Below are 1,126,459 nucleotides of genomic sequence, written 5' to 3'. Positions count from 1 at the left end.
AGCCCAAAGTGACGACACAGAGAAGGGCCTCTTTGGCTTGGTAACTGGCTTAATTAGCAAGAATTAAACTTTTGTTCAACCATATGTTTTAAAGTCAAATAGTTACATTAGTTAGCCTACTCTGACTAATACAAGGGAGTTGAATTGGATAGGTGAGAGGTTGACCAACTGTCAGTTTGTTAGGACCACATGATGCCAAAGCTTTGTTGAAATCAATAAGATACTTCAGGCACCTCAGATAAATAATTTTTTAGTGTGTGCCCTATGTAATACCTGAAATTTAAATTTAACTGGGCATCCTGTAGTTTTATTTGCTAAATCTGGCAGTTCTATTCCTGGTCTCCCCTTTAGAGAAATGCTGCTGCAGGGCTGCTGCTCTTTCCTCCACGGGAATTGAATTCTTCTGAAGGAAAAACAATCCAAACCAGGACAGCTAGGGCCAACCCGCTCATTCCGTAGCTCACATTCTTGTCATCTTTGCTAATTGCCCCAAGTGTAAATCCCCCTAGTCACCTCTCATTTTTGTCACTGGCATCCTCAAGCTGTACTGGGTCTTCTCTTCTGTCCCCCATTTTTGTACTTTACTCCATCTTTGAAGCTTTTGCCAACCTGTTAGGCTCCCTACCACTTTACTGTCGCCAATCAAATTTCTCCTCATTTATTAAAGATTTTTGACGTCTGGCCCACGGTGTTTCTTCTTGCCAAGGTCTGCTGTCTTCTGGGGTTACCCATCCATCAACTAGCTTTTCACTTTTTTGACCACCTCAAATCCATTATCTTGTACTGTTATATCCCCGGAATCTTAAACATCTTACTCCCTGACCACTACTTTCTAGCCTTCCAGTTCTCTCACTGTCTTCCCAAAGCCTTTGCTCTTCCATTTCAAGGCACCTTCTAGTTCCTAAACTCTTCAACTATCAGCCATCTACTATCCTTTTTCTTTTTCGTTAGATAATGAAGAAATATATATAAAATATTGTCAGGTCTCAGATATATCCAACTGCCCACTGGACACCTTTTGGATATCTTGAAGGCACCTCAAACTCAGTATATTCCAAACTGGATTCATCATCCCTTCCTTATCTGCCCCTCATACACATTCCCTGTCTCAATGTCTATCACCAATTGGCTAAGCCAAAAACCTGGGGACTATCTTTTATTCCTTCCTCTCGAGAGTTCATCACCCCATTTCTAGTCATTTACCAAGTGCTAACTCCTGAGCATCTAAAATCAGTTTACTTACCTCCATCCCCACTGCTGCTACCTTCGTTCAAACTGCCAATGTTTCTCATCTGGATCACCTCAAAAGCCACCTGGGTGCCTTTAGTTTTGTTCCCCCCAATCCCTTTGTTATATTGCAGCCTTGGTGAGCTTTCTATAATTTATATTACATTAGATTATATTCTCCTTCAGCAGATATCTAAGCTCCCTGCAAAGGGATACAGAGCTCTTTATGTTCTAGTTCCTGCTCCTCTCTACAGCCTCCCCTCTCGTCACTTTCTCTGCTGTACTCTGGGCTCTAGCCATACTGAGCTTGTGTACTTTTTTACCTGACCCACCTGCTCACCCTTCCAGGCTTTTATTTTTATTTTTTATTTTTTATTTTTTTTATTTTTTTTTTTAGAAATTCACGTTCTTTCATTTATTTATTTATGACTGTGTTGAGTCTTCGTTTCTGTGCGAGGGCTTTCTCTAGTTGCGGCAAGTGGGGACCACTCTTCATCGCGGTGCGCGGGCCTCTCACCATCGCGGCCTCTCTTGTTGCAGAGCACAGGCTCCAGACACGCAGGCTCAGTAATTGTGGCTCACGGGCCCAGTTGCTCCGTGGCATGTGGGATCTTCCCAGACCAGGGCTCGAACCCGTGTGCCCTGCATTGGCAGGCAGATTCTCAACCACTGCACCACCAGGGAAGCCCCCCTTCCAGGCTTTTGTACAGTCTGTACCTCTATATGGCTCACCTTCGATTACTAGTCTTATCAGACACTCTGATTTGGGTTATGTATCTGTTCCATGTCCTCTCTTGGCAATATGTGCTTACAGTTGTCACACTGAACTGAAATTGCCTGTGCATGTGTCTGTCACAAGACCAAGACTTCTCATTGTATTTCCAACACCCAGCCCTGCTTGACACACAGCAGATACCCAGGGTATGTATTTTGAACAAAAGAATGAAAAACAGGATAGGTGGGCTAGAGGGCATCAAAAGCCAGGTGGGAGCAGTGGGTAGTATTACTCCTAGGGACTTAAAGTTAGTGTCAGTTAGCTTTTGCGGCAAAATAAACCACATCAATACTTAATGGCTTAAAACAACAATCATTTATCTTAACAATTCTACAGCTCAGCAGTTTGTGTTGGGTTGGGTTCTGCTGGACGGTTCTTCTGGTCTGGTCTAGTCTCACTGACATATCTGAGGTCAGCTTCCGGTTGGCTGGGGGCTGGCTGGTCTTGGATGGCCCTTAGCTGACCGAGTTTAGTCTCTGCTTCCTGTGATCTTCCATCCTCCAACAGAGCAGCCCAGACTGGTTCTCATGGCTATTGACAGGGTTCCAAGAGAACAGATGGAATCATACAAGGCTTCATAAGGCCTAGCCTTAGAACTGACACAGTGTCAATTCCACTGCATTCTATTGCTTAAAGCAAGTCATAAGGCCAGCTCAGATTCAAGGAGTGAAAAAATAGATTTCACCTCTTGATGGGAGAAGCTATATAGTCATACTGCAAAGGGGTGTGGATATAGGAAGAGTGAAGGATTGTGGCCACTTTTGGAATCTACACAGCTACCCCAAAGAAACTATTTGACTAAAATGTGTGAAGAAGCACAGATTCCTAGGAAGCATCATCACTGGGTGAGTCAATACCCAAATGTTCATAGTTTTTCTTCATTTTATTTTGTAACTTGAACATTTTGCATGTGTAATCATGATTTTTAGTACCTGCTAAAATAGGTGTTTGGAACTGGACCATGGGGACTGTATGAGAAGAAAGGCGCTTGCAGAAATGTCACTGAGAATGAAGACTCTGACAGGAAGCTTCACAAGGGAAGGGGCTGTGTCCACTTTATTAACTTTTATCTGTAGCATCTCACATGATTAGCACATGGAAAGCACTCAGCAAATATTTGTTGAATGGTTAATAGTAAACCTCTATTTACTGTTGTAAAGGAGAGCTGAATGTCTAGTCTTATTAGCAGTATGGCTGCGTGTGGACGTGCAGGTGATGCCCTTTCCAAGGACATGCCGAGCAAGGAGGAGTGAAGCCGAAATCCAACCTGCACTGGGCTAACCAAGAAGCAGGCCTGGTCCCTGGCTTCATCTACCTGCAGGAGGCATCATTTTAAATTCAGAAGCACATTTTGCTTGCTAAGCAGTGAGCCCCTAGGGCTGCATATATGTGGAAAGGGCACCTATATTATAAGTCTCATAAAAGTGCCCTGTGGGCTAGCAGGGCCCTGATACTCAACCGAAGGTAGCAGAGAAATGGTTTCTGAGGAACATGAGATGGCACAAAATGCACAAAGCAAGAAAATTAAGTAAGCACAAAACACTGTTCTTACAAGTGGATCAAGATAAATGAATGAGGGATTGAGAGAAACAGGAGCAAGAAAAAAACAAAGACTTAGGTTAATATGTCTGAATCGAATTCAGAAACCAACTGAAAGTTAACAGACCAGAACATTGAAGCACCCAAAATATGATTTGTTTCTATAAAAGGCAAATCTATAGAGACAGAAAATAGATTAATGGTTGCCTGGGGCTGAGAGCAGGAATGGGGATTGACTGTAAATGCGCTCACAGTTTCATTTTAAGGTGATGGAAGTGTTCTAAAATTAGATTGTGGCCGTAGTTGTACAATTCTGTAAATGTACTAATGGTATATTGAATGGTATGCTTAAAATGGGTGGATTGTATGGTATGTAAATTATATCTCAATAAAGCCATTTTAAAAACATTGCCCCTTCAGTGTTAACGTCACTAAAAGCGAACAAGACATTGTTTCTGTTGTGATACAACAGGAAGCTCACAGCAAGCATCACCTCTGAGGCATTCAAACCCCCCAAAATTGACCCTGACTCTAATCCAGCTATTAGTTTACAGGAAATGTGAGGAATAGGGGAACAAGTTAAGTAACACCATAAGAAGTTGAAGAAACAAATCCAGGATGGGAGATATTCTATAAAACAAATGGCCCAGTTTCTTCTGAAATCCGTGACATGAAAAAGGACAGGAAGAGATATCTGTTATGGATAAAGAGACTTCACAGACCTATCAACTGACGCTCTCTGTGAATTTAGTTTGTATCCTGACTCAGGTAAACCAACCGGAAAAAAACACCAGACAAACATGGGGAAGTGAACATGGGTTGGATATTAGATGATGTTAAGAAATGTTAATCTTCTGGGGTGTAATAATGTTATTGTGATTATATTAACAAAATCTGTTAGTGATACTGGGGGAGACAAAATAATAGTCCCCCAAAGAGGTCTATATCCTGATCCCTGGAACTTGTTACCTTACATGACAAAGGGGGTTTTGCAGTTGTGATTAAGTTAAAGACCTTGACCTGAGGAAATTACCCTGGATTATCTTGGTGGGCCCAATGCAATCACAAGTGTCTTTATAAGAGGGATACAAGAGGAGTCCATGAGAAAAAGGAGATGTGACAGTGGAACCAGAGGTTGCAATGAGGCACTTTGAAGATGGAGGAAGGGGCAGTCAGTCATGGAACGCAGGCAGACTAAGTTGGAAATGGCAAGGAAATGGAGACCCTTTTAGAGCCTCCAGAAGGAACACAGTCCTGTTGACACCTTGATTTTCTTATCCACCGGAAGCATAAAATAATATATTTGTGTGTAAACCACAAAACTTGTAATTTGCTGTAGTAGTTATAGGAAAGTATTACAGTTATCTTCATGAATATAGCCTTTTGGTTCAACTGAATTATTTTTAGCACAAATTCCCAGGAGTAGGACTACTGGGTCATGGCTGTAACCACCATGATTATATTGCTCTCCAAAGGATGTTTACCAATCGTCAACACTGATAACAGAATAACCTAGAAAGTGTGGACCACCATTAAACTTTTAGAAGATAAGTTAGTGGACTTCCCTGGTGGTGCAGTGCTTAAGAATCCGCCTGCCAAGGCAGCGGTCATGGGTTCGATCTCTGGTCCGGAAAGATCCCACATGCCGCGGAGCAACTAAGCCCGTGCACCACAACTACTGAGCCTGCGCTCTAGAGACCGAGAGCCACAACTGCTGGGCCTGTGTGCCACAACTACTGAAGCCCGTGTGCCTAGAGCCCGTGCTCTGCAACAGGAGAAGCCACCGCAATGAGAAGCTTGCGCACCGCAACGAAGAGTAGCCGCCCCCAACTTGACACAACTAGAGAAAGCCCGCATGCAGCAACGAAGACCCAATGCAGCCAAAAATAAAAAATAAATAATTTTAAAAAATAAATAAATAAAAGATTATTTAGTATGCTTATAAGTATGCCTCCTATAGCAATGTGAACGTACTTAACACTACTGAACTCTATACTTAGAATTGGTTAAGATGATAACTTTGTTATGTGTATTTTACCACAATTAAATTTTTTATTTTAATTTTTAAAAAGAATTAAAACATTTAAAAAAATATTTAGTCGGTTGCACCAGGTCTTCGTTGCGGCTCGCAGGCTCCTTCATTGTGGCATGCAAACTCTTAGTTGCAGCATGTATGTGGGATCTAGTTCCCCAACCAGGGATTGAACCCAGGCCCCCTGCGTTGGGAGCGCGGAGTCCCATCCACTGTGCCACCAGCGAAGTCCCTAAGAATTTAAAAAAGTATATCTCAGCCACTTTATTTTTATATATATATATATATATATATATATATATTTTTTTTTTTTTTTTATGTGATATGTGGTCTGTGGTATCTCCAACACAGTTCTTTTCTAGGGAGATTTGATTTTGATTGGGTGGCAGTTTGGAATAGTGAAAAAGCACATTGATCTGCCTTCCAGAGGTATGGATTCTCATCTGCTTTTTTTTTTTTTTTTTTAAGAAATTCACGTTCTTTATTTATTTATTTATTTATTTATGACTGTGTTGAGTCCTCGTTTCTGTGTGAGGGCTTTCTCTAGTTGCGGCAAGTGGGGACCACCCTTCATCGCGGTGCGCGGGCCTCTCACCATCGCAGCCTCTCTTGTTGTGGAGCACAGGTTCCAGATGCGCAGGCTCAGCAATTGTGGCTCACGGGCCCAGTTGCTCCGTGGCATGTGGGATCTTCCCAGACCAGGGCTCGAACCTGTGTCCCCTGCATTGGCAGGCAGACTCTCAACCACTGCGCCACCAGGGAAGCCCTGTATATTTTTATTACCAGTGAAAATGAATCTATTTCCATTTATTTACTCCTTGAATTTCCTTATATATGAATTACCAGGTTATATCCTGTGCATATGTTATTTATTGGACTTACTGTTTATTCAAATAGTCGATTGTTACTTTTTTAAAAATAAATTTATTATTTATTTATTTATTTATTTTAGGCTGCGTTGGGTCTTCGTTGCTGCGCGCGGGCTTTTTCTCTAGTTGCGACGAGCCGGGGCTACTCTTTTCGTTGTGGTGCGCGGGCTTCTCATCGTGGTGGCTTCTCTTGTTGCGGAGCACGGGCTCTAGGCGCGTGGGCTTCAGCAGTTGCAGCACACAGGCCCTAGAGCACACGTGCTTCAGTAGTTGTGGCTCACAGGCTCTAGAGCGCAGGCTCAGTAGTTGTGGCGCACAGGTTTAGTTGCTCCGTGGCATGTGGCATCTTCCTGGAGCAGGGCTTGAACCCATGTCCCCTGCATTGGCAGGCGGATTCTTAACCACTGTGCCACCAGAGAAGTCCAAAGACACAATAACCTTTTAAAAAAATAAGCCCTAAACTGCAAGATCCTGTAGGCAATGAGTAATCATATTTTTTAACATCTTATTTCCTTCTTGCAGTGGTTAGTACACTGCCGTGTGTCGGCGATTATTTCCTCAAGACAGGTCAAATGAGTTATTTCTATTAAAGGAGATTCTTAAATAAAGTTGAAAGACTCCTATTTAGGGGTGTGACCTATTGACCTGGTGATGTTGGTGACATATCCATCAACACAGCAGCATGAGAAGTGCAGTACCATACTGCGGGAGCCACCCTCAGTTCAGCACCATGATTTTTTTTTATCAGTTTATAATCCCAGATGCTATATCATAAATGTTTCTCTTTATATTTTTGTTGCCCTGTCCACAATTTCTGCCCCTTTTAGTTCTGTTGGTTGAGAGAACAGGCAGTGCGGTCAGAGGATCAATCTAAGGTTTCAGATTTCTGCCTTTTCAGCAGTTTCTGAAAAGGCACCTTGAGATAGACTTTAGCCAGTCTTGGGAGACTATTCAGGAGAGAAGACCCAGTGGTTAAAAAGGTGTTACTCCTAATCTCTGCATATCCTGTGGTCAATATGGCAGCAGGGCCAGCTTTGTAAGGTGGGGTGGGTTTTGCGAACATGTGGACCAACTCTATGATTTGGCCACCCCTATTGGGGGATCACCCCTATTAAATGATCACCCTCTACCTTTTCACTGCTACTCTTCTCAAGAGAACCCTACACTTACCAATTCCACGTTCTCGCCTTCTTTGTGCTTCAACCAAATGCAGTCTGGCTTCCAACACCCTTTTGAAACTGATCTTGAATGAAGGTCACTAATGACCTAATTGCTATATCCAGTGGCTTTTCCTCGGTGCTAATCTTGATGTCTCTGGAGAATTTAATTCGACCATCCCCTTATTTTTGAACTCTTCTTACTTGTATTTTATGACACTAACTTCTCCTGGTTCTTGCTCAAGCTTGAACCATACAAACATTAATAAACATAGCTAGGGCTTCCCTGGTGGCGCAGTGGTTGAGAATCTGCCTGCTAATGCAGAGGACACGGGTTCGAGACCTGGTCTGGGGAGATCCCACATGCCACGGAGCAACTAGGCCCGTGAGCCACAACTACTGAGCCTGCGCGTCTGGAGCCTGTGCTCTGCAACAAGAGAGGCCGCGATAGTGAGAGGCCCGCGCACCGCGATGAAGAGTGGCCCCCGCTTGCCACAACTAGAGAAAGCCCTCGCACAGAAACGAAGACCCAACACAGCCAAATAAATAAATAAATAAATAAATAAATAAACCTTAAAAAAAAAAAAAACATAGCTAACATTCATTGAGTATCAGGTTCTTTTCTTGCAATCTACCACTTACAAGGAAAATTCCATTCTCATTTTATAGGTGAGAAAACTGAGGTGTAAAGAAGTTGAGTAATAGGCTTCCATTGCACAGGTGATAAGGAGCCTTTGAACCCAGGGATTCCAAGAGCAGAGCCCATCACCTTTGCTGTGATGTGTCTGGGAGGGATTTCTAGAGGCCAGCAAATTCAGCTGTTTCACTTCATTTCTGCAAAAAATGCCATTGGGATTTTGATAGAGATTGCATTGAATCTGTAGATCACTTTGTGTAATAATGTTATCTTAACAATACTGAATCTTCTGATCTGAGAACACAGAGTGTCTTTCAATTCATTTAGGTTTCCTTTAATTTCTTTCAGCAATGTTTTGTAGTTTTTCCAGGACGTCTTTCACCTTCTTGATCAGTTTATTCCTATTTTATTATTTTTGATACTGTTATGAATAGAATTGTTTTTCTTAATTTCCTCTTTGTATTGTTCATTTGCTACTGTATAAAAATACAACCGACTTGTGTGTTGCTTTTTGTATCCTCCAACTTTGCTGAATTTGTTTATTTTCTTACCATTTTTTTTTTTTTGTAGAACCTTTAGAGTTTTCTACGTACAAGGTCATGTCTGTGAACAGAGATAATTTTGCTTCTTCCTTTACAATTTGGATGCCTTCTATTTCTTTTTATTCCCCAACTGCTCTGGCTAGAATTTCTAGAACTATGCTGAATATAAGTGGCAAAAGGGCGCATCTTATCTTGTTCATGATCTTAGGGTGAAGCTTTTGGTCTTTCACCATTGAGTATGATGTTAGCTGTGAGTTTCAAATATGGCCTTCATTATGTTGAGGAAGTTCCCTTCTATTCCTATCTTATTATTTTTATCATGAAAGGATGTTGGATTTCGTCAAATTATTTTTTTTGCATCAATTGAGCTGATGATTTTTTTGTTCCCCTTCATTCTGTTAATGTAGGGTATCAATTACATGGATTGAATTTCTTGAAATAGCCTTCCATTCCTTGGTTAAATCCTACTTGGTCTTTTAATATGCTGCTGAATTTAGTTTGCTATTATTTTGTTGAAGATTTTTGCATCTGTATTCATAAAGGTTGTTGGCTTGTAGTTTTCTTTTCTTGTAGTGTCTTTGTCTGGCTTTGGTATTAGAGGCCAGGTAATGCTGGTCTAACTAAATGAAATAGAAAGTATTCTATTTTTTTGGAAGAGTTTAAGAAGGATTAGTGTTAATTGTTTAAAGTGTTCCCCCCCCCAAAATATTTATTTATTTATTTATTTTGGCTGCGTTGGGTTTTCGTTGCTGCACACAGGCTTTCTCTAGTTGCGGCGAGTGGGGGCTACTCTTCAATGTGGTGCACGGGCTTCTCATTGTGTTGGCTTCTCTTTGTTGCAGAGCCCGTGCTCTGCGCATGCGGGCTTCAGTAGTTGTGGCATGCAGGCTCAGTAGTTGTAGCTCACAGGCTCTAGAGCGCAGGCTCAGTAGTTGTGGCGCACGGGCTTAGTTGCTCTGTGGCATGTGGGATCTTCCTGGACCAGGGCTTGAACCTGTGTCCCCTGCATTGACAGGTGGATTCTTAACCACTGCGCCACCAGGGAAGTCCCTGTTTAACGTGTTTTGTAGACACATTCACCAGTGAAGCCATCTAGTCCTGAGATTTTCTTTGTTGGAAGATTTTTTTTTCTTTGATTGTGGTAAAGCATGCATAACATAAAATTTACTATTTTAATAATTTTTTAGTGTACAGTTTAGTGGCATAAGTACATACATTCACATTGTTGTGCTGTTGGGAAGTTTTTGATTACTGATTCAATCTCCTTATTTGTTATACATCAGTTCAGATTTTCTATTTCTTCTTGAGTCAGTTTTGGTAGTTTGTGTGTATAATCTGTTTGTACACACAACATTTCTGATACCAAGTGTGTGTGTTTTCCACATCAAGCAGTTTTCCAATTCTCTGTGGATACCAACTGGGTGTTCTATAATTTAATTCATTTTTGACACTACCTGGAGTTAATACAACCAATTATACATTCAAATTAGGGGGAATAAAAAGTGCTGCTGGAAAATGGCACCGGTAGACTTGCTTGACCCAGGGTTGCCACAAACCTTCAATTTGTAAAAAAAAAACACAGTGTCCGCAAAGTGCAATAAAGTGAAGTGCAACAAGACGAAGTATGCCCGTACAAGAGTTTTAGGAGCTCTCTGGTAAGAACCAAGGACAAAGACCAAATATATATTTCTTATTGTATCATGATATCACAGTGTGTTTCTAGGAATTTGTTCATTTCATTTGTTATCCAATTTATAAAACTCTTACACTCCTTATTTCGGTAAGGTTGGTGGTAACGTCCTCACTTTCATTTCTAATTTTAGTAATTTGAGTCTTCTTTTTTTCGTAGTCAGTCCAACTACAGGTTTTTCAGTTTTGTTGACCTTTTCAAAGAACCAACTCAGTTTGTTGATTTTCTTTTTTTTTTCTGTTTTCTATTTTACTTATCTCCACTTTAATATTTTTTATTTCCTAATGTTGTACTTCTTGTAGTTCCTTAAGTTGTACAGTTAGGTTATCAATGTGAGAGCCTTCTTTTTTTTAATCTGTTTAACACATATATATTTTAATTGAAGTATAGTTGATTTACAATATTTCAGGTGTACAGCAAAGTGAATCAGTTATGTGTATATATATATATATATATATATACATATATATATATGTATTCAGATTCTTTTCCATTACAGGTTATTACAAGGTATTAAATATAGTTCCTTGTGCTATATAGCAGGTCCTTGTTGTTTATCTGTTGTTTTTTTTTGGCTGCGCCACGCGGCTTCTGGGATCTTAGTTCCCTGACCAGGGATTGAACCGGGCCCTCGGCAGTGAAAGCGATGAGTCCTAACCACTGGACTGCCATATAGTAGTCTGTATCTGTTAATTCCAAACCGAAATTCCCAATTTATTCCCCCCCCCTTAACAAATATTTATTGAACACCGGAAGTGTGAGTGCTTAGATCTGATCCCCAACTCCTACGTGCTAATCGAGGTATTTACTCCTCACTCCCTCAGGTTTCCTAAGGATGAGACTGCTCAGAGACTCTGACTGTACCCGCTGCATCACAGAGATCTACGCAGAGCACGATGGGCATGGGGGCTGAGGGAGGAACACCCATGTAGGCAGTGTGGATCTCACCAGGTACATTTATTCATGCCAGCAGGTCAGTGGCAGGTTCCCATCTGACACAGCTTGCTGAAATCTACAGCCAGACTGACGTTCCAAGTAAAGCTGGTTAATGATGACCATGAGCAGGCGCAGGACTTGAAGCTTTCAAAGCTTTACTTCTTTTATCAGTACTCCTGATTTTATAAATGAAGCCCATCAACCCCATTCCTACCCAAACCTCTTGGTAAGTTTGTGTATAGTAGGGCTTCACGGGGATCCAAATATTTTTTTTTTTTTTTTTTGAAATTCACGTTCTTTTATTTATTTATTTATGACTGTGTTGAGTCTTCGTTTCTGTGTGAGGGCTTTCTCTAGTTGCGGCAAGTGGGGACCACTCTTCATCGCGGTGCGCGGGCCTCTCACCATCGCGGCCTCTCTTGTTGCGGAGCACAGGCTCCAGACGCGCAGGCTCAGTAATTGTGGCTCATGGGCCCAGTTGCTCCGTGGCATGTGGGACCTTCCCAGACCAGGGCTCGAACCCGTGTCCCCTGCATTGGCAGGCAGATTCTCAACCACTGCGCCACCAGGGAAGCCCGATCCAAATATTTTTAATAAAGCTTTGAAACATATGGGTGTAGGACCAAAGACTCAGGCTGCCCCAACCTGCAAGATCCTTCTGCTTTTTAAAAAAATTTTTTTTAACATTTTTTTGTTTGTTTGCATTGGGTCTTTATTGCTGTGCGTGGGCTTCCTCTAGTTGTGGCGAGCGGGGGCTACTCTTCGTTGCGGTGCGCGGTCTTTTTGTTGCTGTGGCTTCTCTTGTTGCGGAGCAGGGACTCTAAGTGCATGGGCTTCAGTAGTTGCAGCATGTGGGCTCAATAGTTGCGGCACACGGGCTCAGTAGTTGTGGCTTGTGGGCTCTAGAGTGCAGGCTCAGTAGTTGCGGTGCACAGGCTTAGTTGCTCTGCAGCATGTGGGATTTTCCCGGACCAGGGATCGAACCCATGTCCCCTGTGTTGGTAGGTGGGTTCCTAACCACTGTGCCACCAGGGAAGTCCCCTTCTTTTTTAATGTAGACATTTACAGCTATAAATTTCCCTTAGCAGGATTTTTGCTGCATCTCATAATTTTTGGTATAGTATATTTTCATTTTTATTCATTTCAAGGTATTTTCTAATTTCCCTTGTGATTTCTTCTTTGACCCATCAGTTAGTTAAGAGTGTTATTTAATTTCCACATATCTTCAGATTTTCCTAGTTCTCCTTCTCTTATTGATTTCCAACTTCATTCCATTGTGACAAGAAAAGACACTTTGTATGATTTCAATCTTTTAAGATTAAGACTTGTTTTGTGGCCTAACATATGGTCTCCAGTTAACTTTACAGATGAACATGAAGCTCAGAGGTGAAATGATTTTCTGAAGGTCACACATTTGTTTAGTTATAGAATTAGGGCTAGAACCCAGATCTTTTGATTCTTAGTCATTCATCATTGACATTTGATAAGATGTATTAAAAGTGTGAAGGGGCTTAAGGAGCCAAACTTTGCTGGCTCTTCTGCTTTCTCCTATCACTTGAAAGTAAGTATTCTCCAAGGTTTTGTTTGTCCTCCTACCTCCACACATTCTCTAGCTGCTTCCATTGCAGCCTCCCTCCAGCTTGGAATGCCAGTCCCCTTTTCCAATTCCATGCCTGTTATTTCTACTTTAGTGATATGTGAGAACCTTAGAACCAACATGTGATAAAAGGAACTCACGTTTTTCTCTGCATTCCGTCAGCAAATTTTCCTAGCATTCCTTTTTTTGTTGTTGTTAATGGTACTGCCACTCATTATCCCAGTGACTCAGGGTGGGAAGATTGAAGGTCAATTTTAATTTTTTTCCCTTCACAAGGTCTTCAAATCTGATTAGCTGCAAACTGTTGTGGTTTCCCTCTGTAATACTATTCCTATTTGTCCTTTCTTTCACATTTTCACTGCTATTCTATTACCTTTTGCCTGTATTATTGTAATAACCTGATAATTCGTGCTGCTCTTTAATTACTGCTATACAATATTTATAATCTTTTTAAAGAATAACTATGATGGTGTCATCCTCCTCGCAAAATCATCAAACAATAGCTTCCTTGCGCCCACTGAGTAAGGTGCAAACTTCTCAGCTTGCCATCCAGGGCTCCTCATAATTTTGTTCCAAGCTTTTTATTCCACATTTATTGCAGACTTTACCACACGGCATATGCTTTAATTACCTGAGCTTTAGTCTTGCAACACATACTGTATTGAGTACAAGGTGCTGCGAATCCATTGCGAAGCAAAACAGACCAGGTCCTTTCCCATTCCTGCCTCCTGGATCTCAGTCTGATCTTGGACCTACTCTTCTGCACCTTGCACTCCAGACCAGGCTCCTCTAAGAACTTCCCTGTTCCTACCCATGGTGGGCCTAAAGGGGAAAAGGAGGCTGCGGGAGAGGAACAGGAAAAGATTGCAAAGTGCGAAGGTGAAGTGTGAAAACTGCAGCCTTCCTTCCCCTATGAACTACAGCAGGGCCCAACTCTTTATCCCGGAGTTAAACGGGTCTGAATAAGGGCCAAGACTGGGCTTGGCTGAGAAAACGGGGCAATGGGAGAGAAGGTGGTTTCAGAGAGGAAGGCTTGCCATTTCAAAAACCGTTACAGCCTCTCGTTTCTCAGTCCGCAGTCCAGGCTCTCCTGCTCACTCTCTCCTGGAGCGGTCCAAGCTGGCCTCACCCGGCCTCCCTCGCTCCCTCGTGGCGCTCTCCCTCCCCGCAGTCGCAGTTCCCGCCTAGAGCAGCCGCTGAGCCCACGGAGGAGGGGCGTCTTGCTGGTTACAGCCTCTTCGGGCGCTTAGCTCGCGGACCCGCCCCCCGCGCCAGTTGCCAGGGAGCGGTTGCCATAGAGCTGAGCAGTTGTCCGCGTGCGCAGGCGGAAGTCCCGGATTGAAGCGCCGCCATTTTTGCTGCCCGGGCGCGGAGCGAGAGGCTGAGAGTTGGAGACGCTATCCGCTTCCATCCGTCGCGCAGACCCTGCCGGAGCCGCTGCCGCTATGGATGATCGGGAGGATCTGGTGTACCAGGCGAAGCTGGCCGAGCAGGCTGAGCGATACGACGGTGAGTTGGCGGGGCAACGGGGGGCTGGAATTCTCGGACCCTATGCCGCCGCCCACAGAGGCCGGGAGCGGGAGACAAAATGGCGGCATCATCTCCAAGCCTGGCCCGGGGACGTGGATTCGGGAAGCAGGAAATGGCCTCTGGGCTCCCGGAGCGGTAGGAGGCTCAAGGCTCAGGAATTTGACCCTTTCGGAGTCCTCAGCTGCAGACATTCGCGAGCCGAGGAGACCAAGGCCATAGGGTGGAGGAGTTGGTTGTAAAATGGCGGCTGGGGGGAGGGCGAGTCCCGGGGCGGGGGCGGGGGAGGAGATGGCGGGTGCTGTCTCCGGGCGAGGAATCCCCAGGGGAGTTTCTGGGCCGGTTTTGGGACGTGGTGAACAATTTGGTGGCGTGATGAGGGAAGAAACACCCGCCACATGGGGGAGAGTGGCGACTGGGCGCTGTAGCGCGGGCGCCTTTCAGGGAAATATGGCGGGTGGGGGCGGTGGCTTTTCCCCGGAGGCCCAAAGTGGGGCGGCGGCTGTGGAGTCTCACAAAGGAGAACCCTTGCGGGCGGAGGGCTTCTCTGGGCTTGTGGTGGGGGGCCGTCTTGGATGAGGGTGGGGGAAGGGGGGAGAGAGTGGGAATCACTGCAGTTCATCCTTGGGCGGAGGCCAGCTGAGATGCTATGGTCGGATTTCCTTCTCGTAGGCCGGCACACCTTGTAGCGGGGTTTTTTAGGCTTTCCGTTCAACCTCGCCTTTTTCTATGGAGGTCTAGAAAAATCTCTTTCACGCTCCCTGTCCTCAGACTTATCCCAGAGAGCTCGAAGTTTCTGTAATCATTTTCTGGCTCCATAAGTTGTGGGTTCTGCTGGATAGAACATTGAACAGGAAACAAGGAGATCATGACTCTGAGTCTCTTTTCCATGCCTGTGCTTCAATCTACCGGTATTTAAAAATGATGACTTTCCTGTTTACACGCAGCGTTATGACAGATGGAAGGACCTGTTGAAAAATAAAGTTTTTTCATATAACGTGTAGTAACTATTTTGGTTGACTCCCCTGGCTTGGAATGCGTGTTCGTACTTCACTGGGGATATTCACTTATCCCAAAGCACTCAGCAGAGACTTGGGTTTTTGTATTAAGAACATAAGGGATCCCAGCAGATCCTGTTTTCTTTTCTCCAATTTTAATAGACGGCTTTATGTACAGATTCGAACAGTTCTTCTTTGTTCATTGCTCCTTTGTCCCTAAAGGTGCTATAGTCATTTTTCAGAACTTTATCGAAGTGGCCATTGTGTCTGTTTGCTCATTCCCAAACTGCTGCTTTTTTAAATTGCCCCTCCCGGCCTGGGTCCCTCCCTCCCCCCATTTTGGACCTAGGTATTTGAATTACCCCCACATCCGTTAAACTAGTATTAATCAAAACAAAAAATCATATGTATGCTTTTTGTGTTTTTAATGCTGTTGTGGGGTGAGACATGGTTGGAATCAAGTGTCAGTGATCTTTAGATTTTTCTTCATTAAACCATTTATTTTTCAACATGCTGTGTGGGAACCTTGCTTTCCTTGAATGCCTGTTTAGTCATGTGAATAGCCTCAGGGCTAGTCCCAGTGTGTCATCATACATTAGGATTCAGGAATTTGAAAATTAGGAGAAAAGACCTCGAACTCAAATTCAGGAAAGATCACTAAATTTCGTTTTGTAAATCCTTAAATTGCCGTTTGTATTGAACAAGATTTCTGTTGGGAGGGGGAGGGGAATAAGATGGGGAAATACAGCTCAAGGTCAGACTTGTCTTTATTTCAGCGTTTAAAAGTCAAACAAATGTAGGTGTGCTTGTAATGGAAGTTTTTTTCTTCTTCCCCTCTCCTGCCCCAAATAGGTTCCCCTCTTAATCTACCAGTGCCCTTGGGAAGAAACTCTAAATTGTATTTGAATGTTTTTTGTTCTGTAGGGATTTAGGCTTTGAGTAAACCTGCTGTGATCACCAAAAAGGACATGGAGGAAGGTTTTTTTAAGAACTTGTTTTAAAAACTGATTTGGAAGCTTGTGATTGTAGCTTCCAAGTAAGTGACAGTTTAGTGTGAAAATCATATTTTTGGAATTGGGTGTTGAGGATTTTTGACCAAAGGCTTAATTGGTTATTCAACACAGGACTATAGAGCCACATCCTTACCGTTGTTTAAACATTAGGGTTGTCCTTCAGGATCTAAGGGTGGGGGGTATATAGGATCTCCCAGGTGGAGAGGATCTCTTGTGACCTTTGGGCACAAAATTGGGAGGGATTCATTGGAAAGGAAGAAGAGGAAAATAGTCATTAGGAATCATCCTCTACCTTTGTCCACTCCTTTATTGGGTGCAATAATTCAGTTTTGTTTGTGGTCACAAAAAAATGACCCCATCGTTATAGTTGCCAAACAATTTATCGGGTATGGGGAAGGTGAAGAGTGCTTTTGATGATTTGGTTTGGTGTAGTTGGATATACATATTGGCTTTTTTCCTTGTTCTTGCAGTACCTTTAGCTTTTATCTTGCATGTTATGTTGAACCTAGTACTTAAACTTTTTTGTGGCATCATTTAACTTTGTCCTGGGGAATTGGAATCAGTTGATGCAGATTATTTAATGGTACTGGAGGACGAGCTAAGCTGTGTTCAGGAAAAGGACAGTTTGGTGTTGCAGATGGGAAATATTGAAGTTTGGGGCTAGGACTGTTCACTTTGAAGATCAAATCTAGCATCTTATCATGTAACAACAGTAGTCTAAGGGATGGTTTTTATATTATTCATAACCATATTAAGCAAGCCCATCATCTCTTAGCATTTCTGAAGTCTTAACTTCTCATGTATATGAACCATATTAGTATGGGAAAGTGGGGAATATAGAGGGGGGAAAATGAGTAGTTTCTACATTTTTTGAGAATAGAGCGGTCAGCATAAGCTACATTTGGGTTGTGGGGTAGTGCTGGTTTTGGCCTTTTTTCACTTTTCTTCTCCATGTGATGATTAGCTCCACATGAGGTAGGGGGAACATTTTGATGGTCGTGTTTGATTCAGTCTGTGAACGCAACACCAGGAATGCATCTGTTCTGTGTCACTTGAGAGCTGTCCTTTTAAGACACCAGAGTCTCATCTCTGGCTTATTTTGGTAGTCAGTGAGGGGTGGGGGGCACCCACCCCCACACGGAGTTTTGAATTAGCTCCTTAATATACATCTTGTTAGGAAAAAAAAATGGATGAGAGTAAATTGACTTTAGTAATGAGTTTAAAAGCACAGGTTAATTATCAGTTCTTTGACTATATGCCAGTAATAATTTTTATTGTTGCTATTTCACTTAATGCTGAAATTAATTGCTATTTCAGTTAATGGAGTTAACTTTATTGAATACATTTCTTTTCTCCTACCTAAACATAAGCAGAGTTGGATAATGCAATTAAAAAATTCCTCCTACAAGTAGCTTTTGGTCTTTGTATTTAAGGTAGATGCTCTTTTGTGTATACTTTTGTGCATATACACAATGTATTATTCAGTGTATTTTGTTGGCTTACAAAACTATAGAATATAATGAAATCATGAATCATTGCAATTTGAGGTGGTGATGGGGTAAATTCTTACTGTGGACATTTCTAGGCACCCTTTTCACCTTTGAATTCTAGTATGGGGAAGAACACAGATACTAAACTGAGCAAATTTTGGATTCATTAAGTACAAGCTAACCCACTGAAAGTCCATACGAATAAGCAGGCTTTTCATAATTGTTTTATAGCTTGGTCAAGGGAATATGAAATATCTTAAAAATTTCTTGACTTTAACCTGGTATAGCAAGTGAAATTTCAGCACAGTGAATTAATGTATCTAATTTTACAAATGAGTTTCAAATACTTTAAGAAGCTGATCTGAAAGCATGATTTTATTTTTTTTTAAAGGGCTGTAAGGCTGATTTTCCAGCAATTTTTTAGCCTTATATTTAAGTAAAGTGTATTTAAACAGTAATGACAGGCATAGGATAAAGGTTAAAATTTTAAACTTTATGTTATATAATTTCATATTTATATAGAACTTCACATTTCACAGACCAGTTTCAGAAAATTTTTTACTTATTTCATGTGATATTGAAGTAGGTAATGTTAATTACATTTTATGGTTCAGGAAAGTGAATTTGAGAAGATTTAGTGATTTTTTTTTTTTTAAATTTTCCTGTATCACATGATTAGTTGGCAAGTATATGGCAAAGCCAGAACTTGTCTGTCTGATGACCTTTAGACTGGTACTCTTATTTCTCCTGAGCCACTCACAAAAGACCCATGTGTAACTAAATCAGATGGTGCCTTGTGGGAGGAGGGGCATACTTATTTTTTTAGCAGTTACTTCACATAATATGTTTTGGTATTTATGACTTGACTCATATCCATTGTAAATAGGTAAGATATCTTCATACTTGTCTAAAGAAACCTCTTGTTTTCTTTCAAAAACAAGGCACAGTGAATGAAGTTAGAGTGATGAATTTTAGGTAGTCTCAGAGTGTGTTTGTATTTAGGTTTTTTGCTTTATCACAATTTCTATATTGGGATATAACTTAATGCCATAAATTTCTGTAAAGTACTTGTAAAACGTTTCTGCCCCTTACCTTAGTCTTAATGAATGCAGCCCTTAATGATATAGTTATAAAAATTTGAGGGGCAGGGAGGTTGGCAAATGATTCTCAAGTGTTCCAAATAGTAGCCTAGCTAGCTGTCAAGCAGAATCTATTAAGGGGTAGTGGGGAACAGAAACAAGATTGTTTTCACGGTTTTTGAAATGGTCAGTTAACAGTTTGATACAGTTAAATACAGATACATCCCAGTTGACAAATTGGTTTGCCAAGATAACATTACTTTGAGCTCATTAACTAAATATTCATGCAAGTCACTTTCCTAGGAACAATTTCAGAAGCTCGTTTAAGTTTACTAAGTTGTAATAACAGCTGCCATAATAATAGAAGGGTCATCATAATTTATTCAAGTCAGGATACCTTGAAATGAAGGGGTGCCAATTCATAATGGTGCTGAAACTACAAACTTGCCCTATGGTCGTCCTACTTAAGCTACTAGTTGTCTCATTTAGAAAGTTTCCTAGGCTCTGTCCATCCCTCTACCACCAAGATATCTTAGATCTGAATCCCCAGAATATTGATTTTTTTCTTTCAAATGAAGTTATTATTTGGCAGAACATAAGACAGATCAAAGGCAAAGTGAAAGCTTTCCTCCTCTCACTCCCCTTTCCCCCAAATGGGAGCTGGAAACGTCAAGAATACAGTAGTTGCTGAAAATAGAGCTTACTGGCATACTAACTAGTCAATCAAACTGATAGTGTCAAAGCCAAGTATGTTGGTTTTATGTATGTTTACCTTGAGCTAGATCTGTGTTTAAAAATACTTGACTTAGGTGCAGACCCTTAGCAGCAGGGTCTGTCTTAAGTTTAGAACTTTCCAAATAATATTTTTAAAGTCTCACCCACGTCTTGTTATGATCATTATGTTTAGAACACTGAATCCTGAATAGTTTAGAAAACGTATGATCATGATGCTGGTTTATCTTTTTGAAATTTAATCTTGAATTTATTGCCCTGCTTCCAGTGATCGATCCATCATAGTAGCTGGGCAGATCTGTCATTGGTAGACTTCATTTGTGATCAGGACAGGATTTTATCTAGCTAAAGCAATATAAAATGTATTAAGCCCTTTTCTTCACATATAAAAATTTGGAGGAGACACGTTACTATGAATAAGAATTAATGACTTTTGGACTTCCCTGGTGGCGCAGTGGTTAAGAATCCGCCTGCCAGTGCAGGGGGCACAGGTTCGAGCCCTGGTCCGGGAAGATCCCACATGCCGCGGAGCAGCTAAGCCCGTGCGCCACAACTACTGAGCCTGCGTTCTAGAGCCTGCGAGCCACCACTACTGAGCCCGTGTGCCATAACCACTGAAGCCCGCGCGTCTAGAGCCCGTGCTCCGCAAGGAGAAGCCACCGCAATGAGAAACCTGGGCACCTCAATGAAGAGTAGCCCCCGCTCACCGCACCTAGAGAAAGCTGGCACGCGCAACGAAGACCCAGTACAGCCAAAAATAGTTACCTTGTTAAATTTGCTTGTTAGGAAGTCAGAATACTTAAAAAAAAAATGACTCATACTTTGGTGGATGTAATGTAGTGCAAAGGCCTTGGAATCATCTGTATTCCTCATCTGTAGATTGGGGATTAATGAGATCTACCTTGCTTGCTAATTTCAAGGGTGGTTATGAAGTTGTGGGGTTTTGTAAACTGCAGAGTATAATTATCAGGTAGTAGTATTAATTGTGAAAACTTCCTCTTACCCATTGTCGGAGATGAAGTAAATGTTTTTGCTGTTGATATACATTCATATTAGAGGATAACGTACCTTTTTTGAGTTATTCTGAGCAAGTGTATTCTCATGGGTTTAGTGTGCAAGTTACATTTGCATAAAGGTTAGTTCTCAAAACAAAATCCTTAATCTTAACTCATCTGTAAAATTGCATATCCAGAGGATGAAGGTTGTCCAAATTTATTCCCAAGCAGTATAACCTATACTTTGGCCACGTTGAGGTATGTAGTACTTGATTTTTTGGCTGCACCTCGTGGCATACAGGATCTTAGTTCCCTGACCAAGGATGGAACTTGCGCCCCCTGAAGTGGAAGCGCGGAGTCCTAACCATTGGACTGCCAGGGAAGTCCCTGGTATGTAGTTCTTCCTTTTTTCTTTTTAAATTTATTTATTTATTTTTCGTTGCATTGGGTTTTCGTTGCTGCATGCGGGCTTTCTCTAGTTGTGGCGAGCAGGGGCTACTCTTCGTTGCACTGCATGGGCTTCTCATTGCAGTGGCTTCTCTTGTTGCAGAGCATGGGCTCTAGGCACGTGGGCTTCAGTAGTTCTGGCACTCGGGCTCAGTAGTTGTGGCTCTCGGGCTCTAGAGCGCAGGCTCAGTAGTTGCGGCACACGGGCTTAGTTGCTCCGCGGCATGCGGGATCTTCCTGGACCAGGGCTTGAACCCATGTCCCCTGCATTGGCAGGCGGATTCTTAACCACTGCCCCACCAGGGAAGCCCTAAAATTTTTTTAAGGCTAGACTTTTTTTTTTTTTTGGCCGGCTGTGCAGCTTGTGCTATCTTAGTTCCCCAACTATGGATCGAACCTGGGCCCTCAGCAGTGAAAGCGTGGAGTCCGAACCACTGGACCACCAGGGAATTCCCAAGGCTAAAAATTGTTTTACTCTTTTTTAAGGGAAAGTATGAGTTAATTTTAGAGTGAGAGGCTCCTCTGTTTAGGCTGGTGCATGAAGAAGAAAAATGGTACATATTTGAGTGTCAAGATTATTGTGTTTTGAAAAGCCTTAGTATTCAGAGTATGTACCAGGCACTGTTCTAGACAACTTGGGATGCACCAGTAAACAAAACAGACAAAAGGTCTGTTCAAGGGGCTTATTTTGCAGTGAATGTGTAAATGCTTTTAGAATTACTTTTCTGTTAGTATGTGTAATTAAGAGTTAATTTGAATTAGTAACAACAGTGGTGTTTGGTACAATGTAAGGCATTATACCTGGTGCTGGTCCCTGTCCCATATCAAATTCTTTCTTTATTGACTACTAGTGTTAAGTGGTATTAACAAACAAAAGTTTTCTCAAAAAATTATTTTCATTGACTCTGTGATAATAAAACCCTGTAACAGTACCGTCTGCTATTTATTAAAAACTATTCCAGGTGCTTAACATTCTCTCAATCCTCAAAAACAACCCTACAGAGTAGGTACTTTATTTATTTATTTTTATTTATTTATGGCTGTGTTGGGTCTTCGTTTCTGTGCGAGCGCTTTCTCTAGTTGCGGCAAGTGGGGGCCACTCTTCATTGCGGCGCGCGGGCCTCTCACTGTCGGCCTCTCTTATTGCGGAGCACAGGCTCCAGACGCGCAGGCTCAGTAGTTGTGGCTCACGGGCCCAGTTGCTCCGCGGCATGTGGGATCTTCCCAGACCAGGGCTCGAACCCGTGTCCCCTGCACTGGTAGGCAGATTCTCAACCACTGCACCACCAGGGAAGCCCTCAGCCATTTTTGACCTACAAAAATGATCATTTTATATGATTTAACGTAATGTTAAGTTGTGGTTGGAAGGCCTGGAAGATGAGGTTTCAGTATACCCCAAAAGGCATCAAGCTTTTAAGGAAGCACCAGGATTAATGAGGGACTGTGCACGAACACTTTCCCTCAGAGGCTGGTTTAGCTTTTTTACTTACCTTACTTGAGTTGACCTATTTTCACTTTGTAGGTCTGTTCTCTGCTTTTTTTTTTTCTTTTCTCATAATAATGGATTCAAATTTGCTGTATTTGCAATTCTTTTAATGCAGCACTTTCAGGGTCACTTTGGCATGATAAACTTCTCTTGGAACTGTGTGACATAGGGACCCCAGATACTTTGATCATTTTGGAGAAAAGGTGCTGCGTAAAATACTGTTTTTTTCTCCCGAATAACATGAATGGAATTTCATCCTTTTTTGCTAGTTGTCAGGATAAAGAGAATGTACAAGGCTGCTACCCTCATTGTTCTTTCCAGAGGAGAGTTGGTCTCAGTATTATACTTTACAGTTGGTAAAATGCAGTTGTAAGAAAATGTTTGGATTTATTAGATTATGTAGTATTAATATGGTTCCTTAAGTGTAACCAGTAGAATCCCATTTATTAATGTGGAATTTTTCTTACTGTTTTATATTTTAAATTACTGTTGTCTTTCTGCTTTCCCCTTATGCATTGTGAGATTCTTTGTTTCTAGCTTTGAAATCTTAACTAGTGCTTATTCCTAACCCCCCTGGCTTTTTCACATGGCCATTGAAGATGTTCACATGTTATTTTATTTAATCAAGGAATAGAGAGATTATGGGACTTCCCTGGGGGCACAGTGGTTAAGAATCCTCCTGCCAATGCAGGGGACACGGGTTTGAGCCCTGGTCTGGGAAGATCCCACATGGCATGGAGCAACTAAGCCCGTGTGCTACAACTACTGAGCCCGCGCTCTAGAGCCCGCGAGCCATGACCACTGAGCTCGCGTGCTGCATCTACTGAAGCCTGCGCGCCTAGGCCCCGTGATCCACAACAAGAGAAGCAACCGCAATAAGAAGCCCGCGCACCACAACAAAGAGTAGCCCCTGCTCCCCGCAAGTAGAGAAAGCCCACATGCAGCAATGAAGACCCAACACAGCCATAAATAAATAAATAAATAAATAAATAAATTTATAGAAAAAAGGAATAGATTAAACAGTATTGAGTAGAAGGAAAATACCACTTTGTAATTTCTTATTTATTTATTTTTGGCTGCATTGGGTCTTCGTTGCTGCTTGTGGGCTTTCTCTAGTTGCGGCGAGCAGGGGCTACTCTTCGTTGTGGTGCGCAGGTTTCTCATTGCGGTGGCTTCTCTTGTTGCGGAGCACGGGCTCTAGGCGCACGGACTTCAGTAGTTGTGGCACATGGGCTCAGTAGTTGTGGCTCGTGAGCTCTAGAGCACAGGCTCAGTAGCTGTGGCACACGGGCTTAGTTGCTCCGAGGCATGTGGTATCTTCCCGGACCAAGGCTCAAACCCGTGTCCCCTGCGTTGGCAGGAGGATTCCTAACCACTGTGCCACCAGGGAAGCCCTCCCACTTTTCTAAAAAATATATTTATTTTATATTTGGCTGCGTCAGGTCTTAGTTGTGGCATGTGGGATCTTTCGTTGCAGTGTACGGGCTTCTCTCTAGTTGTGGCGCGCACGGGCTCTGTAGTTGCCCTGCGGCATGTGAGATCTTAGTTCCCCCGAACAGGGATCGAATCTGCATCCCCTGCATTGGAAGGCGGATTCTTAACCACTGGACCACCAGGAAAGTCCACAATTTTCCCGATTCTTTTTTTTAACTACAGAAGCTAAAATTAAATATAAAAAAGTTAAACAAGTACAGCCCTATCAAGTAAAAAATATTGACAGCTACTCCAACCTGCCGGATGTAACTGTTGTTGACAGTTTGAATATACTTTTAGAACTTTGCTCAAGTGCCAATGCATGTATTCACAAACATACCTTGTTTTACTGACTCTAATGTTATTGATATAACATGCATCACACTAATACAGAAGAATGCTAAATGCATCATGTCATGCCACTGACTAAGAGAAATCTGGGTTTCAGAGATGTTAATGTAAAAAAAAAAGTGTCCTAAAGATAGATACATATTTATAGTATATACACATAATGTACTGCATTCTTTCATAGAAATCACATTATATATGTTATTCAGCCACATGCCTTTTTCCTTCAACAAAACATTGTGAATATAAAAAAGGTTTTTTAAAACAAAAATTGGGGACTTCCCTGGTGGTGCAGTGGTTAAAAATCTGCCTGCCAATGCAGGAGACACGGGTTCGATCCCTGGTCTGGGAAGATCCCACATGCTGTGGAGCAGCTAAGCCCATGAGCCACAACTACTGAGCCCACGAGCCACAACTACTGAGCCCGCATACCACAACTACTGAAGCCTGCATACTTAGAGCCTGTGCTCCGCAACGAAGACCCAACGCAGCCAAAAATAAATAAATTTATTTTCAAAAAAATTGGACCATTTCAACCAGACTAACATAAAAACTTTTAAAATGTCTGGTTTGTTCACCTATGTCAGTCTACCTTTAAAGAAGAAAACCTTCCCAAGGGATTTTACTGTGCAGCCAGGGTTGAGAAACACGGGAATAGATCGTTTCTCAAAGCCCTGACTAAGTCACTGAGGGTGCTTATTAAAAATTAAGGCATTTGATCAGTACTCAAATTTAATACATATCTCCGGGTAAACAGCTAGATTTGACTAGATGACCTTGTAGAGCTCCCTTCTTGGAGGCTGTCTTAGCTGTTTTTTCAGCAGTGAATTGCCAGAGACCCTGAGTTGGAGAATATGGGAAATTCTGTGGCAATATTGCGTAGTTTTTTGTTCAGTTTTTTAAAAAAAGGATCAATTAACTCATTTTTGAGTGGTGCTGCATACTTTGAGTGTGGACCTCTTACTATTTTTTCCCTTCATTTACGTAGTTTATTGATTTCTGTCGCTTTTCCCTGTATCTGCCTCTGTATTTTCATATTATGTTTTTTAAAAAAATATATTTATGGTGCATTGGGTCTTTGTTGCTGCATGCGGGCTTTCTCTAGTTGCGGCGAACGGGGTCTACTCTTCGTTGAGGTGTGCAGGCTTCTCATTGCGGTGTCTTCTCTTGTTGCAGAGCACGGGCTATAGGTGTGTGGGCTTCAGTAGCTGTGGTGCGTGGGCTCAGTAGTTGTGGCTCGCAGGCTCAGTAGCTGTGACGCATGGGCATAGTTGCTCCGCAGCATGTGGGATCTTCCTAGACCAGGGCTCGAACCCGTGTCCCCTGCATTGGCAGGCGGATTCTTAACCACTGCCCCACCAGGGAAGCCCCCAGAGGTCTTCTTTAAGTAGAGATTATAACAGGAGGGTTGTGATGGTGCCTTGGATTTCTCCTTTTTCATTAAGCCCCCAGGTGATGTCTGATGTTCCTGGTCTGTAGACTACACTTCCTGTAGCAAGGATTATAGACTATGTTCTTCAACTGCAACTTTGTCTTAGTTTGAATTTCCCTGGAAGTGGACCCTAAAGCAAAGATTCAGGAGCCAATGATTTACTTTGTTGGGGAAGTAAACATCAGCTGGGGAGTGAGGGCCAGCAGATTGTCAATAAAGGTGTATTATCAGGCTAACTACCGCTGTGGGCAACTGTAACTGAATGACCCTGGAGGAACTTTGAGAGCCATTGTCAAGCATATGTTTCATAGCCTTCTACTGGAAAAAGATCCCATCTGTGACTTTCATAGCTAGAGAGAAGTCAGGGCCTGGCTTAAAAGCTTCAAAGGACAGGCTGACATTCTTATTAGGTGCTAATGCAGCTGGTGATTTGAAGTTGAAGCCAATGCTCATTTATTGATTTTTTTTCTTAAATTTATTTTATTTATTTATTTATTTTTGGCTGCGTTGGGTCTTTGTTGGTGCGTGTGGGCTTTCTGTAGTTGCGACGAGTGGGGGCTACTCTTTGTTGCGGTGCACGGGCTTCTCATTGCAGCGGCTTCTCTTGTTGCGGAGCACGGGCTGTAGGCGTGTGGTCTCAGTAGTTGTGGTGCTTGGGCTTAGTTGCTCTGTGGCATGTGGGATCTTCCCAGACCAGGGCTCGAACCCATGTCCACTGCACTGGCAGACGAATTCTTAACCACTGCGCCCCCAGGGAAGCCCCACATTTATTGATTTCTGAAAATCCTAGGGCCCTTAAAAATTATGCTAAATTTACTCTGAGCTCTGTAAATGGAACAACAAAGCCTGGATGACAGCACATCTGTTTACAACATGGTTTATTGAATATTTTAAGCCCACTGTTGAGATCTACTGCTCAGAAAAAAAGATTCCTTTCAAAATATTGCTGCTCATTGACAATGCACCTGGTCACCCAAGAGCTCTGATAAGAGATGTACAATGAGATTAATGCTGTTTTCATGCCTGCTAACACAACATCCATTCTGCAGCCCATGGATCAAGGAGTAATTTCAACTTTCAAGTCTTACTATTTATGAAACATATTTTGTAAGGCTGTAGTTTCCATAGTTAGTGATTCCTGTGGTGGATCTGAGCAAAGTGAATTGAAAACCATTTGGAAAGGATTCAACATTGTAAATGCCATTAAGACCAAGTTCACTGTTCTTTATTTAGCTTATTACTGCTTCAAGCACAGTGTTAACACTTCTCTAAGTGCTTACATCTTCCTGGATTCCTGTTTGTTTGTTAAGTCTTAAAAGAGGCAAGCAAAGAAAAGGATTTTAACATATTGTTGAGTTCCTATTATGTGCCAGGGAGTTTACCGATGCAATCTCATTTTAACTCTCGTGTGATGGGTATCTTCCAAGTTGTAGGTGAGTAAACAAGTTCATAGAGGTTAAGTGACATAGGTCAAATAGCATGTAAGTGAATATCTAAGCCAGAATGAAAATCTAATCTGCATCATTCTGGCTATAAATGTGGTTTCCTACCATGCCGTTTCCCAAAGTGTGTGTGTCTTTTGGTCCACCTAGTAACAGTACAAGTGATATGTAGATATGACAAGAATAGTAAAAATGTTACTGGAATAAAATATAAGACCTCTTTAGAGAGGCTTCCCAGATCTCCTGTTTTGTGTCAGCATCCTGTTCATTTCATATAGTACTCAACACAAAGTGTATTTAGATGTCAGATTTATTCTGTCAACTTTAAGCCATTTAAACTTTTGCTTAAAGAAGAATCCCAGGGACTTCCCTGGTGGCACAGTGGTTAAGAATCCGCTTGCCAATGCAGGCAATACGGGTTCAATCCCTGGTCTGGGAAGATCCCACGTGCTGTGGGGCAGCTAAGCCTGTGCACCACAACTACTGAAGCCCGCGCATCCTAGAGCCTGTGCACTGCAACTACTGAGCCCCATGCACCGCAACTACTGAGCCCACGTGCTTAGGGCCCATGCTCCACAACAGGAGAAGCCACTGCAATGAGAAGCCCGCACACTGCAACTAGAGAAAGCCTGCATGTGCCGCAACAAAGACCCAGCACAGCCAAAAATAAGTAAAAAATAAAAAACAAAACAAAACAAAACCCAGGAGTGGCTTCCAAATCTTGGCCAAACTGTTTACTCAGATTGCGTTTTAAAATAAGTCTTCTTGGGGGCTTCCCTGGTGACGCAGTGGTTGAGAATCTGCCTGCTGATGAAGGGGACACGGGTTAGAGCCCTGGTCTGGGAAGATCCCACATGCCGCAGAGCAGCTAGGCCCGTGAGCCACAATTACTGAGCCTGCGCGTCTGGAGCCTGTGCTCCGCAACAAGAGAGGCCACGATAGAGGCCCGCGCACCGCGATGAAGAGTGGCCCCCGCTTGCCACAACTAGAGAGAGCCCTCGCACAGAAACGAAGACTCAACACAGCCATAAATAAATAAATAAATAAAAATTAAAAAAAAAAGTCTTATTAATATATGTAAGATATATCTCAATATTTTGTTGGTTTTAACAAAGTATAACTAGTGATTACTATAGCTTTTTATCTCTCGAGGAAAATATGTGATATAAGTCTCCTAAAGCTACAAACATCAGCTTTTAACTGTATTTTTAGATCCTTTCCACATTATTTACTGTTGGAATTAAAGTAGTTAAGAATTTTTTTTATTTATTTTTTTTGGCTGCGCCGCATGGCTTGTGGGATCTTAGTTCCCCAGCCAGGATTGAACGTGGGCCCTCGGCAGTGAAAGCACTGACTCTTAACCACTGGACCACCAGGGGATTTCCCAGTTAAGAATTTTTTAATAGATTGACTCACAATTTTGAGTAATGTAAAATCTTAAATTGTGTTGTCGCACTCAGTGATTTGGAAGCACACTCATACAAGTGCAAAAAACATTTTAAAGTGATGGCATCACAAACTTTGTGCAGACTTAGGCAGGTGAATTATTAGTGATGAAACTAAATTGTCGAATTTGGCAGGGATTTAATGTTCAACAGCCAATTTAAGTCACGTTAGTTTTCTGAGAATGTTTTGTAACCAGCTTAATCTGATGGGCTTATGAGAGTATAGCTCTGTCAAAAATCATGTTTCGTAGGGATCATATTGAATTTCTTTTATTAGCTGACAATACCTGCCCTTAAAATTGTCCAAATCAAATTTCTTTTCCATGCTTTATGGTACAGAATTATTGGTGCCAGTGGAGTATTCGTCAGTGTGACAGAGAAAATGCATAGTTTTAGAAAAAATTTGGTTCTTACCTGTATATTCCTAAATATTAAGTCATTGCTACCAAGAGATACGACTCTTTTAGAAATCTGTAAGACAGGATGGTGATTGTCATTGGGTTATCCATATGAATTGATTGTTTAGTGGTTGTATAAATTTTGCTTAGCTGATAATTTCACTCATTTTTTGGAGGTTGTCTAAGTCCATCAGATCATCTGAAAGCAGCATAACACCTGGACATTCACATAGGTAACTTCCTGTAGAAATGCTCTCATTGATTTCATGAGATCAGAAGTATCTGAGTGAAGACTGCTTCTCTTGTGTAAATCTAGTCAAACATTTTCTGTGACTTCCTTTTTACGTGAAGATTCATATGGTAAATTCCTCTTAGGTTTAGTACCTTGGAAATATTTTCTCCAACAAACTTGCATATTTCTTGTTATCAAATACAGGAACAAAATTTAGCTTGGGACTTTTTTTTTTTTTTTATATTATTATCAGGGGTCCCAAGTGAACACTTGAAGTCTTTTTTTTTTTTTTTTTAATTTTTATTTATTTATTTATTTATTTATGGCTGTGTTTGGTCTTCGTTTCTGTGCGAGGGCTTTCTCCAGTTGCGGCAAGTGGGGGCCACTCTTCATCGCGGTGCGCGCGCCTCATTATCGCGGCCTCTCTTGTTGCGGAGCGCAGGCTCCAGACGCGCAGGCTCAGTAATTGTGGCTCACGGGCCCAGCTGCTCTGCGGCATGTGGGATCTTCCCAGACCAGGGCTCAAACCCGTGTCCCCTGCGTTGGCAGGCAGATTCTCAACCACTGCGCCACCAGGGAAGCCCGAGCTTGGGACATTTTATTTATTTTTTTTTATTTCTTTTTTTTTGGAGTTTTTAAAAATTAATTTATTTTTGGCTGCATTGGGTCTTTGTTGCTGCGTGCGGGCTTTCTCTAGTTGCGGCGAGTGGGGGCTACTCTTTGTTGCGGTGGGCGGGCTTGTCATTGTGGTGGCTTGTTGTGAAGCACGGGCTCTAGGCATGTGGGCTTCAATAGTTGTGGCACATGGGCTTAGTTGCTCCGCGGCATGTGGGATCTTCCTGGACCAGGGCTCGAACCCGTGTCCCCTGCGTTGGCAGGTGGATTCTTAACCACTGTGCCACCAGGAAAGTCCAGCTTGGGACATTTTAAGTTGTTGCTTCAATTGTCATTAACCATAGACAAAATTCGTGGTCTGTGTTAATTAATTGCCCATAATTCCTATGCGTATCTGTGATCTTACAAGTAATGTCTGGTTTGATAGCCTTTTTTTTTTTTTTTTTAATCTTAGTGTGGTTTCATTGGGGTTTTTTTTTTTTTTTTAAGCTATATTGAGACACTATAGTGCGCCCTCCCCCCTTCTTCCAACTTCTTGTACTTGGGCAACAGCAGGGTCATGTGAGCTGTTTGGCCAGTGAAATGTGAGCAGAAATTGTATGTGTAACTGTGTACACGTAAGTCCCTTACATACGAACTTGTTCTGTTCCGAGAGCGCGTTTGTGAGTCCAATTTGTTACTAAGCCCAACAAAGTTAGCCTAGGCACCCAACTAACACAATTTGCTGTATAGTACTGTATTGTAGTAGGTTTATAATACTTTTCACAGAAATAATACATAAAACAAACAGTACCTTGAAAAGCACAGTAGTGCAGTACAACAGCTGGCATACAAGGGCTGGCATCGAGTGAACAGGCAAGAAGAGTTACTGAGTGGAGGAGGGAGAGGAGGTGGGAGATGGTAGAGCTGAAGGATCATCAGCAATAGGAGACAGAGGGCAAGCTGCAATTTCACTCACACCTGACGTTGATGGCACAGGTTCTGGTTCCTTGATGGATTCAATTCTACCTACCCTCTTGAAAAAACTGAAAAAACGATCCAGTCATGTCTGGGTAGTAGCTCTTTTTTTCTCGTCGTAAATGACACGGTAGGACTGGATTGCAATCTGAACGGCTGCTGCAGTACCGTTCTACGTTTAGGTCCTGTGCCTCAAAAAACTAAAAGTGCCTCCTCAAGTAAAATCTCCTTGCCATTTCCCACATTGTGAGTCTCTTTGATTCTTCAGTTACTACTTCTTTTGTCTCTCTTCGTCCTTTCTGTGGGTCTCCGATTCCATCAGGTCTTCATTAGTAAGCTCCTCATGTTGCACGCAAGGAGTTCAATGAAGTCATCCTCTTGCAGATCTAGCTTGAAATAAAGACACTATACTATTGTACTCTATACAGTACTGTAAAGTACACAAAAGCACAACCACTTGTAAAGGTTGCATGCACGTGGCAGTGTACTCCAGAAAGGTGAACTGACTTAGGTGATTGGACATGCTAACGCATGTTCGTATCTTTGAAAGTTCACAACTTGAAGGTTCGTATGTAGGGGACTTAACAGAGACAGTGACCAACCCTTTCCTGATTCTTCTGTTTCTTCCCTTGCTTCCTTGACTAGAGAAGCCTCAAGTACCGAACTGTACAGCCCCAAGATGGTGAACTCTCACAAACTTTTGAGTGAGAAAGAAACCTTTGTTGTGTCAAGGCTCTGAAATTTGGTGAATAATTTGGTTCCCAAGCTCACCTGTCCTATCCTTTGGGAATACAGAATTATCAATCACAATTCAGAAAAGGTTGAAAACGTGTTTACTGTTTCTTGTACTTTCAATTGTGAGATATTAAGTAGATTACATCCAGGCCTCTCTGCTTTCCAGAATCTTAGGGGAGGCAGAGCTGTCTCAAAATTATATGCCAGCTTTTCTAAAGATCATCCTTTGGCTGGTATGTTAAATATGTGCATGCTATATGAAGGACATTTTGCTTTCATGGCATGCCTCAATATGAATGAATCATTAAAGGGCATAACACTTCCCCCTTCTGTGCACACTAAGTCTCTGGTGGATGTCCTTCTTTTCATTCCTTAATTTCTAAACCATATCTCTTCAGAACTAAGTATTGAGATTTTAAGGGAGATATTCATCACATTAAGCTCTCTGGCCAGCCTGAGCTCTTTCATCTTAAGCCTTTTAGTTCTCCCTTTGGTCCTCAATCTAGTTATTCTCTACTGTTGCTGGCACAAGTCTGGTTTTCTGCTTTTTATTCATTTGGGAACTCCCCCACCCCCCTACCCCAACCCATGCAAACATCAGGTTTTCCTTTGCTGCTGTACTTATCTTCCCCACTTTTGACCCAGAAAACACAAATATTTTTTCTGTGTATGGTACAAGAGACATTCACCTTCATACATCCCAGCTTTCAGTGTTTGGAAATGTTCCCAAAATTTAAACTTTTGACACTGGGGCATTTCCTGGTGGTCCAGTGGTTAGGCCTCCACGCTTTCACTGCAGGGGGTGCGGGGTTGATCCCTGGTCGGAGATCCCGCATGTGGTGCGGTGCGACCGAAAGAAAAAAAAAAAAACAAGTTTTTTCTTCAGCAACTGGGAAAATACTTCAAGATGTTTGTTCTCTTCCTTTTGCTGTTCTCTTCTAGTGCAGAATGGCTTTCTGTGACGGTGATTCTTTTCTCTTTATTATTATCCTTATTTGAGGTTTTTAGTTATTTTGTAAAGTGTCTCTAAGATAATAGTCATGTGATAAAGTGAAAAACTCAGTGTGAGGGGAAAATGGTGGTGTTATATTGAAAAGTATAGTTTTTACACTTCTATTTTAACAATAGATCTTTCTCTTTTGAAGAAGTACTCTCATTTAATATAAATACTAATATATCTTGGGGGAGGGGTAAAGACTTCTCTATATGTCAGTCCAGATGTATGCATATAAAATATATTCTGGGGCTTCCCTGGTGGCGCAGTGGTTAAGAATCTGCCTGCCAATGCAGGGGACACGGGTTTGATCCCTGGTCCCAGAAGATCCCACATGCTGCGGAGTAGCTAAGCCCGTGTGCCACAACTATGGAGCCTGTGCTCTACAGCCTGCGAGCCACAACTACTGAAGCATGTGCACTCTAGGGCCCGCGTGCTGCAACTGCTGAGCCCGTGTGCTGCAACTGCGGAAGCACGCACGCCTAGAGCCTGTGCTCCACAATAAGAGAAGCCACTGCAATGAGGAGCCTGTGCACCGCAACGAAGAGTAGCCCCTGCTCAACACAACTAGAGAAAGCCCGCGGACAGCAATGAAGACCCAATGCAAACAATACACACACACACACACCCCCCACACATATGTATGTATGTATGTACTGGGACTTCCCTGGTGGCACACTGGATAAGACTCTGCACTCCCAACGCAGGGGGCCTGGGTTTGATCCCTGGTCAGGGAACTAAATCCCACATGCATGCCACAACTAAGGAGCCCACATGCTGCAACTGTGGAGCTCATGAGTCGCAACTAAGGAGCCTGCCTGCTGCAACTAGGACGTGGTGTAACCAAATAAATAAATAAATATTAAAAGAAATACTGTAACAAATTCAATAAAGACTTTAAAAATGGTCCCCATCCAAAAGAAATTAAAAAATATATATATATTCTGATAGATCCCAAACTAACAATTTCAAACAACCATGCCTGATAACTAATAATTGGTCTAGAGAGATTTTTACTGAGGTGATTTTTATCATTTCAACAAGGTGAATTTTACAGAGAGTTCTACAATTTACAGAGGTACCTTGGTTTTTTCCCCCTGGCTTTTCCCATGATAGTTCTGCATCACCCCTGAGATAACTTTGCATTGTTTCCATTTGACATAATGATTTGGGAAGCTTGCCTTCATGCAAGCCAGAAATAAATTTATTGTCTTAAGTTTCTTCTCATGTTGGGTCTTTGGAGGAGTTTCTTTTCAACAGTCCCTACTTAACTGAAGATTTTATCAATACTATCATCATCATGTCTGTCATCTGGATTACTTTTCATTGAGAAGGGGGGACTACAGAGTTTGGGACAGAGCTACTTAGTTCATCGTGTGTGTGTGAGAAAATACACATAACAAAATTTACCACGTTGATCATTTTTTTTAAACAGTGATACATATTTTTTAAAAATTATTTATTTATTTGGCTGCGCCAGATGTTGGCTGTGTTATGCGGGATCTTTGTTGCGGCATGTGAAATCTAGTTCACTGACCAGGGATTGAACCCTGGTCCCCTGCATTGGGAGCTCAGAGTCTTTTTTTTTTAATTTATTTTTATTTATTTATTTATTTTAGCTGTGTTGTGTCTTCGTTTCATGCGAGGGCTTTCTCTAGTTGCGGCAAGCGGGGGCCACTCTTCATCGTGGTGCGCGGGCCTCTCACTATCGCGGCCCCTCCCGTTGCGGGGCACAGGCTCCAGATGCACAGGCTCAGTAATTGTGACTCACGGGCCCAGTTGCTCCGCGGCATGTGGGATCTTCCCAGACCAGGGCTCGAACCCGTGTCCCCTGCATTAGCAGGCAGACTCTCAACCACTGCGCCACCAGGGAAGCCCAGCTCAGAGTCTTAACCACTGGAGCACCAGGGAAGTCCCACCACGTTGATCATTTTTTAGTGTATAGTTAAGTGGTGTTAAATACATTCACATTTTTGTGAAGCCATTACCATCCATCCCCATGATTCTTTCCATCTTGTAAAACCGAAACTGTATCCATTAAACAGTAACTTCCCATTGTCCCCTTAGCACCTGGAAACTAACATTATACTTTCTTTATGACTTATTTAAGTATCTCATATAAGTGGAATCATGCAATGCTTGTGTTTTTGTGACTGGTTTCTTTCACTTAGTATAATGTCCTTACGGTTCGTCTATGTCGTAGCATATTGCAGAATTTCCTTTTTAATATTCCATTGCATGTATATACCTACCTTTTGCTTATCTCTTCACCTGTCAGTGGACACTTGATTGCGTCCATGTTGTAGCTATCATGAATAATGCTGCTATGAAAATATCCAGATATATCTGTTCAAGATCCTGCTTTCAGTTCTTTTTGGTATATACTCAGAAGTGGAATTGCTGGGTCATATGGTAATTCTGTTTTCAGAATTTTTCAAGGAACTACCATACTGGTTTACGCAGCAAATGTACCATTTTACATGCCCACCAACAGGGCATGGGGTCCAATTTCTCCACATTCTTGCCAACACCTGTTTTCTGGTTTCTTGATAGTGGCCATCCTAATGGGTGTGAAGTGGTAGATGATCTTAGTCTTTTAAATAAAGGATAGAGCTAGATTTTTTTCCCCCTTGATTGTCTTGCTCTAAATGCACCCTAGGAGGCTCTTGATTGGGAATCAAATCTGGTTATTATTTAAAATGGCACTTTTGTATTCTCTGTTGTAGATTGCTTTGATGGGCTTATTTCCTACCCTCTCCTTTTTTTTTTTTTTTTTAAACATCAACCAGCCACTTTTCCATATGAAAGACAAGTTATAACCCTTCACATTCTTTGTGCCTTTTCTTGATAATGTATAGCAGATGAATTGGTAAGCCTTCTAGACTACAGTATACCCAGTTCTCAGAATATCCCCAAATGCCTTGACTTTTGTAGTATGAAAGAGTTTTGGTCTTCTTTAGTCATTTCATGTACAGAATTCAAGATCAGATCATATAATACTAGATACTTCGTAAGTCCCTAAGATGCCATAGTCTTGTTAATTGGGTATATTATTTGAATGTACTATAGGCATTTAACTGAAGTTTGATAACATAGGACACCTACACTAAATTCCCCTTTATGTATTTAATGAACAGAATTCAGACCTTCAGGATGATTCTTTGGGTCTCAGAAACTTCTTTAGGGACAGATATAGCTAAATTTTCTACAAAATAAAATGGGCTGCAGAAAAAGGGCATATTGAAATTGCTGAGAAGGGACTATAGAATCTCTTGTTCTATCTGGGGGGGGGGGATCCTTAAATAGGTTTCATTTATCTGTGATATAGTCAGGCCCACCAAAATATATTTCTCAATCTCTATTAACATAGTTCAGTTTGCGTTCTTCATTCTTTCATCAAATGTTTGTGTGCCATTTATATCATTAGATACTGTGCTTTTCTGGGAATAGAGAGATAAAGACACAGTTAATGCCCTTTTAGGATGGTAGTATTTGATGGGAAGAAAAACACTGATCCTCAACACAGAGAAAGGAGTATGAACATGGGTTGGAGAGCACAGTAAGGCTTTGCAGAATAAGAACTTGATCCAGAGGAATGAATAGTGTCCTAGACAAAGAGGAAAGGTCATGGGTCAACTGATCAATCTTTACATAAAGCAAACCCAAGACCTCTCCAGAACCTTGAGTGACAGAACCTTTTTAAGGCAGTGTTTGATTCTGTGGCCCTTTTCTGTCCTTGGGGTGTTTGCCGTTAGTGTTTTTGGACTTAAGAATTTGTTTCTGTGAGCACACTACTTGGAAAGTTAGTTGAATGTGGTGGTTAAGAGGGAGCTCAGGCACTTAAGTTAGATTGTCTGGGTTCGAATTCTGGTTTTACCACTTAATAGCTGTGTGACTTTAGGCAAGTTACTTTTTCAGTTTTTTGTCTTTAAAGTCAGAATTATGTGTTCTGACAGCCGGCAGACAGTTTTTTCCATGTTCAGAGAAATTATGGTTATGACCCTGTATACTTTGGTAGGAGGTACATGAGTCCTATCATCCAGTATAGAGCCCGCTTGTTTTCCTGTGACTGATTCTGAACAGTTTGCCTCCATCCTGAGTCTGGCTCTTACTAGAAACTGTAGGCCCCCCTTTAGATTTTGTACTCTGTCTTTATAAAATTAAGACTATTGGACCTCAGCAGAGACCTGTTTTACCATCTGGCAGGGACAGTCTTGGGAGAATCAAGTTTACTGGGATGTTGTTTACTGTTAGTGGCATGGGAGCATCTGCTCTCTACTAGGCATTGGCAGTTAAGGTTTTTGAAGATAATGTTCTGGGAGGTTAACTTGTAGGGGGAAGAAGATGTAAGCAGGAATAAACCACATTTTAATGTATTAAGCGTGTATGTCTGTTGTCATTGAAATCATTTATCTTGCATCTATTCTTATAAAAGCAAACGAAAGGATCCCCATACAGATGAATTCAAATGTTCAAATCTGAGATAATATGATTAAATCAAAGCATGACTGTGGAGTCAGAGTGCCTGTTGTAATCCACTGAATTTGTGATTTTGAGCAAGTTTCACCCTCACAGTTTTTAGTTTCCTTTTATAAAATGGGGATAATACTGGTACCTACCTCAAAGGTCTGTTCAGATTCAGTGTCTGTTCCGGTGCAAAGCATTTGGAACAGTGCCTACCGTGAGGTGTTTTATTTGTGAATGAGTTTATCGAAGCAATGTGTAAATAGTTCAAAGAGCAAAAACCAAGAACTAAAGCTAAATTAAAGTTGGAGTGCAAAACATTTGACTCTCCTGGCAGGATAGTCAGTAACAAAAAGAAGCAAGCTGGTTTAATGTAATGGATGTCTAACTAGGCTATTAGCACTCAATGAAGGAGAAATGACCTGGAATGAAAAACAAGCTTAGTATTTGGTTAAGATGTCCTTTGAGTTGTGAGGATTATGTTTCAGAGTTTCTGTAACAGTGGTGATTTTCAGTCAGCTACCTGTTGTCCCCAAACTATCAAGAGTCCCAGAAATTATATTTTATTGCCCAAAACTCATGTACCAAACTGCGCATCCACAAGTAGTGATTTGACCATGAGTTGCAGTTCTCTGGTTCATAAATTGTGATCATATCTGCTGCAGATAGATTTGACAGCCTTCCGCCATCTGAGAAATGCTGAGATTGCATTGATAAAATAGTTGCTGCAATAATGATTTCATGAAATACTAGTGTTTGAGAAGGTTATGTGAATATAACTGGTGTTAGTCCTCTGCTGATGGAGGTTTTAAGGGTGTGGCTGGTCTAGAGTTTTGGATAAATTAGGGTTTTCACATACTTTTGGGGTATATTATAGTTAGGATTGTGTTTCTGTTGCTGGTGTTAAAAAAAGGATAAGGATGACACCAGTGTTATGAGAATTTCTTTATAGTCATAATTTGTACAGATTGGTACAAAGCACTGGTTGTAGAACTTTTAGCTCTTTTCTCTTCTGCTTCAGGCTACTGCTATCCCTTAATCTAGTTCCTTCAGGAATGAAGAAATTCTGAAGATAAAGGGCTATGAGGAGTAGTTTGGCTTTTAAAAGTAACTACTACAACTCCGTAATAAAAAGGCAGATAACTCAAAAATTGTCATAACATCTGAATGGTATTTTCCAGAGAGCATACACAAATGGCCAGTTAGCATATGAAAAGATGCTCAACATCATTAGCCGTCAAGGAAATGCGAATCAAAATCAGAGATAACCACTTCACGCCCACTAGGATGATTATTAAAAAAAAAAAAAAAAGGAAACGTGTTGGTGAGAGTATGGAGGAATTAGAATCCTCCTCTATTGCTGGTGGAATGTAAAAATGGTGCAGCCCCTGTTAAAAAGTTCAACAGCTCCTTGCTCAGAAAGTTATCATATGACCCCACAGTTCCACTTCTTAAGTATATATTCAAGAGATTTGAATGCATACTTACATGAATGTTCATAGTAGCATTTTTCATAATAGCCAAAAAGTGGAAAGTCAACTCAAATGTCCATTAACTGATGAATGGATAAGTAAAATGTGGTTAACACTTATATACATTCAGTAAATGAAGTATCGATAGATGCTGCACTATGGCTGAACCTTGAAACATGCTAAGTGAAAGAAGCCAGTTACAGAAGACAACATACTATATAGTTCCATTTATATGAAATGTCCAAATAGGTAAATCCATAGAGATGGAAAGTGGATTGGTAGTTGCCTAGGGCTGAGGGATTTGGGGATAAATGGGGAATGACTGCTAATGTGTATGGAGCTTTTCTTTTTCGAATGATGAAAAATCGATTATAGTAATGGTTGCGCAAATTCTGTGAGTATACTAACAACCATTGAATTGTATGCTTTAAATAGGTGAGTTGTATGTGCATTATAGAGCAGTAAAGCTGTTATTTAATAATAACAGATAACTGCTACTTTTCTATTTGTACCACAGTCTTTTGTGCATTGTTTCGTGGCTTTTTCAGTGAAGGGAATTATATACTTAATTGAAGCTGCGATAGTAGAATATCATTGAGTATTTAAAATATATTTCTCCCCTCACATTGTAAAACTATTATATGATCATTGCTGAAAACTTCTAGAGCACAGAAAAATGAAAAAAATCTGTCATCTGGAATAGTACCCAGAGACATACCATTGTTAAACTTTTAGTGGTATTAGATATTTGGGTAAAGTTTTTCCATATGTAATGTTGCAGAGCTCTACAATTTAAAAGAATTATGGTCTTTTTTTGGTGTAGCTAGGTTACTTTTTAAATTGCTTTGTTGTTGGAACAACTTAGATGAATTACTGGTTCACTTCTGAGGCATGTTTAATTTGTTGTTAGTTTTTGAGAACTAGTATGGCAGTGAGCTTGAAATGATACCCTCTTTACTCCACTGCCACTAAATTTAGCCTTTTTTTCATGGCTGTGGTTAGAAAAAAAAAAAGGATGTTTCAAATGAATGTGCTCAGGCTCCCACAGATGGTCTTATATATGCCTTAATATTTGTTTTTTTAATGCTTCAGAATTGCGTTAAATTCAGCTGTATTGAGGTAAAATTTATAATACACTACTTATACACATAAAATTCATTGTTTTTTTAAAAATTTATTTTTGGCTGAGTTGGGTCTCCGTTGCTGCGTGTGGGCTTTCTCTAGTTGCGGCGAGCAGGGCCTACTCCTCGTTGCAGTGCGTGGGCTTCTCATTGCGGTGGCCTCTCTTGTTGCAGAGCACAGGCTCTAGGTGCGTGGGCTTCAGTAGTTGTGGCTCACGGTCTCTAGAGCGCAGGCTCCGTAGTTGTGGCGTGCGTGCTTAGTCGCTCCATGGCATGTGGGATCCTCCTGGACCAGGACTCGAACCCATGTCCCCTGCATTGGCAGGCGGATTCTTAACCACTGCGCCACCAGCGAAGTACCAATTTCATTGTTTTGATAAATGTATTCAGTTGTGTAACCACCACGGTAGAACAATTCTGTTACCCCCCAAATTTCCCTTGTACTCCTTTGCTCACAAGCCTCTCACTTCACCCCCATATCTTGGTAACCACTTACTTGCTTTCTGCCTTTATAGTTTTGCATTTTCTATAACTTGATTTAAATGGAATTATAGTCCTTTTTGGTCTGGCTTTTTTCCTTTTTTTTTTTTTAATGTCTTTATGGGAGTATAATTGCTTTACAATGTTGTGTTAGTTTCTGTTGTACAACAAAGTGAATCAGCTATAAGTATACATATGTCCCCATATCCCCTCACTCTTGAGCCTCCCTCCCTGGTTTGGCTTTTTTCAGTTAGCATCATGTTGTTTGAAATTCATCCATGTTGTTACTTGCATCAGTAGTTCATTCTTTTTTATTCTTGAGTAGTATTCCATTGTATGGATGGACATTTGGGTTGTTTTCACCTTTTGGCTATTATGAATAAAGTTGCTGTGGACATGTATGTAAAAAAGTCTTTGTGAAGATATATATTTGTATCTCTTGGGTGATACCTAGGAGTGGGCTTGCTTAGTCTTACAGTGTTGAACTCTAAGAAACTACTGAATTGTTTTCTAAAGATCATACCATCTTAATATTTCTATTTAACTTCTATTTTTAAAAAAATATTTATTTATTTATTTGGCTGGGTCAGGTCTTGGTTGCAGAATGCGGGATCTTCATTGTGGCATGTGGGATCTTTTGTTGCGGCACGTGGGCTGTTCGTTGCGGCACACTTGCTTTTCTTTAGTTGAGGTGCGTGGGCTCCAGAGTGCATGGGCTCAGTAGTTGTGGCATGTAGGTTCTCTAGTTGTGGCTTGCCGGCTCAGTAGTTGTGGCACTCGGGCTTAGTTGCCCCCGCAGCATGTGGGATCTTAGTTCCCCGACCAGGGGCTGAACCTGAGTCCCCTGCATTGGAAGGTGGATTCTTAACCACTGCACCACCAGGGAACTCCCCCCACTATGTAATTTCTTGATATTCCTGAAGGGCTAATTTTTGGAAACATATCATTTCCTGGGATTACACATAATTTATCATATCATTAAGCAGTGTTTCATAAAGTCACCATCTGCATCGTACTTTAAGGTATGCTTATGCTTAGAATGTATGCTAAGGGTGCTTGTTAAAACGCAGATCCTTGGGTCTCATCACCAAAAATTCTGACTTAGTAAAAGTTGGAGAGCCACGTGCTAATATGGCATTTAGTTTTTTCTAAAGGCATAGTTTTCATTAATATATTTATTCAGTTAGTGTTTATTGAGCTGTTTTTGGCTCTTCCTTTGCGTTCACGTGCGTTTTATTAACTATTTTTTCCTGTACTTGGGATCTCCCAAGGTTTATCTGGGCCCCTTTCTTTGCTCGCCACCTAGTGGTGACAAATGAGAACCATACAAAACTTTGCTGATGAATGAATTCATAGGTGGTGGACAGTGCCCTTCTAAAGGAGGAAGGATTGCAAATACGCAGAGATAAGTTTGTGTTTGTGACTAACCAGATGCTCAGTATATGTTTGCTATATGAATGAATTCCCTTTTCTCCAGTGACTACTTTTTGGGGAAGTTCAGTTTATTTGTATTTAATTGGGGAATAATTTGTTTGAGAGAAAATGCATTTTAGAGCCTGTAAATTTAAAACTTTTGTTTTAAACTGCTAGCTGAATTATTTTTACTGGGAAACGGATAGGTGTGCACTCCTAGTTCTCTTAATATGGGAGAGATGCCTCCAAGCCATACTGAATTATACTTGATACTGTATGAAGTCATTTTGGTTCCATACAATTTATATTCTAGATCCTGTTTTTTCTGGGCTCTTAATTTACTTTATCTTTTACATGGTTTTAGTTTTTTACTCATACTAGTTTTGATGATTGTGAAGTTATTTTGTTAAAAAATTTGTTTTTTGTTTTACATTAGCTTGACAGAAAAAGATCTACTGTGATAGGGATGTTTCAACAAAACATAGTTTGTACGGTCTCATTTTACTTTTCACTTATAGAAATGGTGGAATCAATGAAGAAAGTAGCAGGGATGGATGTGGAGTTGACAGTTGAAGAAAGAAATCTCCTATCTGTTGCATATAAAAATGTGATTGGAGCTAGAAGAGCTTCCTGGAGAATAATCAGCAGCATTGAACAGAAAGAAGAAAACAAGGGAGGAGAAGACAAACTAAAAATGATTCGGGAATATCGGCAAATGGTGAGATTGTCATATCCTAGACAAGTTTAAAGAATGATGTCTTAGGTGGTGGACTGTTTAGAACATAGCCTAGTACACACATTGTTGTATACCTGTGTAATGTATATTTTACATTTTAATGGATTTACATCTTTCACTCACCTGGATTGGGAATTACAGGCTATACAGTATTTCGGGACAGAGGAGAAGAACTTTTTTTTCTTGGAAGCTGCAGAGAGTAGTGTTGAGCACCACACAAGTAAAGAACTAATTTAATCTTTGTTTTTATTGTGGTAACTACAAAATACTTCATTGAGTGACTTGAAATTACCATTCAGGACAATTTAACAAATATTTGTGTGCCTATTATATGCCACACCAGTTGCTAGGTGTTATGTGCAAAGGTGAGACAGTTACAGTTACAGTTGAGACAGTTACAGTTAATATCAGTCTAGTCATTGTTTTTTTAATAGAATAGAAAGTATCAGAGGGCATTGGACATTATTTCATAAAGTTATTGTTTCACATATTACATGTGGGTATATACAGATATGTAATGTTTTTATTGTGGGTTTTGGTCAAGAAAGTTTGATCTAGTTCTCAACCAGAGGTGACTTTGCTCCTCAGAGGACATTTGGCAATGTCTAGAGACATTTTTGGTTGTCACAACTTGACAGTTCTGCTGGTATTTTAGTGGGTAGAAATGGGGATACTGCTGAGCATCCTGTTATGCATAGAATAGCCCCCCACTGTTGAGAAACTGATTCTAAACACACTCTTAAGAGTACAGTGAGGGAAATAACAGAAGCAGTCACAAAGTTAGCATGGGGAGTAGTAAACTTGGTAGGGGGAGGGAAAAGGGAAACGTTTATTGACTAACACGGGGAGATATTTGTAATATATATAATTGTGTAAGATACTGTATTTAATCTTTAAATGACCGTGTAAAGGGTAGGTATTACTCTGGTTCATAGATGGGAAAACAAGTGTTCTGAGTGATTAAGTAACATACCTGGGGTTACAGAGAAGGTGGTTAGCTGGTACCAGTGTGACCATTACTTTCAAATATGTTGAAACAAACAATATGGATTGTCGGTAGACAAGTTTGGTGTCTCAGAGGGATGAGGAAATGAGAAAGTGCTAAAGCGGTAAGTCTGTGAACTAGATTGTGGGATTTGGGATAAGTAGGAAAGGAAACAGGAAACAAAGAGAGGAACTGATAAATTGGGAGAAGATGAAAGAGTCAAGAGGCTGGAATTTAAGACTTCCAGGATAGAACAGCATAGTTACGAGTATGGACAAGTGAAGGTCATGGAGTTGAGATGAAGGAACTGTGTTGAAAGGAACATGATAATACCTTGGTGTGTGATACCCGGAATTGGAGAGGTAAGCTGTAGATACTCAGTGAATGTGGGTGAAGAGCCTGCGGAGATCTACTGATAACAGAAATTGAGAAATTAAAACATAGTGGATGAGCTTCCAAGGAGGAAGGGTTTGGAGTATTAGGAGAGCAGTCATACTGAGTCAGTGAGGAGTTAAAGAGATTCAGAAATCATCCTTCTCTTAGAGCAGTCTATCTTTACTTGAAAAGCCATAAAGAAGGTAGTTCATTCAGGAGAGAGCTGGTTTTACTTAGAATCAGAATGAGATTATAGGAGAAGAGAGAGTGGGCGAATTATTTACAGTGGGAAGGAGGAGGTTCCAGAGGGCATGAAATGAATTTGGAAAGGTTGAACAATGTCACTGTAGTAATAGAAAATGGAAAGCAGACTGTGTATATATGTTTAGGAGTAGTGTGCGTTTTTGGCATGATAAACGAATTGGGACGAGTGGCAATATTTCCTTTAGTTTACAGATTTTTGGTGTTGTAACTGGCTATGGATCTACCACTCAGGTGGTTGGCTGTTGAGCATAGTAGTGGTTAGAAATGTGAGCCTTGGAAGCAGAATACCTTGGTTTGAATTTTTATTCCATCCCTTACAAACTGTGACTCCAACCATGCAACCTTACCTGGGTTCAAGTTCTCACTCTGCCTCTAAGTTCTTTAAGTTAGTGATCTTTGGGCAAATATAGTAATCTTTGTTTTCCCATGTAAGTGGAGATAATAGTTGCTACCTCATTAAAGAAGCTACTTAATATAAATGTGCTGCACTTAGTAAGTAGTAATCACTGTTAGTTCTGTAGCTGAACCGTGAGGTTTTTTTTAAGCACTTAAGTAATGGCACATAGGAAGAAAGACTTTCCATAAACCGGAGACAGCTTTTCTCTGCTTTTGTGTCAAGAGAGGGAAGGGCGGTTTGGAGAAGGGTATGCATGTTCTCTTCTCCAAAACAAGAGATAGAATGTGATAATTTATATATAATTTCTTAAACAATTTTTCTGACTTTTTTTTCAGGTTGAGACTGAGCTAAAGTTAATCTGTTGTGACATTCTGGATGTACTGGACAAACACCTCATTCCAGCAGCTAACACTGGCGAGTCCAAGGTTTTCTATTATAAAATGTAGGTTCTATACTAGAAGGGAAAATGTCAGATTAAATGTTGACTCTCTTAGAATCATCACTTTTTTATGTAGGTTTACAACATTTTATTTAATGTTGGAAAGATAGTTACGGGAGGAGTGAGTCTCAAGAATTAAATTAATTTTTGAATACTCATTTGCAGATTCACTGCTAAGAAGAATCAATATTACTGCATTTAAGGTGGTCAGACTATTACTGTAAAAATGTACTAGGTTTCGCTTTACCTATTTATATTCATTTGCTTGTGTGGGGCTGCCCCCCTAGCTACAAGCAGTGCATTACACAGTTCAGTCTTAACAATTTATATGGAAGTTTTATTTCATGATTAACAAACTGTTGTGCCATTCTTTGGAACCACTTTTTATATTTAATTCTTGTCTATCAAGTGATAAATTTGTTGATTTTTGAGACTTTTCAGTTAATTTCTCTAGGATTTTGCTTATATTTGGCAATGTGAAATCTCTGAGGAGGAAAACTAAATAGATGAGTCAGTCATTCCTGAAAGAGACTTTTTGAAATTATTGAAGTATACCTGTTTCATGTTTTTGTCACATACTTGATCTTATGTAATATAGAAAATTTTTAACAACTTATTTAAAAAGCATTATTCCTAATTCTGTTCTTTTATTTTTGTTTTGTTTTAGGAAAGGGGACTACCACAGGTATCTGGCTGAATTTGCCACAGGAAATGACAGGAAGGAAGCTGCGGAGAACAGCCTAGTGGCTTATAAAGCTGCTAGTGATATTGCAATGACAGAACTTCCACCAACACATCCCATTCGCTTAGGTCTTGCTCTCAATTTCTCCGTATTCTACTATGAAATTCTTAATTCCCCTGACCGTGCCTGCAGGTAGGTCATGAAAGAGAACAAACGCTCTCACTATGAAAGTAAAAAAGGTTACAAAGGAGAATAGCTACTTGTTTTTTGTCTGGTTCCTTGGGACTGCCTTCGTTGGCTTGGCCCTGTAATAAAGAATTATTTTGGCTTTTAATGCAGCTGTTTTGGATGATATGAAGACAGACCTATCTCATTTCACTAGGATAGCAGTTAGGATAATTATGTTGATGGGGAAAAATTTGATTGGTAGATTGAAAAGAATCTTGTTACAGAGTAAGAGGAAGGAATGAGGAATTTTCATAGTAGAATTATCTTCATTTCTGTATATTAGCTTTCAGTCTTTATAGCATGTGTTTAATATAGTTATGCTCTTAGTGTACATGTCATTTTGTATTTTCTGTCATAAAATTTGGCATTTTATTGACATATGTAAAAGTACTCCACCATTTATACTTCAGATTGTTCCCAATTTTTGATACACATATAAATTTGAGGAATATTTTCATGTGCATAGCTTTTTACTTTTTAAATATACATAACATGAAGTTTAGCATTCTGTTTTTTTTTAAAATTTAATTAATTAATTAATTTGTTTATTGGCTGCATTGGGTCTTCGTTGCGGTGCGTGGGCTTCTCGTTGCGGTGGCTTCTTTTGTTGCGGAGCACGGGCTCTAGGCGCGCGGACTTCAGTAGTTGTGGCTTGCGGGCTCTAGAGCACAGGCTCAGTAGTTGTAGCACACAGGCTTAGTTGCTCCGCGGCATGTGGGATCTTCCTGGACCAGGGCTCAAACCCCTGTCCCCTGCATTGGCAGGCGGATTCTTAACCACTGCGCCATCAGGGAAGCCCTAGCATTTTGTTTTTAAATGTGCAATTCAGTGTCATTAAGTACACCCACAATATTGTCTGTCACCACTATTTCTAAAACTTTTTCATCACCTGAAACGAACTAATCACTAAACAATAACTCCATATTTCCCTCTGCCCCAGTCCCTGGTAATCTCTACTTTCTGTCTTTATGAGTTTGCCTATTTTAGATACCTCATATAATAGGAATAATGTATTTGTTCTTTGTAACTTCAGTGTTCTTGAGTATGTAGGAATCAGATATTCCATGAAAGGATTTTCCTGATGTAAGGTGGATTCATTTGAATGCAAATAAATATTAATTTATCTAAAAACATTCTAAATGTTGCTAGTCGAGTTTGTCCAAACAGGTAATATGTCTTAACTAATAAAGAAGCTATAGCTGTTTAGCTGATAGTACTGGTCTTTCATTGCCATTCTCCAGGCTAGCTGTCCCACACGTAGCTTCAACTTAGTCCTTTCCATGCTTTTGCTTTAATCTGAGTGTGCCATTTGTGCTCTTTTCCTACCCATTAATTAGTTCAAATATGACTTCCCCATTTGTTCCTCCTCTTGGGTCCCTAAAGTACTTTCTCCAGGATAGCACTTCATCCTCCTTTTATAGTAGTTATTTATGTGTCAGTCCCTCTATTCTTAGATGTTTTAAAAAGTTCATTGTGGACCCAGGTTATGTCTCTCTTTCCTCTTTTCTTTTCCCCACCCCGTGCCCATCGTCACTTGGTGTACATAGTACACAGTACTCAATAAGTGAATGTGAATTTTGTTTCGTTTTAACTGTAGTAATTGGCTTATATGATCACATTTTTGTGAGTTCTAGATTGCCTGTTATTCTTCCTTGCTCCATTAACATTAAATTCTATTGGATTAAACTGTGAGATACTGTCCCAGAATTTTCTCTTTTTGCATTAAAACTTTGTTAAATAAGTGAACTGTTGACTAGAATTTGGAGATACCTTTAATATGCATGTATTTTGGTGATGGATTAGAATGGGATTTGGTCTGCTTGTCAAAAGCATAGTCATAAGTGGAACTCCAAAAGTTCCACTAGTTCCAAAGTTAATGGATTACAAAATTAAAAAGGGAGTTAATAGGAAGTTAATTTTCATCAGTTACATCTGCTTTTCCTTTATTTCAGTGCCTAAACCCAAGCATTCAGTGTCGCTATTACTGTGTGATAACTGAAGAAAAGACTGAAATTTAACTTAACGTCATTTCCAATTCTGGTTTTGGACTTTTTTAGTTTATTTTTGTAATACATTTATGTAAACACTTGTAGGTTGGCAAAAGCAGCTTTTGATGATGCAATTGCAGAACTGGATACGCTGAGTGAAGAAAGCTATAAGGACTCTACGCTTATCATGCAGTTATTACGTGATAATCTGACACTATGGACTTCAGACATGCAGGGTGATGGTAAGGAGACTGAAGTTAAAGTGTTGTCTCTTTCAGTTGTTGGACCTGTTTACTCTTAGAAGTTGGGATTTCTTTACATTAAGCTACAATTTAGAGTCAACAGCCTATCCTCCAAACTATCAAATTTTGATTACTGCCTTTACCAGAAATGATATCAAAGTACAGTCTTCCATTTTGGTCTGTAAGATGATAAAATAAAATAACTGTTTGGGAAAGGGGATCTTTTGTTAATATTCAGAGATTTAAAGTTTTGCCTCTAATACTGTTTGCTAAACTTAGTTTACCTCTTCTCTCACACTGTGTTTTGAAAGATGGAGGGAAAGGAAGCAGTTCATATTATCATTCCTCAGATTCAATTTTAGGGGGTCTAAGGTTAATTGTATTTGATTGTCATGATCACTGCTTTGGCTGAGTGGTAATCCTCAGGTTAAAACTAGATAGTTAGGGGGAAGGGTAAGCCGTGACAAAGTGAGAGAGTGGCATGGACATATATACACTACCAAATGTAAAATAGATAGCTAGTGGGAAGCAGCCGCATAGCACAGGGAGATAAGCTCAGTGCTTTGTGACCACCTAGAGGGGTGGGATAGGGAGGGTGGGAGGGAGGGAGACGCAAGAGGGAAGAGATATGGGAACATATGTATATGTATAACTGATTCACTTTGTTATAAAGCAGAAACTAACGCACCATTGCAAAGCAATTATACTCCAATAAAGATGTTAAAAAAAAAAACAAAAAACTAGATGGTTATAAGTAGATATTTATGAAGCATCTTTTCTGTGTGGAAATCTTATCTAAAAAAAGAACTAGTTTACCTCTGTATTCTACACAACAAATGGCATGTCCTGCCCATAGGTCCTTATTTAAGAGGTGTGGTGTAGTGTCTTGTTTTCTAGCATTGCAGTTGTAAATAGTTACTAGAATATTTTATAAAATTTAATCTTGTGATGGGTGGTGGGGTGGGGTGGGTGCTTAATGTTTCTTCCAGATGTAAAAGGCCAAATTTGTCACATTTCTTGATTTTAAAGGATATTTTATTCTGCCCATTTCTAAAGAATTGTTTTAATCCATGGTACATCATTGGGGGGGGGGATGGGACGGGGAGATGGACACAAACTAGTGTGGCATGATAATTATGAGAGTTTTTGTAATTGGTGGTGGTGGTATGGCGAGTGGAAATAAAGTTTCTTGTCACTTTCAGCTACAGATCCTTTAAGAGTGTATTACCCAAACTGAAGCATATGTTGTATTGCTTGAGGCTAGCTGTACTTTCCATTGGTCAAACCAACATGTTGTACTGTATTTGGAAACATACTTTTTAAAGATGTATTTGAAAATGGGTGTCAGGGCATGTAGGTTGGCAGTGGAAGGATAGAGTCAGATTTTAGAATTATCTTGGGTCATGGTACTGAAGTGAGAATTAGGTGACTCAGCTTCTAAAGTGCACCAGCTGATGAACTATTTAGAAACTTGACTAGGGTTGGCTTGAGATATGTGGCACATGTGACCTACTTGCACACTTTACCAACAAAGCCAGATGGAGCCACAGATGACTTTTCATTCAACACAGCACTTGAGGGGCAACCACTACCAGTCTGTGGGACTCAAAACCAATTTAACCGTCTCTGAACTAATGACTAAGGTTCCTTCCAGCTTTAAATTCTATTGTATTCTAACAATAACTACTAAGAAGAATGGCCAAATAGCTGTGGACTCTTCACAGTCACCCCCAGCTCAGAGAAGACTAATATCTCTCTGCCTGTTTGAGGGGATAAAAGGAAAGCATGTGGAGAGTTTGGTAAGCAGTATTGACCTATAATATAAGTAAGCTCTATACCCCTTTGACCTCTGGGGATGTTTTTTTGAGGGTGAAAAATAACAAAAAGAAGGTGACTTTGAAAGGCAATTTTTTTTAGACATTTGATGCCAGCTCTTATGACTAAGTTGCTAGATTACAAAAATAAATAAAGTCTATATTTTTCATTATCACTCATAACCAAGAATTGATTGAGGGTAGACTGTATGTCACTCCATTTTTATACAGAACCAAAGATATGCTTTTTCTTGGTTATTGAGCATTGTTTTATGAAATGGATCATTTAAAAATAGGATACCTTTAGATTTCTTACGTTTTCATAGTTGGGGAGGTTCTTTGTACAAAATGTTTTATTACATTTTAGGGTAGATTTCTCTTTAATCCTAAAACACTTAAAAATCTAGTGAAATTCAGTTGCATCAATTCCTTTTCACTTTGTAAATTGACCAATTAATTAAATTTGGTTGAAACAGACTGATTTTCATTTAAGAGGTTTGTCACAAAATATTTGGAATTATGAAGCAGTTTAATGTGAAAAATTCAAGTGGTCTATCTTGAAATTTTAGCAATATTAACAAGCTATCTGAATTTACAAATTGTTGTCGGTACTAGGAAATTATTTGCCAGTTTTGCTAAAAGGTAGAGTATTACATGTTTCATTAAACTGGTTTTGTGATTTAGAATCAATGCTGAATGTAGAAGAATTTTGGTCATGAAATTGGTCAGGATGTTACTTGCATTTATTTTAAGGATTATTTAGATGGTTTTCTCCTTTTTTACTTTAAATATGAAAAATGGTGTCAAAAACCTTTTGAATTGAGGGTTTCTAAAAGAAGAAGTATATGTTGTTCACAGGCCTTTACTTACACGTTTATATGTTTTTAACTGCAGAATATGTTAATGTCTGTCTGGGTCTGTTGAAACATAATTCTTTAAAGGGAGCACCACTTTTTCTCATCAAGTGATTTCAGTCCTTTTCTCTTAACCTGTGGTCAGAGGACTGTTAAATACACAAGTCCATAGAGAGGAAATGTGTTCTCTCTGCCCGTTCCCCTCCTCCCCCCCAAATCTAGAAACTGGGCAAAGAAATATGTATCTGAAGATATGTATGTATCTTTTTGCCCCCCTTCTGTATACCTTTTAAGAGGATATTATTTCTTCCTCTTAAAAAGGAACAGATTATTTCTTAGAGTGAAGTTCATACAAAGTAAAAAGACCAAAATCTGACTCCCCTAAATCATTGATGTTTTCCTTTGTCCTGCTCTTGGTTTATTTTTCTTGTAATGTTGCTTTCATATGATTGTTCTCCCTCCCTTTCTCCTTGCAATATAGATTCCTAAAGGAAAATCCAACTCTTCCTTTCCTAAAAACTCTACTTTGTAAGTCATTATCATGGCACAGTGAATTCTGCTTTTGGTTTTGGTTCTTCACTAATCATGCCTGCATATCATCATCTTGTCGCTTAAAAAACTGCTTGTTCTACATTCCAGGATGTGAAACCTTCTAAGACATTTATGATCTGTTACCCCTGTCTACCTCTGTTTGGGTGTGACTTATGTGACAGTATTTTTATGCCAAAGTTACTTGGAACTTTTGGCAAATCTAATGGTTGCTTATGAGTAAATTAGAGTGTGCTCTATTGTTGTATGTTAACTGTATTTTGGCAGTGTATGGCTGTTAAAAATGAGAGTGAACATTCCTACCATTTCCTAAGTTTGAATACATTATTGTTCTTTGGGGGAACAGTTGGGTGGACCATCATTTCTTCCCTCAGTAAATAGTTAATTTTGTCTTTCCTTGCACGTCTTTTTCTAAATGTGAGTCAAAAATCTTTATGTACATTAAGTACTTTTAGACTTAAACAATCAATGTCAAATATTTTTATCACAAAAGAAATGTTAAAAACACTGAAACTACCTTTACTTAACCCTTATTGCCATGACAGCATTTGTTGTATCAAGGTCTTTAAGACTGTTTAAAAGCATTCCTCAGAGTTTTGCTTTATGTCTGTAGGCAGCCGGTCTTAGTGTCATTTGTCCATTCTAATTAAGTAATTTAACAAGCACTATGAATGGATGGGTTGTCTGAACTATCATATTATGATTGTTGGGTTAGTTAATTGATTTTTCATTTATTTTGATCAAACTAGTAACTACATAGGAATGACAAGTGGTTTGTTAAAGAAGAAGAATGTAACTTTTACCCGTTTATTTTTTGGCAAAAGCCTGCATGCTTCCTTATTATGGCTGACTTATTTAATGCTTATTAATAGGTAGATGATTCTCTGGTAAATAGGCTGGCTTTCTGTTGCATGTCATAGTGCAGTTGAAACTCCTCAGGCTAATCATCATATTCAAAGGGAAAAGAAAAGTGGCATGAGAGAACTGGTCCAAATGCCCTTCTTTAATAACCTCAGTGGTCTGGTTTACTTTGAGCATGCTATTCCACTTTGGAGTGAGAAATTGTGGTTATGGTTTGGTGTGACTGTCCAGGATACAAAATGTGTAAGATACTCATTTACAAAAGCAGAATCCTCCCTCTAAAACTGTAGAACTCCTTTGAAGAATTTTGCTGCTCAGTTCTCTTATTGAAACATTTCTGATAATGGGACCTGCAGAAAAATTAGATTTTGCAAAAAATTATGAAGTACTCTTGGTTCTTGAAGAGGTGAGGTTATTGAGAAAGAGTATTTTGACTCAAGATATACATGAAAGCTTGAAAATCATTTTAATAATATGGTTACCTTGGCTGTCTACTTAAGAGCTTTTTTAGCATAAAAACACTGACTTTTACTGTGCATCAGTTTTTTTTTTCATCCTGTTGATCATTCAGGACCTTGATCCAGCAGCACCTCTTGGCTTAGGCATCTCAGGTGTCAAGGTAGAAATCCTTTGCCTGTCTGTGTTTAAACCAATTGTAGCAAATAATAAGGAGTCTTTATGCTTGGAATGATACCTTTGTGACCACAACAGCCTAGTTTAGTCATTATGAAATAACTAACTGTCATTCTTCTTTGCAGGTGAAGAGCAGAATAAAGAAGCGCTGCAGGATGTGGAAGATGAAAATCAGTGAGACATAAAAGCCAACAAGAGAAACCATCTCTGACCACCCCACACCTTCCCATCCCACCCCTCTTGGAAATTCCCCCATTGTCACTGAGAACCACCAAATCTGACTTTTACATTTGGTCTCAGAATTTAGGTTCCTGCCCTGTTGGTTTTTGTTTTTGTTTTTGTTTTTTAAAAAACTGTCTTCAAAAGTTCTTAAAGGCAAGAGTGAATTTCTGTGGATTTTACTGGTTCCAGCTTTTAGGTTCTTTAAGACACTAACAGGACTGCATAGAGGCTTTTTCAGCATTACTGTATTGTCTCCTGCCAGATGTGGCAAGATCACCATTAGAAATGGAAATTACATTTGAAAGCCATTAGACTTTTAGGTGATGCAAGCATCTAAGAGAAAGGTTAATCACACTATAGAGGTGTATGTGGTATCATTTTCCCTTTTTCTAATTGTTTAAATTGAATTTTATACCAATGTTTAAAATTAATTGGATGTTAGCTTGAGGTGGTTAAAGGTTGTTTGGGGAGTTTGTTGTAATGATTTTGCTGTAAAAAGTGTTTCAAACTCTGCTGAAATGTTGCTGAAAAGCATGGTGCTGGTAACAGTTCAACAATCCGTGGCTGCTCATTCTTGCCTACTTTACTCTCCCTCTGAAGCAGGTTAGCATTGAAGGTGGTAATGGAAAAGCCTGCATGCGTGTTCAATTCTTTGTTTCTTCTCCTTCCCTCTCCCCCTGGGCCCCGTCCCTCCCCTCCTTCGCTCGCTCAACCTCTTTTGTTCAGTATGTGTAACTTGAAGCTAATTTGTACTACTGGATATCTGACTGGAGCCACAGATACAGAATCTGTATTGTTCTTACTGAAACACAGCATGGATTAACATTAAACTTAAATAAAACAAACCTAAATTAAAAATGCCAAACATCATTGCGCCTCCATCCTTTATCCTTCTAAAATAAAATCTCTAGTCTGAACATATTGATGATATTGTTTGCCTAAATGTGAAAAAGATCCCATTTATTTTTTCCCTCCCGTAAATCACTTGTCTGTTTCCCAAAAATGATGTATATTTCTGGGGGGAAAATACCTGTAACCTGGTTGTGAAGAACAAGTATAAGTAGTGCAAGTATCCTGTCTTCTAAACCAGATAACAACACGATGTTTATTTTAATCATTAAAGTGCCAGTGTGTATTTATAATACAAGGTGTAATTGTGGATCATCTAGCATGGAATTTTTGGGGTTGTGCAACCAAAGGCTGAATGTGTGAATGTGTCAGAATAATCCTTCTTAGGCTGAGGGAAAAATCCCCTCTGCCCCAATCAGTGACAGGAACAGAGAAGAATGATTAAATTCATTCTCAGTAGTACACGTACACATGGTAAAACAATAGTATGGTAGTCCCCTTTATTAGAAACACTCAATGTAAAATCTTCCAGAGATCATAGACATCAGTGTATATAGATATTTAATTAGTATAGATCATTGTCAGGCATTGAGATCTGTCTCATTCAAATGACTGCCTTACATTGATGTACTCCTGATTTTTGGAAAAAAACCAGTTGACTACTTTTGGACATTCAGATTATTTCCAGCCTTGCTATTGTAAATGGTGCTGCAGTAAATGCATGTGTATGTGTATGATACATTTCTAGATTTCGTGTGTCAGAAAACATATACTTTTCAATTGGTAAATACTATCTCCCTCCAAGAATTGTTCCACATTATAGCCCCATCAACAATGTATGAGACTACTAGCTTCACCACACTTGACTCGTTGCTAAATGAGATGTTGACACCAAAAGTAAACCTTGGGCTTGAGTTCTTTGTAGTAAAGACTTGGGAAATCAGTAGATTAGTGATGTACTGGTAGTTCTTATTAAAATAAGTGTATGTAGAATAAACAATGTTTTTGTGAATTGCTTTTCCATCAGATAATTGGAGACGATTGTATATAAATTGTACTCTTTGGAGCTACCTCCAAGAAGATAATCAGATTTGTTTTTTTCCAGCAGTAAATGTTGCCAAGTGTTGTCTGCTGCATCTCAGTCCAAAACTAGAGGAATATGTTAAGCTCTATCACAGATTTTTAAAGAAACTGCTAATAGGATTCAGGGTTTTGCAGGCCGCTCCCACACTAAACACTAATGTGTGAATGCCTGGACTTGGAAGAGTTTGCATGAACACATAGGTAATCTTTTTACAAAATAGTCTGGTTTGTGGAGGTGATTCTGCCAAGTTGGGTTGTCACATGAATTTGTTGAGTGAAAGAGTTCCTTAGTTGACTGTGTAGACTTCTATTTGTGTTCAGCAAATTCAGGATGCCATGAGCATTTTCAGTGGTGTGGCAATCTTGGTATGGAGAAAAAAGAACTTGCCATCCAAAGAAACCAATGAAGGCACTTAGGAAGGACAATGGTGATTAGTACAGGTCTTTAGAAAGATCCCTGTCAAAGATTGCAAGACAGCGAGCGAAGACTGCAGAAAGGGGACAGCCCTGTGAGGACAGTGTTACTTCACTTCCTGTATCTGTTGTCTGGGAGGTGGAGTGTTTTTTTCAGCTCCTGGTTTAGTCATCTGGGAGGATCAGTTGATTTCGATAGAAACTTGAGTTACCATTACAACTTGAATGCAGTTGTTTTGATTTTTTGGTAGTTGCTTTGAAGAAAGTTTTAAACCCAAAGGTTTTCTAAAATGTTAGGAGCAGCAACAAATGGGTTTATACCCATACTTGGGTTCTGTGATGGGTGGCCAGAAAGGAAGATTTCCAAAATTATATTTTGCTGCTTTCTAGGAAGACAAGAATTTAAGTTAGATCATAGTAAGGGCGTGTTGATGGAATAATATAAACAGTGACTCTTGCTCTAGACGAATGCCACTTGAGAGTTTTACAAAACAAAATCCCATATTAGTTGCTATGCTCTTGATCCTAGGACAGTAGAAGAGTGATCATGCTGAAAAAATTGCGTAAAGATGAATCTTGCTTTGTTTTGAAATTTTTAACAAGTTCACAGGGATCCCTGGTAAAATTCTGGGATGCTTCATTAAAGGAATTGTTTTTCTTTCTTTGATTTGGATTTAAAGTTTTATTTTCCCTCTCAAAATTTTCTTAAAAATTGAGGTATAGCTGATTTGCAATATTAATGAGTTTCAGGTGTACAACAGTTTTTAAAGGTTATACTCCATTTATAGTTAAAATGTTGGCTATATGTATTGTTTACCTCTTAATTCCCTACCTCTTAATTCCCTACCTCTGTCATGCCCCTCCCCCCTTCCTCTGCCTACTGAAAAGGAATTGTGAGCTTTTAGAGGAAGTGGTGATACTGGATCCAACCCAGATCAACAAAATTAAACCGTCTAACAAGATAAGACATATCTCTCATTTCTTTGAGTTCCTAGACTTGTGATTGGTATTGACAACTAATAGCTAACATTGAGTATCAGCTATGTACCAGGCACTGTGCTCATTAGGCAGTGTCTAGCACATAGGTACTTGATAATTAGGTAAGTTTTCCATCTGCGTTTTTTAAATAGGAAAACTGGGATGGGAGAAGTTGAGGAACTTGTCCAAAGCCACAAAGCTAGTAGTAGTCAAACAGGATTCAGAGTTGGGTTTGTATGATTCTTAACCATTAAGCATTCTTTTTCTTTTAGGCTGTTAGTGTTTTATTGAAATATATTTTCCCTACCCTAAAGTGATCATCTAAATATATTTTAACATTTCTGAGATCAGTATATGGTTTACAATTGATATATGCCTTTTTTTTTTTAAATTTATTTGTTTATTTATGGCTGTGTTGGGTCTTTGTTTCTGTGTGAGGGCTTTCTCTAGTTGCGGCAAGCGGGGGCCACTCCTCATCACGGTGCGTGGGCCTCGCACTATCGCGGCCTCTCTTGTTGCGGAGCACAGGCGCCAGACGCACAGGCTCAGTAATTGTGGCTCACGGGCCTAGTTGCTCCGCAGCATGTGGGATCTTCCCAGACCAGGGCTCGAACCCATGTCCCCTGCATTGGCAGGCAGATTCTCAACCACTGCGCCACCAGGGAAGCCCATGCCTTTTTGAAAAGCTATAGTAGACATTAAGCTGTAGTATAAATAATTCATATTAGAATTGAGGAAATAGAATATAAATGATAAATACATTTAGGGCTCTTCAGTGGCTACCGTCTAAGAAGAGGATTACTGCCTAGATTAATTTTTTTGGCAATTTGTTTCTTAATCTGTAGCTTAATTTAGAAATTTAAAAATTAGTGTTTTTTTTAACAGGTGGAGCAGTTCTTCCAATTTAAAACAGTGTAGCTTGGACAAGTAGAGCCATAATCCAAATAGATAACCAGTGATTATGGATTGTCAAGTTGCTGCAGTGCTGTGACTGAGTTTTCCAGATAACCTAAGTCTTATTGTTCTTAAAAAGTTCCTTGGGTTTTGGACATTTGTTTCTCACATAATTGATGTTAAGAATGTGTACTTGCACAACCCATGCGGTATGAGTCATGGCCGGGAGCTTTCTTCCTATGTCTAAAGCTATCATTGACCATTTTTTTCAGTTGTGCTGAAAAGTCTTGGAACTCATGCCTCCATCCCATATTGCTTGTTTCTGAGTCTTCCACAAAGACCCTTTTGCATTTAGAATTCTGGAGCTATAGGGTTGTGGTAGGGCTTATTTCAGCACCTAAGTCTTCTTTCCCATTAATTAGTGGTACATTTGTAGTGTTAACAGGCCACAATAACTGCTGAACTCCCTCAGAATTTGCTTTCAGCAGAGTTCAAGTAATAAACGTTTAAAAACTTTTTTTTCCACTTAACCTCATTCGTCATTAAGGATATGTAAGCCAAAACGAGATGCTAATTTCACCTTGCCTAAGATTATAATTATAGTTAGCAGTGATTAGATTTATAGAATACTTTGTTGTGAGGATGTAGAGAATACGTAAGACTATTGTTGGTATTTTTTTTAAGTAAAGTTTTTATTCAAGTATAAAGAAAAATACATCAAAGGTGTACATCTTAGAATTTTTACAAAGGGAACACACCATTTAACCACCACTCATATCAAGAAATAGAACAGGACCAACATCGTAGAGCACTCCATGCCCTCATTAATTTACCCCCTTACCCCTACAACTGGAACCAGTATCTTGATATTGCCATTGATTAATTTTGCTTAGTTTTTGAACTTGATGTAAATGGCATATATACATAAATGGCTTGTTCTTTTTTCCTCTTAACATTAGGTTTGTGGGATTAGTCCATATTATTGCCTGTAATAATAGTGTATTTTTATGACTATGTAGTATTCTGTTGCATTAGTATACCACTACCTGTTCTATGGATGGACATTGGATTGTTTTCAGTTTTTGGATGTTACAAATAATGTTGCTGTGGCCATTCTTTTACATGTCTTTTGGTATATACATGTATGAATTAATGTTGCATATATATCTAAGAATGGAATTGCTGGGTCATAGGGAATACATGTGTTCAGCTTAGTAGATACTGCAAAACAGTTTTCCAAAGTGGTTGTACTGTTTTACAGTCCTACCAGCAGTGTATTAGAATCCCAGTTGCTCTACATCCTCACTAGCATTTGGTGTGGTCACTGTTTTTAGTTGTAGCCTTCTGGTGGGTGTGTAGTGATATCATTCTGGATTTAATTTGTGTTTTCCTGATGACTAATGAGACTGAGTACTTTTTAATATGTTTATGGACATTTGGATATCTCCTTTTGCCTGTTTTTCTGTAGGTTGTCATTTTCTTATTGATTTGTAGGATGTCTTAATATATTTAAGAATAGAGTGTATCTTTGTAGTTATTGCAGTTATCTTCTCCCATTCTGTATCCTGCTTTTTTATTATCTTAATGATGTCTTTTGATGAGCAGGAGTTCTTAATTTTAATATAGTCCAGTATATCTGTACTTTCCTTTAAGGTAAGTGCTTTATGTATCCTATTTAAGAAATATTTGTCTACCCCAAGATTATTAATCTTTTGTTTTTCTAGAAGCATTATTTGACCTATCATATCTAGATCTAGAATCATCTAGAACCTATTTTGTGCATGGTAATAGGGAGACGTTAAAAATAACATTTTTCCATATGGATATTCAGTTGACCCAGCAACATTGTTCCATTGGTCTGTTTGTCCTAGTGCCAGCGCAACACTGTAGGAATAAAATAATTCAATATCTGGTAATGTAAGTCCTCCAGTTTTTTTGTTGTTCACGATTGTACTGATTATTCTTGGCTCTTTGCATTTCCATATACACCTTAGAATCAGCTTGTTAATTTCAATAATAGAACAGCAACAACAAAAACCTGCTGGGATTTTGATTAGGTTTTACTGAATCTATAAATAAATTTGGGAGAATTAACACAGTCTTTACACAATTATGTTCTTTTAATCCATGAACGTAGTATATTCTTCCATTTATTTAGATCTTTAATTTTTTCCAATAATGTTTTTTCTTTTCTTTTTTTTTGTGGCTGTGCTGTGTGGCTTGCGGGATCTTAGTTCCCCGACCAGGGGTCCAACCCAGGCCACAGCAGTGATAGCACCGAATCCTAACCACTGGACCACCAGGGAATTCCCATGTTTTGTGGTTTTCTATGTAGAGGTGTGGTACTTTTTATTGGACAAATTTCTAGGTATTTGATTTTTTGTGTGTGTTATTTTAAATAGTATTTTTTTTCATTTTCCGGTTGTTGCTACTTATAGTAATACTATGTATTGACTTTGTTTTCCATGACCTTGCTAAGTTACCTTATTAATTCTAACAGTTTTATGTAGATCCTGAGACAGGACAATATAAATGAAAGTTTTAAATGAATGCACCCTTTGCTTGTGTGTGTATGCTTACAAATAAATGTAAAATATGTTCACTTTGGCATTATAATAGCAAATTAGAAATAACCTAAATGCCCATCAATTTTGGTTCACCCTTACTATGTATACTATGTTGCTGTTTTAAAAAAATTAGGCTAAAACATTTCTGCTAATGTCATAAGTTGTTTGCATACAATGTTAGATGAGAATAGTAAGATACATAACATGCATAATCTTATATGTATAAAACAGGAAAATATTCTGTATGTGTATTAGCCTGTCTTTAGGAAATTTCTGAAAGATACAACTTCTTTTCATAAAACAGTTTTATTTGACTTAAAAAGTCATGTATGTAAACTATACAGTTTGAGAAGTTTGGGGATATGTATGCGCTTGTAAAACCATCATCATAATCAAGATAGCCAAGATAGCCTTCAACCTCAAAAGTTTCCTTGTTGTACTTCGTAATTTCCTCCCTCCTGTTTCCCCTTCCTTTCATCCCCAAGCAACCACTAATCTGCTTTTTGTTATTTTACATTAGTTTGCATTTTCTAGAGTTTTATATAAATGGAATCATATAATTCATGTACTCTTTTTTTTTTTTTTTAGGGGGGAGATGGTCTGGCTTCTTTCAGCATAATTGTTTTGAGATTCATCCATGTTGCATGTGTCAGTAGTTTATTCCTTTTGTTGCTGGGAAGTATTCCACTGTTACGATATACCACAGTTTGTTTATTCACCTATTGATGGACATTTGGGTTGTTTCCAGTTTTTGTCTGTTACTAATAAAGCTGCTATGAATGTGACAAGTCTTTATGTGGGCATACATTTCCTTTTTTTTGTGGATAAATAGGAGTGGAATGGTTGGATAGTATGGTAGGTGTGTATTTAGCTTCTTAAGAAACTGCCAAACTGTTTTACAAAATGATTGTACCATTTTACATTTCCACCAGCAGTGTCTGAAATCTCCTGTTCCTCCACATCCTGTGCAGCACTTGGTATGGTTAGTCTTTTTGCAAGTACAACGTACTATCCATTGTACTGTAGAGCTGGCTTAGTCTTTTTAATTTTTCCATTCTAGTAGGTGTTTTTTTATTTGTATTTTCCTAATGACTAATGATGTTGAGCATCTTTTTATGTGCTTATCTGCCATCTGTATATTTTCTTTAGTGAGGTGTCTATTCTAATAACAATATTGAGTCTTCTGATCCATGAATAAGGTATATCTCTCTAATAGTTTAGGCCTTTTAAAATTCCAGCAGTGTTTTATACTGTTCAGTGTACAGGTCTTTCACTTCTTTTGTCATATTTGTCCCTAAGTATTTCATAATTTTTAATGTTTTTGTATGCTTTTTAAAATTCAATTTTTGATTGCTCATTGCTAGTGTATAGAAACAACATTGATATTTGTGTATTGATCTCGTACCCTGCAGCCTTGCTAAACTCATTTAGTTTTAGTAGTAGTGTTTTGTTGTTTTTGTAGATCTCATCAGATTTTCTTCGTGGACAATTATATTTTCTGTTAATATAAAGTTTTAACTTATTTTCTTCTCCTGCTCTTATGTGTTTATCTTGCCCGATTGCACTGGCTGGAACCTCCAGCACAATGTTATGTAGAAATGGTAAGAGCAGACATATTTGTATTGTTTCTGATCTTGTGGAGAAAAACATTCTTTCACCATTAAATATGATGTTAGCTGTAAGTTTTTCATAGATGCTCTTTATTAGGTTGAGGAGTTCATTTCTATTCCTTGTTTGCTGAGAGTTTTTATCAGGAATGGATGGATGTTGGATTTGTCAGATGCCTTTTCTTCATTTATTGAGAAGAGCATGTGTGTTTTCTTTTTTAGTTTAATGTAATGAATTATAATGCATATAATGATTTACAGTGATTGCTTTTTAAATACTAAACCAACCCTGCATTCCTGGTATAAACCCCAGTTGTTACGTATTGTCCTTTAAAAATATTTTTGGATTTGCATTGCTAAAATTTTGTTTAAATTTTTTTTTTTGCATTTATGTTCATGAGCCTGAAAGTTCTGGAGTGATGAAATGTAAATAGCACCAAAAGTTTTTCTTCTGTGGCATTAAGGACAAGATAGAAGAGATGGATGGTCATAATAGATCTTCAAGAAGGAATGGAAGAACACCTGAAATGGTAATATGAAGGTAAGTTATAAAAGACTTATTTCTCAGTTTCTTTAAAAATCTTACAAGTGTTTAAAGGAAAAATTATAACTATATTGTGGGATTGATAATGTATGTAGGTACATCATACATATGGTAACTATAGCATTAAGAGGCAGCCAAGGGATGGTCAATGGATACATTTTATTGTAAATTTCTTATATTTTACTTGAAGTGATACAATATGAATTTTCAGAAGACCTTGAGAGGCTGAGAATATGTATGGTAATACTTAGGGCAAGCACTATATAGAAATAATGCAAAGAGGTATAGCTAAAAGTCAGTACATAACAAAGATGGAATTCTAAAAATTATTTATTTAATCCAAAAGAAAGCAGGAGAGGACAAGAGCAGTTGTGCTCCCAGGTCTTCTCTCAGGGAGAGGTTGAAAGCTCAGTAAGACTTAATTTTGAGATTGGGAACTTCTATTAGGTGGTTTTTTTTTTTTTTTTTTTTTTTTTTTTAATGGCTGGAAAATTCTCAGCAGTGTTGACATTGGGAAATGAATCTTCTGAGGAATTCACAGAATTGTTCTGCAGATTATACTATGTTGTGCTTGAAATGTTAAAGTCAGCTTTTAAAAACATGCCCAGTAATTTTCGCATTTAAAAGTCTCTTTGCTGATTGAACTGACATTTCGGCTGCCACCCATTGCTAGTGAGACAATTTGCAATTTGATTTCAGTTGGGTAACTGCCTGATAAAAATTAATAGTCTTCAGAGGAACATAACAATCTAGAGTCCCATTCTTTACAATAACATGGATACAATCCAAAACTACTCAGCACATGAAAAAACAGGAAAACGTGACCCATACTCAAGAGAAAATCAGTGGAGATTATCCCTGAGAAGACCCAGATAAGTAAATTAGCAAAGTCTTACTGTTGTTCTTCCACCATAGCAGATAAGAATTTTAAAGCTTCTAGTGTAACTGTGTTCAAGGATGAAAGGGAAAATATGTTTGTGCAAATTAAAAGAGGAAATTTCAGTAGAAATACTGTAATTATAATAAAGAACCAGGTGGACGTTTTGGAACTATAAAAAATACAATGTCTTGGGAAAAAACAAACGGGAATTCCGTGGTGGTCCAGTAGTTAGGAATCAGCGCTTCCACTGCCTGGGGCCCAGGTTCAATCCCTGGTTAGGGAACTAAGATCCTGCAAGCTGCACAGTGCAGCCAAAAAAAAAAAAAAGAAAAAAGTTAAAAAAATACAATATCTGAAATAAAAATTCACTGGATGGGCTTCACAGCAGAATAAGGAAAATAACTGAAGGATTCGTGAACCTGAAGTTAACGCAATAGAAATTTTCCAATCTGAAGGAGAAAGCAAAAGATTAAAAAAAAAAAGAGTACAGCCTCAGGGGAACCTGTGAGATAGTATACACATCAAAAGGTCTAGCATATGTGTAAATGTAGTTCCAGAAGGAGAGAAGAGAAAAAAATGGGATGGGAGGGAATTCCTTGGTTGTCCAGTGGTTTGGACTCTGCGTTCTCACTGCCAAGGGCCAAGGTTTGTTTCCTTGTCGGGGAACTAAAATCCCACAGGCTGCATGGTGTGGCCCAAAAAAAAGAGAAAAGAAAAAAATGGGATGGGAAAAGTATGCAAAGAATGACTAAACTTTTCTCACATTTTGTGGAAGACAAATATATAACAAGTCCAGTGAAAATAAGAAAAATAAATACAAAGAAAATGAATACTTGCTCACATTATAATTACACTGCTGAAAAATCAAAGGAAAAACATTGAAAACAGCATACATGTATGTTGACAAATGGACAAATCATATACAAGTGAGTATCATTTCAAATCACTGACTTTTCATTTGAAATAACAGAAGCCAGAGAACAGCAATATTAAAGTGATCAAAGAGGAAAAAAGCCAGCCCAGAATTCTATACTGCTGAAAACATCTGTCAAGAATGAAAGTGAAATAAAGATATTTTCAGATAAAAGAAAACTAAAAATTATTTGGGAGCAGGTTTTACAGTAGGGAATGCTGAATAAAGTTCTTCAGGCTGAGAGGAGATGATATCAGAAGTGAAGATATTTAAGAAGGAGTGAGTGTTTAAAAGAGTAATATAGAAATATTACTTCTTTAAGAGAGCATATGACTGTTTAAAGCAAAAATTGTAACATTGTACTTTGGGGTTAATAGCGTGTAGCTGTAATAAATATGGCACCAATAGCATAAGTACAAGAACTGATACACTGGAGGGCTTCAACAGAAGGTTTGAGCAGGCAGAAGAAACAATGAACTTTTGAAGATAAAGCAATTAAAATTATTTAGTCTTTACTTCCCTGGTGGTGCAGTGGTTAAGAATCTATCTACCAATGCAGGGGACATGGGTTTGAGCCCTGGCCCGGGAAGATCCCACATGCCGTGGAGCAGCTAAGCCCGTGCGCCACAACTACTGAGCCCGTGTGCTACAACTACTGAAGCCTGTGCGCCTAGAGCCCGTGCTTTGCAACAAGAGAAGCCACCGCAATGAGAAGCCTGCACACAGCAACAAAGAGTAGCCCCCACTCGCCGCAACTAGAGAAAGCCCATGTGCAACGAAGACCCAACGCAGCCATAAATAAATAAATAAATTTATATATAAAAAAATTATTCAGTCTTAGGAGCGTATAGAAAAAAGAATGAAGAAAAATGAGTAGAGCTTGAGGGACATGTGGGATACCATCAGACATACCAACATATGTGTATTGGAATCCCAGAAGAAGAGGAAAAAGGGGAAGGGGCAGAAAAATCATTTGAAGAAATAATGGCCTCAAGCTTTGCAAATCTGAGGAAAGGCATGAATATACATGTGCAAGAAGCTCAATGAACTCCAAGTAGGATAAGCCCCAAGAGATCAAATTGCTGAAATCCAAAGACCAAGAGAATTTGAAATAGGAAGAGAGAACTGATTCATCAGTGTAAGGGATCCTCAATAAGATTAGCAGCTGATTTTTCTTTAGGAACCATAGAGGCAAGAAGTCAATGGGATGACATATTTAAAGTCCTGAAAGATAAAACTGTCAAGCAAGAAGTCTATCTCTGGCAAAACTATCCTTCAAGAAGGAAGGAGAAATTAAGACATTCCTAGATAAACAAAAACAGAGGGAATTTATTACCAGTAGACCTGCCCTACAGGAAGAGCTAAAGGGAGGTCTTCAGGCTGAAGTGAAAGGATGGTAATTCACAGCCACACAAGAAAATAAAGAACACTGGAAAAGGTAACTAGTAGGTAAATATAAAAGTTAGTGCTATTGTACTTTAGATATGGTTTGCAATTTCTCTTCCTTTTATATGATTTAATAGGCAAAAACATAAAACAATAATTATGAATACATGCAAATAGGCATTCAGTGTACAGAGATGTCATCTGTACCAAAAACAGTATAAAGGGGAGGGACAGAGGTTTTTGATTAAAATGTATATTTCTGAAACTAAGTTGGTATTATTCAAAGTAGGTTGTTAGTAACCCTCAAGGTAACCACTGTGAAAATAACTTAAAAATATATAGGAAAGGAAAGAAGGGAATCAAAATGGTACACTACAAAAGGTTACATATATATTTGAAAAAGCAGTAATGGTGAAATTGAGGAATGAAAACCATATAAGATATATAGAAAACAGATAGCCGAAGTAAATCCTATATCAATAATCACACTAAATATATGTGGATTTTTTTTCTCTTTTTTTTTGCTGCACCGCACAGCTTGTGGGATCTTAGTTCCCTGACCAGGGATTGAACCCAGGCCCTCTGCAGTGAAAGCGCAGAGTCCTAACCACTGGACTGCCAGGGAATTCCCATAAATGTAAGTGGATTTAACTCTTCTATTAAAAGGCAGAGATTGACAGATTGGATTAAAAAATCCAATAGGACCCATATATGTGCCATCTATAGAAGACTCACTTTAGATATAAGGACACAAAAGAGAATGAAAATAAAATAAAAGGATGGAAAAAGATATTCCCTGCAGATAGTAACCATAAGAGAATTGGGATGGCTACATTATTGTCAGAATAAATAGAATTTAAATATAAAAAGGTTACAAGAGACAAAGGACATTATATGTTGATAAAAGTTTCAATATAACTAGAAGATACAACATTTATAAACATGTGCACCTAACAAATGAGCCCCAAAATATGTGAAGTAAAAATTGACAGAATTGATGGGAAATAGACAGTTCTACAGTAATAGATGGAGACTTCAATACCCCCTTTCAGTAATAGATAGTACAACCAGACAGAAGATCAATAAGGAAATAGAGAACTGGAACAACACTATAAACCAATTAGACCTAACCAACCAACCACAGGAGAATACACATTCTTCTAAAGTACATATGGAACTTTATAGGATAGACCATATATTAGGTAACAAAGCCTTAAGAAATTTAACAAGATTGCAATCATACCGATAACCTTTAAGCACAATGGAATGAAACTAGAAATCAATAACAGAAGGAAAACTGGAAAATTCACAAGCATGTGGATTTTAACACTCTATTATGCAACCAGTGGGTCAAAGAAGAAATCACAAGGGAAAATAGAATACACCTTGAGATGAATGAAAATGAAAAGACAACATACCAAAATGTAAGAAATGAAGGAACTGCAGTGCTATGAAGGGAATTTATAGCTGTAAATGCATACGTTAAAAAAGATGACACCATGAATTGCTTCTTTGAAAAGATAAACAAAATTGACAAACCTTTACCTACATTGACTAAGAAAAAGAAAGAAGACTCTAATAACTAAAATCAGAAATGAAGGAGGACATTACCAATTTTACAGAAATAAAAAGGACTATGAGGGTACTGTGGACAACTGTACACCATCAACTTGGATAATCTAGATGAAATGGACAAATTCCTAGAAACATACAACCTACCAAGGCTGATCCATGAAGAAATAGAAAATCTGAATAGACTTATAACTTGTAAGGAAATTGAATCAGTAATTAAAAATTTCCTAACAACAACAACAACAACAAAAGCCCAGGACCACATTGTTTCACTGGTGTACTTTACCAAAGATTTAAAGAAGAATTAACACCAGTCTTTCTCAAACTCTTCCATAAAATTGAAGGGGAGGGAATACTTCCTAATTCATTCTATGAGGACAGTATTAACTCTGGTACCAAATCCAGACAAAGAAACTAAAAACTACAGATCAATATTTCTTATGAATATTGATGTAATAATCCTTAGGAAAATACTAGCATACTGATTTGAGCCTCACATTAAAAGGATTATACACCATGACAAGTTAGGTTTTTTCCTGGAATACAAAGGTGGCTCAACATATGAAAATCAATTATATACAAAACCCCAAATAACCCAATTAAAAAATGGTCAGAAGACCTGAATCAATGTTTTTCCAAAGAGGGTATGCACATGGCCAACAGGCACATGACAAGATGCTCAACATGCTAATCATCAGGGAAATGCAAGTCAAAACCACAATGAGACATCACCTTACATCTGTCAGAATGGCTATCATCAGAAGAACACAAATAAGTGTTAGAGACGATGTTGAGAAAAGGGAACCCTCTTAAACTGTGGTTGGAAATGTAAATTGGTGCAGCCACTGTGGAAAATGGTATGGAGGTTTCTCAAAAAACTAAAAATAGAATTACCATATTATCCAGCAATTCTACTCCTGGGTATATATCCAAAAGAAGCAAAAACACTAATTTGAAACCCTTATGTTCATAGGAGTATTATTTACAATTGCCAAGATATGGAAGTAACCTAAATGTCCATCAGCAGATGATGGATAAAGAAGATGTGGTACACACACACACACACACACACACACACTCTCTCTCTCTCTCTCTCAATGGAATACTACTCAGCCATAGAGAAGAATATAATTTTGCCACTTGCAGCAACATGGATGGACTTGGAGGGTATTGTGCCAAATGAAATGAGTCAGATAGAGAAAGACAAATATTGTATGATACCACTTATCTGTGGAATCTAAAAAATACAACGAACTAGTGAATATAACAAAAAAGAAACACAGGGCTTCCTTGGTGGCGCAGTAGTTAAGAATCCACCTGCTAATGCAGGGGACATGGGTTTGAGCCCCAGTGTGGGAAGATCCCACGTGCCGTGGAGCAACTAAACCCATGCACCACAACTACGGAGCCTGCGCTAGAGCCTGTGAGCCTCAACTACTGAAGCCCGTGTAGCTAGAGCCCATGCTCCACAACAAGAGAACCCACTGCAATGAGAAGCCTGCACACTGTGACGAAGAGTAGCCCCCCCTCGCTGCAACTAGAGAAAGCCCACGCACAACAATGAAGACCCAATGCAGCCAAAAATAAGTAAATTTAAAAAATACATTAAAAAAGAAAAAAAGAAAGAAACAGACTCACAGATACAGAGAACAAATTAATGGTTACCAGTGGGGAGAGGGAAGGCAGGAAAGGCAATATAGGGGCAGGGGATTAAGAGGTACAAACCATTATGTATAAAATAACTTATAAGGATATACAACACAGGGAATATAGCCAATATTTTATAACTATAAATGGAGCATAACCTTTAAAATTTGTGAATCACAATATTGTACACTTGTAAAATATATAATATTGTACATCAACTATACTTCTATTTAAAAAATCACACAAAGAAAATCAATCAGTATAATACTCCACACTCACAGGATGAAGAAAAAATACCTTCGGTTGATGTAGACAAAACAGTTTACAACATTTAACACTCTTTAATGATAAAAAAGAAAAAATTCGGGCTTCCCTGGTGGCGCAATGGTTGAGAATCTGCCTGCCAGTGCAGGGGACACGGGTTCGAGCCCTGGTCTGGGAGGATCCCACATGCTGCGGAGCAACTAGGCCCGTGAGCCACAATTACTGAGCCTGCGCGTCTGGAGCCTGTGCTCCGCAACAAGAGAGGCCGCGATAATGAGAGGCCCGCGCACCGCGATGAGGAGTGGCCCCCACTTGCCGCAACTAGAGAAAGCCCTCGCACAGAAACGACCCAACACAGCTGTAAATAAATAAATAAATAAATAAATAAACCCAAAGTTTAAAAAAAAAAAAGAATTTAGTAAAATAGGAATGGAAGGAAACTACAATATAATAAGAGCACATATGAAAAACCCACATCTAGTATCATAAGCAAAGGTGAAAGACTAAAATCTTTCCCCCTGAGGTCAGGAACAAGACAAGGATGCCCTTTTTTGCCATTTCTTTCTTTCTTTTCTTTTTTTTTTTTTTTTTTTAGCCACACGGCATGTGGGAATCTTAGTTCCCAGACCAGGGATTGAACCCGCACCCCCTGCATTGGAAGGTGGAGTCTTAACCACTGGACCACGAGGCAAGTCCCTGTTTTTTTGCCATTTCTGTTCAACACTGGAAGACCAGTGTACTGGAAGTTCTGGCCAGAGCAGTTAGTCAAGAAAAATGAAATAAAAGGCATCTAATTTGGAAAGGAGAAATAAAATTACCTCTGTGTGCAGATGACATATGATCGTTTTTAAAAAATTTTTATTGGAGTATAAAAAGTTGATTTACAGTGGCAGATGACATGATCTTATATTGGAAAGCCCTAAAAATTCCACAAAAAATTGTGAGAGCTAATAAACCAATTCAGCAAAGCTGCATGATACAAAATCAACATACAAAAATAAGTTGCATTCCTATAAAGTAGCAATGAACAATCTGACAAGGAAATTAAGAAGACAATTCCACTTGCAATTGCATAAAAGAGAATCAAGTACTTAGGAATAAGTTTAAGAACAGTGTGAGGGACTTCCCTGGTGGCCAGTGGTTAAGAATCTGCCTGCCAATGCAGGGGACACGGGTTCGAGCCCTGGTCCGGGAAGATCCCGCATGCTGCAGAGCAACTAAGCCCGTGAGCCACAACTACTGAGCCTGCGCTCTAGAGCCCTTGAGCCCTAGAGCCAGCGTGCCGCAACTACTGAGCCCCCATGCTGCAATTACTGAAGCTCACGTGCCTAGAGCCTGTGCTCCTTAACAAAAGAAGCCACATCAATGAGAAGCCCGTGCACTGCAACAAAGAGTAGCCCCCAAGAGTAGCCCCCGCTCACTGCAACTAGAGAAAGCCCGTGCACAGCAACAAAGACCCAACACAGACAAAAAAAAAAGTGTGTGAAAGACTTGTACACTGAAAACTATAAATATTGCTGAAAGAAATTGAAGACAAATAAATGGAAGACATCTCCTTTTCATGAATTGGAAGACTTAATGTTACAGCGTCAATATTATCCAAGGTGATTTCCAGCATTACTCACAATAGCCAAAAGGTGGAAACAACCCAAGTGTTCATCAAAAGATGAATGGATAACCACAATGTGATATATTAATACAGTGGAATGTTACTCAGCCATAAAAAGGAACAAAGTTCTGATACATGATACATCATGGAGGAAACTTAGAAATATGAACCTGAAATAAACCAGACATAAAATGACAAATATTATGTGATGCCAATTATATGAGGTACCTAGAATAGGCAATTTCACAGAGACAGAAAGTGAACTAGAGGATACCAAGAGATGGGGTAAGGGGGAAATGGGAAGTTACTGTTTAATGGATACAGAGTTTCCGTTTGGGATGATGAAAAAGTTCTGGAAATAGTGTTGATGGTTGCACTACATCGTAATATACTTAATGGCACTGAATTGTAAACAAAAATAGTTAAAATGATAAATTTTATGTATGTTTTACCACAATCAAAACATTGACAATGAAAAGGATTGCATCTACACTAAATTTTAATCCTTTGTTCCCTTCACTTTCTGTCACACATTTCCATGATACCTCAGTGCTCATAATTAAAAATGGGAACAGCTGCATGATATTCTAGCCTTCAGATGGACCATAATGGAATTTATTCACTCTTTGTTGATCACTTAGGTCATTTTCTTGTTTTTTTCGTGTTTGCTCTTGGCTGTTTATACTAGCTTTTTCTTTTTGAATGGTTCCTGTCCTAGGATACTTTGGCACTGCTCTTTGGCTTCTTTCCTTTCTTTCCCTGAGCTGGCACCTCTCCTTCCTCATTTCCCACTGGCTCAGGGACTTCTTGTGAAAGACACATTTGACCCTATGTGCCTTGCCCACAGGCATGGTTTTATCCTGTGACCTCACCCTTGGGCTCTTTGACCCAAGGAGGTGAGTCATAACCTGGACTAAGCTGTTTCTGTCCAGAGAAGCTAAACTAAGATTCAGAAAACGTTCTTTGGTACCTGTGGAGACCCAAGCTGAAAGCCACTCTGACCTGGTGCTAGGCTACTATTTTGGATGATTTATGTGTTGATGAATCAGCTGAGAAAGTGTGCTGAGAGAGGCAGTAGGATGGAGGAGAGTGCAGAGTGGTGGAGAGGAGGCTTTGCGAGATCTTGGTTTCTCAGTTTTCTGTTTCCCATAATGCAGTAAATTCACACTGGCTCACGGTTAGCTCCTGGGAAGCCACACAAGTGCTCCCCAGTTAGTTCCACATCTTCTCCAGATAAGAGATCTCGCCTGGCTGTGGCCAGGAATCCCACAGAGGGGAATTGGGGCTTGTGACAGATGGGAATCCATTGGGCAAAGATGAGTGTTGCATTCGGTCGAGACTGACAGCAAGGGCCATGAGGGTGAGCCCTGGATAATCTTCCTCAGCAGAGTGAGACCCTGCTAGTTTTTGGAGCTTGGTGGCAAGTGGGACCTAACCTGCAAGGGACCTGGTGGGACCTGAGAGTCTTCTGCCAGGTCTGGCAACACCATCTCCCTCATCTAGCTGCATCGTATAGAAATAGGGTATGGGCTGTGGAGCTACCAGTCTTCAAATACCAGTTCTACCCCTTAATTATCCTTGGGCATCCTCCACTGTTCCTCGGTTTTCCCATCTGTAAAACGGGGATTGAGATATAATTATGAGGATTAGATGAGTATAACATGTAGAGCAGTCTGCATATCTTACTGAGATATGCAGTATATAGATATGCAGCATCTATGCAGTATATAGATATGCACTCTATATATGGGTGTTATTGCTGCTGATACTGCAATTCTGGCACCTCCTGTCTGGTCAGTTATTTTCTTAGTGTTCTTAAGGACTCCCTTGTTTTTGGCCGTGCCACTCTGCATATGGGATCTTACTTCCCCGACCAGAGATCGAACCTGAGCCCCCTGCAGTGGAAGCGTGGAGTCTTAACCACTGGACCACCAGGGAGGTCCCAAGGATTCCCTTCACGTTGAAGTCGCACAGGAACAAATTGCCCCCAAATAGTCCTCTTTTTCCCTCCTCTTGTGCTCAGGGCTTGTAGGGGCAGATGTGTGGGGTTGCTGCCTTTATTGTGGTGGAATATTTAGGGGGAGAGCAGAGTCCACCATAGCCTCTGCTGGTGCTGGAGCACCCTGGAGATTTGGGGGCTGTCCAGGGTGTCCTTTTGAGGAAACAATGCCCTGACCAGGCCTCAGTGTCCATGGAGGGTGGTCCCACTCCCAGAAGAGCACGTCTGCCCACGTTCCATCTGTCACCTGTCCCTGCCTCATGCATCCCAGGGGCCTTTCACAGCCTCTGAGCCTTATGTTAGTTTTGCCATCGGTGCCCCACCTCCATCTCCAGACTTGTTCTGTACAGTTTTCCTGACCAGGAGATGATCTGTTTTAACAGTCCCATAAAGAGCCTAACACATTTCCTGTTCATGCCCCAATGAATCTTAGTGATCAGGATGTTTACTACAACCCGGCTGCACTGGACCATGAGTCTGCTTCCTTGTGCCCATTGCTGCTGGCCATGGATGTGGGGACATGACCCTCCTGGTGTGATTTGTTTCTAGATCCTCCTTCAGTCCCTGCCTGGAGCACTCTCTCCCCCACCACTGGATAATAAGGAAAGCCATATCTTCTGCCCATCCTGGGCTGCCACCTCCCCTGGGGCTCTGAGTATGCAGTGGAGCTGGCCTTCCTCACCCTGCCTGCTTTCTCGGCCCTTCCCAGGCCCATTTCTGCAACCATTCCCTTCTTTTCCTCCTTAGTCCCCCTCAGCCCTCCTCCTTTCTCTTTCTCTTCCTCCTTTCACTCTTTTTTTCCTTTTTCTTTTTTTTAATTGAAGTATAGTTGATTTACAATATTGTGTTTGTTTCAGGTGTACAGCATAGTACCTTAGTATTTTTGCAGATTATATTCCATTATAGGTTATTACAAGATAATGCATATAATTCCCTGAGCTATACAGTATATCCTTGCTGCTTCTTTATTTTATATATTGCAGTTTGTATCTGTTAATCCCATACCCCTAATTTGTCCCTCCCCCTTCCCCCTTCCCCTTGGTAACCACAAGTTTTCTCTATGAGTCTGTTTCTGTTTTGCATATACATTCATTTGTATTATTATCGTTATTTTTTGTTGCGCCCCATGGCATGTAGGATCTTAGTTCCCTAACTAGGGATCGAACCCATGCCCCCTGCAGTGGAGTCTTAACCACTGGACTGCAGGGATGTCCCCATTTGTATTATTTTTTAGATTCCACATATAAGTTATATCCTATAGTATTTACCTTTCTCTGTCTGACTTACTTCACTAAGCATAATATTCTCTAGGTCCATCCATGTTGCTGCAAATGGCAGTATTTTATTCTTTTTTATGACTGAGTAATATTCCATATATATATACGGTGTATATATATACACCACATCTTCTTAATCCAGTCATCCATTGATGGACACTTGGGTTGCTTCCATGTCTTGGCTATTATAAATGGTGCTTCTGTGAACATTGGGGTGATCTTTTCGAATTAGTGTTTTCATTTTTTATGGGTATATACCCAGGAGTGGAATTGCTGGATCTGTTTTTAGTTTTTTAGTTCTGTTTTTAGTTCCCATCAGGGAAGTACCTTCTGCCCATTTTTTGATCGGATTGTTCTTTTGATATTGAGTTGTATGAGTTGTCTGTATGTTGGATATAACCCCTTGTCAGTTGCATCATTTGAAAATATTTTCTCCCATTCTGTAGATTGTCTTTTCATTTTGTTGATGGTTTCCTTTGCTGTGCAAAAAATTTTAAGATTAATTAGGTCTCATTTGTTTATTTTTGCTTTTATGTCTTTTGCTGTTGGAGACTGATCCAAGAAAATATTGCTACGATTTATGTCAGAGAGTTCTGCCCATGTTCTCTTCTAGGAGTCTTATAGTTTCAGGTCTTACATTTTGGTCTGTAAACCATTTTGAGTTTATTTTTGTATATGGTATGAGAGAATGTTCTAATATCATTGTTTTACATGCAGCTCTCCAGGTTTCTCTGCACCACTTGTTGAAGAAACTGTCTTTTCTCCATTATATATTCTTGCCTCCTTTATTGTAGATTAATTGACTGTAGGTATGTGGGTTTATTTCTGGCCTCTCTATTCTGCTCCATTGAACTGTGTGTCTGTTTTTGTGTCAATACCATGATGCTTTGATTACTGTAGCTTTGTAAGTATAGTCTGAAGTCTCCAGTTTTGTTCTTTTATCTCAGGATTGCTTTGGCAATTGGGGGTCTTGTGTGGTTCCATATAAATTTTAGGATTGTTCTAGTTCTGTGAAAAATGTCATGGGTATTTTGGTGGGGATTGCATTAAATCTGTAGATTGCTTTGGGTAGTATGGTCATTTTAATTAATTCTTCCAATACAAGAGCACAGGATAAATTTCCATTTCTTTGAATCATTTTCAATTTCCTTCATCAGTGTTTTATAGTTTTCAGAGTATAGATCTTTCACATCCTTGGTTAAATTTATTCCTAGGTATTTTATTTATTTTTGATATGACTTTTTTTTTTTTTTTTAACTTTTGGGTTTATTTATTTATGGCTGTGTTGGGTCTTCATTTCTGTGCAAGGGCTTTCTCTAGTTGTGGCAAGCGGGGGCCACTCTTCATCGCGGTGCGCGGGCCTCTCACTGTCGTGGCCTCTCTTGTTGCGGAGCACAGGCTCCAGACACGCAGGCTCAGTAATTGTGGCTCACGGGCCTAGTTGCTCCGCGGCATGTGGGATCCTCCCAGACCAGGGCTCGAACCCGTGTCCCCTGCATTGGCAGGCAGATTCTCAACCACTGCGCCACCAGGGAAGCCCCTTTTGATGTGATTTTAAGTGAGATTTTTAAAAAACTTTCTGATGTTTCATTATTTGTGTATAGAAACGCAACAGATTTCTGTATATTACTCTTGTATCCTGCAACCTTGCTGAATTCATTTATTAATTCTAATAGTTTTTTTTTTAGGTGGAGACTTTAGGGTTCCTTATATAGAGTATCATGTCATCTGCAAATAGTGACAGTTTTGCCTCTTTCCTTACAACTTTGATACCTTTTATTTCTTTTTCTTGTCTGATTGCTGTGGCTAGGACTTCTAATACTATGTTAGAAGAAGCAGTGAGAGTGGGCATCCTTGTCTTGTTCCTGAATTTAGAGGAAATGCTTTCAGTTTTTCAGAGTGGTCTGTTGTATCATTTAAGACCTCTGTTGCCTTATTGATTTTGTTTTTTGTCTGCATGATCTGTCCATTGATGTCAGTAGGGTGTTAAAATCTCCTACTATTATTGTTGTATTGTCAATTTCTCCATTTATGTCTGTTAGTATTTGCTTTATATATTTAGGTGTTCCTGTATTGGGTACCTATATGTTAATGAGTATAGTATCCTCTTCTTGTATTCATCCCTTTTTCATTATATAATGCTCTTCTTTGTCTTTTGTTATAGCCTTTTTAAAAAAAATTTTTTATTTTTATTTTTTAAAATTTATTTTACTTAGTTTTTTGGCTGCATTGGGTCTTTGTTGCTGTGTGGGGGCTTTCTCTAGTTGTGGTGAGCAGGGGCTACTCTTCGTTGTGGTACGCGTGCTTCTCATTGTGGTGGCTTCTTTTGTTGCGGAGCATGGGCTCTAGGCGCTTGGGCTTCAGTAGTTGTGGCATGTGGGCTCAGTAGTTGTGGCTCCTGGGCTCTAGAGCGCAGGCTCAGTAGTTGTGGCGCATGAGTTTAGTTGCTCCGCAGCACGTGGGATTTTCCCGGACCAGGGCTTGAACCCATGTCTCCTGCATTGGCAGGTGGATTCTTAACCACTGAGCCACCAGGGATGTCCCTAGCCTTTGTTTTAAAGTCTATTTTGTCTGATATGAGTGTTGCTACCTCTGCTTTTTGTTGTTTCTATTTGCATGAAATTTCTTTTTCCATCCCCGCACTTTGTCTTTTTTTTTTTTTATTTGGCTGCGTTGGGTCTTAATTGTGGCACGTGGGATCTTCACTGCGGCACGCAGGATCTTTTGTTGCTGCACATGGGCTTCTCTAGTTGTGGCACGTGGGCTCCAGAGCGCGTGGGCTCAGTAGTTGTGGCATGTGGGCTTAGTTGCCCTGTGGCATGTGAGATCTTAGTTCCCTGACCAGGGATAGAACCAGCGTCCCCTGCACTGGAAGGCAGATTTTTTTCCTTTTTAAAAAATTATTTATTTATTTATTTATTCTTATTTTTGGCTGCGTTGGGTCTTTGTTGCTACGCGCAGGCTTTCTCTTAGTTGCGGCGAGTGGGGGCTACTCTTCATGGTGGTGCGTGGGCTTCTCATTGCAGTGGCTTCTCTTGTGCGGAGCACATGCTCTAGGTGCACAGGCTCTAGGTGCACGGGCTTCAGTAGTTGTGGCTTGCGGGCTCTAGAGTGCAGGCTCAGTAGTTGTGGTGCACGGGCTTAGTTGCTCTGCGGCATGTGGGATCTTCCCAGACCAGGGCTTGAACCCGTGTCCCCTGCATTGACAGGCAGATTCTTAACCACTGCACCACCAGGGAAGCCCCTTATTGTAGGTTTTTGATTTGTGGTTACCATGGGGTTCATATATATTGACCTGTAATTATATCTAATTGCTTTAAACTGATAATCATGTAAGTTCAAACATTCTAAAAGATCTACGTTTTTTGCTCCCCTCCCCCACATTTTGAGTTTTTGATATCATTTTACATCTTTGTGCTTATCCCTTTACTGTTTATTGTAGTTGCTTCTTAAAATTTTAAAAAAATCTAAGTACTGGCTTATTTAAGTGATCTTTAATCCTTACTATATATTTGCCTTGCCTATTGGGATTTTCCCTCTCCTATAGATTCTTCTTTTCCATTTACAGTAGACCCTTCAACGTTTCTTTTAGGGTAGGTTTAGTATTGCTGAATTCTTTTAGTTTCTGCTTGTCGGAGAAATTCTTTCCTTCTTTTCTAAATGATAATCTTGCTGAATAGAGTATCCTAGGTTGCAGGAGTTTCTTTTTTAGGGCTTTGAATGTATTATGCCACTTCCTTCTGCCCTGCAAAGTTTCTCCAGAGAAATGAGCTGATAGCCTTGTGGGGATTCCCTTGTATATGACTCTCTGTTTTTCTCCTGCTGCCTTTAGAATTCTCTCTTTACCTTTAATTTTGCCATTTTAATTATGATATGTCTTGTTGTGGGCCAGTTTGGGCTCATCTTGTTTGGGACTCTCTCTGCTTCCTGAAATTGGATATGTTTCCTTCTTTAGGTTTGGGAAGTTTCCAGCCATAATTTCTTCTAGTACATTTTTGATCCCTTTCTTCTTTTTCTGGAACCCCTATAATGTGAATATTGGCACATTTTATATTATCCCATAGATCTTGTATGTTGTTTTCTCCCTCCCTCCCCCCCCCGCCTTTCTTCTTTCTTCTGTTCTTATTGGGTGATTTCTATTATTTTATCTTCCAGGTCACTTATGCATTCTTCTGTGTCATTTAGTCTGCTATTCATTGCTTCTAGAGTGCTTTTTATCTCAGAGATTGAATTATCAATTTTTGATTGGGTCTTTTAAATTTCTAGTTCCTTGGTAGAATGATCTGTGCTTACCTCTACTGTCTTAATTCAGTTAGCATTTTTATTACCAACTTTTTGAATTCATTGTCTATAGACTGATTCTCTTTTTCATTATTTATTTCTTCAGGGGTTTTCTCCTGCTCTTTCAGCAGAGAGTAGTTCCTCTGCGTTTTCATTTTACTTAACTTTCTCTGTCTCTGTGAATTGAGGTGCAACAGTTATCTGTTATGGTCTTGAAGGGGTGTTTTTATGCGGGAACATCCCTATGTAGACTGTGTAGACTGTGCCTAACATCCTTGGTGTGTGGGTTGAATTTGATGTGGATGCCAGCCCACTGCTTTCCTCAGGATGTGATGACAACTGTCACCTTGATAGGGGGCTACGGCTGGCGTTGGAGGAGCCAAAGACTGTGCAGGGTGTGAGGCGAGACTTCCTGTCTCCTCACTGGCCGCAGTCGCCCTGTTGGGTGGGATCTGCTCCCAAGCTGCTGGAGTGGAAGCCATGAGGGTCGGGCTGGAGCTGGCTCTGTTCCCTTCAGGTGTGTGTTTTTCCTTCTGCCCACACTGGAACCTTTGCCCCGAAGGAGGGGAGTGCTGCAGTAAGCAGGGTTTGTGTGCTTACACATGTCCAGTGTGCTGCTTGTGTAGGTATCTGCAGTCCCGCCCAGAACCGGATCAAGGTTGTCTTTTCCCCTATTGTGGTGGTCTCAGCTCTAGTGTAAGGTTGTGGCATGGAGTGGGTGCGCTGGAGCGTTTGCTTGGGGATCATGGCATTGTGGTTGCAGGAGTCGAAGTGGCTGCACTGTCATCAGAAGTCTGGGCTACTTCTGTGGCGCTGAGTAAGCACCAACAATGGCCATCACTCAGCCTGTACCATACCCCAGGCCCATGGGTCACCTCTGTGTCCCTAGATCGAGTCTTTTTCCAGGATGTGGCTGCCCTAGATTCAGTGCCAAGCTGTGGTGTGGAGTGAGTGGGGCCAGGGGGTTCACTCAGCTTGGGTCAGAGAGTGTGGCAAGGTGGCAGCTGCTAGGGCAGACCTCTCTCCGCCGTTTGGTGGCAAGCCAGCACTGCGTACTCCTCACCAGTGCAGTCTAGGCTTCTCCAGCCTTTCTATGTGTCCCAGCTGTTCTCCAGGCAGCCGAAGGGTCTTGCCTCCTCTGTATAAGACCCCAGGACTAGAATGCCCAGTCTGTCTCTCAACCTGCTCACTCCCCAGGGTGAGTGTCCACCTGTACGAGCTCCCTTTTCCTCTTAGTTCCCTCCCGGGGGCACAAGTCTCAACCTGGTGCTTTTCTTCCCATCCTACCTGGGATGGGATTATGGGGGAATCTTTCTTGCAGCCTTGGTTGTATAGGAGTCCTTCTGTCAGTTTCCACGTAGTTTTTGGTGAGAATTGTTCTACATGTAGATGTATTTTTTGATGTGGGGGGGAGGTGAGCTCTATATCCTCTTACTCTGCCATCTTGATCCCCCTCCCACTCTTCCTTTCTCTCCCCTTTCCTCCTCTCATTCTCTCCCTTTCTCTACTCAGGGAACTCTGTGGTACTTGGGGTCATTTCTCATCTGTACCCCAGAAGTCTTTGGAGCTAACAGGAGTCTTGTGCATAGTCACCTGGGCTTGGATCCGCCATCTTCATAACCACATGCTCCAGACTCATGGATTTGGCTCCTTTCAAACAATGTCCATATTGGCAGCTTTCATCCATTCATTCAACAAATACTTGAGGCCTGCCCTACGCTCAGTCCTGGTCTGGGGTTACTGTGGTAAACAAGACAGGTGTGGCCCTTACTCTCATGAAGGTTAGTGAGGGGAGAAAGGAGTAAGCAAATACACAAGGTGATTTTGGTGGTAAGTGCTGTGAAGAAAAGAAAGCAGGCTGATGCGGGAGAAAGTGACTGAGGTTGTCAAGACAGGCCTCACAAAGAGGTGATGCTCGAGACCTAGATGATCAGATTGCACTAGATCACCAGGCAGGTTTCTCTGTTGAAAATAACAGGATCCGACTCTAGTTAACGTAAGCAGAAAAGGAATGCACTGGAAGGGTATTGGGTACTTCAGAGACTGGGCGGGAGGCCTGGAAAATTAGGCCAGCACAGAGGCGGTTGCTAAGGGAGGTTGGCCAGAACACTGACCAAAATCATGCTACAGCTGGTTCTTGTTAGGACCCAGCCACCGCTGCTGTGGATACTGACCTCGAACCCTGGACCCACGGGCACACCACCACCAGAGGGACCTCCAAACTGGGCCTGATCACCGCAGACCACAGGTTGTTCACAGGTAAGCCAGGGTTGCTCCCATCTCACACAGAGTGAAAGCCACAGACTTTATAATGTCGTCCTTGATCCGGTCCCCTGTTCCCTATGCTCTCATCTACCCTTCTTCCCTCGCCCCAACCTGCTCCACCCACATCGCTCTCCTTGCAGTTCCTGTCGCCCCAAGCCTGCCCCCACCTCTAGGGGCACTGGCTGTTCCCTCCACTTGGAGCACTTCAAGTCTCCCCAGAACTACCCCCTTCACCTCCTCCAAGCCTAAGCTCAAAAGTCACCTTCTCTGGAGGCCCACCACATCTCCCTATTTAAGCCCAGCCTCCCCTGCCCACAGGATTCCTTTATGCCTTTTTTTTCCTTGTCATCTTTTAACGTTATGTTTACTGTTTATTAACTGTCTTGCTGATGAATCTGCCCCAGGTGCCTAGACCAGTGTCTGGCCTTGGAGTTTACGCTCCACAGCTGTTGGTTGGATGTGTAGATAATAACGTGGCATAAAATGTCTTGGGAGGCATAAGTTGAATCCTGGTCTGTCACTAACCAGCTGTGATTCTGCACAAATATTTTACGCATCTGTAACGTGGGCACCTACCTCAAATGGATTCTTGGTTAAGAGTAAATGAGACAATGTGCAGAATAAGCCCTGGTTGCCGGGGTCTCGTTCTTTCCTGCTCACCCATTCAAATCTATTAAGATGAGTCTCCCAAGCCCATATGATCACAATGAACGTTTCCATTTACTTTGGATTATATGTCATTATAAATATTAACAAATAAGACTTAAAAAGGACACCTTCGGGTAGGTCAGACAAAAGTACAAAAATTGTGTGTGGGGCTGCAGTTTCAGGACTGTTTCTGCAGCCGTCACATGATAGCAAAACGGTGGTAAGCAGTGCACGAGTCTGCGTCGAAGACAGCCAGAGTCCATGCATCGGGAGGTTCTCTCGGTTGGAGAAGGAACAAAGGGAAGACATGCTCGGGCCAGGAGATGCAGTTCCTCGCTCTCGCCACTAGAGGTCAGGAGGTTACCGCTTCAGGGTTGGAAGACAGGCCCGTGGGGGATTGGCTAGTGGTGGTGGTGGGTGCTGAGACTAGGCAGGGGGGGTGGGGGTGGCGGTGGATGCCACACACCTGGTGACCCCCCTGGTTATTGACATCTGACTTTGGAATGACTTTTTGTTTTTGTTTGGCGTCAAATTCACCGTCTTTGTGGGGCTGAGGGAGCAGAGGAAAGATGCCAGGTTGGGGTCAAAGGGAGAGCTCACACTGCAGCTTCTCAAAGCGCCTTTTTCTCTAACAAACAGAGAGACAACCTGTAAGGGGTCCAGAACAGTGCCAGGGTCCTAGTGAAGGTTCTCCCTGGGAGGTCTTCTACCCAAGTGCCCCATCCTGCACTCAGGCTAGCTGTCCACGAGCCCCACCTCCCAGCCTGACTGTCCCTGTGGTCAGCTGGGACCATGTTTAAGGACCAAATCTGCTCTTGCACAGTCTAGGGCAGTAGAAGGCCTTGGACTGGGTGCCAGGTGTCCTGGGTTCTTATCCCATCTGGGTCCTGTGTAGGCCCCTTCTGCTTGCTAGGCCTTAGTTTCGCCACGTGTCTAACAAGGAAGTTGTACTAGGTGAGGCTCTAGGTGTACTTGTAACTTGGCCATTCAGCATTTCCGTGTGTTTACAGGGAATTCGTGAAGCTCCTCTCTGAATGAGAAACCTGCTCCCACCACCCAAAAGGCAAAGCTAAGACGATAACCCAGAGTTCACCTAGACACAAGGTTCCTCATAAATAGACTCAGCCTCTCTCCATCTCCTTCCTCATCTGTCAAATGGCGATGGCAATTAAACCCATCTCACAGGGCTGTGAAGATTCATCAAGACAGTGGTTGTAAAACCCTTACCACACACAAAGCCTTCTTAGGGAAAACCAAGACTCCCTGACCAGCAAAGTTTGCCAGGTACTGTATGGGGGCTGGAGTCCTGTTTCCCCTGCAAAATGGAAAAAGGCTGATGGGCACTTGGTGGGATTCACATCATCACCCTAGGCCTCAGATGGTAATGTGCTTTGTGTCTGCAGCATAAGGTCTAGCCCCAGTGCCCCTGTGAGCCCTGTACAAGCGTTGGTGTGGGTGTGGTGTCCAGAGCTCTGGGCTGGAGGTGGTGGGGCAGGGGCCATGGAACCTGGTCTGCCCCAGCTGTGGTAGGGCTGGAAGGCCTCAGGTAGATCACTTTCCCTCTCTGGGCTTTGTTTCCCATCATCAGTGCAGTGATGGGTTGAACACAGAAATTCCTGGGTTCTGCATTTGTTCATCCAGCGTTCCTGAAGGCCCCTTAGTCGGCAGGAAAAGTTTGGGGCTTCAGGCCTGGGCCCAAGATTCTGATGCCCTCAACCCCTTGCTGGAGACCTTCACCCAGGGTGCAGGGGGCTCTTTCTTAGCTCCTGGAAGACAGAACCAGCCCTTCCCAGAAACGAGGCCCTGGACTGCTGCTGAGTACTCCTGAAAGGGATCTCAGTAGGGCTAGGATGCAGGGGCAGCCACCTGGGGCTCCCCTCTTCCCAACCCTGAACCCAGAAGGGCCCTGGGTGGGGGGGGGCGGTGGGGGAAGGGGAGAGGAGGGTAAGGACAAGGAGGACTTTTTGGTTCTTTTCATGCAAAGAAAAACAGACTCTTTCTCTTCGTGACTGCAACTGACCTGATGCTTGAGCTTGGAGCGAGAGGCAGGATCCATCCTCCAGCTTCCTCAGGAGGAGAAAGATCAAAGGTAGGAGAGCTGGCTCTGAGAACTGAACTTGACCGTGCACCAACATCAGTTTAAGCCACTCCCCCTATGTCTACAAGCCCAGTTGACCTGGCAGCTAGGGGTGGGGTGGGAGCAGGACTGGGTGCTGTTGCCCCTAACAAACACTGCTCCCTCTCCCAGAGAGACCCTGGGTCCCAGACAGTGCCCCTGGCCCACATCACCTTTCCCCTCCAGGCCTTGTATATGGTTCCCACTGGTTACACTGCTCTTCCCCCTTTGTCTGCCTAGAAACTCCACTCACCGTTCAAGGCCTTGCTAAAGCATCACTTCCTCCAGGAAGCCCTCCCTGCTCTCCCAGCCGAGTCAGAATCCACAGAATGTGCAGGTGGGTCAGGCTGGCCTTGGCATTCCTCACACCCCCATTGTAATGGTTTGTTTCCAGCTCCCTGACTAGATGGGGACCTCCCTGAGGGCAGGCCCTGGGTCTCATTCATCCCCAGGGGCCTGTGGAATCATTGAGTGAAGCGCTTGGACTGTGCCCACGTTCACTGGGAGCTCCAGGATCTTTACCAGACTCCTGGCTCTCAGGTCAACTTTTTTCCACCCACCCAGTCATGCCAGAGATGAACAGATGTAGTCAGAACCTCCTTTTGGGAATGAACTTTCTTCAGAGTCCTGTCTTGCCCCTGCCCAAAGTCTCTTTCTCTTACTGCCCCTCTCCCTGATGGCACCCCTGCTCTCTCAGCCTGGGGTCCCCTGCAACTCACTGCTGACCTCTAGTAGGATCCTGGTCTTCTGGACTGCCCCATCTACTTCCTCCGGGTGGGTGCTGAGGCCAGGGTCCTCTTCTTCCACCTCTGGCCCTCTCAGGCCCCAGGGGGCCGAAAGCAGGCCCAGCTCTCTGCCCCCGCTGTCCCGCGGTGGGGCTGGGCCTTCCATGGCCTCTAAGTGGGGGCTGCAGTGGCTCTGTGTCCAAGCAGGCATCCTGGATCTCCCCAAACATGGGGGCGAGGCCCTTAGTGGCAGCTGAGGAAGCCCAGGGCCAGGCCTGTGCTGGGCCGGGCAGGGGTAGGTGCAGCGGGCAGATGGGGGTGGGTCAGTCGCTGAGCACGGCCCCCGGGAGCTCGTTGGTGAGCGTGTGCCAGCGCTCGATCCGCTTGTCCTTGTTCTTCAGGCAATCAAACCAGTGCTTCAGGCGCTCGCCCTTGGCATTGATGCCCAGAACCACGCCGCCTGCAGAGGGGAGCCGAGAGGCAGCCGGGACACGGTGACCTCTGACTCTCAGGGTTTCTCTGGAACCAGTACCCCCTGGCACCCCTCCCAGACTTTGTGCTCCAAGGCCAGACTCTCTTCCCTGCCCACCCGCTCTGAGGGTGGACCGTGGTCTGACTGCCACACTCTTGGAGCCCCCCCGCCACTCCCCCAATCAGGGCCCAGGGATCCTGCTCTTCCTTTACCCAGGACCAGAGCAGTACTGGGGGGCAGCACAGTGGCATGTGTTGGTGCCAGGGCAGCTCCACTGTGCACAGCCACCAAGCCCAACAGAAATTTGGGGCCACAAGGGCTCAGAGTCCAGCCTGAGGGGCTGACCATCATCACCTCTTACCCCTGCTCCACCACAGACTGCTGTGTGACTCGGCCAGGCCTCTTTCCCTCTCTGGGCCTCTTTCTCTGTCACATGGGGTCAGGCTGGATCATGTCTATGGCCCCAACTTTCCCCACAGGCCAGGAAGGCGGGACTGTGGCCTGATTCAGGGCCCCTGCCCTTTGCTGAACCCAGGATGGGCATGTTGCTAAAGAGCATTCCCATCGTGTCCTCTCACCGATGAAATCGTTGGATTTTCCAATGTCATAATCCCAAACGGTGATCTCCAGGGTCTTCTTGGCCAGGTCCCCGTGCTTAATCTCATAACAGAATTCCTGGTGGCCAGAAGGGGAGTGTCAGGACCAATGACAAGTCGGCCGGTGGCCAGGAGGGTGGCCAGTGCACAGCAGTGGGTGATAATGGATTCTCACCCATCTCACCCACTTCCCTCTTAGAGCCCAGCTGAGATCCTCAGGGTCCCCCTTCCCTCTGACCCACCTGCCCCTTTGTCACTGAAGCTGCTTTTCTCAGGATCCTCAAGAGTCTCCTTATTGTAAGTCAGCGCACACTTGGCAGCCTTGGCGTGCTTGACCTCTCTTGGGTCTGATTCTGCTGACCACGCCCTCCTTTGTGGAACCCTCTCTCCCACCAGCTTCCAGGATCCTTCAACATCTGGTGTCCCCCTCGCTCCCTGGCAGCACCTCCTCGGCCTTCTCTGCCTGCACCCGAGTCACTCAGGCTCTGTCAGAGGCTCTTCTCCCTCATCTCGTTCCTCGGAGCTCCTCTCCGGCTGCACCCACCGCCTGGGCTGAGGACCTGGGTATCTATCTGCGCCCACCTTCCTGGGGCCGCTCACATCCTCACACCACCCCCTCCACATCCAACATGGCTACAGTCCCATCAGTTCAATCCTCCGAAGAGTTTTCCAGGCTGCTCCTCACTTCTATCTACACCACCTTGGCCTGGTTCAGCCTGGCCTCACTTCTCCCGCCAGTCCTCCTATCCCACGGCTGGGGCCTCTCCTGTCAGTCCCTCCCCACCCTCCAGCTCCCACAGTGACCCTTGAAAAACCCAGTCCCTCCGGGGTCCCCTGTCCTGAGGGAGATTGAGTGGCTCATGGCTTCACCAGCCTCTCGTACCTCGTTGAACTCTGGGTTTAGGGTTTTCTTCTTTACTGCTGTCTTATGTTTGGATTTCTTGTCCACATCTGGCTTCAGGTATCTGGAATTATAACCAATCAATAGACAGAGGGTAAGAGAGAAGACACTCTTGAGTACACGTGGAGCCAGCAGGGCTTGGAAGAGAGAGATTCCCAGGCCTCCCGTTCATCCTAACCATTGGTGTCCCCAGCACTACTCTGTGACAGAGGTGAGCAGTCAGTGCAGTGGGAGAAGCAAGTGGGTCCTTCATCACCTGGACCTCTGTTCACAGCCCATTCCTGACGTCACAGAGCCCCTCCGTCCCCTAGGAAAGAGGATTTTCTTTATTTCTGGAAGTCTAATTTTCACAGCTCACATTTCCCACCAGAAAAACATTTTTAGCAAAGTTGGTCCCTTGCTAGAGCTTTTCTTTTTGTAATAGCAGATTATGGAGATAGAATTCACACGCTATAAAATTCATCTTTCTCAAGTGTATAACGCAGCGGTTTTTAGCATAGTCCCTGAGTTGTACAACCATTGCTGCTACCTCACTGGAGCTTTGAGGAAGGAAAAAAGGTCTTTTGGGCAGTGACAGCAGTGCTTCCTGCAGGGAAAGAGGGAAGCCCTGCTTGCGGGCCAGCTCCCTCCACGGGCATCAGCTCCTTAGACTTTGATGCAGAACAGCAGTCTTCATCTGGGGCTCAGAAAGGTGGAGGGACTCACCCAAGGTCACACAGCTGCTCGGCACAGGGCTGGTGCTCAGAAGCCAGGCCCTCTCCTTTGCAAAGCTTCTTACCCTGTCCCTGCATGGACACTGGTGACAATTGCCCTGCTCCTGCTGACAGGACCACATCTGTCTCACCCACCACCAGCTTCCGGTACCCAACTTGATGCCTGGCACTGGGTGGGATCAGTGAACATAGAAAGTGGCACCTCATTATTGCTTTTCTGTGCACTTTTTTAAAAAGTTGTGATTGTTATTACATAAGAAATACTGGTTCATTATAGAAACACTAGAAAATATGTATTAACAGAAGTTGGGGGTGGAGAGAGAAATGAATACACAGGTCTGCACAAAAACCTGTTCTTTAGCAGCTTTATACAGCCGTCAGAAATTGGGGACAGCCCCCATGCACTTCAACAGGAAGTGACCTGACGGACGACTACTTGGCAATGCAGACCTACAGACTGAACTCCGGGCTCAGGCACCACGCGGCTGGCTCCCCAGAGCATTAGGTTATGTAGGAGTTGCCTTTATAAGAAAGTCTGGAAAAGGCAAAACTGTCGCGACAGAAAACAAATCAGTGGTTGACTGGGGCCAGGGGACCTTTCTGGGGTGATGGTATCTGGGTCTTAACTGTGGTGGTGGTGACAAGATTGTATACGTCAGTCAGTCACACTTCAAAAGGGGGGAAACCTACTGGATGTAAATTATACCTCAGTAAAGATGACTTTTTAAACAGGTTGGGGGGTTCCCTTAAACCCTCACCCAGAGATGGTGAATTTCTGCATTCCTTACAAGCTTCCATGCACTTCTTGACTCGTCTTTGCCTGTTTTACTTTGGGGGCGAGGAGGAGGGATGGGGGCGGTCCTGCACAGTGGGAGTGTCTCCCAGCCCTGCCTCCGGAAGGCCCTGAAGGGAAGCTGTCCCAGGCTCCCTCAGCGCTGCACGGCCAGTGTCCATCTAGTGAGCCTCACAAGGCCCCAGCTAGGGGTCATCGCCTGTCCTGCCCCCAGGCCTCTGTCTATGCTGTCTCCCTGCCTGGAGTCCCTTCTCGCCTCACCTCACCACTGTAGGGGAGCTTCCCGAGGGAGTGTGGCCTGTGTGGGCGAGAAGTGCACCCTGGCCACGCTCCAGGGGCCCACGCATCGCTGCTCACCCTCGCTATCAGCACCCCCTCCTGCCTTGGCCACCAGGGCTCATGCAGCCTCCCTACCAGTGCCGCCGCTGGTGCCTTCTGCACAGCGACTGCTGCTCACCTGAGGCCCCTAGCAGACAGACAGCAGAGGGCTGGAGAAGGAAGGGGTTGCCCAGGGCAGCACAGCAAGTTGCTTTGAGCTTTCTCAGTGCCCCTGGGTGTGAGATGGAGATGGTAACAAGTACCGCACGGGGCTGCTGGGGGGCTTCAAAGAGGCCTAGCACAGCCCTGGCACCCGGCAATTACTCGGTACGTGTTAATGACGATTGTTTGTTAACCATCATCAGACCCTGAAGAACTGGACTTGGGGTCAGCTTCCAGCCTAGGGAAACTGAGGTAGCTGTCATCTGGGGTGAAGTTTATAAAAATAAGGGTGCCGACAAAAGGTCTTGGCCCATCTAGCTTTGCCCCTCGGCATCCTCCACCTGGCACTTCCATGTAGTGCTCTTCTCGGGGCCCCAGGTGCTCCGCTCAGAATCTCACCTGTGCCTTTATTTCCCCTACTTTCAGCAAAGAGAAGGCCCACGGTCCATGAAGGGGCCTTTCAGAGATAGGGAGCCCCGAGGAGGCCTGAGCAGCAGCCCCTGCAACTCACCCAGGGAGTTTCAATCAGATGTAGGGGTTTCTAGGCTGCTGGGGGCCTCCCTCTGATACAGGGGGCCACCCACAGAGCTGCCTGTAAGGCCACGTTGACCCGGCCCATGGCTGGAGGGTGGGCCCAGCAACTACCACACCTGTGGCAGGGGGAGCCCCAGGCACAGTGGACAGGCCCTGCCAGGGCTACCTCTCCCTGGCTGTGGGAGGTGGCTGGACCCTCTGTTGTACCAGGTGAGACCCTATTTTCTGGATAACCCAGCATGAGACCCTGGAATTCCTATCAACTTGGCAGGTGGGAACTGAGCCCGATTTAGAAATTTCACACCAGCCTTCCCTGGTGGCCCAGTGGTTAAGAATCCGCCTGCCAATGCAGGGGACACGGCTTCGAGCCCTGGTCTAGGAAGATCCCACATGCCGCGGAGCAACTAGGCCCGTGAGCCACAACTACTGAGCCTGTGTGCCTAGAACCTGTGCTCCGCGACGAGAAGCCACCACAATGAGAAGCCCACGCACTGCAACAAAGAGTAGCCCCCGCTCGCCGCAACTAGAGAAAGCCCAGCGCGCAGCAACGAAGACCCAACGCAGCCAAAAATAAATAAAATAAAAATTAAAAAAAAAAACCCTCTAGCATCACAGTTACAGGTGGAGGCACCGTCCTCCCTCCCCAGAGACAATCACTACAGTATCACACTGGTGCCCCCCACTACAGTTTGCTTTGGGCCCAGCATAGCTGTGTCCACGTTCATTCACCTGGTCCTCACTTACTCACTTCAATTGCATAGTACTCCACTGTACGCAGATGCCACATCTTATTAATCTGGTGAACACTAGGCTGTTTCCATCTTACCGCTATCACAAGCAATGCTGCAAAAGCAGCTAGCTGTACGCCAGGGCCTGGGTCTCTAGGACACAGGCCTGGAAGGGAAATGATGTGGCTACAGGGCGTACGCATCTTCCTAGGTTACTGAGTATCACTTACTTTCCCGCCACTGTTTTTAAGAGTCTAATTGTTTCCTGAGCTATTACAGCATTTCCGTTCCCAGTGGTCTCTGATCCACTGGAAATCACTGTCTTGCTAATGGATGAAGTTGGGGCCCAACATTGTTTTTTAAGCAGAAAACCAGTAGTCCTTGTGATGGCCTCTGTCACCTGGGCCTCCTTACTGTCCCCTGAGGCCAGAACCATCCCTGCTTCTTAACTATCTTAAATCCTCTGTCCCTTTCCCTGAGCAGAAACACCTCCTTTCTGCTGAGCCAAATTCCTCCCCAAGTCCTACCCTTCAAGACAACCTCACTACGTCCATCTTTTGTCTGTGGAGCGCACCAAAGCACAGATGGTGGTCAACAAAAAACAGGCTTTATCCCTCTCCAAACGGCCACCAGCTCCTGCCTGAGCTAGGATCACAGCCTGTCCTGACCCAGGTTCACGGCTCTGGGGTCCCTGAGTTAAGTCTCTCCCCAGTGCTACCAGAAGCCCCACCTGGCAGGGCTGGGTGGACCCCTCCCTATCTGTGTCTGTGGTACCGCAGAGCACTGCCCTCATGTGCCCAGCCCTAAGTCCTGATGGAGTCCCTTCACTGGATCTCCCGGCCTCCTGTCCCCTCCTCCAACCTGCTCACAGCCCTTCCTGGGCCCCATGACCACAGAGAGACCTGAACCAAACACCAGGAGATAACTGCTCTCTATCTGTGTGACTGGGCTGCCACTCAACTTCTATGGACGTCAGTTTCCTCATCTGAGAAATGGGTTTGGCCAGACTCAACCCACAGAGTTGCCCAAGAAGCACAGAGGAGTATGACCTCGTGGGCACAGCACCCCCTGTGCTTCACACAACTACTTGCCACACGGACTACTGATCTCGATGCATGGACCTCCCAGTCCCTGGAGGTGAGAAAGTGGGGAAGGAGGCGGCTGGCCTGGGCTGCACACTCACGTTTTCACGTAGGGGTCCGAGTAGCCGTTGGCGTCCATGGCAGCCAGGTGTGCGCAGCGCACGATGCCAACCAGCAGGCCCTGCTTCTGCGAACTGTACTTGAGGGAGATGAGGATGCGGCCCCGCTCCTCCAGGGACTTGTCTTCTGTCTTGTCCACCTGTGGGGCAGGTGGGCGGTCACTCGGCTGTCCTTGCCTGCTCCCACCTCTCCTGCAGCCACGGGCCCAGGCCAAATGGAGCCTGGTGGGTGGTGAGGGGTCACCCTGGCCCTGGCCCCCTGGAAGGTGCTTCTTGGAGCTTCTTGGGCACATTCCCAACCCGAGGGGGAGCTAGGAGGCAGGTGGGGTGTGGCCTAGGCCTGCGTCCTGCTCCTCCCTCCACCCCGCTGGTCTCCCCGCTCTGGCCCTCCACTCCCTCCCATTCTGAGGAGCCTGTTAAAATGCCCTCAGATGCCTTGGCCCCTGCCTAGCACCCTCCTGTGGCCCATCTCACTCAGGGATAAGACCAGAGTCCTCCCAGCCTCCCCAACCCTCCAACCTCTGCTCTCAGCTCCCAGGACCCCCTCCTCTCGCTCTCTCTGCCCCTCTCATTTGACCTCTTGCCTGTGCCTCCCACAGGCTGGGCGCTTTTCCATACAGGGCTTTGTACCTGCTGTTCCCTCTGCCTGGAATATTCCCTGCTCGCCAGGTGACCCCTCCCAGAGCACCCGTCTAACCCATTGACTCCTCTCATGCTTTCTTTCTCGGCCCTTATCCCTGCTGAACAGACTATCTGTTTGGGTGATTTATTTCATTTTTGGTCTGTCTCCTGCCCAAACTTCATGAGGGCAGGGAGATTTATCTGTCTCCCCGGCACCTGCAATTGTGCCAGGCACATAGTAGGTGCTCAATAAATGCTCCTGGGCCTGCGCTCACGGCAGGGTGGGCCTTGGACGGCTGCAGAGCCCACGACTGGAGGTTGTGGCCCACTCACCGGCAGCTGCTTCTCCAGGCAGATGCTGAACGTCTTGGTGTGGTTGGGCTTCAGCTTCTTGAGGGGCACCCGCGTCTCCCCGATGAACTCGTTGTGGCGGAATTTGTCCTCGTCACACACCGAGATCCTGGAGGGCAAGGGGCCTCTCAATTTGCTTCCAAAGTCAGTGCGGATTTGCAGGCGGTGGGCCAGGGGGTGTGGGGAGGGCTTGCCCTGTGGACAAGGCTGGGTGGGGTGGGGGAGCCGGCGGCCTGGGGTCTCACCCACCGCAGGGTCTTTCGGATCATGTCTTCGTCTGTGATCCCGTAGTAAGTGAGGGTCTCGTTCCATGTGGGGTTCAGAGTGTTTCGGAGAGTTTTCGTTCTGAGCTTATTTGCCTGGAGAGAGCAAAAATGATCCTCTGAGTGTCAGAGGGTGATGGGCAATGTAATGGCACCAAACACATCCCAATCCCCCAGATCCCGTGCATAAGCGCTCTCCCCTGGCAAAGGGGGATTAATGCTGTTGTTAATCAGCTGACTTTAAAACAGGCCGATTGGGGACTTCCCTGGCGATCCAGTGGTTAAGACGCTGCACTTCCAATACAGGGGATTTATCTGGATGATGTGGGTGGGCCACGTCCCACGTCATCACAGGGCCCTTAAAAGTAGAAGAGGGAGGCGAGAGAAGAGTCCGAAGGAGCGTGACAAGGGGAGAAAGTCAGAGAGGCGACACTGGCTTTGAAGATGGAGGAAGGGGCCACGAGCCAAGCAAAGGGGGTGCCTCTAGAAGCTGGAAAGGAATGGGAAATAGCTTCTCCCCTCAAGCCTCCAGAATGGAACGCAGCCCTGCTGACACGTGATTGTAGCGCAGTGGGACCTATGTCGGACTCGCACCCTGCAGAACTGGAAGGTATGAGATTTGTGGTGTCGTAACCCACCCAGTTGGTGGTCATTTGTTAGCGCAGCCCTAGGAAACTACAACAGGAGGATCCTGCCTCCCAGGTGCGTGCCCAGGTGTGTGGCGGGGGGAGGGTGTCTGCAGGAGGCGTGGTCTGGGCGGCTGGGAAGCCTGGCTTGGACCTAGATTCTCTCCCTCAGCCTCCTCGCCTTCGCTCAGGCTGGCCCCTGCCGGGAAGGCACCTCTCCTGGAGGACGCCTGGGGGTTGCCTCCCCTCCTTCCTCAGTGCTTCCAGAGATCTTGGTTCTTAGACTCCTTCCCTGCCTTGCCCCCTTCAGACCCTGACTTCCGTACCTGATTCCCTTTGATGTCCCCCACAAACCGGCCCAGGCTTTGAGGTCAGACAGCCCTGGGTTCAAATCCCAGCTCCACCACTTACATAAGCTCTGTGGAGCCCAGTGGGTTACTGACCCTTTCTGAGGGTCAGGCTCCAGGGCGTAACACCACATCTCTCTCAGCCTGGTTTTTAGGACCTTCTCTATAAGGTGCTCTATGAAACTCTGCCCTACGAGGGAATCTATCCTATGGGCGGTCCCTAGGGTTCAGCAGCCAGGTACTGCCGACTCGAGGTCCCAGGCGTCTAGAGACGCACGGTCACTGAGCCCCCGAGTTGGGCCCCTTCCCCTGGTCGCGTGGCCTTCACAGCCCTGGGGGGCCCCCCTGCAGCATGAGGACAGAGAGGCCTGGAGTGGGGAGCTTGCTCCTCCAGGTGTAGTGGGAGGGCCACTGCCCTTTCTCCCGCAGCCCTGCCTTCCCTTCTGGGGTGGCGCCCCCGGACCAGGGGGACCCCGGGCCCCAGAGTTAACTCAGGCCCCAGCAGCCTGTGGCTCCTCAGCCCGGGGTGGCCACCTGGGGGTGGGACCCCCCAGTTGGTCTGCAATTGTCCTGAGCAGTGTTGGGGGAGGCCCTCTGCCCAGGGGGGTGCCCCCACTGCTGATTCTTCCTCTCTATCAGGTCACTCGAGGGCCAGGAAGGAACTCTCCAACTTTGGCTTCGCAGAAGGCGGCCAGGACAAGAACACCAGCCCCTGGGCTCTGCTGCTCACCCTCCTGTGTCCTGTGTCCCCTGTCCCTCTGCCTCCGCCCTGGTCTCTACTTGGAAACAAAGCTGCTGGGCTCCAGTTGAGTCCCCCCTGGCATGGGGTCTGCCCTACTCACCCCTTGAGGTATCTGTGGGCTAGGGAAGGACCCAATTCTGAAAAGATGTGACCTTCCCTTCCATGAGATTACAAATAAAACTACACTGAACTGTAAGACGTATGAAAGAAGTCTCATCAAGTTCTTATCTTCCAGTGCTGAAGGCCACCTTGTTGCTTTTCATAGAGAATTAAAAAAATTTTTTTTTTCCCTCTCCTTTCATAGATGCACCTGTTGGGCTGGTCTGCTTGTCAGGTCATCTGGTACAGGAACAAGGGTTCTGTAGTCAAATAATTTGGGCAGTTGCTGACTACTCCATATCCCTTGTGGGGCATCACAGAGCAGCCCATCAACACATTAAAGGCTCTGGTAAGTCCTGCAGTAAAGAAACCTGTTTAACAATGTTTCCCAGTGTTATCTGGCCACAGAACCCTTTGTTTGCGCATAGTATTAACGTCCAGCTGAAGAGTGTTTCTTATAAAACGCTGGCCTAGAAATTCTCCCGGGGAGTTTCCCCAATTCAGTAGGCAGGTGGTGCTGACTCAAGGTCCCTGGGAGGCCTAGAGGGTGTGGGGATGACTGGGTGCTCTGGGTGGAGGTGGAGTGAACCCCTCAACTTGCTTGGGCTCTGAGTGGGTGTGGGAGCTGTGGGCCTCCCTGGGTGCCCCAAGCCCAGCCTGGGCCCCAGTCACGACAGGCAGGCCCCTCACCTTACTGGCTCCTGGCAGCAGGTGCAGCTTGACATAGGGGTCCGCCAGCCCATTGTGGTCCATCGGCTTCAGGCCCTGAGCAGAGGAGAACAGCAAAGGGTGTCACTGGGGGCTTGGGGACACAGCAGCCAAGGCCTCCAGGCACCTGGGTCAGCAGGCATCCCCGCCCCCTGGGCCTCCTGGCTGGGTCCATTCGTGACCCTCTTCACAGAAGCAATCCTGCCCCACACCCCCAGAATGGGGGGTGGCGAGGAAGGCTCCGTGCTGGTGCCATCTCCCCCCACCCGCCGCCCCCCCAAACGTCTGGCCCTGGGCAGGCGACACGGGGTGCCTTTGCCAGATCAGCCTCTTTCTGTTTTCCTTATCTTGGAGGCCAGGTGACCACTTTCTCTGAATGCGGCCCTCGTTCTCCTGCTGTGGTCAGGCCCTTCCTTCTTCCCAATCCCCCTTCTCCCTGCTCCCCATGCACTGCGACTTCCCTCACCGACCCTAGGTCCTTGTCACCCTCTGTCCGCTCATCCACACGCTTCCCTCTGCGGCCATGGGAAAACGTTGTGTCCCCAGAAGCCACACAAGCTGGCCGGCCGTGGAGGGTCCCTCCACAAGATGGCACCCCTCACTCACTCTCAACCACCAGTCAAGTGTGCACAGCCAAGGAACTCACGGAACCATAAACAGACAGGGGCCTAGGTGACCTCATGCTTGCTCCTGTCTGTGACGATCGTCTGTTCTGCTTCCGGGATGGCACACGGGGATGGAGGAGGGCAGCTGGGGCATGAGTGGGGGAGAGCTGGCAACCCCACAACCTCAGTCACAGATGAGCTGCAAGTGGGCTGCTCGTGACCAGCCCACCTCCCCCACCTCCCAGGGGGGCTGAGGCTCTTCTCCCCCCTCCCCACCTTGGTTCGGAGGAGCTCCCAGGCAGGGGCTGAGATCTGAGGTGGGGCCTTCCGACTTCCAACGAGCACTGCTCTGCTACCAGGAAGGGGCCCACGCGTTTTAGAGCCAGGCTGGCCGGGGTTCAGGTCTCAGCTCCTGCACTTATCAGCTGGGTAAGTGGATGACTTCATCTGCCTCCTGAGCCTCGGCTTTATCATCTGTAAAATGGGTTAATAGTCCCCACATCTCAGGGTTGTTGGGGGAGCTGAGCAGGCAATGCTGACGCGGGGCCTGCTGGTGGGGCATTTGCTCCCCTTCCCCTACATGCCGGGCCCCTTGAAAGATGCCGGAGAAGCGGCTGAGGGCGGAGGCATCTGAGCTGGGCCGGGAGCTGCCTGGGCTCCAGCTCTGCCCTGCTCCGTGGGGCCGGCTCCAGGACGAGGCTTGGCCGGGCGGCCCTGCGTGCACCGTGGCAGAGAGGCAGACCTTCCCAACACAGGCCTCTCATCCCGCCTCTCACCCTTTCGCACGAAGGTGGAACTTTCCAGTTCTGCTGTGGATATGAGTGCCCGTATGTGCGTGTGCGTGCGTGCGTGCGTGTGTGTGTGGTGCGGGGGGTGGGGGGGGGTGTCTGCCGCCAGGCCCTGTCCTGCAGGACAGCTTTAGGTACTGAGCACTCACTCATTTAATGCTCACAACCACCACATAGGTGGGGATGATTAACCCTATTTTACAGATGAGCAAACTGAGGCAGCTCTGCTCACCTGGAGGGAGGGTGGCCAATCTAGGGTCCAGAGCTGGGGCATCTGGCATCCTCCCAGAGGCCCCCAAGGGGCTCTGCCTGTCGGCCTCAGCCTTCCTACCCCCTGGGGCTCCTCCTCACACCCCAGCCCAGCCCCAGCTCCTCCCATGCCTGCACCACCCCTCCCCCGCAGAACTGGATCTAAGCAGAGGATGAACTGGAGAATGTGGGAGCGACCATGGCTCAGGGTCCTCCCATCCCCCATCTCGAATGCCTTGAGTGATACAAACCCAAGTGGACACACGCGTGTGCACACACATACACACACACACCCCAGTACACCCACATAGCCCCTCTAGAGCCTGGGTAGGGAAGGCAGGGCACACAGCACAGGCAGGGCCTGGAGTCTGGGTGGGGAGAAGGGACGGCTCTGGCCAGAGCAGCCTGGCAGCCAGGGCCCATTCCCAGTCCCCAGGCCTAGACAACCTCTACACAGCTGGGTGGAGGGAGAGGGGAAGGGGTCTGCCGGGGCCGTGCACCCTGCCCTCCACCTCAGCACAGCTGGGGGTTATCAGATTCCCAGCTCTGTACCTAGGGCAGGTCTGGAGCCCTTTCGAGGAGGGCAGGGAGGAAGGCAGGGCATGCCCTGTGTCACAGCCCGGGCAGCTCCCAGAGGAGAGGGCAGGGGCGGGGATGGTGCTGGCCCACAGGGACACTGCTCACCGCTGCCACGGCAGTCCAGCCACGGCGGCCCAGGCCGGGTGGGGCACAGCCGGGGCAGAACGAGGCAGCCTGCCCCTCTGGGTGAGCAGAGCCGCGGGCAGGGTGGGGGAGGGGCAGAGAAGCTCGCAGGTTGGGGGGCTGGTGGTGCGGGGCTGGGCGCGGGCAGCGATGCCGGAAGATCCTCGCTCTGAGCCGGGCCCAGGCCCTTCCACAGCTCTACCGGGAGGTCTACCAGGCCGCACGGCTGCCCTTACCTTGCGGGAGAGCATCAGCTTGGGCACCTTCCTCCCAGGGGGAGCGTCGCGGTGTGGGGACGAAGGGAACAGCGTGGCTGAGAACAGAGCTGACCGTGCCAGCCCGGGGCAGGACCAGCGTGGGGTTTACAGACGCCCACGCCTCCACCCAGAGAGCAAGCTCAGGCCGGTGCGACCAGAGACTAATCCCCCGCCTGGCGTGGCGTCAGCATCCAGAGCCTCCTCGGGGAGTCCGGAGGCACCCAAGTCCAACCCTTCCTCTTGGCCTGCAGGACAGGCCTGTCACCTCCCCGCCTGCCCGTCCCTCCTTCGACAGCTCCCCAGCTCTGGGGCCTCCGTCTCCTGAAAGCTGCCCGCCCCCCGCCATTCTCTCTGGCTTCTCTGTTCTACTCTTTCCCCCGAAAGCCTCGCTGTAGGCGAGGCAGCTACATCTCAGGAGCAGCTGAGATGACTGAAGCGAGAACTCCCTCCTCGCCCTTGGCGCACAGGTGGGGCCTACCTTGGCCTTGCTGATGGTGCAGTGGAGAGCGTTGTTCTCCTGGTCGTAGAGCAGGCTGAAGTCCAGCGTGCCCAGGGCGGCTGCAGAGAGGGAGGGCTCAGGTCACGCCGGGCCCACACGGTGGAGAAGTGTCACCCACCCCTGCGCGGCCGGACGAGGTGCCACAGTGACCGTGCTGACTGCCACCAGCAGAGCGCCTGCTGCATACTGACCCCAACCCTGGGAAGGAGGCTCGGGGGCGGGGGGGTTAGGCCCGTCACCTCCAGACACCGCGAGCGGTGAACTGAGAGTCAAAGCCGGGCAGTGGGCCCCGACCCCTGTGCCGTGCCTCGCGGCCCGTGGCTGGTCCAGGGTGGGGCCACGTGTGCCACGCGCTCAGCTAAAGGGGTTACTGTCCTCCTGGTGCAACCACCGGCCAGGGCTCCACACCTCAGCTCCCCCTGCCTCTTAACTGTCCCAGGAGTGTGCGAGAAGGCAGAGGGGTCAGTCTCTGCCGCACTGCAGGCCCCAGCCCGGCCGACTGGCTGGCCCACTCACCGCCCCCCAGCAGCACTTGGGGCTGCGGCTCCCTGGTCTCCCCAGTCCCTCAGGAGCCCTGGGCAGGCTGTGAGGAGCGAGCTGGGCCCGCGTGCTGCTGCCCCCAGCCTCTAAAAGGCAGCGAGTGATTCCCAAGGGCTGGGCAGAGGGTGCAGCAGTGATTGGATGCAGCTGCCACCCTCGGGCGTGATCACACACGGCAGCTGTGGCTTTTCTCACTGACATGGTTCCCGGCCTGAAGGCCGGGATTGTGGGTGGGAGCAGACCTCAGGCGCAAATCTCTTCCCCGCGAGGTACACATTCACAGGATGTCTTTAGAAGCCCAGACCCTCCTTGCAGGCTGCTGGGCTGGCCAACTGGCATTTCATTCATTCATTCATTCTTTACCAAGTGTTTACAATATGCCAGACTCCAGGAACGAAGATATCAATAAGACAGGGTTCCTGCCCCGAGGAAAGCGCAGCTTAATGGGAGGAACAGATGAAAAGGATTGGTCACAACAAAGTTTAGTGGACCAGGACTGACGAGGGTTCACGGGGGATGCCTGGCCTGGATGTGAACTGGGGCCATCAGGAAAGGCTTCCTGGAGGAAGTGACGCTTCACCTGAGCCATGCAAGACGAGTAGGGCTTGGCCAGTGCACATTGGGGCTGGGGGAAGGGGCATTCCAACCACAGGCCAACCCAGAGGGTGGGGGGCGGAGTGGTTGGAGTGATGCTCGGGGGAGGCCAGGGGTGCCCAGTGTGCGTCTAGAGCAAACCACAGCCTGCTGGCCGAATCCAGCCACTACTTGTCTTGCACCCCAGCTCCTAATACAGGGTCAGGCACACAGCTCAGTGTCTCTGTCGTTGTCTGGCGGGGGCACCCGTAGGGTGCGAGACCTGCCCTCTGACGTCTGACCCTGGGTTCAAATCCTGGCTCTGCACTTCCTTGCTGTGTGACCTTAGACAGTGTATCTAGTCTCAGTGTGCCTCAGTTTCCTCATCTGCAAAATGGAGACACAACAGCATCTACCTCATGGCATTGGGCTTTAACACCATGCCTGGGGTACAGAAAGAACTCAGTAGATAATTATAGAAGGAGCAGATCCATTTAGGTGATTTATCTAGAAAACTGTACTTGCCCCTCTGAGACACTTTCTGGAATGAACTCATTCTGAATTGGATCACTCCCCTCCCAGCCTTTGTGAGCAGAATACACAAATGGTCACTTACACTTTTCAGAATAACCTGAGTCATTGCTATGACTACGGTTACTGTTCTGTGTGTCAGAGTCCCAGCCCAGACACAGAAGGGCATGTGAGATGATTCCTCCACCGAGGGATCCCAGGTGGCCACTCTTTTTTGAGGTTTTCTTCATTTTTTCCGCCTCCTCCTTTGCCATCAGCTTGAAACTCCTGTTAGAGTACCTGCCCCTGGTAGCACAAACAGCTCTCGCTCCTATTCACTAGTTACTTGTTTCTTCTATGAAACCAGGTGAGAATACTTGTTAAAACTGTCTAAACTAAAAGTCAATAGGCCATGGGACTTCCCTGCTGGTGCAGTGGTTAAGAATCCGCCTGCCCATGCAGGGGACAGGGGTTTGAGCCCTGGTCCGGGAAGATCCCACATGCCGCGGAGCAACTAAGCCCGTGCACCACAAATACTGAGCCTGCGCTCTAGAGCCCGTTGAGCCACAACTACTGAGCCCGCACACCACAGCCACTGAAGCCCACATGCCTAGAGCCCGTGCTCTGCAACGAGAGGCCACCGAAATGAGAAACACGCGCACCGCAACGAAGAGTAGCCCCCGCTCACCGCAACTAGAGAAAGCCCGTGTGCAGCAACAAAGACCCAACTCAGCCAAAAAAAAAAAAAAAAAAACTCAACAGGCCTTGAGTGGAGCCTAAAGTCCTTTTCCCTGAGTGGGGCATGCGTGCTTTAGTCCAGGTGTATCTGGCCTTTTGCTGCCTGTATCCTAGCTCCCCTCTGTGCGGGTAAGCAGGTGAGGTGCTGTAAGGAAGTGTGATCTATCACCACGTCTGTAACAACTAACAGCCATGGGCCCAAGCTTCTCCAGGCCCAGGCTTTTGTAATAATAGTCTCTAAAGCTCTTGGCTTTGCACGACAGTAAATCAGTCTGCTGTTCCCTTCAGACCTAACCTGTGGCTGTGCCCCCCAGACATTAGCCTCCTGAGGGCAGGGACCATGCCTCGGCCACACCTCTGACACCAGCAAAGAGCAGATGTTCAATCTACACGGCCAGTCCATCCAAACCAACTCATTCTCCAGCTGCTCATGGGAGCAGGGATGTGGTGTGATGCTCATCTATTAAAACACACAGTCCACGATCTCTGCCCGGTTCCCAATTCCAGAGAAGGACAAGCCAGCAGACAGAGTCCCCACTGGGAAATTCAGCTCCAGGCGCGGAGAGGGGTCCCTTCCACTGGCTCTACAGACATCCGTGTTTAAGGAAGGCCCGATGCTGCTCAGTGAAACCAACACTGGTATTCACTTCCCAGGAAGGAACAGCAAGCCCAGTGCTGCCCCAGGATGGGATTGATGAATTTCTTTGAACTCCAATGCAAGTTTTATAAGAAATAATAGTTTATAAATAGAAGCTCAGTCACCATTTTTAGAGACTTGCCGGTGGTGGAGCTCTCTCATCGCTCATAAATAAAAGCTCTCTCATCGCTCATAAATAAAAGTCTTTATTTCCTATTTGGAGAAATGAGGCTCAGAGAGGGGAGGTGATTTGGTCAGGGTGGCACAGCAGAGCTGGATGCAGAATCCAAGCCTCTTCACTTCCATCCTGATAGCTCCTGCCTTAAAGCTTAGTGGCTTCCAAAAATTTTTTGTCTGCTGCTTTGTTTAGCTGAACTCTTGAGAGGGTGCAACGCAGAAACAAAAGAGAGAAAAACAGAATTGCTCTTGGGGTGTGGGGAGCGGGAAGGGCTCAGCCACCGCCCTGGAGGAGCCTCTGAGTTGAAAAACCCCCTGGGCTTGTGCAGGCAAGGCGGGCCCTGAGGGCAGGTGAAGGTGCTTGTCTGTGTGGGCCACAGGGTCCTGTCCTCCAGCCACTCAAATCACACCTCCTGGCTAAAGTTAACATCCTTGGATAAATAATGAGGCTTGGTCACTAATGGGCCTTTGAGAGTTGTCACCAGCTTGTTGATAATTATAGAGCTTTAATGGGGCTAATTCAGAGACAATCAAGCTCCAGCCCCTGTCAGTTCCTCTAAGGCAGCACATCCCTCTGCTCTGCTGATGGAGACTGACAGCATCATTTTGGCCTTGGTTTGCACCTGGACTTTCCTCACCCGTACACCCTTGGGAGTAGGAAACCAGCCCTGGTTTTGTTTTGTTTTGGTTTTTTAAGAAAAATGTCAGCCTCTGAAATAGTTTAAAAACAACAACAACAACAACAAAAAACATGGCAAGAACCACAGAAAATGATCAAGGCTGCGTTGAAAGCATTTCATAGTTGGGGAAACTGAGGCACTGACCAGGCGCTGCAGGGGGTACAAAGAGGAATGAGCCACACATCATATAGCCCTGCTTCTCGGGAGCTCAGAGGCAGAGGGTTAGGACTTTTATAAACCTATTCATTCTTTACATTGTTCAAAAATTTTCCACTGCCACCTGGACTCAGTTCAACCTCCTTGGTGTGGCATTCAAGGCCGTCTGTGATATGACCGCTTTGGCCTCATCATCAGAGGCCTTTTCCCCTTGCTCCAGCCACTCGACTCTTCCTCCTTCCACTAAGCCAGGCTGCGTCCTCCCTCCTCCCAGCCTCAGAGCACCCTCTCCGTGGGGGAACTCTGTGCAAGCCGGTGCTTCCCATTTGGGTTCCTGACTCCCTGTCCTCACTGCTGGGCTACTTGTGTGTCACGGTTTCCATGAACTCCCTGATGGCAGAGATCGTGTCTCAGGCATTCTGGAACCTCCACACTCAGCACAGCGCCCGACACCTAGTTGGTCTTATAAGGTTAAGTGCATAGAAATACGGTCCGGGTAGAATATGACTTGGCTCCAAGGAAAGGGAATCACAGCCAGCGGGTACAGGGAAATTATTCGAGCTGAGGGACTTCTGGGCAGGCCTAACAGCGATTCCTCCCCTCCATCCTTGCTCCAGGCCTCTGTGGGGATCAGTCCTGACCTAGCCCAGGGTGAATCATGCAGGGGCAGGTGTAAGCATGGGCAAGAGATGTAATTCTGGCCGAGACAGAAGGACAGATCTCCTGGGGACTTCTGGGAGAGGCTTCCTCACTTTTAAACTGAGACATGGGAGAGGAAACTGATCCTTATCAAATTTAGGATCTTATTGTTACATGTGATGTCTGGACCTGCAGCAGCCACCTTGAACCATGAGGGAGGTCAGCCTAAGAGGAAAAGGGCATGGCCAAGTGGAAAGACAGAACCATCACCACTGATGCTGCTGACGAGCGGCTGCATGAATCCACCCCAGTGCCACATGACCTCCATACTCCTCACTGTTTAAGGCACTCTGAATTTTTTTCTGTTACCTACAACCCCCGAATATCCTAGTCATTACAGCTTTGAAGAATGGACTGTTTCCACAGGTGGAGATTGGGTGGGAGGGCATCTCAGGCAGGGGAGCAGCACATGCGGAGGGTGGAACATAGGACCCATCAGGAGGGCAGCAAGCAGCGGAGTCCAGCTTAGCCAGGCTGCACTGTGGACCACTGGGAGGGGAAGGGCACTGGGGGGACACTTCTAACTGTAACATTTCTGCATCTTCTCCCCATCAGTGCTCCTCTATTAGATCAATTTGGAACCTGTCAATTTTGTGCTTATGCCTTGAGGTGACTTAATAAAGGATGGGCTTTAAAGAGAAGGAAAAAAAGGCCGAATAAATAAACAGCACTTCACTCTCAGCCTTGGACAACAGAGCAACCGTCCTAATTTCTTTTTGTTAGAACAGACATAATCCAATAATTAGGGCAGCAAATAGCATAACCCTGGCTAAAGCTGTAATGAACCATCTGGCTTGAATCATTTAGGCTTATTGTAGGGATCTGGTTGTCAGAGCTGAGACGGGGGTAAAGCCTGGAGTATCGGGTAGAGAGCGGTTCCACCCGGAACCTGGTCCCCCCATGGGCAGGAGCCAGGATTTCTGTGCTCCCATGGTGGGATGTTTGTTCGGCCACTGAGAGGGTCTGAGCCCAGGGTGGCCGCCCCTTGAAGGGAATGAGGGGCCAAGCTGGCCCTGGCTCAGCCACGCACCGTCCACCTTGGCTCTTTTCAGCAGAGTGCCCTGGTGACACGGGTGTGGCCAGCCCATGGTTCAGGCTGGCAAGGCTGTGTCAGACCTTGTACCGCTGACCTCACGTGCGTCTGTCCCCTGGCAGGACGATGAGCTCTCTGGGTCCGGGGCCCCAGCCCTGTTCCCTCTCTGCTGCTAGGAGAGTGTTCTGTGAAGGACTGCTGAGTTGATGGACTGAAGATGGGGCACTTTCGGGTCCCCTCCTTGCCTGTGGGTTCAGGGACAGCCAAAAGAAGCAACCAGATTTCTCACCTCTTAGCCGTATGTCATCAGAGGGCCCTGAGGGGCACCAGGAGGGCCTGAAGCTCAGGCAGAAGCCCTGACCTGCTCGCTTGCTCCCTTGGCATAGCAGCAAAGATGCTGGAAATGGGAACAAGTTCCTCACCCCTTCTTCTGGAGCTGGCTGAAGATTCAGGGCATGCAAAGGGGTGACCTGGGTCTCAGTTAGGGCCTGCCCAAAGGCACAGCAAGTGCCTTGCCCAAGGTGCCAGGAGCTGGGGGGGGTGAAGATTCAGGATACAGCCCGGAGGGCAATAAACTCTCCCGACCCAGTTTCCCCAGGCCGGCAGGAAAGTGGAGGGAGAGGACTGTTCCCCATCCCCATGCCCAGAGGGCAGGGCCTCATTACGCCAGGCTTTGGCCAGAGGGCTGTGGTCCCGGCCCGAGAAAGTGCAGAGCAGGCAGCTTCCCAGCACAGGCCCGGCTCCGAGCGACCCACGGTCTGACAAGCCTCCTCCCACTTGCTCCGCCTGGGCCTCCCTAGGTAGGGTGATGAGAGGTCGGGCCCCACCTCTTCCCGCAGTGGTCACCCCCACTGTCAGCTTCCAAAGGCACATTTTATTCTGGGGGAAACTCCAGACCCCCAGCCTGAGGCCCGTGTGGGCATTCAAGCCAGACGCAGCCAGCCTCGCTGCGCTGCGCGGGGGATGGGACCCGGCAAGCCTGGGGGAAGTCGGCGAGCGACCCCTGCCCCGAGAAAGGTCCACCTCCCAGGCAGGGCCGGCGTCTGACTCGGGTTTTCCACCTCTGAGAGTGACGCGGCTGGGGCTACAGCTGGGCTGGGGGCCTGGCGAGCAGCGCGGCCCCCACCCCCACCCCCATCCCGCGTAAACCCATCCCGCACCGCCCGGCGACCTCTTCGTTCTCGGTTTCCCTTCCAGTCCCGGCGCGGGCACCCTCAGAGCCCAGAAAGGCGCCAGGAGCGCCAGCCGGCCGGTCCTCGGCCCCGGAGGCCCCGGGAGCCCTGGCGCTTGCCTACTACCTGGGGCTCGGGGCTCAGCCCCGGAGGAGGAGGCGCGGGCTGGGGTGGGGGGCCCTTCCCGGCCGGGGAAGCGGGTGTAACAGGTGGGCGAAGGTCGGCGGCCCGGTCGAGCTGAGCGGCGGGACCAACGGACGCGGGAGGAGGAACCACCAAGGTTTCTCCAAAGGACAAGCGGCCCCGCGGTCCCCTGGTCCTCGGCCCCCACGCCAGCCAAGCCGCCGCGCTCTGCGGCCGCCGGCCCCACCAGGGAGGCCGCCCGGCCCGGGCCCCGGGCGCCCTCTGCCTCTCGCCCAGCCCGACCCTCGGCCGAGGGGCCGGTCCGCCGCGGGCTCCGGAGCGGGGAGCGACCGCGCGGCCGGCAGCAACTGGTGTCTCCCCGGGGCGCAGTTCCGCCCTGCCTGGGAACAAAAGCCGCCGCCCGCGCCGGGGCTCCCGGCGGGCGGGCCGAGAGGGGGCGCGGCGCGGGCTCCGGGGAGCTGGGTCCCGGAAATGGGACACCCCCGGGGGGGCCCCCAAACTTCCCACCTCTCCGATCTGCTCGGGGGCGGTGTCGGGGCTGTGTGTGCCGGGCGCGCGGAGAGCGCACAGCGCGGCCGGGGGCAGCGACACAGCGGCGGGTGTGCCGGGGGAACCGAGGTCACAGGGGAAACGAGGGCGGGCGAGGTCGGGAGCGCGAGCAGCCGCGCAGGGGAGGGGGCGAGAAGCCGGCGGGTGGGAAACTTACTGCAGTCGTCGGACTCGTAGCCGTCGGCGTCCGGCTCGTCCTCGGGCAGCTTGGCGGGCGGTCGCGCCGTGCTGCGGCCGGGGCCGGGGCCGGGGCTGGCGCCGTAGGCTCCAAACAGCTGGTCGACATCCTCGTCGTCGTCGCGGGCGCCGTCGGAGGGGCCGCGGCGGCCCGCGCTGGCCGCGGCCGGGCGCGCGGGGGCGTCCGGGGGTGCAGCGGCGCGGGGCCCGGCGTCCGGCGGCAGGCCCCGCGGGAAGCGGGGGAAGTAGTCGGAGATCTGCTTGATGGGCCGGATGGGGCCGGGGCACACGTCGATGGCCATATGCTCCTGGATGCTGATGGTCGCCTTCTCCCCGCGCCGCCGGAGGGTCATGCAGGCAGCGCGGCCCCGCCCGGGCGCGGCCCGGCCAGACCCGGCGCGGCCCCGGCTCGGGGGCGGCTCAGCAGGCCCGGCAGGGCGCGGCGGGGGCTGCGGGCATCGCCGGCGGCACCCCCGGACGGCCCTGACGCGGCTGCTGCCTGCTCGGCGGCGGCCGGCGCGAGTGAGTGCCAGGGGCCGGCAGGCAGGGGGCGGGCCCAGCCCGCGTCACCGGCAGCCGCCGAGCAGTGCGAGAGTGCGGGCGGCGAGGGCGGCGCGGCGCGGAGCGAGCTGAGCGGCGCCGCACTCACTCGCACTCACACCGGCGCGCACGCCGGCCCGGGACCCCGCGCACGCACACTCGGCGGGCAGGGCCACCGGGCGCCTTCCACTCACGCACCGCAGGACGAGCGGGGAGCTGAGCAGGGACCCGCACATTCCCGCACTTTCTGGGCTCCGTTCACACAGGACACATACCGGTGTGCAAGGACACTCCCAGCGCACAGAAACGTGTGCAGAACTGGGCAGAAGCTCCCACTGCTCACACCTGCAGGACACACGTACCCGTACAGAGTTGCTTGAGGCTGCGGTGGCACCGTATACCCCCCAGTACACACACATCCCTAACAGGACACACAAACAGCACTCGTCGAGGTGGTCAGGGGACCCAGGGCACCCCTGTCCCCAGCACACCTAACAGGACGTACGAACACACCCAAAAAGTGATCAGGGGACTCAAGGCACCTCCCAACCCCCAATCTAGCAGGACACACAGCCACACTCCTAGGAGTGCCGGACAAGATGCTCACACACGAGCAAGACATCCACAGCTGTACAAGGTCACTACTGGCACAGTCTGTTCACCCTTCCTTTCAGGTCACATACAAACACACTCTCTGTAACCAGGAGTCAGTCTCTCACTTGGTCTGTGAGTAGGTTGAGGGACCCAGCCCCCGCCCGCCCGCCCCCCATGGTCAGGAGAGGATGAGGGCAGGCAGGGCTGGGCATCCCCAGGGAATGATGAGCGAGGCAGAGGTGGAGTGGCAGGGTGTGGCCGGCCCACAGGCTCAGGCTTCCCACATGGTCAGGTAACCAAACAAATGCCCAGCCCTGGCTGCTGTCCTGCTTTCCCAGGAACAACGCTCTGTTGGGAACGGCTGCTGCTTATACAGGTGTGTCCCCAGAAAGCCCTGGGTACAGACGGAATCCTGTTCACTCTCTGGTTTCCACTGAACATCAGAAACGCTTATCTTCTTGGCTGGGTCCCTTCCAGGAAAACTGAATGCAGGACCCCAAGCCTGTGCCCCTCCACCCACCATAACCCCTGTGGAGGTGTGGAGAGCAGAGAGAAGTGAGAGGAGGCCTCACCTTCATCACTTCCAGTTGCATCATTCTGGCAGATCATCGGCTCTCTCTGAACCTCAGTTTCCTCAGCTGTGAAATGGGGCTACTTCCAACCTCACAGCATCGTGGGGAGGCCGCATCTAGCGCAGAGCATGGCAGATAAGAGGTGCTCACCAGCGTCGGCTTTCTCTTCACCCTTCCCTTCGGGAGATGAGACTCATCGTGAGACATGTGATGGAGATCCGCATGTTGTTTCACGGCAAGTTCTGAAACGGATGGTGAAGGTCACCACCCACCCTTGAAACCTACGGTATACTCTGTCAAGAGCCTTCAACAGCTGTTATCTCACTGATTCCTTTTATCACCCCACGATGTAGGCAGGGTACAATGTTCCCATTTTGCAGGTGAGAAAATTAAGGCTCAGACACAGTGACTCGCCCAGGTGACTGCTGGCTGGTGGCAGAGCTGGGGTCCTGACTCTTTGGAGGCTCCCACTGCCCCCATCCCCGCCTCTCCCTCCTCACCCCTAGAGAGCAGAGCTGGAAACACAGGTAAAATCCTGCTCCCCAGAGCTCTTCCTGAGGCTTCTTGGCTGGGGACCGCCCAAACTGGGGACGAGGAAGAGAGAGGAGGCCGAGAGTCTTAGGGGTTACAGTGGGAATGAACCAGCCTGGGGGCTCCCTAAGGACAATCTGGGATCCTGGTAGGAGAGAAATTCAGCCTTCCAAGAGTCAAAGGCCAAGTGAGGGACAGGAGAGCCTGGAAGCCTAACACAGTGAGTGGGTTTCCCATTCCCAGGGATGCGTAAGGGGATTAGTCCTTAAATAGGCGCAGAGTGGCTTCTGTGCCAGAGGTGGCTGCATCACAAAGCGATTATGTAATGACACGGGGTACTAAAGTACGGGCACTGAACCATCATTTCGTACTTCATTCACTTGAGGAGCACGAGAGTGTTGTCACCATCTTACAGATGGGGAAACTGAGGCTTCAGGAGGTCGAGTGACCGGGAATGAGAGCCTGGATTTCCTGACCCTGTGCCCTTTTGATGGCAAGGCTCTACCCGTGTGTTCACTGGGATGTGGGGACAGAGGGGGCTGATCACTTCCTCCTGGCTTCTTGACTTTCTGTGGGTCTGGCTTTCTGGAAGATCAGCCCCCGGCTCTTGGCTCCGCAGGTGCTGGCTCTAGGGAGGGTCTGGAAGAAGTGGGAGCCAGGATGACCACTGGAGAAACACGTGGCACATCTGAGGCCAACCTCCAGCAGGCGGCAGAGTCAAGGGCCACTCCGCGGTCTTACTTCATCCAGCCGTGAGCCCAGCTGAGATGAGGTAGGGCTCCCTGGAGGGGTAGAATTGGTGTTATCTGGGCAAGTGTCTAGTTTCTAGAAAGAGTCTGGGCAGGGGAGTTAGGCAGACGGATTCAAAAGCCAGTGTCTCCCTCCTCCTAACTGTGTCTGATTTGGGGCAAGCTGCTTAACTTAGGCCCGCAGCGTCACCTGTGGAATGGGGGAGGCCATGAACAACCTCGTGAGAAATGAAGGTAGGGATGCCTATAAAGCGTCTGGCCCAGTGCCTGGCACGTAAGAGGCACTCAGTGAATCGTCATTCTCTTGCCCCTGCCTTCCCGGTGCAAACCATGGTTGGACGCCCTGTGCCTGCCTCAGTCTCTCCACCAGTGAAATGCAGTTGGCTGCCTTCTTTTCCTGTCCACTGCCAGGACCAGATGAGGACGCTGGGGAAAGTGCCTTGAGAAGTGAACGTACCGGCCAAGGATGGGGTGCCGGCTGGCATGTGTGGGGATCTTTAAACAGCTGGACGTGTCCAGACCCCATCAATCATGTTGCCTTCCATTCCCCACACAGGGGTGGGCAGCTCGGCAGCTAGACTCGTCCTTGGCAAAGTTAAGTGGGTAGACTCACAGCCCTCAGGAACCCTGCACTCTTTTTTTTTGGCTGCGCTGCGCAGCATATGGGATCTCAGTTCCCTGACCAGGGATGGAACCCGTGCCCACTAAAGTGGAGGCACGGAGTCCTAACCACTGGACCGCCAGGGAAGTCCATGGAACCCTGTACTCTTGATTCTCCCCCACGTGCTTCTCCTAACAGGCTTCTGCCCTCCCCCCTCCCTCCCCAACAGACTACAAAGGCCCCTGTCCAACAAGGTAGAAGTGGGTTCCTCAAAGGACGGCCCAGGTACCTGTATCCCTGGGATGCCTGCTAATAATGCAGATTCCAGGCCCCTACCTCACACCCACTAACTCAGATATGCGCGTGAAGACTCAGGGTGCATCTTAACAAGCACGCCTAGATTATTTTTACGCACAATTATTTTTATGAGAATCGCTGGGTTAGAAGGTGCAATCGGTTTAACATTCTCACCTGTTTTGCTGTCCCCACACTGTCCAACGTGCAACACTCAGCGCGGAGGGTTGGAATTTCTAGAGCGCTTTGGCAAAGTCCCAACAGGGAGTCTGAAACACCCCACATCAGGCATTGTGACTTCTTTCCTGGCTGAGAGCGACCAGTTAAAGCCTTTCCTTCCAGTAGGTGAGAGGCATTTAGAGGAAATGACCTCTACCCTGCACTTCGCTGGACGTCCTTGGTTGGCATCTCTGGCTGGTGTCCGTGTGCCCTGGGAGGAAGGACCCTCCCTGGCCCTGGTCTAACGTGTACCCCCAGTCTCCATCCTTCCCTGATTACTGGAGGAGCTCTGGGCTTGCTGTGCTGACAGAAGTTGCTCTGTACTGATAGGAAATTTTAACCCAAACGAGGGGCTGATGGAAAAATTCCAAGCACTTGCTGTTTGATGGAGAGGGGCCTTCTGGGGGCCCTTGTCCATTCATTTCTCTAAGAATCCACACTGTAACAAATATTTATTGAGCACCTACCCTGTGACAGGCTCCAGGCTGCGTCCTGCAGGGGGCCTGATGGTGAACAAAGCCCCATTTTTCTTTCGATTCCAGATGACAGAGGGCAAATCAGGAAGGGAGGGGAGCCATCCACTCTGGCCGCCCCCTGCCTCTTCCTCAGCCCACGCCGGGGCCTCAGCCCGGGAAGCGTGCAAGTCGATGCACAATAAGTCGATGGAAGCGGTTGCCTTATAGCCTGTGGCTGCTGAGAGGCAAACTGGATATAGTAAGCAATATTAAAAATGCAGCTCTCTCTGATAATTTATTATGCACATTTCATAAACATATTATACTCATCACAGTACATTTACTAGCACTGGGCCTACCAGTGGGGAAAAGTTAACACTTACCTAATGATGTTATTTCACAGATGTCAAATGTTCTTGGAGCCGTCGTGATGGGCTAAATGGCTCAAAGAGATGCTCGTCTCCTTCTCCTCCTGGGACACCTGTTCAGTGGTTTGCAGACCACAGGTCTGTCAGCACCCACAACTCCCACTTTCTGAGGCCTGGAGATGGAGGACCTGGCCCAAGGTCACAGGAGGCTGACCCAGTACTTACACCCAGGGGCTGAGTGGAGGGACTACGGCTCTCTCTCCTTCTCCACACAGGCCATGTTCTGGGCTGCCGGATTGGAAAGAGGCCAAGGTGAGAAGCTCACCTGGCAGGAGGGGCTTAGCCCAGGATCAGGCTGCCTCTGGCTGGAGATCAGATGCCAGGGAGGGATAATGCTGAATCCTTAGGGGAAGCTCCAGAAATAACCTGCTGAAGGACAGGGTGTGTAGCCTGAGGCTTAGATGACAGCAAGGATGAGGCAGCACCCTCTGCCCCCACCCTAAGAGGCCTGGGGACTGCTGGAGCCCAGGGGCTGGTTCGAGTGTCTTCTAGAGTGGCGTGAACGTTTCAGCATTATGAATGGGCTAGAATGGGCAGGAGCTCTAACTGGCCGTTTTGAAACTGAGAGCCAATAGCCACGTATGTTCCCTCAAAGAGCTTTGAATTATGATGCAGTTCAGAAGATATTAACAATGAAAATGGTGGCTTCCAATTTTAACTCATTCTACTTTTGAAATTTATAAAATATTTCAGTCATAGAGAAAAGGTCTAGAGTATAACATAAAGACCCACAAGCCAGCCTAAAAACAAAACATTTCAGGTTTCTCAAAAAGCTAAACATAGAATTACCATATGACCCAGCAATTCCACTACTAGGTACACATCCAAAAGAACTGAAAGCAGGGACTCAAACAGATACTTGTACACTAATGTTCACTGCAGCATCATTCACAACAGCCAAAAGGGAAACAACCCACATGTCTACCAAGATATGAGTGGAGAAACAAAATGTGGCATATCCATACGATGGGATATTATTCAGCCCTGAAAAGTAATGAGTTCTGCTCTATGCTACAACCTGGATGAAAGTTGAAAACACGTTAAGTGAAAGAAGATAGACACAAAAGCACAAATATTATATGACTTTCCTTATAGGAAATGTCTAGAATAGGCAAATTTATAAAGACAGAAAGTAGATTAGAGGTTACCAGGGTCTGGGGTGAGGGGAATGGGGAGCTTAATGGGCACAGAGTTTCTGCTTGGGGCGACGAAGGAAGTTTTAGAAATAGAGAGCAGTGATAGTTGCACAATATTGTGAATGTAATTAATGCCACTGAATGCTACACCTAAAAATGATTAAAATGGCAAATTTTGTGTTTTATATATATTTCACCACAATTTAAAAAATTACAGATGCATTTGAAATCCCCTGATCTTCCTCCTCCATCCCATTGCTCTCCCCGGGGGCCATCACTGTCTTGAATTCCATAATTATCATTCCACACATTCATTTTTACGTTACTAAATATGTATGCATCCATAAACAATATATGATATTGTCTTGCACATCTTAAAACTTCATATAAATGGCATCATACTGTACACATCCTCATTCAACTGATTTTTTCACTTACCATGGTTTGTGAGATTTATTCCTGCTGATGCGTAAACTATAGTTTGTTTTCATTGCTGTATAACATTCCACTCTGTGACCACACCACAATTTATTTCTCCTTAGTCCCATCATTGGACATTTAGGTTGACTCCCACACTTTGCTATTGCAAACCTGTTGCCATGGATAGTCCTATCTCCTGGCCCACATGGGAGGGTTTCTTTGCAACTTCCTGGATAGGGAATTGCTGGGCTGAAGGATATATGTATCTTTAGCTTGACCAGATAATGCCAAACTGCTCTCCATAGTGGTTATGACCCTTTCATTCCTATCAGCTATGTCTGAGGGTTCCACTTCCTCCACACCCCCATCAACACTTGATGTCGCCCGACTTTCGAATTTTTGCTGGTCTAATTGGTGTGAAAGGGCATCTCATCATGTTTAATTTGTTCTTCTTGCTAACTAGGTGCTGTTGCATTTTTTCCCCACTAAGAGTGGGTGTGAGCTGACAATAGATAAATGTAGCAAATTGAAAATTGAAGCATTTCTATTGATAAGGGGTAGGTTAAATACAGTATGACTCACCTTTACAATGGAATATTATTATGTAACCATTAAAAAGGACAAGGCAGCTCTGTGTGCACTAATATGGAGGATATATTGATATTCTGATGCACTAAAAATCTTTTCATCACAGATATATTGTCTAATAAAAAAGGAAGAGGCATAAAACAGTGTGTTCTCTTTGTATATAAAGATGTATATACACATGTATTTATATATGCATAAGATACCTCTGAAAGAATAAACAGGAAATTGATAAAAACTGTTCATCTGTGAAGGGAATTGTAGGGTCAGGGAAATTTTTTTGCTCTGTGCATTTACACTACACATATGTATTACCCGTTAAACAAGAAATTCATAGAGACAGAAGGTAGAATAGAGGTTACCAGAGGCTTGGGGATGGAGAGTGGGAGGTTATTATTTAATAAGTACAGTTTCTCTTTGGGATGATGAGAAAGGTCTGGGAATGGATAGTGGTGATGGTTGTACAACACTGTGAATGTACTTAACCCACTGAATCATACACTTAAACATGGTTAAAGTGGCATATTTATGTTATCTATATTTTGCCACTATAAAAAAGTAGGAAAAGATGTTTAAAAAAAAAGTAGGAAAAGAATAAGCCCATGATGAAAAAAGATTTTAACTGTACCCTTTAAAAATAATAATTATTTAAAATTTTGTTCCTTTCTGAATCTCCGGCCCCTGAAGATAAGTCCTAATCCTGGCTCCACAGCGGGGATGGTGGGAGCTGGGAGCCAGGACCTGGATCTAGCGGGCAGGGGTCTCCACCGGACGGGAGTTGAGACTTCCAGAGTCCCCCAGAAGACAGAGATGCCAGCTCCTGAGGCCTCACCTTGGCTGAGCACTGCCTAAATCCCCATCAAGACTCTGGTCCCATGAACTTGGTGGCCTGGGTGGCCCATGCAGCTCTGAGGTTCCCCAGCCCCACACTTCCTTCCACTGCTGCTTGCCTCTCAGCCCTGTCCCCGTGGCTCGCAGATCCCTGCTTCTCCATAAACAAGACCTCTGATGACCTGGGCCTCTCCCACCATTTCGCCCAGCTTGGCCCTCCTCCATGCCTTGGCACTGGAGTCTCCCCAGATCCTTCTAATGCTCTGCCAACGTGTTGTGCCCTAGCGCCCACCCCCTCCGTGCCATTCTTATGGCTCCGGATGCCTTTGCCCCTCAACACGACAGCCCCGGCCCGGTACCCCTCCACCAGCAACCTCCCTCCCAAGGGCTTCACGTCAGCCGCCACTTCCCACGGCCACACCCCGGGCCCTGCCGGGCCCTGTCGCCGCGCTACTTCCTAAATCACATCTGCAGCCCAGGCAGGGTGGGGGGATCAGACACCAGAGAAGGAAGACCTGGTTCACAGGGCGAAGCAGCTTCCTTTAGTCTCCCTGCTGCTGCAGACACCTCGCCTGCAGGTCCCTGCATTTCCACCTGAAAACCTCTGAGGGTCCCAAGCCCCCAGCAAAAGCCCAAAGCACAGCCAAACAGAGGACACCCCGTAACCTGGCGTTCCCCAGCCTCTGTCACTTATGCACCAGCTTCTCAACTGGGACCTGCGTTATTATTTACTTTAAATCAACGTGCATTAAAAAAATGCTTTAAATACCCAGGTTAGCTTTGTCCTAACCATAATATCTGTGATGGGAATTGATGCGCTGGTTATATTTCCCTACTGCACGCTGAAATAAACATATAATTATTACAATAAAATTGTTTTCATTAAGTAAATAAGGTTAAGTCAATTGCCCAGGGTCTCATAACCAGAAAGAGGCAGAGCTAACACGTGGCTGACATCACTGTTCTCCCAGCCCCCATCGACCAGCCAAGTCTGCTACACGGTGAAGCTGAAGACGACAGAACACAGCTCTGCGCAGGTGCGTTGCAGGGCGGGGCGAGCCTGTCTGAGGTTTGCTTGGCATCCTCGTGGCACCTGCCAGCTCTGCGCTGGCTCACCCCCGCACACACACACACAGGGCAACGGCCCAGGGGCCTACGCTCCCACGGGGCCAGGCCTTGGTGCTCACCTTCTACCTCATTGGAGAGCCCAGGGTCTGAGTCAGATTAGCAGCATGACAGCCCTACGTCCCCTGCCCCCAGCTCTAGATCCCCCGCGACCGGCCGGCCTGCGCAGGACGCAAGGGCTTGTCCTCAGTCCTGAAACGTGAAGGCTGAGAGTTAGGTCAGCAAAGGGGGTGGACGGAGGAGGAAGGGGTCCCGGCAGAACGGCTGGCGGTTGAGCTGGCCGCAGCTTGGGCTGTGAAGCGGGGCGCTACAGGGGCGGGGGGTGGAGGCCTGATGGCCCTGCTGAGCCTTACACCGCCCCCCTCCTGGGGGTCTACTTTTCTGCGGGCTCCCCTGCCTGCTGGGTGAGTGTGTGAGCACTTCGCTGCATCCGCTTTTAGAGTCAAAGACTCCAGGACGGTGCAGGGTCCTCACGGCTCCTCCAGCCTCCCCTCGCACTGCCAGCCCGGTGCCCAAACACACCCATCGCCCAGCCGGGCTGCTCCACCTCTGCCTGCTGCCCTCACCCCCCCCCCCCCCCCCCCCCCCCCCGCACACACCTGCGCTGCCCCGATGCTCAGGTGTTGTTCCTCCGAGGCCAGGAATTCTTTTCACGATGCCCCCTCGTGGCTGGGTCTGTGCCTCATTAGAGCTCTCTTCTCACTTTCCGTGACTTCTGTTCCAGTGTCTGTCTCCCCGAGTTTCTTGAGGGCCTCGAGGGACGGCTCCATCTTTGAGACCCTCAAGCTGTGCGCTCAAGGTTGACATGCCTCCGGGGCCCCGGGGGCTTTCCCAGGACTCACCCCCGGGAGCCCAGGCTGCAGCCCAGGGCGGGCCAGGAGTCGCCCAGGGTCCCAGAGTTCAGAAGCTGGGGGGCAGGCAGCCTTCCACAACACAGCCAATGTTTGTTAACATGGAAACCTAGGCCCAGAGAGGTGACCTGACCTGTCCAAGGTTGCTCAGTAACTCTGAGGCAAGCCAGGGCTCGTGGCTCTGTGCCAGCCTCTGTCCTGGGGACAAAGAGGGTGGTTTTACCCTTTCCTGCCACTTGGGATTCTTTGGGTGCAGCCTCCAGCTCAGGATTTGAAGCACATCCCAGATACGCCGGTGGCGTTTTCCTGCTCCCTGGGCCCTGCCTGGGTTCTGGTGGCCCTGGTGGTGACTGGAACTTGACCCCTTCCCACAAGGCTTTGGCAGAGGATACTTAGTCCTGAAGAGGAATCCATTTCCTTTCCTTCATCCTATCCTCCTCTGTCCAGGCCCATTGATGCAAGCCTAGGTCTGCCTCAGGGCCTTTGCACTAGCCAGCAACTCCTCCAAAATATCCTTGTACCACATCGTCTCACGGGGGGCTCATTCCCACCTTTTAGATTTCAGCTCAAGGCCATCTCCTCGAGAGGTCTGACAACCTGAACAAGCCAGGTGAGTTCAGGTCCTGTTTACTGTTCATTGTGGGTGAGCTCATTGGAGGTAGGGACGCAGCACAGTGCCTGGCCCATAGCTGGCAGGCACTCAGTTCACAGTGGCTGAAGGAAAGAATCAAGCACATTAGCAGCCAGGCCAACCAGGACCAGCCGAGGTTGTTGGGGAGAACCTTGGGGTTACAGGCAGGGCAGCTGTGGAAGGAGGGAGGCCAGGCCAGCAGAGGCCTCGCCAGCCCGCCCGGCTTCTCCCTGCCTGCACAAGCTCCCACCCTGGGCAGGCGGTGGCCTTGGAGACAGCAGCGTCCAGAGGGAGGAGGGAGGGAGAGCAGAGGGTCATCCATCAGCCGGAGACGTGGAGAGCCTGGTAAATCAGGGAGGCTGTCTGAGGCTCGTCCACCAAACGTCTGCCTGGTGCTCTGGACGTCTGGGAGCCTGGTGGGCAGGCGGAGGGGCTGCTTCAGCCCAGCTCCTACGGGGACTGCGGACAGCCAAGGCAACCCCAGGGACACCCTGACTGAGGAAGGAGGACAATGCCCTCCCTCTCCCTGTACCCCCAGGCACCTCAGTGTATGGCCAGTGACCTTATACAACTTTCACCCCATCCTGCAAGGCAGGTCATTATTTTGTTTGACTTACGTTGAATTTCAATATACAAGAGTATAGAGGTTGACATATCAAATCCCAAAACATACCCACCAAAATCAACATGTTCTTTTTTCAGAGACATTTTTTAGCTTAAAAAATGTGAACTGTAACAGAAAATTGCATAAAACGCAGATGCACAGTGTAATGAATAGTTATAAAGCAAACACCAGTGTAATCACCACCATTTCATCACAGAAGTCATGAAGTAGGGAGTTACGATCCCTCCCCGCCCAAGCTGTCCATGATGTGTCTGTCTCACTCCACGCTTCCCTTGCCCCCTACAAATTCTGATTTTTATGATACCATTGCCTAGATTTCCTGGTCTTTTAAATATATAAATACAATAAAACATTACAGACAAAAATGTCCCTTCCTGAGTCCCATCCACTCAGCGGGCAAGCATAATTATGATACATCATTCCAGGCTCTGTCCGATGTTCTTACTATGCATACTTGTATTAGAGAAATACTGTTTTATATAGTTTAAAACTTTTCACAAGTGGCATCAATACTGAGTGTATTATTCTGCAACTTGCTTCTTCACTCCTCTCTAAATGCTTTACCAAAAAACAGCTTTATTGAGGTATAATTTATACACCATAAAATTCAGCTGTTTCAAGTGTACGATTTAATGGTTTTGAGTAAATTTACAGAGTTGTGCAACCATCCGCACAGTCCAATTTCAGAACGTTTCCATCCCTCCAAAAAAGTCTAAATGCTTTCTTGTTTTCTCTCTTTTCCTCTAAACGCTTTTTAAAAAAAATAAATTTATTTATTTATTTGTTTTTTATTTTTGGCTGTGTTGGGGTCTTCGTTGCTGCACGCGGGCTTTCTCTAGTTGCGGCTAGCGGGGTCTACTCTTTGTTGCGGTGCTCAGGTGGCTTCTCTTGTTGTGGAGCATGGGCTCCAGGCACGCAGGCCTCAGTAGTTGCGGCATGCGGGCTCAATAGATGTGGCTCACGTGCTTAGTTGCTCCGCGGCATGTGGGATCTTCCCGGACCAGGGCTGAACCCGTGTCCCCTGCATTGGCAGGCGGATTCTTAACCACTGTGCCACCAGGGAAGCCCTCTAAATGCTTTTTGATACACATTTTAATATCTGCCCTCTATAAAGCTCCTACTACGTGCCATGTGTTCTAAGAGCGTTACCTATGTCACTCATTTAACCCTTGCAGAACCTCTGTCAGATGAGTTCAGAGAGGGTGAGGAACCGCCCAAGGTCCCTCTGCTAGAAACCGATGCAACAGGCCAGCAACCCAGCCACCTGAGCCCAGAGGCTGCAGAGCAGCTCCGTTCCCCGGGTGCTCTGAATTGCACGTTTTTCCTACTATAAGCTACGTTGGGCGAACACTTTCATCACACAGATGAGACACTGCAGCTCAGAGGGGCCAAGTGACTTGCTCGATATTCCCGGGGTGGGAACCGGCAGAGCTGGGATTCGGATCCAGGTCTGTGTGACTCCCAGGCTCCCCCTTTTCTGGTCCCCTCTGCTGCTTTTCTCTTTTCATTACAGAAAAGGGAAAAGGGAGGGAAAGGAGGGGGAGGCTGGGTGGAAAAGGAGAGAGAGATGTCAGAACCGACCGCTAAATTCGTGCATGTACCCACAAACACACTGACACAGCCGCACATGCGCACAGAGGGCTGCACACACCTGTGTGGGTGCACATCCACCCAGGTGCACACGCACAGCTGCACACACACTCACCTGACCAGAGTCAGTGTTCAGAGGCCCCTTGTGCTCAAAATGAAGAGAATGTCAGAGAGAGAGAGAGAGAGAGAGAGAGAGAGAGAGAGAGAGAGAGAGAGAGAGTGTGTGTGTGTGTGTGTGTGTGTGTGTGTGTGTGTGTGTGTGTGGAGTGGGGGATTCAGCCTTGCCGGGTCCCTCGGTGGCCCCTGTGTCAGGGTCCAGACCTGGGAAACGCTCCATCAGGGGCAGGGCCCCTCCCTGCGGGGGGGCTGGGCCTCCGTTCCCACAGCCCCCTCTCCTGTCCCGGTGTCTGCTGAGGGTCTTTGCTAAATAAAGTCTCAGTTCCAGGGAAACGGAGCTGGGCGTGATCTCCGGGGACTTCACGGAGCTGTTGGAGCCGCAGGGCCAGCCCGGCTCCTGTGCTGCCAGGAGCCGAATCCACCGTGTCTCTGCTCACTGGTCTAGATGCCGCCTGTCCCCAAAGATCATTCCTGTCCCTGGACTCATGTGAACCTACACAGACATGCGAGGGGCATGGGAGCCCCGCTGAAAAAGCAAGAGCAAACGCTGAGTGAGCACGCGCTGTGTGCCAGACATACGGCCTCGACGCAGGTCTGTGAGGCGTGCACGGCGACCACTACCATTGCAAACATGGGGAAACCCAGGCGCTGGGGGCCTTCTGCAGGACCCTACAGCTAACAAGAGGTGGGCTCTGGATGCAGACGCGGGCTGTGTGTCTGCTCCACGTGGCACGGGGAATACCCAGCCCCCCAACCCGTGCAACAGCACAGTGAGTTCTGGCATCCAGCCCCCAAGCCTTGGTCCTGCCTGGTGACTTGCAGAAGCTGCTAAGCTGACAGGATCGCGACAAGGTTTTTACCCAGCTGCGGCAAAGTGGGAACAACAGAGGACAATGTCGTTACTTTCTCACAACATTAAATTCCCTTAATTCAAGAAAGATGGTCTTTTCTTGATTCTTTTTCCTTTCTTTTCTGAAATGAGAGTGATCTCATATGATGGTTATGATTTTATATTCTTATTTGGCAAGATAAAAATGTGAGCAGCTGCATGCCAGCCCCCAAATCTGCGGGAGGTTTTGTTTCTGGTTGATGGACCCCCGAAAGTCTGGGCCTCTTCAGGGTACCCGCCACTCGGCCCACCTCAGCCTGGAATTGGGACTTCTCCTTCTGTATCAGTCCTCTCCAGTTTCATATTTGCATTTGCCAAAACAATCCAGTTGAGGAAGTCCTGTCCAGGATGTTTAAAATCTTTATGCTACCAGCTCAAACTCTGGATTGAGTTAACAACAGAATAGAGGAAAACTTTCTTCTTCTTTAGTAGTCAAACTTCAAGGGAACCTCAACCTGGGAACTCAGCCAGTTCCTGGGAAGTGAAGAATCAAAGACCTCTGAGCAGTAAAGAAAAATGTCTTTAGAACAGAGCTCAGCTCGAAGTCCAAGCTTTGGCCTTAGTGGACATGAAGAACACTGGTTTGGTAAAGCTTGTTTATCTCCCTTCCACCAGCTAACGCGGCGCCCCCAGGGGCAGCGGGCAGGAGGTTGGAAAGGAGGCTGGCAGGACTGTCTGGGGCAGGTCTGTTTAGGGCAAGGCAGCGGCTCAATATACTGGGGCCATTTAGTACTGGGGGCCAAGGGATCTCCTCACGTCCACAGCACCCTGAGTAGTCAAGCAAAGTTTACAAGACACTGATATGTTGACCTGGAAAAAAAGGGGTGCTCCTAATACACCTCAGAAAGATTTCCATGAAACTGGCTAAAAAGCAAGCACAAGACCAAAACCAAACCCAAATAGACAAGGGAAAGGATAAACTTCAGCTGTCTGGAAGCTTCGGAGAGAGTGGAGAACACTATAGGGTGAGTGCCTGGGCTGGGTGGGAGGTGGGGGTCAGACAGCCCTCCCCCTCCCCCTGCCAAATTAGCAGTGCAGGGGCAGGAGCTTACCTGGGGGAGCTGCCTCCTGGCACGGGCCTGGTACCTCAGATGGTCCCAGGGTCATGTGTCCAACTGCAGTTCCCAGCCTCCCCTGTTGGAGCTTGCACCGGGAGCCTGGGAGCTCTTCTGTCCCCCCGCTGATCATGTGAAGTGGGCGCAGCCAGAGAGAGCAGGCGAGGCAGGGCATTTATCGCTGTTATCATGAGTGAGGCACCAATCCGAGCAGGTGTCATGCATTACTTCCTGTAATCCTCACTATTGTTCTCTTCAGGAGACTGAGTCTCAGAGAGGTTAAGTTACTTGCCTAAGGTCACACAGCCAGTGGATGCCAGAGCTGGAAAAAGAACACAGCTTTGTCTGACTCCAGGGCCTGGGCTTTCTGCCCCTGACTCTTCAGCCAGCTGGTGGCAAATCCTGCCACCTGCAGCTTCCAGGGAGGACACACCTGCTTGGGCCCAGCTGTGCGCCAGGCCTGGGATTAACCTCACATTCTCTCTCACCCCTGGGGCTGCGCGGACAGCGGCAACCAGAAAGCTTTCATTTATCTTTCCCCAGATACCAGCTCTGACACCTCCAATTTCTAATGCAATCACAGTGTTTTCTGAGTCAAGCAGGGTAAAAGGAAAATCGCTCTTTCCCTGGAATAATTTTTCATCTTGTTATTTCCATTAGCTGACTCTGCTTGAGCCTGTTCCATGTTTGAATTCCCAGCTTGGAAATCCCTGGGCTGGGCGGGAAATACTGCTTCCCTCCTAGGAGCGGATGAGGGGGGTGCTGCCAGCAGATGGGGGGCAGGGCATGGAACACAGTGGGGAGGGGGGCTGATAAAAACCAGGGCAGGAAGGAGGGGGCATTTTTGTTTCTTCTGACTCCAGAGGAGGGTGTGTGGTGGAGTTCCACAGGGCTCTGCTGGGCTGATGGGTGTGGGTGGCAGAGGCCTGCTGGGACCCACAGCCAGGGGGCCCAAGGAAGGCAAAGCCATTGGCAGGAAGCGGGGTGGTTCCAGAACACTAGAGGACTCTGGACCCATGCCCCGGACCAGGGCACAGAGTAAGGCTGCTTGAGGATGCTGATTTCAGTTTTCGACAAGTTGAGAATCCTCAGGGGACCATGTAGATGAGCACAAGCTTAAGAGTAGGGGGCTGGGCTTCAAATCCTCACTCTGCCACTTGCTAGCTGTGTTATCTCGTGCAAGTGGCTTAACCGTTCCCAGCCTCAGTTTCCTCATCTGAGAAGTGGGAGGAATATGTCTGCCTCCCACTGTCGTGAGGACTAATGGGGGTGAAGTGTGTGAGGGGCTTAGTCTAGCATCCAGTGTGGCCCGTGGGACCCAGATGTCAGCTGTTTACAGTGAGCGACCCTTCCCGGTGTGCCTGGGACCTTTCCAGGCTTTGACACCAGAAGTCCTGCATCCCGGGAAATCCCTTAGGTGTGGGGACACTGGGATGGGTGGTCATCCCGGCTGCGGTCTCCATGCTCCTCAGATCCAGCAGGGGAGCCTTCAAAGTCCACTTAGGTGCTCTGGGAAAGGCTGAAGCCTTTGCTAAGGTTTCTGCAAAACCTGGGGTGTTTGCATCACCTCTGGCTCGGGGGTCTTGCTTTGGCCGGGTTGACTCCATATTGTGGAGTGGATATCATTTCCATACTAAGATTCTGAACCACAGAGATTCAGATGTGAAATTCAGCCCCTTCTTCCCCCAAATCCATCTCCACAAGGTACGTGGGTGTGCAGGTGACACTGTGGACGTTTCAGGTGGAGTGGGAGTGGCTTATATCACTGCAGAGCAAACAGCATCACAGGGAACAAGACAGGCCAGTCCTTCGGCCCCCTTGGGGGCGTGTGGCCATGTGGGGGGCAGTGGTGGCTTCACTCAGGGATCCCCAGCCCCACCCTATCTCTCTGGCATCACTCTCTGACCTCTCTTCCTTCCTCTAAATTCCTGTTCATTTCTATCTCTTCTGGGGCCTTGGGCCCCAGTTAGACTATGTTCTCAGGATCATCCACAATCAGCCTTAAAAAGTATTTTCCTAAACAAAGACAGTTCCTTCCCCAAGAAGAATGGTGGGGCCAACCATTCAGATAACAGCAGGTTGTTGCACATGAACTGTGTTGAATGATCTGTTTAGACTGGGAAGGACCTCAGGGTGGGGGAAGGCCACACTGGGGATCTGTTCCTGGTTGTGCGGGGCTCCCTTCCCTGGCTCTTTCAGAGACAGTGCCCCTGGGCTCCCATCGATTTCCCTCCTGGTGCTCCAGCCCCTGTAGCGGAGCTGCTGCTGTTGAGGGAGCCCTCTTTCACAGGTGACACCTGCCCCAGGCTGGCTCTCACCCCGGAGCTACAAAGTCACCACCTTCAGGGCCGGAAGACCCTGGAGCGCAGCTGGTTCAACCTTTTATTTAACGGGGAAACCGAGGCTCATGCTGGCAAGGCAACCTGTCTGTACCCACACGCTCGGGAGGCAGCAGAGTCAGGACAGTGAGGAGAGGGCTGCGGCCAGATGGGCAGCCGGACTTGCTTCTGCCACACCCCAGGCGGCAGCTGCTTTGGGGCCTGGAGGCCCGGCGCCCGGGCAGGGTACTAATGGAGGCTCCAAAGACCGGGTCCTCAGCAGCCCGGGGCTGTCTCAGCATCGGCTCTGCCCTGGGAGCCTATCAGCTGCTTGGAACTGAGTGAGCCCCAGGCAGGGGACCCCACAGCTTGTGGAAACTGTAGGCTCCTGATCTGCTGGCCTTTCCCTAGGGGTGGAGAACAGACGGGCCCTGGACTTGGGAGTGTTTCTATCCATCCATCCATCCATCCTCCCTCAGGAGAGCAGTCCATCCTTCTGTCCATCCTCTCTTGTCTTTCAGTACACTGGTCCACACACAATAATCATTCACTTATCTTTCCATCCATCTGCCCAACACTCCACCCATCCACCCCTCCCTCCTTCTCTCTCTCTCCCCCTTCCTCCACCCATCCACCCCTCCCTCCCTCCCTCTCCTCCTTCCCTTCCTCCCTCCCTCCCTCCCTCCCTCCCTCCATCCTTCCCTTCCTCCCTCCCCCCTTCCTCCATCCATCCTTCCCTTCCTCCCTCCCTCCCTCCCTCTCTCTCCCCCCTTCCTCCATCCATCCTTCCCTTACTCTCTCCCTCCCTTCCTCCCTCCCCCCTTCCTCCATCCATCCTTCCCTTACTCTCTCCCTCCCTCCCTCTCTCTCCCTCTTCCTCCATCCATCCTTCCCTTACTCTCTCCCTGCCTCCCTCCCTCCCCGTTTACCCATCTCTCCATCCAGCAATATTTCTTGACAGCTAACCAGGGACTCAAAGATGCATAAGACATGACCCTGCCTTTAAGGAGATGGGGTGGGGGTACGGGTGGAGGGACGGACTCTAGGGAACCCAGCTCAGCTGCACCTCATCTAGAGGCAGCGCCCAGGCGGCAGGCGCAGGGTGCTGATCGGAGCAGGCTCTGCCTCGGGCGGGGGGCAGGGATGACAACACCCAGCTTTAGGTTCCCTTTTCCCCATTAAAGAGCCTGGGCAGAGAGGTGGAGAGGCCGGCAGTGGGGAGGGAGAGGCTTCACCCGTCAGCTGCTCAGCAGGTACAGTCAGATTTAAAATGTCCCCAAAGAGTGTCTGCTGAGAGGCAGGGGGTGAGCGCGCTGAATTATTTCTCCAGTAATTGGCACTGAAGCAGCTGCAGACGTCCTGCGGTCTGCATCAAAGAGCGCAGAGCTTGGCCTGTCTCGGTGAGGCCTTGGGGGCAGCTTGTCCAGGTCTCCCAGGGTTCTTCCAGCTCCCACCCGCCTCTCCACTCCCCCTGCCCGCCCTCCTCCCCCTCCCCGTCTCCTGGTACTGACGGAGCCACCAGTTCTCCCTGGCTTTCTGTACAAGGCAACCTGGGGGGCAGGGCTGGGCGCGTGCAGGTCGGAGCCCTGGCCAGCTGCTGGTGAAGGCACAGGGACGAGGACACTAGAGCACCGAGGCCCTTCACTGCAGGGGACAGCCTTGCGGGGGCTCTGCCAGTGTGTGTCTGGCAGGGTCCCTTTCCCCAGATGGTCTGGGCAAGGCCAGTGCCAGGTTTTCCTTTAGTCTCATCCCTCCCGTGTGCAGAAGAGCCTTTGGTGGCCCTTCAGATGAGCAATTTGAACTGACTGGTCACACATGTTTTGTAAACGGTTGGATCTTTCTGTGTGTGTGTGCGTGTGCGTGTGCGTGTGTGTGCTGTCCATCTCCCCTGGCAAGGGCCCCTCCCAGTGCATTTCTGGCTGGTGCCTGGGGCACCTCTCCCACCACTGGGCTCTCCACCTGGTCTCCTTATGCCGGAGGCTTCTCTCCCTCCCTGGGGGCGGAGCGCAGGGCTGGGGCGGCCCGGGGTGGAGGATCCAGACAGCTTGGTCAGTTTCCAGAGGCTTCCTTCCTGCCGCAGAACCAAACAGAGATCAGGTCAAAGGGAGCCCCTGTGTTGGCAGTAGGGGTGGGGATGGGTCCCACCCCTGCCCCTGGGACTTGCCATCTCTCCACCCCCTCCCAAGGGACCTCTGGGGAACAAAATTAGAAAACTATTTAGTCCAGTTGTCTCATCTCATAGATGGGCTGGCAGCAGGGCCAGACAACCGGTGTCCCCAGGCTGCCCCTCAGCAGAGTGTGAGGACCCTCCCCGTCAGGCCCTGACCGTGGATCTGGCCATACTCACAGGGTCTGCACCCAGAAAGAACAGCCAGGCCAGCCAGGACCAGCTACATAATTTGCGGGGCCCAGTGCAAAATGAAAACGTGGGGCCCCCTGTTCAACGTTACTGAGAATTTCGAGACAGTGACAGCAGAGCCTGAAACTGAGTGTGAGGCCCTGTGTGACTGTACAGGTTGTGCACGTGCCCGTGAGGCCAGCACTGAGGCCAGTCAGCTTCCAGCCATTGAGGGAGGCGCTCAGGTCCCCGGGTGACAGCTGTTCCCCACGTCATGAGCCACAGGGGGCAGAGAGACGCAGGACAGCTTCCTGCCTTAGAGGGAAAGGCAGAGCCTCGTGCGCTGCTGGTGGGAATAGAAAATGATGCAGCTGCCGTGGAAAACAGTGGTGATTCCTTAAGAAGTTAAGTGTAGAACTACCACATAATCTAGCAATCCCACGTAATCCAGCAATACACCCAAAAGAATTAAAAGCAGGGTCTCGAACAGATACTTGTATATCAATGTTCATAAAAGTCTTACTCACAATAGCCAAAAGGTGGAAAAAACCCAAATGACCATCAACAGATGAATGGAAAAACCATGTGACCTACCCAGTGGAATATTATTCAGCCATAAAATGGAATGAAATTCTGACCCAGGCTACAACGTGGATGGACCTTGAGAACACTAAGCTAAGTGAAATAAGCCAGACACAAAAGAACAAATACTGTATGATTCCACTTACATGAGGCACCTGGAGTAGTTAAGTTATAGAGACAGAAAGTAGAACGGGCGTGCCTGGGGGTCGGGAGGGAGGAATGGGGAGTTAGTGTTTAATGGGCACAGGGGTCACTCTGGGATGACGAGAATGCTCTGGAGATGACGGTGGTGATGGCTGCACAACAATGTGAATGGATTTAATGTCACTGAGCCGTACACTTAAAAATGGTTAAAATTTATGTTATGTGTATGTTACCACAATAAAAAAAAATAAAGAGAATAAAGGAAAGAGGGGCAGGTGGCGTGGGAAGACAAGACAGTTGTGGAGGTTTGACAGTTGAGATGGGTTGGGGGCTGTGGAATTGCAGCTCCCGGTCCTGGAGTTCAGGGGTCATGTTCAGGTGCGGCTCCCACAACCCTGGGAGGAGTTGCAGGTCAGTCCAGAGACAGGCTCTGGCTCCAAAGGTGCTGAGAGGCTATTTGATTGATGGAAGCTCCTGGAAACCCTCTAAGCCAAATCCTCCCGCTTATACAGGCCTGAAAAGACAACTGCTTCCCTGAACCTACCCTGGGCCTCCCGATAAGGGAGGACTCAGGAGAGCATGACGTGTGCTCAGCCTCGCTGGACACGAGACAGCGTCCAACGTGGGGGCAAAATCTCTGCGCAGTGACTGAACTTTATTCTCACTTGTTAATTAGCAGAAGGAAAATACCCCAGTGGGACAAGGGGCTGACTTTACCATACTCATCTAGACATTATGATCTGTGTCTTTCTCCGCCTGCACAGACCTCCCTCCCCGCACTGAATCCTGATTTGTTCTCACCAGACCGCCCCACTGCTCAACCCAGCATGGTCTTTGGCATCTGACTGCTCTGCATTCAAATACAGGCACTCTTGACCTCCCTGGGCCTCAGTTTCCTCTTCTGTAAAATGGGAACATTAGAAGTATCTGCTGCATAGGTGGGTGAGGATCCCTAAAGCATGCAGCAGGTGCCTGACTCAACAGATGGTGGCCATGACGATTATTACACAGCAAAATGCTTCATCTCTCCCAGGCCCTGGCTCAGTGGAATTGAGGGCTCTCTTTGTTGTCAGCAAACAAAGTGGTGTGAGGAGGCGGGAGCTGTGAGGGAAGTGAGGGAGGGCACCACCTGGGGTCCTTGATGGGCCTCCAGCCGGGCAGCTCTCCTCTCTACTGCCTGCTGCTCCCCGGCAGGGCACTCGGGGAGAACACGTCGGAGACAGTTCACCGGAGAGGCAGGAACAGGAAGAGATAGAGATTTCAGGCTTCTGGGAACCTAGGGATGTGATGCCAGAAAGTGGGCGTTTTCTCCTTTGGGAAAGGTGCCAGCCCCCATCTCTGTGGGTAGAAGTGACTCACTTGCTGGGCCTGTGGATGCTCTTTGCTCCAGGGCTAAGGAACAGCTGGGGGCGGGGCCTCTGTCCAGGGGTGGGATGCGGCAGCAGGACTCGGTCCCAGGCTTGTCTCCTCGTCCAGTGTGGCGCTGTGTTTTCTCCGCCAGCCCGGTCCTCGTCACCCGCCCGCCGCTCCCCTGCCTGGGTCGGTCTAGGGGTGTCAGTCCAGGGAGACACAGGTAAACTGGTTCCACTAGATCCATGGGTCTTCAGAGTTGGTCTCCTGCACTTCCCTGGTGGCGCAGTGGTCAAGAATCTGCCTGCCAGTGCAGGGGACACAGGTTTGAGACCTGGTCCGGGAAGATCCCACATGCCGCGGAGCAACTAAGCCCGTGTGCCACAACCACTGAGCCTGCGAGCCGCAACTACTGAGCTCGTGTGCTGCAACTACTGAGGCCTGCGTGCCTAGAGCCTGTGCTCCGCAATAAGAGAAGCCACTGCTCAACGCAACTAGAGGAAGCCCGCGTGCAGCAACTAAGACCCAACGCAACCAAATAAATTAAAAATAATAATAATAATAATAATAATCTGCCTGCCAATGCAGGGGACACGGGTTCAATCCTTGGTCTGGTAAGATCCCACTTGTCGCAAAGCAACTAAGCCCATGCGCCACAACTACTGAGCCTGCGCTCTAGAGCCCACAAGCCACAACTACTGAGCCTGTGTGCCGCAACTACTGAAACCCTCACACCTAGAGCCCGTGCTCTGCAACAAGAGAAGCCACCGCAGTGAGAAGCCCGTGCACCGCAACGAAGAGTAGCTCCTGCTCGCCGCAACTAGAGAAAGCCCGCGTGCCGCAACTAGAGAAAGCCCGCACGCAGCAACGAAGACCCAACGCAGCCAAAAAAAAAAAAAGTGTGTCTCCCAATGGGGAGCACCAGCATCACCTGGGAACTTAAAAATGCATGTTCGCAGCCCCACCCTGGAGCTCTGAGCCAGAAGCTCTGGGGTGAGGTCCAGTGACCTGTGTTTTAACAAGCCCACCGGGTGACTTCGATGCTGCAGAAGGGTGGGGGCCACTACTGAACCTCAGCCTCTAACACTGCACTTGACACTTCGGCAGCTGCCCAGTCAATACTGGATAGATGAACCATTATTCTCCGAGGGGAAGAGCATGACCATCTGCTGTGTCCCAGGCTCCATGCAGCCACTGCACTTACCTTCTTACGTCATCTGAACAACTCTTGAGGCAAGTGCCACGTCTGAATCCTATGGGGGTCGTGACTAATAGCAGTGGTAGGAGTTCTACAAGTGCTTTCAAGTTTTTAATTTCCACAACAATCCTGTGAAGGAAGTATTATCCCCATTTTACAGATGAGGAAGCTGAGACAGAGAAGTACCCATAATTTCAGGTACTAAGTAGTGGAGCTGGGATTCAAAATCAGGTATCCAAAGTTCATGAGCTTTCCACCTGTGGTCTCTTTTAGGGACTACTTGGGTTATCCAATATTTGGGACAAGTCAAGTCATTTCTGCGCTCCATGATTTTTACAGATGCCACAGACCTTCCTCCACCCCTAACTGTGAGAGTCTCAGCTTCAAAAGTTAATTTGTAAGTTGGATGCTTGAGACTCAGAAAGCAAGGATTTCTTGGTTCCCAGACCCACCATAAAGAACCCTTGACTCCTGGCAGCTCCCAGACCCTGGTGGAGGTATCTGCATCCCATCTCTGCCCTAAAGCTGAAGGCTTCCGGGGTTAACACATGATGAAACTGCTTCAGAACCCCATCAACCTGGGACACATCTCTAGGAAACACATTTGGAATTCACCCTGGAGGCTGTAAGGATTGGGTCCTTGTCCTAGACTAGGTCTGGTCCAGGCACAGGGTTCTAGTGGGAGCTGAGTGTGGTGGCTTGTGCTACATCAGGTCTGAGGAGTCTAAAGGGGGTGTCGGTCCCAGCACAGAGGTTCCTGAGAGCCGGGAGGCAGAGGCAACAGCCCCTTACAGGCCGGGCATTTGGATAAAGGGACCTCTGGGGCTGTATTTTCTCTGCAAGGCAGGTCCTCATCGCCTCTTTATCTTACTTTCCTGCTATGGCTCCAGGGCTCTCACCCACATCCCACGGGTTTATCCTGTTTGATACATATTTTTCCACAAAAAATTCCATTGTTAGAAATATAATTTGGTACAAAGTTAAAAACTGTACTATAAATATAACATAGGGCAGCAATCTCCTGCCCCCCCCCCCCCATCCCCAACCCAAGTCCCTCTCTAGGCAACCCTTAGAACTCAGCCATTTCTGCTGGTGTTTACCTTTGTACTGAAATCTCATGCTGATTCTACTTCTTGATTTTTCAGTTTTATATATTATTTTATATGTCATGATATAGAATATCATGATATCATATTCAATCTCTCCAACACAGGTATGCTTCTTATCCTGTTTGTACATCCTTGGGTATCTCCCCTGTCCTCATGCTCCAATCTGGGCTGGCTGGCCTTGGCCTCTAGCCCCCACACACAGCCACTGCCAACATCCTGGGGACTCTCTTTGCCTCTCTCCTCTGTTGGATCCTCAGTTTCCTGTGTTCCTGTGTCCTGGTTTTCTCCCTTGTTTGGTTGGAGCACATCCTGTAGTAGCTGCCTGAGAAAGAATGTATGGGAGGTAAATTAAAAACAAAACAAAACAAAACTTCACAAGTCTGAAAATATCTTCATTCTACTGTCATTAAGATTTGGGTGGATATAAACCCAGATTAGAAATTATTTCCTGCCAGAATTCAGAAGATACTTCTTCACTATGTTCTGGCTTCAAAATCTGCTTTGAGAATTTCAAAGCCATGTTAATCCCTGACCCTTGGTATATGACGTGTTTCAAAAAATTTTTTTTCTCTTTGGAAGGTCTTAGGATTTTTTTTTCTTTAGGATTTTTATCCTGGTGTCCTGAAATTTCATGAGAAGGCTTGCTATAGTTCCCTAAATCTTTATTCTGAAGGATTTCAGACATATAAAAATAATTCAAATATGACATATAATGAAATATTATAAATATTACAAACCCATCTATCCATCGCTGAGATTAATGAAACATTATCAGTAAAGTTGAAACCGTTCCTTGTGCCTCTTCTTCTCAAGATGTATCTTGAAAGCTGTTGTTTATCCTTCCTATGCATTTCTTTATTCTTCCACTGCATAAAATATATGTTAATATATAACATTTTTGCATGTTTTAAAATCTCTACATAGACGGTGTCATAACATATTTATTTTTTCTGCCATCTGTTTCTTCGCTCAGCATTGTTTGTAAGAGTCATCTTATACCGAGCGTGGCCTGACTATATCACAGTTTATGGATCTAGTCTTCTGCCGATGGTATTTAGGTTGTTCCCAGTTTTTAGCTAATAAAAAGGTACTGCTCTAAACATCCTGTGCACATCTTCTGGAACACACATAGAAGAGTTTCTATAGGGAAATGGTTCTTGGTTCTGCCAGCACGTGGAGCCATCTGGGGAGCTTTACAAAATCCTAAAGTCAAGGCTGGGCCCCAAATTGATTAAACCAGAATCTCTGGGGGTGCATCCAGCATGAGTGTGTGTAAAGCTGGCCGAGTGATTCCAATGAGCTGTCAGTGGCGACCACCACTGCTCTGGACCCGTGCTCCTCAGGGTATGTGGTCCTCCAGCCAGCAGCCTCATCTGGGAACTTGACAGACGTACATGCTCAGCCCCTGGCCCAGACTTGGTGGGTGAGAATCTGTTTTAGCAGGACTTCAGGTGATTGCACTGCACCTGCAGGCCAGGTGCATCTTCATCTACAGGTATTGCCACGTGGCAGCTCACGATGGTCGTGGCCCACCGCACGGCTGTGGTTTTATGTCACTGTGCTTGGCACTCGGTGGGTTCTCGCTCTATGGAAGCTCCTTTCCTTCAGTCCTAGGAGATATTCTTGTATCATTTCTTCTACGATTTTCTCTCCTCTCTTTTCTGTTTCTTGGCTTGAAATTCCTATTAGTTGGAGGTTAGACCTTCTGCATGGATCTGATGTTTTGGTTGTCCAATGGTCTTGACTTTTCCTTCTTTGTTTCGGTGTTTTACTTTCTGGGAGATTTTCTCACATCTTCCATCCCTTCTAATGCCTTTTAAAATTTCTGCTATCATGTATATTTTTTAAATTTTCAAGAGCTTTAACACTTCCTTTTAAAAAATGACACTCTCTTCCTGTCTCATAGGCAAATATCTTCAGAGGATTGTTCTCTGACCCCTTTCTTCTGTGTACTGGAGTCTCTGTACCTTCGGCTGTTGGTTTTGGTCAACTGCTGGTGCCCCTGGCTGTTGCCACTATGTAACACAGCAAAGCTAACAGGAAGCTCTGTACATGTGGGTAGGGCTTGGGAATGGGGGCCTCATAGTGGTGACTGGGTAGAGACTGGGGAATTATCAATATCAGGATCTGTCAGTCTTTTCTCTTTGCTCGGTTTCCCAGAGAGAAACTCAGTAATGTCCTGCCTTGGGGTGGCTGGATGGGAACAGGCCCAGCTGTCAGCAGAGGAAGGGGGCTGAGGGTCTCCCCATTAACCATCGCTTCACCCCAGCCTTTGGCTGGTCTTGGGGTTCCCAATCCAGAATCCTTCTAGTTCAACCTTGGCCAGCTGTACACCTGTCTTCTACCAGGATCAGAGAAGGGCAGTCATGTGCCATCTGGGCTCAGGTCTAACCACTTCTTCCAACCAATACTATTTTCACAGCATCTTGAACTTCCACCTTAGGGATACCTGGTCCCTCCATGTTCTGAGCATTTGGGGGATTCTGCAGAGAAAATGGGCTTGTTAAGGGCTGCCAAGCTCCCTTAGACACTTTGGGGAATGGGGGAAGCTGGCACTAAACAAGTTATACTCTTCCATCTTCCAAAGTTTTCAGACCTCTCTTACCTGCTGCCATCTTTGCAGTTCATGCCATTTTCATTCCTTTATGTCATTTTGGTGGGGTTTGGGGAGACGGAGGAAATACAGATGTGTTCAGTCCACAGTGTTTAACCACAAATCCTTGCCCATTTTACACGCATTTTGACACATGTACATATAAGTTCATAAAACTCATTTTGATTATTTGTACGTTTTATTTTTACTTAGATGGCCTTGTTTTTCCCATTCAACGTTAGGTTTGTGAGCCCTTCTAACCCACGCAGATCTAGCTCATTCCTTTTACTGTGGCTTAGCAAGTGTTCCAGCAACCAGCATACCACATTTTTTTCCATCCATTTCTCTACTGATGCATCTCAGAAACACAAGCGATTGTGGCCTTTTGATCAACACGCTGGCTCAATGCAAATTCTCATCTTTATTGTTTTTATTCTGAAGCATAGCTTGTCACAGGGAAACAGTGTTTTTATTACTCTTTTTTTTTAACTGTCTGCCAGCGACAAGGGCAAAAGAGCTAATGGTGGGGGCCTGAGAGCCTGGAGAAGAAGGCCCTTCGAGGACCAGGCACGGGGTGGTCAGGAAGGAGGGTGTGGACGCCATACACACAGAAACACACATTCTCTCTCTTCCAGGAAAGGTTTTCCAGAAGCATCTGCCCACACTTTGAATTAGGTGTTTTTCTGCCAAACTGAGCCTACTGAAGAGGAGTGAATTAACGGCTTAGGGAGCTTCCCGCCCAGCAGGGGGCTCAGCTGAAGGCGGCTTGCTCTTCAGTGAGTGAATTCACAGTGTTCACCAGAACCCTTTCCAGCTCCACCAGCCCTCGGGGAGGCCAAGGAGGGCTTCCAAGAAACCTAACAGAGAGCCAGGTTCAAGAGCAGCTCCTGGGCCAGGAGGGAGGAGGCTGCATCCCCGCTCAGAGCCGCAGGGGAAGGGGAAGGGTGGCTGGATCTCTCATCCCACCTGCTCTGGGCTCCTCTCCGGGGGCCACGCTCAGGTGTGAAGGGTCACGCTCAGGCTTTGATTTCTTTTTCCGTGAATACAAATATGGAGAAAGCCCTGCCTGGCACCCTCTGGAATTGCAGTGCATAGGGGAAGGCCCCAGAAGGTGGGTCTGAAGGCCTTTCCAGTCCAACTAAGACGAGAGCAAACTTAAAATGAACATAGGGGTAGACTGGGGGTGGGGCTGGGGGCAATAAATAAAGGTCACGGCTGAGGGGAGCGACTGGGGTGGCGGTGGAGAGGGGGGCTCCCAGGAGAGAAGGGGTGCAGAAAGGCACTGGGTGGGGGGAAGCAGACTCGGCCCCGCAAACACTGGTCTGTTGAGTCAGAGGTCACGTCCGACAGGGCTGGCGGTGGAGGGCCCGGGGACTGGTCAGGAAGGAGCCGGCTAGGGTCTGGCTCCAGCTCTTTCTCTCTCTCTCAAGCTCTTCCACCGGAAAGCCTGCCCCGTGCACCAAGCACGCCTCTGCTCAGGGCAGGCAGGGGGGACCGTCGGAGCCCACGTCAGCAGCAGGGGCTCGCCCAGGTGTGCCTTTTACCTTCGGGGGAGAGAAAAAGAGGCCACTGTAGGGGAGCAGAGGCAGGGCACCCCCGCAGTGACAGTGTGAACTTTGGGAATGAAATGCAGGGGAGGCTGACTCCTTGCTGTAGCGGCCCGCGCCTGAAGCGGCTGCCCCGTCTGAAACTAAGCAGGGGGCTGCCCGGGAGGGCCGGCGGCTGAGGGCTGGGCAGGGGGCGCCTGCATGCTGGGCCCAGCCCCGCTCCGCTGTGCTGTGTCATTGCAGGCAAGTCGCCCAGTCCCCGTGCTTCAGTGTGGCCACTGATACCTGGGCTAGTCAACACAGGTGATCTCGGGAGGCCAGCAGGAGCAAATGGACGTGGGAACATACAACCTTCGTCTAGGCCAGTCCTGTCCAAGTAACAGCTTAAGCCCTGGAACCCTGTCTATGTGCTGGGCCACACAGCCTGCCCCGCGATTACTGGACATTTCCTGAAGACCCACTCAGGTAGGTACCCCACATGGACCCTGGATCTTACCCTCCCTGCAACCTGCAAGGGACACAATGTGGTCCCCATTTCAGTGATAATGGAACTGGGCACTGAGAGATCAAATATTAGGTTGAATCTTATGGATTGGCCAATATTTAACTGTTTTTGATCTACAAAAATGCAACTTCATGTGGTTCGACCTGGTGGTTTGCCCAAGTTCCCATGGGTATGGGTGGCAGGGCTGGGACTGGAGCTTGGGCCTGCTTGATTCCAAACTGCCCTCTCCGGGGGACTGCAGGAGGCGAGGGTAGGGGGGAGAGGGCGCACGCCCACGGCGCCTCCCTCCCTGAGACCTGCGCACCCAGTGTCACAGTCTGTCTCTGTCCCTCGTGACCATCAAGAGGGGAAATGAGGGAGGAGGAGGGAGGGGAGGGGAAAGGGGAGGGGAGGAGCGCTCCCACAGGGTTTCCTGTGGGTACTCCCCACCCCAGCAGGCCTGCAGCCGTCCCCGTGCGCGGCAGGGGCACCAGCTGCTGCGCTGACCCGCACAGTGTGCACCGTGGATCCTCTGGTTGTAGATGCACTAAGTCCAGCTGGGGCTTCTTTCTGGAAGGAGGCTAGGCGCCGATCGTGCACCTGCACAATTTTCTCCCGCTTGAGTGTGAGGACTCCCCTGCCCCCCAAGTGCATGGTGACCTCAGGTTGGCCGGGGCAGGTGGGAGCTTGGACTCTTGCCCTCGGCTTCCACACTGGAAGCCCATATCTTCCATATGGGGATAATGAGCCTCCTGTCTATTTGGCCAAGAGAACGAAAGTTGACCTTGGAAGTGCAAGGGCAGGCTGGCCTCCATGCCATCAGCTCTAGGGGTCCTGAATCCTCCCTCTTAGGATTTGGCCCTGCCCTGGCCTGGGCTCTGTTTTGGGTGAGTTGATTGGCCTTCCTCAGCTATGCGGTAGGTTTCTGGAGGTCAGGGACTGTCCCCCACCGCACCCGGCCCAGGCTGGGCATGCACTGCCTGGCGAATAGCAGCTGCTCTGAAAATGGAGTTACTGTGACTGTTAGGCAGGAAGGGAGATGCTCTGAAAGATTATACATTTCATAAAGCAGAGGATGGAAACAGCTATTGTTACAGTTACTGAGAACGGATAGGGACGGTCACCACTGTTCTTCTGGGTCCCTCTCTCTGTTCATTGTGGGCAGGGATGGGTCTGGCTTGCCTCTGTTCGACTGGCACCTGGCACAGGGCTCGTAAATGCAGAGAACTGAAAACAGCCCCTAGCACTCTCCAGCGCAGAGAACTGAAAACACCCCCTAGCACTCTCCAGCGCAGAGAACTGAAAACACCCCCTAGCACTCTCCAGCGCAGAGAACTGAAAACACCCCCTGGGGTGGGGGGTGCAGATAGAGAGGAGGTGGGTAGGTTGGAAGGAGGAGCTTGGTACTCACTGTGGCCTTCTGGGTCCGGCCAGGGTGGGGCACCCCGCTGCGGGGCCGCAGAGCCGGTCCGGTCTCGATGGCCAGGCTGCCCTGGCTCCCTGAGAGGCGGCTGGGTGGCCGGGGAGGCCCCATCTTTGATGACTCCACGCTGCCACCTGCAAGACGCCACATGAATGGTTCAGGGCGGGGTCCTTCGGGCCTTGAACTGAGACAGGGACCATCTCAGCCTGACAAGGAGCTGATCTAAAGTCTCCTCATTTGGAATTGTGACCTGTATCTATGGGACCGTCTGCCAGAGCCCCTTCCCCTGGGAACCGCCACCCCCCTCTTCCCCATCCACATGGCTGCCATGTTCTAGCGGGACCCCACCCTCTGGCCACTGCCGACTGGCCCACAACCTACAAAGGCAATCGAATGGGCCCTCAGGTCGTTTCACTAAGGAACAAGTAGTTACCCACATGAAAACTGGCAGTGAGGTCGAGTCTGTCCTGCCCTCGGAGAAGGAGGGTGTCGTGGGGAAGCGTGTAAATTTCTGTTAACCCAACAAGAGGGACCTTCACTGCTGCCTCTGCAAACTAGAGAATCCTCACTCGGACACGGTTGTTAGCCTCTGCCCGGCCCAGAGAGCAGACGTGGGGCCTGCAGACTGCACTCCTTCTTTCCATCTCCTGACCCGCTTGGTCGCAGCTGAGAGCCCGTGTGAAGAGAGGGGACAAGAGCTGCGGTAGTGGGAGGTGAGGAGCGTAAAACCTGCCCTAGCAACCAAGGCTGGCAGGTAAGTGTCCTCCACACTTTTCTAAGAGAGAATCTGCAGCTTGAAGGCGCCTAAGAGATCATCTAGCCCGGGGACAGTTTTCACCTCATGCAACATCCCCGCCTACGGATACTGATCCCTGGGAAAACTGCATGGAGGAGGCTTCCGAAGCCATGTCAGGCTCTGTGGGAGAGAGTACCATGATCAACTAGTAATGTCTGCCATGGGCACAGGAGTGCCAGGCATTGGCATCTCTGACCTAGTCCAGACTGCCACCCCCGGCAGGAATTCCTTCCATATCAGTTCTGGCAGAAGATCACCCAGCCTTCCATTTCCTTCCAGTTTGAGGCAGTTATTGAAAAGCTTTCTTCTTAGGTATTAAATTCAGCCTGAAATGTCATGCAAGTATCCTAGTTCTAACCTTTGGAGGAACTCTGAATGAAGCTGGTCCTTTTCCTGGGAAGGTCCTTCCTGTGTCTAAAGGAGAGCAATGGAAAATGTGCCCCCAGGCCTTCTCTGCATATATACCTGAGCCTCCCTTCCATATGTTTTTTTTTTTTTTTTTTTGGCTGCTCTACACAGCTTGTGGGATCAGTTCCCTGACCAGGGATTGAACCCGGGCCATGGCAGTGAAAGCCGGAATCCTAACCATAGGCCGGCCGGGAACTCCCCTTTCCATCTGTTCTTGAGTGGTGCCAACACTTTAGCTCCTAGCCCTCCCAGCTGAAGGCCCATTTTGCCTCCCGGATCTAGAACAACTCCACAGACCCACCCACTGGGGAGCCACTAGGGAGCGGTAGCCTGAAGAAGCAGCAAAGCCACTGCCCCGGGGGCTTGGGGAACAAACAGTGCAGCTTCCCACACTTACCCGATTCCCCCCAGGGTTTGTCGCCTTTCCGGTCCCTGACCCCAGTGGGTGGGAGTCTGTCCTCCAGGCTGGAGGAGCTGAGATCTGAGTCGCTGTCACTGTCGCTGGAAACCACTGGAAAAGAGACACCAGCACAGGAGGTCACCTCCACTGGCCACCACCGGCAGGCGTGTCAGACAGAGGGGACCAGGGCAGGCCTCTTCCTTCCAGGACAAAGTGGCATAGGACCTCCGCCGGCCCTGGTGTTTGGGGCACGGGGACAGTGGTCCAGGGATAGGGATGGCAGGGTACTCCTTTCTGTCAGTCAAAGAGGTGAGTCCCGGTGCAAGGAGGCGGTGCCCAGTATGACCAGCACCGGCAGGGAGGGCTCAGTCCTCAGGCAGCCCTCTCCACCCATCACCCCCTCCCTGTGGCTGAATCAGAAGCCTCTTGCTGGCAGGAGCTGATTACCCGCTTCGGTGCAGGCCCAACTGCACCTGGCAACGTTTAAAGGTGCCCAGCCATGCTCTGCAGGAATAATTCCAGTCCTCGCTGACCCTGATGGAGGGCTCCAGGCCCCTGACACACACTAACTCAAGGAAGCTTCAGAACAACCCTGCAAGATAGGAAATAGCATTGTCCCCATTTCACAGGCAAGGAAACCGAGGCCCTTGCCCACAGTGGGATTCTTACTCTGGCGGGCTGGCTCCACAGCCTGTGTTTGTAACCACTCTGATTCCACCAGAAGAACTGAACTGGGAGCCAGCAGGCCTGGGCTCTCATCCCAGCTCATCCAGCAACTCCCAGTGGGGTCTTGTGAATGCAGAAGGAGCAAGGCTGGTGGGGCTGGAACCCCAGGAGAGGGAAGGGGAGGGGGAGCTCCCACAGTGAGCACCTGCTGTGGCGGAAACCCTCTTTTCTGGACTAAATGCAACCATATTTGGCTGGTTAATCAACAGTGGGAGTCATAATACAGGATCTATTCACACATTAAACACTCTTTTAATTTTAAGCATAGAAATGTACATTCATTCGCCAATCTTTTGATGGAGGGCTTGGGTGCTTCTTTGAGATCGACCCACATGGTCTTTCGTGTTTAAACTGCATCCATATTGCATTGTGATTCTCTGGTTCAGTTTCTTTAAATTGGAGCAGATCTTGAAGACATGGGCAAGCAAGAATCCTCTATTTTTCCATTTCTTTCTTTCTATTTTTTTTTTTTACAGTTGTGCTGCCTACACCTAATTCAATACCTTTTTTAAGCAAGTGACTTCTACCAACTCTTACCAAAGTCTTGGTTTTAATGAAACGACTCTGTGTCTTTTCTGACTTATTTCATCAATTTATATAACATTTAATTAAATGATGTAATTATAATAGCAAGTATAACCGCACAGAAAGGTTTGGGATCACAGGTAACCAGCTCGCATAGGTGACTAACTCAGCGGGTGGGGTAAGAGTCAGTGTGTCTTCCCTAGGAATGCAATATGCTGGTTACGGAGGGAGTTGAGTGCTTTCTGCCAGGCACTGTGCTAGGCACCTGGGAAGCATTATCTTACTTGATCTGTAGAACAAACCTGAGCCATAGGGACATGTTTGGTGGGAGATGATACTGGAAACAAAATCAATCTATATCAAGGGCGGCTAATAGGTTTCATCTGATTCTCGAGGGCCCTCTGGAGCAGCGTGCAGAGGAGAATCCTGAAATTGCATTAAGGCCCAGCAGGGAGACAGTCTGGTCAGTTAGGGAAGCCCACAGTGGTTACAGGAAGGGAAATGGCAGGACCTATGCCATGTAGCTTCCACCTGGATCTAGAGACTTCTGGAAAGTCTTCATGCCTTCAGCCTGTGTCACCTTTCAGCTAAGGAAGTCACAAGTCACAGAACCAAGCAACCAGAGGGTCTGGAGCTGGCTGACCACTTCAGCCTAAGAGATCCTTGACCCTGTGCTTCGAAAGCTTTAATGACTAATTGGTTCTTCTCCCTCCCTCATTCCCACATCTTGCCAGTTTCACCTAAGCGGTTCTTCAATCAGTGGCCTCCTCACCCTGGTCGCTGCCCTTGCTTCACTCAAGGCCTCATCATCTCCAGCCTGGATTGCTGTGACACCTCCCAGCTGGGCCCCATCCACAGGCACCTCCTTCTGCACAGGCTCCGCTAACACACAGATCCCGGCTCACCCTTCTTTACAGGCTCCCCGGGACCTACAGGATCAAGCCTGAACTCCTGCCCTCCACTACTTCTTCAGCATCATCCCGCACAACTGGCTCTCCTATCTGGGGCTCCTCTGGCCCCACGCGGCCTGGAGCTCCTGCCAAACTGCTGGTCAGCACCTCCTGCAGGGACTGGCTTCCCTCTACCCAGAATGCCCTGCCCACCCCTCTTCTTCTGGCTTAGTTCGGGTACCACCTCCTCCAGGAAGCCTTCCCTATGGCTCCCACCTGTCTGGCTGAACGCCTTGTGTGTTCTGCTACACCTGCAGCAACTACTTCCTGCTTTAAGTGTTCTGTGTGTGTTTCCCCCAGCAGACTGAGAGGCTCCTGGAGGGCAGGGGCCAAATTGCACCACAATTAAGGCTGGCGTGCTTCTCCTGCAGAGCCTGATCTGTGGGGGTGGGACGAGAACGATGCGAACAGGATTGTTTCCAGCTTTGCCTTCCTCTGTCTGCTCAAGGATTTTGCCTCTTCTGCTGTTTCTTTCCCTTCTTGACCTCAAGGAAGAGTTCTGCTTTGGCTTTCTGGGCTTTTGTGATGTAGAATCAAAAAGAGATGGGGATGGGAGGGGTTGTGGTCCACATGCCCCCTTTACAATATTTGAGAAACGCAAGTAAAGGCCTGACTTATTTTGCAATTGCTTTTCAGGTCCCAGACTGGGTTTCTTTGATTATGAATCCACCGAGACCCGATTTTATGGGCATCAGTTTTATAAGCATTTACGTATTTTTGGCTCATTCACTGACTGACTAAATGCCAACTCTGTGGGTCCCCAGACAAAGGGAGTGGGAGGTGGCAGGAGGTAGCAAGCAGCTCCCCACGTCTCCCTTGGGGCAGATGCAAAGGAACTGGGGAGGATTCTGCCCCCTCCCGCAGCAGGAGGAGGGGTGTCCAGCAGCCTGTTAAGCAGTGGGAAATCCCTGAGGGGAACACGGTTACTATTCTCCACATTGGTTTCCCCGTCTCTTTGGCAGAGATGCTTACGGGTAATTTATTCCTTTTTCCTGACTTGGAATGTTCCGTCTCCCCCATGTTTGATATGCAGGACTTTCAAAATTCTGGGGCAGGGTGGAGAATATGAGGCTGAGGCAGTGGCGGGTAGGGGACATGACATGGGGCTCCATGGTATGGAAATAATGTCTGGATTCTTTGGTGCTAATGAGCAGATGCCACAGGGCACAACATACCAAGAGCTTGAAAGGAGACGATGGGAAAGGACATCCCAGGACTCGGGTTATGGTGGCCACTCATTCACCGCATTTCTTCGCTCTGCTCCCTGTTCTGTCATCTGTGGTACATGGTCACAGTGCTGAGCTAAGAGCGGGCTTAAGCTGCAAGAAGACTGCTATGCTGTGTTGCAAGAGCATTTTTTGTTGGGAGGGGTATGTGTTGTCCAAGCACCAACCCTGGAGGTGGGGTTCGGGGGCCATATTGCCTAGTTCCCACTTGGTGCCGATGCTGTGCAAGGTTTAGAAAAAATAAACCTCCCCAAGTGACAGTCAGTTGTCTTGTTTTTTGTCTCCTTTTATAGACAAGGGCCACAGCCATGGAAGTGGGGGAACAGCCCCAGATGACAACTGAGCTCACAAGACATCACAGAGCAGAGAAGCAGCCAGCCAACGACTCAGCCCTTTTGGATTCGTCTCCCTCGGCTCAAGCATCCTTGCTCACTGTGTCTGCGACTTCAAGCAGGGGGCCAAGCCTCAGCTTAGAGGTCTCTGTGGTGCAGACTCAATCCCATTTCTAGTCCACTCTAATAAACCCCACTCGAAAGGAACAAACCCAAGGAAGTCGGCAGTGTCGACACCTGGCCTTGGCACTTATGTCAGTGGGAAAGAAACGCACCAAGGAGACACTGCAGAGAACATCCCTGGACACAGCCCAAAGCAAACGCTGTTTATCCAAATACTCCTCCGGCAGCAAGGGAAGAACTTTTTCTTCTTCCTCCCCCTCCAAATGTTGCTGTAAAACCCGAACCTTGGCTAATTTGCCATTCGATTGCCGCTGCCACCTTTTTCTCTGCACAGCAGCTGCAATCGTAAATCTTCCAGGTCTATTAACAAAGCTTTTAGGCTGATAAATCTTTTGGTTCTTGTTCTTCCATCCTCAACAAAACACTCTGTGTGTCTGAAGGCTGATTTTTTTCCTCTAATTCCCCAAAGGCTGAGTCCAGGATGGCTCGGTCAGTGACGAGCGCTTGTATTCTGCCCACGCCTGATTTTCAGATTGGAAATGGGAAAACACCAGGGAGAAGACTGTCCCGATAGCTTCCCCAAGAAGGAGGTGTCACTAAATGGATTCACCCGGGCTCTGCCAGGAGGCAGGGAGGAGGGGGGTCTCCCCCTCTGCAGTGGCTTGAGCCCCCGGACCACTTGCTTGGGGACCTGGCGTCCCTGAGATTTTCCCATCATGCCGCAGCAGGGCTGCCCCACTCTGCCCAGCTCTCATCCTCAGAAGTGGACAGCCCCAGCACCAGCCATGCCTGCTTCTCTGGGGAGAGGCCAGCTTTTTTTTTGCCCCCCCCCCCCCCCGGCTCACTCTTAGATGGATTTGCAATTTGACTGTCACCATGGAAACTCAGAGTTTTGGTACATGAAGGTGGGGGGAAGTCTTCCCTTTTGGAAAGTCTTTCCTGACTGCCTCAGAGAACATGTGTGGCAGCTGCCGGCTTGTGGAGATACCTTGCCTGGGACGGTCCAGGGGACAGGCAGGATGCTGGCCACTTGACCTCACAGCACTGCACTGGGATTTGGGGGACCTGCTTCCTGCCTCTGCTCTGCCACCATCTCTCTTTGTGACCCTGCGGACACCTCTCAGGGCTTCATCACACACAAAAGGAGGCCAACCTAGATAGCCACTCCGGGTCTGAATCCTAGGATTTAACTTCAGGTCAGGTTTGTTCCATCAGTGGAGAGACCCCAGTGCCCCACTCTGGTTGAGAGGCGGGGAGATGTGACTTTTGGGCCACACAACATCTGCCTGCCTGGCACAAGGACAGCCAGCAGCCTGTAAGCTTGGGAGGCCCTTATAAGCATCTGCTGCTCTGCTTGGAGGCTCCCAAAGCCCCAAGAAATTACGAGAATTAGAGAGGAAGAGAGATATTTTCAGCAAACATTCTGCCAAAGGCAAAGCAGATGGTGGAAAATTTTGCATACTAAAAGCAAAAAAAAATTTTTTTTAATGTAAAGGAAAGATAAGGCCCTGGGGAATGCAGAGACGTCCCCAGTTAGCCTTACCCAGCCCTCCAGGCTGGCACGGCTGCAGAGAAGAGTCACAGAGCTGTCCCCAACAGGTGAGGGCTGCCCCACCTGGGAGTAGGGCCAGGCTTGCAGCCTGAAATCCCACCAAGATGCCTCCCAAGTCTGGGGCTCTGTTTGGTGGCAGCAGGAGCGAGGTGCGGGGGTGGTGAAGAGGCTCTGAGTCACACAGTGTCCTGGCTCTGCCACTTCCCAGCTGTGGGACTTTGGGTCTGTTTCTTCACCTCTCTGTGCTCAGCAGGCCCACCTATGAAATGGGGCAATGTTGGATCCTTTCCTGGGTTGTTGTGAGTATTAATAGAGATAACACAGGCAGTGTCTGGCACGTGGTAGGTGCTTGCTAAATGGGGGCTATTTTATTTGATGGGGGGGCATCCTGAACTCACGGCCCACACCATCTGGCACAGAGCTGGCCTCTGCACTCACCATGTTCGGGGCCCGGGCCAACCTCACAGGGGTGGACTCACCTTTTCCAGGGGAGCTTAGATTTCCAAGTTGTGTTTCATAAGACACTGGAGGCACTAGGTGCCTTCAGAGGCTGTTTGGAGGCCGAGCTGGGATTTGAACCCAGGCCTATCTATTGTTGGAATCTCTGCTCTTTCCTCCTCACCCAGGATGCAGGGCACCCCATGGGTCTGGCCTCACCCCAAGGGCTCTGGTCCCCTGCAGGCAGGTCAGTTCATCCTCTGTCTCCTCAACATGCCTGTTCCCGCCAGAGGCAGGGGCTGCAATGTGTGTGAGAAAAACGTCTAGTTCACTCCCAACATCTAGGGTTGAATTCTAGCTCTGCTTTGGACACTCCTGGGCAAATACCTTCATCTCCCTGAACCTCAATCTTCTCATCTGTAAAATGGAGACAATAACAACTACCAATAAAATAGGATCAAGAGATCAAGTAGGACAAAAAGCATTGCAAGTCTAAAAAGCTATACGAGCCTATACATATTTTTGAAAATTAGATACCAATTCATCCTCCAGGAACCCATCCAAACCGTGCCTCTGTTGGAAAATTTCTCCAGCCCAAGGATGGAAGACAGGCCCTCCTTCACTCTCCCCACAACTGCTGGGGCAGCTCTTCTGGCCCCTCTCAGACAACCCCTGGCATTGCATTTCTTTCCTACAAACACCTGCCTCGACTTCCCCAACTGTACCAGGAACCCCTTCAGGGCAGGGTCACATCTTAATTGGCGTCTGGCTCCTTCCCTCAGCCCCCATCACTGGGCCTTGGGCCAAGCAGGCACTCAGCAAATACGTGTTGACTGCTTTCTGAAAGAGTCTCCCCAGGAGAGAACGCGGCACTGTGCAGAGACAGCAGGACTGATGGTGGTCAGCAAGGTGGTGGCGAGCCAGCTCGGGCTGGGCTTTCCACCAAGCAGGCGCCTCCTTGCAGCCTCTCCCAGAAGGACACTCAAGTGGGACGAGCGAGCCAGGCAATGGTGGCCTCAGCCTGAGCTAGGCACAGACTAATGGGGGGAGGGGCTGTCGGAGGCCGGTTGCCATGGACACGGGATGAGTGGGATCTGGGGAGAGGAATGCACTGTTCATGCAAAACCTTCTCTTCTTCCAAACCCCAGGCCCGAGGACGAGGACGGGCTCTTCCTTTGTTTTGGAAACTCCCTCCAGGGTCCCAGAGAGTCAGGGTCTGGACAATAAGAAAGGTAGTCCCAAGGCCAGGGGGCCTGTCCTCATAGGGATGGGCTGGGTGGAGCCAGAGAGGCTCAGAGCCCGCCTCCCTCCCTCCCTCCTGGACTTGGAGTCAGGAGATCCGGGTGACCCTCCCTGTCCAGCGGCCTGATCACCCTGGGCCTCATTTCCTCACCTCTGAGGTGGGGATAGTCACAGGACCACCACAGAAAGAGGGGTGAGGGAGTGGGACCCGGGAGCTCTCCTTGCTTGGTTCCCCTTCCAGGCTGCCACCTGGGACCTCATCAGGGACAGCACAGACCAGGCCAGGAATTGAGAGTTGGGGAGTGAAGGGTTTCCTGTGCTTGCTTATTCATTTGCCATTGATTTTAGTTAACTCCCTGCTTGGGGCTTGCAGACAGACAGGAGGCACCAGATAATGAAGATGAATCCTCAGATCAATAGCAATGGGGTCGCCAGCATTGAAATCCTGTGGCCCTGCCCTGGCTGGAGGAGCTCCAGGTAGAATGGGAGATGGACGGATGGAAGATAAGAACAGCTCCTTCCAGAGAGAACATGATACTCTGTAGGGGAGGTGGAGAGTGTTCAGGGAAAGAAGTCAGGAAGGACTTCCTGGAAGAGGTGGAATTTAAAGATGGGCATGATTTTGGCAGATAGAAATGCTGGGACTGGGGTGTGCCAGGCATCCCTGACAGAGAACAGGAAACGTAAAGGCCAGGTGGTGGGCTTCTCCAGGGCCAGGATAGGCTCAAAAGGAAGGCTCCAGACTCAGGCACCTAGGGGACGAGGGGCTGGTCTGGCTTGGATGTGCTCTGCACTATTTCTCTCTGGCAGGTTATTGCTTCTGATTTGTGGCAGAGATGAAGCAAAGTGGGCGCATACCTCCTGACGGTTCCTTTGCTGGGATGCAAAACGCATCTTCATCCGCTCCATGACGTCAGTGCTCTCTCTCTGTCCTTCTTTAGGTCTCTGTGTGTCTCTGGGTCTTTGTCTTTGACTTCATCTCTTTGTGCCTCTCTTGTTGATGGTTTAAAAAAAAGCTCTCTCTCTGCCTTTGCTTCTCTTGTCTTTCTTTCCCTCCCTTGTGTGTCTTTGTGTCCCTGTGTGTTTTGAGTCTTCTTGGGTTTGTCTCTTGATCCTTATTTCTGTTTTGGTCGGTTTCTCTCACTCTCCAGTCTCTGCACATGTCTGTCCGTCTGTCTCTGGGTCTCCGTCTCTGTTTCTGTCTATCACGTCCCCTCAGAGTCTGGCCTCAGGGTGTATCCCTCAGGTTCCCTCACCAGGGCTGGAATCTCAGTCCCTGCTCAGGCCCATGGCATCTGATCTCAGAGCCTAGGTGGGGGGCTGGGCTGCCAGCTTTGCCTGGACTCCATGTGGACCCCAGGAGCCACTGAGGCAGCGGCGGCCCGGCCCTTCCTTCCTGTATGGAGATCACCGGACAGACAGCTTCTCCCAGCCTCTGCCGCCACTCCTGGAGCAGCGAGCGGAAATCATCCTGGCCCCATCCGTGGGGCCGGCCTCCACCCCGTGATGGACAAGAGGCCCGGGGAGAGGACCGCTGAGCCGAGTGGAATCAGCACTGTTATCTCCCAGGGCTTTACTGGAGTCAGACAGGGCAGGCGGGCCCAGATTTATTCACTTCACCAGGTCCCCAAAGGCCGAGAAATCTAGAGTGGGCGGAATTAAGCTGTAGGTCCACACGGCGAGGCAGGTGAGCGGCTGGAGAGGGGTGTGCTGTATTGCACTTGGCCAGAGTTCTGCGGTCATCTGTTCAGCTGAAGCCGGGCTGCCTGGGGGTGGGGCCTGTTTCCCCAGTTCAGCTCAGATGGGGATTGCAGGGTTGGCGGGGGCAAGGAGTCCCAAGACCTCACCTTGCAGCTGAGGCTGTCATCGGGTTGGGACAAATTAGAAGCGATAGCCATGTCCCTGACCTCTGTGGTGTGGCTAATGAGGGCCTCCTGCTCTTGGAAAATCAACCCCCAGGCCAGCGAAGATGCCCAGGACAGGCAAGAGGGCTGCAGGGGGCAGGGGTGGGGCGCAGCAGTGGGGACAACGGTGGCTCCTGGAAGCTCAGGGCTTCTATTCTGGGGGTGGCCCCTCCATTCACACACGCCAGCACCGAGCTAGCGTTTGGCTTCACCAAGGGCTCCGAAGGTCAAGACAAATTAGTAATGCATGGGCTCCTCTTTCAAAACACAGCCACGCAAGACATGGCCAGGACTGTTTCCCTGAGACTTGGGAAAAGGGCAAAGTTTCCCGAACACCATGGGGATTTCTCGTTCTGCCCACACCGAGATTACGACGTAAATTATCTGCCTTAGTTTCCTCTTCTATAAAATGGGACGACAGTAGTACCCCCAGCACAGGTGTCAGGGGATTACACAAATGCACAGAGCCTGGCACGGGCTGCGGTCCATGGCGGCTGAAGCCTGAGACCTGCCTCTTTCACCTGCCCAGACCAACAGGCAAGTGGCACCCAGGCCCTCAGCTGAGCCTGGAAGAACAGTGGCCGCACAGAAGACTGACTGTCAGTGTTTGCCCGAGCGGGGCTCACAGTGGGCTCGGGCAACTCAGCACCACCCACCCCCTCTCCTGCCCCCGGCGGGATGGATGGCGTCCCATCCCTAAACGGCTAGTGGGAGCCACAGACAGAACTGCCCAGCTAAGACGTGTTTTTGTTTATTTATTTTTTGGACCCAAACAGCAGACCTACACCATGAAGACCGGGGTCAATGGCTTTCAGGGTGCCAGGCTGGGCACACAGCACCCTCCTCAGGTGGTTCAAAAGCAGCCGCTCGTCCCTCCTCTCTGAGCAGTCCTTTCTGGCTCACACCTGTCTGTGTGTATTTGGTGGTTTCTATTATATTTATACATTAAAAAAGCCCAGGTACTTCCAGCTGCCCAGGACTCTAGAACCCATGCAGGGTGTAAGACGAACTGAGACAGGGAAGGTGATAATGAAGCATTAGAGACAATCCTGGGGACAGGACCGTGAAAGGAAGATTCAGGAAGTTCATAAGCACTTAGTGACCGTCTTCCACAAACACAGGGCATGGGGTGGGGGGAGGGGGGATGGGATTCCACTGGCAGCACATACCCGGAGTGTGTGTGTGTGTGTGTGTGTGTGTGTGTGAGAGAGCACATGTGCGTGTGTGTGTGTGTAAGCGCGTGTGCATGTGCGTGTGTGTGTGTGTGTGAGAGAGAGACGAGGCCACTGCTGAAATGGGGCTGGTCTTTCCGGTAGACGCAACCTCAATGTACAGTCTGGGAGCTGCTTTACCACCTGTCAGAAATTCCTCCATAAAGTCTCATCCCCTTGGATTTGGAACCGTGAGATATGAGAGCTGGAAGAGAACGGACTCTCTGTCCCAGTCGCCGTCATCCCCATCCTCCTCATGGGGAAACCAAGGCCCAGAGAGGAAGAAGGACTTTAAAAAACTAAAGTTTTCCTGCCCGGGGATCCCCTATTAAAACACAGGAGGTCTGCAAGGCCTGACCTCTTAAGCCCTTATTGGCAAGGCCCTGGGGGCGACAGTGGTGGGTCACCTCCACAGAAGGCGCAGAACCACCGTGGGCAGGATTTGTGGGGTCAGGGTAGGAGGAAGGACCCCCAGATGTGCCATGGTCAGGCTCCTGCCTCCCACTGGTCAGGTGAAGGGTCAGTGAGTGAGGTGGGCTGGATATGAGAAGCCTTCACTTCCACAGAGACGTGTGCCCACTGTTTTTGCAACAGGTGTCCCTGCTGGTCTAACTTCTATTCTCTCTCTTTCACTGGGATGTGGAAACAAGAACTATTTCACTTTCTCCTTAATAACCCAGCAAGGGTGATGATCAAAGAGTGTGAGAGACAATAGGGAGGGGTGGGGACTGCAGCAAACCAGAGACTGCAAGGCCTGGGTGAAGGGGGAAGCTGCCACTTAGCCTGTCCAATTTTTCCAGGGAGGGGCAGTATTGCCAGACCTTCTGATTTTCAAAAAAGAAGCCAGAACTCCATATTCTTTTTAATGAACATTCTCTACCTTTAAAAAAGTTGTCAATGAATTTAAAGCAGTGAGTCGGATCGAGTCACTGTTCCATCAGTTGGCGACCTATAACAATGGCAAATGTCCAACCCACCCAGGACAGATGGCATCCCACCTCCAAACGATGAAGCCCTCCTGCTCTACTCTGCCTCCTTCTCCAAGCCTTGGCCAGCCTGCCCCCCCCCCCGCCCATGCCTGCCCCCCGCCCCCGCCCATGCCTGCCCCCTACAACACACACTCCCAGCTGCTCTGAAGGCTGCAGGGAGTTCATGTACCACGTCCAGGCTGATGTGATAGAAACGGCAAGTCCTGAGTCTGCTGGGGAAACACTGGGGGTGAGTAGGGAGTGGGGGAGAGGGCAGCTGAGTGCCCCGAGGAGCTTCCAAAACGCTCATTTCTCAGGAACAGAGAAAGAAGGAAGGCGGCATAGCAACAACTGGCTGTGGGCAGTGAGCAATCCTGTCTGAAAATAAAACATTTTACAATCCACAACCGTGGCTCATTAAGAATGAATGGATCTACTGGTATAAATAGCATGCTGCGTTAAGAAGTCAGGAAACAGCATATGCGTTTGATGGAAAAACGGCTGCCGCGAAACTGCTTATTAGCTCAGTCGGCTGCAGCTCTGTGCTAATGAGACACAGGTCTCGGGTTCGAAGCCATGCAGCTTTCTCAATCTTGGGCCATAGACTATGTCCCCATCCCCCCAGCCCTGGTCACAACATGGGGTCATAACTCTGGATACACAGTAACAAGCCCCACAGTAAGCTTCCCCCAGTTTCTGAGCCATAGTATCCCTACTATAATATCCAGCCTCTGCTTGAATGCTCCCAGTGACAGGGAGCTCACTGCCCTGTAGTATACAAAACACCCAATTCTGTGATTCAATGGCTATTGAGCAAGAGATACAAATTTCTCCCTGCTCTGTCCCAGCTCTGCTTTTGGGGAAAGCAGCCTCAACTGGGCGTAACGGGCCACACCATCTATAATGTCTGACGGGTTACAGGCTTGATGCATAAAGGGCATCCTGAGCAGGAGGGAGCTGGGCCAATCACGTCCTCCCCAAGTGTGGACATGGGTCCTGAGAGTGGGGGCAGAGGCTGAGACTGAAGGGCATGCAGACTTGCAGCTGAGTACCAGCTGCTGGACGGGCAGCGGCTGGGGAATGGAGCTGATCCGAGAGTTCCCTGAGAAGCAGAAGAAGATGCTGCCATATCCCCCCATCCCCACAGGCCTCGAAAGCCTACCTCTCCATCCCTGCTTCTGGGAGAACTTCCTCAGCAGCCTGGCAACCAAAAACCCTTGAACCAAGTCCGAAAGGGGAAAGCCAGTGTGTGTGGCGATTTGGGCAATAGCTTTACTCTGAGCTACACGCAGAGGGGAGGAGAGTGGGCTGGGATTCAGGAGCCTGGATCCCAGGCCCTCTTAGCTGCAGCCTATGCGACCTTGGGCAGACATCCCCCTCCTCATCCATCACTTAGAGTCAATTTCACGTCCTCAGCTGCCCCATAGGCTGTTCTGAGCATCAGATGAGATAATGGCTGTGAGTCAAGGAGCGCTGGCTGAGGCCAATGCAGTACCAATGACTCGGCTTCTCCAGGGGGACAGGAGACGGCGGCGTTGGGGCGGGAAGGCTGGCTGAGGGGTCATTCAGGAAGGGCGGCCCCAGGAAAACATTTGCAGCTGAGCCGAGCCAGACCACTCAACCCAAACAACCCCGAAGCTTGCTTTCACTGGACTGCAAACAGAACCACAGCTCAGGATTTAAAAAAAATTTTTGTTTAAAACCTAGTGAACCAATAAAGTGGTAACGAAACTCTGATTTTTCTTAAAACTACTCAGCTGGAAAAAATCCCAAACCTCGAAGTACTTTTCCAGAACAGACCTTGAAGTGACCAGTGTGTCATTCTGTTCAGTTCCATCCAGGAAGCCTGTGCTCTGCTCAGGGGGATGATGGAGGGTGGGAGGAGGGAGGGTTCCTGCGGAGGGTCCTGGGGAGGGATTGCGCCCGGGCCTCAGTGGGGAGGGGAAAGGGAATTTGCCTTGTGGCTACTGGGAGCTCAGGGCACCTGCCTGTGCTCAGCCGGTGGTTTTTGGGGTCTAGCGGGGCGGGCAGAATGGAAAGGCCTCCCCAGGCCGGCCAGGCCACAGGGCAGTGATGAAAGCTTTAGATGGCGATGGGCCCCCGGCCCCCACCCCCTGCCTGGCCCCAGGCTCCCTAAGAGAGGTGAATACAGCAAAGCCTCACAGATCCAGGAGTCGGTCTCCTAGGAACCTCGGCTCTCTGGCTCCCGTCTGAGAAAAGGACACACACCCTAAAATACCCCCGGAGTACTGTATGGACCCGAGACTTGGGGCTTCAGTGCTGCCCCCACCCCATCGCAGGTGCACAGCCACAGCTGGCAAAGGCGGGGCAGGCCAGCCACAGAGCAGACCCAGGGCAGTGCTGTCTCCCAGTCACAGCACTGGGGGCTGAAGAAGATAAGCGCCATCATGTTAAGTGTCCTCGGCCTTGGAGGCAGAGAAGCCAAAATCCTATCTGAGCAAAACTGCCACACATAATGACTTCAGTCAGATCAATTCAGCTCTCCATCAATAGGGCATCAGGCTCCTCCAGCACAAGTACCAGCCTGCTTCTATTACAAGGCAAGGCTGCAGAAGGGAAAAGCTTAATTTTCCAGCCTCCTCTTTAATCTTTCTTCTTTTCCTTGTAGTAATGGCTGGAACTGTAGCAATCATCTTGTGACCATGAGGGAAAGAGCAAGAGATATCAAGACATCTGTCCTGACCTCACTGAGCTGCTGAACCAAAGCTGCAGTTGCCTCCTCTAAGCTTTCAAGTACATGAGAAGGGCTTTCCTGGTGGCACAGTGGTTAAGAATCCACCTGCAAATGCAGGGGACATGGGTTCAAGCTCTGGTCCGAGAAGATCCCACGTGCTGCAGAGCAACTAAGCCCGTGTGCCACAACTACTGAAGCCCGCGTGCCTAGAGCCCATGCTCCACAACAAGAGAAGCCACCGCGACGAGAAGCCCGCGCACAGCAACGAAGAGTAGCCCCCGCTGGCTGCAACTAGAGAAAGCCCCTGCGCAGCAACGAAGACCCAACGCAGCCAAAAAAAAAAAAAAAAGTATATGAGAAAAAAAATGTAATCTCTTATTACCCAAATATGCCAGATTAATATCCCTACACCCAGCAAATATCTTTCCACACACTGCCCGAGGGTGGGAATCCAGCTGAGAGGAAAGATGCCTGCAGAAGAGGTGGGTCCAACTTGAAAGAGATTAAGACCTAAGAGCCCACAGTCCTGGTTCCACTATTTACACCTTATATTTCACAGGGGAACAAAGAGGCCTGGGAGTACACAAAAACTGACTATATTTATTGCTGCCATAAACTTGGAGCAACGACCTGCCAAGGGAAAGTAGCGCGGAGCACGCACTCCAGTTGGATTGATTGGGTGGGAGGGTGGAGCCCTTTCCCCAGAGGCAGCCAGGTCAGACCCAGGGTCAGTCACAGGAGGAACTCAGGTCACACTGTTTCCCTACCCCATCCTGGAGAAAGAACGAATGTCCTGCTATGAGCAAGCTTGTAGGGGGCTCACCAAGGGGTCTGCACGCAAATCCTGGACCAAAATCAACACCCGGTGTCCACAGGAGGGAGAGCATAGCCAACTCAGGTAGTCAGCCTACCTGTCCTGTAGGCGCCAGAGTGTCTCTGAGTTTGACACAGAGGAAAGAAACACTTCTGATGTTTCTCTAATACATTCATTGTGTTATTTCTAACATTTAGATCTTTAATCTGTCTGCAATGTGTTTCTGGATACAGATGGAATGGGATGGAAATCTAATTATGCTAGCCCTGGTTGATAAATAAACCAGTTATTTCCCCATTGAACTGAAAAGCTACCTATGTTTAGCTTCCATACATCCTTAGGTCTATTATTTTTCTATTCTGTTCCACTTATCTATATAAATAGATATTCTATTTATTCTGGTGACAACACTACACTGTTTCTCTTCACTATAGTAACTTTAAAAAAAATTGAAGTACAGTTGATTTACAATGTTTCAGGTGTACAGCAAAGTGATTCAGTTATATATATATATATACACACACACACACACACACACACTCTTTTTCAGATTCTTTTCCATTATAGGTTATTACAAGATATCAAATATAGTTCCCTATGCTATACAGTAGGTCCTTGTTTATCTATTTTACATACAGTAGTGTGTATTTGTTAAACCCAAATCCCCAATTTATCCCTCCCCTCCTTTTCCCCTTTGGCAACTACAAGTTTGTTTTCTATGTCTGTGAGTCTATTTCTATTTTGTAAATAAGTTCACTTGTATCATTTTTTAAGATTCCACATATAAGTGATATCATATGATATTTATCTTTGTCTGACTTACTTCACTTAGTATGATAACCTCTAAGTCCATCCATGTTGCTGCAAATGGCATTATTTCATTCTTTTTTATGGCTGAGTAATATTCCATTGTGTGTCCTTTGATAAGAGTCTATAATTTTCTCCATGTTTGACCTATAATTCTTTTTAAAAATTTGTTTGTGGGCATTTTACAATTTTTGTTGCAATTATGAATGGATTTTTCCACTTCTACTTCTAATTAGTCAGTATAGAGTAAAACTGTTGATTTTTTGGTGTAAACTATTGATTTACTTTGTGTCCTGTCACTTCCCAAATTCTCTTATTAATCCTAGTGGGTTGTTTTAGTAGACCCTCTTGGGTTTTCTTGGTATACAATTACGTCACCTGCAAATAAGAGAATTTTTTCTTTTCCAATAGTGACAGATTATTTTATTTTCTGGCCTTGTTACATTAGTTAAATACCACAGAATATTGTTGAATGATAGTGATGGAGGTACTCTTGACTTGTATTTTGATAGAACATGGCTTCAGTGCTTTATCAGTTAATATGATATTTGGTGTTACATTTCTGCTTTTTGGGTAATTTTATCATATTTAAGTATTTCCTTTTATTCTCATACTACTTAAACTTTTTATTTAACAGATTTTTTTTTTAACCTTGTAGAGGAAGACATTTCAAAGCAAGACAGGAAACCTATGAGCCACAAAGCAAAAGAAAGACATACTTGACTTCACAAAAATGAAAAGAAATTGTTTTTAACTGGCGAAATACTATAAGTAAACACTAAAGTCAAATAAAATGTAAAGTCAAGGAGAAAAAGGTTTGCAACCCATTTAATACCCCTAAGGAGCATCTACAAATCAGTAAGAGAAAATAAACAATATAATAAAAAATGAGCAATGAGTTTAAACAGGCAAGTTTTAAAAGAGGAAGCTTAAATAATCAATAAATAATAAGACATGAAGAGACGTTCAAATGTACAAATTAGAAAAATGAAATATCCTTTTTCCTCTAGCCTACTGGCCAAAATGATAAACACCAAAAATATTCATGGCAGGCAAGGATGCAGGTATAGATGAGTATAAAAAACTATAACATTTTCAGAATATAGTTTGGTAATGTCTACTGAAATTTAAAACACACAATCCGTTTTTGGAAACCTGCCCTACGGAAATAGAAGCATCAGATACGTATAAGGATGTTTCAGTACTGCCTGCAGTGGCAAAAAGCCAGAAATCATTTGAATGTCCATCAATAGGTGAATAATTAAATCACAATATATGATATGACGGGATTTTACTCAGCCATTAAAAAGAATAAAATAAAATCTATATATCGATTGACCTGGAGGGATGCCCATGATATTCTTTTAAGTGAAAAAAGCAACATGCAGAGTTACGGGTAAGAGGCTATTTTTGTTGTTAAAATAAAAACAAAAGAAAACATAACCCTATATCAAGTATATGTTGGTAGGAATAGGGAGAAAGGGGTTTGGAGATGATGTCAGGAGAGATTTTAATTCTTCATAGACTTTTGAATTGTTTAACTTGTTAAAAATTTATCAGGTATGCTCATGTAATTAAAAATTAACCAGGACAATTTAAAGGAGGAAGAAAAGGGACCTGCCTCAAAAACATCAATACATTTCACTTGATTGCTCTGTGGCCTGCAAAGTTCTTGGCTTCTATCTATTGATTCCCCTTCCTCTTCGAAGTGAAGTGAGCTGGGATGGGCGGGGGGAGAAGCTGGGAGGCACAGGTGTACCTGCCCAAGAGGGAGGGAGGGAGAGAAGAAGGTGGTGGGGAGAGAGAGAGAGTGAAAGAAAGAGGAGAGAGTGTTGCAAGGGGCGGTGAGGGGGGTGGTCAGAGAGAGGGAGCTGGTGTCAGGATCAGCTTCCACATCAGGGAGAAGGGACTGTGGGGCTAGCCCTGGAGACAGGAACGCGGGAGGAGAGCTGCCTCAGGAGAGCAAGGTGGTTTTCACAGCCTCCTGGGCTGTCCACCAGACCCCTGACCCACGGGAGCCTGAGGTCCTAATGAAAATCCCTCCATAGGCCTTTCAAACATCCCGGAGCAGGTGGGTAGTTCATTCCTTCATTCTTCCACTCAATCACCTAATAAGCATCTACCTTGTGCCTCTCCCATGCTACGTGCTGAGGAATCGGCCTGTTCAGGACAGACACGGCCCTGCCTGCAGACAGCTTCCAGCGTGGTTGGGGGAGCCCACACCCCAGTGCTCGTCACTCTGTTTCTGTCTGGCCCAAGCTCAGTTGGGGCTGAATGGGGTGCTAGGAGGGCCAGGCTTAGCAGACAGGCTCTGATCTGGACCACAGACCGCAGCTCTGACCCCAGCCTGCTGCCTGGCACCCCGCACCATTGATAATGGGGCTGCAGATGGCGAGGGGAAGCCACTTTCCAGCGGCCTTGTGCTCTGGGGGCCTGGGGGGCTTCCAACCCAGTCTGCAGAGGGAGACCGAGTTCACACCGGGGTCGGGGGGACCTCCACGTTGCCTGGCCCGGCCTCACTGCAAAGTCAGTTAATAACGGTGCCAACTCCAAGTGTGTGGGCCGCTGGCCTCCTTGCCCACACAATTAAAAGGGCATCTGTGTGTCTGCGTGGCTGAGGAGGAGATGAGAGAAGGTCCTGCCCTTCCCTAGGGATGTGTGTGCGTGCGTGTGTGTGTGTGTGTGTGTGTGTGCATGCACGTGTGCTCACGTGTGCCGCACTGGTGCTGGAGCAGACAGGGCACTGAGGCCCCTCGGGGTGAGGCCTCAAGGTCTCTCCTCCTCAATCTACGGGAAACAACGTTCTAGACCCGGCAGTGTCCCCCAGCTTCAGCCTCCACAGCCGCATCTCTTCCCTCGGTCTGAGGGACACAGATGCACCCCGACCGGGCAGGGGCAGGAGAAAGCCCCAGCGCTGAGGGTGGAAAAGGGACTCCGCTCCGGCCGCCCGCTGCCCCCTGACTGCCCAGGTTGCACCTGCACTTGCCGTGGTCCCCACCGAGGCTGCTCTGTGGCAGTGATGGCAGGGAAGGTGAACTCATGGGAATTAGAAGGGCAAACAGAGCCCAGGAGAATTAGGCAGGAAGGCTGGCTGCAAAAACCCGGGTGATGCTGAGAAAAAATATCTGGAGAACAGACGCCAAGCTGTTAATGCCAGTTATGTCTGGAAGGGCTGACCTACAGGGGATTTTTACCTCTAAATTATATCATTTGACAACTTTCAAAACTGTATTAATAAACATGCCTTACTTCTGTAACAAGAAAACCAAAGTCCAAATGACATGAAGATAAATGCCAGGTCATAATCCAAACATGGAGATGTTCGAGAGCCCCTCAGAAGCAGCTGCCATGTCTACTCTCTTGGGTCCATCGTCCGCAGTAACAGGATAAGCCCTCATCCCTCCGGCTGCCATGTCTCATGTAGGACCCTCAGACCCTGAGTCTTGGGCTGAAACTCCCGACACTTCAGGGCAGAAGGAGCCAAAGCCCCAAGGGCAGGACCCCACCTTTTGGTTCCAGCTCTGCCACACTGAACTGAGAAAATCCCTCCTCTTCTCTGGGCCTCAGGCTACTCATCTATAAAATGGGGCTACAAAATACCTGTTCTGTCCACCTCCAGAGTCTGTTGTGAGACCAGGAACTTTGAAAATAAAATCACAAGCACTATAGCATCATGCAAGCAGTGGAGAGCCGTCCACCGCCCCAAGCACTGTTATCATGACCCATGGGGCGCGTTCCCCTTCTGATGGTGGCCACTTAGGACACACCCACATCAGTGCAGTCACCACAAACACCAAGGGGCCCTGGGCACACCGTCACTTTGCTTGTTAAGACCAGGGAAGCCAGGAGTCCCCCTTCCTGAGACATAGACAAGCATTGAGAAGAGGTGGTACAGACCTGCCTTAGAAAGATGCATTTTCATACTTTGCAAAAAACTTCAACTGACATCACATTTCTGCACAGGTCCATAGTGCTGTCCATGGCATTCCCGCCCCCAAATTAGTGCTTGCTGGTGAAACGGCCCCCAGGGGACCCTCCTGATGCAAGCAAGCACCCTGCTGAGGACCAGCCGCCCACGTGGTGCAGGCGGGGAGCCAAGGGCACAGAGAGGAACAAAGACCAGTGTGAGCCACATGGAGGGGTGGTGGGCCCTGGCCTGGTGCGTGTGGCACTGCTTGGTTGGCTGATGGCTCAGATGTTGGTTGCCATCCCAGAGAGGGGGCAGTGGGGACTTACCTCTCTCTCGGGCCCACGTGTAGACGCGGCCGCTCTCAGTACTTCTGGGCTCTTGCTCTGCTGGCTCCATGGGCAATGGTCGGAAGTGGGGGTGATCGGCCTGGCCGGGGGTCTTCAGGGGCAGGATGTACTTGGGGATCCCTTTGTAGAACCAGGCCCCCGACCTCTTCCAGACCTGGAGGGGGAGACATCTGCTCAGAGCACAGGGTGCAGAGCAGTCCTCCCTGTACCCTGCTCCCAGCCGGCCCCGCCTCCCAGAAGGCGCTCAAGAAGCCACTGCATTCCTCCGGCCTGCCCCTTCCCCTCGAGACTCTGGGCAGAGCGACAAGAGGTCAGAGGAAGAGCTGGGCTGGCCACGGCCTGGCATTGACCACGGTCTTGGAGAGCTTCTCAGGATGTGATCATCTCTGTGGGGGGCACAGACGGGCCCGGAGCTTACAGAGAGCCACAGGTTAGAATTCAGAGCAGCGAGTGCAATAGGTTCCTCAACCCTTAACGCCTGCTTCAGAAAACGCCAAGTGCTCTGTAATCTCTTTCCTGATGAAGGAAATATGTTCAGGGTATTTATAAGAAGAGTGGGAGCGTGTGAAGGAAGGAGGTGACCTTTTCTGAGAAGAGGAAGCCTTGGCGGCTCAGAGCAGATGTGTGGGTTTGAATCCTGGATCTGTCATTCCGCAGCCGGGAGATCTGGACGCATCAACCTTCGTGACCCTCAGTTTTATCATCGGTAGGTGGAAGGCAGGAACAGTGCCGGCTCCCAGGGCGGCCATGAGGGTCAGGCTTGCAAGTGAATGTAAATTCCCATAGCCTGGTGCCAGGCACAGAGCAGCCACTCCACAGACATGGTGCCCACTATCGTCACTGTCACCTTCCTCCTGTCATCTGACAAACGTGCACAGCTTTACAACCAGGGGACCAAGTCCCCTACTCAAAAGGGACAATTTAGGGCTTCCCTGGTGGCGCAGTGGTTGAGAATCTGCCTGCCAATGCAGGGGACACGGGTTCGAGCCCTGGTCTGGGAAGATCCCACATGCCATGGAGCAACTGGGCCCGTGAGCCACAACTACTGAGCCTGCACGTCTGGAGCCTGTGCTCCGCAACGGGAGAGGCCGCGACAGTGAGAGGCCCGCGCACCGCGATGAAGAGTGGCCCCCACTTGCCGCAACTAGAGAAAGCCCTCGCACAGAAACGAAGACTCAACACAGTCATAAATAAATAAATAAATAAATAAATAAAAGAACGTGAATTTCTTTAAAAAAAAAAAAAGGGACAATTTAAAATCAAAAGGCCAATCATCAAAAAATCTACAAACAATAAATGCTGGAGAGGGTGTGGAAAAGGGAACCCTCTTGCGCTGTTGGTGGGAATGTAAATTGATACAGCCACTATGGAGAACAGTATGGAGGTTCCTTATAAAACTAAAAATAGAACTACCATATGACCCAGCAATCCCACTACTGGTCATATACCCTGAGAAAACCATAATTCAAAAAGAGTCATGTACCACAACGTTCATTGCAGCTCTATTTACAATAGCCAGGACATGGAAGCAACCTAAGTGTCCATAGACAGGCGAATGGATAAAGAAGATGTGGCACATATATACAATGGAATATTACTCAGCCATAAAAAGAAACGAAACTGAGTCATTTGTAGTGAGGCAGATGGACCTAGAGTCTGTCATACAGAGTGAAGTAAGTCAGAAAGAGAAAAACAAATACCGTATGCCAACACATATATATGGAATCTAAAAAAAAAAAAAAAGGGTCTGAAGAACCTAGGGGCAGGACAGGAATAAAGACGCAGACGTAGAGAATGGACTTGAGGACACAGGCAGGGGGAAGGGTAAGCTGGGACGAAGTGAGAGAGTGGCATGGACTTATATATACTACCAAATGTAAAATAGCTAGCTAGTGGGACGCAGCCACATAGCACAGGGAGATCAGCTCGGTGCTTTGTGACCACCTAGAGGGGTGGGATAGGGAGGGTGGGAGGGAGACGCAAGAGGGAGGAGATATGGGGATATATGTATATGTATAGCTGATTCACTTTGTTATAAAGCAGAAACTAACACACCATTGTAAAGTAATTATACTCCAATAAAGACGTTAAAAACCCAAATCAAATCAAATCAAAAGGCCAGAGTCTGCCCTGATTCTCTAGAGGACAGTGTTTCCCACTCCCCAACTCCTCTACACCAACTGGATCTGTGGGATGTTAGCAGGGACCAAGCCAAAAAAAAAAAAAAAGAAAGAAAAGAAAAAAGAAGAGTTCTCCATCATGTTCATCAAGAAGCACCAAGTTAAACCAAGCTCTGTTACTGCAGGACTTCTCAGAGCCTTTAATATACCAATGTGCACAGGGCTCTCCAACAGAGCAAAAGGACAGACAGTGCTTCCCACTTGGAACCTACCCAGCAAGTTTTCCTAGAGGAACTCAACCCTAGTAATGGGTCTGCAGAACCTTAACTGTAGCACTTACTGTTCCCTCGTGGAGTGAGGTGTATCTATTTCTCCAAGTAGACGGCAGTCACCTCCTTATGCTCCAGAGTGCCAGGCACAGGACCACTGAGTCCAAACACTGTCCTGGGCACGAGTCACTCAGCCCTCCCTCCCAGCTTCCCTGTGCAGAAGGGTCTGCTTTTGTGTGTGGCTCTTGAACAACATAGAGATGAATGTTTCTTGGAGCCGCCTTGGAAAACCCTTTCTGATCCTCTCGCAGCCCTCCTACGATACGTAGTTATTTCTTTGAATCAGTAATACACGCACATGATCTAAAATTCACAAAGTGCGAAATTAAAAAGTCTCCTTTCCCATTCCCAGAGGCATCTGGTGATAACGGTTCCTTGAGGAAGCTCTATTATTATTCCCACTTTCCAGATGGGAAAACTGAGGCTCGGACAAGTTAAGCAACTTGCCCAAGGCCAGCCTACCATTCTATTGGCCTCTACTCCACACTGAAGGTTCCCAGAGTCTCATCCCAACAGTCTACAGATGTGAAGTAGGGGATTGCTAAATTGTGGCTGAGCAGGGGGTAAATCCTCAGCGGGTCACACATCACCATCATGGATGCTAAGTGTCTAGATGCCTAGAGGGCAGGGAAGTGCCATATAGGGAGAGGAAATAAACACAAACAGCCGCCACCAAGGCTACCCTGTCCTTGTAGAGCTGCTGAGTGGCTCCTGAGACCAGGTGTCCAAGTCCAGGGCCATGGGGGGCTGGTGAGGGGCTCACTCGGCCTCCCTCTGCTAAGCGAAGGCCTGGGCATCCATCGGTGCTGGCTTTGCCTGCCCTCCCCTGGGCATGCCAGCCTCCTGCCCCCAACGTGTCTGGGACTCGGGGGGACCAAGTGAAGCAAGCCCTCGAAAGCCATCTGTGACTGGTGGGGTCTGGGTGGGCTTAGGACCCTCATTGCACTGCCTCTCTGACCCCCACCATGGATGTTGTTTTGCCTTTTTTCCCCTGAGAAATACACACATATCATGCAAAATTAGGACAATAACAAAAAAGCAAAATGAGGAAGGTCACACAGATAGAGCCCTGCTTAACACTGTGTTGTGAATTTTCTTACACCCTTTCCTGGGCATATATACAATTCAGTTTTCCTCCCTCCCTCCTTTCCTTCCTTCCTTTTTGGAAGAATAGGGTCATGTAGATGTTATTATATGATACTTAACTATATATCACAGCAGTTGTACTGTGTTAATACGTAATGGTCTCCACATGAAACTATGGTTCTATAGTTTGGATTTATTAAACTTAATTAAATCAACCCCCCCACTGATGGGAGTTTAAATTGTTTCCAATTTTTCACTCTTCTGAACAGTGCTGCAAACGTCATTGTGGCACACCCATCATCAGATGGCTGTCGGTTACTGCCTTAGGAAATATCCCCAGGAGTGAAACTGCCGGGTCAAGGGATATGTATACATAGATGATGACGTATAGTGTACATAGATGATGACATATATCGTCAGACTGCCCTCAGGAAGAAAAGTCAAATCCCCAGCGGGGCACTAAGTGACTTCAGGGGAGGCACCCCACATTACACTCTCAATTGTGTTAAAATACACACACTATAAAATTTACCATCATAACCATTTCTAAGTGTACAGTTCAGTATGTTAAGTACATTCACATTGTTGGGTAGCCCATTTCCAGAACTCTTTTAATCTTGTAAAACTGAAACTTTACCCATTAAACAAGTCCCCATGCCCATCTCCCCTAAACCCTGGTGACCACTGTTGTACTTTCTGTCTACGAATTAAGTGGAATCATACAGTACTTGCCTTTTTGACGTACATACAGTATTTGTTATTTCACTGAGCATAATGTCCTTAAGGTTCATCAACATGTGTCAGAACTTTCTTCCTTTTTTGAGGCTGAATAATATTCCGTTTTATGTATACACCACATTTTCTTTATCCACTCATCCATTGATGGACACTGGGTTGCTTCCACCTTTTGGCTGGTCCTTTATTTTTGTCTGTCTCTCCCACCAGAGTCTACCAGCCGGGAGGGAGGCCCAGGGCGTCTCTGCTCACCACTGGATCTTTAAGCTCCTAGCACACGCCTGACACACAGTAGGTGCTCCGTAAACACCGGCTGAATGACTGAATTGGCAGCCGTGGGTTGTTTGCTGGAGCGTGACCCAATCCATATAGTCTGTCGCCTTCCTGGGGAAGTGGCCGGAGGGCTTCACCCAAGTTCTTGTAATTAATCAAGTGGATTTACCACTTCAGATTAAAAGAGGGATAAAGAGCGAGTGCCTAGCAGGGCGTGCCAAGGTGCACATCCCTGACCTTGAACTTCAGGGCACAAGGCAGCCACGTGCTCCTAGTCTTTCCTCGAGCACCAGTGAGACCCACAGCCCCGGCTGCCCCTGCCCACCCTGGCATATCACAGCCAGCGGGCCCCATGCCATCAGCTTCATTTCCTGTTGCAACGATACACCTCCACCCCTACCACCCACTTAAAAAACACTGATCAGTCAAGTGCTTTTGGAAAACGGGATAAAGAGCACAAGATCCAAAGTATTAGGTGAATTGCATGAAACTACTGATAGTCAACCTTTTTTTTGTGTGTGTGTGTTCAACCATTTTTGACCTATAAAAACCCCTGTCAGTTTCACACAATTCACCTCGATATTTATGCGCAGCAGGGGCCACGGCCCCACGGGTCTGCCAGGCGTGCAGCGCCTCCCTGGGGTCCAGAAGGCAGGTGAGTTCATTGTAACGGGGCCTTGGTCTGTCTGTTTCTCTCGTGCTGCCGCTGCAGTCCGGGTGGAAGGCCAGATACCGCTGTGATGGGCAGAGACCAGACCAGACTGGCTGGTGATCCCGGACCAGCTGGAGGAGCAGCATTTTCTGAGTCCCCAAGGCAGAGGGACGAGAGCACACAGGTGCATCACTTGGTATGGGGGGCACACCGTGTAGAGGTGCATTCAAGACACTGTCGGGTGTTTTGGAAAATGCCTCCCACATGGGAGAGTCAAACTGGTGAGGCGAGGGGTGAGGGACTCCCAGTCCTGAGCAGCCATCCCCCCTCCCCCCACACCAGTCCCCGCAAGTCCTCAGACCTTCTCCCGCCTGGCAGCCCGCCGCCACCCCGTAAAACGCAGTAGCTTTTAATCACGTGATTTCTGCTGTATGCATCCAAGCCTATCACCCACAGCCTGACATCAACACTTGACCCCGTCCCCAAGAACAGCGGTGGGAAAAGCCCTCCGTGGAAATTAACCCCCAACCATCCTGTCTAGGGCCGCAGATGGGGAAAACCTTTGCTTTTTGGAGAAGCCGTGTGATTCTGCAAAGCCGCGCTCTGCTCCCCACGAGTGGTTCACTGTGATAAGGCCAGCAAAGCAGCTAGCCTTGAAAATGCCATTTAATGAGAAAAAACCCACACAGCCCCCATGGCACTTGCGGGAGGTCAGGGTGTGGGGTGGCTTCAGCCTTAAATCCTCCCCTCGCACCGCCTCGCGCTCTGTGCTCCGCCTCGAGGTTTTCATTCCAATTTCACCTCACTGCCAACCTGACAGCAGATACTGATGGATATTAGCCAAGCTGTTCCCGGGGAATTTTAATTACCATGATAACAATCGCTAATCATCGGCGTTTCCTGAACGGCTGTGGCTGGAGAAGGTGGTAATTGGCAGAGCCTGTTGGACAGAAGGGCAGGTCTAGGGCACTGGCCTCCAGGGAGGATGTGGGAGGGGTGGCCTAAGACCTCTGCGCCTGCTCACTGCTCTGCCTTCCGTGTGTTACCACCTCTCCCCACCTCCCACGCAACTCAGGAGTGCACCTGCGTCAACTCAGGGGAGGCGACCACGCTCTCTGCTCCTCACCCCAGGGCTGGGAGTGGGGGGACAGTCTGGCCTTTGCACATGCTGTTCCTTGCACCTGGAGTGCCCTTCACCCTTGGCTCCGTGAGGCAGGGACACTTCCCCTAGGAAGCCTTCAGTGCCACTTTGTGCATCATCAGAGCAGCTCTGCTGCCCCATGGCTCTGCTGCCCCAGACCCTCACCCAGCTAAGAAGCTGTGAGCTCTTCCAGGGCAGGGCTGTGCCAGAGCCATCCCTGTATTCCCAGGACCCAGCTAGGAGGCTGTACGTGGCAGGAATGTTGCTGACTGAGTGACTGAATGAACAAACCAAGTTGGCAAAGGAAAGGAACTGTCCCCAGGGGACAGAGCGTGGGACTCTGCCTTCAGGGGGACCATGTTCTGTTTGCTTAACAAGCTCCAGTCTTGAAAAGCCATGGGAAATGGCCTGTTACTGAATGTCTCTTAAAGGGTCCACCCACCCTGGCAGGGAGACAGCATAGCTCTCCCTACCCCATTACCTGAACACACACACACATACACCTACACACACACACACAAACACACACACAGTGCTGGCTTCCCAGGAGCTCTGACAGGCAAGCTAGACTCCACAACGTGGCAAATAAGACCCCAGAGCTCTGCCAGCTCCTGCCTCTCTCCCCAACACTGGGATCAGCCAAACATAGCCACTCCCACTCCCGGACCACACTGAGCTGTCTCACGCCTCCAGGCCTTTGTACATGCTGATTCTTCTTCCTTCCCTGGGCTGGGAGAATGAAATCCAGCCTTTAGGAAATTACTTTTATCCAGAAGCTTCCACAGAGCCAGGCAGGTCTCCCACTGCAGTGCACACACATTGTTATGAACGCCTATTTACATGTCTGTTTCTTGCACCAGACTGAAAGCACCATGACAGAAGGAGCCCCCCAAGCCCCCCAGCACCTGCCAGCACATGCTAGATGCCTGACAAATACCCATCAGCTGAGACTACTGAACACATATCCAAATTTCAAGGCTTTAAGTAGCTCAGCTTACTTAACAGAAACGCTGGCTCTTAGAGGGTGCTACGGACTGAACTGTGCCCCATCGCCAAATTCATATATTGAAGCCATAAACCCCAGGGTGATGGTATTTGGAGATGGGGGTCTTTGGGAGGTAATTAGGTTTAGATGAGGTCATAAGGGTGGGGCCCTCACGATGGGATTAATGTCCTTACAGGAAGAGATACCGGAGAGCTTGCCTTTCTCTCCTCTGTGTAAGGACACAGTGAGATGGCAGTCTGCAAGCCAGGAAGAGAGCCCTCACTGGGAACTAAATGTGCTGGCACCCTGATCTGGAACTTCCAGCCTCCAGAACTGTGAGAAATAAACTCCTATTAAGCCCCTTGTCTATGTTATTTTGTTATGGCAGCCCGAGTTAAGACAGAGGGAGACATTGCCTGGGAGGTTGTAGTAGATTAAACATGGTCCCAAATTATTTTTCTCTTTTCCCATCAAGAGGTGGAGTCTATTTTCCCCACCCCTTGAATCTGGTCTAGGCTTGTGATTTGCTTTGACACATAAAATGTGGCAGAAGTAACATGTGAAAACTTCTGACCGGTTTGGAACGCTGCTGCCATCATGAGACAGCCTAGTCCAGTGTACGGAGGACAAAAGGCCACACGGAGAAGAACCAAGACACCCCAGCCAACAGCCAGCACCGGTTGCAGAGGAGTGAGCCTTCTTGGACCCTGACCTCAGTCAAACTGTCAGATGACTACGGTCCATGAATGACACCAGGAGACACCAGCAAAAGAACCACCCTGCTGAGACCAGCCCAAGCTGCAGATGAGCAAATAAATGATTATTTTTTTAAGGCATTTAAGCCTCCACACCTCTGGTAGGACATCCAACCTCTACACACTTCTAGAAAAAGGAAACAATTGGATAGGTTGGTAATTAACTGAATAAAGTAGGAAAGTTAAATTCAGGGACTTAAAATATATATAGGCTCATTCATCAAATATGAACAACATGCTGCGAAAAAGGAACAATTGGAGAATAAGAAAAGGCCCCTAGAAATTAAAAATATAATGCAGAAATATAAAAATGTAAAATAGAGGCCGGAAGATAAAAATGAGAAAATTTGGAATGTGGAGCACAAAGATGAAGAAACAGAAAAAAGTGGAAGAAATGATGAAGACAAAAATGCTCAACTTGAGGGGTCAAATTCCTAATAATAGACTCCTCAGAAACAGAGCAATAGAAAAACATTTCCAGGAGCTGAAAGTGGACATGAGACTTCAGATTAAAAAGTTTTTAATTGAATTTAAGGCAGAAATAAAGCAAAGTAAAATACATACTCATAAAATCACTTAGTTATAAATATAAAAAGATCCTAGAAGCTTCCAGTAAGAAAAATAGGTCTCTTACAAGGAAACCAGAATTAGAACAGCATCAGACTTATCATCGGCACACTGGATACTAAAAGACTTCGCATCTAGAATTCTACCAAATTGTCAATCAAACAAGAGAATAGAGACATTTTTAGACTTGCAAGGACTCCAATTTTCCTATACATGGTCCCTTTTTAAGAAGTTACTTTAGGATGAGCTCCAACAAAACAGAGCTGAAAAACAAGAAAGAGGAAGACAAGATCCTAGAAACAGTGTCTCCAACTCAGGAGGTGAGTCAAAGGGAAATGCCATGAAGACGGCTTTCAGTAAGTAGTGCAGGTTAGAGCCAGAAAAGGGTCTGCAGGGGTTTCTGACAGGAAGAGAAGCCTCCACGCAATAGAAGGTAAAATCAAGGAGCTGCATAAAAGGACATAGAGTTTCATTATTTTTTTGTCAATGAGAACAAAGGGCAATAAAAAACTCCAAGGGAAAACTAAAATCATACCAGAAAGTCATGGTCCAAATATTAGGGAACTTAAACTGTGATGTGGTTTAAGGTATAAAGAGTTAAAAAGAAATCCATTTGATCATGATACTAGGAATGTTTTCCTTTGGATGGTCCAGGGGTCAAGGTGTCACAAATTACCAAAATGTGATCTTCACATATCATTTGACCCTGAGATGTTTAATGTTTACAAAATGATAAAAAAATTTAAATCCCTAATAATTATTGAGCACTTTGTATGTGTCAGGCACCATTCCAAGAATTTTATATATAACTTATTTGACTCTCACAAAAATCCGATGAGGTGGGTAGTATTAACAGCTCTGTTTTACAGATGAGGAAATCAGGCACAGAGAGAACACATGACACAAACAGGGAAGAACAAAATAAAAACTGGACCCCAGGCAGTATAGCTCCAGAACCTGCCCTTTTCACCCTCTTACAAAATCATATACAGGTTTGTGAAATTAAATGCTATTTATTGATTTTCAGCTCTTAGAATTAATTAACCTAGAGACAAAGTTTGGTTTTCTTAGATTCTGTATTTGTCTATTTGGCATCCATTAATCACAGGGCCAAACCAATGGCCCAAGCTGTTTACGTCTCCCCCGTGATGCAGCTTTTGCAGGCATGTGAAAGTCATATTACAAACCCTCCAACCGATCCTGAGTCCACACTCTAACCACCCCCTTTACCTAACTCTCACTCACCAAGCCAATATTCCCCCTGCCCTAACTCAACCCAGGGCCAGGTACCAGGCAACCAGGGCCAGCCTCTATGCTCCAGCGGCCGCTGAAACTATTCAACCTAGCCCACCCTAAGATACTTACCCTGCCCTGCTCAGCCTTTCCCGTAGAAACCCCATTAAAGGCTGTGGCGCATGCTTTCCCTTCACTCCTTTCTGCCTCTGGTGCTTCGCCATGTGGCCCTGAGTGGCGTGGAATGCCCCCTTCTTTTGGGAACTGTAAGCAATGAATTCTTCTTTCAGTGGCATTAGCCTCTTCCTATCATCACTCAGTCACCTTTGTAAACTAAGATTGAGGCATAAATCACAAAGCATGGAAGAATTAACTACAGCAACAGAACAATCTAAACATACAATCCTGGCAATCTATTAGTAAGGGTGTCATCTAGAAAAGGAGGGAGGTGAGAGTAGGGGAGGGAAGAACAGAGGCATTCGTACCCACAACTCATGCAGAAGGAGTGGAGGTGTGAATGTTAAAGTTGATGGAAGAAGAAATAGGCAAATAGTATAGAAAGTTACAAATGTAATCAAAGAGTTAAAAAATAATAACAGTATCAGAAATTAGGAGTAGAGAGGGGAAGCAGAGTAGTCCAAGCTAGCCAGCTCCTCATCTTTCAGAGCATGGAGTCGAGTCCATAGAGAGTACCTAAAGTTGATAAATCAAGAAAGTCAGGGCATTGCTGGGTCATATGGTAGCTCTATATGACCCAGCAATCCCACTACTGGGCATATACCCTGAGAAAACCATAATTCAAAAAGAGACATGTACCACAATGTTCACTGCAGCAATATTTACAATAGCCAGGACACGGAACCAACTTAAATGTCCATCAACAGATGAATGGATGAAGAAGATGTAGCACATATATACAATGGAATATTACTCATTCATAAAAAGAAACGATATTGAGTTGTTTGTAGTGAGGTGGATGGACTTAGAGTCTGTCATACAGAGTGAAGTAAGAAAGAGAAAAACAAATACCGTATTCTAACGCATATATATGGAATCTAAAAAAAAAATGGTACTGATGAACCTAGTTGCAGGGCAGGGATAAAGATGTAGACATAGAGAATGGACTTGAGGACACGGGGTGGGAGGGGGAAGCTGGGGCGAAGTGAGAGTAGCACCGACATATATACACTACCGAATGTAAAATAGTTAGCTAGTGGGAAGCAGCAGCATAGCACAGGGAGATCAGCTTGGTGCTTCGTGACCACCTAGAGGGGTGGGAGGGAGACGCAAGAGGGAGGAGATATGGGGATATACGTGTGCATGTGGCTGGTTCACTTTGGTGTACAACAGAAACTAACGCAGTATTGTGAAGCAATTATACTCCAATAAAGATCTATTAAAAAAAAAAAAAAAGTCAGGGCAGGAGTCAGCATGTGAACTAAAGCAAGCAGTCCATGTGTGATGGGCTGGGTGAGGGAGGGGCGGGACAGGCGACTGCCATCCTCCAGCATAAGCTCTTCAGAACAATTGGATTTTTTCTTAAAAGCACATGCATGTATTACTTTGATTTAAACTAAAGTATAACAGATTGGTAATTGGATGTCAATGTTATTAAATCCCTGGGCTGCTTGGCAGGTTGACACATGGTGTTGGAACGGTCTGTGGCTGGGATGTTGAATCTGGATGTGCTGGTAGGGAAGGAAAAGAAAGCAGTAATTAAATTTTTTGTAGTGGAGCAAGATAGGAAAGGCTTAGTCAAGTGATGGTTAGTTTGAAAACACCAGCACGAGTTCACAACACTGACATTTCTGCCCCTGCAGAAAGACAAGCTCCCCCTCTGATGTCACTGCCCACCCCTAACCTCCAGGAGTCAGAATTTTGACAATGGGAAAACCCTGGACAACTTTTCAAAGGGAACCAGGGCTTCCCGGCATAAAGGCAGGCAGAGCTGGATCCCTCTGAAAAGAGAAAGGGCCCAGGGCATCATGCTGTTAGTTGGAAGAGACGCTTCTCTCAAGACTGCTGGGCAGTACTCAGTGACCAGGTTTCCGTGGTGACAAGCTGAGTATGAAAAGCCATGGTTACTGCCGAGGGCAACAAGCTGATACTGAGCAAGGCGAGTCAACACAAGATGTGCTAAGGTAACGTGCACATTTATTTTCAGCATTACTTTATGCCAGAAACGCTATCTGTCCAGTCAAACCAGATTAGGACCACACGACTTTACAGCTGGATTATCTGCCACCCTATGCAAACAGGATGGAGATGCGGCATGTATACGACGTGTGTGACTGTGGCACGGATGTGACTGTGCAGGTTTGTTTAGGGTGAGGAGCGAGCGGGGCAGAAGCAGGTCACAAGCCTGTGTCACACATGTGTAACCAGAGGCAGCCTGTGGAGACGGCATCACCTGCCGTCCTATGTGCCTAGGATGACGCCTCCACCTGCCTCTGTAATCAGAAAAGGGCTGTGATCCTCATCCCCAAAAGGTGCGTGGATCCTATCAGCAAAAACTGAAAACAGAGGTGCATCCAGTCTTCCTAAAAAATTGCTCAGTTGACAAACAGATGAATTAAAATAAAAAGCTCCAGAATGGGGGCTCAATGGTACCAGAAAACTCACCAGGATCGGTGAAATAAATGAAAGGTAGAATTCAGTCTAGATAACTAATGTAAATATAACTGAAAAGTAATAAAAATGTGAAAGAAATGATGCTTAAAAATAGGTAACAATGATAATCTGTCCCCAAATTTCAGATTTTCTCAACAAAAAGCAAGAAGTAGCTGGAAAGAAAAAAAGCATTGGGTGCCTCATTTTTCAGGGCAAGTGGAGTTAATAGGCACTGTTTCTACTGTAATGTAAGTGATTAGACAAATATTGGTTGGAATAATTAAAAAGCTATATATGCATATATACACCTATCTGTCTGCCTGTCCATCTAAGACAACTAGCAGAATTAAAACTAGAGAGTTTTTCATACTGAAATACTTATTTTCTGATAGTTTTATTTTTCTTCTTTCTTTCCTTCATCTCTTCCTCTCTCACTTTCTTGTTTTGTTTTAAAATTTTTTCCTTTTTCTTCTTTTGGTAGGAATTAAGTTTAGAGCAGTCGTCTTTCCTCATGGCTTGCTTCCCCTCCCTCAGAAAGGCGAAGCTTACAAACAACTTCTGAAGAGGGAGTCTGCAGATATTCATTCATTCGAACAGCATTTATTCAGTACCTCCTATGTGTTAAGATTGAGCAATGGAGAGAAATGATCAAATGTCCTTGCAGATGGGTGGCCCCAGGACCTAAATCCACAAAGGGCTGGGGTCTGTGACTCTGTTTTTCGCTGCCATGTGAGAGTGTGTTCATGGCCTGCCCTCAGGAGCTATTGTGTCCGGGGAGGGTTTCCCTGTATTCATCCTCCCAGCACCTGGGGTGGAATCCTCAATCTTGCGTGTAGAGCACAAGTAAGCAATCCAGAGTGAAGCCAGGGCAGCGGGGCAGAGCTCCCCTCCCAGCCCAGGCACCCACCAGCCACCCACCAGGTTCTGGCTCTCTACTAATCCCTTCTAAAGTGTTAACTAAGAATTGAGGTACTAGAGAAAGGACTTGAGGATATGGGGAGGGGGAAGGGTAAGCTGGGACGAAGTGAGAGAGTGGCATGGACATATATACACTACCAAACATAAAATAGATAGCTAGTGGGAAGCAGCCGCATAGCACAGGGAGATCAGCTCGGTGCTTTGTGACCACCTAGAGGGGTGGGATAGGGAGGGTGGGAGGGAGATGCAAGAGGGAAGAGATATGGGAACATACGTATATGTATAACTGATTCACTTTGTTATAAAGCAGAAACTAACACACCACTGTAAAGCAATTATACTCCAATAAAGATGTTAAAAAAAAAAAAAAAGAATTGAGGTGTCAGGGGAAAGCTAAATGAGACCCCTCCCAGGAATATTTGCATATTTGTAATTTAAAGGATAACACTTTAAAACACATCAGGCAGGGCTTCCCTGGTGGTCCAGTGGTTAAGACTCCATGCTTCCACTGCAGGGGGACGCGGGTTCGATCCCTGGTGGGGGAACTAAGATTCTGCATGCCGCAACTAAAGATCCTGTGTGCCGCAACTAGGACCCGACACAGCCAAAAAAAAAAAAAAAAATCAGGCGTGTGTGTGTGTGTGTGTGTGTGTGCGGTGTTGGCGAGCCAGTGAGAACATCTCCACCATCCCCCCACCCACCCTTCCCCGTATTGCTGGCTGCTTTCAGGCTCCCTACACAGGGCCCAGGCCCCAGCCTCACCAGGAGACGGGCTAGAAATTAAGCCCCAGCAAAGACAAGAAGGCACGTACCTGCCCCTTCTTCCAATGCCCGCCCCTGCCCCCACCCCCCACCAGGAGCCAGAGCCCTCCCCAGGGCCTGAGAGAATTTCCCCTTCATTTCAAGTGTTTTTTTCTTTTTTTGCCGTTATTTATTTTTTATACAGCAGGTTCTTATTATCTATTTTATACATATTAGTGTATATATGTCAATCCCAGTCTCCCAATTCATCCCCCCCCGCCCCGCACACACACACAGACACTTTCCCCCCCTTGGTGTCCATACGTTTGTTCTCTACATCTGTGTCTCTATTTCAACCAGGGCAGCCTGGGCGGCAGGCAATTGCTAACAGAGTGGAAACGAAAAAATGCAGTGAGAAGAAATATTCTGAGGGTGCTATCTGTTTTCCGGACAGATAATTAAAACCCCTTGGTTAGATAATTTCAGAACTGGAGGAAATGCTTTGGCTTCCATTAACCCCTAGTGAGGGGTATGCTCTGGCTAGGTTTCTGCACAATTACTGGTGAGGAGCGTTTGCCAGCTTCAGAGGGAGGTGGCATCCAATAAGGGCTCGTGATGGCTGCAGGGCCATGTGCCCCGGGGTCACAGGATTTCTGGGGCGGGCGGGTCAACCTCCAGCTCTGACCTCACCCTCTGCCATGGCCTCCAGGGGTGCCCCGCTAGCCCTTGCACCTCCCAGATTATCTGTAACATGGAAAGGTCCCTACAAGTCACTGAGAACAGAGACCCCCTATCTTCCTTCTCTCTCTGGTCCCAGAGAGATTGTCTTCTCCTTTGTCTAGAATGGTCTTGGAAGTTTAACAAATCCACGGAGGAGAATGATGCTTTCACTACTGTTCTTAACTTTTTTTTTTTTTAAGTAACTATTTCTTTTTTTTTTAAATTTTATTTATTTATTTATTTATTTATGGCTGTGTTGGGTCTTCGTTTCTGTGCGAGGGCTTTCTCTAGTTGCGGCAAGTGGGGGCCCCTCTTCATCGCGGTGCGCCGGTCTCTCACTATCGCGGCCTCTCTTGTTGCGGAGCACAGGCTCCAGACGCGCAGGCTCAGTAGCTGTGGCTCACGGGCCCAGTTGCTCTGCGGCATGTGGGATCTTCCCAGACCAGGGCTCGAACCCGTGTCCCCTGCATTGGCAGGCAGATTCTCAACCACTGCGCCACCAGGGAAGCCCCACTACTGTTCTTTTTTTTTTTTTTTTTTTTAATTTTAATTTATTATTTATTTATTATTTTTATTTTTGGCTGTGTTGGGTCTTCGTTTCTGTGCGAGGGCTTTCTCCAGTTGCGGCGAGTGGGGGCCACTCTTCATCACGGTGCGCGGGCCGCTCACTATCGCGGCCTCTCTTGTTGTGGAGCAGAGGCTCCAGACGCTCAGGCTCAGTAGTTGTGGCTCACGGGCCCAGTTGCTCCGCGGCATGTGGGATCTTCCCGGACCAGGGCTCGAACCCGTGTCCCCTGCATTGGCAGGCAGATTCTCAATCACTGCGCCACCAGGGAAGCCCCCCCACTACTGTTCTTAATTACTTGCTTCATCAACACTGTACGCCCACCTCCTCTTAGTCTTTATTTGCATGCAGCATGAAATCCCTTTGAATCCCGAATATTTAACTATCTTCCCTGTTCCAGCACAGACCTGAGAGAGGGCAAGCGTGCCGCGGTGGTGTTTGGCTGCGAAGCCAGCCTCTGTTCCCAGATGGAGTGGGCCACACACGGCAGATGAATAGGGCTGGAATCAGAAAACTGGACAGGCCGGCTATTCCCAGCCAGGTCTTTTCAGAGGAGCTTCGTGATTTTGATTCAATTCCCAGAACAACAAACATGCCTCTGTGCAAACACAGTCTCAGAAACATATTCCAAAGCCAACATGAAATGGTTTCTGGGCTGACCCCTACTTGGCAGAGCTCGTGGGTCTTCCGGTGTTCCGGTGTGTGGTCTTGAATCACGGACGCCTTCTTCGGTTATGGATTTGATTATTGCTTCATTTCCTATTGGTCTTGTTCCTTCTTGGGGAAAACCTATAATTCTGAGGTTCCATTGCCTTCTCTGTCTTCCAGATTCATCATTGTCTCCGTTATTGTTTTTAGCTCTTTGGGGTTTTTTTTCCACCCTGCATTCTGGGAGATTTTAAAGGTTTTTCTCCATATCACTGATTCAAGCTTTTTTGGGTCTGATTTTTGGTGATCTCCTGTTACCTTTTGGGTGTGTGCCTGTGAAATTTAGCGTACACACAAAACCGTATGAAAACACAGTGTATTTCAAAGAACCACACTGAAGTAAACACCTGTGAACTCTTTAAGAAATTAAGGGCTTCCCTGGTGGCACAGTGGTTAAGAATCTGTCTGCCAATGAAGGGGACATGGGTTCAAGCCCTGGTCCGGGAAGATCCCACATGCCATGGAGCAACTAAGCCCATGTGCCACAACTACTGAACCTGTGCTCTAGGGCCCGCGAGCCACAACTACTGAGCCCACACGCCAAAACTACTGAAGCCCGTGCACCTAGACCCCATGCTCTGCAACAAGAGAAGCCACCACAATGAGAAGCCAGTGCATCGCAACAAAGAGTAGCCCCTGCTCACCGCAACTAGAGAAAGCCCGCACGCAGCAACGAAGACCCAACACAGCCAAAAAAATAAAAATAAATAAATTAAAAAAAAAAAAAGAAATTAAATATGACCAGATCTGAGAAGGCCCCGTTGACCCTCCCTGTCTTCCTTCCAAAAGTAACCACCATCTGGAATCTTGTGTGAAGCAATCCTTTGCTTTTCTTTCTATTTTTAAAAACTGCTTCTATGTATATTTCTAAGTAAAACATTTACTATTACCTGTTTTTGAACATCGCATTTTTGAATCACTGTGTATTCTTTAGTGACTTGCTTTTTTGCCCTTTTGCTCATTGGGTTTTTAATTCATCCGTTGAAATTTACCTGTCTATTCCACCATGAAAGGTCATTTGGGTGGTTCCCAGTTTTTTGTTGTTACAACAAATGCTGCTACGTGCGTTCTCGGTCATGTTTCCCGGGAAGCACGTGTGAGAGTTTCTCCAGGCTGTACAGCTAGGAGTAGCGTGTGAGGCTGAACGTCATACACAGACGACACTCAGGAGGTGCCAAGTGCAACGTGGAGACGAAGCAGCCGGGATGCCTACTGAATGGCCCTCTCATTTAGTTTGCAAACAGGAAGCATCAGGAGCAGGCCTGTGACAATGACCCTTGGGTTGACGCAGGGCGGGGAGCAGCAGGCAAAGTTCAAGGGTCAAGAGGACAATCAGGTGCTGGGACCCAAAACCAGGTTCAGGGATGTAAGTAGTTAGATAACACTCAGGGCCAGGCTGGGCTTCAGCTGTGGGTGCGTTAGCCTGGGTTGGGATGTAATAACTTACAAAATCAGGGCAAGGAGAAGCGGGGCAGGGACCCAGGGGTCCCCCAGACAGTCGGGGATCACTACGTTGGCCACTGAGGGTGAAACCTCCCGCGTTCCTCCAGCCTGTGGGCCATCCTGGAATAGGAAGGCTGATTCTTGAAGGCAGTGGTCGCCAGCTTGGTAGAAATCAGGAGGAAGCTGGTCTAGTGGCAGTAGCCTTTTGGACAGCCCAGGTTCTGCCTGTCCTGCTGTGTCACCTTGGACCTGTCACTTAAGGCCCCAGAGCTTCCGTTCGGTGGGAGGAGTGGGGACACAGGGCCCCACATCTGGCCCAGACAAGGACCCCAACAAAGGCTGGTTCTCTTCTTCTTCCTTTTTTCACGGAAGGATTTTCTGGCATAGCAGGAGGACACGTGTCTTGAGTTATCTCCTTAGGAGAGGGGATGGTTGTGTATTTCCAGGGCTGGGCACCACCTAGGAGCTTAATAAATAGCTCCTAACGGATGGAGTCTCACTCTGCTCCCTAGTCCCCATCTGCCAGACAGCTGGCTAGTGGAAGGGGAACAATCGTGCCAGCCAATGTCATCTGGCATCTGGAAAACGTGCAGGAAAAGCTGATTATCCAAATTTTTATTCCAATTAACGCAAGAAAAGGACCACATTCAGATGCTTTCTCCCTAGCTTTTCGCCTGCCTCCCCAGGGCCATGTAGAAGAGGGTATCATAGCAGGGAAAGCCAGGTTGTGCAGGCCCAACAGGGGGGGGAGAGGGGGGGTAAGCGGGCTGTGGTGTCAGGATGGTGTCACACCAACTGATCACAGGGTCAGTGAAGCTGGTCCACACCTTGTTATTCTCAAGCCTGGTCAAGGGGACCACAGGGTTCCCAGCCCCGTGGACCGCTGAGCACACCTGGGTGGCTGAGTAAGCGGCCGAGGGGCAGCCGGTGGTGCAAGAGCCAAATGCTAGGACCTGTGGGCCCTGTTCCTGGTGGGCCAAGGGCTTACTATTGGAGCACATCGACTCCCCTCCCTACTCCCCGTGGCCAAAGAGCCTCTGGGGACCAACCCCTCCTCCACCTGCCTCGGGGGAACCCAGGACCCCCTCACGTGGAAGGAGGGGAGCCTCACTGGTTCCGTGCTGTTCTGTGAACACAGGGCACTGGGTGTGGCCCCATCCAGGCTGCTCCTTCCCCAGAGAGCCACTGGCCTCCCCGCTACAGCTCCTTCAAGTCTTTGCTCACATCTCACCTCCTCCAAGAGGCCTACCCTGGCCAGTCTCCACCCATACCCTTTTTTATAACTGTGGTAAAATATACATAACATAAAATTTACCTTTCTAACCATTTTTAGGTGTACAGTCCAGGGGCATCAAGTGCATCCACACTGCTGTGCTACTGTCCCCACCATCCGTCTCCAGACCTTTTTCATCTTCCCATACTGAAACTCTGTGCCCATTAAACAATATCTCATTCTCCCACCCCCAGCCCCTGGCAACCACCCTTCTACTTTCTGTCTCTATGAATCTGACTATTCTATGGATCTCATATAAATGGAAATCCTGGGGACTTCCCTGGTGGCCCAGTGGGTAAGACTCTGCACTTCCAATGCAGGGGGCCCGGGTTCGATCCCTGGTCAGGAACTAGATCCCGCATGCTGCAACTAAAAACATGCCGCAATGAAGATCACACGTGCCGCAACTAAGACCTGGTGCAGCCAAAACAAACAAATAAATATTAAAAAAAAAAAAAAAAAGGAAATCCTACAATATGTGTCCTTTTGTGTCTAGCTTATTTCACTTAGCATAATATCCTCAAGGTTCTTCCATGTTGTAGCATGTGTCAGAATTCCATTCCTTTTTAAGGCTGAATAATATGAATAATAACAGGCGTAGACCACATTTTGTTTACCCATTCATCCAATGGTAGATGCTTGGGTTGCTCCCGCCTTTCGGCTGTTGTGAACAATGCTGTAAGGAACACTGTATATACCCAGAAGTAGAATTGCTAGATCATTAATTTTTTGAGGAGCTGTCATACTGTGTTCCATAGTCTGCGCTATTGTACTTTCCCACCATCAACGCACAAGGGTTCAAATTTCTCCACATCCTCACCAACACTTGCTATTTTCTGCTTTTTAAATATTAGCCATCCTAATGGGTGTGACATGGCGGCTGGTCTACTTTCAACATGGTTACCTCCCTCCCCACCCTGCACCCCACACTCCTGATCTCTTTGCTCTGTTCTACTCTCTTCTTCCCGTGCAACATCTAATATACTGTATAATTTGCTCATTTATTAAGTTTGGTTATGTTAGGGGAACCACTGACTGAAACTGCCCACCCTGGCCAGGCAAGATAGTAGCCATTTGCATAATTTATCTTAACAACAGGAGGTCCTGATAAGGAACGGGGAACTAACAAGCTACCACCAACCGGAAGAATTCAGGAAAGGTCAAAAGGAGAGAGGAGACGCCAGCCCATATGTCCTACCAACCTCCCAGAATCCTTCTCGCTGGAATCCATCTTGGCTGAGTGATGCGAGCGCCACCAGGAAAGACCCTGAGTCAGAATGAGTGGCCAGAGACAACCCGGAAACTAACCCCATTACCATAAAACCTGAGTCTGCGAGCCACATGGCAGAGCAGTTCTCCTGGGTTCCCTTACCCTCCTGCTCTCTGCCCGGGCGCCCCTTCCCAATTAAGTCTCTTGCTTTGTCAGCACGTGTGTCTCCTCGGACAATTCATTTCCAAGTGTTAGACAAGAGCCCACTCTTGGGCCCTGGAAGGGGTCCCCCTTCCTGCAACAGTTATGTTTATTGTCTGTTCCTTCTCTCCTCCCCTGGTCCCTGCTAAAATGTAAACTCAAGGCAGAGATATTTGGCTGATTCATTCATCACTATTTTCCAAGGGCCTAAGACAGTGCCCAGCACATAGTAAATACTCAATGACTATTATATGAATGAATGAATAAATGAATGAATGCATGAAGAGACAGTAGAGTTGTCAGAAGGCGTTTTGGAGGCAGACACACCTGGCTTCAACCCCTGCTCCATCAATTACTACCTGGTGTCTTTGGGCAAGTGACACGAGGACAAGAGTGAATACCTCACTGGGCTCCAGTGAGGATGAAGCGAGACACTGACTGGCCCACAGTGGGCGCTGAGTTAATGCCTGCGACTCAGAGCCAGACTGGACTCCCCAGCTAGGACACCAGGCTCAGCGGACTGGAGTGCAGCGGTGAGAAAGTCAGTTCCCTCTTGGATCAGGCAGCACCTCAGAGAGGAAAGTTCTTTCTCCAGCGCATGGACACAGGCTCAGGTAGGCACCCCAAATAAGGGGCAGGGAGGGGTGGGAGACTACTGTGCCTCCCCACAGGAGGAAGGGGGGCTGCTGGGCCCCAGGACCCTCCTCCTCCTGTTGCTTCCGCCTGTGTGGGAGGCCAGGAGCCTGCGTTGATAGCTGCTCCACTTGGCAGAGCAGGGCACGTGGGCGATGGCCAACACACTGAGGAAGTGTGACCATCCGGGTCCCCTGGGGCCGCAGTGGCAGCAGCCCAGAGCGAGCCAGACACAGATGGCGGGGCGCTCAGGCAGCCGCCCGCGTGCCAGCCTCCCACTCCTGCGCGCACTCCCGGGCCTCCGGAGGCGACCCTCTGGCAAAGCTGTTTGCAGCAAAAATCCAAACTGCAAGTAACAGCAGGGCCAGAAGAGAACCAGAGTGGGGAAGCAGATGGCAGCTTGCGGTGAGCACGGGCTGCCCTCCTGGGAGCCAAGTGCCACGAGGATGCTGGGCTCGGCTGGCATGGCTGCTTCCCACGGGCTCCAGCTGGGAGCGAGGGAGCCCCTGATTCTCCCAGCCTCCTTCAGGCTTGTGCCAAGGTGGACCCTCCCTGGGGGCCCTAACTGGGCTACTGGTTACCCTTCAGCCTGGGGGTGGAGGGTTGAGATGATTTAAAAACCGCCATGTGAAGCCACTTTCCTACTCCACAAATTCCCCTTTCAGTCAATCAACAAGCCACAAGGAGAGAGGGGCCGGAAGCAGGAATACAGACCTAGCATCGATGGGCACCACGGGACCCCAGCCAGGGCCATCTGTGATAAGACTACAGGGAAATCAAAAGCCCCCTGCTGGGAAAAGGTTCTAAAGTGATCTAAACAAGGAACCCGCTTTCCTCTTTCGCAAATGTCTCTTTCAATCAGCAAACCTTTCCCGAACACCTTCCATATGAAAAGCCCTGCAGGAGACACAGTCAGTGTTGGTGCAGCCCAGCCTCTACTGAGTTATAATCAGGATGCGGAGTGAAACCGGGAAGGCACAGCGGACGCTGAGCGGAGAAGAGTGCTCTAATTGTATTAATCAGCTTCCAATTACTTACAAATTGGCCTTCTCCCCTTTCTAGCTCATCCCCCTCAGAGAATGCCTGGATCCTCAAAGAAGCCTTCCTACTCCAAAGGTACATTTTAGAGGCTGCAGGAATGGTTTCTAGAATCCTGGGGAATCTGGATTCCAATTAACTTTCCCCCTGATTACAGTATAACTTTGAGTGAGTCACTCTTTTTTTTTTTAATGAATCGGATTAAAGGCTAAACAATCAATAACGTGAATTTCTGGCTTGCAACGTCATGTGTTTAGAAGCCCCTGATGAGGTCCTTCCCAAGCTCGCACTAGCACACCCAAGAAAGCTCATGAATAAAGGGCACGCGAACACCAGCACAGGAGTGATCTGACATTTCACCTACAGTCAGTCTCCCCTCTGAAGACAGGTGAGTGGGATGGATGAAACGGGTGTCACTGGCCCACCCACCCTTGCCTGCCTAGCAGGGATCAGGGTGCAGGATTGGGGCTGCCCCTGGGCAGCCTTCCTGGCGTGGCACGACTACGGGTTTCTGGTGCTGCTCAGGGGCTGTCTTCCCTCCTCTAATTCTGTCTTTATGGATGGGAGATAGACTCCCAGCAAACAACTGGCAGCAGTGGGAAGGAGCTGGCAACAGTGAACTGCATCTGGGAAGGTGTGTTTTCTTAAGTAAAGCTCAATCGTGGGAGAGTGGGGAGAGGGGGGAGAGCCAAACTAGGGGCTACAGATTTCCAAGTCCTCCCTAGTTCTGATGGCCAGAGGGCCAGGTCCCAGGAGAATCAAGGTACCTCCTCCGTGGAGCAGAATCCCAGACAAAGGAAAGGGGCTGTGAGCAGTGCTTGAGCTGCTTCTGGTAAACCCTGGGCCTGCAGCTCTCACAGCATCAGGAGAGGGATAAAGGCACATGTGCAACCACCAAGACCAAACACAGGAAACCACCAAAGTCAGACCAAAAAAAAAAAAAAAAAAAAGGAATCAGTGACATGGAAGAAAAGTTTTAAGATTTTTCAGAATGGAGGGAAAAACGAAAAGAACTTGAAAATGACTTGGTAGAAGATGATAAATACACAAGGCAGAGAATGGAAATGCACTCTTCAAATTATAAGTGCTCCCAAGAAGAGACCAGACTAGTTCAGGAACAAAGCAATAAGCAAAAACATAATTGAAAAGCTTTTCTGAATGGAAGATCCAAATATGTTTGTCCTAGACAAAAATCAGTGAAAATGACCTAGGCATATCCAGATAAAATTATTAACTTCCAAATATAGGCATAAATAATACTACCAGGTTATTTAAAAGGGAATAAAAGCATACACCTGGCTTCAGACTTCTCCCCCACGTCTCCGTTCTTGCCTTCAGAACTACTTTATGCTGAGCATCAGATCTTGTCAGGCTGCCTTCTCCTGTTCTCAGTTTTGACTTCACGGGCTACATCTGCTTGTTGCCTACACCGCATCCTGGAAACTGTCTTCTGGTTCACAAGGTCCGTCCCTGGGGTTCTGCAGGTGTGCCTGATGTGCTATTTAACCAGTCCACTGAGGGATGTCTCATTCCCTTCTCTTTCTTTCTTTCTTTTTTTTTTAGATTTTTTTTTTTGATGTGGATCATTTTTAAAGTCTTTTATTGAATTTGTTACAATATTGCTTCTGTTTTATGTTTTGGTTTTTTGGCCATGAGGCATGTGGGATTGAACCTGCACCCCCTGTATTGGAAGGCGAAGTCTTAACCACTGGATTGTCAGGGAAGTCCCTTATTCCCTTTTCTGTGTCTTTAAATCTTGAACTTATATCAGAGTTTATTAATTTGCTGACAAGGAAACCAGGAAAGTGACCAAAGAACGTGCCCATCCACAGAGGGAATAGAAATGAGGTGGGACAGGGAGCTGGGAGGCCGAACACTTATATAAGCAGCTTGTTTAATTAGGTAAAGACTGTAGTTTCGTGTGGTCACAAAAACATCATATTCATGGCAGTCAGTACAGTGGATATCAGGGGCCAGGGACTCCAAGCTGTTGGGGGTGCCAACCAGGGGTCAAAAATAAAAAACAATGAATAAGAAGCAAATGATAGATCAAGCCTCTTAGATAGCCTCAAACACCAGAGGGTAGACAACAGAAGCAAGAAAAACTACGATCCTGCAGCCTGTGGACCAAAAACCACAGTTACAGAAAGATAGAGAAGATGAAAAGGCAGAGGGCTATGTACCAGATGAAGGAACAAGAAAAAACCCCAGAAAAACAACTAAATGAAGTGGAGATAGGCAACCTTCCAGAAAAAGAATTCAGAATAATGATAGTGAAGATGATCCAGGACCTCGGAATAAGAATGGAGGCAAAGATTGAGAAGATGCAAGAAATGATTAACAAAGACCTAGAAGAATTAAAGAACAAACAAACAGAGATCACCAATACAATAACTGAAATGAAAACTACACTAGAAGGAATCAATAGCAGAATAACTGAGGCAGAAGAACGGATAAGTGACCTGGAAGACAGAATGGTGGAATTCACTGCTGCAGAACAGACTAAAGAAAAAAGAATGAAAAGAAATGAAGACAGCCTAAGAGACCTCTGGGACAACATTAAACGCAACAACATTCGCATTATAGGGGTCCCAGAAGGAGAAGAGAGAGAGAAAGGACCAGAGAAAATATTTGAAGAGATTAGTCGAAAACTTCCCTAACATGGGAAAGGAAATAGCCACCCAAGTCCAGGAAGCGCAGAGAGTCCCATACAGAATAAACCCAAGGAGAAACACGCCGAGACACATAGTAATCAAAGTGGCAAAAATTAAAGACAAAGAAAAATTATTGAAAGCAGCAAGGGAAAAACGACAAATAACATACAAGGGAACTCCCATAAGGTTAACAGCTGATTTCTCAGCAGAAACTCTGCAAGCCAGAAGGGAGTGGCATGATATACTTAAAGTGATGAAAGGGAAGAACCTACAACCAAGATTACTCTACCCAGCAAGGATCTCATTTAGATTTGATGGAGAAATCAAAAGCTTTGCAGACAAGCAAAAGCTAAGAGAATTCAGCACCAACAAACCAGCTCTACAACAAATGCTAAAGGAACTTCTCTAAGTGGGAAACACAAGAGAAGAAAAGGACCTACAAAAACAAACCCAAAACAATTAAGAAAATGGTCATAGGAACATACATATCGATAATTACCTTAAACGTGAATGGATTAAATGCCCCAACCAAAAGACATAGACTGGCTGAATGGATACAAAAACAAGACCCATATATATGCTGTCTACAAGAGACCCACTTTAGACCTAGGGACACATACAGACTGAAAGTGAGGGGATGGAAAAAGATATTCCATGCAAATGGAAATCAAAAGAAAGCTGGAGTAGCTATACTCATATCAGATAAAATAGACTTTAAAATAAAGAATGTTACAAGAGACAAGGAAGGACACTACATAATGATCCAGGGATCAATCCAAGAAGAAGATATAACAATTATAAATATATATGCACCCAACATAGGAGCACCTCAATACATAAGGCAACTGCTAACAGCTATAAAAGAGGAAATCGACAGTAACACAATAATAGTGGGGGACTTTAACACCTCACTTACACCAATGGACAGATCATCCAAAATGAAAATAAATAAGGAAACAGAAGCTTTAAATGACACAATAGACCAGATAGATTTAATTGACATATATAGGACATTCCATCCAAAAACAGCAGATTACACGTTCTTCTCAAGTGCGCACGGAACATTCTCCAGGATAGATCACATCTTGGGTCACAAATCAAGCCTCAGTAAATTTAAGAAAATTGAAATCATATCAAGCATCTTTTCTGACCACAACGCTATGAGATTAGAAATGAATTACAGGGAAAAAAACGTAAAAAGGACAAACACATGGAGGCTAAACAATACGTTACTAAATAACCAAGAGATCACTGAAGAAATCAAAGAGGAAATCAAAAAATACCTAGAGACAAATGACAATGAAAACACGACGACCCAAAACCTATGGGATGCAGCAAAAGCGGTTCTAAGAGGGAAGTTTATAGCTATACAAGCCTACCTAAAGAAACAAGAAAAATCTCAAGTAAACAATCTAACCTTACACCTAAAGAAACTAGAGAAAGAAGAACAAACAAAACCCAAAGTTAGCAGAAGGAAAGAAATCATAAAGATCAGAGCAGAAATAAATGAAATAGAAACAAAGAAAACAATAGCAAAGATCAATAAAACTAAAAGTTGGTTCTTTGAGAAGATAAACAAAATTGATAAGCCATTAGCCAGACTCATCAAGAAAAAGAGGGAGAGGACTCAAATCAATAAAATCAGAAATGAAAAAGGAGAAGTTACAACAGACACCGCAGAAATACAAAGCATCCTAAGAGACTACTACAAGCAACTTTATGCCAATAAAATGGACAACCTGGAAGAAATGGACAAATTCTTAGAAAGGTATAACCTTCCCAGACTGAATAAGGAAAAAAGAGAAAATATGAACAGACCAATCACAAGTAATGAAATTGAAACTGTGATTAAAAATCTTCCAACAAACAAAAGTCCAGGACCAGATGGCTTCACAGGTGAATTCTATCAAACATTTAGAGAAGAGCTAACACCCATCCTTCTCAAACTCTTCCAAAAAATTGCAGAGGAAGGAACACTCCCAAACTCATTCTATGAGGCCACCATCACCCTGATACCAAAACCAGACAAAGACACTACAAAAAAAGAAAATTACAGACCAATATCACTGATGAATATAGATGCAAAAATCCTCAACAAAATACTAGCAAACAGAATCCAGCAACACATTAAAAGGATCATACACCACGATCAAGTGGGATTTATCCCAGGGATGCAAGGATTCTTCAATATACGCAAATCAATCAATGTGATACACCATATTAACAAATTGAAGAATAAAAACCATATGATCATCTCAATAGATGCAGAAAAAGCTTTTGACAAAATTCAACACCCATTTCTGATAAAAACTCTCCAGAAAGTGGGCATAGAGGGAACCTACCTCAACATAATGAAGGCCATATATGACAAACCCACAGCAAACATCATTCTCAATGGTGAAAAACTGAAAGCATTTCCTCTAAGATCCGGAACGAGACAAGGATGTCCACTCTCACCACTATTATTCAACATAGTTCTGGAAGTCCTAGCCACGGCAATCAGAGAAGAAAAAGAAATAAAAGGAATACAAATTGGAAAAGAAGAAGTAAAACTGTCACTGTTTGCGGATGACATGATACTATACATAGAGAATCCTAAAACTGCCACCAGAAAACTGCTAGAGCTAATTAATGAATATGGTAAAGTTGCAGGATACAAAATTAATGCACAGAAATCTCTTGCATTCCTATACACTAATGATGAAAAATCTGAAAGAGAAATTATGGAAACACTCCCATTTACCATTGCAACAAAAAGAATAAAATACCTAGGAATAAACCTACCTAGGGAGACAAAAGACCTGTATGCAGAAAACTATAAGACACTGATGAAAGAAATTAAAGATGATACCAACAGATGGAGAGATATACCATGTTCTTGGATTGGAAGAATCAACATTGTGAAAATGAGTATACTACCCAAAGCAATCTACAGATTCAATGCAATCCCTATCAAATTACCAATGGCATTTTTTACGGAGCTAGAACAAATCATCTTAAACTTTGTATGGAGACACAAAAGACCCCGAATAGCCAAAGCAGTCTTGAGGGAAAAAAATGGAGCTGGAGGAATCAGACTCCCTGACTTCAGACTATACTACAAAGCTACAGTAATCAAGACAGTATGGTACTGGCACAAAAACAGAAACATAGATCAATGGAACAAGATAGAAAGCCCAGAGATTAACCCACGCACCTATGTTCAACTAATCTATGACAAAGGAGGCAAAGATATACAATGGAGAAAAGACAGTCTCTTCAATAAGTGGTGCTGGGAAAACTGGACAGCTACATGTAAAAGAATGAAATTAGAATACTCCCTAACACCATACACAAAAATAAACTCAAAATGGATTAGAGACCTAAATATAAGACTGGACACTATAAAACTCTTAGAGGAAAACATAGGAAGAACACTCTTTGACATAAATCACAGCAAGATCTTTTTTGATCCACCTCCTAGAGTAATGGAAATAAAAACAAAAATAAACAAATGGGACCTAATGAAACTTCAAAGCTTTTGCACAGCAAAGGAAACCATAAACAAGACGAAAAGACAACCCTCAGAATGGGAGAAAATATTTGCAAATGAATCAACGGACAAAGGATTAATCTCCAAAATATATAAACAGCTCATTCAGCTCAATATCAAAGAAACAAACACCCCAATCCAAAAATGGGCAGAAGACCTAAATAGACATTTCTCCAAAGAAGACATACAGATGGCCACGAAGCACATGAAAAGATGCTCAACATCACTAATTATTAGAGAAATGCAAATCAAAACTACAATGAGGTATCACCTCACTCCTGTTAGAATGGGCATCATCAGAAAATCTACAAACAACAAATGCTGGAGAGGGTGTGGAGAAAAGGGAACCCTCTTGCACTGTTGGTGGGAATGTAAATTGATACAGCCACTATGGAGAACAGTATGGAGGTTCCTTAAAAAACTAAAAATAGAATTACCATATGACCCAGCAATCCCACTACTGGGCATATACCCAGAGAAAACCGTAATTCAAAAAGACACATGCACCCGAATGTTCATTGCAGCACTATTTACAATAGCCAGGTCATGGAAGCAACCTAAATGCCCATCAACAGACGAATGGATAAAGAAGTTGTGGTACATATATACAATGGAATATTACTCAGCCATAAAAAGGAACGAAATTGAGTCATTTGTTGAGACATGGATGGATCTAGAGACTGTCATACAGAGTGAAGTAAGTCAGAAAGAGAAAAACAAATATCGTATATTAATGCATGTATGCGGAACCTAGAAAAATGGTACAGATGAGCCAGTTTGCAGGGCAGAAGTTGAGACACAAATGTAGAGAATGGTCATATGGACACCAAGAGGGGAAAACTGCGGTGAGGTGGGGATGGTGGTGTGCTGAATTGGGCAATTGGGATTGACATGTATACACTGATGTGTATAAAACTGATGCCTAATAAGAACCTGCAGTATAAAAAAACAAACAAAACAACTAATACTAAACTTTCATTGGGTTATTTGTATGGAAATATGTTAATATAAATGTTTCAGACATTACATGAAATTTCTAAAAATCTTATATTTGTATTTGTATGGAAATATGTATGGAAATATGTTAATATAAATGTTTCAGACATTACATGAAATTTCTAAAAATCTTATATTTGTATTTGTATGGAAATATGTATGGAAATATGTTAATATAAATGTTTCAGACATTAAAAAAAAAAAAAAAAAGAAGCAAATGATAAGGAAACATCTGTGTCTGTTAATGACAAGGTTTACTGCTCTAAAAAATTACTGAAGTATCATTTGATTGAGTTTGTGAATTCCTTAATAACATTTTTCGTTTTTAGAAATGAAAATGGTTCATTTGGTTCTTTTTCAAATTTGCTCATTCTTTTTTCAAATGTCCTATTTGTTCAGTTTGGCTTCTATTGCTTCTCTTATCTCTTTTACTTAATTTAAAAACTTATTTGGACTTTCCTGGCAGTCCAGTGGTTAGGACTCCATGCTTCCACTGCAGGGGGCACGGGCTCGATCCCTGGTCGGGGAGCTAAGATCCCACATGCCGTGCAGTGAGGCCAGAAAAAGAACCTTATTTATATTTCTTTCACAGTTTCACTATTATCTCTAGTTCTCTGGGCACTGATTCTCCTAGTCGTTACATTTGCCTACTCTCCCTCATGGTGGTTCTTTTCCCATGTGGTTGGTTAGACAACAGAAGCCAAACTCACAGAATTTTGAGTGGGAAATATTATGATCAATTGCATTATCAGTCAAGTCACTGTCTTTTTTGTATAAAGGTAACAGCTATTACCAGATAGCAAAAGACTCAGAAAATACACTGTCCACATGTCATTATTTAAGATCACATAGCCAGCTAATTATAAGTCAAAAGCAATAACTCAAGGGTCTATAGGAAAAGAGGGACTATAAACACTGATGTTTATTTTTCCCTTCTAAGTATCCATTCTGAGGACATACTCTCAAATGTAGGCAAAGAGCTATGTACACAGATATATAAAGCAATTAGCAACGAGAAGGAAAAAAGGAAATAACTCAGATGGCTTAAATTAGCAGAATATCCATATGACAGAATGTTTACAAAGAGTTATTGATTACACTGAGAACTGCTTATGATAAAATGTTAATTTTAAAACAGAGATTCAACAATATAAAGAAAAAAGACACAGAAAAAAGATAGAAAGTAATTATGCCAAAATGTTAACAGTGATTGTCTCTGGATGGTAAGATCATGGATTTTGGGAGGGTGTATATTTCTTTATGCTTTCTATACATTGTGAATGTCAATGATCCATATTAATTTTATAATCAGAAAAGAGTAAAATGTATAAAATATTTAAAATATGAAAACTTCTAAGGGTAACAACAGTCAAGAACTTAAATATCTGGGGTAATATTAAATAAGAAAGATGAAATATCATGGTACTAACTCTGACATTATAGTCTATAATTTATACTCAACACAGTAGCCAGAGTATCCTTTAAAATTTGGGGGAGGATTCAGGTCACGCCTCTCCTCTACTTCAGACCTTCGAGGGCTCCCCATTTCACTCAGAGTAAAAGCCGAAGTCCTTCCAAGGATCTACAAGGACCAACATGATCTGACCCCCTGCCACGTCTCTGACCTCCTCTCCTGAACCTGACTTTGCTCCAGTCACACTGTTGTCCTTGCTGTTCCTCAAACCTACTAAGGACATACCTGCCTCAGGGCCTTTGCACTTGCAGTGCCCTTTACTTGGAATGCTTTCTGTCCACACAGCCACATAGTGTGTTCCACACCTCAGCTCAAATGACATTTTATCAGTGAGCCCTTTCCTGACCCCTGTATAAAATAGCAGCTACCCCTATGTTCCCATCACCCCGTCCCCTTTACCAAGTACTTTTTCACCATCTGTGACATGGCAGAACTTACTTTATTGCGTATGTGGTCTCCATCTCCCATGAGAAGAGTTCTTTTGCCTGGTGCATAGAAGATGTCCAATAAATAAGCATTGAATGCCCGAACAAATAAATGCGTGAGACTGTAAGCTCCTCAAGAGCAGAGGGGCTGAAGCTGACACCACTGCATCACTGAGGTGCACACAACAGGCAGCAATGCCAACCTGATGGTCCCAGGGACATGTAACCAACATCGACTCACTCCAGAAAAAAATACTTATAATTACAGCCAAAGATGACAGCAGAGAAGAGTCAAATGGAAAAAGATGATAAGGGTGTTTGGGCACAGTAATATGAGAGTTTCCATCAGAAAAGGCAAGATCTTCCATCAGGACGTGGTTTTTGCTGCACGACAGAACTCCACATTTTTATCACAGACTCAGAACCAGCTCTATGTGGCACTTAAAATGACATTTCAAATGCTCTTTCTATTTAGCTATCTCTTTGTTGCGATTAGATATTTTTCTACGGGAAAAAAAAAAGGCATTAGGAAACCAATTTCCCTGGCACTCTCCCACCCCAAAAGCAGGCAGGAAAATGCAGTGCTTGGGTATGGTATCCACAGGCACCCGGACAGACACACATACTTTCAGGGCCCGTCCACGCCTCCTAAACGTCCACAGTCTGCCTGGTCCTGCAGAAAAGGAATACAGCATCCTTGATCTTGCTCAGTTTTATCAGCCTCTAGAAACTCAAGGACAAACTGATAGCATAGTGCACAGCTTCATATTCTTTACTTTAGGAAAGATAAGAAAATTCATCCTAAGCTATTTCAGACTTCTCTGGGCATCGGAGCGCTCGGAGATTAGGGCGGGCTGGTGGTGGACGCTGCCTGCGGTAGCTCAGGACTGTTAATGAGCGTGAGGGTAACTCATGGTGGGGCTGGACGGGGGCAGCTGACCCCCACCCAAGCCCTCCACTAAGTTATTACATTTGCTAAATTTGTCTTTCCTCTCATCCCCCTCCTTTTCCTGGACAATTCCTTCATCTCTGTCCTCCCCACAGCTCAGCCGCGTCTTGTCATCCTGCTCAGGAATCTCCTACAAGATAGTATTTTAGGGAATTTTCCTCTCTCGTGGATGCCTGCATCTTAAAAGGGACCCCTTGAAGCCCAGAAGGACCTCAAGTTCAGAGGGGGAATTTCCCGCTGGGTAAGAGAGGTAGGCTTCTAATATTGATGGAGTGCCTATTCTAGGCTGGACATTCTGTACACTTTGTCTACTGTAATGATGTTGCTGAATTTTCACAGTATCTCCATGAAATAGGTATTATCGTCTCCATTTCAGGATGAGAAATCAGGGACTTCTGGGCAAGACAGACTAGAATGTTAGTTCACGCTTGGAGGCCCTGCCTACTATCTTCCCTGTTCCAAAGGCACGGCAGTGATACATGAAAAGATTCCAACAAGGAAGCTCAACTGTGCTCAGAAGTAAGATATATATCTTGATGGATCAGAAGCTCCAAATATTTACTATTTTGAGGAGCTGAAGGCACAGCCTGCTGACTCAGAACCCAGAAGCAGGTGGAGGGAGCTGGAAGATTGGTTTTCTAGGGGTACAGGGACTAAAAGTCTCCCATGGGAGGTGGGGGACCAGTCCCTGAAATGGGGGCTGGTGAAAGCATTTTCCATCTGAGAGAGGAAGTTGAAAAAAGCAGAGATACCACCTCACCACCGTCCTAAGACTAAAGCTTATCTGTGAATGTGAACAGTGAGAGAAGCTGGAAGAAGCACACACGTAGCCAGGGCCTGGCCAGACTGCCTGTGGCTTTGACGATTGGCTCCAGGAATAATCCCATTATCGCTGTGAACACGCAGCTCATCACTAACCCAAGACAGCTGGCCCTGCGCCGGGGGACCCAGGACCTGGGTGGAGGCAACTTGAAATCACTTGGCAAGGAGAGCTGGGTGGAGGTGATGAGCATGGAGAGGAAGAGAGAGAGACGGACTCCCACTCAAGATGAGCAGACAAACCCCAATTCCAAAACACCCGAGGAAAGCTGTCGCTGAGAGAGACAACCAACAAAGAGTCTCCAAGATTTAGCGAGCTGGAAAGCAGTACTGAAGAATTTACCCAGAAAGTATCTCAGAAAGGTAAAGAAAAAAACGAGAAAGCAGAGTTGGGAGCTATGGAGAATGGATGGAGAGGCTCGGAACTGTATCCCACAGGGTTTCCAGGATGGGAGACTTGGAATGGCAGGGCAGCAATATTCAAGGATATCATGGCTGAGGATTTTCCCTCACTAAAGACAGTTTATGGATCCTCAGATGAAAGGCACATATTAATCACCAAGCAGATAAGTAAAAAAAATAAATCCACATCTAGAAAACCTGGGGCATCTTCCCTCTACCCGACTCCTTCTGTTCCTGAGATCCCTGGCCCATGACCTCCCCCAGGAGCTGCCTGACAATGTCCTCCACTGTTTTAGCCCCACTCCTGATCCTGGTACAGTGAGGAAAGCCCTGGGTTTGGGGTTGGGAGACGTAGGTTCGAGCCCCCCATCTGTTACTGCCTCAGAGTCCTTGCTGAGCCTTGATTTCTTCCCTTCGAATGGAATCAGAAGTAGAATGATAGAAACTTAGAACCAGAAGGGACTTCGGGGGTGGCGTCATCACAGCAGACCACGGCTGTCAGACCCACTAACTAGCTCAGTGGCCACAAGATACTTAACCTCCTGCGTTTCCATTTCCCCATCATTGAAAGGGGATAATAACAGCACCGGCCCCGGGTGTTGCATAAGGACGAAATGAATTCATTCGTGTAAGGAACTTAGCACGGTGCCAGGCGCAGAGTAAACCTTCAACCCGGGGCAGCCATTTCTGTTATGATAATAATAACAGACGCCCATGAAATGCCACCTGCAACCTACACTCAGTGCGAGGGGCTCCCCACTGAAACCACGGACCCCAGGCAGAGCAAAACCAGGGCCCATTGCCCCCTCTGCACTGGGGAACAGGCAAGCCAGCCGGCTGCCCTCCCCACCCTCGTCCCGGGCTGCCCCTGGTAGGCCCTCCTTGGCCTTCTGAGAAGCCCCTCTCCGTGACCAACCGTGAACTTCCCCGAATTCATGCACGCCCCGGCCCCACCCAGGCCCCCCCCCAGACCCCGCTGCCCCGGGGACCCTACCTCTCTCTGCTCACTGCAGATCTTACACAGCCACAGGGGCCGCTTCTGGCCGGGGGAGGCCTCGATCCCGCATTTGGTGCAGACTTTCTACAAGAGAGAGGACACGGGAATGTAAGCACTCAGCCCCTTCCTCCTCAGCTGAGGGGCTGGGAAAACTATAACCAAGGAGCCCTTTGGCACCTTCTGAGGGGATGACTTTTGCTTCAGGCCCCAAGGGGAGATAACCCAAAGGATACCCATCATCTAAAACCCGTAGCTGGCCTTGGGGCACAATAGGTGTGCCCATCCAAGGATCTCCGTGATAGAAATTCACCCGCACAAGTACATCCTGTTGGGATCACGTCAAAAAAAATAAGCTTGCTGAGAGTCACAGCTGCATCATTTTCAATAGCAAGGAACTGGAAACAACCCAAACGCCCAATGCCAGAGGCCTATCCAGGCAAACACAACTGAATATGATACGGCCTTAACACAGCAGACTGTGTCGGTCCCTGGAAATGTGGGCAGGAAATGATGTTATTCAACAAAGAAAACAAAAACAAACAAACAAAAAAGAGCATGGAATAGTGAAAGGAAGGGGAAGACCAGGAACAAATAAATTAAAAAAAAAAAAAGAACATGGAGCAAAGAAAACAGACATTTGTATATAACCATGCAAAAAACTCACTTGTGTGCCTGACAAGGTAAGACAATGATATGGTGAGAAATACCAGTGACCGCTTGGGCACTTCCTTGATGCCAAGGCCCTTCATTTAACGATCCCAGGACCCCTATTATATAAGAATTAGGCCCATTTTACAGGCAGTAGTTTGAGAATTGCTCAAGTTCACGCAGCAAGTAAGTAACAGACTCAGGTCTGCCTCTAGAGCTGCTGTATAACTGTCCCCGGACACGTAAGCAGCCAGAACCTAGTCTCTGCAGCGCTTCTCCTTCTACAGAGTTGCTGAAGATCATATAACTTCTCGGTACATATTTTGCTTCCCCGAGATGCACAGCCACAAGCCCTGGTGGGAAAAAGCCAGATGAAAAGCACCAGGCGGCAGAGGGGCACTCGGTGGGGCTGAGGCCTCTTCTGGGCTAACCCAGGCAGAGTCTGATTCAGGGACAGCGTGTCCTCCTCAGAGAACAGTCACACCAGCTAATCAATCCATCTTTCTGCCGCTGCGTGGAAGCCGCCCGGTCCCTGCGGGGCTTGGGGCTCTCTCCTTCTCTCTCCTGTCGAGGGAAGGCTACATCTGCAGCTTGGCCTTTTCTGCAGGCTGCCAACTGAGCAAGGAGCACACCTCTCCACGGAGAGGGAAATGTCACCAACTTGGCTTTTCAGAGCGTGTTGTCACCGCCTGATTGGGCAGTGGGACCACAGGAGGTGAGGAACCAGCTCGTGGCAGAAGGGGAGCTATGACACATTTGTGGGGGGTGTGCATTTGCTTCCATCAGACCCGCAGGTACAAGAAATGTCACTTTTCTTTTCTTTCTCCAAATAAACTGTAATCTGCTCCAAGCTCCTGTCCCCCTGGGTTGGCAGGGAAGTCCATCCCAGTCTGTCTGGGCTCGGCGCTCGCGAAGGTCCCAGGCTTGGGGTCTTTGGTGGCACAGTACGTCTGGGAAGGGTCCCCTGGGTGCTGCCGGACCGCTCACTGCTGTGCTGCTCTCCCTCTGAGCTCCCACGGTCCCTCGGAGGGGGAAGGGGCCTGGCCACTTCTGTGTCAGGCCTGGGTTTGGGATCTGTGCCAGGCTGGGGTGCCGCCTCTCTGGGGGCCAGCAGCCTGTCCCCCTGGATCCCCAAGCCACCAGTCTGGAAACTCTCCCTTCCCCACTAGAGCTGCCTCTTGCTACCCCTTCCAATGCTCACCCCAACCCTTCCACCTCTAGGACAGGGGCCCCCATAAGCCCATAAGATGGGCCTCAAGAAACACACATGGGCCCCTCCTTCCTGGGGTAAAGAGAGGAAGGAGGCGCTGAAGCCAGCTGGCTGTTTTTCCTGCTCATTCCCACGATCCCGTATAGATGATACACATGGGAAAATTAGTGGAGCCATCTCAGAGAGGTGAGATTTTCCTCTTGTGTTTTCTACATGCTTGTAGGGTTCGATGACAGCTTGTCCTCCAAGCGCGCAGTGTGCCCTGACCCCCTCCCAAGGCTGCTGAATCACACGACGCTGCCGGGAATCGGGAGAGAAGACCAGTTCCTCCCATTATGGAGCACCAGGCCCTGCCACCCCGGCAACAGAGCGTGAAGGAGGTGGGTGTCATGATGTCCATCATACGGGCGAAGAAAATGAGGCTCAGAGATGTTGAAGACTGCCCGCAGTCCCACAGTTAGGTAGCGACAATCAGGATTTGGGAAGCTCCCCTCTTCTGGACCTTAGGAGAGCTGAGCACCCACGTGGAGCACAGCCCTGTGTTGGGAGGGTGGGGCCCGGTGAGGCACCCAACGCTCAGTCCCAGGTCGGCGTGCCTGCCAGGCCAAAAGGGCATGTCTGGCTGCCTTGAAGGAGTGACATTTAAGCAGGGTTTGAAGGATGGGCGTGCACGTGCCCTCGATAAATAGCATCTGACTGATTGACTGATCATCTGTGCTGTTGGGCGGCCGGGAAAGAAGCTAGGAGAGAGTGCTTGAAAGCTGTGTCCTGTCTTCTACCCCGAGAACACAGCACACGGAACCACCTGACCCGGGGGACGGAGCCGTGTGGGCCAGTCGCCTTCCAGAGGCAGGGTCAAAGGCTGTTGGGTCAGCTCCCAGTCCTGGTGGGGGAGGGACGGATGGCATGTCCCAAATGTTCTCTCCTCCCCTTGTCCTGTGGGGTTCTGGAGGGAATTGGGGGTGACTTGACAGGGCATACCCTCCTTGGCCCACGGGCAGCCCTGTTTTCAGGCTACCAGCCATCACTAGTGGAACCCCCGGTCAGTCCCGGCCATCTCTTGGTCCGTCTTTACAAGCTCCAGCGTCTCCAGCTGGGGAATCCGGGCCAGCAAAAAGATAACATGCCCCAGTTCAAATAATACATAATTGCTGTTCTATTAAATCTCGACCAAGAAGAGAATAACGAGCCTTTTCCCCTTATGGGCTTGGTCTTTGTTCCAGGTTCCAATAAAGAAAATTAAGCAGGTGGTATTTTAAAAAGCCAGTGAGAGAGAGTGTGAGCCGGCCACAACATCAACCCAGTGCAAAGGGAACACTGCACAGTCGTGTCAAGGACAGCTGGGCCTGGGGGTGGCCACCAGCTTCCCTGCCAAGTGGGTTTCCACTGAGCGGAATTGCCCGGGGTGAGTGAGCGCTGGCTTCCCGGGCTTGGCTCTCTCATGCTTCCTGCAGCCTCAAACTGTGTCTGAGCGTTAAACAAACCAAGTCTAGCTTCTGGGCCTGACTCAGACGCTCCTTGCATTCCTTTTGCAAATGTACATCCCATCCCAGAACATGCACGGGGAAAGGGGGTGGCTCAGGGTATAGCCCACAGGACACAGGCTTTGGGGCAGGGGAGCGCAGAGTTTGCCATTTAGATGCAACCTTGGACTTGTTATTAACCGTCTCTGAGCTTCATTTTGTTGTCCTGAAAACGGTGGTAACAGGCAGGCTCATGTCACACTTAGGAGGGTCAAAGGAGATGATTGACGAAAGTGCTCAGCACAGTACACGGTAAGGAGCAGGCAGCAACCACAGTCCTGCACAGCTGTCTCAGTGAAGGATGCCACACGCATCAGTCATATAAGCCAAAAACCCAGAATCATCCTTGATCTTCACTCTCCCTCCTGCCCATCCAAATAATCCATCTCCAAGAACTCTAAATCTCAGTAGAACTGTTCACTCTCCTCCAACACCCTCCCTATCCATACTGCCATCTCCAGGGCCTGCACCATGGCCCCACCCCACTTTGGCCAGCCTCCTGTTGGTTCCCAGCATGGAAGCCAGCGTGATCTTTTCAAGATGCAAATCTAATCACGTCCTGTCTACCGTCCTTGCCAGCTTAAGAGCCTCCAGAGACTTCCTGTTGCCCTCTGGATGAAGACCACACCCTTCCACATGATGCATGATGCCTGCTCAGGGTAGACCTACCTTCTTGTGACCTCAGCTTGCACCCCTCTCCCCTACTCTACTGCCTCGTTCTCCATCTCAAGCCCCAGCCGTGTTGGCCTGACTTCAGCCCCTGGTCCTCAATCTGCTCTTCCTGCCACTGGACCTTGGCACGTGCTGCTCCCTCTGTCTGGGATGTACCTGATCACACGCTCTCCTTATTAGCCTATGCATCCTTCAGACCTCAGCAAAAGCAAAAGCACCGCTTCTTCACGGAAGCCTTCCCTGCCTTCTTACCCGGTTGGAGCTTCCCTAACAGGCTCTTGCCTCTTCTCCTCCACTGAGACTTACCCTCACTTGTGTGGCTGTGTAACTACGGTCGCTTCCCCTACTAGGTTGTCAACGACCAGAGGGCAGAGGCCGCGTCTGTTTCTGTTCACCTTCCTGTTTCTGGTATCTGGCATGATGAATTTTTGTGGAATAAACGAATGAACAAATGAGAGCTACTTTTAACATTTAACATTTACTTTTAACCTGAGAAGGCAAGATGTGGCCCCTCCTGGAATGTGCCAACCTGCTGGGGGGAAGAGACGCACAGAAACAGGAAACACTCACTGGGCAGCAGGGGGCAGGGGGTGCCCCGTCTGCACTGAGTGATGCTGATTGGTCAGGCGACGGGAGATCAGACAAGGAAGAGCCTCCTCTGGGGTGGGGTGTCAGGGGTGATGGGACTGCTGCCCGGTGGGCCTCACTCTCAGTGGGTGGGGGCAGGAATCCAGGCTGGGCTGGCCACAGAGGAAACGACACTGAGGGTCCTTTGCTAAGGGTGGGGGCAGAGATGTGTGCCCCGCCCTCCACGTGACCACTCCTGCCTGCCTCCCCAGGGGGGCATCCTGCAGGCTGCCTGTGTGTTCAGACTCTTTCCAAGGTCTGTGGGGTGCCCTCCTGGGCATCCTCATACCCTAGGCCACTTCAGTCACCCCAAGACTCCCCGGAACCCCGCCTCTCCATCCAACATCATCACCTTCACCTTCCCACACTGTAGGTCAGAGTCAGAGGCACGACAAGGTCTGGGAGACCACAGAGCTCGGGCACCTCACTCCCAGGCCGGCCTTCCCATCCTCACCGTGAGCCCCTGACTCATTCCACGCAGAGCCCTCACGCTCCATGGCGGAGTCCCCAAGCTGCCGCCGAGTAGAAGGGAGCAGGTGCGGTGCCCACGCGGGGGTGGGAACGAAACTGCTCGCACCCTTCCAGAGCACTTAGTACCCGGGAATCAGCCACGCCCTCCGTGACAGGCCCTGAAGGCTTCGCTGCGTCATCCATCACACAGAAAGCGGTGTTCCCGACACTCAGCCCACCAAAGAAAGACGAAATTGTGCTTAAATGTTCCATACAAGGAGGCCAGAAAAACGTACGCTGTGCTGCAGAAATGAATAATGGCGATGGTTAATTTGAAAATATTTGGTGCTTCAATTCAACAAACGTTTACTCAATACTGGATGGAAGGTGCTGTTCTAGGAATGGTGAGGATGAACAAGGCACGGCCCTTTGTCCTCAACGAGGGTTCCATCGAGCGGAGGACTTGATGAACGAGCAAAACTCATCTGGAAAAGGACTTGCCCAAGAGCTTCAAGACTGAAACTGGAAAAGGACTTGCCCAAGAGCTTCAAGACTGAAACTGGAAAAGGACTTGCCCAAGAGTTTCAAGTTTCACCGACTGGAATTTGTCAGTGAGACGGTCTCTCCTTCAGAACCAGGCAGCAATGATGCTCATGGAGTGGTCGCCCCCGACCCGCACCCCAGGAAAGCAGGGTAAAGAAATGGCTGTGTCCAGACGATCACAGCACAGCACGAACAACGTGAAGAAATCAGCCCACGAGTGTGCATTTCACGCCAGCCAGTGTGTTCCCCGTGCTAGAACTCGAATCTTCAGCAAGGAAAAAAATCCGATTGTGTTTTGGAGAAAGGTACTCGGCGATAAAAATGACGACGTAAACAGAAAGAATGAAAAAAATCACGACGGAACTGTGTATTTACTGACATGGAGCAACGTTCACAATAAATTAAGTTAAAAAAGCATGTTATAAACAGTAAGCCTAGTGTGATTCTCTACCATATAAATATGTATATGTGCCTATATCTATTTAGAAGTAGATATATGCACAGAAAAATATCTGGAAGGAGACCGGCCAAAACATAAATCGAATTGTGCTAAGTTGAAATCTATTTTAAATGGGTAAGCAGAATTCCTATTTAAAGGAAGGCTATGCTAAATGTTTTGGGAAATCACTTGCCCCGACTTCATTTTTTGACCCTATCTGGATTTTTGTGGGTCAGGATAGATTAAAGAAGCTGAAGGTATAGGCACAAACGGGAGGGAGACTGGACCTGTTGGTTGAGTGTGGCTCAAATGTAGATAGTCAGCCTTGCCTCCACCCCCCTCCACCTCCGCAGGTGGTGTCCACGGGTCACTGACCCCTCTGATCACAGGATCAGTCCTGTTCAACCCCAAGACATCAGCCAGGCTTGGAGGTGCATCACCAGCCCTGGAGGGCCAGGAGTGCAGGGGCTAGACACGGCCTCCTTGCGATAGACAGACTCAGTATCTGGAACCCAGGTTCTGATGCCAAATGACTTTCAGTACGTTAGATATTGATGTACGTATTAAAAATATTTATATACTTTAGGTGTTGATGTACATATTATAAATATTTATATACTTTCTCGAGCCCTGGTGCTACACCAGGCATCAAGGTAGGTGCTTTATGTAGAATCTCACTTAATTTTCATAACCACACTAAGAAGTGGGTATTACGGTCCCTATTTTATCAACTCAGGATCTGAGGCTTGAGGCTAAGTAACCTGACCACGAGGAGGTGGGATGTGAACCTTGTGCTCTTTGAGCCCCAGGTTTCTGCTCAGACAAGAGACTCATCCAAGCCTTCCTTCTCCACCGGCGGCTCAAATGAAGGCAGGGCTGGCTCCCTAGGCCCTGGTCCCTCCTCCAGAACACCAGACTCGGTCAAGCCTCAAGTGGGAGAGAGCACAGCCAGGGCCCTCCTCTGCTCATTAGGACACAGTCTGGGGGCCAGCAGGCCTGAGGGCATGCTGACCTGAGCCCTGACCACTGCAAATACTGAGTCACCCAAAGACGCACAGCCTTAAGAATGCCAGCCACCTGCTGCTTGGCCTGAGACAGAAGCCAGGAGGCGACCCGAGAAGAATTTCAGAAGGAAGACAAGTCTCTCTGTGCTTCCAACACGGGTGCCATGCCGGGGAAACGCCAGCCTTCCTGTGTCCCGGCTGCGGGTGGCAGGTGTACTAACCCACGCAGGGCCACTCTTCACCTCGGTCTCTGGAAGGCTGCCCCGCCTCCTCTGAGTGAGCCCTCCCCAGCTCCCCACCAGATGAGCCACTGATGCTATGTGGGGACCACCTGCAGACCCCAGCCCTGGGCAGCCCCCAGCCACCTCTCCTAGCTGAAAGGCAGCACTGCAGATTTCAGGACTAGCCTCCAAAGCACAGCCTTCCATCTCCTGCCACTCGCTACCGTGAGCTCCGCATCCTAAGCAGAGAGGAGGGTTAAAAAGGCAATGGAAGGAGCTCGAGATGAACATTCATAAGCGCATACTAAAAAGGCATGCCTAGGAGGTGGCTCTGGATCATCTCTGTGCTCGTGCCCCACTGCGTGTCTGATGGGACCTGGGGTACCTCGGGCAGGAAGAGGCTGCCAGGCTGCCGGGAGGTGGGGGCGCCGCTGGCTCCCCACCCCCACCTGCCCTTGTCACTCTTCCTGGTTCTGCTTATCCTCAGCATCACCTCTCAAAACAGAGACTCCGTGCTCGGTTTTTGCCTCTTTCCCAGGCAAACGTGGGAAGCAAAGATTTGAGCTGTCTCGACGGGCCCTGGGGGCATGCACGGTGGGTGACAGGGGGGCCGGTGGACGCACCACGGCTGCAGATGAGAGTTTGGGCAAAGGAGCGGAGACGCGTTATTCAGTCTGAAGCTGAGAGGGAGGTTTTAAAGACCAGCAAATCTAATAACGTACGATCAAAAGGGGGACCACGTGAGACACGGCCCTGGGTCTCGAGGAATTCATTCATTCCTTCAGCAGGCGGCTGTGCGGGGCACGGTGGGTACTCAGCCCCTTGGGGGGAAGAGACATGCAAACACTGGATTGCGCAGACGGAGCACTGACTCCTGGTGAGACTGAAGCGCGCCAAGGCAGAAGCACTGGGTGGAAGGGAATTATGCACAAATCATGGAAGGGATGAGGGCTGAGGGGATGGCCGGGGAGCCGGTGCGTCTCAGGCGAGGGCCAACGTCGACCCACGTCGACCCCCGAGGCTGGGGTGTGCCCCTCTGAGGGCGTGCCAGACCCTCCAGGGCCGAGGACAGGACACTTGTAGCGGGAAAAGCACATTCAACAGTATGCTCACTTTTTTCAAACATAAAATATTATTTTGAAATTTCAAATAGCATTAAAAAAGGTGGAAGGTTTCTACATTTATCTAAAGGGAGTCTGGGTTTTGAAAGGCTAAACGAAACTGCTCTGAAGTCCCGATGGGGAAGAAGGACAGGTGGGGACTCCACACTTCTCCCTCTCAACCTCTAAGGGGACCTTGGGTCTCACGGGGCCTTGTGTGGGGACAGGCGATGGCACTGACTCTCCCCCGGGGTGAATGAGGGTAGAAATCAATGGGCGTCAGACATAGAAAGCAAACTTATGGTTACGGAAGGGGAAGGGGGTGGGAAGGGATAAATTAGGAGTTTGAGATTAACAGACATACACTACTATGTATAAAACAGATAAACAACAAGGACCTACTGTATAGCACAGAGAACTCTACTTAATATCTTGTAATAACCTATAACGGAAAAGAATCTGAAAAAGAATGTATCTATATATGTTATATGCATATATAATATGTGTATATATAACTGAATCACTTTGCTGTACACCTGAAACTAACACAACATTGTAAATCAACTATACTCTAAAATAAAATTAAAATTAAAAAAAAAACCAAGGACCTATTCTATAGCACAGGGAACTATATTCGATGTCTGTAATAACCTAAATGGAAAAGAATCCGAAAAAGAATATATCTATGTATATATAGCTGAATCGCTTTGCTGTACACCTGAAACACTGTAAATAAACTATACTTCAATTAAAAAAAAAAAGTAATCAGTGAATGGTTCTATAAGGGGTTCTCGGGCGCAACCCTCCTAAAGTCTCCCAGGCCTGGAGTGCACCCTAGGGCCCCCCCGTCCCTGGGCAACCTGCCGAGGGGGAAGACTCTGGGGTAGATGGAGTTCAGCCCACGCAAGGGCTCCCTGACCCGCGCTGAGCTTTCCTGAAGCTCTGACCGTGGCCGGCTCCTCCCCACCTGGGTCCCGCCAGTCCTTCGGGGACGACTCCTGGAACCCTCACTAGCTCCTTCCAGCCCTAAAGGAAGAAACCCCTCGCTCCTGGAACTGACGGGGCCTGGGCCATGGTTGAGCTCATCAAGTCCTCTGGCCTCTCCGCCGCGGGTCCACGTGCCTCCAGCGGTCTGGCCCAGCGGTCTCCCGGGACCACCACGTCACACGGCGGCCTGCAGCTCTCCCACCCCACTCTGGCCGGGAGGGAGTCAGGGCAGAGGAGGGCCCAGGTGGTGGAGGAAGCGGGCTCACATCCTCTTGCTCCCTGCCAGGTGGTTACTTAGAGTTACAACTCATAGTAATGATAATAGTCACCGTTTACTGAGCACTTACTCCATGCCTGGCACCCAGCTCAGCGCTCAACACACGTTATCACACTTAATCTTGTTTATGTTCACAACAGCCCTGTGAGGGAGTTTTTATGATCCGAATGCCTTGGATGAGGAAGGCATCCTCATCCTCAGAGATCTTGGGTGGCTTGGCTAAGTTCACGTCACCAGGAGGTGGCAGAGCCAGGATGGGGACCCAGGTTCATAATCATAAAAAGCAAGAGCTTATATAACACGTACTGCGTTGCTGGGCACGGCAGGAGTGCTTCACACAGATTAGTCACTCAGATGACGGCACTGGGGCAGACAGCCCAGGTAACTTGTCCGGGGCCACCCAAGGAGAGTAAGTGGAGGGCCGGACTGGGGTCCCAGTCCCCATCTTGCCTCTCACCCATGCCTGCTATGACCCCCACCCTAGTTGAGAAGGATGCCAATGGGGCCAGGAAACGGATGACCTGAGAGAGAGGAAGTGGATGGGGTTCTCCAGTGGACAGTGGTGGTCTGAAGACACATGGCCGAGACAGACACTGGCCATCCCGGGAACATGAACTCAGGGAATTAAAGGCCCCAGACACAGCCAGCTCCAGCCTCCCCCAGCCAGGCCATGGTTGCATAACCAACCTCTGGTTTCCCAAAGCATTGGGCTGGGGCCTCCCACAGATAATCTCTCACCCAGAGGCGTGCCTGCCACCTGGTAGCCACCTGGCCCAGGCTCTGTTACAAGAGCACAGCCAAAGAAGAGGCTGGATCATTTTGGTTTTCTGTTCTCACAACCAGCATCCTAAAAACACCCTGCCCCTATCAGCAGCCTCCCAGCTAAGGCTACAAGTGAGCCTGGCTCCTCTGGGGCTGGCCCAAAGCCATAACTTGGAGGGAGGGCCAGGCAAGGAGACCCTGGCCAGGTGTGCCGAGCAGATCCTAGCTCCGAAATTCTATGGCTCTAGGGTGTGCGACCAGCCTGTGGGACGGACCCCCAAAGATACTGAAGTCACAGCCCTGCTTTTGGAACGCTTGAAATCTCCATGGGAAGGCCAGGTGGGGGTCTCCGGTGGACCCTCACCATTCCTCCCCTTAGAATTCGGTGGGGGAGCAACTTTAGCTGCAGGTTGGGCCAATGACGTCAACAGCATTCAGCAAACACTTCCTAAGGCCCTGCTGCTACCAGGCCCTGGACTAGGTGGAGAACACAGCGAGGCTCACAGGCTGAGGGCACAGAAGCAAGAAGACGGATGCACACATATGTGAGAGCCTTCCTCCTCGGCCCCTGCCTAACTCGCCAGCCTCACCAAGCCCACCATGCCAGCCCCAAACGCCTCACTGCCTGTTCCCAACACTCTAGGTACTTCCCTGCCTCTATGCGTTCACCCAGGCTTTGCCTCATGACTAGCGAACTCCTACGCATCCTTCAGGAACAACTCAAATGTCTCCTCCTCTGTGACTCCTTCCTTGATTTCCCCCCAGGGGAAGCACTAGTTACTCCCTCCTGTGTGCTCCCAATATGGGTCAACATCTCTAGAGGAGTGTTAACTGCATCATATTGAAATTGTCTATCCCGTGACTTTGCCCCTTCTAGAAAAAGGACATTGTTGTTCTTGTTTAAATTCCCAAGTTTAGCAGGCGTCTGGCACATAGTTGGCTAGGAAGGAAGGGAGGGGCTGACTGACAAGCATCGTGGGCTGTGGGGTTGGGATTCTGCAGACATCTGGGGGCCGATGGTGGTTTTTAAGGAGGGGAGGGGCACGATCAGATCTGAGTTTCAGAAAAATCACCTTTGCTGAAAATACAGATTCAGTCACTCCTGGTCAATTTGTCCTCTGTATTCTCAGCAGAGGCTCTTTTTCCAGAACATTCCCAGATGCCTATGGAATTCCAATCCTAGCTGGGTACGGAAGGTGAGGAAAAGGAAGGACTCTGGTTCATTCTAGAGGCTGCCAGCTGGTCAACAGGATGGACGGTGGTCATGTTAACAGAGTGGGGACGAGCGGCCGGCAAAATATTCAGCTTTGGACACATGGGTACTTGCAGTGCGAGTGGACTCCTTGGAAGAGCTGTCGCGCCGCAGGTGACACCCAGGTCCAGAGCTTGGGAGGAAGGCAGGGGACAGAGACGAGGGAGGGCCAGCACACGGCGTTGCCTGAAGCTTGGGAACGCAAGGGAAGTGAGAGGCCGTGTAGATGGGTGAACTTTCGATACTGATCTGAGTGCATCCACTGTCAGTTTCACCACCCTTAGAACAGGTGCTTCAGGAGGGGCCGAGGCTTGGCCTGACCCTGAGGTCACCCTGGAACCTGGACTGGTGCTTGGCACACTGTAGGTGCTCCATAAATGTTTGTTTAGGCTGAAGGAGATATGAGCATTTGGGCTCCGATGGAGCTGGTGGAGGGGGAGGGCATAAGGAGGGGGAGGGGCCTCCGTGGGGGTGGGGCCAGGACCTGGGGGGGCAGGAGGGGCCCCAGCGCAGAACCAGAGGGGCAGGGCTGGATGCAGACAGTCGGCCAGACAACAAATTCAAGCTGCTGGGCCAAAGAGAACAGGGTGGGGAGTGGGGAGGGCTTGGGGAGACTAGAGAAGGCCAATCCAGGGTCCACAGGAAGCCAAGTTAGCACAGGTTCCCCCCACCAGCCCAGTGTGGACATTCAGCCCTCGGCAGCCTCACCTGTCCCAGGGTCAGCACCGTCTTCTCTGACTTTCCAGGGTTATCCTAACTCTCAAAAGGTCAGTTTATGTGAAAATACCCTCTCCCTTCTCTGTGCCCACTCCAGTGCCTGGACACAGTAAATGTCCTCGAAGCCAGTAAGTACCTGTCATTGGAACTGATTTTTTTTTAATTTGAAAAATACAGCGGACTTGACAAACACCCTAGGGCTTCTTAACTTTCCAGGAGCAACAGCACTAATGATCAACTAAGGACCCTGGTGACGTGCAGGAACAGGGCTCCAGGGAGCGCGGTGACAGGTCTGGGCCAGGTGGAGTCAGGTGTGACCCTCAGGCCTCGGAACTCCCAGCCCGGTATGCAGTTTACGCTGCTAAGGTCAGCAGCCTGTGCTCAGGCGATGAACGGACTGAGGGCCCTGGATACCAAGTGGCGGCGGTTAGACTCTATTCTAGGCAGTAGAACAGAGTCGCAGTAGACTGCCACTGAAGACTTCAGCCGGAGGGAAGAAGCCACGCTTGAGCAAGACGAAGAAGCAGAGAAGCAGAGAATGAGCTGGAAAGCAGACGATACTCCACTGCAGGCAGTCAGGAGCCGGGCGGGGAGGCCCCGCAGTGGCAGGTAGGTGCTCGGGCCTCACTCCCTGGGGGGCCCAGACTACACTCCTGTCTGCGCCTGGAAACTCAGCAAAGGCAGATGTGGTTCTTGGGCAGAGGGGTCTCTGGAAGGCTTGGCAGATCATAACCCCTCTCAGCCTCAGTTTCTGCATCTGTAACCTGGGAGAGTCATCCCTCCTATGGAAGGCAGGACGACAAGGGTGAGGAAAGGGTTTGGAAGGGGAGAGCTCAAAAGTCCCCTCTGAGAAAGGCCTGGCTCCTTCCTGGTTTGGAGGGCCGGGCTCAAGGGTGCCCTGGTGAGGACCCGCCTCCCGTGCTCCCCTCCGCTCCCTCTATCCGCAAGAGCGGCATCCTGGTCTCCCCGCGGGGAAACAGAAGGACAGGCTAAATCCACCTCCAGTTAAGGTCAGTGAACAGCAAACAGCCGTGCGGGAAGCGACACAGCAGGAAAAACGGGGGCAATTTGAGAGCGATGAAGAATCGCAGGGCCTGAGAAGGGTGGCAGCTTGCGGGGCGCAGCTGGCGAGGCGAGGGCCACGTGGGCGGCGCTGGCCACAGCTCGGACTGGAAATGTCATTATCTGTTATTTACCGCAACAGAGGACAAGAGGCTGCACAAAATTACCGTTCCTGGTAACAGCCGCTAAACAGATTTGCCAACACGGCTTCCTGCTGCCGGCGGGCTCGCTACACTGACCAGACCCCGGGAGAAGAGCCACTGAGGGGGGTAGCGAGGGGCCCAACGGGGTGCCGGACGGATGGACGTCTCAGTGGGAAGCCCGGCTGGTGTCCCCAAACCCAACCCAAGCCCAAGCCTACAGACACTCTGCCCACTCAGGGAGGGGCTGGCCTCACACTGACCAGTGACTCAACAACCACAAACACCCACGTGTGTTCAGCTGCTGCTCAGCCACCTTAGGGGTGTGACAAACTCTGGGGGGCACGGTCCTGCCTCAGGGGTGCTCAGGGTGCCACACCCGACTACGGATGGGGAGTCCTAGTGTTGGGGCTACCATCCCTTCCCCAGTGTTGCGGGCACTTAGCCAATGGCCTTTGCACTCCACGGACAAGCTGGCACCAGACAACACCTTCCTTTGGGGGTCTCCTGCGTGTCTTCAGCTCTCTTTACTTCCCAAAGGGCATGTGGGCAAAGTTCTGAACCAAGAGGTAGGAGGAACTGCAAGGCCCTGGCTGTGCCACCAGGAGCAAGTTATCCCTCTGAGCCTCAGTTTCTCCATCTGGAAAATGGGTATAATCACTGCCTTCTGCCTACCGACCTCCAGGGGGCTCTGAGGGACTTATGGCATCACAGGAATATCAGGGGCAGAGGGGGCTTTCAGAAGCACATGCCGACCCCCACCCTGGCTTCCTCCTGCTGCAGACTCAATCACAGGCTGAGCCAAAGCCAATTGGGAAGCAAACCTGCCGTGGCTTTAAAATAACAACAAACCGAGCTGTGTTCCGGAGACGCAGAGAAATGAGCTTTAGCTCACAGCTGCGGCTGCTGCTGCTCCCTGATCTGTGCAGGCCCCCGGGGAGCAGGTTCTGGGGTGGTGATCCTGCAAGGACTGGGCCGACCTGAGCTTCACGGGAGGAAACTGCTGGACAGCCCAGGAGACCCTCTCCTCCAACCCCTCCAACTGCTTCCTTTCACAGGGAGCACGAGAGGCCCAGAGCGGGAAGGGATTTTAACCCGAGGTCACAGGGGGAGCCCAGGGCAGAGCTCTCCTGCACTCCTGACGCCCGGTCCACTCAGCGCAGGTGCAGGTGTAGCAGTCAGTATGAGTTTAGGCAACACTGGCCCCACCCCTATCCCACCCCACCAGCTATGTCCATCCTCTGACATACACAGGGACCCGCGCCCTCAATTGGACTTAAGACACGGGTAGGATGTGTGTATCTGGGGAGAGTGCTGAGCAAAGGAAGGCAGCAGAAGCCGAAGTGCAGAGGTCTGCGGCCCTGGGAGAGATGCAGACGAGGGGAGAGGCCAGGCCTAACAGGGAGCAGGATGAAGGGCGTCTGGAGCAAGAGAAGGTGGGCCCAGGCCCAGTGTCCCCACCCCAGTCCTGCCCCTGAAGGGCGTGTGAGCAGCCTGGAAAAGACGGAGTTACAGGGAAGGGAAGGGCGGCTGATAACTAAGCAGGGCCCGGCCCGGCGTGAGCTCTCAATCACTGGCAGCTTTTGTGATTTCTAACTCTTAACCGTCTTTGGAGTCCCCATCCTGGTTGTTCTTGCCTGAATTCAGGCCTTTATTATTGCTAATTGGATAATTCAGCATCCGACAGGCTCTCTCCAACCCACTACACGTTCCCTCCTCCAAATCCACCTCTGGACTTAGGCTCCCCAGAGACCCACCCGACAGTCATCACCTGCTTAGCACCCTTTGATGGCTCTACCGCCAACAGCCTGGCACACGGGGCCCCTTCGTGATCCTCGCTTCATTCTCTCCCTCCCTCAGCCTGCCTCTCACCATCACCCCCTCCTTCTCCCTCCCTCCCCGACATCCACCAGCTCTGCCAAACGCCCACCAGTCCCTGCACTTCCTCCTGAAATGCACCACCCCTGCCCCTGGGTATCCACCCTTCCAGGCTCAGCTCAAAGTGAGCTCCACGCTGCAGCCTCCCGTACCTCTCAGGGGCCAGCCACCCCCGCCCCTCCACTCTGGGATCACTCCATGCCATCTGCATCTACAGCACTTGTCACACCGAGCTGCATTATCTGTCACCAGGTGAGTTCCTAGAGGGCAGGGCTTGGCCAGAAGGTGAGCTAAGTGGGCAGGGTCTCCAGATGGCCAATGACCATGGCGCTGGTCTCTCTCCAAGACACTCTGGGCCTTGCCACCGGGAGCCCAGCCTGGCTCTCAGCAGCTCCTCCGCTGCCTTTGTCCTGATGACCCTGAGTTGGAGGTCCGTGTCAGATCGGGCTATCAGAAGGGCTCTGAACTGCACAAAGTGGAAAGAAAGAAGCTACTTTGGGGGAGGAAAAGCCACGGCGCAGGCACCAGGGCAGCAAGAAAGAAGGGTGCCTTGACGGAGATGTTCTGTTCGTCAAACTCCTGATGGAGGCAGATGTTCCAAGATGCTGTGTGGGGTCTGGTCCAATCCTCCCATCTCGGCAACGGCAGCCAAGTCAATTCCTGCCAAGCAGTCAGAGCGGGCCCTCGGGGCAGACGAATGAAGTGACTTTTTCCGGGAATTTAGGAAACAACGGTAGCTGAATGAAAAATCCATCTTCGTAATGAGGCACAAACACACGTCTCCTAACATCTGAATTAGGTCGAGGAGGAAAAAGGACATTGCAGGGCCAATTTGGAGGCAGCTCAGATGAAACAGCTGTTGCTCAGGAAGCTTGCTGTTTTTTGCGGCCGCACCTGAGGGACAGAGATGCTGAGCGCTGGGTCTGGAAAGGGAGCCGAGGAAGACTTTCACTGCACCTCCCATTCGGGAGGGAGGCCCTGCAAAAAACTGCCCCCTCCTAACCCTCGTGCACTGTTGGTGCGATTGTAAAACAGTGCACCCGCCAGGGAAAACCGTATGACGGGTCCTCCAAAAATTAAACAGAATTCCCCCATGATCCAGCAATTCCACTTCTGGGTATACACCCACAAGAACTGAAAGCAGAGTCTCAAAGAGATATTTGCACAGCCATATTCACAGGACCACGATTCACGAGAGCTAAAACGTGGAAGCAAACCAAGTGTCCATTGCCAGATGAATGGATCAGCAAAACGTGTTACGTACACAATATTATTATTTAGCCTTCAAAAGGAAGGACGTTCTCACACGTGCTACCACATGGATGGACCTTGAAGACATTATGCAAAGTGACAGAAGCCAGTCACAAAAAGACAGATACTGCATGAATGCTTATATGAGGTACCCAGAGTAGTCAAACACATAGAGACAGAAAGAAGTGGGGTGCCAGGGCCTGGGGTGGGTGGGGATGGGGAGTTATCATCTAATGGGTATAGAACTTCAGTTCTGCAAGATGAAAAAGTTCTGGAGATGATGGTGGTGATGGCCGCACAACAATGTGAAGGTACTTAACGCCCCTGAACTGTACACATAAAAATGATTTAAATGGTACATTTTATGTTTGTACATTTTACCACAAATTTAACAATAAATAATTTTTTAACTTGCCTCTGATTTGGGGGAATCCAAATTAATCCAAGGAGTAGGGTGGGGCAGCTGCCACCACACAGACCCAGCAAGGGCCAGGCTACGGAGATGTGAAGGGTCATCGGTGGGGCCTCCCCCTTCCCTTGCCTCCCTGGCCTCCTTTCTGGTCCTCGCTTAACGCCGTGCTCTTTCCCGCCCAGTGCCCCGTCCACGCCGCTCCCCCTGCCTGGGATGCTTTCTGCCAGATCCTGCGTTTCCTCATTCCAGTCCCAGCTCAGACGTCACCTCTTCATAGAGGCCCATGCTGCGCAGCCGAAATAAAATAGCCGCCTTCCCACGCCCTCCCCACTGGCTGTTCGATGCCCCCCCACCTTCAGTTTTTATGTTCCTGCCTCCCACTTTCTGGAGTTGTTGTATTTACTTGTCCATCTCGCCTTTCTAGCTCATAAACTCCATGGGGGAGATGTGGTATAGCGGTAATGGCCAGGATGCTCGGAACCAGACTGCCTGGGATCAAATCCTGGCTCCACGCCTGACCGGCTGAGTGATCTTGGGAAAGGTACTTAACCATTCTGAGCCTCAGTTTCCCCATCTGTAAAGGGGGGATGATAAAGGTGCTGAGCCCACTGGGTTGACGGGAGGACTGTTGGGTTGATAGGAATGAGTTAACAAGTGAAAAGGCCTTAGAACAGAGTCTGGCACAGTACTGACAAGAGAGAAGTAAGGGGTCTCATTGTGACAAGTGGTGGGTACAAGGACAAGGCCTACCTTGCTCGTCACGGTACCTGCAGGGCCTGGCATATAGTCAGTACCCTATGAAACCTTAAAGAATGAATGAATCAAAAAATTCTGCAGAGAGATAAGACCTTCACGAAATTCAATTTCATTTTCGAGGATGGGCCTATGGAGCTGAGTCAGCTCCCAAGGAGGTCAAAGTCCCCCAAGAGGGCTGCTCCATTCTCCTGCCCACACAGGCCTGGGCCCCTTGAGGTGGGCTCAACCCAGCCTCAGGTGCTTAGCTTTTGCATTGGGAACATCCTGAGAACATTCAGGCTGCTTCTGAAGGTCTTGGGAAAGTAGGTAGAAAAGCTGGTTCCCCCCAGTGGTGGTGAGGGCAGCTAGCCGGCCCCTGCTGGTATCCACGGAATACAGGGGGAGGGTGGGCTCTGGACAAGGCCATGTGGGTGCACCTGGGGTCCTCAAATCTGCCACTGCTTCACCTTAAAGTGTGTTCTTTCTTTGTTATTTGTTTGCTTATTTATTTGTCCTCCCAAATATTATTTTACCTTTCACATTTAAATGTGAAATCAAGCTGGAATTGACTTTTGTGCCTAGTGGGAGGTAAAAGTCAAGATCCATCATTTCCATATCAGTATCCGAATGACCATGCGTTATTTATCCAAAAGACCATTCTTTTCCCACTGCACATCTGTGTCTCCTTTGCCATACATTAGAATTCTTATTTTCGCTCATTTTTGCAGCAGGTGTATAGAAATACAGGCACACCTCATTTTATAGCGCTTTGCTTTACTGCACTTGGCAGATATCGCATTTTTTACAAATTGAAGGTTTGTGGCAACCCTACGTTGAGCAAGTCTATCGGCGCCATTTTCCTGACGGCATTTGCTCACTTTGTGTCTCTGCATTACCTTTTGGTGATTCTCACAATATTTCAAATTGTTTCATTGTTATTATATTTGTTACGGTGATCTGTGATCAGTGATCTTTGATGTTACCCTATTCCCTGAGACACAACAATATTGAAATTAGGCCATTTAATAACCCTCCAATGGCCTCTAGGTGTTCAACTGAAAGGAAGAGTCACATGTCTCTCTCTTTAAATCAAAAGCTAGAAATGGTTAAGCTTGGTGAGGAAGCCATGTCAAAAGCCAAGCCAGGGGACTTCCCTGGTGGCACAGTGGGTAGGACTCCGCACTCCCAATGCAGGGGGCCAGGCTTCGATCCCTGGTCACGGAACTAGATCCCACATGCATGCCGCAACTAAGAGTTTGCATGCCGCAACTAAGAGTTTGCATGCCACAACTAAGGAGCCCATGTGATGCAACTAAGGAGCTGGCAAGCTGCAGATAAGGAGCCTGTGAGCCACAACTAAGGAGACTGTGAGCCACAACTAAGGAGCCCACATGCTGCAACTAAGGAGTTGGCGCTCCGCAACTAAGGAGCCCGCCTGCCGCAACTAAGACCCAGTGCAACCAAATAAATAAATATTAAAAAAAAAAAGAAAGCCAAGCCAGACTAAAGCTAGGTCTCTTGCACCAAACAGTTAGCCAAGTTGCGAATAAAAAGCAAAAGTTCTTGAAGGAAATAAAAAGTGCTACTCCAGTGAACCCATGAATGATAAGAAAGTGAAACAGCCTTATTTTGAATATGGAAAAAGTTTGAGTGGTCTGGATAGAAGATTAGACCAGCCACAACATTCCCTTAAGGAAGGGCTTAATCCAGAGCAAGGCCCTAACTCTATTCAATTCTATGAAGGCTGAGAGAGGTGAGGAAGCTGCAGAAGTCTGAAGCTAGTTGAGGTTGGTTCATGAGGTTTAAGGAAAGAAGTCGTCTCCGTAACACAAAAGAGCAAGGTGAAGCAGCAAATGCTGATGCAGAAGCTGCAGCAAGTCATCCAGGCGATCCAGCCAAGATAACTAATGAAGGGGGCTACACTCAACAGCAGATTTTCAACACAGATGAAACAGCCCTCTACTGGAAGGCGATGCCATAGCCAGAGCGAGGAAGTCAATGCCTGGCTTCAAAGCTTCAAAGGGCAGGCTGACTCTCTTGTTAGGGGCTAATGAAGATTTAAGTTAAAGACAATGCCCATTTACCATTCTGAAATCCTTGAGCCCTTCAGAATTATGCTAAATCTACTCTGCCTGAGCTCTATAAACGGAACAACAAAGCCTGATGACAGCACATCTGTATACAACATGGTTTACTGAATATTTTAAGCCCACTGTTGAGACCTACTTCTGAGAAAAAAAGATTCTGTTCAAAATATGACTGCTCATTGACAATGCATCTGCTCACCCAAGGGCTCTGATGGAGATGTACAACGAGATTAATGCTGTTTTCATGCCTGCTAACACAACATCCATTCTGCAGCCCATGGATCAGGGAGTAATTTCGACTTTCAAATCTTATTATTTAAGAAATACATTTCATAAGGCTATAGCTGCCATTGATAGTGATTCCTCTGATGGATCTGGGCAAAGTCAATTGAAAACCTTCTGGAAAGTATTCACCATTCTAGATGCCACTAGAACATTCATGATTCATGGGAAGAGGTCAAAATATCAACATTATCAGGAATTTGGAAGTAGTTGATTCCAATCCTCATGGATGACTTTGAGGGGTTCAAGACTTCTGTGGAGGAAGTAGATGTGGTGGAAGTAACAAGAGAACTAGAATTAGAAGTGGAGCCTGAAGATGTGACTGAATTGCTGCAGTCTCATGATAAAACTTGTACAGATAAGGAGTTGTTTCTTATAGATGAGCAAAGAAAGTGGTTTCTTGAGATGGAATCTACTCCCGGGGAAGGGAGTAGATTGTTGAAGTGAAGATTGTTGAAATGACAACAAAGGATTTAGACTATCACATAAACTTAGTTGATAAAGCAGTGGCAGGGTTTGGAAGGATTGACTCCAATTTTAAAAGAAGTTCTATTATGGGTAAAATACTATCAAACAGCATCGCATACTGCAGAGAAACTGTTCATGAAAGGAAGACTCTAAAGTGTAAATATAACTTTTATATGAACTGGGAAACCAAAAAATTTGTCACTGTATTGCAATATTTGCTTTACTGCAGTGGTGTGGAACCAAACCCACAGTATCTCTGAGGTACACCTGTCTGGATTTTTTTGTATGTATATTAAACTTGTATACAACCACCTTGCTAAATTCACCAACTAATACTAACCACTTGTATTTAGAGTTTTTCAGATTTTCTAGTTATATAATCATGTTTTCATGATAATGACAGTCTTAGCTATTCTCCAATCCTTATGCTACACATTTCTTTTTCTTGTCTGATTGCAGTGGTTAGGCCTCCAGCACAATGTTGGATAGAAGTGGTGATAAAGATACATAGAACTTGTCTTATACCAGACTTTACGAGAAAAATTTTCAATAACTATTGAGTATGATGTTTCTTCTCCTGTGTTCTTTAATAAGATATCCCTGCTTCTCCAAGGAAGGGAAAGCATGAGATAATGAATGCTTTGGTCTGAAGCAATGGAGGCGCAGCATGGCACAGCAACTCACCCTGGGGGACCCAGCTCCCCACTATCTGGCCAGGTGACCTGAGCAGCCCACACCACCTCAGCTGAGCCCCTGTTCTCCATCTGTGACTCTGGAACAGCCTCAGCAACCCTGATTCCCTTATGGCTTTGCCTAAGGACCCAGAAGGATGACTTTTGTGAAAGTGCTTTATAAACTCCAAAGGACATCACAAGGTGAGACAGTGGCCTCCATGTTCACTGTTTGCAAGAGTGAGGATGGCCTGAGGGAGGATGCAGGAGACTCTAAGCTGAGGGTTTGGGGGTGTGGTGCAGGGGAGAACATGCGGAGGGCAAGGGGAGCAAGACAAGCAGAGGGAAGGCGGTCACTTGAGGTCCTTCACCACCACCCTGAGCCGGGCCTGGGGCTGGGACCTTAAAGCAGGGTTGTTGTTTTTTTTTTTTTTGGGCTATGCCATGCAGTTTGTGGGATCTTAGTTCCCCGACCAGGGATTGAACCCAGGCCCTCAGCGGTGAGCGCATGGAGTCCTAACCACTAGACCTCCAGGGAATTCCCAGAGCAGGGGTTTTCCAGCCCAAGGAGGATCAGAATCCCCAGGAGTGCTGTTTGTTAAACACACTGCCTCTGTTGGCAGAGTTCCTATTCAGTAGGTGCTATGGATGAAGTGTTTGTGTCCCCTCAAAATTTGTGTGTTGAAGTCCTAACCCTCCATGCGATGGTGTTTGGAGGTGGGGCTTTGGGAGGTGATTAGAGTTCAATGAGAGGTCATGAGGGTGCGGCCCCCGTGATGGGATTAGTGGCTCCAGGGTTACTGCCTGCTGTGGGTCTGGGATGACCTCAGCAGGATACCGCTCCTCAGAGCCTTGAGCAGGGTTGGGGACAGGGATCAGGGTCTGGCCTGGCCCCTTTCCTCCAATGGCCCCCCATCCTGGGTGGGGGATGCCTGCCCACCCCACCCCACCCCCACCCCACAAGCTGGATGTCCCCTGAAGGCTTTGAGCAAAGTGCGGGGCTGCCTCACTCTTTTTCACCAGGACTCAGCACACATTACCGAGACCATCATTTCACGGGCAGGCTCCTCTGCTCCCACACGTGGAGCACATTTTAGCTGAGACCAGAGAAAAATCTGATTGCTTCCCCCGCACAGTGACAATGCCATCCTGGGCTCAGGCGGGCTCTCCAGCAGCCCTGCCCAGCCTCCCTATTATTGGTGAAGCCAGACTCTCAATTAAAGTGCAAGCTGGCAGACTCAGATCCTAAGCAATTAGGAGGGCCAGGCCTCTCTAATTAACCAGCCAGCCCCTCTCCCTTCCCACCACAGCCTTCTGATGATGACAGCAGGCAGCCTGGGCATGCAGGCCCAATTAGAGGGGACGCTGCTCCGAGGACCAGCATCATGGGTTCCACCCGCACGCTCATTAGCTTGTGGCCGCCGAACACTGCCAGGGCTTTTGCTCGGGACACGGCCGTGTGGCCAGGAGCACCTGAGGGTCTGCCCCCCTGACATGGATCCGGATGTTTCCCATGTCAGAGATCTCCCCAGCATCCCCTCTCTGCAGCCTGCCCTTGCCCACGCACCTCCTGGGAGCCAGTGCTATAGCCATTGCAAACGGTGGGGAGGTGGAGAGGAGAGATAGAAATAAATAGGGGGGCACCCCGGAAATTGGTGAGCCCAGAGTGGAGGGCTCCTGATACCCCCAATTTGGTCACTACCTTGTTAGATCTCTCTTAGCCCCCGAGGGCTGCCTCTGAAACCCCAAACACAACTGTAATTAATTACCCATAATCATTTAACACCCACTGCCTAGAGGGCAGGCATCTGTGTGTCTTTACACTGTATCCCCAATGCCTGCACCAGTATATTGTCATATTTATAGGACAACACATATTTGTTGAAAGAGTGAATAGATGACATTGTCTACCCCTCCCAGACACCAGAGAGCCCCTGTACAAGGGCTAAAGCTTTGCAGGGGGCTGTGAGGTTAAGTCTGGGCCTCCCTCCTGATTCTCCAGAGACTTGGCTCCTAAGCGACCACCACCTGGCAGAGTGGCCCAGGGTGTCCTCCCTGTCTTCTGGGCCTGAATCCTCATAGTCAGGCACTTGCCCAGCCCATTTCCAGCTATATGCCTCTGCTGTGCTGTTCTCCCCTCCCTGGAATGCCCTTGGCTCTGCTTTCAGCCTCTCAGAAGCCTAACCAACTTTCAGGAGCCAGCTCCTCCAGGCTGCCCTCCTGATTGTTCTCAGTCCTGGAAACCCTGGTCCCAGCCATAGTCAGCATCACTCTAGAGGGTACTGTCTGCCCACCTTGACCATGAGGACCAGAGGGAAGTGGCCGTTCTGGACCCTTCTCCTTTTGGAGTCCCCTAACCCAGAATTAACTCAGAACAGGCTGAATAAGTGATTGAGTGTTAGGTTCACCTGAGGAACTTGCACAGAAATCAAGTTTGGTTTCCCTGCTTAAGACATCCAATCCTGGACAGCTACAAAGGCTTCCAGAGGCTTTTATATAGATTACAAAAAATTTGGGAATAACTGTGGGAACACCAATTTTCAGTTCAAGAAAACATGAACTGTAGGGAATTCCATGGCAGTCCAGTGGTTATGATCAGCAGTTTCATTGCCGGGGCCCAGGTTCAATCCCTGGTCGGGGAAGTAAGATCCTGGGGAGAGGGGTGGGGGGGTGGGGAGAGAGAGAGAGAGAGAGAGAGAGAGAGAGAGAGAGAGAGGGAGGGAGGGAGGGATGAAGGAAGGAAGGAAAGAAGGAAGGAAGGAAGGAAGGAAGGAAGGAAGGAAGGAAGGAAGGAAGGAAGGAGGGAAAACATGAATTCTAAAAAGGAGAACATACGTTGCTATTGGCTGAATTGTGTCCCATCAAAATTCTTGTGTTGAAGCCCTAATCCCCAATGTGACTGTATTTGGAGACAGGGTCTTTAGTAGGTAATTAAGGTTAAATGAGGTCATAAGGGAGGGGCCCTGATCCAAACGGACTAGTGTCCTTATCTGAAGTAGGAGAGAGACCAGAGCTCTCTCTCCACCATGTGTGGACACAGTGAGAAGGTGGCCGTCTGCAAGCTAGGAGGAGAGTCCTCATCAGAAACCAGATTGGCCAGCACACTGATCTTGGACTTCCCAGCCTCCAGAACTATGAGAAATCAATTTCTGTTGTTGAAGCCACCCAGTCTGTGGTCTTTTGTTATGGCAGCCTGAGCTGACTGATCCATGGGATATCACTAAACCTCTTCTGAGATGTATGTGAGGTTGGTTCTATTTTTGTAACACCTGGGCAGTCTGAACAGCCAGGACCTCGAAGCGAATTAATAATAATAGTGATAATAATGATAACAGGAATCCTTTACTGAGTGTTTGCAATGGACCCGACACTAAGGGCTTCCCTGCATTAGCTCATCTACTCCTCACACCCAACCAATGATGATGTAGTTCTATTTCCCCGTTTACAGATGAAGAAACAGAGGCCCAGAGAGGTTAAGTGACTCATACAAGGTCACTGCAGTGTGCCCAAGCTGGAGCACAACCCAGGTCTCTCTGCATGAGAACAGCACTTACTGGCAACCCAGGAGGACCTCCGTCCCCTCACTGTGCAGGACCAAGTGACCTCTAGCCCTGGCCCATTGGGAATCTAGGACCCGCTTTCCTTCCTAAGACCCTCAATCACCCCCCAACCCCTCCCTATTTGCTTAGAATACATAGAAGAGATTGATTCCCTTAGCGTATGGCCTTTGTCCCTATGTTGCCTTGTCCCTGACCTCATCATCTTCCAATGACAGCCATCGCCACCTAACTCATCTCCTGCTTTCCTTCTATGTCCCCCTGCAACGCACTTGCCAGACAGCAGCTAGGCTCTCCTCTTAAAAACACAAACCAGGTCACATTACATCCCTGCTTAAAACGCTCCACTGACATCCCATGAAACTTAGAATCACATCTCAACTCCTGACCTTGACTTACAAAGCTCTTTGTGATTGGCTATGCCCACCGCTCGCTCCCTCTGCCCCAGATGCCTTCATTAGTTCCTTGAACATGCCCAGCTCATTTCTGCCTCAGGGCCTTGGTGCTTGCTGGTCCCTCTGCCTGCAACACTCCTCCACCTGGATCCTCCTGGGGCTGTCTCCTGCTTGTGGTCAGGTCTGAGCTCACAGAGACTCAACTTGAGCACCCTGTTTTAATTCACTACAGAGCCCTAGGTCTACATAACATTATTTTATATTTGTTTTTTGTCTGTCTTCTCCTACCCCTAGAAAACAGTCTCCATGAGAGCAAGGACTTTATCTTGTTCATGGTATCGCCAGAACCTAGAACAGGGCCTGCACACAGTAGACCCTCTACTATTTGCATAATGAGTAAATGAATGACTGAATGAATGACACAGTCTTCTCAAGGATGGATGAAGATAACCCCCCCAAATGCCCATCATTCGGCTGTGGTCCTAATTGGCACACTCTCCTCCCACTCTCACCCAAGAACAAGTCCCCTCAGAAACTCAGAGGGCTCCTTATCTCACCATCCAAGCCAGGACCAAGTCTTCAGCCTGCTGTGAAATAAGAACAATTTCAAATAGAAATGTCTTCCTGAAAAGCCATGGGGTGGGGGTGGTGAGAGTATCTGGAAGAGCATTCCCCCACCCCCACATCCACTGAGGTTCTCCCCTGGGACTCCCACTGTTGCCTAGGAAACGGCTCTGCAAGGAGCAGCGGGCATTAACCCTTCAGCAACCAGGGGCAGCAGCCTGTCTCTGCGGCAGAGGCCCCAAACTTTTCCAGGGAAAGGAGACAAGGCTCTGACAGCCTCTTCATGGTCCCGCAAACCCAGACATTTATAGTAGTCATGGAGTTGAGGGGCAGAAGGAGGAAACAGGCTGTTGGGCCTCATTCTCCCAGGCAGAAGTCACATACTAGAACCCCACCTGCCCAGGTGCTGGGAGCAAGACATTCCTGAGTCCCTGTGCCCAGTACCTCGTTGGTATCTATCTAGTCTAGTCCTATGGAGGCTTGCGGAGGAGCGGCACCAAAGTGCCCACCCCCTCCCTGACCCTCAGGCCCCTCCCACACCTCCACTGTTCTTGGGACCCCGCACCAGTTAATCCACATTCCTCAGCCCAGTTCGCCACATGCGACACACAGGGGAAAAGGGACCTTAGCTGAAATCCTGGCTTTCCCACCTATTCATTTGGTACATTAACTTCTTTCCACCTTGGTTCTCTCATCCAGATTTTGAACATCACTGAAAATGCCCTTGTCAAGGCTGCCAATGGCCTCTGCTGCCAAGTCCATGTTTACTTCTTTGACGTTCCCATATTTTACAGTCCTCTCAACTCTTAACGCCCCACCCCACCCTCAGTCTTCTGTTCCCTGTTAATTCTTTCCAGAATTTATTTCTTCCTGAAATCTTATCTATTACTCTACTATTTACTATTTACTTTATTTATTTACTTTACTATTTACTATTTACTATTACTGATTATCCATTACATTACTTTTTTTTGGTTCCCTCAGGAGAGAAAGTTCTTCCTCTGCCTTGTTCACCAAAATAACTCCAGGCTTAAGATAATGACTAGCACATGGAAGTTACTTGAGAATGGGTTCTGGTAAAACTAGAGCGAAAAACAAAAAAAGAAAAAGACATGGTGTCTTGGGAACAGTGCTTCTAACCTAGGAGGGCAGTAAAGGGAGGCCCCATGATGACAGCTATGCAGTTACTACTGTAGGCTAGAGCAGGAATAAGAGTCCAGAAGAGTTTCTGGCAGGGAAAAAAAAAGTAGGCTTCACGCAATAGAGAGTAAAATTCAGATGCTAAATAACCTTGAGGACTGGAAGGCACATTATTCTTTGGTCAATGAGAAAAAAAGGCAATTAGAAACTCCAGGAAAAACAAAAAGTTATTTTAAGAAGTCTTGGACTCAATATTAATATGTGGCATAATTTAGAACAATCCGTGGAGTATAAGAAAAGGAGAAAATCCACTTGGCCTTGCTGCAAAGATCATTCTCATTGGAGTGGCCAGGGATCAAGAGAGCAGACCAATAGAATAGGAAGTATAATCTTAGCAAACTGTTTGGCCCTGAGGAAAATTGTATTTATTTAGTGACAACTAATAACATATCCTGAATACTTATATGCCAAACAAGGTTTTAAGAGCTTTGCATATAATATCTAATCCTCACAACTCTCTAAGGTACATATTATCATTATCCCTATTTTATAGATGAGGAAGGTGAGGCTTGACATAGTAAATAAGTTTTCTGAGGTCATACAGCTAGTGGAAGAGCTGAATTCACACCCAGGCCTGTGAGACCCAGAGGTCCACTCCCCAGAGCTGGCACTAGAAGCCTGGCCATTTGACCCTCAGGCCCCAATCCTTCTTGCCAAGAAGCATAGGATACCATGTGTGCACACATGTATGCACGAACGTACACACACACACACTCCTGGGAGCCAGGATGCAAAGCCACAGAGTAACAGGGCTGGTCCAGGCTGGGAAGCCAGAGCAGGGCCTTACCTTCCTGCAGTCTTTGCAGAACACCGATGAGCTGCCCAGGAAGCCCAGCACCTCCCCACAGAGCAGACACTGGGAGAGGCCATTCCCCATCACATTGCTCCTCATGGTCTCCAGCCGCTCCACCAGCCGCCTGCAGCACAGGACACAGAGTCAGATGGCATGTGCTTCCTGTCTCCAACCAGACCCCTGCCCAGGCGTGGCTGCCACGGGGCCCCAATACTATACCACTTCCTGGGGGTTGTTCCCTCACCTGGGGTACTGTTCCCTGCCCCATCCCTTCCCCTGGCTAACTCCTAATCATTCACTCACTCACCAACCATTAACTGGGCACCTACAACATGCCAGACACTGGGAATATTGTAGCAAACAAGCCAGAGATGGACACGGTCCCTGTTCTTATGGAATTTATGTTCAATAAAGGGAGAAAGTCCATAAACAAGCAAAGTGACTTCAGAGGGGGGAGTGTTATGAAATAAAATAAGTGGGGCTGGGAGGGAGCAGGGCATGTTAGGTGGTGATTAGTGAAGGCCTCTCTGAGGACATGTGAACTGAGAGGTAAAGGATGACAAGGACCAAACACGTGAAGAGCTGGGGCAGCATCCCAGGCAGAGGGAACAGCAAGTACAAAGAGCGAGGCCCTGGCGCATTAGGATGGTGAGAAGGCCAGGGGGGCTACAGTGCCTGGGATGAAGGAGGCTGGAGGGGCGAGGAGGGGCCAGATTACACGGGGTTTGTAGGTTGGATTGGTCTTTGAAGTTTGGATTGTTTTCTAAGATCAACGCGAACCCACTGAACAGTTTTAAGCAGAGGAGTGATCTGACCTCAGTGACATTTCTAAAAGCTCCCTCCAGCTGTTGTGAGAAACTGGGATTACAGGGGGAGTCCGGTGAGGAAGCCGGCAGGAGGTGGCGGGAGGTCTGGGGAAGGAGGACGGAGAGCAGGACGGGCTGTATTTCAGAGTCATCGTGGATGGATTTGGGGGAGGAGAGGTAAAAGAAAGATCCAGGATGGAGTAGAGGCTTTTGGCTTAAGCACCTGGGTGGACAGAGAAGCTAGAGGGAGAAAGAGAAAGAGGTCCTCTTTGAACCCCGCTGGGCCCTGGATAGGTGCCTTCCCTTGAGTCTCACGGCCCCTCAGCCCACCGTGACCCCTGTTTCATGACAACCTGTCATACAACACTGCCACGCCCACAACACGCGGCCACTTCTGCTTCTGTTTCGTTGGCCGCTGTGTCTCCAGTGCCCAGTGGATTCCCAGTGAACATTCTTGAATGCATGGAAGACAGGGTGTGGGTACGTTATGTCCTGTAACTCTCACAACCGCCCAGCACAGCAGATGCTGCTTCCCCCCCACTTTAAAGGTGAGAAGATTGAGGCTCCGAGATGTGAACTCACTTGCCAGCGTTGCACACTCCTCAGAGGTAGAGCCAGGGCCACACTCAGGCCGCCCCAAGTCTCATGGCAACTCCACCCTCTCCCCTGGGGTGATCAGGCCCTGCCTGGGGGCCGACGGAGGGCAGACTGGGCGCCGAGGCTGCCTCTGCCCACCTGCTGGCACTCCTGACTTCCACAGGAATCACCGTCCCTCTTCCAGGGACCTGCAGGGTTCCAGGAGCAAAGCCGAGTTCGGCCGTGGTCTGACCCACTTGTTTTTGGGGGACCCCCTCTCCGTACAGCCCTGTGACTCCCACTCATGGAAACACACAGGATGCACCTCCTCCTTCTGAGATGATTAGCTGCCTCCTGGGCCATTCCTGCCCCAGCCAAACCCAGCGCTCACAGCCAGGGCCAGACGACGTGAGCGGCACAGGGAAGGCAAAGGTGGCAGCCCAGAAGGATGAGAGGGGGGGTGCAAATGCTTCCCACAGCTGCGGGGAGCCCACGGGGGACACCCCTCACCAGCTCCCAGCATGCCCTCCTGGGGGAGCCGGAGGGGTGTGGTGCTGGCCCATCAGTCATCAGCACAGGCACCTCGGAGACCTGCAGAACCTTGCAGGACCCTCGGGCTAGGCCTGAGAGAGGGAGGGGCCCCAGCCAGGTGTGGTGGGGAGAAAAGAGCAAAAGACAGTTAGTCTGTCAGATACAAACCCTTTTTGTAATGAAATGGTAGTAATACGTCAGTGTTACGGAGGCACAGACAACAAACTGTTTGGACAGCAGTGGTCTTTGTAGTGGTGCTTTCACTTTCTAGAACTGTGCATTTCTACAATGTCTGACTTTTTTAAAATGATCATCTATTTAATAGAAAAAGATAAATAGAAAAAGAACAAGGAGACCAGAATCAAATTAATTCCTGCCAGTGCCCCTGCATTTATGTTTTCCTCCTTGTGCCTGCCTGTGTTTTTCAGATTGTCTAGGAAGTATGAATTGCTTTTGTAATTAAACAAAAAAAAAAAGACACAACAAAACTGAAGACTATGTAGTAGACAGCTCTGGATGCCGGAGGCCGGAAGAGCTTAGAATAAGCTGGAGAGCGGCTCCTGTTGGTCTTTGATGGGAGAACCCACAGTTCAGCCTCCACGTCAATCCCTCCCCTGGCTGAACCACAGGGACCCTCCTTTGTGCAGAGCTAAACAGACCTTATCGTGTTTGATGGCACTCATTCATCCTCCCCACAGCCTGGGGCCCATACATCAGCCGCTATCCCCATCTTACAGAGGGGTATACTGAGGCTTGGACAGGCTGGGTTAGGAATCTGCACACCAGGGGTGTTCAGGCAGAGCTGACTCACTCCCAGTGAAAAGCTGGAACTAGGAGCCAGGGCGCCAGATGCCCAGCCCACTGATCTGGCACTAAATGCCCTTGCTTCCCTCTCCACGGCCTCACTCCTGCCCCATCTTGGGGGCAGCCCTTACCCGATTCTCTGCTGTTCCAGGATGTCAAGCCGCTCGGCCCTCTGGATGACCTGCAGGATGGCCTCCACCTCGACTGGGCTGAGGCACTGGCTCTTCCTCTGCTTCTCTGTCTGGTAGGTGTGCACAGACCAGCCTGTCTGCAGCCTTGAGAGAGAACAACACAGAAGTGCAACCCCAGTGCAAACCGGCATCCCCGCCACATCCACAGAGGTCCCCTGAGCACAGTCTGTGTGTCAGGGGCAAGGGGTTCAGACACCAGCCTCCAAACGCTGCCTCTGCCACCCGCCAGCTCCCGGGTCCCACAAGGATAGCAGCACCCCCTTAGCACCTCGGGCGGGTTGGGGGGAGACAGGAGCATGGAATGTGCAGAAGGCCACGGCCACAGCATGAGCGGTTTCAAGGGAACAGCACAGAAGATGACCAAGAGAAGAATGAACACCCAGATCTGAGTTGTACAAGAAAGTGAGATGGAGTTTATTTACTATGGGACAGGAAAGACTGGTAATTAGGTTAAAAACAAGCGCTGAGGATAAAAGGATATTCACGCAGCATTTTGAAAACTAGAGGGATGCAGGGCAGGAGGGTACCAGCAGCACAGGAGGGGCGGTGAGGGCGGCCAGGGCGGCGAGGCAGGGCTGGGGCCCGGCCCAGAGCCCCAGGACTGAGGGGAAGAACTCCAACCCTTTCTATTTTTCTGGATGGTGAGAGTGGCAGCAGTGGACCAAGCCCCAACTCCCTGCCCTGGGGACCAGCTTCTCCCAGACTTCCTGTGCCAGGTGGTGGGAACACAGAGACGGACAAGGTGGCAAGGTCACTGCCCTCCAGAACTACAACATTCTGGGGGAGATGATGCCCGATCAGTTACAAAAATATTTATTTACTGAAAAATTCGGAGAGCGATTCATTCAATACCTATTTATTGAGCATCCACTGTGATGCCAGGCTCGCTAGGTGCTGGGACGAGCCACTGGGCAGGCCACGCGGGTGGGCGTGAGGAGGATGTACAAATAAGGGGAATTGACCCAGGTAGGGGAGCAGCTCTAGAAGGGCTCCCCTAAAGAAGCGGCAGCAGGCAAGAGATTGTGACACAGGATGCAGGGCAGGAAGATGAGGGTGTGGATGTCTTCCTGGTGGTTCCCTGAAACTGATGGACACTGGTGGTCTCACGTCACCACCCGGTCCAGCTCTTGCATCCAAGCGCTGCCGACACTGTATAAGTTAGGAGAGCTAAAAAGCACGTCCTTTCTCTGTGAGTAGAGAGAGAGCCATCCCAGGCTGGTTAAGGTGAAGGACTCAGATTCTGAAGTCCCATGGATGGTCTGATCTCATGGCTCTGTCCCTTCCCAGGTACGAGAACTTGGACAGCTGCTCATCCTTGATTTCCTGATCTGTCTCTTTAAGGGATGCCAGGAAGATGAAATAAGGAGGGTATATAAAGTGCCCTGTACATAGCAAAGGCCCAGTTGCTTAATAAGTGGCAGTTAGTGATGATTTCTGTAATGATCATGGGTGAGACCATTAGGAACAGCTTAACCAAAGAGGGGTAGCATTTGTGCTGGGTTTTGCCAGGATGAATAGGAGCTCCCCCAGTGGAAGCAGGGAGCTGGCATTCAGGCAAAGGACACTGAACGTGCAAAGGCATGAAGGCATAAAGTAATGTGCTGCATTGGAGAGATCCAGACTTCTAGACTGCCTAGTTCTCCAATTAAAAAAAAATGCCTTGGTACAAACTACTATGTACAAATAAATAAGCTACAAGGATATAGTGTACAGCACAGGGAATATAGCCAAAAATTTTTTACAGTAACTTCAAATGGAGTATAATCTATAAAATATTGAATCACTATGTTGTACACCTGAAACTAATATAATACTGTAAATTGACTATACTTCAATTTAAAAAAATACCTTGCCCTAGACTAATACTTTTTTAAGTGACCCTCACAGAGTTGGGGAAAGCAAAGAATGGGAACGGGGCAGGACTGGCGGGGACAGGAAGGGAGGCCAGGCCTTGGAGTGGGCAGGGGTACACATTCACCTGTCCTCTGTGCACTGGGCGGACTCAGGGCGTTCTGGTCTCGAAAAGGGACCCTCCCCCGCCCCACCCTTCTGGTTTTCTCCGTCTGAGCATTTCAGGGACACTGGCGGTTAGTGATTGGCCAGGGGGAGGAAAATTAAAAAACAGAGCCCCCAAGCTCAGGGGCACCCCACCTCCACCATGTGAAAAAGGCAGGCCAAGGAACACGGAGGTGGGAAGACGCCAGCACTGTTACCCGTCCTGGTGGGCACAACGCCTACACAGCCCAGGGCCGGCCCAGGGCGCTGCGGACCTCCTCCCCCTGGACCCCCGTCATCCTGCAAGGCAGGCCTCCCCATCTCTCAGAGGAGGAAAGAGGCAGGGTGCAGTTAGATGGCTTTCCAAAGGCAAGGTGGAGGTCAGCACGCTTCCTGGCCTGGGGAACTTACATCCAGCGGCTGCCGACAGCCACGCCAGGCTCTCCCAGGGCAGCCTCCGAGCCTCCTTTTCTGCCTGCCTCTCACCCACAAGTCCCGACAGTTTACATCCTCTCATTCGACCTCCTTCCCAGGCTTACTACTCCTGGCCAGTCAGGCCCTGACTCCCGCTTACGGCCACGGCTGCCACCAAGCATCTTGCCCATGGCAGGGCACCTCCACACAGCCAAAGGAGGCCGACTCAAGGCTGCCAGACGTAGACGGGGCTGCAAACCCTGAGGAAGAAACTTCAGTGGCGCCCAGAGCCCATCTGTATGTCCCCTCACACAGTGTACATCGCCATCAACTGCTCCTGCTTCCCTTGTGTTCCGGGCTGCATGTTGTCTCCAGGCCTTTGCTCAGGCTGTGCCCTCCACCCGGGGTGCCTGCCCCTCTCCCTAAACCCCCTTTCCACTGGTTCACTCCTGTTCCTTTTTAGGACATCTTTTAGATGTGATCTTTACAGGAGGTTTTTCCTAGATCCCCTCCAAGACGATTTAAGAGTCCACTCTTGGAGTTCCCTAAGGCCCGGGCAAAGCTCCACCACTAGGCTTAAACATTATTACAAGGCAAAGTGGGACCTTCTGTCTTGCCCTTTAGAATGTAAGTCCCAAGGATCAGGCCCTGCCCCATCTGGCCCCTGCCCACCTCTCCATCTTCCTTCCATGCCATTCACCCCCTCGCTCTCTGCATTCAAGCCACAGTTGCCTCCTGCCAGGTCTTCTACATGCCATGTTCCTTCTACCTCAGGACCTTTGCACCTGCTGTTCCTTCTGCCTAGATGCTCTTCCCCCATATTCCCATCTAATATTTACCCCTCCCCCAGGATTCAACATAAGCGTCACACTCTCAGGGAAGCCTCCCCCAAATCCCAGATTGTTAGCACCCCCCCTTCACCGAACTGCCTGTTTCCACTTTCAAAGCAGCTGCACAAGGGTAATTATGTGTATCATGCTCGCTCCTCCCCATCAGTGCCTTAAGACAAAGGACCATATTGGTCTTGTTTACTGCGGCACAACAGTCCTGGCACATAGTAGGGGTTTAGAAAATGTCTGATGGTGGCTGGAGGATAGGAGGACAGACCTGAGCTGGAGCCAGGGAAAGTAACCTCCCCAGGCCTCACAGAGGCACAGCGCCTGGCTGCGGGGATTTGTAACACTCTCCTTTAAGGAGCCTGGCATTACAAGGCAGCACACCCCGGGGAGGAGATAAAAGCATTTACTCTTCTAAAAGGTGCTACGGGCTTCCCTGGTGGTGCAGTGGTTAAGAATCCCCCTGCCAATGCAGGGGACACGGGTTCGAGCCCTGGTCCAGGAACATCCCACATGCCGTGGAGCAACTAAGCACGTGCGCCACAACTACTGAGCCCGTGTACCACAACTACTGAATCCCACGCACCTAGAGCCCGTCCTCTGCAACAAGAGAAGCCGCTGCAATGAAAAGCCCGCACACCACAACGAAGAATAGCCCCCCGCTCGCCGCAACTAGAGAAAGCCCACACGCAGCAACAAAGACCTAACTCAGCCAAAAATAAATAAATAAATAAAAGGTGCTACAACAGCTTCTGGCTGCTGCTGAGCGCAAGACCAGGTCATGGAGAACCAAAGGGAATGCCGGCGGGATCACCAGGGGTCACACTGGGCCCTCCTACAAGAGCACAGCTCTCGCCAGCTCCTCGCATCCAGCCACGGAGGACGCATCATCTCGCCTGGTGTCAGAGGAGAGAGGGAGAGAGGACGGTTTCACCCCTGGTCTCTCCCCGACAGGGGCCACACGGGGGCTAAAAGAGCCAAGCCATCCCAGTGAGCAGGACAAATTAACCGTGGTGCAAAGAGTCCTGCAAATCACGCAGGACTCCACTCCTCTTGGGCATTTCAGATTAATTTTTCTGTCCTCTTTTGATGTTTCAGCTCTGTCCCCTGCAGGCTCACAATGTTTAATTGCAAATTTCTTGAACTTGGTCCCACTTGGGAAATGCTGGCTCCTGTACCCAGCACGATTTGACAGATGAAGAGGCGCTCTTGGGCTTATTTGACCCCAGGGACCCCCAACTCCCTGGAGGGACAGGAAGAGACTAGAAGGCTGGAGAGGCATCTGGGAGCCCCTGGTCTCCAGCCACGGAGGGGGGCAGTGGGTGCCGATGGGCTGATGTAACTACAGCCGAGGGGTCACCAGGCTGAGAGATAACAGGAAAACTGGGGGCAAACCAGAACAAGAGAGACCCTGACACGAGCATGGCAGAGACCTGGGATGCTTCAAGGCTGGTTGTGTGTTTCAGCCCAGAGGGCAGCTCTTCATAAATTAGACAAGCCTTTGGCCTGTCAACTCAACTATGAAGTGGGCGCTCAACTATGAAGTGGGCATCCAGAGATCAAAGGCTCCCCGCTGCCAGGGACTCAGGGACTGAAGGCTCAGTGATGGGGGATTTATACTCCTAACAGAGAAGGTAAAGGAAGTGGCCTGGCTCCCTGGAGCCTACTGTGATCTAAAGGCGTGGGGTCAGATGGACCCAGGGGAGTCCCAGCCCTGCCACTCACAAGGTGGGTGAGGACCTCAGCCTCACTGTCCTCATCTGAGAAATGGGAATACATTCCATACGGCAGTTAAATGAGTGAATGGCTGTTAGGCACCCAGCTCAGCGCCAGGAGTGTGGTGTGTATTAGACGGGCACTTGTCTCCAAACTGCTCTTTCTGGGGGCCTGGGATTGAATCTTGTTAAAGAAAGGAGGGGAACTAGGAGCGGGGGAGGGAAGGGAGGGCCCGGCCAAGCCTTAGAGGTACTCACTTGGCTCGCAGGGCAAGCTGCCGATCATTGGGGCAAACCCACTGATCATTCCCACTGCCAAAGATGGTGTCAGCCATGACTTGGAACACCCAGCCAGGGTGTGGAGTCACATCTGAGGGGAGAAGAGGGAAGAAGAAAGAGCATGTCATTGGCTGGGGTACGGACGGCAGACAGGGTCCCTCAGACACCCAAAACCGGTACTTCCAACCTATCCCTGTCCATTGCCGGCCCCTGCCCCATCCCCACCCCGTCCCCGAGGATGTCTGGAATCTCACCAGCAGAATCACTCCTCCAGCTAAATGCTATTCCCTCAAAGCTCCTCTTTCAAAAGACTCGTGATTCTGGGAGGGGTAGCTAGGTGGATCACGCAGCTAAGTGACAAGGTTGGACTTGACTGGCAGGATGTCAAAGGGACAGAATCGGAAAGGAGAGAAGAGGCACACCTCAGCAGTTTTCAACTTAGCGGGCAAGCCCCAAGGGCGTTTGATCCCTGCACCCTCCAAGTACTACCCCTGCTTTACTTCACGGGGACCACAATGAAAACGGCCCCCTTGGGAATCCTGCAGGGAGGAGACCCTGCTCCAGAGCTTGCTGGTGGCTTAACTTGTGCAGCCTAGCTTAGCTGGCTTTCTCCTTGCCACCAACGATGTGCGTTGGTGGGGAGAGTAAGGAGGGGAAGAGAGAGGGATGAGTTTGAGGGAATCCCAATCCCAGAGCAAAGATGAGGGGCAGTACTGAGTTATCCACACTCCCCTGGTCTAATCCCCTCCAGACCAGTGGTTCTCAAACACAGGACTCCTTTACACTCTTAAAACAAATCACTGAGGTTGGAAATTAGTCTGGCAGTTCCTTAAATGTTACACAGAGTTACCATAAGACCCAGAAAGGACTTTGAAGTATAAACACAAGAGAACAGGAAACATATGTCCACACATGAAATTGTACATGAATATTCACAGCAGCATTATTCATAATAGCCAAAAAGTGGGAACAATTCAAATGTCCATTAACTGATGAACGGATAAAATGTGTACAGTGAAATATTGTTTGGTCATAAAAGGGAATGGAGTACTGACACAGGCTACAACATGGATGAACCTTGAAAACACGCTAAGTGAAAGAAGCCAGTTACAAAAGACCACATATTGTATGGTTCTATTTATATAAACTGTCCAGAATGGGCAGATCCATAGAGACAGAAAGTAGATTAGTGGTTGCCAGGGGCTGGGGGTGGAGGGGAGGGAGGAATGGGAGTGACTGCTAACGGGCTCAGGGTTTCTTTTTTGGATGATGGAAATGTTCTGGAATTAGATAGTGGTGATGGTTGCACAACTTTGTGAATTCACTAAAACCACTGCACTGTACCCTTTAAATGTCTGAATTTTATGGTATGTGAACTACATCTCATTAAAAAATTCTATAAAAAAATTCTTGAGAACTCCAAATGATATGGGCTATATCTATTGATATTTACCATATTAGAAATTAACACTGAGAAAAAATTTTAATTGTCAATTCATCAAAAAATAATAAACCCATGAGATGCTCACATATTTTATTTAAAAACTATATTTTCAAAACAAAAACAGTTAGTGAGAATAATGGTATTGTTTTGCATTTTTAGAAATCTATGTAATGTTTGGCTAAACAAAAGTCAGTTTCATATCTGACATTTCATTCAATCTTTTGTGATATGTAGATTTGCTAAAGTACATGAAGGACATCTGGACTCTCACAGATACATGCTATAGCTGGGAAAGGGTGGAGTATTTTAATAGCCTTCCCAGATAATTGTGGACATTCTTCTTTCATACTGTACCCAAACTCAACAGATGGTAGTTTCTTAAAGATTAGTTCCAATGTGACATTCATGCCAATGAACTTTTCACCTGTATAGTTGTGAGAGAACTTGACCAAGCGTATTATTATTATTATTAAATAGTTTTTACTTTGTGGACCCTCCAAAAGGCGTTGGGAACCCCCAGAGATCCCTGGACCGTGGTTTGAGAACTGTTGTTCTAGACCAATGTCACCTATTTCTGTGATGACCAGCAGGGGGCAGCGTGCAGACTGCAGCTAACTGACCCACTCAGGGACCAAGCCCACTACCTTGACCGCAGTGGGCTCTCTATTCCACTCGGCTGATCCAGGCACCCACTCCCCATTGTCAGCCACCTTGAGAGCGAGACCTGAGTTAACCCAGGCCCCAAAGAGTTGCGTGTGGAGTCCCCATGGCCAGGCCCAGTGCTGGGAGGGCTGCTGGTGCCCCCGTCACCAAAGGCCTCCTCACATTTAAAGTCTTGACCTTCTCCCAAAGGAGACTCACATCCAGTCCAGGAAAACACAGGTGGGCTCAAAAATGACACGCTCATCAAACAACTTTAAACCAGTCCCATTTCAGCTATGATTTGTTTTGCTGTTTTTTTTTAATAAGTTCTGTTATCTTGTGAATAGCGCAGTCACACTGCTGCACGGGTGTGAAAAGCGTTACTCTGTTCCAAGTAAACATTTAAAACACACTCATCTCAGTAGCCCTGTTTCCTTATTATTTTTAAAAAATATTCTGGGAGCTTCAAGAAATGGAAGTGATGGGGTGTCCCTAACGGGGACAGGCTGTGCCCAGGGTTAACTAGGTGTCCATCGCCTCATAGGCACTGCCATTCCTGCCGTGGCCTGCAGGGGGCACCGTGTCTCGGACCACTGCTCCCAGCGCTAGAAGGCCCTGAGCCTTCCTGCCCACCCTGCTGCAGCTGGGTGCAGTGAGTATGCAGGTGGCCCCTCTGCTCTGCCAGGCACCCTCACAAAAGCAGGGATGCACCAGTGGTGACCCAAAGGGAGGGGCAAGCCGGGGAATCTCAGCGTGGGAATTCCATCGTTTGCAGAAGCTTCTGAACCAAAAGGGAGTGGAGCTGAGCCAGGGGAGGAGGTGGGAAGAAAGAAGGGACCCTGTGCTCTCATGCTCGAACCTTCACCTCCTTTACAGCGGGACAGGTAGGGACGTCCAGGAGACAGCAGCAAACACAGGTGGAGAGGCACAGCACCTCACTGCCCCAAACACATCACTCCCAGATGAACCTCTAAAGAATGAACTTCTTTTGTCCCCTTTGGGTCACTTCTTTTTTTTTTTTCTTTTTTGATGTGGACCATTTTAGAAGTCTTTATTGAATTTGTTACAATATTGCTTCTGTTTTATGTTTTGGTTTTTGGCCGCAAGGTATGTGGGATTTTAGCTCCCTGACCAGGGTTCAAAACCATACCCCCTGCATTGGAAAGCGAAGTCTTAAACACTGGACCGCCAGGGAAGTCCCTGGGTCACTTCTTAGGGGGCCAGAGTTTTGGGATCAGTGACAAGAGAACCCCTAAACTTATATTTATCTGTCCTCTGACCCATCTGAGGTCTATTCCTTTTCTTTGCTTTGTTTTTTTAACTCGAGCCAAAATGACTCTGCAACCACCCACAGGATCTGTTCTGTTCTTCATCAATCTAATTATTTTTTGTTGGGCAGAAGAGAAGAGAATGAGGATGAGAGACTGAGAAAAGGTCACACCTATGTGGGTCTGCTAACCCTTAACCAATACTACTTTTTCTGCATCGGGTCACCTTGCGCCGTAAGTATGAAGGGAAAGGTTTCGTGGCAGTGAGGATGACTCAACTAGGAGAGAAAAGACCTGGAAAGTCTGGCTTTTATGCAAACTTACTGGAAGACCAGGAACAATCAGTTATTTTCCCTGGGCCTCAGTTTTCCCATCGGTACCCGACGGAGCTGAGACAGACAGGCTGGAGGGATTGCCCTGGGCAATTCCAACAGATTCCCACCCGCCGAGTTGCAGGAGGGAGGCAGGGATAGCAGGCGGGGGACTGGAGAAGGATCCTGGGGTGGGAGGTTGGTCGCTGCTCCAACCCGGTGGGGGGATCTGAGTCCCCACCCCAGCCTGGTCCCCGGGGCAGGGAGGAGGAGGCATCCTGGGTCCCCCACCCTTCTCGCTTCTGGAGCTTTGAGGAAGATGAGCCCACGGAGCCAAACACCTCAGAGAGGTCCAGGGAGATGAGAGATGTCCCCTCCCGGGGCCTGGGGCCTTGGGCACTGGTGGCAGGGTCTTCGACGATGGTAAGCTCGCGGCAGAGCATGTCCACAGCAGTGGCTCCGAGCAAGAACTCAGGCCCCGTCCAGGGACTGCGGTGCCTGCCCCAGGCTGTGGCTGGCACCTCAGAAGGCACAGCTGTCCCTCGCCCACACGGAGCAATCTCGGGACAGGTGGTGGGAGGGGAAGGGCAGCTTGGGGAAACATGTCTTAGGAAACTGCCAACAGAGTCAGCTTAGGTTCCCCAAACCTCTGCAGTCTGAGCTGGCTGCCAGCTCCTCGCCCGCCAGTTGGCCCCTGTCCCCGGCTTCCCACACCCCGCCTTCTGCCAAGCTGTGTGCTCACTACCACCCAACACACCTTCTGGGCTCTGCTCCGCCTCCAGCGGGGACCTCGAGGAGGAGCAGGGCAGGAGGTGCCCTTCCCAAGGTCCAGGCCCTCTTAAGAGCTGGGTCCTTCAAACTTCCAAAGAGCGGTCCATGTGAGCTGAATACGGACCGCACCCTTGTATTGACACACTTCGATCTGTCCTGGACAAAAATCAGATGATGAGGTGACTTCCCTGGTGGCACAGTGGTTAAGACTCCACACTCCCAATGCAGGGGCCCCAGGTTCAATCCCTGGTCAGGGAACTAGATCCCACATGCATGCTGCAAATAAGAGTTCGCATGCCACAACAGAGGAGCTGGCAAGCCGCAACTAAGACCCGGAGCAACCAAATAAAGAAATTAAAAAAAAAAAAAAAAAAAAGAATGGGATTTTTGCATAAGAGAGGTATAGATCCAATTTGGGAAAAAAAAAAAAAATCAAATGATGAGGGACCAAAACAGGGGCTTAAAGAAGGTAAGTAAAAATCAGGAAGGCGAACCCACACATTTACAAGTGGAAATGGCCCGGAGCCTGGAGGGGGGCAGAGGCAGCAGGGTCTGCAGGCGGAGGGCTGCATGGGGGCTCTGGCTTTGCTCTAAATGAAGCGGCACCTGGGGCCCGGCCTGTCTCGGAGCTCCTTCCAGCTGTGAGAGGGAAGAGCCCGAAGGATGGGGGTGTGTGTGTGCGCACGCACGTGTTTGTGGGCTCCCTGGGGGGCCTGCATCCTCTCTCCATCCCTGCACAGGGCCGGCTACAAAGTAGGTGTTTAGTGAATAAACTGCAGTGGAGCTGATTTCATCAGACAAATGGCCTTTCCCAGACAAGCAGGAACTCAGACAACACGCCAGACACGCTCGGAGCAGGGCTGGGCTCTCACTGTGTTCTGTGGCGTGTTCACCCCCAGGCAGTCTGTTCCTCAGGATTCCCCACGTGGTAGTTAGCGCCCAGGTGCTCCGGCTGAGCCACCTCCCTGCAGAGGGGCCCACCAGGGCCTCTGGGTGCCGCCTGCACCCCGCTGGGCAAGACAAGCTGAGCAGCACTCTCCCCAGCACTTCTAAACCCTGCAGCACAAGGGCTCAGGGGACCCTTGGGGGGACAGAATCACAAGTTGCCTGGTGCTGGTTTCCTGAGAAAATTCCTAGGGGGTAGGGGTTTGTGAGCCCCAGGAAACTTTCAAGGCAGATCTATGAAAGCGAACATTCTTACAGGGAGATCAACTCTCCTCTCCTTAAACTCAAAAGCATGTCACCCTGGCATTAGTTGCTGCAGGCAAATGATGGAGTCACAGCCGACTCCACTGGGCAACAGTCAAAATGCAAGCTCCTGTGGTCTCTCCCGGGCACTGCTGAATATGCACCCTAAACGCACTCAGCACCCACCCCCAGATGAAGACTCACCATCTTCGTGTAAGATCTTCCCATGTTTTCCTAGGTGCCTCATACAGATTTTAAATAAAATTGGGTTCTTACTACACACGCTGTTTGCTCTGCTCTCTTATCATACTGCACATTCTCACCTTATTGAAAGTCCTCAAAAACATGATTCTTAATTGTAACTTAGTATTCTGGATATATTTTATCACTTTCCTCCTGGGGGAGGCACACAGATTGTTTCCAATTTTGTTCTATTATATTCAGCCCTAAAATGGATATCCTAGGACATAAATCTTTGTGCCCACTTCTGATTATTTCCTTAGGATAAATTCCCCAAAGGGAAAGGAAATGTATTTTTTTTTGAAATGCACCTCCAAAGCGCGTCTAGAATCATTCACTACAAAAAGTTCTGCTGCAGGCAGCTGTGTCCCATCGGCCTCATGTGGACTTTTGTATTTTCAAACTCAGAACTCAGAGATGGAAGAATCTGTCTGTAAATCTCCAACAAGTTGCTTTTAATAATGTGTACAGTCCTAATCACTAAAAAAAAAAAAAAAAAAAAGACCTCTTCTCTACAAACATTCAAGTCTACTTAAAAGAAGGCTTCTCCCTCTTAATGCACTTTGTGGGCTTAGAATCTGGTGAAGCCACACCGGCCTGAGAGCCTGGTGACCCGGTGGTCAGGTAACACCTCGCCAGCCGAGTTCTCTCTACAGAGGGCTGGGGTCTCCACCTCCACACAGGCCCGCAGAGAAGATGAAATGAAAACACAAGCCTATAACCTCCAAAGAACAGCTCCCATCATTACTAACCCAGGAAAACACTGCCGTTTGACCCAACCTTCCAAATCTTACAGTCTCTTTAACACAGCCTGGAAAATGTTTCTAGCCTGCAGCTGTCTCTGAGATGTATCAGATTCTGAAAAAGATACCGGAGGGCAAAACAACCTGCCCCTCGAGAGGCTCACACCCACGCACAGAGGCTCTGCCCTGCCTACAGGACCACAGGGACAAAGGCAACTACCAAGCAAGGAGAGCTCCTCATGGCCCGCACCTCCTCCGGGTGGGGCTCTCTTTCCACCTTCAGACCCTGGTGTTTTCACCTCCTTGGTTTTATTTCAGGGAAACTTTCACTGGTACATACAACTGAGCCATGTCTGACGCCCCAGGCTGGGATGTGAATGGAAGAGCTTTCATGGAGCTGTAGGGTCTGACCTTGTGGCAAGAGCAGAGATGATACAGGGAGAACAGCGAGAAAGAGGCAGGGGGGATGGAAGGGCTGCAAGGAGCCGCAGGGTCTAGGAGGGGACACCGCGTGCAAAGGCAAACACAAGTCACCAACAAGTGCAGGACGCCGGGTCCAAACAGCCACTGAGAGAGAACAAAAGTGCATCTTTCCACACAGGTGCAGGTGGGTCTTCTGGGAGCGGATGAACCAGGATGAAGGAGACATGAGGCCCAGCCAAGAGCAGCAGCCATCCCACAGACTCAGAAACAATAAAGAAATGTTGTAAACCACCCAGTTAGGGAATGGATGTCACGTGGCATTACCATGGCAATAGGTAACTGGTACAAATGGCATTTGGTAGACAAAATCCCAACCCTGACCTCAATATCCTGCTGAGTCGAAGCACCCAGAGCTGTTTGGAGTTTGATCTGCAAACTGTGAGCAGTGGAAAAGCCAAAAGGCCAGATGAGAGAGGCAAAACAGGAGACACAAGAAGCAAGTAAAACCCATTCTGTGATCCTTTAGTCATGCCTGCCCTGGGTGTGCGAGGGGAGGGTGGCTGCCCGTTCACTGCTGCTGCTGGATTTGTCATGCGGACGACTAACTGTGCCTGGGCAGGGGCGGCGGGGGGGCGTGGTGGTGGTCAGGGGGAGGAAATGAGGGTCTAAAGGAGGGAGAAAAAGCAGGGACGAATATAAAAGCATACTGGCCACCCAGCCCGTGCTTCCCGAGGCCTCAACGACACCGTCTAAGAGCCTGCAGTTCTACACCAATGGTATTAATATTCCAGGGAACCCTTAGCAACAGGCCCTGACATCTGCTCTGCTACTATGATTCGGGAAACATGATAAGAGCAGCAAGATACGGTGAGCAGAGATATCAATGTTTCCTCCACCTGTCACACTGCACTCGGAGGATGAAAGATTCAGACAGGAAGCCTCAAAGGCCTGTCTGAAACCCGAGGGAACCTCTCTTGGGCTAATTATGCACGAGGCAAGGCTGGAGAGCATTCAGGAGATGAGACAGGAGTCCCGGGGAAGCTACTGCCTGACAAACGTCCCTAGGAGTCACCCTATCAGCGGGCACCGTGCCTGATTTGCTTCCTTGGGTGACTTCTCTCCCCCTCCCCGTTCGATTCTCCCCCTATCTCTGCCTGGACTCTGGCAAAGCCTTCCCAGTTGGCCTTTGGACCTCCTGGGGCTCACCTCATCCCCTTCACTTGTAGCCAGAGAGATCATCCTTAAAGTGTAGGTCAGACCATGCAATTCCCTTGCTCTAAAACCTTCAATGGCTCCTCAGTGCCAAAGGGAAAAACCCAAGCTGCACTAAGGCCATCCATGATCTGGCCCAAACTATCCCTCCAGTCTCACCTGCCACCACATCCCTCCGCAAGGTCCACGCTCTCGTCACTGGGAGCCTGGATGTGTTCTGGCTGCTCAGCTTTGTTTCTGGAAGTTCTCCCGTGACCCGCCTTCCCTGTACACTGTCTACCTGCAGAGGCCCAGCACCAACCCTCTGGGGATTCTCCTCCCCACCGAACCCCAACTCGTAATTGACCCCCTTTGTCTCCCCTCAGCATTTCACTCCACTCTGTGTCCTGGAGCGGGTGGGTCTTTACTTCTGTTAACCCCACGAAGAATGCAGCTCTCAGGACACAGGACACAGGTCCACCTTTACAGAATGAATACTGACCTTTGAGAGTTTACCACAGCCCATGGAATAAAGCCCAGCATCCCTAGCCTAGAATTAAAGGCTGGGCACTGTGACCTCCCCCCGCCCCTTAACCTTCCTCCCAGCCACACGCAGGCCCCTGCACTGAGCAGGTCTCACCTATCCTGCCTCAGGCCCACTCTGCAAAGCAGTTTATACCAACTAAAACTGTGGGATGGACTTCCCTGGTGGTCCAGTGGGTAAGACTCCGCACTCCCAATGCAGGGGGCCCGGGTTCGATCCCTGCTCAGGGACTTAAGATCCTGCATGCATGCCGCAACTAAAGATCCTGCGTGCGGCAACTAAGACCCGACACAGCCAAATAAATAAATAAATATTAAAAAAAAAAAAAAAAGTTGGAAATCCCCAAAGGGCTCTAACTCTTGAATGGTCAACAGTAGCCCATCCGGCACAATGTCACAGTCAATGTTAAAAATGACAAATGACCTGGAAAAGGGTTTACAGCAAGAGTAAGTGCCAGACGTGTAGACCACATCATAGACACATTGACAGCACAATATAACAGTCATGGGCCCACAAGGAAAATGCAGAGTTCGTGTGTCAGAGAGTAGGGTTTGGGATTACAGGTGAATTTACTTCTGGAGCATTTTTCTAAGGATGACTTAGGAAGAGTCAAACAAATGAGGGCACCCTACCTGTCCTCATGGCCCACTCAGGTTCCTCCTCTCAGGTGGGGCTCTCTAAGACCCCTCAGCCCTAGCTCAGATTCCTGCAGCCTTTCCTGTCTGTGCCCTGCAAAAAAGCAGTCCATCCTAGACACCCCAGGGCACATCCCCACTGAGGCACAGGGCTGAGTGTGCTGCTGGCCTCAGAAAGACAAGTGGCACTGCTTCTGTCTTCGTTGCCCTCATTCATTCATTCAACAAACAAGCTCTGAGTGTTGACTCTGCGCCAGGCACGTGCCACATCTCAGCTGGCTGCAGGGCGAGCCGGGGCAGCTCCCTGTACCCCTAGAAGGCCTCACAAGGTGCACAGGTAGAGCCCCACTTACCGCTGCAGGGTCTCCTCCCCGGGGAAGTAAATCCTCACCCCAAACGCCCACTCCAGTGGACCCAAATCCCTGCCCGTCTCTTTGTCTCGCTGAAACTGTTTTCTCACTTCCAGGCCGCAGCAGTACTTGCAGCCTCCAGCCGAAGTGAGATGCAAAGCATCCCACTTCGTACCCCTCTCGCTTCAGGTGCCAGCCCTCCGATTTTACCAGCCACAAGCTCTGCCTACGTGTCCCCAGAGGCACAGCTCACCTCTGTCATTTCTAAAAGGCCTGAAACAGAGCAGGTGGAGGTCCCAGATCAAGACGATCACAGAGTTGATGGCGGCCGACTCCAGGGCAACCAGGCTCCTCAGGCAGGACTCACCCTTGAACACACGGGAAGGAGGGGAGTCTCGCAGGCTGGCTGCCGGGCCCAAAGCAGTGGTCCAGTCCCCGTTGGACCATGTGGTATTAGTCTCCGACAGCCGCTGTAACAGGTACCACGAGCTGGGAGGCTTACAACAGTCCTAGAGCCTGGAAGTCCAAAACCGAGATGTGGGCAAGGCCAAGCTCTCTCTGCAGGATCCAGAGAAGAATCTGTCTAGAGAAGCCTCTCCCTTAGCTTCTGCTGTTTGCTGGCAATGCTGGGTGTTCCTTGGCTCGTGGCTGCTTTGCGCCACTCTCTGTCTTCATCTTCACATGGCATTCTTCCCTCTGTGTCTCCATGTGGCCGTCTCCCTGTGTTTCTATCATGTTGGATTAAGACCAAAGGAGATTCCAATATGACCTCATCTTAACTAATTACATCGGCAACGCCCCTATTTCCAAATAAGGTCACATTCTGAGGTTTTCGGGGCATTAGGACTTCAACATGTCCCCTTGGGGGACACAGCTCAACCCATAATACATGGGGAAAAGAGAACCCAGAGCCCTACTTTGGGGGTGGGGACAGCAGACATGGTGGGCCCTTTCTGTATGCATAGATGTTTAAGCTGGTCTAAAATGCCCCCTGGAGTTCCTGGGTCCTCAGGACCAGGAGAGGGGTTTACATCTAAGACAGGGAGTTGTCATGGTTGATGCAAAAAGTGGATTCAGGAAAACAATCTCCTTTGGTCATTGCTTGTCTTGCGAGTTCTTAACAAGGGAGCCATGAACTTGGATGGGAACAAACTGTATCTTCATTTTCATTAACCTGTAACTGAAATTACCTATTTCCTTTCATTATGAATATAGGCAACACACCAGAGTCATTCTAAAAGTACCTGGGTCTTAGTCATTGGTAGAATCACAGATATTTTCATACCACAATACTGAGCTGCAGATACCTCGAAATATTATTTATGCTCACAACTACTTTAAAATTACAATAGTTATTAGACCTACTGCAAGGCTGTTTACTTAATGATTCAAAAAAGAAGCACAGGGACTTCCCTGGTGGTCCAGTGGGTAAGGCTCCACGTTCCCAATCAAGGGGCCTGGGTTCAATCCCTGGTCAGGGAACTAGATCCCGCATGCATGCTGCAACTAAGAGTCCTCATGCCACAACTCAGAAGTCCGCATGCCACAACTATGAGCCTGCATGTTGCCACTAAAAGATCCCGCACGCCACAACTAAGAACTGGTGCAGCCAAAATAAATAAATAAATAAAATAAATTTAAAAAAAAAAGAAGTACATAGGTTACTGTATCAAAAGCTTGTTTTTTAAAAAAGTATTCTGATAATGATAAGTCAATATAATTGGCATGCTCTGTAATCCTGTTTGTGCATTTAGAGCCATTATTTTGAGAAACATTCCATAGGATTCACCAGACTGTCAAAAAAGAAGTCTATGGCGGGCTTCCCTGGTGGTGCAATGGTTAAGAATCCGCCTGCCAATTCAGGGAACATGGGTTTGAGCCCTGGTCCTGGAAGATCCCACATGCCGTGGAACAACAAAGCCCATGCGCCACAACTACTGAGCCCACGTGCCAGAACTACTGAAGCCCACGCTCCTAGAGCCCCTGCTCCACAACAAGAGAAGCCACCGCGATGAGAAGCCCGCGCACCGCAACAAAGAATAGCCCCCGCTCGCCGCAACTAGAGAAAGCCTGAGTGCAGCAACGAAGACCCAATGCAGCCAAAGATAAATAAATAAATTTTTTTAATTAAAAAAAACAAAAAAGAAGTCGATGGCACAAAAAATAAAGAACAGGAGATGGAACTGAAACTCAGCTCAAAGGTTACCAGAATAAAACCAAGCCTTCACTGTAAGCAGGTGTCCGTGGCTCGGGGGACTCTGCTCAGAAAATGCCCAAGTCGCCCATCCCAGGGGCTGCCAGGCACCTGGCTTGGGGTGCACACTGAGGGGTGTGAAGGCTATTTGTCTTTTCACGCAGAAATATAAGCCTGTTTCCATCTTAGCAATTTGTGTGGAAAGTCCCAGCAAACAGAATTTTTGCAAAGGAAATCTGATTTCAGCTCACACCTGAGAGCTGCTTATTGGAGGAGCCCAAGAGAAACCTCTCCATGAAGCAGAGAAGCCTCTGGAAGGAAGAGAGGCCCACCCCTTCTCACCCAAGCCTCAGGTGTGACGACAGGGTAGTCCTCCGTGTGCTCAGGTCCCGGGAGCGGCGGCCTCTGACAGCCCTGCCAGGATACCAGCTCTAGGCGGCTCTTCTCAGGCTCTGCCAGGTCCTTCAGCCCACTTCTTCCGCCTGCTTCCCCACAGCCGGGGCGGGGACCCTGGCCCTGGCTGTTTGCATACAGCCAGGAGGCAAGGCAAACCCTGCTGACCTTGCTGCTATCTGTGGCCAGCTGTCCTCTCTCGTTCATGGAAACACAAACAGACGGTTCCCTGTTCCAGCTCCAAGGTTAAGTACGTGCTGCACAGGTGCCAGCTGTCAACTTCTCTGCACATGCCCTGTTCCTCTGGCAGAGGCTAAGACCCCAAAGAACTGGGGGTGCCCATCACGAACGACCATGGTGAGGACTGCCAAAGACTCAAGCCAGGCAGAGGGCCATCTGAGAGTGAGAGAGGGGACCACCCCCAGAATGTGGCTTGGGACAGAGAAGGTGAGTGGGGAAAAGGCCAAACAGGACCACCGGCATTTTGCAGGTAGTTTTGGAGGCTTTTAGAAGGAGCCCGCACATGCGCTGCACATGCGCAGCCTGGCCCTGAGCTGCCTAACTGGGAAGGGAAGGCAGCCGACTTTACAGGGCACTGCCTACCTGCCAGGTGCTGGCCACAGGCTGACCAAGTGAAACTCATCACAATCCCAAGGGGATGGCACGCCGTCATCCCCTTCCAGAGAAGAGGCTCGAGACCTGATGCTTGAGAGGTGCAGCCACTCGCTCAAGGCCATGCAGCTGGCTCCTGGCACTTTCTGTCACCCTCTCTGCCCCCAAGGAGCCCCGGCTGCAGCGTGTGACACCTAATGAAAGCAATAAGCCAGGGCGCATTCTCCAAGCCTCTCCCACGCTCCCAGCGCTCAGGAATGTGCCAGGAATTCACAGAAACCGAGACCTGCAGGAACTGGACGAAGAGGAGTTCTGAGAAGGCTCAGAGTTACCTGCGCTGGAGCAGAGCTGGACGTACCGCAGAGGGTGCAGGCTGGCGTGGGTTTCCCAGAGCAGGCAGCCAGTGGCTGGGGTTAGAGGTGTGAGGCCCGGGAGATGGGCAGCAGGTGCTCAAGCGCTGCTGTGCCCCACCTATGCCCACAGGGCAGAGCGGCTTGAAGCCACAGGTCTCTGACAGCCCCTTGTTCCCCACCATTCCCACTGCCTGACCCAGGAGCTCACCCAGAGCTCAGTCACCCTACGATCCTAAGTGGTTCCCCTGCATCCTGGCTCCCCGCCCCCCACCGACCCAGCCTTCCCCGCCACCAGAGGGGCCCTGCAAAGGCCCCGCTCTGCTCAGACACTTCCAAGTCAAGCCCAATGTCCTCACTTGGGAGTGCGTGGCCATCCACAGGCTCTACGCCACCTTGCCAAATTTATCTCCAGACAAACAGAAACACTGGGCATCATATCCTGTGACTAAGCCCAGGCCTCCTCCAGGCAGCCCCCCTGCTGCTCCCCAGGCCACACCCATTGCCCCAGCCTGAAGCGATGACTCCCTCCTCGGCACCTCCACAAACACTTTTTACCTCTTCCCAGCACTTCCCAGTTTTGGGTGGTTTATGAAAGCATCTGACCTCGCCTTCTGGACCAAACACTCCCTGAGAGCAGGACAAACCTCGTGCCCAGATGACACTCAAAACACGTGCACCAGAATAGAATTGAGAGTCCAGAAATAAACCCATACATCTGTGATCAACTGATTTTTCAACAAGAGTGTCAAGACCACTCAAGGCAGAAAGAAGAGTCTTTTCAACAAATGGTGCTATGAAAACTGGGCAGCCACATGCAAAAGAATGAAGTGGGACCCTTACATCACACCATTTAAAAAACGGACTCTAAATGGATCAAAGAGCTAGTAAGAGCTAAAACTATTAAGTAAGAGCTAAAACTATAATGTAAGAGCTAAAACTATAAAGCGCTTAGAAGTTAATAGAGGGGCAAATCTTCACGACCTCAGATTTGGCAGTGGGTTCTTAGATATGAGAATGCAAACCTAAACCACAATGAGATACCCCCCTTCACACACCAAAAGCATAAGCAACAAAAGAAAAAAAATAAAGTGGATGTCATCGACATTCAAAAATGTTGTGCACCAAAGAACCAATGCTAATCCTAAATGTTTTCCTGAACATACGTCTATTTCAATATTTTCATGGTATATTTATAGAAAAATATTAAAAGAACAAAGGCTCACCATATACACCTTTTATTAAATTTCATAAACAGCAGAATTATTATTGCTTTCCATCTCTTACTTCCTATAACTTCCCTACTTCTGTAAACCTGATTCAAATTATTGTCCTGATTTTTATAACTCAGGTCTATCTCGGGTGTTCGAGAGAAAAATACAAATGTCTATTAATAAACGCTGCCTTTCAAGATTTTGAACAAATTGGGTGGCTTCGTTGCCTGTACCTTGCTACCCAGGCCCATACAGCCAGCACAACCCACCTTTTTCTCATGGGTGTGAATCTTTAAAGTTGAGTATGTGACTATGTAACCCTGGAAGGTAAGGATGCTACAAAAGCTGCCACTCCGGTCTTGGAAATGTTTTCACCCCTCAAAATGTGTTCACTTGTGCAACAAAAGAGAGGTATAAGTATGTTTGTAGTTAAATTGTCTTTAATGCACCCAAACAGGAATAGTTTCAAATGGCCATGTAGAGTGCAATAGAAATGATTCCTAAAATGGAAAAAAAGGTGAAAAGATAACTCACAGAACGGAAAAAAAATATTTGCAAATCATATATCTGATAAAGGGCTAGTATCCAGAAAATATAAAGAACTCCTACAACTCAACAATAAAAAGACAACTCAATTAAAAAATGGGTAAAGGGGCTTCCCTGGTGGCGCAGTGGTTCAGAATCTGCCTGCCAATGCAGGGGACACGGGTTCGAGCCCTGGTCTGGGAAGATCCCACATGCCGCGGAGCAACTGGGCCTGTGAGCCACGATTACTGAGCCTGCGCGTCTGGAGCCTGTGCTCCGCAACAAGAGAGGCCCGCGCACCGCGATGAAGAGTAGCCCCCACTTGCCGCAACTGGAGAAAGCCCTCGCACAGAAACGAAGACCCAACACAGCCATAAATAAATAAATAAACAAATTTTAAAAATAATCTGTTTAAAAAAAAAAATGGGTAAAGGACTTGAATAGACATTTCTCCAAGGGAGATGATACACGTGCCTAAAAGCACATGAAAAGATGCTCCTCATCATTAGCCATCAGGGAAACGCAAACCCAAACCACAGTGAGATACCACTTCACATCCACTAGGACGGCTATACTTTTAAGAATGGAAAATAACATGTGTTAGCAAGGATGTAGAGAAATGGGAACCCTCATTCATTGCTGGCGTGAACGTAAAGTGGTGCCGCCACTGGGGAAAACAGTTTGACAGTTCCTCAAAAAGTTAAATATAGAATTACAACATGACCCAGCAATTCTAATCATAGGTATATACCCAAAAGAACTGAAAACAGGTTTTCAAACAAAAACTTGTACACAGATGTTCATAGCAGCACTATTCACACTAGCCAAAAGGTAGAAACAACCCAAATGTCCATCAACTGGTGAACAGATAAACAAAATGTGGTGTAACCAACAATGGAATATTATTTGGCCATAAAAAAACCAAGTGCTGATTCATGCTACAACATCTATGAAGCTCAAAAACATTACACTAAAAGAAGCTGGCTGCAAAAGACAACACAGCATATGACTCCATTTATATGAAATGTCTAGAATAGGCAAATCTATAGAGACAGAAAATAGATTAGTAGTTGCCTAGGGCTTAACGGGAAGGAGGACACGTAATAGCTAAAGGATATGGGGTTTCTCTTTGTGGAGATGAAAATGTTCTAAAACTGGCTGTGGTGATGGCTGTTCCCGCCTGCGAATATACCCAAAACCACCAAATTGTATACTTTACATGGGTGACCTCTGTGGTATGTGAATTACATCTCAATAAAGCTGTTAAAAAACAAAGCGTGGGGCACAGTGAAGAATGAATCGGGGGTCTGGACAAGGCAATCAGCTACACAGTCTCCAGGGGACAAGGAACTGGCCACTTACATTTTACTGTCACCCTCTGGTGGCCTGGGGACAGATTAACTGCAAATTAACCTCAATAATAAAAAACAACAGATGGTGCATTTGTGAAAACACTGCGGGAGAGGGGCAGGGGAGAGAGAGAGAGAGAAAGCAAATATGGTCAAATGCTAAGAATGACTGAATCTAGGTAGAGGGATTTCTTTATACTGTTTGTCCAGCTTTTCTGTTAGGGTTGAAAACTTTCACAGTAAAACTTCCATAATGAGCTCTCAAAGGCTAAAGCTGGAACACTTTGCACAACAAAAAAATAACAGTAGTATTGGATTATAACCCATAAGATAAAATAAATATCTGTGAGTCTTTATGATATAAATAATTGAATAAATATATAAATTAATAGGGAAAGGGGGCAACTCTCTCTTACAGAAGGGCACCAATTAATAAATACAGGCACACCTCGTTTCGTTGCACTTCACTTTATTGCGCTTTGCAGATACCGTGTTTCTTAACAAATTGAAGGTTTGTGGCAACCCTGCATCTAGCAAGTCTATTGGGGCCATTTTTCCAACAGCATTTGCTCACTTTGTGTCTCTGTGCTACATTTTGGTGATTCTCACAATATTTCAAACTGTTTCATTATTATTATATTTGTTATGGTGATCTGTGATCAGTGATCTTTGATGTTACTACTGCAAAAAGATTACAACTTGCTGAAGGCTTGGATGATAGTTTGCATCTTTTAGCAATAAAGTATTTTTTAATTGAGGTAGGAACATTGTTTTTTTTTAAGACAAAATGCTATTGCACACTTAATAGACTACAGTATCATGTAAACATAACTTTTATATGTACTGGGAAACCAAAAAATTTGTGACTCACTTTATTTCGACATTTGCTTTATCCCAGTGGTCTGGAACTGAACCTGCAATATATCTGTAGTCTGTCTTGTACAGAAGGAATGAAGGGACAGAAGAATCAGCATTAAAACACACCAGTAATAACTGTTGCAGGTCAGATCCATGGATGGACCCTAAAATTAGTAAGCAAAAGTTTGGGGAGAAACAGGACACTTACATAGTCTCAAGGTATCTCCCCTGGATAGTTATTAATTACAAAATAAAAAAGCAGTAACTTTACAGGGGAGAAAGCTGGCAGACACAACCTTAACCAAGTGATCAAGACTAATATCACCAGTGATAAGACATACGGACGTCACATCCCTCCTGAAACGATGTACTGAGAAAGACATAACATCGTTTGGGTGGTATTCTTGCCCGAAATGCTAACTGCAATCTAGTCATGAGAAAATACCAGACGAATCCAATCAGAGGGACATACTATAAAACAACTGACCAGGACTCTACAGAAACATGAAGGTCATAAACGATAAGGAAAAATTGAGAACGGTCATATTCTTATATGAGATGTTAACAGGGCAAGCAGGGTGAGGGGTATGCAGGAACTCTCTGAACCATTCTTGCAACATTCATGGAAGCCTAAAATAATTCCAAAATAAAAAGCTTTAATAAGTTTTCATAATTAAAAAGCAGCAGTTTTGATGAAAGGTGTCTGTTGTTTGGAATCATATATACCAAGCAATACATGATGTGCTGTGGCCTCGTAGGACGGTGCCGACTGGGGTAACATCCCCTCCCTGCCCAAAGCAGTAGCTGAGGCCCACCCGGGGAAGGTGAGAGGGGACTGAACGGGTGACCGTGAGGGCCCCCACTTCCCTGCATGGGATCTGGGCTGGAGGGGGCAGGAGTTAGTGGAGGAAGGGGTGAGAGTATCTGCCAAGGTCTTTGCTTATTTCTGAGACAAAGGATGACTCCACAAAAGGGCAAGAGGACGTCATCTAGAATTTCCCACAAGTGGCCTTCTTTGTGTCTGACAATTTGTATGACTTTTATTGTTTGAAACTGTTGCACTTGTAGTATTTGTATACTTTCAGATGGCCTGGATTAAATACTAGATGACATTTTTAACTAAGTAACTTTCCAATCTACTTAGTAACTTGTTTTCACTAGTTTTGCTTTAACAGTGGTCACCCACGACCCTTTACCTCCCCCATTAACCTGGTTAATGAAGACCATGTTGTCTGATTACCACTGTCTATGTTATGAATGTGTTCTCCTCGTGGAGAATTTACAGTGTGTTCACTGACCCACCAGCCAGAGACGACACTGAACTGGGGTCCAGACAAGGGAAACAGAAGTGCGATAAAATGTTAATAGTAGAATCTAAAGTGGTGGGCATATAGGTGTACACTGCAAACTTCTTTCAACTTTGTTTTATATTTTAAATTTTTCATAATAAACCAGTGTTTAAAAAAAAGTAAAATTACAAATGAGTATTTTGGGCAAACAAACTGTAAACCCAGATTCACAGCCTCAGCGGGAGAACGCGCCTAGGAGGCTCCATTTGCAGAAAAACACGTGCACACCTGTCCCTTCTCCCCGCAGGTGTCTGCAGGCGACAGGGCTGTGTCTGAAGGAAGGAGAAGCAGTGGGACGTCACCGTCATGGCCAAGGCTGGACGCCTGTAGACACAGTCTCCACATAAATACATTCAGCTCCTTGGGTTCAAACCAAGTCAGAAAATGGGTAGCAGCCACAGGTTTTGTTAGCTCCGAATGAATTTGGCAGTGGATGCCCGGGCTGACCAAGCAGGTCCCAACCTGGTCACGTACCCTAGGTGGCCCTGCCAATGGCTGATGAATTCTCTTCTTCTGCCAAAAAATAAAGGGCGGTGGTTCCTTCTGAGTCTGTGCTTTGGGGCAGGTATCTGGGATCTACATTCTCGCCCTGTGTGAATTATCAGCTCAGTGACCTTGGGCGGCTTCCTTCATTTCTCTAAGCCTCGGTTGCCTCACCTGTAAAATGAGTAGCAGCCTCCCGGCCTGTTGGGAAGAATAAATTAGATCAATGGTTCTGGAACAGGGTGATTCTGTTCCCCCACGAGACATGTGGCAGTGTCTGGAGACATCTCGGGGGCAGGGGTGCCACTGGCTACAACCCAGTGGGTAGAGGCCAGGATGCTGCTAAACATCCTACAATGCGCAGCATAGCACCCAACAGCGTAAAATTATCCAGCTGAAAATGTCAAAGCGCCAAGTTAGAAAAACCCTGATTTAAATGGTACAGGTAACCCACCTAGCATAGGACCTGTAACACTGTGCGCTCTCAGTGCGGGGCTGCAATCATCGTCATCATCATCATCATCATCACCACCACCATCACCATCATCACTATCACCATCATCACTGTTATCATCACCATCACCACCAGCACCACCACTATCACCATCATCATCACCATCACTATCATCACCACCACCACCACCATCACCATCATCACTATCACCATCATCACTGTTATCATCATCACCACCAGCACCACCACTATCACCATCATCATCACCATCACTATCATCATCATCACCACCACCATCACCATCATCACTATCACCATCATCACTGTTATCATCATCACCACCACCAGCACCACCACTATCACCATCATCACTGTTATCATCATCATCACCACCACCACCACTGTTATCATCATCATCACCATCACTATCACCACCACCACCACCACCATCACCATCATCACTATCACCATCATCACTGTTATCATCATCACCACCACCACCACCACTATCACCATCATCATCACCATCACTATCATCATCATCACCACCACCATCACCATCAGTATTATTAGCCTGGAACTCCCAGTACCCAGAAGAGCACAGGTAGGGAGCATCAATGACAGCGTTTTACTAAACTGAACAAACAGGTCATTCCTTTGAGTTAAGGACATTCCAAAATGTCCCTTCAATCCCCTAAGCCAGTGGTCCCCAGCCTTTTTGGCACCAGGGACTGGTTTCATGGAAGACAATTTTTCCATGGACCGGGGGTGGGGTGATGGTTTCAGGATGATTCAAGCACATTATATTTATTGTGCAGTTTATTTCTATTATTAATTACATCAGCTCCACCTCAGATCATCAGGCATTAGATCCTGGAGGTTGGGGACCCCTGCCCTAAGCTCACCTGAGGGAACTGAAGCATGTAGGAGCTGTGAGACGGGTAAGGGGAGTGGGAGTGGGGGTGCCCTGGGGAAAGGGTCCGAGCAGGTGATGGCAATACCAGCCGACATCCTTATTTAACACCGAATGTGTGTGAGTTCTGTTCTAAGCATTTGACGTGTATTAATTCATTTTACTCTCTCAGTGACCAAGGAGGTCAGTTCATAACAGAATAACATATTCTAATAATATTCTATTATTACTCTCCACTATGATCATAACCACTGAACTGCTGTTTCCCTGATGGAAGAGAGCAGTGGCTTTGCAGAATTCACCCTCTGCCTGTGTCCAGCCCCGCCGCTTGCCTGACTGCTCTGCAAAGAACCTTAGAAGGCACGGTCCTGTCTCCCAGCAGCCTGCAGGGAATGTGGACGGTTTCTGGGCCTTCCATTCAGTACTGTAGGAAATGCCCAGACAAGGTCATTTCTGGGCAGGGCAGATGCCTGGTGAGCAGAATGCATGTCGACTGGGAAGAGAAGCCAGCATGAGGGGAAAGGCCATGTGGCTTTCCGGAGAGGGGTGGGGGGACATGTTGGTGAGGCCACCTCAGAAATCAACCCCAAGGCCCATCTCTAAAGGAGCCAGGAGCCGGCCAGTCTAGAGCCACTGCTGGGAGGACCCCACCAACCTGGTCATTTTCCTGCCTCTCTGCCTCTTCCTCACTGCCACCAGCAGGATCTCTACTGGGCCTAGGGTTCATCCGCAGAGAAGTCAAAATGGGTAGTAGCTGGGGTGCCTACACTTATAGCCAGGCTTGGAGACACAGGAGCCCAGGGGACATGGTGGATAGAAGGAGTGACCAAGAAGAGATGAGTGGAACACATCTGGGGCTCCCGACAGGGAAATGAGAGGAGGCTGGGGAAGGGCTGAGGCGGAGCAGTGGGTACCTGCTGGGACGTGGCAGGCTCCCCACATGCACACACACCCCAACTGCTCACTGTTCACTTTAAGCACAAATGGAATTCTAGTGGGTTCCGGGGTCTCAAAGACTAGGACACAAGGGAAACCCAAAATGTCACATAGGAGAAGCAAAAAGTATGTCTGCTAATTATCTATGAGAAGACCCACCATTTACTGAGCGTTTACTATTTGTCAAGCTTGGTGCCAAGTGCTTTATAGAATCACCTTTATTTTTCACAGTAGGTTTTAACAACTCCATTTTACAGGGGAGCAAACTGAGGCTCAGAGAGGTGAATGATGTACCCAAAGCCATAGGAATTGAGTTAGTAGGTGACAATGCCCAGGATTTGAACTCCAAGCTCAAGCTCTTAATTTCAAGGGTATCCCAACTTCTTGGCACTAAACAGAACTATGTGTGTTTTGGGGCCTTATCCCATGCCAATCACCCCCACTTACCCACACAATCTTTCCTTATCCTTTCAGCTAAGTCAGAGACAACGAATAAGATTCTAAATAGGGAAAACACTATTTTTCAAAAAATAAGAAAACAAACAACCCAGTTAAAAATGGGCAAGAGACCTGAACAGAGACCTCACCAAAGAAGATATACAGATGGCAAATAAGCATAAAGATGCTCAATGTCATATGTCATTAAGGAACTGCAAATTAAGATAGCAATGAAATACCACTACAAACCTATTACACGGCCAAAATCCAGAACACTGACAACACCAAATGCTGACAAGGATGCGGAGCAACAGGAACTCTAATTCATCGCAAAATGGTCCAGGCTGCTTTGGAAGGCAGTATCTTACAAAACTAAACATACTCTTACCATATGATCCAGCAATTACATTCCTTGGTGTTTACCCAGAGAACTGAAAACCTACATACACACACACACACCACAAAATGGCACACTAATATTTATACCAGTTTTATTCATTATTGCCAAAACTTGGAAGCGACCAAGATGTCCTTCAATAGGTGATTGGATAAATAAACTGTGGTATATCCAGACAATGGAATAAAATTCAGCAATAAAACTCAGCCACCAAAAAGAAAAAAAAAATTTAATAAATAAAAAAATGAAAATGAGCTACCAAACCATGAAAAGACATGGAAGAACCTTAAATGCATATTGCTAAATGAAGGAAGCCAATCCAAAAGGCTACATACTGTATGACATTCTAAAAAAGACAAAATTATGGCGGCAGTAAAAAGATGAGAGGTTCGGGGGAGAGAGGGAAGGATGAATAGGTGGGGCACAGGGGATTTTTAGGGCAGTGAAACGATTATTCTGTATGATGCTGTCATGGTGGATACATGTCATTATACATTTGTCAAAACCCATAGAATGTACAACACCAATAGTGACCCCCTTACTGAAATCTATGGGCTTTAGTTAATAATAATGTATCACTATCAGCTCATCACCTGTAACAAATGTGCCACACCAATGCAAGATGTTAATAATGAGAAATTGGGGTAAGTAGGGGGTACATGGGAACTCTGTACATTTCAATTTTTTTCTGTAAACGTAAAACTTTTTTTTTTAAATCAAATGTTACCAATACAATGGGAAAAAATTTTTTTTAATTTTCTTCTACAGAGAAAAAAAAATATTGCCCTAATCTTCATCAATGGGAAAGAATCTTGAGATATTAATATTATTACAGTTAGATTTGTATAACGTGTCATACCTTTCAAATTGTTTTTGTGTTGATTAACAATTTGATCTCATCCCATCTGCAAACAAGGAAAGTGCATGCTGTTCGGGCCTTTAGTCCACAAACGTCTTGTCTGTCCACACCACGTGGCCCTCATGGGTGGGGGACACAGCCTAGTGCTGAAGATGGATAGGTCTTCATTGCATGTATCACAATTTGAATGTGTGCATTTATTTCTGTTTACTTGTTAATCTCTGGAGAGGGGCCACCTCTGTTTTGTTGGCTGTGAATACCCAGTGTGGACTATACATGAGCGAGATGAATTCTGAATGAATCAGACAATGGCTCTAATAGATGCTGGGACTCTGCACAAAGGACAGTGGGAGCAAAGAGCAGTCTCAGCTATGACTTCTCTCTGTGGCAATCCCAGAGGGCTTCCAAGTGGAGGAGAGTCTGGCAGAGAGCTGAAAGGAAAAAGTAAGGCCTTGGCAGGCGTTAGGCAGGCATTCCAGGAAGAGAGACATCCTGGTAGAACTGCTGGAAAGGAAGAAGCCTGTCTGAATGTTAGAGCTGGAAACTAACTCAGAGAATGGCTAGTTAAGGTCAGAGGCAATTAGGACACAGCTTTTGGGCACTAATTTAGGGCAGGTGAGATCACAGACCTGGGGCCTCCTTGGAGCCAGGGGAAACAACGAGGTGCACCTTTATTCTCAAGCTTTCACCTAAGTCAGGCTAACAACAGAGGAAAGAGAACACAGATTTCCCCTCCTCTCTACACGCACATCCCCCGTCATCCAGGGACGGGGAGTGTGGCCAGAAACAGGCAGGCCAAAGGCACAATGTCTCCAAGGTCAAATTTTCCCATTCTAAGCCATATGTATTAATTATTTTAAAATCAAAACAACGCTTCTCCCCCACCCTAAGTGATAGCCTCCTAAAAATGTCTCCCAGTAAAACAGATGTTCCGGATTGCAACTCTAGTTTTCTGTCTCACAGCAGTAAGAGCAGCTAACGCTGACACAGCACCTTAGCTATATCATAACTCATGCAATCCCTGCAGCAACACTGGGGGGGTGGCCAGCACCCCTATTTTACAGACACACCCCAGCACACTGCATGGAGCAGCTCCACACCAGACAGGGGAGCAGAGACAGTGAATTCTTTCTCCCAGGTGGCATATCTGGTCCACAGTCTCATTCCTACAATGACACAAGTGTGTGTTTGGAATCAGGCGCTGCAGTGAACTGACTGTATAATTTGGGACAAGTCCTATTTCCCCACACCCTGCTTCATTCTCTGTACAATGCAGGTTTTGTCCAGGGTGAACACAGTAAAAGTTCCAAACACAGGGCCTGGCACACAGTAGGCCTTCAAAGGGAAGAAAAACAAAAACAACCCTGATTTTTAAACCAAGCCTGTCTCTGAACTCCTGGGGAAATTCTCTGCACTAGAAGGAAAAAAAATGGGAGAATTAAACAAACAACAACCACAATCTGTAACCCAGATGACCGCGGGTCCAGCTGATGAATGAAATCTTGGCCCAGGGCTGCCTGGGCCTAACTGTAGGGCAGGAATCAGCGCTCTGACCCAGAGAGGAGCTTCCTTCGGCCGACCCCACCCGCTTCCCCCAGAACATTCCACACTCAGCCAGGAGCCCCCAGGAACAGGCCACTGGGCCCAGCCGGGAGAGGCAGGCACCTCCCTTCCAGGCCTCTGTGCACAACCTCTGAGCCGCACCCCTGCCCGGCTCCCACTGCTTCCCTACAGAGAGACCCAGAGCTGGCTCCTCTGCCCCAGACCTGCCTCTCTCCCGCGTCTCTAGGCAGCCAGCCAGAGCCAGCAGGAGACAGGCCGGGGGGCTGAGCCGCTGGTCCTCAGCCATGGCTCTAGTTCGGCCGCTTACGCTCTCTTTCCTTAGGCCCCTACCTGGTCTTCCTGCCTCCAGTCCTGGTACCCACTACAAATAAATGAGTCTCTTCAGATAGTCATGAAGCACTCCCCGCCTCAAGCACCTTCAATGGCTCCCACTGTTCCCTGAATTAAGTTTGGAGTCTGTATCCTGGGATTCGAGACCCTCCACGATACAGTCCAAACCCACCCTCCAGTCCCGACACGACTCATACATCGCAACTAAAATGGATTATACCAAGATTTGCACACACACATTTGCACACTTGCCAGTTCAGATGCACCCTCTCCCGCCTCCACCTCGCTGGGTCCTACCCCTCCCCCACCCCAGCTTACTCTTCCAGGAGCCCTTTCCTTCCCGAGCCTCTGAATTTCTCCAGCACGCTCTTCCCAAACCTCAGGCGTTCCCATGCCACCTGCCATCAGTACTACTCTTTACTTAATATTTTCCTTTAAATCAACACACTCTTTTACTTAAATTTATTTTCAAAGGAAACTTTATATCTCCACCATAAATAGAAAACCGTATCATTTGCTATAAATAGAAGGGAACTTTAAAAAGTTACGTTCTAATGCACATGAAAATACATAGTCATTAAAATGTTTTAAGTGCTCATCTGTGGAATATACTTAATAGTAATGTATAATATACTTAAAAATCCTCTCACACTCTAAGAAACGCCGCCTTGGCATGTCTTTATTTTTGCCTCCTTCCGGCCCTTGGTTTTTCTGGTCCTGTCCCACAGTTATCTGAGGACTTGTTACAATCTTATCCTGGTTGACCCCAAACAGCACTTGGGGGGCTGCAGCCCCTCTTCCAGTGCCTACACACAGCGTGACGTGCAATAAAAATATTTAACGAAAGTTCCATTTGCTTAGCTATAGTAACATGGCCCCTTTCTCCACCTGGCCCTGGGCCCATCTGCCTCTCAACTTTCCAAAATACACATCCTCTCCTCCAGCCACCCCTGAACCCACCCCTGTCCACTGGGGTCTCTCAGAGGATGGTACAGCGAGTGTGGCAACTGTCAGGGAGGTGCTGGGGGGCTCCCCCCATTCTCCGACCCCTGCCACCTCTTCCTGGGAAGCAGCAGGCCCTGGGGTAACCCGGAAAAAGCAAGTCAACCATTAACGACACTCTCCCAGCACAGATACACCCTTCCCGGGTGTTAGCAAAGTTCTGGGAAAACTCCTGGCTCCAGAAAATACAAAATCTTCCCGTCACCTCGTTGCCAAAGACCCCAAAACACCTACCAGGAACCGAGGGGGCCTGGCCTGGGCCTGGACCTGCTGGCACCCCAGGCAGAGGAGGTCCCGCTCCCGCCTACCATGTGTTGTCAGGGGCGACCCTGATGAAGATGAATCACTGGGACTTAAGTCAATAAGCGGCAGCTGCGGGAAGGCCCAGCTGGAGCCAAACCAAGGCCTGGATTCTCCTTGGTGGACGGTGGATGGAAGCCCAGCTGAAGCCCGCCCACAGCCAATCGTGGGTGACCAAGTCCCCCTAACGACATCTTCTAAAACTGAACAGATAAGGGACACTTTCTATTAGAGGGAGGCCTCCCTTGGGAACGTTTGCATTCTTTTTGGTTTTTTTTTCTTTTTTTAAAGTCTTGCCACTTTTACAAGTTTCAAGGATTTTGTTGTTATTTAATTAATTAATTTATTTATTTATTTTTTGGTTATCCATTTTATTTTATTTTATTTCTTGTTGTTGTTTCTAAAAAGGGCACATTTTATGGAAAGGTATCAAAACCATTCATTCCAGGCAGTGGTCATACGTGGGGTGTCAGCATCTCGTGACTTCCTGAAACTTCCACTGCTGGGGGCGAGGCATCCATCTGGGTGTAGCTCCCCAGGAAGAAGGTTTACCGAGGCCCAGACAACGTGACCAATGCCGCAAATGGAGTGGCCTCCCGCATGCAGCTCGAGGAGGACAAGGGTCAGGAAGGGACAGCCTGACACCTGCCTGCAGGGAGAAGGAAGGTGACAAGGATCCCCTTCTTGCCCTTTTCATAGTGCGAACAAGCTAATGACAGAAAAAAATGTGGTGGTGAGAAGAAAAACACCACATCTAGCAACTATCCCTCATGGGGGACAAAATCAGGTGCTACAGAGAGGGATGGATGGACATAATCATGAAGAGGTTCTCAAACTGGGCTCCAAGGAGCCTTAGGGGGGGTGCCATGAACCTCTCTGGGGCTGCTGATGTGGAATGAGGGGGAGGTGGATAAAGGGGATGTATCCCAACCTAGCCCAGGGCAAAGCTGCTCTTGTCAGCTTCCTCTACTGGATTTTCAGGGAAGACAGCCTTTGAAGAAAAGATTCTGTAGCTAAAAATGTTGAGAAGTGCTAATGTGTGATCCCGGTTGTATCACGTAGGAGAATGTGATGTGAGTCTCTCTGAGTCTGTGGAAAGCAGTCGCCACATACCCAGGTGTGCCGGGAACCCGCTGGTCCTTCATCCTGAGTGGGTGCTCTGTCTGACTTTAGGAGAAGTGACAGGTCCAGCCTGGCCACTCTGCCCTTCTCCTGGCAGGACCACAGGCTGGAAACTGCAGGCACGATCAGGCCAAGCCTTGAGCTGAGTCAAACGTCCAGATAAGAGACTCCATAGGGACGGGGGCCAAATGCAGACCCCCTGTGGGGCACACAATCTGCCCCACAAATAGAGGCAGATTTGTGGATCCAGGGACCAAAGGCCAAAGAGAAGTGAAAAGTGGTGTCAGTGACTGGAGGCGGCCTCTGGGACAGACACGGCGGAGAGAGGTTGGTTTCCACGTGCTCCCAGCAGCTTGCTGCACAGAAAGGCCGACTCTGTTTGAAGGTCCAGGATGGACCAGACCTGAGGATGCGAAGAGGCCCGAGTGTACATGCTCCACTCAACAGAGAACAGCGGGTGCGCTGCTGTCCTGCTGTGCAGTTGGCGCCCTGAAAGCTGCCTCCAGACGGCCGGGGCCTCTGCCAGCCTTTCACAATGGACGTACATTCTGTCTGCCCAGCCTCCCTCTCTTTGAGAATGACTCCTCCTCAGGGCCAAGGAAATCATGCCCAGTTCTTCTGGGTGGGAGAAACAGGCCCTTCCTTCCTCTTCCTCAGGGTGAATGTGACTGGGGCCGGCTGATTAGAATATCCCCACCCACTGGGCACAGTGACTGACCGAGGCCCAGCTTCCCTGGCTCTCACCAGAGTTACTGACAAGTACCCTCTTTCTCTGTGACAGCAAGCTGTGAGAGCAATGTTGGCCTGAGATGGCCAATGGCCATCTTGCTGCCACTTGGAAACAGCCTGAGAATAAAGCCAAGCAGAGCTGAGAGATGGAGGGAGATAATCAACTGCTGGATCCAGCCATGCCTGAACCGCTCTTTTGGTTCCCAACTTGCCAGGTCCACAGAGTCCCCTTTTTGCTTAAACTAGTTGAGCTGGGTCTTTGTCATTTGCAATCAAGGGTATGTCACCTATCCAGGAGCGGGAAGGGGTAAGAATGCACCACATGTACTAACCTGAGTGAGCCTGATGTCTTAACAGAAATGACAGGAGCCCTGGAAGTAGTAAGCTTCCTGCTCCCATGCCAACTACCCCTTTGGAGCCTGTGCCAGCAGCTGCCTGGCTCAGGGATGTCAGGGCGGCAGTTGCTTTCCTCTGAAGCACCCAGTGCTCATTCCTAGGCTTACTTTGGTTTCTCTGCAGCAGTCACGTGGTCCACAGGGAGCCCCTCCACTGGGGGCTTCTTCCACGGTCCCTAGATGATGTGGCAGCCTCCCCTGTCTCAGCATCCGCCCAGACCACTGCAGGAAGTTGACGCACTTGTTCACACCCCCAGGGACACATGAAGCTGCCCCGGGTCATCCCAGACCCTTGGCTCATCTCCCAGGTTCCAAGTTCAGGCTCCATTGTCCACCCCTGGCCACCCCAGGTCAGCCGGTCTTCCGGGCTAACGCAACCAGAACGAACGTGGAAAGGAGGCCTCACATGCTGGCTCGAGAACCTTCAGCACTAACACGTGAGCAGCGTGTGCATCCATTAGCATCTCTCCACCCTGCATCATCCTAGGATCCAGGGTCACAAGCAGCAAGGTCCCATTGCCATTGCGTCTCCTCACTCTCCAGTCAAAGCCTCACTAGGTGGGCCTGAACAGTGAAAGTAGGCGCCAAACTGCTTAACAAATCCACACATAAGATGTGCAAGAAGGAGGCCAAAAGGAATAAACTGAATGACCCATATGTGAAATGGAGTAATCTGATAATTAATATAAATAGTAAATAAAAGTTCCCTAGGTAAGCGACAGAAAACACACCTTAAAGAGTTCAAGAGGAAGGAAATTAGGAAAGCAAAGCTCTATCTGGAATATCAAAGACTATGCTCAAGATAACATGCTAGGACTTCCCTGGTGGCACAGTGGTTAAGAATCCACCTGCCAGTGCAAGGGACACGGGTTCGAGCCCTGGTCCGGGAAGATCCCACATGCCGCAGAGCAACTAAGCTCGTGTGCCACTACTACTGAGCCTGCGCTCTAGAGCCTGCGAGCCACAACTACTGAGCCCTCGTGCCACAACTACTGAAGCCTGCGCACCTAGAGCCCGTGCTCCGTGACAAGAGAAGCCACTGCAATGAGAAGCCCGCGCACTGCAACGAAGAGTAGCCCCCGCTTGCCGCAACTAGAGAAAGCCCAGCGCGCAGCAGCGAAGACCCAACGCAGTCAAAAATAAATTAATTAATTAAAAAAAAAAGATAATATGCTACATGTGATCAATGCACATTCTGTTTAAAATTAGAAATATGTTGGCCACAGGGCTATTGGGTAAATCAGCTACACAGAACCCCCTAGAGAGCTGGGCCAGGCTGGGGGCAGGGGAGGGCAGAGCATGGCTGGGGCTGAGTCCTGGGGCCAGAACCTGCAGAGGGTGGTCCCCAAGGGTCAACAGGCACAGAAGAGGAAGGAAGTAAACAAAGTCCAGGGAGCCCAGGCACTGCCTCCACCACCCCCAGGCCAAACTGGGGCCTCCCTGATTTCCCCAGCTCTCCCACCAGCCTGCCCCTGCCTGCCTGGGGCCCCTCCCACTCCATCCCTGCTCCACTCACAAATCTACTACCCAAATCAAGCCGGTGGGCAAAGCTCCAGCAGCTGGCTCAGACTCACCTTTCCTGGTGTCGCTGCTCCTGCTGCCTGCCACTGCCCTGAAAGCACCCCAAAGTCATTCTGGCTCTTCTCTCCTCCAGATCCACCTCTCTGCCTCGGCTCCTGCTGCCCCCAGGGCCCCAGATGTCCCTCCCTCCACCTCATCCTTCCAGACCCAGCAAAGGGTCCTGCTACACCATGAAGCCTGCCTTGCTTTCCCCTTCCCTCTGGTAGCAACCTCTCCTCCCCTGAAGTCCCTTAGCTCCTTGCCTGTCCCCTCCCTGTAGCACTGAGCATTTGACAACTTATACTTATGTTCTGTCTTCTACTGGGCAGTCTGCAACCGCTTCACCTCTGCACTCTCTTTATTCTTTCATTCATTCATTCCACAAATATGTATTGAGCACCTACCATGTGCTGGACCCTGTGCTAGGGCTGGGGATACCATGATGAACAAGACAGACACTGTCCCTGCCACCTTGGAACTCACATCTCAGTGGGGGAAACACTAAACAAACAAACGTAAATAAATATATCCGCATGTGCTGTGATACGGGCCATGAGAGAAAGGCGCAAGGGGGCATGATTTGTGAGCTCTGATGTAGAGAAGAGTCAGGAAGGCATCTCTGAAAAAGTGATGTGAAACTGGGATGAGGCCGGTGTGCACAGTGGGTCAGGCACTCTTTCTAGGCGCATAATAGGTGTTTTCTAAATATCTGTGGAACAAGTAAATGACTGTAATGAGTCAGAAATTCCTAGTATGTCCCCTGTGTCCCTCCAGACGCACTTACGACCCGTCATCACCCTGACGGGTCCCTCCAACTGGCACCTAGAGGCGGTTTACAGCAAACACACCTTCTATGGACAACAAGACATGGTGTCCACTCATGTCACCCCTGCAGAGGTGCTTGCCACGGCTTCCTGTGGCTCTCCACTCAGAATTCCCTCATGACTCCCGATACCACCGTCACCCCCAGAGCTGGAATAGCAAGCAAGTGGTTTTGTCCTGTACGCCGACTCCACATCGTTGGTAATAGCCGCCTGGGACACCGTGCTTGAAGGACTGCAAGGCTCTCTCTGGCCTCAGTGGGAAAGGACCGTGATTGATTAGTGATGTCTAGCGTGGGAGGAGGAACAGAGAGCAGGGGCACATGTGCCACGTATTTCCCTTGCCCCTCAGGGTCTCGTGGATGACCACCCAGGCAAGAAATTCCCTTCAGATCTAATTGCCTGGAAAAGCACTCAGCGTCTGGTCTCCGGCTCCTTATGGACCCCATGAACTGCGTAAATAATACATTTTTTTTCCTGCTTTGATCACTCATTAGCTCAGAGCTAAATCTGTGGTTCAACCATAGTAAACTGGGCATAGCTCTATGGCCTGAATATATGTCTTAACTCTCTTCCTGGTTGTGACCTTCTAGTTAATCTATGTTTTTTCTGATCTTATTTTCATGGGTTTCTATTTAATTACATACACACACATATACAAGCATATCTAAAAAATATCTATACATAGCTCTGGCATTAAGTATCTACTTTATACCTTTTTATTATAAATACACGTTTCTCTAATTTCTTATATAGTCAAGATATATAGAGAAATATATGTTCTTGTTAGTATCTCAATCCCTTTATAGAACAAGACGGAGGCATAAATGGAGGGATGGATGGATGACAGACAGGAAAACCCGGAAGAATAAGCTACAGTCTGTGCCTGAGAGAATTCCGAAGATCGTTCCACTCTGTTGTGAACAGAGTCCGGGATCCAAAATCAGAAGGCAGGCTTTTAGTCCCAGCTCTGACCAGCTGTGTGGCTGTGAAGGGTAAACAATTACTCACACACCCCCTCCATCCCATGCCCAGGCAACCTGAGGGTTTATCAGCTATTAAATGCATATAAAACAATCTGCCCTACTTCCTTCACTAGGTTATAACAGAAATTAAATGCACAGGTTTGCGGCTGCTACTCAGAGGTGAGGCACGAGCTGCGCGCCACCAGCGTCATTATTAGCACTGGAAACAACATTCCAGGCAGCCAGCACACGGCTGTAAAGAAGAAGACGCCAAACCGCTCAGCCTCCTATAAATGCTGCAGGAATTCAAAGAGAAACGGGCCTTTGGAACTCACATCTGCATGCAGTGTCCTTCCTTGTCCCCCACTCTCTGACGTCTGAGAGAGTATCTGACTAAAGGACTTCAATTCCCTGCTTCTCACAGCGAGAGAAAAAGCCCCGTCCAGGATCAATCCCCCTCCTTACCACTGGAAATGGCTGTCCCGGGGTGAAGGGCCTGGGGCTCCCAGGGTCTCCCCGCCCCCAGTGGTCTCCCTTCCACAGCATTCCCTGCACAAAGGGCGGGCGGCACAGCACGCGTTACCGGCAGGCCTGCTGAAACCAATGAGCTGAGGCTGGAAACGGTGGGGCTGGGGACGTGATTGGCGGCTGACCCTCACACATGCCTCCCACTGGACCTCACAGACACTTCCTGTCCCCTCCTGTCCCCAATCAGAGGCCCATTTATTCCGCAACCACCAGGGCTTCCAGGCATCCGACTCAGCGCCACTTGAGTTTCAAACAGCAGGTGAAGATGAGACAATGACAGTAACTGGGGTCCTTTTCAACAAGCTTTTCAGCAGGACATGAGCTGGACCTTGCTTTTCTGGGAGAATGGACAGAATTCACAAAGGCAGTAAGACTAATTCTAAATTCTGGAATGTTCCCTGCCCAGTTAAGGGCTGAAAGTGGAGGCCCAAAGGGGAGGGGAGATGGATAGTCAGAGGGCTGTTTACAAGCCAGTTCAAGTGATAAAATAAGGTCTCGTGTGGTTTATCCCTAGGGACAGACCCATCTTAGGCAGTGAGTTCTCCAAAGTGGGGGGGAGGGACCCTTGACACAAGGTCGCTTGCATCCCATTGGATGCCCCTTCTTCTCCCTGGTCTTACCAGCTGCCCAGCTGCCTTTAGGCGTGGGTTCCAGAAGCCTCAAGTTTACACTGGGACCAGCCTCCTCAGGCCCAGCTGACTCTCCCAGGGGTGCACTCAGCCCAAGCTGGCATATTGAGGTCCCTTCCTTGAGAATCTAGGAAATGGGCTAAGAGACTTCAGTTTTAACTCAACTGCTCTCTGGAATAATAAGATGCAAATTTAGGAGCTGATGGAGGGGCCATTTTCCCCAGGTGGGAACGCCCAGGGAAGAGAAAGTGGTCTCCGGTGAGAGAAAAGGGAGAAGAGCCGAAATAGAGGATGAGCAGACACAAGGCAGAGGGAGGGCTCCTGGGTTTTCCTCTGGCCCATGTGCTTGATCCAAACCCTTCCAGGGGCCTGGGCTTCTGTGACATGCTCCAGTGTCCTGGCAATAAATCCCCATTTCTACTGTTTAATGTCTACTGTTTGCAGCGAGCCCGGCCCTAGTTAGCCACAAATCCTACTTAGCCTGCTTAATATGATGTCCATTTCCCTCCCCCTCTCTCATTAAGCACAGAGATCTCAGCCGCTCTCTGGGCTGATTAGGAATACCTGGGAGGATGCAAATCAGTGGCCTGTGGAGAGCAGAGGTTGCGTTGCCAGAGGGACCCAGGTCTGGCTCCATCTAGTGCGGTGACCTTGAACAATAACCTCCCTGACAGGTAGGTTCCTCTCTCACCTGGGCTACCGCAGACGCCTCCCCAAGTCCACTCCTGGCCCTTTCCAATCTGTTCACCAGGGCTTCGCTGGTGGTGCAGTGGTTGCGAATCCACCTGCCAATGCAGAGAACACAGGTTCGATCCCTGTTCCGGGAAGATCCCACATGCCACGGAGCAACTAAGCCCGTGAGCCACAACTACTGAGCCCGTGTGCCGCAACTACTGAAGCCCGCGTGCCTAGAGCCTGTGCTCCCCAACAAGAGAAGCCACGGCAGTGAGAAGCCTGCGCACTGCAACGAAGAGTAGCCCCCACTCGCCGCAACTAAAGCCCGCGCACAGCAGCAAAGACCCAATGCAGCCAAAAATAAATAAATAAAATAAATAAATTTATTAAAAAAAAAAGTCACAATGAGCTCTTCAAAATGCCAGCCCTGCAACGGAGCCACCTACAGAAATCCTCCAGTGACTTTCTACCGCTCTAATGATAAAACCAAGGGCATCCCACCCCACCCCACCCCAGCCCAGCCCATCTGGGGCCTCTGTAACACACCACACTCTTTCCCCTTGGGGCCTGCAGACACCCTGATACTCCTCTCTGGGGAATGCTTCCCCTAACTCTACTCCTCCCAACCTCCTTTGCCTAGTTACCCACTTTGATTTTTTTTTAATTAACACCATTATTGAGATTTAATTTAGGTACTATAAAATTCACCCTATTAAAATGTACAATTCAGTGGTTTTAGTATATTCACAGTTATGCAGCCATCACCACTCCCTCATTCCAGAACATTTTCATCTCCCCAAAAAGAAACCCTGTACCCATTAGCAGCCACTCCCCATTCCCCCCTCTCCCCAGCCCCCAGAAACCAGTAATCTTTCTGTTTCTATGGATTTGCATATTCTGGACATTTCATATAAATGGAATCACACAATCGGTGGTCTTTTCTATTCTTCTCCCTTTTTGTGCTCTAATCTTTATTACTTCTTTCCTTCTGCTTGCTTTGGATTTAGTTTGCTCTTCTTTTTCTAGTCTAAGGTGGAAGAAGGCTATTGATTTGAAGTCTCCTTTTTTAATATAGGCATTTACAGCTATAAATTTCCCCCTGAGCACTGCTTCAGCTGCATCCCATAAGTTTTGGTATGTTGTATTTTCTTTTTCATACATCTCAAAGTATTTTCTAATTTCTCTTATGATTTCTTCTCTGACCCACTGGTTATTTAGGAATGTTTTTACTTTCCACATATTTGTGAATTTCCCAAATTTCCTTTTCGTTACTGGTTTCTAATTCCACTCCACTGTAGTCAAAGAACATACTCTGTATGATTTCAATCCTTTTAAATGTACTGAGGCTTGTTTTATGACACAATATATGTTCTCTCATGTGCACATAAAAAGAATGTGTATTCTGCTGTTGTTAGGTGGAGTGTTGTATAAATATCTGTTAGGTCTACTTGGTTTATAGTGTTCTTCAGGTCTTCTATTTCCCTATTGCTCCTCTGCCTACCAGTTCTGTCCATTATTGACAGTGGAATCTTGAAGTCTCCAACTATCATTATTTCTCCCTTCATTTCTCTTAGTTTGTGCCTCATGTATTTTGGGGGCCTGTTGTTAGGTGCATCATGTTTATAACTGGTATGTTTTCCTGATAAATTGACTCTTTTATCATTACAAAATATCCTTGTTTGTCTGTAGTAAATCTATTTTGTCTAATATGAGTGTGGCCACTTCAGGTTTCTATTAGTTACTGCTTGCATGGTATATCTTTATCTTTTTACTTTCCACCAATGTGTATCTTTGAATCTAAAGTGTTTTGTAGATAGCACAGACTGGGGTTTTTGTTTTTGTTTTTTTTTTTTTTAAGATTTTTACAAATTTCATGTAATGTCTGAAACATTTATATTAACATATTTCCATACAAATAACCCAATGAAAGTTTAGTATTAGTTGTTTTGTTTGTTTTTTTATACTGCAGGTTCTTATTAGGCATCAATTTTATACACATCACTGTTTACATGTCAATCCCAATCGCCCAATTCAGCACACCACCATCCCCACCCCACCGCAGTTTTCCCCCCTTGGTGTCCATATGTCCATTCTCTACATCTGTGTCTCAACTTCTGCCCTGCAAACTGGCTCGTCTGTACCATTTTTCTAGGTTCCACATACATGCATTAATATACGATATTTGTTTTTCTCTTTCTGACTTACTTCACTCTGTATGACAGTCTCTAGATCCATCCACGTCTCAACAAATGACTCAATTTCGTTCCTTTTTATGGCTGAGTAATATTCCACTGTATATATGTACCACAACTTCTTTATCCATTCGTTTGTTGATGGGCATTTAGGTTGCTTCCATGACCTGGCTATTGTAAATAGTGCTGCAATGAACATTCGGGTGCATGTGTCTTTTTGAATTACGGTTTTCTCTGGGTATATGCCCAGTAGTGGGATTGCTGGATCATATGGTAATTCTATTTTTAGTTTTTTAAGGAACCTCCATATTGTTCTCCATAGTGGCTGTATCAATTTACATTCCCACCAACAGTGCAAGAGGGTTCCCTTTTCTCCACACCCTCTCCAGCATTTGTTGTTTGTAGATTTTCTGATGATGCCCATTCTAACAGGAGTGAGGTGATACCTCATTGTAGTTTTGATTTGCATTTCTCTAATAATTAGTGATGTTGAGCATCTTTTCATCTGCTTCGTGGCCGTCTGTATGTCTTCTTTGGAGAAATGTCTATTTAGGTCTTCTGCCCATTTTTGGATTGGGGTGTTTGTTTCTTTAATATTGAGCTGAATGAGCTGTTTATATATTTTGGAGATTAATCCTTTGTCCGTTGATTCATTTGCAAATATTTTCTCCCATTCTGAGGGTTGTCTTTTGTTCTTGTTTATGGTTTCCTTTGCTGTGCAAAAGCTTTGAAGTTTCATTAGGTCCCACTTGTTTATTTTTGTTTTTATTTCCATTACTCTAGGAGGTGGATCAAAAAAAATCTTGCTGTGATTTATGTCAAAGAGTGTTCTTCCTATGTTTTCCTCTAAGAGTTTTATAGTGTCCAGTCTTATATTTAGGTCTCTAATCCATTTTGAGTTTATTTTTGTGTATGGTGTTCGGGAGTATTCTAATTTCATTCTTTTACATGTAGCTGTCCAGTTTTCCCAGCACCACTTATTGAAGAGACTGTCTTTTCTCCATTGTATATCTTTGCCTCCTTTTTCATAGATTAGTTGACCATAGGTGCGTGGGTTAATCTCTGGGCTTTCTATCTTGTTCCATTGATCTATGTTTCTGTTTTTGTGCCACTACCATATTGTCTTGATTACTGTAGCTTTGTAGTATAGTCTGAAGTCAGGGAGTCTGATTCCTCCAGCTCCATTTTTTTCCCTCAAGACTGCTTTGGCTATTCGGGGTCTTTTGTGTCTCCATACAAATTTTAAGATGATTTGTTCTAGCTCCGTAAAAAATGCCATTGGTAATTTGATAGGGATTGCATTGAATCTGTAGATTGCTTTGGGTAGTATACTCATTTTCACAATGTTGATTCTTCCAATCCAAGAACATGGTATATCTCTCCATCTGTTGGTATCATCTTTAATTTCTTTCATCAGTGTCTTATAGTTTTCTGCATACAGGTCTTTTGTCTCCCTAGGTAGGTTTATTCCTAGGTATTTTATACTTTTTGTTGCAATGGTAAATGGGAGTGTTTCCTTAATTTCTCTTTCAGATTTTTCATCATTAGTGTATAGGAATGCAAGAGATTTCTGTGCATTAATTTTGTATCCTGCAACTTTACCATATTCATTGATTAGCTCTAGCAGTTTTCTGGTGGCAGTTTTAGGATTCTCTATGTATAGTATCATGTCATCCGCAAACAGTGACAGTTTTACTTCCTCTTTTCCAATTTGTATTCCTTTTATTTCTTTTTCTTCTCTGATTGCCGTGGCTAGGACTTCCAGAACTATGTTGAATAATAGTGGTGAGAGTGGACATCCTTGTCTCGTTCCTGATCTTAGAGGAAATGCTTTCAGTTTTTCACCATTGAGAATGATGTTTGCTGTGGGTTTGTCATATATGGCCTTTATTATGTTGAGGTAGGTTCCCTCTATGCCCACTTTCTGGAGAGTTTTTATCAGAAATGGGTGTTGAATTTTGTCAAAAGCTTTTTCTGCATCTATTGAGATGATCATATGGTTTTTATTCTTCAATTTGTTAATATGGTGTATCACATTGATTGATTTGCGTATATTGAAGAATCCTTGCATCCCTGGGATAAATCCCACTTGATCGTGGTGTATGATCCTTTTAAAGTGTTGTTGGATTCTGTTTGCTAGTATATTGTTGAGGATTTTTGCATCTATATTCATCAGTGATATTGGTCTGTAATTTTCTTTTTTTGTAGTGTCTTTGTCTGGTTTTGGTATCAGGGTGATGGTGGCCTCATAGAATGAGTTTGGGAGTGTTCCTTCCTCTGCAATTTTTTGGAAGAGTTTGAGAAGGATGGGTGTTAGCTCTTCTCTAAATGTTTGATAGAATTCACCTGTGAAGCCATCTGGTCCTGGACTTTTGTTTGTTGGAAGATTTTTAATCACAGTTTCAATTTCATTACTTGTGATTGGTCTGTTCATATTTTCTGTTTCTTCCTGGTTCAGTCTTGGAAGGTTATACCTTTCTAAGAATTTGTCCATTTCTTCCAGGTTGTCCATTTTATTGGCATAAAGTTGCTTGTAGTAGTCTCTTAGGATGCTTTGTATTTCTGCGGTGTCTGTTGTAACTTCTCCTTTTTCATTTCTGATTTTATTGATTTGAGTCCTCTCCCTCTTTTTCTTGATGAGTCTGGCTAATGGCTTATCAATTTTGTTTATCTTCTCAAAGAACCAACTTTTAGTTTTATTGATCTTTGCTATTGTTTTCTTTGTTTGTATTTCATTTATTTCTGCTCTGATCTTTATGATTTCTTTCCTTCTGCTAACTTTGGGTTTTGTTTGTTCTTCTTTCTCTAGTTTCCTTAGGTGTAAGGTTAGATTGTTTACTTGAGATTTTTCTTGTTTCTTTAGGTAGGCTTGTATAGCTATAAACTTCCCTCTTAGAACTGCTTTTGCTGCATCCCATAGGTTTTGGGTCGTCGTGTTTTCATTGTCATTTGTCTCTAGGTATTTTTTTATTTCCTCTTTGATTTCTTCAGTGATCTCTTGGTTATTTAGTAACGTATTGTTTAGCCGCCATGTGTTTGTCTTTTTTACGTTTTTTTCCCTGTAATTCATTTCTAATCTCATAGCGTTGTGGTCAGAAAAGATGCTTGATATGATTTCAATTTTCTTAAATTTACTGAGGCTTGATTTGTGACCCAAGATGTGATCTATCCTGGAGAATGTTCCGTGCGCACTTGAGAAGAACGTGTAATCTGCTGTTTTTGGGTGGAATGTCCTATATATATCAATTAAATCTATCTGGTCTATTGTGTCATTTAAAGCTTGTGTTTCCTTATTTATTTTCATTTTGGATGATCTGTCCATTGGTGTAAGTGAGGTGTTAAAGTCCCCCACTATTACTGTGTTACTGTCGATTTCCTCTTTTATAGCTGTTAGCAGTTGCCTTATGTATTGAGGTGCTCCTATGTTGGGTGCATATATATTTATAATTGTTATATCTTCTTCTTGGATTGATCCCTGGATCATTATGTAGTGTCCTTCCTTGTCTCTTGTAACATTCTTTATTTTAAAGTCTATTTTATCTGATATGAGTATAGCTACTCCAGCTTTCTTTTGATTTCCATTTGCATGGAATATCTTTTTCCATCCCCTCATTTTCAGTCTGTATGTGTCCCTAGGTCTAAAGTGGGTCTCTTGTAGACAGCATATATATGGGTCTTGTTTTTGTATCCATTCAGCCAGTCTATGTCTTTTGGTTGGGGCATTTAATCCATTCACGTTTAAGGTAATTATCGATATGTATGTTCCTATGACCATTTTCTTAATTGTTTTGGGTTTGTTTTTGTAGGTCCTTTTCTTCTCTTGTGTTTCCCACTTAGCGAAGTTCCTTTAGCATTTGTTGTAGAGCTGGTTTGGTGGTGCTGAATTCTCTTAGCTTTTGCTTGTCTGTAAAGCTTTTGATTTCTCCATCAAATCTAAATGAGATCCTTGCCGGGTAGAGTAATCTTGGTTGTAGGTTCTTCCCTTTCATCACTTTAAGTATATCATGCCACTCCCTTCTGGCTTGCAGAGTTTCTGCTGAGAAATCAGCTGTTAACCTTATGGGAGTTCCCTTGTATGTTATTTGTCGTTTTTCCCTTGCTGGTTTCAATAATTTTTCTTTGTCTTTAATTTTTGCCACTTTGATTACTATGTGTCTCGGCGTGTTTCTCCTTGGGTTTATTCTGTATGGGACTCTCTGCGCTTCCTGGACTTGGGTGGCTATTTCCTTTCCCATGTTAGGGAAGTTTTCGACTATAATCTCTTCAAATATTTTCTCTGGTCCTTTCTCTCTCTCTTCTCCTTCTGGGACCCCTATAATGCAAATGTTGTTGCGTTTAATGTTGTCCCAGAGGTCTCTTAGGCTGTCTTCATTTCTTTTCATTCTTTTTTCTTTAGTCTGTTCCGCAGCAGTGAATTCCACCATTCTGTCTTCCAGGTCACTTATCCGTTCTTCTGCCTCAGTTATTCTGCTATTGATTCCTTCTAGTGTAGTTTTCATTTCAGTTATTGTATTGGTCATCTCTGTTTGTCTGTTCTTTAATTCTTCTAGGTCTTTGTTAATCATTTCTTGCATCTTCTCAATCTTTGCCTCCATTCTTATTCCGAGGTCCTGGATCATCTTCACTATCATTATTCTGAATTCTTTTTCTGGAAGGTTGCCTATCTCCACTTCATTTAGTTGTTTTTCTGGGGTTTTTTCTTGTTCCTTCATCTGGTACATAGCCCTCTGCCTTTTCATCTTCTCTATCTTTCTGTAACTGTGGTTTTTGTTCCACAGGCTGCAGGATTGTAGTTTTTCTTGCTTCTGCTGTCTGCCCTCCAGACTGGGGTTTTTAACTTATTCTGTCAATCTCTTTTTATTGGAGTGTTTATTCCATTTGCATTTAATATAATTACTGATAAGATAGGATTTATGTCATTTTGCTATTTGTTTTCTATACAGTCTTATGTCTTTTTGTTCCTATACTCTTCCCTTATTGCCTTCTTTCCTGTTAAGTAGGTATTTTCTAGCATACCATTTTAATTCTTTTTTTAAAAAAACTTAATTTTATTTATTTATTTTTGGTTGCATTGAGTCTTTGTTGCTGTGCGCGGGCTTTCTTTAGTTGTGGTGAGTGGGGGCTACTCATTGCGGTGGCTTGTGGCTCACGGGCTTCAGTAGTTGTGGCACACGGGCTTTGTTGCTCTGCGGCACGTGGGATCTTCCTGCAGGGCTCAAACCCGTGTCCCCTGTGTTGGCAGGCAGATTCTTAACCACTGCGCCACCAGGGAAGCCCTTAATTCTCTTTTATTACATATTTTTTAGTTATTTTCTTAACAGTTGCCCTGGAGATTACAACTAACATTTTAACTTAAAAAAATCTAGCTCTGATTAATTCCAACCTAATTTCAATATATACAAAAACTTTGCTCTAATATAGCTGTTTCTTCCCCCTTCTTTTATGCTATTATTATTATACGAATTACATCTTTGTACATTATAAGTCTGTCAACACAGTTTCATAATTATTGCTTTACGCAGATAGGAGAAGAGTTACAACAAAATACATTTACACCTTTAAAGATGCTCCTTATTTCTTCTTGTGAATTTGAGTCACAGTCTAGTGTCCTTTCATTTCAGCCTGAAGGGCTCTCTATAGTATTTCTTGTAGGGCAGGTCTGATAGCAACAAATTCAGGTTTATTTATACAGGATGCCTTGATTTCTCCTTCATTTTTTTTAACATCTTTACTGGAGTATAATTGCTTTACAATGTTGTGTTACTTTTTGCTGTATAACAAAGTGAATCAGCTATATGTATACATATATCCCCATATCCCCTCCCTCTTGTATCTTCCTCCCACCTTCCCTATCCCACCCTTCTAGGTGGTCACAAAGCACCAAGCTGATCTCCCTGTGCTATGCAGCTGCTTCCCACTAGCTATCTGTTTTACATTTGGTAGTGTATATATGTCAATGCTACTCTCTCACTTCATCCCAGCTTACCCTTCCCCCTCCCCGTGTCCTCAAGTCCATTCTCTACATCTGCATCTTTATTCCTGTCCTGCCCCCAGGTTCATCAGAAACTTTTTTTTAGATTCCATATATATGTGTTAGCATACGGTATTTGTTTTTCTCTTTCTGACTTACTTCACTCTGTATGACAGACTCTAGGTCCATCCACCTCACTACAAATACTTCAATTTCATTTCTTTTCATGGCTGAGTAATATTCCATTGTATATATGTGCCACATCTTCTTTATCCATTCATCTGTTGATGGACACTTAGGTTGCTTCCATGTCCTGGCTATTGTAAATAGTGCTGCAATGAACATTGTGGTACATGTCTCTTTTTGAATTACGGTTTTCTCTGGGTATATGCCCAGTAGTGGGATTGCTGGGTCATATGGTAGTTCTAGTTTTAGTTTTTTAAGGAACCTCCATACTGTTCTCCATAGTGGCTGTATCAATTTACATTCCCACCAACAGTGCAAGAGGGTTCCCTTTTCTCCATACCCTCTCCAGCATTTATTGTTTGTAGATTTTTTGATGATGGCCATTCTGACTGGTGTGAGGTGATACCTCACTGTAGTTTTTTTTTTTTTTGGGGGGGGGGTTATTTATTTATTTATTTATGGCTGTGTTGGGTCTTCGTTTCTGTGCGAGGGCTTTCTCTAGTTGCGGCAAGCGGGGGCCACTCTTCATCGTGGTGCGCGGGCCTCTCACTATTGCAGCCTCTCTTGTTGTGGAGCACAGGCTCCAGACGCGCAGGCTCAGTAGTTGTGGCACACGGGCTTAGTTGCTCCACGGCATGTGGGATCTTCCCAGACCGGGGCTCGAACCCATGTCCCCTGCACTGGCAGGCAGATTCTCAACCACTGCGCCACCAGGGAAGCCCCCTCACTGTAGTTTTGATTTGCATTTCTCTAATGATTAGTGATGTTGAGCATCCTTTCATGTGTTTGTTGGCAATCTGTGTATCTTCTTTGGTCTTCTGCCCATTTTTGGATTGGGTTGTTTGTTTTTTTGATATTGAGCTGCATGAGCTGCTTGTATATTTTGGAGATTAATGCTTTGTCAGTTGCTTCGTTTACAAATATTTTCTCCCATTCTGAGGGTTGTCTTTTCATCTTGTTTATGGTTTCCTTTGCTGTGCAAAAGCTTTTAAGTTTCATTAGGTCCCATTTGTTTATTTTTGTTTTTATTTCCATTTCTCTAGGAGGTGGGTCAAAAAGGATCTTGCTGTGATTTATGTCATAGAGTGTTCTGCCTATGTTTTCCTCTAAGAGTTTTATAGTGTCTGGCCTTACATTTAGGTCTTTAATCCATTTTGAGTTTATTTTTGTATACAGTGTTAGGGAGTGTTCTAATTTTATTCTTTTACATGTAGCTGTCCAGTTTTCCCAGCACCACTTACTGAAGAGGCTGTCTTTTCTCCATTGTATATTCTTGTATCCTTTATCAAAGATAAGGTGACCATATGTGCGTGGGTTTATCTCTGGGCTTTCTATCCTGTTCCATTGATCTATATTTCTATTTTTGTGCCAGTACCATACTGTCTTGATTACTGTAGCTTTGTAGTATAGTCTGAAGTCAGGGAGCCTGTCTCCTTCATTTTTAAAGGATTTTTTTTCCAGATATAGACTTGGTTGATGGTCTTTTTGTCTCAGCACTTTGACTTTCATTCCATTGCCTTCTGGCTTCCACGGTTTCAGGTGAGAAGTCAATTGTTAATCTTATTAAGGATCCTTTGCCTAATTAGTCTTACCCTTCAATTCTGAGCTCAACCACCTCTTCCTCCCTGGACTAGGTCAGGCCCTTTGGTACATGCCCAGTGCTCTGTACTTGTCCCCTGTAGAGATGATCACAACTGTAGTTAAATAATTAATGATAGAAGTAGCTCTCCAGTTTGTTTCTATCACTAGACTGTAAGTTCTGTAAGGCACGGACCAAGCTTGCGTTTTTCACCACTCTATCCCCAGAGGCAACACAGTACCAGTCATACTGTAGCCTTTCAAAAAAACATTTACTGAGCGAGTAAATGAATACTTTACTCATCCTAAAGTAGGCTGAATTATTGATGCCAATTCTTCTCTCTGTAAGAGTATGAGATAGCCACACTCTGCCATGGCTCAATGGTAGGCAGGGTGATTCCCTGCCCCTTGGCTTGAGATTGGCCATGTGACTTGCTTTGGCCAAATGATGTCAGTGGTGATGATGTAAGCAGAGGCTTGAAATGTGCTTGTGCAACTGAGCTTGCACGTTTGCACTCCTGCCTGTGACTATGACACAAACATGCCTTGGTGGTCATTGGTCCAAGTGGGATAAGAGACACATGAAACAGGCCTAAACCCAACTCACAGCTTAAAGCCAACCAAGTCCCACTGAGAGCAGCCTAGGTCAGCCAAACCCCACCCAACCCACAGATACATGAGGGATGAATAAATACCTATTGCCAAATGCCAGTGGGTTTGGGGTTGGTTTGTTACACAGCAATATTGTGGCAAAAGATGACTGAGACATATGCCCTGGCAAGTCTGAAGAGTGGGAGGAAGTCCTGGGGAAGGTCTCGCACCTGACCCTTCACATGGCCCACAGTTGGGTCTGGGTTGACTCTACAATCGGATGCACATCCCGTCTCTAACTTACAGACTAAACTTCCCCAAATTCTACAGTCCCACAGTGGGGATACTCATCTACCAGCCTCCTGGAGCAGCCCAAAGTGTATTAAGCACCTACACAGTGACAGGTGAAGAGTGGGTACTTGATAAGAGTTAGTCTTCGTCCTCCTCCACCTCCTCCACCTTCTCACCCATTCCACCCCTGGGCCTGAGAGTGCACCTTCACAGCCAGAATATCTGCAGCCTCTTCTCTGCTGTGCACCCTAACCTGTCCCAGGGGCTGGCCCTTCTTATTGCCAACTGATCCCCCAGACTCAGGTAAGACGAGGAGACAGGGATGTGGCAGGTAGAGCATACCTCCTTACACTGTAACTCTGATTCCATGTATGATCTAAAATTATATTTATTCATTGGAAATTTATAACTGCCTATTTCAAGGAGGGCTTGAGGCAGCTTAGGGGCTGAACACAATAAAAAATAAATTACTTGAGGATCAAAGAGAACAGAGGCCAGGCAGAGAGCAGAAAGAGGAGGTGGCACCAGAAATCTGATGCAATACATCGGACTCTGAGATTTCCAGCAGCTGTAGAAACAAGACAAGCAAGCGGGCTAGAAAATTCAATATAATGAAAGCAGCAGCCCTCAAGCCTGGGTGTGAACCCCATTCGCAGGCAACTCTGAGGCCAAAGGACATGCATCAGGCCAAATTGGGGAGACCTCAATACTAACAATAATAACTACCATCCATGCACCAAACACTGTTCGAAGTGCTTTGTACGTGACTTCTCACGGAGTCCTCTGAACAATGAGACAGATACTATTATTATCTCCATTTTACAGATGAGCAAACAGAGGCAAAGCAACTTCTCAAGGGCACAGGGTGAGGGAGTGGCAGAGCCAGTATGAACGCCTGCAAGTCTGAGCCCAGAACCCTTAACCACTAAGCAAGTCAGCTTCTGCTTTGCTCACGCTGGGCCCAGCCACAACCCGGAGACCCTGATCACTGGGCCTCTGGCTCTGAGTTGGCTGTAGGCCGACCTCCTTCCCTGTTGAGGCCTTATTCCCACGCTTCTGAAGATCTGTCGCTAGCCTAGCCTGTTTGTCAGGACCCCATTACCTCCTGATAAGACCCTGTAGATGGCCTGCCTTGGTTCCCACCTGCCACCCTCTGGAGATGTGCCTTATCTCCCTCCCCACCTAAACCTGCACTCCCAGAACATACCCCTTGCCACCCAGCCCTCCCCAAAGTGTATCAACTTCCAGCTCCTCTGACCTGCCTCAATTTGCTATCCATCCACATGCCTGTCCCAGATTCCAACACAAACTCTAAGAGTCCATGTTCTACATCTGTCAGCAGAGCCCACCATTGAGAGTGATGTACAGTGAACGTCCTCTAAGGCCATGACCCCTGGAGTGCAAGCCTTCAGCCCCTGACTAGCTACCGTGTGAGCCCACGCTCCGGACACCAGGTCTGCACCAAGAGAGGCCAGCCCACAGTTCGGTCCTGCCTGCCCCCTGGGCCTGTCCTCTCTGCCCTGACCTCAGAGTGTCCTGGATGCAAAGTCTCAATTCTGTAAAGGCATTTTAGATTCCAAACAGGGAACTCTCACTCCTGAGTTACTCCCTTTGCTAAATTATCCCCCTTCACCCTGTCAGGGGTGACCCAGTTCACCACACGACACCCAAACCTGCAGATGGGTTTGGGGAAATCTGAGGCCATCCCAGCCCACGAGGCCCTTTTACGTGAAGTGAGAAGAGGTGACCCTTGGTGGAGGTGTGTCTCTTCCACCTGTTGGAAAATCTCTGTCATAAACTGATAATGCTAAAACAAGATGCTTCACCGCCATGTGTGAGAAAATCGCCATCATAAACCACAATGGAAAGCCTCTTCCATGCAGTGCCCTCGTATGGCTCCCAACCCGCAAAAATGACTTTGGCAGACCTGCTGCGTCCACAGCCATGGTAGCTCTGGCCAAGCAAGATACTCAAAGCAGCTAGTTTCCTGCTCCACAGAACCCTGCAGACGCGGAGACCACGTGGTCAAGAATCACGCCCACTTTCTGCTGTGCTCACGTTAAAAGTGGAAGGTCCTAACAAGCCCCAGGAATGGGAGAAAGGTCTTCGTGTCCAGGCTGGGGTCATCGGCCCCCCAAGCAGTGCCTTCTGCAAATGAGGAAAACCGCCAGCAGGATTAGAACTGGCGGGTAGAGAAGGTCACCACAGGAACAGGCTCTCAAGAAAAGCCAAGGAATGAGACCTGGGAAACACGGAAGGCAGCTCCGTGGCTGCTCCGAGACACGGCCTGGGCTGATCACTACCATTTGGGGTTAGAAAGAGTTTCACGTTCATCTCTGACCTTCTCTTGGCAAGCCTCACCCATGGCACCGACCCCCGATCAAATACCTGCCCCGACGCTGACATTAATGAGGACAACCACTGACAATGCTGAGACCAGTTGAAATTGGGTCGTTTCCTGTCACTAACCCGTGTGATCCAATGACATTAAAAAAGAAACCAGAAGAGAATTCATTTCTTTTTTTACTTGTAAATGAGGCCCCACTTAGAGCAGACCAATTTCAACGTTGAGCCTTCTGAGGCAAAGGGTCCCTGAGGGATGGCGTGAAAGAACTTGGGGCCTAGCCCTTGTTTTCTGATCATGGCACCAAACACCCCCTCATCCAACCCCCCCTGTGCTCTACATTGAAGAGAAATAAACCTGGTTTCCAAAAATGAAGTCTGGAAAATAATACAGACTCCTACATTTCACCTTCTAAATTAAGCCAGTTACTTAAGCTATTAACTTTCCACTGGGGACTGAGAGAAAATTGTTTCAAAACTGGGAACTAAATATAAAGTTAGGCGGAATGGGACTTTGCTGGTGGTGCAGTGGTTAAGAATCCGCCTGCCAATGCAGGGGACGTGGGCTCGAGCCCTGGTCCAGGAAGATCCCACATGCCGCAGAGCAACTAATCCCATGCGCCACAACTACTGAGCCTGCACTGTAGAGCCTGCGAGCCACAACTACTGAGCCCGTGTGCCACAACTACTGAAGCCCACGCACCTAGAGTCGTGCTCCACAACAACAGAAGTCACCACAATGAGAAGCCCGTGCACCACAATGAAGAGTCCCTGCTTGCCGCAACTAGAGATAGCCCGCGTGCAGCAACAAAGACCCAACGCAGCCAAAATAAATAAATAAATAAATAAATAAATTTATATTAAAAAAAAATAAGGTCATGTAAAAATTCAAGGATTAGCTAGACGCAGCTTCTACTCTGGGTTTTTAGCAATAGGAGGGGCACGCTCCACCAAAGTTTTGGTGCTAGCAATTGGGCACACTGTATCCAAAAGGATTCTTCGATTGCAAGCAACAGAAACCAGGTCTGGCTGACTTAAGCAGAAAGGGATTTACTGGCAGGATACCTGGACGCTCAGAATTGATGGGAAGGCTGAAGGTCCTGATGTGGAAGAACACAGGAACCACGGCAGCTGCAGAGTCTGGGCCTCAAGGTCTCATCAGCTGCCACCGTGGGAATAAGTGGCTCCAATACCCTTTCCCTTCCTGCTTCACTCTGCTTAGATTTCACATCTCACAAAGAATGGCCCAGCGGAGTAGCCCAGCTTGGGCCAACATCCCACCCCTTGACCTGGGTGATGGCTACGTGGCTGTGTTTACTTTGTAAAAATTAGACAAGCAGTACATTTAGAATTTATGCCGTTTTCTGAATGGATCTTACGCGTCAGTAAAACCAAAGATAAACCTAATCAGTAATTCCACTCCTAAAAGAAGTCAAACACGGAAGAGAAATAATACACATAAGAGAATGAAAACATATGTCAACAAGAAGACTTATGGCCACTCCATTTATAATAGCCCAAAACTTACCATATGACCAGCAATTCCATTCTAAAGTATACATCCAAGAGAAGTGAAAACATATGACCACATAGAAACTTGTATATGAATGTTCATAGCAACATTTTTTATAATAGCCCAAAGTGGAAATAATCCAAATTGTCCATCAACAGATGAATGGATAAACAAAATGTGGCATAACCATACAATGGTATATTAGTTAGCCATAAAAAGGAATGAACCTTGAAAACATTACAAGTGAAAGTTAGGGAAAACCACATATTGTATTATTCTACTTATATGAAATGTCTAGAATAAGCAAATCCATAGAGACAGAAAATAGATTAGTGGTTTCCTAGGGCTGAGGAGGTTGTTGGGAGAATAAGGGGAGTGAATGCAAAGATACAGGCTTCTTTTTCGGGTGATGAAAATGTTCTGGGACTAGTTCGTGGTAATGGTTGTACAATCTTGTGAATATACTAAAAACCATTGAATTATATACTTAGAAATGGTGAAGTTTATAGTAAATAAACTATTGAATAAAAACAGGGACTTCCTGGTGGTCCAGTCATAAAGAATCCGCCTTCCAATGCAGGGGACGTGGGTTCGTAGGGGAACTAACATCCCACGTGCTGCGGGGCAACTAAGCCCCTGCGCCTCAACTAGAGAGGCCGAGTGCCGCAAACTACAGAGCCCACGTGCTCTGGAGCCCATGTGCCACAACTAGAGAGAAGCCCACACACCACAACAAAGATCTCATGTGCCACAACTAAGTCCCAACACAGCCAAAAAAAAAAACATAAACGCAAATGCATCTATTAAAAAATGGAATACAGTGTGACTCCGTTTATAAAAGTTCAAAAGTATACAAAATTTTAAAACGTATTGTTTAAAGACATAAACCTACATGATAAAGTTATAGAGAACAGCAGGCTAATAATGATAACAGAATTCAGGTTAGTGTATCCCCTGGGGATGAGGAGAGAGGAAAACCCACCTAAGGAGAGGCATAAAAACAATTTCTAAAGGGCTGTTGATACTCTGTTTCTTCATTTGGCTGGGCATATGTCTGCTTTATTACTCTTCTTTAAACTGCACATATTTGTTTTATATGCATATATATCTCACAATAATTTTTTAATCAAATACTTTCTTATATTCCAACAATATCCAGTTAAAGATAAGACTGGGGGGAAAAATGATCCTATTCCCTAGCAACAAAAAACATAAAACAGGGGCTTCCCTCGTGGCGCAGTGGTTGAGAATCTGCCTGCCAATGCAGGGGACACGGGTTCGAGCCCTGGTCTGGGAAGATCCCACATGCCACGGAGCAACTAGGCCCGTGAGCCACAATTACTGAGCCTGCGCGTCTGGAGTCTGTGCTCCGCAACAGGAAAGACCGCGATAGTGAGAGGCCCGCGCACCGCGATGAAGAGTGGCCTCCACTTGCCACAACTAGAGAAAGCCCTCGCACAGAAACGAAGACCCAACACAACCATAAATAAATTTAAAAACAAAACAAAACAAAACATAAAACACCTAGGAACAAACAAGAAATGTTCACAACCCCCATCAAGAAATCTATGAAACTTAAGTGGGTGCTATAAAAAAAGAGAATGACAGGAAGGAAGACACGAATCAGTAAGAGACAGACCATATTTCTAGAGAGGAAAACTCAATATCGTTATTATTTTAGAAATTTATTGTCATTCCAAATTAGATTCTAATGATATGTGCAGAAGAGCTATAAAATGATTATAAATATCACAGAGAAGAACGACTAAATGGGCAAGCATAACCAAAGAAAAGCTGAGAAAGAATCTGCATGGCCAGGAGTTAAATTTAAAGTCATAATTTTAAAAATGTGATAGTGGAAGAAAAAGAGGTCAGTTAATGAAAAAAGAGAAAACCTGGAAGCTCATATGTTTGTGCACGATAATAAAGCTAACATTTAGAGTCAGTCGGGGGAAGGGTGAAGGAAATCTAGTCCAAGACCAAAATCTATTAACCTAGTAACACAGGTTACTGGACCTGGGAGGCTAAGGGAGAGGGGGGAGGGAGACTCTCATGTTTTGCCTTTTTGAATTTTGAGCAACATGGTTGTAATGTACAGTTGACCCTAAACATGGTGGAGGAGGGTCAAGGGCATCAACCCCCTTGTAATTGAAAACTCCCGTATAACTTTACAGTCAGCGCTCCATATCCGCAGTTCCACATCCTCAGATTCAACTAACAACAGATTGTGTAGACCTGTAGTACTTATTTAGTGAAAAAAATCCATGTATAAGTAGACCCACAGAGTTCAAACCCGTGTTGTTCAAGGGTCAACTGAATAGTCCAAAAAAATTAAATTTCAATTTCAAATGTAGTTGGTAGGAAAAGAAACTGAACTAAAAGAACTGGTGGACAATTTGAGAAGAAATAAAATCAGGCTCTAATCTTATACCATAAACCAAAATAAATTTGATAGGATTAGAGTTGAATGTAAAAGAGAGAGCTGAGTGGAAAAGCTAACACCAAATAAAGAACAAGAAGAAAATATAGGTGAATATTTATCTGAACTTGGGGTGGGGAAGACCTTTCAAACCCAAAAGCAAAGGAAGAAATCACAAAATGAAAGGACTGATAGACTTAACCACATGGATCAGTCTGCTGGGGCTGCGAAAACAAAATACCATAGACTGGGAGGCTTAAAAAACAGAAATTTATTCCTCTCAGTTCTGGAGGCTGGAAGTTCAAGATCAAGGTGTCAGTCAATTCAGTTCCTGGTGAGGGCTCTCTTCCTGGCTTGTAGACAGCAGCCTTCTTGCTGTGTGTCCACATGGCCTTTCCTCAGTGCATGTGTGAGGACGGAAAGAGAAAGAGAGAGAGAGAGAGCTCTCGGCCATCTCTTCTTATAAGGGCACTAATCCCATCATGCGGGCCCCACCCTCAGGGCCTCATCTAACCCCAAATACCTCCCAAACATTCCATCTCCAAATATTATCCAACTCCTGGAATTAGGGCTTCAACATATGCATTCAGGAGAACACAAATATTCAGTCCACAACACCACATAAACATTAGAAACTTCTCTATGTTTAATAATAATAATAGAAAAACAAACACTGAACTGAGAAAAAATGTATTACATATATGTCAGTCACTATTCTTATGGATAAATAAATGTTAAATAAAATATGGGTTATAAAATCATTCAGGGACTTCCCTGGAGGACCAGTAGTTAAGACTTCACCTTCCAGTGCAGGGGGTGCAGGTTTGATCCCTGGTCAGAGGGCTAAGATCCCACATGTCTTGTGACCAAAAAAACCCCAAAACATAAAACAGAAGCAGTATTGTAACAAATTCAATAAATTTTTACTTTAAAAAAATAAAAAATAAAATCATTCATATAGAACGATCTCAATTTTTAAACATTAAACATGGTTATCTCTGGAGGCTGAGAATCACAGATATTTAATTTCTCCTTTGTGTTTTTGTGTATTTTCTAAATTTTCCCTAATGAATATGAATTACTTTTAAGATTTAAAAAAATTACCATTATTTTTAAAAAGTGTTATGTCATGTTCAAGCAACATCGGGGGCATAGGGTCCAGTTCTGCAAAACTTTAGGAGGATGTTTGATGGGCCAGGTGCCCAGCACGGCCTGGAGTGTGATCCATATCACCCTGTAGACTCTACAAGGAACCCCTGAAAGAGGCAAGTCCTTCTCCCTGGAGGAGGCAGGCATGATGGGGATCTTGCACCAGTGAAAATCCTGCCCCATGGAAAATAGACTTATTTGAGATGGCTCCAAAGGGACAGACCCAGAAGCGAAGTGACAAAGAGACAGATCTCAAGACCTCAGCTCAAAAGAGGGAATAATTTCTACCTCTATGAGCTGCCCCTAAATGCAAAACACCATACAGTGAGCTTTGTGTCACGGTCCATCCATGACTCAGGCGTAGATGGAAGAAGGCTTCTTGTATGAGGAAGGGGGATAAATTAGACATTAATTTTTAATTGTGTAATTACTTTTCCTTTTAAAAATTTAAAACAGATTGTATACTTTAAATGAATGACTTCTTTGAGGTATATAAATTATACATCAATGAAATTATTTTTAAAAGTTTAAATATCACAGAGAAGGCTAAATTTCTCTTTGATTCCCCCCACCACACACACACACAATCCTGATGCCCTTCCCCCTTCCCCGGAGATAATAGCTATTGTAAGTTTGGAATGCCTTTTTCTAGACCTTTTTATATTCTTTTACAAGTAGGTATGTGTTACTTATATTTGTATTTATATAAAGTATGAAGGACTATGTGAAAACGTTTCTATGAAAGGCATCATAATGTATTCAACACTTGGCAACTTGCTTTCTTCACCTTATAATCTGAGAGATTCATCATTATTGTTATAGAGAGATCCAACTAATTCTTTCTCAAAGCTGCATAGGACTCCCAGGTATGAAAATGTGAGCTGATGTAGCGGGTGCTATTCCACCACCAGCAGACATTCAAACTGTGTAGAGTTTTTCACCATGGACTGCAAACTGCCACAAACGCTGTCTCAGAACTTTCCACCTGTGCACACGTGCCAGGTTTCCTTTAGGGCAGACCCTGGGAAGTAGAATCCTTATGATGTAGGGCAGATGCTTTTTTTTTTTTTTTTTTAAATGTTAAAGTAAGCTCTGTTTTTTTTTTTTAATTGATTGATTAATTGATTGATTGACTGATTGATTGCTATGTTGGGTCTTTGTTTCTGTGCTAGGGCTTTCTCTAGTTGCGGCAAGTGGGGGCCAATCTTCATCGCAGTGCGCGGGCCTCTCACTATCGTGGCCTCTCTTGTTGTGGAGCACAGGCTCCAGACGCGCAGGCTCAGTAGTTGTGGCTCACGGGCCCAGTTGCTCCGCGGCATGTGGGATCTTCCCAGACCAGGGCTCGAACCCGTGTCCCCTGCATTAGCAGGCAGACTCTCAACCACTGCACCACCAGGGAAGCCCCTAGGGCAGATGCTTTTTAATTTGACAGGTCCTGCCAAATTGCTGTCCTAGCCTCAGATCCCATGGCTTTAAAAACCTGATCCCTGTGAAATGTCTTCTTGTCAGTTTCAGCTCAGCGTTTCAGCCTACCTGGCATATTCTGCACCTTGGTTTTGTTCCATTGCTCTCCATAACTATTCAAATCATCCTCCAACCATGAGATGGGCTGCCCTGGTCACTGGCAGCACTCAAGCCAATGGCCACCCATGGAGGGGACCTCTTGAATGGGGAGGAGGCCCTTCTAAGCTTCTGTGAATCAGAAGATGCTCTGCCAGTAAATGAGAAGGGGATGAGGGCTGAGCAAGAAGAAACTGTACAAACCCCGGCATCAACTCAACTGCTTGGATGGGCTGGGCCTAAAGAGGAAAATGCAATCAACACATTGGAAAAAAAAAAAAAAAAGCATCAACACGTAAATTAGGTGTGAGCGCAGCCGACTGAGTCAGGCAGGCCTGGATATTGACGATCGTTCACCCTCCTCACCAGGCAAGCCAACCACCAACTCTGTGATGATGCCCACCAAGGTCACCGAAACACCTGACCGATTAATTGTCTGCGCTATACTAAGTGCTTTTACATAAGGTGCTAACTACGTAACTGTGGTCTTACATAAGGTGCTCCAGTATTTTTAGCAGCATATAACTGCCATGTGAAGGGAGGAGCTGATCCCCCGGTGAATGCCGCTCACTTTCCAGGCGGGCGCGGTCCTAGAAATGCTGATGTTTTGCAGGCAGCCAGCCCACTGCCGTCGGAGGGGTGAGGACGTCTGCACAGAGGGTGGCAGCAGCAGCCATATTCCGCAGCTTCTCCAGGCCAACCCGACACCCCGCTGACCAGCAGACGGCGACCCACGTCACCTCCTTACCCCAGGCCTCACGGCAGGGAGAAAAGGGCTGCTTCATGGGCAGAACCCAACCAGCCACCTCCGAGCTTAGCAAGCTCTCCCCAAACCCAGCGGAGCAGATGGGGACGGGAGAAAAGCAGAGCTGCCCCTGGCCCTGCTCCCACATCCCCAGAGCCGTCTGCCCCAGAACCTGGGTGCCTACCCTCATGTCACCTCCCACCTCTCACAAGAAATCTAAGATTCCGGGTATAGTGTCAAGTGTGTGGCCCCTATAAGGGAGTGGAGAATCAGTATTCATGTCCTGGGTTGAGGGTCGCTGCTGCCTTTTTCTCTGTTTCAGTACATTTTATTGAAGTATCACACACACACAAGTACACATACTAAAATTGGTGAACGTCGAAAATATGAGCACACGTATGTGACCAACACCCAGATAGAGAAACCGACCATCACCAGCCTCCCAGAAGACTTCCTTGTGCCCCTGGGAACTACTACTCCGACTGCAAACACCTTATACTCATTCTGCCTTTTTTGCACGTTATATAAATGGAATCCTACGGTACATGCTCTTTTCCGTCTGGCTCCTTTGCTCAACAGCGTCTGCATGATTCCTCCATGACGTTCCATGTGGCTGCGGACTGTTCTGTGGTACAGTGTTCTATTGTATGCATTCACCCCACTGTATTCGTCCATTCTACTGCCAAAGGATGCTGGGTGATTTTCAGTTTTGTGGCTATTAAAAATAGTGCTGCTGTGAACACTCTAGTACATGCCTTTTCACTGCAGCCTTTTGCCTCTCATAAGATATAAAAAGTTGAAAACAACTGCTTTAAATCAAATCTTGAGAAAGCCAACCTGCTCTATTTCTCCAATTCACCCTCTCATTCTTTTTTTCTAATAAATTTATTTATTTATTTTTATTTATTTTTGGCTGTGTTGGGTCTTCGTTTCTGTGCGAGGGCTTTCTCCAGTTGCGGCGAGCGGGGTCCACTCTTCATCGCGGTGCGCGGGCCTCTCACTGTCGCGGCCTCTCTTGTTGCGGAGCACAGGCTCCAGACGCACAGGCTCAGTAGTTGTGGGTCACAGGCTTAGTCGCTCCGCGGCATGTGGGATCTTCCCAGACCAGGGCTCGAACCCGTGTCCCCTGCATTGGCAGGCAGATTCTCAACCACTGCGCCACCAGGGAAGCCCCACCCTCACATTCTTTAAACGCAGTCTTTCCACAATCTACGTGGTACCAAGTAAAGAGCATGGGCCACAGGAGTCAGACTTCCTAGTACTAAAGCCCAACTCTACCACCTACTTGCTCTGTGTCCTTGGGCAAGCACTTAACCTCTCTGTGCATCATTTTTCTTTACCTGTAAAATGGGGAAAACAATAGTATTTCTACCTTCATTTGGTTGAGGATTAAATAAAGGAATAAGGGCTGCACAAAATAAGCACCCATCAAAGTTAGTAGCTATGATTATGGCCAAAGGCACCCTTGTCTCTCTCACCCCTGAGGCACCCTGTTCTGGGTGGCCTCTGCCAGGATAGCTGAGCAAGGCTCTCACACAGGAAGAGACAGCAACTAAAGACAAACAATTTCACCACCTCCAACTGGAACGAAGCTGTACCAAAAAGCCCTCCCTAATTCCCTGGCGGTCCAGTGGTTAGGACTCCATGCTTCCACTGCAGGGGGCACAGGTTCGATCCCTGGTTGGGGAACTAAGATCCCACATGCCGTGTGGTGCAGCCAAAAAAAAAAAAAAAAAAAAAAACTGTTCTAAAAAGCCTTTTTTTTTTTTTTTCTGTTCTCTGTTCTCGGGGTTCTCTGTTACACCAGACCATGCTCTTTCCCTCTGTCTTTCCAGCCATCAAGGCTGCGTGGAGGCCACAGTTACTGTCCTTTTACCCACAGGGCACTGGATCTCATTCAAAATGTGACCTAAACCAGCGGCACCATTCGGGGTCATTATTAATGGTGTGCCAGCAGCCTGGTGACAAGCTGCTGGGGTGTTAACAGTGACGAGAAATCGCTGCCTGAAAAAAAGAAATGTTTTAAATGTCCCCGCAAAAGGAGAGTCAAATGGAGTATTTCATTTTTTTAGGCAACAAAGATGGAAAAAGCCCCTAGAAGCATACGGTGCAGAGACCTAGGAGCAAGACTCCAGGCCTCGCATTACTGGTTGCCGTGGCAACTATATTTCACATCAGGAACTCATTTTCATATGATAGTGACCTGTGGAGGGAAAGGAAGGATAGCTCCTAAGGAAACTTAGTTGAAGGTGGTACTGTTTGGGGATAGGGTTGATTTTGTTTACAAAAAAAAGCATTTAAAAGTGTCCTAAGGGGGACTTGCCTGGTGGCACAGTGGTTAAGAATCTGCCTTCCAATGCAGGGGACGTGGGTTCAATCCCTGGTCAGGAAACTAGATCTCACGTGCATGCCTCTACTGAAAGTTTGCATGCCACAACTAAGGAGCCGGTGAGCCACAACTAAGGAGCCTGCCTGCCACAACTAAGACCCGGTACAGGGGCTTCCCTGGTGGCACAGTGGTTAAGAATCCACCTGCCAATGCAGGGGACACGGGTTCGAGCCCTGGTCTGGGAAGATCCCATATGCCGTGGAACAACTAAGCCCGTGCACCACAACTACTGAGCCTGGGCTCTAGATCCCGTGAGCCACAACTACTGAGCCCATGAGCCACAACTACTGAAGACCGCATGCCACAACTACTGAAGCCCACGTGCCACAACTACTGAAGCCCACGTGCCTAGAGCCCATGCTCCACAACAAGAGAAGCCACTGCGATGAGAAGCCCATGCACCGTAACGAGGAGTAGCCCCCGCTCGCCACAACTAGAGAAAGCCTGCACGCAGCAACGAAGACCCAATGCAGCCAAAAATAAAATAAATAAAAATAAATAAATTTATTTAAAAAAAAGACTCGGTGCAACCAAAAATAAAATAAATAAAATAAATAAAATAAATAAAAAATTTAAAAACACTTACTAAAAAAAAAAAAAAAAAGTATCCTAAGGGACAGAAATGACCTGAGGGCTCCTCGGGGTTCTATGTTCCACAACTCTTACTTAAGACACATACACATGGCCTGTTTTCGAAGGCCTCTGGGGCAGCTGTCACAGCCTCCTCTAGTCACTGGTCCCACCATTAAGCATCTGTTCTGTTACAAAGTCCTTTCCTGGAGTCCAGTGGGGTCCCAAGCAACCAGATGATGACACCACCAGGACAGCCTGCACATCTGGGCCAGGTGCTAAGAGGACCTGTAACACACTCCCTGGACTGAAGCGTATGCTTTCCTGGACAAATAGCAACCCCTACTATCAAAAAACAGTCTCAGGAGTCAGACAGACTTGAGTTTCAACCTCTGTTCCACCCACCTACAAGCTGTGTGGTTTAGGAAGGTCCCTGGACCTCACGGGGTTTGTGTCCTCATGGGGAGAATGAAAACAAGAATCCTAGCTCCTACCCCTCTGGGGGCTGCGCGAATAACACACACAAGGGATTACTTGGAAAGATCAGCACACGCCCAGCACATACCGACCACTCAATAAACAGCTGCTATGATTAAGAACCGGAAAAGCATCTCTCATACCCATGATACAAATGGAGGCTAATAGCAGAGAACAAAGTATTAAGTTGGGTGGCACAAACGGTAATGAATCCATCCATGAGCCCAGAAGTGCAGGCCAGTGGGAATCTGGGACTCGAACAGTCCAAGAGGGAGGTGGGATTTGAACAAGACTCTGAAGGATGGCCAGAGGTGTTCCTGGAGGTTAAGGGGAGGAATTCCTTTACTGAGAGCCAACAGGATATCCAGTCCTGGAGATCCGGGAGGAAAGGAAGAGGCTTCAAGGACACAAAGGCGCCTGCAGCCAGACAGCCGTGGTCCTGAGGGCACGGTGGAGTGGGAAGGCCAGGAAAGAGGCCCCCAGGGCAGCTGGGAGAGGCAAAGCTTTCCCAGGGAGACAGCTCTGAGCTGGGTCTCTAAGACTAAGGCCGAGAGGGCCGACCATGGTAGGGAGGGAAGAAATCTCGGGACTGGAAAGTGGCTCTGGAGGGTGAGGCCACACGACTGAGGAGCTACAGGAGCTGAGCTCTGTGCAGGAGGAGACCAGGAGCCTCTGAAGATTTCCTAGGGGAGAGGGCTCAGCAACAGGGTAAAAGCAGTAGTCATCCAGAGGCCACTGGTCTAGAGGTGACATGCCAGATGGACTGCGGGAGCTGGAAGGGATTCTGGCATCAGGCCAGCGAAGGGGCCTCTGACCTCCTGCTTGAGACATTCAAGGCCTGGAACAGTAGCCTGGTCACAGAGGGGCAGGGAGAGGCGAGATGCTTCAGGGAAAAGTGTGTGACAGAAGGGAATGAAACCCACTGCTGGGGAGTAAGGAGGACATGGTGAGTTTGGGATGTCACTGGGCATCCAAGGAGCCAGGACTAGAGCTAGAATGGGGGGGGGTGAGTTCCGTGAGGGATCCCTAAGCAAGTTCTCTGAGAACATAAACACCGGGCCTCACAAAACATCCCAGAAAAGAGGGAAGGGGCGTCAGAAGAGGAGAAGGAATGATGGAGAAACAAGAACAAAATGAGGAGAGAAATCACAGCAGAGAAGGCTGCAAAGAGGGGCCTGCTTCCCAGGCAGAAGGACTTGGCAGCAGGATGAGGCCGACAAAAAAAATCGGTGTTTGGAAACAAGTTGACTTTCAGGGAAGCAGTTTCAGCAACGTGGTGGGGACAGCAGCCCAGGCTGCGCAGGAGTAAGAGGGGAGGCATGGAGCCAAGAGGCAGGCAGCAGGTGCAGAGCCCTTGCCGGGAAAATGTGACAGGGAGAGAAAAGAGGAAACGAAGCTTTCTGCTCCAGTGCATGGGTTTTTCCCCCCAAGAGATGGGAGGCCAAGTGGACGTCAGAGGCAGGAGGATGGAGGGGCACCCGGAGACCGGCACAATCTCTCAAGGTGTGTGTGGGGGGAGGGGCAGAGACTAGACTGCAGCCGCGGCTCGGCCAATGCTATTACCAGGGTGTCCCGAGACACTCTGACTCCCCCAGACCTCCAAATGCTGGGGGATCAAAAGTTCTCACGCCGCTGCACAGATGGAGCCTGATCACCCCCCCAGCCCTGAACTCACGGAGGATGGGTGCCCACCTCCTGCATCACATCTCTCCCCAGGGCCACCTCCAGCGGTGGGCATGTCACAGACCACGCAGATAGGAAAATCAGGTCCTCAGCCTTCTGAGCCCCAAGCAGGGGACAAAATTCCCAGACTTCCCAGCAGAACCCTCGCTGCAGCCCAAGAAAGGGGGCTTCCACACCCACAGCGCAGGTGTCACAGGCACCACTGTGAGCCCAGAGCCTTCATCCTGAAGGCAGGGAGCCCCCCCCCTGGATGGATCTCTACACTTCCTCCAAACCTTCGGCTGAGAAAAACAGAGCTTGGCCCGACTGCTGGGAGCAGGGTTTTGGGAAGACTGGAAAACAAACCCGGGGCAGGATTCTCAGGCTGAAAGAGGTGCTCAGGGTGAGGAATCCTGTCCGGCCATTGAGAGCTACCTCCATGCCGCCCTCCTCACACCCTCCTGGGCACCAAGTGCTATTCGACTCCCACTCCTGACCACCTAACTGGGGGAGGAAGCCCTGATGGCCACGGCCGAGGCCCACCATCTGGAGCGCGGGATCCTCACCGAAGGCGAGGCCGAGCGCGGAGAGGTGGTGCACGCCGTCCCCGCGGGCCCCCCCCCACCCCGCGCACGTGCGCGCCCCGCGGGTGGTCGGTAAACACCGTGCTTGTTGACGCGCTCGCCCGGAGCGCTCTCCCCAGCGCCGCCCGCGGTCCGCCGCCGGTCTCGGCCGCCCACTCGCTCCCCGCGGCCCCCCAACGCGGGCGCACGACGCCCCCCACCCCCCGAGGGCCCCAGACAGGCTAAGGGCCGGACGCTGAGCACCAGGCGCTCCGGGGGCCGGGCCCAGGCGCTGCCCCGAGCCTCTCGAGGCCAGCCCCGGGCTCCAGGCCAGGCGGGCGGCGGGCACGGCGGGAGGGAACGCGGCTCGGGCCCTGCGCGGCCCGTGGCCCCCAGGCTCGTCCCCACCCCGCGCGCAACAGCTCCCCGGACCCACCCGCCGCTCCAGAGCCGCCCCACACGCCCCCGCGGTCCCCGCCACCGAGCCGAACACACGCCCCGGCGCTCGCAGACCGGGCCCCGAAAGGGGGGCCGCCCCCGGGACGCCAGACTCACCCGGGGTCCGGCCGGCGTCCAGCACGCTCCCTGGCTGCCCTCTGGCGGCGGCCGCGGGAACCCGGCGCTCGACCCGCCCCGCCCCGCCCCGCCCCGCCCGGCCCGGGACCTGAGGCCTCCGGCGGAGGACCGGCCTGAGGTCACGCTGTAGGCCAAGGCCCTTCTGGGTGACTGTCCTCGCCGCCGAACCAGTCTCAACGACCCCTTCGTTTCTCGGTAACGAACATCCCTGTCTGTTCCCTAAGCAGCTCCAAGTCCCCAACCCCCCAAATGAGCCATTCTAACCGCCCAAGGTGCAAAAGGAGGGCAGGTATGACTTCTGGGGCCTGAAACAGCACCTGGCACCTGCTGCAGCTCAACGTGTGTTTGTTGAATGAATGAACGCTCCACTGACGGACGCCGGACAAGCTGTGGCAACTTGGCTCAGTCACTAAAGGAAACAGCCACAAAAAAGACCCATCAGCCCTGTGTCTCGGCTCCCCCGTTTCAAGAACATCTGCCGCATTCTCCACTTCCACCCACCCGGAGCCCCGGTGCCTGGCTTTGTATGCAGGTGGGGTGGGAGCGAGAAGCTTGGAGGGGCAGTGCAAGAGCCCTGTTACCCTTCATTCTCTATCAGGAAAACGATTCAACCCAAAACCTGTTTATGAACTGATTTCCTGAGATAACTCCAGCATCAGTTGCTGAGTGATGACCAGATCTGGAAGTCCTGGTTTCCAGACTCACACAGCAGCCTCCACCAGTACCTGGGTCAGACCTCCGTTTGGGTTCTGGATCTTGCCCGTGGGAGAGGTGATCTTGGGTAAGTGAGCACATCTCTCTAAGCTACCACTGTCCAGTAAACTTTCTGCCATTATGGAAATGTCATACTGCCATGCTGTCCCCTAGCCACCGGTCACATGGGATGAACTTTTTAATTTCATTTAATTTTACTTCGTTTAAATTTTACTTCGCCAGGGGCTTCCCTGGTGGCGCAGTGGTTGAGAATCCGCCTGCCAATGCAGGGGACACGGGTTCGAGCCCTGGTCCGGGAGGATCCTGTGTGCCGCGGAGCAACTGGGCCCGTGAGCCACAACTACTGAGCCTGCGCTCTGCAACAAGAGAGGCCGCGATAGTGAGAGGCCCGCGCACCGCGATGAAGAGTGGCCCCCACTTGCCGCAACTAGAGAAAGCCCTCGCACAGAAACGAAGACCCAACACAGCCAAAAATAAATAAATAAATAAATAAATAAATAAATTTTACTTCGCCAGTGTAGCTAGTGGCTGAGCCTCAGTTTCTTTATGTGCAAAAGGGACATGATAGTCCCATTGGGAGGGTTGAGTGAGATCATGGAGAAGCCCCCGATTCTAGGCCTGGCTCACTGGAGGGGCTGTCGAGTCATTAGCATCATCTTCACCACCGTCATCACCTCACTCAGCCTGAAACCTCAAGGCTGTAGGGATTCTACAGGCTCTAGGCCACCTACCCACCCCGCAACCGCCCCTGCAGGCAGGAGTCGCTCACACCGCTGCTTGCACAGCCCGTGACACGGCGCTCACCACCTCTGGGGGCACCTAGCCTCTCTTTGGACTGCTGACCATGGGAGAAAGACTTCTACGCTGACCTGAAGTGGCATCCCTGTAGCACCTCTTCCTGGCTGAAGTTGTTCCTCTTTGGGGCTCAGAAAAAGTGAACCCCGCTAGCCTTCATCCCTTCAGTGTCAAAGCTTTCAGCAAAGCACTGCTTGTCCTCTGCTCTGTGCCAGGCTCTGGCTAGACTGGGGATTCGCACTCATTTCACTGAACTGTTGTTTCCCCAGGCCTCACCACATTGTCCCAGTGACAGTAACAAAACAGCATTTGTCTGGCTCTGCCCCATGCCCCGGGGGTGACTCACCGGGGACAGCAGACACAGCCTCCCAGCTCGCTTAAAAAGCCACTTCCTGCTCTCCTGGCCCAGGGTTTATTCCCTTGGCCCTCAAGTTAGTACATTGGTCTCGGCCCATTCCTCCCCCGACGCCCTCCACCATAACCTCCTCATCCTCTTGGTGTTGGGTCCGTCCTGCTCACTGCAGAGGGACACACGCTTCCACACATGCGCACACACCGGCACACACAGGTACGTACCGCCCTGGAGCAGCCCCGAGCTGCTGCACAGCCTCTCACTGCAGTGTCCTGGCGAGAGTCTGCTGCTGAGGCCCTTTCTTTTGACCAACTCCTCTTCCCATAGCTTGGGGAAGAGCACCCTGCCCGCACCACCTCCGCAGCCAAATTCAGAATGGCCTCCTCTCCTCTCTTTTTGCGACTTGGTCCAAATAAGCTCACGTCTCCTCTTTCTTCAGATGGATTTACGGGATGATGGAACAACAAAAACAGAAAACCCCTTCAAGAAATCAAGGGTGCCTATGAGAGGGGCATCTCGCTCCCCAGGAGGATGCTGGCTGAGCTGGTGACTCTCTGTAGCCCAGGAGCAGAGTACGGTGAGAGAAGAAGTTTAGGGGAGTTGACTCTGCCTCCTGGACTTTGGGGGCCAACGTGAACCTAGAAGAGGGTCACTCAACCGTAGCTCTATTGACATTTGGGCCAGTTAATCCTATGCTGTTGGCCGGGGGTGCTGTCCTGTGCCTCGTGGGATATGTAGTGGCATCCTTAGGCACCCACTCCCCAGTCATGACAAACAAAAATGCCTCCAGACCTTGTCAGTTATCCCCGGGTGGGGGGGTCCACCCTCCTATCTTCCACCCCCCATCATTGAGAACCATTGATCCAGAGCCTGGTGTATCTTTTTAGCCTAAAGAATTATGGAGGGGAGGGCAGGAAACTGCTCTGTGCTTACAGTAGTGGGACAAACAGGATAGGGCAGGCAGGCCTGCATTTCCACTATTAGGCCAGGGGAGAAGCCAAGAGGAAACTGTGGAAAAGAGCTGTGTTTGGTCTTGAAGAAGTTCCTGTCCAAGAAAGTGGCTGGTGGGACAAGGGAACCCTAGCTGTCAGAGGCTGCAGGATGTTGCTTGGGAGGCAGGTGCTTAGAGGGAAGCAAGAGAATGCATCACATAGGGGCTCCTGGAGAAACCTTCAAATGCCTAATCCGGAGGAGATCAAAGCAGGAAAAAGATAAGGGAGGGAAAGAAGAGAGCTCTCCTCCTTCCTCCCTTGAGAAAAACAAGGCTATTTCCTGGATTGACATCATCAAGTTGAATTTGTTCAACAAATTCATTACACAATCAAATAAGAATATTTTTACCCAGACTTCTGCTTCATTCAAGATGGAGTAACAGGGACCAGAGTTAGCTTCAGGCCTGAAACCACTAAAATATCAGACAAAATATATGAAACAACAACACTCAAGACATTGGACATCAGGCAACAAAGCAAAGTGATTCCTGGGAAAGAGGAAACAGCAAGGTGAACCCTACACTACTCAGCTTACTGCCTGGAGAGTTTCCAGACCATGGTTCAGAGAAGGAGGAACCTACCTGAATGGAAGAGACAGAGTTGGATTCTGGGGAAATGAAACCAGTTAGAATTCTCAGGGCAGAGGACTAGAGAGGAGAGAGATACACAGAGAGAGAGAAATCTAGAGATCTGCAGAAGTTCCCCCTCAAGTACTCAGTGAGTACTGCTCAGCACAGGCGTGTGAGAAAATTATGCGAGGCTAGGGGATGAACCACCCAAAAGGATTAGTGGGAACAATGCCTGGTGCTCACACAAGGCTGGAATAGTGCCTGTTCCCAAGAGCCAAAGTGGAAAACATCACAGTTCAGGGGCCACTAGTTAGAGTACTAAGAAAGGTCTTGCTTTGAGGCTAGAGAAAAATTAACCTTAGACTAAATCCAGAAATCCAGTTCTGGTCCCACTTAAGAAAGCTTAAATTCAAGATCGGAAAGGATAAAACTCTTTCCCAGTAAGTTAACTGCCACAACCAAGTTCAAGAATGTTTATAGGAATTCAGAAATATTCTGTACCCAACAAGGTAAAATTCACAGTGTCTGACATCCAACAAAAAATTACCAGAACACAAAAAAGAAGGAAAACACAACTCATAAAGAGGAACAAACTCAATTAATTGAAACTGACTCAGACATGACACAGATGATAGAATCAGTAGGCAAAGGCATTGAAACAGTTACATGTTCCAGAAGCTAGAGGAAGGCTTGAATATATTAGGTACAGATATGGAAGGGTTTTTTTAAAAAAAAAGACCCAAATTGAACTTCTGGACATGAAAACTACAATGTCTGAAATGAAAAATACACTGAATAGGATTAACGGCGGATTAGACATTGCAGAAGAAAAAATGGGCAGCTCCCCTACAAAACCCTCAGTGAAGTCTGCTTAACTCGCTCACACTTTTGTGTGAGTTGATTTTGGTGGACAACTCAAAGAAAGTGTTGAGTTTTTTAAAGAAAGTGTCCTTGCACAACAGCAAGGACAGGGCCCAAGGCAGGGAGCCTTAAGACAGTAAGTGCTTCACATTAGGGACGGGTCCTGCTTTGATTTCAAAGCAGGCTTAGAGGAGCCCCAGCTGACATCCTAGTTATTAAGAGTTCTTTCCCAAATTTTCTTTGGTTGCTTCTGCAAATTCTGCCCCCGCCCCCATGCTGCCAAAAAGGCCCAGTGTTCCTGCGACCACAGCAGGTGTGTGACTTGGAGGAGCATTGAAATCTGCTACGTGAGGAAGATGGGTAAAATACTAGGTCTTCAAGAACCTCATAGTTCAATTGGGAAAACAGAAACATAAAGAAATCATCTCTGGGTCTTCCCTGGTGGCGCAGTGGTTAAGAATCTGCCTGCCAATGCAAGGGACATGGGTTCAAGCCCTGGTCCGGGGAAGATCCCACATGCCGTGGAGCAACTAAGCCTGTGCGCCACAACTACTGAGCCTGTGCTCTGGAGCCCACGTGCCACAACTACTGAAGCCCGCACGCCTAGAGCCCATGCTCCACAGCAAGAAAAGCCACTGCAATGAGAAGCCCACACACCGCAACGAAGAGTAGCCCCCGCTCGTTGCAACTAGAGAAAGCCTGCGCACAGCAATGAAGACCCAACGTGGTCAAAAATAAATAAATAAAATAAATAAATTTTTTTAAAAAAGAAATCATCTCTGGACAATGGCGTGCAGGCTGTAACATGCTGCCTATTGTGTACTGATCTCATGGTAGACAGATGCCATGGAAGTAGGACATTATTTATCTCCATTTTACTGCTATGATAGTTGAGACATAAACACCTTAAAGAATTTTCCCAAGGTCATACAGCAGGTAATAGCAGGGCCATTATGCTACCTTACCCCTGTGGCTACATAAGATAAAAAGAAACAGAGGAGTGAACTACAGTGTGGCAGGGCTCAGATCCGGCTTTTCAGAGGAAACCCTTGTTCAGCCTCCCAAAGGAGTAGGAGTTTGCCAGGTGGGCCAGATAGGGAAGGACATTGCAGGTAGAAGGAACAGCAGGTGCAAAGGCTCAGAGAAGGCAAGAAAGGGGATGTTGAAAGGTTGGGAGTGGTGAATGGTGAGGCAGAGCAGAAAATGAGCCCAGAGTGGTAGGTAGGGACCAGTGGGAGAAGGGTCCCGGGCACCTGGCCAACGATGTGGATTACAGCTGGCCAATCATTTCCAGTATCAGATTCTTGAATTCTGAGGCACCATCAAGAAGTAGAGAGAATCAGCAATCTATTTATGTGTGTGTAAAGAAGACATGCCTCTTCTCTACTGAGTCTAAGAGACAAAGGTAAATAGATATTGGCTTACACAGATTCACTCCCACAGATGGGACTGCTTGCTAATGGAAGACTTTATGAATAAAATACATACTCATTATAGACTTTTATATATTTCCAAGTGCCACTGATTGATGTAATAATCTGTGGCATAGACATTCATGTCCTCAGGTTATAGACGTGCTCATTTATGTGCCCAGAGACACACTGGCACAAATTAGTGATTAGAGCTCAAACTCTCTTCTTACTTCAAGGCATGTGGTGTTCTTTTGGTCCAGTAAACCACAGCTCTTCTGTATGTCTCCTATGACACTTTCAGAAGATTGGAGATGGGGAGCAGGCAGTGTGGACAAGTTAGGTGGCAGGACACCCCCAAGAGCCCGAGGATTTCTGGGTGTCTGTAGTGATCCAGGACCACATTGGCTGGCACCCTCTGGCCACCTAATCAGGTGGAAGACCCAGAAACCCTCACTCTTGGCTTCCCAAACTACAGGGATGACCTCATTGACTTCCATTTGACAAAGGCTCTTTCCTTGACCAAACTTCCATCAGGTACCTCTGAGCCCGCCTCTCAACTAGGCCTCAACCTTGGCCTGTGAGAACTGCAACTCCCAACACAAATGATTTTGTCCACTCTCCCACACACAGAGACTTGGAAAAAAAAATCTAGCCTGGCTTCTAGCAGTCTAAGGCCACAGTGTCCCTGCAATGACCCGGCCCCTCCCTCCCTCTTGAGTTTCTGTCTGAGAAAGCTCGTCTGCCAAGGGAATTTACCATTTGTTCCAGCCAATGCCTGCTGACAGGCTCCTGGCCTCCATTTCCTTAGAGCATTTATTTTGAAAACTTATTTTTGTAAATCCTTTCTCTGTGCCTTTGAGATGTATGTGTATCTCCTGGAACCCAGGAGTGTCTTTCTCATGGACCTGGGAGCTATTCCTTTGAACTATAACCATCAGGGATGATGGGGCCCCTGTGTCTCAATCTCTGTAGGCAGGTATCTTGGTTGAGTGCCAGTCACCAGACTAAGATGGCCTAATCATACTGACATTGACCACTTACTTGCTTTTTGTAATTTTTCACTGTCTTGACTCTGCTTGAGTCCTCACTCACTCCCCTTCCCTACTCCCTTACTCTCCCTTTAAAGGCCAAGTCCCCTCTACATAGATCAGAACCAAGCTCGGTTCTATTCTAAAGAAGTCTCTTTCCCCCGCTGCAGTAGTACTGAATAAAATCCGTCTTTACCGCCATTAACTATTATCCAGCTTTGTTTTTCTTTAACACTTTCTAGAAATGTTCCTGGTGAGTTGGAGCCTTGGGGCTCCCTCATCACCTCAGAACCAACAGGCGTCCAGGACTCGGAGTTAAATAGCAGCCCACAAAGGCAAACATGGGGGCAGCAATTTAGATCTTTGAGTTCCGGAAATAGACTGGGGGCCAATATGTAGAACAATCAAGGAATGTTCTGAAGGAAACTAAAGTCCCCAGAGAGGCTCCAGCATCCTCATCAGCGCAACACTTAACTACAGACGGTGTGGGGAAGGGGCTGTACAAACAGAATTGCCTGTGTAGGTCCCAGCTTCCTGGGGTTTGTCATATGAAGAGACAAGCAGAAACGGCCCAGAAGTGAGGAACAGACCATCACACCTGAAAAGCACCCAGACCCTGTGTAAAGAGGCATATTTGGGGGTGACATATTCTTCTACCCTTCAGGGTGAAGGCAGGACATCTAGAGCAAGAGTGTTCAGGGGGAGGGAGCAGGAAGTCAAAGACCTGGGCTGAGACGTTTGGACATGTAGGAGAAACAGCTAGGCGGTCAGTGGGTCAGTGTGGTTGGAGGGGAGTGAGGAGAGGGTATAGGTGTTAGCAACCCCTTCACACTGCTCTACTTCTTCTCCAAGGACACTCTCTTTGCCTTTGTCCCAAATCAGCCTAAACCAGGCTGCCTCATTCTGTTTTAGAAGCTCCCAAGTAGTCTGCCATATGGCTATAATGTGATTTACTTAATTGGTTATAGGATTTTTCTTTTCCTTTTTTTTAAGGTACCATGAGGTACGAAGTGAAAATCAGGAAGCAGTTGGAGTGGCTTATAAAAGGAGGAAAAATAAAGAGCAAGCCTGCTCTCAACAGTTGCAAAGCCCGGGGCAAAAGTAGATGGAGGCCCACATACCACATGTCTAAATATTAAAAGTGATAAAATAAATTGACATCCTGTTAAATAAAATAAATACCATCTTTCTACCTTGACAAATAGACCTTCATACCAGTCTGGAAGGCCAGATTTAAATTTAGAATTTCTGGCTCTTTGGGGCTCTGCACCCAGCCCATGGCCTGCCCCCTCCTCTTCCGACACCCAGCTCCATCCTGCACTGAGAAGGCCCTTGAATACATGGGTCTGGACACCTCAGCCTGCCTATTGAGTTTCCACCTATGCTGCCCTTGGCCTAGGGCTACTCAGGAGGATGGACTCAGGAGTGAGGCCCAGATACACCCTACAAGCAGGCAGGGGTCATTTGGGCAAGAAATTCCAAGGTGCCAGGTACTCAGACTGTGGGCCACAAGTTGGAGGAGGAATGTGAGGTGCTGGGTGGGAAGGACCCCTTGATTCCACAGACTTCCTGTCCCTTAGGGAGGGATACAGTCGTGGGGGGAGAGTCAGAGCAGTGTCCTGTGAAGCACAAGGCCCAGGGCAGGGACCCCACTTGCCCAAGTCTAAGGCTGGTGCTGCTAAAGAGTGGACACTGCCTGTCTGCCTTGGGGAAGGAACTGACAGCATGGAGAAAGTGGGCAGGAAAGAGCAAAGGGCTGGAACCAGCAGCCCAGCCAGCTGGGGGGACCAAGGCGGAGCAGGCATCAGGGAGGGACAAAGCTGCAAGCTGTACCCAAGCATGCCTACGTCAGCACTGGCCAAAGGGGACAACCTGATCCTTACAGAGGAAGAAACCTTAGCTCCTACCAGCTCATAACTATAACAGCCACTGGAACCACAAAGAGAAAGTACAAACAAGGAAGCTGAAACAAATAATGAAAACACTATCATCTCTTCTGTTGGTCAGTGAACATCTTTGTAAAGTCACCTGTTTTCCTGCAAGATGCTAGATGTGTAAAACTGGGAAGGTGGACTCCAGGCCCAACTTGGAGGCTAATTAGCATTGAGAGGTGAGCAAGTCACTTTGCATCTCTCTGTTTCCTCATCTATCAAACAGGGATATACTTGCCCTATCTCTCTCTACTTGCAAGGGATTTTTGTGATTATTCCAAAAAATGTATTCCTTTGCTGGATGTGAATTTTGTCTCTCGAAGCTGATTGGCTGGGTCAACATAACCTCGATGCAACCTTCACGAAAATCGGGAAGAGAAGTGGCCAAGCTGCCTCCTGCCAGATAAGCATCCAGGCGAAGAGGACCAGCTGAGAGGGAAGACAGGCCAGCCTTTCTTGGGAAAGGAGGGCAGCCGGTCTTTGTAAGCACTCGTCTGCGAGCACCAGGGTCAGCAGGGTAGGGTATCTGGAAAGCAAACCCCAGACATCTCCATTAGCAAGTGGTCACCTGCACAAAGGACCTCTGTGATTTCATTTCACTTAGCTCTTGGGGACAAAAGCAGACAGTCAAGGGGCAGATTACAAGCACTCGCTGTGTGCAGAGCTGTAGGGGATACTTTAGGGAGCTTGACAGCAGGTGAGAGACGGAGGAAAACAGAAGAACAGAAAAGTCTTTTACAGAGCAAGGTGTTCACTCATGCCTGTGTATGGATCAGTACTAATGACCATCCTCGCTGAGTACTAAGAGTGCCAAAATGTATAGATTTGATGCCATTCCCATCAAAATCCCAGCCGGCTATTTTGAAGAAACAGACAAGATGATTTGAAAATGTATATGGAAAAGCAAAGGCCCTAGAAGAGTCAAAACAATCTTCAAAAAGAACAAAGTTGGAGAATTTAACATTATTTAATATCAAGACTTACTATAAAGCTGCAATAATCAGGACACTGTAGTATTGCTGTAAGGAAAGACAAATAGATCAATGGAACAGAATAGAGCCCAGAAATAGAGTCACACATATACAATTAGTTGATTTTCTACCAAAGTGCCAAGTCAAGTCAGTGGGAAAGGAATGTTGTGGTGCTCCAAGGACAATGGTGCTTCAAGGACAAAGGATGACCCTGCCTGAAAAAGTGTCAGAGTTACACCCCATACCGGACTCTTACTCGCCCTCCCCACCATGTTGCGAAATTCCTGAGCCCACCTGGGTGACGCCCACCTGGGCAATGGGACCTGTCCCAAATAAGGAAAGGCATCTGGCCTGTCCCACTCCCACTCTATAGAAGGAAGGTATATGTGCCTCGACCAATCAGTAAACAAAATTTTCACCTCGGACCGTTCTTTCATTTTCTGGCTATAAAAACTGATCAATAGCACATGTTCAGGCTTGACTCTACCAGACTACTAGGAAGTCGGCCCATTGTTCTGGCAGCGACCCTTCCCTCTAATAAATTCTATCTTCTTTACATTCTGCCTTGTGTCTGGAAATTCTTTTCCAACCCGCATTTGGACCACGACAAATGTCTTTTCAATGAAAATTTCTAGAACAACTGGAAATCCATTTGGAAAAAAAATGAATCTCGATCCCTATCTGACTTTATTCACAAGATGAGTTTGAGATGGATGGTGGACCTAACCCAGAACCATAAAGCTTCTTGAAGAAAACAGAAGAGTACTTTTGTGATCTCGGAGTAGGGAAAGATTCCTTGGCCAGTATACAAAAAGAAAAAACTTATAAAATGGCTTCATCAGAATATAAAACTTCTGCTTACCACAAGACACCACTAAGAAAATGAATTGACAAGCTACAGACCTGGAAAAAAAAAATCTCTGCAGCAATATATGTGACAAAGGCTTTATATCCAAGACATGTAAAGAGCTTTTACAAATCAACAATAAAAATATAAATATCCCAATGACAAAATGGGAGAAGACTTCAACAGACACTTTACAAACTAAGTTACACAAATGGCCAATAAGTAGTTTAACAAGTGCTCAACATCATTAGTCATCAGGGAAATGGCACTTAAAACGGCAGGGAAATATAACGTCATACACACTAGAATGGCTAAAATCAAAGACTGATGTTTCAGTTATCTATTGCTCTGTAACTTATCACCCCAAAACTTAGTAACTTAAACAATTACAATCATTTTATTATTTCTCACAGTTTCTTTGAGTCAGGAATTCAGGAAGGGCTTGGCTTGGTGGGGCTGGCTTGGGAGTCTCTCCTGCTGTTACAGTCAGACTATGGCTGGAGGTGGAAAAGTGGGGGCTGGAGTAGCTGGGGCATCTCTCTCTCCCTCCTTTTACATAGTCTGGGGGTCTCTCCATGTGGCCTAGTTTGGGCTTCCTCACAGCATGGTGGCCTCAGGGTACTCAGACATCAGATGTCTTAGCAGGAGGCTCAGGTCTCCAGGAGCAAGTCTTCGGCTAACAAGGTGGACGTGCCATACCTTTTATGACCTGGCCTAAGAAGTCACACGGTGTCACTTTCACCATATTCTACTGGCTACATGTGGCTCCACAAAGCCACCCCGATTGCGTGTGATGGCCCACTCCCCCCCACCCCCCCGGAGGGTTTTAAGCAAGAGAGTGAAATTGTTCATCATCTTAAAAAGTTCCGGGCTTCCCTGGTGGTGCAGGTGGTTAAGAATCCACCTGCCAATGCAAGGAACATGGGTTTGAGCCTTGGTCTGGGAAGATCTCACATGCCGCCGAGCAACAAAGCCCATGCGCCGCAACTACTAAGCCTGCGCTCTAGAGTCCGTGAGCCACAACTACTGAAGCCCGTGCGCTCTAGAGCCCGTGCTCAGCAACAAGAGAAGACACCGCAATGAGAAGCCCGTGCACTGCAACAAAGAGTAGCCCCCGCTCGTCGCAACGAGAAAGCCCGCATGCAGCAACAAAGACCCAATGCAGCCAAAAATAAATAAATAAAATTATTAAAAAAGAAAAGTTCCTCCTAGCAGCTATGTGGATTTGGAAGCAGAGACCATTTAGGAAGGGGGTGCAGAAGTTCACGTCCCAGACACGGTGGTCAGCCCTAGCCTAGGTGAGGGAACAGGGAGAGAGTGGGGGTAAGGAAGACTGCCAGGGCTCTGGACTGACCAGTTGTTTTTGTTCACGGAGATGAAGAATGATGGAGAAATGAGTTTGTTTGGACACGGTGGGCTTCAAAGGCCAGGATAGACATATGAGATTGGAACTCGGGAGATTAAAATTTAGGAGAGAACACACAGCATTTAAAAGGGCACAGGGGACTTCCCTGGTGGTCCAGTGGTAAAGAATCCACCTTACAATGCAGGGGACGCGGGTTCGATCCCTGGTCAGGGAACTAGGATCTCACAGGCCACAGGGATGCAACTAAGCCCGCAGGCCGCAACTATTGAGCTCGCGTGCCTCAACTAGAGAGCCCACGTGCTGCAAAGTAGAGCCCACGCGCTCTGGAACCCGCGCGCTACAACTAGAGAGAAGCCCTAGTGCCGCAATGAAGAGCCCGCATGCCTCAACCAAGCCCCTGCTTGCCACAACTAAGACGGAAGGCGGAAGAATGAAAGGAAGAAGGAAATAATGGAAAGATATATAGGAAATAAAGGAAAGAATGAAAGAAAGAAGGAAATAATAAAAGGGCACAGGAGTGGAAAATGAGTGTCAACCCAAGCATTCAGAATCTCGCTACCCACCCTTCCTCTTATCACCGCCGACCAAGCAAGCGCGCAGGATGAAATGCGCATGCGCACATCTCCACCAGCGGCTCCTGGGCGGCAGCCTGCGGATTGCGCATGCGCGCGGTGTGCAGCGGTCGCCGTGGAGACGCGTGGCCCTAGCCTGGCCCTCGGCGCCCGGAGCCTCCGGCTCAGCCGCAGCGGGTCTCGTGCTGCCCCAGGCGCGGGGGGCGGCCCCGCGGGCGGATGGACTGCGGCGGTGGGGCCGGGGCGTCGGGGGATGGCGAGAACGAGGAGGAGGAGCGAGAGGGCTGCATGGCGGCCTCGCAGGGGTCCAGACTGCCCCCCGTCTCGGGCTGCGCCTCAGAACTGAACAAACGGAAGGTGAAGAAGAAAAAGAAGAAAAAGAAGAAAAAGACCAAGGGGTCTGGGAAGGGGGACGGTAAGAGGAGCAGCTAGCGCGTCCGCCTCAGCTCCCATACCTGAGATTCTTCTCCGGGGACACCCACCCCACCCCTCAGAGACCCCCACCTACGTGGGGACCTTAAGCCCAGAAACAGAAACTCGCCAGTCCCAATCAGAGGTCCTCCCTCTCTCCGCACGATGATGATCCAGTCCTCTACACAAAGACCATCCATGTCCGCAGAGACCCCAAATCCTGCGTCGAGAATTCTCAACATCAATGGAGACCTTCAACCCCACACAGAGACACGCCACAGAGCCTCTCAGCCCCACCTGTGACTCCTAGCTTTACACAGACACTCACTCATCTTCCTCATCCCTCAGTCCAAGCTTAAAATCCTGAACATCTATACCTTCCCCACAGAAATCTCAAGCCCTCCTACAGAGATGCCCCCATCCTCACACAGAGACTTTCCCCATCCACAGATACAAAGGCACTAGTGACAGATGCTCTCACTCATACACAGAAGCACAGGCTCCTGCCTTCCGCCTGGACACCCTCCTTTCACCCTTATTTGTTAGGGGCACCTGCCTCTGGTTGCTATGTAGACACCCAGGACATACATATAAAGTATGCTCCCTGTACAGGCCGCCCTTCCTTTTCCCTCATCTACCAAGGCCACCCTTCGACTGCACACAAACACCATCACACCAGTCACTGCTACACACTCTTATAATCCCTGACACCCTCAACAACACCCCCTTCTATCAATATAATCACCAAATAAAGCTAAAGCACAGATACCCCAGCAGGCAGACACATTCACAGTCTGCACACACAGACACTCTGCTACATACTCACATGCCTAGACCTCTCCACTACACGTATGACCATACAAGTGGGGTTCTCACTCCAGGCCCTCCTGGGGACACTTCATAGACGTACACCCACTAACAGCTGACACAAAAGCACAGAGCCCTACGGCTCACCGAGCTCCTCTCATAGAACGCCCTGGGGGCTCGACAAAGGCCCTGAGCACCCATTTGTGGAGAGAGTGCAACAGTGACATAGAACACACCTGTCTACGGGTGCTGTAAGTCTCCACTGTCCTTGTGTGGTTCACCTCGGTGGCTCTTGTCAGGGAGGTAGGTCTCGTTGACCCTGGCACAGCTGCCCTGACCTCCAGCACGACTAGTCCTGGGTTCAAGTTTCTGGGTCCTGGCCCTCTTGGTGCAGAACCAGCTCCCCTGACAAGCTGAAGGCAGAAGGAGCGACGGGCAGATTATAATTACTTCTCCAGTTGGGATCATAAGAAAAAGGCAAGAAAACAATTCTGGAGTTTAGGTCAATAAGCTCCATGTGTATCTTTTTAGCTTAGCTTCTGCCTCTAAAGATTACAGCGGCATGTACCTCATACTGTCAGCAGGGGACACCAAATAATTTTCAGGGAGTAGGAAGGTATAGGAATGCCAAGAGAGGAATTTTTTCTTATTTTCTTCTCTCTTTTTTTGGTGGGGGGAGGGAGATTCCTCTCTCCCAAAGAAATAGGATGAGCTGATTAAAGAATCACAAGTTGTAGTATTGTATATGCATGTTATATAATTCAGAAGGGCTGTTAATATTTTTAAAAATCAGTGTAAGCCACACAGCAAAAGTATTTCCTGGCTTGGCAGAATGCTTTCCACAGTCAGATTTAGGAAGCTTTTCTGTTGTTCTTCATTTCTTCCATCATAAAGTGTCTGGAATAGGGGTAAGTCATAGGCTCCCAGAACTGGGCAGTACCTTGGCGAGCATGTGGGTAGGTGAGGTGGGGGGCAGTGTGGAAAGGACAGGGCCCTGGCAATCAGGTGTGTGTTCAAATCCCGGCTCTGCCACCTGCTTTGTGACATTGGCAACTGACTGAAACTTTGGGAGTCTGTTTCCTCACCTGGAAAATAGGGCTGACAGCCTTTACCCAGAGGACCTGGCTCATAGTACGTGCTCAATAAATGGTTCCTCCCTCCCCAAAATGCCAACCCAAAGCATGTAGGCAGTGGATGTGTACGGGGCTGGTGGACTTGGCCACCTGAGGCCCCAGGTGAGGAGGGGCCTCCAGGTCCCCCCTCACATCTTTAGTGGTTTGGGCATCACCCCGAAGCAGGCTGAGGGCAGGCATCACAAACGCTAACATCACCCATCTGCTCAGCAGATAAACATCAGAGTCGAGGCCTGAAGACTCAGCAGCTGTCTCCATCCTTCCATGACATCTTAAGTCCCAGCAAAGATCATGGCCCGGGGCCAGAGCACAGACAGGACAGGGATGAAAGCAAGCTCACCCCCTCTTACTCCTCCGCCGTATGTCTCTCCCGCTTTGCCGAAATAGAAGAGACCCTTTCCAACCAGATCAACGAAAGTCTGCGTTGGGATGGCGTTCTCGCCGACCCAGAGGCAGAAAAGGAAAGGATTCGCATTTACAAGTGGAACCGGAGGAAGCGGTACCGGGTTTGGGCCCTGAAGGGCTTCCACTCTGACCCCGGTGACGAGGAGGCCCCAGAGAACCCAGCCTACCTCTCTGACGAGACGGCGGCAGCGGCGGCCGGCAGCCCTCGCTGATGACCAAGCGCCCCAATCACTGCTTTGAAGGAAACCTTATCCCGAAGTTCCTCCACCCTGATGCTCCACCTGGGTGAAAGCCCACCTATGACACGGACAAGCTTATCATTTATCCTTTCCACACATTTATGTGTTAAGAAAAAAAAGAATAAAAATAAAAGGAAATCAGACCTACCTCTGAAGGAAACATGTGTCTGGTGTGTTGATGAGCTCAGCTCACCTTCCACCAAAACACCGCTCGAGGCCCCGGAAGCCACAGCTCCTTCCTGAAGAGTGTAAGCAAGTTAATGAACAAAATTCTTTTCTGAATGTCCTTTTTTTCTCAAATAAGCTGGCATCTCTTTGTTATTTAATTTCCCATCACAATTAGATATCTATAATCTCCCCCACCCACAAAAAAAGAGAAAGTGTGTAGATTGTATCAATTCTAAATTTAAACTAATTTCATGGGTAAAATTCCTCGCACAGCATGCTTTCAGAAGCCCAAGGAAAATGCCCCGAATTCCCTAAAGCTTTTTTTTTTAATTAAATATACTCCCTGCCCTATGTGGCCTTCAAAATAAGTGAGTTCTGGAACATCGTCTTTGGGAGGTTATTATGGAAAGTCTCAAAAGGAATATTGCTTCTCTTATCAATATGGGCCTCCTCTAATCCCCAAAGACAGCATTTCAAGCAAAGTTCTGGAGCATTAAAAGGGCCCTACAACACTACTTGTTCAAGTTAATATTCTTCCTTTCCACAAATATTGAGTGAGGGCCATGTGCTGCCTTCGTTTGGGTTCTTCCAGAAGCAGACAAAGACTGCACTGCAAGTAGATTATCTCAATGGAGAGGATGCAGGGAAGGGGAGACGGCCAATCCAGGACACTATTTTTTTTTTTTTTTTTTTTTCCAGGACACTATTAAAGCAGCTTCCATACTGGGCAGCAGGGCCTCAATCCCACAGGGAAACACTGTCAGGATTATCCCCGCAGAGGGTGAGGGGGCTGGGGTGTTATACGCCCCAGAGGCACTGGCTGATGGGTCCTGGGGGTGTTGGTTTCCTGGCATTTCCAGCCTGCCACATGCGGACCAGAGAGCAACCTCAGCCGGGGTGGGGGGCGGGGCGGTGAAATCGCCCTCAGGCACAAAGCAGCAGCCTGAAAATTCCAAGAGATAGAGGTGGTCTCTGGGATAGCATCGGACACCTGTGTCCAGCACAGTGCAGGCCCCGAGGGGGACGGAGTGGACATTTAGGATGAGATTCCTGCCTTCCAAGGAGGTAAAGACATACAGTGTACTCAGGAGAAGTTGAAAGCCAACACAAAACATCACAGAATGCCTATTTGAAAGTCAGGCGAAAGTGGTCCTCTTGGTCTCCGCTAGCCCCCAGCTGGCAGAGCAGCCCCCTACCCCTTCCTTAAAAGGACAGTGACGGCTTTCACGTCGGCCACCAGACCCTGGCAAGATAGACTGAGGGGCTTTCAGAAGAGCCCTCTCCTCCCCTGGAGAGGAGGTTAGCAGCCGGGCCTGGCAGGGGCCCTCCCTGTGCCGAGGCTGGGCCTGTTCCCTGCTGCCAAGTTGGGGCGCACCCATGGAATCAAGCAAAGGGCACTGAGGGCTCAGGCACAGCTCCATGGGGAGGAGGAGATGGGAAGTATGCTAATACTCAGACCTCACCCAGTGAGCTGGTTTCAAGGTAAAGACAGCAGAGGGTGAGGCAGTTCAGTTGGCATTTCCTGTGCCCTCTGGCTCCGCCATGGTGGCTGGGGGTGCGGTGCATGTACGAGTCTGAGGGCACACCTGCCTCGGAATACCTTGGTCTCTTGGTATCGTCTTCCATGGGGCGTGGGGTGGCCTGTGGCCGCCTTTCTGCCATGAGATATTCTGGGATAATGGTGAAAATGATGCACTTTGACCTCAGAGCTGCATTTTTCTCTTTCCCACCACGTGCTGTGTGACCTCAGACAAATTGCTTAACCTCTCTGAGCCTTAGTTACAACATCTGGAAACAGGGATGCAAATACCTACCTCAGTGTTGTGAGAATCAAATGCAGTAATTACATAAAGCATTTAGCACAGCGCCTGGCCCCTAGGAAGCGCTCAATCTATTGTAGGAGTTTTGAGCAATGATGTTTTAGGTGGGGTGGCTACACAGCCACCTCATCAAAGGGTGAGCTTCACAAAGAAACGTGGCTTCAGTGACTGGCTGATAGAATTCAAACAAACTGCAAAACAAATTACAGGGATCTGGAGCAAGAGGGAATGTAGGAGGAATGAACCGAGGGTCTCAAAGTCCAGTGTTCTGGGGAGGGGGCTTTGAGCCAAACAAGAAAGTGCCTACTTGTAGCCTGGAACTAAAGGGGAGTCTGTGCTCAAGATATGAACAGAGGAAGCAGGTGGGGATTAACTCTTCCACAAGCACAGAACTGGCTCCAACTCAAACCACACTGGATTAGAAGTTTTAAGTATCTTTCTCACATCCAGACTGTTTCAGTGAGGACTCTTTACCCAATGAAAACTGGCTTACTGACAAAATGGAGTGACTGATTTATAAGGCCAACAGTCCAGAGTTGGATATGGCTTCAGGCATGGCTGGATCCAGGCGGTCATACTGTGTCATCAAAATTTGTCTCTTTCTCCACATCTTGCCTCTGCCTCCCTGATTAGCTTCATGTTCAGGCAGGTTCTCGTAACAGGATTGCAGAAATGGCCACTGACATCCTTATAGTTCATCGAAGAAAAGAGAGTCACTCCTGTATCTATATCAACCCCAGAGAAGATCTCTGGCCTGGCACAGGTCATATACCCATCAATGGACTAATCACAGTGGTCAAGGAAATGGAGTATTTGCTGCAGAGACCTAGGGTATGGTGGGGACGTGGCGGAGGAAGCCAACCCCACTGGACACATGTACTGAACAGATTGTCATAGAATCTATATAAAACCTACACAGAATACAGAGTGACTCCCTAAAGAGATGCCAAGTAGATTTGTCCATTACCCTCCAGGTGAAGAATGATTCATTTTTAAAAGAACTTCAGGAAGGGTCATGGGGGTGGATTGCATAGCATGAGTTAATCTCAACGACCCAGACTGACTGCACACTCATCTCCAGAACTACTGACCCTTGCCCAACACTATGGAATCTATTAACTAAAGATGAACAATACTGTGTAACCATGGGTCCGTGAGCTGTTTTGGAGCAGAATGTTATCAGCTGGTCAGCACAGTTTAGTAATAATTGGATTTATGATTTGCACCTGGTTTTGGTGGCGCCTGGGGGTGGATTTCAACCTTTAAGGCTAGAAGCTAGCCTTAAGGTCAGGTAGCTAGAAAGTGCCTACATGACCAGCTCACTCTAAGACACTCCCACCCTAAGTAGCCCCCGGGTTTCCACACTAGTAGTGGTTGGAGACTCGGGAACAAAGCGCTACTGTTTGAGCTTCGTGAATATCCACCGTGGACACTGCAGGAAAATTCCAGGGATGTTACGACTTCGGTGTGGATTGGCGTGGTAGATACGGCAAAAGTGATGGAATGTCTCTTCAGAGATGAGGTTACAAAAAGAGAATGTGTTTGCAGGAAGGAGGGAAGGATGAACAGGGCTGTGAAACTATTCTATACGAAACTGCAGTGGTGGATACATGTCATTACACATTTGTCCAAACCCATAGAAAGTATAACACCAAGACTGACTCCTAAACTATGGAGTTTAGTTAATAATAATGTATCAATGTGGGCTAATTAATTATAACAAATGTACCAACTCATGCAAGACGTTAACAATTGGGGAAACTGGCGGGGGTGGGGGAGAGGTTCACGTGGCAAGGAATCCGCATCCCCCGCCAACAGCCCACAGCCCCACGCGTGAGCTCGGAAGCAGGTTCTACCCCTGTTAAGCCTTGAGGTACCACGCCCTGAGTGACATCTTGGATTACAGCCCGTGAGACCGGAAACCAGAGGCATCCAGCTGAGCGACACCCAGATCCCTGAACCACAGAAACTGTGAGATAATAAAGTTGTTTGAAGCCACTAAATCTGGGGGCGATTTTGTTACGAATACAGTTGGCTTCTTCCCTCACCATCAGCTGTGCTTCTCAGCAAGCTGCGTCCCCTCGACCTGAGGGTGGAAAACCCGAAACCCAACCTTCTCCTAAAAGCCATGTATTATCGGGCACCCCAGACTCCCACCGCTGGTGCTCCGAGGAGGCTTAAGTTTATATCCAGAAGCAATGCTGTGCCCTGCAGGGTTGAGGGGGGCTGCTGGATGAGTTAAGTGATAGGTAAGACTGAACAGTTTCCACCTGTTACGCTCACACCTGGAGCTGTCGACAGCTATTTATATTTTCATGGTCTGTGTTTTGCATCCCGCCCCGCACCTTGTAATTATAATATCTTAGGTCATTTTCTAGTTTATAGGTTCTTCTACCTCATTTGTTCCTCAGTCAAGATGTCCTCTGAGTGGTGGGAACTATTATCTCCACGGTACGGTTTAGGCTTAAAGAGAAGAGGTGAATTGCTCAAGTCACGCAACTTGTAAGAGATGGGCTCCAAGGTCTCCAATGGTCTTTTTAGAAAATGTGTATCAAGTCACTGCTCAGCCTGCAGTTCTCTGCTACTTGCTGCCAGGATACTGGGAATAACCATCTCATGGGTCAGGCTCCTCCCCGTCCAGGAGTGGGGTCCAGGGGCGGTGGAGGCATCACACACCCAACATAACACGATTCCATCTCCGCAACCATCTCTGAGATGCGAGGTGTCGTGACCCCAATCACGCATAAGGAAATGGACACAGAAAGCGAAAGTGACCTGCTCAGCGTCACTCAGGGCCTAAGGGGAGGAGCTGGGATGTCACACCCAAGTCTGGTTCGTTCCAAAGATCCAGCTCTTTTTTTTTTTTACAAATGAACTTATTTACAAAACAGAAATAGACCCACAGACATAGAAAACAAATTTATGGCTACCAAAGGGGAAAGGGGTGGAGGAGGGATCAGTTAGGAGGTTGGAATTAACATATACACACCACTATAAATAAAATACATAACCAACAAGGACCTACTCTATAGCACAGGGAACTGTACTCAATGTTTTGTAATTGCCTATAAGGGAAAAGAATCTGTAAAAGAACATATGTATATCTATATCTATCTATCTATATACATAACTGAATCACTTTGCTGTACACCTGAAACTAATACAGCATTGTAAACCAACTATACTTCAATAAAATAAAAAATAAAGATTTCTTCCAACAACAACTCAGTTTGACAGTGTATCCTCTTAGATGTATTAGTGTAATTTCTTTCTTCACGTCGTACATTCAATTACTTTTCATGGCTCCCTCCTCTGTGTTTTCAAACACACAGTGCAAACTTCTGTTATAGCACTCATTGGAGGGTATTTGGGTTACCTGCGGTTCTAGTTACTATTGTTGAAAGGTCCAGCTCTTAATCGCTGTGCTGTGGTGCCTCAGATGGGCTCCCAAAGCAGCGGGGAGCCCAGCTGCACTCCCTCCTGGACTTCGACCGCCACGGAAAGAGGCAGATGAAGACAGAACGGGGGCTCGTCGGCAGGGCCGGTGGCTGAAGCCGGCTGGGGTGTAGTTGAAAGGAGGGAGTCCTTCCCAGGAACTGTGGCTGGCAGGGAAGCTTCCTGGGAAGAAGAGGCCTGGGGAGGTAGAAATCCCCACCCACTGGGCTCCAGAGGGCCCCAGGGTGATGGGAAAACACTCTCTGGGGCCTCCTGGCCATGCTGTGTACTTGTTCATGGTCAAATCTGGCCTTTGAAACTCCTGACACACTCCCTTCTGATCATCCCTGGGAAGGGCTTAGGAAGGATCCTCTCTCCCACCTCACCCCAGGCCCGCATGCCCACCTGTGACTACTTACCGGCCACGCCTTGGCGCTGAGGACGGTGCCAAGGCCTCACTGTCAAAACAGGGGCCTGGGACCAGCAGCACCCACAGGGCCTGGAGCTTGTTAGAAACTCTCCGGCCCCAGGCCAGACTTCCAGAATCAGAACCTGTAGTTTAACAAGTTCCCCAGGTGACTCATGCACGTTGATGTTTGAGCAGCTCTGGTGCTTGGGAGACAGTTTCCCCAGATCTCTCACGTGTTGCGCATCTTATGAGAAGTCTCTGACAGACCTTGTTTTTTCTTTTTTTTTTGGCCGCACCGCGCAGTATGCGGATCTTAGTTCCCAGACCAGGGATCCAACCTGCACCCCCTGCAGTGGAAGCGCGGAGTCTTAACCACTGGACCGCCAGAGAAGTCCCTTTTTTTTTTTTCCTTTGTTCTTTGAAGGATGTTGGGGTGACCAACGGCCTTGGAAGATAGACAGGGTCTCGATTCCAGTTCCTAAGCTCAGAGTTCCTCTCCCGTCAAACACCCTTTATATCCCAGTGCCACCTGGCCCCCTCTGCATCATTCCGTGGGAATTGAGGCTCTGGAAACCAACAAACAAATGCTGACCCTCTAGCTATTGCTGTGACTCATAAATCATCCTTTGTCTCTGACCCAAGAGTCTCATGTCTTTAGCCAACATCCATGAAAGTGTGGAGGCTAATGTGTTAGCTTGCAAATAGTGTAAAAGCTCAGACGCTACACAGTTCTTAATACACTGACCATTTAACTCTCTGGTTTCTCTTCACTTAGATCACCAGAAAGCTGTACCATGTTCTACACGCAGGTTTCACTTCTCAAATTACACAAGAAATGCATATATATTACAGACAAATTAGAAATTACAGATAAGCAAAAAAATGTTTTAAAAACACCCAATAGTCTCACCATTCAGAGACACTGAGCCTCATCTGTTTGGTATCCATCCTTCCAGTCTTTTTCTATTCAAGTCTCTACATACAGGAAAACAAAATTAATGGGTTAATAATACATGTGTTGTCTTCTAATGATCCTCTTAAAACTACAGCATGAACATCTTTCCAAGTCACTAAATTGACATCCACAACAGACTTTGTAAAGCTTGCCTGGTATTTTATTGTATAGACTATTTATTCAATCCCTATTTGTGGACATTTACTTGGTTTCCTACTTTTTGGCGATTCTGAACAATTTTGCAAAGATAATCCTTATATGCACATTTTAGTGCAATTGTCCAGTGCTTTGGGTACATTCTTGGAAGTGAAATTACAAGCCAAAAGATAATTAAAACAAGAAACACTTGTATGGCTTTTAACTCATGGCAGGTACTGTTCTAAGCACTTTGCATGTATTAACTCATTTAATCTTCACAAGCTGTCTATGAGAAAAGAACCCTTCTTATCCTCATTTTACAGAAAGTTTAAGGGACTTGCTAAGGTCACACAGCTAATAAACGATGGAGCTGGGATTTGAATCCAGGTGGTCTGGTGAAGAGGTCTAGAATATGCCACTCCAAAATATGCCACTTTGGCATAAAGATTATTTTGAGCTGAAGGCCACTGAGAATCAACAGATGTAGGAAAAGTTCTTTTCTTTCCCCTTATCTGCCTAAAAGCAGGGCATCAATTTCCCTTTGTGAAGTTGGCATAGGTTGCTCCCGCACCTCCTATACCATGATGAGGAGAGCAACTCTTGTCACCAGAGACAGAGAGGCACCGAGATGAATCTGCATAAACAGGCCTTGTTAAATAACCCTTATCTTCCATTAATTTCCCCAATTATTTCCTAGTCACTTTCCCACAGTTTATTGGCCCTAGGCCCAAACTCCCTTTCCTTTTTCTAATCACTTCTCAATTTATCACCCTTTGTTAAAATGGTATATAAGCTCCTGAGTCTAATTTCTTTGGCTTTTCACTTCTGTGACAACCCCGTGTACGTAAAAAATATTAACATCAACAACACTGTATGCCTTTTCTCCTGTTAATCTGTTTTTTGTCAGTTTAATTCACAGGCACCATGCACTAAACCTAAGAGGGTAAAGGAAAAGTTTTTCCTCCCCTCCCCTGGCTCCAGAGTCTGTGTGTACCCTTACCATACATGTAAGTGCCTATTTTAAATGCCCTCCTCGTTTTTCTCAAGAGTCCAATAGGAAATGGTACTGGAAGAATATACGGATCTTTGATTTTGTGCCCCTTAAATAGATACAGGTGGTGGGAAAGTCCTCTTTGAACTTAGTGCCAGGAAACAGCCCTGTCTTTAGAGGTTCACTGCCTTATACTAGATACTGTCACACAGTCTTCTTTCCGTTTTGGCCATGCTTGTAAGGAAGCTCAAGACTAAGTTTTATCCTCACTTACAGCAGCTCTTTGTAGTCTGGATTCTGGTGAAGTTCCTCTCCAACCCCCCCACCCCTTCACTATCTGGCCTTTATCCTTTTACCCTGGTTTTAGTGCCTGTATCACATAGAGGGTGTCTTTTTTTGTAGTCATCCCTATTCCCTTTTGAAAGTAAATAGATACAAATAAAGACTTGAAAAAAATGAATAAAAGAACTCATTTCAACTAACTTTTTGGACCCTTATTGCTTTGTAAGAACTTCTCCAGGTTGGAAACAGTGGCGCTGCCATTCAGAGCATCCTGTTATTTGTGCTGGCCAGCTTAATTACCTGCCCTAAGCCCCAGTGCTTTTGGAGAAAAGCAGTAATTTGTAATTACCAGCAATTGGTTTGACACACCCCAGACCCCTGCATTCTCCTGCATTCTCATTCTGAAAAAGAAACCAGCAAACGTAAAGAATAGAAACCTCCTGGGAACTGCCTGGCAGTCCAGTGGTTAGGACTCCGCCCTTCCACTGCTGGGGGACTGGGTTGGATGGCTGGTTGGGGAGCTAAGATCCTGCATGCCGCAAAGTGAGGCAAAAAAAAGAAAAAAAAACAAAAACAAAAAACCCTTTATGCTCTGATGACTAAAAGCAATGTTGTCTCTTAGATAGATTGGTCCATTCAAACCACCATCAAAAGCTACAGTTCTCCAAAATCAGTAATGGTTCATCAGGGAAATAGGAGTGATTTTTATTTTCTCTAATATGTATTTTCCAATTTTTAAAAATGATCACTTATCAGTTGTGCCATAGAAACATTATTTAAGATATACTTTTTCCAGTATTTTAGTATCGAAAATTTCAAATATAAACAAAGCAGACATAGCATAATGAAACCCCATGTACCCATCACCCAGTTTCTAGAATTTTCATCTTCTACCATTCTCGTTTCATCTATATCCCCATCCATTCCTCACCCCTCTCACTTTTTATGGTTCTCTTTTCTTTGGGTAAAAAATTACATTAGAATGCATAGATCTAAATTGTATAATCTTGACAAAGTATATACCCATGCAAATGTACCCCCATCATGGTATAAAACATTTCCATTCCTAAAGAAAGTTCCCTCACTTCTCTTCCCAGTCATCCAAACCACATACACCTAGGCAATCACTATTATTTTTTTCAACTTAGTTTTGCCTGTTCTAGAATGTCCTGTATATGAAATCATACAGTATATATTCTTTGGTGCCTGTCAGCATTATGTCTATGAGATTCATCCATAATGTTTCATGTAGCAGTGATGTATTCCTTGTACTGCTAACTGGTATTACATTGTAGGAATATACACCAAGGTGGATCAGTTCTCCTATTGATGGATGGACATTCCAGTTCCTTCAACATATGACTGTTGCGAACAAAACTGTCGTGAACATTATATATTTTATGGACCTGCATTCATTTCTCTTGGGTAAGTATCTAATGGCATTTCATTGTGACTTTAATTTGCATTTCACTGCTAGCTAATGATGTGGAACACTTTTTCATGTGCTTATTTTCCATCTATATATCTTTCTCTATGAAGTCTCTGTTTAAGTCTCTTTCCCATTTTTAACAGGGTTGTCATTCTTGTGTTGACTTGTAAGAGCTCTTTATATAGTCCGGATATAAGTCCTTTGTCAGATGTGAATTTTTTTTTCAGTGCATGGCCTATTTTTTATTCAATACTTTCTTAATGGAGTCTTTGAAGACAGAAATAAATAAATAAATAAATAAAGAAAATAAACAGTTTGCTTTTCTTTTCAGATTTTCTATTTCATCTCATGTCAGTTGGGTCAGATAAAGTTTTTTAAAGGAATTTTTCCTTTTTGCCTATGTTGTCAAATTTGTTGGCCTACAGTTGTTCCTAATATTATCTTATTATGCTTTTGGTGCCTGTAGGATCTCTATTCAGTCATGATATTGGTAATGTATGCTTTCTATTTCTTAATCAATCTAGCTGAGATTTATCAATTTTTTCAAAGAATCAAATTTTTGTTTTTAAAATTTTCACAATTGTTTGTCCGTTTCTATTTCATCAATAAGAATCTTTATTATTTCCTTTCTTCCTCTGACTTTGGGTTTAACTTGCTCATCTTTTTCTAGCGTCTTAAGGCAGAAATTGCCATAAGGGGGCGTTAGGGGTGGGAGCTGCTTCCTACAGTTACTAACAATTGGGATTACTTCCCCTTATTCTTTTTTTTTTTTTTTTTTTTCCCCTTATTCTTTTAGCCTTCCAACATCTATGTGGTCAACTCTGTATGAAATCCCCTTTGTTGGAAACATCTTGTATGGTTTTAGTTTTCCAGACTGGGCTCTGATTGTTATACATACGAACTAGCATTTCTTAAAAGTGCATTCCAAAAAACACTAGTCCTATGAAATGCACATAGGCTCCTTGGTCTAATGAGTTTGGAAAACGTTACATACTAGATCTTCCCTTTTGAAGATTATCAATGCATGTTACCACATTAAAGGCTAAGGTAGATTATTCTACAGCAAAAACTCACTACTTCTCACATCCATGGTGGAAGTATGGTTCCCTGACCCACTGATGTGAGCTTTGGCCATGCACCTTGCTTTGGCCAGTAGAAAGTGGGTGGAAGTACCAGGGTGCCAGTTCCTAGTGTAGACCTTAAGAGGTATTGTATGTTTCTACTTTCTCCTCTGGGAGCTTTTGACCTCTTCCATGAGAAGAATGCAACCTTCCCAGCCTACTTCAGAGACAAGGGGAACAAACTTGAACTCAGCACCTAGCCTTGGGCAGAAATGCCCTATCAGACCCATAGACTCGTAAGCAAGAAAAAAATGCTTGCTGCTGTATATCACTGTGATTTTGTGGGGGATATTACATAGCAAGAGCTGATTAATACACGGGTTCCAAGAAGCCTTCAATAAGCATGTTTAGCATTGTTCAACTTTTCATTTCCCCAAACTTATTTGATCACAGAACCTTATTTTACTCCACAGAAAGCACTCTAGGAAATAGTGATATATACAAACCACTTGATAATGATTATACACCAAAATAAAATTATGAGAATTTAATTTTGACAAGAGGCATTCCACACAATAGGAGTCATTACCTAATCAATAGAGTTATTCATTTCTTAAATTTCTGGGAAGTATACCAAAAGGGCTTTCTAAGATTTATCATATTACTATTAATTATACCTACTGCTGCTTCTCTTGAGGGCACCAGCTTAATCTGATACACTTAAAAAGTTTGAAAAATTGAAACATTATTAGCTTCAACACACTTTTGCCTCTCTCTGTCTCGCCACACACACACGCACACACACACACACACACACACAAATTATAGCTTTAATCCTACAGGCTTTAAATATTTTTCCCTCAAAACCTTGGAACTGCTGATTAGCTCATTCATTTTATGGAAAATTTACACCATATAACCTAAAAGGCAAAATTAGCCCTCACTGTCATCCCAATCAGCCAAGTTAGACTTAATTTCTATTAAAAAGAGACTGGCTTTTAAAATGTATTTGTAAGAATGGTAATATGTATTCCTGGGACATGTTTATTTCTGAGTCACAACTCAAAGACTAACGGATGAGGCACAGAGCCTCGCCATGAGTTTGAGGCTGGAGTGAAATAAGATGCCTTCACTTTAAGTAGCTCTTACTGACCCTCTCTTTTGCTTTGCCCAAAGGGACTCTTCCTCAGGGAAGACAATAGTCTGAGACTGAAGAGATGTGGGTGACAATATGAAGTGTCATCATTCTGACCGCCTCACTGTATGAGATATTGCAAATGAGAACTCCCAACGCGGGCCCACCTTGCTTCCACCACCATGACGATACACGTGCAGGACGCTTGCTGCAGGCATGCACAAAACCTACAGTGGATCCTGGTGCCCAGACACCATGTTTCTAGCTGTCCCTTTGTCCTACCTACAGGTTTTTCTAGCCCAGAGCAAAATACCACAATAATATTCAGGCTGGGTGGACTAAGGTGCGTATTTCTTCTGCAAAGTGGGAGGAAGGCGATTTGAAAGGGAAGGTGGGAAGGGGCTGGCCTGACAACATCATTCACAGGTGCATCTCAGAGCAGATCGGCTTTGGGAAAGAGTACACATCAAATCTGGGAACAAATTCCTTAAAATTCCTGTGCCCAGGAACCCCTTGGAAAATCTTCTTGTACCCCCAGGAGAACGCATACCCCAGTCAGAAGTATTGTACTATTAATACATAATCACGTCTTAAAATTTCTCAAGAGGAGGAGCCGTTTCTCTCACTTTTCTCAACCAGGCATTATGAGTTTATTTTAAAAAAAGGAAGCATCTCCAAGTGTTTTTAAAGGATAATTTATTATTAAATGAAGAAGTCATAAAACAAAACGAAGTGAGACAGATGTCAAAGATAAATTTAAAAAATCGTTTTCATCAAATACTATTCCTAAGGTGAGAAACAGGAAATGTATCAAATGAAAAGGTACTTATTCTTTTTCAAAGGTCTGTGATTTCAAAAGAAAACTTTGCTCTGCAAATACAAATCATCCTTATTACATAAAAGACATAAGAGTCTGAGAAAAAAGACTTTTTAACTCATAAGTAAACGGTATTTCCCAGACTCCCTTAGGAATGTTTGTTTTTCATCAGTGGGTTTTAAAAATCATCGCTTCCACCTTGCAAACTAACATGAATCCAGCACAGATCGGCAACATGCTATCCACCCTGACGTGTCCCCTTACGTCTTCACATGCTTCCTTTTCTGCAACTTTCAGCAAAGCAGATTTGGAGAAAAAGAAAGGATTTGAGAGAACTACAGTTTGGTCCCTAGTGAATAACTTAAAACAAAATCTGCTTTTCCATTCACATGACACACGTGCAGTCGCTCACTTCTACTTACTTTACTGATCTATTTCATATCAAAAAATCTCATACATGCATCTCAGCACGGGGCTGTTTAAAGGTCGTGTTCTCTACCCCTCGTCTCTCTGGCCGAGCTGCCCATGACATTGTCCTGGGCTCATCAAGTGTCTCCACTGGGCCAGAGCAAAACCTTGGGAATTCTCTTACCATAGTTCAAAAATTACATTTACCACTTGTCTTAAATGACAAGATTATGAAATCAGAGAGAAAAACCCATTTTTAATCAATAAATGCTGCATAATTTACTCTTCCAAACGCAGGAGGCTGCTCTGCATGAAGACAGGAGACTATGGGGTCTTGGAGTGACCCCTCGAGGGGTCCCTGCTGAGCTTCACGCTGGCAAACTCGGGACCATGGAGCTGATAGCAGGCTCCACGGAAGGGGTGCTTCCAACCAGCTGCACGACAGACTAAACACTGTTCAACCTGAGGAGGACAGCAGACCATTTGGCCCTCTAGGCCTCTGATGACTTTATATGACAGTGATTATCATCACACCTGCTCTCCTCAGAACAGAAGTCCCTGCTGTGGCTCCAGGGTACCCAGAGAGCTCTCAATTCTGCTTTCAGGACAGACGGAAGCCATTAGCACAAACCCGGAGATGCAGCGGGAGTCCGAGCTTCCAGGACTCTGCAAGCCCCGAGCACTTGACATAACTTGGATGCATTCAAAGAGAAGTACCCACGGTTTTGTTCTCTCTGATATAAGAAGAGCAAAAGCCATCTGCCACTTTCTTTACTCAAAATCCACAGGGATCGGCAGGAGAAAGAAGTACGGGCCGGGTGAGGCAGGGCGGGCAGGAGGCTGAAGGCCAGAGGCAGCCTGGCACCCGTGCCCTCCTGACCTGGTCCAGCCTGTGTCCCCGCTTCTGTGGCCTGTTCAGCTGAATTCACACAGTTTCTTCCATTCACACGCGACGCCATGATTGTCACACTAAAACGAACGCTTAGACGGGTACGGTCACCCCAGCGCCCAGGCTTTGGAGCCTGACTTGTGGCGTCCTTCCCTATGCTCAATTCTCCTTTGCTTCCCTTGGCTGGAGGCAGGGAGGTGGATTTCCTTGCTTTTTCGCTTAGACCTCAGGCACCAGCAGAATTCCTCCGCAGTGTTGACCAAAGGTCACTGGAAAGGACGCCCAGCCTGATGAACCAGATCACCAGAGACATCTGTGTCCACCTCCTCCCCGGGGCTGTCAAGTCCTAGGTGTGACCGTCGGCTCCCACTGTGAGTGAAACGCCCCCTGTGGGCTCCCCCAAAAGTGTTTTCCCTAAGCAATCTTTCAAAATGCCATTTCTCTCCAAAGGACCCTCTGCTATGTTTCGCCTTATGAAAAAACTAGGAAAGTATTTGGAAACCCCAAAATACATATCAGGAGAGTTACACAAGCCTGTGGAGACATTACCAGATGCCAGGGGTTCAAGGCGCTTCGCCAGAGCCCGAGCTTGGAACCCACCCGTGGAAGGAACCAGAACCAAGCTGCTGCCCCCAGACTCAGCCACCAGTTGATCTGACCCCACTCTAGAGAAAAGTACAGGGTGAACGCCTTCCTTCCTTCCTTCCTGCCTTCCCCTTCCTTCCTTCCTCTCTTTCTTTTTTTTGAAAGGCATCTTATATTGTGGTTTGGGGTTTTTCGATATCACAAAAAAGCTTTAGAGAATTCCAAGAGTTTTGGTTAACAGGAAATACAAATGGAAATTTAAAAAACCAGAATGGAACTCAACTCTCCAGATTGAACCCATATGGGTGTCACAGCTCACTGAATTAGCACCACTTTCATAGTAGTGAAGACACCCGGGGCAGAAAGTTCTTCCAACTCACTTTTTCCATCTCAGAGATTTTTTCCACGCTCTTCCTCAGACAAACTGACTGATGGAAGAAGAGCGCTCCCCTCTTCCCTATTTCGAAGTGTGGCCATTTTCCTTTTGCTCTAGCCATCCTTTTATTTTCTCATCAAATTGAGACTTCGGGGCAGCTACGTAGCAGCAAACTAGGAAACACACTCCTTTTAAAAACAATTGGAAAAAATTGTAAAAAATCAAATTCTTTCAGTAATTAGAAGATGTTGTGACTTTTTTTTTTTTTTTTTTTTATTCCCCAGGCTGGGCTTAGAGAGGTGTCTCTGGGTTAGACTCTTCTGGGGCTGGAGTGACACACAAGGGCAGCCTGGCCCAACCCAACCTGGACAGGAAAGCCGGGCCAGACCCCAGCCTGCTGCAGTCAGCTCTCCTCCGACAGGTAATCACCGCCCACGAACTCCATGGCTTCGAGCTCCACGCTGGACAGGAACCTCCTCAGTGTCTTGCGGCAGTTGTAATCCAGGGTGGTGGTGTAGACGGTCTTGGGGTACTTGGGGTAGACGATGGTGGTGCTGAGAAAGCGGGCAGGCTTGTGGCGCGGCTCAAAGCGCACCTCAGCCTTGTAGTTGCGCCACGTGCAACTGGGAACGCAGGTGATGGTCTGGCTGCAGGAGGCCACCGCCAGGCCCAGGGGCAGGTGGACGTCGTCGATGAAGTGTCGCTCTGAGTCATACTTGACTGAGGACGTGTACCTGAGCGGGAGACATAAGGCAGCGTGAAGCCGCTCCTCTGAGCTGGGGGCACAGGGATCCCTACCGTGACCTTGAACCTTGAGATGTGGTGACTCAAGGCAGAAGCCGCACGGAGTTTATAACGTGCTCACTGTGTGGTCCTGTTCTAGCACTTTACTTCCAGGATCTAATTTAATCTTCCCAACAACCCTGGGAGAAGAAATCGGGGTGCAGAGGTTAAGGTCACAGTGGGAGGGAGCAGTAGAGCTGGGGTTTCAGTGCAGACATGCAGGATTCCCAAGTTCAACCCACACTCACTGTTCCTCACTGCAGGCGGCAGCCCCTGGAGTCGGCTCCCACTGACTTAAGCTTTGAGACTTTGGCCAAGTTACTTAACTTCCAAGCCTGTTTCCTCTTTCTGAAAAAGGTGCCCAATAGAATGGGGGAGCGTGTTAACACAGCGACTGCTGTTGGTGGGAATGATTATATATAACAAGGCAGATTCTCCTGTCCACGGGGGATGAGTGGTTTCTCTGTCCCCTGAAGCGAACAATCAGCTCTTTAATGAGAGGAGAAGGGAACCCAGACATCCTGAATGCTGGTTCTGAAAGCTCGGTGATACCAAATACTAGTACTGGGGCCACCTCTGCCTTCGGTTTGGAGACTCTCTCAAACCCAGGGAACCGAGATCTGACCTTATCCATCACAGCCAATTACAGTCTTGTTTTCCATAAAATAAATTAACATCCACGTTCCTCAGCAGCTACTTTATAACTTTTTTAAAGTCCTTCTTGGGCAATTTGGGATTTTTTTTTTTTTTGGAAGCAAAGCATGAATTCATATTACTTCCTAATTATGGCATCTTCATAGATACTAAAATATGCACAAGTGGGACCTCCCTGGCAGTCCAGTGGTTAGGACTCGACGATTCCACTGCAGGGGGCAAGGGTTCGATCCCTGGTCAGGGAACTAAGATCCCGCATGCTGCAAGGCGCGGCCAAGAAATTTAAAAAATAAAAAATAAAATTAAAAATATGCACAAGCATCACACATAGACAAACTGAACAGCACTGCCCCTCGCCAGCCCCTACCCACTGGTCAGAGAGTAAGAATCGGCACTCTTTTTTAAAATGAGTCCAGTGGAAACATCTCTTCGCCTTGGGCAAGTAGGTTAAAAGGCTGGGAAGCTCATGTCATGAAGTCATGTCCCCATTTTGTTCAAAATACAAGCTCCTCAGGAATAAAAGGCTGAACTGCTCACCTCCAAACTGGTGAGCCTCCTTTGTTCTGTGTCAAAGGGCCCTTTGTATTCATGCAACAGAACTCCATCTCTAAAGCCACCAGCTACCAAAAGTAAAATTCCTTTCTCTAAAAAGACGTATCTTTAATGGAGCCTCTCAATGGATCTCTGCCCCCAGATGAGCCTGGACGATAAATTCCCCGAGGAAGAAGAACGGTACTTGCCCAGTGAAATCAGAACCTGAGGCAAGGTCACAGCACCTTGACACTGGGGTGGGGTGGGGTGAGGTGGGGGTGGGGAGATGTGGAAAGAAGCTTCTGGAAAGAGGAATTACTTTATTACAAATTTTTAAACATCTGATGGCCATGATAAGTGAAGTGCAAAAAGCAAGTTTGCAGGACTTTATGTATAACACGATCTCATTTTTATTTTAATAAGTGTATCTATATTCAAATGGTTAGAGTACAGAAAAAACATCCGAAAGAGTACCCACGAAACTATAAGAGTCTTTGGCATACTTCTGTCATTGACTATTTTTTTTTAAATAACAAGTGTTAATTACTGGAACAAAAAATTGAAAATAGAAATAAAATGAAATCAGGGCCTGCTATATTTACCTTACTTCCGTTGGTGGTAAGGGGTCAAACTCCACTCCTTCGCCAAATGACAGGGGGCATAACCTCGGCGAGCAGCCAGAGCCCAGGGCGTTGGGGAGAGAAGCTGGATTCTGCAACAATAGAAAACGCAGTTAGATCACAGGCCCATCCGATGCTTTCCCCGCAGAAGGTCCTGGCTCTAGCCTCCAGCTGATGGGCCCAACTGAGATTTGTGTCACCCTCCAGGGAATGATGCCAGCGAAGGGCTGACCCACAGCACGGGAGGACCACTGGACAGGGCACGGAGGGTGCCAAGAGGTCTGCTCGAATCCCACGTCTATCATGAATGTGTGCCCTCAGCAGAGTCACAGCATATGCCCTGTGACCTTATTTGCACACAGGGGGTATCCCTTTCCATCGATGAGGTTTTGTGGAAGGATGAAAAGAGGAAACAAATTAGAGCTCAGCGTCGTGACCGCTGCCAGACCCCGGGGCTGCTGCATCATCCCGCGGCAAGGCGGTGAGAAAACCGCCATGAACTGGGAGTTCACTAACCAGAACCTTCAATTATGTGCCCCCAACCCTGTCATTGTCTCAGCAACTCTTCAGAAAAGGCCAAAACCAACAAAGAGAAATGCTACAAGGGATTTTTTTTTTTTTTTTTTACACTGAAGATTCAGTCCAACTTCCCCCATGTCCTCTGCCTCTGAGGCTACCAGATCAATACCCAGCCAAGATGGAGGAATCTGCAAACTCACTGGGAAGATGAACACCAGAAAGTTCTCTATGTCACCTTCCACTATCCAGAAAACCCAAAGAGCCAGAGCACAGCATCCCAGGGGTTCACCGCCTTCCAGCCTGGTCAGAGCATCGGGCTTTCTGATTCACCAAGTAGCCTGAGTAAGAGACGGGACCATCCTCCACACAGCTGCTGGTTTTTCACCTGATCTGACTGGAATCAGGGCTTCTGTGTTAAGCGAGCAACAGAGAGCAGCCCTTTGGGTTCCTGGGCTAACTGGGAGCTGTCATTTTCTTTGTCTGATTTGAGAGAAGAACCTACACTTGGGCCAGGGTATGGCGGTGGCAGCCCCACCCCCATGTCTTCCAGGAAGCAGACATTTCTAGAAGGTCGACTCTAAGACTCTTAGGTAACCAGGACAAGGTGTCAAGTGGGGGCATAGAGTGGACACGCAAAAGCCAAAGGGGACCAGGTAGGTCAGGGAGAGGCAGGGGGTCCCCAGGGTCCAGCCCTGAACTTGGTGGGGGGAGAGTTTAAGAAGCCTTCACTGGGGCTTGAGAACCCAGCTGGGGGAGGGGGTAAGGTGTGGGCACCGGCTGCCCCAGAGCTTTAGGAAACAGCCCCCAGCAGTGACAGGGGGCCCTGCGCTGCCCCAAGCTCTCTAGCTGCAAGACACTCCCCAACCTGGGGGTGCCTTCCGGGAGTCCTGGGGGCTGCAGGACGACGCAGCCACCAAGAGGAGGTAGGTGCCACCCAGCACTCACACGACAGCCTTCTTCCAGGTATCCAGACAAGCACTCGGTTCTCTTGCCCCTGCTTCCTCTGCTCCCTCATCCCTGCCACCCAACGCTCCCTGAGCACCCAGCCTGCTCCAGTGCATGCTGGGAGTGGGGCAGGGCAGCAGGAGTTCTACGCATGAACAAGGGGCCTACCAGGGAAAGGGGACGAAGTCACAGCCTTTGGCATGGTTCTGGGAAGCATCCAGGAAGACTTCCCAGAGGAGGTGACAAGTTGGGCACTGCAGGGCTGGCAGGGGTTTGACAGGTGGAAAAGCCAGCTGGGTGTTGGGAGAGGTAGAAGGGGATGGCTGGGAGGGAAAAGGCACACCAGGGGGAGAAGCAGCATCAGAGGCACCGATGCGTGTATCTGCCTGTGGTCAGGGGATGTGGAAGAGGAGGCTAAAAAGGGCCAGATGGCGAGGGTTCTGAAGGCCACGATGAAGCAAGTGCTGCCTTCTAATGGAAATGAGAGGATGCACTGATGTCCACCGAGAGACAGGATCACTGGTCAAGAATTCCACGCACCATCAAAGGGGGTGGGTCCCTGAGGAGCAGCAGCTGCCACTGACTACTTCACCCAGGGGAGGAGGCTGCAAACACCCATCCCCAAGGGGGAGGCGTGGCCTCAGAGCCCCACTTTCAGCTTGACTGTAGGCAGGATGTGGGTCCCCTGGGTTCTAGGTAAAGGCAATAAACACCACCATGTGAGCCATTTCTAAGGTAAAAGGGACCTGGTGTTTTTTCTTTAAATAAAAATTTTAAAATAAAGTAAAAGGACTCATTTTTGAAAGTTTCCACCCACCTAAAGGCCTCCCACCCATCATGTGCCAGACATGGGTTAGGTGACGGGACAAGAGGGACCACGGATCTGAAAAGGTCCCCTCCAAGGCCACTAACAGTCCCCCAAAGCTGGCCCCCTTTGCTCTCTGAATCGGGGAGCCCGAGTACACCCCTCTCCCCAACACCGACCGGGAGGGGAAGCAGGCCCGTTGGGGCCACCGGGGGCGAGGGCAAAGCCCGGAGGTGCCTGGGGGAAGTTTGCTCTCGGTGTCCCTGGACCCCTCCAGCCCGGCAGGGTCAGGAATGTGGACGAGCCGCAGCCTGGCAGCCCCGGGGGCCGTCACCCCGAAGGGAGGAGGCGGTGGTCGCCTTTCCCGGGGCTCCCGGGCCTCCCAGGCGATGACAATTTTCCAGCCACCGGCTCCAGCTGGCCGGGCTCTCGCCGCGCTCCCGCCCCGGGCTCCCAGCGCTGGCCGACGCGCGGGCGGCGGCGGGGACAGCGTGCCCCGGTAGGGCCGATACGACCGCTGGGGGTCTCCGGGGCCCGGGCGCGGGGGAATGGAGAGGATGGGGGGAGGGGCCGAGGCGGGGTCACTCACCGGGGCCGCGGGGGTGGCCGCCGCGTCGGGCTCCAGCGCCCCAGGGGCCGGCGCCCGCTCCCCGCCGCCGCCGCCGCCCCCAGCCGCCGCGAGTGCCCAGTGGCTGGGGCTGGGGCTGGGGGGCAGGCCCGAGTCCGGACTGTCCAGGACGCTGTCGCCCTTCTTCTTCGCGTCCACGAGCTCGGGCACATCCTGCAGGCTCAGCCGGCCCACCATGGCGGTGCGCGCGGCGGGGCCGGGGCCGCTGCCCGCCGGCCGCCCTCCCTGCCCGCCGCCCGCGCGCCGTCCGGGTCCGCCGGTCGCCGCGCTCCCGGGCCCGCCCCCTGCCCCGCCCCGCCCGGGGCCCGACCCGCCCGCCCGCAGTGGCGGAGCCGCCAGGCCGGGCGCCAGGGGCCGCTGCGCTCCCGGCGTGCGCAGCCCGCGCTGCGCTCCGCCCGGCCGCTCAGCCCGCCCCGAGCGGCCTATCGCAGGAACGGGGGGCACCGGCCCGGGCACCCGGGCCCCCGCTCCGCTCGGCCGCCCGCCCCGCAGCAAGCCGACCCTGTACCCCTCTCGCGCCGGGCCCGAGGGCGCCTTGTCCCCTCGCCCTGGCCCAGCCAGGCCGGCAGGCGCTCATATCTCGAGCCCTGGCGTCGGGCGGGAGGCAGAGTAGAGCCCGGGCCCGCAGAGGCCGGGGGAGCCGGCTGAACCCAGCGAGCAAACAACTGGAAATTATTAATAGTTAATGTGCTTCGTATGGTTCCAGCCGCCTCTTGGCTCAGCCGGGCGGGCTCTCAGTTTGTGTCTGGCTCTCATTTCTGCCCCGGAGGAAAAGAGCGCCTACTCCGTTTCTCCTCAGGGGGCTCAGGGGCTGGGGGCTGGGGGCGGAGCTGGGAGGAGCGCATCACTCCCTGGCCTGGGTGCTCAGCGGAACAGGCCGTGGCCACACCTGGCAGGAAAATTCTGCGTGGGCGCAGACTGGACCTCGAACCAGACGGACGGGCTCAGCAGGCTGCCCACCGGCTGTCTGAAGGGCCAGGGGCTCCCTGGTGGGGGTCACAGCTTTTCAGACGGGGGACTTCCTCCTTAGTTTGACAGAGAAGCCCTATCTGAGTGGGAACTTGCTGCAGTAGCTGCCAGCTGTAGAACTGGGCTGTTCTCAAATCTAAAAGTACTAGAAAGTTCGAGTACTGTTTCTAACAGAGACCTCCCTGATTATCAATAAGTATAGGAAGTCCCCACCTCCCGCCAGCCACTGTACCCTGGGGGTTTCTGATGGGTGACCAGCTAGGGCCTCAAGCTGGAGCTTGCGCAGACCTAGCCCACAGGTGCCAGCTCTGAAGAGGAGCAGTGCCCTGGACTAGGGACTTCCCTGGCTAGATGAGAGGTGGGCGTGGTGCACACCCCACCATAGCAGGCCAGTCTGTGTCCTTGCAAAAACAAAGGATCCTTGTCCTGCTTGGGACCTGGTGAAGTCCAAATTTAGAGCAGGTAGATGTTCCAGATTTGCTGGGAAAGTTCAGCCCTCCTACCCTCCTCACTCATTACTTTCAGGTAAGGAAACGGAGAAGGAATTTGACTTGCGCCAAGTCACACCGCTGGTACAAGGCAGCTTGCTGTGACCAGAAAGCCCAGGATCATCCCCTCCATAGAGAATAAAACTGGGTACGTGCGGTTGTGCTGGAGGTCATTCATTCAGGACCTGCGGGAACAGATTATAAAATCAAGCGTGCACAGTCCTGGATCAATGGTTCCTGCAAGGACATACTGTAAGCAATCTTAGAGATTGGGCCAACTGTGTGGCTACAATTCCCTACCCCTGTTGACCTCACCATCTGCACATCCCAGACTGCCCCCAACCCGGGGCATCACGGGAGGAATCTAAGAGCTTCCTGGGGGTGTGGAAAGGCGGTCTGCTGGCAGTGGCAGGACTCGGCGCCCTAGAGGGAGTTTGCCCACCAGCATTCCCAGGTAGATCCTGAGAACTCTTCCCTAAGCTTGGCCAGCTGGGAAAAGGTGTCCAGGAAGATGGCAATTGCTCCCTCTTCCAAGGTCATCAGTCCGGAAGAGGAGGATGAGACTGAGGAAGGTCATCATGCTAGGCCAGTGCAGCCACTGTCTCCACCAAAGCCTGGATCGTTGTGGATTGTCTTGGGAGGGATCGCCACCTGGACCCGCTAAAACATGGAATCTAGGGGGAGCCCTGAATTGCCACCTTCTGAGGGGAATTCTGAAGGGCTTAGATTACTCACATTCTGACAGAGATCCACAGAGACATCAAAGCTGCCGAAGTGAGCAAGGGAGTGTGAAGCTGCCAGCTTTGGAGGGTCCAGGCAGATCAAGGGGACACCTTTGAGGCACCCCTTCCTCCTTGGCACTGGGGTCATCAAGCAGGTGGCCCAGGACTTCACGTGGGCATCTCAGCCATCAAACTGGACCCAGGAAGCATCTATGTCCCAAGCTCCAGCCTATGACAGTTCTGTCTGATCCCCAACATAACCTCTCCCCAACTCCAGACGAACATCTTAGTTTAATAGAGATCAGGACATCCCCAGGCCTCAGGACAATTGCCAAGGAGCTCCCAAAGTGTAAGATGATTGCATACCCTGGCCTCCTTCCTTACAGAGTAGCCCAGCACTGATATACACACAGGAAACTGGAGGGGCTTGAAGAGGAATTCAGCCCGGGGACCTGACGCTGACGGAGAAGCTGCACCAAAGTCTTCCCCTCCATGGTTCCCAGAACCCTGCTGAGCCAATCAGAAGACACCTGGGACCCCAGGTTTGTCCTCTCCTGTCCAGACTGTCTTCAAAGAGCTCAAAGATAAGCTGGAGCTGACTGGAAGCTGCTTGGGTTCAGAGGAGAACGTGCAGGGCATGCCCGGCCAGGCCCAGGTGTCCTGCCTGCACTTGCATCTCCGTGAACTCGTGGCAGTCCTGGTGGAGATGAGCAGAGGGCTTCTTACAACAGGAACCATCTGACTTCAGGCTGCCCATGAGCGCCCCTGGGTGGGAGAGCCATGCAGCACAGACCCTGGAAGACAGCTGTGTTTCGTCAGCCCTGAGCCGTGAGTCCGCACTGCATATCTGCTACAGTCCTTGGGAAGAGCCCCACGCCCTGGGCTCATCATTGTCCTACATCTTCTGCCAGATTGTTTTCCAAAGGACGTTTCTTAAAAAAAAAAAAAAAAAACTCTAACCAAGGCTTGGGAAAGACAACGGATTCCACTTTACCCCCTCCTGGTCTGGCTTCAAAGACAGGCCTTCTTTTGAGGAGCATCTGGGTTGCACCTAGAAATCAGGGGTGAGTTGCACAAAACGAGACCACGGACCCTGCCGAAAGAGTGGCCTCTCCTCAAAGCTGTCCTTTCCGCGCAGCCATCATCCCCTGCCTGGATCACAGAGACTGGTGTCCTCATAGGACTTGGCTTCTGGCCCTGAGGCCTCTCCCAGCAGGGTCTGAGGAACAAAGCTGCGTCACAATGAATGCCAATCCTGCATTTTCCCTTCTTCTCCACTAAATTAAGCTGATGCCCAAACGGGAGTTGAGTCAGACAAGAGCAGGGTGGGACCCCCCACAATGGCGGCTGCTTATTGTTTTTGGAGCAGCGCGCTGGCGTGTGCCCAGGGCCCTAGGCACCTTGTGGTTTCAGCCCCCTGGGTCTCCGGGCTCCGGAAACCACGAGGCAGTGGCTTGGCCTTAGTATTAAACCAGGTCCCCCCTTGCCTTCATATACACCCATGTCAACCAAAATGCTTAAAAAAATAGGACTTTGTTTCCTTAAGTGTCTTAAGATTAAGGTTACTGGTTTCAAAGAGCATGGAAAGGGAACTGCCATATTCGATAAAGAAAGAAACTGCATTAAAAAGATGTACTGACACAGCCCAGCCCACAGGAGTCTGTGCACACATGCGTTGGTGAGCTTGGTTCATACCTCTGTGCTCCCGGGACTCACAAAGGTGGCCTGAACCGGAGGCCAGGGACACCAAAGGCTGGCCATTTCAGAGCGAAATGGGCCTGAGGGAACAGGCTCCTTTTCTTTCTTTCTTTTTTTTAAAAAAAAATTTATTTATTTATTTATTTATAATATTTATTTATTTATTTATTTATTTTTGGCTGGGTTGGGTCTTTGTTGCTATGCGTGGGCTTTCTCTAGTTGCAGTGAGCAGGGGCTACTCTCAGTTGCAGTACACGGGCTTCTCATTGAGGTGGCTTCTCTTGTTGCGGAGCACGGGCTCTAGGCACGTGGGCTTCAGTAGTTGCAGCACACAGGCTCAGTAGTTGTGGCTCACGGGCTCTAGAGCGCAGGCTCAGTAGTCATGGCGCACGGGCTTAGTTGCTCTGCGGCATGTGGGATCTTCCCGGACCAGGGCTTGAACCCATGTCCCCTGCACAGGCAGGCAGATTCTTAACCACTGCACCACCAGGGAAGCCCCCAGGCTCCTTTTCTGACCCCTCACCTGGGAGACCACCAGGTCAGGTGGAGAGGTGGGATCTGGCCCAGCCTCAGTGGCGACGCTCACCCAGACACCGAATGAAGCTTGGGGTGGAGTCAGGCCAGTGACCCCTGTGTGGGGAACCCGAGGACCCCAAATACAGGCTCCACCCTTGAGGCCTCCTATGTGTAAGCTGAGAGCTGTTCTCCCAAACGCTCCCTAGTTACACAGAAAAAGGGCCGTGGCATCTGCAAAATAAAACCCAGATGGGATTTTGCAAAGAGCTGGGGCTCACGGCCTCGTTGGAACGGCATCAATACACTTGCACTCCTGGCTCCGTTCTGCGTATTCACACCAGACAAGGACTTGCAGCCCAGAAAAATAGCCCTTAGTTGAGCAACTGAAGTTAAGACCCTTGGCTCCTTGGCTGAAGGACGTGATAGAAGGGTGTGCAGGCAACAAATGGCCAGTCTGCACGGCCACTCTCCAAAGGCAGCCTCCAGGACCCCCGGGGGATTTCGGTCTGAAGGCTGCGTGGGAAAGGATGGAGAGTGGGAGCCCGGGGGTGGCCAATTGGCTCTGCTGTCCTTCCCTGGAGCCGGTGTCCCTAAGTGCATTCCTCTCCTCCCCCAAATTCAAAGCAGAATACCCACCAGCGGGAGGCGGCTGTGGTTTGCAGCTATGTACTGTTCGGAACTCCTGAGACTTGCTGAAGACATTTACATGCCTTTGAAGAAATGTTTTTCAGTTTTGAGGAAAATTAGCCAGGGGTCGTGTAGGAACTTGAGGTGAGAGAAGAGGGACCAAGGAAAAATTCCATGCGTCTCATGTTTTCCCAGGTCGTATCAGCTGGGGGTTAACTGGAATTTTATTGACTCTTGCCTTGCACTTCTGCAGGATGACCCCAACCAATGACAAGTATTTCTGGAGATCTCTGTCTCTCATATGCTCATAAATAAATCTGGTTATATGCAGAGGATGCCTGCCATTAATTTTCTTTTCCTTTTCCTGCACCCACTGCCCCAGCCTCTGGTTCTGCTAAGTTGGGTGACAGTGCCCCACACGGCAGCCCTCCAACAGGCTGCCCTTGCAGAGACCACCATCAGCTCCACCAGGCACTTAGAGGGGCTGCAGCCACGCCACCGCTGTGGGTACCAACGCCCCGGGCGCTGTTGCCAGTGCTGGTGGCGGGGGGAGGGCTACGTAGCTCGGAGGTGCCGGAGCTGTGCTGTGGTCCGCAACGAAGTGCCTCTCGCCCCTTCTGGTTGCGTTTATAGGGTGGTCCTGATGCAGTGCGGCTTCCTTTATGCCTGCCTCCCGCCCTAGGATTCAACTTGAACCGTGCAGGTCTGGGCCAAGAGACAAATAGTAAAACAAGCAAGCAAAAAACCCCTTTGAATTCCAAATCCCTCTCCCCTGAGCCAGGCTTACCCTTCTGGGCCCTTCTCTTGGGATTTCTCCAAGATGCTTCCAGGTCCTGCATGCAAAGAGCGCGTCTGGACCTGAGAATGACGGGGATACTTGACTTCAGTCCCAGCTGGGCCCCCTGCCCCACCAGACACCCATCAAATATCACCCAACTCCCATCCCAACACCTTGCTTTTCAGAGACTGAAAGGTAGACTCTGCTATTTCCAGGGATGCCTTTTTTAGCATCAAGGCTGTCTGCCATCTGAGAAAGGACCTTCTGCTGTTAGCAGGCTGTGTTGGAAGCAGAAGCTTCTAGAATGTCAGATATCATCATCTTACAAACGCCAAGACAGGGCACAATTCTACCTATTCTCCACGCTTGTAATAAAAAGAGCAGTTAATATGAGCTCAGCCCGGGCCTTCCATCACACACGGACATTAAGGAATCTGGGCTTTGTGTTCCTCGTTGAAAGACTGTTTATCAGCAGATACCCTGTTCTTGTTCCCCAGAATCCATTTCACCTCTACTCCCAAGGCTGAGAGCTCTTACCAAAACCTGCTCTGGGTTAGAGTTTTTGGGGTTCGTGTGTGCTCTCCTGCTAGACCCATTCATTCAATCAGCACCTACCAAGGGCCTACTTTGTGCGAGACAGAGTGTGAGAGCACAAAGGGAGCCTCACCAGCCTGGTGGAGAGAGGGAGGTGAAGATTGGGGGAAGATTTCTGGAGGGAGTGACACCTGTGCTGATACTAAAGCAGCAAATAAGGAACAGGCAGGCAAAGAAGGGAGGAGGAGATGATGACCAAAGCTCTGCCATGAGGTCTCTGAAGATCTGGTCATCCTTCTCCCCTGGCTTAGATTCACTGAGTGGAGAGCATTGCAGACTTGACAAGTGCCCCAAGTTCACTGCCTCTGGAGTCAATTAGCTCCATTCCCGGACATGCATCCTGCAAAGTTGTTGCACTGGTGACAAAGGGAAGCAAGAGTTAGGGTGGCTGGTTTAGTCCAGCTGTGCTCCTGGAAATGCCATGTCAAGGACACGGCAGCAAGCTGTTACTTTTCCTTTTGCACTTGTCACGGGTGTTGTTTTGTGACTGTACTCTGGCATACAAAATATTCTCTTTTTATTTTTTTAAACTGAGCTCAGTTTAGCTTGTAAACCCCCAGTTTCTCTCTAGACCGGAAAAGTGTCTTGCTCACAGTATAGTTCTTCTGGAAAATGACCAGTGGCTCTTGGGTAATTACTACTCTCATCCTTCCCTTTTGCCTGGGTGGCATCTGGGGAGGCTTCTGTAACATCACAGCAGCAAGGATGGGGTGGCTGGTGGTGAGTGTCTGGTCCGTGGTCATCTTCCTACCTCTCTGGACACTACAGAGGAGAAATTTGCTCTGCTTGGCCAAGGAATGCCACCCTCTGCTTTTTTTTTTTAAATGGCACTGGTTGGCGTTTGTGCCTCTACAACGTAGTTTTTTGTTTTGTTTTGCTTTTTTATTTAATATATTTTTGGCTGCATTGGGTCTTGGTTGCTGTGCATGGGCTTTCTCTAGTTGCGGCGACCGGGGGCCACTCCTCATCGCGGTGGCTTCTCCCGTTGCGGAGCACGGGCTCTAGAGCGCAGGCTCAGTAGTTGTGGCGCGCGGGCTTAGTTGTTCCGCGGCATGTGGGATCCTCCCGGACCACGGCTCGAACGTGTGTCCCCTGCATTGGCAGGCAGATTCTTAACCACTGCGCCACCAGGGAAGCCCCACCCTCTGCTTTTCATGTCCATATGCCACCTGATCTGTACCCTAGTTGTCCCAGCCTGAGGTCTCTTCCAATGAGCTGGCCCTTTCATTACTTCTGGGAGCTCAGGGAGCTTGGAAGCCATCACTTCCCCATGATGGGGTGTGAGGGACTCTGTGAGGTGTGCCCGCCCTTGGGCCCACCTGGCCGGACAACACTCTCAGACACTATCTCTCCTCCTCAGGTGCCTTGTTGAACACCTCACTTCTCTACAGGGACTGCAGTCTCCCAGGTTAATTGCTGGAAGCCAGGCAATGGCTTCTAGGTCAGGGTTTCCCTCAAACTTATGGGGGTTTCTCTTATACTGGGGCTCAGCCCAGAGTGGTAGGGTTCTGGATTTCTTCTCCATGACCTTCCAGCCTCAAAACCAAGTCATATTCCCTCTAGTTCTTCCTTTTCTATTGATACCTGCTGGTCAAAATCCCCCCTCCCCTCACCTCTTTTTTTTAAAATAAATTTATTTATTTATTTATTTACTTTTGGCTGTGTTGGGTCTTGGTTTCTGTGCGAGGGCTTTCTCTCTAGTTGTGGCAAGCGGGGGCCACTCTTCATCGCGGTGCGCGGGCCTTTCACTGTCGCGGCCTCTCTTGTTGCGGAGCACAGGCTCCAGACGCGCAGGCTCAGTAATTGTGGCTCACGGGCCCGGTTGCTCCGTGGCATGTGGGATCTTCCCAGACCAGGGCTAAAACCCATGTCCCCTGCATTGGCAGGCAGATTCTCAACCACTGCGCCACCAGGGAAGCCCCCACCTCTTTTTTTTTGTGGAAAAAAATGTTTATGTCAAGATGCACTGTCCCTCTGCTGATGGTGCCGGCTGTGTGCAAAGTCCTCCAGCATTTTGGCTCTTAAAATGTAAAGGGTAACTTTTAGAATAAAGGACAAAAACAAAGCAAAACGCCATTCCAACAATTCTTGTAACTCTCGTGGCTTTCAAGACTTTCTTCGCTACTATAGAATCACAAAGTCTCTACAGGAGTTCAGAAGCTAAGCGTTTGAGCTGTTATCTCCAGAGCATCACTGCCAGAAGACAGTGCATACAGGGAGCCCTGCCTGCTGATGGGGTCTGGGGAAAGGGCAGAGATAAAGAACAGAAGGGATGCTCAATTGAATATCAAACTCTACATACAGCAAGGATGACCGCTGCTTTCATGAGCGAACCAACAAAGCATGTCCTCTAGGAGCCCTGACCATGAGGGAAGCCATGGGGCTTTTGCTCAGTTAGAGTGGTTTCTTGCAGCAAGACACCGCACTGGTTGGGTCACATTTGGTTTTGTGCAATGAAAGCCAAAGGGGAACTTCTGCTTACTGGGTTTCTACAGATAGAGCTGCAACTACATCCTCTCAGTCAAGAAGCAGGAAAAAACATCTAGGGCAAGTGAGGATGTGGAGAAGAGGGTACACACGTACACAGGGTCGATGGCAGCGTGCAGCATAACAATCTTTGCAGAGGGCATTTTGGCGAGAGCTAGCAACATTTCAAATGTGCGTGCCCCTTAATCTTTTAAAATGGGAATTGAACGATTTTAGGAGAGTAGCCTACAAAAAGGTGGGCACAAGTAAGCAAAGATATTTACAGAAAGATTTTCACTGGCGATGTGTTTCTCATTGCCAAAAAATAGAAACCTATTTGTATACTGATAGGAGACTGGCTAAGTAAACGATGGTCTATCTCAACTATAAAACACCATGTAGCCTTAAAAAGAATGAATGGCTCTATATATGCTGAGGGAAAAGATATCCAAGATTTCTTGTTTAGCTGTAGAAAAATATGCAAATATGCTTAATATTAATTTTGTTTGCAAAGTGCCCTCCCCACACAGTGTAAGACAGAGAAAGTCTGGAAGGGGAGTAGGACTTTTGATATATTTCTATATTGTTTAAACTTATTAACATGAATACTGTGTACTTTAAAAATGAGTATTATTATTGCAATATTTTATAAGGTGAAGAAAATAGAAACAGCAGTGCAGAAACACTCAAAATCACTGGGGTTAGCAGTCATGAGAGGAGGTCAGTGGAGCGAGCCTTATGCCAGCTTCTTCGCAGAAGCCCTCAGAGCAAAGAGGAACTCCGTGGGCCCGGCTGGGAGACCACGGAGAAGGGCTTCCCCATGAGGAAACCCCACCTGCCAGGCCTGACTGGGACTGAGAGGCTTGATTTGCTGGGGCAACTTAGATTTTTCTCTTGGTTTCTGTGACTGGTGTTTGTATAATCATTAAGAAAATGTTTTACGATTAACTAACCATATTGGTTGACAAAGAGAGTTGTCAAGGGTGCCTGACTCTAAGGCCTTGAGACTGAGGAACTAGGAAAAGGAAGGGGGTGCCCTTTAGAGACGGGGAATTTCAGGAAGGGAGCCGAGTGTACCTGGAGATGCTCCACGCAAGTCGATGATGGGACCTGCAAGCGCACTGGGGTCGGCTGAGGGGGACGGACAAGGGCTACAAATCTGAGAAACCTCAGAAGGCATAGCTGGTGTTTATGCCTGGGATGGGCAGAAAAGTTCTCTGAAGGAGTCTGGAGTGAAAACCACAGGAGGCCTAAAACCTTGGGGCTTAACCACAGTCAAGGTTCAAAAGGAAAAGAGCGTCAGTGACGGAGACCAAGACATTAAGGGAGCCAGGGAAGCAAGGCATGGAGGGAGTGAAGGGAGAATTCCCAGGGGCAGGGAGGACTCACCAAATCCATGGAGAGTGCAAAGACGATGAAAGTGCGGCAAGAAGGTCATCCTTCCAGAGAAGTTTCTGGAAGGCAGTTGAGATGGATGCTGATTAAGAGAGAATGCACATAGGGGCTGGAGGTGATGGCTGTAACCTTTTGTTGGAAATGGTAACAAAGGCCACAAGAGAAGTAGCCCGGGGGCCTGGGAGGGTGGGTGGTGGGAGATCAAAGAAAGCATGGAAGCCCTGGTTCACTTCTTCAGGCAGAACGGAAAAGGGGACAAGCTCTGAGAAACTTGGTGGGAGTGGAGGAGGGGGGAGGAAGGGAGGGGTGGGACTCCAGGGAAGGCCAGCCAGGGAGGGTGGAGTGGTGAGTGGCAAGTGGGATATAAAGGTGGCTTGGATTTTGCCATTCCTCTGCACAGTGGAGGGCAAGCTCATGACTGGAACTCTCGAGGTCTCAGTTTCCCAACTGATAAATGAGGAAATTTGACCAAAGTTCTAAAAACAAATAAACCCACATACCACCCAACGCTGATGCTCCAATTCAGAGCTTCCCAACTAGAGAGCTGGGCCGTGGCCGGAGTGCACAGCAAATGCCCACGTGGCTCCCCTCAGCCCTGGCGAGCCGGTTGGCCGGGGCGGGGGCGGTCCCCTGAAGCAGCCACAGTCCCCAGGCCCATCAATATGGCCCAGGCAGCCTCTTCAATGGGTTTGCCCCAGTGTGATGCCAAGGGAGCACAAATGTCATCATTTCTATGCTTCAAGTCCTGAAAAGGTTGGGAAGCATTGCATGTACACAGACAGACGTGCGAGGCCTCAGGCGTAAGATTTGGGGCTTGTTGGGATTTTGAGAGAAGGATGGGCTTCCTAGCAAATGTTGCCCTAGCCCCCTTCCCCAGTTCCGGTTGCACAGTTTTGTTCTTAGAAAAGAGCTGCCTCGCACAGGGGCGGGGGGTCGGGGGTGGGTCCTTGACCTCTGATGTCCTCTTTCTAAAGGCGGCAAGGCTCAACTCAGAAGGTGGCCTCCAGCGTGACTCGGACAGGATTTGGGTGACAGTTCAGGGGTGGTGGTGAGTGGGTTGTGGACCTCAGATGAAAAGCTGCTCTCTCCTGTACAAAGGTGACACCGCCAAACACCTCCTTCCCTCTAGCAGCAGCCGCTGATGAGGGCAGCAGCTTCCAAACTGACTTCTGTGGAACCTGGAATTCTTGAGATGTTTTAGGGGGCAAAGGAGCTCCACAAGGCTTTGATTCTAACCTCCCTTTAAGGATGCATACTTTAAGCCTATTCTAAAAACTGAACATTCGAAAGTAATAACATAACATGCAAATGTGTCATTGGTGCAAATATAAGATTTTACAGATCCTTGGTGTGTTAACCTGCACTGCCAGAGCTGTTCCGTCCACGGAGGCCTCAGGACAAAGAGTCCTTGTCACATCTGGGTAACCAAAGAGTATCTGGGATTGGGAGGAGGGCTTGTTTAAAACAAAACTGATACTGTTTGCAAATTCTTAGCTGGATTAAATCAAGATTTCTCTATTCTATGCAACCAAAGCAAAACACAGAAATAAACTGGATGCTGGGGTTGATGCATATCAGTTGCCATCCATAACCTTAGCTTTAAAATGCTTTCTATTTAACTGAAACAGTTTCAGTGTTCTCACTGATTTGCTTTGAAAGATACTTGAACTCACAAAATATATTAATAAAATACTTTTATCTATTCGTAGAGTGAGAGTCCCATGTAAAGCCTGGGTCTCATAAATTTGAAAACCACTTGTGAAGTGCAAAGAGCATGGACGACACCAGTCCTGGCTCTGCTACTCACGAGCCACACAGCCTTGGGCACATCATTTGCCCCCCAGGCTTCCAGGTCCACAGCCATAAAATCATACCCACTTAACAGGGGTTTTGGTCCAATGAGGTCTCTTAACTATCCAGGAGGCAGTAAATACTCAGTTCCCTCCCCACCCAATAGCATGGAATGGCCTGGATCTCACAATCAGGTATTCTTTGCATGCCAGACAGTAGCTGGGCTGCAACTATGGCCCAGGGCTTAATCCCCTGGGACCATAAGGCCCGTCAGCACCCTTCTCTGACGACTGAGCGAGCCAGCCAGCCGAGGGGCCAACACTTGGGATCCGTTGAGAGCAGTGCCAGGGTTGCAGCAGGGCGTGGGTATGAGGTTGGGAGAGGGGGTGTCTCTGTGTGTGCACTCATGTTTTCTTTACACAACACTGGCCATTTTTCCATTTGCCTGCTAAAGCGCTTCGGTGGCTGCCCCAGGAAGCCCAATCGCAGGACTTTAGTCTGTGAAGAATTCCGTGGAATGCGGTCTCTTCAGCAGGTGGTGCGCTTCCCCTCTGCTTGAGAAGGGCCTTCCTTTTCCATCAGCACAAAGCAACCGAGCAGAAGAAGCTGGAGTTTCTCTCCACCGTCTCACCTGGTGCCCCTGAAAGTTGCAGCCTACTTGGTAAATACTTCTCATGGCCCCAGAAGTAAAGGGAAGTTTTGTTGAGAAGCTGTTCTTAATTTCTCACGTGTTGAAGAATTACCCCAAACAGGAGGAGGCACCGGCGATTGTGCAAATTCTATTTGATTGCTGAGCAGAAGCTACCAGAGCTCTCAGATTAAGTGATAAACATTCCTAGGGGACAAAGCATTTACACAGCTTTTCCTCTGAATCACTCTTATCGCCCAGCATTCTCTGTATCAATATCCCCAAAGGGGATTGGAAGAACCAGGCGGGTACTTCTCAGCTGATTACAGGGATTCCGCGGGCCTTGGGAAAGGTCTGAACATCTTTGAAAGGCAACTGTGAAGTAATCCGAATAGCTGGTGAACTTCTGGCTTCCCTGTTAGGTCTGCCTGTCCCAAGATAATCTCGCTTAGCATTTTCTGGGCATTGAAGGTCCAAAAAAAAAAAAAAGAGTGCAGGCAAGAATTTTGCCCCTGCCAGGACTGGCCAGTTGAAATCAGTTCTGTGGACACCGGACACCATTTCTAAAGACATGTTTTTTGGAAAGCAACCTTTGGCAATCCTTCTCATTTGCATTCAGAGGAAATGTGCCACATTTTCCGCAACAGGCAGTCCAGCCAACACCACCGGGGAGGGAGGAAGCTCTTTTCTCAAGTGTCTGCAGGTTTATCCCTAAATGCTACGGAAATAGCAGCTGCCGGGGCAAGGGGAACAGAGGATGGAGAGTCTTTTAAAACGCTTGAGTAAGTCGGATATCCCAGGCAGCAGACCTAAAAAGGCAAAGGTTCCATATTCCGGTGCTTGCTTCAGATGCGGCCTGCACGCAGCAGCAGGCCGTGTCGTCACATGGCCATCCTGTTCAAGTGAGCCCAGGGACAGAGCAAGCGCTGTGGCCACCCACTTGGGGTTCAGGCCTGGCGAGTGATAAGGAGCAGGTCACATTTCACACGGCCTCGTGGCTGACAGAGCGTGTGCACAGCTGGCTCTTGTGTGACCTTCACGGCCCTGTTAATTATACGCGCCCCCCGCCCCCTTTCATGGATTCTGAAAACTGCTTTTGTTTCAAACGGACACATTCTTTATATCCCACTACTTACCTGGTTATGTATGTGAGAAGGAAGAGAACCTGGCAGGTCAACCATCTGGCAGCGTTCTTCTGGGTGGGGTATACGGAAATGTTTCTTTTCTCATCAGATTGATTTCTGGCTACCCTATTGAAGTGGTGAGCTGGTGAAAATAAAGAATGGAAACTAGGGAATGATCTTGAAGCCAACCTAATGGAAGCGCTGCCACAGATTTTCCAGGGCTGAGGGGAACATCAGACTTCCCCAGAGGTTCACTGCAAAATGCCCACCCAGCTATTAAGGAAACAGGATTGACTTACTGTGCACAGGACAGAAGGCCTCTGGCAGTCACATGGAGAAGCAGGCTGTGATTGGAACCGGGGGGCGGAGAAGGGAAAGTCAACGGGATAGAAATTCGGAGCACAGGGAGGATTCCGAATCAGAAGCAGAACGCTTTATACCTATTTACAGAGGGTTTCCACCACTGCTGGACATGCTGGGACCTTGCTGATGAACATCACGTTCCGGTTTCGTGCTGTCAGGGAATGGGCGCATCTCCACCAGGCAGAAGGGCAGACGCCGAGAGGGGAGCCCGGGCTTCACGGGCTTCACCGGCTCGCTAATTCTTTCCCATAGCCTGTTCTGTTTTCTGTCAACAGTGAGGAAATACATCCTAGCAAATGACATCCAGTAATGCTTTAATTAACTGTAGTATTTTATGCTGCGATATGCACCACGAAATCACTTCCAGATGGGGGAAAAATGAATGATATTTACACAAAAAAGCAATCCCTTTATTTCCAGGAATCGATATCTCCCAAAGGTATAGAACCTTGAGGGTCCAGGGGGCTTATTTTGATAAATACTAGAAAGAGACTGGAAAAGTTTTACTGTGTAAAACGTAACAGTACTCTTTCTGCACGCCAGCTTTTCATGTGTCCTTGTTTCCAAGGCTATTGTTTAAATGGCCCAACACAGTTCTAAGGATTTTATTTTTAGCAATCTGACTTGGAGGAGACAAGAAGTGTGAAACACTTGCTTTCACCCTCAAGCAAGTTGGTTATTTTGGAGATTTCTCTTCCTAGAGAGAGGAATTACATTTCCAGCTGTGAACTTGTGGCATTTTCCCTAGCGTTCCGTAAATGGGGGACCAGGGCTCCCTGTCCAATGGCAATTCAGGACGGGCTGGTGTCACGTCCCCTGCAACCCCTGCTCGCTCGCCCTGCCTGCCCGTCACTCTTACATTGGTCCTTGGATGTCTGCTTTCCGTCCTGTTCCACCTGCACCGAGGAGCTGCCCGAGGCATGAGAAAGTCAGCGCCCTTTCCTGGGAAAGTCCCAGGTACTGGGTCTTTGTTCTTCAAGAGAGGGAGGCGTGGCAACAGTTAGCTTCAATTCCAGAACTGAATCTGGAGGTCAAAACACCCCGTCCATGGTGGTTCCCGTTTCCCTGTTATGATCCAAACAGAACTTTCTCCAGCCTGGGCACCTCTAACTAGCAATCAGGTAGTCTGTCCAGAGTAAAAACAGCAGTGAACTCTTTATCAATTATAAATTACGAATATTTATTTTAACCACATAAGGTGACTTTAAGTTTTTTTTTTTTTTTTTTTTTTAAGGGGCTAGAGAAAGCGGAGGGAAGGAACCGGTACAGTATCTATATAATTTAGCTGAATAACAGAGTTGTTAGCTACTGTTTTTATCAATGAGTGCTCCTTTATATATATTATTTCAAAGTGACAGTAATAAATAAACCTTCTGTTTGGGGCTTGATCATCAAAACAAGAAGAATCCTAGTCAGTATGGGGACAGCATGATTTCTGCCATGGTCCCTACCACCAACACAAATTCAAAACTCAAGCTGCTGGCTATCAGCAAAAAAAAAAAATCTTTACCATTTGGGTACCAGCTCAATTATACAGTAATTACACTTGCTTAGAGTCAGAAAAAATATACATTTATGAAAATGTGCAATAGGAACCCTTCAATAAAGCAAATTTCTGTTACAATGGTTCTTCACAAGAAGTAAGCATTATAATCACCTATGGAACTTTTAAACCTAGATGCTGGGCCCCACTCCAGACTTAACTGATTCACAATCTCCATGCATCTGTACTTGTAAAAAAAAAAAAAAAAGAGCCCCAGGTGATTCTGATGCAGACCCCCCAGATGAGAAACATGCTCTGTCTGTACAGGACGCACACAGGGCATGCAGCGCCCATCAACGAGACACTTAACGTAACTCCTACTGACTTCTGCTGGCTCCTTGGAGACTACTGACAGTGTAATAAATCAAGAAAGCAACTTCCCTGGCTGTGACCACCACCCAGGGGGCAAAACAGCAGCTTGACATCTCAATGCCATTATGGAGACTTCCAGAAAATGACTCCTCGTGAATGAAACACAAAGAGAAGTGTGGATCTGTAAACACTGAGAGTGACAAGAACCAGGTGTGCGAGTCCACTGGGTTTCCAGCTCCCAGGCCGAGGACAGATGGCTGAAGTGGCTGTTTGGAGATGGGCCCATCACCCCTTCTTTCAAGAGTGGGAAGAGAATGTTAACCTCAATTAGCTCAGGCTGGATAACTTTACCAGAGCCACACCATGGCTATCTGCGCAGAGTGAAATCTATCGACTGAGCTGCCCAGGTGCCCCCCCCCCAGCCCCTTCCCTGCCCTTCCAGCGCTTTTCTTATTTAGCCAGCTTTTCCTACTAGGGCTTAGCTAAAGGCCACACCTCTTTCTTCCGTCACACCTGTAATCTTCCACTTCATCACTTGGGCCCTAGAGCCAAGCCCAGAGGACATCTCTTAACCTCACACAGCTGCAGGTGGAGGAAGGGGTGAGTTCCAGGCTTTCTCACCCACGGTGCTGGGATAGAAGCATGGAAAGGAACAGGACCCCATGCCAGAGGGTGTGACTGCGGGGGTGAGGCTACAGAGTCAGCGACAACTGGACCAGTCGGGAGCAGCCCGGGACAGCAAGTGAAGCACACGGAACCTTCACCCCAGCTGCCGCTGCTGCAGGAACCAGGGACCATCTCGACTGCCTTTTTATAATCTGGCTGTTACCCGCCTTCTCCGATTAGGACAGGAACTAAGACAGGACGTGGGAGAAACATGTGAATGACCCAAATGCCCCAGGAAGTTTCAAGACTGATGATCTGAGAGTCGGGGAAGCACAGGAGAGGTGGGGGGCTTCCGGGGATCTGGGTGCTGGTGGGGGGGGGGTCACTGGCCAGGGGGAAAAGTGCCCCTTGGACGCTCCTACAGTCTCTTTTTAATTAGCTTCTCCAGTTTGCGGATGCGAGATGACTCCTGTTCTGGAGTTGGAGCCAGGAGGGACAGCGAGCCGGAGCCTTCGGGCCCTGAGGGCGGGGCGGGGAGCCTCTGGCGGAAGAGCTCCAGCATGCTGCTCTGCTCGCTCCTCTTCAGCCCCTGAGGTGGAGAGAGAGAGGAGGGTGACGTCAGCTCTGGCCCCGAAGGGCCCGAGGGCAAGCGCAGTAACCGGTATTCACTGGGCTGAGGATTAACGCTTTCTTCAGGGAGATACCAGCCCTGGTATCAGAGGAAGAGAATCAGCCTGGGAGAGAATCAGAGGAAGAGAAGAGGCAGCAGGAGAGGAGGGAGAAGGGGCTGGGAGGGCGGAGGACAGGCGGCAGGATGCGGGAGGGTAGCCTCCTCTCCACCGCAGTCCCGCTGAGCCTGGCTCTCTGCTGGGCGCCAGGGTGCCATCAGAACGGGGACATTCACAGGCCCCGGTTCCTCCTCCTCCTTAAAAGCCTTCTGAGAGTTGGGTCTGCAGCCTGGGCCAGGCACGGGCACTTTGAGATAGCTCCCGGGGGGCCCATATCCCATCCCCCAGTTAACCACCGAGCGTGAGAAGGTGCCCGGGGACGAAACAAAACGCGGAGCTAACCTTCATGTCCAGGATCTTCTGGAAGGTTTCTGTGTTGCAGTCCGTCAGGAGTTTGATGTAGTTGTCCACAAACACCACCAACGGCTCGTGAGGGGCCATCACGACCTACCGAGGGAGAGAGAAGAGAGTAGGCCTGCCGGGAACACTCATGATCGGAGGCCGAGGATTATCCTTCCTCACTTGCAGGCCAATCACAAAACGGACTCTGCACGATCTCCTTAGGTGGCAGCAGCAGCTGCAAACCCAGAAATGTCCTGACAGCCTGTTTCATCTCGACATTCAGTTAGAGCAATGTTTCCTAAATTTCCTAAATCATAAATGTAACCTGGATTGCTTCTTAAGTACAGCTTCCTATGTCCCTCCTCTGAAGGTTCTAAAACAGAGGGCCTGGGGGGAGTCCCAGGTGACTTTTTAAATATCAGGACCACGGGAAACACTCTGTTGCAGGGTCCCCTGTTTGAGACATTTCGTAGGTTCGTGGTACCTGCTCCTTCTGTCCTGATGTATCACTGTTCCCGAAGGATGGCCTCAAAAGGCACCGAATTAAGTGGATTTTCTCAAAAACAAAAACCCTAGAACAGCCTCACTCTTTTCAAGACTTAAAATCTGGAACTTCATTTAACTACATCCAATTCATGTACCAACAGCAGGAAAGCAATGGCATCGCAACCCTCACATTCACTGCCATTTGGTTTTCAGTGTGGCGTCTGATTTCCTTCCTCCAGCAGACTTTTTTTTTTTTTCCCAGAGGCAACCATTGCTTCAACTTTCTTTTTTTTTTTAATTTTTAAAAATTATTTAATTAATTAATTTATTTGGCTGTGTTGGGTCTTCCGTTGCGACGCACGGGCTTCTCTCTAGTTGTGGCACGCGGGCTCCAGAGCAAGCAGGCCCAGTAGCTGCGGCGCGCCGGCCAGCAGACTGGTTTTGTTTTGAATTTCTGAGAATATGACTCAGACTGGCAAGGAGTATTCACTCAGAAATTCTCTCTAAACCCTGCTCTCCACCCTGGTGAGTAAACCAGCTAGGGAAGAAATGGCTTAGGCTGCTTCCAGTTTCCTCAGGCCAAAGCCTGAGGTCTGTGTGGGCCCCTCACCTGGTCCCACCCATGTCAGGGCCTGCCGCTACTCTTCACTCCTCCATTATTTGAGTCATTCTGTTTGGAGACAGACCTGAAGGGCCTGCAGGCCCTGGCCTTCTAAGAGCATCCCCTGGCAGTTCCGTTTTTTCTCTAGCCTTCTCTCCCCTCCCCAGTAGGCCCCCTTTCCCCTTGACACGTCCGGATGGAAATCATATGCAGGAGCTCAAGGCTTCAGACATTCTCGGCATCATCACCCCATGTATATTTTATTAAATGGGGCTTTAGAAAACCCATTTGCTGATTAGAATCAGTTATGCAACATCTGTTCAAAGTTCCTCTAAAGTGGCAGAGTTTAGAGCGCCAAAGAGGCTTACGTGGACCGGAGTAACTGAGAGCTGGGCCACAAATCCCTGCTGAGAAGCAGAGAGATCCCTGACTTAGACGCTGATTCACAGTGACAACGCCACCCAACCTCCAATCTTGGTCAAATCTTATTACAAGAGAATCCCACTACGATGAAGAATTCATTCGTCAGATAGAATTACTGACCCCCCAGTAACAGTGCACTGACTTTCAACAATATCTGATGAGGCCAAAGTCTGGTTCAGCCAAAGAATGTGGACAATCTTTTAGGACTGATAGGCATAGGTCCTAACCTGTGCTTTCAAAGACTAGTACTCAGTACTCCTTGGAATAAGCAATCAGATAACCAGGCCCTTTTAACCGAAACCCCCCGAGGAAGACACAAGCCCCACCTTGAGGATCATCTCCGCTCGGGTCATGCCTTTCACCACGATCTTTGTGTAACTGGCTGGGGCTTTCCTCACCACCTGAGAGCCGATGGAAGGCAGATCGAGCAGGACCATCTTCAGCGAGTGGGTGTCCAGCAGCAGCTGAGGGAAGAGAGCAGAATAGAACCAGCCGCTTCACAGGGACACGATACCTAGTGCACGCACACTGATAAATAACATTTTCCTGATTTTAAATGTAATACGCTCTCATTGGAGAAAATTCAGAAAATGAACAAATATAAAAGGAAAAACATGAGTTATAATTACTATGACCCGGGAAAAAACAGTAAGATGCCACAGTTCAATGTGGTATCATTCCCACCAGTTTGTGTGTGTGTATAACAAGCTAGAGTTATACTGTATAGACAGTTTTACAACCTGGTTTTTCCACTTAATACATGATGTTTTTTGAATTCTATTTTCCCATCTTGGCAGTCTTTAAAAAAAAAATCATGATTTTCAATGGCTATACAGTACTCTATGCTGTGTGTGTGTGTGTAACTTTAATATTTTTAACCATTCCCCTACACTTTGTTTCTAGATTTTTATTATTATAAATAATAAATACTGTGATGAACAGCTGTGCAGATATAATTCTAGGTCTATCAGTGGCATTTCCTTAGGAGACAGTCTTTGGGACAGATCAAAGGATAGGACATTTGGAAGGTTCTTCTTACATATCCTGAACTGCTTTCTGAATGGAATGTACCTATTTACATAGTGCAGACTGCACCCACATCAGCACTGAAAACTGCCATAAAAATTTTGCTTATTCAACAGGCAAAAAATGGTAATTCCGTACTGCTCTATTTTGGATTTCTCTGGCTAGTGAGGATGTAGGAGATTAAATCAAATTTAAACATCAGTATCTTTGCAACAAACTGCCTTTTTCATTCTTTCTTTTTTTTTTTTTTGGTTCTCTTGGATGCCAATTACTTGGAAGGCTATCAACTTTCCTGATTGCCCACCAACTGCAGGCACAGAAATGGCATATATACACTGGCCTGTTCAGACAGTTTCGAAGAATGGAATCACATGCCCACCACCCAGACAAAGGTAGCAGTAGGGTGACAGTCTCGCTACTGCAACTCTGATGGTCAATCTTATGTTCAGGACAGGGCTTGCTGTGTCTGCCACTGCCTGCTCCTCTCAGAAAGCTTTCCATAATTATATCAAGCAGGGGTGGAATGGTATCCCTTCAGGCCCTATGACACCCTGAATTCTCTCATTCTCCCTGTACTTTGCTATGGACAGGAGAGTTAACAACTAACGATAAGACAAACTCATTAATGAGAAACACTATTAACTTAATGGTCATGGTGATTATAATTTTGACAATGGTATACAAATTTGGAGAAGCCATCAGTGTTTTACTTGGGATAACACAGAGGGAAATATTGCTCTCAAAAAATGGTGAGGTATTGAAACAGACTGATTCTGAAGTTTATATGGAGAGGCAAAAGACCCAGAATAGCTAACGCGATATTAAAGGAGAAGAACAAAGTTGGAGGACTGATCCTATCCAACTTCCAGACTTATAATAAAGCTACAGTAGGGACTTCCCTGGTGGTCCAGTGGTTAAGACTCCGCACTCCCAATGCAGGGGGACAACTAAGACCAAGTGCAGCTAAATAAATAAATAAAATAAAATAAAATAAAATAAAGCTACAGTAATCAAGACAGTTTAGTACTGGTGAAAGAATAGATAAATAGATCAACTGAGAAGAAAAAGCCCAGAAATAAATCCACACAAATATAGTCAACTGATTATTCACAAAGGAGCAAAGGCAATTCAATGGAACAAAGACAGTCTTTGCAACAAATGGTGCTGGAACAGCTGGACATCTATGTTCGAAAAATAAAAATAAAAGGGAATCTAAACACAGACCTTACACTCTTCACAAAAACTAAATCAAAATGGATTACAGACCTAAATGTAAAACAAAAAACTATAAAACTCCTTGAAGATAACATAGGAGAAAACCTAGATGACCTTGGGTATGGTGATGACTTTTTAGATATAACACCAAAGATATGATCTGTGAAAGAAATAATCGATAAACTGGACTTCATTAAAATGAAAAACTTGGGCTTCCCTGGTGGCACAGTGGTTAAGAATCCGCCTGCCAATGCAGGGGACACGGGTTTGAGCCCTGGTCCGGGAAGATCCCACATGCCGCGGAGCAACTAAGCCGTGCGCCACAACTACTGAGCCTGCACTCTAGAGCCTGCGAGCCACAACTACTGAGCCCACATGCCTGGAGCCTGTGCTCTGCGACAAGAGAAGCCACTGCAATGAGAAGCCCGCGCACCGCAACCAAGAGTAGCCCGCGCTCGCTGCAACTAGAGAGAGCCTGCACACAGCAACGAAGACCTAACACAGCCAAAAAAATTTAAAAATAAATAAATAAATAAATAAATAAATAAATAAATAAAATAAATTTACAAAAAAAATAATAATAAAATAAAATAAAATGAAAAACTTTTGCTATCCAAAAGACAATGTCAAGGGAATGAGAAGACAAGCCACAGACTGGGAGAAAATATTTGCAAAAGATACATCTTATAAAGGACTGTCATCTACAATATACAAAGCTTTTTAAGAAAAACTCAACAATAAGAAAACAAACAACCCAACTGAAAAATGGGCCCAAGAGCTTAACAGATACCTCACCAAAGAAGATATATAGATGACAAGTAAGCATTTGAAAAGATGCTCCACATCCTTTGTCATCAGGGAAATGCAAATTAAATCAGCCACGAGGTACCACTATACACCTATCAGAATGGTTAAAATCTGGAACACTGACAACATCAAATGCTGCTGAGGATGTAGAGCAACAGAACTCTCATTAATTGCTGGTGGAAACGCAAAATGTTACAGACACTTTGGAAGACACTTTGGTGGCTTCTTATAATAAAACTAAACATACTCTAACCATACAATCTAGCAATCATGCTACTCGTTATTTGTCTAGAGTTGAAAACTTATGTTCAAAAACCTGCACACGGATGTTTTTAACAGCTTTATTCATAATTGCCAAAACTTGGAAGCAAACAAGATAACCTTCAGTAGCTGAATGGAGAAACTGTGGCACACCCAGACAATGGATTATTACTCAGTGCTAAAAAGAAATGAGCTATCAAGATAGGAAGGAACCTTAGGGCCTTCCCTGGTGGTGCAATGGTTGGGAATCTGCCTGCCAGTGCAGGGAACATGGGTTCGAGCCCTGGTCCGGGAAGATCCCACATGCCGCAGAGCAACTAAGCCCGTGCGCCACAACTACTGAGTCTGTGCTCTAGAGCCCACCAGCCACAACCACTGAGCCTGCGTCACAACTACTGAAGTCCACGCGCCTAGAGCCCGTGCTCCGCAACAAGAGAAGCCACCGCAGTTAGAAGCCCATGCACTGCAATGAAGAGTAGCCCCCACTCGCTGCAACTAGAGAAAGCCCGTGCACAGCAACGAAGACCCAACGCAGCCACAAAAAAAAAAAAAGATATGAAGGAAACTTAAATGCACATGACTAAGTGAAAAGGCCAATCTGAAAAGGCTACATATTGTATGATTCCAACTCTATGACGTTCTGGCAAAGGCAAAACTATGGAGGAAGAAAAAGATCAGTGGTTGCCAGGGGTTGGGGGTGGTGGGTAAGATGAACTGGTGGAGCACAGAGGCTTTTTAGGGCAGTGAAACTACTCTGTATAATACCATGATGGTGGATACATATCATTATACATTGTCCAAAGCCACAGACTGTATAACACCTAGAGTGTAAACTGTAACACTGTAATGTAAACTATAGACTTTGAATGATAATGATGTGTCAACACAAGTTCGTTGATTGTAACAAATGTACCACCCTGATAGGAGATGTTGATGATGCGGGAGGCTATGCTTCTGTGGGGCAGGGAGTATACGGGAACTCTCTGTACCTGCCCCTCGACTTTGCTGTGAACCTTAAACTGCTCTAAAAAATATAAAGCCTTAATTTTAAAAAACAGTGGGAAGCTACACTAAGGAAAGAGTAATTTCATGCACTAATGTTGCTATTCGAAGGCCTAAACTCTGTAGGTCATTCAATGGCAGACCAGGAAAGTGCTAGGATATTTTGGACTTTTCTAGGTTTCCAGAGATGAACATTCTTACTCTCCTAGTGTCTGTTTTTTGAGAAGGCCATGGGCTCACAGAGAAAGGCACCCAAGCATTCAGAAGGCAGATAAGTATAGACTGTCAGAGGCACCCCCACAAAGCGCCTGGTATCAGAGCAGTTCCCAGAGCCCCACTGGAAGTGAGCACTGCTCATCCTCAGAGGGAACCCAGCACGTGCCTCCAAAAAACAAGTATGCTCAATTCCATGCAGATTAAAAACCCAGATATAAAAAGAAAAACATTAAGAAGAAAACAGATTATTTCTGTAGGGAAGAGAAGAATGTGAGACAGAGGAAAGATGGAAAAATCTACCTTAAAATAACATAAGTCTATAACAAAAGACACATAAACAAAGTAAAAAGACACAAACCGGGAGAGGATGTCTGCAATACTGCCAAAGGGATAATACTCAGAACACATAAAGATTCCTGAAAATCAATAAGAAAAAGACCAGCAACCCCAGTAGCAAGAATAACAGCGGTGTGGCAAAGATCTGAACAGGCAACTCACACACACAAAAACAGAACAAAAACAAAAACAAACAAACCACAACTCAAGCACTCACAAGGTGTGTGAAATGATACTTAACCTTATTAGTAATCCAGTAAATCAAAACCACAATTGTGTACCATTTCGTACTCATCAGAAAGGCAAAAGTAAAAAGGTAAAAAATACCAAGTGTTGGCATGCATATGGTGCAATGAAACTCACACTTAGGATGAGAGTATAAATTGGTTGAGGCACTTCAGGGGAAACTCAGTACTATTTCCTTAGTGGAAGATGTGCATAACCCGTAACACAGCACTCATATCCTTTAGAAAAATTCTTGCCCATGTAAAAAAAAAAAAACAAAAAAAAAACGATTCCCTGCATCCACTGTTTGTAAAAGCAGAAGACTGGAAACAACGTAAATGCCCATCAACGGTAGAATGGATAAACAAATGGTGGCATATTCATGCAAGGGAATATGATATTGAAGTTAAAATGAGTGAACACAAACAATCTATACCAACATAGATAAATCTCAGAAAACATTATGTTGGGCAAAAAAAGCAAGTGGGGAAATGATATGTATAGTACCATTTGTATAAAGTTTAAAAATATGTAAAACAAAATTATATATCTTTTGTGAATAGATACACATGTAACATATCAAAACACACACGGGAATGATAAAAATCAAAATCAGAATAGTGATTACCTCTGGGCATGTAGGGAGGTGAGCGGAAGGGTAGGGTCCACGGGGGACTTCAGCCATAACTGTAATGATTTACTTTATATAAAAAAGATCTAAAGCAAATGTGGGAACATGTTAAGATTTGACTAAGCTGAGCGGGAAGCTGATATTCTTGACATTATTTTCTATACTTTTATTAACTGGAACTATGTCTTTTTCTTCTTCTTTTTTTTCCACACTATGTTATTTGAGGCCTAGTGAGGGTTCAACTTTATCTTCCATACAGCAAAATTTCAGAGCCTTGTCAAAATCAAAGGCATGTCTTGGCATTATTTGCTAGCAGGAAAAAAAAAAATCAGTGATTATTTAAAACTGTATGGGGATACTTCCTGTTTTTTCTGTACTTTCTATTTCCCAGAGATATATTATATGCATAAATAATTGTACAGTCTCAAGTGACAGGAAGAGTTTTGAATGAGCCAGACATAACTCTCTAGTGTCTCCCATATTTTGAGAGATAGGACTTTTTCAATTCCCGGCCAGTCACAATAAAATTTTGTCCTCACCAGACAGCTGTACAGATGGAAACCTTCGTTTCAGGTTTTACCGGAAGTAATGTAGTCAGAAAAGGTGGGAGCTTGTCTGATAGGCTTAGCAGCTGTCTGTGGGCAATGAAGCTGAAAGGCCCCATTTATCATGAAAATCTGCTGGCTTTCATCTTTGAAAATAGCTAAAAGTTCATCCCCTTAGGCATGAGGCATTGGGCAAGAGGTGACCATCCACCGAATGTGTTTGAGCCTCAGAGATAAATTTTGGGGTGGTGTGGCTCATGTTCTTGATGGGCTACTGGGGTGCAGATCTGGCCAGCATGCTATGCCTCGGAAGGGTCATCACCCAGCAGTGGAAAGCTCTGAGGGGTTTACTTCTTAAAGAGCCCCCACCACTCTTGGGGGTCATCATGACTATCATAGTGACGGAAACCTTGAGTAGACAAGATAAAAAGCCCACTGCTAGAAGGTAAAGGACCATATATACAACGCTAAGTTTCAAGGAAGTGACACAGAAGAGAGAGTTCAAAATATGAAGAATGGATGGACCAAGGTGAGGACATGCCTAGTTTCTTTCCTCTTTTCTTTTTTTTAAAATTTAGGTGTAACTTTCATACAGTAAAGTACACAAAGACCAAGTACATAGCTTGATAAACTATTACATATGTATACACCTATTGCCTCATTAAAGATATGGGACATTTCTCCATCGACAGAAGAATGGATAAAGAGATGTGGCATATATATATATATGGCATATAAGATGTTACGGAAAAACCCGAACGAACTTTTTGGCCAACCCAACACACACACACACACACACACACACACACACACACACACACACACACACACACACGCACGCACGCAAAATGGAATACTACTCAGCCATAAAAAGAATGAAATAATGCCATTTGCAGCAACATGGATGGACCTAGAGATTATCATACTAAGTGAAGTAAGTCAGACAGAGAAAGACAAATATCATATGATGTCACTTATATTTGGAATCTAAATGAAATGATACAAATGAACTTATTTACAAAACAGAAACAGACTCACAGACACAGAAAACAAACTTATGGTTACCAAAGGGGAAAGGGCAGGGGGATAAATTAGGAGTTTGGGATTAGCAGATACACACTACTATATATAAAATAGATTAACAATAAAGTTCTACTATATAGCACAGGGAACTATATTCAGTATCTTGTAATAACCTATAATGGAAAAGAGTATGAAAAAGAATATACACATATATAACTGAATCACTCTGCTGTACACCAGAAATTAATACAATATTATAAATCAACTATACTTCAATTTTTAAAAAATTAAAAAAAAAAAAAAAAAGATATGGGACATTTCTTGCATCCCAGAAGGCTCCCTCAGGTTCTCTTCCAGTCAACGCTCTCTCTTCCTTCCTAATAAAGATGACCACTCTTCTGCCCTCTGTCACTCAGGATTGGTTTACTGCTCATTAATGTGCTATGAACATTCTTGTATATGCCTTTGGTGGCCATACGCCCTTATTTCTCTGGGGTGGCATCTATGCAGAATTGCCGGTTCAAGGAGTAAGCATATGTTTAGCTTTAGTACAGACTGCCAGATAGTTTTCCAATTTGGTTGTGCCGATTTCCATTCCTACCAGCAATGCATGAAAGTTCCAGTTGCTTCACATCCTCACCAACACTTGGTATCACTGACCTTTTTAATTTTAGCCATTCTAATATCATTGTGACTTTAATTTACATTTCCCTGGATGATTAATATGCTTTTTGGCTTTTTTGGTGAGCTTCTTTCTGAAGTGCCTATTCAAATCTTTTGTCATTTTTCTACTGATTGATCATCTTTTTCTAATTGATTTGTTGAGGTTTTTTTTTAAAGTAATTTTTTCAACTTTATTGAGGAATAATTGACAAATATACTTTAACTGCATATACTTAAAGTGTACAAGGCAATTATTTGATATACATATATATTGTGCAATGATAACCAAGATCAAGATAATTAACTCTCCTTTTGTGTATGTGGTAAGAATGCTTAAGATCTACTCTCAGTAAATTTCAAGTATATCATACCATATTATTAATTACAGTCACCATGCTGTACATTAGGTCCTTAGAACTTATTCATCTTAGAACTGAAAGTGTGTACCCTTTGACCTACATCTCCCCATTTCCCCCTTCCCCCAGCCCCTGGCAACTAACATTCTATTCCCTGTTTCTATGAAATTGGTTTTTTTTTTTTTTTCCTTTTAAGATTCCACATATAAGTGATATGTTGAGAGATTTTTAAAAGTATATACTTAGAATATGAGTACTTTGTTACATATATTGCAAATATCATCTGCTACTCTGGCTTGTCTTTTGAGAAAAAGAAGTCCTTAATTTTAAGTACTACAAATAATCTCTTCTTTTATGATTGGTACTTTTAATGTTTTGTTAAGGAATCTTTGCCTAACCTACGGTCATAAAAATATTCTCTTATTAGCTTCCAGAAGTTTTGTTATCTTATCTTTCACTTTCAGAGCTATAATCCACCTGGAATTGATTTTTTAAAAACTGAGATACAATATACCATAAAATTCACCTTTTAAAAGTGTACCATTCAGTTCCAGACATCTCAACACGCCACAAATAAATTCCATACCCATTAGTGATCACATCTCTTTTCCTCCTCTCCTCCACCCCTTGCCAACCATTAGTCTACTTTCTGTCTTGTGGATTTGCCTGTTCTGGACATTCCATATAAATGGAATCATACGTTATGTGACCTTTTGTCTGTGGCTTCTTTCACTTAGCATAATGTTCTCTAGGTTCATCTATGTTGTAGCATGTGTAAGTATTTCACTTCTATTTAGAGCTGAATAATAATCCCTTGTAAGATTAAACCATTTTCTTTATCCATTCATCAACTGATGGGCATTTGAGTTGTTTCTACTTTTTGGCTATTATGAATAACGCTGCTTTGAATAATGCTGCACAAGTGTTTGCATGAACATACTTTTCCAATTCTTTTGGGTTTCTATCTAGGAGTGGAATTGCTGGGTTACATGGGAACTCTATGTTTAACATTTTGAGAAAATGCCAAATTGTTTCCCAAAACGGCTGCAGCATTTTCCATTTCCAGTGTATGAGGGTTCTAATTTCTCCACGTCCTTGCTGGAACTGACTTTCCTATATGGTGTGTGGTTAAGGTCAAGATTAATTTTTTTTCCACATGGATATTCAATTACCCAGCACTGTTTACTGAGAAGACCATCCCTTCTCAACTGAATTAGTGCCGTTTTTGTCATAAATCAAGTGTCTATGTATGTGTGGGTCTATTTCTGAACTTGATTCTGTTCTGTTGGCCCATTTGTCCCTGTGTACTTAATTAATTCAGCATTAAAATAAGTCTTGGTATCCTGAGGTTTAAATCCTCCAACTCTGTGCTCTTTCTTTAGAGTTATTTTAGCTATTCTTGGTCTCTGCACTTCCATCCAACTTTTAGAATCAACTTATCAATTTCCTTTCACACCCACATCCACCCACCCCTTACTGGGATTTTACTGTATCTAGAGATTAATTTTGGAAGAATTGACATTTTAAAAATATTGAGTCCTTTAATACATGAATATGAGCTTTCCTGACATTTTAAAGGTCTTCTTTAATGTCTCTTAATATTGTATCATTTTCTGTGTAGAAGACTAGCACATTTTTTAATAAACTTATTCCTAGCTATTTAATGTCTCCTAATGCTACTGTATATGGTTTCATTAAAAATTTTTCATTTTAAATTGTTTGTTGCTGTTATATGCAAATATTAAAAATAATTTAAATACTGACCTTATATCCCACACCCCTACTAAATTTATATTCTAATAGTTTGTCCGTAGATTCTTTTGGATATTGTCATTCACAATCACATTCTCTGTGAAATGTGAAAAATGACAGTTTTGTTTCTTCCATTCTAATCTGTGTACCTTTTATTTCTTTAAAACTTTCTTTTATTTTTTGTCTTATTGTTCTGGCTAGGACTTCAAGGGCAATGTGGGATAGAAATGGTGACAGCAGACATACTTGTCTTGTTCCTAATGTCAAGAGAAAATCTTTCTATATCTGACCATTAAGTGTGATGTTTATGGCAATTTTGTTTTTCATTAACTGATTCATTTCTTTCATGAGCTGGCTCGGTCTCCCCATCTCCAGGACCTTGGTGACCCTGCCAATGCTTGTAAACCCCTGTGGAGCGTGGCTGTGCCTGTCTCTTTGCTCTGTGTGGCACAAAGGGAGGACCCTTTTGAATGGGTGATAGAAGAGGTTTCAAGCTCTCAGTGGGAAGGATGGCCTCATAAAAATCAAGATGGGCCAGAGCTTAATGAGACAGAGAAAAGCGAGCAGTTGGGTAGTTAAGAGATTCAAAAAGGTCTTTAGGGACTTCCCTCGTGGTGCAGTGGTTAAGAATCTGCCTGCCAATGCAGGGGACATGGGTTCGAGCCCTGGTATGGGAAGATCCCACATGCCGCAGAGCAACTAAGCTCGTGCGCCACAACTACTGAGTCCGCGTGCCACAACTTGCCACAGCTGCTGAAGCCCGCGTGCCTAGAGCCCATGCTCCGCAACAAAGAGAAGCCACCGCAATGAGACACCCACGCACCGCAACGAAGAGTAGCCCCCGCTCGCCGCAACTAGAGAAAGCCCGCGCGCAGCAACGAAGACCCAATGCAGCCAAAAATAAATAAATAAATAAATAAATAAATAAATAGAAAGAAATGTAGATGTTAAAAAAAAAAATCACATTATTTAAAAAATAAATAAATTTATTTTTAAAAAAGTCAACATGGTCATAATGTGGTAATATGTATGATGGAATACTGTTCAGCCTTAAAAAGGAAGGAAATTCTGAAACATACTACAACATGAGTAAACCCTGAAAGCATGCTAAGTGAAATAAGCCAGACACAAATGGACAGATACTGTATGATTCCACTTATAGGAGGTCCCTCGAGCAGTCATATTCATAGCGATAGAAAGGAGAATGGTCGCTGCCAGCAGCTGGGGCAGGAGGGGTGGGGAGTTAGTGTTTAATGGGAAGGGAGTTTCAGTTTGGGATGATGAAAAAGGTCTGGAAATGGATGGTTGCACAACAATGTGAATATACTTAATACTAGGAACTGTACACCTAAAATGGTTAAAATGTTAAATTTTATGTTATGTATGTTTTACCACAATAAAAAAAGTCAATATGGTATATAAAGATAATACAAAGGAAAATATTTATGGATCTAAAATATTTTGAGCAATACAGTTCATGTCTATACTTCATAGACATGAACTGTATTGCTCAAAATATTTTATTATTTTATTTTTATTTTTTTAAGAATTTTAAAAAAAATATTTACTTATTTATTTGGTTGCGCTGGGTCTTAGTTGCAGCAGGTGGGCTCCTTAGTTGAGGCATGCGAACTCTTAGTTGTGGCATGCATGTGGGGTCTAGTTCCCTGACCAGGGATCAAACCCAGGCCCCCTGCATTGGGAGTGCAGAGTCTTAAACACTGTGCCACCCGGGAAGTCTCCTCAAAATATTTTAGATCCATAATACAATAGACCTAGAAGGAGGCGTGTGGAGAGTCTGATTCAGGGCTCTTATTCAAACATGAGGAAACTGAGTCCAGAGCAAGGAAGCAACTGCTCATGATCACAGGGACCATTAAAAGCAGAGCAGGGACTGGACCCCAAGTTTTAGGGTCCTTTTCCCGACACCACAATGTGTTGCTTCCTCTCTGGTAAGTAGTTTGTGCAAATGGATTCCTTTTTTAAAAATAATTAATTAATTTATTTTTGGCTGCGTTGGATCTTCGTTGCTGCGTGCGGGCTTTCTCTAGTTGCGGCGAGTGGGGGCCACTCTTCGTTGCAGTGCATGGGCTTCTCATTGTGGTGGCTTCTCTTGTTGCGGAGCACGGGCTCTAGGCGCGCAGGCCTCAGTAGTTGTGGCGTGTGGGCTCAGCAGTTGTGGCTCGTGGGCTCTAGAGCGCAGGCTCAGCAGTTGTGGCTCACAGGCTTAGCTGCTCCGCAGCATGTGGGATCTTCCCAGACCAGGGCCTGAACCCGTGTCCCCTGCATTGGCAGGCAGATTCTTAACCACTGCGCCACCAGGGAAGTCCCTGGATTCCTTTTCTACTGTGTGCTCGGTCATAGATACTGTGGCCAAAAGACTAATTAATGACCCTGCAAATCCCACAAGACTCTCTGAAAATCACAAACTAGCAAGAAGCATTACACATACTGGTATGGTTCAGCTCCACATGCCCTTGCAATTGCTCAAGTGGACTCTGGGGCCCAAAGAGAAATAATTTACTTTATACAGTAATCAGGAAGAGAATCAAGAGCAGGAAAATGTCTCCTTTCCTATTTTTGGCACAAGTATTAAAGTGTAGTCTAAATTTAGGATCTAGTACTTCTGTGGCAAAGCAGAGGCATCTGAGATTAGGCCTCAATCTTTGCTTTGACTCTCACAGCTTTTGTTAAAGTTTGGATTACAGTTGCTGCAAGACTTGCGGCAGAATCTGTTTTAATCTGTGAACTTCTCTTTGTTAACTTCTTGGTTCCTATGGTTTTGCTGCCTGAGTGATCACGCCTCCAGCTCCATGACTGCTTGGGTTTCTAAGGCCGGATACTCAGGGCAAGCACGGACCCAAGCTAAACCTGAACTTCATGTGGGAATCCTCCAAGGGCCACGTTGCCTTTAGTTCTCACCCACGGCCTCCCCCAGGCTGGGCCTGTTGAGATCTATGCTCTCCTGTCGCCCACTCCTATTTGTCTGGGGTCTGAGAAAGTAAAACACCAGTTTCACAGATGGTTTTCTTATCCACATCTCAAAGCAGAAGTAAATACTGGCCAAATTGATATATTTCTGAAGGTGCGGGCTTTGAAGTCTGAGCCGATTATTTTAACATTCTTTTAAAGAAAAGAAAATCTGAGGAAAATAGATATGACATTGGGTTCATGTGACAATATGAAAATATCATGCTACTGGACACTAAATGAGCTTGTAAGGCCTGGGCAGAGCTGCAAACTCATGGAAACATGCTCCCAATGAGTCAGCTTTGTGTTCCAGTGGCTTCATCAGGTCTAGAGACAGAAACCTAGTAACTGAGAATCTAAAGCTTCTCTCAGACACACAGAGAGCAATCACTCCGCGTCCTCTCCTACCACACACAAAAGTGAGGTGAACAGAGTGGATTCCCGATAAACATGTGCTAATGAAACTGGGCGTGCTGGGGCATTATTCTGCTGTTTCCCGAGGACAGAATTCGTTCTGTGTTTATGACATGCAAGAGGTAAGAATTTCCAAACACTGACATTCTACACTCAGACACAGTCGGTCAGTGTCTGAATCCACGCAACCTCCCAGGAAGTCTGCTGAGACGATATTTCTGACTCTGCTAAGCTGGTCAGCCAGACAGCCTGCAGCAAGCATCAACTAGATGTTTCTATGTGGGGAGATGGGCACTGACAGTGGAAACAAACTATCAGCAGTAACAGCTGGCATTTGTTGAGGGCTTCTCATATGCCTGACATTGGGTCAAGCACTTCAGTGCATTATCCTGTTTAATCCTCACAACTACCCTGTGAGGCGCTGCTGGGAGTATCCCCATTTTATAGACGAAGAAACTAAAGCCCTGGAAGGTTAAGCAACTTGTCTAAGGACAAACACCTTAGGAGGTGCTCAATGAAAATGTTTTAAATAAATGGATGAATAATTTAAGCTGCCAGGTCATCATTCTGTCCTCAAACAGGGAAATCGGTGATTTTACTTCTCCACGGTAGCTCTGTACTAGGAAGTTATGCAGTTTGATCTACGACAAAAGCCATAAGGAACAGTCCTATCCCAGTTTTGTCTTACCTGTTCTGCTCCCACCATGCTAATTGGCTTGCACTTGAAGAGGTGGGTGATGAACTTGGGAATGAAGGAGCTGTGGATAAAAAAGAAGTGACAAATTAGGCTTATATTCTCTTTGGTAAAGAACTGCAGAAACCTTTTTTTTTTTTTTTTCTTTTTTTAAGGCCCCACTTCCTCCTATAAGAAAACTGAGAATTAAAGTAGACACTACTGTGGCCTACAAGCATCCCTTCTTTTTCTTGCTAACTGTAGCCCTGGTTTTATTTAGGTAAATCTGGCCTTGGGATGCTGGGGAAAAGCTGATCCCTCCTGAACTACAGGGGTGAGTTCTAATCAGCCTCAGACAGGCGGAGCATGGGGTCCCTTGGTGATGCTGTTGGTGCTGATGTGGCTTGTGATCGAAGCCCGCCGGAGGGAAGGACTTCATTGCACGGCTGGGGCAAGTCTCTCTTCTTCTTTAAGGTATTCGTGTATTTGGATTTAACCTCTAGAGCTGCCATTTTACCACCGTTCTAAGGATGAAGCCAGGCCCAAGGAGAGCAGGGTAAGTAAAGAACCTGGGTCCTTAATGACATTGCTGAACCACTGAGGCAATCAGCTTTGGATCTGTCCTATCTCTGGACTTTGGTTATATGAAATAAAAAAATTCACCTCTGTTTAAGTCAGTCTGAGTCAGGGCTTCTATGACTAGTAGCTGAAAACATCCTAATAGATAATGAGAGTCGAATATATGTGAGGTAGTTATGCGATCTTAAATGCAAAAAAACAGGAAATAAATGCTAAGGGAGTAACTGTCAGATCAGGGAACAAAATACATGATCTCCAAAAAATTTACTGGGGACTGAAGGGCAACCTGGGCCAGGTAGATGGATGACGCTGGTGTGGGGAAAGGGAGAATATGATTTTAATAGGTCAGGAGGGCTTTTTAGAAAAAAAACTGCAGAGGCCTGCGTAGGGAAGGCTGAGTTGTACTGGTGCAGAACAGAAGATGTGGGAACCAGAAATGCCTATAATCAGGCCAGATTCAGAGTGAATGGACCAGGAGAACACAGGGCCCACGACGAAGGGAGGACCATGGCAATAAAGGACCTGGATGTCGAGGTAAAGCCTGGCCAGCCTCTCCCTCTCCTCACTCTTCAAACGCTGCTCTCAGGCTTGTGCTCGCCATGCTCTTTGCTCTCTCCACACCTTTTCCGGAATGCTGGTGCCCACTCTGATATCCAGTGGCCTATTGGACATCCCACTGGCATGGCACCAGTACCCCGACCCCAGCATATCCAAGACTCAGCCCCACCCCAAAACCAGGCTCAGGGGACTGGATCTCCTCTGCCCAGTCATCCAAGTCAGAAACCGTACCCTTGCCCTCCACTCCAATATCCAATCAGTTCCCAGCTCTTCCCTGAATGCCCACACCCACCCCTCCTGACCATCCCCCTGCTGCTGCCCTTCTCTTTCTCACTAGAGCTCTTGCAGTTGTTTCCTAACTGGTCTCCTAGCCTTTGGCCTTATCATTTCTAATCCATCAGCTGTCAAAGAAATTTATCAATATTTCAGATGCAAATATGATCAAGACGCTCCCCTGATTACTATTCTTGCAATGGCTGCAGACAGGCCTTCCTTCACTGTCTTGACTCTCTCTCCCCAGCCCCATCTTGCTAAGCCCTGGCACCCTGTGCTTCAAGCGGGTTGGGCCACTTGCAGACCCTGTGACTCTGCAGAGGCTATTTGCTGCCTCTGTGCACTTGCTCCCACTGCTCCCTCTGCCTGGAATGCCCCTCCCCACGGCCTTGCAGGTCAGTGCACACACGTCTCCCGGACTCTGCTCGAGGACAGCTTTCCTACGAAGCCTTTCCTCAGTCACCTCCACCATACTCTGCAGAGTTCACAGACCTCTAGCCTCATATGTAACCTGCTCTGTTACACTTATTTGCTTACACGTCTACTTCCCTCCACTTGACCGTAAGGCAGATGAAGATAGGGACCACGTCTACCAAGCCAAAGCACTTAACTCTGCCTCTGGAACACAGCAGGTGCTCAACTGACTGCACGTTGAATAAATAATAAATAATAATGGTAACAGCTAACACTTTTTAAATGTCAGCATGGTACCAGCACTTTACCAGGACGTTTTTAAGACTTCTGATTTTATCCCTCCAACCACTAGTAAGAGATCTATCATCTCCATGACTGAATGGAGGAGAATCAGCTGAGTGGATGAGGGAAGTCACTCATGGTTCAAACAGTTGTTTCAATCAGCGGGGTGATCCTGATGTCTAAACAGCAAAGACTGTGGTTGCTTCAGAGACCCAGTGGAGGCAAAAGGAAACATCTAAGGCTTTGCATTAGTGAGATGAGAAGGGAAGTTAAAAGGAAAGAAATGTCAGCTCCAGATATCAGATCTACGGGAATGCCTGCCGGATTGATCAGGAGGGAGTGAGAACAAGGGCCTCTGTGGAAGGGATCCTTCAGGCTCTAAACCAGAGCCAAGTAGTGTGAGACTGCATTACGACTAATGGCAATGACGCACACAGTTTATAACCTATATTACTTCACACTAGAGTAGGCTTTGATCGTGCCCTTGAACTGGCTCTGTGTGCTAGACTATAGTGGGTGGGGTGGGGAAAATATAGGGACCAGGGACATGTCTTTGTGGGAAGAGTTCCAGCAATGTGATGGGTAACTGCCAGAGGCTCCTCCAGGCCGTCGCAGTGGTGGCAGTTACTGCTCTTGGCTGGAGAAGGGTTTTCTCACAGCCCCCCATCTGAGGGTTCTGGTCTTCAGCTGGGATTTTATAATGATGAGAGGGTACCGTGGATTAAATGAGAAAACCACTTTCTAGATCACAGGTTAAACTTTTCCAGATGTGAGAGGTGGGCATCCTCTTCCCAGCTCACCCAATATGGGCTTAGTAATGAAAGCAAAGGGCTCTGAGAGAATGTGAGGCGGATGCCGGGACCAGGTAAGTAAGTGGACCCCTGACTCACTTTAACTTTAGCGCCATCAGACCCCTGTGCATCGCACTGGAGATTCTTGGCCACGGTCAATTTTTATAGAGACGCTGTTTCTACCCGGGGTTACGGGGAGTGTCACAGTGTGATTTATCAGCAATGCTTTTAACACACGCTAAGGAGCACCCAGAGAGTGGAGGGAATGTCAGCTCCTGGTCCACCTGCCGCCCCGCACGTGTTAATGTCTCCCGCGAGAGTCCACTCGAGCCTTTCCTGACAAACTGGGAACTGAAGCTTACGCCACAAGCCACTCCGTAACTGTTGCTCCTTAGGGATTCGTTTGTGAGGGAAAGCCTTAATTGAATACAAATTGGGAGAGATCTGGGGAAGACAGAAACTTGGAGCCCTCAATCACCCTTCGGGACTTGGATGAGAACAACCTAAATTCAGTAGCGGGGACTGGGCCGATCTTCCTGAGGCCCCTGCCTGCGAAGTCTGCCAAGATGCTTGTCTGATACTTGGTCAGAGGAGGCACTGACCCTCCGCGGTGTTCGGTCTCCAGAGAAACCGTGCTATAGCCAGATGCTGACTGGCAAGGGACCAAACCATCTCCCCTCTTTAAAACAAGCCAGAAATGGCCACACAGGAGGACGTGGCAGGAAGACACGCAGCGCAGTGTTCACTCCACCTACTTGGCAATGGACTGGCTCCCTGACTTGCTCTTCCCGATTTCTAGTACCTTCCCTGGGCTCATGCATGTCCACAAGTGGCTATATTCCAGCAGCCACAGTAACAAGTGCTACGAGGAAGGAGGAAGACAAGGCTCAAAAGAAACAACTCATGGTTCCTACCCTTAAAAAGCTTATCATCTAGTTGGAGAGAGAAAATACATACATGAAATGTTGAAAAATAATTTTAATTATCCAAACCTGGGGGGAGGCAGGGGTGCCATACGTCCACATAATTCAAATAACAGGAGCTCCCCACTCACTTCTGTCTGTCTTGAGGTGGATGACCGTATGCCTGCTACTGCTATTTATGACTTTAAGCAGCAAATTTAGTTTGATTATTATGCTTCTCTGGGGTACAAAAAAATTAGTTGGACGGCGGGGACACCTGGGTTGGGTGCATGCTGGCGGTCAGCATGGCACTCAGAACAACCCTGTGATGAGGATGTGCCGGGACTTACTTTGCAAATTTAATGCAGAACTGCGTGAAGTATTTCCGCGTGGAAGCCAGGTTGTCACGGATGATGGGGACGTTCTGTTTAATGTGAAGAATGACAGAGGTGACGTAGGGGCTCTGGTCACCAACATGCTCCACATTCTGCCACTGCATCTGAAAATGGAAACAGGGCAGGACAAGCCTTTAGATCCTGTGCTGGAGGACAGCCTTACCTGTTAGCAAGGAAGGGGCAGGGGTGGTGGAAATGAGCCCGTGACTTGCTGTCACAGAGGCCGATTTGTCTTGGGGGGTTTGTCTCTCCCTGTCTATAGGAGCTAATCATGAATAGAAACAAGTAAGCCCACCTTTCCCCTGACAGTGAAGTGTGCATCAGGTACCCTTTCCTACCCTGTCCCTCTCAGGCTTGAAGCAGGCTTCCCTCCTCATCTAAGTGCCATCTTCTTTCTAAAGGAACCCTCACCAGGCAGAGGAACTGGATCGTATTCTTCTACGAGCTGCTCCACCCGAAAGGGGCTGTGGGTGGACAGGGGAGGGACGTCTACTTCTGACCAGGCTGGCAGCTTGGGAAACCCGAGAGGTGGCTGGGCCACACGAAAGGAAACCTGGAGTGCCCTTCTCTCAGGTACACGGGGAGGAGCTAGGGACTTTTTTTTTTTTTTTTTTTTTTGCCGTACCTTGCAGCATGTGGGACCTTAGTTCCTCGACCAGGGATTGAACCCGCACCCCCTGCATTGGAAGGCTGAGTCTTAACCACTGGACCGCCGGGGAAGTCCCGAATTGGAGATTTTTTTTTTTTTAAAAAAAGGAAACTAGAAACGATATGACGTGTGAGACTTGCTTCAAAATAATCTAGTGCTGGGAGGAGCAGATGAAACAAGATTAGTGAAGCTGGGTGGTGGGTACATGAGGTGCATTATACTGTTTCCTCTATGTTTTTTGAAGTGTAGTTGCTGTACAATATTATGTAAGTTACAGGTGTACAATATAGCAATTCACAACTTCTAAAAGTTGATGTGTAGTTGATTTACAATGTTGTGTTGGTTTCTGAGTGATTCACAGTTTTGAAAGGTGATGCTCCATTTATAGTTATTATAAAATATTGGCTATATCCCCTGTGCTGCACATCATATCCTCGTAGCTTATTTTCTCTGCTTTTTGGTAGCTTATTTCTTCTACTTTTCTGTTTTCTCTACTTTTGTATATAATTGAAAATTTCCATAATCAAACATTAGACCCTTACTCCTAGAGCCTTTGGGGTTATGTGGGATTTCAATCAAGGGGAAGGAAAGAGGATCTCTGGCAAACACGAGGGGCAGGTCAGAGGTTAAGACAGTGCCACGGGGAACGGGGCAGGGACTGTGTGGATGGCAGGTGCGGGGGAGATGGGCATCACTGAGAAGCCCTGTGTGGCCCCTGACCAGGCCATGAACAAAAACGAGAGACCTGCTGGGCTTAAGTTCTCACCACCTGAGGAGAACTAGGGGAAATGCCCTGAAAACATGTACAGTAAAATGGAGAAAGAAGCAGTGGTGTGATACTGCCTCCGCCTCGGATACACACGGGAGAAGGGAGGTCTTACCGGCTCCCAGCCTGCCCCGCGCTGGGGCTCTGCTGAGTCAGCCTCTCAGAACGGAGCCGGGCTGTCTGGTAAAAAGACCCTAAGCCGGACACAAACCATGCAACACGTTCATAGAACGAGGGCAGTAGTTCTGAGGCCTCGATGTCTCTGGCAAGAAAATACTATTTTTACAGAGCTCTTGGGGAAAGGAAAAATTCAATCCTGAGAGAACTTGTTTAAAAGAATCATGTTGTACATGGATGATCCCCCAGCTTCTGGGAAGCTCAAATGACTCTGTGTTTTACCCTAATGCTTCTTCAAGTCAGCAGATATTTATATCCTGAAAGCTTTCAGTCTGTGCAAGCACAGAACCATGGCAAAGCAGGAAGGCACCTCCGTCTTCATTTTACAGATAAGAAAACCAAGGCCCAGGCACATGAAGTCTTACGCAAGCTTTCATAGTGAGGCTCCAGAAAGAAAAGCGTCTCTAATTCTCTTATTGGGAAAAAAATTAAAATGAAGAATGGAGAGATGGTAGAAAAGTCTAATATGAACTGACTTTATATTCTAATTCTTTGGCTATGTATAATGTTTTCCTCTTTTTCTTCTGTTTTATTCAAGAGGCTTCTTTTCCCATCTGATTTTAGAGATGTGACCCATCCAAACAAGGAACATCCTAGGGGGTTTTAAATGAGCGCACAGGGTTGAGGCCAGAATTGGCAGGTGCTGTTGGCACCTACGCTTCATCTTCTGCTCCCAGCTTGGCAGCGGCTCCGGAGCAGCAGGCCCCGGGACAGCACAGTCAACTGGGTCGAGAGCGGGACGCACCACCCCTCCACCCGACGCAAAGCTCGGCCACAGTAATGACCACTGTTTTCCAAGTCGGCAGCGGTTTATGTTTCAACAGCTCAAAAAGTTCGTAAACAGTTATCTACGCACGACGGTTCTCCATGGACAGAAGACGACCACAGAGGGAGGTGGTGACATGTCCTGTCATCGGTTACAGAGCAGCTCCGGGGCAAGACGGAGTGTGCGGCGCGAGAGTTCAAGTTCCCGCGGGAGAGCTATCGCCTCCTGATCACCACTGGCCACGTCAATACATGCCCACGTTGGGAATCGGTGTGAAAAGATTGGACTTGCCTTAATACTTAAGCCAGTTAGGACTCCACCGGTCAAGTTAAAGGAAGTATTGGCAAAAGTCAAGTAGATTCGCAAGTTTAAATTTAAGTCAGCTTCATGAAGTAAGAAAAGAATTTAAAGTACTGGAAAACAATGAAAGTTGACACTGCTTGGACTATTTTCTAAAAAATGAACAAAATACAGTCAGCGGTGATGCTGTCCAGCCACTGCCTAGGATGGACGCTTTGCCGTCGCCATCCCAGTGACTTCGGGTTTGGGTTGTAACTTGAGTGACCCAATATACCTACATCAGGGCCTACCGTGTGCGGGTCGCCTGGCCCGGCACTTTGCGTACATCATCTCATTACTATTCAGACATGATCTTACTCACAGCCGTCTTATTGACAAGGAGACTCAAAAAGCTCAAAGAGGAGAGGTCACCTGCCCAAAGTCACACAGCTAGTCAACAGCAGAGTGGAGGCAGCCCAGGCCCATCTAAAGCCCAAGCACTATATGAGGCCACTTCCTAGACACTTGTTAAAAAATGATTTAAAACAAAGAAAACAAAGAAAAAGAAAAAAGCACTCAGCTGGCCCTAGTTCAAGGGGAGCCTGGTTTCTCACGGAGCAGCTAATGAAATACACGGTGATCAAGTAAAGTTCTCTTTCAAAAAGGGACACAAACAGTAGCTTGCACTGGAAGAACAAACATCCTGAAAAGCCATCAGTCGAAATAAGACTCCAACTTTTTCAGACGAACTTTGCATCTGACCTTTAAAATTTACCCCTCCATACTTCAACTTTTTCCTTCTGCACTTTTTGTTTAGAAGGTGGGGTGGGGTTGAATACTGCTGGTGCTATGTAAACAAGAAAAACAGTTTGCAGAAGAAGTGGTAACTAAGATGTAGGGGTGACAGAAACAGCAAGCAAGGAAAGGATCAAGATGACAATGCCAGAGCCTGTGGGACCCCGCACTTGGCCTCAGGGAGAGGCTGTGAGGCCCGGGGCGTCGCCAGCGCCCGTGGTTTCTGCCACCTGGGGAGGAGTATGTGGCCGCACCTCACAGGGAGGGTCGGGCAGATGCTCACGTTTCCTGGCGAGAACCCACAAGAGCGGAGAATTCCGACCGTCCACTGATCAGAGGACAGGGCTCCACACTATGGAACTCACTTACCATGGAACTTGTGTTTCTGCATGGCTATGTAAAACTTACAAAGGGGTCTCCTAAGAAACTGATTTTCCTTAAGTGAGAATTCAAATTCCCAAGTACTCCTCTTGACCACGGGACTAGAGCTGTACAGAGCACGGACTCAGACATGTGGCGTCTGGGAACGCTGCAGGTCATCAGAGTCTTGTGCTACAGTTTAGGCTCCTGGGCCACTGGCCCCAGGCAGGCACACATGCACACGCACACACTCTCATGTCTGTTGGGGCTACTTGTACTCATAGGACAAGCGTGTGCTATGTTTCTAGGCACCTTCCCCATGTGCAGCACTGAACCAAGTACTGTGGGTGGAATAAAAAAGAGGAGGGAACATCTATCGAGCACCTACTGTGCACCAAGCACCATGACTGGCATTTTCCTGTGAACCTACTGCTTATGATTATGCAGCGAAGAAGGTATTCTTACTCCTGCTTTATAGATGGTAAGACAGGCTTGGGGACAATAAGGGACTGGTCTAATGAAGCATAACTGGTAAGTCCGAATGGTTGAGATCTGGATATTGGTCTGACTAACTCCAAAGTCCATGTTCTTTCCACTTTACCATGTTGCTTTCCAAAAGAAGTGTTACCACCTGAAATGAACTTGAAATTCGCTGAGGGATCTGGGGGGCAAGCAAAATCTATGTACAGAATGAGCTTGTCCGCAGTAGATGATGTAGTGGTGGTGATGGTGGTGCAGAGGGCGAGGAAAGGATGATTCTCCTCACCGCTTTGCTCAGGGATACACGTCCCTTAACTCCAGGAGGAAAACCGAGAAGACCCAGGATAGAAAGTGGAGCAGAAAAGGCTCTGAGAAGATATATAGATATAGGGACTTCCCTGGTGGTCCAGTGGGTAAGACTGCACGCTCCCAATGCAGGGGGCCCGGGTTTGATCCCTGATAGGGAAACTAGACCCCGCATGCATGCCGCAACTAAGAGTTCGCATGCCGCAACAAAGATCCCACGTGCCACAACTAAGACCCGGAGCAGCCAAAATAACAAAATAAATAAATATTAAAAGAAGATAATATAGGTGTAGATTTTTTTTCCCTTTCACTGCTGGGCCAATGGGAAGGTGAATTTGTATAACCTTTCTTTTTTTTTTTTAAATAAATTTATTTATTTTTATTATTTTATTTTTGGCTGCATTAGGTCTTCCTTGCTGCACACGGGCTTTCTCTGGTTGCAGCAAGGGGGGGGGGGGCTACTCTTCGTTGCGGTGCAGGGGCTTCTCATTGTGGTGGCTTCTCTTTGTTTCGGAGCACGGGCTGTAGGCACACAGGCTTCAGTAGCTGTGGCACGCGGGCTCAGTAGTTGTGGCTCACAGGCTCTAGAGCAAGAAGTGCAGTAGTTGCGGTGCACGGGCTTAGTTGCTCCGCGGCAGGGGGGATCTTCCCAGACCAGGGCTCGAACCCGTGTCCCCTGCATTGGCAGACGGATTCTTAACCGCTGCGCCACCAGGGAAGTCCCTGTATAACCTTTCTTAAAGGCAATTTAAAAATATCTATCAAAAAATCTTAGCATTTTACATAGCTTTAGATCTCTGCAATTTCCTTTACGGCAGTTAATCTGAAGTTAATAATTACGAAGGCTCAGAAAACATACACACACACGAACTTTTCCACTGGCATACTGTTTATAAATGTGAAAAACTGGAAATAGCCTAAAAATCCATCAAAAGTGAAATGATCACATACATTTCAAGGGCAATAGATGATAGTACTTAGGATGAAGGAATCTGGAGTCACCAGTCATGAGTTCTAATACTGTCTGTGCAACTTGCTAAGTGAGTGACTTGGGCAAGTGACCAAACTCTCTGAGCCTCAGTTTTCTGAGCCATAAAATTGGGATGATGGGGGGCTTCCCTGGTGGCGCAGTGGTTGAGAGTCTGCCTGCCAATGCAGGGCACACGGGTTCGAGCCCTGGTCCGGGAAGATCCCACATGCCGTGGAGCAACTGGGCCCGTGAGCTGCAATTACTGAGCCTGCGCGTCTGGAGCCTGTGCTCCGCAACAAGAGAGGCCGCGATAGTGAGAGGCCCGCGCGCCGCGATGAAGAGTGGCCCCCGCTTGCCACAACTAGAGAAAGCTCTCGCACAGAAATGAAGACCTAACACAGCCATAAATAAATAAATTAAAAAAAAAAATTGGGATGATGATAATGTGTATAATCTATACAGTTATTGAAAGACAGCACAGCGAATGCTTGTAACACAGTACCTGGCATGTATTAATTCCATGGTAAATGTTAACTACTGTTACAATTTTAACAGTAAATACTCTGTACTATGCAATACTATGCAATCACTAAAAATATTATAGCTCTAGATCAAATGACACAGAAAACTATTAAAACCTGCTAAATGAGAAAAACAGGTTACATAGTAACTAAAGTATAAACTTATTTCATTTAAAAATATATGCATAAAAAGACTGAAATATGTCTATTAATCAGAATTATGGGTGATTTAAATTTTCTTCCTTTTAAAAATCTGTAATTTTCTGTAATGAAGGTAATTTGTTTTGGTCATAATGAAAAAAAAAAACCTCTTTTACGAAGAAAGAAAGATGTGCTTTGATTATAGGTGGTACATGAAATTGAGGATTTCTTAACCATGGAGCTCTGTGAGCCTCCTGAAACAGATCTACATTTTAATGACAGAGGGAAATGAGAACATATTTGAGGACTGACTGTTCTACCTATTTTGAAATGTCTTTGGGGGATAGTAAGGCGGCCTCCTAAATTAGTGCATGTTCATGATCTTGAAACCTAATAGAAATTACATGCCAGACTGTAAGGAAATTTAATTTGTTCAGTTTCTTCTTTCTGGTTTTTTTTTTTTCTTAAAACTACCATTAATGGGCAAAAAGCTAAGTTTGTTTGATTTTGGACAGACTTAGATTCTTTAAATCTAGTGATGTGAGTAGCCCTAGGAAAAAGGACAGAGTGAGGAGAGGACCACAGGACCTTTTAAGGAAGCCACAGATTTTTTTTTTAAAAATCCTACTTGTTAAAAAAAAAATCCTACATAAGGCCATAAGCAGACATACTAATTCCTAAGAATTCACAGAATTTACATTTAAAAGACAGAACTCTTCACATTTCCACCAAAGCACTCCACACAACTTCCTTTTCAAGAATCAGGAGACTTGGTTTTATTTTTGGCTTCACTGTTATAAAGCAATATGGCTTTTTTTATGAAAAAGAAAACCAAGCAACACACACCCCAGAATGACAATTCATTAGTTTTAGGGAGAAACGTGCAGAGCAGACTGCACTACTTGGGTTGGCTGCTCAACCCAACTTCTCCCCTGTAGGAAAGTCATAGTGTCAGATTGAGAAATGCTGAAGACCAATATCTAACAGGACGCTTGTAAATGCTTGAAGAGCTCATAGTCAAAGTAAGCATGAATGCACACTCGTGTGAACCCAGCAGTACCGGGCACACACTGTCATCATTTCCCCACTTTTAGGCAAGTTACTTAAGCTCATTTTTGCCTCAGTTTCCACGTGTGCCAAAAACACTAACTCTTACTCTGTAAGTGCGGTGTGGTACAATCCTGCACAAAGGGGAGACCTGAGCCCTGGCTCTGCCACATGTTATCTAAGAAATCTGACAAGCAACCTAACTTCTCTGAGTTTCAGTTCCCTTATCTGTGAAAGAGAGAAGGAACTAACACAGGTACCTTACATATTTGTCAGAATTAAATGACATAATGCCTTTGGGTGCTGATTCCTGGTAAGCGCTCGCTCCGTAGATAACAACTTACTATCATCTCACAGACCTCATCTAAGAGAATAATGCAATATGGGAGGGGAAAGTGGTCTGAAAGGTAATTTTGACATAACTCATCATCAACACTACTGTAATCTCTAGGTTACAGTTTCAGAGAAACCACTAAACTCTCCTCATATTTCACTTCCTCCATGTGGGCCTGGCCTGTTTAAAGACATTCCTGTGGATTTTCTACCAAACTTTGCCCCTCTGTGTTCTCCTCTCCTTTTCCAGCAGCAGGGCTCTTGCCCACAGCTGGGAAGCTAATAGCTAGATGTGGGCATTTCCTATTTCTGACTTTTCTTCAATCAGCTCCAGGATGCTACTTGTTGAAGAAAGAAGCCCTGCTATTAAGTACCATCCAGGAGCATCACATCATCCTCAACAGCACTTGGATGCGCCTGGAGGCTTCCGGGAGTCTACAATCCTGCCGTTTCCAATAAAGATGCCCAAGTTTCCTAATCTATGTCTACCAGCTCTACCCAGCTAAATCTGTTCAGGAGAGTTACTACCTATGTCTCACTTTGTCACAATTCTTTGGTCAAATGGGTGTCTACAAACTTTTGTTCTTCCTGTCTTTTTTACTTTCAAAGTCATTCATGGAGTACTACAGTTAAACAAGAACTGTGCTGTGCTGTGGAGGTCAAAAAATGAGTAAGACACAGACCATGAGTTGCTCAAAGCTTAACGGGGGTGGGACACAGATATAAAAATAATTGTACAACAAAGTAGAGAGTTAGTATAGGTGCCGTGGTGTCTTGAGGGAGAAAAACACTCTGGATGAGACAAAAAATGGTGACATTGCAAAAGACTCAAAATAGCCAAAACAATCTTGAAAAAGAACAAAATTGGAAGACTCATACTTTCTGATTTTAAAGCTTACTACAAATCTATAATAATCAGAACAGTGTGGTACTGGCATGAGGAAAGACATACAGATCAATGGAATAGAATTGAGAGTCCAGAAGTAAACCCATGTACTTATGGTCAACTGATTTTTGACAAGAGTCTCAAGACCACCCAATGGGTAAAGAATAAATAGTCTTTTCAACAAATGGTACCAGGACAGTTGGACATCTACATGCAAAGGAATGAAACTGAATCCTTACTTCACACCATATACAAAAATTAACTCAAAATGGATTGAAGGCCTAAATGTAACAGCTAAAACTATAAAATACTTAGAAGAAAATATAGGTGTAAATCTTCATAATTTTGGATTAGGTAATGGTATCATAGGTGTAACACCAAAAGCACAAGCACCAAAAGAAAAAATACAAAAATTGGACTTCATCAAAATTTAAAACTTTAGTGCTTCAATGCACATGATCAAGAAAGTAAAAAGACAACACATGGAAATGGAGAAAATATCTGCAATTCATGTATCTGACAAGGAGTCTAGTATCCAGACTATAAAAAGAACTTTCACAACTCAACAACAGAAAGACAATCCAATTTTAAAATGGGCAAAGGAGTTGAACTGACATTTTTTCGAAGAAGATATACAGCTGCCCAATAAGCACATGAGGAGCTGCTCAACGTGTCAGTCATCAGGGAAATGCAAATACAAGTTGAAACCACAATGAGATACCACTTCACACCCATTAGAATGGCTATAATTTTTTTTTTAAGTGTTGATGAGTGTTGATATAGAAAAATGAGAACCTTCACTCATTGCTGGTAGGAATGTAAAACGGTGCAGCTGCTGTGGAAAACAGTTTGGCAGTTCCTCAAATGTCACACGTAGAGCTACCAGATGACCCAGCAGTTCTACTCTTAGGTATGTATACAAGAGAATTGAAAACATATTCACACAGAAACATGTACGTGAATATTCATAGCATCATTCATAATAGTTAAAAAGTGGACTCAATCCAAATGTCCATTGACTGATCAGTGAATAAACCAAATGTGGTTTAACCATATACAAGGGAGTATTATTCAGCCACAGAAAGGAGTGAAGTACTGATACATGCTACCCCATAGATGAACATTGAAAACATTAGGCTAAGTGAAGAAATCCAGTCACAAAAGGCCACATATTGTTTGATTCTATTTATGTGAAATGTCCATAATAGGCAAATCCCTAGAGACAGAAAGTAGATTAGTGACTGTCAGGGAAATGGGGAGTGACTGCTAATGAGTATGGGGTTTCTTTTTCGTGTGATGAAGATGTCCTGGAATTAGATAGTGGTAGTGGTTCCACTGAATTATACATTTTAAAAGGATGAATTTTGTGGTATGTGAATTATACCTCAATTTTCTAAAAGGAGGCAGACATTTGAACCGGATTTTAAAGTGTGAGATAATTGGGCAGACAAGGGTGGAAAGAGAATTCTAGGCAGAAAGAACAGAATGAGAAAAGGTGTGGAAGCCACAAAAAAAGTAATGCATTCAGAGAAAGAAAAGTGGCTCGGAGGCTGGAGTATAGTTATACACACAGGAGTGGCAGAACCAACAAGGGAGTGAAGGGACAAATCATGAAAGCCCAGTAAGCTAACCAAGGAGATCATGGGGTGCCTTCAATGAGAATGATGTCTCCTCGCAGGAGGATGACGTAACTCAGTTGCTTGGCTCAATCCATCTTGCCAAAGAAGCCTCCTTCCCTCAACTCACAATCATCTAACGACACCACTCCACTTTGGCGAGCCCAATGCTCATTTTCTCACCGTTTATAAAATACATTTATTTACAGCATCAATTATTCTAAGTTTTTGCCCCACCAGAATATAAACTCCTTAAGGGCAGCCCTGTTTCCAGTCTTGACTATGTAGGTGCAAGCACATACAGAGTTCTCGGTGGAATTCCAAAGATGTGTAAGGAGATTGGCAATTCTGACAAAGTTCTGAGCTTTCCTAACTTTATAAACCTTTGTTCATATTGTCACTCAGTTCAGAATGCCCTCCTAATCACAAATTTGTTCAAAACTTTGCCATCCTTGGTGGTCTATTTCAAATGCTACTTCCTTAAAAGAAGGCTTTCTTTGCTTCCCCACCTGGATGTGAACTCTCCTCCTTTTTTTTTTTGTTTTGTTTTGGCCACGCTGCACGTGCGTGCGGGCACAACATGTGGGATCTTAGTTCCCCAACCAGGGATCGAACCCTGCAGTGGAAGCTCGGAGTCCTAACCACCGGACTGCCAGGGAAGTCCTGAACTCTCCTCCTTTGAGAAGGGTGTATTTTGTACTTCTGGTACTGATTTCCTCATACCTTAACCCCCCCTCATCTCACACATCTCTTACCCCACACTTTCTGGAATCTAAGCACCTTGGAATAAGGTCCACGTCTTTCCCAGCCTTGGGACTCCCAGCACCGTGCTGGGTAGAGTCTGAAATGAACTGTTCAACTAGCAGCAAAAATGATGGAATCTCAGACAGGAATAAGCATTATCACAAAACAAAAGTTTTTAAAAATCCTAGAAGAAACTACACAGAACAGAAGGCAGGCATAAATAACAAAGGGTATTTGTTGAATTGGTTTGTGACCACTTGGCTTGTTTATATCTGGTCATTTTCATCACATGGATTTCATTTTGCTAGAACTCCAGAAGACTCAGACAAAGAGTAACGGCCTCCCAGCTGCTGCCTTCCCACGTCTGTGGTTTTCCTATGATGTAAACAAAAGATTCTGGAGGTATGGTCTCTGTTAGTGTTTGCTGGTGGGTCTGGTGGAGAGATGGGTGGTGGGGGCAGTTTGAGGGAAATCCACCTAATGAACTGACAGTTCATATAAGCAACACCTGGAGTGTTAAACCCCCTACAACTGTTATTTTACTGAAAAAAAAATCCACTCTTCCTTTGGTAAATGTAAAAATTCTTTCGCCAGCTGCATTCCAATCTAAAGTGTGTGGCAGTGCAGGAGAGATGGCAGCTGGAACAGATCATGTTCAGGATGTAGGGAGCGTTCCCCAGCAGCGAGGGGATAATCAGAGCCCAGAAAACGAATCTTCAGAGTCACGTTCCTTTCAGAAAATGAGTGAGCCTCCGTTTGCCTGCTTGGAGTGTTCTGCTTTTAAACACTCGGATGCCGGAAATACACATCCATATCTGACTGGTGAAAGGAAGAGCCTTTTGAATGGAAACTCTGTGACATCAGCTACTCAGGACTCCCCACTGAGAGTCATAAAACTCCGAAGCTTAAGTTTTGGTCTTAGCCCTATTTTTGTTAAATATTTACAATCTACTACAAAACCAAATTCACAGCAAATGTCTGTTTACACAACCTTGTGGACACGGCCACTCCTCCTGACAAGAGGGTAAGAGGACTAACGTTTATTGGCACCAGGCCAGTCACTCTCCTCGTGCTCCGTCCTCACAATGCTCTGGAAGGCAGATCCCGGCATTTCACATACCGATGAGGTAACTTGGGCCCAGAGAGGTTGTTACTTGCTTAACACGCCCAAAGGAAAAATGAGAAGAGTTAAGTCTGTCTGATTCCGAAGCCAGTGTTCTTTCCACCGTACTCTGCTACTGGTCAGTATGCCCCAGAGAAGTTCTTCCTCTAGAATTTGTAAGAATGCTCCAAGAGTCTACAATTCTAGAATAGGCATTGGCAAACTTTTTCTGTAAAGGGCCAGACTGTTTATATCTTAGGCTTTGCGAGTCATCTAGTCTCAGTTGCAATTACTTAACTCTACCGTTGTAGCACAAAAGCAGCCATAGATAATATATAAATGAATGAGCGTGGCTGTGTTCCAATAAAACTTTATCTGGCAGCGGACCAGATTTGGCTCACTGGCTGTAGTCTGCCGACCCCTGCTCTAGAAGGTTCAAAGAGTGGGCAACTTCGTGTTATTTGGCTTAGAAATCAATGAAGAATTGCCTATCTCCAACTTAATTAATCAACAAGTATGAGTCTTCTCTATTCTACATGGTCCATGAACTTAAGGAATTGATATTCTTTTAGGAAGAAAAGACACAGGCACGTAAAAGCCAAAGAGCAACATGAAGCTGCACGTGGTAAGCGCCAAAGGAGGGGCCTGGGGACTGAGGGCTGACTGACGGGCCACCAAGATATTAGAAAACCAGGGTCTGCAACCTGATCAAATGATCCTGCACCGGCACGAGAGCGCAGAAAGAGTCGGAAAAACTTCTCAGTGGGCAGGAATGAAAATGAGTCCGAAGTGACTGCCGTAAGCACAAGTTATTCTGGTGAGGCCACACGAAGGGTTTTTGGCACGTGTCAGATGCTGATCAAAGGCGACCTCACGGACTTCCCTGGTGGAGCAGTGGTTAAGAATCTGCCTGCCAATGCAGGGGACACGGGTTCGAGCCCTGGTCTGGGAAGATCCCACATGCTGCGGAGCAACTAAGCCCGTGCGCTACAACTACTGAGCCTGTGCTCTAGAGCCTGTGAGCCACAACTACGGAGCCCCAGAGCCACAACTACTGAGCCCTCGTGCCACAACTACTGAAGCCTGCGCAACTACAGCCCGTGCTCCGCGACAAGAGAAGCCACTGCAATGAGAAGCCCGTGCACCGCAACGAAGAGTAGCCCCCACTCGCCGCAACTAGAGAAAGCCCGCATGCAGCAACGAAGACCCAACGCAGCCAAAAATAAATAAATAAATAAATAAAAACGATTAAAAAAAAAAAAAGTAACCTCTCCTTCAGACTTAGGAAACACACCTGCTCCCCGTCTCATTCTCAAAGGACAGGCAATTGACTTCAGGTGCAAAATCAATTGAGTGCTTTAGGAAACTCCTGGAGGGCTCCGTTCTCCTCCCAACTGGTGCTTTAAGCACTGAAGAGCCTGCAGGAGCTACAGGCAGGGCAGGGAGAAACCACCTGGGGTCACTCTTGGACGTTCAGGAAGAAGCACTTCCTAAAAGCTTACCTTGCTCATGGCTGTCAGGGCGGGGTCACAGGCAGCATCGAGATCCTGAACCAACAGCTGAATGCTGCTGGAGATGACACTGCAAATCAAACACACCACTGTGGGCACAGCTTACAAAAGTGACCTGTGGACGAACGACTGACCGACACAGCCCCTTCCAAATGTTTTAGGCACCTGTGTAAAACTTAGATTCACCATTTCCTCAGAAAAACTTGAGTTTCATTTCAAAAAGGAATGAATGACAAGGAGGAGCGTTTTGGCTCCGCCCTCCTTCTTGCTGTGTGTCCTGGTCTCACTCGGATGTGTTCCTACTCAGTCAGGACACCAGATTCCACGGCTCGTCTCCCCAGTTGCTACACCCAGAATTCCTCTTTGCTACCTCCTCCAAAAGGACCCCTTTGCCCAAAATGTTTAAATCAGATCTTGGGGGGAGGGGGGGAAGTTGAGAGAAAATGACCTAAAAAGAGAATTTGGACTTTTCCTCAGTAAGTGGCTGATGTGAAAGCAGAAGCTTGGCTTTCCCAAATCTCATTTAACCACCAGGACAAAATCCTGCCAGGTAGCACCAAGGCAATAACTGTTTCAAGAAGACTTTACGGGCTGAACTCCTTGGACAGACACTCTTCCACCCCAAATACACTTGCCCTCCCCCGCCCCCCAGTGGCTAAAACCAGGCTGCTCACCCTTTATACCCTTGAAACACTGGAGGTGGGGCTGGCCCTCTGTAGATTTAGCGGGGCAGATAGGAGGCCCTGGACCTGACCTTCCTGCAGGGATGGCCAAGGGGGGATTTCTTCTCTCTTGTTATTCTAGATAGTGCAACAATAAAGCCCCCATAAGCTAAAAATGATTGTATCTGAGGAGCCAGGATGGGGGGCAGCTGCACCAACTTCTAAGGCTCCTTGGTGGCTGGTGGAGAAAATAATCCTGATCCAACAGAAGGCCCTGGAAACTTCTCAGGTTCTGTAGTAACCTACGCTGACGGCCTGAGACACGCTGCTCCGTGCAGGGGGGGAAAGGTGGGCCTTGAGCAGGCGCGCGAGTACGTACGTGCTGAATGTGTCCATTTCTCCAGTCAGATTGATTCGTTCAGTCAGACTTACGTCGACCTTCTCCTTGAGTTTCTCTTCCAGCTGTTAGAGAGTAACAGAGAGAACAACATGCTTAATGATTATCGGAAGGAGCAACGTAACAATAACACTTAACATTTACTGAGTGTGAGCATTCCGGTATAATTCCAGGCACTTTTCGTGTATGGACTCATTTAATTCTCACTGCCTTGCAAGGAAGATTCTATCATGATCCTCCTTTGATATATGAGAAGATGGAGGCATGCCCTATGCAGGACAGTGAGTGGCAGGGCCGGGAATCAAACTTCCTCCAGAGCCTGTGCCCTCTGGCCCTGCGCTGTACTTGGTTCTCATGACACACTGACAATTTAAACAGATCCCCATTTTTAGGATACTCCCTGCCTCGTGAACTGCCGGCTCACCCACCGACACTGGAAGCCTCCAGTGGTGGGTGGCAATAAAATCAGGTGAAGTATTCCCTGAGCGCTGGGCTGGGCCACCCACCGCGTTAAGGTGTTGAGGGATACCAAAGTAAACAAAGGAAACACAGTCTCTGCCTGCATCGTCCTACAGCCAAGGGGGGAGAAACGATGGCCACGCTCCCAGAAGCCCCGAAGAAAAATACAACTGACCGGGAATTGTAAATGTCTCAAAACATCCCAGGAATTGCTTCACCTAGCATCCCCAAACCTATTTATTACAGGAACTCTAAGAATAATGAATGTTCTGTCTTAGATTTAAAAGTGCCTCTTAGGAATGGGTAAATTAATGTAACCTTTTGGGAAGGCAATTTATTTAAAAGGCAAACATTTAAATATACACACTCTTTCGGCCGGCGATTTCACGTCTAGAAAGATATTTCAATGAGTAATGAGAACAAGGTACGGAGATGCACACGTGTTCTTTGCAGCATTCATGAATTCAACCAGTATTTACTGAAAGTCTATTCTGCGCCAGGCTCTGTCATAGCATAAGGGAGTCAGCTGGTGAACAAAAACAGATAAGATCCTCTTCTCATAAAGCTCACATTCTGGTGTCATTTATATTAGTGAAAAACTGGAAACAATCTACACGTTTATAAGGGATTGAGGAGAAAAATTACGGCGCAGGCTCTCAAGGCTTCAACTCTCTAGTGGCCTTTCCCTGTTAACACTGAAAATAAAATCCAAACTTCTAACTATGATTTGGGTCCCTTTAGGGCCCGCATCTTGCTTTGCCCCTTGTCTGCTTGGCTTCAGTTATACTGACCTCTTAAGGTTCTGGAAGACACCGGGTCTTTTCCCCATCAGGGCCTTCACACGTCCTACTTCCTCTCTCCGAAGCACTCTCTGCTCCCCCGTCCTAGCCAGCTCCCTTGCTTTGCCATCCCCCCACCCCACCACTCATCCCTTCCAAGCTCCTCACTTGGCAGTCTCCTTCCCACCCCTCAGGTCTCTGCTTCAATATCACCTCCTCTGGGAGGCCCTCCTTGACTACCCTACCTCAGTAGGCAACTCCCTATCTAGCACTGCAACATCTGTTTCCTTCCTAGCACTTACCACAAAATTGAGGCTACATCTTGCCTTACTTATTTATTATCTGGCTCCTTTATTAGTTCTAAGTTCCATGACAGTAAGAAATTTGTCTACTCTGTTCACCTCTGAATTAATACCAAATACAGTGCCTGGTACATAATCAGTGCTTCATAAAGATCTCTTGAAGGAGGGAATGGCACACCCCATGCAGGTGTTAAGCGTAAAAGTGTTACAATTAATGAACCGATATTGACACATTATTGGCATTGTTTTTTAAGTATTATTTTTCAATTCTTCATTGCTTGGATTCTCAAGGCTCTTTGGTTTCTCCCTCCATTTCCTTTTGCAACCCCCCGCCCAACCCCCTGTGCTTTTTTCTTAAGGAAACTGGGTTGTTTGCCCCGTAGATTTTCTCATAGTTTGATCTCATTGATTGTATCCACAAGGTACTAATTAGCATGTTCCTCTATCCCTTGTATTTCCTGTAAATTGTAGCTTGATGTAAAAGCTTGATCAGATTCAGATTTTTTTTTTTTTTAAAGAAAACTCCTTCATGGGAATTCCCTGGCGGTCCAGTGGTTAGGAATCGGTGCTTTCACTGCCGTGGCCAGGGTTCAATCCATGGTCGGGGAATGAAGATCCCACAAGTCACACGGCACCGACAAAAAAAAAAAAAAAAGAAAGAAAAAGAAAGAGAGTAAAAAAAAAAAGAAAACTCCTTCATGATGGTGCTGTGTACTTCCATCAGATAACATAATGTTTGGTTGTCTCTCTTTTTGTAATGTCAACAGCCATTGATGGTCAATGCCCAGATCCATTTTTCCATTAAGAGGTATAAAAGAATGATATTTGTATTCAATATCTTTTCTTCTTCATTTATGAACTGAAAATCTGTTATAAAGATATACTTTCCATTGTCAGTGATTTGGTTATCCTGAGGTACAAGTCAGACAGGAAAGGCAGGATAAGAACTTTTCCTTTATTTACCAGTATTCAATTCATACCAGTGGTTTCTTAGTATCTTCCAAGGTGATACATGAATTTTAAAAATCATTATAACCAAATGGATTTAAACATATTTGATGTTTTCAATCGACTGTAGCTAATATTCTCACTGATTCTTGTATGTCTCATCTTTGACCAGTAGAGTTCATTCAGGCTGACTCCCATAATTAGTTTCCTAAGGCTGCCGTAGCAAATTACTACAAACTTGGTGGCTTAAAATGGAAATGTATTCTCTCACAGAAGTCCAAAGGGAAGGGTTGGCAGGGTTGGTTCCCTCTGGGGGCGCTGAAGGAGAAGCTATCCTATCTGCCTTCTGCCTCCTGGTGGTGGCCGGCAATCCTTGGTGTTCCTTGTCTTATAGACGCATCACTCCAGTCTCCACCTCCATCTTCACATGGCCATCTTCCCTGTGTCTTTGTGTGTTAAATCTCCCTCTCCTTTCCAGGGACATCAGTCATTGGATTTAGGGCTCACCCTAAATGCAAGATGATCTCATTTGAGATCTTTACTTAATTACATCTTCAAAGACCCTATTTCCAAAAAAAGGTCACATTTATAGGTACAAGGGGTTAGGACTTGGACATATCATTTTGTACAAATAAAAGCCACTACAGGGGCTTCCCTGGTGGCGCAGTGGTTGAGAATCTGCCTGCTAATGCAGGGGACGTGGGTTCGAGCCCTGGTCTGGGAGGATCCCACATGCCGTGGAGCAACCGGGCCCGTGAGCCACGACTGCTGAGCCTGCGCGTCTGGAGCCTGTGCTCCGCAACAAGAGAGGCCGCGACAGTGAGAGGCCCGCGCACCGCGATGAAGAGTGGCCCCCGCTTGCCGCAACTAGAGAAAGCCCTCGCACAGAAACGAAGACCCAACACAGCCAAAAATATATAAATTAATTAAAAAAAAAAAAAAAAAGAGCAGATCTTCCTATTCTGAAGCTGACTGATCCCAGAATTAAATTATCCCATAATTAAAAAAAAAAAAAAAAAGGCCACTACAGGACTTCGCTGGCAGTCCAATGGTTAAGACCCTGCACTTCCATTGCAGGGGGCACGGGTTTGATCCCTGGCTGGGGAGCTAAGATCCCACATGCTGCACGGTGCAGCCAAAAAAGATAAATTAAAAAAAGAAAAAAAAAAGCACCACTACAGCTCCTAAGTCCTTCTGAAATGACTCTCATAGTCTTTGATATTTTTCTTGCTTTTTCTATGACATGATGTTCCAGGTTCATCTTGTATAGTTCTCCAGACCTGGAATTAGTCATTTCTCCAGGAATCTCTGGTTCCCTTCAGTGGAAAATGGTATTGACAGATCACAATATAGGTGCCAAGAATGTATTTAATTTTATAATCAGTAAAAACAATTTTCTCTAAATAGCAAAAAACTGGCTACATCTATCATGAGTCATCAAAATGGTCTCTGATCTACTAGTATGTCTAGAACTTCTAAGGATCTGCTCTAGAAAAATAATGCAAGACATATTAGATGTTCTTTGTAGGATTACTCATAAAAGCAAAAACTTGAAATAGCATAAACAATTATCAGGGATACTGTTAAATGATTTACAGTATAGCCCCCCCTTACTGAAATATTATGTAACCATAACAATGATGACAAGAAAGACGTGACAGAAACAGGAGAAATGCTAATACTGTGATGTTAAAAACAACAAAAGGATATGAATGTAAATTAAGTTAATTACAGCATATGAAACTATGTTCATGAAAAAGGATTGAAATGCTCCAAGTTGCTGATATGATTATTTGAGGGTGATGGGATTAAGAGTCATTGATTGTATAGTTTCTTTTTTTTTGGTACCGTGCCTATTTTACTTTAAAAATACTATATTTATATGTGTATATGTCTTTCTCTTTCTGCACACACACAAAATAGTTAAATAGTATTTCTTCATCCAAGAACTCTGGGACCCCTGCCTTGGAGGTCCTCACAGATATTATCAAACTGCCCGGGAAGTTCTGAGACTAAATGGGTTGCTGTTTCTGGCTCCAAGGCCAAACCTTTACAGGTCATTCCCTGTGTGACTCAGTGTGACCATGTCCCTAAGCAGAGCACACTACTGCATCCGCCTCTGGCTGGCTTAACCTCAACTGTGAAGTTTTGGGGGGGACCCTTCCCATTTGGCCTCTTGTATTCTTGCTCTGGCTCACAGGTGCTCCAAGCTATACTGTCTGAACTGTCAGTCACGACTGCCTTTCCTATGATCTAGGCATGTAGAAATAATAAACTCCAAAAGGGAGGAACAATAGAACCTTCCCCAGTTATTTTCTTTCTCTTGGCCTTAGGTGAACTCCAGACCGAATGTGGAAAGGAACTTCTAATCCCACATCTAAGGCTGAATGGAAAATTCTTCTGGGTCTTCCTTCTGCTAATGGGAGCTCCAGCAGAGACATCACCCTTTCCTGCTTCCCGGTTCCTGAACGTCAGCATCCAAACAATGGTTATTTGTTTCTGCAGATTGAGAATGCTCCATAAATTTCAGGAGACACATAGAAGCCCAAAGGATTTTCAATGAGCCTGGTAACACTCCTGAGAATGGAATCACTGGTTGTGACTCATCACCACTAAGGCTGGGGCCTACCACCACTACGATTGTAACTGCTTTTAGCACGTGGGAGACAGGGCTACTGACCTATTTTCAAGAGGGCACGTCATGCTCTTTGAGTAGCTTACACAGCTCTGGGGAGGAGACCAGTCATACTTTCTTGTCCAGTCTCCTTTTAACAAGGTCCTTCTGCAAGGGGGCTGCCTGGGCCGTCCCCTGGCTGGACCTCGAGTTTTCCCGTGGGAGACCAGCTGTTCTGCCCAAGGTTGTGTGTGGCCTCGTTGGGGCCCAGACTCTTACCCACTGAGCTAAGTGGCCCTGGCGGTTCAGGAAAAGGAGGAGGTGGTGCAAGGGCAGCCCGGGCGGCTCACCTGCTGCGTGGTGGCCAAGCAGTACTCTGCAGTGCTCAGGATGCTGCAGATGAGGCAGAGCTCCTCCAGGGTGAACTTGGCCACTTCTGAGCCCTCCTTTTCCTTGAGGAGGCTGCTGATGGTCAACCCACCGCCGCTGCTTGTGGTTCTGAGGAAAAGGCATAGGGACTAGTCAGGCCAGCACTCCTCATTTGCTTCCTGACCCGGAAACTGCACGTTGTGAGACAAAGAAATGGGGGAAGGAGAGGCTGGACGAGGCCCAAACAAATCCACACACAATGAGGCCCTTCCCGAGTGACCTGACCTTGACTGTCATTTGTTTAAATTCTCTGACCATCAGAAATAGGAAGAGACGATCCCAACAGCGAGCCAGTCATCAGTCATATTAAGTACGATGACTCTGGTCTGCTGAGCGGCCTCTCTGCTTAGCTTGGAATTTCCTGATCTCTGGAGCTCATTCAGAGTCATGTGTAGCGCGAAAGCTGGTTCCCCAACTGTTTCTCTCAGTTAAGAAAATTCTGCATGGGAGCTTGTCTTTGTGCTTGTGGAGGGGTTCAAAAGTGAATGTTAAGACATGGTTCCTGGCCAAAGGCCTGACTGCCTCAAGAAACAAAAAAGCATGTCATCTCTTCCTACTGATCTAATCATGTGATCACAAAAAATAAAAAAGCAGTTTTTAAAATAACTTCCTGCAGTTATAAATAAAAATTCAACTGTGAGAGTCTATTTTTTAAGAAGACAGAATTCAATGATATTTACCTTAAAAATAAGAGAAATTTTTCCTTTAAAACACACACACACACACACACACACACACACACACACAGACACCCTAAACTTCCCAGTCTTATAGGTAATCAAAGATTTGAAAACATCTTAATTTCTAGTACTTATACGGGTGTGAGGACACTGGCTGTCTCTTCCACTACGGGTTAGGAGCATTAAATTGTACAACTTTTTTGGAGGTATATTTCAGGAGCTTAAAAAAATGTTCAGACTCTTTGACCCAGTAGTTCTACTTCTGTTCAAGGATGCTCTTCTGAATGTTATTTAAAATACCAAAATAGTGAACCCAACATAAATGGTCAATTAAGAGAATGATCAATAAGAAATCTCAGAAGTTAGCTGGGTCTTCTGTATGTGGGAACATCATAGCATCATTAAAAGTGTCTTGATGGGGCTTCCCTGGTGGTGCAGTGGTTAAGAACCCGCCTGCCAATGCAGGAGACACGGGTTCGAGCCTTGATCCGGGAATATCCCACATGCCGCGGAGCGACTAAGCCCGTGCGCCACAACTACTGAGCCTGTGCTCTAGAGCCGGTGAGCCACAACTACTGAAGCCCGTGCGCCTAGAGCCCGTGCTTCGCAACAAGAGAAGCCACCGCAATGAGAAGCCCGCGCACCACAATGAAGAGCAGCCTCCGCTCGCCGCAACTAGAGAAAAGCCCGCGCACAGCAACAAAGACCCAGTGCAGCCATACATACATACATAAATAAATAAATAAATTTGGAAAAGAAAAAGTGTCTTGATGAATATTTTTACTGTGCTGACTGTTCTCTGTTCTTCTCCTCCCTTTTCACCGCTTGGGAGACTGACCTCTGCAGACTTATCACCCAGGCTCCCCAGCCCTCTGGCCTCCTGTTGGTTTCAGCCAACAGCAGAGGCTGTAGGAAGTCGGAGAGGTTGAGGAGAGAGGAGTCAGAGTAACAACTAGCTCTCCTGCTCCCTCTGCTTCAGTGTGGTCCTGGCAGTGACCGTGGCCCCTGTGACTACAGTTTCTGTTGGGCAGCCCTTTGTCCACAGACCTAGCTCTCAAGTGAGTTTTAAAGTAGTAACAATTACCCACTAGAGTTTGGATGCTTCAGAATCCTCCGTTGGTTCCTTTCACCTGCCCCCATTTCTGTGAACAGTGGCTTTAGTAATAATATCCCAGCTGAGTACCATTTGTTTCCTGCTGTGACACTGACTAATACACATGGCAAAATGCTCGCAGCATGACAAAGCAGCAGGGTATAAAACTATAAGCACTATAGTCCAGTCCCGTTAAACAAATAAACAGAAGCATGCAGTCACACACATTACATATATAAAGAAAGAACAGAAAAATGTGTACTGAAAAGTTAAACCTGTTTTCTCTGGGTGGTGAGTTTTATCTTCATCTTTGTGCTTTTCTGTGTTTTACAAACTTGCAGTATTTTGATCATCAGGATAAAAGTTATCAAAAATTTTAAAATAGTGTTTATCATATTCAAAGAAATTCTCATTTGTAAAACATGTCTGTTACTTCAAATCTCTTGTAGAGCGAAGGGATTTTATTTTTCTTTCCTCCCAATTATGTAAAACTCCTATATATGACAGATTTTAGTGACAGTGACAGAAACTAAATTCCAAACTGCTGAATTTAGCTATGGGGGTGATTTATAATTACTGGATCCTGAAGCATTGCTTCAGATCATATTCTATTACAATAGAAATTGCTATATAACCAAAATATCTCTAAAACTCTAGTCGAACAATCCATTTATTTCAAGTAATAAGCTATATAACAATATTTTAATGCCCCAGAATAACAGAGTGAAGTCGCTATAATTAGGAGCTGTGCTATGCAACCACCTTTCCCCAAATCCCACCACATCTTTAACATTAGACTCAACCCAGGAGAGCAAGATACACACACCATAAGAGAGACTTTGGCCTGAATGAAACTGCCCTTGCTGTTCAAAAGTCATTGCTACCACCACCCCACTTCTTTTGCCAAGTACCTATCACTGAATCCATGTAAACTAAGCACATCTATAATGGGACTGACTCCCCTGAGTCCACCGTGGCAGGATCTGACCTATGCTAGTGGCCAGCGTGGCAGCACTGATTTCCTCTGGCGGTCCCGATCAGCTGTGGAATCCCATTTGAGAGGAAACAGTCTAAGACCCTTGGGAACTCCATAAGGGTGTTTTCCTCCCTGATACTCTTGGCAGTTTAGTGAACAGCTTCAGGGTGGATTTCCTTAAAGATTTCCATACTTAGGTATATTCAGAATCTCACTTCTCCGGTTAGATCAGGAAGAACAGGACTCACTTGGGCAGGTTGCCAGAGAGGATTTTCCAGGCGTACTCTCGGAGGTACTTCTGGAAAATAGTGGTCAGGGCGATCATCGGCTCCCCGGTACTGAGCTGCGAGCACTGCACCATGCACTTCTTGTAGTAGACAAAGAGGTCGGCACAGCTGGGGAGCACGGCGCCCCCCTCGTCCGTGTTGGGCTTAGGGGGCCCCTGGGCTTTGAAATCGGCCACAAACCGATCTATCAGCTCCCCAAGGTTTCTGGGAGGAAGAAAACATGAAACGTTATTTTATTTCAAGAAAGAGAAAACAAATGTGCTTGACTGCCACGAGGCGATCACTCCTCATGCTTTTTACATTTAAAATTGGACCCGTTTCAGTAAGTCGGACAGAGAAAGACAAATATTAGATGATATCACTTATATGTGGAATCTAGAAAACAATACAAATGAATCTATTTACAAAACAGAAACAGACTCGCAAAAATAGAAAACAAATGGTTACCAAAGGGGTAAAGGGGGGGGGATAAATTAGGAGTATGGGATTAACAGATACACACTACCATATATGAAACAGATAAGCAACAAGGATTTACTGTGTAACATGGGGAACAATATTCAATATCTTGTAATAATCTATAATGGAAAATAATCTGAAAAAAATAACTGAATCGCTTTGCTATATACCGGAAATTAACACAATACTGTAAATCAACTGTACCTCAATAGAAAATAAATAATTAACTTAAAACATTTTAAAAAACTGGACCCATTTTTATCAATATCATCATTAACTACCACCACCACTCCTACAATAACAGCAGTGATAAAATTTGGCATTTGTGTGCTGTTTTATACTTTTCAAGGCACTTCATGATCACATTTGACCCCAAACCCCTGGGAGAAAGACAAGGTGTTATTGGACCCTCTAAGAGATGAAAAAAATAAGGCCCAGAAAGTCTGTCACACGATTTAGTGGCAGAGCTGAGCCTAGAATCTACCGCTTAAGTGTGTGCACTGGTCTTACTACCATATTAGTACCAGCTCCCCTTTCCACAAATGAAAACCCTAAATAATGACAGTGTTCATTTTCTGAACACTTATGGTGTACCAGGCACCATGTCAGCTCTTTATAAGAGTCTTTATAAGTGAACTTCACTTAATCTTCACAATAACCTTATGACGCAGGGACCAAAACTATCCTCCTTTTCAAAAAGCGAGGTGCAGAAAATTAAAGGACCTTGTCCAAAGTCATATAGCCAGAGAGTGGAGGAGCCAGGGTTAAAAACCAAGCAGCCTGGCTCTAAACCTCATGCTTTTACCCACTCTACCCTACTACCTCCTCAAACACAAAAAGGTTATGATGTCAGCAAATATTTAGATATCATTAACCTAAAGGTACCCAGCAGGCAGACAACTAAACAAAGAGAAACTGTAAAGAAACAGTCTAATGCTTTCTTTCTCCTTTAATGCAGTTTCTTCTTAACAACTTCCAAAATCAAAGGTGTAAGAAATCTTGGGAGGAGAGAAAATACTGAGCAGCTCCAGGCTAGCCCCAGGTCACGGTGGTGATGATGGTTGCAACTTTCTCCCATTTCCCATTCAAACATCACTGAATTTGCCTCAGTCACACTGAGTCATCACTGTTCACATCCAGCAGGGCTAATATTGATTGGTCCCTGCACAGTTGTGCTCTACGAAAAATGGGGGAGGGGAGGGCGTTCCCACCCCTCTTAACACTTTGCATCTTTTTAGTTGCTATCTAAGGCTACAGGAATCCAGCTGTGCTTTTTTTTTTTTTTTTTGTATTTATATAACAGTCAAGAAGAAAAAGACAAGAACCACATGCAGTATTAATGAGTAGGAACAGGAGAAAATTGACATTTTACTCAAGAGCTTTTGTTATTGAAAGTTTATTACATCCAGATATCGCCACTGTGCCCTCAAAGAACTTCAGGCCTAGGACAGTCCATTGTGATGGTGGTGATGGTTAGCAAGCAGAGAAGGAGCGAGTTGGTTGACCTTGGAAAGCTCCAGGGTGACCACCCTCCTTCCTCACACCCTCCTCTTGTCTCACCTTTCTGTTTAGTTTCCCACGTCTCCTCCACAGCGACCCCATGCTCCAGCCAGACTCCTCTCAGCTGCCCCTCTGCGCCATCTCTATCCCCGACTCTGTGCATCTGCCTGGATGCGTCCCCGGGTGGCTCTCCCGTCACCACCTGCCCACTCACCCTCCCAGCTCAGCTCAGGGGGCACCTAGATAACTCCTACTCACGCCCATCCTCTATCTCAGTTGCAACTTCTGTCATCTGTAACACACTGACGACTATCTTATTTTTTTTTAATACTTTATTATACAGTGTGAGGATGTCAGCTATTCAGGAAACATGCTGACCTTCTCCCATCCTGGGCCCGTGGTGGGCCATGCTCATCAGGAATGGCTGTGTCTTTCTCACTGATCTCCAGGGTAATTTCAGAAGCCTTCCTGAGACAGCACTGTAGCCAGCCATTTCTTATAAGCTGAAGTTGGCAGAGAAGGTGAAAGCTGCTCGCTTTATAGTGGTAGAATCTTCTTCTCTGTGTCACATATGTTATCGTGAGATTCTTGAGAGCAGGGATAATGTCTGTGTTACTTCTGCTCCCCCGAGGCCCAGCCCTCCAGCTTCTGTGTGAAGCTAAGCTCCCAGTTACGTTGGTGCCCAATACGTACTCAGTGGATCAACCTCCACGTTTTGTTCCTAAGGGATGGGAGTGGAAGGGTCGGGGCTGGTGCACTGGAGGAGAGCACGGAACAGCAGGGGAGGGTCCCTCTCGAGTCTTCCTATGAGAGACTCTAACCTCCGAGTCCACAGTGCCAACCAAAACAGGGGCGAGAGCTCCGAGGTATTTTTGCCTGAACCACTCCTCTAATGCCGCTGGAAGCTGAAACCAGATACTTCCTCACCTACCTCCTATTTCGGAGCCAAGCTGATGAGTAAGACTGTAAATTAACTGTGATCATAGAACAGAGACAAAATTTCCCCTTAAAAAAAAAAAAAAACTAGCTCTTTCGCCTCCTCGCTTCCAAGATGACCAAGAAAAGAAGGAACAATGGTCGTGCCAAAAAGGGCCGTGGCCACGTGCAGCCTATTCGCTGTACCAACTGTGCCCGATGCGGGCCCGAGGATGAGGCCATTAAGAAGTTCGTCATTCGGAACATCGTAGAGGCCGCGGCCGTCAGGGACATTTCCGAAGCGAGTGTTTTCGACGCCTATGTGCTTCCCAAGCTGTATGTGAAACTGCATCACTGCGTGAGTTGTGCCATTCACAGCAAGGTAGTCAGGAATCGTTCTCGGGAAGCCCGGAAGGACCGAACACCTCCACCCCGATTTAGACCTGCTGGTGCTGCCCCACGACCTCCATCAAAGCCCATGTAAGGAGCTAAGTCCTTAAAGACTAAAGAAATACTGTTCCCTGGAAAGACAATAAAGTGGAAATTATACTTTTAAAAAAAAAACAAAACTAAACTAAAGGATCTTCCATATTCTGCAGAATGTCTCTTGGGTTACTGTTGACATTGTTCTCTGGTGTGAACGAGAAACAGACCAGAGTAACCCACCCCTCGCCCCTTCCATCTCGCGCTCTGCATCAGCCTGCTTCCATGCCACGCGGGACACTAGATCACGAGGAATCAGCCTGCTTCCATGCCACGCGGGACACTAGACCACGAGGAATCGGCCTGCTTCCATGCCACGCGGGACACTAGACCACGAGGAATCGGCCTGCTTCCATGCCACGCGGGACACTAGACCACGAGGAATCGGCCTGCTTCCATGCCACGCGGGACACTAGACCACGAGGAATCGGCCTGCTTCCATGCCACGCGGGACACTAGACCACGAGGAATCGGCCTGCTTCCATGCCACGCGGGACACTAGACCACGAGGAATCGGCCTGCTTCCATGCCACGCGGGACACTAGACCACGAGGAATCGGCCTGCTTCCATGCCACGCGGGACACTAGACCACGAGGAATCGGCCTGCTTCCATGCCACGCGGGACACTAGACCACGAGGAATCGGCCTGCTTCCATGCCACGCGGGACACTAGACCACGAGGAATCGGCCTGCTTCCATGCCACGCGGGACACTAGACCACGAGGAATCGGCCTGCTTCCATGCCACGCGGGACACTAGACCACGAGGAATCGGCCTGCTTCCATGCCACGCGGGACACTAGACCACGAGGAATCGGCCTGCTTCCATGCCACGCGGGACACTAGACCACGAGGAATCGGCCTGCTTCCATGCCACGCGGGACACTAGACCACGAGGAATCGGCCTGCTTCCATGCCACGCGGGACACTAGACCACGAGGAATCGGCCTGCTTCCATGCCACACGAGACACTAGACAACGAGGAATCGGCCTGCTTCCATGCCACGCGGGACACTAGACCACGAGGAATCGGCCTGCTTCCATGCCACACGAGACACTAGACCACGAGGAATCGGCCTGCTTCCATGCCACGCGGGACACTAGACCACGAGGAATCGGCCTGCTTCCATGCCACGCGGGACACTAGACCACGAGGAATCGGCCTGCTTCCATGCCACGCGGGACACTAGACCACAAGGAATCGGCCTGCTTCCATGCCACGCGGGACACTAGACCACAAGGAATCAGCCTGCTTCCATGCCACACGAGACACTAGACAACGAGGAATCAAATAGCTTCACAGAAGAGAAGAGGACAAGTCACCCGGATGGGAACGGGTAAAGTTCATGAGTTTGCAAAGAGGATGCAATCCAATCAAATATGGATGGAGCACTTAGTATGCACAAGGCGCTGTGGGCAGCAAGTATAAGATATAAATGAGTTCAACAACAAAAAAAAGCAAAGGTTACCATTTCTTCCAGGCACCAAACACTACCCTGAGTTTCGGCAAGATCTTACAGGAAGGACCACTGGAGAAAGGAACACGGGGCATGCTGACCTGTTGAATGGAATCACAGGGATGCACCTTTTATACCCTAAAGCCATTACAATCAAGTAAGAGTTTAAAAAGGGTCAAGTCCTGATTACAGTGCTGCGGGGGGTAAAGACAGCACCTGTCCATTACAGGCTGTGAACTATTGGGAAAGATGGGACCTTCATGCTTATGATCTTCAGATCTCAAGATGGCAACAAAATGCTAGTTTTGCAGTACAGACAATATGACCAATTTGTTTTAGACAAAGGAAATAACAGAGGAAATTCCACAGCAGATTCAGGCAAGAGAATAAAGGCCTGGAGTCAGAAGTAAGTACAGAATACGGTGTGAGGGGGAGAGGACGGGAAGAAGGAGAGGGGTTGGCTGAGGTAGAAGACACAGACTGAGAAAAGTCTGACCTGCAGTTAGGTTCATACACACCTCTGAATTCCCACAGCAAACTGTTCATACCTTTACCCCTCAATGCTGTGTTCCAAAAACTTTTTTTGGTCTCTCTCTCACACTAGGCTATACGCCTATAAACTAGGCACTGCACTGGCTACATTATAAATACAATCTCACTTAATCCTCACAACAGCCCTGAGCAGAAGGCATTAGTATCCCTGTTTTATAAATGAAGAAACTGAGGCTGAGAAAAATAAGATAACTTGCCCTAGGTCACAGAATTTCTCAGAGCTGGAATTCGAACTGGGGCCTGTCTGACTCCAAAGCCAAGCTCTATCCACTATCCGATGCTTTGATTTCAAAACTCTAAAGCGCTATACAGATACATGGTATTACGATTATTGCTGTGATTCACTTTCTCTGCAGCTTAAGGAAACGTGTCATGGATGCAGATGGTGTCTTTTATCCTCCTCCCTGTAGCTTGAGCTTTTAACTCAAGAACTGTATAAGCATTTTGCGGGTGCCATGTGAAATACTGCTGGGAGTTCCACTGATACATAAAACGACCTAGGAATAAAGACTATTGCAGAGCGGTGGCAGCAGAGGGGAAGATTAAAACACGGAGAGAAGGAAAACCACACTGCACACCAAGCTTAGGTATGGATGACCAAGGCCATTTCTTCTGGTGGGTCTGCAGCTGACATTCACAGAAACAGTATTCTAACTGGAAAGTACAGGAGTGATGGCTCTGGGGGAGGAAGATGGTAGTCAGAAACAGTGGACAAGGAGGTAAGTACGGGCAAAGCGGCTTAAGACCCCCCAGGAAGTTAGAGAACTTGTTCATCCAAGGATGCGCCGACTAATTTGCACCCCTACCCATTCCCTTTGGTTGGGGCAGAGGACTTGGCTCTGATGTGGCCAGTAGGGAGCCAAGCTCTGGCTTGAGCACACCTGGGAGATGGGTTCCACACAGGTAAATGGAGCAGGTAAATACATGGAGGATCCTGGGAACCAAGCTTCTCACTGCTGTAGAAGGTAGTTACAGACATGGAACAGGGGACGCCCCAATAAACCCTGAGGTTAGGTTAGAATTGGAGTTATTGGCATAGACTCACAGGTTTTAATATATAAATAGGTATAAAAGTAGATAGATATGTAGATATACACATACATATATTTCTTAGGTCTCTTAGCTCAGAGGACCTAGAAGCATGACACCCCAGCAGCAACGAACATATATAATGCACAGACTTAGTTTCTAAATATCATATCCCACCACAGGAACAAGGGATCCTGGAAAAATGGATGACTCCAAGACTGGGTTAGGAAAGTACAAGATGAGCCTGGTATATTTTGTTGGGCCAGAAAGAAAGTACTCAAAAAACGCTAGGGGCATGCAAAAGAATGGAAAACTAGCTGGAAGGGGCCGAAACCAGGACAAATTGAGCATTAAAACAAATAATGATGGATCCTGGAAGAGAAAAAGGACATTAGTGGAAAATCTGGTAAAATCCAAATAAGACCTGGGGTTTAGTGAATAGTACTGTACCAATGTTTACTAGCTGATTTTGATAATAACTGTACTACAGTTATGTAAGATGTGAACACTAAGGGAGCTTGGGAGAGGGAATATGGGAAATCTGCACTATTTTTGAAGTTTTTCTGTAGGTCTAAATTTATTCGAACATAAAGTTAAAATAAAAAAGACAGTAATGACTATAACCCATTGAATAAAATAGGAATCCACAAGTCCCTGCTGATGCAAATAAATGGGGAAAAGAGAAGGCTGTTTCTTAAAACAGAATAAATGTAGAAGAAATGATGGAATTAGAAAAATAATTATTTGGCAACTATCTTAGTAATAAATGATTCAGGCAAGTGTCATTAACAGATGGTAAAATAAATAAGTGAAAGATGAGAAAAAGGCTATTTATATGGTTTCAAGGTTAATCAACACTTATTAATTACTTATTAATTAATACAGAAACCTGGCCAATACCATCTAAACCAAGTAGTAAAACTGACCAGCACAAGTTGTGGGACACATTGATACTGTGTGTCTCCTGACAAGAGTTACTGAGAAGAACATGGCACCACTTCTGTATGAATCATAAATCATGAGCCAGCATCAGTCAGAACCAGACTGAGGAACATTGCACAAAGTAACTGGCCTACACGCATCAAAAATTTCCAAGTCATGGGACTTCCCTGGTGGTGCAGTGGTTAAGAATCCACCTGCTAATGCAGGGCACATGGGTTCGAGCCCTGGTCCGGGAAGATCCCATGTGCCATGGAGCAACTAAGCCCGTGCGCCACAACTACTGAGCCTGCGCTCTGGAGCCCGTGAGCCACAACTACTGAGCCCGCGTGCCTAGAGCCCGTGCTCCGCCAAGGAGAAGCCCCTGCACCGCAACGAAGAGTAGCCCCCGCTCGCTGCAACTGGAGAAAGCCCGCGCGCAGCAACAAAGACCCAACGCAGTCAAAAATAAAATAAAATAATTAATTAATTAATTTAAAAAAATTTCCAAGTCACGAAAGATAAAGAAAGAATAAATTATTCTTCTGGACTGAACCAAAGAGACATGACAAATAAATGTAACCTGTGATCCCGGAATGGATTTGAGATCTATAAAAACCAGGATTGGGGCAAATGGGGAAAGGGAATGGGGTCTATGGATTTAATGGGAGTGCTGCATCAATGTTACCTTCCTGATTTTGATGGTTTGTACTATGGTTACATAGACTGTGTCCTTATTTACAGGAAACACACGTTGAAATATTAAGGAGTAATGGGGCATCTTGCCTGCAATTTGAGAATTTGAATCTCTCAGGAAAAACAACATGTATGTGCATATATCTGTGAGTATGTGTGCGTCTGTCAGTGTGTGTGTCAGAGGCGGGAGAGACAGCTGCTAACTGAGGAACCTGGGTGAAGGTACACAGGAGCTCTATGTACGATTCTTGGAACTCTTCTGAAAGTTTGAAATTAATTCAAAACAAACAACAGGCAACATTAGTTTATAGAGAGACTCTAGGCTTCACCCAGCTAGAAGGGTTGGTGGGCTCTATTTCAACGAAAGCTATGACAGGGAACTCAGGAGAATGGGCAGAAATGGAGTCCCTAATAATTTCTTGGACTGAGAATGTCACTGAATGGAGTGAAGCAAGTGCCTATGGAGAGAAATCTCTCCTGCAAGTCAGCCAAAGAAAACGCCTACATCCCCAAGAGTAGAAGAGACACTACTAACTTCCTCCTTGGACACCGACAAAAACTGAGAAAGCTGCTCAAAGCACAAAAGGACAGCTCAGCCCAGCCAGCAAGAGGTGGCCAAGGGACATCCCCACTCCTCCTCCCTGGGCACCGGCGCCACAGTCCTCCTACCAAGACTGGGCTTTGGGCTGGGGCAGGTGCTGCCAGGACTCTCCCCGGGCAGGTGGGAGGCAGGGGAGATGGAAGAGTGGACCCCATGCCAGGCCCACAGAGAGCTGGCAGCACCAAGCGGGCCACCCAACCACCTGAGAGTCCAGAACAAGATCACCAGAAGGGCAGGGCAGGCACAGTTCCCGAGTGCTGTTTACTTGTGCCGAGTGACAACATGTCATGTCATTTATTCCTCACCGCTAATCCTGTGAGGGGGACATTATTCACTTGACCATAGAGAGCACAAAATAAACTCGGAGAGGTTAGGGCCATGCTCAAGGCCCCAGGCTGGTGAGTGCAGAGCGCGGACTCAAGTCCAGGTCTGTCTGGCACCCAGGCCCACGCTCTTTCCATTACCCTGGGTTGGGTCTCGGTCATCGGGGAACTTGTGAATGGTCTCAGATTTTCCTCCCTTGCAGTTTTTTGAGTCAGAACTACAACAAGAGTAGTAGTTTGTCCCAAATCAGTCCCCACCTGAGTTCCTTCCCCAGTCTTAGGATTCTCTGACTTAAGGGAGGACGAACTTTGTAGAACCCCTTGAAATTGTACTCAAAATAGTGTGTGGGTTTATGTGGATTTTTTTTGGCAAGAGGACCTGTGGTTTTCATCGGGTTCTCAGAGGGATCTATGACTCAAAAAAGGTTAATAACCTGCTGCTTTAGGGATTATTTTGTCTGATGCTCTCCTTTAACAGATGAGGAAATGGATTTCTTGAACTCTGTTTTCTACTTCAAGCTTTTGCTGTTTATTCTGGAGCGTCAATAGCACAGCCTACGCAGTTCTCCTACGAGAAGCTTCCGCTACTGCACTAGTGCTGTGGAAACATCCCAGCGAGGCCAGACGGCAGGATGAGGGGCCAGCACTGCATTTTTCATACAGAAATGGTGAGTCCCTAAGGAAGGGAGGGCTGGCTCTCCGCCCAAAGTCTCATGAACAATGAGTGTGCTTTATACGAATCAAGGCCATGCGAAGAGAGTAGATCCCAGAATTACACCAGATAATTCAGAAAACTGACTCTTTAGACCAGATAAGTTTTGAGAAAGTACATGGTTATCTCAGATGTGCACTTTAAACCCTGGACCCAATAGCTTTTAAGCCTTTTAAAAGATAAGAATTTGGATTGATAAGAGAAGAGAGGGCTTTGTCCCAACATAGTCATACGGGTGGGCTGCTCCAAGACCTGTTCATCTAACAGGCAAATAGCTGCTCCTTTTCCTGCCCCGTAAGGGTGTCTTGTTAATATCCTGAGAGAAGACTTTGTGAATGCAGAAGAAAGGGTGTTTTCAAAGGACTAAATGGCAATAGTAACTACTGCCCTTCTGCATGCCTGCAGACATAAGCCCAACAGATGGAGAGCAGGAGGAAAACTGGGGTTTTACAGGGCAAAAAACGTTAGGCAACTTGTTCTGTGTGAGGTGGGGGGCAGTGAGGAGATTGCTGTTGTTAACGTAGAAGCTCTTTTACGAAGTTAATTTTCTGGGGTTTTAATATGAAGCATTTTGTAATCAGGGAAGAAAAGAATAGAAGCAATCTATTGATATAAAATCAAAGAGCTGAATAACAATAATGTTCCATTTAAGACACAAATAGCCACTTGAAATGTTCTCTTAAGCTTATGGTTTACCCTTGAAACATACTTGGAAGCAAGAATGTGCTAAAATGAAAGAAGCATTAAAAAAAAAAAAAAAAAAAAAAAAGGACTGGACTTCAGCACCTAAATGCTTTCCCCGAGAACTCCCCTCAAGAACTTTCTCACAGCTGCTGTCCTCCCTGTGTGAGCCACTGTCTGGCCCTCCTAAGCGTGTGTTCTTCAGGCTACGGGCCTTTCCTCAGGGTCTGGACCAGCCTGTCTCTGGTCAGTTCGGCCTGTTCCAGAAACTGGGCCTTTCCAAAATGTGCCTTCCAGCATGCAAGGGCCTTCCACAGTTGCTCTGGCTGTGGGCAGAGATTCAGGGATGAAGAGGGATCTCTGTCCTTCCCATGAACAATGGGTACTGGAACATGACCATACTCTTCTGGCTGTGAGGGGACCTGGCTGCAGTGCGCTGCTTTGTAAACATTTTCTGGAGCCCCTCTGTAAAAAGCATATATGTTAAATGGATGATAATTCATCAAAGAAAATATAACACATCAGCCCAAACAGGAAAAAACAAACAAACCAACAAGTGGGGGAGAAGAGGAAGCTCTTCCTTATAGTAGAACCCTAATGAGTAAATACAGAAGAAATGACAGAAACAGACGATCAACGTTTGGCAAACACTACAGTAATCATTGTTTCAGGCAGGAATCGTCAAGGGATGTGAAAAATGAGTGGGCAAAGTATGATGAGACATGGGATATTTACATAGTCCCCAAGTATCCCCCCCCGCAAGATACTTATGAATTACAGAGCAAAAAATAGTAGCTTCACAGGGAGAAAGCTGGCAGACACCACTTTAGCAAGTGGTCAAGGTCAACCTCAGCAATAACAGGACAAATCCAGGTGAGATGCCTCCTGGCATCACGCACTGGGCTCTGAGAAGGACACAATGTCACCTCTGTGGTATTCTTGCCCAAAATGCGTAACTTTGATTTAATCAAGAGGAAACATCACAAACAGAAATTGAGGGCTTTGGACAAAATAGCTGGTCAAACACTCTTTAAAAGTGTCAAGGTCATGAAAGACAAAGAAAAGACTGAGGAATTATTCCAGCTTAACGGAGCCTAAAGAGACCTGACAACTAAATGCATGATTGGATCTTGGACCAGAGAAAGGACATTCGTGGGAGAACGGTATCTTCCTGTTTTGATAACTGCGGTTATGTAAACTGCTAACATTTCTCTGGGCGAAGGGTATATGAGAGCTTTTTAAAACCTTTTGGTAAGTCTAAATGACTTCACAGTGAAAAGTTAAAACAAATTATACTTGAAAACATATACATTAGAGATGAGGCTTTCTTTCTCCACTTTCCAGCACCTGACATCGTAAAGCCTCACGGGCTGACATACAGAGTGGGATACGGGCTCAGCGCCCACCTGGGAAGTAGGTGCTGGGACCTGTTTGGAACCTTGTTAGAGTCAAACTCAGGCTTCTGAGATTTATGGACACAATACATGGTAACACTCAAAAGGCCGAAAAACATCCTTAACAGGTTTCCAGGGAGGGTAACGGGTGCCCCAAGTCCCTCCTTCAACCTCTAGAAGGAGCTGTGCCCTTGTGAGGCCCCAGCCCTGACCCGAGGAGCGAGAAATGCAGAAGGCAGCAAAATGTTCATCACTCACTTGTCCTGGGACTCAATATACACGTAGAGATGAGGCTCAAAACACTTGGAAACAATGCCGTGAAATGGATTGTCTGGGGCTTTAGGCTTCTTTGGCTGTAAAGGAAAAAAAAAAGAAAAGAAGAAAAGAAAAAAGAAACCCTATACTTGAGTCATCTTTGCAAACTTTCAAGCAGTTTCAAAGAAAACATCCCTTCAAAGTTCACTCCCAACTTCCAGATAAGAAGCACTCAGCGTAACTAGACTGCGACTATGTCCTGTATTATGAGTCATGCCAGTTTGTGAACAATAAGCCAGCTTTGTTGGCATCATTTACGTGCTCTGCGCGGTGAAGGATTTATTGCTACTTTGATAACACATGCGTTTTCAATTTGGAAGCTCTTCATCATCTGACTGATGTTTTCAGAATGTAAATTCTAGCTAATAACAGCACCACAGAGCTGTGCAGTGCTTTGGAACATATAAAGTGCTTTCACACCCTCCAGTTTTAAAAGCCTCCATTTACGGCTTGTTATTATGAGCCAAGCACTTTGGTACGAAATATCTCATCTATTCCTCAAAACAATCTCAATATAGGAATTATTACTACTATTTTACACCTAAAGAAAGGGAGGCTCAGAGGGTGTTAGCAGGCCGCCTCAAGGCACACGGTGAAGTTTCCCGTCTCCTAAACCAGAACTCTTTCTAGTAGATCACTGCTGTCTTGCGGTGCTTCCTGAGACTGTTGAATTCCACCAACAAATATAAGAAAAAAAGAAAAGTAGGGGGTCAACACAGGGTTGCTAACTTTTTATTTTGCTACTTTCTACTCTAACCACAAGTTCCTAAAAGAAAGAGTATTTTATACCCAAACATTTTATAAGAGAAAATAGCCGCATAAAAGCCGTCCTTCCCAAGAAAAGACAGTTAGTTGGTGACCTTATACCAGATAGAAAGGCAAAGAGATAGACAGACAGACAGGCTGGCTGTTTTGTCTTTATTTTTTGCCTTGCACCAGCTAAAACCTGGATCAGTACTGGTCCCCAACTGAAACTGGGAAACCACTGATAAAAAGGTCATCTGGGCAGGCAAGCATTTAAAAACTATTATTTGCTACTTAAATTCCCTTTCAAAACATCTAAAAAATAAACAAGGATCTTCCTACATATTTCTTTCTGTTCCTAAAAAAAAAGCCAATTCTATCTATTTCTGTTTGTTGGGATCTGAAAATAGATAGAGGTCCTTGAGCCTTTGCTGGGCTTGACAGAAGAGTACAATCTGGATATAAATTGGCATGCACAGCACACCTGTTGAATGGCTCGTATCTTTTAATAAAAAGAGGAAAAGCTAAGCCCCCTAATGACAGACAGAAATGATTACCTTCTTCTAGTAATTAAAAACAAATAAAACGTTGTAATGGTTAAAAGCATCTGTAAAAACTGGTAATGATCACCAAAAATTAAATGTCAACTGTAGATATATCCCATTTAATTTCATATTTAACTCTTCCCTTTTCACCTTCTAAGAGTTCCATGTCTTTAATTTTTTTTTGCAGGATTTGAAGAAACTCTGGTCCTTCCTAAGAATAACTACAGTCTGGGCTATTTTCTCTTATCATCCAGAAGCCACTGCCAAAGTCAGGCCTTAGGCTGAGACTGTAAGAGACTCTCATTGAGTTTAAACTGACTGGATTCAAAGTCCCACTTCATTTCATAGATGCCATAGGAGTTTTTCCACATTTCCATTAGTTTAAAATGAGGGATCCATGATGTAGTATGATGGTTGTGAAGTTATGGTCCTTATCTATTTGTTCTACATTTTCCAAGTCAGTTACCTATTTTAAAAAATTATTCTATACTTTTCAATAAGATGATCAGATAAATGAATAGACAAATGTGATTTAATCTGAATAACTTCTGTAGGATTAGATATCCTGATTTTAGAACTGGAAAATATGGCCACTATAGCCAGTTATCTTTTCATTAATTAAAATAGAATCTTCATAAATATTATAATTATTCCCTTTAGTTATATTTTCTTCCCTTGACAAAAATATTCACACATCTGTAGGATAGCTTCTGGAAATTATAAATGGGAGTTTATATAATATAGAATGTTGTCATGTTTTAAATCAACATGTGTATTTTGTACTTGGCTTTATTTACCTACTAATTTATGTGTACTTTTCCAACTATTGACAATGTTTCAATTTATCGCTCTTGAATCACATTATAAAATTTAAATAAGTCTGTAAATGAGATTGTACTAATGTTAAGTTTTCTGATTTTGATCTGTAGTAATTTAAGTGAAAATTCTTTCTTAAGTGAATATATTTCCTAAAAAGGAAATACATACTGAAATACTCAGAGGCAAAGGGCGTGATACCTATAAACTTACTTGTTCTGAAAGAGAGAGAGGGAGGGAGGGAGAGAAAGAGAGAGAGAGAGAGAGGGAGGGGGGAGGAAATGGTAAAGTAAATGTAGCAAAATAGTAACAACCCAAGTGAAAGATAGTTGAGAGTTCCTTGTAATATTCTTAAAACTTTCCCTAAGTTTGACATTACTAAAAAAGAAAAAAAGTTTAAAATAACAATAAAAAACGTGGCAGATAATCCCAGGTACAGTAGTGGCGCATTTTGAGAAACGGCCTATCACCAACACTCCGGATGGCCTGGAGGACCGCACTATGTGGGGAAACACAGACATCCACGCCTGAGTGAAAACGGGGTTAGAGTCAACGTCCTGGTTTTGATAACGCACTATAGTTATGTTAGCCGTCAGCACTGGGGCAAGCTGAGAGATGGGTACCCAGGACCTCTCTGTGCAACTTCTTATGAGTCTATAATTATTTCAAAATAAAAAGTTTTTTTTTTTTTAAGTGGTTCAGCAGAGTTAGACTCTGAATGTGAAGAAGTCTTGGGAATATCTTAACCTATTTATTTTGCTTATATTTTCCTTTTTATGTATGCACAGAAGTGATATAGGATAAAAATGTATGGATAAGTCTGAAGAGCTCATTCAGTATAAAACACAGATTCTAATGATTAAGGAAAATGACTACATGATATTCCAACAAACTCATCCTGATCAGGCTCCCAGAGGCCCCGTGCTGGATGAGGCCCCACAGAACCCTCTGGATGTGGCTCAGAGAGCCAGCCGCACAACCAGACAGCGCAGGTGGCCCGACCCCCGTCCCCACAGGGGAGCCCGCTCCGCCCGCTAATGGCGCTCCTGGCAGTGAGGACGGCCCTGTCGCCATGGCTCTCTGTCCTCATACAGTGTTTTCAACGTGAGTTGGAAGCAAGAGGGGAACAATGGGAGGGATTGCCTGAAGTTTCCTTTTTTCTTTTTTTCCACAGGGCTGCCTCCTGCCTCTGGCTGCCTCATAGCTGTGCTCATATTTAGATGAAATGGGCTGGAATTTCGGCTCATACTGGTGTCTCCCTTTGTACCGTCCAGCTCCCCAAAGGGTTGCTTCTCAGCTTAAAGAATATACTAAGTCATTTAGCAGTAGCACTCAGGCTGGATTTTGGAGTGTGTGAATTCTGTCCAAAAGCTGCAGATGTTTAAGCTATTTCCTCCTGGAGTTTGATGGAATAATAAAAGGTTACTGTTGTCACAGTAAGGAGGTCTGCAGCTGGTCCCATTTCCTTTTATTACTATCCAGTGTAAACAGATTAAATCTAACTGCTCGGATCACCAGAAGGGTACATTTTAAAACCAGAAATTCCTTATTTCTTCTCTCTTCCTTTTATACCCTGAGTACCCTCAGTCCCTGTTCAGATGCCATTTTTTAATCATCAGGAACATGTTGGCAACTGATTGTTCAAACTAAATACCTCTTTTCAAGTTCACGCTCCCTTCTCCGTAGCCTAACTGCAGCGGTGAGCAGGGAGCGGCCCTCACATTGAGGGCCACCCGTCTGCCAACTGCAGTGATGCAATGGGTTGGGTAACCCAGGACAATTGTTGGGGCCTCCCCCCCACCTCTGGCCGAGCTCACCGCTAGCATCCTGTGGGCTTGCCCCGAGCGCCCCACCTGGCTCCTCATCTTCCTGTGCGCCCAACTCCAGAAGCCAGTGAGTGGCTGGGAGGAGGGGGGTCCTGAGCTCCCACATCATCAACCACAAGTGGGACAGGTGCTGGGGAGGTGGTGGGAGGTCAGGGATGGCAGGTGAGGAGTCATTAGTCACCGGCGTGTACGTTTTATTACTAACAAGTAACAGCCCATGAAGCTGCGGGTGGATCATTTAGTTCCGGGGTTTTCAGTACTTTCTTTTTTTTTTTTTTTTTTTTTTTTTTTAAGAAAGCTGCGTTTTTTTTATAGCTACTTTATTTATTTATTTATTTATTTATTTTTGGCTGTGTTGGGTCTTCGGTTCGTGCGAGGGCTTTCTCCAGTTGCGGCAAGCGGGGGCCACTCTTCATCGCGGTGCGGGGACCGCTCTTCATCGCGGTGCGCGGGCCTTTCACTATCGCGGCCCCTCCCGTTGCGGGGCACAGGCTCCAGACGCGCAGGCTCAGTAGTTGTGGCTCACGGGCCCAGCCACTCCGTGGCATGTGGGATCTTCCCAGACCAGGGCTCGAACCCGTGTCCCCTGCATTAGCAGGCAGATTCTCAACCACTGCGCCACCAGGGAAGCCCAGTACTTTCTTTTTGAACACACCTGGAACCCCTGATCCAAAAGCAATTTTATCTGGAAGTCCATGAAAAAAGTGACTCAAAACAGAACTGCTGTATTTGGAGGGACTTAGGGCCCTGGCCTCATCCCAACTCCCCACAGTGACATCTGACAGGGCACCAAGGAATACAGCTGGAAAACCACTGGCTCTCTCTATACACGGAGAAACGAGGGAAGTCTAGAGAGAGTAAAAACCTACCTAAGGTCATGCGGGCAGCTAATGGCAAACCAGAGTCTGGCATCTTCCCCATCACGTGACTCTTCTTTACCCCGTGTACCTGTGTTCTGTGTCCTTAGAACGAGCAGGTCTTTGTCTTTAAGATAGTAACCTCAAGCTTAAAAGATGAGTAAAAAGTTCCACAAGAAAGAAAAATCATATGTTACCTGGCAAAACTGATTTTGTAGCTAATGGGGGCTATCATAATCCAGTTTAATAATATCCAGAGATGACTAGAGAAAGGGATAACTTTTCACGGCAGCATCTGAGTGTTCAGCTCCACAATTCTGGACATGACAATGGCAGCCACTTGCACTGGGGAGACACGAGGGCCCTGAAAACGTCCCAGCTACACAAGGCCAGCTCACAGGGTGCAGGTGCCCGAGCGCGGGTGGAGGACACACGAGAAGGATGAGCTCCACACCCAGAGTCTTCTTTCCCATCCCAGTCCTTCCTCCCAAAATGTGAGAGATGCATTTCTTTAGTTAGAAGAAATCTTTTGTTTTCTCCCAGCCTAGCTGATATGATGGCTTTAAATCAATTATGTCTAATCCCACAGATCTCTGGGATATGGCCTCAAGGTATCCCTTCAGTTTTATCCATTCACTTTTATTCACGGGATGCATTTCTATGTCCTCCACTCTTCAGGGAGACATCACCGATGTAATAGAAGGAACGCCAGAAAAGGAATTCTAGTCTCTGACTTCTAGACCTAGCTTCTGGTCTCAGCTCCTCCACTTTCAAACTATGTAACCCTGGGCTAGTCACTTAACCTGCAGCTCCCATATAAAATCCTATAAAAGGAAAGGCAGGCATTGTGAGGATGAAAGGGAATAAAGCGTGGAAAGGACTTTTAAACCATAAAGCACCATGAAAATGTGAGGCATCCATGTTATTATAATTATTTAATCGATGGATCAGACACATTTGATGGCGTCACTTCAGAACTGCTCCTGGAAATTCTGCTCTCTTGGCTCCTGCCAGGATTGTTCACCTACCCTCCCCATGCTAGGAATGCAGGGTTAACTGCGAAGTGCGTGGCTACGGGTTTCCCAGAGCTGCCCTTCCCAGTAGGCCTCCCTTTCGGTGATGTCTGGAGCAAAAACAATACCATAAAATAATCCTCTAGCAGCCAAGTGTAGAAAATTAAAAAGAAGGATCACTAATCCAGACAGGAAAAGTCCTGATTTATTGCTCTAAGCTCTCTCATCATAAAATGGCAGTGAAACAAAAACACCATTCTGTGGGATGAAGGGAGAGGAAATTTAGAGTTGGACAGAAAAAGCTGAAGGAAATGAAAGTGCTGGTGTGCTCTGAAAAGTAACTCTCCAAATATGCCATTGGTCACCATGGTGTTTCCAGGCCTCCCCAACAGCTTCCAGACGAAGGTGCTCGGCTTACGCTGAGCGGAGACCCCTCCTGGCTGACGGTGCTGCTAACTTCACCCGGGACCTTTCAGCCGCTCATGTCATCACTAGACCAGATCAGGGGACAATGGAAAGCTAAGCTGACAAGCTTGGGAGATGATGAAGGAGGCAGGGCAGAGTTCTGCTGCCCCACCACATGGGCTAATTAATTAAGCTTGGCCGTGTTGCTAAGGCCGGTGTGCCATTCGGGAGCCAAGGGGTGGGGCAGGAAGGGCTGCCCTTTCACTCCGGTTTCTAAATGCACTTTCAGATCAAGGCCTTCTACAAAGACCACCACGGTTGCAATCTCTGAATGTAGTCAATAGCCAAGGGGTCATATTTAGAGCAAGCAGACCCATTTTCAGAAACAAACATTAGATAGGTTGCACAGGGAAACGCAAACCAGACTTACTTGCTCTACGTCTCCTTTTTCCATCGCCAGTTCCTCCATCTCTGGTGCTGGCTCATCTTCCAGGAAGGGATTGGTGGATGCGGGTGGAGACTCAAGTTTTTTCTGTTGATTAGATGTGAGAAACAGATAGGTATTTTCTGAGCGTAGTCAGTAGCTTTCCCCACTGATCTGCTTTTTCCAAGTCTCTCCAACAGCTACATCATGAAATCCAATCTAATGAGCAAAAACTGAGACAACCTGGACCACATTCTCACCTCCAGGCCTTCACACTGCTTTTTCCTCTTCCTGAAACCTTACTGCCCACCCAAACCCAATCCAAAGCTGCCTAAAATTCTCCGTCATCCTTCAGTCTTCAAGTCAGAAGTCCCCTCTTCTGGGAAGCCTTTCTCACCTGTCAAGTCTGGGTTAGAAGTCCCAGTCACACACTCCCATCCCCCCGGTGTGTCCTCTACCCAGGTATTTATTAAAATACCACAACTGCTCATTTATTTGTCTTCTCCCCACTAGCTTCTGTGACAGCAGGAATCATATCTGTCTCGTTTCTATCTCTGGTGTCTGGCATGTCATAGGTCTTCATAAATATGAATGAGTCAAAATGCCAGATGGGTGTGAATTCAAGAACAAACTATAGGACTTCCCTGGTGGTACAGTGGTTAAGAATCTGCCTGCCAATGCAGGGGACATGGGTTCGAGCCCTGGTCCGGGAAGATCCCACATGCCGCGGAGCAACTAAGCCCATGTGCCACAACTACTGAGCCTGAGCTCTAGAGCCCGAGAGCCTCAACTACTGAAGCCCTCGTGCCTAGAGCCCATGCTCCGCAACAACAGAAGCCACCGCAATGAGAAGACTGCGCACCGCAACGAACAGTAGCCCCTGCTCGCCGCAACTAGAGAAAGCCCGCGCGCAGCAACAAAGACCCAACACAGACAAAAATTTAAAAAAATTAAAAAAAAAGAAACTATAGAGCTAATCTTTTGTGTTCTAGATTATAGAGAGAAGTCCCTTCCCAAATAAGTCTCATTACAACCACCACAATAAAATCTTGAGAAAAATTACTCCCCAGCTCCTGAATGCGACCATTCTTTCAAAAGATATCATCGAGTGGGACCTCGGGCTAGCGGGAAAGCTGGAGGCAGGAGATGTGGGTTTTTAGCTCCAACGCTGCTGCGCTGGCCAAACCGTCTAGCTTCTCTGAGCCCCGGCGGCCTGATCTGCTGAATGAGGAGGATAGAGTTACAGGACTACTTGAGTGATTAAATGTGATAAAGCATGTGAAACCCTAGGAGAAGCACATGATACATATTACTGATGATGATTCCAGTGTGACAACAGAATCGAGGCAGATCTTTGGAATTTTTTACAAATTCTACCTCAGGATGTTATTTATGCCAGGGAGCTGGGCGCTCTAGCAGAAAGGGAACTAAGTGGACAAACAGGATAAAAGGGATTGGCTGGTGCTGGGGAAGCGGGGAAGGGGAAAGGAATGACTCTCTGGAGACAAGAAGCTGGGTGGAGAGGAGTTGCTAAAAGTACTTATGACATTTGAGCATACATCAGTGGAGCAGCTTGAACTAATCCCTACGCCGAGAGGGAAGGCAGATGGACCACAGTGTGTGAATGACTTTGTCAAGTGCCAGGACATCAGCTGAAGATATTACCAAAAAAGAAAGAAAGAAAAAAAAAAAAAAAGAACCAAACAACCAACCCAGAAAAATAAAAAATAAAACTCAAAAACAAAAACCACACCTGTGTCTGGTTTAGGCTTTAAGACAATTCCACTTACACTCATGTAAACTACTTAATTCTTGGCCAAAACACTTGGATGCTATTATGTAGCTAGACAGAGCCTTGGCGTATGAAGAAAGCCCTGTGATTAATGTATTAGCTCAAGGTAATCAGTGGTAGGACAATGATTTTTGTGGTATCCTCTGGAGAAACAATATGGTCTAAGAACCCAGCAAACATTTCAAACGGATACACTCCGAACTTTGGCTTCTTTGCCTGATATGGAAAAAAAATCCTTATAAATGTAAAGCAATTTACATTCATTTTCAAAATTAGGATATTTTTAGAAATGTTTCTTTGAAAGCCGTATTTCTAAGTTTTAGTTGTCTCTGTGAGGGTTGCTGGTGTTTTAGGGTGAGGGTGAGAAAGGGAATCTAAGCTTCAACAACAAGTTAAATTAGTTAGTAGCACTGGATTCCTGATCCCACTGGCTCAACAGTGGGTTTGGGGACCATACCGAGGAGCTGAGTCTCTACGATTCTGAGTCTTGCAGTCCTCTGGAGGCGTACAGAGCAAGGGAGCAACTGAAGGGAAAAGCTTTGTTCAAAATCATTCAGCCACAGAAACAGGATATGAATTTTTGAACCAAACGTTCCTCATCTATTGCTAGGTCTACCAGGGTTGATAATAACGTCTCACAATTACATACAGCTGGGCCTCATTTTAAAAACAATGTGTTCCTGGAAATCATGACAAAAAGGGGACATTGGTGAAGTGGACTGAGGGTGTTCCTGGGCTCCATGCTCACCGGTGGAGCATCCAATGGGTGGACATAAGTCGTAAGAAGGAAACATAAAAGGCAACAGTGAAAAAGCAGAGCAACGTTTCAGGCCGTATAATGTGGGCTACTTGTTGGTGTCACCGGGTCAGGAGATTCCCAAAAGGAAAGGTGTCTTTCCTACTCCCGCAGTCTCTCTCTAGTAACATACTGATGAGATTACCAGGGAGTCAGGGGCACTCAGGAACTTCTTGTTCATTTCAGGCACACACATTCCAACCCGGGACCAAGCTGATATCAGAAAAGGGATTCACGCCTCCATTCACCCACTCGACAAAGGGATGTGCTGGGCACGACAAAGAAAGCAGGGAGCAAGGTGGGTCACCCTCTGCCCTCAGGGAGCTTACAGTCAGGTGGGAGAGACAGACTCTAACCACATAATCACACAAGCATATGTGATTATTTGCAGGAAAAGCAAAGGTTACGAAAGGATGCAACAGAGGGTCACAGAAAACTTCCCCAAGGAAACGACGTTTGAGCCAGACCTGAAGGATGCTCCACAGTTCACTGTGGGAGGGGCATGGGATGGCCGGGGCTTTCTGGGCAAAGGGACCAGCACGTGACACCTTCCATTCCGTAGTCATGGGCTGAGCATCTGCTCAGCTCCAGGCACACTCTTAGGCACCGGAGACGCAGCACTGAGCAAGATAAAGAAGGGAGGCACTGCGATGAAAATACAATGTAGGAACTGGGCTGGGCTGGGGGTGAGGCCGGGGAAGTGCTTCTTCATATGGTGACCCGAGAGGGCCCCTGTGAGGAGTGGCTTTTTGAGCAGACTTGAATGAGGAGAAGGAGCCAGTGGGGCAAAGATCTGGAGAAGGGCATTCTCACCAGGGGGATCCCATGCAAAGGCTGGAATGAAAGGAGGAGGGGGTGAGGGGGCGGGGCAGCCGGGACCCAATCACACAGCCTGTCGTGGGCCGTGGGAAAGGTTAGGTTTTCTTCTCAGGGCAACTGGGCAGTCACTGGGGGTTTTAAACAGGGCAGCGGTAGGATCCAGTTTTAGAGTCTGAAGAGGTTGCTGCAGTGTGCCAGGCGGGGCTGATGTGGGAGTGGGCTAAGCTAGAGCTGTGGAGATGGAAAAAAGTGGCCAGACCTGGGGCATCTTTAGGAGAGAGAGTCAAGAGGACTTGGTGAGAGAGTGGATGTGAGGAGGAAGAAAAGAAAGGAATCGAGAGTCGTGCGCTTTCTGGCCCGAGCAACTGTGTGGCTGGTGCAACCACTGACTGAGGGACGGGGCTGGGTTCGCGCCCAGGCTCTACCACTTGGGAATGTGGCTTAACTTCTCCATGCTTCAGTCCTTCTAGCTGCAACGTGAAGGGATATCAACACCCGCTGCACGGAGCTGTCATGAGAATTAATGAGATAACGCACGCAAAGCATGACTATGTCTATAGAGCAGCTTCACACGACGGCCGGCTCATAGGGGAAGCTCAGCACATGGGGGCTGTCGTTAGTGTTTAATCGGGGGGGGGGGGCAAGTCACGAAGGCAGAACCGTGGCCGTGCCTCTCTCAGTGAAGCAACTCTCCAGAGGGAAAGAGCAGTGAGCACAGGACTTCGAAGACTCACAAAAAGAATTCTTTTTAATCACAAGTGAGATCCTGTCCCTACTATATCGTCTCTTTGGGAGCTCTCCAGGAAATGAAAGCAATGCACCCATCAAATTACAAGGCTTCACCCTTCTCCCCAGTCTCCAATGAAGCCCTCAAAGTAACGCCTGTACCACCATCCTATTGGCAAATGTTATATCATAAAACCCTGAAGGGTGGACATAGACTCCTGCTATTTAGGGGGCCATGTTACTGCTCAGATTGATTTGCTGTGATAAAAGAACAAGTCTTTGGAGGCAGCCATCACCGGCACAACTCAGCCTTCTGTGCAAGGGCCCCTTGGGCGGAGCCAACCAGACCATGCTTCTCATTCCTGCTCTGCGGCTGTCAGAGCCCACAGAGAATTACAAGGTTAGGTTTAGATTTGAAAGAACTCAAATGACATATTCCATGAGCTCTGGGGCTGCTAAGTGAAACCAAAAATTTGCCGAGAAATGAACGACTTTCCAATTTTAAAAGGATTCATTCTTTTTGCTATGATGACAGTTGATTTCAAGTCCATACAGGAAGGAAAAATTCTTCATTCGGCAAGTTAATTCCTACTAATTAAACCACATGGGACTCCCCACACCCACCTTCAGAACCACAAGGGCCACAGGCCAGCAAACCTGTCTAATTTACTGTTGGGAAGAGATGGTCAGGCTTTAGTCAGTAGTACATCCATATCTGGGTCTGCCTGCACACATGCCTTTCTGAGGCCTTAGCTGGACACTTCAAATTATCAAAGAAGGAATTCTGAAATTTAAGATGAATGTACTTCCTTTCTCTGGAGGAGAGAGCTTTCATTATGAGGTGAAAGTTCCACAATTTCTGCATTTCTCATTCCATAAACACTTTACTCCGGCCCAGTTCCTGATTTGTTCTTAAAGAGATGGCTTGGAGGCTTCAGCTGATAGGACGGTAAGTACAGGACTATTTGCACCTGGTTTAACATCACTGGAACCCCTCTTTTGTTCTTGGTACCACCATGTTCATATCTTATGTTGTGACAGTTATGTATAGGTTTCTTTCTCCTAATAGAACATAAGCAACTGTCTGATTCAATTTTTCATCTTTTCCCAAGGCCCTGCACCAAGACGGAGCTTGAAAAACACTTGTGGATAAATGCTGATCACATGAGAAGCACTAAATAAAGTCCTCTTCAGACACATGGGCAACACTGTCTGTTTTTTGTAAAACAAACAGACAAACAAACAAAAAAACCCGGTGTGTGTGTGTGTGTGTGTGTGTGCACGTGCACGTGTATGCTTGGAAGAGTCTCAAATTATACCCCAAATTGTTAAACAGTGCACATCTCTGGGGAGAGGGATTTAGAGTAATTGAGAAAGAAGAGATTGTTCTTTTAAAATTTATTTGCGCTTTAACAAGCATGTATTACTCTCCCCCCGTCTCTCTTTTTGGTAAACAAATTACCTGAAACGTGAAGATGATTTATAACTAAGCTCAGACAATATTTTCTAAAACCCTTGGTATTTTAAAATTGTGATATAATTAACATAAAATTCACCATTTTAAGGTGATTTTCACTTCAGTGCTTTCATAAAGGCTGAATATAATGTTTAACCTTAAATCTAATCGTCGAGTCCTTAATAATGCATGTGGGCATAGTTAAATCATACCTAGACATTTGCTTTTACTTTCAAGGTATTTTAATTTACAGACTTTTCTTTTTTTTTTTTTTGGCCGTGCAACACAGCATGTGGGATCTTAGTTCCCTGACCAGGGATCGAACCCATGCTCCCTGCACTGGAAGTGCAGAGCCCTAACCACTGGACTGCCAGGGAAGTCCCTTAATTTACAGACTATTTTAAATCCCTCCTAAAGGGTCAGGAGTTTAGGCAATTAGCTAGAAGGCTTGGCAGCTCCCTTCTTCCAGTAACAGTTACAGCACAGGGTGTTATAAGCTTGTTGGGGCTGGGATAGTAAAAAACAAAACAAGCCCTGTCCTTAAGGCTCTTTCATCTAGATTTCTAACAGATGTCAAATCGCATCTGTCAAAAATAGAGCAAAAGATGATGCATCACATGGATCAGTTAGGAAGGGCTTTCCAGGTGAGCCTGTCCCCTCTCAAGCTCACCCTCGTTGTTTGACTGTCAATCAGTCACCAAGGGGCTTAAAAGGACCTGAGTGATAAAGTGAAGAGGGGGAAGGGCACAGGCCTGGGAGGCTCTCTGGTCAACCTGGCTCCTTGGCTGACTTCTTATCTGCTCTATAATCTTCCAAGGAATTTGCTAACTTTCTATGAAATTTGGCATATGTTAAAGGGTATTATGATATACTCTGGTTCATTTTGTAGTTCTGATACCCTGAAACAAAAGGGTGACCACAGAAGATTTTCCAAAAGGTATATCCTGGGATCAAGGCACGACGCGGAGGAGGTAAGGAGACAAGGAGCAGCCAGTCTTCAGGGGGGGGATCCAGCAGCTAGCGTGGCCATCAGGCCAGGTGGCCCTCCTGGCCCAAGCCAGGCCAGCCTCTTCCCAACCCTGTCTGTTGGGAGCATGGTCAGTGGTCATGACTAAATCCATCCGGGTCCCTGATGCTAAGGCTTACAGGCTACTGACGAAGGTGTGGCCCCAACTGCCCACAGCAAGGTGTCGGCAGGACCAGGGTCAGAGTGAACATCACCGACAGTGAGAAGCACGGCGTTCACATCTCCCCACAGCAGGGCTGCAGTGAACCAATTCTCCAAGACCTGGCCTGCCTTGTGGAAGAGGCCAGAGGAGTTCTGCTGCCTTTCTAGAAACTAATCTTTAAGGGAAAATCCTCACAGGCTATGCAGCAGCCATGGTCAGGACTTGGAAAATGCAGAATGATCACCGGGTCACACTAACTGTGACAAAGAACAGTCTGGGGGAAGAGCTGACTTAAAGACGTCGAGTGACTTGGAGAAGTCTGTGCAGAAGACAGCTGACCAACTGGAGGGATGAATGAAAAGCTCCTGGCTCAGCAGGATTTCCTGGCCAAGGATCTGTAAACTGAAACTCTCTGCAAACTTTATAGGAGAGGCAAGCAACAGCTGAGCAACTGGAGGAGATCTCTGTAAATCGATTATGCCAGAACATTTCAAAACCAGAAGTCGAAAAAGGAAGGGATTGGTGGGAAAGGTTCAGGGGTTCCTAGTGACCAGGAGCTGGAAGGCTGCAGCCCAGGAGCGTGGCCCTGGCAGCGGGTGAAAGCGGAGAGGCTGGGCTGCCCCAAAGAACAGGTACCTCCAGCCCTCTCCTCCCTCAGACAGAAGTCGGTTAACAGCTGACCAACTGCTGCTTTGACATTCCTATACCAGCTTTCCACAGAAAAAGCGCTGTCTTTGCAAACTTACATTCAGCTCCTGCCTGTTTTTCACGGTCTCTACGTGGTTACCCTGCACAGTAGCCTCACCTGGTGTAGAGGGGGCCTTCCCAGCCCACATTACTCCAGCTCTTTTGACCTTTGGGGCATTTCCTAGCACAGGTGAGACCTGACGTGTCCCAGGACAGCCCCGAGTTTACAAGGTCTCCTGGTCATCAGGTACCACAGGGCCGGCCATTCGTTCCCCTGCGACATTAGAGCTCCCTAAATGTAAAACCAAAATCACTAGGAAGAAGGGCCCAGCCAAAGGAAGGGAGGAATGGCTCAAAACAGGTGTTTAGGACTGCTGTTATTCAAGCACTCTTCAAGGGACACATTTCCTGAACAGTGAGCTGGACTACTGGCTCCCGGAGCCTGACCCCGTGCACTACCCACCCTGCCCGGCAGGGAGCCGTGTGACGCAGGCGGACACCCAGCTGGGGCCTGTGCTCAACACTCAAACCGCCTGGTCCCCAGCAGATCCCTGGAGGGCTGAACCGGAGCCACACGAGTCTCTGTTGGAAACCAGGCCAAAAGCACAGCTCGGGCAGGGAGGAGAGGAGCACCAGCATGAGGACGTCAGGGCGCTGAAGTCAACCAAATACTTCTCAGGAGAGACACAAGCTTTTCTCGATAGCATCTGTGTGACCTGCTGCCTTTGGGGATTTGCATTTTCTTTAAGGGCACTTTCATTTGTCTCATGTACTATTTTTTTTTTCCTTGTTAATAAGAAGAAATCCATTCTGAACATGAGTTAACAAGCAGAGGAGCGTCCATATATCTGTATATATATAGTTTTATTTGTTAAGTATGGAAAGAGTGCTTTGTGGTTCCCTGCATTTTATTTTAGTGAGGTCACGAGTGGCCCTGGGTAGACAGGGTTTTATGGTCTTCCCTTAAAACTAAGCGCTGCCATCACCACGCTTCAGCCCACTGCCCTGAGGGACCAGCTCCTTACGTGCCTACTCTGGGGCAGGTCTTGGGGGGCGGCAAAGAGGGGATTCCAGTGAGGTCCCAGGATTTTATGACCGGCAGGGTGGGGGCCAGAGAAAGTAGTAGAGGTGACGGGTGAGCGACAGAAAGGCACTCTAGGCCCAATCTCTGCCTTGCCCCTGCTTCAAGCACAATAGCTCAGAGTTTTCTATATGTGCCTATTAGCTGTGTGACCTCGAGTAAGTTTCAAAGGAGTATTTCCTACAGTTGATGAAGCAAAGTGATGGACTGCAGGCAAACGCACCTGGCACAGTGTGAGATACACAGTGGAGGTTCCCAAACTGTGAGCTCTTATTCTGTGTGGATCCCACATCACAGTTTGTTAGAAGGAAGAGTTTAGACTCACAGACATTGAAAATAAACTTATGGTTACTAAAGGCGAAAGAGATGGAGAGGGATAAATTAGGAATACGGGATTAACAGATACACACTACTATATATAAAATAAACAACAAGGACCTACTGTATAGCACAGAAAACTATATTCAATATCTTGTAATAAGCTATAATGGAAAAGAATCTGAAAAAGAATACATATATGTATAAATGAATCACTTTGCTGTACACCTGAAGCTAACACAACACTGTAAATCAACTATACTTCAATTAAAAAAGGAATGAGGAGGAGGAGGAGGGGGAGGAGGAGGGGGAGAAAGTTTGGAAGTCACTGTTTGGGCCATCTCCCTCATTTAAAAAAAATTGAAAAACAACGTTGTTAGACTATGTAAAAGCAAAGTTTAAAAAGTATATAAATGCAGGGGCTTCCCTGGTGGCGCAGTGGTTAGGAATCCGCCTGCCAATGCAGGGGACACGGGTTCGTGCCCCGGTCTGGGAAGATCCCACATGCCGCGGAGCAGCTGGGCCCGTGAGCCACAACTACTGAGCGTGCGCGTCTGGAGCCTGTGCTCCGCAACGGGAGAGGCCGCGACAGTGGGAGGCCCGCGCACCGCGATGAAGAGTGGCCCCCGCTTGCCGCAACTGGAGAAAGCCCTCGCACAGAAACGAAGACCCAGCACAGCCATAAATAAATAAATAAAATTAAAAAAAAAAAAAGTATATAAATGCATTTGTATAAGAAAAATTCAAACAAATTACCAGAATAAAATGAAAAAAAAAAATTCTTTGCTTCTCTACCTAGTCTCACTCTAATTTCCTTTCCCCAGAGACATCCATCCACTGTTATCATTTCCAGACCTTTTTCTTACCTATTTACATATATAAATATGCTTCTCACACAAATGGAATTATGCCATATATACTGGGCTGCAGCTTACATTTTGCACCTAATATATGTGAGAGGTTTTCTTTCTATGACAGCACATCTAGATCTATTCCCCATTCTACCACTTTCAAACTGCTATACCTATTCCACAGCATGAATTTACCATATTTTATTTAACCATTCTTCAATGACGAACATTGTAGAAATCTCCAATGTTTTCTGCTTTTAAGGCTGCAGTTCACCTCTTTCTTGGTACATTTCCTCTAAACATATCCTAATTGTTAGTAAAACTCAAGAGTTGATAATGTAATAAGGTATTTGTGACTGAATAAGTGAGGCCTCTATGACTCACAGAATTACTAGTCTTTAAAATGGGGCCTATCCTTAGACAAAATGATGACAGGACATTCTAGAAACATGAAGTACTGCATAATAGACAAACAATAAATCCATACAGAGTATTCTGTATGACTATTTGCACAAATTCAGCAAAATCCCTGGGATGGGGATTAAGCACTTGAGCCAATGGATGGAACCACCACAGTGTGAAAGACTGAAGTGAAGCCCACCCACCCAGGCCACTGATTTCCTGGTCCAGTCTCCCTTAGGACCGTCTTACCAGAGTTCCATCTGTCAGGGTACACCCGGAGAAGCGTTTTGCAAGAAACCCCTCAAAGTTAGTCGTTCTTTGAATAGCAAAGAGAAGCAATTTCACTTCAATTTCCTTAGCTCTGGTACGCATGATCTTGGCCAGTTCTGTCCTTCAAATTAAAGATATAAGAATGTTGTCAAACAAACTAATCATTCAAGATAAGACAAAGTAAGTGGCTTTAGCTTATATTATAAAAAAAAAAAAAGTATGTGGTCATTTCAAAACCTGAGGTCTATCACTAAGTTTAATGCTCAGGGAATAGAAATACATGTTCTAAATAACAATTTTAAGATGAAATTATCTACTAGTCAAAAAAAAAAAACCTCAAGGATTATGGACATCAATTTGTTTACATGGGTACTACAATTTTTATCTTTAAACTTCTCAATAATTTGTTAATAATATATATGAAGCATTTACTCAGTATTTTATAAAAATGCAAATATTCTATATAATTTCACAAGTCATTAAGTACTGAATTACAAAGCCCTCCCTCTTCCAGAGAGCTCAATAATCACCTCTTCCACCAGACAGCAGGAGCCCTGGAAAGAGACGTGAGAGACGGGAATCCCCATGTGAAAAGTGACACGTACATGTCTGGGTGGTTCCTGCCTGTGAAGCTTACGTGACACTCAAGTGTCCCGTCTCGGAATGTTAAGTGGTAAGGGAGCAGTAACACAAGAGTTCTTAGTAAGTACTGAGCTATGGGTCATCTTTCCTCATAAATAAATGACAAAAACCAAATAAAGAGTCTCTGAATTTATTTGAGAATTATGTATCTGTAGGATTTTAGCCAAAATTCGAATAATGAAAGCTTGGCAGCAACACTGACATTAGCTGACGCAACAGCAGCAGATGTGTTGGCTTTTGGGTACTCCCAGTCTCCTGCGGACTTCATTTTTCACAGAAAATGAATTTTGCAAGTCACTGAACTGGAGGCTAAAGCGAATTACTTATCAATTTCTCAAGGAATTCACTCTTTCTTTGCTTATCAGGACTTAAGAAAGTCATAACCACAATCAACCTTGAATCAGTACAAAAAGGTTATCTAAATCCAGTAGCAAATGTGTTTCTGAAAACCACCACCACAAAGAATGTACAGCACCAAGGGTGAACCCTAATGTAAACTACAGACTCTGCTTGGTAATGATGTGTCAGTGTAGGTTCAGCAATTGTAACACAGGGTACACTCTGGTCGGGGATGTTGATAATGGGGGAGGCTATCTGGAGGGATGCGGCAGCAGGGGGTATATGGGAAATCTCTGTATCTTCCTCTCAATTTCGCTGTGAACCTAAATCTGCTCTAAAAAAATAAAGCCTATTAAAAAACAAAATCAACAGCCAATATCCCTCAGAAATCCCCACGCCCCCCACAATGTACCCTTAAAGCATACAACTTGACTGTACCTATGATTTTAAGAGAGATGACTACCATGAATTACTCTAAGGTGGTTCAGTTATGCTTAGATATGGGACTTTTTTAAAAATTAACTTGGAGTTGGAACTTCCCTGATGGTCCAGTAGGTAAGACTCAGTGCTCCCAACGCAGGGAGCCCGGGTTCAATCCCTGGTCAGGGAACTAGATCCCGCATGCATGTCACAACTAAGAAGTCCACATGCCTCAACTAAAGATCCCACATGCGGCAACTAAGACTCGATGCACCCTAAACAAACAAACAAATAAATAAATATTTTTTAAAAAATAAATTAATAAATAAATTAACCTGGGGCTTCCCTGGTGGCGCAGTGGTTAAGAATCCACCTGCCAATGCAGGGGACACGGGTTGGAGCCCTGGTCCAGGAAGATCCCACATGCTGCGGAGCAACTAAGCCTGTGTGCCACAACTACTGAGCCTGCGCTCTAGAGCCCATGCTCCACAATAAGAGAAGCCACCGCAATGAGAAGCCCATGCACCACAACAAAGAGTAGCCCCTGCTCGATGTAACTAGAGAAAGCCCACACGCAGCAATGAAGACCCAACACGGCCAAAAATAAAATACATAAATAAATAAATAAATTTATAAAAAAATAAAAAATAAAAAAATAAATTAAGTAACTTGGAGTTAATGTAATTGTGCACTATTAGAAGGGACTACATAACCAATAAAAGCCCGTTCCCACCACTGTTGTGGTAAAGCTGCAAGCAAAGATAAAAACTTTTGACTCTAGCTTTAGCTTTGTCAATGGATACGTTGATCTATACTTCTTGGGCTTTAATTCTTTGATATAAAGAGACCATCTGGGACTTCCCTGGTGGCGCAGTGGTTAAGAATCCACATGCCAATGCAGGGGACACGGGTTCGAGCTCTGGTCTGGGAAGATCCCACATGCCGCTGAGCAGCTAAGCCTGTGTGCCACAACTACTAAGCCTGCACTCTAGAGTGCACGAGCCACAACCAATGAGCCCGTGTGCCACAACTACTGAAGTCCGTGCGCCTAGAGCCTGTGCTCCACAACAAGAGAAGCCATGGCAATGAGAAGGCCGCACACCGCAACAAAGAGCAGCCCTTGCTCGCCACAACCAGAGAAAGCCCGTGCGCAGCAATGATGACCCAACGCAGCCAAAAATAAATAAATAAACAAACAAAGAAATAAATTAAAAAAAAAAAAGAGAGACTATCTGGTCCTGGGCTACACTCATGGAAAGTGAAGACAGAATGAATGAGAGAAGGTCTTTAAAATGCTTAGAACACTCAGATGCCAATAATATTAACTATCCAAAGACTATAAACACTGTAGTAGGGGTGGGAAATGTTCTCAACAACTATTTCCTGAGTGTCTACTATGTCACTGAAGTAGATACTGCCCCTGCCCCTCTGGAACAATCTACCCAGCAAGTAGACAAGCAGAACAGGGCTTCCCTGGTGGCGCAGTGGTTAAGAATCCACCTGTCAATGCAGGGGACATAGGGTTCGAGCCCTGGTCCGGGAAGATCTCACATGCTGCGGAGCAACTAAGCCCATGCGCCACAACGACTAAGCCTGCGCTCTAGAGCCTGCATGCCACAACTACTGAAGCCCACGTGCCTAGAGCCCGTGCTCCGCAACAAGAGAAGACACTGCAATGAGAAGCCTATGCACTGCAATGAACAGTAGGCCCCGCTTGACCCAACCAAAGAAAGCCGGTGTGCAGCAATGAAGACCCAATGCAGCCATAAATAAATAGATAAATAAATAAATAAATTTATTTTAAAAAAAAGAAAAGCAGGACAATGATGGATGTATTCTCACTGCACATTGATATAGGTGATACAGACACGTGGGAAAATGTGAGGCAATGAACCGCTACAGGGAAATCTGGTTGATGAGCTTTTAGTTGATTAAGAAGGCAGGCTGGGGGGCTTCCCTGGTGGCGCAGTGGCTGAGAATCTGCCTGCCAATGCAGGGGACATGGGTTCGAGCCCTGGTCCGGGAAGATCCCACATGCCACGGAGCAACTAAGCCCGTGAGCCACAACTACTGAGCCTGCGTGTCTGGAGCCTGTGCTCCGCAACAAGAGAGGCCGCGATGGTGAGAGGCCCGCGCATCGAGATGAAGAGTGGTCCCCACTTGCCGCAACTAGAGAAAGCCCTCGCACAGAAACGAAGACCCAACACAGCCAATAAATAAATAAATTAATTAAAATTAAAAAAAAAAAAAGGCGGCAGGCTGTTCAAGGCAAGGGTGAGGCTATAGGAAAGTCCTAGAGCAAAGATAAGAGCAGACTTAGCTGCTGTGTTGGGTATATTTTGCTCTTAAGGCAAAACAAACACACAAACAAGTGCTCTGGCTACAATCTACTGGCCCAGGGCTTCTCATGTAACCTTTGCCATGTCTCCTTATCAAGTGTTTACCTTGCCTTCACATAATGCTCTCTCCTCTAGGGTTGGAGCTCTAGAGTTGGAGAAGGCGGGATATAGCTACAGCTGGAGTTTGGGACTTGGTTTTGGGTATACAAAATCTGACTCTCAAGAGAGGAGTCTTCTGAGTGGAGTCCAGCACAGGTGAAGACATTCTCATTAAAATGATGACTTTCAAACAAACAAACCAAAAAAGGTGGGAGTGGTACCAAATCCACAAGACAACACAGAGCCTGTAGAGACTGGGGGATTGGTTTCAATCAACTGGTTTCAACTGATTTCAATCAACACCAAAACCAGTAGAGAGTTGGCATCTACCTTGTGATGTGGCAAAATTCTACTGCAATCCTCTCCGCCATGTACCACTCACGTGGGAACATCCGGCCGTATTTCTCCTCATAGTCCACAAGCTGGCGCTTGATCCAGGCATAGCGCCGGTCAATCTTGTCCAGCCAGGCAACCTTGGGGAGGCAGGGAACAAAATCCACCCCAGTGCTTACAAGTAGTATTGACAGTTCAAGAAAATAAGCAAAAACATAGAACCAAGAAAAACAAAACCGATTTCTCTATTTCTCACGGTTGCAGAGTCTAGGCTACTTTTTTTTTACTTGATCCAGAGGTTCTTAACCTGGGGTCTATGATTGGGCTTCAGGGTTCTACAAACTTCCTGAAACTGTATGCAAAGTTTTATGCATAGGTGCATTTTTGGGGAGAAGATCTGTAGCTCTCATTAATTTTTCCAAAGGGTCAGTGACCCCAAAATGGTTAAGAATTGCTGAACTGTACAGTCAGCCCCTAGGATTCATGGTCCAACAATCAACATTTTAAGACAGTAACACTAATAAAATATAAATCACAGACTTGAGAGCAATCAATTTTCAATAAAATTCAAACGTAACAGGGCTTCCCTGGTGGCACGGTGGTTAAGAAGCTGCCTGCCAATGCAGGGGACACGGGTTCGATCCCTGGTCCGGGAAGATCCCACATGCCGCGGAGCAACTAAGCCCGTGAGCCACAACTACTAAGCCTGCACTCTAGAGCCTGCGTGCCACAACTACTGAGCCTGCAAGCCACAACTACTGAAGCCCGAGCGCCTAGAGCCTGTGCTCCGCAACAAGAGAAGCCACCGCAATGAGAAGCCTGCGCATCGCGACGAAGAGTAGCCCCTGATAGCCGCAACTAGAGAAAGCCCACGTGCAACAACAAAGACCCAATGCAGCCAAAAATAAAATAAATAAAATAAATTTTAAAATAAATTAATAAATTCAAATGTAACATCTGATCTCCTTTGGTCAATACTTACATCTTGGTTTTCTTGAAAAAGTACTAGATATTCTGACAGATGTTGTTTAATAAACTTTTTGATGATTTCCTGTTTGATTCTGGGGTCCAAAATATTAGCAATCAGACAAGCATCTCGTAGGACATTGCTGGGTCCTCCTGGCCTCTGGTAAAACAAACACACACCAGTTCAAAAGCCAGAAGTGACCTTTAAATCTTATGGCCTCTGACAGCTGCTGCTTCTTGTTCTACTCATGATGTTATTATTACTTCCACTCCCCTGACACTCATTTTTGTGCTGTGCATGGATATTTTAGTTACTTGTTCCTTGATGAAAGAATCATTAAGCTAGTCTGCAGTAGCCAATATAAAAGCTACTCCATGAATCAGCAATGAGACATTTTAGAAACAGGGCCAGCAATGATGGTAGGAACTTTTGCTATCTGAGCTGAAGTCACCTTGCTTGCTGAAGAGCCCTAAAAATCAGAATGATACCAGTCTCACTCCACACATGCCAATTTCCCCCGATTCTAACCTTGGATTCCTGTTCTTAAGGTGCTCTATTTGTGCCAAACAGTGTGCTGGCATTTAAAACATTTAAAACCTAAACCCAGGTTCTAAACCACCAGCATTGTCCCACTGATAGGCAACCACGCAGACAGGCAGCCAAAGGTAAAATATTATGATACTGGCCCCCTGACCTGAAAAGAAACAGTAGAAGTAACTATCAAGGGGCTGTATTGATTCATCGTGGTGGGAAGGCCTTTGTATTACTGAAGGCAATTCAGTCTTGCTGAACCTTTCTTTATAGTAACTCACTGAATGAACATGGCTGGCTGAGTGCGTTACAGTGAAAAGAACACTTGGCATCTGCTCTTGGCTTGGCTAAATAGCCACACAGCTTTGGCACAATTATTGACACTCATCTGAAATATAAGTGAAAAAAAATAATGGACTTTAACTAGGTGATGATTAAGGGTCTTCCAAATCTTTATGATTTTTTTTTTTTGTCAGTTCTGCCCAATTTATCCACCTCAACTGAAGTTCAAGAGTTTCCTAAGTGTTACCTAAGCTGCCCGAGAGCTAAATTGTTAAAATTCTGACTTGCTCCGTGCTGAGTGGCTGTTCCGTCATTCACTGCGCACCCTGACTGCTCAGCTCTGGCTTCTAGATGAAAAGGTTTGATCTGACAGAGAAGTCACGAAAGCCAAAACCTATGGGCTCATGGGTTCAGATTTTTTCATTTAAAAAGGACCTAATAGGTAACCTTTGGGTAATTTTTTTTAAAAAAATCTTGATTTCCATTTGTGAAACAGTAATAATAACACAAGGCCTTTAAGAGAAGTCAATAGTCATTCAGAAGGAAAAAAGAAAACTCTTAATAAAAAGTCACCCAGACACAGAAAAGGGAAGCAAGTTGTTAAAGAAAACCATTTTTCACCTCATCTGCCTCGTGGGGTCTGGGAAAAAGATATAAGGTAGGTCAACATTATTTTTTTCTAAATGATAAAGCTGGGTTTCATCTACATTTTTCTGAAACTTCTTAAAACCAGGGTGAACAGCAGAGTATAGTAGAGCAGACCCTGGACTAAGAAGAGGCTAGTGTTTGTAATTTGTGAATACCTTACAACCCCTTTTTACAGGACAGCTTTCCAATATCCACTCCCCGCAGTTACAGCAAGTGAATAAGGAAGATGAAGTCCACAAAGGAACGTGCTTTACACATAAATTACCTGATTGCTAGAAGTCAGCCAGAATCTATGACATTAAAATCAGAGACAGGTTTCCTGTAGAAGGTAATCTACAAAGCTGGGGCTGCTACCCCCACCTACTTCCTAAGTTTCTTTTATGAGGCACAAAGAAAAACGATTAAGATATTTCCAGTTATTGAATTATAGAGCAGATCCAGGAAACGTTCCTTGGCTCGGTGAATGAACATATATCGCCCCCCATCTCCACCCACCAAGTGCTGCTTGCCGGCGTGTGCTTTGGGTCACTTCTGCGCTGCACAGTTCTTTCTCCTCAAATAGCTCAAATAATAGAGGGGGAAAAAAGCTTCTGAGGGTTCTTCTCTCCCCAACACATGCAAAGCATTAAGATTATGTCTGCTACAATTTGCAGGATGGAGCTGAAGGCAGTTACCCCGGCAGTTACCCCGGCACGGTGACGGCCAAGTGAGGCAAAACTTGTTACATGAGAAGTGTAACCAATAGCTCACAAGTGAAATACTGTGGGCTTTGCAGACACAACACAAACAGCTATGCTACCAGTGAGAGCTAAAGGGATTAATCCCAAAGAACAGGATCATTAAAAGCCAGCCTCCTAACTGTGTCACTCCGAGAGTTACATAAGCCTGGGGACGTTCCTCCCAGTTGTCTCGTCACCAAACTGAAACCAAAAAGTTATGTAACGATGCTAAAAAACACTGCGGCTTGAAAAAAAATTTTATTATTATTTTTTTAAAACATAGCCATGAGAAAAAGAAGGAATTTACTGGGCAGACATCTTGGGTTTGACACACATTAAATTAAACTGAAACAAATCCTCACTTTTTGATGCTGGGAGGACACAGATGGGGAATCAATGTTGTTTTGGGATATTTAAAATCAAGGATGGTCTCATTACCCTGAACCTCTAGCAAACAGACTTTACGGCTGCTGGCAAACGCTTCTGGAATGGTAAATGAACAGTAGCTACAGGGAGTGTGCATCAGGCGCAAATGGTGATAATATCCGAAGACTGAAGGGAAAATGCAAAACAATACCTTGGTACCCTGGGAAGGAAATGCTTCTTCGAAATCGGCCAGGATTTGCTGTCCTAACTCGGTCTGGGCGGCCTTCACTCTGTAGGGAAAAGAGAACGTATCATTGCCTGGTATAAATTTCCAAATGTCCGTAAGTAGTTATGCACAGATCCGTAGGGGTTAGAACTGTTGAAGTCTTTAGGGATCATCCAGGAAGCGGGGAGGGGTGGCTAGATAAGAGAGGTCACACATTAGTTAGCAGCAGGTTTATGACCAGGGCCCAGGCATCGGATTCATTCTCACTACAGATTTTCCACATCCCAAAGTTCTCCTAGGCCACCTCTCACCCGTTGTGAGGTAGTATATGTTAATCTTTACAAAATGTCATTAGGGGGTAGTTATGCTGCAGGAAAATGCTATATAATAATGCCCAAATCACATATAAATCCATTTCGGGTTACTGGTATAACTACTCTCCAGCTCCGTGGAGTACAGGACGGGAGGAGGGCTCACAGTGCTTCAGAGTCGCTGTTTTTTCAACCCGCAAACTAGTATCAGGATCCCAAGTTTTAACAAGAGAACAAAAAGAATGTTTTCTAAAGCAAAATAGATCCAAATGATAAAATGAACTGAAGGCCACTGAATGAAGATTTAAGTTCTCTCAGAAGACTGTGAAGATGAAAACTGAGTTATACTGAACATGAGTTAGAACAGGGAAGTCGGTCCTGAACACGGTGGTTTGTATGGAAGCGAGGAGCTCAAGAAATATTTGTCAGCTCAGAGGAAAGAGGAGGAAGGAGAAGCAGCTGGGAGGGAAAGGAGCTACGGGTCAGCCTCCTGCGAGGAGCTTGCCCTCCACCAGCCCCAGGAGCTGGATGCCTCCCACCAGCCGTCCTCAGAGCTGGACGGCCCTGAGCCTGAGGCAAGTATTTTATCTTTGCTAAAAGCACCATAAAATAACGTTCTTCCTTTTTTGGTCTCCACCCTGTTACTTTGGAATTAACTTTATGAAGTTTCTAGAAATAGCAAACAGCTCAAAACCACAATTTCTTTGGCTACTAGGCAATGCCTGGCGACGTACTCAGATTTTTTTCTTTTAATGAGGGGATAGTCAGGACCCAAAACAGTTTGGTTTTTCTATGGCATAGTTATAATTATGCCTTATTCCAAATACTTTCCAGGGTTTTTCCACTATCTTCAAAACTTTTAAAACCACTCTTGTAGGTGGGTTTGCAGCCTCTTTAGTCACCTTCCGAGGGGGTTAGAAATGACAGAGATAAGGCTATCACCGGAGGAGCCCCCAAGGCAGAATCAGGACCATCCATCTACAGTTGCCCAGTGGACCACAGGAAACATTCCTTGAGTGTGAGCTCTGACAGGACAGAAGAGAACACGCTTTTGTTAAACCGTTGCCTCCAAGGTCTTATGACTCCACATAACGGGCCAGGCAGACAGACTGCCCTGGTGCCAGGTCACAAGACGGAGCTTCCAGAGCCTCAGGCCCCTCTGTTCCTCCTCTCCCCTTGGCAGCGCACAGAGAGCACAGGTTCCCTCCTAAGCCACAGGATCATTCCTGGAGGGGGAGCTCCAGCCCCGCCAGGGACAGTCACAGTCTTATTCTCAGGGCTCCTGAGCACTTCAGTGATAAAGATGGTCCCAGCTCTGCCTCTGTCACCCTACCCAGCCCACCATCCCCTAACTCCATATTCTTAACCAGATTTGAAACTGTGGTGCCTGAGGTAACATGGATGGACCTAGAGATGACCACATTAAGTGAAGTAAGTCAGAAGGAGAAAGACAAATACCATATGCTAACACATATATGTGGAATCTAAAATATGACATAAGAACTTATCTATGAAACAGAAACAGACTCACAGACATAGAGAACAGACTTATGGTTGCCAAGGGGGAGGAGGGGCGGGGGAGGGATGGATTGGGAGTTTGGGATAAGCAGGTGCAAACTATTATATTGGGTAAGTTCGTCCACATTTTTCCGTAAGATCTTATGAACTTTTTGGCCAACCCAATCTATAGACTGGATAAACAACAAGGTCCTACTGTATAGCACACAGAACTATATTCAATATCCTGTGATAAACCATAATGGAAAAGAATATGAAAAAGAATGTAGGGCTTCCCTGGTGGCGCAGTGGTTGAGAGTCTGCCTGCCAATGCAGGGGACACGGGTTCGAGCCCTGGTCTGGGAAGATCCCACATGCTGCGGAGCAACTGGGCCCGTGAGCCACAACTACTGAGCCTGCGCGTCTGGAGCTTGTGCTCCGCAACAAGAGAGGCCGTGACAGTGAGAGGCCCACGCACCGCGATGAACAGTGGCCCCCACTCGCCGCAACTAGAGAAAACCCTCACACAGAAACGGAGACCCAACACAGCCAAAATAAATAAATTAAAAAAAAAAAAGGAATGTATATACATGTATAACTGAATCACTTTACTGTACAGCAAAAATTAACACAGCATTGTAAATCAACTGCACTTCAATAAAATCCATTAAAAAAAAAAAAAGAAATTGGGGTGCCTGAAAAGATAACCAAAGCCTATGATAAATACAGAAGTACCAGGCTGTGATTTGCAGACCCCCTTGCCTTCTTCTTCAATCCATTCCCAAGGTCACCTCTTGAGATAGTCTAGACTTAGCTGTGCCACTGGTGAGCTACGTGTAATCCTAATTAAGCCACTTCCCCTATGTGGGCCACGACTAAGAATGGTTGTGAAATAAGAGGGTGGGGATGGAGGCCTGGACTAGATGCCTTTCAGTATCCGCTCCAATACTAACTATTCTACCACACCCATCGTACAGCGCTAGCTGGCAATGGCATCCATCTTTACAGGTGACTGGAAGTCGGATGTTTAATTAATGTTGGAGCAGAATAATAAGCTTTTGCACATAAATGTTTCCAAGCATAGTTCCTGAAGTTACTACCAGTGACTCAGATGAGAGAGAAACCATTTCCCTTACTAACAATAATGATGGCACCTATAAACCCAAACCATGATCCGTGCACTTTCAGGGTAAGATGTCAAGAGCAGTCTTTACGATCAGTTGCCTGAGCAGGATCCTAGAAAGATGTCAACATACTTAAAAGAACACAGCTTCGGTCTCACTCCTTTATACTCCTTCCTCTTCCAAAGATGAAAAGTGTAAGTTCCTACTGTGAAGAGATGGAGCAACAGACTCTGTTAGCGGAGCATATATGTGAGTTCAGCTACCAAGACTTCCTAGTCATCGTTAGGAAAATCAACCTACCACTACTAGAGAAGAGGGGAAATAACAATTCCTCCTGGCATCCAAATAAGCTCGGCCTGGTTGGGTGGTGACAACTCAGTGCTGACCACTCGTAGGAGAGGAAAGATTCCCTGTGCTGCCCGGAAAGGAAGGTGAACCAACTGTCTCCTAGCATCCTCCACGCCATGTGACCAAGGGCTGTTCAAGGGCGTCATTCCCTAAATGTGCTATCAGATTTCATAAGGGGTGGCAGCAGAGGGACAGCAAACTATGAAAACCACTTAGACATTTATGGATAAAATAACCCTGATGCTTCCAATACCTTGCGAATGACAGTCCTAAAGAAAAGACCCTCAATGATTCGCAATAAACTGACCTCCCAAAATACAGAGTCTGTACCAGACAGAATGGTTAGTCAGTCAGATTAGTCAGACGCTCCATCTCCAAACAGACAGAATCTCAACCCAGAATCTTAGAGTGACTCAGTGGGATGCTTTGAGATCATCAAGTACAACCCTTACACTTTCTTTTGAAACTTAAGTTCTTTCTGTCATAGTCACACAGCTAGCCAGGCCTTTTCTCTCTTTTTTTTCAAATTTTATTGAAGTATAGTTGATTAGCCAGCCCTTTTCATTCTCCACTTTAGTTTCTTTGATCACTAAGCCATATGATCCCCTCAACCTGCCAAGTACCTGTCATGTATAAGAGGTCAGAAATAGCCCTGAAAAATATGTTTCAGTTCAAAGGTTTCATGGGTTTCAAGGAATGCAAGAATCTTCCATTCTTCCTCAGGAAATACTGACTGATTACTAGACACATTTGCTTTCATGGATATTCTTAAGCCAGAGGATCTGAAATGTAAAGATGACATTAAAGAAAAAAAATCTTTCCTTCAACGCTACATTAACGTTTAAGCATTTTCCAGAAGGGTAGATGGAAGAAACAGCTATATTCAAATCCAAGCCTATGAACTTCATATTTCAAATGTACAGGCAAAGATTTCAGAACACAACCCTTTGTATGACTTCCACAGTTTACAGACAGCAAGCTATTAAGTTAGAGAAGCTGAAGCAGCACGCAGGATGTTAACTCTTCTGCCTTCTCCCCTCCCCCCAAACAAACAAGCTATTTCTATCATTTCCAGATGGTTCTACCATCACTATGTAAACATAAGGGAGGAATATTCACCAGAAATGATGCTAAAAATAAGAAGTCTGGACTTTGCTCAAACTTTTAGTACCTCTTGAAAAAGAACTGTAGTCAGACACTGGAAACGAGAGATTCCTTCCCTTCCGTTATTTTTCGTGTTACTTAATAGTATATATTCTCTATTAATCAACACATTTTTTTTTTTTTTTTACAAATAGAAGTTGTGAAATGAACTAAAAGAAAAGTAAATCCTCCTGTGTTTGCAGCAACCCTACATGATAATGAATGGCTGGAGCCCCAAACTATACTGATAGAATGTTATCTTTTTCTATTTTTAAGGGGAGTGTTATTACAGCAGTGATCACAAAGTTCCTTCAAATTTATAAAACCACTTCTTTGAAAAAAATGTTAAAAGGCAAGGAATCCTAAAAGAGTGCATTCTCTTGTTTGTCCCTATGGTGCTTTTTTATAACTAAAATTCAGTTCTGCCACATTCCTGCCATTCAACAATGCCCATCTCACGCAACCAATGGGTAACCTACTCTTCCCCACATCTCCTTGACCTCATGGTCACTGTCATGGTATGGTCTTCATCTTTTCTAATCCAGAACATAGCCCCAACCTCCAGTCTCTTGTACCTATAACCCACAAGAGTTTTACAAAATACAAGTGAGACCATGCCTTTCCCCGCTTAAAATCTTTTATTGTCCACAAGATGAAGAACGGATTCTTTAGCGAGGCATATAGAATCTGACCCTGCCTACCCAGACAGACTTTCACCTTCCACTGTCTCCCCAAGTACCTCGATGTTCTCTCTCCTATTTTTCCCCCCCTCTCTCTTCTTGTCTTGGTGGTAAGATCCTACCCATTCTTTTAAGATCACATTAAAATTGAATTCTTCTATGACCCCTATCCTTGGCCCCTGAAGGGTCAGTCTATCAATTCCCTGCTGTGCCTGTACATACACTATATCCATCCTATACTGAAATTTTCTATTAGTGTCTCTCATAAAAATGGTGAGCGCTTTGAGGGCAGAGAGTATGTGTTTCTTATCTTTGTGCCCTCAGCCCCCCAGCACAGGGCCTGGGATACAAAAGTGTGTGGTAAGTATCTATTAGGTGAGTGAAGAGAAGAACAAGTGAACAGGAAAAAAGGTCAACTCTGGATTATCAGGAGGGCAAGGGGAGGTGATGTTGCCTCTCCTCCCCCCCCATCCACTGAGAGCGAGCCTGCCTTCTCCAGCCAAGCTTCCTTCTTTCCTGCAGCTCCCAAAGCCCCGTGCGTCTGCTCTCCTGGCTGCTTCACACCCCAGTGCGACATGGCGATCAGGCAGCTCTGAGTGTGAAGGGTTTGGGAAGGATAAGGGAAAGGGTGGTGATTTCCCGAGTGTTCCGCCAAGCTCTGTTCCAACATTCCTTAACAGTTCCTTGGCATTTCACCGCTAAGATGGCACCCTGAGCACGCAGTGCAACTCCTCCCCTTCCTGTCCCAGAAACTCAGAAATAATGAAAAGATTTTGATAAGAATCCAGAACTGGGCAAGAAAAGGAGTGGTAGGCTAGAAACTCTGGTAGGAGAGGATTGAAGACGGAAACCCCTGCCTAAAATGGCTTCTCAGAGATGAAGGACATGAGGGGAGTGGATACCAGAGCAGGAGGGGGGCCCCAGGGAACCGCTGGAGGGATACGTTGGGGTCCTGCAAGAGAAGCAACGAAGCCAGTGCCCAGGTCTCACCCCTGCCTTGAACGTTCAGGTCAGGAATGGGTGTGGGTCTGAGAAGCCCAGCAGGGACCAGAGGGCTGACAACATCCAGGCAGATCAGGGAGCCCTCGGGCCCAGAAGATAAGCCACCAGCAATATCCCACCTGGCAGTTCCCCCAGCTCCAGCTCCACCTCACCTGAGAAGCACAGTCTGTGGCACACGTAGCCGAGCGGCACATCCCGCCTCCCCCTCACGAGCAGGTGACAGTAAAAGAGCATCCCTGATCAGAATGACAGAGAATCTCAGAGCCAAAACTGAGCGATCAGCTAGAAATCACCAAATATTGGAAGAGTGCAAACACCAAGAAAGAGAGTCATCGTGCTCAGCAAACCAAAGACCTGACATCAGAGGACAGAGAAATGGAACAGGTGACTCAGAACTTTAAAACGCATATAGATTATACTCCCTGAGAGACTTAAGAGGATACTATGCCCATGAAAAAAGAATCAACTAGATACCCTGAAGATTAAAGTTGGATTGTTGAAATAAAAACTCAACAGCTGGGCGAAATAACAGGATGGGCAAGATTGAAGAATAAATTAAAACAGGAGGGTTGAGTTGAGGAATTCAGCTTAACACAACAAAAAGATACAAGGTATTTAAAAAAATTAAGAAACAAGGCAGCAGATCTAGAAGTTCCAATATTCATGTACTAGGGATTCCACAAAGAGAGAACACAGAGAACAAAGCATAAAAACTACTCGAAGAAATAAAGGAGGACAATTTCTTGGAATTTAAGAAACTCATGAGTCTTCAGATTAAGAATACAATTAAGGGGGCTTCCCTGTGGCACAGTGGTTAAGAATCCACCTGCCAATGCAGGGGACACGGGTTTGATCCCTGGTCCGTGAAGATCTCACATGCCGCGGAGCAACCAAGCCCATGTGCCACAACTACTGAGCCTGTGTTCCAGAGCCTGTGTGCCACAACTACTGAGCCGGCATGCGACAACTACTGAAGCCCATGTACTAGAGCCCGTGCTCCGCAACAAGAGAAGCCACCACAGTGAGAAGCCTGCGCACCACAATGAAGAGTAGCCCCCGCTCGCCACAACTAGAGAAAGCCCACGTGCGGAAACGAAGACTCAACACAGCAAAAAATAAATAAATAAATTAAGATACAATATTAAAAAAGAAAAGAATACAATTAAGTACAGAGCAACATGAATGAAAAGAGACTTATGTCCTAGTGAAATTCCTGATTCTCCCACCCCCAAATCTCAAATGCTTCCAGAACAAAGTAAATAGATTATCTTATAAAGGAATAAGAATGAGATGGACTTCAGATTTTTAATAGGCACCAGACGACAGATTTGCTTAGTCTACACTACAACAGCCACAAGGTGGAAGCAACCCAAGTGTCCATCAACAGATGAATGGACAAACAAAATACAGTCTATATGTACAATAAAATAGCCAGCCTTAAAAAGGAATGAAATTCTGATAAATGATACAACACGGATGAACCTGAAAACGTGCTAAATGAAATAAGCCAGACACAAAAGGACAAATAGTGTATGATTCCACGTATATGAGGTACCCAGAATAAGCAAATTCATAGATAGAAAATAGAACACAGGTTACCAGAGGCAGGGAAGAGGAGGCAATGAGTATTATTATTTAATGCATACAAAGTTTCTGTCTGGGGTAATAAAAAAGTTTCGGAAATAGAGTGGTAATGGTTGTACGATACTGTGAATTTATTGATACTTAATGCTACGAAATTGTACACTAAAAAATTATTAAAATGGTAAATTTTATGTAACGTATATTTCAACACAATTTTTAAAAAGGAAAAAAAATAAGTAGGCAACATGAATAGACCAATTACCATTGAAGAAACTGAAAGGACAAAGATCTGCCTTGAAAACAGGTGACGCACCTAGATGGTTTTACAGGCAAGATCTGCCAGATCTGACAAAGGATTAGTATCCAGAATACATACAGAACTCCTACAAATCAATAAGGAAGGGATAACTAACTCAGCAGACAAACAGACAAAGGATCTAAACTGGCATTTCACAGAGGAAATGCAAATGGCCTATAATCAAGTGAAAAGAAACTAATCTCACTAGTTAACAGAGAAATGAAAATGAAAGGAACTAGGTACCATTTTTCATCCATCAGATAAATGAAAAGGAAAACTGACAATATCAAGTGTTGTTGAGGATATGGGGAAATGGGTACTCACACACTATGCAGATGTTACTATAAATAAATAAAGCCTCTTTGGAGGGCAAAGGGGCAGCAGTTATTAAAATTTTAAATGCACGTGACCTATCACCCAGAATCTATCCTAGAGAAATACTTGCAGATGTGCAAAAGGGAGTATACTTTTACAATTAGAAGCAAACAGCCTGGTGATATGAAAATGGTTAAATAATCTGTGGTATGTTATACTACAGAATTCTATGCATCTGTTAAAAAGAATGAGATAGGTTTGTATACACTGATGTGGAAAAACCTCTAGAATACACTGCTAAGCTAAAAACAAAGAGAAAGTTTCAGAATGAAGCATACACTATGAGATCATTTAAAACAAAACAAAGCAAAATAAACCCACAATCTAAAACTATGGATTTATTAAAATGCACAGAAAAAAATCTGGAGGATAAGCATTAAATTGATAATAGTAACTACTTCTATGGGTAGCACTGGGGTGTGAGGTATAGTTAAAGAGGACTTAAGTTTCACCTGTATGTTGACTTTTTTCTAATAAAGAAAATGTATATGTGTATTACTTACATAATTAGAAATAAAGCAACTTAGAAAAGAAGAGGCCTGCAGCCATCAGGCCTCACGAGAAAGCAGTTGAAAATGATGGCTCCTGCTGAGTACCGGCCCCTTCGTCTCCTCTTTTTTGACAAAAAAAGGTTGGGATCCATCAATTTTGACTGTCTCTTAGTATTTTCCCTGCTGCTACTTCTAACAGAAAAGGCATTAAATTCCCCACCCCTTATCTTCCTTCAGATCCTCATCTTCCTTCTCTTTAAGCATCTGCCTTTCTTTCTACTGGCTCTGAATCTGGGATTACAACTCAACAGAATAGGAAGTAAAGAACAAATTTAAAGAGGCTAAGTCATCATTTTGTCACATCTGAAGTTCAAGGGCAGACTGTACTTGCAAAGACTACCACAGCGATCTCTCATCCCACGTGCTCTTTGTTTTTTATTATTATTTTTTAATAATACTTTAAAATTTTTTATTTATTTATTTTTGGCTGCATTGTGTCTTCGTTGCTGCAGGCTTTCTCTAGTTGCAGTGAGTGGAGGCTACTCTTCGTTGTGGTGCACGGGCTTCTCATTGCGGTGGCTTCTCTCGTTGCAGAGCACGGCTTCAGCAGTTGTGGCTCGTGGGCTCTAGAGCGCAGGCTCAGTAGTCGTGGCGCACGGGCTTAGTTGCTCCACGGCATGTGGGATCTTCCCAGACCAGGGATCGAACCCTGCATTGGCAGGCGGATTCTTAACCACTGCGCCACCAGGGAAGTCCCCCACGTGCTCTTTATACCAATGGGACTTTGACACTCCTCCCGTTGGGGGTGGCAGAGGCTATATCCCTTCCTCTTGAATCCTGACAGGCTTGTGACTACAGAAACGACTCTCTGTGACTTCTAAGACCTGGTTCTCTTGGCATGCTCATTCATGGCCCCAGCACCACCTCACCATGAAGAAGCCCAAGCAGCCCAGGGAGGACAACCCAGCTGAGCTCGCAGCTGACAGCAAGCACCAATCTGCCACCCATGAGATTAAACCAACGGATCCTCCAGTCCCCTGTGGAGCTGCCCCAGCTGACGCTGCACGGAGCAGAGATGAGCTGGCCCTGCTGGGCCAGCCTACATTACACGAGCGATATAACTGTTGTCATCAGCCACGAAGTCCTGGGTTTTGTTGGTTTGTTACAAGGAAACAGACAACTGGAACAGTTGCCCTCACGAACGTGGGCTTGGTTCACTCCAGTGAACCAGGCCAGCAACTATCTAACACAGGTAGTGTTAGAAGACATGGTAAGGAGGTGGTGAGGGGACATAGAGGGGACGTCTGCAACAGACAGAGTCAGATCAGGTGACCTCTGAGGCTCCTTCCCACAGTGAGATTGTACAATGAACATCCTGAGCTGAGTGCTTAAGCACTTCCCAGCACCACCTTTTCTTAAAAGGGAAGATCGTTTTCTCCAATGACGTTTTACCTTTCAGAAAGCTGCCGGATCTGTGGAATTCCCATATATTTGTGGAAGTGCTCCAGAACATTCATTACGCCCTGAAGAAGATTAGCAACTTCTCCATACTGCCTTCTCCTGGTCATGGCTCTGCAAGGAAATAGGAAGTTGAGGACTCCAGAAAAACACTAAGGACACAAGATACAGATATGGACCAACCTACTCTGTGCTCTAAAATAGACATCAACTCAACTTAATAAGCATTTCCTGAGCACTGAATATATATGGTGCTGTGCACTGGGGGAGAAAAAAAATAAGACTGGGTCCAAATCCTTAAGGGGACATGAGTTAGTAAGGGAGAGCGACAAGGACACATCTAAGTAGTACCAAGTAGGATGAATGGAGCTCTAAACAGAAGTCCAAGTTATGTGCTCTGGGACGTACAAAAGAATGTGTGAGTGATGGAGTCTCCCTGGGTGGGGGAAGGGGAATCTGGGAAGACTATGGATTTGGGATTTGGGATTTGGGATTTGGGATTTGGGTTGGGTATTATGGATTAGTTGGCTTTTGACAGACAGCAGGGGTCGGGATGTTATTATTTGAGGGTTACGGCATTTGAGCAAACCAAACACATCTCAGGACACAACAAAGAGCACGTATATGCACTTACATGTTAACTCAAATCTGTAGACTTTAAGCCAATGTTAAGCAACTCTGTGTATGTTTAGGTATGTTTAGTTTCCCTGCTGCTAAGGTTAATGAAGCTTAAATAAAAGGATGCTGATAAAATCAACAGTTACACACAGCAAGGAAGGAACAAACTATTAGATCTAAAATTTTCATTAGGATTGGGTTTTTAAATTAAATGTATAATTTATGACTTCCTTTACAAGGCATTTAAAAAGACAGGATCAAGTTCAAGCCAAGGAGTTATGTTGCTACCACTGCCTGGTCTGCTGGTTTGTTGGAAAGCACTGAGCACCTGGGGAAAGGGACAAGGACATGGGCCTGCTGACCTCTCGGATCACTGCTCGCAGGAGAACAGGCCAGGGTTCACTGAAGACCATGCAATGTGTGGGAGAGACCAGGAAGGAGTCTGTCCCCTATTCGCCCCAACTTTGGATACTGTGTCTAAATTCCTATGGAGGTGCTCTTTCTCTATCCACACACGAGATTACACTGAGGCTGGGACAGGGGCAATTCTCATGAGACAGACCACAAAAGTGAACAGGAATATCAGAATCTTCTAGGAAAGGAGGCCTTTGGGCTGCTTCGTTGTGGTCAATAACCAACTCTTCCTTTTAATACTGTTTCTCATGTTCTCATGTACCATTCCCTATAGTTCCCTTATAAGCCAAACAGAAAGCTTCTGCCTTTGAACAAGTGGGTGGAAAAAAAAAGAAAAAAGTGGGTACAAGGATATGTTTCCGTAAGGCATGTTCAACGACAGTGCAACTGAGCCCAACACAAGCAGGAAAACCTGCCAATGCGCAGGCTGGGGGCGTGATTACAGCCCTACACTGCCTCGTCAGCCTCCGTGGTAGAGATCTACCACACGGAAATGACCTCTGCTCTTGAAGTCATTCTCCGCATGCTTTTTGGGCCCCTTCAGACTCCCCTGCCCCTCACCTCAAAGTGTCGGGTGTCTGTTACACGTTGAGCACCCGAGGGCACAAAGCCAAAGTGGTGACTAAACATCTGAGACTGCTTTGCAGGAAGTGGGCCAGGATGATGAGACTCTCCTGGCTGAGAAGTAAATAAACCTACGGTGCCATCTCCTCTGTGACACGCTTATTTCCCGTGGACCCGAAAGGGACCGCTGACGTGCTTACTCGAGGGAATCAACGCCGCCCGCCAGCATGTGCAGGTGGTTCAGCGTCGTGATCGAGGTGGTCAGGTGGCGTTTGGCGTGATCTAACTGCTTGATGTCGCGGGTGATTTCCTTCACCTAAACAGTGAAAAACCACAGGAGAAAAAGGAGGAGGGTTAAGACAGACGTCAACCGGTCTGCAAGTGGCCTCGGGAGACAATAATGCAAACGAAATAGGGACAAACATGCCTCGCGTTAGCCCTTGGAGAAAACACAGGTGTCCTCCCAATACATACTCAAAATAATTTCCTATCAGCCCGTTTACATCTAATTTGGCATTTCTTCAGCAGACTTTACCCAGGGTTACAAAATCCTCAGTTGTGAGAATGAAATGAACTTTATTCTTCACCCCAAGTAAAGTGGAGTGAGCCACAAAGTAATTGAGTATGGAGCACACGGTGTCCAGGAGCCAAGGACGGCGGATCTCCTCCTGAACAAGGTCAGGGAAGTATGCCTTCTGGCACCGGGGTTTCTAAGTTCGGTACAAAATGGATAGCATAGTATGAGTCAGCTAATTCTATTGAGATGGGCTTTATTCGTGGATCTAGGGTTTATTATCCGGTCTCCAGAAGATTTCTCCTCAAATCTCAAGAAGACTGAAATGTAACCCCCGCAAAGTAAGCTTAACATGACATCATTAAGAGCAGAGTCTTCAGGGAGACAGATGGCAATCAGGGGAGTAAAATTCCACCAGTGTTGATCCAGCGGGTCCAAGAGAAAGAAACTCTGTAGCTGGGAACGTAAGTATGTTTCAGTCACTAGAAAAGTACATTCAGTAGTGAGGTGGGAACAATTCTCCACCTTTACTAACCCTAGGCGGACTCTTCCACTAAACTGCCTGAGTCCATGCTGAACAAGAAACTTTCTGAAGAGCAATTTGGTTCCCCAGGTTCTATGACACCCGGAGGGAAGGGAGCGCCCTGGATACCAGGCACAAACATCCTAGTTACTGGAAACACAGGTCTCCCATTAAAAGTGAAAAAGGCTGGTAGTGAGTTAAATTCACATGACCTGATTTTTTAGAATTTGATCATCCTGGGTAGAGTTATGAAGTAAAGGTCACGACCTGTACAGCTCAAATCCACACCCACAAACCCGCAAGGCTGACCTGGATCCTAGCAGAAAAAGCCTCTTTCACGGGGACTTGGCCCATCAAGCCTGCTCTCTCTGTGACCCTCAGGCCACCAAAATGTCTCTATTTCTATGGTGGGGGTTTGGGGAAGAGGTGAAGAACCTACCACGCCTTTACCAAATTACTGAGTTTCGGGGGAAAGACGATCAAGAATGATATAATAAACTAGATATAGGAATTCGGCCTTATAATCTAATCACCCTTCCAACCCTGAAATAAATCATCATTCTCTTTCCCACCAAAAAAGAAAATCCCTGTACCTCTTCCTGGGTTCCTTAGCTCCAGCACTAGCATCAGGGGTCTTGAACTACTGTTGTAAAAGTCAGCGTCATCTACCACTCTTCTTGTTCCTGCAGGTCCTGCATCATTAGTCAGTCATTAAATTCTGAACATTCTTCCTCTGCCTCATCTCAAGAATCTGTCCTGCTCCTCCTTCAGGCCCTCGCTGCTTTGCCCCGGAGCTCACTGGTCCCTTCACTCCCAGTGTTCCCCATCTCTCCCCATCACACACCCTGTGCTTCTCTAGACAAACCCAACTTCTTGTTATTCCCCAAATAATTTAGCCCTTAATCGCAGCTCACGCAAGGGGTGCTCAGGCCAAAGTCACACGAGACCGGTTCGCAAAACAGAACGCTGGTCGTTCATTTACCTTAACTGTTACCCCTGGGCAGCCAAAAAAGGACAGAACAGGACATGGCAGGTTTGGGAGTCAGACAGTTCTCGGGTTGAATCTCGGCTCTTCCACTCACCAACTCGGTGTCCTAGACCAAGTGGCTTAGCCTCACTGAGTCTCAGTTTCCTCACTGATAAAATGGTCAAACATAAAAATAATAATGAGAGTAAAACCGAGTTCATAAGGCTGTTGTGAGGCCAAAGTTAGATCACTTGTATAAAGGAACGGGCACAGTGCTCGGCACAATGGAAGAGCTCCACAAATATCCTCTTCTTCCTTTTAGCAAAGCGCTGTCTGGGGAAGCAGACTGCTTTTTTTTTTTTGGCCACACCACACGGCTTATGGGATCTTAGTTCCCTGACCAGGGATCAAACCCACGCCCCCTGCATTGGAAGCGCAGAGTCCTAACCACTGGACCGCCAGGGAAGTCCCAGACTGCTTTAAAATAGAACATCTAATGGTGTTAGGAGCGGTCTACTCAGACTGTTACTGCATCCCCCCTCGGCTTGAAGAGGGAGCGTGGTCCAGACTAGCAGATCAGAATCCTAAGTGCTCACCGAATCTCCACAATTCTGTGATGTACACACAAATATTACCTCCACTTCACAGAGAGGCAACTGAGGTACAGAGGGGGTAAGTAACTTGCTTAAGGCCCCCAGGGAGGAAGGAGAGAGGGTGGATCTGAAGGCAGGCGGTCTGACGTCAGAGGCCATGCTGCTCACTAATGGTATCCAAGTGTCCCCTCTCCCACCCCACCGCCCCACGCCCTCCGCTGAAGCCGGGCCCGCCCCCGCCGCCTTCCACAGCCTGTCCAGTCTTGCCAAATGGCCACTGAAGAGAACTGAAGGGTCCATGGGAGTGTGACCTCGGATCTGTTCTTGAGTAGATTATAATAAGATGTAGGCAGAGAAGTCTGGGAGGGTTTAGGAGTTTTTATAACCAAAACGAGTAGGGGGAAGAAAATGACATTAATAATATCTTTCATTCATTAAGCAACTAACCCCAGCCCAGTACTATGCTCTGTGCTCTTCATACGTTGAATTCTTACAACATCCCTCTGAGGTAGTTATTATTCTTATTAAGAGCGGAAGAAACTGGCGGGCCCCTCGGTCGGCGGAGGCCTCTGAGCACATCACCCGAGGGCAGCACTGCATAGAGGGGGAGCTTAATCAAGCCCCTCAGCACGTATCACAGGCAGGATGCGGCCCACCTCCCAGATCCAGGTCCAGTTTTCAAGCAATGCCAAGTCACATGTCACACATCTGAACTGAGAAACACGTGATATAAACAACTGCTAGAGACAGGAATCCAAAATGACTAGGAAACTATTTTGGGGAAAGGAGAAGAAGAGAACTTTCCCTGTTTAAAAACAGGGCTGCAAATACAGGGCAGCAGAGATAGTGAGTCACTACATGTCTAGCGGCACCTCCTGAATGGATGTCGTCCCAGGGCCAGCATTGGAGACGTGGGTGCTGTAGTTGGCAGGAAGAGGGAGAACAAGTCTATTAACTAGTATGACTGGACGAGAAGCCAACTTCCTCTTCTGGCGCAAAAATGCCAGGAAGAAACCGAAACTCACCATTTGCTCCGATTTTTCTGCTTTGTCCTTGATATCTTTGATTTTTCCAAAGAGTTGCTGAATCGCTTTCTGGGCCTCTTCAAGTGCCTAGAATAAGAGGAATAAATGAAAAACAAGGCAGCACCAGTCCCTACCCTGTGATCAAGTGCAGCCTCAGAAGAAAATGCCTAAAGCTCTCTTGCTTCGTTGCACTTGCATTGACAATTTTACCAGACCTGAGACCTAAGCAGCAGCGGCAGAGGGAGTCCAGCATTTGGATACAGGCAAATAAACACTCAGAGTTCTTGCCAAGTTGCATCATAAAGTTTTAATTTAAAAACTAAACTATTTCCCTCTATATCAGTGATTACTACACATACTGATGACAACAAATAAATAAGACATGCACATCTGTGTGTATGTGTGTGTGTATGTCTGTGTGTGTGTGTGCACGTATGCAGTAACCTTCAAAAGTCTGAAGAGAGACACAGGTGGCTCCAAGTTGGGGGCAGGGGAAGCTCTGGGTTTTGAGAGTTCCAGAAGACGGTGCCTTCAAAAAAAAAAACAATCACAGCTGTGCACGGGGACTCCAAAACCGTGGGCAAACCTTAAAGACATTTGTAAGTACCCCACTTGGAAACCAATGAAATGAAGTTAGAAAGGAATACTTACACCTAACGGTGAGCTAAATGTTTCCACTGAAATAAAAACCAACAAAGATGGATGCCACCCATTAAAAGCATTACAACACACAGTGGTAACTGCGTGAGTCTGGGAAGCAGTATTAGGGGAGGGAGAGGGCGCTCAGCCGCACACGTGAAGAACACACGTACTGGTGAAAGAGGCAGCGGCCAAAGAAGAACTCCCACTTCATTTCATTGCACGCACTTTATTTTGGATTTAAGAGTGGCCTAGCGGGACTTCCCTAGCGGTCCAGTGGTTAAGACTTCGCCTTCCAATGCAGGGGATGTGGGTTCGATCCCTGGTCAGGGCACTAAGATCCCACATGCCTCGCGGCCAAAAAACCAAAAACATAAAACAGAAGCAATAGTGTAACAAATTCAATAAAGACTTTAAAAATGGTCCACATCAAAAAAATAATAAATAATAAATTAAAAAAAAAAAAAAAGTGGTCTGTCCTAACATGGCTTCCCGAGCCCTTTGTAAACGTAATGCCAAGGCCAGCATCGCCCTAGAGCTGTGTGTGGCCATCTGTGCCTGCAAGGGGGAAACAGCCGGCCTCCCTGAGAACACCCTGAGAGAGGAAAAACAGCAAAGCTGCGACGTGGGGAGAAAGTCAAAAGCCCTGACAGAGTTATTTGAACCTCCGCCTTCAGCAGAACCCAGCAGAAGAGCTACATCTAGACTGTGAACTAACACGTTTTCTTTATGGCTGAAAAACATCCTCAAAAAGCAAACTTAAGTCTGCTTCCGCTGCAGGAAGTTCCTTCCTTGTTGGAAGGAGGGATTGTATCTCCCTGTCTTTCCCGGGTTTCCGGGAGGCCCACTTCTCCTGATGCCGGGACTCCTTCCTTCCCCTGCAGCTCCTCGCCCTGTGTGTGGCTCAGTCCCAGACAGAGCGCTCTTCTGACCTTCTTCATCTCTGGGATCTGCAGGGGTTTCACGCCTGGGGACAAGGATGCCGAGCTGCTGTGTGTGACTACGTTACAGCTTCCTCTGCCCGTTTGTTGCCAAGTCTGAGGTGATGCTAGTCGAATAAACAGCGGCTCACACCACCTCCTGGGACAGGCAGGGAGTGGGCGTTTGCTCTGCTGGATCGCTTCACTTATATCTACCAAGGCTGGGGAGCAAAGAAGCTTTTATACTTGTCATTTCTGCCGCCCGGACAGAGGTATTTTAATCATCAGAAGGTTTGGTCTTAGAACAACAGTTGGCATTGCTATCAGAGACCAAAGTCCGTAACTCGGGAAGTTTTACCTGAAGAGTAGTAACCAATCAAAAGGGGCGACGGAATGGAATTGGGTCTCACTGGCAGCCCCTCTCACACCCATTCCCTCCCAAGAGGGTGCCTCACTCAGCAACTGCTTCCTCTCTGCTTCCTACCATCCTGCCTTCCTCACTCCCAGATTCAGCACCCCCAAAACAGTTGTGGTGCAGTGAGAAATCCCGCCACTTTCCAGCCAGAAGGCAGGAGTTTGAGGCCTGTCTCTGCTGTCACATACCAGCAGGACAACCTCTCTGGGGATCAGTTTCCTCGTCTGCAAAGTGGTGACGATGCCACCTACTTCAGGTGTTGTTGGGACGACTCAATGACATAATAGGTGTTGAAAGCTACACAGATATTAGGTCTATTTCCAGGGCTTTTGACCAGCCTGGGCAAATGCATGTTTGCACCTAGGGATACATACATATATATCAAGTGGAGATATCAAGATGGACATATGAGTCTGGAGCTTGGAAGAGAGAAACGGAAATTCAGAAGTCATCAGCTTACAGATGATACTTAAGTCTGTAGGACTAAAAATCACCTAGGAAGAGGGTACAGACAGAAGAGAAGAGAAGAGAAGACAAGATGGCCCAGGGCTGAGCCCTTGGACACTCCAATGTTTAGCAGTCTAGGAGAAAAAAAGGAGGGAGGGAAGATGCAAGAGAAAAACCACCAGTGACAGGAGAGAAAATCAGGGACTATGGTGTCACAGAAGCCAAACAAAAGCATTGGAAGGAAGAGGAAAAGAGTGATTATGTCTTACATTGTTGAAAATTCACATAAGATTAGGACAGAGGATGACCACCAAACTGGACAGCAGGGAAGTCGTTGATGACCTTGACAAGAGTGATCCCAGTGGAGACAGTGCGTGTGAGAACAGGGGCCAGCAAATGATGGCCTCGGGGCCCAGCCCAATCTGCCACCTGTCTCTGTAACAACGACAGCTTGGATCACACCAATCCCATTCGTTTAGGAATTGTCTGTGGCCACTTGCTCCACACGACAGCAGGGATGGGTAGTTGTCAGAGACCAGATGGCATGTAAAATCTAAACTACTTACTACCTGGTCCTTAATAGAAAATGCTTGCTGACTCCTGGTATAGACTATTTTTTCAAGAAGCTTTTATTGTGAGAAGACAAGAGAGTAAACAAGAAGAGGAGAAACTGATTGGGGGGTGGGGGGTGGGTAACGGGACAATTACAGAAGAGAAGGACTTTTTTATAATGTTCTTGAATTGTTTACTGTTTAAGTACCAGCTCTCTAACAGGGCTGTAAGTACCCTTTAGAGTGTGGCCCAAGGATATGAATGGCACTCTTAGATGCCCTACGGTTCAGGCAATTGCCCATTCTGGTGGCCAGAATGACAGGCCCAGCTGATAATTAGTCTCAGTATAAATTACCACTAGCTCCTTCTCACTCCAAAAGTGACTCTGATGATAAATTGTACGATCACCTCAACTACAGCATCTAACCAAAGCTGGAGCACAGCTGGAACTCGACAAATATTTGCCAACAGATTAAAAACATCGTGGGGCGCTTCTCAGAAGAGTAGCAGTGCTGCGGGTACTGTTCTGGATGAGGCAGGCCGACACCCACGGCTTTCCCTAACTCCAGGCACAACGGTAAGCAGTGGTTCAAAAACACAGCATCAGGGCTTCCCTGGTGGCGCAGTGGTTGAGAGTCTGCCTGCCAATGCAGGGGACACAGGTTCGAGCCCTGGTCTGGGAAGATCCCACATGCTGAGGAGCAACTGGGCCCGTGAGCCACAACTACTGAGCCTGCGCGTCTGGAGCCTGTGCTCCGCAACAAGAGAGGCCGCGATAGTGAGAGGCCCGCGCACCGCGATGAGGAGTGGCCCCCGCTTGCCGCAACTAGAGAAAGGCCTCGCACAGAAACGAAGACCCAACACAGCCAAAAATAAAAATTATAAATAAATAATAAATTAAAAATTAAAAAAAAAAAAAACACAGCGTCACACTTTCTGCAACTGTTATCTATTTGGCTAATGTGGAATCTAATGCTCCTGATGCTGCCAGGGGTGAGTGAATTCTAACCCCCCGGAACCTTCTAAAAAATGTTGCCTCATGGCACGGAAAAGCACTACAGAGGCCCTTGTCGGCAACTGCTCACCTTCTGGGGCACAGCTTGCATGAAATTCTGTGATCTTGTTGGCCATGTCATGGTATAAGGATGTGCTGATGGGACTGTAGCCATCATCTTCTGGCCAAACACTCTAAGACATATGACATTCTGCTAAGAAAGGCAAAAAGGGCCAGTTCTATACTTAGATCTCAGGGCTGAAGAAGTTTCCACGATCCTTTCTCAGCGAAAGGGTTTCTATCCCTATTTTTCTCTTACTCTCCATCTGGCATCCTACCAGAACTGTCTCTGCTCAAGGTACCACTTTTTTCTTTCAGCAAACAAGTAAGACTCACACAATCTTACATTTCACAGTCTTAAAGAAAGACAAACTGTCTGCCAGATTTTTTTTTCAGGCTGGAATACCTTCACTTGTTATAACAATGCACTGAAGTCGAGGAAATTTAATATAATTCACTTTCCAGAGTCAAAAAGGTTCTTCTGAAGCATTCATTCCGTCAGCAAGTCCATTCTCAACACACACCCTAATATTTGATATCTAATGTCTAATAATCAATCACACAGGAGGAGGAGTGTTTTGTAACTGGAAAAATCCTAAGACCTACAAAAGGTTAAGATTTTATTTTTAAGTAACACTAAAATACTTTTATACCTAGCTAATCAGAAAATGTGCTGAAAGAAAGATTCTGGCACTGTCCCTAGACACTCTTTAAAATAAAATGTGGCTACTTTTCCATTCCAGGCTGTACGTGGATTAAAAACAGAACTAATCACCCAAAAATGTCTGCTTTCAATCCACCCTTACTGGAGTTTCTGAATCGAGCACGGGAGCGTGGCTGCAGCCTGCATGGGAGGGTGCTATTAGGAGGCAGTGACTGTAGTCGTCCTCTTCACTAACTCAAATCCTGCAATCAGAGGATGCAAGGCGACCCACCGAGCTGACCCAGAAGGCTCAGCAGAACCAATTATGCTATCTCTGTATTTTTGTGCATCATTAACCGTAACCGTTATTCTTAATTTTCCTTGCCTCCTGAAGTAGACTCTGAACAGGCTACCAAAGCCACACTAGGTCACGTGCGCAGAAGATAAGCAGCATGGAACCTCGCACAGACCCCACTGCTTTCTTCTTCTTTCATCTCTTTTTTCTCCCCAGAACTGTGTCGGCCACCTGTGTAGATAGAGCGGATCCCAGCCAATGGAAATGCCTTGAGAAATTAACATCCCCTCTGGCTCTTAAATGCATCTAATTTTGCAGTTTGCTCTATGAGAGAATTATATTGCCTTTATCCTGTGAGCCCACGGGCAGCCTTTAAGAGATTTAAAACTGAGATCCCATTTGCTGCCACTACAGGAAGGAGGAAGAGGCTGCTCATTTTCAGAAGAACTAATATGGCATTCTGTTCTTTGAAAAAAAAAAAGGTGCTAATATTCAAGGTTACTGGGAAGAAAATGATATTTTCCCACTTATTCTGCTATCATTTCTGTGGTCCAACTTTACATCCGTCTGCCGGTTCCCTTCCTATTATTTGGAAAAACAATGCACTGTTTTAGTAAAAAGCAGGGGTTTTTTGAACCAGCAGACTGGGATTCGAATGCCGGCCTTGCCACTTACTGTGTGATCTCTGGTAAGTCATCGAACCTCTAGGAGGCACAGACTCATTTCTAGAACAGGGACAACAGTCCCAACCCAGAGACTTGTTGTTAGGAAAACAGGGCTTAGCAGTAAACACCTTGGGTACTGTTTACTCAGTACTGCCTTCCTCCCAGGAGTCTTCCTCTGTGTTCTGAGTCGCTGTCCCAGAGGCACACCAGGCCTAAGCTGGGCCACTTGGAGCTTTTCTGTGATTTTTCAGAAAGAATTGGGAAACAAAGTTTCTCTCTCTCTCTGGTGGTGGCATCCCCACGATGTGTAATTAGGTTAGATAGTAGCTGGTCTCCAGGTAGAGACAATGAAGCCGACACCCGGACAGAGACACAGACAGGAAGACCCAGAGCTGTATTCCAGTGCCGCCTTCTGCTGTTTGAGAAGCCCAGCAGAGAAACTACTCTTTCACAGACTGACTGTTCAAAACAAGACACAAGAGGCTTCCAAATAATCCCCCTTTTGCCTATGCCAGTTTGAGCTGGGATTTTGTCTTCTGCAGTCGAGAGAATCCTGACGGAGGACGCAGCTCATAAAAGGGGTTCACTAAATGGTAATTATTAATATTATTCCCAGATCTCCCAGATAGAGTGTGACATTTCAGATGAGACTGCCCCTCTAAGAACCAAAGGTTGTCGACCCGTACTTTAGCTTTGCAAGTAGGCTGGTTAAGTTCAATATCTGCAGGTACACACACAAGAGTGGCTCATGGATCGGAGGGTGGTCTCCTTGAACCATGTTGTAAATGAGCCATTCTCCAGGGGAAAAAAAGTTTTGATCTTTTGTTCGCCCCGTCAACAAAAACTGAGTGCCTACTCTATGTACTAAGCTAGATACGGAGAGAAAAAGATCGCAGATGGGGACATGTCTTTAAAGAGCTTGTGAGGGATATGTAAGAAACAGAAATAACTAGAAGATGAGAACGATAGAAAGAAGTATGAATGCCAGGATCATTTGGAAAGCAAAGGACTCTGCAAAAATGTTGCTGAGGGCGACCACATCTGATGAGCCCTAAACAAAGTGCCCTGTGACATCCACTAAAGGCAGACACCTACGGGTAAGTAGTCTCTATTTATGGAATGTCCCTTCTTTTGACACTACTGGCTAGCCTGGCACCACTGAGAGCTGTTGCTATGGAAACAAGGCATCCCGGCTAGAGCAGAGGTGCTTTAAGAACTCTCAGCAATAAAAACAATGCAGCCCATTCCCCGCAAAGGTGCCAAACAGGAGCAGAGGCTCCAGGAATCTCACCGCCATGGACGGCTGCATGTGCACAGCATCACGCGTCTCTGTGTCTTTGAACACACTAGGTACCTTCCAGGCCTGGCAGCCCCGGTCAAATGCCAGACGGGCACCCATCAGAGGCAAAGCATTGGTGCTAACATTAATTCCTCCACAGCCCATTCAGAAACCTTGAGTATAAAGGGGCTTTATTTAAAGCACAGATTTCTTTCCAAGTTTGTGAACCAAAAGAATGTAAAGGGCAAAAGGAGTAATTTTCACCTTATTTGTTAAAATGCTCTGTTCCACCTGTTACTTTAATTTATGATTTCTGCAAACCACATCCACTGAAAATGTGAACCAAAGAGTTCATTTTTATTGTTTTTAGGAAACAAGCCAGAAATTAAAATTGTAAGACAGGGCTGGGACACAAATTCAGCAGTACCCAAACAAGACTGAACATTCAGATTTTAAAGTTCTGCTTATATCTGTTATCGCCCGTAACTTAGAATCTGTTCCTCCTGAAATAGCGGGGAGTGGGGAATGCACTCATGCACAGCCTCCTTTGATGAAAGGTAACCCCTGAGGATGAGCGCATTTAAAGCAACAACTCCAAATGGAGCTGGAGAAGGAAAAATTCAAGCAAGAGTCTCAGTTGCTTTGCTGAATAAAAGGTACAGAAATGCAATACTGTAGAAAATGGGGGCACATTTAAAGGAACAATCTGCCTGAGTTTAACAAAGGACTATTTCCCGCAAATAGCTAGGACTTCCCAGTTGCCAAGTGAAATTCAAATCCCCCATTGTAGTCACTCAGTAACTCTCATCTATATTATGGGTTTTCATTCAGGGCTTCATTTGGGGTTGACTTCTGGATGTTCCTTCAGCTGCTTTTTAGAGACACCTTCTGTACCAAAGCCCTTTAGGCTATGGCCCACCTTGGGGTTTCATCTGGATGACTTTCTGTTCCTGTTTCACTTTCCTTCAGGATTAGGTCCCATGTGTTCAGGACCACAGGTGTGCGGTGAATGCTCAGTTCTCTCCTTCCCTCCTGGAGTTCCTCTCTTGGTCCAGTTTCTTCTTCAGGCTGAGAGAGGCCCAGCTGGTGAAGGAGGCCATAGTCACTGTCACTATTTGGATTCCCTTGTGAACCAGTTAACTTTTCAGGTTCTACAGTAGAAAAACAGTGGCTCCCAAATTTGCTTTTAAAGTTTGTCCCTGTTTAAAAAGAGAATTTGGTATACACAGGGATGGCCAGATCAGAAAATCTGGACCTGTGATTAGCTCACCCAGTGTAATTTGGGGCAAGTCACAGAACCTGTGTGAGCCTGTTCCTACAGCTGTAAAATTGGGAGAATAACATCTATGTGGCCTAATTCACATCTTTGGAGGATGAAGTAAAGTAATCGATGCAACAATGTTTTGCAGAATGTAAGATAAACATGTTTATTTGCTTTTTTGGTTTTGTTTTGTTTTTTGGGGGGTTTTTTTTGGCTGCATCTCGCGGCTCGTAGGATCTTAGTTCCCCGACCAGGGATCAAACACGGGCCCTGGAAGTGAAAGCGCTGAGTGCTAACCACTGGATCACCAGGGCATTCCCCAAGATAAACATATTTATATTGTAATAAAACGTAAGCACTATATATTAAGACAAACAAATCAAAATGTACCTTCTGCCTAAGCAACTCAAAATGTGTCTTTGCTTATAGTGAATCAATCAAGAATGACACATTAGTCTTCCAGCAGTACCTTCTTCATTCTAGAGATCTGGGTAACTACAGGGCTGACAAGTGTACTGGAACTTGACCACAAGATGCTAATCCAGAAACCAAAATCTCCAAATATCAGAATCTCCAAGTATTCGATGGAAAAAAAAAAAGTATAGCACTTGGCTTAGCATAAATGATATTATCTTATGAATAATAGTTGGCTGTCTGTCCCTACTGTTCTCATGTGACTGAGAACAAGAAAAGTTCAGAAGTATGACAAGAAGACAAGGGTGAGTAACTAGGTCGGAGATGGGGTAAAGACCCCTCAATTCACCTCTTCTGTTTTATAGAAGATGGTATTTAGACCATCAGATTTACCTATCAGTAAGTATATCTGTAGAAGAAACATCCCCCTTCTGGTTGGGGGCCATTATGAGAGTGACACTAATGTAGTTTGCCCAACATGAAATTCTAGGTGTCACATACAATGCCTAGAGGTGAACATAGCATCTGCTCAGAGGGTCCACAATATACCATGGAAACAAAAATCAGAAATCCTGGCATGTGATCCAATTCTATATGAATGACCATAAGTGTCTTGTATATTTTAGAGCTTTGATTTAGACAACTATAGAACACCAAACCAAAACAGACTAAAAAGGCATTATCTCTGGTTTGGCAAAACTAATCTCCTTCCAGATGAGACCTTAGAGTCCAAATTAGAGTGAAGGAAATTTTACAGCTATGTTACAGACTCCTGAAAATAGGGATTTATGAATGGAAATGTTGACAGAACCACCACAGAACTGAATTCATGCTGCTCTAAATTCTATATTTCCATGGATGAAAGAAGGGAGAGAAAAAAGGAGGTCAAGTTCTTACACGAAGTAACATAGTTTCAAATTCCCATCCACTGTTCAAACACACCTGGATGACTTCCCCTGTCAAGGATCTAAAACCCAGAAAGCTTCATCTTGTCAGCAGCAATACTGCAATTTTTCTCATGGGCAAACTCAAACTAAGGGTGGAATTTTCCTTCCATCACTAACAACCAGCAGTCAAAAGCAAGAGTAACCTGGGTTAACAGCCAGAGCAGCTACAGTTGTGATGAATGGCATTTTCCTCTTTAGATGCAGAGACTGTAGTTTAAACTTGTGACTGCCCTTAACATGGGAACAAGCAGATTGCAAAAGTTATGCTTGACCTTCTTTCTTGGCTCCTGTAGAGTGCCAACGTACATGGAGACGGCTCAGAAGAATAATAAACTTCAGTGTTCCTCCTTGGCAATACTATTTTCCTAAAACCATTTTCAATAATCATGTTGCACACAAGTGGGACTTGATGTGTTTCTCAGGTCAGGAAGGAAATAGTCCAAATGCTGGACATGCTAACTAAAAGAAAACATCATGGTATTTTCTTTTTCGGAGAAGGCAGCAGCATTATTATTAGGTACTGAACACAAAAACTTAAGCCTGTAACTAATCTGAAACACATCGTCTGTATGGATTAAATGAAGACAAAACAGGCTTGTCTAGAGGAAAAATATATTAAAGTTCAGAACAATATGGAAAAAAATGTCTCCATTTCCATTTAATGTGAAGGAGATTAAATATTGAAATGATTAAAAATTACCATATGATCCAGCCATTCCACACCCTAGGTATATACAGAAAGGAACTGAAAGCAGGGACTCAGATATTTGTATGTCAGTGTTCATTATGGCATTGCTCACGTCCATCAACACATGAATGGATAAACAAAACGTGGTATACACACGCAATGGAGTATTACTCAGTTGTGAAAAAGGAATGAAGTTTTAGAACAGGAATGAAAATCCCAGATACACATACCAGGACAATACACTGTGACCCAGCAGGTATTTAAGGTGGGTTAAATATTAAAAACAAAACAAAACTAAGCTAATAATCAAATGGAAAAACCATATTTAGATTCCCCATATAAGTGATAACACACAGTATTTGTATTTCTCTGACTTATTTCACTAAGTATAATATCCTCCAGGTCCATCTGTGTTGTTGCAAATGGCAACTTTTCATTCTTTTTTCAGGGCCGAGTAATATTCCATTCCATATATATATATATATATATATATATATATATATATATATATATATATCTCACATCTTCTTTATCCATTCATCTGTCAATGGATACCTTATGTTGCTTCCATATCTTGGCTATTGTAAATAATGCAGCTATGAACATTGGGGTGCACATATCTTTTCGAATTAGTGTTTTCATTTTCTTTGGATATATACCCAGGAGTGCAATTGCTGGATCATATGATAGTTCTACTTTAAGTTTTTTGAGGAAGAGTGCTAGATTCTTAAAGATTGGTTGCAATGTGGAATCTGAAATCTTATTACTGAACCTCTGATACTATGTTACATGAAAATCCACTGGTCAGTTGTGCTTTTGCCCAAGATGCAGAAAGCTCGAGTGTTGCTCTAACATTAACAATGAGAAAAAAAATAAACAGCAAAATCACAACATTTCTTGAACCCATCAGAGAGCTGAAGGCAACCAGGTCTCCTGAAATCCAAGAGATGGGGACACCCAAGAACTGTTTCATATGTGGCAGAGCCTAAGAGGAAGATGCAGATGCTATCCCAGCGGACAGGAAGGAATCAACTATGGTTTTTAACAAATTGCTAAGGGCCAAGTGTGGGGCTAGTGCAACAGCGTGGAACCTCTGGGAACTGCATAGTCGGCAGTTTGCACCCCTCTCAGGCTCGTTTCCAAGACCTGCACCGGGTGCTCGTGAGAAAACCTGCAGGCAGAGGGGGAGACCAGAAGGAGCCTCCCTTTAGGGTGCAGATGTGCAGGAGATTAACGGGCACTGTAGGAAAGGCTGGAAGCCTTGATAACCTTCACCCTTGCCTGAACCCACCTCTCTAAAGCCTTAAACCTCTGAGTGAGGGGCGGCCTGGCAAATGTCCGAGGTAAGTCTTAAGGACAGAATAAGAGAACAGAGCCTTTCACTACCCCTGATGCAACAATTCTGGGCCTCGGGTAAGCTGTGCTGCGACTTCCATTCACAGAGAACAGCACACCGGGGGGCAGTAAGGAGGCTTTCAGAGCAAGGAAACCTACAGGTGCTTCAAAGCAGGGCGGTAGGGATGGAAAGGAGTGGAGCTGATGGAAAAGCCACAGGAACTTGAGAAATGCCTGGATGCACAGAATTAGGAACATGGATATTCCAATGGTTACCTCATAACCAGCAGCAGCAGTATTACTGCCATTTGCTAGACAGGACTGAGCCTGATGTTGTGCTTGGTGTTTTGAAATAGTTAATTCGAATCCCCACCGCCCTGAAGTAGGTATTATCATCTCCATGTCCCAGATGAAGAAACTGAGGTTCGGAGAAGTAATTCGTCCAAGGTCACCCAGATAGAGAGAGTGGCAGGAGCCAAACTTTAAATCCAAGGCTCAGGGTTTTTCATTTGACCAGGCTGCCATCTAATGTCACATTAGGGACAGTGTCCAATTCCCCCAATCCTTCGAGAATCCAAATACAATGCTCAGTCCTGTACATAGAGGAGAGAGGATAGCTGTTTGGATTCCCTACAGATTGTCTAAAAATGAGAGACCTTAGAGGACAAGTGGCAGAAGGTTCTAATATGCAGCAGATACGTCCTCCTGCCTAAAAGCACTATACAGGCTCATGGGCGATAAAAAAGATGAAGTACAGTGACAAGACCGCACCTAGTCCCTGTAGCGCTCGATACTGGACATTCTATAAGCCCTTGCCTCAACGACAGCCAACAGTGCACTAGGAGCAGGGGAAACGGAACACTCACTTGGATGCAACTTATCAAATAAAAGCAAGCCAACCCTGACCTCTGCACCAGATGGAAGAAATCCTGGTTGGGGAATGGCGGAGAGTCCCAGTCAAAACCAGGGACGCTGGCCCCTGCAAAAGACTCAACTACACCCTGACTCCAGCACTGCCCCACTGAATCACGAGGCGTGCTGCACTCCCAGGCCATTCTCACACCTTAGCAATTGCTGAAGTTCATTCAGTGTTGTCTGCAGTCTGAAAAATATAATTCAAAAAAAATCTAAAAGAAACCAAAAAATGCCTAACCATTCTCGGTCACAAATGGAAAAATTTGAGCCTACATTTTAAAAAGCTCACTTGCTTTAGATTTGGTATGTTTCAGTAGGAGGAAGCAAGTGACAGTTGCCTTTTTTTTTTTTCCTCCCCAAACTATTTATGGTCCCTCTACTACTTTAAAGTATTTTTTTTAATTAAATTAAATTTATTTATTTAGTTGTGCCAGGTCTTAGTTGTGGCAGGTGGGCTCCTTAGTTGCGGCTCGCCGGCTCCTTGGTTGTGGCATGCGAACTCTTAGTGGTGGCATGCACGTGGGATCTAGTTCCCTGACCAGGGATCGAACCCGGGCCCCCTGCACTGGGAGCATGAGGTCTTTAACACTGTGCTACCAGGGAAGTCCTGGTCCCTTTACCACTAAGTGCCATTTATTTTCTTCCATCGATGGGCTTCATTTTCCTCCCAAAGAAAAGATGAGAAAGGATATATTTGAAATGATGGAGGGGAAGATTCAAGCCATCTTGCAAGAGAGCTGACAATTATAAAGTGATAATCCCACATGATGAAGATCGGTGCTATACTGCGAAGTCCGTCTACCTAGTTCAGGGTCTTGGAGAGCACAATTATTTTTGCTCTAAGGCCTGACTCAGATGATATACTAATTTTGAGGTTGAAAAGCAAAGAACACTTTCTCCTTGGAAGGCAACATGCTTTGCTGATTTAGTTAATAAATCTTTACGATATCTCTATGTAAAAGAGAAGAAGGCAAGTATGATTAGCCTCCTTTGCTGAGGAAAATGAAGAACATGCAAAAATTAAGAAGCACAGCCTTGAACGGATACCGAAGACCGGAAAAACAATCCTTTGTCTCCTGGGCCTGGCACTTTGTACTAAAGTGAGGATAAGAAGAGAAAAATGAGAAGTCTCTAATAGCATGCCACATGACTCTGAACCCATCCTGGTCAACCTTTTTATATGCAACTTGAATGAAGACATAGAAGGCCCATCTGGCAAATCCGCTCATGATAAATGGAAAGGTCATCAAGATTCCAGAAGGTCTCAACAGGCTGGAACAATCAGGCAGAACTGGCAAGATGAAACCAAGAGTGAGACACATAAAGTCCAGCACTTAATTTCAAAGAATCCCTTAAACAAACAGAAGAGGGGAGAGTTTAAAAGCAGTTCGTATGAAAAAAAATATTGCAGATATTGCAAATTGTTGGCACACAGATGTGTTTCGTTTGGCCTTTGAAGTATTTGTGAACAACGCTAAACCAACATTTAAAAATTGGGGAGACTCACGTAAAAATCCAAATTTCCGGCTTCTCTTGAAAAACTGATAGATCTGGCAAACTCCATGTCTGTGCTTAGACATGACAACAGTGGGTGAGGAATAAGCTGTGGCTCTCTCCTTTAGACAGGGCATCCACTCCCCCAATGGATGCCCGCAGTTGCGTCCTGGCCTGTCAGAGCCATTTAGGTAACTTTCTTAGCTCTGTGGGCACCTCTTTGCAACTCTTGACCTGGAAGTTTCAGATACCTGACAGCTCAGTAGAGGCCCACCGTGTGATACACCTGCCAAAAATTTCACCCAATCCATGGTAATGGAAGAACTGTGTCACAGACTGCTTAGAAAATCTAGAAAAATCAATGGGTCTTCTCTCCAGACATATGTCTATTCATATAAAAATTTATAATTTATTTGTGGGAGTTGAAAGACCCCCCTGAACTCCCAGTTCCCAAGGTAACAAGCCCACTCTAGAACAAGGAGGTAAAGTGTCCCACTGTATGTTCACATAGTATGTCTACCCATGGCCAGGAGGGATGCTGACAAACTTCAAGGCAACCAGGATGATAAAGGGTCTGAAATCATATCGTAAAGCTGAAGAAACTAACAGTGGTTAGCCTAGGAAAAGGAATGCTCGGAAAGGAACATAATATCCATTTTTAATTTTAGAAGCTATAATAAGGGACAGGGATTAGGTCTATACCTGTCCAGCTGGCAGAACTAAGATCAATGAGAAGTTACAGTGAGGTCTATTTTACTGAGAAGTTACAGTGAGGTCTATTTTACTATTTCAATTCGGTGTAAGAAAAAGAACTTTCTTACAATTAAAGCTGTACAGGGGACTTCCCTGGTGGCGCAGTAGTTAAGAATCTGCCTGCCAATGCAGGGGACACGGCTTCGAGCCCTGGTCCGGGAAGATCCCACATGCTGTGGAGCAACTAAGCCCATGCGCCACAACTACTGAGCACTTGTGCCACAACTACTGAAGCCTGCGTGCCTAGAGCCCATGCTCTACAACAAGAGAAGCCACCGTAATGAGAAGCACACGCACTGCAACGAAGAGTAGCCCCCGCTCGCTGCAACTAGAGAAAGCCCATGCGCAGCAACAAAGACCCAATCAGCCAAAAAAGTAAATAAATAAAATAAATATTTATTAAAAAAATAAAAATAAAAAATAAAGCTGTACAAAACTGGAACAGACAGTCCTGTGGAACAACAGAGTAGTGAGTTCCCCATCGCTGCAAGAATCCAAGCAGAAACAGAATAATGAAACGTCAGAGATGTGATAGAAAGGATTCCTGAACCGGGTGGGAGGTGGTTCTACAATTATCTAATGCTTCTTCCAAATCAAAGTTTTAGTGAGCAGAGCTGAAGATGGCAATAATAATTTTCTTCCTCTCCCAAACCTTAGTCTTGCTGTGATGCAATAGTTAACATTATAGCCAATCTCCACACAAGACACTGAAGGAAACCCAGGAAGGAAGCCCCATGACTGATCCTCTCTTGGCGATTCTCAGTGAGCTGACTAGGAATTGATAAAGGTATGGCGACTCTTGAAATTTCACATGCTAACTTTTTCTTCTTCTAACTCACTCCTCTATTTGCCTCTCTTTCTACCTCTGTTCAAGCTGTCCATTTTAATTCTTGGGAAGCTGTGTAAGTTTCAAAGCGTTATCAGCTCATGTACTTACTGAATTGACTCATCCACAAAGTTTCAAACATGTGGGCATTTAATTAAAGCTTTTGCCTGATGATTTCAACAGATAAAAATGGGGAGAATTCTGTGCTGGATTAATTTTGTACAAGCACCACATTCTGCTTAGAAAAGGTCACGGACTAGACCACTTCAAGTCCGCCCCCATAGGAGGTGGTTGACATCGAAGGCTCTCCAAAACCTGCAGCAGAGTGCTAACCAGGCGGCAGGTGTTTCAGAAATTTCGAGAAACTAAAGAAACTGACTCACTGTGTCTTCAATTTCTAAATCACTCCCTCTCCACAAATAATTTTTGAGTCAGAAACACTGCTTTCCAAAAAGAACTTTTCTGCTAAAGACGTCTTTTAAGACACCACAAATGTGAAGTCAACACTTTCCCCTATTTACATGGATTACAAAGCATATCTGTTCAAGATGCACACAATCAAGATGAAATGTATAAAAGGAAAACTTCCTTTTGTCCATATTACTGCTCTCCCCTTCTGAGTTGTTCCTCAGAAGCTTCGGAAACAAGTTCTGAAAGCGAACCTTTCCTCCGTTCCAGGCAAGAGGGGAAACTGGGGCCTCTTGACCTATAAAACTCAATATTTTGGAACATCCATAATTCTCCCGAGTCCATGCCAGTCAAATGGAGTCTCTCTTTAGCAAACCACTGGCCAGCTGGGGCTGGACAGCAAGGCTCTCACCCCTAGGAGTTGACAAGGATGGGACTCAAAAGCTCCCTGGAAAAAAAAAAGTCTCTCCTTCAGCCTGCATTACAAGCTGTTGGAAAACACAGATGGAGGAGATGACAGGAAAAGCAATTACTTCTTCTGGGCTTCCTTTCTGTCTGGATGCTAAGGAGACGGATACCAAATTCCATCACAGATTGAAATGCTATCTAAACATTCTTGAAAATGTGGTCTTGCTCTCTGAAATATGGCCTGCCTTTGCTGCAGCAACCTGTAAACTATTAACATGTGAAGGTGGAGAGGGCCGACTTTCCTCCAGGCTGCCTAATTCTGGGCCTGCCTCTCCAACAACGCTCGTTTGTGACCACAGGTTAAAACATAAATAACTAAAAGATATATATATCTACACAGCATGACCCAACAGAAAGTCCTGATGAATCATTCACTTTATTTTCACATTCTTGGAACTGTAAATACCTGAGACTCTCTGAAGTATTTCAAGGTTTCTAGCGAGCCTTTCTAAATATAGGTGGAAACACACTAAACAGTAGTGTTATTATTTCAAATATTACTAAGCTGGGACTAGTCATAAACAAATCAGGCTTTAAACATCTTTAAAGGAACCCACACACTGGTCAAAATGATGTTTTATGGGAGAGGCCTTTTGTTTATTTACAAATAATAAATACTCTCCCACAGACCTAATATTCAATACAGTTGAATAAAATGTTATTGCAGGTGGCCTATGTGTTCTGAGAAATGCCAAGATAAGGAAGATACAGCTTTTGCCTCAAGGACCTTATACACAAGCCAAAGGGACAAGATGTATTCACTGATAAGTCAAAGCAGATCATGAAAGCCAAATCAAAAGCACGGGCACAGGACTGTGGGGGCTCATGGACAGAGAGACTGTACATCTAACTGATGGATACTGGGATCGATTTTCTCATCTGTGAAATGAGAGGAGTGGACCAGATGAATTCCAAGTCCCTTCGGGTTCTAAAATTCTGATTCCTTTGGTATATACCATTGAGCCAAACAGAAAATTTCATAAAGGAAGTAGTATTTGAACTGGGTATGATCTTGAAATGAAGCTACTGGAAGAAAAAGAGGAGAGAGAGCATTTATAGGCAAAAAGAAGAACATAAGCATAGGTCCAGAAAGCAAAGGGCATGCTTGGGAGAGAGCTAGGCTTCCAGTGTGGATGGGTCACAGCAGGGGACAAAACTGGAAAGGTAGACTGAGGCCTTCAATGCCATGCAAAGAAGTTGGATTTAAGTTGGTAGAGAGCCCACGGGGGTTTCTGAAGAGGTAGATGACATGACCAGAAATATATTGGAAAGTGAAAGAGCAGAATGGGGCTGGAGTGTTGGCCGGCTACCCTGTTACTCTTTGTTACGTCAAGGGCCCTATTTACACAAGCCTCACCTGACAGAGTGGTGACGCTTCATGGGAGAGACCTAGATAAACAAAAACCAAAGCAATAAGGACTAAGAACCAAGCAAGGCCAGGAAATAGGATCAGTTGCAGGAAACTAAGATGTCTACACACAAATATTGATGACGACTACAAGGAAGATGGTAGACTACTTACAAACAGGCCAACGGAAGATGACGAGTAAGAGGAACAAGAAAGTCGTAAAAATGTAGGAAAAATAGAGAAGCGGATAAAACTAAACATATAAGAGAAAAAGAAAAACACATATATAACACCTGTGAGCTACTAGAGGAAACCAGAATATGAGAGATCATAGGACTACACACTACCCCCATAAAATCTGGGCAGCATAATGAACATTTAAAAAAATTGGCTATACACTAAATAATGTCAAAACAGGACAAATAACAGAATTGAGAGGTGCACACAGCCGACCTAACTGAATGACTGTTGAAGAGGGCAGGCTGGACACTGTAAGAGAAGACTAGACAGGGCACGATCAGCACTTCTGTAACGAAAGCAATTCCGAAATAGGACGTCTAAGCAGAAGACTAGAATCCAGATGAAAAGGAAAAATGGTTAACAGATAACATCTGGCCCCCCAGTCACTGAAGAATACCTCTTCCCCATACACTGCTTCTCCCCTTCATCCCCTTCCAACAGCCCTCCTTAGCTAGATCCAAAAAGAACTATAAAACTTTGAAATGAATCGACAGTTACCTGCTAGGCAACAAAACTAGGTATGAGGAATTATAGCTGTGTCAGGTTACTACTATCTCTCTCTCTTTCTTTTTTTTTTGCAATATATCAACTTTATTTCCATCTTGATTTCAAAAAAGTTTTTATTGAGGTAAAATACACATAACATAAAATTTACCATCTTAACCATTTTTTTTAAATTATTTATTTATTTATTTATTTTTGGCTGTGTTGGGTCTTCGTTTCTGTGAGAGGGCTTTGTCCAGTTGCGGCAAGCGGGGGCCACTCTTCATCGCGGTGCGCGGGCCTCTCACTATTGCGGCCTCTCTTGTTGCGGAGCACAGGCTCCAGACGCGCAGGCTCAGTAGCTGTGGCTCACGGGCCCAGCTGCTCTGCGGCATGTGGGATCTTCCCAGACCAGGGCTTGAACCCGTGTCCCCTGCATTGGCAGGCAGACTCTCAACCACTGCGCCACCAGGGAAGCCCTTAACCATTTTTTATTGTACAGTTTCATTGACCTGTTGTGCAACCATCACCACCATCTATCCCCATAATTCATCCTGTAAAACTGAAACTCTACATGTATTAAACACTAACTCCCCGTTCTCCCCCAGCCCCTGGCAACTACCATTATACATTCTGTCTTTATGATTTCCACTACTCTTAAGTACCTCATATAAGTAGAATCATCCGATATGTCTTTTTGTGACTGGCTTATTTCATTTAGCATAATGTCCTCAAGGTTCATCCATGCTGTAGCAGATGTCAGAATTTCTTTCCTTTTTTTTTTTTTTTAATATTTATTTATTTGGCTGTGTCGGGTCTTAGTTGCAGCACATGGGATCTTCATTGCTGCGTGCGGGATCCTTAGTTGCGGCATGCGGGATCTTTAGTTGCGGCATGTGGGCTCTTAGTTGCAGCATGTGGGATCTAGTTCCCTGACCAGGGATCAAACCCGGGCCCCCTGGATTGGGAGCACAGAGTCTCAACCACTGGACCACCAGGGAAGTCCCCCCCCCTTTTTTTTTTTTTAGAATTTCTTTCCTTTTTAAGGCTGAATAATATTCCAATTATGTACCGACCATATTTTGCTTTTCCATTCATCTGCCAGTGGACACCTGGGTCGCTTCCATGTTTTAGCTATTGTGAATAATGCTGCTATGAACATGGGGGTAACAGGTATCTCTCCAGGACCCTGCTTCCAATTCTCTTGGGTATATACCCAGAAGCAGAATTGCTGGATCATATGATAATTCTTTTTACTTTTTGAGGAACCACTGTATTGTTTTACACAGCAACTGTACCATTTTACATCCCCACCAGCAGTGCACAAGTATTTCAATTTCTTCACATCTTTGCCAACACTTGTTGTTTTCTGGTTTTTTGATATTAGTCATCCTAATGGGTGTGAGGTGGTATCTCATTGTACTTTTTTTTTTTAATAAATGGTGGGTTTTTTTGCAAGAGAAACTATGTATTTATTAATTTTTGGCTGCGTTGGATCTTCGTTGCTGCGTGCGGGCTTCCTCTAGTTGCAGCGAGCGGGGGCTGCTCTTCGTTGCGGTGCGTGGGCTTCTCCTTGCAGTGGCGTCTCTTGTTGCGGAGCACAGGCTCTAGGCACATGGGCTTCAGCAGTTGTGGCTCGCGGGCTCTAGAGCACAGGCTCAGTAGTTGTGGCACATGGGCTTAGTTGCTCCGCGGCATGTGGGATCTTCCCAGACCAGGGCTTGAACCTGTATCCCCTGTATTGGCAGGCGGATTCTCAACCACTGCACCACCAGGGAAGTCCCACTCTCACTGTACTTTTGATTTGCATTTTCCTAATGATTAGTGATACTGAGCATCTTTTCGTGGGCTCATTGGCCATTCATATTATCTTCTTTGGAGAAATGTCTATTCAAGTCCTTTGCCCACTTTTTAATCAGGTTGTTTGCTTTTTTTTTGTTGAATTTTAGGAGTTCTCTATATATTCTGGATATTAATCCCTCATCAGATATATGATTGGCAAATATTCTCTCCCATTCTATAGGTTGACTTTTTACTCTGTTGATAATGTCTTTTGACACACAGGTTACTGCTATCTTTTGCAGCAACAAAAGTAATATGAGGGACTTCCCTGGTGGTCCAGTGGGTAAGACTCCATGCTCCCAATGCAGGGGGCCCAGGTTCAATCCCTGGTCAGGGAACTAGATCCCGCATGCGTGCCACAACTAAGAGTTTGCATGCCGCAACTAAGACCCAGAGCAGCCTAAATAAATAAATATTTTTTAAAAAAACAAGTATCAAAATCCCAACAACTTAGCAGATAGACAAAAGCAGCAACCTTGTTGGGTCACAGTACACAAAATAAAGGAGGGCTCAGAGATGTCCGACATTAAGGAGAAAGACAAGGAAACTTTGGTTTTCTCATTTCAGCGTGCATTTCACCCTGGACCAGGGTGAGCTGTGCTACAATATATGCTTCTGGTCCAAGGGACGCTGAGTCCCTTGGCTGGTCTGGGCAGCCTCCCCCTGCTACTACTGGGACAAGTCATGCAAGTTTCCTGCTATGGATGGGACAGATCAGTTAAGGAAGTACTCTGTAAGCAGGCAGATCGATATTTTGGTCACTTGGTTGTGGGGTCTTGAAGAAATCAGGGGATATATTTAATACAAAGGAAAAAGTTACTTACTTGCCGGCCATCCTGCCCCACATTTGTTTGACCTCTTACGACAGTTCGAATGTTGTCATCCAGTCTCCTAGCAAAAAAAGTTAAAGGATACAAATCATTAAAATATCTCGATTCCTTCAAGACGAAAAGACAACTCTCAAAACGGGAGAAAATATTTGCAAACGATTCAATGGACAAAGGATTAATCTCCAAAATATATAAACAGCTCATGCAGCTCAATATTAAAAAAACAAACAACGCAATCCAAAAATGGGCAGAAGACCAAAATAGACATTTCTCCAAAGAAGACATACAGATGGCCAAGAAGCACATGAAAAGCTGCTCAACATCACTAATTATTAGAGAAATGCAAATCAAAACTACAGTGATGTATCACCTCACACCAGTTAGAATGGGCATCATCAGAAAATCTACAAACAACAAATGCTGGAGAGGGTGTGGAGAAAAGGGAACCCTCTTGCACTGTTGGTGGGAATGTAAATTGATACAGCCACTATGGAGAACAGTATGGAGGTTCCTTAAAAAACTAAAAATAGAACTACCATATGACCCAGCAATCCCACTACTGGGCATATACCCAGAGAAAACCATAATTCAAAAAGACACATGCACCCCAATGTTCATTGCAGCACTATTTACAATAGCCAGGTCATGGAAGCAACCTAGATGCCCGTCGACAGACGAATGGATAAAGAAGATGTGGTACATATATACAATGGAATATTACTCAGCCATAAAAAGGAACGAAATTGGGTCATTTGTAGAGACGTGGATGGATCTAGAGACTGTCATACAGAGTGAAGTGAGTCAGAAAGAGAAAAACAAATATCGTATATTAACGCGTATATGTGGAAACTAGAAAAATGGTACAGATGAACGGGTTTGCAGGGCAGAAACTGAGACACAGATGTAGAGAACAAACGTATGGACACCAAGTGGGGAAAGTGGCGGGGGGGTGGGGGTGGTGGTGTGATGAATTGGGAGATTGGGATTGACATGTATACACTGATGTATATAAAATGGATGACTAATAAGAACCTGCTGTATAAAAAAATAAATAAAATTCAAAAATTCCAAAAAAAAAAAAAAATCTCGATTCCAGGTTGACCAAAAGAAAAAAAGCTGGAATTCCCTGGTGGCACAGTGGTTAAGAATCTGCCTGCCAATGCAGGGGACATGGGTTTGATCCCTGGTCCGGGAAGATCCCACATGCCGCGGAGCAACTAAGCCCATGCACCACAACTACTGAGCCTGTACTCTAGAACCCACAAGCCACAACTACTGAGCCCACGCACCACAACTACTGAAGCCTGCGCGCCTAGAGCCCGTGCTCCACAACAAGAGAAGCCACAGCAATGAGAAGCCTGCGCACCGCAACGAAGAGTAGCTCCCGCTCGCCGCAACTAGAGAAAGCCCGTGCACAGCAACGAAGACCCAACTCAGCCAAAACTAAATTAATTAATTAATTTTTAAAAAAGTTAGTAACGTATCCATCAATATTTGCAGATTGCAGCTACTTATTCAGAAGAAAAAACAAAGATGTTTGGATGATAGGAGGAAGAGTCAGGCCTTGGACCTCAGTGAGGGGGCAGCAACTAGTGTAGAAGCCAAGCCCAGCACAGACTGATGAGTCACCTTTGTTATTTTTTAAAAGGCTATTTTCACTTAATGTTCAGAGCCATTCAAAAGGACCAATGTAACTTTTAGTATTTGTCATGAGGTAAACCAGACGTGACAAAGTTGCTGAAACTTTATGGGAACAAGCCAGAGAATTCAAAGTATCCCACACAAAATCCTTCCTCAGTAACATCCTAGGAACCTTAAGAGGGATGAGGAGCCAGGTGATATGTGAAAGTCATGCCTCACCACCTGGGCCCTGATCTGCAGGAGGCGGATCTGTGCCCCCACTTCCTCTTTCTCCTGCAGCTGAACAGGGGCCATTTAATGGCACCTCAACCGGAGAAATTTATGTCAGTTTATGTCATTTATGTCATTTTTCATTTGAAGAACCGTTAAAGGTATGGTGGGAGAAAGCTGAAAATAACTGGCTTGCAAATGGTTTTTGTTTCTGTTGTTGTTTTGGGATTTTTTTGGCCGTGCCGCGCAGCATGTGGAATCTTAGTTCCCTGACCAAGGATCGGACCCGTGCCCCCTGCATTGGAAGCATGGAATCTTTTTTTTTTTTTTTTAACATCTTTACTGGAGTATAATTGCTTTACAATGGTGTGTTAGTTTCTGCTGTATAACAAAGTGAATCAGCTATACATATACATATATCCCCATATCTCCTCCCTCTTGCATCTCCCTCCCACGCTCCCTATCCCAACCCTCTAGGTGGTCAAAAAGCACAGAGCTGATCTCCCTGTGCTATGCAGCTGCTTCTCACTAGCGATCTGTTTTACATTTGGTGGTATATATAAGTCCATGCCACTCTCTCACTTTGTCTGTCCCAGCTTATCCTTCCCCGTCCCCATGTCCTCAAGTCCATTCTCTACGTCTGCATCTTTATTCCTGTCCTGCCCCTAGATTCTTCAGAACCATTTTTTTTTTTTTTAGATTCCATATATATGTGTTAGCATACAGTATTTGTTTTTCTCTTTCTGACTTACTTCACTCTGTACGACAGACCCTAGGTCCATCCACCTCACTACAAATAACTCAATTTCGTTTCTTTTTATGGCTGAGTAATATTCCATCGTATATATGTGCCACATCTTTTTTATCCATTCATCTGTCGATGGACACTTAGGTTGGGAAGCATGGAGTCTTAACCACTGGACAGCGAGGGAAGCCCCTCGCAAGTGATTTTTGGATCATGGGGGAATTTTCATTTTCTGTGCAAACCCTGTAAAACTTAGTGGTCTCTACTAGAATTGTTACAGCTAAAGTCCACCAAAACAATCAACAGGCTTCTTTGTATTTATTTTTAGCTGCATTGGGTCTTCATTGCTGTGCGCAGGGTTTCTCTAGTTGCAGCGAGCAGGGGCTACTCTTCATCGTGGTGCGTGGGCTTCTCATTGTGGTGGCTTCTCTCGTTGCAGAGCACAGGCTCTAGGCATGCAGGCTTCAGTAGTTGTGGCGCACGGGCTTCAGTAGTTGTTGCACACGGGCTCAGTAGTTGTGGCGCACGGACTTAGTTGCTCTGCAGCATGTGGGATCTTCCCGGACCAGGGCTTGAACCCATGTCCCCTGCATTGGCAGGCAGATTCTTAACCACTGCGCCAACAGGGAAGTCCCTTCTTTGTACTTTTTAAGGCACCCAACTGAACAAAACATTAATGGCAGAAGTCTTCACCTAAAAACCCAAAGGTTGTCAGGGAAAAAAAAATCATCTCCTGGATTCAAAATGAAGGCTTCTCCTCATCACAAGTTAAAAAACAACAACAACAACAAAAACTATATTTAAAGTAATAATGTCAACCATTACAATAATAATTACAACAAACAAACTTTGAGTATCTACCATGCGTCAAAACTGGAAATTCAGACATGGATAAACCAGAATAAGGCTATTTGGCAGAAAGGACATCTGATGACCACCCTAGACATCCTAGATTAATCACAATGTTTAGTCCTGGGACACCACCCGCGCCAACCAGCAGATCTGACCATATTGTTAGCTGATACATGGCCAAGGGAGACATATATAAGCCCAGCTTCATATCTAAGCCTTGGGGATACAAAAAAAAAAAAAAGGGTAAATCTGCTAGAGAAATAAAGCCACTAAAATATAGCAGAAATGCTTTTGTCTCCTTTTATAATCAACTGTTTTGAATAGCCTGTTACAGATTCCTTCCTTTTTTTAAAATAAATAATTGAAGACTGATCAAAGAATCGAGTTCTTTGCCACAAGGCTCATATGGAAACCCAGAAAAAAGAACTATTTTTAAAAAGATTACCATCTACAGCAAACTTGAGATTTTAGTGTTCTTACAGATAAGTGTGATCCAGAATGTGATTAACTAAATGAACAGCATACTTTCATTAATTATTAATAATCACACGGTGTTACTTACCTTATTTTCAGTCTAATTTTGTTCACTACTTCATCGATGTTTGCCAGAGACTACAATAAAGAAGGAAAAGTGCCAGCTATTATTTCACTTCCTGGAATTCCTCTTTCACAGAGAAATGATGAACTATAATGGCTATTTATGACGTCTCAAAGAAACTAATCATACGGTATGATACAATTTTTACTTAAAAAAAAAAAAGTATAGGGAATTCCCTGGCGGTCCAATGGTTAGGACTCTGTGTTTCCACAGCAGGGGCATGGGTTCAATCCCTGGTTGGGGAACTAAGATCCCGCAAGCCTTGCAGTGCAGCCGGGGTGGGAGGGCGGGGGAAGTATAGCAGTAGTTGGCAACAACTGCAAAATCCAGCCTGGAATCTATTTTTCATAAACAATGTTTATTGGAAAACAGCCATGTCCATTCGTTTACATATTATCGACAGCTGCCTTTGAGCTACAAAGACAGAGTTGAGTAGCTGCAACAGAGGCTAAATAATCCATAAAGCCTGAAATTACTATCTAGACCTTTACAGGAAACTTCCTGACCCCTGGTACATAGGATCGTGACAAACTCGTACAACAAAATCCTCACAGCAACAAAAATGAATGAACGGGGCTTCCCTGGTGGCGCAGTGGTTGAGAATCTGCCTGCCAATGCAGGGGACACGGGTTTGAGCCCTGGTCTGGGAAGATCCCACATGCCGCAGAGCAATTGGGCCCGTGAGCCACAACTACTGAGCCTGCGTGTCTGGAGCCTGTGCTCCGCAACAAGAGAGGCCGCGATAGTGAGAGGCCCGCGCACCGCGATGAAGAGTGGCCCCCGCTTGCCACAACTAGAGAAAGCCCTCGCGCAGAAATGAAGACCCAACACAGCCAAAAATAAATAAATTAATTAATTAATTTTAAAAAAAAAGAATGAATGATTACAACAGACAACAACATGGATGAATCTTACTAACATGATGTTGCGTGCGCACACACACACAAACACACAAACCAGACACAAGAGCATATACTGTATGATTCCATTTACAGTATTTCAAAAGTGAAACTATTCTCCTGCATTAGAAGTCAGGATAGTGGTTAACTCTGGCGGAGGTTGTGACTGGGAGGGGCAAGAAGGGGCTATTTTATAAATGTTTTATTTCTTGGTCTGGGTGGTGGTTACCTGGCTTTATTCATTTGGTGAAAATTCATCAAGTTGTACATTTAGGATCTGTATACTCCTCCACATTATGTTAAATGTCAATAAATAAATACCTCTATTTTTTTCTAAGTGTCTAGGTCCATTAGAAAAAAGCCTGGAAGGATAAACACTAGTACTTAGAGTCTATATTAGTAGCTGTAACCTACGAAATCAGTAGCAGTAGTTGTAATATATGAAGAAGAGGGATTTTAAGTTTTTCTTCTTTTTGCCTATGAGTATTTTCTAATTGCTCTATATTGACAATGCACTGCAATTGCAATTATAATAAAGTTATTTCTATTTTTAAGACAATGACAGTAAAAACAATGGACTAGTACCAATTTAGTGAGCTGAAAACATGAGGAAAGGGTGCCCCCTAATGGAATAGAGGTGGTACAATTTTATAGCACCATTTTAACTGAAGTTTTCAAAATATAATTTTATAAGCCCTCTTTCCCTCTCTCCCGACAGATATTTTACCTCAGAAGGAATTGGGGGTGATGCAGGAATTGTGCTTATAAATTGCTACCGGCAACCTGTGCTGGCAGGAAGAGGCAGGAGCCTGCCAGGCACAGGTCTGATAAGAGAACCAGGTCACACATAAAACAGGATGAAATCTTGCCATTTACGACAAGGTGGATGGACCTTGAGGGTATCAAGTGAAATAAATCAGACGGAGAAGCACAAGTACTGTATGATTTCACTCATATGTGAAATATAAAAAATAAACAAACAAAAAAGCAAAATAAATGAACAAGGGCTTCCCGGGTGGTGCAGTGGTTAAGAATCCACCTGCCAATGCAGGGGACATGGGTTCGAGCCCTGGTCCGGGAAGATCCCGCATGCCACGGAGCAACTAAGCCCCTGTGCCACAACTACAATGCAACTACTGCAATGTCCATGAGGTATATAGATGGATTTTGCCCAAGATTTAGCAATAGCTGACAGAAATTATAAATCATGCCCCTACTTTCTACTACCTTTTACTTTCTATTACATTTTAATTCCCCTTTGGGGAAATAAAGGTACCCCTGTGTCATAAATTTCCTGAATTACCTAAGAAACTTCACTATACATCACCATGGATGTGGGGACATTAGACAAGACATATAACTGAATCTGTGGAACAACAAATGTCTTTTGCTACCTTCAGTAGTTTAAAAACAAAAACCCACAAAAACTTATCAGGAAGAAGGGAGAACCTGGTGGTTCCCTATATACATAATTTTCAAATCTAACAATTTGTTGTGGTGAGTTAGCTGTCTTGATAGGCTGGGGTGGATTAAATCTCTTTGTGGCTAAAACTGCTCTCTTTATACCACTGTTTCCAAATTTCTTTCTCCAGCTAATTCCTAGAATTCGTCTTTCATAGAAAATGATGAGCTCTTAGGAATTCCCTGGCGGTCCAGTGGTTAGGACTTGGCGCTTTCACTGCCAAGGGCCCCGGTTCAATCCCTGGTCGGGGACTAAGATCCTACAAGTTGTACATGGTGCAGCCAAAAAAGAAAAACATGAGTTCTAAAGGCTATCTGTGAAATCTCAGAAAAGACGATCACACAGTATGATACCATTTTTTCCAAATTTATTTTAAAAATCAGCATGTCCATCAGAAAAAGTTTGGAAGGATATATGCCAAAATATTAACAGTTATGGCAATGATGGGCTCCAGACTCAAATATCCAACTATGTATTTCTGCCTGGATGGCCCAAATATGTTCAAAACTGAGCTCACCTTTACCCCCTACTTCTACCCTACTTACCACTAAAACTGGCTCTTCCTCCTTACTCCCAGTACAGGATAAAGGGGCCAACACCCACCCACAGTCTGCTGGGCTAGAAATCAAAGTTCTGAAATTTACAGAGTAGCTTTCTAACTCCAGGCTTATCCTGCCTACCTCATTCCCATTTTTCCCCTATTACATTCGAAAAATCCTTTCCACTTCCCAATTTACTACAGAAAATTGGGGGTGGGGGGGGCAACAGGACAGACGCTTTCAACCTAAGGGTACGATTTCTAATAATATGCTCACTATACAGAGAATTCCACACTAACACAACAACAGTATTTGGTATTAGCTAACCCTCCCCCTCCCAAAAAAAGCTGGTTACAATGGAGTCTAACTTGAATTTAACTCTCACTTGCTTATCAAGGTCTCTTAGATTATGTAGTATAACACGTAATACATCATTAATATTCAGGATGAGCCAGAAGCCACTGCAAGAAGGAAACTCTATACTTACTTGCTCTGTTGGGAACAGGGTGTTGATATACTCCACAGCATTGAAATCTGCTCGATCTAGAGGATCCTGGCTTGGAAATACCTACATAAAGATAGAGAATTAAAAATCACGTATCTTTCTGCCTTGCTTTATGTGTATTATTTCTTTCCTCCCTATTGGTTGGTAAGTTTTTTGAAAGCAAAGACCATAGCTTTTTTCATTTTACGAGGCTTAACAACAACAGACGCACAATAAAATATCTAGTAAAGTAAATCTGTAATTTTCACCAACATCTGTAATTTTAACATCTTGGTAAAACTAAAAGAATGTGCAATAGTTAAAAGTTTCAGATATCCACGAAATCCCAAGGACAAGGTAAAATAAGTGGGCATTGTACACTATCAGATTAAGCCAGTGGATGACATGGTTGTATTAAGGGAATCTTGATAACAGACTTATTATACACCATGTCTCAGTGATGTCTCAGCAGTAGAATTCACTATGCATCAAAGCGATTATTATGCTCAGACAGCATCAGGAAGTGGAGAGCTGGCATTTAGGAACTGTCCATCTCTTTTACAGAAGAAAGCAAGCTGCCTTCTGAGAAATATAGCTAACTCCCTTCAAATGTTGCAATTTGAAGAACATGTAACAAGGTGGGTTATAAAAGCAGTTAAGTGATCCCCTGGGTACTAGATTTCACCAGCTCAAGGCAGTTTTTCTGGGAAGCAAATTCTTTTTTGAGGTCTGCTTATTGGAGAAACCTATGCTAGAATTCAACCTTACTAAAAAATAGGAAAAACTGTGCTCTTCTAAAACCCTTGTCAAACAATAACTGACTGCATTATTTGTTTCTTCTATTGGAGCCCACTAGGTCCAAAGGGAATGAAACGTATGTCTCTGGGAATTCCCTGGCAGTCCAGTGGTTAGGACTCGTGCTCTCACTGCGGGCGGCCCAGGTTCAATCCCTGGTAGGGGAACTAAGATCCCACAAGCCCTGAGGCAAGGCCAAACAAACAAACAAAAACAAACAAAAAAAGAAACGTATGTCTCTTTCTGGCAGATGGAGGTGGGTGGGAAGCAGTGTGACTTGAACACCAAAACCTTTGCCCAGTGGCCTGGCATCCTCAGGATCTGCCAAATGTGCTGTGAATGAGTAATCCAACCGCTCCAAGGAAAACACATCTAAAAATCTATAAATGGGACAATACAAACAAATAACTTAGTACACTGGCAGACCCATAGTAAGTATTAATGGTCAATAAGTATTAACTATCAGTAATAGAAGTAATAATGTTTTACTTCAAAAAACTTCCCAGTGGTCATTAAGTATGGCACACTCCTCCTTTTCCTAAATCCCCTACACCAACTTCTTTAAGGGAGATTTTTCTCCCTTTATCAGGAGCGTTACCCTGTACAAGGGTCTAAATTGCTAGTTCTAATATCATCACTCTTAAAAACTCCATACACTTGAAAAGAGAATTTAGTCAACTAAAGAGTCCCTGCAGGGAAGAGAAGCCACCTGGGAATATTCTTCAACCTAACCCAAACTAATCAACAGCAGGAATTCTCAACTAAGTATGGTAAAGGGTTTTTTGGTTTTTTTTTTTAACCTTTGCCCCTCTGCTTTGCGATATGCTTCAAAAATAGAGGTTACCTCTTCCCTTCAATTCCGAGTCACTCACAAGGGGCTAGATGGAGAATCCGGAACACTGCGACACCAGCCCGATAAATGAATGAACAGCCCCGCAACCCCCAAAACCTGAGGTTGCTACCCATGAGGTCCCTTCTTCTAGGTGCATCCTTTCAGGAAACACAGCTCCTTTGCCCAAACCCACCAGGATGCCCCACCCTCCAAAGACAATCAAGGCCTAGAAAAGATTCTCTCCCTCCTCTAGATTCAGAAACCCCTTCCCACCACCACTTCCCACCAAAACCTTTCCTTGCCCTTCTGCGCCTAGTTCCCACGTCTCCCACGAAGACCGCTTCCTCGGCGTCCCACCCCAGGTCCCACCCCCAGAGCTGCCCCAGCCTCCGCAGTCTCCTCCTGTCGAGGGGCGGAACGCTCACCTGTTCGATGGCGAGCTGCACGTCGGGCGTGAGCTGGAGCACGGCTTCCAGCTCCTCCACGAACTCCAGTTCCTCCTCCTCCATCATCCTGCCGCCCAGCTCCCTCCCGGCGCCCACCCCGACCCGAGCCGCACGTCCTGCAGCCACCCACGCCCCAGAACAGCAACCCTCCACCGGCAGCGCTCCAGCGAGCCTTGGCTCTGTCAGCCAGTAGGGCACTTCCGGGAAGCCAGGCACTTCCGGGATCCGGGGCATTCTGGGATAGCGGAGGACTGACCTCTGGTTCCCCCGGAGGAGGCGTTTCTGTCACCTTCTGGAGTCTCCCCGGGCAGCCCTGTAGTCCGGCGGCCCCCACCTGCCTTCACCCCTCCTTAAGATGGTGGGGACCCGCTTCACCTCGCCGAAGGCGCCCTCCCCACTTGGACCCTGGCGCTGGGGAGGGCCCGGCCGCTCCGGCAGGACCCCCCAGTGAGGGTGCGCCCCAGCAGCGTCGCGATCGAATGACAGCAACTCTCACGGGCCGCGAGGCCGGCGATCCTTCTGCTCCCAGGGGCCCCTTGCTCAGTGGCAGTAGGTGTCCCCCCAGCCATCGGGGGAGAAATGACCCCAGCTGGTAAGTGGCGATGTTGCCAAGGACAATTGGTAGGATGGGAATTTGTCCACTTGACAAGAGTTAAATTCCCCGTGTGCCAAGCTTCTAGGCAGCGTTTTCTGGGGGCGTCCGCACCCAGGGGCCCCTTGCTCAGTGGCAGTAGCGGGGGCGGGGAAAAAGAGCCAGATTAGGCAGTGACCCGCCCTGGGGAAATGTTGACTTTCTGAGACTCTGAGTAGCTGGAGTCGAAGTCACGGTCCACGAATGATGAGCTGTGCGATCTTGAACAAATTACTACATCGGCCCTGCTTACCCTGCAAGGATGTGGCGAGAGATAAAAATTAAAAGCGCTATGCAAATTTAAGCTAGTAATACAGGTAATATGAGTGTGTCTAGCCCTTATGCACCACAAAGGAAAGAGCCAGGTCACCCTGTGGAACCACTTTTCCTCCAGACACAATGAGATAATTGCAGACAAGGGAAGAGTTGTTTTATCAGTTAAACATGGTAAAACTCCATGATGAAGCGTCCCTGGCCCCAATGAGCTTTTTTTTTTTTTTTTTTTATCAAAATTGTGGTAAAAAAAAGATGGGAGCAATATAATTTCTAACAATAAAGGAAGGCTTAAAAATATAAATCGGTTACATAATAGAATATTATTGACTCAAAATCATGGTTTTTGAAAATTATTTAATGACATGGGAAAATGTGCATAATATATTTCAGAAAGCAAAAATATACAGCATGGTCCCAGTTTACATGTGTGTGTATTTTGTGCCTATAAAAATCATAGCAAGAAATATTACTTTTCTGCAGGTGATGGAATGCATTCTTTGCACATTTTCCCAAAATGTCTATGAGCCTGTAGCATTTTTATAATCAGAAATATAAATGCCTTTTTTTTTAAAGGAAATGATAATTATATCCATCTTTCTTGGATGTTTTTCATTTTTTATATACAGTAAGAAATAATTTATATACAGTAAAATCCACCCATGTCGTTTAGAATGCCGTGAGTTTTAATAAATGCATATAGTCATGTAACCACTGTCACAATCAAATCCTAGGACAGTTCCATCATCCCCCCAAATTCTCTCATGCCCCACCTCATCCCCTGGCAACCACTGACCAGATTTCTGTCCCTATAGTTTGACTTTTCCAGAATGTCATATAAATGGGATCATACAATATGTCACCTCTTGAGTCTGGCTTCTTTCACTCAACGTAATACATTTGTATATCATCCATGTCGTTGCATGTATCAGTAGTTTATTTCTTCTTGCTGAGTGGTAATCCACTATATGGATATACCACAGTTTGTTTATCCATTCCCTGGATGAAGGACATTTGGGTTGTTTCTAGTTTGGGGCAATTATGAATAAAACTGCTATAAACATTCATAGGCAGGTTTTTGTGTGAACATAAGTTTTCATTTCACTTGGGTAAATACGTAGAAGTGGGATTGTTGGGTTGTATAGTAAGTCTGTGTTTATAAGAAACTGGTCAACTGTTTTCCAAAGTGGGCTGTTACCATTTTCGCATTCCTGCCAGCAATGGATGAGCGTTCTGGTTGCTCACAGCGCTTATGTTTAATGATGATAATAATAGCTCACGTTTCCTAGCCCTTACTGTATGCCAGGCACCATGCTAAGTATACATTGTCTCAATCTACATGGCAGTTCTGAGGTTGGTAGTTATTATCTGCTATTCACAGATGAGGAAATTGGGATGTAGTTAAAAACTAACAAAAACCGTTCCCAAGGTTCCATGTCATCAGGCCTGTCATCAGCCCTAGTCCCCTCATTTTTGTTTTCTCTGCTTCCAAGTGGCCCACAATGTCGTGGAGAGTCATGATACCAGGGTGACCATCTCCAATACAAAGTCATGCTGTCCCATTGCCACTGATTGTCCTTTTACAAGTCCCTTGTCAACTCTCATTGCATTCGCCCTGCAACCCAAACCTTTCCCTATGCTGAAGCTCCCAACTCCATTATCCCCCTTCTCCCTATTTCCAGATAAGATAATAATAATGAATATAAGTTTGAGTTTAAGAGAGTTACATGGTACAAAAGTCTAGGAAGATGAAAGAGCAGAGAGATAGGTGGACATCAGGTGAAGAAAACTGCATTAAGTAGTAACAGGCTAGACTGTTTATGATAAGCAAAAGAGAGAAATATCTTTAATAGAAGGAGGAAGCCTGGAAAGACAGATTATACACTCTTAAGATAAATAAAATATGGAAGTGTACAGATATGAGAAATTTGGGTATGAAAATAGGAGCATGTGGTATTCTCACAAATGAGCTGGGCTTTTTATAAACAAAACAATTTCCTGTTATGGAATAGGGTACAACTGATGATGAAGTTATCATAGAAGACATATTTTCTACCTTGAAATGTCACCAAATGAGGAATAAATTCAGTTTCTAATACTTAAAAAAAAAAAATCTTGGAGACCCTGTCCTTTAATCCTTTAATCAGTAATGGGAAAAAGATGGAGAAGTTAAGGAGAAAGTACTACAGCAGTCTGTAGGGGAGTGTTAGGGTGCATCTCTGAGGATAGCATCAGTATAAAATGGAAAAATAACAGTAACCTTCCAAAGGAGGAATTTTCATAATGTTTCTCTTTGTGCCAAAAAATTGTAAGCCTATACAGGTAGGCTGGAAATACTAAGTAATTTTAAAACAGACTTTGTTAATGAGATCCAGTGAGATCTCTAAATTTCATGTGCCTCTGTCAATTTACTGCTTTTTTCTAACTCTGTTAAAAGGAGTCTCCAATATCCTATTATATTTGCAACTGGTTTCATTATTTTTGAAGTAGCTGTACTGTAATAAATTGAGTAGACATTGTGCAGAGGATGTTATTTTCTAAGATCGAAACAGTGTCTTTATTACATTAAGAGGGATCTCCATAACGATCCCAGCTATTCCTTCTCCTGAATAGCTGGGCTTTTTATGAAACTTCTCATAAAAAAAAAAATCACAGAATGTCTGAATTACGTGATCTTTACCCACTAAATGCCAGTAGCATAACCCCTTCCCCTAACATTGTGATAACCAAAAATACCCCCTACAAATTTCCACAATGCCTCCTTATGACCCTCAAGCACAACCACACTTAGATCCTGTTGTCACTATGGGTGGCAAAAGCTCCCAAGCCAACTTATAGTAGAAGCATATAGTTTAATTTCTATATTAAATCTTGTTCAAAATGTCTTTTGGGCGCTTCTTTATGGACTGTTTTAAGTGCATGACTTTTCATGATGAGTTTCTTTTGTTGTCCTTCATTCCGGAATTTTCTGCACATCCTGGACACCGGCGTTTGTTCTTGACTGACATTCTGATAGTTCTGAATGTTCCCATATCCTAGACACCCAGTTTTGTTTTGATTGGTACTCCGGTTCTCCGTGCATGCCCCCTGATTAAATCTAAAGAGATTATAATCTCCAGCTAGCTTCAGCAGCTCCCCTGTTCCCATCAGTGGTAGCTCAGGCAATCAGTCACGCCTATATGCTTTTATTTTATTTATTTGTTTGTTTTATTTTTATTTTTGGCTGCGTTGGGTCTTCGTTGCTGCGCATGGGCTTTTCTCTGGTCGCGGCGAGCAGGAGCTACTCTTTGTTGCGGTGCGCAGGCTTCTCACTGCGGTGGCTTCTCTTGTTGCGGAGCACGGGCTCTAGGCTTGTGGGCTTCAGTAGTTGTGGCTCGTGGCCTCTAGAGCACAGCCTCAGTAGTTCTGGAGCATGGGCTCAGTTGCTCCACGGCATGTCGGATCTTCCCGGACCAGGGCTTGAACCCGTGTCCCCTGCATTGGCAGGCAGATTCTTAACCACTGCGCCACCAGGGAAGTCCCTCATACATGTTATTTCTTAGTCTTCTCCATAGTTCTTGATGTAGCTGGGACAGTAGGGTGAGAAGCCAAGGTCAGGCGGCTAAGTGCTGGCCTGCTAAGATGACACCGAAGTCTGTTATGTTCAAGTGTTTTTGCTCTTAATGCCTCTCTAACCTACCTGAGCCAGGTCCTGGTACACCATTACGTATAAAAATCAAAGCCATTACTTTCCAACAGCTTATGTGACACTTTCACACTTTAAAAAATGATGACTCCTCAGAAGTATGTTAAATGAATGTCATTTCTTTTTTTGTTTTTGGTCATGCTGCACAGCTTGCAGGATCTTAGTTCCACGACCAGGGATTGAGCCCGGGCCCTTGGCAGTGAGAGTGCAGAGTCCTAACCACTGGACCACCAGGGAAGTCCCTGAATGTCATATTTTTTTAAATATTACCTTTTCATGTAATTTTCAAGGCAGTGTGCTTTATCAAATTTCTAACTATAGTTTTCAAAACCCTCATACACTTGTACAACACAGGAAAATGTAAAAGTCATTCTTAATTCACCTCACTCCACAGACACAAAACCAACACACGCCCATACACACTTCTCTCCCCACACTGTTAGTCTGGTGTTCCCCTTCCAAACCTTTCTTTGCGTGATTATGTAGCAATATACGTACAAGCACATTTATAGTTTTTTTTTAACTGTAAGTTACATCTCACTGTACTTATTGTTGTGATTTATTCTTTCCCCTTTAAATTTCCAGTATGTTCTGGAGATCTTTCTCTGTATTTTGGTCTATCTCTCCTTTTAGAGGCTATGTAGCATTCCATAGTTTGATCATACCATAAAATATCTTATGTCAGACGGTCTCCCACTTGACTTACGATAGTTCAATTTACAATTTTTCAGCTTTATGATAATGCGAAAGCAATACGCATTCAGTAGAAACCATGCTTCAAATTTCGAATTTTGATCTTTTCCCGGGCTAGCAGTGTGCTGGGTGAATATAGTCTCTTGTGATGCCGGGCAGGGGCAGCGAGCTGCAGCTCCCTGTCAGCGAGGCAATTGAGGGTAAACAACTGCTACACTTACCCATTCTGCTTTTCACTTTCAGTACAGTACTCAATAAATTGCATGAGATGTTCAACACTTTATTATAAAATAAGCTTTGTGTTAGATGATTTTGCCCAAATGTAGGCTAATGTATGTGTTCTGAGCACTTTTAATTAAGATGGGCTAGGCTCAGCTATGTTGTTCAGTAGGTTGGGTGTATTAAATGCATTTTCAACTTATGATATTTTCAACTTACCATGAGTTTATCAGGACATAACACCACCATAAGCTGAGGAAGATCTGCATTCCACTATTGGATATTTAGATCATTCCTAATTTTTCTTTGCTATTACAAACAATGCTGAATCCTTGCAATACATATTTATACTTCTATCAGCACTGAAAAGTGTCTATAACCCTCATATCTTTATGTACACTGGATATTATCAGTCTTGTAAATATTTACTTGCACATATTCTCTAATTCACAGAAGGCTTTATTATTTATTTATGTACTTGGCTGCGCCGGGTCTTAGTTGCGGCACGCGGGATCGTTGTTGCTGCGTGTGGCATCTTTAGTTGCGGCACATGAACTCTTAGTTGCGGCATGTGGGATCTAGTTCCCTGACGAGGGATAAAACCCAGGCCCCCTGCACTGGGAGTGCAGAGTCTTAGCCACTGGACCACCAGGAAAGTCCCACATAAGCTTTAGAAAGAGCTTATGGAGTCCATTAAAAACACGCTGGGATTTTGACTGGAATTGTATTGAATTTAGAGATCAATTTGGGGAAAGTTGACATGTTTACAATATTGAGTTTTTAGGCCATGCTCTCCATTTATTTAGGTTTTTATGTCTTTCAGTAAAGGTTTGTGGCTGTCTTCATATAGGTCTTGCATATTTCTTGTTAGGTCTAAAACTAGTGATTTTATAAATTACAAAAAAAATGTAAATGGTCCTCTTTTTCTATTACCATTTCTAATTGTTATTTGTTGGCTTATAGAAAAGCCATTTATTTTTGTGTGTCAATTTTGTATCCAGCCACCTTACCTCAACTGTTTTATTCTATATTTCAGTTGATTTTCTTATTTTTTCTTGATAAATTACCATATTGTTTGAAAAATAGTGATAGTTGTTTCTCTCCCTTTTCAATGTTAAAATCTTTTTTGAAGGCTAATGTGTGTGCTGCTATATTGGCCAGGACCACAATAGTAGATGTTAAACAGCATCAGATTGAGTGGACATGGTATTTACTATCTAAACAGGAGAAGAAAACATATAAGGACAAACCGATCAAGCCACAGATACTGCATAAGGAAACAATGGATTTATAACACATAAAAGAAGGAAAGTGGCAGACTCTTGACTACCAAGTGCTCCCTGCCCTTCATCTTACACTAATATTATTTAAAACCTTCCAAATCCTTATAAGACCTCTGCTAGGCAGCTCCATCATGTTACCTGGCAACGTGGGAGTTTGCTCTGTCTGCAGAGCAAATGTATTTCAGCCTGGCTCTTACCTCAACAGTTCATTCAGTCTTTAGACTGACCATTCATAGTTCATGAGGTCAGTCACAGACAAGTGTGACACTCAGGTGCCACATAAGCATGCGCTAGGATGCTTGCGGCTGAGGTTCTTTTTTTTTTTAACATCTTTATTGGAGTTTAATTGCTTTACAATGGTGTGTTAGTTTCTGCTGTATAACAAAGTGAATCAGCTATACATATACATATATCCCCATATCTCCTCCCTCTTGTGTCTCCCTCCCACCCTCCCCATCCCACCCCTCTAGGTGGTCACAAAGCACAGAGCTGATCTCCCTGTGCTATGTGGCTGCTTCCCACTAGCTATCTATTTTACATTTGGTAGTGTATATATGTCCATGTCACTCTCTCACTTTGTCCCAGCTTACCCTTCCCCCTCCCCGTGTCCTCAAGTCCATTCTCTAGTAGGTCTGCATCTTTATTCCCGTCTTGCCCCTAGGTTCTTCATGACCATTTTTTTTTTTTTAGATTCCATATATATGTGTTAGCATACGGTATTTGTTTTTTCTCTTTCTGACTTACTTCACTCTGTATGACAGTCTCTAGGTCGATCCACCTCACTACAAATAACTCAGTTTTGTTCCTTTTTATGGCTGAGTAATATTTCATTGCAGCTGTATTTACAATAGCCAGGACATGGAAGCAACCTAAGTGTCCATCAACAGATGAATGGATAAAGAAGATGTGGCACATATATACAATGGGGCTGAGGTTCTTGTTGCTATATATAATGAAGATTCCTTCCCAAAGTATACTTTTAAGTCTCTGTAACTAATCACCTCTCTCTGCATTGTTCTTTTTTTTTTTAATGAAGTACAGTTAACTTACAATGTGTTAATTTCTGCTATACAACAGTGATTCAGTTATACATATATATACATTATTTTTTATATTTTGTTCCATTATGGTTTATCCAGGATATTGAATATAGTTCCTTGTGCTATACAGTAGGACCTTGTTATCCATTCTATATAAAATAGTTTGCCTCTGCTAATCCCAGACTCCCAATCCATCCCTCCCCTAGTCCCCCTCCTCCCTGGCAACCACAAGTCTGTTCTATGTCTGTGAGTCTCTTTTGTAGATAAGTTCATTTGTGTCATATTTTTATTTTATTTATTTATTTATAATTAATTAATTTGTTTATTTTTGGCTGTGTTGGGTCTTGGTTGCTGCACGTGGGCTTTCTCTAGTCGTGGTGAGTGGGGGCTACTCTTTGTTGCAGTGTGCAGGCTTCTCATTGTGGTGGCTTCTCTTGTTGCAGAGCACGGGCTCTAGGTGTGTGGACTTCAGCAGTTGTGGCACATGGGCTCAGTAGTTACGGCTCGTGGGCTCTAGAGCGTAGGCTCAGTAGTTGTGGCACACGGGCTTAGTTGCTCTGCAGCATATGGGATCTTCCTGGACCAGGGCTCGAACCTGTGTCCCCTGCATTGGCAGGCGGTTTCTTAACCACTGCACCACCAGGGAAGCCCTGTGTCATATTTTAGATTCCACATATAAGTGATGTTGTATGGTATTTTCCTTTCTGTTTCTGACTTCACTTAGTATGATAATCTCTACATCCATTCATGTTGCTGCAAATGGCATTATTTCATTCTTTTTTATGACTGAGTAGTATTCCACTGTATATACGTACCACATCTTCTTTATCCATTCATCTGTCGATGAACATTTAGGTTGTTTCCGTGCCTTGGCTATTGTGAATAGTGCTGCTGTGAACATAGGGGTGCATGTATCTTTTTGAATGCTAGTTTTCTGCATTGTTCTTAGTTTCCGGCATTTAAGTTTTCACCTACAATCTTGCTGAGCTGTAATTAACTCTTGGCGTTGAGATTGACTGTGCATGGCACAAGACACTACAGACTTAGTTTCACAGGAATGCTTTTCCTTCATTCATTTCTTAAGTACCAAGTGCCTACATAACTGTAGTTTACTACATAGGTTAATAGAGCTCAGCCTATAAAAAGAAAAAACTAGATACTTAAATAGGAGCTTGGGTTGCTATAGATATTATGATGCCACTTTAAAAACAGAAACTGAGAATGCTAGTAAGGATGAGAATCTTAATATTTTTAAGGATAAAGTTACCAGAAAGGATGAAGGCATTGTCTATGTTTGTGTGCCAAGGTGTGTCTATGAACAAACCTGCTCTCACCCCAAGAATTCCTTTCAAAACCAGTGAAAACACACTTTGAAAGATAATCTACAATAATTCAAATATCAAATCACTTCTGACTTGTTAAAAAATGAGGTTTGTGAAAATCTTAACATTGAAAATGCTTATGGTAAGTGAAATATTAATATTCAAAATTAATTTAAAGGGAGTTCCCTGGTGGTGCAGTGGTTAAGAATCCACCTGCCAATGCAGGGGACTCGGGTTTGAGCCCTGGTCCGGGAAGATCCCATATGCCGCAGAGCAACTAAGCCCGTGCGCCACAACTACTGAGCCTGCGCTCTAGAGCCTGCAAGCCACGACTACTGAGCCCACGTGCCACAACTACTGAAGCCCACGCGCCTAGAGCCCGTGCTCCACAACAAGAGAAGCCACCGCAATGAGAAGTCTGTTCACCACAACAAAGAGTAGTCCCCACTCACCGCAACTAGAAAAAGCCCAGGAGCAGTGACGAAGACCTAACACAGCCAAAAGTAAATAAATAAATAAATTTTAAAAATTAGTTTAAAGCATGATCTCAATGAAATATATAATAAATGCATATAAAGAAGACTGGGAAGAATTCTACTAAAATGTTAATAATCTGAGAGTAATATCTCTCAGTGGTGGCATTATTTGATTATTATTTTTCATATTGCACAGGTTTCACTTTTTAAAGTATTACTTTTATGACCAAAAAACTAAAAAAAAAAAAGAAAGAAATCATATGAGTTAAGTAAAGTAAGCAAAATCAACCTTTTATGCAATTACTTATGAGACATGAAGACACTGAACATTGTTGACCTGATGATTTAGGAAGGCAGATGAATTTGTTCACAGCAATTTGCTCGTTCTAACTCATTTCAAAGATAATTTCCTTAATGGATCAACGTCCTTGAATACTTTTTAAGCTTGTAGGACTCACTCTTTTAGTTAGGTGTAGCCATCTGCAAACAAGCAAATTTTTGCATTTATAGCAAAGGAAACGCGTTTGTGAAAGGACTTTGAAAAAACATAGAGCAATACACAAAGGCAAGCACTATATAATCAGCTCTTTGTGTAAATTATGGTTTTTATTGACAGGGATCATTATCACTGTGTACAAAAGCAAAAACTTTCCTGTGGTGTGCAGCTGTGGCCACTGTTTGCAGAAGCCACGTGCTTGGGTGTGACTGTGCTTCTCGGACTCACAGTTTGCTATTGCAAATAGTCCAGGATAAAACTGAGGAAGCTGCAGTCTGGAAGCTGGCTAAGGCAGGCCTAGGGCATCTTCAACCCAATAGATGTTTATTGAGAAGCTTACCAGCAAGTAACTGTGCTGTGGGGATACCAAGAGAAAGAACAATAATCCCTGGCCTCTGCCCTGCATATAGTTTTTTGTTGTTTTTTTTTTATCTGCGCCAAGTGTCATGTGGGATCTTAGTTCCTGGTCCAGGGATCGAACCTGTGCCCCCTGCAGTGGAAGCGTGGAGTCTTAACCACTGGACCACCAGGGAAGTCCCTGCCCTGCATATAGTTTACATGTATTTTTGAAAAGATTTCACCTAATTCTCACAGCCACCCTGTGAGTTAGGTAGAGGAACCCCCATTTACAGGGAAGGGTAGGTAGTTTTCTCCATGTCACACAGCTTCTGAGTAGCAGAGCCAAAACGGGCACTCAGGTCCTCTACTCCTAACCCTGGAGCTGAATGCCATGGCTGCCTCCTGGATAGATAGGCCCCACCTGCCCATCAGGAGCATTCAGTCTGGAGGGGAAACACAAATGCAGGTATCAGCGAAAGGTGTTGATCAGGTGTTGTTACTGAGTGCAAAGTACAAGAGAAAAAAAAAGGAAGGCAGCTAACTTCCTCCTGGCCACACTCTGAGTCCTGAGAGCAAGCTGCCTCCTTGAAATGCTGTCTGGCTTTTGCTGATGGTAGCCCGAAGGGAGTGATGTTCCATTAACGGCCATCACTTTCTTTCTCTTTGTCTGCCTCATTTCATCTTTCTCTACGTCTTACAGCCCTTTTCCTCTTGTTCGCTTGTTGTGAATTCCAGTCTCTGGATCCGTATCTCTATGCCTATTTTCCTGTGTTGAAGGCTGTATCTTGGCCTTTTTATTCCCTGTATCTATCTCAGTCTCTTCCGGTGGATCTTCTTTCTGTGCTGTATCTTTCTCTCCATGTCTCTTCCCATCACTTCATTTCTCCTTTTCTCCTTGTTCCTGCTCTGTTTCTGCTTCACCTGTCCCTAATGCAGAAAGGAAGTGAGGTTCTAAACAAAATAATTTTCATTTCAGAAGTGTTTCATTTTCTCTGTTATGACTTTTAAAGTAGATGAGTGGATGGAGACCTCCAAGTTCTCTTTCGGTTCAGATGCTCGATGTGAAGATGTTTCATGTGTGAATCTCAACCTTTTTTCCGATAGATGCAAGGTAGCAGCCCACACATCACATATCTTAATGATATTCACTTGAGTATTCTCAAAGCATTCTACAAGTAAATATGGAATTTTCAATTTAAGGTTGGAGAAACCAGGGAGCAGACGTGGGGAGAGTCGTGTATCTTATCCCCTAATGGTATCCAGATTGGGATCTAAAGGAATGGAAGAGATGGGGACCAAAAAACAGGATCATATACCTCAGTGGCAGAAGAAACCACCTAGAAATCCCACCACAGCCCTCCCAAACTGGGAGCTTTGTTAATTCCCATTCAAGGGGTGTAACTCTGATTTGGTAAATAAGTCTTAACATCCAGTAACCCAAGCTCACGCCTGAAACCCACAAAGGAAGCATAATCAAAACCTCCTTAAATCCCAACCCTACAGCATGAAGTAGTTGAAATCACCCTGGAACATGAATCAGCAGTCCAGGGTCCTAATTTGAGACTTGCCACTTCGTAGGGTGGCAATTCAGTTTACCATTTGCATCCAAGTTTCCTTATCTATAAAATGAAAACAATATGTTCACCTACCTCACTGGGTTATTTTGAGAACCAAGTGAGATAATATATGTAAAGTGCTTTGAAAAATTATAAAGTTATATATAAATATAAAATGGTGTTAATAGCAGCATCAGAGCCCATAAACTCCACTCCACACATTTATATTTGTGGGTAAACAATTAGGAACAGTGGTTATTAATCAGAAACCACATTGTGAAAAAGAATTATGTACTCTCTCCTTGCTTATCAAGTTTGAAGGCAGAATAGTCATTAAGCACATTGACCTTGAAGGCAGAAAATACTGAATTCAAATCCCAACTCTGCTACCAGCAGTGTGACCTTAGCAATATTTTAGTTGCTTTGGGTCTCATTTTGCAGACACACACTCACTCACACAGAGTGAGGACAACAGATTTTTCGTGAGGAACCAATGAGATAACTCATGCAAAATGTTGGATCCAGTACCTGGCACATAGTAAGTACTCAATAAGCATTAGCTTTAAAAAGTATCAAACATTTCTTGAGCGCTTGCAATGTGCCAGGTATAACTTAGGAAACACAACAAAAAGATTCTGGGGTTTTTTTTGTTGTTTTTTTGGGGGGGTTTGGCCGCACCAAACGGCATGCAGGATCTTAGTTCCCCAACCAGGGATCGAACCCGGGCCTGGCAGTGAGAGCGCCTAGTCCTAACCACTGGACCGCCAGGGGATTCCCGACATGGTCCTGTTTCAAGGAAAGCGCATACAAATAAAAACCAACGTGCTCACTACTCAAATGCAAAGGCAGTTTAGAAAATGAACTTATAAACCTGCCTGGAGAGACAGGTAAATTGAAACCTTCTTTCAGGAGGAAACATTTGACTGAAGACTTCTGAAGGGTGAGTAGAAGTTTGTGTAAAAAAAAAGCTTGATGCTTTTTGACTTTATCGTTTGCCCACTTGAAAAGCCAGGGCTCACTTTATGCTTGTTGCCCTTCTGGTGATTCAACCTAAACATTTTGGTGACTTCATGAGCATGGTGTTGGAAACTGATTTTACTGGTTATTTTCTATGCATGAAACATCTGTTGTTTTGTTTTCATTTCATAGACTCCTTAAGAGCTGTACAAACGACTTCTTGCATAGGGAGTAGATTGATTCCCATCACTGGAAAGTACTGGCATCCTTGATGCACGTTGCTGATCCCTTTAAGAAGAGAAGGCAGGGAGGACTTGTGACCACTTGTCCCTCTCTGGAAAAGCTGGAGCTGGAGGTGACTGGGATAAAGGGGTAGGGAGTAGAAATTGCAATGCAGAAGGATTTGTTGTTCTGGAGAGAATGGAAGATAGCTGTCCTTTACCCTCATGCAAATGTGAATGTACAGAAAGCTTTTTATTTGCCAGATATCTTGCTACCAAATTGAAGTATCTTTCTTATTTCACCAAGGGTGTTACCGGTGCATTTGGGAGTTAGAGATGTTGCCCTAAGTGGAAGAAATATCAGACTTTTCTTTGGGTTTTCTGCTTCCTTAATGTTGCTTCCTAAATCCCTCACCTTAACTACATATACGAAGACGTTAAAAGCTGTGTTTACATCGGCTTCTACACCAGCAACTGCCATGTTAGAGAAATTTAATTGACATTTAAAGAAATAATCCTTATAACCTAATAAACCTTATAAAAGTCGTAGAATCTTAAGAATTTTGAGCTGGAAGAACCTAAGAGAACTTGTAATTCAGCTTCTTCATTTCACAAATGAGGAAACTGGCCCAGGGAGGCTGAGCCCAGCTGCTCCAAAGTACTCTTATGGGGCTTTGGTTAGCATTTTGCATGATGGTGATTTGAAGAGATGCACAGTACCTTTCAATTGCTGTAGACATAAATGAATTGTCTTTCCCCCCACATTTGTAAGCTGAGGAAGATACAGACCAAAGTAAAACTCTGGCAAGTCCCAAGAGAAGAGAAGCCAGTAATACTGAAGTTACTGTATTGGTGCCATGTGACTGGTGCTGAGTGAAAATGATTCGATTTCGCCCACCCAAGTTCAGGGCATTTGGCCCGAGAACTTTGAAGTAAGGACGACGCTGTCAACAACAACAACGAAACAGTCACCAAGACGGGACAGCATCTTGACCCAAAGCCTAGAGACAGAACTGCAGTACCACGGAAAGCCTGCAGCCGTGAGATTCCACCTCGATGTGTGGCTGGAGAGAGGAACTGCTGGATCGATGCTCCTCTGGAGAAATTTCGGCGGTTGGCAGGACGTGGAAAAGCCATCTCTGGCCGGCAGAAAGACCATTTCCTTAAGCCTCCCACTTGGAAGCGAGAGTGCTTCATAGATAAGTCAGGCGGGCAGACGGCCTCAAGTCCACCCGCCCTCTCCTTCCTTCGCCGGGAGAGACGCCCACCGCCCTGTTTTGCGCCGGGCCACGCCCCTGCCCCGCGGGCTCACCCCACCCTACTAGTCGGGGGTCTAGACCCGGAGCCTTTTCCTACCTGGCCCCCTCGGGGCCTCGCCCACCCGCCCGTCTCGCCCGGTGGGCAGGTGCGGGGCAGTTCGTCAGCCAGGCGGGTCCCCGAGGGAGGGGGAGGCGTCCGCGGTGACGGAACAGAAGCCCCGAGAGCCTCGGCGCTTCCTCCACGGCCTCGGCCCGGCGGCGGCCACTCGCGCGCCGCTGGTCGGAGGCGCAGCGTCCGCTCACTCGCGGCCCGGCGGGCAGCAACTCCCGCTGCCGCCTACTCGCCGGCCGGGAAACCAGGAGAAGCCTCGGGGCCCAGGGGCGGTGGCGGCGAGACCCCGCCCCGCCCGGCCGGCCCGCTCCTATCGCGGTCCGCGGCCTGGTCACGCGGGGAGTGGCGCCGCGGGCTCGGGACCAGCGCCCGGCGGCTGCCGGAGTCGCGGCGGGCCGGGGCCGGGGCCGGGGCCTGGGCGGGGGGCGGAGGGTAGAAATAGGGGCGGGCGGGCCGCGTCAGTCCCGGAGCCGCGCGCGCGGAGCCGACCGAGCCACGCCGAGGGCGCCAAGCTAGGCGGCCGAGCCCGAGCACCCATGCTGCTGCCGCTGGCCTGGGGCTCGCTCTTCTTCCCGGGGCTCTTCGTGCTCTGCACCTGGGGGCTGCGGCGCGCGCGGCCCGCCTGGACCCACAACGACTGCGTGCTGATCAGCACCAGGTACGGGGCGAGGCCGCGCCGCCGCCCGGCCACGCGCCCCGGCTGCGCCCGCCCAACGCCGAGCCCAGGGCGGAAAAGGGGGGCGACAGGAAGCGAGGGGGCCGCCTCCCGGGTCCTCGCCCAGTCCACGGCGCGGGCCGGAGCGCTCCGAGGACCCTGTGCAGCCTGCCCCCGGAGGGAGGGAGGCGGAGGAGGGTGGAGCGGGAGCAGGCTGGAGGGTGGGGGGCTGCCCACGCTGATGAGGACCGGGAGGGACGTCTCCCTGCTGCTGACATCTGCCAGCTGCTTTGGGAGTCGGGAGCGCGGCGGCGGCCCTACCGTTTTCCTCGGCGCCCTGGCGGCCTGGGGAAGTCAGGTTGAAGAGTTCTGGCTTCATGCTGTCCATGGGACTGGACTGAGCACGCTTCCCGTCCCCCCTCCCCCCTTTTCTCTTTTCTGTCGTACGTTAGGCTGGTTTCTTCAGTGCAGGCTGTGTTGGCCACCGGGTCTGGGATCATCATCATCCGCTCCTGTAGCCACGTGATCACCGACAGGTAACATCCAATGCCAGGTGAAAGCTACACACATCACGGCGCTGAACTTTTTCGAAGCTTCCGCATTTGAGTGGCTCACAGGTCCTAGTTCTTTATCAGCATGTGCCGTCAGGCAGCTGATTAATGGGTGAAACTTGGGCACCATAACTAGTTCCCTCCTCCTCTCCTCACCTCCTTCAGCATCGCCAGCTTAGGACAAAGTAAGCTGAAGAAATGCTAGGGCATGACAGAGCCTGAGTCTGATTTAAGGTGGCGTGTTAGAGGACAGTGTGGTCCAACGATCCAAGTTCTTTATGCGATAGATAAATGTGAAAATCATTCAAAATGACTTTTGGTTCTTTTAAATGATCTCCCTGGGGTTCTGCTGTGGAGCATTCATTGGCCAAGATAGGATGTGTGGTTAGCAGAGCCCTGCTATGGAAAGGAACAAATCCACCACCCCTTTCCGTACAAATACTGCTCTTGTCTTTCCTCTGAAAGATGAAGGTGATGAAGAGTTTTCTGGAGCTTTCAGAAAACTGACTCGAATGGGTGTGAAAGTTCAGTCCACAGGCAGGACAGGAAATGTGCATTCAGTGAAACAAATCATAGCGACCAGGCTGGTCTACTTTGTATAGTATTTAGACCTGGGTAACAGTGGTGTGCCCCCCACCCCCTTTTAAAGCCATCCTTTTCACCTGTCTTCCTAGAATCACCCTTTCCTCCTCACAGTTAAGTTGAAGAGCAATTGTCATATGTGCAGGGAAAGTTAATAGCCTTTCCTGATCCCTCTCTCATGTTGACTCTGTTAAGTGTCCTGGTTTTCACCTGTTGGGAATGGAATGGGAGGGGAGCCTGAGAGGGGCATCTATCTCACTGTGGCCTGCAAATTTAGTGCCTGGCTCTTATTTGGGATTAACCCTGTCATCACGATTTTCGTGCTTTTCTTTTGCCTTTTTTTTTTTTTTTTTTTAGAGAAAACCAGTTATTGGCGATGAATTGTAGATGCTGAGAGAAGATAGGTCAAGTGACTTTGATTGCATACACCAAAGACTAACAGCATTTTCTCAGCTGGGTTCAATTTTTATTTTAATTGAGCATTTTCTGATGGTGCAGCAAGCTCCCTCACTGACCCCAGTTTGTCAGGTCAAACTTGAAACCTGCCTCCTTTGCAGAGATTAAGCTAAGACAAATGCAGCCCCACGGCACTTGAGGGCAAACAGCAGGCAGCTGCTACACATTTCAGGAAGAGATGTGCACACAATTAACTTTCAATTCTGTAGCATGGTTGTGTTCTCCCCTCAGAAGCCATGTGTCTTAGTGGCTTGAGCATGGTAGCAAATCTAAGTTTGGCTTTTAGGGTCCTCCTTTTGTATATCTTTATGCCTTAGATTCATCCTCTGCTTGCAAAATAGAGACAGACACCACCTTCTGTGCCCTCAACTTACATGGATGCACAAGGATGCTCTAAAGGCACCTAATCATCTGAAAAAAAAAAAAAAAAAAAGCTTTTTGGGGTTTATAGTCTGTACATCCAAATATTTTTCTATTCTATGTCTTTTAATTTTAGGCCTTCATATAGAATGTCTGTAGGTAGGAGGGGGTGTCTATGAATCTTCCCAAATTATCTGCAGGGTGTGGTGCGGGGCCAGGGGTATCATCAGCTCCTTAAAGAGACCCAGATCTGTACAAGGGCTGAGAGTCACACAGCTCTAGGCAATTTCTCAATGTAAGCGCTTCCTTTTTTTTTTTTTTTGGCCACACCGCTGTCTTGCGGGATCTTAGCACTTAGATTTAAGTAAGTGCTGATACTTTTTACATTTAAAAGGACTCTCAGTGGGAACTGAGAGGAACCTGGCGGTCCAGTGGTTAGGACTCCGCTCTGACTGCTGAGGACCTGGGTTCAATCCCTGGTCTGGGAACTAAGATCCCACAAGCTGCGTGGTGTGGCCAAAAATAATAATAAAAGTACTCTCATACTTTTAACTTTCTAATCTTCACAATAACTTTGTCAGGAAAGTAAGACAAGGATTATTATCTTTTTTTTTTTTAATTATCTTCATTTTATAAAAAAAGTTAAGGTCCAGGCTAGTGCTAGGTAAGATTATAATCCAGATCGCTTGCTGGTAAGTCTTCAGGGAATTCAACTAACAGCCACAATTTCGCATCTTATTGAATTGGTACTGTGTGCAAAATTTTAAAACCCTAGGCTCCACTCAAGGGGAGAGGTCAGTTATATTTCAGATGAGTTTTTATAAATTTATTTATTTATTCATTTATTTAATTTTCGGCTGCATTGGGTCTTCGCTGCTGCACGCGGGCTTTCTCTAGTTGCAGTGAGGGGGGGCTACTCTTTGTTGCGGGGCGCAGGCTTCTCATTGTGGTGGCTTCTCTCGTTGCAGAGCACAGGCTCTAGGCACGCGGGCTTCAGCAGTTGTGGCACACGGGCTTCAGTAGTTGTGGCACGTGGGCTCTAGAGCACAGGCTCAGCAGTTGTGGCGCACAGGCCTAGTTGCTCCGCGGCATGTGGGATCTTCCCGGACCAGGGCTCGAACCCGTGTCCCCTGCATTGGCAGGCGGATTCTTAACCACTGCGCCACCAGGGAAGCCCCAGATGAGGTTTTAATAGCTCTTCATAGTTGTTTTACTTTGGAATTGCTTCAAGAAAGCGATGGAGACCACAGATGGGCAGTAGAATAAATATTGCATCTTTTTGCCTCATTGGAACTTGGCTAATTAATTTACCTGAATGTATATTAAGTTTGCCATTACTTGTTTGCCTATTTCACTGCTTACTCATTATTTAGTTTTGCTGTGGTAAGTGTGGAATCATTCAGGAACAGAAATGTGAATGGCACTCTATATTCCCAATGTTGCAGTTCAGTGGACTGGCTCCTTAGGTTAAATGAAGAAAAGGTTAAAAATACAGATTTGAGGTCCTGGGCACACCATGTGTAGTCTCTGAGGCTTGGAGCCCTTTATAAGCACTGCAGGCGATTCTGATGTTCAGGTAGTTTGAGAACCATAAAACTAAATGGTTTCTTCTACCTAACACATGGGCGCTTGATAAAACTTTGCTGACTTAGTCTAATCCTTCCCAGGATAGTACATAATTTCAATTTAGAATTTTTTTTTTCATGTATATTTTCTGTAGAGTGACTATTTGGGGAACAAAATTTTGGAAATTGTAGAGACTTCCTTTCTAATCTGCTCTGGGACAGTGATAAACTATCATTTTGACTCAGCAAATATTGATTCAACCCCTTTGGACAAGTAAATGGGAACATTGTCTTTTGTCTTAGCTTCTCTTTTGGTATCTATTTACTGTAAGGTAGTCCTTGAGCTCTGGGCTCGTTTCCAGAGATATTTTTCTTAATGAGTGAAACTGGGTTTAGCCATAGTATTGTAGAGAAAGTGGCCAGGGTTACTTCCTGGAAACTCCCTAGAGTGAGGTTGCAAACAGATGCAAGAGTAGTGTCCCAACTATTGAGCAACTGAGTAGGTTAAACTGGAAATACTGGGTTTGGGATTTGGGTCACTTTCCAAACCTGTTTCTTGGTGGGTCTGTTGAATCACTGGTAGAGATATCTGTATCAAAGTCAGCTTATATCACAAAGTACCAGAAAATCCATTACAAATGAGTAGCTAAACCAGGCAAATAGTGACGGCAAGTCACTGAAACACATGGTGCTGAGTGCATCCTTGCTTTCTACCTTTGACACTTATGAGTTTGCCCTGTAATTTAGAGAAAGTTGTTCACTCTCCTTGTCAGCTTCAGCATGTTCATTGTAAAGTATCTGGAGTAAAAACAGCTGATGAAGTACAAAGCTGATGCAGATGTGTTTAAGAAGAGGCTGGCTATGAGCCTTCATAACTGATATCCATAATTACTTCTTGGACCACCCATATGCTTTCTTTCAGGCACTGGCTTGCCCGAGAGTATGTCTGGTTTTTGATTCCATACATGATCTATGACTCCTACGCCATGTACCTCTGTGAATGGTACCGAACCGGGGACCGGAGCAGCAAACATACCCTCACCATTTTTCGAAACTTCCTCAGTAAAAACCGCCTCATGATCACGCACCACGCAGTTATTCTGTTTGTCCTTGTGCCGGTCGCACAGGTAATGGCCCCCCAGGACAGGCACCAGTAGGTTCAGCCACTCGTTTCTCCTGTTGAACTGGGTGTCTCAACCGTCTGACTGCCCCCTTTTCTTCCCCTTTCCTGCTGCCCCCACTGCCCTCCTGCCAGCTGCTGCCACAGTATAGAAAGGAATTAAATCTGAAATGTCTGCGATCCTCTTTACTGGCAATCCCCCAGCCCTCTGTGATACCCGAGCGTTTGGCAAAGGTTCTGCCTTTAGTTCATACAATATAAAACCAATATATAATACAAAACAACATAAAAATTGTTTTAAAGAAATGAGAGTAGCTCTATCAACTGGTTATTTGCTCTGATAGTGCCCAGAGAGGGCTGTTTGCATTATTCTGATGTCACAAAAGCATAGACTCTCAAAGCAAACAGCCTTATAATTTCTCCCCAGATCCATTTTTCCCCATTAAAAAAACTCACCCAACAAGGAAGAGAAATGGGAATGCAGAGGGGAGACTAGTAATTCCCAAGTGCCTACCAGGTGACAGGTGCTTGATTTAAAAACTTGTAGCTTGGGGACTTCCCTGGGGGTCCAGTGGTTAGGACTTCGCCTTCCAACGCAGGGGGTGCGGGTTCGATCCCTGGTCGGGGAGCTAAGATCCCACATGCTTCACGGCCAAAAAACCAAAACATAAAACAGAAGCAATATTGTGACAAATTCAATAAAAACTTTAAAAATGGTCTACATCAAAAAAAAAAATCTTAAAAAAAAATTTGTTGCTTTCTAATAATGATTAGAAATTATTAGAAATAATTAGAAATGATAATTAGAAATTATTAGCCCTATACCATAGATGAAGAAACTGGGGCTCTATGAGTTTACGTACCTCACTCGGTGGTACTAAGAGACAGAACTGCTATCCCAATACTGCTTGCTTGCTTTCTTTTTTTGGCCGCGCCTCGTGGCTTGTGGGATCTTAGTTCCCCAGCCAGGGATCGAAGCTGGGCCACAGCAGCGAAAGTGCCGAGTCCCAAGCACTCGGCCGCCGGGGAATTCCCTGTACTGCTTTCTTGAAAGGATAAAAGGCGAGGTAGAGTGCATGACATTCTTTAATAAGTCTCTCTTGATTGTGTTGGGACCCTAACATCAGGCATGGGGCCTGGTGCATATTTCGTGGAACTGAACTGGCTTAAGTGCCCTTGGCATGACTAAGTTGGATACCCAAAAGTGGGCTGCAGAGTTCCTTCTGGCTGACACTGAAATTCTAGAGAAAGCTCAGTGTGTGATGCAGTTGCCTCTGGACCATGAGGATTCCAACCGCCACTGCTATGGAGGCCGCACAGTGTGAACTGGTCTGCACTGGCCCGTTTAGCACTTCCATTTCCCTGCATGTTGCTCAGGGTTACCCTTTTCAATAGCCCTAGTTAGAACTTTCCTTCCGGTGGTTCCTTAACCTCCATTGCTTATTTCCCTTTTTCCTCTTTTCCTCTGCAGAGGCTTAGGGGAGAGCTTGGGGACTTCTTTGTTGGCTGCATCTTCACGGCAGAACTGAGTACTCCGTTTGTGTCGCTGGGCAGAGTTCTGATTCAGGCACGTATGAAAGGAGTGGCAGAAAGAGTGCCGAGGGAACAGACTCTGCTTCTCCTTGGCAGATTAGGAGGGTTTGGAGAAACTCCTTTAGTGCTACCAATAGTGGGGTAGGAGACCCTTGAACAGACTTAAAGGTCAGTTGGTCTTTCGAGCCAGTGGGATTGAAAAATTGTACATTTGATTCAAATTTGATCCAGTTCTTCGTATATATTTTTCCTGGCCACAGAGTTTCTCTAACCCACCATTCCTGTGCTCCTGTCAGCTGGGTGGCTTAGATCAAATTTCACATCACTGTTGGAAACAACGTGAGGCTCTATGCATCTACAAATACGGCAGTGCTCAATCATCTTTTCTACAAGTGTCGGAAGAGGAGACGCTTGGCCTGTCCGTTGTGGGACTCAGGCTAGTCATTCCCTGAAAGTGACCCTGTGTTCTCCTTCCCTCTTTTGCAGCTAAAGCAGCAGCACACCCTGCTGTACAAGGTGAACGGAATCCTCACGCTGACCACCTTCTTCTTATGTCGGATCCTCCTTTTCCCCTTCATGTACTGGTCCTATGGCCAGCAGCAGGGACTGAGCCTGCTCCAAGTGCCGTTCCACATTCCTTTCTACTGCAATGTGGCCAACGCCTTCCTCATCGCTCCCCAGATCTACTGGTTCTCTCTGCTGTGCAAGAAGGCAGCCCGGCTCTTTGATGCTCCCCCAGCCAAAAAGGATGGTTAATTGCTCCATGAGTCAGGCAGTGAGGGCGCCTCCTCCACTCAGTATTCCCGTGGACCAAACTGCAGATTGTGCCCTGGGTGGCCTCAGCCTTTTGGGTATTGATAAGCAGAGGGATTTGAGTTTTTCTAAAGAATATTCCTATCAATCACCTCCCGCTTCTAACCTGCCCCTTTTGCAAAAGCACTTTTTTCTTAGTAACAACTATTGGATCCCCTCAGACCTCCACTGGCAGCAAGGTGGTTTTAATGCGAAGCCCAAGGATCCTTCCCTGGGTCTTATCTCAAGGGCTCTGGAGGTAGAAGCACGGGGTGTGGAGATAGGTGGACCAAGGAGATAAGGAGCTGGGCACCTGCCTGCTCTTCGTATTGGCGGCTCCCCACCTTTCCAGCCACTCAGGGAGTGTCCACACATACTGGGCCAGCAGAAGCAAGTGATGACTTGGTTCTTTTCTTGTGATGTTGGCCTGGGAAAATCGTTTTGGGTAGGTAGTTTTTTTATTGTTTACTAGATAACCTGTTGGTCCTTTGCCTCATCCTTTCATCCATGTGCCAACATTGAATTCTCCTGTCTACCGACGTCTGGTCAGAAGTCTCACTGGCGGGGTGGGGTAGGTGGCAGGGATGGGAACCTGAAGCACCTGAGTAGGTAGGAAGGCCAACAGGTCAGCACCTCTGCAGGCTGACTTGGTTAGACCAGTGTCAAACTTGTGAGCTTGCTGTCAACAGTCACAGATACTATTCCCTTTTTAGCATGTCCCTCAAGCCCAGCTTTCCCCATATCCACACACACAGGATGCTCTTATTAAAAACTATAGGGGTAAAGTGAAATGATGGCTACCGAGCTATTCTCTGGGTAACCCCACTCCTTGACACTGTCCTTTTCCCATGAAGCAGAACGGACTGCTGTATTTGAAACCATGAGATGTCTCATCTAGACTGCCTCCTGATAAGCCAGAGCTTGTGGTCCAAAGTCTGTTCCTATCTGACTTAACTGCCATTTAGCCACAGAAAGCTGGAGAGCAAGAGTGCAAGTCAGCCCTGGCCAAATTATGTTCTGTGGACTGACTCCTTCACCCACCATTTACAGATAGGATCCTCTGGTGCCAACACTAATTGTTCCTGAACGACAAGGATGGGTTTTAGAAACTGCTACCGTGAAGTTTTTTCCCAAGCAGTAGTGAAAAACTAGATTTTTTAAAGTGCCTTTTAATTCACTGTTGTCTGTGAACTTTTAAAGTACTGAGTGTGTAACAGTGTCTCAAATTTTGACTATTTCAGTCTTTAATGGGTGCCATTTAAAAAACAAAATGCTGTTAATTTTTTTTTTTACCGTTTTGTTTACTATCAGTATATCTTTATAAATCACCCCTGTGGTGACTAAATTGCACTAATATTTTCGAACTTATTCTCATTTGTGAAATATACCCATGCCGACTTCTGGTAAGACCTGTCCTGTGACCAACTTGAATGGCTGCTGTGTGCTATTGTTTCTGTCCTGTGTTCTTCTCCGTGTAACTGGCAGAGGTGGGCTGTTGCAGGGGAAGGGGGTGTGTGAACGCGTTCAGCCTCCAGCAGAGCCTAGCTCATACCTCACTCTAACATGTTTCCGTAATTCACGGTGCCAGGAGTACACTGCAGAGTTCTAGAGTTCTAGCCAAGCGGTCACGTAACTTTAGGCCCTTTCTTCTCTTCCCAGGTGAATCCCAATTAGGAGTCAGGAGGCTGGAAACCCAATTGTAGGCCGCAGACAGAGCCAGCCCACTTTAGGTGGCGGGGAAGGAACTTGAATACTGCCTTACTGTGATGGGGGGTATGGAGCTGTCCTTCCTTGCCTCCCAATTAAACACTTCACTAACGAGTCCTCATGGTTCTGGAATATATCCTGGGCACGCATTTGCACACACCATTCCCTGCTCCCACATGTTCTTCAAAACGGTGACAACCGGGACTTCCCTGGTGGTGCGGTGGTTAAGACGCCATGCTCCCAGTGCAGGGGGCCCGGGTTCGATCCCTGGCCGGGGATCTAGATCCCACATGCATGTCACAACTGAGTTCGCATGCCGCAACTAAAACAGCCGGCAAGTCACGACTAAGGAGCCCACTTGCCACACTAAGACCCGATAGATAAATAAAGCAAACAGAAAAACCAACCAACCAACCCACGACAACCCACCCAGGCAGAAGATAATTACACCCATCCTTTAAACACGTCTCTGCTGTGGTTACCAGACAGTATCAGCACAGCCCCTTTGAGATCCACTGAATGGACAGAGTTAACACTGTGGGGCAGATGTCCTCGATTCAGAAGAGACCCATTTTCCTGAGGTCACTGACCTCCCTCCCACCCACCCAACATTTAATGTTCTTGGTCCAACCCTCTCCTTTTACACTGGTTGCAGGCCTTGTGGGCACACAAATCACATGGCCAATTGGTAGCAGAAAAGAGTCCTTTTCCTAGTTCCTGCCCTTTCCAAGATACTGCGAAATGACTCTTAAAGAGAGTTTCAGTGCAACAGAACACACGTACCTTGTCATCTGTCCACTTGGGTGGTTTCACCTTTAGACTTATTTGCCAAATTCTAGGGTGGAGAAGTCCAGTGATGAACGTGTTCCTCCCGGCTTGACTTGATCTTCAAGACCGGCTGAGCCCAATTTCAGAGTGTACTGATGAGCCTAGACTATTGATAAGAAAGTCTCAAAAGAGGCAAGATAAAACTCAAAAGAGAATTTTATTACAATTTGTATGTTACAAATACCTAAGAAACTATTTTCTTTACAGTGTTGTCAGATTTTTGGGCTTGTGTACAATTTCACATAACCGAAACATTTGTGTTTTTCAGCTGTAGCCCCCGTAGACCCGGCCAAGTTGAGGCCCAGCTGTTTTCTGACCCACGAAGGTCAGAAGTTGCTGATCTTCTGCAGGAGGGTCTGGCGCCGCTCCTCGGGGCTAACGTTCTCGGCGATGGACTTTAAGAAGTGCTGCTCATTTACTTTCTGGAGCAAGGAGCTGACCGAAGGGTTGGTCTTGCTCAGGGTTTCGTAGCAGGTGAGGATCTCCAAGGCCAAAACATACAGTGGTTCACACACCTCCTGGTGGAGCATGGCCATGATGTGCAGAACGTGACAGAACACCTGGGTGTAAAAAAACAGGGTTTCCTGGGTCAGGTCCTGCTCTTGTCCTTGGGCCCCAGGGCCAACTGACTGTGTCAACCGAACGGAGTCCAGGAGGTTGGTCAGGCTGTTGCAGAGGAGCTTGACCACATGGCTCCAGCCTTCCACAGGGAGCCAGTTATGGCAACTCTGGCTGCAGAGAAACTGGAAAGCTCTCAGCAAGAGTACGGAGAGTTGGAGCTCCTGGGCAAAGGGCTTCAGGTTGAGCAGAGGGACAAACTGAATATACTCCAGGCTGTAGGGGACATGCAGGAGCTGCATCTCCAACAGTCTCCTGGTCAGCTGGTGAAGGCACTGCCACTCCTGGGGGCTGCACCACGGCATGAGCTGCACCAGGGCCACCAGGAAGCCCTTGCTGAACAACCTGACCTCCTCAGGGTTGCCCACATCCACCACCAGCAGGGCGAGCATCTGCTCAGAGATGCCGCTGGAGATGGAGGAGCACTCCATCCAGGCCAGGAGGCCCGTGCCGGGCCCATACCTGGGGTGGGCCTGGCAGGTCCACTTGTCCTCAGAAAGCTTACAGATCTCGAAGAGCGTGGCTGGCACCTCACACTTGAAGTGGCCCCCAAAGAAGCTCTGCAGCCTCAGGCCCACAGTCCAGTCCAGCAGCTCCAGCTTCCGGTGGAGCCAGGACAGGGACTTGACCCAGGTGTCCGGGGAGAAGGTCTCGGCGTTAGCCGACACCACCTCACAGAGGCGCTCCAGGATGTGGATCACCAGGTCCTTCCCGTCCAGGGGGAGGCAGCGCTTCTCCCTGGGGAGCTGCCAGTATCTGCTGAAGCCATCCAGGAGCTGGCACAGGCTGAAGATGAGTGGGAACGGAGAGCAGGTCTGCAGCCAGTATTCCTCTAGACATGTGTTTGCTTCCAGAGTCTGGATGAAGATCCTCAGACTGAGGTCCACCTCTTTGACATCGAGCATCAGGAAAGGCAGGACGAATTCCTTTAGCACCTCATCTGGCTCGAGAAGAGCAGCGACTGGAATCCCTTGGGGCTTCACAGGACTCACCAGGCATCTCAGGAGCTCCAGAAACTGCTTCTCTTCCCTGGGTGTAGAGAACTTCGTCCAGACTGTTTCTTTGAGGCAGGACGCCACGAACGTGGCGGAGGGATTTGGACCCTGCTCTTCCGTGAACCTGAGGGCGGGGAAGGCGGTGAGAATCTGAGCCAGGAACCTGTGGGTGCCAAGGTTGACCACGGCCATGCTGCACACTTTCTTCACCGTGCTCTCCGGGTGCAGAATGACTAGGCGGGCCACAGAAGCGATGGCCTTGGCCAAGCCCTGTTCAGAAGCGCTCTGCGCGAGCTGGTTAAAAGTCGTGTTGAGGTCTTCCTGAAACCCCTCCAAGTGACCCAACAACTTCTCAGAGAGGCCCTTGCGCCCCCAGGAGAGCAGGACGCCCAAGAGGACTTTATTTTTATCTGGCAGCGAGAGGTGTGCATGACACTCCAGGATCAAGTCGATGACCTGTTTGATCTGGGGTCTGGGGACAGCCCTGTCTCTCGCGCTGACGTCCATCACTGCTTCCAGCAGCTTTAACACCAGGCCAGGCTCTCGGAAGAGAGCCCGGCTGTTGGCCAGGCAGGCCAGCCACTCATCCGAGAAGGCCCACTTCCTCTCAGAAGCGAAAATGTAGCACATTTCCATGTGCCGGTCCATCTTCTGCTCGATGATGGCCATGGCGATGGAGGCAGTGATGTCCTTCTCGAAGCCCTTGTTCTTCAGCACCCTGTTCGTGTCCCTCAGGAAGTCCCCCACGCACTCCGCCAGCTCAGAGGCCACCTGCCTCTCTTCCTTGGACAGGCTAGTGGTGTCCAGGTAGAGCTTCAGGTGCTGGCTGAAGGAGGTCAGGCTGTCGCACAGCCGGTAGCTGTCGTAGCTCGTCCCCTGGCTGCCGCTGAGCGTGGCCTGCAGCTCCTCCCGCCACTCCCGCAGCAGGCTGCGCAGGGACTCGAACCCCACGAGGATCGTCTCGCTCGGCAGCCTGGCCAGTGAGGTCAGGCTGATGTCCCGCTCTGCCTCCTTCACCTTCTCTGCCAGTGCCTGCTGGTGATATGGGTTCTGGGTGTCCGAGTTCCACACGGAGATCACCGTGGCCAGTTTGTCTAGATACACAGTGGCGGACACTTCCTGGGGGTCGTCCTCCATCAGTGCAAACACGGTCAGCATGTCAGCCAAGTTGGCCAAGGCGCAGCACCTCATCCCAGGGCACCGGATCCTATCCTGGATTTGCTTCAGCCCAGTGAGCAGCATGGCCAGCAGCGGCATGGTAGGACACACATCCGGGTCGGACTTAAACCTCTTTGGAGGGTGGGAGAACTCATCTGAAGAGGACAGGTACTTATGGGCCAGTGTCCGGAACTGGGAGAGCAGGGGGTCCTGCTGATTGCCCTTGTGCTTCATCATTTCCCACCAGACGTCGAGGAAGAAGGCCACATCCTTTGAAGAAGTGTCGATAGTCATGTGCTCCAGAAAGCGCTCTAGTTCTGCACGGCAGACAGTGGTGGGCAAGGCCATCAGGAGCTGGATAAAGAGTCCGGAAGCTTCCAGGGACTTGAGCAGCTCAAAGAGCACCGTGTGATTGATGGTGGGAATCATGTTGCCCACGGAGAAGAACACATCTTCCTGCCACAGGGTTTCAGTGTCAGAAGGCGTGATAGGGTAGGGCTGCAGAGCCTTGGCCCAGATGATGATCAGAGCTTTCTTCTTCCAGGCGAAGGGCTGGGAGCAGGCCGCGGCAGAGGAGATCTCCCTCAGAGCCTCCACAATCGGCCGCCCGACATGCTCCCAGTCAGACTTGGTCAATTCTGCCAGTGTTTTGGGGCGGAACAGCTGCTCGGCCAGCAAGAAGCCCCCATGCAGAACAGTCATTTCTTCACAGATATTCAAAGGTCCTGCACAGACAGAAGTCCAATAGGATAGAATGTGGTGAAAAATTTTCAGAACAGCAAGCAGAGGTTAGAGGGAGAGGCAGCAGTTGGTCAGCGGGCTGTCATTATTAGGGTTAGAGATGAAAAGGGTTCTGAATGAAATCAGTGGGAGAGGGGGAAGAAGGGATGGTTCTAGGACCTGCTGCAGAGCTGAAGTCAAAGGATTAACCTGAGGAATAAAAAAGGACTCCCAAGCTCTCTAGCCTGGAACTGGGAAGACAATGGGCACTACTGCAAACAGGGAAGACGAGAGATGTGCTTGGAAGGAACACTGATACGTTTTGGTCATTTGGAGTTTGAGGTAGAACATTAAGGTAGAAACGTCCTCCAGCAATGGAAACACGGGGGCTGAAGCTCAGGAGGAAAGTCAACCTTGAAATGTGACTCAGGGAGGAGCCTGCCCAGAGGCAAGGCCCTCCAGCAAAGGACGGGCCTGCAGAAGATTTGGGGAAGAAGGGCTTCTAAGTAACGATACAGACTAGGAAGGGCATGGACCAGGACTGCCTGCACAGCAGCACTCAGACAAGCCCTGCTTCTCTTTTTTCTCTTAAAGCCTTGTCTTGGAAACAGATTTCAAACGTTCTGCCTTTTGGGGAAACAGGTCAATTCCCACAGCTCTTTCCATCAAAGAGAATAAGCTACTAATGGTCCTGGTTCTCTGGTAGAAGCCAAGAAGTAGATAGAAAAAAATACTGTACTAGATTCAGAAAAGTCCTTCTTCAGTGAGCCCTGAGTTGACATAGACTTAGCAAGGAGGGCATCTTGGGATGTTTAATTAGACATGGGTTTAAATCCTAGCTCAGCCATTTAAAAGTGGTGGGATCTTGGACAGATTACTTCTCTGAACTTCCGTTCTGCATATGTGGGGATAATACAGACTTCACATTATGACCGTCAGGATCAACTAATACATATAGTCAAGCTCTTGGCATTGGGTCCACACCCACTGTTGGCTTCCAATCCCATCTCCCAGGGCTGTTGAGGGTTAAGTAAGATATAACAATTAAGAATCAGGCTACAAAGAGCCTAAGTGCTCGATAAACGCTGGTTCTCCCAAACCTTTCCACTGTTGCCAGGACCAGAATCTTGTCCCTATTCTTTGCCTCCTCCAGCTCAGAAACAGGACATAGGTCTTTCTTAGGTATATTTCCTTTGGCCCAGAAACTAAATCATCGTACAAACATTGCTCACTCTTCAATGTTCCTGACTCCTCTCCCCTTTCCCAGGGCCCCTTCCTCAGTCCCTCAGGCCCCCAAGAACACAACTTCCCCATTTTCATGGGCCAGGAGACTCTCCTGCCCCTTCCATCGGGAACAGCACTCCTGTGCAACCCACTGGTGAAGGCGATCCATGTTGGTGCCCAGTGGCTGAGGCAGACTCCCAGGAAGAGCCAGGTTGCTGAGAGGTCTCCCTGGGGGTTCTGGCCCTTCTTTCTGGTTCAGGCTGCTCTCCCAGGGCCCCCCAAAAGGCTCCCTTCTGACTCTGTAAATTTAATTTTATTGCTCTACCTGCTCAGCTGAGATGTTTGGCCCCCGAGACCCACCTTCCAGAGACAGTAAGTATATACTCATGACACCTGAAGGAGTAAGTCCCAGAAGCAGTTAATGGCTGGGCGAATCCCAAGTGTTTTATCACGAATGGTTAACTGGCGCTTGTGAGTGCCCGCTCCTTATGTTTAAGCGCTTACTCTGTACCAGGCACTGTGCTAGTTGGTATGCGTATCTTTTCATCGTCAGATCAACCTTTTGAGGACCATTCCTGTTTTAGAGATGGAAACATTAAGACTCAAAACAATTTGCTCAGGTTGTAAGAACTACAAAGCGGTGAGCTGGGACAGAGATCACCACAGCTGCAGGGCTCCAAACTCTTCCAACTCTACCCTTCCACCACGGACGAGCTGGCTGGGGACAGGGACCAGAACATTTCTCAACAGCCTACTAATACTGGCACATCTTGGGGAGCCTCACCCCAGCTGTCCCAGAACAGCCTCTTGGTCTTATGCCCTTAAGAGCACATCCAGCAGCGGGGGAGGCTGGGCAAGGAGAAGCCGATTTATACCAGCTCTCCCCTCCCTTCTCCCAGACCTGGCATCTGGAGAATCAAGACGCACGTGCCACCTCGGCTGCTGCAACCCGTGCCCACAACTGCTGGTCTGAAGAACGCTAGCCCTGCCCAAGGAACCGGACTCGACACTGTACACACGTGATCTCAGTGAAAACTCCCCCAAACTCTGTGAGGCTGATACGGTATCATCATCCCCGTTTATCCACGAGGACCTCAAGAGCGTCAGACGCTTGCTCAAGAACTTAGTAGACGTTCAATAAATGAGATGGTTGGGGATACGGGATTCCCCGGGGCGCCGCCGGAGCCCGGCCTTTTCCAAAGCACGTGCCCGAAACTGTCCACTCTCGCGAACGCTAACTTCACATCCGTTGGCCCCTTCACGTGGAAAGGGGCCTGGAGCCGACAAGAGGCGAGCGAAAGGGCGGCGGGCTGGAGCCTGGCCCCCCGACCCCCGGTCTCCAGGACACCCCCGCCCTCCCAACCCCCTCCCCGTCCCGGAGGTCTCCCTCAGCCCGGGCCCGCTCAGCACTGCCTGGTCGCCGGTTGCGGAACGCGGCCCACGCGGGCCGAGGGGAGCCGAACACCCACCTAGATCCATGGCGGCGACGCTGGCTGCGGCGCGGGTCGCCCCTCCCCCGCCAGGCCGCGAGGGCGGTGCAAGCGTCACGGCACAATGGGCGGCCCCGGGGGGCGGGACAATGGGCGGCGCCTCGGCCCCCGTCCTCAGTCTCAGCTCGGGCTCTGCGCGGACCCCAGCATACCTCCGCCGCTCCGCGCGCACGCGCGGTCCCACCTAAGCGCCCGCGGCGTCGGGACCGCCAGGCCCACAGCTCCCCCTATCAGCTCGAGGCCTCCAACTAGGCAACAGGCAGGTAGCCGCGCCTCCATCCCACAGCGTGCCCCGCCCCTCCCTCTCCCCGGGGCCCGGCCCCCAAACGACCGCCCCCTCCCAGCCCAGGCTCCGCTCGGCCGCGCGTCTCGGCAGTTCCCTGCTTCCTGGGCCCCAGTCTGTCCTACCTATTAGCTCCGTCCCTGGCCCCGCATTCTCCCGCACCCAGTAATCCCCGGATTCCTCACACCCCCGCCACAGTTCACCCTCACTGAATGCCCCTACCCAGGCTGCCCACTAACCCGCATGGACTCACCGCTCCCTGAGAGGCTTCCTCCCCCGCAGCGGGTCTCTTCCCATCAACTCTTACCATAAATTTCAGTGGCCGACGGGGAGTCCTGGAAACTCTCCGAATCACAAGGACATTGTGGGACAGGTGAGATGGGCAGAAAGTCACATCTAGGAGCACTAAATGTCCCTGGCTTTAATAATTCCACTCAGATGTCAGACAAACATGGATTTCATACTAACTTTCCAGGCTAACCTAGAACTCCACAACACAGCCATTCTAAATCTCTCTGGATTTAAACCCAAGAGATATTTGAACTTCAACTTAATATGCTAGGACCACAACCCCTCAAGTCGAAAAACAAACTGACTACTCTGAAAACACAACTCTGGAGAAACTGAGGAACTTCTCAACTTCATCTGTTTAAAAACACCAGCTTGGGCAAAACTATCTTGAAACCTTGTTTTGTAGCTGATTATACCATTCCCAGAGATGGGAAAGTAGTAACTTTTGGTTTAAAATTACTAGCTGCCCTGTGCAGAGGTAAACTTTTGGATTGCTTGATAAAAGGCCAAAGTGGTACAGTAAATGGTTTTAGGATGAATAAAATATTAAAGACTGCAACAAAGGAAAAATGACAGGCAATGAGAGAAATAAAAGGGGGCTGATATCATGAAGCTAAAATGTCCCAGGTAGATAAACAGCATTCAGTTCTCTCATGCATAGCTGTACATTTAAGAGAAAAATTGGGGGTATGTTGCAACATAAGATAAACAGATAAAGAGGAATCTGGCATGTGTTTAGTACTTACATAAACCACTTATTTTACTGTAACAAACTTAGAAGGCCACATCAGGGACTTCCCTGGCGGTCTAGTGGTTAAGACTCCGCCCTGCAATGCAGGGGGCGAGTGTTCAATCCCCGGTCAGGGAACTAAGATCCCACATGCTGTGCAGCACGGCCAAAAAAAACCAAAGGCCACATCACAACAGCCTAATACAGTGGGAGAAGTACAGTTTCTTTTCAGGAGAAAAGTACAGTTTCTTTTCAGTATTACCAGAGATAAACATCAAGAATTAATAATCTAATTATTAATTAATTAGAAAATCTGAGAATTAACAAATCATAGTCTAAAGAGGACAGAGGCATTTACTTGATTATTCAAAATTCATATAATAATTTCCCCATGCATAGAAAAAAAAAAGTGAACCAACTGTCTAGAGGAGGAACATAGCTTGATTTGCTTTGAAACTCACAATTGCTTCCCTAAGATAACTTAAGTGGAATGAAAAGTGCTGTGGAGCTGGGAAAGAATTTTTTCCTCTCAGTGAAGGTAAGATAGCCCTATCAGAAGGTGAGCTGAAACTCACTCTGAAATTTCCATACCCTACCCTGCCAGCAAGGGAGAACAGCAGAGGCTATGATTTACAAGTAATTTCATGTATATTGGACAGGAACTGGTATCTTCTGAGTCAATCCTTTCCAATTTCATCAGTTTCTTCCCTATAGTTTGAACCTGGCCACCACTTTAAATAATGAGTTTTACAGGTTGGTTCTAACAGCTTGATTTCAGAAGCATAATTTCAAAAAACATTTCATAATAACTATGCCCAACTTAATTCTATTTCCAGTGATTAAAATTGATTTGTTCTGCAGAATCAAATAGAAAACAAGAAAATATTAAAAAAAAGATTTTCATGCTGAAGGAATCATCTAATCCATCACTAAAAATCTAACATGGTCTCTTCTTACGAGGATTAAAAGAAAAAGAAAAAAAAAAAATATATATAGAGAGAGAGAGAGAGAAACTAGCACAGAGCCAGGTGTGTAGCAACATAACACATTAGATCCTTTTGTCTGTTCTCTCTGGCTACTCAAAAATTTAAAGCAAAGAATGTGGGAACGTTAACCAAGTCTTTTGGTTCAAGGCACAAAATTTCTTTAAAAGTTTTCATTGGTCAAGGCCTGCCAGAGTAAGACATTAGAACAGCATACTGTCACCAGGTACTGGAAGTACTCCTGCTGTAAGCAATTGATTTGGGTTTATTTGTTCTCATTAAATCTACATACTTATCAAAATTCCCTCGATCCCCAACCAAAGGTCCTGTTCAATACAGCTGTTCCAGGCTTCAGAAGAATGTATTACTAATCTAATACAGTTACACACAAAATGTACCGTTCCAGGGATGGCATAGATGACAGCACGAGTTCTCCTCTAAATGGACTGATAATGAAAGGATTTTCTTTCTAAAATATATCAGAGCTCTCAAAGATTAAAATACACAAATCTTCACCACCCAGCCTCTCTGCCTATACAGGAAACCACCAAGTTGTGAGAACATTTGTCACATAATGCACACATCAGGCCTCACAGGTGTTCGACAGGAATCACTAATGCTTGTTCCACATGATGTCTTCGGTTAACCTGAAGCCTTTGGTTTATTTTGTGCAGCAAACCAGTCATCACTTTTATCTTCTGCCATTGCCTGTAGAAACAGAATTGGAATATTTATTTATTCTCAGTCCATAAAATAAAACATATAGTCTACTTCGTACCTCACTGCACTGCCCACAATCAAGAAATTAACAATTAAAAGATGTTCAGGGACTTCTCTGGTGGCACAGTGGTTAAGAATCCACCTGCTAACGCAGGGAACATGGGCTCGAGCCCTGGCCCAGGAAGATCCCACATGCCGCGGAGCAACTAAGCCCGTGCGCCACAACTACTGAGCCTGCCCTCTAGAGCCTACGTGCCACAACTACTGAAGCCTGCGTGCCTAGAGTCTGTGCTCTGCAACGAGAAGCCACTGCAATGAGAAGCCCGCGCACCGCAACGAAGAGCAGCCCCTGCTCGCCGCAACTAGACAAAGCCCGTGCGCAGCAACGAAGACCCAACGCAGCCAAAAATAAATTAATTAATTAACTAAAAAAAGAAGAAAAAATGTTCATTCAGTATAGAGTCTTGTGTTTACTTTGACAGAGGATGCTGATGGGTATCAAGCAATCGCTTGTTAGTTCTCATTTTGCAGAGTAAAGGGCAGAGCCTGCGGCCGTAAAGTGTGGCTGATGCTGGCTGGAGAGCAGGCCAAGCACACCTGGCTGTGGGCTCTTCGGAACAGGAAGTGCGGTCACTCTGATGAGAGTCTGGGTGGGCTCTCAAGAATCTTTAGTGCTCAGGAGACTCAGTCTAATGATGAGACCAAATGTGAAAAGCTATTTTGATGTCTTGGCAATGAGCCTGGAATGATTTCCTTTTTCCACGCCTCCTCCCACACCATTCCGCTGATGCTGGTACTGTTTGGTTTGGAACCTCTTAATTAAAAAAGAAGGCTTGTTAATAACAATAAGTTTTGGTTCCACCAGAGTCCTTTTATCCTATCATTCCATGAGGTTGAGGTCATAGAAAGGGGCTTGTGGGCGGGGAAGCCCAGCTTAAAACTGAAGTCTCTTTTTAAAAAATTTTATTTATTTATTTATTTATTTATTTAGGCTGCATTGGGTCTTCGTTGCTGCGCACAGGCTTTCTCTAGTTGTGGCGAGCAGGGGCTACTCTTCGTTGCAGTGCGCGGGCTTCTCATTGCAGTGGCTTCCCTTGTTGAGGAGCACGGGCTCTAGGTGTGCGGGCTTCAGTATTTGTGGCTCACGGGCTCTAGACTGCAGGCTCAGTAGTTGTGGTGCACGGGCTTAGTTGCTCCGTGGCATGTGGGATCTTCCCGGACCCAGGGCTCGAACCCGTGTCCCCTGCATTGGCAGGCGGATTCTTAACCACTGAGCCACCAGGGAAGCCCCTAAACCGTTTTTTTTTTTTTTTTTTAATTAATTAATTAATTTATTTTTGGCTGTGTTGGGTCTTCGTTTCTGTGCGAGGGCTTTCTCTAGTTGCGGCAAGCGGGGGCCACTCTTCATCGCGGTGTGCGGGCCTCTCACTATCGCGGCCTCTCTTGTTGCGGAGCACAGGCTCCAGATGCGCAGGCTCAGTAATTGTGGCTCACGGGCCTAATTGCTCCGTGGCATGTGGGATCTTCCCAGACCAGGGCTCGAACCCGTGTCCCCTGCATTGGCAGGCAGACTCTCAACCACTGCGCCACCAGGGAAGCCCTAAACCGTTTTTTAAATTACTGGATTGATGCTTTAGAGAGCTAGTGCTGGCATCAGGGATTGACTGGAGGGTGGGAGGAGGCTTTTGCAGTATTGCAGGTGAAAATGAGAGCCTTTTCAAAAGGGAAGTAGATAGACAAAGGATTTCAGAGGTAGAACTCACAGTTCCTGGTGACTAATTGCTAATAGAATGTAGGGGTGAGGAGAAACAGTATTCAAAAATGGCTCTGTTTGTAAATCTAAAACTATTCTAAAATAAAAAGCATATTAAATGTTAAAAGAAAAACTGGCTCTGAGGATTCTAGCTTAAACAATTGTGATAACAGATATACAGTGCTATTCAGGGGCGGGAGCAGAGTATAGAAGAGGAAAAAAGAACTGGCTTTGAAACCTGAAAGACCTCTGTTTGAGCCCGTGCCTGCCACTTACTGAATGTATAATATTGGGTGACTTAATCTTTTGAGCCTCAGTTTCTTCATCTGAAAAGGGAATGCTATCCACCTTGTAGATTATGGTAAGAGTTGCAGAATATACATAAGGCACTTAAGAACATGTCAATATAGGAGATGCTTAATAAATAGTAATTTTTATTTTTCTATTATATTAATGAAGAATGGATTTGAAGTAAGATAAATTAAGTTATAGGCATGTAGAGTTGAAATGTCCATGGTCTATCCAGGTAAAAAGTTTCTTTGGCTATAACACTAATCTGACAAAAAAAGCATTAAGCATAAAAGAAAAAGTTGATAAATTGGACTTAGAGAAATGTCTGCTCTTCAAAGGCCTGTATTAAGAAAATAAATAGTCAAGCCATTGAATGGGGAAAGTATTTGCATTTGCAGATTATCTAACAAATGACTCATATCCAGAACTCCAACACAACAACAAGAAAGAGAAAAACAGTCAAAAAATTTTAAAACAGGAATTTAAATGGGCCTTGAAAAATAAGCAAATACTCAAATGAGAGAAGGGACATTCTAGGAGAATAAAATAATGTGAGCAAAGACACAGAAGAGTGAAAATAAATTTATATTTAGAGGTTAGAGAATGGCTAAAATGTGAAATAGATCAGTGGTGTGTCTTCCAATTAGTTTGTCATGAAACTCAATGGATCAGATAAATTATTCTGGATTGATATAGTCCAATTATATTAAAGCTAAATAAAAAATACATAGGGCAGTAAAGAAACAAAAAAAAATACACAGGGCAAACCAACTGTATAAAACCATTTTTTAGGTGGTCAGGGAAATTTTAGTAAGAACTGGATTTTAGGTGGCATTAAGGATATACTGTTGGGAGTTCCCTGGTGGTGCAGTGGTTAAGAATCCGTCTGCTAACAAAAAGAATAAAATACCTAGGAACAGACCTACCTAAGGAGACAAAAGACCTGTATGCAGAAAACTATAAGACACTGATGAAAGAAATTAAAGATGATACAAACAGATGGAGACATATCATGTTCTTGGACTGGAAGAATCAACATTGTGAAAATAGACTATACTACTCAAAGCAATCTACAGATTCAATGCAATCCCTATCAAACTACCAATGGCATTTTTCACAGAGCTAGAACAAAAAATTTCACAATTTGTATGGAAACACAAAAGACCATGAATAGCCAAAGCAATCTTGAGAAAGAAAAACGGAGCTGGAGGAATCAGGCTCCCTGACTTCAGACTATACTACAAAGCTACAGTAATCAAGACAGTATGGTACTGGCACAAAACAGAAATACAGATCAATGGAACAGGACAGAAAGCCCAGAGATAAACCCACGCACATATGGTCACCTTATCTTTGATAAAGGAGGCAAGAATATACAATGGAGAAAAGACAACCTCTTCAATAAGTGGTGCTGGGAAAACTGGACAGCTACATGTAAAAGAAGGAAATTAGAACACTCCCTAACACCATACACAGAAATAAACTCAAAATGGATTAAAGACCTAAATGTAAGGCCAGACACTATAAAACTCTTAGAGGAAAACATAGGCAAAACACTCTATGACATAAATCACAGCAAGATCCTTTTTGACCCACCTCCTAGAGAAATGGAAATAAAAACCAAAATAAACAAACGGGACCTAATGAAACTTAAAAGCTTTTGCAAGGCAAAGGAAACCATAAACAAGACGAAAAGACAACCCTCAGAATGGGAGAAAATATTTGCAAACGAACCAATGGACAAAGGATTAATCTCTAAAATATACAAGCAGCTCATGCAGCTTAATATCAAAAAAACAAACAATCCAATCCAAAAATGAGCAGAAGACATAAATAGACATTTCTCCAAAGAAGATATACAGATTGCCAACAAACACATGAAAGGATGCTCAACATCACTAATCATTAGAGAAATGCAAATCAAAACTACAATGAGGTATCACCTCATACCGGTCAGAATGGCCATCATCAAAAAAATCTACAAACAATAAATGCTAGAGAGGGTGTGGAGAAAAGGGAACCCTCTTGCACTGTTGGTGGGAATGTAAATTGATACAGCCACTATGGAGAACAGTATGGAGGTTTCTCAAAAAACTAAAACTAGAACTACCATATGACCCAGTAATCCCACTACTGGGCATATACCCTGAGAAAACCATAATTCAAAAAGAGTCATGTACCACAATGTTCATTGCAGCTCTATTTACAATAGCCAGGACATGGAAGCAACCTAAGTGTCCATCGACAGATGAATGGATAAAGAAGATGTGGCACATATATACAATGGAATATTACTCAGCCATAAAGAGAAACGAAATTGAGTTATTTGTAGTGAGGTGGATGGACTTAGAGACTGTCATACAGAGTGAAGTAAGTCAGAAAGAGAAAAACAAATACTGTATGCTAACACATATATATGGATTCTAAAAAAAAAAAAAAGAGAAGGTTCTGAAGAACCTAGGGGCAGGACAGGAATAAAGATGCAGATATAGAGAATGGACTTGAGGACACGGTGAGGGGGAAGGGTAAGCTGGGACAAAGTGAGAGAGTGGCATGGGATATATACACTACCAAATGTAAAATAGGTAGCTAGTGGGAAGCAGCCACATAGTACAGGGAGATCAGCTCGGTGCTTTGTGTCCACCTAGAGGGGTGGGAGGGAGACGCAAGAGGGAGGAGATATGGGGATATATGTATATGTATAGCTGATTCACTTTGTTATAGCAAAAACTAACACACCATTGTAAAGCAATAATACTCCAATAAAGATGTTAAAAAAAAAAAAAAAATCCACCCGCCAATGCAGGGGACACGGGTTGGATCCCTGGTCCGGGAAGATCCCACATGCCGTGGATCAATTAAGCCCGTGCACCACAACTACTGAGCCTGCACTCTAGAGCCTGTGAGCCACAACTACTGAGCCCATGTGCCTAGAGCCCACGCTCCGCAGCAAGAGAAGCCACGGCAATAAGAAACCTGCGCAGAGCCCACGAGCCACAACTACTGAGCCCACGCGCCTAGAGCCCATGCTCCGCAACAAGAGAAGCCACTGTGATGAGAAGCCCGTGCACTGCAATGAAGACCCAACGCAGCCAAATAAATAAATAAATAAATAAATAAATAAATAAATAAATAAATAAATAAATAAGAGGTTGATATAAGGAGGCAATATAATGTTGTGTTAGCTGTAAAAAAAAAAAAGGATATATTGTTGATTTTTTAAGTGTGATTATGTCAATATTGTATATATGAAAATTCCTTAATTTTTGCTTTTTTTTTAAATTTATTTTTATTGGAGTATAGTTGCTTTACAATGTTGTAATTTTTACTTTTTAAATCATCTTAAAATGTGTAAAATACTTAGGTATTTAGGGTTGAAATGACATGGTGTCTGAAATTTGCCTTAAAATTCTCCAACAAATATCCCCACTGCCAAAAAAAAAAGTGGGGTGGAAAGGAATGATGAAAAATTATGGCAGAGTTGAGTGGTGACAGTCACATAGGGATTTTGTACTCTTTTGTGTATATATGGAATTTTTAATCATGAAATATTAAAAATAAAATCTGTTATGGAAAGAAACGGACAGAAGACAACACACAAATGTTGGTGAGGACGCAGAGCAGCTGGAACTCCTATATATACATGGCCAACAGTGTAAAACAGTTCAATCACTTTGGACAACTGTTCGGCAGTTTCTTAGAAAGTAAAAGCAATTCCCCTCCCAGGTTTACCCAAGAGAAATGAAACATACATCCACAAGAAGAGTTACATGAGAATGTTCAGAGCAGTCTTCCTTATAATAGATAAAAATCTGGAAAAAACTCCAATGTCCACCATTGGAAGAATGGATAAGCAAATTGTTATATTCATAAAATTGAATACCACTCAGCAAAGAAAAAAGAATTCTGGCATGTACAATTACACTGAGGAATCTCAAAAAGGTTACGTTGACTGAAAGAAGCCATTCCATTCATATGAAGTCCAAGGACAGACAAAATTCATATGACAGAATTCAGAACAGTAGTTGCTGCTGGGAGGAGGGGTTGGGAACTAGAAATGGGCACAACAGAATTTTCTATAACAATGAAAATACTCTATATTTTGAGTAGTGGTTATACGAGTATATGTAACTGTCAAAACTCATCAAAGTGGACACTAAAATTTCTGTACACTTAAATTCTACGTATATTTTACCTCAGTAACAACAATGAAAAATGCTCGTTTAGAGCTTAGTGGGGAGTGGGAACTAGAAGTTAGGAAGCTGAGAATGGATGATGGCTGAAGCTCTGCGTAGAGATGACCAGAGTTAACAGGTAACTTCTACTCAGAGAAGAGAAGAATGTATAATGAGAGAGTAAAAGACAGCCAAAGTGGGACCGTGGGCAAAATCATTTCAGGATCAGTCACAGAAAAAGGTGCCTGTGGCTGAGGGGAAGCTGTCAGAGAGAAAGGAAGATGGCAGGATCCCCAGCATCAAGGGAGAAGAGAGCTCAAAAGAGGAGGAAGTTGGGGACTTCCCTGGTGACGCAGTGGATAAGACTCCGTGCTCCCAATGCAGGGGGCCTGGGTTCGATTCCTGGTCAGGGAACTAGATCCCACACTCATGCCACAACTAAGGAGCCTGCGAGCCACAACTAAGGATACCGCCTGCTGCAACTAAGACCCGGCACAACCAAATAAATAAGTAAATAAATAAATAAATATTTTTTTTTAAAAAAGGGGAGGAAGTTGGTCAGCGATATGAAAGAGAAAGAAGAACAATCTAGCCAATTTGTCAACTAAGAGGTTGCCTGAGATTCTATTTTCCTTTATGGTAAAATTTGTAAACGCTATATTTTTTGTACATTTCCAGCTTTAATGAACAACAATTGAGTGTCCGTTATTTTGTCAGCAGTTTGCTAAGCTCTATAAACAACACAACAATCCTATGAGGTGGATAATCTTATTTCCTAAAATTTTTGGATAAAAAACTGCAGTTTAGAGACTTGAATTTCTTAAGGTCAGTCACATAGATACTAAGTGACAGAACCAGGACACATTGATTCATTCCTTTCAGCAGCAGCAGCAGAGTATTCACTGAGTGCCAGCTACATACGAGGTATGTGCTAGAAGCTGGGGTACAACACTGCATGCTGCTAAAAGATCGTGTTTGATGAGGATAGAAAAATAGTCACTGGATTTGGCAAGAGGAGGTCACCAATGACATCAACGCGTCTCACTGCGTGACAGGAGCCAATGCGGAACAGAGTGAAGTGTGAATGGGAGGTAAGAAGTAGAAACGGCGTGTAGGGAGATTTTTAAAAGAAATCTGGAGAAGGGATATGGGGTAAATAGAAGATTTTTAGAAGATACTAGAGTTAGTTTGTATGCTTATGAGAACAATTTGCTAGGAAGGAAGAGAACGATGCTGTAGAATGGAGAAGAGATGACCAAGGGGCTAAGGCAGTGAGACGGGGTGGCGTCGGGGCACTTCCGGTCACCGAGCAGAACAGTGATGTATTTAGCGCAGTGGTTCTCCAAGGCAGCCCGAGGTGGAGGGAAGGCACACACACTGCACCCAGATAAGAGTCACATAGGTGGCAATGAAGTTGACACAAGTCTCTGGCTCAAAAGTCACCTCAAAAGGACACGGTTCTGAAAGTAAGAACTGGCCCCTGATGCTTGGGTCCTTCTTCATACACACTTAACAGCACCCCCTTGAGCTGAAGGTGAGATAAATTTAGAAATGAGACTCACGTCATCCAATAATCTGCTTCCCTCTGGATCCATCTTAGAGAGTTCTCGAAATGCTTCATCCCCCACAAAGCAAATTTCATGTCCATCCTACACCAAAAGAGAGAAAAGAAATTTGGCAAAAAGACACCTCAGAAGAAAGCCCTTGTGCAGTCTGTCCTGTTTGTGGGTAATACTTACAGGGTCTGCCAAAATGATAACTTGCACTGTTGCTTTCCCTGGAGTGTCCAGGCTCACCAGGGGAGTCAGAATCTTCTGGTTCTCCCTTTTCATCAAATCCTCTAAGTCTGACAACTTGAGGAAAACAAAAAAGCAAAGTGAGCAAGGGGTCCCACGCCACTCTTGGGCTGTGGTCCTCGAAAGCCCCAGAGGAATCTCAGATCAACCAGAAAACTCTGGCGCCACTTGTTTGATTTTATTATCTCAGCTGCTCTTGAGACAACTGTTGAACTTGATACCAAAGCCACAATCAACATGAACCTAGAGAAGGGAGGGTCAAGTTTCCTAGCTGTTTGAACTAGCTAGTCACAGAGTTTAAACAAAAGACCTGGTACCAAACATTACCTCTTTCTGGGGGCAAGAAAAGGCAATTCGTCCAAAAGCTGTTGCATGATCAACTGCCCCTTGGATGCCCTGTAGCTCCAGCTTACACTGAAAAGACATGAGAAAGCGGGTTTATTTTTCGGAACAGGTTAGGTGGTAAAAAAAAAAAATTCAAACAGGGCTAAAGGAATAAAGTAAATTCTAAGTCTCCCTCTTACTCTCACCCCAGAGGCAACCAGTCAGCAGGCATCCATAGGCATATACCCTTTTCTCTTTTTTACACCAATAGTAGCATAATTTATGCATTATTCTGCCCCTTGTTTTTCTCCAATTCATGCTCCCATCTCAGCACATAGAGACTCGCCTCATTCTTTTTGATGGCTGCTTACTAATCCATTCTATGGCTGAACCATAAATGGTTGAACTATTGCTTGAATCCACAGGGCATTTAGGTTATTTCTTACATTTTGCTATTACAAACAATGCCGCAGCAGATAACCTTGTACATACTTCTTTGTGCACGTGTAGGATAAGTACGTTTGTAAAATAAATTCCTAGGAGTAGACCTTCTGGCTCAAAGTGAAAGGACTAAATCATGCTCAAATGCTAAATTATTAAGAGAAAAAAAAAAAAGATCATCATTACAGCATTAAATCTTGCCTACATCTCTTCTGACTCAGCAAATCCACTCCTGAAAGGACACATTCCCCAAATATACACAAAGGTAATATCTGGGTGGTGAGCTCACCGGCAATTTTAATTTTCTTCTTTCTGTTCTAAATATTGAATTACTATGAAGAAACTATGAGAATAACCTTCATGTTAACCTCATTTATAAGCCAAACTCATAGTAACAGATTATTTCTCTCCGAGATTGCTCACCTGGTTATCAGCATAGCCCAGCAAAGCCCTCTGCTTCTTTTCATCTTTTTCATAAACTTTCATTCCCAGTAGACTAGACCAGTAGTTCAAGGACTTCTGAAGATCAGACACTGCTAGAGTTACTTTTAATACAGGATCTGTAGGGTAACGAAACAGCAGGAATGAACAGGGCAGTGCAAAGGAATGGAATAGAAGGACCCAAACAGGCTCAAGTATATATAAGAATTTAGGGGCTTCCCTGGTGGCGCAGTGGTTGAGAATCTGCCTGCCAATGCAGGGGACACGGGTTCAAGCCCTGGTCTGGGAAGATCCCACATGCCGCGGAGCAACTGGGCCCGTGAGCCACAACCACTGAGCCTGCGCGTCTGGAGCCTGTGCTCCGCAACGAGAGAGGCTGCGATAGTGAGAGGCCCACGCACCGTGATGAAGAGTGGCCCCCGCTTGCCACAACTAGAGAAGGCCCTCGCACAGAAATGAAGACCCAACACAGCCAAAAATAAATAAATAAATAAATAAATTTTTAAAAATAATAAAATAAAATAAAAAAATAAAATTTAAAAGAATTTAGTTTATAAGAAAGGGATTTTAAGTCAGTGTGAAAGGGCAGATTATTCAATAAAGATAAATGGCATTAAGATAACTGGCTTCCGTGGAGCAACTAAGCCTGTGCGTCACAACTACTGAGCCTACATGCCACAACTACTGAAGCCTGCATGCCTAAAGCCCGTGCTCCGCAAACAAGAGAAGCCACTGCAATGAGAAGCCCGTGCACCACAACGAAGAGTAGCCCCCAGCTCCCGGCAACTAGAGAAAGCCCATGTGCAGCAACGAAGACCCAATGCAGCCAAAAATAAATAAATAAATAAATTTATTTATTATTTTTTTTAAAAAAGATAACTGGCTTCTTATTTGGTGGGAAGAAGCTACACCTTTAAACTAAACGGCAAAATACATTCCTGATGAGTTAAATGATTAAAGACTGAAACCATGAAAATACTAGAAATGGGTGATTATTTATTTAAACAATTTTGGGGTGGAGAAAGATTTTTTTTTTTACAAATAAGATTTTTAAAAATATTTATTTTATTTATTATCATTAATAAATGCGGTGCACGGGCTTTATTATCATTAATAAATGCGGTGCACGGGCTTCTCACTGCAGTGGCTTCTCCTGTTGTGGAGCATGGGCTCTAGGTGTGAGGGCTTCAGTAGTTGTGGCGCACAGGCTCAGTAGCTGTGGCTCGCGGGCTCTAGAGCGCAGGCTCAGTAGTTGTGGCGCACGGGCTTAGTTGCTCCACGGCATGTGGGATCTTCCCGGACCAGGACTCGAACCCGTGTCCCCTGCATTGGCAGGCGGATTCTTAACCACTGTGCCACCAGGGAAACCCAGAAAGATCTTTTTTTAAATCTGACACTAAAGATAGAAAAACCATGAAGAAAAAAATATGCTAGGTTAATTACACGAAATGGAAAACCCCTAGACAACAACCAAAAAAAGAATTACTATCAAAATTAAAGAATAAACTACAAAGTAGGAAACATTTTTTTATCAACATATATGACAAAAAGTCCTTAATCACCTTTAAACATCAATAGGAAAAAGATTCAGGTCCTAGAAAAATAGGCAAAAGGCACGAAGCGGTAATCCACAAAAGGAGGAACTGGAACAGTCAATGAACATATGAAAGCATATTTGACCTCACAAAGAAATTAGAATTCAAATAAAACATTTTGTTATCTAATTAGCAAATAATTTTAAAAGTTCACAGTGTTAACTGTTATAGTACAGGGGGAAAAAAACCACAATCATGTAATAATGGCAGAGTGTAAATTAGTACATTTCTGAGCAACAATTCGACAGAATGTATCTAAAAACCATCCACTGCTTTTGAAAGAGCAAGCCCATTTTCAGCAATTAAAGAAGTGACTGTGGATGTATGAAGGCCTTTCCTCACAAAGACATTCATCACAGTGTTGCTCATAACAATGAAACACCAGAGACAACATGAATATCTAACAACGGACAACTGTTTCTCTTCCTACAATGTCACACAATGGAATCCCATATATATTTATTTATATATTTATTTCTTTTGATAAAAGATTGGAAAGATATACTCTAAAATGTTAACAGGGACTTCCCTGGTGGTGCGGTGGATAAGACTCTACGCTCCCAACGCAGGGGGCCCGGGTTCGATCCCTGGTCAGGGAACTAGATCCCACATGCATGCTGCAACTAAGACCCAGTGCAACCAAATAAATAAAATAAGTAAAATGTTAACAGTGGTTATCTGTTTTCTTCCTCCTTATTTTTGCATATCTGTGTGTCTAGGGGAAAAAAATCCATTTTTTTGTAAAAAGAATAAAAGTTATATTAAAACACTTAACATTATTGGAAACTTTTATATTGTAAAGTGACTTTTTAAAAATTTACATATTAATTCATTTAAAAACAATAAGAATATTACAACATTTTTTTTGTGAAAAATAACTGTGTTTTCCAAAACAAGCAATGACAAAAACAGCATCGTTTTACATTTTTGTGAATCTCTTTAAGGTCTGGATTAGTAGAAGATAGCTGGATTCTTACATCTGCTTCTGTATCCAGTCTGTTGCAATATGTTGTTGAGTTGAAGCATATGAAGAAACTCCAGCTTCTGAGACATAAGTTGTTTGACGAGTATCTTAATAGTCTTTTTGGATAGTCTTTTTAGATATTATACTAAAATTTTTCTTTAAGGAGTTTGTAAAGTGACTTTTTGAAGAGCTGTTCCAAGTCTGTATCTGACTAGGATAAATTCAATGCATTTTTCTTCAGTTTTCACTGCCTTAGTCCCGTTTGCTAGACTAGCAATACCATGGCTAAAGCAAGGTGTTTCTCACAGGTGCCTCTACCTGGCAGACTGTTTTAGTTTTCCCCATTCACTGAGAAATCAACAAATTCCAGCTGATTCAGACCCTGAAGGGAGGTAGGGGCAGGAACAGTCATAGTGTGTGAAACTACACAGGAGTGATTCATTCAAAGAAGTATGGACACCAGCTAGACTGATAGATTTGACTATATCACCAACCAGAAATTAATGCCCCAAAGGTATTATCATTCCAAAGAACAAAAACATCTTATGATGAATCTAGAGACTGTCATACAGAGTGAAGTAAGTCAGAAAGAGAAAAACAAATATCGCATATTAACACATATATGTGGAACCTAGAAAAATGGTACCGGTTTGCAGGGCAGAAATTGAGACACAGACGTAGAGAACAAATGTATGGACTCCAAGGGGGGAAAGTGGAGGGAGGTGGTGGTGGTGTCATGAATTGGGAGATTGGGATTGACATATATACACTAATATGTATAAAATGGATAACTAAAAAGAACCTGCTGTATAAAAAATAAATAAAATTCAAAAATTCAAAAAAAAAATAGTGACCAAAAAAAAAGATTCTATGGAAAACTTTTCAAGTTACTTGGAGGTAATCAAGAAGATGTCATTAGAAAATATTTGAATTTTAATGTCAATACCCTAAATTGATATCTTTGGAATATAAAAACCAAATCTAGAAAGCAAAGAAAAAAAAAAATCTTATGATTGTGAGGCCCTCCATTATTTTATGTACTGAAACATTATTAAGACTAGGGAAAAAAGGTATAATGGAATGAGTGGCAGGAGTTAAGTTTCAAAGTTAGTATATAAAGCACCTATCACCAATCAATAAAAATACTCGTAAAAATCCCTTACATTACCAGTGAAGTTCAGAAATACCATCTCTCAATAAGTCCCACAGTACCAGCCTAACCTCCCACACTGGAACATCGCTCTTTCTTTTGCTGAGCTCCAGATGAAAAGCAAGTAGCAGTAGGGACTTCCCTACTGCCTTCCAACGCAGGGGACGAGGGTTCGATCCCTGGTTAAGGAACTAAGATCCCACTTGCTGCGGGGCAGCTACAGAGCCCGCCGCGCCCTACAGCCCATGCGCCACAACTAGAGAGAAGCCTGTGTGCCGCAACTAAGACCCAACGCGGCCAAATAAATAATAAATAAATAAATATTTAAAAAAAAAAAAAAAAGAAAGAAAAGCAAGTAGCAGTAAACACAACAGTCAGGCTCAGTATGAGGGGCCTCGGGGACTTGAGGCAGACCAGCGGGGAAAGACCGTCTTCACCTCAGGTCCACTTAGGGCCCTGTGTTCACTGACTGGAATGGCAGGCAGAAGTGCCCTTGCTGTTCACCAGTATTTTTTTTTCCCCTTTTCTTGCTTTTGTTCTTCTCTCGGCAGAGCAGGTAGCAGAATTTGCAGGAATTAAATACATGTATGACGAGGACGCCTCGCACGTGAAACGTCATGCAGTTTCTCTCCCGCTCGCTGTGGCGGTCAGGGTGGTGGGCTCCTCACTTCATTCACCCACACTGACCGAGAACCAGCACTGCAGTCTGGGAAACTGACCTTAGCTGGAGGATACGACTAACTGGTCTAAGGATAATCCTATTTCTCTTGCCTGCCAGCGATTGATTCAGGAGCAGGCATGTGAATCAATTCTGACCAGGAAGTTGCTGGAAGATTCTAGGAAAGTTTTGCTGTGCTCTTAAAAAAGAGCCACAGGAAGTCAGTTTCTCTTTCTCCTACCAGATGAGAATGTGGAGGCAGGTAGCCCCAACTGCTACTGGCAGCCACCCTACAACCCTGAGGGGGAGAAGCAGACCCTCGAGGACAAGAGGATGCAGAGAGAGAAGATTTGCGTTCTTGATGCCATTGCTGAGCTGCTGAGTCGACTAACCCTGAAGTCTTTCCTACCCAGAGAATGCCTGCTCTGTGAACTAAAACATTTTCTTACCGTTCAAGCTACAGTTGCGTACCTAATATCTGCAGCTGCAAGTATCCTACACAGATACATTACCAGTAGAATAGATAGAACCAGTCCAGAACCCCTATAGTGATGCACTCAAATTCTGATATGAGAATATAATTTCTGAGAGGACAAATAACAACACTGGCTTGGGAAAGATGTGTCACGTCAATATAGAAAGACTCCACAGGAGACAGAAATCGAGCTCCCTCTCTCCTTCCATCAGAAGCCTTTAGACAGAGGGCTTTTGTCAGTGTGGGGATAATTACCTGACTGAGATGGACTGCGGTTCTGCAAATAGAACTTATATCCTCCCGGGGCTTTGGTTTCAAAAACACCTTCTGCCACTTCAATGAGTGGCCACTCCAGCTTCCTGGCGTTGCTGACAGCCTGGCTAGAAGCGAGCGTGATACCCTATGACAAACAACAGTATCACCCAAGTGCGTAATCACAACAGATCTTTTATAGAAGGTAATGAAGCAAAACCCCACTGCCTTTACGTCAAATCACCTAAGATTTAATTGGCATTCAAAATTTTCTGCTAGTAATTTTGAAGTAGGTTTTGCACATTTTTCTCCCGCAAAGATTCCAAACTTTGTGAATTGTAGGATAGAAACACAAATGCCAGAGAAACTTGATTCATTTAATACCAAAGATAATCTCTCCTCACTTTCAAGATCTGGTCAGAGAAATCTTGATCTTACCCTTGGCTCGCCAGCTACTTATTTAAAATGTTCTGTTTTTAATTTTGCTTTTTAAACCAAAAAACATAAACCAACTATCGAGGCATTCTTTATTTAAGTTAATCAAAATGCCTAAGAATGCGCACTATGCCTTCCGATGTGCTCGGCCTCGTTTCTAGCCTGGACTGCAGATCAGCCTCTCTCTGCCTCCAGTCTTGTCAATCCATCATCCACTCTGCAGCTGGAGTAAACTTTCTGAAACCCACCCTACAGTCTGTTCTCAAGACGGCAACCCCATGCTGCTTTTCCTCTGCTTAAAACCCTTGATGGCTCTTTATTTCACTCAGGGATGGCTTACGATGGCCTGAAAGGGCCAAGACAATCTGACCCATGTCATTTCTGAGCCCCTCTCCTCCCCTCTCCCCTGGCTCTATTCCAGCCATGCTGGCCTCCTCACGTTTTCTCAAACGCGCCAGGCGCTGTCTGAGGGCTTTTGCACCAGCTGTTTCCTAGCTAAAATGCTCTTCCCTGAGATATCCACACGGCTAACTCCCTTATCTCCTTCGAGTCTTTGCTCAGATGTCACCTCCTCACGGAAACCTGCTCTCAACGCCCCACTTAAAATTAAAACTGGTCAATTGCCCCATACTCCCAAACCCCCTTACCCTGCTCTGTTCTTCCCCCATTACAATAATCACCTTTAAAATATTCAATAACATATATTATATTACATTATATTATATTATTTTATTTATTTATTTATTCATTCATTCATTGAAATTTATTATTTGTTGTCTGTCAGGCCCTGGGCCCCCTCCCCTACCAGGCACAGATTTCTGTCTGTTTTGTTCACCGCTTATCCGAAGTTCGTGGAACAGTGCCTAGCACGTAGCAGGCACTCAATAATAAATCATTTAATACATAGGTCATTTCACATATTTGTTAACATATACGTAAACTAAACTCCTAGAAGTGAAACTGCAAGGTCAAAGGGTAAAGGCGCTAATTATTTTGATACTGCCAAACTTGAGGCTGCACCACTTCACACGCTTATTAGTAATGCATGAGTGTGGCAGTTTTCCCACACCCTTCCTCACAGTGTGTTATCACACCTTTTGATTTTTGCCAATCTGATAGGTGACAAATGGCAGCTCGGAAGTTGAACATCTTTTTCAATGTTTAAGAGACTTCCTCTTTTTTTTACTATATAGGGATTCTTTATATATATGGGAGTTCTATTTAACCTGTTTTTCTTTTTGTTCCATGAACTGAGGAGCAGCACAGAAGGTACCTTTCATCAGGGCTCTCTTACTACCAAAGTCTCCTGGGAGGACCCACAGTGGAGCCACCAAGCTGTTCTCCACCTACATGGCTTCTAGTACCTGCAGGCCCACTGATCAACATCTGACCTGAGCCCATTAAATGTTTATGGCACCAAGATGGTTTTGCTCTTTTTTTTCTCCCTGATTTAAATTTGGAGAGTAAAGAAAAGAACGATAAGGAGAAACACAGAGACCCTCATATACACTCAATCACCAAATCCTATGAACTCTACCTCTGACATCTCTCAAATCCATCCTCTCTCTCCCTCTCCCACCACTGCCACGTTTGTTAGTTAAGGAGCTGCTGGTGGCTGTATAACCTTTGTGCTGGTTGCCTCACTTCCAGTCCTGCTCCCCGCCAACCCAACCTCCCTGCTCTAGCCAGGGATTCTTGTACATTGCAAATACTGTGTCGTTCCCCTGCTTAAAAGCGGCTCCACTCTGCTTTTAGAATAAAGTCTGAACGTCCTGATATGATGTGGCCCCTGCTCACTCCTCCAGCCTCAACTCTACCCACTCCCTTCTTCACACACTAAGCTCCAGCCAGCGTGAGTTACTCACCGTTCTCTGAGCGCCACGCTCCCTCTCACCTCCAGGCCTGTGCACATGCTGAGGACCGCCATCTCACCCTCCCACCCTGACCCCCCTCACCTTGCTCAGACGTCACTTCTGGGAAGCCTTCCCTGAACTCTCATCTGTCTGAGAATAGGCTGGAAATTCCTCCTGTGTGTTCCCACATTCCCCTGTTCTTATCCCTATCTTAGCACTTATCACACGGTATTCTTGTTGTCTCTTTACCTGTTTCCCCCATCAGACAGGAAACTCCTTAGGCCAGGGAACATGCTCTAAATTGTATCCCCAGGACCTAACAAGGTACATGGCATAGAGCAAGTCACAAAAAATATCTGTTAAATGAATAAATTAGTGAGAGGCATGGAGAGTGAGAAAGAGAAAGAGAAATTTATTAATCTGTTATATCTGAGCAGTCCTTTCCATTTACAAAACACTTTTACATATATCTGATCCTACAAACTTCCATCTAGGTACCATTATTTTAACATGAGTTAACAGGAATAGCGAGATCAAATGAGCAAAATAACATCTAGCATGAGGTAGAGTTGCTCAGTAGATTCTGGATAAGAATCATTACTCCTCTCTTGCTATGTATTTGGGCCCAGTGACATTCCTTCTCGCACACAGTAACTGCTCAGCAAATGGCAGATCCTATTACTATAACAGGTGCACAACAACTTGAATTGCTGAATGCATTAATGAATGCAGTGCATGCAATGACACCTTCTTTCTATCCTTAAAACCTTCTCAGATTTTTCTCTGACTGGGATTGATTGCAATCGCTCACCCCAATCACAACTGTCCACTAGAGAGAAAATATTCCTCTGGATGGTGATGAGGACCTGACGAACCATTGACTCTGGCCCGTCCACCTCCCGAGATTCAGTCATTCCCCCAGGGGAGTCTTGTCTCCTTCAAACCTGTCTCTAAGTCTCTAGAGCTTCATTCCTAAATGCTGGGAGAACACATTTCATCCTGAGCCAGCTTGGAGACAGGGGCCCAAGCAGGTTTCTTGGTTTTGTTCTTTTTTAAATAGAAAATATCACAAAACTAACCACTAAACTGCACCCCAAAGCCATCAATCAGTAGTCATAGTTATCTACAGCCGCATCAGTGACCTCTCTAAAAGGTACAGCCAAAAATCTGCTAGAACAAAATGATATTTACCATGAAGTCATTGCCAAGCTTGTAGTTGCCAATGCCGTAATTGTAAGTCAGTTCTGCAACAAAATGATCATCCTCAGGTCCAAATCCCACCATTGTTTTACTCCATTTTCCATCATAAGGCCTAGAAAAATGAAAAAACATGAACCCAGTGACCACAGACAAAATCTGCTTCAGGCTGCCCCCAAAGAACTATTGGGACAAAGAGGTGGGCAGTCCCTTCTGGTCCTCCAAGTACCCATAAGGATGAGATGACCTCAGCCGGTGCTAAGAGCAGCTGTGCACAGCGCTCATGGGCCCCATCACCAAAGGCTCAAAAGACCATTTGTCTGGCACTTACTTGAGGGAAAGATTTGTTTACCTTTTCTTTAAAGTAGGGAGCTGAATCCTATAGGGACAGTCGTCTCACCTGACCTTAACTTATTTTTTGCCTACTCGTCAAGCATGCAATTCCCATCAGGCCTTGGAATTTCTCAGCTTGCCATGGTTACTAAGCTTAAGAGATATTCCATAAGACATTGCTTCATCCACAGCATATACTTATTTGTGACCCTGAAGCTGCCTCCCTAATTTACTGCCTCCTTAATTTATTCTGCTGCCTTCTACTCGCTTTGAGAAACTGCTTTCTGTTCTTCAGGGGTATTCAGAGACTAAAGAAGATTTTAAGAAACAAGGGGTCATACCCATTACAGGCAGCTCTGCAGCCTTCCTCAAATTCCTCATGCCGAAGAATCTGGTAAGGGAATGAGAATAAATGGCAAAGTTGTCCTAGTAGTACACACAGCATATTTATCACAAACTAAAATGTCAAAACACAGACATTATTATTTGTAAGCTTTCCGTGTAAAACAAACAAAAGATAACAAGCTGTATATCTTTCCCAGGCTGGAAGTAGTAGAGGTAAGAAAGATCGGCTTGATACCAAGGGTCAGGCAACCAACCACAGCTGTAAAATCTATTATATTTAGATCGGGAAGCAGTACTGTGTAGTGAAAAAAGTGTGGCCTTCACTTAGTAGCTGTGTAACTCTGAGAGCGACATATTAGGATCTGAGTCTCCTAATATGTTGTGAAAATAGATAATTTATTAAAGCATTTGACACAGAACCTACTACACAGTAGGCTCTCAATGTGTCAGTTTCTGTTTTCCTTTTTGAGTCCCACAGCTACTGCTCCAGTTCAAGTTCCCATCACACCTCTCACAGACGATTAGAAATCATCTTACTGATCTCTTTCCTTAATACCACCATAAAATTAAGTCCCTAAAGCACAGCTCTGATCACACCACTGCCCTGTTCTAAAATGTAAGAGAGCTCCCCACTTTCTATGACATCAAATCCAAATTCCTTAGCATATTATTCAAGATACTATCAGGGACTTCCCTGGCAGTCCAGTGGTTAGGACCCTGCGCTCTCACTGCCAGGGCTGGGGTTCGATCCCTGGTCAGGGAACTAAGATCCCATAAGTCACGTGGCGCAGCCAACAACAACAACAAAAAAACCCAAAAAACTAAAGGCACATAAAACTAGTGGTGCTTCCCAAACATATCTTTTTTTTTTTTTCCAAACATATCTTAACTTTGCATTGGCTGTTCAGTTTTTCTAGTATACTCCTCCCTCTAATCTAGGTCTGTGGATATCCTACCTATCTTTAGAGGTCACCTCAAGTACAAGGTCTCCATGAATTATTTCCTGAGGACCAGGTTAGAGTTAAAGCTCTCCTCCTGTTGTACTTTTATAATAATGGTAGCTAACACTTACATAATACATACCATGTGTCAAATACTACACATATAATAATGTGTTTAATCTTTACAACCACCCTTTTATCAATGAGGAAACACATTAAGAGAGAGCTCTGTGGTTTTCTATCATCAAATTTCAAGTACCATTACCATCAGCAATGTACAATTCCCACCCCCATTCCAAGCCAGGAGTTTTAATTGAGGACAAATACCAGGGTTATTTTCATCTTTGTCACCAAAGCCCAACACAGAACTATGAAACGGGTGATATTTTTTAAATGACTGATGAATTCAGGTAACTCCCTTTGCACTCCATGTCTCCTGCGGTGTCTCTACATTAAATCGCACTCTTGCACACTGTAAACAAAGAATGTTGCCTGCAACTCCATTTCTACAAGGACCAGGGCATCAGCTACTGCAGTGGCCCACCAACAGTGCACCTTGAAGGGAATTCAGGATGGAGAAAAACAAGAAGCATTCCATGCTTTGGATGCTGGCCCTAGATATTTAAGATGCATATCTAAGGAATAACTTCAATGAACCCAGAACCCATCTTCTGGGACTTCCCTGGTGGTGCAGTCGTTAAGAATCCGCCTGCCAATGCAGGGGACCACTTCCTGGTCCGGGAAGATCCCACATGCCATGGAGCAACTTAGCCCATGCGCCACAACTACTGAGCCTGCACTCTAGAGCCCCCGAGCCACAACTACTGAAGCCCGCGCGCCTAGAGCCCATGCTCCGCAATGAGAAGCCCGCAATGAGAAGCCCGCGCACCGCAATGAAGAGTAGCCCCAACTCACCACAACTAGAGAAAGCCCGTGCTTAGCAACGAAGACCCAATGTAGCCAAAACTAAATAATTTATTTTTAAAAATCCCAAGTTAAAAAAAAAGAAGCATTAACTTGACATGTCTGTTTTTGTGATTAGCAGTAATCTTTTGATGTTCAACTACGTGGTTTTGTTTTTTTTTTCCCCCCAGAAAAAACTCATATATATTCTAGCTCCGCCCTTGCCTCTTCAGGGCAGTTCCTCAGAGCTATCTGAGAGGCTGTCTTCCAGGCTATAGTCCTCAGTAAGGTCCCCAAAAAGAACTTAACTCGAAAATTTTAGGTTGTGCATTTTTGTTTCAGTTGACAACATCTAAAGTCCCTGCTTATCAGGAAGCTCCCCAATAGCTTCCACCAGCGCCTGCCACCCAAGTGATCTCTGCAGAATCACAGCTGCTCAGAGCTGGAGAGAGGCCACTTCCAGGTGTTGGAGACGAGGATGGGTTCTCACTTCACACTTAGATCTGGACTATGGAGAGAAGAATTGGAGCACTCACCCAGAGAGACTGAATATCCAAGAGACCATTCAAACCAGCAACAAGAGAAGCAGAACTCTGACTAATGCTGATATCTAAACCGAAAGGCTCCAAACCAGAAGAGAGTCATTGTTCACCGGAGGAGTATTATACATAACTTTTTATTTACTGCCTTTCCCACTAGACTAGAAGCTTCGCAAGGCCAGGAATAAACATTCGTGAATAAACTTAAATGAAAGGACGTGTGTGGGCACACAATCGGCGACTAGTAAGTGTGACCCCCTTTCAAAGTCCATCTAACCCAAGCCGCGACTCGCGACGCTTCCTGAAGTTGAAAACCACAGAGCTAATAGAAAGTCTAGGGGCTAAGGTCGGACACCCGGGTTCCCGCTGAAATCCACATCACACCCTTTTCTCCCCTCCCTCGGCCATGTGGGGCTCAGCCTCCCGCGACCCCCTCGCGCGCCAACCCCTCTCCGCCCAGTCTCCACCTTCATTCCCAGGACATCACGATAGAAACACGCCGTCTGGAAGCGGTTTCCCACTTTGAACACGAAGTGCAGAGCCCGACGAGTCGCCATGACCACCCGTCACTCGTACAGCGCCGCACCGCCCACAGAGGACGCCGGCGCGGTAGTGACGTCACAGATCGCCGCCGGCGCGCCTTCGTGACGCAGCTCACGGCGCAGGGGAAGATGGCGGTGCTGGGGGAGTGCGCGTGTTGGGCCACGCGACCGTTGCTGCCGGTGGTGCGGACTTGGGAACTCGACGCGCGGCGCTGGGTCCGGGCGCTGCGGCGCAGCCCCGTGAAAGTGGTGTTTCCATCAGGTCAGGTCGTGGAACGGAAGCCCGGTCCCGGGAAGCAGCCTCGGAAGGCGGCGGCAGAGACCAGTCCCCGCGAACAGCGACTGAAGCAGTCGCGTCAGGTTCCCCCATCCCAGACCCCCAGCACCTGGGAAGAGTCGGGGCTTCGCTATGATAAGGCTTTCCCTGGAGACAAAAGGCTGAGGTGATGTGTTCCTGAGGCTTGTCGAGTTTTCTCGTTTCTCTTTCCTCCTCAGGACGAGACCTTGACCACTTTCCTCCCGTTGGAGGACTTCTTCCAGCACAACTCGCTGGTTTTTATTATGCACGGAGGGCAGGATAAGTGTCTTTCTAACAGTTCGTTTCTTTCCCTGCGAAGCTCTTCATGTCTGTTAGAACTAGATGTGTCTCCGTAACGAGGATGTTGGTAATTCCCCGTCTTTTTGTTTCCACCCACAGCAGTGTGATGACAGTAGTTAAGTCCAGGCCATTTCGGGAAAAGCAAGGGAAGATCCTGTTGGAAGGTCGTAGGCTGATTGCAGATGCTCTCAAGGCTGGTGCTGTGCCCAAAGTTTTCTTCTTTAGCCGTCTGGAATACATAAAGGAGCTGCCCATTGAGAAGCTGAAGGGTGTTAGCCTCATTAAGGTGAAATTTGAGGACATCAAGGATTGGTCCGACCTAGTAACACCACAAGGAATAATGGGTCAGTGGTTATCCAGTGTGTGTGTAGAAGTAGAGACTTGGGATTATTTGTTCATATTTGTCTCGGGCAACAAATTTTATTTAAACCAAATTCAGAATATTACTGTGCCTAACCTTTTCTTAAGACATCCAGAAAAATACAGTTCTCAAATCTGTGCATCTTGTATTTTCAGTGGAGACTCAAGCCATTTTTTTGTCGTTTGTATTGTGGTTTTTTAATAGTCTCTAGGGAATAATCAGTCTTCCTCAGACCTTATTTTTTTGGGGTCACTTCTTCAACCTTAAGTGTTCAATTAAAAATTAAGAAAATGTTGGGAATTCCCTGGTGGTCCAATGGTTAGGACTCGGTGCTTTCACCGCTGTGGGCCCAGGTTCGATGCCTGGTCGGGAAATTAAGATCCTGAAAGCCACGAGGCACGGCCAAAAAAAAAAAAAAATTAAAATGTTTACCAAAAGATTTAGCCTCCATTTCCACAAAACCTCTGCCAGTGTGGTAATACCTATATATTGTTGACCCCCTTATTCTAGAAGCAGGTGTGAGCAGTAAGCTGCAATTTATCACCCTGTTTAGCCTGTTGAACAGGAAACCTTGTCTTCATTTGATTGAATCCAACTCAAGATTCTAATAGACTGTCTGTTAGCACTTAGAAAGTCTTTTTTCTAAATATGGAAAGACTAAACTCTTTATACTTTTTTGACATTCAAGATATGAGAATCGAATGTGTGAGTGTAGAGATTTCTCTTGGATAGTAAGGGATAGTTGGGGCAGGGAGGGCGTTTTCTTCAAGATTCTAATGTTCAGGCCAGGGCCCCTCACACCAGTTGTGCGTGCACATTCCCTGTAGTGGGCTCACTGTACAGCTATTAATTGGGAGCGGAAATTCTGGGGACCGTCTCTTGTTTCTGTAACCCAGCAAGTCCTAGGAATCTGTGCCCCTGTGCCCAGAACTCTCCCGTAGGGTGGGGACTTGGATTGCTAAAGTCCTCCACTCAGTCTAAGTAACTGTGCTCTTATTAGCTATAGTTGTCCTTGGTAAGGACCCGGGTTTGATCTCTTGTCGGGGAACTAAGATCCCACAAGCCATGCAGTGAGGCCCAAAAAGAAAAAAAGAATAACTGGGTTACAGAATAATTTCATAGAGTGTGATTTTTTTTTTTTTTTTAGGTAAAAGAAAAAGCACTTATATATGGGTAGATGGACATACATGTAGGGAGATGCATGGAACAAGTTCTGAAAGGATACACTCCAAGGTTGAAAGCAGTTATGAGGGAGAGGAGGGCACTGAATTTCTCGATCAGAATGTTTTCACCTAGTATGTAATTAAGTACACAAAGAATGATAAATAAATGAAAAGTCAAATTACTCCCCATGCCCACATCAGACAAATGAACCACCTTTTTTGTTTCTTTAGGGATTTTTGCCAAACCTGACCACGTTAAGATGACATACCCAGAGACTCAGCTTCGCCACACACTGCCCATATTGTTGATTTGTGACAATCTCCGCGACCCTGGGAACCTGGGGACAATTCTGCGATCTGCTGCTGGTGTAGGCTGCAGCAAAGTGATACTCACCAAAGGTAAGAGCACATGTTACTGGGTGGATTAGGTGGCCGTTTGTAAGTGAGCTGGCTCTGTGGGCAGACATGCATGTATTTGAATCTTGGATCTGTCCCTTGGTAGCTATGTGTAAGTAAGCAGTATTCTGAATGTCAATTTCCTCATCTGTAAAGTGGGCATAACAGAATCTACCTGGTAAGGTTGTTCTAAGGATTGAGATGATGAATATCAAGTACTTAGCACTGTGCCTGGCACACTCATTCATGTTGATTATCTTTAAAGTTATTTTGACATCTGCTACGTTATTAAAGAACTTATAATTAATCAGGGAAGAAACAGATGCTGGTTTGAACACTTGGTTGTCTCCTCTCGTCAGAAACGGGAATTAGTAGCCTTGGTTCCAAACAGACTTGCCTAACAGTTGGGACATGCCTAAAAGGGCTATTAACAGCCTGGGGGGAGCGGGGAGGGAGAGGATCATTCATCAGAAACAGTCAAGCTACCATTTGGTGTAAACCGAAGTGGTCCCATTGCTGAGACTTGCCTAAATTGCTCCTGCCAGCTCCTCCTCCCAGTCACACCTTGTTGGGATGCATCTCTCCGCTGGGATGAGTGAGGTGCGGGGTTCCATCATCAGTACCCCACTCACCTGCCTCGTTGAGACCTCTGAGAGCAGGTGTGGTCTGGGAATGCACCTGTATAATCCAGGCAGTGTGGTTTCCACATTGATGCTGGCGGATGGTGTGTGAGAGGTAGGGAAAGAGTAGGAACACTTGGTGTGGTGGCCAGTGTTGAGGACACCAGGATGAGGGGGAGTCTCATCTTGTCCCTTGCTCCCCACCGGTGGAGGGGTCAGACTAGATGGCGCCCCTCCAGTCTGGGCCCCTCTTCTGCCCACCCCTCCTGCCACCTCTTGGCACACAGCCCACTTCCCATGCCTTGTCCCTGTGGTTGGGGGTCCATGTGAACAGTGTACATTCTGCATGTCTTTTTTTCCTTTTTAAACTTGGTTTGCCTACTTAACCTATCCTGAAGTTTGACAGGCTAACTTTTAAGATAACTTATAATGAGGAGACTCGTGCTAACAAGTTGGGGAGGATAGTGGATATGTGGTGCCCTGGTCCTGCTGTCTCCCGACCTGTGGGAAAGGCCAAGTGTCTGCTGATGCATAGAGGTAGTTGGGTTTAGCACGACTGCACGGAAGGGAGAGGAAGTGTGTATGGAAGAAAGGGCTGTGGCCTTGGTTCTCCCTGGATTACTGTAATTGCCTCCGATCTAATTTCCCCATTTCTAGCATCTTCCTTGCTCCAATCCAGATTCAACATGGAAGCCAAATGGGTCTTTCTAAAACATAAACCAGATTTTGTCACTACTTTGCTTAAAATCCTTCAGGGTCATTATATTGTCTTCTGGATAAAATCCTAAACTCCTCAGCCTGGCATACCCAACCTCCTTTAAATTGGTCCTTTCCTGCCTCCGGTCTCATCTCCCACCTCACCCCCATCCCACCCCCACTCAGTAATTGGCCCAATTACCTTACTTAGTTTTTCTTCCCACTTCTGTAACTTTGTCCTCTGACCCGGTCATTCTCTGACAAAACCCTCCTAGCCTTCAAGATCCCGCTCAGTGTTGTGTTCTTGGGTGGTTTTTCCTGATAGCCCTGCTTTGTACAAGGGTTTTCTATTACCTTGTTCATGCTTCTTTTACATCAGTTATTACCGATAGCGTAGTCACCTGCTGAAATGGCGTCCCGACGCCATTGCCCACTCCATCATGAGCTCCTTGAGTTTGGGGACTTTAAGGCTCTCGCATCTCCCGTCCAATATCTGGCACGTGTGTGGTAAATGTTTCTTTTGTTTGTTTTGTTTTTTGTTTTTGACCTCATCACATGGCTTGTGGGATCTTAGTTCCCCGACCAGGGGTGGAAGCACCGAGTCCTAACCACTGGACCACCAGGGAATTCGGAATTCCCTGTGTGTGGTAAACGTTGAAGGGATGAATGAAATCTGTTTCAGCACTAGCAGGAACGAATGCTCCAGGACCTGGGCTGGACACCGCCATAGCTGGGGAGGCAGAGGTCCCAGCCACCAAGAAGGCCACGCTAGGACGTTTTTTGCTTTATCTCCTGATCCAGAATTAATCTGATTTACTTCAAAGTCCCCATGTCTGGGAAGGTTTGTAATGTTAATTGGATCCTTTTATTTTCTAGGCTGTGTGGATGCCTGGGAACCCAAAGTGCTGCGGGCAGGTATGGGCGCACATTTCCAAGTGCCCATCATCAACAACGTGGACTGGGAAGCAGTGCCCAACTACCTGCCCGCCGACACCCGCGTCTACGTGGCTGACAACTGTGGCCTTTACACGCAGGCCCAGGCCCAGGCCCAGATGTCTAATAAGGCCAGTGACTGCGGCTGGGTATGTGACCGACGACCCCTACAGTTTCACAAGTATGAGGAGGAGGAAGAGAATCTAGAAAGTGCAGCCAATAAAGGCTGGCTCCCTGAACTTGAGGTCCAGAGTTACGACTCAGACTGGACAGAGGCACCTGCGGCTGTGGTGATAGGCGGGGAGAGCAGCGGCGTGAGCCTGGAGTCCCTGCAGTTGGCTGAGAGCACGGGCGGCGGGAGGCTGCTGATCCCTATCGTGCCCGGTGCGGACGGCCTGAGCTCGGCCATGGCTGCGAGCGTCCTGCTCTTTGAAGGGAAGAGACAACTGCGGGCGAGGGCGGGGCGCTTGAGCGGGGACGGGAGTCGCCACTGAGAGGGAGGGGACGTGGAAGCCACCACTGAGAGGGAGGGGACGTGGAAGCCAGTCCTCAGTTTTAGGTCGTCTCTGTGGTTATTGGAAAAATAAGAACTTCCCTGACTTTCTGCGTAGCCTCAAAAATACCAAAGGTCAAAATTCCTCCTGAGATCTCCATCTTCCCACCGACTTTTATATATGTGTGTATATGTACATGTGTGTGTGGGTAAGAGAGAGACAACGTAAGTAAATGCTCCTCATGGCTCTATGTTTTTAAAAATTGTCCACCAAGGAGCATCTTTGTGCCCAGAAAGTTGCTGAGGGCATCACCTTGGGTAGGGAGGACCCCTCCCTCCACAGCTGGGGGTGCTCTGCAGTCATGGAGCGCTGGTTAGAGGCCGGCCTTGGTCGGTCACTCCTGTGATCATTGGTCAATGGAAATTAAACCCCTGTGAAGTGTAGACCAGCAGATTAAAAAGTTTTATTTCAGTGTGGTCAGTGGGTCTCAATGCCTGTCTTTTCATCTTTGGCCTAGTGATGAGGACATTGCTGAGATTAATGACCCAGGAAGCTGAGGGCTACAGGTGATGGCGTTCAGTAGCTGGCTCTTCTTTTGGCTTGGCTGTGTTAATCTCTGTGGTTGTTAATTCAGGCCATGACTTAAACACTGTTTATGTGTGACACAATTTTTTCCCCCCATTTCTGGTGAAAGAGCTGAATTCATCAGGTGGTATTACACCTTCTTAGCACCTCTGCAGATATCTTTTTGAGAACTTGGTTCAGAAAAGGAGGAAACAGTTCTTAAATCTTCAGCTTAATCCTGCATCTGTCAGCAAAGCTGTACCCTTTTTACTAGCTTCCTGCTGTTAGTCCTACTTTGTATAACACTTTTGGTTAAATGTAATGACTTACTTGTTTACATTAATCCCCCATCCTGCATAAACAGAACTGTTAGGAAAATGCCACTGTTCCTGGAGGCTGTGTGAACAGAGGCTCCTGCGAGGGGAGAGGCTGAGGTTCTGAGGATGAGAGCTTGGGGCCCTTGAGCCCACAACTCTGCAGCAAGACCCTGCTGTTCTTCTCCCTCTCACACCCCCAGGGCAAGCTGGCTCCTTACTCACCAAGTGCCAGCGGGATGTAGCCAGGGACACGAGGGCAAAGGCAGGTGGTCATCGCTGTGTAAGTCACTGTGTGTGTGTGAGGTGGGATGGCGGGAACTAGAGTATGGGACCTAGTTCAAGCAGTGCTTTTACAACCACAGCGAATATGGTTGGAGTTGAGGACAAAGACACTAGCAGTGTAGTGTCACCACGTCCCTTCCATACAGTGGCCCCTGTCATGGTTGGGGTTCCTTGGGAGCCCTTCAGCTGCTCCTCACAGGGAGGTCCAATGAGTTGCAGCGTGCCCAAGACGAACCGTGGACCCCTCCCTCCCCCCTTGGCTCGCCCAGCTCCCTGGTAAGGCCAAAGGTCACGCAAGACCCTGCCCCAAGTGGTGCCCCGGTGGGATTGCTTTGTTATGTTTGAGGGGAGGGGTTTTTAAAGGAACAATCATCTCTTTGGTTGGCTGTGCTCTCTCAGGGTGACTGGCCGGAAGTTGCTCTGGTGTCCCACTCTGGTCTGGGGCTGCCCAGGGCCCTGCACAAATGTTGGGTGACAGTGGCCCCCAAAATGTTCTTGAGACTCACCATCCCCCATCAGCTTTTAAGAAGTAGAAAAGCCCACAGCCTTTATGCTGTGTTGAGCCCACAAAGGCTGGGGCCCTCTGCCAGCTTCACAGCTATAATGCCCGTCACACCAGCAGGCGAAATTGGGGGCGGTGGACACCGGAGAACAATACCACTCTATTGACAGTCTCCCAACACCTTGGAAAAGTGCTAAAGAAACACGAGGCTCGCAGAAACTAACTAACACACCATTGTAAAGCAATTATACTCCAATAAAGATTAAAAAAAATAAAAAGAGGCTCATGCCTTTTCAGCATGAAACCAGTCTCCTGCAATTTTTGTCCCTGGGTTATTGTTCCTGCTGACTTTTATTGTAAAGTAAAAACCACTGAAAGAACAACAAACCCTATACCTTGTCTTTGTTCAGAAAAACAAAGCACCGCAGAAGGGCACACCTAGCAAGTCATTCTATCATCCTGGGTGTAAAAAGGAAAAGACATTTACATCCCATTCACTTTATAGTCAATGACTTGTATACCATGCCTTGTGAGTTCTTTTTGTATATTTGTGGGTATAACTTAGAAGAGGGGAGGGCAAATTTTTCTTTCTTTAAAATGATTACAGGGGAAGCAAATGGTGAAGTTGTTTGCCTAGTGATGGAAATTAGCCATCTGGAATTCTTCTCTGTTTTGAGGCCAATATTTATGTCACCATTTCCCCAGGAGACAGGAATGAAAACTGAGCAGTATATGACAAGTAAAACACATTGCTTGGCTGAAAGAGAAGCCTTCAGAAGGTTGGCCAAGCTGCCCCTTGCTTTTGTGTTGCATGTGGCTGTAATGGTGATTTCTGCCACAAGGGGCCAGTCACGCCTCAACCACTCCCAACCCTGAAGGGAAGGGTGGGGATTTTTCCTGGATATAACTTGTGAAAGAGGATGGAGTCAAAAGTCTCCCTCCACCACAGTGGGCCTTTTGCAAGCAGTTTGTGCTCAGAGGTGCTAAAGTTGAAGACCCACCCACATCGTCATTCATTCTCGGCAGAATCTGAAGTATAGAACATTGGACCAAAAACTAGGGAGGAAATGGACAGAAATGGGAAGTAGCTGCCTCAGAAAAAACTAGCACATCTTTTCCCCTTGAATGGAGCCTCTGGGAAAGCAGCTCTGGACTAATGCTGATGTCCCCAGGTGCCTGGAACTCACACTGAGAACCCACTGCCTCACCCCGCTTAGTTTCAGGGCAGGGGAGGCAGAAAGGTCCTCTTCCCTCCCCGAGCCGTGGCTACTAGCTCATGTTAGAATCTCAGTCATTAAGGCCCAGAGGATAAGCAGACCTCGGGGGACTGGTTTCCACTGGGGCCTTCTACCACCTGCCCCAGGGTTATTAGCAACACCCGATGTCACCAAAAGCTGAACTGCTCCACTGCTGTTGTGCCACCACACGAAGACTCCAGGATCAGCGCCTCGCCCAGGGTTCCCCGACTGGTGCTGAAAACCACCGGCTGTGCTGTGGGCCCCTCTTGGCCAAGCCGCCTCCACCCGCTGTGGGAGCAGAACTGACTGGCCCACCCGAAAAAGGTGTTTTAAAGGACACACTCGTGCAGACACCTTTAAACTCCAAGATCTCACGTCCTCCGCATCAGTGAACACGCAAAAGAAAGAAGCTAGAAGCCAGACGTGCTGCTGTGGGTGACTGACAGTCCCTGAACCAGGGTCCCGCGTTACCTTGGAGCAGCTGCAGGCGCTCATAGCCTCAGGAAGCCAGGCCGCTGCTCAAAGGCCAGGTACTGAAAATCTGCATACATCACGCATGGTAGCAGCTCTGTTCTTCACATCTGTTTTGTAGGGAGGAGCAAGTTTTTCAACTAAGGCCTCATAGTTGGAGAAGACCATCACCAAAGCTGATCCTTCCTCAAAATGCAAGAAGAGAACTAAGGTTGGGGAGAGACGTGGCTGCAGCAGGGTCTGGCCTCCCAGCCGCCCTTGCACCTCTGTGACCCCAGGCCGGCAGAGTGGCTTGACTGGCTGGGGACTTCATATCCTCTGATATCAAAGGAGATCTGTTTTGGGGGAATGGGTCCTAATCGTGCCTCCTCCCATATCCCACTTCTAGCCCGTGTGGGTGACTTACTTGTGTGAGGCAAGAGCGCCCAGGAGTCAGACCTGAGACCGGCTGCCTCCCTGGGGCTGCACACTGGCCTACAGGCCTGGGGACAGAGGCTTTCATGAGGTGGCACATTGTTGCATGGAAACCCTACAGCCCCTCAGAACAAGTCCTACCCAAATCTAGTCACACATTTCCTGACTCGGGAAGTATTCCAGAAGGCCAAGAGGGTGAGACATACTTAGGCTGAAAAATGCAGCAAAGTTACTTCTCTTCGTGCTTTCACACTTAGGAATACCTAGAATGTCCTGATGTCAGATCTACCCTCGTAGAAGGAGAAATCCCAGCCATAGAGTAGACCCAATATAAGATTTTCCTACATCCGAGCTTTTTGTTTCCTGGAAAATATTTTACCCTTCACACGTGCACCACTTGCTAATAATGAACAATCAATAATGAAGCGAATATACAAAAGCCGTTTGTCCCCAAAGCATTTTCCCTTGAGCAGCCTGCTTGGAGGAAAAGCAGTGGGCGCTCTTGTCCCTGTTGGTGTCAGCAAAGAGGGACTTAGGTTTGAGTGCTCACTGAACACAGCTGCTTCGGGTAAATGGAAGATCCTGAGCTCCAGGCTGTCCTCGGTTCACGCCGCAGCACCCGGAGAGAAGCTGCAGGGGCACTGCCGGACTTCCCATGATCTACACTGCTCACCGCCACCGTGTTCAGCTCCTGCTCCCAGCGGGCAAGCAGGGGCCTGCCCGAGGGGGAGGTGACAGTGAACAGAATGCTTGCGCGACTAGAGGGGCTGGACCAGCTACTTGCTTGGGCCCCTCCCAGGGCTGCCACTCCAAGCCCGCAGGCCTCTCCACGTGTACACGCACACGCGTGTGTAGTTCTCCGATGACCTCATTGGGTCCAGCTGCTCCGTTCCTGGGCCACATTCTACTATGTCCATCACTGCAGAATTCCGTTTGCTGCCCTGGAACAAGGCCGCAGGAGGAGAGAACAGCTTTTTAGTGGCTTTAATTAGACAACAGGAAAAAACACAGTCTGGCTGAAAATTACCACTTGAAGCTTCGCTGATGCCAGAAAAGCAGAACAGGCTCCCTGCGCTTGGATGAGCGAGAGTCATTGACAGCGAGGACACACTTGGGGCGGGGGTAGCAGGCAGCCCCCTCACTCCTGGAAAAGAAGCTGATTCTCAGTCGCCCTCTGGCCTTTACAGCTGCCCGCTGTACATGCCAACCCCACACACATACTTTTTGTCTTAAGCAGATCTTTATTGTTGGGGACAGGTAAAAAAAAATCTCATCTCTGTTGTGAAAATGGGTAGAATCGGATCTGGAAGTCATTGTGGTGAACACAGATCTGGAACCCCAAGGTGGCATTTTTACAGCCACCATCCTGCCTCAACCTGCAGGGCATGGTTTCCCTTGCTGCCGGCGGAAGACCTTGAGTATGTCACAGCTGGTGTTTTAACCTGCTTCCGATTAGCGACAAGAATTTTAAGGTATTTTGGAGCTGCTTAGTGGGAATTAAGATGCCACCCACTTCGTCTGCATCAATAACCTTTAAGATCTCTCGCACTATAGAGACCGGGATTTTTCACTGGTGAGGTGATCCTCCCCCAGCATTATTCCCCCAAAGTCGCCACCGTATAAACCAAAAGCACCTTTTTGGTAAACCTTCCCATTGATCTTAACCTCCACACCCCCCTCCAGAAGGGGAATTCTGGTGTCAAGGGTCCAGTTGACATTAGTGGCAAGTAGTTTAGTCAGCCCTGCATGGACCGTAGAAGGATCACAAATGACCTAATTTTTCTGCTGCAGTGACTTGCGAGGAGGACTCCTCAACTGGACTTTGTTTCTTTTGCCCCAGAAGGTTAAGTAGTTGCTAAGAGAGACCACCTTTGCTCCAAGGCCATCATGGTACAGGGCACAGACAGAAATCCCGACCATCCTCCAAGTGAGGGTGACCTCACCTCGTCCCCACACCCCCCGCCCCCCAGGGAGACACTGGCAGGGCTCCCGGAGCAGCCCCTAGCCCTAGGACAGAGCTAGGTTTGAGAGTCTCCAACTACTGCCCCATTCTTCACAAGAGGACCCGTGCTCAACTCCTTGTGTTTCTCCAACTGGCCTTCTCAGGCTTCTGAGCACGTGTTCCCGTGAAGGGGGGGAATGAATACGTGTCCACAAGGATGTCTGTAATCAGAGACTCCACCCCCTGCAATAGCAAGTCAAACCCGGAGAGGTGGCGGCCAGAGCTCCAGCGGGGGATCTGCCTCTGGCACTCTAATCCAAACGAACATCCCGGCTTCCAGAGGATTCGACAGATGACCACGTTAGGGCTTGGTTCTCAAAAATTCTGAAACATAGCTGCCAAATATCCAGTGAAAGTCAAGAGGATCTTGTGTGTACACCCCCCTCCCACTGCCCACCCCATGGAGCACAGCACAAGCCAAAAGATTTTTGTTATGAAGGACAGGAATGGCCAAGTGGTTGATAACGTCCAGAGATGCCTGTTTTATTTCTTACTAGGTGACTGCATTTCAGGCTGGTAACAGTAACAGTCTAATTACCAACTAAATTTGTACCTCTGAACTACAAATCAACAATCCCACTCAGCAAGGAGTGATGGTGTCAACAGCTAATTGGAGGGGGCTGGGTTTTCCAAATAAATGGTCTTGATTGGCTGTGAGTGGAGCCAGGGGTGAGGCCTGAGATTATTTTAAAGGCCCTGACTCCTGACTGAGATAGGCTGAAACCCTGTGAGGCCCTACGCAAAGCCTTCCATCCCAAATCCTAAGAGCACAGCTGTTAGCTTCCTTTCTGTGGTCAGTTCAGCCCAAACAAGGAGCTGAGCTGGGCCCAGCAGAGCGGACCCAGGGCCTACTCTTAGCTGACCTGTCTTTGGTCTGCACTCCCACCTCAGGGCACAGCCCTTTCTGCAGGTTCTTAGGAAAAAGCTAGGCTTCTGGTAATTTTTTTGTCTCTTTTAAGTTCTGCTTTGAGAAGAAAAGGGAATGCAGGGGTAACCAAGGGTGGGCAAGGGCACCTCAGCAGAGCTCCAGCAGCCCCAGGCCCAGAGCCGGGCTGAGTCAGGTCTGCGCTGGTGAGCGGTGCCCCTCCGGGAACACAGGGCCACCGCATCTTCTTGGGAAGATGTCCAAGGGGGAGAACTTAGTAACAACATTCCAAGATTGTAGGGGCCGTTCATCTGAGAAGGTAGAAACTGGGAGAAGGTCAAGATCAAGGAAGAAAGAGCTAGAAGGAAGGAATGAGCAGCTCCTTATCACATGGGAGGCGCTCCATCAAAGTAAGCAATTATTACGTGAATCATTACCGTAGCTACTCTCTTCCTCACCAGAAAAGAACACAAACTTCCTTTGAGGGCTGGAGAGCCCCTGCCCAAGAACCGGCTGACAAGCTGGTGTTTTTCCCTCAGACCAAGACAGACCAAGTCACTTAGGAAAGGACGTCCTCGCCAGCAGCTCTGCACGGAGGCCTCCGCGGCCGCCGCCCTCTCCCTGCTCCACCCGCCGCGCGTGTGCCTCTGAACCCTCGGGCTCTGCACGTACGTGCTGGCACCTAAGGCAGAGCCAGAGCACCGATGCTCTGTCCCTTGGTGCCCACTTGACAGAAGAACACCCTGGCAAATACCTCACCAAGAGCTAGGGACCAAGAGAACGCTGCAGTCCCAGTTCGGGCCGGGTTATGCCAGCCCCGCGAATCCCAAGCAGAGTCTCCAAACACGGAGGTTCTTCTGCTGCTGGAGAGGATGTGCACCCTAGGGTGCTAGCTGAGGAGTTAATGCAGAAAACAAGGCACCACAGAGAGGTTGGACACTTGGGTTGTGTGATTCGGGACACCCTGGAAAAGTCCAAGGGTGGAGGGAAGGGCGGGGGAGGGGGAGGAGAAGAATGAGTTTTAAATAACATCCCGGGAAGCTGGAGCCCGACTAGATGGGCTCTGGTTTGAGCTTTTCTGCTAGGAAGTCATTCACAAAGGCCTCCACAATGGCAGGGGTGATCTCCTCCACGTCCATCACGTACTTGGCCCGGGCTGACATGTCCAGAATGGTGAGCAAAGGGGCAGCCTCGGGCAGGTTGGTGTAATCTCGCAGGGAGTCGGTCATGTCATCCTGGAAGTCACCAGAGGGAAAGAAAACCAGTCAGTTTTCAAGAAAGAGGGTAGAGAGTCCCCTGGGCCCGGACTCCCCCAGACGGCCTAGGAATGGAACCACCCCATCATCCTGGAGAGCGGCCGGCCTCCAGGAAAGATGGGCTCTCAGAACGGGGAGCAGGGGACCCTGCCCTGCCAGGGGGAGGGGGAGCCTGGTTCACAAAATTCTCTCTCTGCATCACCCCAAACCCCAAGCAAGTCATCTTTTTTTATTAGCACGAAAGCAACTTTAACTTGTGAAAATGGGATGTCCTTTGATTACTTACTTTTGCAACCAACTCTCAATTATCTGCAGCCCCACTGTGGGCCCAGGCCAATCTGGACTTCAACTTCAGAATGTTTTTAAAAAAACAGCCCACTACCCCCAGCCCCACAGCTGCAGCGGGGGCAGGAGTTACACCGCCAGTTCAGATGCCGGGGCCCCTGAAGTGCTACTGAAGTTTACACGGGTCGCTGTATTTATCATACGTTCCCAGTGACGGTCCTGAGGAATTTCCCTAGTATCAGATGTAGCTTTATTAAGTATAAAGGCAAAGAGAAATACAAAGACAAGGAGAAAGATTTGTAAGGGAGCAACCATCTGAGATTACCTTTCACGCTGCTGATACAGGAAATGGACTCTCTATACCCATCCCCAGGTTGTCTTACCATAAAATGTGCAAAATTCTCCACTGAATGAAAAGACCTGAGTCGCCCTGCCGAAAAAGGGCTTGGGGTATTCCTGGCCTTAAATGCTGGTGAGGAGGCTCACCGGTTTCTGAGACAAAAAACATTTCTTTCTGAAAGGGCAGTTCTTTAGGAAAGATGATTAGTGATTGTCTTTTTTTCCCCCACCCTATAAAGAGCATGCACTTCCCAGCAATGCCGGGTGATTCAGCATCTCTGGCAGCGTTCACCCAACTCAGGGCCTCCATTTGGGTTAATAAACAATCTTCACGATAAACAGAGGAGAGACACCTGGACAAATACCATACATCCACTTTCCCGGGAGCAAACACGGGAAGATGAATTTTTACGTCTGTTAAGCCTTCAGAAGGGGCAACTTCTGCCTGCGGAGAGGACAGGATCAAGACAAAGCCGAGGCCCGCTCAGCCCTGGGGGAATGTGAAGGGCCTAAGTCCAGGGCTCAGAGGCCCCCAGTTGGTGCCTGACGTTCCAGCGCCCTGTGCGCCTTCCTGGCTGCCTTGCTTCTGAGGTCAGAGAACTGGACCAAGAGAGCTGCCAAGGCCAGGAGCCGAGGTGCAGAGCAGGGGAAGGCCTGGCGGTGGGTGGGAGAGCTGGAGCAGCGGATGCCCCTGGGCCTCTGCCCAACCTCCTGGTCCAGGCTGGGCGGCCCGTCTGCCAGACCCGCACGGACGGAGGGAGCGAGAGCACTGCTTCTGGAGTCACTCCTCATCTCACATTCACTCCTCTCTCTGCCACCCACTTAATGCAGGCCTTTGGCAAGAAACTTCTCGGAGCCCAGGTCTCCTAAAACCTGTGAAACGGATTCAGTAATGGCTCACGTGGGGCTCCGCGAGCGTGAGAGCCAGCCAGCACGCGCAGCCCGCCCGGGCCGGACTCGGAGCGGTCTCAGCCTCTCTCAGCCTCACTCTCCTCGTCTGTGAGACGGTAGCGATGATGTTCCCTGCCCACGAGGTGAGGAGCACGTGGGCGGTGCAGGTGAGGCGCCTCGCTCGGGGCCTGGCCTATAGGAAACCTGCCACTGCTCCTTTTCAGCCACGTTTGTAACGCGGCCACCGGAGCCCTCCAGCCCTGCCCCCGCCCCGGCTCAGCCCTTTCTCTTCTGCGCCCATCTTTTCTCTCCGAGCCGTTCGAAAGGGGTTAGAGTTTAATACATTCAGAGCGGCTTCCATTTGTGCTTTGTGTGGAGCGGGCTGGGGACCCCCAAGGCAGGGCCCTGTGAACCTGCTTTGTTCCCTCCACCCCACGGCTGGGCACGGTGGCTTCAGCTGCCTTCCAGGGGCCCGCAGAGCAGGGGCGGCTATTGAGGTGATGAATGGGTGGTTCAGGGTGTCGCGCCGCCGCGCCATCCCCTGGGATCCAAACACAGCGTGACATGAGCCAGGGGGCTCTGCCCAACTGGAGGTACAGATGGGAGCAAGGAGGGCAGGGGGGCTTCAAAACGTGTATCTGTCAATAACTGGCTTAGGCCGGTGCCCCGGTAAGGGGAGGCAGCGGCGCATGCGCGGAGGGTGGCTCCGGGGTGGGGACCGAGGGGGCGTGGCTGCGGCCATCTAGCAGATTCCACGGGTGCGGGACCCAGGCTCCCAGACCTCGCGGGAGGCGGCCCAGCTTAAGGCCCGCCCTTCGTCCCTCCCCCTCCCCCTCCCCCGGTGGTGGAGAGCCTTATGCTCGGTCCAGCCCAGCTGAAGGCCCTCCAGGGACAGGCCTGGGGTGGGAGAGACAGGGATGCCAGGAACGTCAGCACCCTCCCTGGGCTGGAGGGGTAATTGCAGGTCGGAGTGGTGGTCGGATCCCCACCGGCATCCCGTGATGGGAAAAGGCCCCGTTGCGGGCTGGGGGAGGGGACTAACCGAGAAGACACTCTGTAAAGCACCAAGAGTTTGGTTTGGACCCAGCCCAGAGGGAGTAAGTGTTGATCGCGATCTTTGTGGCTCCCCAGCAGCCGGGGTGGGCGTAGCCTGGGTGCAAGGGGTGGGGGGCGGGGGGGGGGGATGTCTGTCGTGAGAGGGCCTCCTGCGGCCCTGAGGCTGCTGTGTGAGAGATGGCAAGAAGGAGGCGGCAGGCGCCAGAATTGGTTTTCCTTGACATCTTTTTCTGCTACATTTGTTTGTGGAGTCTTCTGGAAGCACGGTCACCCCAGACCCCCTTCAGACATCCCCAAGGGCTGTATCACTGGTGTTCTAAAAGCCAGCCAGCTGAGCCAGCCCCGGGGGCCAGGCCACAGCAGCACTCACCTCCCCCGCCACAAAGAACAGAAGTGGCGCCTCCTCCTCTTTGGCTTTGTACTTGGCGATGATCTTCTCAGCTATGGGCTGGATCAGCTGCTTGGCCGCCTCGGACTCCCCGTCATCCTCAGAATCTGTGACAGGGGAGAGAAAGACACAAAGACGCACTGGCTTGTCAGTCAAGATGGAGTGGTGCCTGGGTCCAGGGCCTGACTTGCCCATCTGAGCAGCCCCTGAATGGAAGAGAAGCCTCTCCTGGGACACCAGCCTCGCCTCCTGGGTGCAGAAGCGTGCGTCCCCAGGCATAGGCCAGCTTGCTCGCTGCTCTCACACACAGGCTGTCCTGAACCATGCCCCCAGGAAGAACTCGCTTCACCAAGTAGCGCTAATGCCCAGGCAGATGCAATTCTGTTCACTGAGCTCTTCACAAACCCACCTTGGAAGCTGAGCCTCCCCTAAGCCAGGACCTGAGGTCCCGGCAGTTTTTCTCACAATCACACAATGAGATGCCATGACCGTGGATCTCTGACTTCCTAATGGAAATGGCAGAACTGGTGGTGGTGGGTCAGGACTGTAGTCTGATCAGCAGCTTTGGTGGCGGTTGGGAGGCACCAGGGCACTGGCAACTTCACATCTGGCAGCGGGACTTGGCTGGGAAGGGACAGGCTGACTGCAGGGGAGAACCCCCAGCCGGGCTCCCAGAGCCCCCTCTGGGTATCTCTTGCCTCCAGTGAAACAGCAGCATGGGAGCAGCTCACTCCTGCTGAACGCTGAAACCGAGAGCAAGCGCAGACCGGGGGTGGGTGGAAACAGGTGCCCGCACAGGACCTTCACCCAGAAGTGCCACATCGCCCGGGAGGCCCAGTGCGCAGGCTCGGCACCACACACTCTACACCCACATTTAATTAGCTCCATGATGCTGGGAACTCGCTTTGCCTCCCTGGGACCCTATTTCCACATCTGCAAATGGCCAGTGAGGTTCCCTACGGTCCCTCAGTTCAGAATTGCTTCCCAGGCCCCAGGATGTGGGCGTGTGAGCCTGCCTACGAAAGCCCCAAGGTGAATGGTCCCCCAAGGCCATCCCCTCCCAGGGCCTCCTCTGTCCTCCAAGCACAGGGCCAGCCTGCAAGTCAGTTTGCTTCAGGACTCCCTCAAGTCCGCATGTTGGCTCCCCGCCTGGGGGCCCCCAAACCAGAATTCCAGAGAATGGGGGTCGGATGCTGCCTGCATTCTCCAGCCCCCTCACTGTGGTGCATATGGCAGCAGCTCAGCCATGATTCCGCTATTCAGATTTACTTTAAGTTGGAACCAAGCAACAAGTCCCAAGGCAGAGGGCAAGGTGGCCCTTGGCCAGCAGTTGCTCCGTTTGCAGAAGGAACCAGGGTCACCCCATGGGCCTGCAGGGAGCCTGGAGTGGGTGTTCTGTGTCCTCCTGCTGTCACCCACTGAAAGCCAGAGTGGGAAAGGAGGGGAGACTGAGAGGCTCTCAGCCCCGGAGATGCCGCCCGAGGCCGGGCCCTGCTCCAGCCACCCTGGGGCAGCTCCGTAGAGCACAGGTGAGCGGCGGCAGCAGCTGGGATGAGCCTTGGCCTAAGGGGCCCAGCCCCCCACAGCTGCTGTGCTGCAGCCCGGCCCCCAACAATGGGTCTGTTCATCACGGGGCCGAGGGCTTCCTCTCGGGCTGACCTCTTCTTCCCAGCTGGCAGCCGGGAGCAGCTAGGAAGGAAAGCACAGCAGCAGCGCCCAGAACACCACCGCCCACAGGGGAGAACCACGAATAAATCACTGGGGTCAGAAGCACGGCAGCCGCGGAGACAAAGGCCCAGGCTCTGCGTTGCTGGCGACAGAAAGAAGGTGCAGGGACAGACTTCCCCGACCCCCACCCAGTGAGCTCTGCCCATCCCGTCTCACCCTGGGGCTCCCGCTGAGCTTCATACCTACAAAAAGGACGAGGCAGGGGCCCTCGTTGAGCTGCACGGCGTTGGAGTCGGAGAGCTCCAGCACGGGCTTGGGGTGCCACGGGAAGCCCCTGCAGTCCTCGTCGTTCAGCACCTCCACCCGCCCCTGCCGCGTGATCACCTCCCCCTGTGGGTCCAGCACAATGAGGGTGGGGATGCCTGCAAGAGAGGGCGCGAGATTGGCCACGGACCCACAGTCCACGGGACGGCCCCCTAGGACACAATTCAGCCGGAGAGCCCTGGGATGGACGCTGGGCTCAGCCTCTGAAGAGCCAGGGAGCCCCCCTGGGTTGGCAGGTAACTTCTCCACGGGAGCCTAAGCAAGTCACTCCCCCGCCCCCCGCCTCCTGGTGAATGCACTGCAGCTCCCACCTTATCCCACCGCCACGTAAAGATCAACAAGGCTGTGCGTTTCAGAACTCAGCACAGGGGCTTGGCACATAGAAGCAGACGAGAAGTCCTAGAGAGATCCCCAAGAAGCAGGAGCTGCTCCCATACCTGCAGGGGGTCTAGACCTCATGAGGTGGTGTGAACACCCGCTCCCCTGCAATGCAGCCCAGCACAGGTCAAGGGCGGGAGGGCCCCGCCCGTGCGAGCACAGGGGGCCTGTTGGGGGGAGGAGCCTGGGACAGGGGCTGCCAGGGGCAGGAGGGCAGGAGGAGGACAGCTGGCTGCCACCTCCAGCCCTGCTGCTGGGGGAGGTCCCAGCATTCGCCCTGAAGTGGGGGGGGGGGCAGTCCCTGGAGGGAACGTGCTGACGGCAGTGCCATCGCTCTCACGTTAGAGTCCTGGGCCGGGGTAAGAAACGCAACACAAAGCGCCCCGCGAACCACAGCCCGCCTCTGACCATAAAGCCTCCAGTGGAAAATCACAGGAGATCCCTCCCGGGTTACAGTCGCGTGTGAGTTTTCCACCTCCCTGTTCTTTGTACCCCATTCCCCGCTGCTTCTCCTCCAGCCAGCACCCACAGCCCACAGAGGCAGACTCGGCCCTGCCCTCTGGGGACACTTGTCTCTCCACTGGCAGTTGGTCCCCTCCCCCCTTGCACTAACCAGCTGCCTCCCCTCTGGAGCTGACTGGAGCTTTAATTTTATATGGGCCAGGGAAAGCCAGAGCAATTTAATATTTATAGATTCCACAGCATTCAGTCGGTAATTTGCTCCGCTGACATTTTACTTCGCCACGGGGGGCGATGCTGAGGTACCAGAAATACAGCCCTGGTGTTATGACCTGCATGGTGGCTGGGGCAGCAGGCATGCAGCGGTGAGCCTGTCTGCAAAAGGAAAAACGAGTCTATTATGTCCACACCTATTAGAAGGAGTGGCTTGGCATGTCGGGGAACAGGTCCAGAGAGAAACAGACTCTGGGGACTGCCTTTCCCACAACACACATCACATACAAACGCATGTGGCCATAGCCGGCACACTCAGGGGCTTTCAGGATGCACCCAGAGCTGTCCGGGCCTCCTGAGTTGTGTGTCAGAGTACAAGAGACTCGGGGCATTTCCAGCCTCATCCTCACAACGGCATGTCATCCCCCAGAGGCCTGGGGCTCACATCAGGTGTGTCCCCAACCAGGATCGGGCTGGGATTGAGTCAGAAGCCTGAAGGGAGCCTGGGGCTGGGGCCCATGACACGACAGGCTGACCAGCTGCAGACAAATGCCTCCCCAGCGCCATGCCTCATCTCAAAAATGCCTTGGCAAATTTCTTTAATCAGTTTCTGAAATTGGGCGATTTCAAGTGTTGGGTTAAACCGGGGCCTGCCCGCTGCTATGATTAGACACTGCGGCAGGCCTGTTTGTAGCCCAGACGTGGGATGCTGAGTTGGTCTGTGGAGGGCAAGCAGGCACAGAGGACGGACAGAGAAGGCAGGAGAAGTAAAATCCAAAGGCAAAGAAGCTCACTTCCTGGTTTGGTGCCTCGGTTTCTCCAAGTGACTACTCTAAGGGGCTTCTTTGTTACCACGGCTGCAGCCTCTCTCCAATCATTGCTGGTGGGGACCAGCACGGCAGGGCAGGGACACAAGCCCCCAGCTGGCTGCTGTGGAGTCCTCGCCAAGTCAACAAAAGAACAGCTCCCCTGGGCCCCCGGGTCTCCCCACTCCTCCCCGACGGCTACGCGAAAACGAAGTCCCCCTTGTATTTGGTGCTTCGAGCCCAAGATGATAAGGTGCATGTGACTGTGGAGTGTAAACAGAAAGCGACTCGGTACAATGACCACAGACTTCAACCAAGAGAAGCCCACTTCCGGCACACGGACAGAGAAAGAGAATCAACAAGCATCGGGCCAGGCCGCCTTCCCATCACCGGATCTTGGGTTAGCTCGGCCTCGGAGCCCTAAGTGTGTATGTTCCTCCAGAGATGAACCAGCGGGTGAGAGAAGGAAGCTTGCTCTCTGGGCATCTGCTCTGTGTTCCGCACGGGGCGTGGGACCTCACTCACTCCTGGAAGTACGATTATCCTCCTTCTGCAGATGTTCAAGTTGCCTACCTAAGGTCGTCTGGCCAGTAAGTGGCCACGGTGGGACAGGAAGCCTGGTCTGCCGCTGGAAAAGCTGCCGCTCTTTCTACCAGTCAGGCCAGTGGTGGGGGCTCTCACAGCCCCGGGCTGGGGACTCTCATCCCCGAGGAGGAGCTGGGCAGGGCAGGCCCTGCATCCACACTTTCTGCACCACCCACCTCCCTCTTCTCTGAGGCTTTGGGGAAGGAGGCTGAGATATGATCACCTCTCCCCTTTCTCCCCCGCCCCCCGCCCCATCAGGCCTTTCCTGCTCCCCACCTCCCTTGAAGCAGGTTCCCCGAAGCAGAGACTTCTAAGGCGAAAATAGGGCAGAGCCTCTTATGGGAAACTTAAAGGGAATGGAAAATTTCTAATCAATGCCTTTGTACAAAATAACTGCCACCCCAGCAAGGGGCTTCACTGAAGGGAATGAAAAGGGAGCAGTTTGTCTCTGCCTCTCTTGAACATGTCGTTTCCCAGCTGGGATGGCTGGAATGGTTGGAGGAAGAGTACGGTAAGAATTCTAAGGAAGATCCAGGAAAGTCACTTAACTGCTCAGAGCCTCAATTCCACACCGTCAAATGGGGGTAGTGATAGTTTCCTGTCTTACTTGGGAGCTGGAAGTAAAATGACAAGTAGAAGATGCTTTCGAGCAGACCATCTGGCACACAGTAAGTACTCTGTAAATATTAGCTCTTATTATAAATAAGTTCATCATTATTTTTTTTAATCATCCCTAAGTTGATCATTTGGCTTGTGAGAAGGGACAGAAGACTGGTGCCTTGCTCTAGTGAGATAAACAGAAACCTCCACGCTGGCTGGAGGGAGTTCGCTAAAGAAACAGATCACCGAGGCGACGTCAACACCACAGGGAGGGTTCCAGGGACGGTATAATGCTGCCACGTGTGCGGTTGGTTTTCTCTCGCTCGCACCACCCCAAGCTTAACCTCTGCGAGTAGAACACACACTCTATGCTCCTAGAGAGGGCTTCAGCCCCAGGCCCCCGCCCAGGGGAGCTTGGGTGGGCCACGGCAGCGCCTCAGAATCCCCTTCAGCATCTCCCCGAAAACCTAGAGAAGAAGGAACAAGGCCTAAGAAGCCGGCTCCATACTGTTTCCTCCTGGGAGGAGCCGATTTGTGAGTATTTAAAACCATCTCAAAGCCACGTGCGGGACTTCCCTGGTGGTGCAGTGGTTAAGTATCCACCTGCCAATGAAGGGGACACGGGTTCGAGCCCTGGTCCGGGAAGATCCCACATGCCGTGGAGCAACTAAGCCCATGCACCACAACTACTGAGCCTGCGCTCTAGAGCCCGCGAGCCACAACTACTGAGCCCATGCGCCACAACTACTGAAGCCCGCACGCCTAGAGCCCGTGCTCCGCAACTAGAGAAGCCACCGCAATGAGAAGCCCATGCACAGAGTAGCCCCTGCTCGCCGCAACGAGAGAAAGCCCGCACACAGCAACGAAGACCCAATGCGGCCGGAAAAAAAAAAAAAAAAAGCCACGTGCACGGAGACTGTCCCACAGTTGCGTTTGGTTGCTTTCCTATCACCAAGGAAAGAGGGAGTTTCAAAGGAGGTGGTGGGTCTGGGGCAGCACCTGGGGGTGGGAGAGGACCTGGTCAGGGCCGTAACCCAACTTTGTTTCTCTGCTTCTAGATGGCAGTGTGATTGCAAAGATTGCTGGCAGTGGGGAAGAGAAAGGGGAGGAAAAGCAGACCCCAAGACCGGAAGAGTGGGTTAGGGCACGTGGCAGGGCAAGTGGTTACGTGATCACGGAAATAAATGGTCATCATGAACACTGTAGCAGTATGGAAATGTTTGTAATACATGGATGAGTTGAAAATGCAGAATACACAGTGCTATGTGTACAATTACAACTATGTAGAAATATGCTTGAAGACAGAGACCAAAAGGACTCAGAAAAGTGAAAACAGTTGTGCTAGGAAGGCAGGAATGTGGGTGAAATAGATACATATTTAAGTTTTGTTAAATGGTATTATGATGAATGCACTAACATTAAATAAAAATCAAACAGGAACCATAGGGCAGCAGGGGTGGGATGACAAATACAGACCATGCCTTGGCAACATCAACCCCAGTTCCGTTCAGCACATCCCTCTTTTCCTCCCCCTCCTACTCCCCCAAACCTTCCCCTGCTGGGAGAGTTAAGGAAAGGAAGAAGGCAGCTGGTTTGAGTGGTGAAGCGCAGAGAAACCCAAAGGAAGTCAAAGGGATGAGTCTGGGCCCACTTGAACTCGGCCAGAAGGCCCGCATCAGGAGGCACAAAGAAGACTTTTTTTTTTTTGACCGTGCCACGTGGCATGCGGGATCTTAGTTCCCGGACCAGGGATTGAACCCGAGCCCCCTGCAGTGGAGGCTCAGAGTCTTAACCACTGGACAGCCAGGAAGTCCCAAAGAAGACATTTAAAATGGCAGCCTTCTTGTAATTCTGAAAAGCCAGAAATGACCAAGTATCCACTGACAGTGGAACTGATAAACAGGCTGTGGTACAACAAAGCACTTCACGGCACTGAAATAAACCAGATGTAAATATCAACAGGGATAAGTCTCAAAAACATAACGTTTAGTGAGAAAAGCAAGCTGCGTTATGATATTACAGCATGTCAGCACTTAAGTACACTTCTAAAAACACACCCAGCACGACTATACATTACTCATGGAGTCAGAGACGCGGTGAACATCTGAAAACAGATGAGGAACATCCACAATGACTGGATGATAGTGTCACCGCTCTCCCCCACTGGGGAGAAAGAAGGGGCAATGCTCCACGGAGGAGTAAAGGGAGCCCCGCTTGGTCTGTGTTTAATGCTCCCATTCGTTGATAAATACCTCAGGCAAAGATGTCAGTTCTAGGTGGTGGCCGCATGGGTGTTTGTTACATTATTCTTTGTCCTTTCCTGTTTTTCCTTTTTTTATGTTTTCAGAATGAAACAAGATGAGCAGAGAAGAGCACTGAGGCTGCTCTGTAGGCCCCTAGACAGCCCCCAGCCGCCCTCCCCAGGCCCAGGGGGCCAACTCCACAGAGCCTGCGCCAGCCCTTTAAATACTGAGATTTGCCTACAGAAAACACCAGCGTCGGCCCCTCGCCCTCTGCTCACTGAAAAACACAATGGCTGAATGTTTCGTTTCTATAGAAAATAAAGAGACTCTGCCTCAAGTCCATTTTGTGAAAGGGGCAGGGAAGAGGGCAAAGGAAGGGAAAGAGAGGAGAAGGGCGGGAAGTGGATAAGAAAGGCAGGGAAAAGGGAAGAGGAGAAGAAAAAGCCAGAGGCTAAGGATGAGGAATAAGAGGGCAACAGAGAAACAGAAGGTAAATAGATCCCGGGAGAGCGACGGGCCTCACACAACTGCCTCCTGGTCTTCCCCGCTGCTCTCCTGGTGGCGGGGCCTCCGTCCACCCCAGGCCCTGTTCGCTGGCCCCAAAGGCGGGGGCGGGGGTGGGGGGGAGCGGAACAAAGCCAACGAGGGCCTCTAACCCAGGAGAGAAGGGGCTCTGAGCCTCCCTGCGCAGAACGTGGTATTCTCCAACAGCCAGCGTTAGAGAATTGCTAATGGGATCTGCCTTTTGCCAAGTGCGTCTAAACCCTTTCCTTAGAAAGGCATCTGTCAGCAGCATATAGGGCTACAAATTCCCCAGTCTGCACAAAGCGCTGAGAGGACGGAGGACAACCCAGCTACTCCCCAAGGCAAAGGAAGTGGATGGAGGCCACATGCCAGGCTTTGGTGAACTCCAGCGGCCCCATGAAGACTGCCAGCTAACACGGCCCGGGCTCAGGCCAGAGCACCCGAGGGACCAGCAACCAGCCTGGGAGCAGACGCCTCCTCAAGGCCTGCAGCGCGTCCTGCCATCTCTGAAAGGGGTGACTGGAGGGCACAGCCTCAAGGCCCAGACTCTCCCACCACCACCTGGATGGACACCTGAACGAAGTGGCAGCATCTTATGCAAGGGCTCCTCGGGACGCTGGGGGATACTCAGAATCCGGGGGCGCTCTGAGCCCAGCTCCCAGTATGCTCAGAGGATTCCGGGTTCTTCTGCATCGCCCACTTTCACCCAAGCCTGTCCAGGTGACACAGAGGAGCTCTGCCCTCATGGGCCTCAATATGGTCTGATCAAGTCATTTGCGCGCTATAAGGCACAAAGACAGACCAGGTGGAGGTGGCTCAGCTTGGGTGCGGGCAGGGGAAGGTACCTCATACTGCTCTGTGAAAGCACCCTCATCAAAACGTTCAGGAGGAGACAGCAAGTGGGGTGAGAGACCAGGACACAGAGTCAAGCAGGGAGCATGAGCTCCCCCAGATACAGCGCTGCGGGATTTGGAGAAGACCAGACAGTCGGTGGAACCCTCCACTGGCTCTGCATATGTATGGAGCGTATGTACGTGCACATCGTGATACTGTAACATAATGAGGCGTATATATTTGGCCTTCATCCCCAGCTCCTGGCACAGAGCTCCTAAAACCCCTATAATTTCCTGAATGATTGGGGTGATAGGAACATCTTTTGTTATAATATTTGGTCTTAGTCCCAGATCCTGACACAAGAGCTTCCAAGACTTTTGGAATGTAAGTGGTAAGAGTGAGTGTCTTTTTGGATGCTCACGAGATGACGGGTCTGGGTCGCCAGAGAGACGTGGTTAGAAGGTTGGAACATTCAGCTCCACACTCTTGACCTCAAGAGCTGGGGAAGGGAGAAGGGCTGGAGGTTGAGTTCATCACCAATGGCCAGTGATTTAACCACTCATGCCTCCATAGTGAAACCTCCATAAAGGCCCCAAAATGATGGGGTTCAGAGAGCTTCCAGGTTGGTGAACATGTGGAGGTGCCGGGAGGGCAGTGCACCTGGAGAGGACACGGGAGCTCCATTTGAGCAAGAAAGAAGAAAGGGGATGGGGAGACACACAGACACTGTGAGTTACGGACCTGATGATGTAAAAGATGCTTCATGGTGGAGAGGAGGGAGACTGAGGGAATTCAGGAGAGCCGGCCATACCGCCACGAAAGCAGGCCTGCTGAGGAGAGAGACACTCACCCAGGGGAGGAGTCTGGGCCGCCGGAGATGCCGACAGGGAGGAAAGTGATGGCCCTGGGACCTCAGGCCCCCAGCTCCACACCCCCAGCACCCTGCTCCCGGTCCAGCCTGTGCGAGGCTGCAGAGGCGTCTTCTCAGCAACCCCGCCCCCTAGAACAGGCTGTGGATTTCCTCTACCTTATACTTTGGTAGTCAAACGCAGTGGGATGCTGACTGGTAAGATCAATGGAAAATGCTGCCAAAGAACTTACAAACACCTAATGCGCAGGGGACCCCAAAAAATGCCATGAAGCTGAAGTACCCTGTGAGGCTGCAAGGAGGCAGAGGCCGCCTGGGCCACCTGCCCTAGAGCCCAAGGGAGCAGCCTCTCTGCCCCCACAGGTAGGCCTGTCGTGAGCTACAGCCTGAGGTCTGGCTACAGTGGGAGCTCAGTGAGTCCATCAGAAATATCAGAGGATAACATGCCTCTGGGATTTCTCTTCCAGTCTAGCTTAAATGTCACTACTGCACTGATCTCCCCTTAATCAAATTTTTCAAAAAGCTCCAAAGTCCAAAGCGCCAAGTTCAAGGACCACAGCCTGGTGCTCAAGGCCTTCTGTGATGTGGCATCACCAGCCTTATTACCCAGTCTGCCCTATAGTACACCATGGACATCCTACTCTGGCCTTTGCCCTGGAATGTCTCAAACCCTCTACCTAAATCCCATCCATTCTGTAAGGCCCTGCTCTAGAGTCACCACCTCCAGGAAGCCTTCTGGGCTCAAGAGCTCCAAGCCAGAGTCTCGCGTGAACTCAGACTATTCCATTGTGTGCCCTTCATGAAATGCTGCCTTGAAAAGGATCCTGTGTGGCTCTTCCACACTCTCGTTTCACTGTGCTTTAGTGCATCTCTGGTTTCACAGGGCCAGAGGCGGACAGACAGATCAGGGTCAGCCGGCAATGTCTGACAGGCTGCTTGCAGGAATGACCCCTAAGGCTTAGCCAAAGAGGTCAGTGATCAAGTGAGCAGTTGGCAGAAAACACTGTGCCAGGGAGAGAACCCAAGAGTGAGGAAGCAGGAGGCAGAGAGCTGGGAAAGCAGGCTGGTCCAAGCTGAGGAGGGACTAGTACAGAAGGCAGGGAGTGTACACCGTGGAGCCAGCAGACAAGGAGCAGCGGGACGGGCCAGGTGCAGGGCTGGGCTGCAGAGGACACTTGCTGGCCAGAGCTGGGTTCTTTTGTGTGCCTGCCCGCCCGCTGCTTGCCTGGGCACAGGGCCTCTCAGATCAGCTCTCTGACTCTCAGCTGAGGGCTCCTTGAAGTCTGGGAACCACATATGTACTCATCCTCACACTGCCAGGCCTTAAGAGACTGAGCCAAATGAGTGCATCTCTGAAAACTCTCCATTCTCTTCCTGCTCATTTGTGGTCACCCGCATCCTGGCTGTCTGGGCCACACCTAGCAACCAGGGCTCCTACTGCTGTACTATTTACATGTTGGTAGCTGGAGAATCCAAAGGAGAGTTCCCTTCTCTGCTCTCTGAAGGCAGACAGAAAACAATCAGTTTAATTTTTTTTCCTTTTTTTTTTTTTGGCCACACCACGCAGCATGCGGCATCTTAAGTTCCCCGACCAGGGATCGAACCCACACCCCCTAAAGTGGAAGGATGGAGTCTTAACCACTGGACCGCCAGGGAAGTCCTACGATCAATTTAATTTTTTCGTGCCCTGCCAATGTCTGACAGAAGGGTACCTCCTAGCCTCAGCTGTGTGTCCAAAGCTTGTGTGGAATCTTGCAGGGCTTGTGATTTCTCCTTAGGAGATGGCTATTCTGTGCTTACCCCGCCAACAAGGGCCCCAAGAAGCATCTCACAGAGCACAGGGAGGGTAGAAACCCCCACCCTCAAACTGGCTATGCACGATATAGACTGTCCTTTGGTAATTTATTACTTTCAGGTGACCTCAGGGCCTTAGCATCGACCACCAGAATATGACCTGCACCTCACTGGCCTCCAGCTCCAAGAAAGGGCAACTGCCTTCCTCAGAGAGGAAAGGGCTGTGCTTCACTGAGGACATGTGTTTGGAAAGAAGATGCCTCCACACAGAGAGGCTGCCTGACCGAGCAGAACGGCCAAGGGAAGCCCAGCACCCGCTCTGCTCTCTGGGCCAAGTTCAGTCTTCTGAGCCCTTGTACAAAGTGACACCTATTTGACCAGCACTGTTTAGTTCTTCAAAAGATATCATCCTACTGTAGTTATTTCCCAATGTAAATCCCATCTTGTCCATTCAAGGGCAGCACTGGGACACCCTTCTGGTTTCTTATTCCCCACCAAGCTCAGTGTACAGTATTGGTGGTTAGTTGGAGCTCAAGAAATAGAATCCTATGCATTTAAATCTACTCCAGCTTTTTTCCAAAAAGGATTTGAGGCTGCTTAAAAAGTGCATGATATAATCCAATAAAAAAATTGATGAAAACATCCCACTGAAAGGAAAACAAGGAAGGAACAGAAAACAAAGCTAGGGTCAAAGGCATGCAGAGAAATGGTCAGCTTTGTAAAACTGCTAAAGGTGGTTACAAATTCAGCTCTGAGTTTTCTAGGGGCTAAAGCAAGGAAAGAACTGTGGTCTGTGATGAAATCCAAAGTATACGAAAGATGAAAGCAAAAACAAAAATGCATCTCCAACTGCAAAAGAAGTTCAGTTTTTGCTGGGTGCTAGAGGGTAATTTCCTGAACATAAATTCCTACAAGTGGGATTCTGAAATTAAAGGTTTTATAGATTTTTAAGGCCTCTGGTGTACATTGCCAATTTCTCTCCTTGAAACGTTGTCCTGATTTAGATTCCTACTAGCAGCCTGCTCTCTTTCCTATACTGGGGATTATCTTTTTTTGGAAAGTAGACTTCTTTGCAAATGTGACAGACACAAGTTCAGTGTTTTCATCTGTAAATCATGAATGAAAATTATTCTGAATATTTTTCTTATCCATTCTGACAATATGCATCAGGTAAATTGCCCACCTCATATCTTATACATATTTTCAACTAAATTGTTTGTCTATCTCTCTTTTTGGACTGGTATCTGGAAAGAGCTCTTTTTCTATGAAGGATATAGATTCTTTGCCACATGTGTTATTATTATCGTTAGTTGCCTTTCTGTTAGTAAGCTTTTTGACATCCAAAAGTTTATCTTTTTTAGGTTGTAAAATCAAATATTTCCCTTTTTTCCCCTAAGTCAGTCAGTTAAATATTAAGTGCCTACTCTGTATCCAACAGTGAAACTGCCCAATTTTACTGAAAAAAGTTAGGTTAAGTAACTTGCTCAAGGTCAGTCAGCAGTAGGGGGGTAAACCCTCAGCAAATACTTGTTGAGTGAATGAATAAGTGAATTGAGAGATATGAAGTTTTACTTATCCCCACCAAGTGGCAATTCAACCCTCTGTTTAGTACGACTGGCCTAGGATCATCAATTTTCTCAAGCAATACAGCTCCTACCCCAAGGCACACATGTTTTAAGGCTCTCTGCAAGCAGAGTGCTGGAAGGAGATACTCCTGGGCCATCTCCTTTAAATTAACCAACTTGGTACCCGTCCTTCTGGACCAGTAAGCCATGTCATGTCTCTCCACTTCTGTTTGGAAAGAAAACTGCTTTCATCTTTTTTATTAGTAGGAGGCATAAGGCTCCAAAATTCTCAAAGGATTACTAGACCTAGACTCAGTGCCCGAAGTGTGGCCCCTGGCCAGCAGCACTGGCATCGCCTGGGGGCTTGCTAGAAATGCAGGATCTCAGCCACACCCCAGAACCACTGAATCTGAATCTGCAGTTTTGCAAGATCCCCAGGGAATTCTTATGCACATTTGAAATTGAGAATCACCAATTTTAAATGAAATATTAATTTTTTGAAACTAGCTCCTAACAAAGCCAAATGCTTACTCTACATGGTGAAGAAAAAAGATTAAAGAACCTGATGAGTTCCCCCACAAGCTGTGGAGTTGGTGGGTAGATCTTGATTTGTCTTTTTTTTTCCAATTCCTATAAACCAACACACTGAGAACTCAAATATTAGCTGTTATCTGTCTAGGGTTGACCAGGATCTGGTACCGCTGATACAAAGAGAATGAATTTAACTCTTAATAGGCCACCAAGAAAAAACCTGGCTGGGTGAAGGCTGGGAAGGAGGTATTCACATAATAAAGAATAAAAACACAGATTGTCTCACTAGTCATCATTATTGCTGAAAAACACCATGATTAGTACTTCAAGTCCAAGTCTTCAACACTCTCAGGAAATCAATTTTCTTGCCTAAAAGGCAATAATACCCCCTCAGCCTTCACTATGACACTTCAGGAACGTGAGAAGTATGGGACTTGCATTATCCTATTAACGCTCCCAGCGACTCTTTGTGGCAGATTTATCATCCACATTTTACAGATGAGGAAACAGAGGCTCAAAGAACCTGAGTAACAGAACCAAAGGTCACCCTCAGGTCCGTTTGACAGAAAGAACCTCGGGATAGGGTTTTGGCCGAGTCATTGGGCAGGTGTTCTCCATAGCCCAGCCACATTAGAACCCACTAGGCCAGGTGGTGAGAAGTAGCTGTCTCACCGGGACAAAAAAAAAAAAAAAAAAAAAAAGATGGCTTTAATGAGGGATAATCTACATACCTTAAAATCCACTGCATATTTTTAAGATGCTAAAGAATGTGAACATTCATGGAAATAAAGATGTTCTTTTCCCTCTAGAAGGAAAGCCAAAGAGGTGGTGAGCCCAGATGAGCAGGTTTCCAAGGAGCCCACGAGTCGGGCACGCCTACCTTGGATTCCATACAGCCGGTTGAGGCGCGACCGCCGGGCCTCGTCGGTGTAGGGGACGGCGAGCCACGGCATCTCACTGAAGTACTGTTTGAATGAGTCCTCTGACCTACAGAGACACACACACACACACACACACACACGGAGACAGAGCCCTATTACCCCCCAAGGCACCACCACTGGGTCCTGCCCACCTTCCACCAAGTCGTGCCCAGGGCCCTACAGATGCCAGGGCTTCTAATCATCGTGCTCCTCGGACACCAGGTGGAAGGAGGACACTGCCCTACCCGTTCCAGTGCACACCCCCAGCAAAGCTCCACACCGCAGGTGGACGCCAAACTGAAATGCCAGGCCATTTCCACATCCCGCTGCTCTGCATCCTACACAGTCAACTCTCACTTAGCTTCTCCTTTCTCAACACTGACAGGTCCTACTTTTATGAGGAGTCTAGATGTTCGGACACCACATTCCCCGCAATGTTTGTAATCTGTGCACATAACAGTGATGCGTATAGGACACTTAACCAAGCATATACCTACGACTCCATGTCTAAGAAACTCTAGGAGTGATAAATCTAATCAAGTGATAGAAAGCAGATCCGGGGATCCGTGGGGCTGGGATTTGGGGGTGAGGATTAACAGAGAAGAGGCAAGAGGGATTCTTTTAATTGATGGGAACGTTCTACACCTTCACTGTGATGGTGACACAGGTACATACATTAGTGAAAATTCATTTAACTGTACACCTAGAACGTATGAATTTCACTGTATGTAAATTGTACTTCAATAAAGTTGATGTTTTTTATTATTCATTTATTTATTTTGGCTGCGCCACGGGGCTTGCAGGATATTGGTTCCCCGACCAGGGATCAAACCCACACCCTCAGTAGTGAAAGCTCGGAGTCCTAACCACTGGATCGCCAGGGAATTCCCAAGTTGATGTTTTTTAAAGCTTTAAAAAAGTGACTCCTCCCTGTGGCATGCCTTCAGGCTTGCCCCACTCACATGCCGGGGCGGGGAGAGGGGGGGGGGCGGCGGTGTAGTGGGGCGGGGCCCACGGGCCAATAAACTGAGCACGGCATCGTGCAGACATCAAGGGTACGACAGTGGACACAAGGCCCTCCGTGTGTTGCCATCTCAGAGACCCTTCTGTGAACAGAACACCTGGTGGCTCGGGAACTGGGGCTGGAGTTTTGAGATGAAGGAAGGTCACTGATGAGTAAAGCCGGCAAGAGGGCAAGAAACAGAGGAGACTGAGGCTAAAAGGCCCTGACATACTCCAGGAAGAATGTCTGTTCTTGTTTTGAGGAGAGCCCCTAGAAAAAGCACGTGGCCAAAACTAAGAGAAATGACTGCAGAGCCCGCTAGGATAGGTGTCACATTCCATTAGTCTCCGGCTCTTTTCTTTCCATCCTCCCCCCTCCACATCCTTTCACCACCATCCACAAAGCTGAACTAATCAGAAAAAAATGCATCCTAATCTCAAACGCCCCAGGCCAGAATTGGGATGTCCCTTAATATTGACAGCAAGGACGGGTTTTTCTTGGCTCCCCTTCAGACAATTACGTGAGTAAATATGAAATGTATCTGTCCCTCCGACAATCATCCCAGATATGTCTTCCTTGATCCCTATCCCCGAAGCTCTAAGCTAAAGAGGCGAGATGTGTATGGCAAGAGACGTCCACCTAGAGAAAAGGGGAGATGCACCGCCACTCTCCCCAGCACGCGTTACCTGTCTGCACTAACAAAGATGATCTCGAATTTCTGGCCTGCCTCCTTGATCTTCCGGTAGGATTCCACCAGGACCCGGGTGAGGCTTCGGCAGGGTGGACACTGGAAGACACGAGTGGGATCCTGCAGCCTCACGCCGTGCCTTCTCCTTCCCAATTCCCAGCCACCTGCCCGTAGAGGCCAGGTCAGCAACACCCAGGCAGGATTTGGATCGCGTTACCAGTTTATGGAAGAGGCAGAAACCAATGTGCCTCTCGTGATGGCGCGTATCCAACACAGGCCCTGCCCCATCCACCTGGGTGCCAGCAGGCAGCAGTTAAAACGAACTCCTGCGGGGACCATGAGGAGCCGCATCAGAATGGGTTAGGAGGACTCCTCTTTTTATTTATTTATTTTTTAGGGGGAAGGACTACCCTTTTAGGCCCGTCCATAGAAGTCATTTTCTTGCTGCTAATATCATTCATCACGGTAAGCACGTGCAGCATGCCAGCAATGCATTGGGCACAGGAGAAGGCAAGGATGCCGGGAAATGACACCTGAGCAGTCACACCTCCAGAACCAACCCCAGCTGGTCCTGGTGGTGACATCACTGCTCCCTTCTGTCTGGACTAAAGAGGGACCAAACACTCACCCAGTGTGCAGAGAAATAGACTCCCACGTGAGACCCCTCCAGGCTGCTGCTCTCCAGGGACTGCCCATTATTTCTAAGCAAGGGCCCTGCAATGACTTCCCTGAAGGGTTTAGGCCCCCAAGGGAATTCCAAACCTGAAACAGGCAACAGACAGCGAGAATGTTAAGACTCTTCCTCGTGGCCTCTGACCCAAAAGGCCTCAGGGCTGCAGAGCATGACAACTTTATCACCAAACAGTATTTTTTAACATATCCATAGGATCCGCAGCTAAAGCAGGCATAAAAGCAGAACTCATCCACGGCAGAGCCCTACCTACCTTCAAGGCAATGGTTCCTGAACCTGGATGACCACAGGACCCATCTCCTGGGGGGCTTTTGAAAAGTACAGACGCCCAGGTCACCCCCCACCCCCAGTCTCAGGATTCAGGGGCAAGGCTGAAGATGCATGTCCAAAACAAAGCAAAACGACTCCCAAGTAACTGTGATGATGGGACAGTTGGGAAATCACTGCCTCGGGTATTAACCGTGAGTTTCTTCAATTCCAACCCTGGACTCTCAGTGGCTCTCAACTCTGCATTTTAGAATCAGCTGGGGAATTATAAAATTCCCCACCCCCAGAGATTCTGATTCAGCTGGTCTGGGTTGGGGCCCAGGGAACCAAGTGAGATGAGAATTTCAGTCTACTGAAAGGAAAGCGTAAAACCACTCAACCCAGATGGTCGACATTCTGGTGACACGTAAGCCCCAGGCAGGAAGAGCAAATGATATGCTCCCCCACTCAACAGAACAGTGTTTTCTCACAGGGTGGTCCAGGGACCACTGCCTCAAAATCGCCTGGGGTGGGTGGAGGATGGGAGGGAGAAGCACAGCCTGGCTGAAAAAGCAGGTGGCCAAGCCCACCCTGAAACAAATGGATCCAAAAATCTCTGGGGGTGGAGGCGGGGAAGCTGGGTTTTTAACAAGCTTCAGAGTGGAGTGTGTGTGTGTGTGTGTGTGTGTGTGTGTGTGTTTACATTTCAGAAGGTAAAGACTTGGTTCTACCTGCCCTGGTTTTTACTGAGGACAATTCTTTGAAGCAGGTGAAATTTTTACTGGGAAAATTTGTGACCAGGGTTGAATCCTCCAGTTGGCTCAGTAAGTGAGGGACAGAAGATCTTATAACATTTGTATGACTTTTATGACTTTTATGACTCCAGTGCACTGGGTTGGGGGGCGGGGGTTGAGGGAAGGAGAGAAACAGGCCCTGGACAGCCTCTGAGCAGGGTGATGAGAGCCACCCAGGCACAGCCAGCCACCCGGCCAGTCAGCAAGACCAAGGCTTAGGACTTGAGCAGCACCAAGAACTGAGGGGCCCTCACCGCCAGGCCAGCAGAGCAATGCAGGGATTGCGACTTTGCTATGGTAAAATTTTAGTGAGAAAAAAACCCCGAAACCACACAGCCTGCCTCTGACTGTGAAGGTGACAGCTGCCGTTGAAACAGCAGCAGGAGTCGGCATCTGGGCTCAAGCCGCTTCTCAATGGCCTCCTCAGCCCTCAAAGCTAAACTTCCTTTTTCAGATTCCATCTCCGCTGGCCCAGGAATTAAAAGCCCCCACGAGGGACATTCTGATCTCCGTAAAAATCTTAACCATGACCTGGAGAATACTGTAATTTCATCAAGACAATATTCTCTAGCCAAATAAGCCCACACTCATATATTTCCTTTATACACTTTCTACCAAGAGGGAGGAGGGCAGGGCAGGGGGTAGAGCAGGGAGCACGGGTGGACAAAGCACGGTCTTACCCTCTGGGTCATCGCGGATCACCAGCAGCCCATTCCTGCACACGACCTTCCCGGTGGTGGCGTCTAAGAATATTAGTGATGGAATGTTGGAAATTCGATATTTGTTCCAAAGTTTAAGCTATAAGAAGAAAAGTAAAAGAAGGTGGTTAAATCCAAACCAGATTAATTGCAGAGTTCTTCGGAGCCTCCTGGGCCTCAGGGGTAGACAGGCTGGAAAACACGAAAGTACAGATTAAATGAATTACTGATTGAAAGCAGGGCTGGCTGGGCAAAAGGGACAAGAGAAGCTACAGTCCCACTTGTCCCTGCAGCCTGAGACAGTGGAGCGGACCCCAGGTCGGAGCCACACCCAGGCTCAAGTCGCAGCAGAGGCCGACGGAGAACCACACTCGCCCTGGGTGAGCTTTTCTCTCCTACCTCCCCCGTGGGCACTGTCTCTAAGAAGCACGAACATGAAGAAGGCAGGAAGGGAGGCTTTTTATTGGTGCCTCTCCACCCTATCGGCAGGCAGGTGTTCGGTCGTGTCCCCTTGGCCCCAAGGGAGAAGGGACAAGGGCATTCAACAGATGACCAAGAGGGGGCCCCTCTCCCCACTTCACCAGGTCCATGCGCCGAAGTATCGGTAGTTGCTCTAAGTGTGTGCCACTCGGCCTGCAGACACTTGGGAAGCACGATCCTCAGCCAGCCCCAACCCGCATTTCCCTGTGCCACTTAAAACAATCCCCAGTCCTTGGCAGGTTCCTGCAGTCAGCTGCGCCAGCTGTCAGAGGGCCAGGGTCTGAGAGCCGAGGCTGAGAAAGCGTGAAGGCGACGGCCCAGGGCTAGGAGCCGAGTGTGTGCTGGCTCCTTTGTAAGCTCCCGGCCGTCTGGGTGGTGCTGCTCAGGTGGGCCGCGGAGAGCTCTGGAACTGAACTGCCAAGGCCAGAAAGTGACGTCATGAAATGAAATGTTGAACTACCAATGCACCTCCAGAAAAGAAAGAAACGAGGGGAGATTGCAGGATGGCCCACTGGTGATTCAGCTGTGAGCCTCCCTTCCGGGGGCCTGGGGCCCAGACAGGAGGGGCTGGCCCTGTGGGCACTGGCACAATAGGGTATGGAGGTGTCGAGGGAAACAGGCATCAGAAATCCAGCTGCCTAAAGCAGAGGAAAAGGCATGGGTGGCTGTGATCATTGTTTTTAACTCAGTCCCAAGCAGCCAGGGAGTTGGGCAGGGTATCTGCCAAGAAATGTGAGGCCTACCCTGCCTATGGAGACCTGGGTCTTGGCAGGAAGGGTTGTGGGACCCCCACCTCTAACTGGGTGGCCCCCCTTAGTGCTGCATGTTTTTCCCAGCCTCACGTTTCCATTGGGCTCCCCAAACCAGCCAGGACCTCAGATCAAGGGTGACTCTGCCCATAAAGTTTCCAGTAACCGATTTTGCACTATTCCCGAGAAACCCGATACAGGATTCAGATTAAACATTCTTAAGAGGTTCAACAACAAAACAAGGCCATCCTACCAGTGGGATTAGCTTTACAAGTTTGCTGGTACCAGGATCCAGCCAGGTTAAAAAAAAAAAAAAAAAGTTGGGGGGCTGGGGGGATTATCAGATTTTTCTGATTTAAAAAGTAACTACTGGGGGGGAAAGTAACTATTGGGAAAAATGGGAAACATAGCAAACCACAAAACTGAGATAAAAATAACCCATGACTCATCACTTATGAAAGCTTAGACAATTTTATATTCCACCAATGGCAAATGAGAGCACCCGTTTCCTGGTACTCTCACCAACATTATCACTACCATTAGTTTTCCCAATTTGATAGGAAAAAATGATGCTCATTTTTGTTGCTTATCTTTCTTTTACTTACTGATGTTTAGGAGATACACATCTATCTCACTGTTATAAATACACTGTTTTTCCCAAGATACTTTTTTTACAAGTGGTAAGTGCTGCAATTCATTCAACAGATATTAACTGAGCACCTACTATGTGCCAGCCCAAGGGACAAGAAAGAACAAGGCAGATGACGTGGCTGCCTTTGCAGAGCTTCTATTCTAGTGGGAGAGACAGACAATATAAGCAAGAATATATAGAGAAAAATAATTTCAGGCCCTTGTAAGCAATAAAAATAAGCCAGAGCAGAGTAAGAGCGAAGGCACGCTGGGGGGAGTGGTACACGTTTTAGTGAGTGCTCTGGAAGGCATCTTTGAAGAAATGGCATTTGAGCACAGACCCCAATAATGACACGAAACAAGTCCCGTGCACATGGGGGGAGGCTGAATGGGGAAGGTGATAGTGGACGCAGCCAGACAGTCAGGGAGGGGAGCCACGATGAGGTCAAAAGGGCAGTCGTGGACCAGATCTTCAAGGCCCTGTAGACGTGTAAAAATAACAGAATTTTGCTTCTAAGCATACAGTCAGACCTCCATATCCACAGGTCCTGCATCTGCGGATTCAACCAAGCGCAGATCAAAAATATTCGGGGGGAAAAAATATCAAGAAAGTTCTAAAAAGCAAAGCTTGAATTTGCCAAGCGCAGGCAACTATTTACATAGCGTTTACATTGTAGGTATAACTATTTACGTTATATGTACACTGTATTAGGTATTGTAAGCAATCTAGAGAAGATCTGAAGTGTACAGGAGGATGTGTATAGGTTATATGCAAATACCATGCGATTTTATATAAGGGACTTGAGCATACGCGAATTTTGGTATCTGCGAGGATCCTAGAGCCTTGGATGACCAGGTGAGGTCATCCAAGGAGAAGACATGGCTACAGAGGAAAAGGGACCCTAGGGGAGAGCCGGGTACCGCCCACAGCAGGCTGAGGAGTGATGAGTGACACAGGAAAACAGGGAGACTCCAGTGTCCCAACAGGCAGGTGAGCATAGTGTTTTGGAGAGGAGAGTGTAGGCCACTGTGTCAAATGCCCTGAGACGTTGAATAAGATGAGGTCAGAGAACTGACCAGTGGATGTGGCACCAATGCTCACATATGACCTTGATGGGGTCAGGGAGGAGTCAGTGCAGGGGTGAAGCTGACAGACACACTGGAATGAAGAGGGAAGGACGGGGCACAGCTCTGTCCAGCACACACGCCTGCAATGGGCCTGGGACCCAGACAAGTCCGAGTCGTCCCGACAACACGTGAAACATCAAGAGGAGAATAACAGGAAGAAGAAAGGTTATAAAAAGAGGAGAAAATAGCAAATAAGGGGCTGAGGTAGTGGCTATAGGCAACTCTCTTTAAGAGTTTTGCTGTAAAGGAAGCAAAGAAATGGGATTGTAGCTGGAAAAATACGTGATGAGGTCAGAGGGAGGATATTTTAAAGATGGGAGATACTGTAATATATGCAACTGGGAATAATACAGAAGAGAAAGAAGAAAACTGATGAAAAGGAAAAGTGTAGAAGCAAAGTCCTTGAATAGGCAAAAAGGTGGGATCCAGGTCACAAATGGAAAGATGCAATTGTAAAAACCGCTAATTTTTAAATATACAGTCATTCCTCGGTATCCACAGGGGACTGGTTCCAAGACCTGCCACAGGTACCAAAATCTTGGAGTGCTCAAGGTGGCCCGCCATATTCTCGGTTCCACATCTGCAGATTCAACCATCCACAGATAGTGCTGTACTATAGTGTTTACTATGGAAAAAAAACACCAAAACTGTGTATAAGTGACCCACACAGTTAAAACCCATCTTGTTCAAGGGTCAACTATACACATTTCAAAGTAGTTTTTTAGTGTGAATAAAAAATCATGCCATTTGCAAATAAAAACAACTTCATCTTCTTTTTTTTAATATTTATATTACTTATTTCCTTTTCTTGTAGAACTATTCTGGCTGGAATTTCCAGAACAATATTAAGTAGCGAGCATCCTTATCTTCTACCTGACTGTAATGGATATATCTGTAATATTTTACTATCATATGTAATATTAGCCATTGCGTTGAGACAGATATCCTTTAACATGTTAAACAAAACAGTCTTGAATATTATCCAGCCTGAAAAAGGAAGGGTATGCTACAATAAGGATGAACATTGTGGACATATGCTAAGTGAAATAAGCCGGTCACTGAAAGACAAGTACTGTATGATTCCACTTAAATGAGGTACTTAGAGTAGTCAAAATCATAAAGACAGACGTTGTAATGGTAGTTGTTGGGGGTAGGGGGGATGGGAGAAAGAGTTACTATTCCATGGATGTAGAGTTTCAGTTTTACAAAGATGAAAAGAGTTATGGGGATAGATGGTGGTGATGGTTGCACAACAACATGCATGAATATATTTAATACCACTGCAATGTACACTTAAAAATAGTTAAGATGGTAAATTTTATGTTATGTCTATTTTACCACAATTTTAAAAAAATAGCCTTCCTTAACTCTTTGAACAAAAGTTTTATCAGGAAAAGGGCTTCCCTGGTGGTGCGGTGGTTGGGAGTCCGCCTGCCAATGCGGGGGTCCTAGGTTCGAGCCCTGGTCCGGGAGGATCCCGCATGCCACAGAGCAACCGGGCCCGTGCGCCACGGCTGCTGAGCCTGCGCTCTGGAGCCCGCGAGCCACAACTACTGAGCCCGCGTGCCACAGCTACTGAGGCCCGCGCGCCTGGAGCCCGTGCTCCGCAACAAGAGAGGCCACCGCCGTGAGGGGCCCGTGCACCGTGGCGGAGAGTGGCCCCCACTCACCGTGACTGGAGAGGGCCCACGCGCAGCAGCAAAGACCCGGCGCAGCCATGGGTAAATAAATAAATGAAACAATGGATCTATTAAAAAAAAAAAAGTTTTATCAGGAATGGATGGTTACTTTAAGGTTATTCTTTTGACTTGTTGCAGTGTATTTCATTAGTAACCACTCTACGGTTAAACCATCCTTGCCTTCATAGAAGAAATCTTTCCTGGTCACATGTATTGTTAAGGGATCAGTATAATCATATCTCCCCAGGGACTTGGGACTCCCACAAGCCAATGGCATCTTGTAACAACAAGCTTTTTGGTAGCTAGTCTTTTTCCTAAAGGAAACTGTAGCCTGTGAGCTTTAAATATAAAGATGGCAGATGTAACGTGATTGTAATAGAGCGGTTTGAATGTAGGCACCCATATTATACTTGAAACATAAGCATGTGATCGGCTCTTGGCTAGATATTTTTCGAGGAATGGTGGCTTATGGTACCTGGGCAACATAGCCCCTAAATGCTGGGCCACTCAGTGTGAGTCAGGACCATCCCCCAGCTGATGTCATAAAAGGAGGACCTGAGGATGAGGCCTGCTTAGTGTAGTACCTTTTAAGACTCTAAAGATAGAGGTGCTGTCCCCTCCCCCATAACAGATAAGGAAGAATTCAATTTTTTCTGGGTCCCTCATGTAGGCAGAAGGACTATAACACCCTCCCCTTGTTCTACCTCAGATCATCACAGATATTTCTTTTCTCCCAATATCTTCCTTAGAGAGGGAAGAAACTGTAACCCCTATGACCCTTATCTTCCTCCCTCCCTAGAGAGCCTCCCCTTTCTTTCCCACTGGATCTCAAGGAAGACAGGAGGTCATGGCTGTGTTTTGTCCCTTGTTGTTAGACCTTGTTTCCAAGTAAAGGCCCACTGGGTTAGTGGGAAAAAATTATGTTTCTAGACTCACAGCTGATGCTGAAAAGTTGATCCTTTTGTAGACTAACATATCATGGCCTAATTTTATATGATAGTGATTTATTTAGGAACTTATATCATTCATCAGTGATTTATAGACTTGCTTGGGACTATCTGTCTCAGGTTTTAGCATCCTGATTACTCTGCTCTGAAACTGCGCAGAAGGCATAAGAATGATCATTCCAACCACGTCAATTTATGTTAGAAAAGTCACACAGGTCTGCTTTAGTGATTCTTTCATGCCAACTGGAAATGAGCTTAAAGAAATGATCACCAAGATTCACCTCTGTGCCTTTGAGTGTGGCTGACATCTCAAGTCCACTAAAGGTTTTCAAAAAGGCCTCTTAAAACATTGGTTTCATAACCATTCTGGGGTCACAGACACTTTTGATGATAAAAGCTACATATAGATCTTTTCCCCAGAGGAAAATACACATGCACAAAAAAAGTCTGTGCGTAATTTCATAGAGTTCGTGATTTCTTTGAAGCCAGGTTATTGAACCTGTCTGATTCCAAGAGGGCTATGGACCCCAGAGAAAGACCTCCTTCTTTTAAGAGTTCACTTTAGTACATGGCTTAACCTTGATTCAACTGGGAGAACTATGATATTGCCCCATCTTTACTCTTGTCATGAAAATTTCCTCTAATAAAAATCAGCATTTACCTAAACTCGAAGATGACGCAATGGTGAAGAGTGGGAGGTTAAAATCTCACTATATGCAGCTGCCATCTTCCCAAACTTATTCAGAGCTGGGTACCGCCGGTGGTCTCCAATTCATCCCTTTGCCTTCAGGATGGTGAAGATCAGAACCACCTGGGACAGAGCACTAATGTTGCTTATTTTTTAAGGATCCCTAGGAAATGAGCTCATAGTCTTTCCTGGTATGACATTAGAGCATTTAACCAGAGTCAGGAGCATGAGTGCTTCTACATTATCTCAAAGTTCTTCTTGGGAGGAAATAATGGTGGTGGAGGAAGCAAATGGGCTTCGGAGGGCCTGGGTTTCCATCCTGGCCCTGACATCTCAGTAGATGTCAGTAGGTGACACGGTACCAGACCTTGGGCAGGTTACGCCTGCTGGCCTAGCACGGTCATACCCACACCGCAGGATGAATATGGAACTTAAACGACGTAACGTGTGTGGAGACACTCTGAAAACTAAAGCATTACACACATGAGACACATTATTAATATCTGAATCAAATTTATGCTTATTTCCCCCTTGTCTTGTCAGCATCCTTTTCGAAAAACGTTTTCCTGTCAACTCTATTTTAAAGTTAATCAATCAACTGCATAGGCTGCATATAAAACTCCTCAGAAAACAGGGATTTCCTTCTGCAGCAAGTGGTCTTTTTGCCATAAGCACCTTCTGCAAAACACGTACATATTTGGGGCCCAGTTTAATGTGGTCCTTTTACCTTCCCCCCCGCCTTTCTTCCTCCCACCTCCCATTTTGGATTTCCAGATTTTAAAGGGGCATCTGGATTTTTTTTCTTAAACTGACCCTGGATTTTGCTTTTCTCTCTTTTTAAGAGAATTCTGACCTCACGTCTGATTCTGGCTTGGAAGTGTGAAATACCGTACAGTCTGCTACCAAGGAGCATAGGAGGGAAAGGAGCCTTGCCAGGCGGTTCCCATCCAGCACCTGAAACTGGGAGGTGGATTGAGGGCAGGAGCTCCTTCCAGGTCACCGGGACAGAAAAGGCTAGCGGCTACTGAAGAGGTTCATTAGAAGGGCCACGCTGACCAGCACTGCTGCAGGTGGGAGAGACCCAGTGACTTTTACATCCAATGCCTGCTCTCGCTCCAGTGACTGTCCTGGCACAACGTCCACCCAGAGTTCATTTTGATGCCACATCCCACCTCCTTTCATAGCTACCCAGAGGCTAGGCAACTCCAAGAGAATGTGTCCCAGCAAACGCCCAAAGCCTAGAATACAGAAGCAAGGCAGCAAAGATGAAATAGACAAAAAGAAAGAGGAGACGATATTAGCTAGACTTGGCCAAGAGCAAAAAGGATGACAAACCGGGCTATCGGGTTACTTAAAAGTTCCCATTCCTCAGCCTGGTGGCAGGTTCTGGTTAGCGATCCCAAGGCTGCGGTACGAGTTGTCATCCCAGGAGTGCCGACCAGAAATGCTTTTACAGTGACCCACCGAACAATGAAGCAAATATCAAAAGGGATGGGATTGGGGACTGGTAAACTGTAAAAATGCAGACTCTAAAGCTGAGCTAATCGGAAACCCTGGTGGGATTAGTCAGCGCCCACACATGCCACAGGGAAATGCAACCTGGCAATTTCTGAGAAGCCCCAGCTCCTGAGGGTGACCCAGAATCTGCTTCTCATTCTGAGGACTGGGTCTTGCACTTGACTGGGGGTCTAAGTTTTTAATTTCTCAACAGCTGCTGAAAATCTGTGGGATCAAGCCAAAGCTAACATAGATGTAGGATTAATCAGCCAGCTCCTTGGCAAGGTCAGCTGGAACCTTCTCAGGCAGACCTTACCCCAGCCCTTCCACCGAAGTCTGACCACGGTCAACACCATCCTTTCTGGAAGCAGCATGTGAAAACAGATCTTCAAAAGTATCCCTACCCTTTCTAACCAAACATGACCAAAGCCCATTATATATGCAGTGTGAGAGGGAAATCCCCCCTGTCCCACTGTCCAATGTCAAGGGAGTATATACATACACTAGAGGTTACTCAGCACAGGCTCTGGAGCCCAGGTCTAACTCTGCTCCGGCCACTTGTTAGTTGGTGACCTCAGGCAAGCTACCTAACTCCTCTCTTAGTTTTCTCACTTGCAAAATGGAGATAACAGTACCTACACCTCACTGGGCTGTTGTAAAGATTAGATGTGTCATATACTGTGCTTAGAATAGGGCCTGACCCAGGTTTGGTACTATGTAAGTGTTAGCTGCTATTATTATTATTGTTGTTGTTGTTGTTGTTATCCCAGAACCATTCTAAATGCTCCAGCAGGACCTTGTCCTCATATCCCCAGAGTTAAGACCAAACCTTGCTTCTGAGGCAGGATTCCCAGTGTGTGATTTGGCCTGAGACTCCAATTTCCCAGCCTGGTACAACGGTTGGCTAAGTACAGTGCTTTTGGCACATGTTATGTGTTCAGTAAATGATGGTGAGCAAATGGAGGAATGACAATGGAAGGAAGGAAGGGAGAGAGGAAACACTGTCGACGGGTCAGCCAGACTAGATGCCCAGCTACACAATCAAGTTCAGCCGTTTAAAGGGCTTCTTGATGACCAAGACTCTTCCTTGTTCCTTGGGAGACTTGGGGGCCCAGAAAGCTCTTTAAACTGCAGAATAAATTACCCAAAACAAGTGCTGGTGGAATTAAAGCTCTTATGCCTTTATCTAACAGTGTCTCTGATCCCTTCCCTTCCCCAGCTCTCCTCTGTCTGGAGGCAACACAGAGAATGGACCAGTGCGGTCAAGGAAGAGGTGCGGGGGAACTGCGCCAGGCTGATGGGGACCTGCACCAGCTTATGAGAAATCAAAGCCCTCCCAGGGGACGCAGCTCTGCAACTAGATTAACAATCAACTTCCCCTTCACTACAGCTGGTTTAGAAAGAGAGCCTGTGCCCTAAGCGTCGTAGAGCGTGAGGTTTACAAAATAACATGTCCTCGCCGCTTCCTGCAGACAAAGGCACCAGGCGTGAAATACACCACACGCTCTCCTTCTGGGTCCATCTCTGCTACTCCAGGCTGCAGTAAAAAGAAAAAGACAAGACTAGGTGGGAGGGATGTTATAAATTTACTCTCCATTTCCCCAAATCTCAGAATAGTAAGTTTTCTAGCTGATTTACAGCTGACCTAGCGGGGCTGCGCAATCCAGCAGAGATTCACCCGGTGTGGTTCACTTACAACAATAATCGAAGTGCCACAGGGGACATGAAGGGTGTGAGACACCAGGCCTGCCTTCAGGAGCCTTACGGTTTAGAAGTGGAAAATGGTAAAAATGGTCAATGTTATATCTATTTTACCACACGCACGAAAGTGGAGCTGTAACTACTTCTGCGCAGGCATAACACGCGGTAACTGCCAGGAAAAGTGAGCAAAAAGGGCCAGAAGGAAGCCTGGCCCCATCTTAGTTTAATGAACGTGCCAGGAATGGCTCTGTGTGTTCAGTCAAACACGCTGACTGTTTCAAACATCCTCCATAAAACCACTGTGATTCCATGCAGGGGCAGCCCCAAGAAGCAACAGCTCAGGGCTGAGTTTGGTCCTTGTTGGTCACTCCAATCTTTAGTCAGTACTTCTATCAGAAGGCAGTATGGTGTAGGTAAAATGGTTAAGAACATGGTTCTGGAACAGACTGCCTGGGTTCAAATCCCAACTCTGCTACATCCCTGCTGGGTGACCTGGGGCGAGTTACTTCACCTCTCTGAGCCTCTATTTCCTCACGAGTAAAGTGAGGATAATAACAATACCTGCTCCATATTGTTGTTGTTACAATGAACTGGATTAATATACGTATAAGGCTTAGAACACTGCCTGGTACACAGTAAGTGTTCGATAAATGTCAGAAATGATGATGAGGCCTAAAGAGGACACTGCCATTTCTCCTTGACCCTAAGTGGAAAAATGTGCTGACCCCTCTAACCCCCATCAAGCATCCATGTCAGCTGTAGGTTACATTCTGGCGGAGGCGGGGGGGGGGGTGGGAAATGACTTCTTAGGCCTTGTGCAATTTGGGACACTGCAGACATAGGAACCAGGCCAGGAGACAACCCTGCAGAGTAAGTGCTGGGTACTCCCAGCCTGGTGCTGTGGGGACTTGTTAAGTTCTTAAGAGCCTCACTTTGCTCTGCAAGATATTCTTTCACAACAGGAACCACTCTGCCGCTAGTGTGAGGTGGAGGATCTGATACGCTGCTTCTTCCTTTTATCTCTTTATCCAGGAGACGTCTGTCCTTGTCAGCAGCCAGCCTTCCACCACACACCTCACTGGCTGACAGCAAGCTCTGCTTCTGTCTTAACTTGTGGCTCCAAAGTGCTGTCAAAGCCCTGCCGCTTCCCAGCATGAGGGGCGCATACTATGCTTCTATTAGGTCCAACACAGAATCACCACTGCCCCTTCATCCTTCCTCCAAGCAGACTGCTGTGTTCTGGGGGCCTCCAAATCCTCACTGCATGAACGTGGGAGGGAAGCACACGTAGCAGCTGAGAGCACAGGCTCTGGGGGCAGATGGCCTGGAATCCTGGCTCTGCCCCTCAGGCAAATTACACAGCAGCCCCCCAGCCTCACTTTCTTCAATGGCAAAATGGTCCCATGGTACCTACTGGGTTGGCCAAGAAGTTCGGGTTTTTCCATAAGATGTTACGGAAAAAGCCGAATGAACTTTTTGGCCAGCCCAATACTTCCTAGGGTTACCATGAGGATAAATAAAACATATGACGTGCTTAGTAAACACTCACATGGGAACGCTTCTAATGTGTGTCCTTCCAGAGTCTAGTGGTAGAGAATATGATGAAATCTTTCTGATGAAAGCCCATCTAGGGCAATGGGCCCTGCACATAATCAAACTGCAAGGGCACTTACTAAGCAGTGTTTGAAAAATGGTGATCAGGACATCACAGGGCCACTGGCCCCTGCCAGGGCTGGGACCCAGAATAACCCACACAAATAAATACAGAATAGATTACAAGAGGCCTCCTGCCAGAAGGTAAGCAGATGGGCTCTGATGAAGGAAGGGAGAGCAGAGGAGAATCTGCTTCCCCAGCAGCGGCTCTGGGAGGGGCAAAAGCTCCACTTCTTCGTGGAAAGGCAGATAATTTCCAGACCAGCATCCAGTCCATGACGCTCCTTCCTCCTAACAGGGGTGCGGCAGAACAACTAAGAAATGGCCACTAATTCTAACTACGACCACTTGAGACAAAAGGGACTGATGGTGTCCATGCTAGTGGACATGAGAAGCTTCAACATTTAAAAAGTGGTGTTTCATGTGGCTAGGAGGCCTGGGCCTGGCTGCCAGTACTGGCAGTGGGTTGCAGCTTTGTGACTCTGGTGACGAAGCCACAGTGGGTTCCTATGAATGAAGCTGCATCCCGTCTGCAACCAGCAGTCCAGAAGGAGCCGACACGTTCTAAGACACGGAGGCCACAGCCTCCGTCCGCTTTCCCTCCTTCCTTCCTGGGAGTCACTCACCAGGCAACTTTGCTACTAAAGGTCCTTTCAGAAAACTGCACCTTCGGACTGGCTTCAATCAACAACAAGAAAAAAATTAATGGGATAAGAAATGATGCCCACAAATATAAAGACAAAAAACGTAAATGTTTTCTCCTTACCCTTTCAAAAGTGCTAAAATGCAAAATTCCTTCTTAATCCCTCTCACTCACCTCGGGCTTGGGGAGTCCTGTTCTCAGAACGTTTGGAACCTGGTCCCATTTGCAACTCCAATTAAAGAGGTTCATTGACTATGCCACACAACTTCCTATCCTAATGAGTCAACAGGCCAGGAGGTGAGCAGTTGCTGGGATCACAAAGGGACATATGGCTGCCAAGTTCTTTCTGGCTGTCACCAAAGACGGAGGAGAGGCTGCTCTGTTTCCCTGTCTGCAGTTTTCACAAGCTGACAGAGGGATTTCCTAAAGCCCCATCTGGTATAAAAGCCTCTACTGGGCAGAGTGGTTTGGAACAGTAAGGGGGTGGCTGGTAATAACATATGCCATCAAGAAAGAAGAACTAAAGAAGAGGTTGGGAGTTTTCAGAGGGGAGAGGACCAGGAGCCAGAACCACTCTGGAACTGGAGAGACCACGTCGCAGCTCCCCAGGCACTCACTTCTGGGGGGGATAGGGTTTCTGTGGCTTGTGCCATCATGGATCCCTCTGCTGATATTATCGGGAAAGTTTGCCCACATTCACCCAGAGCAGTGTGTTTTTCCTGGAACACTGGGATCTTGGGTCTGCCACCTCCTCTGAGAGACGTGTCACCATACAAGTTCAACCCAGAATGTTTAAGTTCATACCAAAGAGCAATAAATTCTGAGGGTCTGCACACCAGGTTTTTATAGGGCCCATAAGGTTAAAACAAAACAAAAAGGGAAGACAGGAACCCAAGGAATAAGGACTGTGGGGAAGGAAGACTGCCGTTCCTTGCAGAGTTGGGGATTCTGCTGGAGGAAGCTGCTTGTCAAAGTAGTGGTATCTCCCACGTTCCCCCCTCCCGAGCCAGAAAATGGTAGATGCCATCAATGCATACCCACTCCCCCCTCCCCGCCCCGCCCCCGCCCCCGGCCCCAACCAATTCATCCCTCACAGTTCAATACAAAATGTAAGGCCGTCAAATTTGGGAACTGGCTATAGCTGATAAAGGGACTTCGGCAAAAAAAAAAAAAAAAAATGCCAGCAAGGTTTTGTTTTCATTTAAATTTTTAAAAATAAAAACGCAGGGACTTCCCTGGCGGTCCAGTGGTTAGGACTCTGAGCTTCCACTGCAAGGGGCATGGGTTCGATCCCTGGTCGGGGAACTAAGATACTGCAAACCACGCATGGTGTGGCCAAATAAATACAATTAAAATCCATACTAAGAAAACTTCTTCATCTGAAAACAGACCTTCCCCCAGGAGATGGTGTTCGTGCACGTTCCTGAGGGAGGACAACAGAGCTCCCCCAGTCTCCTCAGTTCTCCATGACCTTGGAGCTCCAACCTCTGATTTTCCACTAACTCTCAGACTCAGCACTTGAATGACATGTCCAGCATGGACTTACTGCACACGATAGAACCCCTAGGGCCAGGTACCACAGTGAAAAGATCCAACGAGAAAGAGAGGGAGATTTCACAAACTATGGGAACAAGGGAATTTAAGGATGCGACGTGATCCAGCAAGTCAATAGCAAAAGAGAATTCCACCCTTCTAGAATCCTACTGTGTTCATCCTTCCAGGGCTCAAAACCATCTTGTGCCTCCTCCATCTGACGAGTCCCTCCAGGAGACTAAATCTTACGCTGCTTTTGCATCTTCAGCGCTGCGCACCTGGTAGGTATTCAATACATCATGATGACGATGATGATGATGACGACGACGATGATGGTGACGTTCAGGCCAAGAAAGTATGTTTACTAGCTTCTCACATTTGACTCTACAGATGCGGCATGAAAAATAAGCAAGCTGGTATTTCGTTCTCACACATTCATCATGGTTCCGAAACAGCTACTAAATAAGTTCTTATCCAAAAAACAAATCAGGCAAATAGGCTCAAAACTTTCCGCAGCTTCCAGTAGATTACGAATGCGATTGCGTAACACCTCCTAACCCAAATGCTGTAAATTACAAGTCAGAGGGGTGAGCGTTTCCATGTCCTCTCTCCAAATGAAAATAGGGGCCGGAAGTATGGTTTATGAGAATTTCAGCAATGTTTATCATTTCAGCACCATCCATACCTGCTCCACCGTGAAGCCATCAGCAGAGAACTTCTTTCAATTTCCTACTTGATTGTTATTTCATCAGGGTTTTTTTTTTTTTTTGCCCTGGCTGCACAGAAAGCTCTGTTTCTTGGCAGAACTTTCTGAGTGCCCAGTTAAACCCCTTGTTACCACTTTCCTGCTTCAGGAAGTCCCCACGGAGCCCCAGCCAAATGACAAGGGGAGGAAAGGAAACATTTACAATGATGTGAGAAATTCTCAGTCTGGAAAAAAAGATCAAAGAGGATAGTCATAAGGGCCCTTTCTGCACGGAGCCGGGCACACGAAGGTCAGCCATAAATTGGACTGGATTGGTCCATGATGGGAACAACATTACCTCACTGGGAACCCAGCAAGCCGGGCTCCTCCAGAGCTCTGAAACCAGGGTCAGCCACGCTGCTATGTGCTCTGGACCAGCTGTGTCCCCAGCAAAAGGAATCGTATCCTGTACGAAGAAGCTATGCTCGCCATGCTCCAAGATGCCTTTATATAGAAATGGATTGCGTGGTCTGCATTGTTCCCCTCCGCCAGCTCTTGAAATGAAAGGGTTCCACGGCACAATGAAATAAATAACAGCAGGGAGAGAGAAAGAGGGAGGTAAATTGTTTGGAAAGTAGAAGACGGGGTGGAAAAGATGAAATTCAAGACAGATGTGTGAGAGCTGCAAACATATGTCCTTGAATTTATGCATCCAAGTGATTCATGTAGAATAAGTAAGAAAGAGCTACATACCCAATATAGAAATAAATATGGGAGTCAATACAGAACAAAGTATTACATACCCCCATTCTTACAAAGAAACATCCGTTCACATCTCTCTTTCTGCTAAATAAAGCTGTTATAAAACAGGGCGAGTGACGGAACTGAGATGAAATTATTAATTAAGCCAAGGGTCTCTGTCACTCTCAGCAGGATGTCAACCACTACCAATTTATTTCCAATGACTGAATGTAGATTTCTTACCCCCGAAAGGTTCTGCTGCTGCTTGCTTTAACATCAGCAGCATTTTAAAAAACAGTAGTATTTGCCAAGTTAATGTCTGACCATTAAGAAAAAAAATCAAGCAGGAAATTTAGATGGGTGTTTCCACAGAAACACAAAAGTCCAAGACATTGGCCGGAAAGACATTTTTACAATGCAGTATTAGTGTGTGTTGTTTAACTTCTAAACAGCTAACTCCAAGGGGCCACCACACAATTGGTTCCAAATGCCTCATTCTGAGAAAAAACACAGGCGGCCTGCCCCGCTGGTTAAAGGCTTTTGGTTTGAGACTTCAGAGGGTAACAAGAAAGAGGAAAACGGCATGAAGGCCCCGGTTGGTTGCGAGATGTCCTGGAAAAATGGGGGCGAAGCAGCGTCACACGATGTGACACAGGGGGTGGGGAGGTGGCTGAGTTTCCGGAGATGTCAAGTGTCACGCTCAGCAGAACATTAGGCCTCCACCCCGCACGGGCCTAGGCGCTCATTCAACAATAGACATTAATTGAGCGTCCAAAACCTACCAAGTATTTGTGCCAGATGTTGTGGGACCATAGAGATTGAGGACAAAGGTCCCCACCTTCACGGGCGGAGAGGAGCCTGCTTGCTAAGCACCTGAGCCTGCTCGCTATTTGGATGCTCGACCTGGGATGCCACTCCCTGCCCCCCCACACACCCCCATCGCCCCCATCGTGAGGACCCTGGGGACATGTCTGTTCCCCGGGTGCCGGCCTCAGGCCACAGGTGACTGCAGGAAGCGTGGACACTTGATCTGAGACCAATTGTACTCTCTCCTGGGAACTTAGAAATTGAATACAAAGTTTAGTTCAGTAAGGGCAGAGCCCCCCAACCAGAGATCTGTAAAGAGGTTAAAGGAGGGTGCCATACTGATCCTCTCAGCCCTTGGGGCAGCTGGGTCTCCACCGCCCCCCCCCCCAAGTCCTAGGCCTCTGGTGACAACCTGCCCTGTCCCTTTATCCCAGAAGACACACAACGATCATTTTCTAAGTGTGGCAGGGATGTGAAAAAGGTGAAGTACTGATTAGGCGACGGTGGAGGTGGGGACGAAATCTCATGTAAAATGGAGACAGGAGTAGCCTTGCTGGACCAGGGACAAGAAGGAAATGACACAGTCCTGCAGCCCCCTATCCTCCCAAACAAACAGATGGGACAGCGAGGAAGACAGACACTAGACAGTCAGGGACCGAGAAGCAAATGAGAGAAACTGCACAGCAGGGAGAGACACCCGTTTCTGAAATCCCATTCTGGTCCCACCGCATCCCAGCTGAACCCTATTTCCTGAATCTGGATGCCCGTGTGATTAACAACTGTATTCTGAGAGCCTGCCCCAATCTACTGATGCCAGCTTGAGCAAATTTCTGTTCTTTGTAAACAACTCCTAACTAAGACAGATGTGGGGATATGCGTGCTCAGGGGGCCCCTGTGTACCACGGAGTCCTCACCGCTCCAAACCCCGGCGAAAGAAAAGCAAAATTACATTATGCTCTTAACCCTTTCCAGTCTCTTTCTCATCTAAACTTCTTCTGTTGCCCCCACAGGATCCTGGGGCCCTGGGGAGGAAACTCCTCCCTATGCTAGGGATGCAGAGATGGGAGCAAGATGACTTGCCTACGATGACAGAGCAAATCAGTACCAGGGCCTCTGCTCTCTGCCAGCTACCAACTTAAAATACAGTACTCCTTACACATGAGCCTAAAATACTACATGCAGATGGGAGAAAAACTGGCCTGCCTCTCTGACTTGTGGGTCTAAGGGAAGGTGGCCATGGTGGTCAAACTGTCACAAACTTGCAGAGAAGAGGCCTTTTTTTGGTTTTTTTTTTAATATCTTTGCAGATCTCTTTATTTTTATTTTTAAAAATTTTATTTTATTATTTTTAATTGACGTATATATGTATTTATTTTTCCTTTGGGAAAAGCAACAAGTTACATACAATGAAGTATGTTTTTAATTGAAAATATTTATTTATTTATTTATTTATTTATATTTTTTTAGTTCCCAAGGAGAGGGTGGCTCTCCCGCCAGGAAGGTTCTTCATTCTCTTTGGCTCCAGGAGACACTCCCCTGAGATGAGTCAGGAGGGAAGAAAGCCTGAGGGTTTCCTCTACAGATAAGATGAGTGGCTACTTTTAAAAAACCCCACATCTTCTACATTCCCAAGGTATAACAACATGTGTGACATTCAGGAGCAGACACAGCAAGTCTTTGCCAACTTTCATTCTCCAAATCCAGCTCAGCGAGGGGCGGCCCTCTGTGGACACTCCCAGGCCAAGTACCTTCTTGTGGGCCAATTCCAGAAGCCACCAGTGCCGCAGAACCAAAATGGACAGAGTGTGTAAAGTTTCTGAGGTTGTGACTGGACTGACTTTCTCCTCCAGGACGTAAATGTCCCAGTGAATCAGACCTTGAATATGCCACTAATCACTTGCTTAGGAAACATAAACTGCTGAGGCCTTCTGAATAGAAACCACACACAAATTGATCCCCCAGGAGTGCGGACTTTCTGGGACATGCGGACCACTTTCAAGAGCACAATAATCCTGTCAACCTTTAGCAGAACCGAACTGTTAAATGTCAACAAGTTTCAGACCGGGCTCCAGACCACCCAGAGAATCATCTGCGTCCAAGAGCAGGCAAATTCAGTCAAGAGACCGGGTTCCCGTGCCCTCGAGCTCTGTTCTTTGCTCGCAACAATGAGACCCAGTGCTGCCCGGGCTGAAGTGAAGGAGGCCAGGACAAAGGGTGAGGCCGAGCTCCTCTGAGAGCAGCTCTGGCTACAGACAGCAGGGAAAGGCCCAGAGAGCAGGGGACAGCGCAAGCAGGGGAGCTGAGGATCACAGAAGAGTGAGTGCGTAGTTCCCCGTGTCCCCCAGTCACCACGAAGGGCAGGCTGAGAGAGCAGAGGGAAGTCGGCCAGGCCGGCCGGGTTAGCTCACTTCTCTGACTGTTCTTGCCTCACAGGGTTGCTATGAGGATTAAACGAGATGGAAAATCCAGAGGGCTCCTTCCAGGCCCATACTTCCCAAACTCAGTTGTTCACATATATCATTTACAGTTTGTATCCCTAACTCTCTTATTTACTTATTTTGCTTTAAATAAGCCTTTTATGTAAGAAAAAAAATTTTTTTTATTTTGAAAGGAAATTTGATATTGCTGCTGTAAACAGAAAACCAGTACCGCTTACCATAAATAGAGGGTAAGCGTCAAAATAAAAAGAACAAAGCCCAAACGATTATTAAATTGGATCTAGCCCTTGTTGCCTGCAAAAGGCTCTGAGGTCTGCTTTCTCTGTTGAAAAGGAGACGAGCAAGTGTTCCAGAGCTTTAAAGAAGGGGTGCACATCAAGACTTCCTCCTGATATAACCAGAGACTTGAAATAGAGAATTGAAAAAACATGATATAGTTTAACCAACGGCTCCGATCCCAGTAACAGCCCTGCCATCTCAAATTCCTCAGGTCCAGTGCCAGTGGAGGTAGCAGCGAGAAGGGGGATGAGAATCCGGTGGGCTCGGCTTACCCCTGCTTGCCAGCCGAGGCCCCAGAGTCTCCAGAAAGCTCTTCGTCAGGAGGAAACCCTGCTGGCTCGGTCTGAGCTTTCCTGCCATTTGGGAGCACCACGATGACTTCTCCCCACAGGCCCCAGCAGGGAGAACCCGCCTCGGCCATGGCCAGTGACGTCTCCGTCAAGGAACCTCATAAAACTCACCCTGACCAGAAGGCTGGCAAGGTTCCCCTGAACACTTGGGGTTACACTCATGCCAAACCTAAGTGCATCCACCCTTATAAAGGAGGCCTGGAGTTCAGCAAGCACATTGGAGGGAAAGAGCGTCTCCCAATGTTTAATACGGTATTTCCCCAGATGACCTGCATCAGAATCCCCTGGGGTGATATAGGTTTGGGGGCCCCACCTCTGAACCACTGAGTCTGACTCTCCGGGGATGAGATGCAAACATGTAACTTTTAAGGACGCTCCCAGGTAATACTTATGCCCACTGAAGTTTGAGTCCCTTTGCCTGTACTGCCCTCCAACTTCCCCGGTTATTTCTTATTCATCCTGGGGATCTTGGATCAAACATCACTTCCTCAGGGGAGCCCAGTGCCCCCTCTTGCCCCCCAACAAGTCTAGACCAGGTTCCCCATGATACGTCCAAGCCCTGGTGCACTTCCTTCATAGCCCCGATTTTCATTATCTATTTTGTGTGGCTTGTCGAATCATGTCTGTCTTCCCCGCTGGTCTGCAGAGCTCCGTGCGGGCAGGGCGGACCATGGAGCCCCCAGGGTCCAGCATGGTGCCTGGCACAGAGTAGGCACACGCTAAAAATATTTGTTGATTAAATGAACAAATCTGGAATCCCTGTTTCCAATTCTCATTTCCCACCCTACCTCACTCTTCTCACTAAGGTTTTTCAGATCCTTGAAAGTCATAGCAGGTCCTGGGAAGGGGGGGCCCTGTTGCTGAGATCTTTTAAATGATTCCATCTGCTCGCCTGAGTAGAGTTTTAAAAGCTAAAAAATTTTCATACACTGACATATAGTAATAGGGGCGGCTGAAAGCCTTCACAGTGGCCCCTGCTCTTCTCAGCCCTTGCATCTCCTGGGTCCCACCATGTCCTAACAGGACAGCTATGCCCAAGGTTACAGGCAGAGGAAGGGCATCACTTTCTATGCAATCCAAAATACCTTCCCTAAGGCTAACAAAAAATTGACTGCTCCCCTAGAATCAATTTATCCCGTAAGTTCTATTCATGAATAAGTTTGTTGAAAAGTTTTGTTTGAATTAGCACAACTCTCTCTGAAAATATGCCCCAGAAGGAAGCAACCCTCTCATTCTTCAACAAGTATAGACACGGCCCCATCAGATCCACCTCCAGTTCTGGCAGCCAAATACCCACAAGTGTTTAGTCCTGCCATGGGATATATAGAATAAATTAAGTTTAGGGGGGAGAAATCATAAAACAAGCCTCTAAGCCTAAAGACGCTGTGTACCTTGGCAAGGGGAATGTATGTGCTACAACAAATCCTATCCACTGTGCCAGAGAACTCAATCAAAACCAGCAGAAAACGATTCCTGTCATATGAGACAGGCAACTCGACAGCAGTCCCCGAGGGGAGATGGAGATAAGGGGGTCCAATCTAGCCTTGCATCTGCCAAAATTCTTTTCCATGATGGCTGAAGAAAGAAAAGGCCTAAAACCCTAAATAATAGGAGGCAGACATTTTAAAGTCAAGGCATTTGTAAGCACAAAACAAACACTAAACCCCTCAGGAAAGCTTTCTCACTGTGGTCTTTACCTCTGGGATTCTAACTGGATGTGCTCCAGTAAGAGAAGAATATTAAGTCGTTGTGGAGCATGCTCTAGGCTGGGATCCTACCAGGTCTTAAAGTATGGCTCCACTGGCAGTGCTAAGCACTTGTCTTTCACTAGAAACTCCAATTTCCATGGCTGAGCTTGCCCTGCCATCTGGATGGCCAAGTTCACCTGGACCACGGTAAACCTGAGCTAATTAGTCTAGAAGGCCCAGCCAGATCATCCACAGTAAAGTGAGACTGACTCACCCCTGCAAACAAGACAACAGAGAGTACCGATTAGTTACTTTGCTGAGTAAGTCACGGTTTCTCAGGCCGATATTTTACACGAGGGGCAGGCTACCTCACACCCCTGTTATACCTTTTACCATTCTCTGGAGAAATCTACCAGAAACATCAGATTATCTGTGGCTTTGAGGGGTCTCTGCTTCTTCAGACAGGAAAAAGGTCATAGGCCAAGGGCATGAACTCAACTCTGGGCTACGGAGGCTCATTTAGAACCTGTACTGTAATAGTTCAAGAGTCACTATCAGAAATGTTTCCTGGGGGAGCAGTTTCAACAGATTAGGACAGGTTTCCATTCATTCCGGCTTCTTTCTCTTCTTTGCAACTTGTTCTTTTTTGGCCACACCACAGCTTGCGGGATCTTAGTTCCCTGACCAGGGATGGAACCCACACTTTAGGCAGTGAAAGCTCAGAGTCGTAACCACTGGACCATCAGAGAATTCCCTGCAACTTGTTCTTAATGATCTAATAAGTGATAGCACTTTTGGATGAGCCGGGTACATGCCACCTCCAGAACAAAAACCACAGAAGCCTTCTTTTACCATCTATAATGCCAGTTTCTCATCTCCAATGGACAAATGACTTTGCTAATTCACTGTTGTCAGAACTATTCAAAAGCTAAAGTTGTTATTTTCGGAAGACACTTGCCAGCTTTTAGTTGATTTGTAAATTAAGTAACAGTCCCACGTGACAAGCAGCTTCCTTTGGGTACCATCACCAAGACTTCACCAGGAACCAGGATCAAAGCTAGGTCGCCTGTGAGGCATCTGTGGAGAGTTTTCCTTCTTGGCCAAGGTGATTGAATGGTTTTACACATTTTAAACTTTGTTCAGTCTCAAAACACCATATTGGGTGGAACGTGGGAACTCAATCACTCCCCCGTCAATCTGGGTCCTAGAGCAGATTCACATGAGTTTCCAAGAGGAGTTCTTTCCCTACCCGACCCTCACCAGTCATCTTCCCTCGGTGAAGCCCAGTGTGGGATGGCCTTCCAGCCTGTTCTTACTGGGCTCCTTGGCTTTCTCAAGAGGGCACCAACCTAACCCCAGCTCACCCATGGTCCAGGCTTGTCTGGGAAGTACAATATTAAACTCATCGCCATTTTCCCGAGTTCATTCTCTCCACATTCAGGGAAGAATGCTTGCAGAATACACTTGCAGATGACCTAAAGTATGTGTCTACTTCACAGCAGAGTGGCAGGGAGCTGAACTTCATACTGACTGCTCTCAGAAGCAGTTTTACTAAACTTCTCTTTGGTAGAAGACACTATCTTCTTCATCTCTTTGGCCATCAGAGTCTATCTGTCAACAGTTATCTTATGAAAACTATACATTTATAATAAGATATTGTTGAAGGCAACAGACCACACAAATTCCTCTCTATGAGGTTCCTGGAAGAAATGCTCATGTTTTTCTTAAGCAGTTGGTTTTATTTTTATCTTACAGATATTGGGGATTGTGGAATAGACACAATTTCCCTTTCCTCACTGGCCATTAGGAAGTTCATGCAAAATTTTATGTTTCTATGTGGCAGGTGTACAGGTCACCATGATACGAATTTTTACTCTTACTGCTAATTCTATTCTGTCCTCTCCTTATTTTTCCTATTTTATTTCTACCTTATTTCCATGTTTATCTTATTTTGCTTCACCTTTATTTTATCCTGCCACAGTTTATGCTTCCTTATAAGTCAACTTTTTTGGAACATGGATTAGAACATGTATGCATGTATTCTGTTTCTAGAGGAAACCTCAGTGCCTTGATCTGAAATAAGGGTTTTTTGTTTGTTTGTTTTTTTAAGACATATGCCAAACTACTGGGAGACGCTTAGTTTTAAAGGACATTTTTAAAGGTTGAGCATAGAAGCTATCTGTATCAATGGTTGCCACCTTCCCAAACACAACCAGAGCAGTCAAAATATGGCATTGGGCAATGTTTCTCTAAGTGAAATTCCTTACCTATACCTAATGGAGATCTTTTCTTAGGTGACACAAGTATTCCCCAATAAATAATACTGAATCAAAATGTTATTCCTTTTTTCAATTTTCTTTCAGTACTGGCAATTACTTTAGGGGAAAGTCTTAGTTTGATGTCAATAAGTGATTAACATTTTTTCAGCTCCGGCTCATCTCCCTTTTTAATAATGATATAAATCTAAAATTTTAAAGTGAGTATATTTAAAGAAAAATATGAAGCAAATGGTAATACAGCTGGTATCCTGACATGACAAAACCACAACGGTGGTACTGGAATGACTGAGATTTGGAAAATATCAGTGAAAACCTCATACTCCCCTTTCTATCCCATTCTAGCCAAGAACAGGCAGTGGTCACTTTCCAGAGTTTATTTACTGTACTCTGAGCACCCTGACATGATCAAAATGGGTTTTATCATCCAAGGGAGAACTGACAAAACGATTTAATATTGGAAGGATCTGGTTCAAAGGCCATCCCACCTCCACCATCTCAGAGAGTTTCTTTACCAAGAACATTCACCATTTGAGAGAAGGACCGAATCGTTCCAGGAAATGCTTTCAGATCCAGTTTCCTGTCCAGCTCTAGTTTTCAGATTAACTCTTCTAAGTCTGCCTCCAAAACCATGTTTAACAGAATCTATTAGAAGTGCTTATCCACGTTTACCCATAGTTCACAGTTGTCATTTGGAAGTGGGACAAAGAATCACTCCCTAAACTTACTGAGGAGCTAAGACCAGATATACTGGAAGAGATTCCTACTGAGGTCATTTGGAGTTTAGGGGAATTTTTGGTTTGGGTTTTCTCCTAGTTTTAATTGCTTATAAAAGCTCCTTAATGTCAAGTAAGGAACAACAACAACAAATGTGAAAAGTTAACTTCCCCAAATGTTTATTCTAAAGAAAAAATTTGTTCCCAGCAACTATTATGCAGGAGGGGATTAAAACTAGATAATATTATATGAAAAGGAAAGGGAAACCCAAATTACTCAAGTGAAAAAACAACAGCTGCACTAAAAGGCCCGCCAGAGAAGCAACTTATCTGCTTAGTCAGAATCTGTTTCACGGATCCCAGATCTGCTCCGAGGATAGAGTCAGTTCCACCCCTGTCAAAGGCGATTAAACGGACCATCAAAACCAAACTGAGACATCTTCATTCTACTTGAAAGGCCTGCACCTCAGGGCCTCCCAGTCACCCGTTAATTATCCTCCCACAGGAGAGCTTTGCCTTTTGCACAGATTACCAAGCAACAGACAAAACTAAGCAAATTAACAGAGTGAGGTAAGATAGGGAATGCCACACTTCACTGTTTCTAACTTGTTTTCTCTGGTTATGGCTGGCCCTGAGAACCAGCACCTCAGACCATTCCTGTGTGTGTATAAAGAACAGGTCCTTACAGACAGGTGTTGGTTGCTTTCACAATAAGGAAGACAGAAACTAATGAAAATGGTTATTTCTGGAGGTAGAAGTGAGACTTTTCTTACTATATTGTTTTATACAGTTTTGGCTTTTGCACCATAAAATATTTTACGTACTAAAATAATAAAATTTTAAAAATGTATGAGGGAAAAAGCAAATCCTAAAGTTGAATATGAACAGAAATATATGAGCCTAACTGTGATGATAATTATATTATCTGCACAAAAAAGTGAAGTCACGCAAGTGACTTTTGGATACAGTTTTCTGCCTGTTCACCCTTATTTGGATGTAGCCAAAGGACAAAAAGAACTGAAAAGATCTACATCAGCAGCTGAATTCACTTAATAAATGGTACTAAACTTAAAAAGAAAAAGAGGGACTTCCCTGGCAGTCCAGTGGTTAAGACTCCATGATTCCAATGCAGGGGGCGCAGGTTCGATCCCTGGTCGGGGAACTAACCCACATGCCATGCGGTGCGGGCAAAAAAAAAGAAAAAGAAATCCTGAACTTTACTTAATAGGTTTATTGTTGGCCATGATATCAGTGTTGTCAATCTGTAAACAAGGATCTCACTGTGTGACGTGAGGGACGTAAATATGCAATGGGGACAGTAAGGAAATACCCTGTGATACTGGTTCTAAATTGAACATATCACTATGAGCTCAAGATGAAAAAAAAAAAAATTAAATTTCTTAGTTCTTTCCACTGAAAGTATCTGGAAGCAATGACAACCCTAGCAATAAGCACAATTTATGCCCAGAGTTTGGTTTCTAAATACCATTTCTGCACTAAATGGAAACAGGGCTTCTTAGAGAAACAGAAGTCTTGATTCCAAGACTGGGCCAAGGAAAGGACAATCTGAGCTTGAGCACTTTGCTGTGTCAGAAAAGCAAGGAGATACTCATAGAACATTGGGGGCACGTTAAAAGGACCCAAGAGCCATCTTGGAAAGGATCTCATTTACCGAGTTTGGCATAATTAGAGTACTAAAAACAATTATGCAGTTAATGAACTACAGCATTTTTGAAAAATCCATGCATCTAAAGTGATACTAAAAGGGGGGGGGCACAAAGTTCTCTTCTTTATAAAAGAATGAGGGGTAGGACTTCCCTGGTGGCGCAGTGGTTGAGAATCTGCCTGCCAATGCAGGGGACACGGGTTCGAGCCCTGGTCCGGGAAGATCCCACATGCCGCGGAGCAACCAACCCCGTGCACCACAACTACTAAGCCTGCGCTCTACAGCCCGCGAGCCACAACTACTGAGCCTGCGTGCCACAACTACTGAAGCCCACGCGCCTAGAGCCCATGCTCCACAACAAGAGAAGCCACCGCAACGAGAAGCCTGCGCACTGCAATGAAGAGTAGCCCCCGCTCGCCGCAACTAGAGAAAGCCCGTGCACAGCAACAAAGACCCAACACAGCCAAAAATAAATAAATAAATTAATGTAAAAAAAAAAAAAAAAAAGAAAGAAAAAGGGAGAAGGCCTCTTCTTTTAGAAAAGTCCTGGCAGCCTCAGAGGTTACTCCATCTCAGGCCAGGCCCCATCAAGTAAAGACTTTTTAACTGAATCAGCAATTAAACTGCTGGATGTGAGCTAATCTAGTTTACTATCTCAAAATACATACTCTTGGTGAGACAAATGATTTGAACATGGGTCAGGGTAAGGCCAACATTCAAATACTTCTTTGCTGCAAACGCTCAGCTGGTGCCAGCCTCACGCTGGAGTCAGAACACTTGAGTGGAAACATTTTACAGGAAAGAAAAATCATGCCAGCTTGGTCAGCAAGTCCCCTGGCTTCTCCAGGGAATTCTTTCCAGTCCCTTAAACTGTGTTCAGGGTAGGGCATGCACAGCTTCAAAAATATACCCTCCCTTTGTTGAAAGAAAAATTCAGTAAAAACTATGTCGCTAAAAGACACTAATGGCTTTTTCTCAAAGCCTGGGAGAACAGCAGTTTGGTCCTCTTGATAAACCCAAATTCATGATTAAGAGAAAAATAGCTGGTCCAGTGGTAAAGAATCTGCCTTCCAATGCAGGGGACGCAGGTTCGATCTCTGGTTGGGGGACTAAGATCCCACGTGCCGCAGGGCAGCTAAGCCCATGCGCCACAACTACTGAGCTCACGCGCCCTGGAGCCTGCACGCCACTAGAGAGAAGCCCGCGCACCGCAGCAAAAGATCCTGCATGCCTCAACGAAGATCTCACGTGCCAGCAACTAAGCCCGATGCAGCCAAAAATAAATAAATCTTTAGAAAAAGGAGAGAGAGAAAAATAGCTTAATGTGGGAGATTCAAGTTTAAACAGATGTATTAGCAGTCAATTAACTTGCAAAGGATACACAGAATATGTCAAAATGTTAGGTGAACATTCTGGATGAGGATTCTGCCTAGTCCTGAAAGACCCTCAGAGTTCCAGGAGCCTGAGCTATTTTGAAGGGCACCGCGGGCGACGTGCATTTTGTCCTGGGCCAGACTGTGGGGCTTGCTGTGTACTGTCTCCTGGCTGGGCCTCTGCAGCAGCCCCAAGTCTCTGCCTCCATTCTGAGAACGCTTACCTCCATCTCCTACACTGCGGCCACCTGCAGCCTGTTTCACCTTACTAAAACACCTGTTTGAAACCATTTTCTATTTAAAACCCTTCTGACGCCTTCAAGATGAAGTCTCCATTCTTTGCCATGTAAGACTTTTGCTCCCATCACTCTTTCCAGCCGCCTACCTGGACCTTATACGTCAATATTTGCAACTGTACCTCGGACTTCCCTGAACTCACCCCACCCTCTGTCCTCTGCATATGCCATTCCCTCTATCTGAATCGCCCTTCCCTGTCCCGTTTATCTGACTGCTATTCGTTCATCAGACTTGATAAGAATCTCTGAAATCTCCCTGACCTCATCTCTCTCAAACTCTCGTCCGGCCAGCAGAGCGAGGAGGACTGAGCGCACCCTTGCTCTCACCCCCGTACTCCGTGCCACCGCATCACGCGTACCACAATTCTCTCCTGCCCCCACTGACACCGAGACTCCCGCAGGAGCAGATGCCGTGGTAGCCCCAGTGCCACACAGGCCCTGTGCCGGGTTCACCATCCAGCACGTGTTTGTGGAAGGAGTAAATGAGCAGAGAGGAATATCCAGGAAGGACGAAGAGGACAGACACTTCCTTTCATCTCAGAAATCACTGCACGAGTGAAAGGTGCAGAGCACACAGAAGCCAGGCCATTCGGCTCTTCATGGGGTTGATCGGTCTTTGCAAGGCTGTCCAACCCTTCCAGAAGTGAGCAACCCTTCCAGATGGCACACCACCCGCACACGGGGGCCTTTATCAGCTCTGGCCCTTCTCACAGATGAACCTCAAGACTTGGGTGAACCCTGTCCGCCAAGCAGTCCCGTTTCTCGCATCTCTTTTTCCGTTTCATTATTTGTTAATTTCCCATCTCCAATCTGTTCCTCTTTAAAGTGCAAGCAGTCATAACACACACTGGGCTACATCAAAGGCCAGAGTGCCTTGAGGAGGCATCCAGAACAGACAGCGGTCCTGCAGCTCCTGACACTGACTCGGGAGCGTCCCAGCTTCTGACTCACCAGGCACCTGCTCAGCCTCTCTGATCAGGAAGCTCTGGGCAGGCGACTTTAGGTTCCAGGGGGCAGCCTGTCACGTCTCTATTATGATCCAACAAGGGTTTCAGATCTACACAGGTTACAAAGTGGAGGAAGGTTTCTAAAGCGCCAGAAATGGCCCTGAGCTGCAAACGGGATCATCTTCTCAAAGCATTTTGGCAAAAGTTCCTATCCCTGTTCACTTACGCGTATTTTATACTCTGAGTAATATTTCTGCAGCATTTAAACTTAATAAGTTAGAAAGAGCCTGTAAGAATAATTGTTGTACGTAAGTTTCAATTGAAACACAGCTCTAGAGCGCTACCCACTAGGAAAAGACTTCTCATTTCAAATACTTGGGTCTGTAAATTACCTGGCGAAATAAGTGAAAAGGAAAGAGAAAGTGTGAAATAGGTAAAATCTTGATGTTTTTTATTTCCTCTACTCTTTTGTATTCTGTGGACAAAATTAAGTGCTAAGTTCTGCCGATTCTTCCTCCAAGTGTCTCTGGGAACTAGTGACCTCGGTGAAGCATTGCCCCAGTGTCAAAGGTGGCGTGCCGGATGCCTCTGGGAAGGCCAGCTGTCCAGGAAGAGGGGGATGGTGCCAGGCAGAGTGCTTGCTTTAAGCCAGTCGTTCTCAACTGAGGGTGATTTCATTTTGGTTGTCACAACTGGGGAGAGAGGTTGCTACTAGCATGTAGTGGGCAGAAGGCAGGGATACTGTTAAATATTCTACAATGCACAGGACACACACACACACAAAATTATCTGGCTCAAAACGTCAACAGTGCCAGGGTTGAGAAGCCCAGCTCTAAGCCTCTGCTGGAATTCTTCTGGCTTCCATCTGCTCCTGAATCACTTCCTAACTCCAATTCTCCAACACGGGTATACAGGTAACAGATTAGAGAAAGGAAGGGAAAGTTAACTCAGCAAGTGTCTGGCTCTGCCACGTGTTAGCAATAGGGAAAGCACCTTGAATTTATTGTGTAATTTGGAAGACTCACGGGCAAGCCTTAACAGTCTCATTTTTATAATCTGGTAAGAGATAGGAGGCCTAAAGGAACATCATGGAATAGGAAGGGCCAGGTTGAATGGGGAATCCTAGCCCCATAGTCTTTCCTTCTGAGCAAATAGTTTGGAATCACCCGCACTTTCGGAGCTTTGATACAGGCTTTGATTTTAAGCACAGTGATCTTCACGGCTCTGATTCTGGAGCCAGGTTTGCAACCAGCATTAATCAAAAGAATATACACCTCTCAGGCCCCTTCCCTCAGCAACAGTGCTGAAGACTAGTCTGGTATCATCGCCTCGGTGATGAGATAAACAACAAAATCTACTACTGCTACCAGTCCAAGGCAAGTTTCTAAATCATATCTTTTTCAAATGTAAATCATAGCACATGCATTTTTTTTTTTTAAGTTTTGTTTTGTTTTGTTTTGGCCACACCGTGTGGCATGTGGGATCTTAGTTCCCGGACCAGGGATCGAACCCGCGCCCCCTGCATTGGAAGCGCGAAGCCTTAACCACTGGACCACCAGGGAAGTCCCATGCATGTTTTTGATAAGCTTCCTCGAGCGGAAAAACTTCAAGTACCCAGGCTAACTGGGAATTACATGTTTTAGCCATGCCCGATCTAGCCATGCTACATTACTGATGAATTCTTAAGAGTTACTCCCAAGCTTGTAAAATGCTTTTGTGAACAACATGTCACAAGGCATCTGTGGTGCTATTTGCTTTATTTCTTGGGAAACCTGAGGGTGGGAGTATGGGGGAGGAATTGTCAAAATTCGGACATGCCCATGGAACTATGTTATGCATGGAATTTCATACACCATGTGTGCTGCAGCCAAACAGTAAAAAAAAGTTGAGGGGCTGTGGTTCTAATACAGAACAAAGAAGGCCTGAAATAATACCAGCTGTAAATGGAAGAGCCTGGGACGGCAGGGAGAGTTCCAGTATCGTCCTGATCTTTCAGATAAGCTGCCAAACACTCAAGGCCAGGACACGGAACCACATCATTAAAAGACAGAAAGACAGACAGAGAGGTGAGCCAGCATGTGTGAGCACTGCACCTATGATGGTAAATTTTCTGTATCAACTTGACCAGGCTACAGGGCACCCAGATATTTGGTGAAACATTATTCTGGGTGTGTCTGTGTTTCTGGATGAGATTAACATTTGAATCAGTAGACTGAGTAAGCAGATTGCCCTCCCCAATGTGGGTGGGCCTCATCCAACCCACTGAAGGCCTGAATTGAACAAAAGGCTGCGTAAGGGAGAGTTCACTCTCTGTCTGTCTTCCAGCTGGGATATAGGTCTTGTCCTGCTTTTGCACTTGGACTCAGACTAGAACTTACATCACTGGCTCTCCTCTGTCTCCAGCTTGCCAGGTGCAGATCTTGGGACCGCTCAGCCTCCAGAACTCTATGAGCCAATTCCTCATAATAAATTTCTTCATTTAGAAACATATATATATTTTTTTATTTATACTAAATATTTTAAATACATTAAATATAAAGAGATAGATCCTATTGGTTCTGTTTCTCCGGAGAACCCAGAGTAACACAAAGCCCAAATCAAAGACCTTTGCAGACCACAGAGAGAGTCTGTCACCTTCAAAATTATACACCGGACAACATCATACTCTTATTGGAAACTTCTTCCAGCTTCTGCGTATCTGAGACCTCCTGAGCCCTTGTGCTCGACAGTTTGGGGGAAGTGAAGTTCTACAAGCTTTGTTCACATTAATAATGATGATGATAATGTCCAAATGAGTTTGTAGGAAATGGCCTCCCTCCATCAAAGAAAAAGCAAATCCTCCCACAGTTGATTAAGGAAAAATGTTTAAACCTGCACTTAAACCATTTCCTTGGGGAAAAACAGGAGGCGGTCATTCATTACATAAGACAATGAAAGGGCAGGGGTGGGGGGAGACAACGGGGGTCTCATGAGAATGAACACTTCTCAGTTTCTTTTAATTCTCCAACACTCACTCCTAACACAGAATCATATTCTTCTGCATAAGTTCTCTCCTCTCAAGCACAAGCCCTTTTTCACAGACAAAGGCAACCCGTCATCACTGCACAGACAGTCCTGCATGAGAAACAGAATCTGCTCTAGATGAATAAATAAATAAATTAGCTGGGACAAATGACAAAAATGACAAGAGGAAAGCATAATTCTGAAGAAACACATTCACAATGCAATTAACATAATGCAATGTATTGTTAAAAAGTGAAATAACATTAGTTATCATTGGTTGAGCACTTTGTGTCAAGAACCATGTGCTTATTTAGAACAGTGTCTGGGGCTCAGAGTTACTGCCATGTAAGTATTAGCTATTTTTATTATTTAATCTTGTTACAAGTTAGAGCAAGTGAAGGGGAAAGAAGAAGAGACATCTGAGCTGCTTTTTGAAGAATGAACTGGATTTTATTAGGCAGGTTGTGAGAAGGATGGGGTAAAGCATCCAAGACAGAGCGAGAGGCAGGGTAAAGCCTAGCACGTTTTGGGGCAACTGCCAAGTTTTTAGGATTGTGGAATACAAACTTTTGGAGACTAGTAAGGAGGGTGGGGAGCAGTGGGAGACTGAGTCATAGGGGCTGACAAGTGTGACTCTAATTGACGTCATCACTGAAACAAACTATTGGAAATGAGGCCAGACCTAGAAAATCTGGACTGCACTCTGGGGACATAGTCTGAAGGGGGAGATAGACAAGAACTAACTAGAATATGGGTGACGGATGCCATAACAGAGATCTGTAGAGCCAAGTGATAAACACAGTGGAGGGAAGTTTTCTTAGAGTCAGTGACAGCTGAAGGGACAATGTATACGGCTTACTTTGAGCACAACTTCACCAGACAGAGAAGAAGGGAAGGGCATCCCTGGTGGAGGAATCAGCATGCACAAAGGTGCAAAGGTGTAACAGTAGGTGCTGGTTTGAGGATCTCTGGTGCAGATCAGTGTGGTAGAGGGTAGTGCCAAGGTGAGAGGGCAAGGAAGCAAGGTGGGGCTCGGTGGTAGGAGGCATTGGAGTCCATGCCAAGTTCTGGACTTAATCCATCAACAATGAAGGTTTGTATGTAGGGCAGTGACATGAACAACTGATGTTGTAGAAAGGTCACCCTGGAAGTTGTGTAGAGGGGGTGAGACTGGAGGTCAGTGCACTAGTTAAGGGATTACTAAAACAATGGCGCTGGGATCTAATTAGATTCAGAGAATGGGGGGAGTTGAGAAATGCCAAGGTTTGTAGCTTGCGTAAATGGTCAGTATAACCTTGTTATCAGAGTTAACTAGAGCCTTAAAAAGCAGGTAGAACCAGTTAAAAGCTCAACTGTTTGTTGAATGAATGAATGAAAGAATGGGTGGGTAGAGAGAGAAGGAGAGAACAAAGTGGAGGAAAAACTGGTGGAGGCTGGGGAATGAGCTTGGTTTAGGACCAGGGAACCGGAGGCCTCTCCAGCAACCAGGTAAGGACACCACTGGCTGAGTGATGAGTGGGAGATGTCGCCTTTCCCCATCCTGGGAGGCTACATCTTACATGCAGAAGAGCTAGAGGGGAAGAGCCTCTTGCAACTGCCTCTTTTTGGCCTCCAGTGAGGGGGGTCAGCAAAAAGGATGATTCAGAAGAAAGAACTTGGCTAGGTATGTGCCTTTCAAGCCAAAGGGCTCTAGAAGCTTCTCTCACAGGTATGGAATTCAACCACAATGCCCACTGTGGGGAAGCACTGTTTTGGTCCAAGAAGAAAATGACGAACAAAATGACATTAAGACCAATTCATCTTTCAAATAGAATCTCTGGGCTATATTTTGTTTGGTTAAGAATGGAAATTCCACTTTTATTCCAAGCAAATCTTCTGACGCACCAAACTCAAGGATGAGGTTTCATTCAAGAAAAAAAACTTTTTAAAATTTATTTTATGTATTTATTTTTGGCTGTGTTGGGTCTTTGTTGCTGCGCGTGGGCTTTCTCTAGTTGTGGCGAGCGGGGGCTACTCTTCGTTGTGGTGTGCGGGCTTCTCACTGCGGTCGCTTCTCTTGTTGCGGAGCATGGGCTCTACGCACGTGCTTCAGTAGTTGTGGCTCGTGGGCTCCAGAGTGTAGGCTCAGTAGTTGTGGCACACGGGCTTAGCTGCTCCGCAGCATGTGGGATCTTCCCCGACCAGGACTTGAACCCGTGTCCCCTACATTGGCAGGCGGATTCTTAACCATTGCGCCACCAGGGAAGCACTAAGAAATTTTTTAAACAATGAGATCACAGTGATTTTTAAAAAATCATTATCAGGGGAATGGTCTTATCATTCAGGGCATAATTCCTAATCCTGGTCTCTGAAGACAACACACAGCCCTGAGCGAATCATTCTCTCTTTTTTTTTTGCAGGGGGGCGGGGGATGTTTATTTCCTCATATGTAAAATTAAAGAATTTAATTAAATAACTTTGGATTAACTACCAGGGCTGAGGTTTATGATAAGATTGTGATTAGGGGCACATAAAAGGAGAAAAATATCTTAATAACTGCTTCTTTATTGCCTGTTGGAGCCTTTCTCAGTAAACTAATAAATTGCACTTTTCCTGGAGAGAAAAATCTTGGAAATGACCCATTTCCCCAATAGGAGATCATTTCCTGTAATTCACATGTGGTAGAGTTAAAAAAGATCATTTGAACTTAGCTCAGATAGGTCAGGGAGAAAATTCAAAATAAGTATTTATTTTTCTGATTAAAACCAAACAATCAGACTCAAAATAGGGAGGCCATAGAAAAGCCACAGAATCTTCCAAGCGGCTGTGAGCTGCACACACAAAGACCTCTACTAATGGCAAGAAGAAGCAGGGAAAAGAGGGAAACGTGCTCCCCCTGCTCCCCCAAGGAGGCAGAGCTGGGGTCTGTTGGTCAAATTCCTCACACATATTAAGAAGCAGAGCATCCTTTTGGCCAAAAAAGTAAGTTGATTGTGAAAGACAGATACTTCCAACTGGAAACTAACTAGGGCATTTGGTCTGAAACTACGATAAGGCTATCTGAAATGTGGCCCTTCTCCAACGAGGCTGATCAGACCGGGGTCCACTGGCTCAAACACGTGGAAATTTTTCCCTCCCTTTCTGCTCCCTCTATGCCAGGTGGCATGAGCCCCACCTCTGCTCACACTCTAAACAATCAGAAAGTGTTAGGTATTGGAGTGAGGTACAGAACAAAGGACAGAACATCAGCTGGAGTCTGAATGGTTGTGGAATGTCTTCCTGGGAAAAGTGAGATTGAAAATAGGTCTGAAAAGTGAAAAAGAGTCCTAAATGTGAAAGGCAGAACAATGAAGCTTGTCCAAAATAACAGAAGGTGAAAGAAAACACTTAGGATGAAAGCCTCAGGGTGCTGAAAGATTTCTTACGACACAAAAGCACCCATCCTTAATGAAAAGTCTGACAAATGTGACTTCATTTTAAGATTAATACTTAATTCTATTTATATAAAGCTCCCAAACAGGCAAAACTAAACCACAGTGTTTAGGAAAGCACGCTTAGGTTGAGAATTCTGGACGGAGGCAAGGAAATGACTGCCATTCACGGGGATAGCTCCCTTTGAAAGCGAGGAAGGGCTTGTGCCAGGAGAGGGGCACATGGGAGGCTTTGAGAGTCTGACAAAGGTCTATTTCTTGATTTAGATGCAGTCATATGGGAGTTCACTTCATAATAACGCATTAACTCACTCATTTATGTCTTTTGCACTTTTCTGTATGTATGTTATACTGGACATAAAGGTTTTAAGAAAAAAAAAAGTGAAGGGGAATCAGACAGCTGAACTACAGAACATATGACCCCAAAGAGCCTCTACACAAGTTCAAGAAGAGCCAGTAAGCACAAATGAACCTATCTACAAAACAGAAACAGACTCACAGACATAGAGAACAGACTTGTGGTTGCCAAGGGCGAGTGGGGGGAGGGAGAGGTATGGAGTGGGAGTCTGGGGTGAGCAGATACAAACTATTACATATAGGATGGATAAACAACAAGGTCCTACCGTATAGCACAGGGAACTATACCCAATCTCCTGGGATAAACCATAATGGAAAAGAATACCAAAAAAACAATGTATATATATGTAAAACTGAGTCACTTTGCTGTATAGCAGAAATTAGCACAATATTGTAAATCAACTATACTTCAATTAAAAAAATTTTTTCTGAAAAAAAAAAGAAAAAGAGCCAGTAAGGATAAAAGGGAGCTAGCTTGTCTTCTGTCAGTGATGAGCAAAATTCAGACAAAGGTCATTCAAACAAACCATGAAAAAAAGTATTACTATGGAATTATTAATTTTTAAGGTGTGATAATGATATTTTGGTTGTGTGTGTGTGTGTGTTTTGAAGGAGTCCTTATCTTTTAGAAATAGCAAAACATTCATGATGGAAATGATAGGACATCTGGGATTTGCTTTAAAATAAGCTGGGGAGGAGTGTTAGTGCAGGTGAATATGGAACAAACAGTACTGGCTGTGAACAGCTGAGGCTGGGTGATGAGGGTTCCTTATAGTATCCTCTCCACTGTGAAACGTGAAGTTTGGAATTTAACATCGTTTTTTAAAAAAGAAGGCAAGGGAATACTATCTTGGAAAGATTCTAATACTGGTTGTTCAATAAATAGGAAGAACTCTCCCTGGCACCACAAATAAACATATTTCTTAACATACAGAGGGGGTCATGTGCCTACGTGGGCACCGCTCAGCTCCAATCCCTGCCTAGAACAAGAGTCAGCAGCAGAGCCTCTCACACACATAGTCGTATTTAATCCCCAAAATAGTCCGGAAAGGTGGGCATCATCATCAACTCCATGTTTATATATAAGAAAACTGAGGTTAAGAGAGGCTAAGTAACTTTTTTTATGGAGCCAGAGCCACTGATAAAGCTAGAACAGAAAGCAAAACCTCCATTCTCTTGTTATTTCGACAACAGAAATAAGTGATTATAATAACTAAAGCCTGTTACATCTTATAACTTCCTGACAAGAATCTGAAAATGCCTCTAACGCTTAGTGCCTCCAGATGGGTAGAACCAAGTGATATTAAAACCAAAAACTTATGCAAATGTGTATTTGACAAAGGATTCCTACCCGGACTACATAAAGAACTCTTACGAATCAACAATAAAAAGATGAACAGCCCAATAAAAAACGGGCAACAGATTTGAACAGACACTTCAAAAAAGAAATAGGTGGATGGCCAAAATAAGCATATGGAAAGGTGTTCCACATCATTAGCCATCAGGGAAATGCAAATTAAACCCACTTCACACACACAAGAATAGCATAAGTAAAGACTGGCGACACCAAAGGCTGGTGAGGAGTGGGAACAAAGGGAACTCTCACACACTGCTGGTGGGAGTAAAGATGGTACAACCACTTTGGAGAATTGTTATAAACGTAAATATACATTTACTCTATAACCCTACAATACTACTCATAGGTATTCACCCAGAGAAAATGAAAAATATATCCATAAAGAGAATTATACAAGAATGTTTATAGCAGCCCTCCCCCACCCCAAGCTGGAAACAACTCACACCTCCATCCACAGAAGAAGGGAGAAATTGTGACATGAGTGTTCATTCAATGGAATACTTCTCCGCAATAACAAAGAGCACACTATTGATACTTGCAACAACATGGACTGTCCTTATGAACATTAAATGCATATGTATGATTCCATTTATGACATTCTAGAACAGGAAAAACTAAATTATAGTGACAAAAGACCAAAAGTGATGGCGGGTGGGGAGGACCAGTTGACTGGAAAGGAGCATAAGAGAACTTTCTAGAGAGACAGAAATGTTCTATATCTTGTTTTGAATGATATTTACATAACAGCTGTCCAAACACATTGAACTAAATACTTAAGATCTGTGCATTTTATTGTATTAAATTACACCAAAACAAAACAAAGCAAAAAAACATATGCCAAAAAGAAAAAGAAAAACCAAACATTTGTTCCTCCATCGAGGGGTAAGTAATTGAGAATTCCAGAGTAAACATGTGGGGCCTGCCAGCTGGGCGTGTTCGCTTTCCCATGAGCAAACACCTCCCCTCCCTATCTTTCTCTGTGATTATTCCCTGTCTCGGTGAATGGCACCAACTACCCTCCACCCAGTTTCCCAAGCCAGAAGACTGGGAGTCCAGCCATACTCATCCCTCTTCTTCACTTCTACTCAGTCACGTCCGCTCCTGAATCTAACCGCCCCCACCCACTGCCTGCCCTCCATCCCAACTGCCTCCTGACCATTTCCAGGCTGGCTTTCCAATCTGTCCTCATCCCAAAACAAAATCCTCTACCTAACATCCTTTTGTTGTTCCTGGTCACCCTGAGGATAAGGACCAAACTCCTCAGCAAGATAAGCAAAGGCAGTCAGTACCCTTCGTGCATCAAACAACTCTTTGCTTTAGATGTTACAGCTGCCTGGCGCGCCCTCCTCCCCGTTAAAGCTCCCCTCTCTCCCCTATATTCACACCTGTCCACCTGGTGAGTCCCTGTTCTTCCTTAAGACTTAGATCAAGCAACACCTATTCGCACAAGCCTCTCTCCTAAGCACCCCTCCTCGGCCCTCTGCCTCAGACATCCTCTTACACTGGCGCGTGGCTTCTATGCTTACAAAACGGCTTACATGACGGGGCCAGGCACCGGGTGTGAGCACATTACATATGTTAGCTCATTTAATAGCAATTATCACTCTGCACAGTGATGATTGGTTTTCTTTTGTCTAAATGGACTCAACTGTAAATAGGGGTTATTCTGTTCAACTAGTACCTTTTCAAGCACTAGGAAAATATAGGTACTAGCTTAACTCTTTGCTGAATAAATGAAGGTCACACAGTGAGGGCCTGAAACGGTTTGCATGTCATTTTACTTTGACAAGCAAAGTGAACATAGAGGACATCTAGGCAAGACGCCAAGGCTGCTACCTGGCTTGCTGTGGCAAAACCCAACTGTACCCGAACGAGTTTTTAGGCATAAGTCACTCGCCACACCCAACCGTCTGGTGTCTCTAGGGCTCTAACAACCAAGCTCCTTACAACCACCTTGTACAAAGTACCCACTGTATACCTTGCACTGTCCTGGTCTCTCACGTAATTTAACCCCTGCCACAGCTGGAAAGGTGGGCATCACCATCATCCCCATGTTTATGTACAAGAAAATTGAGGTTCAGAGAGGTTAAGTAACTTTGTTTAAGGGATCAGAGCCACGGAATGGTAAAGCCTAGAACAAAAAGCAGTTCTAAGGCCAAAAACCTACCTTGTTCCCACTCACTACTCTGCTTCCCGGGAAGACAAAAATGGGAAACCTTGAGAAATGGTTTCTCAAGGTTTCTCAATGGCTGCCTTGAGACAATGTTTTTTTGAGTCACTGTTATATGGATGTATATCCACTTTTTGTAGAATGGGAGACCAAAACTCACTGTGACTCTGTGACCTTGCTGAGGCCACTCAAAGAGCAGCGACAGGAGCGAGGCAGGAGTGGGGTCTGTTCTGCATCCCCAGGCAGCTGCCAAACGGCTGAACAGCAGGTCCCTAACTCCACGCTCACCCCACGCATCACATTTCCTACCTGCTCAGACCCACCCTATAGCTGCGAGTTACAGTGACCAACTGGGCTTGGGCTTAAGGTATAGAATTTCCAGAGAACTAGGGATATGATCACAATATGTTTATAGTCTCTAGTGGCTCTGGATTAAAATAGCAAAAATCTTTAAAGCCAAAAGCCTAGTAGGTAAAGACCGCAGAACTAAGCAGAGAATGTTTTGCATGAGTAATGCCTTAAGGGACAGGGGATGTGCTGGAGGTCATTCTGGGAGGAGAAGCTTCAAGGCTTTGAGGATCTAGAAGACACTTGTGGGAAGCTGTTTGTTTAAGGCGAGGCTGACTCTATTGGCCGTAGAGGATGTGAGGAGGCCATCAGTTCGCACCCTCCCAAGAGGTGATAGGAAGCGGAGAGCTGGGCTGATGGAACTGTGACCCCACGGAGCGTGGAGCCTGCAGAACCCAGAGCATGTGGGGAAAGTGAGCTGGATTCTGCTTCGCCATGAGTAACCCTGAGACGCAAGCCAACGCGGTCCCCCAGAGCCAGGCCCTGGAGCACCAGGAGGAAGCTGGCGGGTGGGTGGCTCAATCTCTCCCGAGGAAGGGCGGATGGGTGAGAGAAAGATCTCTAAGAAATCGATCCAGCCTCTTCCTCCTCCATTGTGTCTTGGAGATCAATTCACAGAATATAAAATTCCCGTTTTTAAATGAAAAAAAAAAAAAAAAAAAGGACTATTTGCTAACCTTTCCTTCCCATTCCTTCGTCCTTCATACCAACATGTGCAGGAACTGGGCCAATGAGGACAGGAAGGTAAAGACTGGGAGTGAGAAGAGAGCTGATTTGGATAAAGGAGCCTGACCCTCTGTTACTGAATCTTAAGTTTCTCAGACTTGGAAACACCTTGTTCACAGCTGAGGCCTCTCCTTCTCTCTCTTTTTCTCCCCTTTTTTCCCTGAGCTCCCTAGGCAGAAGCTGCTCCCTGGCTGTTGTAAAAGTAGTCTTTGTTTTCGGAGTTCAACCAGCACGGGCCTTGAATTTCCATTACATCCACAGCTCCAAACTCCTCCTACAGCACCTTCACGACCTCAGGCTAAAGAAAGAAAAAAGCCGGCTGAAAACAACCTGGGCTAAGACACTAAAACCTCCTCTGCAGAGAGATAACCTATGAGGAGACCCTCCGGAATCCTCTCCCAAAAGCAGGCACCACCCTGTGAGAACCAGAAATTCCCGTACAGACAAGCATGGAATAAAGCTCACTTAGTAAAGAGTTCGGGGGTGGGGCTTCCCTGGTGGTGCAGTGGTTGAGAATCCGCCTGCTAATGCAGGGGACACGGGTTCGAGCCCTGGTCTGGGAAGATCCCACATGCCGCGGAGCAACTGGGCCCTTGAGCCACAACTACTGAGCCTGCGCGTCTGGAGCCTGTGCTCCGCAACAAGAGAGGCCACGATAGTGAGAGGCCCGCGCACCACGATGAAGAGTGGCCCCCACTCGCCACAACTAGAGAAAGCCCTCACATAGAAACGAAGACCCAACACAGCCAAAAATAAATAAATTTATTTTTTTAAAAAAAGACATCTATAAGAAAAACTACAGCAAACATCAGTCTTCAAGATGAAACATTAAAAAAAAACCCACTCCCTCTGAGTGCAGGAACATGGGAAGAATGCTCATTATCATCACTTCTTTAAAAAAAAAAAAAAAAAAAGAGTTCGGGGGTGACTGAACCCCTGAGGTCAAGGTACGGAAATGGGGTCAGCAAGGCCATAGGACCTCGGCCTGGTGAGTGGGATGAGTACATCTAAAGAAAGACTCGGGGCACCGTGGGTGGTGGTGTAGGGGCGTGGTCAGCAAAGAGCGGAGAAAATCAGGGTTCGCAAAAGCAAGTTCTGGAAGTATGCCTGGCACTGCCTGGGGGACAGAAATTCAGTGGTCACAGGAGCTGGGGACAGGTGGGGGGAAATGTCCCTCCACCTCTCCATCCACCTGCCTAAAAATCCCTCTGGTTCCTAATTTGGTTTCTGGTCCCCTAGATAACGGGGAAATGCATGGTCCTGGGTGGGGTATAGATGTTCAGATACCAGAAAAGGGATGGATGGCCCCTTGTGAATCAATAAACTAGCCTGAGCTGATGTCTCATCACCTCTGTTTCTCATCACCTCTGGAGGTCCTGCTAAAACATGTTTCTAGAATGTGAACAAATAGTTCTCAAGCAGCTGTATCCCCAAACACCAATCTAGAACCTAGGGAACCAGAGATCAAAAACATGGTTTCCATACTCTCACATCTGATTAATCCACCCCAATAAAGTCACCCAGTGAATTAAAGATCCCAGTCGAGAGCTGGCTGACCTCAGCCTGCTAACAGCCATACACTGCTTGCCAGGGCTGCCCACTGTCCCATGCACAATGAAAATGAAGTATTAAAACCCGTTATTTATTATTATTATTAACTTGTGGGTTTTCCCCTCAGATGTATAGCTGAGGACAAGGAAGAAAGACTGAGGTATGTATGAAAGAGGAGCCTGGCAAGTGCCATCTCAGCTAGGGGTGAGAGAGACAGCTAAGATGAAGCAGTCTGCGTGAGATGCGCTGGTATACGGGAGAACCCCAAGGAAAGGGTCTTGTCACAATGACGGGTCCCATACAGATCAGGTGAGGCTTGGATGGTGACCGTATTGACAAGATGTGCAGGTCTGAGCAGGAGGTGCACACTAAGAAGGGTTAAGGAGTCCACAGTCTTCCATTTCTCAGCCATGAATGGTCTCTGGAATTAAATGGCTTTTTCCTTTTCTTTTTGCAGCTGCTCCATTCTGAAGACAGGCTCTATGCCCACCTGGGGACTACGATACATGCTTTTCATGCCCCTTAGGAAATCCTAAACAAAAGCTCCAAACACAGCTCAAAACCCTGGCTGGGAACCACACAAAAGACGGAAAGAGGCTGCCATGAGGTGGGGTCCCTCAGAAGTTAAAGGCTCCGCGTTCAGATCCTTCACATTCTGGTCGCCGTGCAGGATTTCTCAACCAAAGCTTTCGGGTCCCAAGCGTAAGGCAGACTGGACTGCTGCCAGGAAACTACGCAAGGCTATGTTCTTGTACAGAATCTTTCCAGCATTATTCTTGGCTCTGCTAACATTGCTTTGGCTTTAAAAAATCAATAAATAAAGCAAGCAGAAGGTCCCCTCACATCCATGCTGGACCAAAGATATTCCTTTCCAAGCCAAAGGAGTATCTAGTCCAAGGAGATATATTCTGCTGGATACCTGATACCTTCACATGATTTTTCCTTGGGAGGGCCAGCAGTACCCAGGTGACTTTGCTACATGAGATCAATGTTGCTAGGCTACCAGAAATCACTGTGGTAAGGAAACAGCCAGGGATTCCAGGGCCAGGGAGGCAGGGGGGGTGGGGATCAGCAGGAGAAAGGGGTGCGAGGACAGGAAATAAAGTCCCAATGACACAATGACTTTTAAGGCTCTGAAGAGAAATTGCTGGACCCTGAAAGTTTCAGTTCTAGAAAGTGGATCAAAATCCTTTCCAGTGATCTTGAAAGATATGACAGAAAGAAAGTGTAGAAATAACAGCTCTTACTCCTCTGGGTGCTTTGAATCCTGACCTAAATCAAAAGGAAGAATGCCTTGATCTCATTCTAGTATTTATTCTAACATTTTTGCTTGACAGTCTGGGTACAACAAACAAACTTTTATCTAGTAGGAGCTAAATAAACACTGGTTAGTGGACTGGCCAGGACCCTCCCAGGGAAGAGACCACAGCAGTAAAGGATCAACAGGAGAAAGAGAGGATGTGTGCAAGTTCTGCAGCAACAGGGCAGCGTGTGATTCGTGGGTGTGATGCAGGAAGCTCTTGTCACCAAGTCAACAAGGATACCTTCTGCTGCACCACATATTTGGAGATTTTCCAACTCCCAGGCATTTTCAGTCCTTTACTCCTTCCACTAACACCCCACAGCTTACTTCTGAGTGACGAGGCCAAGAAAAGAATCTACTTTGTCAGAACCAGCCATAGGTAAACAAATACAAAGAAAGTGTGTGCTAGCCAATTATATAATAAAACAGAAATGCAGGCTCGTGGCAGCTACGTGACCCAGTGTTTCCATCCACTTGATGTAGGTGAACCTCCATTACTGAGATGGCTTCTGGCTTCCGGCGAGGGTGAAAAGAAGAAGGTTTTCCATGGGTTTCTATAAGCCTTCTCTACCTCCTTTTTCCTAAGGAAAAGCAAAATGCCACTAAACCCAATTCACATTCAGTGGGAAGAAGTACAGTCAAGTAGAAAAAACTTAGGCTGATGTCACAGAGGCCTGAGTCTGAACCCTTGTTCTGTTATACCCCACTGGCCATGAGGTCCAGAGCTAGTATACTGAACCCCTCCAAGCTTCAGTTCCCTTGTTCATAAGACAGAGATGTCTACAGCTATCACACAGGTTGCTGAGACAACCAGGGCAGATAATCCACATTCAGAAAGCACCTAGGACATAGCATGTGCTCGGTAAGTGTTCCTTTCCCTTCAACTTGGGTTTATACCACACCTAAGGGATGTGGTGCAGGTATCATCGTAGGTGTAGAAAAGGACAGAAGACTAGGCTTAAGGAGCTTGTAATGCAAAAGAAAGAGAGTGAGGGAGAGAGAATTCGAGAATTCACATCTTAGAACAAGGCTGGAGAAAGTTCAGCAGAGAAAAAAAAAAATAGAGTGCTCCAAGGTCTTCAGACAATTGCTATTATCAGTCACAATGAAAAAATACAGATGGGATATCAGAGGACTTTCTGATACATTGGAACATACACAAACTTTGACTGATCCACTCAAAATTCCAGACTCAAAAAAACAAGAGGGGGCTCCCCTGGTGGCGCAGTGGTTAAGAATCCGCCTGCCAATGCAGGGGACACGGGTTCGAGCCCTGGTCCGGGAAGATCCCACATGCTGCATAGCAACTAAGCCCATACACCACAACTACTGAGCCTGCGCTTTAGAGCCCACAAGCCACAACTACTGAGCCCGCACGCCACAACTACTGAAGCCCGAGCGCCTAGAGCCCATGCTCTGCAACGAGAAGACACTGCAATGAGGCGCCCGCACACTGCAGTGAACAGTAGCCCCCGCGCGCCACAACTAGAGAAAGCCCGCGTGCAGCAACGAACACCCAATGCAGCCAAAATTTTAAAAATTAATTAATTAAAAAAAACCCAAACAAACCAAGAACCAGAAAGTGGGGAGTTTTTCTAAGTCTTAGAGCAGCGGTCCACAACCTTTTTTGGCACCGGGGACGGGTTTTGTGGAAGGCAATTTTTCCACGGATGGGGTGGGGGTGGGGTGGGGGGGAGACAAGTGGTTCAGGCGGTAATGCGAGCAATGGGGAGCGGCAGATGAAGCTTCGCTCCTGCTCTGCAGCCCCGTTAGAGCACAAAGAGAAAGCATGACAGCCTTCTGGCTAAAGGCTTGGTTCTGGTCAGGAAACAGGTTCAAATCTCAGCCCCTCCACCCATCAGCTGTATGACCCTTGGCTTCTTGGAGAATCCAGTAATAAGGCAGAGCATTAAGCCCAGTCCCTGCATATGTTAAATGCTTAATAGGTGGTGAAGATACTGTTCTTGCAACACACTGAAAAGCTCTGAGCCCTGATACCTGGAGTGATTCTGCAATTTAAGTCAAAGAGCAGACTGTGGGAAGGCAGCGATAAATGAGAAATGCAGACAGGTTAATCCTTCCAGGCTGCAGGATGCAAAATAAGGGTGGAGCTCGGGGTTTCAAGTTTAGGGCCAGGGATACTTCTTGTACTTCAGAGTGAGGGACAAAGCACCGGAATGTTCTGTCCTTGCTCCCCCGGACTTGCCACACAAAATGTACCCTCACCCCCTCCCCACAAAGAGGGTGCACAAGCACGGCCAGTTCATGAGCCCTTATCATTAGTCTAAAGAAAAATGCCCCAAACCCAAGGTCCAAACTTGCCAAGACATTACATTTGAAACAACCGAAGTCGACACCTCACGTGCGAAGGATCTTAATTAAACCACATCAAAAATGCAAACACGAACTCAGTGTCTGTACCTACTTATTATGAAATAAACTTGATTAAGAACAAATCCCTTTTAAGAAGAGGAAGGAGCCCAGCAACTCTCATGCACATCAAATGCTGTTCTCAGCCCTTTTCCTCTGAACTTCACAAGGTACCAGCAGGTGGGAGATAATTAACGTTTTAATAAAACTTGTTTTACATGCCTCAGTTGAACCTTTTTGTTCTGCAAAGTTTTTCCCTCTCCAGCCCAAAGATGCACCCACAAAGGAGGATTTTTTTTTCAAAAGATCATTTTTCTGGTTACGTTTGGGGTTTTATGACTTCAGGAAGATGAGGGTGGAGGAGGTAATGTATGAAAAGGACTATTTCTCTTTATCCATATTTACATTCTCTAAGGGAGTAAGTTTGGTTTTTGGATTCTCCTCCCAGCCCTATCAGGGGAATAAAGTCCTTGCTCCCACTTGACAAGATTTATGGAGCAATGAGAGGTCTGAGGGACCAATGCAAGCCACACCACCCAATTCTTGAGCACAAGCCCTCCATTTGCAAGAATTGCTGACTTTTACAAAGCTTGCATTTTTCCCTTATAAATCTCATCTTGAAAAGCAGTCATCTTACAGCTTACCACCCTTGCCCGCAAACCTCAGCATCCACGTAAGCCCTTTCCAGTATAAAAATGCTACTTCGTGGGCAGTTTCTAATTAATTAGGTCTTCAACAGTATTCCCTGCTGCCCATAACACAACGTTGGCATTACAAAAGCTAACGGTAGCGCATGGCAGAGAGTAACTCGTGAAGTCGAGACAAGGAAGACAACTGTTTTCCTTAGAAAAGGAAACCGAGGCAGCGAGAAAACACTGACGTTGCTTAAATACAGGGGATCTGAACCTGAGACTTGGGATTTTAGTTCTGGATGGATCTGACTGCATTTAATTTGAGAGTAACCTAAGCTAACCCCACCATGCACAACCCAATAATTATAATTTTGGGCATTTTAATCGGACTCAGACCTCAGGGTTTGAATTTAAGAGGGTGAGCATTAAAGCAACATGTGTAGGGATTACGGATGAAATGCTGCCTGCAAGTTACAGTTCAGTTTCTCCTCAGGACTTTACAAATCTTCCCAGGTGCCTCTTTGCTGCCAATGCACAGCCAGGCCTCCCACCATCCAAATGCCAGGTTCCTCTGCAGCCCTGGAGCCTCACGACCAACCCCCGCCCCCCATGCACACAACCACACCTGCACGAGAGTGTACCGCGGGGTTTCACAATCTTGGCACTACTGACTTTTCATTAGGGCATTGGCTTCCGCACTGCAGAATATCTGGCAGCATCCCTGGCCTCTACCCATTGGATGCCAGCAACACCTGCCTGGTTGTGACAATCAAAAATGTCTCCAGAAGGCACAGGAGACTTTAGAACAGTGAAACTACTCTGTGTGACACCGTGATGGTGGATACATGTCATCATGCATCGGTCAAAACCCACAGAATGTACAACACAAAGAGTGAACTTTAGTAAGCCATGGACTTTAGTTAATAAGGTATCAGGGGCTTCCCTGGTGGCGCAGTGGTTAAGAATGTGCCTGCCAATGCAGGGGACACGGGTTCAAGCCCTGGCCTGGGAAGAGCCCACATGCCGTGGAGCAACTAAGCCCATGCGCCACAACTACTGAGCCTGTGCTCTCGAGCCCGCGAGCCACAACTGCTGAGCCCAGGTGCCACAACTACTGAAGCCCGTGCGCCTAGAGCCCGTGCTCCGCAACAAGAGAAGCCACTGCAATGAGAAGTCCGCGCGCTGCAACAAAGAGTAGCCCCCGCTCGCCGCAACTAGAGAAAGCCCATGCACAGCAACAAAGACCCAACGAAGCCAAAAATAAAAACAAAAAACAAATAAATTTATTTAAAAAAATAATAATAAGTTATCAGTATTGGCTCATCAGTTGTAACAAATATACCACATCAATGCAAGATGTTAGTAATAGGAGACACTGGGGTAAAAGAAGGTGTATATGGGAACTCTCTGTACTTCTGCTCAATTTTTCTATAAACCTAAAACTGCTCTAAATAAATAAAGTTTACTTTTTTAAAAAGTCTCCAGACATTGCCGTATGTCCCTAAAGGGCAAAAATGTCCGGTTGAGAACCCTGCTGCAGAGGGCAGGCCGAGTCCCTCTCACTGCTTTATTGAGTGCATCCACCCAGTTGTATCAGGTCACACTTCCAGAGGGAGGGTGGAAAAGGTGAGTTTTCTGAGTATACCTGGACTGTGGAGACTCCTCTAGAGGATAATCTTATTAGGGGAGAAAGCGAGGAAATCTCTTAGGAAAATCCAGGCAGAGGCTGGACGGAGGGCCTCAATCCTCCATCCTGGCCTCAAAGACAGTACCTCGACCACTGTATTCAGTCTTTGGTAAGAACGCCCTCCTTGGTGTTCACTTTGTCAAGAATTCTCTCTACAGCCCAGCAGCCTAAGACAAGGAATGAAAGCATTAGCCTTCCGGGAGGCCAAACGAAATATCCGACCCTCCCTGACCCAGGGTCCTCCTGGTGGCGGCTTTCTTGGCTCTGGCAGAGATGATGGAGAGAGGGGAACACGTCCACTCTCCCCTGCTTTGTATGACCTGTGCTAACATGCTCCTTCCTGGCAGGGTGCATAACTGGGACTGACAATGTGAAGTTTAAATCCACCTGACAGAGAGCGACACCACACCTGAAATGTGGGCAAACACAGGTCCTCCTGCAACCCATTCCGCCAGTCACTCCAGAGCTTTCCCAGGAGTCCCAGCTCTTATTTTTTTTTTTAAATTTTTATTGGGGTATAGTTGATTTACAATGTTGTGTTAGTTTCAGGTGTACAGCAAAGTGAATCAGTTATACATATACATATATACACTCTTTTTTAGATTCTTTTCCCGTATAGGCCATTACAGAATATTGAGTAGAGTTCCCTGTGATATGCAGTAGGTCCTTATTAGTTGTCTATTTTATAACCTGGGAAATTGGGATTGACATATACACACTACTATATAAAAATAGATAATTAATGAGGACCGGCTCTCCCTTTTCACCTCTGACCTGATTTCCCTTTCCTCTCCTACTTTCCTTTCACTCCTTCCCTTTATAGTTCATCTTCTTTAAAAGAAAAAGGAAGAAGGGACTTCCCTGGTGGTGCAGTGGTTAGGACTCTGCGCTCCCAATGCAGGGGGCCTGGGTTCGATCCCTGGTCAGGGAACTAGATCCCACATGCATGCCACAACTAAAAGTTCGCATGCCACAACTAAGGAGCCCACAAGCCTCAACTAAGGAGCCCGCCTGCCACAACTAAGGCCCGGCACAACCAAATAAATAAAATAAATAAATATTTTTAAAAAAAGAAAGAAAAAGGAAGAAAAGAGGCTCCCCAAAGAAGTGGAAGAGTGAAAGAAGATAACACACAAACCAGGAGAAGGGCTCTGGGGTGCGCTGCCATGACAAAGCTCGGTGTGGGGACAAAATGGAATTAAATACCACTCGAAAGCCGATACAATAATACTTCCCAGCTCAACGAGACCTCATCTTTCCCAACATCATTCATTTTTCTCTACATGGTCGATATCTTCCAAGGTTAAATCTTTTGGTAAAATGGGCCTCACGAATTGTTCCTACACCTTCCAGGGTTGGGGGGAGGATTAAGTGTGTCTCTACTACTGAACACAGTGCCTGGCACGGTGGCCATGCTCACTAGATGGTTTCACCTATTCTCTTTATTTTTACTTCAACTTCATTTTTAACTGAATCTAAACATTTATTAATGAGACTTCCCTGGTGGCACAGTGGTTAAGAATCTGCCTGTCAATGCAGGAGACACGGGTTCGAGCCCTGGTCTGGGGGGATCCCACATGCCACGGAGCAACTAAGCCCGTGTGCCACAAGTACTGAGCCTGCGCTCTAGAGCCTGCGAGCCACAACTACTGAGCCCGCATGCCACAACTACTGAAGCCCGCGTGCCTAGAGCCCGTGCTCCGCAACAAGAGAAGCCATCGCAATAAGAAGCCTGCAGACCACAATGAAGAGTAGCCCTTGCTCACCACAACTAGAGAAAGCCCGTGCGCAGCAACGATGACCCAATGCAGCCAAAAATAAATAAATAAATAAAATAAAAATAAATTAAAAAAAAACAAAAATAAACATTTATTAAACCCAGTCCCCCCACATCTCATCTCATCTACCGTGGCCCAGGGGAGTTTCTCTGGAACTGACATTTGTTTTCATAGGGAGAGCTGTTCCTGGTAATAGGACTTTCTCATCTAGTTCAAAACTCCTAAAGGACCAAGCAGCCTCAGCCACTGAAACTGACCCAGGCTCAACCACTTGCACATGGCCACTCGATTACAACTCACCCACTTCTCAGTTGCCAGATATCAGAGACTATTCTCTCTTTTTTCAAATCGGTCCCTTCTTATGCCTTCCTGTTTAAATTATGCCTCTTAGAGAAAAATCCCTGCAGCAGATAAACACAGGATCTGGAATGGAAACTCCAGCATGCCCAACAATAGTGCCACTGTCACACACACGTGAGCTTTCGTGAAACCAAGGGATTGGCAACCCAGGGCTGCCGTGCCCAGGAAAATTATTTCCTGTGGGAGAAAGAAAACAACCTTCAGCTCGTGGCAGGTCCCGGGCAAGCCCAAGCCGGGCTCACTGGAGAACTTGAATGCTCTGTCTTTGCGAAGGGGGGCTGGAGGTAAGGGCCGTTCCCACCCTCACTTGCCCTGGTCAGGAAAGGCAGTAGTTGGGTGAGCATCAAGGCTGCAGCATAGACGCCTGGCTTTTTCCTAGGAAAGTGGAAACAAAGCCACCATGGGCTGCTCAACACTGCTTAGGGGACGATCAATTAACAAGTTGGGTCATGTGGTCCAGAGAGAAAAAAGAAACTCCATTCCTGTTTGCAAGCACCTTCCAGGGTCGGATGCATTTTTCTCCCATCAGTCAGATGCAGAAAGGCAATCACTTCAATTTAATAATAGAAGGAAAATGCTGAGCTGCCTTATTGACATCCTGCATGTTCCGCTATTATTGAAAGGAAATAAAGAAATTACAGGACACATAAGCTATTAGCTTCATAATGCCCTGTCCCAGGGTAATCAGCAAAGACTTCTTCAATACAGGGTGCTCTGCAACTCAGTGGTAAATGAATCCTTGCTTCAGGATTATTTAAGGATGACTGGACATTGTGCATCTACAAGTTCTCCATGTATTGAGCCGCCGAACAAAATTCAATTCTCAAATAACTACCCGCCCACGGCTGCCCCTTTCTTTCCTCCTGCTGTTCATCTTTGTTCCCACCTCAGCACCTGCCCCTCCTCCCTGGGCCATTCTTCCTCTAACTCAGGGTTTCTCAACCTGGGCTCTAGGGGGCCAGATAGTTCCTCTGTGGTGGGGGCCGTCCAGTGCACTGCAGGATGCTCCCCCGAGTCAGGCCAAATTTCCCTGAGGGCAATACTCTCCCCACCCACCCCCGCCGCCCCTGCTGCGCCTGCCCCGTTGAGAACCACTGTCCTAATCGCTTACTTTGTGCTCTTTGGGGGTAAAACTTACCACTGCCTGGAATACTTTTGGTTCCGTTTTGTTGTCAGAACCAGTCTGGACATCACCTCCTCTGGAAAACTACTCTAACGCCCCCCCCACCGAAAAAAGGAGCAGGGCTGGGATTCCTCCCCTGTGTGCCCTCCCCGCCCTGTACATGCTTTTCTGATAGCACCTATGTTACAGGATAATTGTCTCCTTACTTCATTTAATAATTCACCCATCCATTCATTAATTCAACCAATACTGAAGTGCTGGGTATAGGAAACAGGACCACAAATAAGACACTGGGTTCCTGCTCTCATGGGCTTATATTCTAGTGATGGAGGACAGGTAATAAACAAGAACAAGAAAATGGCAGATATTAATAAGAGCTACAAAAAAAATATAGCGGGTGTCTCCCCCCAAGGGAGACTTAGCTCCTTAAGGGCAAAGACCGCATTATTCATTATTTTATCTACAGGAATTAGCAGTGAGCCTTAAAAAAAAAAAAAAAAAAACCTAGCCTTTTCCTCCTTTCTCTCCAGGCATATGTCATTTTCTGCTCTCTGTTATAGGGATCTGGGAGGGATTCTCTCCTGGGGGACAGTAAACTTCTTGAAGGGAGGAACTGCCCAATCCATAAATTTTACAGAGAGAAAATCACAGGGTTTTTGTTCAATTAAATGATTTTCCTCAAGCTATAGTTTTGAACACTAAAATTTTACTAAAGATATAGCTAAAAAGCTTAAGAGGAGAGACAAGCATTTAATAGATGGGGAAACAGAAGCAGCAACTTGCCCAAGGTCACACAGCCAGTAAACTGGACGAGGCATCTGCCTCAAAAACCAAGCTTTCTTCCCCACCACATATCACTGCATCTTGTAGAAACAGACAGGCACAGATTAGGTTAAAATGTCAGGAGAAAATCTCTTTCCTGACAGAAGGCTGTTGGCAAACCATGGCTAGAATTGGGGATCCTCCCTGGGTGGGAACAGGGAGGTGGTGAGTTTATTTACAGGCAAAAGGGAGCTGCCAGTTCAAGGAGAAGAAAAATGAATGACATTAATTTTTCAGATTCTTACCACTGGGACTGAGCCTCTACTTCAGCACTTTACTAGCAGGGCCAAAAATCACTCCAAAACTAACGCCTACAAAGAAGAGGGCCAAAAATGTTTGCTTTTTTTCTTTTCAAGGAAAGAAAGGTTTGTATTATATAAAAGCTGGGATCGTTCTGCACAGATGTTAAAAATGACCCAATCTGTTGGGTTGGAAGCATCTTCTGAGAGGCAGGATGGCTCTGAGGGACGAGCATGGACTTTAGGAAGACAGGTCTGTATTCTACTCTGCATCTACTTTAGCCTCTCCAAATTCAGGGGTTTTGAGGGAGGGGGTATGATATCTAAGTTAAGGGGGATAACAGTACCTGGCACAGAAGTGGACGTGGACCTCTCCTGCAGTTTACACCAGGTAAGAACTTTGGCCTGGGAAACAAGAGACCTGGTTTTACCTCGCAGCTCTGCCCTGACTCAGTGTGACTCAAATACTTCAAATGCCCTGACCTCAGTTTCCTTTCTGGTCCCTACTTCAGATCATGGCCACAGGATCAAATGACACTTCAGCAGTTAAAACCAGAACAATGCCCGGCAAATTGTAGGCACCCAATAAATGTTAGCTAAATCTGACATCAATTGGATTTTGTCCTATAAATGCTCACCATGCAAATTTCCCTCGACTTGCTGTTTACACATGGTTCCATCCGTCTGACAGCAATACCAGTCAGCCCTCCATGGTCATCTCCCAAAAATACCCCTGCAGCGTTTGCTCCAGCTGCTGAGTCAAGAATGAACCTGAAACCAAGGGCAAGTATTACTGCTATCCACATACCTCTCACCAATGTTATCTATTATTCACTGCTCCCATTCATTCAAAGAACAAATATCTATAATCCATCCCAGACATAAGTCAACATTAGCTCTATCATGCTTAGAAACTATAAAGGGAATAGAAAAAAAATTTTTTTTAATTTCAAGGATCAACATCTGATATCCACGACCTTCAGGCAGAAGGTATGAGAAAGTCTTTCTGAACCCTGAAAATCATGGTGAAGGTCTTGAGCATTCCTCCATAGAGACTGGCACAGATTGATTAGGGGGAGAACAGTGACGACAAAAGACACACAAAAACATGCTGCCTCACTGGACTCTTACCCTGCCCTGCCCCCCCAAAAGGGTGAGCAGAGAAGGCTATTTAAAGTCAACAGTCATTGGGTGGCAATGCCACAGGCTTTCCAGGACTTGTTTTCTTTCCCCCAAAACCTGTTTACAAAGAAGTGAAGAAAGGAGAGCATAGCCTACAGTGGCGCCTGTCTCCACTTAGCATTTTAATTTTTTTTTGGTGGGGGGGGGGCCGCGCTGCACGGCTTGCAGGATCTTAGTTCCCCGACCAGGGATCGAACCCACGCCCCCTACAGTGGAAGCACAGAGTTTTAACCACTGGACCGCCAGGGAAGTCCCACCACTTAGCACTTTAACGCTGCCCCCCAGAACAGCTCACCGCAACGAATGATGAGGAACACAGCAGCAACAAAAGAGCTAACAGCTATCAGGTGCTTACCTCTTCCATTCCGCCATGAGCTTTATGTGCATTAGCTCACTTAGTGTCCAGACAAATCTCTAGGTGTTAACATCCCCATTTTCCAGATAGAACACTAAGGTTCAGAGAGGCTAAGGAGGCGGCCTGAAACCACACTACCCATAAGTGGCTTGGCCGGATGTGAACCCAGGTTGTCTAACTCCACAGCCTGAGGGCTGAACGCCTGCCTTAATTCGAAGATCAGAATAACTCCCTTCTGGAGTGATCCCCTCAGAGCCCTCCCCCACCCTTCCGGGTTCTTAAGAAAATTCACATGCCTTTGGGAAAAAAGTCACTAGGCCTGTGGACAAGGAGGAGTTAAGGCCGCACTTGTGGACTTAGAACTCGGAGTAGTTTTCTCAGTTTTGTGGGTTGGAGCCAGACTTGTAGCATTAATTTTAATGTAAATTTTTTTGGAGGTGATTCATGTAGAATTCCTGCCAAGAACTTTAATAATTAGACTGAGTTAGACCAAACTCTGTCTGTGCATGCCTAACAATATCTGCTGATTTAACAGTTATCCTGGAAGCCCCACAGAGCCCGGGGAAGGCCTGGCCATGCAGGCTGCAAACGGGGATGGTCAGTGGAGAAAGACACCTGTGAGCCCCCCAACTCTGGCCCCCCATCCTACGAACAACTGGCTCCACTTTCCTAATATCCCATTACCACCAGGGACCAGAGAGGAAGGGATGAAACCAATCAGAAAATGCTCATAAAAGAAAACCTTTCCCAACGGTCCTTTCTACCACGAGCTGAGGGCTATAAAGTGTTCCTCTCTAATGTGTTGATTTTCAGTCTTTTTCCCTGCTGTGGCTCAGTGCATTCCCATTGGCAACGGGGACTCATCCGCAGGGTGGGATTTCTTTAAGGAGAGGGGGAGCTGGGGGGGGGGAGTCCAAATCTTTACTCCCCACCTGTGAAGAATCAGACTCTTTAAGGGTGGGGACCTGCAGAATTTGGTAGAGGCCCTGGAGAATCTGTTTCCCATCCTCCTCTCCCCCTCTCTCCTGGTCACACACAAGCACATACATACACACACGTGTGTCCTCACACACAAACTCACACTCTCACACTAACAGTACCATGGATCTAACAGACAGCTCCCAAACAAGGACGGTGCCAATGAATCAAGCCTCTCCTGGAAGGTGGTGTCATTAAAACCACAGAAATTATATTAAAATTGTAAAATAATTTACAGGCTTCTTAAAGCAGTCTTCAAAACAGAAAGGGAAATTTAGATCAACCTCTCCCCAAATAATGGGGAGAAGGGTTATATGCCAGAAGAGTAAAATATAAAGGCATGTTATTTGCATAAGACACAAATAATGCTATGGAAAACCATGGAAAATGGTTTTAGCCATTGCTGTCCCATAGAAATATAATGTGAGCCACTTATATCATTTTAAATTTCCTGATAGTCACCTTTAAAAAGTAAAAAAAAAAAGGTGAAATTAATTGTAATATATGATAACTCAGTATATCCAAAACAGTATCATTTCAACATATAATCAATGCAAACAAGTATTGATAGGGTATTTTACATTCTTTTTTTCATACTTAGTCATTGAAATCCAGTATGCATTTTAAACACTTACAGCACACTGCAATTCGGACAAGTCATGTTTCAGGTGCTTAAGAGCCATGGGGGGTGGGCGGCTACCATATGGATTACTCTGCTCTAGGAATTGGTATGGTGCAACTTTTAAAAGGTCCAGAGTTCCAGCTTACTTCTAAATTGTATATTTCTGAATGACTGGCCTGTAAGTAATGAATACATACTATGTTCTTTAAAGGTTTTTTAAAAAGAAAAAGTGTTAAGTTCATGCTTGCCCATTTACTACTAAATGGCTCTGGACAAGTAATTTCAACCTTCTTGAGCTCCAGCTTCATCAACTGTAAATGGAGATGAAAAAAAATGTCAATATGATTTCCCTTACAAGGGCTGTTATAAGGATCATATGCTCTATGCGTATGAAAGTGCTGTGTACTGTGCTATGCAAATGCTAATGATCATTCTTACAGGTCCTGTAAGAGAACAGCTTATCCTTGCAAATCAATAGCATTCTTCTCTTCAGACTAGAAACGTTTTGCCCACAGCTGTCCTTCCTTCCCAGAGGCTTCAGAACAGTAAGAAATGCATATTTCTGTTACCCTATCAGAAGCTATAAACCTACTTTACAAGAAAAATCCCATCAGAATTTCCAAGTGATATTTAAACTATTTTGTTGAATAGATATTTTGTTAAAATGAAGACCCTGCTTTAAAAACAGGAAGGCATCCCTGGTTGGCAAATTCTAGAGGGAACCAACTAGCCTTGCCTCCAAGAGAATTAGCCAATTCAAAAGACACACTCTGAACTAGTGAGCAAAGATGGAGAACACTCACCCCCACCCCATCCACCCACCTGCCCCACCTTGTTCCTTTTCCTCCAGCCTTCTGACTCTTTTAAGAGTTTTCCCAAATTATGTGTGAATTTGAGTGGTTAGAAACAATCAATATTTTAAGATTGAGAAGAGAGCTGCTGTCTAAATATTTCTTGATGGTTGAACAAAAGACCTTCTAGACGCCCCTCCCCACCCCAATCTATGATGATAATGGAGACAGTAACGCAAGCCCTGAGGAGAGATGAAATGAATAAGTGAGTAGTACGTAATTATTTTATGAAGAGTGACTTATACAAAGAGAAACCAGAGAAAGCTTTTGTCTTTGAGAATTCACTGAAGGCAGAGAACAAATCCTTGTTCCCAAAGGCCATCTGAGGTACCTGGCATTAGCACCCTTCCCTGCAGACACAGACCCCTAACCCAGGAGACAGACGTGAAGACCACGAGTGACAGCATCCTCACTGTACAGCTCAGCCATACTTAGAGCTTCTGAGGTTTGTAAGCTCCAGATTATAACTAAGATCAGCCTTTCCCAAAGTGTGCTCTGCACGATGTTTCCAGGCATTTCACATTTGGGGTTGGGTGGGTGGACAAGCAGGAGTTCCATGGCCAGATGAGTTTTGGGAAATCCTGGACCACACGAAGTTCAGCAGGTTCTTCTACTGCTCAGAGACCTTAACAAGACAGTGTCCTGCGGGAGAGAGGGATCTGACCATGGACTGGACCTTTCTTCAGGTATCAGATCTGGAGTATCCTCAAGCTGACATGATCACGTCTTCAGACACTTCCACTTTCATAAATGGTTACAGAATATACTGGGTGGCAGAAAAAAAAGGAAGTAGGTTCTCTCCTGAAACCAGCTGAATCTCTGTTTTGTTGTTTTCACACTTGTAGAACTAACTGCACATCAAAGCTGACCCTCAGAAGCGCCAAACTCAGCACCCACTGATATAACAGCAGTAGCTTCACCCACCTACCTGTGATTTCTGTTCTACCTCCCAGGCTACCCCCAGGCCTCCCTCCCTATAGACACCTGCGGCCCCTAATCAAAGGCATTCCTGCTTTTGCACCTATAGGTATTGATATAAAAGGTGTAAACATCCTGGAACAAAATATAATCATAATAACTTTTACTGTCTTAACCTCGTGTTCCACAGAGCTTGCTCAGAGTAGGAACAACAAAGAAAGAAACATTTCAGTTCTGACCTCTGACTTTTCTCCTCTAGACTCAATTGGGCTGTTTCAAAAACCATGTTCTACTTCTTCGGACTGAAGCCGTCATAGTTAAATCTGAACAGTGCACGGCACTGGTTCCCAAACGTGGGCCAAGGGCCCCTAGAACAGGGTCTCAGAGTCATTTCAAAGGTCTTCCAACCACATGAGCACCAAAAATTGTCTGCAGACCAAAAAGGCAAAGTATAACTTCTATTATATGAGGGAATCCACGAAACCTTTTGATGTTAAAAAGAGATCCTCATGTTTTAAAAAACTGGAAACCAAAACTAGCGCTTTTAATAAATACACCCCTTGCCAGTAATCTATCCTATTAGCAAGAGAATAACACAACTCAGTATCTTCTTTTAAGTTACAGATTAATTAAATGACTTTAAAAATTCTTTGATTTTGTTTCTCAGTCTTAATCTCATGAGACATGGCAAAATTTGAAATGACAAATGCTCATAAACCCAAACATCACTCAACTGCCCTCCTTGAAATTCTACAATTTTCTATTCTTCGGCAAGGAACAGATTAGATTTTGCGTTTATTTTTCAGTGACACCAAATAGAGGGAGCTACTGGTGTGTCTTTAGAATAAAGTCTCAATATAACATTTTGACAAGACCTGCACTAATAAGAAAAACAATATAGCCACCAAAACCATGATGACCTCTGACGATTCACAAAAGACAGCATTTCTTTATTTCTGGGGCGTTTCTCAAGCAATGAAAAATGAAGGTATATAAACTTGTGTTCCAAAGGAAACAAAAGTTAAAGAACTACTGTGAGTGATGCTTATAAACTAGACTAATGGGAAATGGCATACAATGGATAACATATCTTAAGAAATGTTAGCAAGTAAGATCTCCTTTAATATCTATTTCTATCCCCTATGGACATTATAGAATCATCATGAAATACTCTCAACATAAAGGCAATTTATTTGCCAGGAGAAAAATCTTAAAAGTCATTTCACCTATTCACAGTGAAGATTTCATGAAGACCTACAAAAGCAATCATTTTTCTACTAAAAGTTCTATCCAGTTCTCAGTTGGAGCAACATGTCACATCTTCTATATCAATCTGTGGCTTAAATTCTAATCCTTATAACTGGCATAGAGAGATAATAAAATGTTTTCCAAATGCTGTGGGAATTTTTTAAAGCTCCCAATGCATAATAGTGTCGGTTTTTTTTTTTAAAGAATTTATCATCAGTTCCAAGTTAGAGTTCAGTTGCAACAAATACTCAGAACTGATGACTTAAAAAAAAACCCATATTTTCTCTATATAGCATTATTGCTTCGATGAATTAATGCCAACAAATGTGGTCAGTATTGTTTCCAGATTCTTCAAGCAATTGTACTCCTTGTATGGTCGACCCAATCCCGTCTGTACTTGATTACTTAATTTTCAGTCATTTGCAACTCAAAAGTGAAAATGTAGAGGCATTTGGGCCACTTTACTCAGCAGTAGAACGCGAAATGTGGGCACAGTTCATAGACTTTCTCACATAGGTCTTCTCAACACAAAATATACTGTAGAAAGAACTCCCTCCCTACATTGAAAAGCCTTTGGGAGGGCAGTTTCCATTTTCTGAGAGAATATGGACTTCAAGAAAGATTCCTTCTTGTTATAGCTTATCATTTGTTAGCTTTTTTTTTTTTAAGTATCCTTTGCTGATTAACTCCATTCTGTCTATTCTCTCAAAGGACTCCAAGTTCCCACAATACATATGTATTCAATTTTATTGCTTTGCGCTTGATATATTGCATTGTAACTGTTCAAGGCATTTTTTTGTGAACATTATGTTTCTGTCTCCCAAACTATACTCTAAGCTTCTTAACAATAAAAACCATGCCCTGCCTCCACCTTGGGATTTTTTTTCTTTACTGTGACTGCATTTAACCTATAAATTTATTCTGATTAAATGACATCTTTACAATATTTCGTATTTCCAGCTAGTCTGTTTCTCCATTAATGCGAGTTTCTTTTCCTTTAATGTCTAACCAAAGTTTTGTCATTTTCTCTACAAAAACAAAACATGAACATGGTAAAAAAAAAAAAAAAAAAAAAAAAACTTCCAGTGAGTCTCTCTCTCCCCCCAGATTCCACTCTCACCCTGAGAGGTAACCCCCTCATGCAGCTTCCAGAACATGTTCACGCATATGCATATTTATATAAGCATAAATATCTTTTCCCCACCCCTTGTTTTTAAAAAGCTGGGCCAGTTATCAATATACTACCTCTCAGCTGGCAAAGAAAAATTATTTAAAAGGATCAGAACCATTTTCATAGATTAGGCAAGAAGAGTGAATTTGGAGCCAAGAGACAGTAAACTGATATTGGGCACAGAAACGAAATATAAGCACACTCCATGTGACACCAAGTACAAATCTTTTCTTTTTTTAAATAAATTTATTTATTTATATATTTATTTTTGGCTGCATTGGGTCTTCGTTGCTGCACATGGGCTTTCTCTAGTTATGGCGAGTGGGGGCTACTCTTCGTTGCGGTGCGCAGGCTTCTCACTGCAGTAACTTCTCTTGTTGCGGACCACGGGCTCTAGGCACATGGGCTTCAGTAGTTGCGGCACACGGGCTCAGCAGTTGTGGCTTGTGGGCTCTAGAGCGCAGGCTCAGTAGTTGCGGCGCATGGGCTTAGTTGCTCCACGGCATGTGGGATCTTCCCGGACCAGGGATCGAACCTGTGTCCCCTGCATTGGCAGGCGGATTCTTAACCACTGCACCACCAGGGAAGTCCCTACAAATCTTTTCAATGGCTGAACAGTATTCCATTGTAGAGATACATCATGATTTACTTAACCAGTCTTTTATTCACAGGCACTTACACTGTTTCACATTTTAGCTAATATTGCTACAATAAAGACATCTTTGTTTATATTTGTAAATTCTACTGGATAAATTCCTAGAAATTGAATCGGGAGGTCAAAGGTTACATACGTTTTGAGTGACAGTGCCAAAGAAACTGCATCAGTTTACACGTGTGCCTGCTTCTCCACAACTTTCCAACACCCTGTCATCAAATGGTCTTTTTGCCAATCTAATAGTGACGTATCGCATTCTATCAGTTGCACTTCTTGCATTATGAGTGGAACCAGGCACCTTTTCATATTTACAAACATGTTTATATTTCTTTCTCTGTTTAAACTCTTAACTCAAATTGATTTTAGGAGCTCATTATGCATTAAGGAAAAAAATGGCCCTTTTCTCAGTTGTTTGTGTTGGAAATACTCTTTCCCAATCTATGGTTTGTCATTTGATCTCGTTTCTGGTATTTTGAATCAAACAGAAGTTTTACATGAGATTCATCTCTTTTATACTCACCAACAAAATCTAGCTTAATTTTCTGAACACAAGTATATGTTAACTTCCTTCCAAGAGATGAGAAGTCAGACAGAAAAATTAACAGTCACTAAAAATCCTTCCCCTGAATTTGTGAGAATTTGGAGGAGCAAATAGCTGTTAACTAAACCACTGCCAGCACCCAATGACGTAATTCACGGAAAGGGGATCTGCAGATCCCTGGAAAGGCACATTTTCTCCTTTTGTTTGCAAAGTCCATATGCTTGTCAGCTTCCCAGAGGCCAGCGACCCTCTTTGCCTCCAGTAAAAGATGCCTTGGCTTAGCCATTTCAGAACAGAAGTGGTTACAGATGAAGATTTTGGCCCTTGCCCTGCCACAGCAGAGACTCTTCCACGCAACACCCAGGTCGATAAGCAAAGAAAGGAGATTTGGTCAATTTCCCAGAGAGACTATGGCCCAACACAAGACCAAAGGAAAAAAATGATAATGAGTCAGGTTCTTCAACTACCCACGAAGTCCCCAGGCAATGAACAGATGACAGACATGCTCAGATAGCTATTTCTCTCCTGGCACTTTCTTCTTCTTCTTCTTTCCAGTAAAAGAACAGAGGAAAATGAAGTAGAAAAAAATACTAAAAATGATTTCTCTCTTCACCTACACTGGCTTAAAGTCACTTACGTTACGGCAAGGATATTAACCCTAATAAGAATGGTGTGTCCCTCCCAAATTCAGGGAAGATTTTTAACTTCAATCTATTTGTTCTTGGTATTTGAACATGATGGTACCACATTAATGTCCATACAAGTGGGACAGTTCAAAAATAATCAATGATTATTGATGATAAGTTCATGGCATCAAGAGCAGAGATAGAAGAAAGAAAGAAAACAGGATGAGTAAAAATACTAAAGGGGAGTGAGTTGGCAGAAAGGAACTTGTATTGGAAAAATGGGATTTTATAGTTGAGAATAAATAAGTGGGATTATGATCAGAACCTTCAGAGTATAAAAAAGTAAAATTCTGATGACCTCTAGGAATTGTTTCTAAGAAAGGAATAAAAGTGAGAATTAATTAGTACATAGTATAATGCTCACCAGTTTTGGTACAGGAACAAAGAAAGTACCTGACCAACAAGGATACGGTGGTGCTGGAAACTTGGCAGGTGGCAGACCCAACAAAGCAAGGGTGACAGTTCTCAGAGACTAGGACACACAATACTAAAATGGGCAACCATATACAGGGGGCAAAACGGGAACTTTCAGGGTTTCCTCCCTAGGTCTCTTCCCCTCCCTAGAGTTTTGGTCTCCAAGCAATCAGTCCTATGCTTTTGTTTCTATGCTCAGTTTTAAACCACATTTTGAAAAGGTACTTCTTGAAAGGCAAAGATTGGGAGAAAAATACTGAAGCTCTTAAGAGCTCCTGTCTAGCTGCCAAAGCATTGTTTTAGTCAAATGTCAAATGAAAAGGGAGAAACGATGATGATTTTATTTGAATTGCTTCCAAGGAAAAGTAACCTCCAGCAAAACACTGGGCCCACTTTGCTAGAAATCCTGGCACGTCGACAACAGAGATGGAAGAAGAAAACTGCATCTTCCAGAAAGCACGGTATCAAACAGGAAAAACCACAAGGAGTGACGTGCTTTCAGGTTCCTGTGGCTCAGGATCCCTTTTATTCTTTTCTATTTCTTTCTGCTGTAAATAAAATTATTTTTAATTTTCCCTAGAAGGGGGCTTTAAAAATGCTTAAAGGTCAAATCTCTTGTTTTAAGTAAAATTAATATATTCCAAATTTACTGACCTAAATAAGGAGAGAGTGAAAATCAATATAAATATATTCCAAATCTTTAAAATTAAGATTTCAGAACATGGTTAAATGATGGTCCCTCCTGGTAGAATGTGAAAATACATCCCACTAGATTAGCTACTGTAAATATCTGAGGAATCAAGGTTCTTAAGTGTTCATGGATTCCAGGGATCCCTATGGTCCAGAAGTGAATGTTACGAGCAAATGAGGGAAGGAAAGGAAGAAAAGATGGGGCAGTGATCTTGGAGAGGCGAAACTATTGCAAAGTACCTACAGCCTTAATATATTACACTCAGTTCATCTGTAAGTTACAGCAGCCAACAGGCCTCTAGGTTAATCACCATCTTAACCTCTTCCTTAGAAATGTCCTTTCTTCTTTTTTTTTTTTTTTGGTGTTTCACTGTCCTTTTCTTTCTCCAACTTCACTGAGGTATAACTGACAAATTAAAGCTGTGTATATTTAAGGTATATAATGTAACGATTTTATATACATATATATTATGAACTGATTACCACAATCAAGCTAATTAACACATCCATCACCCCACACAGTTACCATTTTTTATGCATGTATGGTGAGAATACTTAACATCTACTCTCTTACTAAATTGCAAGCATGCAGCCCACTATTATTAACTATAGTCACCAGGCCGTACATTAGAGCCCCTCCTTAGAAATTTTCCAAGGAAGGCAGATATTTGAAGGCAGATATTTTCTGGAGGTCTTCATCTTCATTCATTACTCAAATTTATTTGACACTGTGTCCTGTTCCGTTACACATACTGGAGATACAAATCAAATAGACTTGGCCTCCGGTGAGATGGCTTATTCTTACGTGAACAAAAGAATGAAGTGTTCTGGGTCTGTGACTCTCTTACTCATGAAACGAAAGCCAAGCCACAGGTGCCACCTTGTCGTTTGTGGCAACTGTCCCAGATCCTCCTTGTTCTTTCTCAACCTGCTCCCACTCTCTGGTCATGCTGCCACCTCCTTCCTGACCCTTGTCTTCATGCCCCATTTTTTAACTTCTCGCCTACTCCCTGAACTTAGCACCAGCACCTCTGGGCGCCTTGGCTTGGCGGTCAGGACTCCCTCAAGGACATGGCTCAGACCCACTTCACCATCTCAGCCCAATTCCGACTACCCACCCCGACATTCCTACCTGGTTCAATCTCCTGGAGGTAAACCCTGGCTCCCAGCTTGACAGGAGGCAGGTACAAAGTACATCATGGGAGCAATGGGAAGGCGCAGCTAACTTTCCAGCAAAGCTTTGCAGAGGAGGTGATGGCTAAACGGAGTCTTAGAGGACGAGCAGAGTGGAAAAGGGTGGGAAGAGCATCCTAAACAAAGCGGAGAGTATGTTAGTGAAGAAAAATAAAGTGTTTTGCAGTCAGTTTTGTGGACAAGAACCCCTAATGGGGCTTCCCTGGTGGCGCAGTGGTTGAGAATCTGCCTGCCAATGCAGGGGACACGGGTTCGAGCCCTGGTCTGGGAAGATCCCACATGCCATGGAGCGACTAGGCCCGTGAGCCACAATTGCTGAGCCTGCGCGTCTGGAGCCTGTGCTCCCCAACAAGAGAGGCCGCGATAGTGAGAGGCCCGCGCACCGCGATGAAGAGTGGACCCCACTTGCCACAACTAGAGGAAGCCCTCGCACAGAAATGAAGACCCAACACACCATAAATTAATTAATTAATTAATTTAAAAAAAAAAGAATAAAGAGACTTTAAAAAAAAAAAAAAAACCCTAATGGATAATAAAATGTTTACTGAGCTCCTACATTACGGAAGGCACATGGCCCAGGACAGGGCACAAAACAGAAACTCATTAAGTATATGGACTAAATGAAATAACAGTTTCATTTAAAAAGTAAACTCATGCGTCTAAGTCAGAAAATAACCTATAACATTATCTGACTAGAAGTACCCAAAACAAAAACAACCCAGAAAATTCAATATCACCTCTCCCAAGACAACAGAGCCTTTTTTTCCTTCTGTAATCAAGAACACAATGACAAATGAGGCTGTACAAGGCCTGTCCTTTGTGCCAGAAACAGAGCCACAGAACCCTGGGCCCAAAGGGATCTGGTCTTGATTAAGGTTAGTTTCCTTTGTAACGTTCATATTGGAGAGGAAAGGAAGGAGGATCGAAAAGGAAACTGGAGGAGCCCAAGATGCATCAGTGAGTTTCATCACAGCATTTTATTTCCTCTGTGAACTCGACTCAGGGAGCTCATAATGCCCATCTTCATTTGGCTACTGAGTCAATAATTCACTTCAGTTCTAACAGCCTTACGGTCTTAGCCTCTTGCCTTTAAAAGGGTCTGGTTGAACCCTTGGTGAATTTAAGGACTCAGATAACAAAATAAATTAAATCGAGTTTGCACAGCCTCTTATTAAAAATGTTTCTGGGGTAATTATTCCAACTAAACAGCCTTCGTTACAGGGTTCTGTCAATGTAGTGTGATAACTCCTTAATTCCATGATGCTGTCAAATGTGACTATTGTTGTAACAACAGTGAGAAACCTCTACAATCTCAGCATGTCTGGAAGTTAAATTACTGCTGCCAGTTTTGTGAAGACTGAGTCAAATCCTTTTCCACCCACCTACTCTTACTGTGGGTTATGGAATCTATATCCCCCAGGCCTCACCCACTGAACCCCCTGCATTCATCTCATTTAGTCCTCCGATGGGAGAGAGAACAGCACCAATCAACATTTATCAGGTAGTGAGTGCATAGCTCTGGAGGCAAGCAACAACTGGGAAAATAATGTTGGAAAAGAATTCAGAAAATCCAACTAGACGCAAAGTGGTCTTCAGAGGAAACACCGGGACATACCTGCCCTTCAATCTTAGCAGACTATAGTGGCGTGCAAGCTCATCTGTCTATACCCCCCTCTGCTCACCCTACAAACTGATATTCACTAACCTCCAGGCTTCAACTCCCATGGGCATCCTATGTTTCTCCATCACCCATCTAGACTGCCCACCCAGTTCCATCACGTCCTCCATGCTAAGGACATTCACCTCCATTCACTTTAGGATAGCAACATCCTGAATTTTTAACACCCAAATACTCCCAGATCCAAAATTGCAAACTTAGAAATCCTGCTTCCCATTCTTTCATCTCTCCCAGTGAGCTACCTCTTTGGCCTTGGGGAATCTGACGACATCTTCTGAGTGTTCAGATTCAGCCTAATGAGCCAACATGCTCAGGTGGCTGCCCTCTCAGTCAGGGGTAGCTGAGGACACCTAGGCCCCACTGGGTTTGACTTCACAACCCAGCGGTGCGCCTGCACAGATCCCTTGGCCTTGGTGCACACCAGGCCTGCCCGGGCTTGGCACAGTCTCTTACCCCATCCTTCCAACATTCTCAGCCCCAGGGTCCAGCTCCCCACACCTCTGCCCCCAAGTGACCGGCCCTCACCAGCTCCCTCCGGAACTGCAGTGCTCTCCCAGGCTCTCCACCCTTACCCAGATTGACTAGCCTATGCCCCGGGGTCAGTCTCATCAATCACTTTCTCACTGGCAGCATCTACTACATTCTCGACTAGCTCTTGGTTTACACCACATTGCTAATCCATCCTCCATTTCCTCCTCTTCCACGGTATCAGGAGGATTCTACATCGCAGAAATGCTTTCAGTGATTCTCCTCTAGCTCCTTTTCTGGGGCCCACAGCAGTTGTTCAGAAGTTTACCAGGTCTTCTGCTCTCAACAATCTTGTCTCATCTTCACCATGAAAGCAGAGGGCATCCAGTAAAGACTCTTCCAGACTCTCCTCAGCTCCTTCCCCCAGTCTCGGACGATGGTACCCCACTTCCCACAGCCAGCTCTTCCACCTGTGCTCTTGTTTTGTTATCCCAAACCTGCCGCTCTAATGCTATGTGACCATTAAAAGTTACCTCACCTCTTTGTGACTCAGTTTTCCCATCTGTAAGATACAGAGAAGAGCACCTATCATAGATCTGTAGTGAAGACTGAGCAGGACACACGTGTAAAGCACTGAGAACAGTGACTGCCACATACATGGTAGTAATTTCCTTTACTGCTCCCTCTCCTTCTCCTCAACCTACCAATAGAGTCAGGTCTTTGTCACCCAAAAATCTAGCTGTTTATCCTCAAGCAACCGCTCTCTTTCTCTTGCTCAGCACCAAGCTTCGTGACTCACCACTGCCTCTTTCTCACCCCGGCTCACTCCCTGGCTCCTTGTAGGTGCCCTGGGAACTCTACAGGATCGGCTCTCAGGGAGGTCACTGATGACTTCTAATGGCAAATGCACTGTCAAGTTTTCAGTCCACTCTGCCATCTGAAACCACTGCTCTCCAACTCTTCCTTGAAACTCTTCACTTGCCTCTCGTGGCTGTTTTGATGGTTTGTCTTTCTTGGTCTCCTACACCAGCCCCTCTGCCTGCCCCTAAATGCCAGGGCTGTTGGTTCCACGCTTGGCTTTCCCCTACCTTCGCCTCCCCGCCCCCGCCCGCCCCAAAGATGAGCTCATCTGCTCGCACAAGCTGGACCATGCCTGGAGTGCCAATGATCGCTCATTCATTCCTCACCCGGCCTCCCTTCTGGGTTCTACCTGCCTGCTGTCTCCATCTCGTTATCCCAAGTGAGTCTCAAACTCAACAGGTCTAAACTGAAGTCACTGCTTTCCCCAAACCTGCTTCTTCCTCTGTATTTTTTTTTTTTAATAAATTTATTTATTTATTTTTGGCTGCGTTGGGCCTTCGTTGCTGTGCACGGGCTACTCTTCATTGCGGTGCACAGGCTTCTCACTACGGTGGCTTCTCTTGTTGCGGAGCACGGGCTCTAGGCGTGCGGGCTTCAGTAGTTGAGGCTCACAGGCTCTAGAGTGCAGGCTCAATAGTTGTGGCGCACGGGCTTAGTTGCTCCGCGGCATGTGGGATCTTCCCGGACCAGGGCTCGAACCCGTGTCCCCTGCATTGGCAGGCGGATTCTTAACCGCTGGCCACCAGGGAAGCCCTCCTCTGTATTTCTTATATAGGCTGATGACATCATTATCAACCCAGCTCCTGCTTCAAACCTTTGGTAGTGTGCTGGGCAAAGGACTTAATTCTCATAAACCCACTTTAATGGGTACCATGTGACCAAGAGATTCCAAGAGATTCTCAGGTTCCTGTATAGAATATGCTTAATACATCTCTGCGACCATGTTGGTAAAGAGAAACGGGTTAACCCTGTATTCATGGATGTAGATTCCAAGTGTAAGAATCATTAGTCAGAAATGGGATAGGGCAACAAATAAAATCAAAGGGGTACATTCCCAAAGCAAGAGCTTAACATAAGACCTAGTTAGCTCAAGGGATGGGGAGGGGGTTAAGTTGGGGGCTAAGAGCAAGACAGATGGAAGAAGTCTCAGTTCTTACAAGGCGCTGTGTGTGACTTCCCACGGCCTGAGCTATGCTCACCTCCTCCCTACTCCTCTCTGCAACTGTGATATCCGGGACTTCCCTGGCAGTCTACTGGTTAGGACTCCATGCTCTCACTGCCAAGGGCCCGGGTTCTATCCCTGGTCGGGGAACGAAAAATCCCACAAGCTGCGCGGCGTGGCCAAAGAAACAAACAAAAACCCTGATATCCACTCTGTTCCCAAATTCCTCCAGATTTCTCCTGTTTTACCTTCCTTACCACAACTATCCCACCAGCTCAGCTCTTCTCTGTTTCTCACCTTACAAACCACAACCACCTATTAAGGTGGTCCAAGAGACCACCTGGGTCCGAGAGAGAGACCCAGCCTTGAGTCTCTCTCTTGTGGTCAATCTTTCTAAGCCATAACTGTGGTCATACCATTTCTCTGCTTGAAAACTCTCAATGGCTCCCAGTTGCTATTAGGAACAAGCACAAGCTCTTTGGCCTTCACAATCCAGTCCTGACCTGCCTTTCCTGCTCCCATCTGGCATCACTATAGCTGCCACAAATGGCGTACCCTTTGCCGCCATGGAACACACCACGCTGAGCCCTTCGCCCACCACTCAGGCACTTCTGCTGTCTGGAATGCCCCTCCTACAGCCACCTGCTATCACTTCTCTTTAACCTGCAGTTAGTTGCAAACGTCTCATCAGCACTGAGGTTTCCTCCTCAGGCAGAGAGCTGCTCCTTTCTCCATCTGCCAGTCTTCCCTACACACAATGGGCCCCTCAAGGGCAGAGCCCTAGTCTTATTCAGCCAGATTATATCCCCAGAGGTGCTTTTACAGTGTCTGAGAAGGAGACATTAGTAAGCACTAACCCTTTAACAGGCACCATCTCATTTACTCCTCACAAGAACTAGGTAAGCACTAATTATCATCATTTCCAGGTGAGTGAGTGAGGCTGGCCAGCAGCTCAATAATGTTCCTGAAGGACAAACTGACTTTACCTGGTGAATGGTTACAGCTATTCAGCCTTAAAGAGACCCTCAATCAGGCCAGGGTCATTAAGGAGACAAGGCTCCTGGCCATTCCTGCACACAACAGAAAATTTTGAAACACTGTCTGGCAACTCCTTCCAAGAGATTCTCAGGTTCCTGTATAGAATATGCTTAATACATCTCTGCCCTTTGCTGCCCCTCTCCCAGAAATGGGGTTTCTTCATCACTGGAGGCCTTTGTTTTACTTGATGACTAGTTATTTCTGCCCAGATTGGTACGGGTGAGAACTTTGCTTACAAAATATCTCCTCAGGGGACTTCCCTGGTGGTCCGGTGGGTAAGACTCTGTGCTCCCAGTGCAGGGGGCCCGGGTTCGATCCCTGGTCAGGGAACTAGATCCCACACGTATGCTGTAATTAAGAAGCCTGCATACCGCAACTAAACATGCGGCAGTGAAGAGCCCGCATGCCGCAACTAAGACAGGCATGCCAAAATAAATAAATAAATATTTAAAAACAAACAAACAAACAAAATATCTCCTCAGAATTCCACCAATTAAAAGCTCATTTGGGGAGTTTGGGACCGACATATATACATTGATATGTATAAAATGGATAACTAATAAGAACCTGCTATATAAAAAAATAAATAAAATTCAAAAATTCAAATTTTTTTTTAAATGAGAACTTACATCTATATTCTGGACATAGAGCTATTAGTTTTTGAAATTTTTTTTTGGAATTTTTATTTTTATTTATTTTTTTATACAGCAGGTTCTTATTAGTTATCCATTTTATACGTATTAGTGTATATATGTCAGTCCCAATCTCCCAACTCATCACACCAAAAAAAAGAAAGCTCATTTGGATGAAATACTCTGGGAGGAAAACATAAAAGACCAAAACTCACTAAAGAAGTAAGAAACTTGAATATAGTAATAATCACAGAGTATCTACACACTCTTGTCAAATTACCACCTGGCCAAAAAGGCACTGGGCTCAGACAGGTTCACAGGCAATTCCAAACCTCTTAGGAACAGACAATGATCATGCTACTTAAACAATTCCAGAGCCCAGAAAAAGGACTGTGGTGAGTTTTATTTTTTTTTCTATTCTTTTCTATGTTTTCTGAAACTCCACACAGAGCATATATTACTATATTACAAAGAAACACTTAACCTATTCAAATTATAGGAATTTTTCATAAGGAAATAATTATGGATTTGTTCAAAGTTTTATCTGTAAGTGAAGGAATTATACTTTTATGTATAATCCATGAGTGAAAATCAGAAAATGAAAAGTCCAACAATGTATTCACTTTTAGTTTGCAGACCTACTACAAGCCAGGCACTGGGGATAAAATGGTCAGTTGAATAAGAGTTTATACTCTTGTAAGGAGACAGACATCAAATAATCTCCAAAACATACATATTATAAACTCTGAAAAGTGATACAAAGTAAACACCTAGGTTACAGTGAGAGTGCATACTGTTAGGGAACCGTTGACTGAAATCGCCCACCTTGGCCGGGCACTTGCACGAGTTATCTTGCAACAAGAGGTCCCAACAAGGAACACGGTGCTGCCACCGAAGACTAAATTCAGGAGGAGAATCCTGGAGGGGCCAAAAGGAGGGAGGAGACGCCAGCCTATAATATGCCCTACCAACCTCCCAGAATCCTCCTCACTGGAATCCAACTTGGCTGAGAGATGCACGCGCCACCAGGAAGGATGCTGAGTCAGACCAGATATGGGCCAAGCAAGATGAGTGGCCAGAGACAACCTGGAAACTAATCCCATCACCATAAAACCTGAGACTGCGAGCCACACGGCAGAGCAGTTCTCCTGGGTTCCCTTACCCTACTGCTCTCCGCCCAGGTGCCCCTTCCCAACAAGGTTTTTGCTTTGTCAGCATGTGTGTCTCCTCAGACAATTCATTTCCGAGTGTTAGACAAGAGCCCACTCTCAGGCCCTGGAAGGGGTCCCCCTTCCTGCAACAATATGATACAGGGAAGGGGGCCTTATCTGGGGATCAGGAATGATGGAATATCAAGCAACTGTTCAAACTAATGATATGTTGATGAATATTTGATGACATAGCATATTCATGACATAGTAAGTGAGAACTACAAAGCAGTATGTACAGTTTAGTTTCACTTTTGTATAAAAATTATATTTACACAGAAAAAAAGGTTGGAAAGGTATACAAATCCAGTAAAAGGCAAAAATGTTAGCCATAGAGAGATTTATGGTTCCTGTTTTCTTGTGCTTCTCTGTATTTTCCAAATTTTCTTAAAGATCTCCTATTACTTACATAATAGTCTTTGTGAAAGCCTCATTTGATTTTTTAAATTCTTTTTTTATTATCCTGGTAAGGTATACATACCATCAAATTCACCATTTTACCGTGTACAATTCTGTGGCATTAAGTACATTCACATTGCTCTGCAACTGTCACCACCATCCATCTCCAGAACTTTTTCACCTTCCCAAACTGAAACTCTGTGCCCATTAAACACCAGCACACCCATCCTCACCATACCCAGACCGCCCCCCACCCCCGGCTCCCCCAGCAACCATCCCCCAGTAACCATAAAGCATCATTTAATTTTAAAATTCAAACATTTAGAGACCAAGCCTCATTCACCCTTTAAATGTCAATTACCATCATCTGCTAAACTCCCATCACTAGAAAACACAGCCCATAAGGCAGGAGCTAGAGTTTTATAGAGCTGGGAGACAGGTCTAGGTGGCAATTTGGGACAATCAGAGGATGGGAGGTGAGGGGTGTGGTAGTAGGAGGAGATTCTAAAGCGGAGATGGGAAGGCAAAGGAACTGCAGGCTTTGAAGTTTGCCCCAGGTCCCTGGGAGCAGCCAGCGTATTCAGGTGCAAGGACTAACCAACCATAAAGCTGTTTCTTTCAGTTTTCAGCACACACACACACACACACACACACACACACACACACACACACACACACACACACACACACACACACACACACACACACACACACACACACACACACACACACACACACACACACACACACACACACACACACACACACACACACGGAAAGATGGAGAAGAAAAGAGACAGAAACTTAAACGTCAAAGAATCAAGCCTCCCAGGAACCAAATGCAGGAATTTCCTTCACAATACCCTTGACAGCTGGCCTTGTAGCACCTGCCGGAACACATCCAAGGAGAGGGGTCCAACAGAGCCCTGACATTCCAGACAACATCCAGACAGCTTCATAAATCCCCAAACCCATAAATGCAGAAAAGGTTGTAGAAGCTTCTGGCTTTTCCTTGTTTTTTTTTTTTTTTCTTTCCAAATGTCTCACCTCCCACTGCAAGTTAACCCCCTTTTCAACCTTCACCAAAAGGATCTCACCAGAAAAAATGTTGTCTTGGCTCAAGCCCCTGGGAAAATGTTCCTTATTTCTCTATGAAGTACAGTAGGTGGTGGACCTAGTCCCAGTACAGCAAAATTTATCATTCTAGTTTTTCATTTATCCTAAACTCCTTTTTTTTTCCTGGCTAAGACCTATCCTTTCTTTGGACATCTTTGCTTTCTCTTTCCTAACGTCATCCATATGAGCAGCTGATATTCTTTTCAAAAGGGCCATTTTTCACAAAGTTTTAATTAGTTAAGAGTTACAACTGAGTTGCATTTCAAATCTGTATCTCAGCAAAATTACAAATTACTACCTGTCAGGAACCTTTGGGATCGCTTAAAGCTCTCGAAAAATCAGGGCAGTGTTAGATCTGCAAATTCTAAATCTATATTGAATAGTACTGTCTGTGTGGTCACCCCACCCCACCTTCCTCTCTTTATTAACAGCAGCATCCCACATTTCTCAGGATTTGTAGAACATGGTTCTAGGTAACAAAAGCATCTGCTGTTAAATATATTTATCCGTCTTCCCACCCAGTGCAGCCAGGAAAACTGTTTATAATAACCTCACCCCGCCTCCACCGTCCCGCCGAAGATGAATGGGTGATATGATGGAGAGCTAGAAGGGGTACAGGAAGAGGACGTAAAAGTAACAAGAGGTAACCGGAGAGTTTGGGCTGATCTGGCGGAAGCGCAGGGGCAGGGCTACTTATGTGGGAAGCTTTGCATACCAGTCAGAGGGCACTGGGCTCCTGGGGGCAGAGAACAGAGGGAGGTCCTTTTTGGAGACAGGCTGAAAGTTAGAGGGGTGAAGCTAATTTCAAAATATCGCCTAGAGATAGCCCTGCCCACCTCCTCATCAGCTGTCCTTCAGTTACTCAAGTCTGCACTTAATGTTCCTTCTACCTAGAATCTCACCAGCTGGAGAGGCTTGTGTTAACAAAGGCAACTGCTCTGAGAAGCTGAGCTGGTGGTAATTAAAAAAGAGAGGAGAGGATAATCAGAGATAAAGGAAAACCACAGCCTGGAAGCTTGAAGCAGACCACGGCCAAAAATCTGGACGCATTATCTACTTCACAGGATTGCTGTAAGGAACTAATGAGGATGCAGATGAAGGTGTCCTGCAAATAAAGTGCTATCCAAAGGTACAGAGTGCAGAAGTGGGAATCTTAATGGCTCAGCACCACTTTAAAAAGTGACATCTATCTTCCTATTTTACTTCAAAAGTAAAAATGGCAATATGGGAAAAGGTGGGTATGCCTGGCATATCTGACTTCATAAGGAAAGCATTCGATGAGATTTTCTCTGTGGAATCCTGTGGACAAGATAGAGACCTGAAGGCTGGATGAGGTGAACTGGTAAGTGGCCAAACCAAGACGCCCCCAAAGTGCAGATTATTAGATGAATATTAACCTAGAGGGAAGTTTCTCACTGGGTTCTAAACGACTCCCTTCTGACCATGTCCAGCTCTACGTTATTCTTTTTTTTTTTTTTAACTTTATTTTATTTTTGGCTGTGTTGGGTCTTCGTTGCTGTGCAGGGGCTTTCTCTAGTTGCAGTGAGCGGGGGCTACTCTTCGTTGCCGTGCGCGGGCTTCTCATTGCATGGCTTCTCTTGCTGCAGAGCACGGGCTCTAGGCGCACAGGCTCAGTAGTTGTGGTGCGCGGGCTTAGCTGCTCCGCGGCATGTGGGATCTTCCCGGACCAGGGCTCGAACCCATGTCCCCTGCATTGGCAGGCAGATTCTTAACCACTGCGCCACCAGGGAAGCCCTCTACATTATTCTTAATTCCTTTGAAAAAAGGTATCGGGGAATATTGTAAACTCATACAGATATCACAAAACTAGCAGAAGACAAACACTATAATCAGCTGTCTAAATGCAGTATTCCGAATACTTTTTATGCCTGCAGTTTACATTTAATCCCCATGCAGTAAAGCAGAGGCCTTAAATTGATGAACTGCATATGTGCTTTGTTTAGCTTGCCCAATGTTAAGAAAAAATTTAAACTGGCTAATAGCACGTAAAACTTAGCTGGTTTCACGTAAAAATCCAGACTTTAAGCTTGGAAAAACAGAAGACCTCATTCCTGCAGGGCAACATCAGCTGAAGGTGTTGCCATCTGAGCCCTAGGAATAGCTGTGCCCAATGTTAAGAAAAAATTTAAACTGGCTAATAGCATGTAAAACTTAGCTGGTTTCACGTAAAAATCCAGACTTTAAGCTTGGAAAAACAGAAGACCTCATTCCTGCAGGGCAACATCAGCTGAAGGTGTTGCCATCTGAGCCCTTGGATGAGCTGTGCCCCATCCATTCTGGGTACCTAACATGGCCCAATTCATCCCATTTCACCTGCCAGGCCCCTACTGGCATTTGACTTGGTGACTCCTGCAGTAAACACTGGTTCATATTATTAAATGTATCCAATTTGATTGTGCATTAAACTCTAATTCAACCTTCTCCCACTTTCAGCCTTTGCAGGGTTTCGCTCCTGCACCAAGATCCAACATCTGATCACAACTTCATGGTGAAAACCTGTGCATACAGAACATCTCAGTTTTCTGGTGTGCTTTCCTATCCTGTGGTTTACTTAACCCTCCCCAGTATTCCAGGAAGTCTGAGCTTACTGTCTATATTACGAGGGAGATCAACTAGCTAACAGGGGCCAAAGGCAAGATTTCAGCTGAGGGCTGGGGTCAAATCTTAATCTACTATCTCCCACCATACCATGTACCCCTCAACCCCTGGAGACAGCCCCGATTCCAGGCTGACCCAACCAGAGGAGATTTAAGTCCAGATTGCAAAACTGCTGGGCTGCTCTGAAAGGGGCCAGTATGTGGAATCCTCGCTTTACTTCCGTTTTTAATCTTCTTTTAAAAAAACTGTAGTGTTTAATCCAAAGACAGCTGATTCTCATTTACACTTAACCTGTGTTGAACTCACATACTAAATTTTAAAGCTCTGCTCTCAAAAATGCATTTTGCTCTTTAAGATCTCCTTGGTAACACTCGTAATTGGTATCTGGGCTACAAAGAAAAAAAGAAGAAGCTTGGACTCAATCAGTGACTGGAGTTAAAATAAAATCCAACTGGAAATCCAACTAAGTAAAGTTCCATAATGACAGCTGTACAGCAGACTCAGAGAATAACCTGTCCAAATTGGAGGAGGACTGCAAAGTCCCAGGAAAGGGGGACTCTCCGAGATAAAAAGGGAAATTCAAGGGAATTCCCTGCCGGTCCAGTGGTCAGGACTCACCGCTTTCACTGCCGACGGCCCGGGTTCAATTCCTGGTCGGGGAACTAAGAGTAGGAAGATACCAACATTCTCAAATCATAGAAAGTTAAGTTAGAGGTATGGATATAATTACCAGAATTTAAAAAGAAGAAAAAAGCCACAACACTTAAAAGTGGTAACTCTTGGGGCTTCCCTGGTGGCGCAGTGGTTGAGAATCTGCCTGCTAATGCAGGGGACACGGGTTCGAGCCCTGGTCTGGGAAGATCCCACATGCCACGGAGCAACTGGGCCCGTGAGCCACAACTGCTGAGCCTGCACGTCTGGAGCGTGTGCCCAGCAACGGGAGGGGCCGCGATAGCGAGAGGCCCGCGCACCGTGATGAAGAGTGGCCCCCGCTTGCCGCAACTAGAGAAAGCCCTCGCACGAAACAAAGACCCAACACAGCTAAATAAATAAATAAATAAATAAAGTAACTATTAATTAAAAAAAAAAAAGTGGTAACTCTTGGGAAGAAACTGAGAAAGATCGCTTTTTATTATAAGCCTATGTATACTGTTTGATTTATTTTGGACCATAAGCATATAGTATATAATTTAAAAAATATTTTTACCTATTTAGAAACCCAGGAAAAAAAAGGTAAGGCAAAGATCATCTAAAAAGTCTGCCTCGGGACTTCTCTGGTGGTCCAGTGGTTAAGAATCTGCCTTCCAATGCAGGTGGACGCCAGTTCAATCCCTGGTCAGGGAACTAAGACCCCACATGCCACGGGGCTACTGAGCCCGCGTGCCCCAACTAATGAGCCTGTGCGCTCTGGAGCCCATGTGCCACAACTAGAGAAGTCCACGTACCACAACGAAGAGCCCGCGTGCCGCAACTAAGACCAGATGCAGCCAAAAATAAATAATTAATTAATTTTTTAAAAAAAGTCTGCCTCTCTATCTAGCTACCAGTGTTGCAGAGTTTTACCTTGAGTAGCGGTTCTTAAAGTGTGATCCCTGGGCCAGCAGCATCGGCAGTATCACCTGAGAACTATTAAGCAATGCAAACTGGGGGGCCCTACCCTAGACCTAACTGGTCAGAAACTCTGGGATCGGGCCCAGCAATTTGTAGTTTAACGAGCCCTCCAGGTGATTCTGATGCAGGCTCCGGCTTGAAAATCATAGGCCTTGAGCAAAACAAAACTCTATGGCAGTTTTTGGCGCTAACAGTTCCTCAGCTGAAGTGTTAACTATCCAATCAGGTCACCTCAGGTCAAGGCCTGAGCCCCTTCTAAGAAAATATGCATTTTAAAGGAATCTCTAGAGTTAGTTTCCCCAGGACCAGGGCCACAAAGAGGTGACCTCTGCCCTCTGTGAGTTCTGGTGGGAGCTGGCAGCAAGGACCCATCTAGGAAGAGGCTTCTGAGAGGTCCCCATTTGCCACACCATCACTGGGCAATACGTGGGCTGGGTGACCCCCTGGCTGAGCAGCTGAGTGGGTTGGGAGTGCTCTGTGGCTGGCTTTGCATAAGTCACCTGCTATTATAAGGAAGCAAGAGGCACTTCACTTCTGACTCCTGACATTCTGAACAGAGCTCTCGGATATCCTCTGGCTATTTCTGACTTAAAATAGACCAAAGAGGGAGGGGGAAGCAAGATCTTGCATCCTATATACACTCTGATGATGGGCTCCAGGGTATATGCTTTGCCAGCTCCTTTCTTCTGCTTCTATTTGGAGGGAGTCAGAGTTCCGGGAGGGTAGAGAGCATTTCATGACTCTGCAGAGCCCTTGACAGACACAGCAATCAGACAAAGCCTCAGAATCCTTCTTAACACTCAGTTCACAAAGCTACAACTAATCAATGTTGGCAGGCAAGATGCAATTTATCATATAGCCAGTTCAGTACACCCAAGAATTCTATCATCAAAGAAGCCCCAAAGAATGACAGTTACCCTAGCGTCTCTTAGTAGAAACAGGTGACTGTCATTAATGATTTATAATTTTCCACATATTTTCCTTCTTAGGGTAATGAATTTCATGAGTTTATTACTGGCTACATGAAATGGGACTCATTTTCCTTTCCCCTAAACAGCCTTGCTAGAACTTAGGCCTGGGGGTTGATGGGCTGATTTGTGGGCCTACCTATCCTTAATAAGGGAAATTGAAAGTTCCAGAAACCAATTTAGAACTGGTTGGAGTCCCAACTGAACATAAACAGAGCGATCTACATTTTCAGTCCTGTTCCCTTCCTTCAAAGTGCTTCTAGTACAGTTTGGAAAGCAAAACGAAAATTACAAATCAACATAAGTAAGTGCCCAGTTGCTGACGAGAAAATAACACCAAGGTTCCAAGAAGGGAATATCCGAGAGTTGGAGAAGGCTTTGTGGAAGGCATAATTGGGTTTGGACAGGCAGAGTGTAGAATGGAAGACATTCCAGGCAGGAGGGACAACCAGCACAAAGAGAGGGGAATGGTAATGAGCAGGGGTGTGGGGTCTGTGAGGAGACAGGCTTGCCTGCGGGGGATGCTCTGGTGCTTAGTGAAGATTAAAACTGAACTTGGGCAGGGGAGGAGCAGCGCCTGGCACTAAGGGATGGGCCCAGTAGGCAACTGGGAACTACTGCTCAAGTGAGTCACTGAGTGAAAGTGGCATTTGAGAAAGATCAGTGCCTCAGCATAAGGGATGAACTGAAGCTTGGGAAGGTACAACAGAAGATATGGATCTATGGTCTACTTTCTTAGGTCTCTTCTGGGTACCACACTGAGTGGTCTCTTGTCTCTCCCTGCCTGCCATCCATCCATAAGACAAGGAATTAAGAACAACCTCCTGCCACATCCTCCCACTGCCATGGAAGAGGCCCCAAAGCTCCTGGAAGTTACCTGAGGGCTGGTAAATCACTCCGGGGTCTTATGGACACAGTCATAATGAATGAATTACAGTGGCAGCAGGGTATAATGGTAAAGAGCTTGGGTTTGGAGTCAGACTGTCTGAGCCTGTTTAGATTTGAATCCCAGCTGCATCACTTACCAATTTGTGATCTTTTTTTTTTTTTTTTTTAATTTTTGGCCAGGCCACGCGGCTTGTGGGATCTTAGTTGCCCAAAGAGGGATTGAACCCAGGCCCTCTGCAGTGAAAGCGCCTAGTCCTAACCACTGGACCACCAGGGAATTCCCACCAGTTTGCGAGCTTATGAAAGTTACCTAACTCCCTGCACCTCAGTTTCTGCGTCGATAAAATGGGTCTAATAATAGCACTTCCCTCATATGGTTGTTAGGTAGATTAAATAAATAAATACATGTAAAAATTAAACCAATGTCTTGCACATAGTAAGTGATCGTTAAATGTGGCTATTATCAGTAGTAGTAGTATCCAACACATTAACTATACTTGTTCTAAGATTCTTTTTATGGATTATTTATTTCGAGTCAACCAGTACATTGGTTTTTCTTAGAAAGTCTACACATCCCTCAACTGCATCTGAATCCACATAACCACTTGATATTCACATACAATTTTAGAACTGGAGAGGACTTACAATTATTCAGTCCAACTAACTCCCTCTTTCAAAGATGAGGAAACTAAGACACAGAAATGCTGTGTCAGTGCTCAGTAAAAATATTCTTTCCATTGATTTTAATTGTCCAAGATCACAAAGGAAATTAGAGATGAAGCAGCCAAGCCCCCTCTTTAAACTGCTCTGTCTCAATCTTCATGACCATTTGTAATAGCCCCTTCCCACCAACTTCAATATTTGCAACTTGACTCTCCCAGGAGGACTTAAAATTCACTCATTTCCAAATCCTCAAAAGTTCCAAAAGGCAAGATAACTTAGTATCTCATTCCGGGTGCTGCTGGGCCCAAGACACAATATAGTCACAATCATGTAAAAGGTATTCGGTTTTCCTGTTACGATTTTGTCCTCCAGATTGAGGTTACTACTGATGGAAGCCAACATCTGCATCTAAAACACAGAACGGGGAATTCCCTGGTGGTGGAGTGGTTAGGACTCTGCGCTCTCACTGCTGAGGGGCCCGGGTTCAATCCCTGGTCAGGGAACTAAGACCCTGCAAGCTGCACGGCATGGCCCAAAAAAACAGAACAACAAAACAGAACCATTCTAACTGGCGAGTGTACATCACAAGACCAAGGCAAGCCTTTGGTTGAAGAGCTTGGTTGAAGGGAGAAAATCTGATTAACAAAAAGATAAGCAGCCAAAAAATAAATTAAACGACTGCTCACAGAGAGAGCACGAGAGAAAGGAGGTGTGGAGACATGGTGCACACAAAGAGGGACAGAAGAGCTTGAAGGATAGGGATGGGGGAAGGGTAAGAACGGATTTTCTAATATTAGACTCGCCACATGCTTAATTCCCAAATCCGAGCCAAAACGGGGTCCCCTGTCCTACCGATGAGTCCCAGTCAGCTTTCTGTGCCGAAATACTGTCTGCAGCAGGACTGGGCATGAATGCCAAAGCAAATCCCCTCCATCTCAACCCCTCACTGCAACACAAAATTACTCACAGGGCTTATCTTGAAATGTCCTTTCATCTCTGCCTCCCCCTGACTTAAAACAATGCCTGTAAAAAATATTCAAGACCCCTACAGTAAATCCATATCCCTATTATGCACTTACTATAAAGCTGTTTATCCTGAACAATACGTGGTCAGTTTGAGAAATATGCCTTCATTTAAGCTGCTTCTTATAAGGTAAATAAATAAAGTCTTCAGGAATACCAGAACACTATCAATTTGGACTAAATTCATGGATTCCAGTGCAAGCAGCCAAGGTCCTCGAGCCTTGAGCACAAACAGACCTAACCCTGTATTAATTGAAAAATAAAGAGATGGGGGAAGACGTGGTTACGTGCCATGTTATGTGACTTAACAAATGACGTGATGTTCTCGCTTCCATCTAAGTGGCATTTTATTTTTAACTTTATGATTATAAAAGTAATAAATGCTGACTACAGGAAACTCAGGCAGTACAATAAGAAGAAAACCAGCAGATCACTTCTGAAAAAGTTCTTGCATTGATAACTGATGTTCAATAAAATCCCAAGTCTGGCCAAATTCCAACCCAAGGAAGAACATTGTCCTAACCCGTTTCCAAGCTGACTTCCTAGCTGGGCAGAGTATTCATTTGCTGCCACTCACGATTGCATCATTTTGCTGTGCTCTTTAAAGGAACCGCAGGTCTCCACCCCAGTTGCTAAGTTTCATCTCTGGCAAGAAGTCACCACCTCTCCTATATTATGTGGTCTATCTGACAGCCAAAAACCCCCTTGTCTTAACAACATTGAGAAGTGGGGGGCTACCACTGGATGAGGGTGCCAGCAAGACAGGGAGAAACCAGAGGCGATTTTGTGGGTAGCCGAGCAGGCAATGAGATTTGGGAAAGGGCAATTCTTGGGAACTGAGAGCTATGAAATCGATCAGGGTCAGGGTGTGGCTGGGGGAAAGCTCAGAAAGCCCTTGAACCTTCTGGTCAAGGCAGAATAAGGAGGAACCTAGGTGATAATGTTTGGAGAAGATCTGGTAAGGTCGTGTGAAAGGAACCAGACACCAGCTTTGGGGTCCATGGTGGGCTGCAGTAAGCAAGCATTCTGATCAATGAGCTATGTGCACGTACATTCAATGTGTATATACTGAGCACCTACTGTGTATAAGGCCCTGCCTGGGCTGTGCAGAACATGACCAGGAATAACAGAAGGCGCTGACTCTGACAGATAGAGCCCTGGGAGAGAAGGCTATTAATGTGGGTGTTGACGGTTGTGGTCCTTCAGAGAACACATCTTTCCTACCACGCCAACCACATGAGGGTCTGCTTAGCATCCTTCAAACATCCCCCAATAAAACCTGCATCCCTGCTGCCATGAGGTTACGCTGTCCTCAGGCCCCCTCGCCCTTACATCAGTTGTCCTCCCAAAGATGGACCCACTCACATAATCAGGCTTCAACACAGAGGGCATGGCTAAAGCACTCTTCTCTCATTAGACCAAAAATGTTCTCGTGACAAAGCCTTCTGGTTCTGTTTTACCTTTTTCCTCCCATTAGAGTGGGAGAGATGCCCTTTAAGCATGGCAGCGGTGCGCGCTCAGAGCGGCGGTGGGGCAGGTGCAGCCCTCACGCGCTGCCGGCTGCTGTGCGCCGTGCGAGGCCACGGCCAGCGGTCGCCCCAGGAAAGCCCTCTCTGTGAATGAACACGCTCGGCCAACGAGTCTTTCCTTCTGTGCCTTCCAGGCCCCCAAGGTGACCTGAAGACTGGACGCTGCTGCGGAAAAGAACAGACCTGGATGCAAAGCGCTAAGCTGGAGAGAAGCAGGGAGAGAACAGCAAGGTATGCTGGCTTGCCTCCTTTCTGGGATGCCAAATCCTGGCCTCACGTGCAACCAGTGAGGAAAGAAGGATGGTGCTGACACCCGACTTAAAAGGCGTAGGCAATGTCGGTCAGGTGTCAGAGCTGTCAGCTGAACCAATTTTCAGAATATGTGGCCTTATGATAATAGAGTTTCTTCCTAACTTGCAGGTACATATGGGATACTTTATAACGGCTTTACAGTTCACACTTACACATATAAACTCACCTTTTTCTGAAAAAGTCAAAATGATATAAAACTGGGAGCGTCCCAGAAAATGCAGGACATGTGTATCACCTACTGACATAAAAGAAACAGATAATCACCCTTTCCCTCTGGTCCATAAAAGCTAATCTTTAGGGTTATTATGAGAATTAGAGAGCTAATATGCATAAGCGCTTAGAATAGTGTTAGGTACAGTGAGTGCTATGCAAGTCTGTTAAATAACAAAAAAGGATAACATTTTTAAATGCTATAGTTTGGTACAACATATCTTTAAAAATCTGAAGTGACCCCAGAGACTCAAAGTTTATGAGGAAACTGTCTATACCCTCCAGGGGCTCCAAGACCAAAGGGGAGAAAGAGCCCAGGGCTCCAGCCACAGGGCCTGTCTGGCTAGGAAGGTCTGAAGCACGGGGCCGCTCCCCTTCTGGGTAAGTGCCTGGCCACACATCCCAGATGAAGTGCCTTTCACTGAATTTCCCCTGCTAGCTTGGGGTGGGAGGGAGTTTAACTGGAGCACCTTAGGCTTTGGCTGGGTAAACACTTAAGTGAAAGAAAACTTGAGACTGAATCAAGATATACATGTAATTTTAAAAGGTGACATATATCAATATATGATATTTTGATATATGAAATATTTGATCCCTGATTAGATACTTGATGTTATTTAGGAATTATTAATTTGGACGGTACAGTCATAGTATTGGTTATTTTTCAAACCCTTACCTTCTAGCGGTCACATTTCAATATTTATGGCTGAAATGATACAATGTCTGAGATTTTTCCTCAAAATAATAGGGTGAGAAAGGGTAGAGATGAAACAAGATTAGCTATGAATTGATTATTGCTGCCGCTGGATGATGGGTGTATGGGGTTCATGAGATTATTCTAATTCTGAATAATTTCAAATTCTCTGTAATAAGAAATAATTTCTGGTTGTGCTTTTTTTTTTAAGAAAAAAAAAAAAAGGGAGAGGCATGTCTAAAAAGAAGATCCCAGGCCTTGGCCAGAGGAGAGAGAGACTGCTTTAGAGAATTCGGGAAACAACAAATACCTCAAGAAAAGACATTTCTCCAAAGAAGATATACAGATGGCCTACAGACACATGAAAGAATGCTCAACATCCTTAATCATTAGAGAAATGCAAATCAAAACTACAATGAGATATCATCTCACACCGGTCAGAATGGCCATCATCAAAAAATCTAGAAACAATAAATGCTGGAGAGGGTGTGGAGGAAAGGGAACTCTCTTGCACTGTTGGTGGGAATGTAAATTGATACAGCCACTATGGAGAACAGTATGGAGGTTCCTTAAAAAACTACAAATAGAACTACCATATGATCCAGCAATCCCACTACTGGGCATATACCCTGAGAAAACCATAGTTCAAAAAGAGTCATGTACCAAAATGTTCATTGCAGCTCTATTTACAATAGTCAGGACATGGAAGCAACCTAAATGTCCATCGACAGATGAATGGATAAAGAAGATGTGGCACATATATACAATGGAATATTACTCAGCCATAAAAAGAAATGAAATGGAGGTATTTGTAATGAGGTGGATGGAGTTAGAGTCTGTCATACAGAGTGAAGTAAGTCAGAAAGAGAAAAACAAATACAGTATGCTAACACATATATACGGAATCTAAGGGAAAAAAAAGCCATGAAGAACCTAGTGGCAAGACGGGAATAAAGACACAGACCTACTAGAGAATGGACTTGAGGATATGGGGAGGGGGTGGGGTGAGATGTGACAGGGTGAGAGAGTGTCATGGACATATATACACTACCAAATGTAAAATAGATAGCTAGTGGGAAGCAGCCGCATAGCACAGGGAGATCAGCTCGGTGCTTTGTGACCACCTAGAGGGGTGGGATGGGGAGGGTGGGAGGGAGGGAGATGCAAGAGGGAAGAGATATGGGAACATATTGTATATGTATAACTGATTAACTTTGTTATAAAGCAGAAGCTAACACACCATTGTAAGGCAATTATACTTCAATAAAGATGTTAAAAAAAAAAAAAAAAAAAAAGGGAGAGGCATGTCTAAAAAGAAGATCCCAGGCCTTGGCCAGAGGAGAGAGAGACTGCTTTAGAGAATTTGGGAAACAACAAATACCTCAAGAAAACCACCAGGCGATGGATGATCACAGCACCATGAATACTGAAGTAGTGGTTGAAGGGAAAACTTGGGGCTGGGGTGGTGAAAAGGAAAGAAAAACTAAATATTCTCCATAATCGAGAAGAACATACGTTCTTCCAGGGTTATTGCCAGTGAAACCTCATTTCCTTCCGAACACGTACACGAAGTTGCTGGGGCTTCTCCCTACCTCCCCGCTCAACACACTCGGACTAGACAATTTCACTCTTCTCTGCGCAGATTCCAGGGAGGTATCCTGGAGACAGACATCAAAGGAATTAGAGCTGGCAGCCCAGAACAGGTCATGCTGTCAGAGGGAGGCTAGGAACCACATGAAAAGCAGAAAATTCACAGGGCGTTTTATTATTATTATTATTTTTTAAAGAGCTCAGAAATGTCTTTCGTTTGAGTTTTAGTTTAAGGACAGCTACCTCTGGGGGGATGGCTTTGAAGTCATATAGCCCAGAGCAGCACTCAGCAGAGCAGGCCAGCAAGGGAAGGAAAATGCTGTACCCAGCGGAAAAAAACAGAGGGATCCACGCCGGCTGAGGGGTTAGTCTCACTTCCCTAAATAATAACCTGGAAGATTTATGCTTGGTATATAAGGACAGGAAGGGAGGGAGGGAGGGAGGAAAAGGAATCACTGCTAGATAGAAACAGTGTAGCTGGGACCAGATTTGAAAAGGCAACCAAGGCTAGACTTGCAATTGCCCTTCTAAGCGTCAGCAGCAGGATATAGAGATTAAGTGAAAGAGACCCTGGTGAAACCCAACTGAATACAGGGGCCAGCACTGGAGTATCAGAGTGGCCTGAGAGCTAGAATACAGCTCTTGAAACGTCACTTGGACTGTTTCAAGGCTCTAGAAAGCAGTGTCTGAAAAGCACGAGATAGGGGTCCAAGGGCAGAGGTGTGGTATCTACATCAGGGCAGCAAGAGTTTACCCGGATGTGACAAACCGGTGGGCTGGCCACAGTCAGAACTTACAGCTATCGGGAAGAAAAAAGAAAAAAGCCCCGAGCATAAAGCTGACCCCATCTCAGCAGCTCCAGCAAACACAGAAGAAAGAGAAAAGAGAGGTTCCCTACTAGCACTGCCCATGAGTGTCACATCTTCACCGCACCCATTGGGAGACTGGAGAGCTGAAATAGCGAGATAAATTTATACTAACAAACTCAAGATCTGAAAAGTGGTTCTGTCGGCAACAAGGCAGTCAGAGGGGAGCCAAGTTGAAATGACATGCCCTGTCTGTGGGGAAATACAGTACCCGACAAAACTTTCTTCATTCCAGGACAGGCAAACAAACAATACAAACTGTGAAGCTTCCAGAAATATTCTGTAACACAACAGCAATATGTAAAATGTTGCATTATGAAGATACAGAGAGTAGACCAGTGGAAACAGAAGAAAAATGTGGAAAATGTATGCTTGTTTTCAGGCCAAAATGTTTTTTTTTAAAAAGCTGAATAAAATGAGAAAATACTGTAAGGAAACCAAAAATGCAATTGCATTTTTAAAATTTCCATTTAAAGACAACTTTAAAAACCCAACAGAACCAATCCTACAGAATTGAGAAGAAGAATTTAAAAAAAGCAGGGAAAGAAAACGGAAAAGAAATTAAATTAATGAATAAAAAGACGAAATTGAGGCTAGAACAAATGAAACGGAAATAATCACTAAAATATAACAGAATCTTTGACCCAGTAGTTCTTCTTAGGAATTTATCCTACGCAAACGACCAAAGACATGCACAAAGATGTATATAAAAGCAAGTTTAGGGACTTCCCTGGTGGTCCAGCGGTTAAGACTCTGCGCTCCCAATGCAGGGGGCCTAGTTCGATCCCTGGTCAGGGAACTAGATCCCACATGCCACAACTAAGAGCCTGCAGGCCGCAACTAAGACCCAGCACAGCCAAATAAATATTTTTAAAAAAAAGAAAAAAAAAAAAAAACAAGTTTATAACAGCACTGATGATTACAGCAAAATTTGGAACTGGCCTAAGTTTGCCATAACTGGAAATTGTTAAATGTTAAATTATAAATTGTTATTTATAAATTATAAATGGTTCCTTTATATAGTGGAATATCATGTAGCTGTCAGAGATCCCCTTTTAGAAGAATTTATTCTGGACTTCCCTGGTGGTGCAGTGGTTAAGAATCTGCCTGCCAATGCAAGGGACACGGGTTCGATCCCTGGTCCGGTAAGATCCCACATGCCGCGGAGCAACTAAGCCCACGAGCCACAACTACTGAGCCTGCGCTCTAGAGCCCACGACCCACAACTACTGAGCCCATGTGCCACAACTACTGAAGCCCATGTGCCTAGAGCCCATGCTTGGCGACAAGAGAAGCCACCGCAATGAGAAGCCCACGCACCGCAATGAAGAGTAGCCCCTGCTCGCCCGCGCGTAGCAATGAAGACCCAACATGACCAAAAGTAAATCAATCAACAAATAAATTTTTTAAAAAAAGAATTTATTCTTACATGGAAATACGCACACATAGAAAAAGATAAGGCTAACCTGTGACATAGGAACATCAGTCACTTCCGGTAGGAGGCCTATAGGTGATTTTTCCCTCTATACACTTTTCTGTATTTTCCAGTTTTCTACAATGATCCTGTATTACTTCTCAAAGAGAAAAAAATCCCAATAGATGTTTTGGTGAAAGAAGAAAAAAAAGGCTTGAGCAACTTTAAAATGCAACAATACGGCTACCAAAAGTCAATTCCTCTGAGGTCAAAGGCAGCTCCCCTCATGAAGCTATCGCCTGGACAAGTCTCCCCACGAGTACTCAGGATTGGCACCTCACCACCTGCCGTATTTTACAACAAAAACCCAGTGAGCCTTCCAGAACACTCAAAAACAGGATTCCCCTGCACAGCCATAAATTCACTACATGTGTTTGCCTCCTTGAATTTACTATGGGGTAGGCAGGCACTAGACTCCATCCTCCCCCTCCCTGTGCCAACATACTTCACTGGTTTTAAATAAGCTGTCAATTGCTAAAGGTAAATATTAGGGTTAGCTCCTTCCCAGGCGTCATAATTCTCTCTCAACTCAAATGTTTGTGAATTTTAAATCTCTCAGCGGAGGTACTTGTCCTGCACGAGGTTACCCTGTGAGCAACACTCCATATTAATTGTTCCAGTGCACGGACCTCCAGAGAAAAGTCACAGACAGGGAAATGGAAGCTCCAAGGAGATCTACTGATCGAAGGGTTCTGAGATCACAATGGAAAGGCAGGGATTCCCTGGCCAGGTCCCACGCTCTCACCCCCAGGTGGGTCTACTCTCTACAACTTATACACTTTGACCACGTCACTTCTCCCAGCCTTCAGTTGTTGAACATAAGTAACACCTTGTCACTAAATCATACATTTTTCTTTATTTTTTTAAATATTATTTTATTTATTTATTTATTTATTTGGTTGTGCCGGGTCTTCGCTATGGCAGGCGGGCTCCTTAGTTGCAGCTCCAGGGCTCTTTAGTTGCGGCACGCGGGCTCCTTAGTTGCGGCATGTGAACTCTTAGTTGAGGTATACATGTGGGATCTAGTTCCCTGACCAGGGATCGAACCCGGGCCCCCTGCATTGGGAGCGCAGAGTGGTATCCACTGCGCTGCCATGGAAGTCCCCACAAATCTTTCTTTGAAAGAACATTACTGGGGGCTTCCCTGGTGGCACAGTGGTTGAGAATCTGCCTGCCAATGCAGGGGACACAGGTTTGAGCCCTGGTCTGGGAAGATCCCACATGCCACGGAGCAAATAGGCCCGTGAGCCACAACTACTGAGCCTGCGTGTCTGGAGCCTGTGCTCCGCAGCAAGAGAGGCCGTGATAGTGAGAGGCCCGTGCACCGTGATGAAGAGTGGCCCCCGCTTGCCGCAACTAGAGAAAGCCCTTGCACAGAAACGAAGACCCAACACAGCCAAAAATAAAAATAAATAAATAAATAAATTTAAATTATTTTTTAAAAAAAAGAACATTACTAACAAATTTGAAATTAATCCTCTCCCAAAGTCTCCATAATTTCCAGTTCTGTTTTATGAACAGAAAAAAAAAATGAGGTTACAAAAGGAAAATCAGAGATTCATAAAATCAGAACACTGGAAAAGACCTTAAAATTTAGTTCAATGACTCCTGACAGATGAATGGATAAGCGAAATGTGGTATATTCAAAAAGACAACCGAATATTAGTCAGACTTAAAAACAAAGGAAATCCTGACACAGGCTACAAGATGGATGAACGTGACTGATAATGCTAAGTGAAATTAGCCAGACACAAAAGGACAAATACCGCACAGCTCCACTTAGAAGAGGCTAAGAAACAGAAAGTAGTCAAATTCAGAGACAGGAAGTAGAATGGTGATTCTTAGGGGCTGGAAGGAGAGGGCATGAGGAGTTATTAACAGGTACAGAGTTTAAGGTACAGAGTTTCAGTTGGGGAAGATGAGAAAGTTCTGGAGATGGACGGTGGTGATGGTTGCACAGCAATGTGAAAGTACCTAATGCCACTGCACGACACACTTAAAAATATCTAAAATGGTAAATTGTTATGTACATTCTACCACAATAGGAAATATAACCTTTTTTTAAAAAGTCATTTAGCTCAACAACTCTTCCACTAAAAAAATTACCTGCTGGACTTCCCTGGTGACACAGTGGTTAAGAATCCACCTGCCAATGCAGGGGACACGGGTTCGAGCCCTGGTCCGGGAAGATCCCACATGCCGCGGAGCAACTAAGCCCGTGCGCTACAACTACTGAGCCTGTGCTCTAGAGCCCGCAAGCCACAACTACTGAAGCCCGCGTGCGTAGAGCCCGTGCTCGGCAACAAGAGAAGCCACCGCAATGAGAAGCCCACGCACTGCAACAAAGACCCAACGCAGCCAAAATTAAATAAATAAATAATAAATAAAAGATATAATGAAATAAAATGTTAAAAAAAAATTACCTGCTACATAACTTGCTTGGAATCTAGGTGACTCTTGTTCCAATCTTGCCCATATTAGACCCAAACTCCAAGGAGATCAAATATACTTCTGACTTTGAAGTTTAATGTTTATACCGACCCTCCCTATAAAAGGACTGCCTCCTAAAGAAGTGATTTTTCTGGGAATTCCTTGGTGGTCCAGTGGTTAGGACTCGGTGCTTTCACTGCCAAGGGCCCAGGTTCAAGCGTAAGTAAGTAAGTAAGTAAATAAGTAAATAAATAAATAAATAAATAAAGGAGTGATTTTCCCGTCAGCTGCAAAGGCCACGCTTTGTGCTCCTGTGAGTTGAGGTGCCTTCTCTAACCTGTTCACTTCGCTTCAGCCAGCAGTTACGCTGTGAGCCGTGGGAGGGCTTTTCCAGTTAAACAGATGGCAAAGGGCCAAGTTTGGTGGATCTTTGTGTATTTATTTGTTTCAAGTAGCTAAAAGAGACCAGTGCTTTCTTCTTTTATCTAAAAAGTCGCTCTGCAAGTCTGCCAGTTGTTGGGGTGAAGGTGGTGAGAGATGTAGAGAGAGAAGGAAACCCTCTCCCTCGTTCCCACCTCGAAAACATCACCCTTTGTTTTGGGCTTCCCAGCGAGTTTGTATTCTTCCCTCTTAGAAACTAAACAAATAGAAAAATCCAGAAATGCTTGGGCAGAGGTCAAAACGTTTTAAATTGTGGCCAACGGGGTCAGTGTTTTCTTCCAGGCGAGGGCCGCACAGGGGAAACTTTAAAAACCTATGATAACAAACCTCCTACCAACTGTGAAACACAGTAAGAAAAGAAAATTGGGTGCAAAATAGAAATGGATTTTTCTAAAATGGAGGCAGATGCCCCCAGGGCTCACCAGAAAGCTCTAGGAATGGTTGCCTTGGTAATCAACAACATATATTTTGTAACAGAGAGCATTTCTCTCTAAAGTACTCGTGGAATTGCCAAAAGTAGCTGAAAACGGTTTTCTCCAGGCTTCAGGCCTGTCCCTGTGACAAGCCACACTCTCTGTCACCACCCTGGCCTGCGCCCTCTTGTTGGCCTCCCAGGCCAGCGTTTCCCCTCTAGTTCCTCCAACAAAACTGTACCGTAATAATTCTGCTCACACACCACCATCATCTCATGCCTCTGCTCAAAACCCTTTAATAGCTGCTTAAGTCATTGTATAGTCAGTGTAAACTTTCTGCTTCTCCAGCCCCACCCCCAGTGCAGACTTCTTCACCTCTATTCCCAACAAGCACTTCCATCCCAGGCCCTCTCTGGCCCTGGGTTCGAGTCCCCAGTCTGACTTTTCCAGCTGTGTGGTCCAGAACACTTATGTGACAGAAGGAGGCTGGGTTTGGGGGACAGGTCTGAGCTTCGATCCCCCACCTCTGTCACTTGCTAATTTGCATGGCTTGGGTAATTCACTTTACTTCTCTGAGCCTCAACTTCCTCACTTGAAGAAAGGGGAGTCATAGCACCTACCTCACAGAGTTGTTTGGTGGATAACATGGAAAAGAGCAGGCAAAGTGCTGGCATGGTGCTCGGTCCCTGGCACATTTTTCCTCAGCCTCTATAAATGTGAGTTCCGCCAACTCCCAGTACTGTTGTCAGGAATACACACCGGGGAAAGCGCTTTGAAAACAGTCCAGTGCTATTCACAATAGCCAAGACATGGAAGCAACCTAAATGTTCATCGACAGATGAATGGGTAAAGGAGATATTATATATATAATATTATATATATAATACATTTATTACTCAGCCATTAAAAAGAATGAAATAATGCCATTTGCGGCAACATGGATGGACCTAGAGATTATCATACTAAGTGAAGTAAGTTAGAAAGAGAAAGACAAATACCATATGATATCACTTATATGTGGAATCTAAAATACGACACAAATGAACATACCTACGAAACAGAAACAGACGCACAGACATAGAGAACAGACTTGTGGTTGCGAAGGTCGGGGTGTTGACGGAGAGGGATGGATTGGAAGTTTGGGACTAGGAGACGCAAACTATTATGTAGAGAATGGATGAACGACAAGGTCCTACTGTACAGCACAGGGAACTATACTCAATATCCTGCGATAAACCATAATGGAAAAGAGTATATATATGTGTGTGTATAACTGAATCACTCTGCTGTACAGAGGAAATTAACACAACATTGTAAATCAACTGTGCTTCAATAAAATTTTTTTAAAAGTCAAGTGCTATGTAGAGAGTATGTGTTAAGACCACTTTTGAGCCACACTGGGAAATCTCCCTAAATATTCCTTCTCCCTGCCCTTCCAGGCCAAGGCAAGTCCTGCCCTTCTTGGGGGAGCTTCTCTGACCAGTCCAAGGGGTCCCGGGCTTTCCTTCTGACTCCTATACTGTTCCACACGGCTGAACGCCGTCGTCTCTTGTTTACTGCTTCTCTGACCCAAGTAGGACTTTTTCACTGTAAGAAGGCTATAAACTCCCTGTAAACCACGCATCCATACTCCTGAGTGCTCCTGGGGCCCTCCCTGTGCAAAACTCCCCGCAGGTGCCCCACAGATGCCCCACAGATCACCACGTACAGACAGAGCACAGTGTTGGGAGTTGCTGCCCCAGTGGTAGCCCCTAAAGCCAAAATCACCAAGAGGCCACCAAGGGCCAAACCGAGCCCTTAGATGTGTTGTTTGACACACACACAACGTTTTAAATTTTAACTAGTTAATAATACTGAGAAATCAGAAGAGTCCACAGTTTGTAAACATTTTGCGAGATGTGACCATCCAGGTCTGCGTTCCAGCAAGGCTGCTCCTTTGAGATGAGGATGCTCTCCCCCATTTGCCCCAGGCTTGCCACTCTCCCTATCACCTCCTGACTCACACTTACCAGTTTACGCGGGATGGAGCTGAGACAAAAGGAAATTACTTTTCCCTCCTAAGTCTCTATCAAAGGTTAGAAAATAGAAGATACACTAAAAAGGATCTATGTTTCCAGAAAAACAGGCAAGAAGCATATTTCTTTGTAGAAAAGAAAATTATTGCTATATGTTTCCTGCGCACAGAAAGTCTATGTGGAAATTCCCCACGTGCTTCATGCAATCAGGTGGCAGTTAGTATCTGAGCTTGCTGCCCAATGGCATGTCCTAGAATGCCAAGCGGGTCTTCAAGGAACCTCGGGGAATAGATGAGCATTTCCCAGATTATAGAGTTAGAAGTTAGACACTGAAAAGTCAGTGGCTACTAAGATCACAGAGTTTGAAGTTAGATACTGAAAAGTCAGTGGCTACTAAGGGTTTGGATGTTTCTCCCAAGAAAATGAATAGAGGGGTCCAGTGAAAGTACCTAAAAGCAGATCATGGGGGCCATGGGGCATGCAAGTGACCCAACACCACTTCCCACTTTCAGGGTGTCTGGGGCAGCCCTCTCCCATGTGCTATCTGCTTATCTCTTGGATTATTTTTTACCTTCTCTCTCTAGAATGTTGTCAATTCTGCCCTTGCACAGAAATGCTAATCTTTCAGAAATGACCAACCAATCAGGAGATCCTTTGGGTTAGGTCAGCAAACCACAGGCTGGAAATGTCCCTGGGGTCCTGGGACCTTGGCTGTTCTCACCCTGTTGGCTACTCAAAGGCCTCTTTCTTTGCTGCCACAGACATTCTTCCCTGGGGTAGGAGAGACTGTGTGTGTGTGTGTGTGTGTGTGTGTGTGTGTGTGTGTGTGTGTGTGTGTGTGTGTGTGTGTGTGTGTGTGTGTGTGTGTGTGTGTGTGTGTGTGTGTGTGTGTGTGTGTGTGTGTGTGTGTGTGTGTTGAGGGAGCTGGGTTAACTAAAAAAAAGACAAGAGGTTGATGGATTCTACATGCTTAAAAACCTCAGAAGGCCATTTCTGAGAAATGAAGGTTTGCAATCACTCTCCTGAATTATCTCTTTTCCAATTCTCTGTGTTTGGGGTGCTCAAGACCTTAGCCTGCCTTACCTCCAGCAACACCTTGACTGAGAAATTCCTGTCAAAAGACAGAGGCCATATTTGCTTCCCAAATGTGCTGTACACCATGTTCCCCATAAGACATGGTAGGGCACAGAGAAAAAGAATAGGCTTTGGAGGGAAAGCCAACTGACCAGGTGATTCTGCCACTTACTAGCTTGGTGGGCACATCTCTTATCTCTCTGGGCCTCAGTTTCCTCATCTATACAATGGGAGTAATGATGCCTACCTCATAGAGTTCTTGTGAAAGTTAAATAAGGCAGCACATGGGAAGTCCTTTCCAACTCCATGCTTGACACCTGGAAGACACCTCCTTAAGTGACAGCCTGGGCCTGTTATTAGGCAGTTCAGCACATCTCCAGGGACAGGTGGTAGAGGCAGAGTTCAGATACTGGCTCCACCATTATGAAAACTACTCAGTCCAATAGTGCCTCACTCAAACGGTTATGTGAGGATTAAATAAATAATACAAAGCATTTAAGGACTTCTCTGGCAGTCCAGTGGTTAAGACTCCGCGCTTCCAAGGCAGGGGGCGAGGGTTCGATCCCTGGTCGGGGAACTAAGATCTCACATGTGGCACAGTGTGGCCAAAAAAATTAAAATAAAAATAAATAAAAATTTAAAAAAACAGCCTTCTCTTAAAAAAAACTAATAATACAAAGCATTTAGATGGGGCCTGGCAAAGTCAGCACACCCAATATGTAAATGAAAGCTGTAATTTTTATTCTTGTTATGACTGTTTATTCCCTCTTTATGTGTCTCATCCCAGATCATGAAGCACTAGATACCTGAGTAGAGTACTAACCTAAAAGCACATTAACCCTAATGATCATCAGGACGTTATCTGAGATGGACCAGAGCTGCATGACTGCTAGGGACTTGATACAGGAAGGAAGGACACATCTTCCTTCCAGCTAACTCTTGACTCTGTGTGTATGGATGACGGGCTGAGAGATGGTACCTACTCACTTTCCTAGACATCATGGGCAGACAGAGTGGGTTTCCCATGCGTTTAACTCATTTTACATAGTGCACATCCTACGTACCAGGCATGTGCTCCATGCTGGGGGACATAACAGTGAACAAGCCCTGGGAATCTGTATTTTTTTTGGCCGCACCATGCGGTTTGTGGGATCTTAGTTCCCCAACCAGGGATCAAACCCTCGCCCTCAGCAATGAAAGCGTGGAGTCTTAACCACTGGCCTGCCGGGGAATTCCCGGAAATCTGTATTTTTAAAAGCTCCCCAGGTGACTCTGAATTATCAGCCAGGGTTGAAAATCACCACCTGATGTTTCACTTGGAACAAGCACTTGAGGGAAACCTAACAGAACTGGGATCCCAACACCACTCCTTGTCTCTCCCCGCTGCACTTTGAGATGGAGACCTGTATTCCCTACAATAATGTGGAATCCACACATGAGAACAGGAAGAGCAGAGACGGAGCCTCCTCTTCCCTCCACTGGCCTCCTTTGCTATAGCCCCACCTCCCTTCTGGAAAGAGCAGCAAAGTGAGGTCCCTCTACCCCCCGGGAGCCTCGGGACTCATCCTGAGCTGCAGCCTGGGGGAAGCAGCTGGGGCTGGTGCAGGCAGACATTATCCATCCTCCGGCTCTGTTTGTAGGTCCCACATCCTGTGATAACAGCCATTTGGTCAGCAGCTTCTGGGAGGGTAATGATGAGGCCAAACAACTCTACAGCCAGAAGTAATTTGCCCCAAGTACTGGTCCTGCCTGGAGGCAAAACAATTAGTGGGTTGATGACAGCCTGATGCTTGAGAAATCATTTTTTTAAACAGAAGGGGGGAAGAAACGTTGCTAAAGAAGCCCTTTAACTCAGAAGGCAGTCCCATCCACCTTACAAATTCAATGCCCTCTGAATACACATCCATCAGTCACAGCAGGGAATCTTTCAACTCGAAAAAGAGCAAGAGAAGGAATTCAGATAAACATCACGGACTGTAGCAATAACGCGGGTGCCGATTCACCCCTTCCCCTCAAGGCAGGAGAGAATCAAGGAAGAATTTCAAAATCTTTTTATACAATTAAAGAAAGGGATCCGGTGGGGGAAGGGAGTGAGGACAGAGATCAAGAAGCTTAAGGTTTGCTCTTTTAAGCTCAAAATAAATCATAAGAAATAACTGGAAGGTTTTTTTTATTTTTAAGATCTTATCTAAGGCCGGAACAGCATCTAGTGTTTGGCCGGAGGGTGGGGTGAGCAAACCGTCAGCCCAGGATCAGTCTTTTCACGCCCTCGTCTAGTCCCCCAAAACAAAAGCAGAGTCTGTCACGTGCTTCCAGAATTTTACAATCTTGAATTACAGCTTTCAAATAATTCAGATTCCACTATAACAAATCTCAGAAAGGGGAGGCAGACTACAAAGGAAATCCAGCAAAATATACCCAAAGAACTGTACCCAAAATGGTAGCAGGGCAAAGAACCAGATGATATGGTAAATTTGGCCACCAGAGGACCAGCAAATAACACGACAAACCAGTAAATACAGCTCCGTAAGAAATGCACATTCATTATTTCCCCAAACTACTTTAGGATCCACTGTTGTCAACTATTACTTTCTAGAAGTCTAACTTTAGACTTAAGATTGGACATGGTCCAATCTTTGATCATTCACAAAACAAAAGCAAACCATCCAGGACCCTAGCATCGTGCATATATAAAAAGCATTTCCTTTAAGAGAACCAAAGTTCTTTAAAATTGATAGATATCAGTTAGGTGCTTGGCCATGTCAAGGTCTGCACCTGTTAGGATCGACAGCTCAGGTTTGGGTTGTTTTTGCCACGTCGTTTCATCAGAGCACTACTCCGTTTTGGTTTGGTCCCCTCAGATTTTCTTTCCTTTTCCTCACATCGGTGAGGAAAGTGTATGTACGCTCACATGTTAACAAATACACACATATCTATGTTTATAAAATGGATCTCTTCTCCCCCCCTCCAAAAGCTTCTTTACCTATTTGAAGATTTAAAAGCTTATCACTCCCATCCTTAGAATGTTCTAACCATCACAGGGTTGGAGATAAGTGTTGTAACCACAGCACTCAGGAACTAGACTGCAATCTCTACTGCTTATTCTCTCTGAGGAGATGCCCAAGTTCTCTTTTGGCAGACACGTGTGGTTAAATCCAGGGTCTTTTTCAATAAATACATTTTTTACATGTGAGCCAGGGGGCTGTCTGTCAGCTGTGAAGAAGCAAACCTCCTGCTACGGGCGTGCTCCCAGCAGAGGCTGGCAACCCCGCTTCCATGTATGGAAGTGAACGAAAGCAGTAAAACCTCAGGCATGAGTCTGGGCAGGGCTGGGGGTGGGGGCAGCATTCCTCACCGTGAAGCAAATCCTGGCCCAGAGGGATGGACTCTGCCCGGGGCCTGGGGTCCCATGGATTCCTCAGTGGATTCTTTAGTGGAACAGCCATAGCGCAGAAATGATGGGAAGCAGGAAAGCAACGGGGCACCCGTTAAGTGGAGGATCATCCGCTCAGAGAGCGTGGACAGAAGGGCCCAGGCTGTCCCGGGAGCAAAGCCCGAGCCCTGGAAATCAGTGCCACTGGGAGCCCACATGCGCTGACCTCAGCACACTGGAATGCAGAATTCTCCCCCACTCGCAGACCACGGCCATCGTCCCCACAAGGCCAGCACCAAAGGAAGGGGAAAGCTTATGTGTGGTCTAAGAGACTCATGACTGAGGCGGAAGGCACGGTTACCCACTTCTTGGGCAGGGCAAGTCTGGGAGTTGCAAAACAGTTTAGGTGACATTGTGGGGGAAGAGTCAGATCAAGGCTGGAGCCCTGCAGGCACCGTTGACCATATATGCCTCTGTGCCTCAGTATCTCCATCTGTACAATGGAGATAATAACTTAGGTGCCCCACAGGGCTGTGGTATGAAGCCTGCAGTACTGTGTGCTGTGCCTGGCACAAAGTAAATGCTGTCAAATGTGAAGTACTGTCACTAACAATAATAAAGAATAGAAATGGCTTAATGAAGACTTATGGTACCCTTCCTAAATTGATAAATCCAAGCGGTACTTTTCAAACTTTTCTAACATTTCATGTTCCCACCGTTGCTCACGCTCTCTCTGATACACCTTCCTTTGGCCTCTGTGACCACCCCCCCCAATTTGTGTCCCTCTATCTGTTCCTTTGTTGTCCTGTCCCCAGGTCTCAGCTGTGTCTCCCCAGCACCTCCTCTCAGGCCACCTCCTTCTCTCCCCACACACTCTCTGGGACTCTCAATTCTTCTCACAGCTCTCTATTTGTTGCTGACTCACAAATCTTTCCCAGGCAGAGACCTACCTCTCCACAGAGCTGGAATCAAGCAGTCAGACAGTTGAACATCTCTACTACTTTTACTCGCCCAGCCTCCACTTTCCCTACCTCAGCTGGTGACATTAACTCCTTCCTGTCTCACCCCCTGTCTTAGCTCAGGCTGCTGTAACAAAACCCAGAGACTGGGCAGCTTAGATAACAGACATTCATTTCTCACAGTTTGGCAGGCTAGAAGTCCAAAATCAAGGGGCTGGCAGATTCAGTGTCTGATGAGGGCTCTCTTTCTGGTTTGCAGACAGCTGCCTTCTTGCTGTGCCCTCACATTGGGCGGTTAGGGAGCGAGCTCTGTACCCCTCCTCTTATCAGGGCACTAATTCCATGATGGGGGCTCCATCCTCATGACCCCATCTAAACCTAATTACCTCTCAAAAGGTCCCACCTCCAAATACCATCACTTTGGGGGTTAGGGCTTCAACACACGACATTGGGAGGGACATAAATACTCAGTCCATAGCATCCTCCAAAGGCAAGACACAACCATCGATTATATTTCCTAATGCTTCTCAAACCCACTCCCTCCTTCCCATCTCCGTCACCATGACCCCAGGGCTAGGCCCTCATCATCTTTCCCCCTCCAGTCCAGTGCTGTCCAATACAAATAAACACAATTTTAAAAATTTTAGTAGCCACGTTAAAAAGTAGAAAAAAAAAACAAGTGAAATTAGGGAATTCCCTGGCAGTCCAGTGGTTAGGACTCAGCGCTTTCACTGCCGAGGGCCTGGGTTCATGCCCTGGTTGGGGAACTAAGATCCCGCAAGCTGCGTGGCGTGGCAAAAAAAAGAAAAAAAGAACCAAGTGAAATTAGTTTGTTTTTCTTTTTTAACTAATTAATTAATTAATTTTATTTTTGGCTGCGTTGGGTCTTCATTACTGCACATGGGCTTTCCCTAGTTGCGGCGAGTGGGGGCTACTCTTCATTGTGGTGCATGGGCTTCTCATTGCAGTGGCTCCTCTTGTTGCAGAGCATGGGCTCTAGGTGCACGGGCTTCAGTATTTGTGGCATGCAGCCTCAGTAGTTGTGGCTCATGGGCTCTAGAGAGCAAGCTCAGTAGTTGTGGTGCACGGGCTCAGTTGCTCCGCGGCATGTGGGATTTTCCCAGACCAGGGCTCGAACCCATGTCCCCTGCATTGGAAGGCGGATTCTTAACGACTGCGCCACCAGGGAAGTCCCTGAAATTAGTTTTAATTGTATAATTTATTTAACCCAATATATCCAAAAGATGATCATTTCAACATGTCATTGGCATAAAAATTATTGAGATATTTTACATTCTTCTTTTCTGGTACCACATTTTTTATATCCAGTGTATATTTAACACAGCCCATCTCAACTAGCCCACCCACATTCAAAGTGCTAACAGCCACACATGGCTAGTAGCTACCATACCGGACAGCATGGCTCTAGTTTCTGTCTCTCAAGTCTACTGTCTACACAGCTACCATGGTTATATATCTAATCTGATTATGAAATGTTCCTGCTTAGAACCCATCAGTGGTCCCCGTCAGAACACAGTCCACACCCTGATGTCCCTTCATTTTCTGCCCCACTTACCCATCTAGCTTTGTCCCTCACCCTCCACTCTGCCTCTCATTTTAGAAATTTTTAAAAATATTTATTTGGTTGCACCGTGTCTTAGTTGTGGCAGACGGGCTCCTCCGTTGCAGCTCAACGGCTCCTTAGTTGCAGCATGCATGTGGGATCTAGTTCCCTGACCAGGGATCGAACCCGGGCCCCCTGCATTGGGAGCACATAGTCTTAACCACTGCACCACCAGGGAAGTCCCTGCCTCTCATTTTAGACTCTAGCAACGAGGAACTGTAAAATGCAGATTATATAACAATAAGCACGGTTTGATACTAACTTTGTTTTAAACACACACATTTATGTGTGTATATATATATATACACACACGCATAAATATATATATATTGGGTTGGCCAAAAAATTCGCTTGGGTTTTTCCATAAGATGTTAAATGAGCCAGAGTACAGATGATGGGTATATAGTTGCAAAGAAAAAAATGCTGGAAAGACATGCACTAAAATGTAAACAATGGCGATCTCTGGTTGGCGGAATTTAGATGATCTTAAGTATTTTTCCTTTTGCAAATTTGTATTTTCTAATTTTTTAAAATAACACAAAATTTAAAAGGTGGGGGGGGATAAAGTAACTTGCTGGAGGAGAGAACCCTAAAGCCAAGCAGTATTAAATAGAAGCCATTCTGCACGTTTAGCATAATATTTGGGAAAAATGGGTACATTCAATCCTCGTGATTCATGAATTCCATATCTGTGAATTTGCCCATTTGCTAAAATCTCTTTGTAACCCCCAAATCAGTCTGGTGACACCTTCGTGGTCATTCTCAGACGTGCACAGGGTGGTGAAAAATCAGAGTCACCCACCACGTGTGTTCCCAGCTGAGGTCAAGGAAGGCCATGCTCTGCTTCTTGATTCAACTCATACGATAAACAAGTGTCCTTTCCGCAGTCTGTTTAGTGCTACATTTTTTGCATTTTTGTGCTTCTTTTGGCAATTTCACTGTTTGAAATGGCCCCCAAGCATCATGCTAAAGTGCTGTCTAGTGCTCCCAAGCACAAGGAGGCTATGATGTGTCTTAAGGAGAAACTGTGTGTTAGATAAGCTTCATTCAGACACGAGCCATAGGGCAGTAAGTTCAGCATTACTGAACCAACAACATATACTGAATAAGATGTCTTCAAACAGAGACACACATAAAACCAGCTCTGCACACAGTCACCGTGGAGGGTGTGACCACGTGCACAGGTTCACCACAGCCCCAATGCCTCATCTCCTCCCTGTACATAGCACACTGCAAACCACAGCTTCAAGGGGACCTGTCCTGGGTTTCCAACAGTATTTTAACATTTTTTTTTTCCTTTTGGCCATGCCACGCAGCATGCAGGATCTTAGTTCTCCAACCAGAGATCGAACCCACACCCCCTTCGTTGGAAGCGCAGAGTCTTAACCACTGGACTGTCAGGGAAGTCCCTCCAACAGTATTTTAAAGCACATCAAGATGAAGCAGCATCAGTAAGAACTGACTTGGGCTTCCCTGGTGGCACAGTGGTTAAGAACCCACCTGCCAATGCAGCGGACACGGGTTCAAGCCCTGGTCAGGGAAGATCCCACATGCCACGGAGCAACTAAGTCCATGTGCCACAACTACTGAGCCTGCGCTCTAGAGCCCGCGTGCTGCAACTACTGAAGCCCGCACGCCTAGAGCCCATGCTCCGCAACAAGAGAAGCCACCGCATAGAGTAGCCCACGCACCACAACGAAGAGTAGCCCCTGCTCGCCACAACTAGAGAAAGCTCACGCACAGCAACAAAGACCCAATGCAACCAAAATTAATTAATTAATTAATTAATTAATTATTAAAAAAAAAAAAAAGAACTGACTTGAGAAACAATTCCCACTCCTAATTTTCTGAACATCTCAATTCTCCCTCTAGGAAAATAGTCAAATAGCTGGTCTGACCCAGCAGCCTCCTTTCCAAGCACTCAAGGCCGAAGCCAAGTATGTGTCCAGGGCTGTGCCTGTCTCCACTGTGGCTTCCATCTTCCTGCTCAGGTTGGAATGACCTCCTGGGAGCACAGGTGAATTCCCGTGACCCCGGGTGCCAAGGATTCAGATCCCGGCTATCCCTCAACACGGGAAGGGCCCTAACTGCCTGGACAGGCCCCAGGGAACTGCTTCCCCTCCCTTCCCTACTGGCCCAGCAGGAACAAATACTGTGGCAGCCAAGTCATCCGAATGGAATTTCTCTTTAACACTTTTGAGCCTCATCAGCCCAGACACAGGACTTGAAGCACCTGGCTCTTTTTAAATCCTTTCTTTACATTTCACATTTCAGCCCTGGTAATCCCCTCGTTAAGTGCTGTTGTTCAGTGGGGTAACATGCTTGTTTTTTCAGCCACTTGAGGCTTTCCACAGAGGAGGTCTGGACGACACCCCGGGCCTGACCCCAGCCCTCCCACAGGAAAACAGCTCTGCTCTCAGGAACAAGCTCTTGGGACCCGGAAAATCATCCCGTGTCCTAGAGGCCAAGATACACAAAATTACTCAGGAAAAATAGGACTGTGGCATTTCCCTCTTTTCAGGATGCTTATCTCTCTGTTCTCTGAGCAAAGTTTGGCAACAGCTTACAGGCACGGGTTGGCCTTTGTTTTTAGGGCCACCAGGAAGAATGCCAAGGAACACCACTGACCCAGCAATGAGGACCCTAGAGGCTGGAGCCTAAGAGGCTGGTCAGCCACGTGGCTGCCTCCTTTCTGGGCCTCAGTTTCCTCATCTGTAAAGGAAGGGGGTTGCTACCCAATCCCCAGCATCATTTCCTGTTTAACATTCAATGATCACATTGGCCAATGTTATGTAACAAGAGCTTTTGTTTCATTGTGATTGCAGTACAAATATACGAAAGAATGTACGCCTTTGTTTAACTTTGAGACTCACCTTTATGCTTGGAATTTCATTCCTCTTTCTACTGGAATTCTGCCAACCATTCATTCATTCATTCTTTCTTTCAATAAATGTTTGTGCCAAATATGTATTAATCAGATCTATCAAATGTACTAAGTATGAACGACACAGTGATGAAGAGCACAAGAAACTGCCCTCAGAAACGTTCTGGTCTGGCAGAACAGAACAGTCACCCCCTCCTGACCGATGACGGTGTGCCTCGCGCTAGGCTGAAGGCTTTTTACTGCGTGGGCCAAAAGGTTCATTCGGTTTTTTCCGCAAGATGGCTCTAGTAGCACTTAGTTGTCTTTAACTTCATTCGAAACAATTTTGTTAGATTGTATGTGACAGCTGTTATATCAGTGTGCATTTAAAAAAAAAGTTATCGGGCTTCCCTGGTGGCGCAGTGGTTGAGAATCCGCCTGCCAATGCAGGGGACGCGGGTTCGAGCCCTGCTCTGGGAAGATCCCACATGCCGCGGAGCAACTGGGCCCGTGAGCCACAATTACTGAGCCTGCGCGTCTGGAGCCTGTGCTCCGCAACAAAAGAAGCCGCGATAGTGAGAGGCCCGCGCACCGCGATGAAGAGTGGCCCCCGCTCGCCACAACTGGAGAAAGCCCTCGCACAGAAACGAAGACCCAACACAGCCAAAAATAAATAAAAAAAAAAAAAGTTATCAAAATTGGTGAATTTCTGGACTTCCCTGGTGGCGCAGTGGTTAAGAATCCGCCTGCCAATGCAGGGGATGCGGGTTCGAGCCCTGGTCTGGGAAGATTCCACATGCCGCGGAGCAACTAAGCCCATGCACCATAACTACTGAGCCCACGCTTTAGAGCCTGCGAGCCACAACTACTGAGCCCATGTGCCACAACTACTGAAGCCCGTGCACCTAGAGCCCGTGCTCCGCAACAAGAGAAGCCACCGCAAATAAGAAGCCTGCGCACCGCAATGAAGAGTGGCCCTCACTCACCGCAACTAGAGAGAGCCTGCGCGCAGCAAAGAAGACCCAACGCAGCCAAAAATAAATAAATAAATAATTTTTTAAAAAGGCACCTGGGGGGGCTTCCCTGGTGGCGCAGTGGTTGAGAATCTGCCTGCCAATTCAGGGCACACGGGTTCGAGCCCTGGTCTGGGAAGATCCCACATGCCGCGGAGCAACTAGGCCCGTGAGCCACAATTACTGAGCCTGCGCATCTGGAGCCTGTGCTCCACAACAAGAGAGGCCGCGATAGTGAGAGGCCCGCGCACCGCGATGAAGAGTGGCCCCTGCTTGCCGCAACTAGAGAAAGCCCTCGCAGAGAAACGAAGACCCAACACAGCCAAAAATAAATAAATAAATAAATAAATAATTCCCATTTAAAAAAAAAAAAAAAAAAAGGCACCTGGAACAGTTCTTTACTCAAAAAGATATAAAGTTTTGGGAAGATGGAATTATGAAGTTGTGTGAAAAATGGCACAAGGTAGTGGAACAAAAGGGTGAATACGTTGTTCAATAAAGTTCTTGGTGAAAATGAAAAATGTGTGTCTTATTTTTACTTAAAAAACTGAAGGCACTTTTTGGCCTACCCAATATATTACGAGTTACCTCAAACCTCCAGGGCAACCCTACAAGTAGGTACTACTATCATTCCCATTTTACAGATGGGGAAACTGAGGCACGGAAAGAGTAAAGTAACTTGCCCGAGGCCTCAAAGGTAGAGATTAAGGAGAGATGAATCTGAACCAGGTCATCCACAAGAGGGGTCAGCCTCTCTGGCTGCTGTCTGATCAGGTCGTGGGACTTTCAGTTCGCAGAGCTCCTGCTGGCAACCCCAGCCCTATTAGAACCAACACACCAGACATCATTCTATAGGCTCTAAATTTGTATATATCATATATATCATTCATATACATATAGGTATGTCTCATATATTATGTGGTATCTCCCCAGCTAAATTATAAATGCCTTTGAGAGCAGGAACTTTGTCATTAATTTCTCAGCATCCTGACACTGCCTGAGGCAAATGAGATACTCAAAAAACGTGATGAGGAATTAATTCCCTGGTGGTTCAGTGGTTAAAACTCAGCGCATTCTCTACCGTGGGCCCGGATTCAATCCCTTGTCGGGGAACTAAGATCCTACAAGCCACGTGGTGTGGCCAAAAAAAATAATAATAAAAATAAAAATTTAAAAAAAAACATGTGACTGACCGAGACTGTGCAGTGCCAATACAAAGCAATGAAAAGTGCAAACTTGATTTTTGTAATATAAGCACATATGAAGAGAGAAATCCAGTTTGGGAACGTCTTAGTCCCTGTCATCGCTCCCCGTCTCAACACTGTACAGGAGTGGAAAATCACCAGAGGACTTTCCTTCCCGTTATTTAACAAACAGAAGCCCTTAACCCAGAGTTTCTTCTTTATGATCTAAGGAAGCGTATACAAAATGCATTTCTGCAACCTGGCCCAGGATGAGGTTCTTTAGTTCAACGTTGGCCTCTTTGGTACAAAAAGCATCTGTTTCTTACTATATGGCCCGTCTGGAATCCAGACCCTCTTTCTCATCCCAAGCCCAAGCCCCTGAGAGAGGCCACCATCACCTTGCAAACAGGCCACTGCAGGCGGCTTCCCAGAGTCTTCACACACAAAATTGCAACTCCAAATCAGCATCACCTACGGTGTATTTTCCTGACCATCTGCCGATGGAACTTTTGTTTTCCTTAGAAAAGGTTAAACTGTTCCCCACTGAGCACGGGAAGCCTCTGTCACTCATCAGTTTTCCAACATGCATCATCTCTCTCCATCCCATACTCACTTCCAAGCTGGATCAAATGAACTTTCTCCTTCTCAGCTTTCCCCCTTCATTCCCACATGGTTATTTATATCCAGAATATCTTTCTTTCTTAATCCACTGGACTATCCTCCCCCTCATTTGAAAAGGTCACTTTCAAGTTATTCTTTCCAGAAAGCTTTCTTGAAGTAGGTGGCTGCAAGCTGATTCTTCCCCCCCACCCCACGTTTCTTTGCTACATAAGAAACAATGAGCAAGTTACCCATCCTTCTGAAGATGCCTCTAACTGCTAACTAGATCCAAAGGAGGGGAAGAAAAGCCCTGCACTGAAACGAAGCGTTCAAAAACTGGATGCACACTCTTTCAGGCAAGAGTCCCATTATTTTCTTCACATATACTTAAGTTTTCATTACAGAAGTGATTACATCACTTGGAAATCAGTGACCCACCGCCCATAGGCGCCACCATCCCAACATAACAATAAGCAACTTGGGGTATTTATTTCAATCTTTCTTCTTACATAACTGTTTAAACAGTGTTGCAGTCATGGTATCTGTGTAATTTGGGATCTTGCTTTTTTGAATACAATATCTGAAGTATAGCTCTGTGTGCCAGCAAAGGCATTAAATCATGTTCAACAAGATTCTGAGCACTGTAATTTACTTAATCACCCTGTGATGAACATTTAGGACATTTCCAAAGTCTTGCTATCATACACAGCTTTAAAGAATACCTTCATGAAGGTAAGTAAGATGAGGCAAGATCATTGGTTTTGTTGACACATTTAGTCTGCATTTATGACGAACCGTTCAGAAGATATTCTAAATTGACACCAATTCCCTTTCCATTCTTAAATCAAGCCCCCTTTAAAGGTTCACCAGATCTTTGTAAAGTTTGCTTTTCATAATTTCTATTATCTATTTAATAAATCTATTTAATTCCCATAGCAACCTTTTGATTTTCCATAAGCAACTTGCCTACATGAATCTACCACCGGATGAGTAATAAGTATTCTCAGCTGCCTCATACAGAAAAGAATAAGGAATATTCAGGGGAAAGGGAAAGTGTGTGTGTGATCTGGGTAATCACAGACTTTTGGTGTAATATTTGTATGTTTTTCTCAAAGCAACAGATGCATTCCTATGATGCTGTAGGAGAGTTTTTCTAAGTGGCAGAAATCACATTTCAAATACCTCTTAGGAGCTCACAATCTAAAACAATCCGGCCTAATTAAATGGAGATCCTTCCATAATGAAAATAGTAGTCACAGCCCCTTCCTTTTTCTATTTCATAACTTTGGATTCTGGAAGTGATGGATTTTCTAAAAGTGCAGCGTGTTTTAGTAAACAAAAACTTACACTAAATACAAGTTGCCTAATACTAGTTACTACAAAAGGCACAGCATAATACAAATGGCTGGCCTGGGGAAGCCTTTTGTCCCCATATAAATCTGAATACTCTTAGAAGGGGAGACTGACAGCCTCAGAGAACGAACCTCTTAATTTATTCAAACGGCAGGGCACAGAAGTGGGAATTTCACAGACGCTGTCTTCTCATTGCTTTATGTTAGTCCTAGAGGAGGCCCCTCTCAGAGGACAGAGAAAATGCTTTCAAGGTCTCCTTAGCCCACCATACTCTGAGCGTGTCAGGCTAAGTCACTTTCCTTCTGGGGACAGCAGTAGTTTGGGGGGATCCTGTTTCTTGTCTCCATCTTTGTTGGGCTCATTACCAAGGGAGACATGATACCAAGTTATCATAGGGCTATGAAACTACATTTCTAGTCTTTGCCCACTTGAGACAGAAAAACTAGCACCTGTCAGGGAGCCAATGAGCAAGATATGCAAAAGGCTTGGTAAAAAAAAAAAAAAAAAACAAAGTATGTCTGTGTGTCAGGGCCACACACACACATACATGCTTATACACATACAAAATACCTTTTTTTTCTTTTATTGAAGTATAGTTGCTGTATAACATTATATAAGTTATAGGTATATAACAGTGATTCACAATTTTTAAAGGTTATACTCCATTTATAGTTATTATAAAATATTGGCTATATTCCCCATGTTGTGCAATATACCCTTGTAGCTTATTTTATACCTAATAGTTTGTATCTCTTAATCCCCTACCCCTAAATTGCCCCTCCCCCCTCCCCTTTCTCCACTGGTAACCACTAGTTTGTTCTCTGTATCTGTGAGTCTGCTTCTTTTGTTATATTTACTAGTTTGTTGTATTCTTTTAGATTCCACGTATAAATGTGGAATCTAAATGTATGTATAAATATCACACAGTATTTGTCTTTCTCTGTCTGACTTATTTCACTTAGCAGAATGCGCTCCAAGTCTATCCATGTTGCTGCAAATGGCAAAATTTCGTTCTTCTTATGGCTGAGTAGTATTTTGTTGGTGTGTGTGTGTGTGTGTGTGTATATGTGTATCACACCTTCTTTAGCCATTTATCTGTTGATGGAAACTTAGGATGCTTCCATATCTTGGCTATTGTGAACAATGCTGCTATGAACCCTGGGATGCATGTATCTTTTTGAATTAATGTTTTTGTTTTTTGCAGATATATACCCAGGAGAGAATTGCTGGGTCATAAGGTAGTTCCATTTTTAGCTTCTTGAGTAACCTCCATACTGTTTTCCCAAAATACCTCTGAAGAGACACACAAGAAACTGATAATGGTGGCTGCTTCGGGAAAGGCAAACTATGGCCCACAATGGAAGTGACATTTACTTTTCCCTGCATGCCTTTCGTTTTGTTTGAAATTTCTTCTAACATGTGAAGGCACTATCTTTTCAGAAAATAGAAATTAGTTTCAAATACTAAAATTTGTTTGTGTAAAACAATACTTAAGCATCTACATTTATATATACAGTATATACTTTTTTTTTTTTTGGAAGAATATACAAGACACTATTAACAGTGGTTATCTTTGGAAAGAGAATCATTTTTACAACTAACCAGTGAAACGCTGGCTTTCTCTTGGAAATGGGAAAAGTTAGTAAGTGGAAAAACAGTGCTTAAGTATATGCTGAATGAAGGAATACAAATGGCTTTTTAATGTAAATAGCAGTAAAGCCATAATCTGTGCTGTGTATGCACACAGACAAACAAATCCCACTCTCCTCGTGAAGGAGCACCATGTCTTGTTCCAAGGATCTGGATTTACCCTGTAACTACTGCCTCTGTGGCCCTGTCAACTGAAGAACAGACTCAGATGATCTCAGGGAAAATGTCATTACTTGAGCCTTCACAGGAAAGCAGTGCTTCAAAAAGTGTTTAAAAACTAGAGTGTTCCACACCACAGCCCCTGCAAATTAATACTTTCCACAAATCCAAATGAAAGAGAACACGTTCAAGTGGTATTAAGTAGTATTTTACTCTTAAGAACATTTGTAAAAGCTTAAAACAATGCATCCAAGGGCTGAGGCCAGAGACCTTCTGCAAATTTAGGCAAGTGATTTCCACCAGGAAAGTGTTTTAGGCATTTAATTCCAATTCATCTTCGTGCCTAACATTTGAAATGTCAGAATTCTTAGGTGCCAAGTTGTAAAGCACATTACAGATTCATGTGTAATCGTAAATGGGCAAATACACGTGGGCAAGAAAGCAAATGCATTTTAAAACAAGGTAAATTGTTCAAAATAAACGGGTTAATTCATCCTAAAAAGCCAAATATTAAGAAAAATCTATCTGCACAAGTACGCCGGGTTGCTTTGTCGCTAGTTACTGTCTCTTGCTCATTTTGAAACAAAATGCCACACTTAATTAATTAGCCAGCCCAGTCTCATCCTGCCTGCGCCTGATGGGGAGAAGTAGCATTACAGAAAAGACTCCCTCAGGCTCTATTAGTGCCCTAATGAGACGGTGGGGGGTGGAGGGTGTTGGGATGGGGACAGGGCAGCCACTATTGCCAGGCAGCCTTCAGAAAGCACAGGATCTGGGCCTCCTGGCCAAATCAAGCGCTCTCAACTACACACCAGCTGCTGGAGATGTCTGGCCACAGCTATTCCTACAGGATCTGCCGCAGGAAACAAATGTACCATCGCTCCACGGATACCCAGCTGACCTAGCAACTCTTCCTATAAGGTATGAATTACATCAGAGGGGGAGAAAATGTGCACATTATATCAGCTAACTGCAACCGACATATGGAATATCCATTTTCAAAAGGGCAGAAAGAGGTAGATTCTGCAAACTACAGGTTGGTGAAGTTGACATCGGCCCTTAAGTAAAACCTTGCAGGTTATCACAGTTACTAAACACTTCGGAAAAGAAGTGATCAATTTAGAAGCAAGCATGGGCTCACCAAACACAAAGCATTGCAGACTATCTTCCCCCGAAAGGGAAACAGCAAATATCTAAGTTATAGCAAGCTACCTATTAAGGTCTCCTAGGATAAACATGTTAACCAGATGGAGAAATGTGGGCCGGAATAATGATACAATTAGGCAGATTTAGAACTGGCTGGATTTGAAGTTGGTTGAACAACTAACCAACAGACCATTATTAGCCCAGAGGAAGCCCCTAGCCATGTGCCCTGGGACTCCATCACCAGACATAGACAAGGTCTGTAAGGGATCACATAGTTCAAGGTCAGAAGGGGCTATGATCATAGTGGATGACCACACAGGCATAAAAAATATTTCAACAGACTGCAAAAACTCATCAAATCTCAATAAACTGATTCTTAAAGGTGACAGACACAATATTTGGGACTCTGTTCTCATTTGTTCAGGTATTAAGGTTGGTGAAAAAGACTTTGGAGTTTTGTTGACCAAAAGGTCTGTGAATCAACACCGTGTGATGTGACTGTCAGCCTCAGAGCCACCTGTGCCCCCAAGGTGACCCCCTCCACCTGGACTTCTCAGATACAGGAGGCTAGGACCATTTTGAACCTAGGACTCAATATTCCACAGACCTAGATAAAGAGGGAAATACAGCTAAGTAAAGGTTGGGAATGTGGCAAGTAGACAGACCCAGAGACAAAGACAATTTAAATGAAAGGGAACAACAAATAAATGGTCAGGAGAGGGGGGAAAGATTTGTGATATAGGTACCAAATGCAAAGTGGAGAGCTTATTTGGATTCAAACAAACCAACTGCAACAAAAAAAAAATCATGAGACAATTATACAATTGAAATACTGGCTGGATATATGCCGATATGAAGGAATTATTAGATTTTTAAGGTATGATATGATGTTGTGGTTATTTTTTTTTAAAGAGTTACTTAGTGAAATGTTTAAGAAGGAAGTGATATGATGTCTGGGAGTGACTTCAAAGTAATCCAGTGAGGGGTGGGGGCAGTGGGTGTCCCTGAGTTGATTGTTGTATCTGGGCGCTGGGTGCATGGGGGTTCCCTATACTATTTACCCCACCTGTATGGTGTTTGAAGTTTTCCATAATAAAAAGGTTAAAAAAAAAAAAAAATGGCGGGAGGAATAGGCACAGACTAGTATCTCTCCCCTCTCCTTTCCCAGCTCAAAAGTGAAAATAGAAGCCACTTAGTAAAAGTGAGCATTCAATTAGTCATAGAGATAGTCTAGAATCATACCCACATTCAAAGACATGGATATGTCATCACGTCAACAACTGACAAAGAATGATTATAGTCCTAGTAAGAAACTGAAGAGACACCAGATTACATGATAGGCCATTAGAAGGAAAGAGCCAGGTGTTGAAGGTAAAGGGGATACAAAGAAAGAAAAAAGAGAATTCTTCTCTCCTATAATCTGAATAACCATTTAAAAAAATGGAATGGGGACTTCCCTGGTGGTCCAACAGTTAAGACTCCAGGCTGACAATGCAGGGGAGACCCCGTGTTCCATCCCTGGTCAGGGAACTAGATCCTGCATGCCGCAACTAAAGATCCCGCACACGGCAACGAAGACCCCACGTGCCGCAACTAAAACCCGGTGCAGCCAAATAAATTAAATTAAATAAATCATTTTTTTTTTAAATGGAGGGACTTCCCTAGTGGCGCAGTGGATAAGAATCCGCCTGCCAATGCAGGGGACACAGGTTTGATCTCTGGGCCAGGAAGATCCCACATGCCACGTAGCAACTAAGCCCGTGCACCACAACTACTGAAGCCCATGTGCCTAGAGCCCGTGCTCCGAAACAAGAGAAGCCACCTCAATGAGAAGCCCGCGCACCGCAACGAAGAGTAGCCCCCACTCGCCGCAACTAGAGAAAGCCCGAGCGTAGCAACGAAGACCCAACGCAGCCAAAAATAAATAAAAATTAAATCTTTAAAAAAAAATGGAATGGCATAACCAAGCACCTGGGTACACATTCCAGTGACACTATGTACCAGGCACTGTTCTAAACAATTTTCAAATATTAACTCATTTAATCCTTAACAATACAACCCTATAAAGTAGATACTATTATCTCCATTTTACTGACCAGAAACTTAAGAGACACACAAGTTAGGTAATTTGTGTCACAGTCACATTGCTAGAGAGTGACAGAGACAGGATTCAAATCCAGGAAACTTGATCCAGAGTCCATACTCTTATGCACTGTGCAACAGATTTTAAACATCCGCTTATAATGGGGTATTTTTGAAGGTCTGTGGGTTTAAACACTTTTCTAAGTTGCAGTCAAGCATGTGCCCAAAGGTGAAAAAAGGCTGCTCTCAGACCCACATCCACTGCCATTCAGAGCTCAGAGGGCAACACTGTGATTTTGCCTATTGCACGTTGTTCTGCCCAATCTTTATATTTCACATCAAACCCTAAAAAATGAGTAACAGATGAGGCAGCTGTGCTGTGAACCACCACGATCAAAAGAAAACTGTCTTGACCTGATCACGTACAAGGGGGAAAAAAGGCAGCACCTTCTGATTTTAAGCACACTCAATCCATTCAGATTTTCATCCCAGGGATATTGACCAAAAAAGACAAATAAAAAACTGTAAAAAACCGATTCATCTCGATAAAATTCTCCTAGGAAAACAAAGAGGGAAATTCTATCCCTAGAACAGCAAAACTTACCACACCCTATTTTATGACTACTCAACAATGATCCAAGATAAAAGCATTATTAACTCTAGAAATATTACTTGAATTTACCTGTAACCAGGGTCTCAAAATAATCTTAAGGGGAGTGGGTGATAGATGTACTAGAAAGGAATGCTGAACTTTAAGCTTAAATTGTTTTTTAAAAAGGGTTTTCTGAGGTGTAGTTCATACAAAAATCCATTGTATATCTGGTCCAAGAGTTATATGACCAGCAAGCAGCAGAAAATTTATGTTTGCATTTAATCACAGATGCCACAGAACAAAAGTTTCCATTACAGGGTTTCACTACAGAATAACAGCACTCAAGCAACTTTCAATTACTATACTTCTTACTTGTCATAAAGCAGAAAGCACATGTTTGAGATTTCACTGGAAGTTAGAACAGCAGTTTCTGAAAACCTCATAAAAGGGAGGACTGATTTAGTCCTAGGATCTCGGCAGGATACCTGAAGTTCAATTTTGTCTCTGAATAAAAGCACGAAAGCAGCCCCAAGGCTTTGCATAGGATGAAGGGGAGTTGGGGACACTTCACTGGCTGATCTAAAAAAAGCCAAATGATTAAAAGGCCCTTAGAAACCACCACCACGGAAAGGCAGCAACAGAAAAGACGTTCTGGCTCTCCTGTCTTCCCAGCAACAGCAAATGTTTTAAGTGGTTAAACTATTTCTATCTTATTTCAGAGTCTATCTAGAGTGAATCCACTCAGAAAGCGATTTGTTGAAAAGAGAAGTTTCGGCTCCCTCCTCTTCCCTGGAGAATGTTTGATGTGCACATTTTTTAAGATCCAATTTCTTGAACAGAAAGGACCGAGTTGAATTTAAGAGAGTTCAGCTGAGCCCTTTCTTCCAACACTGAGACCCTGATCTAATAATTGCTTCCCTGTGAATCAGTTCTCCAACTCAAACATACTCTGAAAAACTGAAATGCTTAATAGCTACTGATGACTAGTTGCTGGAAGACATAATATGCATGCAGTTTGAGTTCCTTGGAAAAAAGATGCTAGAGAAACACAAACTATTTAGGAAATATAAAAGCATGGAATGATAGGCCTGCAGCTTTTAACTGACTAAGATTTTTGACGTTTAAAAAATGGAGAGGCGAGTCTTTTTCTATTTTTGAGCACAGAATTACAGGGCAACGGAGTTAAACATTCACTTGCTCGTGGAAGTACTCTTTTTTTTTTTTTTTTAAGAAATTCACGTTCTTTTATTTATTTATTTATTTATGACTGTGTTGGATCTTCGTTTCTGCGCGAGGGCTTTCTCTAGTTGCGGCAAGTGGGGACCACTCTTCATCGCGGTGCGCGGGCCTCTCACCATCGCGGCCTCTCTTGTTGCGGAGCACAGGCTCCAGACGCACAGGCTCAGTAATTGTGGCTCACGGGCCCAGTTGCTCCGTGGCATGTGGGATCTTCCCAGACCAGGGCTCGAACCCGTGTCCCCTGCATTGGCAGGCAGATTCTCAACCACTACGCCACCAGGGAAGCCCCTGGAAGTACTCTTGAAAGCACTTATTAAGAAACAAAAACAGAATTGGGCGATTGGGATTGACATGTATACACTGATGTGTATAAAATTGATGACTGATTAAAAAAAAAAAAAGAAACAAAAACAGCCACATACTGTGGGTATATACAATTATACAATTCAATTAGGGTCCAACTCTAATATTAAATGTTAAAATCGAGCTAAGTACCAGTGAAAGTGCACATTCCAACTCACACGACGTGCTTTCTGTGACCATATTATCTGACTGTCAGCACCAAAACACTGATCATCTTCCCCTCCCTTTGGCTGGTTTCTGTCTTCAAGGAGCTTAGAGTCAAATGAAAAAGACCAAAAAAAAAAAAAAAAAAATCACAAAAGGCTAAGTGCTAAGACATCTATGTACTCCATCTATGGATGTTCACAAAAGCATCCCACCTAGAGAGGAAAGAGACAGGAAAGCTTCTTAGAGCAGGGAAACCAGGACTGATTTTAGAAAGATCCAAACTCAGCCAGGTAGGAGGAAAGAGGACACTGCCCAGGTGGGAGAAGAGGCAGGAGAACAGTAGGGGACCACGCTCTAGAGTTTGGACTTGACCCCAGAGGCTATGAAGAAGTACTGAAAAATTCTTAAGCAGGAGAATGACAAGATCAAAGTTGTGTTTTTGAACTTGTCATTCCATTCCAGAAACAGTCCAGAGCAGTACTGCTCAAGGTGGGTCTGTAGCCCAGAAGTAATCCATCAGTTCTTTGTTACTGGTCCATGACAGGGCAGGTACAGAAATGGAGAGTGAGCACCTAGAATTGTTTACAGCAGCTCAACATTCCAGCAACATCCAAGCTTGTGATCAATGGTCTCATCTTGTGGAACAGGACAGAGACCAGTCTGTGTGTTGTCAATCCAGTGGAGAGTTGTATGTGGTTCAAGCTGTACAGTAGTCCTGTATAACAGGGCCACGTATGGGTGTGTGACTGACTGGAAACTAACACAACAAAAGGAAACTGATCCTTGATTATAGACAGTTTGAGAAGCTCTAGTCTTGAGAATCAGGGGTCAGCACTGGAAGCAAAGAGCCCATGGAGGAGGCTGCTGTGGTCCAGATGAAATATGAACTCAAGCAGGGATGGTAGGAATGGAGAGAAAGGGTCAGAGTTGAGAACTGTTAAGGAGATCAACAGGGCTCAGTGCCTTTTATTTTTTTATTTTTTATTTTTTAAAATTTATTTATTTTATTTATTTATTTTTGGCTGCATTGGGTCTTCATTGCTGCACACGGGCTTTCTCTAGTTGGGGCGAGCAGGGGCTACTCTTTGTTGCGGTGCACCGGCTTCTGATTGCAGTCGCTTCTCTTGTTGTGGACCACGGGCTCTAGGTGCGTGGGCTTCAGGAGTTGTGGCTCGCGGGCTCCAGAGCGCAGGCTCAGTAGTTGTGGCGCACGGGCTTAGTTGCTCCGCGGCATGTGGGATCTTCTCAGACCAGGGCTCAAACCTGTGTCCCCTACATTGGCAGGCGGATTCTTAACCACTGTGCCACCAGGGAAATCCCTCAGTGCCTTTTAGATGTGAGGGGTGGGAGAGAATCAAGGATGACTCCTGAGACTCAAGAACTCTTAGTCACTTTTTAAATAATGGCAAGATGTAAAGCAACAGTATGCAAGAGCTTCGTAAAAGTCAGGATCAGCAAAAAGATTCTGAATTCATAGCTCTTTTCTTTGAGTGCCTTTGAATAAGTATAATGATAAATTAATGAAATACAGAAACCTAAACACCCCGGTGGTTAACACTGAGCACCACTGGGGATTCAGAACATGAAAAAAGAACACATCCTATGCCAAGCTTACACTCTCCCCCGAAACAAAATCGTGCAGTAAGGAGCCCAGACTAGTTCAGAATGGGGCAAGCTGGAACCCTGGGGTCCCAGGTCCTAACAGTAAATAAAGAAGAACCCCCACCCCCGGCCATCCCCCCAACTGAGGGACTTGTTCATCCCCCACCCCAGCTGTATACAACACAAAGCCTTCTTTCTCCAATTTGCACAGATATTAAAACAAGGCCTCAAACCACAAGGAACAGTGATAAAAAGGGGGTAGGGGCGGAGGAAACGGGTAAATGAAATCAATGACCCTAACCTCAAAACCCACTGCCTTGCTCTGTGCTCGGGTTCATATCCCAACCCGTATCAGGAGACAAATGGATCAACAAAAGCTGTGGACAGCTGGTCCATCAGGCCTGAGCCGCTAACTAGAAGACAAGTATTAAATCCGCAAATGGCGACAGGTCTGAACAAACCTATCCTACAACATTCCAGAGCTGGGAAGGGAGGTGGCTCCGTGTTACGGGGGTGAGGCTTCTACAGCTCCAGAGACCAGAGCGGGCACCGTCCATTTCCCACGCGAAAGAGCAGCGATCCTGCAACCCCCAAGCCGCACAGATTTGAGCAGCTAGGATCAGCAGAAGACACGCCTAATGGCTTTGGCAAACCACAAAAACGATCACCCAAGCACGTAATTAATCTCTCTCAAGAAGAGTGCCCCATCATCTGAAAGCTGTTCTCCTGTATCATGCCTGGCTTCCCTGATTTGCTGTCTCAAGTTTCACTGGCAGATATAAGTACGAAGCTCAATAAATATCAGTACTATCAGTACTTTAAGGAACGATGTTTGTTATATTCATTTGCTTTTGTTTCATTTTTCTAGATCTTTCTCCTCCATTGTAAGCTCTTCTAGGGCAATTCTTTCAACTCCTTGCTCATATCCCCTTGTATGCTTATAAAAGTCATTTGTTTGAAAAGTTAAAAATACGCCTCATAACAGTTTTGGAATTCTGTAATGTGATATATTCCAAAGGCTCACACTATAAAACGAATTACTGAAGTTCATGGTCATTTATTAACAAATAATAATTGCTAGCACTTATTGAGCACGTACTATATGCCAGGCACGTGTATATTATCTTGTGTCGTCTTTACAACAATGCTGTAAGGCAGGTGCTGTTGTCATCTCTATTTTATAGGTGAGGAACCTGAGACACAGAGAGATAGGATAACTTGCACAAGGTCACACAGCTAATAAATGGCAGAGCCAGGATCTAAAGGACAAGAGTCCGTATTTTCAGCCACTACACTAGACAGCTTCATTATGCAGAGAAGAAAAATGAGATTAAAAAATACATTACAAATAATGGAATGAGGAAAAAGCCTCTCAAGGAAAATTGCTCTTATTACTTTAATCAGACTGTTGTCTTTTATTAGATGGATCCAAGTCCTGGAAACACAGTCAACAGAGGGAGCCTGTCCTGGCCGGTCCAGGCTCCTTATGTGGAAGGCAGAAAACGCCAATATTCAAAGCGGTGCCTTTTTGCCATCTTTTACCACCTCGAAAGTCATTTGTCAGTGTTGTAGAAATCATTCTCTTAGTGGCTAGGGTATTTGGATTGAGGGAGAAAGCACTGGGAGAGACAGAGCTGTAAGACTGTCGGGGTTGGTACCAAATCTCACCCCATCCAAAGAGCCAAAGTGATTCAGGTGAATTCTAGGCCAAGCCTCTGATTTAGTCTGAACCAGAATCACCCAGAGCAAACAACCCTGGCGGGGTACAGGAAGATACCACTTCCCCTGGCCGGAGCAGGTGGACCAGAGATGCTAGACCAAAGGCCCTAACTCTGCCGCTCTCCTGCTCTGACTTTCTCGTCCCCTTTCTGTGGGGCAGGAAGTTCTGGGACCACGCCAGAGCCCACCAAACCTGTCCAGATCAACACCAGCAATACTGGACTTCCCTGGTGGCGCAGTGGTTAAGAATCCAACCGCCAGTGCAGGGGACATGGGTTTGATCCTTGGTCCGGGAAGATCCCACATGCCGCAGAGCAACTAAGCCCGTGCGCCACAACTACTGAGCCTGTGCTCTAGAGCCCGTGAGCCACAACTACTGAAGCCCTCACGCCTAGAACCCGGGCTCTGCAACAAGAGAAGCCACTGCAATGAGAAGCCCTCGCACCGCAACGAAGAGTAGCCTCTGCTCACCGCAACTAGAGAAAGCCCACGCGCAGCAACGAAGACCCAACGCAGCGAAAAATAAATAAATACATTTATATATATATATATATAAAAAAAAGACCAGTGGTACTGCATCTTTTGATGTCAGGGCACGCACACTGACCAAATGTTTTCCATCAGGCATCCAGCCCAGGCAAAGCTGAGCCCTGTGTCTCTAATACCAAAACCAGTGCTTTCCTCTGTGATGCTGAAGCAGATCCCAAAGATCAACTCTCCAGTTTTGACAACTAAGTAACCCATATTAGTCTAAAGGGATACATCAAATCCCAAAAGTCCGAATCTTCACCACTTTCCAACTATTCATCACATTTTCTCTCCAGAAATCTGAAAAATGCCTATCAACAAAACAAAAAACAAACCTACTTATTGAAACAAATCTAACTGCCTTAACTTCAAGATTATATGTTTCCTGAAAACACGGCTCTTATAAAAGCACTCAAAGTTCTGTTATCATCTAATTACAATTTCTATACAGCTCGTTATGTGTGCTTAGAAGCCAAAAAGTGAAGCTTCAATTACTTTTGTACCAACCACTAAAGCAAGTAGAAACAGGACAACCTTCCACAAAGAATTTTTTTTAAAAAGATGCTGGAATCCTGTTATTTGGTGTTCTCTCACAGTTCCAAGCAAGGTGAGAGGAGCCATGCAAAACGCAGTTTTAAACTCTCGGCCATCCTGAGACTTTCTTACTATATAAAGGGGAAATTAATAAAAGAAGAAAAAGAGAAATACCACACTGCATTTTCTTTCCCTACCATAATTTTTCAATTTTCTTTAGAGAAATGCCAGCCAGTAACTAATTAGAACCATATCCTTTGTTATCCCAGTGGGAAGTATACCAATGGATTTAAGAACAAATGTTAATGAGAACCTAAAAAAATTAGTAATCTGGAACTTTGGTTTCCCTTCAGTGTAAAAACAAAATTCTCTCCTTTAATGCTATTTTTATAGTTGGTGAAACAACATGGACAGAATCCATCAACAAGAAGCTAAGCTGTCTAGCCAGTGAGCACCCTGAACCGCGGGTGCCCTGGGTTTTTCACTGCTGTTATCACAGAATTGGCATCCCAAGATCACAGATTTCTAAGCACCCCAATTTCAAATAAGAGAGACAAAAACTCAAAGTTACAGAAAAGGAATTTGTTTTACATCTCTTTGGTTTCAAGGGGGAAAATAATTTCTTCCAAAGTGAGTACATAGCTGTTGTAATTTCCAAGAGTATATTTTCCATATGAAACATAGCTGAAGTTCTTTTACCTGGTATATCACCACAAATAAGAATATTTCTAGGATCAAATCTTGAGTTGCCTATTCATGAACATCAAGGAGCAGAAACTACCTCCTCGAAAACTGGACTTGTTTTATTTTTTTAATAAACGTATTTATTTTATTTATTTATTTTTGGCTGCGTTGGGTCTTCCTTGCTGCACGTGGGCTTTCTCTAGTTGTGGCGAGCGGGGGCTACTCTTCTTTGAGGTACGCGGGCTTCTCACTGCGGTGGCTTTTCTTGTTGCAGAGCACGGACCCTAGGCGTGTGGGCTTCAGTAGTTGTGGCTCCAGGGCTCTAGAGTGCAGGCTCAGGAGTTGTGGCGCACGGGCTCCTCGGCATGTGGGATCTTCCCCCACCAGGGCTCGAACCCGTGTTCCCTATATTGGCAGGCAGATTCTTAACCACTGCGCCACCAGGGAAGCCCTGGACTTGTTTTAGACAACAAAGTGAACTGTAGAATGTGAGTCAGAAAAGCTCTGAGCAAAAATAAATTTTTAAGATGCTAACGCACCATGGTTTGGGCACGGGCCAGCAACCTGAACTGTATTTTCAAATGAGGTTCTGCCCTGTGTCATCCAGACTCTCATCCTGGGGGAATTAGCAAGTCCAGGCTGGAGCCACAGAGCACTTTTTTTTCATGCAAAAGGACTGGCCAGAGCGCAGTGAACTAGGCACGGCCTATGTCATATCAGATATTCTCCTTTTTGGAAAAAAAGCTTTAAGCATTTACAAAACATCTCAATTTGCCCCATATTTTTACTATCCAGCAAATTTATTTCCCCCACTTGTTGTGGAGGAAAACACAACAATACGCCTTAGGTCTGTAACATTTTACCATCACTGTGTATTTGCAAAAGCTAGAATTCATTTGTACTGTCCAATAAGGACATTATTTTACATGGGCTTTGGTCTACAACAGAAAATGGACATAACAATGAAAATACTTCTTGATAATTCACTTTCTAGACATTACTCCTCCCCAAAAGGATCATAAAAACCACCACCAAGGAAAACAAAGGATTCCCATGTTTTAAAGCAAAAAAGGACTGGCTATTCATATTCAGGCACCATGTAAATCAAATATGGGCAAGATCACCTAAAAAGTGGTTAAAACGCCAAGTTTTGCCTCTGTGTGTTAGTGAGCCCATGTTTCTCCAATGTTAAATTTACAAACTGTATTTGTTAAACTGTATTTCATACCTTAAATACCAAGTCTGTACCTTACACTGCTTCCAGGGATGATTTACTCGAGACATATGGGGTCACAGTCTAAGCCTTTTACTCTCACTAAGTTTAAATCATGCTTCTCAACAAGATTCTGTACACATTAAAGCAGCACATGGCAGCCCTAAACGCCCCCAGAAGAGCCCTTCTCCTGTCCACTCCATAAAATGAGAGTTTCCTCCGGAAAGGAAGGGGCTGGATTCACACGTTGCATCAGGCATACTAATTAAGCAAAAGCGCTCCAAAACTTTTTCTGTTTCGATTCATGGCAAAATTTCCTGAATTCGTTTTATTAAAACAGACATCTTCATCCAACAGACACACTCAAATATCCAAGCTAATTTCAGCAGCAAACGGGGTGGGGTGGGGGCGGGGGGCGGCGGGAGATGAGAAGTTGACAGCGAGGTATAAATTTCCCCCAATCCTCGTTCTTCCGGTCAATCTGCACCTATGGGATCGGTTCAGCATTTAATTCGATGTCAAGGCAACACTGGCCCACCAACCAAGTAACTAAGAGCTGCACGGACGGGTCTGGTCCGGTGCCCGAGAGGCATATAGAGAGGATGGCTGGACAGCCAGACAATGAAAAGCTCCCCGGGGGCCACTAGTTCAGCCCGGGGTAGGGGTGGGGGGCGGAGGGAAGGCGAAGGCAGACGAGCGAGCTCCCTTCTCGCCCGAAGCCACGGTCAGCGGCCGACTCCCCCCCCCCCCCAAGGGCGGCTGGCGGCCTGGCCTCGGCCTCCGGGTCCCCGGCCACAGCCGGAGGGAGCCCCAGGCAAGCCGATTTCTCTCGGAAAGAGAGGAAACTTCCTGGTTCAGGCATTATGGGTAGGGGGCTAGCGCCCTCCCCCACCACCACAGGTATCCGCAGGGAGTCTAGCGCTGAGGGAAGGAAGCGGCCCCTCCCCGCGCCTCTGCCTGGGGGTGGGGGTCACCGAGTCGCGACCCCCGAGCGCAGCCAACCCCTACGCGAGGCTTCCCACCATGGGGGAACCGGGCTCTCGACTCCCCAGGACGCGAGTCGGGGTCCCGGGGGTTTCAAACTTCCCCAGCGGGCGCGGCCTGGCACCGGCACCGAGTAGTTGCCGCGGGAGCCGCTAGCCGGCGAGGTCCCGGGACGGGGAGGCGGGCAGAGGCAGGGGACGCTGAGGGGCAGGAGGGGAAGCTCGTACACGACGGAGGAGGGGTCGGAGGGGGCGCCGGGGGGTGGGGGGGGCAGCGAGGACCCGGCTCCCGGGAACTCGCGGGCTGCGCACCCAGGCCGGGGACGCCGACGAGGCCGGCACCGCCGACGAGGCCGGCGCCGCTCACCTTCCTGTGCTTCTCCTTGTAGGGCAGCGCCAACCACGGCATGTCTCGCACGAAGTCCTGCCACTGCCGCTGGTCCTGGTCCGAGGACACGAAGACGATCTCCAGGCGGCGCCGCGGCTCGGGTTCCGCCGCCGCCCCGGCCCCCGGCCCCGGGCCGGCCCCAGCCCCTGGCCCGGCCGCCGCGTCCCCCCGCAGGCGGCCGTAGAAGGCGGCCAGGCTGGCGCTGAGCTGCGCGCAGGGGGCGCTCAGGCTACAGCCGAAGTAGAGCCCGAGCAGCGAGATGCCGCGGGCAGCCAGCGAGTGCACGTCCACCTCCTCGCCGCCGCCCGTCACCAGCTTCTCGCCCAGCAGCTCCTCCAGGAAACCCGACATCCTGGCCCACCGCTGCCCGGGCACGCGGGCACCCGGGCAGGCAGGCGGCGGCGACCGCGCTCCCTCGGTCCGCGCGGCGGGCAGAGGCGGCGGCAGCGGCGGCGACGGCGGCGGCGGCGGCGGCGGCGGCGGGCACTGGGGAAAAGAAAGCCCCGCCCGTGGGGCCCGCCCACGCCACGCCCCCTTTGTAACAGTGCTAGCCGCCTAGGCACTGGCTGCTGCAGAGGGCGTAGGGGGCGCGGGCTCCCGCCGCGTGGCCGAAGTGCTCGGGAGACAACCCTGGCGGAGGACTTTCCATCTTCACACATTGTTACCTTCATCAGGCTAGGTCTTGCTCGGCACTTACTTCTCTGTATGTTTTGTGTTCTCTACTATAAGAGGACTGGAGGACGCCACCTCTTTTATTTCTTGTGTAGCTTCTGATCTAGCTAGGCACATGGGAGGGAATCCACCATAAGTACTTGTGGGTTGATCGCAGGTCTCACTGTGGGATTTCAGTCCCCAGGTCGCCGCGGCCATTCCTCACCAGCGATTGGCTCTCTTCCATCTCCACAAATATAGGGACCAGATGCCACGGCATCTCTAAATCGAAGCTGGCTGCTTTCCTGAACCGGTTCCGTGGCTTCTATTAAATCTGTTGATAGTTGAGAAAAATTCTAGGGATTTTTTTTTTTTTCCCCAGCTGGCAAGACGCTACCCTATGCTTAGAGAGAACCTGGATTAAACAGGTGATCTGTGGCAAGTCTTCCGGCCTCCCCACCCCGACACACACACAGTCGAAAAAATAAAATGTACACCATGTCCACCCGCAACAGAGGAACAACAGTGTGTCAGCTCAGCTACCAACAGCCCAGTGAAAGGATGGGACGCCCCTCTCACAGCCCTCCACCAGCCCTTTGCAAGTTATTTCTTGGGCATCTACCGCCATCTAGTGGAAAGGGTGAAAAAGAAACCGAGATACTGGCAGCCAAGCAGAATGTTTATATTTTATAGCGGCTTTCCACACACGCAAACACACACACACAAATCATAGCCTGCTTTACAAAAGTTCATTTAAACCTCAGAATATAACTGCAAGCTTTTGGCACACACATAAATCTTCACGCTTAAGGTTCCCAATTTTCTGGGATAGAACATGGAATTGTACTAGTTTTCAGTTCAGTGAAATGTTACCACATAAAGCGGTGAAAGAGGTGGAGGTGGAGGTGGACGCCACGAGCGGACTGGCAATCTCTTGAAATGATATCCACTTTCTTAGTATCCACCTAACACTGCTGCTCATTTCACAAGTAGGATCTTTGGACTGAGGATTGCCTTTAGGCAGGCAAGAAACCTATGATAAAGGCGAATTCCAAGCTCAATTTTAGTGTCATGCCAAAATTCTGTGCGACTGCAGGGACAGTATTATTATCCAACACATGGAAAGCATCACTTTTTAGTGAAAACATGTAAAAGCTATTAACATAGCAGACATTAAGTTGTTAGATATCTTTTTAAATACTGAAAGTGGGTTAAAGTGTTTTATTTTCTCATCCAAATCATATTTGAAACACCCGTGGGTGGGTTACATCAGGCCCCATCCAAAGCATGTGAGACAGATTCCTACACCCTGACGTTTTCAAGTGAACACTGAAGATATGGAAGAGAACCATAAGCATCCTATGGAAGACGAGGGACAAAGTATTTGGTGTGGAGGGAGGTGAGGAGGGAATTAGGGGGGATTGCAAATTGGGGAAGTAGTGAAGTCATTATTAGAGTACTTAACTTTGGTATACTATACGCAAGTCTGTATAAAGAGGTGGTATGTTCAGCATTTTCCTTTTATTATTTGACAGGAAAACACTTTCTACTGGAGTGTGTCCAAACCAGCATCTGGCACCTGGGAAAGTGAGAGTTTGAACATACTGCACATGAAATATAAATAAAATTTAGAGAATTGTTGGTGCAGCAGGCCTTGGTTAGATGCCAAATACTGCAGCTGCCTTTTAAAGGGGTGTGGAAAGAGGGGATTTGCAATGGAAATGATTCCAAAATCATAGTTCTAGTGGGTGTTTGTTATGAGAAGAAGCCTGAGGAGACTCACTGGGCTTCCTGTAAAGAATAGCCAACATCCTTTGGCTTATGGAAAGCACTCTCTCTGCATACACGGTTCAAGAGACCCACTTAAAGAAAATGTCCCAACTGGTATTTAGCTAGTTATGTTACATGAATTGACCTGCTATTCTGCAAATTATTATTGTTTTAAAATATGTGTTAAGGAGCCACAACATACCTGACATTTATAGCACATACACATTACAGTTTTCCTTTGGGGAAACTGCATTCTAAGGCACATGATGTCATACAAAACATGCACAGAACAAATACATATTTGTCACCTTTAAGATTCATAAATCACATTCCTTGGTCTTCAGTTATAGTAGCATAAGTGCACAAAGATGTATGTGTACAGATAGTTATTGATACACTGGTGAAATCAGAAAAAGACTGGAAAACTGGAAAGAGCCTAACTATGTATCAATGAGGAGGATTAAAGGATGGCACATTCATCATTTGGGATACAATCTAGTCATTGAAAAGAATTAAGGAGATTTCTATGTACACTGTATCAGTCTGTGCTCTCCAGAGAAAGAGAACCAATACAGAGAGAGATTTGCTATAAGGAATTGGTTCACATGATTATGGAGGCTGAGAAGTCCCAAGGTCTGCAGTCAGCAAGCTGGAGACTCAGAAGAACTGATGGTATAGTTAGTTCCAGTCTGAGTCCAAAGACCGGAAAATCAGGGGAGCTGATGGTGTAAGTTCTAGTCTGTATTGAATCCAAAGGCAGGAGGAGACCTATGTCCCAGCTCTAAGACAGGCAGAGAGAGTGAATTCTCCATTACTTTTTATTCTATCCAGGCCTTCAGCTGATTGGATGAGGCCCACCCACATTGGGAAGGCAATCTGCTTTACTCAGTCTACTGTTTTACATGTTAATCTCATCCAGAAACACCCTCACAGACACACCCAGAATAATGTTTAACCAAATATCTGGGTACTTGGGACTTCCCTGGTGGCACAGTGGTTAAGACTCTGTGTTCCCAATGCAGGGGGCCTGGGTTCGATCCCTGGTCAGGGAACTAGATACCACATGCATGCCACAACTAAGAGTTCACATGCTGCAACTAAGAGTTTGCATGCCACAACTAAGGAGCCCGTGTGCCACAACTAAGGAGCCAGGTGAGCTGCAACTAAGAAGCCTGCATGCCACAACTAAGGAGCCTGCCTGCCGCAACTAAGAGCTGGCACAACCAAATAAATAAATAAATATTTAAAAAAATATCTGGGTACTCCGTGCCCCAGTCAATTTGACACATAAAATTAAACATCACACGTCTACCCCTTGTCAACTTGGCACCCATATGCATCTCCTTAAACCATACTTACTCTTCAAATAAAGACAATAACAAGATCATAATCCTGCCTAAAATGATACAAGTATCCTATATACAAGCAAAAATGCACTGACTCCATCCCCATAAGAGACGGTAAAGTCGTTGAGGATGTTTACTCACCTTGATATCCCGTAACTTAAGTACGATGATGTAAAATTAACAATACTTAAATACTACAATATAAAGTCAATACATTTTATGTTATATTATAAGGAAATAAGAGATAAAAGGAACAAAGATGTTTGCCAAATACAAACACACACACATATATTCATAACAAGGAAGAAATACTCATGACAATATAGCCCTCATTTCTATAACTGATCATGTGATCATAGCTGGTATTTATAACCACCTTCTTCTACTACCTTTTTTGTATTCCCTTTGACTTCAGCAAGCACCTTAGCTGGTCGTGGTTCTTTACCTGGTGGAGTGACTCAAACCCTCATTCCTGAAGGGTCTAGGCCATTAGTAGTCCTGCCAGGACTAGGTTATTGTAGTTTTCCTTTGACCTTAATCACAGGGTATGATAACTAAGAGATGCCCTAAGGGGTCTCCCATATTGCAGGTACGCTCTTCCTTACCTTCACTGTTGACTAGTGGTCCAATTTCCCCTTGGTGATCAGGATCAATCATTCCACCCAACAGAGTAACTCCCTTCTTTGCCTGTTAACTCAGAGGCATGAGATGCCCAAAGTGGCCAGGTGGCAGTCTTAACTTCCTGTGCAATGGAATCACTGTTGTTTCTCCTGGTGGAAGCACTCCTCCCTTTGGAACTAAGACCTGTAGGCCAGCAGAGCATGACGTTGTGGGAACAAGAAGCAAAAATTTTGCTAGTGGGTCACTAGGGGTAATAGTGATCGGTGCCCCTCCCATTTCCACCTCTCGATTCCTGGCCCCATGACTCCTGGCTATGGGAGAAACAGCACCTTATACTGGATGCTAATTCAGAGCATACACAGTCTTCTGGAGAACCTTGCCCCGACCCTGCAAAGTGCTGCCACCTAACTAGTGCTGTAAACTAAATGTTCAAAAGGCCATTCTACCGTTCCACCAAACCAGCTGCTTCAGAATGGTGAGGAACATGGTAACCAGTGAATTCCACGAGCATGTAACTTACTTGTGCCTTCAGGGCCTGCTTGGGCCCAATCGCATATATTCCACATCCATCTGATGATGAAGTGTCCCTGTGCACACCCAACCTTATGGCTTGGTGGGGCAGATAACACCCAGTCCATGATGGACGGCTCAGGGAGCATGGTAACTGATGCATGGTGGCCCAAGTGTTCAGCCTCTATGAAGATCCAGTAGCAGGCCACATACTGTTTCTCCAAAGGAGAGTAGTTATCCACAGAGAATGGCAGGCCTCACCTATAGGGGCTGCCAAAGTCTCCAAATAGCATCCCCATCTGCCAGTGACCTACCTCAAGCACCATCGGATCTGATGGGTCATATGGCCCAAGGGACAGGGCAGCTTGTACAGCAGCCTGGACCTTCTGCAGAGTCTTCCCATGTTCAGGGACCCACTCAAAACCAGCAACTTTTGTGGTCACTCAGTAAACAGGCCAGAGTAACACACCCAAATGAGGAATATACTGCCTCCAAATACCTGGGCACACTGTGGCCTAGTCAAGTTGACACATAAAATTAACCATCTCTTGCACTGATATGAAATACCTCTAAGATGTAGCACAAGAGAAAGTAAGGTGCAGAATAGGTAGGAAAGACTAAGCTACCATCTGTAAATTTTTAAGTGGAGAAAAACACATATATATGTATACACAAATATAATGCTTATGTATGGAGGAAATATATCTGGAAAGACATTTAAGAAATAGTAACAGGGGACTTCCCTGGCGGTCCACCGGTGGTTAAGACTCTACGCTTCCAATGCCGGGGGCGGGGGTTTGATCCCTGGTCAGGGAACTAAGATCCCACATGCCGTGCAGTGCGGGCAAAAAAAAAAAAAAAAAAATAGGAAAAAGAAAAAGAAATAGTAACAGGTTGCTTAGGGAAGGGAATTGAAGAACTGGGAATAAATGTGAGAAAAATATGGAAGGTATTATCTAGTCCAAAAAGAAAGTACTTTTTGCATTTTCAAATAAGAACTTATTCAAGGATAAGATGCTATAAATGGAGAAAGAAATATTTAAAGTAAATCAGGACATCTCAGAATAAAAGAGACAGAATGTCTCACACACACAAATTCAAATGCCAGTAAAACAAAGCTGTTAGCACAAAATGAACACTTTGATTATAAAAGTTTTCCAAGTCCACTTAGTTCAAGAAATAATTGAGTCAACAAAATGTGAATCAAAATTGATTCAAACAAAAAATGTATTCCATTTAATTGGGAGTTCCCTGTAAAAAGATTTTACCTGTAGATTAATGCCCTAGTACAGTTTTTGCATCTGTTTTATCGTTTCCTTTTTTAAAAGCTGGGCTTTAGGGCTTCCCTGGTGGCGCAGTGGTTGAGAATCTGCCTGCCAATGCAGGGGACACGGGTTCGAGCCCTGGTCTGGGAAGATCCCACATGCCGCGGAGCAACTGGGCCCGTGAGCCACAGCTACTGAGCCTGCGCGTCTGGAGCCTGTGCTCCGCAACAGGAGAGGCCGCGATAGTGAGAGGCCCGCGCACCGTGATGAAGAGTGGCCCCCACTTGCCACAACTGGAGAAAGCCCTCGCACAGAAATGAAGACCCAACACAGCTAAAATAAATAAATAAATAAATTTATAAAAGCTGGGCTTTGGTGGCAGATCCACTGATAAGGGAAATTGCTTGATAGAGAGGTAAGTGAAACAAAATATGGAGTGAGATTTGACAAAGATCAAGATGAGGGAAGGGAAAGAGGGGCATTGTCCTCACTGGTTACAGCAGAAGTGTGCTGCTTCTCTTTCTGGCACCAACTTGATATGTAACCTTGGGAATTCACCATCATAGTTCTTTCTATATTTCATTTTATCCCTCAGCAAAGCAGGGCTCCGGTCTCTAGTTTTTGAAGCCTCTTAACTCTTTTCTGAGTCAGAAGTGTGAGGTGCTAGAAAAACATTATGCATATTCCTATTTGCCTCCAATACTTTTCAGAGCAAATCTCAGGATCAAAACTTGTCATCAATGTGACCCTACTGCAGATATAGCCAGAGTGTATGATTCATTACCTGAGTCTGAAATAGGTCCTAAACATCCACCAGACTGCCAGACTATAGGCCAAATCTCCAATATAGCTTTTCATAAGCAAAGTCAAAGCAACAGCAGAAGAGATAGTAAGCAAATCTGGATTGTTGGGTCTGGGTGAGTAAATAAAACCTCCAAACAATTATGCTGTGGAAGAAATCTGCTCCAGAACATTAAGACCACCCATCAGAATCAGAGTCTAAGGATCTGTCACTGGAAACAGTACAGGATACCTCTGTTGTCACCATGGCTATCATAGGTCAAAGGCAAAAAGAATTAAGAAATAATAATAATAAATATTTTGTAACAATTTACACTTGACTGAGGACAAGGCACAAATCAAAGAAATGACACTGAGTCCAAAAGTCCAAACTCACCTCCCAAACACTAAAGACCACACATTATTGCGAATGATTCTGAGCCACCACTTTCAGATCCAAAAGAGATTATGAAAAGCAGAGAACTGAGAGACTTCGCTGGTGGTCCAGTGGTTAAGACTCCGTGTTTCCACTGAAGGGGGCACGGGTTCGATCGCTGGTTGGGGAAATAAGATCCCGCATGCCGCATGGCGTGGCACGGCATGGCCAAAAATTTTTTCAAAAGAAAAAAATTTTTAAATGGTTAAAATAGCAAATTAAAAAAAAAAAAAAAAGCAGACAACCAGGAATGGAAATATTCGAGGAAGCGCTAAACTTGGGCGGAAGCATATGTGTCTTCCTGGGCACAAGTTGTAGAAGCAACACACCAAGTTTAGGCTTTATCCTGGCACAGAGAAGAATTCTGAGCAGGGCACATGATCACGCTTCAGTGCTGAAAGACCATTCTGTGGATGGTTTGAAGAAGAGCAAGAGAGGAGGCATGCAGACCAATTAAGAGTCTGTTAAGTGAGGGCTCCCCCGGTGGTGCAGTGGTTTAGAATCCGCCTGCCAATGCAGGGGACACGGGTTCAAGCCCTGGTCCGGGAAGATTCCCACATGCCGTGGAGCAACTAAGCCCGTGTGCCACAACTACTGAGCCTGTGCTCTAAAGCCCGCGAGCCACAACTACTGAGCCCACGTGCCACAACTACTGAAGCCCGCGCGCCTAGAGCCCGTGCTCCGCAACAAGAGAAGCCACCGCAATGAGAAGCCTGCGCTCCGCAATGAAGAGCAGCCCCCCTCGCCACAACAAGAGAAAGCCCGCACAGCAACGAAGACCCAACGCAGCCAAAAATAAATAAATAAAATAAATTTATTTTTTTAAAAAAGAGTCTATTAAGTGAAAATTGACTAGAGCCCAAACCAGAGCAATGAGTCTAAAAAGGAAGGATGGATTTGAAAAATATTTAGAAGGTCTGTAGGGGATGCAGGAAGCAGGGAGTCTCAGACTGATGGAGCGCATGGAAGCACTGCTCACCTGGGTGGGAAACTCAGGACGAGCAGGTTTGAGGAGGAAAATAAGTTCTAATTTAGGTCCACCCGAACCCTGTAGCCCCGTAACAGCATCCACCTGTGGGTACACAAAATAAAAGCCACACCACCTTAGATAAACCCTCTCTTCTGCCTCTCAGATCTGCTTCCCTGACCTTGGGGAGCCTGATTTGGAAATCTGATTTTTTTTTTTTTTTTTTTGCTAACTGCTCCCCTGATGGGTTCAGGCTGAACTTTGCTTTCTGAGGTCTCCTGCTGGGGCTGGAGGCTTCTGTCTTTATGTTCCCAGTTCATGGCCCAGAGCATTTCCTGACAACCCTCACACCAGTGCTGCCTCCTGAGTCCTCAGAGAGCCCACCTGGGGCCAAAGTCTCTTCTCTCGGGGAGGGATGGAGGGATGGAAGCTTCCCCCTAAAACCCAGGTTGGCCTCAGCATCCTGAGCCCTGGTCCCGCTCTCAGTCCTACAAACTCTTCTTGTCCTTATGCCACACCAGTGCCCGAGCAATGCATTCGATGCCTGGCTCTTATTCTGCTGTCTGCTCAGAGGCCTACCTGCCAGTGTTTCTTGCAGATTGCAGATCAACAGAGCTTGTGAGTGACCGGTGACTCAGCTGTGGCTAGCTGAAAAAGTTATTTATAACCGAAAATACAGAACTCTACCTGCCCTGCCTGGGTCAAGGCCCCAGCAAAGCCATACTCCTGCTGTGCCCCTCCTAGAAAAGTTCCTTCTCAACCCAGAGGACTCCAGGCTTTCTCATTCTGCTCTGAAAGTAATATCAGGACACGGAAAGCTCTGGGTTTGGGGAGGGTGGTGAGTGGGAAAAGGGATCACTGATGGTTTTGTGCCTGGAGGGTAAAGCAGTATGGCAGTACACCCAGGTAGGGGCAGCCTCTGACCAGGTGCGGTATCTTATCCATCATTCCTTCCTAATTAGAAACTCTAGCCAAACAGGTGTGCAAGGCTTCAGGTGGCCCTATGTTAAAACTCACCTCCTGCCTTATGTGACCACATGTGACAGGTGGTGCAAGGATTGTACCAAGTCTTGATTCCTAAACATCCTTGGATTTCTTCTCTGACCTACACTCCTCACATGAAGATGAAGCCACCCTGGTGATGCTGGTGGATTCTGTCACTTTCTTGGGGAACTTCAGCTCCTGCTCCAGCCCAGCTCCAGCCACTTCCTATTAATATCTTCTTCATGAGTTTCTCAGCTGTGCTATTTCCATCCTTAGCTCCTGGCTGTCCTCTGGTTTTGGAGGACATAGATCAAGGCCCTTTAAATACAAAGTCACGGGCTTTCCTGGTGGCACAATGGTTAAGAATCCACCTGTCAATGCAGGGGACACGGGTTCAAGCCCTGGTCTGGGAAGATCCCACATGCCGCGGAGCAACTAAGCCCGTGCGCCACAACTACTAAGCCTGCGCTCTAGAGCCCGCGTGCCACAACTACTGAGCCCGCGTGCAACAGCTACTGAAGCCTGCGTGCCACAACTACTGAGCCCATGTGCCACAACTACTGAAGCCCGCGTGCCTAGAGCCTGTGCTCTGCAACAAGAGAAGCCACTGCAATGAGAAGACTGCTCACCGCAACAGAGTAGCCCCCGCTCACCACAACTAGAGAAAGCCCGCGCACAGCAACAAAGACCCAACACAGCCAAAAATAAATTAAATAAGTAAATTTAAAAAAAAAAAGCTTTAAATACAAAGTCACTTGTCCAGTACCCACCACGCACGTGACTCAGTTGGCTACTCAGAGTACCTATGTGGCCAGACCTCCTGCCAGCGACGGGACTATTCAGACTACTCACTGTTACCAAATTCACAGCCAACGCAAATCCACAGGGGACACACTGCACTTCTCAACTCGGACCTCCTCATTCCATCCCACTCCTGCTATTTCTTTTACTTCTGCGCTCCTGACATGCTGAGAGAACTAGAGGCCAGCCAGGCTCTCCTGGACACTTGGGGTGAGAGACGATCAGGCTCTCCTCCAGTTCAGCACCTCCCCATCTGTGCCCTGACCTGGAGTCCTTCAAGTGATGGGTCATCAACCCAGAGTGTTCTGACTTCCTACGACCCTGCCTGTGAATCTCATTCATCCTGAAATGTCTCCTATTCTTTCTGACCCACTGAGATATCGCCCCACCTCTGTATCCTTGCGGCCAGAACAGACAACCTGTAACATGAGAGCAGCTGGACTTTCAGTGAAGCTATGGCCAGATAAAGTCCCTAGGGTGCTGGCAAAGATTCAGGCCAGGGAAACAGACATGGGAAACCACTTCTCATTTTCGGAATATGCTTGAAGAGGTTCAAGTTTTCCATCAGGTGAAACGCATTCCACCTATGGAAGGAGATGGGTGGGGGAAGAGAGATACCAGATCAGTGTATCTGTGTCTCCATTTGTGATTCGGGCCATTATGTTCCATAAAAGGCTCCCTCCCTCACTCACCATGGTTACAGTGGATCTCGCCACATGCTGACTTGGCTGGTACCTGAAATCTGAGGCAGACCCTTTATTTAGGGATTAATTATTGCTCTCTAACTAGTCCCAGGGATTAATTGTTTAGATCGCTCCTTGCTTTCCAAGGCCCCCTTGCCTGGGACTTGCCTAGGGCCCTGTCCCAACTTCTCTCAGATCCAGCTTCGGCTCTTAAGACCTCAGCATGAATCAGAGCCCTGGGCCCCTCACTCATCTGGAAGGAATGGGTGCTTGGCAGGGTGTGTTGAGCTAGAGGTGCCTAAAGGAAATGTCTGGTTCTTGTGTTGATGAGAAGGGTCGAAGCTGGAGATGAAGATTTGGGAGTCATTCCTGCATTAGAGGTGGTAGTAGAAGCTACGAGTGCGGATGAGTTGCTCAGGTAGAGTGAGCTGCATGAGAAAATAAAGGATGAAGCCCGAGAGGACCAACAGGAAAAGGTCAGGCAGCGGTGCCTGCACCGAAGACGGAGAAACTGGAGAGGCTGTAGCACTGAATTAGACTCAACAGCTGGGGAGTCACCAGGGACCTTAGGACAAGCTGTTTCAGTGGTCTGGTGGGAGAAGAAGCAGAGTGAACCACAGGCTCTGTTCTGCGGCACAGAGAACTCTGGCTGCCAAGGAGGTATCTCTGTCTCTGTTGACTGACTACCTCACTACCTTCTGTTTCCATTTATGTTTCTCTTAGCTGATATACCCAGACACACTGCCAGTCTGGATCAATACAACAGTTGGGGATCTATTTTATACCACAGAAACTACTGCCAAAGATTTTCTGGGTTCATACATGGTGCTGTCTCACAGTTAACCTTCAGGTCCTCAGTTTGCAAGCTAGCAAGCACTTTAATTGATTCAGCATAATATAAATTCGGCTTCTCATGGCAATGCTAGTCCCACATCATTAATTCCATTGACAACAGCTGGCTGGCGTGAGTAGCAGCCTCAGCTTCCCTTGCTCTCCGTCTAGCCATAGCCACCTCCACTGCCTATCATTGTCTCATATTAAGCTTGGTTAGCATCACTATTTTTGTTTGTTTGTTTGTTTTTTGGCCACGCTGCGAGGCTTGCGGAGGCTTAGTTTCTCAACCAGGAATCGAACAGGGGCCCTCAGCAGTGCAAGTGTGGAGTCCTAACCACTGGACCGCCAGTGAATTCCTTTTTTTTTTTTTTTTTAAATAGCTTCACTCATTTTTTGGCTCCTCCTCTCTCCCCTCAACGGTTTAATTATTGAATAAAACATTTATTCCATACATTTATACCACGCTTTCACGTTGATTTACAAAGCACCTTCCCCCATTGGCATCTCACAACACACGCTAGGAATTATTAGGCTGGAAGGGCAGTGGCGGGGCGCGCGTACCCCCTGCTGGCGTCCCGGCGCGCTGCAGCCTCCCTTCCCTCCCGCGCGTCAGGAGCTCGAGAGAAGGCTGAGACGCTAGTGCCCGCGCAAGGCTTCCTGGGAAATGTCTGGGGTGTACGTGTTAAACTACAAATCCTGATACGCACCGCGCTGCAGCCCCGAAGAGGGTGCTTTCTGGTGACTCTGAATCTTTGTCAGTGTCGTTGGGACTGCTGCACAAGGCTGATTCAGTGTTCACAGGAGGTTTTGGGAGAACATGATAGCTCTTCCGCCGGGTGTGCACGAACGGACTTAGCTTCCGCTGCTTCCTCGGACTCGCTCGGTGTGGCGAATCTGCCGTTGCGGCACGGTGGCTGGGAGCGCAAGGCCCCACGGGAAGCTTGTGGAATCTGCTGTGGGAAGAAGGACGCCAGGTTTCTTGGGCAGCCACAGTCATGGCGGAGACGGCCCACAGTGCCGGGGGCTCCGCTCCTGGGGCGGCGGCCTCCGCCGAAGCCCCGCTGCAGTACAGCATTCTTCTGCAGTACCTGGTGGGTGACAAGCGTCAGCCCCGGCTCCTGGAGCCTGGGAGCCTGGGCGGGATCCCGAGTCCGGCCAAGAGTGAGGAGCAGAAGATGGTCGAGAGGGCGATGGAAAGCTGCGCCTTCAAGGCGGCGCTGGCCTGCTTGGGAGGTGAGGCGAGGAGGGGGGCCTTTGGGAGGCTTAGGGCTTGGGCGGCATAGGGGTCCCCTGCCAAGAAGACCACGCGCCTGGGAGGCGAGGAGTCCATGGGCTTCGACCTTGACCCACCCTCGCCTGGTTCAGTGAGCTCGAGCAGCGCCTCCCTAGACCCCGAGGTTGGCTTTCGCCTCTGGAAATTAGATCAGAGAATCGATCCTGGGTCGGGACCTGGGGGTTATAAGATGGTTGACTTCGTTCATTCATTTGCTTTTAAATAATCAATTTTCAACAGTTACTTTGCAACTATCACGTGTCAGGCGGTGGAAAGACAGGGTGAGAACAAGATCCTTGTTCTCATGAAGCTAACATTTTAATATACATAGAAAATTGTTGAGAAGAAGCCTGGAGGAGAGCTCTGCAGACATAGGGCACAGCACCTGCAAAGGTCTGGCCGGAAGTGGCTTGAGGTTGGAAAAACAGAAAAGCCAGTGAGGCCAGTGTGACTAGACAGCAGGGAAAGAGGGGGAAAGAAGTTTGGACTTTTTTTTTTTTTTTAACGTTTTGAGGATTTGAGAATGTAGGTGTCCCTCCTGTATGCAGAGTAAAGAGGGTGGCCATTTGCAGGTGATTTGAAGTCTCATTGAGAATGAAAGGCAATTAAGAAAGGAATGTAGTGAGAGTGCACATGTGAAGTAGAGCAGAAAGAAAAAAACATCTTTTTTGGTTGGGGGAAGGCCAAAAGAGGAGGTGAGACTAGAGCGTGTCTTGGAGGATTGAGAGAATGGGGTTAGACAAAGAGGAGGAGAAACAGCATTTCAAGTTGGGGGTGGGGTGGGGGATTTGGGCTTTTTGCCTGCAGGTATTAGGGCAGTCATTGATGGTTTTTAAATTATTTTTTTAAATGTTTTAAAATTTTATTTATTTATTTATTTATTTATGGCTGTGTTGGGTCTTCGTTTCTGTGTGAGGGCTTTCTCCAGTTGCGGTGAGCAGGGGCCACTCTTCATCGCGGTGCGCGGGCCTCTCACTATCGCGGCCTCTCTTGTTGCGGAGCACAGGCTCCAGACGCGCAGGCTGAGCAATTGTGGCTCACGGGCCTAGTTGCTCCGCGGCATGTGGGATCTTCCCAGACAAGGGCTCGAACCCGTGTCCCCTGCATTGGCAGGCAGATTCTCAACCACTGCGCCACCAGGGAAGCCCTAAATTATTTTTTTAATGTTTATGTATGTATGTATTTATTTTGGCTGCGCTGGGTCTTAGTTGCGGCATGCGGGATCTTTAGTTGCGGCATGCGAACTCTTAGTTGCAGCATGCATGTGGGATCTAGTTCCCCGACCAGAAATCGAACCCAGCCCCCTGCATTGGGTGCGTGGAGTCTTACCCACTGGACCACCAGGGAATCCCCATTGATGGTTTTTTAGAGGGTAACAAGTGGTCATGAGCATGATGACTCAAGGTGGAGTGTGATGAAGGAAAGGAAAGTCTGTAGATAGGGAGACCATATAGGGAATTTGCTAGACTGAAGCTCTGTGAGACAGGGACTGGGTCTTTGTTCATCATGTGCCTGACCCTAATAAATATATATCTGTTGAAATGATGAATGAGTCTTGGTAGTGCTCCAGGGGCGAAGTGATAAAGGCCTTAGACTAGGATGATAATTGTGGACATAGGGTTACAGGGGGAAGCAAAGAAACAGTCAGAAATGCCCCTGAAGTTTGGAGCAGGAGTGACTGGAAAGAAGGAGCCATAAGCAGGAAAGTCTGGAGGGGAGGTGCCCATGATTTCATTCAATGTATACCGACCTTGAGGTGGCAAGAGGACGTCCATGTGGAAATGTCCAGCAGGCTCAGGAAGGTCAGCTGTGGACAGCAGTGTGGGGTTTACCATTTGGTAGCTTTGTGACCTTAGGGAAATTAGTTAACCTCTCTGAGCCTCAGTTTCTTCAGCTACAGAAAGGAGAGGATAATAATATCTATCTCACAGGACTATTGTGAAGAATAAATGAGGCTGTGACTATAAGGCGTCAGAGTAATTGGCACATGGTATTTACCAGATGACTATTATGGATGTCACCGTCGTCAAGGGAGTGATTTGCAAAGTTGATACCTGAACTTGAGGGTGACTGGTTTACATGTGAGAATGTAGAGAGAGAAAGAGGGTTAAAGACTGAATTTTGAGGAATGTTAGAAAATGAAAGGGGGAAGAAATCCAAGAAGAGTCAGAGAAGAAGCTGCCAACGGGATAGATCCTGGATTTTGTAATATGGAAACCAGACAAGTAGAGTTTTCCAGGCAAGAGGGGGCGTCCTCTTCGCTGGTGGCCATCCAAAAGGTGCTATTTGAGTATGACCCCATTACAGTAATCCAGAAAACATACCAAAGAAATCTTCATCTCTGTGTTTGTTTTTAGGATTTGTCTTGGGAGGTGCATTTGGGGTGTTCACTGCCGGCATTGATACCAATGTGGGCTTTGACCCTAAGGATCCTTACCGCACGCCTACAGCAAAAGAAGTTCTTAAAGACATGGGGCAGAGAGGAATGTCCTACGCCAAAAATTTTGCCATCGTGGGCGCCATGTTTTCTTGCACTGAGTGTTTGGTAGAATCTGTAAGTGTCCCTGCCTTCTGACAAAGCCTTGCCTGTTTCCATCTTAGGACTTCTCGAGAGAAATACTCTTAATGCTACTAGAAAGCAGGGCAGAAATGTCCAATACTTGCTAGATTAAATTTCCATTAAATAGTCCCTAATGTAAACTTTTTGTGCGTTTATGATTTGGGCTTGCATTATTTTTTACTTGTTTTTGTAGGCTAGAAGTTGGTTAATGATTTTATTTTATTTATTTATTTTTTGGCTACACTGCGCTGCTTGCAGGATCTTGGTTCCCCAACCAGGGATTGAACCTGGGCTCCCTGCAGTGGAAGCACGGAGTCCTCACCACTGGACTGCCAGGGAATTCCCAGTTAATGATTTTAAACAGAATACTTACTGGGGAACTGAGAAGAGATGTTGATTACTTGTCAAATGTTACACTTGGTTTCAGCGCTCTGGTACCACCTGCAGGAAGCATTTATGAACACATTCAAATTTTAGGAACTATACTTTTGAAAGAGAAAAAGATAGGTTTCCTTTGGGGAGGGACTAAATTAGCCAGCCAGAAACCCCGTCTTTTTTTTCCTTAATCATCTTGTCTGGCTTGTTTCTTTGGCTCTGAACTGCTCTTCTCCACCCACAGTACCGGGGAAAATCAGATTGGAAGAACAGTGTCATTAGTGGCTGCATCACTGGAGGAGCCATTGGTTTTAGAGGTTAGTAAACAATTCTCAGATGGTTTTCTTTGTGGCCTTGGACAACATGCTGAAGTTGACATTTCTAAACATATGAGCATTCCAAGGACAGCCCAAGGCATATGTGGACACTTGATATTCTTCCCTTCTGACAAGTAAATCACGTTTGCTTCTGTGTTAACTCAGTTTTGGAAACTTCTAGTATCTAGATCAGGGTTTCTGATCCTTGGCATTGTTGACATTTTGGACCAGATAAATGTTTGCTAGGGGGAGGGGGGCGCTGTCCTGTGCATGGTAGGACGTGTAGCAGCATCCCTGGCCTCTACGCCCTAGATGCTAGTAGCATGCTTTAGTGGTGACAAGTAAAAGTGTCTCCAGACATTGCCAAATGTCCCCTGGGGAACAAAGTCACCCCCAGGTGAGAACCACAGAGAGATGTAGATCTATCTTAGAAAAAAGAACTGCCCCCATCTTGAACACACGGGAAGAACTTCCTCATAATATGCAGGTGTGTGTTGCTATGCAGGAAAGTACAGAAGCATAGCTGGGCCCCATTTGTCCAAATAGCAGGCTCTGCTGAAATTTCAGTTCCATGCATTGCAGACAGTTAGCCATCTTTCTTCATACTATACAACTGTCATTTTAATTTTGTGTATAAGTTATCACGGTAATGTCTTTTTGCACCTTAGGGTTCTTAGATTTCTACTCCTTGAAAGCCAAATATAGGTATTCTAGAAATGTTGGATTATCATCTATAAACAACAAAGAAAAAAACCGGTTCCCTGCCACTTCTCCCTGTTGGTGTGTCCGTCAAGAGTGTGGTGCAGGGCGTCAGTGACTTAGCGTTCTTAACAGTGTACATTGCTGGGCTGCTCTCCATCTGCTGTGCCCGGACTTACCCAAAGCAAAAAGCCTTTTTTCTCATTTTCTGAGAGGCAGGATGATTTGCTATCATTAAAACCTGATTTTCCTCCTCAAACAGCCATTTGTGATTTATGGAGTAACTTCCCCTTTGGTCTTCCCATGTCTCAGCTTTGTCAGGGCCTTTGAGAGGCTCAGCTCCCTCTAGGATTGCTTTGATCACCTTCCCAGGAATTTATTCCATAAACAAATCAGGGTAACAGGCCATATGCTTTCACTTGATGCTAAGGGCTGGTTCTCTTAACCAGTTTCCTGCCTGTGAGGGGCTATTTTCATGAGGCTGGAAATAGTAATTCTTTAGAATGAGAAAAGTTAAACGAACGTACAGTTAGATAAAAGCACACTGGATCAGATCGTGTGCACAGCTTCACTGAAGTCTTCCAGCTCTCTGCTAGGTTGAATGATTTAGAACACGTACGCCAGTTTCTTTGCACCTGCGGGTACCCAAACTTTTCCTGAGTGCAGCCTGACCCAGCATCTGTCACCACAGGTAATGTCATTTGTGTTTGCTTTACAGCTGGCTTAAAGGCTGGGGTCATTGGTTGTGGAGGTTTTGCTGCTTTCTCTGCTGCGATCGATTATTACCTACGATGAGAGCAATTGCCTCCGGGGAAGGACGATGCCAGCCCAGGATCAGAGCTGTTCTGTGTAGGGCAGTTTCTGCCCTACCATTCCGGGGCACTTGCTTCAGAGACTGAAGACATTTGTTTTCCCTCACGTAGTTGGTGTTGTGAGGGAACCACCTGGCTGCAATCTGCCACCTCCGAGCAGCCACGCTCTCTGCTCCTGGACTCCAGCCAGGCTGTGGGGGGCTGTGCCACGCCAGCCTCTCTCTCTCAGGCAGATCAGGAGTCAGCGTGTTGACCTGTAGGAACTGAGTTCCGCAGAGGTTCAGTCCTGACCACAGTTGGCCCTCTGGTTGTTTGGTGCCGTGGGAACGGAAGGGACTTGACATATACCCGGGAAGCTGTTCCACCTTGGACCTCCGTGCCGTCATCCATCTCACACATTGGGGCAGGGCAAAGTGAATTTATGCCATCCGACCGATTGTGTCATTTTGTTTAGTGTTCTGCTATCCTTGTTAAAAAACGTATATATACGTATTGATTTTACAGTTTAAAAGGTTGGCTTATTTTTATTTTCAAATTCCACAATTGCCAAAAATGGTTCCAGGTGCCCAGAGATTGAACATACATAGGGAAAGCGTGAGCAAACTCCTGAGAAGTTTGGGAATGTTAGGTTCCCAGGGTCTGCAGAGTAGTGTTATCCTCACTGAGATTGTTGCATTGGCCAGGGCCTTCCCCTAAAGAAGCCCAGCCTAGCCGTGTCCTAGGATGCGTTGAAATTCCACGCATAACCCCTGCTGGCCTCTTCTAAAACAACCCTCCCGTGGGCGGGCCAGTGGGAATGCCTGCGGTCTAAACCACACATTGGTGTTCTGCTCTGACCACCAGACCAGGCCCGGCTCGAGGACACAGTGTGTGAAGGGTCCTGCTCTGGTCATCCTGGTGACTAAGTCACAGCGGCCACTGGCTACGATCAGACCGCCCTGAGGAGCTGTCCACCACCACTGTGTTTGTTTCTCTGGCGTCAGTGGTTTTTTCCTCCCTTAAACATATCCGTGTTTTTGACTTGACCTGGTAGCCTTTTTCTGACAGTAGCAGCTCAGCCTAATTCTGTGCCATATGCAAAGAAACAGCCTTTTACACTTGGGATCTGCCACAGGTGCTGCTTTACTCGGGTGCCTTGGTGGTGGGGTGAAGATGAACTCAGGACAGGCAGGTAGCTTGGTGGGGGCCACGTAATTCCAGCCACCTTAAGCCAGTGGTAACGTCTCCTTTGTTCTACCTTTGCCTTTTTGCCTTTTTTTGGCTTTCTGCCCCCTGGTCTGCTGTCTTCCAGCTCACCCACCCTTAACCATAATTCAGACTCAGCTGAACCATCCAGACATCCTGAGTGAGTGTGTGTGTGAGATAATGTCAAACCCAGCTGGTAACACCTTCCTCTGGCCACGTCTGCTGTTGCCTTTGGAATGAGTGAGCTAGTACACAAGGCTATGTCCTTCTATGGGGAATTCTATAGAATGCCTGTCCCAGTCTCAGTCACGAGGCTTCACTGCTGCTAGGCTGGCTGGAGTATCCTCACAGGTCAGAGAACAAATGTAGGAGTGTTTCCTCTACCGTCCGCAAATAAGTCACCTATAAGCACTTAGAGCAAGAGTAGATACTCCTACCCTGGCACCTGTTACAGTGCTAGAAGCCCAGCATCTTCTACCATCCAGTCTAGTGCGTGGGGTCAAATACATTGACTGACTGAGTACAGGAAACTCTGCCCTCACGACTGCCTTGAAAAAGATGAGCCCCGGGCTGTCAGTAGCCATCAGTTCAATAAGCCAAGCATTGTCCACGTTGACTATTCAATCAAGAGAGGAGATGAATAGTTTCCTGTTTTAGATGGCTAAGGAGGCAGTATGAGCTCATAAACCAAACACCAATTTTCAGAGACATCTGTTCCTGATCTCCAGAATAAACACAGTGTCCAATGGCTTAGGCTGGTGGGAGCCTACATTAACCCCACTAGCTCTCTTACAGGGAGGATGGGCCCTCTAGGGGATCCAGCCTCTCCAACAAGCAGATTAGGACAAAAGGCTGCCCCAAAGACCTACTTCCAAGGAAAATGTAGAGAAAAGTTTACATAAAATAAGCCTCCACTTGAATGGACAACTTCCTGCCATCTCTCTGAGGCATACTGATGGCCACGTCCCTGGTGGGGCAGTTGTATTTCATGAAAAGCACTGGCTGGTGACTGAGCTGGAGGCGTTTGTGAAAGAGCAAGGAGAGGGCGTGGGCTCACCTCCCCCCAAAACTGCCACAGTCCCCACAGGCCGAAGGGAAGCTCAAGGGGGAGTTCACTAGGTAAATAGATTCTTGGAAGCACATCTGGATGCAGCTGGAAGAGTTAAATATTTAGATTGGTGGTCTTCCCTGGACTCCTGAGAACACAAACGTCCACACCACAGGGCTGAGTTGTGTGCAAATGTTGGGGCTTTGCATTTTTTTTTTATTAACATTTTCCTCTCACGTGGTTTACATCAATTTATAATCTACGTAAGTTGAAACAGAACATAGACCAAAGAAAAATATATCCTTACCAACTTATTAAAGTCAAATATTAATGAAGTGTCCCATCCTACCTGTATCAGCAAACACCGGCAGCCCACAGCTGTTGCCAGCAAGGACAGGCGTGCAGGATTCCTGTAGCCTGTCTGATGGGCCTCTGTTGGCACAGCCTGCCCTGCTGGGCACAGTGGCTGGGGCTTCTGGGCTGCACAGTCCCTGTCTCGTAGGAGAACCCATGGGCTATTTCCTTGGTGCAGCTCAGTCCAGGTCTGGTACCCGACCCTCCCCACTCTTGGGGGTGGAATTTATAAATATTCTGAGCCTTTTGCATTTCTCAGCCCTTCCGGCCTTCCTCCCATTCTCATTGCCTAACTGAGGTTGGGGGGCTGCGGTAGCTACCTGATGCTGAGAAGCAAACCTCCCTTGTTTTGGGGAGGTGGGAGGCACCCATTTGGGGCTGTAAATAGCTCTAGCTGGGCCCCCAGTTCATTCCAGTCAATGGCTGTGGAAGCAAGAGCCTTCCATGCCACATACTAGCTCCTGAGTGCCGAGCAGACTCCAGGGATGATCAGACACTGGGGATCTTTAGACTCAAGCGGCCTTCTTTCTCTCCCCCGTCTCAGGGAGCAGGGCTCCTTGCTAAGCTGCTAGCAGGCAGCTAGGGGGTCAGTATTTCCCTCCTCTTAGGCATCTCTTTCCTCCGATGTGCACAGAATGTGTACCGTTCTGCCCATGATTGGGCAACAGGTGTAAACAAGATGAGAAAGGGCCCTTCCTCTCACTGAGCAAGTGCTACGGCTTTAGGGCCCTAAACCCTTCTTTAAAACAGCCCTGAGCTCAAGCTAGGGGAGCTCTTCTCTCCGATCCTGAGGGCCTAGCATCCAGTCTCCGCCACATGGGAGAGCCAGGGAGCTGTGTACTGCAGCGCCGATCTCTGCAGCCCGGGAGTGCCTGCCCTCCCAGGCTAACTGCCAGAGGCCGGCGGCCGCTGCTCAGGTGGGAAGAAATTGCACTTTGGAGGTACTTCTCACTCCTTTCCAGTGCTGAGCAGCGGGCCTCGGCGTTGGGATCGGAACCTGCTGATCCCCTACTCTGGAGCAGAGCGTCCACACGAGGGTCCCCTGCAAAACCCAGTCCCAAGAGAGGCAGGTACCTGTGTCTCCTCATTCTTCCCCAGCTCCTGGAGTTTCCCCGAGTTCACCCGCAAGGCTGCATCTAGAAGCCGGGGGTGGAAGGCAGCACCATGACGGCTGGCTAGCTGGACCGTGCCTGCCTTTCCCAGGGCCTGGAGCACACGTGGCCGTGGGGGCTGCCCCTGGCAGTGCTTGGCTGTGGAGAAAGTGTAAACCCTAAGGCAAAGGTGCCACGAGGTACGGGAGGCACCGGGAAGGTCTAGCCCTCCTGGACAGAACCTGCCTGTTTCCGGACACCTGCTTCAGCCATAGTAGCTGCCCTCCCAGAAGCCCAGCTCCACGAGAAAAGCCACCACAACTGCTTGCTGCCGAGAGCCTCTTTCCCCCCAGCCCAGGACACCCAGCGCTCCCTGGCGCTCCTCTCAACGTCCCACCTGTCCTTTTTCCTCGGCGGCCTGACCCTCCCACCTCCCCCAATTCTTTCCTGACCCTCTGGCTACCTTGATAGCAGGTCACTTGTGAGTCTTTATACTCAAAGGAAATAGAACACCAACGGAAAAGGAACTGAAAAGCAGAAGAAACAGTCAAAGATGCCTCACTGGTACTGGAGACAGAACAGATAAACCCAGAAATGGAGATTCTCAGGTGGAAAAATCCCAGAAATCCGCTCTCCAGCCTGTGCTAAGCTGAGGATTAGTGTGAGTCCGTCTCCTTGTCCAACATTTGCACAGGCGGCAAGGCAAGCAGGTGCGCTTCCGCAGGCAGAGGGCAAGGAGAGGCCGGGGGCGGCAGGCAGCGGCATGGCACGGGCCACCACTGCCACCGCCGCCCAGGGCCTCCTCAGAGCTTTCGAGGCGCTGGATCAAAAACCAAGGCTGCACATGCATGCAGGCAGCCTGGGAGGGAGGAGAGGGCGGAGGAAGACCAAGGGGAGGCTGCCAGGATGACTGCGATCTGGGAGCAGGGCCAAGAGAGGAGAAGCTGGCAGCAGTCACAGAGCGCAAAATAAAAGCCCTTGGACTGGACTCAGGAGGAAAGAAAGTGTTGGAGGAAATGAAAGAACAAAGCAGGCTGTCTGTGTGCCCACACCGGGTCGGTCACTACCTTTCCTGCATGACAAGTAGACGTAAAACAATTCCCGAACAGCACGGAGCATTAGACACAACTAGAGGAACAGAGGGCAGAGCCCGGGGTGCGCAGCAAGGCTGGGGCCGGGTCAGCTGGCTTTGTACAAGGTGGCACAAAAGATGCACGTCTTCCAGTTCTTGGAAATCTGTGTCCCTTGGAGTCTGGAGCGCTGGGTTTGGGAGTTCTCTATTGTAGTCCTTCAAGTCTGGGTTGGGTCCCCGGCTGGAGAGGCTGGCTCGGGCCACCCCGCCCAGACGCTCCCACCTCGGGCTACACATCGGTGGAGAAGTACAGTGTGTTCCGCTTCAGTTCTGCGAAGGAAATGGGGGGGTGCTGCAGGTAGTAGAGGAGGACCTGGACCTGCGGGAAGACAAGGGAGACTGAGGCTGGGGTCCTCGCCCTGGAGGCCCTCCTCCGACCCGCTGAGAAGACGTGGTCTCCAGGCTGGGCCCCTGTGGCTCCCCGCTTCCCCTTCCTCAGAAGCCCAGGTGTGACTGCCCATTTGCAGCAGTAGAGGGCGCTGCAGGGCAGAGGGTGGGGAGCCTGGGGCCACTTCCCCAACCTCAGTCATAAACTTCCAACCTGCTCCAGAAGCTTGGCTTTGGCTTGGCAGCCCTGCTTCAGACCAGACCCTGCCCTGGGTCTTGTAGGGCTCCCAGGGAAGCTTCCTGATCCTGGAAGCGATGCTAGAGCTTCCATGCGTGGGGACAAGGCCCCAGATTTTTCTGATACCCCTAGGCTTGCTTTCTGAGGCCCAGGCACTCCCAGGATTGCAGCCAGCACTTGAGACAGACAACCTCTGGGCCCCTGGTCTAGGTTCCTACTTTTCAGCAGGACTGTCCAGAGCCCTGCCTCCCTGGTGACATCCTACGGACCATCATCCCCGCTGTCAGGAGGGGAGGGGGTTAGGAGTCCTAGCTGTTCTCTCTCCACCCCTCAGGGAGGCTTGTCTCTTCCCTCCAGCAGCCGCAGGCCTGGGCAGCGCGTAGGTACCTGTGCCATGACATCGTGGGACCAGATGTCGGCAGCCGACGTGAGGTGTGCTTTGCTCTCCACTTCTGAGGGTCTCAGTAACGTGGGGCCAAACACAGTAGCCAGGTTGTGAAGGGACATCTTGTTGACGGGCTCCTTCTCAGCAACCCTGGCGGGGAGGGGAGGGGAGGGGAGAAAAAAGTCATTTCTGGCAGCCGTGTGGGGCTCCAGACCCTTGGCTGTTACCACTCCTGGAAGGATTCCCACAGGTGGTCACTAGCCTCCCTCTCCTGAGGGTAGAGACCGCTTGGTAGGGAGGGGACTCAGCCAAGGGACCAAGTTCCGAGCTATGTTCCAGTACGTTCCAATAACAGATTCCCAGCTCCTGGGCCACCCCTTGAACTGATGGTAAACTGTCAGAGCCAGAAGGACCCACTCCAACTCCCTTGCCTTAGAGATACTATCACTGGTTCAAGAACTTTCCCTATAATAATTCATGCTCATCACAAACCTTTGGGTAGGTAATATTATCATCTCCACTGTACAGATGAAGAAACCAGAGTACAGAGAGGTTAAGTGACTTGCCCGAGGTTACAAAGCTAGCAAGTGGCAGAGCTGGGATGTGAACCCAGGCAGTTTGCCTCCAGAGCCCATGGTCTTCCCGACCCCGTGCGTTCCCCACAATCAGCCCAGCCGTGGAGTGGGGCCCTGAGGAAGAGTCCGAGCAGGCGGGGCTGGGCAGGGGGCAAAGGCCTGAGGCTCTGCCTGCTGCGCTGTGGCAGGAACAACCCTCATCCCAGATGGAGCCCAGGGGCTGTTCTCCCAAGCTTTTCCAGAAGGGTCTGCCTCATGGGGCTCCAGAGCTGCCTCCCTTTGGATCTTCCTCTGCTTCTCTTGCATAATAAGCCAGATGCTCTGTAGATATTTCCCGAGTGACAGCAGGGGCTGCCATCTGTGGCTGGTGTCCAGCAGGCTCAGTACCACCCAACTCATCAGAGAGGCCCTGTGCCCCCCCCCGGTCCCAAGCAGTGTTTCTGGGGCTGAGACCCAGCCACCCCGAACAGCGCCCCTCGCCCCACTCCCACTACACCGTCACTCCACCCTCCAGGCCGGAGCCATGGATGCGCCTGCTGACTGCTTTGGAAACAGGCAGAAAAACACTGCCATGCCAGGAGGCAGCTGTGCAGCTGGCCCAGCCCCTCACCACACACACACACACACACACCCCAGCCAGGGCCCAGATGTGGGAACAGAGTGTGCCCGGTTCCCAGGGTGGAAAACCTAATGAATTTTCCTTCCCATCCCTCCTCTGTGTATCCTCCCCGCAGTGCTCGCCAAACTATTTGGGAATTGGTTGGGACTTCGGTCCTGGCCAAACCAGAGGGAAAATGTCTCATAATGGGAAAAACAAGACAGCAGCCCAGGCGTTCCCAGGTCTCTGGCCCTCCAGAGCCTGGCCTGGCCTGGTGGCCGAGCCGCCACTGGGAGCCTGGGCCTGAGGGCTCACGGCCCCTCACCAGGGGCTCCCTGGTCCCGGGTGGCAAATGGACTTAAAGGACGCCTGGGGACTTTTCCTCCCCACTCACACCTGGGACCGGTCCTGGACTCAAAAGTGAGTGACAAAAAAAAAAAAAAAAAAAAGTTAGTGACAAGGTCACCGTCAGGGCTAGCTTCCAGTATGAACTTTGCTGCAGGCGTAACTTGAGCAGCTGTTGGTTTGACCTGACTGTGGAGGGGGCAGAGGAGAAGGTCGGAAGGGCTGTAGTTTAGGATCTGGGAGATGTGGCTTCTAAGGGCAGAGCTGCTGCTAACCCCAGGCAAGTCCCTGCTGGGCTGGGGACTCAGATTCCCTATCTGTTCAATGAGCTGTGGGTCAAGACCAGCGGGCTTCAGATTTTTTTGACTGTGACCCACAAACGCACACACACACACACACACACGCACACACACGTTTGACCCGATCGTCCAGCACATGCAATGTGCGTAACTGAACAGAACAATAGGCACACTTGCTGCTCGCAGCGCACCGCGAGGCTGTCTCTCCTACTCCGTTTAAAAAATGCTAAGTGGACCGAATGACCTACTGACTGTAAAATCCACCTACAGTCCTTGGCGCTAGCCCTGCCTTTCTAAGCATTCTGTGGCCAGTATTTGAGGTTGCCATTAGGACCCAAGTATTTCCCAAAAGAGAAGAATGTGAACACAAGAATTTGAAGAGCAAACTCTCACCCTGCTATGGTGTCCCAGCAGACACCAGCAGACACCAGCACCCACTTGGAGGCACGGAGGCTGTGGGTTCCCCAGTGGATGTGTCCTCCCCCCAGCTGAAGCCTGCCCTGGCTCCCTGCCCCCTCCCCTGGACTGGGCCCCTCCCCATTACCTTTTCAAGTGTTCCAGCAGGAAGAGGAAGGTGATGAGGTTGGGGTCTGGCAGGGAGCGGAGCAGGTGCATCATGCAGTTTTCCTTGGCAGCAGGGTCTGACAGGGCTGTGGGGAGAGAAGGCGCTGGGGCGGGGCTTGGCTCGGGGCAGGGAGGCCTTAGCCAGTGCCCTGTGGTCAGGAGGCTGCGGGACGCTGCGGGAAAGCCCAGGCTGCAGGGGGTCAGGGGAGCAGACCCTGCAGGGAAGGGCCTGGTATTTCCCCAGCGGTGGGCTACTGGAGGTTCCTACAGGAGGCCCCACCACAACCTGTAACTCAGCCAGGAGGCAGGCTGGTGGGCAGCAGACACTGTTCTTCCCCGCCCTGCAGAGGCCTTTGGGGCTGGAGCCATTCCCCATACCTGGACTGTAAGGCTGAGTTTAAGACAGTGATGTCATGGCATGAATGTTCTCTCTCTCTTTTTTTGGCCGCACCACACGGCTTGTGGAATCTTAGTTCCCTGAGCAGGGATTGAAACCAGGCCCTCTGCAGTGAGAGCACGGAGTCCTAACCACTGGACCACCAGGGAATTCCCTGAATGTTCTTTTTCAAGCACCTCCGCTGCCAGAGCCCAGCAGTGAGCTGCCTTCCATGGGCTCCTCATTCCTGTGATCCAACCCAGGAGAAGACAAGGCAGGAGGGATGCGCCCAGGCCAGGATTTGGCCCAGGTGGGTAGAGGCCGGAGCCCTGCCAGCCAGGGCTCCCAGCTTCCTCCCCACCCTGGGCAAAGGTCAGAGATGAGACAGTGCTCCTTTTGGAAGGCTCGGTACAGGCCATGTCAAGTGTACACCAGCTCACTTCTTCTTGGCCCCAGGGCACCAGCCCCTGACCACCCACCTCAGGGCAGATTTCCCTGGATGCCTGGGTTTCTAGGCAAGGAGGTCAGTGTCCAAAGAGGAAGCACAGAGGGCAGCCCAGAGGGATGAGACGGGAAAGGGGCAGGGGAGAGAGGGTCCAGCCTCCAGATGAGGCCCCAGCAGGCCACACCTTGCCCTCCAGGCCACTCAGCCACACGGCCCCATGCACTGGGCAGATCAACAAGCAAGGGAAGCCGCAGATCTCCTCTCTCACTCTTTACTGGTCAGGGAGGCCTGGCTCAGCCCAGCCCTCAGGCCCCCACTGCAGGCTCACCGATGCCCTCCATGAAGGCTGGGTAAAGTCGGTCTGTGAGGAGGGGCTCGGGCAGCTCCCGGAAGTACAGCTTGAGGGTGCCAGCGATGGCGTTGATGTCCATGTCACTCAGCATCAGCAGGATGTCCTTGTTATCTGTAGGGGAGACGGGAGGTCAGGGGCTGTGCCGGCTGAGCCACCTCCGTCCCCCACGCAGCCCTCAGCTGGGCAAGTAGCCCTGTTCCGTCCCTATACCCATCCTGAGACAGCTTGCCCGGGACACCCCCCCACTCTGTCTCCGGTCTGGTCTCCCCAGGAATGGCAGGATGTAGGTAGTGCCCACAGGTGGCTTGTGACTCAGCTCCGTGGGGGGAGGGGAGCATAGATCATCATCCAGAGTCCTGGAGCCACACTCACACCACGTGTCACATGCCCTCCTTCCAACTGGAATCTCCCCACTGCTAAGCCCCTCTCTGGAAGGCGCTGCACATTTTTTATACCTAAAATCATGTTCCGACAAAGCCTCAGCTTCCAGGTGGCACAGAGGAGCCGTGTGCCAGCACGTCCCCAGCTCCCCACCCCAGGCTCCCCGAACACGTCTGCCGGGCAGCTGCCCACACCCACCGGGCCCCCTCTCAGCTCCCATGGAATCAGCACTGCCCGGCCAGTTCAGGTGTCCTGACTACTGGGTGTGCTGTTGCTGCAGCCTGAATGGCGAGATAGGGGAAAGAACCAGAAAGGTCAGGCGCCACCACCGAGGAGCCTACAGTCAAAGCGAGAGGCAGCAGTGCCCCTCCCAGAGGGCACTGGGGGCCCGGGAGAAGGCGGGGGTGCCCGTGCCAGCCAACCCAGGCTCAAAGCCCTTTAGTTTCCCTGCAGCCCACCGGGCACCAGGGAGCCAGCAAGAAAGCCAGGAACACAGACTCTGGAACCCGAAAGATCTGAGTTTAAATCAGGCTCAAAGCCTATATACTGAGTAATCCTGGGCAAGTGACTTGGCCTCTCTGAGGCTCAGTTTCCTAATCTGTAGCAATGGACAAGAGACTGGAGGGCAGGGGGTCACCCCATGCCATGCTGGGCTGTAGTTCACAGACCGAGGCTCCTCTGCCATTGGCTCGTCCAGGCCTCTCCGTGGAAAAGCCTCCCGCTTCCGCTGCGCTCTCCTCCCAGCCCCACGAGCCTGCCGGAGCGCCCCCTCCCCGCTGCTGCCCAGCTGGGCCTCCCCGACTCACTGGCATCAAAGACGGCCTTCAGCGCCTGGATGTCTGTGGCCACCCCTGATATCCGGTAGATGCCAACCTCCTCGATGCCCCTCTTCTCCACCTCCTCCACACACTGCCGGACGATGTAGGGCACCTTGGAGCGCTCCCGCCTGGTGGGGAGGGGATGTGAGGGGAGGGAGGATGGAGGGAGGCCCCCCAGTGAGAGCGGTATGTACCCCTTCTCTTCAAACCTTGGCCTTGGAGAGCTCTGGCTTCTGGGATCAGGAGGTGGGGGGCAAGGAGAGGGCTGAGAAAGAGGCCACGCCACCCCACCCCAACAGCCTGCCTGCACGCTGAGGGACAGCAGGGGACAAAGGTGGGAGGGAGGAAGTTTTAGGAGATCAACCCAAAGACTAAAGGAAGAGTGTTCCTCAGAACAGAGGGCTCAGATTCAAATGCTGTGGGGGCACCCAGCAGGTCACCTACAGAGGGGGGTGGGCCAGGTCCTGGAGACAAGGGGAGGGCGGGAGGCTGAAGGGTGCCCTCTCCCAAGGAGCAGCCACTCCTGGATTCCAGCCTGCCACCGTCACACCAAGACTCGGGCCTACAGTTGTCACATCTTCCCACCTATTACAAGAAGCTGACGATCTGGGATCTTCATGTGCAGTCTCCCAATGCTTAAGTGCTGGCTCATTTATTTCTAAAGCATCGTGTGAGGCAGAGAACACACCTCTGCAGGCCACTTTTGCCCTCCAAACTGGCCGTTGTGACTGTTGAACTGGAAAGTGATTGTTGAGGGGCCAGACGAGGGCGGGGCGCCTGAAGGGCAGGGCTGGCAGGGACCCTGGGCGCAACACCTACTTGGTCACCACGCTGATCTTCACACCGAAGACGCCGGTCTGCTTTTTGGACGGGGTCCTCTTCAGGCTCATGTCTCGGCTGGTGAATTTCATGGAGAATTCCACTTTGATCTGGTTGGGGGCAAGGCAGGCACAATCCCCCAGGGCGTGAGTGCCCGAGGAGTGCCCCCCAGGACTGCAAACAAGGGCTACCTCTCCCACCCAGGGCTCCCTGAAACACCTACAGGGTGGGAGCGGGAGGGGTGCAGGCAGAGGAGAGGGGGGAGGGGCTGGGCTAAGGAGGCGGGGGTCCGACAGCCCCCGCAGGGCACCAGCAGAGGCCAGGCTGCCCACCCACTGTGCAGACACTTCCTATCTCTCTGGGCTCACCCCATTCATCTCAATCACATCTGTGTGCCAGTTCTTCGTTTCTACAGTTTGTGGATCCAGCTGCAGAGAAAGAAAGAAAGAGGACGTGAGAGAGAGAGATGACAGCTGAGACCAAGCCAGAGCTCTCCCTGCTGCTCAGCCACAGCTCAGAAGTTGGCTAAAAGGTCAGGAAGATGGAACTGGGGGCTGATGCTTATCTTGACATCAGTCCTTCAGGGGGCTCCAGCCCCCAGGCCCCTCCTGCCCTGGCTAGTGCAAGACTGCCCCCACTCTGGGAAGGAGGTGGGGTGCGCTCTTAGGCACATTCACCCATCACCTCTCATTCACTCCTTACCCCACCCTGTGAGATGGGTATTATCACCCCATTTCACAGATGCAGAAACCGAGGCTCACAAACCGTCAGCAACTTGCTCAACTTCCTGAACTGGAGTTGACAGCAGGGGATGTAGCCCGTGTGCCTGGAGGTGGTGAACGGGAGGCGGTGCCACATAGAGGTGAAGAGCCCTGGGTCTGAATCACAGCTCTGCCACTGCCGACTGTGTGACCTTGGAAAGTTTTCACCTTGCTAAACCTCATTTGTTTCATCAGTTCACTGCAGCCAGTAAAGAACCTGCCTTGCTGGACTGTCGTGAAGACTCAGTAAGATAACGGGTAAATGGTTGGTCTCCCAGAAAGCAAACACTCTGTAGAGGAGGCCCCCAAACTGGGCAGGAGCCCCAGGGAGGTGGAGATGGCAGGGGAAGCACAGAGACATCCCTCACAGGTGACCAAACGGGACGCCGTTTCTCTGGCTCAGTGGCCTTCGAACTGTTTTTCCTTGTGCATCCATAAAGTAATTTGGAAAAACAATGCACACCCTGGCACATTTTTAAGTCAACATCTGAATATTTCCAGAGCAAGTTTAAATAGCTGCAAAGAATATAATTTCCAGAATACTGTAAATATTTACATCTTAAAATAAAACTGTTACATCATTCTTTTAAATGTATTCAGTGGAATCCAAATTCCATAGTGATTTGATATCCACCATCATCCATTTAAAAAACACATAAACAAGTTCTTCTTTCCCTTGTAGAAACCCTGCAATGTTCCATTTTCTCCTTGATTTTGTGTTTCTAGTCTATTTCTCCCAAAGAAATATGCCCTAGTTTGCATTTTTCTTTTTTAAAGTCTTTTATTCCTCACCCTATATTTTGCTTCAACAAAAATATCTGTATAAATGGAAATGAAAGATTTCCTGAGACCACTAGGCTCCAAATGTTTGAAACATATTCTGAATTGGTTATTACAATGATTAGCAATACATAATTAAAAATTTAACCAACACATTACAAATTTTAATAAATACTCAGCAGCAAAGTACCATTTTGGTGGAATTACATCGCTTAATGAGATGGGTAGAGCATTTTTTCTGTTTTAGTTCATGTATGTACACGAATATTTGCTAGGGTGAAATGGGGTTTTAGCATCAATACTGTTTTTTTAATTTTTATTTTATTTTTTTAATTAAGGTTTTATTCTAATGAGAGTCCACCGAGATTTTTACCCAGGGAGTGACATGATTTAATTAGCATTTAGCATTGCTTAAAGAGCTTGGTTTTTTTTTTTTCTTTTTCCCTGGCCACACAGTGCGGCTTGTGGGATTTTATTTCCCCGACCAGGGATAGAACCCATGCCCCCTGCAGAGGAAGTGTGGAGTCTTAACCACTGGACCGCCAGGGAAGTCCCTTGGTTTGGTCTTTAAAGATGTAAAGGATGAAACATCTTGTTCACATAAAGTAGATGGGGCTGAAAATAGTTTTATTATTGCAATGTTTGCAATTCTTTAACCTCTTTCCTCGGTATTTGCCTTGAATTGCATAGATACCTATTATCAATATTTATTTTAAATGATCTCAGCTGACCATTTCCATCACTTTTGTGGAAAGAAAGAACTGGAAACCAAGTGACTTGCGAAAGGGTCGGAAACCCAGCTTTTAGAGTCTTTTACTTTCTCAACTCCTACATCAGCACCTCAAGTGGCCCCTCTGTTGCCACCCAGGAGGCCTGGGAGCCCTGAGCCGAGTCTCCAGGAAGCCTCGGGCTCCCCTGCAGAGCGAGGTGGTGGTGCAAGGCCCTTCTCTGGCGGGTCGCTGTTTGGCAATAGCACTGTTGGGAACTGAGGACCTGCAAGCTGACTGCTTTCAAACTCTCCTGCCCTCGTAGCCCTGGACCGTCTCTGCACCCCCAGGGCATGTGCGCCATGGTCTGAACACTGCTGCTCTAACAGGCCCCTCGCCACAAAGGAAAGCTGGACCCGAGTCAGTCCAGGGTGGCTGGGCCCCGGGGCTTCTTACAGCTCGAGGTAGGACCCCCGCACCTTCTATCACCCACACACCCGCTGGGGACAGGGGGCACCCAAGCCTCCGACAGGGTCTGGGCCCTGCATCTGGGCCCAGGCCCAGCCTGGAGAACAGGACAGAGGGAGGGTGGTGTGGAGAGGACTGAACACCATCTCAGGCATGCTAGGGAAGCGTGTGGGACCCACAGACTGGCCGCTGCCCTGGCTCTCTGTTCTACAAGGCTCGGGGCCAAGTCCTACTGGGCCCCTGACACCTTCCTCCCCTAAACTTTCTGTCCCAACCCTCACCGGGCCTGTGGCACATCCCCTCCCGAATCCTGGGTCTTGGACACAGGGCCTTGGTCTGTCCCCAGCCCTGACCTCGAGCAGTGGCCACCTGGCGTAGAGACATCTCCACTGCTCTTCGTCCCCTGGGGCAGATACTACCCTTGGGACACACATTCTGGAATGACTACCTGCTTCTAATGCAGGTCTCTCCAGGCATCAGCATAAGCCTCAGGCCAATTCTGTGTTCCTGGACCCTAGTGCCCCTCCCCTGGCCTAGCCTCCCATGACCTGGCACCTCCTGGCAGCTGCTGTGGACTGAGCCAGTGGTCCCTCCCTGGGTCCTTGAGTGCTATGTGGACATAGCCCAAGTGGGGAACGTGCAGGGAATGAGAGTCAGACCGACCTGGGTCCAAATGTTCACTCTTCCACTCAACTGTGTGAATGTGGGTAAGTCACTTAACCTCCTGGAACCTCAATTTCCCTACAGGGGTGTCCATACCTGCCTCAGAGCGTTGCCATGGAAAATAGTAACAGCGACTGACGTGTTGTGGGCATTTCCTGTAAGTCTGGCTCTATGACAAACCCCTTACATACAGCATCTCAATCAATCATCATAACAAGCCCATGAGGTTTAAGCCTTTCTAGCTGCTCCCCTTCTACAGATGAGACCCCAAGGCTTAAAGAGAACGAGGAGTTTGCCCAGTGCTACACGCCTAGGAAGTGAGAGCTGGGGTACAAAATCAAGTATTCCTGACTCGCCTCAGCTAAACCTGCAAGATCCTGCCCAGCCCAGCTAGGTGTACAGCACCTAGCCTGGCGTCCTTGCCTCTTGGCAAGGCAGCTGCTGTGATGATGATTTATGTAGAAAGGAGACATCGGCCCTCCACGGTCTGGCACCACAGGCTGACCTGGGTGCTGGCAGGCCGACTCCAGTACAATTCTTTCATTCCTTCCCTCCCCATCACTTCTATTCCAGCTGCCAAGTAGCAACCCTACGTTTCCCTGGGAGCATCTGAGACAGGGCCTTAGCAAACGCTGATGCTAAGGCCTAATCCCAGCCCTGCTTCTTCCAGAAAGCCTTCCCAGATAACTCCAGGCCTCAGGAACCTTCAGTTCCCCTCTGCCTCCCTGCCACACTAGGACCCCGTCCCCTGCACAGTTTGCTGTTGTTTCAGCCTGTCTGAGGCCAGGTCTGGGTAAGGTGGCACTGTCGTGTTTTACTGTGAGTCCCGCCACTGCCCTATTCCAAATCCCCTCTGCAGGTGCGGCCCTGCTACCCGCGTGGGGAGGCCTGCCCAGCCTCTCGGTGCCCCGACAACGAAGCCCTGTCTCCCAGGAGGCCAGCAGCCTCCAGAAACCAAGTCTATTTCAGGATGTCTTTTAAAGACAGAGAAGGGAGGGTGCAGAGTAGAGAGGGACATGGCACATTTTCCAGAGAAATAGTGCTGTCTGAATTGCTGTGGTTATTTATAACCCCTGGGAAATGTGGACTTTGCTATTTCCTGATTAGATTAGCGCTGGGGGTGGAGGAACCAGCTCCCTGGATGTCAGTGGACAGGAACACCTGACCTCTCACCCTCCAGTCCCAGCCGATAGGTGCTGTGCCCCCCCCGCCTGGGGACCAGGTACCAGGGGGACACCAGATCACCTGAGGTAGTGACACAGATGGGGCTGCGAAGGGCCAGGCTGGGGAAACCCCCCAAGAGGGGCCCCTCCTTCACCACACAGGTAACAAAAACGCAGTGGGGCTCGCCCCAAGGAGCACAGGCAGGAGACAAAAGCAGGCCATAGAACATCCTGGAGAAAGTTATAAACGAGTGGCTGAACACAGCCTCTGGGAGCAGCTCGATTATGTCCTTTTTGCCTTTACATTTAGACCTGGTCAGGTCATGGTTGCACATTCAGACCTCTCCTGTGGAGAAGCCGCTGCCCTCTGGGACTGATGTCCCCGAGAGAACCCCCCAGGTCCCCTGCAACAACATCCTGGGCCCCTGCTGGGAATCCTGCATCCCAGGCAAGGAGCCCACAGAGTCTGAGAGAGAATCTGGCAGGTGGCTGGGAGGCTGCCTCACCTTCCTGGGCCTCAGCAGCCTCACGTCTAGGACAGGAAATGGGCTCCCCAGCCTTGCAGGGGGCTGAGAGGATCTGAGGCCCTGAGCCCAGGGGAGGACGCTCTATGTGCACCCAAACACCCCCCAGGTGGCAGGTGTGGCCTTCGTTTCAGGAATGTCCTCAGGGGTCCCCTCTGAGGGGTCTAAGCCCTTCCTCTCACCTGTTTCTCCCCAGCCTGGGGCAGGAGACCCTAATGTTCTCCTCTCTGGCTCCAAAGCTGTTCACGGCCACTTCCTAGTGCTTGGGATTTCAGAGGCACCGGCGAGTTTGGGGGCCCCCTTCCTGCTCCCCCTAGTAGGTGACAGAGTCCTTCGGACGGTGGGCACGGCCCTCCCACCATCCCACACTCCCTCCACCACGCAGCTCGCCCGCCCGACGGTCTCCTGATGGTTTCTGCTGCTGCCCCTTCCTGCGGGCCCTCACGTGGGCTCCTCAATCCACAAGGAGGGGTCAGTGCGGGATAACCTGTCACAACTGGCAGCTACAGTCCCAGCACAGAACACAGAGCAGCGGCAGAGTTACTTTGGGAGGTAACACGGGGCTTGCGGGTGACAGGGACCCGTGAAAACAGTATTCACCTGGGCTCCCAAGGGCTCCCAAGACCCCACTTTCCCACCCTGTGGCCCCTTGGTGCTGAGCCTCTTCCCTCAAAACCTCACACTGTCATTTCCACAGCACAGGCCCTGAGGAAGCCCACCTCCTTGTGCACGACCCCTGATCTCCTGTCCCTCTTGGGCCTGGCCCCACTCTTTCTTTCGTTGAGCACTGCTCTACCCTCTGCCCTCTGGGCCTGGGGCCTGGCATCCTGGGCCCGTCCTGGGTCGGTGGCATGGACTTCACTTGAAGCCCAGAGTTGTTTTGGGGGCTGATAAAAACTAAGTGCAGGGCTTCCCTGGTGGCGCAGTGGTTGAGAATCTGCCTGCCAATGCAGGGGACACGGGTTCGAGCCCTGGTCTGGGAAGATCCCACATGCCACGGAGCAACTGGGCCCATGAGCCACAATTACTGAGCCTGCGCGTCTGGAGCCTGTGCTCCGCAACAAGAGAGGCCGCGATGGTGAGAGGCCCGCGCACTGCGATGAGGAGTGGTCCCCACTTGCCGCAACTAGAGAAAGCCCTCGCACAGAAACGAAGACTCAACACAGTCATAAATAAATAAATAAAAGAACGTGAATTTCTTAAAAAAAAAAAAACTAAGTGCAGTGAACCATAGTATAGCTGAAGTTGTCACCCTCACAGGCGAACAGGACACCGAATAGAAGGCAGAGGTGTGGCTGTGTTTTGGGGACCCGGCCGGAGGCTGAGCGCTGGGCCGTGGAGACCAGGCCCTGAGCCGGGTGTTTTGTCTGACGGGGGTACATTTCCTGCGGCTCCCAGGTCAGTGGCCACGGTGGCGGCCCCGGCTGGCCTTCTCCTGCCCTCCCCCAAGTGCGTGCACATGCTCTGGGCTGGTCCCCTTGGGACACCAAAGCCAGCCTGTCATTGGGGCAGACCACAGGCGTGAGAGGCATGGTAGGGCTGGCAACAGGGGGAACAAACAGGGCACTGCCAAGAGCCTGCCTCCCCACCCCCCCGGGAAGGGTACTGGAGGGTTCCGTCAACGTGGCCGCTTGAGAGAAACTCAAGAGAGGCAGGGCGGAGTGGGAGGGGGCGCTGGGGCCTGTATGCTGGCTTCTAGCTCAGCAGCTGGTTTAGGGGAGACCACGGTCAGCCTCAGTAAACTGACCCCATTTCCCCAGAGGCCGGGCCCCCCCACCATAAGGCCAAGCAAGCTCTGTCCCTCCAGCCCTGGCCCTGCAGGGTCAGGCGCCCTCTCCAGGACAGCCACACGAAAGGCCTGTGCAGACTGTCCTGCCAGGCACCGGGATGAGGCCACTTCGCCTCAGCTTGCCTCCCCTGCCCCCCAGAACTGTGAAGTTCCCTGAGGCCCACATATGGGAAGGGTTTAGCGGCTCTGAATGAGGCGTTTATTGAAGCCAGGTTAGCCCTGTGGAACCCACTGTGACCTGCCCCCCCAGCGCCCTGCATTCCAGGGCTCAGCCTGCTCTGTGCCGCCGCGCGTTTAGCCCTCAGGCCGGCACAGCTGCAGACAGAACTCAGAGAGGGTCCGTCTTGCCCCGAGCCCCGGGGCCCCGTCTTCCTCAGAGCTGGCCTGCCCTCCACGGCCTGCCCTGCCTGGAGACTTCACCCCAGAACCAGGCCTCAAACCAACAGCCAGGAAGCTGTCCCGCCCAGCTCAGGGCCACGAGCTGACACGCACAGGGTCACTCTTGGCAAAGGAACTGGTCAGGGCTAAAGCAACACAGGGGCAGCCCCCAGCAGCCCTGTCCCCAAAGGGAAGGGGCCACCTTAGAGGTCAAAGTCCCAAGCGAGAGGCTCCCCGAGGTATGACCGGGAAGTCTCATGCTGCTGCCACGGAAAGAAAGGCCAAGGGCCTTTAGGACTGCCATGGGCTCAGCGGCCTCCCTCCAGACTTAGAGTGGTTTGGTGAGAATTATGAAAGTCCTTCTCTGAAGCTGACTTCATCCTCCCTGCCCAGGCCAGGAACGCTGTCTGGGCACAGAGCCTGCTGGTGAGAATGAGGCTCGGCAAGCCCACCGCCTGTACCCGCTCTGAGGGGCCTCGTGGTGGACTCTTCCCAGGCCCCACGTGCAGGCCCATTTCTGTGCACAGCTTGCGAGGCTGGGTTCTACACCCCCGGAAGCTCCCCATCCAGGGCACGCAGCCTTGACCCCAGTGGGGCCCCATGACCACCCAGACAACCAAGAAACAGCCGCACACCCGAGTGGGCCCTGGGCCTCCTCCTTGGCAGGGGGGCATGATGGCTAAAAGCACTTCCTGCACTAAGCCACTCAGTGGGACCTCATCGTGTCACTCTCCGAGCCTAACAGCACCCCGTGGGTTATCACCTAACTCACATCATGAGCTAAGAATGATGCCTGGTACTCAGCACCCGATCAAAACATGTCAGCGTCACTAAAACTGGGCTTAAACTCGCCAGTGGCTTCCCGCTGCACTCAGATTAGAAGCCCACCTCCTTGTCAAGGCCTGCAAGGCTGCTGCCCCCTCTGGCCAAGGTCACTTCCGATGCTCCACACAGCCTCCGTCTGCCTCTGAACACACCATGGTCCCCCCAGGCTGCAGGGTTTTCACCTCTGCCTGGAAGGCATTGTCCCCGGATCTTTCAAGAATCCTTTTTGTCATTTAAATCTTAGTTCAAAATTATCTCTTCAAGCAAGGCCTCTCCCCTCTGCTTTATTATCTAATCTGCTCCCCAATTTTATCTTCCTCGAGGTACTTGTGCAGCATAAAATGATCTCATTTATTGCCTGACTCTCCTGTGGACAGCAAGTTCCCTGAGAGCAAGGCCTCTGCCTGGGCTGCCTCTGGAGTGCTCAGCACATGAAGATGCTCCATCAATATTCAGAGACCAAATGAACAAATTGGGCTATGCAGGCTGGAGAAGGCAATGCCCTTTGCTCGGGACAGGGGTCGAGAAGCCCCACATTCCTGCTCGCCTCTCTCCTCCCGTGCTCAGTGAATGGCTGGCCGTGGCCCAGGGGCAGCCCTGTGACCTCTTCCACCCAGACTTTCCCAGCATGTTGAGAGTTTAAGGCTTAGGCGTAGGAATCTTGAGACGTGGCCAAAATCATCATATGAACTGGATCTAGGAGATCATCCTGTTCAGCTCCTTCATTATACTGATGCCAGAGAACCAGAGAGGTGAAGCGATCTGCCCAAGGTCACACAGCAAGTTAAGACCGCAGACTCAGGATTAGAAAAACGAGGCCTCTTGACTCCTACCAGCCCGGTGCCCTTCCTTCTCTGGCCTCCTAGGCTACACCAGCCTGAGAGGAGGGGGGCCGCTCCAAGGAGGAGGGCAGAGCACAGAGGGGGCATTCAGGTGTCTGATGGGAAGGGGATCTGTGGCTGTCGCTGCTCTGGCTGTGCCCATCTGAGGCACCCACCCTGGCTGGGGTCACTGTCCAGGAGAGAGATGGTTCCAGCTTCTGGCTCAGGCATGAGTTCCACTCTCTCTCAACCAAAGCAGAATTGGTGAAATCACCATGGGGCTACAGGGCTCTCCCAGCCTCTCTGCAGCAGACTCCCACCGGCAGCTCCCACGGTCACTTCCCACCTCTCTAGGCCCACCTGGGGGGGGACCAAGGACAATGGGGCCTTAGTCTAAGGCTCACTGGGATCCAGGACTGACTCTGGCTTTCTCCCGGGGATTGGGCAGGCAAGTTCCAGGCACGGGGATGTGTGTTCCTTTGGGTGCAAGGGAGCTGTCAGAACACGAACACCCTTCCAACTCTCAGCACGATTTGATGGGGAAAAGGAAGCCAAAATAGCACCTGCGGACCAGCTCCTGACAATCTGGGCATCCAGCAAGGCCACTCAGCAGAGGGCTGGGCCTTTCCAGACTTGGGCGCCCTGACCAGTGCCTGGTAACTCCCCCACACCGGCACCTGCAGAAGTTTCTGGGCTCTTTCCAAAATGTCTGCCCTCCTGGGCCTTCACGGCCTCTGGACAGTCCTGCGCCACTGGGCTTGGGTCGCACTGGCAGGCCCAGCTCTCCCCGGTCCAAGGCCATCCAAAAGCTGGGCCACCAAGCCCAGCATGGCTGCCTGGCCAAGCCACCTGTGGACCACAGAGATGCTGGAGAGGGCCGGTGCCCCTTCTAACCTCCCCCGGCGCCAAGAAACAGCAGCTTGCCCAGTGCACTCAGAGCACGGGTTCCTACCTGGGGATCCGTGACCCTCTCTGAAACAGCATACAGTTTGTGCATGTGCGTGGCTCTGGGTCTGGATGGAGCTCCATAACTGTCATCAGATTCTCAGAGTTGAGGACTCCTGCTCTGTGGAATCAAACAGGCCTCTTGGGAGCCAGCTCAGTGGAGAAGTGGGAGCAGGGGGGGTCAGGAGGCCACCCGTGTGGCTCCAGGAGTAAGATCCTCTCCCTCTAGGGAGTATGTATGCTGGCTGCAGGGATGGAGGGAGGTCTCACTACTCCCCCTTCCAAGTCCCCAGCCAGCCGGCCTGGTCACAACCCTGGCCCACACAGAGGCCAGGGAGGAAATGGGCTGGCCGCAGGGGTCTCCAGCCCCGCGGAGAGGCACTACTGTCCGCTTCCGACAGCTGAAGGATCGCTATAGGGGTGTGAATGGGCATGTGAATGGTGAAGACAGGATGCAGTTCCCTTCCCTCCGGCAAATAAGGTGGAGGGGGGCAGGGTGGGAGAAAGGGGGTAGGGCAGAGAGGTGGGCAGCCGGGGCAGGAGAGGTGTCTATTGGTGTCTAATAAGGTTTCAAGATCTTTCTTGATGCCCAGAGCCAGATGATGAAGTAAAAGTAAATGAGCCCAAGACATCTCTCTATACCCCAGCACCCTTCTACCCTCAATGCCTGGAACAGCCAGTGAATGGCTGACTGAGCCCTGGGGACATGCACATGGTTTGCATACCTGATGCTACCTGTTAGGAAACTGTCAGGTTATATTACAGACTCTGGGAGGGGTCTGGAGCTGTCCTGCAGTTGCAAGCAAGATGACAAAGAAAGGGACCCTCCTGAACCCTAGGTTCCCAGACTAGTGGTCCAAAGAGGGCTCCCCATCCTGTCTTTCTTCGGGTTGCACCTCTGACCTTCCCCAGAAGTAGAGGGGAGCAAACCCCACCTCAGAGCAGGTGGACTCGTCCTGGAGCTCAGCAGGAAACATCTCAATTCACCTTGCTGGCCTCTGGCTTCCTGAGAGACGCTCTTTGGTGGCGGGGAATTCCCAGACCCATGTGGCAACCCCTCGAAGCAGAGGCAAGGTCATCAGGAACCATCCTCAACTCTCCCCCGCTCCCCTGGACCCTGCCAGTTCAGCCTGAGTCCCCACCTCCAGCCAGTATCTGGCCTGGTCTGGGTCTGGACGTCTTCACCCTGGCTGCAGGGCAACAGTAGGGGCATGGATTCCTGCCCCTCCCCACCCCCGCTGCCCGAGACAAAAACTTCTGGCCTGGCCGCTGCTTCCCTGGGGCACTCCTAGCCTCTCTGGCTCCCACAGGTGACCCCATTAAAACCTTTGGACACTTTGTGGGATAGGGATGGGATTCCTCGTTCAGTCCTTCTCCCTCCCAAGTGCAACCTAAGGATCTAGAAACAGGCAGGATGGGAGGAAGACCAGGCACTGAGCCTGGTCTCCTTGAGGGTGATTTAAAGCCAAAAAAAAAAAAAAAAAAAGGAAAAGGAAAGCAGAAATGTGAAGCTAAACGCTGAGAGCACTGGCAGAACCCACAAACTCCAATGCCACGTGTCTCCTCTGCTCAGTGCTTGCACAACAAGCCAACTGCCAAGTCAAGAGTCTGGAGTGAGGCTTCAGCCGCAGGACTCTCCTCGGGGACAAGCACAACGGCAAACAGAGCCCCACACTGAGGACCCAAAGGACAGTCTGCGAGTGGTCCCTACCGCCCCTCTTCCAGCAAGCACAGACTCCTGGGGCCAGAGGCTCCACAAGCTAACACCGGGCTTTCTCCATTCAAACAGATTCTTCAGCCCCAGCACGGGGTCCCCAGATGACTCACATACATCCCCCTCCAGGCTTCATGAATCTTTAGTTAAGTGGCAGCAGGAGGGCCACAGGTGTCTCAGGCATCCACAGCATCGCATCCTTGTGGCAAAGTTAAATGAGGAGTTAATGAGGTGACCCCTCCCGTCGGGCTGGGCAGTACCTGGCACCCTTCCCCCACCCACCTAAGCTGCTGCCCGATCCCAGCCCCCTCGTCTGGCAGTGAGCCTGCTGCACTGAAAAAAATAGGGTAATGCAGCTGGGAAAAGAAGGGAGATGGGCAGCGGGTCTGGCTCCACAAGCCTGCCTGCTCACCCACCAACCCCGGGCACAGCAAGGCAGGCACAGCAGGGTGAATGAATGTCCCTCTGTCACCCACGGTACAGACCCTTGTGTCTGCGACGCCAACATACTTTGTCACACAGCAGGAGCTAGGGGACTGAATCACCTGCCGCACAAGAGCATCCCAGCGCCAGAGCCACCCTGCAGTTGCATTGATGCCAATCAGCTCAGCAGCCCAGAGCCTGGCTGGCCTGCCACCCTTGCCCAGAGGGCACCATCAGACACAGAACTGTCAGATACCACCAGAGGTGAAGCTGGCTAAAGGATTCCTGAAGCGGCTTCTTGGTTTTGGTAGTCACTAATGCCCAGGGAAAGAACTGAAAGTCTGGAGTTTCAAGGTTTAAAAACTGCCCCCTACCTGCCACCCCCCAACCCCGGCAAAGGGGCAGGTAAACCGGAAGGACTCTGTTTAGCTGGGACTGGGCCAGGAACCTGCTGGGTCACTTTCTTACCAACCTCTAGGTCTGGAAATGGACAATGAGCTTTGGGCTGGTGTCTGCTGGCCTCAGCAGGGGCTGGGAAGGGGGTACAGGCAGGGGACGGCTCCGGGCTGCCGGGCACGGACAGCTGCCTCAGCACAGAAGGGCTCTGGTAGCAGCTGAGGCCAGCAGGGCTCTGCTAGCCTCGTCCCTAGAGAGGCTGAAGGTGACACAGGGGCCAATGCAGGACAGCTCAAGTTGCTGCTCTGCCCAGCACTTTCCAGGACTGATGTTCCCTCTGGGAGGTCACGTATGCCCCGTTGGAAGAGGATGAAAGTAGATAAGGAGCCAACGGGCCCAAGATCACATCCTCTTGCAGGTGCCAGGAGCCTCTATGCTGGCTGGCAGTGAGGACCTGCGCAGAGGGACCCCCCTCGGACCCCCACAGGAGGGCTTGTAAATCCCCACCAGCAACACAGACTAGCCAAGCCTCTGTTATCACTACCTGGAAGGACAGGCATGGCCCTGGCCAGCCGGGACAGGCACCCTGCGACATTTGCTTAGGTGGTTAATTTGGTCTACAGTTATCAAGCGCTTACTGTGTGCTAGGCGATGGTCTGGCTCTTCCTCAGACGCCCAATGCCAGGGCCCAAAGCCAGCCCTGCGGCAGCCTGCCCAGCTGCAGGACAGTCAGCTTCTATCTCAGATTTTCATCCCCGCCCAGGTCTGGGGCGGCAGGCACGATGGGCAGTCTGCCCTGGCTCAGCTTGGTCTGAGCTGCCTGCTGGGTCAGGAAACCCCTGGCACACTGACTGAGTTGCCTGGTGCCTGACTGGCACTGGGCCAGCAGGCCTCTGGGTGGTCCCTGAAGAGGCAGCCTATAGCCCCCAGACTCGGCAGCACCGCCAGCTCCCCACAACCCCAAAGAAACCTCACACGGCGGTGGTACTGAGGTGCTTCCGCCGGTGCCCCTCAGCAGAAGGGGCGGCCACTGGACGCAGGGGGGCGGGGCTGGGCTGGGCGCTGTAGGGGAAACTGAGACCCAAGAGCCCCTCGCCCCATCTGTTCATATTTCCACCCGCAGAGGCGCAGAAAGGAGCCAGGCAGTCCTCTCGCACGGGAGACAGACCCCCTCTTCCTGAGACAGGGACAGAGGCAGAGAGAGCAGGGCTCGGAGGCTGGGGTAGCAAGAGCGTTAATCATCACGTTAAGGCCACTTACAGCCAACCCACAGCTTACCCCAGCCTCTGTCCCAGGGTCCCTCCGTCAGGTAGGAGGCGCAGTGAGCTCCGAAAAGGGGCTGCCCAGAACCCCAGCAGGCCCCCCGCCCGCCTCAGTCCCTCTCGTCCACCCCCGCCGACCCGCTCGAGCCCCTCGGGCACCTTTTGGCGGAGGAGCTTGCTGCGCACGCGGCCCCAGAGCCGCGCGCCGGTGTTGGGGGGCCGCTTGCTCCCCGGCTCCTCCAGCGGGTCCAGGCAGCAGCGCTCCAGGGGCTCGCACACCGCCTTCAAGCTGCAGTCGGGCTGAGGCAGGACGTCGGTCATGCCGGCGGCAGCGGCAAAGCCCGGCCCGACGGCGAGCCTGCCTGCGGGGCCAGCTCAGCTCCGGGGACGGGGAGGCAGGGAGGCGGGGAGGCGCGGGCCGCCGGGGCTCCGGAGCCGCTGGAGGGAGGCTGGGAGCGGGCGCAGCCTCAGCCGAGCCGCCGGGACTGAGCCGCCGGGACTGTTACTCGAGCCGGGCAGGGAAGCGCACGGTGCGGGGCTCCGCTTTCTCCTCCCTCTGCGTCCTCCCTCCCCGGAGACACCGCGGGAGCAGCACCGGCTCGCTGGTCCCGGCCAGGCTAGCGGGAGGCCAGCCCAGAGCGCGCGGCGCAGCGCCCGAGGCTGCCGGGGAGCCCCCGCCCCCAGCCCCCCCCCCAGCGGAGGAAGTGACTCAAAAGAGGCGCGGGAGGCTGCCCCCTCCAAAACACCCAACCTCCCGGTTTTAACTCTTGGCAGGCTGGGCCTCCTCCTCACCCACCCTTCGGCCCTCCCTCCAACCCCTACTAAAGTAAGTTTGACGAGCAGCTCAACCAGCCGGTCTCTTCCCCTCTAGAGCCCTGGTTAACCCCTTCCCCACCAGGCGGCGCCTTTGTGGCTGGGGTGTCTGCGGGAGGCTGGGGGAAGCCAGAGGGGGTCTGCAGAGGCCAGGGCTCAGGGCCAGGAGCCATCAACAGCTGCCCTTGTCCCGGGCAGAGGACCAGGACTGCCCTGGGGTTCTACTCCTGCCCCAGATGCCTCCCTCAATGCCAACTCAGTGACAGGGCCCGACCCGCGTGGACTTTTGTGTAGAGAATAAAGAAGATCCCTAGCTGGGCAATCTCCTGGGCTTTAGCAGCCCCAGAGGGAATCAGCTACTATGGACCTTCTCTGGGGACATGAGCAAAAAAATCCAAGGACGACACGGGTTACAGATGCCCAGCAAGAGGTGCTCCTCTCATGGGCCACTTCTAACCATCGCTGGTGCCCTTCACCAGAAAAGCCAAAAAAAGGGCTGTGCTGCTGGGGGCAGAGGACGTCCACTGACAAAACGGCAATAAGTCACTCTGTGCTGGGTGCCTTGGGATAGAGAACTAAGAACTTGTTCTTGACTCTCAAGTTGATGAATGTTCACTTCACAAGGTAACAAGTCAGTGTCCGGTGTTTGGAGAACAGAGAAAGGCCTGAACCCCAGATGATTAGGGTCCACACAACCCAGAGGCGTCCAGGCGTCACACCCTGTAGAGCTTGGCACGGGGGAGGAAGGAAACCAGTATTTTCGCAGCGCCAACCGTGAGCCGGGTCCCACGCAAAGGGCGTTCAAATATCTGCTGGCATTGAAGCCTCACGACTTCTGTGCCGTTGGTGGTATTGTTTAGAGTTGTGAGGACTGGGGCTCAGGGAGATGAAGCTCTCACCTGAGGTCACGGAACTGCAGCTGGCTAGTGACAGGTCTCCTCCAAAGGCCCTGGCGCTCACAACCACCGAAGTGTGGCTGGTTCTCTGGATTCGGGGAAAAGAGCTGGGTCAGGCCACCAGGACAGGTGGGTCGGGGCCCAGAAGCAGCCCCTGGCATCTGGAATGCACCTGCTGAATGTCAACCAGCACACACGTCTTGGGGTTTATCATCAGAGCCCGTGGTGCTTTTGCAGAAAGGGGTGGCTTCCCCACAGAGGGAGCCAAGACTTGATCGCGACAAGAGACGCCCTTCACCGAGCTTACTATGCTTACTATGCTTACTATGCGACGGGCACCACGCTAACCCTCCACGTGGAGAACCTCACTCACTGCTCCCCCAACCTTAGGAAGTATGTCCTCACATCCCCATTTTTCCATTTGAGGAAACTAAGGGTACAGAGAAGCGAAGCCACTTGCCCAGACCAGCCTGGGCCAGGCCACGAACAGAGGTCTGGCTAGGCCCTCACCACTGTCATATCCCACAGGTCTGGTCCTGTGCTGCCTTCTGCCTGGAGGTGGACGTGGAGTCCTGGAACTCTGCTGGACTCTGGTGGTCCCTGCAAGGTGGCTGGGCCAGCCCCATCTCTTCTAGGGCTCCATGCTCCACATCTGCTTCTGCACCGTGCAGACAAGGCTGGGCTGCCAAGGCCACACAGAGCCTCCTCCTACCTGAGCTAAAGTTGCCCAAAGCCAGTGCAGCTAAGCGGGGCAGAGCCACAACCGTTTTCCCAGCAAGCCTTGAGTGGGAGGGGAAGAGACCCACCAAGGCAGGGACATGCCTGTGTCCCCTGCCCAGCTGGGGCCTGAGCCACCCTTCTTGACCCACCCCTGACCTGCTCTCCCAGGGCACCTGGGGGCCACCTCTGAAGAGAATCTCCCTCCAGCCCCATGAGGGGCCAGCAGCTGCCCCCACCAGCTGCACAAAACCCACCTCCTCCAAGGCTTCACCCATTCCTGTGGTCTTCACCTCTTCATCCCAGTGATTTCATTCAAGAGGTACTGACTGAGGGCCTGGCTATGTGCCCAACCCTGGATAGGGGCTGGGGAATCACAAAGATGAATCAAAAGGCTGTGCTTGACAAAGCTGACAACCCAAGAGAGGAGAGGAGACAAAGGCTTAAACACCTCTTAACAGGAGGCAGAAAGGCATTCATGCATTTGGCATTTACCAATCATGCACCTACCACACGTCACACCCAGATGGACAAAGCATTGTTTTTGCCCTCAAGAAACCCAGTCTTATGCTGCAAGAACAGCACAGATCAAGTGCCACGAAAGCTGAGAGAAAGGAGAGGAAAATTCTAGTCAGAGAGAATCAGGGAAGGCTTCCTGGAGGAGGGGTTGGCATGGGCCAGAAGAGAAAAAGGTAACCCTCCCTGGCTTTGCTCTGCATCCCTCAGCTAATGGGCAAGTGCTGGTTGTGTAACTGGCCGGTAAGGTGCCGTTATAATTGCTGACCACGTTCACCTGCTGCAGACACATGGTCCGTGCTGGGCACTGCCAACTGTTAACTTCAAAACTGGCCCCTCACTGGCTTTCTAAGGTTCTCTGTCCTCTATCTGGGTCACATGCCACAGGATGCAGTTTGGGGGATGTTGAGTAAGGTGCGTCCCCCGCCAGGTGTGTGGGAGAAGGGGGGCAGTGCAGATCCTCTTCCCAAAGCTTTATACTTGCCTGTCTTAGGAACCCCAGGCTCAACAATTGTCTGGGTAAAGCAAGCTCTGATTGGATGAAAGATGGCCAACTGGTCTCCATGGTGACATAAGCGCCTTAGCAGATGGATAGCTGTTGGGAGGCTCTTCCCTTGAGATGCTCATCTTTCCTTCCTCCCTGTGGGCTGGGGGTTCTCTCTAGGGACAGCACAGACTTGCCTTCTCTTCCCCAAGCCTGGCTCACTGCTTCCTGGAAGCAATGGTCTAGGAGCAGGCTGCAGTAGGGGGGTTGGGCAAGACAAATGTTCCTAGCGAGTTCCTCAAAAGCAGCCGTCTGAGTTCTGGTCCCTCCAGCCCACCACAGACCCTTCCTCAGCTTCACTGGGTGGGCTAGGCTCAGGCTGTGCCGGCCACCCTGGAAGTGACGGCACCCCTTTCCCCTCTGTCCGTCCTGGCAGAACCGGCCTCTGAGGATGAGCAAGGGCCCCCTGTCTGGATAAACAGAGCCTGGGTGGGAAGGCCCACATGAACAGATGTCGCTGCCTTTGGAATTAAAAACATTCCTAGTAGACTGTCCCATCCTCCCTCACCCCCTCCCCAGGCTCTCTGCCAAAGGAATGAGAGGGGCCATCCCCAGGGAGGTGCGGGGCAGGACCCTGGGTTACACCGAGGGAGGGGTGTATACCTGGGGTGGCTGGGACCGGCCACCCAGCACAGCTATGACTGAGGCAGAATCAGGCTAAAGTGATCAGCAGAGGCATCACTGAAGAAAAAAAAGGTCAACAGGGAATATATGCAGCCTGAGCTGTGTGGGCAGGAGAGGCAGGGACTGCCACCAGTGCTGCCTTGGTGACAGCTGGGGATGGGGACAGCTTCCAGGCAAATCCTCCAGCCTGTGAACACGAGGAGGAAGTTTCTTTCTCAGAACCTTGGGACGCTGCTGCTACTTCTCCGGAGTGACCTCCTTTTCCCCACTGGAACGACTTTCATCCTCCCTTCAGCCCAGACTGGAACCCCGATTCCCTGTCCCTATCCTCCAGCCAAGTGACTTGAAGGCAGGAAAGGGGGTTTCTGAGCAGCCAGTTAGACCAAGGCCACAGGCACCCCAGCGAAGACAGCCTGGGAGTGAGGGGGAGGGGAGAGCCCCAAAGGGCCACCCAGAGAGGCTGGGTGCAGGAGCTAGAGCTGGAGAGGAGCCTGGGATGGCGCTGAGGACGAGGACCGGCAGGGGTGTGGCCCGGGGTCAGCCAGGTGCGCTCCCTTCAGCCCCAGGGGAGCAGCTGGACAGGCCCCGCAGGAGCAGAGCTGGGAGGCAGGGTGTGGGTGGAGAGCAGCTGGTGTGTGAGGCTGGGAGGGCTGCAGAAAGGAAGCCCATGGTGGTTCCTGCCCAGAGACAGGCACCGGAGTCCAGCCCGAGAGAGAACCAGCAGGGCGGGCAGTGCACGGGAGCCCGGGGCCCACGCAGAGGGGGTATGAGTTGGCAGGGAGGGTGGCACATTGCAGGGAAACTGTGAGAAAGGGGGGCGGGAGAGTCCCTTTAAGATGAATGGCCCTGGGGTCCCTGCGTTCCTAACGTGTGTTTTCACCTTGTTCTGTACCGACCCTAACCCAAACTGTGGATCGAAAGGGCAGAGATCTTCAGAGAATGAGAAAGTGAGACCTGTTTATGTTTTTCCATCCACACTTTTTGAGCATCTGCTATGTTCCAGGCCTGCATTAGGCCTGGGGACAGGAACACTTTGCTCAGAGTCACTGAGTCGCCAATGGCAGAGCTGAGCCTAGAAGCTACGTTTTCACTCATTTACCCATTCATTCATCACTGAATAGATACCCACCACATGCCAGGTGGGACGGACCCTGAACGGGTCACAGCCCACTTGGAGCTGTGAAACTCCAGACCGAGCCCTAGCCACCCCACCACTGACCCACCGTCCAAGGAGATAAGTGCCAGCAACTGGGGGCTCTTTCAGGCATCCAGGCCAGGACTCCGGGGTCTGGGCCCTGCCTGCTAACAGCTGTGCGTGGGGTTGCAGGTCTCTAAGGTCTGGAGCCTCAACTCTGTAGATTAGTGGTTCCTGGTAGCTTTAGATGGCCGCCTGAGAGGGGGATGGGGAGCGGCTTCCAGGATGTTGGGACAGGGGGCAGCCAGGATTCAAAGGTAGCTGCTCCGCAGCCCAACCTCAAGGTGTACCATGACCCTCCCGTCTCCCAAGGCCTGGCCGAGTCACAGGACAGTGCAAAGCACGGGCTGTTCTGCACACAGCCTCACCCTCCACTCTGCCTGGCCACCCCAGGCTGGTGTCTCGAGGGTGCTTGGTGGCTCTAGGAGAGGCTGAGACAGCCACAGAGCTTGCCGGCTTCAGGGCTGTCCGAATGTCCTAATGGGCCCTGGCAACTCCTAGTAATTCTCACAGCATATTTGGTCATGGAAAAAGGGTGGAAAATCCACTTGAGCCTTTGGGAACATCTTGTATACCTAAAACAAAACCCACCAGGGACAGAGTGGGTAGAGCACACCCACCACACATCCATCCATTCCTTCCCACACAACTCATGGATGTAACTCACAGCCAGATTGACACCCAGACCCCCTTGGCCGCTTGCCTGCTCCCAGGACAGAGGCAGTATGGCCGGGGTCTCCCAGCACAGCCAGGGGCCAGAGCACTCCAGGGGTCCTCCCAGGCCGCAGACCGAAAACACAACAGCCTCAGGCAGGGGGGTTTGAGAGTAGGTCAGGGTCCGCTGAGCCTCCATGCTTTTTTTCTCTTTTGCTAATATTAAGCAACTGTTTTCCACCCAACTCTGAGCTCCAAATGAACAGAAGAAAGCTCCTGGGAGCCACGGAACCGGGGTGTGAGTCCTGCCTCGTCACTGTGGCAGCCGCTCCCCCTCTCTGGGCTTAGCTTCCACACCTGTCAAACAGGATCTTGGACCAGACAAGTGGTCAGCAGTGAATTTTTTTTAAGCAGAGGATATGCCCCGCTTTCTTTCTAAATGAAACCTTATGCCAAAGTCTCCCTGCCCCCAATCAGCTAACGGCAGAAGCAGGGAGCAGAGGCCCCTGGCTGAAGTGGGGTTCCAGGACCCTATCCACTCACACTGCCTTTGTCCACCACTCCCTGCCTTGGGGGCACCTCGGGTCGCCCCAGTAATCCCCAAGCCCCGCAGACTCTGAAGCCTCTGGTCCTCCTTTAAGGACAGAGGCTTAAAGGAGGACAGTTCCCATGAGAACTGCTATTCCTCTACCACGGCCGTTGGCCCTCGCTCCCCTCCAGGGTGGGTAGATGTGGAAGTCGGGAGATTAGGGGCTTTTTAAGGAAACTTTTGGGTCAGAGTCCTGGATCTGAAGCTCATGTTTTGTCTCTACTTTTCTCTCTGCTTTGGGAAAACTCTGGGCCTCTGCTTTGCTGGTGTGGGCTCCCTTCGGTGGCCTTACAATAGGATAACACTTATCTCATGGAGTCAGTCTGGTGGTGTTTTTCTGGGTCACCTCCGGCCTGAAGCCAGTGCAGCTCAGCTCTTGCCTCCAAGGGTGTGAGCAGGCTATGCCTCGCTTTCCCTGTGCCAGCCCATGGGGAGTGGGTGGCACCTGGGGGTTGGGCCCTCACCAAGAGCCACCACTGCCCCCACGGCTCGTGCCACGGCCAGGCTGGGCTGCGCAGTGCCCACAGTGAGGGAGAGCCACATAAGGCGCCCCCGATCAGCATTCACGTACAGCCTCAGCCCTCACTCAGGGAGTCCCTGGCAATTCCCCTACTAAGTCCTTTTCTCAAAGGTTTTGAATAAAATCAAAGGCAGGACCATCCCAGGAGGCTGAAGTGGCAGCCTCCGCCGGCAGGGAGGTGAGCGGTTTCTGGGAGCGTGCAGTAAGGCAGGTACTGCTGCCTCCAAGGACTCATCTGCTCCTTGCACAGGTCTGAGAGGGAGCCCCCAGAGAGGTCGCCTCGCTATTAGATGGTGGAGCTGCGATCAAACCTGGGTCTTCTGCTTCTGAGTCTAGGAGCCCCCGGGCCCAGAGCTGGGAGAGCACCCTTTTTCGGTCTGTGGAGAGGCGGGATTGTTCTCAGGGCCTGAAGGAATCAGTTCCCAAGGTCCTCTCCAGATCAGCTTCTCTGCTGCCTCTCACCTCTTCCAGGTGAGCCGGGGGAGCGGGCACCACACCTGCCTGCTAAGGGGGCATTCCCACGCAGGGCAGGAGGCAGAGGAGACCCACGCCTCTGTCTGTTTCCTGCCCAATGCTTCCTGTCTCCGGAACCCCCTGGGCAGAGCCCAGGCTCCCCAGATCAGGAACACCCGGGAGACGGAGGCGGCTGAGCGGGGGCCGGAAGAGAGAGGTTTGGGAAGGCCTTTGCACAGCAGGGCGGGCCCTCTCGCAGGATCCTGCCCCTGGCTCTCCCGCATCCCGCTGCCCACTCTGCTCTCCAAGTACAACCGAGCCGTCCAGACCTGCCTTGAAGAGGGACAGCAGGTGAGGCACCGGACAGAGAACGGGTCTGAAAGAGCTCTAGTCACCTGGGCCCTGGGAGGAGGTGGTGTCAGAGGCAGGGAGAGGAACAGTCCCGGTGCCCCCGTCCCTCCCCGTGTGCCTCTGGGCTGGCACAGTGGTGATGACGGCAGCGAAGGGAAGAGCCTCCCATGGACCTGCTGAGAGCAGCAGGCAGCATGGATATAAAACACGGACTCCGAGGCAGACGCTTCCCCTGGACGTGCACACCCAGCCCAGGCTGAAGGCAGGGGAGGGGTCCATCTTCCAGGGGAGAGGCTGGAAAGCCACACCCTGCACGGCCACTGCGGAGTCCCAGGGCGGGGAGCCGCCTAGCTGCCTCCCTGCAGGCAAGGTTTTCTCACAGCTGCCCTTCCCCCGCATCCGAGTCAAAACTGGCCACTCTCAGGGGACAGGGCCTGGCTGTGGTTGGTGTGGCCTGAAGGATGCATGGGAGAAGGTGTTAAGGACACCTGGTAATGTCCCCTGTTGTTCCACCCAGGGAGGGACCCAGGCACTCCTGGTACCAGCTGTGAGGAACCAGAGTGGAAGGGGTTCTGGGTCAACCAGGCCAACGCCCCAGAGCCCAGCTCCAGGGCAGTAAAGCTGGGATGCTTGACCCTTGGGCAGAGTCAAATGGGGACAACAGACACCTCGGGGGCCAGAGGGAGGGACGTGGGGTGGGGAAGCCCTCAACTCCTGCCCTAGCGGCCTCCTGACCTGCGCTCACTCCGAATTCCCTCATGCCCTGCAGAGTAATTGAAACCAGAAGTAGTCCCCGCTGACAATGACCCCTTGTTCCCAGCTCATCACTCGCTCTGGGCCAGACCACACCACACCGAGCTGAACATGGCTCTGAGGGGGACGAACCCAGAGCTGCTCAGCCCGGGGGTAGGTGGGGGCACAGCAGGAAACCTCAGGCTGGCAGGTGGTGAGGCCCCAACCTTGACCTCCTGCCCACTCCAAGGTCGGTTCATCAAAGCTGGTCTGACTCCAACAGCATAAGAAAACAGATGTAGCCTCAGCCAACCTAAGGCCCAAACACAGGGGCCACTTGCAGGTGATAGCCTTTGGGAAGGGGGTTTGCTTGACAAGCTACACCCAGAATCCCTGCAGGAAGGCGGAGGACAGTGGACCTGGACCTGCCAGCTTGGGCAAAGGGCTGTCATCACTAGACAAGGACAGGCCTTGTGCCAGGTCCTGTGCCAAGGGCCTCACGGACTTTCCCCTTCTGTTCTCTTTACAGCCCATTTTACAGATGAGGAAACTGAGGCTCAGAGAGGTAAAGTAACCTGTTCACCCAACTAATGAATGGAGAAAGCTAGACTGAAGCCCAGATCTGTCTGGCCTCAAAGCCCCTTCAACGCTGACTGAACGATCGCAATTCTCCTCTGTTCTGTTCACTACAGAGGTCCTGTTCATTCTTTGCATCCACCACACAGTGCCTGCCACTTAGAGGGAGTTCAACAAACAGAAATGCGGGAATAAACTAGTGAAAGCGTGGATATGCACTGACCAGCTCTTTCAGGGACATTCCATCCTTTGAGCCTCACAACAAGCCTGTGATAGAGGCAGAGTGGGGATAATTGCCCCCATTTAATAGATCAAGAAACTGAGGCCTCCAAAGATCAAGGGACCTGGATGCATTTTCCCACCCTCAGCCCAGTGTTCTTCCTACACTGTCAGGGTAACTGCACTCCACACTCAATCTATCTAAACCACTGACTGAGGGGAGGACAAACAAGTTAGGAAAGGAGGGCCAAGGAGACAGGGATGCCTAACCCGGGGGAGAGAAAGCCAGCGGGGGTCAGCTGTTTTCTTCAACTAGAAGAGGCTAATGGTGACAGATGTAATAAGCTTTTACATGTAGAATGGATGAACAACAAGGTCCTACTGTATAGCACAGAGAACTATACTCAATATCCTATGATAAACCACAATGGAAAAGAATATTAAAAAAAGAATGTGTAGGGCTTCCCTGGTGGCGCAGTGGTTAAGAATCTGCCTGCCAATGCAGGGGACACGGGTTTGAGCCCTGGTCTGGGAAGATCCCACATGCCGCGGAGCAACTAAGCCCATGAGGCACAGCTACTGAGCCTGCGCGTCTAGAGCCTGTGCTCCGCAACAAGAGAAGCCAGGACACAGAGAGGCCCGCGCACCGCAATGAAGAGTAGCCCCCCCTTGCCACAACTAGAGAAAGTCCGCGCACAGAAACGAAAACCCAACACAGCCATAAATAAATAAATAAATAAATAAATTTAAAAAACAAACAAACAAAAAAAACCTTTAAAAAAAAAAAAAGAATGTGTATATATGTATAACTGAATCAATTTGCTGTATGGCAGAAATTAACACAACATTGTAAATCAACTATACTTCAATAACAAAATATTGATTAAAAAAAAAAGGCTAGGGCTTCCCTGGTGGCGCAGTGGTTAAGAATCCACCCGCCATTGCAGGGGACACAGGTTCGAGCCCTGGTCTGGGAAGATCCCACATGCCGTGGAACAACTAAGCCTGTGTGCTACAACTACTGAGCCTGTGCTCTGGAGCCCATGAGCCACAGCTACTGAAGCCCGCGTGTGTAGAGCCCGTGCTCCGCAACAAGAGAAGCCACTGCGAAGAGAAGCCCGCGCACCGCAACGAAGAGTAGCCCCCGCTCGCCACAACTAGAGAAAGCCCGCGCGCAGCAACAAAGACCCAACTCAGCCAAAAATAACTAAATAAAATAAATAACTAAATAAAATAAAATCTTAAGAAGAGGCTAATGGTGACCAGTTGTGTCCTGGGGATTTGGGGGCCTGATCTCTGTTACAGCTGGAGAGAGATGAGCAACCAGCGGTGGGGGAGGGGGTGTGGTAACCCTGGGTCTGGAGGGATGGAGGCTAAGAAATCTCCATCCTCAGAGCCCATGCTCTTCTCCTCACTTAAAAGTAAGAAAGTCTAAGGCGGAAACAACCCAAATGTCCATTGATGGATGAATGGATAAACAAAATGTGATCTATACATATAATGTTATGCAGCCTTAAAAAGGAAGGAAATTCTGACACACGCTGCCATACAACATAGATGAACCTTAAACACATTGTGCTAAGTGAAGTAAGCTAATCACAAAAGGATAAGTATTGCAGGATTCCATTTACACGAGGTACCCAGAAATCGTCAAATTCATAGAAAGTAGAATGCTGGTTGCCAGGGGCTGGGGGAGGAGGAATGGAAAGTTACTGTTTAATGGGTATGGAGGTTCCGTTTGGGAAGATGAAAAGTTCTGGAGATGGATGGTGGTGACGGTTGCACAACAATGTGAATGTACTTAATTAATGCCTCTGAATTGTAAACCTAAAAATTATGAAAATGGTAAATTTCATGGTATATATACTTTACCACAGTTGAACAAAAAAATAAGGTCTAGATATTGTCAGATGTACCAATCTGGGCTCTGAGAACACACCCAAGTCCTGAAGGCAGGAGACTGGCCTTCATGACCTACTTCTGAGTGTCATTTCTAATAGCTCTGACCTCTCACAAGCTTCCAAATGGCCAGGTCAAGAATATCAAAGAAATCACCCTCCTTTCCCCTTCAGACACTGGCTCCAGGCTCCAGATGGGAAGAGGACAGAGGGCGAGGCTCCCAACGGGCCTAAATGTTGCAATGGGGGGATGGCGTGGAGGGAGTGAGGGGGAGTTACCACTCCAGGCATTAGGACAGCTAGAACTTCCTTCTTGGCCTGGAACCCTGCCCCAGTTCACCCCAGGGTCTTGAGCTCTCCTATGCCCCAGGGGACACCCCCCCCCCAGCAGGCTCATAGGAAAGTGTAGCTGCCTCCCACCAGGGGGAACAGGGCCGAAGGTTGGGGGCCCGTCCCCAGGCTTGTGGCTGAGCTGGGAAGCGGGGGAGCAGGGGCAAGAAGGGGATCCTAGGTCTCAGACCCCTCTCTAGTCTGAAGTCAGTGGCAGGAACTGAGCTGTGAAGTCCTCAGGGAGAACTCTCCCCTCTGGCCCAGCCAGTCAACAAGGGCTGGATCCTGGGAATATGCTAATCAGCCAGTGAGTAGGTCCCAGTTGGGGACAGCACATCTGGAGCCCGGAGCAGCATGGTTGGACATAGACGGGGATGAACATACAGGAGTCTCCTAGGGCCAGGGAGCCAAGGCAGAGGAAGGGGGGGCCTCCTGGCTGAGGGGTTCCTGGGCTGGGCAGGGGCGGGCCAGCAAGGAGGAAGCAGACAGTGGGGGGGTGGCCTGGATGGAGAAGCTGGAGGTCTGGGGAGGGAAGGGAGGGCTCAGAAATGCACCAAGCTGGTGGGATCTTCTACTAAATTTGCAGTGACAAAGGGCTGACCCCTAAGAGTCACAGGCTGACATCCAGGTCTCCCCCTGCCCCGTTCACTCATTTGCCCAGCAGCTGACCAAGCACCACCAAACTGGGATCAAGATCCCGAATCTGGAGCCTTTGCTCAACCCCTAATGAGCTGTGTGACTGTGGCTACGTCACTCACCCTTTCTGGTCTCAGTTTCCTTCTCCCCTCAAAACAGGATTGGATGAAATGCCCTCCAGGATTCCTTCTGGCTATAACCCTACCGATCCCTCTTCTTTCATTCATTCCTTCAACCTCCCTCTTACTTGCACTGCTCACAACCCCTCCAGCTCAGGGCAGGCCGGCCCCTTAATTTCCTGGGACACTCCCTGTGCATTCCTGCCTCCCTCCCTGCTCTGGGCCACGTGGGCCCTTCCCCCAGAATGCCCACCCCACTGCTTTCTGCTGATCCAGAGCCTGCCCACCTTGCTAGAATAACAGAGCCTTAAAACGGCAATTAATGCGCTGGCCATTATGTAAATGATTTTTATAAAGTACTTCTGACAATGTAACAAAAGAGGTAATTATAAAGACTACATTCAGACCTAGAAAAAAGGGGGTTTATGGTAATGCTACTTGAAAATAGAAAAATAAGACAAAATACGCACCATCATTAAAACCATATAAAAATCTGTATACCTGAGGTAGGGAAAAGGCACAAAATAAGATGGCTGTTTCAGAGGAGTGGGAGTAGGGATGGTTAGTGATTATGTTTCAAGTCTCATTATTATTATTGCAATTCTCTTTCTAATATAAACACTGCTTTTGGAATTTAAAAAACCCAGTGCTCTCAAATCCCTCACTCCACCTCCTCCTGGAAGCCTCCCTAACTCTAGCCCACAAGGATCCCTCCTTGTTTGAATTCCTGCAGCACAAGTTTCCATCTTATTATGCAGGGAACAGTGGGAGGCTTGCCCTGGAGAGGGCAAGGCAGGGGCTCTGGAGACTCCGGGCTCTCCTACCCCCTGGCTGCCTGGCCTTGGGCAGGTTCCTTAACCCTTTCGTGCCTCAGCTTTCTCATCTTTAAAACTGTGAAAACGGGCTTCCCTGGTGGTGCAGTGGTTGAGAGTCTGCCTGCCAATGCAGGGGACACGGGTTCGAGCCCTGGTCTGGGAGGATCCCACATGCCGCGGAGCAACTAGGCCCGTGAGCCACAACTACTGAGCCTGCGCGTCTGGAGCCTGTGCTCTGCAACAAGAGAGGCCGCGACAGTGAGAGGCCCGTGCACCGCGATGAAGAGTGGCCCCCGCTTGCCGCAACTAGAGAAAGGCCTCGCACAGAAACGAAGACCCAACACAGCCATAAATAAATAAAATAAAAATTAAAAAAAAAAAAAACTGTGATAACTTTCCTACCCCGTAGGGTACTGTGAAGATCCCCGGGGTAACAGCTGTGAGCGTTAGCCCAGCGCGGGCTCACGGAAAGCTCTCTGATGTGACCACCCCCCACCCCACCCCCACCATCAACAGCCGCAGCACCACCACCATCTCCAGCATCGTTATTGGCATCTTGCCTTGTTCCCTAGTGGCGTGGCATATATCGATACTCTTGCCTTTCCAGTCTGGCAGTAGATTCCTTGAGGCCAGGCCCCTGCACCTCAGAGCAGCCAGTCCGTGACGGGCACACTGCAGAAGCAGAGGAAGCCCCCCTCCCCTGACTCTTTTCCACGCACACTCATTCTGCTTCCTTCCAGGTACACCAGGCAGAAACGTCCCCTGCCGGGAGGTAAGAGAACTCCAGACAAAGGATAAAGAGGGATGCAGGGCTGGGAAATCACCCCAGCTCCTTCTCCAGGCCACTAGCCATGCACTGCCCTTCACCCACCCAGGCTGAGGGATTCCCTGATGAAGGCCTGGGCCGTGGAGACACAGCACAGAGGAGAGAGCAGCGCCTTCCCTGCACACCGTCAGCGGAGGCACCAGGGCCTCAGTGTCCTCATCTATAAAATGGGGTGGATACGACCATCCTTTTCCCACAGAGCTGTTGCAAGGATCACATGAGAACATTTGGGAACGGGCCTCCAAGAGCACAAGTGCTGGACACACATGTTGGTGATTAGCGCTGCCATTTGTCTGTCACTAAATGCTGCCCCTTCCTCACCCCCAGCCTGCCGCTCCAGGGTCCCTGCCCCCATTGCCACATGAGGCCAACCCAGAGAGGGAGACTCATTTTGGAGCAAATGCCTGGAGCTTAGGAGGCGGGATCACTCGCTGTTCTCTAGATGAGCTGAGGGAGGACAGGCTTAGGAAGAAGTGGGAGCGACAGGAGTGGGCCTTCTGCCCCTGCCTTTCTTTCAGGCCACCTGAACATCCCCAAGGACTTGGCCCCTACTGTGAGGCCACCTTTAGCTCCATCCTCGGCGCCTGCTGAAGGGGAGCAGAACCGAGTGCCAGAGGCTGGTGCCAATTCCCTTCCTTGGACACGAGGTGGGAGGGGAGGTGGGAGTGGGCTGTGGGAACAGACGGTTCTGTGGCTCTGTGGGGTTCAGTGCAGTCTCTCCAACCCAGCCCGGTCATCCTGGGTGGCTCCGAGGGTAGTCCCAGGGTGAGAGGACTTTACAAGGCATGGCACACCCCTGGTGGGGACAGCCCGCCCTCTGATCCACAGGAAGGAGGGCAAGACAGCTCCACATCTGAGGACAAGGCCTGGGCTTTGGGGAGTTGAGGGCTGGGAAACTTCACAGCCCTCCAGAGGATGCTGTCTCTGAACTGGAGGCTCACAGGCCCAGGTCAGCTGGCAGCAGGAAGGTTTGTGTTTCTTTTAATATCAACTCCCAGGCATTTAACATTCCTCGAAGCTTAAACACAGAAACATTTTCCTTACCAGACTGTGCTTTCTGCTTTGCCAAACATAACCTGGCTTCCTCCCCTTCCCCCACCGCCTCCATCTGCTCCTGTCTCCAAGATGTAATGATTTATGGTGTGTTTCCCCTGGGGCCCGTGCAGCTGACAGCAGTGCGAAGGAGGGAAGCAACAGGGCTGCAAGTCCAGGTGGGGACAATGCCTTCGAGCCCTGGAATCCGGGGTCTGGGGGTTTGGCGCCCACGGTGCTTACTGAGCTGGCTGCCCAGGACACGCTTTTAAACTCTTCCATTCTGCAGCCACTAAATGACCCGGGGGCGTGGCCACCGGTCATGCTTCTTGGCTGGGTATCTCCTGAGGCTGGACGGGCCGGCCCAGGGATGTGGAGATGGGCCTCCCGGTCCTCATCCCTGCAGGAAGTAGCTTCCCGGGACTGAATCTAGAGCTCACTCTCATCAGCTCCCATTTCCTAAATAATGAAGGACCGGCTCGTGGTTGCCTGGCAGCACTATCTCCCTGGCGACAGTGCTGAAGAGCGAGGTGCAGGTCCCCAGCATTAAGAAGGGATGTGCTCAGGAACATGGGGTGACATGAGGCAGATGGCTGGGCCCCCACTGAATGGTGCCATCTCCCTTGTTCACACACAGGAGCCTGAGATGGGGTCGGGGCGGGGGGGGGGCACGCAAGTCCCCAAGGGGACACTGCCACCAAGGACACCCAGCCAAGAGTCAGGTACCAAACTCTGCAGCCTCAACAGCGCATCAGAGAACAAATGCTTCCTGCGAAAAAGCATCATTCTACTCCCCGCACCCAGATCACACCTGGGGCAACTGTTAAGAAGCCTATATGTATATGTACAGCTGATTCACTTTGTTATAAAGCAGAAACTAACACACCATTGTGAAGCAATTATACTCCAATAAAGACGTCTTTAAAAAATAATTAATTAATTTTAAAAAAAAGAAACCTAGAGTACCCAAGGCCCACGGCTCAACGGCAGGGTGTCAGTTACCATTTCCTTTGATTGCACGGTCAGAGAATCCACACCCAAAGCAGGCTCCTTGTGTCAAAAGCACGAGGCCATACAAGGTGCCAGATGGAGAGTGGATAGCTCCACACTGAAGGTCACCCCTCCAAGCCTGCATCCCCTCGACAGGTAAGTGAATAGCAGCCGTCTTCAAAACTGGCAGAATTTCCAAAGACACAGGCTGCAGACAAAGCCCTTTTCCCTCTGTACGTTTGTAAGGCACCGAAAAACGTAGCGGAGGCATATATACTCTTACCTTGACTCAGGATCTGCCCCTGCTCGTGCCACAGGACCCACCCTAAGCCAATGAACTCCTGGCACAGGTGAGTAAAGCCCAGCAACCCTAGCAACAGGTCAGAGACCAGCCCCCAGCAACTCAGTTGGATCCTAAGCCCTTCCAGTCCCGTGGCAAATGCTTGGGGTCTCACTCCTCCCACGGCACACAGGGCTAATCCAACACAGCTCTCATGGATACAGCCTCAGAATCCTTCTTAACACAGTGTTCCTGGAAAAAGCCACTAGTAGGCTAAAGATGGGATGTGAAAACAAAGGTAGCTGTCATCCTTGTAGCCCGTCCTGCAGGAGTGTGGATGATCCACTGGCACCAGATGTGGAAGCCCAAGGAACCAGGCACATGTGGGCTTCTGGGGCTGGAATAAGACACCATCTCCAGCAGGGGAGAATAACCACCTCGGGAAACGTTTCTCAGAACAGCTTTGAACCCAAGTCACAAAAGGCCAATCACCCTGACCAAGAAGGTGGAGGAGAAGGACGCCTTCCCCACTGGCACCACCTCCTCACAGCTCCCCGAGCCTTGCCTTGGTGCCCTGGCTGTGCCTGCCTCTCACCTGGATCTGCCCTTTGCCCATGATCTTGTCCACGATCTCGTTGTTGTCCTTGTTGACCTTGGTCTTGTCATAGCACTTCTCGTAGCACAGGATCCTCAGGGACTGAGACCCCTCCAGCTCAATCTCGAACTCCTGGGGAAAGATGGGACAGGGTCCTGAACCTCCAAGGCTGACCTGGCTTCCCAGTGGCTTCTCACCCCACCTTTGCAAGGGTGAGAGGGGGTGAGGCGGGCCTGTGAGGACCACGTCATGAGGCCTGGAGCAGCGTCCTCATTCTCTGGAGCTCCAGAGGCCTCCAAATCACTGAGGAAGTGGAGGTTAGGGCTTGAGCTGTAACGCCGTGTCTAGATACAAACCCGAGATCAGAGCCAGGTGAGCAGGGAGGGGAGGGCAGAGGGGTCAGAGGGACAGAGCTGGCCCAACAGCAGGCTTGGCTGTCCCGGACCAGCCAATAGAACATGAGCACCAGGAGTGGGATGGGCACGGTGGGGGACAAGCCCAGGGGTCCCCACGGGGACACCAGCCCCTCCACTCACCTCGTCCCACTTGGGCTCTGTTGTGTCCCGGAACACCCTGGTTTTGGCTTTGCTGACAAAGTAGCCAAAGGAATCCACCTCCAGGGTACAGTACAGGTCTGCGGGGGGACAGGCAGAGACACACCGAGTGAGGCCCGAGGCTCAGGAACCCGGGAGGGAAAGGGGGATCACTCATCGGTCCCCCCAGCATCCCCATGGGCGGTCTGCAAATCCACACACTCCCTCCCGGGCTCAGGCCCTGGCAGCCTTCCCCTCCATGGGTGGTGCCAAGGTTGTTTCCCAGGGTAATGGTGTATGTTGGAGAGTGGCTTTGGGGTACTACAGCCAATCCTCTGCAGTGTGAATCATGAGGCGAGGGGCAGAGGTCAGAGGATGGACATAAGTGCCCCTCCCAGGCCCCAGGAGCTGCCCAGCTGGGCCATCCTCCATCAGAAGGGCTTTCCTACAGAGGGGAGAGCGGGTACAGCCACCCCTGAGTTGTCTCTAACTGGGTGTGACAGAGACTAGATGCAACCGGGTATCCGAGCACAACAGGATGTGGGCGCAGGTGAACAGGCGAATAATGCAGAAGGTCTAACGCACCCTGGCCTCCATCGGAGCAGAGACGCGTCTGGGTGGCTGAGAGATGGAGGGGCGTGAAGTGCCCCTTAATTGATTCTGCTATGAGTGAACCCTTTGTCAGGGGCCAGGGGATAGTTCCTGGGATAAAAGGAAGGGCTTTGCAGTCAGACTGTCCGTGTCAAATCCCAGCTCTGCACAAACCACCTACCCTCTGTGCCTTACTGCTCTCACCTGTAAGTCAGGAATGATGACGGTGCCTGCACCCTAGGCCTAACGTAACGAGTTTACTATGACAAGAAGCCATGGCTGAAGATTCACAAGGTTTAACTCCCCGAGTCAGAATGAATGTCTGCGTGGGTCAGGGGGCCGGTGGAAGGAGAAGGTGAGGACTGTCTGGAGGTGAGGGGAGACCCTGTAGCAGCACCTCACCCCATGTCTGAGCACCCTGACCCAGTTTGAGAGGTAAAACCCCTGCTCTGGGGGAGTGGGATGCCCCATCCCAATGGGCCTGCTCCCTGAGGCCCATCCCAGCCAAAAGGACGCAGAGAGACAGTAAGCATGAGACATCTGGGCACCAGGAGATGGGAGGGCCCTGGTCCAGCTCAGTGGGCTGCAGACTTGGGTGTGTGTCACAGCCCCAAGGAGCTGACTGACCAGGAATATTCCTGGGCCACCCCCTCGCCAGGGGATTCTGTGGGTGTGGGGAGGGTCCTGGAAGCTGTCGCATGTACCACCAGCACATCCTGGAGTGATGAGTGTGGTGGTCCTGGCCATACTGAGAGAAGGGCTGCTCTAGAGGCAAAAACGTGGGCTTCAGTGTCAGAAGACATGGATTTGATGCCACCACCTGTGCGCCCTACTGGGCCACCCTGGGAAAGTCCCTGGAGCCTGCTGGGCCTCAGCCTCTTTGTGTGCCAAGTGGGAATGGCATCAGTGACCTCAGAGGGATGCCAGGAGAATCAGAGCAGATAACGCACCTGAAAAGGCTTTGAACGTGTCAAGCACTATCCACTCGCTGCCCACGTTTGCATTTCTCCAGCATCTAGTAAGGGACCGAGGCACACAGTAGGTGTCTGGAAATAAACTACTTTGTTCAGCATTTCTGAGCTCCTGTTCATCCAAGGAGTAAGGAGATGTGGTTTCTGCTCTCTAAGAACTCATAGCAGGAGAGGCAAATTTTAAGTGACAAAACAGTATGACAGGTATTGACCCTGGGGTGATGGGAACACAGAGAGGGGAGGCAGATTTACTGCAGGAATTCAGGCTTCACAGTGAATGTTTATTAAATGACTGTTTGCGAGCCAATGGCATAACGTCTCCGTGGTGCACTGCAGGGAGAGAGGCAAAGGGCAGATCTCACCCGCCAGAGGGGAAAAGAGGGAGTGAGAGGAGTCAGGAGCCCTGGGTTTCTGATCCTACGTGATGTTAAGTCCTTTTATCTCTCTGCGACTCAGTTTTCTCATCTGGCAAACGGGGAGAAACTATTAGCTGTCTAACGGACTCACAAATTCCTACAGGGAGAAAAATTAGATAAAAATGGAACTGTATTTTGTGAAATACTAAGAACTGCACTGATGTAGTAGATGGTGATTGAGAAGGAAAAAGAAGTGTGTGTGGCAGTGTGCTGGCACTACACATACAGGTCATATTTAAGCCTGCTCTTAGGTCCGTATTAACAAGCATGATTGCCTTTTATGGAGAAAAAAGCTGAGGCTCAGAGAGGTTAAGAGACTTGCCCAAGGTCACACAGCTTGTAATCGGCACATGTGGGATTGGAGCCCCGTATTTCTGATACCTGGGGGTGGGGAAGGGCTTGGGGAAGAGCAGACCTTGGAGACAAAGGGCAGGGATGATCCCCTGCCAAGAGGAGCTGGTTCCTGGCCTTTGGGGGAATGCCTCACATCTCAAAGGAGCTGGCAGGGCCCCAGCCTGGGCAGACAAGAGCAGAGCAGGTGAGTAGTGGGAGGCCCTATGCAATGGGTCCACAGGGACTTTCTGCGAAAGGATGAACAATGGCCCACCCAGCCTCTTCCTGGGGCTGGTGGTCAGGGGTACTTACTGGCTGACTGTTTAAACCCCTTGGCAGAGTGGACGATGACATGGAGGAAGCCATAGAGTCCTGGAGACTCGTCGTCTGCAAGAGAGAAAAGCCCTCAGGGAAGGCGGTGATGAGAGGCCTGCTTCTTCCCCTCCTCACCCCAGGCTGGCTGGATGCAGAAAGGGCGTGAGACAGTCTGTGCCTTGGTCCCACAGCACCACCTGGTGGCCAGATGAAGAAGCTTCCACAGTCCACTGCTTCCTGGAATGTGAGCCGATGCTCCTTTCTCCCTCCACTCAGCCTGGGTGGCCAGTCCACACCTTCCTCCTGGGCCAGGGACTTCGTCCCATTTCCCACTGGGCACTTTCCCTCCCCCATGAATCCTGCCTATCCCCTGGCTGCCCAACTCAGCTTAGCCTTCCAAATTTGAAATTAACCGATATTAAGTCACTCTGTGCCAAGCAAAGAGAAGGTCCAGCTCCGCCTCCTCTTTGGGACATACGGGGCAGATGACCCCCACTGTGGAGGAGAACTTGCCTTCAAACCCCTCCCCTGCTCCAGAACCTCCCACAGGCTCCTCAGCTTGAACAATATACTCCCTTGCTTGGCATTCAAGGCCTTCTAAGATCTGATCCCTGGAAACTTTCAGCCGTATTTCTCGTACACTACTCTCATCCACCTACCCTTCCCCTCCACCACCACCCTGCCCCATGAACTGGCTTCCATGAACTGATGACCTCAGGAACATATTAACAACACAATCCCGGTGCACCAGGGCGCCAGGTCTTCTCTCCAGCCAGAGGAGGCCAGGGAGTAGTTGGGGCTGTCTGGAGACTCAGCAGAGAACAGCCCCTATTCAAACTCTCTGTGCACCTGGCAACTGAGTCTTCCCAGCCCAGCGGAGCAGAGATCAGCCATGTGTAGCCGAGTGTCTGGCTAGGTCTTTGTGCAAGGCCCCAGCAATGCCCTGGGGGCTTGGACCTGCTGATTTGAGTAACCTCGGGTTCCAGATCTTACCGTCTTTATTGCTGGTGACAGGAATGTTGTGTACAGTCCTAAGTTTGAAACAGGATCCCGTGAGCACCTGGAGCTCCACTGAGCTCAGGACAAAGGCCTGGAGATCTGTAGAAGGAGACAAGAGAGAGGGGAATGTCACCACAGGTCCACTAGGACCTACTGCTCTTCCTTGGGGGCTACTGCAGGAAAAAAGTTGAGCTCTAGGGGCAGAGTGGGTCACTGGCAGGGAGGGAGAGTAGACATTCAGCTGGGAATAGTCATGGGTGCTGCCGGAGGGGTAAGAATTGGAGGGTCTAACTAGAGATGTTCATGAATGCGTGTACGAGACAACAAGAGCAAGAGACAGAGAGCTGGACAACCCTGGGCTTTGGGTCAGTCCTACTGCTAATTCACCGTATGCCTTAAGCAAATCACCTAAATTCTTTGGGTCTCAATTGATCAGTAACATCAATTAAGTGCCACCTGCCCTGGCACTTTACAGAGTGACTGTGAGGGCTAAAGAGGAGACTTTGGACATGAACGTCCTTGGAAATGCAAAAGGCCCATTGTTGCCATGGACACCATCAGGGTAGCGTAGTTGGAGCAGGGCTTTACCTTTCTTCTGTAGTTTCTGAATTGCTTCTCTCCACTCTGACCTCTCATAGTCTGAGGACAGTAGGAATAGATAGCTCTGTAGAAAGGAGAAGAGAATTCAGTAGGATGACCAGAGTCAGGCCAAGGACATTTCTGGATCCTGGGGCCCACAGTGAAGCTCCTTTGTACCCAGGTACCTCTAGGCTTGGAGAAGGGCAGCTGGGAGGAAGGCCTTCCTCCTAGGAAGCCTGGTGACAGGAGTGGCAGTGCCAGTGATGGCCAGCAGAAGGCACTGGCTCCCCACCAGCAGGGAGAGGGAGTCCAGGGCTGGAGCCACAGCAGCCTCCTTGGGAATTGGGGGCCTGATTCCCACGGGTCAGGGCCAGGAGCTATAGAGAGTGGGCAGCCCTGGACCGAGGAAGGGAAGTGTCTCTGTTCCATCCCCGCCCTTCTGACCTTTCCATTCCTATTGTGGATCCGAAATGGGATTGTGGGGGAATTGAGCAGCAGCAAGAACTCATTCTCAAACATCTTCTTTTTCAGGCGCTCGATGGCCCGGCTCTGTCCTTTGTTGGCTTTCTGCAGGGGACAGAGGGCACAGACGGTTCTCTTCACACTCAGACTCCACTTCTCACCCAGTAGCTCTATGTACAACATTCCCCTGTGTAGTCATCATTTTTTTTTCCCTTTTCTATATTTTATGATGATTTGATGTCTTGGGGGGCCAGCCACAGAGTAAACTGCTCCTCCCAGGACATGCTAAATCCTAAGCTAGTAAATGACTCCTCTGTGAGTGCGTCTTTCATGTGTAGACCAATCAATCTTGAGTCCACACCTCCAACCATCTCCTTTAACTAACTCACACACAATCCAATATTTCCTCTGCCCTAGATAACCCAGGGCAACTAGACACCACTACTCTAGCCCAGAGCCTGCTGTCTTATTCAAACTAGCTGGTCCTAAGTTGTTTCCTGTGGAGAACACAATCCAGGCTCTGGGCCATGCACTCCCCACGCTTCTTCTGCCTCTTGACCGAACCTGGTGCTTTCCCACGTGGCACGCCCCCTTCTCTTGGAAATTATAAGTAATAAAATAAATATAAGTAATAAAAATCTTCCAGTGGCATCAGCATCTCTGAGTTGTCACTCAGTCATCTCCATAAATTAAATCCCGGGTACCACTGAGACACCCTGCTTAAAAACTGCAGACACCTTTCAGCATAAAGACCCCACCTCTGGCCTGGCACACGGGGCCTCCCCTGGCTGGGTTCCAGCTTCCACGTCCAGCCGATGTCCCGCCACACGCCCCCTGCACCCTCCACCCCAGCATCACGCTATTATTATCCCTGTTCTCCAACAAGCTGTTCCCCCTCTCAGTCAGTGTTCCCTTCTCCTCCAGTTTTTCAAGTTTATATTTTATAAAGGATCCCTTTCCTTTTATTAACTGCTATCATGTTTCATGTTTCTGTTCCAACGCCGTCCTCAAGCTCCACAGTTAGAATGCATCTCTGCAGCATTTTTTTTTACCCACTAGACTGGCAAAATTGTGACAATTGCTCACAGCTGGCGCTGTGACAGTGTGGGGGAACAGTGACTGTGACACAATGCTGGGGAGAACATGATCGGATGCAAACTTTTCAGAAGGAAATCTGGTAATGAAATGCACAAACCCTCTGCCCCAGACATCCCACTTGTAGGGAGTCTACCGGAGGGAAATATGAGTGCAGATTAAAGAACGAGAAACAAGCTAAAGACTCAAATACGTTGTCATGTAGTTGAGCAACATGAGAGGATGCAGCTGTTAAAAAGGATCTGATAGATTAAATTGCAAAACAGCACGTGTAGTCTAATCTCATTAGAAAATACATATACACACACACACGTATAAGCATAGAAGAGTCTAGAAGAATACACCTCAAACTGTTGATAATGGGGGGGATGATGATCAGTTCTACTCTATACACTTTGATATTGTGAGCATTTCTTGTTATAATAAGCCAGTGTTACACTGGTGATTAGAAAAAAATTGTGTTTAAAAAATACTATTAAAGAATAAATTGCTGCTTCTTTTGTGACTCAGAGAACAACACTGTGCCTCTCCAGTGACTCTTATCATGTTGTGTCACATGCTGTGGTCACACACAGGAATGTCTTCATTCTCCACTGGATAAGGAGGTCTGTGAGGCATCTGGCACACCCCTGCAGCCAGCAGCCGGTAGAGGTGTGTAAGCACAGATTCAGCTAAGCAGAAGGCCATGTCTGCACACCCGGGGAAGGACGGAGGGCACAACTCCTGCTGCTCCCAGGACCGGGTGAGAAACATGCATGCAGGATGCCCCTGAAGTGGGGATGCTGGACAGAGCCTGATGGGGAAACAGGCTCCACTGAGGCAGGGTGAGCCTGGCTGTTCAGGAGGAGGACACCTGTGCTTGTCAGGGAGCTCCCTCCGGGCAGATGCACCCGCAGTCTGACCCTCAGCCCTAGGACATTCCCCTGAACCAAACATCCCTGGGGTTATTACTGTGGTCTTCCTCTCCCCTGTTCAAAGAGAGATATCTGGGTTTAAAGAATCCTTAGAGGCCATTTGGTCATGTATTTCTCAACAATTGTTCCCAAAGCACCTATTTATTACGTGCTAAGTACTAGGGCATAGGACTGAAGAAAATAGTCCCCTCACTAGAGCTGAAATTCTAGTGGGGAAAAGAGAAAGCAGAGCGTGCAATTTTAATTCAGTACCAACAAAGCCAAGCAAAGAGATAAACGTCTGGAACCAGGAAGCCGGGCACCCAACCCAGACTGTAGCAGGAAGACATCAGGGAAGGGTCATCAGGTGAGGTTAGGCCTAAGGCCGAGCCTGGATGGGTGAAGAGGAGAGACCAGGCCAACCAACCAAGCCCCTCCACGCTCTTCCTTCCATTCACGCGGAAGGCTCTGCCTGGAAGGTGCTTTCCTCTAGCCACTGTTTTTAAATACATGAATTTAAGGCTATCCATTGTCCTCTAAAGAGCACTTTGGCTACATCCCATGGGTTTTGATATGGAGTGCTCTCATTTTCATGCAGGTCTAAACAGTTTGCAGTTTCCATTTTGATTTCCTCTTTATCTTGAAAGTTTAACTTCCCAGGCATATATTTAACTATATTCTAGTTGTTAATTTCTAATTTTACTGCACTGTAGTTTGTGAACATGACCAGTACACTATCATTTTTTCTTTTCAATTTGAGATTTCCCATGCAGCCTAATACATGATAAATGTCTGTGAATGTTCCATGTGTGTTTGACAGAATCTCAGTTCTCTGTCAGGACACAAGCTTCTGTGCATTTTTAGATCACGTGATATTCAAGGCCCCCTCTGTTATTTATTTGCCGACTTGATCTGTCCATTTCTGAGGGGCCTCCCAGGTCCTTTCTCTTGCATACATCTTGCTTTTCCTTAAGAAGGACTTTTTCTTCTCTTGCTTTCCTATTCTGCAGTGTTTGGCATACACTGTTCCCCAGGAAACGTCCCATAATTAACCCCACTGAATTCTGAGCACTGACTCCTTGGCCCGCCCTCCATATGCTCAGTGCTAATCTGCCATGGTTAGAGTCTTTCCCTGGGCACATAAATGTATCTTGAAGACTATAAAGAAAGGCCTCCCACTCTTACATCCTGCCTCCCTTGTCAGACTCCCAAACCTTACCACTTCCCCTCTCTCCACCTCCCTGGCACACCCAGTTCAAAGGGCCCCAATAAAAATGGCCAACTTCCCTGCCCCAGCTGATGCCAGGCTCTGCTTACCTCCTTCTGGATTTCACTCTTAAGGGCAGAGATCTTCATTTTCATGTCCTCCAGCTCGTGGTCTGGGAAGGGGTGCACCTGGGGACTGGCCTCAGACTCCTCAGGGGATGGAAACACTAGGTCAGCCAGGGGGATGTACCATTTGCAGTCATATTGCTGGTGCTTCCTGCAAACAAGTCAGAGGGAGATGTGAGCCAGAGAGGAATTTGGATCTTCAGGCCTGAACTGCTGGAACCAAACACCACTTGAAAGGAATTTACTAAGAACTCATCACAGGCAAGAACAATTCCCCTCCTTGAGGAGCCTAATCAGGAAACACTCGTGGAATAATGACAGTTGGGTTCTAGGGTCAGGCAGCAGTAAGGGCTCTGGACCTTGGGCCTGCCATTCTTCTGGCCCAGAACAACTGATGTTCCTAAACAGCCCAAACCTCTAGGGTATGAGCAAGAGTGGTCTCATGCTTTCCTGTTCCCCATCCCACACTCTTCCTTCCCTTCTAGCCTATCTATACTTAGCTTATATTCATTATCTTCTAGGCTAGAGATAGAATACAGATGCTATTTTGAATGCCAACTTTTATCAATAGAGGTCACATGGGATACTGAGTTGAGGATTATAAAGCCACATCCAAGGGACTTCCCTGGTGGCGCAGTGGTTAAGAATCCGCTTGCCAATGCAGGGGACACGGGTTCGAGCCCTGGTCTGGGAAGATCCCACATGCCGTGGAGCAACTAAGCCTGTGCGCCACAACTACTGAGCCTGAGCTCTAGAGCCCGCGAGCCGCAACTACTGAAGCCCGTGCGCCTAGAGCCCGTGCTCCGCAACAAGAGAAGCCACCGCAATGAGAAGCCCGCACACCACAACAAAGAGTAGCCCCCACTCGCCGCAACTAGAGAAAGCCCGCACACAGCAATGAAGACCCAACGCAGCCAAAAATAAATAAATTTATTTTTAAAAAAAGTAGTAAAAGAGAAGTAATCTCTGAGAATGTACCTTAAAAAAAAAATAAAAAAGAAGCCACATCCAAGTCTAATGAGAAATGGTGCCATGGTCTACTAGTTATGTCTGCCTTGGGCAAAGAACTTAAGGCAGAGGTACGTATACTTATGACTGTCACCTCCGCTTTAGAATCATCTCAGATGTCATCTAGTTCCAGGGAGTCATCCCCTCTATTGAAACTCATAATAACCTCTCCTTCTCTCACTTCGCCCAGGACTTTGGTTTGCACCTCCCTGCAACACTGAGCATATGGCTTGTCTCCCCTGGCATACCGTAGATGATAAGGAAATACACGTGGAAGAATGTGGGAGTGAATACTGAATAAGCTTGTCTGCTCATGACACAGAGACACCCATATCACTGGGTATAGTGATGGAGCTGGAAAGAAGCTTTCAAGTCAGATTAAGGTTCAGATCCCATCTCCTCCACTTCAGTTGTGTGACCTTGGGCAACTTATTTAACTTTATTCTAAGCCTTTTCTCTCATCTGTGAGATGGGGATAATAATACCTACTTTGTGGAGTCACTGGGCAGATTAGAAATAATATATTCAAAGCATTTGTCGTGGCACCTGGCATGGCATAACCACTCAATAAATGATAGCAGCAGATTTAATGAATATTCACTGAATTGCAGTTAGCAAAAATTTAGAGATGTCTAATAAAAGGAGAATGCTTAAGTAAATTATGGCATATCTACTTGTAACATCACGCAGGAAAGTAAAATGATGATTATGAAGATTAGGCAGCAACAGGGAAAATGCTTATGACGTGAAATGGAAAAAGCAGAGCCCCAAATTGGGTATTCACTCTGATTACAAGTATACGAAAAAACATAAGAACATTTTAAAAAACTGGAAGGAAATACAGCAGCAGGAGACTGATGCTTATGTTCAGGTGGGTGATGGGTTTTTGTTTTTTTTTTTTCTGTAATCTGGTTGCATTATCTTTACAAGTAAAACCATGATTTATTTTTAGAAAAAGGCTATAAAGTAAAATAAAATTAATTAATATGTTTTTAAAAAGGGGAAAAAATGCAGACTGCCCCAGGTTGCTGAGGGGCTCCACAGTGGGCAGGGTCTAGTCGCTCTCCTGCCCCCCATCTGCACACTCACCCCGCCGATGTCTTCTTTAGCTTGGCGCACAGTAGGACGTCTGTGAAGAGGAAGACATGCCGCAGCTTCCGGGAGCCCTCCGACACTTCCACCAGGAAGCCGTCCTTCACCAGCTGCCGCGTCTGAGGGAGATGGTACACCCACCCCCGCCTGGGAGTCAGCCCAGGGCCCAGCCTGCACCCATCCAGCTGTGGGGGTGAGGGTGGGGCTCCAGGGAGGGACCGTAGTGTCTGGTAGTTAAGAGCACTGGCTTTGGGGTCAGGGACGTGGGCTTAAATCCAGACTCTGCCACTTCCTGGCTGTGATCTTGAGGGCAATTTCCCTGATTTCTCTAAGCCTCAGTCTTAGCAACTGTAAAATGGGGACAATGATATTTGCCCCACAAGGTAGGAGTCATGGTGTATGTAGAACAGTTAGCACAGTGCCTGGCATGTAAGATGTGATCAACAAGTGGTAGCTTTCCACTTCCCTGCAGCTCTCAACAGCTCACACCTGGATGGACCCACCCTGGGTCATGAACACTCCCTCCCACCCCCACCATAAAACCCCCCTAACCCTGCCTAAGATGTTGATCTAGTTTCAGCTAAACCTCGACCTGCAGAACCACTCAGGCCCATTTACACTGTCTCTGACCCTGGACTTCCCTCTGTGGGGCCATCACAGTGTCCTGGGGAACCTGCAGCCATCTCTAACCTGGGCTCTGGCTGGTCCAGAGCATTTTGCTCCACGCATAACTTCCAGAGCCTCCTCCCTGCCACCCTCAGAGCCAGCAGGCTGCTGTGGGGCTGTCACTATCTGTCCCAGCCTTCCCCGTATTATGTGCCGTGTGACCTATATACGTTGCAATATGTAGGTGAGCACGTAGAAAGTATACAATTCAAATGATCTGAAACTGGTCATGTTCTAGGGCCTCTGGAGCTCTTTCAGACATCCGCAGAGTCCAACAAACTGGTGACATTCCAGGGTTTGCAAACCAGGGCTGGGAGCTGCACCAGGGACAGCTCTCTGTACCCTATTAGTCACTCTCCAGAATGTGTCCCTCATTACTTCCCCCCCCAGGAGACACTGGAGGCTCGTAAATGTCACAAAAGGAGCATAAACCCAGCCAGCCTTCACTCCTAAACGCCATTTAATTACCTCTCTTGGACAGGAAACCCCATATGCGGGCCAGGCCGCTGACCCATGCAGGTAACTGTCCCTTTGATTGTTCACCTTGCTTCCCCTCACTGAGGTGTCCCCACCCTTCCACCAAAAAGGGCCCCCAGGGAACTGGAGCTGCTAGCCACACCTAGGCGCCCACCTGGGACAGTCCAGCCACCTGGCAGCCTCAGTCATCTCTCCCTGACTCCACAAGCTCCCTCAGCCTGAGCCATTATCTTCCAGGAGACTCTGAGGACATCATACTGCCCAGAGGGGGGGTGTCTGCATTCAAGAACGAGATAGCCAGAGCCCTGGTCTGGGGGTCAGCGCATGAGGCTTGCAGACAGATAACCCCAGCTAAAGAATCCAGTTCCGACACTTATAGCCGAGAGACCTCATGCAGGAGACCTGGAGAGACTCTCCGGGGCCCCGTTTCCTCTTCTGCTCCTGTGGACTATTACGAAGATTAATGAGACGCTGGACTTTAAGCTGTCAGTCCAGGACCTGAAGGCCTCTCCTTGGCTGGGAATGAGAGATCAGGGTTGGAGAGGCACAGAGCATCGGGCAGTGGTGCCCGAGCGGGCAGGAGAGCAGGGACGGGCAATCTGGGTGCCAGGCTATGCTGGGTCCTGAGCTCACCTCCCCCTTGGGGGTTGTGACTGCAGTCCGGCGGGGGTCAATGTCCTCATTGATGCTGGACAGGAAATTCTGGGAGATGCGGAGGGCATCCTGTAGCAGCGGGTAGTCTGGGTGGTCAACAGGTGTGTGCTTCAGCAGGTCCTGGGAAGGATGGGGTGGTGAGTTGGGGGGAAGCGGTTCTGGGGCTTAGTGAGAAGACAGTGGGGAGAACTCTATCCTCGCTAAAAGAATTCCGAGGGAGACACTAGGGACCCACACTCTAACCTGGTCATGCCTGCAAAATCTGAAATAAAAATTAGGGTCAGAGCAGCAGGGGTGAGGGCAGTGGTGCCCCTTTATTCCTGCTGCGGTCATTACTCTTCCCCCGGGCAGCACAGGCCAGGTGGAGTCTCATGTCACCAAGCAGCTGGGAGAGACACCCCCCTACTCATCCCACAGCTGCTCCAAGGACACTGGAGACCATCAGTCAAGGGATCGGGAGGCAGGAAGTGCCTGCCTCCTAGGGAGCATTTGGCCAAAAATCAAGCTTAGTAGCCAAGCTATTTTTAGGCCCTGGACACATCAGCATGGTCACCACAGGCCAGGCAGGTGCAGTCAGGGCCCAGCGACCCTCTGCCCAACTCCCCAGATGGGCTGTTCTCAGCGACTCCAGTGCCCGCCCACCCTGAGTTCAGTCTCCCATCCAACTCCTAAGCCCTCTCAGGCCATTCAGGGGGTACACACTCACATGTAGGACAAGGGTGCTCCTGGTTACTCGGTCAATGGGCTTGTAGAGCAGAGCTGTTGGGGGCAGGGGCAAAGGAGACAGGTCAGATGAAATACAGGGAGCAGCTTGAGACCTTAGGGGGCAACCTTATGCCCCGACACGCCTCCCTCCCTTGCATGGACACCCGCTTACAGGAGGCCAAAGTGGGTTCCATGGTAACCCACACCTCCATTTTCACCCCAGGCAGGCCAGACCACACCAAAAGGGGGACACACAGCTCTGGTGGCCCAGGCCCCCTCCCACTTGCCTCCTCATTTCATCTCCCACCAGATGTGATTTCTTCGAGGGCTGTGCGTCCCCCAGGCCCGTCCTGGCCTGACCAGGCTCAAAGCAGACACAGATACTCCTCTGTACTCTCCACGATGAATCACACAGCCTTACCCCCCAGAGCTCCAGGACTCTGGGGGTCACACCTGGGACCCCAGAATGCAGGAAGGAGACACTGTTTTTCCAGGGAGGGTGGTGTCCCCGTGCCCCATCATTCTCATATCCCTCTGGTCCAAGGCCTGGCACCGCCAGCTGGGAACAGCATGCTTCGTTCTGACCCACACGGTTGACCTCATCTCCATGAGGAAGACCCCTCTCCATGCCCTCAACCCCCTCCTGGCTGAGGGCCAAGGAGGCATGCCCAACCTCTACAGAAAGGCTCTGCTCTCAAGCTAGTGGCAGCTGGGGGGCAAAGATTTCCTAAAGGAATTCAGGTGGGGCTTCGAGTATGAGAGCCCCTGAAGAGGCTGGGAAAAATGCAAGCTCACCAGGGCCCCCACTGGCCACACGCCTTGGTGACCAGGACACCAAATGAGGATTGCTGGGATTCAGCAGGGACAGGCGGAGGCGGCAGCTGGCCCACTGACACTTCCAGACAAAGCTCCTGCAAGCAGCTGTGCCCTGCCCCTCCCAGCCTGGGTGGTTCAGCTCTGGCCCCACACCTGGACACCTCTGTCCATGGGGTCATGACCTTTGTCCTCCTGCCGTGGGAGCAGTAAGAGGCAGGATGCTGGGCTGGGGAGGAGGACACTAGAGTGGGTGTCCCATGGGACCAGGCTGTGACAGGTCCCAGAGCTGACATTCATGTCCCAGCCAGCCCCCAAACCAGAGAGTTCCCCCAAAGCCCTAGATATAAATACCCTGTGCATTGCTCAATGGACACTTTGGGGAATAATCTGCTGGCTACGGAGAAGATGCAGTCTCAGTGGTGTGCCCCGAGCCTCATCTGCTGGCTTTGCCTGCCTGCCCATTAGAATCACTAGGGAACTCTTAAAAGATTCAGATGCCTGTTTCCCCCTCTCCCATCAACTAAACAGCAGGCTCTGATGGGCAGAACCCAGGCATCACCATTTTTAAAAATCTCCTGTGCTGATTCTGATACGTCATAATGGTTGAAAACCACCGCCTTATGCAAACACATCTCCCATGATTTATTTGCAGCCCTTTCTTAATTTAGCAATGTCTAAAGCCCCTCCCCATGGGCTACGGGAGCTAGAATGGACAGGACCAGGCTTGGGGTATCTCAGGACAGTGAGGGTACAGCCCAGTTACCAGCCCAGGAGGGGGCCAGTTCTGAGGCTGTCTAGGGTACCCACCTGTGGCTCAGCCCATCTGCAGGGGGAAAAAAAATCACTCCCTGAGAACCCCAGAGACCCAGAGAAAGTGCAAGCTCAGCAGACACCTGCCAGGGTGGGCCCTCGAGCTCCCGCCCAGGGAAAGCTGATACTACAGTGTCAGCTCCCTCTGCCCCTCTGCCAGGTCCCAGGAGGAAGAGGTTTCTGACTAAGCTCAGAGGTCTGCACAAATGGTGGATTGGGTTTCAGACGGGTTATTAATATGCCTATAGTCACCTCAAGAGTCCACTTGATTGTGGCCATGGAATGAGTCCTAATGCATCAGCCCCAGGTGGTGGAGGGGCAGGTGGGAGGAAGGGTGGGGAGAGGCAAGTGCAGCGAGAGGGCCCTGGGGCCACCGTCAGATATGGAAGGAGCCAGCGCGGCCCTGATGTTCGTGTTCTCCACGGCACCTGCGCACCTGCTTCCCCTGAGAATGCAGGGTGAAGAGCCCACCTTTCCCCCCTCACCTGCTCCACGGCTCCAGCAGGCTGGCCTGCTTCCTGCCTCTGCTTCACCCACTCTCGCCCCTCCTCACCATGGGGTTCCTGTTTCTGGGACAGACACCATTCACCAAGTTGCAATGCCTGTCTCTCCCCCTCCTCCAGAAAGGCCTTCCCCAACCAGGATTTTCACAAGCAACACTCACAGCGCCTAAAAGTCAAACCATGACATGTGCAAGCTGGCCTCTCTCTAGTTTGCTGAGTACTTACTCTGTGTCCAATGGCACTGTTTTACATGCGTTATTTCCTTTAATTAAAAAGGGAAGCAATTATCACTAGCCCCATTTTACAGATGCAGAAACTTCTCGAAAGCACAGAGAAATTATGTAACTTGCTCACAATCACAAAGCCGTAAGGGACAGCTGGGTTTTGAATCTACCCATGGTCTACACGTGCTCCTATCTTTGAGACGTCCCCTTCCGTAGGGGAGGCAGCACCTGCAAAAGCTCGGTGGCCCTCGGGAGGATTCTGGGAAAGATTCACCGGGAAGGAGTGGATGAGCGGGCCTCTCTTGTTGCCAAGGTGAGCCCCCTTCTTAGGGGCCTGGGTCACACGCGACCTTCCTTGCACCTCCACTGCGTGTGGCCTGAAGCCCTGCAGACTGGGCACTCGGCACACAACCGCTAAGGCAGACAACTGCAGAGTGAGCCCCAAGTCGCACAGCCTCCCTGATACCCCACGACCAGCACCCCTTGGAGGGGCTGAGAAGATTCAAACAGCGTGGTCAGCAAGGGCTCCTTCACTCCTGACCGCTCACTTTAAAGCTGACTTTGTTGCAGGGACCAAAGAAACCCTGAACTCCAGGTCCCAGGCCTGTTTCACTAAAACTAAGCTTCTTTAGGGGGAAGAAAGAGGAAGCAAAGGGCCGACCGTTTCCTCTTTAGGGAGACTGACTGGAGACTTGACCAACTCCTAGGCCAGACCAAAAAGGGCATTTTCCCCTCAGATCTAGGACCAGGCCAGTTTCAAGCCTGTCAGAATCTGAGCCGAGGGGCAGGGACCCCGATCAGCTTCTGCCTGTGACTACAGCTGTCCTGCTGGGACAGCTGGAGGGGGGCGACCTCAGGGGCTATCTCCATCACGAGCAGTCTTCAATGCAGGACAGCCCGAGAAGGTGAGGGGACAGCTGATCGCGCACAGCGGCCTCCAGGAAGAGCCCGAGAAACCTCAGCATTGCTCCTCCAGCATGCTGCCACCCCCCTCTGTTCAGCCTTCGACAAGGAGCTCCGGGTTACCACGGAGATATGAGAGCAAAGTGGCTGAGAGGGGTGCAGAGACAAAACGCCTGGTGGGAGAGAAGGTCCTGAAACCAGCTGCCTGCCACAGGAGCCCAGAGCAGCTGACCTGGGGCAACATTTGACCCTTATGCCCCTGCCAAAGGCAGCCTGGCTCATCCCTCAGGTACCTCTGGCCTCGGAAGGCGGGGCCCACTAGCTTCCGGACACTTCCTTGCCTAGATCTGTGCCAGCCTCCTCTGAGCAAGAGCCTGGCTGACTGCGCACACGTGCCCCAGGACCCCCTCCCTGAGGCAGCTGCAAAGATGCTGCTCCGTCCGTCCCCCCTATTGTATGGGGCGGGTGTGACCTTCACGAACCAGCAGCCGGCCACGCCCCCCTCTCCCACCAGCATTCACGGCCAAGACCTCAGCTCAAGGGTCTCCAGTGGCTAGAAACGAACCCCCTGGGAGCAACCCAATTCCTTCCTGCTCCCAACCACATCCACGTTCTCCCCTGCCATTCAGAGAGGAGAGAGCGAAGGCAGTGTGTGCACTCCAAGCACACAATACCCTGGCCTCTCACGAAACAAAGAGACTCCCAACTTCTCCCTCCAGCCGGGGCTGGCGCCCTCCCGCTCCAAGGCACTGCCATCCAGACCATCTGTCACTCTCCGATTGGCCCCTGCTGACCCCTCTCCAGCCCCAGGGTGGCCACCCCTGCAGGCCCAGCCTCGTCACCTTCTCTCCTTAACAGCCTCTCCAGGAAGTTGCCCCCAGCCTCTCAAGCTGAGCCACTAACTCCCCACAGATCCTCGGGGGTACCTGGACCCTTCTAGCCTGGTCCTCCCATCTCCAAGCCACCCTGCCCCGAGTGGCCCCCAGACGTCAACCCCAGGCTGGAAGCTGGCCGGCACGGGGTTAACATAGGTCCAGCCACTTGTCCCCCCCTCCCTGCCCTGCTGCCCCCCAAACCTTGATAGCCACATCTCAGCCCACTCCAGCCAGCCCGCAGAGGTGGGAAGACACACCACCTCTCGGGAGAGGGGGCCTGGGTTACCATAGGTGCAGTTACAGCAGAAGCGAACGATGAGGAGGATTTCCATGGCAGCCTCCGTCCCCGCGGCGGGAGCTTGCGGCCATCGCTCCCGGCTCCCCAGCTCCCATCAGCCGCCCGGCCACTCAGCCAGCTTCCCGGCTGCTGCTGCACAGCCTCGAGAATCAAGCAGCCGCTTCTGAGTGCTCCTCTAGCAAGGGGGAGGGGAGCGGAGGGCTGCGTGCGTGGAGGGGGGGAGGAGGAGGAGGGGAGTGAGCCGCCTGCTGGCATCCTAGGGAGGAGCACGTTTGTAGCTGGCCAGCTGCCTGGGGACAGAGGCTGGATTCCTCGCATGCACACGCTCACACACACACACGCACACGCACGCGCATGCACACACACAAGCAGGGCACCGTAGTCCACAAAGCCAGACAAAGGAAGGTGACTGTTATCCAAGCCATTCCCCAAAGTACCTTCCATAGTGACTGACGTGTGGCTGTCCTTGGAGTCCTTGGGACCTTTCACTTTCAGTTCCTGCCAAACAGAGGAGAGGAATCACTACCTGCCCTGTCCCCCGAGCCTCCCCATCCCCCATCGTGAGCATGGCAGGAAGCAGGGCTCTGAAACCCAGGGGTGCAAATAGGAGAAGAGAGACAAAGACTAACAGGTGCAGGCCTCCCTCTGCCTCTCTGCTTACTGAGCCCCTGGGCCACACCCATCACCTCCTGGAGCCTCGGGGGTCCAGCGGCTGATACAGGCAAGGAGGAGGGCTTCCAGGGACCGGAGAGGACTGCGATCCTGGTGCTCCTCAGACTGGTGCTCCTCAGACTGGTGCCCTGAAGCCCCTCCCCAGCAGCTCAGAGGGCCTTCCGGAGGAGGACCACCCCCTCCTCCACCCCGCAGCAGCGGCCACTACTCAGAGGTCTGTACACATCAGCCCAGGGCCAACAGGGTTTCAGTGCACAAGCACCAGCGCACCAGCTGGTCCTTGGGCATGAGCAGCCCTTGAGATAAGGAGCGAAGGGTCCCACACACCTGCACAGGGGGAAGCAGAGAGGTGCAGGGCAGTCTGAGCTGTATCTTACCCATATTGAAAGGGACTCACCCAGCCACTGGCCCCACCCACCGTGCCTGGGCTGGGCGTCAGAGAGGAAACTCAAGGAAGGAAGAGGCAACATCCCTCCTGGATCCCATGCAAAGTGACAGGGAGTGAGTGCCGGAAACAGACCCCAGGGGTGGCTTATCTGATCCTAACCTCTTTCATCTGCCTTTAGAGTCAGAGGTTCCAGCTTCAGCCCTTGCCACTGGACCAGTGTGGCCTGTAATTGGAGCTGTAATGCAATCCCCACTTGGAAGACTGAGTGCATGGTTGATGGGGGGGTGGGGGGGTGGGTTCCCAGGGGACGTGTCAGCAGGAAGGCGGGGACGAGGTGAGGCCAAGGACAGGTACCAGGTGATGTTGCCTGCTCTGCCTGGGGGGAAATGCCCAGGCAGTGGGGAGCTCCACACTTCCTACTCCTGCCTCAAGCTGTTTTCTAGACAGAGAAAACCCCTAGGGACTGAGCCTGGGGTGTGGGGCTGGGGAAAAGGGAGATTGCTCAGCTTCTCAAGGCTGTGTCTGGATTCCCAGATTTAGGGAATTTTTCTCCATGTCCCCTTCCAGTGCAGCCTAGAGGTATGAAATCGCTCTGCTGCAGAGGAGGAGGGCCTAATTGCAGTAATTAAGTGGCAGCACCAGTGGGAAGTGATGGCGTCTGCGCATGAGTCAGGGTGAGAAGCCACTGGCAGCAGGCCACAGGCCTCGCTCTGCCCTTGGGGGCAGCTGGCTATAAGAGGGGCTTGGGGAAGAGCGCAGGGGTTTCTGCCCACCATAGGGAACAGGCAGTCAGCCCAGGCTAAGAGGAGACCCCCCCCAACCACTCTCTGGACCACACATGACCCGGGCACCCGGGCAGCCTTGGCAGGGTCACTCTGAACACAGATGGGAAACCCAGTTTGTTCCCAGGGAGGGCGGGGAGCCGTGAGAGGAAAACCCTTTCTCCAGCCTCATTGCTCCACTTAGAGGGACCTTCCCAGCCCTCACTCCACTCCGTCCTCCCAGGCAGAGGGTGACTCACCTGACCCCTAGGTTTGGGAGAAGAAACAGAGCTCAGCCCTCCTCTCTCTGCCCCCAATAGATGTGTTTGAACATGGAGGGGAAGTGTTAGCAAATCCAGTGTGGCTACAGATCCATGTCCACGTTTTTCCAATCCGGCTTTGACTAGTAATCAAGCTGGCATTTTCATCTCCATCTGCCCCACTCTCGCACTGCCTCCCAGCTGATTCCAAACTTGGGTATGACCCTTATAACCCCAGTAGTTTCTCGAAAACTATCCTGCACCTCACCAACTTTTCCAGCATCAGAGCTGAGAGAGAAAGCAAAGGATTCAGAGGGGCCTATAAGGCAGGACTTCCAAAACTGCAGAAGGAGCTCCCTTTCCTTGGAACCAGAGGTTCTCCTTCCCCAAGCTTGGAGCTGGGTGTTGTGATTGTAAAGCCAGTGGCCTGGTGGGGGTGGGGGGTGGGGGGGTATCCCTGAGATCTTTTTGGCTCAAGGGGTGAGCTGGGCTGTGCTCCTGAGGAATCCTAGAGCCCTTCCCTGCCACTTCCTGTCGGCGGCAGACAATGCCACATCTTTGCCCTGCGGAGGAGGGTGGTGGGAAGGCTGGGCTGCAGCCGCAGGGACAGGCATATTCCCAGCCAGAAGATCTAGGGCTTCTTCTCCACGTGGCCTTTGTCCGCTCTCTATGGGACTGCAAGGATCTTAAAAGATCACCTAGTCCAGACTCCCTCAAATCTTCCTGATTATAAAAATCACCTGGGGAAGTTTGTTAAAAAAACAGACTCCTGGGCTCCACCCCAAACCTTCTGGATTGAAGCTCCAGGGAAGGTGCCTGAAGATCTGCATTTTAAACAGTGACCCTGGTGGTTCTTGTTGTCAAGCAAGCTTGGGATGAGCTGGATCAATCCAGACACCTCATTCTACAGCAGAGGAAATAAGCCCAAGAGAAGGGAAGTGACTTGCTTAAGGTCACCACAGTGTGGGAGAATGCTGCCTTTTTAATTTTCTTCTTTGCTTCCCCTGTTCTAATACAGAATAACCTAAAACAGAATAACAAAATCATACATAAAGCGATATTCTTATGTTAAGAGGGAAAATGTCAAGTGCAAGAAAGCAAATCAGGCTAAGTGTTACTCATCAGGGGAACCATTTTCCTCACTGGCAATCAGGGGAGGAGAGGCCCTAAGGCTAGAAGGCTCTGAGCAGCCGCCCAAACCCCGAGTCGTAGGGGTGGCTGTGCAGGGAGCTGCCCACCTCAGAGATCTTCTGGAATTGGTTGTTGGACTGGCTGCACTTCTCAGCTGTCTCCAGAGCGACTTTATAGTTATCCACAAATGCTTTGTACACGCCAAGCTGGCTGGCCTGCAGGGAGAAGAGAGAGAAGGGCAGGAGAGGGACGGGGAGAGAGGATTAATGAATGGATGAAAGCATAACCAGAGCACCTGGAGCTCCCTTAGCACTCAGAACCTCTAACTCAGTCCAAATGGCTAGGTGGGAGCAGAAGGAAAAGGCAGGATGAACATACTACAGTATCCCTCTGAACTTGGTAGTTTCCATGGAAACTGGCTCAGCCAATAAGGTTAACAAGGGGGTATTGGGGGTTGGGGGGAGCAGGGCACGGCCTTTGTTGGCATGCTAAAATTCAGTTCATTGCAGCATTTGGCTTTATTTAGCATCATCAAAGTCTCGCACGGTTTGAAGCCCCTTAATGCCTCACGAGTCTTTCACATCCTGGAATTAGCTGAAGCAGGGGGAGACAGGGAGAGGGGTGGGCACGTGTGGCCTGCTCAGTGCCCCACTCCCCATGCTCAGTGTGGGGAACTGCATTTAAAGGCGCAGTCCCCACTTCCCTCGGCCTCCCTCGAGGTTCCTTTCCCCACCTCCTCAGCCTTCAAGGAGCCAGAAGTCCTTCCTCTCTACACATTTGCATGTCACTTTGAACCTAACACAAAGCTTTCCACAGCTGCGGACCACACAGAGCCTCGTCGCCTCCTTGGGGAGGCAGAACAGATGCCATCAGCCCTTTCTGCAAAAGGGGAAACCAAGGCTCGTTAATTCAATTCCGCAAATACTTATGGAAAGCCTTCTCTGTGCTCTGCATGTACATTTCCTCTTACCAGAACAAAGGGTGGAAATTCTAATTAAACCACAATGAGACACTACTTCATACCCATCAACCTGGTCAAAATTGAAAAGTCTAATGATATTAAGGGTTGGAAAGAATGTAGGAAAATAGGAACTTTTACAGACTGCTTGCCGGGGTGTAAATTAGTATAATTATTTGGAGAGTAATTTGTCAATAACTAACAAAGTTGAAAATATGCACAGCTTAGCCTACTACTTAGCAAATCCTCTTCTACAAACAGACCCCAGGGCTATGCTGTTCCGTATGGGAGCCACTTGCTACACATGGATATTGAGCGTCTAAAATGGGACTAGTCCAAACTGAGATGTGCTGAGCGTAAAATACACACTGGGTTTCAAAGGCTTAGTATGAGAAAGAGAGTGTAGATTATCTCATTAATTTCTTAATCTTGATTACATGTTGAAATGATAATATTTTGACTCTACTGGGCTAAATAAAATATATTCTTAACATTAATTTTACCTGTTTATTTTTACTCAATGTGACTACTAGAAAAATTTAAGTTATATACGTGGCTCGCACTATATTTCTACTGGAAAGCACTGCTCTAGAGAAACTTGCATATGTGTGTGCACAAGAAAATGTGAACAAGGGTATTTACCCGCCTCACTCTTTCTTTTGTGAAAAGACTGGAAACAAATGCTCACAAATAGAGGAACCCATACACACAGTGCAGTTAAAATGGATGAACTAGATCTTTGTGTAGCAACACTGACAAGTTTCAAAATGAATGCTGATTGAATTGCAAAATACATGATACATATAGACACACTTATATACACTTTAAAAGTACGTGCAATGCCATAAAAAGATATATATGCGTAGCAAAAACACGAACTGCAGCCTAGAAGGCTACATACCAAATTCATGCCAGTAGCTGCTTCTAGGTTGAGAGGAAGGGCAAGAGGAAAGGGAGAGAGAGAGAGACTTCATCCTCATCTGTAATGCTTTATTTTCTTGATTGAAAAGTCTTTCCATATATCTTCAGAGCTTAACATCTGTTAATTCTGGGAGGTGACTGCACCATTGTTTGCTACATTATTCTCTAGATTTTCTGGTTAAAATTTTTTTCAGTGAAGTAGCAAGGACGTTCAGCTGCTGCAAGGCTTCTACCCACCAAGGTACGAGGGGGGAAGTGGGCTGCCCCCGAGCCCTGCCCCGGATCGACTCTGCTTTCTGCAGAATCCCTGTGCTCCTCAAGGATCCAAAGAGGTCGGTGGGGGATCTGGAGCCACCCAGGGCAGAGACAGAACTCGAGGAAGCTGGCAGGTGGGGCGCAGGAAAGCCAGAGGGGAAAGTGAGAACTGGGATGCTTGTGAAGAAGCCAGGGCCAGAGCCGTGCAGGTCTCAGCCCCAGATGGGCCAGACTTTTCAGAAAGGAAAATCCCAGATGGGGAGGGGCGGGAAGGGATGGAGTTCATTTCCTCTTCCAGAGGGAGTCCTGGCCCACTGGTGCCCCGAGCTACAGGGGATGTGCTAGTCAGTCACTTCCTAAACCAAAGTATCATTGCTATTCTTCTAAGTATGCACATTCCTTGTCCCCCTTCCCACAGAAGGATAAAGGCTGGGTGCTCAGGGTGGAACGCTACCCTCCTATCCCACTACAGAAGGGAGTAGCCGCAGGTGAGCCAGAAGCAGGAACCACCTGGGCAGAAGGTCTGTGTGCAGGGGTCACCGGCCATCCCAGGCACTGCCATCTCCATGGAGCACCCTAGTCTGCAGGGTCCAAGGCCTGGCCTGCCAGGGCCATTAACTGGGAAGTGGAGGTTGCTTGGAAACAGCAGCTTGGCACTGGGGTGATCCCATAAAACAAATAACAGAGATGCTAATTCCCTTCTCTCAGTAATGGATAATCAAATACCCGGAGACCAGCTGAAAATAAACTGTCTCCAGATGCCTGGCCTGCCCGGCCTCCTCCCAAGCCTGTAGCCCCAGGGGCTTCAGACATCAGTTCATGATGCAGGGGGAGGGAAGAGGGGGGTAGCAAATTCATGGCCAGGCCAGTGAAGCTCAGACCAGAATGGGGAAGCCTGGTGACAGCAGGGTCCAAGTGACAAAGATAAAATGGGACAGCCTTTCCACTATGCTCCAGGCTACTCACTCCTACCCGCGCCCCACCCCTCCCCGCGCCCTCGGGGTTTGCTCTCTTCTGCCCTCCTGAGGGCTGAGGAGAGGCTGCCCACCAAGCCAATCAGCTCAGGCTCCTGGACCAGGCGGGCAGTGATGGCTGTGTGTTCAGCCTCCCTGAACCGGGGCCAGCACTCTGGGGCTGCCAGAACCAGAAGTGTGGAGCTCCCTGGCAACAACGCCTTTCAGGGGTGCTTCTTCCTAATAATAATAATAATAGCAGTAATAATAGTAATGACAGTCATGATAATGGCTAACTACTGAGTATTTACTAATTTACTATTTTCCAAGTCCTGTTCCAAGAACTTTTCAGGTATTAACTCACTCAGTCCTCACAACAATCCAATAAAGTAAATACTATTATTATCCTCGTTTTCACAGATGAGGAAGCTGAGTCAGGAGAAGTTGGGTAAGTTGCCCAGCGTCACAAGCTTAACCTGTGGCAGAACCCGGATTCAAACCCAGCTGCGACCTGGCTCTAGAAGCTGTGCTCATCTCTGTAACACTGCTGTCCCTCAGGACACAGACCTCAGGTCCTGTGATGTCTCCTCAATGCCTTTCCAACTGCTCCCTGGTCCCAGGGGTCAAGGACACGGTGCACTCATTCACTCATTCATTCACTCACTCACTCACTCATTCACATATTGACCACTGGGCTGGTTCTGGGGGTCCAAATTGAAGAAAGTACAGTCTGTCCTCCTGGAGCTTATGGTTCTGGGGAGTCAGGCAGTTTAGTGTTCACGGAGGGGGCTGCATTTGAGAGGCTGTGGAAGGCTTCTCCACGGAGGTCATTTCTAAATTGGAAACTGACCAGAGACGCCAGACAAGACAGAGAAGGACATTTCAGGCTAGAGCGCAAGTACAGAGAGGTCAAGCGTGCTTGCAGTGTGAACTGAGACCAGAAGGTTCAGCGTCGGGGGCACAGAGGGTGCGGCGGCAGCAGCCAGAGGCCAGGGGTGGCCTGAGGCCAGCAGCAGAGGGTCTCATAAGCCACTCCTCGGAGCCTGGCCTTTATCCAAATCCCTGAGCAGGGGGGGGACGTGAGGTCCGGTCAGGAGTTTAGAAAACGCTCTCCTGCTTTTAGGTAGAGGCCAGAGGCTGCCTGGGAGGCAGGTCTGGGGCAGAAGCCACGCATGAGGCCACAGCAGTGGTCCAGGTGAGGGCGCCAGAGGGCTGGAGAGAAGCAGGTGGCTGTGCGCTTTAAAGAAGTGGACTCCCTGGGATGCAGGGAGGTGGAAGGGGGTGGGGGAGGGGAGGTGCCAAGGATGAGCCCCCGGGAGTCATGGATGGACGGGGGTTGGGACATGGCCGCACCCACTGAGACAGAGGCAGGGAAAAGAGCAGAGAACTTCAGAGCCAGTGAGTTCAGTTTTGAGCATGCTGAGCTTGTGGCCTAGGGGCATCCAAGCAAGAGTCCTCTCCATGTAAGAAGAGCAGAGCCCTGTCCATTCAACAGGTCCCACCACTGCAGGGGAGGAAAAGGAGAAGCACTGCTCCCTGTCCCCCACCACTCATACCCAGAGGATAGGGCCACAGACTCCTGAGCTCCATCCTGCCTGCTGGGCTGGCAGAAGTTACGTGGCAGAGAGCCGGGTGGGGGCCCTGTGGGTCTGCCTGGGGGTCCTCAGGGGACACAGCCAGAGACGGACACTGCGCTGGAGGAGAGGGTGTCTCTGCGAGTCGTTCCCGACCAAGGCCGCACGCTACTTCCACCTCCTCTCTCCTTCTCCCTGCCCTGCCATGCGGGTGGGTTGGGCTCTTAGTGCTTTCTGCTCCAGGGTCCTCAGGGGAGGATCGTTAGCTGACATGGTCTCCCACGCGACTCTTCACTTCAGAGGCAGCACGGAAGTGAGGCGAGCGTCTGACGTCTCAGGTGAGCAGTCCCTGCCCGTCCCACCTGGCACTTGTCCCTCTGCCGGCTGAGGTACAGGGTCCTGCAGCCCAGCAGGGGAACCTTCGGTCCAGCCCTGGAGCCCCCGGGTGAGAGAAACAGTGCCCTGCCAAGGGCACCCACCCACATGGCCTGTCTCTGGCAGCCCTAGAAGCAGTCTAGGGCTTCACTGGGGGAGGCCGGGAGTCGGGGCACCAGGCCCAGGTTCCCCATAAGGCAGAAGCCCAGGCTTTCCTCCAGGACTCAGAAATGACCCAGGTCTTCAAGGAGGCCAGGAGGTCTGGGGCTGACCAGTCCTCTCTCAACACCGGCAACTCCACTGAGGCCCCGGGTAAGGGCCCTCCATCAACGGGAGACTCACCAGCTTCTGGAAGAGGTGGCCCATGGTGACCTGGCTGTCCCACTGCTGCACCTTGGGGCAGAGGTTGTCATAGAATTCCTTGTGGATCTCGTAAATGTCCTGGATCTTGTAGAAGATGGTCTCGATCTGTTGGATGGTGAGCACGGGCTGGGAGGTAGTGGCAGTGGCCTTCAGGGGTTTCATGGGCTGGGAGAGAGGAGGAAGAAAGAGCAGAGGTGAGAGGCAAATAAACCGGAGGGTCAGCAGGCCCAGGGCCCAGATTAGGCCCTCCTGCTGCTCGAGTTCTGCCCAGATAAGGCCACTGAGGCCAGGGCACCTGAAGCGTGGTTTGAATGGAGCAGCTGCTGTCACAGGCCCCAACAAGCCACCCATTACTGTAAGAAGAGGGAGCCTGGTCCAGCAGTCCCGCCAGGTCCTACGGGTGGTGCCAGGACACATTTCTCCCACCCCGTGTCCCCTGAGGGACCTCTGGTTCTCAGCCTGTACTGGGTTTGCTTGATGGTTTAACAGGGTCCATAGCTTTCTTCCACAATGGCCTCATGCTCTGAGTCATAAACTCCCTTGTCATGCTTCAGTGGGAAGGAGGGTTGACTGGGAACTCAACCCCTTAGCTATTTCCTTCCAAGAAACAGAACGTGATTCTAGGACTTGGGGAATAGAGTTTCTAAGGGACCCAAACCAATCTCAGCTGCACTGATATCTTAAGTTCCCATCACTTAGTATAGAGAGAGTGAGCAGGTGGCATGCATGCCACCGTGCTACCTCCTGTGCCCATGGCAGACATTGCTGAGCAATCACAATGATCTTTCTCACTGAGCCCTATCGTAGCCTCAGACTCTTTCCCAATGCCGAGGTTGACATGCAAGATGACATGCAATAGCCCTATCTGTCATCTCTGCTTGCCTACACCAAGATGCTCCAAGGCCTGCTGGTGGAGAGGGTGAGGTGACAGACAGAAGCTCAGGACCATCCCCAACACTTGCTGGGAGCTGAAGTCATCACCTTAAAGCCCAACATTAAGGGAAAATGAGGCTTGGATACATTTTCTTCAGTGTGATTTCTGTATTTTCTAAATCACCTCCAGTGAGTAAATATTAATTTTATAATCAGGAAAAAAAGCTATTAAAATTCATCATTGAAACAAACAATAAATAATACTGAAGGATAAAGAGCTCCTCCATGGTTGACCTTCCTTCAGCCCTAAAGCCCCCAAAGATGCCCAGACTGCACACCAAAGGCCCTTCAGGGGAGAGGTTCTGGGAACCTGCCCCATAGAGAAGGCACGGGGGTGGGGAGGTGGGGTACGTTTACTTGAGAGAGAGAAGCCTGAGTCAGACATGGTTGGTGTCCTTCGTCTACTGTGAAGATAAAGCGCTGTGTGGAAAGAGGCCTTTGACTTAGTCTGGGTCATTCTGGAGACCCAGTGGGCAGAAAGGAGAAGTTGCAGGCGCAGGTATGGGCTCACTAGAGCCGCCCCCCACTATCTCACGGGATTAGGTAGCGAGCTTTCGACAAGAGAAGCATTCTAGCAGAGAATGGGTGACTCAGTGCTGGGCTGCAGGGAAACGTCCACTGAGGGAGGCCGAAGTTACCGCTGGCTCACCCTGAGAGAAGACCCCCAGCTCGAGCCAGCCACAGCAGCCGGATGTCCAGCCAGGCTTCACTCTCTCCTCCCATCTGTCTGTCCACAAGGGGAAGTCCCATCTACTTAAAAACCCAGACAATGCTCTGACTTCTGGCTCCCCTGTCCTCCCAGCTCTAAAAAATCCAGACGTGATGATGAAGGCAGGAAAAAGCAGAAGTCCTCCTCTGACCCTCTCAGTGCTGGAACCAATGAGGCCTTAATGTCCAGCCCTTTGCTAGGAAAGCCGGCTGGGGTTCGACCTGGTGCAGGCCAGGCAGTGTGGGCCAGAGTCCCAATTCTGCCGCTTAATAGCTGTGGGCAAGTCACTTAGCATCTCTGGGCCTCAGCAGCCTTATTTGTGAAACCGGGATAATATTACCTTCTCAAGAACACTGATGGGAAGATCAAAAGCCATAATTTATCTAAAATATTGAGTATGTGCCTGGCACATAGAAGGCAATCAATAAATGTTAGCTGCTACTATTATTACTATTTACCCCACAAATAATGGACCAAGTGCCCATGTAAGGCCAGACCAGGGGGTGTAGGGGGTATTCAGTGATTCACTAATCACTGCTCCCATGGAGCTTCCCATCTAGTAGGGGAGACAAACAAAACACAAGGAAACAATCAAACACGAAATCACACGTAAGTGCAATGAAGGAAATAAGAAGGGAATGTCCTGCTGAAGGACAAGAAGGAGACATTGACCTGAAATGGAAGCATGGGGGCAAAGGGGACAGGATTTCAGGCAGAGTTCCTCAATGCCTGGTCCCAAGGTGGGAATAGCTTGGGGACAGAGAGGAGCTGGAAGCAAGCCAGTGAGCCGGTGTGCTGCGAGCAAGGGGGTTGGCGAGCAGGGCCCTAAAGGAGGGCTGGAGGGTGAGCAGAGGCCATATCACACAGGGGGAAGGAATGCGGCTTTTAAGCCCATGTAATGACCTGGCTTTCCCTGGAGGGATTGAAACAGGGGGGTGACGGGGTCCAATTTTCCCTTTAGGAGATTATTTTTATGACTCATGTTCCTTGCTCTGGACAACGTTATAATCTATTTGGGTAAACTGGACCAACACAAATGAAACATTTTCGTGGACAAAGCAAGAAACACTTATTACTCGACTTGGACTGTAAATACCAACCAACTGGCACAGCTCGGAGAGGGCTTCACAGAGGAGGTGATGGGAAAGGGCCTCAGAGGGAATATCAGAGTAAGTGGAGGGTTGGGGCCTGGGGAAGCATGCCAGGCAGGGACACAGAGGGAACCGGGGCCAGGAGAAAGGAAGAATGTTCTCCCCACCCCAGGTGCGCAGCGACATTGAGCTCACGCCTCCCGATGTTCCGTGAAGGATACAGAGCTGGCCCTTGGGATCAGTCAGACTTTATCCTTTTTACCTCTATCTACCCAGGTCCAGGGGAGGGTCCAAGTCACCACGGAGTCCCTGTCCCAGCCGGGGTGCAATCCCCACCCGGGGGGGAATAAAGGAAATAGGAGAGAACAGTCCTGGGGAAGAAACGGGGGGTGGGTCAGGATTGCTCAGAAGCTTCTGGGGAAGCACTCAGGCCTATGCAGGGACAAGACACAACTGCTCTGCTTCCTCCTAAAGTCCCACTCTGTCTGCAAAAGGGGAAGCGCCGGTGCTCACCAGGGGCAGGCCACACAGACAGGGACTGCGCTTGGGACATCAGGCCGTTGGTTCTCAGGACAAGGTTGGGGGCCTTTGGGGGAAGGGAAAGTGCTGGGTGCGTGCCCCTAGCTGGCCTGAGACCCTTAGAGGCAGTTATTTTTATCTGGTGAAGCCCTGAAAATAGGCCTCGGGCGGGGAGGGCAGCAGAAAGGCACAGGCAGCCCCGCTCTCCTGAGAGAGCACACCAGCTACCCCTCCCTCTTCCCAGAATCCTGCAGCAGAGGACGGGGCGCCAGTTCCCCATTTTATTAGAGTTAACTCTGGCTCTGGCGTCCCGTGAAGTGCCTGCCCCTCAGGAAGGCGGGCCAGGCAGGTTCGAACTCCTTTCAGGACTTCACACTGTCATTTGTCTCTTCTGTCCCCCAGCAAGTTGCCTTTTGCCTTTGGAAACCAGGGAAAGAAATCGTCCCACTTCCTCTACCTCCTATCCCAAGAGGCCTGGAGGCTGCCACATGCACCTTTGTTAACTACCACCACAGGCTGGGGGCGGGGGTGGAGGGGTCGGGGGAGCGTCCTGAACCTATCTTACAGGTAAGGAACAAAGCAAACTCCGGAAGGAGAGTCTAAGAGAGGAGGGCCAGGTGGGGCCCAGGGCTGGAAGGTGCTGAAGGCAAAGGCAGGCCAGAGGCAGCACCCAGCTCACTTGCAGCCTGGGGAGACTTGCAGAATTACGTGCATTTGGTCTGCCCCCCTTCCTCCACTCCCCACCTCAGCCCCAGCTCCCAGAGCCTCTTCCCTTGTCATCTGAGCCCATCAGGAACCTGGAGGTTTCTGGAAGGTTACCACACCTTGCCCAGCCAGCAACCCAGGCGGCGGGAACAGAGCCTCCTGTGTGGCCTCCCTGTCTGCGTCTGTGTGTCCACAGTCCAGGCTACACACGCCCAGCTGTTTGCGTATCAGGAAGTGTGAAACTGAGAACAAACACTCAGGAGAAGAGCTGCGGGAATGGGGGTAGGGTGGCAAGAAGGAGAGCTGGGCGTGGGAGGCAGAGGGAGCTGGGGAAGACAGGTTTTCTTCTCTGAACGCCTTTGTCAGATCACCCCAAAGAGCAAAGGGCTTAGCTCCTGGGTAGCTGGGAAGGGCCCCCAGCTCCTGGAGAGAGAGGAAGGCTTGATTCCTCATCTCTGAGGCTTATTATCTGAGACCGTGGCCGTGGAGGGTCCTGCCCTCTCTTCCGGGGGGGTCTCCAGGTGCAGACCAGGTCTCCTGGCTCGTCCCTCCCTAGCTCTTGCCTCTGCTCCAGAAAGGACCAAGCCAGGATGAACAAGCTCGGGGGAAGAGGAGGGACCTACCCTGGGTCACACCCCAGGACTGGGAGCCTCAGCCTCACAGTTTTTGCCTTGAGAGCATGAGCTGTTAGAAAGGCAGGCAGGGAGGGAGTGTCTTGGCCCCTAAATCTGTTATCTTTACCCAGACAAATGGAACTCAAATTAGGCCCAGTGACAGATGAGAACCGAGCTGGAATCTAAGAGGGGCACGCTTCTGATGGGACCATGTACCTCACCTTCCTTCAGGGAACTGGTGGGTTGATAGAAACAAACAGGCTCTAACCTGCGCTCTTTCCCAGAACAGGAGAAAATAATAGAATCTGCTCACACTCAGGCTCTAAGACCTTCCCCTGCAAACTCACTTAACCCTCACAACAACCCCATGAAGAGAGTACTAATATTAGTATACCCCGTTTGCTGGTGGACAAAATGAGGCACAAAGGTTCATTAATCTGCTGAAGGTCTACAGCTAGTAAGCAGTTGAGCAGGGATTCAAAGCCAGGCAGTCTGGTTCCTTTGAACTTCTTTCAAATATGCATCCTTTAAGTAATGACAACTATGCCCCTTTGTTTGGGCACAGCAATTCATAGTTAATAAGGTGTATTTCATCTGTCTGTCCTCCTTCCTTTGGATAATATTTCAGTGTCTAAGTACCTGGCACTGTACTAGGTCCCCAAAAGGATCACCTGATTTTCTCAACCCCATGAAGGAGAGAGAGAAGGTAATGGCATTGTTTTCATCTTCAGATGAGGAAACTGAGGCTCAAGAAGGTTACCCATGGCTTGCCCAAAGCCGTTTTTTTTAAAAAATTATTATTTATGCATTTATTTATTGGCCACGCCGCACAGCATGTGGGATCATAGTTCCCCAACCAGGGATTGAACCCTTGTCCCTTGCATTGGAAGGGCGAAGTCTTGGCCGCTGGACTGCCAGGGAAGTCCCACCAGTGGTTTTGAAAACCGACAACGCATGTAAGAAAGCATGTGGCCCAGTACATACATACACATATCCACACAAGCCGAAAGTTGCATGAAATAGTACTTATTCTTACTACATGGGATGCATGCCGACATTTTCTTTCTCATTTGTTTTAAAATGCTGGTTCACCCCACTACACTGATTACACTACCCACTAATGGTTAAGTTGCACAGTTTGAAAGACAGGGCAATAAGTCTACTATTAATGGCAGTGTCAAGTCTTGCCCTAGTTCTGGCCCCAGACCAGAGTCCTTATGGACCTGCCAAACTGTTCCTCCCTTGAAAAAATGACTGTGCAGACCAACAAACTCCCAGTGAGATTGACCACCAGCTCATCCCAGTGTGTTACAAAGCAGCTACACATCTCAATAGTTACTCCTGGGGTAATAAATGCCAAGTTCCCTGGGACACCGGGTGACAATACCTCATATCGCAGCAAGTACATAAATGCGTATCTTACAATTCTTGTAAGAATGACTTTCTACTGATTTACATCTACCTTTCTTATCCCTCCTTTTTCTGATATCAGCTGATGTCTCAGACTGCGCAACACCCAGGAAAGAGAACTTTACATGCCACAATCACTCTGCATAGTAAGTATCCAGACGCATCTAATATGCACTTTCTTCAGAGGCAAAAACATCTTATATCTGTGTGGTTACTTTTACCTTTTGAAAACATTGTATTATTCCCCTCTCAGTCCCATTCTCACAACAACGCCTCCGTCTTGGAGAGGAAACTAAGGCACATTCACAGAGGGCGGCAGCCTGTCTAATGCCTCAGAGCTTCTCAGAACGATACAGACAGCCCTTCAACTCACATTTCCTGCCAGAGGGCCTCAGGATGGTGCGAATGGTTAACTATTCCAGGGAGAAGGAAGGAACGGGACTAGGGATGACAAAGAGGTCTCAACGTGATTGACTGGTTGAGATTGCCCAGAGTACCAGCTGGAGTCGGAGGCTAAGACCCCACCTGGACAGAAAACTGTGATCCATTAGTAATGCCTGCACTATAGTCAGGGATGATGGAGTGTCTGCCACCCCCAACCAGGTGGTGCTGCTTCTTCTACCTTTCCCAGGGCAGGTAATGGAGAATCGGAGCTGAGAGGCCTTTTCAATGACCTTGGCTGCCAAGCCATGGGCAGAGTAGTACCACAGACCCCGCCCCTGGGAAGGACTGGTCCAGGTCCCCCTCCCTCTCCAACTCCAAAAGCAGTTTTAGAGCACAAAGGCCCCAGAGTATACACTCACCAGCAACAGAGCTTCCAGCTGGTTAATATAGATCTCTTCGCTGGCCAGGAACCCCGAGAGAACCAGCTTCCTCATCTCCAGGCCTTTCCCTGCTTCCACCTGTAAAAGCAGATCAAAAGCCAACAGCTCATGAGAAAGGAGACCAAAATCCTGAGCAGCCTATTTTCTTGCCTTTTTTCTCTTCTTTAACACTTTTGCAGGGGATAAAAGCCAAAGACTTATTACAGAAAATTTGTAAAATACAGAAATATAAAAGGAAAAGCAATCACCCTTACTCCTACTGCTAATGTCTTGCTTTAATCCTCTCCCATCCTTTTTTCCCCCACATTTCCTTATTTGTAGCCATCCACCTTTCAACCTTATAATAGTGAGCAAGATAAAAAAGAACCTGACCCCATGTGTGGGAGCAGTTTAATGGGGGGGGATGGGATACAGACAGTTAAGAAGGGAAATCAGAGTCATGACTGAGGCAGGGCATGGTCACATGGAGGGCACAGCAGGGGCCAGATGAAGTGCCCAGCGGAAGTGATCTATAAAGAGAGAGGAGTAGTGATAGAGAGGATGGGATGGAAGTGGGCATGGGACCCCGGCCGAGTGGCCTTCCAGCTACACCTCTGACTATATCTTCCTGTCCCTGGGGGTTCAATCCCACAATGGAAGGTGCTGGCTGTGGGCCATCAACTTTACCCCTTGTACCCCCGACCCCCGCCAGCATTTCCTGACTGCCTGACTGCGTAAGGCACAGACGCCAACAGGCCTCCTCCTCCCTCCAGAATTCCTTCTCCTCTATGGTGGAGATCATACCCCATTTCGCCTTGAGTGGCCACCAACTAGCACAGTGCCTGGCACAGAGAAAGTGCTTGAAAACTTTTCCTGAGTGAAAAGACGTATAATTCTTCTTGTCACCTAAGATCCCCAAGTCATTCCTGGCCTCCTCTTCCTCCTCTCTCCCCCTCCGCTGCCACACTGAGTCCCCAAGCTCTTCAAAGTGTCCTTGCTCATCTCTTGCAAGGATTCTTCCCTTTGCTCCACCCTCTACTCTGCTGTGGCAGAGACCCACAGCATCCCACTCCCCACAGGATTCCAAGTGCCGCTCTCTCCTGCCTCCGCTCCACTCACCAGAGCCAGATCAACCTTCCCAGAACGCCACCCTACACCTGAGGCTTGTCAAAGACTTAATACTGCAAAATGTGATTACTGGGGGACTCAAGTAGGTTCTTCACTCATTGATTTATTCATTCAACAAATGCCCACCAGACCCTGTAGATACAATGGGAAACAAGCATTCAGTAGCCTCTATGCTCATGTGGCTTATAATCTAGTGGGAAAGAAAGACGTTAAAAAACAAAAGCCGAAGCTGCATAGCACAGGGAGATCAGCTCGGTGCTTTGTGACCACCTAGAGGGGTGGGATAGGGAGGGTGGGAGGGAGACGCAAGAGGGAGGAGATATGGGGATACATGTATATGTATAGCTGATTCACTTTGTTATACAGCAGAAACTAACACACCATTGTAAAGCAATTATACTCCAATAAAGATGTTAAAAAACAAACAAAAAAAACAAAAGCCGAGTAAATATAAATATATGACTATAAAGTGTGATGGGGGTTCAGCATATTCTTTCCTTAAACACCTGCAGTGGCTCCTAGTGCCTCTCCCAACTTGTCCAATCTCCCCAACAGCCGTCAGATCTCTGCCTTCCCAACATGCCAGGAATGTTCCAGCCTCTGGACTTTGGTTCTCGCCGTCCCTGCTGCCTAAAATGCCTTCTCCCACATGGGCTCTTCTCTCCTGAAGACACAGCTGAAGCCTCTGGCCTGCAGTGTCAGCTCTTGTGTCAGAATCTGTGGCACCGCCGCAGCACCTGACGCGTGCCCTATCTTGTTACCTGCCCGGTGATTCTGTAGGGTCTTTGAAGCACCTGCGTCACGCTCCTCTGGACACCCCTAAAGCCCAGCACCACGTGATGTCCCTAACGTGTGGGCACCTGCCATTTATTAAGCCTTGTAAGTCCTTTCCACTCTCTCATTTAGCTTCATCCCTCTCTCAAATACCTCCCTGAGGGAGGTACTATATTCTTCCATTATACGAATAGAAACAAACAAATAAGACTTAAAAGAGGGAGGGGACTAGCCCAGAATCACACAGCCAGAAAGTGGCAGAGCTGGGATTCCCCTGCAGGTCCTCGAACACCAAATTCTGGTCTCGTCCACTGCTCTGATGATTTCCTCACTCTCTTGTTCCTTTTTCAAGCTTCGGATGCTTAACTGGAATCTCAAACAGATCCCTCTCTGGGCATCAAATGCACACCCTTAGCATAAGCTGGGAGAGTGTCTGAAGCTACCAGAAATCTCCTAAGTCCGAAGGAGAGCTGCTTTCCCCCTGCTGCATGGCCACCCCAGCATGTTCTCACAGGCTGTCCTGCCCTTTCCCCAGGTGAAGGACTTAACCCTTGACCTTCCATCAGCAAACCAGTTAGCAAGTTGTGCCGGAGGCTGCCTCTCCCAGAGTCTCTGAAATGTAATCCAATCCTGTGATAGAAGAACAAGGTCCTGCCAAAGATGTCCACCTCCTAATCCACAAAACCTGTGACTATGTCACCTAATGCGGCAAAAGAGACTTTGCAAATGTGATTAAGTTAAGGATTTTTATGTGGGGAGATTATCCTGGGAATTATCAGGTGGACCCTATGTAATCACAAGGGTCCTTGTGAGAGGGAGGCAAGAGAAAAGGCTATGGAGGGATGGAGCCCACAGAAGGAGAGGGAGAGGCGGAAGGGGACGGGGAGATATTGAGTGCAAGACTGAAAGATGCTACACTGCTGGCTTTGAAGGCAAAGGATGGGGCCATGAGCCAAGGAATGCAGGAGGCCTCTAGAAGCTGGAAAAGGCAAGGAAACAGGTTCTCTTCCCTAGAGCTTCCAGAAGGAATGCAGCCCTGCTGACCCTTGAGACTTGTAAGAGAATAAATCTGTGTTGTTTTAAGCCACTAAATGTGTGGTAATTTGTTTTCGGCAGCATTAGGAGACCAGTATGGATGCCAAGCTTTAGGGAAAGACAATGGTTAGTTATTGATGGCTTCACAAGTACCAGGCACTGTTCTAAGCACTTTCCGTGGATTAACTCACTGGAATCCCACAGTCTAGAAGTGTGATCATTGTCCCTCTGAGGCACAGAGAGTGGAAACTGCCAGCTTCCCAGAACTGTGGGCATCGCAGGCAGGCAGCACCCCCTCCAAGGAATGAGACCGGAGCTCGGAGCACGGCTCGCAGCCCTGGAGGTGGAAGTGGAGGTCGAGGTCAGACCTGCTGCTTCCCCAGCCTGACAAATGGGAACTCGCCCTCCACGTTGGGGGCCAGCGCTCCCCTCCTGTGCCCCATTCCCTTCCCGTTCCCTGCCAACTGGGGATTTGCCTGAGGGCCTGGCAAACACCCTCTCAGGGAAGTCACTTGGGGGCACAACGTGAGCTTAACTGTAGAGCTGGCTGGACCAGGACCAGGGTGAAGACGGGGTGACTCACAGCCCCACCAAGCCTTCACCCACCCTGGCATGAGCACAGACCCTTGTGTCAGGCCCCGTGACAGCCCACTGCAGCAGGACCCACTCCTCATGAGACTCCAACCTCAGAGTCCAATCTTGAGAGAACCCCCCAAAAGGCAGTAAGTAGTCACCCCCAAGAGTCCCCACTCTGGGCCACATTCACCTGACATTTTGGCCGGCATGGGGGTGGAGGTGATGGGAAAGGATGTGAAATTAAATTCTGTGCATTTTACCACCAGGTAGCCTGTTGTTAGTTACCGCCCAAAACCTCGTCCATCTTCACTTTCCTCAGACCCCACCTGTTCCTGGCTTGGAATTACCTGGAAATTCACAATTGTTTCTTCAATCCTCCTGGAGCTATTCTTATCCCATAAAACACCAGGGCTCAACATCCATTCACTCATTCCCCACCATGTGACCGGCACTGGGAAGACAAGTGAAGGAGACAGTCTCTGCCCCCAAAGAGCCTTCCAGAGGTGCCCACACACCCAGAATCCCCAGGGAAGGGAGTTTTCCAGAGTTCAGGGCCCCCAGAGCCCGTGCCACGCTGCTTGCCAGTCCTGCAGCATAAGGAAGCTGCCATCTGAGTGACACTGTCCCCACTTCCTCCCCAACTGGAGCTTACGAAATGCAGCAGCCACGGGGGGCTTGTTCATGCCCAGCATTTTACATAATCTGCTGGGCTGAAAGTGTCAGCCTGAGGCCTCAAATCCAAGGGGCCAAGTGACTCTGGTAGGGACAGTATCTGCAAGTAAGGCTTAGCTGGCTCTGGCCTGGCCTGGTCTTCTACCGTCGAGGCTAAATAAAGTCTCCGAAGGTTTGGTTCCAGGCCAAGTCAAGACTCTCTCCAGGAGCCTTGATCTCCTCCAAGACAACAATGTGGGCTGAACAGGCAGGGCCACTTGCAATTCAGAGCCCTAGGCCAAGCAGCTCCGTAGACAGTAGAATTCAGTCCATGGGCCACACCAGTTTGCAAGGAGCACCCCGGGGGTGGGGGTGGGGGGCTGGTCAGAGCGGATGCCACTGGGTCTAGGCACCATGTCCATGCCAAGTATCAGCCTCAGCCTCAGGACAGCGGGCCCCTCCCTGAGTTGAGTCGATGCAGGGAACCCAGCCATTCTCTCCTCTCCCCAGCCCTAGGCACCAGGGAGGTCTCTTTCAGCTAATTCCTCAGCAGAATAGAGTGGGGGGTGGGGCGGGCACTGCTGGGGGACCCTCCTAAAGGGTAGATCTCCATATTCTGGGCTCCCTGCTGTCTGAAGCTGCAGGCAGGTCCCATGGGGTCCAGCAGTGTTTTCAAAGTTCAGCTATTCGCATCCCACACCTTTGCAGTTCTGTCATACATACCACCGGCACTATTATTTACTTAATACTGTTCTTTACAACAACTGGCTTCTTAAAAGCACAGCCTTATCCCAAGCATTATATTTGAAATCACAGGAAAGACGTGCAAGTCATTTTTTTATTTTTTATTTTTGGCTGCGTCACGCGGCATGTGGGATCTTAGCTCCCTGACCAGGGATGGAACCCGTGCCCCCTGCAGTGGAAGTGCGGAGTCTTAACCACTGGACCACCAGTGAAGTCCCTATTTTTTTCTAAGATACATTAAAATTTACGCCTAACTATTAAAGTGCAAAATATATATCCAGGTGCCACCTAAAATCATCTCTCAAATCATCTCATATGTGGCCCACACTTCGGGAAAAAACCTAAGTGGGGGACACAGGCATGGCCATCACTGCACATGGAGGGAGCAGAGACCTGGACAAGTGAAAAAGAAACACAGGTGGTTCAGATAATACATTAAAAATTGGCACAGAATTAACCTGAAGGGTTAATCTGCATTACAAAAGGATTTTAAAATTCCTGACAAATGAGTTCCTTTAAATAGCAGCCTTTATATAGCAAGGCCCCTATCAGCCCTAGGTACCTTTAAATAGAATCATATGAAAGATTTGGGGTGGGCTTCCCTGGTGGCGCAGTGGTTGAGAATCTGCCTCCCAATGCAGGGGACACAGGTTCGAGCCCTGGTCTGGGAAAATCCCACATGCCGCGGAGCAACTAGGCCTGTGAGCCACAATTACTGAGCCTGCGCGTCTGGAGCCTGTGCTCCGCAACAAGAGAAGCCGCGATAGTGAGAGGCCCACGCACCGCGATGAAGAGTGGCCCCCACTTGCCGCAACTAGAGAAGAGCCCTCACACAGAAACGAAGACCCAACACAGCCATAAATAAAAATAAATAAATCAATTAAATTTAAAAAAAAAATAAGAAAGATATATAAAAAAAAAAAGATTTGGGGGATGTACACAACACTTTACAGAGGGGAGGTGATGCTGCTATCAGTATTCACATTATTATTAGTTTATAGACCATTAACTCCTCAAAGGGGACTGTGGGTTGAAACACATAGCAAGCTCCAGCTCCAGCTCTGGAGAAAACCACTGCCATCTTCACATCTGTCCCCCAGGAAGATGAAGCATCTCAGAAATTACACTGAAAACAGGATTGATTTATAGGACTGGCATCTGGACATGTGCTCAGGAACACGACTACTGTTTAAGGTAAGTACTCCTGAAGTAAAGTAATAGCAAAGAGAGAACTGCCTTGGACTTCTACCAGCTGCCAAGAAGAGTCTACCATGCAGGAGTGTGCCCAGTCCACAGCCCAGGACAGGAGCACACCCTCCAGAAATGAGCCCTGACCTCACACATGTACACGTGCACATGCACACACACGTGCACACACACACGTGCACACACACGCCCAGTCCAGCCCTGACTCAACGAGAAGTGGTCCCTCCTCCTCTGAATTTAGTACCCTTTTATCAGAACCCTTCTCATGGCCCTGCCTACTTTCTCATTATATTCCTATTATCTGGGCACTTGCCCCCTTACCCTGAACTGTGAACTCTTTTTGAGAAAGGACCAAGCCTTGTTCACCTGTCTCCTCCCCCAGGCAGCCTGCTTTGCATAGAACACAACCTGACAGTGTTTGTTGAATGAATCAATGAGCTTTCTGTTTGTCTTCTCCCTCTATAGATGGCCAAGCCTGGTAGAGGAGAAGGGCATCCTAGACGTGTTCAGGCTGGGACAGGGGGCTTGGAATCCCCCAACACTCAGGAAAGGGCCCCTCCCCCCAGTGCTGGAGACAGGTCCGGGAACACTGAGGCGGCGAGGTAGAGGGGAAGACTCCATCTTGGCGCTCACAGGGCTCTGGGAGGAACAGCATTTTTAGGTGTGATGTGCACCCAAGCCCCTTTGGTATCCGTGTGCTTCCTCCTTAGAACACCTCTGAGATGGAATAAGGCCAGGGACATGGTACGCCCTGTGTGGGCCCCGTGGAGCCTCACTCACTCCACCAATCCACTGGACACCAGCCACACACCAAGCACTGTGCAGCGCTCACAATGAAAGCAAGAGGGCCCTGCCCTGGAGGAGAGAGGCAGACGTCTAGAGTTCCAAACAGAATGAAATAGGGGCTAGCCCGGTATAAGCCAGACTAGCGGTCCAGAGTAAGGCAGGACCCATAAGGCAGCATATGAGTGGGACCCCATCTGTGCTGGGGAGGGTGTCTCAGAGAAGGGCCATTAGGAACCCACGGAGGTCCCATCCCACACACTACTAAGCTCCCAGCAGGTGCTCTTGGTTCATAACCAGACTTTTCCCCATCCTGTTCCTGGGATGGCTGGGCAGACCCTAAGGGTAAGGCCTTGGGGGCCCAATGAGAGATGTGACTTACCCCAGTGTGCCGAGCTAGCACCAGATGAGAAAACCAGGGATGGGGCGCCAGCCACTGCCAGCCTCCCGTTACGGCTCCTCTCTGCCCCACACCCGGGCCTACAGCGACCGCTCCACCCCTTCCACACATCAGCCATCTACCCGTGGGTCTGCAGTCTATTTTTACCTCCATTAGCTCCTCCTCTGACCCACACTGTAGCACGGGTGGAGCAGGGCAGTGATCCCCATCTTACAGGAGGGACAAAGACGCCCAGAGAGGCTCAGCGACAGCCTCCCGCCCAGAACAATGCTCCGTGCACCATGCCCTCTGGGGTGCAGTGCTGCCAGGGCAGACAGGCTCGGACCCCACAAGACGGGCGCTCTCTGTTAGGCAGCCTGGCTTGCAGTCTGTGAACTCCCTGCCAAACGTTCTCACTGGCCCTCCCTTCGAGCCACAGAACAGAGAGGAGGTGAGCAAAACACTGAGGTTAGAGGTGAAAGAAAGGAAGGACGGTGTGGTGTGCACGCCTTAGGCAGCACTGGTGTGCTTTCAAGTGGGATCCCGGCCCCTGGGGCGGGGTGGGGGGGCAGGGGGGGGCGTGAAGAGAAGGGGATTGAGGCAACCGCTCCCCTCCTGCTCTACCTTCGAGGCAACTTCTCTGATTAAACAGAGGCATTGCTGCCGAGAATGCCCACAGCCCCAGAGTCGGTGGGCTGGGGTCCGGCAGACGCTTCCTGCCTATGCCCACCTTGGGTAAAGTGCCTAGCCACCTGGCTCCTGCCTCCAAGCCAGCTGTTACCGCCCCTCTTCAGCTGATCCAATTCTTTCCCTTCAAGGAAGTTCAGGGACCTCTGGCTCTCCATCTCTCCAAATGCTCTCGTGCCCTAGCCCAGATTCACCAGCTTCCACTTGCTTGGAAGAGAGTGGCTCCCTTGGCCTGAACTTCACAAGTGCACTTATCCCACTGCTGCCATGGAAACAAGGAATTACGGCCTCCTAGTTTCATGTCGGCCAGCTCCTCTGGGGCAGCAGGCTCACACCACTGGCGTGCCCACCAGGGGACTCATGTCACTGCCAGAGAAAGCCCTCTGCACAACTGGCCTGGGGAAAGCCAGCAGCCACTCCCCCTGAGGACAACTGGTCCAGGGGGAGGCGGCGGGCACTGCGCCTCTCCCCCAGGAACAGCTGTGCCCAGAGCACAGCCCCTCTCATCCCCTGGCAGGCAGGCGCCAGCCCCTCTCAGGCTGAGGTGCTTCCACTCGGCCACAAGGTCTGTGCACAAATCAGCCATTTCTGCCGCACAGGCTTCGGCAGTCAGAGCTGCGAGCCCTGCCCCCTCCCCCGACAAGCATCCAGGGCGTGTCACATTCCCACCTTCACAGCCACCAAGAATGGGGACCCTGAGCCGGGGCTGGTCGGGGTTCCCAGCTCGCACTCCTCCAGGAGAAACACATCTTCATCCTCCAGGACCTTGTCCAAAAAGCCTATCGCCTCCTCTTCCTCTTCCATGGCAGCGGGAGCCGCGGAGGGCAAACAGGAAGCAGGGTCCCAGCAGCAGCGGCAGCGGCAGCCGTGGCCGCCGGCGCCCGGGAGCGAGGCCGGCAGGCGGGGACGGGAAGAGCGTGCAGGGCAGGCCTAAACCAGCACGCGGGCCTCCCCGGAGTCCGTCCTGGCGCCCGGCCACCGGCTGCCGATGAAAGGCTCCATTATGAGCCTTCTCCCGCCCGCCGGCTCCGGGTCCTCCCGGAGAAAGGGGAAGCGGGGCGTCCGTGCGGCCCCGGCCGCCTCTCGCGGGGAGCTCCGCCGCCGCTGCCGCCGCCGCGATTCCAGGGCTGTCACCGGAGCCCGCGCGCCCCTGCCGGCCGCCGCGGCCCTTCCTGCCGTGCGCGCCGGCTCTCCAGGCAGGCGGGGCCCCGCTCCCTGCCGCCGCTCCCAGCCCGGCCGGGCGCCCCGCCGCCGCCGCCGCCACCGGCCCCACAGATCCCGCCCTCCTGGACGCGGAGGTTCGCGTTCGCTCTCAAGACACAGGAAATGCACGACTCGACGGGTGAGGTGGAGCCGTTCCCTCTCTGCGGTCGCCGGGCCAGCCGGCTGGCGGAGGCTTCGGGAGCGCGGAGGAGGGGCGACGGGGCCGCAGCCGGGCCGGGCGCAGGGGGAGGTCCGCTTCCCAGAGACAGGCTTTATTTACAGCCCCTCACCGGCCCCGCGGGCAGGCGGGGGCGGAGCGGACGAGCAGCTGCCCGCACAGCCTCTCGGGCCGCCGGGCCAACCTCGGTGTCACCTTGGGATGCAGACAAGCCCCTTCTCACTTCCGCCTCAGGCTCTGACACCTTTGAGGAAGGGAGGCCAAGCCCTGGTGAGAAACCATAGTTTCTCTGCATCGCCACCGTGGCTAAGGGAACAAGGCTTTGTGCAAAGGAGGCCTGACCTGCCTCGCCACGAAAGAAGCACAAGTGCCAGCCAGGGGCTGCAGCGGGGCCGCCTCGAGCAGCCGGAGGTGCCACACCTCCTGCTCACAGATGCTGCTGATTAGCGACACCACACCTCCTCGGAGCTCTTTTCCCTCAACAGGGGCCTGGGCCCAGTAGAACCAGCCCCACAGGGGAGGGTACACTTAACCCAGGACCAGGAGCACGCCAGCCCTGCCCACCCCCAGCCTGCTTCCCCTGGCTTCTTCCATGGTTACAGAAGGTAAATCCATCCAGAGGGTGAAGTGCACACTCTGGTCCCCTGGCCCCATCCAGGGATGTAATCCACCTACTCATGGGGGTGGAGTTTAAGGGCAGCAGCTGGGAAAAGCTCTTTCACAACACCTAGGGCAAAGGTTGCCAACTCCAGCACCCAAGAGGGTGCAGGTAAGATTAGTTAGTGAAATGAGCCAGGTAGGGTGGGACCAGGTGAACCGAAAAAACTGTCACTCAGCTCCAGCTGCTGGCTGCCAGGGGCAGTGCAGGCTCAAGGTTGCCCCATCTTGGATTGTTCAAGAGAAGCTGGAATCCGGATTTTTAGGTGATAGCTCTCAATTTAAAAATGATGGCAGATAAATTATATTTTAAAAACAAAACCTGATGCAGTCTCAATGAAACACATCTGTGCACTGAATCAGGCCCACAGACAAGGTTGCTGCCTTCTTGCAGTTGGTTGTGTTTCTTTGAGGGAAGGTTGGGAGGGGTGTGTGTGGGGGGGGTGGGGTGTTGTTCCTTGAATATCACCTCTGTCCCATTTCATCACTGGACCTGGCATCTTGGAATCAAATTCAGCTTCACACATGACCAGCCCACTACTTATCTTTGCAAACCTGTATAATAGGTGCCACCAGCCAGACAGATCAAGTGAAAACTCCGGATTCTGAGTAATAAGCCCTGAAGCTCCAGCCCCACTCACGCCAATCCCCCCAATCTCCCACCAGCCCCCAAACCATGTCTCTAGTCAGGGATTTCCTCAAAATCCTAATGCTTCTAGCTCACAAGTGTCTCTCCCAGTACACAGTTGCCAGACCAGCCAGTGTGGTTCTTAATGATACAGTGTCTGAGTTGTCCATTAATGCCTCGTGTGTCTACCACTGGCCTCCTTATGCACATGGCACATCCCCTGCCAGGTGGCAACTGTATGGCCACAGGGGGAAGAGTCCAACTCTTTGGAGCTCGTTTGGAAATGCATTCCAAAGGGGGGGTTAACAGTGTGCCATCCTAGGCCCACCTGGGCTCATCACCTCTCCTTCCCACTGGGCATCTCAGCTGAGAACAGGGCCCTTGGCTGAGCCTCCAAGCTGGGTGGAGGGTTGAGGAAGAGCGAGGAGGGAAAAGGAGAGGAATGGACATGGTTCCTTATCCCAACTCCCCAAAAAAGTCTGCGGAAGTTCTGAGCTCTAGGTGGGGCTCCTGCCATTCTATTAGAGCAGAAAACCTGTCCTCACCAGTAAAAGGTTTCTCCCTGTCACCATAGCTGAAATGCAGACCAAGGGATTTGGGGTAGGTTCTCTGGGGCCTCAGGGCTGATGGGGTTCCCCAGAGGCACAACCCCCCCCCCACACCCGCCCTCTCCCTCAGTCCCTGGTTCTTCCCTGTCCCCGCCCTGGCTGGGTTATAAATAGCCAGGGTAGATCTGAAGGGCCCTCTCAGCCACAATTCCTCATTTGGTTTGGGCGGGTGAGGCTGTTCCCAGCGCTTGGGAACAACCAGGCCTGGCATTCCCCAGGGCACAAGTGTGCCAGCCCGGGGCTCTTTGCCAGTCTGTCTCCCATCCTGCAGGCTCCGAGTGCACGGCATGGGCTGCCCCCTCCGCTCGGACAAGCAGGTGTAATGGGAGAAGGGCCTAACAGTCCCAGGGCCCCCCCCACGGTGTCCCTTCCCCCGCCCAAAGGAACATGAGGGGCCCTCAGGAGTCTCCGAGAGTAGCCCTGTCTCCATTCCCCATGCCCCTACCTAGCATGGCAGGATCGACACCCACTTCTTCCAAACCCTGAAACCTCTCAGAAGCTGCTCCCTGAACATCCAAGGCATCTCCACTCCACCCCACCCCACCCGGGTTGGCTGGAAATTCCAGTGAGTAATCTGAATGCCCTTCCATCTCCACTGGGCACACAGACTCCCCTCAGAGGCCCTCAGTTCTGCCCCTGGAGGGAAGTGACTCACAAGTCCCAACGGTGTTCCCTGCCTTTCCCCTACCAATGCCCTGGACACGCGCTTCCTCCCTGCGTCCCCTACAACTCTGCCTGCTTTCGCCTGGCTCCTGATCCTTCTCTCCAGAGAAGCAGCTGCTCCAAAGGCCTCCAAACTGCCTTATTCCAAAGGCAGAGGCCTCCTTCTCTCCTCCTCAGCCGCTGCAGCCTGGACGCTCTTAAATCCCTTAGCTTCTGTGGCCATGCTGATGCTGCCTGTGATCGCTCTGGTTCCGGCCGGCCCTTCTTTTTCACCCATTCGGACCAGGCCGCAGCCCTCCCCTCTCTATCCTTGGAGAACTCATCCCTTCTCACTGCTAGGCCAATGGCAGCCCATCACCATCTGCAGCTCCAACATCTTGCTCTGCTGGAGTGTGACATCTGTGCTGTCAGCTGGTTCTCCTCACTTGGAAGTCCCATCAGCAGCCCCTCAGCTCCACATCTCCAGACCAAACGACCCTTCCCCCTCCCTAGACCAGCTTCCCCTTCTGGCTTCTCCACTTCTGTTGGCGGGGCCGCCATCTTGCGACTCTTCCTTCCCTCAGGCCCCACATCCCTTTTACCGAGTCCCCTTGGTTCTTCCTTCTTTCCCTTTTCCAAAGCCACCACCCCAGCCAAGGTTTGTAGAATCTCACACCTACGTTAACCACAGTAATATTCCACTCTGACTTCCGATCTCGCCTGTCCATCCATCTGTTCATTCATACGCAGAGAAGGCCTGGCATTACAAATACACAGATCTGCGAGACACAGGCCTTGCCGTTAGCATGCTCTCAACCCACAGGGGGTGAAGGACATATCAACAAATGAGGCAGTGTTCTCTCTGGTCAACACAGTGGGAACATGGGACAAAGGCATTAACCCTGCCTGAGAGGTAAAGCTCCACAGAAGCGTGGCCTCTGAGCAGCATCTTAAAAAGGGGAAGGGTTTCCAGGCAAAGGGAGGAAAATGTTTTGTAAGGAACCCCAGGAAGCACAGCTGGAGGACAGAAAAGGGGCAGGTGATGAACTTGGAGAAGTGGGCGGGAACCACTCCCCCATGAACAAGGGGCACGGACTGAGATTTCAGACACCCGCCAAATCCACGCTTTCCAAGCCACCAACAGTTTACTCTCCCCAAACCCAACAGCCTTCTCTCACACTCATTCTCCATCCCCTCATTCCCTTACCCACTCAATCAACAAGTATCTCTTCATTGCCCACCATGCACCAGGCGCTGTGCTAGCATCCAGAACACAGCCACAAGTGGGACGCTTTGTCTACCTCCGTGGGGGCTGATGGTCTCAGGGACAGACTGACCACTGCGAGCCAAGGCAGGGCCAGGGGAAGGGCACGACCTCAGAACTCTGGGGCTAAGGTACAACTCTTCCAGAAAGAATAACGTGGAAATATCTATTGTGACTTAATATGTTCTCACCCTCTGAGTCAGCACCTCCACTTTAAGGAATTTTTCTGCAAAAACATTTCTACAAGGACTCAAAGATCTTTGTACAAAGATGTTCACTGCAATGCTGGTTATACCAGTGAAAGACTGGAAACAGCCCAAATGTCTAACAGAAGGGGACTGGCTAAGTGAATTATGGTACAACCATTAAAAGAAACACTGCATACAGTCATGAAGGAGAATGAGGTAGGTCTTTAATTACTGATATGCAAGATGTTCAAGACTTATTAAATAACCAGAGCAAATTGCATAACAGTATTAATAGTATGATCCCATTTTTTAAAAAAGTATATATATAATATATACACAGAGAAAAATGTATTTTTTACATATATGTGTATATATATATATATATGTAATAGCTCACATGGAAAAAGAAGATGTCTCTTAACAGACATTCTCTCTGTAGGATGAGACTTAAGGAGACTTTCACTTTCCATATTATATGTTCCTGTAAAGTTAGAATTTTCAGTGATGTAATCAGGAAAAATAGAAATTATTTTCTTTTTTAATAAAGAAATTAAAAAAAGAAGTGTGATAAGTGCTATAATTGGGCAAGTAGAGTGAGCTCTGGGGGCACAAGACAGAAGACATATCTGATGCAGCAGAGGGGGGGAGTCACAGAAGGTTCTCCAGAGGAGGTGACATTAAAACTCCTACCTGAAAATGAGCACGGATTAGCCATGCCAGGGGGACTCAGGGGCAGACAGGACAGCATGAGGAATAATGAAATGAGTTCAGTCTGGGTGGCAAGGCTTCACCCATTCAACCAATACTTATTAGGCATCTCTTATGTGCCAGGCGCAGTTCTAGGCACTACAGTTTGCAATGAGCAAACATTTTGGTACAAAACTGACAAAGCTCCATGGCAGAGCTCCCATTCTAGCTGGGGGGTTGTAATGAGGCTGCAGAGGTAGGCAGAGATCAAGTGGTCAGGTCAGGCACGGCCTTGACAGCATTGCTACGGGCAGGCACTGAAGAATTTTACAGGGAGTGGCCAGACAGTGTCTCAGTGCATCCCTCCTGCTGACATCAGATTACTCTTTCTAAAACACTGCTCACTCTGTACCCAGCAGGAAGCCACCAAGTCAGCCCTAACAAGGGCAGTGGGGCCCTTGCTGATGACTCAACTGATCAAACTGTTGACAACAACTTCTGCTGTTTGCTGTCCCATGAAAGGGCCAGGTGCATTCTCACCTCCAGGCCTTGACCTGGCTTGGAGCCCCCTCTCCCTCCTCTCTGCCTATCCCTGGCCCTTTCAACTTCCTTGGCAGGAGCTCAAGTCCCACCTCCAGACTTTCTGGAGTTCAGCAGACCCTGGGCCAATGAGAACTGACCCCAGGGGCCAGTGCCAGGGGCAGGTGGAGTCAGCCACAGCTGCAGATGGAATCAGACTCATCATCTTCTTGATAGCCATCCTCCTCCCTCTGCCTTCCCTTTTTCTGCTATAGCAGAAGTTACTCCAAATCATATATAGAGGTCAATTACATGAAGCAAATGTTGGATATAAGCCACTACATGACACTGTTTATATAGTAAAACAAAAACAAACAAATAAAAAAACTCTCCTGGATGTTGGATTTGAATCCTCGTTCTGCCTCTTGCCAGCTGTGTGACCCTGGGCAAGTCGTTCAAACTCTCTGGGCCTCAGTTTCCTCATCTGTAAAATGGGGATAATTCTAGCACCAACTCTAGGTTTGCAGGGAGGACTAGTACACATGGGGCAGGGCCTGGCACATGTTGAGCCCTTGGCAGGCACTAGCTATTCTCCTCTTCTTTGGCAGGGGTGGTGGTGTGTGGGGAGTGCAGGAGGGGGGAGCCCTAGCCCGCTCCCAGCCTCACCTCCCACCTCTTCCAATGAACTCAGTGCCCGGCCACACTCGACCATTCTCCTTTTCTCACACATCCAGAGGTTTTCCCACATTCCAGAACTTACACAGCTCCCTTTATCTAGAATGTCCTTCCTGACCAGTGCTCAGGCAGAACACTACCTACTCTCTGAGGCTGCCTCCTACATGCTCCCCTCCTTGATTCCCCCACCCGAGGTTACGTGGCTCCCTCCTTGGGATGTTGTATTAATACATCTCTCAAGCCTTGAAATTGAGGGACTGTGTGTGTGTGTGTGTGTGTGTGTGTGTGTGTGTGTGTGTGTGTAGGGGGAGTAAGGGGCAACCCCTGTTCATGCTAATTCCCCACAGCACCCAGAACAAGTTCTTGTAAAAAGTGGGTGCTCAGGGAGTTCCCTGGTAGTCCAGTGGTTAGGACTCTGGGCTTTCACTGCCGTGGCCCGGGTTCAATCCCTGGTTGGGAAACTGAGATCCTGTGAGCCATGTGGCGCAGCCTAAAAAATAAATAAATAAAGTGGGTGTTCAGAAAATACTTAGTGAGTAGAAATGACTCCAGGAGGCTTAAAGGGCAAGGCAAAGGGTCTCCCAAGAAGATAAATCAAGGGGTTCAGGTTGGGTGGATGGTACCTAAGGAAACTGGTCATCCACGGTGACACCCTCCAAAGGCACCTCTGCCCAGCAGGAATGCCAGTGGGAGCTGAGCCACCTCTGCCAGGACTAGAGTGGGGATGGGAAGGCCCGAGGGCAGCCAGAGCTGGGGGCCCATAGAGAACTGGGTTCACATCCCAGGAGAGATTCAAAGTCAACTATCACATCGGGAGCTGGTCCTCCTTGTGGTGCAGACTGTGCGTTTTCAGTCACTGTGTCACTCGGTCCTCCCAGCAGCCCTTCCAGATAGGAGGCATTTATCCTTATTTACAGCTGAGGGGACCAAGACTCTACAGGTTATCCAAAGTCACAGAGCCAGAAAGACGTAAGGCGAGGGCACTAAGGTTCCTGTTCTGGAGAGGTGGCAGAGAACAGCGGTGGTGAGCCCCCACCACTGACCAGCTGTGGGACCTCAGGTGGGTTATGTCACCTCTTAGCACCTTAGTTTTCACATCCGTAAAATGGGGCAGTAATGGTGCTTACTTCCCAAGGTGTGGTGAGGACTAAATGAGTTAGTATTTATAAAGTGCTACAACAGTGCCCGGCATTTAGTAAGTGCTATGGAAGCGTTTCTCTTCTTTCTCTTCTTTCTGCCACACAGGCAGGAGGGTTGGGGGGGGGGTGGGTCTGTGTGGCTTTCCAGATAGAAGCAACCAGCCCATAACCCTGTGGGAAGAAGGTCCACAAGAGCATCATCAGAGTATCATCATGGAAAGAAAGTGCTAGCACCCACTAGTGGAGGAACTAGGTGAGGAGGATGGAAAAGAGAGTCCGTGGGTAAGAGCCAGCCTGCTGCTGGGATACTCCCTGCCCTTCTGCACTCTGGCAGAACCCAGAGCCCAGGGGGCCATCCAGCCTCTGACCCCTGGCGGCTCACCTGTGTGGCCAAACGTCTCAAACTGAAGGCGTTCTCAGGGGCAATTTCACACCTCTTGGTGTGATTAGGCGGGTCGGTTGGCCTCCCTGCCCCACCCCCAGAGACTCCCGAGCCTCAAGGACAGAGAATGGGTCTGGCTCACTCTCCTATCCACCGTCCCTGGGACCTGCAGGAGATGAGCAAACCTTCACCGAATACATGTTGCTCTGGAAGTCGCCTTACTGGCCGATGTGAAACACACAGCACAGTAGCAAGGAGAGGGCGATCCCAGACAGGCTGTGAGCATTACAGGGATGCTCCAGGTCGGCTGGGTGTGGCCAGCCAGGGAAGCCCAGATCCCAGCCATGTGTGAAGGGGGTGCGATGGGCCAGAGAGGCCAGGGAGCACCAGCCACAGAGGGGCTGAGGACCACAACCAGGGCACCGTCTCCCTACTTCCTATTTACATCCCCCTCAACTCACACAAGCCAAGGAACCCCCTGAGCCATAGCTTCTTCATCTACAAAATGGGGGGCTCTCGCAGTGGTTGCAGGGATAGGTGGCGATGAAGCCCGTGGGCACCTGGCACAGCACCTGGCACGTAGGGGGAGCCAGGCAAGCTCCTCCTCTTTGGAGTGGGGACCAAAGATCCAGAAAGGGGGCCATGGGGAGCCAGGCTGCTGAGGCAGGAGGTCGGCAACCTGAGGAGAGATGTCTCTGGTTTTACCTGCAGCTGGAAACTCCTGAGAGGCGTAAAGATAAAGGGCAGCCGCCAACCCACCCAACCCAGGCCTCGAACGCCGTCCAAAGAGAGCAGACTGGGACACCACCTCAGATGCTCCCGGCTCGCCACGTGGCTTCTCCTTTCACCTAGAAGCGACTTCCTTGTCCTCCAACCTCAGATCCCAAACCCCAAGGCTTCAGAAGGGACCAGGAAGGGAAGAGGGGGCAGCAATTCGTCCTAGCTTCATCCCCTGAGACTGTATCTGCCCTCCCTCCCTGCTCCCTGGCCAATCCAGTGCTACTTGATTCAATTCCATAAACACCGGGTGAATAACCCTAGGTGCCCGGGAGCTGCTGATGGGGGTCCCAGAGATGATTGGGGATCAGGGCTCCGGATCTCGCAGGGCAGACGTGCCCCACGAGTAACTGTGCACGGTCCCCAGACAGCGGAGGGCTCAGCCATGGGCTGGAAAACCTTCACAAGGGAGGTGGTGTCTGAGGGGACCTGGGAGCACCACACAGACTCCAGCGTCAGAAAGACCCAAGTTTAGGGATTTCCTGGCAGTCCAGTGGTTAAGACTCCGCTCTTCCAATGCAGGAGGCACGGGTTCAATCCCTGGTCAGGGAACTAAGATCCCACATGCAGGCGCGGCCAAAAAAAAAAAAAGAAAAGAATAAAAGAAAGACCAAGTTTAAGTATATCTCTGGCTCCCTATGTAAAAGGCTCAGGGCAAGTCTAAGTAGCTGTGAGGAAGGGGGGGTTGTGCGGGGGAAGGGGGGAAGATGAGAAGGCTGACAGTGGTGATCATCTCAACTCCCCCCACCTATCTTTAAATTATCCTGCCGTCTGGAGTCTAAACTCCTCAATTCAGCAGTTAGTGCAGTACTAACATGTACAGACTTTACAATTTATAAAGCACCTGCCTGGCACCATCTCACAGAAGCCTCCCGACAGCTGTGTGAGGTCAGGAGGGAGGAAATTCTCAGTTTCTTCACTTTACAGATGAGCAAACTAGAGCTCAGATGAGTGAAATCCCTCAGGTCACACAGCTAGAAAGTGGTGGCACTGAGACAACAACCAGATCTTCTCTCTGCCTTGTGGCCCCTTTTCACGGCGCCTCCCAAGAGGGGAGTCAGACAAGTCCATGGCTTGTGGGGCACACGCTTTTCTGAATGACCACGGTCCTGGCAGGGGAACGTGTGCCCCGCTTGTCAGTGAGATGGAGGGTCCCGCCCGTCCTTCCCAGGGTGAAAGCAGGCCCTCTCTGCTGAACTGAGCCACTGGAGGGAGCTGTACTCAGCCTGGGCTTGGGGAGAGTGAGGGTCTGCAGGGCGGGGCTTCAGCTTTCACCCTGATACCTCGCTGGGCTGCACACTGGGGCACATCTAAGGCGAGAGCAGAGTGAGGCTGCAGGGCGTTCTGGGGAGTGAAGAGCATTTGTCCTGCAACACCGGAGACCCGGTTTCATCTGGGCTACCACACCTGGGAGGACAGATCTGACCCCAGAAAGGAGGTTGCAAAAGCAGATTCAGTTGTCGTCCAGCAAATATTCATTAGACCTGGTCCTCGCAGTGCTCTGGGCTCCCCACCCCTCTAAAGGCTGGTGAGGAGAGTCTCGTGGGCCCTGGGCGCCAAGGACCGAGGACCCACAGTGAGCCAGGCCCAGCGCTGCAGGCCTCACCTGAGCTATCCCAGTCCGTCCTCTCAACAACCCTTCAGGTGGTTAGTCCTATTTAGAGATGAAGAAACTGAGGCTCAGAGGGGTTATGACACTGATCCAGAGTCCCACAGCTAGAGAGCAGCACATGTTCATCTATGCAAAGCTCATGTCCCTTCCATTCTCTGAGCTGCTGGGAGAGTAAGACCGTGAGGGCTAGTTTTATGCATCAACCTGACAAGGCCACAGATACCTAGACGTTTGGCCACCCATTATTCTGGGTGTGTCTGTGAGGGTGTTTCTGGATGAGATTAACACTTGAATCAGTTGACTGAGTAAAGCAGGTTGCTTTCCCAGTGTGGGTGGGCCTCATCTAATCAGTTGAAGGTCTGGATAGAACAAAAAGGCGAAATAAGGGAGAATTCACTCTCTCTGCCTGTCTTTGAGCTGGGACATAGGTCTTCTCCTGCCTTTGGACTCAATACGGACTAGAGCTTACACCATCAACTCTCCTGATTCTCCAGCCTTTGGACTCAGACTGGAACTAACTATACCATCAGTTCTCCCGGGTCTCCAGCTTGCTGACTGCAGATCTTGGGACCTCTCAGCCTCCATAATCTAGTGAACCAATTCCTTATAATAAATCAATCCTTCTCTCTCTGTATCCTAATGGTTCTGTTTCTCTGGAGAATCCTAATATAAAGACCAAACCTTGGGCTTCCAGGAACAAGTTGCATGCACATTTGGGTGTGGAATGTCCGGCTGCCAGAGGCCAGATATCTGAATATCTAGAACAATCATCTGATTTGGTCCAAAAGTCCCCTTGGTTCCCAACGCCCCAACAGGAAGCCTGGCAGGGAGGGGACCTGCCTGGTCAAATGAGCAGAGCCAAGTAGCAGAAACCTTGGCTTTCTTTTTCTTTCCTTTTTTTTTTTTTTTTTTAAACTGAAACAGCCCCCAAGTACTCAGGAAGAGGTGTGTCAACTCTCTCCAGCACCCCAATGTACACAGCAATACTTGCTGAGTCCACTAGATGGGGCCAGTGACACAGCAGAGAGGGCAGAAATGCAACTCAGGAGGGAAAGGCAGGCAGGGGGTACACTGGGCTGGAATCTTTGCTAGGATCCCCAAGCTGGATTAATGCTCCCCACCCCTACCTTGTATAATTTCTAGCCAATGGTGCAAAAATTAATCCTGGGGTTCCCAAGCACTTTGGCCAGTTGTCACTGTAGCATCTCTTGGATTTCAAAGTCCTCAAACCAAGCTCTTCCCTTGTGAGTCGCCAAGCAAAATGGGCAGCATCGTAGTAAAGGAAGTCCCTGCCCTGAAGCCTCAGAGCTCCAGGTGGGGGCATCTCCCTGTTATGCCTGTGACCCGTTTCACTAGAGAAAGCACCTGAGTACCTTTCACCAGGGAATCTGAAAGTCGATGGACAAGCACTCCAGCAAGGTGGTCATGTGACGAGGGAAGGAGACAGGACAGGAAGCAAGGAGGAAGGCAGAGAGGAGAAAGGGAAATAAATGGCTTTTCTCTTCAGCAAGTGGCTCTAATCTGGCCACACGTTCTCAACTCTCAGCCAGGATTCCTGGTGAATCTTTCTGCAGCAGCTCACAGGGGTAATAGCTGAGTCTCCGGGATGGGAGGGGGATTGTCTCTAAGCCCTGTTGTGGTCAGAGACCTAAAGGCAGAGACGGGAAGCAAGACCTGTCACTTTGCTTCCCCTGGTTAGAGTCAGTTCAGGTCCCAGAGCACCCTCTCCTCCATCAGTAGCAAGAATCCTGCCCCGCAGGTCCAAGATGGCTGTCTCTCACCTGCCACCCTTCCTTAGGACGACAGGACAATACCCCAGAATGTCAGCTGTGGGGGGCCTGAACCTGATCAACGCCCTTGCCCATCACTTCCACCTCCCACCTGCCCCCACCATCCCTTCCCAAACTTGCACTGCCTGGCAGCTGATAAGCTCTGCCTAGGCCTCTGTTGCCATGGCAACAATGTGGCTTCTCCCAAGTGGGAAGCCGGTTGCCAAGGCCCTTGTTGCCAAAGGCTATAACAGCCACCCTGCTGTGTGAAGAGGGGGTGAGAGCTCTACGCAGGGGTGGAGGGTGGACAAGGAGGCTGGGAGGGAAGGAAGCAGGGGGTTCGCAAAAAAATGGTAGGGTCCAGGCAGCCCCCTGGCTGGAGTGGGGGTGTGCTGGGCCCTGCAGGAGGGAAACAAGTATCTTGCAGCAACTCAGTGACTGCTCCTCGAGGGTATTAGAGGGAAGAAAGGGGATCCCCCTACAAAACACACCTGGACAAGCCCCCTACCAAGCAGGACCAAGCAATCCAAGCCCCCCCCCCCGCCCCCCGCCAAAGAAGAAATTTGATTCTTTGATTCTTCCCAATTTCTGAAAAATAGCCCCCAGGAATCCCTCTGTCTCACTTGCTCTTGTGTCTCAGACACACTCGCACAAACTGAGCACGGACAGAGCTGGTCTCTGGGCCCAGGAACACCATTAATTACAAGGATTGCAAACCTCCTCGCATCTCTACCCCTCCGCCTGTCTCAGAGTACATCCTCAGTATTGCTTGTAAAATGCTTCTCTTTGGAGCCGAGCTCTCATCGGTGGACAAGAGGAGAGGTGGACACCATTACGGCTCATTCCCTTCCAGAGTCAACAGAGGAGGGCTGGACGGGGCCCTTGGTCCTCAGGGAATGCTACAGAAGCTGCTCACTCCCCCCACTGCCGGCACCGAGGCCAGCCTTGGTTTGCTGAGCCGGCACCTGTGCATTTATAGCCCACAACTCACATGTGCAGCCACTGCCCAGCCCGGGCCCAGAGAGGAGAGCCTGTTCCCTCCGCAAGGCCCCATCCTGCTAGAGGAGAGCTGAGAGAGAAAGCTGAAAGAGGAAGTGAGGTGTCCAGGAGGCAGGGGGAGCAGATGGCTGGTAGAAGAGGCAGGGGTAGGTGCAGCAGTGGCAGAGAGAGCAGCGGGGGGTGGGGGGGGCGGGGGCTACTCTGAGAGGCCAGGACCGGAATGAGATGATGAGGGCACCAAGAGCAAGCCCAGATTTCCCGAGTCCTGCACCCCAGCAGCGCCCCAAGCAGAGCCTGGCCCACGACACCCATGCCTGCCTACCCCCCTCCCCAAAAGCCCCCTCTTCCCAAACCCGGAAGGAAAAGCAGGTGTACCTACCCCAGGTGCCAGCCCCTCCGGTGGGGTGGGGGAGATGCTGTCCCCGCCGCCCTGGTTCCGGGCACTGAGCTGGGGCGACATGGTGGGCGACTCATCGATGTACGGCATGGTCTCCGAGCCCTCCGGGGGCCCCTTCTGCTCTTCATTCCCCTCTCCGTCGTAGTCGTCTGCCCCGTAGCTGAAGTCTGAGACAAGGAACAAGAAAGGCCACTGAGAGTCCTCCACGAGGGCTGCCAGGGATTGGTAGCGCAGTGGGCGCCAGCGGCGGTCCCCGGCTGCCATGCCCCGGGCCGCACCATCCACGCCCAGCCCGGGCAGGGCTGCGCGTCCCGGAGCGCCAGCAGGCACCAGGAGCTGCGGTTCAGGGGCCGCTGGGAGTCGAGGGGGTGCGGCTCCGCAGTTGCCACCCGCTTAATAGCATGTCAGTCGCGTATTTCGAGCTGCTGTTTCCTTTGCCTCCTGCCTAATTCCGAGTCTAAAAATTAACAGTGGGAGCAGGAGGCAGGACGCTTCCAACTCTCCTCTCTGAGTCACCATTTTGCTTTTTATAGGGAGTAAGGAGGTGCGGGCGGGCCCGAGCGATGTCACTTCCTGAGCTCCTCCTCTTTGGGTACCATTTGTACACTGAGCCCCATCCCTGGATGGGGGGGCAGAGCAGGGTTCGGGGTGGGGGCTGAGGAACGGCACCCGAGGCAGCCCTCACCCCTCGAACAAAGCTCCGCACAGGTCAGAGCCCAAGGCTGGCAGAGCATGGGCCAGAAGGCAGCCCGGGCCTGGCAGGGACGCGGTTGCACAGCAGACTTCTCAAAAGCCGGCACTTACTTCTGTAATTTCAATGTAGGATTCCTTGGGAAAAGGAGGGAAGAAACAGCCACAGGGAAGTCAAGCTGCTGTTAACCCCATCGGCGCTGCCAGCACCACTCAGGGGCCAGAGCCCCCGCCCAGACACCCCCTCCCTGGACAGCAGGCCGGGTCCATGCGGGCGCAAGGCAGCATCTCAGAAAGGCCCCCATCACACCCCACCAGTGGGGGTCTCTCCTACAGCTGTGTGAGGGACCCTCCCCCACCTCCACCCCTGGCTGGGTCTGTCCCATCATCTGCTCAGATATCACTTCCTCCGTAGTGTCCCCCTGGCGTCCCAGCTCAGAACTACAGTGCGTGGACCTCTAGTGCCCCCAGCGATCCTGCCCATTTGTCCCTGAGCGCCTGGCGCGGAACTGGGTGACAGCCATCGCTGTGTGCCCAGCAGCCACGGCCCACGTGGGTCAGGATCTTGGGAACGTGTGTGGAGTGAGTGAATGGGCAGAGGAATGCACTGTCCCTCTCAGGTCTGAGGCTTGAGCCAAGTTCTCAGCGGGGCCCTGGCTCCTCCTCCTCTGTCACAACACACCAGCCCCCGGGGCAGCCGGCAGCCTGAGAATGGTGTCAACGGGTCACCAGGGCGCCCGGCCACGGCCACACTCAGTCCAATCTGCCCCTTTGGCAGCCGAGAGCGCCCCCCAGCCTCGCTGCACCTGTTCCTGCCGACTTCCTCTCCAGTCCTGTGCTGACGGCCCATTAAGCTGTCAGGGACGTGAGCTATTATTTTTTTCCCCAGGACAGGCGTGCCGTGAAGAACCACAGGACCTAGCAATCCAGACACTGGGATGTGTGTGTGCCAGGCACGGGGGAAACAGGACCCACTGCCGGGAGGACACAGGGCTTCTGTCTCAGGAGCAGGTGGGGGTGAGCCGACTCTGCTATTTCCAGGGGGCGGGAGGGAGGAAGAGGAGCCACAGCATCCGGGCTGCCCGAGTCTGGCACTGTGAGGGAGCCCGGCTGTTTGGTGAGACCTACTCCCTTTGGAGAAGCACAAGGAGGGAATGAAACACCACGGTAACCTGCGGTCTCTCCTCCAGGAGGCTCCAGGCTGCCCTGTTAGTGCCTGGAGTCAGGCGGGGGGTGTGAGGTGTGGTGAACACTGGCCTGGCCATCCGTTCAGATTCCAGCAGGCCCCGCTGATTCTCCTGTACACTGACCAATTCCCAGGGGTCACAGGACCAGAGCCTTCACTCTCAAGATATTTCCCAAGGGCAAGGGTAGAAGGGACCACAGGGAAAGCGGTGAGGCTTGACTCTACCGCACAGTCTGCAGCTGCCTGGGTCACAGCAGGGCGGGAAGGTCTCTGCCAGCCTTCCGCCACGTGTGCCCAATTCATCCTTATCAGAGTGGTGCCCCTGGACCCACATCTCAACCTAACCACATCGGGGAGGCTGCTCTCACGATCCCCAGTTCACAGACAGAGTCACTGAGTCTCAGAGAGATTTGCACAGAAAGGATCTGAATCCAAGTCTGTCTCCAAATGCCATCTTTCCCCCTCTGAATCTCACTAATCTTCTAGGGAAATGTCCTTCTACAGCCCTCGTCAGGGGAGGCTGACCAAGGAGGGGAGAGAGGGGTGCCAGCCACAACAGCGGGGCGCCCGGGCGTGGAGGAGAGTGCCCTCAGAGCTCTCTGCAAATGTTCCTGGATACTGTCCCTTTCATTCCAACCTCCTGGAGACCCTGACAGCCCAGGAAACCAGCCAGAGACCCCGGAGAATCCTACCAGGAAAAGGGATACAGAAAAGACAGAGAAACCAGCCCTTTGAGAAAGAAGGAGCCCTGGGGACTCAGGAGGGTGGGAATCTGCCAAGCACAGCCTTCAGTCTGTGTAGGTCCACAGACAGGAAGGCTGAGTGGACCATGGCTTGGCCACCAGGTGTCAAAAGAGAAAAGGCAGAGGAGGCTGCTGACAGCCAATATCCATTTCCCCTCCTAGTAACAGAAATCTCACTATTTTTGGAGTGGCAGTGTGCTCCGTGGCTAGCTAAAAGGCTACTTTTCCTAGTGGTGTGGGCCATGTGATGAAGTTCTGGCCAATGAGATGTTGAGTGGATATGTGTGGAACTTTGAAGAAAGTTGCTGAGATTGTTTTCGCTGGAAGGTATTTTTTCCCTCTCTCCATGCTTCCTCCTTCTGTTGCCAGTTTGGAAAGCAGATAGGAGAGCTGGAGCTCCAGCAGCCATACTGAGCCATGAGGGGACCTTGAGGATAGAAGCCAGTGCTGAATATAGCTGAGCACAAAGCTAGGAGCCTGGGCCCGTGATGGCACAGTGAGCCAACATACCACCCCAGGAATGTCTACCTCTGGACTTCTTTTACATGAGAGAAGAAAAATGCCTATGTTATTTAAGTCACTGTTATTTAGTTTTTATGTTATATGCAGTCAAACCTAATTATAACTGATCCAGATGGTTTTCCTTGACATTCTATCTGGGTGCTTTTCCTACGGTCTTCACTGTTCCTTCTAGTCTCCTTGGTGGAATCCTCTTTCCCTGCCCACCCCTTAAAAATTGGTATTCCCTATACATCCTTACAATAGAATACTGCTCAGCAATAAAAGGGACAAAATACTGAGACACACAGAAATGACTCTTACAGGCATTATGCTAAGTGAAAGAAGCCAGATACAAAAGAACACATCCTGTATGGCTCCATTTATATGAAGTTCTAGAACAGACAAATTTAATTTACTCTTGGAAAAAAAATGAAAATTGTGGTTGCTTCTGGGGGTCAGGTAGGGACAGGAGTTGACTGTAAGGAGCACAGGGAATTTTCTAGGGTGATGGAAATGTTCTGTATCTTGACAGGGATTTGGGGTACACAGGCGGATGTGTTCATTGACTTCATCAAATAGTACACTGCATCAAAGATTTGTGCATTTCACTAAATATTTAACTCTAGTTAATGACATGCACGTTTAAGTGTCGAAGTGAAATGTACTGATGTCTGCAACTTACTCTGACGTACATAAAAAACAAGATGGGTTGATGATATTCAGAGGGGTGGCCAGATGTGTGATAAAGCAAGTGGAGAAAAATGATAATTACAGACTCCAGATGGTGGGTACATGGCTGTTCACTATACAATTCTTTAAACTTTTAGGTATGTTTGAAATTTTTCATAATAAAATGACGGGGAAAAATTGGTGTTCTCCGGGTTTCTGTCACCTCTACTTTACTCCCTCTCCCAAATTTTATTTATATTCTAGGGAGAGGTCTGAGCTGCAGACCCATCTCTTTGATTGTTTCCTGGACAACTCCACCCCCAGGAACTTCAAACCCAAGCTTTTCCTGAAGTTAATCTGCCAGATCACTCAAGTTGGAAACCTAGGAGTCATGCCAGATTCCTCCCTCTTCCTGCTCATCTCCTACACCCTGAAATATCCCCACTCCCCATCCACCTTCCCACCCTCACCAACTCTTACAAGGACAATTCCAACACTCTCTCCCCGTGACTGCCAGACTGCAAATCTGATCGCGTTTCCCCACTGTTCAAAATTCAACAGTTCCCCATTCACTTCAAACTCCCTGGCTCAAGGCCTTTCATAGTCAGCACCTGACTCTTCCTTTACAGAATCGTATTCTGCTGCCTTGTAATATCAGACATCTTCTAGGTAGGTCCCTGAAAGGGTCTGAATAGTAGCCCCCAAATATATATGTCCAAATCCTAACCTTGGTACCCATAAATGTGACCTTATTTAGGAAAAAGGTCCTTGTAGATGTAATTAAGTTGAGGATCTCTAGATGAGATGATCCTACTTTAATTGAGTGGGACCCAAATCTGATGACATGTCTTTATAGGAAACAGAAGGGGAGAAGACACAGACACACAGAAGAAGGCCATGTGAAGATGGAGGCAGAGATCTGAGCTATCTGGCCAAAAGCCAAGGAATGTCTGGAGCCACCAGAAGTTGCAAGAGGCAATGCAAGGATTCTCCCCCTAGCGCCTTGGCAGGGAGCATGGCCCTGCCGGCACCTTGATTTTGGACTCTGGCCTCCAGACTGTGAGAAAATAAATTTTGGGGTTTTTTTTTGGCCACGCAGCTTCTGGAATCTTAGTTCCCTGACCAGGGATCGAACCCATGCCCTCTGCAGTGGAAGCACGCAGTCTTAACCACCGGACCACCAGAGAAGTCCCTGTGATGATGTTTTATTTTTACTTTGATTTTTAAAAATATCTTTATTGGAGTATATAATTGCTTTACAATGTTGTGTTAGTTTCTGCTGTACAACAAAGTGAATCAGCTATATGTATACATATATCCCCATATCCCCTCCCTCTTGAGCCTCCCTGTGATGATTTTTTTTAATGGCAGCCCTATGAAATTAACACAGTCCCCAAACACACAGTTTCCCACCTCTGGACCTTTGCACATGCTGTTCCTATACCTAGAACACTCTCCTCACCCTTTGACCACCCAGTGAAGTCCTATTTAGCTTTCAAATCCAGCTCAGTTCCACCCTTCTCCTATGAACCTCCTTGCCTCCTGAATATATAAAGCACTTTTGCAATCCAATGAGAAAAAGACGAATATCTCAACTTTCTAAATGAGTTAGAGAAATGAATAGAAAATTAAAAAGAGAATTGCCCAATGTGTGTGTGTATATATATATATATATATATATACATATAATATATATATATATATGTTAAATGTTAACCTCACCTGTAATCAAAGAAAATGCAAACCTCTATCTTTTGCAATTTTCCTATCAAATCAGCACGGAAAATACCCAAGCTTGTAAGAGAACAGGCACTCTCAGAATCTCTTGGAGGGTATGTAGAACTGGCACAACTTTTCTGGAGTCAACTTGGTATCAAAAGCTTTAACAGTTGGTACAGCTTTTAACCCAGCATACTCTAAGACTGTGTCCTAAGAAATTAATTATAAATGTACATAAAAATAAAGTTACAAGGTTATTCATCACAGGGCTGTTTATGATTGTGAAATATTAAAAACAAGCTAAATGATTAATTATAGGGACTTGGGTAAATTATGGTATTTCTCCAAGATGGACTACTATGTAGTCATTAAAAATTACCTGGATGATTTACATCATCTTATTAAGTGAAAAAGAAATTAATAATGGTATGAACAGTATATTACGTTTGAAAAAAATGTCTGTATGTGCATATGTCTGTATGTTGCCTGCAAGGCAACAATACAAAATAATTCTAAAGCATTCAGATTCTGAGAATTTGGGAGCAATTAATACATGATCTCTGCTCTCTAGGTTACTAGCAGACGCTGCTTGTCTCCTACTCAATATCTATCTTCTCTCCTTCCCTGCTTACCTTATGCTGGTTTTATATGAGGTGGCAATGAACCCAGTCTCTGGCAAAATACCCACTTCCTCTGCCTCTCTTACAACTAGGAGTGGCCATTTGACATAGTTTTTGGTCAATGAGATGTAAGTGTAGACCTCCGGCAAGGCCTTTGCTTTGATAATTAAAAAGGGACTTTATACCTTGAACTCAGATGTGATAACCAGAGCTACAGTGGCCATGTTGCTGCCATGAGGAAATGATCAAGAAAGAACGCAGACATTTCCCGGACGCCCCTGAGCTACTGAGCCACGCTAGAAACAGCCTACCTCATTTCTTGCTAAATGGGAACTATAAGCCCCTATATGTTGGATTTTCTGCCACTTAAAATGAACACATTCCTAACTGAAATCCTTACAGCCCAGTAGAGGAAGGCAGTCCAATAAGCATGAAAACATCCTAGATGCTATGACAGAAGTACCTCACAGGTAAGGCAAAGAGGAGGGAGCAGGAAACAGTATGGGTGAGAGGATGGCTGGATGGGCTCGGGTGATACTCCAAGGAAGGTGGTTTATCACTGTGGCTAAGAGCAAGGACCCTGGGGTCGCACAGTTTAGGTTCCAATCCAGGCTGAATCACATCCCACTCCTCTGTGCTCAGAGGACTGGCTGGTACAAGGCAGCCACTTACAAATGGGTATTGGTTAAACCAGTGGCCGTGAAAGAGGATGACAAAGAGATGGAGTGCACAGGGCTACCGCGAGGATTAAGCTGGATAACGCATGCAAGGCACTTAGCACATAGTAAGCACCCAATAAATCTTAGCTGCTATCATTAATATAATTAATCGAATCTTGAGAGATGTGTGGGTGCTTGCCAGGCAGATGGGGGACAGGAGCAGAGTTCCAGGCAATGAGAAGAGGCTTGGCAAAGGCACAAAGTGCCTTAGGGGACTATAAATAGCCCAGCCTGGCTGGAACACTGAGTGAGCAGGGGGGTGAGGGGCAGATTGCACTGGAGAAGTGGGCACAGACCAGCACACCAAGGGCCTTGTGAGCTGAGCTAAGAGTTAGGTAGGACCCAGGGAAGACGGTTGATCTGGACCATTTCCTGCAGTGGGATCTTGCCAGCCACATCGTTGCCGACCATCTCTAACTTTAGATAATTTCTCCCAATGGATGCGTATGTTCCTCTGTCGAGTTACAATGCAGGCAGAATCCTGTGACCTCCAGATCGCCTAGGAATCGCCCAGATTGGGACCACATGTGAATGTAGGGTTACCTATTCTAAGCCTGTGATGGAGTCTGTGCCAGATGAAAGGATATGAACCAACCAGTGACAGACCATGGAGACCTCAAACATGCTCTTTCGGGGCAGTGTGGAGAGTTGGCCAGTGGGGGTAAGTTCAAACCCAAATGACCAGCTCTCGTTTCTACCACCTTCAGCTGTGGGAGGCGCAAGGGCGGGGAGGGGGGGAAGGGGCGCCCGGGTGGCTGGAGGCACACAGGTGTCAAGCTGTTTACAACCCTCCCCTGAGACTCTCCATCGCCAACGACTGATGGACACAACCAAGAATCCATCCTGGTATCCCAACCCCCAAAAACAGATGCTGAGGGAAGTTTGAGGGTTCTTTCCAACCTCCTCTTGGACACTCTAAGAACCTGTGGGTACAGGATAAAGATAAGTTCCAGGTGTGGAACGGTCCTGCCCGCCCCCCCCAGCAGGGGAGGTACAAAGGCTGATATTAGGTGATAAACCCATTTTCTGCCCTAGAACTGAGGGAGTGCGGGTGGAGGGAACCTTAGGAGAACAGCGGAGGGAAGCTCAGGCCTGACCATCCTTCCCACCAAAGCAGCATCAAACTTCCTCAGAGAGCATCAGAAGTCTCTGTATGCCACACGCTGTGTCAGGTGGTGACAGAGCCACAGGGCACAGACTCCGTCCTCCCCTCCAGGACCTCACAGTGTGGTCCTAGCATGCTCACTGTCATCTGTGACTGGGCTGGGCTGTGGGCTGTACACTACCTCATTTCACCATCAGAGCAACCCTATGATGGATAAATCTTACAATGTGTTGAGCAAAAGAAACCAGACACAAAGGAGCACATACGGTAGGATTCCATTTCTATGAAGTTCAAGAACAGGCAAAACTAACAGCGATGGAAGTTCACAGTAGTTGCTACCTGGGGGTGGGCTGCAGGAGGCAGTGGGTATTGACTGGGAAGGGGCATGAGGGAACTTTCTGGGTTACTGGAAACGTTCTACATCTTGATCTGGGTGGGTGCATGAGCAGACGTACGTAAGAGATCATTAAGCTGTATGCTTAACACTGGTGCACTCAAAGTTTTTTAAAAATTTAAAAACCAAGTTTAAGTACCACCATTGTGATTCTCATTTACAGTTGAGGAAGTGAAGGTATAGGGGGTTAAGTCACTTGCCCAGGGTTTAAAGGCTGTTAAGTGCACTTAACAGACTAGCCAGCTAGTCTGACTCCGGGACCTGTGTTTCAACCATTATCATGTGTAGGACCTGTACAAAGAGAAAAATCCACCTGGGCAGGTTGCTCTCAGGGCCCATGAGTGGAAGAAACAACCTGTGTCAAAGTCTGGAGGAGGAAGAGGGCCGTTTGGCGAAGGGTCTGAGTGTGCCTTGACAGAAGTGAGAGAAGAGGGGCAGGAAGAGACCATTCCCACTGAGGGGGACAGAGCTGCAAAGACCCGGGGCAGGACCACGCCCTTCTTTTCAGGGCACTGATGAACAGACTGGTGTCGCTGAAGCTGAGGTCCCTCCTGCACGGGTAGAGTCCTTCCAACTTGCCACTCCTGTCACTAGCTCCCAGCAAATGATTCTGTCCCCTGCTCAGACCTCCCCTGGATGCCGGGCACTGGATGCCGGGCACTGGATTGAGGCCTGCACTGACCCTGCTGTGAAACCGTGCACATATGGTTTCCCGATGTCGGCCCCTCCCCTGGGAGGTGCACAGAGCTGCCCATTTCCCCCCAGATCCTCTAACTCCCCCACACATTCCCAGCGGGCCAGGACACTGGCTGTTCTCAACAGGTGGGTCCGTTCTGAGGCTGATAAGCAGCACAGTGACCCTCATCTCCTTCACACAGCTAGAGGCACACAGGGCTACAGAACTTGGCCTCTTCTCCCCCAGCAACCTGGGGGAAGGCCAAGATCCCCAAGGCAGACTCAGAGTCCAGAGCCTTGGAGCCACAGAACCGGGAGGACTGCTCTGCGGATTGTCAGCTGGTTGGCTCTGGCCGCCCCAAGCTTCAAGTTTCTCATCTTCAAAACAGAATAACAATGCCCGTGTCACAGGCTGGTTGTGAGACATTAAACATCCTGGGGGTTAAAGAACTTGGACAGCATCTGGGCAGAACAGTCCTCAGTAGAGGTTGCTGAAGGAAGAGGAGAAAGGGCTGGACACTTTCAGGGCCCCGTGACCCCAGCTGACCCCGGAGATCCCATTGGGAGCCCCTCAGCAGTGGCATGGCACCAAGGTGAGGCATCCTGGGACCAGCATCTTTCCCATGGGACAAGCCGCCTCCTTCTCAGCACCTCCTGCTCTACGACTGATGGAAGAGGGAGCTGGGAGCCAGGACAGGGCAGTGGTCAAGGGCACGGGCTTTGAGTTAGACTCAGGTTCCAATCCCAGTATTATCACTTAAGAGCCATGGGACCTTGGGCAAGCTATTTAACCTTCCAGAGCCTCAGTTTCCTCATCTGTAAGATGGGGATAATACACAACGCCTATACCTCATGAGGTTTTTGTGGGGTCCCCATCAAAAACTAAATGCAATGCAAGGCACCTGGTCCAGGGCAGGTGCTAAATAAACAAGTAGCTATTATCATTACCACCCCAGTCCTCTTCCTGAGCAGTAAGTGCCCTCAGAGATCTCCTAGTCCTTGAAAAACAAAACAACAACAACAAAAGAAACAAACCAGAGCTTTGGAAACATACAACTGGGCTAGGCTCTAGCAGGCTTTCCTTCATCAGTGGACCCAACTGTTCATCGGTCAGCCTACGTTCAGTAGGCTTAGCATCAAGCAAGGCATCACAGGCCATGGGAGTGTTTAAAATTTGAAGTTGGGAATTCCCTGGCAGTCCAGTGGTTAGGACTCGGCGCTTTCACTGCTGTGGGCTCAGGTTCAGTCTCTGCTCCGGGAACTAAGATCCCACAAGCCCCACGGTGCAGCCAAAACAAAAACAAACAAACAAACAAACAAATAAATAAAAATTTGAACTTCAAGACACCAGTTCCAACCTTCCCTGCACACTGGAATCCCCTGGGGAGATTGGTGTCTGGCTCCCAACCCAGAGATCCATATGGAGTTGGTGTGGGTTAGCCGGGGCCGCAGGGCTGTTAAAAGCTCCCCAGGTGATTCTAATGTATTGTAAGGCCGAGAACCACCAGTTTCAGACAAGGACCCTGAGGTCACAGCCCCTAAAGTCAAATGAAACTAAACTCTGAAAGAGCCCCAGGAAGCTATCAGCCAGGCTGTATGAGAAGCACAGGAAAGGTTACTTGTAAGAGGCAGGATTTGACTTAAGCCTTGAAGGACTGGGAGGTTTGCTGGTGAAGAGGTGAAGGAGGCGCACAGACAGGGCTTTACCGTGGGCAGGCAGGGAGGGCAGCCCCTGTCCCATTCACACAACAGCCCTCAGACTCGGCCTGCAGCAGTCGCCTGGACCGCAGGATGGCTTACCCCTCACCCCAGCTTCTTCCGGCAGGCCTGGGGCAGGGCCACTAGCCCCGCAAAAGAGCAACTAAAAGACCCGGCAGAGGGGACCCGGTAGCTGGTTCCCGGAGGTGCTACCGCGTAGCTGGAACGCTCAGTTCTGGCTCCGCCCCCGCGGCTTGGAACAGACTCAGGCCCCCCGCGGGGGTGCGGCTCGGACTCTCTGGTTGCCATGGAGACGCGAACAGATCCTCCACTTCCAGGTTCCCGGGGGAAGGAGGCAGAGGCCGTGGACGCCAGGAAAAGCCAGGACTCCAAAGCCTGAAACAAAGGAGTCGTAGGTTTTGGGCATCAGTAGCTGGGGCAGACGAGGCAGGCGAGGGAGGAGGGGCCTGCCAACCGGCCCTGGGCAGAGAAGGGAGAGCGGCTTCACCGTGTCCAGGCTAAGAAAGATGGATGAGAAACGCTATTATCTGCACCGTGTTTTACAGTGTACAAATCAAGGCCACAGCCAGGATCTCATTTCATTCTCAAAACCCGGGGAGGTTGTCAGAGTAGATATTACTCCCCCATTTTACACAGGGGAAAACTGAGGCTCAGAGAGGTTCTGGGTCTCATCCACAGCCACCTGGCTAATAAACAACTGAGCCACAACTTAAAGCCTGCTCTTTGGATCAAGTCTATTGCTTGTTGTACTTTGACATAATTCCCCACCCGGCAGAGGGGCCTAAAATTCCTAATTGATCTGTAGGAAATGCAGTTATATGTCCACCAAACATATGGGAATAATGGTGCAGAATGACCAGATGACCTTACCATAATGGAGGAAAACTTACTTCATGTGTAAATGAGCAACAGTCATTCAACAAACATCTCCTAAATTATTACGTACCAGACACAGTGACAGGAACAGACCCTAAGCAGGACTCAGCACTCCCACCTCTGCTAGCCAATGATTGGCAGCCCGGGCCAGAGGTCAGACAGAACTGGGTTCTGGTCCCAGCTCTACACAGCCTCTCCTTCCTCACTGGAAAATGGGATGATGCAGCTGCCATGCCCAGTCCACGGGGCTGCTCTGAAGACCAATGAGAGACGCCAGACAAGAAGAGTATTTCACAAACAGTATAGTGGTCAATCAATCAGACCAAAAACATAAAAAATAAAATAAAATAAAAGTCCTCTACAAAGAAAGTCAAGTGCATATTCATTTGGCCTTTGGTATATTCTGGCTTCCCCACTAGGTGGCAGGAGTCTGGAAGGCAAGGATGGCCCTCTTCTTTTTTTTTTTTTTTTGGTTGCACCAGGTCTTAGTTGTGGCAGGAGGGCTCCTTAGTTGTGGCATGCACGTGGGATCTAGTTCCCTGACCAGGGATCGAACCCGGGCCCCCTGCATTGGGAGCACAAAGTCCTATCCACTGCGCCACCAGGGAAGTCCCAGGATGGCCCACTTCTATTTACTTCATATTATTCGTGGCAGTCAGCACAGTATTCACACACAGTATTCACACAGGATGCTGGATAACTGCCGACTGGCTGATACAATCCCTTAAAAATCCTCTAATCTCTTCCCATAATAGCCAATTCAATTACTTAGGGTCTGGGGCCAGGAGGTCACTGACAAATCCTATAGGAGTTCTAACCTTTGATAGAGTTAACAGCTTTAACTTGCCTCCTGCTTCCCCTCCAAACTGTCATGAATTGATAACAAGTAATGATCCTGGACTGATTTGACTTAAGGCTCTGTTCTTCCTCCCCTCTTCCCGCTTGCTGGTGGGAAATGCAGCTGGGCCCCCAAGGGGGAGAAAGGGGAGCAGCCAGGAGGCGATGGAGGAGGAGGAATCAAAGGACCATTATGACAATGACCTTTGGATCCAATCCCATTTATCACTGGCCTCAGAGCCCCTCTCCCATATATGGTTTCATGAGTCCTTTGGGTATTTGTGAAAAATTAAATGACTCTCAATCTAGTGCTGAGAAAAGGCAGGGACAGTTCAGAGAACAAACATGTAATACAAGGTCCAGAGAGGCCAGTAAGACTCTCAAAGGGCCTTGCACATTTGTGGCAGCCAGGATCAGAATCTATGATCCCCCCTGTTACATCAGGGGCTCCCTTCAATCCCAGAGCCTGGTGGCTCCAGGCTCCCCACCCTCACCTGCAGAATCAGCCAAGACATTCCCAACCTGCACATGCATATACACCCTCACCCATACACCCACAGAAACACCCTGCACCTCTGTCCGTTGCTGCCAGGAGGCCAGGCTCGCTGGCATTCAGCTCAAGCTGCTGGCGATCCACTCAGAGTCTCCTTAGACCTTAAAAAATTTCTACGATTGTCCAGGGCCATAAGAGGGTGCCTCAAAACTCACGTCCTTCTCCCTTCCCCTCAGCTCTAGAGTGCCAGTGGTTTTGCCTGCTCCAGCTTTGTCACCCACTGAGGGGAGATGAGAGGAACTCCCCAAGTCAATGGCCTCTTCCTTAAACACCAAAGTCACCTTTCCTCTGCGTGGTGTAAAGCCAGGTGAGGGCTAAGCTGGGGAAGGGCAATGGGGTTCCCCCCGCCAGCTCGTTTCTTCTCTTTGCCCACACGCACACGTGCACACACACAGAGGAGCACACACATATGCACACATACACACACACATACACAGACACACTCACCTCCTTAAGGCCCTGACGCCCCTGACTCCCACTGCTCTGGTCAGCCCTCATGCACAATTCTCCCTCTCCTTCTTCCCCTGCGGCAGTGACCTTGAAGGCCTTGGGTTCCAGATGGTGCAGCCTCCATTAGGTTGGGTCCCTGAGTGACCATGTGGAGCAGAGGCCCCACCTTACTTGCCATGGACCAGGTAAGCAAGTAGCAAACCTTGCTTGTGCTCAGTCATGGGGATTTCAGGGCTAAGCTGCTTCCCTGGCATTACCAGCCTGCCCTCCAGCTCCTCCATGTGGGGTCACCTGGCTACCCCACTCTCAGAGAGGCTCCACGTGCCCTTCCCAACACCTGACAGTCACTTTCTCCTAAGCCACCCATGCCAGGCTCGTGGTGAACCACCGCTGCCCTCCTCCTGTCCATGAGAGAACCAGGAATCCAGCACCCTCTTCTGAAGGCAGAGGGGAAGGAAATCCGGAATGTTCTCAAGCAAGTAGGTTGGTGCCAGGAGCACTGACATCTTAGTGTTTGGTAGAAGCAGACATCAGAGGACTGAGCCTTCCCCGTCAACTTGGTGAGCCACCCACTCTCCTGGGGCCAAGTCAGTGGGCCCATCCCTGACCAAGCCCCAAGGATGGCCTATTGCTGATGTGTGAAGTAAGCCCAAAAGTAGACAGGGAACACCCATGTTCATTGCAGCATTATGCACAACAGCCAAAAGGTGGAAGCAACCCCAGTGTCCACTGATAGATGAATGGATAAACAAAATGTGGCATATACATACTATGGAATAATATTCAGTCTAAAAACAAAGGAAATTCTAGCATGTGCTACAATGTGGATGAACCTTGAGGACATTACACTAAGTGAAATAAGCAGTCACAAAAAGACTGTATGACTCCACTTATATGACGTTCTTAGAGTAGTCAAATTCACAGAGACAGGAAGTAGAATGATGGCTGCCAGGGGCTGGGGGTGGGGAGAGAAGGGGGAGTTAGTGTTTAATGGGTGCAGAGTTTCAGTTTTTCAAGATGAAAAGAGTTCTGGTGGTAGATGGTGGTGATGGTTGCCCAAAAATGTGAATGCACTCAATGCCACTGAACTGCATACTTGAAAATGATTACGATGGTAAATTTTATGTTATATGTATTCTACCGCAACTTTAAAAATAGAATAAAATATAACTTCAAAAAAAAGCACATAGGGAAGGAGCAATACCAGAGAAACTCTTTCATGGGAATTAGAGCAGGGGGCACAGGGACTAAACTAGGCCTGGAGCCCATCAGTTTCCAAAGACAGCTTTCGAGTCACCTTCTGAGTAACAAAGCCAGGTTCCACCTCCATAGCTCATTTCTGTTTTGCTGCCAACTTCCTGGCACAAGACAAGCCTGGCTCTGCCCTAGGAAGGGGCTGCCAGGCATCTGTCAGCTTCAATTCCAATACTCCTTCCCCCATCAGGCAGCACCTGGGCACCCACTACAAGTTCAACCTTCCAATGGCAATGGCAATGTCTTGGGGAGCATGCAGAACCCCAGGGGTCATGGCTGGATATGAAACTTCCCCCAGGTCACCCCTTTTCCCTGGCTCTGCCCCTATCCCTCTGTCACCTCCCAAGTCCTCTACTCAGATCCACACAGCTCCATCCTCCCACCTGGCAGCAAGAGATGCCAGCCTTACCTCCCACAGGAAGGCAGCCTCCTCCAAGCATCAAGCTCAGGACCAGACATGGCCCAGGGACTGACAGGAGATGGGGGGGTTGGGGGTCACAAGTGGTGGAAAGGAAAAAGAGATGTTTCAACTCGGCTCTCATAACAAGGGCGGCTGTAGACCACATGTCAGAGAGGACAGGAGAGAGACAGGCAGCAGGGCCCCCAGGGCTGGCAGGACCTGCCCTGCCCCAGGTGTTTACACTGGAACCATCTGTGTGCAGGCAGACCGGCGGGATGAGGCCAGAGCAGCAATGGCCAAAGTTAATTACCTCTGCTCCCAGGAGAGCTCCTGGAAACGTCCCTTCCATGCCTGAGCACCTGAGCATGAGAGGAGAGAAGGGGCACAATTCCCATAAAAACTGGCTGATGTCAGAGGCCACATCTCATACACAGGACCTGTGGGCAGGCAAGTGAGCACAACCCAGTCTCTCAGGAAAATAAAAACAAGATTCTAAACTGGGGGCAGAAAAGGGTTACGAGGTCTGGAGGCTTCCCCTAGGAGGCATGAAAGGACATAGTCGTGTACTGTGCTTTCATATGCTCTGCAGCCTGGCTACCAGAATTCAAATCCCAGTTTTAGCTGTGTGACCTCGGGCAACTTGCTTAACCTCTCTGTGCCTTAGTGTCCTCCTTTATAAAATGAAGCTACTAATAATAAAACTATTTCATAGAGCTTTTGTGACAGTTAAATGAGTTAGTTCAAGTAGAGGCACTAAGAACAGTGCCTGCCATGCAGTAAATAAGATTAGTTGCTGTTATTGTTGATTTCCTTATTTTTATTATTATCTTAATTATTTCCCCCTACAATCCTGGCCCTGGGGAAGATAGGAAGCCCAGTTTGTCTGGAAGCAACTGCATGTTGTGTGGGTAGCAGACAGGTGACCCAAGCACCAAAAGAGGCACAAGAGAATGCCCCCACACACACGGCAACTGTGCTCCCACTTTCCCTGCCTGCTCCTCCTGGGGCCCCTGTCCACTCTCAGCGCTAGATCTGAGTTCTTTCCTGGGAGCCCAGGGCCCTTCAACACAGTTAGGCAAGCAATCCAGGCACAAGGTCTGCAGCAATATCCTCCACAGCTCTACACCAGAGAGGGCAGAGCACCCAGCCTCCTGGGAAACACGAAGGGAGGGAGAGAGGGAAGAAGGGAGGAGCATCACACGCAGGTACAGGTCTCCCTGGGCCCCCGCAAATGCACAGGGCACAGCCATCAATACACAGAAGCTCACAAGTGCAGCCACGAGCCTTCCTTCCCACTGCCAGTATATTAGGGTGTATATACTCCTCCTCAGGGTGGGCCACACAAGCTAACTCGCTATCATCTTTCCAGAAGGTACGAGCAGAGACAGTAGAACATTTTGGTCAAGAGCTCATGCTCTGGAGTCAGACTGCCTGGGCTTGAATCCCCAGCTCTACCTCTTACCAGCTGTGTTACCTTGAGCAAGTCACTCAACCTCTCTGTGCCTCTGTTTCATCTTCAAAATGGAATAATAGCAACCAAACTCCCAGGGATTCTGTGAAAATGAAATGAGTAATTATATCTAAAGTGCACTTGGAAGAGTGACGGCACCATCTGAGAATTAGCTGCCGTTACTATGTCTCATGAGCTCAGCAAGTCAGCTCTTATGACTGCCAGGCTCTCGCTGGGGCCCTAGTGCTCTTCTGGTTCTACATCTTACCCTGGACCAGTTCACCAGACCCCTCTTTGTTGAGAACTCATCTGACAATTGATCCACACCCGTAGAGGGCCTCAGGCAGAAACCCCAGGCTGTCTCTGTACCAAGTCTGGGCTTTGTCAACGCCCTGCCCTGACCTCACCAACCGCTTCCCAGGTTTTCCTCTGTCTGCAGGCAACGCCCACATCTCTCATTCTTCCCGTTCAGAAATCAGAAATAGCTCCAGTCAACCATTCGCCACATAGAAACTGTTTCTCTGGGGAGAGACACTGCCAAGATTTTTCCACTAGAAGATGTACAGTGTGTCTCGTTACTGGACATCCTAAGAATTCCTGTTTCTAAGGGCATCTGGAATCCAAAAGAACACCAGTCATAAAGCCCAAAGATTTCGGTTTAAGTCTTTGGGCAAGTCACTTAAACTCTCTGGGTCCCAGGGCTTTCTCCCCTGCAGAACCGGGACAGCATCACCTGCTCCCGAGTGCAAGGTAAGGAGATGATAAAACGATGAGGCAGTGTCTAGTGCAGTGCCCAGCACACAGAAGGTGCTCAATGTGGCTGGAATGTAGACTTTTTTACCTCCTTTCCCACTGCAGGCAAAATGTGAGAGGAGAGATCTGAACTAATAAGTACGGTGCTGGCTTGGCCAAGCAGCCGTTACCTTTAGCGAGATGATGAGCTCTGCCAGGTGGTTTCAAAAAAAAATCATGACGCAACCTGGGCAGGTTTCACTGGCTGGGATTCAGAGCAGCCCTCCGTTCTGGGTGACAGGTTGCATCCTGGTCCCCTCCCTTCCCCCAGAATCTGGTTTACTTGGTCAAATCACCCACTGCCGCCAGAATGAGGCAGAAGGGAGCCAACTGTGTCCTCTGTCACACATAACCAACCTGGTCAATGCCCACACAGTTTCTGGAGCAGCTGTCTATCATGCCCACCTGAGCAGATGACACATCTCCCCATGGAAGGGCTGGGAATACGGACCCTGTGTGCCTATCACAAGACATCATCACAAGACAAGAAAACCACACCCTGCGACTAACTAACTCATCCTTCTCACTGGTTTGAAGCCTAGTGGTCACCATAGCAACAGGCTCCCGCTCCAGCCTGCCAGGCGGGGCTGATGCAATTCTAAGACAGCGAGCAACTCCAACCCAGCTCACACGGCTCTGCTCCCACTCAGGGGCGGGCGAGTGGGGAGAACAACTGAAGAGGGAGGAGATGGGCACACACTCTACAGAAATCTCTGCTCTCCCCCAGTTCTGCTTCTAGGGATCTAAGGAAGGAAGAAGTGGATTCCCCTCCTGGGTCCCTAACAAATATAATGTCACTGCAGTGGCTGCCACTTGAGGAAGATTCATCTCCAAAGCCTTAGGAGGTCTGGAGGGGCAGGGGACACACTGTACCATGGACCTCTCTACTATAACGTGGCCCCTTCCTCCTTCTGAGCCAGCACCCCACCAGCTAAGCACCCCCACTTCTCTCAGCTCACAGGCAGCCCTGCCCTGTAGAATTCAACAAGTTGTATAGTGCAGCTTTACAATTCTCTGCTCAATTGTGTTCTCTGCCCGAGCTGTACTAAAGCACCCATAAATCCGGAACTCCCTGCAAGCTAGAATGTCCCCGTGGTATCACAGAGCGCCATCCTCCCAGCTCTCCATCCCGCTCCGCAAGGGTCTCTGGCTGCCCTGGGGAGTCTTATTCACTGGCTAGAGTCAATGTGAGACAACAGTCCCGCACCAAGGACATACCGGCCAAGAGCCACTTGACCTCTTAAAGCACACAAGTCCCCCAACCAGAAGGAACAAGCCCTCAGAAAGGAGGGGGGGTCAAGCCACACACACACACACACACACACACACACACACACACACACACACACACACACACAAAGGAAACAGGGACGGAAGCCACCTTAGGATGAGAGCCTGGTGATGCTAGTGGCCCTCTAGCCTCCTAGCGCCTACCCATTGACGCAGGCTCTCCCTCCCAACGCCGCTGTCCTGGTGAAGACGCCTCTAGTGCCAGGAATGCTCCCCTCCTGCAGGCCCCACTCCCTTCCATCCCAGCGGCCACTTCCCGCCCTTTGCTCCCTCCTACCTGGCCCGCATCAAGGGCTTCCACCCAATTAGGAGCTGGGCCTCAGCACAAACAGGCCCTGCTCTGGGACCTTGCACCCTGCTCTGGGAGGAGATGTGCAGGCGTGCAGGTGAGGGGAGAGAAAGCACGTCTCCGTGGCATCCTCCCCCACATGCTCTCAAGGGCGGGTCACGCTGGGTCCTCCCAGTGGTCACCCTGACAAATGCGGAAAGTGATTAACTCCAGGGGGGCCACTCGGGAGATGGCGCTTGGCTGTGGGATGTCCCATTAACGCTTCTTGTGGGAGTTTCCAGGACTGCCGAGAGCAGATGAGCAGAGACGGTAAACTGTTAGAGATGGAGGTGGCTCTCCAGATATATAGATCAATGCAGTAGACTTGAGAGTCCAGAAGTAAACACATCTATGTATGGTCGACTGATTTTTGACAAGGGCGCCAAGACCATGCAATAGTTTTTTCAACAAATAGTGCTGAGACAACTGGATATCCACCACAAAAGAATGAAGCTGGGCCCTTACTTCACACCACATACAAAAATTAACTCAAGATGGATCGAAGATCTGTAAAACTCTTAGAGGAAAACAGGGGTAAAGCTCATGACCTTGGATTTGGCTAAGGATTCTGAGATATGACATCGAAAGCACAAACAACAAAAGAAAACATAGATAAACTAGACATCATCAAAATTAAAAACTTTTGTGCTTCAAAGGACACCATCAAGAAAGTGAAAAGAGGGGCTTCCCTGGTGGCACAGTGGTTAAGAATCCGCCTGCCAACGCAGGGGACACGGGTTCGAGCCCTGGTCCGGGAAGATCCCACATGCCGTGGAGCAGCTAAGCCTGTGCACCACAACTACTGAGCCTGCGCTCTAGAGCCCCGAGCCACCACTACTGAGCCCGCGTGCCACAACTACTGAAGCCCACGCGCCTGGAGCCTGTGCTCCGCAACAAGAGAAGCCACCACAACGAGAACCCCACGTACCGCAACGAAGAGGAGCCCCCGCTCGCCGCAACTAGAGGAAGCCCGCACGCAGCAACGAAGACCCAATGCAGCCAAAAATAAATAAAATAAATAAATAAAGTTATTAAAAAAAAAAAAGAAAGTGAAAAGACAACCCACAGAATAGGGGAAATCTGCATATCATACATCTGATAAGGGACTTGTAGCTAGACTATATAAAGAAATCTTACAACTCAACAATAAAAAGACACATAACCCAACTTAACCAAAAAATAGACAAAGGATCTGAATGGACTTTTCTCCAAGGAAGGTAAACACGGCTTCCCTTCATTCGATTGACAGATATCTGATGTGCACCTACTATGTGCCAGGCACTGTGCCAGGCAATAGGGACACAACTTGGAGGCAAAGCAGATTCAGCCTCGGCCCTCAGGAGACTTACACCCAGTGGAGAGATAGTACACATTTACCACGTGCCTAGTACATGTAGTAACGCACTCAATCCCCACAGTGAAGTAGGTACTCTGAGAGCCCCCAATTTATGGATGAGAAAATTTAGGCACAGAGAGGTTAGGTAACTAGCTCAAGATCACACAGCTAGTAAATGGTGGGGCTGAGATTCACACCCAGGGTCGTTTTCTCCAGGGTCCATGTTCTCAACAATTACATGATATTGAGTATTATTAGAAGTGATTCATTCTATTGGGAGTGAGAGACGGCTGCTTGAGGGAGGTGACATGAACTGGGTTTGAAGGTCTTCATCAGGCAAGCAAATAGGGAAGAAGGCTTGCAGAGGCACAGAGGGAAGAATCCACGCAGAGTTTGGGAAACACTCGGGTGGGGGAGGGCCGGCAGTACGAAAGTAGAAGGTTTAAGTGCAAGGTGAGGGGTGGGGAGAGTGATGCGGCTGGAGGAGCCAGCGGCCCGCCACACAGGCCCAGAGGCTATGCTGGGCAGTGGGAGCCCTCCCTCCCACAGGGCAATGGGGGGCCACGGAAGGGTTTACAGCAGGAGGGGGACCTGATCTGATTTTGGTTTGGGGACACCCTAAGGTGGCTGGGAGGCGGTTGCAAGGGAAGGCAGGTGGTCTGGCTGACCAGCTGTGGAGGGCTGGGGAGAAACGATGACTCGGGTGCATGTGGTAGACAGCAGTGCACTGGGAACACCCCACACCATCCTCCACCTCACTGCATCCATGTCTATAACAAGAATGCGGGGTGATGGGTAGGGGGGCATCTGCTGGCTATCAAGGGACAGAAGGAAAAGTGCTCATTGCGGGGCATTACATGTCTATGCCCAGATGACCTCCAGGCTGGACTCCAACGTGATCCTCATTGAAAACAACGGGAGCCCTGTGGGGACCCGAATGAAGACACCCAACCCACAGCCCACACCAAAGGGAAGGTGAATATTCCACACCCACCCCACCAGCCCACACCGGAGGGGAGGTGAGTATTCTAAGGAGCACACACTTTGTGGGGGGCCGGGGGGTGGGCAGGCCTCTGGCTGCAGTGGGCTTGTGAGTGGAGCAGTGCCAAAAACTGAGCCTTTGCTGAGAGGGAACCTGGGGCCAGGTGGCTGCTCCCTCCACATGGGGTCACAGCGAGAAAATAAACCTCTTTTCATGTTAAAAAAAGAAAAAATAGAAAGAAAGGAAAGGGACTTCCCTGACAGTCCAGAGGTTGAGATTCCGTGCTTCCAGTGCAGGGGTCATGGGTTCGATCCCTGGTCAGGGAACTAAGATCCCACATGTCGCATGGCGCAGCAAAAAACCAAAACAAACCAAAACAAAACAAAAACCCCGAAAAAGCCAGCTGTCTCTTGAGTATCAGGCTGGCAACCAGGTAGAAGGCGAAGCCAGATGCTGTACTGAAAGCTTTATGAGCATTATCTCATTCAATCCTATTAACAAGCAAGTGGTGAGTTCTATTATTGCCCCCATTTTGTAGATGAGTAAGAGGAGGCACAGGAAGGTCAAATAACTCGCTCATGGCTACCTGGCTAGTTAATAATGGAGCTGAGATCTGGACGCAGGCAGCCTGAGTGCAGAACCAGCTCTTCTTCTTTTTTTTTTGGCCATGACGCCGGGCATCCAGGATCTTACTTCCCCGCCCCTGCACCCCTGCAGTGGAAGCACAGAGTCTTAACCACTGGACCGCCAGGGAAGTCCCAGAACCAGCTCTTCTATCCACCTCCAGCTTCCTTTTAACTGGGTGTTTTGACCTCTTCCTAGTATAGCCACTGTGCCCAGAGATACTAACAAAGAATTAGATAGATTTCAGCCCTGAGGCACAGGTGAGCTCAGTAGCACCCCAACTGAGCCCAACACACACCTACCGAGTGGCTAAGCTTGGAATCCAGACAGTCTGATTCCAGACACTACCCTCTCTCTTGCTACCTGACTAAATCAGTAATGTTACAGCGCACACATTTCTAACATGCCGCAGGGTCTGGTCCCTCAGGTCACGGCCCATGAGATGCAGCAACTACAAGGGCAAGGCCAGAGCTAGAACATGCCCAGCAGGAGCAGGGAGAAGACAACAGCCAAGACAGATGGAAGGACAAGACCCAGCAGGCACCGTGGTCTGGAGCCAAGGGGTGTGCAGGCAGACAGCCTAGGGGGGAGCAGCAAGGCCATGCTGTGCGCCTGCCTGCTGGGCATGGAACCACAGGGCCACCACGCTGGACACATGACGGGGAGCGTGCAGCCACTGCAGGTTGACCCGTTAGTGGATCATGCAATCAGTTTGGCAGGTCACCTTTGAAATGGACTGAAAAGGAGCAACTCACATACTAAGGGAGGATAGTTTTATGAAGCTAATTCAGATACACACACACACACACACACACACACACACACACACACACATAAGGTGTGTGAGCTGTGTTGCAGTATAAAATGATTTCCCTACTAAGGATTTTGTCCAAAAATGTAGGAGTACCATTGTTACCACTAAATAAGCTGTAGTTTATTCCTATAATAGAATTCTATGCAGCTTTGACAATGAATAATCTAGAACTATAGGCAAAAACAAAGACAAATCCCAAAAAACATAATTTTAAGCAGAAAAAGGCAAGTCACAGAAAAATACTTCTACTATGAGTCTGTTTATATAAATAGCAGGCAAAACTACATTTATATTATTTAGGGACACATAACTTATGTAGTAAATCTCTAAAGAAAAGGAGGGAATGATTAACACAAAATTCAGGACGGTGGCGGGAGGCAGTGAGGTTGATGGGTTGAATTGTGTCTCCCCCAAAATTTGTTGGAGTCTTAACCCCCAGTACCTCAGAATGTGACTTTTTTGGAAACATGGTCTTTATAGAGCTAATCAAGGCAGAGATCGGGTGATGCATCTACAGATCAACCAAGGAGCACGAAAGCTTGCTAGCAATCCACCAGAAGCCAGGAGAGAGGCATGGCCCTCAGAGCCTCAGAGGAACCAACCCTGCTGACACCTTGATTTCAGACTTCTGGTCTCCAGAACTGTGAGACAATCAACCCCTGTGGTTTAAGCCCCCCTACTCTGCCGGTGCTTTGTATTAGCAAATAAATACAGTGAGGCACACAGCAGTTTCTCAGGACTGGCAATGGTCTCTTGAAGTTTAATGGAGGGCAAATGGATGTTTGTCTTGTAAGTCTTTATTAATCCAAACCCAGACATTTCATATGCTCTTTCGTATATATGATACATTTCTTATATAAAATAGAAATAAAAACCAGGTAGGGGTAGTCCAGCCATGACATTTTGCAGTGGAGGGCACAGAGGACCTGCCTAAGGTCACCAGGGAGTAGCTGAGCCAGGGGAAGATCCCCGGTCTCCTGCCTCCCAGTTCAGTGAAGGCCACCATCACAGCCATGGCCCAGAGGTACCCAGAAAAGGCTGAATTCTGTTCAGAGTACAGGGAACCTGGAACTGGCAGTCCTCTGGGAGTGAGCAGGGACCCTTCACTCTTTCATGCCTTGATCTATCCATGGTAGTCTGGTGAAGCCAATGGTCCCTTTTGCTAAGAATGTTTTGAAATGCATTAAATACACAGGATTATAAAGGAAATCAATTATATTAAAATGCTATTCTAGCCATGGGGACTCTAGTGAGTCCAAGAGAATGAACTGATCAGTGCCTGTATACAGTAAGCACTCAATAAAAGTCAGTGGTGGTTGTTACTGTTAACTTTAGGAGCTGCTTCCATGTCCTTGGGCCTGGGGTCAATGATACTGAGAAGAGAGACCCAGGGATCCACAGCCCAGAGCCTGGGCACCACTGCAGGGCCTGGACTCAGCTGAGGGATGAGGCATGCTGCTAGGTCCTCCGAGCACCCCCTACGCGGCTGGCTAAAAGTAATGACGGCATCCATTCTCCTCTGAACTCCAGTGAGGCACATTTCACCGCAGGGAGGCTCATTAAATGACTTGCTTGATGCCATATGAACATTAAGCAGGGGCTCTGGGATTCAAATCCAGGCTTTTGCAATTCTGCAATTTCTTGTTCCTTTACCCATATGTCCTTTGGAGATGAGAGGCTCCCCAGCAGAAGTGAGAACGTGTAAGACTCATTCTGTCGGGGGTACCTAGTGAGTGTTTATCAATAATAACCATTATCCCTTACTCTGGTATTAAATGATGAACACACACCGTCACTATTCATCATCTTAGCTGATTTTTACAACCCCAGGACATACACGGGGCAGGGATTTCTAACCCTCCCTTTGCAAATGGGGAAAGATGCAGAGAGAATGATTTTACCTGGAGTGCGCCCCTCCAGGTCCATTCTCCCTGCCTCTCCACCCTGCTTTCTGCCCCAGCAGGAGATCACAGGAAGGGAGAGGTGCAAGGGAAGCTGGAATATTTCCCCCCCGCAGCTCCTCCCTGTGGGCCACCCAGGCTGTGTTGCAGCTCCTGCCAGGAAGCCGCCCACATGGCCTCTGTGTCTCCAGGTATGGGAAACCAGACGCTCCCCTCACCCTGCCCACATTTGGTCGTAGTCTTGTTACAAGCTCTCCCCAAACCTCCCAAGCTGGGTGTGTCATCTGTTTCCCGCTGGACGCTGACAGATACGGCAGTTAAGTTGGGGACTCTGGTCTCCTGATGAATGAACGAGGGCCTCTCTGAACCTGCCAACAAGCATCTACTGAATAGTCCCTTGGAGACATGTGGGGAAGGGACAGGGAGAAAAGGAAGATGGCAGAGACACGGAAGGAGGTAGGAGCAGAGGCAACAGGCCAAGCTCTTGGTCTCAGATTTCTCTTTGAATTAACTGGAGTTAACCTTCAGAATATGGGGAAAGACCACAACACTGAGAAGCTGGGCCTGGGGGAGGCCTGTGGTGGGAAAAGAGGTGGCAAGACTTGGAATCTGGGCTTCGGGCCAGCAGAGCCTCTAGTGCCACCTACAAAGCGTTCGGGAAACTGATCTCTGGTCATAAGCTGGGACAGGACGGGGCAGCCCCTTCCAACAACGGGCACTTCTGCACTGCTACTCACGGGGTGGGTGGGGGTGAGGACAGGCGGGCACGTGATGCCCTTGAGAGAAGGGAGCTGTGGGCACCTGATCCTCACCTTGTCTCAAAGAGCCAGCCAGGACTCTAGAGAAGGCGAGATGGCACCTACTGGTTTCCAGACCCTGTCTCCAACTCATCCCCTTTGGCACAGGCATCCAGGGGTGGTGCTGGGACATGGGGCCACTTGAGTTTTCTATCGTGCTCTGGCCTGTAGCCTGGCCTCTGCCGAGAGCGCACAGTCGGGCTGCGTGACCAGACCCCGGGCCACAGAGAAGAGCAAGGAGGAAGACTCACCTCAGGGGGTGGGTCAGTGGCACATGGATTGCCTTCCTTCTACTTTTAGGTATTTTTCTAGTCCTCAATAACTACATGCATTCATTTTATAAAAGGAAACACATTCTATCCTGGAGAACCATGAAGAATCTCAAGAAGAAGAGGACATCACATTGTGGCACAGTTATTTGTGAATTAATAAGATTGCAAAGGACCTGGATTAGGGTTTGCAGGACCTCAGGGATGAGCTGGAGGCTCTTTCACCTGGTGACAGGCTGGCACATGGCCAGTACCTCCGTGACATTCAGGGGTGGTGGGCAGGAAGAGATAAACCGCAGCGTGAGCTCCTCATGCCTGGCTGAACCCTCTCTCCACGCAAGGATCTCGGGGGGAACCCGGGAAGTCACACCTCCCTCTGGGAGCGTGTTGTGTTATCACCTGCTTTGTGAAACCATCCCTGTAGGTTTCCATGTCCCTGACCTTAAAGAAACTTTACATCTTTAACTGTGGCAGTTGGTAGGCAAGATGCAGCAATATGTCCTATTTAACACCAAGAACACAGGGGCCAGATTGCTTGGGTTCATATCCAGCTCATCACTTACTAGCTATGTGTCCTTGAGCAACTTATTTACCTAACCTGTGCCTCTGCGTTCTCAACTGTAAAGTGGAGATAAGCATCTTCTCCATAGGATTATTGTGAAGAGTAAGGGGATTAATATACAGAAAGTGCTTGGAACAGCGTGGGACACATAGCCAGTGCTAGGTAAGTGACAGCTATTATTATTGGCACTTTCCCATTAATCACTCATTGTTTTGTGTCAATTTTATAAAAACAATCTCAAGGGCTTCCCTGGTGGCGCAGTGGTTGAGAGTCTGCCTGCCGGTGCAGGGGACACAGGTTCGAGCCCTGGTCTGGGAAGATCCCACATGCCGCGGAGCAACTGGGCCCGTGAGCCACAACTGCTGAGCCTGCACGTCTGGAGCCCGTGCTCCGCAACAAGAGAGGCCGCGATAGTGACAGGCCCGCGCACCATGATGAGGAGTGGCCCCCGCTCGCCGCAACTGGAGAGGGCCCTCGCACGGAGACGGGGACCCAACGCAGCCAGGAATAAATAATTAATTAATTAATTAATTAAAAAAAATTTCAATGTTGTAATTCTTAAAAAAAAAAAAAAAATTTCAATATTTCTGTGACTGCTCCACAGAAATATCTCATCAGCTTGGCCTCTAGGGGTCAGAGGGTGGCACAGAGGAGAGAAGAAAGTAATGAAACAAGCAAGGAACATTTAGACGGGGCCCTTGCTAAGTGTTACATACAATACATATCATTTAATCCAGCAATAGGGACACCATATAAAATGCAAGACGCCCAGTACAATTTGAACTCTGGACGAGTAACAAGTTTTGGGTATAAGTATGTCCCAAATATTGCATAGGATATACTTATGCTTAAACAAGTGTTCATTGTTAAACTAAACCTCAAATTTAACCGGGCATCCTGTATTTTTACTTGCTAAAAAATTTGGCAACCCTATTGGTGGGGTTGGTAAGCTTCTTCCCATTTTACAGGTGAGGAAAATGAAGCTCAAAGAGGTGAAGTAAATTGCCCGAGGTAGTTTTGTCCCAGCAAGTATTCAAAGGCTCCGGTTCCCCCTCGGCAGCAGGCCGCTTGCCTCCAGCTGCTCTGCTCTCAGAAGGGGGACAGGCCTATAGCCAGAGACACAGCCCTCGATCACCTGCCCGCAGCCAGGATGTGCTCCTCAGCCCCCAGGCGGGAGCCTGAATGCAGGAAGAGATATTTTTTTTTCCCAGAGAGGCTGGGGGGCTACTGCTCCCCAAAACCAGTGCACGGGGAGCCTTCCTGCAGGGGAGGGAGGTTGGGAGGCGACGGGGAGGAGGTCCCGTGAGGGCTGCAGTCAGCCAGGGCGGCACCCGCAGCTCTTCCGGGAGCTGCCCCTGCCTGGGGCTGAAATCTGGAGGCAAAAAATCACAGGAGAAAACTCAGGAAGCACCAAAGGAAACTTCTCCGGAAGTCCTGAAATATTTCCACAGCTAGGAGAGAAAAGTTTAAAGTGAAAGCAGCTATGGGCTGGCCTCTCAGAGCCCAGGGTATGACCACAGCATGCTGGTAGCCCCGGGCCAGGTCACAGGGCCCCCTCCCCAGAGCTCACGCAGATGGCCTGGCCTCCCGGGCTCCCCAGAATGCCCCACATGCTCCACTCTGCTCTCCAGACTCCAAGCTGGGGCTTCACTTGAGTCATTCTCAGCTCTATTTTTACTCGAAGGTGACAAGAAACAACGAATGTTCAAAGCAGGACAATCAAGTCGCCTGATTCCATGCCTCTGCAGGGCCAGGGACCATGGCTGGCCTTTGCTGGGAGCAAGGACAGGAAAGGGGGTCCAGGAACCTCTGGAGGGCTTCTCTCCAGACCCAGGAGTCTAGAGCCCGTTCCCCAGTCTGTAACTTCCCAGGAAGGTGACATGCAGCTTCCTCCTCCCCTGGCCAAGAAAGGCCAAAGCACATTCCTCCAGGCAAAGTAATGGCTTGTGCAAAAAGCACCAAACTCTGGCTGGGGATGGCGTGTCTGGGGAACAGTGAAGGATTCCGTGCGGCGGCAGGGTGGGGAGTGTGGTTAAGAAAGCCAGGAGGTGAGGCTGGAGATGGTGCCTGAAAAGGCTTCCGTGCTGTGCTAGGAGTTTAGATTTGATCCTCTAGGAAGGAGGGAGGCGGGAAGGTGCTAGACTAGTGAGGGAAGGAATCAGATCCTCCAGGAGGGCTTGAGGACCCCAGGGCCTTCCTACTGAATGGGCATCACCTGGGGGCTTGTTAGAAACGCCAAACAGGAGGCCCTGCCCCAGACCTGCTGGACCAGAATCTGCATCCTCACAAGATGCCCCAGCTGATTCGTATGTCTAGGTGAGGCCCTGAGTTACGGCTGCGGTGGAGAGAGGGTCACTGGTTGGACCTCTCCAATAGCCTTTTCTGACTGCCCTTCTGCCCTCCTCATGCTCAGCTCTACTGCCTCCTTGCGTCCTCCCTGCTCCGTGATTCTCTTAGGTGGCCCTTGTGCTAGAACGCAGCCCCCGAGAACATCCTTCTCTTCATACCCCCTCACCAACCACAAAGCATTTCCAAGCTCCCACGTGCTCGGGGCAAAGGGAGATAGGTGCACGCAGCGGTTAAGAGTCAGTCCCCAAATTGAACTGGGTATTCAGAAGAGCTTTGCAAACACACAGATGCTGGGCCCAACCCCAGATTCTCATGCCGAGGGCCCTGGCACTTGAGCACCTTTGGTGAGGAGCACAAGCTCCGGCATCACACAGACCTGGGTTTAGAGCCCAGCTCCGCTTTTCCTAGGCTGTGTGACCTCAGGAAAACTGTTTACCCTCTCTAGGATCATAAAAAAAAAAAAGTCTCCTCATCCACAGAAGTGGATAAAAATAGTTGAGACCTCTGCAGGGGGGTTGAAGATTAAACGGGACATTGTTTGTCAAGTGCTTAAGGACAGTGTCTGGCACCCTATAAATGGCAGCCTTTGTTATTCTTCTTTGTGCCTCTAAGGAGTTTAGAGTCTGGCAGAGAGGAAATGACAAAGGGCACAAAGCCTACATAGGTAAACACTACAAAACAATAAATAAGAAAGAACTCAATGTTGTGGCCCAGCAAGCAGTGCTGGGTTCTGAACTGGGGTGCTCACCAAGGCCGGTGCTATAATCACGCACAGGGGCTTCCTGGAGGTGGTGGTAGCTTGAGCTGAGGCTTGAGCACAGAGGTTGGCTGTGGAATGGTGAGGGTCTCACTGGCTAGAGCAGGGGGCACGTGCTGGGATGCTGGCAGATCTTAATGGATGGGTAGTGCGAGGTGTCCCCCAGCATGGGGGATCTTGAAGGCAGTTTGGATTGGATGTGGAAAGAAAATGCCTCACTGAAGGTTTCTGGGCAAAGGAGAGGCGGATGGAAGCAGGTTTAGTGTAGTCACAGGCAACTGGATGGGGAGTGGTGTCTCAGGTCAGGGAGGGGGCCTGAGGATGCTCAGGTGTCCGCAGCAAGGGCCTGGCTGTGGTGGCAGCCACCGCGGGTCCCCAGGCAAGAAATAGCTCTTCATCCAATTTGCATCCCATCCTTCCTTTCCAGGGTGCAGGAGACAGAACAAGATCCTGCTTCGGGTGTCTAAAGTTTCTGCACCCAAAGACGGCACACGATGCCCACTGACCCATCCAGGTCAGGAGCTGCCACAGGGTCTGCAAAATGTCTGCAGACCAAATGCCAGGGGAAATGGCCCTTCCACATGGCTGGGTGGCACACCAGCTGGTCTCTCATTAACCCTCTCAATGATGCACTAGAAAATTAACAACTAAGGCTTTCTGCTCCATTAACACCGACATTGGCCCTTGGCGGGGGGGGGGGGGGGGGGGGTGGAGCGGGACAGGTTTTGTCTAGACAGAGGAACTCATAAAGTCCAGATGCCTGGGCTTCTGCCACTCAGGAAGGGGGTGGGCAGAGGAAACCTGGTATGTCTCCCATGGTGGGTGCCTCCCATGGTGAAGTCCCCAGCAGAGACCAATCACAATCACAAGAGGCCACTCCCTCTTCTCATCCTTAAGATGAGGTTAACAACCTTTCTCAGCTTTACTTTGAGAATTAAATGAGATTGTGAACATGAGAACACTAGCTCAGGTGTGGTACCCACTAGGTGTCCCATCAATTGCTTTGTTATTTTTATTTTTATTGGGAAACAGAAGGGTCTGACTTGGTTCAGGGTCCACAGTCAGTCCCCTAGGAGAGGTTATAAAGGACCCTGGAGCCCTGCTACCCAGATCGTGGTCCCTAGACCGTCAACAGTAGCACTGGCATCACCTGGGAGCTTGCTAGAATACAGAACCTCAGGCCTCAGTCCAGCCCTACTGAATGAGAATCTGCATCTTAACAAGATCCCCAGGCCATTAAAATGCACAGTAGAGTTTGAGACTCTGCTCTAGTATATTTGGTCCTAGGAAAAAACCATCTTCTCCCCTCTCCTCTCCCACCTCAGGAAATACGGGGCCCAGGACCCCGGGTGGATAGAAGTAGAGGATGCTGATGCCGCAGGGCCCTTTGATTAGCTCCTGCTTGCTTGCCATGCTGCATTAAAGCACACGAGAGCACATGTTGAGAAAATTACCCCCTTCTTGATTCCTTTCAATCTTTCCCACTACTGTTTGGTACTAGATGTCTTTAACATTGATTCTCTGTTTCCTTCCCTTAAACAGAGACATAGGAGGCTCAGACCTAGAGCTTTCCAAGGGCAACAGTGTATAACTAGAATTAATAACACTGTTGAGTGTTTAGTGCATTTATTTGTAAGGAAACTTTTTATTTATTGCAAGAGATACAGATCTTCCATTCGTTTCCTTTCTAAGTAAATGATATTTAAAATAATGAGTCAAATTGAAGAAAAACAGTTAGGTCCATAATAACGGAAGTGTGTGAATCTGGCAAAAATCACAACACGTATATAAATCACGGCAGTTTGGTAAATTATTATCCCTTATGGTTCATAAGAGCCCTCTGAGATCAGCTCATCCACTTTTTTCATATTGCAGGTCATGAAATCAATGTAGTAGGTCATGACCAGCACTTCTTGGGTTTGTTTTTAATGGAGTGGAATGGAATGGAATAGACTAGAAGAGCATAAAATTACGAGAACATTGCAAATGTGATAAAACAGTAAGTACTATCCCATAAACTTTTGTTTCAGTTTGTGTGTGTCCTGGCTTACAATGTAAAATGTCTGTATTCTGTATGGGCTGTGGTCCAAAGAGTTAGCAAGCCACTCATGTAGTCCACTCTCCCTTTGGTAGGTGCCCCTGGCCTCTGCTAACTTATTTCCAATGGGGAGGAGTTGACTCCTTTGGCCGGACCATCCATGAGCATGTGTCGAGGTCCCACCACAGCTCTCTGGCTCCTCTCTCACGACAGAACTGACAACAGTAGCCCCTGCCACAAGTTATTAAATGGATGCTTCCCAGCCCCACTGAGGTGAGGAAAGACTCAGGCACCTGCACAGAAAGAAGTGTGGAGATGCACTAGCATGAAGACATGTCATTTTTGGAGGGACAGGATCCCCATCACCAGGATCTGCTCTCCTGGCCCTCTGAACCCTCCCAGGCTTGAGCAGCCCTCTTTCACTGGTCTTCCCTGAAAGATGTCTCTTCCCTTGAAGAGCAGTGATGGAGAGGGGGAAGGAGGCTGGGGGAAGGGCAGGAAGAACAGGAGAAAGCTCTGGGTGGGGGAGGGGATAGAGTTCATCACAGGGTGGCACTTGAAGGATGGACTTGTCAAGGCTGAGCCTCGGGCCGGCTGCATCCTGGACCCACAGGGAGGGCAGGAGCACGCCAGGGCAGCAGGAGGAAGAAGGCTGGGGCAGCAAGTTCAAGGTGGGGGGAGGAAGGGGTCAGGAGCACGTAAGGCCCCAGCGCCAGCTGAAATTTCACATTAGCCCCCCTACAAACAGACGAGTGAGCCAAGGGGAAGGTTCATGGGTCCCTACACCCTACCAAGCAGGGATTCCTAAAAATGCCCACAGACTGAGAGAAGGAAGTAAGCTGCCAGTGACATCTCGAGCAGCAAAGGGAAAGGACGAGAATGGAGTTGTGGGACCCCTTCCCCTCCCCCATGTCCCCACTTTTACCTTCCTGCTTTGCTTGTCAGCTCAAGGCAGTCTTTCACCCCCTTTATCATACCCCAAAAACTCTCCACATGCAAACCCTTTGTACAACAAGCCCTCCTATCTTGTTTTAGCCTTTCTGGCTCCAGCCGAAGAGGGGTCTGCTAAGGTGGAAGGCTCCAGGCACAGGCTTCCTCCAGAGGCCTGAACTCTCGGCAGGGCACTCTGGGTCTGCACTGGAGCTGCCCCATCGTTAGCATGCTTTGTGTGGGTGAGTTCAAATGCAGAAGCTGGATCTGTGGCCCAACTGGCCCTGGGCCTCAGCAAAGGACCTTGGTGCGCAGTGGCCTGAGTTATGGCCGAGAGCTCTCTTTATTTTCCTTTGGAAACTATGGGGGTGAATTTTAAAAGGCCTGAGATCAGAGCCAGCGTGCCTGGGCTCTGCCAAGTCCTCTCTTCCTCCAGTTCCCACTTATTTGTCCCTTGCCCTGCTCTGCTCTGGAAACTGGGCCTTTGCTGTACCCCATCCCTAACCCCAGAGTCTATTTTCTCTCCTTCCTCTTTATTTATTTTGGGGTTAACAAACAGTGCCTCTTGCCAATAATCCAGGGACGAGGTAACTCTGGGATATGGGTTCCAAGTACCCATGGGAGAGCTCCTTGGGAATCATCCTTAGGAAGAGGCAGTCCAGCTGGTGGGCACTTACAGGGAACCCAGAGGCTGAGAGCTGCCCGAATACCACGGGGGCAGCCAAGACAGTCTCCACAGTTGTCATTCTAGCTAGAGAGATGAACAGATCAATCAATCTCCGCGAAATACCAGCTGCCGTGAAAGGCAAGGGAGTCTGGGAGGAAGCGTGGTTTCGAGTCAGGCCAACCCTGTGCTCAATTCCTGGCTTGTACTCTAGCGCGAGGACCTTGAATTAATTACTTAACTTCCCTGGGTCCCAGTTTCCTCCCTATAAAATAGAGATAATTCCTTCCTACCTCATAAGGTAGGGGCTGTTGAAGATTAGCGATAACACATGGGCAGTGCCCAGGACCGTGCTGACACATAGTAGGTCCTCATCGGCCTTGGCTAAGATCATTATTGCTGCTGGCAGCTGAGCGGGCTATATACAGAGTTGGAGCCATCTGAGATCTGATGAGCTTCAAACTGGGAGACCTTCGGCAATAAGTTAACCTCTCAGGGCTTCAGATTCCTCATCCACAGACCAGGGGGATGATAAAAGGTACCTTGGTGGGTTGTTAGGATAATGTAAGGAAGTACCTACCACAGCATCTGGCACATAGTACGACTGGTTAAACTTTATGTTTTCTGCCATTCTTCCTAGACCAAATGGAAAAATCTAATTTCTATGAACTTGGTCGGACTAACGGGCTTTCTTTTCCTTGGGCCCAGTGGTTGTGAGAGCCCCAAGGATGAGGTTTCTATGTACCTTTGCAGAGCTCAGACACATTTCCCTAAAAGGTCCCCATTGCACAACTCCAGGGGTGCCGTCACAAAGAGCACACAGCCACCCAGACCCCAAACCTCTCAGAAAGGGATCTTTCTCACAAAGCTGTACCTTCAAGGGAGAAATTCACTCAAAAAGATGGACTATATGCTGCTTAGGCCCAGGGTAACTTGCACCTGAACAGTGACCGCAAGTGAGGCAATCAATTGCTGTTGTGGGTGGTAGCTATCCCCCAGATGGGGAAATAACTAGGCTTAATTGTACAACATCTTCAGTCTCCATAATCTTGATCCATTAAACCCTTGCTGCTGGCCAGGAGGCAATGCCCAGGAGGAAGGGGTTAGCCCAACACACTAATAGGATCAGCCCTTCAATCCCATGAAGGTAATTATGGCCACATCCTGCCCCAACAGCCCTGAGTAAACCCACAGATCCCTAGCCAATTTGGGGCTTTTCTAGGCAGTACCAGCTCCACTGACACCCCAGGAAGGCCAAGAGCTATGCTGCCTGGAGTGACACGGACTCAGCTCCATCGACATTGGTCCACCTGAGTCCTCCCAGCTGCCCAACCCCTTCTGGAGACGTTGCTCACCTTTGACAAAATGCCTGACCACATCTGCTACGTCTACCTGTGGTCTAGAGGGACATGGAAGCCGTAGAGGTGAAGGTGGAGGAAAGAGGGGAAGGGCACCTGATCGATTAGGTCACCACAGAGCCCGCCCCGTCTCCCGAAGACCACACTGACCCTGTCAGTTTCTATATGGCCAGTAAACCCATATTCGTCTTTCGTCCCGCAGTGTGGTAGGGAAGGAAGCGCAGGAAGAGAAGACAGAAATAAAGCACAGGGGCAGAAAACCGAGTGAGAGGCCCAAATGAGGTCTGAACCTGGGGGAAGAGAACTGGCTGTCCCATCTGCAGTGGGTCACGGTTGCAGCCGGCCCCACCTCAAAGGGCTCTTTGCCAAATGCCTTGGGCAGGGAGTAGCAGGCTTGGGTGTCTATCCCCAACCCTCTTATGGGGGTGCATCCTCTAGTTTGCCTGTTGCCCTGATTTCCTTCTTCTTCCCCATTTACAGGATCAGGTTCTCCCCAAGCTTCAGAGACAAGCAGAACGCTCCCACTGCCAATCAGGGCCATCCATGGCTCCATCAGACCATATCTTGCCCAAAGGAATGCAAGCTAGGGCAGACCAAGGCCACAAGTCAAAACAATCAGCCTCTCCTATCCAGCCCTGGAGACAGGTAAGCCTGCAGGCCTCTCCCCCTGGTACTCAGTGGAAAGTGCCAAGACCCTGTAGGTAGAAGGTGGTGGGAAGTCCAAGCCCCGTGGATACCCCTCAGCCTACCAGAGCCAGGGGCCCGGCTAAGGCAGACGTCGTGGAGATGACATGCAGTTGTCCTGAAGCTGCCTTCCTCCTGGTTTGCTCCAAAGGGCTCAAGCTGAGCCGAAGAGCTGCAGCACCAACATTGGTGGGGAAGGCTTCCAATCACATAATCACAAGCCCTAGCAATGCGTGGGACTCCCTTGGGGGGTCTACAATTACCAAATCCACACAGCCAGAAACTTGTGAATAGACCAGCTAATGGGTTTATGGGGTTTGCTGGTGGAGTAAGGAGTTAAAGGAGCCAAGAACCCAGAAGTTTTCTTTTCCCTCTCATACTCACTCACACAACCGGAAATTACTGCGGGCTTATTATGGCACAAGGCACTGGGCTAGGCACCAGCTGAGAACCTAGTCCAACACTCTGACCCTGCCTGTCCCCTCACACACTTCCCAGCCCCTTCCAAACTCCTCTGCAAGCCTTTCGTGGATCCCTGTTCAGTGACAAAGGCCGTGAAGAGCTGGACAGCTGATCAGTTCAATAGCACTCCTCATCTTCAAAGCACTTGAGAAACATTAACCAATTAATCCCCGTGGCACCCACGTGAGACATCATAGCCTCACTTTACAGAGGAGTGTGAGTAAGGAAGGTACCAGAATCGCCCCTGGACCCAGAGAACAGCCCCAGTCTTCCATCCTACCGGCTCTCCCCCCTTCTTCTACCCACCTAGCTAATTCTTCACAAATGTTCCTGTCATTCCTTCCTTTTTCCAAAGAACAATAACAGCAGCAATCACAACAGCAACAAAAAATCACATTTCTCTGACTAGGAGACTTAATTCTTCTGCCAGGCCCACCCCTGGGACTCCAGCAGCCACGTCAAATATGGGCTGGTGTTGACAAGCAGGAATACATGACTGAGGCTTAGTCATAGGACAAGAAAGCATCCATTTGCAGGTCCACACCGACTGTCAGGCCAGTGGCCTGGTCCTTGGTGCAGCTAATATAGGAATAAGGTGGGAAACTGAGGCAGGTTCATGATCATCTGGAGATGAGTTTTTATCCCCACAGCCCCAGATGCCTTCCTGGTTATTGGACAGGGCACTGAGTCTGTAAGGGGCATAAAAATATCACCAGAGATTTCCCTTGGAAATGTCGCTTGGGGTAACAGAAGTGAGCTCCAAAGGCAGGTTCTAATAACTACAGATGATCATGTTCTGCCTTCTATGAGGTCCAGATAACTAGAGGTTTTGCTTGGCTCCATAGTTGGCCTGTTTGAGGCCAGAGCTAAATTGCCTGGGACAAAAAAGAGGCTGGAATGGCAAAGGAAGAGACCTTAAATGTAGCCCTCAGTTCTCTTTTACACAGATCCTGAAAGATTTCGTCTCTACTCAGAGGAACAGAGAAAGTTTCAGAGCACCTCCCGTTTTTGTTATTCCATAGAACTTAGTATGATCCAACCTGATCCCGTGGTATAGAAGAAAACCAAGAGAAAGTGGTGTTTAGTGGAAACAGTGGTGAGAGAAAGACAGAGAGAAGATAAAATGAAGAACACAGGCAGAAAACACATGCAGATAGAAACACACCAGCTCCAGGGAAAGAATCTAGGCAAGGCACTGAGGGGCAAAGCTGACACTATTACGTTAATGTAGGAAAATGAACGGTCCAGAGACAGGAGGTGGGGTGGCTGGAACCCTCATCCATCACACTAGTTTACCAGGGGCAAAGACCGTGCTCCAATCAGTCCCAGATCACACGGGCAGCTGGGAGCCAACCCATCTCCTTGAGTCAGACAGATCATCATCACTACAGACCTTCAGGACTTCTACTATAGGGGAAAGAGGCGGTCTGAGGTTCACCCCTTATCAAGTGACCATATCAGCCTGCAGTGGAAGTGTGCACATATGCTAAAGCCAGAAAGACTGAGCCGACAACTCCAAAGGTAAGACGTGTGTGAGGGGAGGGGCTGTTTGTTAGCCTGGCATCTTAGGTGTAGAGAATCACCAGCCTCAGTGAAATTAGACAGAGCCTCAACCACCCCTGCCCTGGCTCCAGGACCAGCCCCCAGTTCCTCCAAGAGACACAGAGTCAAGTTAGGCTCAGTCATTCAGACCACTTACCCTGCTGGACCATTCTGGGGAGAACTCTGACAGAGGACCAAAGAGACAGATGTCCCCCATTCCATGACATCCCAAGACCTTGAATAAGTTCAGACATATCTAGGTGACACTCAGGATCTTCCTAGGGTATGATCTAAATCCCAGCTTTGTCACTTACCAGTCACGTAACCTTGGGTAATGGTTTTAGCCTATTCAGCCTCTCTTCCTCTAAAAGGGAGAGAAGACTACCTATCTTGCAGAGTTGTGAGGTAAGGAGAGACTGGATGGAGTGCCTAGCTCAGTGCTGGCATAGGGTAGGTCCTCAGGAGATGCCACTATCACTGCCACCAGGAGCAGTGCTTAGAAGGAGCCTCGATCACCGGGTCATTCGCATCCCTAAGAAGTACACTGGCTACCCTGTGCCCTGGGTACATCCCCTTTACAATTCCTGATGGATGTGGCTTTTGTGGGGACTTGCCACCCTGTGAGCCTGTAAGCAGAAAGCTTCCTGAGAGGCAGAGGAACTTCCTCTGGGAGCAACAGAACCATGCTGCCAGGCAAATGACAGCTCGGGTATTTGTTTTAATTTAGGCTCTTGTCAAGAGGAAAATTCATGGCTAACAGCCCAAACATGACTGCACAGCACCTCCCCAGGAAGCCTCATTCTACGGCTCTCCAATCAGCTGTTTGGAAGAAGGAGGCAAGGACTCCTCCTCACATTGCTGCCAAGTTGGTGTCCCCCCCTCCCCTCCATCCAGGCTGCCCCAGGAGCCCAGAGGCCAGGGCAGCAGCAGAAGGGTAGACAGCTCAGATGCCAGCCTGCCTGAGTCAGGGCTGATAAACAGGCACCCCCAAAGAAGGCCTCGGTCTAATTCCCTTTTCCCATCCCACCTTCCTCCAGTCGGAAATTTTCAAAGCACCCTCAGGCAATTTTGCTCCTTTGCTCCAGGTTGTGTATGTGTGTGGGGTTAGGTGTTGGGGTGGGTTGGGAGGTGGTAGGAAAACTTGGAAATGATCAGATGATCAGGTGGGGGAGTCTTCTTTAAGGCAATGAAGAGAAAGCCAGAGACAGGTTTCCATAGGATTCTATGCTCTGGGAAATAGGGAAAGCAGTACTGGGTTTTGCAAAGAGTCAGAAATATTCAGGAACATAAGCTGCATGTGAATATGAGGCATTGTTGTGACTGTTATTTGCAAGAGCACAGCTAAGAGAAGGTCACTAATCCTTCCTTTGCGTCAGGAGCTGATCTGCAGCAGGGCTCTGAACAGATGTGTGCCCCATTCAGGCAAACACACGTGCACACACACCACACAGCGACCATGGGCCCTGACCTTCACTCAACGATGCTGGCCTCTGCAGGGGAAGGAGCAGGTGGAGTGGCTAGGCTCGGCGCGGGACCGACACCCAGGGGATCCAGCTTTGTCCCTTTGATGTTGAAAAACCAAAGCAGAATGGACCATCACAAGGAGAGCTCCTGGGGGGAGGAAAGGAAAGGGAAAAGGATGGGGTTGGGGATGGGGGGAAGGAGGAAAGGAAAGGAAAAAGGATGGAGGCAGAAGAGGGAGAAGAAAAAGGTATGGGGAATGATGGGGACCCAAGGGGATACAGAGGTCAGAGGTTGGGTACTGAGTACTGAGGAGCCTCCAGGGCAAGCCTTTGGGGTTCAAGGCATCACCTTGTCCACTCCGCCCGCCATAAGACTGTTACCAAGGAATTCGAGCCAGGTTAACCCTTAAAAATGTCCTTGTCCCATGGCATCCAGTGTCCAGAACCAGAACCTGGCTCCACCTATCTCCCCCAACCCCTGCCCCTGCCTCAGGACTCTGGGCTAGGAGACCTAGCAAGAGAGAGTGGGAGGGTCCCACTGAACCGATCAGGGAGGGTGAAATCCACTTACTATCTTCTTCAGGGGCTATCAGGACCCTCTTCCTGTACCACTGAAAGCTAGGGGAAGGTGTCTCAAGGGAGGGGTGGGAGAAATGCAGTGCTTTAGCCACCTAAGCAAGTCGGAGTTGGAGTCGGAGTCGGAGTCGGGGTCGGGGTCGGGGTCGGGGTCGGGGTCGGGGTCGGGGCGCTCAACGCTGGGCGCAAGCCCCCAGAAGGTACGAGCGCTCAGTTAACACATCCCCAGCGGCAGTGCAATCACGTGATCGCGGCAGATTTGGGAGCGAGGGGGTGGAGACGCCGCCGAGGTTAGTTTTTTTTTCTTTTTTGGGGGAGTGGAAAGAGGGGAGAGGGGGAGGGAGGGGGAGAGTGCGGGTAATGATGAGCCTGGCAGGAAGTACTGCTGAGCTGGGGGTTTTCAGGTCCTTCATCCAAATGGCCCCCACGGAGATGTGCACCTACAGTCTCCCTTACCACACGACCCTACCCCCACCCCGAAACACACTGGTCTCAGGATGTCCCTGAGGTGGCAAACTCAGGCGCCAAGACCAAAATGGCCTTTCTGCTTCAACGTGGACAGAAGGAGCAGCCAGTCGAGGAGCGGAGGCAGCACCCTACAAGGGCTCTCCCCTCTTCCCCAGGGTTGGGGACTGCTCGGTTACACAACAGGTGGGAGAGGGGTGACACAGCTCTCCTGGCCCCGTCGGTCCACTGCGCACCCCCTGCGGCTTGAAGTCCACTCTGGGGACCCCATCCGCGGCCGATCGCGGGACCCTACGCCGCTCGCCCGCCTGCCGGCCCGCCGGGCACCTGGGCGGCCGTGCCCGCAGCCCCCAGTCCGCGCGGGGCTCCCCAGAGAAGCCCGGCATCGCGGGCCCCGGGGCCGTCCAGGCGCAGCGCGGGGCGCCGGGGCCCCTTCCCGCCTGGCCTCCCCTGCCCGAGCGCACACGTACTGCTGTAGAGGGTGTCGATCCAGGAGAGGCGCGGCAGGCCCCGGTGGCTGAGCGGCTCCATGCCCGCGGCTCCGCGCGGCGGCGGCGGCTCCGTCAGATCGGAAACCCGACCCTCATCGCACAACAAAGGAGGGAGGGCGCGGGCGGCGGGCGGGCGGCCAGTTCCAGAGGCCGAAGTTGCCGAGCGCTGGGTGGAAGCCGGGGGAGGCGGGGAAACAGGTAGCAGGGAGGACCGAGCCGGAGCTGGCCGGGAGGAGGGGAGGGCGGGCGAGGGCCGGCGAGCGCCCCCGGGAGCCCTTCCGGCCCCTGCGACCGCCGCGAGCCCCGCTTCGGTTCCCAGAGCTGCGGCCCCGCAGCCCGCCCGCCAACTAGCAACTTCTCCGGGGCTGCACGGCGCCCAGGGGCGGGGGGGCGGGGGCCGCGGCCAATCGGCGCGAGGCTCCCGCGCCCCCTCCCCGCAGCACGCCTCCAGACCCGGGAAGGGGTGTGGGGAGCAGCCGGGGTCCCCACGCGAGAGGCGCTCCAGCCGGTGACGGAGGAGTGGTCCGCGGGGGGTCTCCGGGCTGCGGCGCAGGCCCAGGATCCTCTTCCTCCCCTCGCTGGGCTCGGCCAAATTCTGGCAACCCGCTGACTAGGTGCCGCGGGGAGACCTACGAGCCCGCAGGGGTGACATCACCTGCCACCCCAGGATCTCTAAGCGCAGTTTCAGGGGCCAGTGAGGCTCCCAGGCCCCTCCCCTAGGCAAGCCTGGGGAGCGGCGCTGACGGGGTTAACGTCCTGCCCGCCCGCGGGAAGCCTTGGCTGCCCTAGGACTCTTTCCTTCCAAACCTTAACAGTGCCTCATCTATTTAAACACCCTTGACCTAAAGGCCGGGCGGTTCCTGCCCTACACACCAGGGGGCGGCGGCTGGAGAAAGGCGGGAGGCCAGGGCTCGTCGAGGGGCTGTGGAAGATAAACTGGGTTACAGGAGAGACCCCAGGGTCTCCGCTGGGTTCCCTCCAGGAGCCGTCTCTGGGGATCCCAGCCGCAGCCCATGTAAGGAGGGACACCATGTATGCCTAATCACAAGCTGAGGGAAGGCTGGGGTCAAGATGCCTTTGAGAACAGACCTTTAGAAACAAAATTCCTTCTAAGACCCGCCCCCCCCCAAAAGCTGTGAAGAGGTTGGAGTGGGGGAGTTTTACGCCTGTGCCCTGGGTGCAGGTTCTAAATGACCCAAGGCAACTTGGCTGCAGATTTGGTCCTACAGGCCTCCTTGGAACAAAGGACCCTGGAGAAGGGACTGGAGAGGAGGGAGGGAGGGAGGGTCAGGCTAGGGAGGTCCAGGGCAGTGGGGCTAAAGCTCCTTTCCTGAACCCAAGGGAAGGGAGGCAGTGGGCCCACAAGGGAACCCTGCCCTGGACCATTTACCCTGCTTTTACCTCAGATAGTGAGGTTTCTGATGATAGAGCAGACCCTCCCACCCCTCATCTCCAAGCAGCTTTAAGGGCAAAGACATCATGGGACCCAGGTCAATGGACAGGGCTACAAGGTGAAGCTCACCCTGGCCTCTATAGGGGGCAGTGTTGTCAGCACCTCCAGAGCATTTGGTGGGGGGGGGGGCTCATCATCTCAAACAACCACAGATCTAGTTCTTAAAAAAAAAAAAATTTAATCGAAGTATAGTTGACATGCAATATTATATTAGTTTCAGATCTTGTTCTTAAGAGGAGAAGCAGACCCTCACCCATGATGCTGAAAGGAAGGCTGCACCCAGCCCCTGCAGCTGCTTAGGTAGCGGCCTCCAGCACTGCCCAAGGGGAAGTGGTGGCCACTAGGCTCACAGCAGGTCGGGTGAGCCCCTGGGAGTTGCAGGGGAAGATGCTCTGGGGAGTGAAAAGCCTCCACAGGTGGCTGCGTGGGTGTTTTTCAACCTAGAGGTGACACTGTCCCCTCACTGCATCCACTTGGCTCTCCCCCACCCCAGGCCTCCTGGCTCAGGCTCTGGATCCTGTGGGTCTCCCTGCTCAGCTGTCACCCTCCCACCGTCTCTGACTTGCACACAAGACTGGGAGGACCAAGCAAGCAGGCACCTGGAGCTTGGCAGAGAGGGGGGCGTGCATCTCCAATGAGATGCTCCAGAAATAGAGCCAGGATGGGAGAGGAAGCAAATGGGCTCCTGGAGGAACCAGAGGGAGGACGGTGAGATGGAGGAGCAGAGAGGGGGCCCAGGGCCTTTCTTCTTGCCACACGGAAGGCACAGAACCCAGAAGAAACGTGCAAGCAGGAGCCCAGCCCAGGGAAGCAGCAGCACTGCCCCCTCCCCAAGAACCCCCATCCCCACCAAGGCAGCCTGGGCCCTCTCTGCACACTGCCTGATGGCCACATCTGGGCACTGACTGCGAGGAGGCCATGGATGTATGTTTCTGCGTGAGTCACATACATTTGCATACATTTTACATTTTTATCTACAAAGGCTGGAACAAGCTATTTTCAGGCTAAAATGTTACAGTTGCTCTCCTTAACATTGCCATAGTTTGCTTTTTTCTACCTTCTGTCCAAGCCTGTCCTGGGCCTCCCAATCCAGAACACAATATAGGGGAGAGGGGAGAGGGATCTTGGAGGCAAATAAGGAGGAACACTTCTAATACTTAACAGAGAATGCCTGCAGTGGACCTGGCTTGGATCTTAGTGCTTTGTTTACATGACAAACTCACTGTTATCTCAGCTCCTTCCATTTTCCAGATGAGCAAACTGGGGCACTGGTCAGCTAAGTAACCTGTCCAGACAGTAAGTGGAGGGCTGAGACTTGAACCCTGGCAGTCTACTCGTGCATTTAAAATGCCATGCATGCTGCCTCCACTGTCAGGGTTGAAAGCAGGATGGCAAAGGTCCCTGGAAATCTTCGCGGGTCCGTGGGTTAGAGACCACCTTCTAGAAAACTCTCCCAATCCTCTTCCATCTCCATACAACTGTCTCACACATGTGTCCCAGGAAAGGGCAGTTACTTCAAGATCCCTTGATGCCTATATGGGATGGCTTCCAAAAGACATTAACATCACACATGTTAGACATTAACATCTAACCTTGGCTACAGAGACAAGTGTGTGGAAGCACCAGGGTGATATGAGACCAGGACAGAAGCCTCCAGATTCCTGGCACTGAGGATGGAGAGGAGGTGGGGGGAGACCCAATACCACATCCTAGGAAGGAGGGAGTTACAAGAGTCATTCTCATTCGCCTTGTGCCAAAGGTGAAGTGCTCTGCCAGCAACTCGCATCTGTCAGAGCAGCAGGGGGACGTTCCGTGGACAGGCCACCCTGATTCAGCTAAGTGTGGACCTGCCCATGCACCCCAAGGCACTGAATCAGCACCCATCACACCTCGTCCTCCAAGCCTGCACTAACCATTTGCTGTCTAGTCCTTTGGGTGAACATGCTTCTCCTTCCCCTCTGGCCTGTGCACTCAGTCTGTCCTGGCTCCCTGCTTCCCATAGCAACGGGCCTGCTCCTGCCTCACCACCAGATTTAAGGGGGATTTAAGTGTAGGTTGCTGGGATCACTGGGCTGATGATGAGGGGCCGAGTGGGAAGAAGATATATCCCATCCTGAAGGTCAGCGGCCTTGCCCTTAATCCCCAGGGCTGTGCTACTCACTCCCTCTCCAATGGGAAAAGGGTGACCATGCTTAGAAACAAAACTGGGTATTTCCATTTTTCTTCCCTCCTTGCTGTTAGCAACTCAGCTCCACTGTGCACAGTAGGAAGTCCCCTGGGAGTCCTTGCAGGGGTCACTGTTGATGAAGAGGATGTCCATTCACCTCTTCCCACTCTGAGGCCCGCAGGGAGCACCAGTGTGAGCAGGCTGGAGGTACAGGTGGTCAGGGGTGGGGTGGTGGTGGGCTCCGCATTCAAATTAACAAAAACAAAGGACTTCCCTGGTGGTCCAGTGGTTAGGACTCCTTGCTTCCACTGCAGGGGGCATGGGTTCGATCCCTGGTCAGGGAACTAAGATCCTGCATGCTGTATGGTGCAGCCAAAACAAAACAAAACAAAACCAAAAACAAAATCAGACTGTGATAGTCAAAAACCCTTTGGTACCCTTCCTGGCAGATCAGCTCTTTAAAAGCTGGGACTAGGGCTTCCCTGGTAGCGCAGTGGTTGCAAATCCTCCTGCCAACGCAGGGGACACGGGTTCGAGCCCTGGTCCGGGAAGATCCCACATGCCGCGGAGCAACTAAGCCCATGCGCCACAGCTACTGAGCCTGCGCTCTAGAGCCCGCGAGCCACAATTGCTGAAGCCCACGCGCCTAGAGCCCGCGCACCGCAACGAAGAGTAGCCCCCGCTCGCCGCAACCAGAGAAAAGCCCGCGCGCAGCAGCGAAGACCCCAAACAGCCAAAAATAAATAAATTTATTAATAAATAAATAAATAAAAGCTGGGACTGCATCTTTTTTCACTGCACTCAGCCCAGTGGATGAATGAAGCTCAGGTAGACCTCCAAGGCAGCCGTTACTACACTGCGCCCCCAGATCAGCTTTCTGCCAAAAGCCCAATAGATTGGCATTCAATAATACATGTTGAATAAATAAAACTAATGACAGCTAACTTTGAGTGCTTCTTAAGTGCCAGGCACTGCTTCACATAGACTACCTTTCTTAGTCCTCATAATAAGCCAATGAGATAGGCACTACTATTCTCTCCATTCCTTCCTGCAGAAGCAGGAAGGCTATGCTATTGGCCAGCTAGCAGGTGGTGATACTTGGAAATGAACCGAGATTCTGAATCCAGAATCCACATGTGTAATCTCTGTACAGGGCTGCAATGAGTGAATAAATGAATAAACAGAATGAAGTTAAACTCAGGGAGGATGAAATTGGAGCTACAGGAGGAATGTAATTCCAGAACTCCCCAGAGCCACCAATGATTAAGCAGAAAGAGAACTGGTTCCCAAAGAAAACCACATCTACTACAACAGGGCAGATGACCCTGGAGACAAGCTAGCTGCAATCAATCCGATGACAATTTCCTGAACTCCAGTCCCCGCCAAACCCCACTTTCCAGCCTCAGTTTTCACATCTCTAGGTGGGCACCCAGGTGGACCAGAGAGATGACCTCCAGGCTTCCTATCTGCCCTGGCAGACCCCGGATTGGCCTGTTTCTGTCTCCTTGCTTCATTTCCTTTAACCTCTGTACAGTAAATCAGCATTTACCCTTCTAAGATTCACCCTCACCCCTTGGGCCTGGAAAGAAGAAAATTCCCCAGGCCTCTCCTGGGTCACCTCTAAGTGGGAAGTTCTGGCCTAACAGTCTGTCCTTTGCCCTCTTCCTCCCCGTCTTTTCCGAGGCTCCTCACTTTTCCAGCAGACAGCGAGATCTACAGGCAGCACAGGCTTACTGGAAGCCCTCCCCGCTATTCATGTCTCTTCCAAAGTTTTGTGTCAGCTTGAGTCACGAGAGAGATGTAAGAGTCATGGCAAGATGTAAACCAAAGGATTACATTCACCTCCTTGTTGCCTCCCTCGGCACCATGGTCGGGAGAAGCACGGTGACATCCAGGTCCCTGTAGCTGTGAAGCTCCTCACCACAGACACCCACACATTTCTCGGGGGCTGTGTTGAAACCCCACCCCCATGGCTAGGGCCACAGTGAGTCCAGCATCCCCGGAAGAGTAGCTGCCTTGGAGTATACTAAGCAAGCTGCAATTTCAGGAGGGTCTCGGGCCAAGCCCCAGCTAAAGTGGCCCTCACCTGACACGGCTCGGATTGTTCCACCCAGGGGTCAACATGCCAGGTTTCCGAGAGCAGATCAGAGGGCTCAACAGTAGGGCCTGGAGCCCCCTTCCTGATTTACTTACCACAGCATCCCCGTCAGCATTTGGAAAGAGGCAAGCAGAAGAGACGGAAGGATTCTACAAGTCCCCAAAACCCAGAGACAAAGTTCAATGGCTCCAACCTTATCAGCTCCAAGTGATGTAGAGGCATGTCTATCTGGGGCCAGAGCTCACAGGCTGGCCCTCTGCCCTCCCGTGGTCACCATTCCCCTGAAGCTGGCTGTGCTTCTTGCTCTCTCAGCCAGAGTTCTGCAGGTGCCTCCCAGCCCTGTGCTGCTCTGCCACGAGCTCTGACGCCACCCGCCAGGCTGGCCCTGTCCCTGTCAGGCCCAGGAGTGGCTGCAGGGGCTGAGGGCTGGCTGTCAAGGAGACCGGCTCCAAGAGGTGGTGACTCAACATTCAAGAAGGTGAGGACAAAGGAGCATCAGAGCCTAGCCAGTGGTGCTTGTCATCAGTGGAGTCTCGCTCTGGGGTTACCGTTTAAGTTCATGGTGTGTGGCCCTGTCTCTTTAAGGACAAGGCCTCTTTAAGAGGAGTTCCCTCTGCAGTCACTCCAGCCACCAGTGGTCCTGCGGCAGACAACAGGGACTCCCGAGCGCCATCTGGTGGTCCAACAGAGCAGCACCTCAGCCACCACACACAGTCCTGCCACCCTGGACACAGTCCAGCCAAGAGGCCTGGAAATAGCCGCACCAAAATCTCAGCTTCGTCCACCGGATTTTGCTCTGGGCTTTTGGGTTACCACTGTGAGCAATGAGGCTATAGAAGTCAGGAGGAACTCCCTTTGGGGTCAGGAGACAGCAGGAGCCCCCATGAGTGGCCTGGAAAGAATAACCATCCCACTGGACCAAAGCTTCCCTAAGATATTCTGAAATTGGGGGACTTATCCAGTCTCCCTGCTGGTCATCCGCAGGACGTAAGGCCTGTATGTATCCTGTTCCCATAAACACTGGGAACAGTAGTTCTCAATTAGGGGAGGGCTAGTTTGTATTGCCCCACCAGGAAGTATATTTGAAAATGTGTAGGAGCATTTTAAAGCCAGAGATGTTAAAATGTCCTGCAGTATGCAGAACTATCCCAAAGAATGTCTGTCCCCAAATGCCAACAGTGTTAAGAGCACCACTTGGTTAGGAGGAACAGAGGCTTGTTCCTTAGCAAGCTCATATACACACACACACACACACACACACACACACACACACACACACACACACACACCCCACCGTTCTTCTATTCCCCATCATTCTGCCTTTGGCGTCCTCCCTAAATTTTACCTTTATAACCTTAGAGGTGGAGAGAGGGAGTGATCTGGCCAAGGCCCCCTTCACAAGGAATGCCAGTGCCCCTGGTTGCCCCTCCCCCAAAGCCAGGCACACACTTGCACCCAGTGTGCGTTGGGTCGTTATGACCCTTAGATGGGAAAGGCAGACAGGCTGGCAGCCTAACTCAGACCGCTGGGAAGCAGCAGATGGACTCCGAGAAGAAATCACAGAAGACTGGCCCCTCCTTCCCCCAAGGGACCACCCTGCCTTCCTTCCCACATGGATGACTCAACCTAGCTTTGCTCTCTGTCTCCAGACTGTCCCGTGACACCCGTCTTTTACATAAGGCACTTTCAGGTACTGATCGTGAAACCCGGTGAGTCCTAATTTCTCCTTCCCCAAGCTCACCGCATCCTGGTCTGGGCTGGTCAGCTCAGGTTCATGAACACTGTCTGGTGCCAGTGGCTGACATGAGAAACCAACACATGTGACATATGTTCTAATGAAGGGAGAGTGGAAAAAAATGAAACACCGTCTGCAGTGGTCAGTGGAAGCCACACAGTGGTCACATCTGAGCTGGGCCTGTTGGTCTGAGAAGTCGCAGGCTCATGAGGCTGACATCATAGCTAGAATGATCAATTGGAGGAAGAAGTTTTCCAGCATCAAACAGCAACTAGAGAACACTTCCCATTGCTGTCAGAATAAAGACCACATCCTTTTAGTGGCAGACAAGGCCCTGTGGCCTGGCCCCTCACCTCCTCTCAGCTTCATCTGGCACATTCTTCTCCTGGTTCTCTCTTGCTTTTTCAGAACTTTTGAACAGGACGACATCTCTGGCTAAAATGCTCTATCCAACTCTGCCCAGATATCTCCTATCTTCCCTCTAATCTTAAATATCACTTCTGCTAGGAAGCTGTCCCTAACCACCAGACCGGGGAGGCCTGCATTTCAGATTACTCAGTGCTCTAGTAAATCACCTAATGCCTGTCTCTTCTGCTAGACTGAGAGCTCCGAGAAGGTATGAAGCTCATCTCACTTGTTCACCACTGTACCCCTGGCACCTTGAAATAGTGGTTTCAATGAATGAATAAGTAAATGAATGAATGAATGACCAAATATGCTCCTCGTCAAAAAGACCTTAGAATGCGGGAGTACAGAAGCTTCAGCCGACCCAGCTCCAGCTGGAAAGAACTGTCGGGGGGAATTCCCTGGCGGTCCAGTGATTAGGACTCTGCGCTCTCACTGCTGAGGGCCGGGGTTCAATCCCTGGCTGGGGAACTAACATCCCACAAGCTGAGCAGTGCAGGAAAAAAAAAAAAAAAAAAAAAAGACAACGGTCAAAGCCAGTTGGAATGTCAGGTCGAGAATGGTCTCACTCTCCGAAAGACGCAGAAAAACAACAGGATCCTAGAGTCATATCTAGAGCAGAAGAATTGCTGTTCCAATTAATTCTCTAACTGCTCACACGAAATCCCAACTAAAAACTCCCCAGTGTCCAGGGTTCCCTTGCTAAGCAGTCAGCATTTGATGCTGCACTCTTTTTCACCCAATCAGACTCCAACAAGGAAATGGAATAGAAACTGAGAAATGGTTCAGCCCACTAAGGGAACTTTGGTCTCAATTTTCAGAGTCCTTCTCCTAGGCCTGTCCCAAATTTGCAATTAATTTTGTTTTTAGAGGAGGGAGGCAAACTGTAGCTCTCCTCTGGGAAAAACCAGTCTCTGGGTACGTTCCTGTCCTGTCTCTCCTCCTGGTAGGGTGCGGACACTGGGAGTCCAAGAAAGAAGATGCCAGTGGCCTGCAGCTACGCTGAACTCCCGTCCCAGGGGGCTGTAGGCTGAAGCTGTCACTCACCAGCTTCCAGTGATAACTTTGACGCCCCTTCAACCAGACAGATGGGAAATCTTGCTTTCAGCTCAGTGATGGGAGAAGGAGGATGGAAACTGATTCTGGGCACCCTGTCTTCCTGAGGACCCAGCTTGAGAGGTTCTACAGACTGCCTGACGGACGGACAGACAGACGGACAGGGCTTGGGCAGACCCTCTGTGGCTGCTGCTTGCACTGAGCTATGGTGATCACTGGGCAGACCTGAGAGCCCTGGAGGGCACTACATCAGACTCACACGGTCTGCTGGGCACCTGCGAAAAGGGAAGCAGGTTTCTTTTCATTTTTCCCTTCACCAAAACAGAAACAAATACAATGCCCAATTATTCGTCCAGGTCTGATTTGTTGGGCCTTGGGTCTTGATGGTACAGGAAATCACCCTAGGCCACTGGGGTCAGTAACCCAGATGATTAGTCCTCTAAGCTACCTGCCAACTTCTCACCCACTGCTTAGTAAAGAAGTTCTGGCGTAGTTAATACCCTTTGTGTACTTCTCTTCCCTGAAATGAAGGGACCTGCCGGGAGGAGGTAGTGGTTGACAACAAAGGGCAGAGGAAGAGTAATAAAGGTGACAGCAACAAACACATGGTGCTTACCGTGCCAGGGCTGATCTAAGGACTGCATGTATTAAATCACTGAATTATCACAGTAACCCCCAACTACCCCAGAATCCAAATTTTTGCCCTTCAACACTCTACTTCCTCTCCCCAACAGAAGCACACTAAACTGAGCACACCCTGAATCCAGGTCCTGGCTCTGCCCCTAACCTGCTGTGTGACCTTGAGGAACTCTCTTTCCATCTCTGGGCCTGTTTCCTCACCATGACATGCATGGATGAAGGTTGCCCAGTCTATCATTCCTTGAGAGATGACCAGGAAACAGCTGATAAGGGAGAGGAAAACTTTCTTCTTTCCTACGCCTCAGTTGCCCAAGATTTCAGGAAGTTCCATGGGTTATGAGGGCTAGAAAAGTTACTCATTACCTCATCGAATATTCCCTGAACCCTATATAAATAAGACTGTGTTCCTTTGCTCAGGATGCTTATGACAGTGGATTTGAGACATGCCCAGAAGTCACCAAGAGGCAAGGCAGCCCCTGCTGTGTCCAGAGAGTGGTCTAGACAGTACGTTATGGAGGGAGTGGGGAGGGTCACCACTTGGAACTGAGTTGATGACTAAACGCTTCTTGGAGGAAGTGCCATTTGAACCAGGGCCTGGAAGGACATCTCATATTTCACTGGCAAAAATGGTGGGGTGGGGAGGCAGGCATTCTGGCGGGGGGTGGGGGGGAAGCATAAGCAATTACACAGAGGCAAAAAGTGGATGAGGAGGGGGACCAGAATGGATGACTGGGGAGAAGGTTCTTTTGGGAACTGGGGGAGAATATAGACTTGATAATCTGATGTGCAACCTCAGCATGAATCAGGGACACAACAGAATCTGCAGCTTTTCTTAGGCCTGTCTTTATAAAGAAGCCTTTCTGGGACACCTCCTCCCCCTGCAATGCCCACAAAGGTTCAGGACCACCTCCCCTCCCTGTGAGTTTGTGGGGCAGAGGCACTAATTCCTGAAAGCCCTTCCATCAATGTGTCCCCGGCTTCACCAATATTTATGTTCTGGGCACTGTGCTAAGCACATGACTTTCACTCACCTTTTTTCCCCAGCTTTATTGAGATATAATTGACAAATAACATTTTATAAGTTTAGGGCATACAGTGTGATGACTTGATATAAGAATGTATTGTGAAATGATTACCACAATAAGGTTAGTTAACTCATTTATTATCTCACATAGTTACTTTGTGTGTATGTGTGTGGTGAGAACATCTAAGATCTACTCTCTGAGAACATTTCAAGTATTCGATACGGTATCGCTAACTAGAGTCACCGTGTTGCACATTAGAACCCCAGAACTCATTCATCTTATAACTGAAAGTTCGTACCCTTTGACCAACATCTCCCCATTTCTTCCATCCTCCAGCCCCTGCTCACCACCATTCTACTTTTTGTTTTTACGTAACTCTAACCTTTAATACATGACACTTCTATGTGGAAGACACAATCATTATCCCTACTTTATAGAAGAGACCCAAAGTCCCAAAGTCACACCTGTAGTAAGTGGTAGAGCCAACTTCACAGTCAGATCTGACTGGGTCCAGAGCCCAAGCTCTCAACAGCTTTTTTTTTTTTTTTCCAGTTGACTTTTTTTTAAACATCTTTATTGGAGTATAATTGCTTTACAGTGGTGAGTTAGGTCCTCAACAGCTTTTATGGACTGAATGTTTGTGTCCCCCCTGCCCCATTCATAGGTTGAAGCCCTAATCCTCAATGTGAAGGTATTTGAAGGTGAGGTCTTTGAGAGTAATTAGGTTTCGATGAGGTCATGAGGGTAGGGTCTCCATGATGGGACTGGTGCCCTTATAAGAAGAAGAGAGCAGAGCTCTCTCTCTGCCATGTGGACACACAGCAAGAAGGCAATGACCACAAGCCAGGAAGAGAGCCCTCACCAAGAACTCGATCATGCTGGCACCTTGATCTTGGACTTCCCAGCCTCCAGAACTGTGAGAAAGTAATACCTGTTGTTTAAGCCACTCAGTCTATGGTATTTTGTTATAGCAGCCTGAGCTGATCAAGATACCCACCATGGACTGTGCCTGTCCACCAGTCATGACGCTGCATAAGGCATCCTAGCCTTTGACATCACAAGATTCTTCACTGGCAAGGGAGCCAAGTTCCCGGGCATTCCAGGCAGCTTTGGCACCTGACACTAACATGAATTTATCAGCAGAGCTCTTAAAGCTATTCTCCAGACAAAAAAGGACACAGAGGGAATTCCCTGGCAGTCCAGTGGTTAGGACTCCACGCTTCCACTGCAGGGGGCACGGGTTCAACCCCTGGCTGGGGAAATAAGATCCCGCAAGCCGCTGGTGCGGCCAAAAACAAAAAAAAAAACCCAAAGAAGACACAAAGGTACATTTCCATCCTCTTTCTCCTCAACTGAAGTCTGACAAGCTTTGGGATCTTTCGACTACTCCTTGGGCATGAGGCCTGTAGCTGGAGTGTCCCTGGTGGTGAAGGTGTTTTGCAATGCAATAGGAGTTACCTAGTCTCTGGGGTATGTCTCTCACAAAAGCAGCCCCCTGCCTTGCCTGGCTCAGGTTCAGCCAAGTATTGTAAGGAGCATTTTAAGGAAAATCATCCCTTAGCAAACCTGTCAGGGGAATGCAGGAGAAAATTGGGGTATCAGCTCTACATCCTGCCTTATCCAAATTTTCATGCCTCCACTGCCCTGGCCCTAAAAAAGAAGACCAGTACACTCAGAACTTTCTCGAAAATTCTTTGTTCTCTGAACAGAGCTAGAGGCCTTGGGGGAAGGTAACACCTCATGGTGAGGGATAAGAGATTCACTTTCCTAAAGAAGGACACTGTGCTTCTTAGAAACCTTCCCACAGAATCTCAAAAGGCAAAGGCTCTGAGGAATTTCAGTCCCCGACCCTGGCCCCTGCAGTGCCACCTGGGCGGAAGCACTTTTCAGTGCTGCAGGGGTTGGCTAATCTCTGAGGCATCTCTCCCACAAAGGCAGCCCACAGCCCTGCCTGGCCCAGGCTCAGCTGAGAATTATTAAGGAGCACTTAGAGAGAATCCTTCCTATTCCAGAGCCACCGGGAAACAGGGCCTGATCTCAAGCTCTGCGTGGAGAGGGTGAGGGCTGGGAAGTGGGAGCTGCAGCAGCCTCAGCTTCCTCTGAATGATTTCAAACATCTGTCCCTGCACATCCCTTCCAGGGTGGGCCCCATGTCCAATGTCCAGTCTGACAAGTGGCAAACAGGAAGACCCTGTCCCTCTGCCCCCTGACCCCTCCAAAGTCTCAAGCCCTGGACACTTCCTTAGATCTTAGCCATGACTCGGATGAAACATGGTTCCTCACCCTAATCCCCCTCTCACGGCCCAAAGTCTTCTAGACAACTCATTGCCCAATCCCTTACGTGCCCCGCTGAGTTATTTTCCGGGTTCCGATTTCTATCTGATTACTCAAGTTTCTTTCCTCCAAGAAGCCACATGCTCGTTACATGGGGGTAGCCATAGGTCACTGGTGGGGGGGAGAGGGTGCTGGGAAGAGTCCCCTTTCTGGACCCCAGAGCCTTGGGTAGTGGCTCTCCACTCCGAGCAGCCAGCATTCCAGGGAGCCCGGGACCACCCGGGGGAGACAGTGCAGCCCCAAATGAGATCTTGACTTGGTTTCCAGTTTCCCCAGAGAGCAGTCTCTTTTGCAGGAGGCCCCTGAACATGGGCTCTGTGTCAGGCAGCCCAAAGCAGAAGGCAGTAGCAACCACTCTGGACAGGCCAGGAAGGACATGGTGCCTCCTCTTAGCACCAGCTGGCCCTGGCTCCGGGCCCGCTCTGCCCCTCAGATCCCTGGCTCTTGGGACAAATGCAGTGTTGGAGCAAAGCTGCTGAGACAGGAGCCTTTGGGCTGGCTTCCTGGCTGGCTAGGGCCTCCACACAGGAGGTTAGTTCTCTGGGGGCCCTCAGGGAGGCTGAGCTGGTTTTTTTCTGGAGGTAAGCGGGCCGCTTTTGTAAAAAGAGACTCTATGTGCCTCCCATCACAGCGAACCACAGACGAGGAAGCAGCCACAGAGGAGCTCTGGTGGGGCTCCTTGTTCCCGAGGCCACACATGGAACTGCACACGCAGGCAGGCCACGTTTCTTTCCAGGCCCAGCCACAAGGAGCTCTGACTTCCTACAAGACCATGAACCCCAACAGCAGGACACGTGGACAGTACTTCTGCTGATTTCTAACGTGGCCTTAGGACCAAAAACGAAGAGGTTCTGCCTTGTCCAGGAGAACATGGCCCGAGCCACTAACGGCAGCTGACTTTCCACCTGGCCTGCCTGATCCTGCTGGCAAAGGTGCTTGGCTCCAAGGACAAGACACTCTCTCCCACGCGGCTGGTGAAGGTGTGGAAGCTTCTGTCGGGAGTGGTCAGGGTCACAGACACCTCGTTTTGGAAAACAAGTTCTCTCTCGCTCTGCAGGTGGCAGGGAAGAATGGGGAAACAGGAACCGGGCTGAGGTCCTGCTGTGAAGAACACCTAAGCTGTCGGCTCAGAAGCCACACTGCAATTAGCACCCTGTCATTTGCTCATTTGTATGCATTTCACAGGTCATCAGAGGCCTCAAAGAAGGTGTGAGGCATATATGCTGTCGGGTTTTTTTAACTATAAGTTTATGCAATTTGTTTTTCCTGTTGTGAAACTAATAAAGCCACAATTAAAATAAAATTTAGACAGTAAAAGAGTAAAATGTGATCTGCTAATGCACCACCCCACTAGCATTTTTCAGCCCTTTCTGGTATGTGCACCAGGGCTCTCCGGAGTGTGCTCAGGAGTTTCTAGGCTACTGATCCTCGGCTGGTCCAGCCTTCGTTCTCTGCCCCTGTCCTGTTACGTCCAGCAGGGCAAGTGCTACCTAGACAAGCTATGACCTCACTCTGCTCAGGGTCTCCTTGGCCCCAGACACAAAGATGAGCCCCTGTGTGGAAACTCTAGTTCGCCATCCAAGATTGTTCACAGTACAAGTAAGATGTCTCTGGTTCCTTGGGGGAGGGAGGAACATCACCCGCTTGTCAGCGCCACCAGGGACACCAGAGATAAAGTCTCATCTGCAGTGTCCTTGGTAGGAAGCCGAGAGCTGCTCCTGATGGGGCCCGAGGCCTCTTACTTCCTCGGGGCTGGGTGTCAGCTTGGAGATGAGAAGGGAGTCCTGGGGTTGGCCAGGGCTACCCACCTGCCTCAGAGGGGCTGTCCTAGTGATGTCAGCCCTTCAGCAAAGGAAACTGAGGAGGAGGAGGGGAGGGAGGAGCAGGGAGAATGGTAAAGACAAAGTTAGGTGGGAGTTCATTGCCTAAACCCTAACCCCTGACAGGGACGGAATGAGTGGAGGGCTGGGTTTGCCGTTCCCATCTCAGGAAGGCAGGACAGAGAAGTGCTGGCCAAACTTTTTCACACGGTGGCGTGTGCAGGAGATGCCAATGTTCGCACAGCATGCTGCCATAAGCAGACAAAGCTGCCAGCTGTCAGAGGTGAGGGGGGCCATTCCGCTGCCCCATGACTTGCCCTGAAGCTGAGATGTCAGTATTTCCCCACACCTTCAGCCTGTTCTAGGCACACAGATCGGGAAGCCCTGGGAGAGGGAGTGGGGAGAGATGGTCTTCTGCTTCCAACAAACCCTCCCAAGTGACCGCAGGCTTCGTAAGCATTTCAGATTTTAGAAGCCCCCACAATGCCAAGAAAAAGCCAGTGAAACTCCCTCTAAGGCAGCAATGCCAGCCCCCATAGCAGGTGAAACGAGGCAATGTCCGGGTGAATTCACCCTCACACCCAGACAACGGGGCTGAGGGCACACTGCCCAGGAGGACATCCTATCTGCTGGGCATGGCTGCTGATAAGGCAGAATTGACAGCCTGGAGGAGAATGCCACGGCTTGGGCCAGGCATTGGTTGTGCCGATCTTGTCACAAAGTTCCTGTTTCCTGGCCAAGGTGGAGACTGATACTTACTTTTACAAATGCAGAACTGCCAACACACTAGCAGCTCTTCTCTGATGCTCCCGGCCTGGGTTAGCCCATCCCCCCATTCCAGGTGCCTGGGGGTAGGGACACCTGTTAATTCCCTTGGGCACTGCTACCAGGAGCTTCGGTCCCCTGCAAGCAGCTGCATCACCCAAAGCAGCTCACATCAGCAACAGCTTCAAGAGGCCAGCCTCTGGGCTGCTGCTGTTCCGGATGCAGAGCTTAATGGTGTAGGTCAGGATGTGGGTTCTGGAGATAGAACGGACCTGGGTTCAAGATCTGGTGTCCTTAAGCAATTCAACCTCTGAGCCTCAGTTTCTTTCATGGTAATATGATAGTTATGGTAGCTGCCTCAACTTCATGGTTGAAAGTATCAAATGAGATTAACAGATGTTAGACCCCTCAGGGCAGTGCCTGCCCCATTATATCCACCCAAGCAAAGTTAGCTATTATCATTATGTTGGTTGAACTTTGCATGCACACACACACAGACACACACACACACGTTTCACACCTCTCTCCTGAGGGCCAAACAAGGCAAAAAGTGAAACAGCCTGGCTGAAAAGATTACCGCAAACCTAAAGAAGAGATACTGTGACTTATACTGAGCCCACCAAAGCCAAACCACACACTTTGTTTCCTGTAGATGTCTCATTGTCACTGCAGAGTTAATTTTTTAGCATTTTTAAGAGACAAAGCAACACTATTCTTCTTAAGTGTGCCCCCTCCATACTTTGCTATTCAGTAGCAGCTGGAATAAGAAAAAGAAGATCCCATCTAGAAAAACATAATCTCCTAGCCTTCAAGTCAGGGCTGTCATACTTGAGAGAGGCAGGAGCTTCTACATTGCTAAAGATCACTGTCCTTGAAAGATTTCAAGGACAATGGAAGCTGAAAAGTCGAGTACAGTATATAAGCTCTCCTGACAAACAGAATTTTCTCCAGGGCACCTATGTAGAGTACCCTCTTTGAGTAAAAGGGAAACTGAGGTCTGAAGTGTTTAAATGTGTTCAAAGAAAAAAAAAAGATATATGAGTAATTTTATGTTAAAATTATAAACCTTGGTTTACCCAAAGTAAACACTCAATCAAAATCCTGGACCAAAAATATTTTCTTATAATCAGAAATTAGTGTACCCCCTCCCCACTACACACAATTCTACACAAATAAATTATAAATTTTAGGGCATGTCTGAGTATTATTATAGGGACATGTGATCCAGAAGGACCTCTTATAATAACAGATTCAGCTATGCTAGAGCCCCACAGCTCACACTAAAGAGAAAATCTCTCGTCTATGTCTATTACTCATCTTGAACTTCAGTGTGATGGCTCATTCTAAATTGCAAATTGAAAGGGTATCATTCCTGCCTTTTCATATACTCTTCAGCAAACAGTCTCCAAACACAGATGTGCCAGGAAAACACACACACACACACACACACACACACACACACACTCCTTTAAGGGCACACATTTAAGGGCATTTAAGGGTATTTCCCTTGTGGACAAGAGGCACAGCTTCCCAACTCTCTTCTTAAGGTATCATACCCCCCTCCCCCATGGTGTGCCCACCAGAGTGTAATATCGCCTTCTCATGCTTCCACATATTAGCCCTTGGTAAATGTTGCATGAAATTTGATGATCCTGTTAGGGAAGGGAAGATGATTCATAATCATCTATTCCTAATCCGCAGACGCTTGATGAAAGCCTGCCTAGGTTTAGGGCTTGTTTAGAAACACTGCGGCTGGAAACAGTTGGCTTGAAGACAAACGGCCCTCTCATTTAAACGAGGAGCCCCCAGACGCCTGCAGCAATGGTAAATTCAACTCTCCCCGCCCCCTGCTAGCTTCTCCATTAGCTCACGTGAGCATCAGATCGGATGCGGCTTCGCAGCCGGGCTCCTGGCCAGCTCCCCGCCAGCTCCCACGGGGTGGGGCCGCAGGCTCGCAGTCACGTGACGGGGGCTGCGGCATTTAAATGTGAAATCCAGCACCCGCAGCTAAACCTCGAGGGCCACCGGCGCTGCCAGAGTCTGCACGCATGATTAATCCGACATCAAATCAGAAACCCCGTGGTGGCCTGCAGCTCATGGAGCCGGGTAGGCGAGGCAGCCTGGGTTTGTGAGGTTTACGCAGTTATTGCAATGCAAGTGAATTCCGAGTCTTGGGCCTGCTTTCTGTGACTCTCGCAGGAAGGCAGATGCCACAACGCTCTGGGGGCCTCTCTACACACTCGGCAGTTGGGGGTGGTGGTGAAGGGAGGCCCAGGCTCTCCCTAATACGTGGGTGTGGCATTTATGTGGGAGCTGACATGCCTCGGCCAAACACCAGCAGGAAGCGGCAGACGTTCAGGGAGGTGCTGCCTGACGCGGGATGTGAAACCACCTCCAACCTTTATTCTGTCTTTAAAAATAAGTAGATCAAACAGCTTTCATTTTCTGGCCTCGGTGCTGGGTCCACTGTGGAAGTCCGTGGAGCAGAGCCGGAATGAGGGAGAAAGCACAGGCCCACCTGCCCAAGGCGCCGGGCCGGCCCACTTCCTCTTGGCTTCTCCTCCAGCTCTTCCCAGGTGAAGCCACTGCAAGGGTCTCCCGGATTTCCCCCAGGGCACTTGGGGGAAGAACTGTTAGTTAGGGTCCCCAGCACCCGAAAACTTTTCCTGGAGGCACTTCAAGGATGTCTTTTCAACACGCCCTAGGAAAACGGAAGATCTGAAATCCAGATGAGGGTCGCCTGAAATTCAAATTGTAAATCAAGGGCTTGCCCACTCAGGTCTCCCAAAGGACAGCTGCTAGAGGAGAGTATAGCTGAGCTGAGAGACCCCAGTGTCCCTTGGGACTCCCTCAGACCGGTTTGGGTTTGTTAGAAATACACCACTGAACAAGACTCATTCTTTTTTTTTTCCCACCCAAGAGTAGTGCCTCCATCTCCTGAAAAAGAGGCACTGGCTCTTTTCAAAATAAGAAACATGGGTTCAAACTAACTAGCTGTGTGCTCCTTGGCACATTACCCAATCTTCTTAGGCCTCAGTTTTCTTATCCATAAAATGGGGTTAATACTAACCTCTTATGGTTGTTGTGAGAATAAATGAAGCAATGCAAAGATTAGAAAAATACTTGTACATGTGCCAAAAAAGGACTAGAAGGATATAAAATCTACAACAAACTGTTAACTGCAGGTTCCTTCTGGAGAGAGGATTGAAAGTGGTGGGGAAGAAATGACAAGAGCTTTCATGTTCTACTCCAAAGACTTCAGTACTGTTTGCATCTTTTATATTGAAAATACATTTATGTTTCATGCAGGGACTGCTTCATGGTAGATACTCAGATGTTAATTTTTAAAACTGAGATCTTAGTTCTAACTTAATTTTCCTTTGGAACTTCTGGTTCAAGGTGGAAAACTGAATGCATGTAGTTTTTTTGTTTGTTTTACACCATTATGATAAATTTCTCATATGCCTCTCCCTCTTAACCCAAATCTCTAGACATGATATGTCACATAGTAACCCCAAACCTATAACAGCCCAGGAAAATAACACAGGGTACTCGCAAGGATGAGGAATTCTAAGTAATCCCTGAAAGGAGGGGATGTGGGTATTAGATTGAAAGAGGAAGCCACAGGTCACAGCATGACTAGGACAGGATTGCTGCCAACACGTGGGGTGGGGTAGGGCGCAGGGAAGAAGCAGATCCTGGAGCAGGAGAGCTTCCAGGGACAGCTATCTGGGAGACAAGTGGAGAGGAAGCAGGAGGAGCCCAACAGGCTCTGGCTCTAGCTCTCTTTTTCACACTTGGCTTTTATTCCATTTCTGGTTCATGGAGATATATATCTTATTTTTTAGCCCACCTATACCTTTTAAATGTTAAAAAAATGTTTTATTTATCATGCCTTTGTTTAGAGCAGAGGGATAAACTTAAAGCATGAATTCACAGCATGAACTTGATCAAAAGTTTTAGGTGATCAGTTTTCCAGGAAAACATACAGATAACGGTTTGAGAGGAAAATCCTGCAAGAGCTTCCAAACCTTTACCAACAGAAAATGCCCATGTTATAAAAACTGTTTCAGGACATAGAAGCAGCTGGGAGCTACCTAACTAACCACTATGCATGGTTGTGCAGGTTGTGTACTGCACAACTTGATGCCATGTGAGTGAGTTGTGTAGTGTACAACTGAGCCGCCCCAATCCCTGTATATCAGACCAAATAGGGTTAGTCCCAGGAATATAAGCCTAGTTCAACATTAGAAATCTATTTGTGTAATTCACCACATTCATAGATTAAGGAAGAAAAAACATATTTCTCATATCTTAACATATTTGATAAAAACACTGTTAAAAGTTAACACCTATTTCTGCTTAAAAAGAACAGAAAAAAAAAATACCCCTGGAAACTAGAGATAAAAATTACAACAAATTTCCTTAACTTAGGGAAATCTAGAATTAGCATACTATTCAAGGTGAAGTGTTAAATGTATTCACATTAAACCTAAAAAGTGGGCAAAGAATAGCACAAAGAAGAGGAAATACGAATAGCCAAAGAATATAAGAAAAGATACTGTACCTTATTAGTAATCGGGGTCATATGTACATTGAGATGCCATTTTTTTGTCCATTAGATTGGCACGAGTGAAATATAATAACAAATATTGGTGAGGGACTAAACTGGTTCTCTCAAAAAGTATGGCGAGAGTATAAACTGGAACAACATTTTTGGAGGACGATTTGACAATATCTATTAATATTTTAAATGCACATATTTTTCAGCTTTGCAATTCCATGTCTAGATATTCTCTAGAGAAATATTCACGCAGGTGCACACATGGGTTGTGTACCATACATGATTTTTCACTGTGGCATTGTTTGGAATAGCAGAAACTGGGATACCCTGCTGAGGATTAGATTTGTCCCTGTTGCCTTTTCTCTAGCAAGAGGAGTGCTGGGAAAAAAGTAGTCTTGGGATCACAGACCTTATAACCTTATAATTCCTTGGACAGCTTCTCTTAGAAGATCAACCACTTTGGAGCCACTGACATGAAAGAGGGTTTAAGAGGCCCCCCTGTGTTCTGAGGGTTTGAAAAGTAGTCTGAGCCCCCCAGATGGGTCCCCAGCGATGGAAAGGATATAGTGGTGGATTCTAGAACTTGTCCTGCCTGGACTTCCTGGGCAGATTGACACATGGGAAGCAGCTCTGCCTGTGACCTGAAGGATGTGGGTGTAAAGAGCAGGTGTCCCCAGCTGAGCTCAGCACTGAGGAATGGACATTGTCTTCTCTCCAAGAATAGCAGCAGCCTGTGCTAGGTCTCAGTCAGTGCATTCCCACTGCCTCTGTGTACCAGGGACATCTGTTGGCCTGTGAAATGAGAGGTCCCTCCTGTTAAGGAGACTTGGGTGTAGTGGCACCAAGCACTGCTCCTTCTTTGACTCTGTGACGGAGAAGCTTCAGGAACTGCTGGAAGGCATGTGGGCACTGGAGCTGAAGAAATAAGGAAAAGTGCCAAATGATGTGCCCTCAAGATGGTGGAGCCGGTGCTATCACTTTCATAACTACTGGTCATCCAGCAAAGGTGTGGTTGGTATTTGAACAGCAGTGGCTGCCAACAGTTTATAAAGACCTACCTTGGGTCTTATGAGACAGTTGAAGATGGTGAGCCCTTAGCATGGGTCTCTATTGTCTATACACTTAGGTGGTGAAAACCTGCTTACCAGCCTAGTCCCACAGTGAGCCTGAAGGCTCTTGAAGCAGAGATTTGAACCCTTTCCCCTGGCTCACTGCTTGGCACAATTCAGGTGTCAATAAAGGTTGCTTTAATGGTGCCTGCATCCCTTTTTCACAGATAGAAGGAGTTTATGGTAGCCCAGAATTGGTCTCTTGGGGCCATAAAATCAGACATGCAATGCTTTACTCTCGGGAACCTGCTTTGAAGTAGGTGATGTTTTATTGTCCAAATCCTTCTCTTTTAACCCTCTAATACTTGGTGATTTAGATACCCCATAAACATTGAGATTAAAGGTATTTTGTTGACCTTTTTATTGGTGGGTTTGGAGGTTATAAGTACTCCATGCTCTCACAGTGACTTTTAAAAACTACCAGAAAAAGTTCCACTTATCAAAGTCCGCCAGGTTTGCCTATTTATAAACTCAGCAAATTTACAAATTGCAGCCAAACTGTCATCTTAATATCACATTGATCTCTGCTGTCAAAGAAAACACACATACACACACACACACACACGTATTTCATGCCACCTAAATCTATTGATAAATCAGTGAAGGCTGATCTCTTTGAGAGAGGCAGAAAGTAATGGAATTCGGAGAGGCAGAAACTCAGCCTGCCTATTGGGACTTAGGGGTTGTCGCTTGTCACCTGGTTGGAAAGAAGTGACCTTACCCCCCCGTGACCTCCTTCCCCAGAGCTCAGCAGGGAGAATGAATGTGGGTGAGCATTCACACCTGGAACCTGACACCCTCAGACACCATGATCACTATCGAGGGGCAGCAAGAGGGTCACCTACATAATTCAAATCACAACTGGCCAGGTGTTTTGAAATAGCAGATCTCAATGGATTTCTCTGTACCACCATCCAAGTGTCACTCAGCTTTCTGCTGCTGTGTTTGCTCTCCAGGCCAAAGGTCACCTTGGGCTGCTTCCTCCCTCTAACTGCTTGCTGGCTCCTAACACAAAGGGATTATTTAATCGACTGTCTGGCAACTCCTTATCTAATCACACAAACACAAAAGGGCTTTTCCTTCCACATTTTGCTTAGAAGCATCTAAAGTTCTTAAGTAAACTGGAGATTTCTTTTTTTTTTTTTTTTGGCTTCCTTTTTAATGTCAACCTTTAGGCTGTATGGACAGAAAGGGCCTCACCAGACATATACCAGCAATTCTACTTCTGGGTATACACACAAAAGAATTGAAAGCAGGGTCTCAAAAAGATATTTGTACACCAATTTCATAGCAGCATTATTCACAGTAGCTAAAACATGGAAGCAACCCAAGTGTCCATCAATAGATGAATGGATAAGCAAAATGTGGCATATACATACAATGGAATATTATTCAGCCATAAAAAGGAAGGAAATCCTGACATCTGCTACAGCATGGATGAACCCTGAGGACATTATGCTAAGTGAAATAAGCCAGTCACAAAAAGACAAATACTGTATGATTCCACTTACATGAGGTACTCACAGAGTAGACAAATTTCTAGAGACAGAAAGTAGAATAGTGGCTGCCAGAGCCAGTGGGAAGTGAAGGGTGGGGTATAATGGGTGTAGAGTTTCAGTTTTACAAGATGAAAAGAATATGGAGATGGAAGTGGTGATGGTTACAAAATATTATGAGTGTATTTAATACCATTGAGCTGTATACTTAGAATGGTTAAAAATGGTAAATTTTATATTATGTGTATTTTAACACAATAACATATTTTGGAAAAAAAAAAACAGAGACATAATGTACGTAGCCTAACTCTGTTTTCCACATTTGGTGGTAATTGTAATACAATTTCTTTTTCAATGAAACAAACTATAAAAGTGCACATCAAAAAACAACCACAGGGACTTCCCTCGTGGTCCAGCGGTTAAGACTCTGCACTCCCAGTGCAGGGGGCCCGGGTTCATTCCCTGGTCAGGGAACTAGATCCCACATGCCGCACCTAAAGACCTGGCGCAGCCAAATAAATAAATAAATAAATAAATAAATAAATAAAAACAAAAAATAAAAAATAAACAACAACAACAACAACAAAAACACCAGACACCGACCACCACCTCATATCAAGCACTTAGCAAAGCCTGCCGAACTCTGGGGAGCTGGGCTGGCTGCTGAGAATCCCCTTGGACCTGTTAAAATATAGATTCCAGGTTTTGCCCAGATCCACTGGGATTCCACTTCAGTGGGCTGTGGTAACAGGAATCTGTCTTTTTACAGTGTCCCTAAAGAGAATTCTGACTTGCAGTCAATACTTCATCTCGATTATTCCAGAAGTAGAAGAATGATAGTTTAGTAAGTTCCTCAATTATTCTTTCAGGTTAATCAGCAAACATTTGTCAAGTAGACAAGACACAAAAGATACTGTGGCAGATGCTAGGAAAATAGAGGGTAAATAATAATGAGTTATTACTTATTGAGTGCTCACTAGGTACAGAGAGGCGAAATAACTTTTAAAAATCCTCACAACTAGTAAATCTGATGCCACAGCCTGCCTGCACTGTTTACCACCATAAGCCAGTTCCTACCTTCAGCAAGCCTTGTGAGATGGGGGAATCCCTGAGATGATCATAATAAGGGGCAGAATGATACAAGTGTTAAATTGAGACGCAAAGACAAGTCCTGGGGGAGGAGCCATATTTGGGACCACAGTTTGGACTCCAGAGATTTTTCACCTTTTCATCAAACAGTGAAAGGACTCTGAAATTCCCTAGCAAATTCTGGAATGGAATCACAGAGAATCAACCCATCTGACCATGAGACAGATCCACATAGGTTTTTTTCCTAACAGAGATCTTTCTTCAAGACATGGCACCAAACAAGCTGCAGCCTGAGACCAAGGGAGAAACCTGGCTATTTCCACTTTTCAGTTTCTAAAACCTCTTTATTTTGTAATGTGCTTGGGGTGGGAGTCGGGTCAGGCTGGGAAGTGGTCAGACGTGAAACTGAAGATTCTGGATTTTCCTTCCACGTGGTGCCGGCAATTGATTCACCCAAAGACTGTGATTCAGGGTACAGAGAGAGGTGTCAATCAGTTTGGGACCCAAATAGCAAATTCAGGGGCATCTAAAATCAGGAAGATGACCCTGTTTTAGGTGACTAAGCAGATATTATTTCATCTGAATTAAGGCCACAGAGGTTGAAGGTCATTTCTAACTCAGAAGAAGTTCTTCTGTGCTGGCTTCTCAGAGATGGTGTGTGAACTGCAGCAGAGACACTGTCTTAACCCCACAGTGATCGCATGTCTTCAAAGATGACAGGCTCTGTGGTTCCAAAGAAACAAACTGGTTAAAAAAAGGCAGGGCAAGACTTTTTATTTTGAGGAGATATGAAATGCTCTATGAGGCCCCTTTTCCTTTTTTTTTTTTTTTTGGGTCTTAATTCTAAAGATTAGCTATTAGAGAGCTCCTCCAACCTAAAAATTTATTTTGGCTTTCATCAATATTTAGAATTTATCTAGTATATTTTATTGTTCTCTCTCTCTCTCTCTCTCTCTTCCTATTTCCCCATGAGTAACTCCCTTAATTTTTAAATTACCTACCTTAACAAGGCCAAATGCTAAATGTCTACAATTAACCCAATATAAAGGAAGAAAGACGGAGAGATTTAAGATTTGAATATAAAAATTCTGATTGTAAATGTCATTTTTCCATTAATTTGCCAGCTATTTCAATGTATATGTAAGCACCATGGCTAAGTTGTATTTTCCTCCAAGTAAGTAACCCAGACGAAATACTATTGCTCAAGTCTAATTCTGATATCCTAAATCAATGCTTTTATGGTATATATGAACTTGAAGCATGAAATGAAAAAATAAAATGGTTGTTTCTCTCCTTCTTCCCCCCAAAAACCAAACAAAAACAAGGCAGTCACCCTTGGAGACATTTCATAGGCGAAAAGGAACAAGAAAGTAGGTCCAGGGAGATGCTGATTCGGCGCTTATTTAATATGACCGTGGTGGCAAAGACAGTTGAGGGTTCACCAAATATTCCTGCCCCAGCCCCCTCCCCAGAGTAGGGCCGTTGCTGGGAACCAGCTGCCCAGTCAGGGGCTACACTTGCCGGGACCCCCGCCTCTAAGAGGGGACATGTGTCTTGTCTTTGCCAATGGAATATGAGCAGAAGAAATGGATATCAGTTCTGGGCTAAGAGAGTTAAGAAGCAAGTGTGTCTTCACTCTGGTTCTCCAGTGCCCCCTGATAACTGAGAACCACAGAGATCTAGAGGAGGGCAGATCCACAAGAGTGCAGGAGCCTGGATTCTGAGCAACCATGGGAAGCAAACCTGCCCATCAGGAACATGTGCATATACTACACTTAGCCTGTTAAGCCACTGACACTTTGTTACGGTGGGTAGCACTACTCTGTTACATTCCAAGGTGCTGAGATTAGGAGCTGGAGGAGGGAGTAAACACTTATTAGTGAGTTAAGACACACACTAGGAAATAAATACATTTTTTTTTTCCTTCTATGGGAAACTGTGTAACACAAGGATTATCATCATCATCTCAAATGCCTAAAACACTAGGCAGGTACTAGGTAGTATAATACTAGGTAGTATAATACTAGTACATATTAACACCTAAGCAGTACTTAGTATGTGACAGGCACACTATTCCAAGCACTTATTCTAACTCATTTAGTTCTCACAGATTTGTGAGGTAAACGGTTATAATCCCCATTTAGCAGATGCGGAAACTGAGGCCCACAGAGGTTAAGTAATTTGCCTAAGGTCACATAACTAGTAAGTGGCAGAGGCAGGATGCAAGGCCAGGCAGCTCTGGTCACTACAATATACACACACCTCTCACAATGTGAGTGAATAAAGGGGCCAGATGAAGCTGAAGAATTCAGCAAAATCATGTCCAATCTCAAGGGATCAGCTACTCAGCGCTACCCGTAATTTCCACATGTATTGTAGACCTTCCCATCTTTCAAGAAAACTCAGAAATCCAGATTTTATGTAAAAATCTCCCAATTTTAAATTGTTTCAATTTTGTTTTAACCCCCTGAAGCCCAAACAAAGCACATCAGCAGACTGCATGCAGCCCGGGGCCAGCCACTTGCCATCCCTGCTTTCAGAGCAGCTGTCTCCAAGGATCACACTACCTTCTGCTTGTCCAGAGGCCCTGGGGAATTCTGGGTCTGGTAGCCAGAAGAAGACTCAACTCCGCAAACAACAGCTCCTTCAGGCCCACTGATATGAATAATTAATTTGTTTTCTTACTGCCAGCCCACAAAGCTTACCAACAAGCCCGGCATTCAGGAAGAATGCCATGCCCTTCTGAGACAATGAGGACAGGCATGGGGGATCCTGGGGGTGCACAGGGAGCCCCATAATGAAGTCCAGCGTGGTGGCCTGTGCTCAAAGGGAACCTGTGCATGTAGGCACAGACCTGTGTTGCACACTCCCTGCCTGGCTGCCTCAGTGGGGCCATCAGAGTATCCACAAGGCTCATTAGAGATGTGACACTCAGTGGCTTTCTCTGCTGTCAGCGGGAGAGGGCTCTGAATTCCTCAAGATGCTTTAAAATAAAACAAAAAGGCGCAATTATGCAGCCAAACCGAAGGCAAGGCAGCTGCATACAAAGCAGGGCTTTCTTCCTAAAAGGACCACAACCTCAGCTAGACAATGGTGAGACCTCACCTTCCTCCCCAGGGTTCCAGCTGTGAGGCATCCGTAATTGGATGCTCCACTGCTGCAGCTCTTGGATTATTCAAACTGCAGGATTTCCAGAAGCCTCGGGTTTCAATTAAGGATATGACCAGGCAACAAGATGCGCAAGATACCGTTTTTCACCCTTATTGTCTATTTCAGCAATGCAAATGGCCAACAACAGTAATGTTTGTGATAATAATAAAATTAGTCAACACGCTCTGCTTACTAAGTGTCAGGTGCTAAGTGCTTTATATATCAAGTTATTTAATCTTCACACAAACTTAATTAGGTATTGATATCATATTATTATCACTCAGTCTAAGATAAGGAAACTGAGGCACAAAAAATTTAAGCTAGCTTAAAGTCACATAGCAGTTAAGTGGCAGAGCTGGGATTCAAACCCAAGCAATGTGGTCCTAGACAGTATGCTCTTGAGCACCATACCAGCGGCTGTTTGCATTTATACAGAGCTTATTGTATGCCAGGCCCTGTGCTACATATTTTCTGTACATTATTTCATTTAGTCTTTACAACATCAGGTGAGATATAATCATCTCCGTTGTACAGAAAAGGAAATAGGTTTATAGAAAAGTGAAGTAACTTGGTTAAGGGCACAAAATAACAAGCAGCCTACAGCCTGGATCCAAACCAGGTTCCTCTGATTCAAAGCCAAGCTCTTAACCATTACTTGGTACAGAGTCCCAGCTCATCCAATTTACTGGTGTTCATAAAAGTAGGCCTGGAAAATCATCTAGTCCAATCACCTTATTTTAGAGATGAGGAGCTGTAGCCTGGAAAAATTAAGAGTTAGTGGTGAGATGGAGTAGAGTAACTTTGGCCCCAGAAAGAGCTGGGCTCTATTCCTAGCCCTGTTGTTTATTAGCTAAGTGACTCAATGTTTCTAGACTTATTATTACTATAGAATAAGAATAATAATACTTGGTCTTATGGGACTATACTGATTAAAGTACGTGTGTAATATATACTTGTACTAAACACTCGGCATGGCAAAACCATATCATTATAGTCAGGTATCCCCAAATCACAGATTGATAGTTTCAAACTTTTGTTTACAAGTCTGTTCTTTATGGTTTGAAATAACAGTGTAAGTGGTGAGTAGGTTGTGAGGAAGCCCCCCACCCCTGATCTAATCAACAGACAAAGACCTTGGAAAATTGCATTGTACTCCTGCAACTTTTCTGAGTGTCGTGCTCATTCCAAATGTGCAAAATCCCTGAGGAAATCACATTTCTCAGCGATCTGGGCAATCAGACATTTAGGCATTCCAACATCACAAATGAAGTTAAAATATTACCATCATAAATGGATGTTGAATTTTGTCAAAAGCTTTTTCTGCATCTACTGAGATGATCATATAATTTTTATTTTTTAATTTGTTAATGTGGTGCATCATATTGACTGATTTGCAGGGATTAAACCATCCTTGTATCCCTGGGATAAATCCCACTTGATCATGGTGTATGATTCTTTTAATATACTGTTGAATTCAGTTTGTTAATATTTTGTTGAGGATTTTTGCATCTATGTTCATCAGTGATACTGGCCTGTAATTTTCTTTTTCTTGTGGTATCTTTGTCTGGTTTTAGTATCAGGGTGATGCTGGCCTTGTAGAATGCATTCAGAAGTGTTACTTCCTCTTCAATTTTTTGAATAGTCTGATAAGGATAGATGTCAATTCTTTAAATGTTTGGTAGAATTCAGCTGTGAAATCCTCTGGTTCTGGACTTTTGTTTGTTGCGAGTTGTTGTTGTTGTTTTTACTGATTCAATTTCTTTACAGGTAATGGTCTGTTCATATTTTGTATTTCTTCCTGATTCAGTCATGGGAGATTGTACATTTCTAGGAATTCATCCATTTCTTCTAGGTTTTCCATTTTATTGGCACATAATTGTTCACAGTCATCTCTTATGATCCTTTGTATTCCTGTGGTGCTGGTTGTAACTTCTCTTTCTTCATTTCTGATTTTATTTATTTGGGTCCTCTCTCTTTTTTCTTTGATGAGTCTGGCTAAAGGTTTATTAATTTTGTTTATCTCCTCAAAGAATCAGCTCTTAGTTTCATTGATCTTTCCTATTTTTTTAAATTCTCGATTTCACTTATTGCTGTTCTGATCTTTATTATTTCTTTCCTTCTACTAACTTTGCGTTTTGTTTGTTCTTCTTTTCCTAGTTCCTTTAGGTGTAAGGTTAGGTTGTTTATTTGCATAAATACTAGGATAAAATATTATCCTAAAGTGTGTTTTATTCTGTCAATCAAATAAACAAAGTTGCATAGATATAATCTATTCTTTATAGTAAAAAAGTCTCAAACCTTGAGACTCAAACAGACTTCCTTAGGGGAAGATATTCCATATATGTCTTCATGTTTGCTGTTAGAGAGAGAGCATTCCAATATGGCCTAAGACAAGGAAGGACATCAAAAGCCTGTGCTGGACCTCTCTGGAGTCTGTTGATACATATATTTTTTCTTGCTTTTGCTCTGTATCTTCTGTAAAAAAACAAAAACTTAGCCATGAGTACAATCTGCTCTTGAGTCTTATAAATCCCTCCAGCAAATCACTGAATCAAACAATGGTGAAACTGTTTAGCCACTTCTAACATTGTTTTTCACATTTTTGAGACCTACCCTCTCATATACACATACAAACAGCTATGGTTACCACTTGGCCTTAGTGAGAAGGGAACTTAGAGGTTTTCAGGAAATTAATTTGATTTTTGAGGCTCAGAGAGCCATTCTTCTGTATGAAAATAAGTCAGGTGTTTGTGTCAGTCAAGATAAATGAGGTAATGCTGCAGTAACTAACAGCACCAAACATTTCAGTGGCTTCAAATAACAATGGTTTATTTCTCACTCTAGGACATGTCCACTGAAGGTTGAATAGGAGTTCTGCTCTGTATTGCCCGCCCTCTAGGACCCAGGCTGACAAAATTGCCACCATTTGGAACAGTATACATTGTAATAGCAAAGGGAAAAAAGTGCTCTGAAGGGTCTCATACCAGCATGAAATGCTCTGGTCTGGAAGTTGCGCAATCACTTCCATTCAAATTCATTGGTTAGAACTAGGCAAATAGTCCTACTTAATTTCAAGGGAACCAGGAATATAATCCTACCTACCACGTTCCTGGAGAGCAAAGGGGAACCAAAATGTTTAGTTTATGGTCCTAATGACTAGCACGGTTCTTCATTAGCTGGGGAGGGCCTAGTTGGGCAGGTTTGAATATCAGCCTTTCTGTGCATTGACCACCTTCAGGAAACAGCACACTCCTCTCAGGAAGAGGGGCACAAAATGGCAAGTTCTCAACTGGTGGGCAGGTGGATGTGGTAGTAAGCCAGAAGGGCAGACATCAAAATCTCCTTGGGGCATGTAATGTTTGAAAATAGCTTCAGGAAGAAAAAGCCACCACATCCCTTGAGAATCACAGCTCTAGAATAAGTCTTATCGATTGGTCCTACTGGTCCAAAAAAAAAGAGGAGAAGGGAGAAGAAGAGATGAAGATAAAGGTAAAGAAGAAGAAGAGGAAGGGGAAGAGAAAATGAAAAACGTTTTAAATGCTTAAAGACCCCAATACTCTGCCCAGGTATTCCCAATCCCACAAAATTCTTACTTGAAAATGTACAATCTTTCTTTTATTGTTCAATAAACACAGTATGCCAGCATGGTGTTAGGGGCAGGGATACTAGAATTTTAAAAAATGGTCATCCTCTAACACACAATTTAGGGGCTTGGAATCCAGTGGGGAAAACAGAGAGGCAAACCATTTTAAATCAGTTGCTCAAATGAATGTGCAAGTTCAGGGGAGGACTGTGGAGCCAACACTGGGCTGGTTTTTCAAAAGCCATTCACAGTCCCCTTCTCCCTTAACACTCTTTACTATAGAGGCTGAAGAGTGAAAACTCCTGATTCCCCAGCCCTCTTTGCAGCTAAGGGCCATATGACCCAGTGTTGGCCAATAGCATGGAAGTAGCAGTTGCTAGGTAGGACTTGGGGGAAAGTCTTTTAAAGGGACAGACAGCCAGTATGATCACTGCAGTCTAATCTCATTAGATTTAGGGGCTAGAGCAATCGCTTTGTCTTTAATGTGGAAGATAACTGGGGCTGGAGGAGAAAAGCTAAGGGCAGAACAATAAGTTATAGCAGTGATTTAGATTAGAGGTAATGGAATAAACCTCTGGGTATTCATCAACATTTATTGAGCATCTCCCGTATGTCAGGCACTACGACATTCTGGGGCTACAGAGACAAATAAGATACAGGTCAGAATAAGGGTGCCTCTCACCATGTCAATCACAACCCCAGGGCAGGAATGAGGGGTGCTCGTGGAACCTCAAGTTTGGGATATTCTGCCCCCTGCCCCAAGTTCAGGAAACACAAATGGGGTAGGATGGGGCCCAGAGAAATTAAAGCCAGCCCCATTCTGCAGCAAGTCAAGGGGCACCAGGACTGTTGCAGTAATGGGAAGAAAGCGACTTAAGAGGCGATGCTCCTTTTATGTATATATCTCACCCAAACAAGCCCTGATGTTCCTCCAAATCCAGTCTAGTTATTTTAAATCACTGCATGTGGCAAATTAGAAAAGGAAGTGGCACAGTTGTAGGAGAAGCCTAGGCTCAAAACAGTCCTATTTGACCTGATGAAAATGGTCTGGAATTGGAGAGTGACAATGACTGCACAACTTCGTGAATATAGTAAAAACCATGCCTATCCATTTTAAACAGGTGAATTTTATGGTATGTGAATTATCTCTCAATAAAATTAATTAATTATTTTAATGGGAGAAAAAATAATTCCACCACTTAGCCTAAGCAAACTTGGGCTTGTTGGTTAACAGGTCAGAGCCTCAGTTTCCTCATCTGCAAAATGAGAATAGTATTACTTTCTTTACAGTAAGAACAGAACAGTAGACTGTTCTGAATATTAAATGTGACCATGTAGGTTAAGCATGTAACACAGTGCCTTGCAGGTAGTAGAAGCAAAATATCTTCTAGTTCCTTTCTTCCTAAGTGCCAATAAAAATTTTAAAACAATCATTTTCTCAGCCGTAAGATGTGACATAAGCTCTAGACAACCTCCCTTCAGACAGTCTTATCTCAGGCAGACAAGAGCAGGGATCAAACGGGAAGACAGGAACACAAACAAGCTGACGCTCACTATGGAAAGACTGAAGATTTACTCTGCAGCTATGCAGTGCAGAAATAACAGGAGCGATTCATGCAGTGTGAAAACAGCTACACAGACAGAGCGGTGTTAAGGAAAGTCAGGCAGGCGCAGACATTTCTGCTTATCATTCTAGTTTAGTATCCAAACAGAATCCAGTTTCCAAAATAGCCAAATCCACCCCAACACCTGGACAAGTCCGTGTGGCCACAACACAGCCCTAATGTTTAGAGATGACCCAGGCCCCACTCTCCTTGCTATGGTTCCTCAAAACCAGACTGAACCCAAAACAAACCTTACACAACCAGAATTGTTGGGCACAGTACCACATTAGGGAATTTAAGTCTTCACTGAGCTTCTCTTTTGTGACTATTAGAAAATCAACCAGGTACTTTTCAAGTACCTGCTGTGTGCCCAGCCTTGTGAAAGATACTGTTGTGAGGGAGAAAACGAAGCATAAGCCCTGATCCCTGCTTTCAAGGAGCCAGCTAACCTCTTAGTTTGAGAGCAACACTTAACAGTGAACATATAAAAGGCATCGTGCCTTGCACAGAGCAGTGGTTCAGTTGTTATTTGTTCATTGGGTCAATGAATTAATAGATGGCACAATAATAAAACAATTGTGTACATGTGGGGCTCACTCTAAGAACCACAAGATGGGTTGGAGTACTTGGAAAAGGCTTGTGCCAGAGGCTGCTAGTTGCCTACTCAATATCAATTCTTCCATTTTTCCTTGTAACAGAGCCCCTATTTTATTTGAGGTGGCCATATGCCCAGATAAAATACTACATTTCCCAGCCTCCCTTGTAGCTAGAGATGGCTAGTAAGATCTAAACAGAAATTGTCATGAGAGGCTTCTAGGAAAGTGCCTTAAAAGGCAGACCAACAGCTGCTACTCACTCTTATGTCCTTTCTCCCTTTCTTCTAATTCTTGTCTGAAACATGAATGTGATGGCTGGATTTCCAGCAGCTATTTTGGACCATGAGGCAACCTTGAGACAGAAAAGCAAAAAGAAGCCTAAAGTTTTAGCCACAGCAATCAGAGAAGAAAAAGAAATAAAAGCAATCCAAATTGGAAAAGAAGAAGTAAAGCTGTCACTGTTTGCAGATGACATGATACTATACATAGAGAATCCTAAAGATGCTACCAGAAAACTACTAGAGCTAATCAATGAATTTGGTAAAGTAGCAGGATACAAAATTAATGCACAGAAATCTCTTGCATTCCTATACACTAATGATGAAAAATCTGAAAGTGAAATTAAGAAAACACTCCCATTTACCATTGCAACAAAAAGAATAAAATATCTAGGAATAAATCTACCTAAGGAGACAAAAGACCTGTATGCAGAAAATTATAAGACACTGATGAAAGAAATTAAAGATGATACAAATAGATGGAGAGACATACCATGTTCTTGGATTGGAAGAATCAACATTGTGAAAATGACTCTACTACCCAAAGCAATCTACAGATTCATTGCAATCCCTATCAAACTACCACTGGCATTTTTCACAGAACTAGAACAAAAAATTTCACAATTTGTATGGAAACACAAAAGACCCCGAATAGCCAAAGCAATCTTGAGAAAGAAAAACGGAGCTGGAGGAATCAGGCTCCCTGACTTCAGACTATACTACAAAGCTACAGTAATCAAGACAGTATGGTACTGGCACAAAAACAGAAATATAGATCAATGGAACAGGATAGAAAGCCCAGAGATAAACCCACGCACATATGGTCACCTTATCTTTGATAAAGGAGGCAAGAATATACAGTGGAGAAAAGACAGCCTCTTCAATAAGTGGTGCTGGGAAAACTGGACAGCTACATGTAAAAGAATGAAATTAGAACACTCCCTAACACCATACACAAAAATAAACTCAAAATGGATTAAAGATCTAAATGTAAGGCCAGACACTATCAAACTCTTAGAGGAAAACATAGGCAGAACAATCTATGACACAAATCACAGCAGGATCCTTTTTGACCCACCTCCTAGAGAAATGGAAATAAAAACAAAAATAAACAAATGGGACCTAATGAAACTTCAAAGCTTTTGCACAGCAAAGGAAACCATAAACAAGACCAAAAGACAACCCTCAGAATGGGAGAAAATATTTGCAAATGAAGCAACTGACAAAGGATTAATCTCCAAAACATACAAGAAACTCATGCAGCTCAATATCAAAAAAACAAACAACCCAATCCAAAAATGGGCAGAAGACCTAAATAGACATTTCTCCAAAGAAGATATACAGATTGCCAACAAACACATGAAAGAATGCTCAACATCATTAATCATTAGAGAAATGCAAATCAAAACTACAATGAGGTATCATCTCACACTGGTCAGAATGGCCATCATCAAAAAATCTACGAACAATAAATGCTGGAGAGGGTGTGGAGAAAAGGGAACCCTCTTGCACTGTTGGTGGGAATGTAAATTGATACAGCCACTATGGAGAACAGTATGGAAGTTCCTTAAAAAACTGAAAATAGAACTACCATACGACCCAGCAATCCCACTACTGGGCATATACCCTGAGAAAACCATAATTCAAAAAGAGTCATGTACCAAAATGTTCATTGCAGCTCTATTTACAATAGCCAGGACATGGAAGCAACCTAAGTGTCCATCAACAGATGAATGGATAAAGAAGATTTGGCACATATATACAATGGAATATTACTCAGCCATAAAAAGGAACGAAACTGAGTTATTTGTAGTGAGGTGAATGGACCTAGAGACTGTCATACAGAGTGAAGTAAGTCAGAAAGAGAAAAACAAGTACCGTATGCTAACACATATATATGGAATCTAAAAAAAGAAAAAAAAATGGTCAGAAGAACCTAGGGGCAAGATGGGAATAAAGATGCAGACCTACTAGAGAATGGACTTGAGGATACAGGGAGGGGGAAGGGTAAGCTGGGACAAAGTGAGAGAGTGGCATGGACATATATACACTACCAAACGTAAAATAGATAGCTAGTGGGAAGCAGCCGCATAGCACAGGGAGATCAGCTCGGTGCTTTGTGACCACCTAGAGGGGTGGGATAGGGAGGGTTGAGGGAGGGAGATGCAAGAGGGAAGAGATATGGGGACATATGTATATGTATAACTGATTCACTTTGTTATAAAGCAGAAACTAACACACCATTGTAAAGCAATTATACTCTAATAAAGATGTTAAAAAAAAAAAAAAAAGAAGCCTAAATTCCTGATGATCATAGAGTCACCATTCTCTCCCTGGACTGCTTATCTCTAGTATTCTTTTACATGAGAGATAAGTAAACATCTATCTTGCTTTTTTGGGTTTTGTCGAATGCAGCAAACCCATATCTTAACCAATACAAGGTTCCACAGAAAAGCCAGGCCTTAAAGGAAGGGTTGGCTTTGCAATTGGGGAAGTGAAGCGGGGAGGGCATCTCAAATGCCAGAAAGAGCACTGGAAAAGACACTGGCAAGAAGGAGCACTGGCCGAAGCCAAGTGGGTAGAGAGTAGGAAATAAGGAGAAGACAGATGATGGTTTTGCAGGGGAGACAGGGCTTGACTGGGGAAGGACCAGGGACCACAGAGGGCTGAGAAAGCTTGTTTCCCTCTGAAGGAGCAAAACATCTCTGGAGCTGGAGGCGGGTAAGAAAGGAAACAAAGAGGCAGATGAAGAGGCTTGGGGACTTTATTCCATGAAGAAATGTGAGTATGAGCTGTGGTCTGGTTCAGCCAGCTGAAAGTTCCTGGACTGAAGACAGTAACAGTAACACCATCTAAGATTTATTGAACACTTACATGCTCTGCTGTGTGCTATGCACCCTATACACATTATCTCACTGAAGCTTCATGACAAATCTATGACACAGTCCTATCATTATCACCCCTATTTGGCAGACAAGGAACTGGGGCTTAGAGAGAGTCAGTAACTTGTCCAAGGTAAGCCTCACAACCCTGCAAGCTGGGGAACATCCAGCCCGTTTTTCAGATGCAGAAAGTGTTTGTACCATTCTTTCAAAGCTAAGAAAAGTTATGGGGGACCTCCCTGGTGGTGCAGTGGGTAAGAATACTCCTGCCAATGCAGGGGACATGGGTTTGATCTCTGGTCCAGGAAGATCCCACATGCGGCAAAGCAACTAAGCCCGTGCATCACAACTACTGAACCTGTGCTCTAGAGCCCATGAGCCACAACTACTGAGCCCGCGTGCTGCAACTATTGAAGCCCGTGTGCCTAGAGCCCGTGCTCTGCAGCAAGAGCAGCCACCGCAATGTGAAGCCCGCATGCTGCAACGAACAGCAGCCCCGGCTTGCCGCAACTAGAGAAAGCCTGCGCACAGCAATGAAGACCCAACGCAGCCAGAAAAAAAAGAAAAGGTATGAAGATCCTGACTTTAAAACACAAAGAGGGCTTCCCTGGTGGTGCAGTGGTTAAGAATCCGCCTGCCAATGCAGGGGACACGGGTTGGAGCCCTGGTCCGGGAAGATCCCACGTGCCACAGAGCAACTAAGCCCATGCGCCACAACTACTGAGCCTGCGCTCTAGAGCCCGTGAGCCACAACTACTGAAGCCTGTGTGCCACAACTACTGAAGCCCGTGTGCCACAACTACTGAAGCCCGCACGCCTAGATCCTGTGCTCCGCAACAAGCCACCGCAATGAGAAGCCCTCGCACTGCAACGAAGAGCAGCCCCCACTCGCTGCAACTAGAGAAAGCCCGTGCACAGCAACAAAGACCCAACGCAGCCAAAAATAAATAAATAAAATCTGTAAAAAAAAACACACACACAAAGATTCAGAGTCAAACACAGAGCCAATTGCTTTGTGAATAGTCTCTTCACCAGAAGAAAAACAGATGAGAGGAACAGAAAAGTTTTCAGGCTTGGTTACATTTACCTCTTGTAGAGCAGGAAGACATTGTTAACATACCCACCCACACCCCCTGGCCGAATGATGTTCATGAGGTGTAGACGTTGCTAAGATGGTGGGGGGGGTGGAGGAGTGGGGCATAGCACGCATTAAAGAACCAAGCAAACAGTGAGGCCATGTCAGCTCTGGCTACAGATGAATCGTAGCCAACCATCAGCTCACGTGTCTCAAATAGTTTTTTAATATCTCTCCACAACAGGGAATGGGAAAAAAATTACTCCCTCTCAGCTAAGGCTGACAATTCAATACTTTGACTTAAGATACTCAGACACATCCAATGAACACAAGGAATTCTTCCTGGAGCAAAAATCTTATTAGTCACTAATGGGAAGGGGAAAAAAACCCATCAGGTTCCAAATGAACTAGGTAACATAAGTGCCTAGTAGGAAATGCATTTCCCATGAAGATTAAAAAGTCTCCATTGGCAGCCTGGGAGAATCAGATGCCAGGGCCTCCCAAGTAGTAGAGAAATCTGGAATTCTACAGCTGGTCCAGGACAGCCTTACATGCTGGAAGTTAAAGAGTGTCAGCTTTGTAAGCCTGACCCAAGTTCCAATGCTGACTCCACCACGGGCTGTTTGATGCTGGGTAAATGTCCTCACCTCTCCCAGCCTCGGCATATTCACCTATAGAGTGGGACAAATAACTTCCACCCACTAAATGAGGCTAAATGAGACAGTCTGCTGCTCCTGTTACTATGATTTTAATAGCAGGGGTCCCCAACCCCTGGGATCTAATGCCTGATGATCTGAGGTAGAGCTGATGTAATAATAATAGAAATAAAGTGCATGATAAATGTCACGTGCTTGAATCATCCCGAAACCATCCCCCCGCCCTGGTCCTTGGAAAAATTGTCTTCCACGAAAACAGTCCCTGGTGCCAAAAAGGTTGGGGACTGCTGTTTGACAGGACTCACATCTTAAGTTTTCTCTGATTAAAATTCCAAGAAAGAAAAGGCCATAGGATGCAATGGAAAAGAGCCTAGATCTGGCTCCTAGACCCTGCCTTGAGGGTCATGAGCGTGTGACCCTGAGGTTACTTTTAGGGCTCCAGGGTCCTCATTTGTCTGGAGAGGGCCAGGAAGATCCTTAGACCAAATCTAAGATCCTTTCTTCTTCTGGCTCTTGCATGTCACTGAGGTTCTAAATGGCAGTCCTTACTCAGTCACTCATTTCAGGATTTAACAAGTTACCTGCTGGAAAGTTGTATATCTAAAAACCTTTGGTTTCCACCCCGGAAGCAAAAAAGCCAGTGAGAACCTTGAGGGCAGGTCACCGACTTTTGCCATCTTGACCCTTAACACAGACCCGGCACAAAGTAAGACCTGCATAAATCCTTGTCGAGTGGAATGGACAAGTGAATGAATGAAGGATTTCCAAGGGCTGGCAAAAATGACTGTTCATCCTCCACTAAGCAAAGTTTAATGCAAGGAGAAAATGCTACAAATCTAAATTATTAATGATACTTACTTTGTCATCTGAACTACATCAGAATACCAGATGAATTGCTGCTGCCAGTCAAAAGGATGCCTGACTTGGGCTTTTGCTGGACGAGTGCACTTTGGTCCACGTGTGGCATAGGGGATGCCACAGGCTACAGGAGGGATATGTAAACTCCTAGAAGGACATGTTACCCAACCTCTTTGGCAGGGTTGGCACAGAAGCATGCCAACATGAAAGCAAAAATACCAAGACCTCCACATGTGGGTGTGCAGTTGTGTCTGCCCAAGAGCTCCCAGCTGAGGAGGGGAGATCTAAAATCCAGTAGGTGGTCTGCTCACCTGTGAGGCCAAGTCCACGCAGGAGCCCCATGGGCAGGTGGCAGCCCTCATGGTTGACCTCAGCAGCAGATGAACTGGGGTCTGCTGGGGACTTTAGTGATAAAGAAAATAATAATAATGCATACACATTACACATACACACATATGCACTTAATGGTCACTGTGTGTAAAAAGTAAACTCTTTAAGTATTTTATTTTAGGTAATTTTCATAACTACCCTGGGAAGTAGGTGCTATTGTTTGAGGCAGTATAGTTTGCTGTTTAAAAGCACGGACTTGGGAGTCAGACTGCCTAGATTCAAATCCCAAGTGCCACTTACAAGCTGGGTAACCTTGGGCAGGGTTATTTAAGCTCTCTGAGCCTCATGCTTATCATATGTAAAATGGAAATAATAATAGTGCCTGTCTTATGAAGCTGTTGTGTGGTATAAATGAGTTAATACGTGTAAAATGCTTAGAACAGGAGTGGGCAGAAAGTAAGCCCCCAGGAAGATTAGCTATTCTTGTTATTTCTGTTAATAGAGACTGAGGTGCCGAAAGGCCAGTGGCTTGTCCATGGCCTCACACCTGCTGCGGGGCAGAGCCTGGGCACACACACAAGTCTGTCTTCAAAGCACACATGACCCAACACGGCTGATTCTGGCTCTGCGACCCCCACCCCACCCCATTCACATTACCACCCGCATCCATGCCAACGTGGCCTAGTCTTTCTTGGTACCGACCAAGCCTGCAAGGTGCTGAAGGGAAGATACTAAAAGAACTGGCATTCTAACTGACTTAAACCCTGATTTGCCTACTACGTGTAGAACAAACCCAAGTGTGTCCTGGTATGGGGATCTGCCCCTTAGCTAAGAGAAAACGGGCCTTTTCCAAGGAGGGGAGAACCTCTGCCTTTGGGCCTTTTTATGTGAGGCCTCACATGCTCTCCTCGAAACCCTGAGAGGAAGGCAAAGTCTGAATTGTGCAATAAAACCCCATCAGGTGAGGTTCTCTGAGTAGAGATAATGGGCCTGATTGCTGGTGGAGAGGGAGAAACAATTTGAGGGCCAATCCAGCAAGAGAGCCTCATGAGCCAAGATTACCACTTTGCCCTGGGTCCTGCCCTGCTCCTGGAAGGTTCTAGAAAGAGCCAGAGCCTTGCTAGAAAAAACACATGCATCATAGAAAACCAAACCATCTGTTGTGGTACATATATACAATGGAATCTTAGCCATAAAAGGGAACGAAATGGGGTCATTTGTAGAGACGTGGATGGACCTAGAGACTGTCATACAGAGGGAAGTAAGTCAGAAAGAGAAAAACAAATATCGTATATTAACTCATATATGTGCAATCTAGAAAAATGGTACAGATGAACTTGTTTGCAAGGCAGAAATAGAGACACAGACATAGAGAACAAACATATAGACACCAAGGGGGGAAAAGGGGGGTGGGATGAATTGGGAGATTGGGATTAACATACATACACTAATATGTATAAAATAGATAACTAATGAGAACCTGCTGTGTAGCACAGGGAACTCTACTTCACTTCGCTGTACAGTAGAAACTAACACAACATTGTAAAACAACTATACCCCAATAAAAAAAGCAAAGAAAAGAAAACCAAACCATCTGTGATCCAGAATGATCTGGGAGTGGGAAGCTTTGAAGCATTAACTCAAAGAAAATGACCCACAGTTGTAGTTAGTTAATACTATGGGTGCATACTATGTGCCAGGGCCTGTTCAAAGCCCTTTAGAAATAATATCCCATTTACTCTTCATATCAATGGTACGATGTAATCTGTATTTATTAGTCCCATTTTGCAGATGAGAAAACTGAAACACAGAAAATTCAAATAACTTCTCCCAAGGTCACACAAGCAGTCTAGCTTCAGAGCCCACGGTCTTTATCAGCATTTTCAAACATTTTGGCCCAACCCATGGCATGAAATACATTCTACATCAGGACCCAGTATACACTCACACAGTTATATAGAACTGAAACAAAGCTTTAAAACAGAATACTACTCACCATTACCATGTGCAGTGCACTCTGATGTTTTCTATTCTATTTCATTAAAAAAATATATCATTCAACAAATATTTATGGAACACCTATTATGTGTTAGACACTGTTCTAGGCTTTGGGGCTATGTCAGTGGATGAAAGAGATAAAAATCCTTGCCCTCTTGGAGCTTGCATTTTACCAGAGAGACAGAGTGAATAAGATCCACGTGCAAAATCGTAGCATCTGAGGTGGTAATTTGGTGAGTGCTACGGAGAAAAGTAAAGCAGGGAAGGCCAAGGGTGGCCAGAGACGGCCTCATGATGCTTTCACTCCCCACCACGCTGATTTCAGTGAGCTGTCACCCACAGCGGGAAAACCCTGGCCCTCAATCTCTCCACTCCAGCGCCTCCTATACGTCTGGAGGCTCTTCCTCCTAGATTGTGTGCACGTGCACACTTGTATGTGACTACGTGCACATGTGTATACATGTATAGGCATGCATGGATACGCTGCATGCATGTATGCATACACATGTCCACCCCATTCGCTTCCTCACTGGGGACGTTTGGGAGACAGGAGGCAGGGCTCCCACATGCAGCTTTCCAGGGGTTCCCTACACAAGCCTGCCCTGCAGAGGGGGTCCTGTATGGGGCCTAAAAAACAGCCCAGGCACTGTGAGCCAATGCCACAAGCGCCAGACATATGCCCCGGCTGGAGTCTTCAGTCAGAGAAAGGAAAATCTTTTTATCACTGGTCCACCCAGAGGGAGCACCTCTTGTAAACTGTTAGGCCAGAGGGAATGCTAGTTCCTAATCTGAATCAAGGTGCTCTATGTGCTAGAGTGCCCTTAAGAATAGAGGAGACAGAGCACAGAAATAAAAATCACTCCCCGGGGAAAATCCAGTGCATCAAGCACACCTGGCAGGGTGATTGAAGTGGGTCTGGGGGGGGAGACGGGATTGGGGCCAGCTCTAAAGCAGCTCTGGGGGACTTCCCTGGTGGCACAGTGGTTAAGAATCCGTCTGCCAATGCAGGGGACACAGGTTCGAGCCCTGGTCCAGGAAGATCCCACATGCTGCGGAGCAACTAAGCCCGTGTGCCACAACTACTGAGCCTGCGCTCTAGAGCCTGAGAGCCACAACTACTGAAGCCCGCACACCTAGAGCCGTTCTCCGCAACAAGAGAAGCCACTGCAGTGAGAAGCCCACACACTGCAAGGAAGAGTAGCCCCCGCTCGCCGCAACTAGAGAAAGCCCACGTACAGCAACAAAGACCCAACGCGACCAAAAATAAATAAATTAATTAATTAATTAATTTAAAAAATAATAAAGCAGCTCTGGGCCACTTGGGTAGCCTCCATTGAGGGCATTTGGAACTTGGCACTAGAGTGAAATCTTCAGACTCCGAGTTAAAGGGGCACATAAAAATGTTACTAGCATGGGCAGCAAAAGCATTACCTATGGGAAAAGCAGCCATTCTCTGCTAATGAATAAGTGTAATTGATCACAACAGATGACTTGATGGCCATTCCAAATGCGCTTTTAGCAAAGTGGACAGTTTTTTTCATTCAAATGCAAGCTCACCTAGATAAGATCTAATAATGGAGATTTTGGAAGAATCCCAGCATCAGTGATTTCTTTTTTTTCCTCCTTCACTGAGCAGGAAGGCATCTTAAGTTCCTGGTCACAGCTTGACCCAATCAGATGACAATTTATGCTTTCCCTATGGCTGAGGAGACCGTGACAGTCCCTGGGGCAGCAAAGGATCAGTCACAGGACAGCCCACATCCTTATCTGCCCTTTCCTCCTTAGCCCTTTTCCCACTCCCGACCTATGGGGAGCTGGGTGGCTGGAAGACACATTCAATTCAATGCAATCGGGCTTCCCCGGTGGCACAGTGGTTAAGAATCTGCTTGCCAATGCAGGGGACATGGGTTTGAGTCCTGGTCCGGGAAGATCCCACGTGCCGCGGAGCAACTAAGCCCATGCGCCACAACTACTGAAGCCTGCGCGTCTAGAGCCTGTGCTCCACAACAAGAGAAGCCACTGCAATGAGAAGCCGGCACACCACAACGAAGAGTAGCCCCTGCTCGCCGCAACTAAAAAGAAAGCCTGCGCGCAGCAACGAAGACCCAACACAGCCCAAAATAAATAAATTAAATAAAATTAAAAGAAAAATTCAATGTAATCATCCACTTATTCAATAAATATTTATTGAGCACTTACTGTATGCAAGGCACTGTGCTGACCACCGAAAGGGGATTCCACCACAACATGGCTAAGACCAGGTCCTGTCCTCAGAAGAGAGGGCAGATGTGAGGAGAAGCAAGAAAATGACAGGAGGCCCGAGTGGAGGTCCCAGCTCACTCCAACAAGTACTTAATCCTTCTGTGCTTCAGTTTCCTCCTTTATCAAATGAAGGCACTGCTCTAGACATGATCTCTGGGCACTAGGCCAGCTCAACAACTCTATGATTCCAAGCCCTCCCTTTCCCACTCAGGCTCCTAGGCGCCTAGGAAGCTGACAGATCAGGTGGTGCCTCCTAGGAAGGGGACAGTCAGCAAAGGAAGGGGGTGGTGAGGATTATTATGTACCTTTCCCACAGTGAGAGGTTCTTTCATTTTGGCCAGAACACAAGGTACAGGCTGGAGAAGATGAGCGATAAGTTCAGAACATTAAGTGGAAGATTTAGACTTCCACATCAAGGAATCTGGAGGAAATGGGAACCACTGGAGTTTGTGCAGAGAAGGATACTATCAGTGTGGGTGGTGCAAGGGAATCTCACCGACTTGCAGAGGATGAGTTGTGGGGGGCGGGGAGGGCGGGGATGTTGCAATACAGTGGAAAGGCTGAGGCTTGAAGTGAAAGATTCCTCCCTTGGTCTGGTCGAGCGCATGCATCATCCCCTCATCCCCTCCCATCGCCATAATGCTTATTTTCTTAAACTCGCCCAAGCCGAAATCACTTTGCACCCTCTTTTTTTTTTTTTTTTTTTTTAAGTTCCACAAGTGCCTTCAAGGTAAACAGGTAAATTTTATCTCCCTTCTGCCCAGGCGCCTGAGGTTAAGCAGGACCAACGAGGTGTGCCAGGGAGGGGTGGGGAAGCGGCCAGCAGGCGAGGCCCAGGATACAAGAGGCGGGGATCTAGAGGGGGTGCGCCTACCTGCAAAGGAGCCATCCTCGTGGTCGGAGCTGTTGTGGCTGCAGTCACTGCCCCTCTCGGGCGAGCTGTGGCTGGGCGAGTCCCGCTCGGGCAGCCCCAGAAACCTCTTGCGCCGCCACGGTGGGAGGGGCTCGCGAGCCCTACGCTGGGGGAGCTCCTCTGCCGCCGGGGGCGAGCCCCGCCCGTCCTTGGCCTCTGCCTCTAGCTGCTCCAAGTCGCGGCTCCCGCGCGGATGCCGCCGGCTCCCGAGGATCAGGTGCATCCAGCGATGGGAACTGTACGCCCGCGCTGGCTTTTCCGCCTCATCGCAGGTCCTGGGCCGGCAAGGGGTCACGAGCAACTGGCTGAGGGTGAATTTCTCGTTCAAATCCACCATCTCGAAGTCGAGGTCACTGCTGTCGCCCCCATCGTCCGCGCCCGAGGCGTCCGGCTCGTCCTCCTCCGAGCCCCGCCCCGCGCGGGTCCGGGCGGACCGCTCCTCTCCCGGGGCGCTGGGAACTGTGCCATCGTGGCCGGGGGGCGCGCAGTCCTCCCGGGGCCTGAAGAGGAGGCGAGGCTGCAGTAGCTGCTGGTGGATGGCGGCGGTCAAGCTGCGAACCGCGCCCCCAGCCCCCGCAGCCCTGGGCCAGGTGGGAAGGTCCCGGCACAGGTAGGGGGGACTCTCGGCCTTCGCGGCCACCTCCGTGGAGGGGAGCGAGGGGCCCGGGGGCTCTCCGCCGCCGCCCGCGGCGCCCGCCTCCTCGCGCGGCGCCGGCTCCCTCTCCGGCCCGGCCGGCTCCTCAGCCGAGGCCCCCCTGCTGTCCCCGTCTCCGCCCTCCAGGCGCCCGCAGCCGAGGTCCCGCTTCTCCAGGGCCGCCTGCAGGTAGACGACTTTGAACTTTTCCTCAGCCAGCACCTGTTGCAGCCACTTCAGGTTGAGTTTGCTGCGCTCCAGCTCGCGCTCCATGTCCAGCACCGAGTCCAGCTGCATGATGGGCGCCTCCTCCCCAGGGAACTCGGCCTGCCAGTGGCGCTCAAAGTCCTGGGGGTCCCACATGCCGGGATCCCCTTCGGGCCTCCGGGGCCCAGCTCCTCCGCGCGCAGCGGGCTGGTGTCGCGCTCGGCTCTCTCCGCGCTGGCGCAGTGGCCTGCCCTTCACTTCAGCCCCAGAAGAGAATAAGAAAAAAATAATAAAGTTTTTCCCCTTCCGCCCTCGTGCCTTTTTTCTTCTTCTTCTTCTTCTTCTTCTGGGTTTCGCCTCCCTGACGTCAGCGGCCACCGGCGGCGGCGGCGGAGGCGGGCGCCCAGGGCCCGCCCCGGGCGGGACGCGCGGAGCCCGCGATCTGCAGTCCCCGCGCCTTGCTCTGCGCCCCGCGGGCTCCGGTATCTGGAGAGCTGCGGCGGGGGCGGAGCCTCGCGGGCGAGCTCTGGGTTGCGCCGGCGGCCGAGAGGCTGCGAGAGGGCCTGGCGGGGCGGGCCTGCGGTGCTGCCCACTCCGGAGGCGCCGGCGATACTCGAAGCCGGCCGCCTTAGGCCCGGCTCGCACCTTCCTGGCCTGTCGGGCTGCGCCGCTCCCGCCGCCGCGGGCGCACTTCGCGCCGGCTCCCTGCAGCCGAGCGCGGGGCCGCGCGGCCGGGGAGGCGGGAGCGGCGGGGAGGGAGCGCGCAGGGTCGCCCTGGGCCGCAGCCAACCTCCGGTCGCCCGGCCCTCCGCAGCCTCGCCTGTCTAGGGTCCGGGCGGTGCCTGGGGCCGAGAAGGAAAAGGTGGGGGGAAAGGCGATGTGGCGCGGCGGCGAGGGCAGGTGCTGCAGGGCTGACCGGCGGGGTTGTCCTTAGCTGGGATTTATTGAGCGCCTTGAGCTAACTTGTCCAAAATCACGGAGCTGCTTAATCCAAAGCTGGGGATAAACCTGTTTTGGTGGGTTTTTATTTTTATTTTTGAGAGCCTTTAAAGCTTTCTCTCCACTGCTCACTAGAGCTTTTCGGGTGAGAAATAGGCAAGGGTGACAGCTCCAAGTGGCTCTGCTTAGAGGCCCCTGTGACTTCAAAGCTGAGGATCCTCCCATGTGACTTGGTGTGACGGAATCAAACCATGACTGGCAGGGGCCTTAGACACCTGGGCGTCTAAAAGGACCCTCCACTCCGCTTCCTCTTTGTGGCCTCAACAGTTCCCCTGGGGAGGAAAAGAAAAGCTGAATACCGGCGCCTGGCCTGACACTCTGGGTGGGGCGGATGTAGGGCTCCCGCCTCGCCTCTTCACACCTGGCTGCACCACTTTTCTAGGGTCTTCGGTGAGGTCCCACTGTCTGCAGAGAGAGGGCCTGATAAACCGTCTCGTGCTCTCCGCAAGGGAGGACCTTGTCGGTGATTCACATTTTCTTCGTTTTAAGGATGAGGAAATTGATCCTGTAAGAGACTAAGTGACTTGGCAGCTGGAAATTCTTCCTGGCCACAGTGCCCTTTGGGGACTGGAGCTAAACTCAGCGACCTCTCTCTCCAGATCCCTGCCACTAGCCGCTCACCTGAACCATGTGAACAGGCCATCCCTCTCCCACCTTCCAATCCCTTTCAGCCTATCCCTCAAGGCTGGATATTGGAAAGATACCAGAAAGTATTTCTTAACCACAAATGAGATAGTGTCATGCTTCTGTTCAAAACCCTCCGGTGGCAGGGACTTCCCTGGCAGTCCAGTACTTGGGGCTTCGCCTTCCGATGCAGGGGGTGCGGGTTCGATCCCTGGTGGGGGGGCTGGGATCCCACATGCCTCGCGGCCTAAAAAAAAAAAAAAAAAACCACCAAAAACAGAGCAGAAGCAGTATTGTGTCAAGTTCAGTGGAGACGTTAAAGATGGTCCACATCAAAAAACAAAACAAAACAAAATCTTCAAACAAACAAAACCCTCCAGTGGCTCATGACGCAAACCTCCAGGATGGAGTCCAGACTCCACTGACAAAGGAGGTCCTCCCAAATTTGGTCCCTGCCCACCTCTCTGCCTTTCTCCTAGGCTTTAGCCTTACCAACTCCCTGCTGCCTGGGGGACTCCAACCCTCCTTTAAGACCCAGCTCCACCTATGAGAAAACTTTTCTGGCCCCTCTCCCTCCTCTTTGTGTCACACTCCATCTTGTACATGTCTTTATCTTTGCCCTTGTTCCACTTTATGGCAATTATTAGTGACATCTTTTGTTTCCCTTTCTCATAGCTGCTCTCAAGGTCAGGGATTGTGTCTTTTCCAGTTTTGTATTCTTGCTGCTTCTTGCAGAGTGTGACCGACAGATAGCTGATAATTGTTGAATGAAATGAATGAATGAATGAATGAACAGGCAGATGACCGAATCCTCACCTTGCAGTTCCTGCTTGGCTGCTCCAGTTGTGAATCACTCTGGGCTGGGAGCAGATGTGCTTCCCACAGACACTTCTCAACTCTGGAATTTCCTTCCTTGACAAAGTCTGTGTTTACTCACTTTCCCAATATCCCTTCTTCCTTTTTCTTTCTCTTTTCTTTTTCTTCCTTTCCTTCCTTCCTTCCTTCCTTCCTTCCTTCCTTCCTTCCTGCCTGCCTGCCTGCCTTCCTGCTTTTCTTTTTAAATTTGGTGTGCCACTGGTATGACTCATCTCTGTGTTTGTCTTTGGGCCCGATTGCTATGGAGAAATGGATGTGTTTTAAAAAACATAGTTGTGTATTCCCCAGCTTGTGTGATTTCTCAGTCCTTCACCTAGTCCCTTAAGCTGCTTTCTCTTCCACCTTTGCTTTGTATTTTGAAGAGACTGTCTCTACCTCCCTAGAGGCCACCACCATCTTTGTCTCCTGGGAGGGACTGAGGTGCTCCCAATGCCTGCAGCCAGCCAGTGCAGGGTATTCCATCAAGCGGAGTCCACAAGGATCTTGGCCTCTGTTAAGATTTCAGAATGGGGGAGAAATGCAGCACAGCAGACATGGATAACCCCAGTCAACAGCGTATTGATTGGAAGATGTTTCCATATGTATATTTAAATGCACAAAGGAAAAAACCCTGTAAGTTACTATAAGCATCAATTTCTGAATTTGTAATTTCCCTGGGAGGATAGTTTCAACTCTGTCCTTTAATTAAAGCAGCAGTATGATTCCCTTTTGGTCCAAGGAAGCTGTTACCAATACCACTAATTTTTTCCACGAGGACCAATATAGCCAGAAATGCCAGAATTCATCATCTGTAAACAGATCCCAGGAGCAACCTTCATTGTCTCTAGCTGGTGGATAGTTCAGCTTTATTACTTGGCTTTGGGTCATCATGGGGGCAGGGGTAGAGTGGCTGACATTTATTGAGCCCACACTTCTAGTGGCCATGCATCTTTGATCTCATCTAATTTTGAACAACCCTGTAAAGAAGGTATTATTGTCAAGATAGTGAGAGAGAGAGAAATGGAAGATCAAAGAGGTTAGAGGTCACACAGCTAATTTTCTGGAGTCTAAAGCTCAGTAGCTTTGCAAGGGCTTGGCCAAGGTGCATCTGGTCATTAGCATTTATTCATTCAATAAATATTTGTTGAGCACCTATTAAGCTCCAGAGCCTGGCAAATAAAGTTTAAACTTTGTAACCTGGCATATCAGACTCCTCACAATGGATCCTCTGACCCCAGCCTACTTGTCCAACCCCATTTCTTGACTTTCTTCTGCTTGCTGCACCCATTCAGGCCCCCAATCTGAGTCACCCCCAGAGAAGATGCCTTTTCTGTTCTGTGCCACCTCCCTTTGGCCCATCTTGGATTCCTGCGGCAGCTGCAGTGGACAGTTCCCAAGGGCTGCTGGGGTCTCACCTCAAACACCCAACCCTACTACTCTCCACTTTTCTGTCCTAGGGTTTTTCTCAAGCATTCCAGATGAAAGCTTCTAAGGGGGGAAGTTATTCTGGGGCATCCCATGGCCAGTGGAAATGGGAGTTGGTTAATAAATGCCGCAGGCTCCTGTCTCTGGAGGACCTGAGGCATATTCTGCATGGTTGCTCAGTGGTCTCCAAGAGGAATGAGTCCCCATTGTTCACAGTGGTAATCAATCCATAATGAGCTCTCTATTGGCTTTCCCTTCTTGTCTGTCTCCCTCTCCCTCACTCCTGCTTCCTGGGATAATCTCCCGACTAAAATACTTGTACCGGGTCCTTGTGTCAGTTCCTGCTTTGCCCCTCTGGTCCCCCCACTAAGACACCCTCCAGCCTCCCCACACCCTCTCTGATAGCCACACAAGGCACTTCACCATTCCCCCAGTTACTCCCCCATCTCTCTTGTCTTCCTTTGCCATGTTGCTTCCTCCCATGTGAAAGGATGAGATCCCTTTTCACCTGTCCAAGCCCAGCTCACCTGTGACATTCTCTCTGAAGCCTTCCCTTCCCCAGGTCCAGTTAGGCATGCTTGTCTGCAGAGGGATTTAACTTAGTCACACCACACTGTAATTAGTTCCATGGCTCCTTGAGGAAATCCTGGCTCCAGCCAGCTGGTACCTCTTATTCCTCTAACTGCCACAGCCCCTGACACGGTGCCAGAGTCAGTGCCTAGTACACGTCTGCTAAGGGAATAAATGAATGATGAATGAGTGAGTGGACTCTTTACACCATAACCTCACGCTATCTTAAATCAGGACCACCCTTACCCAAAGGAAAAGTGGGAAGACACCTCTGAGCTCATGCTGTCAGGAACTCTGCTTTTTACAAAATTCCTTTAGATTAACAAGCAGCCTCTATGGAAATATAAAATGTGACTATCAGTCATTCACACTTCAGTGTGAACTGCTTCTCCCTTGCTTTTTCCAGAGTTATCTGAGGTTCGTATTAGAGGGCTGGGAGTTTGGACTAGGAAGGAGAATGGAAGCAGAGTGCAGCCAGAAGGAGAAGGGTAACCTGGGGAGAACTGGGCTAGGGTGAGGCCTGCATCTTTGAGTGCTAAAGGTGTGAACACAGAAAAAAGGCCCCTCTTTTTGGGGACCCTCTCTACCAGGCTTGCTTCCTCTAATGCAGGAGTTCTCCTGAGTACAAATTAGAATAACCTGGGGGAGCAATTAAGACTATTCAGCCTTGGACTTGCTTCAATGCCAATTCATCCAGAATCTCAGGAATGGGACCCCACATCGGTATTTTCTTTCCTTTTTTTTTACCTTTATTGAAGTATAATACAATAGATTCATTTGTTTTAAGTATGCAGTTTGATGAATTTTGGTAATTGCAAACCATCATGTGTGTAATCTCCACAATAAACAACATACAGAATAGCTCCATCACCCTCAAGAGTTCCCTCCTGCTTTTTTGCAGTCAACCCCTTTTCCTGACTCCCAGTACCAAGCAATAATTGGTTTCTATAATTTCTGTCACTATAGTTTTGCCTTTTCTAGAGTTTTGTATGAATGAATGTATCTTTGGTGTTTGAGTGCTGAAGTTCAGTGTCCTGTTTTTGAGTTTCATCTGTTATGTGTATTTATATTTCATTCCTTCCCTCCCTCTCCCCCCAGGGTCAAGTGACTAGGCATTTTAATGTACTTTGTCACGTTCAACCCCCATCGTAGTGCTGTGACAGAAGTATTACAACCACCTTGCAGATAAATAAATTATGGTTTGATGAGATTGAGAGAGTTGGTATAAATTACCTCCTTTTCACTGTTGAGCAGTAAGTATTCCATACTATGAATATACCCTTATTTGTTTATCCATTCTCCAGTTGCTGGCCATTTGGCTGTCTTTTTGTGGACATAGTTTTCATTTCTGTTAAAAAATACTAATACATAGGAATGGGATTATTGGGTCGATGACAATATATGTTTAACTTTATAACATCCTGCTAGGGACTTCCCTGGTAGTCCAGTGGTTAAGACTCTGCCCTTCCAATGCAGGCGGCACCAGTTTGGGGAACTAAGATCCCGCATGCGGCTCAGCAAAAAAAAAAAAAAAAGAAGATACTGCTATGTAATGTTTTCCAAAGTGGCCGTACTAGTACCATTTTCCATTACCATCTGCAATGTCTGAGAGTTGCATTGCTCTACATCCTTGTCAACACTTAGTGATGTCAGTCTTTTCATTTTAGCCATTTTAGACGGTGTGTAATGGTATCTCATTATGGTTTTAATTTGTATTTCCCTGATGACTGGTGATGTATAGCATCTTTTCATGTGCTTTATGGCCATCTGTATATCTTCTTTGTGAAGAATCTATACAAATCTTTTGTTAATTTTTTATTGGATGTTTGTCTTCTTATAATTGGGTGGTAATAGTTCGTATATTCTTTATTCAGACCTTTTGTCATATATGTTTTGCAAATAATTTTCTCCTAGCCTGTGGCTTGCCTTTTCATTTTCATATCTGTAACCTTTGAACAGTGAACATTTTAATTTTGATGAAGTACATTTTATCCATTTTTTAATAGTTTGCACTTTTTGTGTCCTGTTTAAGAAATCTTTACCTAACCCAATGTCACAAAGATTTCTCCAATCTTTGGAGTTTTCCTCTAGAAGTTTAATAGTTTTAGATCTTATGCTTCAGTTTCTAAGCCACTTTTAATTTTAGGGTATGACATAGGATAAGGGTAGAGATTATTTTTTTTCCATGTGGATATCCAGTTGTTGCAGCACCATTTAGTAAAAAGACTCTTTTCCCTATCAAATTACTTTGGCAGCTTTGTAAAAAAAAAAAAAATCGGTTGACCATATAAGTATGGATCTATTTTTAGACCCAGTTCTGTTCCATTGATGTATATATCTATCTTCATGGCAATACCTTACTGTCTTGATTACTGTAGTTTTATAGTAGGTTTTAAATCAGACAGTGTAAGTCCTCCCACAGTCCCTCTTTTTTTTTTTTTTTTTTGCAGTTTTTTTTTTTTTTTAAGAATTTTCAGTCATTACAACAGTTGCCTCTTTTATTTATTTATTTATTTATTTATTTATTTATTTATTTATTTATTTATTTATTTATTTATTTATTTTAGGCTGTGTTGGGTCTTCGTTTCTGTGCGAGGGCTTTCTCTAGTTGCGGCAAGCGGGGGCCACTCTTCATCGCAGTGCGCGGGCCTCTCACTATCGCGGCCTCTCTTGTAGCAGAGCACAGGCTCCAGACGCGCAGGCTCAGTAGTTGTGGCTCACGGGCCTAGTTGCTCCACGGCATGTGGGATCTTCCCAGACCAGGGCTCGAACCCGTGTCCCCTGCATTAGCAGGCAGATTCTCAACCACTGCGCCACCAGGGAAGCCCCCACAGTCCTTCTTTTTAAAAAATTGTTTTGGCTATTTCTAGGTCCTTTGTCTTTTGATATACATTTTAAAATCAGCTTGTCAAATTTTCAGAAAATTCTGTTTGGGTTTTGGTTGGGATTTCATTGAATGTGTAGATAAATTTGGAGAGAACTGCCATCTTAACCATATTAAGTCTTCCAAACTATGAACACAGTGTATCTCCCCATTCATTAATATCTTCTTTTATTTCCCTTAGCAATAGTTCAAGTTTCAGTGTGTAGGTTTGCACATCTTTTGCTCAGTTTCTAAGTATTTTATTTTTCTTGATGCTATTTTAAATGGAGTTGTTTTTTATTTCATTTTCTAATTGTTGATTGCTGGTATATAAAATTACAGTTGGTTTTTGTACATTGATCTTATATCCTGAGACCTCACTAAATTTATTCATTAGTTTTAGTAACTTTATTGTAGATTCATTATGGGTTTTTACATTTTTGTTTTGTTTTATTGAGATACAGTTCACATGCCATAAGTCTTGTCATTTTAAAGTGTACAATTCAGTGTTTTTTGGTATATTTTCTCACTTGTATAACCATCGCTATTATTTTCAGAATACTTTCATCACCCCAAAAGAAATTTTTGCATCTGACCTCTTTCACTAAACATAATGTTTTCTAGGTTCATCCATGTTGTAGCATGTTTCAGTACTTCATTCCTTTGTATAACTGAATAGTATTCCATTGTATAAATACACTACATTTTGTTCATCCATTCATCAATTGATGGCTATTGGGTTGTTTACACTTTTGGCCTATAAATAATGCTGTTATGAATATTCATGTACAAGTTTTAGTGTAGACATATGTTTTCATTTCTCTCTGGTCTATACCTAGGAGTGAATCACATGGTAACTTTATGTTTAACTTATTGAGGAACTGCCAAACAGTTTCCCGAAGTGGCTGCCCCATTTTAATTCCAGCCAGCAATGTATGAGGGTTCCAAAATTTTCCACATGTTCATCAATACTTATTATTTTCTGTTTTTTTTAAATCATAGCCATCCTAGTGGATATGAAGTGATATTTCATTGTGGCTTTGGTTTATTTATATTTCCCTAATGATTAATGATATTGAATGTCTTTTCATATGCTATTGGTCATTTGTATATCTTCTTTGGAGAAATATCTATTCAAATCCTTTACCCATTTTTCAGTTGGGGTTGTCTTTTTTTTTTTTTTTAATTATTTAATTATTTAATTATTTATTTTTTGGCTGCATTGGGTCTTGCTGTGCGTGGGCTTTTCTCTAGTTGCGGCGAGAGGGAGCTACTCTTTGTTGCGGTGCACAGGCTTCTCGTTGTGGTGGCTTCTCTTGTTGTGGAGCACGGGTTCTAGGTGCACGGGCTTCAGTAGTTGTAGCACGCGGGCTTAACAGTTGTGGCTCGCGGGCTCTAGAGTGCAGGCTCAGTAGTTGTGGCGCACGGGCTTAGTTGCTCCACGGCATGTGGGATCTTCCCAGACCAGGGCTTGAACCCGTGTCCCCTGCATTGGCGGGCAGATTCTTAACCACTGCGCCACAAGGGAAGCCCAGGGTTGTCTTTTTATTGTTGAGTTGTAAGAGGTTTTTTTTTTTTTTAGTATATTCTGGATACTAGACTCTTATCAGATATATACCTTGCAAATATTTTCTCACATCCTGTAGATTGTCTTTTTACTTTCTTTATAGTGTTCTTTGATGCACAGAAATTTAAAATTTTGATGGAGTGCAGTTTATCTATTTTTTCATCGGTTGGTTGTGCTTTTGGTGTCATATCTAAGAAACCATTGCCTAACCCAAAATAATGAAGATTCACCCTGATGTTTTCTTCTAAGAATTTTGTAGTTTTAGCTCTTCTATTTAGGTCTTTGATTCATTTCAATAGATGGCTTGAGATAGGGGTCCAACTTTATTCTTTTTTTCTCCCCAGCTTTATTGATATATAATTGACATTTGAGTTTAAGGTATTCAACATGATGATTTGATACGCATACATATTGTGAAATGATTACCACAATAGGGTTAGCTAACACCTCCATCCCCTCACATAATTGCCATTTCTTTCCCCATAGTGAGAACATTTAAGATCTACTACTCTCTTAGCAACTTTCAAATATATAATACAGTGTTGTTAACTATAGTCACCATGCTGTACATTAGATCCCCAGAACTTATTCATCTTATAATTAGAAATTTGTACCCTTTGAGCAACATCTACCCATTTCTCTCACTCCCCAGCCCCTGGCAACCACCATTCTACTCTGTTTCTATGAGTTCAGCTTTTTTAGAATCCACATATAAATGAGATCATATAGTATTTGTCTTTCTCCGGCTGACTTATTTCACTTAGCATAATACCATGAAGGTCTATCCGTGGCAGGATGTCCTTTTTCCCATTGTGTGTATATGCACAATGGAATGTTATTATATATATAATAATAATAGAATTATTATTCCATTATTATTATTAATAATGGAATATTATAATATATATAATTATATATATATATTACATCTTCTTTATCCTTTCATCCGAAGATGGACATAATGTTGTTTCCATATCTTGGCTATTGTGAATAATGCAAAAATGAAAATAGGAGTGCAGATAGCTCTTCAATACAGTGATTTCATTTCTTTTGGTTATATAGCCAAAAGTGGGACTGCTAGATCATATGGTAATTCTATTTTTAATTTTGAGGAGCATCCATACTGTTCTCCATAGTGGTTACACAAATTTACATTCTTAAATAGTGCACAAGGGTTCCCTTTTCTCTACATCTTACAACACTTGTTATCTTGTCTCTTTGATAATAGACAGTCTAAGAGGTGTGAAGTAGTATCTTATTGTGGTTTTGATTTGCATTTCTCTGATGCTTAGTGATGTTGAGCACCTTTTCATGTACCTATTGGCCATCTGAATATCTTCTTTGGAAAAATGTCTATTCAGGTCCTTTGCACATTCTTTAATTGGATTATTTGGGGTTTTTTTCATATTGAGTTGTAAGAGTTCCTTATCTTTTTTGGATATTAACCCCTTATCAGGTATGTGGCTTGCAAATATTTTCTCTCCATTCATTTTGTTGATTTTTTTTTTCTGTGCAGCTGATTTTTAGTTTGATGTAGTCCTACTTATTTATATTTGCTTTTGATGCTTGTGCTTTGGTGTCATATCCAAAAAACTGTTACCAAGACCAATGTCTAGGAGCTTTATCCCTATGTTTTCTCCTAGGAAACATAGTTTTATAGTTTCAGGTCTTATGTTTAAGTTTTAAATCCATTTAATCCATTTAATTTTTGTGAGTGGTGTAAGATAGGGGTCCAATTTCAGTCTTCTGCATGTGATGATCCAGTTTTCCCAACAACTTTTATTGAAGAGACTTCCTTTCCCCATTGAGCATTCTTGGCTCCCTTGTCAAATATTAGTTGACCGTAGATGCAAGGGTTTATTTCTGGGCTTTCAATTCTGTTTCATTAGTCTATGTGTCTCTTTTTATGCCAGCACCATACTGTTTTGATTACTATAGCTTTTTAATATAGTTTGAAATCAGGAAGTGTAAAGCCTCCAGGTTTGTTCTTCTTTCTCAAGATTGCTTTGGCTAACTGGGGTTGGTTGTGTTTCTATACACTAACAAAAAAAATCTGATTCTTTTTCATTCCATAGATCAGTTATATGAGATTCACTTTTGAAGGAAATTTCTGCCCAGCCAGTGTCTGCAGTTGTATTTTGTTCTCTTCCCCCAGCTTTATAACTAGAACAGCCAGATGGAAGAGACGCATAGGGTAAGTGTGTTGAGAAGCTGGAGCTGGTATACTGAATTAAGAATATGCAGATTATAACCTGCTGAATGAGGGGGCCCAAGCCACCAACATGGGGTCAGCAGGTAGCTCCCTCAACATTCGAGCTTCCACTTTGGAGAAATGAAACCCATGGGGTCATTTTGATTGAAAGTGCACTTTCAATGCATCCACACAAAAGAAGTAGTCACAAGATTTATTACTTACAGATCCCAGAAGAGGGTGGGGTGGGGCACAATGAGCTGGGGGAAGGCAATCCTTCATCCCAGTTCAGGAGCGAGTAGGAGACAGAGAGCACAGTAGCAGGCATCTATTACTTATAAGGTGATTGGGGCGGAGGTCACTAACTTCTCACAGGCTCAACACTACGTGATATTTTTTTAAAAGATGCCTTAGGAGAAGCAAAGTGGGAACTTGGGGTGGGAATCCTAAGCTCAGGTCTTTATCTAAATGTTCAGACTCTGGGGGTGTGCAAGGTTGTCATACTGTAAAATGCTTAGGCAGCAACTCAAAATAGCTGTTTTCTCATCACACAAGGTATGGGAAAAAGGCAAGGAGCTTCCATGCCCTCTCTGAGCACACCACTCTCCCCAAACTTCCATGTGTTCACCAACCCGGAAGCTCCCCAACTTCACTTTTTTTTTCCTTTTTGTTTCTGTTTTTTTGAATTTTATTTTATTTTATTATTATTATTTTTTTATACAGCCCCAACTTCACTGTTTTTGTAGGTGGGTATCCAGCTCTTCCAGCACCATTTGCTGAAGAGAATATTCTTTCCCCATTGAATGATATTGGCACCCTTGTTGAAAATCTTCAAAAATTGAAAATCAAAATAGAACTACCATATGATCCTGTAATTCCACTCCTGGATATATATCCAAAGAAAACGAAAACTCTAATTCGAAAAGATACACGCACCCCAATATTCATAGCAGCATTATTTACAATAGCCAAGATATGGAAGCAACCTATGTGTCCACCAGCAGATGGATGGATAAAAAAGATATGGTATATATATACAATGGGATATTACTCAGCCATAAAAAATGAAAAATTTCCATCTGCGACAACATGGATGGATGTGGAGGGTATTATGCTTAGTGAAATAAGTCAGACAGAAAAAGACAATTACTGTGTGATTTCACTTATATGTGGAATCTAAAATATAAAACAAATAAAAGAATATAACAAAACAAAAACAGACTCAAAGATACAGAAAACAAACTAGTGGTTACCAGTAAGGAGAGGGGTGAGAGGAGGGGCAAGATAGGTTAAGGGGATAAAGAGGTACAAACTAGTAGGTATAAAATAAAGAAGTTACACGGATGTAATGTACAGCACAGGGAACATAACCAATATTTTATAACAACTTTATATGGAGTATAATCTATAAAAATATTGAATCACTATGTTGTACACCTGAAACTAATATAATATTATAAGTCAACTATACTTTAAGAGAAATAGAAAATCAATTGACCATAAACATAGGGTTTACTTCTGGACTCACAATTCTATTTCATTTATCTATACCATTTATCTTTGTGTTATTATCACAACTGTTTTGATTACTGTAACTTTGTAGTAAGTTTTGTAATCATAAAGTGTGAGTCCTCCAAATTTTTTCTTCTTTTTCAAGATTGTTTTGTCTATTCTGGGCCTTTTGCATATTCGTATGAATTTTAGGATCAGCTTGTCAATTTCTGCAAAAGAAAATCAGAGGAGATTTTGACAGGGATTGCACCGAATCTGTAGATCAATTTGGGGAGTATTACCATCCTACCAATATTAAGTCTTCCAATCCATGACCATGGGATATCCTTCCATTTATTTAGGTCTTAATTAATTTCTTTCAATGATGTTTTATAGTTTTTAATGTACAGGTCTTGCACTTCTTTGGTTAAATTTTTCTTATTTTATTATATTTAAAAATTGTAATAAAAACATATAATATAAAATTACCTTCTTTACCATTTTTAAGTGTACAGTTCAATAAAGTTAACTATATTCACATTGCTGTGTAACGGATCTCTAGAACTTTTCATCTTGCAAAATTGAAACTCTATATCCACAGAACAACAACTCTCCACTTGCGCTTCCCCTACTCCCTGCAACCACCATTCTATTTTCTGTTCCCATAATTTTGACTACTCTAGATATCTCATATAAGTGGAACCATACAGTATTCGCCCTTTTGTGATCGACTTATTTCATTCAGCATAATGTTTTCAAGGTTTATTCATGTTGTAGCATGTGACAGGATTTCCTAGTTTTTAAGGCTGAATAATATTCCATTGTATGTATATACATTTTCTTTATTCATTCATCTGTCAATGGACATTTGGGCTGCTTTTACCTCTTGGTTATTGTGAACAATGCTTCAACGAACATGGGCGTGCAAATACTCTTTGAGATCCTGCTTTCAATTCTTTTCAATATATAACCAGGAGTGGAATTGCTGGATCATATAATACTTCTATTTTTAGTTTTCTGGGGAACCTCTATACTGCTTTACATAGTGGCTACACCATGTTACATTCCCACCAACAGTGGAGAAATGTTTCAGTTTTGCCACATCCTCACCAACAACTGTTATTTGTTTTGTTTTGTTTTTATAGTGGTCATCCTAATGGGTGTGAGGTAATACCTCAATGACATTTTGATTTGCATTTCTCTAATGATTAGTGATGTTCAGAATCTTTTCATATGCTTGTTGACCATTTGTATATCTACTCTGGAGAAATGTCTCTTCTGGTCCTTTGTCCATTTTTTTCATTGGGTTATTTTTGTTGTTGTTGTTGAGTTGTAGGAGTTCTTCATATATTCTGGATATTAGGTTCTTATCAGATATACGACTTGCAATTATTTTCTCCCATTCCATGTTACCTTTTCACTCTATTGACTATTTCTTTTGATGCACAAAAGTTTTTAAGTTTGATGTAGTCCCATCTGTCTATTTTTGCTTTTGTTGCTTTTGGTGTCATACCCAAGAAATCATTGCCAAGTCCAGTGTCATGAAGATTTCCCTTTATGTTTACTTCTAGGAGTTTTGTAGTTTTATGTCTTACATTTAGGTCTGGTTTTTGTTTTTGTTTTTTTGTGGGGTTTTTTTTGAGTTAATTTTTGCATATGGTATAAGGTAAGAGTCCAACTTCATTTTTTTTGCATATGGATATCCAGTTTTCCCAGCACCATTTGTTGAAAAGACTGTTCTTTCCCCCATTGTGTGGTCTTAGAACTCTTGTCAAAGATCATTTGACCATAATATGAAGGTTTATTTCTGGGCCCTCTATTCTGTTCCATTGGACTATGTGTCTGTCTTTATGCCAGCACCACAGTTTTTATTACTGTGGCTTTGTAAATGTTTTGTTTTACAATAAGAGAATTTGCACTCTTCCCAATGAACCAAAAATTGCTATTAAAAAAATTAATCTCAAATAGATCTTGGAGATCCTTCTATGACAATACATGTTGTGTGATTTTTTCTTTCTGACACCAATCAATTCTACAATTCTCTGACACTAACAATTTAATTCAATCCTGACACCAACTTCCTGAAGTAAGTCAGATCCCACAGGATAAGGGCTCAGTCCCACAAGACTGCCCCTACTTCAGATGCCAGCCACAAATGGGGGCCCAGGCTACCCACACTTCTGCCCAGTGAACTACAAATTTGAGGATTCCCATACCCCACCCTCAGGTTTGATAATTTGCTAGAACAACCCACAGAACTCAAGAAAACATTATATGTACTACTACAGCTTGTTATAAAGGCTACAAATGAAGAGCCAGGTGAAGAGGTACACAGAGAGAGGTCTGGAAGGTCCTCAGTGTAGCACGGGTTGGGGTTCACCACCCTCCCAGGATACAGATGTGTTCGCCAACTCAGAAGCTCTCTGAATTGTGCTGTTTAGGGGTTTTTATGGAAGTTTCACTGTGTAGGCATGATTGTTTAAATTATTGGCCATTGGTGATTGAACTCAACCTCCAGGTCCCCTCTCCTCCCTAGAGGGGGAGGCAGTTCTAAGCCTCTAATCTTGTGGTTGGCTTGTCTGGCCACCAGTCCCCATCCTGAAGATATCTAGCCCCCTATCATGAGTCATCTCATTAACTTACAATAGACAGTAAATTCCAAGGGTTTAGGAGCTCTGAGCCAGGAACTAGGGACAAAGACTAAAGGCTTATTTTTTATTTTACCACAGGTGTGGATCTTCCTCATTATTTTTAATAGCTTCATGGCAGTCCACTGTATAGATGTACCATAATTTATTTAAACATCTGCTATTGACAGACATTGCAGGCGTTCGCCTACTCCTGCTATTGCTAACAGTGGTTTATTGAAATATCCACTATTGATAGATGTTGTCAGTATTTGCAGTTTTCTCACAAACACTAACAAAGTTGCAGGAAACATTCTTGTTGAGTATTCCTTTAGGTTAGATTCCCAGAAGTGGAATTCCTGGGTCAGAGTATATGTACCCTTGACATTTGGATAGACACTGTTAAATTGCCCTTAAAAATCCTGTACCAATTTGTACTCACAACAGTAGTGAATGAAAGAGACCATTTCTCCAGACCCTTATCAAAAGTGGATGTTTCAACTTTTTTTCCTTTTTTTTTTGGCCGCATTGCGGGTCATGTGGGATCTTGGTTCCCGGACCAGGGATGGAACCCGCACCTCCTGCAGTGGAAGCGCAGAGTCTTTACCACTGGACCGCTGGGGAAGTCCCTGGATGTTTCAACTTTTATTTTTTATTATTTATTTAGTAAATATATATATATACATATATATATATATATATATTTATTTATTTATTTTTGCCTGCATTGGGTCCTCGTTGCTGCGCGCGGGCCTTCTCTAGTTGCGGTGAGCAGGGCTACTCTTCGTTGCGGTGCGCGCGCTTCCCATTGCAGTGGCTTCTCTTGTTGCAGAGCACGGGCTCTAGGCGCACGGCCTTCAGTAGTTGTGGCTCATGGGCTCTAGAGCACAGGCTCAGTAGTTGTGGCGCACAGGCTTAGTTGCTCCACAGCATGTGGCATCTTCCCGGACCAGGGCTTGAACCCGTGTCCCCTGCACTGGCAGGTGGATTCTTAACCACTGCGCCATCAGGGAAGCCCCTTCAACTTTTAAAAAATGTTGTTGTGGAAAATTTCACATATTGTGCAAAAGAAAGGGGATGATTATAAAGATTTCTCATGTGCCCATCACCCAGCTTGAACTCATGGCCAATCTTGTTTCATCTAAACTCCACCGTCTTCCCTACTGTCACTGGAGTATTTTGAAGGAAATCCCAGACACAAAACATTTCATCTGTAAATAATTCAGTATGTATTTCTAATACAGGAATTTTTAAAAAACATAACCACAATCCCCTGATGACAACTCAATCAATTAACAATAGTTCCTTAACAACCTAAATGCCCATCGTCAGATGAATGGATAAAGAAGATGTGGTACATACATACAATGCAATACTACTTAGCCATAAAAACGAATGAAATAATGCCAACTGCAGCAACATGGATGGACCTAGAGATTATCATACTAAGTGAAGTAAGTCAGGAAGAGAAAGACAAATACCATATGATATCACTTATATGTGGAATCTAAAATATGACACAAATGAACCTATCTATGAAACAGAACCAGACTCACAGACATAGAGCACAGACTTGTAGTTGCCAGGGGGAGAGGGGGTGGGGAAGGGATGGACGGGGAGTTTGGGATTGGCAGATTCAGACTATTATATATAGGATGGATAAACAACAAGGTCCTACTGTATAACACAGGGAATATATTCAATATCCTGTGATAAACCAGAATGGAAAAGAATATGCAAAAAAATGTATATACATGTATAACTGAATCACTTTGCTATACAGCAGAAATTAACATAACATTGTAAATCAACTATACTTCAATAAAATAAAAAAATAGTCCCTTAATATCATCAAATATCAGTCTTCAATTTCCCTATTGTCTCATAATTTTATTGGTAGTTTGTTTGAATCAGGATTCAAAACATCCCATAGATTACAGTCTATAAGTCTCTTTTAACTTATAGGTTCTCCTTCCATGTCCCCTCAACCCCTGCCTTCATCTGTCCTTTTAACTTATTTGTTAAAGACATTAGACAGTTTATCCTGTAGAGTTTCCCACAGTCTGTATTTTGCTCATGGAATCCTTTAATATGTCCCTCCTGTGAATTGGTAGTTAGATCTAGAGGCTTGATCAGATTTAATATGGGGGAGAGGGTAGGACTGCTTTGCAGGTGGAGTTGTGTTCTTCCCTCAGATGGCAATCATGTCGTCATGTCTTTTCTTGTGATGTTAGCAGCCATTCATGATGAGTGCAAATGGTGTTATGCCATCATTCCTTCTCCATGTAGCAGCAGGAAAATGCCTATAAAGAGAAACTTCCGGGCTTCCCTGGTGGCGCAGTTGTTAAGAATCTGCCTGCCAATGCAGGGGACAGGGGTTCGAGCTCTGGTCTGGGAAGATCCTACATGCCACAGAGCAACTAAGCCCGTGCGCCACAACTACTGAAGCCCGCATGCCACAACTACTGAAGCCTGTGTGCCTAGAGCCCGTGCTCTGCAACTAAGAGTAACCCCCGCTCGCCACAACTAGAAAAGCCCGTGTGCAGCAACAAAGACCCAATGCAGCCAAAATTAAATAAATAAATAAAGTTTTTAAAAAGAGCAAAAAACCCCAAAAAACAAAAAGGAAACTTCCCCTCATCAACTATTTGTTTACCCAGAGGTATAGTTCATATATGAAACACAGGATGATTACTTGACTCTTTACCTTTATTTCCAATTTTTAAAAATGAGTTGGTTCACTAGTATCCTTGAAAAGTAACCAGTGAGGTTTTCTTTTGTTTTGACTTGGTTTTAGTATAATGATAAATTCAGGGATTTAACTGTATTTATGCATTTTGTTCTGTTATAGTTATTATCGTTCTTGACATTCAAACTGTCCCATCTTTGGCCAGCGGGAGCTTCTTCAAGGTAAGTTCTGAGGCCTTTTGACATCACTCTAGTAGTCTTTGATAGTTTTGTTGCTTTCTTGTTTGACAAGATATTTCAGGCTTATCTTATATATTTCCTGTCCTAGACATAAAATCAGCTGTTTCTCCAAAGAGCTCTGGTTCTTTTTAGTGGGAAATGGCATTTGGAGACCTCAGTCAAGGTATTAGAGGCGTTTATTGCTATTGGATTGGTCATTGTTTATAGGTCTTTCCAGGGGAAAAAGCTAAGAAATATATATATTTAAACCATGTCATGAGTGTATAGTTAATTTTGCCATTAATATTCAGGATGACAGAATTTTCACTTCCTCTCAAAGATCTCACTTTCTCTTTCTTCCTCCTCAGAAAAGAGCCCTTGTTCTCAATAATACTAATTCGATTACTCACATAACAGCCTCACGCGATCGGTCATCACTTTGCATGTCATCTGTGCCCAGGGACCCTGCCAATGCTCTCTGTGTCATTCTAAATCTAGTATATGTGCTGCTGAAGTGAGAACAAACTATATAATCCTGACCAAACTGAAAGGTGAAAAATTGTATCTCATTCTACTTTCATTCTGCATTTCTCTGGTGATTAATGAGGCTGAGGGGGTGTTTCTTCATCATTGGCAAGTCAGTGGTTTAAGTCTCTTCCCCCAAATTGTTGGTATTCTCCGCACCGCATTTCCTGCACTTCAGTCATCTGCTTAGTATGTCTTTTCCCAATTAACAAATCACCCATGCTATTATTGACTGAATATATTTTTAGTTAATGAGCACCACCCCCCTCCTAAGTAGTCATACACAAGCATAATAAACATGAATAGATTTGGTGTCCACTTATATACTTCCCTAGTGCACATTAACATAAATACATTACTCTTAACATTTATTAAGTGGGTACCACCTGAAATCATCTCATGTACAACCCACCTGTGGTATGAGCACCACGCTCTGGGAATCACTACCCTACAGGCTTTGGCATTTTGTGATGAAAACGGGAGGAGAGACGTCGGTCATTGCCCCGTGCCCACCTATCTTTCATGAGAAAGACCACGTTCTGAGAAAAGCCAGACCAAATGCCTGCCTTCACTTGGTGCTGGATGCAGCTGCACAAGAGCAATAATGTGCTTTACCATTTGATGTGAAAAAGAGGACCTGGGACTTGATTTGCAGTGCTGCCAAGAGCCAGCTGAGTGTCTTGGGGAAACCACATCACCCCTCAAGCCCTCATGTTCCCCATCCATAAAATGGGGAAGTTGGAGGAAATGATTTGAAATCCCTTCCAGGTTTGAAGGCAAGGTTTGGAACCCCTTCCATCTCCATGCACTGAGAGTTCCTAGTTTAGAAACATTTTCTCCCTTCAGAGTTCCTGGCTCAGGACTGGTGCTGGGTGGCTCCAGTCCACACCAGCAAGCCTCTCTCTGGTGTCACTGGCAGAACTAACACCTAAGCAGCTAACCAGCTCCTGAGCACAGGAAGCGCCAAAGGGCAGCTGAAGCATTAAAGCAGCCCCGTCCAGATCCTGGAGGGGCTGGGGTCAGGGCAATGCAGGCTGTGTGATCATCACAAGAGGGTGAGACTTGCCATGAGGTAAGCACACAGTTTATGTGTTTCTAAGAGAGAGAGGGAGAAAGGAAGAAAGACAGAGCAAGTTAATCAGAACTACTTCTCCAGGAGGTGGGGGTGATGGGGTCGGGGAATGGTCTCCAGCCCCCAGTACACAGGGATACACAGAGGTGGGCTTCTCTCACAGAGCAAAGGCTAAAAAAAACCAATCAAACAAAAACTACCCAAAACAAACAAAAAAAAGTGCCTTGAGGTATTTTGTTACTCAAGCGGGGCCAGGGCGCCCCTGGCCTCACCCAATAAGGTGTGTCTTGCTAACAAAAACACCACCACCTGAAACTAACATAATGTTGTATGTCAGCTATATTTCAATTTAAAAAGGGAAAAAAACACAACACATTGTTCAGTGGCATGTGTGCCTCATGTTATCTGTTTAAGGAAGAAGCTGAGTTACCAGTGATGGTATCTTCTATGGAGATGGCTGTGCAGCTCAGAGGGGTGTAAATTGCACTCAATATGCAGGGAAAGTCATGGTGAATTACGTGGGTCTTACCACCTAGAAGAGCAACAGATAGATCTGTGGGGTGGGCCATTTTCTCGTACAGTTACAGGTACAGAGGAAACCATACATTGCTCTGGACGGTGGGTCAAGTAACCTGTTCGTGGCATTAAGCTCAGCTCCAAACAGTCAGTGCTGGGGCCACCCAAGCATCCCGTGATCAACCAATGTTCGTGACCCTGACATAGATAATCTCTTCCAGATGCCACACCCACAGAAAATACTGCCCCAAAGGAAGTTGTTTCTTCTCACCAGAACAGCATCCAAGACCTATTGCAACATTTACTATTTTTGTGTAAGTACTTAAAAAAAAAAAAGTCTGGTCACGTCCTTGTAGCTGTGTGTGTGTGTGTGTGTGTGTGTGTGTGTGTGCCTTTGTGTGTGTGTGATATCTAGAGAGACAACCTTCCTTTCGGCCCCTTTCCTCAAGTGCTGGGGAAGGTTTGAATCCTGAACCATGTTTGACTATTTCCCTGGGATTTTTTCCTGCCGTGGGTTATTCTCCTTTGAGACTGGCTGCCAGAGTCAGCATGAAAGATTCAAGAGGCATCAAGAAGTTTCTTTATACCTTCCCAATATTTCCCCTCCTTGCTGGCAAAATGACTCAGGTTCCTTAAACTAGATCAGGCCTTATGTTCTACATCAGGAAGCTTATTCTGTAAAGAGCCAGACAGTAAATATTTTAGGTGTTGTGGGCCATACAGGCTCTGTCCTGGCTACTCAACGCTCTGCTTAGAGCTAGAAAGCAGCCATAGACAATGTGTAAATGAATGAGCACAGTTGTGTTCCAATAAAGCTTTATTTACAAAAGCAGGAGCCAGACTTGGCCCCGTCAGCAAGAGGTTGCCCACCCTTTGTTCTATACTTACAGAGATGGCAGTGGAATGGGGGAGGGAGAGCTGATATTTATAGGATATTTACCACATGCCAGGCACTGTGCTAGCACCTTCATACGTGGTATTTCATTTGGTCGTCACAAAAATCACTGTGTGGAAGGTATAATCAATATCCATATTTTGTAGCTGAGGAAACTGAGGCTCAGAGAGGTTAAGTAACTTGACTGAGGTTGCTCAGCTGATGTTAGGATCCAATCTCAGGTATGTGAGGTTCAGAAGCCTGTGCTCTTTAAGAATGCTGGAGCTCACCAAATCCAACATCCTCATTTTATAGAGGAAATGAGAATAGTAGGGGGAGATCAGACCAAGACAAACTTGTCTTCTTTCTTCAATTTATACAAGAATGGTTCTCATGCCGTCACCTGGGGCATAGCAACTCCCCTCCTGAATAAGTAGTCTTCAGTAGGGACTCTCACTTCCTTGGGCCAGACACCAAACTTCCTCTTCACATGCTTTCCATCCTCCTGCCCTTATCCTCTGCTGAACTTCCAGTAACACATCACGGAAACAGCTAACAATTTTCTCTCACTGGAAGATCTATATTTCTTGTAGCATTGATTATGAAGGCTTGAATTAGCTGGACAACTTTATGCTGCAAATAATAGAAACTCCAACTCAAATTGGCTTAAAAAAAATAAAGGTCATTTATTGGCTCACATAACTGAACGGTTCAGAGACGGGGTTAACTTCAGGTGGGGCTTGATATAGGTTCAAACAGTGTGCCCAATTTCTCTCTGTTGGTTTCTCAACGTCCTCAGTTTTAATCTCAGGCATGCTCTCCCTCATGGTGGCAAAATGGCTGCCAGGCACTCCTGAGGCTACATCCTTCCTTATTTGCATACTTCTGCCCCAAAAGGGGGCTTCTCCTTCCCAGAAACACCAGCAAACATTTCCTTGCATCTTACTGGCTTGGGTTAACTACTCATTTTAAACTAATCACTGCATCCAAGGGCTGGGACACTCTGTCTTAAGCTAATCAGGATCCATCCCTGGAACTGTGGGGCGGGGTTAGTTATATCTAAACCACGTGTCTGAGGGAATTCCCTGGTGGTCCACTGGTTAGGACTCCGTGCTTCCACTGCAGGGGGCATGGGTTTGATTCCTGCTCAGGGATCTCCCACAAGCCATGTGGCACGGCTATAAAAAACCAAAAAACAAAAAGTACCACATGGCTGCGAACCAGGGAAGGGTTAATTCCCCCATGAGAAATTAGGGTGGTGTGGACAGAAGAGGGGTTGGCAAACAAAAATATCTGCTCTGTGTTGAACTAAGGGTCCTCAAAAAAGAGCTCTCCCGATTCCAAGAGTTCATTGTGTCATTCTTTCACCTCCTCAAGGCAGAGGAAGCTGCTTTTGCATACATGAGCCCTCCCTTATCTTCTTGGAGTTAAGGGTGAGCCTCTTCTGCCATCTGCCTGGCAGCAAGCCACAGTGTGAACTGCATACAGGGTGAATGTGGGGCGGCTACGTACCTAACAGGCGCTTCTCTGTGGCCAACTGTGGGACTTCAAAAGTGACCCACTGTAGGAGGGTTTTGAGAAGTTTTACACAGAGGAAACAGCCTTGCCAATAGCCACTCACCCACTGTTCAGGATGAGTAAAAACTGATGCCAGAGAAGTGAGAAGGGCAGCGTGCTTATTTCACAAATTTGGTGATACCTTGGCTCAGGTTTAATGCCGTTTAGGATGCCCCTGCCCAGAAGCCCTCTCAGAGGAGGTCAGAACGCCATCAGCATATTATTAAGCTTGCCAGCAGCCTTTTTCAGAGTTCTCATCAGCAAACGATACATTAGTGTCACCACGGGGCAGCTTTGCTGAGTGCCAAAAATCCCATGAGGCACAGCTCAGGTTCCAATTTACCTGTGAGTAGCTAGAAGCTGCAGACACATCTGTGCTTCCTATAGGGGGAGTGCCAGGCATCCTTTGAAATCCTTCCAGCCCTGGGATGAAGACAAACCTGAGATACCAACACAGCTGTGGATCATTTGTGGGGAAAAAGTCGACGACATCAAAGCCCGTGGCATTCAGTTGCCTCGCGTTCATTTTGGTTGTGATGCATTTATGTGTAGACGGTGCTTGGCTGTTTTACGTTGTTTAATTGTTTGTATTTTAACTTTCTTCCTGATTTTCCTTGCAGTCAAGAGTCTTCACAATCTTTGAGGAGTGTTGCTCTGCTTAGCTCATTTGGTTAAAAGCCAAAATAAGGGCAATTTCACTCCCAGGTATATGTTCCCCAAAGAACTGAAAGCAAGGACTCAAACAGATACTTGGACACCAACGTTCATAGCAGCATTATCCACAATAGCCGCAAAGTGGGAAGAAACCAAATATCCATCAACTGATGAATGAAGAACTAAAATGTGGTATATCTATACAATGGAATATTAGTCATAAAAAAAGAATGAAATTCTGGTGCATGCTACAACATGGATGAACCTTCAAAATATTATGCTGAATGGGGCTTCCCTGGTGGCGCAGTTGTTAAGAATCCACCTGCCAATTCAGGGGACACGGGTTCAAGCCCTGGTCTGGGAAGATCCCATGTGCCGCGGAGCAACTAAGCCCATGCACCACAACTACTGAGCCTGCGCTCTAGAGCCCACGAGCCACAACTACTGAAGCCCACACACCTAGAGCCCATTCTCTGCAACAAGACAAGCCACCACAGTGAGAAGCCCGTGCACCGCAACAAAGAGTAGCCCCCACTCTCCACAACTAGAGAAAACCCACGTGCAGCAGCGAAGACCCCATGCAGCCAAAAATTAAAATAAATGAATAACTAAATTTATAAAAAATATATTATGCTAAATGAAATAAGCCAGGCACAAAAGGACAAATATTGTATGATTCCACTTATATGAGGTATCTAGAATAGGCAAATTCATAGAGACAAAAAGTAGAACAGCAGTTACCAAGGGCTGGGGAGAAGGAGGGATGGGGAATTGTTGTTTAATGGGTACAGACTTTCTATCTGGGATGATGAAACTTTTCTGGAGATGGATGGTGGAGATGGCTGCACAACATTGTGAATGTATTTAATGCCACTGAATTGTACACTTAAAAATGGTTAAAATGCAGACAAAACTAAATTCAAAAAGATACATGCACCACGATGTTCATAGCAGCACTATTCACAATAGCCAAGACATAGAAACAACCTAAATGTCCATTGACAGATGAATGGATAAAGAAGGTGTGGTACCTACATAAAATGGAATACTACTCAGCCATAAAAAAGAATGAAATAATGCCATTTGCAGCAACATGGTTGCAACTAGAGATTATTATACTACGTGAAGTAAGTCAGAAAGAGAAAGACAAATACCATATGATATCACTTATACGTGGAATCTAAAATATGACACAGGGGACTTCCCTGGTGGTGCAGTGGTTAAGAATCCGCCTGCCAATGCAGGGGACATGGGTTCAATCCCTGGTCTGGGAAGATCCCACATGCCATGGAGCAATTAAGCCCATGTGCCACAACTACTGTGCCCGTGTGCCACAACTACTGAAGCCCACATGCCTAGAGCCTGTGCTCTGCAACAAGAGGAGCCCGTGCACCACAACGAAGAGTAGCCCCCACTCGCCACAACTAGAGAAAGCCCATGCACAGCAATGGAGATCCAATGCAGCCAACAATAAATAAATTAAAAAAAATTTTTTTAATAAAAGAAAATATGACACAAATGAACCTATCTATGAAACAGGAACAGACTCACAGACATAGAGAACAGTCTGGTGGTTGCCAAGGGGGAGGGGTTAAGGGAGGGGTGGTGTGGGAGGTTGGGATTAGCAGATGTAAGCTTTTATATATAGAATGGATAAACAACAAGGTCCTACTGTATAGCACAGAGAATTATATTCAATATCCTATGATAAACCATAATGGAAAAGAATATTTAAAAAAAGAATGTATATATATGTATAACTGAATCACTTTGCTGTACAGCAGTAATTAACACATTGTAAATCAACTATTCTTCAATAAAAAATGGTTAAAATGGTTAATTCTATATTATGTATATTTTACCACGATTAAAAAATTGTTTCTTAAGTCAAAGTTAGAGGTAAAATCGACGTAGGGGCCTGTTAGCTCCATTCGATCTCATAAACCACGTCAGCTGCATTCCAAGCCTAGCTGGTGATTAGAAATTAGTGCCTTTGGCCAGAAGAGAGTTCATCTCAGGGCAATCTCTTCTGGTTGCTGGGAAATAGAGTCCATCTGCTACTTTAATAGTGGGTTAGGAGGTTGGCCATGACACTGAAGGTTACACCTCAGAGGTGTAAATAAATAAGGCATCCACATTGTTCAAACATCAAATAAAACAAAACACAGGGAGTAAAAAGTCTCCCTCCTACCCTTTTCCCATCCACTCAGTGCCCATGTCCCTCAATAGGTGACTCTTGATTTTAGTTTTTTGTATATCCTTCTAGAAAAATTATGTGTATACCAACTACTATGGGTATACGTTATTTTTCTCTCTTTTTTTACCCAAACGGTAGCACACTGCTCTGGACTTTGCCTTTTTTTGTTAGAATGTATCTTGCTGAACTTTCCATAAAATACATAAGGAGTTTCCTTACTCTCTTTTTTTTTTTAATATTTATTTATTTATTTATATTTTTGGCTGTGTTGGGTCTTCGTTTCTGTGCGAGGGCTTTCTCTAGTTGTGGCAAGCGGGGGCCACTCTTCTTCGCGGTGCACGGGCCTCTCACTATCGCGGCCTCTCTCGCTGCAGAGCACAGGCTCCAGACGCGCAGGCTCAGCAGTTGTGGCACACGGGCTCAGTCGCTCCGCGGCATGTGGGATCCTCCCAGACCAGGGCTCGAACCTGTGTCCCCTGCACTGGCAGGCAGATTCTCAACCACTGCGCCACCAGGGAAGCCCCATGGAGTTTCCTTACTCTCTTTTTACAGCTGTATAATATTCCAACATATGGAGGGACCATAATTTATTTAACCAATCCTTTATTGTTGAACATTTAGCTGTTTCCATTCTTTTGCCATTACATAATTATGAATATCATTTTGCACATGTGTAAGGATAGCTGCAGGAAAAAATTCTGGGACTGCTAGATCAGAGGGTATAAACATTTGTAATTTTGATAAATACTGACAAATTGCCCTTGATAGGGGGTGTCAATTTACCTTCTTACTGGTAATGTGTGAGAATGCTTGTTTTCTGACCCATGCAGTCTGATATCAAATTTTTGGATTTTTACCAGTATAATGGGTGAAAAATGATACCTCAATGTGGTTTTAATTTGCATTTCTCATATGACTAGGGTTGAGCATCTTTTTATAATAAGAGCCATTTCTCTTTTCTTTTTTGTGGACCATCTGTTTATATCTTTTGCCCACTTTTCTCTTGGGCTAGTAATCTTTTCCTCTTTAAATATTATGGAAATTAACTCTTTGCCTGTGATTTGAGTTGAACATATTTTTCCCAGTTTATCATTTGACTTTGTTTATATTTTGCGTTGAAAAATTTTTTTATGTAGCCAAATTTATCAATTTCTTTTTCGTGGCTTTTGGATTTTGTGATATAATGAGAAAGGCCTTGCTCCCTTTGGAGTTATAAGAGAATCCTCTCATATTTTCTTCTATTATTTTCATGATTTCATTTTTCTTCCATTTCAAACTTTGATTCAATTGGAATTTATCCTCATATGCAGTGTGAAGTCTGAATCCAACTTTGTTTTTCAAGTGGCTACCCAGTTGTTCCAATACTACATATTGAGAAATCAGTCTATTCCCCCACTGCTTCTAGATTCTATCTGAATTAAATACTATGGGATGGAACCATAGTCTCTACCCTAGGTGGATTCCATCTTTTGTCCCCCATCCCTATGGGACTGCACAAAGTACATCTTAGACTCTCAGCACATTTTCTGGAAAAACTGACCCCAAGTGCTCTGCTCACCAACCCGCTTTCCCAACCTCTCCCAGACCTCATTCGGTAATTGATCCCTATCTTATTAACTCTTATTAAAATATTTTTGTTATACTTTGTCTAACTTAAAGATTTTTCTTTGTGGAAAGTATTCTTCTAAATTACCTAGTCCACTAATACCAGAAGAGGAAGTTCTGGGTTTTGGTAGTAGAGGTCCATATGTTGAACCACCCTTGAACTCCTGGAACAAACTCCATATGATATATTAATTTTAATATGTTATATTCTTTTTATTAATATTGTAATTGAACTTTTTGCATTAATAGTAATTAATGACCTGCACCTATGTTTTTATATTTAATGAAGTCTTCACTGGATTGGTATCAGTCTTGTGCTCATATTTCTAAAAGATTTTGGAAAACTTCCTTCTTTTTCTATAGCATGTTTAAACAGCCCTGGGATTATCTTCTCTTTAAAGGTTTGTTAGAATTCCCTTGCGAAATCATGTAGTGCAGTGGTTTTAATTGTAGTCATTGGGACCCTTGCTGGGGGGCTATGGAGGGGAGAAGTGTAATCTAAATGACAGACAGTATTTGATTCACACCAGTGCACACAGCTGGAGCTGGAGCAATTGTGTGATTTAAAACAATTTAATTCTAGTAACATTTCAATACCATGAAATTATAAAGATTAAATTTTTGTGGGTTTTTTTTTTTTTTTTTGCTCCAAGAGTCAAAAAGCGTTAAAGTCTTTTCATTTACTTATTTCATGCTCTAGCCTTTTTCAGAGATCAAAATATTAAAACACTTCCCAAACATTTATTCCACCTTTCTTGGCCATCAGAGCTCTAGAGATATGTATAGTTGCTTCAGGCCATAATGATAACCCTCCCTCCAATACCCAAAGCTAATCTCCTATAAAATTTGACATTTTCTCATCAGAAAACAGTTCCTATTTCTGGGCTTCTTATCTGTGCTGTTCTCCCCCACAGGCAGAGGGTTTTACCTCTTTGATTACTCCTATAAGTGGAATAAATGTGATCATTAAGAATAAAGATGAAAGCAAGATGGGGAGGTGGAACATCAAATCTATACTCTAAAGCAAAATCAAAACAAACAAAACCTCAATAACAGCATAAGCCCAAAAGTCCTTTAGGACAAAGTGTTATTTATTAATGGGCTATTTTCACATCTACCCTCCTGAGGGAAAAATCACTCACAGAGACCCTGACGCACAGTGAAAGGGCTTTGGGTCAAAAGTGACCTCGGCAAGGTGGCCTGGGGTTCCATAGGAGATATGGGATGTAGATCGTAATTTGGAGCTTCAGAGTAATAGGAGACTAAGGGCATCTGAACTGGAACCTCCCCTGCCCCACAACCCTGGGAAAGAGGGTGGGAGTCAAGTTCACTGCCAAGGTAAGAGGTGGTTGAATTTCAGAAGGATGTTGTCGTGTCCAGCCAGTATGTACCCTTACTATGTGACTGGTGTGATTTTGCTGGCTAAATGAAGTTAGTTAACCACTAACTAGGGGAAGCTAGAAATTCTAGCTGCCCAGATTCATGTCTGTCTCTGTCTCCAGGCTATAATTTCCTTGAAGACTGGGATTATATTTTAATCTCTGATTCCTCAGTGTCTGGCACAGAGCGCTTGCTCAGTACATGAAAGAATGAAATAATTAAAAGAAAGGTTTATACGAATTCATTCATTCATTCATTCATTCATTATGTATCATGTATCCGTGTTAGCCCTGTGTCGGTAATAGATCAGAGGACAACCCTGATCTTTGCTCTAATGGGATTTGTGGCCCAATGGTACAAGATGCCCAAGCACCACAGGAGATCGGATGAGGGGTGATGGATGTGAGCTCACCCCGCGCTCTAGAGACGCTTCCCACCTGCTGTCGGTGGGACCTGCAGAGCACAGAGCAAAGGAGTCTTGAGGGAAATGGCTCAGACTCCGGGGGGGCCTCTCTCTGCCTTAGCCCCCATGCGGTGGGCGGCGATGCTCTCTTTGGGTGTGAAAAGATAAAGAAAACCGAGGCGCTTGCCTTGACAGCCGCTCCCAGCCCGAGGCCCAACGTGCAGAGATTGTAATCTACATCCTTGCTCTTACCAGAGAAGGAAAACCAACACAGAGACGGGAAGAAAAGCACACTTTCTGTGCAGATGGTGGGGGTGTGGTTTCGCAAGGGAGGGAGGCCCGAGCTCTAAATCAGGCAGTGGCGCGCCCCCTGCTGGATCTAAGATTGTTCTGCAACTAGCGGAACAAGGGCTAAACCAGGTGGGAGGATGGCCGCAAAGTTGCAGCAAGGAATAAGGAATGTTCCTCGTTCCTCCCAAATGCAGAAACCAAATTGCCAAGGGGAAGAAATCTACCAAGACTGATCAAGGACCCTCCATCTTCCCAACCTTCTGGGGAAATAAGGAATGGGTAAGCGGTGAACAAAACTCCATCTGTAACCAGGGCCTTGGCTAACCACTCTTCTGGCAAATTCACTACCACTTAATGCCTCAATTCCCATCTTGGGCTCAACCTGGGGAAAAATGTATGAATTATTATAAAACAGCTGTCCCCCCTCTTTTTCTGCAAATATAAGAACACTGGGCATGGGTAATAATACAGATAGCATTCTTGTAAGGTCTTTGTATCTAGCTTACTGGCATCCCCCATCACTCCCTCCCCAACAGCATATAATTTGAGGATTTTCTCTAAAAAAAAAAAAACAAACAAACTTTAACGCCCCCAACTAATCTTTTCCAAATAGTAACAATTATAAATTCCAAACAAAAACTTAGAGGCATGTGAGCCTCTCTTAGGCTTTTCATTTTAATCGAGCTGCTAATTAAAAGCTATAATTTAACAAATAATGACCTAACCATCTCACTTTGAAATCAAACAAAAACCTACCACTAAAACGTTGGACTAGATAATGAATCCAGGCACAATTCAGACTCCTGCTGGGCCCGTGCTGGCCCCCTTCCAGCAAAGGGCCTGACGCCTTTGATTAGCGGCAATAGTTTTCCAAACCATTTGGAGCAAACTCACTATGGGGAGGATAAGTGAGCAATTTGTGAGGCTAAGTGTTTTTTTGGACCCACTCCCACTGCTGATGGAGCAGGATGAATATTTATCCCTTCTCTGCCCTCATTCATTGTCACTTGGTCAATTTCATTTTCTCCCTGGCCCCTCTTTGGCCCCTGGGGAAGAATGTTGTTCTTGAGGTAACAAGCAGGAAGGAATCACAAACAGGAAAACTAGAGATGAAACCAGGTGATGCTCACTGCATACAGTATCCTAAGTGGTTAATAAAACAATAAACGATGGAAGCACGACTGCTTCCCATCTACCATGCCCCCTCCCTTAGCTGGGAATCTGGGCATCTGTGCCAGGCTATAAATAGTCTCCTGTTCTGGAACCTCCCCCGCAGCCCAAGCTCGCACCAGTTGCCAGTACGTGCCATCCAGTGGCTCTGCAGGAGCACTCATTCTCTGAGGCAGGAGGACCTCAAACACTGGCCCCTTTCTGAAGTCCTAGGAGGGGAGAGAATTGGGTACCTCTGAAAAGGCATCAGGTAGTGGCAGAGCACTCCCCATGGATCCGAGGCAGGAGGAGTGGGCACTGGGTGAGACCCTAGGAGAATACGTATCTTGGACACTCAGTCCATCTGTAGGTGCAGGGAGGAAGGAGCTGCCAGGTGTATGCATGTCACACTGCCACTTTTAGGACCTTGGCTTGGGCTGTTACATCCCCAGAAGCTACTCCTGCTTTGAAACCTTAAACCCCAATGGCCCTTCTCGTGAGTACAATCTGTCCTTTATCTCCCTCTCCCCATCATTCTACCTGTACCTGTTCTTCAGCCTCAAATAGACCTGATAACAGTCATAATCGTCATCACCACCATCAACATTGTCATCCTCAAGGCTACCACATATTGAGTGCTTACAATTCACCCAGCACTTTGAGAAATCCTGTATGTGGATTGATTCCATTAATCCTCCCAACAACCCTAAACCAATAATAATAGAGTTTTTAATCCCTTGTTCCCTCATTTAAAAATATATATTTATTTATTTATTTATTTGGCTGTGCCGGGTCTTAGTTACGGCATGCGGGATCTTTAGCTGTGGCATGTGGGACCTAGTTCCCTGACCAGGGATCGAACCCCGGGCCCCCTGCACTGGGAGCACAGAGTCTTAGCCACTGGACTGCCAGGGAAGTCCCCCCTCATTTTCTTCCAGGCTCTTTCTGGATTCTTTTCTTTTCCTAACCAACTGTACTGCACAAGCCAAAGAGTTCTGAGTGCCTGCTACTCCTAGAGCCCTCCTCTGAGGAAAGCGGTTACATTGGTGGGGGGCAGTTCTTGTTTTGTCTTGTGTCATATCACTGGACTATGCTTCTGGTGCCAGTGGTTTGGTCTGGGGGTGGGGCCCAAGCCCAAAGTAGCTATGGATAGGCTGGACATCAAAATGACCACCCACCCATGATATGGGTCTGTGAGAGTCTGTCTAACAGAGATGCTCTATATTGGATAATGACAACGTCACCCAATCAGATTTTCTCTGGAGGGATGAATGTGAGATGCACACTGGGACAATGGAAGGCGACCTCCACAGAGATGACAAGATGACAAATGATAACTATACGTACCTGGATTTGTGTTTACTATGTGCCAGGTGCCCGGCCGAACGCTTCTCAAATTTTAGATTATCTTTCAGCAGTCTTACAACATTGATACTATTAGCACCTCCACTTTACAGATGAGAAAACAGAGGCTTAAGCAAGTTAATCCATTTGCCATAGGTTACACAGCCATGGTAGGGAGGAGATCCAAACCCAGGCAATGGGACTGAAGATATTAGTCTGTTTCTTTAAATAATAAAAATTTTTAAGTTTTAAAAAGATAACACTTGGTTGCCAGGGGAAGGGGGTAGGGGGAAGAAGGGATGAATAGGCAGAGCACAGAGGGTTTTAGGGCAGTGAAGCTACTCTGTATGATACTATAATGGTGGATACATGTCATTATACATTTACCCAAACCCATAGGATATACAAAGCCAAGGATGAACCCTAATGTAAACTGTGGACTTTGGGTGGTAATGATGTGTCAGTGTTGGTTCATCGACTGTAACAAATGCACCACTGTGACGGGGGATGTGGTTAATGGGGAGGCCGTGCATGTGTTGGGGCAGGGGGCATACGGGAAATCTCTGTATCTTCTGCTCAGTGTTGCTGTGCATCTAAAACTGCTCTAAAAAATAAAGTCTATTTTAAAAAGATAATAGAGTCACATGGCCCAAATGCTTTTTTAAAAAAGCATAAAAGAGTATTCAGTAACATGTTCATCTCCCACCTCTGTTCTCCATCCTTCCAGTCCTACCCCCCCACCCCGGTCTCTGAAACCACTATTATTTCTCATTTATCCTTCAAGAATTTTTTCATGCAAAAAAAAAAAAAGAATTTCTTTATGCAAATGCAAGTATGTACATATATTTATATATAAACATGTATATTCTTATTTTACACAAAAGTAGGATTGCTGGGTCAAAGGGAATATACAAGTGCTATGTTGATAGCTGTTGCCAAATTGCCCTCCGTAAGGGTGATGCCCTCTCAGGTATGGCTGCCGGGAGGGAAACTGGCCTCACTCTGTGCAGAGGGAGCCTGTCTTCTCAACCCTCTGTTAGACCAGAACCTCCTCCATGACGGGAATTCCAACAAGCCAGTGTCCTGATTCTCCCTGTGTCCCTGGGTCACTGTACGGCTGCCATGAAGGCATCCCTGCTACCTCACTTCCCTGAGGATGGTAACGCCGAAGGCGGTAGTTCTCACAGTGTGGTCCTGAGATGGCAGCATCAGGACCACCTGGGAACTTGTTAGAAATTCACATTTTCAGGGCCTGCCCCAGACCTACTGAATCAGAAATTCTGGAAGCCAGGCATGTTCTAAACAAGCCCTCTGGGTGATTCTGATGCACGCTTAGGTTTGAGAACCACTGTCCTAAGGTAAATGAAGTCCCTTCCTTGTATCTTGCAACAACCTCAGAATCCAGCCGGTACCCGACGGTTAATCATCTTACTTGACTTCTCCAGAGCCTCTAGCTCAAGACCGTGGCTACCTTCTTGAAATGTACTACTCACTGGTTTCCATGAATCTTCTCTCGTGGTTTCCTTTCCACCTCTCTGACCTCCATCTTCAGCTTCCTTTGAGGGTCCTCTTTACCACCCACTACTTTAACGTTCTTAATGACTCACCGCTGTTCTCACTCTACACGTTTCCCCTAGGCAATTTCATCCACTCACCTGGTGTTAACGGCCACCAGCATGTGCTGATGACTCTCCAGTCTGTACCTCCACACTCACCGCTCCCTCGGGCTTCGTGCTTCTTTAACCCTCTGCCTGTTGTGAATATCTCCACTTGGATGTCCCACAATCACCCCAACGTCAACGTTTCCAAAACTGAGCTCCTCATTTTCTTCACAAGACTCGTTCCTCCTCCAAAGTTGCCTATTTCAGGCAATTCCTTTACAACTTAAGTTGCTTGAGCCAGAAACCTTGGAGTCATTCTAGACTTTCCCCTTTTTTCACTCCTTACATCCAATCAAGCACCAAGGCTTGTCTATTTAAAAATCTACACCCTCTTCCCCACCCACCCTACTACTCCACCTCTAATTCAAGCCTCCATTATCCATTATCTTTTGCCTGGACTGGTGCAGTAGTCTCTTTGCTGGTCCTTTTGTCTCCAGTCAACCTGACCCAGCTTCCTCCATACCCAACACAGTTTTCTGGACCAGAAACTCCAATTCTGCACCCAGTTTTGACATGTGGCCTTTTTCCACACACCAAAAAATTCTCTGACACTAGCTGAATTCTGATACTATTTACTTGGAGGTAGCATCAGCTCCCACAGGTTAAGGGCTCAGTCCTATAAGGCTGCACCCCCCCCGCCCCGCCACTTCAGATGCCGATCAAAAGTCTAGGTTGTCACCTGTGCTTCTGACCGACTGACTATAGATTGGAGGTTCCAATGACCTTCCTAAGGTTCAATTAATTTGCTAGAGCTGTTCACAGAACTCTGAAACATTTTACTTACTATAGTACTGGCTTATTACCTAGAACTCAGGAACAGCCAGGAAGAAGAGATGCATAGGGCAAGGTATGGGCAAAGGGTGTGGTGTGCCACTCTCTCCAAACCTCCATGTGTTCACCACCCTGGAAGCTCTCTGAACCCAACCATTTGGGGTTTAATGGAGGCTTCATTACAGAGTTATGACTGATTAAATCACTGGCCATTGGCAACGCATGCAACTTCCAGCCCCTCTCCCCTCCCCAGAGGAACCGGGGACTGAAAGTTCCAATACTCTAATCACATGGTTGGTTCTCCTGGCAACCAGCCCCCATCCTAAGATACAGTCTAATAGTCACCTCAGTAATACAACAGTAGACACGTTTATAACTCTCATCACTTAGGAAATTCCCAGGGTTTTAGGAGCTTTGTGCCAGGAATGGGGATGAACACCAACTATATACTTATTATAAATCACAATATCACCATCTCCTATTGGTTCTGTTTCTCTGGCGTGCCTGACTACAAGGCACCTCCCTGGGTCTGGTCTATTTTCCTACTCAGGCTCTTATTTGATCCCAGATAACAGGCTGCCTTAAAGAAAGAAAATTAAAAAAGAAAAAAAAAAGCAGCAAAATAGTCATTTTTCACTGCTGTGAATTCACCAGAAACAGGAGCAAAACTTCGTAATGCTTAGGGATTCCAGCAACTACTTTACACTATTTTGTGTCTTCCAGTGAGAGGAAGGTTATCTTGATAGCATTATGTTTGGTTGTTTGTTTGTTTGTTTTTATGGTGATGACTCCTTTCTTTCTTTATAAATTTTTTTCAATAAATAAAAATTGTATATATTTAAGGGGTCCAACATGGTGATTTGATATACATAGTGAAATGACTACAGTCAAGTTAATTAACATACATCTCCTCACATAGTCACTGTTTTGTGTGTCCCATTTGCATTATTATTCATTTGCTCTTTTTATATGTATATATTTATGTTTTTTTCCTCCTGAACAATTAGAAAGTTACAGACATCCTATCCTGCTCCTTTCAGATGAGTGCACCTGAAAAATATGAGATGCTTCAGGAATTTGGGTCTCATCCTTGCACAGGGGCCCTGTTCATCTCCTCTGTATTTTTCCAATTTTAGCATATGTGCTGCCGAAGGGAGCATTTGATAGCATTCGTTTTGTGTCGTATCTCTTCATTCTTTAGGATGTTTCTAGGATACAGAAATATCTGGGCTTGCAGAGCTGGAATTTTTCTTGAAAACTTTGATTTTTTAAAAACATCAAGCCTGAGGACTTCCCTGGTGGTCCAGTGGTTAAGACTGCGCTTCCAATGCAGGGGACGCACATTCGATCCCTGGTCGGGGAACTAAGATCCCACATGGCCCATGGCACGGCCAAAAAAATAAAAAAAGACCAAGCTGGGTTCATCTGTAATGACAGTTTGTCTTGTAACCTAACTGCCTTTATTTTATCAGTTGTGGAAGGATGCTCTTCACTTTGCTGTTTAACAAGGTCAAATTGGGCAGCTTTTAGGTGCAAAATTGGAGCCTCGTTCTTTACAATCAAAAGTAAAGCCTTGCTAACCACATTGAATGATGTGGGATTTGGGTTTTCATCGGCTGCTATTTCCTTGATGGACACATTGACTTACTCAATCCCAAATCCTTAGAGCAAAACTATCAGATGTTAATTCTCTCCAGCAGCGTCTCCAGCAATGTCCAGAGATGGGCTTTCATAGCTGGGCTGCTTAGGGTGAGTCTATTAATTGATTATAGGAGCTGTGTGAACTCCTCAGAGGGATATTTGCATTTCAGAGGCAGGGTTCAAGTTCAAGCCATCCTTCTCTTCCCTCTTCCTCTACTCCAGACTGAAAAGGGGCTCTTTAAGGACAGGACCCCCTCTTGTTTATCTTTGCATTTCCCCAGCCCCTCATGAAAAGCCTGATGATCAAGAAATACCCATTAAATAGAATCAATGGAATCTGACCATCTGTATTCATTAGGACTCTTTACATTACAAACAACAATTCCATCTAAAGGCACTACTTAAATAATAAAGAGACTATTTTGGCTCATGTAACTGAACAGTGCGGGTAGATTTTTAAGTCTGGCTCGATCTAGTCTTCAAATAATGTGACCAGGAACCTGGGTTTTCTCTTACCAACCTTCCTGGCTCTCCTTCCTTGGTGCCAGCTCCATTCTCAGGCCTGCTCTCCGCCATGGTTGCCAGATGGAAATAACCATCCCCCAGGGCTGGAGCCAGGCTCGTGCCTATCCAGCAGGCGAGTCTACTCAGGCAATTTCCACACAGGACGATGGAGGCTTGAGATTCTTGGAAGCTCCAGCAAACGTCTCTGGGCTTCTTATTGGCTTTGGCTGGCAACTGCCCACACCTGAACCCTGTACTACAGCCAAGAGGGTGAGACTTCCTGACGGGATCCCACCCAGTGTGCTGAGAATGAAAGAGCAGTGAACCTCTAACAGAAAATGAAGATCATTTTGGTGGGAGAAGAGGGAATGGGTGTCAGGAAAACAACCAGAAACCCCCACCAGCTCCTCTGTGGGTGGAGGTGGTGGTTTGGAGCAGCAATTCCTTTGTGGATGCTGTTCACGCCTCTCTCGAAGGCTCTTTGGCCCCTTCACGCTGGAACAGCTTCAGGCAAGAGAGTCAGAGACCACATAGCCTTGGAGAGGATGAGGAAAGGCTTGACTCCCCACCTCTCACAGGTGCCCCCAATGCTTGCCAGGTTTCAGCAGCCTGTTAAGACTTCTCTTTGCCTTTCCCTCAACCACTAGACCCCCTAATTCTCAGGCAGTGTGCATACCTTTGATAATATCTGCTTGCCTCAACTTCATGCACATGGGGGAGTTTTTCTGTTCTTAGGAAAAGACCCATCAGTCTGATTCTTGTAGACCTGGGACTCAATTTTATTTGCATAAGTGAGATAGTCATTGCTTTGAAAATTTCTGTAGCACTTCCCGAATAAACAAAGGTGCCATTCCTGCTCTGCTAAGCTTCACCCCTGTGACATGGGGATTGAGAGTGAGGCCTCTGACAGGGAAAGGCTACCCCCAGTTAAAGGAGGCTAAAAAGACATGACAACCAAAGGCAATGCATGGACCAGGGGGAAAAAATATAGAGCTCAAAAGGACATTAATGAGGCAATTGACAAATTTGAATATGGACTGTGGATTAGATAATAGTATTGATTATTTTGACAATCGTACTCAGGTTATGTAAGAGAATGTCTTTGTTCGTAGGAAATACACATGGAAGTCTTTAGGGGTAAAAAGAGCAGGATAGGATGTCTGTAACTTTAGAATTGTTCAGGAGGAAAAAACATAAATATATACATATATAAAGAGCAAATGAATAATAATGCAAATGGGACAAAATGCTAAAAATTGGGGAATCTAGGTGAAGGATTATGGAAGGTCTAACTGCCTGGGTTTGAATCCTGGCTCCACTGCCTGCTAGCTAGCTCTAAACCTCTCTAAGCCTCACTTTCCCCACCTGTAAAATGGAGGTAATAGCAGCAACTACTGCATAGGCTTTTTGGGAGAAATAAATGAAAGAATCCATAAAATGAGCTTAGCACAGGGTCTGGCTCATGGCAAGAGCCAAGAGTAATAAATGTTAGCTATTTTTATTACTATTACTGTCCCACAGTTCTCCCAGTCGCTGGGATAAAGAGATATAAATAGAAACTATTCCCTCTAGGAGCATACATGGCAGGAGATGTCGGCCAGAGGGAGATTTTTCCCCTCATATGGAATAGACTTGATCCAGTGTCACATTTTGTATGCACATGGTGTTACCTAGTATTATGTATTATGTAATGCATACGTATACCATATGGTAATATGCTTTAAGTATTTTTCTTCAACTTGCCCCTTTTACTCAACACAATGTCTTGGAGATCTTTCCATAATAATACCAATAATAATTAACATTTATTGAAGCTTACCATGTGCCAGGCATAGTTGTGGGCACTTTCCATGTATTATTTAATTCTCACAACAATCCCATGAAATAGATTCTCTTGTAATCACCATTTTTTTTTTGTAATCACCATTTTATGGATTTAAAAAACTGATGCTTAGAGAGGTTAAGTAACTTGCCCAAGGCCATAGTACCAAAATTTGAACTCAGCCTGTCTCCAGAGCCTGTGGCCTTAATCACTATATTTTCCCATGCAGGTGTATACAAAGATCTATTTCACTGAAAGAAAGTGACAGGGAGTTGGGGGGAGCTACCTAGTATTTCATAAAATGGTTATACCCAAAACTCATTTAATCATTCTAACCCAACTGATAGACATTTAGGTTATTTCCAATATTTGCTATTTGAAATAGTGCTGCGATAAATATCATGGAACAAGCCTTGATAATATCCCTATGTGTCTGACACCAAAGAAGGAAGAAGTTAAAAATATTTGAGAGAGAAAAATTTAAGCAACAAAATAAAGTAGTATTAAACCAAAGTTATATTAAATTATACAAGATAAATATTGATGAGCCCACAATGAAATGAATGAATGAATGAATGAATGAATGAATAGGAGAGAAGAGACAAATCTCCAGTGCAGAAGAATTCCAAATAGTTTGAAATTCCACCAAATAAATGTGATGTGGTATCCAGGATGGGATCCTGGAACAGATAAGGAACATTAGGAAATTAAGGAAATATGAATAAACTACAGACTTTAGTTAATAATGTATCAATATGCGTTCATTAACTGTAACAAATGTACCAGGTAAGAGGTTAATAATAAAGAAAACTGGGTGCAGAGCATATGGGAATTCTCTGTACTATCCTCTCAATTTTTCTGTAAATCTAGAATTATTTTTAAAAGATAGTCTATTTCAAAAAGTTTTTAAAAAATACTGGAGAGCGAGGGACAAAGTGTAGGTTTTGTAAGAGATGGGAGGGGAGGGGCTTCCCAGCCCAGCAGGGGAATTATTTTATTTTTTATTTTTTAATTAATTTTTATTGGAGTATAGTTGCTTTACAATGCTGTGTTAGCTTCTACTGTACAGCAAAGTGAGTCAGCTATACGTATACATATAGCCCCTCTCTTTTTGGATTTCCTTCCCATTTAGGTCACCACAGAGCACTGAGTAAAGTTCCCTGAGCTATACAGTAGGTGCTCATCAGTTATCTATTTTATCTATTCCCCAGGAGGGGAATTAGCTTCAGACGGCAGGAGGAAAGGAGGCGCAGGTGGGTGCCGACAGATATTTTTGTAGGCCCTCGGCAGGAAGTTGAGGGTTCCCACCTGATGGCCTCAGTTTTTCCTTTATGACACAAGAGGTGAGGGTGGGCTATCTGCTGAGAGAGGGCCTGTGGAAAAACTGTGGGTTGCAAGTGGCAAAAGTTTGGAGAGCCCCTGAGAGGAGTGCAAGAGGAAGCTGACCAGGGGCAGAAAAGAGCAATTTCCTCTCACGTCACAGATTTGTGTTGCCCCAAAAGGCAGAGCCTTGGGCCGCAGGCCTAGAGGCCTAGCTGGACCGTCTCCTTGGAGTTCCACTACTTTACCAGCAGAGGGCGCCAAGACACCGCCCAACTTTTTCGCACCCGGTCCTAGATCTCCCAATTTTCTCTCTCATTCCAAGAGTAAAACGTTCTTTTTTGAGCCAGCCATATTTGAAGGACGACAAACTCTTTGAACTAGCCCAAAGGAACACCTTTGAAGAGCAGGAATTTAGTTATGTGTCTCAGAGCTAATGTCTTTTACTTGCCTCCTCCCTCCAGGAAGTGCCGGCAAAGCAGAGTACACGACCGCCATTATTGAGGACCTACTGTGTGTCGTGTGATGTGCCAAGCGTGTCTCATTTAATCCTCACAAATCACCTCTGAGGTAGTGGTTATTATTACCCCGTCTACAGAGGAATAAATGGAGTCTCAGAGAGGTAAAGGAGGTTATCTGAAGATCCTTCCTATTGAGAGTAGCCCTATTCCTACTTGGTTTCAGTTAACAATCAACCAATTAACAATTTTTCAACAGGTGTGTGTGTTGGAAAGCTTGTCCTGGGAGATGCTCTGTGAGAAAAGGATCCTGTGTCAATAAATTTGGCAAAGCTGCAAACTCTTTCCATTTCTGTGAACTGGGCATAAAAATGGTCACGGCAAAGGGCTGTCCTGAAGCTAAGCTAGGCCTCTGCAGTGCCTGGAGAATGTCTGCTCCCTCTCCCCACTTCCCGGACCCACCCCAAGCAGGTGGCTCTTTCCTTTATGGGGGAATGACACAGCTAAATTGGAGGAAAATTTTCATATCGACCCCCAAGAAGTAATTGAGGATGGAACAATAGACAGAACTGAAGCTTTGGAGTCAGGGCAAACGAAGTCTCTGAGATTTCGTTTTCTCATCTGAAAAACAGGGCGACAGATACCAGAACCTGCAGGATATCGTCAAGAATCAGTAAGCACGTGGAACCCCCAGCTCAGAGCCTGGCCCTGGGAGACCATGGTGAGGGAGGCGCCAGGACCTGGGGACCATGAACCGGAATTGTGGCAGGACACGCACGGCCACCCTGCAGGATTTAGGCGCAGGATTTAGGCGGGTGACCACCTGCCTCCTCGCCTAGCCCCTGGGTCCCCCCCTCGCCTTCCCCTCCACCCCTTCCTCACAGTACTTGCTCCCGGTCGTAGCTCGTAAATCTCCTTCACACAGAGGGCGATAAATTAGTGGGGTGTGAGAGACCCCCCCCCCACCTTCCTGCGCCCTCCCTCCCCCTTCTGGGGAGGACTTCGGGAGCAGGAAGCCCCTGGGACGGGGTGGGCGGGGTCACCCAGACACGCCCACTTCGGCTTGTTAATTACAGACCCAGGGTCTGCAGGGCCTGATTTATGGCGGGGCGGGCTGTGTCCTGTGGCTGGGCAAGTCTAGGGGAGCCTGGAGGGGCGGGGGTGACGGGGTGGGAGGGGTGGGAGGACAGGAGACCAGAGAGGATCCCTAATTCTGAGGGCCTTGTTGAAATGACAACGGTACTAAACTAATACATTTACATATAAATAAAATTTAAGCATAATAGCAATAGCTAACATTGATTGAGACTGCGCGCCAAGCTGGCTAAACACTTTATTAGTTCATTGATCAAATATTTATTGAGTGCCTATTCGGTGCCAGGAATCTTGCATATATTATCTAATGAACTTCCCCAAACAGCCTTGCCAGTTAGTCATTATGGTTCCCATTTTGCAGATGGAGAAATCCAAGCAAGAAGAGATTAAGTGACTTGTCCAAGGTTACTAGGCTACTGAGTAGTGGGTCCAGGACTCACATCCCTGGCTATCTGTCCCCGGAGCTTAAACTTTTTTGACTAGATTATCCTGCCTCTTTGCTACCACTTGCCTCACTGTCTTCCTGCCCTGCCACCAGCTGTGTGACCTTGGGCAAACACCTTTGCCTTGCTGACAAAATAATTCTTTTGGCAAAAGAGGCACTCTGCCCTACCTACGTCACAAGGAGTTAGGAGGATCAAATTAAACTGAAGCTTATGGAAATGCCTTTAAAAAGTATCTGTAGACTAAAGCAAAAGTGAGAATAGATGTGAAGGAGACGGTGAGAAAGTCTATCCTATGTGACTGAAGAACCATAAGAACGTGCAACAGAAGCAATATTTGAAAAGACAAAGTGTGAGGAAATTTACCAATCTGAGAAGAAGTATCAAACCACAAATTCAAGAAGCCCAACAAATCCTAGAAGATATATATTTTTTAAACCCACATACTTAAATGTGTCATAGTGAAATATCAGGAACCAAAAACAATGAAAAGATTTCAAAACCAATCTGGAAAAAAAATTACCGTCAAAGGAGCAACAGTTACTCTGAAGCTGACATCTCATCCATAGCAATGGAAGTAAGAAGACAACATCATAGTTTCAAAGTGACTTTAAAAAGCAGAACCGGGCTTCCCTGGTGGTGCAGTGGTTGGGAATCCGCCTGCCAATGCAGGGGACACGGGTTCGTGCCCCGGTCTGGGAAGATCCCACATGCCGCGGAGCGGCTGGGCCCGTGAACCACGACTACTGAGCCTGCGCGTCTGGAGCCTGTGCTCCGCAACAAGAGAGGCCGCGATAGTGAGAGGCCCGCAAACCGCGATGAAGAGTGGCCCCCACTCGCCGCAACTGGAGAAAGCCCTTGCACAGAAACGAGGATCCAACGCAGCCAAAAATAAATAAATAATAATAATAAAAAAAGCAGAACCGACAAGACTTGTATAGGAGAAATAAAGGCAAGTCATCACCAGTGGGCTTTCACTGGAGGAAATTCTGAAGGACATAATTCAGGCAGGGAAAAAAAAAAGATTCCACATGGAATGTCTGAGATGCAGGAAGTAATGAAGAGCAAAGAAATTAGTAAATATATGAGCACATTTAAATGAACATTGATTGTATTAAAAAAAGATCTGTAAAATGCTATATGAAAAGTGTATTAATTAAGATGATATTAGGGGGACTTCCCTGGTGGTGCAGTGGTTAAGAATCCACCTGCCAATGCAGGGGACATGGGTTGGATCCCTAGTCCGGGAAGATCCCACATGCCATAGAGCACCTAAGCCCATGCACCACAACTACTGAGCCTGTGCTCTAGAGCCCGTGAGCCACAACTACTGAGCCCCCGTGCTGCAACTACTGAAGCCCGCACGCCTAGAGCCCGAGCTCCGCAACAAGAGGAGCCACCGCAATGAGAAGCCTGCGCACCACAATGAAGAGTAGCCTCCTCTCACCACAACTAGAGAAAGACCGCGCACAGCAACAAAGACCCTATGCAGCCAAAAACAAAAAATTTAAAAAAGATGATATTAGGGACTTCCCTGGTGGTCCAGTGGTTAAGACTTCGCCTTCCAATGCAGGGGGTGCGGGTTCGATCCCTGGTCGGGGAGCTAAGATCCCACATGCCTCATGGCCAAAAAACCAAAACATAAAACAGAAGCAATGTTGTAACAAATTCAATAAAGATTTTAAAAATGGTCCACATCAAAAAAAAAAAATCTTAAAAAAAAAAGATGATATTAAATGCTGTAGAGATAAATCCCCAAATCTCAAAGGCTTTAACATAAAAGTTTATTTCTCACTTGTGTAATCATTCACTGTGGGTGTTCCCGGTCAGGCAGTTTTCCTGGGCAGCTCTCCTCCAGGTGATGAAGGGCCCAGCTCCTTCTACCTTTTGGCTCTATCATCTTTAGCTTGTGGCTCCCATGGCTGCCCTAGGTCTTTGAGCCAGGAGGAAGGGGAAGGAGTGTGGAGGCTGCATATGGGAAGTTATCATGGACAGGCCTGGGAGTGGCAGACATCACTTCCGCTCATATTAAGAGGAGAACTCAGTCAACTGCAGGAAAGGCTGGGAAATGGTATAACTGCTGTATTCATTATCTATTGCTATGTAACAAATCACCTCAAAATATATTGGCTTAAAACAACAATGAGCATTTATTACTTCACAGTTTCTATGGGTCAGGATTTGAGAAGCGGCCTACCTGGGTAAGTCTCTTCCCCTTTTGTGCATTATGGAGTATGTATGTGATTCCTAGAACTCCTGCAGCCATTTTGCTACCATGAGGGAAGCCACCTTGAGAAAGAAATATACATAGAAGAGATATGAAAGAATCACAGAAGAATAATCATATGGATGATTAAATTAAACAAAGGGGTTCTAAAATTCCCATGGAAGTGTAAAGAGCCAAGAACACTCAAGAAAATTATGAAAATGAACAATGAGGCCAAGGGATTGCCCGATCAGACAGGCATTAAACAGAGATGGCTGGAGGTGGCATTATAGAGATGTGGCATTACGAATCATTGGAGACAGAATAAACTATTCACCAAATGGAGGTGGAAAAATTGGCACTTGGGTTCCAATAAAAATAAAAATAAAAATCCAATAATAATGAAAGCAATCACAACAACAATGATAATGGCTACCATTTGTTGACACCGACAAAGTTTTAGAAATTTACATTTGATTTATTTATGTCTATTTTCACACCAACCCCACCAGGTAGGTATTATCATTTATTATTCCCACTTGACAGATGAGAAAATTGCATCTCAGAAAGGCAGACCACACATGGCTCTCAGTCTCCTGGGCACTGAGTAGGAGCCCTGTTCCTCCTCCCCACAGTAGCAGGACCCTGTCCTGAGAATTCCAGTTCAGGGCAGTAGTTGCCTCTCCCAGGAGACAGGAAGACAGAGCCCTCCATCAACGCCAAGCCAGGCCCCAGGAACCAGAATTCCTCCTTCACCCCTGACTGACCCTGGGGCAGATCTATGGCTGATTAGACCCCAGCTAAAAGCACAGAGGCCTCTTTGTCATTGCTTTAATGAGAAGCCAATCACCAGGTCATTAGTGGGTGGAGGTGATGAGGAGTTTGGTACTGGGGTGGGAGGGAGGAGGGTGCTCTTGGCTTCTGGATGATTTACAGCTGCAGTGCCAGGCTGCCTGGGGAAGGGAGCAGAGCCGCAGGAGGATGAGAAAGTTAGTGCACCTCAGAGGAGCCAGGACCTCTTATGAGAGCATAGCATGCTGTTTTATTTAATCCTTGCAACTAATCTGATGAAGCAGTATTATTGCATATCCCCATTTTACAGATAAGGAAACTGAGGCTCAGAGAGGTTAATTAAGCATTTTACCCAAGGCTATACAGTTAATAAATGATGGTCTTATTCCAGAGCCCAAACATCCACTCTGTTGTTCACTGTTATAGGCACAGCAGAGGTGAGTGTAGGTGAAGGTCCAAGAAATATTCTAGCCTTAGACCAAGAAGGAACAAGCAGTTAGGAGATGCTTGACTGAGCAGTGTTACTCTGTGGGCTGGGAGTAAGGGCAGGGGAAAGGGATATTACATAAGCTTGGAAGAAAGTACCCCTGCGATGCTGAGTAAGTCTGCCAGAAACAGGATAAAAATAACACAATAACTAAATATTACGAAGTGCCAACTATGTGCCAGGCATTGCACCAAGGGCCTTCCAGTTATGAGGCAGTTACCAATCCATTTTATAGCTGAGGAAACTGAGGCTCAGAGAGGTTAAATTACCTGCTCCAGGTCTCAAAGCTGGTAAATGGTAGGTACAGGGATTGGTTTGGGAGTAAGAGAGGAGCAACAGGGCAGTTACTTACTCTCTGCTCTAGATTGTCAGGATTTTGGTCATAAACAACAAAACCCAACTTGGTTCACTTAAGAGGAAGAGGAAGTTGCTGGGCAGCTCTGAGATAGCTCACAGGATCAGTAGAAAATTTAATGGGATTAAGTTTGGGAAACTCATTAGAATTACAGGAAACTGGGTGGCTGGAACCACAGCCCAGCCAATAACCTCCTGAGGATGCCCCCACAGGACACTGGAGGCTACTGGCCCAGTACAGGCAATTTCTCCCCAGGAGCCTGTTTCTCTGGGACACCTGCTCCATATTTAAGTCAAGGAGTCAAGTACCTAGATTCCTGTCTGTCCTAGCTGCCAGGAGTCTTTCCCACCCAGAGCACTACCATGGAGGCGTCCCTCCCCTAGATAGACGGACTATAAAAATGCTGCAGAGCAAACAACGACAACAAAAAAACATTCACTGCAAGCCCCACATGCCCCAGGTCTCCCAGCCCCTGGGAAGAAGTGACCAGAATGCCATCAACTCTCTGTCCTTCCTGAGCCTCCTCCCACATCCATAGTTGGACTCTACATTTCAGAGAGCCCATCACTAGGGGCTGCCCAGAAATCTCAGGCCTCAGATTCTTGAAGGAGGATATGGAGATGGTAACACTTTCCTTTTCATCATCTGCTACCTCCAGCTGGCCACCCCCATGTGCCAATTCTACTTTCCAAACAGGTGTGGACTCCAGCCCACCTCTCTCACAACCACCTGCATAACTCAGGCCCCTCCTCTCTCACCTGGATCTTTACCGTATCTTAACTGGAGTCTGCCTTAGATCCCTTCTCCACACTGTTCGAAGGAGCTCTAGCTACCATCCAAACATGACTGTGTCATTCCTCAACTTAATATCCTTTTGTGGTGCCCAGTTATCTACAGGATGAAATCCAAGCTTTTGGGCATGATGCCTAGTAACCCCCCAGCTTCATCTCCCATCATCTCCTGCTCTCTCATATCATGGTTTGGCCAATTTACTGTATTTTCCTCATCATACTATGATGGCTTATGGGATACTCATCCAGCAGTCAGAGAAAGAGAAAGCTAATGGGTTTTCTTTTGTATTTAAGACTCATGAAGTGAGGGGATGGAATAAATATTTAATGGCTTCCCATCTCTTGCCAAGTAAAAGTGCAAGATATTGAAGAAGACTGTGCAACCATGTCACCAGCTGGAGCTCACCTCTTGCTCTGCCCCAGCCCCACTGGCCACCTTGTTGCCCCTGGAACTGTTAGACACGCTCCTGCCTCAGGGCCTTTGCACATGCTGTTCCTGCTGCCTGGAAGCTCTTCCTCAAGATAGCCACAAAAATACCTTGTCTCATTCAAGTCCTTACTCAGATGTCACCTTCTCAGGTGGGCTTTCCCTGACCCCTCCCACCCCCACATTCTCCACTTTCTATCTTTTCTGATTTTATCTTTTCTGTACCATTTATCACTTTCTAATATACTTCTAATAGTACTTATTTACTACATAAATTACTTATTTTCCTTATTATTTGCTCTCTGCACTTGAATGTGACTTCCGTGAGGCCAGCTTTTTGCCTGTTTAATTCACTACTCTGCACCAGTAACTAGAACAGGAAGCAGTCATCACATTTTCATTGAATGAAGGCACAGAGCCTGAAACTGAGCCCAGATCTGCCAAATTCCAAATTTCCCCCACGCCAAGTTTCTCTCTAAGTTGAACGCTGAGGATCCCGGTCTGGGAGAGAAGGGAGGCTGCGGGCCTTTCTGGAGGCCAGCTCTCCGGAGATGACGGGTTCTCAGGACCCCCTGGACTCGGTTTCTCCGGAAAGCCTGTCCCTGGATCCCGGCTTTCTCTCCAAGGTGGGAGTTCTGTCTTCCCTCGGGGGAGCGACGCCGGAACTTCCCGGGGAAGAGCAGGAATTTCTGAAATCCAGGCCCCGCCGAGAGGTAATAGGCACCTTCGCGGCCGTCAGCGGAATCGCCCGGCCCTAAATCACGAGCGCGGCCCCTCCTCCCTGCGCCCGCCTCCTGGCGGCCCGGCCGGGAGAAGCGGCGCTCCCCGCGGGGGCGGATTCCAGCCGCGCGGCGGGAGGGACGGGCCGCCGCTGCAGATGCCGCGGAAATGCCTGCCCCGCCGCCGGCCTTTGAAGTCGGCCCAACCCCGCTCGAGGCCCCCGCGAGCTGCACGCCCCGGGGGTCGCAGCCGGGGATCACACGGGTCCCCTCGGATTCCAGGGATTCGTGGGAAGGGGGCCAAGTGCGGCGGGGACGCTTCTATCTGGGAGCCCCGGCCATTTGTCAGGAGAGTGTGGCCTCAGAATTATTAACTTGGAGCCGAGGGTCATTTCCTGACGTGTGCGGGGAAGGGCGGAGGAGCCGGCCTGGAGAAGTAGGACACACGGGAAGGAAAAGCCAGAATTGTTTTAGGGAAGGGATGGGAGGGCAGGCCCGCTCCCAGCATCGGAAAACTTGTGCCCCTGGGACATTTTCTTTACTTTCACTGACCTCCTTTTCATATCAATTTGAGAGTTCATGGTAGGGGCCCAGCAGAGAAATCTGTGGTTCAATCTCATTTTTTTTCCTTGCTGATATTCTACGACTATATTTTTACGTTTGAGCCCCAGAGTTGTCTATTGCCATGAGTTTTTTTTCCTCCATCCAAGTATAGGTGGGGATATTCTCAAGTTAATGTGCAAGAAGAAAATTGTGTGTACTCAAAATTATCTTTGAATAAGACTTAAATTAACCTTAAATAAGTCATTATGTGTACAATCCTGAACAGTCATTCTTAAGCAAGGTAAAATTTAGATTGGGCTAGATTCTGGAAGAACAAATATATATATATTTCTGAACATTTGAACCACTTTGCTCTTAACTCAGAAGTTTGAATTCAATAGATCTGGGGTGGGGTCTGAGAAGTTATAATGTACTGCGGCTGCCACTACAACCACATTGGAGAATACCGCTTTGGCAATTATCAAATTCCCCCCAGGTGACTGGGGGGGTGGGGAATTCTATGGCATTTCTTTTTGGCTGCAAGGTTTACTTCCTTCTATTTTAATATGGAGCTATATACTTTTTTTTTTTTTGGCCACGCCACATGGCATGCGGGATCTTAGTTCCCCGACCAGGGACTGAACCCATGTCCCCTGTAATGGAAGCGCAGAGTCCTAACCACTGGACTGCCAGGGAAGTCCCATGGAGCTTCTATATACTTAATATACGTGTTCATGGCTGTCAACATACACGACAGCCTATAGCACTGGACCTGGTATTTAGTACATGTTCAATAACTGTTTACCAGATTTGAATATAGAGCTTGTTTGATCAGACCAGTGTGGAGTTTCCAGAGTTTCGTGAATATCTTTTTTTCTTTTTTTTTGGCTGCGTTGGGTCTTCGTTGCTGCACGCGGGCTTTCTCTAGTAGTGGCGAACAGGGGCTACTCTTCATTGCGGTGCACGGGCTTCTCATTGTGGTGGCTTCTCGTTGCAGAGCACAGACTCTAGGAGGGTGGGCTTCAGTAGCTGTGGCGCATGGGCTCAGTAGTTGTGGCTCGCGGGCTCTAGAGTGCAGGCTCAGTAGTTGTGGCGCATGGGCTTAGTTGCTCCGTGGCATGTGGGATCTTCCCGGACCAGGGCTCGAACCCATGTCCCCTGCATTGGCAGGCAGATTCTTAACCACTGTGCCACCAGGGAAGTCCTCGTGAATATCTTAATATCAGGGATGGCACCATTTATTCAATATTCAGCAAATATTTCCTTGCATCTACTATGTACCAGGCACTGTGCTAGGTACTGGGAATAGACGCGACCTGGATGTGGATCCAGCATGAACATAAAAGTATTGAATACGATATGCAGATAACCAACAAGGACCTACTGTATAGCACAGGGAATCATACTCAATATTTTGTAATAACCTATAAGAGAAAAGAATCTGAAAAGAATATATATATATTCTTATATATATATATTCATACATGTACATACATATATATATATCTGAATCACTGTGCTGTACACCTGAAACTAACACAACATTGTAAATCAATTACACTTCAATTTTTAAAAAAAGACATATAAATACATGGGAAAAGAAGAACAATATGATCTGCTACATTGCTAAGGTGGGGTAAAGCACAGAAGGGGAGGGTTCAGGGCTGTCTTCACAGAGGAAATGTTGGCAAGCAGCCGAGGCTGGTGACCCACTGCAGGCCACTGAACTCAATCCAGAACTCTAGCAGGCAGAGGCCTAAGGCCTTTCCAACATGTGCATGCAGGTTGCTGCAGGCTGACCCCGAGTCCCCTCAGGCTACTCCTGGCTTACAGGGCCCTGGCTTACCTGCAGTGGAGGGTCAGGTTGGCAAGTGGGCACTGGCCTGTCACTTCTGCTCTCTGGTGCTCCCGCTGGGGTCCAGCAGCCGTCAGTTCAGCTGGGGACAGAGTTAGAATTAGCCAAGGAAATCCCAGGTAGCAAATCTCAGTCCCAGGAGGCAGGCAGTTGGGCTGCTTCGGACTGCTCCTAGCTTCCAGCCCAGATTCTCTATATTTTTCCTGCTTGTCTGTCTTCATTTGGAGGACCCTCCTTCCTCCACCCCCACCCCCTTCCCTGTCTTCTCTACAGCAGCCAAGCTCTTTTTATTTTCACACACGGTTGAAACTATTTGACTATCTCAATGACTGTTGTTTCAAAGGGCAGATGCAAGGCCTCTATTACCTACAGGTGGTCGGTGGAGGCTGTTGGCTTGGGGGGTGGAGAAGTGCTCACTGAGCCCAGAACGCAGGCCCAGCACAGAGGGGTTACGAGCTTGGTCTTCAAATAGGAGCCACGCTACCTGATTTGAAATCCTGGCTCAGCAACAGCTCAGCCCTCTGACTTGGGACAGATTAGTTAACTCTCTCAGTCTCAAGTTTCCAGTCTGTAAAATGGGTATTATAATAATAGAGCCTTCCCTATAGGATTGCTGTGAGGCTAAGATAATGTATGTTAAAAAGCACTTAGATTACTTAGTACCATGTCTCGTCTATAATAGTCAATAGAAGTCAGTACCAATATTATTAAGATGACTATTGTTATTATTACTAGTTTTTACTAAGCAGCATCCTGCCTGTAGTGGACTGTTAGTTTTCACTGAAGGAAGGAAAGAAAGGCCCGGGAAGCAGATTAAGCTTGTTTATCACCCGAAAGGGGCAGCTCCTGCACTGCCCTAGGCAGATTCTCCCCTCTGTGAGGCTGCCCTGGGGGTCAGTGGGAAGGGCAGGCTTCCTTGGAGAGGTCATCTCCATCCTTCCATGAAGATGGGAGGTGCTCTGGGCTTGCACATCTATTTCCTCCTGACTGTGGGTCATGGGCTCCCGGGAACACCACAGGGGAGAGAAATGTGTTAATGGGCACATTCAGGTCAAGGTTATCTTGCGATAACCAGATCCAGTATTTCTAAAGGCCCAATCTTTACCAGGTTCCTTTCATTGAGTCCTCTGAGGCTGGTATCACTCCCATTTTGCAGGTAGAGAACTGAAATTCAGAGCTTTTCCCAAGGTCTTTATGAAAGTGGCAAATGTCAGATGAGTTTAGACCCAAAGCTTATGCTCATGACCACTACACTACTCTATCCTACACTCAGGGCCAGCTTCATGGGTACGGGAGCTGTGCAGCAGCACAGACTCCAGGCTTAGAGAGCCCCAAGCTTGGTTTCATGCTCTGCTGTCACCATCTTCAAATTCTTAATAATTTTGAACAAAGGGCCCCCATTTTCATTTTGCACTGGGCTCTGCAAATTATATAGCTGGTCTTGCCTACCCTCCTTTGTAGAGGGGATCTCTTCCTTGCAAAGGAAAGAAAACTGGGGTGCAGAGAGGAGGGCATGACTGGCACAGGGTCCCATAGCAAGTTCGTGGCAGAACCAGAATCAGGTCTCCTGACCCCCTGTCCGGTGGAATTCTCTGGAAGCATTCATATATATGTCCAACTGTGCCCTTGACGGGGGAAGTTTTGGAAGAGGCCATCGGCTGGGAGTGCTTGGAGAGGGAAAGGGCTCCCACCCACCAAACCACCTCTCCCTGGTTTTTCTGGGGCTGGAAGGTCCACCTGCTGCCTCCTGGTCTGCCTGACTTTGAGCCCAGGGCCAGGCCTTTGTGAGGGGCTGGGCAAGGCCGACGAGCAGGAAAGTGATCCAGCTCTCTCTAGGGTGGCCTTGAGGGGCTAAGGGACAAGGGATGGGTGTGGGAGCAGAGGTGGCTGTGGAACGTGACACTCAGGAACCATAGTGTCTGGGCTTTGACCTGATTCCCTGCTTCCCACTCTGAGACCCACTGAGACTAACATTGTGGATGCACCCATGAGAGCTCAGACATCTGTGTGGCTCAGGCTCAGGGTAGGATCCTGCTTGAGGCCTGCATTTTTGTGTGACTGTGTGTCTGTGTGTTGTAGGGACAGTGGGAAACAGCTTGAGAGGTGAAAACATCCAGTTGTAGCTGCTTTCATTCACTTTCAAATTTCACAGACATTGCAGGTTTGGGGAATAGAGCCCTAGAAATACAATGTCCTTAGGGTGTTTACAGTCTAGTAGGCAAGGCAGAAAATAAAACAAAAGAACAGCCCTATTCTTTTTCTCCATAGAGCAATTCATAGTTTGAAATAATGGGGTTGTTAGTCTGCTCTTTGGCGAGATGGATGTGAACTCCATATCCATCCCAGCTGTTAACACAGTCTTGGCATTTTGGAGGCATTTGGATTGTGGCTGGGAATGATATTGACCTTGGTGCACCATACAACTTACTTGTGGATGCCTGAAATTCCATTGCGGGGGGAGTCTTTCTCTAGGACTAAGCGTTATTCTTTTTCTGATACCCTGTGTAAAATTAAAAATCCCTGGGGTGGGGGTGGTGAGTGGGTTCACTGAGTTCATAACATGGCAGTGTTGTGTCTCGAGCTGCTCAAGGACCCTGGACTCCAAAAGATGCCCTGATGGGTACCACAAGGGGAGCCAGGGGGCCACCAGACAATCGCCATCACCCTCTGAGTCAGCACTCAGCCCAGCTCTGCCTGCAGAAGAGGGAGCTAAAGAGAGGTAGGAGATGAGTTAAGGCCCAAGCAAAATCCAAAACCAGAATCCCAGCCAGCCTCACTCTGGTAGCTGAGAAAGCCAGAAGTTCCAGGTCCATCTTATCTGCAGGGCCCTGCTGTATCTGATCTGCCCCTCCCTTATGGGTCCCGCTGGAACAGTCATGCTTTCCTCTGTGATAGCCCTGTGGTTGCCCACAGGACTTGACAAAACTTTCAAGGTTCTTTAAACACACTCAACTACAACTGGGGCCCTTCTGTGCACCTATCAGCAGTCCTGACCGTTGGCCAAATGTGGCACCCTTTTTGGGGTCGGGAGTAAGAATGTGGAACCCAGCCACCCCAGAGAGGCCCTGGAGTGAAGCAGGGCAAGCTCTCCCCACGGCTGGAGTACTGCCCTGGGCGTGGCCCGGCTGCCCATCTGGTCCCTTCCTACAAGAATCTACATGCGTCCTCCCTTCCTTGCTTCCTTCCTCTGGGTTCCTCCCTCACCAACCTACCTGGAGGCAGGTAATAAAGCAGGAGGAGGGAGATGGATGGATGGGGAGGGCGGAGAGCCACGTGGTGCCATAAAGCCCAGCTAGAGAGGGCCTGTCCCGGGAGTGTCCAGACTGCAGGAGTCAACGCTCGGAAGGTGGACTGTCAGGCTTGTGAGCCGGAGCCGGAGCCGGAGCCGGAGCCGGGGCGGCAAGGCCCGGGAGAAGGCCATGCACCGAGGCGCGCCGGGACCAGGCCTCAGGGGCCTGAAGGGGGACGAAGGCTCTGCCCAGGACTTGGGGAGCTCTTGCCTGGAGGCCGGGAGGGATTTTGGGGTGCTGAGAGAGAACGGCAGTCCCCGCGGCCTGGGCGAGGCAGAGGAGGCGGTGGGCAGCAGAAAGCGCAGCCGGCCGGTGCGGTCGAAAGCGCGGCGCATGGCGGCCAACGTGCGGGAGCGCAAGCGCATCCTGGACTACAACGAGGCCTTCAACGCGCTGCGCCGCGCGCTGCGGCACGACCTGGGCGGCAAGAGGCTCTCCAAGATCGCCACGCTGCGGAGGGCCATCCACCGCATCACGGCGCTCTCCCTCGTGCTGCGCGCCAGCCCCGCGCCCCGCTGGCCCTGCGGGCACCTGGAGTGCTACGGCCAGACCGCGGGCGCTGGGGACGCGGGGGACGCGGGGGACGCGAGCTCCAGCCCGCCGCAGCCTGCGCCGCCGCCCGCCGGGCCCTTCGCGCAGCGCTGCGCCTCGTGCTTCCTGCACACGCCCCTGGGACAGGCCAGGGCGGCGGCCGAGGCGCGGGGCGTGGCCCAGGCCTCCGCGGGAAGCTGGCGCCGAAGTCTCGGGGCTCCCTCTGCTTGGCCGCGGGGCCACCTGCGAGCGAGCCCCGGGCTGGGCTACCAGCACTCCTGACCCGGCACCGAGAGTACCGGCGGCCCTGGAGGAGGGCCGGCCTGGGAGGAGCCAATGACCCGATGACTACAGAAGGGAAGATTTTAAAATCATCCTGGGCAAAACTGAACGGGCTGAGGCCAGAGGGGGAAAGGAGGCGCTTTGCCAGTGGGAAGGAACTCTGGAGCCTGGGGCTGCACCCCTTAACCACCCCCAATCCCGCCAGGGTTGGCAGCTCCAAAAGGAGCAGGATCCTGCTGGGTTCTTACCTTTAGACTTGATGAACTCTTCTTGGAAAGTGACTTTTGCATCCCTGTGCCTCTAAGTCCTGCTGTTTTTTAGGAGAATGGGGACTTTTGGACAGGGGGGTGATGGTATGTGGGAGCGTGGGTGGCAGCTGGTGTGGTCTGAGGGCACAGTGTGGGGTCCCCTCCCCCTGCCTGTGCTGATGCCCCAAGTCTGTGATCAGGGAGAGGCCATCAGGAGCAGCTAAATAAAAAGGAGAAGCTATCGTCTCTGTCTGCTACCAGGACTCTATTGGGGCCAGGAGCCCAGGGTGGCAAGAAGGCCTGAGGGGCTTGAGGCCTGGAGGCTCACCCTGGAATGTTGGGCCCTGGCCTGAGTGAGGCCCACAGGTAGGTACTTGGAGACGTTGGTTCCTGGTGAGACCCCAGGTGTGACGGAGCACTGTGAGGGGCTCTGTGGGAGGAGACATTATCTGGAGACAGCAAGCGGGACCGGGAGGCTAAGGATGTGGTCAGCCTCCTCTCTGGCCCCCACCCCCCTCGCAGAGCTGCTGTCTGCAGTGAGCCACAGAGATGGTGGCAATGAGAGCGGAGTCTGGGCCAGTCTCAGGGAAGGAAGCTGAGGCCAGGGCCAAGGACTGGGGGTAAGTCCTGCCTGTACCCCAAGCTATGGGCGGATGGAGCTCCCAGGGAAGAGTGGGCCAGTGCAGCCAGGGCCTCTGTGATGAGGGGCAGACTTGGAATCCAGGAAAGTGGGCCTCGGGCCAAGGCTGCTGAGGAAGTGGGAGGGACAGCCAGCCCCCCAGAGAAGTCTGGAGAGAGCTGCTCTGCAGCTAAGACGAGCACTCTGAGCTCGTGTCCGGTCTCACTTGGGCTGGCCCGGCTGATGTTGCAGGTGCTGCCTGCTGGGGTGAGGACCCAGGTGTGCCACGGGAGGCCTGAGGGCTTTCTGGTCTCCTTGGAGAGCTGGGCTCTTGCCAGCTTGGGGTGGGGGGAGTTATACAGCTCAGAATGGGGGACCCCACAGAAGCTGGAGAGATGCCTATAGTCACCCAGGGAGGAGTGAAGGGTCCCCAGAACAGCTGAGATGAGGCTCACCGTCCTGATTACAGGTGTCTTTGCTTTCTGCAAGTGAGACACTGGCTGGCACACTTGGCATCTGGTCCACAGGCCTCAGGGCTCCAAATTTCACAGGGCAGGTAGACGTGTCACAGATCACGGGAAGGCTTTGACTCTGGGGCAGAGGGGTCTTGGGGCCTAGCTAGGAGCAAAATGTGGGACTCGGCCCCAGGCCTGCCCGCTGAGCCTGCCCTATAAGGGAGAGGCAGTGTCACAGTCTAAGGGCGGAAAGGAAAGAGCCAGACTGGCCTGGGATCCAATCTCTGTTCTGCCACTTACTACATGTGTGACCACTTAACCTCTCTAAGCCTCCAGTGCCTCACCTCTGACACAGGTGATTCCACCTCAGGGTGGCTGTGAGCATTAACATTCGTTCTAAGGTACAGTTTCTGGCAATTAGAAGGTGTTCCACAACTTAGTACTGTTTGCATATTATAATTTTATGACAGACCAGCCTGGACAATGCTTCCACCTTGCTTCAGCCTCAGGTTTTTATTCTCTGGAAACATAATAAAATGACCATCAAGTCCTGCTTTCCAAAGTTCCAGGATGGAAAGAAGTGACGTTCTTCCCCGGTTGCACTCTCAGCCCTGGAAGGGCGAGGGCGCCCCCTGCAGGTAGAAGCGGGAGTGCGCCGCAGACTGTGAAGTCAGCCCGAGGATGCGAGGATTTGTCTCCTCACTTACCAGCTGAAGGACCTTGGCAAATCGCCTAAGGGCTTTGAGCCTAGGTACCTCCATCCGTACAATGGGCTGAAATAAGTACTTACATCATAGACTGTTGTGCAGACTAAAGGGGAGAATGCATTTAAGGCACTTAGCATAGTGCCTGGCCCACAAAGCACTCACTGCATGGAAGCTATTAAGACAAATTCTATTCACAGGGTTGTTATGAGGAGAGAATGCATGGGAAGGTGTTTTATAAACTAAAGCCTCCAACACATTAACACATTGTTTCATCAGGGCTATTTGTTTGCACACATCTGCATATTTACAAGATGATAAGTATTTGCCTGGCATTCTGAGGTTTTTTAACATGTGCACATTTTGTGCATGCTTACAGAGATGTGTAGATCTGTGAGTGTGTGTGTGTGCATATGTGTATGTATTGACCTAACAGTTACCCCCTCCTCTCCCTGATTCTTTAGGGGATACTAGGCCAGAGTACCTTTAATTATGTGCCTTCCAGGTTTTCTGGAACTCTTGCTTGAGTTTTTTAATCTGCTTCCTAAGACCATATCCATTCTCCCAGATAACTGATTTGCTGTGGAAAGAAGATAAATCTGTGATTGTTAAAGAAATGGAAGTTATCAACCAAGACCACATAGGTTTATCCAAATATAGAGAAAAATAATACGAGAGGCACTGAATGAATATAAAAAGGAAAGTTCTGGAAAGAGAAAACACACATATAAGAGAGAGCTGCTAAAAGTTATGGCCAAAAGACATGAACGACTGATACCTAAAGACAGAAATTATGTGTCTATAAGGTTAATCCCAACAGATCCCTCAAATAGTGTTCAAAGGAGAGAGAGGGTTCACTTTGAAAGGGCAGAAAATAACAATTTACAGCACTTTTAGCAGCTTTACAGCATAATGAATGAGACATGCCAGCAAAGTAAATAAAAACTGTAAGACCCAGTGTTGTCAGGGATATGGAGAAAAGGGCACATTTACAGATTTCTACTTGTACTGTGTGTCTGTTCCCTTTTTGGTAGAGAACAATTTGGCAAAATCGCAGTAAAAATACCCCAAGGGAGTAATCCAAAAGGAAAAACAAATTTGCAAAAAGGCAGTCCCAGCGGCACTGTACCTATCGATGAAAGATTTTGAAACAACACAGATGCCCAGCCACAGAGGCACGGGCAAAGCATTCTCTAGTGTTGTAACAGGATGCCAGTTATGGTGAGTTCGGGGAGCGGATCACAAACTGGTCTGTGCCCACTGATTGTAAGTGTGGACAAACAGGTAGGTGCAGGAACAGACCTTGAGAGAATTTGGGAGGATGTAACAGGGTTAGTATCCATTAGGGTTTTTTTTTTTTTTCGTGAAGATTTTTTTTGATGTGAACCATTTTTAAAGTGTTTATTGAATTTGTTACAATATTGCTTCTGTTTTAGGTTTTGGTTTTTTGGCCGCCAGGCATGTGGGATCTTAGCTCCCCGTCCAGGGATCGAACCCTCACCCCCTGCATTGGAAGGCAAGGTCTTTTTTTTTTTTTTTAATCCTTATTTTGTTTGTAATTTAATTTTTTTATACAACAGGTTCTTATTAGTTATCCATTTTATACATATTAGTGTATATATTTCAATCCCAATCTCCCAATTCATCCCACCACCACCACACACACTTTCCCCCTCTTGGCGTCCATACGTTTGTTCTCTACATCTGTGTCTCTATTTCTGGGAAGGCGAACTCTTAACCACTGGACTGCCTGGGAAGTCCCTCCATTAGGTTCTTGATAATTGTTTTTAAAAGGTGAAAGTTTTGTTTCCTTAGGGCACCTTCCAAAGAGGAGTAGGGAAATGTTTTGAGCACAGACAGCAGGATTCCTTTGGAGGGACCCCACCTCACTGGATGTGAAACTGGGGTGCTTACTGATGGGTGCATGACCACATCAAGTTTTGCTCACACTTTGCACGTATGTGTGTATGTGTGTGCAGACACCAGAAGGCTGCCTGGAGCAGTGGAGCTGGGCCCAGGCAGGCCTCAGTGAGAAGTGGAGTTTTCTTAATTACTCCTGCCTTGTCAGCCCCATATGGTTTCCTGACACCCAAGGCGATGCTGGGGATAAAAAGGGCCTTGGGGGGAATTCCCTGGCAGTCCAGTGGTTAGGACTCCACGCTTCCACTGCAGGGAGCACGGGTTCGATCCCTGGTTGGGGAATTAAGCTCTGCACAGCTGAAAAAAAAGGCCATGGGTACAGATATAGGGGGGCTTTTTACCTCTTCCCCTTGGATTAAGCTCGAACTTACCTACCCTTCTGAGGTTTGCTTCCCTGTCCACTTTCCACTCCACTGTTTACATCTCAGCATCCTTCACACCCGGGGTGTCCCAAGTGTGGGATGGGCAGAGGTGGACTTAGCGCCGGCGTGGACACACCCTGGGCACTTTATTGGCGTCTTCATCTTCCTCTGGGTCATTCAGCCAGCCATCACTGCAAGTCAGGCCCTGGGCGAAGGAGCTGGGGTCACACCTGCCCACTCCAAGCCCATCTTGGGACCTCACAGCCCATCAGGGAGGGGGCACAGAGAGGGGAGTGACTTTCTTCAGTTCCCAACATCCACACTAGAGAGCAGCGAGGCCAGCCCGCAGCGGAACAGAAAGGCCAATACACCTGTGTAGCTGCAGGCGCTCACAGCGCAGGCCGCCACCTGAGGCCCGCGGGCGTCGTGAGGGCGGAGTCGGAGGAGGGGCTCAGCGCCCTCCCTTCTAAAAGCTGCAGCGGGCCCAGCTGCTTGCTGCTCTGCAGAAAATGGGCCCAGGGTTCCCAGATCTTCATGTTAAAAGTCTGAAACCCCCATGTTTATGTGAAATGGATTTTTAAAAAACACTGTTGAGCCAACACTGTGCAGGCCAAACCCACTTTGCATGATGAACGTGGCCCGTGGGCCTCCATTGAAGACCTCAGCTGAGGGGGGAGTGGGGAGGCCGCACCTGCAGGCGGGGGCAGGACCGGGCCAGAGGAGGAGCAGCTGGCTGGGTTGGGCTCACCAGCCCCGGAGCCCAATCCCGGTGCTCTGGTCCTCGCCTCTGCGCCTCCCCCTGGTTCCCACTCCCACTTCTGGTCCTTTCCCTCACCACCACTCGGCCACTAGATGGCACCACAAGCCGAGGATCTCACAGCAGACAGAGCAAACCCGGCTCCCAAGTCCCTGAACCCCAGCATACCTGGTAACCTCGCTGCCGTGGGTCACCCTGGGGACTTCTTGGCTTTTTCTCTTCTCTTCGAGTTTTTATTAAGTCAAAAAATCCCTTTATGTCAGCTTCCTTCTGTCCTCCAGGCCAGTGCTGCCCAATAGAAATATAATGCAAGCCACGTTTTAAATTTTCTAGTAGCCATATTAAAAAAAGAAAAGAGACACAGGTGACATTAATTTTAATAATGTTTTATGTAGCCCAGTATATCCAAAATATTATCATTTCAGTATGCGATCTATATACAGTGTATTAAAGAGATATTTTACATTCTTTTTTCTCGTACTAAGTGTTTGAAATCTAGTATATGTTTTATACTTACAGCACATCTCAGTGTGGATGAGCCACATTTCAGGCGATTAGTAGTCACATTTGGCTGGAGGCTATGGAATTGGGCTGGGCAGCGGTAGGTCCACAGGGCCTGAGTCCGTCCCCCCAAGAATCAGCTCCCAGGTTGTAACATGCAATTCTGTCCAAGCTGGACACGGACTTAGAGTCTAGGGGTCTCAGGCACACAACCTGCCACCCTCTGCAGGAGGTCTCTTATTTAAAATGGCATTAGCCACTCTCTCGAAGTGAGAGAGTGGCATGGACATATATACACTACCAAATGTAAAATAGATAGCTAGTGGGAAGCAGCCCCGTAGCACAGGGAGATGAGCTGGGTGCTTTGTGACCACCTAGAGAGGTGGGATAGGGAGGGTGGGAGGGAGACGCAAGAGGGAGGAGATATGGGGATGTATGTATATGTATAGCTGATTCACTTTGCTCTACAGCAGAAACTAATACACCATTGTAAAGCAATTATACTCCAATAAAGATGTTAAAAAATAAATAAAATGGCATTAGCACGTTTCTGGAAGTTCCTGGGCACAAGAGCCCAGCTCACTCCCTCTGCCCCATCCCTGGCCTGGGGGAGCCCTCCTCCCATCCCTTTGTGGCCAGCTCTCCACTCCCTGCCCGTCACACTCTGCCTCCTTTGCCTTGTCACGGCCCTTGTTGGAAGCAGCATTTCTGAAGCCAGCTTGATACACAACCCAAAGATATTTCTTTCCACTAAAATGGCTCATCTTGCTCCAAACCAGCCCCTGGACTTGGACCAGGGATTGATATCTGATTGGGATACAGTTTGAGATGACTCTGGGCCTCGCTTTTCTAATCTGTGATATCAAAGGATTTGAACTCCACAACCTCTGAGACCCCTTCTCACCTCTAACTTCCCACCCCCAACCCCCATGACCTATGCCCTCCTCCAAACCACACACAGACACACACACACACACACACACCCTGGTGGTTCTAGGTCACCTTATAAAACAATGTAAGGAGAGAGATCGGGGACATAGAAAGAGATGCAGAGAATAGAGAAGGTGGCAGAAACGGAGGGAGGAGACATGAGAGAACAGAGACAGAGGACAGGCAGCCAGAACCGAGGCCCTTCAGAGCCGGCATCTGCCCTAAGGAGCTCCTGAAACAGGATCTTTGCTGGCTTTTTAAAAGCACCTTAGAAAAGCTCTAATGGCCATGAGATGGGGCCAACACTCCTCCCTAATAGCCCCTCTGCCCCACCCCTTGGTGAGCTGCTCATACACCCATTCAGAGGGTCCAGGCAGAATCCAGGGGCCACACTAGTACTGGACCCTCCCGGAGCTAGGAGCCAGGCTCTGGCCTGGACGCCTCTGGGCGTTGGAGGTCAGGGTCGAGGTGGGATGCAGTAGGTCCAGGGGCCAGCGTTTCCCAACAGATAGGAGAAGCGGGAGCCCCCTCCAGTAGAGGAGCTGCAGAGGGCTCAGTCTCCCGTGACAGTTGAAGACACACCCATTTTGACCCACTCTGTCTTTCTTCCCCATCCAGAGCCCCCAGCCCAGAAGAGCAGGTCCTGGGTCAGTAGTGGAAGCCAGAGGCTGGCCCAAGTCCCCCTGGGCTGGGCTGGGCTGGGCAGGGCTGAGCTGGGCTGGGCTGGGGCAGAGGCAGAATGCTGCTGGGTGGTTCTCTGGGGAGAGGGGAATTGAAAAGCATCTCTGAGGAGGGCAGGGAGGGAGGGAGGCTGGGTGATGTACACACACACACACACCCTCCCTGACTTAGCCAAAGCCTCACTCGGGAGAAGAGCAGTCTTCTCTCTGCTCTTGGAGCTGCTTTCTGTTGCTTCCCCGCCCATCTGTGCTGTCAGCGGCATCAGCAAAGTTGGCCTCAAACTTGAATGGAACTGAAGGCTCCAGCTTCCCGGAGCTCCATGGGGCAGTAGGCCGGCCTGAGCCTCTGAACTCAGCTGGCCCGGAGAAGCTGACCCTCCCAGCCCCCAGCTGGCCCTTGCTCTCCTGGGTGACACGTCTGCCCCTGACCTGTAGGCCCTGAGTCTGGGCTGAGGAATGGTGCGCTGAGGTCCCTCTGGAGCCCCTCGTCCCGGCCTGGAGCTGGAGCAGCCCAAGGCCCAGGCCAGCATGGCCCACCCCGGGCAGCCTCAGTTTTCCCCGGCGCAGGAGCCAGGCACCGTCTCACTCCTGGACCTGCCGGAGATGGAGAAACTCCTCACCAAGGTCGGGGGCCAGGATGACAAGCCCCTGAAGCTGTCCAAGTCCCCCTCGGGGGCTCTGGACCTGGAGCAGGGCTGCCACAGTCTGCCCTTCAAGGTGGTATCCGAGGGGCACCGGGAGGCCTCGCTCCCCCAGGCATCCTCCCGGGCCAGCTCGAGGCGGGCATCCTCCATTGCCACCACCTCCTATACCCAGGACAGAGAAGTTCCCAAAGATTACCTCGTCCTTGCCATCACCTCCTGCTTCTGCCCCATCTGGCCCCTCAACCTCATCCCCCTCATCTTTTCCATTATGGTAAGTGCTGCTCTTCGTTCCAGGGCAGGGGCTGGGCCTGGGGTCAGCAGCCATGCTTCCCTGCGGGCACCAGTCTCCCTGCCTGGGAGGCAGAGAAAAGAGCTGGGTGCCGGGGGCTTGGGGGAAGGCTCCCCTTCTCAGCCGGTCTATTACTCCCCCTTGGAGAGGGGCCCAGGGGCCTGGAGAGCTTCTGTTCGCTGTCCTCCTTCCTCTCTGCTCCTGGACATCACAGCTTGACTTTGCACACATCCCTGCTGGGAGGGGGATTCCAGAGAGCCACCTGGAGCTAAATTCTGCACAGAAATACAGCTAAGTTGGGGGTCTTGCCTTTGCAGGGGTCGGGGGCATTGTCCCAAGGAGTCATTCCTGAGTGGGGCTGTGAATCAGCAGAGCTTGCAGCCGGCATGGGGTCCCAGGGCCCCATGTTCTCAGGAGGGGAGCCAGGCACCCCCCCCTGGTGTTCTGTCAGCCTCTGGCAGCTCTGGTTTCCAAGAGCAGGCGGTGGCTTCCCTGCCATGGACTGAGGGCCCCGGGGCCCGGCTCCCCCAGGGCTGCTCCTCTGGGGGGAACTTCTCACTGGGGCCCTCTGGGCCTCGCCGTTGCACCGATTTCAGCATCTGTCTTCAGGGCGGGGGGTCTGGGCCAAGGGTGGGAACACACGTGTGTCAGAGGGCATGGCTGGCCTGGCCAGGGAGGGGCATGGGGGCTAGTCCTTGCTTCCCACACACTCGTGCTCTAGGGTTTTGAGTAAATTACCTTAGATCATCTCCAATCCAAGTCATCTGGATAGAGCTACTTACAGAGGAGGCACAGAAAATGTTGGTAGATGTTGGCAAGTGCTTTTGTGGTCCAGGAGATTGTGAGAGAGAGACACAGAGAGGGGCTGGCAGGGAATGACTTTCAGAATGAGGTTAGGAGCAGGGGACAGCACACTGAGAGGGGAGACACTGTCTGCTTCCCTCTGGAGTGACTCCCCTGCTGAGTCATCCATCGTCGGGCCCCCAGGAGCTGTGGTCATTCCCGCTGCCCCGCTGTCCTCTGAGAAAACCCTTATTTCCTCATACGTCTCTATCCACTTCACCGAGGCCCAGTCTCCAGCCAGGGGGGCCTTCCCCAACCCCCATCAAATCCAGCACCACCTGCCAGGGCTTTAGGGGACGCTGGCAGGGACCTGGCGTGGGCAGAAGAGCCAGGGCTGGGCCAGGCCTTTGAGGAACTTCCTGTGCTGCCTGCTGCTGTTGGAGGCAGCTGGGGGCAGAGCCGGGCCACAGGGGTGCAGCCAGTGGCTGTGGGCAGGGCCAACCTCTTGGTTACAGGGAGAAGCCCCAGGAGGAGAGACAGGCTTTGCGGAGGGAATCCACACAAGGACGCAGGAGAAAACGTTCGCTAGAATCCATCTCCTGCTGGGGTGGCAGGGTGTGAGCTGGGTAGGAGCTGCCTTCGTCAAGGGAAACCCGGGCCCAAGGCTGTGAGACCACCGAACCCACCCCCAGTGCATTTCTACATCCTTCTCAGGTTCTTGAGTCAGGTCTGATGGTCACCGGGCCTGGGGCAGGGAATACAGTGCTAAACCAGATGCCATCACCAATTCCCACGAGCCTCCTGTCCAGTGGAGAGAAACTTGTAAACAGATCCTTACAACACATTGCAAGAAGCACCCACGCTAGACAAAACCACAAGATATTCTGTGGCCTCGGGCAAGTCACTCAAACATCTCTTCTCCTCAGTATTCCCATCTGCAAAATGGGTGTCAGCGTAACACCTAAATTATAGAGTTGTGTGAGGGTGAAATGAGATGAGCCATACAAAGTGCTAAAGCACCCAGCACATAGTAAGTGCTATTACGTGATGGTAGTAATTAGGCGAGTGTCTCCCTGGGGGGGATGGGAAGCCATCACCAGTTTGTTGGTTTTTTTTTTTTTTTTTTTTGGCCGCGCCACACAACATATGGGACCCTAGTTCCCTGACCAGGGATCGAACTTGTGCCCCCTGCACTGGAAGCACGAGTCTTAACCACTGGACCACCAGGGAAGTCCTGTTTGTTGTTTTACTTAGAGCTTTGAAATATAATTCACATATCATACAGTTCACCCATCTAAAGTGTACAATTCAATGATTTTTAGTATATTCACAGACAAGCGCAACTATAACCACAGTCAATTTTAGAACATTTTCCTCACCTCCAAAAGAAACCCAGTGCCTTTTTTCTTCCCCATCCCTCCCAAACCTGAGCAATCACTCATCTTCTTTCTGTCTCCATGGTTTTGCCTCTTCTGGACATTTTATAAGCAGACATACCCCGTTTTATTGTGCTTTGCCGCTATTGCATTTTTTGCAAATTGAAGGTTTGTGGCAACCCTGCATCGAGCAAGTCTATCGGCGCCTTTTTTTTTTTCCAACAGCATTTGCTCACTTTGTGTCTCTGGGTCACATTTTGTTAATTCTCGAAATATGTCAAACGTTTTCATTATTATTATATTTGTCATGGTGACCTGTGATCAGTGATCTTTGATGTTACTAATGCAAAAAGATCACAACTTGCTGAGCAATGATGATTAGCATTTTTTAGCAATAAAGTATTTAAAAATTAAGGTATGTACATTGCTTTTTTAGATACAGTGTTATTGCACACTTATTAGACTACAGTAAGGTATAATCGTAACTTTTATATACACTGGGAATCCAAAACATTTGTGTGAGTCGCTTTTTTGTGATATTCACTTTTCTAGTTCATAGGACACTCCCATGCCCTGGGGAGGGAGGGGTCAGTTATTTATCTAGAGTTGAAATACTTGGTGCCACTCAAACAGCAGCAGGGGTGAAGGAGAGACAGAGAGTGTGGAAAGAGAGTTAAGTCTCCATGCTGGTGTCTCCAGGTCCTGGCAACAGACTTCAGAGCTCCTCATCTGAAGTCTTCCCACTGGTTACCAAGTGAAGGATCAAGCCCTTGACCCCAGGGGAGAAGGAGACCCACATCCCTGACAGCCTGGCTAGAGCTGTCTGCAGAGCATGTCCTAGTATGAGGCTGACAGAGTCTAGCAAATTGTTCCCATTTACCAGATGAGGCAACTGAGGCATGTAAAACAGTGCCTTGCCCATGGTCACACAACTGGCAAGAGGCACATCAGCTGGATACTGAATCCAGTGTTCTCTTTATGGCCCCACCCTGTATCTACCTCTGGGACAAGGATGGTGTGTCCCTCCCAGGAAAGGCAAACCTTTTAGGCATTTATGCAGGAAGAGAATAATTCTACTTCCTTCCCTCTTTTTCTCCCCCACCTCCCAGTAGCCTCCTCTCCACCACCCACTCCCTCCATCAGTGGAAGACTAATGGACCAGCAGTGTCCTTCCCACTGTGGCTCTGACAGGGGCCTGCTGGGACCAGGGCTGGGATCAGGGGCTCTACCTCAGGAGCTGTGATCACAGGTGTCCAGGCCCAGGCCTGCTCAGCACCGCAGCTTCCTGTGAGCTTCCTGGGGTGGCCAAGGCAAGGTTGGCTTCATCCATTTTACCTCTGGGTCAGGATGAGAAATGGCCACGCTCCCGGATCCAGCAAGATCTCCTGTCAATGAGGGATGCTGGGCCCCAGGCAGTGGGCCTTCAGTTGTTAATAAAAGAAGCATCAGATAGACTTGGGTGTGCATCCCGTCTCTATCCCTTTTAAGTCACATGACCATGTCCAAATCATTCAACCTCCTTCCTTAGCTCCAGTTTCCCCATCTATAAAATGTGTAATAAAACCACCTACCTCATAGGGCTGTTGGGAGGATTAAATGAACTAATAATGTGTGTGCCAAAGCCTGGAACATAGTAAATACTTAATAAATGGAAGTGGTTGCTATTATTATTAATACTAAATGAAAGTGCAATGTCAGAGGACAGGGCAACCCCCCAGTGAACAGGCATTTCTGGCTTTTAGCAATTTGGATATAATGGAGTCTCACCCCTCATTACAGCCTTGGGAAAGGTAGGCAGCCCTGTCTGTGGTTTTGGTTGCAGCCTCTGAGCAGTCCCTTCTCTGTAGGTTGTTCCTACAGCATGTGGGAACGACGCAGAGATCCAGAGTGGCTTCAACGCTTCCTTACTTAGGCATTTTCAACAACTTAATTATTTAACTGATGTGTTGCAGGCTCATTTTCATTCATTTATGATTTATCCATTCACTCAACAAGAGTGCTAAGCCCTGACCAGGGCTGACGGTCAGCTGGCATGTAGGCATATGGCTTAAGATATTGACGTCTTTTTTTCTCTTTTTTTGGCCATAACTTGTGGCTTGTGGGATCTTAGCTCCCCAATCAGCGATCGAACCTGGGCCCTTCCAGTGAGAGCACGGAGTCCTAACCACTAGACCACCAGGGAAGCCTCCTGACATACTTCTGAATAAGTTGGTAAACAGCTACGGTCTCAAGCCCCTAAGTCTTCCCAATCCCTCCCATCCACCACTGCAGCTGTCCTGACTCCTTCCCCAGGATCCTCCACCATCCCTCCCCTCTCTCCAGCAACAGGGGGGTTAAACTGTAGTCAGGGCATTTCAGAAACAATTGTATCTATGCAGAGAGATTGCTGTGAAGCACATGGAGAAGCACATCCTTTTGCCTTGACCCGCTGGTAGATGCTTGATCTCTGTGGAAGGGCTAATAACTGATCAGCCCTGGCACATCTTGTCAGTTCTCCTGAGATCTGCTGGGCCTTGGCCTGAGCCTCATGGGTGGAGGAAGCTCGTTCCTGAGAAGTTCTGTTGCCACCCTCCCCTGGCTGGTGTCAGCCTCTAGCCGCTCTCATCAGCATCCTCCTCACCCTATCCTCTCCCCAACCCCGCCTTATCCTTTCCCCACACTCAAACTTTTTTCAATGTCTTTCCTCACCGATCTATTAACCTGAATTCATTTTCTCACTCACCATTCCCACAGCCATTGCAATCACAAATGATCTATTAATTCAGTCATTACAACCACTACTGCAGTTATTATTAGTGTGCCTTCAACTTGAGCCATTTGGTATAAGAGGAAGATGATGTCACTAATGGGGATGGAGAGCAGCTGGTAATTTACTCATAAAAAGAAATGAAGGGTTTTCTTCCATCCCTGGAAACAAGGGATGGATCTTTCATTTGGTAACTAATGGGGGGGGGGTACTTCAGAAATGAGTGCCAGCTAGCAGTGGACAACTTCTCATGTAAAATTAGGGCTCTCTTCTTAGAGGCAGTTACTATCCCTCCTTTCTACGGATTGGAAAACTAAAATTTACAGAACAGTTGTGAGGTTTACATTGCATAGCGTGTATAAAGTGTCTGACACAACAAAGCAGCCACAATCAGGTCTGCCCTGTTCCGTGCAGCCATTCCCACTGTGTCTCCTTCAATGGTGTCCCTCGGGCTTGAAGGAACATGCATGATCGGGATGCATGGATTGATGGCTCTGCGGATAAATAAGTGAGATTGGGCTCAGTAGAACTGAAAAAAATTCTCTCTCCCTCTCGCCTTTCTTCCTCACCTCTCATACCCAAGAAACTACCTGTGTGCCTCTCTCCATGGCCCTGAATCATTACTGCACAGACTTTTTCTGGAAAGTCGGGGGCAGGACTCATCTTAAACCCTCTGCCCCTCCCCCTGATGCTATATTTACAGCTGAGAATGAGTCCTGGATAATGATTCAAGGTAACCCCAGGATTTCTGAAGCTGAAATTCCTGGAAATCCCAGAAGTCTTTCTGTATGTTGCTTCCTCTTCCCCCCAGTGTTGCCTTGGTGTTGATGTCCTGAGTTTGGTGATCTGAGCTGGCCATCCATTAGAGCATTTTATCCTCTACCACTCCTATGAGGCAGGGATTGTTATTAGGCCATTTTACAGATGAGGAGCTGGAGCTGGAACATAGAACACCAGGCAGGCGTGGTGAGAGAAGCAACTGGAGAAATGGAGAAAGGCCAGATCAAGAAGGGCCCCCACTGTCACAAAACGGAATCTGGATTTTGTCCTGTAGGCACTGGGGAGCCTACAACTGGGTGAGACAAATAGAGGATTTCTTCAAGACAGGAGAGAAAAAGATCCAGTCAAGAAGGAGAGGGTGAAAAGACCAAGGAGTGATTGGTGCCCCAATGTCCCTGGGCAGCAGAGGGAGGCTGAGGTCTAGACTTGAGCTTGCATAGTTCCTGGCACAAGGTAAATGTTCAAATAATGCTAGGGATTATGACCATTCCAGTGGGGGTGGAGGAATCTCAGTGGGCTTCACAGAGGAGGTGGCATTGGAGCCAGCTGTTGAAGGATAGAGAGGATTTGGACTTGGGGTGTTATGGGGAAGCAGGAATGTTGGCGGGAGAAATAGCACGAGCAAAGGCAAGTGGAAGTCGGTGCTCATACCCTGAGCAGTTCAGATCGGCTAGACCCAGAGGTTGTGGAAGAGAATGGCAGAGGGTAAAACCAGGAAATGCAAAGCAAACCTGAGTTTGGACTCTGTTCTGCAGACAGTGGGGGGCCGTGGACGATGCTGGACAAGAGTGATTGCCTCAGCCTTCATCATCTCTCTCAGCTTTTGCCTCAGCTCCTGGCTCCCCTCTGATCCCCCACTACACTCAGGGGGGTCTTTAGGAAAACCTGCATCCAATCATACTATCCTCTGCCCCCAGCCTTCCATCTTCACTGGCTCTCACTGTTCTGGGATAAGGGCCGACCTCCTTCCTGTATGGGCAGAGCCCTACCTGGCCTGGCCCTGCCCACCTCTGCAGCCTCCTCTCCCTCACTGTCTCAGCCCCGGCTGCACTGGCCTTTGTCAAGTTCCCGCCTGCTTCCTTCAGTCAATAACGATTTACTGAACATCTACATATTTGCCACGTAGGGACTCCCTCTGGGCCTTTGCACATGCTGTTCTCTCTGCACAGAACACTCTTCTTCCATTTGAAAAAACATCTATTTAATTCGTACTCATCTCTCATATCTCAATCCAGATGTCCTCCCTTCAGGATGTGTTCCCTGACTCTCCCCTTTCATAAACTCTCATAGTACCAGGTACCTCGCCTTTGGAACACTACCCACACTTGCAATTTTGCTTTTATTTGTGTGGTCACCATGGAGGTCAGCCTCCCCCCAAGGCTGTAAGCTCCACGAGCATAAGAACTGGGGCGCTCTTGCACACTGCTGCGTCCCAGGGTCTTCACACCATGCCTGGCATGAATATCTGTAGGGTGAAATGGTGGTGTGGGGAGTAGAATGGAGAGGAAAAGAGCTTGGAGCCAGGGGGAACTTCAGGAGGCTCTTGTCATGGCTTGAGTGAGAAGTGGCACCTGGAACTAGGGCAAGTGCCGTGAAGCTAGAGAGGAGAGCTGCAATGGAATTGACTAGGAGAGGAAACTCATTAGTAGAGTGGGATGGGAGGGGAGTTAGGACTGAGTGGGAGGACTCCAGGCTGTTGCCAATAATTGGGGCTTGAGCACGTGGAAGGAGGAGCGCGAGACAAGGAGCAGATCTGGGAAGTAGGAAGCTGTGGTTTGGGGCAAAGTGAGTGAGGTCACACTGGGGCGGGCAGCTGGCCCTGGCCTGGAAGGAGCTTGGCACAGGGAACCACGGGGTGGAGGTGGGGAATCAGAATTCTGAGAGATGAAGACAGGACCCAGGGGACGGGGGGGTGCCCCAATGAAGAGAATAGAGGGGGAAGTGTCACTTCTGTGAACTTCAGCTTCTTTAAAAGTGGGCAACACTGCCAACCTCATAGAATGATTCTGAGGCTGAATGAGATCATTTAGGCATAGTCGTCAGTGAGCTGCCTGGCACAAAGTCAGGGCTCAATAAATCTTCGTCATCATCGTTACCATCATCATCAAGGTACTCGATGGTTCCATGCTGAACTCAGGAGCCTCCAATAATCAGAACATAAAATAACCAAATAAATGGCCTGAGGTCTTGTATGTAGTCACACCTTTAGTAGACTCCTGCCTGTGCCTGTTCTATCAATACAAGTCCAAGTTCTAGAGCTGGAGGAATCTGGAGGTCACAGGCCAGTCCCGGGCAGTGGTGAGGGGGCCCCCATGGAGAAGCTTGGGACACACCTCCTACTGATCCCCCCTGGACCCCTCATGATCCTCTCTGTCTCTATGTCCTCTGTCCATCCCCATCCTCACCCACCTGGTTTCACCCAATTAAATAGGGCCAAGAGAAGTCGAGCTCACTGAGAAGGAGTGAAATATCAGATAGGGCCCCCGTGAAGCCATACATGGCTCCACCCCAGCCCCAGCCTTCCTGGTTCAAACCTAAAATGCCTCGCCTTTCTGGTGTGATCTGGGAAGCGGACTTGGTTGAACAAGGATGTGGTTCCTGGGTGGGATATAGGGAGAGAGAGGACCAGTGATTTCCTTCCTTTTATGGCAAGAGGGGGCTCACAGAGGAAAAGAGGCAGGTATGTCAGGCCATAGAAAAAGCCACAGGGGCTGCCTTAGTGCAGCTACAGGAATGAGCCTTGGGCTGGGGTCTGTAGGGGCCTGGCTTATCTCTCCTGCCAGCTCAGCATGGCCTGGGCCTGGTCCACGCTCCCAGGCCCTCGGTCTCCACTATACCGCCCTGCCCGTCCCTGTCCTGAGATAACGCCCTGCAGTGCTTGGTCGTGCTTCCAGCTGTTCCCAGCCAGCGAGGGGCAGGCTTAGTTACGGGTCTCCTCAAGAGGTCTGGCCACTTCCCCTGCAGGAGCCCCCGCCCCTCCCCTGTGGGGGCTGCTGGAGTGTGGGCTGCAGTGGGGGCCGGGTGTGTTCCGGAGGCTCAGCAAGGGGCCCCCTCCCAGGCTGCCAAGGACAGCCTTCCCGAGGTCTCTGCCACCTTCTCTCTGCAGTCTCGAAGTAGCGTGCAGCAGGGAGACCTGGACGGGGCCCGGAGGCTGGGCCGCCTCGCCGGGATGCTCAGCGTCACCTTCATCATCATGGGGGTCGTCATCATCATCGTGGCTGTGACTGTCAACTTTGCAGGTGAGGCCCAGCCGCACTCCAGCTTACTCAGTGTGAGGACTGTGGAAGGCCGTGGCCCAGCCCCCTGGGACAGGGGAGGTGGTGGGGAGAAGGGTGAGAGCACGTGTGGGCCGCAGCCTCTTCCTCTCACTCAAGGACAGCAACCCAGTCCCCTGCAGGGACTGGCTGAGTGGGCTTGGCTTTCTGACTTTCTAATGCCTGGAGGATAGATCACTAGCAAAGGGCGTGGGAAGAGCACGTGCCCGGGAGTCAGAGGCCACGAGCTCTCGTCTCAGCTCTGATGGTCCTGCGTCCTGCACCAGGGTCTGCCCGGGTTGAGTCTCGGGGTTTTCACATCGGAAGTGGTCGGAAGAAGCCTCCAGCACAGAGGCTTTTGCGAGCATCACCTGAGATGACGCATGTGACTCCGCTTGTAAACTGGGGGCCAGCCAGACAGCATCACCTGCGATGACGCATGTGACTCCGCTTGTAAACTGGGGGCCAGCCAGACAGCATCACCTGCGATGACGCATGTGACTCCGCTTGTAAACCGGGGGCCAGCCAGACAGCATCACCTGAGATGACGCATGTGACTCCGCTTGTAAACTGGGGGCCAGCCAGACAGCATCCCTGATGAGACAGCCAGGACCTACCGGAAGTAAACCGTGCACGTGCTGGAAGTCAGGAAGCAACACTTTTGTGAGCGCCCAAAGGTGGCCCAGGGAAGTTATCCAAGCAGGGCGACCCTTTTCAAAGGTGCCACTCAGCTGCTCACAAAGCCCAGGCAGCTCTGAGAATTTCTGGGCTATGCGGGTCAGTGTTGTCCATTTCCCTCCCGTCACACACTCACATTGGGAGCCTCCAAGCATCTCTGCCGCTTTGGTGATCAACATAAGCTGTTCCGCTAAAGACCTTGCCCCTCAATGTGTGCTCCATGGGCAGCAGCCGTGGGGTCATGGGGAACCTTGGCCTCGTAGGAGAGGGAAGAGTTCAGGTTTGTAATCAGTCTGCCTGGGTTCAAGATGCAGGTCCTCCACTTCATCTGTCTGAGCGGAAACATGTTCCATAATCTCTGAGCTGACAGGTGTGCAGGTGCCTGAGAAGCAGGACCCCGCTGGCCCAGGGTATGAGCCTCAGTGTCACCTTCTGACGTCTCAGTCTTTGTCCTGCTGCTGCTTGTCACCTTAGCCGTGACTCTTTCAATGGCAAGTGACAACCACTGAGCTCAAATTGGCAAAGGGGACTGTTTAGTTTTCACTAAAATATTCAAGCAGTGATGGTTCTAGCCTCAGGGGTCCACGTGCCCACCTCCAAACCAATCACTGAGGCCCCGGTCCTCTCCTTGGCAGGAGTTCACTTCCACCAGGAGCCCCAAACCAACTCAACTCACCCCTGTTACCATTTCCCACTAGGAAACAAAAACTCAAATCCTCAACAAAGGGACCGGAAGATCCTATGTTCTGAGCTCTGTTCTGCCATACCTGTTCTTTTCTTTACAGTTCAGAAGAAATAGAACTAACTAGGGGGCTGTGCTAGCAGAAGCAGGCCCCCGCCCGCTGGAAAGCTCCGCACCCACATGCCCCATGTACCTCGGGAGACAGGATGGTGACTGCCAGGTGCCCACCTGTCCCCCAGCTCCAAAAGCACAAACTTGGAGGGAAACCCCCAAGTCACCCCATTGCCAGCCCACATCAAATGGGAAAGCAAGAGGAAGAAAGGAAGGAAGGAAATGAAATTGACTGTGAAACCAGTGAATACTGTGGTTTAATCTCAGGGGCATGTCCCGGCATTTTAACCCCAGGGTTCTGGCTGGTTTCTCATCCCCATGATTTCCTGGGACCTGCCAAGCAGCACATACTGCCAGAGGGAGAAGAAACCAGCCCCATAAACAAGACTACAGCGGGGAGAGAGGTAGCACAGTCCCTGCGTGTCTGATGACCAGGAGAAAAGACGCGGGCCTTTCTTATCTTTTGTATTTTTCTTGAGGCAGGATAAAAAAGAGTGTTTGCATGCCTTGTGCCACATGCCTGCTGCGACCCCAGCCAGCACCCTGAGCTCGGAGGCCAAGCTTCTGCTCAGCACATGCCCTGGAACCCCTCGGACACACAGGAGGTGCAGCTGCTCTGGAAAGAGGCAACAGCCAGACTTCAATCCTACATCCATCGCAGGGTGGAGGCACCGAGAGGAATGTTGGTGGAGACACAAACGGGGACAGCATGACCCACAGACCTCTTCGCAAACATTTCAGCCTCAGGAGCGTCTCGGCTGAGAAGCCTGGTGTCAGAGCATCTGCCAGGCTGACGCAGTCCGCCTCTAGTCCCTACCTGGCCTGTAGCCTGGGGCACCAACCAAGAACTCCCGGGGCCTGACCTTGCCTCCAGGACAGCCGGTGAAAAGGAACCCAGGCCTGAGCTCTCATCCTGACAGGCCCTCCCTGGCTGTCTGGGCCACAAGCTCGGAGTTTCATGCAGAGGGGCTCAGGGTCCCCACGCAGAGTGGCTCAGGTGGGCCCTGGGCTCCCAGCTCCCAGCCCAGCTGCATCTGATGCTCTGTGCCTCACCCTGTGCCCCTGGCCAACCACAAACAGCAAAGGCTTTCCCTGGAGCAGGCTTAGGGACCACCCCTGGGGGAAATTCCCATGGGCTCCCAGGTCATCAGGGGTGTTTGTGCCTTCTGCAGGGGCGTGGGCCAGAGTTTTTATGAAGGTTTGTTGTTCATGGGGTCTAGAGAGTTTCAAGATAGAGAGAAGAGCTTGGCTGAAGGGTCCCATCTTTGGGGACCCAGGCTTAGGAACACATCCACATGCCCAGAATCAGGGGCCCGGACACCATGGCCTTTGTCTCAGGACCTAATGGGACACCTGGAAGGAGTTAAGCAGGGCCCCTCAGATTTCTCCCTGGTCTTTCTTGCTCCCACGTCCCCTGTTGGCTTCAGCCCCCAAACCCTTGCAGAAGGATGCTCCAGGCCTTCCCACCCTGGGAGGCCCTGCCTAGCGGCTAGGGTTCCAGGAGGTTGGGAGGGCAGGTTCTCAGGGCCCTAAGTTGGCCAAGAATGTGTCCTCTGTGCCTGCTCAGGACCCTCATGCCTCCTTTCAGGGTCCCTGCCCGTCTCTCCCGCCCTCCTCAGAGGCTCCTGAGGAGGGAGCATGTCAGCACAGAGGCGCTGTCTCCCGGGAGGGGCTCTGGGTCCTGGGTGCAGCCCCAAGCCTTCTAGGAGGGCCTGTATGAACGAGGGGAGGGTTCAGGGCCCAGGGGCATGGGCAGATCCCACTAGGGCTGGCGTTCCTGTGTCAGTCACCCACCCAGGGAATAAACTCCAACCTCTCCCGACCCTAAAGGAGGGACCAGCTGGATTTGCTTTATGGGACCTTTGAGGCCAAAATAGAAATGCCCGTGTTTGTCGGGGGGAGGAAGGGGATAAGCCCAGAGTATATGTGTCACTTTCAAGGTCAGGTCAGGCCAGGGGAGTCATGATGAGGTCTATGAATCTGACATTCACCGGCCCCCACCCTGGAAGGAGGGGTCATGAGCCAGCTGTCTTCCGGCAGGCCCCAGGGGTCCCCAGCTTCAGCACCCCAGGGAGAAGAGAGCAGTGAACCAGACTGTTTAGGCGTGGTCTTGTGGGAAAATGATGGCAGAGGTGGGACTGTGGCCTCTGTGCGCCCTGGGACCGTCATGCACACCCAGACCTGCCCCCCCATCTACAGTCACACCCACAAAAACAGGCCCTGCCATGCACTCACTCCCACAGACGCACACACTGACTCCTACTCCAAACCCAGGAGAGTGGAGAAAGACAGAAGCCACAGCAGACCGCTGCAAAAGCAGGTACGGCAGGAGCAGCCTTCCATGCAGGCGAGAACGACTTGAGAGTTTTCTAGTCATACTAAGGATGTAGCTCAGAGGCCTCAAGAGACTGGTCCTTCCAGCAGAGAGGAGCCCAGGGCCAGAGGATGGGGAACCCTTCAGAGGTAAGGCTGGGAGGGAGGGTCCCTGCTGCCTCCCACCCACAGGCCTCCTGACACCCCCAGGCCTCGTTGAACATGAAGGAACAGTGGCCCTGCCATCCCAGCGCCTTCGTGGGTCCAGTACTGGCTGCATGAACACAGTGGTCCCCTGGCTTGGGGCACTGACCCAGCCCCTCCCCGGACCCCCTAGGGAACAGCAAGCACCACCCCCTGACCACCACCAGCCCCCACTCACCAGTTCTCTCCTCTGTATTTCTCGGCATGGAAAGAAATAAAGCTGACTGTCCACGCCCACCGAGGGTCTGTTTGTGCCGCTGGGTTCAAAGGGTTCCAAACAACTTGGGGGGCACTGGGGAGCCTGGCCATCCAGGGGCTCCATGGCCACCATGAAGCATTCCTCTGGGCAAGCCATTTGTTCTCACCCAGCCTCAGTTTCTCTGGTGAGCGATGCTGGTCTTCCCCTTGGTCGTTCCTTCTGCCTCTGAACAAAGACCTCAGGCATTGAAGAGGAGGGCAGGAGGCTGTGCTGGGCATCTCACAAACCTTGGTAAATCCACACGGCCATCCGAGGGGGCCGCTAGTGTTATCCCGGGGTTCAGATTAGTAAACCGAGGTTCAGAGAGGTTCAGACACTGGGCCTGGGTCACACCGTGCTTGGCATGCAGAAGGTACTGAAGAAATGTTGGTGAACTGACCATATCCCTAGGTCTGGCCCCAAAGTTGGCTTCTTGCCGCCGTGCTTTGCTGCCTGGAGAGCAAAGCCCTATGTAAGGAAGGTGAGAGTTAGTTGTGTGTATGTGGGGCAGGGGAAGGGTGGGAGGAGGGAATCTATTTCCAAGGCTGTAGGATGAAGCAGGCAGGGATGGCTTGATTGCTTGACGGTGGAAGGTGGCAAGGGCTTTAGGAGGAGGGTGTGGGCAGAGCCACTGGGCTGGGCAGCCAGAAGGAAGGGAAGGAATTGTCATGTGGCCACAATGAGCTGCCCACACCAAGGGCAAGAGGCTGGGGGAAGGGCATAGGACTGGGGTGGGGCAGGAAAGCAGGGAGAGTCCCAGGACCCAAGAGGCAGCCCAGCAGAGTAGACCAGGGGGTGGGAGTTCGGGCCAGCCACTTATTAGCTGCATCTCCTTGGGGAAATTCCTTCCAGCCGGACTAGGGGTCAGGGGAGTGCTTCTCATGTGCCATGTGCTGGGCTCCATGTTTTGTGCAAATTATCTCATTTAATCCTCACATCACCCCCATGAGGTGTGTCATCCCATTTTCCTAAGAAAAAAACAAAGCTGAGAGAGGCCCAGTGACTTGCCCAAGGTCACAGAGTCAGGAACCCGTGAAGCAGGACAGTCCCAGAAGCTTTGGTGACAGGAGTCTCCTCCCTCACCTTAAAAAGTTTGTGAGCTATTCCAAGGGAGTTGGCCATTTTGACGCCCTTTTCCTGCACTGCCCGGCATGTGATGGTCACATTTCTCTGCAGCTCTTTGTTTCAGTGCTGCATGTGACCTTTTCAAAGGTATTTTGAGCACCACCTGGGGAGTCCCAATTAAGATGAAATGCCACCAGTGAAATGCTACCAATTTAATAACACTCAGGTATCCGGACGCCTTCTCTACACATGGGCACTGCCAGTAACAATCACACCACTTTACTGCCTGGCTTGGTGATCTGGAAGTTTTTTGGCGTCATTTTTCAGACACAACCCAGTTTTAGAAACTTTAAAACGGGGCGTAGGGGGACATGTGTCTGAGATTCAGCAAGGGAGAAGCGGCAGCTTCCACAACGCAGAAAGCCTCAAATCACAGATGGCTGCGCCCTCTCTCTACCTGGACTCCCCACCCGTGAATGGTGTGGTGAGCCTCTCTGCACACCCACAGGGCTGGCGGAGACCCAGTGGCGCGTCCTGGTGAACGTGAGGGCTGGATACACGTCGGGAATGCCAATAACAATTTCCCAAGGCACAGCCAGGAGAGCACCCCAGAATCTGGGAGGTGCTGGGCACCCCAGGCTGGCCCTTGAGACTCTGCTCCCCTCCATCGCCAGCCCTACCTGCCTCTCCCTGACCCAGGACAGGAGGCCACCCCGCGTGCCCAGGAGAGGTCTCTGGCCCAGGCCTCAAACCTTCACTCCTTGGCTGTGTCAACTTGAGCAACCCTGGCCTCTGTCTGGGCCTCAGTCTCCAGGTAAAGGAGTGAGCTGTGCGGGTCAAGAGCGGCTTGTCAATCTTTCCTGGCGGCACGTTGGAATCACCTGGGAGCTTGGGCCATGCTGGCGCCTGGCTGCCACTCCTAGTGAATCAGGTTTAAGTGGTCTGGGGTGTGGCCTAAGCTTCCAGATTTTTTAAAGATTTCCAGGTGATCCCAATGGTCATTTGAAGTTGGGAGCTATGGGGCTGGGCCCTCGAGACTTGCTACTCAGCATTAACAGGCGTCGCCAGGAGCGGTCAGAAATGCAGAAGCTCAGGCCACACCCCGACCCAGAATCTCTGCCCTTTCACAAGATCCCCAGTGGTTCCTGTGCACTGAAGTTGGGGACGCTCTGGGCCAGACGCCTGAAGCCGAGTCAAGTGGGCCAACTTGCGGCAGTCTCCCCTTAGGCCGTACCTTCTGCGGGGGCGGGTCTTTTATCTCCCCTCTAAAAATAGTAATTGTTTTCCTTTCTTTTTCGGCTTCCGCGCGGCTTGTGGGATCTTAGTTCCCCGACCAGGGATTGGACCGGGCCCTCGGCAGTGAGAGCACGGAGTCCTAACTACTGGACCGCCAGTGAAGTCCCATTCTCCTTTCTTTCTTACAACAAGGGTCTATTGAAACAAATGGAGAAAATCTAGGCAATACTGAGAAGCAAAGAGAAGGTCATTAAGAGAAACCCCAAATAAGTTGGGGGGCTCTCATAGCAGAAAAATTCTTCACCCTGTTTCCCAGAGTGTTTGTGAAACTGAGTCCCCCTTTAACGGAGTTCCCTTAACGAGTTTATGACTGATCTCTCTCTCCAAAACTTTCTTCCCTTTCTTGTTCCCTCTGACCCCAACCCTGAGCGAACTGAACATTAATCAACCAGAATCAGATGACTCAGACTGCTGTTGTGGATATCAACACCAATGTACTAGAATTGCTGTTATAGATCTCGTCGTTAACCTGCAAATTCAGGTCATTTCTCTAGGGCAAGATGAGCTAACAGACCCCGGAGCCACAGACCACCTCTCCTGGGAATCGTAAACCAGAGACATCCTGACTCCTGAAACTAAGATTAAGAAATGTCACAAGACAATGATTAATCCCAGCCAGTTTGTTATTCCCTTTAAAAGAAACAAACAAACTGCTAACTCAAAGACCAAGTTGGAGTGGATCTGAGGCCTGTCTCCCACTCCCTTGCTGGGTGCTCTGTAATAAACCTTTACTTTGCTGCAAACTCCTGCTGTCAGAGTCTGGCTTTCTGTGCTGTGGGCACACCAGCCCTTTGCCCCGTTACATTTGCCTGTGAGGCTGCAGCGCGCAGAAGCTGGCCTGTGTGGGTGTGGGTGTGGGTGTGGGTGGTGAGTGTGCTCCCAAAGCACAAATCCCTGGGAAGCCAGGACCTTCTCCCCTCTCCCAGCCTGTCACCCCTCACCCCACCCCATGCGCCGGCTAGAACCTGCATGGGGCTGGCGGAGGCAAGCAGGTGTTTTAAAGCTGCTTGGATGGAAAGTTCTACTCGCAGTCAAAATTAACACCCTGGTTCTCTTGGGTCTCCATCCCCCAGCCTCTAGGCCCTGGAGGAAGCGTGACGAAGGGACCTTGAGAAGCTGTGATGCCTCTGGCACCCCTGTCCTCTGGCAGAAATTCCTATTCCCAGGGTTGGCCCAGGTACATGTGGTTCCCCTGTACTGATGGCCCAACGGGCCCACTGCAGGCAGAGGAGGTACGGAAATTGTAAAAGGCCACTCCCAGCCTGGAGCCCTGAGGACAGCTGGGTTTCTGAGGCCCGGGCACAGCTGCCTTTCCCCACTGGCCTGCCCACACCGCCCCACTGCGACAGGGCTGCCGCGGGTCCCTCCCTGGAGCCGGGGGACAGAGCTGGTCAGCTAGGAGCTGGGCCCTGCCAGGGTTTCTGCCTCCTGCATTATTGATCTGCTGCCTGGCCATGGACGTGAATAATTCATCCGAGCAGGAAGCCTGATGATCGCAAACGCTAGGCGTCTGGGCTCCTCCCCTCCTCGAGCTCTGGGTTTACTCCGCTCTGCTTAATGCGCTTCTAGGAAGGCCCCTGCTGATTCTCCAGTTTCTCCTCCTGCCAACAGGGCAGGCTTAGAAAGACCTCGAAGGTTTGGGGTGGCAACGAACCCAGCTGCCCACAGTTCCAGGAGCAGGGCGTCCATCCCCACCATGCTCTGGTCACCGGGGACTCGAGGCACACGGCCTGAGCCCTTTAGCCCCTCTGATTAGGAGGATGAGTCCTGTGCGGGAAGGCCTAACACCATCCCGACCCGCAGCACCTGCTTAGTAAACACGAGTCATTATTGCTGTTGAGGCCATCTGTCATAAAAGGTGGATTCTTTGCTGCCGAGGTCTTGGTGGAAGGCTGAGGGCCCCAGCTGGGAAGGAGGTGAGCGCTGGATGATGGATGAGCATGCTTGGGGTGGGGGGCGCTCAGCGCACAGGGGTGTGGGACCCCCGGACATGGGTGCCCGGGAGCGGGGCTGGCCGTGCGGGGCAGGGGGTGGTGGTAGTGGGCGGTATCGAAAGAATGACTCAGAATCCCTCCAGTGATTTTCCCTCTGACTGAACTTTTCCAAACCACAGTGTCGGGGGCTTCAAATCCCCCAGGGAGAGGCAGGGGGGACTGCACGTGTTGGAGTCAGCCCGTCCCCTGATGCTGGGGCTTTCGCGCCGAGTTCTGTTTGACAGTTCCACTTCACACGTATTTAGTAAGGGTGATGTCAGTGTACAGTCTCAGGCCAAACTCAGGTGTGCAAGAAATGTTTGCTTTTTTTCTTTATAATTCAGTTTAATCTCTCTTTTGTCTCCATTCTGCCTAGTGGCAGAAAACATAAGCCCAGTCATTTCAGAGTTCCTTCCCCTTTCCCTGGGGATGACAGCAGGCCGGGGTGTCCAGGACACAGGTGGCAACCATCTGGTCCTCGGTGTCACCTAGAGGCATCCCCGTTATGTCACCCTCAGTCCCTGCAGTGGCTGCTGAGTCAACCTTCAATGTGCCGAAGATATTTACTATCTGGCCTCTTACAGAAAAAGTTTGCCTATCTCTGATTCAGAAGGATTTGTCCAAATGTTCTATTTATGATTTCTCCACCCTGGGCTATAAGGAAAAGTGTCAAGTCTGACAGTAGATGGCAAATACTCTTTCAAAGCAAGAAAAAAGCAATTTCATACTCTTCAGCAACTGCTACTAAAAACGAACCGCAAACAGTAAATAAGCATGATAATAATAATGCTGGTTTCCATGTTGGTCATGTCAGCTCTTTGCAGGCCACGTGGTCTCTGTTGCAACTCCTTAACTCTGCTGTTGCAGCACAAAGGAGCCATAGACAATACACAAAGGAGTATGGCTGTGCTCCAATAAACCTTTGTTTACAAAAACATGGGGAGCTCGGGAATTGGCCCATCGGTTGTAGTTTGCTAACCCTGCTCTAAACCCACTCAATATATTAGTTTCTGTGGCAAGAACAGGCTAGCTTTTCACTGAACCCATTTTACTTTGAATCTTGGGCACCTAGCTACATTTCCCAGCTTCCCTTGCTGTTAGATGTGGCCATGGGACTAGGTTTTGGCCAAGTGAATGTGAAAGGATGTGATGTGTTTCATTTCCAGGCCTGGCCCTTAAAAACCTCCCCCAGAATCCTCCAGCTCTCCCATCTGCCAGCTGATATCAACTCCCAGGACAGCCTTGGAAGCCGCTCATTGAAGACAGCAGAGATGCTGTCACCCTGGGCCCCTGGATGACTACGTGGAGCAGAGCCCCCTCCCCAATCCCAAGCTATAGATTGGACTTATATGTGTTATGCCACCTAAGATTTCAGGGTTTATCTGTGACTAATTCAATTTCCTTCCTTTTTTCTACCCATTTTACAGATGGGAAAATAAGGTGAGCTAATTTAAGATGTGAAATATCAAGGTATTGGCTAAGTAATTTAAGTAAAGTAATATCAAGTTATAGTTCATTCGCTGAACAAATATTTGTTGGCCTACTATGTGCCAGACACTGTGCTGAGTGTTGGATATACTATGCTGAACAAAACCAACTGGGTGCCTACCCTCAAGGATTTTATAGCCTAGTGTCTGGAGAGATTAAACAAATGAATACATAATCACAATCTGTGATGGGTGGTAGAAAGTGTCTATGAAAGTACGTGATGGAGGGAACTAACACATGATGGAATTGGGGAAGCGCTCCCTAATGAAATGACATTTACACCGAGTCCCGAAGGAGTTGCCCGGGTGTGGAAGTGGGGAGGGTACTGAGGCAGAGCCAGGCCAATGGCTGGCATGGGCCAAGGTCCAGGTGGGAAAGTGCTGGGCTTATCACATGGCAATATTAGGAAGGCCAGTTAGTGCACCTGGCTCCTGGCCCATCGGTGATTAATCCCTTATTGTAGGTAGATTAATGACAGTGCTGGGGCTGATTGATTGTTCATTTCCCACGATAAACACCATTTAAAGAAGAACGAATGAAAAGTCAGATCATCAGTATCTAAACTGGAAGCAAACATGGACTGTAATTCAGTCCAATCCAAAAGCTCTTACTGCAAAATCCCAAGTGCCAGGCCATGCGTGGGAATCAGGGGCAGGGAGAGGAGACAGGAAATGCAGTCCCCATGTCCAGGAGCTCTGGGGGCCTCCAGGGAGGTGTGGGAAGCCCGCCAGATGCTGGAGACACAGTGACCACACAACAGGGAGACAGGGAGGCTGAAGGCAACATGCCTCGGCCCTGTGGTCGAGAAGGGGTCTCCACAGAAAAGGGCTCTGTCGTCAAATAGATCCGGAAAACACTGAGTTAAATAAAGCTAAATACAGTCGCTTGACTGTGACACTCCTCAGAGCCTTTAACACATCGACGTGCAACATGAATCTGTGAGAGAGGGTAGGGACATGGTATTTCCTAAATTTAATGCACCACCAAGCCCTTTCTTTGAGGTGCATTTTCTTGCAAACCTACTGTAGATTTGCTAAGCCAAGCATTTCCCTATGTTATTAAAGACTCTTTGTAAACATCTTTTTTAGTGGCTGTATAATAGGTATAAACCATCACTCATGTATTTACCTATCTTTTCTCCCATTGCAGGGCATGTAGGTATTCAGTTTTTCTCTCTCCATTTTTTTTTTCCTGCCTATAATTTAAAAACAGGGCTTAAGCACTAGGGGAGGAAATTCTGAAGGTGCTCCAGGAGCAGCTCTTGCTACTAGGGCCTCACTGGGTTCTGTTGCTCTCAGGAACCAGGGAGAAGAGCAATGCCTGGGGCTGACTCGTCGCCATGGAAACCACAGGGTCAGGAAGAGGGAAGATGCTGGCAGGTGGGACTACACAAGGAAGCTCCCAGGGTCTGGTGGCTGGGACCCTGGAGCCCTGAGGCTGACCAGATCTGACTGCCGGGGGACACCCCCTGGGAATGATGGATGGGTCTCTAAACTGCTTTTACTTTCTTCATGGCTCCTGGCAGCGCCAGGCTACCAGCCAGAAGCCTCCTTCTCCATGTGAATTTGCCTGCTGGGGCAAAGTGGGAGGCAGAGGTCAGGAGCTGGGAAAGTGGGTGGCTGGGAGTAGATTAGCCCACATTCCTGCCTTCTCACTGGATGGAGAATTTTCCTGTACACATTTCTTAACTGGGTTTGAATTCTAGGATCCTCAAGGAAGTTTTAACAAGGATCCCCTTGTGCACAGTTGCCTGTCAGGGGAAGAGGTTTCTGGGTGAGAGGAGACTTGGTCTCCTTGGGACTGTCCCAGGAATGCAGTGGGCAGGAGGGCAGTGGTGCAAGCACCAGTGTCCCAGAGGCCTCTGTCTGCTGCTGCAATGCTCGCCTCTCAGGCCCCTCAGATATGGTCAACAACTCTCCTCCATGAGAACTTTCTGTGCTCCCCGGCCCATGCAATATGCATTCTTTAAACTTTTTTTAAACATAAAAACTATACAAGTAATAAACACCACACGGATATCAGCAGTCACACATGGGGTGGGGGGCGGCACTGGGGCAGTGATCAAGTTTTTATTCCATATACCTCGTATCCATGGAATCTTACAGCAAGCGTTTATATCTGTATTACTTGGACAATTTATAATTTAATTTAAAAAATCTTCCCCATAATCCATTAGCTGAAGCGATCAATGTGAATATCTGAGTATATTTCTTCCAGGCTTTTAAAAAGGAATTTGTTTTTAATATACAGCGAGTCGCTTTATAATAAAAGGGCTCATCTAAGTGCTCTTAGCATTGTAGCTGGACTTTGCAGCACTTTTAATTAACAGGCCCCTTCCATTCCCTCAAGCCCACCTCCTTACACGTGCCAGTCTCAGCACTACAAAACGGGCGCCACGGGGGCAGGATGGAGTGGGTGCTGTCAGAGGGGCTGGAAGCCCCCAGAAGCTCTTCCCCTCCTTGGACTGACCGACTGGCCAGATGGGTCTCCAGAAAAGCTCTGTCCATCATCCGTCAGCATGGCCTCCAGGACCCCCCCAGGGCTCACTTCTGACCTTTGCTTTGGAGTCAGTGCTTGCCCTTGGTCCTTGCCCTAGAACTGGATGCTTCTGTCTGGCTCTTGTCTGGAGTTTCCTCTCAGCCCCAGCCCCAGGCCTCCTGGCTGGAACCCTGCCCTCCCATGACCCCAGCTGGAGACAGATGCCCCTGGTACCTCCTTCTGCTCCTGAAGTCGGAGCTCCTTTCTCTTTGCTCACCTTTCGGAGGGGCTGTAGTTGTAGCACTCCGTCCATTTAAGGGACAACTCGGATGCTGGGAAGTCTACTGTAGTGGGATTAAACCTGGATGGAAAAATGGGCCTGTGTGATTTTTCTCTTTTACCCCTCAAACCAGACCTCACAGGCCTCCCCAAACCCATCCATCTGTTGGGAAGCTGAGGGAGGTCCCAGGTCAGGCGTCCTCTGGCTGGTTGGCTGGTAGAGACACTCTAGAGCCTCAGGACATTCCCCAGAGAGGGGGACCCACAGTTCCAGGCAGGCCAGGCTGCCCTCCCAGAGCAACCAAGCGCGATGAACTCATGTTTTGATCACGGCCCGTGGGAGCTGCTCTTGCGCTGGTTGAATAGGCAGGAGGTAAACAGGCACCGAGGAGACCGGCTCCTGCTCCCTGTGCAGCGGGTCGCATTGCAAACGCAACATAATGACGACAGGGTAGAAAGTGGGGGACACAGAGGGAAAATCTCTCACCAGCCACCTCCCCCCACTTTTCCACTGTCCGGTGTGTACACTCTCCCTCCTGGGTGACTTCCCCTAGAGTGTGGAGTGGTTTTTTCCTTCCTTAATTTCATTCTGATTACAAAATTAATACAACTTCATTGTGGCAAACTTGGAAAATGCAAAAAGTGTAACAAACAAAACAAAAATGTCTCCAGATTGCGTCCGGCAGCTCCTCTTTTTCACACTAAGCAGCCTTATTTTTAGCATCTCACTTCACCATCACCTGAATTCATTTTATTGACTTGTTTGCTTGTTTACTATTTCTCTCCCACCACAACCTTAATTTTATCTTTTTTTTTTTGGCCACGCCATCCAGCTTGCGGGATCTTAGCTCCCCAACCAGGGATTGAACCCAGGCCCTTGGCAGTGAAAGCACCGAGTCCTAACCACTGGACCACCAGGGAATCCCCAATGCCTTTTTTTTTTTAATAAATTAATTTTATTTATTTTTATTTTTGGCTGTGTTGGGTCTTCATTGCTGCGCGCGGGCTTTCTCTAGTTGCGGCGAGCAGGAGCTACTCTTTGTTGCGGGGCGCGGGGTTCTCATTGCGGTGGCTTCTCTTGTTGCGGAGCATGGGCTCTAGGCGCGCGGGCTTCAGTTGTTGCAGCATGCGTGCTCAGTAGTTGTGGCTCGCGGGCTCTAGAGCTCAGGCTCAGTAGTTGTGGCGCATGGGCTTAGTTGCTCCGCGGCATGTGGGATCTTCCCGGACCAGGGCTCAAACCCCTGTCCCCTGCATTGGCAGGTGGATTCTCAACCACTGCACCACCAGGGAAGCCCCCCTCACTTTTTTTTTAAGTGTCTGCTGTTGGGTTTTCGCTTGCTTGGTTGTGTGTACACAGTGTATACAAGTTGAGTTATACAGAAGCCCAAGAAAGAGTCTGTCTTAAGTCTGCCTTGTACACAGTTAATGCCCAGGAAAGGGCCGGGCACATAGTAGGTGCTTTATTGCATGTTAGATGAATGAATGAATTCAGAGTGATGTGTATGTTTTCAGTTAGTTGTGATGACCCAGTTCATGCTATTTTGTATACTGATCTCTTCATGTTCTTCATGCCAGTCGGGGTGGCATTGGGGAGGGAGGGCTGGTGCCTCTGGGCCCAGGCTTAGGCCCAGGCAGGACAGGGAAAGGCACAGAGAAGGTGGTCTAATGATGTTGATGTCAGAGTCCCATGTCTGCCCCGTGTGGGGACTATATCTCATAACTCTTTGGGGTTGTTTGTACAGAAATCTGAGAACTGAACTTGCTCAAGGCTTCAGAGCTGGTCAGCAGTGGAGTTAGACTTGGAACTCCAGATACAATAATAAAAGCTTCATCTTTTAGAAAAAAAAATCAAATCAGAAATATGGGTTACATATAGAAGAGGCTTTTAATTAAAATGAAGCTCTGAAGCCCATCTCAGAGACCCAGATGTCCTTTTCATCTGGACACCGTTATATCAAAAACCTTAGTCTCTGCTGATAAGAAAATGTGTTTCACAAGATTGAATTCGACAAAGAGGTTTGGTTAGCTGATTAATTAACCGAGACAAAGTTCTCACAGGAATTTCAATTGGGTGACCCTGGTCTTGTTCAACACAGGAAGATAGATTCTCTTGCTGTTAGATTGGTTTAATGTATGAGTTTGCCTTTATCCATCTGAAATGTAAAGCTCTATGTTTGTAAAATATATTTTAGATAATTGTGAAAAAATTGTGGTTCAGGCAGGAGATGGTAATAGTTCAACTGTTATATATTCATATATATATTTACAGTTGAATATATACCAACTGTACATATTCATCACTTCAAATGAAATACATCAATTGCACTTGCTAATTAAAAATAAATCAGGGGGGCGCAGTGGTTAAGAATCCGCCTGCCAATGCAGGGGACATGGGTTTGATCCCTGCTCCGGGAAGATCCCACATGCCATGGAGCAACTAAGCCCGTGAGCCACAATTACTGAGCTGGCACGCCACAATTACTGAAGCCCATGCACTCTAGGGCCTGCCTGCTGCAACTGCTGAGACCGTGTCCTGCAAGTACTGAAGCCCATGTGCCTAGAGCTCGTGCTCCGCAACAAGAGAAGCCACCACAATGAGAAGCCCGCGCACCACAACGAAGAGTAGCCCCCGGGCTTCCTTGGTGGCGCAGTGGTTGAGAATCTGCCTGCCAATGCAGGGGACACGGGTTCGTGCCCCGGTCTGGGAAGATCCCACATGCCGCGGAGCAACTAGGCCCGTGAGCCACAACTACTGAGCCTGCGCGTCTGGAGCCTGTGCTCCGCAACAAGAGAGGCCGCGACAGTGAGAGGCCCGTGCACCGCGATGAAGAGTGGTCCCCGCTCGCCGCAACTAGAGAAAGCCCTCGCACAGAAACGAAGACCCAACACAGCCAAATAAATAAATAAAATTAAAAAAAAAAAAAAAAAAAAGAGTAGCCCCCACTTGCTGCAACTAGAGAAAAGCCCGCGCGCAGCAATGAAGACCCAATGCAGCCAAAAATAAATAAATAAAATAAATTTATAAAAAAAAAAGTGAAAAGACAAGCCACAGAATGGGAGGGTATGTTTGCAATATACTTATCCAATAATGGCAAATTTAATAGGAAAAAGATTCAATGAATACATGTGCAAAAACTTGACGGACACTATACAAAGGGTATCTCCTCAATAGTGACTGAGCATATAAAAATGTTCAACCTCATCAGGCATCAGGGAATGCAAGTTCAGACTGGCAACACCAAGGTGAGAATGTGGAGGAACTGGAATATTCATACGTTGCTGGTGGGAATGGAAACTGGCACATTCACCTTGGAACACTGTTTGACGGTGTATGGTAAAACTGAGTGTATGCACAACCTAGAATCCAACAAATACTACTCCTAGGGATATAGAAACAACAGAAAAGTGCACATATGTGTCCCCAAACCCACGTTCAAGAATGTTCAGAGCAGCACAATTTGTGATAGTTCCAAACTTAAAATAAAAATTATCCACCTACAATAGAACAGCTAAATAGAATGTAGATATTCATACAATGGAATACTCTAGAGCAGTGGTAGACATTTGTGTGCATCAGAATCACCTGGAGGGCTTGTTAAACTACTGGTTGCTGGGCTCCACCTGCCTGTCCTCTGGCCCCACAGAGAACACAGCTCACATTTCCTCTTCCCCTTAGCTGTCCTTATCAGAGTTGAAGATGGCTCCCGGCCCCACCTTGAATGTTCTCTCCTTCCCTGTATCAGCAAAAGAGGGGACTCGGGAGGCATAAGAGGCCTGGTTTCTGACCATTAGTGCATACACAAAAATCTCTCTTCTGTCAGGTCAGCTCTGAACCCCTGCCTTTGTTGATATACTTGTGAGCATTTCCTCACATAATCCTGACAACATACTTAGAGCATAATTTTGACATGATTATGGCAGCCATCTTTATCTCCATTTTATAGAGAAGGAATTGATCATTAGCTGGATTAACTGCAGGGTCATGCTGCTAGGCAAAAGTAGAGATGAGATTCAAACCCGTATCCTCTGACTCTGGATTAATGCTCCCTCCTCCATAGCTGGCTGCATCCCCAGAATCCCAGGCACGCTCCTCCCTCTTCTCCATCCATCTGGGTACCATCAAGTTCCAGGTCTAAGGCGAGGCCCTCTTTCTCCAGGAAACAAGTACTGTGACTCAAAGCAAGATGCTTCTGCCTGATATGAATATAGTATTGTTTAGCTACATAATGTGCTTTTGGGCATTAAAAGTTCAGCCCCGAAAGAGCTCGTTTAGGCAGTGTCTGCTGAGTCTGTGGCTAATTGGCTGTCTGGGGAGGTGGATGCAGCTGCAGCGAAATGCTGATCTTCCAGCCTAATCACTTGGAGTGAGCTGGGAGACCATTTCCTCCATGCATCAGCAGTTTTCAAACAGCTGCTATGACTTTGGCAGAGCCCAATGGGAAGCAGGGACTCCTCAAGAGCAGCCTGTGACCTGAAGAGATTCAGCACCCAGGCCAGTGATTCCAGCCCCACTGGAAGACAAGAAGCCATAAAGCAGAGGTTCTCAGCCCTGGCTGCAAGCTGAAATCACCTAGAGAGCTTATAAAAAATTCCCATGTCTGGGCTCCACCCAGTGCAATTGGATTGAAACTTCTTGGGGGTAGAACTGGAATATATATATATTTAAACCGCTTTTTCCCAGGTGATTCTAATATGCAGCAAGGATTGAGAATGATCATAGTAATGAATCAACAAATAGGAGGCAGAGTGTTCCAAAGCATGGACCATGAGACAGGGTTTTAAAAGGAACCTTTCAGGGATTTCCCTGGCTGTCCAGCGGTTAAGACTTCGCCTTCCAATGCAGAGGGTTCAGGTTCGATCCCTGGTTGGGGAGATAAGATCCCACATGCCTTGTGGCCAAAAGAACAAAACATAAAACAGAAGCAATATTGTAACAAATTCAATAAAGACTTTAAAAACAGTCCACATCAAAAAAAAAAAAATCTAAAAAATAAAAGGAACCTTTCAGGGGAGGTCATTTAGTACCCCTCCCTCACCAACCCTGCTTCCATAAAACCATTCCTGGTCTGCTCTAAGTGGGTGAGTGCTACTCTCTCCACTCTGACACCGTCCTCCTTGGGCTCCCTTCTTCTTATATCGACAACAAATAGCCTAGACCTTTCTTCATGGCAAACTGGAGAGCTCAACTGGGTCCAATTAAAAAAAAAAAAAAGCAAACAAATACATACACACACACACCCAGAAAGAAACGATGAGGCTGCAGACATAACAGTAGTCTGGGAGTTGGCAGAATGTCTCCTGCTTTTAAGATTTTTAAAAAGAAAAACCAAGTGTTGCTCAGTTATTTATAATGGGATAAAAATGGGAAACCACTTTATAGTTAAAAAAATAGTGTTATAGCCATACAATTAAACAATCAGAAGTTGGGCATCTGCATAATGAAATTCAGTGCAGCCATTGCAAAGAATGCTGCATATGAAAATTTAATGACACGGGAGGCTGTGTATGCTGTATTACATGAAAAAAACCTGTTCACAAGATAATATGTACCAGAGGATCCCAATTTAAAAATATATGCATGTTTAAGTGTTCAGATATTTAAAAAATGAAAAACATTCCAAGGGTTAACAGCCATTATCACAGAATGTTGGGGAAATAGGTAGTTTTTATTTCTATTTTTCTATTTGATCCTTATTTCTATAATAAACACACATCAATTTTGTCAGAAAAAAAGTAATAAAAAAGCTTAGATGCTGAGCCAGTGAATCGATCTATAAAATTTTGCCATTTTCAACAGAGGGATGCACAGAGTTTTAGGCTCAAACAGAGTTTCACAGCATAATCAATGACATTCAAATAATGACAACAATATAGATCCTTCCCTGGAATAAAGAACTTCTTTAAGGCAAATGTCCACATTTCCTTGGAGTCAAATGTTAATCTGATAGAATGCAGCCCCGACTAGGAGATAGAATTTAATTTATGTGAAATTTTTATGAACTAATTAGTGGGTTGGATCAAAGGGCAGGACCAGAATAGTCACAAAGAGGTCTCAGAAAACAAAGCGTTTCTTGTCAATTCACTACTGCTTTCTTAAAAGGACGTGAACTTGGATGAGGCACTTACTTACCCAGGGTCTGCGAAACAACACCTACAAGCCTAAGTCATGTCCCAAGGTGGGAAGCAGGGCTGGAAGCAGAAAGCAGGCTGTGAAAAGGAAAATTTTACCAAATCATTTACCACAGACAGGCTGGGAAAGCCACTCTTGGCTTCTCTTTCCATAGGTCACCTTCTGCAGGGAAGAGGGAGGAAATTAAAAAGCTGGAACAGTATTCACTTAAATATAAATACCAAGTCGGCTTGATGGGGTCTTAGAGGAGCCATAGCCCAGACATCACCACCGTAAATGATTAAATACGAAACACTGTAAAATGCTCAATGTCTCATTAATAGTTCAGAGCTCTAGTTTCCTACCAGTGCGGAGTTTCTGAAGTGCTCTTGGCTGAACTGAACAGAACAAACATGCTTTCAGTGCTGCCCTTTTTCAGAGCAACCTACTTCTCTTTTTAAAATATAATTTAGGGACTTCTCTGGTGGTGCAGTGGTTAAGAATCCACGTGCCAATGCAGGGGACACAGATTCGATCCCTGGTCCGGGAAGATCCCACAGGCCGCGGAGCAACTAAGCCCGTGCGCCACAACTATTGAGCCTGCGCTCTAGAGCCCATGAGCCACAACTACTGAGCCTGTGAGCCACAACTACTGAAGCCCACACGCCTAGAGCCCGTGCTCTGCAACAGGAGAAGCCACCGCAATGAGAAGCCCGTGCACCGCAATGAAGAGTAGCCCCTGCTCGCCACAACTAGAGAAAGCCTGTGCACAGCAACGAAGACCCAACACAGCCAAACAAACAAACAAATAAATAAATAAAATATAATTTAAACAAAAAATGCGGTATATGGAGGGTGAGACATTGAGTCCTTCTCATCTGTGCCCTCCAGTCTGCTCATTCTGTTTCCCAGAGGCAACTGCTCATACTATCTTCTTGACTATCTTCCCTCAAATTCTGCACATAAAATAAACAACCCATAAAAATAGGGAAAAATTTGAACAGACATTTCACCAAAAAAGATACACAGGTGACAGATAAACACCTGAAAGATGCTCAACATCATTAGTTATTAGGGAAATGCAAGTTAAAACCACAATGAGACATCACTACACACCTATGAGAACGGCTAAAACATAAAGGCCTTGTACCAAGTGTTGGTGAGGATGTGGATGAACTGGAGCTCTCAGACTGAACTGTAAAATGGTACACTTTGGAAAACCATTTGACAGTTACTTAAAAAAAGAATGATCTATTGGTACACTCACCAACATGGATAAATCTCAAAATAATTATGCTAAGTGAAAGACGCCAGACCCATACCAAAAGAGTACATATTGTATGATGCCACTTACGTAAAACTTTAGAAAGTGCAAACTAATTGATAGTGACAGAAAGCAGAGCAGTGGTTGCTTGGGGAACCACCCAGGGAAGGGGTTGGAGGAAGGGATTTACAAAGGGGCACAGGAAACTATTGGGGATGATGGATACGTTCATTGTCTTGATTAGGGTGATCAAATTGTTTAAACATATGGAGTTTATTATATGCCAGTTATACCCAATAAAGCTGTTTTAAGAAAACCCATATGTATGTGTCTGTGACACACGCATATCATTTCCCCACTTAACATATCCTGGAGATCATTCCATGTCAGTACATAGCAAGTTACCTTTTCTTTTTAACAGCTGAATAGTATTCCATGGTATAGATTTACAGAATTTATTTAGCCATCCTTCTTCTGATGGACATTTAGGTTACTTACTACGTTTCTTTTACAGTCAATGCTGCCATGAACATCTTTATATATACACCCTTTTGCACCTGTAGGATAAATTCTTAGAAGTGGACTTGCTTATTAGTCAAAGGTTTAATGTACGATTTTGAAAGACAGTATGAAATGGCCCCACTTCTCTCACAGGCTCAAGTCCTGCCTTGTTCTGAAATGGAAGGGATGGTCCTCACACGGATTAAGGAAAGTGCCACGCAGCTTTCTGAGATCCACAGAGTGGGATTTCCTTGGCAATTACGCTCCTATGAGCTGATAGCGCAGTCCTGATTTGCAATCACTCTTTGGTTCCAAGCTTTCTTTGGCAACAGGATTGTCTTGCAACAGTTGTGGGAAATCAGGTACCCCGTGCCAAGGTGCCTAATTTATCTGATTGAACCCAGGGAAAGGAACCTGAAGGGCTGGGCTGCTGTAAAGCAGTGAGGCGGCAGTTAGTGGGGAAGCCATAGCATCTGACGACATTCATTTCCAGCGTTACAGCCACTGCACTTTGATGCAGGGCAACCAGATCCTTCCATTTATCTTTCTTTCTCTCCTTCTCTTTCTCAATAATTACTGAGCACCTACTATGTTGATCGATAGGGATTGTGGGATCACAGAGGAAAACAGGAGGCACAGAGGAGGGGAAGGTCAGAAAGTCTTCCCAGAGGAAAGACCATTTAAGTGGAAAATCGAGGTGAAATTCACACAACATAAAATTAATCATTTTAAAGTGTACAGTTCAGTGGCATTTAGAACATTCACATCATTGTGCAAACATCACCTCTATGTAGTTCCCATTTTGTCACCCCAAAAGGAAACACCATACCCATTAAGCAGTTACTTCCCATAAACAGGGTTTAGAAACAAGGAGGAAGCATTGCACAGGCAGGCTTGGAAAGGAGCTCATTCCAAAAGAGGAACTTTACAAAGGCCTTGGGACATCAAGTCACTTGGGATGGTGCAAATGTGTGTGTTGGGGGGGGGGTGAAGAAGTAATGAGATGAGGCAGGAAGGAAAGGCTAGGGGGACAGGGAAGATCACATGTGCCACCTTTGTCCCGGAAGCAGCTCACGTTAGTCAAGTAAGGAGGAATCGGTGGTTCCGGAACCCATTTGAGTAATCTTCATGCCTGGGGGGATACTGTCAACTTTAATACGAATTCAGTTTGAGCCAGGGTTTCTCAACCTTGGCACCACTGACATTTTGGGGCCTGATAATTCTTTGCTGTCCTTTGCACTGTAAATTTTTTTAGCAGCACCTCTGGTCTCTACCCACTACCGGTAGCATCTGCCCTACTCCACCCCAGCCCAGTTAAGACAACCAAAGATGTCTCCAGACATTGCTAAATGCCCCTTGGGGGAGCGGCATTATCATTTCCTTAACATATCCTGGATATCATTCCATATCAGTATATAGCAAGTTACCTTTCTTTTTAACAGCTGAATAGTATTCCAGGGTATAGATTTACACAATTTATTTAGCCATCCTTCTTCTGATGGACATTTAGGTTACTTACCATCTTTCTTTTACAGTCAATGCTGCCATGAACATCTTTATATATACATCTCCCAAATATATATACGTATTTATATATACAGAAAAAATGTTTTTTCTTTGTGTGTAAATCTCTCCAAGTTGAGACCACTGGAAGAACTCTGACCCCATACTCCACCATTCGAAGGAGTGGGCAAACCACACGGTGCTGCGAGAGGCACCCCTCCCGGCTGTACGGAGAGCAGGACACGACACAACACAGAGCAGCACCATCTCTGGGAACTGGTCAAACACAAGCAAATTAGCATTAAAACTTTGTGGCATTTTTAAAATTCCTTCCTCCATTTATTCAACAACCACTTAATGCCTACTACGTGCCAGGGAGGCTGAACCCCCTGGCCCAGGAGCTCCTTGGCAAAGATCCCTGTGTCCAAGGGTGACACAGAAGCAGAGCAGCTGGTGGCTTCAAGGACGACTACATGCACTCAGGTGGCAAGCGTATCAGTGGGGTCCGGTGCGGATTAGAGTACCTGCCCCAAGTGTTCCGGACTGTGAAAGACTCTTGGGAGCTTTGCACAGCCCGAGAGGCAAAGGGAAGGAGATTCAATTATGAGCAGGATTATTATTATTTTTTTGCTAAGCCCAGTAGGAAGGGGGCTCTGAGTCAGATTTAATTGAACTTAGTCCTGTGACAGTTTCTGCATAAGGTTCATAAACATGATATTAAGATGAACAGACCACTGCCCTGGCTCTCCAGGGACTTGCAGCCTCATGGAAAACTCTCTGCCTCCACATTAGTTCTTGAGAACATTCTGAGGAATTTTGTCCCATTGTTATCCTTGATCTCTACAACTGCATAAAGTTACTAGAGTCCATTTTGCAGATAAGAAAACTGAACTTAAGAGTGGTTTAGTGACTTGCCCTTGGCCTAAAAGGATCAGATCCAGTGCCAGGATACAGCCAGAAACTCCAAGCCTCTTTCTTTCCATTGCACCAGGCGGCTCTGCTCATTCACGAGAGATGAGGAAACTCTGGTTAGGCAAAGGGCAGCAGATGGCTATCAGGAGTACTCTGATCTCTTGGGCTTGTTTCTGTATCTGTGAAAGGAGAATACTGCCTCACTAAGTGAACAGGATTTTTTGTGTGTGATGTATGTATGCACGCAGGTATGTACGTACGAAGCGAAGTGCTGGGTGTACATTCCACGTGTGAATGTGCTATAACACACTGGCAGAGATAGAAGGAAGCTGCCGAATATTCTTTTTCCTTTTAATTAATTAATTAATTAGGCTGTGTTGCGTTGTAGCTGCAGCATGAGGGATCTTTGTGGCGGCACGCGGGATCTTTTTGTTGCAGTGTATGGCTGTTCGTTGCGGCGCGCGGGCTTCTCTCTGGTTGTGGTGCACGGGCTCCAGGGCGCACAGGCTCCAGAGTGCGCAGGCTCACTAGTTGCGGCGTGTGGGCTTAGTTGCCCCACTGCACGTGGGATCTTAGTTCCCAACCAGGGATCTGAACCTGCGTCCCCTGCATTGGAAGGTGGATTCTTTACCACTGGACCACCAGGGAAGGCCGTGCCAAATATTCTTGAACAGAGTGATGAGAGATTAGAAGTTGTTTAGGAAGATAAACTAGGCAGCTAAGTGCAGAGCGGGTAGAGGGGTTAGATGGGAGACAGTGCACCCAGCCCAGAGGGCAGCTGCTGTGTGCAGTTTGCCACAGGGAGAACTAATTGAGAACTGATTCCAGGGCAAAAACCCCCCAAATGCCATATTCTCAGCATGTTATCCTTAATGAGAGGGAGAACTGTAAAAAAAAGCAAGTGCCACATTCGTTTAGGGATAACTTGGCACTTTGGGGGAAATAATTATGGTTAAACCATACTTTTTCGGCACTGAGTTAAAAGTAGCTACCAACCATATTTGCCTGCTCTCTCTCAAGCTGTAAGCAATTTCATCAGTAAAAGACTAATTGAATGTTTGAGAGTATCTAAAAGAAATGTACTAATTAAGACAAAGTTACTGTTTCCTAAGAGCTTTATATCTCAAAGGAGAGAAAATGAATACCACAGATCGGGATAACAAATTAGAAGCCAATTTTACAAGGGTGAGGAGAACATTGTCAATGATCTCTGGGATTCCTCTAAGCAAAAAGTTACAACAGACTTTCAGCTCCCTGTCTTCTTAGCTTTTAAGTGTCTTCGGAGAGTTAGAAATAAAGAGCTTTGCAAGCTGATCAGCTCTGCCAAGGTGAGAAATCGTAGTTGAGTGGAGCGGAAGGCATCAGGCTGAAGTGCATTCCTCTTTGGTCCAACTCAGCCAGCAAATCTCTATCTTTCGAAGGAGAAATACACTTGTTTTTCTCATGGCTCTGGCTTTATAGAAACAAGAGAAAATGTCCTGATAGCAAACACCTTCAGTGAGATTCCCTGGCCGCCTTTGTTTTTGGGTTGTTTTTTTTTTTTTTTTTAAATTCTAGGCGTCTCTGGTAGCAGACAAGGCACGTTGGGGCAGAGCCTCGGATCCTAAGGAAAGGCCAGGTTAGGTAGGAGCTGGCAGCCCGTCAAAGCCATGCCACCTGAAGGGAAATGTACCACGACATGGTCTGGGTGGCACTGACTGAGGATCTGTGCTGAGATGCTTTGTCAGGCTTGGCCTCAGCCATCTCTAGGAAGACCTCCAAGGTTCTAAACTAGAAGAAATGGGCAGGAAGTTTGGTCCAAATTAAACCCATTTAAAAAAAAAAATTTCCTACGTCAACGCATTATTTCTCTTAAAGAAATAGTGATTTACAAATGAGAACTCTTTATTAAGCACTTGGCTAGTAGCTAGCATTCCTTGAAAATAATCAAGCCACAGGGCTTTAAATATTCTAAATGTATTGCCTCTAAAATCAGGCAAAATTGGTGGTTCTTCTATAGCTTCTTTCCTAATCATGCAGCATGAGTTAAAATATATTTTGTGGAACTAGGATAAGGTTTGGCACCAAAGAGCCCTCAAGATTCAAATCCTCATTTAACTGTTCACTCTGATTTTGAGCAAATTAGTCCTCTGCACTAGTTTGTTGATCTGTAAAAAGGTCAAGATCCCAAGGAAGAGGTGGCTTTAGGGGCCATGTGAGTGGATGGGAGGGAAAAGCTGGGGGTGGCCCACAAAGGAAGAACAGCGTGGTCAGATAAAAAGGATGAACGGGCAGTGGGGAATCATTACCAATGGGGACAGGGTTTCCTTTTGGGATGACGAAAATGTTCTAAAGTTAGACAGTGGTGCTGGTTGCACAACTAACATACTAAAATCCATTGGTACACTTTTAAAGGGTGAATTTTGTGAATTGAATTATATCTCAATTATACTGTTATTTTAAAAAATATTTATTATTAATTATTTTGGTTGCACCGGGTCTTAGTTGCGGCACGTGGAATCTTCGTTGCGGCATGTTTAATTGCGGCATGCGGACTCTTAGTTGTGGCATGCATGTGGGATCTAGTTCCCCGACCAGGGATCAAACCCGGGACCCCTGCATTGGGAGCGCAGAGTCTTACCTACTTGACAACCAGGGCAAGTCCCTATGCTGTTATTTTTTTAAAAGGATGCAGGCTTCCCTGGTGGCGCAGTGGTTGAGAATCTGCCTGCCAATGCAGGGGACGCGGGTTTGAGCCCTGGTCTGGGAAGATCCCACATGCTGCGGAGCAACTAGGCCCGTGAGCCACAACTACTGAGCCTGTGCGTCTGGAGCCTGTGCTCCGCAATAAGAGAGGCCCGTGCAGCGCGATGAAGAGTGGCCCCCGCTTGCCGCAACTAGAGAAAGCCCTCGCACAGAAACGAAGACCCAACACAGCCAAAAATAAATAATAAATAAAAATAAATAAATTAAAAAAAAAAAAAAAGGATGCAGAATACATGAATGAGAACATTTGGAGAGGTAATGGGAAGTGAGGGATTTTCAAACTCTTTTGGGGGGTGGGGATCCTCAGATCTATACAATTAAATGTCATTATTTAGGGAGGGCAAGCACTTGTTTTTATTGCTAAATTCTACAATTTTACATTTCCATCATACTTCCTGAAGTTTCATTTTGATAAGAGATTCTCCATCACTTCTTGGGCTAAATTATTAGTGGAATATTCCTATGATGTTTTTGAATGATAGGTGATAGCTTTTCCGTGCCTGTACTGTTTCACCCTGGGTTTTAGGACACCATGAGAAATACTTATTAATACCAAAGATTTCATAATACTACCCCAAACTGCCTTGATGGCACTATTCCAATACAAACAACAGACACACCATTCATATTTCTAATTTATTATTAAATTACATAACAAAGCTTCTATACAGTCAGAAAATGCACATTTAGATGAGAACAAAAAATTAAGTACAAATACAATAAACCTGGTTCCAAGAAGCCATTTTAAAAGCAAAAAATTAGAAAGTGCATTTGGAATAGATTTTTTAAAACCTGTATTGGCATTTTTCATGAGGAAACATCTTCCATCATGGTAAAGTGTGATTGGAATTGATTTCCCTCCCTAAGAGCTAATAGGATAGGAATAGATGCAAATACTTTGATACTAAAGTAATACTTTTGATACTTTGTACTAGGCACAAAGAAAATGAGAAAGATCCCTTAGGACATGGCTCAGCTGTCTCAGCTTCTTATCCAATAAACATCCTCAAGAGTGACTTGTTCCTCATTTTCTTTTGCCCTATAAAACTTACGGGTATGCAGAGTTATAAAGGAATAACAAGATTAGTTTATAAAGATCATGATGAAAAGCTCTATATCTTTTTGGAGACCAGGCTAAACAACCCCTACCCCAAAAGGAGAATAGAACACAATCATTTTAATTCCCAGTAGAATCCATTTACTCTTTACATTTGCCACAAAATTCAGTGTAACACTAGACATGGCCATTTATCCTCAATAGCTTAATATTGCAAGTTAGAAAATGCAGTCAATTTCCAAGAAATCATATCTGGCTAGTGATCAAACATGAGGTATTAGAAAACTAAAAAGGCTAGTCCAGTTCTTTAAAGTCCTTTTCCTCAGGTTGAGATCATTAACAATGAAACAGAAAATTAATGGTGGGAATGCAAGTCCAAGGTGCCTCAATTCCATAGAGGCCAAAAGTCATTGCATCAGAAAGCTCCATAAGTACATTTTTCTATTCAGATGTATTCAGCGTCCAACAGGAAAGAACTAAAATCAATATTAATTGGTTCCAGATGCAAAAAGTGCCCTCATGATGACTCCTCTCATTACTCATCTCCACTCTCAGGATTGTACTCCCATGTCTGATCTGAGTACTGGGCAGTATGGAAAAAGGCATTCTCTATAAAAGTGAATTTTGGTAAGCAGGAGAAAGGAATAATGGAGAAGAAAAGCCCATATTTTTCTAACGTTAGAAAAATATGGGTGAGCAATGCTGCAAATTACAGGGACTCCTTCAGCATCGTTAATAATAACAGTAAGAAGAATATAGAAATAGCCAGGAGATATCAACTGAAGCACTTGAATATCTGGGCTTGAACTTGAGTAATAAATTCATTAAGCATTTCAAACTAAAGTTATCAGCGCACAGTAAAACAAACTCTCAGAAGTATACCTTTTGGAATTTTCTGCCCTTTTTGTTGCCATGGTTTTTCATACTTTTAAAGTGAAATGGAAAGTTTTGAGTGGTTATTAAAAAGATCCCAAAAGGAAAGATCCATCATATAAGACAATGGCTGAAAGAGAATAACTTCCTCTAAGAGGTAACATTTGCGACAAGGAATAGAAAATTCCTTGGACCCGGCTCTGTCTGGCTCTAATAAGCAATTTACTGTTGGCCCCTGAGCCTAGTAACTGGTTTGTAAGGACAGCAAAAAAGTTAAGAAAACCAAGATGCTTAAAAAAAAAGGCTAAATGGCATGAAACTGAAAGAGTTCAAATCAGCTATCATGGGATCCAAAATAAGCCTCTACTTGTAAATGGCACATTTCTATCCTTGCTCTAGGGCCTCCTGCAAAAGAAGGAACCATAAAGGACAGAGGAGCACAGCCCTAGCGCTCTACGTTTGGCCCTGGGTTACCTCACTATGGGCTACAGCACTGGGAGGTTAGTCAGACCTACCTGACACCAACATCTACACCACGCTTTTTCAACTTCCTCAGAAGAACTAGTTTCTTTATTTTCATAAAGAAAATAATCAGCATAATTCTATTACTTCATTTAAGCGCAACCCTAATGGAAAGGCTTACCAGCCATCAAAAGTGTTTGTTTGCTCAGCTGCAGCAAAAGCTCGATTAGCTTGGGTCCTAGTTTTAGTCTCACACCATCACCCGCTGATGAACACACCAAACAGTCAGACCAGTAAAAAAGACTGGTAGTATAATTAAATAAATAACTTTATTTATGATACTTCAGATTTTCTAAATGCCGACTATACAGCAACCAAAGTCCCATAAATTCTAGCTGAGGCACAACCACCGATCAAGACCCTTTGAAAAATCAAAGATAATAAAGTGTCAGGGGAGAGAAGTTTTGTTCTCCCAACAGAGAATTTAATAAATGAACTTATTTCTCTGATCTTTTAAGGTTCACACTGGGAAAACTTAAACTTTCTTTTAAGGGCATCCCCAATCAACTGACTGATCAATCAACCCATATTTAGAAAAATAAACCCCATAGTTAAAAAAAATGTATCAAACACTCTTCATACCCAGAACATAATAAAACTTTGACACCAGAATGAAAAACCTCTCGGTTTCTGCACCAGACCAGAGGTTAGTCTACCCATCAGCCTGTAATCAAATTCATCTGAATATCACCATCAACACTCTGTGACGTAGTTAAGAACTACATGCTAATATCCTTTTATTCCCCACAGCACGGTCTTAAGCCAATACTATAAATACCATAGTAAATTCCAAAGGTGAAGAGTAGCCTTCTTTCTTGGTGAGGAATACAGCTGTTGGAAGTCTTCGGCCTATTTGTAGTAGTTCAGTTAGAGAAGTAATAGATTTACAGAAACTGAGAAATGGTTAAACTTGAAAAGAATTCTGGTGGGTGGTTTAAAATTTTGTCACTGTCCAGGGTGGTAACAGAAGACAGGTGCAGATATAGATAGATTCTGTTATATGCATCTTCAATAATAAAGCCATTCTCTGGATGTTTGAAAAAGCTTAAGAGATTTGGAATGAACAGGTTTTCACAGAACACAGAATTCCTGGTACATCAGACAGTGGTTCTTAAAACTTTTGCTCATAAATGTGGAACGCTTACAAATGGAATTATCTGATGGTGACCCCTCACTCAGTGTCTTTTTACATGTGGCCTGTTAAAGAGATCTCACTGAAAACCAAGCATTCCCCTCACTCAGTTGCCGGTGTTAATCCTGACATGATGAAGAACAGCTGCAATGACAGACATTGGCTTTTTGTCATGGTAGAACTGAGATTTCGTTTTCTTACAGTAGTAAATATTAACCCAATGGAAGAGATTAACAAAAAACAAAGAACAGTGACTGACCAAAAAAAAAGCCTGTCATTCTTGATGTTTTTCCAGGAATACAGTTAACCCCAGTGTGTGCACGATTAAAAAATAAAGAAAAAAGCTTTTTTGCAGTACTTGTCTTCTATTTCAGACAACCTCAACTGTGTTGAAGTTGGTCTGTGAGCATCTCAAAGATTCTTTGAAAAATGTAATTTTTCTTGAATACCAAAAGAGATGGGGACAAAGAGTAGAAATTTATAGCACAGATTATCAAGAAATGACTTGTGATCTCTCATCATGAGTGTAAAATAAAAGGACAAAAACTATTTTTATTCACAACCCCCATCTGGTGGCTGAAAGGAAGGCAGTCTTTGGATATAGAGAAACCTGGTTTTCTGAAGAATCCAGCTGTAAGACCGGGCTTGTCATCAGCCTTCAACACTTTCACCGAGGCACGGAAACTGTGTTTCTGATGGGTTTACTTACCTCTTCGGGAGACAAAAGCAACTGAAAACATTTATTATTTTTTTTAAACTAAAAACAGAAGGAAATGTGTGTTAGAAAAGATAGCACAGAAAACCTGTGACTTCAGCTCAACCTGACCATGTCACAGAGTCCATCACTATCAGTCTTGAATTAATCCTGCCGGTCAGGCTAATTATCAGGCCAGTCAACTTCTCCTTCCTACTTTTTCTTATTCCGGATCAGGGTGTGAAAGTGGTGGTTGTCAAGAGTCCCTGGAGATGTCTCATCAATGGAAAGCATACAGCAGCAATAGGATGGTACAGACACCAATAACACCACCCAGGATGAGTGAGTCTCGCCGCTTCCTAAGGTTGACCCTCTGGATAAGGCTGTTCACAGCAGGAAAACGATCTTTGGGAAATCTTTATTAAGGTCATACTTGGAGGAAGCCTCTTTAGTGAAAACTCACAGGAATCACAAAAACAGAGATCAGTGGAGTCCAGAAAAGATAAATGATGAGAAGAAATAGAGGGGAAGAAAGTCACACTGAGGGAGCTGCAGCAAACACAAATGCCCTACTGCTCAAGGGCAAATTCAAGTCTCCCAGTACACTGCAGTACACAAGAACCATGAAAAGAAAAAAATTAACAGCGAGAGAAGAAACAATGATGACTGCTACCATGTACTGAGGGATTACCATCAGGGTGGGAGCCCGTGTGGTCGGGAGAGAGGAACCCTGCAGGGCACGGAGGTACCGGTGCAGCCAGCTACCACCACCACTATCCTGAGGTTCCTGTCTTTCCTTTTTTTCCTTCTCTTTCTCTCTCTTTCTTAAACCCCTTTTCTCAGGAGACTGGGAAGTTTTGCCAGAAAGGTTTTGAGGAGTATGTGATCTTCTCCCCACGGTATAAGCCCCCTTGGATTCAGGTAACTGGTGGGAACAAACTCTAAGTGTCTCTATGGTCAAGCACTGGTTAATTATTTAAAATTTTAAATTTACTTTGCAGCAGTAGGCAGGATACCGTAAGAAAGTGGGTTAAACTGCTCTGGCTGTCCTATTTGGGGAACATAAAAAAAGGAAATACAGGAAATTTTCAATTTTAGGAGTTTTACAGCAGTCACAACTGTATTTTACTTAGTATTGTAAAGTATCTTCATATCTTACTTGTTGGTATGTTGTAATCAAAGCACATGCTTCTGCATCCTACATTGTTTTGCATTTCTAGCACTGGTTGCTGACTACACACCTGCAGGTGCATCCTCTTTGTTAACAGAGGTATTGTATCAAGGTCAAGAAAAGCAACAACAAAATCACCTAGGTTACTAGAGAGCTGGAATGATCCCTACTCCCGGTGAATCCTCACTGCATTTTCCTGTAAATAAATGACTCTCAGCAGGGACTGTATTGTGTATTTATATACTCTACATACTGTATGCAGAGGTTATGTTTTTTTCTAATCTTGAATTTTCCTGTGCCTACTGAAGAGAACTTTACACACTGTAGGCATTAATGTGTTTTTCAAACTAATTAATGAAAAAAAGGGGACAATTTGCAGAAACAATTTTTAAAACGCAGAACAGAAAGCATGAAGTAATGTGCAAAAACTTATACAGTGTAAGGTACAAATCTCATTTAAAGCAAATGCTTCATCTTTTCTTGCTTGGTAAAAGAAGGGTCAACAATCCCGTGACAGAAAGTAAGAAAACTTTTGACATTAGGAAACCCTGTCTATAGTGGACATATTTCTATCTAGTTTATTACCTTTAGGGGAACCACCGCCTTCCTTCTATAATAATCTAATTCAGTTCATGTAACAGGGTGGGGCTGACCTTGTCCTCTGCCATCAGGTGAACATACACACTCATGACTGGCCAGAGAGAATATTCCCTCCCCTTGGGCAAATGGCTGGGTTAGGAATAGCTTGAGGTAACTCAAGCTAGGGCAACCACAGTCCTCTTGGGACATGTGCCAGAGCTGTCAGAAAATACGCCCTTTTTCCATGAGAATTTTTGAACTGGTAGGAGGTGACTCTTGTAGCCCTCTCTATCAGCACGAGGAGAAATCTGCCTGAGAATGAGGCCAACACACAAGAAAACAGAAATAAGAGATGGAGTAGGGGAACAGAGAGGAAAGGCAGATTCCTGACAATAAAATCTGAGCCCCTGCATCCAGCCATACCTTAAGCCAAATTCTACCCCTGAATTTTACAGATATATGAACAAATTAATTCCCTCCTTTTCCTCCTTAAGTCAGTATGAATTAGGTTTCTATTACTATCTCTTTATGGAGTCCTGACTAACTCACACCCATTTTATTTGATTTTTTTAAACATAATTTTGGGAATGATTCTAATTTATGGTACTAATAAAATGAGATAATGTATATAACAGTACTCTGTTAACTGTAGAGCCCTATATAAAATATAAATGATTTCGGAGGTGTGGTTTTATACTTAGGGTGACAAAGCAAGAACAAAATTCACCAAAAACTGGAAAATACCAACAGGCTTCAGGATATTCCTTTCCTTAGGCAAATAAGGTATCAAACTAAAAGTGACCTTAAATTATCTAGGACCAGAAGATACTCAACTTTTGAAAGCTAAAGGTCCTTTCCCCCTTAGTAATTGGGGGAGGAAACTTTTTTCTCTAAAAGGCTTGACTTCTCAGAGTAAACAAAATGTTTTAGCTTAGCAGGCGTATCAGTTTCCCTGCTGGGTTTCTCAGAAGTATCAGTAATACTACTTTAAATTGGGAAACTGAAGAATTAAAAAGGCAGAGGTCACAATAAACAAGCAGCAAATCTATCCTAGAGTTTAGCTTGTGCAAAATGAAACTACGCCATCAGCAGTGACAACTTATTTACATGTATGGCTGTCTACTTCCCTCCCTTTCTAAGCATGTGCCACTGACTTATTCTCCAAACTGAAAAAAGAAAGAAGAAAAAGCACATAATTTATGACGTTTAGGTAAAAATTGTGTACACTGTGGAGTTCTAACATGGATTCAAGAGCTTTTAAAATATAAAATAATTCTGTGAATTTGAAAATTCACATAATTTTTTTCTAGATCTACTAGTATTAACCCTCTGGTGTGCAATCTTTCAGATATGGCATTAAACAGTATGATCTTTCAGGAATGCAGGGCATATCATAATACAGAATTACTGATGGCCTCTCCTGTTACTGATGATGGCAACCTGTCCAGAAGAGGGGGAGAGTGGTGAAGCACATACACAGATTCTTTTCCCCCAAAAAACCCCAGATTTCAAGCTTTCAAAAAGGATACTAGCCAAAGTGTTCATTTTGCTCTGAATTGACTTCAACATTCCTCTCTGTGAAGTCATATTCTCTTTTGTTGCCATAGCAATGCTGCAAGGGAGGAAGAGAGAAGCTCATTAAACTGATGTTTCAGATGATCCTGCATGCATCCATCATACCCTTAAAAGTGAACAGAAAACTACGGTGAGCACATCACCTTTGAAAAGCACTGGGCAGGAACATGGAAAAAAAAAAAATCACCTCCCAAGTCATCTTCCCATTGTCCTTTTTCTGAATGACCACTTCATCCCCAATGCTATCCTCTGATATTTTTTTGGACAAGGCAGTGGACTGTTTCCTGTGGGTTGTTTTTTTTTCTTCAAAGTAACATATGAAATAAGACAACTGACAAATCACACATTACAAAAGCTTCTTAAAATGGTTTTAAAAGGGTCCAGGTACTAAAATATCCTTAATCAGGAAAAACCCTTGAGAGGGAAGTAGGGAATTACAATTATAAAAATAGAACCAAAGGTGCAACATATCACAAAATATTTATATACAACCAGCCCTTAACTTATGGAAAGATTATGTTCCAGGGCTTCCCTGGTGGTGCAGTGGTTGAGAATCTGCCTGCCAATGCAGAGGACACGGGTTCGATCCCTGGTCCGGGAAGATCCCACATGCCGCGGAGCAACTAAGCCCGCGAGCCACAACTACTGAGCTTGCGTGCCGCAACTACTGAAGCCCGCACGCCTAGAGCCCATGATCCGCAACAAGAGAAGCCACCGCAATGAGAAGCCCACGCACCGCAACGAAGACCCAACTCAGCCAAAAAATAAATAAATAAAATAAATAAATTTATTTAAAAAAAAAATTATGTTCCAAAACTCTATTTGAGAACCAACCAAGTAGATTTTAGGACACACATGCAACATTAAGCTGGTTTCCAAGCCAGGTGACAAAGGTCACAGATTCATTAAGCAAATGACAAAGAAGGGAAGTCACTTTTTTACTTTGTAGAGTACAGTTTCTTTCATGTAACTACTTTGATGTGCTTTTTAAAGAAATCTCAGTTAATATCTTTTTGCTATCACTGCCAGGATTATTAACTTTCAATAGTCTTATCTTCTTGGACATTAGTATTCTAGAGGGCAGGGTCAGTATACATTTTGATATGTAACACACAGGGGAGCGTTTTAGATACTGACATTATAAAAAGCAGTAGGAAATAGGAAGTTCTTCAGTAATTCTGAAAATACGTGAAACATTAAAAAAACCGAAAAGCAACAGAAATGAAGATATCCTGGGAAGATGGTAGAGCACAAATTCTTGACCTTATCTCTGGCCCAATTTCCTCTATGGAAGAATACAAGACAAAGGCAGACATGCCGGGGAGGGTCCATCTGAGGTCCCAAGTTCTCTTGAGATCTCGAGGGAAGAAAGCCAGGGAGGGCTACACTCTCTCAAGCAAGGGAAGAACCAAATGGCAGGGAAGACTATATTTTTCTTCAAGCCTGGGGCAAAGACCTAGGTTTCCCTGCATTCTGAGAAGCCCAGGCAGTGGAAGGTAAGGGTCTGCATGTGCAGGGGCTGCAGTGATGAACTGAACTGCTCTCAGTCCCTACAGCTGCGAAAGGACTGCTACACACAGCCAGAGAGACCTATAAGCAGACAGCTGACATCTACAAGCTGGTGTGACAACGAGCCCCTAAGAGGGAAAACTGCCGGGCCATCTACTGCCACCTGTATGTACCTGCTTTAGGGTCTCTAATAGCCTGACCTACCAGAGGGCTAACTGAACACAGTTTTGGACAGGCCAAGACCAGGTATGCTACTGGAGGAAAATGCTAGAGGGAGTACTTGGAGCAAATGACAAATGAATCAAAACTGGAATTTCAAGATCTGAGAAGGCAAAGAAGAAACAAAAGTGTGTAGGGAGATATATACAAGGATAAGCATTGTTTGGAATAGTGAAAGACAAATGAAAAAATACTCCCCACCACCACCCCCTCCCCCCAAAACCTGGTAACAACATTGGAATGGTTTAGTAGATTATGGTATACCTGTACTATGAAAGTAATATTTGCTTATTAAAAGAATGAGTCAGAATTATTTCCATTAACCTGGAGGGATGTTTATGATATACTGAATGATTTAAGTGAGCCACAGAATGTGTATAGTATTAGTCCTTTTTTATTTTAAGGAACACTCAAAACATCTTTGTGTATGTTTGTATGACAGTGAGAAAGGTATTAGAAAGATACATAACTGTCAGTTAATACAAGTTACTTCAGGGGGTAGGAATGGAGGGGCACCACCAGGAGACAAACTTTTTCTTTATACATTTTAGAATTATTTAAATTGTTATAGTAAGAACACTGTACTTTTATAATACATAAACATCTAATAAAGAAAATCAAAAAGAAAATTAGAGGAACTCCACCTGAGTGATTAAGAAATGTTAATAACATTACTAGCACCAAATCCCCTACTGTTATTCACCTCAGTATCACTATGAGTCAAGTAATGATTTATAAAGGTTTTCCCAGATCCTAGAAAATCTAAAGAATTGAAGGGATCAGGTATATCGGAAGACGGAATGAAAATTTGTGGTAATTTGTAAAAGGAGTTGTCAGACCCCTAAATTACCTGCTCCAAACCATGCAGGCAGGTGACTGACCTCAGTTCAGCAGAAAATCCAACCAAGAAGAGACCTACAGATACTGACATTTTAAAGCCCCCAATGAAACAGTCAGGCCCCTTCCCGATCACCCACGGTGAAGGCTCCCACTCAACAAATCCTACCACCCACACACACAGAATGAGCATCCAATCACTAGATTTGGAGCCTCACCCTTAAATATGAACAAAGAGCCAAGGTTCACCAGGCATTTGAGGAGAGCCTCTAACATAAAAGGCAGAGATCCAAACAAACCAACCAGCAAACAGAAGAGTGATTCTGAGGAAACAGAGGCAATAAAGGAGGCTCATGAAACTCTAAAATCAAATTATATTTAATGCCCTCCGAGAGATAAAATATCACATTCATGAAACATACAAACATAAACGTACGTGTGTGTGTGTGTGTGTGTGTGTGGCTCTATCCCTTTAGAGAGCTCGTGTAAATTACAAAAAGGAGAATGGAAATAAAAACGTAACAGAAGCGTTAGAAGGAAAAATTGAGTAAACTTTCCAGAAAGTAGGAAAAAAAAAAAAATGCAAGACAGAGAAAAGGTAAGAAAGGATCAAGAAAAGGCAGGGAAGTAAGAGGTACAAACTATTAGGTATAAAATAAGCTACAAGGATATATTGCCCAACACAGGGAATATAGCCAATATCTTATAATAACTAATAAATGGAGTAAAACCTTTAAAAATTGTGAATCACTATATTGTACATGTATATCTTATATAGTATTGTATAGCAACTATACTTCAATAAAAAAATAAGTTAAAAAAAAGGGGGGACACTTCCCTGGCGGTCCAGTGGTTAAGACTCCGCACTGCCACTGCAGGAGGCGCAGGTTCGGTCCCTTGTTAGGGAGCTAAGATCCCACATGCCACATGGCGCGGCCTTACAAAAATAAAAAGAAACTAGGAAAAATGCATGTTGTGGTTCCACCATTCAGGAGTTGGTTACAGTAGGGCAGCTCCCTAGACCATTATGGACTTCTACTGCCCAAGGTTATCCTTGGTCAAGAAGAGGAACCCCATTTCCAGTGTCCATAACCAGTGTTCTACAAGCAACCACCCTTCCCTTTACAGGGATTAACACTTACCCATATGGCCCTCTCACAACTTACTGATTTAAGTCATGGACAAGTTAGGTGACTGCACATACTAACCTGCTATGGTTAATATCATTCCACTTTTTCTAAATGCCCAACTACACATGTGTCTGCCTGTATCTATGAATATGTTCATATTTTTTATTATTTTTAAACAGATATGAAGAGAGACATAGAGAAAAATATGGAAGAATACATACCAAATTATTAACCAATCTAGTGGCTGTGTTTTAGGTGAATTCTTTTTTTTTCCCGTTTTATTTAGGTATATTTGACAAATATAAAGTGTATATTAAAAAAAAATGATCAAGAAGAAGGAGGGAAGAAAACGACAAACATAAGAAAATTTCTCAGATCTGAAGATAAGTTTCCAGACTGTAAGAGCCCACCAAATGCCTAGTTCAATGGACTAAAAAAGATGCATATCAAGTTCATATGGTGAGATTAAAAACAAACAAAAACATAAGGGAAAAGGGATGATCTTAAAAGCTTCCAGAGGAAAAAAAATGCTTATCAAATACAAAGGACCAGAAATTTTAATTGGCATTGGACTTAAAAAGCAGCACTGGAAACAATGCTTTCAAAAATTTCAAAATTATTTTCAACCTAGAATTCTATATCTTAGTTAAACAATGAATCAAGAATACGGGTAGAATAAAGACTTTTTTCGACGTGTAAAGTCCAAAAATTTTACCTCCTATTCTTTCTGAGGAAGCTACTAAAGAACATGGTCCAACGTAATGAGGGAATAAACTAAGAAAGTCGAAGACCTTTTTTTTAAGAAATAAGTGATCCAATAAAGGAGGTCATTTTAGGATAATGGTGAAAGGACATCCCAGGACCAGTACAGTGAATGCACCAGGTCTAGAGCAAAACCAGTTAAGATTAGAGCAGAAAGAGGTGGGCAATGTCAACTTTATAACACATTGAATTTTAGATCCACAAAGTAAAAAGATCACAAGAATAAGAGTCAAACTAACAACATCCTTTGCACCATTAGTTCTTATTCATAGTTTTTCAGGCTAAGTGTATATCTATGATAGAATATGATACATTTAAAATGTGGTTGTTTTATAATAGATTTACTTTATCAGGTATTTTTAAATAGGTATTATGGCCTTGTAAAAAGTTACAATTCAAACCTGGGCTGAGATATCTGAGGCCAATCTCTGAATCATATATGCCTCTGTTTTCTTAAACTGGGACTATCACCATCTCCTATGCACTATGACTCAGAAGTAGATAGGGAAAATTAAAAAATAATTTCTGCAAAGCACTTTGTGTTCCTTGGAGAACGGATATTATCATCATACATTATGTTATTATCTTGTTGAATATGCATGATTTCCAGTACCACACAAAGTATATCGAGACTTACTTTCCCATCTTATTCCATCATCTGGAGTCAAGCTGAGTGATTCTAGGCTGTTGTTATTTCAAGGGTCAAATATGCAGAGGCAAAACATAAGCTCCAAATAATGTATAATGCTTTTAAAATGATAAATTATTGATGTGTTTACTGGAACGTCAACATTCTCACCTGTTCTGTGAACTAAACTCAGACACTTATTTTTTCAACAATAGGCAATACTAGTTATACATTTAAAGCTTAAGAATACATTTACAAATATTAAAAATATTCGTTCTTTTCAATAAACTGGTGTCAGCTTATATTCAGTTGTGTACATATTCTAAAAATACAGCTCTAAAAGGAAAAGGTAAAATTTTACACGTAGAATATGTAAAAATTATTATTTGACACAAATTTTACATTATCCATAAGTAATCGTAACTAGTTTTATATACAATAAAATTTCACTTGTGACACCTATCATATTTTGAAACAAAGTGAAATAGTGAAATAAAAGGTCTTTTAATCACATGGTTTTTTTGCTTTTTAACTAGCAAAATAATTATATCAGTGACTTGATAGTTCTCAAATGTTCCTATCCTATGAGGTACTCCAAATTTTTATACTCATATCACCTGCCCTTAAAAAGGCCAGCTTGGAATCGAAAAGCTTAAGGCAGCCTGGTGCTAGAAGATAAGGTATAAAGGAAGAAATAAAAGGAAGAAAAAAAAGAAAAAGGGTTATAAGGAAACCTTAAGTAAAGAATCCTTTGCAAAATGTGACCCAACTTTATGTGCTGATGAAAGGAAAGGAGTCACAAGGGAGATATTTCAGTTGATAATTAGGCAATTTTGTGAAAGCGTTGGTCAGATGGAAGACCCAGTGCATGCAATTCAAACAAAATTCCAAGATGTGATAACTGCGTATTATTATAAAAGATAATTTATTAAGACTATTAAATAATGATAGGATCCATTTAATAAAATGAGAATCCATGAGTCCATTTCAACATAAATATTTAGGATATGAACACTGAAATATTTAGAGGTAAAGAGGCAACATGTCTGCAACTTATTTTCAAGTAGTTCAGAAAAAAAATTGCAAAAAAGCAAATGTGGCAAAATGATAACATTTGGGGAATCTAGGTAAAAGGTATAAGGAAATTCTTTGTACCATTGGAACTTTTCTGAAATCCGAAATGAAATCAAAATAAAAAGTTAAAAAAAAAAGTATAAATAATACAGCTGCCATTTTCAAATTACCTAGTATCAGCCAGGCATTGTATTAGGCATTTTACTCATATTATCTTTAATTTTCAAAACAATCTTCTAGAGTAGGTATTATCATCAATCCCATGTTTTTAAACACATAAGAAAATGAAGATTCCAGGAAACTTATCCAAGACAGAGATGTAATTAAGTAGCACAGCCAGGTTTCAAACCAAATAACACTCCAAAGCTTGTCCTCTTTCTATAAGGTAGTAAATATAGTAGTGGTTTAGATAGAGCTCTTATTCTACAGTTAGAGACTCAGATTTGAGGATTTGAATCCTCAATACTATTTGTTAGTCATGTGACCATGGGCAGATTACTTACCTTAACTTCTTTTTTGTTTTGGAGATAGTATCTAGTGATCAGTGTCTATCTCATGAGTTATTGAGGAGATTAAATAACATACAGCATGTAAAACACTTGAACACAATACCAAAGCCTATGGTAAGAATACAAATGTTTGTTGTTTTTCCCATGTACTTCGTTCTACCTTTCCTGAAAAACAGTGCTGTAGACATTGCTGAATTTTAAAGAACGGAGACCGTTCCTAGTTAACTTACTTTTTTACTGTCTTAAAATAGGTACTTAAAAATTCACCAAACCTAGAGAATTAAGCAGTTCAAACCAACATATTTCCCTTACCTTAAGCAAGAAACTACTTTAATGTTATTACAGATAATACTAATTACTACAGATTTTCTATAACTGCTGTAACAGAAACCAAGTCTACAAAAATGGTATACATAAGACATTTAACAGATCACATGTTCAAGACTGTTTTCATTAAAAAGTAAGAATAAAAAGACAGAGGCTGAAAATACTGAGTATGAATTAATCAGAAAAATTAACCTAGGTAAAACAGCTCAATTCTACTAATTCTGGAAACAAATGTTTTAGGCTTCAAATGTATCTTACAAGGGAAAGTCACAGTAAAAATACATTACCATGTAATGAAATTCTCATCTTTAAGGAGGATGAACTGACTTTAACTCTAGTTATAGAATTAACTTTATCTGTTCATTTATATGCAAACAAACAAAAACAAAACATTTTTCCTACCTTATTGTCTCTTCTATTAGACGATCTGAGCTGCAAATAAAAAGAAAATTCGAATTCTGGAATTATTAAACGCACATTTAAAACTTGCACTTAATTTTTCTACATTTTACAGGTAGATTACTTTTCCAACCATTTATGTAAAAAGAGCACCCAGACTTCTGAAAGCGTCTGGAGAAAATTCTGGACTCTGAAATTAATTAATCCACATATACAGTTTTCATCTTACTTTTATTTGTTGGCTTAAATCTATTTCTTCCACAGAGATACTTGATTATTAAAGTCAGAACAGTTTTAATGACAGCACAAGTAAATAGAACTTCTTCTTTAGTTTAGATAGCTCCAAGTTGTCACCATTGTCTATTCAAAACTTAAGAATTACAACCAACTTGTTGAGACAGGATAGGCAAATATAGTTCTAATGCCTATAAGTAGTAATTATTTATATCTTAAAGTTCCTTCCTTTTTTGAAAAACAAAATCAAATCTCAGCTTGCCACACTTTAGAATTCAAGAATCTGAATAGGGACTTCCCTGTGGCGCAGTGGTTAAGAATCCGCCTGCCAATGCAGGGGACATGGGTTCGATCCCTGGTCCGGGAAGATCTCACATGCCGCGGAGCAACTAAGCCCGTGCGCCACAACTACTGAAGCCCGCGCACCTAGAGCCCATGCTCCGCAACAAGAGAAGCCACCACAATGAGAAGCCTGCGCACCGCAATGAAGAGTAGCCCCCGCTTGCCGCAACTAGAGAAAGCCCATGCACAGCAACAATGACCCAATGCGGCCAAAAATAAATAAATGACCCATCACTTGTTTAAAAAAAAAAAAAGGAACCTGAATAAAGACACCAATGCACCTTTGATCTGTAAAATATTTGCCTTTATGCATCACACACTGGAAAAAAGGAAACCCACCAAAAATCCATTTTAGGGAGGAATTTACAGGTAGCTAAATTTGGTAAAGGGGCAGCTTTATAGCAGAAAGTAGGAAAACAAACTCCCAGACATCTGTATCCATTTGGTACAGTGCATGGAACACAGTAGGGACTCAAATACTTGTATATTTTTTCCAACTACCTTTTTCCAAAAGGATTTCTAAGTTCATTCTATAAATTAATAAATTGAGGTTTTATTATAAAGTAGTGGACCAGGAAATCTAAGTTACTGCATGAATTAGGGAACAAAGATGAACTTTAAAAATGTCATAAATATCTTATATAAATGCTATGATTAAGAATTTCAAAAATTACAAAGACAGTGGAGCGATTAAGAGCCAGACTATGTGGCTTTCTGAATGTTGACTGTATCACCTATTAGCTGAATAAACTCCATTCATTAAAAGCATCCTGGATAGTGTGGATACAATTCAGCAACAAAGTGGCTCCATAAAGACAGCATAATGCAGTAAAAATTGAATTTAAAATTACTTTCCTTTGGGGTATATAATATATAATCAAGTGGAATTATCCTTCTTAGACAAGTACTTCATAATAGCCCAGAGGCATTCCAAAGAGTCATCTAGAGTCTATATTAAGCAACAAGTTTCTGTTTCTTTCAAGACCAATTTAAACTAGCTGAAAACAATGAGCTAAATTTCATCACCAATTATTGTACCAAGGAATCACTAAAGCCACATTTAGATAATAATTCTGTTTAAAAAATAACTCATTTCCCTAAATACACAAACAGCAAATGACACAAATTTCAAGCACATATTTTAAAGTAGTTTTAACCAACAAAATGTAAGAACTTGGGAAAACCACTTAGGTAACAACTAATTAGAATATTCTTTTAAAAGAGTAGGTGAATAAGTAAATAATAAACAAGTAAGCAAGTAAGAAAACAAACAAGCAAGTGCATAACAAATAAAATTTTAAAACTGATCCCTTTGCAAACTGCAAAAAAATCTGATGAGGTTGTCACCAACCAATGAGATAATTTACATCAAGCACTGTGGTGATGCAGTCTTTCGCTTACAGTTAACCAGAGAGACCTGTGTCTTATTTATTTCTATATAATATCTTCTAAGACATGTTAACAATACAGTTAAGCTGCAGTAGGATACAAAAAGCTGTTTAAGCGCTAACAAAGTGTTATTTTACAGATAACATTTGGAAAATACCGAAAAACAAAGATGAATGTAGAAATCATTTGTAACCACTCTTCCATTAACACTGATATTGTGGCATATTTGTTTCTTGTCTGGGTAGACCAAGGAGTATCTCTACTTGCTTTTTTCATGGTTTATTTAGCAGACAAATTTTGTTTTATAATCCCATGAAGTTACCTAGAGACAAAAAAGTTAGGCACCTGACAGACTCTGCCCAGTTCAGTCAGGGAGAGAAAAAAGAGAAAGATAAAAGCTAAATTATTAACAGTGAAATCAGAAAGTCACATTTTCTATTTTAAAAACATCAGTAGACTTTTTAGAACAGTTTTAGGTTTGCAGAAATATTCAGCAAGAAGTACAGGGAGCGCATATACCCATTTTCCCCCACCTATTATTAACATCTTTAGTGTGGTACATGGGTTACAACTGATGAACCAATATTGATACATTATTAACTAAAGTTCATAGTTTATATTAGGGTTTACTCTTTGCAGCTGTACAGGTCTATGGGTTTTACAAATGCATAATGTCATATATCCACCATTACAGTATCATACAAAATAGTTTCACAGCCCTAAATATCCCCTATTCTCCACTTATTCATTCTTCCTCTTCTTCCCCCCCTGAACCCCTGACAACAGCTGATCTTTCTACTGTCTACAGTTCTGACCTTTCCTGAATGTCATGTAGTTGGAATTATACAGTATGAAGTCTTTCCAGACTGGCTTCTTTTATACATTTAAGGTTCCTCCATATCTTTTGGGGGCTTGATAGCTTGTTTCTTGTATCACTGAATAATATTCCATTGAATGGATGTACCTACAGGTTGCTTATCCATTCACTTATTGAAGGACATCTTGGTTGCTTCCAACTTCTGCCATTATGAGTAAAGCTGCTATAAACATTCATGTGCAGGTTTTTATTTAGACATATTTTCAATTCGTTTAGGTAAATACCTAGGACTGTGACTGCTAGATCATGTGGTAAGACTATTTAGCTTTTTAAGAAAAACTGCCAAACTGGTTTTCAAAGTGGCTGTATCACTTTATATTCCCACCAGCAATGAGAATTCCTGTTGCTCCACATCCTTGCTAGCATTTGGTGGTGTCAATATTTTGGATTTTAGCCATTCTAATAGGTACATGGTGGTATCCAGTTGTTTTAATTTGCAATTCCCTAATGACATGATGTTGAGCACTTTTAATATGGTTCTTTGCCAGCTGCATACCTTCTCAGATGAAGTGTCTGTCAGACCTTCTGCCCACTTTTTAACTGTTGAGTTTTAAGAGTTCTTTGTATATTTTGGATAATAGTCCTTTCTCAGATATGTGTTTTGCAAATATTTTTTTCCAGTCTGTAGGTGTCTTTTCATTCTCTTGATAGTGTCTTTGGAAGAGCAGAGGCTTTTCATTTTAATGAAGTCGATCTTATCAACTTTTTCTTTCATGGATGGTGTTTTTGGCATTGTATCTAAAAACTCACTGCTATTTTCTCCTATATTATAAAACTTCTATAAGTTTTATATTTTATATTTAGGTCTATGATCTGTTTTGAGTTACTTTGGGGAAAGATATAAGGTCAGTGTCTATATTCATTTTTTTGCATGTGGATGCCCAGTTGTTCTAACACCACTTGTTCAAAAGACTATCCTTCCTCCACAGACTTGCCTTTGCTCTTCTGTCAAAGATCATTTGACTATATTTGTGTGTCTATTTCTGGGCTCTCTATTCTGTTTCACTGATCTATCTGTCTGTTCTTTCACCAATACCACACTGTCTTGATTACAAACAATATACAATAGGAAGTCAAGTTTAAATGGGGAGACAGTTTTTGTTTCTCTTTTTCCCCCTGAAAGTATTTTAATAAACATTTTTGTGCAAAAAAAATATATTTTTTTAATGTCAACAAACTTGTTTAACTACAGCAGAAACAAAAAGCCTAAGAGAAAATGTGAGGAATCACAGTTTCCATTTGTTGTTCTTCAGATAAATGGTATATAAGGATTGAAATCCTAAAAACCTACCTGAATTATAAAGAATATGAAATATTAAGGAAGCATTTTCTAATTTGTTTCTGAAACCTCTAAAAAATTAACTTGTATATCAATATAAACTAATCTGCTTATGTAAATAAAAATGAAAATATACTTTTCATTGTATGTATATGTTTTTCTCTCACATACTTATAACTCAGAAAACAATTCTCTCATAAATATAATCACAGAAATTCAATAGTATCAGAAATCATGACATCCATGAAACTATAAAGAATAAAATGGCTAGTTGCTTTCTCTTACACCCTACAACCTGAGTTTTATTAGTCAAGGCTCAAGCACTTGAATATATGAACTCAGCTCATGGAGTTGTCATAAGGCTCAAAGGCGATAGTGTAAACAAAAGTATTGTGTAAACTGTATAAGCCTACAGATACATGGCTGATGTAGATCAAGGCACTTTCATGCCTCATAGTCTCTCTTTTTCTGCATCCCCTTTCCTGATTTTCAACATAAATTGCTTTCATTTCAAAGTCCAGTTCAGAAGTCATATCCTTTGGAAAGCCTTTCCCATTCTATCTATACATCAGGCAGAACTAATACTTCTTTATACTATAATGTGTTTTCATAGCTCCTTGCTCTTCATCAATTCCTTCAAGATTATAACAAGCATTTAAGATATATCAGACATCATACTATGCACTGGAGGAAAAATATTTTAAATTTGTAAAGCTTACGAAGTTTTTCACATATGTTATCTCATATATTTTAAAAAATATAATATTTTGGGGACTTCCCTGGCGGTCCAGTGGTTAAGACTTCACCTTCCAATGCAGGGGGTGTGGGTTTGATCCCTGGTCAGGGAGCTAAGATCCCACAGGCCTCGTGGCCAAAAAACCAAAACATAAGACAGAAGCAGTATTTTAACAAATTCAATAAAGACTTTAAAAATAGTCCACATCAAAAAAAATCTTTAAAGAAAAATAATATTTTTTAATATTTATACTTTTAAAAATATAATATTTCACAGGATATCCTAATTATATGTTTATTATTTCTCTAACTAGAATGAGTTCCCAAAGGGTAGAGACTGAGTCTAATTTATCTTAAATTCCCTAGAGTCTAGTACAGTATCTAGCACACAGAAGACATTCATTAAATGCTTGATAAATGAATGAATAAGTAAGTAAATGAGACACTTGTTGGATCAATAAAATATCAATCAGAGTTAACACTGAAATAATCCTTATAAATTTCCACAGAGGACAAGGAGGATATAAATGTTATATTATACAAACACATCTGGGCAGAGAAAATTCCTCACTATTGCAGAGCACCTCCAACTCAAGTTTTACTGTTTAACAAAGCCACAGACCAACTGAAGGTGAATTTGATTTCACTATAGCTCCAAGTGAAAAAGAGTTCTGTATAAAAGCTCCTAACAAGAACATTCTGCTTTGTTAAACTAGACATTTACCACATGAATATAAAAATTAAAAAAATGCTGCTCAGGGTAATGTTAATTTGCTTTGTCATCTATTTCAATATGGCAGACAACTGTACCACCTGAAACAATGGAGCTTTGATATGTAATTTTAAAATACCCCATGAGTGGAATGACAGATACATAATGAAATAAATGCTACCGGTTCTCACAGGCTAAAAACTCAACACTCCATTACACAAATGACTCCTCATATAAGGGATATATCTCAAAGATCTTTGCAGATTCCCAAGTTTACGGCTACTACTACTACATATAGTTTCTTCCAAAAACTTATGTAAGATCACTGCTTTCTTAGGATCACTTTACCTTTACCTTTATAATTGTGTTTTCTCCTTGGAGTAATGTTTCACAAAGAAACAAAGTATATGTGTGTATATAAATCATTTCATAGTAGCTACCAAGTAAATAACAATAAGCAGCAAATGTGAAGTTGGAAGTTAGGCTGAAGTGTAAATGTTGCCCAGAAAGGTCAGATGTACTCATTAAGTGACTTCCTCAACACCAGCTCCATAACATTCAAGTCTGTATTTCAACAAAATCATATATCGTGAACTTTAGGGTTCATAAATAGTTAAGAAAGCTAACGTTAATCTTGAATGCCAAGAGTCTACTATATTGTTCCATTCACAGATGTTATAATCTGACCATTATTTAATTGACTTGTATGGTATTTATTAAATAATATACATAAACTATGTATACCAAAAACTTTTGGGAGAAAACCACTCCATCAAAAGGTCACTAAATTACGGTGATCATATATCTCATATTTTTCAAATATGGTCATGGTCTGTTAATACATTAGAAATGCATTTCATCAAGACTATTCTGGCATCAAAAGTATTTCAAATTTTATTTAAGAAAGGTAAACTGACAGTGCATACAAAAGGTTTCCTCCTTCAGTATTTTCTTTTCTTACTCTTATAACCCCCGTTACGTTCTGCCTTATACAGAAATGCTTCACAGTTTACAAAGCCTTTTTACATGCATTAGCTCAGCAACTCTGTGAAGTAGATACCGTAAAAATCATCTTGGAGAGGCAGTGCAGTATAGCAGAAACAACACAAACAGAGGACGTAGGTTTAAATCTCAGCTTTTACTAGCCATGTGACCTCAGGGAAATTTAACTAAAATCATGAAACAAACAAAAAGTGAAACGATTTTTAATGTTTTAAAAATGCCTACCTAAAATATTTCTGCAACCACAACATTGGAGCACCCAAATGACAAGGCTGGTGAATTTAAAAATTCAAAAAAATCAAGTCTAAACATAGCCTAAGACATAAGAAAAGTTGTCAGCAGATAAAACGTAAGTCTCCACCTGAGAATATTCTTTACTCATTCATGGACATATTTATACTGAAGTGTACAATTATAATACAAATATGTGTGCCATCTCAGATAACTCAATCATATCTGCTAAACAGTTAATGGATTGAAAACAAAACAAATTCTCAACTAAATAATGTAACTGATCCTGTTTAAGTGTAACTTGCTTTGTACAACAGTCCCATATTTGAAAAGTTATATGACACAAATTCTTTAGATTTTTAGAGTGCTTTTAATTTTGTAAAATGCCTTAAATCTTAAGTCATTCTTCCTCAAAATCATCTAACATAAGGGAACCGCTACTATCCCATTTTAAAGATGGAAAAAACAGAGAAAGGCCAAGTCACTTGCTTTTCAGAGAAGTGAAAAGTCACTGGTCTTTCAATTCTCATTAGCATTACACCATGCTGGCTCCCTAATACAAGAAAAAATAAAGATTTAAAGAAGTAAATCACAGAGAAGGCAGTGTGATGTGGGACAAATATGGAAATAGGTTAGGAAATGTGGGTTTAGTAAGAGCTATACTATTAAATAGTTATGAGATCTTGTCCTCTCTGAATCTAGTTTCCTCATCTGTAAATAAGAGAGATGCTTGCCAGACTTTTATTATATACCACATAAAAATTTGATTTTTAAAAGGTATTTCATGGAGAATTCATCTTGCAAAGCAAAAAAAATCACATCAATAATATCCCCTTCAGTTCTCAAAATCAGATTTCATATATACATAGCACTGGAACCAATACCTTGTACATAGTATGTATTCAATAAATATTTGAGGAATAAGTGTATGAATGAAACAGATTTTCTACATTGGGGCACACATGTATATACACATATGTATATGAAACCAAAATTAATACATCTTCTACTTATATCCATTTATTCAAACAAGTAAATATTAAGTGTTTATGATATAACAGGAACTGGGGACCCAACACACTGCCAAGAACTAGACGAACTAGGCCCTACCCTCATGAAGCCTAAGAAGAGTCAGATAATTAAAAAAATAAACAAAAATAACAAATTATTACAGATTCTCATAAATGCTATGAAGGAAACAAAAAAAGTACTTTGTTAAATAATAATAAGGGAGAGTCTATTTCAGACAAGATAGTTAGAAAAGGCCTCTTTGAAGAGGTGACAAGTGAGCTTAGACCATAAAGATGTCAATGAATAAGGTATATGAAAAGCTAAGAGAAGAGTATTTTAGGCAGATAAAACAAAATATAAGAACAAAGAAGCAAGAAAGGAAAAGCCTTGATATCTTTGGGAAAGGAAATGAATAAAAACCAGACAGGCTGGTACCTAATAAGTAGAGGGAGAGAGTGATACAGATGAAGGGATGGAAAGAGATAAAATAGGTAGTATGTTGGTCATGTAGGGCCTTATAGACCCATAAATAGTTCGTAATTCATTGGTAGGGGATGGAGGGAGGAATGAAATATTAAAGTAAAAGTCCACTTCAATAACTATCACTAGAAAAAAGGATTTTGCTTAACTACACTATTTCTACGTCTATGGCTTAGAGTACCGAAGAGAGTGTAGTAAACCCAAACCGAAGTGACTAAGTTGGCTGATAACTTCCCTGGAGCCCTGTATATGCCACATTCTCTTTCTTCTGATAACAAACTTTCCAGTCCATTGGCCACAAGGATGGATGTGTGACAGGCCGGGCCAATCACAATCACCTATCACTCTCTGGCCCAGGAATAAATGAAACAGAGCCATAGTCTTACATCTACAAAAGAAACTGAATTTGTAATTTAAATATCTTGCCACAAAGAAAACTCTAGGCTAAGACGGATTCAATAGTAAATTCTATCAAATATTTAAGGAAGAAACAACACCAAGCCTGCACAAACTCTTTCAGCAAACAGAAAGAACTCATTTTAATGGTGCCAGTCTTACCCTTCCACTAAAACCAGGTAAAAACACTTCAAAGAAAAGAAAACTAAAGATATTCTTCACAAGCATAATGTAAAGATCCTTAAAATAAATCTAGCAATACATAAAAGGGATAATAAATATATCATAATAAAGGGGGGTTATTCTAGGAATCAAGATTGGTTTAATGTTTGAAAATAATCAATGTAATTCACTATACTACAAAAAAGGAAAAAAATCTGATCAGTTCAACAGATTAAAAGATATGAAAAAATTCAACCCCATTCAAGATAAAAACTTTTAGCAAGGGCTTCCCTGGTGGTGCAGTGGTTGAGAATCTGCCTGCTAATGCAGGGGACATGGGTTCGAGCCCTGGTCTGGGAAGATCCCACATGCCTCGGAGCAACTAGGCCCGTGAGCCACAATTACTGAGCCTGCGCTCCGCAACAAGAGAGGCCGCGATAGTGAGAGGCCCGCGCACCGCAATGAAGAGTGGCCCCCACTTGCCGCAACTAGAGAAAGCCCTCGCACAGAAACAAAGACCCAACACAGCCATAAATAAAAATAAATAAATAAATAAATAATTTTTTTAAAAAAACAAAACTTTTAGCAAGAGAGAGCCTAGGGACTTCCCTGGTGGCGCAGTGGTTAAGAATCCGCCTGCCAATGCAGGGGACACGGGTTTGAGCCCGGGTCCGGGAAGATCCCACATGCCACGGAGCAACTAAGCCCATGTGCCGCAACTACTGAGCCTGCGCTCTAGAGCTCGCGAGCCACAACTACGGACGCCCGCGTGCCTAGAGCCCGTGCTCCGCAACAAGAGAAGCCACTGTAATGAGAAGCCTGCGCACCTCAATGAAGAGTAGCCCCCGCTCGCCGCAACTAGAGAAAGCCCGTGCACAGCAACAAGACCCAACGCAGCCATAAATAAATAAATTAATTAATTAATTTAAAAAAAAAGAGAGCCTAGAAGGAATGACACTTCGATAGCAATAAGCATATCTAGCACCCAGATCTTAGTTTCTGAACCACTCTCCAATAAGAGGAACCAGGGCTGTTTGGAGAAGTGGTTCGTTCTAGAGCCAAGGCAGGGAAAATACAAGATGAGCCACAAACACTGTCGTGCCAGATAGTACAGGAAGTGCTCAAAAAAAGGATGGGGCATGTCAAATGACAGAAGCTAATCTGCAGGAGCTCCCAATGGCCAAAGGTGAAACAGTTTGAAGAACAAAATAATGATAGTGCTGGATTATAACCCAGAGTATAAAATAAGACTATGAGTCTACACTGGTAATAAACAGTACCATACAGTAAAGTACACAAAAGCACACCACTTGTAGAGGATGCACGCACGTGACAATGTACATGAGACACGTGAACTGACTTACGTGATTGGACATGCGAACGCAGGTTCGCGTCTTTGAAAGTTCACAACTTGAAGGTTCGTATGTAGGGGACTTACTTATTGTTTCAGCACCATTTGTTGGAAATATTCTCCTTTCCCCCACTGAATTATGTTGGCACCTTTTGTTGGGAATTAATTGACCATATGTTAATTGGTTTATTTCTGAACCCTGTTCTGTTCCATTAACCTATATAGGTCCATCTTATGCCAGTAGCTTACTGTTTTGATTATTATAGCTTTATAGTAAGTCTTGAATTGAGATAGTGCAAGTACTCTAACTTTGTATTTCCCGAATTTTTGGGCTCTTCCAGGTCCTTTGCATTTCCATATAAATTTTACAGTCAGATTGTAAAAAAAAATATGCTGGGAATTTAAATAAGATTACATTGAATCTATAGAACAATTTGGGGAGAATTGCCTCTTAACAGTAGCAAATCTTCCAATCCAGAAACATGGTATGTTTTCCATTTATTTAGGTCTCCTTTAATTTCTCTCAGCATTTTATGGTTTTCAGCATAAAGGTCTTGCACAAATTATATTCAGTTTACTTTAAAATATTTCCTATTTGGGGATGTGTTATAAATGGAATTAAAAATTTTTAATTTTCCAATTGTTTTTGCTAGTATAGCAATAGAATTTATAATTATATATAACCTTTCATCCTGTGACCTTGCTAAATTTACTTACTAATTTAATAGCTTCTAGATAAATCCTTTGGGATTTTCTATTTATGTAATCTTGTTATCTGACAAAAATAGTTTTATTTCTTCCTTTCCAATCTGTATTCCTTTTATCCCTTTCCTCCCTTATTGCACTTGCTACGACCTCCAATACAATGCTGTAAAATGTGGTTAGTGCAAACATTCTTGCCTTGTTTTATATTTTAGAGAGAAAGCATTCATCCTTAAGTTTGATATTAACAGTTTTTGTACATGCCTTTAATCACGTTGAGGAAGAACCTTTTCCTTCCTATTTTGCTTATAGTTGTTCTTCTGTTGGTTGGGTTTTTTTAGCTTTTTAGTTTGAAATAATTTTAGACTTACAGAAAAATTGCAAAAAATAGTACAGAGGATTCTCATATACCCTTCACTCTGCTTTCCTATGTTAATGTCTTACATAACCCTAGTACAATTATCAAAATCAGTGAATTTAACATTAGTACAATAATATTAACTAAACTACAGACTTTATTCACCAATTTTTCTACTAACATCCTTTTTTTTTTTTAACATCTTTATTGGAGTATAATTGCTTTACAATGGTGTGTTAGTTTCTGCTTTATAACAAAGTGAATCAGCTATACATATACATATATCCCCATATCTCCTCCCTCTTGTGTCTCCCTCCCACCCTCCCTATCCCACCCCTCTAGGTGGTCACAAAGCACCGAGCTGATCTCCCTGTGCTATGCGGCTGCTTCCCACTAGCTATCTATTTTACGTTTGGTAGTGTATATATGTCCATGCCACTCTCTCACTTTATCCCAGCTTACCCTTCCCCCTCCCCATATCCTCAAGTCCATTCTCTAGTAGGTCTGCATCTTTATTCCCGTCTCACCCCTAGGTTCTTCTGACCTTTTTCTTTCTTTTTTTTTCTTTTTAGATTCCATATATATGTGTCAGCATAACGTCCCTTTTTATGATGCAATTCAAGATCCTATATTACATTTAGTTGTCATGTCTCCGAAGTCTCCTTCAGTCTGTGACAAAATGGCCTAACCTTAATTTGTCATGAGAAATATCAGACAAACCCAAGTTGAGGGACATTCTACAAAAATAACTGACTAGTATTTTAAAGTGTTATGGTCATGACCTTATGCAGTTTTAGCAAGAATACCATACAGTGATGTCAGGCCCTTGAAGCATCATATCAGGCTGTCTATCATGTCAATATGTCTTATTACTGATGTTAACCTAGATTGCTTAGTTAAGGTGGTGTCTGCCAGGTTTCTCCACTGTAAAATTACTATATTTCCCATTGTAATTAATTAACATTGGGGAAGATGCTTTGAGAGTATGCAGGTACCCTGTTTCTCCTCAAAATTCCCACTAAATTTTAGCATCCATTTAGTGAATCTTTCTTTCCCAATTATTACTGTGCTGTTTACCTACTGATTTTCTATTTCTATCAGTCCTTGTACATTTATTAATTGGAATTCTATAAGAAAGAATATTAGGAGCTTTAATATTCATATTCATAGCAGCTTTATTTGTAACAGCCCCAAATTGAAAACAACCCAAATATCCATCAATGGGTTAATGGATAAACAAATTGTGGTATAGCATCATAAAATGGAAAGTACTCAGTTATAGAAAGGAACTGACTACTGATATAAAAAACATATAGATGAATCTTAGAAACACTACGACCTCTCAGTTCATCCCTCCACTGTTTTCTCTTGCTCCCTATGAGGCTGCCCTTTCAGGGGCATGAGTAAGGCCTGTAACCTGGGAGAGGGTTTGTAGACAGGCAATAAATGAATGATATTTCTAACATATCCACATTGATCATTTATCAGGAATGATACAGATTTTTTTTAAAAAAAGATATGATCATAAGGTTCAAGTTTCATCTTTTCCCAAAACCTTTTCTTATGTCTACTTTAGTGAATACCTACTCATCCTTCAAGACTCAAATCAAATGCTTTATTTCTATAAAGCCCTTTCAGAAGCTTTAGAGTTAATCATTCCCTTTAATGTGATACTATAGTGGTATGCACAAACGTCTCCATACATTAAACTTAATTACGATGCACTGTAATTACCTGTTAACATTTCTCTTCTGCCCCCCCAACTCCCATCCTAGTGGAGCTCATTAAAAAGAGGGCAGAACGTCACTAGGCTTTATCTCTTCTCTATCTCCAACACCCAGTACAATGCTTTCCACATTGCAGATGCTCAACAAATGCTTGGTAAAATAATGAAAATTGAATATATATATACCACATCTTCTTTTAACCATTCATCTATTGATGGGCACTTAGGTTGTTTCCATATGTGAGCTACTGTAAATAATGCTGCAATAAACAGAGGGGTGCATCTATCTTTTTGAATTAGTGTTTTCATATTCTTTGGATAAATACCCAGAAATGGAATTGCAGGATCATATGGTAGTTCCACTCTTAATTTTTTGAGGAATTTCCATTCTGTTTTCCATAGTGGCTGTACCAATTTACATTCCCACCAACAGTGTATGAGAGCTCCCTCTTCTACATACCCTTACCAACACTTGTTATTTCTTGCCTTTTTTGTAATAGCGATTCTAATAGGTATGAGGTAATATCTCAATGGATAAAGAAGATGTGGTATATATATATACAATGGAATAATACTATTCAGCCATAAAACAGATGAAATATTGCCATTTGTGACAACATGGGTGGACTTTGAGGGTATTATGCTAAGTGAAATAAGTCAGATGGAGAAAGACAAATACCATATGATTTCACTCATATGTGGAACATAAAAAACGCAAACAACAACAAAAAACCAAAATAAATGAACAAACCAAACAAAACCAAACACATAGATACAGAGAACAGAGTAGAGGTTACCATAGGGGAAGGGAAGGGGAAGGTAAAATGCGTAAAGGGGATCAACTGTGTGGTGGCAAATGTGAACTAAATTTTTGGTGGTAAGCAAGCTGTAGCATATACAGAAGTAGAAATATAATGTTGTACACACAAAACTTCATTATATAATGTTATAGACCAATGTTACCTCAATAAACAACAATAACAACAAAAACTGATACAAAAAAATTATATGTGCATTCAGATAAATGCAAAGAAACAGATGGAATGCAACTGGAATTTGAAAACTCCCATCTAAAAATGAAGCTTAGGAATAAATAAACCACTTATTATACTAATGAAAATCCAATGAGCAATAAATGAAGAGAATGATTTAAAAACACACTCTGAGCTTTAATAGATAATCAGGGTTAGCTGATAGTTATTTATTCCTACATACCATTTTGGCATTGAAGGGCCCCAGAGGGCTGGAATCTCTGTCACCTAGCTCTAGGTACACAATTCTAGTTACTAGTCTACTTTTCTGTTCTAATGCTGCTATGGGCAAGAAAGGCTCAATGTAATTTGAGAACTGGTCTACTACATGTCAGGCACTGTACTAGGTAAAAACTTTACACATTATCTCTAATTTTAAGTGTTTTAACACTGTGCAAAGTAAGAATTCAATTTTCCCCATTTAAGACAGTAGAGAGTCAGAGGGTTTAAGGCCCTTGCCCCCAAATATACAGTTCACACCAGGATTTAAACTCTCATCTGTTTGGCTTCAAAACCCATTCCCTATCTATTATACCAATTTAAGGAATAAATCCATTAAGGCATCTTAGTCAAGATAAAAGTGGCAAGTTAGTAAGAGGAAAAACTAAAATGTCTATTTATATGTTCTTATGATGTGATCCAACCAAATAAAATGATAGTTTAGGAACTGACATATTATGTAATATTTTAAATATTTTGACTACTTTGAAATACTGCCAAAGGTCTGTTTAAAATGTCAAGAATTTTTAAGGTGATGTGCTTAATATAACCAGTTTGCAATTCCAGTTGTAATCACGCCATTCCCACAAATCAGAGTACTTCCATGAAAACAAACAGAGCCTCTAAGTATGGATGAAATTCCTCAGCTTACCTTCTTAGCTGGGTCTATATAATTTCAGAATTTGCTCCTCTTTCTTCAACTCTCTCATTAATTTTATTATTCTTGGCAGTATAAAAATCTCACCAGTTGCTTTTCCTATAAATTTCTGAATGAAAATTTCAATTTCTCTTTGCTAGGTCTTCTTTATAGCTGCCATCTCTGGGGAGGAGGAATTGTTATGATGCGTGTCAAGGACAAATAACTGGGCTAATGTGAGAGGGGAGATGACAAATAAGTTTCACCTGGTGGATTAGCTCTAATTAATTTCTGCCTGGAGAACACTATGTAAAGGATTCTGAGGCTACATCAGAAGGCAGCCAGGAAGGAACAGAGTAGTAAGAAAGGCAAGTGGAGAACCAGTAAATTTCAGTGTTACAGTGGCCTAGGTTTCCAAGGAGGGAAGAGATTAAGAGTATCAAGTGAGGCAGAGCAGTCAAACAATATTAGATTTGGCCTTCAGGAGCTCACTGATGTCCCCAGTGACAACATGCTCAGTAGACTGTGAGGGAAGAAGTCAATAGGCTAAGGAGGAAATGAGTACTGACACAGAGACAGCAAGTGTATTTATAAACTAGAGAGAGCCAGTATAGAAGATGACTGAAGAGTAAAATAGCTGAGGTAGCAGGTAAGGACAGAGATAAAAGCCAGATGGATGTATTCAGCCTTCCCAGGAAAAAAACTCGTCCTCTAAAAACTACAGGAAAAGAAGGGTATTCCTGTATGTGAATTTGTACTAAGGAGAAAGAACCTTAAAATTTCAATGAAGTAGGAGTTAAGGACCTCTCTTTTAGGTGGAGGGACCAGAAAGTCAAGAAGGGGAATGAGACATTTTGGTAAAGTTCTTTTTTTTTTTTGGCCGTGCTGTGGCATGTGGGATCTTAGTTCTCCGACCAGGGATTGAACCCGCGCCCCCTGCATTGGAAGTGCAGAGTCCTAACCACTGGACCGCCAGGGAAGTCCTGGTAAATTTCTTGAAAAGAATGAGAGAGACAACTAAACTGAGTCAAGCAAGCAAAAGGTACTGGGCAATGCTGAATACTCAGACGAGGCTGGAAATAATGAATCTAAAAGTTAATCTGTATATTGGGTGCTTTCTCTTTAACCCTTAGATAGAGGAGTAGAACAGTAGACTGTGGATCAGGTTGGCATTTTGCTAGGGTACAGAAAAAGAGAGGAGCACAGAAAAGGCCAAATGTTGGGAATATTTCAGTTGATCAACTATGAGATCCAAGCTAGCGAGGGTAGGAGAGGTTAAAGGTAAGAAGAAAAATATAAAAGAGAAGCTAGTGACGCTGCAGATAGGCTTGGAAGAATAAAATGTGTTGGTCAGAGTGAAATGTTAGAGTTGAAGATTTTTGAAGTGGTACAATCACAGATGAGAAGATGGAGGCAGCAGCCTTGGTAAAAGGTGGCTAATTTTCACGTGGAGGTGATGATCGCTGGCAGTAAAGAAGTCCAGCAAGAGGCTAGGCTCTTTCTATTTGTGTACACTTATCTCCTAATCCAAGTTTCTCACCACTACTCTGAAATTTGTCAACTTCATTAAGGTAAATGTGGAAGACATGTTTTATTCAAAATGACAAAACTCTTCTAAAGAAAAAGCTGTAAAAACAGCAATAATACAATCAGCCCCACACCCTTTAAAAATAAATATGGAGAGAAAAGATCATACAGGCAAAAGTTCTTTAGAGGGGAAAAAAAAAAGAACTTTGAAATACAAAACTAACTCAGATACTCCTTTCAAAAAGGAGCAATGAAAGAGAACAAACATATAAAGGAAGTTAATCTAAACAGCAACCAAATAGCTCACAGGAATGCATCCACAGTCCAGCAAAAAACAAACAGCTACAAGCCTGACACTCATTCAAAGCCAGCATTCTCTTCTGACATACTGAGAATCAGGGAAAGACAAGTTAAAAAAAAAGCTAGGGACTTCTCTGGCGGTGCAGTGGATAAGAATCCGCCTGCCAATGCAGGGGACAAGGGTTCGATCCCTGGTCAGGGAAGATCCCACATGCCGCGGAGCAACTAAACCCGTGCGCCACAACTACTAAGCCTGCGCTCTAGAGCCCACGAGCCACAACTACTGAGCCCGCACACCACAACTACTGAAGCCTGAGCACGTAGAGCCCGTGCTCTCCAACAAAAGAAGCCACTGCAATGAGAAGCCGGCACACCGCAATGAAGAGTAGCTCCCACTCGCTGCCAACTAGAGAAAGCCCACACGAAGCAACGAAGACCCAACGCAGCCAAAAATAAATAAAATTAAATCTTAAAAAAAAAAAACAAAAAACAATGAAAGCTAGCTTATCCACCAAATAGGAAGAGAAATTACTATCTTCTGTAAGATAAACTGCTACAAGCTAACAACATTTATTTTTAGACAAAAAGAATATTAAGAAGAGCTTTAAAAACAATTCATTACAAAGTCAGTTTTTTTTAATAAAGTTTACCATTCATTTATAAAAATTGCTTTACTCTTTTTCAAGGCAAAAATATGGACTTTTGAAGCAAGTTGTAGAAATTTACATTAACATGAAAAAATATTTTATGAAGAACCAAATAAAAATGTAAATATGCTTTTTGCCATGAAAAGTATGACCCTGCTGCACAAAATCAAATGAGTTGAGTTACTGAGTAGTTTAAAAAAAAACACCTTTATTCATGAAAGATCAAACTAAAAAGTACCCTAACAGCAAATCTGGCCTCTTCATTCAAATGGTCTTGCTGCAATACATAATCTCTTGCTGTCCATTTCACTTTCAGGTTAATTTAACTATTACTTCTTCTTCTTCTTTTTTTTTTTTTAATTTTTTTTGGCCACTCCATGGGCTTGTGGGATCTTAGTTCCCGGACCAGGGATCAAACCTGGGCCCATGGCTGTGAAAGCTCACGTCTTAACCACTGGACCACCTATGCTTCTTCTGCTTGGCTGTTTAACCTATGTTTTCTCTAATGAAAATATATTTCTTATTTAAAAAAAAAAATCTATTGCCTGAGAATTTTTGCCTAGCTTCATGGCATGAGTTAGAAAAAAATCAAGTAACTGTTCCTGAGAGCACTGGTAGAATATGCTACTAATGGGACTCTAAAGTAGCAAAACTTTAGAGGGAATTTTGACAATACTATATCAAAAGCTTTAAAAATGAATATATTTTTTAGTCCTGCAATGCCAATTCTAGGAATTTATCATAAGGAAATAATTATGGATACATGCAAAGACTTCAGTATGTACAATAATAAAAACTAGAAATAATCCAAAAGGCCAACACTCATTAGGTTACATGAATTATGGTTTACCTGTATTATAGGATATGTACACTATTAAAAGTTAAAAGAACTATTCAAAAACAAACAAAAAAAATTGTCAAATAACATGGGAAAAGGCTCAAAATCTACTGATGAGTAAAAAATGGTATAGCATCTATACTGATAAGTGTTTCAACTTGTCTTTTCTGTGTTGCTGAATTATTATTCATACTTCCTAAAATGAGTACTATAAAAAGTACATATAGCTCTTATGTTAAAAAGTTATTCTAAAAAAATTCTTCCTCAAAGCACTTAGCAAATGAAAGAGAGACAACATTGAAAAAAAGAAACTTTTTCATATCATTATTACTTTGTATATATGTTAGTCCATAATTTTATATTATTTTATTACTTAACAAGTATTTGTAATTTACACAAAATATTGATTTTTCTAAAACATATTTGGAAGCTCTGTTGTAATACTGAGAGCAATGACTAAACTCTTGTTATTGAGATTAAGCTTTAGTGTTAACAATTCCCCTCATTTATCAGCTCACGTTCCACTCAACTTCATCCTGCCTCAGTTTCTCTCTGTATGGAGTGAGCACATACTAACTTCTCACAAGAATGCTGAAAGGAATATATGTAAAGTATATCATACATAGAATCACCTGAGAAACAAAATGGTAAAAACCTTTTGATTGGCTTCCCTGGTGGCGCAGTGGTTGAGAATCTGCCTGCCAATGCAGGCGACACGGGTTCGAGCCCTGGTCTGGGAAGATCCCACATGCCGCAGAGCAACTAGGCCCGTGAGCCACAACTACTGAGCCTGCGCGTCTGGAGCCTGTGCTCCGCAACAAGAGAGGCCGCGACAGTGAGAGGCCCGCGCACCGCGATGAAGAGTGGCCCCCGCTTGCCACAACTAGAGAAAGCCCTCGCACAGAAACGAAGACCCAACACAGCCAAAAATAAATAAATAAATAAATAAATAAAATTAAAAAAAAAAAACAAAAAAAGTAAATTGAAGTTGAGTTCTTTAAAAAAAACAAAAAACAAAAAAAACCCCTTTTGATTGCCAATCTTATCGTTCTTATAACCCTAAACAAATTATTTAAGCTGTGTGCCCCTGAACTATTATATTTATTTTCCTGTAAAATGGACAATATTAAACTCCTGAAGGGTTTTCTTTGAATTACTAAAATGAATGCAAAACTAAAATTTTTCATATAAAATTTATAATAATGTGTTCTGAAATAATGAAATAAAGAATATCAATTTATATAATAACTCTGGTATACTCTTTTCAGCATCAAATCATCCTTAAAGTAATTAAACTATTGCATTTCTGTTTAACTTCTTTTGGGGTTGATAAATATAAAAATGTTAATGCAAGCTAATATTTATTTTTATGCTACTTGAGTATCTTATTCCTTAAATTACTCTGTACCCCAAGAATATATTAGTATAGTTTTGGATATAACGCAAAATTCTTTTTATGGTGGTCTCTATCAAATACAAAAAGAACTACCAAAGCTATAAATAACTATAAACTAAACATACTCTAGGAAAGGCTGCCCCCTTGTGCCAATCAATAATATTTAACATATTAAGAAATAACAACTTTCTGACACTAGAAGCACTCAGACTTCTACTAAAAAGGTCTTGATCTTTCCATGTTGATTTCAACAGCTCATATTTAAAGTGGTAATCTTTAAAGAAAAACAAATTGAACAGTACTTTAAGCTCATATGGACATGACTAATTTACGACATTCAGCAGCAAATATCAACATAATTCATATCATTTAACTATCATGGATATTAGCTGCTCAAGTGCTTAGAGGCTGAGCTCAGAGAGAGAAGTAATTTTCTGATCCTTAAGTTCTATAACAAAATACAAAGAAAATAATTAAAGAAACCAGTGTATTTCAGAAGAAAAATAGATAAAGCAGGGATAGAGTATGATGGCTTGTTTTTATATATATATATGTGTGTGTATATATATATATGTGTGTGTGTATGTGTGTGTATATATATATATATATCTCGTTCATCCAAGATTTTAAGTATTTTCTTCTGAGTTCTTGGAAGATAAGATATTTTCTTCGAATTTGATGTATGACCAATTACCCTTTGTAAAGCTTCTTGACATATATAAGTGGTATCAGGCCATTCAAACGTAAGTCAGTATCAATATTATTACTATTATTATTACTAGTAATCTATAGTAGTGGACAAAGTATTAGAGCAATAGACTTGCTAAAGAAAACAAACATTAAGGCAATAAAAGACATATTACGGGTAACAAATAAGTAATGAATGCATATTTTGTATATCTGATAGCATCATATCGTTCCTAATTATGGTCAGAACAGGTGCAATTCTATTTCTACCCAATAGGATCATTAGAAGAATTAAATGAATTAGCATTGATAAAGCACTTACTATAATAAACACCATAAAATGTTTGCTATACATGTAAATAAATAAGTAGGTACTGTATAGTATGCATTTTTTCAATAATACCTACTTTCGAAGGTGGTCATGTTCTTTCAAAAATAGTTCAGTTCTTCTGTTGTTTACTCCAGACCCACTTTTATATGACCTAGAACAAAAATAAAGAAAACTTAAGAACATTTTTGGTACATGTTATAAAAAAGGATTAAATGAATGACTCAAGTAATATCCAAAGTGGACAAATTGAGCCTCTCCATAGTTTTGAATAAACAATTAAAATGTATAATCCTTTTCATTTCCTTCTAAAAATAGCATCTATCATAAATGGATAAATATGAATGGCTCTCTAACTTAGGCCTAAGTTTATTATTTTTCACCAAAATAATCCAACATTCTTAAACAAAAATCTTACTTTTTCCTTTTTTTGATTTTATATACATTTATTAATAACTCTTCTAAAAGTGTTTATTTTGCATCATTTGCCAAAAATTCCAACTCACTAAAGTACATGAAAAGAGAATATACATTCATTCGTTTATTCATTAACTCAGCAAATATTTATTCAACATTTGTGAGGTACCAGACATTACAATAGTAAAACATGCTACCTAGCCACAAGTTGGTCATAGACAGTTTAGAGAGGTACATAAATTATGTAATTGTAATTCAGTGTAATAGGAACTATTATAATAGTTACATACAAAAGAAGAGAGTAGTCATTTCTATAGGGCAGGAGGTAGATTAGAGAGACTGTGAGAAATACAGAAACATTCTTAGAGAGAAAATCCTTAAAGGGTACCCTGTAGAACGAGTGATAATTTAGTTATAAAAAGTGGAAGATTATTCCAGGAAGGAAGCAGAGCGTGTGCAGCATCATGAGGTGTGAAAGAACAGAGTGTCTTCAGAAAACTTTGCATTGTCCATCTTGAAGAGTAAGGTTTGGGAGGATACTGTAAAAGATGAGGAAAGCAGAGGCCTTTAAAGCCATTACTTTTCCTTTCTTTGTCTATTATCTCCTATATCTTTATTTTCCCCAAGTGGGAATAATACTTTGTTGGGGTTTTTTTTGTTTTTTGTTTTTTTGATTTTTGGCCGCATTGGGTCTTCGTTGCTGCGCCCGGGCTTTCTCTAACTGCAGTGAGCAGGGGCTACTCTTTGTTGCGGTGCTCGGGCTCTAGATGCATGGGCTTCAGTAGTTATGGCACGCAGGCTCAGCAGTTGTGGCTCTCGGGCTTGGTTGCTCCGCTGCATGTGGGATCTTCCCAGACCAGGGCTCGAACCCGTGTCCCCTGAATCGGCAGGCAGATTCTTAACCACTGCGCCACCAGGTAAGTCTGCGAATAATACTTTGGATTGATTACTACACAGCACATGGGGTGGGGAAGGTATTGAAATGGAATGTTTCCCTTCACAACGATACACGCAGTCCATCAACTGAAGCCTAAGGAACACAAAAAGAAAGCTAAAGATCTGCCAGTTGTGGCATACTTAAGGATTTCTATCCTGGTCTTAAGTTCATTACAATTTACTAGAAAACGCTTTGTATCATTACTATCAACACTTACACGTTTCAGTTTTTACTTACAAAGTATCAAGAACAAAATAAAAAATTTAAGTAACTGCACATACACTGCAGGAAGACAAAAGAGGGTCATGCTGCTAAAAGTGAACCACTGGCTGAGAGTAGGGCTGATGTGCAAAGTGCAGTGGGGAAGAAAACACCAGGAAAAGCAGCATGATATAACCAAGAACACACTGGACTTGAAAGACTGATGACTAGCCAGTTAACCTTAGATAACTCTTAATACCTAGTTTTATAAAATGGGACTAATAATTTATATCTATACCAAAAGATTATATGAAGCCAAAAAAGAGAGAATATCTGAAATAGCAGTGTATAACTGTAGAAAAAATTCTTAAATGGCAGTTATTACTACTATATCTCATTTCACTAATCATGTTCTGCCATGTATTATATTAATTTGAGTATGTGCCTTACTCCCCTCTAGCATCTAGAGGGCCATGTTGATCTTTTCATTTCTGCCTTCTACTGTGACTGACATATTATCTTACTCATGGTTGGTAATCAGGAAATAGTTTAGTAAATGGATGAACATGTTTCTTTTATGATCATCTTTTAGAAAACAAGTTATTACATTGGAACGTAGTCTAGCAATTCCCACAAATTGCGTGGTAGTTAAAAGCCTACACATTAAAGGCTGTCTGCTACACTGATTCTCAACGCATTCTTTAAAATACCTATGTAAATAGACTATACAGAAATTAGACACAAGACTTATATGTGCCAGAGAACTAAAAATATTCCAAAATTCCTAATATGGCAAAAATGTTTCATTTTTTTCACTCCTATATGTTGTACAAAGTACCTATGACTAAATATAAGAAACACAGATAAAACAGAGACAAACAATAAAAATTAATTTTCCAAGATAATTTCTGGAGGTAGAAACACAACTGGTGACTGGATAATCCTGGTTTAGAGTTTTGGACAAAAATTTTGCATGGGATGAATATTAAATGATCTCTCCTGCAAAACTGTCTTACTGTTACAACAAAATAAAGGAACTCTAAGAAAATGTTTACCAGAGTACACATGATATATATCAGTTCATGATATGGTAGTACATATCATAGTTCATGAAACATAAGTATCATACTTATGAAACCTTGTACCATAAGCTTATCACAAGTGAGACAATGATAGGCATCAACAGATGGTCCAAAAGTGGAAAGTCTGCAGCTTTAATTAGATGCCCAATGGATTTAACCCTGTCAGTCATGTACAGCTGCGAAAAACATTTTGAAAATGTGTATAAAATGCTAGAATATATTATTAAAGGTGAGGTAAAGGAATGGAAGAAAAGAATACATTTTTTAAATTATGGGTTAAGAGCAGCATAAAAATGTTGGGAGTCTTTAAATAATTTGACTAAAGTTATGAGTCTGTATAAAATCTGGAAAAAAACAGATTTCAGATTCCAGGGAAGTAAAGGCTACTTTGATAGCTACCTAAGTATTGATATGTAATTGTTGGGGCAAGGGAGAGGGTAGGGGGATAGACGGTAATCAGGAAGGGAAACACGGACAGCTTCAGTTATTGGTAACATTATAATGCTTAAGGTGGGTAGTAGGAGATGAGAGAAAAACTCACGAAGACATCATCTAAACTGGACTTTGAATTAAGACAGGAAAGTCAAGGTTGGCAGGAGCCAATGATAAAACTAGGGGAAACCAGAGATAAGACCAGCAAAGTAGATTAGGACTATACTGGAGCAGCAATGTTTAAAGAACAGTGAAATGGGAATCAGAAACCTTGAAATCTAAACCATGGTTTCTGCTACTTAATTTGGTGTTAATCATGGATATACTCTAAATCTGATTCTGAATAAACATCCTACAAAAAAATATAAAAGGTAACTTACTCAATATCCTTTCGTACTGATCCCATGAGATTCTCCCTTTCCCGTATTGCCACAAAGTTTGCTTTGGTTTTATGGAATTCATGTGTATAATCCTGCAATCAATCAACATCTAGAATCAACACTAGCTAATTATAAATTTTCATCTTATTGAGCCAGTTATATATTGTTATATTACAAATTTCTGCCCAGAAAACTGCTATTTAAGAAATCAAATTGCCAAGAGGTAAAAATAACATTATAATCACTTTCCTGAAGAGTGACCAACTTCTTTCAAATGAAAACAATTTGGAGCTAGGGTAATAGTGCCACTAAATCACTATCCTTTGTATCCCCTAGTACCTTGTCTTATGGGGCACAATTGCAAAGAAAAAATAATTTTCAGATAACATGACTTCAAATAGCCTAGGATAAAACTTAAGAGGCTCCTTCTACCATCAGTGCACCCAATGGGGCTTATTTTCAAATTTCACCTTTTTGGAACTCCTGCAGAAATTTAATTCCTAAACTAATCAAAGGAAGAACAGAAGTAAGAGAGTTGTAAAGAATAAAATAATTTTAAAATATTTTCCTTTCTTTTTCTACCATATTTTTAAGTTCTTAAGGAGTATTCATTACTTTTAAAAATTCAGATCAGTATATAAAAAAGATAAAAAACATAATGCCACCTCCCAGAGAGCCCTTTAAAAACAAAAATAATACATGAACATGGGGTACCATGAACTGAAAGAGCACCAAAAAGAACAGAAGTAAAAACCATCTTGCTCCACAGTTCTTAATATTATGATTACTTTCTTTCAGTTTCTTTCAGGAAATATGTTTTTGTATATACAAGTTTATTATTTCTTTCATTTATGCTAAAGAAATCATACTATATTCTGCTGCAACCTTGTTTTTTGTAGTTCATAAAGTATCAAGTAATCCTTCCATATCAGCAAACTGAAATCTACATTCTTTTTAATATTTAATATTTAATTTTTAAATTGACTATAGTACTTTAATAAATTCTCTACTGATAAACATTTTAGCTGCTTTTTTTTTTGCTGTTAAAAAAATGCTTCAATAAACATTCTTGTGTATATATTTTATTGAACTAAATGTATTTAAAGGGTAAATGCCTAGCAGAATAACTGGGTCAAAGAATCTTACATGAAAATTTTGATAGTGTTAAAATGCCTTCTAGAAAGACTACACCAACTTACATGCCCAGCAAATGGATGAGTGCCCATTTTTCTACACCCTTGCCAACAATGGGTTACAAATGCTTCAATATTTGCTAACCTGACAGGTGAAAACTCGTATCTCATTTTTTTTTTCCATATCTCATTTTGATTTGTATGTTTTCATTTGGGAATGTGGCTGACCATCTTTTTATGATTTTGGCCACTCATTTTCTGTAAACAAGTTCATATCTTTTGCCCATTTTTCTACTGGGTTGCTTTTTTCTCATTTCTATTATCTCTGTATATTAAGCAAATTAGTCATTTATTATAGTTTCTGGTATCAGGTCTTGCTTAGGAAAGTCCTTTACTACCCCAAAATGTACAATTTCACCCACGCTTTATTCTGAAATTTTATTGTTTCTTTTTCTACATATAAATCTTTGATCCATTTGGAATTTACTCTGGATAGGAGGAATGAGATAGAAATTGAGGGTCTTTTCCCCTCAAATAATTAGCGAATTGTTACAGCTCTATTTTATAATCCCTCTTTTCTCCATTGATTCAAACTAGCACCTTTATCAGAAAGTAAATTTTCATGCATATTTGAGTCTATATATGAACTCTACTCTATTGGTCTACTTTTTATCCAGAATCAAACTGTTTTAATTATTCTAGCTTCTTAACAGGTTTTAACAGGTGGCAGAATTAGGCATCCTTTACTACTTATCTTCATTTTCACATGGGTTTTTTTCTTGGTTATTCTTATATGACTATAATTCCAAATAAACTTTGGTGTCATTTTGCTGTTTTTAAAAAAATGAAACAAACAAAAACCCCTGTTATTTCCACTGGGATAACATTCAATATATAGGCTGATTTAGAGAGAAATCTTCCCATCCAAAAGCAGAGTAAATCTTCTTTTATGTTCCTCAGTAGAGTTTTATACATATAAATCCTATACATTCTTATTAAATTATACATAAAATTTTTTATAGTTTCTTCCATTGTACTTTCTAACAGATTATTGTTTGTGTGTAGGAAAACTACTTGCTTTTATATATTAAGTTTATAAGTCATCAACTTACTGAATGTTTCCAATTTTTTTTTTAGTTTTCTTGGTTTGTATTAGCTATATAATCTTATCATTACCACAGAATACAGATTTTATCTCCCTTTTCAGTATTTATATCTTGTTCTTTTTACTGTGTAATTGAACAACCAAGAACTTCTAAACAATGTTAAACATCTGTGGGGACTGTGGGTATCCTTGTCTTGCTTTTTTTTTAAAAAATAAATTTATTTATCTACTTTTGGTTGTGTTGGGTCTTCGTTGCTGCGCATGGGCTTCCTCCAGTTGCCGCGAGCGGGGGCTACTCTTTGTTGCAGTGTGCAGGCTTCTCATTGAGGTGGCTTCTCTTGTTGCAGAGCATGGGCTCTAGGTGCACGGGCTTCAGTAGTTGTGGCATGCAGGCTCAGTAGTTGTGGCACATGGGCTTAGTTGCTCCACAGCATGCAGGATCTTCCTGGACCAGGGATTGAACCCATGTCCCCTGCATTGGCACAAGGATCCTTAACCACTGAGCCACCAGGGAAGTCCCTCCTTGTCTTGTTTTTTTTTTCAGTGGGAAAGCTTTTAGTGTTTTATTATTAAGCATTATGACAGATTTTAATCTGATGTACACATTTTTGCATTAGGTAAATAAAGTATCCTTCTAGTCCTATTTTTAACAAGTTTTAAAAATTAGAAATGGTTGAATTTTTTCAATATTAAAAAATTTGGGGACTTCCCTGGTGGCGCAGTGGTTAAGAATCCACCTGCCAATGCAGGGGACACAGGTTTAAGCCCTGGTCCAGGAAAATCCCACATGCCGCGGAGCAACTAAGCCCGTGTGCCACAGCTACTGAGGCTGCACTCTAGAGCCCGTGAGCCACAACTACTGAGCCTACGTGCCACAACTACTGAAGCCCGTGTGCCTAGAGCCCATGCTCCGCAACAAGAGAAGCCACTGCAATGAGAAGCCTGCACACTGCAACGAAGAGTAGCCCCTGTTCGCCGCAACTAGAGAAAGCCCACGCGCAGCAACGAAGACCCAACGCAGCCAAAAAAAAAAAAAAAAAAAATTTGCCTTCCTATTTGTACCACTATATTTTTAACACCTCCCATGTAAATCTTTAAAAGTTTTTTCATTTTATTGGTATACTTTTAATATTTTTCTCAAACAATACACTAAATATAGCAAATTACTTCTCTTCCATGTTATCTTCAAAGCCTGATGAAAGTATACTCTAAACCACCATATGACTGCTTATGCATGACCACTGGCTATTTCACTGTTTCAGCTAGCTAGCAAGATCTCCCACAGTAGAAGTATATTTACCTACTGATGAATATTATTCAATTTTACCAGGCAAAAGCAAGAGCTGCTAACCATTTTCAGAATTTTATGATATCAAGGAAAAAAAAAAGTAAAACAGGACAAACTTCTATAGCACGGCATTTATCCTCTTCGAAGATTTTTCCCTTTGTTCCCCTACATACACGTGAACACATTCTATTCATAGAGTAAAAAAACCCCTAAAACTTCCTGTAATAACATAAAAATCTCAAGCCCAATGTACTACCTGCAATATGTCTCTATGTCGCTGCAATGTATGCATCAATGCCGCATTCAAGGAGGGGACACCGGCACTGTTGGTATATTCTGCCATTTTATCATTTACTCCTGTAAGCTAAAACAGAAAAAAAAAAAAAAGAAAGAAAGAAAAAGAAAACCAATAAAAATATTTTAGAAAGCACTGTAAAGAGATAAAAGTAAATTATATGCCTATATTCCTTTCTGGCTAACAGCAAAAAACAAAAACAAAAACAAGAAGACAGCAGGCAAGGATTCAGTATTTCCCCAAAATAATCCATAAAGGCTAAAATAACATCCATAGGACCTGGGAATGGCTGTCATCAAAATTCAAGTGGCCTGGGGAGGCACACATCTTGAATGAAAGGGTGATTTCAATAAATATGTCTGCATTAATATAATCTAGTACCATATCTAACAGGTACACAGTTATTAGCAAAACAGCCATTTAACAGAAGGTACTTACCCTTGCCAAAAGCTGTTCAATCTCAATCGCCATAGTTTCAAACATTCTGTCTTGGCTTGATCCATTTAAAAGGGGTGTTGTGTCAGAGCTAAAGAGAAGTTCAAATAAAGAATATCTATTACTTAAACCTAATCCTTTAAAATATACTTAAAATAATAAGGTAATTATTCTTAAAGAAGCCAAGTGGAACCCCTGAGACATTCTTTTTGTTTCATAAGAAGTTATAATTTTTATAGAAGTTTTTCTATAAAGATCACATATCCTAAATATTAAATTCAGTATAAAATATAATTGAATGTAAGACTGTCCCAAGCTTTAATACATCCAATCTTAATAATGCAAAGAAATTCTAAATTCTTGTTTACTGTTTCCCAAATGAAAGTAACTTAAGCTATGGCAGTGTCCAATTAAATGCTGAATCTAAAGGAACAAATTATGTGAAATAAAACTGCAGACCTATGTAGTACAGCATCTAAGAGGAGCCATAAAATGTATTGCAGATTATGTTAGCTCTGTGAGGAATAACCTTTAAAATTTTTACCTCAATTATGGTTCCTGAGACCTTAATTTAAGTTCTCTCTTCCTTCTATGACTCTTTCCAAGAAGAAATAAAATTGAGATTTAAACAATCCACAGATTGGATAAATAGTTATCAAATAATCAGGAACTGGCTTTAAGTCTAATACAGATAGCCACGTCCAGCAGGGAAGTTTTAATACCAATCCTTTACATTTCCACTTATATTACGTAATTGTTTCTGTTTTGCTTTGCAAACATGTATTTAAGTGTCTTCTGAAATCTGAATAGTCAATCCTAACTTTTTACAAGTGAAACTATGTTTGACAAATTCAAATTCTAAAACCACATGTCTTGAAAGTTTCATTTGTCTCTTCTGAAAAACCATTAACCTTCATTAGGTCCCAAGTGGTATATACTATCATATGAGCAGCTGCAGCTCAATACTGATCTTAGTTATACCGAACACAGATAAATACCAGGAAATGACTATGCTCTCCAACCTTACTGAACACTTTTTCTTGCCCTGTGAGAGTTGCTTGGGTGCAGTAAATGAAAAGATTAAATAACCAGTTTAATGGTAAATTTACCTTGGCTCTTTCCCTTTTCCACATACACATCTACAGCAATAGTAACAAGCAGTGAAATAGCCAATAAGGAGGATTTTTATTTTAGGATGTTTAACTAGGTCCAAATTTTTATTTCTTAAAAATTTTTAATTTATTTGCCTTAAAATAACTCATTCTTGATTATGTGTCAGAGCCAACCCAAGGTTCTGTGCTTATCTCTTAGAACATGCCCATGTGAAATGCTCTATATACTACTAATACAGATCCTCCCCTACGAGAAATACGAAAAAGAACAATGGGCCAATAACATAAGCTCCATCAGGAGGAAAACTGCCTATGTCTTGCTCACAGATATATGCCTATCACTGAGAATAGTGCTTGGCACACGGTAGATGCTCTTTAGATACTTGTTGAATGAACGAGGAGGCAATCTCTACATTCACCATTCTCAGGGAGGTATGAGTCCAGGGAAAAGGTCAAAAACATACTCTCCACAATACTAAGATTCAGTTAAATTTAATTCATTTTATAAGTACATGGTGATTCATAGACCATAAAGTTCTCAAAATACAAAAAGTAAAAAAATTACTCCTGAAAGAAACTTCTGGTCATCACTGAGTTTATTCATTATGATGTGCTTTCAACCTGGGCAACAAACAAAACACTTTAGAATGCACATTGGATCTTGGTCCTCATGGCTCTAGGTTTCTCATTAAAAGGGACAGTGAGGCTGAAGTAATTCTACAAACTCATTTCCAATTTGTTGTAGAATTTCTGAGGGAATGTTTTTGAATAGTTTCCCCTTTAAAGGAGTCATAAAAGTACAGGCATACCTTAGAGATATTGTGGGTTTAGTTCCAGACCACCACAATAAAGCAAGTATCTCGATAAAGTGAGTCACACTAATTTTTTGGTTTCCCAGTGCATATAAAAGTTATGTTTACAATTTACTGTAATCTATTAGGTCTGCAATAGTATTGTTCTAAAAAACCAATGTACATATCTTAATTTAAAAATACTTCATAGCTAAAAAATGCTAGCCATCATCTGAGCCTTCAGTGAGTAATCTTTTTGCTGGTGGAGGGTCCTGCCCTGATGTTGATGGCTGCTGACTGACCAGGGTCCTAAAGGCTGGGGCAGCTGGGGCAATTTTAAAAAACAAGATAACACTGAAGTTGCTGAATTGATGGACTCTTCCTTTCGTGAACGATTTCTCTGCGGCAGGCAATGCTGTTTGATAGCATTTTACCCACAGTAGAACTTCTTTCAAAATTGGAGTCAATCCTCTCAAACCCTGCTGCTGCTTTATCAACTAAGTTAATGTAATATTCTAAATCCTTTGTTGTCATTTCAACAATCTTCATAGCATCTTCACCGGAAGTAGATTCCATCTCAAGAAACCATTCACTTTTAAGAAATTTATATATCTACAGGAAACAACTCCTCATCTGTGCAAGTTTTATCATGAGACTGCAGCAATTCAGTCACATCTTCAGGCTTCACTTCTAATTCTAGTTCTCTTGCTATTTCCACCACATTTGTAGTTATTTCCTCCACTTAAGTCTTGAACCTCTCAAAGTCACCCATGAGGTTTGGAATCAACTTCTTCCAAATTCCTGTTAATGTTGTTATTTTGACCTCGTCCCATGAATCATGAATGTTCTTAATGGCATCTAGAATGGTGAATCCTTTCCAGAAGGTTTTCAACTGATTTTGCCCAGATCCATCAGAAGAATCACTATCTACGGAAGCCATAGAAATGTATTTCTTAAATAATAAGACTTGAAAGTTGAAATTACTCCTTGATCCATGGGCTACAGAATGGGCATTGTGTTAGCAGGCATGAAAATAACATTAATCTCATTGTACATCTCCATCAGAGCTCTTGGGTGCAATGTCAATGTGCAGTCATACTTTGAAAGCAATCTTTTTTCCTGAGAGTAGGTCTCATCAATGGGCTGAAAATATTCAGTAAACCATGTTGTAAACGGATGTGCTGACATCCAGGCTTTGTTTTTCCATTTATAGAGCACAGGCAGAGTAGATTTAGCATAATTCTTAAGGGCCCTAGGATTTTTGGAATGGTAAATGAGCCCTGGCTTCAACTTAAAGTCACCAGCTGCATTAGCCCCTAACAAGAGAGTCAGCCTGTCCTTTGAAGCTTTGAGGCATCAACTTCTAACTATGAAAGTCCTACATGGCATCTTCTTCCAATATAAGGCTGTTCTGTCTACACTGAAAATGTGCTATTTGGTGTAGCCACCTTCATTAATTACCTTAGCTGGATCTCCTGGATTACTTGCTACAGCTTCTATATCAGCACTTGCTGCTTCACCTTGCTCTTTTATGTTATGGAGGTGGCCTCCTTCCGTGAATCTCTTGGATCAACCTCAACTAGTTTCAAACTTTTCTTCTGCACCTTCCTCACCTCTCTCAGCCTTCACAGAATTGAAGAGTTAGGGCCTTGCTCTGGATTAGGCCCTGGCTTAAGGGAATGTTGTGGCTGGTTTGACCTTCTATTCAGACCACTCAAACTTTCTCCATATCCGCAATAAGGCTTTTCACTCTCTTATCATTCGTGTGTTCACTGGAGTAGCACTTTTTAATTTCTTTCAAGAACTTTTCCTTTGCATTCAGAACTCGGTTGTTTAGCACAACAGGCCTAGCTTTCAACTTATCTCGACTTTCAATATGCCTTTCTTACCAAGCTTAATCATTTCCAGCTTTTGATTTAAAGTGAGAGACGTGCAACTCTTCCTTTCACTTGAACACTTAGAGGTCACTGTAGTTATTAATTGGTCTAATTTCAATATTGTTGTGTCTCAGGGAATAGGGAGGCCTGAGGAGAGGGAAAGAGATGGGGGAAGGACCTGTCCACGGAGGAATCAGAACACACACGTTTATCAATTAACTTTGCCATCTTATACGGGTGTAGTTTGTGGTGCCCCAAAACAATTACAAAGTAACATCAAAGATCACTGATCACAGATTACCATAAGAAATATATCCTAATAATGAAAAAGTCTGAAATGTTGCGAGAATTACCAAATGTGACACAGATACACGAAGTGAGCAAATGCTGTTGGAAAGATGGCACCAACAGACTTCTAAACACAGGGCTGAAACCTTCAATTTGTAAAAAAAATGCAGTATCTGTGAAGCACACAGAGCAAAGTGCAATAAAACAAGGTATGTCTGAATTAAGATCATGATACACAGAGAACACAGGAAAAGCATCACGTAATCGTATCTCTTAACAGTTTGGAGTTTTAAAATTGTATACTCACTGGCATAGTCAAATGGGAGACTTAAATTCAGGAAAAATGCTTTCTAGTGATAAAATAAGTTTACTCATAGAAAAGAACATTCTTCATTCTCTTTACCTGCTAAATAAAGGCAAGCCGAAAGCAATGCATTGCAATCAAAGCTATGTGACATGCCAATAGCTTACTTTTAGCTCCTAAAGTCAATATGTTGGCCCTGCTATCTTTAATTCTTTAATCATGTGACCTTGTAAAAAGAAGCAACACTGGCTATAGTACTGAAATAAGTCTTTTGTTGGAAGGTACATAAAAAGGTTTGGAGCATGGGCTCAGGATACAGAAAGATCTGGTTTCAAATCAAAGCTCAGTTTTTATTGTTTTTATTATTACTAGCTGAAAAAATATCCCACCCACCACCAATCCTCAAGAAAGTATGTAAAATAAGTAAAAATGTTCCCAGCAGCCTTTATATAAAGCTCTTAAAAACAGTACCTGAGGCATGATGAACACTCTTGTGTTTAAAATTATTAAAATAAGCAAAAATTAGAAACAACATTCATCTACAGAATAAACTGATACAAGCATACAATGTAATACTATATGCAGCAAATGAATATACTAGAGTTAAACGTATCCATAGCTTAATCTCAAAAATAATGTCACACAAAAAAGCAAGTTGCAAAATAACTATTATGAATTGTTCAGGAACACAAATATATACGTAGTAAAAATATATGGAGATTACCCGGAGGGAGAAAATGGGATGCCATCAGGGGCTTCAACTGAATTGGTAATGATTATTTCTTAAAGTGGGAGATAGGCACATGGGGATCCATTATATTATTCTTTATATCTTCCTAAGTGTCTTAAATATTTCCTAATATTTTTTGTAACAAAGTGGATGGCCTAAAGTGAGTTTCAAAGATAAGAATACATTTAAATATGTTCAAGATAGTAGTATACCAGTTTCTCAAAAAAGAACCAAAATTTAAAAGAGCTTCGACCATTAACAGTGAGGATACACACTGCATTAGATTAACTCTAAAACACCAGAATAGCAGTAGGTATACTTGCATTTGAGTAGTCTCTCAGATCCATTTAGCAATCAGAAAATATAAGAAATACAATGTGGGCAAAGCAACATTTCCTTATACTGGCTTATTTCTGATGCAAACTCACTCTTAAGCCTTAGCATTTTCCTCCTGATAACAACACAGTCCTTGCCTAAAGATCCCAAACAAATGTTCACCTCAAGAATTAAGAAGAATTTTTATAAATAACTAAAAAAAAAAAGGCAAAAACAAAAAATAAAATACCAAAAATTCACCAACAGACCAAGTTACAGTTATATATTTTACTTTATTTTTTTAATGCTTTAAAAATATGATATAGTTTAAGGCATAATAGAGAGAATCTGGTAGTACCTATACCTGTCGCGTCTTCCATCTCGGGCACTGCTGTGACTGTAACTTGTACATAGTTTACTGAAGGAAACTAGTTTCAGGTCAAGTTCATTTTCCAGCTGTCGAGCCTGTTTCCTGAGATCTTTAACAAAATTACAAAAGCAAATAATTAGACACAAAAAATCCATCAGTAGATATAAAAATCACAAAACTTTTCTGAAGAAAACAAACTATGCAAATGATCATATATCTAGAGTCTCCCTTAAAGAAAAGTATTAAAAGAAGCAAACCAAACACCCAGGAAAGCAAATTGTCACTTATTTAAACTTCAGATGAGGCAAAAAGGGGAGAAACAGTGGGAAATGCAAATTTTCAGCTTTATCCCAAAGACAGCTAGACAACAAATGCTGTTCTAACATCCCTGAAATTATTTCTATAGCAATAATTAAAATTTTTAATTTTAATTCAGGGGAAAACAGAAGAGAATACAAATCACAAAGGAACTGAGTATGGTTTATGACAAGCATTATATAAATTTACCAGCTAACTTTATAAGAAAGAAACCATCATTGTTTTGACAAGGGTTTTCCTATCTCTTTATGTTCCAAAGCTTTATTAAGTTTATGAAATTCTTAACAGTACAGTGAGTAAGTGCTTGACTGTAAAGAAAAAAATCACTGACATAGATTTAAAAAACTGTCTTTCAATAAGCTTACTGAAAGATATTTGCAGAGGATGAGTTTGACAGTAAACGATGTGCTACCGACAAGATCAAATATAAGTAAAACAGAAATAAGAGTGTAAGTTTTTAAAGAACAGAAGCAAACAAGCATGCAGAGAAATTGGTATAATGGTTTGGCATCTAAGGTGGTTGAGTGAGAGGAAACCCATATCTAGATGTGAATACTCTCATTCATGGTGAAGTAGAGGTCAAAATAAAAGGGCTGAAATACAGAAGGCATAGTATAAAGATCTCATCTTTCAGGAATAAGAATATGAAACATTATTTCAATATACTTATCAGCAACCAGAAGTAGGAAGCAGCATGCAGGTAATACAGGGGAGCACACTTTCCCAGAGACCAAACCTCAATTAGAATCTCAGCTCAGCCTAAAGTTCTGAAGTTCTGAGAACTGGCTCTGATTTATTCACAATCTACTTAACCTATGAATCTCTGCTTTTCGTTTTTTAAACCCCTACCTTCAGGGTTTTCCTATGCATTACTAATCATGTGTTTAAGGCACCTGGCACAGAGTAGGCTGTCAATAATAAGTTGCTATAATTATTATAGCATGACGCTTCAAAAAAGTATAGCCTAATGACTAATGTTCAAGATACCAATAGCCACTTCTACATAATTTTAAAATATTTTCTAGCAAGCACACACATTTCAAATAACCGTTTTAATACATGTTTTAAACTATAAGCATGCTTCTCTGTAATTAGTAACTGTCTTCTATAGTAGAAAACATCAAGTAAAAGCATTTTGAAAGTATGACAAGCAAGTATGGATGACCTTAGAATTAAGTATTTTATACCAAGTGGCTGATAGTGACAATACTGCTATTTGTGGTGGGTTCCAGAGGCTTTGGGGGGTAGCAAGAGGAAACAGGTTAAAAGGGAAAAGGGATTCGGAGAGTAGTTTCTATTTTTCAGTAAAGCAAAGAGACAACTGAAAGAAAAAGGTCAGCCTTCTCTGATCTCTGCTTATCATCATGGTCCAGGAATGAGTTTTACATGAGCCCATTTTATCAAACCATATTTTCAGGAATTAAATAAACTTGCTTGTCAAGTTACAACATGGTTTTTTGGTAGAAGAGGTAAAGCAAATGCAATAATTACAATTCACACTGGTTCTCTCAACTTTCTCGTTTTAACAAAACCGATTTCCAGAGCACAGGGTAAAGTTATTTCCTCTGCCTTCAAACGCGACTCCACACCCAATCCTCGAAGTCCCAGCCTGAAGGTGCCAAGGGGACCCAACAGGAGGGAGACATCCCGCTCACACAACTTCCCTCGATGGACCGGACTGACAAGTTTCTCCTTTCTCTTTTCCTACTCAATTCCCCAACAGTGACCTCAACTCTAAGGCGCTGACACCTCCAGTCTCCTGGACTCGGCATATTCTCGCTCAACACTCGTTTCCTCCCAGAGTTCACACCCAACCCCCTTCGTCCGAGTTCCGCTACCACCTCAACCCAGCTCTCCTCCGGCGACTCAAACCCTCTTCCTCTCGGTCCCGGCTCAGCCCTCTCTGCCCAACCCCTGCCCCAGGTCCCGCTGCCGCTCAGGTCAGTCCCCTCCCCAGACCGCACGGTCTCTACAGCCCCCAGGCCCGGCGGCTCGCACTAGACCAGCCCTGCCCGTCAACTCGGTCGCTCCGGAAGCCAGGCTCTTCCCCCTGCTGCCTCCGCCAAGACCCGTCCTCGCTCAGCCCTTCTGCCCCTCGGCGAGACGCACACGGAAGTCTCCCCTCACCTTCCCAGTAATTGCTGGTTCCTACCGCCATCTTTGTTGTCCAACGTCAGTCGGGATAGGAGAGTAGAGGCGATGCGAGCCAGAGAGTCATTTCCATGCCTTCTTCCGCTTGGCGCCAGGGCCGATGGGATGCGTGAGCTTCCACAGACACCGCCACCTGGCGGTCAATTCATCATTTTACACCTTTTGAGCAGCGAGACTGACAACTTCAGGTTTAGCACCTGACACTCCCTGAACATCTGCCTTTCTGGTGTTGGTATCCGCTCTCCGCGCCCTAAACCTACATCATCGCCCTCAGCTGGGCTTATCCCCTCTCCAACAGGGACCGCCCGGGCTGAGAAGAAAGTTAACCTTAGACGCAACTACCTGTTTCCTTCACCTTCTCTCAAATGTGTATCTTCAGCCAGCCTCTTTCTCTTCTCCAAGCCAGAGGCTCTTTTCTTGCCAAGACCAACCCCTTCATGCTACCTCCGCCTGTGCTCAATTATCCCACATCTTTGATATATGTGCTCTTCTCCACTGGCCGCCTTTTCCTCTGTCTACGGTAGAATCCCAGCCCTCTTTCCTCCCCAGCCGCCAAATCTAAAAAGTGTGTGCTAACTGCTTCCATGTGTCTCATCCTGACCCCTCAACCTGTTAAAATCAGCTGTCAAAACTCACTCTTTATAGATACATAAATTATCACAGTTTGCTCGTGTCCACATTTTACCAGTTCTTGTGAAATGCAGAAATCCTACCTCTTGTAAAGGTTTTAAAATCACACCTGGGGCTTCCCTGGTGGCGCAGTGGTTAAGAATCAGCCTGCCAATGCAGGGGAAACAGGTTCAATCCCTGGCCTGGGAAGATCCCACGTGCCGCGGAGCAACTAATCCCGTGCACCACAGCTACTGAGCCTGCGCTCTAGAGCCCGTGCGCCACAGCAAGAGAAGCCACCGCAGTGAGAAGCCTGCGCACCGCAACGAAGAGTAGCCCCTGCTCACCGCAACTAGAGAAAGCCTGCGCACAGCAACGAAGACCCAACGCAGCGAGAAAAAAAAAAATCACACCTGTCCCTTTACTCACTACCATATATAATTGTCTTTAATATTTCCTCTACATTCATTGAGAACCACATCATTATCTGATGTGTTATAATCTTTGCTTCAACTGTCAAACATAACTTACAGAGTTTAAAAGGAGAAGGAAAACCTGTGTTTACCCATTTTTTACTCTTCCCATTTTTCTTTCTTCCTGATGTTCCAAGAGTCCTTCGTTTATCATTTTCTTTCTGTTTCAAGAACTTCCTTTAGCCATTTGTTAGAAGAGTAGGGCAGCTGGAGACAAATTCTATTTGTGTTTCTTCATCTGAAATGTCTTGAATTTCCCCTTCGTTCCTGAAAAATATTGTTGCCATATTAGGAATCTGGGGTTGACAATTTCTTTTTTTCAGCACTTGAAAAATGTGCCAATTCCTTCCTGCTTCCACAATTTCTGATGAGAAATTGGCTGTTATTTGAATCGTTTTTCCACTATAGCTAAGGTAGTTCTCTCTCTCTGCTTTAAAGACTTTTTCATTTTCTTTAATTTTCAGAAGATTGATTATGCTGTGTCTTAGTGTAGATTTCTTTGGTTTTATCCTGTTTGAGATGTGTTCAACTTTTTGAACCTTAGGTTTATGTCTTTTGACACATTTGGGAAATTTTCAGCCATAAGTTCTTCTAATACTTTTTCTGCCCCATCCTCTTATTCTTCTTCTTCTGGGACTCCGATGATGTGAATGCTAAATATTTTATTATAGTCCTGCATATCCCCGAGGCACTACTCATTTTTTTCAGTCTATTTTCTGTTTCTCAGGTTGGGTAATTTCTACTATTCTGTCTTCAAGTTCACGGACAGGCATGTCTTTCCTCTGTCCCCTCCATTTTGCTGTTGAGCCCATTCACTGAGTTTTTTTTTTTTTTTTTAATTATTGTATTTTTCAGATCTAAAATTTCCATTTGGTTCCTCATTTAATCTTAAATTTATTTGCTGAGACTTTGTATTTCTTTGCTGAGACTCTTTTTATCATTTGTTCTAAGATTATTTGTAATTACTCATTGAAATATTTTTATTATATCCTTGTCAGATAATTTCAATGTCTGTGTCATTTTGATGTTGGCATCTTTTGTCTTTTTTCATTCAAATTGAAAATTTCTGGGGTCTTGGTATGCTGAGTGATTTTAAAAATTGTATCCTGGATATTTTAGGTATTATAAGACTCTGGATCTTATTTAGAACCTCTGTTTAAGCAGAACTCCTCTGACACTGTGCTGGTGGGAAAGGTGGGGAACTGCCTTGTTACTACCAGGTGGGAGTGAAAATTCAGGCTCTTCCTTGACCCCAGGTGAGGAGGGCGACTTGTTGCTGCTTCTCATGTGCCCCCCACTGACACCACAGAAGGGGTCCTCATTACCACTGAGTGATAGTGAAAGTCCTGGTTCCCCATGTGGCCCTTTTTGATACCACCCAGGCAAGGGGGAAGAGTGCTTCATTACAGACAGGTGAAAGTGGAGTCTAGGCTCCCCATTCAGCCTTTGCTGGCAGAGGGTACAGATGGGCCTTGTTTTTTTTCTGTAGCAATTGGCTGGAGTAGTACAATTGTTATGTAAAACTATTCTGTCCTGGTAGGTTGCCCCTTTCCTGGTCCTTTGGCTAGAGAAGTCTTTTCTTTGGGCTTTTTTGTCTGCACCCTTTGGCATTTCTGGGTTGCCAGCTTCTCCAGCATCCATTGTGGGTTATATGAGGCAACATCTATTATGGGATATATGAGGCAAAAAGAAAACCAGGGAACTCACCACAGTGTCTTTCCTTGGATGCTGGAGGTCCCTTGGAGGTTCCTAGCTGGTCTGCCTTCTTCTCTCCACCTTTCTGAGTCTTCTTTGTTTTATATATAATGCATGACGTTTTTTGCTGTGCTTAGTGGGAGGAATAGAAGAGAAATACATCTAGTCCATTTTGTCGAGAAGTGAAAGCCTCCGTTTAATTTTTAATAGATTTCAATTATCTGCTAAAATTCTTCATCTTGCCTTATACTTTCTTGAATTTATTCCTTGCCATTGTTTTAAAGTTTCTGATTGATAACTGAAAAAATCTGTAACTCCCGTGGGACTGTTTCTATTTTTTTCTTGATCTTTCATCATTTGAGCTGTGACAATAAAAGTAACTTTTAACTGGATGCTATATGTTATAGATTAAAATTTGTAGTAATCATTTGAGGCTCTAGATGGTATCTTGCTCCAGACACAGTTTGCTGCTTCTTGCAGGCAGTTCAAGTAGGGGCAGATCAGCTTACTCCAGTATGGGATGGGACTAATACCAAGTGGGATTCTACGTAAAAATTGGTCTGTTTCTGACTAGCCCTTACTTCTAATGTGTAGCCATTCAAGTGTCCTAACTTAAAGTTGACCGGTGCCCACTGCCTTGATAGGTGCTGAATTCATATTTCCTGCCACACAGTGGTACTACCTAAAGCTTCTGCATGGTTCTCTGCCTCTTGCCTGGCCTCTCTGCTACTAGGCATCTCTAAACTCTTAGTCACCACTTATGAATCAACCAATAACGTAAGGTGAAAACTTCATTATTTTCATCCCTGAATTCCCTTTGCTAGGATCTTGACCCCTAAGTCCTTGTTACTTTAGTAACTCTCCAATCCTTCAACAGGTTTTTTGGTGGTTGTTTTAAAATCCAAGCTTTTCTAATTATTCTTGATGGGAAGGTCTTTCTGTTTTGATCCACCCATAACTGGAAGTAAAGCTAAGTTATGTTATTATTTCTAACTTACCTGTAGATTATTTTGTATTTTTCACATGCACAATCATATCTACAAATAATGACAAATTTGTCTCTTCCTTATCAATATTCATATCTGTTACTGATATTTCCATGCTTCATGGCTGAGATCTCTTCTGTCCATATAGTAAAGTTCACATGCTTTAGTGGGGTTTTTGTTGGTTTGTTTTGGTGATAGGGAGGGGTCATAAGTGTTCCAATTTTGCAATTTTCATTTATCTTGCAGGACTGTAAATTTTCCTTTTTCTTTCCTCTCTCATCACCTAATTGTCAAAAGGTACATCTCCTTTTTCACTTTTTTTCTGTATTTCAGAGATTGCCCACTTAGATTACACCAGCCCCTTTAAATTGTGCTCACTTTGAAGCCCCTTCTCTATGGTTTGTGCTCTGATCTGCTTGCACATATTTTTTAGAGCATTCAGACTTATGGTGCACTTAGTCTTTTTGGCAGTAGTTTTACACTAACTTTAGGCCCATTTGCTGGCATCCTTCTTTCTTGAAGTTCATCTCCCTCTGCCTTCTCTCCACAAAGCCTTGCTCTGAGGTGGGATTGGGGCAGGCATGTGAAAGTATATGCAGAGATTTGGTGATTTTTCTCATTTTATTGTTAGTTTGAAGTTTCAAAATTGTCTGGCTTCAAGTTACACTGAGGTTTTTGTATAGATTTACTTTTTCCTTCTTCTTTTATTGCCTTATTTTACAATGAAATATTGGGAGATGGGGAGCTTAGGTTGCCACCAATGTTTTCAGCTACCTGGACGTTTACCTTCATTCTTTTTTTTTTTTTTAATTTTTTGGCCGCACCATGCAGCACGTGGGATCTTAATTCCCTGACCAGGGATCGAACCCGTGCCCCCGGCAGTGGAAGCCTGGAGCCCTAACCACTGGACTGCTAGGGAAGGCCCTCACCTTCATTCTTGAAAGATGTGTTCAATAGAGAATTCTATGTTGGAAGTTAATGTCTTCCCTGGCACTTCCAAAGTTTAATTTCACTGTACTGGTTTCCTTTGTGGGGAGTGATTCTAATCTCAGTCTAATTGCTAATTCTTTGAAGTTAATTTCTTTTCCTTCTGACTGCTTTACATTTTTTTTCTCTTTGTCTTTGATGCTCAGCAGTCTCACCAATGTGTCTAAGTGTGGATGTTTACTTTGTCTGTCTTGGATGGAGTTTCATCTACAGATACCATTTAAAATTCTCCGTCGTTGTCTCTTAGTTTCCTATGCTTCATTCTTTCTCCTCTTTCCCTCTAGAACAAATTATCAAACATGCATTAGTCATATTTTTACCCCTCTCCTTCCTATTTTCTACCATTTTATCTCAGCTGCAGAGGAGACAATCTATAGATCTGCCTTCTAGTTTCTGCTTCTCTGTGTCCAAACTGCCATTGCAACTATCCATTTTAGTTTCTGTACTTTCATTTCTAGAAGTTCTATTATTTTACCTGTGATAGTCTCAGGTTTATCTTTTATTTCTTTGAAAACAGTAAGTTTATTTGCTTTACAGTGTTTGATAATGTCATCATCTGAAGCTGGTGAACTTTTTCTGCTTTTTTTACTGGTGGTGTCTGATTTCTCTACATGCTTAGTTATCTTTGTCCATGTTTGGTCATCGCTCTTGAAAAATAGTGAGATCTCCAAATCTAGGATGGAGATACCTTCCACTAGAGAAGATCTGAGTTGAACTAGAAGTAGTCCCATGTAGCTTGACACCTGGACTACCCAGGCTCTACATACCTGACTAGGTTCTAGACATTGTGTTCCCTCCTATGCCCACTCCTTTTCAAATGTGTTCCATTCAAGTCCTGCTGAATAGCAAACTGTACAATCCTTTCTCTTCTGCCCTCCCAACACCCACATCCTCCAAATAAAAGTCCAGCAGCCAATTCTATATTATCTTCGCAACTTTTCTGGAAATCTAAATCTTCTAAATTATTTTTAAAATCTAGCAGTCATCCAATTCGGCTATTACCATAATATGCCCATTCCCCATCTATCCCATTCCCTAACTATCTTTAGGATCAATTTTTCTGGGCACCTGCCATCTTTCAAACACCAAATCAGAAGTCGGTTGATCTTGAAAAACTCTAATAGGAATCATACAAAAATAAGTGATGATAATACTTATAAATATTGCAATAACTGCAAATACTCGAAATTAGTAGTGGTTCAGATCTAGCAATCTAGACCTTCCCTGTGATTCTTTCACTTTGGCTCAACCTCAGTGACAATCACAGAATATAATCCATGTTAAAACAATTTCTATTTAATCCATAATCTCTTTCTACATGTTGTATCTTAAATTTCTCTTCCTACTACTTTTATTTTCCACCTACAGCTCTGACTGTATCAAAATCTCTTCATACGGCTTCTAATTGAATCAATAAACTGTCTTAGCTGAACTTGAGGCATCCATCTCTATATACTCCCACTTCCAATTATCACATTTTTCAATCTAATCAAGCTTCTCACCCTTCTGCTTTCAAGCTTTTTCCAGGCTGGCCTCTAAACTTGAACGACTTTCTACTCTAATTCTTGCTTGCCTCGTTCATATTTGTTTACACAGTAATAGGGAATAGGATTCCAGGCACAATGCCAAATAACATGCTTGCTTTTAACATTCTACTGATTAATGTAGGTGGAAATTGTGATACTAAAGTTAAAATTTGGCTTTATAGGCTGATTTCATTGCTTTTGGATTGGGAGTAATGGTGTATTTATCTGAGGTTTGTAAACAGCATATCACTGCAAGTGAGAGTAAGAGATGAAGACCTACATGATAGCATTTATTCATAACTGAGTAGTGCATTAGCATTGAGCATTCATGTTTACTTTGCTGAGAACCATCAGCTTCTAGAAATATGAAAAACTGAACATAATCGGTAGGTTACTATTTATAACACAAACCAAAAGTTTCTTGATTGAGTTATGAGAAAACTCTAGACAAAAATTCAGGAAAATATTTCAAACGTTGGGGGAAAAAGAGCCATCATTATGGTTCATATTTCTCGCAGCAGTTAAGTAGGGCTGTTTTCACTGAATAAGCATAAATATAATCTAATTTTATTTAAAAACAAATATGAAGCATTTGGCACAATTTAAAACTTTACTGCCGTGCTATAGACAATTTATGGAACCACATAATGGAAACTTTTATTTTTAGTATTCATGTCTAGGGATTTCTTCTAAATTTAAAAGGCCACCTGTAAACAGATCTTTGTTCATATATTTGATAAAATAACTTTCTTTCACAGGGATCAGAAAACAGCATATGATGCTGGTTACCATGGTAATTCAATTCTGAGTCAAATATTATGTTGGGCCCTTTGCTAACATTATTTCGCTTAATTCCCGCTACAATCCTTTCAGGTATTATTCCTTAACCAGTAGAGAAACTAAGACTCAGAGAATGTTAAGAAGCTTATACAAAACTAAGTCACATAGGAAGCAAGAGAAGAGCCAAGAGTCAGTCTGAGATTGGTTCAACTCCAAAGTCCATGCTCAGATCTCTATGCTGTACTTCCTCTATAGCAGACTTTCTTTTCAGAGGAACCAGTCACTATAGAAGTACAGCTTATTTCCATTTCTATTTTTCTGGTCTGGAGTATGAATTCCTTGTCAGCAGAGCCCATGTTTTTTATATAACTTTGTTTTCCCAATTCCTATTAGAGCAGCAGTATCAACAAGTTATTGCTAAATGAAAAGGGGATATTAAATTCATTGCCACTGTGCCTAAAAGTGCCAGGACACATTACTCTAACTCGGCTCATCTGTAAAAAGAACCAAATTTTAAACAAACAACCTTGAAATGGGTACATAAACCTTTCAATGGCCACTTTTATTATGCTCATTGTGGAATGACTGGACACATATCTATCTAGCTGAGCTGTGGCTACTATGTAATTATTCCAGAAACATAGTTTTATTTTAAGTCAATTCATGAAGACAGAAACACTCTGCAGCTAACAACCTGTATTCCTTGCCTGGGACTATTTTTCCCCTCATATAGGTAGAAAAACTAAATCCATAACTTTCGAATTGGAACAGTAACTTTTTCTGGTCTATTGCTTTTGAAAAAAGATTATGAGACAAAACACAAAGAAAGACAAACATCATAAAATAACTTTTATACAGGATTAGTAGATCTGTTTACATATAAAAAACAGAAAGGCCCTCATTACAGTTAGATTTCACATAAATTACACAGATTGACTTTTTAAAACTACTATTCAACTTTGTTTAAAGTCCCTTTTAAAAATTTCATTTTGAAGGCACAGTGCATGAAAATGAACCAAAGACTGAAGCACTTGAGATGACTGAGTTTTGGGCACCTCATATAAATAGCTATAGATTGTTGTGGAGCTGGGGAATGTCACTCTGAAAAAATGGGGAGGTGAAAAGTTGATTTTTAATCTGTGTGTAAAAAAATACCATTATGGCATACCTCCAGAAAGTCTGCAGCATGGCCAGCATAGAAGGTAGCTAGTATACTCATGTTATGCCAGTTGTAAAAGCCATAATCATACATATTTATATAATTTATATCCAAATGCCTCAAAATGGTAGCCTATTTTCAAATTTCACAATAGATTCTGCCAAATGGAAATCAACTAGGATAATATTCTGAAAGTCAAGTGGAATATTAATGAATTATTGCTAAGAATAGGAGGATCGGATGTTGGGAAACATTTCTTCATGAACTGGAAATCCAAGTTCAGCTGACATTAATCAAGGGCTCTAATCACCCCCCCCCAAAATCTGCTTTAATTAAAGCAAATCAGAAACCAAATACTTATCAAAAATTTGCTATATAGAAGATCATTGAACACCAACCATAGTGGACTTTTTTGTAGTAACATTAAAGTTGCTACTGTTAAGAACAATTCCACCAGAGAACCATAACATAGGGCACTATTACAGCATTCATAGCCAAGAAGCTTTTAATACAGCAGGGACAAAACCTGGCACAAATGCACTTCAGGCCACAAGAAAATAAAATGATTTACTGCCGAGAATAAATGGAAATAGAAGAACAGGTCCTGGTTACTGAGTAACCTGGTGTTAGCTCAGAAACACAATAAGCTCAGGCATAAGCACTACCTTTTATTTATTTGTCAACTCATAATTAGTTTTAAGTTCAATATTCATTAATTCAGCAAATCCCATTCAGGTGAAAGTTACCAAAGATTAACCAATCAATCACACTGGGCCAAATATACATTACATTTCCTTTCCGGAGGATGACAAAGTCCCAAAGCACATCCCCTCCAAAGAGAATTGCAAGCATTCCTCAACTGGATGGGATCCCAACTACTACTCAAATGTTCAGCAAAGTACATCAAAACTAAAGGGTCTTTCCTTCTGAAATTAACTTGAGTTCATCTTATTGAACTGCATAATCAGTACAAGTGCATTTACATAGGCAGACACTTTGAAAATTACCTACTCAATCACTTTGCTTTTATTAAGGAGCTGGGAGGGAAGAAGGCTTACAAACTGATCACCAGGACAAAAAAAAAAAAAAGCCTTGTGAGTAAAGAAAGGCACAACTCAGGCTTGGGCAAATTTCTTAATACTGTGATACTTACTTGCCTCCATGACTCCAAGGAAATGGAAAGTCTCTAGGAGAAATACTGAAGAAATGCATTCCCCATGCCATATGGCTTCAACGCCTTAAGCAGTTGATGTGGTCTAATATTAGATTAGATCCACAAATAAAAGACAAAGCAGGGCAGAGAACACAGTCTTAGTAGTCATTATCCTGTACATTCATGTTAACAGGTAACACAGGCTGAGAAGGCCTTGTTTTCCAGAGCAATGCATTATTTAGAAATTCATTAGAGATTCAAGATTCATCGCAGAATTTGGTTTCCCTTTCAGGAAAAATAATTAAAAGAACTATTTGTACGTTCATCTCTAAAAATAGTTTACACATGCTTAAAAGGCATGGACTCCAGCCACTGTGATGTACAGTGAAAGACATGTTTAAGACAGAGATGAATTTAAAAGGCATCCTCTAGTGAAGACCAATGCTAATAAAGTAAAGGCTGTCATGCCAACTTTGTTTCATTTCTACCTGCAATGTCCCAAGCAGAGCCAGCCACTCATAGGCCCTTTGTTGGTTTTCTGACTTTGCACTCAAAAATAAAGCTGCAAAGAGCAATACCACCACATCATCCCCTTAAGGAAAATGCAGAGCATTATTAGAAGAAATTAAATCATGTATATTTCATTAAGTATTAGCACCCCACAAACTCTGTTCTGTGTACGTGGTGGGCTAAGAGTGGGGTGGCAAGGGCTCAAAATTTCGAGTTGTTAATAACAGGATTAATACCAGAATGGCTTAACCTGGACCCACCCAAATTAGATCACAGATACTCATTAATAAATGTCATGACTTCATTATTCCTGCTAAACCAAATCTCTGTTTATGAAGCCACTTTGGGTACATTTCTCACAATACTTGGTTGAATGACCTAGATGGGTGGTAAAGCACTCCACATGAAGGCTTTGGGATGATAGATACATTAATGGATATAGAATAAAACTTGAAAAGATAAGAGCAAGTTTTTTGATCCCCTGATTTAGTACAAGTTCAGCAGCAACTTGGCCATTAAAACATTCAAAGGTATTAAACCATTAGATCATTGGTAAGACACATACTTACAAAAAGCATCATTTCCGTTGAATAGTATGATATGACAGACACAATAAAACGCAAATCTTTTAGGCCTTTGCAGTAACCCCACTGGCACTGAAGATAACACTTTCTCACTACAGTGTTACTTTTTTTTTTTTTTTTTTTAATGGAGGGAGCCATATTTAAGTGCTTTCAACTGAACTTTTAACAAAATTGGTTGATCAAGAAGAGACTGTCAAATGAAACACTGGACAAAGAACCCAATCACACGCAGAGGCCTTTACGAATAAGGCTGGCCAAGCTATTTCAATAACAGGATGCTATGATAGGGCGCTGGCTTGGGCTAACAGGAAGTGTAGATATTCTGCGTTCAAATGTAGGTTAAGAATGTGCAAGTAGGTCTCTTCCACGCCTCCAGGTATTTTCAGTAGAATTCAGATCTTGTCGATTGCCAAGTCATCTGAAAACCCTAAGTGTACAGCATAGAAAAAGGTTCAAATTTAGGAAATAGTAAAGAATTAGGCATTCCTAGAATAAACTAGTGCTTCACAGATAAAAGCAACAGCACCTGTGGGTTTTTACCAAGTTAAAAGATAGGCAGCACGAGTTTTAGCTTTTGCTAGATCTCCCTCTCGGCTCTACGCAAATGGACACTGAGATCTTTTACAACAGTCAACAAGTTCTCCCTTAAAATGGGGATGTTTACAACTTTGCTAAACCTTACACAAGAGGTAGTGAAATCCTGCTTAGAGCACAGCCCACCAGTTCTGATCTAGCCTTGGAACAGGTAGAAAGCCAAATACAGAAGCCCGTTTAATCATTTCCTAATGTTACATAAGTTTCAAAATCAATTCAGCCTCCATTAAACCTGAATAATAAGAGAAACTCCAGCTATTTAATAACTAGAGAAAAGTACTCCTCAATAGGTTGAAAAAACCTCGAGTTTTTAAAGCTTTATGTCAGATTCTGACTGCTGTCCCTGCCTTAATGTTTCTGGATTCTTTTGGCCATTTAAAATAAAGAGAAAAAGCTAAAGCCACTAGTAAACACCTGGTGTGCAAAATACAACATCCACTAGTTGGCTTTCTTCAGTTATAGCATAAGCTCCAAACAGCTCAGCTTAAATTAAGAAGAAAAACAAAGTGGCTGTCCCATCTCTGCATAAATAGAAAGCAGATTTTTTTTTTTAAGGTAAGAGTACTTTAAGGAGGGGAAGTTCAAAACTGCCAGCCAAATTCACAGAGAATACAAATTTAGCAAGTTAACTTCCCAAAGCTCTTTGAAGAAGCAAGATAGTCTCTCTTCTTAATGCGGTGTCTCCCAAAAGGAACTGTAACTTTGCTTGGTACTTATGCTGGGAGAGATGCAAGGTGTGTGTTTCAATGTTTGCTGGAATATAATGTTTCCTCTTCAGTGTCTGTTTCATCCTGGAACTCATGGCTTAAGAGAGACTTCTTGGAGCCAGTTGACATCATGCGAATTTCATCTTCATATTCATCATGATGCTGCCTGAGCCGATGAAAGCCATCCTTGTGTCTGTTAGACTTGATTGAGCAGATGCACCAAATAATGCAAGCTGTTAGGATCAATGCCGACATGGTGGCACCTGTCAACCAAAACCATCACGTGAGTGGTGTTCTAGTTGAAGAATATAAATAAGCAGCTGCTTACGATAGCACTTTTTATATTATGCCCTTCATTTATTTTATTTTTATTTCATTCACTTAAAAACAACCTTTTTTATTACAGAAGTAGTACATGTATCATGTGCAAAATTAGAAAAATACAGATAAGCAAAATACTAAAAACCCAAACCCCAAACTCCACTTCACATCTCCATTACCCCGAGGTCATTTTTAACAACCCTAGGGCATATTTTTTCTGGATTTTCCTACACGTGTGTGTATGTACACCTATATTTTTTCTCTTACCATAATGAAATCAAACTGTGTCTACTGTTGTGTAACCTGCTTTTCATCAATCAATGACTTCCACTTTTCCTTTCCGGTAAATTTTCATCTCATCCCAAATCCCTCATTTATTTAAAATATTTTTACATAAGGTTATCAGAATAACAGTCTAAGTAACAGAAAATAATACAAATAAAATCATAATAAAAATTAAGTTCATGGGACTTCCCTGGTGGTCCAGTAGTTAAGACTCCAGGCTCCCAGTGCAGGGGCCCATGGTCAGGGAACTAGATTCTGCATGCATGCCACAACTAAAGATCCCACATGCCGCAACTAAAGATCCCACATGCGACAACGAAGATTCTGAGTGCCGCAACTAAGACCCGGCGCAGCCAAATATTAAAAAAAAAATTAAGTTCACAACAGCAAATGGGTGGCAGAGCCAGATTTAAACTGAATCCCAGCTCCTATGTTTCTAAGCACTTAGTGATTTACACTTTATCAAGTTAAGAACTCTACCGTAGTTTCATCTTCAAGGAATTCATGGAAAAGACTCTGACAAGTACAGGTTTCTGGCAACTGATTGTACTGCTGAACTGAATGAATAAGCATTTTCAGAACTCTAATGAAAAACCGATGAACTCATAAAAGTGCTAACAAAAGATCAAGATGAAAAAAAAATTAATTACATGGGACTGAGTGAATTGATGAGGATGAGTATAATTTTTGTGACTTTCTGTTTGAATTAAAAAAAAAAAATCCCACAAGGACTCAGAGGCAAAGAATATACAAATCAATTTTCACTGCAAAGTAAAGGAGCTGTTACAGTGGAGGATTACTGGACTGAATGTCTATATTATGACATAGTATGAGTGTGTTTCGTGTTTGGTAATTGCAATCATTGTTGCTTTTGTTGTGGTCATCCATTTACAATGCTTGGTGTCAGTCTATTTATCTCTTGTAAAAATAAAATACAGTGTGTGTGTGTGAAAAAAAAAATGCAGGTTGATGACAATAATGACAAAAAATACTAAAAAGGAGCATAAGAAAATAAAAATAATTTTAGTTATTGGACTAAGTTCTTTATAGGTTTATTGAATTGCTTTATCTTATTGAAATTTATTAGAGAGTTTGTGGTGGAATATATTTTTACTTTAAGTGAAATTATTCTCTTAGATAAATATTCTGTTTTTTCTAATATCCTATCTTCAGCACTTTTAAACTTCAGAGTAAAAAATTTTCATGTCGCTAAAAAAAAAAAAAAAAAAGAACTCTACCGTAAACACCCCATCACAGGCTCTATGATTTGACCATGTTTCCAATATACCACTCTCTCTCAACTAAGGATCTCTCCCCAACACACCCTGTAATAAAACTTGGTTATTTTGCATCAGGTCCAAGTTGTACCTAGAAATGAACCAAGGTTCTCTGTGTCAAAAGATACAGTACAGCAGAGTATTTATTATTTTACAACATTTTTTCTTTCTAAACTTTCAGTGATTCAAGTAATGGCACACATTAAGCCTGGAGAAAACAAATATTCCCTCCTTCCAGGATCATGGAAAAAATAGAACTAATATAAGTCAAAGTCCAAGGGACTTATGATCTTAGTATAAAGCAAATCATTCATTCAATCAACAACTCTTCATTAAGACCCACTACATGCCAACCCATGGTTCTAGGCACTGGGGGGCAGATGAAATCCCTGCCCTCTCAGAGTTTATGTTTTAGTGGGAGAGATCGAATACAGACCAATAGATGACTAATACAAAATGTAACGGCAGGGAGTGATAAGTGCTTTAACAGAAACAAGTGGCGGTGAGATAGTGACAGGGGTACTATTTTAGCTAGGGTGATCAGGGAAGGCCTCTCTGTGGAGGTGACATTTGAGTACAGACCTGAAAATGTGATGGGGCAATCCATGAGAACATATGAGAAAATAGTGTTCCAGGAAAATCATGTTTAGATAGGAGACGTTAGAAGAAAAGTGATTAGTTTCAGGTGATTATGGAGGTGATCCACTCTCAAATTGAAATGTCAGGATTGGTTTTAACTTCAACTACTGAAAATTTAAATTTTTTTACCTGATACAGTTACCACAAGCTCCCTTGGCAAACCAAATATCCGGTTATCTGTGTCAAAGACTATTACCACAGAACTGGCTGCATCATGATGCACAAAGACCTAGGAAGATAAAGTGCCAGAATTAGGAAAAAGTTTACCTAAGGGATATTGTATCCCCGCTATATTCCTAGGGCCTTTATAGCAAACCAAGGAGACGGTTCATTGTCATCTAAAGTACACAATATGCCACAAAAATTTCCCTTTTGTTGCTAAAGGATAGAAAGATAACAAGATATCATAATCAAGAGGTGGTCACATTTTTCTTTATTCCCCACAAGCTTTCTAACAAGAGTTTCAAATTAAATATAAGTATTATTAATAATAAAAATTTACATGAGACCACTCAAGTTGAGTTTCTTACCTGGGAATGTTGTTGCTGATACCCATCGGCAATGGCATTGATGTTATGGACACCTGGGGCTAACAGTACATGGAAATAACCTCCCTCTTTTGTGTGTACCTTTATTCCTTCATTGAGCACAATGACTGCTTTAGAGATTGGTTTTCCAGTCTTATCTTTAACAAATCCATGAACTCCCTTGTGAACCTTAAAAAAATAAATGTTTAAGATATAAATTTATGTTTTCATAATGCCAGATATTCTAGAGGCCATAACTTGAGGCCTGACAAAAACAAACAAAACAACAAAACCCTCCATAAGTCTAGCTTATTCGTCCCTCCCCACTGACTCTGACCTTGTTTGCTACTCATTCACTGTTTCAGAGGCACAGAGATAGAAATAAGGGGAGAGAGGCCTCTGATAGAGTCAAAGCCTAAAATGTTCGAACCCAAATCTTCCGACGTCTCGAATGCTTTACTTCCCACCACAGGACACTGTATCGAGTAACTCCGTGTGATATTCAAATGGAAGAGCTGGCAGCATCTCACAGGGTTAAATTACCTCAATATACATCAGATAGGTGAACTCATGGCACCTATTTAGGCAATAAAAAATGAACAAAACTCTCCTTTCTACATACATTTAAAATAATACAAAATTTTGGTAAAAGATTAAGAAAATATTTTGATAAAGGTTTTCATTGACCATATTCCTGGGAGTTCGCTTCTAGTTAAAAGGGAAAGACTCACCTCCACCAACATGCTAAGAAGAGATTTTTTATTTTCTGCCCACAACGAAGGGAGTTGTGCTGCACTAGGAAAGTAGCAGCAGCTTGTGTATACTGTGATTTCCGGACAGTGGCCATAGGTAACACTATAATCCTGGAATATAAGATTCAAAAACAAATGTAGGAAAATTAATAAGTAAAAGTAAGAATGAGGCTGTGTAACATGACAAATGGAATGAATGGAATAAAAAGAAAAGCTGGGTGATGTAAACAAAGAATCTGTAAAGCATTTTACAGCAAATATAAATAAACCACTTGGTATTATAGCCAGTCACAAACATGGCCACTCCTAAGAGAGTTCTTAAGACCAGGGACTATGTCTAATTCATTTTTATATCTCCAGTGCTTCCTACAGTGACTGGCAGTAGAGGGGTTCTTATTAGGGTTTGTTGAATAAATGAATAAGTACATGCAGAGGGCCAGCTTCCCTCTAAACCCTGGAACTTCACAGCTGTTACTGCTGTTTTGGAGTTCTTAGAGGTAAAAGCACAAGTATTTGCTCTCTGATACCCTCAACCTGCAGGCTCGAGCCTACCATACAGCAATATAGCAATTATTTAGGTAGGAACTACTTGCGTGGACAGGTTCCAAAATCTAACTTACTACTTTTTCCCCCCAAACCCGTTCTTCTTCCTAATTCAGTTAATGACAGTAACTCATTTTCTCACACAGGTATGAAATATTTTGTCTTTGACTTCAATTTCTTGCCATCATCCAGAATTTGGTAAATCCTGTGAATTCCACTTCTACAATATCTCTGGAACTTCATCCCTTGATTCCATTCCCATTGCCGCTACTCTAATCTAGGCCCTCAGTAGTTCTCGTCTAGGCTATTCTAAACACAGTCTCTCCTTCCTCCAAACCATCTTAACCCACTGTTAAAAGATTTCCATAGAATAGCTCAGATCATGTCACCATATCCCTGCTCAAAACCTTTCATGGCTTCCCATTCCTTACTAAAACAAAGCATTCAAAGCCTCAAACTCTCTTTCCATTCTTGTCTTCTGCTGCTCTCCATTACACCCCATATTCTAACTAATGTAGACTGATTCTTTAAAAAAAAAAATTTATTTTATATTGGAGTATAGCCAATTAACAACATTGTGTTAGTTTCAGGTGTACAGCAGAGTGATTCAGTTATATGTAGACACGTATCTATTCTTTTTCAAATTCTTTTCCCATTTAGGTTATTACAGAGTATTGAGCAGAGTTCCCTATGCTATACAGTAGGTCCTTGTTGGTATAGCAGTGTGTACATATTAGACTGCTTCTTGACCTCTGCCCATACTGCTTCCTCTTTACGGATGTCTTGGTTCACCATCTCTGCATCCCTAATGCCATCTCATCTACGAAAAGAAGGCTACATCTCTAACTAGGTGTAATCTTTTCTGTCTTTAATTTCTCATGGCACATTGAGATCTCTTCTAGATCACAGTGATTAATTCTGTAACATAGTTATTTGTATAATGGGCCACAGAATATTCTCTATCTTTCATATAGAAAAGCGCCTCACGCATAGCAAGTCCTCAATAAATAAAGGAGGGAAGGCAGGCAGAGAAGGGAATGAAGTCAATTTTATGGTTGCACGTGTGAACGGAATGATGAGCTAACCACCCATCTGCTAACAACTCCTGACTAATTTGAAATGGATGGACAACAAATGAAAATGCTCTCAGAAAGAAATTAAAGAAGACATTAAATGGAAAGACGTGCTGTATTCTTGGATAGCAAGACAATACTGTTGAGATGTCAAAACAGCCCAAAGTGATTTATAGATTCAACACAACCCCTAACAAAATTCCAACAGCCTTTTTGCAGAAAAAGAGAGGCCAATCCCAAAATTCAAGTGAGACTGGAAGGACCCTTGAATAGCCAAAACAATCTTGGAAAATAACAAAGTTGGAGAACTCACAGTTCCCAATTCAAAACTTAGTACAAAGCTACAGTGTTCAAAACAGTGGTCCTAGAATAAGAATAGACATATAGGGGTTTCCCTGGTGGCACAGTGGTTGAGCATCTGCCTGCCAACGCAGGGGACACGGGTTCAAGCCCTGGTCCGGGAGGATCCCACGTGCCGCAGAGCAACTAAGCCCGTGCGCCACAACTACTGAAGCCCGCGTGCCCAGAGCCCCTGCTCTGCAACAAGAGAAGCCACCGCAGTGAGAAGCCTACCCGCTTATGAGAAAGCCCGCGGGCAGCAAGGAAGACCCAACACAGCCAAAAATTAAAAAAAGAAAAAAAAAAAAGAATAGACATATAGACCAATAGTATAGAATTGAGAATCCAGAAATAAACCCTTACATCTATGGTCAATTGACTTTTGACAAGGATGGCAAGACTATTCAATGGAGGAAAGAATAGTCTTTTCAACAAATGGTGCTGGGACAACTGGACTTCCATATGCAAACAGATGAAGTTGAACTCCTACTTCATATCATATACAAAAATCAACTCTGAATATATCAATGACCTAAATATGAGAGCTAAGTCCATAAAATTCTTAGAAGAAAACATAGGGGTAAATCTTTATGACCTAGCATTTGGCAATGAATTCTTAGATATGACAATAAAGCATGAGCAACAAAAGAAAAAAACAAATTTGGCTTCATCTAAATTAAAACTTTTGTGCATCAGAAGTTTTCTTGACATTATCAAGAAAGTAAAAAGACAACTTACAGAAGAGGAGAAACTATTGGCAAATCAAATATCTGGTAAGGGTTTAGTATCCAAAATATATAAAGAATTCTTATAACTCAACAACAAAAAGACAAAAACCCCAACTTTAAAATGGGCAATGGATTTGAATAGACATTTTTCCAAAGAAAACATACAAATGGCCAATGGGCAAATGAAAAGATGCTCTCAACATCATTAGTCATCAGGGAAATGCAAATCAAAACTAAAGTGAGATACCACTTCACACCTACTATGATGGCTATAATTTAAAAAATGGAAAATAAATGTTGGTGAGGATGTGGAGAAACTGGAACCTTTATACATTGCTGATAAGAATGTAAAATGGTTCAGCTGCTGTGGAAGTTTGGTGGTTCCTCAAAAGTTAAACAGAGAATTACAATATGACAAGCAAATCCACTTCTAGGTATATACTCAAAAGAATTGAAAACAGGGGCTTAAACAGATACTTGTACACAAATGTTCACTGCAGCATTATTTTCAAGAGCCAAAAGGTGGAAACATCTGTCCATCAAAAGATGAACTGATAAACAAAATGTGATCTACACATACAATAGAATATTATTTAGCCATAAAAAGGAATGGAGTAGGTGATGTATGCTTCAGAATGGATGAACCCAGAAGGCATTATGCTAAGTGAAAAAAGCTGGACACAAAAAAAATATTGTACAATTCCACTTATATGAAATATCCAGAATAGGCAAATACATAGAGACAGAGAGTAGATTAGAAGTTACCAGGGGCTGGGAGAAGAGGAGAATGGGGAGTTATTGCTTTGGGGCACAGAGTTTCTGTTTGGGGTAATGAAAGTTTTGAAAATAGATATGGTGATAGCTGCACGACATTGTTAACGTAATTAAAATATCACTGAAATTATCATTAAAAATGGTTAAAATGGCAAAAAAAACTGCTGTCAGAGGTTAGTTAATTTAAGGGCTATCATGTCAAGGAAGCCACAAAGCAGATGCCATTCACTTTACTATACCAGAAAAGTCACCTATTCTTTCACTCAATGTCCAATACGTATTTATAATTCCATTCTCACCGTATTCTATAAAGCATACCTTCATGCTGCCCAGGTGACTGTGCCATTCTGCTCCACGCATTACTCCTCCTGGAATATTCTCATCTATAAAAGCATTGAGAGATGTAGGATCAGCAAGATCATAAGGCCAGTCCTCATCCTCTCCCAAAACAGCAACAACAATAACAAAGGGTAGGGAAAATACCTACCTGATTTATTTGGGCAACTGGGCTGACCCATATGCATCGATGGATGATTATTTGCATAAAGAGATGCCAAATGCTTTAGAGTCTCTTTGTTTTCCACTACAAAAAGAAAAATACAGAAGTTAGCAGAGAAATTGAAAAGATTTTTCTCCAAGTTCAACTTCATGGACACAAAAGTCATATTCCTTTCCTTCTAGTAAATCTTGTACCTCACTGAAGTTTATTGAGGAGTTATTATAATTAAGCACACAGTTCTGTTCACCCCAAGATAATCTGACCAAGAAGATAAGCATCTTCCTTATATTAAAAGGCACTAACGGCGAGTTTAACAAGTTATCACACTAAAATACAAACCTATTTTGGTATGTTTTACTACATTTGGGGGCGACTGTGGCCTAATTACAATATTCCTTGTAAGCTGCATTGAAAGCAACACAAATTATCTCCATATACAATGGCCTCAGAGAGATTCAACAGGCAACTGTTTAACTCACCACAAGGTGCAACCAGTCAGTCAAGGTTTAAAGCAGGAGAGGGCAATTCTGTATTGTTAATGTTTGGTTACATCATATGGATTTCTTGGGGTGGGCGTTGTGCCTTATTCACTTTTGTATTTCCAATGTCTAGAGACATAATAATTGTTCCATAAATGTTTATGGAGTAAAAATTGAGCAGATGTGACAAGATGGCTACACTGAATAAAGCTAGGCCATCATGGCTACACTGAATAAAGCTAGGCTCCCTCCTCCAAGTAACTGAACTGTTGATGTATGTACAGTCCTCTTAGGTTGTTTATTCATGCAGTGTGCTCAAATGCTCACCATTTAAAAAAATTTTAGAAGGGATATTACCTAATTGAAATTTCCTATTTAAGCTTAAATAGTATATATGTAAAGTGACATTCTACATACCTGTTTGTACTGGCTTGTCATATGGGTATGTGACCAACACTGAACCACCATCTAAAGCAACAGAAAGACTGAAGTCCTGTTTCTGAATCAAATTTTCAATGATGGCTTTAGTTTCAGGTTGGGAGGCATTATCTAAAAAATAGAAATGTCAAACATAAAATATCAAGTTTTAAAATTTTAGTATGAGCAGCTAAGAAAATATTCCCTACCTGAGCACAGTCAAAAGGCTAACTTACAAAATCTGTAGATAAATACTTTATTACTCCATAAGCCACTCCCTCAAGCAAGAAAGATACATCCTAGGAGGTAGGTTATTTTGAGTTTTACACACTTTAGGATAATGTTGAAAGGTTACTGACTCTAACCAAGTTTAAGAAAATTCTTACTGGAAACAAAAAGGGATGGACATATCCTCTTTTAAAAAATAATAACCCGTCCTTGAAAGAAAATAAGATTTTCAGAAATCAGGGTATCTTCTGAAGCATTGTTTGCAAAAGCAAAAAATTAAAAAGAAACTAAATGTCCATCAGAAGGGAAACTGTTGAATAAACTAGAGTACTACCATATATTCATAGCATAAGATGCCATTAATAAGAATGTTAGAGATCTATGAGTATTGAAATAGATAGATGTCAATGATATATCCAATAAAAAAGTTGCAGAACAATATGTATAGCTGATGATCCTATTTAAGTAAATAAGAAACAGGCCCCTTCAAATCAATATACACATACATCGTGTGTGTGTGTACGTGTGTGTACGCTCATATATAGGAGAGTAGAGAGAAAGAATATACATCTCTGTATGACTATGATGAAAACCTCCCCCCCAATATTATTGATTGAATTTCTAAGAAAAAAACTTGAATTACTTTTGCAAATGGAAAACAAGAAAAATTTGAAAAGTTTTCTAGATGTCTCTATTCATTTATATTGTACATCCTAGACAAGAAAGCACCCCTTACTCATCTATAAAATAGGATCAACCAATCTCCTAGCAAAGAGAAATAAAATTATCTACAAAGTACTTTAATGACCTAAATATTGGTCTTACTTGTGAAGTCTGTATCCAGGTCTTTGCCACGAGCATTTGTCTGTCCTATCTTTGAAGTACAGTCTTTCTCTTGTGCTCTCTCTCGCCCATCTGGATTTAGAGAAGGTACAATCACAATTCTAGTCCTGTCGACCAACTAAAATAGAAACAGAAATCAATGAGTTTATTAGCTCTATGTGGAATCAAAAGGTACTCTCCCATGCTTCAAACAGAAAGTCTTTATTGCTTGTTTTAAACACGGATTTAAAAGGCAGAACTGAAAAATAAATAAAATTCTCTCTTGCTCCAAAAAAATTAAAAAAGAAACAAAAAACTGCACAACTACTGTTCCCAGAGACCTCCCAATAACTTACAACAGGGTCAGAAACCACTGTCTGTAGGCTAAACCCAGCCTGCTGCTTGCTATTGTAAATAAAGTTTTATTGACACACAGCCTTGCCCATTCACATGACTGTTTTTGTTCTGCAGTGGCAGAGTTGAGTAGTTGCAACACACAACATCTGACCCACAAAGTCCAAAATATATACTATATGGCCCTTTATAGAAAAAGTTTGCTGACCACTGGCTTAGGTCAATAATAACTGACCAATAAATAAAAATAATACAAATACAATAAACACAATAATATTGTATTCATAATATTGTACTTCCAGATTAAAAACTGGAACATATAATGTGACAAATATCAATGTATGTCTGGAAACACTGAGACAGAAGAGTTGAAATCAGCATATCAAAAAAAAAAATGAGGTAGGATATTTGTCTTACCCATAATTTCTCCCTCAGATGAGCCATATCCAGAGGTGTTAATACCTACATTTATGGCATGAATTTCTGATATAATTCATCCTACATATTTCTAATAGTAAATCAGAATAAGTGATCCCTGGTTTATTTATTCTAGGAAAATTGTCAATAGCTTGAAAATATATTTGCAATCCTTTAATTCATTTATTCTGGAATCTCTGAGGGAGATTTTTTTCCTATATGCTTGGGCTTAACCATATGTCTCTGGGTATATGTATATTTTCTTGAACTCTCCAGACAATTCTGGCACTTAGCTCAAAACAAATGGCAATCTAAAGTGATCTAAGCCTAATTAGATCAGTGAGGCAAATTCTCATAAACTAGGAGTTTTGAAATTCCTGGTAGATGTTTTACCTGGGGTATATAGTCTCTTATAACCTTAAGATCAGTAGGTAGTAACTCTGGCCAAATGTAAGAATAACCTAAGGAGCTTTTAAAGAAATATTGATGCTTCTGGGGATGGAGCCCAGGCATTGGTGTTTGTAAAAGCTTCCCAGATGTTTTCAATGTATAGCCAGGGTAGAGAACCACTGTCCTAGGTAATCTCCCTTTTAAAAAAGAACAACAACAAAAATCTTTGAAATACTCCTGCAACTCACATGAAGAAGTCAATGGGATCTGCTCTGCTGAAAATGGTAAAATAATTTTTGATCAAGTCTGATTTAAGTTCATCTCACCTAATCCCACATCATGGAATCCTAATCATGACATCAATTCTTTCCAAATTTCTTTCAGGGGAGGCAATAGGGTAAAACAGAACAGCACAGGCTTTAGAGTGAGACATGCTTGGGTTTAAATCCCTGCTTTACCACTTAGTAGCTGTGTGACCACCTGTAAGTTACCAAATATCTCTGCCTCAGTTTTCACATCTATAAAATGAAGCTAACATAATTGCAGGGTTGAGGATTAAATTATGATGTATGTAAAGTACCTAGCACATAGTAGGTATTAAACAAATACTAGTTCGTTTCCCCTTTCCTAAGTTCTATATAGACAGTGACAATTAGTGAGTGTTGTAGACAGATGCACACTCTTTCCTTCCTTTCCCTAAGACAACACAGAAACTAGGTTGCTTAATCATACATAACCAGCTTCTGGATCAACATTCTATTCTATAGTCATGGGCGACTAAAGTAGGCACTGCCATATCACTTTTTCTAAAATCTCTTAGCATCCAAGGTGTCCAATAATTTCATCTTTATTACATGAAAAAATACCCGATTTCTCTTCTACCTCATTTTTCAATATAGTATCCTAGTTATAAATAACTGGCAATGGAAGTCCCTCTAATTAGAATATACATCACTTTGAGTAAAGATTGGAAGGGTAACATAAAGGAATAGAGGACTGAATGCAAATCTTTATTATTTTTTTCCTCTATGGCTCTTAATATATACAAAGAAATATAATAGAAAGACACTATTAACAATTACTATATACCAAGGTCCATTTTTAAAGAGTAAAGTTTATAATGACCTTAAAAGTACCTTTGTATAAAATCTAACAGGAAATTAAATTTAAAAAAAAAAGGTGCCTTGATATCAGTGTATCACTGAGCTTTTTCCTTTTAAAGCATGTCAAAACAGGCTATTTTCTTACTTGGGTAACAGCTGAGTTCTTTTTGTAGTTTAGGCAGAGAAATTCTGCCAGAGCCAAAAGAAGTTCAGTTCCAACTGGAGCATTTCCATGGATACCAGCAACAAAACGAATCTTTGGTTCTTCAGGCTCAGATACATTGGGCTTATTGGAGATTTCAAGGGACCAAATGTGACGATATTCAGCACTCTGTCCCAAACTTTCAAAAACCAGAAACAAAAAGTCAGCAAGTAATCAAGTATTATGTTAATGCTGCCTTACAGATTTTAAAAAAACAAATGAGAACAAAATTTGAAAAGTCTTAAAAAGTCTTTAAAGAGTAAATCTTTATGTCAGAATACTTTAAGAAAATTAGGTTCCCTTAATCAAAGAAAGTCAAATAGATGGGAGATACTATCAGATTTAGGAAAGATTATGATTAGTTCAACATTCCTCCAAATTGTCATTCTCCTATCATCTTCATAATATTTACCCAATCTTCTATAATCTATACTACTCTTTAGTTAATACATGTCTTTTTTTTTTTTTTTGCTGTGCCGCCTAGCATGTGGGATCCTAGTTCCCCGACAAGGGATTGAACCCGCGGCCCCTGCACTGGAAGCATGGAGTCTTAACCACTGGACCTCCAGGGAAGTCCCTAGTTAACATATGTCTTTTAAGTTAACTCACTTAAATTTTTATTATGGAAATATTTAAATATACAGAAATGCAGAGCACCTTACTTTTAAAATCTAAATTAATTTACAAAAATAAGACATTTTATACTTTAAATGAAGTACCAAGATTACAGCAAAACTAATTTAAAAGGCCTGTTTTCTTTGATATAAAGGGAGATTTACAAGAGTTAGATAGAAAAAAAAATATTGGCATTAAATTGAGGATTAATAGAATAGACAAAGTACCGCTTTCTCACAATGGTATTTAATGATACTTAGCAACTGTTGGAGGACCACCTAAAACTGCCTTGTGTCCCACCACTGGCAGGTGTTGCATATTTGCTGGGGAAATATTTAACTAAGAAGTGCATGTTTAATTGAAAGGTTAAAAAAAAAAAACTTAAATGAACTAAGTAAATGGATAGCAAAATAATGTCCAATTTTTTGTTTTAAAATAAGAAAGTCTGTAACGTCTATATGGCACTAACATGGACAGTATTAAAACCTGACCTGGGCAGAAATGTTCAAGAGTCAGTTGCAGAAGAGAGGTAATTGGTATTGCCAAAGTAAATATCAGTCTTTGCAATTACAGACATTATAAACCAGTATTTGAGAAAGTAAATTTACTGGTAAAATTAAAAGAACCAATGAAGGAAAAAAAGTGAAAAAGTGAAAGGCTAGTTAATGTTCATTAGGTTTGTAGTAGAGAACTATAAGTTCAGGGCAAAATGTAAAGTAAAGGCCCTAAAATAGGCAAATAATAGGAATCAACAAATCAAGGAAATAGTTTTGAGACAGTGAAAGTGAAGCAGAGAAGCCTAAGAAGTGAAGGTAAAAGTTGTCTCAGCCTTCAGTTTTACATAAGCCAGTACTGCATGTTTTCCCAGAACCCTCAATCACATATGTCCCTAAGGCTTCAGGGAACCATGACTCTGAGTAGAGACTAAAGCACAGAAAATGACAGCCAACCAGGCTTCATTTTCTAATTTGAAGAAAAGGTTAAACATGATCCCTGACAAGTGAGCTCATAGTTCCAAATTTGTCCCTGCCTCCCGCAAAATGAAACAAACTAAATAATATTTAGTCAGAATGTGAATCTGCAGCTGAGAAGTAGAAAGGGTTTTGAAATCAAAGTAATCATTAGAAAGAATGATTTTACATTTTCTGGAGGCACAGGCCACACATTGCTAAACTAGCAAGTAATTCTGCTCCAATGTTTCTCATAAAAGTTTCCAAGATTCATTGTTAGAAAGATCTCCAAGCAAACATCTGTTTCAAAATAAGTGAAATCCAACTCTCTATACATTCAGCTCCCAAATATCTCTAAATAAATTACAAGAACCATTTAATGTGGCTTATGCTAAATGTAACCTCTTTAAAATGAAGAAAGAAGGAAGGAAGGAAGGAAGGAAGGAAGGGAGGGAGGGAGGGAGAGAGGAAGGAAGGAAGGAAGGAAGAAAGAGGGAGGGAAGGAGCAAGGGAGAAAGAAAGAGGAAAACAAGGCAGCAAGAAGGTGACACTTACTTGGTAAGATTTGTAATATGTGGATAGTTCATCACAAGTCCTCTCAGAAACTCTGATAAGTCCTTGTATGAATGGTATCGATAAAGAGCCAGATTTGAGGAGGAGCGTAACATGAAGGCTTCCAAACCATTCTCAGCTGAAAGGTCTTTAATTAAAGTTTCAAACTCTTTAGTAGTCGGATCGCTGGCACCCTCATTGTTGGTGCTGTCCCCCTTGCCTTTCTTTGATTCATTGTTTGAATCTGTTGAAGATCGAACAAGTGTGAAGTTGACCTGAACAGCACCTTCACTGTTTACGGTCACATTCTTGGTAACTGGATTATACCTGTAATAAAGGAGACAGATCAGAGCCACGCTTCTGCAGCTGGAGTACCCAAACCCTGGGAAAACAGAGGTGTGCAGAGGATATGTGAATCCTTGAGATAAATGTGGTGCATCTCCCTAAAGGGTCAAATTGTTAACTTTGTGATAATTTAAGATTTGTTTTAAACATTAACGAAGACCATACAAGGGTAGACTATAAAACATAAATGAGTTTTTAAGATTAAATATATGACTTCAAAAGAAAGCTCATGCTTGCAGTGTATACTCCCATATTTCCTGGAATCTGAGTTCACTTGTCTGTCATCAGGGAGTATGGTGGAAAAAGTTTGAGAAGTACTAACTTAGGACATTCTCTGCCAAACGCATCATTCTTGCCCCATTTTTCAGATACCTTGATGCTTTGTTTTTTCCAATACTATGCCAAAACTGAAAAAAACCAGAATAGACTTCTTTACTCCTTAAAGTTCTAACCCATTCATTTACAGACCACTTGATATTTGAAAAACATTTTTTAAAAAAAGGTAACAATAACTTTAAATGTTTCCATGTATTTACCCTTACTTCAATGAGTGTTCAAACTAACTCTTCAGAAATAAGAGAGCTAGTAGGGGGAGGGGAAAATATTCTGTGGGAACACCTACATGTATCAAATATAAAAAAGAAAACTACAAGAGGATAAAAATGATAAGTTTCGACTAAAAAGTAAGGTGGCTCCAGTTCTAAGGTATTTGTAAAGGAGGAGGAACATAAGGAATGTTAAGTTTTTTCCAAGGGAAAAGGTCATAAGTTAATTTTTTCTTTTCAAGTAAATATATCTTTGTGGTGAGAAAAACTGTAAAAAATATGAAAATGGCTTTTCTCAGAGAATTAGCAGTAAGTAAGAAAATCTCACTCATGCAAGAAGGCAAAGGTACAATAATAAAAAATAAGTGTCTGTGAAAGAGTTTTAAAAGGGTACAAATGTAAAGTGGTGGTATTTTGGGGACAACATGACTAGAAGTATGCAGAAGTCTTTTTTTCCCTACTAACAAGTACTTCCCAGAACTGTTACCCATAGTGAAGGACATCAGTCACTATGGCTTTACATCTGGACAGGGGAAGGTGACCTGAGAGGATGAAGGTAAAAGAGGGTACTGTTCAAAGTGAATAATTTCACAGATTTCTTACATCTGATGGTTCATGTACTCACTGTGCCACCAGAGAAGAGTCAAATGTGTAACCAGCTCTAAACCTCTCAGCGTTAAACTCAAGGTTGCTTAGCCTCTACAGGGCTTTCTGGCAATAATCTTTTAGAATGGAACTATGCTTGTTTCATCTCCAAGCACTCAATTACAAAGCATTCAGTAACTCACCCTCGAGCAGATGCTGTGATTTTATAAGTTCCTGGAACCAACAGACGCCAGTAATCTCCAGTTTTGTAAGTAGTTACTGGGTGATTAATTTCAGCAACACTAATGGTGGCATTTAATATACCTCTGCCATCTGTGGCATCTAGGACGAATCCTTTGACACCCTGATGAACCTGGATAAAGCACAAGAACACCCAGATTTTACTGATAAAGATCATCATCTAATTATTTTGGGAGTTCACATCCAAAATAACAGATTGTTAAATAATGTAAACATGTAGAACAAATAGGAATTCAGGGGCTCAGAGTAAAGCTAAATGTAACCGCCCATTAAACAAAATATTTCAGTTTCTGAAAGGCTAGTTTTTCATAAGTTATATTTGTCTTTATCTTCCTATCAGCTACAGAAAGACATTTTGAGGACAAGTGGAGGAAATTTGAACATGGATTAGGTATTAGGTAGTATAGGGAGTTACTGTTAATTTTCTTAGGTGAGATAATAGCAATTGGAGAAGTCAGGTAGGAGAATTAACCTTATTTTTAGAAGATGTATTCCGAAATACTTCGGGATAAATATCATAACACCTGCAATTTATACTGAAATAGTTCAACAAAAGTGTGTGTGTGTTTATATATATATAAAATACAAATGCAGCAAAGTATAAAAATTGTTAAACCTAGGTAAAGGAATAGTAGTATTTATTGTTAGTCTTATAATTTTTCCTGATGTTTACAAATTTTCAGAATAAAATGTTCTAAAAAATTAGTATGTAAACTCACAGCCATTATGCCACTCTACTCAGCAAAGTACTGGCACAAAGTATTAGTCAGATTATCCTAATAATTTTAACCACTATCAGCATATTTCTTATAGTCTTTACCTATCAGCCACAATGCACATCCAAACAAAAGGAAATTAATCGTTTCACAGTAAACCAATGGCAAAAAAAAAAAAAAAATTTACCCCATAGCCCATCTTTATCACTTGACAAATTCTTAGGCATGTACCCAATCTATAGTAGCCTTTTATAAAGACAAGGGTAAAAAGTGACCACTAACCATTAAGTGCAAAACATCATCACTATATTGTTTAATCATTTTTAACTCTTCTCCACGCATATAAATAAACTCATTTACATCCATGAATTTTCTAGATAAATATACGAAAACATGAATAGGTCAAACTGGAATTCAAATGAGGTGTATTCTAAAATCAATGCATGAAAACCACATGTACACACAAAAATCTTCTTGCTCTTGGGAGAAATTTCATACGTCACCCCAGAATCGTCACCTGTTTCAGAAACTGGATTAGAGATCTTCGATTCTGTTCCCAAAATTTTGGCAGATCTTTCTCAAATGGGTATTTCACACAACCAAGTTCAATAGTCACTTCAAAGCAGTTTGTTTGTAAATAGTTCCAGTCCTGCATACCACCTGAAGGATAAAAATTTTAAATCAGTTACTCTGAAGAAGTTCTAACTAGCTCAGATCACAAATTGTAAGCAACATTCCTAGTAAAAAGCCAAATTCATCTTTTATCAGCATGGCTGAAAACCAATAATGCGTTCATTTGAGAGCTCTCTGATGCCTGTGGTACAGGTAAAACATCTGTACTTTCATGTTCAGGAAGAATTCAAGTGTAGTTCACACTCTTCTTCTTAGCACATCTAAAGTTCTTTGTAATAGCCAGCGGTAAAATATAACACTTTCATGAAGTTTCAGTACATTATTTTATTCAAAAGTCAAAGTGCACCAAATATTAAAAATAGTTGAAATGGTAATTTGAATGTTTTAAACTATTTATACAATATTTTTAAAAGAATGATTCTTTCTCAAAATTAAAAAATCAGTAACAGGCAGTACCATCCAGGGGGACAGAAAATCCATCAAGTTATACGGCCTTAATATAAAAGAATGTTTTACCTGGGACATTGTACCAACTGGCTCCATTTGTTATTCCATGAGGAAAATATTCATTAGGGTACATATTCTTGCAAGGTCTACCTTGAAACATCTGGGAATTTTCCTGGAAAAAAGAAAAAAAAGAATCTTTACTTGTATTTGTTTGTATCTGCATCAAAAAACATGGGAAGGATAAAGAAAGATAGGAAGAGTGGTTACCAATAGGGTATATGTGGGGGTGGATGGAGTCATGGGAAGCAGTGACTTACTACCTACTTTTTAATATCAAAACTAAACAGTTTATGCTCTGTAAAAAAAAAAAAGTGAAGACTTCATTTATTACTTGTAATTACAAGTAATATAAAAATCCAACCCAACCCCTCTCAAAAACAAAAACAACACTGTTCATATTCATACTTTCATTTCATGATCTCAAGAAGCTTAAAGTCCAAAAGAGGTAATTCACACATAATGGAAAGTAAGCATCTTTCTCTGACTTCTTGGGGACTAAGGTGGCCCCTCTGTGCTTTGACTGCACTCTGTACAATTATTTTATCCTGTTAAAACTGGTTGCACCTCTTTTCCCCCTAAAGACAATACACTACTCCTTGAAACAGTTTGTGTCTTTGTGTCCTCGGCATCCAGCAGTGTCTACATAGCACGTGTGCAATTGCTTGTTCCATGGAGAGTAAGCAAAACTGCCATAGAAGCACAAATAAACACTATTGGAAGCTAGAGGAGAGAAAGATTATTTCTGACTAGAGTGGCAGGGGAATTTTCCTGAAGAAATTAAGCTTTGAAAGATGGTCAAAACTTCATTTCTCTCTTTTGTAAATAGAAAAAGAAAAAAAGTACAGAAAAGTGTAAAGAGAAAAGTAATTTCTCACTTGCCCATCACTGAGAATTAACCATTTAACTTTAAAATATACAAAACAACCCCCTTTCGTAAACTTAACATACCAATTACAGGCTTATGATCCCACCACTCTGTTATCAAATGAAAGCTATTGTTTTAGGTTACTGGAATATTTGTGTACATGCTCTTTTACTCTCTGGTTTTTCCACTAAACACTTGCACACATCTTCTATGTCTCTATATCCCTATCTCCATTTCCATCAATATCTATCCATTTGATTATAAATTATATAGATGTACTACTGTACTAATTAATATAGTATGTATATTACAAACCTGCATTAAAAAAAACATTTTAAAAACAGAACTTCTAATATATTCTTCCTACATCTTAACGGATCATCTAGTATAAATCCCACTCTAGACACCACAGTTCTAGGCAATTGCTGTTAACATTTTGACTTTTTTCTCAGAGCAATAAGGAACTTGTGAAGATTTCTGATGGAAGGGTGATATATGATATATTCATGGCTCTAGGAAGTTTATTCAGATAATAATGTGAAAAAATGGACCAAAGCCAGGGAGATTCATCAGAGTACTACTGAAATAATCCAACTGAGAGATAATGAGCATCTGAAAAGTTGTGACAGATTGGTTTTACCACGTGTATTTTACCATCTTCTTTAATTCTCACTACTCTACTTTGATAATTTTTTTTAAAATTAAAAATTTTAAAGCAAACAGTTTGACAACTTAAAGAAGACAGGGGGTGAGGATGTAGGTGTCCAGTCTCAGTCCATATATAAAGAGTCTAAAATATATACCAAGATAGTAAATGATTCTCTTCTTTTTGCTTGGCTATAGTCTCTAATCTTTTTATAATAACTTTCATTATATGAAACAACTTTTTGAAGAGGCATTTACATAGTGGTGACAGCTAAAGCAACTGGGTGCAATTGCCAAGACAGTAAAAATGGCTAAGGACAGAATATGGAGGGGGGGAAAAAAAGTAAAAGAGAGAGGTTGAGCCACTGAAAGAGAAAAAAGGAAGCAAAGCTCTCTGCTATATAATGTAACAGAGATCAAGGGGAGAAGACAAGAGCGTTAGACTTCAGAGGTCAAGAACATTTAAAAAAAATAGACTTCTGGTAACCTTTGAGGGGTCACTTCCAGGTAAAACAATGTAGGCAGAAGACAGATGACAAGAAACTGAGGCATGAGAGAACAATAAGGAAGTGGAGATAAGCAGAGACTATTCATTTTTCTTATTCTTTTCTTTTGACTTCTTTTGAACTAATTTTAGAGTTGCAGAAAAGTTGCAAAAATAGTACAGAGAGTTTTATATACCTTTGATCCAGCTTTCCCTGATGTTAGCATCTTATATAACCATAGCACAATTATCAAAACAAGGAAATTAACACTGGCATGTTACTATTAACTAAATAACCTATATTTTATTCAAATATCACCAGTCTTCCACTAATGCCTCCTTGAAATTTTCTCTTCACTTACTATGTCACACTGTATAGCTCCATTTTTTCACTTTCACTTAATTGAATTCATTGAATTTCATTATACTTAAAATATAATAAAAGTTATTGTAGAAAGATTAGAAAATTGAGGCAAGCCAAAAGAAAAAAATATAAACCTAGAGATCACCAATCATTTAATATTTTGGCATATAACTTTTGACGTTTTTTTAGCCTACATATGAATTGAGCATGGATACCCCACCCCTGGGTCTTCTCTAGGTTCTCAAAATCTGCTTTATTGAAATATAATTCACACACCACACAACTCACGCATTTGAAGTATACAACTCAATGGTCCTCGGTATATTCACTCAGTTGTGTGACCATCACCACAGTAAATTTTAGGACATTTTCATGACCCCCAAATAAACCTGTACCCATCAGCACTCCCCATTTCCTCCCAACCTCTTCCCTGCCCCTCCCTACATCCCAAGCCCAAGGCAATTACCAGTCTATTTTCTGTCTCTGGATTTGCCTATTCTGGACATTTCATGTAAATGGAATCACACAATATGTAGTCTCTTGTGACTGGCTGCTTTCACCTAACATGTTTTCAAGGGTCATCTAAGTTGTAGTTTGTATCAGTACTTTATTTTTTTTATGACTGAATAGTATTCCATTGCATGGATATATCACATTTTGTTTATCCACTTATCACTTGATGGACATGTGGGTTGTGTCCATTTTGGCTATTATGGATAATGCTGCTACGAACATTTGTGTACAAGTTTTGTGTGGACTATGTTTTCATTTCTCTTGGGCATATACTTAGGAGTGGGATTGTCAGGCCATATGATAATTCTATATTTAACATTTTGAGGAACCGCAAGATTGTTTTCCAAAGCAGTTGTACCATTTTACATTTGCACCAGCAATGCACAAGGGTTCCAATTTCTCCACATCCTTACCAACCCTTGTTATTTTCTTTTTTTTTTTTAAACTATAGCCATCCTAGTGGGTAAAAAGTAGTATCTCATTGTTGTTTTGATTTGCATTTCCCTGATGGCTAATGATACTGAGCACCTTTTTGTGAGCTTGTCGGTCATTTGTATATTTCTTTGGAGAAATGTGTATTCAGATTCTTTGCCCATTTTTCAATTGGATTGTCTTTTTATTATTTAGTTGTAAGAGTTCATTATATATTTTAGATATGGATCCTTATCAGATATATGGTATTCTCCTATGCTGTGGGTTATCTTTTTACTTCCTTGATTATTATCTGTTATATTTTGAATGATGTCTCCTCCAAAAGATATGTTGAAGTCCTAACCCCCAAAACCTCATAATGTGACTGTATTTAATTACAGAGGTAATCAAGTTAAAATGAGGTAATTACGGTGGGCCCTACTCCAATATGACTGGTATCTTTATAAAAAGGGAAAATTTGGACACAGACAACAGGGAGAATGCCATGTAAAGACAGAGGACTGGGATAATCCATCTAGAAACCAGTGAATGGCAAAGACTGCCAGAAAAACACCAGAAGCTAGGAATAGGCAAGGAAGGATTCCCTTCCAGGTTTCAAGGGAGCATGGCCCTGCCAACATCTTGATTTTGGACTTCTAGACTCTAGAACTGTGAGACGAAAAATTGTTACAGTAGTTCTAGGAAACTAACACAGTATCCTTTGCAGCAAAAAAGTATTAAAGTTTGTTGATGTCCAGTATGTCTTTTTTCTGTCACTTGTGCTTTTGATGTCACATCTAGGAAAACATTGTCTAACCCAAGGTCACAAAAATTTATTTCTATATTTTTTCCTAAAAGTCTTACAGTTTACATTTAGGTCTATGATCCATTTTGAGATAATTTTGGGGTATGATATCAGGAAGAGGTCCAAATTTATTCTTTTGCATGTGAATATCCAGTTTTCCATAACCATTTAGTGAAAAGATTTTTCTATCCCCATTGAATTGTCTTGGTGCCCTTGTTGAAAAATCAATTGACCATAAATGTAAGAGTTTATGTCTGGACTATCAATTTTATTTCTTTGATGTGTATATGTCCATCTTTTTTTAAAAAATATTTTTATTGGAGTATAATTGATTGCTCTACAATGGTGTGTTAGTTTCTGCTTTATAACAAAATGAATCACCATACATATACATATATCCCCATATCTCCTCCCTCCCACCCTCCCTATCCCATCCCTCTAGGTGGTCACAAAGCACCGAGCTGATCTCCCTGTGCTATGCAGCTGCTTCCCACTAGCTATCGATTTTACATTTGGTAGTGTATATATGTCCATGCCACTCTCTCACTTCGTTCCAGCTTACCTTTCCCCCTTCCCGTGTCCTCAAGTCCATTCTCTACGTCTGCATCTTTATTCCTGTCCTGCCCCTAGGTTCTTCAGAACCATTTTTTTTTTTTAAGATTCCATATATTTGTGTTAGCATGTGGTATTTGCTTTTCTCTTTCTGACTTACTTCACTCTGTATGACAGACTCTAGGTCCATCCATCTCACTACAAATAACTCAATTTCGTTTCTTTTTATGGTTGAGTAACATTCCATTGTTTATATGTGCCATGTATACGTCCATCTTTATTCCCGTATCACAGTGTCTTAATTACCACAGTCTTGTAGTAAGTTTGAAATTGGGAGATGTGAGGTCTTTAGCCCTTACAATTTATTCTTCATTTTTAGACATAATTTTCTTTTTCTTCCATTACTTTCCAGAGTTCTATCAACTCTCCTTCATTTCTTCCTGTTTCTTTTTTCATTCCTGTTTTAATTTTTTAAATATCTGAGCCTATGTGGTTTTTCATATTCTCAGTGTGTGTTTGGGTATAGTCAATCTGCCTGGAGTGTAAACTTATAGTTTTCTTCTGCTTCTTGATTGTTTTTTGGTAGTGGTAAGGTTTCCTCAGGTGATATGTGTGAAATTTCATTTCCTGATTTTTTCTGCAATGGTTCTTCATGGTTTTTTTTTTACCTCTTGTTCATTTTTATTATACTGAGCTGTTTCACATGATTCCTAGTTAATGGTGCCCTTTTTCTGTCAGTCTAGCAGTCAAGGTATTTTAATGTGGTTTTTTTTTTTGTTTGCTTATTTGCCTTGGTATAAGGGTGGAGCTCTGAGTCCTCTGATTTTATGGTTCTCTTCTGTCTTGGACAACCCTACATTTCCCCCCTTTTCTCTTTCCCCTTCACTATCTAATTGTCAAAGGGCACTTCTTCATTTCTTTTTGCTTTTCTTCTCCCCCAGAAGCTATGAGTTTGGAAGATTTTCCTTTAAATCCAGCTGTCCTTTTAAATTGTGCCTATCCCTTTAAGTACACCAGATCCTTTAATTTGCATGTACTTTGAAACCTATATTCCAGTGCTTTCATCTGCCCAGTTACTATCTTAGTATTTTCAGATTTAGGTTTCAGACGTAGCGTGTTTTCAATGTTTGGTGGTCCTTCCAAATCACCTTTATGCCTGCCGTTCCTTAAACCCCCCTCTTTTGTCTTCACAGATTTTCTTGGTCTGCTTTTCCTTACCATGAAGCCTTGTGGCAGGGGAAAGGTGGCTGGGTGCACAATAGATCATGATAGATCACAGTCTAGAGAAAGGAGGCTGGAGTAAAGATTGAGGAATTTAATTGTCACCTTCCCATTTACAACAGAAGAAACAAAGACAAAGAGGAGGCAGGGTGCTGTGGGATCAAGAAATGAAGAAGAGAGATCAGCCAGGATGGTGGAGTAGAAAGACCCTGAGCTCACCTCCTCTCACGAGCACACCAAACTCACAACTATTTGCAGAACAACCATCAGTGAAAAAGACCGAAACCTATCAGAAAAGATCTTCTACAACTAAAGACATAAAAAAGGAACTGCAACGAGATGGGTTGTGGACCATCTTGGACTCGTGATATAGTCAAGTCCCATATCCGTGGGTGGGCAGCCCACAGACTGGAGAATAATTATATTGCAGAGGTTTTCCCACAGGAGTGAGAGTTCTGAATCCCCATCTCGCTCCCCAGCCCGGGGTCCTGCATAGGGAAGATGAGCCTCTAGAGCATCTGGCTCTAAAGGCCAGTGAGGCTTAATTTCAAGAGTCCCACAGGACTGGGGGAAACAGAGACTTCACTCTTAAAGGGCGCACACAAAATCTCACCCGCTCTGGGAGGCAGGACGAAAGCAGTAATTTGATAGGAGCCTGGGTCAGACCTACCTGCTGATCTTGGAAAGTGTCTTGGGGAGGTGGAGGGCGGGTGCAGCTCACCCTACGGACACAGACGCTGGTGGCAGCCATTTTGGGGACCTCCCTCCACTGCATGGACGCTGGTGCTGGCAGGCACCCCTGTGGAATCCTCCCTCTGGCTAATTAATGCCAATACCTGGCCCCCACCCAACAACCAACCTGTAGGTGCCAATGCTGGGATGTCTCAGGCCAAGTAACTAACCTGGCAGAGACACAGCCCCACGCATCAGCAGACAGGCTGCCAGAAGATCTCCTGAGCCCACAGTTGCCTCTGGAAACAGCCCTGCCCACCAGAGGGCCCAGGACCCAGCTCCACTCACCAGTGGGAAGGCACCAGTCCCAGACTCCCCTGGGCCCTGACCCTGCCCTCCAGGAAGCCCACTGTAGCCTGTGGACCAGCTTCACCCACCAGGGGGCAAACACCAGACATGAGAAAACTGCAATCATCAACAGATGAATGGATAAATAAGCTGTGATACACACACACACACACACACACACACACACACACACACACACACAGAGCGGATTACTACTCAGCCATAAAAAAGAATGAAATTTTGCCACTTGCAACAACATGGTTGGACTTGGTGGGCATTATGCTAAGTGAAATAAGTCATACAGAGAAAGACAAATACTGTATGATATCACTTATATGTGGAATCTAAAAAACACAACAAATTAGTGAATATACCAAAAAAGAAACAGACTCACAGATATAGAGAACAAACTAGTGATTACCAGTGGGGAGAGGAAAGGGGGGAGGGGCAATGTAGGAGTAGGGGATTAAGAGGTACAAACTGTTATGTATAAAATAAGCTACAAGGATATATTGTATAACCAGGGAATATAGCCAATATTTTATAATGACTACAAATGGAGTATAAACCTTAAAATTGTGAATCACCATATTATATACCTGTAACTTATATAATATTATACATCAAATATACTTCAATTTAAAAAAATTAGGAGGAAAAAAAGAAATGCAGAATATGGGTAAAACACAAATAAACAATAATTGAGAAGACAGAATCAGAATGAATGCACATCAGATTATTCACAGTTCCACTTTAGTTCAAGGCAAAGTGATCCACTGAGAATACGACAAACAAAGCTGGGATTAGAAGGCTCAGGTAGAAGATGAAGGCTCAGAATCACCATAGTGGGAAATGAGCCAGGGAGTCAAGTAGCAAAATGTGAAATATTGCCAGGTAGAACTGAGGGCTCAGCTGAGGTTAGAGAGCACTGCATATACATAGTATAGTCAATTGCCATGACTGTGACTTTTCTGGGATGTAGAAGAGAGATGATTGTAATTAGTAAGCGTTGGACATTGGCAAGGCAGGTATGTCAAAAGGGTATAAAAGATCCTAAGGTGTAGGTGAGTGCATCACTGAAAGGTATGTCCATAGGTGTAGGCTGGGTAGAAAGGAAATCAAATCAAAAGGGTTAAAGGTCAAAGAAATATAAAAAGAGGCTAAGGAATGAGAAGTTACAAAGAGGATGAAAAGTGGAACTGTGATAATGGACAGAATGTGATGGGGATATGTGTATAATCTGATCACTTAGTTTTTATTTTGATGATTGGAGGATATCTCATTTTTGTTTTATTATTTCATGTACATCCCTCTAAAATGGCATGCCCAAACAGAAGACAACTACACTTTAAGGTGAAATAATAGATGTACTCCCCTATTAGAAACTCTGAACAATCTCACAAGATCCACTTGTAGAGAATGAGGGAGTGGGAAAAATAGAATGACAGAAAGGTGTGATTAGAGAGCACAGAGCTGCAGTAATAATCTTCATTTATCTATGACCAATAAAGTCACAGACTGAGTCAGTAGTAAGACCAAAAACTGAAACTAACAAGCCTAGTTCTCAAGCCTCAACTTTTAACATGCTTTCTAAGAACAACTTTTAAACTAAAATTTCACACATACACACACACACAGATATAACATTTCTGATTATGAAAGTAATGTGTGTTCATTATAGGAAGTTTAGAAAATACAGAAATTTCTACTTGCTCCTTTGCAATATGTTACTACTAGGCTCTTAAATACCTTAGACCAGGGGTCCCCAACCCCCAGGCTGTGGACTGGTACCAGTCCCTGGCCTGTTAGGAACGGGGCCACACAGCAGGAGGTGAGCGGCCACCAAGTGAGCAAAGCTTCATCTGCCGCTCCCCATCACTCGCGTTACTGCCTAAACCACCCCCAACTCCCCACCCCTGTCCGTGGAAAAACTGTCTTCCCCGAAACTGGTCCCTGGTGCCAAGAAGGTTGGAGACTGCTTCCTTAGACTATAGGTTGGCAATTTTTTTCTGTAAAGGGTCAGATAGTAAAAACTTTTGGCTTTACAGGCTCTAAAGTGTCTGTTGCAATGACTCAACCCTGCCCTCCGCATCTACTGAGATGATTGCAGCGTTTTTCTTCTTTAGTCTGTTAATACGGTGAATTACACTGACTTATTTTCAAATGTTAAACAAGAAAGCAGCAATGGACAATATTTTAAAGAATGGATGTGCTGTATGTCAATAAAACTTTATTTACAAGAACAGGTGGTAGGCTGGATTTAGTCCCAGAGCTATAACTTGTCAACCCCACCTTAGACTACTTTACGAGGTTTATATTTAGTACTTCTCAAATGAAATAAACTAGCAGTTTGTTTAATTTATTATGTTCCAGGGACTGTGCTAAAAGCTGTGGATGAAAAGACATTACCTGAACTTCATGGCTAATGGGGAAACACATGCAGTATGTTTAAAAGTGAGGTGGGAAACAGAGGAGAAAAAGAGGTAAGGTTGTCTGAAAGGAATCATGGAAGGCTTAACAGAGAAGAAAGCACTTGACCTGAGTCTTATAGGACTTTGTTTTAACGCATTTTTTAAATGAAAAATGAATTTTTATAGCATTTTATGTTTAAGCACAAGCCTACCTTGGAATAAGAAAGTGCTATTTGTTGAAATACAGCATCATCTGGTGATTTACTATATGTGGCAAGCCCTTGTTCATCATCATCAAAAGGGTAGTTAACCACCAAAGAACCTATGAGGGAAATGAGCAAAATGTATTGTGTTATTTCTTTCAAGATGGAGCATTAACACAAAGTAAGCTTTTCACAATACTGCCAGAGACAGGAAACCAGTACAATTTCCCAAGGTTAATTTCCTCAATAGAAATGAAGAAGTTGCTAATTTCCTCAATAGAAAATCAAAGTGGATAAATAAAATATTAAATAGCTATGCATGACACTTAAAGGCTGTCTTAACTGGAAAGGTCTTGGGAGTTTGCCTGAACTTACAGGCATACTTTACATGTTAGAACTGAAACCAGAAGTATACAGGCTTAATTTAAACAATTTTACTTTTATAATATTTAGGATCAGAAAAATTGAGCAAAATTTGGTACTTTTTCACTAAAATTCAGACATTTATAAGGTCATGTCATGGAATTTTAAACTAAGAAAGGACCCTTGAAGTCCGATTAACCCACCCTCTTCATTTTGCAGATGTGGAATCTAAAATGGAGAGGCTAAACAACAAATGTATGGATAGTAGAGCCAGTCCTGACCTTCATTCAGAAAAAAATGCTAAAAATTTCTCTTATGCTCATATTATAAATTAGTCAACTGGAGTTATATCATATGGCTTTTCATGACCTAAAATACAGAGAGTGATGTTTTAAAACATATATAAAGGATATCAACTCCCTTCATGCTCCCCATAGGACATAAAGCAATTAGGGTGCTTCTCAGGCAGGAGCCCTGAGCCCACCCCCCTACCATAGGATCAAATCCCTTATTTTCCTATCAGTCACATCATTTTCATTTGTCCACGTGCCCATTTATTCTGCCTTGATTAGGCCACTCATCTTTGCCTTTTTTGTCATGCCACTTCCTGGGCATGGAAGTGAAAGAACAAAATTCAACTTGAATCCAGATGAAGTAATCCTGTGGTAACAAATACCAGCAAACATTCATATATTTTAAAAATTTTTTCTTTAAGAAACAAGTATGAAGAACTATGCTCATTTTATTCCCCAAAATAGTTCTAACAAGATAAGTGTACTTCAACACCTGTTCTTAGACAAATCAGTCCAAAAAAATTTAATTTCACCCTGGATCCATGACTCATGCCTAAAAATTACAACAGAAAAAAGTCAACTTCTACTTAATATTGTCTTTCAAATGGCTAATTTTCTAAGGCCAAAAAAAAAAGTCATAAAAGACTTACAATACTCCTACAAAAGTTTATTTAAAAAATAATTAGGGGACTTCCCTAGTGGGCCAGTGGTTAAGACTCCGTGCTCCCAATGCAGGGGGCCCAGGTTCAATCTCTGGTCAGGGAACTGGATCCCACATGCTGCAATGAAAGATTCCGCCTGCCGCAACTAAGACCTGGTGCAGCGAAACAAACAAACAAACAAATAAATATTTAAAAAAAAAAAAAATTAGTATTGGGACTTCCCTGGTGGCGCAGTGGTTGGGAATCCACCTGCCAATGCAGGGGACAAGGGTTCAAGCCCTGGTCTGGGAGGATCCCACATGCTGCGGAGCAACTGGGCCCGTGAGCCACAACTGCTGAGCCTGCGCTCTGGAGCCCATGCTCCTAGAGCCTGGCTCAGCAACAGGAGAGGCCACCACAATGAGAGCCCCACGCACCACCACAAGGGGTGGCCCCCGCTCGCCGCAACTAGAGAGGGCCCGTGCGCAGCAACGAAGACCCAACGCAGCCAAGAATGAATGAATAAATAAATAAATAATAAATTTAAAAAAAAATTAGTATCAACACAAAGAGCATGAGCTATTTTAAAAAAGATAAATCTGACTTCATCAATATTAAAAACTTTTGTGCATCAAAGGACATTATTAAGAAAATTAAAATAAACCTATAGAATGGGAGAAAATATTTGCAAGTCAGCAATTTGATAAGGGTCTAGAATCCAGACTATATAAAGAAGTCCTGCAACTCAACAAAAAGATGAAAAACCCAATTAACAATGGGCAAAAGACTTGAACAGATATTTCTCCAAATACGATATACAAATGGCCAACAAGCACACAAAAAGATGCTCAGCATCATTAGCCATCAGGGAAATGCAAATCTAAATTTCAGGGGGATATCACCTTTCACCCACTAAAATAGCTATAATCAAAAAAAAAAAAAATTAACAAGGTAAGGATGTGGAAAAACTGGAACCCTCATACATTGCTGGTGGGAATATAAAATGGTTCTGCTACTGTGGAACAGTTTGGCAGTTCATCAAAAAGCTAAACATGGAATTACCATATGATGGTATTTCCATCAAAAAGCCAAGATAACCCAAAAGAATTGAAAACAGGGACTCAGATATTGTCTGCCAATGTTCATAGTGGTATTATTCATAATAGTAAAAAGTAAAAATAACCCAAATGTCCATCAACAGATAAATAGATAAACAAATTGTGGTATATACATACAATGGAAAATTATTCAGTCATAAAAAGAAATAAAGTACTAACATATGCTACAATATGAATGAACCTTGAAAACACTATGCTAAGTGAAAGAAGACAGACACAAAAGGTCATATATTATATGATTTCATTTCTATGAAATATCCAAAACAGGCAAATCCATAGAGACAGAACACAGATTGGTGGTTACCAGGGCTTGAGGGGCATGGGGAATAGAAAGCAACTGCTTAATGGGTAAGGGGTTTCCTTTTGGGGAGGTGAAAATGTTTTGGAACAAGATAGAGATGGTGGTTGCACAGCATTGTGAATGCACTAAATGTCACTGAATTATTTACCTTAACATGGTTAGTGTTGTATGAATTTCACCTAAATAAAATATTAATATCAAAAATTACAAAAAGAAATACTACTTTTCTCTATATTCTTTCAAAATCCTTCTAAACTGTTAAGTTGGCAGCAAAGAATTCCTCTGTTAAATTTCTTTGCCAAGATTTCAAAACTCATTTAAAGATTTTAAGATGAGAAAGCAAAATACGTCATGGAAAGAAACATATCTACGTGATTGAAGATGTATCCCCCACCATGCCAAGGTCTTGATACCACATGTAAACATCTGTCAATTATTTTCACTGGAATGTAACTAATATTAAGTTTTCAGATTTAGCCAACATGATGTGATGTATTTTTTGCAGAATATTTTTAAAAGCTCAAAATAAAAAATATTTTCTGTCAAACATGGTATACAATTAATAAAGTAAGAAAAAAGCCAAAAAAATTATTTTGCTAACGAGGCTGCAACTTCATAATTCCTGTTTGGGTCCTTGAGAATCGTCCATGATTACCAATTATAGAAGTATTTTCTCCTACGATTAGCAAGCTTTCAAAGTCATTTTTGGAGAATCTCAATTTACTTCTTAAATACAAATATCCATAAGTGTGTACTGTCATTTCTAAAATGGCAGGTTAATCTATATGCCATCAAATCTTGACTGTGATACTTCCTTGGATAATCCAACAAATGTGGACACTAAATTTCTTACCTATTGCCCCTGGTGTTAATACCTTCACTCTTTTTTTTTTTAATTTATTGAGATATAATTCATATACCATACAATCCATCCACTTAAAGTATATAATTCACTGTTGCTTAGTATATTCACAGGGTTGTACAACCATCACTACTTCCTAATTATAGAACATTTCATTACTGAAAAAAAAAACAACAACCCATACCCATTAGCAGTCACTCCCCATTCTCTCCCACCACTATCCTCTACAGCTTGAGGGAACTGCTAATCTATTTTCTATCTCTATGGATTTGCCTATTTCTGCACATTTCATAAAAAATGTAATCATACAATATATGGTTTCTTATGACTGGCTTCCATCACCTACCATGCTTTCAAGACTCATCTATGTTGTAGCATACATCAGTCCTTCATTCCTTTTCACAGCCAAATAACATTCAATTGTATACCACATTTTATTTATCTGATTGTTAGTCGGTGGACATTTGGGTTATTTATTCTTCCTGGTTATTAGGAATAGTGCTACTATGAACGTCCACATACCAGTTTACATGTAGACATGTGTTTTCAGGTCTCTACGGTACTGACACTTATTCCCACAACCCTAGTTGGACATTGTGATGATTTGTTGTTGTTGTTGTTGTTTATTTATTTATTTTTGGCTGCGTTGGGTCCTTGTTGCAGCATACGGGCTTTCTCTAGCTGTGGCATGCGGCAGGGCCTACTCTTCATTGCGGTGCCCAGGCTTCTTGTTGTGGTGGCTTCTCTTGTTGCAGAGCACGGGCTCTTGGCACGTGGGCTTCAGTTCTTGTGGCATCTGGGCTCAGTAGCTGTGGCTCACAGGCTCTAGAGCACTTAGCTGCTCCGTGGCAGGCGGGCCCTTCCCGGGCCAGGGCTCGAGCCCGTGTCCTCTGTGTTGGCAGGTGGATTCTTAACCACTGAGCCACCAGGGAAGCCTCACTGTGATCATTTTTAATCTTGACCTCTCATCCTATTCAACTAAGTTACTGCTGAATTATATGGAGGTGTATAAGCTCAGATACTACATGAGAATGAGGTCATTGTGCTACAGTTAAATACACAGCAGATAAAAGATAAGAGAATGTCAAAATCTAAACCTACACAAAAGGGCATATTAAACTTTAGGGAGAAATAGGACTAAACATTTGGATCTGTTAGTGTTTAATTTTTATAAATGACAAAGAACATGTTACCAAATTCCCAGTGAGAGGGATAAATATAAAACATTTGTGAGGGATAAATATAAAACACTTGAAGAACTAAGTGAGAAAGAAATGGAGGGAGGGAGAAGGAGGAAAAGGGAAGGAGAGGTGGAGGGTGAGAGACAGAGAAAGAGAGGGAGGCAGGGTAGATGGCAGGAGGGAGAATGGAGGAGTACTGGGAGAGGGGAGGGGTGGGGGAGGAACGGGGAAAACAGCCAGGAAACTGGCTTAAAAAGTAATGAGAAAAGACATTTATTGTTGTCTGCCATAAAAGCAATAACAGGCTTAAGATAGCCTAAGACTATAAACAGATAAACTTTCACCAGGATTTTCAAATGCTCTCAACAAGAATTAATTAGTGGAATATCAAGTTGCTATTACCTCCATGCAGGTTTGCTGACAGCACAAATGGATAGGCCTTCATCCAGCTCATTACAGCAATAGTTTCTGGTTGGGTAGGATCTGTGATCTGAATGAACTGATCTGGGAAATTTCGGTTCAGGTCAAAGTTGTTGCTGTTGTTTCTACCGACTACACTTATTGAATCTCCTATATGATAAAAGATTCAGATTTAAGCCATGTTTCATTTATATTTTAATCCAATACATACTACTTCAGCTATCTTAACTCAAAGGTAAATGTGCACACATCAGGCTTCACTATGATCAAACACACTATGATTGAAACCACGTAGGACCCTGTGGGGCCTTCCCAGGTTAAAAAAGCCCCTCTGTATCCCGTATTTCTTGTTTGTAGAAAAAAGGCTTTAGTCTCCTAGGCCTTCTCTGAGTTCCAAAGAGCAGGCATAAGCAGTTACTAATTAGGGAAGTGAGGAAATTCAGAAGTAAATGAAAAGCAGTTAAGCAAGAAAAGTAATGACAACAATTCAGGATTAAAAACAAGAGTCCTAGTTCTTACTCAAGGGATATACATAACAATCTAACATGTATCCTTGAGTTGTTCTGCAGGATGTAAGACCCCGACCCAGTAGGGGAAGGTGACTATGTGCTGAGCACAAGCATGTAGACCCCAGACTGGTTGGAACCAGAAGCCTGATGATTAAGATTCCCGAAACATCACCCTGTTACCTCCACACCACCAATCAATCAGAAGAAAGTCATGCACCCTGTACCCTCACCCCAAATGTTGCCTTTAAAAATCCTTCCCTGAAAGCCATTGAGAAGTTCGGGTCTTTTGAGCATGAGCTGCCCATTCTCCTTGTTTAGTGCCTGCAGATAAATCCTGTACTTTCCTTCACCACAACCTCATATCAGTAAATTGGCTTTGCTCTGCAGCAGGTGAGAGGATCCAAGTTCAGTTGGGTAACGTGATTAAAACACACATCGTTTTTACATTGTACATTAAAAAAAATGTATCTCTTCTAGATCTTTTGAATAGAAAGGTAAAACCATTATCCTTTCATTTCTGCCTCTGGTCATACTTTGAGGGGAAAAACTCCAACCATACGAATTATATTAAAATATTGCTCATCTGTCAATAACCCACATACAGTGACATGATCACAATGTTGAGTGGGCATGACTGGCATGAGGGGGACTCTATTGTACTGGTATACAGGTCACTAAAACAATGTAAATAAACAGACCAGATGAAAAGAAAAAAGTTGCAGTATGCTTACATTAAAGTGATAACAAAAAGGTAAAGTTAGTCAAGAACATAGTTGGAAGGGAGGAGGAGAAAGGGTTCAACTTAAGCCTATTCCATTTTACTATGGCATGAGAGCCCTATTATTGTCATTATAATGAGAAAATGAATGCAAGTGAATGAAGAAAACCTACTAGAGGGCTCACTAGTAGTAAGTAGTTCCATCTTTCAGAAAGGTCTCAAGGGAGGAATGTGGAAGGGATTTGTGAGGCTGACAGAGAATAAGGTCCTTAGGGAAAGAATCTAAATAATATATATAAGGATTAACCTGGTCATTCACTAATCGATTCTCTCAGTGTTCAGTCAGTGAGGGTAATAAACCACGTGGCTGCATATTCATATTGTGGTATCTTTTCTACTCACTGGTATCACTGCCTGGAAGGAATCACAGGTTGGGAAAAGATGGATTCTCACTCTCCTAGTGTTCTGCATAATGTGGCCCATGTAAGAAAGTTGCTCTCCCTGCCCTTACTATAATGCCCTAGGAAAGATGGGCTAGCCCAGAGGAGGCAGAGGAATGGGAAGTCAATAACTTAGCAGGTTTAGATTATACATGCATGGGGAGTAGAAATGGCAGTCAAAACAGAGTCACTGGCTTAAAAAATATTTGGTTTGAGTTTTCACTTATGAGATAAAGTTCCCAATACAATAATTTAACAAAAATTACTGTTAAAATGGAACAATTTGTAAAAATCTTACATTATTTTAGTAAATAAGAGCCATTACCAAAGTAGAGAACTTCATTAAATATAAACTTGATGACATAATTGTTGAATGAACTAGCCTATCTTACAAGAATACAAAAGCTAGAACCAATGATAAATTATAAGAATAAAAATAGGAAGAAATTTCAGGGAAACAACCAGTTCAAATTCTTTTCTATCCCCAAATAATTATGCCATATAATAATCAAAAAGGTTAAGCACTAATAGACAGCTATTCTTTACCTTCCTGGGCCTTTTCATACCCATCAGGATTCATGGATGGCATAAGGTGAATTCTAGTGTTAAGAACCAAATCTGTTACATCGGGATCTGTTCCAAAGTTCTTACAAAGGTATTCGATGAGGTTCAGTAACAGTTCTCTTCCAACCACTTCATTGCCATGCATATTTCCAATGTACTTAAATTCTGGTTCACCTGAAAATAAAGTAATTACATGGAAGACGTTTTTTCCTCTTCATTAATCCTAGACTCTCTCTACTTTTTCCCCAACACATACAAAGACCCTGAACCAAAGATTTAAGAAATATTTTGGCAAAAGAAACAGGAAAAAGCATCGTATAAAGCAGTCCTTACTAATATATACGTCTGAGCAAGCTCAAAGCATATATACGTATGTGTGTGTGTGTGTGTGTGTATATATATATATATATATATATATATATATATATATATACACATACATACATATATATGCCATATTATATGAAAATAAAAGTACTATTAGCAGAAAGAATCTAATTATGCAGTATGTTAAACTTTGTGCATAATATGGATTATCAAATGGATTTTCTTCTTTTCTAGGAAAAAATTGGTTACGTTTTCTTTGATCCAGTTATACATACAATAGGTGACCTTTCTAGATGAAGCAAAGCAATATAGCACATAGCTCTGAGAAGCAATCTGAAATTATGTGTGAAACTACACCAATTACCTGGTTCATGGACACCTGGATTATCAGATATCTCCATTACATAAAGTTCTCTTGACTCTACCGATTTTCCCAATGAATAAAGCCGGGTGATGTTAGGATATTCATTGGCAAACCTTCTCAAGAAGATTTCCATATCAGGGAAGTGGTGGTGGTGAAAGTCCTGTGGCTGAACTGGCTGGTGGGAGGACTGTGTTCCAAGAGGACTATTAGATATAGCAACTGTGCTAGCAGTTACTACAACCTCAGTTGTGTCAGGGACTACTGAAGCCACAGTTGGCCGAAGGGGAAAATTCACCTTTGTGGCTGGTCCTTCTTTCACTATTATGTTATTAACAGTCAGTGGCATATACCTGAAAAGAAAAGTTTGAAAAAGTAGATGGCTTGGAGTTAAATTGAAACAGACAATGCTTTAACATTATAAAAGTACAATAGCCTTTTCATACTCTTGCGCTTAGGCTATCGAAAGTCATATCAAATAAAGATAAATGTGTAAATTCAAGACTTTTAGCGTATTATCTCACAAAGAATTCCAGATTAAGTCTTTAAAGAATTATTTATCTTACCATCCTTTCATTCCACACATTAGAATGCTTATAAAAAATTACATTCAAAGGAGAGAATACGATGAAAAATGAAGGTCGTTAATCCATTGTAACCATTGCTACAATACTCAAAGTAGGGATAAATGATCCAATTCTTTGCAGTGCCTTATCAGACTGACATTCCAACTACTTTACCAAATGGGAAAGTTCAAAATTAAAGGTAATTTATTTGCTAAAGGTAAATCCTTAGCAAAATGAGCTTCCAGAAATGTTTCCAGAGGAGGTGGGGAACCACTCATGTCATGTATTAGAAAGCTGATGGTGAGACAGCTCTTCAAAATGTCTTTCATAGAGCCCTGAGTTTCTTCTACCTTGGTATTCAATTAGCCTTGCGGCAATGCTTTACACAGCTGACCATCAAGCTTTTTTTTTTTTTTTTTTTTAAATTTTATTTATTTATTTATGGCTGTGTTGGGTCTTCATTTCTGTGTGAGGGCTTTCTGTAGTTGCGGCAAGTGGGGGCCACTCTTCATCGCGGTGCGCGGGCCTCTCACTACCGTGGCCTCTCTTGTTGTGGAGCACAGGCTCCAGACGCGCAGGCTCAGCAATTGTGGCTCACGGGCCTAGTTGCTCCGCGGCATGTGGGATCTTCCCAGACCAGGGCTCGAACCCGTGACCCCTGCATTGGCAGGCAGATTCTCAACCACTGTGCCACCAGGGAAGCCCCATCAAGCTTCTAAAACTGTCCTTCCTCCCAATTTTACAACGATGCTTCATATCCAGTTGTATTGATAATGTGACAAAAGATCCACCATAGTATTTTCTCATTATAAAGGGGGAAAAAATCAGAAAACAAGGAAAAATAAAAGCCAGATACAGTAAATAAGATCTCCAAGAGTATACTTCTCTTCTTAGATATAAACGGAAACTTGACATTTTAAGAGTCTAGTTTAAATTCTTACCCAGTTAAAACTGCTGTAATGTTATAAGTTCCAGGAACAAGTAATCGGTGGAAATCACCAAATCTTCCTGTTGTGATATTATGATTAATACCAGCTACTGAGATGGTTGCATTCTCTAAGCCAGCTCCTGTTACTGAATCTTTAACAAATCCTTTAACTCCAATGTGGACCTAAAAAAACAGGAATCAAAGTAGACTGCTCAGAGACAGTCAGTTTGGAAGGCAAGAGAAAATAACCTCTCTGCATTGATGCTAGAATTTTTAAAAAATAAGGTTACTCCTCTAGCTCCCTGAAATATTTTTCAATCCCTCCAAGTTAAAATAAAATACAGACCAAAAAAATTAAATCCTTAAACTTAACTCATCTTAAATCTAGACTGGTAAAATGCTTTTGAAATTCCTTCTCCTCAAAGCCAGACTTCTGCTTTTATCAACAAGATATAAGTAATCATTTCTGATATATCCAATAGTATATTAGTCTGCCTGATATTTAAATTAAACTTATGTCCATGGTTCATATAATGGTAAAGGTTCTCTAGCAAATATGATCGAATGGCATTGTAAGAATCTGGTACTACAAATTTTGCTAATTATTTCAGGTTGTAAAAGTGTTGTAAGACAGTCAAAAGAAGCCCTCCAGAGGAAAAGAGCTGGGGGGAAGGATAACAGAGGCATGGCTAGAATATGTTCTAATAGATTCTAATATAATCATTTCTAAATATAATCTACAATCTTAAATAATAAAAACAAAAATAAAGGGTATCTAGAATAAACTGTTGTTCATATACACAAATTTCTCCCTTATTTAATCAATTATTACCATACGCCAACCTTCCATTCAGCTTTTACCTTTTCAATCAATGTGATCAAAGACTCACGATTGTTCTCCCATTCTTGTTGAAGCTGCGAAGCTGGTGGGTACTTGCAACAAGACAGTTCTAATGTGATTTCAAAACAGTTGGCCCATAGATAATTGTAATCTTGCATGCCACCTGAAACATGAAGGAAAAAATAAGTTTATTCTCAGAATTCTACTCTCAAAAAGACCATAGAAATTAAATCAGTCATCTCTGCATGTATAAATTCTCTTTTCATTAAATTGTTTGAAATTGGAGAAGGCTCTTGAATTATAGAGGACACTAACAAGGAAGGCGAAAGGAATACACCTTGGAAAGGAATATACATAAAGGAAATACACTTGACTGATAGGATAAACAGTTATAAAGAGCATGAATATAATAGTTAATAACAATGGCAATAATGATAACCACTCTACATTTGAGTGTTTACTATATGCCAGCTCTGTTCTATGACCTTTATGTGTATTAACATTTAATCTTTACAAAAACTTTTTGAGGTAGGTATTGCTATTTCACCCATTTTACAGATGTGAGAAGTAAGGCACAGAGAGGTGAAGATTTTTGACAAAATGAACATGAAGAATACTCATGATCTTAAAGTTATAAAGGGTATTCACACCAAAGCATTATTAAGGGCTTACTATTCTAACTGTACTCCCTGTATCACAAAGGTGACAAGAAGGGTCTGGATCAAAGTGGTAGAGTAGAAAGATCCTGAGCTCAACTCCTCATATAGGCACACTAAAATTACAACTACTTACAGAACAACTACCTCTGAAACAGCCTGAAGAATAACAGAAAAGATTTTCCACAGCTAAAGATATAAGGAAGGAGCCACAATAAAATGGGGTGGGTGGGTGGAGATGCAGTCTAGTCAGGGCCCACACCCCTGGTGCAACGACGCACAAGCAGGAGGAATATCACAACTGTGACAGTCAGTCATCCCTGAGGAGCATGGAGTCCAAGACCAACATTGAGCTCCCTAGCCCAGGGTCCTGAATTAGGAAGACAAGCCTCCAAAATGTCTGGCTTAAAAGCCAGTGGGGCTTATGTTCAGGAGTACCAGAGAGCTGTAGGAAACCAAGACTCTGCTCATAAGGGTGCATGCAAAAATACGCTCGCTCCAAGTCCCAGCACAGAGGCAACAGTTTGAAAGGCACCTGAATCAGACACACTTGCTGATATTGGATAGCCTCCAGGAGAGGCAGGAGGCAGCTGGGACTCCCCCTGGGGACTGAGATGCTGGCAGCAGCCATTTTTGTGATCTCATTCTAGCATGCTGACACCAGCACTGACAGGCATCATTCTGGAATCCTCTTTCGAGCCTATTAGAGCCAGGGGCCTGCCTCACCCACTAGCATGCCCACAGTGGTCAAACAATGCTGAGCATCACAGTCAGTCATGCCGGGGCCTGCCCTGACCATCAATGTGCCCAAGCAGTTGGCCCTGCCACAACAGAAAGGCACAAGCAGCCCTCATAGGGAACACCCCTGAAGTGTCTGCCCAGAGGGGAGCAAGCTGCTCAGCCCATAGGACATCTCCAACATAAAGTCACTTCTCCAAGATCGGAAGACATAACAGACCTATTTAATACAAAGAAAATCAACACAGAAAATTAGGCAAAATGAAGAGACAGAGGAATGTGCTCCAAATGAAACAATAAGACAAAACCTCAGAAAAAGACCTAAATGAAATGGAGATAAGCAACCTACCTGATAAAGAGTTAAAGGTAATGATCATAAAGATGCTCACTGAACACAGGAGAAGAATGGATGAACACAGTGAAAACTTCAACAAAGAGTTAGAAAATATAAAACAGACCAATTAGGGCTAAAGAATACAGTAACTAAAATGAAAAATAGGACTTCCCTGGTGGCGCAGTGGTTAAGAATCTGCCTGCCAATTCAGGGGACATGGGTTCGATCCCTGGTCCGGGAAGATCTCACATGCCGAGAAGCAACTAAGCCTGTGCTCCACAACTACTGAGCCTGCGCTCTAGAGCTTGCATGCTGCAACTACTGAGCTGTGTGCTGCAACTACTGAAGCCCGTGCACCTAGAGCCTGTGCTCTGCAACAAAAGAAACCACCGCAATGAGAAGCCTGTGCACCGCAACGAAGAGTAGTCCCCACTCGCCACAACTAGAGGAAGCCCGCGTGCAGCAACGAAGACCCAATGCAGCCAAAAATAAATAAAATTTAAAATAAATAAATAAATAAGTAAATAGAAAGGGACACATGAATTTTTTTTAAAAAATAAAAATAAAATGAAAGATACACTAGAGGGAATCAACAGTAGATTTGATGATACAGAATAATGTATCAGTGATCTGTAAGACAAAGTAGTAAAAATTACCCAAGCTGAACAGGAAAAAAAAAATGAGGATAGTTTAAGTGACTTCTGGGACAACATCAAGCATATTAACATTTGCGTTATAGGGTCCCAGAAAGAGAAGAAAGATAAAAAAGAGAAGAGAACTTATTTGAAGAAATAGTAGCTGAAAACTTCCCTAACCCATGGAACAAAACAGACATCCAGTTCCAGGAAGCACAGAGAGTCCCAAACAAGATGAACACAAAGAGGTACACACCAAGACACATATTTAAAATGTCAAAAATTAAATATAAAGAGACTCATAAAAGTATCAAGAGAAAAACAACTAGTTACATTTAAGGAAACTCCCATAAGACTATCAGCTAACTTTTCAGCAGAAGCTTAGCAGGCCACAAGGGAATGGCAATGATATACTCAAAGTGCTGAAAAAAAAAAAATACAACCAAGAATACTCTACGCAGCAAGATTATCATTCAGAATTGAAGGAGAGATAGAGAGTTTGACAGACAAACAAAAGCTAAAGGAGTCCATCACCAATAAACCAGCCCTTCAAGAAATGTTAAAGGGACTTCTCCAAGCAGAAAAGGCCACAACTAGAAGTAAGAAAATGAATAAAGAAAAAATCTCAATGGCAAAGACAAACATATAGTAAAAGGTAGTGGATCAACCACTTATAACTCTAGTAGAAAGGTTAAAAGACAAAAGTAGTAAAATCATCTATATCTACAATAAATAGTTAAGGGATACACAAAATAAAAAGATATAAAATATGCATCAAAACATAAAATGTGGTGTAGGGGTGGGGGGAGTAAAAATGTAGGGCTTTTAGAATCCCTTCAAACTTAAGAGATCATCATAAAATAGACAGCTATACACAAAGGTCATTATACATGAACCTCAAGGTAACCACAAACCAAAAACTGTTAAGAGATACACAAAAAATAAAGAGAAAGGAATCCAAACATAACACTAAAAATAGTCATCAAATCACAAGGGAAGAGAGACAAGAGAAGGAAGGAACAAAGAACAACTACAAAAAAACCCAGAAAAACAATTAACAAAATGGCAATAAGTATACACCTATCAATTATTACTTTAAATGTAAATGGACTAAATGCTCCAATCAAAAGACACAGGATGGCTGAATGGATAAAAACATAAGACCCATATAAGAGACTTACTTCAAATCTAAAGACACACACAGACTGAAAGTAAAGAGATGGAAAAAGATATTCCACTCAAATGGAAATGAAAAGAAAGCTGAGGTAGGAATACTTATATCAGACAAAATAAACTTTACAACAAAGACTGTAACAAGAGACAAAAAAGGGAATGTCATAATGATAAAGGGATCAAGCCAACAAGAGCACATAACACTTGTATATATCTGTATGTCCGACACAGGAGAACTTAAATACATATACATAGCAAATATTAACAGACATACAAAGAGAAAGACAGAACACAATAGTAGTAGGGAACTTTAACATATTTTCATAAATAGATAGATCATCCAAACAGAAAAATCAATAAGGAAATACTGGCCTTAAACAACACATCAGACCAGTTTGACTTAATAAATATATACAGAATAGTCCATCCAAAAACAGCAGAATATACATTCTTTTCAAGTGCACATAGAACATTCTCCAAAATAGATGACATTCTAGGCCACAAAACAAGTCTCAATAAATTTAAGAAAACTGAAATCATATTAAGCATTCTTTTCTGATCACAATAATTAGAAATCAGTTACAATAACAAAAATGGGAAAAACACAACCATGTGGAGGCTAAACAACATGCAACTAAACAACCAATGGGTCAATGAAGAAATCAAAGAGGAAATAAATAAATACCTTGACACAAATAAAAAAGAGATGGCCCAAATAAATAAAATCAGAAATGAAAGAGAAGTTACAACCAACACCACAGAAATACAAAGGATCATAAGAGATTACCATGAAAAATTCTATGCCAACAAACTGGACAACCTAGCAGAAATGGATAAATTCCTAGAAACATACAATCTTCCAAGACTGAATCAGGAAGAAATAGAAAATATGAACAGACTGATTACCAATAATAAAATTGAATCAGTAATCAAAAAACTCCCAACAAACAAAAGTCCAGGGCCAGACAGCTTCACAGCTGAATTCTACCAAACATTTAAAAAAGAGTTAATACTTATCCTCCTCACACTATTCCAAAAAATTGAAGAGGAAGAATCACTACCAAATTTGTTCTACAAGGCCAGCATTATCCTGGTACCAAAACCAGACAAAGACACTACAGAAAAAGAATATATTCCTGATATACACAGATGCAAAAATCTTCATTTCTTACAACAGATGAACCTACATCAACACATCATTACTACCCAAAGTCCATAGTTTACATTAGGGTTCATTCTTGGTGTTGTATATGCTATGAGTTTTGACAAATGTATAATGACATGTTTCCCCATTATAGTATCATACACAGTGGTTTCACTGCCCTAAAAATCCTCTATGCTCCACCTATTCATCCCGTCCTCCTCCCTAACCCCTGGCAACCACTGATCTTTTTACTATCTCCATATCGCTTTGCCTCTTCCAGAGTGTCATACAGTTGGAATCATATAGTGTGTAGCCTTTCCAGATTGGTTTCTTTCATTTAGTAATAGGTATTCAAGGTTGCTTTGCGTCTATTTTTTTTTTTTTGGCTGCGCAGCTTGCGGGATCTTAGCTCCCTGACCAGTGATCGAAACTGGGCCCCCTGCAGTGGAAGTGTGGAGTCCTAACCACTGGACTGCCAGGGAATTCCCTCCTCCATGTCTTTTCATGGCTTGATAGCTCATTTCCTTTTAGTGCTGAATAATATGCCTTTGTCTGGATGTACCACAGTTTATTTTACCCATTCACCTACTGAAGAATATCTTGGTTGCTTCCAAGTTTTGACAATTATGAATAAAGTTTACTATAAACATCTATGTGCAGGTTTTTGTGAGAACATAAGTTTTCAACTCCTTTGGTTAAATACCAAGGAGAAAAATTGCTGGGTTGTATGATTAGAGTATGTTTAGTTTTGTAAGAAACCACCAGACTATCTTCCAAAATGGCTGTACCATTTTGCATTCCCACCAATAATGAATGAGAGTTCCTGTTGTTCTACATCTTCACAAGCATTTGCTGTTGTCAGGGTTCTGGATTTTGGCCTTTCTGATAGGTGTGTAGTGGTAACTTGTTTTAATTTGCATTTCCCTGATGACATATGATGTGGAGCATATTTTCATGTTTATTTGCCATCTGTCTATCTTTGTTGGTGAGATGTCTGTTAAGGTCTTTGGCCCATTTTTTAATGCAGTTGTTGTTTTCTTAGTATTGAGTCTTAAGAGTTTTTTATATATTTTGGATAACAGTCCTTTATCAGATGTGATTGCCTTCTTTTTAGGCTGAATAATATTCCTTTGTATGTATATACCAAATTTTCTTTATCCATTCATCTGTCAATGAATATTTAGGTTGCTTCTTGGCAATTGTGACTAACACTGCAATGAACATGGGTGTACAAATATCTTTTCAAGATCCTGTTTTCAATTCTGTTGTACTAACACCCAGAAGTGGGTTTGTTGAATCATATGGTAATTCTATTTTTAACTTTTTGAGGAAGCTCCATACTGTTTTCCATAGCAACTGCACTATTTTATATTCCTACCAACTGTGCAAAGTTGTGCAACTGCACTATTTTATATTCCTACCAACTGTGCAAACTCCACATCCCCATCAACACCTGCTATTTTGGTATTTTTGATAGTGGTCATCCTAAGAGGTATAAGGTGATATCTCATTGTGGTTTTGATTTGCTTTTCCCTGATCATTAATGATATTAAGCATCTTTTCATATGTCTGTTGGCTGTTTATATGTTTTTTGAAGAAACGTCTATTCAAGTCCTTTGTCCGTTTGTTAATCAGATTACTTGTTTTTTGTTGAGTTGTAGGAGTTCTTTATATATTCTGAATATTAACCCCTTATGGGGTTAATATTTGGTTTGATATATGGTATGCAAATATTTTCAGTAGGCTGCCTTTTCACTCTGTTGATTGTCTCCCTTGCTGCACAGAACATTGGAGGGTTTTGAGCAGAGGTGTGATATAATCTGAACAGCCTTTTTAAAAGATCATTCTGACTGCTGAGTGAAAACTGACTATAGGGAAACAAAAAGGAAAGCAGGAAGATGAATTAGAAGAGAATGATGGATTTGACTAGGTTGCTGGTAATGGAGATAAAGCAGAGAGATTTGGATGTAGAAAGGACTTGTTTAAAAGGAATCAAGGATGGTGTCTAGATTTTTGGCTTGAGAAACTAGGGAGACAGTGTTATTAGTGTCATTAACTGAGAGGATGAAGGAGAACAAAGGAAACAGATATGGCATGCCTAAGGCTCTGTCTTTGATCCTCTTCTCTTTCTTCACTTATGCCCTTGGTGTCTCATGCAGCCCCATGGGGTTTAAATATTATCTATCGGCTGACAACTCTCAAATTTCTATGTCCAGCCTACACCTCTTTCCCAGAATCCAGACTTGTCCATCCAACTGCCTACTCAATATCTCTACTTGGATATCACAAACCTAACATATTCTCATCTTCCCTAAACCAGTCTCTCCCATGATGGTCAATGGCACTAGAAGAATTTAGTTGCTCAGGCCCAAAGCCCTGGAGTCACATCCCACATCTAAAGCATCAGGAAATCATGCTAGTTCTAACTTCAAAATATATCCAGAATCCCAAGATTTCTCCTCACCTCTACTGCTGCTGCCCTAATACAAGCCACAATCGTTTCTCCACCTGGATTTCTGCAATCACTCTTAATAGGTCTCCCTGTTCCTGCCCTAGCTGTTCTATGTTCTTTTCTCAACAGAGGTGCCAGAGAAATTCCGCTAAAATGTAAGTCGGATGTTATTCCCCTATACAATGACTCTCTATTTCACTCAGACTAAGAGCCAAAGCCTAAGCCTCTGCATGATTTGTCCACCACCACTCCCCTTCCCTCTCTAACCTCCTTTTATACTCTCCCCATCACTGGCTGTGCACCAGCCACACTGGCTTCCCCGCTGTTCACTGGATACACTAGGTACCTCCTGACTTTGGGTCTTTGTTCTAGCTGTTTCCTTTGCCTGGTATGCTCTTCCCCCAGATATCTCTACTTGACTAACTCCCTCCCCTCACCTTCAGCTCTTTGCTCCAATTTCAACTTGACAATTAGGCTCACCTTGATCTCCCCACTTAAAGTTGCTACTTACTTCTCCCCATCGCTGTCCCCAAGCCCATCTCACCAGCACTCTCACCCTTTTCTACTTTTTTCTTTTTTTTCTACAGTACCTAACAATTTACCTATTATGTTCCTTATTTAGTGCCTGTTCCTCCTCACTAGATTATAAGCAACACAAGGGCAGAATATTTGTTATGCTCATTGATGGATATTCCAAGCACAAGAACAGTACCAGACACATCGTATTCCTTCAGTAAATATTTGTTGAAGGAATGAAAGTAAGTAGGCTGGGTCAGTGGGAGATTAAGACTTCTGTTTTGAATGCATTAAATTTGAGATTCCCATTGACCATCCATGTGGAGATGTCAAATAGACTTTGTCTTCGTAAAATATATGTGCAGGTTTACCACTACCACAAGCCCAGTAACTTTGTCTTAACCTTTTTTCTTAGAAGGCAAGCTATCCGTCTTTTGGTTTTCTCTTATCTTCCAGCATCTTGGCACTTACTTTGGGTCTGGAAGAAAAATGGTGAGATGCTGATTTTCACATCCCTACCAGTCATATTTAGTCATTAAGTGACGTAAGTCACCTTCAGTCATTGTTGACCTCTGATCATCTTTGGTAACTCTGACTCACATGTACACATACATATGTTATTCATTGTATATCATATTTATTAATCTCCAATATTTACTACTGTATTGGTCACAGTACAATGGTCATTGTAAGTCATTAAACTAAGATTATAGGGATTTATAAATAGGAGACATATTTCCATTCAGAGTTTAGAGCCTTGGTGAGGAAAAGAAACACAGAACACATACAAATAATTTCAGAGCAATACAAATGTGAACTAATCTATTTTTCTGCATATGTAAAACTTAATAGAAAAAAAATCTTCCCGTCTAAGGAAAAAGAAACTTAATAGCTGAATTAAATTGCAAACACAGTCAACTCGCGCTTTAATTATGCCAGAATGCAGTGAAGTAGACTACTTATAATACTATAATCACCAGGCTTGAGTCCTAGCATTCTTTTGTCTACCCTTTAATTGTGTGACTTCAGCAGTAATTTAAGAAATACTAGCTAACAGCAACAAGAAGACAAAGCTTACAGTCATATTTTAGAGTGTTATCTAATCATCTTTTTAGATGTAACTTTAATAGGACTGTAACTAGCCAGCTCCAATCAATAACACATACAAACATATGCCCAGGGTAAGGGTGCGGAGGAAGGACAGAAATCTTTTAAAAATAAGACCTAGTTCTCAGAGAAGAAACTACATTCAGTGGCCTCTGGTCCTACAGATCACATTTTATATAAATAGTGATTTTGTAACATATAACTCTACGAACAATCTAAAACTAAAGGTCTGATTCATGATGACAAATCTCTTTTTGTAGATTCTATAGATTTGGGGAAATATTACAGTGAATAGTGTACCTAACTGTAACACATCTTCATAGAATTAATATTAACTTTACCATGTGGAACCTAGTGGAGATATATAATAGAATATTAATGAAATCTTGACATATGTTTCCCAAATTTTCCTTTGATAAGACACTACCCAACAGAAAGTCATGTAAAATGACGTTGGAAATAAAAGGATGACTGTGTAAAAACAATACAAAATGTCTTTCCTATACTTCAGCAATAATCAGAAAATGTAACAGAAGAAAGATGCCAGCAACAAAACCCACAACATGTATAGGATTAAATGTAATAAAATGCATAATATAAATCAACGTTATAAAATTTTACTAAGGGATGTAAATTTCATGCTTCCAGATAGGAGGCTTATAACAATATCAAATTTCCCCGAAGTTAATTTACAAGCATCATGCAGAAAAATAGATATTTATTGGAACTGGACAAAATGATCTGGAATTTGGAAAAATAAATGGGTGAAAATATCCAAGAAAACATTAAAAAATTAAAATGATAATAGAGACTTGCATTGCCAGATATTACAATGTATTATAAAACCATATTTACTAAAGCAGTGCAATTAAGATGTCAAAATAAATAAACCAGCAGAACAAAATAGAAAGCACAATAACAGAAACAAAAGCATTTGGGATATAATTAAAGACATTTAAAACCAACGGGGAGGGCTTCCCTGGTGGTGCAGTGGTTAAGAATCTGCCTGCCAATGCAGGGGACACGGGTTCAAGCCCTGGTCCAGGAGGATCCCACATGCCATGGAGCAACTAAGCCCATGTGCCACAACTACTGAAGCCCGCACGCCTGGAGCCTGTGCTCTGCAACAAGAGAGGCCACCGCAATGAGAATCCTGTGTACCGCAACAAAGAGTAGCCCGCACTCGCCCCAAAGAGAGAAGGCCTGCACACAGCAAGGAAGACCCAATGCAGCCAAAAATAAATAAAATAAATAAAATTAAAAAAAAAAAAAACAAAAACCCAACGGGGAAAGAATTAGTAACTGTTACATGGATAACTGGTTAACTGTGTGACAAAAGTATAGGTGAGATTTACCTCAGATCATACCAAATAAAGGCTTAAGTCCACATGGAACATGATGTAAAAATGTAGCCATAAACAAAATCAGAAGCCAACTAGTATTTTTATACTCTCAGGATGAGGAAAGCCTTTCTAAGTATGACAGCAAAGTAGTATAAAGCCATAAATGATAGATTTAACTACCTAAAAACTGTAAACTATCTGTTGATCAAAAAACTGCCTTAGGGCTTCCCTGGTGGCGCAGTGGTTAAGAATCTGCCTGCCAATGCAGGGGACATGGGTTCGAGCCCTGGTCTGGGAAGATCCCACATGCCACGGAGCAACTAAGCCCGTGAGCCACAACTACTGAGCCTGCGCGACTGGAGCCTGTGCTGCGCAACAAGAGAGGCCGCGACAGTAAGAGGCCCGCGCACCGCAATGAAGAGTGGCCCCCACTCGCCGCAACTGGAGAAAGCCCTCGCACAGAAACGAAGACCCAACACAGTCAAAAATAAATTAATTAATTAATTAAAAAAAAAAAAAACGCCTTAAAAAGGTTAAAAAAAAGACTGAAAAAAAACCCCAGATAAAAATAAAGGCATATAGAATATTGCTGGGTAACAATTTAGCAATATGTATATAAAATCTTTAAAACAGGCATGACCTTAACACAGAAATTCATTTTCCAGGAATTTATTCTAAGATAACAGCTACAGCGATAAGGACTATAGTGTTTAACTTGAAGGAGAATAAAACAGGGAACAACCTGAAGGTCCAAAAATGGTGGACCAGTTTAGTAAATATGATATAAAATGGGCTACTATGCAATAATTTAAAATGTTACAGACACACACTTATGGTCATGATATTGACCATGTAATAATAAAAAAGGTTATAAAACAGCATATACAAGATACATCTTTTTGTAGGATACTTTAAATTTTATTCTTCTTTGAGGCCTACAGAGTTTCTCAGTTCCCCTTTACCCAAGTATGAAGTAACCGATCCAAAACAACTTTGACAATCTCTCTGATCTACATGCTGCTTTACAGCTTTTTTTAAAACTTAGGTTTATTGTGGTATAATTTATACACTGTAATCCCTTTTAAATGTACAGTGCAATGTGTACAGTCATATAACCACTTCCACAATCAAGATACAGAACATTTGCATCACCCCAGAAAGTTCCCTCCCTCTGCTCCCAGGCCCTGGGCAACCACTAATCTAATTTCTTTCCCTATATTTTTGCCTTCTCCAGAATTTCATATAAATGAAGTCATACAATGTATAGTCTTTTGTATCAGGCTTCTTGCACTTAGCCTAACACTTTTGATATTCATTCATATTGTTATATATACAAATTCTCCTTTTTATTATTATATAGTCCATTGTATGGATATAGTACAATTTGTTTATCCATTCACTATGTGGCAGGTATTTGACTTGGTTTCGGCTTTTGGCGATTATGAATAAAACTGTGCCTAAGTCTTAGTGTCAACATATTTTTTCATGTCTTTTGGGTAAATACCTAGGAGAAGCATGGTTGCATCATGTGGTAAGTGTAAATTTAACTTCATAAGAAACTGTCAAACTGTTTTCCAAAGTGGCTGTACCATTTCACACTCCCCCCATCAAGGTATGAATGTTCCAATTGCTCTGCAACCTTAACTAACAAGCTGCTCAAGCAACTGGTCAACCTTTTTTAATTTTAAGCATCCTGGTGGGTGTATAGTGGTATCTCATTGTGGTTTTAATCTGTATTTTCCTGACAACTAATGACAGTTGACACCCTATGATGTCTTTATTCATGATCTATTTTGGGAGACCTTGGAAGCCAGAGATTATGAGACTGCAGACAGGAGAGAGCTCAAAAAAGGGATTCTATGAAGTTTTTTATGAACTCCTGGGCTCAACTCTGAACTGCACATGTAAGGGTCTGACCCTAAACAACATACCAAAAGCATTGGGAATTGATCTACAGAACAGACCACTGACCAGGTCTCAGACTGCTCCCTGGGTGGTGCTCACATAGGACAGATCCGAACAGGCAGTGTAAAGGCTTTGAAAACTGAACTGACATTGGAATCACAGCCTACAAAAGGCGAGTCAAAACTCACAACTGAACAAGTCTGACAGTGGGTCATTCACTGTCAGAACAAATAAACATAAAGTTACCATTTTTATAGGGTTTAAACAAGGCTCAGATTTTATAACCTAAGATTCAAAATGTTCAGAATATAATCCGAAATTATTTGACATTTAAAGAACTAGTCAAATGTCAACAACTTGCAAGGAAAAAATAATCAATACACACCAACCCCAAGATTACCCAGATGTTGGAATTATCAGACTAACCTTAAAGTAATTATTATAGCCATGCTTTAAGGAAGTAAGATTAAACATTCTTGAAATGAAATAAAAGAAACAAACAGAAGATGTAAAAAAGAACAAAATAGAAAGTTCAGAAGTAAAAAATATAACCAAAAATTTTAAGTTTACTGGATGAGTTTAACAGAAGAATGGAAGTGACAAAGATAAAGAGGGTTAACTTGAAGATAAATAGAAATTACCTAATCTGAATACACAGGAAAAAAAAAAGAACCGAGTCTTAGGGACATACCAAAAAGTCTAATATTCTTGCCACTGGAGACTCAAAAGGAGAGAGAAAAGAGTGCTATGCTGAAAAAAAAAAGTGTTGACGAAATAATGGCTGAAAACTTCCCAAATTTGGCAAAAGACATAAACTTGTATTTCAAAAAGCTCAGCAAATCTCAAATAGGATAAACTCAAAGAAATTCATGCCTAGATCCTTCATAGTCTAACTACTGAAATACAAAGACAAAGGAAAAAAATCTTGAAAGCAGTCAGAGAAAAATGATACATTTATATAGGGAAACAATTTAAATGACTGTGAATTTCTCATCAGAAGCCATGAAGGCCAGAAGGCAATGGCACAAAACAATTTTAAAAAAAAAAGAAAAAGAATAGTCAACCCAGAACCTAGAGTTTTATATTCAGGGAAAATATCCTTCAGGAACAAAGGCAGAAATAGATATTCTCGGTGAAGGAAAGCAAAAATGATCCACCACAAGCAGACATGCTTTAAAAGAAATGTTAAAGAAAGTTCTTCAGGTAGAAGAGAAATGATAGCAGAGAAAAACTTGGAACTTCAGGAATGAAAAAAGTATGTATATCAAAATATTTCAAAAATATGTATATCAGTATACATATTTCAAAAATATGTATATCAGTTGAAAGCAAAAATCATAACACTGGTGGGGGTTTTAAGGTACATATATAAAAAATATACATATAATAAAACTGCCACATAAAGTTGGGGAGGGTAAAGGGTGTGGTAGTAAGATGTGTACGTTCTTCTTGAGGTGGTAAAATACTACTTCTAGGTAGAACTGTCAAAAGTTAAGTATGTATATTGTAATTCCCAGAGCAACTACCAAAACAAACTTTACGAAGAGATATAGTTAAAATACTACAGTTAAAATGATATGATAAACATCCAAACAATACAACAGAAGGCAGGAAAGAGGAAACAATGGAATAAAAAACAGAGGGACAAACAGAAAAATAATAAAAAGGTAGACCTTAAACCAAACACATCAACAATTATATTCAATATAAATGGTGCAAATGCACCAACTAAAAGAAATTGTCAAATTGAATTAAAAAACAAGTCCCAACCACAATATATGCTCACTTTAAATATAATGGTATAGTAAGTTAAAAGAATGGAAAAAATATACCATGCAAACACAAATCAAATATTAATATCATATAAAGTAGAATTCAGAGCAAGGAAAAGTGCCAGGTATAAAGAGGGATAGTACATAATGTTAAAAGAGTCAATTCACCAAGACAATATAACAATCCTAAATGTGGCACCTAACAAAAGAACTTCAAAACACATGAAACAAAAACTGATAGTACTAAAAGAAGAAATGAATAAATCCACAATTATAGTTGCAGACTTCAGTAGTCCTCTCTCAGTAATCAACAGAAAAAGTAGACAGAAAGTCAGCAAAGGCTAGATAAGAATCGAAAAACAGCATCACTTAACTAGATCTAAATGACATTTATAGTAGATCCTACCCAACCACAGCAGAATACACATTCTTTTCAAGTACATGTGGAATATTTACCAAGACAGACCATATCCTGGGTCATAAAACAAAGATAAAAGATTTAAAAGAACTGAAATTATACAAAGTATGTTCTTTGACATGATGGAATTACATAGAAATCAATAACAGAAAGATGCACACAAAATATCCTTCTCTCAATGAAATCTCATAAAAATAAAGCACATTTCCTCTGAGTCTATAATAATGAGCCAGTCCCAGAAGGCAATTAGTGAGCCATGATATACACCTTAATCTACCTCTTTCGAAACTCACAGGAGTCAATCAATGTCAGAAGAGTAGCAAACTAACTTTTAGTTTGCAAGACAAAAATGATAAAGCTATCCTAACTTCAGAATATCAAAAAGTCTTTATTCACCAACTTCAAGTTTTAGTTTAAAAACTACTTTTAAAAATCATCTAAAAAACTGGAAACAAATGGGGATATTAACTGAGTTATGAATAATTTAAGAATTTATTTCATGATGCCACAAATAGGCATTATTTGCCATCTGTGTTAAACTTCACATTATTTTTCCAATACTAAATGTCAAAGACTGTATAATAAGTAATCTTAGCTAAGTAGCTGGTCCAGATCCATTGTCTTGATTTTTTCCTTAACAGAAAACCTACTTATGCAAAGCTAGAGCTAGAGTTCACTGTCACAGAGAACACTGATCTGCAGATAGGCCTGACATTTCTGACAGCTGCAGCTACTACCAGATTCAGTTAATACATTTGTTTATCTTTTTAAGCTGATATGTTATGTGGCTCAACATAGACTAAAGGATAAAATGTCTGATTTCAGAACATTATCCAGTCAAAGAAAATTTTAATTTTGGGAATGAAACATTCACCATAGGCATACCTCAAAGCAATAAAGCACTTTATTAACAGTATAAAGGATCTGCTATTTATCCTACTCATTAACAATCATAAATAATCAAGCCTCTAAAATCCATTAGTCTCTTACTGGGCTATCTAAACCAATGACCTTCAAACTTTTTTATTCATAGGAAAATAATCTTGAAAAATTATGCAGCACTTCACACATTTTAAAGTTGGTACCTAAAAGTTTTGATTTTAAATTTAAATAGTAACAATGTCATTTATTGCATAATGTAAATTTTTATTCTTTAAATAAAGTCTTTACATTGTTATTTTAGGTGGAGTCAAATAAATAAGAATACTACAGAGATTTGATTCCTAGAATCATCTTTTAAAACTTGCATGAACACTCTTCTTCAACAGGAGGAATTTTATAGCTTTCTTTTGTAAAAGAAACTTGAACTTTTGTTTCCATTCCACTTGCTCCACAGATTGTTATTCAAATGGGACATACTTTTTTTTTTAATAGATCTTTATTGGAGTATAATTGCTTCACAATACTGTGTTAGTTTCTGTAGCACAACAATGCGAATCAGCCATATGAATACACGTGTCCCCATATCCCCTCCCTTCTGAGCCTCCCTCCCATCCTCCTATCCCACCCCTCTAGGTCATTGCAAAGCACCAAGCCGATCTCCCTGTGCTATGCTGCTGCTTCAAATGGGATATACTTTTGTGCTTGAAAGTCCTGCATTGATCATCCTATAATACTTCAATCTATAATAATATGTATGTATGCATATTTAAATTTCTCTTAATTTCTAATGACATTAATGTCCTATTAAATTTTTGTTTTCTAGATTGAATTATTGGGACTTCCCTGGCAGTCCAGTGGTTAAGACTTTGCCTTCCAATGCAGGGGGTATGGGTTTGATACCTGGTCGGGGAGCTAACTAAGATCTCACGTGCCCCGAGGCCAAAAAACCAAAACATAAAACAGAATCAATACTGTAACAAATTCAATACAGACTGTAAAAATGGTTCACATCAAAAAAAATCTTTATAGATTGAAGTATTACAATAACTACTGGTATACAATTTATCAATAAAGGCATAGTTTTATTATCAATTTCAATAAATAATAAACCTAACAGGTAATAATTACTGAAAATATATCTTTTCATGAGACGTTTCAGTGATGCTTTTATGATACCATTAAAGTAATCACCAAATTGTCCCTTTTGTTTTTGGCGCACTTTGTAAAACTCTGAGTTAACATATCATAGTGTGATTCAGATGGATCAGATGGATTCAGTCAAGTGGAAGAAGAGGATATGAGATTGAACCTCAGCAGCCAGTATCTTTCTCAGGCATGGAAGATCTGGAAATTTATTTCCTTAAAGTTATCCAAACTAACTGGTCTCTTCCTCCTCCCCATACATACTCAGCTTGAAAACCACTGATTTAGACTATTTCCTCTACTCCCAAGGGAAACTGGCAAAGAAAGACAAAAGGTATATATTTTGTTTTTAAGCCTACCTACCAATCTAATTTTTCTATACTCAGAAAATATTGAATGCAATGTATTGTGAAAGCTATGATGTTTTCATTCCTTTACCAATATTAAAGAATAAGACTAAAAGTGTAATCACTAGGAATCTGTCCAGCACTACAACAAATTGTGATCAATACTAATTGTTATGGGTGGCTAAATCTTCTGATCAAAGGATCTATTCATACCCATTCAACTCCTTCAATCCATGTGTCTCACAACTAATCTTCATATGCTTGAAGATACTCAATTCATCTTTATCATGGAACCAATCCCTATTACTGTTTTCACTAGAGAGATCTAGCTTTAAGGAGGTGAAGGGTATTTAAATAAATTCAACCATTCATTCAAAGACGGTGCACTAACAACTCACTCTTATGCCTCATGCAGAAAGCCAATGGAAAAAAAATATAACCAATGCTACAATGTTAAGACTTGAACATAGCAAGTTGTTTTTTTAACTTGCCTCAGTATGCCAACTATAAAGTATCAAACTGTATGACACAAGAACCCCATAAACCTTTTACAGAAAAAAAAATGCAATGTATTATTTTCATTAGGAAAAGCATTTTAGAATGCAGGAATATAGATAGGCAATTTCTATTCTATATTTAACTTTGGAGCTTACTGTTATTTCTTTAATAAAACTACTTCAAGCTGGGATGAAGTGAGAGAGTGGCATGGACATATATACACTACCAAATGTAAAATAGATAGCTAGTGGGAAGCAGCTGCATAGCACAGGGAGATCAGCTCGGTGCTCTGTGACCACCTAGAGGGGTGGGATAGGGAGGGTGGGAAGGAGACGCAAAAGGGAGGAGATATGGGGATATATGTATACGTATAGCTGATTCACTTTGTTATAGCAGAAACAAAGTGAACAAAAAATTGCTTTACCACTGTAAAGCAATTATATTCCAATAAAGATGTTAAAAAAAAAAAGAATGTGGTGGAATAAAATTAAAAAAAAAAAAACTTCAAGGGATAGTGAAAAGTTCTCACAACTTTGACTTTTGTGAACAATTTATTTATAGATAAGTGGGTTATTAAATGATAATTTTGCACTCCTTGAGATATTTTTAAAAGCTAATGAGCATGATGGTCATAAAAATTTTTAAGTGGAAGATCTGCATTAAATGAATGGAAAAAACAGAGACTGCCCTTGAAAGAATTTTTCCCGTATTCCTGGTCTTTAAATTCAAGTTTGCTTTCACCAAATCTTAACTGAACTTGGTCTTCATATTCTGAACAACTTATCTTATGAAAATCTATTTCCTTCACCACTCCCACTGAACATATATTTGCTAATGATATGATTCTACAAAGTTAAACTACATTACACAGTCCTGCATCTGTTTTCAGTTTTGTCTAACTTGGTCAACACTCCTTCTCACGCAGGTCTTTGAACTGTATTTTCCTTTGGTTTTTTTTTTGTTGTTGTTGTTGTTTTTAAGTACTTTCCTATTTTCTACCACCTGTATTTAAAAAAAAAAAAAAAAAAAGCACATCTAATTTTTAGACTTTGGATCTGAAGATTTAGGGGCCATATCCTAAAACAGTGTTTGGTTCTCAACCTTGATGAAAGTCTACTATTACAGTACAAAATACACAAGCACACTGCTCCTAAAGGTTAGATTTTTATATGAGGCTATACTTCAGTTTACTAAAACAAACAAACTTATGACTCAAGCAGAAGAAAAAATTCTGTTTGAGTATCATTTTAAGTTTTTGCTTTCCTTTTAAATGAGGTGGCACTCAGGTAAAAGAGAGAGAGAGAGAAAGGAAGAAAGATCCAACTAGCTCCTTAATGTACAAGATCAGATAAAACCAAAAGCCCTTTATTAATGCACATTTGATTATCAATAGTATTCTTAAAATATGAACAGGCTGAGAATATCTAAACTGTTGGCATTCCTTAAAGAAAACATCCCAGTACAAAATGCCAGAAGTACATTCACTTTGGAGATGAAAGTGGAGATGAAAAAGCACCCATCTGTTCACACACATATATATATATATATATATATATATATATATATATTTTTTTTTTTTTTTTTTTTTCCCCTAGTTGAATTTCTGGCTCCAAGCAATTAAATGATGCTAGGAAACAATATCAATTCAACTTTCAAAATCAGGCACACTGCCATATGCTTTCCACATATCTCATAATGCCTAAATCTCTTTATAATCTTGACCTCTTTCCCAAGCTCCAGAGCCTATCTCCCAACTGTACATCAAGTATTTATAACTAGTACATCCAGTACCACCTCACCTCCAATTTTCACTCTTCTCACATCTAAAGAGAAAACACACACACACAAACACACACACACACACCCCTTCCAATTAGTTTTTTCCCATTTCCATTATCATTCTTACTTATCCAGGCTCAAAATCTCCAAGTTATATCTTTAAGTCTTTCTTTGCCTTGACACTCTGTTCTACTATCTAACTGATGGTCAATACTGCAACTCTTCTTGAACAATTTCTTATATATCTCATACTCCCTTTTCATTCCCATGGCATCCCTCTAGATAAAGCCCATATCTCCAAAAAAAGACCTTACTCCAAATAACCATAAAAACCTCCCTAGTCTCACTTCCTGTAGGACCCTTTCCCTCCCAATACATTTTGTATAAAGATAACTACATAATGCATAGCACCACACTGTCCTTATCAAAGAATTCACACTCTAGCAGGAGACACAAAAAACTAACAACATAAGTAGATAAGCATTACACTGATGTTAAACAAAATGTTCTAGGAAGGTAAGAGTGACAGTTACTACAGGGGAGGTTTCAGAGAAGGTTACAGTTGAACTGGAGAAAAGCATTCCAGACAGAGAATAGCCCAGTATGTGAAGGTTCACATTTTGCAGGAAGAACAAGTCATTCAGTGGTAGGTGAAAAGTAGGAGAGAAGACTAGAAATGTAGGCTTGAGTCAGACTGTGAAGAGTTTAGACTTGCTCCAATTAAAATGTGAAACAAGCAAAGATATAAGAACGCTTTAAGTTTCAGTGTGTTTGCTAGTTTGCTTTTAATATGTAATTTTTAAAACAAAAACTAACACAAGCACTAAGAACTAGACACATCTACCTTAAGTGTGACCAATGGTAAATCACTTATCATATACACTTTGGATTAGTAAACAGACTCTGCAGGAAAATTAGATATGAGGACAGTATTTTGTACATGTTCATTAGGTCAGATTGGTTTATGTTATTTAAATCCTCTGTGTCCTTACTGATATTTTTGTCTTCATGATCTAACAATTACTGAGAAAGGCATGTTTAAAATCTCCTACTGTATTTATGGATTTGTCTATTTCTTAATATCAGATATTATATTTCTTCAGTTCTGTACCATCCATTTGATTCTTTTTTATTTTATATAGATTCCAATTTCCTGGTGTCATAAGAATTAGGACATAATGCCCTATTTAATGACACAGAAAATGCTGCACAAGAATAAGCTTTTCAGTCCATTTTTTGGACCAAATCTAACCTTTCATGCTGTTCAAAACAGTTTGGTAATTATTTTCCCCGGGCTCTTTCCTTTCTGTCAGCAATCTGCTTAAAGCCAAACATACCTCAGTATTCAGAGCACATTAGTGCTGCTCAGTCTGACCTCCACTTTATGCAGAGAATGGCTGCCCACATGATCAAAGGAGTTTAAAGTCGCACAAAAAAACCTGAATTAGTTACAGATATGTTATCTGGTCACATTTCATAGCTCTCTTCTTTCTAGGTGGTTACTTGCCCTTTTAAAAATTTCTGTAAGTTGAAAGAGGGCAATTCTTAAAAGTTGACTGAAACTATAATCCAGTTTCATTAGGTTTGCTTTGGAATAAATGTATTAAACTGTCAGATGATTTTTATAATGTCTTCAAAACCATGAAGAAAGAAAATAATAAAGAATGGTAAACAAAAGGCATACAAATCAGCACACTGTGGTTAAAAAAAAAAAATAGAAGAAGGCCTGCCCCGTGAATAAGTTCAGCTTAGGCTCTCACAATAACAGGCTTTAGCAGAGGAGCACGACTATTCGCAGGCCTTATTAGGACAGTCATTCCCTAGATGGATCCTGAGGTTTGAGAGACATGTTGAGAGAAGCAAGGCCACCACGTAGGCAGCTAGATATGCTGAATCAACCCTGGCAATGAAGGTGAAGGTGGTGGGGGTCAAATTACCTCACATCCCCCACTACTAATACACTATCTGATCCCCGAGAGCAGGAATTGTTTCTGTTTTGCTCACACTGTACCCCATCACTTAATAGTGTATGGGATGTGGCAGGTGCTCAGTAAATATTTGCTAGGTTAATAAATGACTCCGCACCAGTTATTTCTTCTCTAAGGCCTTGATTGCCTATAAAGCAAAAGGGTTGGACTAGATCAACATATTCATTTTCAGCTCTAAAAGTCTATACTTCTTTGAGTTAGAATTTCTAAATGCATCACATAAGTGTCGGTCAAGTTACTCCAGGACATCCGGGTCTGAATATATGCCTAGTCACAAGGTTTCACAACATCTTATCGCAGTCCAGTATAAGACAAACGATGAATTTACCCTGTTGAAACTACTGAAACTTAATACTTATGTTTCATGGGTGCACATATATGTTGAAACTTATGAAATTGTACACTTTAAATGTGTCCAGTTTATTGTATGTCCATTATACCTTGATAAAGCTATTAAAACACACACACAAAAGAAACTACCGAAACTGCTCAATATTGCTAAGGCAGTAAGAGATATAAGCTACCTATTGTAGAAATAAAATGTGCCTGACCATCCAGCTAAAACAGGAGAGAAGTAGGTGCTCATAAAAACAATAATAATGGCAAGAGCAAAATTTAGCTCCTTTAGATATCTGAAGGCTCAGAAAAACCCGTTGCCTGGCGTAACCAAATAATCTTACTGTGAAGGAAGCACACTTACTTTCTAAATAGTATAACATATATTTACCTTCCTTAATCATCTGTCAATTAGAAACTACTTTCTAACCTTTTACAACTTCCTCCAAAAATGAAAATTTAATTATTTTTTAGTCCATTATTTTAGATAGTATCTCAAATAATGAAGCAACTTGACTACATCACAAAACCACTAGTTCATGAAAGCAGGTTTTATTAAATATACTTGCTAAAGGGAATTCCCTGGTGATCCAGTGGCTAAAACTCTGTGCTTTCACTGCGGACAGTGTAAGGTCAATCCCTGGTCGGGGAACTAAGATCCCACAAAAAAAAAAAAAAAAGAAAGAAAGAAAGAAAAAAAAAGAAATATATTTGCTAAAGATTGAAATTAGATTAAACATTAAAGTGCGTCCCTTATCTTTAAAATTATTTAATGGTTTTCAAACCACCTCTAATTGTTCTGGGCAGAAAGTTTGGCTTCTAAATATTTCAAAGCCCTTTCTAAATAGTTCAAATCACTAGTTATATATAAGAAACATTGGTAGAAACTATACGGGAATAAGAAGACTCTAGAAAGTATCAAGTCCTCAAACTTAGGACCCAATTTGGGTACACTTGGCTTGACATAAAAAGTCAAAGAGTTATTCAAATATTTATATGAAGGCACATCAAGAGAAACGTCGTAACATACTTTATAATGTGACTAACTGCCAATAAAAAGGTAAGGGGAAACCTAAGGCATTCACCGTGAGCAGATTCTAAGAAGAGAAAAAAGTTTATACTGATGACCTTTCCATAGATTGACTTGTTCCTTCTGATTACTCTTAATTAAATTGTCTAAGCCTGTTCATAAATATGAAAAAGTCATTATTCAAAGGATACCAAAAGTTTAAAAAGAACAATAGCTGTTTTTATAACATTTAAAAGAAAAGGTAAACAATTCAAGCTTACTTTAACATAAACATAGCATTCCATGAGAAATTGCTGGTGGATATGTAAAGTAGTACAGCCACTGTGTAAAAAGCTAAATACAGAATTACCATATGACCCAGCAATTCCACTCCTGAGTATTTGAAAAGATTTGAAAACAAGGGCTCAAGTAGATACTTGTACACCAACATTCATAGCAGCATTATTCACAGTAGCCAAAAGGTGGAAACAATGGATGACTGGATAAATGAAATGTAATATATACATACAATGGAATACTTCTCAGCCATAAAAAGAAATGAAGTTCTGATACATGCTGCAAAATGGATGAACTCTGAAAACGTTAATGCTAAGTGAAATGAGCCAGATGTAGAAGGACAAATATGTTAACTCCAGTTATATGAAATATCTAGAATAGGCAAATTCACAGAGATAAAAAGGAGATTAGAAGTTACCAGTGGCTGGGGGGGCGGGTGGGAAACGAGTGGGGAATAGGGAGTTTTTGCTTAATGGTTACAGAGTTTCTATCTGGTATTTTTAAAGTTTTTTAAGTAGACGGTAATTAATACCACTTAATTCTACATTTAAAAATGGTTAAAATGTCAAATTTTATGATATATATATTTTTTTCAACCACAATTTTTAAAAAACAGCATTCCACAATCATCCCACATATTAAAATACAAAGGGAAAATGTGCCTTTATGTAAAATGGAGAGAAGTGGTGGTCATCACATTAACCAAGCTGTCCAACTTGGCCACTTGCAGCCTGACTTTATGTGTCTCCTGATGTGATTGATATAATGATCTTGCTGGAAATTTTGACCTGATAATCTTATCAGGAAGAAAGCAGCAAATCTAGAATATGGGATGTTCTGTAGGACAACTGGCCTGGACACTTCAGAAGTTTCACCATCATTAAGAAAAGAGACTGTTGACATGACTCTTCTAGATGGGGGAAACTAAAAAAACACAAGAGCCAAATGCAATGCTGGAGCCTTGACTGCATCTGATCTGGAAGAAAAGGAGCTATAAGAGCTATTTGGGGGATAACAGAGGAATTTTGAGTTATGAACAGCATGTGCGATGATAGTACTGAATAACTGTTGATTTCTCAGTTACAATAATGGTACATGGGTTATACAAGAGAATATCCTTGTACTTAGGAAATACATACTTGGGAGGTATTTACAGGTGAAGTGTCATGAAATCTGCAACCTACTTTTGGATCATTTGGCAAAAGAGTGTGTGTGTGTGTGTGCGCGCGTGTGCGTGTGCATGCACATGCACATGAGAAGGGTTAGGAGGGGGAACATTTGGGGTAAGATAACAGCTGGTGAATTTAAATGAAGGATATACAGGTGTTCATGTAGTTTTCTTTCAGTTTTACTGTGGGTTTGAAATTTTCAAAATTAAAAAAAAAAGATTAAAAAATCAGAATTCAGACTTCCCCAGTGGTCCAGTGGTTAAGACTCTGCGTTTCCAATGCAGGGTGCGCAGGTTTGATCCCTGGTCAGGGAACTAAGATCCCACATGCTGTGCAGTGCGGCCAAAAAAAAAAAAATCAGAATTTCTCGAAATTTCCTCTTTCCACCAGAGTATACTTAGGAATGCTAAATGAACATGGGGGAAAAGATAGCAAATCCAAGGCTTTACATACCTTCCACATCATACCAATGTGCACCATTTGTGATCCCATCTTTGAAAGTCTCATCTTCATCTCCAGGACAATGAGGGGCACCAGTTTTCATTATGGGGTGGTTTGAAGCATAGGCTTTTGCCAAGTATTTAAATACTTCATCATCTGAGGTTTTGCTATAGATTCCAGTAGCCTTATGTTCTGGAGAATCATCAAAAGGATAGCTTGCTACCACCGAGCCACCATGAAGATTTCCAGAAAGCACAAACCTTTGAAAACACAACCAAATCACATATCACTTTTTAAAGGGCACAGAAAACATGTATTTTAAAATTCTACATCTTTCATAAATGAACTTAGATATTCCTCTTGACACGTAGAAGACAACTCTATCAGCTGTTAAAACAGACCAACAACAATAAAAAAAAAAGAAAATGGAAAGAAAGTATTATTAACTCAATAAATTTCAAACAGTTTTTACAGTCCAAGTTAACTTCAAATAACTTTAAATAATTTCCCCATCACTGAAAAAAATAGCTGAATAACACAGTGTAAATTAATGTTTCAGGAGACGTCTTATTCAGGGAACTGTAAAATCATGTATTAAGTTGAACAATATGAACTTGCCACTATTCAACCATGTTTTGACCTACAAAAATGACAATTTCATAGAGTTCAATCTAATTCTTGTACTTCATATTGTGTTAATTTCATAGAAAGCGTGGCTGGCATAAATAAATATTTGTTGAATATACGAGTTAGGTTAATAAGTTTCATGCTTTTTATATTACTGTCCAGAGAGAATTTTTAAGATAGGGAGTCTAATTTAAAACAGGATGTGCTTTGCCTCATTCCATTTTCACAGTACACTAAATTCACATTTTCAGGAGAGAAGCCATAGTTGAGAAAATTCAGGGGGGGGGAAAGACCTGAGCTGCTTTCAGATAAAAACAATACAGCACATTGCATCACTGTAAAAGCAGCTCTCTTTCTAGGTGCAAGGTTCCTGGTTGCTCCATTAAAAAATAAACTGACATGGAGACAAGGCTGTTTCTATAAAAGAAACATTTTAAACTTTTTGCATTTTTATTGATACTTCTAAGCGAACCCATTTACAATTTGGTCAAATTTATAGATATAGAAATACTGAAGAATGCCTTTTACGGTAAAAGGTAAAGGCAAAAACATGCCGAAGTCCTATTTATACATTTTTCACTCAGGTAACAGTTCAAACCATTACTATGAGTGGAGATTAAACACTTTTCTCTTTGCACTCAAAATTATGATTTTTTGCTTCTGCCTTTTTGTGGCTGAAATAAACTGACCTACAGTAATTCTAAAGGGGGTTGATTTATAACATTTCTTTCTACATGTCTGAAAGAAAATTAAGTCTATGATATGTTTAATTTGAAATGTTAAGTATGATCAGTACCTCCCAGAGGAGGTCAAACAATGAAAATTACTTGCAACACAGAATCTATTCATCAGAAGACAGAATTTAGCTGATAAAGACAGTGATTAAACACCAGAATAGACTATGAAAGAAGACTAGTTTTATATAATTAAAATTAGCACAGTTCTAGATACCAGAGGGGAATGCCATTTGGTATAGTGGCAATAGCACAGGCTTTAAAACCAGGCAAATATGGGTAAGAACATTTGGTTTTGCAGACATGTCACTCACTAGTAACATGATCAGGAGAAGTTGCTGCCTCTAAATCCATTGAACCCCAGTTTCTCTCTCATCTGTAAAATGGGGATTAATGCTACCTGCCTCCCAGGATTGTTACAAGAATTAAATAAGATAATACATGTACAATTATCTTCCAGCACAATGACTGCTTTATAGTACCTGCTCAATGAATGTTCATTCCTATGGAGACATCTAGCATCCTGCTTAGGGAATCACTGCCTTACAGACTATCATTCTACTCACCACTTCCAATGCTACAATGTTACAGAAACAAAAACTAAGCATCTATTCTAACTCCAATTTACCCATCCCTCCTCCATAGCAAGTTATTAACAATTTACTTTTTGGTTTCTATGCCTAAAATAATTTAAGTACTTCCCCACCACCACCCCACTCTGACTTTGGGAAAGTTACAAGAAGGCCGGCCCAGTTTAGACAATCAACTGAGCAACAAATTTTCTTGAGTGTCAACTGTAAGCCAAATGTTCTAGGCACTAAGGAATGTATCAGTGAAGAAACAAATACAAAAAAATGCCCTCATGGCATTCATAGTCTAGTGGGGAAAAAAAAAAGGATAACTGAATACTCTAAATAAGTGAAGCATGTTACTTTATACATGTTCAATTAAAATTTTAAATTCCAAGATTCTCTAATAAATGCTGTTTTTCACTTTGTTTGACATTTCTTCTAACACTTCTCAGAAATACTGTTAAAATGGCCTAACCAAACACTTTTAGAACAATGAAATATTTGCAATCTACTTGAGTGATAAAATTAAATTATTAGATTTTCCTTACTCTACTCACATAGTTTTAAAAGCACCAATGCCACTCCGGTAAGGGTGATTTCAAAAGAAAGTGATATCTATTAGAGCGGTTGTAAGATTATTTTCTTTTAGTCTTTGTCAAACCAACTTTGTATATCGATCCAATTTTATTTGAAGGGTATTTTATGGTTTCCAATCAAATCAATTCTCTTAAGTGTTTCTCACACTTGACTTCAATATCATGTATCATTCCTTGCATAAGATTTAAAGTAGCTGGTAAATATATCATAAAAATTATAAACAAGAGTCTGTAGATATTAAAAGGTCAATCTCCAAGTTAACTTTATTATGGTCCCCAGAGAACCCTGTAAATAACTTTAAAAAATTAAGAAAACTTGATGTCTGATAAACTAAATTCTAAAGGTTTCAGGAAATTGTAGCTATACACCTACCCCAACAACATGATAATGCTTATCACAAACATACCCAAAAAATCATTTATATGCTAATCTCCTATTAAAGTCTAAGCAGGTATATTTAATTAAAGAACTGTGCCAAAAATATGAGGGTGAAGTAAACTATAAAATCTTTATTTTAATGATGGAGTTAAAATCTTGTATATTTTCTTAAGCAGATGAGTCAATTATCAGTAGTACAAAATCACGGATTGGATGAAGTGTAAAGTGAAACAAAGAAAATAAACTCCACTTTCCCAAGCAGGAGGAAATGAGTCTTAAATTGTTACCTATCCAAAACAACAACAAAAATCTATTTCTAATACAGCTGGGTGAATAGGATATCAAGAAATTATTCAAATGATTTATTTCACAAAATACATTGAAAAAGGTAATTTCCCTGTACAGACGGATGTCTGTGGTTTTAGAATTTCCTATCCATAAAGCTGACTCTATATATTTAGGACTCAATCTCAAATCGTGTATGTGCTTGTTTTTTTTACTTTATTCACATATCAACGTCCCTTGTTACTGATTAATCATTAAATAATATGCATCTTGAGTTATTTATGATTGAGGATGGAAGGATGTACTTTTCACCCTATACACTCACCTACTTTCCCTTCTGATTAGAGTTACATTTGAAAAGAGGGCGGATATGATTAGGGTAGTCCATAGCCGCAAAATAGAGCCACTTTCTTTGTAATACCAACTGACACAGATGAGCTTTTAAAATCTTCACAAGCTCCTATCATTGAACTAGCCAGCCCAGACCACAACTTTAATCATTAAATACTGGTGATATGAAAGAGTTATCCAAAGCGCACATTTTTGGTCCTAGATTTAAAGTTTAAAGCTTTCAGTATAGTCTCAAGGTGACTTGCACCAAGACAAAGATCATTTTTATTTTTGGTCACAGCAGAAGTAATACTGAATAGAAAAATCTACTCACAGAATTTACATCCCTGCAAAGGTCATGATGGGGCTTTTTAAACGTGTCCTTTAAGCAATGCAAACAGTGAATTTGATATATCATCTCAGAAAGGCCCTGGCCATCACAGCTTCTGACAATAGGCTGTACGTTAAAGTTACACTTCTTGTGTAAATGTTCAGAGGCCCTGACACCATTATCTTTATTTTTTTATTTTTTATTTTATTTAAATTTATTTATTTATTTTTGGCTGCGTTGGGTCTTCATTGTTACACTTGGGCTTTCTCTAGTTGCGGCGAGCCGGGGCTACTCTTCGTTGCAGTGCACAGGCTTCTCATTGCGGTGGCTTCTCTTGTTGTGGAGCCCGGGCTCTAGGCGCGCGTGCTTCAGAAGTTGTGGCACGCGGGCTCAGCAGTCGTGGCTTGCGGGCTTAGTTGCTCTGCAACATGTGGAATCTTCCCGGACCAGGGCTCCAACCCACGTCCCCTGCATTTGCAGGCAGATTCTTAACCACTGCGCCACCAGGGAAGTCCCAACACCATTATCTTTAAAGGAAAAATCTTCCCAGAAAGCGTATGTGAAATTAATACCTACAGGGGATCTCAGAAGGAGTAAAGTGAAAGGTAGGAGATAAAAAGAATCTAGAATTGTCATAATGGCCATGAATTTTTCAAGGTCTGCTATATATGCTGAACCTTGTAGAAGAGATGATTCCAAGTCCTACAGGGAAACTTCTTTGTTCATTATTGCTTGTATCTTATCTGTCACTCAGATATCTTCTTCAAATCAGGATGGAAAGATTAATTGCTTCACAAGCCTTCTGAAGACACAAAAATGGGGATATGCTGGGAAAGCCGATGCTTGACAAAAGGAAGAGGTGCACGGTCACCTCAGATATTATTCCATCTGGAATAAGTTCCTTCTTCCTTTATTCCTCTCCTCCACTTTTTTGCTGAAAATCCTACCCATCTCTCAAGACTCAGTTCAAGTTCTACCTTCTCCACAGAGATGACCCATGTTATTGCAGCCCACGCACATTTTGCCAGTAGGAACAATTCCTGTAAGGTTTAACTGGGTACATAAACACACCATATATATATTTATAATATTTTCTTGTTATACACCAATTTCTTCAGGTCCTCGTGCTTCTTTTAAGTTTTTACATCTCACAGAGCGGTTACTAACACTTAAGGTGTCTATTAAGTGTGACAATTAGTCATTTGGCCCTGGCCCACTAATAATGTGCACAAGTGGCAGCAGAAACCCTTCAGAGTCTAAAATGAAGCTGCTTATAGATGAAGGTTCCAGATCTGTACAAGTTCTCCAACCAGCCATATCTGTATGTTCCATAGCTGCGTCAGAGGTAAAGACTGGAAGAGAACCAGTTTCTGTTAAATAACCAAGAAGAAGACCCCGGGAGTCTCATCTGCCATTTCTAGGCTACAGTCTCCCTCCATGCCTGTTAAGAGCACTGACTAAATGCGTGAGTTGAAGTCCCAGCTACAGAACAGGGATGTTAATGCTGTCTGTCTCATCAGGTTGTGGCCAACATAAACTGAGATCATGCAGTCCACAGAAAGGGCTTAGCACAGTGCCTGTAGTAATAAGATAATCGCAATCTTGTCAGTTTATGTATAAAATAAGTGAGCTGACCTAGGTCATCCTTAATGTCTGTTCCGTCGCTCATATTCTACGATCCTGTGAGAACAGGGGCCAGAATGCTAGAAAAGAGTCTCCCCTCCAGCCAAACAGCGCTCTCTGCATCCTTTGAACAAATGAGAGCCTCTAGGCAGCGCTTCTCGGACAATTAGCGGGACAGGAGGCTAAGCGGCCTGGGCCCTGTCCCCGTTACGGGGTGTCGCTCTCCGCCCTCACTATCCCCGTCCCTTAGGCCTGAGAGCACCGTTGGAGCGCTTACTGAGTGCCGGACCCAGCCTCTGCTCTGGAGGCTCACTTGGATGGGGAGGGTGGCGGGGGGGAGGAGGCGGCGGTGGAGGGAGGACGACACTCACTTGTTCCTGCGGATCCACTCGATCAGGGCGCGCACCTCGGGCACGTCGTCCAGGGACGGGGGCTCACCGGTGCTGAACTGGTCCGGGAAGCTGCGGTTGAGGTCGCGGCCACGGCTGTTGTCGCGGCCGCTGGCCCCGGGAGGACCGCTGTCGCTGAAGCCGCAGTCGCCCTCACGGGCGCGTTCGAAGCCGTCGGGGTTGAGGCTGGGCAGCACGTACACGTCCGTGGTGTTGAGCAGGCGGACCAGGCGCAGGTCCCCGCGGCGGTAGCCAGCCGCCAGCTCGCGCGCCAGGTAGATGAGCACCTGGCGCGAGACGGTCTCGTCGCCGTGCATGTTGCCCACCAGCTTCACCTGCGGCCGGCCAGGCAGGAGCGGCCCCGCCGCGTCGGGCCCCGTGTCGCCGTCAGAAGGCGGCGGCCCCAGGCCGGCCGTGAGGCGCAGCACCCACAGCGGCCGGCCCTCCACCGAGCTGCCGATGCTGAAGAGGCGGGCCAGGCCTGGGGGCCCCGCGGCCGCCGCCTCCCTCAGCGCCAAGCCCAGCTCCTCTTCGTGGTAGTAGCGGTCGAACTGCCCCTTGACCGCCTCGGCGCCCGCGCTCGTCGTCGTCGTCGTCGCCTCCGCCTTCTTGATGTGCGCTGCCCGGGCTGGGCTCCGCAGCAGCAGCAACAGCAGACACAGCAGCAGCGGGACGCGCCCTGGCCGCCAGGGCGGCCGCGCGTCCCAGCCTCTCGCCATCTTTCAGCAGCGCTGCAAACCCGGACTCCGTTCCCGCGGCTCCGCGCTCCGGGAGGCCTTGGCCAGCCGGATCCCCTCAGCTCCTAGCAACCCCATCCCGCCCTCCGGGCCGCAGCCAGTCGCGGGCGGCTCTGCTGTGGCGTCACGCCGAGGGGCGTGGCTGTCCTTAAAGCAGCCGATTCCCTCTAGGCGTGCCTTCCTCCTCTCGGGGAAGAGTCTGGTCACTCTCTTCATCGGTCTAGGTTCCTGCCGCTCCCTTTCCCTCCTCCCCGTTTCCCTTCTGCGTTTGCTCCGCTTCTCCTCAACTCCCTCAGTCTCTTCTTTCTGGCTTACCGCTTAAATTCTCACCCCTTTTTCTCTGAGTACTCTCACTAGCTTCCTTCCCATCTTTGTTGCAGCTTTTCCTAGCGGCGCTTTAACGCTTGGAACCGAGAATTGAAAGAATCAAAAGGTTCGAAGGAATCAAAGGACTCGAAAAAATCCAAAGGTTCTAAAGAATCTACCTTGGAAGAGCCAAAAGACGCCTCAGCCCTTTGCACCTTGCACCCCTTCCATCGGAGTTGGTCTCCCAGCGCCCCGGCAGCGGTTGAAGAGACTGGGACGCTTGGAGTGGCAGAGGGCTCACTACCTCATTTCAGTTTTTAGTGTCTATGTTGAAAGAAGGTGCCTCCTTTATGTACAGTGGAAATCTGCTATGTAGTAGGCTCCCTTTGTGTTGATGGATATATTTCCTTGGTGTTACCCCAGTTTATTTCACTGCCATTGGTTCCTGTGTGTGCTGGTCTCAGCCCTGTAGGCAGATTTCATTTCATGATTCACTTGCCCACCTCTCACACCTCTCCTGAGCGAGATACTTGTTTAACTGTGGCCTTAGAATAACATTTGAAAAGCAGCAGGTATGACATTTCTGGAGACACTTGCTTGGTGAGTATAATTCCGGAATGCCTCAAAGCTGACAAATACCCTGTTTTATCATCTGGAGAAGAGGCCTTTAAACTGGTTTTTAAAGTAGGCTTAAATCACTTTAGCTTGAAGAAACACAAAACCTCACAATCCTTTTATCAAGTGTGAAATTCTACACAACAAAGAGCATAATTGCAATAACTGTTCTGGTTCCTTCTTTCAGAGCCAGGCGATTCAAGTCTCCTTCCTTGAACTATGATTGAACCCTAATATGAATAGTAAAGAGTTCATTCATTTATCAGATTTTTACTGAGCAACTATTGTGTGCTAGAGCTATGTGCTGGTAAGCAATTCACTCTGCTTAGTTAGAGGTTGGATACAGTTTGTGATAAGTGGTACAATATGGATATGGGGGCCCAGGTGAGGGAAACCTCATTCAACCCAAGGAGGAGTAAGAGAGAAAGAGAGAAACTAGGGGAGGAAGGGAGGTATTCTGGACAGAAGGAAGAGCAAGCACCGAAGGCTTGAGAGCAAATACTGCACATTCTGGGAACTGCACGCAGAGCAGGATTGTGAAGGAGCTCACAGGTATGGAGGACACAAGCCAGAGAAGCAGGACCAGAGCCCAAAGAGCCTCACAAGCCAGGCTCTGGGGAGCACTTGATCTGTAAGACCACGGAGAGCCACTGATGGATTTTAAGCTAGTTTAGAAAAATCCCTCTGACAGTAACGTGGAGAATGGAGTGGAAGGCCTAAGACTCGAGACCGAGAACCCTGTAAGGAAGATATAATCCGAGAAGACATGAGGCTCTGAACCCTCAAGGACAGTGCCAGTGGAGGTAGAAAGAAGGAAATGGACTTGAAAGAACTTTAGGAGAGAAAGTGGACAGGATCTGGTGACAGAGAGAGACAGAGGGTTGTAGGCTGACTTCAAGTTATAGCCAAAGCAACTTGCAGGTGTTCACTGAGGTGTAGGACAGGAGAAAGCACGGGCTTAGGTGAAGATGATGACTTTAGCACAGTCACTCTGGTCCTGTGAGCTCCTCTTCTCCTCCCTGCCTGTTTGGTTTAGTGCGCCTTTTACACAGCAGCTGCAACTCATCAGAAACAAAGCTCCAACTCTGTACAGAGACCACTCCCCCCCTTCCCCCCACCCACCCCGGAGTACTTAATCATTACACTGTGCAATTTTAGAATAATCCAAATCAAAGAAGCCCCAGGGGACACGTTAACCTCTAATCAAATATTTCCTTTTCTACCATTTTCACTCTCCTTTGAAGCCTCTTCCTGCCAACTCACTCCTGCAGCCTCACCTAGTGAGGCGATAAATAAACGTGTGAAGGCAGTGAAATAATGTGATGTAACTTGAGCCACCGCCCTCCCAGGAATCCCTGGGCCTCCTGCCTTGTGCTTGTAGCCTCTTTTGGGTCTGGAGTCTCCATCCTAAGCAGGTACCCCATGCGGGTGGTTAGAAGTGAAACCCAAAGCTCCCAACCCCGTCACTGCTCACTGGAGGGGAAAACTCCATCTAAATAACTCCAGCTGCCCCTGAGAAATCTTAACCTTGTGACAGGTGTCCCTTCTCTCCTTCCCACAAGGAAAGTCTTGGCCTCACAAGTGAGAGAACTTGGGGAAAGGCTTCCGGTTCACAGAAGCAGAGTGGTAATGACCTGGATTTTTGAAAACAAGGCAGAGCTTTTGTATGGCTTGCCTGACTTCAGCAACCACTTTTTCTAAAAAGACTCGTAGGTAATTGAAGCACACCATAGATCATGAACCTGTAAATGTCACACTGTCTGGCAGAAACACCCACAGACTGACACATACAAATTGGCAAATGTTTATGGAGCACCCGTCTAGTGAAAGATCTGCTGTGCTGGGTGCAGGAGGATTGGAAGATGAATGAAGGATTGTCCTCTCCTAGGAGGCCAGAGTCTAGTGAGGGAGATATAACATAGACAGGACAGAATATTCCCATGAGGCCAGTGCTATGTAACAGGCACTGTGCTAAACCCTTTACGTTGGTTGATGCATTTAATCTTCACAACAATCCTGAGATAGGTACTATTATCTCTCCCGTTTCAAAGATAAATAAATATACTGAGGCACCAGATCTCACAGCTGGCAAGCCACAGATCCAGGACTCAAACTCAGGGAGTCTGGCTTCAGAGTCTGTGTGTTTATGATAAAACTGCTTCTTTGTAGTGAACTAAAACAAAACAAAATGAAACAAAACCAAAAAACAAAAAAAAACCTTCTGTGGGAACACAGAGGAAAAAGCAACTAATTGTGATGAGGAGTCAGAGAAAACTTCATCAATACTGTTAGATCGTGAACTGAGTTCAAATCCTAGATCAGCCATTTTCTAGCTGTTTTAACTTGGGGAAGTTATTTCATTTTTCTGAGAATTAAATGAGATGATACATGTATAATATTTAATGTAATACTTGATACATGGCATATAAGAGATTTTCAGAAATCATCATTATTTTTATTTGCTTAATAAGAAGAATTCTCAAACAGAAAAAAAAAAAAAAATGGAGAAAAGAACACTCCAGGCAGTGGGACCAGTGAGGATAGAGGGACAGAAGCATGCAGTAATGGTGGCTGGAATATAAGATGTGTTGGGAGGAGCAGCTGGATCCATAGCTATGAAGGTAGGATGGTGCCAGATGATGAAAAGCCTTAAATATTATGCTAAGGGGGTTTTGCTTTATTCCACAGCAAATGAAAAACTTACAGAGCTGTTTATGAAGAGAGCGGTGTGGATCATATCCGTGCTTTAGCAACAGAATTCCAGGAGCTGTGTGGGGCAGTTGCCAGGAATTCCCTGCTGGTCCAGTGGTTAGGACTCCACACTTTCACTGCTCAGGGCGCAGGTTCGATCCCTGGTCGGGGAACTAAGATTCTGCCAGCCGCGTGGCATGGCAAAAAAAAAAAAAAACAAACAAAAACGCAGTTGCCATCCAGACAAGAGCTGATTCTGGCAAGGTTAGTGAGGACAGAATAGAGAAGATAAATTAGAATGATATTTGGGTTATTGGATTGACAAGATTTAGCAACTGCTTGGATAAGAGGGAAGAAGAAGTAAAAGATGACTTCACGACTAGTGAGGATGACCAGATTAGATGGCCTTGCCAGTATCCAAGACAAGGAAGGCAGGAGAAAAATCTCTTTGAGATGAGGACTAAATTGAATTGAGCATTGGATTTAGCAATGCAGAGGTTACTGATGACTTTTTTTTTTTTTTACTTTTTGGATGGAAACTGCACCCCTGCAGTGGAAGCACGGAGTCTTAACCACTGGACCGCCAGGGAAGTCCCTTTACTGATGACCTTTATGAGAGCAGTTACCGTGGAATGGTGCAGGGAAAACCTGAATGGAGTGGGTTCAAGAGAGACTAGAAGGTAATGAAGTGGAGTTGGTGAAATAATTCTTTTGAGGAGTCTATAAAGGAGAGTAGAAAAATGGGACAATGCTGAATGGGGATGGAAGGCCAAGAGAGTTTTGGGGGCTTTGGGTTTTTTTCTTAAGATGGGAGAAACTACAGATTGTTTATATACTGATGGGAATGATCTAGTAAAGAGGGAAACTTTAATGATGCATTAGAGAGGAGGGAGAATTGCTGGAGCCAAGACTTTGAGAGGGCATAGGATCTAATACACCACTGGAGGCTTGGTCTTAAGTAGGAGCACAGACACTTCACCTGTAGTCACAAGTGGAAAGGCAGAATGTATGGGCATAAGTACAATTAAGTGGGTATGTGACATGTTGGGAGCTGGTGGTTATTCTCTGCTGATTGCTTTTGTTTTCTTAATGAAATAGGATGTTGTAGCCATCAGCTGAGAGTAAGGATGTTGTAGTGGTATTGGAGGTTTGAGGAAAGAGAGAAAGATGTGAAATCATTATCTCAAAGAGTGGGAGAGAGAAATGGAGAGTAATAGTTTTCAGCCGTTGACACTTAATAGGGACCAGCAGTTTTTGAACATGTCATCTGGACCTGCTAATGGGACATGGAACAGAAGGGTTTGTTGGTTTGTTTTGGTTTTTACAGAGTTTGGTCTTACTTCCTCAGAGTCCTTATCTTTCCAGGCCAAAGAGAAATGAAAGATGTTTATTGAAATCACTTTCAAAAATTGCCCATGGTTAGGTAGGCCCATTCTATTTGAATTTTAGTCAGGCCTGATTCTAGGGCATAGACATGCTGCTGCCCAAACCTGAGGCCATGACAATGATTTTGATCAGTATTTCAAAAAAACTCACTATTTGCCAGCACCAAATGGACAGCAGTTCTATTCTCACGAGGCAAAGAAGGAGGGAAGCAGGTATCAGTTACTTTCGGTTGTACATATCAGAAAACCTGACTCATACTAGTTTGAATAATAAATGGAATGTATTGGCTCATATCACTGAGAAGTCCAAAGGAGAAGTCTGGATTCAGGCATAGCTTTATCCTGTGGCTAAATGGTTACCAGGCACCTGCTTTCTTCTTTTCCCTTGACGTTGCCTTCTACAATGTTCACTTTATTCTAAGTCTGACTCCCTTTGTGGTCCCAAGAGGGCTGCCAGAAGGTCCTAAAGCCACATGCCAGAAGGTCCTAAAGCCACATGCTTTCTTTTCATACTCAGCAACAAACAGAGGATGCCCTTGTACTATCGATTTTGCTGAGTTACACTCATATTGGATCAGCTTATGTCATATGCCTAACCCTGAACCAATCACTATGGCCAGGGAGATGGAGTATGCTGATTGGCTTGGCTTAGGATGTGAACTCCATTGCTGGGGCTGGGGGTGGAATCTGATTCCCAAGAATTACATGGTTCCCCAAATGGAAATTAGGGCCTATGGCAAGGCAGAAGGGGGGATGGAAGCTGGGGAGACAGCCGGTCAATACCAACCTGCTTCACCAACCAAGTGAAAGCAGCAGAATGTCTTATTCACTCAACATTTATGAGGCGTATCTGTGTGCCCTGGCCGGGGATGGGGGTGGGGGCATGTGAAAGAAGAAAAAAGGGAGAAGGAAGAGGAAGTGCTGTAACACAGTGAAATAAGTAACAGTATGTACAAAGTGCTGATAACTGAGCCCCGCACAGGGCTTTAGAGTTTACAATCTGCAGTTTGTCTCACTAATCCTCACAATTTGGAAAAGGAATATTTGTCCTTATTTTTGGCTGTCCAGTATCTGAACCCCTTCCCCCATTTGGGGGACCCTCCATCTTAGGGGTCTCTGTGGAGGGCAGGGTCTCCTACTATGCAGGCTGAAAATGCCTCCTGGAACATGGGCTCATAGCCTCGGTTTGGTCAAGCAGATGAACCTGTGACGGACTTTGAACTGGGAGCCAGTGACACAAAGAAGCAGAGACTGTGGATAACTCTTTTTGGCTGTGGTGGGTGAGGGTGGCAGCAACGTACAATTTCTGGGGTGACAGAGGAAACAGGAAGAACATACAGTTCCCAGTGCCAGTGGTGGTAGGGGGACAAGCTGCAGCAGTTGGTACCTGGTGACAGTAGCAGCAAATTCTGCTGCTCGTTTTGGAGCATTGTTCTATCTGTGTATAACCTCTGATTTTCCAACGCTTCCGGCAATTCTGCGAGCCAACCAATATCCTTTCAATAAACCTGTTTTTAATCAGAATCAGTTTCTGAGGCTGCAATTTATTGAAATACAACCCTTTGAGGTCAGTATTATCATTATCATCCTCATTTTTCAGGTGAGAATACAGGCTCTGAGAGATTAAGTAACTTGTACCTAGGACCACACTATCTTCCAACTTCAAACGCATACTTTTTTCACCATATGTGTCACTCACAGGTAAAGGAGAAACAGAAAGACTCTTTCATTCCCAAAATAGTCCCTTTCTCTCCCCATCTGTCTAGTACCCGAGGTATCACTAGAGAGAGGTTCCTCTGAGTCTGAAAGGCTTTTCCCTCAATTAAAAGGCAAACACTCCAGGGATCTTGAGGTCTTGTCAGCTGACACCAGGATGGACTTGTTTAACAGCTGCTTAAGAGTAAGGGCCCATGAGAGTGGGATACAGGTGGGTGGGGCAGGAGAGGGAGAAAAACACTAAAAGAGGAGGAATAGGGTTTCCATGTGACTGGGACTAAAAACAGAACTTGCCCTCACATTTCTAAGGAGGATCTTTGGCTTCTCTACTTAGCCCACCGGGGTAAAGTGTGGAGATGTCAGTAGGGGAAGCCCCAGGGGAGACTAGATTGCTTCATACTGATGGTTCTCAACCCTGCTCAGAATCACCTTGGGAGCTTTTTGAAAATACAAGTGTGGGGGGGAATGGGAGTGGCTGCTTTATGTATACAGGGTTTCCTTTTGCGCAATGAAGAAATTGTGGAACTAGATAAAACTGATGGTTGTACAATACTGTGAATGTACTAAATGCCATTGAAATGCACACTTTAAAATGGTTAATTTTATGTTATGTGAGCTAAAATTAAAAAAAAAAACCCAAAAACTAGCACCCTGAATTCCCTGAGAGTGGGGAGGTAATAAAGAACATGTATGAGGGTGGAGGAGTTTCAGAGAGAAAAGGAAGACTGGAGGAAGTTCCTGAGAAGTGTGAGACGTTAGGAGAGACACACCTTTAAGATAACTTCAGTGAAGACTTACCATACTTTTCAGGAATCGGATTTGGATTTCCTTTGGATGTGACCGTGCTGAGACAGGGCTGAGTAGAGCTTAGTCTTACTTGGGTTATAACTTATACCTATTGTATAAGTCTGCCCAAGGCTGGTCCTAGATTCTAGCAACAAATTCAAATGGGACCAAGTGCTCTCTTGCCCAGACATAGTCAGGTATGCCCAGATCCAAAGACATCTTCCAATAAAAACAGCAATAAACTAGGACTGTGCGCTCTTGCATAAAGGCCCCAGAGCACAACTCACACCTCCCAACTAGAAAAATATTGTTACCAGGGATGCTCTGGCAGTCAGCAATTGCAGCCTCTAATTTTGATGAAAATACTTGCCGAGACTGGATTGGCACAAACAAAGCACATTCACACCCAGCCAGCTGGACTCTATCTCAAGAGTACAAGATGAAGAAGTTCCAGAAGGTGAAGAGATTGATACTATTTATGGGAACAATCTGCAGTCATCTCTCTGTTACAGGTCTGGGTGAAAACGGTGTAAGGGAATGATAGCAGTTACAAGGAGAAAGCAGTTACTGAAATGCTGCAAGCCCGCAGAAAAGCCAAGGCTCCCCAGGGGACCCTGAGTGCCAGGGACACAGAACAAAGCAGTGGGTTTGCAAAATGAGCCTTATAAGAAGGAATTACTAGCTCATATGCTCAATAGAGAAGGGAAACACTTTATGCAGAAAGGAAAGAATGACAATGAAACCAGATAAAACAGGCGGAACTGATGCAACCAAAGACAAGACAGCATAGATGGCAATTACAGCAAATGTCTAGGGACACCAGAGCAGATGTTCCTGTCAGGTTCTCTAATGCTGCTTCCCAATGCCACCCTACCCCCAACTCCCATCTTTGCTCCTTACCCAGCACTTCATTCTACTCTACAAGTCTTCCATCCATTTATTAATTCATGCAATAGAACTTGACTAAGCACAGTCTCTGTGCCAGATCCAGTACAAGGCTCTGGACATAGAAGTAAGGAAAACACAATTTAGGGCAGATTAAGAAGAGCCTCAGCGCCTTAAGAACTAAAGAATTATGGTATCCCATTCCCAAAATAAAACTCAAATTAAAATTTTATTTTTCAAAATGACACAAACCTTATATATATTCTAGAATCAAAATAGCTTCCTTCTAGATTTGAGGATTAGAAAGTTCAGATTACATTAAAGATGAATGTTTCTCTCATTTTGATGTTCCTGCTTTGCCGGTGCCTTAAGGGGTACCCTAGCTCTGGGCCTTTTCCCAGCCCTTAAAAAGCTCTCAAGAGGGAGGATGGTGCTTGCCTTTCTGGCTACAATGGCTGCTCTTCTCTTTCCCAATTTCTGGTAACCACCATGGTTGTTAATGAGTGGAAGGAGAATAGGATGGCAACAAGGGGAGGAATTAATATGCTGGAAAAAGGGCCAGCTTTCTTGATGACAAAAATCCCACAAAATCATTTGGGCTCTCACATCAGGACACTGAATGAACTTTTAGTAGTTGTGCTTCAAGATGTGCCGAAGGTTTTGAGAGGAGGAACACCAAGATATCAGAGGGATGAAATGACTTCCATCTTAATGATAAACTAAATCATTTCATACTTTTAACACTATCTAAACATATAAAAATTGGGAGGTTATATGACCCAAATCATAAAGCTATGGCTTCAGCAAAAGTGGCCTTGTCCATCATATCCTTGAACACTAGAATTAGAGATCACTTCTTATAACCGACCTCAGGGACCATTGGAATCCAGCGGCTAAAGTCTGGGAATAATGTTAAACCAGGCAGGACTTGAAGAATGGCAGGTCCACAGAAAAGCAGTATAGGTATGGGTCAAGACCAGGGAGGAAAAGAGAGTTCCTGAGATGGCTTCCAATAGCTAAAATAATGAGACTTGGAAACTGAGAACTGTAAAGAAAGAAAGTTTCCAAAGTTATAAGCTGGGGACTCCCCTGGTGGTGCAGTGGAATCTGCCTGCCAATGTAGGGGACACGAGTTCAATCCCTGGTCCGGGAAGATCCCACATGCCGCGGAGCAACTAAGCCCATGCACCACAATTACTGAGACTGCGCTCTAGAGCCCGCGAGCCACAACTACTGAGCCCAAGTGCCACAACTACTGAAGCCCACGCGCCTGGAGCCCGTGCTCCGCAACAAGAAAAGCCACCACAATGAGAAGCCCACGCACCACAATGAAGAGTAGCCCCAGCTCGCCGCAACTAGAGAAAGCCCATGTACAGCAACAAAGACCCGGTGCAGCCATAAATAAATAAATAAATTTATTTATTTAAAAAAAAAAAGCTGGACAGTGGAAGAGGAGTTAAAAGCTAATGATTTACTGTGTAGAGTTGGGTTCTAAAGGCAAGATTAAATAATCAAAGGAGAATATGAAAGAGAGAATGTCAACATGTTAGCAAGGTATGGCAGGTCTGCTAGGAAGCCTAGATGGGATTTTGGCTACTGGGCCCAACAGAATGTTGCTTACATGGCACTTCTCTTCCAGTTCCTAAGTTCACATGAGAGGCCATACAGGCCAGAACCTAAATGGAATTGGTTCACGGATGGTTAGTATGCCCATAGCTGAGAGATGTGCAACAAATTAAGTGAGATTAGAAGTGTCTAGACTACACTCTTGTGCATATATCCAGAGAAAACTCTAATTCAAAAAATATACATGCAAAAAAAAAAAAAGGTACATGCACCGCACTGTTCATAGCAGCATTACTTACAACAGCCAAAACATGGAAGCAACATAAATGTCCATCGACAGACAAATGGATAAAGAAGATGTGGTACATATATGCAATGGAATACTACTCAGCCATAAAAAAGAATGAACTAATGCCATTTGCAGCAACATGATGGACCTAGAGATTATCATACTAAGTGAAGTAAGTTAGAAAGAGAAACATCATATAACATCACTTATATGTGGAATCTAAAATATGATGCAAATGAACTTATTTACAAAACAGAAACAGACTCACAGACATAGAAAACAAATTTATGGTTACCAAAGGGGAAAAGGGGTGGGGGAGGGATAAACTGAGAGTTTGGGATTACCAGACACAAACTACTGTATATAAAATACATAAACAACAAGGTCCTACTGTATAGCACAGGGAACTATACTCAATATCCTGTAAGAAACCATAATGGAAAAGAATATGAAAAAGAGTATGTATATATGTGTGTGTGTGTGTGTGTGTGTGTGTGTATATATATATATATATATATAAAACTGAATCACTTTGCTGTACTCCAGAAACCAATACAACATTGTAAATCACCTATACTCAATAAAAAAAATTTTTTTTGAAAAAAAGTGTCTGGGGGAATTCCCTGGCAGTCCTGTGGTTGGGACTCTGTGCTCACACTGTCCAGGGCCTGGGTTGGGAAAATAAGATCAATCCCTGGTGGGAGAAATAAGATCCCACAAGCCGTGCAGCATGGCCAAGAAAAAAATGAAGAAGTGTCTAGGCTGTATCTCTGACTTGTGGTTGTCAGTGATTCGAAGAATGATTGGTTTCAGGGATGGCATGAATCCCAAGCCAGGATAATCAGAGTTCTCTAACTGCAACAGAGGGAAAGGTGATTTCTTCTCTGTTCAGTTGGAAGGCTATGTGGATGAAAGCTTAGACTTGCTTGAAGACAAAGCTCCAATTTCATGGGGACAATGGAATTTGGAGAATGAAGCCAACATGCAAAGAGAGGTAGAGAGGAGAGGACACACGGGAGAGTGATCTGAAGGGCAGTTCCACCTCTGACCTCCATGGTTTGGTTGCAAGAGGCAATTCATTCTGTTTCCACTTAGACTAGTTTAGGTTGTGTTTCTTTAACTTTTATCCAAAGAATTCTATCCTAGCAAAGCCATCTGGCAATATTCCTGAAGGAAATTAATTGCCTGAGGAATTTATTAAAAGTTGCACAGGTACTACCATACATCAACTAGAATGGTTAAAATTTTTTAAATTGACAATACCAAATGGCGAAAATGTGGAAAAGCTGGGACTCTCAGACATTGCTGAGGACAAGGGGTAAGATGATAAACATAAAATAAAACAACTTTTTGTCATTTTCCAATGAAGTTACACATACACCTTTCCTATGAGAGAGATTCCACTTCTAGGTCTTTACCCAAGAGAAATGAAAATATATGTCCACAGAAAGATGTACAAGAATGTTCTTAGCAGCTTTATTCATGATAGCTCCAAACTGGAAGCAACTCAAATGAGAATGGATAAACAAATTGTATATATTTATAAAATGGCATAACACTTAGCAATTAAGGGTAATGAATTACAATAATGTGGCTGAATCTCAAAAACCTTATATTGAGCAAAAAATGCCAGACACAAGAATACATAGTGTATGATTCCATTTTTATTAAGTTCTAGTAACAGGCAAAACTAATCAATTATGGTGATAAAAATCAGGAGAGTGGGAGGAGAAGTTTGTTTGGGAGGAGACATTGACTGAAATAGGCACAAGGGAAATTTCTGAGGTCATAGAAATGTTCTATAGGGTGGCAGTTACATTGATCTATCTATTTGTCAAAGCTCATCAAACAGTTCATTAAAGTCTGTGCATTTTATGTAAATTATACCTCAGTAAAAAAGAACATTTGTACACCCATGTTCATAGCAGCATTATTTATGATAGCCAAAAGGTGGAAGCAATACAAGTGCCCATTGACAGAAGAATGGATAAACAAAAGTGGTGTATACATACAATGGAACATTATTCAGCTATCAAAAGGAAGGAAATTCTGGGCTTCCCTGGTGGCGCAGTGGTTGAGAATCTGCCTGCTAATGCGGGGGACACGGGTTCAAGCCCTGGTCTGGGAGGATCCCACGTGCCGCGGAGCAACTGGGCCCGTGAGCCACAACTGCTGAGCCTGCGCGTCTGGAGCCTGTGCTCCACAACAAGAGAGGCCACGATACCGAGAGGCCCGCGCACCGCGATGAGGAGCGGCCCCCGCTTGCCGCAGCTAGAGGAAGCCCTCGCACAGACACGAAGACCCAACACAGCCCAAAAAATAATTAATTAATTAATTAATTAATTAATTAAAGGTGCTAAAAAATAAATAAATAAATGTATTAATCTTAAAAAAAAAAAAAAGAATCCACCTGCCAATGCAGGGGACACCATCTTCCCTGGTCTGGGAAGATGCCACATGCCACGGAGCAACTAAGCCCGTGCGCCACAACTACTGAGCCTGCGCTCTAGAACCCATGAGCCACAACTACTGAGACTGCGTGCCACAACTACTGAAGTCTGCGTGCCTAGAGCCCGTGCTCCGCAACAAGAGAAGCCACCGCAGTGAGCAACCCGCGCACCTCAACGAAGAGTAGCCCCCACTCTCCGCAAGTAGAAAAAGCCTGTGCGCATCAATGACGACCCAACGCAGCCAAAAATAAATAAATAAATTTATTTAAAAAAAGAGAAAAAAGGAAGGAAATTCTGACACACTCTACACCATGGATGAACCTTGAGGACATTATGCTAAGTGAGAGGAGCCAGTCACAAAAAAGAAAAATACTGTATAATTTCACTTATATAAAGTACCTAGAATAGTCAGATTCATAGAGGCAGAAAGTAAATGATGGTAGCCAGGGGCTGGGAAGGGGAGGAGGGAATGGGAGTTATTGTTTAATGGGTACAGAGTTTCCTTTTTGCAAGATGGAAAGAGTTCTGGAGATGGATGTTGGTGAAGGTTGCACAACATTGTGAATGTACTTGATACCACTGCACTGTATACTTAAAAATTATTCAGTAAAATTATGGTAAATTTTAAGTTATGTGTATCTCAGCACAATTCTTTTTAACATCTTTATTGGAGTATAATTGCTTTACAATGTTGTGTTAAGTTTCTGCTGTATAACAAAGTGAATCAGCTATATGTATACATATATCCCCATATCCCCTCCCTCTTGCATCTCCCTCCCACCCTCCCTATCCCACCCCTCTAGGTGGTCACAAAGCACCAAGCTGATCTCCCTGTCAGCACAATTTTTTTAAAAAAGAGTATTGAAAAAAGTTGTACAGGGACTATGATTGTCTCCTTTTTATTTTGCCAGGTAAGACACACAAAAAAACAACAAACAACCCACCATCTACTATTACCTGCATTTCACAAAAGGAGGGATATTTTTGAAGGTAAAAAAAATGGAATAAGGACATAGTCTCACGATAAAGAACAGTTCTTTACCCCAAAATGACTTTGGACATGTTCTCCCATGTTATTCTTACTCTTCTTATTTCATTATAGATTAATTTTTTTAAAAAAAATTCCCATATCAGCAGCTGTTTGGAGACCAGAGTTTGGAACTGCTACCACTAGTTACTACAAAGTGGGGGCTGATGGCACCAAAAGCAGTGATAAAAAGCCCGAGCCCACCGAACAATTATTTGACCCAATATGACATTTCTGGTGTCCTGAAACCGTGTTTTCATTCACATGTAGAGACTATCACACAAAAATATCCCAGAGACAGCTTCTGAAAGACTGAAGATCAGAGAGACCTCTTCACCAGAGGATGACAGTGAGGTCTGGGGACACAATGTTCTTCTCACCCTGACACCCTGAGAAAGCACACTTGTGACTTTCCTGCGTCTATGTTCTAATTTGTGTGCCTTATATAGGGCGCCTGCTTAGCGTGCAAAAGCTCTTGCAGCTGCAGCTTCACAGAAGCCAGGAAGTGAAGCAACCCAAAGTTGACACAGCCAGGAAGGCTGAGTCTGCGTGGGTAGTGGCAAGGTGAGAAGAAAATGCAGTAAGTGTGAAACCACAAGGAAATTCAGAGCTGGTTCCAAGGTTCAACCTTTGCAGTGAGTGGCGTCCCAGAAAATTCTGGGTGCCTGAACACTAAGTTTCATGTGACCGTTTAGGAAAGAGGTGAACAGGCATTGCAAAGTGAGGTGGTCCAGGAGTTTTCAGGGTCTGTATGCATTCTACTGACTTCACATTCTTTAAGTAGCATTAAAATATTCTATTAAATTAGCACAACAAAATTCTTAGTGATACATCCAGAATGATTTATGTATTATGAAAGCAAGATACAGTTGAAAGGAATCGGTGTCGTGTGATTTAATATGATAATCCCAGCATTTGTAGACATATAGTACATCAAATAAGACTTTAAATATATTTTGTATGTTGTTTCCTCCCAGGTAAGTAGCTGCAATATCAGGAAAAAAATCTGATGTGTTAAGACACATTTTAAAAAATAACATACTTTCAGAAAAATCATAAATAAGAACAAAAACTTTTTTATGTCCCTCCAGTGGGGATTCCCTTTCATCCTGCTCAAGCTCTCAAATCCTATGCCAGTTTGTGCACCCATAGGACTGCTCCCCTCCACCCTCCTTGGGCTCTGATACCCTCACCAGGTCACCCCTATGCACGGACACTTTCCTCAACTGGCTCAAACTCTAAACCCTGCTCTGAGTCACCACCATCACCAGTGCTCCATGAGGACACCATTCTCACCTTGCACAGGCTCCAGCTCCTTGCATTCCACCACAGGCACCCTACTCAGATTCGGACACCCACCCTGTGCTGAGTTGCCCCCCTGAGGGGATGCTCTCCTTGCTCCACTCAGGCTCTGACACCCCATACTGGGTTGCACCATTGCATGGATGTCCTCCTCACTTTGCTTGCCAGCTTATCTTCCTTGTTCAAACATGTAGGTCATATTTTGCAAGATCTGTAATTGTTTTGCCTTATTTCTAGATTTACATAGATTCGACTTCACAACAAGTCTTGTTATATCCTATTTTCCCCATTCCCTAGTTTTCAATTCTGAAATGTCTTAATTGGCTGGATTTTATCATCAGGTAGTTTTTTTTTTTTTTTTAATTTGTTTTTGGCTGCATTGGGTTTTTGTTGCTGCACGCGGACTTTCTCTAGTTGCGGCGAGCAGGGGCTACTCTTCATTGCGGTGCGCGGGCTTCTCATTGCGGTGGCTTCTCTTGTTGCGGAGCACAGGCTCTAGGCCCGTGGGCTTCGGTAGTTGTGGCACGCGGGCTTAGTAGTTGTGGCTCGCGGGCTCTAGAGCGCAGGCTCAGTAGTTGTGGCGCAAGGGCTTAGTTGCTCCGCGGCATGTGGGATCTTCCCGGACCAGGGTTTGAACCTGTGACCCCTGCATGGGCAGGCAGATTCTTAACCACTGCACCACCAGGGAAGTCCCCAACTTTTTCAAAAAGTATTTGTATGTGCCTTACCTGACCCAAGCTGTGGCATATTTGAGACTATTTGTTGGTTTCCTTCATACACAGAAATTTGGCTGGGTATAAAATTCTTGGGTCACCTCATTTCTCCTTAGAATTTTGTAAACATTGCTCTATCATCTTCTAGTGAGGATCATTGCTGTAAGTTTGAACCCAGATTTACCTCTTCCTATTACAAGTGCTTGTGTTTTTTTTGCCTAGATACATAGGATTATTCATTTAATTCATGAGTTTAGTCATTTCATGTGGCCATGTCATATTTCTATGCTTCTGTGTTAATTTTTCCTACAACACAGTGTATCCTTTAAATTTGTGGATTCTGTTCTTCATTTCAGGAAAGTATACTTTTCTCTTTGAATACTTTTATTCTCCATTTGCTGTGCTCTCTACCTCAGGGACACCAAATATATTTATATAGTGGATTTCTCTTGTCACTTATCAATGTATATCATTTCTATAACTGTAAAATACTATGTAGTTGTAAGGTGTCTTAGCTCAGGTTTCTACAACAAAATAACATAGACTGGGTAGCTCATAAACCACAGAAAATTGTTTCTCACAGTTCTGGAGGCTGGGACGTCCAAGATCAAAGCACCAGCAGATTTAGTGTTTGGTGAGGGCTCACTTCCTGGTTCATAGTAGTCAGTTTGTTTTCCAAGAACTACAGTGACCAAGCAATACTTAGAACTAATTTTTAGTTAACATTAAATAATGCTTCAAAACTGTACAAGGCAAAGACATAAGCACTTTACACGTGTTAACTCATTCAATGCTCAAAATAACTATACAGAACAAATATTATTAGACCATCATTCAATAAAGAGATCAAGCCTCAGAAGAGTTAAATGAATCTCCAGAGTTGCCTCACTGTTAAATGGTAGAGTGGGTTTGGAACCAGAGTTTCCCAAAGCAGTGTTTCCACATTAATCCTCTCTCTCTCCCATCTTCTGCTATAGTGGGAAGTCCTGAAGGAAAAAAAGAGATGTGTGTGCCTCTAAAGGGTATTCATATTTTAAGAAGTCAAATCTGTTGGTTCCCATGAATGCATATTATCTTTACAGCAATATATGTCAGAATTGTAAAACATATGGACTGTAAAACCTCTCTAAAAAGTCATTTTTAGTCACTGTCACCCGGTCTTTTTTCAACTGTTCCTTAGATCCTTTCAGTTAATGTTCCAAAAGGCACTCAAGTTCAACATATTTAAAGAGAAATCCATTGTTTTACCCCCAAGAACTTTTTCTTCCTCCCAGTTTATTCACTGACACCTCCCTCTCCCTTGCTTTCTACGTACCACTAGTTGTCAAAACTTATTGCTCCTGTCTTTTCATTCCCTCATTTTCTTTTTCTTTTTTAAAAATACTTACTTATTTATTTTGGCTGTGCTGGGTCTCAGCTGAGGCATGTGGGATCTTTGTTGCAGCATATTTAGTTGAGGAATGAGGGATCTTTAGTTGCAGCATGCGAACTCTTTTAGTTGTGGCATGCACGTGGGATCTAATTCCCCGACCAGGGATCAAACCCAGGCCCCCTGTATTGGGAGCGCAGAGTCTAACCCACTGGACCACCAGGGAACTCCCCTCATTCCCTCATTTTCTTGAATCTGTTCCTTTCCATTCAAAATGTCACCACTCTAATTTAGGCTCTGCCCTGACCTGGAATGTTGCATTGTTCGAGGGCTTGATTAATCTCCTGTCCTGTCATCCTTCTGCCCTGTCTCTACTTTTATCTCATACACAGGTTCAGACCTGTCTTTCTAAGCAGTGGTCTTCAAAACCTTCTGAAAGCACACTCTACCAATAAAAATGCTTGAGCATGAATTCCTACTATATTTATTTATTTCTAACTAATGTACACATATGACTAAACATACATGTAGTTTGTAAAATGTACAGAAAAATAGAAAGTAAAAGGAAATAGAGAGGAAATGACTAAAGTTTTATTTGCTTTCTTAAAGGTACAAAATCATTTTTGTTCTCCCTATAATTGAATAAATGTCACTGTGTTTTTAAATTATTTGTTAATAATTTGTGATGCAGAGATTCACAAGTATGTTTCTAACTTCACTGTCTTTTGAAAATAGGTTTTAATTGTCATCATAGCCGAAGAAGATATTCACAAAGTTACATAGTACCAAATGCACCAAAAATGCATTACTGAATCCTATTATTCATTTTCATCCACCAATTGTGCAAAATGTTTTTTTTTTACAATTAATCTTTTATTTATTTATTTATGGCTGCACTGGGTCTTCGTTGCTGCGTGCGGGCTTTCTCTAGTTGCAGCGAGCAGGGGCTACTCTTTGTTGCGGTGCATGGGCTTCTCGTGGTGGCTTCCCTTGTTGCGGAGCATGGGCTCTAGGTGCGTGGGCTTCAGTAGTTGTGGCTCGCGGTTCTCGAGCGCAGGCTCAGTAATTGTGGTGCATGGGCTTTGTTGCTCCGCAGCATGTGGGATCTCCCCGGACCAGGACTCCAACCAGTGTCCCCTGCATTGGCAGGCGGATTCTTAACCACTGCACCACGAGGGAAGTCCCATCAAAGAGTTATTCTTGCAAGCTCATTGAAAGATATTTTAAGTCTATATCTGGAATATTAATAGGTTAGAAGATTGTTTCCAAATTTTTTTAAGCATGCAAATATAAATTTTTCATAGGCAATGATACAGTTGTATTAATTTCAGGAATAAAATAATAATGGAAACATTTCCAAGCATTTCAAGTAAAATGCTCTCTCAATAAAAAGTGTTTATTTGCAAAAGCAGTTACTTTTTCATTCATTGTTAACACCATCTTTTCCTTAAAGGTACTGGTTAAATAAATGTATTTATTATTTGAATATCTGCTAGGTAGCACAGTATTGAAAGTCACTTGTCATAACAGAAAAGGTCCGGAATTTTGGAACACCAGTCTTTTTGTAAGAGAATAAGTAATTCATCTTTAAATTGACAATTCTTTTAACTCCTTTACCCTCAAGTGACCCGTGAACCTGTTTGATTCAATTGATTTTTACTGTTGCTCCCCATCTCATTATAATATTATAAAGGTTCTACCACTTAAAAATTTCAGGGGTTTGTTTTTGTTTTTATGAAAATGCTCTTAACAATGACACCCTAGAGCACACAAATTCCTCACAGGAGATTTCTCTTACCATTATGACACAACTTGTGTACAGACAAGTGTGGCTACCAGCATGAATCGATACATTAGATATCAGTAAAGTTTAATTTTTTTAAAGAAAAATAAATAGAAATTGTAATATTTTTTCTGTATCCTAAGGCAGCATCTAATGTACACTCAGGAAAGAGCACAGGTACCCCCTTTGGAGGCCACTGTAGTAAAACATTGCTCTGACCCTGTGCCTCTCCTGCCAGGAGGTCAACGTCAGCAACGCACTGTTTGGCCTGAGCCAGTCTTTCTACTGGGCACAGTCTGACCTTAGCAACTTAGTTGCCAGTTATGGTTTTCTCGCCTTGTGTCCTTATTCGTCAATGCTTGTGTTTGAGTCCCGGATTTAAAATAAATAGATGATCGATAGATAGACAGATAGGTAAATAGATAAAGTAATAACAACAACAATAATAGCAAATACTACAGAGCTTACTCCTTGCCTAGTATTTTTCTGCGTGCTTAACATACATTTATGTAATCCTCGTAATCTCTAAAATAATATTATTATCCCCATTTTACAGAAGATAAAACTGAGACACAGAGATTATACAACTTCCCCAAAGTCACTGACTAGTAAATGGTAGAGGTGGGTGGGTTGGAGTCTAGGCAGTTTAACTCCAGAGCCTGTGCTTATAGCACTTCATTGTTCTGCCCTGTCTCATGCCAACTTGTCATGGCTAATTGTAACAGGGGTGGAGAGGCATTGCTAAGTCAGACAGCTTTCAGCCAATATCATGGCCAATCCCAAGTTCAATATGAGACAGTGTTGCTTCTGAGTGGATCAGATACTCAAGTTCAGAAACACTGGCACTGGTTGGGGGTTGAAATATGAAAAAAAACTGGGAGCCAGAAATGGTTCAAAAGCTAGAGTGAAAAACAGAGACTGTGGTTGAGTCCAAGGAAAAGGATCTGGTTGCCAAGGAATAGAGTGACAGAGAAATACGAACAATAGCCACCCGTTGTTCATGCTTACTATGTCCCAAACACTGTCTTATTCTCCTTATGTTCATTGTCCCTTTAACTCTTACAGTGGCCCTGTAAAGAAGGTACTGTTATGCCTTCAATTTCTAGACAAAGAAACTGAGGCTTAGAAAAACGAAGCCATTTTCCTAAGCCCCATGGCTAAACTAAGTGGCTCAGCCAGGATTTGAACCTAGGTATGTCTGAATTACGTATGCTAAAGGATGGTTTGGTGTGGAGGAGTGCTCCAACCACTGTCTCTCCATAATTTCTATTAGTTTGCCCAAAGCTACCTCAAATACCTCAAATCACAGTGCACCATATTTCCAAAATTTAAAAAAGGATTAGTAGTAGATTGGTTCAAGATGGCGGAGTAGAAGGACGTGCTCTCACTCCCTCTTGCGAGAACACCAGAATCACAACTAACTGCTGAACAATCATCAACAGGAAGACACTGGAACTCACCAAAAAAGATACCCCACATCCAAAGACAAAGGAGAAGCCACAATGAGATGGTAGGAGGGGCACAATCACAATAAAATCACATCCCATAACTGCTGAGTGGGTGACTCACAAACTGGAGAACACTTACACCACAGAAGTCCACCCATTGGAGTGAAGGTTCTGAGCCCCATGTAAGGCTTCTGAACCTGGGGGTCCGGCCACCGGAGGAGGAATTCCTAGAGAATCAGACTTTGAAGTCTAGCGGGATGTGATTGCAGAACTTCAACGGGACTGGGGGAAACAGAGACTCCACTCTTGGAGGGCACACACAAAGTACTGTGCACATCGGGACCCAGGGGAAGGAGCAGTGACCCCACAGGAGACTGAACCAGACCTACCTGCTAATGTTGGAGGGTCTCCTGCAGAAGGCAGGGCATGGCTCTGTCTCATGGTGAGGAAAGGACACTGGCAGCAGAAGAACTGGGAAGTACTCCTTGGCGTGAGCCCTCCCAGAGTCTGCCATTAGCCCCACCAAAGAGCCCGGGTAGGCTCCAGTGTTGGGCCACCTCAGGCCAAACAACCAACAGGGAGGGAACCCAGCCCCAACCCATCAAGCAGACAAGCAGATTAAAGTTTTACTGAACTTCTGCCCACCAGAGCAACAGCCAGCTCTACCCTCCACCAGTCCCACCCATCAGGAAACTTGCACAAGCTTCTTAGATAGTCTCATCCACCAAAGGGCAGACAGCAGAAGCAAGAACTACAATCCTGCAGCCTGTGGAACAAAAACCACATTCACAGAAAGACAGACAAGATGAAAAGGCAGAGGTTATGTACCAGATGAAGGAACAAGATAAAACCCAGAAAAACAACTAAATGAAGTGGAGATAGGCAACCTTCCAGAAAAAGAATTCAGAATAATGATAGGGACGATGATCCAGGACCTCAGAAGAAGAATGGAGGCAAAGATCGAAAGGATGCAAGAAATGTTCAATAAAGATCTAGAAGAATTAAAGAACAAACAAACAGAGATGAACAATACAATAACTGAATGAAAAATACACTAGAAGGAATCAATAGCAGAATAACTGAGGCAGAAGAACAGATTAGTGACCTGGAAGACAGAATGGTGGGAATTCACTGCTGCGGAACAGAATAAAGAAAAAAGAAATAAAAAGAAATGAAGACAGCCTAAGAGACCATCTGAGACACATTAAATGTACAACATTCACATTATAGGGGTCCCAGGAGGAGAAGAGGGAGAGAAAGGACCCGAGAAAATATTTGGAGAGATTATAGTAAAAAACTTCCCTAACATGGGAAAGGAAATAGCCACCCAAGTCCAGGAAGCACAGAGAGTCCCATACAGGATAAACCTAAGGAGAAACATGCCAAGACACATAGTAATCAAATTGGCAAAAATTAAAGACAAAGAAAAATTATTGAAAGCAGCAAGGGAAAAATGACAAATAACATACAAGGGAACTCCCATAAGGTTAACAGCTGATTTCTCAGCAGAAACTCTACAAGCCAGAGGGAGTGGCATGATATACTTAAAGTGATGAAAGGGAAGAATCTACAACCAAGATTACTCTACCTGGCAAGGATCTCATTCAGATTCGATGGAGAAATCAAAAGCTTTACAGACAAGCAAAAGCTAAGAGAATTCAGCACCACCAAACCAGCTCTACAACAAATGCTAAAGGAACTTCTCTAAGTGGGAAACACAAGAGAAGAAAAGGACCTACAAAACCAAACCCAAAACAATTAAGAAAATGGTCATAGGAACATACATATCGACAATTACCTTAAACGTGAAGGATTAAAGGCTCCAACCAAAAGACACAGGCTCACTGAATGGATACAAAAACAAGACCCATATATATGCTGTCTACAAGAGACCCACTTCAGATCTAGGGACACATACAGGCTGAAAGTGAGGGGATGGAAAAAGATATTCCATGCAAATGGAAATCAAAGGAAGCTGGAGTAGCAATACTCATATCAGAAAAAAATAGACTTTAAAATAAAGAATGTTACAAGAGACAAGGGAGGACACTACATAATGATCAAAGGATCAATCCAAGAAGAAGATATAACAATTATAAATATATATGCACCCAACATAGGAGCACCTCAAAACATAAGGCAACTGCTAACAGCTATAAAAGAGGAAATCGACAGGAACACAATAATAGTGGGGGATTTTAATATCTCACTTACACCAATGGACAGATCATCCAAACAGTATATTAATAAGGAAACACAAGCTTTAAATGACACAATAGACCAGATAGATTTAATTGATATTTATAAGACATTCCATCCAAAAACCACAGATTACACTTTCTTCTCAAGTGCGCACAGAAAATTCTCCAAGATAGATCACATC

The 1,126,459-nt window shown here is 46.2% G+C and overlaps 18 protein-coding genes and 1 non-coding gene across 51 annotated transcripts; 8 read left to right on the top strand and 11 right to left on the bottom strand.

Moving 5' to 3' along the window:
- The first annotated feature begins 14,333 nt into the window (after nucleotides 1-14,333).
- On the top strand, nucleotides 14,334-53,928 carry YWHAE (tyrosine 3-monooxygenase/tryptophan 5-monooxygenase activation protein epsilon). Of its 3 annotated transcripts, XM_036836920.1 has the most exons (7): nucleotides 14,334-14,510; nucleotides 42,308-42,507; nucleotides 44,882-44,988; nucleotides 45,653-45,859; nucleotides 47,989-48,125; nucleotides 51,275-51,321; nucleotides 52,962-53,928. In XM_036836920.1, the coding sequence occupies exons 1-6, from the start codon at nucleotides 14,447-14,449 to the stop codon at nucleotides 51,280-51,282; spliced, it is 723 nt and encodes a 240-aa protein (XP_036692815.1). In that variant the 5' UTR covers nucleotides 14,334-14,446; the 3' UTR covers nucleotides 51,283-51,321; nucleotides 52,962-53,928. The 3 variants fall into 3 exon arrangements, with proteins under 3 accessions (XP_036692815.1, XP_036692817.1, XP_036692814.1); XM_036836919.1 differs by lacking the exon at nucleotides 51,275-51,321 and having other exon boundaries at nucleotides 14,335-14,510; XM_036836922.1 differs by lacking the exons at nucleotides 47,989-48,125; nucleotides 51,275-51,321.
- A 27,316-nt stretch (nucleotides 53,929-81,244) lies between these two features.
- DOC2B (double C2 domain beta) lies at nucleotides 81,245-105,039 on the bottom strand. 4 transcript variants are annotated; one of them, XR_005017763.1, is made up of 11 exons: nucleotides 104,617-105,039; nucleotides 96,831-96,910; nucleotides 93,734-93,808; nucleotides 91,216-91,325; nucleotides 90,949-91,075; nucleotides 89,977-90,134; nucleotides 85,528-85,609; nucleotides 84,627-84,723; nucleotides 83,578-84,036; nucleotides 82,756-82,798; nucleotides 81,245-82,501 (listed from the first exon to the last, which is right to left on the bottom strand). XR_005017763.1 is itself a non-coding variant. In XM_036836449.1 (9 exons), exons 1-9 carry the CDS (start codon nucleotides 104,987-104,989, stop codon nucleotides 83,900-83,902), a joined length of 1,239 nt encoding a protein of 412 aa, XP_036692344.1. In that variant the 5' UTR covers nucleotides 104,990-105,039; the 3' UTR covers nucleotides 81,245-83,899. The 4 variants fall into 4 exon arrangements, 1 of the variants encoding a protein (XP_036692344.1); XR_005017761.1 differs by having other exon boundaries at nucleotides 82,756-84,036; XR_005017762.1 differs by having other exon boundaries at nucleotides 81,245-82,798.
- Nucleotides 105,040-127,621: 22,582 nt separating this feature from the next.
- Nucleotides 127,622-252,484, bottom strand: RPH3AL (rabphilin 3A like (without C2 domains)). Of its 7 annotated transcripts, none has more exons than XM_036836443.1 (10): nucleotides 252,396-252,484; nucleotides 226,172-226,283; nucleotides 220,894-221,037; nucleotides 218,040-218,169; nucleotides 190,116-190,202; nucleotides 155,914-156,088; nucleotides 136,162-136,275; nucleotides 134,549-134,694; nucleotides 129,251-129,379; nucleotides 127,622-128,831 (listed from the first exon to the last, which is right to left on the bottom strand). In XM_036836443.1, the coding sequence occupies exons 2-10, from the start codon at nucleotides 226,246-226,248 to the stop codon at nucleotides 128,586-128,588; spliced, it is 1,248 nt and encodes a 415-aa protein (XP_036692338.1). In that variant the 5' UTR covers nucleotides 226,249-226,283; nucleotides 252,396-252,484; the 3' UTR covers nucleotides 127,622-128,585. The 7 variants fall into 7 exon arrangements, 5 of the variants coding, with proteins under 5 accessions (XP_036692338.1, XP_036692339.1, XP_036692341.1 ...); XM_036836444.1 differs by having other exon boundaries at nucleotides 128,648-128,835; XM_036836446.1 differs by lacking the exon at nucleotides 129,251-129,379 and having other exon boundaries at nucleotides 128,648-128,835.
- Nucleotides 252,485-299,110: 46,626 nt separating this feature from the next.
- On the top strand, nucleotides 299,111-302,128 carry C20H17orf97 (chromosome 20 C17orf97 homolog). Its single transcript, XM_036838169.1, is given in 3 exon segments — nucleotides 299,111-299,264; nucleotides 299,267-299,485; nucleotides 301,635-302,128. Coding segments are annotated over 3 exon segments (777 nt in total). The 3' UTR covers nucleotides 302,039-302,128.
- A 14,611-nt stretch (nucleotides 302,129-316,739) lies between these two features.
- Nucleotides 316,740-322,721, bottom strand: RFLNB (refilin B). Its single transcript, XM_036835533.1, has 3 exons — nucleotides 322,410-322,721; nucleotides 319,534-319,643; nucleotides 316,740-317,697 (listed from the first exon to the last, which is right to left on the bottom strand). Exons 1-3 carry the CDS (start codon nucleotides 322,623-322,625, stop codon nucleotides 317,367-317,369), a joined length of 657 nt encoding a protein of 218 aa, XP_036691428.1. The 5' UTR covers nucleotides 322,626-322,721; the 3' UTR covers nucleotides 316,740-317,366.
- VPS53 (VPS53 subunit of GARP complex) lies at nucleotides 319,534-466,402 on the bottom strand. Of its 7 annotated transcripts, none has more exons than XR_005017674.1 (27): nucleotides 466,148-466,402; nucleotides 464,099-464,179; nucleotides 460,676-460,725; nucleotides 456,660-456,726; nucleotides 435,505-435,591; nucleotides 432,083-432,198; nucleotides 430,281-430,400; nucleotides 419,961-420,039; nucleotides 417,219-417,362; nucleotides 416,234-416,376; nucleotides 412,044-412,185; nucleotides 401,704-401,805; nucleotides 395,011-395,105; nucleotides 382,994-383,236; nucleotides 379,918-380,065; nucleotides 374,448-374,530; nucleotides 373,398-373,476; nucleotides 359,913-360,061; nucleotides 355,779-355,848; nucleotides 341,975-342,112; nucleotides 340,139-340,243; nucleotides 337,467-339,657; nucleotides 336,685-336,872; nucleotides 336,544-336,588; nucleotides 336,257-336,386; nucleotides 328,256-328,326; nucleotides 319,534-319,643 (listed from the first exon to the last, which is right to left on the bottom strand). XR_005017674.1 is itself a non-coding variant. In XM_036835522.1 (22 exons), exons 1-22 carry the CDS (start codon nucleotides 466,400-466,402, stop codon nucleotides 339,487-339,489), a joined length of 2,667 nt encoding a protein of 888 aa, XP_036691417.1. In that variant the 3' UTR covers nucleotides 336,995-339,486. The 7 variants fall into 7 exon arrangements, 1 of the variants encoding a protein (XP_036691417.1); XR_005017675.1 differs by lacking the exon at nucleotides 319,534-319,643 and adding an exon at nucleotides 325,601-325,846; XR_005017678.1 differs by lacking the exons at nucleotides 319,534-319,643; nucleotides 328,256-328,326 and adding exons at nucleotides 334,375-335,929; nucleotides 465,182-465,270 and having other exon boundaries at nucleotides 466,148-466,286.
- On the top strand, nucleotides 386,028-398,002 carry LOC118886196 (40S ribosomal protein S26-like). Its single transcript, XM_036835534.1, has 2 exons — nucleotides 386,028-386,398; nucleotides 397,992-398,002. The coding sequence occupies exon 1, from the start codon at nucleotides 386,043-386,045 to the stop codon at nucleotides 386,388-386,390; it is 348 nt and encodes a 115-aa protein (XP_036691429.1). The 5' UTR covers nucleotides 386,028-386,042; the 3' UTR covers nucleotides 386,391-386,398; nucleotides 397,992-398,002.
- Nucleotides 466,402-491,282, top strand: TLCD3A (TLC domain containing 3A). Of its 7 annotated transcripts, none has more exons than XR_005017679.1 (7): nucleotides 466,632-466,760; nucleotides 479,331-481,388; nucleotides 481,838-481,921; nucleotides 485,822-486,026; nucleotides 487,491-487,586; nucleotides 488,039-488,789; nucleotides 491,148-491,282. XR_005017679.1 is itself a non-coding variant. In XM_036835530.1 (7 exons), the coding sequence occupies exons 2-7, from the start codon at nucleotides 481,267-481,269 to the stop codon at nucleotides 490,016-490,018; spliced, it is 552 nt and encodes a 183-aa protein (XP_036691425.1). In that variant the 5' UTR covers nucleotides 466,632-466,760; nucleotides 479,331-481,266; the 3' UTR covers nucleotides 490,019-490,150. The 7 variants fall into 7 exon arrangements, 5 of the variants coding, with proteins under 5 accessions (XP_036691423.1, XP_036691424.1, XP_036691425.1 ...); XR_005017680.1 differs by lacking the exon at nucleotides 491,148-491,282 and adding an exon at nucleotides 490,004-490,128; XM_036835530.1 differs by lacking the exon at nucleotides 491,148-491,282 and adding an exon at nucleotides 490,004-490,150 and having other exon boundaries at nucleotides 488,039-488,068.
- Nucleotides 491,018-498,397, bottom strand: GEMIN4 (gem nuclear organelle associated protein 4). Of its 2 annotated transcripts, XM_036835520.1 has the most exons (3): nucleotides 497,064-498,397; nucleotides 496,099-496,169; nucleotides 491,018-494,375 (listed from the first exon to the last, which is right to left on the bottom strand). In XM_036835520.1, the coding sequence occupies exons 2-3, from the start codon at nucleotides 496,139-496,141 to the stop codon at nucleotides 491,206-491,208; spliced, it is 3,213 nt and encodes a 1,070-aa protein (XP_036691415.1). In that variant the 5' UTR covers nucleotides 496,142-496,169; nucleotides 497,064-498,397; the 3' UTR covers nucleotides 491,018-491,205. The 2 variants fall into 2 exon arrangements, with proteins under 2 accessions (XP_036691415.1, XP_036691416.1); XM_036835521.1 differs by lacking the exon at nucleotides 496,099-496,169.
- An 882-nt stretch (nucleotides 498,398-499,279) lies between these two features.
- GLOD4 (glyoxalase domain containing 4) lies at nucleotides 499,280-521,562 on the bottom strand. The gene is made up of 9 exons (XM_036835526.1): nucleotides 521,420-521,562; nucleotides 518,566-518,615; nucleotides 517,886-518,006; nucleotides 514,410-514,554; nucleotides 509,295-509,431; nucleotides 508,434-508,520; nucleotides 508,050-508,163; nucleotides 507,873-507,959; nucleotides 499,280-500,079 (listed from the first exon to the last, which is right to left on the bottom strand). The coding sequence occupies exons 1-9, from the start codon at nucleotides 521,507-521,509 to the stop codon at nucleotides 500,014-500,016; spliced, it is 897 nt and encodes a 298-aa protein (XP_036691421.1). The 5' UTR covers nucleotides 521,510-521,562; the 3' UTR covers nucleotides 499,280-500,013.
- Nucleotides 521,563-521,594: 32 nt separating this feature from the next.
- MRM3 (mitochondrial rRNA methyltransferase 3) lies at nucleotides 521,595-528,698 on the top strand. Of its 2 annotated transcripts, none has more exons than XM_036835525.1 (4): nucleotides 521,595-521,937; nucleotides 522,192-522,436; nucleotides 523,848-524,015; nucleotides 526,205-528,698. In XM_036835525.1, the coding sequence occupies exons 1-4, from the start codon at nucleotides 521,624-521,626 to the stop codon at nucleotides 526,753-526,755; spliced, it is 1,278 nt and encodes a 425-aa protein (XP_036691420.1). In that variant the 5' UTR covers nucleotides 521,595-521,623; the 3' UTR covers nucleotides 526,756-528,698. The 2 variants fall into 2 exon arrangements, with proteins under 2 accessions (XP_036691420.1, XP_036691419.1); XM_036835524.1 differs by having other exon boundaries at nucleotides 521,625-521,756.
- A 4,302-nt stretch (nucleotides 528,699-533,000) lies between these two features.
- NXN (nucleoredoxin) lies at nucleotides 533,001-676,220 on the bottom strand. 2 transcript variants are annotated; one of them, XM_036836479.1, is made up of 8 exons: nucleotides 675,749-676,220; nucleotides 556,041-556,158; nucleotides 554,258-554,391; nucleotides 553,628-553,728; nucleotides 551,899-552,005; nucleotides 539,536-539,715; nucleotides 537,608-537,732; nucleotides 533,001-534,645 (listed from the first exon to the last, which is right to left on the bottom strand). In XM_036836479.1, the coding sequence occupies exons 1-8, from the start codon at nucleotides 676,118-676,120 to the stop codon at nucleotides 534,463-534,465; spliced, it is 1,320 nt and encodes a 439-aa protein (XP_036692374.1). In that variant the 5' UTR covers nucleotides 676,121-676,220; the 3' UTR covers nucleotides 533,001-534,462. The 2 variants fall into 2 exon arrangements, with proteins under 2 accessions (XP_036692374.1, XP_036692375.1); XM_036836480.1 differs by lacking the exon at nucleotides 539,536-539,715.
- Nucleotides 676,221-688,076: 11,856 nt separating this feature from the next.
- On the top strand, nucleotides 688,077-693,953 carry TIMM22 (translocase of inner mitochondrial membrane 22). Of its 2 annotated transcripts, none has more exons than XM_036836215.1 (4): nucleotides 688,077-688,650; nucleotides 691,048-691,244; nucleotides 691,870-691,942; nucleotides 693,360-693,953. In XM_036836215.1, exons 1-4 carry the CDS (start codon nucleotides 688,413-688,415, stop codon nucleotides 693,434-693,436), a joined length of 585 nt encoding a protein of 194 aa, XP_036692110.1. In that variant the 5' UTR covers nucleotides 688,077-688,412; the 3' UTR covers nucleotides 693,437-693,953. The 2 variants fall into 2 exon arrangements, with proteins under 2 accessions (XP_036692110.1, XP_036692109.1); XM_036836214.1 differs by lacking the exon at nucleotides 693,360-693,953 and adding an exon at nucleotides 692,611-692,900 and having other exon boundaries at nucleotides 688,156-688,650.
- A 72-nt stretch (nucleotides 693,954-694,025) lies between these two features.
- Nucleotides 694,026-875,688, bottom strand: ABR (ABR activator of RhoGEF and GTPase). Of its 4 annotated transcripts, none has more exons than XM_036836209.1 (23): nucleotides 874,492-875,688; nucleotides 790,539-790,723; nucleotides 768,270-768,368; nucleotides 761,465-761,650; nucleotides 756,194-756,301; nucleotides 753,312-753,372; nucleotides 748,447-748,499; nucleotides 747,720-747,860; nucleotides 745,941-746,062; nucleotides 743,829-743,994; nucleotides 740,506-740,628; nucleotides 740,071-740,146; nucleotides 739,477-739,581; nucleotides 738,481-738,555; nucleotides 735,861-735,958; nucleotides 735,325-735,456; nucleotides 705,154-705,213; nucleotides 704,786-704,895; nucleotides 703,955-704,094; nucleotides 702,744-702,878; nucleotides 701,575-701,680; nucleotides 699,216-699,363; nucleotides 694,026-698,582 (listed from the first exon to the last, which is right to left on the bottom strand). In XM_036836209.1, the coding sequence occupies exons 1-23, from the start codon at nucleotides 875,525-875,527 to the stop codon at nucleotides 698,493-698,495; spliced, it is 3,555 nt and encodes a 1,184-aa protein (XP_036692104.1). In that variant the 5' UTR covers nucleotides 875,528-875,688; the 3' UTR covers nucleotides 694,026-698,492. The 4 variants fall into 4 exon arrangements, with proteins under 4 accessions (XP_036692104.1, XP_036692105.1, XP_036692106.1 ...); XM_036836210.1 differs by lacking the exon at nucleotides 874,492-875,688 and adding an exon at nucleotides 830,570-830,922 and having other exon boundaries at nucleotides 695,886-698,582; XM_036836211.1 differs by lacking the exons at nucleotides 790,539-790,723; nucleotides 874,492-875,688 and adding an exon at nucleotides 776,902-777,301 and having other exon boundaries at nucleotides 698,493-698,582.
- A 34,854-nt stretch (nucleotides 875,689-910,542) lies between these two features.
- LOC118887631 lies at nucleotides 910,543-910,649 on the bottom strand. The gene has a single exon (XR_005018105.1). It is a non-coding gene; the product is annotated as a U6 spliceosomal RNA (small nuclear RNA).
- Nucleotides 910,650-928,366: 17,717 nt separating this feature from the next.
- On the top strand, nucleotides 928,367-929,050 carry BHLHA9 (basic helix-loop-helix family member a9). Its single transcript, XM_036835618.1, has one exon. The coding sequence runs from the start codon at nucleotides 928,367-928,369 to the stop codon at nucleotides 929,048-929,050; it is 684 nt and encodes a 227-aa protein (XP_036691513.1).
- A 7,626-nt stretch (nucleotides 929,051-936,676) lies between these two features.
- TRARG1 (trafficking regulator of GLUT4 (SLC2A4) 1) lies at nucleotides 936,677-947,599 on the top strand. Of its 2 annotated transcripts, none has more exons than XM_036837910.1 (3): nucleotides 936,677-937,141; nucleotides 945,951-946,083; nucleotides 947,562-947,599. In XM_036837910.1, the coding sequence occupies exons 1-3, from the start codon at nucleotides 936,755-936,757 to the stop codon at nucleotides 947,573-947,575; spliced, it is 534 nt and encodes a 177-aa protein (XP_036693805.1). In that variant the 5' UTR covers nucleotides 936,677-936,754; the 3' UTR covers nucleotides 947,576-947,599. The 2 variants fall into 2 exon arrangements, with proteins under 2 accessions (XP_036693805.1, XP_036693804.1); XM_036837909.1 differs by having other exon boundaries at nucleotides 936,755-937,141; nucleotides 947,475-947,575.
- A 27,040-nt stretch (nucleotides 947,600-974,639) lies between these two features.
- GOSR1 (golgi SNAP receptor complex member 1) lies at nucleotides 974,640-1,023,585 on the bottom strand. 2 transcript variants are annotated; one of them, XM_036836451.1, is made up of 9 exons: nucleotides 1,023,469-1,023,585; nucleotides 1,021,012-1,021,132; nucleotides 1,015,240-1,015,327; nucleotides 1,014,763-1,014,870; nucleotides 1,010,981-1,011,072; nucleotides 1,007,611-1,007,685; nucleotides 986,938-986,967; nucleotides 979,495-979,577; nucleotides 974,640-976,620 (listed from the first exon to the last, which is right to left on the bottom strand). In XM_036836451.1, the coding sequence occupies exons 1-9, from the start codon at nucleotides 1,023,497-1,023,499 to the stop codon at nucleotides 976,496-976,498; spliced, it is 753 nt and encodes a 250-aa protein (XP_036692346.1). In that variant the 5' UTR covers nucleotides 1,023,500-1,023,585; the 3' UTR covers nucleotides 974,640-976,495. The 2 variants fall into 2 exon arrangements, with proteins under 2 accessions (XP_036692346.1, XP_036692347.1); XM_036836452.1 differs by having other exon boundaries at nucleotides 1,021,018-1,021,132.
- Nucleotides 1,023,586-1,033,982: 10,397 nt separating this feature from the next.
- On the bottom strand, nucleotides 1,033,983-1,103,790 carry CPD (carboxypeptidase D). Its single transcript, XM_036836116.1, has 21 exons — nucleotides 1,102,991-1,103,790; nucleotides 1,097,155-1,097,402; nucleotides 1,073,081-1,073,223; nucleotides 1,072,233-1,072,402; nucleotides 1,070,729-1,071,078; nucleotides 1,070,020-1,070,211; nucleotides 1,067,789-1,067,956; nucleotides 1,062,637-1,062,746; nucleotides 1,053,143-1,053,245; nucleotides 1,052,511-1,052,653; nucleotides 1,051,220-1,051,389; nucleotides 1,049,545-1,049,868; nucleotides 1,047,368-1,047,563; nucleotides 1,044,962-1,045,097; nucleotides 1,043,909-1,044,040; nucleotides 1,043,001-1,043,096; nucleotides 1,042,832-1,042,896; nucleotides 1,039,036-1,039,167; nucleotides 1,038,308-1,038,493; nucleotides 1,037,907-1,038,006; nucleotides 1,033,983-1,035,518 (listed from the first exon to the last, which is right to left on the bottom strand). The coding sequence occupies exons 1-21, from the start codon at nucleotides 1,103,725-1,103,727 to the stop codon at nucleotides 1,035,292-1,035,294; spliced, it is 4,128 nt and encodes a 1,375-aa protein (XP_036692011.1). The 5' UTR covers nucleotides 1,103,728-1,103,790; the 3' UTR covers nucleotides 1,033,983-1,035,291.
- Between the last annotated feature and the right edge of the window lie 22,669 nt (nucleotides 1,103,791-1,126,459).

This window comes from Balaenoptera musculus, chromosome 20 (assembly GCF_009873245.2).
Source record: "Balaenoptera musculus isolate JJ_BM4_2016_0621 chromosome 20, mBalMus1.pri.v3, whole genome shotgun sequence".
NCBI classification, from domain to species: domain Eukaryota; kingdom Metazoa; phylum Chordata; class Mammalia; order Artiodactyla; family Balaenopteridae; genus Balaenoptera; species Balaenoptera musculus.
This window is presented reverse-complemented; position numbering and strand designations above follow the sequence as displayed.

Coding starts and splice junctions, on each gene's coding strand:
- YWHAE (XM_036836919.1), top strand. CDS start 14,447: ATGGATGATCGGGAGGATCTGGTGTACCAGGCGAAGCTGGCCGAGCAG. Junction 45,860..47,988: donor TCCCCTGACCGTGCCTGCAG/GTAGGTCATGAA, acceptor AAACACTTGTAG/GTTGGCAAAAGCAGCTTTTG. Junction 48,126..52,961: donor TTCAGACATGCAGGGTGATG/GTAAGGAGACTG, acceptor TCTTCTTTGCAG/GTGAAGAGCAGAATAAAGAA.
- DOC2B (XM_036836449.1), bottom strand. CDS start 104,989: ATGACCCTCCGGCGGCGCGGGGAGAAGGCGACCATCAGCATCCAGGAG. Junction 93,809..96,830: donor GCACCATCAGCAAGGCCAAG/GTAGGCCCCACC, acceptor TCCTCTGCTCAG/GGCCTGAAGCCGATGGACCA. Junction 90,135..90,948: donor GCCTGGAGAAGCAGCTGCCG/GTGAGTGGGCCA, acceptor CCTGCCCCACAG/GTGGACAAGACAGAAGACAA.
- RPH3AL (XM_036836443.1), bottom strand. CDS start 226,248: ATGGCTGACACCATCTTTGGCAGTGGGAATGATCAGTGGGTTTGCCCC. Junction 221,038..226,171: donor CAGCTTGCCCTGCGAGCCAA/GTGAGTACCTCT, acceptor TTCTCTCTCAAG/GCTGCAGACAGGCTGGTCTG. Junction 136,276..155,913: donor CACGTGGGCCCGAGAGAGAG/GTAAGTCCCCAC, acceptor TCTCTTTTCCAG/TGGTTTCCAGCGACAGTGAC.
- RFLNB (XM_036835533.1), bottom strand. CDS start 322,625: ATGGTGGGCCGGCTGAGCCTGCAGGATGTGCCCGAGCTCGTGGACGCG. Junction 319,644..322,409: donor CGGCCACCCCCGCGGCCCCG/GTGAGTGACCCC, acceptor CTATTGTTGCAG/AATCCAGCTTCTCTCCCCAA. Junction 317,698..319,533: donor TTACCACCAACGGAAGTAAG/GTAAATATAGCA, acceptor TCTCCCGCTCAG/GTACACGTCCTCAGTCAAGT.
- LOC118886196 (XM_036835534.1), top strand. CDS start 386,043: ATGACCAAGAAAAGAAGGAACAATGGTCGTGCCAAAAAGGGCCGTGGC.
- VPS53 (XM_036835522.1), bottom strand. CDS start 466,402: ATGCCCCGGATCCCGGAAGTGCCTGGCTTCCCGGAAGTGCCCTACTGG. Junction 373,477..374,447: donor GAAATGGACACATTCAGCAC/GTACGTACTCGC, acceptor TTTGATTTGCAG/TGTCATCTCCAGCAGCATTC. Junction 342,113..355,778: donor GCATGGTGGGAGCAGAACAG/GTAAGACAAAAC, acceptor CTCTTCCCTCAG/CTGCTGCTGGACACCCACTC.
- TLCD3A (XM_036835527.1), top strand. CDS start 481,267: ATGCTGCTGCCGCTGGCCTGGGGCTCGCTCTTCTTCCCGGGGCTCTTC. Junction 481,922..485,821: donor AGCCACGTGATCACCGACAG/GTAACATCCAAT, acceptor GCTTTCTTTCAG/GCACTGGCTTGCCCGAGAGT. Junction 487,587..488,038: donor TGGGCAGAGTTCTGATTCAG/GCACGTATGAAA, acceptor CCTCTTTTGCAG/CTAAAGCAGCAGCACACCCT.
- GEMIN4 (XM_036835520.1), bottom strand. CDS start 496,141: ATGAAAAGATACGCATACCAACTAGCACAGTGCCTGGTACAGA. Junction 494,376..496,098: donor AGCACAGTGCCTGGTACAGA/GTAAGCGCTTAA, acceptor CTGTCTGTGCAG/GACCTTTGAATATCTGTGAA.
- GLOD4 (XM_036835526.1), bottom strand. CDS start 521,509: ATGGCGACTCGTCGGGCTCTGCACTTCGTGTTCAAAGTGGGAAACCGC. Junction 518,007..518,565: donor TGCAGAGCTGCCTGTAATGG/GTATGACCCCTT, acceptor TCATTTTTCTAG/GCCTTATGATGGAAAATGGA. Junction 514,555..517,885: donor AGCTTGGCAATGACTTCATG/GTAAATATCATT, acceptor TGTTTGTCATAG/GGTATCACGCTCGCTTCTAG.
- MRM3 (XM_036835525.1), top strand. CDS start 521,624: ATGGCGGTGCTGGGGGAGTGCGCGTGTTGGGCCACGCGACCGTTGCTG. Junction 521,938..522,191: donor CCTGGAGACAAAAGGCTGAG/GTGATGTGTTCC, acceptor TTCCACCCACAG/CAGTGTGATGACAGTAGTTA. Junction 522,437..523,847: donor AACACCACAAGGAATAATGG/GTCAGTGGTTAT, acceptor TTGTTTCTTTAG/GGATTTTTGCCAAACCTGAC.
- NXN (XM_036836479.1), bottom strand. CDS start 676,120: ATGTCGGGTTTCCTGGAGGAGCTGCTGGGCGAGAAGCTGGTGACGGGC. Junction 554,392..556,040: donor GATCCGCGATGACCCAGAGG/GTAAGACCGTGC, acceptor TGCCTGTTTCAG/GTTTGGAATTCCCTTGGGGG. Junction 534,646..537,607: donor TGTTCTTTGTGGCGGGGGAG/GTGAGTGCTGCT, acceptor GGTGACTTCCAG/GATGACATGACCGACTCCCT.
- TIMM22 (XM_036836214.1), top strand. CDS start 688,413: ATGGCGGAGACGGCCCACAGTGCCGGGGGCTCCGCTCCTGGGGCGGCG. Junction 688,651..691,047: donor GGCGCTGGCCTGCTTGGGAG/GTGAGGCGAGGA, acceptor GTTTGTTTTTAG/GATTTGTCTTGGGAGGTGCA. Junction 691,943..692,610: donor AGGAGCCATTGGTTTTAGAG/GTTAGTAAACAA, acceptor TTTGCACCTTAG/GGTTCTTAGATTTCTACTCC.
- ABR (XM_036836209.1), bottom strand. CDS start 875,527: ATGTGGGACCCCCAGGACTTTGAGCGCCACTGGCAGGCCGAGTTCCCT. Junction 756,302..761,464: donor GCCACCTCTTCCAGAAGCTG/GTGAGTCTCCCG, acceptor TTCTCCCTGCAG/GCCAGCCAGCTTGGCGTGTA. Junction 705,214..735,324: donor TGGGCAAAGGGCAGATCCAG/GTGAGAGGCAGG, acceptor CTTTCTCTGCAG/CTGGATCCACAAACTGTAGA.
- BHLHA9 (XM_036835618.1), top strand. CDS start 928,367: ATGCACCGAGGCGCGCCGGGACCAGGCCTCAGGGGCCTGAAGGGGGAC.
- TRARG1 (XM_036837909.1), top strand. CDS start 936,755: ATGGCCCACCCCGGGCAGCCTCAGTTTTCCCCGGCGCAGGAGCCAGGC. Junction 937,142..945,950: donor CCCTCATCTTTTCCATTATG/GTAAGTGCTGCT, acceptor TTCTCTCTGCAG/TCTCGAAGTAGCGTGCAGCA. Junction 946,084..947,474: donor TGTGACTGTCAACTTTGCAG/GTGAGGCCCAGC, acceptor ATTTCCCACTAG/GAAACAAAAACTCAAATCCT.
- GOSR1 (XM_036836451.1), bottom strand. CDS start 1,023,499: ATGGCGGTAGGAACCAGCAATTACTGGGAAG. Junction 979,578..986,937: donor CTAATAGAAGAGACAATAAG/GTAGGAAAAATG, acceptor CCTCCCTTGCAG/CATTGCTATGGCAACAAAAG. Junction 976,621..979,494: donor CAAAATGAACACTTTGGCTA/GTATCCTTTTTG, acceptor GATTTCCCAAAG/ATCGTTTTCCTGCTGTGAAC.
- CPD (XM_036836116.1), bottom strand. CDS start 1,103,727: ATGGCGAGAGGCTGGGACGCGCGGCCGCCCTGGCGGCCAGGGCGCGTC. Junction 1,053,246..1,062,636: donor TAGCACTTTCTTATTCCAAG/GTAGGCTTGTGC, acceptor TCTTTTTTCCAG/GAAAATTCCCAGATGTTTCA. Junction 1,038,007..1,038,307: donor ATCAGCAACAACATTCCCAG/GTAAGAAACTCA, acceptor TTATCTTCCTAG/GTCTTTGTGCATCATGATGC.